This window comes from Melanerpes formicivorus, unplaced genomic scaffold (assembly GCF_026170545.1).
Source record: "Melanerpes formicivorus ecotype bairdi unplaced genomic scaffold, bMelFor1.0.p_v2 SCAF_30, whole genome shotgun sequence".
NCBI lineage: Eukaryota > Metazoa > Chordata > Aves > Piciformes > Picidae > Melanerpes > Melanerpes formicivorus.
The window spans coordinates 8,539,173-9,424,591 of record NW_027142382.1 but is presented as its reverse complement, the minus strand read 5'-3'; the positions used below and the strand labels follow the sequence as shown (position 1 = coordinate 9,424,591).

Below are 885,419 nucleotides of genomic sequence, written 5' to 3'. Positions count from 1 at the left end.
CTTCCCTCTTTCTTTTCTTTCAACATAGTTTCTGGAGTTGTCTAGAAAACACTGTTTCTCCTGGAAAAAACCAAGGAGGCACCTTTTAAAACTTTAATGACATGTTGAGGGATGATTGTACTTCAGTAATGGAATCATATAAGTAGTTGGGATTTTTTTTCTGCATACTGGGTTATAACTGTTGTCATTTGTCTTGGAACTGTTATGCTCCGTGAAGTCAGTGTGAGGAGGAAAACAGGGGTAATACCTTTCCTTAGCTATGGTATTTAAGTTTAACCTTCTAGGATTATCTAGTTAAGTTCATTAACTAAACTGTCAGTCAGAGAACAGGTTATTTTCAGCTCTCCTCTGCAGACAAATAAATTTAAAAAGATGCTAGCTGTGAGCTAATTAGACATGAGGTGAGTTTCTGGCCAGTGCATCCACCTGTCATATTTAAGTAAATGTGTTGACCATGCAGCTACAAATACATGTACATTAAAAAAAATCTGGAAGACAAAAGCATTTAGATCTCATATTTTGATTCCTGCGTGTGGTGGTTTAGGCTGGGTGCTGGCCCGGATGCCACTGCATAGACCACACCTGGGAGGTCCCAAGGGGTGGGCCCAGCCCAGGGGGTGGTCACAGGCATGTATTCCAATCCCATAATGCCCTGCTCCTCTATAAAATGCCCTTGCGGGGTCTTCACTTCCTCTTCTGTCCCCAGCTGCAGCCTAGGTAAAATGGCATGAGCCGCCTCCCTTGGGCCTGCCCAGGCCCAAGGCTGGGTTGGGGGGGAGGAAAGAGCCCTGGGGGGGTTTGGGTGTACCCCCAGGTGGGGATGGGATGTTCTTGGGCATGTTCTGGGATCTCTCTCTTTGTCATGGTGCTTGTGGTTCTCTGTAAAGCTTTCATTGGTGTTTGTTTTTAAAAATTGTTTTTCTATTTAAACTTTCCATCACTTTTGCAATCTGTGTGTCTGAGTTGTTGTTTCTGCCCTGTGGTGGGGAGGGGGTTTGCCTCAACCCATTACACTATGAAATCTGCATTTCACAACAGAGCTCTAATAATTCCTTGTGCGCAGGTGTTCAGTTCTTTCAAAAGTGTGTGCATGACCTTTAAATGAAATTACTCTTCGGAGAACCCTCCTGAGTGGGTTATTTCTGCTTTTCAAAGGTCCAGGGAAAGCTAGTGGGAAGTATAGTCACCAAGCAGTCATTTTCTCTAATTGAATTCCTTAAGAGCAATAGCTGAAGGAACTGGTGGCTGATCTGTTTGCCTTGGCATCTGGCTAAGGAGAAATGAGTGACGGAGATATTTAGTAAGAGAGGTACTGCCGTTCCTGAGTGAAAATAAGGGACAACATGAGAAAGCAGGAGGTCCTTTAGAGCAGTATGTTTCCTTCACTGTCCCATTTTCTGAATTTTCCTGAATCTGTGACATTTAAAACTCAGTTATTATGACTTTACTTTCTTCTTTAAGATATTATGTAAGTTCAGTGTAACTGTAATGCTAATTTGTATTTCATAATAATTTCTTGAAACTTCTTTGCATGTGTGAGCAAAGCCTGAGCCTTAGGGGATTTCATATTTAGCATATTTCTGCAATCTGGCAAGGTCATCTTTCTGCTGATCTATTTGAGTTAGGAATTTACGCAGCAAATACCATAACTATTAAGTGTGAGAGAAAGCCAGAATCCTGAAAAATTGAGCCATTTGAAAATAGAACCTGACCTTCTCTACTACAGGATTCCTGACACCCTTCCCATCACACAGACACCTTTTACTTAGTATTTCCATCACACATAGAATCATAAAATCATAGAATAGTCCAGGCTGGAAGGGACTGTGACCGTTTGAGGCGGTGCCTTTAGCAAAGGGACACCATGGCCGAATGTTTTATAAACAAGACAGGTCTAAACTAATTTCATTGGTGGAAAAGCAGAGCACTTCCTTCAGTTTTGATTCCCAGTGCGACTGGTCTCACTCAGTCTTGCATTTTCTCCCCCTCCTTCTGCAGCTCACAGCTTCTGGGCTTTTGGCCAGACTGACCTTGGAACTGATAACCGCAAGGCCTGTACTAACTGCTTTTAATTAACAATTGCTCTTTTTTCTCTCTTTCTAACCCTCTTTGGGGAAAAAGGGGGTACAGGGGGAAACCCTTCCTCCTGGCGGAGAAGGGGAATCTCATTCCTGTGTTACTTTGTTGTATATTTCTGTATATATTGTAAATACTGTAAATTGTGTACATATATATATATATATATCCTGCAGCCCCACTTGTAAATGTAGCACATTCCCTTGTTAATCCGTCTGTGGTTTTTTTTTCCTTTCTTTCATTTTTCTTCCCCTTCACTTTACGGGGGTGGGGAGAAGGCCTGGCCTTCCCCTCAACCCTCGACATTTTTTTTTCTTGGCGCCCAACGTGGGGCCGATAATTAGCTTGATTTATTGCTTTATAGCCGGATTAGCAAACATGAAGGTGCTGTGGATATTGGAGCGTTTATTTTTTACACTTTTTGGGGCTCTGGTTTACAGATATTGTTTGGGTTTGGTTCTGGATTACCTGGGTAAATATTTGGTGCGGACAATTTATTTGTGGTTTATGTATAGAGTTAGACTATGGTATGGAAAATGTGTGGATTTCTTGTGGCCAGCGAGATACAGAAATGTAACCTCTAGCACTCTCCCGATTGAGATAAAAGGGTTTAAGATCCCAGCGGAGGAAAGAGTAACTTTAAGTGATGGCTGGGATCCAAAGGTGATTTATTTTATGGGTATAATCCTGCTGCTGGTGATAACTAATGTGTATCTTCTAATTTCTCTGCGTCGGGAGAGGAAAGTATCAAGACCATGTTTTGTTATTAAAACTAGATCAGGGACCTCCAAGAGCCATCTAGTCCAAGTCCCTCTGCAGCTAGCAGAGGTATCCTTAGCTAGCCCGGGCCTCCCAGAGCTCTACTGAACCTCACTTTGAATATCTCCAGGGATGGGGTCCCAACCACCTCCCTGGGCAAACTGTTTCAGTGTTCCACCACCCTCATAGTAAAGAACCTGTTCCTAACATCCAGTCTAAATTTGCTCTGCTCTAGTTTGAAGCCATTGCCCCTTGTCTTATCACCACAGGCCTTTGTAAACATACCAAATAAACACCCAACATGTTACAAACAAACATAAAGCAATCAGAATTCTCCCTCTTTTGCAAAGATCTACAGTTTTCAAAGTCACCTTTTTTCCTTCCTTCAGAAAGTGAAGTTCAAACAGTGGATTAAAATTTTCCCCTCAGAAATCAGAATGTGAATTCAGCTATTTGAGAACAAAAGTGTGGCAGGGAATTCAGTGATTTTGCATTTCTATATTTTTTTTTAGAGAAGAGTTACTCTTATGAGCAAGTAATTTGTCATCTGTTCTTTGTTGTAATTTAACCTTCAGCTAATGCATTATGTCAAACTTCAGCACATACAGGATGAGATTGTTCTAATTTTAAGATTGTCACAGTTTTTAGTATTAAAAAAGTGGCATTCACCCATCTGCATCTTCACCATCTTTAAGAGGCTTAAGAATTACAATTTAGCAAACACAAGCTAATATAAAAAAAGCCATTTGTTATATCTGCAGACTATTTCAAGTTGGGCTTTTTTTTGTGCTTTACCATGCAGAGCTGAGTACTCTGTGCCTCAAAAATTCCCAGTTGTCAAGGCTGACATGAACAATCTGCTAGCAGAGAAACCTCCTGTTCTATAGGCTTTGAAGTTAAAGTGATGTCTTAGAGAGAGAGAGAGCAATCCTTGCTGTTTCTGCCGTGTATGAGCTAAACAAGCATTCAGCGATTCCCTTTTGTATTACTTTGGAGGTAGAGTGATTTCTTCAGGAGTTAACTAGCTAGTTTTCCTAGCTGCACATCATGACGTCCAACTACAGACAGTTTTATGGCAGTGTACCATTTATATTTACAAATACTGTTACCTATTCACTTGTTGCCATGGTTTAGCCGTGAGGTGTGTGGTGACAGCTTGGACTTGATGATCTTTGAGGTCTCTTCCAACCTTGGCGATTCTGTGAAACTTGAAAATACTTATGCAGACCTGTTCCCCTTTCAAGTAATTGCATGCCAAGAGGCGATCTTCAGAAACATTTTGATGCTGCTTTATCCGGAGTCACTGGTTCACTGAATTCAACAAGTCCAAGTGCCGAGTGCTGCACTTTGGATACGGCAATCCCATGCAGAGCTATAGGCTGGGGTCGGAGTGGCTGGAGAGCTGCCAAACAGAGAGGGACCTGGGTGTGCTGATCAACAGCCACCTGAATATGAGCCAGCAGTGTGCCCAGGTGGCCAGGAGGGCCAATAGCATCCTGGCCTGCATTAGGAATAGTGTGGCCAGCAGGAGCAGGGAGGTCATAGTGCCCCTGTACTCTGCTCTGGTTAGGCCGCACCTTGAGTACTGTGTCCAGTTCTGGGCCCCTCAGTTTAAGAAGGACATCGAAACACTTGAGCGTGTCCAGAGAAGGGCAACAAGGCTGGTGAGAGGCCTTGAGCACAAGCCCTATGAGGAGAGGCTGAGGGAGCTGGGATTGTTTAGCCTGGAGAAGAGGAGGCTCAGGGGTGACCTCATTGCCCTCTACAACTACCTGAAGGGTGGTTGTAGCCAGGAAGGGGTTGGCCTCTTCTCCCAGGCAACCAGCACCAGAACAAGAGGACACAGTCTCAAGCTGCGCCAGGGGAGGCTCAGACTCGAGGTGAGGAGGAAGTTCTTCACTGAGCGAGTCATTCGGCATTGGAACGGGTTGCCCAGGGAGGTGGTTGAGTCATCGACCCTGGAGGCGTTCAAGGGGAGATTGGACATGGCACTTGGTGCCATGGTCTAGTCATGGGGTCTGTGTTGATAGGTTGGACTCGATGATCCCCGAGGTCCTTTCCAACCTGAGTGATACTGTGGTGACCACAGAAAAACAAGCTCCACTCTTTTCAGCAATTATCTGCTTGCTTTCTGAAAAAGAAGCTGATATAGTGCTGATAGTGCATGACCTGCACTTGCTGTCAATGTCTCTCTTTCTAAGGTGTGAAAAATCTTGGAAAACAACCTTTTATCATTGTGTAATTACTGATGAGAGCGAGCACGGACTATACCATGTTATATTTTTATGGTGCAGCAGTCATACTGCCTTCTGTATCCCCACATTTCTAAGCAACAAAAATGGGTTTTAAATTGCTGCTCTCTCAAGCTATGCTAGATCTATATTGATGAACTGCTCTGCAAGCTGCCTTGCAATTGGCCCCTATGGTTCGGTACCATGCCAACAAACTGGAAATGACTTTAGCTAAAGCAGTGCTAAATCTCATGGCTGTTCTCTCCTCTGCCATGCAGAATTGTTCATGCAGACATTGAAGGAAGTGCAAAGCCTTTCCTTCTTTTTGGGGATGCAGTTTTCTGTATTGATGGACCTTTACTACTGCCATTACTTCTACAGTCAGAGGGCACAAAAGTATGGAGCTTGACCAGTGACATAAATGAATCACTGCTTCAAAATGAGACCATGGCTGTGCTGACTCTTTGCTTCCCTTGTGTGTTGGACTAACAAATGACTCCAGATGCTTTGCCATATACAGCTGATATTTATTGCCTGGAAAAAATAAAAAGGAATAAACTGATCATCAAACACTAAGCTACAGTAAAATACCAGAGCAATCCTAGCCTAGCCTGCCAGGATAAAGCTAGCAGGTGTTTAAGTCAACTGCAGTCTTCTGGAACAGAATTAAAATGTGTGCTCTTTGGAGCTGCAGTTCTTGTGGTAGCTGAAGGCACATTTTTACGTGACCTGAAAAGGTGAAGACCCTTTCATGATAAGGTGTAAGCTACTTGTGATAACATCTTAGGATTTGCTCTTAATCAATGACATCATTTTGGAAAAACTAAGCAAAGTGTTGTAGACAGCTCAGCCACTGAGAAGGTAGTGTATGGCAGAGGCAGCACACATCAGGCCTAGCCAGCATGGATTTAGGAAGGGCAGGTCCTGCCTGACCAACCTGATCTCCTTCTATGATCAGGTGACCCGCCTGGTGGATGTGGGGAGGCCTGTGGATGTGGTCTGCCTGGACCTCAGCAAGGCCTTTGACACTGTCCTCCATAGCAAACTCCTGGCCAATCTGTCAGCCCATGGCTTGGACGGGAGCACACTGCATTGGGTCAGGAACTGGCTGGAGGGCCGAGCCCAGAGAGTAGTAGTGGATGGTGCCACATCCAGCTGGCAGCCAGTCACTAGTGGTGTGCCCCAGGGATCAGTGCTGGGCCCTGTGCTCTTTAACATCTTTATTGATGATCTGGATGAGGGCATTGAGTCCATCATCAGTAAATTTGCTGACGACACCAAGCTGGGGGCAGGAGTTGATCTGCTGGAGGGTAGAGAGGCTCTGCAGAGGGACCTCGACAGGCTGGACAGATGGGCAGAGTCCAAGGGCATGAGATTGAACACATCCAAGTGCCAGGTTCTGCACATTGGCCACAACAACCCCATGCAGTGCTACAGGCTGGGGTCAAAGTAGCTGGAGAGCAGCCAGGTACAGAGGGACCTGGGGGTGCTGGCCAATGGTAGGCTGAACATGAGCCTGCAGTGTGCCCAGGCAGCCAGGAGGGCCAATGGCATCCTGGCCTGCATCAGGAACAGTGTGGCCAGCAGGAGCAGGGAGGTCATTCTGCCCCTGTATACTGTACTGGTTAGGCCACACCTTGAGTCCTGTGTCCAATTCTGGGCTCCTCAGTTTAGGAAGGAGGTTGACTTGCTGGACTGAGTCCAGAGAAGGGCAACGAAGTTGGTGAGGGGTTTGGAACACAAGCCCTATGAGGAGAGGCTGAGGGAACTGGGGTTGCTTAGCCTAGAGAAGAGGAGGCTCAGGGGTGACCTCATTGCTCTCTACAACTACCTGAAGGGAGGTTGTAGACAGGTGGATGTTGGTATCTTCTCCCTGGCAGCCAGTATCTGAACCAGAGGACACAGTCTCAGGCTGCACCAGGGGAGGTTTAGGTTGGAGGTTAGGAAGAAGTTCTATACAGAGAGAGTGATTGCCCATTGGAATGTGCTGCCCCGGGAGGTGGTGGAGTCACCATCATTGGAGGTGTTCAGGAGGAGACTTGATGGGGTGCTAGGTGCCATGGGTTAGTTGTTTAGGTGGGTTGGATTGGTTGATGGGTTGGACATGATGATCTTGATGGTCTATTCCAACCTGATTTATTCTATGTAATTCTATGTGATTCAATGTAATTCTATGTAATCATCACTCTCTGGGTAGTTCCAGGTCTGCATCACTGTGGTTGATCCTTCATCAGCTACAACCTCAGCAGCAAGGCATGGCAGAAATCCCAGCAGCTTGGTCTCTGCTCTTCAAGGCAATAGAGCCTGATGTCAGCCTGTAAAGCTCTGGACTGGACCTTTACTAAGCAGGTCACCAGAAGGATGACACCACGAATGAAAGCCCACATCTAGGCATTATAGTATAGATGAAACACTTGCAGCAGGGAGCTCATGGCTATTTTGGCTCCTTGCCCCTTGCTCAGATGGCACAGCAGTAAAACAAAGGGTGGTCCTTTAAAGCAAGGTGGGTGTAATTAATCCATACAGTGCTTCTGGAAAGGATTCAGATTTTAAGTGAGTTTTTGTTTATGGGTTGGTGGTGGTGGTTTTGGTTTGGTTGGTTGGTTTGGTTTTAATTTGTTTTTGTTGTTTTTTTTTTCTTGACGTCTCTTGACTTCTTTTCCACCTTGGGCAATTTTTTCTTTTGTCAAATGTTCCACCCACAGGCAACAGAGAACCATAAAATCCTTGGCCTCTGTCACCTACTGGAGGATTTTCTATTGGAGGCATATTTACTCCCTGTTCATCTCAAATCAGTTCTGGGGCAGCAGTTCTGCTTCAACTGGAGCAGAACACAGCTCTCTTCATTCATTACCCCAGTGTGGGGCTCCAGTACATGATTACTGACAGAGTATATAGTTCACCTATTTAAATAACTCCAATTTAAGCTTTTATCCTGCTACAATGCTTCTTTATTCCTATTACTTGAACCATTCCACATTTCTCAAAGTAAAAAAGGAAAAAGGGACAATTTGATACAAAAATTACAGCAGTTAAACACACTTTGGCTGTCCAGAAAGGTGAGATTTCCTCCTATCCCCTCGCCTCTCTTGGCATCATTTTGTCCTACTAGAGCAGCTCTTTCCTCACTTCTGTGCATGCTGCCAACTCTGCACTGTCCCTTTCCTTTCTGTGCTGCCACTTGATAAAATCAAAACATTAATGGCTGAACAAAATCATGTTTCTCCCCATGATGGATCATTTCTAGAAGAACCACTTTCAATCAGCACTGAATAGTCTTCTGTGAGGAGGGCTGCTGGGTGATTAGCACTTACGAAACCATGACCCTGTCTATCTGTGGCTCTAGCAAACCATCTTGATGTAGTGGTTAAAATCACACTACAGCTGAATTTCATATATGCAGCTCCAGGTACTTAAAAGCATTTTTGCTTCCAGCAGTGGTGAAAAGAGTAGGATGATATGAGAAAACATAAGTACCTCTTCTGAATTTCATCAGAAAACCTAACAGAGATTTGTCTTGGTCTCCCTACACTCTATGTTTCGCATGAGCTGTTTGTTGAAGGATGACCAGAAGGGAAAAAATCTTGAATTGCAATCCACACCAGACGGTTTTCACTCAGCAAACGTCCATCACTTCAATCAGTAATTAAGAAGGGTGACTTAAGCTACATCCGGGCTATTGAGCTACTCCTTCCCTCAACTTATTCAGAGCAAGTTTTCTTTGACTTTCAGTCCTCATTTTACGTTCTTTTGTTCTTCTTTGCACCTTTAAGCCCCTCTTGGAGAGCAGGATTCTTGATGACTGTGGTTAAGGTTTCCAAAGCCATCAGAAAAGGCAAGTAATGGTCTCTGATGAGAAGCGGCAATCACCCTTCAGCCATCAGAAGCCCTTCTGTCCACATAAGCAGGAAACTTTTCACAGTTCAAGTTTGTTTATTGCCTGTGCTAGCTAAAGGCCACAAAATGCTAATGTTAATGCCACAAGCACATTACTGCCTCTTTAATTTATTTCAGCTAACTTCTGTTGATGGCATTTGGGTAAGCTAAACTGCCAGTTGAACTGAATTTGTTGTGCGGTTCGACGTAAAAACCATGCTGGAAATAGATCTGTATTCAGAGGCATCTAATTAGGAAAACATCATGATAGTCAATGCAAATGTTTTCCAAGGCTCTGCATCTGTGCACCGTGAATCAATTGCATACTGAGATTGCAATATCCATTTTCCAAGTCACAAAAGCCATCTAATGAGAAAAACATGCACTTTCAGCCTGCCTATGGGAAAGAAAGAGCGAACCTCAGGTTTTGGTGCTTTAGCCTCAGTGTGTAAATTTTCCCTGTGGAAAAAAACAGTAAGAAGGAAAATAAGAAAGAAAATGTGTGGGGCAGAGTAAAACAAAAATCAGTGCAATGTTTATTTGCTAGAGTTGTGGTTTAGAAATGCTTGCTCCGATAGCATTAGGCGGCATACAAATGCTGTTTGATATGCAAGGTATCAACCCAGATGGATCACTTGTGCAGACCCAAATCCTCTGGACTACTCTGTGCATGATGACCCCTCTTTTCTTTTCTCTGTGTATTAAAGTACACGTAAACACGTGCACATACACACATACATGACTATACATATATCTACATACATGTGTATACATACAACAAAAAAGTTCTGCTCCTTCCAGAGTAGTACACAGGATTCAAGGCCTTGGGGTTCAGCTTTTAGGTTAGAGCAAAAATAAGGCTGACACTGCATCAGATTATCCATCAATTACATTAAGCACAATCTTTCTCACAAACCCATGGTGCACTCATTTTTAAACCTACTTCAGTTATCCTATGGAGAAAAAGTGAAGGCATTTGCCTTCCTGGGCATGCTACCAGATGTGAGATCAACTCCTTTGTGATCTGATCTCTTAGACCTGCTGAAGGTTACATGTGGGTTAAGCTGAGCACATTAGTAGTACGAGAAAAAGTTACTTACTCCTTTATATACCTCTCCTTTATTGTCTTTCTGAATCTTGCTATTGAAGGGAATAAACTTTCTACTGTGGTGGGTTGAAATTACCCCCCAACATAAAGTTGTCAGACTAGCTCAGTTGAAAGCAAATGAAGCAAAACTACAATCTAGAAATGTGGAATGCAATGAATATGTACAAAATATACAATATTTACACATATTTACAATTTATAAACAGCACAAGAACCCCCCTGGACAAAACCGGGGGGTTATTAATAGCTTTCTCCTCCCTGTTCCCTTCCCTCCCCCTGTATCAAGTAGAAGAGAGGCTGTTAGTACTTAACCACAACAAAGAACACAGGCAAGGTCAGCAGAAACATCAGTATCTGCCAGAGCAAGGAAGCTGAAAAGAGAGAGAGTTAGTTTACAAATCTAACTTTACGTTGGTGATCAGACCAATGGGATTATTTAGACCTTATTAGTTTCCCTTTTGTATCCAATAGTACTTTATTTACATTCTATCACTTTCTGCTCGTTCTGTAGAAAATTTTCAAGGTACAGCCTAAAACTACCATATCTACAAAAGATTTCAAAAGGTATTAGAAATGTCATTAGTCATTAAAAATCTTAAATAAAAATATTCAAAACCCCCTTGTGTATGCCAATGCTGATATCTGCTGATATATCATAAAGATTGGCTAAACTAACTTGTAGTGTATTAAAGTGAAATACCAAATTTTGGATAAAATAAAGAATAATTTTTAAAAAAGCTTAAAAATTCAATAACTGAGCTAAAATCCACATATTGATATTTTTACATGTATAACATTGTTTCTTGGTGAGACTTTTTTTGTGGAGCTTTTTACTAAAGCATTTCAAATGCTTTGAAAGCATCAGAAGTGCTGTGGAGTGTTCTTTTTTTTTTTTTTTTTCTCCTTCCCCCTGTGCTTTTAAAGTGTTATAAAAATCCTTAAGGATCTGAAAGAAACCAACTTGCTTCTAGTGACTAAACCTGACTAAAAATAACTACTCCATCAAACTGAAAAGAACAAGCATTTTGTATTCAAGTTCATTTGGGGATTTGATTATTCTTTTGAAAATGGTAAAGAATGGCAATCCTGAAAATCCAGGCAGAAAATTAGGTTGATCTCCTAGGTCTGTTTAGTTGCTGTCCTTCAAGACAACAGAGTTAGCATGTAATTTCTGGCCTCTCACATCTGTAGAAAACTGTTTTTCACGAAGAGCTTATTTAAAAAGTCACTGCAATTCTATTTGTAGAACAAAGGGGTCTTTAATGGTTCACAGTCTCATTTGAATATTCAGCTGATGTGCATTTCTTCCATTTAGGAAATAATGGTGTGGTAACCAAGCACTCCGATTAGCTGCAGAATGCAGTGCTTTCAAGAAACTAATTTATATTGGTTCTTGATGAGACTAAGAAAATTACCAGGGCCATTAGGGAAACTGAAAACACCATATGTTTTCATCTACCTGTCCTAGCTCTAGTCTATGCAGCAGACCATTTACTGCTGTGGTGCTTCCCAAGGATTTTCGGCTTATAAACATTAAAAATCCTGACTGGCCGTTGGTCTTTAGAAATGAGCATATAAGCAAAGCAGTCTCTGCAGCTCCTACTACTGAATGCTATAGAATATACTATCAAACTGTAAGGAAAAATGAGGAAGAAAATAAATTAAAGTCAAGAGTTTAAGCAGGTATTTTCACTCAACTGGTATGGAATGTCATATTCTTACAAACTCAATACTTTTTTTCATGAGGTTCAACAAGACCAAGTGCAGGGTCCTGCATTTAGGTCGGGGCAATCCCAAGCACTAATATAGGCTGGGCAGTGACTGGCTTGAGAACAGCCCTGAAGAAAAGGACTTTGGGGTGCTGGTGGATGAGAAGCTCAACATGAGCCAGCAGTGTGCACTTACAACACAGAAAGCCAATCACATCCCAGGCTGCATCAAAAGAAGCATAGACAGCAGGTCAAGGGAGGTGATTCTCCCCCTCTACTCACACTCTGGTGAGACCCCACTTGGAGTACTGTATCCAGTTCTGGAGCCCCTATTATAGGAAGAATCTGGACATGCTGAAATGGGTCCAGAAAAGGGCCATGAGGATGATCAGAGGGCTGGAGCACCTCTCCTATGAGGACAGACTGAGGGAATTGGGGCTGTTCAGTCTGGAGAAGAGAAAGCTCTGAGGAGACCTAATTGTGGCTTTCCAGTATCTGAAGGGGGCCTAAAAGAAAACTGGTGAGGAACTTTTTAGGGTGTCAGGTAATGATAGAGCTAGGGACACCAGAACAAAACTAGAAGCAGATAGTTGGAGCTCTTCTCAGTCACTTGGATCCCCACAAGTCCATGGGACCAGATGGGAACCATCCTAGGGTGCTGAGGGAGCTGGCAGATGAGCTGGCCAAGCCAATCTCTACCATTTTTCAGCAGTCCTGGCTCACTGGAGAGGTCCCAGAAGACTGGAAGCTGGCCAACGTGGTGCCCATCCACAAGAAAGGCCGGTTGGATGAACCAGGGAATTATAGGCCTGTCAGCCTGACCTCAGTGCCAGGCAAGATCATGGAAGAGGTCATCTTGAGTGCAATCACACAACACTTACAGGATGGCCAAGGGATCAGGCCCAGCCAGCATGGATTTAGGAAGGGCAGGTCCTGCCTGACCAACCTGATCTCCTTCTATGATCAGGTGACCCGCCTGGTGGATGTGGGGAGACCTGTGGATGTAGTCTGGCTGGACCTCAGCAAGGCCTTTGACACCGTCCCCCATAGCAAACTGCTGGCCAAGCTGTCAGCCTATGGCTTGGACGGGAGCACACTGCGATGGGTTAGGAACTGGCTGGAGGGCCGAGCCCAGAGAGTGGTGGTGAATGGTGCCACATCCAGCTGGCAGCCAGTCACTGGTGGTGTGCCCCAGGGATCAGTGCTGGGCCCCATCCTCTTTAATATCTTCGTTGATGATCTGGATGAGGGCATTGAGTCCATCATCAGTAAATTTGCTGACGACACCAAGCTGGGGGCAGGAGTTGATCTGCTGGAGGGTAGAGAGGCTCTGCAGAGGGACCTCAACAGGCTGGACAGATGGGCAGAATCCAAGGGCGTGAGATTGAACACATCCAAGTGCCAGGTTCTGCACATTGGCCACAACAACCCCATGCAATGCTACAGGCTGGGGTCAGAGTGGCTGGAGAGCAGCCAGGTAGAGAGGGACCTGGGGGTACTGGCCAATGGTAGGCTGAACATGAGCCTGCAGTGTGCCCAGGCAGCCAAGAGGGCCAACGGCATTCTGGCCTGCATCAGGAACAGTGTGGCCAGCAGGAGCAGGGAGGTCATTCTGCCCCTATACACTGCACTGGTTAGGCCACACCTCGAGTCCTGTGTCCAGTTCTGGGCTCCTCAGTTTAGGAAGGAGGTTGACTTGCTGGAACGAGTCCAGAGAAGGGCAACGAAGTTGGTGAGGGGTTTGGAACACAAGCCCTATGAGGAGACTGAGGGAGCTGGGGTTGCTTAGCCTGGAGAAGAGGAGGCTCAAGGGTGACCTTATTACTCTCTACAACTACCTGAAGGGAGGTTGTAGACAGGTGGATGTTGGTCTCTTCTCCCAGGCAGCCAGTACCAGAACAAGAGGACACAGTCTCAGGCTGCACCAGTGGAGGTTTATGTTGGATGTTAGGAAGAAGTTCTATGCAGAGCCTGGGTAGGTGGTGGAGTCACCATCATTGGAGGTGTTCAGGAGGAGACTTGATGAGGTGCTTGGTGCCATGGTTTAGTTGTTTAGGTGGGTTGGATTGGTTGGTGGGTTGGATTGGTTGATGGGTTGGACGCGATGATCTTGAAGGTCTCTTCCAACCTGGTTTAGTCGTATTGTATTGTATTATATTGTATTGTATTGCCCTGGGGGTTTTGGGTGCACCCTCAGGTGGGGATGGGATCTCTCAGGGTCTGTTTTGGGGTTCTTCTTGTCACTGTGTTTCTCGTTTTCTGCACGCACTCACTGTTTTCTATTTAAACTTTCCATCACTTCTGCAATCTGTTTGTCTGAGTCATTATTTCTGCGTGTGGTGGGGAGGGGGTTTGCCCCAACCCATTACATTTTGGCGCCCAACGTGGGGCTGGCTGTTGTGCCCACTCTGCAGATCGATTGCAAAAGATGGAGAGTTTAAATTTAGTTCTGGGCGTCGGTTTTGGATTGGCAGTTGGGGGCTCAGGTGGTGTTGCCGGGGCGATCGTGTGAGTTCTTGTGCATTGCAGGGGGATAACTAGTGCGCAGCCGGTGGCACGGACCCTCTCCTGCTATTTCAAGCAGAGGTGGTTCTCAACCATCGGCATCAGTGTACCGCTTGAGAACGCAGAACCTTCCCTTCCTCTGTGGCGGGGAGCGAAGTGGAGGAGGGGCAGCAGCGAGCAGATCAGAGTCAGGTCCGTTCTCGCTGCGGGGATAGAGCCAGCCGCTGCGAGTGTGCGAGCCAGCTCCCGAAACCCTGGGGGGCCGACGGGGACTCCATCTGGAAAGCCGTTTTCAAGGGCTCTGAGAACGCGTGTATGGCTTTCGCTGGAGAAGCCGTTTGAGTGTCCAAGGGGCGGAGGTGATTTTGATTCTGTGCCACGGCGGTAGAGGTGGGCGGAGCCCTGCTGTGTGCTGAGTGGCGGCGGCAACGGGCACTCAGGCTGCAGTAGGGCCGGCTCCAATCTCTTTCCCTGATTTTTGGATGAGTTCCGAAAGTGGCACCGGGTGCCTGGTTCCACCTCTCTTCTTCTCAGTGAGCCGTGGTGCAGCCCCTCCCTTTCCGGGGGGGGGTGTGTGCCGCCGGATGCTGTCATGCCTCGATACGCATACGCCTAGCGGGGGGGCGAGGTGCCTTGGACATGCATCCATGTAGTTTTGGACCGCAGTTGGAAGCGGTTGGTTGCGGCACCCTGGATGGATTGAAAAAGACAGTCGTGGAATTGGATTGTTTCGACTGGCCTGCCCCAGGGGTGGAGAATATGCCGCCGAGTAACTATAGGTGAGAATAAAGGCTTGGCTGAGAAGTTGTGAGGCTTTTCCAGGTGACCAGGATGTCCAATGAATCCATGGAGAACTTGCACCGCAGGAGAATGAGCTCTGCATTGCTGAGGGTTCCATTGTAGGAAGGAAGAAGAACTGGAATGGACAGACACTTGAGCCTGAATGAGAGACTGTTTGGGTGGACGCCCAGATGAAGACACGGACTTCGCCGGACATGTCATCAGAAGTTTTCTGGTTTGATGATGTGTTTGGGTGCAGGGATTTATGGTATGAAATAAGGGGTAGCTCCTGTTGTAGTTTGGGCTGGGTGCCCTCTGCTACAGGGGTGTTTCCTGTGTCCAGAAGTCCAGCCCAGTGGGTGGACACAGGAAGTTAGGTTATTTCCTACCATGATCCCTTGCACCACTATAAGTTTCACGGAGGGGTCTGGCACTTCCTCTTTCCTTCCTCTCCGCCACCCGGTAACTGGGGGAGAGATCTCCTGGCCATGGGCCTGATTAGGCCCAAGGCCATGGGGGGATGGGCAGTCTCAGATCTGGCCAGCTGAGACTAGCCTAGCAGTGGGGGGGGGGGTGTAAGGAGGAGCCCTGGGGGTTTCGGGTGCACCCTCAGGTGGGGATGGGATCTCTCAGGGTCTGTTTTGGGGTTTCTTCTTGTCACTGTGTTTGTAGCTTTCTGCATGCACTCACTGTTTTCTATTTAAACTTTCCATCACTTTTGCAATCTGTTTGTCTGAGTGGTTATTTCCGTGCGTGGTGGGGAGGGGGTTTGCCCAACCCATTACATTTGTTTTGTTTTGTTTTGTATTGCATTGCATTCTATTCTATTCTATTCTATTCTATACTATTCTATTCTATTCTATTCTATTCTATTCTATTCTATTCTATTCTATAAAGGAGTAGATTCAGATTGGATGTTAGGAAGAAATTCTTCACCATGAGGATGTTGAGACACTTTAACAGGTTGCCCAGGGAAGTAGTGGAAGACCCATTCCTGGAAGTTTTCAAGGGCAGGCTGAATGTGGCTATGAGCAACCTGATCTAGTGTGAGGTCTCCCTGCCCATGGCAGGGGGGTTGGAACTAGATGATCCTTGAGGTCCCTTCCAACCCCAACACTTCTATGATTAGGCTTACTGAATGAAACAGTTCACATTAAAGAAGGATGTTCTCACATGTCTTTAGTGCATGTGTGCACATGCCCACCAAACACCTCATTTTGCTGCCTCCTGAAGCTCTTTTAAAACAATCTTACCAGTAGTTACATGTTACCAAATCCTGTAACTATAAAGGTCAGCCCAGTGACAACACCAACTGTCACAGTTCTCCACAGACATTTTTGAACTGGCCTTCTGGAAATTAAAAGAAAAGAAAAACAAACAGTTTATCAGCTCTTTGTGGTAACAGTTCTTGACAAAGCCCTTTAAAATGTTAGTCAGATATAAACAGATTATAGTTCTTTGCATATTTTAGTTATTTCCTAAGACCACCAGCAATGCAAAACATATTGAAACTGTCTCCAGGGATTCTGTTTTTCAGTTTTGTCTATTGAACAAAGTGTAGTTACAGATTTCCCCCCCACCTCCAACTAATTGTTTTAGAGAGGTCTTGTTTTCTGTCTTGTATTAAAGACCATGAGAAGGAAAGGGAAAAAAGTGAAACCCTAAGGCATTTCTACATCATTACCCATTGATTAATGTACATAAGAGTGTGTGCTACCCATATGGTTTTATCAGAGAGTGTGAGTTGTAAGGGATCTTAAAGATCACCTAACTCCAACTCCCCTGCCATGGGCAGGGTCACAGCCCACTACCCCAGGCTGCTCAAAGCCTCAACCAACCTGTTCTTAAACACCACCAGGGATGATGCATCCACAACTTCTCTGGACAAATCACTGTCTCACCACCCTCATAGTGAAGAACTCCCTAATATCCAGCCTAAATCTCCCCTGCTCTAGTGTAAAACTATTACTCTTTGTCCTATCACCCTTATAAAATGTCGCTCTCCAGCTTCACGTACTGGAAAGTTACTGTAAGGTCTCCCTGGAGCATTCTCTTCTCTGGGCTGAGCAGACCCAACTCCCTAAAGCCCATCCTCATATGAGAGGTTCTCCTGCCCTCTGATCATCTTATGTGAGATCCATTTAAAAAGGTACTGGCCATAGTCAATTAATAGCGCCTTTGCCTTGAGGACTGAACATCACAGCCTGGACTTTAGGCATATCCTCATTTTGCCTGGTGATCTGGGACTTGTGGTTGCAAAAACTAGAAGTTAAAAGTCTTGCTGACAAAGCTAATAAGGCTGTGAGAAATTGAATTACACAGCAGTGCACAGAGGAACAATTGGAGAAAATAAAAATTCTGCTGGAAGGTCTGTGAAAAACGGGTGCAACATTTGCTGGACTGGTATGTTAACTTCTGCTGTCTGTCTTTGCTGCCTTCTCATATTTTCATCTATTGACTTTTGAGCTTGTTACATAAAAAAAAAAACAACAAGTGTATATAAGCATTTCTCCTAGTGTTTAATGAAACAATTGACAAATATTCAGAATCTCTGGATTGTTGAGTTTAATTACCCTGAAACTTGTGAACAGTGTGCTTTATGTTTCCAGCTACTGTATAGTAGCTCAGGTGAGTGGTGCTGTTGACAGCCTTGAGGGATGGAACCTGGACAAGCTTGAGAAGTTGTGCTGGTGTGCACCTCATGAGGTTCAAAATGGCCAAGTGCAAAATCCTGTGCCGGGGCCAGGGCAATTCCCAGTATCAATACAAGCTGGAGGGTGAAGCAATTGAGCAGGCCTGCAGAGAATGACTTGGGGGTGCTGATGGCTGAAAAGTAGGACATAGGCCAGCAATGTGCATTCACAGGTCAACTGTATCCTGGGTTGAACTAAAAGAAGCCTGGCCAGTGGATGAAGAAAGGTGATTCTGCCCTATTGATTCTAATTTTACTCTGCAATTGCAGGACCTTATTTGGATTCCTGTGTTCAATTATATGATCCCTAACACAGGAAAGACACGGATCTTTCAGAGTGAATTCAGAGGATATGACCATTTTAAGCTGTGCCTTTAAGAAAGGGACAGTGCTGGAACACTCTGGCTCAATGTTTTGGAATAATAATGAAAACAATCAGATATTCTAAAGGAATTTCATTGGTAGATTGGTAGAATGCAACTTTAAGTTTTAGTTCAGTTGGAATTTTTTGACAGTTTCTCTCTGTCTTGCTTTTCCAGCCTGTCTGCTTCTGAGCAGCCGGAGTTTGACCTTGGATACCAGATAAGCACTAATCCTGCATGCACTTGGAGGCCTAACAAAATTTCATCCTTATTAATTACCTTTTCTCTCTCTCGCTAGCCCTTTTTGGGAAAAAAGGGAGGTAGGGGGAGAGAGGGGGGTACAGAGGGGGAACCCTCCTGTGTCCGGAGGAGGGAGTTTTGTTCCTGTATTTTTCTTTGCTGTATATTTCTGTATATATATTGTAAATACTGTATATTGTGTATATATATAACCTGCAGTTCATTTTTGCTTGCAAATATAGCATTCCTTTTGCTTCTCCAACTGAGCTAGCTGTGGTTTCTTTTTTTTCTTTGTGGGGGAGGGAGAACTAGGCCTTCTCTCAACCCACCACATAGGAGGCCTGGAACATCTTTCCTAGGAAGAAAGCCTGAGAGAGATAGGGTTGCTCAGCCTGAACCTGCCCATCCCCCTGTGTCCTTGGGCCTAATCAGGCCCATGGCCGGGAGATCTCTCCCCCAGTTACTGGGTGGCGGAGAGGAAGGAAAGAGGAAGTGCCAGACCCTGCCGTGAAACTTATAGTGGTGCAAGGGATCATGGTAGGAAATAACCTAATTTCCTGTGTCCACCCACTGGGCTGGACTTCTGGACACAGGAGACACCCCTGTAGCAGAGGGCACCCAGCTCAAACTACAACAGGAGTTGGGCGCCAAAAATTGTAGTGGTTTGAGCCTTAACTGAGAGTTAAAAGCTCAAATGGGGAAAAGGCTGAGAATCTCTTCCCCACTCCCCCCCCACCTCCTCCCTCCAAACAGGGAGAGGGAAAAAAAAAAAAAAGGGTAAGGAGCAAATCCACTAAACAACAATCTGGAGTCAGCTTGGAAGTAGAGAGGTGAATAATTTTTTCTTCAAATTATATATATAACAATAATAGGGAAAAAAAAATGGTTCACAAGGGCAAGGAACAAGAATGGATGGGAGTGGAACAGAAAAGAATAATACAAAACCAGTCTTTCTCTGAGGAGGTGTGGAGGCAGCAGGGAAAAGGATCAGGTCCGGCCACGTGGCTGAGGAGCAGGAGGGCAGCTGCAGTAGCTCTCATCCAGCAGAGGCAGGAGCCAAAAAGGAGATCCAACAGCTATGATGTCCTGCTTTTTATACCCTAGCTGGACAGGGAGGGGGGAGTGGAACAGACTCAGCTTTCCCAGGGGGAAACGCCCTTCAGGGAGGGTAAAGTACCCACAAGCCCTCCACCCTGCTTTGTTCTTTTGTTTTCAGAAAAAGGTGTTAACCCACCACACCTTCTTAAACTGAGGCCCCCAGAACTGGACACAGGACTCAAGATGCAGCCTAACCAATGCAGAGTACAGGGGCACAATGACCTCCCTGCTCCTGCTGGCCACACTGTTCCTGATGCAGGCCAGGATGCCATTGGCCTTCTTGGCCACCTGGGCACACTGCTGGCCATGTTTAGGCAGCTGTCAATCAGCACCCCCAGGTCCCTCTCTGTTTGGGAGCTCTCCGGCCACTCCAACCCCAGCCTGTAGCTCTGCATGGGGTTGCTGTGGCCAAAGTGCAGCACCCGGCACTTGGACTTGTTGAATGCCATCCTGTTGGACTCTGCCCATCTGTCCAGTTGGTTGAGGTCCCTCTGCAGAGCCCTTCAACCCTCTAACTGACTAACATCTGCTCCTAACTTGGTGTCATCTGCAAACTTGCTGATGACTGTCTTGACTCCCTCATCCAGATCATCAATGAAGATATGAAAGAGGATGTGGCCCAGCACTGATCCCTGGGGGACGCCACTGGTGACTGGCCTCCAGCTGGATGTGGCACCATTCACCACCACTCTCTGGGCTCAGCCTCCAGCCAGTTCCTAACCCAGCACAGAGTGTAGTGGTCCAAGCCACGAGCTGACAGCTTGGACAGCAGTTTGCTGTGGGGGACTGTGTCAAAGGCCTTGCTGAAGTCCAGGCAGACCACATCTACAGGCCTCCCCACGTCAACCAGACGGGTCACCTGATCATAGAAGGAGATCAGGTTGGAGAGGCAGGACCTGCCCCTCCTAAATCCATGCTGGCTGGACCTGAGCCCTTGGCCATCCTTCAGGTGCGCAGTTATTGACGCCAGGATAATCTGCTCCATCACTTTCCCTGGCACTGAGGTCAGGCTGACTGGCCTAGAGTTTCCAGGTTCCTCCATCTGACCCTTCTTGTGGATAGGGACCACATTGGCCAGTTTCCAGTCTTCTGGGACCTCACCTGTGAGTCAGGACTGGAGGAAAATGATGGAGAGCAGCTTGGCCAGCTCATCTGCCAGCTCTCTCAGCACCCTAGGATGGATCCCATCTGGTCCCATGGACTTGTGAGTATCCAAGTGGCTCAGCAGGTCCCAAACTAATTCCTCATGGATTACCGGGGCACTACACTGCTCCCCGACCCCATCGTCCAGCTCCAGAGGCCACTCATCCTGAACTCCTCCTGCCTTGCTGTTAAACATTGAGGCAAAGAAGGTGTTCAGGACCTCAGCCTTCTCCTCATCTTCAGTCACCGTGTTCCCCTCCAGGTCCAATAAGGAGTGCAGGTTCTTCTTGCCCTTGTTTTTAGTGTTAATGTATTTGTAAAAATGCTTTTTATTGTCTTTGACAGAGGTGTTCAGCTTCAGTTCCATCTGGGCCTTTGCCTTTCTAATTTTTTCCCTACATAATCTAACAGCTTCCTTGAACATACCTCGAGAAGCCTTCCCCTCCTTCCAAAGGTGATACAGCCTCTGTTTTCCCCTTAAATCCTCCAGGAGCTGCTTGCTCATCCAGGTCGGTCGCCTTCCCTGCCAGCTCGCCTTTCGGCACGTGGGAACCGCCAGTTCCTGTGCCTTCAAGAGCTCCTGTTTGAAGTAGGTCCAACCCTCCTGGACCCCTTGGTTCATGAGGGCTGGTACCCAGGGGACTTTACAAATAATTTTCTTAAACAGGCTGAAGTTCGCCCTTCGGAAGTCCAAGGTGAAGGTTCTGTTGGTGCTCCTCCCTATCTCCCTGCATATTGAAAACTTCACTATCTCGTGGTCACTGCACCCTAGGCAGCCTCCCACGATCACATCTCCCACCATCCCTTCCCTATTGGAGAACAGCAGGTCAAGCAGAGCCTGTCCCCTGGTAGGCTCGCTTAACAGCTGTGTCAGGAAGCAGTCCTCCATTCGCTCCAGGAATCTTCTGGACTGCCTCCTCCCTGCTGAATTAAGTTCCCAGCAGATATCTGGCAGGTTGAAGTCACCCACAAGGACAAGATCTGATGATCTTGAGACAGCCTCCAGTTGTTTGTAGAATAATTCATCAGCCTCCTCATCCTGGTTGGGTGGTCTGTAACAGACTCCAACCAGGATGTCAGATTTGTTAGGCTGCCCTCTGATTTTAACCCACAGGCTCTCAATCCCTTCTTTCTCCACCTCAAGTTGTGTGGCAGAGAGTGACTCCCTAACATACAGAGCCACCCCTCCTCCTCTTCTCCCTCGGCTGTCTCTCCTAAAGAGCCTGTAACCCCCCAGTGCAGCACTCCAATCGTGCGTGTTATCCCACCATGTTTCTGAGGTGGCGACTACATCATAGTCACCCTGGTGGACCAGGACTTCCAGCTCCTCTTGCTTATTGCCCATGCTGCGTGAATTGGTGTACATGCATCGCAGCTGGGTTCCTGACTTCTCAGTTGCCCCTAATTTGTGCCCTACTCTTTCCTCTGCAGAGAGACCGATTGCCTCACCCACTCAGAGAAGGTGGCAGTTACCTGATCCCTGGAAACATTCAAGGTGAGGTTGGACAGGGCTCTGAGTGTCCTGGCCTCGTTAAAAATCCCTTCCAACCTAAACCATTCTGTGGTTCTATGATTCTACAAGCTCTTCCATGCATGCTATTGCACAGTCAGCTCTTAAGGCAGATGGTGAAATATGACTCACTGAAACAGGGGATGGGAGAAGCAGAGAGTGAATCAGTTCTCCCAACTCGGGGGTGCATAGATGACCTGTGGTACTTGGCTAGACACAGATAACTATATTGTCACATAGGTACACATAGGTACTTTTATTACCATGTATATAGAACATTTATGTGATTCCCAGATACAGACCCTTATGCTCCACAGACATTGGTCCATCCCAGGGCTGTCAGATAACATTTGCCTTTAATGACACACATTTTAATTATTTTTTTTTTTCACCAAAAGATGCCATTTAATTGTTTTCCTTCTCCAAAGCCTATTTGGCTTTGTGTTAAGTTTCCTCCAGCAGACAATTTTTGCTGACAAACTCACATTTTTGTCTTTTAATAGGTCACTTAGGAAAGATTTGGGAAACCACTTTTCCCTGCCTGTACTTAAGCCAGACCTCAGTGATGTTAAATGAACTCCTTTTAATAATTCATTGCGTCAGAATCTGGTTTACTTTTAGCTAACTCTTACAGAAGGAATAAGGCATTCAGCTTCTGAGCTTCATCTTGCAGAGCTGATGAATAGCTCCCAGGCTGCTGTCCAGATGGTCCTCCAAAATGGATGTCCAGAGAAAATCCTCCATATCTTCCCTGCGCTTTTTCTCCTGATACCCAGAGTACAATACCTCCATGTCTTGTGCCAGGAGACCTGATACAGGAGGTGATAAATCGAAAAGGCAATTACTTGTATATTTTACCTTTATAAAAAAGAAGAAGCCTTTCACCTAGTGATGGACAGATTTAATTAATCCTTTTCTCCTCAGTCACCACAGACAGCAGCAGATTTCAAACCCCTGTGTACTCACCAAACAGAGGAGCTGTGTTATGCGTTGCAGCATTTGGGATTGTGATAAGACAAAAAACCCAGGCACAACCCAGAAAATTAGCAATAGCTTTCCACAGATAGGAAATGGGAGCTGTTTCAGGTTTGGGCAGCACAAAGCATCCAGGAGAATGCTATGAGAAAGCAGCAGTTTGTGTCCAGCTAACACTAGCCCTGTTGTATCTGTGATGGACTAAGGCTACTAGGTAAAGCAAGGTTTGCAGAGGAGGATCACAAAAATCACAGAATGACAGGGGTTAGAAGAGACCTCTGGAGATCATCTAGTCCAACCCCTTGCTAGAGCAGTTTCACATAAGAGCAAGTTGCACAAGACAATGTTCAGGAGGATTTTGAATGACTCCAGAGATGGAGACTCCACAATCTCTCTGGGCAATCCATTCCATTTCTCCACCACCCTCAAAGTAAAGGTGTTCTTCCTTATGTTTAGATGGCACTTCCTATGTTCAAGTTTGTGCCGTTATCTCTTTTCCTGTCACTGGGCACCACTGAAAAGGACTGGTCCCAGCCTCCTGACACCCACCCTGTAAGCAGTTTTAAACATTTATAAGATCCCTTCTTCAGTCTTCTCCCCAGGCTAAAAAGCTCCAAGTCCCTCAGTCTTTCTTCATGAGAGAGATGTTCTAGTCCCCTAATCATCTTCAAAGCCTTTTTCTGTACATTCTCAAGCAGTTCCCTGTCCTTCTTGAACTGGGGGTCCCAGAACTGGACACAATACTCCAGATGAGGCTTCACTAGGGCAGAGTAGAGGGGAAGGAAAACTTTTTGGCCACAATAGCACATTGCTGACTCATGATTGGACTGTTGTCTGTCAAGACACCCAGATCTTTTTCCAGAAAGTTTCTTTCCAGCAGGTTAGCCCCTAACTGATACATAGGGTTATTCCTCTCTGGGTGCAAGACCCTACATTTCCCTTTGTTGAATTGCATAAGGTTCACCTCTGCCCAACTCTCCAGCCTGTTCAGGTCATGCTGGATCACAGCACGGCCTTCTGGTGTGGCAGCCACTCCTCCCAGCTTTGGGTCATCAGCAAACTTGCTGGAGGTATGCTCTATCCCTCCATCCAGGTCATTGATGGATATTTTGAACAGGACAGGACCCAGTACTGACCCATGAGGAACATCACTTCCAGCTGGATTCTGTGCCACTGAGCACAACCCTCTGAGCTCTATCCTTCATCCAGTATTTCTTGATGTAGCTGGTATAATAAAGGATAAAAAGACAAGTTTAGGGTACAGGTGCCCAGGAAATGGCCTGAAAAAGAAAGCATGTGTGTTTTTCCAACCTTTGCTTTAACAGAAGTTATCTCCCATACACTTTATTGCAATTCTGTTTAAATATAAAGCAATGTATTTGTATTGAGTATTGAGTACTGTATTTGAATTGAAAGCAGCCCAGTTATATTACAAGTATTCATGAATTTAAATGTGTGTGCATATATACATGCCTGAAACAGTGTGTGCAATACAGTGAGATGTTAAACCATATCTGTATCTGCAAACAGTCACAGCCCTCCACCCTCAAACCCCAACCAACCAACCAAAAAACCAACCAAAAATAAAACCCTCAAAGAGCAGAGACCAGTTTTATCAGTAATGTAAAATAACATAATATTATCAGCTGGAAAAGGAGCAGTATTCAATTTGGATGGCTGAGAATGTGGCCTGTAGCAGGAGTTTCCATGATATGGAACAAGGGAAGCAGAGATCTTTCTCTGTAGGATCTCTTTGGTGAAAGCCATCTTGTGGAAGTTGTAGCTACTTCAGAGGTTAACTATAGGACATAAAAGCTGTCAACAGCCCCTCCCAAGTGCAATGACATTGAAAAAAAGGTTTCAAAACCATGAAAATTAGTGTCAATTAGTATTAATCTTATGGGATGGTCCCTCATGATACATGATTAAATGGCACTAAAAGCTGTTCCTAACACCCTTATTTTTGTAGTCCTACCACTCTTTTATTTGTCAGTCAAGAGCTGTTTTTTGCCATCTGACAGATGCTGTCTGGGTTGGCTGGGGTCAAATTCATCATTCAGGAGCACTTATGAGCAGCCACATGAACACTGCCCAGGTCTCAGAGGTAGCCGAGAAGGGAAAACAGAGGACTTCAGTAAACAGTTATTTGGATTACACTTTGACTTCAATTTGTCAGCTGCACCACTGCCAGCAAGAAAGGAGAAATGGAAATGACAAGAGATTGTAACCTTTAAAATGTATGCGCATTTTCCAAAAAGACCCCAAAGCCCCACACAAAAGCATGTGCGTGTCCCAGCCAGCGGCAGTGTTTTCAGCCTTCAGTGACTTTGCCATCACAGCCTGCAGTCCTGTTGCTCTGAAGTGGTACCTGACCTTGGGAGCCTGTGTGCACAGGGTGGCATCAGTCAGTCCTCCTGGAGTGTCCCCAGAAGGGAGCACCAGGAGTGAGTTTCCACCACAGCACTCTTCACGATCTCTGGAGCATGGTACACAGGAAAACTCATCATATCCTGCCTCGAGCTTGTCAGCTAACAGCATGACCACATTTTTAATAATAGAAGTGCATCATAAATATGTTTTTCCCTTTGCAACTGGAAGGTATTTTTGGCTACATGTGTCAAAGAAATCTCTATGTCTGTCCTTTGAATCTTCTTTTCAGGAGACTGTTCAGCTGTTTGAAGAATTAAGGTTACGCCTGACATCTTCTGAGTTGGCCAGTAGTCTTAGTGTGTGAAAATCATGGGATGCTTTCTGTACACCTGAAATACTGTTTGGAGAACAAGGAGTGCTGGAATGAAGGTGCATTGGAGTAAAAGCCTACAGATGTTCTGGACATATTCAGTCGGCACTAGAAATTTCTTGCATAGGGAAAAATAATGTCTGTACAAATAATGTAGACTAGACTAGACTAGACTAGACTAGACTAGAATAGAATAGAATAAACCAGGTTGGAAGAGACCGCCAAGATCATCGCATCCAACCCATCATCCAACACTACCTAATCAACTAAACCATGCAACCAAGCACCTCATCAAGTCTTCTCCTGAACACCTCCAATGGTGGTGACTCCACCACCTACCTGGGGCAGCACATTCCAAAGGGCAATCACTCTCTCTATAAAGATCTTCTTCCTAACATCCAGCCTAAACCTCCTCTGGTGCAGCCTGAGACTGTGTCCTCTTGTTCTGGTACTGGCTGCCTGGGAGAAGAGACCAAACCCAACCTGTCTACAACCTCCCTTCAGGTAGTTGTAGACAGCAATAAGGTCACCCCTGAGTCTCCTCCTCTCCAGGCTAAGCAGCCCCAGCTCCCTCAGTCTCTCCTCATAGGGCTTGTGTTTCAAACCCCTCACCAACTTTGTTGCTCTTCTCTGGACTCGTTCCAGCAAGTCAACCTCCTTCCTAAACTGAGGGGCACAGAACTGGACACAGGACTCGAGGTGTGGCCTAACCAGTGCAGTATACAGGGGCAGAATGACCTCCCTGCTCCTGCTGGCCACACTGTTCCTGATGCAGGCCAGGATGCCATTGGCCCTCCTGGCTGCCTGGGCACACTGCAGGCTCATGTTCAGCCTACCATCAACCAGCACCCCCAGGTCCTTCTCTGCCTGGCCACTCTCCATCCTGTAGCACTGCATGGGGTTGTTGTGGCCAATATGCAGAACCCAGCACTTGGATGTGTTCAATCTCATGTCGTTGGACTCTGCCCATCTGTCCAGCAATGTAATAAATACTGTAGTAGAAAGAGAGGGATAAATAGATTTATTTTTCCCTAACAGTGTAGGAAATATTTAATTAAAAAAAAATTAAAAATCAGTCAACTTTGCAAGTTTTTCTCCAGGGTAATAGACTTTGTTATTAGTACTGTCCTTTCAAACTTTTCTTTAATCCAATGCATTGATTGGAAGATATTTTCAAGCACTCTGGGGACTGTTGAGATGCAGTTGACATCCTTCACTGTTGTTTTAAAATTAACACTTCTTCAGACAGAGTATATTTAGATTTGGACTCAAGAGTACCCTGCTGGTTGAAAATGTTAGCTATAAAATTTATCTGAAAGTCATTAAAATACCAGAGATGCTCTTCTCCAGCAAGGTCATTGGTTAGCAAAACATCAGAAAGTTTCTGCACACTACAAAGCACATAAAAAATAGCTAGGTTGCAAAGCCAACCAGCTGAAGTTGGGAAATGCCAAAATTAGATACCCCTGCAGTACTAATGGTATTTGCTCTTCTGTGATGAAATATGTTATGACACGGGGTTTTGACTTCAGAAGCCTATATCCTCCCCTTCCTCAGCCCATTCCTATGTCTATGAATGGGGAATTATTCCATATTTTCCTTTATACTACCTGTATTTTATTTAGAATTCACTGTTCAGAGGCTGAACTGAGTATAGAATTATTCATTGGTTCCCTGGAGACTTCATGATTCTAATTTCATTTCCTGTATGCTGTCAGCAATGTCCAAGTGCTCCATAAATATTTCTGAGTTTCTCTGCATTGGGTCACCATGAGACAAAGCTGCAGTTGCCTGTACCCTTCAACACAGGAAACCAAGGTATAGGGAGATGGAGTAGAGGCTTTCACCAGATTTTTGGGGCCTCACATTATAAGCATATTTGGAACATATTTCTAGCATTATATGCAAAGCTGAGGTAAAACTTGGTAGATGTCTGGATAGTAGCATGTGTTAAGCCTAAAGCCAGAAGATTCCCCATGACACCCAGCAAGGTGTACAATCCAAGAGCTAGGGAAATACAATTTCTTGTTCACACGTGTCCTTCCCAAGGGTCAGGAGCAAAAAACTTCAGTGTTTTGCTATCAATAGCAAAGAGAAAAGCAGGTCCCTAAAACTGAGGCACTGTAAGTCAATTTCTGCTCCCAAGTAAATTCTGTTTTGAAATCAAAGAGAAAATTAGTTCATGGGAGACTTCGGGGATTATCCCTCTCTTTTTCAGAGCAGCGCCAGCGTAACTCAGGGGCCTCAAGGCTTGTACACTTGAATTTGGAGAGCCTCAAAGGATGGAAACTCCACAACTTCTTTGGTCTATCTGCCACAGAGCTTGGTTGAGCAGAATCCAGCCCTTCATGAAAACCAATGAAGACTGGAGTCTTGTGCTTGCAGAATGACCTTGAAGAAAGCATCTGATCCCTGCAGCTCTCTGTTCCTCACAGAGATGGAGACCACAGAAAGCATTCAGTTTTCTGAGTTATTTGCTTACACTCCTGATACATGCTGTAGAAGTGCTACACTAGCAGCTTTCCTCCATGAGATATACAGATCCTGAGTGTTTAGTACTAGAAGTTCTGCTATTCAGAGAGTCCTACCTCTGCAGGGAAAATACGATTTAAATTAACAGCTCAGAGACATCTGACCTTCGTATTCTGGCATCTTTGAGGCAACATCATGTCACTGTCAAAGTCACAATAATATCTGACACTGCCACTAAGTGCTGAAGTTTCTGATTTTGATTAAAACTGGAAAAGGTAGAAACCATAGTGTTAAGTATCATCTTGACCCAGGCATCAGCTGTTGATAAAGACACTTTGGGACATGATTCAATGGCCATGGTGATGTTAGGTTGATTGTTGGAGTTGATGATCTTAGAGGTTTTTTTCCAACTGAAATGATTCTACGATTCTATCATTTTGTCTACATGGCAAGATGTGGCAAATGTTCTGACAATGTTTTTTTTCTTTTCCCTGAGAGGAACATTTGTTTTCTTTGTTACAGTTATCTGCCTGTTTCTTTTATCTTAATGCCCTGCTAAAGCCTTTGGAACTTCAGTGACCGTAAAATTAAGGAAAGGCTTTTCTCACACTCAGACCTGAGTGTGTAATTTAATGGGAGCATGAAGATTTTGAAAATGAGTTTCTGTTATTAAACCATGTAAGAACCAAGCCAGTATTTTGCTAGGTAAATGGTAAAGACTTGTTCTTTTAGCATGTGGTTCAGGCTAATGTTACTTGCCAAGCTCTAGAGACTGCTTTCAGAGTTTACACGCTGGAAACCATTTCATATTCACAAAGGTAAAGTGTAATTTTCCTTCAGGAGCCAGACTTTTTGTCAGTATTTGGAAGTTGCCCCAGGAGCTGGGATATACCCTGATTTTTGTGAATCTTGAGCTCTGATAAGTTCAAACACATCAGCACCAGCTGATTGCTCTGCTGGTTCAGCTGCCTGGTCAGTTGAGCAGTTGCTAATTTGTATGGCAAAATGCCAAGCCTCTTTCAGACCCAGCACACAGAGATAAAGAAGTGCTGCATAGTCTCACTGCAGTGCTAGCCAAGTTTTCACTCTGGACTCAGCAGTGGCTAATTTCATCAAATCTGCTGAGACCCAGTCCTTGTCCAGCCTTGTGCTGGCTGCTCTGTTTACAGACAATGCAGCATGGAGAAAACATGTCAATGTGATAATCACTTTCTGTTCCTCAGATAATGTGAGTGTTGGAAATGCTTTTGTTTGTCTCCCAGGGCAGAGAAGGGAAACATATAGTTTGTTAGGAGAATAGAATTTCTGAAGGTTGCATTTAATTTAAAAGGAAAGGAAAAAAACCTAAACCCAAATATTTCTTTTCTGATTCCAGGCTGTTGTTGCTGTAGATAGTGGCTCGGGCTGCTTCCAGGCAGTTTAGGGAAGCTGCCAAAGTCATCAAAAGGGTGGGAATCTGCCTTGGTATTGGGAAGAGACTCCTGAACCTTCCACCTAGCAGCTGAATCCCCACAAACCTCTGCTAGACTCTGAATTCAGGAGAAAGAGGCCACCAAGAGGTGAGTGCCGTGTCCATGCCTGATTTAGCAGTTGATTTGTTGGCCTTGCACTCAGGTAACTCTCAATTATCTAGAGCCAAGAACTAGCAGGAGACCTGACTGGTTTTATGCTGGAGGTTACTGAAAATGAAAGACTGTCATGAAAATTTGGGGCCCACTGAAGTGGTCTTTTCCAGTGAGAACCTTAATGATCAGGCCAAGCTGAAACAAGTCTATTGAGAATAACCATAACTGGAAGCAGCAGACTTTTGAATAAACGTACTCATTGTGACCTTGTCAGCCTTGGTATAAAGCTTTCTGCATATTCCTGAGGAGGTGAACACTGCCCATCTCCATATCTACTTTGGGTACCACCTGTGGAAATGGAAGTGTATTTGCTGTGCTGTTAGGAGGGGATGGAGTTCCCAAGGACCTCCAGTATGCACGAGTGTCTGAAAGGAGGTTCACAGCTTTCTGTACTGTCAAGGTTGATGCAGAGCACTTTCTAGCACTTAGACTTGTGAGAAACTGATTATAATATTTGGCTTTCGCAAGGGGAATTACTGGGGACCGTAGGGCTCGATCATTGGGCTGGATGGTTGGGCTGAAGGTCTGTATTGTGTGGGGTATTGGGAAAGAAAGGTGAGGCACCAACAGGTCAAAAGTACAGGTTTTGTCTCAGTCCTGATGGAGAGGGGTGGGAGCGTGTTGGGGAATATATGAATATGTACATTTTAATATATTAATATGTACTGCAAGGGCCTCTAGCCACACTCCTGATGTTATGGAAGACAATGCCAGGGACGGGGAGGAAGAACTGCCCATTGTAAGTGAAGATCAGGTTGGTGATCACCTGAAGAACCTGAAAGTGTTCAAGTCCATGGGACCCGACAGGATACACCCACGGGTACTGAGAGAACTGGCAGAGGAGGTTGCTAAACCCCTCTCTATTATATTTCAAAAGTCATGGCAATCTGTGGCAGTCCCCACAGACTGGAAAAGGGGAAACATTGCCCCCATCTGCAAAAAGGGTAAGAAGGAAGAACCAGGGAACTCCAGGCCAGTCAGTCTCACCTCTGTGCCTGGAAAGATCATGGAGCAGATCCTCCTGGAGTCACTACTCGCTCAAAAGAATAGTGAAGAGGTGATTGGGAACAGTCAGCATGGCTTTGCCAAGGGCAAATCCTGCCTGACCAACCTGGTGGCCTTCTATGAGCAGGTGACAAAATTAATAGATGAGGGGCGAGCAACTGATGTCATTTACCTGGAGCTGAGCAAAACCTTCGACACTGTCCCGCACCACATCCTGGTCTCCAAACTGGTGACACATGGGTTTGATGGGTGGACCACTAGATGGATAAGGAACTGGCTTGATGGCCGCACCCAGAGAGTGGCTGTCCATGGCTCCATGTCCCAGTGGAGGCCAGTGACAAGCAGAGTCCCTTAGGGATCAGTCCTGGGACCTGTCTTGTTCAACATCTTTGTGGGTGACATGGACAGTGGCATTGAGTGCACCCTCAGCAAGTTTGCTGATGACACCAAGCTGTGTGGTGCAGCAGACAGGCTGGAGGGAAGGGAGGCCATCCAGAGGGACCTTGACAGGCTGGAGAGGTGGGCACAAGCCAACCTCATGAAGTTCAATAAGAGCAAGTGCAGGGTCCTGCATCTGGGTCGAGGCAATCCCAGGCACAAATCCAGGCTGGGCAGTGACTGGCTGGAAAGTAGCCCTGAAGAGAGAGACTTGGGGGTGCTGGTGGACAAAAAGCTCAACAGGAGCTCTCAATGTGCACTTGCAGCCCGCAAAGCCAATCAGATCCTGGGCTGCATCAGGAGAAGTGTGGCCAGCAGGTCGAGGGAGGTGATTCTCCCCCTCTACTCAGCCCTGGTGAGACCCCACCTGGAGTACTGTGTCCAGTCTGGAGCCCCTATTACAAGAGGGATGTGGAGGTGCTGGAGCTTGTCCAGAGAAGGGCCACAAGGATGATCAGAGGGCTGGAGCATCTCTCCTGTGAGGACAGACTGAAGGAGTTGGGGCTGTTCAGTCTGCAGAAGAGAAGGCTCCGAGGTGACCTAATTGTGGCCTTCCAGTATCTGAAGGGGGCCTACAGGAAGGCAGGGGAAGGACTTCTCAGGATCTCAGGTAGTGATAGGACTAGGGCGAATGGAATGAAGCTGGAGGTGGGGAGATTCAGGATGGATGTGAGGAGGAAGTTCTTCACCATGAGAGTGCTGAAGCCCTGGAATGGGTTGTCCAGGGAGGTGGTCGAGGCCCCGTCCCTGGGGGTGTTTAAGCCCAGGCTGGATGAGACTCTGGCCAGCCTGATCTAGTGTGGGGTGTCCCTGCCCATGGCAGGGGAGTTGGAACTAGATGATCTTTGTGGTCCCTTCCAACCCTGAATGATACTATGATACTATGATGTATGTATGCCATCTATGTAAGTTCACCTCGTGTTGTTGGGGTGCGCCTCTAGCAAACTCGCTCTGCGCCCAGCGCTGTGTTGCCTTTATTTTATAATAAACTGGTTATAAATTTCAGCAGTGAGTTTGTTTCTCACAGTCTTCATCCAATTATTTGTCTTTTCTTCTAGTCCTAGTAAATGATATCTTTCACTTTGACCTGAGCATTTGCTCCCAAAAGTCTCTGAGCTGTATTCTTGTGCTGAATGGATCATGAAGTTCAGCTTCTTGCTGTGAGTAGTAAAGAATAAAATATGGAATTATAAAAATAACCAGGAGACGTTGCCTCCTGGATAGGACAAAATTTGCTGAAGGGTGGAGCTTAAGAAGTTAAGATCTGCCTACGCATCCATACACAGCTAAGACAAACCCTTGAGAATGATGGGACTGGAAGTGGTTCCATGGTGTTCTAGCATCTTTCCCTGCTCCCTTCCACCAAGTGAAGTGCAGTGGCAGCAAAAGGATTGATGACAGCTTTCATGAAGAGTGTGTGTGCACGTGGGTATGTGTGTGCATGTCTGCAGACTCGAATCACAGATAAACTACACACAGTGCAGGTCACAGCTGGCTATATGATGCCATACTGACCAGAAATAACCTGCAATCCCACCCACTCCCTATGGACCAACTCCCTGTGTTTTGTCTGGCAAATGACTCCTGACATGGGCCAATGAAGAGCAGCCTAAGTCTCAAACATATCCTGCATGTTGCAAGCCACCCATTGGAGCAAATATGTGATTGCTCACATCTCCTTTCTAGCTCCTCGAAGTCTGCTTTGAAAGTAGCTCCATCCTCTCTCTGGAGGTTTGTCTTGACTCTCTTCGTAATGATGGGGAAACTGTAGAGTTATTTTTAACAGGCCCTCGTCAGTTCTGTGTTGCCTATTGCTTTGGTTCAGGGCTCCTCCACCTGAGGTGATCCAGCTTATAAATACTGTAAAGGGTTCACCTTCAAGGATGACTACTTAATTAGAAGTGCAAAGAGCTATGGCCCAACATGTCAGAGACTAATGAATGAGCTTGTGTGGTTGGTGAAGAGCAGTTTGCCAAGGTATCTGTTCATTTCTGTGTGTGTAAGATGAAATGAAACTGAAGCTGTCACTTTTTTAAAAGAAAAATCTTACTAGAGTCCAGGCAAGGATAGCAGAATAAAATAAATGATGCTTGGTACTTCATCTGTTTGTCTGTAGGTTCAGGTGTGATTATGTAGTCTGCTATCAACTTTAATTAAGCTTTCCCTTTGCTTCTGACCTTGGGGCTTTAAATGTAATTTGTACTATACGAAAGACAGGTGGTGTGAGCCCTGTGTTTTAAAGTTCAAATTCATTTCAGTTATATTTAATTTCAATTTCCTTATGGAAGCATATAATTTTACTATTACCAATGCTGGAGCAATTACACAGAGGTGAAGAAGCTGGTACAGAGCAGAGCCTTACAACCCTCTAATGCTTTTCTCCACAGGAAAAGAAAAAAAGAGTATCTCTGCCTGGTGCTTTTGGTAATCTGTCATTTAAATCCAACAGTGCCCAATGAACTCCCACTTTCCTGTGAGTCTCCATCTACCCAGACAGACAGAAAGTGACAGATGAACATCAGTCACCTGCATGCTGGTGTGCAAAAGTACAAATGGGCTCCAGCAGACTTGCCCTCATTCGGGAACAGAGGTGAGATCCTTTTGCTATAAACCTATTTAATCTCTCCAGTACAACAGTAGTGCTTTTTGTGGCACGGGAGTAATGTGAATCCCCTGGGAGGGCTGTGAGCTGCAGTCCTTTTTAAGGCAGGCATAAGCATGCCAGCTGTTTGACTTCAAGCCTCTAATCTGAGTCTTATCCATTGAAGCTGAGCTCTCTGTCCTTAAGGCTCTGTGATGTTTGAGAATGGTGTACACTGTGACCTGCTTTGAACACAGTGAAGATCCAGGTGCACGTTTTTTGATTTTCCAGAAGCAGGGTGGTGGCAATCCCAGGAATAGGCACAAGGCACAGGGGTGCAAGAACTCAGAGTGGGGCAGCAGTCATAGCAGGGGCAGCACAAGGGTGGCTTAAGAGGGACTAGGATATGCTGCTAACAAAGATGAAGGGAAGAAGATATTCCTTAGGATCCAAAGGGAGCTTCAATGAGTTTCTGCAAATTCAAAAGCCTCTGAAAATTGAGGGCAGAATAGCATGGGAAGAAATGATGAGGCCTGCAAGGGGATGAGAGAAGAAAGGATTTTCTAGCCCTCCATGAACCTGGTATGCTTTCTTTACCAAAAAAAAAAAAAAATGCAGAATCAACAATAGCCAGGCTCTAACTGGTGGAAAATTATCACAGTACATGTTTTGATGTGTCATTGGTATTTTCAAGCAGCTGGCTGCAATGCTTCCTTCCCTCCTCATGCTACCAAAGCCACCAACAGCACTACAGATAGCAATGAAACCATTGCTCACTTTATCAAACTATTGAATTGAATTAAGTTAATTTTGTTACCCCACAGGGACTATAACTGTTCAAGAAATCATCATGGGAAAACTTTCAGGCACAAAGATGCAGCTTCACAGAATCACAGAATGGTAGGCTTGAAAGGGACCTCTCTTCAGGATATCATTTGGTCAGGTTTTGTATATCTCCAGAGAATGAAACTCCATAACCTTTCTGGGCAGCCTGCTCCAGTGCTCTGTCACCCTCAAAGTAAAGCAGTTTTTTTCTCACCTTCAGATGGAACTTCCTGTGTTCCAGTTTGTGCCCATTGTCCTTTGTCCTGTTGCTGGGAATCACTGAAAAATGTCTGGCCCCATCTTCTTGACATCTGCCCTTTAGATATTTATAAGCACTGATAAGATCCCCTCTCAGTCTTCTCCAGGCTAAGCACACTAAAATATCTCTGACTTTCCTCATAAGAGAAATGCTTCAGTCCCCTAATCATCTTTGCAGCCCTTTGCTGCCCTCCCTCCAGGAGATACTTGTGTCTCTTGAACAGGGGAGCCCAGAACTGGACACAGCACTCCAGATGTGGTCTTACTAGGACAGAGTACAGGGAGAGGAAAACCTCCCTCAACCTTCTGGACACACTCTTCTTGACCCAGGCCAAGATACCATTGGCCTTCTTGGCCACAAGAGCATGTTGCTGACTTACACTTGTTATCCATCAGGTCTCTCAGGTCCTTCTTGCCAGAGCTGTTTTCCAGTAGGCCAACCCCTAACTTGTGCTGATGCATGGGATTATTCCTCCCTAGGAGCAGGACCCTACATTTTCCTTGTTGAACTTCATGAGATTCACCTCTGCCCAACTCTGCAGCTTGTCCAGGTCATGCTGGATGGCACCACAGCTTTCTGGTGTGTCAGCCACTCCTCCCAGTTTTGTATCATGAACAAACTTGATGAGGTTACGCTCTGTCCCTTCATCTAGGTCATTGATGACCATGTTGAACAAGACTGGACCTAGTACTGACATCTGGGGAACACCACTAGCTAGAGGCCTCTGACTAGACTGCGTTGCTAATCACAATCCTCTGAGCTCTGTCATTTATCCAGTTCTCAATCCACCTCACTGAACTTAGTTGAATTGAGCCTAACTGAACTTGGACACTATTCCAAAATCATATTACTGCATATACTGCATCCAGCTCTGCACCCCTCAGTACAGGAGAGACATGGACCTGATGGAGTAGGTCCAGAGGAGGGCCACAAAAATGATCAGGGGGCTGAAACACCTCTCCTATGAAGACAGGATGAGGAACCTGGGGTTTTTCAGCCTGGAGAAGGCTCCTGGGGAGACCTAATAGCAGCCTCCTAGTACCTGAAGAGGATCTACAAGGAGGCTGGAGAGGGACTATTTATGGGGTCCTGCAGTGATAGGACAAAGGGCAATAGTTTGAAATTACAGTAGAACAGATTTAGATTGGATGTTAGGACAAAGTTCTTTACCATGAGGGTGTCTGAGCACTGGATTGGGTTGCCCAGGGAGTTGGTTGAGGAGCCTTCCCTGGAGATATTCAAGGTGAGGCTTGATAGGGCTCTGGGTGGATCTAGTTGAGAATGTCCCTGAGCTTCAGAGGTCCCTTCCAACCCAGGTGATTCTATGATTCTATATTAAGTTTTGATTATGTTTCCTTAATGACAGTGTTTCTCCAGGTTTTCCACTTTATTTTCCTATTGTGTTGGGGATTTCTTTACTACCTCACCATTATGTGGTATCTTTTATTAACTAGCCATCTTACTCACTTTCTGTTAGAGTCCAAAGGTTTGAACTGTGAGAGATATTTCATGGTACCTTCAGGCCTGTGAAGGGGAAAATCATTCTCCTCAGAGGGCAGAGGCTCTTAAAGCAAAGCCAAGAGAAGGCTGCTGTGGGATGGGGAGATGGTGTGCCAAATGCCTCTGTATTGGTATATTTATAATGTCCTTGTCAACCCTGAAAACAGTTAGAGGTCCTTTTTGAGTCAATTCTAGCATCTTTCTGCCCTGAAACTGTGAAACAAAGGAGCACAATATTGATTGTGAAAAAAGGAGGAATAGTTTAGAAAGTAGAAGAAAACCCCAGGGAAGTGCACTGTATGACAACACACACCCCATTACCCCCCCTGAGCAGTGCTGGCAGTGTGTGCTTGGCTACTGCACTTTCTACAGAGGCATTTTCTTTCTCAGGAGGTGGTGAGGTTCCCCTTGGGAGGCTCAGACAAGCCTGGAGAAAATTAGTGGTGAAAAGCACTCTCTTTTCCCTGCTGGAATGCCTCATAGTCGACCATGAGAGCACATTAAGCAATTGCTGTGACCTAAAATAACCTAGCACGAATACTGTGACAGGCTGTCCAAACGGTATGCTTTTTTATCTTTGTACCTTTCCTTTCTTGTAAAAGAGAGCTCCCTTCCCAGGGAGAATTTGCTGGCCAACTCAGGAAAATGGTGTGCTGATGGAGTTTGCCCTTTCAACTGCCCTCTTTATTCCATCTCTTCTGCAGAAAAACACCCCAGAACCCCTACAATAAAAACACTCAAGCCCAACCAGCCAAATAAAACGATTTTCATACATAGCTGGCTGTGCAGGCAAAGGATGTTAGGCATCAAAGTCTGAAGGCATTTATCTCAAATTACTTAATGCAAGGAATCAGATAGAGACTAATAAGTCCATTCACCCACCTGCAAGCCAAAGATGGTTGTCAACCTCTAATTGCCTGAGAAAGTGGGAAACCTGGTTGCACAAAGCTCTTCTGGAGTCTCTGTTTGTCACAAATAGCAGCCCAGGGCTGCTTTTGTTTGTTTTTCAACTACATTATTTGGTGCAGTAATATCTCACCTTGCTTATAACTCCTAACTCCTCTTAGCTATGGTAATGTTGCTGTGGAGCTCACCTGGTTAAAAAAAATAATTGATCAAAACACAAACTTTTACATGGTCAAAAATTCTTTGGTTCTGACTAGGAAAAGCAAGCTCCAACCTGAAAACAAGGAGAGGGAAAAACCATACTGAGTTTCACGCAGTTGTGTTAATCAGACAATTTAAATGAAACAGTAATGGAATTAAGGAGGATAAAAAGGTTCTTAGAAAAGGCAGGAGTGAGGGAGTTGCTAATCACCTGAGACAAAAAGGGAGACTTAATTACTATCTGTGAATCATTAAAGGGGTAGTTGAGGTTGGGGCTTGGGGAAAAGTATAATGTGAAAAAGAATGAGTCTCTAAGGAGGAATGATTTTTTAGTAGACAGAAGACAGAGAATTCTAGCTCTTAAATTCATCTTTTGAAGTAGTCTCCTATCACCTCCAGGATTAGGATAGAGTCACAGTTTTATGCAAGATGTACTCACATTGATACCTTGATGTTCTTCTAATTTAGGGCTTATCTTTTGAGATCTCATGCTGCTGCCAACTGTTGTTTTCATTTATGTGATTTTCCAAGAGAGCATTTGATACAGTAGGGGAAGAATATCACATGCCGGGATGCAGATAGATAGGATCCTTGGATTTTGATTGTTCTCTCACAGGGAAATGTATAAAATGGTGCTAGTAGGGACACATCAGCACATTTTGCTCTCATCTTGGTCTTGTGAACTGAAGCATCCTGAAGGCATTGACTGCTCCCAGCTGCACTGATCTGAGAAAAGAGATTACTTCTACCTCCAAACCTTGACTAGATGAGAGTAGGACAGGCAGTTTCTTAAGGTTTCTCTTACACATTTCATTAGCTCTATTGCTCCAGTGCTATTTGGAAAAATTAAAGCCAATAAAGCCCCCAAGCCAAGGGGACCATTCACGTGTTTATCATTATATGTACTAGGAGCCAGGCAACCTTGTGTTAAGCAACAGCCCAGTTCCCCTCTGAGTTTAACCAGCAGGGGACCTACTATGAATTTCTTCGATTATGGGGCCCCCAGAAGTGTCTTTGCTTCATAAGGAGGATGAATAGCAGGCATATTGAATACAGAGAAAGTCTTATTAAGAATGATTGGCATTTTTGAGATTGTCAACCAAATGTAGAATCAGGGACATATTAGAATATTGTCACTGTCACCAGGAGTTCAGAATTTCCTCTCTCCATCATGTCCTCTTTCCTGTTTGTCACTGAAGGCAAGTTTTGGTGGGAAGTGCTGCCTCTGGACCTGCCATCCTTGTGCTTGAGGGCAGCCAGCTGCCACAAGAACAAATGGATCAAGCCTAGAATTTGCCTAAAAGCTTTTCACCTTGATTCAGAGGACAAGAAAGCTTCAGCAGAAGGTGGCCTGAGACTCAAAAGTCCTGAATGCTACTGAGAAAAACTCAGCTCAAGCTGTGTGCACCAGACCCTTATGGAAATGAAAAAGAATCGAACTGCTCCAAAACATAACCTTCAATGAAATGGTTGCTTTCTGTGGAGTTTTTTCCACAGGAAACAGTAAAAGAAGCTTCTTTCTGCATGTTTAATATTGGTTCTTATAAAAAGAAAAAGAGGTTTCTTTATGGGACAAAACCCAACACAACAAACCAAAGTGAATTAATCTTTCTTCACCACATGGATTTTCATTTTGCTTTGAAAGGAAGAAGGCTGAGTGCTGTGGAGATTGTGTGTTCATTATTTTTTTTGGTGACTTTTTTTTTAATTGAAATATGATTGATCACGCTTTTTGTCAAATAGGCAGACCAGGTGGGAAATGGTTCTTTATCTAAGTGATGTCTCAGCACTCTATAAGAAGTACATACCTCAAAGATGTCTTCATTTGGCTTCTCCTGTAGGACTTCCCAGAGCTCTAGTAGTTGGGCTTCACAGAGCTAAGGATACAAGGGCAACCTGAATGATTTTATGGCACAAATATTTTGCTAACTTAGCACGCTTTGAACAGCATAAGGATATCATTAATAGCAAGGAAACCATTATACAAAAGTGTATTTTTCTATTTTAAAGCAGCTTGAATTGAGCATAGCACAAAATTGTTTGAATTAGCGGTGCCCACATTCTCAATAGCCAGGGAAATGGCAGGGGGTTCTCGGCCTGTTCAAGCATGCTGAGTTTTATTGCTTTCAAAACCCAGTTCATATTTCCAGCCAGCCCTGAGCACCCTGTTTGTGTTGGCAGTAATCTGAGGTGCTCTGTACCATGTTCTCTTGGTCAGAGAGCACAGAGGTAGCCAGAACACACTCAAGGAAGCACTTAGCAAGGTGACTCAAATGTTGTTGTGTTAAACCCACCAACTGTAGTATTTAATCATTTATGCTTTGTATAAAAGCAATATTATTTCTCATATAATCAAACGATGCAATGTAGTAATATGAGCTGACAGCTCCCCCTGTAAAAAAGACTTTTTCCTCTCAAGAAAGCTGCCTTGATCTTAGACCTAGAATAACTTTTTCCTCCCCTTTCCCCTGTTGTGGGTAAAGCTGAGTTTTTTTCTCCAGCCTTTACATAAGCAACTAATTTCTGTAAGTGCTGCTCCCAAATGGACTAAAGGTCCCTTCCTAGGTAGTAAAAGTAGCATCAACACATGTCTTCTGATCTAAAAACCATCGAAGCCAAACAAAAGTCTCTCTGTGGCAGATGAAGTGAACACAGAGGATCCCAAGTGAGTTTGATTCAGAGCACTCGGGACAGGCACTGTTCTCTCTCTGTCTGCCCCATGGCAGCAAAAAAGCTGTGGGCAAATGAACCCAATCATTTTTTTTTTTTCCCAATGGTATGAGTCCTGTTTCCCTTTCTTACCCAAGGCATGAGAAGGTATTGTTGAGTACTGTATTGACATGGTTGTTGCACTCAGACAAAACCAAGTACAGCAGAAGGTAATGGAAGCAGACGTCACAAATAAAGGCAGAAGACCTTTTTATTTCGCATAGACAAAATGCAAAGAGTGTCTCATTAAATTAATATTAAAAAAAAAACCAAACCCAAATCAGACCCCTCACTCCACTGACATCACTCATCCTAATTAACAACCAAAAAAAAAGAAAGAAAGAACAATCAAGGACCCATTTTCTAATTAAAAAAAAAAAAAGTGCAAACATGACAAAAGACTTTGCTGTTGTTTTTCCAAATCAATGTTCCTGTTAAATCCACAAACAGGGTGAGGTTTTGCTTGTGTGTGTGTGTGTGGGTGTGTGTGACTTTTTCTTGTTTGTTTTTTTTTTTCCCCTTTTACATCTTGTCTGATGGAAGTTCCAGTTAAAATGTTTCAGTTAAGTCTCCATGCACTTTGTAGAAAATCAGTAAAAACACAAACGCTTGTGAAGATCAGAAAACTGGACTCTTTTACCCAAAAAATTCAGATGTCCAGTCAGATGAAGCTCACACTCAGACAGAAAAAAAGCAAGAGAGTCTTTGCACTGTCTGTCGCTCATAGTATTAGTATTTTTTTTTGTCAAATATTTTGGCAATCTTCTTCTTTAATTATAAATATTGGAATTCAATAAAAAAAAGGTAGCTTTCATTGGATTTGTTTTTCTTCAGTGTAAATATTTACAGCCACTGTCCAACCATGCTTTTTGTTATACCAGGGTGTAAGATTTTGCGTAGGGATTGTTTCCTTTCAAGTGGCCCCGGGAGTCCAGCAGGGATTCTTGGGAGCTGCTCATTTTTGCTGCCTGTCCTAGCTCAGCTCCTTCTCGCTGAGGTAATGTTGCCACAGCACCAGGTTGCCATGACTGTACTTCTCTTGTGGAGGGTGTCTCCATGGGTATCGGCTCCAGGACGGTGGGGCGCTTCAAGGTTCGGCTTTTCTGTGGCTCCAAGCAGGCTTGCCCCAAACCCAGGTCTCTGCTCGTGCCCTGCACGCCACGGTTCAATAAAAAGTCCATCCTAAGATAGGGTGGCAAATGCATGAGATCACCTGGGGAGGCAAAAGTGAAAAACAAGACCTTAGTTACGGTCATGCTCTGTGTTATGCTTGCCTTACTGTCTGGGGGAGTCCATCTGATGGATTTGGCCACTGTGGCAGCTTTAGGCTGTGCCTAGGAAAATTTTTCACGGATTGAGTAGAAAAGTTGTAGAATGTAAATAAATTACCATTGGATGTAGAAGGGAAAGTAATGATTACTGATTACTAACATACAGCTAGTTGTGTAAACTCACTCTTTCCGTCTTCCTTTGCTCTAGCTTATACTAGCTGGTGCTTTTGCTTAGTTGTTGCTGACCTTGAATGTGGGTCTCGTTGTGGATAAGTACTAACAAGCTACCATCTGCTCTTTCTCTTTTTCTTGTCCTGTGTACTCAGGGGGAAGAGGAGGAAGCTGTTGGTAACTCCCTCATTTTGTCCAGGGTTTTTTTTTTGTGCTGTTAATAAATTTTAAATATATGTAAATATTGTATATTTTGTACATATTAATTGCATCTCATACTTCTAGACTGTAGTTTTGCTTGTAAATACAGCTTCATTTGCTTTCAACTGAGCTGGGGTGACAATTTTTTGTTGGGGGTAACATCAATCTACCATAGCCACCAAAGCAGAGTATCTGTAATCAATCCACTTGCTGTATTTATAATTGCTAGATTATTTGTCAGCCATTTACTATGCTACGATCTTAGAGAATCAAACTCTGTTTGTGCATGTCCATATGGATTCACTATTAATATTTGCTTTCTTGATAGAATGATTATAGTGAGAAATGGGATGTGTTTTACATGCACTCACAAGATGAGGAAGATAAATTGAAGAGCAGGAAGGTTTTCTCAAAATCCTAAAAGAAAAGATCTTGGTTTTCAGTTGTCAAAACTTGGAAAATGTGGAGGCTTGGTAATTTCCTTTCCTTATTTCCCATTTTAAATGAAAACCTTCACAATTACAATTAATAACTCCTAATCTAGAACAGAATGGCCAAATTATTTTAAATGGATGTAGGAGTGTTAAGGCTATAAAGGAATTTCTGAATAAACCAGAAAATTGTTCTTGTCATGGTATAGCAATATTTGCCATCCATCCATCATCATCATGTTTAAACCACTAATGATGTCCTACCTTGAGGGCTGGAGCACCTCTCCTATGAGGACAGACTGAGGAAATTGGGGCTGTTCAGTCTGGAGAAGAGAAGGCTCCAAGGAGACCTTATTGTGGCTTTCCAGTATCTTAAGGGGGCCTACAAGAAAGCTGGGGAGGGACTTTTTAGGGTGTCAGGTAATGATAAGACTAAGGGGATTGGAATAAAACTAGAAATGGGTAGATTCAAATTGGATGTTAGGAGGATGTTCTTCACCATGAGGGTGGTGAGACACTGGAACAGGTTGTCCAGGGAAGTAGTGGAAGACCCATTCCTGGAGGTTTTTAAGGCCAGGCTGGATGTGGCTGTGAGCAACCTGATCTAGTGTGAGGTCTCCCTGCCCATGGCAGGGGGGCTGGAACTAGATGATCTTTGAGGTCCCTTCCAACCCTAAAAATTCTATGATCCTGTGATGCCTATCAATATCCTCTCTACAACTACCTGAAGGGAGGTTGTAGACAGGCGGAGGTTGGTCTCTTCTCCCAGGCAACCAGTACCAGAACAAGAGGACACAGTCTCAGGCTGTGCCAGGGGAGTTTTAGGCTGGAAGTTAGGAAGAAGTTCTATACAGAGAGAGTGATTGCCCATTGGAATGTGCTGCCTGGGGAGGTGGTGGAGTCACCATCATTGGAGGTGTTCAGGAGGAGACTTGATGAGGTGTTTGGTGCCACGGGTTAGTTGTTTAGGTGGGTTGGATTGGTTGATAGGTTGGACGCGATGATCTTGAAGGTCTCTTCCAACCTGGTCTATTCTATTCTATTCTATTCTATTCTATTCTATTCTATTCTATTCTATTCTATTCTATTCTATTCTATTCTATACATGCTTCTGTTTTGTAGCAACCGCTGGCACCCTAGAATTAACTTTCCCTTCTGTTCCATGATTTCAGGGAAACTTCTTGCTCGTTTTTTTCTCCCGATTCCTGGGCATTTCTGTGTGAGCCTGGCTATGACAGCCAGTTCAGTCCAGAGGATTTGCCTTTACAAATCTACTGGTGCCTTGGACCTGCTGTCTGGAATTAGATAGGGGTGAGCATAACCTTCCACATAGCTGTATAATGTATAAAACCTGCTACAGAAATCAGACTGGCTTATTTATCCTAGCCCTGCTTATTAGGTGTTCATAAAGTTGCTTTGAGAAAATGAGAAACTCTCTGGCACATAATGACATCCCCTTCTAAAAGGATTTGATGGTGTAATCTCAGGCATATATGAAAAAAACCACTGTTACAGACGGTTGCATTCAAGATCAGTATTTCCCCTTTACAGATCTCTGCAGGAGTATAGCTCCATTTTTATGGCTGATATAAATCCTGTAGTTTCATCTACAGATGAGATGCATCCTGAATGCTTGAAGTATAATACTCTTGGCACTGCTACACCTCTATCTACATGAGTTACTTACAGAAATTAAGGCTGACCTGTGCCAGTGGCACAAAACAGTAGACCTGGAAAACACTTCTTCATAAACCAGTGAACAACAATTTCATTTTTTCCTAACTGTGCTAAAAGCTATCCAATGATTGACAATAAAACAGGTCCTTTGCTTTCTCATATAAGTCAGGGCCCTACAAATCTTCCCTAATAGACTAAGAGCATCTGCTCTATCCATAATTTCAGGTCACAGGCAGAGTTGGTGAAAAGTTACATTTGGACAGAATCACTGTTTATTCCTACAGAAATCCCCCAGGCACTGTCTGACTCCATATGGTTTACTCTAGCTACATCTCCAACAGGGAAGCATGGTGCACATGGTGTTAGATCCCAACAGAGGAAGATCTGCATATCTCAAGATTAGGCTGATTTGCACCATGGCAACATTTATGTAAGGCTGGAGAGAGAAGGGGAAGTTTGTGCTTATAATCACAGTGACTGCCACTTGGAAAATGGACTCTGGTAATATACATTGATTTTACTCTTTTTTCTTATTTTCCTATGGTACCTTTTGTACATTCCGTGCATGAGACTCGTTTCAGCTGAGGCAGCAATATACCTGCTGCTGAGGTAAAGGACATCAGGACATAGACGTGTGAACTGGCAGGTGCCCACTCACTCCGCTGGACTTTATAGCCTGCCTGTGAACTGCTCTGCCTGTGGGTACACCCCTGTTGCCCAACAGCTTTGATTCTCCCTTGGCAACCAGACCTCAGCCTCACACTGCACACCTCTCATTTTGCTTCTGGGCTCCTTTTTGGACTGTAGCCTTCTAAAATGCAGTTGGTGGGGAAGTTTCCTCCATCGACCATTCCCCGTGGGCTGCAAGGGAGAGACAGGCTAGGTGGGAAACACTTGTGTCGCTTGCTGCTCGTGGCTGCACCTTCTGCAGCATCACAGTATCCTAATAAAGAACCTTATCACTACCCCCAGTGGGGGAGCGAGACAGGAGTGTAGGAGTGAGTGATGCTGCTCCCATGTACCTGTCTCTGCCTGCTAACACAGGTGGTGAGGGCCTTCCTTTGGTTGTGTTGGGCGTGGGTTATCACTGTCAGGGCCTCAGTGAAGGTGGGCAGCAAAACACGCCTCTGAGATGGCAATAGTAGGCGTGAAAACTTTGTGACTAACTACAGTACCAAAGACACACCTTCCCTCTTACCAGGGATGTTTAGAGACCAGTGAGGTCAGAAATGAGGGTTTCTCATGCTTCCAGAGTTGCCTCCTATGTGAAATAGAGGTCCCTCAGCCCTGGCAAAAGGGGAACAGGTTTCTGAAGTGAATTCCCATCCCTGTTTCCCACAACACCAGGCCTTTTCCCAAAGATGTCTGTTGCCCTAACACCAGCTGTGACAGGCTGCACAATGCCCACTGCTTTATGACCTCATTTCACATGCATTCATTCCCCCTTACTACTGCATTTTCTGTTTTGTGGTTGGCTTTCCAGGAAGGAGACAGTGCAGAAGAGAAGCAGGAGTATGGCTCATTAGAAGTCCCCTGTGGTCACCTCACAAAGCTGCTTCTGTATCTTAACACATCACTACTTCTTGAGAGCCACAGATATGGATAGACTATAAAAAAGATGAGTGTTGAACCTTACAGAGATGAAGATTAGTTTTCAAGCTCCTGTCTAGACATTTCTCATGTGTATTTAAGAGCTTCAGGCTATGTAAAAAAGACTTTTTTCCCCCCCTCCCAAAATCTACATAGTCAATAATCTGTGTAAACAATATGCAGTGATTTTACTGTAATTTTCTAAATGTCTAGGGGCAAGTTCCAAGAGGATTGCAGTAATGAGAAACCAGAATGTGTAACTTATTCTCCAGAGCTGGATGCACAAAGCACAATCTCTGACGTGGCTTACACAGAACACTTATTATTTGATATGATGCACACAATTTTCCTATCACAAAAAGTGTCAGTGCTCTTTCTTATCTGCAAGAAGCATCTTCCCCTGCAGCTGCTTACAAAAGGATGTAGATTATTAAGATAATTGGCAAAGTCCATCTGAACAGGTTGCCCAGGGAAGCTGTGGATGCCCCCTTCCTGGAGGTGTTCAAGGTCGGGTTGGATAAGGCCTTGAGCAACTTGGTCTAGTGGGAGGTGTCCCTTCCCATGGCAGGGGTGGTTCCCTCCAACCCAAACCATGCTATGAATATAAATTTTGAGAACAAAACTTTTATTTCCTTGCTAGGATTGAAATGGTCTTACAGGCTCAAAAAAGGGTTTTGATTTATAAGACTAATGTGTTTGTGACTTTGAAAACACAGTCTCTTTAATATAACCACAGGGGTTAACTTTTGCCATTTCTCCATGTATTGCAAACATTAAAAGCCTCTTGCCATATCTATGGAGTTGCTTGGGAAGACTTTGGTTATTCTTCTGGTCACAGCAGTGCAGATGTTGTTGTTGTTTGTTTGTCTCTTGCTAGTCACCTCAACGATTTTTTTTATTATTAGTTTTTTTTCAGGCAAAGCATTATGAAGTTTCAGGATGGTTCATTGCCTTTGATGCTCTAATTACCTCTTTTCAGCTATGTGTGCTTTATTAGCAATGAAAGCAAACCTTTCAAGTGCCTGAGCACTGCAAATGAGCATGTTTAATAATTCATGGATTTTAGCTTAATTAGTACCAGAGATATTCCAGAACTATAGTTTTCTGACGCATCTTTTGAAAAGGGAAGGTTGCTGTATTTAGAAACACTGACTTTGTACACAAATACTAAACGTCCAGGCAAATCTCAATGTGGCAATTTAAGCCAGGAGCTACCTCAATCTTTTTTTTTTTTGTCTTTTATGAGTGGACAACCCCCTAATGAATTATTTAGTAGAGTACATTTAAGAAAATGTTAGCTTCAATAATTATATGTAAGCAATGCCAGAAGTCCCTTATTCTGAAAATCATCCAAAGCAATGCGTTTGACTAAACCCAGAGTGTTTTCTGAGTTAAAGTATCACAGTATCACCAAGGTTGGAAGAGACCTCGAGGATCATTGAGTCCAACCTGTCACCACAAACCTCATGACTAGACCATGGCACCAAGTGCCACGTCCAATCCCCCCTTGAACACCTCCAGGGACGGTGACTCCACCACCTCCCTGGGCAGCACATCCCAATGACGAATGACTCTCTCAGTGAAGAACTTTCTCCTCACCTCCAGCCTAAACTTCCCCTGGTGCAGCTTTAGACTGTGTCCTCTTGTTCTGGTGCTGGGTGCTAGAGAGAAGAGACCAACCCCTTCCTGGCTACAACCACCTTTCAGGTAGTTGTAGAGGGCAATGAGGTCTCCCCTGAGCCTCCTCTTCTCCAGGCTAAACAATCCCAGCTCCCTCAGCCTCTCCTCACAGGGCTGTGCTCAAGGCCTCTCCCCAGCCTTGTTGCCCTTCTCTGGACACCTTCAAGTGTCTCAATGTCCTTCCTAAACTGAGTGGCCCAGAACTGGACACAGTACTCAAGTAGCACTGGGCAAAACTGATTTATTCTTATTTCAGTACAACTAATGTGATATAATGCATTTTTCAAAAGCAGCAGTTATTTTTATCCTCCTTCTGAAAGTCAGCTTCAGATATGGGAAGGGTTGGGATGAATTTGACAGGAGAGAAAAATATCACTGTTCAACATTTCTGGGCTTTTATTTAATATAGCTATCTTGTTTGCAGAACTATACCAAGATGAGATGCTCTTCTTTCTCCTTTGAAATGCCAGAAAGCTTGCATGTAGTTTTGCTTTCATCTGCTTCTGAAAAATCTCAGAATCTGGGCTATATTCAATACAAGGTCAACCCAGACCACAAAGAGGATGTTTTTACCGAGTTGCCACATGAAAACTATATGCCTTTGCTCACTAACCATAACTTCCACTAAAGAAAATACAATTTGTCTTCACAATGCTACAACACAGACACCGTCAGTGCTGGCTACTATCTGATGATTTTCAAGTTTTGGTTATCATGTGAAGAAAATGCCTTGGTATGTGGAAGATTAGTTTAGAAAAGTTTATAAAGTGGAACTGGAGACTGTGACAGGATATTTCATTTAACAAAGGTAAGAGGAAATCTGGGGTAATAGGACATCCATAAAGCCTACTTCAGGAGGCAAGTGGGTAAAAAAAGCTCTTAAAGAACCTCACTGGCATGATCTCATGGGATCTGAGATCATGCTAGAATTGAATCTATAAAGTTCTGTTAGCATGAGAAAGGTGCTTTGCTGACACAGTTGTGCTGATTTGGGACTTGACCATACAACCCTTCATGCCATTGTGCAGTACTGGACAATGGATGAAGAGGATGAAGATGAAGACAAAATCATGGCAGCCAGGTGAAGTTCCTGGTGCCTGGAAGAAGGGAAACATTACAACCATCTTTAAAAAGGGTAAAAAGGATGACCCTGGGAACTACTGACCTGTCAGCCTCACCTCTGTGCCTAGGACCATCATGGAACATATCCCCCTAGAAGATTTAATAAGCCACACAGAGGACAGGAAGGTGATTCAAGACAGCCAGCGTGGCTTTACTAAGGGCAAGTCCTGCCTGATCAATCTAGTGGCTTTCTGCAGTGTGTGACTACATCAGTGGCTAAGGGAAGCACAGCGGATGTCATCTCTCTGGACTTCTGCAAGGCCTTTGACACAGTCCCCCACAACATCCTTCTGTCTAATTTGGAGAGATATGGATTCAATGGGTGGATAAGGAATCAGCTGGAAGGTCACATCCAGAGGGTAGTGGTCAATGGCTTGATGTCCAGAGGGAGGTGGGTAACAAGTGGTGTCCCTCATGCATCCATACTGGGACCAGTTCTGTTTAATATCTTTATCAATAATATAGACAGTGGGATTGAGTGCACACTCAGAAAGTTTGCAGATGACACCAAGCTGAATGGTATGTTCCATATACCAGAGGGATGGACCTGGGGAATCTGGAGAAGTGAGCCCTGATGTAAATCATGAGGTTCAACACGACCAGGCCCTGCACCTGAGCTGGGACAGTCCCCATTATTGATAGAGGCTGGAGTATGTTTTGAATAGAAAGCAGCCTTGCAGATAAGAACTTGGGGGTACTGGGTGAGAAGGTGGACATAAGCCAACAGTGTGCACTTGCAGGCCAGAAGGCCAGTCACATCACGGGCTGCATCAAAAGAAGCAGACTGAGAGGGGTGTTTCTAGCACTCCACTCTGCTCTGATGAGACCTCATCTGGAGTACTGTGTCCAGCTCTGAGTCCCCTAACACAAGAGGGACATTGACCCAATGGAGAGTCCAGAGGAGGGCAACAAAAATTATCAAAGGGCTAGAACACCTCTCCTGTGAAGGCAGGCTGAGAGAGTTGGGGCTGTTCAGCCTGGAGAAGAGAAGGCTCCAAGGAAACCTTGTAACAACTTTCCAGTACCTGAAGGGAGCCTACAACTAAGCTGGGAAGGGACTGTTCACAATGGAGCTCTAGGACAAGGGGCAATGGTTTTACACTAGACAAGAGGAGATTTAGATTGGGCATTAGGAAGAAATTATTTACGATGAGGGTGGTGGAGCACTCAAACAGGTTGCTCAGGGAGGTGGTGGAGGCCCCATATTTGGAGACATTCAAGGTCATACTTGATGGGGCTCTGAGCAGTCTGATCTAGTTGAGGATGTCCCTGTTGACAGCAGGGAGGTTAGACTAGATGACCCTTTAAAAGTCCCTTCTCACACAGTGAATTCTGTGTAATTCTATCATTCTGCCTCTATGTTAGGTATCTCTTGGCTTGTCCTGAGTTTGAAAGCACTGACAGGATATTGTGCTTTTTTTGGAGACAGAGGTGCTGACAGATAGATTTAAGTTCAGGTTTATTCTGATTAAAAAGTTTAGTGGGGTATTCCAGCTCACCAGAACAGCAAATAAATCAGCAAAGCCTTTCCTGAGTATCACAGGTTGTTTCCAGGAGAAAGACTGCCTATAGGAAAATCTTAGATTAGAAATGAGAAGAAGGTGGAGGGTTTGCAAGGGCAAGGTGGGAGTTTTAATGAAAAAAAGAGCACAAGTGATGTTCAGAGATCTTTGTCGCTTCAAAAACTGACACATCATTAAACGCTAGCAGGCAAAGCTTTCTTGGACAGCCATGGCTTGAATTGAAGCCAGACTGATAGCAGAAAAAACATTTCTTACAATTGTTGCTGTCAGTGTTTGAAGCCTGCTGGTTCTCCCTTGCCATCCATCTTGTGCAGAACAGTCTGCACTGCCCTGCAATCATTCCCACTCCAGCAGTCAAACCTACCTTGATCCTGTCTCATGCTCAGCCAAGAATGGGGGTAAAGGGGATCAGTCCTGCACCTCCTTGCTTGACTGGTAGAGGTCTCAGCCTCAGGGTGCTTCAGTGAAGAGCTCAGCACTGGCTCTGACTTCCTGCCCTGTTAGACAGGAAAAGGGACTGGCTGCAAGGAGACATTTTCCAGATGCAGAGTGATTTGTGTCCCAGAGTGGGGAAGTTAGCAGCTGCTCCCAGCACCCAGCTGAGGTTTCTGGTAACTCCATTGAAAGATCAGGTAGATACCTGTTGGAAACTTGGAGGATAATGAAATGAAGACAAACGAAGCCTGATCGACAGAAGCACACCATTAGCAAGTTCAGGAGCTCACAGATTTCTTCTGAGCTCACTCAGATTGGGATTTAATAATCCTTCAAGGTGATCCAGAATAAAAGGCAAACGATCCAAGCACTTCCTTAAATAAGTCTTAGTGAGCAGAAAGGCTGCAGAAAGGGAGAGGAAGGATGAGGGAGGTAGGGTACAACTTTCTTGTTAGTGAAGAAGCTGCTGGGAGAGCAGGTACATGCTCTTTCCTTCTTCAGAGCAGCTTCAAACTCTGCTTGGCTACCCAACAAAAATGATCAAAGTCTCTGGGGGACACTTCTAAGCTGACTGAATGCATAACATTGAGCAAGGCCAACAAGTTGCCTGGATACATTTCAGGTGCTAACCTGCCCTTCTTTGCTTTGTGACTCATGTCATTACATCATTTGGCCTTCTAGCAATGTTTCAACAGGTGACAGGACACAATAAGGGCAAGCGCAGAGTACTGCATCTGGGGAAGAACAACCCCCAACAGGTTGGGGCCTGACCTGCTGGAGAGCAGCTCTGGGAAAAAGGATCTGAGGGTCCTGGTGGACAACAGGATGACTATGAGCCAACAACGTGTCCTCACAGACAGTGTCATCCTGGGAGGCATTAAGAAGAAAGAATGTGGCCAGCAAGTTCTCCACCCACTTTACTTTGCCCTGCTGAGATCTCATCTGGAGTATTTAATTCAGTTCTGAGCTCCCCAGATCAAGAGGGACAAGGAACTATGAAAGTCTAGGAGAGAGACACTAAGATGATTAGTAGGCTGCAACACCTTACAAGGAAAGGCCAAGAAACCTGGGTCTGTTTAGCATGCAGAAGGGGAATCTCACTAATGCTTATCAATACCTTAAGAATGAGTGTCAGGAGGATGGAGTGAGACTCTTGTCAGTGGTGCCCGGTGACAGGACAAAGGGCAGTGGACATGAACTGCAACACAGGAGGTTCCACGTAAACATAAGGACAATAAACATCTCTTTGAGGGCAGCAGAGCACTGTAACAGGCTGCCCAGAGGGGCTGTGGAGTCCTTATTTCTGGAGACATGCAAAATCCACCTGAACGTGTTCCTGTGGGATTTACTCTAGGTGCCCTGCTTTAGCAGGGGATTTGGACTAGATGATCTCCAGAGACCCCTTCTGACCCCTGCCATTCTGTGATTCTGTGCCATAAAAGCATATTACATTGTTCATGCTTTTGATCATATAGATAGGAAACAGCCACACTTTAGAAAAAGATGCCAGGTTTCCCATTTCCAGGTGAAGGAATCAGAATTCTCTATTATCCTCACAGGGCTGTACTTTAAAACTGGAAAATTCCCTTTTGCTTTCTCCACACAAACTGCATGCTCATAGATCATTTGAAGATCTACGACAGCTAGTTAAATGTTGTATGTTTCAATCTGCTAAAACTGGCATTCCCATAAAAGCATTAAAAGTAACAGCTATGTTTCATACAACCAAATAAAAACAACAGTTGCTGTTGACTACAATCATTGGAGTTTTCTCTTGAGAAACACCAGGCTATCAGTGAGACTGTAGTTCAGGAGCCAAATTTGCTACTGCTATAAATCAGAGTAGCTACATTGATTTCAGCAAGACTGCACATTGATTTATACTTGCTGCAGATTAGGTTTAAGTGACTGAAAATGAGATTCCAACTAATGTGGATCTTTTAAAGATGATTCATTTCGTTATATAGATTTCACTCTTCTAATTCCAAGAAAAAGTCCTTAATCAATGTGTCTTAAAGCAAAAGCATGACTGCTATAGTTTAACTGAGACCATAAATCTGTACTACATCAATGTGACACACCGTGCATCTGTCTTACTGAATGCCAGAGACTTAATTATCACATTGTTACCTAAAAGGCCTAATGAAACAGGAATTGAAACACATTTTTGGTTTGTATTTCTCTAAGCAGAACTTTGGTCTTTCATACGATGTTGTACTTTCAAAAGATTTGTCAGATGCTTTGTACCTTTCTGAAGCAATTTGAAAGAGAGCTGACATTTTTTTCAATGGCCTTTCCACTGCTGAGCTGTCAGTGCAAGGAAGGTAAAAGCTGATTAACTCCAGGGGCTAGATATATTATGATGATATGAAGATGCTGTGTAGATGTTCAATATCACAGCACTGGTGCAAAGCTGAGGCCTTCCTGTTTGGATTTAATGCAGTATCTAAGTCATAAATACTTGTAAAAGGGACCTCACCATGTAAATCCAGATGCACTCTAAAACTAAAGTGAGAAAAATTATCAATAAATGATGAAATTATGATAGAAAAGTACAGCACAGGAGCTCTCTCTGTCTTCACCTTGTCACGCAAGCTGCCTCATACATTTTTAAGGATTCTCTGAGACAGCATTCTCCTGCCCACTGGCTGAGCTAGCAACGCTGTGCTCAGCTGCTTCTAGTTAGCAACACTGCAGTTTTAAGACCAGTTTGCTGATCCTGTGTGCAGTGAACAGAACTGATCAATTATACATCACTTCAATTGAGGGTTATATCGATTGTGACTCCATGGAAACTGGCATCTTTCACAGGCCTGTTCCTGGCATATCTTGGGATATTATAGATTCAGCACAGAGGCTGGAGAGGTGAGGAGTTTGAACCACACTTAAGGTTCACTGAAGTAATTTGGGAGGCTCTGTCATCCTCAACAGGCTCTGCACCATACCCATAAATTCACAAATAAAGCTGACTGTGCCAAGGCTACAGGTAAACATAACAGCATAAAGTTATGGAGAGGTGAGGCTACAGTATGGAAATCAGTATCAGCACAGTCCTGCTGGAGACATATTCATGGATGAATTACTGTAACTTGGTCTCCTCATTTCCATCAGTCAGCTGAGTGATGCTGATTTTTGTTAATTGATCCAGTGGCACCAGAATTTCAGCTCCCACATTTAAATTAAGGATGCTGTCACAAAAAGGTGAGCAAATACATCCACCTATACATGCAGCTATGAGTTAAAGGCCAGCATATAAAGAAGCTCTTACATGGGTAGCAAACACTATCACAACAGTCAGATTAAGAATGCACTTTTAAAAGTCTGTTTGTCCACTGCTACCAGTTTCTATTTCAAAACATAGCACAAGCATGGCCTTTCTTGCAGGTTGGACAGATGGGCAGATGACAGGCTGGACAGATGGGCAGAATCCAACGGCATGAGACTGAACACATCCAAGTGCTGGGTTCTGCACATTGGCCACAACAACCCCATGCAGTGCTACAGGCTGGGGTCAGAGTGGCTGGAGAGCAGCCAGGTGGAGAAGGACCTGGGGGTGCTGGTTGATGGTAGGCTGAACATGAGCCTGCAGTGTGCCCAGGCAGCCAGGAGGGCCAATGGCATCCTGGCCTGTATCAGGAACAGTGTGGCCAGCAGGAGCAGGGAGGTCATTCTGCCCCTGTATACTGTACTGGTTAGGCCACACCTTGAGTCCTGTATCCAGTTCTGAGCCCCTCAGTTTAGGAAGGATCTTGACTTGCTGGAATGAATCCAGGGAAGGGCAACAAAGTTGGTGAGGGGCTTGGAACACAAGCCCTATGAGGAGAGGCTGAGGGAACTGGGGTTGCTTAGCCTGGAGAAGAGGAGGCTCAGGGGTGACCTCATTGCTCTCTACAACTACCTGAAGGGAGGTTGTAGACAGGCAGGGGCTGGTCTCTTCTCCCAGGCAACCAGCACCAGTACAAGAGGACACAGTCTCAGGCTGTGCCAGGGGAGGTTTAGACTGGATGTTAGGAAGAAATTCTTCATAGAGAGAGTGATTGCCCATTGGAATGGGCTGCCCAGGGAAGTGGTGGGGTCACCATCACTGGAAGTTTTTAGGAGGAGACTTGATGGGGTGCTTGGTAGCACAGTTTAGTTGATTAGATGGTGTTGGATGATGGGTTGGATGCGATGATCTTGATGGTCTCTTCCAACCTGGTCTACTCTACTCTACTCTACTCTACTCCATTCCATTCCATTCCATTCCATTCCATTCCATTCCATTCCATTCCATTCCATTCCACTTTGCATTTACAGATACTGTAGTCAGTTCTCCTGCAGATAGATCTCAGATTACATAAAAATCCTCTTGGCACAGGGGAAATTAGCAGAGGCTGCTGTGTGTGAAGGCAGTTAAAGCAGTAACAGCTGTAAATGGCTGCAAAGACCACAAAGCAAGGCTTCTTGTCTGCATGGAAACAGCTGCTTCTGGTTACGTTGGGCTGACTGAGAGCTCATTCAAAACCTGCACGTACTGCGTCTCAACACTGTCAAGGTGAAACGTTTTGACATTCTCAAAATTAACATGGCAGGAGCAGGAGAAATCTAGGTGAGGTTTAAGATAGGGGCTCTTAACAGAACTACTCTCAAAATTTATTGCTTTAATTGAAGAGAGCACAGCATCTTTGGTTTGATTTGGAACATTTGCTGGTAATTTTAGAAGCTTAATGTTGCAGTTATGACTGCAAGAACGTGAAAATAGCTGAAAAGTTACTGATAAATGCAATCTTTGCTTTAGCCATAACACTCCACTAAGAACAGTTGAATCCAGTGCCTCCAAACCTACAGAAAATATGGGTAGTCTATTTGAATATCTGAAGCTTGTTAAAAAAAAACAACAAAAAGAAAGGAAAGGAAAAAGACTATGAAGCAAATAATCAGCTTTAGAAAAACTAAATTAAATTCAAATGTAAAAAAGAATAAATCTCACTTTTAGTAAGAAAGTTTTTGTTGGTAGTAAAAAGACAGGAAATGGACATCCTTTAAAGGGAGTTTCCCTTAACATGCAACTTCTAGTCTAAAAAAAAGGCAGAAAACCCAAATAGTATTACAAATCAGCAGAGTCTGGGGTACTGTATTTTTCCAAAGTCAATGTTAATTTTCTAACCAAGTCACAAACAAATTAGACAGATAGCAACAGGAACAGATAATTGTGCTGCTACACACTAATCTCCTTAATACCACAACTACTAATTCATGGAAAACAGTTTTAAAAATACTTTAAATTGCCTTAATAACCAGTGACTTGAATTTATCTTCTAGATGTCTTGTGCAATACTTCAAATTGAATTTGCATATTATAATTAGACAGAAATTTTGTACTTGCTGCCCTGTTTAAACTCATGATTCACACTGAAATACTTTAATTTTCTCATCTCATAATATTTCAGCTTCTGATCTGAACCTGTTTAGGTTCATTTTAATTGTGCTGGCAAGGTTAAAAAACTTGAAGGGTGAATCTTTTTCTCTGTAAATCCACCAGGAAAATAATGTGAGCCGATGATTCCAAGTACATAGTTACATCAAATTAAATGCGGAATGAAATGATTTTCATCCCAGCAGAACATTCAGGTTTTCACAGCAGAAGTGGGAAAAGCTCTTGATAGCAGAAATAAAACCTGAGAAAGGAGAAAGCCAATTTACTCTCATCACTGATGTGCCATTTCTATGATAAGAAGCAAAGGGCACAGTCTGTCTCTTTATGACATGTTCGTAGGTTTCTCACAAAGAAACAGAACATAAAAAGAAGGTGTTCCAGGAGAATTTGACATGGAAACATTAGAGATGGTTGTCTAGGGGAATGATTTCAGAATCTCACATAGATTTAAATACACATACAAGGAAGTTAGCATACATGTAAGAGTATTTACTAAAGTTAAAATCATAGACAAGAAGTTATTTTCCCCTACTTACAACTGTTTTGCCTCTTTTGCTGTTTTCCTGTTTGCCTATTTTCATTTGCCCCCTTATGCAATACATTTCTGAATATTGGGGCTTGGTCTCCAACTGTGGAGTTAGAATGATGATTTCTTTGTTCTACATATATACTATAAATGATGTGTGTAAATACTTAGATATTTTCACATCTGTGTTCTAATGCATTTGGAAACAGATGGTACAAGTGTAGAACTTGAAAGCAGTCTGAACAAAAAGGTCAAACACAGCTTCCCCCTTACATTCAAGAAGCTCAGTATTTTAAGGGACCCTTTTAAATACTAATTTAACAGACTATTTGCATTCTGTAGCAGTGTGCCCAGGTGGCCAAGAAGGCCAATGGCATCCTGGCCTGCATCAGGAATAGTGTGACCAGCAGGAGCAGGGAAGTCATTGTGCCCCTGTACTCAGCACTGGTTAGGCCACACCTTGAGTCGTGTGTCCAGTTCTGGGCTCCTCAATTTAAGAAGGACATTGAGAGACTTGAACGTGTCCAGAGAAGGGCAACGAGGCTGGGGAGAGGCCTTGAGCACAAGCCCTATGAGGAGAGGCTGAGGGAGCTGGGGTTGTTTAGCCTGGAGAAGAGGAGGCTCAGGGGTGACCTCATTGCCCTCTACAACTACCTGAAGGGAGGTTGTAGCCAGGAGAGGGTTGGTCTCTTCTCCCAGGCAACCAGCACCAGAACAAGAGGACAAAGTCTCAAGCTGTGCCAGGGGAAGTTTAGGCTTGAGGTGAGGAGAAAGTTCTTCACTGAGAGAGTTGTTAGCCATTGGAATGTGCTGCCCAGGGAGGTGGTGGAGTCACCATCCCTGGAGGTGTTCAAGAGGGGACTGGACGTGGCACTTGGTGCCATGGTCTAGTCATGAGGTTTGTGGTGACAGGTCAGACTTGATGATCTTTCTCATCTTTTCCAACCTTGTTGATTCTATGATTCTAAAACTTGTCTACAAGATAAGACTTTGACATTCAAGTTGGCAGGATTAGTTGAAGCAGCAAGAAACTTGTATATTGGATCATGAATGCTAATTAAGGCATCCTAAATACTGAAAGAACTTAATAATTCAGCAAAGCTGAAGAGGTTAGATCAGTGTTCTTTTCTAGTAAATATGCAATAGGCTTAGGGCTAGAATCAGGCTGTTTGACTTAGGTATCCAACCAAAAAACTCAAACCAAAGAGGTACCTATATTTTCTTACTGAAAGCTTGACTGAAAGCAGGCCTGTCCTGTCCTCTGGCTGCTGTGAGAGGGTGGAAACTGCTGGCCATATCCCCTTCTCTGGTATGAATAGACCAAGCAGGAGGGGTGATGGACAGTGGATGGAGCTCTGCCCTCTTGCTTCATCCTATAGCACAAGGGCAGCAGGAGGAAAATGCTTGCAGTAGACCAGGAACTTAGGAAACTGGTGCTCCTGTTTTCTGTAGGCATAGGGATTCAGGAAAGCACTCAGCTTCCTAATGGAGGGATGGGGTGTTCTTGCCATATTCATGGCTATGAAATCAGTCTCTGGAATTTTTTTTTTTCCCCCAGAGTATGACTTTTCTCCCACCCACATGCAGGTTTCTTTCCAAATAGGTTCCTTTCATCAGCTAACATTTTGTAGAGGAGGTTCTAAGAGATGAAATCTTGGAATGATTTGAATGAATTTCAAAACTCTTCTAATCTGACATACCCAGTGAAGGATAGCTCATCTTTGGAAGTGTATCTGAGATGATGTTAGTCCTTCAGGGTTTATATATTAATGTGATCTCCAAAGAGGCAATGAAGCAGGATTGTCAAAACGAGCTTGCAATCGTTTTGTGGCATCAGGCAGGCAGGTTTCTGTTTTGTCCAAGTCAATTTAACCATTGAGGACAATGACACATATTTGAAGATGTTCTTTTGAGAGCTGAACAGCATCAGGGAAAATTATAATCTGTGGGTCTGAGTTTTGCAGTACCCCTGTGAAAAGGTGGTTTCTGCAAATAGCAAGAGACCCCATGAAAGCTTTCTAGATATTTCCTGTTCAAGCACTAGTCATGAATTATTTCATCCAAGCACGATTTCCATTGCCAGGAGATGCAAGTAAGTGGTCTGTCCACAAAAAAGGACATAAATAGTACTTGGAAAGCAGAGAGATATAAAAATATTTTCCAGTTAATAGCTGTTCTTTTCTCAAACACAATAATTTAGGAGTAAAGGAAGGGAGGAAACCCATGAGGTTTGTTGGCTGAGGCTATTACTGAGATTTAAAATTATAATAACGGCAAGCTATTTTTAATAAACTGCTACTGCAGTGTTTATTGCAGTCAAGAATAATTGTTATGATAACTCAATTTGTGGTTAATATTTTTAAAAGAGTAAAAAAAAAGGAACATTATCATTATAAAAGTTTTTCAGCCTCTACAATTATCATCTGCTTTTTTTTGGTTTTTTTTTTTTACATTACAGGCTCTTTGGTGGCACAGAGGCAGGCAGGAAAAGAATATATTTCTCTTTAATTTCTGTCCCACCTAGTTTCTGAATGCAAAATCTGAATGATGGTTTTGGAGGACAAAAGCCTGACTCATTTGTCAACCTCTCAGGGAAACTTTGGGTACGCTGCACTGGTTAGGCCACACCTCAAGTCCTGTGTCCAGTTCTGGGCCCCTCAGTTTAGGAAGGAGGTTGACTTGCTGGAACGAGTTCAGAGAAGGGCAACAAAGTTGGTGAGGGGTTTGGAACACAAGCCCTATGAGGAGAGGCTGAGGGAGCTGGGGCTGCTTAGCCTGGAGAAGAGGAGGCTCAGGGGTGACCTTATTGCTCTCTACAACTACCTGAAGGGAGGTTGTAGACAGACAGGTGGATGTTGGTCTCTTCTCCCAGGCAGCTAGCACCAGAACAAGAGGACACAGTCTCAGGCTGCGCCAGGGGAGGTTTAGGCTGGAGGTTAGGAAGAAGTTCTATACAGAGAGAGTGACTGCCCATTGGAATGGACTGCCCAGGTAGGTGGTGGAGTCACCATCATTGGAGGTGTTCGGGAGGAGACTTGATGGGGTGCTTGGTGCCATGGTTTAGCTGATTGGGTGGGTTGGATTAGTTAATAGGTTGGATGCAATGATCTTGAAGGTCTCTTCCAACCTGGTCTGGTCTGGTCTGGTCTGGTCTGGTCTATTCTATTCTATTCTATTCTATTCTATTCTATTCTATTCTATTCTATTCTATTCTATTCTATTCTCTATTCTCTATTCTCTATTCTAATCTATTCTAATAATTGTTGAAATTTCTGAATATTAATGTGAAAAAAAAAATAAAACAAACCCTCTCAGTTATTATCTGGGTGGACCTAATATACTCTTGAGATGTTTGCCCAATATGCCTATTCCTCAAGGACCTGATCTTGTTAATCAAACTTCTAGTTAGTGACAAGTGTGGGGAGTAAAACAGTAATCATCATCTCAAACTTCTGGGAGTTCTGATGCGGAGAAAGATGTAATGCTAACAATGAAGTGACATAGGTTTTTTATACCATAAAGAACATTAACATTTCACAGAGGGTAGGAATTGAATTCTTCTAAAAGATGTGATTTATCCCACGTGTTTAAAATACTCCCCTGCTATCGCTACTGCCTCGTTATTCTTTTTTAATGTGACTCCTGGGACATGTGACTATTTTAAGGGCTTACTGAGAGATGCTACCAGCTTCAAGGCCTGGGTAGATTAGGTCTGCCAGCTCTGTGAAGTCCACAGAAACTCATGTACAGGTGCTCACCAACTTTTCATTTTTAAAAAGCTATGCAGATGCTGTAATTAAACAATAATTTCAATTTGCTTGGTGGTTTATAATGTGTTATTGTAAAAGGGAAAAGAATGATGTTATGGTTGATGCTGAATCTTTTTCCAAAAGTCTGTCAATGCTGTGGTAAAGGTCAGAACGTAAGGAAGCAGAAAACATGATTCCAAAACACTAAATGTAGGATTTATTAAAAAAAAATAAATCTTACTTCCCTGTTCCATTTCCTGCAGCTATGACATTTGAACAGTTTACAAAAAATACAACTCCCAAATATTTTTTATTGAAGGCTGTTTAATAACACCTCAAAAGTTTTGGCCTGGTGTGAAGGAAATGATGCAGAGAGCATCTACAGCTGCTTGTACAGACAACTAGAAGTAACCTGATGTCTAAGAAAGATGATTGATACTCAAAGATCACCTCCTCCAAGCTCTAGGAGCAGAAACTCAGTCAAAAATGCCAAGAGGCATGCATGGATGAACAAGGAGCTCTTGGCAAAACTTAGGCACAAAGAGGGATCAGAGAGAAGGTGGCACCAGGCTCAGATCACCTGGAGGGAATACAAAGACACTGTCCAAACATGCAAAAAATGCAGTTAGGAAAGTCAAAGCCCAGCTGGAATTGAATCTGGCCAAAGATATCAAAGACAACAAGGATGGCTTCTATAAATATATATTACAGGTGATAAAAGGAAGGCTGGGGCAAGGAAGACTTACCCTTGGTGGACAAGCATCAGGGCAGGGAATACTTAAGCAAATTGGATAGATGTAAATCCATGGGCCTCGATGAGATTCACCTATAAGTGCTGAGGGAACTGGCCACTCTCAATATTTTTTGATCACTGTGATTGAGAGAAGTGCCTGACAACTGGAAGAAAGCAGATGTCACCTTCATCTTCAAGATGGGTATGACAGAGGGTGCAGGAAACTACAGGCCACTCATCCTCATTTCCATTGCTGGGAAGGTGATGGAGCAGCTAATCCAGGAAACCATTTCCAGGCACATAAACAACAAAAGGTGATCAGGAGAAGTCTGCATGGATTCACCAAGGGGAAGTCAGACTTGACCAACCTCATCACCTTTTGTGATGACTGGCTTGGCAGATGTGTGTGGTGGATATTATCTATTCTGACTTCAGTAGGTCTTTTGACTGGCACAGCCAGTTTGTCACCTAAGATGTTCTTATCTACTTCATCTAAATACCTTAACTTTTGTATTTCTTCTCCATATTCCTAAATGTAGAATTACTTTGATTAATTGTATTTGAATTATTAATTCTGCACAGTTTCTTTGGTGGTGAGTAGAAGAAGAAAGATACCCAGTAAATCTTGTCTCACTGATTTGAACACTAAGAGTATTGGTCTGTCTGCTACTACTGAATATTTATTCTAGCTATATGTTTCTTTTAAAGCCCTTCATAAAGTAACCTTTAATAACACATCATTCAATATTTATGGGCTAACATTCAGGTTGCTCCACTGGAACACTCTATTTTTTTCAAAGTAATGAAGTCAATTATTAATTTCATAATATATTTCATTTCCATACTGCAAAGGAAAGCTAAACCTAATTAAGAAAAGCAGGTAGTAATTCAAGCATTTTAAACTAATAGAGGTAAATATGGCTACAAGTCTGTAATTCACTAGAGGGACTCTGATGATGTTCCAAACCTGGAAGCATTTAACTCAAGCACAGGGACCAAATTTTGGTGCTGTATGCCCTCAAAAAAATCATCTTTATAGGGAATATATTAGAATATTTCCCAATACTAAATATGCAAAAAATAAAAGTATTTGGAACATGAAAAGAAGAGAGTAAGCTATTTGTTAAAGAAATAATAAAAATTGGGTTTTGACTGACTGGAAGGAGAGGGCTGCAATTTTTGCTTGATTGTGAATGCAGATGCATCCCTTTAGCAGAGCAAGGGCAAATATTTATCTTAGTTTTTTTGAGTTAGAAATGAAAATTATTTCTGCCTTTATCTATTTCTACAGCTCTTGGGTTTGTGGTTCTACTCTGTGACAACACAGAAGTCAGTAATTTCTCTCACTGTTTTATTTGCTACTTATTTTCCCTCTTATCTATCTGTACGGTGCATTAATTTCCTGCCTCGTGTATTATAACTTTCTGCCTTCTGCTTGGTCTTTTTCTTGCCATGTACTTCTAAAATAAGTAAAAAGCTAAAAGCTCTCTCTAGCAAAATTCTTCATGCTTTCTTTTCAGTATCAGGTCCTGCTTTTGAATGACTGTCCTGATGCCACTATCTTCCATTCCTCTATTCTCACAACTACCTTTCCATTTATGGTATATATTAAGTGCACGGCCATAGTTTATTCATTAACTTTTTTTTTTACATATATGAGCATTACTGTTTACTTTCCATGAATACAGGCCTCTCCACCCTCACTGGCAAACTTATATGCTAAATAAAACACCAAAAGAATAATGTTTTCTAAAAGCACACAAATATAATTTTGCCTTTTCCCCATTTGTATCCTCCTCCATGATGTCACATCATGTATTCTGTAACAAAGATGGACAAATTCTATGAGAAGCCTTTATAATGTATTTTATCTCAGAGTACCACAAATAATCTACCCATGCCATTGTGCAGCAGGGTATCAACAGAGACAGTATTCTTTGTGAACTGGAAATCTGATTGAGCCCCCAATAAATAGATGTCCCTCAGGCACTTTCAGTCAGTAAGAAGTTGCAGTAGCTTTAAATTTGTCTGAAGGTAGAAGGCTCCATATCTCTTGAGCTATTGAACTGTCCTAATTTTCTCCATTTTTTTATTCTTCTGCCTTTGGATAATCTTGATTTGATATTAGGAGATGTCAAAGAGAGAGTATAACAGCTCAAGAACATCACCAAAGGATTATTATAACTTGACAAGATGCTACAAAGCAGGAGGGATAGTACATGTTCTACAATCTGTCTTTTTAAACTGTTCTGATAGCAAACATTTGCTCTGAAGCACAAAGTATTGTTGTAACATACATTTTATTAGTGGGCAGTTTGAGTTGGAGATGGACATATGGACCCTGTATTTATCCCCCAAGGGTCTATTGCCTGGTGGATGCAGCTGCAGAGGAGTGGATTTGATGGCCCAGACAGTCTCTTTCTGTTCATAAATTTCTGAGTTCTTAATTGGCCTATATATGGGAGAATATACTCAAATGTTGTATTAGCTGAGCCAAAAAGCAGTTCTCTCTGTAAATAGTTACAGAATATGTTGTGCACTTATCTTTCCTCATCGTGATATACCCTCTCCTGTTAACCAGCCTAAGCATAGGGTGAAATGCTTGCCCAAGGACCAAAGCGTTACCTCTAACATCTCACCTGGCCGGTGTGCCTTTGGCACTGCCATGTTCATCACTCGCCCTCCATCTTGAGGCTTGGGGGGTGACGCGGTAAATCTGCAAATCCCCGACTCTGATGGCGTGCTTGAGGTCAGGCTGTCTGTGTAGTCGTTAGTCCCTGCTGTGAGCTGCTCTGACGATGTGTCTGATATGAAGCATTCTGTGATGGTGAACTTGGCATGTCTCAGCTGCTCTTCCATTTTAGCATGTTCGTATGCTCTCGCTAGCTCTTCATATGTTGAGGAGGCACTTTCTGTGGAGACCATGCTGCTTCGTGCTCGATCTACAGATCAGAAATGTGAATGTTGGGAGAAAGAAAACTCAATCTTTTTTGGATGAAAAGCTGTGAACATAGTAGTGTTTCTTAATAAAATGAAGGAATTATGAAGATGATTTAAAAGAGTCTGCTTCTCTATAAACGTCTGCACCAGTTTTATTTCAGTCACTTACTTGATAATTACAGGTAATGTAAACTGAAGTATTATTCTGCTAGCAGGTTTATCTGGCTTAGCATTAAATTAATGGGTTAGAAGAAATAAACTATAATAATACATGAAAAAGGTTACCTTAAAAAAATATAAATCTAACACTTAAATGCTTTACAAACGTTAGAAACTCACAAAACACATTTCACAAAACAAGGAACAGCTTCTTTATGATATCATTTTAATGTATCTCAGACACATTTCTGTGAGGTGATGCCTAGGTGAGAAAGCATAACTTTCTGTACCTGTTTCAACCCTGTATCTTCTTTTTGAGAAAGCCCCAAGGACAAAGGTCAAATATAAAGGCAGTGTGTCTCAGACAAATACTAACTCTCAGATCAGATACTAACTCATTTCATACAGAAAAAAGGTCTTAAGAAAGCATTACTTTTTTTTTGCTAGCTACTAGCCTGCAGTCATTGAGGTGTTTAGGTTTTTTCAGTGCTGCTTAAGCTAATGAGGGCTTGATATTTGACAAAAAGGCTATTATGACCTGCAAGCTATTCTTTTCTGCTGATGAATTCCTGAGAATAACACAACTTCTTAAACAAGCACTATTGCTGAAGATGTAAATGACTACTGATAGATTAAAAAACATTGTGGAAATGCATCATTTCGTTCTGCAGGGACAAATGATGTTTGTCTTTTGCATCCCTCACACTTCTGCTTCAGTAGGCTGGAAGAGTAGAGAACTTTTTGAAGTTCCTTGGACAGCAGTCATATATCATCCCAAGATTTGTACAATTTCAGACATTGTTGGGGATGTTCAATAAACAGGCACAATGTAATAGCTAATTCCTAAAAATGGAACTCCTGTAGGAGCCAGAGGCAACTGTGTTGTTATTGCAAATCTTTATCTTTTTTATTGTGTGCAAGGATCCTCACATCAGTTTTCACTGCGCACAAAGAAAAACGCTCTTGCCACTTGTAAATAGGACTGTGCATTATTTAAAATGACATGTAATTCTACAGTGTGATGTAACTTGCTTAAGATTTTGAGCTGGACAACTGAAATGAAGCTTGTGGTTTGTTTTTGTTTTTTTCCCCCCATAGGAAGCATCATTCTGTGTTTTTCACATTTAATCTCTAAATCAGATGAAAATAATGTATTGTGCAATTTCCAATCAGCTAGAAACTCCTGGAAGGCAGCAATGCCATAGAGAAGTGTCTGTAAACATGAGGGTCATTCAAATACGCTAGTTTGGTGCATGAAAGTCAGGACCTGCAGATTCCCATATTCCATGCCCTGGGGAGACTGCACCAGGAAGACTCTGATGAAACACCGCCTTTAGATTTGATGAAAGTTAATCCGAGCCCAGGGTGAATTTCATGAAAGTTAGTTTAATCAGAAATTTTCTAATGCCTTCTAATTAGAACATTTAAACTTACAGCTATGAACTGCTGCAATACATTTCTCTTAAAAAACTACTGCTTTGAAAAGCTGGAATTGTTGTGATAAGAAGTGTTAAATTCTGACAAATATGAACTTCATCAGCTAGATTCAGAAGTCTGAACTCCATATTGGAAAAGTGATAAAATGTGCACATTAGTTTAATTGATTCTTGAACACATAATTTGGCAACATCAATTTTAATCTGTATTTGGAACTTCTAAACTTCTGAAGTACATAGATTAAAATGACTGTATTCTTTTCCCAGAAACCAAGTGGCATAATAGAGATACATTTTGGCACTGGAAAACCTTTCTTGAGCATAATCTGACGCTTGCTATCTCTTGCATAAATCACTGTGTATTCAAGAGTAGACAGAGTAGGGAAGTAGCCACACTGAAGTATAGATTGCAAAGTCCATTTACAAACCTGCACGTAGATTGCCTACTAAAACTCATAGCAAACTGAACTCTCTGCCCCCTGCCACATGCATTGGGAAACATCCTTGGGTGACAAAATATTGGAACACATGCAAGTGCACCTGAATTCTGGAATGGCTACAAAAAGGGTTTCTGACCTAGCATTTGCTGTTTCTAAACTTGTAGAGACCTACAAGTTTTAAAGGATGATCTGTGAAAAGATGAGAACTCCAACCAGTTAGTGGATGGAAGGGAAGTCAGGTGTTTATTCTCATAAAGAGAGTAAGACCACTCAGGCCAGTCACACCTATTGTTTTGTAGCTTTAACACATAGATTTTCCATGTGAAAAACACTTTTCCCCAAAAATCAGGATAAAGGTTGGGTAATTTCTTCTGAAGTGTAAGCCTGAATTTGCTTCTGCCAAGCATACTTTGAATGGTGTTTACCTTTCTTCTTACTTGACTTATATTACATTTGCATTGTGACTATTCTTCTGTTTAATCATTTGCTCATTAACTTGCCCTTTTTTGTCATTTGTTCACTTCAGGGCAGAGAACAAAGCTGCTTTTATTTTTTTCCCCCAGTTGCAATTGCATTCCTAATGTGAAGACATTCAAGAAGAGATGAAGACTAAAGACAGAAAAACCTCCCTGCTTATCATCTAGCTGTTTTTCAGGAAAATTAGAGTTTGATGCTGCAAAATTCAGTGATATGAACAATTTTGACCCAGACTTTAATTCCAGGCTTTCCCCTCATTTTTCCACTTAGAATAAGTGGATTTTCCACTTTGAACATATTACATGAATGTGAAAAGGAAAATACAAACCTCAGTGTAGCTCAAACTTTAAGACCATTCACCAATGATTCAGGCATATTTTTGGCTGCTACTACTGTCACTTCCCGGTCAGTGCCATTTCACACAGCAAATTCTCTTTCCTCCAGATACAGGAAGCACTGAGCTTTGTCCACAGGAAATATGGCCACCGCATCTTTCAAAGGACTCTGGTATGTATGTATGGCATGAGGAACCACAGGCACAATATTTCTTACCCTGAGCATTATATGCATTATGGCACCCTCTTCTAAATAGCCTATAGAAAAATGCCCCAGCAAGGAAGAAATAATAGCACCAAAGCACCAAATCAAATATATCAAGGACCAAGAAGTTTACTGCAGCTCCTGCATTTTCACAGTGCCACTGCAGGAAGGCCCATACCTGTGTCCTGTGAGGGGCTGACACTGTAGCTGTCACTTTCCTTGTCCACTGATCCTGCTGGCCTGGGAGTTGGCAGCCTCCAGTCTGTGGTGAGGGTATGAGCTGATATGGTGGGGTGAGGTCTGTTGAGGGTCCACTGACTAGCATAGCGATTGCGAGCTGTTGGTCCAGTTTTGGCACTCCTCCTTGTGGTAGGATCTGTGATGAATAACAGAGAGGGTCTTGAATTGGTAAGGAAACATTCCTTATCAGAAAGGAATGGCCACTGAAAACCTGTTGGCTAAAAATTCCACAAAACACTCTTAGTGGGGGGAAAAATAACAGTGGAAGTGCTAGTGCTTTTTTTTTCTCTCCAAATACCTTTTCTAATGAAACCATACATTAAAAAACATTGTACAACTGAAGAGCTGAGAGCTCCACCAGTCCCCCAATAATACATACATAAGCAGCTCTCCAGTACAAAAACCACTTTGAATTGTGAAAGAGCAGGTCAGGGATTTCAACAAAGCTTGTGAGGGGTTTGGAGCACAAGCCCTATGAGGACAAGCTGAGGGAGCTGGGGTTGCTTAGCCTGGAGAAGTGGAGGCTCAGAGGAGGCCTTATTGCTGTCTACAACTATCTGAAGGGAGGTTGTAGCTAGGTGGGGGTTGGTCTCTTCTCCCAGGCAGCTAGCACCAGAACAAGAGGACACAGTCTCAAGCTGCACCAGGGGAGGTTTAGGTTGGATGTTAGGAAGAAGTTCATCATAGAAAGAGTGATTTGGCATTGGAATGTGCTGCCCAGGGAGGTGGTGGAGTCATCATCACTGGAGGTGTTTAGGAAGAGACTGGATGGGATGCTTGCTCGTATAGTTTAGTTGATTAGATGTTGTTGGATGATAGGCTGGACTCAATGATCTTGAAGGTCTTTTCCAACCTGGTTCCATTCTATTCCTGGTTCCATTCCATTCCATTCCATTCCCACCACATCTCAAACAAAGTCTAAGGTAGATTATCAGTGTTGGTATGCCTTCAGAAACCTACACCAGGTACCTGCTCTGAGTTTGTAGAAATGTGTTCTCAGAAATGTGGTGATACAATTTCCTCTTCTGGCTACTCAGATAATGCTTTGACAATATCATGATATTAGCCAGCTACAGGTCTCCTAATTTTACTGCCATTTTTTAAAGTAGCCAAGACATGACAAATAATCTGTAATAATGCCAGCAGAGTTTTACTAGGAAGCAGTTCACAAAGATTTGAATGTTTTTGAACACAAAGAATAAATAAATACAGTTTCTTCAACTTTCAAAGTCATCTGCTCCTTACTTAAGGCCAGCAATGCTTTATTGTTTATTAGCCTAGAGATTAATATGGTGACAAAGGGAGTAAAATAAAACTATCTGCCAAAATTGACCTCCTTAATTTTGTTCATAAAGAGTTCCCATGTAGAAGTGAGTCTTGTAACCCCTAATAAAGCCAATGGAATAGAAAAATCATTATATGGCAAACAGAAAGAGACTAAATCATTGAAGGATTTATCTTGAGAGCTTCTGAAAGGATATTAGGAACAATAGAGAGAAAGGGTATTAGAAATTAAGAATTCAAATCTATTCAAATGTTCTTTGACATTCAAATGGTGAAGTTGTCAGTCTTTGAGGTAGGAGATTTTAGCAGAAGCAATTTAAAGAAAAAAACAATACTCAGATAATGACTCTGAGGATTGCTTCTGCCTAAGCATTCACAGTGTTTGTATTCTGCTGCTTCAAAGCAGCAACATCTTTGTTTACAAATACCAGCTGTGGTCTGATCCTGCTCCTATTTCACATCTTTCCCCCTACAGCAGTGGAAAAATATAAACCTGATGCCCCTGATAACTGATCCTCTTGATACTGCAACACAAAGATGCTTCATGTGGATAACATCCAAAACCACACTTGGCATGACACATCCAACCTGTTAGTACAAACGCCAGCTCATACCAGCTGTGGAAATTTGGCACGTGACTGTTGTTGTAGCCTCAAGTGATCCTCATGCCTTCTTTGAGGGAAGACATGAAGTTCAGGAGAGTACTGGTAGGAGAACTCTCACACAGAGCTGGGGCTGCTTGCTCTTGAGTAGAATTGAGGTGGTCTCATCAATATATGTAAATACCTGAAGGGAAGGTGCAAAGAGGACAGAGCCAGGCTCTTTTTGGTGGTACCCAGTGACAGGATCAAAGGCAATAACCATAAGGTGAAACACTGCAGATTCTCTCTGAACATCAGGGAACATTTTACTGTGGGGGAGGCTGAGCACTGGCACAGGTTGCCAGAGAAATGGTGGAGTCTGCATCCTTGGAGGTACTCAAAGATGTCTGGTACGGCCTTGGGCAAATGGCTCTAGCTGACCTTGCTTTAAGTGGAGGGATCAGACTAGCCAGTGGCCACCTGTCCTTTCCAACCTCAACTGTTCTTTGATCCTGTGACTCAGCAGGCTTTTTCCTGCAGTTTGAAGGAGAAGGGAGATCTTGCTGCCAGCATGCTGGAGTTCAGAGCTCATCCTGCTGAGCATTCAGAGGGACCTGGACAAGAAGCAGACCTGTGTAATGTCATGAGGTTCAACAAGGCCACATGCAAAATCCTGCACCTGGATCAGGGCAATCCCCAGTACCCATATAGACTCATAGGATTGTTTTGGTTGGAAGAACCCTCTAAGATCATTGAGTCCAACCTTGAGCCTAAGACAAGAGAGCAGCTCTGCAGAGAGAGACTTAGTAGTGATGGTGGGCAAAAAGCTGGACAGCACATATTAGAATAGAATAGAATAGAATAGAATAGAATAGAATAGAATAGAATAGAATAGACCAGGTTGGAAGAGATCTTCAAGATCATCGTGTCCAACCTATCAACCAATCCAACCCACCTAATCAATTAAACCATGGCACCAAGCACCCCATCAAGTCTCCTCCTGAACACCTCCAATGATGGTGACTCCACCACCTCCTGTAGTGCCCCAGTTGTTAAACCAGCTCTGCTGCCATATGCTGAAGATGTGAGCCAGGCAAACATTCACAGAGCATCTGTCTTTTATAAATAAAAGAACTAGAGAACATCTTAAAAAGTGCCGTAAGAGAATATTTGCCAAACAAGGAGTTTGGGTGTGCTAGATGGGAGGATCCATAACATCTGAGCCACTCAGCTTTGGCAATGTTCCCCTCTTGATAGGTGTGGAGCTAGACAAAATCTTATAGGCCAGCCTCTGACAAAACTATGTTTTAGTATCTGAAATCCAGAGAACAGTACCTAAAAGTCTTCAACGAAATCCTATGCACTGCTGCAATCGGATATTTGTTGTATAACAACAGTGGTTTTCAATTTCCAAAGCTAGATCATATTCTTACACATGAGTTAATTCCCAGTTTAATTTAAAGGAAGTCTCTCCCTGACTTTAATAGAATGAATCATATGAGTGCATGCAGAATAAAAAAGGGCTTAGTTTTGGATGACGACAGTGTCATGGTATGATACAAGCATGCAGTTTTGGCATTAATGATGCCTCTTTCTCTATTACAAAAGGCAGGGTTGGAAAATAATGGAGAGTCATTGTGTACTCAGATGATCTTGATCTACCAATGTGATAAAAATCATATGATGATATTTTTGCTGAGCAGACTAGCCATCATGTACATGAACTGAAGGAGTGAGACAAGAATGGTAACAGAAAGAAAACAGATAGCATATTTTGACTATCCTAATTCAAATGCTGTGACTCTTCACAGATGAAAAACATTGACACTAATCTAGTCCCCAAGAAGTAACTAACTGTATCTTAAAATTGTCAGGGGTAGAAAAGCAGCAAGGTCAGGACCAGAACAGTTGTTGTTGATAGACTGGAGTGAAAATAGAGGTGAAATGAGGATTTTTCAAACCATTTGTATGCTAAGAACTCAGCTCTCAGCACTTATGTTCACTGAACTCACTGAGTAAACAAATTCTGAAACAGAATAATCCAAGAGATTTTTAGAAATTCCACACTGCTAGTGACCTACACTTCGGTAGTATTTCTACTGCCCAGATATTCATTCAAAGTCATGATTTCTTTTCTTGTGTATGTAGACACACAATACATTCATGAGAGAAATAAGAAGAACGGATTACAGCAGTATATTAATTTATGATATTATTTTCATCACTGTAAGAATAGCTCAGCACTAATATGTCTGGGAAAAGCAATTTAGTACAATAACTGAAAATGGAACTATAACTTTTTAAAGAAAAGTAATAACAATGAATGTATTTCTTGCCTGATGGAGAGATATGGAGGAAAGATGTATTTTGAAATACAATGAAGATTGATTACCAAGAAAAAAGTTAGACACTAAAACCCATTAAGCTAATCTACCTAATACATTTTAGAAATTACAATCTAGCATGCATTTGCTTTAATGAAAATCAAGTAAGAATTATATCAGATTACATCTACATTTCAGATGCAAACATAATTTTTAGCATATTGAATCACCAAATGCAATTGTATAAGAAATAATCCCTGCTGACCTAAATAGATTGCTCTCAACTTTCATACTGAAGAAAAAAACCCCATGAAGATGGGAATGCAGGAGCACAGTATACATTGTCATATAGCTTTCTCCTCTCCAGGTAACATGTTCTCTTGGATGCTTACTTGTTCCTGGACGGGCATCAGAAACATCCACCAGTGGTCCTGTAGCTTGTGACACAGACTGGTAGTGCACTGTGTGGGTGACAGTCAGTGACTTCTGCTTAGATGTCTCTCCAAAATCAGCATCAGTGAGCAGCACTGTTGATCTGTCATCTGCAAGTGAAAACAAAATAATTAAAAAATCAGAGTATGAGCAATGAATTTTGGGGTTGCCTTTATCAGAGCTTTACAGCAAGTCCGCAGTTATTTTCCTGCTAAGCATATCCACCACCACAGACAGTGACAGCTCCCTCTTCTCTACAGGACTGAAGATGTCTTTGAAGTGTGTACCACAGCTTGGGAGCCTCTGGGTTTAAACTCAAGGTTCATACAAAGCCAAAGCAGAAGTGTAATTTTCATGTCTGTCTTTAGAGATGTGCAGCTGAGACAGATTATTAAGCATCCTTTGAAAAGACCATTTGTGTATAATTACTTTTGACCCTAATTCCTTTTTTTCCCCATCTTCTGAACCCTGACCTCTTTTTCATTTTCAGAGTACTCAGTTAAGATTTTAACACACCACATTTTCTTTTTTAAATTAACATAATTGGTAATGCCCTCAGTGAAGTCACCCATGTCTTCACAAAAAGAGGTCATTAGGTAATGTTGTTAACTAGCACTCTACAAGCCAGATTTTTCTCCAGAGACAGATTATTGCAGAAAGGATGGCCATGACCCAAGATTGCTGTTCAGGAGATGCTTATTTTTGAGCCTGTGAGTACCATAGTGAAGACAATGGAAATATACTTCCAAGTCAGCTAAGCATCCTTAAATCCAGTGTTCTACTGTTCTGAAAGTTAAGGGCTAAAGCCTGCTAGCTGTTTCTGCAACCAGTCTCAATACCATAGGTTTGGAAAAGAAACTTTGGAGATGTTTGTGTGAGTCATATAAATTTCTCTCAACACAGTCAGTCCAGCTGACTAGAGTCTTTCCTACAGCTGCAAAGAAAGGTTCAAGGTGAAGCCTGACCTTGGGAAGAACTGAAACAGAAAACTCAATTTTACTGCTGCATGGTTCTGCTGCCTATTGTTTCCCTGTGGGGGAGGATATATTCCCCAGCTTCCTACACAGACCTTGATCCTTGCAGAAAGGCAGGGCTATAAAGCACCTTCCCCCCTTCCCCCCCCAAGTTGTGATCTGTGTTTCGTATTTCTTTTGCTTCAAAGAAGAATCTGGTCCACTTTATCATGGAAGGTTTAACAACAACAACTCCTCCACTGACTTTGTGCTTGCAGAACAACTATTTGCGTGCTATCAGACATTTTGCATTCTTTACAGTCTTTTTATCCATTCATAATAGTAATAAAATCCACAAGAAGCTCCTTCTCTGCTCTGCTCTATAGCTTTGTAATGTACTTCTAAGCAGACTGGCAGCAGTGAGGCTTCTGTGCATTTACTTGTCAGCAGAGGTTAATCCACTTCTTCTAAACATTCCTGTTTTGGCTTGGGTGTTTTTAGCTTGACATGACACCATTAAAGAGAACAGTTCTGCACAATAACATAACTATCATTTTTTACCCAAAGAAGGCCATAAATAGAATGTGCATTATGAAATCAGATTACTCTGTCTCTGGCAAAAGATGAGCTCTTATGCAGGTTGGGAATAAAGCTTCTTGGCAGTAAAATATGTCAAAGACTGCCAAAGTGCCTGAGTGCTGTGTGGAGAGCTGGCTATTACCAAGGCACTGATCACATTGCTGTAGTTAAGGCACTAATGGTATTTCCACTCTAACTCCCTATTGCTTAGCAAATGTAATTCAAAAGTAAAAACTGGGCCTACAAACGACGGTCACAAAGGCAAACATTGGGAACCCCAAATTAGGATTAAAAAAGAATTGCATTTCAGGTGAAGCATAGGTCTGCATGTCCCCTTAGGCCAGCCCCCATGCCAGACTAAGCAAGTGTGACAGGGTGTGTGGCTAAAGGAGCTTGTTCCTCCCTAGCGTGGGCATGGACAGGAAATTCAGAGATGCTCCCAGTTTGCAGAGCTTTCCTCTCTGGCCTCAGATACTTTTTAGTTCTAAGCTATCACAGGCTTCTTCTACATGTTTTTTGATCAAAAAAAATTAGAAGTCTAAAAAGATCAATCATTCTGGAGGGTCTTGTCACAGTGTATTACCATACAGTCATGAAATAAAGTTATTTTGTTGAGACTTCAGACATCTTACATTTAAACCATTTGGAAACCACCTCCCCCCCTGCCCCCCAACCAAACAATCCTATTTCTCATGGCAGTTCAGTTATGTGCCAGTCACATGAGAAATCTTTTTTGTGGTGTGAAATAGTTTAGATATGAATTTTACATACATACACAAAAGCTGAAAACTGGTAACAATGTTGAAATATGATTCTTTACGCACAGGTGGATACAATATGCAATTTTTAAGCTTTAAATGTTGGCTGTTGCAGATTTTTTAATACTGATATTGTTATTTCAGAATTTCATTTTCCTTCTAAGTAATGCCAGTGATCCAACTGCCTAGTCATAGCCAAAAGAGAAATCAAAATGAAATCCTAAAACTGCCACTCTTCATTTACAATTTCTTGAAGTGGCTCTTTCTTACTGGCTTCATTTTCCTAATGTCCTACATTATATTAAATACTACACTAAGATTACTTAAAGGGGAAACCAATCCAAATGGGAGAACAAAAAAAACCCCACGCATCATTTCAGTTTGCAAATGTGGCAGATTACTTTGTAGCTCTTTTATTCTTGATATCTGTAGTGGGGAAAATGTGTGGGGTACAGTAAGTCCACCTAAAGTGCCTGCTACAACAACCAGTGAAAAAAAGCCCAACAATAATTTACCAATGGTCTCCATCGTGTCCCTTTCCTCTATAAGAAGCTGTGCTCTTGGAATATCTATGTGCATCCTCAGTGTTTGCTGCTGTTTATTAAGTGTATCTGACGTCCTGGTGTTCTTGCTGGAAAAAACCAAGAAGTGTACACATTAACACTCAGTCTAAATTAAAAGGCACTTGCAAACTTCCACATTTTAAATCTGTCCAACTCTAACAAAAAAACCCCAAACAAACATAATCAACACAAACACACATTTTCCTCTCTTCAGAACAAGTGCGTGGTATTGATTTATTGCACATGACAAGCAGTTAAATGTATACACAGTGTTGAGGGATTTGGTCTATTCTTTATCAGTAGGAATCTCCTGAAAACTTAATTTTTGTTTTCCAAGTGTTGTCATATAATGAAATTAGCAAAAACACTTTGGAAGACGGACCTTTTCTTTCATTCCTCATGAATATGAATAAAGAAACATACAGCTGATCAAACAAGTTGGTAGGAAAATGATGTCTTAAGTAATTTCTAATTATTTTTTTTTAACCTTTTCATTATTTTTTATTAGATATATTCCTAATATCACCAGAACCGATACATGGAAAATACAATTAATAACTAGTGATTCTATTAATAAATTGCATACAATAAATGAGGAGTTTAGTTCCATTGATGTTTCAAGGCTAAAATTGCAAATTTTGTTTACAATCATGGATTATTTCTAATTGATTGATGCAGTAATCTAAAAAAGAACATAAACCAATTATTCTATCACCATGCAAATTGAAACAATTTCATTTTGAAGGTTGTGTACCAGAAAATGACTTCTTAAATGAGCTGTCTACCGAAAGCAAATGAAAATGGATAGTAAAACGGAGTGCTGCAATCATTTCTAGTGCAGAGATTGCACCAAGAAACCTTCAGACTGCACTAAAAACCCAGGAACTTTTTGCCCTTCTAGATGTAATTACTCTTTAGAGGAGAGGGAATGTTTACAAATATTTCTTTACACAGGGAGGCTGAGGAAAGTGCTCACACATGAAAGAGCTATAAAATCCATTGGAGGCTCACTTTCTAGTGTAAAATAGCTGCAGATCACTAGCTAATTTAATTCTTTGCCCTAACACCCTGTTGTGTATCCTGTGAGTAAGACCTAACTATTATAGGTTTGGCAGTTTTCCAAGTCCTTTTTGGGAGTTTAGGAATTTCCTTGTCACATGTTCAGTAATTTTGCTCCAAATCCAAGAGAGAGAATTGCAAAGCACACAGGTATATCCCCTGGCTGATTTTCACTTGCAGGCTTTCCCTGCTTACCTGTGGTCCCCAGCATTAATACTATCTGTGCATCTCAAACTTTACTCTCTGTCTTTAACTTGGTGGTTAGGTAACACTGTTACCATCACATACAGATGGGTAGCTGAAATGCATTCGAACAGCTGGTGCCTCATTTAATCACTGTGGAAGCAAAATTTCAGGAGAGCTACCCAAGGGCTGCCAGACTTTTCTCTGTATATAATCAGTGGAAAGTAGTAGTCACAGTGTCTTATTAAGCACATAAATTTACAAAGACATTTAGGATCCTAAAATGTAGATAAATTCCACAGTGACATTCTCCAAGTCTCTGCAAAGTCTGCATGGATTAGATGCCACTCTCCTATTGGTTTCTACTCAAGCTGCTGAAATGTTAAGAGAATCAGAGACTAATATATTATCTGCTTAAATATATGCCCTTGAAAAGTCAGAGTACTTTGGGCTTCTACAAGATCATAGTGCAATTGTGTAATCAAGTAGGAAACTGAATTTCTGAGGTCCAATTTCAATTAATAATCAATTATCCAATAGTTATAGGATACAAGCAACCAGATACCTATAGTATCTGTGCAAAACAAAATTGAGTCTAATAAATGCATTGTTGCCCCCCTCCTCTGCTCGGCAGAGATGCAGGAGACCAAAGGATCAGATTAGACATCCTCCTCGGAGAATGCAGATCTCAGAATGCAAACGAAAGCTACAAGCTCTTCTGCAGTACAAATGCTCTGAATTCCTACTGTTGAAAGGTACTTAACCACACAGAAAGTGTTGTTCAGACCACAAGGAGCAGGAGGACCTATTCTCAGGTTTGCAGTTACATTGCTTATCTGCCAAGAGAGAATTCTGAATCCCATTCTTGGCTTCAGGGATAGCTTTATGTAAAATAGGGCCCTCAAGCCAGAACCTAAGTCTCTCTATACTCAGGAAAATTCCCTACCTGTGCTCAAGAATTATGCCTTTGCTGCGTGATATCTCCCCTCCTTCTTACTGGTCTAATTAATTCTCCTGTATGCAGCAGCACAGTGACATGGAGTGCCCAAACACAGAACAGGGGATTGGCAGTAGCATGAGGGTTGCTGCTGATCAGCATTGCTGTCTCTTTCTGACTCAAGGAATTCTGAATTATTTTCTGCAGACCACAGTAGCTCAGCTTTCAAGTTATAAAAATCTAAAGTGCCAACAGCAATTAAGTGCCTCTAGGACTTGAAAGTCAGGAAAATATTTTTAGAAGTGCAGTTTTGAATTGGGCACCCAAATATTTTCTAGACTAGAAAAATTCAGACACCAAATTCTGCCTGAGAAACAAGTCAGTATGCAGGTGTCAAGTGGAGAGGGGCAAGCTCCTTTTGGTGGTGCTCAGTAATAAGACAAGGAACAACAGGTTCAAGCTTGAACATAGAGGATTTCACCCCAACATGAGGAGAAACTTCTTTGCAGTGATGACAATGGAGCACTGGAACAGGCTGTCCAGAGAGGATGTGGAGTCTCCTCCTCTGGAGGCTTTCAAGACCCACCTGGATGCATTCCTGTGTGGACCACTCTAAGTGATCCTGCTTTGGCAGGGGGGTTGAACCTGATGATCTCTTGAGGTCCCTTCCAACCTCTAATATACTGTGATACTGTGATGCCAAGATGCCTGCTTTTGGCCAGTTATTAAAGATGGACACTTGGGGGTATGTAGGACTTTGATTTGATTGAGTTCAGCTTTTATGTACAGTCTGTGGATAAGTGAGCCTTTTCCCAGAGGAAGTATGATGTATAAGGTATTTTGAAAGAGTTGGCATAGATAAAAAAAGCTCCCTTAAAAATATTTTTTCCTGGATTTTCAATTAAAAAGTACTTACTTGAGTGATGGAAAATATCTGTGTGCACAGGAGAGGATTAAACGTATCAAGCTAGTTATGTAAAGGGATTAAATGTGGTGCTCTGTAAACCAAAAGTCATTCTGGGTTCTTGGCAGAAAGTCAGGTCACCTCTTGGTTTCCTGATGTCTAATCTGGTTATTGTAAAAACATATGGAAAGCTGAAACTTGTAAGTGATCAGCCTGTCAGAAGGATATTTGGGGAAAAAATGTACTTGTCTTCAAATTGAGAAAGCTCTGTCAACTACTATATTGGTTCACAGTGAACTGTTACAAAGAAGTTGGCTGGATCAATGCTTTTACACCCCCACCCCCCAAAACAACAACAACAACAAAAGTTAAAAACCTGTGATTGTACAGCAGCAAGGATTTTTGTGTGCAATTTAAAGGCATCAGCATCAAGTTGTGCAGCTCTTGCTGCACTGTCAACTTCTGGGACTTACCCTGCTCCCCAGACATTTGACTTACATAGCAAAAAGCCAGCAACATTCAAAGCGAAGACTAAAGCTTCATCCTTAATCTGCTTTACACATGCTCATAAAAATCTCCTCAAAGGGAAAGATACACAAAGCTGCCTCTATCCCTCACACTTTCCTGTCAAGCAGGGAACCATCATTCCTGCTCTCTGTCCAACACTGAAACAGCAAGGCACAGCCCGTGACATAGTCTCTTAAATATTTTTATCATAGCAGATTTTAGTGAAATTTTAAAGACATAAAATATTAGGGTTGTATAATATGTGACTATTTTTCAGAGAGGGATGGTTATCCTTTGATTATTAGAATCATAGAATGGCTTAGGTTAGAAGAGACATCAGAAATCCACTGAACCCCTGCAACTGGCAGGGATGCTTCTCAACTAGACTTTGCCTAAGGCCTCATCCAATCTGGCCTTAAACACCCCCAAGGAGGGGGCGTCCACAACTACTCCGGGCAACCTATTCCAGGGTCTCACCACCCTTCTACTGAAGAACTTCTAGTCTAGCTTAAAACCATTCTCTCTAGTCCTGTTGCTAGATACCCTTATGAAAAGTCCTTCTTCAGCTTTCCCGTAAGATCTCTTCAGGTATTTGAAAGCAGCTTTAAGGCCTCCCTGGAGACTTCATTCCTCTAGTCTGAACAACCCCAGCTCCCTGGGCCTATCCTCATAGCAAAGGTATTTCAACCCTTGGAACATCTTTGTGGCCCTTCTCTGGACTTCATAGTATAGTATCATAGTATCAGTCAGGGTTGGAAGGGACCACAAGGATCATCTAGTTCCAACACCCCTGCCATGGGCAGGGACACCCCACACTAGATCAGGCTGGCCAGAGCCTCATCCAGCCTGGGCTTAAACACCTCCAGGGACGGGGCTCCAACCACCTCCCTGGACAACCCATTCCAGTGCTTCACCACTCTCATGGGGAAGAACTTCCTCCTCACATCCAGCCTGAGGAGGAAGTTCTTCAGACTTCAACAGCTCTGTGTCCTTCTTATGATGGGAACACCAGAAATGGATGCAGTATTCGAGGTGAGGTCTCAGAAGAGCAGAGTAAAGGGGAAGAATCCACCTTTCTTGATCTGGCCACACTCCTCTTGACGCTGTCCAGAATGTGATTTGCCTTCTGCTGGCTCATGTTGAGCTTCTCACCAATCAACACCCACAAGTCCTAACATGCTAAATCTTCAGAAACATCTAGTGATGGTGAATAGTTCAGGTTTTGTTGGAGGTGTTTCACAGATTTATCACAAATGACAGAGAATGTAGCCTGCAGAATGCAGGGCCCCCAAAATATTATCACTTTGTGAGCTCTAAGTTATGAGGCATCTGCAAATGTATGCCTCCCTACTTCCTCAAAAGTCTTATTTTAATAGTAACTTGTCTTTGTTCACATTTTTAGAAAAGAAATATAAACAATGACTATTTAATAAAACCAAGATTGTTTGTTAATAAATGAGATGGGAAAAATTGACTTGATGATCATGTATCAATGATGCTGAAAGGAAAAGTAAAGAGAAATGGTGGTAGGAAAGCAGCTCTGAACTAAAAGCTGGGAATGGATCTGACTGCTCTCTGAGTGCATCAGGTGGGAAGGGAAAAAGAAGTTCTTTAATCCAAAGACTGATATCAGTAAAAGGAAAGAAATGGATCAAACATCAACACTTATGTTGGCAGTTTGACGAAGTTTTCTAAGTGTCAGAGGAGTGAGGCTTTGAAATGGCCTTGCAGAAGTGACAAAATGACTAGTGAAGCTAACCAGGTAACCAGTTTTGCAGCAGTTTTATGTGTGGTTGTAACTGAGAATCTTCATCCAGGAGTTTCAGCCATGCTGGGTGTCTTTAGGGAAGAGACTTGTGGCACATGCTAATCTCTCTTGCTTTCTGGGACACCGAAAAATATCAGTGCATAGCTATCTGAAGCTGCTTAAACCTGCAATCTGCTGCCAGCAGGGGTTTCTAACTGGCAGATAGAAAGGTTATGACCTGAACTGCATGACCAGCCTTGTTACATATCAGTGGTACTGTTCCAATGCATTTGCAGACCGATGGCACAGAGCTGAGTTTACACTAAAACCATCTGTCACCCTGTCTTGGGTAAGTGTATTCTTGCAATAGTAGGTGAAGTTTATCAGGAGTGAGGAAGTTCAGAGTACAGTTCATTTAGTAAAATATCTATGGCATTCTCAAATTTTTGCTTGAGAATAAAAAGATTTTCTAGCAAACCAAAACTCATTTGAACTTAAAAATAATCCCTTGGTGATTCTATTTTCAAATATATGCAGCATTTTTAAAGTTCAATATTTTCCCCAGACAAAAGAACACACATCGAAGATAAGAGATTTCCATCTTTGAAAGAATTGTGGTGCCAGAATAGTCATTCTGCTGCAATTCAACCACAGAATTAGATTTCTTGATGCTGAGCTGATAGAACAGAAATGAGAAATGATAAATGGGTTTACCTGCTCTTCTATACCTTTGGGTATAAGCAGCTAGCAATAGTGAATTACATAAACATAACTGTAAGGTTCAGAGATATTTGCAACCAGGCACTTAACTGCCTTCAATCCCTGAAGAGCAATTACTTTTGTATATATTATGAAAATGCTTTTTTCTGAATAGGAAATCTGTCCAAATGGACCTGCATAACTTCTATAATTTACTCTAATACAAGAAATCTCAGGTTTTTACCACTATATTCTCTCACAGATTATCTTTTCCCTCCCATTTCTAATCAACCCATGTCCTAGTTCTTAAACAGGCAGTCAAATGGTGTGCTTTGAAAAACAATTTGGTAATAGGTTTACTTCTCCCTCTATCCTCTAAGAATTTTTACATGTGATGCCATTGTTAACACTGTTCAATTTAAAAACATTGAGTGTATTCTTACCTCATAAGCATTTCAGCCAAACTTTTTGCATCTAGAAGAAAACAGAAGAAATGTCATCACAAATGAAAATCTGGTGGATTATCAGGAAGTACATGCTTTGAATTAGGCATGTGTAAGACCACTCTTGCTTCTCAGGTCGGTGGCAGGAATAAAATGATCTCTGAAAGTCTCCACTTGTGCCCAAAGTGCATTTCAGCCCCAGACAGCCCTGTTTAGTTCCTTAGTATCAACAAATATGCTTAGAGAAGTACAAGCTACCATTGACTTAACTAGAAAAAAACCTACAGAAACTCATCAGAAGCAGGAACTATTTAACAAATAAGGGGATCTCAGTTGCTTCATGCCGCAGTTAGTTAGGGAGCAGGTGAGGAAAAAAGAAAATGCAAAACAACAGAAATGTTGACTTCCACCTCTGGTCAGGACTCAAATACAAGTTGGATGAGCAGTTGCCAACCCACCATTTCCAAACCAAACCTGTTTGCATGGAGGTCTGAGCAAGGTAAGTCTCCAAGGAGTCAACTTGTTTGGCTGTTCTCAATTATTAATGGTTTTCCACTAGCAATAATTCAAAACTACTGCTGGGTCTTTAGAGGACAATCTATAAACAAAAACAAGAGGTGGCTTATTCCCACATGGACTGGCCCTGGGAAATGAGGTGCTGCTGAAGGAAAAATATTCTTCCTGTTGTTTTCATTGGTATCATTATTTGTATGAAATCCTTATGGGCTGTAATTATTCTGGTACTTAGCAGATCAAAAGACACAGCTGAAGGTTAGTTCACCCAGGGTTCTTCAGGTACCCTTCTGTAAAACTTTATCAACACAATAAAATTTCTGTAGTATTGTTCAGCAAATGTTTTGTTTTCCTGCAGTCCGATGCTGAACAAATACATTTAAAAATGCTGACTGCAGAGTCCTTATGTACACCACACAGTAATAAAGCAGCCTTTTGTGCAATCAAGTGAGGCAAATCCAAAACTAACACAATTCCAAATTCTAAGTCTTCAACCAACTCTCCTGTTAAGTGAAATTTTACATTTCTTCTATCTGCTGCTTGCAAATTTACCAGCACCTGCCAAGGCATTTACTGAATCTGCCTTGTTTTCTGCATTTCACCTTTTTCATCCCTTAGTTACCTTTTGGGTTTCCTACACCTACAATTTCCTTGCTTGTGATCCTATTATATGTCCTGTCTTTAAAATTCAGAGGATGCAGGCATGACAAACCACCATCTTAATGCATTGTTCTGGCTTAATTTTTAAAAGGAATGGTCAGAAAGCTCTTTTATTCATAAAGAAACAACAACAATAAAACCCCTTCTATCCACTTACTTTCTATGTTCTGTTTCTCTGACACTGTGCCAGTTTGCCTATCTTATGCTTTGTTCCTCACCTACTACTGAAGATGCTGAAATTCTGTGCATCTGTTTACTCCTTTAGTTTTAACCTTCCCTATCCTTTTCCACCACAAGTCATGGCAGATTATTGGTGGAAGGAAAGTCTCTTCATCCTGAAGTCCCATTTAATCCACATAATGCTCCATTGAGGCTCTCATTTTGTTTGGGATTGCCTTTTGCTGTTAAACATTCTTACATATGGTACTGCGTAATAGACGTCTTTGCCGTTAGTCATAAACCAGACTACCACTGCTGCTGCTCCCAAATGATGTCAGAGAGAGTTTTGCTGCCGACTTTCAAGGGCCCAAATAGTTTAAGCTATACAAAAAAGAAACCCAACAAGAAAAACAAGCAAACAAAAAAGCTCTGATTCCATGCAACATTGTTTTCAGCAAACTTCACAGTGCTTCTTGTTATTCTAGCAGCACTAGGATTATGAAGAAGGTATGCACATATTCACCCTCTACACACAATGTAAGGGTGATTTAATATGCATATAGTGTTTTCATTCAACTAGCAGTGAAGACTATGGATACTTGTTGTGTTTTTGTGCAAGCTATGCACAATTCAGAAAAAGCTGAAGGGACAAAGTTGAAGGTTTCTTGGTCCAATGTTGGTCAGTTTAGTTTTTAGATTTCTTTACCACATTTAAAAGACAAACAATCTCTCTCACATGGTCTCAGATGCTGCTGCACAGGAAATATCTGTGCTCTATGCTGCACCTGGAAAAAATGTTATGTTCTCACCATTAAATGTATGTGGCACATATTCAAGTGCTCATTAACATGTATGCATTCTTGGCCAAAGAGATACAAAGGAGACAGTGCATCTTCAATCAAAAATAACATGAGGCATCATCCAAGATGTTACCTGTCAAAAGCCAACCAAGGAAGTACTGTAGATGAAAAAGTAACTTCGTCAGCAGAATTTAAATGTATTAATTATTCAAGCAGATTGTTACAGTGGTCAGCAGCATTAGTTTGGTTAGTGATGGCTGTACTGGGCACACAGGCTAATATAGGACTAGACCAAAAGAAACAGGTAATGGATCTCATGTATGTATGAAAGCCAAAAAAAAGAAAAAAAAAACCCCACACCCTAAAAGCAGTTGAATACAACATGTCTAAACCATCAGCTACTGAAGAAATGTTAGTTTCACAAACCAATGAGTTTGGACTGCAGATTACAAGGTGTATTTCCTATATTATGCTTTTGACCATCAAATTGAGAATAGTTTATAAAATTACTCAATATCCCTGCCACTGTCTGATCTCCCAACTTTCAAGTGGAGACAACGGGGTTTGGGGGTCCACGAATGGCTGAGTGAAAGGGACAATCTCTCATTCCAGAGAGATTTTATTTTGGGGGTAATTTCAACCCACTACACCAGACAAGCTTTAGTGAAAGACAAACCATTCCTCATCATGGGTTCGACACAGGGCTGAAGGGACAGATGCCAAGCTAGCAATAGCCCTCACTTCCATTTGCTGGAGCAGCAACCTTTAAAATTCTTGACACATTTGTCTTGCCTCCTGGGAAATCTGGGGCTGTGATACAGTTTAAATTGCATGCAGTCACTTCTGAACTGTCAGGCTGTGCTGTTACTTTCTGCTTGGATTAAGGTGAGTTGGATTTAAAACCAAAGGGAACATTATTATGTTAGTATTGGAGCTAGGATAATAGTGAGGAGAAAGAGTGGTAAATCATCAGATGATTATAATACATACTGACCTATTAAAGGCTGCATGAACTTCATCAGTAAATTGGCTTTCTTATAACCTGACCTGTGGAACTACTACACTAGGAAAAAATCAGAGCTTTGCTGAAATCTATGCTTCCTTTCTAAACAGAGAACTCCTGGAGAAATGAATCACACTGGGTGTGACACAGGAGGAAGACAAAGATTTGCCTGCTCCTGTGTGCCAAAATGAGGAGTGAAAAGGCTAGGAATGGAGGGATTGATTTTCCACACATTTTCCCCAAAGAAACTGAAGCCACAAACTCATTGTCTATAAGCACAAATGCTAAAGTTTGCATGCAGAATGTATTGCAAATAACTCTGCAATTTCCATTCATCTTTGTCAAGTTGGTTCAAAGAAAACACATCTCCAGGAGCCACAAAAGCAAGAATTATATCAAGAACCTGCACACGTTTTTTTCAGAAGGTCCCAGTGTTGAAACTATTGCTTCTGAAGCAGACTAGAGGAAAGTTGATGGTGGAATCATGATTTAGGAAAAATGAGTCCTGTGCCCCAAAGAAACCCCAACAGGTGACACACACCAAGTGACAACAACAGGATTTCAATTTCAAAACTAATTCAGATGAAAACTGAATACAACAACTATGAAAGCAAAGATTATTTTTCTTTTAGTGAGATCTGAGAAACTTGCACACAAGATTTTTCTAGGGAACTTAATAAGGAGTTCTCTGGAAGAGCAATACCGATTAGCAGAAAGACCTTCATAACATGAAGAAACCTCCAGAAGTGCAGAAAACATCTATCAAAGGTTCAGTCTTCAGAAAGAATGAAAAAGAGGGGGATAAAAAGTCTGAATTGCTGATGTCTTATCAATCTGATTTTGGCAACGAACAAAATGACCAAAAAAAATTGGAATGAAGCTTGATGGCCAAGCAATGCAGACTTGCAATCTATCAGCCATGTCAAACAAAGCTGATTATTTTTTTTTAATGAGATTGAGATTCACTGAGAATTGATGCCATTGAAAACACTCTCCCTGAGGTTTTAATCATAACTCTCATGATTAAATAACATTAAAATATTATATTTCTCTAGAGCAAACATTTGGTACCTCAAAATATTTTGTTAACACAGTAGCACGATGTAAAAGATCAACACAGCAGTCATTTTTCATGTGTTTTAACACATTCAAAGTACAATTTTAAGCAGAAAATCATTGCTTACTCTTTATTGTCATCATGTACCTTGGGACAGCACACTGGTAAAAGTTTGAAAATGGCACAAGAAATAAATGGTTAAAATACAGTGAAAATGCCAGGTAATTAAGGCATAATAATTGGAATGGATCACCAGGTAGGCTGGCCACAATTCAGCAGTGTATCTCTATTAGTATAAGGTTGTATACCAACAATGCAAGCCATAGCTATAAAATGGAGATGTTACCCAGTTGCACTGTAATCAGGGAATTGTCAGTTGATCTGAATGAATACAATGTCAAATGCAAACTCTTAAAACAAATCAGTCCAAAAAGGTGACTCAGGCAGAAAACCACAAAGGGAGGGTAAAAAGACTGTAACCTCTCTATCTGATGCTGATATGTCTGTTGCTAGAATACTATGCTAAGTTCTATCATACAGAAATGAGGAAAGCTACCTAAAGGTTGCAAAAGGACCAGATAAATGCCTTGAAATTAATGAATAACGGAGAAACTACAGAGAAAGAAATTGAATGAAATTAATCTGTTTCATTTACCAATGAAAACATTAAGAAATTGCTTGGTTATACCCTTGTAAGGAATATCTTCAGAGACTGAAAATATGGAGCAAAAAAGAAATTCAGTCTCTGTATAGAAGACAGAACAGGACCATATGGCTGGGATGTTGAGCTGCAGCTTGACAAATTCAGATAAGAAGTGAGAGGCAATTTTTACAGAAATGGTAGCTAAACACTAATGACATTTATCAAAAGTACTGATGGATTTTTTTCATTGCCTGTGTTGAAGTGAAGATCAGATGTTATTCTAAATTCTTGTATGCTGAGAGGAAATAATTCAGAGAAGTCTTATGCTATGCAAAAGCCATGCTAGCCAGGGATCAGCAGTCTTCCTGAAGGGACTGTACCACAAAAATCTATAAATACTTGTAAATTAACCATGAAAAACTAAATGTGCACAGACATCATTTCCTGAAGCCAAGGAGATCAAAACATCCTGCTCATTACTGGATGTAACTCTGCACTCTTTCTGAAAAGATAAGGTAGCAATTTCTTCACCCTTAATATACCACTTTCTTTTTATGAAAAAAAAAAAACCCACTTCATGGAGGTAAATGACCAAAAAGGTTTTGAATGGGAAAGTTATTATGCAAGTTAAAACATCCAGATGCCCTGATTTCAATAGCTGTGCATGAACCATAAGGCTAGTTGTCCTTTTTTATTTATGAGTTTGCCTATGCCTAAGAGTCCTGTATCTGTGGTTGGGGTTTTGGGGTTGTGCTGTTTTGTTTGCTTGTGATTTTTTTTTAAACACCCAAAATATTGTTACAAAAGACAAAATGAGATCCCAAAGAAAGATGAATAGATGTTAAGGTGAGATGGAATTACATGTGGCTGGCCCTGGGTCTGATATAGAACACAATCATTATTTAAACACAAGTCACTAAACAATTTGGATGGCTCTCAGAAAGTATTAAGACTTCTTTTTGCAGCTGATAAATCACTTCCACTATTTATTCAGTGTTCAGTTTGAAAGTATTTTTCCCAAATAGCTTCAGTGTATGGTCTGCGATTGTGTACTGGTGTGAAAACTTACAGGGCCAAGTACAGAAGTGGTAGACTGCATGGGTTAAAAAACTGGCTGTGGGATATTTACTAGAAGACTGATAAAGCTGAGTGAATTCACAGATGTAAAAAGTTATTCAAATTTGAATAAGGATTAGGGAAAAGTACAGATCAGCAACAATGAAAGGTCAGTGAACAGAGAAGTGTTGCTGTAATAGTTCTGTTTTAATGCATCATAGGGAAAAAGATGTAGCAACAAATCCAGGCTGTTCACAAAGAACAAGCCAAACAACAACAAAACAGGGAAACATATATCAACATAGGAGAAATAGTTTTCTTCTCCACCTCCCCACTCCCCCCCAAAAAATAACAACAATGTATCCATGGGCTATTTTTAGGAAGCTTCCTAACAAATTAAGAAGTACGAGTTTCTACAGAAAACAGGCATGTTTTGATGCCTGGTGTCTGTTACATATTGCAGGAAAATGACACCAACTGGGGACTGAAGTTTTTGTTCACATCCAGCCTTACTTGTTCTTTCACGTTCATGGAATATGCACCTACAGAAATGAGTACCATAGCTCTCATCTTACCTCGCAGCCTCTTCAGTCTCTGCTCCCTCCTCCTCCTGCGCACGATCAGCAGCATCACAAAAAGCAGCAGGACCCCAACCAAGATACAGGAAATGGTCACCAGCATCTTCAGCCCTTCGTTGGTTGCCAGCCCTTCCTCACTTTGCACAACTGACTTAATGAGTGGAGGGATTGTACCTGAAAACAATGTCATGGTATTAGATGCCTATTAATGAATACAAAAGATTGAGTTCACAGAGAATATGGCATGTTATATATTTCAAGTGCCAGCAGAACATTAAGAAGGGTTTGTCAGGTTCGAGGTGGATGCTATGTCTGCCTGTGTCAGCCATGCACATGTAACCAGTCACAGTGGTAACAAGGTACTATCTGCAGAGGCTTACAGATTATAAAAAATGGAGAAGTTCACTCACCATTGACAGAAAACAGTCAAATTATACAGTCAAATATGACAATTAATTTTAAGTCATATTAAAATACTACAAAGCTGTAAGAGGTCTCAGAATTGTTACATGTATGTATTACTCCTTATTATGGCAAAATAGAACTACTTTGACATATTCATACTTTCTGTTTGGACTTCTGGGGGATTTTTTTTGGAGAATAAATCTTTTGAGGAGTGACTGATGGAGCTGGGGCTGTTTAGTTTGAAAAAGAGGAGGCTGAGGGGAAACCTCATTGCTGTCTACAGCTACCTGAAAGGATGTTGTAGAGTGGCTGGCTCTGCTGTCTTCTCATGGGTAATTAATGATAGAACAAGTTACCTCAAGTTACCATTGGGTAGGTTTAGACTGGACATTAGGAACAAAAGTTTTCACAGCAAGAGTGGTCAGGCATTGGAATGTGCTGCCCAGGGAGCTGGTTGAGTCATCAACCCTGGGTGTGTTTAAGGGTTGTTTGCATGTGGTGCCTGGGGATCTGGTTTAGGGGTGAGCCTTGTAATACAGTAGGGTTACCAGTCGGACTTGGTAATCCTGAGGGACTTTTCCAACCTGAATGTTTCTGTGATTCTTTGTAAGGAGTGTATTTGACAAAGTCATTTTGTGCTAGATACATCAGATGACTCCTTTGCACAGAAACATATCACGTCTTCGGAGTGCAGTAGTGATATTGATCTGAAATTCAGATAGCCTAACCTGATGCTAATTTGCTAAAGAGTGTCTGACATTATACTCATCAGTAAAACAGGAGAGTAACACTGGATAGAAACAATCAGATTTGGAGAGTGGAATGAGGTAAATGAATCTACAAACTACTAGCATTGGCAGGCAGCTCACTTTTTCATTTTGGGATATATTTGCATTTTGAATATAGTTGGTTCCTGGTGATATATAATACTTGTTCAATTCTTTTTTACTTCTAAAGGACGTGAGAAGAATGTAACACTGTTTTATTTTTTTGGAAGGCTGTTTAGTCATGGAAGAGTTCTCGCTCATTTCCAGATTACTATTAAGCTGCTGAGTGCAACCACAAATGAGGCTATAAAATGCAGATTTGTTTGAAATGGGTAGAAATGCAGAAGTGTTGTGAACTGTGATGACTTTAGATGGAAGCTATTCAATTTTAACTAGCTACTAAAACATAAATGTGGCTACCTGGCTGCTAAAAGGAAAGGAGGGTGAAATAGCTGCATTGAGTGATACAGTGATAGCTTATTATGTACCATATAGTATCAGAAGAAAAATTAAAAATAAAAGCCATCTGTGATATGAGGTAGCACAATGTGAGTGTCATAATCACAGCAAAAAGGTAGAATTCTAAGTCCTGGGTTTTGTGGGGGTTTTGTTTCTTTCTTTGGTTTTGTTTTGTTTTGTTTCCAGATGAGCTATTTGTGTTGCATATAATGAAAAGAGCAGTTCCCTAAAGGGATGGAGATAAACAGAAAAGCTGCAACCATCCAAACCTATATCAGGTATATCCCCAAATTAATTTTCTTCCAGTTGCATTTTGAATATTCTTCTACTGTTCCCTTGCAGTTCTTCCCCATTATTTTTTTTCTTTTTCTAATTTTCCATTTCTTGGATTAAACACATAGCAGGTTTATTTTTTTTTTCATCTTGTCTTAACTGAGATGCAGTTTTTGCACTACTCTAAAGGCAAAGAAAATGATTAGATGAAGAAATGGAAAGAGTTTCAAGTTCCTGAAGGTAATACTAACAACTGTCTCTACATACTCCTAAACCTTTCTAAATAGTAAAGGGCCAAATTTTGCTCTGATTTGAAGTCACACAGACCATTGCCTGAGGGGTGTTGCACTCAAGAGTACCTAAAACTGTCTTGCACTTCTTAATACTTTGCTGAAAATCAAATTAAGAGTGGCCTTAATTTCAGTTAAGCCTTAAGTATTTAGGTAAGTGATTATTGTTTCCCATAAGTCTTTACAGTAATTCCCGTGTATAAGGCTACATACAGGCACTACAAACTTGGTTAAAAAAAAACCCATGTTGCAAGTTCATCTATCCTTAACATTATCCATTTGTGGATACACTAATAAGAAATCATGGTATCCAATGAGAAAACCCCATTACAACATTTGCTGTCATTCTATGTGTTGTCTAAGAATGGAATGGTCAAAGCTTTTCTCAGGACAAACTACCAGGATATTTTGGAGGCTGTTTTTTTTTCTTTCCCCCTCCCCTTGTCAATTCACACATCAGCCTTTGTTAGCCTGCTTCACTATTGTTTCCTAGAAGTTGTAATTTAAAAGTCCCTGACACCATTTTCCCCTATGTTGCAGCTCTTCCAGCATCTCCCATTGCGCCTTACGGCGTTAAAACTACCAAGTGTTTTACCGTGTCCTAACTGCTCTTCACGGTAGCAAGCCCCCTGGTGGGCTAGAATCAATTAGCATAGTTTAGAGTAGCTACCAAGCTGCTCTGATTTAATGTCAGGGCTACTGAGTAGCTGCTTTCTGAGTCGAGAAGCTCCCTTGCAGTGCTACGCATTACAGCTGCACATTGCTAAAAATATCTCCTTAAGTACTGAGCACAAATGTTCTGAAAAACAAGGGGCAGGAAGGTCATAAAATCTGTAAGCTGAAAATGGTTAGCTGAAATGTCTATGGGCAGAAAGCAAGAAGTTGCACGTAGATCTATAATTAACCTTTTGACCCAGTTTGCCATGAAGAGATTTAATGTAAAGAAGACTCAGCCATAGTATTTCTCAGCAGCTCTATCACAGATAACGACCAGCTACTGCAGTCTAAACAAAATAACTGAAAGACCACATAACTCAAGGATTTCTAAAAAGTTTACAAGGGGTTTATCTTAAGATTGCTAAAGCTGTTCTTAGCATTTGGTATCTTAGAACTTTCATACATGTATTATCTAATCTTCAAAGTATTATCCTTGTAACTGGTTTATTCTAAGGGCAGCTGTGACCCCCAGAAGTTGGAAGGCACTAATCTCACATCACAAGAAAAACCAATCACAGAGGTAGGGTTAGTAGTCAAAAGTGGAGCTGGCCAAGAAGTTTCTAACTGCATGCTTTCTATAAATGAAAAATTCACTCTCCTGAAAGCAAAGATTTCCCTTGAAGTATTGATAGAAACTGTTTATTTCTAATTATTTGCCAACTCTGAAACACCTCAAGCTTGTCCTGCTATGTTTAACATGGAACAAATTAATGGGGTGCTGGGACAACCTTTGCTTTAGAAGTAGTGACATAATTTTATGAAATGTCTTACATGGGAATAAATTAACTTAATTTGATAATTACATTGATAATTAAATTAATAATAATAATACCATTAATAATCAGTTCATCATTTTAGGTCTGCATCAAGGCTGACAAATTCAGAAAATGTGAAATCTGAAATCTTCTTTTCCCTCCATGTTTTCTCTCTTAACATTTTCATCAGTATTTGAGATTATGCTGCCTCTCTGGGGTCCAATATGGTCCTGGCAAAGCACGCTTGACAAAAAACCCCAAACCGTCAATATTGTAAATGCAGTTTTGTAGCTGACCAGAAGCAGTGGCTTTGGTAATTTGACACTACAAATATTTTTATTGTTTCATTTTCTCCTGTTTAAAGATGTCATAAAGCAACGCTCAAAAATCAAATGTTGTGTGGGTCACACCACGTGAAAGCAAGCATCATCACCAATCCAAAAAGTGGAGACTGGCAACATTTTAAGTTAGTTTACTTGTAAGGATACATTTGATTCCAACGCTGTTAGTGGGAATGTAAGGCTCTGGACCTGCATTTCATAAAATCTTATTTTTCAGTATGGCTTAACACTGTTTTTTCCCCAATGATATATGTAATAGGTAATAATAAGTAACAACAACTTTAGATGCTAAAAAAACAATCTGTGAAAGTTGGATGCTGCCTGTAGAAAGATACTGGAAAGAAAAGGGTATAGGAGAGGTAAGAAATTAACTGATAATACTTGAAACGCTTATTACAAATAACTGCTCAGTGAAACAGGTCCTAAAGTCTACCTTTCGAGACCCGGTAGCATCTGTATAGTAACTACTTGGATCTTGGTTTCCTCTAGGACTCTAAAGTGCTGAAGAAAAATCTTTATCCTATTTTTTAATACTCTCAGAAATTACATGAGACTGTGTGGCAGCTTACTAAAACTGTATTTTCAGAGAAAAATAGCATGAGGGGATGTGCTATTCCCAAAAGGGTGAGATATGGAGGCATGTGTCATTAATTATTGTCAAGAACTGAGGAGTACATAGCACAATGACTGGGATAGCACTAGAGGATGCTTGAGATGCTGAGATCTGAATCCTGCCTGTTTCATACCCCACACTTCTGACTGGGAATAGTCCCTCTTGCTTGCTCTTCCCTGAGTCACGCATGAATTTTGTCCTGGCAAGTGCTCGTTTGCATGAGACAAAGCTGTGGCAGAGAATTGCATTACAAACAGAGTTAACAACAATTAGCAATTTGGAGCTGTCACTGGACACCTATCAGCTCTTGTTTGAACTTTTTCACTAGTCATTTTATACAGGATGTCTCCAGAAAAGCTCTGGCAATTTGCATGAGAGCAATTAAGAGAAGAGGAGACTGAGAGGTGACCTCATCAATGTTTATAAATGTGTAAAGGGTTTGTCCCAAGAGGATGGAGCCAGGCTCTTCTTGGCAATGCCCAATGACAGAACAAGGGGCAATGGATGGAAGGTGAGGCACAGGAAGTTTCATGTAAATATGAGGAAAAAAAAATTCACTGTGAGGGTGACATAGAACTGGAACAGCTGTCCAGGCAAGTTGTGGAGTCTCCCCCTCTGGAGATATTCAAAACTCATCTGGATGTGTTCCTGTGTAATCTGGTGTAGGTGATCCTGCTCTGGCAGGGAGGCTGGATATTTCAAGGTCCCTTCCAGCCCCTGAAATTCTGTGATTCAAGAAATTGCTGTCTGGAGCCATCTGTGTATGGCCTTTTATCCAGAAATACAACCATTTCCCACTACAGAGGCAGCAGAAGCACACATATACCACCATCATTTTCAATAAATATGCCAGGTTATGTGCTGGCATGACTAACAAACTGGAATGTCTGCTCTTGCCCTCATGTTCTGGCTTTTGCAGGATGGCCAGTAACTCCTGCCAGAAGGGCAGGATATAGCAATTCCTTCATCCCTTGTGCCTTGCTGCTGGGCATGACAAAGCCATCTGTCATGGGCATTAGTTTCACTCTACCCTGTCTGTAAATAGGGATAATAGTATTGCCATTGCTTTACCCTTGGAGTATGATGCTGTCTGGGGCTTTCCTGGAAGACAAGCTAGTTAGCTGCTCCGTTGCATCACATAATGGGTTTTGGGCATTGTCACAAGGACATTGCATGGAATAGCAATGAGGCCAGTAACTGCTACAAATGACTGCAAGAACCAATTCTACGTAAGACAAAAATTTCATGGAAGAGATGCATGAAATATTAGCTAGTGCTTCTGTGACCACTGGAACTAATGACACCTAGTGTCCTCTGGTTATGTGTGTTATGGCTGATTGGCTTTGGTGCTGGAGCTTTTCCCTCAGTGAGGATAAACAAATAATTCCTCTCTTCCACCTCACGTCCTACTGTCATGAAATCAGTAGGTATTTTATGTCTTTGAGACTGTTACCCCTTTGTCACCATGGCTAGCATTTTCAAAAAGGGTTTTATGGGGAAAAAACCAAACAACACCAATAAAACCCCCAACCTCCAAGCAAAACAATCATACTAGAAACTGGAGTACAAACAGTATCTCAGATGTAAATAAATGGAGGTACTTACTGCCATCATAATTGAGTGTTGCAAATTTGGCTTGTTTCTCTGCACAGCCAGCACTGTTGCACACTCTCATTTGCAGTTCGTACCAGGTTGCCTCCTGGAGGTCATACAGTATGTAGGACTTTGACAGGGATGTTCGCTGCGCAGTTGTCCAGACTGTTGTCCCAAATGGCCTGTACTCCAGGGTGAAGGAGGTGATGGGGCAGCCACCATCATTCCAGCCTATCAGGTTCAGCTTCACTCTTGTGGTGTTGATGCTTGCAAAGAGTTCTTGTTCCTTTGAAAATTGTGGCTCTAGAAGCAATGATGCATTTCAAGTGAAATGCTTAGTAATTACAAATATAGGACTCTCAAAAATATAAAATTAAGAGAGTAATTTCTAGGACAATCTCAACTTCACCTTAAACTCTCTCCCTTCTTAAATGCTTTTTTTTCATACATTGTGCTAGACTCACAAAAGGAAACTTTCAAATCCATGTGGGAAAAAAATTATCCCTACCTCTCTGTATGGACCTAGCCTGCCCATTTGCATGGATTGGCATGAATAAACTCATAAATCTAGTGCAGACACTTTGTATCAGCAAATGATCCTTCTCACTGCTCTGCAAAAAAACTGAAGGGTTCAGAATACTGTAGAAGACAAATAGATGTGAATATTGCCCACTGGTGCATTAGTCTCCTTTTGAAGTGGAATTAGCCACAAATTTTTTGAGAGTATATAGGCTTTCATTCGTGGAAAATGACAATTTTGAAAAGCTTGCAGGTAGAATTCAACATTTAAAAATATTACTATGCTGACACTGCACACAATATATTTGAAAATAGTATGCACTTTGAATTTGAAAATTACCTATGGCGAGCTATTTTATTCTACATAATATAGCACAGCTTATCCATTCGGGATCTTATTGCCGTTCTTGTGCTTTGACGAGATGTGCCAAAATGTACTTTCTTTTCTAAACTTTACAGGAGTCTAAGAGAAACTGCAGATTCCTGCCATGTGTTGCAAACTATTTCATTTGCCTGTGGTAATAGATTTTGATAGAGATGTTTCTGAAGCACTCACATGAATGAAAATTACCTAAGCTTTCTAAAACACACAGTACCTGGTTCAGTCTGAAAATGTAACAGAGTAGTTTCTAGGCATATAAATGAAGTCAGAGAGAAATTCAAGCAGTTGGAAGATCTGCTTTCCCATGAACCATTTAAAATGTTATTTGAAACATACATAAGCCTCACACTACATGCAACAAAAATAAGACCAGTCAACTTCTACTTTCCTAAGTGTCCCTTTCTTTGAAGTCAGCAGACCATTCTCCCTTACCACAACTAATCTCAGTATGAGCACAGATGATCTTCAGTCTTCCTTGAGCCTCTGCCAGTCATACCATGCACTGCCTACTGCATGCATACCAGGTCTTTGCTGTACCACTGAGCATCAAATGAAATGCCCACCTTGCTGTGGTGTGATGAAGATCAAATTAAATTATTTTTACTATGACACTGATTCCAGACTGGAATATTTCCTACAGTGTGTGAAGAAATGCAAGCTGAGGTGATTTTTAGATCATTCAAAACTACTGTCTTGACTTCAGGGCAAAACTCTCTAAATTGCCTATCTGAGTGGGTCTGTTGTCAAATCATTCTGACATGTTTGCTATGTGGAACTACTCTCAGCATCCAGAACCAAGGGACCTATTGCTAAGTTAGTCAATAATTCCACAAATTTTTATAGTTTTGCCTTGCAGAGCTTTATGCAAACTTTCACTTTGTTTTTCACATTGTGTTGAAAGGGTGCTACTTGCACAGCTACTGCAATACCAGCTTGGAGCAGAAATAAGACATTGGCTCCGTTTCCTCTGTGTGCAAACATGCTTCCCACCTTCCTTCAACACCCAGACAAACAAACCTCTGTGTTTGTCAGAAGAAAAGAAACAATTTCTTCATGACAGTAGTAGTAGTTAAAATTGCTACAGCCTATGGCAGTGGAGCAATCCCCATCCCAAATATCCACCAACTTATCTCAGAAAAAAAAATAAGTTGCTTCAAGTGATTCAAGTCACTTCAAGTCCTGCAGTGACAGCCCCTGCTGTCACAGCAGAGGACACAGCAAAATGGTTACAAAGTCAATATCAAAATGTCCAAGCCTGTCTTATCAAATGAACATCTGAAGTAGAAGGCAAGAGCTTTAGGTGAGAAAAGGGATAGAAATGAACATACCTTTCCCTAGTGTTTTGGCCTCAATGATCTCACTGATGCGTCCTGGTCCCACTCCATTCTGGGCAGTTAAAGTGAACTTGTACCAAGTGCCACACTTCAGTGTTTCTAAACGATAGGACCTCTCGCTAGGGCTAATGGGAAAACTACCCCACTGTTCACTGTTATCTTCAGAATACTGCAAAATATAACCTGGAGGAAAAGCACAGATGGCAATGATAAGCAAGACAGAAAACTTCTGCAGGAATTTTAAAGACTTAATAAAATTAGAACAATCTCACACACAGGAAGACATACAGTTCTCCCCTGCCTGAAAGATATGAGGCAACACATTTTGCCTACCCATACAGCAGCCTAAGTACCACTTCGATGATCTTTTTAAAGGGAAAAGAAAGGGCTAGACATTTCTAACTACCCTTCAATCAGCAGCAAAGACCAGATGATGAACCTGGACCCTCAAAACTGAATGCTTAGCGACTACATGTCTGGAAAATCAAAGTGACTAACTGCCATAATAGCAGAGGGTATGCTGGAAGAAAGTGATTAAATCTGTGACTAAACTTCCCAATGAGAAACTACAATTCTTTGAAAGCTGTGCATATTAAGCTGCGACAGCAACACAGATTGTGGTGGTGTGGGTTTTTTTTTTCCTTTTGGTAGCCATTCATAATCACATCCTAAAACTATCAACAAATGATAACTTATTACGAAGTTGCAATTAACCTGAATGATATTACCTCGGATAGAACTGCCACCGTTGTCTCCAGGTATCCAGGAAAGAGTGATAGAGGAAGACGTAGTTTTGGATACTGTGAGTCTTGGCTGGTCTGGTGGAACTAGATAAGAAATAGTTAAAATGAGAAAGTAGATTCATGGAGTTAGACCTGATCTTAATCCCTTCTAACAGTCATTTATCAAACAAATGTTTTGAGTTGCATAAAAATGCAAATGATTTCTGTCAAGATGTCTGTTTAGCTGACATCTTCAGTTAAGACAAGAACAGACAGCCTCGCTTTTTATTTTTTTAATTTAATTTTCTACATAATTTTCTCTTTCAATTCTTAACCCTTGCTGTTCACTGGATTTTTTGTACTCATCCTATCAGACCTAAATGGTCTGCTCAGCTACCCAGCCATTATTTTTCATTATGCTTTAAATATCTAGTTTCGGAAAAAACAGAGTTTTAAACAGTGTGAAAAGTTCATTTGCAAATGATGCCTCCCTCATGCATGTGTTTCCAGGCTATTTAGGGCAAAAATGGGGGTGAAAAAAGGGCACAACAAGAGTTTCTGCCAGTGTAACTGTGAGGGCTAACTGGGCAGCACAAATAGATCTGTGATCAGAGACGGATCCATACCTCTTCTAAATCAAATTTTCTATTCCTGGAGGCTGTTGATATAAAGATGACATAAATCTGTGAGCAAAGGCTGAACAAACCTGGAAACTCTTCAGTTCTGCTGCACCACATAAAAATGATGGCTGTGTCTAAACTGTGGAACGCAAGAACTGCACAGTATGAAAGGGAAGTGAAAAAGCCATGCTATCTCCCAACATGTCATCCAGGGTAGGGAGGACTAGGACTGAAAATTGGGACTGGAAATGGGACTAGGAACTGAGACAGATTAGGTTCAGCCTGATTAACTCCAAATTGCAGCAGAGTTCAGTAGTTGACTTTCCAGAGCTCAATGTCCTGGAGCAGAGTGTGGCAAAGTTGCCACTTTTCTTTTCATCTTGGTAAATCCATCATACAAGCTGGTTATAGTCTGGAGAGCTAATCCTTGCTTTCTGCCTGAATCATTTATCCACTCCAGTGGCACAAGCGAGGTAACCAGAACCGTTAACTCAGAAACAGTAAGGCCATGGAGGATAGTGTTTGCTAAGATAGAGGGGAAACTTCAAAGAACTAGCTGAATATTTATTAGAGCCCTCAAGGGTAAATATTTGCTAACAGTTCACCCAAGTGTTTTACTTCTGCAATTTTAAGCTCAGAAACTGAAAAGAGAGAAAAGGGAAGTTACAGTTTCAAATACTTTGCACCGCAGTGGTTATGCACAGCAGCACAGCAGCATTGTATCTGCCTTGTTTTGTGGATTGCTTTCTGAAAGACTGTTACTAGAGATCTCCCTGCTCTTCAGAAATGTAGACACAATTGGGTCTTGCTACCTCAAGAACAAGAAGTGAAACATGGACAGTGTCCATCATGGGAAGAGATCTGAGAAGCAGCAGCAAAGCGGAATGGCAAGCCAAGGAGGAGAGATGAAGGGCACTCACACTTTCTCCAGTCATGGTCACTGCAAGTGTGGTGACTGCTGTTGGCAGGGGCTGCTATATCCCTCTTATAGGTACTGCTCGACAGATGCCAGCCCATAAGCAAGGCAGGAAGAAAGTTAAAATGCTCTCTCATGTCTAACAGTCTGCTGACAGTTCACTGCCTGCCTTGCCTATGTTTGATGGAGAGCTCTACCTTCAGAGTAAAATTCCAGGACAATCTCCTAGCTGCAGTTCATGTTCAAGTCATCAGATTGAAAAAAACAAGGTGAGTCCACATGCAAAATGGAGGATTCTGGTTTTAAAGCTATGGACTAGTTCAAAGAGAAGTTAATTCTACTGTCCTCACAAGACTAGAGCATCATGAAGAAAATAAAAAATAGACACATGTATATTCTAAAGGAAAATTCCCTATGTGAGATGGATTTTGTCTCTTATCCTGACTGACTTGGCTGATTCTATGAAGAGAGACTGCACACATTACATTGTGAAAGATTTATTGTAAAACCTTTCATCACAGTTTCATTCTAGCTAGAACAGATGGTGGTTCCACATATGACATACCAGGTTTTTTTCTGCCCCTTAGGGAAGTAATACTGATACACTTTAAGCTACTGCAGTTCAATAACAGCAAGGATACGCCATTATTAAAGTACTTAGTGAAATAGAAATATGAGCTTTCTATCTGATAGTGTTTTCTCTCTCTACTTCCTGTTGTGGTCATGCTTCAAACATTGCTGAAGAGCACCTTTAGGAAATGTTGGAGTGTAGGCAATGTAATGTACACTATGGTGTTTGCTTCAAGACTTAGTGGAATGGTTTATGCAGAGCAAGTTGGACTGCAGCTGAAAAAGTTCTGTGTTCTCATGTTTGCACTGTAAGTTTAGACTGCATATCAAGGGACAAAGGACACAGCATGGCCATTATTTCCAGCTCAGTTATTTGCTTCCCCTGGTACAACAATTTGTGGTCATTTCAAGCACTCTTAGATCTACTTGGGTATAAATAAGCAAGGAAATCTCCTGCATAGCAAATTCTTGGTGTGTGAATGCATGCTTTCCTTCACACCTACTGTTAATGTACATTCCTATATTGTCATTGCTTTTATACATATCAGAAAAGAAATGGATACATTTTATACAGTCATGTGCACTTAAAAAGTAGCTAGTAGTATGAACTAGTTGAGAATGTACTGGTGTTTAATTTTAAATGCTTCCTCATGCATCCTCAATAAAATGCCACTCTTGCATAATGAAATTTCTGTCTAAGGGCTTAATACAGAGACATACTTCTGTTAGTAACTTTCCAGAAACTAAAGTAAAAGTCTTCAGCTCTTTCTGAATTTTGGAATGTTTAAATTATACATATAATATTTGTGAGGAGAAGGCATAAGTTGATGTTTTCTGTGCAAAGAACTAGAAGAAAACTGGATGCAAATGCTCAGTTGTCAATCCTGAAAAAGCTTGCATGGAGACTTAACTGCATGCGAATCATTCCATCAAAACCAATACATTTTTCATATCATAAACTGTTGATGGCTGAGTCAGCATGACCTGTACAATATTGTATTTTTTAATTTGGAAGAATGAAATTGGTATCAACACACATTAATGCCAATATTTCACACATACCTGCAAACAGACACACCTATGCATTACCAGCACATAGTAGTTCATAGCTGTGATAACAATTTCTGCGAGAGATTCATTAGTCTTACCTTGTACCTGCAAATTCAAAATTATTTCATCTGATCCCCAGTTGTTACTGGCCACACAACTGTAATATCCAGAGTCTTCTGCTTTCACAGTACGGATGACAAAGCTGCCATTGCTAAAGATGCTTCTTCGCCCATCAATCATCACTAGACTGGGTGTCCCGTTACTACCTCACAGGAAACAAAGTGCATACATTAAAGAAGTTACAATCAAAATTACTCAGAATTGGATTTGATTTTCTGCTTGTTTTGTTTTGTTGTTGTTGAAGCAAATAAGAATGGAAGGAAAGAAAATTGCAGGGGGTGGGGTGAGGGGTGGGGCGGGAGGTGTCCTCCTTCACGGAATCACAGAATCTTTCTAGAATTGAGGGGCTCAGAACTGGACACAGGACTCAAGGTGTGGCCTAGCCAGTGCTAAGTACAGGGGCATAATGACTTCTCTGCTCCTGCTGGCCACACCATTCCTGATACAGATCAACACCTTCTCCCAACTTGGTGTCATCTGCAAATTTACTGATGATGAACTCAATACCCTGAGCCAGATCATCAATAAAGATACTGAACAGGATGAGGCCCAGCACTGATCCCTGGGGGACACCACTAGTGACTGGCTGCCAGCTGGATGGGCACCATTCACCATAAATCTCTGGGCTTGGCCCTCCAGACAGGTACACTGCATTCCACAGTATGACTCAATGCATCAGACATTTTGCTTTCTCAGTCTAAAAGTATTTGGTGTGCCTGGAGTTAAAAGAGGAGACTCCTAGGTTTTGTGTTTTGAATGTTTACCTTCATAACTTTACGAACATAATGTTTACCAGTTCTTCATAACTCTTCCTCCTTTCTGAAACCTTCTAATAACTGTAGACAACTAGTTTTAGTTCAAGGAATTTCTGAAGTCCTTGTCTACTGTGACTGTGGAAATGGATCTTCTCCTTCCTGATGCAGTCATCCAGGATCACCTGCACCATGAACCTCACGATTTTAGGCAAACTGGCTTTATTTGAGCTATACATTTAGTTGCTGGTTACCTATCCTTCATCCATTTGACTGTCGGTGTTGGGTCTCCCACGGCTTTGCAGGGGAGGACAATGTCCTTCATCCAGGGAGTTGTCACTGTGCCACTGAATGTCAAAATCCTGGCAGGAGCTGAGAAAGAGAAAGCAAGAAAGACTGAAATTAGGTGTTCAGTCATACAACCCTTGGAAAAAACCCACAGATATCCAGATTTCAATGTGGAAAACCAACTCCAAAGAGTTACAAACTGCACCTTTAGAAAATTAATGCCTTTTAACTCATAATATCAGCTATTTATTCAGGCACAAATATTCTAGTTTTAGTATCTGGAAGACAAGTAACTAAAAGAGAGATGAAGACTGGAAGAGTCCTTGTGGAGAAAAAGAGTAAAACTAGTTTTTAATCAACTTTAATGACCTTTTATATTTCTTAGCAGAGAGTACAGATGAAAATTATGTCCAAGGGATGCTTCTCTCCAAATTTGCAGCAGAAACTGTGCATAACAGACCAGTATCTTCAGAAAGATACATTATTGGAACATCACTGTTACAACAGATATAGCATTAAGAAAAATACACCTTCATGCATGTGTTAGTACATTGCAGAGTGTATCTGAAGTCCACAAATTTGAACAAACTTTTATGTCAGTTTAATTTGTGTTGGCTCTCATCTCACCTAAATGTATCAATACAAATACCACTCCTGTAGTTTCAGTTTATAATATACATGTACAGTAGGGGTAAGTTAGAGTTTTATTGTATATTATTAATTAAGAATGACCCCTGACAGAAATAGATGACTTCTTCTTGGCCTCTCTCTCTATATATTTCAAAGGCAGATGCTGAATACAGACATATGTAATACTTTATTTTCAATCCTGATCTACTTCAGTCAGAATTTATGTTCAGGAATATATTTTGCATCAATTAGAAAAACATGAAAATGAGAGTCAGCATCAAATATAACTGGGTCAGTTCATCTCCAAAAAAAAATCATGCATAAAAGAACAGGCCTTGAAAAGCTAAGGGAAGTTACTTGAGCAGGCTGCAGCAGGACTTGGGATAATTATAGACTCAATTTGGACCATGTTGCCTGTTTTTTTTTTCAAGCATTGCTGAAGAATAAGCTTCTTGAGAGATTTACCTCTGGTCAAAATCTTAACTGAAAACACAAGAAGCATCTGTTTATGATTAAGAGCAATGGGCAAAGTCAAAGTTAGGTGCCTTCCTAACAGCTAAGCATTGACATGTTCCATCCTGGATATGCAGGAGTTGAAGACCGCTGGCTCCCTCCTGGCAGCCCTGGTGGTTAGCCCCAAGAGAAGAGCACTGTAGTGTGTGCTGTTCAGTTGAGGTGGTATACCACAATGATGCAAAGACATTGGTCAGTCAGGGATTCTCATGATACAGCTTTGTTTTCCACTATGACACTCCTAAGAGCATATCTTTTAGAACAGTTTTACACAGGCCTATATTGCTACAAGCCATGGGCTAATTACCCAAGCTAACTGAAAGAGAAAAATGCTGTCTACCCAGAGACATGGTGTGAAATGGTGACTCGACTGAAGTTAATGTTAGAAGGCTCATTTGTCTTCAGTAGTGCCAGGTTTCTGTTGCAGGGGATGCCTAAGGTCCTCATGCCGTTTTTAAAAAGCAACAGGAGATATTGTCAGCTATGACTACCTATAAAAAACGCCTGTAAGCACCTGGACAGCTCCCAGGAGCGGCAGCGCATTCTGAGCAATGATAGTTAGAAACTTGAATTCATGTTTCATGCAAAATCCCTTTGTAGTGTGAAACCTGAAAACTCATGTTAAATGAGCTGTTAATTCTTTTCTTCCTGGATTTTCCTCCTCTCCAGTGTTAATCAAATTATCCATCTATTTTCAGCTGCTGCCAGTTATTTTAGGACAAAGCATACACGATGCAGGAATCCTCCTGAAGCCTTCAGCATGACACAGCACCACTGTCAGCAAACTTTCAGTGATATCACTTTAATATTTATTTCAATGTGAATTCTTCCTTAAGTTATCAATTGAATAACAGATCTCCAAAGCACAACATTTTAGGTGTAGCTTCCTGGTTTTCAATATCCCGTGTGTCCTATTTTACAGTGATGCATGGAAGTAACCTCACAGAAGCCTAAGCTAGGGGTGAGACTGCAGACTGCAACACAAAATTGCATATCACCAGAGCATACCGTACTATTTTTGAGAAAGCACTCACAGCTTTCTATGGATTAGTTTATACCTTTCATGTACCGAGTGCTTTTATAAAGGATGGTAAAACAGCATGCAAATTCTTAATTCCAGTTTTCACCATAGCTTAACTTCTAGAAATGTTCTGAGACTACTAACAAGTGCACAAACAAAAGAAAAGTAACAAAAAGCAATGTCTAGTGATTCTTCTGAAGTAATAGGCTTGAAATACTAATGGGCATTCATGAGGATAAAAGTCTTTAAATCTCACAGATCTCTTGCTTTTAAGCCAAGGGAGCTTTCTGCAGCATGTGGAGAATTGAGCTGCAGGGCTTACCTCTTTGCTATCAAAGCTACCCACACGCCTACTGACTGCCCTCGAGCCTTACTTTGGATGGCACGGCATGGGATTAGGACTGTGACTGTTCCTTTTTTTTGCAAATTGCCCAATCACTAATTGAAGATAAAGAAGTGTCTTCACAGAACGCTGCACTCTTCTATGCTAATGAAGTTTTCTGCATGTTTGTTGAAAATATGATGCCTAATGCCTACATTTGCTGGCAGAGAATAAGAAATTCTTTGCAAGAGGCCAAATCACACTTTTTTTTCCTTTGAAGGTAAATTGTACAGGGACACTGAATGGGAGATACAACAGTTCACTGCAGCTCAGTGTAATCCCAACACAAGAGTCAGAGTGAACACCCTGTGTCAGGAGTTTGTTTCATTTACTTTCTCACAGAACCATACCCTATGTATTCCAGTGTGCTGAATGCATTAAAGAAACAGATCAAAAGGGTGTGTACACTACCAGGTGAGCTGCACCTTTAAAAACATTAAACACACAAAACAACGCAGGCTAGGAGACAAATCTGTGCAACATTAATGCTTGAGTAGTCTACAAGAACAGAGGAAACCCAACATTAAAGTCAGAGAGTTCTCCTCAGAGAATCAGACTGTCATGAGTCTAGATCTGTTATTATCGTGTTGCTGGCAAATGCCACTCTTCATTAATCATGGTCAGGAAATAAGAGGAACAAGGTGCATGTAAGGTTTTCTGTCTTTTAGGTATATTTGATAGGCTAAACCCACAACTTTCAAGTCAGTAATGAAGCATAATTTGGGTAGGAGACTGAACTTTCATTGCTGTGATTATTTTTTGTATGTGGAGTTTTTTGTTTATTTTTGTCAGTTAATTACAGAGGATAGGAATTTGTTCTGAGAAATGAAGTCACTAAAGAAAGAAATGTTAACTCGAATTAAGCTTTCATTTAAATTATACTATCCATTTCACATCAACCCCCAATCTAGACATTCTCATTGTTCTCAAAGGGGTTCTTAAAGGGGTTATTATCAAGTTGACATAATTCAATTCAAAGTTAACTCTCATTAGCTGTCATAATGGTATCATTACTTGGACAGTTACTGTGAAATAAGTGGAGAAAAAAAGGAGTAGACTTCACAATAATGGCCCATAGGACCATTTTGCACTGGGGACTTGTGGCAAAACCAGACTATAACTGTTTCTAATCATGTAATGTGTAACTTGCTTCAGAAGTACTGGGGGGAGAGAAAGGTCTTCAGGGCTATTAGCTCTGCCCACCCTTCATTGTGCATCCACTGCCCTTATCACTGATTAGCACTTGCTCACAGCTCTCTGAAAAGGCCCAGTGATGCATTCATACAAGAAATATTGTACATGGTACAATAATTTCTAACTTGGCTAAATCCAAAGTCCATAGCATTGCTATCTACCAGTATTCCTAGTGTTCATCAAAATCTCCATGAATGGATTATTCATCACTTTTTCAGTCCTAAGGGCATATAAGAGAGGATTGTCTTGATCATCATTTGATAGTAACTTTATATCGGATACTAGTAGAACTAGTAGTGATACAAATTTATGACTACCAGTCAATACTGGAGGCATTCTACCATCATTCAGAACAAAGTCTTGTTCACAATGACTCGACTATATTGAAGTAATTATTTTTCCTTAGAGTCCCCTTGTCTTTTCATACAAGCTACTTTCAAGTTCACTTATTTGTTGTCATGGACTGTGATAAATAAACTTTGGAGAAGCAAAATAAATTCCAGTTTCTGGTGAGCTGGTGCAGTTTAAGTACACGTGGGTCAGTTTGCAATGTCTCTCTTTTAGGCAAACCAAGAGCAATCACAAACTACATTTTCTCTTAACTACATTTTCTCCTAATTAGAGGTACCTGCAAACTCTGCATAGTTCTATGCCTATCCTGTATGGACAATTCCTTTTCTTTTTTAATGCATACAATATGAAGAAACAGAACTTCTAGTGCATTATGTGCAGGGGTCTCTGCACACCTCTGAGTTTGCCTGCAGCCTCAATCTATTAGCATTATACCATGTTGCTGTTTAATTGGTTTTGTTCTTATTCAAACATCTATTTTTATGCCTATTTTTGTGTCATTGTTTTGTCCTTTTTTTTTTTTTTTTTTTTTTGCATCCTTTTCATTGCCACACATTTATTGCACACAGGAAACAGCTAGTTGAAAAGGAGTAGCACACTGAAACCATTGCCCTTTCCCTGAGGTGTTTTATTCACAATACTGTTTCACAGATGTCCTTTACACTCATCAGATACTGGGGTATCATAGGATACTGGGATACATTACTACACTATTAGCCATATCATTGATGAATTAACAGGCTTATAAAATTGTGAAGTCAATTAAATGCGTCTAACTTTGCAACTCTAGGGACCCGTGCAATACACCATTCATAGTGGTGAATTATAGAATGAAAGAATGGCTTAGGTTAGAAGGAACCTCAGACATCTTCTACTCCAACTGCATTACTGTGGTCAGGGATACCTCTCAACTAGCTGTGGTTTCCCAAGGCCTCATCCAATCTGGCCTTATACACATCCAAGAAGGGGACATCCACAACCACTCTGGGCAACCTATTCCAGAGTCTCACCACCCTCATACTGAAGAACTTCTTCCTAAGATCCAGGCTAAACCTACTCTCCCTCAGCTTCAAACCATTCCCCCTTGGCCTATTGCTAGACACCCTTATGAATCATACGGTCATGGAATCATAGAATCAGTCACAGAATCATAGAATGGTCTGGATTGGAAGGGACCACTGAAAGTCATCTAATCCAAGCCCATCTGGAGTCAGCAGGGGCATCCTCAACTAGATCATGTTGCCCAGAGCCCTCTCAAGCCTCACTTTGTTTATCTCCAGGAATGGGGCCCCAATTACCTCCCCAGCCAACCTGTTCCAGTGTTCCACCACACTCATAGTAAAGAACCTGTTCCTAAGATCCAGTCTAAATCTGCTCTTCTCTACTTTGAAGCCATTGCCCCTCACCCTATCATTACAGTCCTTTGTAAACAGTCTCTTTTCATCCTTCTTGTAGGCTCCCTTCAGGTACTGGAAGGCTGCTATTAGGCCTGCCTGGAGCCTCCTCTTTTCCAGGCTGAACAATTCCAGGTCCATCAGCCTGTCTTCATAGCAGAGGTATTCCAAACTTCTGCTCATTTTTGTGGCCCTCCTCTGAAAAGTCTCTCTCCAGCCTTCCTGTGGTTTTTCCAATTTGTGTGGGAAAAAAAAAAGTTAAAGACCACCTGTGGAAATTGAGTATTGATGGGACTCTTCTCACTGCTGTCTTAATCATGAAGTCTCTATTTCCAAGCTAAGGTGCTACAGTGTTGTAAGCATCACACCTCACAGTACACGTACGGCAGAGATCATAGGCCCAAGCAGTATCTTTTAGCAGAATAATTAATACAGATAGAAAAAAATACACCAGATTTAAGGCACATTATCCCTTCTTCATATCTGAAATAGAAGCAGCAAACTTCAAAGGTGATGCAAGTCGAGAACAATTGTTCAGAGTTTAGATATGCTAATCAGACTATTTTATGCAGAGGATAGCACTTACGGAGTACACAAGAGACATTAGTAAGGAGAGAAATGATAAAGAACTTATCTTGTATGGCAAGAAAGAAAAGAGACACATACAGAAGGAGAGGGGGATCATCTGCAAACCTTCTGCACTCAACAAAAGAAGTTAAAAATTGCTCCAGAAAGCAATTTATTTCCTTCTATGGTAGGTGGGATGAATTACCCCCTAGAGGAGCACGTCATTCTCTGCTGACTACAGCAAAAGCTTGGGCAATTAGCTGAGAGTTGTCATCTAACTTTTGGAGAGAACTAAAGTTACTCCTGACAAATCCCACTCTTGGTAAGCAGAGGCATAAAGAAGCCACGTGCCAATTATAACAGTAATTAGCATTGTAAAGTTCAGGATTGCTTTAACAAGTGCTGTCACTCTACCTTTAGCTAGCGGTTCCACAGTGATAATCTCGCTGCTGTTGCCTCTTCCCGCAGCAGTCACTGCTACCACCCAGACACTGTACTGGCGATTCCGGCTCAGGTTGGGGATTCTGTAGGAAAATGAGTCAGGAGAGGCTTCAAACTCGCTGATTACCTGTGGTGGGAGAGACAAATATTTCCAGACTAAAATAAACAGTATTTTGGAGAAAGACTGCTAACCTGAGTGTTGCAAAGCCTGTTACCTCAGGGTACTTGGAATAGCTCTGTCGCTCCAAACACGTGGCAGATGACAATAAACAGAGAGGATGTAACAACTTGTTGCAATCAATTTCTATTCAGTGAATTTGGGACTGTATCTTCTTTACAAACTGTTGTTTTGGGTTTTTTTCAGATTAGGACTTTTATGTATCTGTTTAATTTTGTGGGGTTGGATAAACAATTTAAGTGAACATATTTGACAAATTTTTACCATAAATAGTTCTAAGAAACCAATTTTACTTTGCAAAAAATTTTCCCAACAGAGGATTCAGTCCTGCATCTGCTGTGAATCCTGGAGTCTACTGCTTGAGACAGTCTTTGTTCACCTAAAATCATTGTGCTGCTGCTCCTTATCCCTAGGTTTGGTGGCTTATTTTTTCAGTAATGGAGTGAATCAAGAAATAATACTGTATTCTGTAATAGAGTGTTCAAACTCCCCCCAAGTCTAGTTTTGTTTAGTCACAAAATTGCTTCCATTCAAAGAGTACCATTGGAAGGTCACCTCAGATATTTAGCTGCATTAACAGGGAAGGACGAGCTCTGGAAGAAACGGCAGTGCTGTCTGTTCTTGCACTGTCACTCAAGTGCCTTGGATGTGGACTGCAGTGATGGCAACCGGCTACTATAGAGTATTTGCTAATTGGTGAGGTGTTCTGCAGTCTGCTAAAAGCAAACTGTGAGGAAAGGTGCAGAGGAATATGTAGATTCCACTAAGGGGACATGGGCTTTAGGCATTTCAGCACATCCTCCATCAAAGTCTTGACTCCTAGGTGGAGGAGAAAGGAAACCTCATCAGCCTCGAAGGGTATTACAATGTTCAATGTAGCCAGTTTTATTTCTGACACAGGCTTTGTGATTCTCATACGTAAAAATAGAGCAGTAATGAACCATTAGCATGAATAATACTCACTTCCTTGTGCAATACTGAACACAGTAATGGCTAACTAACACCAGGCTAAAAATAATTAGAACATTAATGACGTAGAAAAAAAGGTTTCACTAGGAACCAGTATTAAAAATAATAGATTAGTGTAATCTAAACTTGATTCAGACTGACATAAAGTGTGCATAGACTCTCTTTGATATACAAATATCTGCTGGTGATAAAGGCCAACTTCACCTGATTAGCATTTCAAAAAGCAGGTTGACCTGAAAGAATTGGAATATGTAGTCCTTCAAAGTGAATTCCAAATAACTTAGAGTTGTTTTTGAGACATCATTAAACACCTCTCTAGTGTAAGCTGGCAGCCAGTTTCAGCTACCAAATGGGTCTCTCTATTTCTCCATTCTTGAGCTGGCATTTCCTATAGCCAGGGGACGAGAGGAGTTCATGTCATCTCACTTTTGAAATCTAGAGCAAAACCTAGAGCTAAGCCAGTTAATTTTGACTCACTTCAGAGATCAGGAAAAGATAAATTCTAAGGCAAGATTCTTCAGGCCTGTTTGAGAAACAAACATTGCAGTGGGATGAACCATGCCCTTTGCACACCTATGTTTACTCATCAACAGTAGAAGTGTCCAGGTATAGCTATCTGCACTGAGGGCATCTAATGTCACCATGCTTTTTAAGCAAAACATGAAGCTTTGTTAACTATAATACTTAGCTTTATCGCTTTTACACAAGTTGCCTCTACTTCTACAAGAGTACATTCTATTTTCTCCACAGGGACTAACCTTTCTGGGGAGACTAGGCAGGGGAAGTTTAGGCTGCATGTTAGGAAGAAGTCCTTCACAGAAAGAGTGATTTGCCATTCAATGGGCTGCCCAGGGAGGTGGTAGAGTCACCATCACTGGAGGTGTTTAGGAAGAGACAGGATGGGGTGCTTGGTGCCATGGTTTAGTTGATTAGCTAGTGTTGGATGATAGATGGGACTTAATGATCTCAAAGATCTTTTCCAACCTGGTCTATTCTATTCTATTCTATTCTATTCTATTCTATTCTATTCTATTCTATTCTATTCTATTCTATTCTATTCTATTCCCCTCAGTTTAAGAAGGAGGTTGACTTGCTGGAACGAGTCCAGAGAAGGGCAGCGAAGTTGGTGAGGGGCTTGGAACACAAGCCCTATGAGGAGAGGCTGAGGGAGCTGAGGCTGATTAGCCTGGAGAGGAGGACACTCAGGGGTGACCTTATTGCTCTCTACAACTACCTTAAGGGGGGTTGTAGGCAGGCAGAGGTTGGTCTCTTCTCCCAGGCAGCCAGCACCAGAACAAGAGGACACAGTCTCAGGCTGCACCAGGGGAGGTTCAGGCTGGAGGTCAGGAGGAAGTTTTACACAGAGAGAGTGATTGCCCATTGGAATGGACTGCCCGGGGAGGTGGTGGAATCGCCATCACTGGAGGTATTCAGAAGGAGACTTGACAGGGTGCTTGGTTACATGGGTTAGTTGATTAGGTGGTGTTGGATGACAGGTTGGACGCGATGATCTAGAAGGTCTCTTCCAACCTGGTCTGGTCTATTCTATTCTATTCTATTCTATTCTATTCTATTCTATTCTATTCTATTCTATTCTATTCTATTCTATTCTATTCTATTCTATTCTATTCTATTCTATTCTATTCTATTCTATTCTATTCTATTCTATTCTACCCTATCCCTATCCCTATCCCTATCCCTATCCCTATTCTATTCTTATCTAGACTCAATGCAAGCCCAAACAGGGACCTTGCCATACTTTCTAGCTCATTCCTTCTGTCAAAATGCCACGTCAGTTTGTCCCATATAGCAAGTGTTTGCCTGGGTTTCCACTTCGGATATGAAGAGGTGAGTGCGGGCAGACACTTCTATTACTATATGAAATATTACAGCAGGTTTTGAGAAATGTCTGCCTTGACATTTACACAAGAGTATTGGACAAATGCCCATAGCTCGACGGACTGGATTTTTGTGAGGTCATACATAAAAATTAATGCATTGATCATGGCACTGTGGTCTGAATTTTAATATTCATGAGGCAGCATTTTCTAGGGTTAATTTGAAAGTCAAAAAAGGAAGGTTGTCTCTGGCACTTATGCTCTACTCATTAATGCAGCTATCTAGCACAAGGTACCTTTAAACCACCTATTAACATGAGACATAAATACAGCATTTAGGAACAGCTAATCATTACAGACTTTCTTACTGCTAAACTTTAATTCCACCAAAGACCAGACCAGACCAGTTAAATTTACACTGATTTTTCCATGACTCCCATGATTTATGAAATGAACATACAGCTGTCTTTGGAAGTCACTCTTAATACTGCAGATTTCCACTTGAAATGCCTCACTCCTCTACTTCCCTCTACAATGGTAGAGACTAGGACAGTCAGATAGACATATATTCTGTACATAGCTGCTAAATACAACTCAGAAAAGTTTATGTTTTATGTTTGTGATATGGTGAGCAGCTAAGTAGCAGAGGAAAACCTCAGCCTTGAAGCTACAGCACTGGCACTGAGTGCTCCTGCTTAGAGACCTGAAATTAAAGATAAAAATTAAAACAACACAAAACCCTGCAAAATTCCTTTGGTTCCTTGTGATCAGCTAGAAAAGTAGGCAAAGCTGTCTCAAAACAGGAGAGCTTTCTCTTTTTGGAACTCCAAAGACTGAATAATCACAGACTTTTCTTCTGTAATGCTTTTTTAAATGCTTTGTCTTCCTTTCTTTTGCCCACAGAGAACCAGAATCATTCACACACTTACAACTGTAGCTATTCAAAATATAAATACAGTTGTCCATGGAATTAATTGATTAACTGAATATGGTAAAAGGGTCTTTATTAAATTAATTATTCTTCTTAAAACAAATTGCTATAGCATATGATATTGGTTTCTAACTGGTTAAAATACTCCTTTTGTTTCCCGAGCTGCATTCCCTTTTAAACACTTGGGGATGCTCCAGAGTGAAAAAAACAATCGATTTTACTTTTAATTTTTGCCTGTCATTTAAATTAGACTAACGTGCCACAGACTTTCATTAAACAAGAATCAAAAAAGAGAGCTTTGTCAGCAAAGAGAAGATTAAACAATTGAAATAAGAATTAATTTAAAGGAGTGTCACCTTGTGACACCTTGGTCTTTACATGTGCCAGTTTGAAACGCACACTTCTACTTTATCCCCAAAGCAGTAACATAATTGCACAAAGATCCGCCCCCCCCCCCCCCCTTTTTATTCAGCTTATAGATGATGGATTAATTTTTGTTCTGTCTTAAGCTCACTGTCTAGGAAACACAGACAGGACCAAGTCTCTAAAAAGGCAGCAAGGGTTGTGAAGAATAAAATGAAATCCAAGTCATTTATCAGGGTGCAGACAACCTATTTCCCAAACCAGGCAACAGCAAGAATTGCCGAGAAACAGCCATTGCAGGGAGCATTATTTCCCTCTGATGCAACTTCAGTCCTATTGATGTACATTGCTCTGAATGCTTTGAAGCAGTATGCCATCTCCTGGCATTTCTAACTCCTTCAGGAAGCAATTAGATAGGTAATGTGCATAAACTCAGAACACTCTGTCTGTTTTTCTGTTTCATTTGCAGTTTTTAACCCTGCCTGGGAAAGCTTCAAGAGGATACTTTGGGAAATAAAATGTGTTCGCAACAATTTTTCAAGCATCAGGCAGCATTTACTACGGACTGGAAGCATATTCAGTCAAAACAAGCCTGAACCTTGGCTACAAATGCATCTACAAAACGTTTAATGTAAGAGAGGCACATGGAAGCTTGCTATCTCCTTGTTCACTTTAAGTTTCAAGAAAACTTGGGAGGTGATCTGAGGAAGCCAGGCAGAGACTTTAAGGGCAAGAGTGGAAAACAAGAAACACCTCAAGTTTCTGATGCTTACTTTGTGAAGTAAGAGCACAAACAACTTGGCTGCTTGTATACTGGCTGCCTCAACTTGAAAATAAAAACACTATACATATGTGTGTATATATATATATATATATATATATACACACACACACACACACTACCTGGAGTGGCACATGTTTTTACTATGAATTTAAGTATAAAATATGGCCATGGCATCATCTGAAAACAGGACTGGAAGGACCCTGGGAGTTTACTCAGAGATAGCCGCCTTCTTCAAACCAGATTCAATTATATCTGCATAATTTTGGGCAGATGTTTGTCCAATCTAATTTTGAAGATTTAGAATAAATGGAGATTTCGCAACTCCCTAAGCTGCAAGACTTATTCTGTTTCTTAACTAATCTTACTTGAGTTTCAAGCTTGAGTAATCAAGCTTGAATTTCCTGCTGCAGTTTAAGCCCATAGTTTCTTTTACAGTCTATAAAGAACATGGAGAACAGTTTATTACCTTTATCTTTGCACCAGTCTTTAAATCTACATGAAGTTTTATAATTCTTTTCCCTACCAGTAGTCTTATCTTTGTTACACTTTATAACCCCAATGCTTTCAACTTTGTCCAGAAATCACCTTTTCCATCCCCCCCAACCATTTCTGTAGTAATATTTGCTGTTATCCCTTGCACTCTTAAATAATGGTCCATAGCCTTCTCAAATACAGTTTCCAAACCTGTATTCAACACTGGCATTTGGCTTTTATACAGGATTATAAAGACAGTTAATGTTCATCCTGGGATGCACAATAACCACAAAAACCTGTTCTGAAGGATCTAAGCAATTGCTCTCTACACAGTACTTTTGTAGGTGGATATTCTTAGTACCCATTGTTTTTGCACTTACCCATGCTAAATTTTATCTTTTTCCAGACCAATGTCCCAGTTCATCAAGAATCCTACTGAATCCTACTTCTGCCCCCAATATATTTGCTATCCCTACAAGCTTTCTATCTCCTACAAATTTAATAGGCACTCTCATCATTTTATTATCGAGGTCACTAATGGAATCACTGAACAGAAGTGAATCTGGGAGAGAACTATTTACGCTGCTCCCTCCTGCCCATGTCAACAAATCACTGGTTTCATAGCCTTCCAGTTAACAATCAGCTTTATACATAGCCTGAGCTGCCTCTGTGAACTCATGTTTGCCTAGCTAGGTTTCTCTCACTAAACATGCATCCTCCGGGCTTATTTTCACTGCTAGATGGGGGAGAGCCAGCAATTGTGTTGAGCATACCACTCTAATAATCCACATAACATTTTAATTTGAGCTCTACCTCAGTTTTTCACTGCTCTATGAAACAAACAAACAAACAAACCAAAACCAAACCCAAAAAATCCACAACCAAACATCTGCCTTAGAGGTGGTAATGCTAACTGGCGTAGACAGATGTCAGGCAATGTCGCATACTCTTGGGGCCAGGTGCTGCCTCTTGGCCCTTGTTTAATCAGCAGTATGGATGAGGTTTACAAAGAGCACTTGAGTCTCATCAGTAATGAAAGTAAATTTTTAGTTCTACAAGGCTAAACCACAAAGATTTCATCTTTTTGCATAACACTATCACCATGTGCTGCTCTATCTTGGCATTTGTTGTTCTTGGAAATGACATTTTATTGTCTGTTGGACTGACAAAAGATCCTGTAATGGAGGCTACAAGAAGTTGTTTCTACCTGGAAGAAAATTGGGTTATGAAACCAATCCATTTCTGTGTTTATAGAGAATGAACTTCAAGTTCTGCATCTCTGCACAGAATAGACAGACCACTGATGTGCCCCCTCAGTGAACTCTCTAAAGATGTGAAACTCTACTTAAGGTCATGGACTAGTACTTTTCTGCAGGACTGTTGGCTTTTGCCTTGTTTCCTTTCATAGCTGAACAGCCTGTGAAAGCTGCAAATAGCCATCAATCCTGAACCACAGTTTTCAGAGAGATTCTGAATACCATGGCTTCTGTTCGGGTCTTGTTTATTTGGCTCATGTTTTGAAACATGGCATCTGTTTTTCACTCAACACTGTTGAAGATAATTGCTGAAAACAGAAGCTGTGCACAAAACAGAATGCAGCTTCTGCATAAAACCTATTTTTTAATTTTTTTCCCCCTTAAATAAGGAACTAAAATGCTAGAAAGCACAAGCTGGAAATTTTGGAAGCAAGAGTCAGTTTCCTGCCTTCCCACCTGCAGGAAAATCTTGCCAACCTGTTTCCAGGAATTACAGCTGGAAGACATTCCAGTGCCTGGACTCCCAGGTAGCCCACATAGTCACCAGTGTGTTGCTTGGGAGCCACTGATGTACACCTCTGCTTGCCCCTTTGCAGTAACTCAGAGTCTGTCAGTACCCTGAGGCTCATGCTCATGGAAGCACCATGTAGCATCATGAGCTGGTGGCCATAGGAACTGCTTCCTTTGGTGACCCCACAAAACCCCCAGGTTTGTTCAGAGCATTTCAGTCAGCTCACAAATTATATCCAATGTGTCCCCTCTATGATAGAGATGGGAATAAGACGAATTCAAGCCTGCTGAAATGCGCTGCATGTGACATTGAGGACTTACAGTTAGACTATATTGATATGACCTGTATGTGAAATTAGGTAGTGAGACAAGGCTAGAGTTTTATGAAAAAATCCATTTCGAATTTGTTTCAGTAGGGCTTTGCAAGACCTTTTAAAATTCCTATAAAACAGTACATCCTCAGAATTAATTTATATTCTGTCACAGCTCTCCTGAGACCTGTTCTGTGACAAAAACAAGATAAGCAAAAAAGAGTAAAGCTGACAAAGCAATTAGAAGAATAAACACTCTATGTTTGGGAGCTGATAACAAAGCTGTGAAATAACTGTGAAAAAGCTGTAAACAGTACATGTGGCTTATTAAAAAGCACAGTTTTTTAGTACCATTCAAAATAAGTTTTAAAAATAATCACAAAATTATACCTTAGGTCTATGCTACATAAAGAACACAAAATGATAAACATAAATATCTTCACCTTTTAAGTCCTGTGTAGGCACAGTGATAAATACTGCCTATAGTACACAAATCAGTGAACATGTATTTGAAATTCAACCTCACAGATACTGCTGACTCTAAATAGGCTCCCATTCAAGGGTAACTTTATCTGCTTAGCCAACTTCTGCCAGCTACCTCTTCCCTCATTTTAAAGAAACTTTCAGCATTCCTTGAATCAGTGAAGCCCCTATGCTGTGTAACAACAAATAACTCCTGAGTTATAAGTGCCTTTGTTCTATTTTCCATGCCTTTTATTCAAGTATTTAAACTGCAGAGTATGATGCAAATCTGCCTCACACTGAGTTAGAATTTGGACAGAACCTATACAAAATCAAGACAAGAATTGTGTCTGCTGGAAAGAATTTTCTGGAAAAAATACCTGGATGCTAGGAATTTATGTCAGCTAATTGTGGTTCTTTAAAGACCTTGTTTCAGACAAGTGTGTATATTTTGATATAGTCTAGTTTAAGATGCAAATCACATGCTTTAAGACAACCACTTATACTTTCTTTAAAGGAAGAGAAGGGAAGCTTTTAGAATAAGATTCATTCATCCCAAACATCTAGCTTCTTTTCCTTAAAGAAAGGACAGCCTTAAAAAAGCCCACATGTCTGAAGTCAGGTGAAGTGAAGCCCACCTTGGTTCTATAAGTTACAGAAATAAAGCAGAGATGACTCTCTCCTTCTATAGGCCAACCTGTGTATGCTTTTAATATGATACACAGTAGTACATTGCAAAAAAAAAATATCCCCTAACTGTTTTCTGGAAGATTCTGCCACTTTTTCTGGTGAAGAGGGAAAAAAACACACTGTGAGACACCTTCACTAGGGAATCTAGGAGGGTAGATGTTCCCTCAATATGGTGTTCTACAGATTGTTAGAAAAAGGTCCACAGAGATGTGAAACAGCTGAACAGTCTAGCTGCTGCTTCTGGTTATCCTAAACCAGGACTGATGAGACAGAACATGTGTGAACTGTGTCTTCTGCAGACATCATATGTCTGCTGTTTAATTTGACAGAAGATTAAATCATGTAAGTTTTTGGTGTTTTGTTGTTGTTGTTGTTTGTTTTTCCATTTAGTGGGCTTAAAGCAAAAGCTAAAAATTGAAACAAATATAGAAGTGTAACAGGCTTAAGAGCATGTTTCTCACAGAAAAATTAAGTATACCAAGAAGATTAGTAACTCTCAGTCCCAATCAGTCCCAGATGTTAGTCAGTTTCCAACATCAATTATATTTTCAAGTAAATTGACTTGGGTTTTGGCCAGATCTAAGATTGTTTCCTGCCTCTCCATCATTACTTCACATCTGCTCATCTCTCCCATCTCCCAAACCCAACTGTTTTGAAGGAATATTTCTAGGCCAGTTGAATTTTTTGCTGGGCTTTTAGCTTCTATATCTTTCCACATCCTTTGGTAAAGTTCATATTTGTAGATTACAGTTTTCAAAGGTTCTTTCAAACACAGGTCACTGCCACATAGCGAGGGATGACTGTAGGTTTTGCACTACAAGAGACATAACTCCCATTCACCATCTCTATTTCACAGGGTCTGCTATGCATTCTGGGTCATCATCCAGCTAATACTCTTAGTATGAGAGTGTTATCTGGGATCTGTGCAGGACCATTCTCACTCCATTCATCTGGTTCAGCAGCATCTTGCTCCAAAATTTATTCTTGCAGTCCTCAGACTTCTGGTCATTTAGAATCTCCTTCAAGGCAGGTTTAAAAGACTAATCATATTTCTTTGTAGAATCTCACAATTAGCAACAGTTTCAACCAATAAGATTTCAAAACTATTGACAGGATTCAAGACCAGAGAATAAAGTGGTTCTTCCTAATGGAAAAGTAGGATCTAAATTTATACTTGGATGCTTTGCAAGCTTCTTGTTATATTTGCCAGTCTTTGGGTAACTCATGCTGTAATGTGAAGTCTTTCTCAGACAGAATTTTGCTGTGGAGCTGCCCACAGTTTGGTTAAGGGGCTTTGAGAAGCAGCTTTCCTGTTCCATGGAACTTCACTTCCTACTGTACAGTAAGAGATTCATGTCAAAGAGAAAGAGCTTTAAAAGTCTGGCAGAGATATGACTACTGAGCACTCAGGAAACTAAGATGGATATGAAGTGCTTAATCAAAGTCAAGGGAATTTGCATGTAAGAATCACAATCCTTCCTGTAACGTGCTGAACAGTTACGGGTTGGGTTTGGTAATAACAATGTTTATCAATGTCATGCCCAAGAGAAACCAGCAATAACACTGTGCAATATAGACAGCTTTGCAGAAGAAATCAGTAATGATTGGAGTTTGGATAATGCAGGTTTTCTGAGGGAGAAACTATACACTACAGACATAGTGTTAAGCAGATGTACACACCTTTGCAAAATGATGAACACTGTCAACTATGGAGAAGCCAGTCCACCTCTGCTTAGACAGGAACATGCTGCATCAGTGAAAGTGTCCTGTTAGAGTGACAGATGCCTGTGCCATGCTTCCCTTTGCTGCAGGGGTGGTGTGGGCAGCTGAATCACATGGCAATAGTAGTGCTCACAAGCTAACTGATGAGTTCTTGGAGGGAGAGAGTTTGAGTGAGCTCATAGTCTTGGAAGAAGGGGCCCATTTGGGAATGGGGGAAGCCAGAGCACTGCTGACTGATGGAGTGCAACATCATTTATGACAGCAGGTATACAAAGGTCACCAGCAACACTGCTCAAGATTGCATGTGGTGATGGAAAACTAAGTCATACAGCACAAAGAAAGAAAGACAGAAGGAAAACATGCTTAAGTGGAAGGTTGCAGTCAGGATATCAGAAGTCTGGAAGTTGTAACTTCTGACAACAGGAAAGACTCCTGCTCCATTTGTGGATCTAAAGGTTCAGGATATGTATAATGCCCTGGTCCCTGGTGAGGATGAACAAGACCCATGAGAGGATTCATCAGAGCCATCTGAGACTTAGCCTAGTGTCTGTACAAAGGGAAAAAGTCATGTGATAGTTACTACATACATAGAGTCTCCTGCAGAGGATGGAGGCATCGATCTGCCCAACCTGAGCTCATACCTTGGGAGCTTTTTGCTTGGCAGCCTTTAAGATCTGAGATGTGTGGAAATTTTTCCCAGGCTCATCCAGCCATTGGACAATTTTTCCTTGCTGCTTTTCCATGTTGGCACTAACACTGTCAGGAACGGTTTGAACCGCAAGAGTTACAGCAGAGTTTGGGAGATGAGAGTGAGGAGCAAGAGGGTCCAGGTGATGTCTCCTCAAACCTTCTGCTGAAGAAGGTTTGAGCAGAAGTGAGGCACTTGATGTTTGAGGGTTGGTGCTGTAGTCAGAACTTTGTCTTCTCTGACCGCAGGATCTTCAGGAATGAGAGTAACTGAGCAGGGAGGAGCTCTCTCTGTAAAAGTGCAGGAAGAACATATTTGCCAAAAGGCTTGCTTACCTAATGATGAGGACTTCAAATGAAGTGTAGCTGGGAAAGCCAGGACACAAAGGGCCAAAGAAGGAGACAATATTATAGAAGAGGAACTCATTTTTCCCCTGTAAAAGCAGCATAATTTAGGATCCATTTCATATGCCTGTACACCAATGTACATAACTTGGAGAAGCTTAGAGAGTAATTGGAATTCTGTGTGTTATTGCAGAGTTACAGCATCATTGAGATTATGGTGGCATGGTATGATAGCACTCATGACTTGTGTTCTGCAAACAATGGAGAGCTTGTGGGTGAGGAGGAGAGTACTTGTAGTATTGTAGTAGATGTCTGCTACAAACCTCCTAATCAAGAGATGGAGGCTAATGAAATTGTATTTAAGCAGAAGAAGAAAGAAGTCATGGGTGACCTATCACTTTGACAACTGCTAGAAGGGCAGTATGACTGGAAGAAAGCAACTTAGGAGAATTCTGGAGAGCACTGAAGACCATTTCTCAGTGGAGGTGATCAAGGAACTGACTAATAGAAATGCTCTGTCAAACTTATTGCCTAGAAACTAGAAAAAAATGTTTGAAGATATGAAGGTTCACGACATCTCTGGCTGTTGTGACTATACGACTGGAGTTCAAGATCCTGAGAGCAGTTTCCCACGGGAAACAGTTCCAAATTGCTCATGACAGCTGGGTAGTCTTCAAGGACAAACTCCTCAGAGAACAAGAATGGTCTCCTGCAATGTATGGAAAGTTGAGTAAGTATGACAGAAGGCCATCATGGTTGAACATGTAGATCCTGTCTGAACTCAGATACAACTTCTTCTGGTTTTTTTTTTGTGTGGAGGACAAACTCAGGAAAAGGAAGGCAAAGGGGAGGTTGGGCCAATGGCTCAATGAGGCAGGATACTGAGCAAAAAATGAATTTGGAAAGAGCTTAATTACCCAATGATGAGTATTTGTGAGTGAAGCTGTACTCACAATAGAAGGAGATTGAATTAGGGAGTGCTTAATAAGTTAAACATACAAAACACCATGGCACCAGTTAGGATGCATTTGAATGTGCTGAAAGAGGTGGTTGATGATATTATGAGGCTACTCTTGGTTGTATCTCAAAGATGATGGCAATCAAGGGAGGCTTCTGATCACCGCAAAAAGGGAAATATCATACACAGCTTCAAGAAGGGCAAGGAGGAGGATCTAGGTAACTTCTGGCTGGCCAACTTAGTCTCAATAATTTGAGATAATTGTTGAGCAAATACTACTAGATGGCATCTTTAAACACCTGAAGGAGACAAAGGAACAGCTGACCTGCATTTAGCAAAGGTTAATCATGCTTGACCAGCCTGACTGCTTTCTGTGACAAGAGGAAGGGCAGTGGATGTTTTGCTCAGCTTAAGCAAAGCCTTTGACATAGTCTTCCACTCTCTCATTATCAACAGATTGGTGAAATATGTGCTGAATAAATGAACAATATATTGGATGGAAAATTGTCTGCATTGCTGGGTTCAGACTTGTGATCAGTATTGCAAGGTTCAGCTGCAAGCCAATAATTAGTAGTATCCCTCAGGGGTCATTTTCTGAGCCTGATACTGTTTAATGTCTTCATTAATTACTTAAGAGACAGAACAAGAGTGCACAATCAGCAAGTTTGTGAATGGCCTGAAAGTGAGGGTACCAGTTTATATGCTGGAGAGCAGGGCTGTTGTTCAGGGTGACCTAGACAGGTTGGAGACATGGGGTGACCAGAGCCTTGTGAATATAAAAAAGAACAAACAGAATCTGAGATAGAACTCCATGCACCAGTATAGTTTGAAGGCCAACTGTCCGAGAGGCAACTCTGCAGACAGGCAGATCTGATATTAGCAGCTCCACATCTGTAACAGTGTGACCAGCAGGTCCAGGAGGGAAATCCTTCACCTCTACTCTGCGCTTGAGAGACTGCATCTAGACACTCTGTTCAGGTTTGGACTCTTCAGTACAGAAAAGGCATTGGGCATTAGTAAGAATAAGTATAAGACAGGACTGTCAGGGGGTAGGTAGGCAGCTAGAACACAGCACATACATAAAAGGACAGACTGAGCCAGATACGCCTATCAGTCTTAAGAAGAGAAGGCTCAGAGGAGACTTTGTTGCCATCTACACATACTTCATCAGATGATACAGAGAAGACAGAGTCAAGTTCTTTTTGATGTTGCAGAGTGGGAAAAGCTTCAAAGCTTCCAATCAGCTGGGGGGAAAGAATTTGCTATGAGCCCATGGTCAAATATTGGAACTGTGGCCAGAAGGGATAGTGTTCAGTGTACATGGAAGTGTTCATGATTTCACTAGACATGTCCCTGAGTAACCTGATGTAATTAAACATGCTTCAAGAAAAGGGTTGGGCTAGGCAACCTCCAGAGGAACCTCCCAAGCTAAATTCTGTTATTCTATGGAAGTTTAAAAATTGGAAATCTAACTGACCAATAAATACATATGACTGAAACCAAATACTGGTAGAGATAATGTGGAACTTCCAGAGAAAAAGAAACATATTAGATTGCCACAAAGTTGTTTCCTAAGTTAGATGAGGGAAAGGCTTCAGTAAAACTACTATGACATATTAGGCCATAGGCAGTATTGCATGTCCTTCATGTCTGAACACTTTTTATACACTGTTGCCCAAAGAAGTTCTGCTTTTAGTTTTCACTACCAGGAAATCAGAGAACAAGAGTGAGGGCATCCTACTCTGCATGTTAATATGAGTGGAATGAAGACAATATCCATCTGACAATGTCCTGCAAAGGAAAATCACTGAGAAGGAGAGCAGTCTTCATTTATCATCCTTTTTGCAGCGCAGTTCTAAGTATGTGAGTCCTTTCCATTAATCTCCAGGGATACCATGAAAAAAGCAGAACACTGATGCACAATTTAATGACCTGCTTTGCTGAAAACATCAGCTGAAGTCTGTTGCATACTTTTGCTCCTATCAGTGAATGACAGTCCAACGAATCACCCTCAACTTAACCCCAACAGCAACAACAAAAATGCCTGCATTTGTCTAATCAACAAACCAAAATAGATTTTCATGTGTGTTTCTGATTGAGAGATGCCATGCTGTTGTCACTCAAATGACTTAATTGGTCTATATGTCTTCAGCTCTTATCCTCTCTTTTCTTTCCCTGTCAGTTCCAATGCTTTCTCATCTCTTCCTGCACCAGGAAATCCTTCTTCTTAACTTTCATTTTCCTGCCTTATTTCTATGTTGATTTTTACCTGTTCTGAGATTGAGTTTCCCAGGCTGGCTAGCCCTTGCATGCTTTGTGTCATGATGACCTTTTCCAGGCACTTTCTACCACCTACATTTGATTTCATCTAATCCCATTGATTCCTCCTTAGGTAGTGTACAGACCTGAACAGAGCAAGAGGGTGGTGTAAAGCTTTTTCAAAAAGTCACCCAAATCTCATTTTCTCTTGCCCTTTTAAAAGCCTGGCAATACACATCTACAAGCTAAGTAGCAGACTTTTAGCAAAGTTAATGTGCACAGGTCTTTATTTATTCCCCTTCTCACTCTAATTTAAGACCACTTTCTCCTTCAACTGCTTGTCTTTGCTGATAGTGAATGATAGAAGAAGTTTCTTGGGATACACAGACCATGTCTGCAGCAGGTTTGTGTCACTACGAAGTTATCTCTGAGGAAAATATCTTTTTATTTCACAATCCTTCTAAAAATAAAACATAAAAAATAATTTTGTTGAAATAAAGTTGTAGAAGTGCATGTTATATTAAATGTGTTTCTTTAAATAAGTATTTAAAGATGTCCACTTGGATTCTGGAAACTAGCCACTGAGTGTGATCCTGCTCTGGCAGAGGGGTTGGACTCGATCATCTTCAGAGGTCCCTTCCAACCCCTAACATCCTGTGATAATGTGATCACTGCCATACTCACCACATAGAATAGAATAGAATAGAATAGAATAGAATAGAATAGAACCGAACCGAACCAGGTTGGAAGAGACCTTCAAGATCATCGTGTCCAACCTATCATCCAACACCACCTAATCAACTAAACCATGCAACCAAGCACCCCATCAAGTCTCCTCCTGAACACCTCCAAAGATGGTGACTTCACCACCTCCCCAGGCAGCCCATTCCAATGGGCAATCACTCTCTCTGTAGAGAACTTCCTCCTAACCTCAAGCCTAAACCTTCCCTAGTGCAGCCTGAGACTGTGTCCTCTTGTTCTGGTACTGGTTGCCTGGGAGAAGAGACCAACCTCTGCCTGTCTACAACCCCCCTTAAGGTAGTTGGTCACCCCCAAGTCTCCTCTCCTCCAGGCTAAGCAACCCCAGCTCCCTCAGCCTCTCCTCACAGGGCTGTGTTCCAAGCCCCTCACCAACTTTGTTGCCCTTCTCTGGACATGTTCCAGCAAGTCAACCTCCTTCCTAAACTGAGGGGCCCAGAACTGGACACAGGACTCAAGGTGTAACCTAACCAGTGCAGTGTACAGGGGCAGAATGACCTCCCTGTTCCTGCTGGCCATACTGTTCCTGATGCAGGCCAGGATGCCATTGGCCCTCTTGGCTGCCTGGGTACACTGCAGGCTCATGTTCAGCCTACCATCAACCAGTACCCCCAGGTCCCTCTCTGTTTGGCATCTCTCCAGCCACTCTGACCCCAGCCTGTAGCACTGCATGGGGTTGTTGAGGTCAATGTGCAGAACTGATACAGGAGACCTGCTCTGTAAAGCCACAACTCATGTTGATCTGCAAACACCAGTGAGAAGCAGTGTAAGAACTGTCCTTATAGATAGGTATTGTACATATATATACACCTATGGATATGTGCACATACACATACATACACCCCTTCATGCACACAGGGCAGCTATACACGCACATATTATAAACTAATGTGTACATGTAATGTGTAACCCAAACTACCAGTGCCTCTACCTTGGGTAAGGTAGTAATCCCCTCACATCATGCCATAATGAACACCACAAAAATATAGCAGTAAAATTCAGTACAGGGCAAGACCAGAAATAAAAGCAATTATTCTTGTCATTGTCTGTCACCAAGGTACTCTAAAAGGTACCCAGACAATATGCAATCTTCAAAAAACAGTGTTGCATATGAGAGAACACATCAGAGAAAAAAAATAGCTGAGGATGTTTATTTTCCTGGTGAGGCAAACGTTCTGAAAATTGTTGCTATCAAAGCCTCAGGAAGAAATACTGCAGCTTTGTGCAAGACAACTAGCAAGATCCAGCAGCACCACCTGGTGTTCTCTTCAAGCCTCTAGAAGTGCTTAATCCACACTCCGATCTGAGCTCTAGCAGCAAGGTCCAGTTCTGTAAGCTCTGATATCTTTAACCCTCTGTGTGCCATAGAAATAGACAAACCATGACAGAAAAATCTCTTGCTATTTTACATGTACACAGCATGCTTGACATAGTTTGCTTTGCATGGCTACAAATTAGTAGTCAGGAGTCAGTAGTCCCAAAATGTAAATGAAGCAAAGATATCTCCATCCCTTAGTTTTGGAAGTGACTGATAAATACTGTTTATAGTAGGATGCACCGGTTTAAGCGTAGCCATCAATGGATTTGTGTGTTATGTCCCATCTTCCTTGCAGAATTAGTTCACTTGCTGAAAGAGTGAGTTGGGAGAGGCTTCAGAGTCCCATGCAGACATAGTCTGACTTTGCTCGCTGTCAGCCATCTTTAAAACAAGCCTGGGCCACTTTGGAAATTTCCCTGTCAAACTACTTCTATTTCTGGAGCAAGATTTCCCTTGCCTATTAAGCTAATCCTGCATTTTGCAACTGCAGTGCACCCTTTGTTGGGAAGTCCTGCTCAAAACTGAATGAAAATCTTGGGTAGAAACCAAGTACGTTTTTCAGTGTAGTTTACAATAAATATGCATGGATACTTATGAAGAGCAATTGGCCCTTGTGTTTAAAGGTGGCTGGATTTCTTTGAGACATAGGGGAGGAGAACATTCTTTGAGGGGGAGGAACATTCCTGATACTCAATTCAATTTTCTCACAAGTAATAGCATGTAGACCTAGAATGGGCTGACACTCCAGACATAGGTAAACTTATTCAAAAGCAAATGTGTTAATTCATAAGTCATTATGTTTCTCCACACATGAATACTCAAACCAAAAAGGCAGAAATTTAGATGAACACCCATCTAAGTATGGGTACATAAACACCTGCCTCCAGCTATTACAGGGCTTCTGCAGCTGGTCCTTTAAAAGGTGCTTTCTGAGAAAAACAAACCTCAAAAGACATTCTGTTTCCATTGTGAGTTTTGGAGTTATTTATAATTCAGTGCTGAGCAACCCATGTTAAACAGTCCAGAAGTTTGATAGTTGGGAAAACCCAAAACCTATGCTCAGTCACTCCCATAGTCCCAGGGTCTCCCTTCACCCTTCCTTAAAGTGAATAAACGACAGGAAATGAAGTGCTGAGGAGAACACCAAGTACTGAGTATCTTCAAACACGCTGTTTCAGCCCCTCCAGTCAGTGCTAGCTGTCTGTGGTCACCCTGTGGGACTTACTGTGGGGTAGGGGTGTGAACAGAAGACTGTGTATTTCCGAATGATGCCGTTCAGCTTGAGGGGAGGGAGCCAGGACACAAAGACGGTGGAGGCGGAAGCTGCAGCTGCTTTCACACCAGCAGGAGGACCTGGAACTGGAAAATCAAGATGTGTTATTGCAGCCCAAGGCAGGCACTCAATTACCCTAGCAGATAGGAGGAGTGAAAAATGAAAAGGTTAGTGTGCCACTTCGGTAACCATGTCCCTGTGGATCAAGGTGGATGCCCCGTGTCAGGAAGAAGTCTCTGTGCCCTCCATGCCAGGAAGAAGGTTTGTGGGGCTGTGCCCCCAACCTGAAGAGGGCAGAGGCTCTGCTTTAGAGGGCTGCCACTGACAGTTAAACTTTTGTGACATATCACCTAGATCCTACATGCATGAACATGTATGGGCTGTGGCCAGTGAAACTGCCAAACAACATGTTATTAAAAACTGTCAATTTTGAGCACATAACTTGTGTCAAATTATTATTCATTGTAGAATTAACACACATGTGAACATTTTAATGGACATAGACAGTAGAACTGTGAATTTAATGAAGGGGAGAGTGAATGACCTGTAGTCCCATGCAGTTAGTACTGCATGATTTGGTTCATACCTAGCTAGTGGCGTGACATGTGAGCAGACATGTGGCCACATATTATCCTTATACCCAGCCTGGCCTTCAACTGCTCAGGCTTCTATCCTGCACTGCATATCTATTACTCTAATTACAGCAGCTATCTATGTAAACTGTTGAAAACAGAGAGAAAGAGGAAAAAAAGCCCCAAACCATCCTTTCTAAAACCATACAGAAAAAAATCCCCAATAGCAAGGAAATGATAAAATATAAGTACATAATCTTAATTGCATTTCTTTGCATGCTTTTATTTTGATCAAGACTTTAATTTCATTAACATATGTTATTTTTAATCACACATTACACTGTACAATATTCTCCAAGTTGGAAAAAAATTCCTTTGTGATAGGATATCACATTACAGGTACAGATCATGCACAAACAAAATAGAATAGAATAGAATAAACCAGGTTGGAAGAGACCTTCAAGATCATCACGTCCAACCCATCATCCAACACCATCTAATCAACTAAACCTCTTAAACACCTCCAAAGATGGTGACTTCACCACCTCCCCAGGCAGCCCATTCCAATGGGCAATCACTCTCTCTGTATAGAACTTCTTCCTAACCTCCAGCCTAAACCTCCCCTGGTGCAGCCTGAGACTGTGTCCTCTTGTTCTGGTGCTGGTTGCCTGGGAGAAGAGACCAACCCCCACCTGGCTACAACCTCCCTTCAGGTAGTTGTAGAGAGCAATAAGGTCACCCCTGAGTCTCCTCTTCTCCAGGCTAAGCAGCCCCAGCTCCCTCAGTCTCTCCTCATAGGGCTTGTGTTTCAAACCCCTCACCAACTTCGTTGCCCTTCTCTGGACACCCTCCAGCAAGTCAACCTCCTTCCTAAACTGAGGGGCCCAGAACTGGACACAGTACTCAAGGAGTGGCCTAACCAAATAGCTGCACTTAGCATCAGGATAAATAGTTGTTAAATTTCTGGGAAAAAAGCCTCAAATATTTTTCTTCAAAACACAAAAAAGCAAAACAAAACACCCCAACATTTTTTAAATGATCAAAATAATTCCATGGGTATTTCAATACTGCACATGGTGAATATGCATGTTGGAACATCCATTGGAAGTTACTATGCATGGTATTAAAGGCAAAATGAATCATTTGGATGGGCTCTGGTCTTTAAGTAGATTTGGCACATGTGGAATCAAATATTTTTGTCTAAACATCTTTGCAAATCAGAAGATTAGAATTTCAAACAAAAGTGCCATTACAATGCTTGATCAGCTTTCTTTACTTTCACAGAAAATAGGTATTGTGCAACACAAATAGAAAACTCCTTGTCCAGCAAGCTGCTCTTTGTAGATCATAGAATGGTTTGGGTTGGAAGTGACCTTAAAGATCATCTAGTTTCAAGCCCCTGACACTGACAAGAACAACTCCTACTGGGCAGGTTGCTCAAGACTCCATTCAGCCTGGCTTTGAACACTTCCAGGGTTAGAACCTCCACACAACTTTTCTGGGCAACCTGTTGCCATGCCTCACAACCCTTATGGTGAAGAATTTCTTCTAATGTCTAATACAAATCTAACTTCTTCCAGTTTGAATCCAATACCTGTGGTCCCATCACTTCCTGCTAGTATAAAAAGTCCCTTTTCAACTACCCTGTAGGCTCCCTTCAAATACTGGAGGGCTGCTATAAGACCTCCTTGGAGCCTCCTCTTCTCCAGGCTGAACAGTCTCAACCCTCCTCACCTGTCTTCATAGGAAAGGTGCTCCAGCCCTTTGAACATCTTCATGGCCCTCCTCTGGACCCACTCTAACAGTTTCATGCCCTTCTTGTGTTGGGAACTCCAGAGCTGAACACAGCACTCCAGACAAGGTCTCATGAGAATGAAGTGGAGGAGGAGAATCACCTCCCTCAACCTGCTGGCCACACTTCCTTTGATGTAGCCTAGGATACATTTGGCTTTCTAGGCTGCAGGTGTGTATTGTGAGCTCACGTTAAGCTTCTTATCAATCAACACCCCCAAGTCCCTCTCCTCAGCACCGCTTTCAAGCCATTCTCTACCCAGCCTTTATTTGTGCTTGGGATTGCCCTTACTTAGGTTCAGGCCCTTCCACTTAGCTTTGTTGAATTTCAGGAGGCTGACACTGGCCTGTCAAGGTCCATTTGGATGGCACCCCTTCTTTCCAGCGTGTCAACTGCATCACACAGCTTGGTGGTGTTGACAAAGTTGCTGAGGGTGCATTTGATCCCACTGTCGACGTCATCAACAAAGATGTTAACAGCATCAGTCCCACTGCAGACCCCTGAGGAACACCACTCGATACTTGTCTCCACTTAGATGGCAAGCCACTGACCACCATTCATTGAGTGTGATCATCAAGACAAATCCTTATTCACCCAGTGGTCCACCAAACCTACCTATGTTGTTCTAATTAAGACACCTGGATGCCATGGGGTACAGTGTCAAACCCTTTGCACAAGTTCAGGTAGATGACATCAGTTCCTTTTCCCTTGTCCATCAGCGCTGTTACCTCATCATAGAAGGCCGTCACATTTGTCAGGCATGATTTGCCCTTGGTGATGCTATGTTGGCTGCTACCAATCACCTCCTCATTTTTCATGTGCCTCAGCAGAGTTTCCAGGATAATCTGCTCCAGGATCTTGCAAGGCACAGAGATGAGATTAACTGGCCTGTAGTTCCCCAGGTCTTACTTTTTTCCACTTCTTGAGAAGGGGGGCTATATTACCCCTTTTCTAGTCAGTGGGAACTCCACCAGATTGACATGAATTTTCAAATAGGATGAAAAATGGCTTGGCAACTTCATCTTCCAGTTCCCTCAAGACAAGTAGATGGATCCCACCAGGTCCCATGGACTTGTGCACCTTCAGATTCTTCATATTTCAAACCTCATTTTAGCTTACAGTGAGTGGGTTTTCATTTTTCCAGTTCTTGGGCAGTGTGGTTAGACCCCTTGCTGTGGCAAAAAGTCTTTGAGTATCTCAGCCTTCTCCTTACCCTGGGTGACCAAGTTCATGGTTTCCTTCCCGAGATGGCCCACCTCTTCCCTAGTCTTTCTTTTATAATTGACATACCTGTAGAAGCTTTTAATGTTGCCCTTGATGTCCCTGACCAGATTTGATTTAATTCTGTTTGGGTTTTTGCTTTCCTGACTTGGTCTCTGGCTACTTGAATAACTTTTCTGTACCCCTCCCAGGATACCTGACCTTGCTTCCCTCCTCTGTAGGTCTCCTTCTTGTGTTGAAAAGTGTCCAGGAGTGCCATTTTCAGCTGTTGTGAGAGTCTAATACTTTCACCTTGTGTAATTACCTGGTTTAATTTTGTTATATTTTCTTAGTATTGTCAATCTTGTATAAATCCCTGTTGCATACAGTGATTCAACATGTAGTGTCCAATATGCAGTTTGTGTCTAATGATGGTGTCCAACAGATTTGTGCCATTAGCCAATCAAAACTTATGTCTATTGTAAAAATTGTTTAAAACTTCTTTCCTTTCCTTTCTTTTCTTTCTTTCTTGCTTTTATCTTTGATTGATGGGGTGGTGTGAGAGTCTAATAAGTTTGTCCCTCTCTATGTGAGTCAACAAAGATAAAGTGATAGCAGAGCCACTGGAAAGAAGGTGGAAAGAATCCTGTCCACCAATCCTGGATGCAAATCAGCTTGTGATTGCATCGTGATAACATGGGACTACAACAATGGACCCAAGGACCCAGCCATCACACCTTTAGGGCAAGATCTCCACCCATCAAGTACCCTGGGCAGGGTGATACAATGGGTTTTACCACCTGTTTCCTGAGGTGTAAGGAATGTGGGGAGCCTTGTCTGGATGGAGACGGGGTAGATGGAGATTCCCCCCGCCCCTCCAGCCAGGATCTTGCCCAAACATACAGCAATACACAGAACCTAAGGATTATTTCCTGCCACTGGAATTCCTGAGGGACAATATTTGAATACATACCTAAGGACCAAAAACTGTATAAAAGACTGGAACAACTTCTGGTTTGTGGAGAGAAACAGGAGAGAGAAACAGAGGAGAAAAACGGAGATGAAGCAGAACACAGGAGATGGACCAGGCCGCTGAGAAGAGAAAGCCGGGACAATGCTGCTCCGGAGAAAAGAAGCTGCCTGGAGGACCAAGCCTCAGCACCCTTTCTCTACAGACCCAGGCTGCCCAGAGGAGCCTCAGCACCATTCCTGTATCAACCCAACATCTCCCCAGAGGACCACAGCTGTTCTCCAGCAAAAGCCTCAGCACCGTTTCCTGCAGCACCTTTCCTCCACAGACTCAAACTGTCTTGGGGGGGATGAGGGGTGTGGTAATAATTCCTTTCCTCTACTCTCTCTCTTCTCTCTCTCCCTCTCTCTTTTCTCCCTCTCCCTTTCTTATGTCCACTTTATTTATGTAATAAATAGTCTAGCTGTTGATACTTTGGCCTCGTTTGTGCCTCTAATTTCACAACACGAGAATATTTAAAAGAACTGTGTCTCCGGACCGAGGCATTTAATGTCTCCGGACCTTGACAGCTGTGCAGGCCACCTGGCATTTTTGCCTGCCTTCCTCTTTGTTGGGATACATCACTTCTGGGCTTGGAGGAGGTAATCATTAAATATTAGTAGATAAATCCTTAATTTATGCTCTACCTCATTTAAATAAGTAGATATTAGGGTTGTTCAAAACTTTGCCTCATAAAGAGAAGTCAGACTGCCTGGGGTCTACATTTGCTTAGCTTTGTGACTAAACTATTTCAAGTTCCAAAAAGCACGTATGGAGAACTTCCATTTTCTATCTGTACAGGTACTACTGGAAGATGTGAGAAAAATGACAGACATGCACTACTCAGTGCAACATTTCTGCATGTGCAATTTCTATTCATAGTGTGTTGAGAAAGCTAATAAGGCATTAAGTGAGAATGTCAGGGTTATAACTGCATGCAAACCCAGCCCCTTGCTGCAAAGGGGCTAATTCAGTTAGCAGTTCTATCCAATGCAGAGTAAATATTGATGCTTGACAGCATTCAGCTTGATATTTATACCCAGCTCATTAGAAATGCCATTTGCTCTCGCTGCTGAAGAGTAGAAGCTAGCTCTCCAGGGTAATTACTTAAACCACAGGAGGATTCCTTTACGGTTAGTAATGTTTCTGGAAATCACTACAAATAGATGTATGAGGTTAAAGTAATTTATTGTTAAATTAGGGTGTGATCTATAGGGACAGGTTCTGATGGTAATTGGTCATGGCTGTCTGCTGTTGAGGGATTAACTCAGAATTCATCTAGCACTTTCCAGCCAATGGACAGATGTGAAACACATTATTTATGCTGTATTACTGTCTGGTATACAGGCCAGCAGAAAGAGGGACTAGAAGGAAAGTCAGGAAGCTGCATAGTCAAATTTCTAATCCAAGGACCCCTCCAGGTTGTTGCGGAGGGGTTGGGATCAGGCAAACGTTTTTAAGGTGGTGACAAATTCATTCTGATAGCTCATTTGTTACATCTCTTTTTGTTACATTGTCTTTCTTTCCTGTGCTGTGCATATGGAAATAACCACGTGTGAGGAAGTGTTTAGATTTCCTTAGCAATAATTCTGCAGGCTGTCATCTGATGCCTTACAGACCAATCACTGTTCCCTGTCCAGAGGGTAAAGTCATTGTTCAAAGTCATCCCCTAGACCTAAGTAAGATTAATATGAGTTAGCTCAGCATTAACTGAAACATTTGTTACTGTAAATGGGTTCCTTGAGAACCTGAAGAAGTTATGATTGGGGAATGTGGTGTCTGCCCTAATTTTCAAGAGGAAACACTGTAGTCTTGCTATGCTAACTTAATGGTATTTTCTCTCATTGCCATTGCATCCCATAGCCTTACTAGCTTCAGTCATTATGAGAGAGCAGTTTCAGGACATCTGGGCTTTCTTATTGAATTCTCCATGAATCTTTATTTAGCACATTGATTCCCACAGATCCCAGCAAAGACAAGCTAAATGTGCACTATAGCGTAATTTCTTTTTTTCATGGTCACCTGGGGTAAAATAATGGTAAAAAGATAGAGAACAACTAGCATTGAGCAGAGAGAAGCTAAAGACTGCTTCTAGACAACTTTGCAACCTTGCAGGGAGCAGCTCTGGCAATTTTAAGATCAAAGATGGCCTCATTCCTCAGACAGCAAGGCTTTGAAAGACATGGAAATAGCACGCTGCTTTCATGTGGAGGAGAACACTTTGTATTCTTGACAGCACAAGTGAAATTCTAACACAGAGAAAGCAATTATACAGATACGACTAGTCTGGAAAATAGCATTTAGATCTGCCAGATAATGGGGAGGAGCTCCAGGAACTTTCTCATTCCCCTTTCCATAAGCAGAGAGATTATCACCATTTTTTTTCTTCACAGTACTGAACAGCAGGGGAGGTAAATTTAAAGAGCATGGTATACCCAGGTGTGATATCACCAGTATAGCAGAAAACTGACCCCTGCTCTATAATGGGCTTTTAATTTTGCACCACACAGGACCATGCTGTTGACAGTTACAGTTACAAAAACCCAAACAAAATAAACTGACTGCTGCCAGTAGTGCCTTTTCTCACACATTCATCCTGCCTATGGTTTATACCTGTGCACGCCAAAGTACGTTCACATGTGCTGCCCACCTCTCATTTGCTCTGAACTGGCCTCAGAGGAATGACACCACTTCTGCCAGATCATGCTGGGTAAAATTTAGTACCCTGTACCTTTTTTTTTTTTCCTTACTCAAAAATATAAAACTGGAGATCTGTGATAATGGGGGGAGGGAGATGGGGGGCAGGGGATGGGAAATGCATTAAGGAATCATTAAGGGCAATTTTCCACCACAGTGCCCAGGTGATGAACTGAACATCTATCCTCATCAGCTGATTGAGCCAAAGCAGAGGCTGCTTCCAAACAGCAGTGAGCGTGCACTTGAATAGATTTATGTTTACTCATTTTAGAATAACCACAAAGCTTCATCACATGATATCTGTACATCCATCTCTCTCGTGTCAATTACTGGGGAGCCTGGTGTCCAGTGTGAGAAAGGAGAGAAGAAAAATCCTCCTGGATTCAGGCAGTTTTACAACGAGGCTGACAAAAGCGGGTTAGTGTTATTTCTCTGTCTCTACAGCTAGTCCCTGTTGCTCCCTTTCAGCATCTTTCTGCTTGCTCTGAATGCCAAGGAGGAGATGGAAAGACAGCACTGCTTCACTGGTCAGAGGTGCTGTTTCAAGCACTGGGCTTGTATGGGGAGCAAATTTGCTGTCTCATGCTACAGTTTTCTCACGTTGGCATTTGCAGCACAGAAACAGAAAGGAAATTTGTCACGTGCCCTACCCCCTATTCCGCTCTCCTATTGCTACAAAATGGAGTGGCTTTTGCAACTGTGCTTTGAACACAGCGAGGAAGAGAATTTGAAAAACTACTTTAATTTTTAATGATCTAGTAAATTAGGTTACCAGGTGAAGGGAACAAACAGCTTATTAGAAATGATAAAGTGGAAAGGGTAGGGGACAAACCCACAAAGAATTCTTTAAAAATGGCCATTTCTACTTGGTGGTTTTTTTCTGCCAAGAGGGATTTCAAGAAAAGCAGTTTCTTTTTCTGAGGGATAATGGGGGATAAAAGGTAGACAAACCCCATAAATGTGATCACATTGAAAGGGAAAGCTCATTTCATATTATTTGCTAGAGATGTTTCTATTTCCTAAGCTGATCAGCAGCAGTGTCTGACCTCTGGTGTCTAAAATCAGTAACAAACATCACAAGAAATTGAAGCAGCAGCTCATTTCATCTAGGCTGAGTACTTCATTCCCTGAGTTACTCTTATTTTTCATACTGGAGATTTCAAGGCTGCCAAAGAAATTTTGGGCCGATGTGTCCCACTGAACACCTACAGGGGAGTCACAGGAAGCTATGATTTGCCTTTCCACAGCAACAGTGAAGCATGTTACACCATTGATTCTGCAAAGAAAAGTTTTCCCTCATGTAAAAGTAATGAAAAAAAAGAAATTAATGTCTCAATATAGCCTCATAGTAGTAGTGATGTGAAAGGCTTGTCGGCCACTTACAAATATCTCAGATTTACAGATTTTATTAGAGGAGAGTGGAATATCTCATGTCATAATCTTAGGCAGAGCAGGTTCGCAAGCAGAGATACAAGGTTTTGAGATATAAGCCCTGTTAAGATTGCAATTATTTTTATTTCACGTGCTGAGAGTGCATTCAAACTGACTTCAGGGCACCTTCTTTTACATGCACTGGAATTAGCCCTCCTGAATACTTGTCTACAGGAGACTTCCCCTTAGAAAATTACAGAAGAAATGTCTGCTCCTCTGAGGGATGAGGCACATGTTTGATGTGTATAGTTTGGCAATGTAAATGAGCTTTTCCTACTTATCTTCCACAGCCTTAAGGCTCTTGAGACTCAGGACTTCAATTTTGGCTTATCTTTAACTGAAGGCCTTTATATATTTCACTCTAAACCTCTACTGACTTGAATAAAAAGTGGCGGAGCTGAAGCAAAACACGAAGTCATTGTATTTCCTAGAAAACCTGCCAGTTTAGTTTTATAGACAAAAGATTTAATGAGTGAGACCACTAGTAGGCATGAGAAAACACCTGAAAAACTTAGTTGTCTGCTTTGGGTGAATTATTGCTGAACTGGAATTGCTGAACAGGAGGATTAAAGATGAGAGACAAGCCTTTGCACAACAGCCAAACACGGTCTGCTTTTATATACACCCCACATCCCAGGGCCTCTCTGATCTCAAAGGGAGAGAGAAAAGAATCACTAAGCATTAGGGGGGAGAAACTAGAAAGAGGGAGTTAAGGGGAAAAAAATATTTGGGGATTCTGATGTTTCAGAATTGTTGCAAAATGGGTCAGAGGAGATGGACAAGTGTATGTTTTGAGGAAGGGAGCACTGGGCACAGTAACTCTTCAGACAGGAAATCGTGTCATAAAGCAGCAGGTTATCCATTGCACTCCCGGCCTGAAAGGAGGAGTGAAGAACTCTACCCACTTTGCACCAAGAAAGAGTTGCTTTATGCTGGATCTTTAGAGGATGTCTAGGGAGGTTACAGAGTCCTCTTCACTGCAATTTCTAGAGAAAAGGTTAGTAAGCATCATTGATGGCTGAGATGTACCTGATCCTCTTTAGAGCAGAATAATGGCCTTTGTTAGGTGTCAGTAACATTTCAGGAGCAGTGCATCACACTTGTCCCCAGTGAGAGGCAGAGGTACTACTGGCACCACTTCTGCTATCTGACCAATTCCAAAAGCTGAAGGAACCTCTCTGAGAGACAAGATATTAGGTACACCCAGGCAAGTTCTATCACATTGCAGCTCCTGTCAAGTTTTTCACTCACCAGAAACCAGTGCATGTCATTCCTAATTAGCTCCTCTAGTATATGTGCCATAAAGTGCTGACCCAGGAGCCAGATGTTGTCTCTGTCAGTTGACTTTTCAGGGATTTCTGGAAGAATGCTCCTTATTCTCCCCCAACATTGAACTGGCTGGCCAATTTGACACATAAGGTAGCAGGCTGCAGTGTCAGTCAAAACCAAGAAACCACGCTCTTTCTGTCCTCAGAGATCTCCTAGCATGAACTGTATTCCCCCAAACCATACTGTCACTGATCTCCTGGAGCACTGTGGGACCATCACAATGTCTGCTGGTAGTTTAAGTCCCAGTCACAATGCTCTGGGATGAGAAATTCTGTGTATTTAGGGAAATGTTGCCATGCTGAGATCTGCTCAACAGAAAGTAACTTGAAAATACAGCAGGTGATCTTACAGTTCTCCTATATTTCAGATTTTCCTTTGACATCTACCTTCAAGCACTGAGTGTCTGAAAAGCATCAGGACTTAGCAGCTCAGGACTTAGGTGGTCTAAAATAATGGTTAAAGGACTTAAGAGTGGAATCAGAATGTCCTAACATTCAGAGTTTAATACACAGAAGTCTGCAACTGAGCAGATTGTCCTTGACAGTTTCGGATTAGATGCAGTACCATGAGACAGCTTGAAATAGAGTGATAATTGAAAGATGATGGTGCAGGATCTCAGTGACACCTACATCCAACAAGACCAGGAAGCAGACCTACATTAACCAACATTGCTATATGCTTATATTTCCTTATGTTTCTCAGACATAGGCTCAACAGGGCTCTGGGTAACCTGATCTAGTTGGGGATGCTCCTGCTTACTGCAGAGGGAGTTGGACTAGATGGCCTTTGGAGGTCCCTTCCAATCCAGGCCATTCTTTGATTCTGTGATTCTATGATTTTGCTGGTAATTCAACTTTGATCAAAGTAATGGAAAGAACAAGCACAGGAAAATAGAACAAGGAACAAATAACTCATTTGATAATGTAAAAGAAAATTTTAGAAGTAAAATTTTCTTTTTTACCCTGGATACAGCTACAGTTTGGGCCAGGTGACCTTACAGTGTATGTGAATTTTAGAATGAATCCCTTACTATTTTATCGGGAAAAAAAAATACTACATTTATTAAGGGCTTTGTTTGTTTGTTTGGGGGTTTTTACTGTTTGTTTGTTTGGGGGTTTTTACTGTTTTTCTGTTTGTTTGTTTGTTTGTTTGTTTTTTAATTATTGGCAAAAACCCACTAAACATTCATCAAGTCAGTCAATCCAATGAACCTACTCTCTTGGCACTTCTGTAAATTTCATTGTAAATAAAAACATGACAAATACATTCACATCTTTGTGAATGACCAGTAAACTGGATTAGTAATTAAAAAAAAAATATATTAAAAAAAAATCAGCTGACTAATTTCCCTGAACAGAAGGGTGCATAACTCACAGGAGAATTTGCCCATCAAACGCTATTCAAGTAACATCATTTCCAGGGTCGTGCGTTCTTATTTCTGCTGAAAAGCTCTTGATTTTTCAGAAGTATTTAGGGATGTAAAGATATATTTGTGCATCTCATAGGGTTTTCAAGGCATTAAACAGATCAGAGATAAAACCTCCCCCTGAATTTGAAATTCTAGTTCTTGAGAAATAGATCAGTATGATGCATCCTGCTGAAGCAACCTAAAGTGATTTGCCTAGTTAAAGGAACAAGAAAGTGATTATGACACTGTCCCGCATCACATCCTGGTCTCCCAACTGGTGACACATGGGTGTGATGGGTGACCACTAGATGGGTAAGGAACTGGCTTGATGGCTGCACCCACAGAGTGGATGTCAATGGGTCCATGTCTCAGTGGAGGCCAGGGACAAGCAGAGTCCCTCAGGGATCAGTCCTGGGACCAGGCTTGTTCAACATCTTTGTGGGTGACATGGACAGTGGCATTGAGTGCACCCTCAGCAAGTTTGCTGATGACACCAAGCTGTGTGGTGCAGCAGACACGCTGGAGGGAAGGGAGGCCATCCAGAGGGACCTGGACAGGCTGGAGAGGTGGGCACAAGCCAACCTCAGGAGGTTCAACAAGAGCAAGTGCAGGGTCCTGCTTCTGGGTCGAGGCAATCCCAGGCACAAATCCAGGCTGGGCAGTGACTAGCTGGAAAGCAGCCCTGAGGAGAGAGACTTGGGGGTGCTGGTGGACAAAAAGCTCAACAGGAGCTCTCAATGTGCACTTGCAGCCCACAAAGCCAATCAGATCCTGGGCTGCATCAGGAGAAGTGTGGCCAGCAGGGCAAGGGAGGTGATTCTCCCCCTCTGCTCAGCTCTGGTGAGACCCCACCTGGAGTACTCTATCCAGTTCTGGAGCCCCTATTACGAGAGGGATGTGGAGGTGCTGGAACGTGTCCAGAGAAGGGCCACAAGGATGATCAGAGGGCTGGAGCACCTCTCCTGTGAGGACAGACTGAAGGAGTTGGGGCTGTTCAGTCTGGAGAAGAGAAGGCTCTGAGGTGACCTAATTGTGGCCTTCCAGTATCTGAAGGGGGCCTACAGGAAGGCTGGGGAGGGACTGCTCAGGATCTCAGGTAATGATAGGACTAGGGGGAATGGAATGAAGCTGGAGGTGGGGAGATTCAGGCTGGAGGTGAGGAGGAGGTTCTTCCCCATGAGAGTGGTGAAGCCCTGGAATGGGTTGTCCAGGGAGGTGGTTGGGGCCCCATCCCTGGAGGTGTTTAAGCCCAGGCTGGCTGAGGCTCTGGCCAGGCAGATCTAGTGTGGGGTGTCCCTGCCCATGGCAGGGGGCTTGGAACTAGATGATCCTTGTGGTCCCTTCCAACCCTGACTGATACTATGATACTACTATGATGATACTATGAGATCTCATGTGTGTGTGTGTCTGTGTGTGATTGAAAGTTTCTTAAACTTTCAGTATTAGGACTTAAATTTCCCACAGGCTGTTGACTTTGGTCTATGAACAAAGGCAAGAGATTTTTGTTCTTCATTTTGCTTTTGAGAGTGGAGTTGCTCAGAGGAAATATTTCTTTTAAATGTATACATATATATACTGATTTTTTTTTCTTATAAACATAAGGTCATCCTAGAACAGTCTCTCCTCCTTTCAATCACTTTGAAAGAATTTACTTAATCTCTCAAAATTCTCAAATAAAATCCTGAAATATTTGGATTTAAAAATAAAATTTTTAAAAATAACACACCCCCCAAACCCCAAACCTATGCAGATCCTCAGTGTTATGGACAAACTGGTTCACCTGGAGTGTTAGAAACTGTAAGATTTTTTTCCTAAGCTGTGGGCACATATTCCTCTCCATGCGCTCCTGACTGGAGACCTTCAGATAGAAATCTCACTTTGCATGTTTCTGCACAATATTTGAACTGCTGTGAAAGGTGAGATACTGGAACAGGTTGCCCAGGAATGTTGTGGATGTCCACTCCCTGGAGGTGTTCATGGCTAGGGTGGACAAGGCCTTGAGCAACTTAGTCTAGTTGAAAGCATCCCTGCTCATGGTGGAGGGGGTTGAAACTAAATGATCCTTAAGGTCTCTTCCAACCCAAACCATTCTATGACACAAACAGATCATGGCTGTGGGAATGGAAAATGTTTTACTACTTACCATCTTCTTTAGTGCGAGTGAAAATTTGTTCACTTCTGACTCCATCTCCAGCTCTTGTAAAAGCCAACACCTGAATGCTGTAGTTGGTGTATTTTTCAAGGCCATCAAGCTCTAGTGATGGCTGGGTAGTAGTGACATTCTTTATCTCTCCTAGCTCTATAGAATAAAATGGAAATTGAGTTATTGCCGAGTTCAGCCTTCTCCCAGCTATTGATTCCTACTATGGAAATCATGGGGATTAAAGACTGTACCAGAGAAGCAATGCTTCATTATTATAAAACAGAAATGACATAATAAATTAAAACAGATTCCTTTGCCTCTTGAATTTTCACCATGCAAAGCAGACCTAGTTTTCCTTTTCAAACTTTTTTTTGTTGCCAATTTTGTTCCAAATGCAGGGAAGAGAATTAAAAATTTCTACAAGTAATAAGATTTTTCATAAAGAATAGATAACAAAAGGAGATTATTGCAATACACTCCCTAAAGCAAAAATCAGAAAGTCAGTTGTCTCTATAAAGATTTTCTGGTTTTGAGAAAGACCATTTCACATAAGGAAAAAACAAGAAGTGCCCTTTATTTGAAAGCAAGTGCTGTTGCAAAGCATTTGATAGCAGCAATACCAGCTAACAGAAGATTTAAACAGAGTAAAATCAGATTTACTTTCAGAAAGATGATGCACTTCATATGGATCTTTTTTTTTCCTCCCTAGCAAGCTAAGAAGTGCAACCCATATGGCAAAAAAAGCTTTAAACATATTTAGGGTAGAAAATAAAGCTGAACAAATGAAGAAAATCCAGTTTTAAGCACTGCATGAGCATCATCTTTTTCATCACGCCGTAGCACATCACATAGGAGCCTAGATGAGCACTGATAACATTTACATAGGATCTGATCCAAAAACTGCAGGCATTATTGAAATCATTTTATATCTGTCATGTCTACATTTTTATGTATGCATCTCATACACTTTTTATCTTTATGCATGCAGAAGAATTAGTTTTTTATTTCCTTTTTTTTTTTACTCTAACGTTACCAACAGTAACAATGGGTTACATTTCCACTCTGAGTTCCTGTTGCCACACAGACAGAAGCCAGGATGTGCAAGACAGTTTCATATTAGAGTGAACTATGATACTGAGGGGTGAAAGCAAAAGTTGCATATTAGAGTGAACTATGATACTGAGGGGTGAAAGCTAAAGAAAAGAGACAGCTCATTGCTCTACAGCTGTAAAAATACAGCAAGGCAAATGGGAATAAAGGCACATGCATCTCAAACCTACTAATATTTCATTTACAGCAAAGGACCATATGTAGAATTATCATTGTGTGATAAATTGCAGACTACTAAAGTATCTCATTTCTCCTTTGATTGTTCGAATCATTCTCCGCTCAGTTTATTTCCCCAGGAATTATGCTAAGAGTACAAAACATAAGCACACCAGAAGAGGCTGGTATGAAAATAAAGAGCCCTTTCCAAAAATTTGTCATGCCATGAAACATGACAAACCATGCTGCAGCCATGAAGACCAACTGCATCCTGTCAAAAAATAAGCAATAATGCCTCAAGTGGGCAAACTTGATAACCAACTAAGCAAACAGATAACCAACTGAAATGAAATAAAATACAGGTTTGGGCAGGTTTGTTTTGGGTTCATTTTATGAATCTTTAGAAAAGAAACCTGCTGGACTTTGGAACTGAGGTGATATTTGCTAAGGTGATTTTGGATCTATGGTAAGTCTTTGGAATGTTGCAAATCCATAGTTGGAAGACTTCCCCACGGGGCCCTCCACACAGTTTTGCAATGCCTACAACTCTTTTAAAGCTCTATGGAAAATGGTTTCCTTTACAATTAGATGAAGCTTCCTCTGAACCAGAGAAAAGGAAGTGCAATGCCTTCACAACAGAGAGTAAATCATATAAAAGCTACATGTGGCATGTAACCTGGCCCTAACTTGGTTTCTCTCACCTCCATCCAAGAGATTGGCCCAGTAGATAACCCTGAATCCTTGCAGAATCCCATTCAGCGTTTCTTTTGCCAGCGTTGACCAAGAAATAGAGATGGTTTCTGGTGATGTGGCAGTGGCTTGCACGTTCCCTGGAGGGCAGCTGGGCACTGGAATAAGATATTGATAATTTTTAACTCTGTGAATGGAACTCATAGTTTACCCTTCGGCTACCCTTTCAATTTTCACTGCTATCCCATTGCCTGTTATTTATTTAGCACTTAGAGCTTGTTAATAATGCAAAACTTTTATGCCCTGTAATGATTTTTGATGTACAGCTTCACCTCTTCTTGAATAGTCTCTTAGTAATCTTTTTTTTTTTGCTGCTTCCTTTGAAAGAGGAATGTGTCCTAATGCTGAAATATGCAGAATATTCTGTAAGTAATCAAAATATGCTTTTTTCAAGTTGATAGCCACATTGCCATCTTTCTGGACAACTTCAATATCCCCTTAAAACTGGTGGTGGGGAAAAGCAGGCACTTATTTAAAACAAGTAAATTTTTTGTGCAAAAAACGTTACAATATATTTCCACTGACCACTTAGGGAAATTGGGAAAGTTAGCCAGATGTAGAGCATTTTCTGTTGGCCATTTGGTGTCAGAGCAATCCAGCAGTATTAGTATTTGGCATTGCTTTTCAAATTCATGATATCTTACATTTTGAAAGGAACCCAAAATCCAGTAAGAGCCAAAACCAAAACCAACCAACCAAAAAAAAAAAAAAAAACCCAGGAAAAGTTAGGATGCAGGACTCTGACGAAAAAAAGATCTTCTGAGGTCTTATAATGATCTGTCTAGGCCTAGAGGTATTTAAAATTAATGAAAAACATCAGCCTTTCATGAAGAAATAAGCCTCAAAATCTGTAGCTCTTGAGAACTTTAGATGTGTGGCACTCCATTTCCCTCAGGTAGAAAGATTCCTAGGTGGCACTGACTTCAGTACACTGACGCCAGTTTCCACTAGCTGGAAACGTGAGCTGTGATGTCCTTTAAGACTGTTTGTTTTTATAGTTCTCTTTGGGGTATGGAATTATTCTCTTTTTTCCACTAGAGGACTCCCTCTCATTGTTTGAGAGGTACTTTCTCTGTAGTTTAAAAAAAATAAATATCTGAATTGTCCTTTGAATTAGACAGGTGCAATTTTGTCTGAATTAATAATTATTTTTTCTCTTGTTAATTTGGATACCCTTGAAAAAAAATACATCTCACATTAGGCTGACGAGATAATGGATTGTGGAGTACAAGAGCTCCGAGTTTTGCAGAGGATTCATTTGAAAACAGAACAAAGCCAATAGAAAGCATCACTTCAGCTTTCAGAGTTCTGCTTCTTAGCATCTCAAAACTACTGAGATCCCTATGAAGCTATTATGAGATCACCAGATTTCCAAATGTCTAAATACCAGAGAAATTGGGTTCTTAAAATGAAAGCTGTGGTCTTAGTCAATACCATTCACAGTAGGATATATCACATTAGCAGAGTTATATTTATTTGTCTGGATGACTCTGCATCCCTTGTAATGAACATTGCACGTGCTTATTGGCCAGTCTCTCCACACTCAGCTATCTACCACGTCTTAACAGATGTATAGTCTGGTTTTCTATTATCCTCATGATTATAATCACTAATCAGTCAATAAATGTAACAATGCAAAAACACATTCTATGATAGCTGTTTGCAAAGGACCTACCATCCTCAAGAGTAGTGGTGATGATTTCCTGAGAAGAAGGTCCTATTCCAGCTCGATTACAAGCCTGGACAACCATGCCATACTGGGTGAATTTTTTCAGGTTATTCAGTGTATAGACTTCACTGTCCCCAGTGGTATCAATAGTGATGATGTTGAACTGGAAATTTCCCCCTGCACTGTACTCCCGATAACCTATCTGGTATCCACGAATAATTCCATTTTGCAAGTGCTTCTTTGGAGCCTAAACAGAAAAAGAAAGGTTAGACTTCAAGTAAATGCCTCCAAAGTCAGGCTGTTCCCTTTAATGTTTGTTTTAAATACAGAGAAAATCAACTCTTATTTTCCTACCAAATGCAAGTTTATTTCTAACTTACAATTCAAAAATACTCCCTGTACGTGAAGTTGTAATGTTTTACCATGATTTATACATTTCAATTGCAGTTTGGTCTCATTTGTGTATTCCTGTGATAAAAGAAAGACACTTAAATGGTTCATACACTGAAAAAATCTGATAAGGACATATTCTTGAGTTACAATTTGAATTTATAATGTTTTGTTCTTTTATCAAGTGAATCAATCAAAGCTGAGTAGATAAGCATATATCTGCATTACAGACCCACCATTCACTACTAATTGTGTTTTTGCCAGAATCCCCTGCAGTTCACTCACTCAATCTTTGGTAAGGCATTTATTGATCTGTTGAAGGCAGGCACATAGGTTTATTCAACTAGATGCATTAGGAGAATTTTACACTGTGCTTTGAAATATGCTTCTGTTCATTGTGTGTGTAGTGTGGAAAGATGATTAGATAATGAGTGCTGAAGGCAATAATGAATTGGAAAACAGGGATGTGCATACTGAATAGCTGCTAAAACAAGGTGTACAATATCTGGCAGTCAAGAATACGGACAGTACAAAATGGATGGCCATAATTATGTACCGTATTTCTCCATCACACTGCAAGATTCCCTGTGTCTGGCTAGTGGAAATCATTTCTGTACTGTCCAATATAAAACGTAGCCTAGAGTAAAACAAGGCCTGGCATCTCAGGGAGAAAGCCTGTTATTGACATGAATATCTATTAAAAATCCATCTGAATAGTATTGGATTAATTCCAGTACATGACAACATTCCTGTCTGATTTTCTACATACTTGAGGTGCAATTAGTGTAAGTATTTTAAGGCACAGTTTATAATCCACAGAAAAAAATATCTTTAAAATCCTCCAAACCTTGTTCAAATGCCTACCAGATGCCCACGAGCTCATCTGTTCCATCGACCCATAAAAAAGGCCTTTGTGACGCAGTTTACTGGCACTGAGTTGAACCAGCAGAGGCAGCAATTTCTGTTGTTGCTATAGCCCATTAAATCTATCGAGGAACACATTCTCGAGAAGAATATATTTTTTTTCTGCCACAGAACCGGTCTCTTTCAGTGAGTTTATAGTCCACTGGACTAAACTCTCACTGGAACTAATAAAGCCCACATGGGATTTGCTTTTCATCTACTATCAACAAATCACTGCTCCACAAAAGCCAGCACCATGTCAGTATTTGAAATGTGTCTATGGATGGATCTGACTGATTAAAATATCTCTTCAGATGCTCTATTTTTTCCCTTTCCCCTACCTTCAGAAGCAGAAAAAACCTTCAAGGATATAATTTCCACTTCAGTTCCATTGATACTCTCTAGCTGGGGTTGTTCAGCCAGGCGTAATGAATACTCCAGGGAGACCTAATAGTGGTCTTCCAGTACCTGAAGGTGTTCTACATGAAGGCAATGGTTTGAAATTAGAGAAGAGTAGATTTAGGTTGGACATTAGGAGGAAGTTCTTTACTGTGAGGGTAGTGGAACACTGGAGCAGATTGCCAGGGAGGTAGTTGAGGCCCCTTCCTTGGAGATATTCAAGAACAGACTCTATAGGGCTCCAGGCAACCTGATCTAATGGAGGATGTCCCTGCTCACTGCTTAGGGTTGGACTAGATGACCTTTGGAGGGCCCTTCCAATCCCAATCATTCCATGATTCTGTGATTCTGTCCAGATGTAGATGACCAAATTATGAGATTCATATCTTGAAAGCCTTGTAAACCACACTGTGGGGACTATAATGCTGATTTTGGAATATAAGAGTATAATTGTTTACTGTTGTCAACAGCACGCCACTTCTTTAGAAATATGTAGATCTTTTATTATCAAAACAGTTCATTTGCAAAAGTGTTGCCTAAACATGGCTTGGATGGGAGCACACTGCATTGGGTTAGGAACTGACTGGAGGGCCAAGCCCAGAGAGTGGTGGTGAATGGTGCCACATCCAGCTGGTGGCCAGTCACCAGTGGTGTGCCCCAGGGATCAGTGCTGGGCCCTGTGCTCTTTAACATCTTTATTGATGATCTGGATGAGGGCATTGAGTCCATCATCAGTAAATTTGCTGATGACACCAAGCTGGGGGCAGGAGTCGATCTGCTGGAGGGTAGAGAGGCTCTGCAGAAGGACCTCGACAGGTTGGACAGATGGGCAGAGTCCAAGGGCAGGAGATTGAACACATCCAAGTGCCGGGTTCTACACATTGGCCACAACAACCCCATGCAGAGCTACAGGCTGGGGTCAGAGTGGCTGGAGAGCAGCCAGGCAGAGAGGGACTGGGGGATACTGGTTGATGGTAGGCTGAACATGAGCCTGCAGTGTGCCCAGGCAGCCAAGAGGGCCAATGGCATCCTGGCCTGCATCAGGAACAGTGTGGCCAGAAGGAGCAGGGAGGTCATTCTGCCCCTGTACACTGCACTGGTTAGGCCACACCTTGAGTCCTGTGTCCAGTTCTGGGCCCCACAGTTTAGGAAGGAGGTTGACTTGCTGGAACGATTTCAGAGAAGAGCAACAAAGTTGGTGAGGGGTTTGGAACACAAGCCCTGTGAGGAGACTGAGGGAGCTGGGGCTGCTTAGCCTGGAGAAGAGGAGACTCAGGGGTGACCTTATTGCTCTCTACAACTACCTGAAGGGAAGTTGTAGACAGGTGGATGTTGGTCTCTTCTCCCAGGCAGCCACTACCAGAACAAGAGGACACAGTCTCAGGCTGCACCAGGGGAGGTTCAGGTTGGATGTTAGGAAGAAGTTCTATACAGAGAGAGTGATTGCCCATTGGAATGGGCTGCCTGGGGAGGTGGTGGAGTCACCATCATTGGAGGTGTTCAGGAGGAGACTTGATGGGGTGCTTGGTGCCATGGTTTAGTTGTTTAGGTGGGTTGGATTGGTTGATGGGTTGGACACTGATCTTGAAGGTCTCTTCCAACCTGGTTTATTATTCTATTCTATTATTCTATTCTACTGAACATGGCTTCATGATATATAAATAATTAGAAAAGGTTTTGGCTTTTTTCAAGCTGGACTGTGGGGCAGAAACTTAGTTCAGAGGTATTTTTGTTTATTGGAGAGTCAGGTATCTTCCTAAGATAAAGCTTTTTCATTCTATCTCAGAAGAAAATACCTTCATGACATTTAAATAATTAAATAATGGTTTTGTCAGTTGAAGGATTTCAAATTCTATTACTAGCCTTAGCATTTTGTGTAGCTCATCCATTTTTATAGGCATTGTCAGTGTTGATGAGAAGGGGCAAAAAAAGACTGAGCTAACATAATCTATACATTCAACATGACCGAAGGACAAACACTTCAACCAAAGCAGCAGACTCATTTAAACAAGTGTTACTACAATGTTATTTCAGACAACATAGCAGATCACTGGCTCTTTTCTGCATGTGGATCAGTGTGGAGGCACCAGCTTAACCATGACAGGACATCAATTCTCTTCATTGTTATGTACACCTTGTATGTAATAGATTACAGAATAATGTCACACATACATTGGAACACATGTACCATACCCTAAACCAGACCGAAGATAATGATAAAATTTTCTATGCATTGAAATGTTCTGAGAGCAGAGCTGCAGCCAGAGCAGCCTCTTCACTGGGAATCTTGCAGTGATGTACTTTCTCATTTTGAAATAGAAATAAAATGACAAACTTTGCATGAAATGATTTTATAATTGGTTTAGGCCAAGGGAATTGCTTATTTCAGTGCAGTGTTAGCAATTTTTTTTTTTGGTGGTGGTGTTTTTTTGATTGTGTTTTTTGTTTCATTTAGTTTTTCAGTTTGAAACACACAATACAAAGCAAGCTCCAAGTAGCTTCAGGACAAAACATTCTACTTCACAAAACTTCAAATGTTCGTTGTTAATACTGACTCAGTGCTCATTTTTTGATTGTCTTTTTGCACAAATAAATCATATTTGATATATCCACCTTCTTCTGAATGGATACATTTTTGTTAGAAAATTCAGTGAAGCAACCTTTGTCCATGATTAAGTGTTCATGAGAAAAAATATTGTTAACCCTGTCAGTAGTCATAGAATAGTGATTTGCCATTGGAATGGGCTGCCCAGGGAGGTGGAGGAGTCACCATCACTGGAGGTGTTCAGGAAGAGACTGGATGGGGCACTTGGTGCCATGGTTTAGTTGACTAGACAGTGTTGGATGATAGGTTGGACTCAATGATCTCAAAGGTCTCTTCCAACCTGGTTAATTCTATTCTATTCTATTCTATTCTATTCTATTCTATTCTATTCTATTCTATTCTATTCTATTCTATTCTATTCTATTCTAATATTACTAAAAGACCAAGTTTCAGTTCATATTTTTCCTGTTTATCTCACAAAATCTGATACCTGTAAAATAAAGTACCAATCATTTTACAGAGTATGACATTTTATGTCTGCATGCATGTGTATATGCATAAAGAAGAGAAGGAATATTTCCCATGTCTACATTTATAGGGCTTAATTACCTTGTAAAGTACTACAAGAAAAAAATAGCATTTTCGTGTTCTTTTCTAAATGAGAATTCTTGTTTAATCCCATTCTCTTGGCACCATTTTAAACTATCAAAGAATTCCCTGTGTTATTTGAAATTCAATCTGAAATCAAATGTTCTGTGTGGACACACAGAAATGGGATTAAATAGACCACTGACCCATTAAACTTCACTTAACTAGGATTTTCTAAAAGTGGGCTAAGGGAAACTTTAAAGGAAGATTAATGACTGTAGCAAGCTGCAGAAACAGAACTTAATAGCAGATGAAAGATGTTGTGCTATTACCTGATCCCTTTGCTGTTATTGACAGTGTATTTAAACTCAATTTGCTGGTTTTACATATAACTGTGATTCTCAACACAGTCCCCTTTGTATAATGTCATCACAGGTTTTCATGGTAAAAGCTCCACATGCCTCCAAAAACGACCAGGTTATTATTGAGTTTATTTTCTTCTCTTTATGCCTGAATGACAATATTGGATTGATCTCACGGGGTGGTTTTTACTCTTAAGTACTTTGCATTGCATGGTGCGATAGATGTCTTCTGCACAGCAGTGCATCACAGGAAGCTGTCCAAATGTCAGGATTCATCACGGGACCAAACTATAGTATGTCAATGGGATCATCTTAGGTTACCTTTTTGACTAATGGACTAAAACTAATCTGGCCAGGAGAGAATTGCAATGATTCAAGGGAAGTAAATGGCTCACTGCTGAATTTGGACTTACTTAGAGGGACTTCTTAATCAACTGTTCATTCAGGAAATAATTATTTTGGTAAAGGTAGGACTATGCAAGCACTAGCCTTTCAGGAAAGCAGCTCAGTGACTTCAACTTCATCTGCAAAGGAGGATTGAGGTCAAGGAAATCAATTGGGTTTCAGCTATATTTAGCACCACAAACTCTACACCCATCAGATGAGCTAACCCACCAGGAGACAAATTAATGACTATGAATCAAGGCAAAGAGTTTTCAAGCTGAGTACACAGGGGCTTGACAAGCAATGTGTCAGTGGTGGTTTTTGCTGCCCATCCTTTTGTAGGCAAAATTTCAGCGGTTTTGTTGCTTGCAAAACAACACCTCACAGGGTCTTGTGGTATGACAGGGTCATAGGCTGCCTCTGGTTAGAGCCAGCAGCACTTTGCTAGAGGACACAGTTGCAGTGTCTTTTGCACAGCCAGACCATGTCAGATACTGCTGGTAAATACATTAAAAGATTTAACAGATACTGGGTCTACAAGAAAAATGTCTTGAAGGATCACAGGAGACTGGATATTCATTGGAGACTGGATGTGCAGTCTGGTAGTGCAGTCCACAACAAACTCCAAATGTCTAGCCAGCACCTGCACCATGCACCAGGTTCGCATGACGGTGTACAGTTGTGGAAGCATGGACCCATCTTTCCTGATCTGGATATATGCTGCACAGCTACAAGCAGGCATTTCCAAGGTCACAGGTAGCTCACACCTTAAGTTCATTCTAACTAAAAATCCAGGTCTACACTCAGCTCATGAGACTTTCTGGGACAATGGAGTTTTTGTTCAATGCACAGCTCATTTCTGTGATTATTTGATTGTATTAGATACTGATCATTACTTGACAAGTATTCACAAACCAAATTCCAAATATGATCTTAAGAATATAACTCCATCTGCTTGTACTAATATGCTGATAGGCTTCCACTCCCTAGACAATACCTAGAGACCAGGACAGTAAGCTGCCCTTGAAGTGTCCTGTAAGTACAAATTGAACCATATTTTGGGTAACATTACTGAACTGTAGGTGTGGGAGTTTTGTTTGTCCCACAGCTGTCTGAACACATCTGCATCTGTAAAATCTAATGGCAAATCATCACAGTCGTGAATGGCAGCCTTAAACTCTGGCAGTGAAACAATGCTGCCTGTCTTCTCTTGGTGCTTTTGAAAACATCTCTCAAAGTGAACTTTAAAAAAGCAAGCAGAGCCTTTCAATCTGCCTGCCCATACATCTATAAAACCGAGTTCACACACAGAAGCTGGGAAGTTACTGTTGAGTGGATGTGACAACTTCTTGAGTGCTTTAAACAACCTATAAGCATTTATTTCAGTTGTTGAGAATCACTCTACACTCTGCATTGTTTCAACAGCTACTTCCTTTGCTCTACTGACTGCATGTTGCATTTAAATCCATGACTTATGTAGGCTTTTTACAAGTCCATAGTTATGTTTCACTTCAACCCCCACCTGTGGCTACTGATCCCACGCCTTTCATGTTTCTGAAACCACTTGATGAAAACCAACACTGATAAAAATCAAAGATGTTGATGAGAGAAAAAAATCTGCACTCTTTTTGAGGCCTGTGCATAAGAGGTCTGATAAAGACTACTACTTTTAAAGCTTAATACTGAAATGTCATATTGAAACAGAATTTTTAATGCATCATTTTTGGAAGACCATTGAACTGCTTGAAAAGTCTTGACATGTCCCTCTGTGATAGTTGGACACCCCAGTATTTATATGTCCACATTCACTGTGCAGAGATCATGCAATGTAAGAACCTGTCTGTTCAGGAACCAACTTAAAACTAATGCAGAATTGTGGTGGTTATATATTGCATAATTAACTTTAAAATAAATAAGAAGCCCACAGCTATTTATGTGGTTAATAAGCAGCAGATCACTGCTACTATCCTGACTTTCTGGGTGATTCTTATCATGGAGCCAAATACACATCCTCCAAGTTTGCAAGAGTAATTAACATCGCTGTAGAAATTAATGACTGTTATGCCACACTCCAGCACTTAATACTACATACTCTGGAATCTTAAACATATGGAATTATCAATACATTTTGGAAACTGCCATTCATATCGAGATTAGCCTACTCTAATTAGACAGCTTTATTCTGGCCACTATAAAGTACAAGCAGTGTAAAGCACAAAATCGTTAAAAATGTGGCCTAAGCATACTTGATACAAGACTGAAAGCATTTAAAACATTCCTTGGTTGGAAAAAAACACTGAGCAAAATACATAAAAAACTGAATCACAACACATCACATATTTTTAAATAATATCTGCTGCTGATATTTTTAAATCAGTTGCTCAGATTCATATTTACCACATTGCTCTCTGTGCAGACATGCCTTCACTAAGGCTTTACTCCAAAATCCACTGCAATGAGAAAAAAAACCCTGACATTTTCTCTCAGGTTTTGGGGAAATTTCCCCTTAAAACCAGAGTGAAATTCTGTGAGTGCTCATTTTCCAAGCACATAGCCACATCTCTGAAATCAGAAGGAGGTAAGTAATGTTATTGTCATCAGTGTAGACAAACAGCTGCTGCTGTTAGTCTCCAATGGAAGGTTCTTTCCTTGTATAATGCAGAAGTATTGACAGCCAATATAAAATTTGTTGGCAAAGGTATCTGCAAGGTTTCTCACAAATAAAATAACTGATCCACAGCTCTAATAGTACTCCCATCAATACAATCTCTTTGAATGCATCAAAGTACTGCCAAGGTATATTCTTAGCTGTGCGTATTTACCTTCCAGGTGACTCTAATGCTTTGTGAAGATATAGGTTCGAGCTGAACATCCTGAGGTGGACCATCAGGAGCTGCAAAGAGAGAAGAGAGGTAGTACTAAACCTAGCCACCAAAGCACAAGGAATTCAGTTCTTCATATGGTAGGTCACCAACATCACAAAGATTTGGACTGAGTCAGAGTCCTATGGAAAACTGAAGATACCACTTAATCAAATAAAACCAGAACCTAGCATCTTCCTCATTCGGATGTCATCTGTGGCCAGCAGTGAAATGCAATATATGCCAAAACATAGCAACCTAACCAAAACAAAAAAAAAAAAAAAGGAAAAAAAAGTGAATAATAGTGACTTTTCTTGTCTAGTGGCATGCTCCCAATACTGTTTCTGTTTTGCACATAGGCACAAAATACTTTAATCAGTCAGAACCCTGTAGATGATAAAATGGCAGCAGAACCCATTTGACAGCAGATGAGACAGGAGCTCCTCAGCTGGCTTTCATCATGTCACAAACTTTCCAGTGGGATCCCCTTTGTTCATTAGAGACTGAAGACAGTATATCAGATATTTTATACACAAACACTGGCACACTTTGCCCTCTCCCCCTTCTCAGTCTAAGTGTCCCAGCCTGGAAATAAGACAAAAAATAATTGCCAGTGGAAAACACATGCTGCAGCTCATGCCTGAGTCAGGAGGAGTTTCATTTGCTATTGATACAATGGTAAAGGTGTGCTTGATGTTATAAAGCTAAATGAAAAAGGAGTGCCCTGAGTCTAGAGGAACATACTTGTCAGCTATGCAGCTACAAGGTAGATCCAGAAGTGACTGGGACTGAATGAAGAGGTGTGCTTGCTCAGAGAGGTAAATCATTGTAAAAGAAAGATCTGAAAAACGGAATGCAGTAATCTTGATCTGCTGTAGAGGATTCCCTTGATGCGGAATATGGCTTCAGTAAAAGACATTAAATTAAGTTTAATAGCATGACACAAGAATTAAAGCAATAAAGAGGGTGAGATGAGGCTGTTAAAGGTGGAGCATTGGTAAATGACAGCTGCGGTGAAAGGAAACAGAACATTTAGCTTTAACTGATGAAAGCAGAGAGACCCGGAGTAGAGCCTATAATATGTTTAAGCTATTAAAGATACCCTATTCTGTGCCACTCTTGATTGTCCTTCATATGTGAAATTTCCAAAGGTTGAAAGAACTTTATTTCCATTCCCCTTGCATTAAGGTACAGGAAGCAAAAGAGAAAAAGGGAACTCTCTACCGATTTTCTTAATCCTGTCTTTGATTCTGCACCACTGTTGACAAACACAAATGGCATTTCTCTAGATACTTTGTAATGCAGTGGAATTTGAGCAAACCATCTGATCCTAAAAATTGACTTTAAATTGTTCTCCTTAAAATCTTTACTTTTTCTTGAAAGACCTCAATTCTTTTTTGGCAGACCTGAGTAGTTCACCTGTTCCCAGAATACCATAGTGAAATTTTAAATAAGAGGTAGTTTATTTGACATACTTAATTGTCACATAGACTTTGTGACAAAGACTATTTCCAACACAGGAGATAACTGTAGTTGTATGGAAGGGAAGATGAGGCCTGTAAGCTTTGCAATCATGCCACGTTTGACTATCCTTGGGCCACAGAGACCCTTTACCATTGTCTTTCTAATACCTAGAGCTGGGAAAATCAGGTCACTAAAATGTGATACACAGCCTGTGCCTCCTTGCCAATAGCATGGTTTAACTTGTTCGATTTTTATATTGTCTTCCCTTATTTTGCTCCATTGTCATTACCCTCTCTCTCATTCCCTGCACCCATGCTGCTCTCCATTTCCTATTGTAGAAGTAGAGAACAGAAGTAAACAGTAATCAAAAAGTAATGCGTCTGTACATTGCACACCACATGAAATCAAAACACAGGATACGAACATCATACACTCTGCCTAAGCCTGACCTCCTCTCTTGCAGTTGATCCTTAGTTAGACTGGTGACTTAAATACAGTTCCACACTGCTAGTCTTTTTCTCTAAACAGAAGGCTCCTTAAAAGACAGTGACAAAAGGGTCAGTTATTCTGAAACTTGGTTACAAAGAACTGGAGAAAATGTGATGTTAAGACTTTTTTATTTTGCTTATTTCAAGGCTAGCTGCTGGTTCTGACAATTTCATTGTCAGCCAATACAAAACTTTGATGTATATGCAAGGAAGGATGGGCATTTAGGGGACGTAGTTGATGCTTGCTGGAAGAATGGATAGCTTGTTTTCTTTAGTGATTTCACATTTTCATTGACCAAAGGAAGAGACAGCCCTAATCAAATGATAAATATTTTGCAAACAAACTATTCACCTTTAAGAAACCTGTTCACTGAAGGCTTTCTTTCTACTAGGATGAAAAAAAGACACCTGGTGAGAAAAGAAATACAGCTTATGTTCTCTCTCATTTCTTCTGCTTTTCACTGTGAGCCCTTGTGTCCTGTCTTATTCATAAAGTCCCTCAGAGCCAAAACCATGTTTTCCTAACAGGGGACATATTTGAATTGTAGCAAATTCACCCACAGAGAAAATGAGTGAGAATTACACAGTTGTATTCATACAAGCTGAACTGAAAATCAGTCACAAAATATTCAAAGCTTAGACCAGCAGGAATCATGAAAAAGAAGTAGGGTTCTCATTGCCAGAACACTGTCACCCAGATCCTTGCATCACCTATTTCCTTTCAAAATCTCCAAAGTAGGAAGCTTTGCTGACTTAGCATAAGATAACAGGACAAATAAAATCAACAAGTTAAAAGTGCTTTTTCGTATGCAAATTAATAACTTCCTTTCTGCTCAAGACTTTTCAGAATGACTCCATCCAGTTTCACTGGTCTAGAAGTGTTGAAACTGGGTTATTCTCAACACCTTTGTACATGTATATAATTGCAATGCCTTCCTGGCAGAAATATTTATGGCCATTCAGTATTTTCATTCCTAACTGCTGACATGGAGAGCTGTAGCTCTCTGGTTTTTACTCATAAGTCTTTTTACACTGTCACATGTAACATTTGGGACTTGGATCATGGTAGGCTGCTTAAGGTTCTGCTAGTCCTGAGAAATTAAAATAAGACAGCAGTCTGAGTACAGAAAAGAGTGGCTCCAGTCATCAAAGTGAAAATACACAGCCTTCCTGGTACAGAAACCTGCAGCAATGCAGAAGAATACATGGCAGCAAAGAACATGGGGATGACATTAGCTTATGGTAACCAACTGACACAGTGATCAGCAAACTAAATAGTGAGTGGGCTAGAGGATGGAATAATCAAAGGAAGATTTGTTTTAGGTAGCTCAATGTTCTCAAATGGGGGTAGCTTACATTAATTACCTATAACAAGATCTGAGCATCTAAGGAAGGAAAGAGACAAGAACCACAGGGTAGAAACAACTAAACATAACTGTAGCTATAGCTGTGCCCTTTCCAGTACCCCAGGCTGAAAATTTGGAACACAATCTCTTCTTTCACCACTAGATGCCACTGAATGGCTTTAATTACAAGTCTGCAGGATGACGTTTCAAAAGTCTTAATGTTTTAGGAGAATAATTCAGTATTTATATTTTTGATGCAGCTGCAGCAACATAAGCAGGATTTCAAGCAAACATTTCTCATGTCAAAGAGCAGTGAGTCCCAGCACAATTCAGACACTACAAAACCAGAGCATACCTGCTTCATCAGTAGTGATGGTGAGCTCATTGCTGGCCTCACTCTTTCCAATGCGATTCTTGGCATACATGCGAATGTTGTAAGTTGAGGAAGGATGGAGATCAATGATAGTGGCTTGGTTTAGCTGAGGGGAAACATCTTTGGTTCTCTGAACAGAATCCCAAGAGTCTATTTAATATGAGATGAAAATAAGAAAGACAAAAAATGACATTAACATCACTAATACAAGCAGGCAGTTAAACCATCTCCCAGGGCAGGGTACTGCCATTACTGAATTAACCCAGAAATTGCCTGCTGTGACAAGCAAATTGAGTGAACACCACCTTTGACAGCTCTCCTGATTGCTCCAAGCATGGTCCTGGGAACAATACAATCTCAGCCCCAGAGTCATCGTCAAATCCAAGGAAATAGCTACTCCTTTGCCCTTTTTTTTTTTGGAGGGTGTGGTGAGAAGAGCAAAGGTTCTCCAATTTCGTGTGTATGTACATACACTGTTCTTTTACCATTGCTACATTGGAACAACCATGAAAAAGATTCAAGTTATTGCCCTGAAGGGATCCTCACCCAGTGAAAAGGCTGGTTTCTGGGTAAAGGAATTAATACATAACAATCGGGGATCTGCTCTTAGACTAGCAGAGATGAGGCAGACAGCTTGATCCCAGACTCCAGGATATGCATGCAAACAGTGAGCACGAGCTTGGAGTGCTTAGACATGGGGTTCAGCATCCTCCAGGACTGAGGCAGTTTCTCTGACTCATGTTCGGAGGCAGGAGCAGCTAAATACAAGTGGAACATAGAAACCTCTTAGCTATTTGCATCTATCTGTAAAAGGAGGAGCACATTGTTACTATTCATGCTTACTATTCATTTGTCTGTTATGTTTTAATAAATTCTCCAAAAACATAATAGGAAAAAGGATGGACATTGTGTAAGCACAGTAACCCCTCCTTTGCATCCAAACGTTCAGCTGCTGCAAACAAAATACAAGGATTTATCTGTGTAAACCATCTTGATGTCTTTTATGAGTTGTCATCCTTCAATTCTTTCTTACTGCAAGCGATGTTCCCCCTTCAACCTCTGCAGCATCCCATGGGGATGTCACTGAAGGCATTACAGAAGTGTTTTACAGTATGGGTCACTGTAGGCAGGATTGCAGAAAGCTCAGCAGATAAGAAAGACTAGTTTAAAAATAGAAAACTCAGATACAAAATATTTGCACAACCTGTGTAAACTCTTTTATACAAGCTTGCTGAAAGATGCACGAATTGTCAGAATGACATAGAATCATAGAATAGTTTAGCTGGAAAAGACCCTCAAGGTCACCAAGTCCAACCATTAACCTAACACTGCCAAGTCCACCAGTAAAACATGTCACTAAATGCCACATCTACACTACCTCCAGGGATGGTGACTGCACCACTTCCCTAGGCAGCCTGTTCCGGTACCTTACAATCCTTTCAGCAAAGACATTTTTTCCTAATATCCATTCTAAACTTCTCCTGGTGCAACTTGAGACTGTTTACTGGTGTTCTATCATTTGTTACTTGGGACAAGAGATTTGAAATACTGGCCTCTGAATGGCAGGACCCTGTAGTACATATCAGATGCTGAAATCAAATAAACAAATTTGAAAAAGTCTAGTGATTCTTAGTAGACTACATAATTACACAGCATAAAGGAAAAGAAGATGAAAAGCCACAGTCTTCTGTACTTTAAAAAGTAGGTTTCCAGGTTTTGTTTGTAACTAATGCATGAGCTTCAGGAGCATATTCTGATATACATATCTCCTTTTAGAAGGGTAGAATCATAGAATCAATAAGGTTGGAAAAGACCTCAGAGATCATCGAGTCCAACCTGTCACCCAACACCTCCTGACAACTAAACCATGGCTCCAAGTACCACATCCAAGCCTTTTCTGAACACCTGGAAGACCAAGGACGGGTCACCTGCCAACTGGCAGCAGAGGCAAGGTGCAGAAAGTCACCTGCCCTGCCCACCCCAGGCAGCAGCTTTGGAGGGAGCAGCCCAAAATGAAGCCACAACTGTTCTGAGCTTCAGCTTGACCCAAACCTTCATCTCATCTCATCTCCTCCTTGGCCAAAACCCTCCGGAGCTCCTCCCTGGCCCAAAGCCTCCTCAGCCATCCTCACTGAAGCTGTGTTCTGTAGAAATCTGGGGCCACTGATGCAGATGACACCTCCAGGTAAAATCTATCAATAAAAATAATCCCCCCAAAGTGAGTCACTCCAGAGAGAAATTAAACCATTTATCTCCAAAACTGCTTAAGGATTTAAAAAAATGTGTTAATAAGGACAATAAAAAATAATAAGACAAATTTTTGTTTCGTTCTGGCAAACTCTAAAAATATTTGCTGACATTCACATGGTAAGTAATTGAGTGAAGTATTATGATGGACTACTGGAGCTTTTGGGTTTTACTGTTGTTTCAGAGAGCTCTAGAATCTACTTATCATAGAATCATAGAATGCATTGGGTTGGAGTGTACCCTTGAATGTCATCTTGCCCAGCCTCACTGCAGTGAGCAGGGACACCATCAAGTTTGACTTTGAATGTCTCCAGGGATGGGAAATTCACCCGGGCAACCTGTTTCACTACCCTCATTATGAAGAATTTCCTCCTAATGTCCAAACTAAATATACTTTTATCTAGAAAGACTGAGAAAGCACAGAAAACATGCAGCAATGGGCTAGTTAAAAGGGGGTGGGGGTGGGGGAGAGGGGAGGGGGAGGAAGTTAAAAGGAAGTTAAAAGAAAGTCTGGTGTTTTTAAAGTATTCTTTAATCCAATCATAAAATGTTACACTGAGACATTTCTCAGTGTTCGATCAAAAGGACCTTCGAAAAATTTGCTATTTTATTAAAACCAGCAGCTTCTCACATGTTCCTAAAAGAAGGCCTGAACCCTTGTAGAACCCTCTGTAGAAGGCTAGGGCCCCTGTGCTGCTACTCCCAGGTCGATTTCGGGAAGCGACAGCCCGCTCCCTCGCCCGGGCCGGCGCTGCCATCCGGTGGCCGCTGCCGGTACCGCTCCCAGCCAGCTCTCGGCTGGCTGCTGCTGTCGCAAGTGCGGAGGAAATCGCGCAGCTCTGAGAAGGCATCTGCCTGCTGAATGACGTACTCAGTTCAGATGTGAGCACAAGGAAGCGCGAAGGTTCTTTCCCTCCAGATCAGGACTTAAGGGGAACTGATTCTGCGTTTGTCCCTCAACTTTCCCTAAGGACAGAAAAATCAAAAAGGAGACACATACAGTCATGGAATCATAGAACAGTGTGGGTTGCAAGGGATCTTTAAAGGTCATCTAGTCCAGCTCACTTGCAGGGAGCAAGGGCTCTTTAACTAGATCAGGATGCTCAGACCTTGAATGTTTCCAGGGATGGGGCATTCACCACCTTCCTGTGCAACCTGTTTCAATGTTTCCCCATATTCATTCATTCAACTACATGAAGGGAGGTTGTAGACAGGTGGGGGTTGGTCTCTTCTTCCAGGCAACCAGTACCAGAATGAGAGGACGCAGTCTCAAGCTGCACCAGGGGAAGTTTAGGCTCGAGGTGAGGAGAAAGTTCTTCACAGAAAGAGTTATTGGCCATTGGAATAGGCTGCCCAGGGAGGTGGTGGAGTCACCATCCCTGGAGAGGTTCAGAAAAGGATTGGATGTGGCACTTGAGGCACTTGAAGCCACAGTTTGGTTGTCATGAGCTATTAGCTAATAGGTTGGACATGATGATTTCTGAGGTCTTTTCCAACCTGGTTGATTCTATGAGCCATTGTGAAAAAAAGAGGACATATAGTTTAAATCTACCCTCTGTTAGTTTAAAGCCATTACCCCTTGTTCTGTTGCAGCAGGCTCTACTAAAAAAAAAAGACTGTTCCCATCTTTCTTATAGGCCTTCTTTAAGTACTAGGTGGCTGCATTAAGATCTCCCTGGAGCCTTCTCTTTTCCAGGCTGAACAACCCCCAGCTGTCTCAGCCTTTCATTATAGGGCAAGTGTTCCAGCCCTTGAAGGACTTGCAGACCTGTCCCTATCTTCATTTTTTGCATGCTTATGATGGAAATGTCTGATGTCTTTTTATCAGTGGTCTGAGTGCCACAGAAACAATTCTGCAAAGATGGGTATGGTAACTATGTTGCTCCTGCATGGCGACTGGACCCTACAAATCCTACATACCTGTGTGACAGCCATGGACCCTTGACTGTAGTCCATGAGTACTCCAAGCTCCTATTCACAGACCAAGGGCCCCATGCTCTTTCTGGAGTATAAGTAATGTATTGGATTTTTTTTTTGTCTGACAACATGGCAGGGGTAGATAGGATGCAAGGAGGCAGCATTATATAGTGAAGTCACCTGCATACTCTGTGAAACTGACTTATTCAGAAGTCTAGATGATACATTCTGCTGTAAATGCATTTCTAAGTCCTGAGGGTAAGAAACAAAGGTGGAAAATTCTCTCTAAACACAACTGTGCAGTTTACAGTTTTACTCTGGCCTTGGCAGAATGTTCTCTGAGCTTACCATCTGGATTTTGAATGTTTTATCTAAACTTTCTTCTGCCTCTCTAGTGTCTTGAAACGATGAGACATTTTCTCAATTCCTTCTTCTTTCTTATAGCTTTCCTCAACTTTCTGTAACCATCTTTGACATTCTGTCTTCTGGATGATTTAATTTATGACCAATATTTTATTAATGACCAGAATTCAACAACATGATCCTAGTTTCTCCAGACATTCAGCCTCAGATTCTAAAAAACAATGCTTCTGTTGTTTGCAGTGAGATGAAGACCTCCAGTATTTGTCTTCATGTATAGACAAAGAAATATTTTCTCCAACATGTATCAAACAGGTCACTATGTTTTTCTTTCAATTTTCTAACCTTTTTCACAATATTGTTTTCATCCAACCTGATGAAACTTCATTTGTTGTCTTGTTATTGATTTACCATGATGTATTACAGTGACATAATTTTTCATAGTGATTACTACTTAATCTTTGCCTGTATTCTGAATTATCAGTTGAAAACATTGAACTGAGTCTAACAAAGACATTTTAGAGCTCTCAAGTCCCTTTTTACCACTGCTTCTGTCAAAAAAATCCAAAACCAAGAACAAAAAGACCAAACTCACCAATAAAAATAAACCCCAACACAACCAAACCAACCAAGACACTAAAACCCAAACAGCTCAGTCTCCCTAGAGGGTGTTGTGAGTTACATGATTCAGAAATACAAGTGAAGTTCTAGGGTGAGAAAGGAGCCTATCAAGCAAGCATCACTTTTGAAAACTGTTCTGAAACAAGTGGATGGTTGGAAAGAAAAGAATCAGAAAAGAAAACAAAGCCCAGACACTTCTAGGTATGCATGTTTCTTGAAGACATTCTTGCCTAGTCTACATCTCTGAAGCTCTGATTCCTGGCCACAACCTCAGTGGGGAATTTTCACTTGTAATCTTTGAGTTACCGTGACCATTTGTATGATACCAATTTCATTTGGAAAGCCAATGTGACAATGACAATTGACTATTTTGCACTCTTGAAAGTAATTGATCTAGCAATGAAAGCATCACAACATTTTTCTCTAAATAAAACAAAAGGGAAAACCACCATGTAGCTAAATGAAGAATGGTAAATCTCAGAATTCTACGAACAAGGGCATTTTAAAATCTCAGAACTAAAGACTATAAATGCTTAGTATAAATACTTATAAAGACTTAGTCATGAGGTCTGTGGTGACAGGTTGGACTTGATCTTTGAGGTCTCCTCCAACCTTGGTGATTCTGTGAAATGTACTACAGTCACATTGATAAACAGGTTGTTTCACTGATAAGCATACATAGAACGTTCCCATTGGTGAACTCTGCCCCCTTATAAATCCTGTAACAAACTGCAACATAAAATAATAAAATAAGATTTTTTTTCAGTATCTTTTTGATCACACTTGAAATATGAAAATACTGTTCCAATATAACTTTCCTTCTAACCCCTTCTCAAATCATGACTCAGGCACAGTGCTTAGCAATGTGCCTAATTTTAAGTGTGATCTTACATCACAAACACCATAGTTTCAACACATCTTGAATGTGTTTAGATATAAATAGAGAGGGAATATCTTGGGGGCTTAATACATTCAAGAACAGGACTCCATTCTGGCTTAAGGGGTTGGGTCTTTTTGTTCTGTTTTTTTTACTATTCAACTCATTCATCATCTTAGATTTTCTTTGATGTCAATACAGCTAGCAGAGAGGTACCAGCTTGTACTGGCCTGCCAATATGTGCCACTTTCAGTAGATTACTGAAAACTCTGCATGGCGCTTCAGCAAACTACCACACAGCTTTCTTCATCTAGAGGAAGTTGTAAATACCCTTTTCACAGCTAGCTTTCTAAGGAAGGTGCATGTAGTCATAAACAGAAAATATCTCATAAAAATCAGCACTACAGGAAAAGATAATTTGTCAAGGCAGGTATTTTTGCTACAGGGAAAAAGAGAAAATGAAAAACAAAACAAAGCAAACCCTAAAATCCAAATGGTGAAAAGATAAGAATGGGGACCAAGAATCATGTAACAAAAAACATCATACCAGCTATCACCTAGAATGACTTCCCCTTACATGTAGGTTTCTCTGACAAAATGACAAAAGCAGCAACTGCTAAACTTAATGTCCTTACTAAACCAAAAAAACAACCAACCAACAACAACAACAGCAACAAACAAGTGAAGATAAATCTTACTGTGCAAGATTAGATAAACCATGGTTAAAATTTCCATCAAGCAGTTTTGATGTATAAATTACCATTTAGGACACAAATTCAGTCATGAATGACTAGAGATAGGGATTACTTAAGAGGAAAATTATTCCTTACCTGACTTGTTCTTGCATTCAATATCATAGCCAGTGATTAAGCTATTTCCATCAAATCCCATGGTCCACCTGAGGGCAATGCTGCGTGCTCTCACCTCTCTGATTTCTATTTCAGGAGGGTCGGGGGGCTCTGAGCAAACATACACACACACACAGAGTTAGTGTCAGAAGAAAGCCTGTACACTTAACAAGATAATATTAGTGAGCATGGCACTGGCATAGCTTACTGGTGGTAAGCTCTCCTGACATTTTCTTCGGTCACTCATTAGTACCCTGAGCCAGTAATCACCTGCTGAGGAACATTCAACAGAGGGAGGAAAAGTCACTTCTCAGCTAGGGGTCATTGATGTAACCTTGAATGCTGACTTCTATTGAATCTCCTTATATGCAACATAGAGCTACTTTTTCTTAAAAGCACTCCAGATTGGACTGTTGATGCTAGGAAAGGTTTTTGCCTTGAACACCATATTTTGCATATTTTGTTTATTTTACTTAACAGTTTTTACACAGAAGGTGGTAGCAGAAATATGAACACTAAACTTAGAAATGCTAAGTTTGGTGAAGGTCATAAATGAAATGTCCAACTCTCTGAGTGTTTAAAAGTCTTAAATTAATAACATGTTAATTTGAAAACACTACCAAATTACACTAAAGTCTCTTTCTGCCTCTGTAGCTACGGATGTGAATAAACAGCATTTATACCCATCCTGATGCCCCTTTACATTGTCACAGCCATTTAAATGAGCAGTGGTGTAGGAGAAAACCTGTCTCCAAACTCCACCTGAATTCTTCTAAAGGGCTGCCTGAGGCATTCACTGAAATCTTCTGTTATTTAAAGCCAAGAGTAGGGAGAAAAAAAAATTTGCAAGTCCTAGAAATTTGTTGTGTGCGTGCTCAAAGACATACAAACACAAGAACAAGCATCACACAGAAGAAAAAGCAGTGGCCAAGCCCTGCCCATGCTCCGCATCTCAAACACTGCCCCTACAGCCACGCTAGGACTTGCTCTCTGCCTGAGTGAAACCCTACAGGGTGAGCACCCCAGCCCCAGGCATCATAGGGAGCAAACCGATGCAGAAATGCAGACTGATTACAATTTATTCTGACTCATTAAACTTGAACTATTTTGTTTAAGGATCCACAGTAGGTTTAACACTTCTATAGAGACAAAAGTTAGATCACTTCAGACTTAGGTTTTAAGCATGTTTGCAACTTCTCCTCCCAAAAAGTAAACCCCATAAGCACTCTCCCTACTGAGGATGATAGTTTAAAGTATCTTTAGTAGATTATCAGCTAGTGTATTTGAGAAAAAAAAAAAAACTCTTTATTAATTTGTGCACATCTAGAAAGACTTGAGCTTACAATTTGTTTTGATTTCATTTGTAATTCTGGAAACAAAAGCCTGAGCATTTCAATGCAGCTCCTCATTTCTTTGACAATGAGGAACACATTTGATTAGGAATCAGAGCTTCCCTCCCCCAACAGATTTCTGAGGATGGCATACACTTACTGTACTACCATAGCTGTGTTTTTTTCCTTATGTTGTCCTCTTCCTACCTTGCACAGTGAGCTGAATTATTCCACGATCCTCCCCATAAGAATTGATGGCATGGCAGGAGAAGAAGCCAGAATCTTCACGCACAGTTGGCAAAATCTATAGGTGGTTTGAAAATAAGTGTTTGATTTAACAGCAGACAGAGAAAATAAAGCAACAGCTTTTCTGTGTGGTGAAAGAAAAAATAATGTACAAATGTTTTACTTGACAGCAATAAAGAGATACTTCATGTTACACACGTACATATATACACAAATGCATAGAAAAACATCCAAGATACTGAAACCTATCCGAAGAAGCAACACCTGGGCTGAGAATGCAGGCTATAAGCTCTACATATGTAGTCAGGAGCTGGAGCACTACCTATTCCTATCACTTCTCATTAGGAGTCTTGTTTCCAGTTACTCATAAGTTTGCCAAGTATTTAACAGCTAGCAGAAATTTTCTGTACAAAATGATGCCTCCTGCTGCCTCCAAATTTTTCCACTTATTTCTGAAAATAACTCAAGTGGCTGAAGTCTCTGTGGAGGAAATAAATGTTTAAACAGAGGTGGTGAACCTTGCAGTATTCAGTATGGTGCCTCATAATAAAATTTTGGGTGGTCTTTCTTTTCAATGTTTGTTTAATAACACATAAAGTTACACACAACCTTTACATCATGATCATAATGAAGTTTTTCTACAGGACCACTGCTTCATTCCATGTACAACATGGAGAGGAGCTGTTTTGTTTTTTGAAAGAGCAGATGTTCTAAGTAACATCTTTTCCCTCATTGTTCAGTAGGTTGCTCCCCCACTTTATTTACTGCACACAATTCAAAGTGTGCCCTGAAGACAGACTCCACCGTATTCTCATAGCTTCTTCTGCGGTGTTTACCTATGCAATACCTATTTCAGAAAAAAGAGTGAATTTGTTTTCATAACCCCTGACATCATGAAGAGGATTGCCACCATTTTGTGTGGGGAATTAAGGAGTCAGACATCTGATAATGTTTGTGGATGCGTGACAATTTACCGTGTATTAGCTAAGCCACATTCTACTTATTCCCCAGCAAAGCCAAGGTAATATGAGCACAACTCTCATTCACTGGTTAAGATAAATTGATTAATTTCCCAGTCACTACAAAGATATTGGAGAGTTATCATCTGAGATGTGGTAACCTGTCACACTGTGTTAAACTGCACATGTGGCTGTGCTTTAAGATAGGAAAACAAAATTTTTCAGAGCCCAATTTGATACATCTAGGGCCTTCTTTTTCCTGCTCAGAGTCCTTAGCAATAAATAGCATTTCATGTGTTCATAACAGCGTCCATTGAGTTAATCTGCAGCTATAAGAGCTTAGTGCTTCTGCAAATCAGACCCCAAGGGCTCAAGGCAAGTACCTAGAAAACAAAGAACACACAATTATTGGCCACCTGTGAAAAGTTTTTGGTTTCAATGATCAGCCTTGCATTACACAGTGTCTTTCATTACTCAGCCCTAATTCAACTCTAGAGAAAATCCAAGTCATGCCTGGCTGAGGCAGGGGTCCTGCAGAAAAAAATAAAAGCTGAGTATAACATCATCATGCACACGTACAGAAGCACTGAATTAAAGCTTCAGAGACAGCGTTAATCCTGACATTTGCTATTTAGGGGCACTTTATTTCTCAGAAGACAAAGGCTTTCTATGTAACATACACATGGATGTGGACTGCTAGTACCACACACAAGTACTTCAGAAGAGAATTCTCCAAGCAGGTCTGCAGCCTTCCAAAAATAAACATTGTTGTACATCTAATCATTATCTTATTAAAGTCATTAAGATGAATGACAGGAGAGAAGGCAAGGGGTCTAGCCTATAATTAAATATTATTTGAAACACAAATACACTAATATGAACAAAGTCACACATAAAACTTGATATTCATCATAGAAATGAATGACAAACCTCCCTCATAGAGACTAAGAAACCAGATTTGCAGTGGATATCATCCAAGACAATTTGTGGCTAATAAAGAAAGCGATATACCTTAAATGTTGCACTAGAATATAGAAAATTACCAGAGAGCTAGAGAACTATTTCTCTGAGTCTGCTAAAAATGACTGTAAGAATCTGATTGAGAAAATGGAAAATCAAGATTTTTGACTGAGAATCTGTATGAGTTTTTTAAAAGAAATCTTTTCTATTTCATAAAGGCATGTGTTAAAATTTAAAGGAATGAACTTACAACTTGCTCATGTTGGTAAATTTTGAGTGGAAAAAGCTGTTCTGTTATATTGAGGACAACAATGTAGCCAATTATAGATGACACCAAAGTAGCCAGTTTCTCCTGTTGGAAGCAGCAGTACCACTCATGTAAACCTCAATCTAACCTAAGTCAGCCATTTAGGACTTGATGGACTCCTACATATTGATTCGTCAGGTAAGTCCAGACACATAGCTTCACTGCCAGACTGCTGCTTGTCACAGAAGCAGAACTGAAGATGCAGGCTGACCATCTGGTAGGTGGCTAGGTAACTTCTGCTTCTGTGTATAGTAGGTGCCAAATATTACTGGCAGCAGTAGATGTATCTACATGTGCCTTTTCCTTCCATCTCACTGATGACTAACTTGACTTTGTAAAAGGGTGTCCCAAGCCCCACAATGGGAAAGAGAGGGAGGAAAGGTTCTTTAGAAAGGCAGCATTTTTATCTCAAAACAGCTTAATAATTTTGATGAAGGTAGGCCTGAAACATATCGGAGCTAAGAATCAGATATTAACTCAGCACGTGACAACAGTGTACTCAAAACTGAGCTGTGCCACTCCAGGAAGGACAGGCTAAGGCATCAGACACATTGCTTCTGAGACAGAAAGGATAATAGGCACCATGCCAGGCTATCTCTCTTGTGGCCTGTAGTGCATGGGAAGATGAAGACTGATTGTTCTGGGGGTGGGATGCAGAGGTTTCCTGTACGTTCTCTTGCTGCCAGGTCTCCAGATATACACATGGGTGGAGCAGGTGGTGGGGCTCTGAACTTGTAAGGCAGAGGTAGATGTGCTTCTCTAGCAACACCAAAGCAAGCAATGCTCTCAGACATGCAGATGAGTTGTGGGTCACTTTGTTTCCTTACCTGCAGGGTAGAGATTACTTCATCTCCAACTTCCTTGGTGGAAACAAGGTAACGGGACATTTCAGGGTTAATGATTCTGTCTTCTTTTTCCCAGCGGACTATGATGGGTTTCTCTCCATGTGCCGTGCAGCTCATTTCCTTCTTTTGGCCTTGCGTTGCCAAGGTGGTGTTTGGATAGGAAGTTATCATAGCTGGAACTGGAAACAGACAAAACAAAACAAAAGCCATTCTTCAGTGAGCTGACTGATCTGATGATACAGTGCTGCGCCTTGTTGACATTGTTGATATCTGTTGATATTTGACCAGATGGCCAAAACTGTAAGAAATTATTTAACTTTTATTCCTGTGTAAAAGAATTTTCTCAGGGTTGAAGACGAGCCTCAAAGCAAGCATAGCATAGAGGGGCTGAGAATGGACAGTGGGGCTATAGAAACAAGAAGATGTTGAATTCAAAGGGAGCCTGGCTGTGCTTGTTCTACTGCTCACAAGACAACTTGTAATTAAAAGATTCACAGTGCATCAAGATATCATAAGTACTAAGCATTTGGACATGGAGCCAATACAGAAATGATAAAACCTTCATATTCCTTCTGATGAGTTAATGTTTTATTTGCTGACAAATATGGCATTCACCATTTTGTATGGCAGTAGCAACCTACCAAAATCAGGGCTGTGTTAAGCCAGGAACTTACAAAATTAAAAGAAAGGGTCTGCACCAAAGAGATTACACTCCATGATTGTGCTGAGTGCAGAGTTAAACTGTGCTGAACCAAAAGTATAATTAAACTGACAATAAATCTAGCTAGATTTGAATTTTCATTGTATTTAGAGGGTATTTGCAGAACAGTTTGGACATAATTGTCAACTTCATTAATCATTCTGGGCTTCAAAAAATTTTCATGTTGAAAAAATTACTCTCTTGCTAGCAAGAATAGGATAGAACCCAAGTCATTTCATGTTTTGGATAAAAACAAATCCTGGCAATAATAATAAAAATATTCAGTGCTTTACTGCAAACTGTTCAAAACATGGGATCTTTGCAACAGGGTGGTCTCTTCAGTGACCTGTGACCTCCCATATAGTTTGTCCACAAAGGAATAGCATCTGGGCGTTTGTGAGTAGGAAGAATCAAAGCCCATAAGTCTGTCTTTGACTTCTGACCCTCCTCCTGCTTGGGAGAAGCTGGAAAGCCCTTGACAGCACCCAGAACTCCTCTCTTTTGAAAGAATCTGTCCAGTCCTTTCAAAGCATATGAGGTGGCAACTAAGGACTCCCTTCTCTAAGCTCTTGTACTACAGGGCCGCCTCCTGCAATAGCCCCACTTTCCTTGTTTGCAGTATGAATGCTTGCTTCTTCTTATGAGAGCCAGTCATTCCATCTGGATTTTTCTGGTTCTCTATTTTAAGAAGATGACACTGATTTGAAGTCTTCCCAGAGTTTCCTCCTGCATAGGTTGCTACCAAACATGAATAAAAAATCCATATTTATGTGAATTATTGTAATTGCTATTCTGAAATATTAATGCTTAGTGGCATGACCTTTTCACACACCAGAGCTGCTGATGCTTGGATATGACAATATGTCAGGACGTAGCCCTTCCTGTTCCAAGGCTTCCTGACTCAAACCAACTTTGAAAATTAGCAGGTCTGTGGAGCTGTAGGTTAGTTATGAATGGGATCTAATTACAGAAAGAATTCTTAGAAAAGTCTTGTGTGAGACATGAGGCTTTTTAGGCACTGATGTACATTAATGATGAAGTATGTCTTGTTTAACTGTTTGGATGCTAGGTACCAATCAACTTTGTTGAAAAGGGGCATTCAAAGAAAAGAAACAATGGATAATCAGAATAGAAAAATAAGACAAGTCTGATTCTATCTTTCAGAGAATCAAAATAACATCAGTTTTATCTGGCATCTGTGCAAGTATTAATACTCACAGAGTTTACTTTCATTAAGTCATTCTTTGTGGCCATCTGCTTGCTGCTTCCCAACACAGAAGCTAACACAACTAGTCTTATGCAGCTGCAGTTGAATCAAGAGAAGTGTAGCCAGCAGGTTGAGGGAGGTGATTCTTCCCCCTCTACACCACTCTCATGAGAACCCACAGGGAGTACTGCCTCCAGTTCTGGAACCCCTATTATAGGAAGGATATGGACAAGCTCAAATGTGTGCAGAGAAGGGCCATGAGGATGATCAGAGGGCTGGAGTACCTCTCCTATGAGGACAGGCTGAGAGAGTTGGGGTCATTCAATTTGGAGAAGAGCAGGCTGTGAGGAGACCTAATGGTGGCCTTCTGATATCAGAAGGGGGCCTACAAGAAAGCTGCTGAGGGTCTTTTAAGGGTGTCAGGTAGTGACAGGACTAGGGAGAAGGGATCCAAGCTAGATGAGGGGAGATTTAGATTAGACATTAGGAGGAAGTTCTTCGCCATAAAGGTGGTGAGAACAGGTTGGCTGGAAACAGGTTGGCTAGGAAACTGGTGGAATCCTCATCCCTGGATGTTTTTAAAGCCAGACTGGATATGGCTCTGAACAACCTGATCTAGTGTGAGGTGTCCTTGCCTGTGACAGGGGGATTGGAACTAGATGATCCTTGAGGTCCCTTCCAACCCTGACAATTCTGTGATTCTGTGCACATGAACCTATTGCACTCATCTGCAACACTTGAAATAGTCAAATTATCCTTTTATGCATTTTGTTTATCACTAAGGAACCCAATTCAAACAGGTGGCAGGCTATGAAGGAGTCCATGTTACCATCATTAGCTCATGCCATCACCTACCTTCCTTCCATATTCTCTCACACCTCCCACTTGACCCTTTTTCCTTTATTCACTGCAACTCTTGACATCATTCTCTTTTCCCCTTCATGTGACATATTCCAGTCCCCTTCACCTTTCCTTCTCCTCATCCTGCTGCAACCTCCTCAGATTCTCACATATTCCCTCACTCCCGCAGCAATGTTTCCCTCCTTCAACCTCTTTTTACTTCCCTAATTAGACCATACCAGCCTCCCAAGTTACAGCTGTATTCCTCCTTCCCATCATTATATGCTACTTTCTCTGCTGATGAAGAGAGGATGTTCACAGCCCACCCATGAACTGAGGGTTGCTGTGTGCCTTCCCACAAGTTACCTCTGCTCCTAGAATGCCCACAGTCCCAGGTGGGCAACAAACGCTCATGGGCTTTTGGAGCAGGTGAGCTTTCTGGCATAGATACTGGCATATCTACTCTCCTTCTGCTTCAAGGGTAAGAAGATAGAGTGGGCAGCCACAGAAAATAGGGCATCTGGATTTGAATTTAAATACCACAGATCTCAAGGAGCATGCCTCAAGAGGCTTCTTTCCTTCCTCACTTTCAGGTCTCCAAAATGGTTGTCTACCAAGAGTTCCCTGATGGGTGACAGTGCCGAACCAAACACCTTGACTATCTTGTTTGGTTTTTAAAATGCAGAGGCTAGTTCATGAAGCTCGAGTTTTTTGTGACAAAATTTCTTAATATGAGCAGCATAAAAAGCATGTGAAGAAAGATGACTTTATTCCTCAGATACAGATTTATCCTTGCTTATCCTTCCCTTCCTCTCACATAATCTTCCACACAGATTCCTTATTGCCATAGCAATGCCTCACAGATAAATATTTCCCCTTTCCCCAAAGCTGATTTTTTGCTCTTCAAATTTTATCTCCAATGATCCTAAACCATAAGCTCTTCTTTTTATCTTCCTCTGTGTCAAAAGATTTCTGGTAACAAAGCCACATGTCCCAAGGATATTTTAGGCAATGCATATCTTCATCCTCCAATTATCTTTAATCAAATTACTCATGCAAATAACTGAGCTAAATATGCTAGCTCTTTACTGACAAAATAATCTAGAAAACTGTAAATAAGCAAACTAAACCTGCACTATATATGCATAAAATATTCTCTCAGGATGTCTTAAAAAGAAGTGAAGGCATTTAGAAATACATCAGGATGATTCAGATGCCATATTAAGCAAGTCTATCCTTTATATCTCTTCATATATATATATTAGAAGCATATACATGTAATTATATATATTTATATAGAAGAATTTTAGAAGGAAAGGGCAAACTGCTGTTCATACTCAAGAGATACATAGCACCATGTTCCAAGATTTTTCAGGTTTCCAAATTAGTCCAATTCTCTCTCCTCTAGCTTTCTCTACGTGTTTCTCTGGAGCATGCTACATGGTGCTGGGCATTATTAAAGTCCTCTTGGTCAAAACTTGTCAAAATTTGACAAAATCATGGGTTTGTCTATATCTATGTCTCTCTATATACATATAGCTATGTATAATATCTCTCTGTATCTGTCTTCTGCATAGATAGAATAGAATAGAATAGAATAGAATAGAATAGAATAGAATAGAATAGAATAGAATAGAATAGAATAGAATAGAATAGAATAGACCAGACCAGGTTGGAAGAGACCTTCAAGATCATTGCATCCAACCTATCATCCAACACCACCTAATCAACTAAACCATGGCACCAAGCACCCCATCAAGTCTCCTCCAGTGATGGTGACTCCACCACCTCCTTGGGTAGCCCATTCCAATGGGCAATCACTCTCTCTGTGTAAAACTTCCTCCTAACCTCCAGCCTAAACCTCCCCTGGTGCAGCCTGAGACTGTGTCCTTTTTTTCTGGTACTGGCTGCCAGGGAGAAGAGACCAACCTCTGCCTGTCTACAACCCCCATCCAGGTAGTTATAGAGAGCAATAAGGTCACCCCTGAGTCTCTTCCTCTCCAGGCTGAGCAACCCCAGCTCCCTCAGCTTCTCCTCATAGGGCTTGTGTTGCAAACCCCTCACCAACTTTGTTGCCCTTCTCTGGACACACTCCAGTAAGTTAACCTCCTTCCTAAGCTGAGGAGCCCAGAACTGGACATAGTACTCGAGGTGTGGCCTAACCAGTGCAGTGTACAGGGGCAGAATGACCTCCTTGATCCTGCTGGCCATACTGTTCCTGATGCAGGCCAGGATGCCATTGGCCCTCTTGGCTGCCTGGGCACACTGCAGGCTCATGTTCAGCCTACCATCGACCAGTACCCCTAGGTCCCTCTCTGCCTGGCTGCTTTCCAGCCACTCTGACCCCAGCCTGTAGCACTACATGGGGTTGTTGAGGCCAATGTGCAGAACCCGTCACTTGGATGCGTTAAATCTCATGTCATAGATACTGATGCTTTCCATTTTACAGATATGCACATTGCTGCCAGCAGCATTAATCTAGGAGATTTCTCTGAAGTCAGGCTTCAATTTGAAGAGCTGATTTGATTATTCCTTTTTCCAGGAAAAGGAATCCATTTCCAGGAAAAACTATTAACTGTTTTCTTCTTTCTTTGTGGCATCCCAGTAAAGAGAAATCTCATTGCTTTATACTATTAACAAATTCCTTGTTAATAATCAAAGTGTAAAATCCAGTAGTCAAGGTTACTATTAAGAATCATGGAACTGGCACAGACGAAAGAAGAACCTTTTGTCCCACGCCTGAAAACTGAACCTGGACCTTCCCTGAGATTCAGTAAAAATTATTTAATCTGACTTTCTTTGCTGTGCTACTGCTGAGTGTTTCATCAGGAATTGAATATAAATTAAAATTAAAACATTTAATTACCTTGACAAAGATTAAATTCATTATCCAGAATAAGAAGGCTATAGCAAGTTAGGGAGAAGCCTGAGCACAGTAACAGAATCTTCTGAATTCTAACCTTCAAGCAGTACTAGAAATTAAAGAAAAATGATGTAGAGCGTATGTGTGTAGAATAACTAATTTTTCCCCTCTCTTTTAGCTCACAGATGGAAATAGCCACATGGGAAGAAAGCAAATTAAAAGGCTCCTTATCTTTTCATTTATAATTAAACTCTAAATATGTAGCATCCATAAATTATTCTAAGACTGACTGAAGTTCTCAATATGTTTAAGAACTATCACTATCTGTAGTCTCCAAATGGTATTTTTTCTAGCAACATGGCTGTGCTGAGGAGAGGAATACAACACAGCCAACACCACAAGAGATGGAAAGATGCAATGTAACAGTGTACAAAGTGTCTTGAATTGCCTTGGAAGTTAAATTGTTGATCATAGCCAAATAACAATGCAGATTCAAATTGCTCTTGAGGAAAAGGATGAAAAAGATGCAGATCTAGTGATGATGATCTGGAGATACCTGAACACAGGGAGAATTTAGGAGTGTGCTTTATGAAAGACATGTCCTGGACTCTGCCAAATATGTGCCTCCTGGCATTTCAACATCTCCTCATGTCTTTGCTTCACTTGGTCTGAAGATTTCTGCCCTGGCAGAGAGTCTTTCTCCATAACTTGGCTCCCTCCCTGGAGCATGACTAAACTAGAGCTCTATGACCTTTTGATGCAGCTTAAACGATCTTGGGTTAAAATAACATCATGAATGAGGAAAGTTGTTGTGATGAAAGAAAACTTCATTAAAGCTGAAATGAATTAATTGAAAAAAATGAGTTAACATTCCAATTTAAGTCAAATTCCTGGTCAGCCACAGTGAGAATCCTTTTCTGTCCATGCCAAATGAGATTCTTTTCTACTTCAAATGTAAATTCCCACTTCCTCAATCTACTTTTAATCAGACAGTGAAAGTCCATGCAAAAGTATTACTTGCATTTAAGGCAGAAGTGATCTCATGCTATAATCAGCTGATGTCTGTTTGTTAATTTATTTGCAGAGGTAGTAGAATTCCAGAAGCCAGTAAATGACTTGCTAAAATTCTATCAATTTCAGTTTTCCCCTTCAGATAGGTGACAGTTTTGCTTACTTAAGTAGCATTGCTCCAGAATTCAGTGCTGCGAACCTATCCGAGAATTTTAAATCGATAGGACTTCTCAGTTACTGAATTTAAGCACACAGTTCCTTGGTAAAACTGTGACTTCTTTATTAGAATAAACCTTTATTAGAATAAACCAAACCAGGTTGGAAGAGACCTTCAAGATCATCGTGTCCAACCCTTCAACCAATCCAACCCACCCAAACAGCTAACCCATAGCACCAAGCACCCCATCAAGTCTCCTCCTGAACACCTTCAATGACGGCTACTCCACCACCTCCCTGGGCAGCCCATTCCATAGCGCAATCACTCTTTCTGTATAGAACTTCTTCCTGACATCCAACCTGAACCTCCCCTGGTGCAGCCTGAGACTGTGTCCTCTTGTTCTGGTAGTGGCTGCCTGGGAGAAGAGACCATCATCAGCCTGTCTACAACCTCCCTTCAGGTAGTTGTAGAGAGTAATAAGGTCACCCCTGAGTCTCCTCTTATCCAGGCTAAGCAACCCCAGCTCCCTCAGTCTTTCCTCATGGGGCTTGTGTTCCAAACCCCTCACCAACTTTGTTGCTCTTCTCTGGAATCGTTCCAGCAAGTCAACGTCCTTCCTAAACTGAGGGGCCCAGAACTGGACACAGGACTCGAGGTGTGGCCTAACCAGTGCAGTATACAGGGGCAGAATGACCTCCCTGCTCCTGCTGGCCACACTGTTCCTGATGCAGGCCAGGATGCCATTGGCCCTCTTGGATGCCAGGTGAAAGGAATGCTCTTTGTCCTCACCCTTAAGAGATGTCAAATAGAAAACAAACCATGTCTCAAAGAGTGAAAGAAATTAGTTATGTGAATCAAGTTATTTTCACAAAAATAACAGATGTCTAATTACTGAGTATCACTTTCTAGCATCATTTGGTAGTTTTGTAAAAATACTTCATATTTGTGACCGACTCATGTTCATCTGCTATGAGCCTCCCGAGACACACTTTTAGGATAAATATTTGAAAAATCAATTTAGAACATCTAAATATTTAATCAAAATTAATTTTACTTCAATATTTTGCTGTGTTTCTTGCAATTAGAAAAAAAAAAATTGTCACGCAAGCAATGCAGCTTTCACATAAAAACATAAAGCCATGCAAGAGTATTTTCAAATTCAAAAAGCAAATATTTTGAAATTAATTGATGATGAGGTTTCAGACTAGAAAAAGCCATTTCAAACATGTGAACCTGAGAAATGTGAGAAGTAAACATTTTGGTTAATTAATGTGACAGACTAAATTATTCACCCAACTTTAGTTTCAAGAATCTAGAGAGTATAGAAATGAATAGAAATGAATAGCATAGAATAGAATAGAATAGAATAGAATAGAATAGAATAGAATAGAGTAGAGTAGAGTAGAGTAGAACAGAATAAACCAGGTTGGAAGAGACCTTCAAGATAATTGTGTCCAACCTATCATCCAACACCACCTAATCAACTAAACCATGCAACCAAGCACGCTATGAAGTCTCCTCCTGAACACCTCCAGTGATGGTGACTCCACCACCTCCTCAGGCAGCCCATTCCAATGGGCAATCACTCTCTCTGTGTAAAACTTCCTCATAACATTAAGCCTAAACCTCCTCTGGTGCAGCCTGAGTCCATGCCCTCTTGTTCTGGTACTGGTTGCCTGGGAGAAGAGACCCACCTCTGCCTGTCTACAACCTCTCTTCATGTAGTTGTAGAGAGCAATAAGGTCACCCCTGAATCTCCTCTTCTCCAGGCTAAGCAACCCCAGCTCCCTCAGCCTCTCCTCATAGGGCTTGTGTTCCAAACCCCTCAACAACTTTGTTGCCCTTCTCTGGTATTGATAAATACATTTCTGAAAATGTTTTAATAATCAATCAGTCTATCCTCTACCCCAGGCAAGTAGCTTTTTGTACACCTTCATTAATAACTGTTAGATGAAAGTATTTCTGGACAATAGGCAAGAACTTCATTAATGATTCTAATAACCAAAACAATTTTCTGACAGTACAGTATGAAAAACAGTACTGTTATGGGAAAAAGACGACTGCACACATCAGAAACTGCACCTTTATGTTTCTATTTAGTGAAAGCTAATGCCCAGGAGAATTATGAAATATAAATAATAGTCAGAAGTTAAACACAGATGTCACCGGCCCATGTCCCAGCTACCTATGTTTGCATTACGAATCCCATATCGAAACAAGAGACTCAGTGGTATGTAAAAACTGCATTATTATAGTGGTATGTAAAAACTGCATTGTTAGGATATTAGGACATCCACACAAGCTAATATTTGGGGAAAAAAAATAAACTAGAGAAGTAAATCACCATGTGGGAATGAACAAGGACTCTGTACACCCTGAAATACCATTTCAGCTAGCTTTCCACTGATGGAAATTAAGTTATTTTGATTATAAGTATGATTCAAATGTGTTTCCATGCTAGAACAAGCCTTGTTTGATGCTAAGCTTTAATAAGAATGACAATGGTGTCTTAAGTACTTGGTGGCTTTACCAGTGCCTGATGATCTGATTCAATATGTCAGGGTAAAGGCTGTGAACATTTAGGGTTCATATCTTATTCACTCAGAAGTGGTTTCAGGTCGTATTATAGGAAAAGAAGTTGATTTATTTTGCATGACAACTATGAATTTTAACCAAAAGACACATTAATAAAATAAAAAAGGTCTTTTCTTTCAAATCACAAAGGCAATTATTCCCTCTTCCTGAGGTCTTTTCTGTTTGTACAGTGGGAACAGCTGTCTTCAGATGATACATGAGACCAGCAGCTGCTTATATTTCTCAGTCTTTCCTTAGACTTTGACATGGTTCTGAAATGAATGTGACTTTCTTTTGCCTTGCCACGCAACTTCAATTCCCATTTTGTCTAACTGCACTCCCTAACAAGGGAGAGAAATAAAATGAGAAATGATAAGCTGAAGGCTTTGTTCCCTCCAGTCAGTTACAGTAAAAGCCTGTGGAAATTCACGACAAACTATGGTACTCCACATGAAACACTGGAAAATCACTTTCATCAAAGCTTGGGTAATTGTCAAAGCAAAAATAAATGATCAGAGATATGTAAAATATTACAATACCATGTCTAGAGTTGTGATTTTTGATGACTTAGAGAAAGACTATCTTCCTTCATAAGAAATTAGTGGTCAGTATTAATGTTGCCATCATTATCACTGTTGAAAAGTGTAGATGCCTCGAAATTAGTATTAGAAATATGTGTCCATTAAGCATATACTTCTTGGGCCACTCTCTATTCCAAATCAACTATGGTCTTTCATCACTCTGTATAAATGTCAGGCTGTAAAAAGCAGGAATGTTAAACAGTTTAAACTAGAAATATATAATTTTAGATAACTTCTCCAATGCTTTGATCTTAAATTGAATTCAGTCTGCCATCAAGATGGCATCAAGTTTTAATGCTAAGTGAGAGGGCTGCTGCTATCATAATAGCCAAGTACAGTGCTCTAACTTTTTGTGACTGAGTACAAATCAGTAAAAACCAGAGACTGTAGAATGACATGGGAGAGTGATAATTTTCTTGTAAGTTCTCATGCTTTACTCTTTCCATTTTCACCCTTTCATTAAAAATACCCAAACACACTACAAGTTTCAAGGGAAAAAAATGGGGGGGGGGGGGAAGAGAGTCCCCAGAAAACACAAGCGGTAATCGGGATATATTTTATGACCCAGCAGTTCCCAGAAGCCTTTTAGATTTTGGAGGCTGTGAAGTGACATGTGTAAATGTCCCTCCCAGGGGAAAGGAAGCAAGCACTAATTGAGGTATTGATGGGTTTAAATGAAGCAGAAACACACTAAGAAACTCTGACTACAACAAAAATGAGTATTGGTTAGCAGTGCATGCTGGGACATTAATGGTTTTCATTTACTGTTCATTCATGCACGTAAGTATACTTTTAAGCACGATGACGTGGGTCTACAACAGTTCAGTTCAGAGCTAAAAAGCCATAAAATGCTATCTGCTGATGTATAAAAAAACGAGTTCAGTAAAACTAGTCTGACTAGCCTTTTGGAGTCAAGCCTAGCCTTCACATTTTTATTTTCTGAACAGATACAGATAGGCCAACAGCATCTGATCAGGAGCAAAACCTAAATACACGAAAATCATGGAGATACAACTTGATTTATGCAAACATTCTCTCTATAAGTATATTAACACATTCATATAAAATGATATATATTTTTGCAGATTAATACTAACAGAAAGGTGTTATTGCATTGTATATACACACAAAAAGCATTCACCTGTACATGGAGGCAGAGCATGTTCATAGAACAAATCAGTGGCATTCATCTCAACCTAACTACAGATGGCTACAAAGAAGCCACCCAAGCCTTTATCTAGTCAAATAAGGACTTCTCTTCTATAGTAGTTCTGGGGTGGAAATTAGACCTTTCAAAGGGCCATTCATCTTGCCTTTAAGATGATGAATGGCTTCTTATTGATGACAAAAGGACCTCCAGATGAGCTGCTTAGACTTTTAGAACCAACTTTGGGTTAAAGTCAGGGAAATCCAGTGCTAAAGGTCTAATCTTGAAGTCTACATTTTCTTAACTAAGGAAATTTAGGAGGTTAATAAATGACACAAGCTCAGGAAAGACAGGAAAGGAGAGTCAAGTAGAGAGGATAAGATCCTAATAAAAAGCTCTGAAGGCTGATTTTAATGGACACCAATCTGACTTCAACCAAATTTCTCATGCTGCCCCTTGCCATGGAGATTATCTGGGGATTATTTGGAAATGGCCTGACCATCTCTGGTATATTAGCTCTGCTTGTTGCTGAAAAACAGCCTTAAGTCCTAATCTATTCTATGTTTTTACTTTCCACTATGAGAACTTTTTCTGCTCAGCACTCCAGCAGCTTCTACAGGGAAAGCACACATCAGAAGCTGGACAGCAAAAGGAGAAAATTTCCAGAAGAGTGAGGAACCATCTTAAAGTCTGAGCAGTCAAAGAAAAGCTCTTAGGTAACTTGTATGATTAAGGGTTTTCTTTCAATACATGTCTTAGTGAAAGAGAGAAGTACTAGTAAAAAAAAAAAAATCAACCAACCAAACAAAAAAATCCCCCAAACACCACACACACACAAAAGGCAAAACCCCAAACCAAACCCAAAAACAACAAAAGCAAAAGGACTTAGATAAACATGGTATTTCTAAACTATAGATATTCAGGATAATACTTCTGTGAGTTACATTTACCCATAAATAAGCAACAGCTCTTACAGCAGAAAATCACAAAGGAAAATTCTCACTTACTTTGATTAAATCTAAAATTAGTATGTCCCTTGGGGATTTTTTAAGTCCCTTTTACATTTATTGTTATCATGTCTTTGAAGTGTTGTATCAAATCAAAAGGCTGGGCCTTTCTACTAAGTATTTTGAGACTATTACACTGAACGATTAATAAGCTTCCAGACAAAAGCACAGACTGACAATTTGGCTCAAGAATCCAAATGCCTAATGACAGAGGACTTAGACCCTAATTTGAATCAAAGTTACAGTTATTTTGACTGGTACTCTCATCCTGCTAGCGAACAGCTGAAAGAGTTTTAAAGCCAAATTTTGCACTACTATTCTTGACCTTGACAGTGTCCTGCTATATAGCTGGGCTCCTCCTAATAAACTGAAGTTAGGGTGTGTGTGTGCTTGTGTGATTATGTGCATGTGTGTGCGTGAGTAAGAGAGGAAAAACAAATAAATCTTTTCCATGGAATCAAATAAGAAGAATTATTTCATTACTTGGAAAAGAAGACAAAGCAACTCTTGCTGCCTTCTTCCCTTGACCTTCATTCATCCTGTGAATTTCTCTTTTCAATACACTCTTTAAAAAATGTTTCTATTTCTCTAGAGACCATTTTTACCCCTCAGCCAAGGAAAGGCATCATAAATACTAGTGTTTCAGGCAGGAGTAAATTATAGCCATCCATCTCACAAACAAAGCACATGGCACAGGGCTACAGGTCACTTTCTTCCACAGTACCTTCCCACAGTGTGAATGTTCTAAGGAGTTCAAAGGACTTGGATTATTTTTTTCCCTTTAAATTGTGTTTAAAAGGAATAGGAACACTCTGCCCCTCTGCCACATATGGAATGAACACCCAAAACTAGAGGCCAAAAATGGGAGAGGTGATAATGTAACCAACAGCAAAGAAGAAAGTAATTCGTCTAAGCATAGTTTGACATATTGTATGCAATGGATTTTGATTATGACAAATGAAGCAGCCAGCTACCAGTGAAATGTGAAAATACTGATTTGATGGTTTTTTAACCAGATTGTCAAATGTTTCTTTTTTAATCACATCAATGAAACATGCTTACGTGCTGTACTGACATACAAAGCATTTGGCTTTAGGACATCCAGGAGTTATAAGTGATGCTTTGGTGATTTGTTTTTAATTTTAAAAATAATAATAATTAATTAATTAATAATTTAAAAATAATAATAATTATTATTATTTATTACATTGCATTATAAAAGGAATAATCATTTACAGTTTTGCACAGGGTGAGTTTATACATTACATAATCTTATTAGTCTCATACAGAGGAAGATCTCATATTCAGGTATTATTGGCCTAAGTCTTGCTCTTTTTCTGATGGATTTTAGAGTTTCTTTTAAGTTTTTTGTCAGAGACCAGCCTATTTCTCTGACTCAAAGAATATGATTGCTTTGACAAAACAAATTGCTGAAAAAGATTAATTAGCTCAGTGTTCAGTTACTGGTCAGAGGATAAGAAGAGAGACTACAAGCACTTGGAGTAATCAGTATAATCAACGATCATGGCCTATCTGAGGACACAACCTTAAACCTAAATGCCTCCATCTCTCCCATCCCACTTTCTGTTTTCTTAGCAGATATTTCACTATATGCATAGGTTTGGGTAAGATCAATGGCACAAAAAAGGTATAATAACACAGACTAAAACTATTCGCTCATTATTATAAATTGCTTCAATTAATATTTGATTTTATTTGCAAAATACAATGTTTCCTATAACAAACAAAGAAATACTTGTCTGGAAGGACATGAAGATGGAAGGACAGCAAAGAAAAGCTTTAGATTAGTTTTTTTTTTGTATCTCATCTAATCACTATTTCTTTGGGACACCCTCTCACTTCTCATAACTACATTGAAAGAAAGGGTTTGTGAGTGTATGGATGTAGTGCAGTGCTGCCCAGTAGACCTGGTGGGTGGCTCAGGCCTAGAGAGGAGCGATTAGGGATTTCATGTGCCCATCTGTGAATGTAGGGTGCCTTAAATTTCCTTGACTCCAAAACAGATAACCTGAAAATGGTGAAAACTCTGGCTGAAATGGGGATATCAGGATTTCCCAGCCCTAGGCGGTGAAGCTGAGAACTCCGAGTGTGCCTGTGTTTTGACAGGCGAGATCAAGCTCTGAGCACCACAGTTCCTGCTTCAGCTTTTACTACCATCTTCTTGAGATATCTGGGAGGATTTGTAATCAGCCATGTCTGGTTTAGACCCTCAGAGCCTGGCTACTAGAAAATAATTCATCTGAGAAACCTACTGATGGGGAGCAAATGTATGGAAATTTCAGGTTTTTTTTCTAAGCATTTCTTTTGGACTGTTGCTGTGCAAATATCTAACATTTTATTTTTCTGGGAAATTACTGGGAATTATACAGAGCAATGAAATCATAATTTTCAGCAAGCTGTCATTCATAATTATAATTTCTCTATGACATGGAACTCTGCTGTTTGATTTATTCATAAACAAATCCAAAAGCCATCAGCTGCTGTGCAAGCTTCTCTTCTTTTTAATCTGTGTGTCTTATGAAACTGGATTTGGAGCCCTGAACATTTTGTAGACAGTAATGCTGCTTCATTCACCATAAATCCACACAGATTTCAAATACTGTCTCAGAGGCAAAAGACATTGCTTTCCGTTATCAGCTTCACAGGCTCTTCAGGTTTTTTGTGTGACCTGACTAATTAGACACATGGCCAATAGTTTAACCAATTAGATAAACCCTTTTCTTTTTTTTTTTATGTAGAAACTATCTATTAAGCAATAGTTAGAGCTACTGATCTTAAAAAGACTGTCATACAGGCACAAAAATGTGTTTTAAAACTGACACTTCAGTCACTCCAGAAACTTTCTCCCAATGAGACGACCTAGTTGCAGATGATGTAAAACACTGACAATAGGAGAAGAAAAAAACACAGAAACATTACAGTTCTGAACTTGTCCAAAAATCAGACAAATATGCCTACAAAAATCTGCAGAATGTGAATTTGGATATTAAAAAAACCAAAACAAACAAACTGAAAGTTTATGTAAATTCTCAGAACTGAATCTTTTTGGTTGGTTTGTTTTCCAGCCAAAGGGTACGAATAAAATCACTTAAATTTCTTAAGATAAAATCACTCTGAAGGCCATGGATTTCCTGGTGGCCACCTGGGAATACATTCCTGACTCTTGAATTCCGTGAGGAACTGGAAGTATAGTTCTGTGAAATACAAACAATGCACAAAATTAAGGTGTTACTGAATCAGAGATTTTAAAAAAATCTCTTATATGGCATAAAGTTACCTCAAATTTCTAGTCAGCTTGTAGTTAGATTCCTGTTTAAAGAAGTTCCCTATAGATACATGCTTCCGTATTTCTTGCTATAGACGCTGCAATGTTGCTGAGCAGGCAGCAATGCAGTGTTATACTCTGAATGCTACTTCTCTGCAAATAACTCCTTTTGTGGTTTTTGATTTGTTTGATTGGCTGCTTGGTTTTTGGGGTTTTTTTTGGTAGCTGCTTATAATGAAAGATTTATCATATTACCTAAGATCCTGCAAAAGAAACATTGTGAGATTTTAGCCTGAGAAGTTCTTGCACTTCTCTGTTCGCTGATGGAAAATATTGCTGGTCTCTGAAATTTTGCATAAACCCCTCGTTGTTATTAAGGAATTGTTACACACTTGTCTCATGGTATTTCACTGAGTATTCACAGGGGAAAGAGGTTAAAAAATTATGGCTTTTTAACTTTCCTTAGTAGTAAGATAAATTAAATTAATAACAATGTCAGCACGATGCCAAATTAATGAGTGAGTCAGAATGTTAGAAAGAGGTAGGTGAGGCCACTGTCAAAGTAGCTGCAACTCTTAAACTGGGACAAATCCACAAGATTCCTATATTATCTCATCTACTTATGCAAGGAAAAAGGTGGTAAAAAGTGACTGCTCTCCATCCTGATTTGTTTTCTTTTCTTTCTTTTGCCTCTAGTAAGTGGGGACATTGGACACCTCCAGGACTTCAAAAACCAGAAGTGTTTTCCCCTTCAGCTCCCAGGAAATAAAATAATAGAACCATACAACCATTTTGGCTGGGAAAGACCTTTAAGATTACTTAGTCCAACCATTATCTAAGTACAAGAAGTCTGGTGCTAATCGTGTCCTTAGCACCACATCTGTTCCAGTTTAAACACCTCCATGGATGGTGATTCAACTACCTCCCCAGGCAGCCTATTCCAGTGTTTGATAACACATTCCGTGAAGAAGTTTATTCTAACATCCAATCTAAATAGGTGGAACTTGAGGCCATTTTGTCTCCTCCTATCACTTGTTACATGGGAGAAGAGACAAACACCACCTCACTACAACCTACTTTCAGTTGTAGAGCAATAAGGTTTCCCCTCAGTCTTCTTTCCTCCAGACTAAACCACCTCAGTTCCCTCAATCACTCCTCATAAGATTTGTTCTCCAAACCCTTGACCAGCTTCATTGCCCTTCTCTGGACCCACTCCAGCATCTCAGTCTTTCTTGTAGTGAGGGCTGCTTTGTCTAAGTCTCCTGATCTTGAAACTGACTCAATGACTTTGTTCCATCTTCCATTAGCGTTGAACCCTACAGCCTGTATGGCAGAAGTCTATTTCGAAGACTAAGTATTCAGACTTTACTGGTGGGTGACTTTAAAAATATGCAAAAGTAAAACTACTTAAAGAACAATTTAAAGTTTTTAAAGAACAATAAGATTTCCTTTCTGGATTAACCTTCTATGGGTTAATTAAGAAATCTATTTTAAATTATAAATTCAAGCACATATATTTCAATAAACAAAAGCCACAGAAACTTTCAAACAAGCTCCTATTTTGTTGTGATCAAGTTTGATGATACATTCTTTAATTGCACAAATATTGTTTTCCCACAAGATGAATTCTCCTTCAGCAGAGGTGGCATGCAGTGCTCTGGGTTATGCAGCTGCTGAATGGTGATCATTCTACTATTTCTGCCTTACTTTTGATCATACAGTTGGTTAGAAAATAGTAAATGAAATGAAACAAGATAGATGACTGGTCTTTTGTCTAGGCTTGCTGAGTGTCACATAAGCCACTTTAATTTTATTCTGCTTTCTGTGGCAAAATCAGTGTTATCTAGAAGGTTACTCCCCAACTCCTTTGAGAGATGCTATGTTCCTTTCTTTATTTCTAGGAGTTCAAGCTGATTTGCAGAATTGCTGAACATCCCTGAATGCAATTGAAGTCTTTCTGAAAATAAGCCCTGATTATTTAGACAGTGAATTAGTTCTACAGATAATATGTGGCATATGGTTTCTTTCTTTTGAGGTAGTTACACAGGTAGAAGAGGAAAGATCCAAACCCATATTTCACAAAGGTTTTCCAAGGATAATTTGGAAACTTCCTAAAGTTGTGTAGTTTCTGAAATATTCCTGTATTTATGCCGTGTACTTGATTCAGTTCTACATGAGTATGATCAACCAACAGACAGAGTACCCATAACTAGCCTTATAAAAAACAGCTCATTAAGAGGTTGAACTCTAATGAACTGTGGTGGAAAAAAGAAAAGAAAAAGAAAAGAAAAAGAAAAAGGCAATCATGTCTGCAGCACGGAAGAAAGGAAAAGCTTTCTTATCCCTGTGTCAGTTAAACACATTTTTAATACTGCTGCTAACAAATAATAATACCTTGTTTGTTTGTTTTTTCCAAAAGCTTGCAAAGTTGCTGGCAGGTACAGCAACTTTTCCAGTTCCTATTGTCAGCTTTGTCAGTCTTTCGGAAAGCTCCCTAGTTTCTTACACCCCTCTCTCCAGCACGCGTGTGTCTTGCCTCAGATTTTGCCAGAATAAATCTCTGTAATTTCACAGGGCTTTTTCCCCCCTAGGTCTACCCTCCTGTCTCAACAAGCTCCTGTTGTGTTTTTTAATTAGATGGTGTCTTTTACAAAGAATGGGACTTTGAGGCAAAGAGGTGAAAAAAGGGTCACTGGTAATTTATTGCATGTCTCAGGGCTGAGCTTGCTGGTAACTGCAAGACTGTAAAGCTGAATAATTAGTTTGATAGGGAACACTGGAAGATTCGGTACTCCAGTTCAGGTGAAAGCAGAAAGGAATCTGAATCATTATATTAATCTTATTGAAATGTCTCAGGAAGTGTAAAAACAGGTCATCTGTTAAGAATTCCCATGTCATTATTACTAGTAAGGGAAGACATAATTCAAGAGCAGCCTCTGAGATGACTTTCTCTTTCAGGATCACTTACAACCACAGAACACAAACATGTAAACGAAGATGTTGCTTTAGAGACTTTCAATTGTCTAAAACATTTGCCTATCAGCTATCTTGGTCTTGCTTCAGGAAGGCTGGTTGGCTTGTGTGTATTTTTCATACAAAGCAGCATCAGTACCAGGAGAACACACTTTTTGACATTCATTGGGTAGGGAAAGATGATGGAGGAAAAATGTCTGGGTAGCACCTTTCCTCTGTATTGTTACTAATGGATAATTATAGTATGACTAAAGCTGTGTTGTTGTTAGCATCAGAGTATCTAAAGACACAGTCGTGAGGATTAAAAAATGCTCAGATTTGGAAGATGCTGGTATGGAAAGCAGGCCCCACTGAACTCTATGGGAGAGACAGCATTAGAGGAGGAATGCTCCTGGCACCCCTGTAACAAGGAGCATTTGCAGGCCTGGAGAAACGTGTTCAAACTTTCTTTGCTTGCTTCCAGAACAATAACCATGTTTCTCAGTTCAGTAGAAGAAAACCAGGAAATCCAAAAATATATGTCTTGATGAATTTTCACTCTCCTAATTCAGAAGGAAAACTCTGACGGATGGAAACACTGCCAAAATCCACAGAAAACAAGTTCAGTCTTTCCTATTGAACTGGCTTGTGCAAAGGCAAAGCCAGGAAGGGGTTAGTGGTTAAATGCTATGGGACCTTGACAGGCCATGTTGTCTCAGATAACAGAAGCAGCTTTGTCCCTGTGACTGTCAACAGCAAAATGCACTTGTCAGTTACCACCTTGAAGTTGTTGCTGTATCATGGCAGGGGTGTGAGATTGCTCACAGTTCTAGAGCTCAGTAGGCCATATGGGTGAAATGTTGGTCCTGTAGAAGTCCAGTGGAGCTTTGTCACTGCCTTTTCCTTCACCAGGATTTCATATGCATTGAAAGTGTGCAATAGTGTGGCCAGCAGGACCAGGGAAGTCATTCTGCCCTTGTACTCAGCACTGCTTGGGCCACACCTTGAGTACTGTGTCCAGTTCTGGGTCCCTCAATTCAAGAAAGATGTTGAGCTGCTGGAGCATGTCCAGAAAAGGGCAAAAAAGCTGGTGAGGCATCTGGACAACAAGCCCTATGAGGAGAGGCTGAGGGAGCTGGTGTTATTTAGCCTGAAGAAAGGGAGCCTCAGAGGAGACCTTATTGCCATCTATGACTACTTGAAGGGTGGTTGTAGCCAGGTGGGGATCAGTCTCTTCTCCCAGACAACCAGCAACAGAACAAGGGGACAGTCTCAAGCTGTGCAGGACCAAGTTTAGGCTTGATCTTAGAAAGAAGTTCTTCACAGGAAGAGTGATTGGCCATTGGGATGGGCTGCCCAGGGAGGTGGTGGGGTCAGTGTCTCTGGAGATATTTAAGAAAAGACTGGATGAGGCACTTAGTGCCATGGTTTAGTTGATTAGATAGGGTTGGGTGATTAGATAGGGTTGGACTTGAGACTTCCAACCTGGCTGATTCTGTGATTTTGTGAAGAGTTACACTGGTAACTCTCCTACAATGTTATTAACCAGACCTTGTACTAGCTGACAGGGAGGTGCTAAAAGAGAATTAAACTGTAGAATATTTAAAAGCAAACAAACAAACTAACAAAAAAAATAACCCACAACCAAACCAAACCAAACCCAACCCAACCAAACCCCCAAACCTTTCTGTTTATGTATAATAAAAAAAAAAAGCACAAGTCTCTTGAGGCCCTTAATGTTGTCTGTCAGTATGCATATCCTCAATTCATGCTAATACATTTTCAATCAGTCACAGGGTGTGCTTTAAACAGTTCAGTGTTGCATTACATGCTGCACTTGAGATCTTCAAGATCTTAACTGTTTGTTCTCTTCAGTATCCCTCACCCAAGAAGCTAATGAAAATTCAGTCATGATGGCATTGTTTATGACAGTCATAGCTGTGACACATGATAATTTCACAATCTTTTCAAGACACCATGTGGTTTCTTTTGACAATTTGTGACAGGCTGTGTTATCAAGCACAATTGTTTGCACAGGATACAACTGTAACACGTGGTCCGGGGGACATTATGTTATCTCCTGATAATGATGTCATTAACATGTGTATACTATAATTAATGACTACAGGAGCGATTCATTGGAGTAATGCTTATGAATTCATTTCATCTAAAATGGGAAAGAAAACCTATAATCATTTGAGCTTGGATCCTGAAAGCTACTTACTTGCAACCTGCTGCAGCTATGCTGGGTGACCTGTTAATTGAGGCATATTAAGCAAGAAGCATTTATTTCTCAGTTATATTACAGAAGCTTGGATTAGAATCATTATCATAATGATTGTTCTCATATAGATCAATGAGAGAAACAGGAACCTAGCAGTGCTCCAAAACTCTTTGTCACCCAGTCTCCTACTAGCAGTAGCCAGGAAACAATTACAGTTCATCAGCCTGCATAGCTAACATAATGAAGCTGAAGGCAAGTAGATAGCAAGCCACTGTCACCAATGCTACGATCTCACTCTCTTGTAAATCATAAGACAGAAAACTACATTTCTTACATTCTTGTCTGCATGTCATACAGAAAGCAAACAGTTCAGACACACATATAAGCTTAATCATTTCTTTTCCACACTGTTGTAATGAACATCCTCTTGACCAGGGAAAAGCATAATCTATCTTTGCCATCATAATTTTGCCAATATATTTGACAGTTTAATGTCCTGATGTTAGTCATACCATGATTTTAGTATAATGTTTGCTGTGCTTTCACTGCAAACTCAATTCTGCATTTCACTGCTGATAGCTGCCTAAAAAAATTAGGTATATTTAGACCCTCAAAATATGTCTTCAAACATGAAAATTCACTCTTCTCCCTCATGGCCAGCAAAATCCCAGAGAGACTTTTTTGGTTTGAATTTTCAGAAGGCTGAGTTTGAGCACAAAAAATATTTTCATGGAGATATTTGCTGATGCAATCAGACACACCAAAATAGCTAGGAGTGAATGGAATTTCTAACCTGCCACAGACATAGTCCTCAGGAAAACTGCCTGCAATGTGTCTAAGTAGATTAGAATGAGACTGGGTCCCTGTGAACATGCTTGAAAATAGATTTCTTGTGGAAACTACAATGAATCCTCTAACAGTACCCTAACTCCTGTGTGTTCCAAGCCAAAGCGTCCTTGGATAACCCCAAGTTAAATCTCTAGTGCTTTCAAGCTCCCACATTTCACACATACCACTTGCTCATTCAAATGCAGGAGAAGATAGGAGCTAAACTGAAATTTATTGCAGGTTTCTGTTTTGGGTTTTATCTGCCCATTCATATATAGTCTGCTTTTGAAAACAACTCTAACTAAGCTGCAGACAGTCAACTCTTGCTCCAGAAAGTGTCCATGTGAGGGATTCATAGTATTACAGCTAAGTAATTATACTATTATAATATGCTAGAACAATCAGTAAAAGCAGAAATAATCTTGAATATAGACAAGATCTAAGGAACATGCTTGGGAATTGCAGAAGAGAGCATGCATATATATTGTCACATGCATATAAGCACATAAATACAGTCTAGCTGTAGAATCTGAATAACTTAACTGCATATCAGCAAAGCCATGGTAACTGCCCAGGTCCATATGACTACCACACAGTGATTTAGAGGAAATTTAACTTCTTTAATTGTTTGAGTAATTACTTTGCATATCCCTCATGGTAGGCAGACACAGAGATACCCACCACAGCTCAGCAGATGCCAAGTCACTGGCTCATCCAGGCTCACTGGTCTGTACATTTGAGCCCTCTCTTCCAGAAAGAAGACTGATTTGTTCTGCTACTCTATCTTTATAGGTGAAATATCTAGATAGCAATGGTTAAAAGCAGATCACAACCAAGTAAGAAGTCTTAGCCAAGCTAAATAGTGGATAGCATCAGCCTCACTCCTGTCCAAGTTCTCTCCTTTGTCATGTTTTTAATACCTCTTTAAGTGTTTTGGAAGGTGTATCAGTTTCACACTGAAAAGCTTAAGACCAAAGAGGGAGACTGTTAGCACCTTTGGACGGTGAGTTATTCTGCTAGGAATACCAAAACAAAATAGATCCAGAAAGGCTATGATCCTTATGAGCAATATCTGTCTCTCTACCAGTGAGTTCCCTGAAATGTGTCTGGGAACAGAAACAGATGCTACATAGAGTCAGCAAAATGCCTGAGGACACCTCTGACTGATATGCACTCCTGTAATGGTCTTCCTCACCATTTAGGTACATGCCCATTTACCTTAAAAGCTAGGCACTTCATTTAACTATTATTTAAATCTTAGAGATGGACATTTAGTAAAAGGCAATTGGATTTTCAAAAACAATGTGCAAACACTTATGAAAAGGCTGTTCCTCCTTATTTCAGCTTGGCAAATCACCACTTCAAAATCTGATAGCAGATTTTCCTTTCTGTAAGTAGAGCTTTATGGCTCTGAGCATATGGCAAAGAGACAGCTTGTACCAGTTGTAAATGCAACAGTTATGCTGCCTTGCAAGTAAGACAAAAAAAGCAGAGCACTGCTGTCTTATGGAGCACTTAGAGTAATAAGCACTGACTTGCAAAGTTAGTTTCGGGATAAGACCACAGAAGTAAAGTTCTGCTGCACAGCTGTATATATACATGTGTAAAATTACCAAATTCAATGGCTAGTAATTAAAAGCCAGCAAAAAAATAGCCTTCTAACTGGTGCTTTTTCTACTGCTTTGAAGATTTGCAACAAAATGTACTTATGTAATAGCTCTGTTGAGTATTCTCTTTTCTGCCTCTCTCTCTCATTTCACAGTCACAAATTTGTATCATCTAACTTTCAGAAAATGAATTTGACCTTTTAAAAACCTTTGTCCTTTGTGAAGAAAGAGATGGAAGAGAACAGGATTGTTTCCTGGGTACTTCTCTCTCAATATAACACATCAATTAGTGGAAAACCATTCTTGTTAGGTCACTGAGATTATGATGTAGGAGTTTATTTCAGCAAATACAGGAAAAGTTCAGAGTGGGGAAATAGAAGTTCAACATGAGCTCTCAATGTGCACTTGCAGCCCGCAAAGCCAATCAGATCCTGGGCAGCATCAGGAGAAGTGTGGCCAGCAGGTCGAGGGAGGTGATCCTCCCCTTCTACTCAGCCCTGGTGAGACCCCACCTGGAGTACTGTGTCCAGTTCTGGAGCCCCTATTACAAGAGGGATGTGGAGGTGCTGGAAGGTGTCCAGAGAAGGGCCACAAGGATGATCAGAGGGCTGGAGCACCTCTCCTGTGAGGACAGACTGAAGGAATTGGGGCTGTTCAGTCTGCAGAAGAGAAGGCTCCCAGGTGACCTCATTGTGGCCTTCCAGTATCTGAAGGGGGCCTACAGGAAGGCTGGGAAGGGACTTCTCAGGATCTCAGGTAGTGATAGGACTAGGGGGAATGGAATGAAACTGGAGGTGGGGAGATTCAGGCTAGATGTGAGGAGGAGGTTCTTCACCATGAGAGTGGTGAAGCCCTGGAATGGGTTGTCCAGGGAGGTGGTCGAGGCCCCGTCCCTGGAGGAGTTTAAGAGCAGGCTGGATGAGGCTGTGGCCAGCCTGATCTAGTGTAGGGTGTCCCTGCCCATGGCAGGGGGGTTGGAACTAGATGATCCTTGTGGTCCCTTCCAACCCTGAATGAATCTATGAAACTATGAAACTATGAATGTGCAGTGCTGACTGCGAGCCAGGCTACTGAAATAAACTGCGGCTTTACTATTAATTTCTGAAAACTGACAACCTTTGCTGAAGCTTGATCCCATATACTTACAGACCATGACATACAATATAGATGCACAGACTGTTTCTTAAAAGTTTAAGCCAAATTTCAAAACAACAACAAAACCTCAAACCCAAACTGACTCCTAGCAACATATGTTTAAATTCCTAAATAGCCATCTGCTTAGCTAAGCATCCTTCAGCACGCCACCGATTGCAGGGAAGAAAACTGCGTGCACACTATCTTTATAAAGCTGGGTTGTGCATTACAAAAGGATAAACTGTTTTAAGAACATACAATTAAGGATGCTTTTTTTTTTTTGTTGTTTTTGAGAATGTATCATTAGGGATTAAATTTAATGTAAAAAATCCAAACCAAACCAAAACTAAACCAGGAATATTGTAGACAAGCAGAATTGTGTTTAATTAAGGCAAGATTCCTATCATAGCTCTTTTTTTTTCTCCTGATAAGAAAAATAGATGTGTCGTTTTTTTCTTGCTGCAAAGATTTGAAATCTATAACCTCCATCTGATCAGCCAAAGATCAAACATTTCTGAAAGCTGCATTACACTTAAGTAAAAGCATAAGAAGTGCATTCAGGAAAATCTTGTACCATCTGATCACATCTGGATGGGGTTTTGTTCCTTTTTGTGTTCTGTCTTGTAGGTGAGCATCAAGCACTCACTTATGGGAGTGCCCACGTGTTCATGCACATGAGCACGCAGAGGTGCTGGTAGCTGAGGTCATTACCTTACATGCATTAGACAGAGAAAGAGATTTCACTGGGCTTTTACAACATGATAGCATCACATGTTATCTTGCAAAATGAAGTATAGAAACTTGCAGCAAAAGTTTCAACCCTGAAAGCAGGGAGTTTAAACAATGAATTTGCTAATACCTGCTCACACTGGGCTGATTTCTCAGTTGCCTGAGAACACATCAGCTTGCATGAGGGAACATGACAGAGTGCAGACTCACAAGATACCACAGATAAAACAGATTCACACTAACAATCACATGGACCTGCATGTACCAGCACTGATGTGCATAGAGGGGGCAGCTCTTATAAAAAATTGAATTCTTAATGGATACTGTCACTTACTCTTGCAAAGTTAGCAGGAGAGTTTGCACATTTCTAAACAAGATATTAATTTCCAATGAAAAATATTATTTCACAAGTTAAGAACTGTAGATGGAAGTCCTGAGATTGTTGCTTCTCTGAAGAATCATTTCTCTTTTCTGATCTTGGTCATATATATTGACATGCATACAGGTACATGACATTGCTTTCCCAGGGGTTACCAGGAATTTGCCAGCTGGATGCTAAGCACTGAATAAACAATGACAGAGAAGGTGAAACTAATGTTATAAAGATGTATATACTACCCAGAGAACAATATTCCTACATGGTCAAACACTCTAAATCAGGGTGGAAAAGGAAACAAAAATTGGTCGTAAGACTAATTACTTTGTGTGTATGTGTATTGATGGAGACAGCTAAAAATATATATATAGGGTTAGATTAATCATAAATAATTAGGCCAACTGTAAGAGGTCATTCCTTTGTTATTTGTTAGTTTGACAGACCAAATCAATTCATTCCCTAACTCTGCAGGATCCTAATAAGATTTATCTAAAAATGGAGCTGTGCTTCTTTAGTTATCTATACTGTGAAGATGCTCAGAAATCGATTGCTGTGACCATAAGTGGACACTTCCTTTTCACCCCAAGAAACACAGAAATGTCAGATTAAGATACACTCAAGCATCACATACCAAACAAGTACCTGAACAAATAATGTGGATGGGAGATCACACATTGATACAGCAGTTGAATATTAATAGATAGGAAAGTAATCCAGAGTGAAGGAAACCTCTTTTCCACAAAGCAAATACATCTAGATTGCTGAGGGAGAACCTGTAATTGCAAATATTTTCATCTGATTGTACCTGACATGCACAGCAGGAAGGGGCAGAGGAAGCAATGCCTGAAATTCTCTGGTGTCTTCAGCTGGTAGGCAGCTCTTCCTACATTGCATTGCTTCTATTCTGTGCCTCCCAGATGTAAATTTAATTTTTATTTTTATATTGATTATCAAAGAATCAATAAACAGCATTTATACTGAGTGCCATCACAGGATTTTCACAGAGGCATGTGAAGATAACTACCATGCAATTCTTGAAAACCTATTTTGAAGATAAAAAGGCAGCACTGTAAAAAAAAAAAATAAAATTACACTTTCTTTACATCTGAAAGCAAAATTGCTTGCTTTAAAAAAAGCTTACAATTGCAGTGATGGAAGCAGTTGTAAAAGATTGTCTTTGGCTAACAGTGACATTTGATGTCATATTTAAAAGGAAATATAATCTCATGCAGAGCTTAAAATACTTGCCTGCAAGCTATATTATTGCATTTTCATTTTACTACAAAAAATTTATGTAACTGATTTGGTGCCTGTGTCACCAGATATTCAAATGTAGTTTATGTCCTACCTACCTATTTTTAAGATATTGTGAGATATATATTATTTTTTCATAACTCATTGTCTCTTTCTTTCCCTCATTTATGCACAATTTATGTTGTTACTGTGGTATTTTTGAGGCTGTGTTGCCTTTAAGAAACCACAGAGTTAAAGACCTGGAGCAGTCTAACTGGGGCCTGGAGCTGCCAAGCCAAAGTTTTGCTGTGTCACAATGGTGTGGTATGGAGGGTGGAGAGGGGAGGGGAGGGATGTGAAGGCTTGGGTTCGTTGTCCTCTTTTTAAGGGAGGTTTTGTGAAGCTTTGGCATAATGAGCTTCTGTGTTAAGGCCAGACTATGGATGTCGGTGTTATTTTATATGCTTTGTACTGTTGCATACAGTTGTGAATAGCATTTCCATTTTAACTTTCCATCCTATCCAATCCTTTGTGTGGGTGTTTTTCTTTTGCCCTTTTTGGAAGAGGTGAAAGAGCAATCTGTCTTACTCTAAACTACGACAGATTCCCTACATAATTCAAGAGCATGAAAGAACAGAGTTCTCACAGATACTGGAGCTTAGTGTACTCTGATCCCCTACAACACTTACATCAAATAAAAGATAGGAATAAACAATCAGCCATAATAAATAAATAAATAAACATTGTAAAGAATCTTCATGCCAATCCTATGACAGCATTCAATAATGAAAACCAGTCAATAATCTTTCAAAAGGTCTTGTGCCGGAAAAGTTTGTGATTAGATCATTAAAAGTGCAGAGGATCCCTGAGAGGGAAGAAAGTTTGCAATTAGGAGTCTGTCCACCATTTTTGTTGTTCAGATAACATTTTACAGATCTTAAACTCATATGAGAATAAGAATAGAGTAGAGTAGAGTAGAGTAGAGTAGAGTAGCGTAGCATAGCATAGCATAGCATAGCATAGCATAGCATAGCATAGCATAGCATAGCATAGAACAGAATAGAATAGAATAGAATAGAATAGACAGACCAGGTTGGAAGAGACCTTCAAGATCGTTGCATCCAATGAAGAGTTCTGAAATTGATAGCTAGGAGATTGAATGTGGAATTCTTAAAAAAGGAGAAAGTGATGGCAAAGATGTGAGGATTGCGGAATGGTGACAGTAAGGAAGAGGAAGAAACGTTTGCAGGTGTGAAGGGAGAATGATGTGAGGCATGAGAACATTGCCCTCTGAGCCTGAGACTTTGTACTGCTGGAACATGGTTATTTTGTAAATGAGATGTACCTTAGAGCTGGCATGACTAGACACACAGAAAAGAAATGAGGGGAAAGGAAAAGGAAAGGTACTGTGTCCAGTTCTGGAGCCCCTATTATAAGAGGGATATGGAGGTGCTGGAACGTGTCCAGAGAAGGGCCACAAGGATGATCAGAAGGCTGGAGCACCTCTCCTGTGAGGACAGACTGAAGGAGTTGGGGCTGTTCAGTCTGCAGAAGAGAAGGCTCCGAGGTGACCTAATTGTGGCCTTCCAGTATCTGAAGGGGGCTACAGGAAGGCTGGGGAAGGACTTCTCAGGATCTCAGGTAGTGATAGGACTAGGGGGAATGGAATGAAGCTAGAGGTGGGGAGATTCAGGCTAGATGTGAGGAGGAGGTTCTTCACCATGAGAGTGGTGAAACCCTGGAATGGGTTGTCCAGGGAGGTGGTCGAGGCCCCGTCCCTGGAGGTGTTTAAGGCCAGGATGGATGAGGCTCTGGCCAGGCTGATCTAGTGTGGGGTGTCCCTGCCCATGGCAGGGGGGTTGGAACTAGATGATCCTTGTGGTCCCTTCCAACCCTGAATGAAACTATGAAACTACGAAACTATGAAAACCATGATACTGCAGGAGCTAGTTTTTCTAAAGTGGAAATGGTCATGTGTACTGCACATACATGCTATATTAATTTATATCCCACTATTGCTATACAATGCTCTCTTCATTTAAGTTCACTTAATCTTTGTTAGTAAGACATAGCCCCAACTCCTGATGACATTGCAAATATAAAAATAAGTGGCAATAGATCATGCACACACTTCCTCCACTAGAAGCCAACATTAAACCCAGCAAGCACTCTGCATATGGCCCCCATTTGACAAATGAAGCTAATACATGCACAGCAGCATCTGTATTTAAAAATGTTCCACAGGAAAATTATTTGGTTTAATAAAACAGAAGCATAAAAATCCAGAGAATGGGTATGGCTGGTGTTTAGTCATTGCTCCGATACCACATGGATTGAAGAAAATAAAAGAAAGAACCTATCAGAATACTCTCCTAATGCTATTTGTATTAAGACAAACTTCTGTGTGGCTGACTTTGAGATTTATAATCACTTCATCGTATAAAGAAAATATCATAAAATGTTACTTTAATGTATTTTTAAGTGTGCTATGTGCGGATGAGAATTTCCAAGAGAAATTTTACAATATCATTACTGTGTCTACTGCTGTGGTTTAATCCCAGCTGGCAACTAAGCCCCATGCTCACTCACCACAGTGGGATGGGGAAAAGAGTTGGAAGGGGAAAAGAGAGAAAGCTCATGGGTTGAGATAAAAACTGTTTAATAGGTAAAGCAAAAGCCACATGCATAATTAAAGCAAAACAAGGGGTTCCTTCACCGCTCCCTAGGAAGGGAGGTGTTCAGTCATCTCCAGGAAAGCAGGGCTCCATCACATATAATGATTACGCTGGAAGACAAATGGCATCACTCTGAACATCCCCTCCTTCCTTCTTCTTCCCCCACCTTTATACACTAAGCATGACATCACAGGATATGGGATACCCCTTTGGTCAGTTGGGGTCAGTGGTGCCAGCTGTGTCCCCTCCCAGATTCCTGTGCACCCTTAGCCTGGTGAGGTGGGATGAGAAGCAGACTCTGTGTAAATACTAAAACAAGTCTAACTTAACAACACTTTCCAGCACAAATCCAAAACGTTGCCCCATACTATCTATTATGAAGAGGATTAACGCTATCCCAGCCAAAACCAGCACACTAGTATTTTTTCTCCCCATCTCTGATATGGTATTGTGGAGGGTTGAAATTACCCCCCACAAAGCCTAAAACTGCCATGGGTATCACTCACAGATGTCATCGCAATCTCTAAACACCATCCCATCCAGCTCCAGCCACTGTTGTGCTTGTGAGTATGATGCTCTGAGTCTGCCCTGCAAAGCTGTTTCACCCAAAGGAGCTGACTGAGCTGCTGAGGGTCAAGCAGTGGCTCGTATCCTCAGATGCTCTCTGCCCACTCTCCTGAATGAGGCTTAGAGACAGAGCCTAAGAGGGGCATGGTGGGAGAAACAGGAGCAAAGCACTCCACCCCTTTGCAATCGGAGGTGGAAATATCATCAGGGATTTGAGGATGTTTCACTTGTCCTATCAAAATAGAAGAAGGAGTAATGTTTACTAAACTAAACCTGGTAGATGAGTAATGATTGAGTCCAAGATGAGTAATCCAGAAATCCTGGCTGTCAAGCATCCCGTGCTCATTGACATAATTTTGTTCTTAAAATGTTATTGAGAGATACTGTGTTCCAGAAGGGCATTCCTTTACATTTCCCATGAAGGCAAGTCTTAATCTAACAGTTAGGTTTCAAATTCCCTTCTAGGAAAAATGACCTTTCAAATCATCAGTAAGAATAATTTCCAGAATATTTCAGGATCACCATTTATTATCTTCTAGCGCAGTAAGGTTTTCACTATTGTGCTAAATACAATACTGAAATTTGTAAGCTTACTTTCATAATGAAGGTTATGAATGGATTATACATCTAGCTTGTATCAATCATCTCAACACCAACATCTCAGCTGGAGGAGGAGAGCAGAGCAGGCATTATTAGCAAGTCTTGATTCAGAGTAGTGTTCAGAGACATAGGAGCTATAATCCTTGATCTGAAACGACCTCTGTTGCTCTACTGACAACACCTGGCCAAACCTGGACACAGTGCTCATTGCAATCTGAAAGCCATATAAAACCTCTGAACAAACAAGTAATTTAACAGAACACAAGAGGTATTAAGATTGAGAAAGATGTGCTGTTAAAATATCTGTGGTTTGGCTGGTTAATGGGTTCAGCAAAGGGGAAAGAAAAACAACCAGCAGCTAGAGCACATATCCTATCCCTATGAGGCCTTCTAAGAAAAGTGAAGCAGTGATGAAATCATCACAACTTTGTTCATTTTTTAAGGAAAGGCTCAATGTCTTGTAGCCACTATGAAAATTTCAATAAAATGAAAAAAAGAAAATAAACCTCACCCATGCCTCCTTTTAAATGCTTCTATTTGGGCAACATAAACCTGATACACAGCATCACACTATCACAGTATCACAGTATCACTTAGGTTGGAAAGGACCTCGAGGATCATCGAGTCCAACCTATCAACACAGACCCCATGACTAGACCATGGCACCAAGTGCCACGTCCAATCTCCCCTTGAACGCCTCCAGGGTCGATGACTCAACCACCTCCCTGGGCAACCCGTTCCAATGACGAACTACTCGCTCGGTGAAGAACTTCCTCCTCACCTTGAGTCTAAACCTCCCCTGGCGCAGCTTGAGACTGTGTCCTCTTGTTCTTGTGCTGGTTGCCTGGGAGAAGAGACCAACCCCTTCCTGGCTACAACCACCCTTCAGGTAGTTGTAGAGGGCAATGAGGTCACCCCTGAGCCTCCTCTTCTCCAGGCTAAACAATCCCAGCTCCCTCAGCCTCTCCTCATAGGGCTTGTGTTCAAGGCCTCTCACCAGCCTTGTTGCCCTTCTCTGGACACGTTCAAGTGTTTCGATGTCCTTCTTAAACTGAAGGGCCCAGAACTGGACACAGTACTCAAGGTGTGGCCTAACCAAAGCAGAGTACAGGGGCACTATGACCTCCCTGCTCCTGCTGGCCACACTATTCCTAATGCAGGCCAGGATGCTATTGGCCCTCCTGGCCACCTGGGCACACTGCTGGCTCATATTCAGGTGGCTGTCGATCAGCACACCCAGGTCCCTCTCTGTTTGGGAGCTCTCCAGCCACTCCGACCCCAGCATTTAAAAACCCCAGCATACATACAATACAAATAAAAAAGGATATAGCAGAGTTTATGTGCATTTTCTAGCGAGCTAGGTGGAGAGAAACCTATTTCACCTTCCTGCTAAAAACACTCTTGTGCAACCAGCCTTGAAGAAAAGCCAAAGGGCTGCTGTATTCTTTTTCTTCTTGCACCCAATTAGAAATCTATTAAAAAAAACAAAAAAAAGGAGAGAAAAAAAAAAAAAGAGGGAGAAGTCTTTACCTTCTCTCTTTTCCTTAAATGAGAGCATTGCAAAGATTTGCATACAAAACCACTTGAGTATTTGTACCGCCGTACATCTGGCAATTATCTTACAAGAGAAAGCATTCGTCTTAGCCAATTGCCACAGGCTTGGCGTTACTGAGAGAAGCAGAAAGCATTTGAACGCACAGAAGAAAAGGGATATTCCGGCTTTCTACCAGCTACCTTGAACATACTTCACGTTTAATTTCACCCTGTTGCCACAGGCACTGTGTTGTTATGACAGCTGATCTGCCATTGAATAGCTGTAAAGGAAAATCAACAAAGGATCGCTTCAGCGGTTTTCAGTGCAATTTATTGGAGCTTGTATCTTGCGGCTGCTGCCGCCTGTCGGGGTAATGACACATGATGGGTGATTAAAGAGCAAGTCCCTAAATCAAAGCAGTGCCAATGGTCTGAAGAGGCAGAAACAGCACTCAGACCTTGTTAATTTCTCATAGTGGGAGGACCTCATTAGGAAAAAAACAGGCTGTTTTTCTAACAAAAGAATATACTTGTGTCTAGGGAGAATTTTCATGTTCCCAGACTTTACAGTAGCTTTCTTACAGCAACCTTTAGACCATGCACTTAATGAAAATAAATAAGTAATTAAAGGAGATAGAGGGTATTGGAATAGAATAGAATAGAATAGAATAGAATAGAATAGAATAGAATAGAATAGAATAGAATAGAATAGAATAGAATAGAATAGAATAGAATAGAATAGAATAGGAGTACCAGGTTACAAGAGACCTTCAAGATCATCGTGTCCAACCTATCATCCAACACCATCTAATCAACTAAACCATGCAACCAAGCACCCGATCAAGTCTCCTCCTGAACACCTCCAGTGATGGTGACTCCACCACCTCCTCGGGCAGCCCATTCCAATGGGCAGTCACTCTCTCTGTGTAAAACTTCCTCATAACATCCAGTCTAAACCCCCCCTGGAGCAGCTTAATACTGTCCCCTCTTGTTCTGGTGCTGGTTGCCTGGGAGAAGAGACCAACCTCTGCCTGTCTACAACCTCCCTTCAGGCAGTTGTAGAGAGCAATAAGGTCTCCCCTGAGCCTCCTCTTCTCCAGGCTAAGCAATCCCAGGTCCCTCAGCCTCTCCTCATAGGCCTTGTGTTCCAAACCCCTCCCCAGCTTTGTTGCCCTTCTCTGGACATGCTCCAGCAAATCAACATCTTTCATAAACTGAAGAGGCCCAGAACTGGACACAGTACTCAAGGTGTGGCCTAACCAGTGCAGTGCACAGGGGCAGTGTTACAATCCATCACCACTGACTTGGAATTTAAACAGAACTGTACTATAGGTTGCTCACATCCTCATATTTAACACAGCTTTTCTTTTTGTTTGCCAAGAAACAGGTGGTGAGAGAGCTGCTTGTCATGAGGGTAAGGCAAAGGTAGAAAAGGGTGGCTTGCCAGCTCATGGGGACACGTTGGAATATAAAAGTAGTTTTGGTTCACTTTAAATAAAAGGAAAAAGTCAAGAAAAACATTTTTTATATAACTTACTTTTTTTAAATTCTAAGAAGATATGCTAGCAATCCATACAGAAATTTTCACCAGTTTTGGATGAATTTGTCCATTGGACAAAAACAGACTACTTGAGATAACTGCAAAATGAGTATGAAGAAGAAAACAATGGAACAAGCTCTTTGTTTAAATACGACTGAATCTGAAAAGAAGAAAGCACTAAAACAGGATAAGACAGCTTGGCTTAGGTGAATTTGAGGTAGTATGACTGCTGGTTTTCCTACTAGAAACTTTTGAAGGTTTAAGAGATGGTGATTTTTGTCTTCCTTTACATGATGCGAATGATCTATTATTGCAAATGTAGAATAGACACTGCCACTGTTCAGACATATTGTGGGATATGTGCATTGTTAATTAGGAACTGGACAAAAGTCATGTAAAAATATACATGTATGTATATTTTATATATATATATATATATATACATTTTGTTATACATGTGTGTATAAACAAATGCATAATTGCTATGCTTTTCATAGCCAAGGAGAAGAAACAGTTGGACAGATCTTGACATTCCTATATTCTCAACAAGGAATTATTTCCCTCAAAGCTAAAATGGACAATTAGAAGCACACTGGTGAGCAGAGCACAATGAGTTCTCCATCACAGCTTGCTGGCTTTACTTCAAGGGTTGCAGCAAAGCAAACTCGTTTGGTCACTTGGGAACAGTGCCTTTAAGGCAGGTAAAGTTTTATGGAGGAAGACAGGCATAGACTTCTACCCATTTCAATAAATAAATGCTGCAGTGCTTCAGCCATATGACAGAACAACTGTTAGCTAGTAGTGGAGGAAAATGGCTTTGTGAGATTCAGAATCTCCCTTCATAAACATCTTTTGGGTTTATTTGGGTTCATATTTTATTTCTTTTGCAGTAATAGTTATGTGATCGGGCCCTCTATTCCATGAGTTTTCTGCAGGTGGAGAGAGAAAAGTCTTGCCCTGAAGATGTCATGGTCAAAGCAGATGATAGTATAAGGGAGGCAGAGGCAGCAGAGCCACAGGGTAGTGAATTCCTCCATCCAAGACCAAGAGTAGCTGCAGAAACAGGGTATTAGAGTCACTTCTACACTGTGACCAGGCTCTCTTTCCCAAACAGACTCTTTTTCTGTTATTCCACCAGCTCATGTCATAGATAAAAAATGAATTTTATAATATTTAGTATGTTTAAGTGGAGAAACTTAGCATTAAAAGTATCAGATGAGATTAGTGTATATGGAAGGAGGTGTGGGTCTGACTGATGGCTTTAGGTATATGTATTGAATGCATAATACAAATAGTTAAGAAGCATATTACCAGAACAAGAGGACATAGTCTCGGGCTGTGCCAGGGGAGGTTTAGGTTGGATGTTAGGAAGAAGTTCTACACAGAGAGAGTGATTGCCCATTGGAATGGGCTGCCCGGGGAGGTGGTGGAGTCACTATCACTGGAGGTGTTCAGGAGGAGACTTGATGGAGTGCTTGGTGCCATGGTTTAGTTGTTTAGGTGGGTTGGATTGGTTGATGGGTTGGACGCGATGACCTTGAAGGTCTCTTCCAACCTGATTTATTCTATTCTATTCTATATTTGAAAGGAAAATGAACAAAACAATTCTCTTTTCTTAGCAGACAGCATTTGTTGAAAATATTTTGGTGGTCAGATTAAAACTTGTGAAGATCCACACTGACATGAAAATAAGTGATAAATTTAAGAAGAGGCAGGGATAACACGACTAGTTTCAACAGATTATTTACATAGGAACATACTCACATTAATGAAAACCTGGTTTTCAGGAGGGAATTTTTTTCCACAATACTGTTCTATCATGTTATATATAGCCCCTAAAGTGGAATTAGGAAGTGTGACATTTATTCAGATGAAGGCAGGCAGGCAGTCCATTTTAGGCAGGCATCTTTTCCCTTGTGACTCCCAGGCAACCTTTAAATAATTTGAGTTCTTCCCTTCATGTTAAAGGCTCATTATCCTTTATAGAAATTCTTTAGAAGTCTTTTCATCCCAAGCACCAAGAGTCATTTCTCAAGACAGCACTAGATTCCTTATTCCAGATCCTTCTCATAATTTTCTAATATTGTATGTCTTAGTGAATAAGGGATTCAAGAACTACTTATCCTTGGTTCAGAAGAAGAGAGAGAAAAAAAATCTATATCCATGTCATGAAAAGAATAATAGCTGTTAAGTGAAGACTCTCTGCTTTCATGGATGCCATTCTAGCCCTGTGGTTCCTGATTCAGCATTGACTGGGAGAAATTTCTTCACACATTTCTGTTAGTATTCCTGAAGCCTCTTTCTTTTCCTTTAATCTTTTTTTTTTACTTTGCACTGCTTTCTCATGCAATCTCCTTTCAATCAGGAAGCTGGACTGGCTTTTCTGATGTGAAGGTGTCACACAGCACACACTGAGGCACTAAATAAATGTGCACTACCATTTTCTTCTTAGCATTAACAATCCTGTTAAACATGCCAAGTTACTTTATAGCTTGCACTGGCTTTTCACTAAAAATAAGTCTGTCTGTTCTAGAAGTAGTAAGTCATGTAAGTATGTTAGGTCTCTGTTTATTTTGTCCATTCCTAAATTATCAAACCAAAACCTTGTCTACCCTCTTTTGACATCAACAGTCAACAGTTTTTCTCTTTAGATATAGGTGACACTATAAATTCTAGATGAGTGAAACATCCAGTCTCATTTAAGAGGTTTGTCGCAGAACCATAGGCAAAAATGGATCCAGAAATGCTACTAACAGAGTAAGTGGAAACTTTCACCAGACATGGAAGAAAACAACCCCCTGGGCATAAAATTATTTTAAAATTAATTTCACAGTTATGCTATCAAGAGTTAGCATCTTCATATAAGAAGTATCTGTGGTACAAGGGCCAGTTAAGAATTGAGGGAGGAAAAAGGGCTGCTGACATGTCTTTCTGAAAAGCATTGTAGATTTACAATCAGTGACAAAATCCAGCTAAGCCAGTCAACTTTTTCATCACATGATTTGAGCTGCTGTTCATGGACAACCCACATAACGACTGCAGGAAGGTGGGAAGCCATTTTGTCACAATGGAGGCACAATAAAATGTATTGAACCTAATCTTTGTTTATGTTTTGGAAAGCTCTTTGTTACTTGCCAACTTCGCCACACAGAAACAACCACCTGGGCCAGGTCTTACCTTCTGCCTCTGATTTTAATGTAGTCATAGGGTGATATCTAAGGATGAGGGTCCAGAAACAGGATTGTGGGGGAGAAGGAAAAGGAGTCAAAATAACCATGGGGATAAGAAAGCAGTGAATGACTATAGCAGAGAGAATAATGGCAGGCTCAAAACCTCACTCTGGAGTCACTCCTCCTGACGAGGTACAAGCATTACGTGCATCATAACCACTCCATCAGAAAAGGAGGTCCAGCTACACCTGCAAGCCACCATCACACAATTTTCCAAAGCAGCTTGTCTTTAATGTGTGCTTGGTTAAAGCTAAAGCTCTGCCTCTTCCCTGCATGGAACACCATGCTAACAGTGTTTGCTCTGACGGCCTTGCTGGGAGCAGCACGTGTGTTAGTGTGGGTGTGTGAGGGTGTACAGACGTGCTTGCCTGCTATCGCAGAGCTGGAGGGCTTTTCATTAGATTCAAACAGCAACTGACTCTCCAGGGAAGCTCCTGCTCTTATTTGATAAGGGATGCTCTTTTATCACACATGAAACTGCATGCAGTGATCAGACAGACAGTGTACATAGCTGCCACCCAGAGGAAAGCTGGTTTTCTGTAGCATATTACAGTAGTGTATTGCTACTACAGTTGAAGATTGGCCCAAAAATGGATTGTTATGGAAACTGGGGGAGCTGGGTCTTCTACTGATCCACAGAAAATGTATGCAAATAATATACTTGTTTGGGAGGTTGTGATATCATGTTACTTTTTCAGAAGACAGAGTCACTTTGGTAAATCAGAGTGGAGAGGACAACTGAGGTGCTGGGGCTTGCAATTCCAGCAAAATTTCTCAGACCTTAGTTATTCATTCTCTGCTATTACAACAAACGCCACCCCTAAACCTAGAGTCTAATTGTCTAAAGTACAGCTCTCCAATTGAAAGCAAGTTTGATTTATTTTCCTTCCTTTCAGGAAAAAAAAAAAAGAAAAAATAAATCAAATCAATCAAATCCTACAAACATGAAAGTGCATGGATTGGTGACCTCCTTCAGTACTGGCCTAACGGGTCATCCAGAAACATCTGGCATGCTGAAGCATTTTTCTCTAGTCAGGAATTATATTATCTGTAGAGTTTCTGGGGGGTTTAAAATAATTTATTTATTTCCTCTATGTTCCCAGCTACATTCATGTTTGAAGGAGTTACAACTAATGAACCTAAAAGCTGTAATTTTTTTGTCTCTTATGCCTAGAAACTACAGACAGGATGAGGTTTTGTTTGTACTCCTGATTCAACAGAATTAGGTGCATTTTCTAAAAGTTTCCTGCCAGTGGATACGTCAAAATGACTTCTGTGACTGTATCTCTATCTTAGAGTATGTTAGAGCATCTTGTGGTATCTGCTGTAATCGTACCTATAGTATCTATCTATAGCACTCTGAGAACTGATTAAGAGACTTTAAAATTCCTATTTTCTTCAAATCCTTAGATTTGTAACAGTTGCTATGGGTATTTCTTCTTAGTTGGGGTTTTTTCACCCCTGACTAAAGAATATGTTTTACTTCCCCTACATTACTCAGCTGCAGCTCCAAGACATGATACACATTTTTTTTTAAATGAGAAGTTAATCCATGTCATTTATAAGCCCTCTTTTCTTCCTTTACTAAACAATGGTTTTTATTAACCTTATTAACTTCCATGTGCTACCACATGCATCTGAAAATCCACATTAAATTAAAACAAACAAACCCAACCACTCCCCTCCCTCCCAACCTTTCTGTACTCCAAACTAAGGATGCAAGAGACAAGCCTTTTTGCACTCAATGGATCCCAGAGAAGTGTTTTAGTTCTTACTTTTAACAGTGAGGTACATGGACTTGCTGACGTCTGCTCCCACATCATTGCTGACCTTGCAGAGGTAGTATCCACTGTCTTCTTCCAGCACATGTTTAATCAGCAAGGAGCCATTTATGAGAAGCTGGATACGACCGTTCAATGCAATGGGCTGGAACTGAGGAACCCCGGCACCTGAAGCAGGACCACATAGAAATAAGTTATTAAGGAAAGAGCATTTCAGGGGGAGTTGTTGTTTGGGGTTTTTTGGTTGGTTGGCTTGGTTTAAATAAGGTAGAAACTATCTATAGCTTCCTGTTCTTAGAGACTCAATTCAGTTAAAACACAAATGGCTTCTGACATCATCAGAAGCAACAGAACAGTTCTCTGACAAAACTGAGTTCATTAAATGGAAAGCACAAACACTTTTGGAGTGCAGTAGTAGCAATAATTTTCCCATGTTAAAGGTAAAGGAGAAAAAAAACAAACATGAAGCAGGAGTGGAAGAACAAGGAAAGGGGAGAGGGAAAATGAAGATTTTCAGACTGCTTATGGGTAAAAAGGCACATTTGTTGTACATTTAGAGGCTGATAAATTATTGACAATTACAGCTGAACAGTCATACGAGTATGCATCCCTAATGCATACACCTAATGAATTTCTTATGATGAAGAGGGATATCTGTTGCAGTAAATATGGCATACACAAGGGACCTCTAGAACCTTGTTTGTGAAACTTTGGGTAACGTGGAAAACCACATCAGTGACTGTGTTGCTTGTTTTCTTCTGCAGCTGACTCAATGATGAGACTTTAAATTTCTCTTATGCCGTGTTGGAAGCCAGTATTTATTTGCACTGTTTAAGAAACAAAATAAAACATACAACCCCCCCCAAACAATTAACGAACACAAACCCCAAACAAGCAACACAAAGAAAGAAACAGACCACTACTTAGGCACAAGGTGCTATGTTTGGCAGTAATGTAAAAATTCAAGGTCCAAAAAATATCAGGAAGCCAGAGGTTTCTGTATCACCCTTGAATTTAAGAAAGAACCTACTTTTTTTCTTGGAAATAGATAGTGGGGGATTTAGGTAATAGGGAACAGGACACTGACATACTGTCACCATGATCTACTGCCTAGAGGCCCACCACAAGTTCAGGTTGCTCTAGCATTAGGGGCTCTCTAAGTATATACCAAGATATGCTTCTTGTAACAAAAGGTTTTACAATCTACTTTGGCATCAGGAAATAAGATTTTTCATAAATTTAAAGTAGTCTTCTTCAATGGAATTCTCTTAGGCCACTTTGTGTACACAAAGTTAATATCTGTCAGCATTGATTACTGTATGAAGTTGGCTGAGTCAGTCCAGGAGGAAATACAATGAATAAATATTATGGAGAATGATTTCACACAAAATAGCAAACCATGACAAGCTATGAAGGCAACATCTAGAATATTAAAACAGACAGACATGCATACTAAAAATCCTTCTAGTCCTAGAAGTGTTTGCTTCAGGGACGTACAGCTACATGGAAGGTCTGGTGGCTGATATTGTGAATTTTGAAGTGTTAAAGGGATAATGTCTTCACAACAATCAGCTGCCATTGTTGATTTTCCAACTCTTTTTGTCATATGCACAACCAACTTCCTCCTCTGTCTATTTTCTTGACTTTAATAAGCCATTTTTTCTGCCATGCAGTTGGCAGGCACATTTATGCTTTGCTAACTCTACCTGTATGCAATTGATTGCCCAACTAGACAGATGCAAGGACTAACTTCTTACATTTCGTCAGATGACAAATTCTGAAGACAATTTGGTGTTCACAGAAGGAAAGGGCTGATACTCCTGAAGATAGCTACAACTGGGAAAAATTTTGCACAACAGTTTGCAAAGGCTTCTTACTCTTCACATGCACTGTTACTGCTACCATAGCCAAAGTGACAGCGGTGGCAGCAGCTTCACACACACAGGTGTATGGATGAATCAGCAAAAGGACTACTCAGTCCTGAATCACAGTGTCACAGATTGGGTGAGGTTGGAAGGGCCTTCAGGAGGTCAGAAGATTCAACCTCTTTGCTCAAGTAAAACCATGGCCAAATGGCTTTTGAATATCTTCAAGTATGAGACTCTGCAGCCTCTCTGGGCACCACGTGCCAGTCCTCAGTCACTGTAAAAAAGTGTTTCCTCATACAGTCAGATGGAACAGTCCTGTGCTTCACAGTATGTCCATTACCTCTGAAGGTCTTAAATCAAGAGATTCCTGCTGATTATGCAGATCTGTATGGATCACTGCCATTATATTTCAGAGACAGCAAGTCCATTTCCATTACTTGTCTATCCCTATGTACAAAAAAATGAACATTCTTTTTCCATTTTTCACTGACATGAAAAGCCAATGACACAACTTGTCTGCAAGTACACAGATGCCCTTACTATGATATTGTGGTACCTACAGATGAACTATGATTTAACTGCTTTAATCCTGCTGAGTTCACCTTGGGTATTATTTCATAATTTGGCACAAACTGTGCTTAGATGGGCGCTAACCCATCACATAAACCAATCACATAATATATCTTATCAAAAGAAGATGTGTCATATAACCCATAAACCTGTGCAGCACCTTAGTTAGACTATGTTTTGAAGTTGCAGTCATCCACTGTCAAAATAAAGCTTTTGTAAAGCTGCTGACCTTTTCAACTACAGTTATTCTGCCCAAAGTTTGATGGCTTTACCTGCATCACATATCCACTAAAATATTCTTTGACTTAAAAACTTCGGAGCTCTTAAGTTCAGTCACTTGGTAGAGCATCACTAAAATCAAACCACTACTCCTTCCTTCTTTGTGAAGATGAGATGCTTATGTCTTTACAACTAATTAAACAGCTAGTTTGACTTGGCCTCCTCCTTAGGCACATAAACACAACAAAAGAGAATTATATTTTTGTGACCTATAGCCATAATTAAAATCCCTTACACCATTGAGATTAATGGAATCTGGAGTGCATTTTCCCAAGATTTTATCAATAAAAGCCAAAGAAGTCTTTAATGTGAGCATTTCTCTTCCCTCACTCATAATTTGGACTTAGAACCAAAGGAAACAAAAAATGTCAGAGGTCATTTCTTTTCGACAGCATCTAGTTTTACTTTTTTAAGAGTTAATTCCTTTAGATTGAATATAGAGTTTGGGGAGTTTGGTTTCTTGCTAAAACCTACCAGAAGAAAACTGGCCAGAAGATGCAATCAAGGAAGTAGCATGTTTTAATTAAAAAGCAGTCAGTTTTACATGGTTACAATGGGTCAAGTGGGGTCAGTTTTAATGCCCTGTTACATGAGAAGAAAATGTTAACGCATTATGTAAAGTGCATACTGAATTACTGGTTATGCTAATGCTACCTGACCTTTTATCTTTGCTGAAAAGATATGATTGACCATGTTATCATGAATTTTGAAGAGAGAAAAAAGTCAGCCAAATGCTGCCAGTGACCCTTGTTCTAAGGTTGTTACAATTAAAACAGTATCTCTTTTCTCTCAGCCATCCATTTTATCATTGTTCATCATTCATTAGCTACTCAGCCATACCCAACACAGGCACATGTTCAGAGCTTCAGGATGTCTCCAAGGCAGGGCAAAAATCCTGCCTGCTCAACATTGCTACAACTATGGCCAGCAGTATGTGCTTAGGGAAATGACACAATACCAGCATAAACATGACTGATACTGCTCTTATTGCACTCTGTCAGGCTCCAACAATGCTGAACAAGCTGTTACAAAACCAGAATTAATCTGTTCCCAGTGATCAGCAGAGAAATCCTACCTTTTGAGTACTTCCAGACTATGGTAGGAACAGGGTAACCTTCTGCAGAGCAGTTGAGAATTACAGCTTTTCCATAGATCCCATCCTGGTCGGTAGGCTGGACCACAAATCGAGGGGGCACTGTGGGAGGAAGCAAGAGAGCTGTGAAAATTGGTGCAACTTACCAGGTGATTCAAAATGGCAGAACAATCAAGTAAGGAGGCATAGTGGAAAGCAAAAATCAGAACCAGCTTTTTGATGATCCAGTGATCATAAAGCTGGTTTTATATGGTTATTTATTTTCTGTGCACAGTCTCAATATATTTCTTCCCAGGCACAATAAAAGCACTGCTGTTTACAGGACACAAACATAAGTTAATAAAAATCTCTCCATAGGAGAGGTTATAAAATGGAACAACAGATAAATCCTACTGTTGTGGTCAGAGAAGAAATACTTTCTAACACAGGCAGGGGGTTGACAGATGTCTAAGAACAACAGAAGTTTTCTGTGTTTTTTATAACAGTGAACTAGTAAATTACACAGCATAAATAATATTTTAAAAAAGAGCAATAAAATAACTTCAGATTAAAATGAGGGTGTTTGAACTGTAACTTCCAATAAGACTTTTCTTTCCAAGCAGACACAGAAAAGTTCAATGCCATTTTCTGCCATTAAGAGGAAAAGTCTAACTGGAATAGATGCATGTACATCAATGTATGTGTATTATTAGACTTATTCTAAGGCAGCACCTTAGTGGAAGGCAACTGCAGTGAGTCTTCCAGACATCAGCAAGTACATATCTATTTATACATAAATAAAACAAAAGCTGCTTATCTCAAGGAAAAGCTCTCATTCATGTTTCTAATACGTACACAGGGAAGAAGACAACTATGACAACACTGGACCTACAGTTTACCATGAAAACCTGCTAATTACTGTCTCAATAAAACCTGCAGATTTCATAAAAAATTGAAAGAAAAGCTGACAACTGTGAAGAATGTTAAAAAACTCACAAAGGTTATTCATTATTAAAAGTGCTTAATGACTGTATTAAAGGCAGTTAAGGTCACAGATTTTTGTGGATCTCCTGATCTTTGATTAAGGATATGAAATAAATGCCTGAGAAAAAAAGTAAATTGTTTGTATCCTTTGCTCACATGTTGCTCTTTTTGTCATTTCTTAGATTGATACAGAGAAAATGTGACAGGGCGATTGAGCCTGCAATAGACTTTTCTCCTCTCAAATCAAGTACAGCAACAGAATCAGATCTAATGCAGTAAAGGAGAAATTCTGATAGTCCTTGCTTTCCTTGCCCCTCTGCAGCATACGAACAGAGACACACAAGCAACCTCACAAATTCACAGCTCCTCATGTCTGTGAGAAGAAACTTGATCTGGCAGTGTTTCTGTGGACAAGACTGCTAAAAGTTAGAGGCAGACATACTCTGTCCAGGTACAGAGAACAGTTCTCACAATGGCTAGAGTCTTCCCCTGTGTGCCTCCATAATTCAGACTACTTGTGAACTTTCTCTTTCCACCTTTATAAATAGGAATGGTATTTAAAGAAGAAAAGAATCTTCTGGAGAACAAACAATTCCTTTAACTGGATCTTCTGCTCACTGAATCTTATAGCTACAATATAAAGCTGTTTTACTGCTTAACTATGCACAAAGAAGTTCCAATGCTGTTTGGAATGCAGTTAGAAGAAACAGAAGGTGCTAACAGTGACAGAGGCAAAAGACACTCTTGTGCTAGGAGATATAGACTGCTGTCAAACACTTCAGCTTTCCAAATGACTGCCACAGTGACAAACACATCATATATTTTGTTAATTCATAATAGCTAAGCATCAAACAGAAAATCCCAGGAACAGCAACATTTTGTGATCACCACCCTGTCTAATTATCTACTCTGAGAAGGCATTTTCTTCAGCAGCTCTTTTCTTACTGTTCTGTGTTCATTTTATCACCAGGCACAAAAGGAGAACCAAGTACTTGTACAAAGCAGATGAAAAGTACAATTCCTTGCACAACTCAGCATAGTGGCATCAGCTTGTTGCACCTCGGTAACTGTAAGTAAATTTCTGTTCACAACTTCTGAAAAATCAATTACAAGCTGCTTATCTGCAAGGAGGGTAAACCAAACAAACAAAAAAAACCCAGCACAAAACAAAACAAAGCACCGGCCCCAAACCACAAAAATACTTCAGTTGTATCAGTGTTTCAGGTGTATGATCACAAAGGATGCAGTGTTGAAAGACCTTTTGTTTATGTTCTTCATTTGCTATGGATGACACTAGCAAGAAGCTAATTTTTCAGGAAATTAATTAGAATAATTAGAATTAGAATAAACCAAACCAGGTTGGAAGAGACCTTCAAGATCATCGTGTCCAATCCATCAACCAATCCAACCCACCCAAACAGCTAACCCATGGCACCAAGCACCCCGTCAAGTCTCCTTCTGAACACCTTCAATGACGGCGACTCCCCCACCTCCCTGGGCAACCCATTCCATAGCGCAATCACTCTTTCTGTAAATTAATACATTAAATGGGTAGGACTATGCAGGAAGTTCTGGAAAAAATAACCAAGATTGCCTCGTATGGAATAAAAGCAATCAGCCTTCAAAATACTATTTGCATTAAAGTTATCTGTTAAAATATTTTCCTTTGTCTAGTCTCTTTGGGCATACATAGAGAAAAATGAATGCCAAGTGTAAATCTTTTCTAGATTATTTCTATGGAAATGCACCCATCCACACCTTAATGAGCTCATCTAGATATTTTTCATGTGTTGAGTCTTTACTGTCGACAAGCTCTGAACAGGGCTTTATATCATATTGGTTTCAGTGTATTTTGGGAATACATAAAACAGGGGACTTGAGCATCTCCCTTAGGAAGAGAGAATGAGAGTCCTTGGGCTATTTAGTCTTGAGAAGAGAAGACTGAGAGGGGATCTCATCATTGTGTATAAATATCTGAGGGGTGGGTGTCAAGCTCTTTTCAGTGGTGCACAGTAATAAGACAAGGAACAACAGGTTCAAGCTTGAACATAGAAGATTTCACCTCAATTTGAGGAGAAACATTTTTACAGTGAGAGTGATGGAGCTCTGGAACAGGCTGCCCAGAGAGGTTGTGGAGTCTCCTTCTCTGGAGACTTTCAGAGCCCACCTGGATGCATTCCTGTGTGGACTACCCTACATAATCCTGCTTTGGCAGGGGAATTGGAGCCAAAAATCTCTTGATGCCCCTTCTAATCTCTAATATACTGTGATAAGTTTTTGCTCAGATACTATTTTTGTTTTCATTTTTAATCACTACTGTCAATACAGAATCATTACTGTGGAAATTAAATGTTGCTATATAATCCCCAGAACCCGCTGTATGATGTGCAATCATACGAGTTTCCTTGTTCTAAACCACGTTTCAATCTTGCATGGCCAAAACTATAATATCCAGCAAAAGAAACATTTTCTATATTTAGTAGAGCTTTTGTCTTCCTTTGCAACTACTTTAACTGCTCTTCTGGTTTTGAGGACATGACATAGTCTTAAGATTGCCAATAGAATCAGAAATGATGCTGCAGTAAAACAAAATTATTTTCTCAATGACCTTTGAGTTGTGTCTGTATTGCTCTCTAGGTAAAACCACAGGATTTTTCTTTTTACATAAATGATTAAAAAGTAAAAGTATACAGAGAAGACTTTTACATTTTTGTTTCTCATTAACATTTGCTTCTCAATTTTATTTCAAGTTAATAACTTGTTCAGTGTTTTGTGCCACCAGATTTAGGAAGACAACACCGTAGACTATTTGATCTAGATTTTGACACCTAGCTATAGACTACAAAGCTCATTGTCTTTTACAACTCACCAGCCTTTAATGAAAACTTGTATAGTAGAATTTAACAAAGATAATTTGTCTGATATGCTTAACTAGAGTAATGGAGAAAAGAAAGCAATTAGTTGTCCTCCTCTCCATTTGGTTGTAAAGGTGTGGGTCTCCTTTGCCCCTTTAGAAGTGAAACACGCTGAAATAGCTCAGGAATATGACTGAACAGTTCTACTTTTATTATCACCCTTGTTTCAGCAGCACAGTCCCTTGAGCCTGTAAAGGAGGGCATTTAAAATTTCTTTAATAGTGAATTTCTGTGAGGCTTTCTCATTTAATGTAGACCACAGATCTGTGATGAGAAATGAGTGGTTGAACTGTTTAGTGTAAGGACAATAAGATGGCAGATGCAAGCTACTTAATGGCTGAACTCAAAGGGCCTAAAAAAGGTATTTTTCAGTCAATATTATGACTAGCCTTCATAAAAGGAAAACAAAGGATTAAAGCAATTAGAATAGGATGTTGAAGATAGCATGATTATCATAGTGTCATTTCAAGGGAAAGGAATTGCTTTTATTATTCTTCCTGTGTGAAATAATCATGAAAAGATGATAAAGCATGAGTTGGTACCTTAGGAAGGTAAACCTCACTAGCATCATTGCTGCTCACAATGATGGACTCCACAGGCTACTAAGAAAAGTGAGTCTACAAATGCACACTAACATTGCCTGATATGACTTGGCTTTATGCAAATCCAATAACACTTTCTGAGAATGCTTTATGCCAGGGACAAATACATACACTCCTTCCTGGACTACAACTCTACGCAAGTGTTTCTGGCTCCCAAGTATAAAGATGAGTATATCACACTGGAGAGAAATTCTGAAAGGCTTCTACCATGAGCTCCTCTGGTGGGCTACTGAAGTGTGCTAAGAAATAATCTATGACATTGGCCCAGAATAAAATGTTTCATTTTTACATGGAATATTTGTACTTTACATTTAGATCATACTGTCAAAATGATAGAAGAAATTTAATCAGCCAAAGCAACCACTGATGTATTAATGAATGAGATCATTAAACACTGTACTTTAGCAAAGATGAACAGTTATTAAATTTGGTCATTGGACCTAAGGGGTCGATTTAGCTGGTTTAGTGAAACCATTTGCTATGCAGTTCAAGAAAAAAGTACTTTTGTAAAATGAGACAGTATCTAGTGGATCGTCTTGTTCAGGTTTGTCTGGTGAGAACATTAAATAGGAAGTGAACCATTTAAGAGCTATCTTAAAAGCCACAGAGTAAACACCAGCAAAGAAAGTAAATAAGTTTTGACACCAGCTGCAACCATAAATCTTCTCACTCTGCTTTTCTATCACAAACTATTTTGATTCATCACAACAGCATCACCACCAAACATGAGAAAACAGATGGATTCTCACTTCATTCTTGGAAGACTCAAGGCTCAGAGATTCCTCATTGGATGCCTCACTATCTAATGATATTCTATATTCCTGCCAACCACAAAATGAAAACACATTTATCCTTAATGCACTAGATGCATTAAGAGGGTGTTATTAGGTATTTAAAGACCTTATCTGAATTTTAACTTAGATGTGTTCACTAACGAGAATTTTAAAATCACGATTTATGCACCCACTGCTGTCTTTGACCTCTGTTTTCAGGCAGCATCTGAAAAATTCTGAACTCATGATACATTTATGAGCCTCTTCGTTTTGGTTATCAATTAATATCTTCTTCACTGCTTCTTATTTCATAATTACTTCATTCCCATTTTAGGAAACCCTACAGAAATGAATAAAGTATATATAGATTTTAATCACTCTTTAGAAGGCAGCCCTAATGAGTAAAGCTTTAATTAATTCTGCATGATGATATAAGTAGTTGACAGAGATGATATTTTCCCAATTTCTGTGGATGGCTTTTATGACAGGATCCTATTCTTTCCTTTTCTTAATAGCATGCCTAGTAAACCAAGAGTAGAAGAAGCAATAAAATGATCAAAATAATAATGGTTTATAAATTTTTGAGAAACCCTTCCAGCTTGCAAATATTTCCAGATGAACTGCACACTGGCATGTGGTGAAGCACAAGATTTTGTGAAGGAAAGTTGTATTTTCACTCATCTGGACTGCCTGCCTACAGGCCCTAGATCCAGTGAAGATCATAGGCTGCTCCCAGTGGCTAATCACTGAGCTGTGCAAAGTTATTCTGTAACTAATCAAGTCTGCTTTATTCTGCTCCCGTAAGATCTAACTGGAGTACTGTGTCCAGCTCTGGAGCGCTCAACACAGGAAGGATGTGGAACTTATGGAGTGGGAGGGCCATGAAAATGGTCAGTGGGCTGCAACACCTCTGCTACAAGAACAAGCTGAGGGAGCTGGGATTGTTCAGCCTAGAGAACAGAAAGCTCTGGGGAGACCTGATAGCAACCTCCCAGAACCTGAAGGGGATCTACAAGAAGGCTGGAGAGGGACTTACAAAGGCCTGTAGTGATAGCATGAGGGGCAATGGTTATAAATTAATGAAGATCAGATTTAGTTTGGATGTTAGGAAAAACTATCAGAGTGGTGGTATGCTGCAAAAGGTTTTCCCCAGAGAGGTAGTTAAGTTCCCATGCCTGAAGATCTTCAAGGCCAGGCTCGATAAGGCTCCGAGCAGCCTGATCTAGTGGAGAGTGTCCCTGCTGACCTTTGGAGGTCCCTTCTAAACCAAATAATTTTACAATTCTATGATTCTATGATTTAGAATAGAATCATAGAATCAACCAGGTTGGAAGAGACGCCCAAGCTCATCCAGTCTAACCCATCATGCAGCCCTATCCAATCTACTCGACCATGGCACTAAGTGCCTCACCCAGTCTTTTCTTGAAGATTTCCAAGGATGGTGACTCCACCACCTCCCCGGACAGCCCATTCCAATGGCAAATCTCTCTGTGAAGAACTTCTGCCTAATATCCAGCCTGAAGCTCCCCTGGCACAACTTCAGACTGTTCCCCCTTGTTCTGTTGCTGGTTGTCTTTGTATCTTGTGTTTGAGTACAGACTCCAGCTGAAACATTTCCTGTGTTTGCAGAAGGGCCCTCCTGAGTAGGTTTTCTGGTGTCTCAGTAGAGATGTTTCCAAACAGTTACCTCTTTTCATTTTTTAGGCTTTCAGCTCTACTGGATGCATTTCCCCCTCTTATGTTTTGCCTGAAATTAACCAGTAAACTGTGGAGACAAATGCTAACAGATCTACATGCCAAAGCATGTTACTGTCTCATTTCTAGGTCCTCATCAAAAAATTTGTGACACAGAGAACTGAGGTTGCCCAAAGATCTTCTTACTGAGAGCTGCACAGCTGCTCAGAAGCTTTTTCCTCTGACTTTCTTTCTTAGAAGACACCTCCCATCTCCCATGTGATGCTCCACAGGGAAGCTCTGTGGAGGGTGGTCATCTGAAGGGGGCCTACAAGAAGGCTGGGGAGGGACTTCTCAGGATCTCAGGTAGTGATAGGACTAGGGGGAATGGAATGAAGCTGGAGGTGGGGACATTCAGGCTGGAGGTGAGGAGGAAGTTCTTCCCCATGAGAGTGGTGAAACCCTGGAATAGGTTGTCCAGGGAGGTGGTTGAGGCCCTGTCCCTGGAGTTGTTTAAGCCCAGGCTGGATGAGGCTCTGGCCAGGCTGATCTAGTGTGGGGTGTCCCTGCCCATGGCAGGGGGGTTGGAACTAGATGATCCTTGTGGTCCCTTCCAACCCTGACTATGATGGCCAGGTATTTCTAGGATACCACATTGTTGTTTTTATAGAGTACAAAATAATGGGAAAAGTGAAGATTTACCATAAGATACTCTCAGATTTTAAGAGATCCATGCTTGGTTTTCTTTTGCTATTTAAAACTCCTGGTAAAATTGCTGGGTAGCTAAGCTATGAAAAATAATATTTATAGGAAGGATATAGGAAATCATTTAACAGACTTAAATAATTAATAGCTTAACAAAAATATGAATGCTAAAAATAGCATGTACGTATGATCTGATGTAGAAACTAAATAATTAATCACAACAAAAAATAGAATGCCAGAAAATAGCAGCGCAGAAAATAACTGTAGTTGTAAAGCCAAAGAATTTATGAGAGTTCATGGATTCTGCAGAAGTTTGTGTACTCAGTGGTTCAAATGTAGCAACAAGCAATTGGCCTGTGTTCCTTCATTCCTCTTGGGAATGGACTAGATTTAGATTCTACATTTAAGTCTACCCATGTATAGGTCAGGTTGAATGCAGAGGAATAGTGGCCAGTAGTGATCCTCCAATGGCTGAGAAAATTAAATACATGAGAAAGAGGCCGGGGCAGGGGGTTGGCAAGAAATTCAGGTCAAACATCATATTATATTTCCCTCTTTCCATCTAAGTGAAAACTATTATCCTATATGCAAACACAAAACTGATTAAGACATTATCATTTAAACTGACACAGAGGAGGAGGGCTTAAAGGAGGCTGCTGCAGAGCACTAGCAGGGCAGAAAAATAAGCAACAGAGAAAAAAGGGGAAATCTGAAAAGTTGCAGGACTAAGACTCCAGAAGACTTCTCCAGCTTCCCTCTGTGATGCCCTAAGGTTTATAAGGAGATGCTTCAGGTAGACACACCCAACAGCTGTTATCCCTATCCCTCATCAGGAGGTGCAATTAGAGCAGCAGCACACAGGAGGAAAATGGAGGTGTTGGTGTCTGTGGTTTGGGATGACTGTGAAAGCAGGCTCCCTAGAACTCCTCTGCTTGACACGAAGGGGAAACTAATCAATGCTAGAACAGGCAGCTAGAAGTAGACATGTGCAGGGAAACAGAGGTAAGGTCAGTGAATGGCTTGCCAGAAGAGGAATGACACACTGACAGCAGGAGGCATAAAAACTGCATTCAGGCAAGTCAGGGAAAAGTTGGGAGAAGGCAGGGCTTGTCCCAGTCAGTGTGGCATAGAGCAGAAATCCTTTCACTTGAGCTGTTACAGCCTCCTGGTGCTGAAAAAGGAACAGACAGCATTTCCAGAGAGCAAGTTTTCAGTGGTACAGTGTAGATGGTCCTACCATCCCTGTTTTGATGAGATGTCAGTAGGAAGCCATATGGAGCTGCTGCAGTGATTTGTCCCCATTACTTCAAACACTGAGTAGAACTGTAAATCAGGCATGATATCAGCTGTTATTAGATACAGCATTTCTGTGCTGGGCAGCCATAGCCAGTGGGCTAGCTGTTGTCAACTTTCCCTTCTACAGAATAAAGAGAAGGTGAGGAAAAGCTATTATTAAAATGATGAATACAGTACAAGACTAGCAGAACAGCTTAGAGAGATGGAGAAAACAACAGACACCTGTACTGAGTAGTACTTAAATAAGACTGAAAGAATATTATTTTTTTAAACAAAGTAGTAGTATTTATAGCAGCATTTATATCAAAAACTAGTAAAAAAGCAATGGACTTATTTGTCACTGAGTTTTGGGAACACAAGCATAAATAAAATGTAAGCATACACACTCAATATTTGGAAATATTTGGAAATCTTAAAAGAAGGAGGCATTCAGAAGAATGGAAATCCCATAAGTGGTTTTAAGATTTATCTTGGTAAATTTGCAGAAGAGAATACAGAATGCAGTGATCTGCAACAGGTAGAAATAACAGGTTACTCACAGGATTACAGCATGTGCCCTCTTTCTCTGAGGAGCCTAGTGGCTTGGTAGCATGAAGGTGGAGAGGGAAGGTGTTTGTTTTTTTTTCAAATGAAAATATAAAACACTTTGAAAAGCTTCCGGAAAGAAAAGGAAACAATTTGTTGAAATTTTGCACTTTAAGTCTGAGTATCTATCACAATGTAACACAAGGTATGGCAGTGCATCACAAGGTAACTTGGCTAAGGTGTGACTTCAAAGGCTCTTGAAGGTGAGATATCTCTCTGAAAGGTCTTTTTCAACCTAAAATGTTTCCTTACCCAAACTATATTCACATCTATTTCAAGGCAAATAAATCATGCTAACTGCATGAGAAAAAGAACGTGGTAACAACAGAGTCTTTTCCCCATGAAGTCAACACCAATGCTTTTATATTTTACTGGCATGTTGTGGAGACTAATCTAAACAAAATACGAGGATAATCAAACTAAAATTATAATAAAGAAGAATTTGATACCGTTTCAAAAGCTTGATTGCAATGAATGGGCTTGTAACTCATAAAAATTTCTAGGAAGTCAGTCTTGTGGCTCTCATCTATCCTGTGCACTTGAGGGGTTTTGATTAGTTTCAAGACTTCTAGATAAAAAAGCTGTATTAGTTTCTGCGACTCATTGCTCTGTGTTCTCTCTGTTATGAAGAGAAGGATTACCATATTTTCCTGCTTTTTTTTATACTTCCCATCAAACAGATGTCATTACAAAATACTGATGAATTCCTCTTAATTGGTGCCCTTCAAACTAATTACATCTACTTACCTCTCACGATTAATTGGCTTTGGTGCTCCACAGCTGCTGCATCATTTCTAGCTATACAGGTATAATTCCCATTGTGCATCAGCGAAAGATTAGAAATCCTTAAGGAGCTGGTGAAGTCGATGTTGTCAATTGTCACCCCAAGACTGGCTGGAATTGGCCTGCCGTCCTTCTGCCAGGTGATTGTGATGGGCAAATCCCCAGAGACCACCACACAGGGAATGAAGACCCTCTGCCCAATGGAGAACCGCGGGAACTCAAAAGGCTGAATAAAAGGTGGAACTGAAACAAAAGAGGAAAGAGGAGATGTTGCAATTACAATCTCATTTTTTAAAACAACATAATGGAACAGATGTGCAGCACTGAATATGTAAAAGCAACACCTTTGACAGCCAGAACACATTATTTAGTTATAAAATCACATCTTTTGAATGTTTTTTTCCCTTGACTGCCCAATGTATAAGCGAAGCTCACAAGCAGTGAAATCCCCAGCTCCTGCAGACAGCATACATCAGTGGCGGATTCCTGCAAGACTATTGAGAGGTTGAAAAGAAATCAATCTACCAGCTTGCAACTTTCCAGGTCTTTCAGCAGCAACATTGCCTGGACAGTCCAGGAAGAGCTCAGCAGCTTTCAAGGTATGGTGCAAGATCTTTGCTAAGGCTCATAGAGTAAAACTGGAAGAGGTTCGCTATAGAATGTAATCAAATCAAATCAAATAGAATTAACCAGGTTGGAAGAGAACTTTGAGATCGTTGAGTCCAACTTATCATCCAACACTATCTGATCAACTAAACCATGACAACAAGCACCCCATCCAGTCTCTTTCTAAACACCTCCAGTGATGGCGACTCTACCACCTCCCTGGGCAGCACATTCCAATGGGCAATCACTCTTTATATGAAGAACTTCTCTTGCCAACATCCAGCCTTTGTTCTGGGACATGATGAAAGCGAGTGCATTTCCTCTAACACTCCTGACACTTCTTTCTTAGTGTTTCCAGTCACAATCCTCAGTAGATTTGGTTATAGGTATAAAGTGAAAGGTGCAGTACTTGTAGGACAGCAAAATAAATTAAAATGGATTTCTGAACAGGAGAGTACAAGATATAAATGCTTAAGATGATATTTAATGCCTTGGCAAAACCTTTATCTTTCTTTATTTTATCACTTATTCTGTGGCTGAACCAAAAAACATGAAAGAAATGTCCTTATTTTCTATCATAGGGAAGAATTCCACTTCTCCAAAAACCCCAACCAGAAAAAAACCCAGCCCACCCAATTTATTTTCAGTTTTTTAAATAAAAACAAAGGAAATGCTGGGTTGGATTCATTAAACAAAACAAGAGTTAATGGACAGGCCTCACTTTCTCTGAGTTGTAGCTGAAACATTTATAAACAATTTGGGAAACAAAGACTCAAATACCTACCCAGATAAAGGAACTGAAATATTGTTCCCTTCTCAGGGGAGCACTCTAACAGCCAGGACATGGATCTAAGACAGATTTCTATCACTCCTGGAAAGACTATAAAACTGACTTTGAAAGCAGTACTCAAATACTCATTTATCAAAACCGAAGGTTCCTGGAGGTTATGTACCTTAGATAAAGGAGTGCATTTTGTATCTTGTGTGAGACATTACTTGTACATACTGTAGCACATTTGACCATCTTTAACAGTAAAGACTGAAGGATATCCACAGCAGACGATTTATACTGCTGTATATTAGCCACCTTCATAACAAAATGGAGCTTGTAGCTTTATGTAATTGTATTTTCCTTGGTCCTTTCTCCCTTTAGCAATTCTAAGGCTTGTTTTCCCCAGAACTGAAGAAGAAAAGAAGAATAACTCTTTAAAATGGTTGCAGTGTATGCTAGCCCACTGACCTCCTTAGCAGCATTTTCACTCCTCTGCCACTGTCCTATTTCTGGAATGCAGGGAAAAGTATTTGTGACCACTGCAATGTTAGCTCAGTGCATTTCTTTTGGTCATTGCATACGTTGGCTGTTCCTCCATCATGAGTATGAATGTTTAGCACTAAGGAAGTAATATGAACTCCCCAAAGGGTTAGTGCATTGTTTAACAACGCGTTCAAATGCTTATGCACATACATATCATGGTGCAAGAGCTTGACACAAATCAGATATTAACTCCACTATTTCCAGCATAGCTGTGATGCCATTTGATGAAGAGAAGTCATGACGGAGAGCAGCTGCCACAGAGAGGTAACAGCAGGCATAGGGTACCACAACAGAGCCTTACAGCCTTTTCCTGACTTCGTCCAAGCATGGCTCACTGTCTGGAGTTGTGAGAAGTGCTGCTGCAATCAATTTTTCTCACACGCTCTAATGCTTTATCATGACTGCCATCTCTCACATTGCTAAAACCTGTCCTGTTGTGTTTTGAAAGTCTGGTAAATCAGGCATACATCAAAAAGAAATTTTGTATAAATTACTGTGTTTATTTGAACTTTGGGTGCTGGAAATTAACTGCTTTTTCACTTGGGTGCCAACTGTCACGAAGTGAGGCAGAACGCCTGCCTCTTTTAATTATCTTAGCACAGCTAATGCGTTCACATGAAATATTTTGGATTCTTTGTACATCAGCAGGGGAAAAAAAAAGAAGCCACATTTCTCTTAGCACTTATTGACAAGGAGTTAGAATAGAAGTGGGAATGAGAAACTTTTAGAATTAGATTTTCCCCTCTATGAGCACAAAGATCTGCTAAATGCCAAGTGACCCTTTAACAGTGTTGGCTAGCACATTTCTGCCCAAACACTTCTCTCAGTCTCAGACATCATTACTGAAAGATATGCTAAAATTCACAACAAGGTGGCAAATTGCTTCTGTATTTTCTTGTGTGTGTGTAACAAATATGAATGAATCTTTCATGGGCAAAGCGATATCTAAAGTCAGACAACATATTGCTCAAGGATTATTATATGCATCTTCCCTCTCCATCTCCCTGACAAAGGAAGTAGGAAGCAAGATCATTAGGTCACATTGAAGTATATTTCAGAAAATATTGATTTGCAAGGCTGCATTTACCAACTCTGAAATTTAAGTGGCAGCCTGTAAAGCATTTCAGAAATTGGGTAAAATATTTATAGACAGCACATTTTCTCTCTACTCAGGTTTTTAAGATACAGAGGAAACAAGCGTTTATTTCTGCTTCATGAAATACAATGTATATTCAACTTGCCCCAGCTTCATTCCTGATAAGGAGCTTATTTTAAAAACCAATGTGCAATTTAACATCAGTCCTTAAAAAAAGTGGACAGTCTAGCAACAGCTTTGAAGTATTAAAGAATGCTTTTCAACTAGGGTATTTACCAGTTTGGGCTGTCAAAGGCAGTTCCTGGTTGACCTAACACAGCGGAAACATTTTCTTCCTACTAGTTTGAAGAAGGAAGTAATTGACAAAAAAATCATTTATTAAAAAGGCTTAGAATAAAGGATAGCTGAACTCAGACAAATAAATTCTGAAATACAAAAGCTGCCACATTTACCTATCTATGCAGTAGGAAGTTACCATATATTCTTCTATCCCTCACAGAAGAAAATATCAAGCTTGATTAAACAGTATGTGGGTTTGGTTTTTTTGGGGGGCTTTGTTTGTTTGTTTGTTTGGTTTGGTTTTTTAATGTAAACTAAAGCTACATCATTGCCAAACAGCATTAAAACCATAACAGGGATGTATACTACTGCAACTCTGACAGAAGAAAGTTACATTAGGATAAATGTGTTATAAATGTGTTTAAAATACCTGAAGGTGTGTTGAAGTATTTTTCTGCCTGAAAAATGGCTTGTGTTTGACCATATATCAGGGCTTGGTTTTGATTTTTGAGGTAAATTATGTTATTTTTTGTTTATATGTTGCATGTTTACTGCATATAAAAAGGGCAGTATGGGTACATGAAAGGGACGTTTCTTCCTCTAACCACAGTGGGCAAAGGAATGAAAATTTCTGATTCATGCAATGAAGTGCAACGTCTTGGGAATGCTTTATTGATGAGTGCTTGAATTAACTGTCTATTTAAGAAGAGGAGCATGGACCAGCCTCATTAGTGCTAATGTAAAGAGATTTAAATTATGTTTTTGTGACCTCGCAAGGTCTTCTGTACCTCTGGGAGATTACTATAGAGGAGGGCAAGGAGGGCTTCCAGGCTGCTCTTCATTAGCAGAGGAACATCCTTAATTTCTTGCCCTTCATTCCATGGGAGTCATATTGCAAGAAACTACTGAACTGATTCACAAAACCAGAATATCCTGCAGATAGCCTGTCTCTCACAGTAGCCTTGTGAACATGGTATTTATCTCCTATGGCTCTGCATAGTAAAATGAAAGTTTTCCTTTGTTTTATCATTATAAACGGTTCCCTAATAGACTTTCTTGCAACAGCACTATTGCAGGTCCTGTGCCCACAATATTTTTGGCAATGAATACACACATTAGCTAATGAAAGGTAATAACCACCAAGCTACGTAGTCTCTTAAGACAGCCATGTGACCTTCGATTTCATGCACTGGGAATGCAAAGCCAATACTGCTTTCTCTCTGCACAAACCTTAGCGATGTTCTAGTCATTTGTAACTTTTCTCAGCCATGGATTGCTTCTCCTAAACAAATCCATCCCTTGTGGGTGATGGTGTGAGCAACTGCATACATTGCTGATGAGCTGGATTTTTCTTCTTTTTTGTATGTACTGAGCCTTATCAGTAGGGCATGTTACTCATGAACTATCTCTTAATGGCATTTACTGAGCCAAGCCTCATACGCTGCTCCCTCTCTGTGTGCAAACATATCCTGCCTTGAAAAGAAGGAATGCCTTTATATTCTTAGAGCTTAAGTGTATACATTGGAAAAAAAAGAAAGATGAACCAAACTAATCCCTGTAATGCCTCTCTGCTGATGCACAGTTTCCCTCTACTTCTAAGTACATTAGTTACCAAAATTAACCCCATATTCAAACACCTTCAAAATCTGACTACAGCAAGCTCTAGCAATTTTTCAGGAACCGTCATCAAGCATAGCAGAGCAGCTGCTGTGGTTCATGTATCCCAGGGGAGGTTGAAACAAAGACTTCACCCCAGTCCCCTGTGTCCTTTCCTGCAGTGCAGCACTGGTAGTTCACAGACTCCCTGATGATGTTCTGGGAGCTCTTCCAAAATAGGAGAAGATGTAAGATGTTGTGTAGAAACCAAGAGTACTTTTATGTCATGTCTCATCCACCTATCCATCCACATTCTTTCAGCCTCCACTGTGATGGGAAAAGCCTGCAAATTGAGGATAGTGGGAAGCTCAGCTCCCTGCCCAAGGTTTATTTTTTACAAGAAAACAACTTGATTTGAAGATAAGATAGCAGCTGAAAAAGCATATTAACACAACAAGCAGTTGCCTTTGCTGTTAAAATGCCACCTGACAGAAAACTTTGCTTGTATGCTGTGTATCCACAAACACTTCCCAGTTATTTTCACTATGCTTTCGGAACCTGGTCCAAAGCTATTGCCCTTGTTTAACCTCTACATGATCTGAAGTGATCTTTATACTTAGGTAACACTGTGAAAATTTGAAGCCAACTAAATCACTAGAGCCAAAAGTTCCCCATTTAAATGACAGGGGACTTTAGCAGAATGATCTTTGGGTCTGAAAATCATTCCTGTGAATAGTTTGACTGTTTTCACATGGCTTTGCCTTTAACCTTTATCCAGGACTGTACATAAACATACAAGATTGATACAGTCTTTCTTCTGCATGCTATGACACACTGATTTGAAATTAGGCCAGCATGCTTCAGACTCACAGTGTCATCTGCATGCAGAGTCTTGATTTCTGTAGTTACTTACTATATGTAGTAAAACATATACTCCTAATAGCTCTAACTTACTGCAGTAAAGTGCTTAAATTTTTAAGAGCACTTTTAACAAACATATAAGAAAAAAATTCAAATACATTGGACAAAATGTATAGAGGGAAAAATAAATAGCAAGTATCAGCCTTCTTCCAAAACCAAAGTAAATAAAGTGATAGTATAAAAGAGAGAATGACAGAATCACAGAATGTTAGGGCTTGGAAGAGACCTTGAAAGGTCACCCATGCAAGCCACCTGCCAGAGCAGGATCACCTAGATTAGGTCACACAGGAACAGATTCAGGGCAGTTTTTAATGTCTCCATAGGGGGAGAGTCTACAACTTCCCTGGGCAGCCTGTTCCAGTGTTCTGCCAACCTCACAGAGAAAATGTTTTTCCTTATGTTTAGGTGGAACCTCCTGTACTCCAGCTTGCAGCCATTGTGCTTGTCCTATCATTGGACATCACTGAGAAGAGCCTGGCTCCATCCTTCGGACACTTGTGCTTTACATATCTCTAAACATTAATGAGGTCATCCCTCAGTATCCTCTTCTCCAATCTAAAGAGACTACACTCCCTCAGCCTTTCCTCAGGAGCTAAATATTCCACCCCCTTAATCATCTTTGTGGCTCTGTGCTGCACTCTTTCAAGCAGTTCCTTGTCCTTGAACTGAGGAAGAGGGTTTTTGATAAACCAAATTAAATAAATATATGCTCAAACTTCTTAGCTGAGGTCTTGTTCAAGTATTAAGGCTGATTTAATATTGTTTATATAATTCCCAAATGAGCATATCCATACACCAGCTTAAATTGTGTTTGATAGTTGTAAGACTGTGAACAAAACCAGTGAGCTCTATTTTAGATTTAGGTGAGAAGATTTTTGTCTGTACATACTAATTCCTCATTGTAAAAACTAGAATAGCAATGAAGCCACTTCAACATGCATTTCTGGGTGACTGTTTCCTGTAGTGTCAGAGGCAGCTATCAGGAATATAGCATATTAGAAGTACACTGCCACAAAATCAGACACAACTACAGCATCCACACGACACTTGTGAGCTTTTAAGAATGCAAGTCAGGTATTTTAATGCAAGGGTTACCTTAAGTTGCTATGTGTAAAATGTCAAAAAATGTTGTCAAGTCCATATTTCATAGAATCATGAATCATAGAATGGTTGAAAGGGACTTCTGGAGACCATATAGCCCAACCCCTCTGCTAATGCAGGTATGCCTAGATCAGATTTCACAGCAACATGCCCAGGCAGGTTTTGAAAGTCTCCAGAGAAGGAGACTCCAAAATGTCTCTGGGCAGCCTGCTGCACTGCTCCATCACCCTCAGAAATAAAAAGTTTCTCCTTATGTTCAAGTGAAACCTCCTGTTTTCTGATTTCTAGCCATTGTCCTTTGTCCTATCACTGGACACTGCTGGGAATAGCAAAACCGCATCCTTATAACCTCCACTCTTTAGATATTTGCATGCGTTTATAAGATCCCCTCTCAGTCTTCTCCTTTCCAGGCTAAAGAGCCCCAGGTCTCTAAGGCTCTCCTCATAAGAGAGATACTGCAGTCCCCTAATCATCCTTGTGCCCCTGTTGGACTCTCTTCCAGTAGTTCCCTGCCCCTCTTGAACTGAGAAGCCCAGAATGGGACACAATACTCCATGTGCTACCTCACCAGGCCAGAGCAGATGAGGACGAGAACCTACTTCAACCTACTGGCCACACTTAATGCACCCCAGAACATTGTTGACCTTCTCAGCCATAAGGGCACGTTGCTGGCTCACGATGAACTTGCTGTCCACCAGCACACCCAGCTCCTTCTTACCAGAGCTGCTTTCCAGCAGGTCAAACCCTAACCTGTTCTGACGCATGGGATTATTCCTCCTCAGATGCAGGACTCTTCTCTTGCCCTGGTTGAACTTCACAAAGTTTCCTCCTGCCTAACACTGCAACCTGTCCATGTCTCACTGAATTGCAGCCATCTGCCATGTCAGCCACTCCTCCTGGTTTTATTTCATCAGCAAACTTGCTGAGGGTACACTCTCCCTTCGTCCAGGTCATTGATAAATATGTTGAACAACACTGGAGCCAGTACTGACCCCTGGGGAACACCACTAGCCATGGGCCTCGAACTAGACTCTGTGTCATTGATCATAACTCATTTTATTTAATACCATGCTGTTCTACTCTTTTCTTCAGGTACTTCTGTGGGTTAGATGCTAGAGTTCTCACATGGCAGATACCACTACCAAAATGGTTGTTCATTTACGTCACACTGCTGCCACTGCTTACTCCTTGTAACAAGTACCCATGGTCATTATGTGACTTGAGAACGAATGTTAAGAAGATTTTTACAGGATCTTTTGCATGACTGAGCATTTTTATCGATTCTCACCACACGGTCCTTGCATGACTCCTGCATATAACAACTGCAATCACTTTGAGAGTGAATATGTGAATACTTTTCCTAAGCAAGCTGCAACAAGCTTGGGGGTGTCCAAAGAGATACTGCATAGGAGAAAGGCAGAAATTGTTATCACAAAAGAGGTATCTGAAAGATATCGAGGTCAGAAGATTTTCCTGACTGATTACTGACAAGGTTCAGTCACCAGGACAGAGAAGTCCTGGTAGCTATGAGCATGAAACTGAATTCACACCTGCCATAATCCATGCCACAGACTGAAGCATGAACAAAGTAGTAGATTGCTTAACAGTAGTGTGCATCATGGTCCAAAGAACCCTCAAAAGATTTCCTATGATGATTTTTTTCCCTTTTGTGCCTGCATGATTTTAATCTCTGAACCAGCCCTTCCTGAACTCATCTGCAACGTAATTCCACCTCTATTTTATGTATTAGAAAAAGTGAGCTACTTTTGAGGAAAGATGGGGAGAATCTATTCAAGTAGTTGCAGCAAGAAGTTGTTTAGAAATAGGCCTTTTCTGGTGTGCTTGTTTTCTAAAAAGAGAAAGGCTGGTTCAATCCCTTTTTCATAGTTCACAACAGGTGAGGTGTTATCACTTTGGTATAATGCAAAGAGAAGCCTTCTAAATCAATGAGATATACAAGCTCTACAAGATCAGAAACAGTTCTTTTGAACACCACACTTTATATTTTAATGATGCTGCACCTTTCCTTCTCAGGGGCTTCTTTTTCAATTAATTTCTTTTGGAGAAGTGTGAATAGCAGCAGGCTGTTTGCATGAGAAGTGTGTCCCATGAGACTGATGAAAAGAAAATCATCACTACTGATGGCTTTTAATGTAGCAGAGAAAACTATTACTATAAACTACATAATAAAAAAAATAGAGATAATGATTCACTCATGTTTTTAAAATGCTTTGAGATCTGCTAAAATGCTGCAGGAGAGATACTGCTATTATTTCACCATATTGCCACTCAAAGGGCTGTTTTTCAACAGAAACATGAAACTTACAGATGGGTTGGGTAATATATCCTCTTTATTTGTTTGCCAACACTTCTCATTATAAGAGTATTTTCATTTGCTTGCAGTTTGACTTTTGCTTGGATAGTATTTTTCCAGGCCAGGTGTCTGCCTCAGGCTGAGTCATTTTAGCTGGAAAATTTCATCTACAACTGACCATTTCCAAGAATAAGGCAAGAGGATGGAAAAGGAAAGTTGTAATGCATATCAATCCTACCATAAAAGCACACTCCCAAAAAAAAAACCCAAAACAAACCAAACAAACCAAACTCCAACAAAATCCACACCACACCATTGTGAGTCTGAGAAGTCAGTCAGCAACATGGATTTCAAGTTTGGCAGGTGATGGCACTAGCACCAGATTTTCTACATGTCCCTATGAAAAGTCAATACATCTGTGCCCAAATTTTGCATTTAGACCAAACCCAAGTAAATAAAGAGATAAATCCCCCACACTTATCACATGCTGAGAAGACATTTTCCAGTGACAACTAAGAGCTCCCAGGGTTTGAGCAGCCCTGAATACATTCTAGCACAACCTTCAATAACCAAATGAGTTCCAGCCATATGGAGTGGGTGCAATCTAGTGAGATGTCAGAAATCAAAGCAGATTTGTCTCTACTTGTACAGCTGTCCATGCTGGGCCCATGAAGCATGAAAAAGATACTGCAATGCAGAAAGAAAGAGAAGAGATGTGGGGAGTGAGGGACCAGAGTGGGAAACTGGCCTGCATCGCTAGGCATGCAGATAGAAGCAGCAAGCAAGGGAGCAGAAGCTCTAAGTGGTGTCCAGGATAACAAAATGGAATTACAGAATTGGATTTATGAGCAGTGGGGGGAAGTCAGAAGCCATGAGCAGGTGGAATTGCAGAGGTGATGGGGCTTGGCAGAGTGAAGTTGAGAAGCTGGGGTAGGGATGTGAAAGTGGGACAAGGAAGCAGTGGAGTGATATACAGCACTGTCAACAAGCAAAGATCTATGTGAAAGGGAGACAGACTAAAATGCATTGGAGACACAGAACCTGAAGACCTGCAGAAAAACAATACTGTAACTGGAGGTTGGAAGGAAGGTTGGGAGCTCTGAAGGGCAGCACTAGTTTTGAGTCATGAGAACAAGGCACCAAGGAAAGCAGAGCTGAGAAGGGAAAGATGTGGAGGACAGACTAGTTTTGGAACCCAGAGCAGAAGAACCAGAACTTGGGCAAAGATGATATGCAGAAGACTGAGAAGAGAGGACATGCTTAGGAAGAATGAACAGAACCCCCCACATCTCCAGAATATTATTTTCTTCAGGATGTCTGATTTCCTGCCATTGGTAGGTGCGTACGAACCCCACTGGTAAACCACTACAGACGGACCAAATGCAGAGTAAGAAACTAGCACCACTAGGAATAATTCTGTTCTTAATGACGACTTATGCAGTATCCTTAGCAAGGCTAATCTTGACAATTACTTCTGAGGATGTCAGCAGCTACTGTTTCTACTCTGAAGGAGTGGAAGAAAGGGGCTTCAGTTCACTAGCAAAAATCTAAAAAGAAAATTGCATTTAACACAAGCCAAAGCAAAACATGTTGCAAAGGCAAGTGGTCAACAGGTATAAAACAAAACATGTTATGTATGTAAGTACAGTCGTCGTCTCCCCACCATGGGGTATGCATTGCAGGGTGGGTAGTTTCCATGGCTTTTTGTCAGAACTCAGAATTGCTCAATTCATTTGTCTGAATGTACATAAAAGAAATAATAAATACATAATGCCAAGATGGTTTGATATCCAAAAAGCTCCATTAAGATTCAGGCATGGTTCCAACAGCGCTGTTTGCCAAGCAGAAACCTGCCTATTTTCCTGCCAGCTTATCCACTCAGCTCCCAACAGTCAGTTTACGCAACTGCTAGCTTCCAAGAACCAGATTTTGGGACAGAAACAAAAAGGATAGTGGGGGTGGCCTGCTACATCTCTGTGGGACAGAATTATTTGGAGTCTGCAGACCTCTGGGGTAGGTGGCTATGTAGACAAGGGCATCAGTTATTCCTAAAAACTGGGAGAACTGATTTCATGCGGTATCTAATTCATTCTTCTGATCAGCAATGCAAAAAAAAGTAGCTAGCCTAAGGTCAAATAGTACATAAGTGCCCAGCTTCCAAGCTTTTGGCTTGCTGACTGTTGAAAGGCTGCACAGCAAGACTCTCTAAGCTCTATTTCTGGGTTTTATGGCAGACAGGATCTCACTTTGAAGTTATCGTCAAGAAACTTTCTGTTACCTTATCCAAGATCTTACAGCAATTTCTGAGGAATGTCCTCAAGATTTTGCTTTCATTTAGATGTTTGTAAATCTCAAAATACTCTTCAGAATAGACAGCCCTCTTGTAACTGGTTACATGCCCATGATGTTGAATGTCTTTGGATACTGCTTTTAGAAAATTCTCATTCAAGACAGAACAAGGATGCTCCATGTAGTGGAGGGTGTGGAAAGTGGGTAGTAAATGTGGCAGAGGACTGCAGACAAGAAAGGTCATTTGCATGTGTATGAAGATCAATGCTGCACTGTAGAGCCAGATTCTGCATTCACTTTTGCCACAGATGTCTCAGATAATAATAATTAAATTGCAGAAATTCATCTTTCCCAGGGTGCTCAGAAGCAATTCCATTTCAATGGGAGCAGAGCTTTGAACTCATAAATGCTAAGTAACAGAGGTCAACTGGAAAAATCAAGCTGTAGGCTTCTGAAATTGAAAATACAAAAATTTGTGGATACTTTCAAGTTCAGTCTGTGCCTCGGTCGCCATTCGTCAAAGCGCTCTTCATAACCCAGGTGGGTTTTGAAGATGAGCACATTGTTTCTGAAGCACTTTAATACCACAGAGATTATCATCTCAGAAAAGCTCACAAGGAAATTGTTAATTATGTCCTCAGAACAGAACACAGAGGAAACAAAATACCAAGGAAAAGCTCATTAAGTATCATCTTTTCTGAATCACCTTTCAGATAACTGGTTTGAGGTCACCCAGGAAGCTTGGAGTAGAAATGAGAACGAGCCAAAGGACCCATGATATTGAAGATGAGCAATAACTTTCCCTCTGCTTCTCTGAAGAATAAACAAGTATATGGATAGTATGAAAAGCTAAACTGCAAATAAGGATACTTGGATACTGATATTAACTCCCCTTAAAATATCATATTTAGGGATACTTTTGACCTCCAGCATGCGTGACAGGCCACATTTTGTATTTCTGGAAATCAAATATAAATCCCTGAAAAGCATTGGAGTTTATAAGACGGAAAGACAAGACAGACATTAATAATATTTTTGAATCAATAGACCACTTTTGACTCTCCACTGTTAGATATAGTCATCATGTAATTATGGAAGAAAACAATACATAGCCATCAGAAAAATTACTGTGGCAATGCTGACCTCCAGCTACAATAGCAAAACCCTAAGAATTGTTCAGGTCTGACATACAAAGTTCACCGTTGACATTTTGGGATTAGTATATCAGGCAAGGCTATTAACCTTTTGTAAATAATAGTGACTTGTCGAGGCTGGAGCATGATAAAGTACCTAGAGCACTTTGCAGCCAACTTTGAAAGCACTGGATGAAAAGACAGGAGTCACGCTGACACATTTGCTCTTCATGCATCATGGATCACTCTTCACACTGCAACTTGCACTGCTCTGATACATCTTCCTTGCAGAGTATATGTAGGATGGCTTGTATCGCAGGTGCATTGCAGCTCAGCCCACTTGCACTCTTCAGATGTGCCACATTTATGCAAGTTACTCAGAGTATAGTCAGTCCCTGTTTGAGATTTCTGACCAGCCAATGGCCCCTACAGGCAAATACCCAGAAGTACAGCAGAGTATCTTCAAGTAAGCCAAATCATTGGCAAAAGCTATGATTCAATCAAAATTGATAGAGCTGGCAATCTGCTTTCTGGGGAGGAACTGTCAAGCTTGAAATTGTAACCAAATGGAAGGAAACCAATATTGCACTTGGGGTACCAGTTAGTGTTGGTGATGACTAGTAATGTTTTGATCTAAGCTGTAAGGATAGATTGCTGGGGGTTTTTTTTGTTTGGTTGGTTTTGGTTTTTTTTGGTCTAACTACATTAATTTTGATAGCCATTTGAAGAATGGTATAATTAAGAGGTGCCATTCTCCACCAAATTTACTATGGTGAACTGCTGGTGCAGCAGAAACATGATTACTATTTTGACATTCAGTTTCTAAACTGTATCAAGAGATCTGCAATATTGCAATGTCAAGCAAGGTACCACATACAAGAAGAGAAATGGTGACTTTGGTTTTTTGTGCTGCAGCATGTGACCAATGGCCCCTGATGATCTCAGGTTTATGAGATGTCATGCCTTTCAGAGTCCACATTGCTAGTGGCTTAAAGCTAATCCCTTAACCTCTTGAATTAATTAGCAATTACATCACTCCAGACTGGAAACAAGAAAGAGCTAAAGGAACAGAAGAGAAAGAATGCCTGTAACAAAGTCATTTTACCTTACTATTCTCTGTATTTTAACTGAGAAAGAATACAGGAATCAACCTCTCCTCTCCAATCCTCTCCTCTCACTCTCAAATAAGCCCAGGAAAAGCTTCTAAGAACTTCAGGAACAGTGAAATTATACCGTAACAGTTCTGACAGATTATCATGAAGTGCACTATTTAAAGGCACCATTGCTCAAAACTAGGTGCTACTGCAATCAGTTTTTCTGCCTTTTGTGTCTTTGTGAATAGGCCTGAACATTGCCAACATCCAAATAGTCAGAACACAATGCAAAAACATTCCTATTCTTATATATTGCTGAAGCCTTTCAGGGCCATCTGAACATTCATGTTTGGGAGTATTTGAACAGATTTAAAGCATTCTATAAGAATTTTAATCCTGGTTTATATACAGTGCTACCTTTGTAAGCATCAAGAACACTCAAGAAAGCACACTTAGGAAGAAATCAAGGTTAATGCTTTTAGTTCCTCTCTCTGTTGGTGGAAACACACACATTAAAATTCACATCTTATTTTTTTTAAAGGCTGATAAGCAAGTGGCTGGTGAAAATGTAAACTTTGTCATCTAGCAGAGGAAGTGACCAGCGAAACTTAGGTGACAAACCATTTATCTACTGACCTAGTTGTTGCAGTGAAAACTGCTCACAGAAAGGAATTTCTGTGGAAGGTTTCTATTTAGAAAAGAATACTTTGACAGATGAACAAAGAAGGATAAAAGTCAAGAGAGAAAAAAGCACGATGACTGATTAGAGTCTATGTCATCATTAAAAATAAACACAAATCCGGATTAACCTTCTTAAGTGCTCATTATCTAACTGCCACGACAATCCTATGTGTGTAATTTTGTGTTTCTATAAAAAGCACAGTCATTAGCTTGGCTCTAGATTTCTGAGTTAACCTCACCTTTTACTGTCACGTGCACACTCTGGCTGGTGGACAGCTGGGGTTGAACAAGGACATTGCATGTATATTCCCCCTCATCTACTTCTTTCTGCACATCTGAAAGCTTCAGCGTCCCGTTGTTCTCAAACGCCACTTGGCGATGGTTAAACGGTAGAAGATTGGAGTTCTTGTACCACTTGATGGAGTAATATGGGTAGCCAATCACACGACAGTGGATGTAGGTGTCCCGCCCTGCTATTGCTGTGATGTTCTTCATTGGTCGAATGCTCGCTGGCCCTGGAAAAGGTACAAAGAAACTCTTGAAAACAAATTACAGGCATGTTTGCTTGAGGAAACGTGCATATAATTTTTCTGAGTATACCAACGTTAAAGACATTTAGAGCTGTGGCTTGCACAACAACACTTAGCATTTATCAGGTTCTTTTCCTTTTAAGAGCTACTCAAGCAGTTTTCCTAATCTTTATATGCTCTAGTTTTTCCTTACCCTGCAGCACACATGCTAATGATATGGGGGTATATGTTTGCGTTATCTAACACTTGCCCGATAAAATCTGTACCGCATTAAAAATTAAAAGGTTGAGGATGATTTAATTAACATGAAATACTAAAACTGATACAAGGCTAGAATCCTGTGACATGAGAATACTGACAACGTTAGCTTTTTTAATTTTGACATATATAAAGTATAATACCATGAGGATGGGTATTATGTCATGTAGAGCTAGAAATGCAAGCTAAAGTAGTGTATATATGAATAATTATAATGAATGTTGAACTAGTAAAGGAAAAGAAAGGAAAAAAGACCCCATGCACAGCAGAACCAATGTAAAGAAACTATAAAGTAATAGAGATCAATATAGGAAAAATAGTTAGAACACAAGCCAAAGGGTTCTTCCAACATTTAACCATACCATACACTTTCTACATGGGGCTGAAGAAGCAGGGTAGGAAAAGAGAATGGGAAATAAAAGGAGAGGAAAAACAGTAAGTTGTTTTTGGCATTCCGAGACTTATTTCATCACATGCAACAATCATCTTCTTCACTACAATGAGTTATGTGTGTTTTTTTGAGGAGCTGATTTGACAAGCACCTCTTACGTTTATTCGAGCCTGGTACAGGACGACTCCAGCAGAGTTGTTGGCAGTACAGCGATAAACTCCACCATCTCGGACCTGAGTGCTAGAGATATTCAGGTAACTGACCACGTTGCCTTCAGAGGTGATAATCTGACTGATACGATGACTGCTGTCCTTCACAATGGGATCTTCATCCAGTGTCCAAGTGACCGTAGGCAAAGGAGTCCCCTTCACATTGCACATAAGGGAGACTGGCTCTCCTGGACTCACCACTTTCTCACTGAAGGCGGAAATGATTTTGGGAGTTCCATCTGCCAAGGGAAAGAAAAGCACAATGGTAGTAGTTATGTGGTATAAAGCTTGTTCCCTGTATCCCAGAGCTTATCATGAATCAAGATCTTGTTTTAGAAGGGATACAAGCAATTGTGTTCCAGGATATAACTAACTATAGAGACAGGGAAGCAAATTTTGATAGTAGAGTACTTAAATGGTCCTTTTGTAAGTAGAGAGCAGAATTAAATAACCACCTATCCAGAGGGTTCAGTGGGGAAACATTTAGGAGCGATGACATTCTGCTATTAGTTGGGAAATTCTTTCTGAGATCATGCAATGCATGTTAGTCCTCCTTTCAAAATCATATTTTCAAAGCAGTACCTAGAAGGAATTTCAGTCTAATTGGGAGCAAAAGGCCACACACCAAGAGCAGAGTACTGGAAACAATCCAGTCCAAAGTTTGGACATGAGTGCTGCAGGTTACTGCCTGTTTATAAAGAGGCAAGTAAGTTAACTAACTTCAGTGTTCCTACAGCATTCGTGTCTGCAAGAAACAGAGGATCTAGAGAGGGGCCAAAGACACCTGAAAATGAACCTTGTGCATGAAGCCCTTTAAGGACAACTTCCAGTTTTGCACAGGATTAGACTGACAAGTCACACGCTTTGTGTGACGTACTCTGCACAATTAGGTACTGTTCTTCACATACACTCTATTACATATATATTTGAGAAGCTTGAACTGGGATATAACAATTCTTACATCACAATGTCAGTGAAACATCACACAGAAAACTGAAGGAACTGTCACAATGTGTGCAAGACTCCCAACGGAGCAGAATTAAAACCGGGCCTGCAAAATTCCCTTGCTTGCCATGTAGTGAAGAACATAAGGCATTGCTGCTCTCAAACTGCTGAAAGACCTCAGCATTCCTGAAGGAGCATTCAATTTTATTTGGCTTCATAATTTTCTCCTCTGCTCCCATTCCCTTTAATTTTTGTCCCATTGGTTGTGTGACAGAATGCTTATTTATTTATTTATTTTCATCTCTCACTCTCCTCTTTTCCTTTGCTGTGTGTAAGATACTGTCACGCCTCAGGAAAAAAAAACACAACAGCAGCAACAACCACAACAACAGAATATAAAAGCTTTTTATCCAAAAAGAAGGCTAACACAGGACTAATAAATCTGTGAGCATGCACACCGTGTTCCTCTGCCACTCCTCCTCCTGTTTCTTTTTTATAATTCAAGTGACAGGCTTTTTTTTGGAGATGAAAGCAGACATTATTTTCCCAGTGAGACCTGAGTGTCTTTGAAATTTTTCCTGCTGTTGCTCTCTGATAACCTGAACTCTCTCGACATCATGATAGATTATCAATATGCTCTTTAGGCTTTCTTAGTCACAGGAGATGGTTGCCGAGGTAACTCAGTCCAGGCAGGTAATCTCTTCTTTTTTTCTACAAGGACTCTAAAAATAACATCCATGCCATGACTGAACTATAGCCTCATTAGTGAATTGGCTCTGTACAAATTGATAACTTTCCTCACTTGATTATCATGTAGAACATTTTGTCAGTTAGTTGAGTGTTCAGACAATATGCCCAAGCAGAAAAGCCACGTTTGAAAGATGTTTGGACTTGAATAGACCCCTTCTCTTGTGTCGTGCTGAAAAGCTAATGTAAAAAATCAGCAGCACCACCACCCTACACCTCCACAAAGGAAAAAAAAAAAAGGAAAACAAAAAGCAAAGAAAAACACACACAAATCCACCCCCCACCCCCCACCCCCCCAACCAAACCAAAACCAAACAAAAGGAAAAAAAAAACAACCAACCAAGAAAATAAAAACCCCAAACAAAACCAATTGACTGGAAAGTTGGCTCAGGAAGGATTGTTATTTGCAAACACATCGCTTCATTCTATTACATTTTTCTCAGAATGGGGCACACTAAACCCCACTGACAGTTCACTAGTACCCTCTCTTCTTGTTTAGGGTTCACTATCCATCACTACACAACAATGGAACCCAAGATGATATATATATTATTATGGAGACAAGAATTGCTAAAGATGTAGTGACTGACCTTCTAGCACCACCTGAACATAGTCTTGAGCAGACATCTTGTCCTTGCGCACAAAACACTGGTAAGCTCCACCATCGCTCTTGGCCATGCCATCCATAATAAGGTTCTCCCGATTGATGCCAGTGATTCGGACATTGTTACCAGGGTTGATGATCTCACCATTACGATACCAGGAGAGTTCCTGGTCCTCAGTTCCTGTCACGCTGCAGGACAAGGACACTTGACTACCAACACTGCTTTTAACTTTCCGTGGGCTGATTGTGGCTTTTAGTGGTTCTGAAGATTTAAATCAAGATAAGAGAAAGGGAAAGAGGAAACATTAACTATACATGTGCATTTATGTACAAGGAACAAGTTAACTCTGAAGTAAGGACAGCAATAATAATTGCAGCCATACCCTTCTGAAAACAACCCAACAAATATACAACAGATGACTGTGTTTGCTCTAAACAAGCATTTTTGCCACTGTGGTAGTTTTAGGCTGTGCCTTAAAAATTTTCCACAGATCTTGAACAGAAAGTAGTAGCATGTAAATAAATTACCATTGGATGTAAAAAGGAAAATAATGACAAGATCTAAATAATCCCGTTGGTCAGAAAACTAACATAGTGAGTTTGGTAAACTAACTTTCTCTTTTTTTCAGTCTCGTCATTCTGGCAGATACTAACTTGTGTTTCTGCAGGCTTTGCTGACCTTGGATACGTTCTTCTTGTGGTTAAGTGGCAATAGTAACTCTGCTGTTTCTCTCGTCCAGTGTACAGAGGGAAGGAAAGGAGAAGGGAGGGGGAAGATATTGGTAGCTAGGGTTCTTGTGCTGTTTATAAATTGCAAATATATATAGATATATATATCTAAATACTGTATATTTTCTATGTGTTCATTGCATTTCATATTTAGATTATAGTTTTGCTTGTAAATACAGCATCATTTGCTTTTTAACTGAGCTGGTCTGGCATTTTTTTGTTAGGGGGGCAATTTCAACTCACCACAGCCACCAAGATCCATGACACAAAGCATAGATCTGTAGGGATAACTAATTCAACACATGATATAATCCCATGCCTAAATGAACAGTAGAAGCAGATCTACTGAGTAACACTCTTGGTGCTGAGGGCCTAACAATGGCACTATGTGTGTTCTGGAAAAGTAGGACATTACTTAACCTCAGTTTAGTGTGGAACTTTGAACTGATGAAATGGGTGCATTCCTACAGATCATCTTCTGATCTAATTTCTTGTAGCAGGAGCCCAGTTTATGTATTTCAAAACCACTCCCTGATTTGAACAAGTAGAGTAAATAACAATGACCACCAGATTAGCTTTTAAGGATGAAAGATCCATGCTAAAATGTTAACACAGGTACACCCATAGATATCCATCAGATGTGTCCACAAAGAAGTGGGTTTTCATGTGGGCTTACTAGTTTTTTTGGTTTTGTTTCAACATTTTCGAGTCAACCTTACAAACAGTAGGACATATACAATGCAAGTTTTATACTGAAAGGAAAAAAAAAAGAGGATGAATGGTGTTGAGAAAAGTCATAGGCATAAGGAAAGCAAGGAAAGCAATATTCATCCTGCCACCTATCTGTTATCAGCATTACTGAATGCAGATCTCATCTCATGCTTTGCATATATTGGTTTGACTTATAAAGGTAAGGGACTACACTTACCACTGCTATCAGATCTGATACTAAATCAATAAAATTCTATTAATTATTTTGCCAGCTTGCATACATGCTTACACACACGTGTATACAGATGCTCGCACTAGAAAATGTCCTCTGCTAACTCATTCACTTTACTGAATATTTAACAACATGCAGGTTAGAATAAATCTTTAGTGGCCCTTTGGGAATGGAGGCCTGGAAAAAAACCACAGGTCAGCAGCCTCAGTCACTCTGGAATGCAGACATGAATGTAACAGCCCTCTTGTCTACCATAGTCCGAAGAACAGTTAATCACAGCTCAAATGTGTGTTAGGTCACTGAATATCTCTGTTTCCTATGCAAAAGACCACAAAGGCTCAAAACTGTTAATAACCCTTTAAACAAAATAAACACACTTCTTTACTTTGAGGGTGACAGAGCACTGGAACAGGCTACCCAGATTTTGAAGTCTCCTTCTCTGTAGACTTTCAAATCCCACCTGGACACACGCATGTGCAACCTGATCCAGATGCTATCAAGATGGTTGAAGTAGGTGATCATAAGGGGTCCCTTCCAACCCCTACCATTCTGTGGTTCTGTGATGAATCTCAGAGCCATGATGATGCAAGAAAATGAATCACATTCTCCATTGCAGAGGAGGATAAAATTACTTTGCCCAGTTGTTGCTTCCTGACAGCCTGGTTCAGAAGGTATCTATCTACTGGCTGATTGACCACTGAGTCAGCAAGTAAAATGTATCTCCAGGTATTGGAAATTATGTCGGTATAACTAGCAATATGATTATGTCATGTCTTTAGAAGTTTTGACTTTGTATCCTGCAAGGCAGACTGCCCTAAACTTTATGAATACCTTCAGAAGCAAAGCTCCTCCAGTATAGTTTATGAATTACTGGTCTTTGATCTTGGTTATTTTGCCCAAATACACCCTGTGTACTTATTTGTGAAAACATTTTTATGCCCTGAACTGTTCACAAACTTCTGCCTTTTTAATCTGCTAGTCATGCTAGATAGGTGGAAATGTTAGTTCAGAAAACATTACGTCTATTCCAGGAAATAATTTCTTTTTTTTTAACAATGGAAGAATGGCACCTTTCCACTGCAGAGCTTCTGAGTAATAATTACCTTTGCAGAATTGGTGAAACATTCCAAATATTCACACATGAATACTCAGTTGAGGGGAGGTATGAGTATTCAATATTACCGAACAGCATGAGTCATGGCAATGAGAGTTTGGCAGCTGTATCCATGAGAACATTTGCAATTGCCTTTTAAGCATCTAGTTCAAGCTTCTAAATTACATATCCTCCATGTGATAAATTATATGGCTACATTAGAAATTGCATCTGTTTGCACTTCTGATCACCCAGTTGTCCAACTAACTCATCTCCACAGGGCCTACTTTATCATGATCCATGTCTTTGAGAAGTTTAAGCATCACTAAGATAAAGCAACAAAACACAAGTTTGGCAATATCTTCCTTGATGCAAGAAGTGAGCTGAGATCTTCACTCAGTTTTGGACTTACGTTTTACATGCAGCCTCCCTATCATCTCGGCAGTCCCATAGTTGTTCCACACCTCGCAGACATAGCTGCCTGAATCTGAGGGACGTGTGTTCTCAATCAGCAGACCTTCAACCGACTGTCGAAACCTGCTGTCAGACTCCAAGGGAATGTTGTCCTTTAGCCAACGATACTTTGGTGCGGGATGCCCTGATGCTTTGCAAGGCAGCTCCACTTGCTGTCCTGCCATGGCTTTAAGGTGGTCAAACCCATCTAGAATAGATGGAGCTGAATTTGCTGGATCTAAAAGAACAAACAATAGTTTTCAATGGGAACATTAAAATTCAGTAAGCACTACATCAATAAGTTCTCTCCTGTACTTTTTGACACACTTGTCTGGTGTTTTATGTACTACAGTTTGCTACTGTGACCCAGTCATCAGTCTGCAGTATCTCAGTAATGGTGGCTGGGATCCAGCAGAGTGTACTACTGAAGCATTTAATGACTACTTGGAAATCCTCTCACTGGATTTTTTCCAGGTGGCAACCATTTCTCTGGTCAACCTTCATGTTCCCTGTCAGAGGAATGGAGAGCCAGAAATCTGTTGCCTTAACAATTACTACTGCTATCCCTGTGCTACTCCACTAGAATGAAGCCAACACACACTCCATGCTTCTTAGTGGTCTGAAGGCTTTGAATTAAAGAAGCAATTTATTCCCTTGACAGGAGATAAATGGGAAAAGACACAGAAATTTCTATCTGCAGTCTAACTGACAGACAAGCCTTTTCTTCTTCCCTGGAAAAAGAACTTAACATGACAAGACCAGCTTACGGCTTAATACTCCAACTTTCTGTGCTCAACTTAGGAGAAAAGCAACTCTTAGACTAACACACTTGTGCAGCACCTGGTGTGTATATATATCTCTCACAGAAGTCTGGCAGAATGCCTTCACCAGAACTGCACCTACTCCACCAGAAATAGTACTCTGTGATTGTAGGTTTTTAAGTTTAAAAACTTTTTAAGCAAGAGTTTGACAGGATTTACAGTTTCGTGCAGCATTCAGCATGATGGAAGCTCATCCTGGAGTTATGGCAACATAAACACTAAACAATAAACCACAGATAGTTATCTAAGTGTTTTCTCTTCAAATGCACTCACTTTACAAAGACTTCTGTCTCACAAACAAACTCTAGATACTGACCAATTCCATTACTATTTGATGCACCGATTTTGGGGAGTATTATATGCCTGGATGTAGGTGTGATTACAAACTTTTTGATATTTTCAAACTTAGCTATCTCAGGTACTGCTCACAGGGCAGCTGCAGCAACTTCCTGTTAAGTGATTAAAGGAACAGTTCATGCTGAATTCAAGCTCCCTGGGTGATAGTGTAATCAGTATCTGAGGTAGGTAGTTTAATATTAGGTTAGATTTATCTTTATGAACTGCGACCACACCTGGGAAGGTACACTTGAGGGCAAATAGCTAGCAAATGCTAGTTATGCCATCAATCCAGAAACTAAAATTGTGGTAGTAAACAAATGGACTAAGCAAATTTTATATGAATATCTATAAAAACCCTAAATGCCAAATTCAGTGAAAGAAGTTTTTCTGCTCTCTAGGTACAAGGAAAATACTGAGCCACTGAAAGCAAAACCACATTCATTTTATAGCAACTTCCTGTCTCATTACAAACATGTCAGCCAGTAGTTAAACAAATGATTTTGCATGCATCAGTAGCCTCAAGGTCCATATTTGGCAACAAGATGGGTTATATTTTTGAGCTTGCCATGCTGTTTATGTCTGACTTAGTGAAAACACAATCTGCTATTGGGAAGGCCAATGTCAATTTGACTAATTAATTAGTAGCTCCTTTCTTTCTTTCTGGGTCATCAGGCATCTATGTTTTCAGTGCATAGATTCTTTTGTGTAGCCTGAAGAATTAACTCAGTAAAAACATAAGCATGCAAGAAATTACAGCTCTGCCTCTTAGGAAGGTTGTATCTAGATGAAATAAATTCCTTCGGTTAAAACTAACAATTAAATAATAAAAAGGTAGAATTGATTTTTACAGTTATTTTCTGTGCACTCCTACTCAAAACTCACAGTAGTTTCATATCTTCTCCATACTCTTTTAGTTTCAAAAAACTTTGTGAAGGATATATGCGATCCCATTTGCAAACTTTAATGTACAAAGTGCAAAGTACTGCATGGACTTTGAAACATGATGGGGAAAAAAATTAAGTAATTATAAGGAAAAGTTGTGGCCAGTAAATATCACACTCTGACAAGCCTCTTAGTGTGCTGTAGTGAATTGCATATGCTTTGATGCTGGGCCCAGGCAGAGCAGAAGTCTACCTCAGACACCAAGCTAATGGTGCAAGCAAAGTAGCCACTGCTGTCTTATGCCAATGCTGATTCCAGTAGTCTGCTTTCTTGTGCTTAGAGATTTAAAAACATCTCTTTGGGCTGTCTGTGGAACAGAGAGAGAAAGAAAGAAAGGTAGACAGAAAGGAAGGAAGACAGAAAGGAAGAGAAAATGTAAAAAAAGCACAAAAGAACTCCCAGGGTTCACTTGCAATCACCTCCAATGAGGCAAAGAGCAAAACAGCATAACCCAATTTCAATACGTGGTATGGACTCTTTTGAGTTATTACTTTACTATGCTTTGACAGTTGCAAATGATTTCTAGCATATATAACAGTGGAAAATTTGAGACAAAATACTGTTCTAGAATATTCTACTTTGAATCTTCGTTGAAAGACAGAGCAAAAGTCTCAAAGTCCTTTCAAAATCATACGTATTTTTTGGAGGGATGGGTTATAAATGGTCAAGATTTTGAGAGCTGGGATGCTTGGCTGGATGAAATAATTTTTTGAAAAGCCCTGCAATGGGCATTAGAGGAATATTCTTTAGAATGTTAATGGCCTTGGTGTTAGAATTTTATTCAGAAAGGCCATAGGATTTCAAGTAGATAATATTACTCCTGACAAAATTTGGAACTTTGCTTTGGTCACAGACATGCCAATAATTCACACCTGTATTCACTACTGTATGCACTTCACCTTTCTCCCTCTTCCAAACAGTAACAAAGTTTAACTCATAATAAAAGTGTGGCCAAAAGACTATGATTCACATCCACCACAAACTGTTTCATCCCCAAATAAGTGAAGAGTCTCCATGGATGTAAAAGGCAGTGAACAAGGTGTGTTTCATGCAAACTGACCTTTTACAATTATGTTCATGGATTCTATGCTCTCAGTTCTTAAAGGAGTATAATGACTCCATTATTTTAAAATAATGTTTAAAATATAAAATCCATTACAGAAAAAAGAAAGCCTCTCAGAGAAACATCAAGATACAAACTCTGCCCAGGATTGCTACACTTGTTCAGCAGACTAACAGGACTGGAAAACAGAGACCACTATAGATTCAATAGACACTAATTAACACAATTGAATAAAAAGAGTCAGCTATTCTACACAGGTGAAATCCCTATTTTACTATGGTCTGTAAAGGAGAATAGAACAAAGCAGTGCACATCTTTTAGGATGCTTGTCCTGAAATACCAATAAGACAGAGCTTTCATTTTTCCCCTTTTGTTCAACAAAATAACTAGACATTTCCTTGTGGTAACCAAGATACAAGCCTGATTTTATTTATGTTACCACTGGCTCAGCCTTAGCATGATTTCATACGGAAGCAGACCATACTGCGGAGCCACCTAGAAAGATAGGACCCTGCCTATCTTTGTAAGACCAAAGCAGGCAGATTATTGTGCAGGAAAACTACTTCTTCATCTGTCTGGGAAAAGCAGAGGGAAAGTTTTACCCACTGGAAACACATGTCAAAGGAAGAAACACCTGGATCTGGCTGGTAAGTGATTCTAACCTGAATCACACTATTTTTATCATTAGTATATTGTAAGTACTGACTTTTTTGTTCAGAGCATTCCAGAATCAATGACCATTTGGGGTCAGGGCAGGAGGTAAGTTGCTAATATAAAACCTTGTGTCCACTTCTGTCTGTCTTAGGGCTCTCAAACAGATTTTTGCTTGTTTGTTTGTTTTGACAAAAAGACTCAAAGACAAGAGGACAAGGTCACAAGGGGAATGATCTCACTGTCTGTTAGACTGTGAAGGTCATCATACCCTGACTGCTTTTTATGGTGAGGACCTTTCAGGCAACTTAGTAAGAGTGAAAAGTATATAAACCTGTGTGGATTTCAGTGGGATGGTGGACATGTCTTCTGTAAGCCAAGGATACAGGGTAAAAGAAGAGAAAATCTGGGATACAATCTTAGAAAATACAATGGATGTGAGATTACAGTTGCAGGTTTGCTCACTTGCAAACACAAGGTGCAGTAACAGGCACCCAGCAAATGAGGGAGAGGAAGGTGAGATGGAAAAAAGCTAATCCTGTACAGGGATGTTTAAGATCAAGTTCCAGTCCCAGGCCTGGGGTCTGATTTTCCTTCTCATCTCACAGGCATCTCCTCTTACTGAGTCAAAATGGGGAGAAGATAGGATTGGAGTAGCACTGTACTGACAGCCCTAAGTGTTTGTCATGTGTGTAGCCCAGCAGTCCATCACACACACATCAGTCAGGAGATGATTTACAGTGACAAGGAAAATGTTAAAACACCTCATCTACCTTCTTATTTTCCTACCTGTTGCACAAGGCCGTCTGCCCTGGGACTTTTAGCTCTGCCCATGGGCAGCCACCAGTTAACACTCCTGTCTGCCTGCAGGACCCTGGATATCCTGGGACAGGCTACATACCCCTTCTGGGTGGAGATCCCCCCTGGAAGCAGAGTAACACACTATTTTCTCCAAGGAAAGAGTGATAAATGAAAAGGAAGGCTGAAATACACCTTAGCTAACTGTGGCTCCATCAGTGGAAATGCCTACAGCTGACCTAAATGTCCTGGAGCAGCTGCTATGGTTAATAGAAAGAAATAGGTACCATGGGGCAATTTATCTCACCCTAAAGTGAGCAGCTGAAATAGGTCAGATGCATTACCTGAAAAGAGTTTATTTCCTTTGATTACAAAGGGAAGATAATGATAAGGTGACTACACATTTTCACTGTGCAAGCCCACTTTTAATGGGATAAACCACATCCACAGTCCTTTCATGAGATACACTAAACCTATTAAAAATCACTCTACTAGGCACTGTGTACCCTGGAAGTTCTCCAGAAATATCTAATATGTGGTGAAAAACAGAAAAAGGGATTTTAGAATGGGACATATAATTTTGCAGTAGCTCACAGCTGACCAGTTCTATCTTCCATTTGATAGATGACTTGGTTGGTTGTGCATACAGGCACAAGACCCTGCCTTGCCAGTTTAACACATGAGAGAGAGGCATATTCAATACCTAATTTAACATGATCTGTAAAGAAGTACCTGACACAAAAAGCCTTGCGCTGTTGCTTTGTCGTGTTTCTCCAGTGTATCTGTGCCTCGTGATGCATCGGTAGTTGTAGAGTCCGTCTTCATTTTGTACGTCTAAAATATACAAGGCTCCCGTGGATGTGATGAGAAATCTAGATCCTGAAAGACACAAGAATTTGCAGTCTTTAAAATACCTGCAGGTTGTTCTGCTTGCTTGTAGCAGGGGATGGACAACAGAGGCTGGAGGCTCCTGAAGGTTAGTTTTTTTTTTGCTAGAGTATAGGAACTTCCAAATATGTGTTTACTCAGTGCTTACTGAAAATGCACAGAAAGATATTAACTCATGTGCACCTATAAAGAAGGTAGGGATCTGTAAGGAAAATACAATGAATGAAGGCCACAATCAACAAACAATATCTGGCAGGCATCTGAAATGAAATATAGGGTAAAGAAAAGGAAAAAAAGAAAACCTCAATGTATCAATGAAAGTAAAAGAAACCCACAAAAGAAGGCAGTTTTTACCCCAAGAATATAGGACAAATTTACTACAAGATTCTGGCTATAGGAGCTACACACTGTATAACCCAACTCCACAGCTTGGTTCAAGTGGGATGGGGGAAAAAAGGGAGTGTAAAACCAGCCTTGCTGATGTTGCCTATACACCTGCACAAATGTCTCTGCTCTGTTGTGAATGCATGTTCTAAAGCAAGGACACCAAAGATTCTGACAACTACGTGCTATAAGCTTTTCCCATACTTCAATAAATAGAAGTAATGTGACTTGCTTTGCAAACTTGGGCCTCATTTGGCCACTCTTTCCATTTAAAAATGCTGCAGGCTAAGCTATGTAGGCTTTTCTAGAACTTTTATGCAGGACAAAAGGTTCAAATCTTTTCTTTTTCACGTCTGCTGTTTTTTCTCTGGTAGCTCTTACAATATCCATACCTCTACCTATGCATTATAAAATACTCCTGGCTCCCAAATTAGGGGAAACGATACACCAAGGTGAAAAACATCATCCAGTAATATGCAGTAAGAAATATTGCCATTTCTCATTGATTTGAGCAATAACTTTTTCATAATTAAGTGTAGTCAGAGTGCTTGCTCACAAATGAATCGGTGGGAAAGTAGTCCAGCAGAAAAAGGACAGAGGGGAAATGGTATCATTATAGAGGGCAATCTCCTTGAAACCACAATCTAAAAGAAATGGGGAAAAGAATATTAAAAGCTATTTAATGTCACAGCACAGGACTGATCCTTAGAGCAGAGAGTACTGAAAAGAGCAACATCAGGCAACCTCTCTTACTCTTGCATGCATACAGACTTATAAAATAACGACACTGATGACTTGTCTTGGCTGACCCTTTTCTCCTGAAAGTCAAGGTAAAAGCATGGAAACAGTTAGGTCACAACTCTGGAAAAGCATAAACCACACAGCACATACCCTTCTGAAGTACTTTATTTGTTCAGATAAACACGTGCCATTACTAAGAAGTACATGAACAAAATAAAGCCCCAGAAAGGAGGCACCAAAGGAGAAGAGCTGGACAAGGCAAGATATGAAGAAGAGAGGACTGGATGGCAGGAAGACTCTCTTCAACCTTGAGCTATAGTGCATCCTAGGGGAGTTTACAGGCTAAGGATATTCTCTCTTATAGAGAGGTGACATAGACTTCATATGCCTCTGAAAATTCAATTGCTTGCATACAGAAGGCTTGTGTTTCAATTCAAACTACATATAAACAAATATACTGTTGAGAGTAGCAGGAAAAGCAACTGAATAGGTAATATTTCACTTTCACAGCCAGGTGTCTGAAATATGGCATCAAAAATGATTATATGAAAAAAGCAAAGCTATCTTGCATAACACCTTAGTTCTAGAGTTTGAAGGAGATGATATAGACAGCTAATAATTTGAACTGATAAAACATTCTTTACCTAGCTTCTCAATTACTAATTACTTATTTATTTGCTATTCACATAATAGCTTGGCTTGAAAAAAGATGCTAATGAGGTTTTCTGCAATACCAGGTAGATAACAGCTGCCTGATAGCAACTAGAAAGTCTGCAAGTGTGCAGGCAGTCACCTAGATAAACCCTTTAACAATCATGGGATTGTTCTATACCTTCTGTCAGTCATACGGCCCAACTCCAAAGCCACAGCCAGGGGAACCCTACCACTGCACACAGAGAGGCAGGCCCCTAATGGTTTTACACAAAACAATTGCATCCTGTTGGTCAGAGAATACTTTGAGACTGTGGGTTTGTTTTGGTTGATTCTCACACTGTAACTCCCAGATAAAATGTAATATCATACTCTGAGTCGTTCTTCCTTTTCCTTTTGCAATCCACAACTACTCAGACATAAATGCTTGTCTCATTCTACCCTATCTCCTCACCACATAGGTGCTCAATATCTGTACCCTTAAACAAGACTTACCTTTACCCCTGAGTCTACATTAGAAACATATTTAGAATTTAAGTGTGAAAAACATAGTTTGACTTCTATATCACATGGAGATCCTTCACTACTAAAATATTCATAAAGCAAATTTTCCCTTTACCAAGAAATACGTTACAAGGACTACAGGTAATTAAAGCACAGTTGTTCTCCCTTAGTCTGTAGGCAGCTTAAAATGACAGCTTCAGGAGATGGGAATCACATTTAAGGACTTTACTTGGGGTTAATAATGGGAATGCAGCAAAGGCAAACTCTTCTTGCTTCTGTTTCCAGCTGTGTGAGCATTAACCAGCTCTATATTTCAGGCAGCACAGCCAGTTCAGACATGTGCTTGCCCCCAGCAATGCCACTTGACTGGCAGGGCTGTCAAACTGGTGAACCAACACACATGTACCATACATATATGTCCTCTGCAGCATGATCAAGACTTAGATGAGGTTTCTCAAGCTGGGATGTAACTCCATTACCAAACTATGCAAGAAGAGATGTTGGTGGAGATACTACTCAGCTGCTACCATGTCACTGACCAGGAACATGTGAAAAACTGCTAATGGGATGGTTGTGACCATTTTGGTCCCTCCAGTATATATGCACATGCTGTGCATTTGTGTCAAGCAAGTGGAACCTAAACAGCTGACAGGCAGAAATGTTCTTCTTGTACAATGGCTTCATGTAGCTTTCTTCTTCTGGGATACCATTTAACCTTTGCACAATTTTGAGCTAGGCCACTTGTGTCTCTCCTTGCAATAAGCATAAAGCAACTGTCACAGCAATTAGGGTAGAATATCAAATTCAGAACTTCCCTCAAAACCGCTGAAACCTCTCTTCCTCAGTATTTCTACCTTGTACATTTTATTGCTGCTAATACTGACTCTGGAACTAGAACCGTTGAGACATGGAGTGGCTACTCCCAGATTGAAGAATATGCATAGATTTGTGGCTGTTCACAGAGTCTATAGTACTGACAATATTTGTGGGTGAAGCCTTCCCTCCTCAGTCCTGGAAGCCAGTTTCCTCAGACACATCTGGGTCAGTGAGAGTGGGTACAAATATCAAAAGCCTGACACTTAATAAAAGACATTTGTAAAAGCTGTGCAGAGCCAAGAAATTGTTCAGTGTTATCTTGCTATATTTCCTAGAGAAATTATGAACATGCTTGAGCTATCTAACACTGCTTAGATCATGCTCCCATTGGAAATTACTCAGACCATCGAATAATAAAACCTTCACTTAAAGTATTATCTAGAGATTTTTTGCCTCACCTTCTTTAAAGATAACTAAAAGTAAATAGTGATTGCTACACATCCAATGTTGTGTCACAGCGTACATTTCAAACCAACACACATTGTGTATAATTGCAGGGCTAAAGCTTTTCCTCTCACTCTCTTCTTCTTAATATATTTTGTGTACTTATGTAATGCTTTAATAACCACCCCCTCCTTCTACTGTAAAAACATGAGACAGGAAAGATGACAGAAAAATAAAAGGGGAAATGCATGTAATTTCTGTCATCTTCTAAACGGAGAGCATTTTCATTAAAAGCGACAGGCTGTCAGCTGTGACAAAGCCAAAGTGTTGAGTGTTCTGCCTTCTGTACTTCAAAAAGTGTTTAGAAATGCACCAGGATGGGGATCGACAAGCTCTTATTGCTCTGTTGATCTCGGGGATTGCTTTCTTCTTGAGGCACATTTAATTTAATCGCTCTTGCCTTGCTGTAACAAAGTCTAATTCCATTTTTTTTTAACTCACCTACTTAATATGCCAAATAAGGACTTTGGGGTTTTTTTTTTTCTTTTTTAAATGGAACAGCTTTTCAGATAAACTGAAGCTTTTTGTTTGTTTTTGGCTGTTAGCAGGCTTCAAGGGAGGAAGGCAGAGAAGCCTCCTTCTCAACAATTAAAAAGAACACTGTCAAAATATAGCTCATAATTCCCATTTATTATTCCTCCTCAGCAGCGTTTGTTTTAATGCCTTGAAAACTTGATTATAATAATTTCAGCATCTGATTTTCAGAGACATTGAAAGCTTACATCTGTTTGGCTTTCAATTTTTTGCGCCTTTGAAAACCTGGTCCAGTATCTGTAGTATGCATTTTACTCAAAGAGTTCAGAGGATGCTTGGAACCCTTACTACCTTTTGTCTTGCTGAGGTGGGCTTACATGTTTTACAGACAACCATACAGAGTTACACGGATTGATGTACACAAGTCAGGGGAAAAACAGGAATCCATAATTCTTTCTCTAACATCCCATCTGTTATTAATACATAACTTTGCCTCATGATGTGGCTGAAAAACTCAAATTTATGTATGCCTTCACCTGAGACATTAACAGTTCATTTTATTTAAAGATACATATATCAACGTAGAAGGCCCTAAAGAGGACAAACAGGGATGAGGGCAAGGAAAGTAGGTTGCACCTAGGCTCAACTAACCTCAACTAGTGGCCCCAAATCCCACAGCATTTTAGAAAGTCACTCTGATTTTGCTGCCGGCTGACTAGTGCCCTAAACAACCTAGGAGGTCACTTTAACAATTACGAAATTGCTCTTATGTAAGGTTTTTAATGCTTTCCATTAAACTATATAATATCAGAGGCTAAAATAAAATTTTACAGGTCTGAGTAATAAGTTGAAGTAATTCTGTTTAGATTTCCTATGTGAAATTGTTCTCATGTATAATTCATAAGAAAATGTGAACACTTTCCTGTCGAATTAGTGCATAATATTCTTCTATGGAAATGAGAATATGTTAAAAGTGTAACATTAATTATTCTTTTATCATGTCCTTTTCCCTCAGCATCCTGGTAGTCTTTAAACAGGGGTAATGTTATCCTCAAGATGGTTAAAAAAAAAATCATATTTGATTTTCACTTTGTTGGAAACATCTAACAGCATTATGTTATTGCAGTCTAAATTAGGTTGATAGAAATTAAGAGAACAGATGGCTGTTCTAATCGTGTGCCAAATGATAATACAGAACAAATAAACTTTTATCAGCTGTACTTGTCACCTCTGCTGGATAGAACTGCTTCTGCTAAGCAAGCTTTTAGCATGACTAGTGCACGCAAGGGGAGAAACCACCCCACAGAGCCAAAGCAGAGTAACCTATAACTCAGTTTTATGCACTTCTACAACATCATTCTCAAAGCAAAACAATCTGCTACTCTGGGCATGGAAAATGTGCCAGAAGCAACCACGCTTAAACTGTACCCTGAAGTCACAGTCCTGCAAAATGCTTGTGATACATAAACCAAAGATTAGCCGAGGAAAGGGAAGCAGGTAGGTAAGAAAAGAGGGAGGCAAGGATTTCACTTTACCAAATTTCACTCACATAGTGTACTCAGCCTACATGAGACACCTGGGGTGTTGCGCACAGTAGGTGGTACAGATGGTCAAAACATGACTACACTCCTCTGAGCAGCACAACATTCCCTCTAGAGATGTAGCCAAGCTCACAGGCCCTAGTGGAAGACCTTATAGAGAATAAAATCAAATGTTTTAGCTCCCTGTATAACCTCAGCTCTGGTGTCTACAGATTGCACCTTCAGAGTGTGTTGCCCACTGCCTCTTTCCCTGTTTGAGACACAAACTGCAGCTGACTTTCAGGAAAACAGGAGTAGGATGGAAGCCACAGTATTGTTCTACAGCCCAAGGGCAATGAAATTTCTTAATCAATTGCAATGAAATAAGCCCTTTCTCTTGTCTTTACATTGCCACCCTTCAGGCATAAGTGCTGAAAAAACAAATACTTATTTTCGTTACGTGGCCAGGTCTTTGTGTCTCATAGATTTAGGTTTTAATAACTAGAGTGGCACTATGAGTGTGACTCTGTTTCTGGAAGAAAAACTATGAGGCAAAGCCTCTCAAGTGCCACCATACTATGATACTGCTCATGCGGAATCAAGGTCTTGGGGATATTCCTCCTCGCCTCCCCCCTCCATCCCCCCCCTTATTATTTTTTTTCCCTGATGCAAGGAAACGAATATGCACAAAGACAGGAATATGCACAAAGACCATAAGAAGTGGTTGGTTGAGCTGAAGGAGGCTGCTGTCATATTTGATCTATTGATCCAGGCTTTTCAAAGCTCACAGAGATGTATCTCTATCATAAGACTGAACTTTCAGGTCTGATTTTTTTTTTCAGTTCCACAGTAGCCAGAGATTTCCGTTTCCTTTCCAGGTGGTTGTGGTTTTGGCTTTTGGGGAAGGGGGTTTGTATGGGTTTGGGTCTGGAGGTGGGAGGCATGGTGGTGTTTGGGTTGGGATTTTTGTTTATTTTTGTTTCCCCCCAGAATTACATTTGAGAATAAATTTAAAGAGCCAGCAGCCTCATGTGAGGTCTTTTTCTATTTTATGTAGGCATGTAATCTGTTTTGTCTTCATTAAAAAATAACTGAGGCAATCTCTCTGCAAAGCAGTAAGGATGTTTATAAACATTTCTAGTCTTATGGCAGGACATGGCTCCAGTTGCAGGATAGATGGATTCATAACTTTGCAAAATTTATGTAGACATAATGTAGATTATGTAGATCCAAACTAAGTCAGATTTTTTTTTAACACCATTGCTCTTCACCCTCCTCACCTCCTCCACCTCAGTTAGGTCCCTCCTCAAGAAACATTTATTCTGGTAGCAGCTCAGTCTGAGCAAGGCTATACAAGTAAACGTGTTGCTAATCAGTCACCCTGCCCCTAGGCCAGTGGAGGTCAGAACTGCTCAAAGTGTGGGAGGCCCAATTCAACTACCATCACCACTTCTCCAAAAAGCCAGGAGAACAAAGGGACAAGGCTGTGAAATTTTTTTCCCACTTGATCCTTTAAAATAGAAAAGCTTAAAGGTGAACATAATTAACATAGAATTATTGCTACTTTGGCACCTACATCTCCAAGGAATACTAGGGAGCAACTACATATTTCTGCATCTCTCCAAAGAAAACTGTTTTAGTCAAACACAGATACTGTGGTGTCTACTACTCCATTCCAAAATGGTTTACTGTCTCCTATCACCTGAGACTATGCCATAGCTACAGGTTCCAGATTTCCCTTAATATTCTGAGTGCAGTATTACTACACTAAAACAATAAACCTGCCTATGTCTTGCATACAGTACCATAAAATGAATCCAACTAAAATGAGAGAGAAAGGGAGAAAGACATAAAAGGAAAAGAAAACAGACGAACAAAACAAAATGAACAAAAAAACCCCACCCAAACCCAAAGCAGTGTGTGTGTGGGAAGACTGAAAAAAAGAAATTAAAAACAAAAAAGGCAAAAAAGAGAGACAGAAAGGGGAGGAGGTGAGCTCCAGTTTTGAATTTATAAACTGAGTAGAGACAGATTATCTGCAGAGTCAGTTACAGGATTGCCATAGGAACAAGAGCGTTGGTACTGTATGGAGCTCACGTTCAGACAGGATGAGGCCTGAACGCAGTACTTAAAAATCAAACAGGTCCTGAAAGATGCTGGCATCTGTATTCATGGGTTTAGCTGCTTTAAATTCAGTTCATTTGTGTTTCTGTAATCACAGAATAAGGAAAGACATAGGAACATTAGTGCTATTCTGTGTGCAGTGCTATAATTTTCTGCATGTTAGGATCCTATAATAACGACTATTCTGAAAACCAGATTGTTGGACAAATTACCCAAATCAGAACACATTTTATTGCCCTAGCCACATTTCTGAGACTGCAAAAATATATTTCAAGCCAACAGTCCATATCAATTCCACTTACATTATGTATGCATCATTCCTGTTTTATAGAGGAATAAACATTGTCCTTTTGTTTTAAGAGTATTAATAGATGCAGAGGCTGTATTTTGTGCACACAGATAGGTGATGTTAATTGCTACTGCTTGATGATTGGCTAGCATAAATGTGACTGAACACAAAGTGTATATTTAATTGTTCACTCTCTTAATCTTTTATGAATATATTAGGCATAAGCAGCTATAGCTCTTTACTCACTGTTGTTAACTGTCAGTCCTCTAGGATATTAAATAAAACTGCCATGATCTTTAATACTGCACTTCTAGATTATTTGAGTCCTTGCACACATTGCTGCAGAAGCTGCTTTCCTTATTTCAGCTAGAAAGCAAGCAGATCATTTTTAAATCACTAGCTAGTTTTAGGGGCTCTGATTAAAGAGGATTCAGCTTTGCTCATGATATATGGAGTCATCTGAAGGATTAAAATTTCTTCTCTCAGGTTTTTGCTGGTGCATTCCAAGTAAATAAACTAGCATGGAGCTGACTGGTGGCTTAGCACAGAAAAAACTTATGTGTTACTCTTTATAACATCGAGGAACATGATCCATCTCTCTCCTTGTATCTGCATGCAAATTTGAACACAGTCTTGTTGAGTAAAGGGAGAAACTCCATCTCCTCTGGCCTGAACAGCAGCTGATTTATGTCAGCATCATCAAATGTATGCCTTAATTGTTTTTAGCTTCAAAGACATTGTATATGCAGAATATGTACTGTTACAGACAATATGATCAGAACAAATCACAGCTTCACATACACAGAATTTCAAGTGCACCACCAGCAGAATTATCCTGACTAACTGCAAATAATCAATATTATGTTAATTAGAACAGCTGCAGCTCCGTGGCTCCACGAGTTTAACCACATTTATCCTGCAGGTAACTGTGAGGGTAACAATGCATCTCGAGGGAACTGTTTTATGAGAAATTTAGAACCATACCCACTTACCTTCATGAAAAAAAAATATCTATTCAAAGACTCACAAGGCAGCTGAGCATTCAGAATATTTACTGAAGGGATATGCAGTAACCAATGGGCAAAGCCTTGAGAGTGTAAAATTAGGGAAACCCAAACAAGTTTATTTGGTTTTAGGGTAATGACTTGGGAAGGAGTTAGTATCTTCCTCTGTTTGAAATAATAAGCTTGTGTTGCCTAGATAAAAACATATTCCAAATATTTCCTCGGGGAGAGGGTAGCTCCACCAGGAATTTGGGCTAAATTGAATAATTTCCCTTTGCCAGGCTCCTGAGGAGAGAGTCCAGTGTTCAGAGGATAGGTTTTAAAATTAAAAGAAAAGCTGTTAATGATGTGAATTTCTATCTTTTTGAACAAGACAACTGTTAGGTCTCTGGAGTAACTTTGCAATAGCTCTTTAGAAATCAAAATATGTTCAAAAGTTTCCCCTACATTCTCCACGTGCTACTTTTCATGTAGAAGCTTGACCTCTCACACTGATTTCCACTCTGAACAAACTTGGCTGTGGAATGTGATGCACGTCTACTTCTGTCAGTGGTTTACCTTTCCACATGACACAGGTGAGGCGCAGAGCATACATTTCATACATTTCATGGTTTTAAGTTCTTTAAGCTCTAACTACCACTCAGATGTTTACAATTAAAATTAAAAACAAACAACCAAAACAACAACAACAGTGGAAACCAAACCAAACAAAACCCTCCAAAGCAACAGACAACAAAACCAAACCAAACCAATCAAAACACCAACAATCAAACAAATAAGCCCAACCCCATCAGTCTCCTGACAAGCTATTTCTGTCTTTTTGAACTTAATACACATTTTCTTCAGCATAGAAACACACAGAACCATCACTGAGTTCCTATACAGCATGGCATCAGAAAAAATGATGAAGCAGTGCGATAAACACAACAGACAGAGCATCAGGATGACAATAGTAAGCAGAAGGATGAAAAGGTTGTTCCATGCTGTGTAATGAAAAAAAAAAGACCCTCTGTAGATGCTGAATCAATGAATTTTTCCCACAAATGAATATTAGAAAGTACAAAAATAAGTATTATTCTAGTGAAGTCACATGTATAATCAACTTCGCTGGAAGAAGAAAAACCAACACACGCTGAGTTTAAATTGAAATAACTGCAAGCAGCTCCTGAGAATCTGCTTGCAGAGTGTATTGCATCAGCACAAAGGCATTTAGCATAGCATGCATGCAGACCTCACTTCTTGTGTGTTGCAAAGTTTTATAATACTGACATTTCAACAGTCAGAAACACTCTGAATGTGAGTTATATTATAATGTTGTAAGTAGATACAGTTATTAAGCTATTTATTTCCTGTGCTTTGTCAGATTAGGCTTTTTGCTGACATATTTGGCAAATTAACTTTTTAACAATAAAAAAGGTTCAGTAAATACAATTTTTCAACGCAGATTAAATTCACAGTGTGATTTATGCTGAGCATCGACTCAATATTATGGGATATTTCAATCCAACTTCATTTCAAAGATATATGTGAGATAAAGCTAGGAAGAATGTGCAGTTCCAGACCTCCTTGTTAAGATTACTTTGACTCTGGACTGTTAATTTCCTTAGACTGACAGCACAGTGAAAAATATCATTATAACCACAACAAGCATCATTCCTTTAGAATAAATGTAAGTGCTGTGGGGTCTTTTATTGCCTTCTTCAAATGGCTCAGAGAATCATGACTCAGAAGCCTGTCCAGATATCAGGGACATTATGCAAATATGCCCAAGTACATTTCTGAGGCAATTTTCATAATTTGCCTATTTTTATTTGTTTGGGAAATTGAAGCACGTTAAAGCTAATTGATTTGCCTAACCTTATCTTCCATGTTTGTGGCAGATACAATTAATTCTACAAATGGCTAAAAGTACCTAATTTGTTAACCCTTACATCTCTCATTCAAGGTTCCATGGCACCTTTGTTAAGCAATGAGAGCTACTCTCATGTGTTTTCTTATATCTTCTATATGAATGTTAAGAAAACTGCTGAGTGTTGGAACCCACTATTGCAATTTCATGTCATAAGTATTAGACTTTAGGCTGAAAGTCTCATAAAGTATTTTTTCCACTTCTGAAAATTATTTTTGAAGAAATGTAGCCTTAGATTAAAAAAAAACAATCCAACAAGACAAAAACATAAAAGGAGACAGAGACCACCACTGCCTGGGCCCTAAGCAGTTTTTCTGAGCACTCATTCTCTCTTTCTTTGTCTCCACAGGTCATTAAAGAATATTGAGTCACATGTTGAGTCACAGAGTGACCCTCCTTGCCAACATTATATGATAATAGCACGGATGGCCTTGACCATGCTAATGACATTGATAGATGAAGATCTATATAATTGACATTTCTTGCACTTTCAGAAAATGCAAGCAGCATAAAGTTGGATTGGCCTGAGAGAAATGCCTGCACACCTACAGCTCATTCAGTCCTTCCAGGATATAAAACAATCTAAAGGCCTACTTTGCACTGATGATTGGTGCAGTACAACAGGCACAGGGTACACAGTGTAAGTCAGACACATCCATGATCTCTTGCGTAGCTACAGATGTAAAACAACTGTGGCCAACTGCACGCATGAAATTTGTCTTTGAATGATGTGGACATGGGGATAAAATTCACAGCTTAAATGGGATTGAAACCCAGGTGCCAGTGGTCTGTTACTTGTACTTCTGCATGCCAGTTTCCTGAAAAGAGATGTGACTCTGTACACCATTCTTTCAGTGCATAAGGTCTGAAAGTACTCTTCTAACTTTTTTTTTTTTTTTTTTTTTTTTTTTTAATTCATCTGCAGTAAGGATATTCACACAATTTGCTTCATAGAATCATGGAATTGTTAGGGTTGGAAGGGACCTCAAGGATCATCTAGTTCCAACCTCCGCACCATGGGCAGGGACACCTCATATTAGATCAAGTTTCTCACTGCCACATCCATCCTGGCTTTAAAAACACACAGGGATAGGGCTTCTACCACCTACCTGAGCAACCTGTTCCAGTGCTTCACCACCCTCAGGGTGAAAAACTTCTTCCCAACATCCAATCTGAATCTATTTTTGTTCCTGTCATTACCTGACACCCTAAAAAGTCCCTCACCAGCTTTCTTGTAGACCCCTTCAGATACTGGAAGGCCACAATTAGGTCTCCTCGGAGCCTCCTCTTCTCCAGACTGAACAGCCCCAACTCCCTCAGCCTGTCCTCATAGAAGAGGTGCTCCAGCCTTCCTGAGAAAACACAGTGCAGTTTTGGGGACTTTGCACTTTACATCAGCATTCAAAAAATGCTAATGTCACTTAGGTAAGAACATTTAAGAATAATTATCCTGATTTTTCAAAACTAGGCAGCAAAAAAACAGAAGGAATGAAAAAACCCCAAAACTCTGATCTGAGACTATTTTTCTCCTCTTTTCTTGATATTCAGCTTTAATCTGGGTATACTTTTAATGCAGCCAATGGCTTAGGGATGTGAACAGCCATAAATGAATCTTATAAAAAGAAAATTAATATAGCCAAATCTGACAGCTGTATGGCATTTATTCTAAAGCAAATTCTTCATTGGTTCAATCTCTTGAGCAACTGGTATTTGGGTCAACATTATTGCTTTCACAGTTCACAGTCTTCATCTCCCAGTAGAAAACCAATTTCTCTTCACTTCAGTCCTCTTAGACAAAGCCCCAAGAGTTTGCATCACTGACCCTATGATTTGCATTCTATACCTTGTCCACAGCTGAAACAGCATCTCCTTCCCTCAAGCATTATCATTAACAAGGTAAAACATATATGCAATCAGGACCAAAGGGGGCATTGTACAAAGCACAGCACATTGCAGAACAAAGAACACAGAAGATAGGAGAAAAAGAAAAAAAATCAAAATCCCCAAGTCAATATACCATGTTTCATTTCTTTTTCTTTTTGACACTAACATTGGATCCAGAGTCTAGAAAGAAGTTCAATAATAACGATCTAAGGCTGGTTCTCAAGACAGATTCAACAGCTGACAGCTTTGCTGTTCAAATTGACAAGAGCACGAAGAAAGGCTTGAATAATTAATTGTAAATGGTTGGATGTGATCTGATTGTGTGACCAACCTGTTACATTGACTTGGTTTGACCTAATCTTTCAAAATGAGATATTAAAGCTGAAACACTTCTACACCTTTCTCTTATTATCTGGCTGTCTCTTCTGCGGCATAGTCTGAAGACTATACCGATGAGATGGTAAAAGGAGAGACCTGATCTCACTTGAGTGACTAGGACTACTGCAAGCCTGTCTGGTCTCTATAAAAAGTACTTTTACATTCTGCTATACAGATACAACCATAGAAAAACCAACACCAGCAATCACAGGGAAAGAAAAGGACGTTAGCAATAGTAACCACTATTTGCTAATGGTAACCACTACTTGCTAATGGTAACCACTATTTGCTAATGGTAACCACTACTTGCTAATGGTAACCACTATTTGCTAATGGTAACCACTACTTGTTAATGGTAACCACTATTTGCTAATGGTAACCACTACTTGTTAATGGTAACCACTATTTGCTAATTTCTTTCTCATTGAAAAAAAAAAAAAAAAAAAAGAAAAAAAAAAAAAGAGTTAAATTAACAGCTAAATTTTCCATTTTCTCACTTAATTTCTGGGAGACATTTTAGCTAACTTTCCCTAGGATAATTTCTCATTGAAATAGAGCCTGCAAGCACCTGAACGTTCAGAGGCAGGCTATGCAGTTAACGCCATTTCAAACATTATCTGCACTTGTTATTCTTAGGGACAAAAGAGGTTAAAATGTATGACTTCAGCACTGCATTATCTTTTAACTCAGATGCTGTTTTTCCTGCATGAGCATATCTTAAGTACTGATGGCACAATTAACCTTTGTTAAACCACCAGTTACCATACTTGGGTGATAGAAATAGCAGGTACCAAATAATTTCTGGTTGGTAAAGGTCATATCCATCTTCTAATATGTGGTGGGTTAACACCTTTTTTCTGAAAAAACAAAAGAAGAAAGCAGGGGGGAGGGCTTGCGGGTACTTTACACTCCCTGAAGGGCGTCTTCCCCCTGGGAAAGATGAGTCTGTTCCACTTCCCCCGCCGTGCCCAGCAAGGGTATAAAAAAGCAGGACCTCATAGCTGTGGGATCTCCTTTTTGGCTCCTGCCTCTGCTGGATGAGAGCTACTGCAGCTGCTCTCCTGATCCTCAGCCACGTGGCCGGACCTGATCCTTCTCCCTGCTGCCTCTGCGCCTCCTCAGAGACAGACTGGTTTTGTATTATTCTTTTTCTATCCCCCTCCCATCCATTCTTGTTCCTTGCCCTTGTGAACCTTTTTCCCTGTTATTGCTATATATATATATATATATATTGAAGAAAAAAGAATTATTTGCCTCTCTACTTCCAAGCTGACTCCAGATTGTTGCTTAGTGGATTTGCTCCTTACCTTTTTTTTTCCCCCTCCTCTCCCTGTTTGGAGGGAGGAGGTGGGGGGGAAGTGGGGAAGAGATTCTCAGCCTTTTCCCCATTTGAGCTTTTAACTCTCAGTTAAGGCTCAAACCACTACATAATATAAAGAGGAAAGAACACTATTTTAGGCAGCCCAAGGTCTGCAAATATGTAGTTAAATGTTGATTCTGAATCTAACCTGCTGATCTGCTACAGTAAACTAGTAAACACTTGTTACACTGTTAGAAAATTGTGATTTTTTTTTCACTGATGAGTAACAGATATTTCCCTGCAAACCCCAAGCCTCTGTCTCTATTCAGGCCATATTCTCACAGTTTTACTGTGTATGGGAAGGCTGAGTGACTGAGGAGTGCCTATTTTAAAGTCTGTCTGATAGCTTGTCTTCTGAACAACAGATACTGGCTGTTTAAATGACAGTCACTATGATTGTTCAGGGCAGTCCTTGCTGCCTTATGTATTCTGGGATTCTAGTCCAAACTTCACACTGCACCATACCACACAGAACACAGAATTGAGATAGTAGCCAGCACTTAACTATTAAAAAAAAATGCTCTTTCTTTTTAAAACATTACTTATGTTTCAAACCAATATGAGGCCTTAACAGACAATGAATTTTGAAGAAGAAATTGTGATAGAGTAGAACATACATTTAGAAACAGGATAGATTTTTAAAATTACCTTTATGCTTCCTCACAATTGAAATAAGACTCTGTGGAGAGGTGTCACTCGGGTTTTTAGCAGGCTCTAACTTGTGGTATGTGTTAGAGTTGGGGAAAAAACAGTATTTTTCAAATCTTTTAGGAGCAATCCTTTCTGAGACTACAACCTCAGTTAAATATTTATACATTAATCTTTATTTTCATTTGGAAAAAAGTATCCCACATATGCATGTGTGCGCATGCATGTTCTCATGCAGGTGATAAATTATAGAAGGTCCCTCTTTATGATAAATTATGGATGAGATGTATAATAGATGAGCTAAAGTTAACAGGAAAAATCATTCACACACAAGAAGCTGGAGGGGTAGAGTTTAGTGAAGTCCCACCACCTGTCAGAGAAAGGTGGAGAACAATTAAAACTTTAGTTTGGTAAAACAGATCTTAAGATTTCATAACTGCAGCTTTCTCCACACTGGTTTACAGAAGCATTTTATATCAACGTGACAGGGGGAGAGAAATACAGAAATTAATCTCTCCTCACTGAAATAATGTTGAAAATTTGTCAGGGTTGAGGGAAGAGCTGAAATAACGATTCAAGATCTGGAAGCCTAGTTTTATAGTGGTATCCCTGAGAGACAAAGACCTTTGGGTGTGCAAAAGGAGCTTGTAAAAAGACATAGCAACAGTCTGAAGAATGAGAGGGAAGAATTTTAAATTACCAGGTCAAGACATACCAGCATACTCTACCGGAAGTTGAAAGGTAAAATGATTTAGAGTAGACAGAAGATGGAAAATTTAATCAGTCTGGTATTCATAAAAAATACCACAACTCATGCAGAAATTATGAAGTGTGTGTATAGGAACTCTACAGTAAGTTCCAGGCAGAAAAATGGAAGGTCAAAACAGTTTACATGATTGCTTAGAGAAAAACACCCCAGAACTTTTATCTTTCTTGTGAGAATTTAGAATCAAACACTGATGTGGCAGAATTAGAGCTAATGCTACTGAAACTCTCCCCCATCATCTTCTGAGCAGCTTGGTCCCTTTTCTTCTGTGTCTGGAGGGCACCTGGGGAGCACAGAATTACAGAATGCTACTTTCAGAAGCATACGCTTCCACATGTGAAGTCAGGTAATAACCTGAGGACACTTACCTTCAGTTTCTAATTTGAATTAATTGAAATTTTAGAATGGAATTATGTCAGAGGCCAAAAAGCCTCTGAATAAAGAAATTCCTAGAATACAAATAGCCTGTTCTCTAGCTTTATGATTACTTCCGGGTTCATGATGAGATCAATTCACACAAGAGTATCAGAATAACCTATGCTAAAATAATGAGGCAGGGGTTTGAAAAGAGTGACACTATTCAAGAAGCTCACAGAACAAATATCAAAAATGCAGAGTAGCAAACTTGCTCACACAAGACAAACATCAGTCTCCAACAGTTGCTGATAGCCTCACTCAAGCATAACGTGAACCAATCATCAACCAAATTTGCTGTGAGACTTGAAGTAGGGGTGAGAAACATTTGCTGATAATAGATCCAAATCTTCTTAGTTTTCCTTCTAATTTCTGGAATTCCTGTTTCAGTCTGGTTTAAGAAATACTTAATGTTAGAAAATTAGAAGAGATACTTATTATTTCTCCTGTTCTTCAGGGGAAGAAAGCATAAAATATTTCAGAACTATCAAATAATAAATTTTCTTCTCTTTCTTATCCTAGATGTATTTTCCGTCTTAACATAAAAGCTGTATTTTGCTCATTTTTTTGACATTGGTCCACATCACGTTTGTGTGGAGAAGCAATCACAGATGTCTCTTTAAGAATATGTGCAAGAACACAATAAAAACCACCTTGTGATGAATTGCTTTTCTCAAAACGTGTCCCCAGTGCTTGCTGTGAATATTTATCAGCATGGGCCCTAGATGTGGGAAAGCTTTCTTTTGAGACTATCAAATCCCTCATTTATTTTTGGCCATTGTTATTGTACAATTAAAAAAAAACAAAAGCAGAATCAATAAATTTTGGACTACATTTCCCAGCCATGCTGAGAAATTATATTCCTAGAGATTAAAACTTCAATTGAAATTAGGAGTTGAATGTGTGGGCTTGAGGCAATTTCTGTTACATCTAGGGAAGTCAGGAGCAAGATCAGTTCTTGTTAAGAATGCCAGGTAAGCACATTGCAATCTCATGTCCACAGCATCAGCTTTATAAAAATGCCACAATCCCCCAAAGGGGGCATGAATGTGCTACCACCTTTCTCAAATTTACTCGAAAGGCTAACAGAACACAGTGCATGAACCCACCCTCCTCCACCCTCTCTGTGTTTCTTCCCCTCTATTTTAACAGAGACATTGTTTTTCTGTTCAGTTTGAGGAAGAAAACAGATTATTCAAGGGGGAAAAAAAAAGTGAAGCAAATAACTAGCTACACAATGACCTTTTAAAGATTATTTTTAAATTAGATAGAAGGCCATCAGTTTGAAGGGATGGAGAAAGAGAGGAGTACAGATATAGGACAAATGCGAGCTACAAGTGAGAGGGAGCCGTGAAACAACCTAATAGGATTCTAAGATTAAACAGGTAAAGAGTTTTGGTAGACAGAGGGAGACAGTAGCACTATTGAATAAGATGCAGACAAGAGCTCATTTAGGATTTCATCTGTAACACAAGTTGATTTTGTTCACAAAGGATATCTCAAATAGGACTAAAGATTCTGCTATATAAGTACAAAGGAAGAGAGTCCTCTTTTGAGAGGACTTAAAAAAGTTGGTTTATTTATTGCTACCAAAATAAAGGTACTAAATGTGTTAATAATAATATAACAGAAAAGGCAAAATAAATATATTGAGTGTACACACCAGGGAATGAGAAAGAACTATTCAACTTAAAGAGTATTACTGGAATGAGGTTTAATGGCTTTGAATTATCCATTAATAAAACTTAGTCTAGACATTTGGAGAAGATTAGAAGACTGGGAGAGGATGGAGTGTCTCCCAGACAGAGCAGCAGGGAAATCTACTTGTTTCAAGATGGAGCCTGAGACAGAGGTATAAGTGACTGTGTGTCATGACCCACAATTTCAGAAAGATTTGAGCATTCAGTAAAGCTTTGAGCATTACATTCAAGCAAACACTTGGTATTTGTGAATGTTTCTCAGCATGTATTATATCATATTTTGTTCATCTATGATTCAGATCTTCCAATCATGAATTGTAGGGTTCAGGAAGATTTCTTTCGCTAGCTCTACTTTGATGAATCTATTGTCTTCTGAGCAGAGAGCAGGTTGCTTCCCTTTGCATCAAAGTGACTGGGAAAAAAAAGGAGCAACATTCTAAGGGGAAAGGCTTAGAAACACCTTAAGTGCTTAGAAACACCTTAAGTGCTTAATTGGCAGCTGTTGTTTGCATAATTGGGATTAAAGATAGTCTTCTAATTTGGGAACATTAAAGAATTATCATGTCAACTAGACTGGCAAGGTCCTCTGGGCTTTTAATTTTTCTCTGTGTCACTTGGAAGCTTTTTTTATGACACTGCTATCCTACTGCTGAGAGGTTGAAGTACGCCACTTTTTCATCCCTCCTCTTCACTGGGTCAGTTAACAGGGACATCCCAACCAGACTAGGTTTCTCAGAGCCCCATCAGCCTGACTTTGTCTGCAAACATGCAACCTCCACCACCTCCCTGGGCAATCTGTTCTGATGTTCCACCACCCTCATAGTAAAGAAATTCTTTCTAATGTCCAATCTAAATCTACTCGTCTCTAGTTTAAAACCATTGCCCCTTGTCCTAGTGCATAACCTAGTACATACACTTGTGCATACAAGCATAACCTTGTAAACAGTCCCTTCCCAGATTTCCTTTAGGCCCCCTTCAGGTGCTGGAAAGATGCTGTAAGTTCCCCTTGAAGCCTTCTTTTCTCCAGGCTGAATAGCCCCAACTCTCTCAGCCTGCCTTCACAGGAGAAATGTTCCAGCCCTCTGACTATTTTGGTGGCCTCCTCTGAACCCACTCCATCAGGTCCTTCTTGTGCTGAGGACCTCTGAGCTTGTCAAAGTACTCTCCAGCTGAAATCTCATCAGAGCAGTTGCCTCTTTCAATCTGCTGGCCACACTTTTTGATGCAGCCCAAGATGCACCTGGCCTTCAGGGCTGCAAGTGCACATTGTTGGCTCAGGTCCACCAGTACTCCAAGTCCTACTCTGCAGGGCTGCTCTTTGTCACATTCTTCCCCACCCTGTATTGATAATGAGGTTTGTCCCAACCTAGGTGCAGGACTGTGTACTTGGCCTTTTGAACCTCATGAGCTATACCTGGGCCCACTTCTTCAGTTTGTCCAGGTTCTTCTCGATGACATCCTATCCCTCTGGCATATTGACTGTACCACTCAGCTTGGTGTTATCTGTGAGCTTGCTCAGGGTGCACTCAATCTCGCTTGTCTATATCATTGGCGAAGACATTGAACACCACTTATTCCAATATGGACTCCTGAGGAACATCACTTGTCACATATCAAACCATTAACTACTACCCTCTGGATGTGAGTATCCAGTCAATTCCTCATCCATTGAACAGTCCACGCATTGAATTCATACCTCTCCATCTTAGAGAGAAAGATGTTGTGGGAAACTGTGTCAAAGGCCTTGAAGAATTCCAGAGAGGTTACATCCATTGCGCTTCCCAACTCTGACATTTGGAGTGACCTAAAATCTATGCTAATATGGTGGGTTTACTGTTACAAGGGAAAATAAAGACATGTAGCAATTGAAAGACCAGAATTTACTACTTGTTTTGTATTACAAGTTGGAAAAGAAATTCTGGGCAAGTACAGAAGCAGCTAGATTCCCGAGAGGCAGCAATAAATGGTATAAGAAAAACTTCCAACTAGCTGACAACCTGCCTTTTGAGTAACAGGGAGTAATTTGGTGCATGGTAATTTGTACAAGTTTAGTCAGCAAGAAAACTTTAGAAGAATTTCAAGAAAAATCCTTCTCTGACTTCCATTATTACACAGTTTTTATAGACTTACATTGTTATACAGATTATACAGTTCTGTCTATATAGAACACCTTGCCAGCAAACAGCACCCAAACCACTGATCAAAGACAATGGTCACAATAACTTGCTCGTGAACACAAGACCCTCTGCTTCAGGCTAGTAAGAAGCAAAATTAATGGTAAACATAGCCAGTATTATCTTTTAAAAATCAGGTTTACCACCAGAGAAAGTTAAAACGTATTTCCAGTCTATTCACAACCTTTCTATTAACACTTACTGATTTCACACACAATCACACAGAGAATTAACTAGGTTGGAAAAGCTCTCCAAGATCATCAAGTCCAACCTATTACCTAACACCATTCAATCAACTAAACCATGTCACTAAGTGCCACATCCAGTCTTTTTTTCACACACTTGCAGGGATAGCGACTCCACCACCTCCCTGGGCAGCCCATTCCAATGGCCAAACATTCCTTCTGTGAGAAATTCTTTCCTAACACCCAGCCTAAACTTTGCGTGGCACAACTTGAGACTGTGTCCTCTCATTCTGTCCCTTGGTTGCCTGCAAGGAGGGACAAACAGCCACTCCTTTCAGCTGGTTGTAGAAAGCAATAAGGTGTCTCCTGAGCCTCCTCTTTTCCAGGCCAAACGACCCCAGCTCCTTTAGCCCTCATAGGGCTTTTTTTTAATAGAATAGAATAGAATAGAATAGAATAGAATAGAATAGAATAGAATAGAATAGAATAGAATAGAATAGAATAAACCAGGTTGGAAGAGACCTTCAAGATCATCATGTCCAACCTATCACCCAACACCACCCAATCAACTAACCCATGTAACCAAGCACCCTGTCAAGTCTCCTCCTGAACACCTCCAGTGATGGTGACTCCACCACCTCCCCAGGCAGTCCATTCCAATGGGCAATCACTCTCTCCGTGTAAAACTTCCTCCTGACCTCCAGCCTGAACTTCCCCTGGCGCAGCCTGAGACTGTGTCCTCTTGTTCTGGTACTGGCTGCCTGGGAGAAGAGACCAGCCTCTGCCTGTTTACAACCTCCCTTCAGGTAGTTGTAGAGAGCAATAAGGTCACCCCTGAGTCTCCTCCTCTCCAGGCTAAGCAGCCCCAGCTCCCTCAGTCTCTCCTCATAGGGCTTGTGTTCCAAGCCCCTCACCAACTTTGTTGCCCTTCTCTGGACTCGTTCCAGCAAGTCAACCTCCTTCCTAAACTGAGGGGCCCAGAACTGGACACAGTACTCGAGGTGTGGCCTAACCAGTGCAGTGTACAGGGGCAGAATGACCTCCCTGCTCCTGCTGGCCACACTGTTCTTGATGCAGGCCAGGATGCCATTTGCCCTCTTGGCTGCCTGGGCACACTGCAGGCTCATGTTCATCCTACCATCAACCAGCACCCCCAGGTCCCTCTCTGCCTGATTCAACTTAAAGCACTGCATCTGCTGGAAATGCAGGTGAATGTAAGACAAAGCAGAAGTCAATGCATCTCATCACCAACATGCAAATGTAAACTTTAGGAAACATGAATATGGCAAAAAAAACAATAACAAACCAAACCCAAACTTGTTCTTCAGATTTTCTTGGAGGTGCAGAAACATAAAGCAAGCATTAAAACAAGCTGCAAAATACTATATTTATCCAGTCAAACTCAAAGCATTGACAGTTATGAAGTTTCCTGAGGGATTCTTGGACATCTGTTGCTTTTATGTTGAACTTTTCAGAATCAATTCCCTGAAAAGTGAAGTCTACAGTGGACCCTCCCTATGTTGCTTTTGAGAAAATGGCACTCTATTATGGATCTTTCCTCTAGATGAAGGCACTCTTCCACTCAGACTTATCCAAGAAAAGCTATAAACTATGCAAAATGGATGATGATAAAAACATTTAAATCCTGTAAAGCATTAGTCAAAATAAGTACAAATGTCCCATCAGTCTGTCATCTACATAAGTTGGGGAAAATTATGACTCACAAAGCCTAGTTATCTCCTACTGATATTTAAAGAAAGAAAAAGAGCTCAACAGTTCACAGGTGAGAGATTAATCTACCTCATTCAAAGGTAATACTCCAATTTGCTAATCACTGCTACTTGGAAAATTCTTTGCCTTCTTTACATCAGCAATGAAAATGCTATTACATGCTGTATATAATACCATAGCTCCTTTGTGCTGAGAGCCTTACTGTTTCCCAAACCATTCCCTGAAGGTAATGGAGTACCTGCAAGTCTCTCTAATGTTGCTCTTGGCAACAGGAAACTTAGAAAGTTAAAACTAAGGCTGTGAGCACAAAGCGTACTATGACATACAACACATGCGAGGAAGCTGATCTCCTGTTGAGCATTATTACTGCTAAAGATCTCGGTTGGAGCATTGCAAGCTCTCTCTAAATATTCTTGACCTTGGATCTTCTGGAGAAGTCACTGACCTAATTTGATTTGGAGTTTCAGCTACCCCACAAGTTTTGCCTAGAAAATAACTGAATGGAAAAAGAGAAAAGCCTTTTTCCAGATCTCATAAGAGAGAACAGAGATTTGGATCCAACTTTCAAGGCATTATAGCTATCCATGAGCTCTTATTGCTTCCCCCTAGAGCAGTAGGACACAAAAAGAGTTGCAAATTTTACATTCAGAGACAGGAAGCAGAAAATGGAATCTAGGTCTCAACACCTTTCTGCTGTTTAATACTGCTTGACTGTGTATTCCTCAATACTAGTTGCTAATTAGGATAAAGCAAATTTAAGGCTTATCACATTGTAACTATAAACAGAAAATGGATCCTAGAAGAATCCATAAGTAGCATCCACACCTCAAGTGAAAATTACAATTATTGCTTGTCTATATAAAGCTTATTCCTTAACTGTGACTTTTTGTTGCTTTTGTCTTACGCATTCTGTGATTATTTTGACAAAATATTCAATTCTCTGTTTTCATTTGAGTTTTTTTTTGTTTTTTTCCCCCTATTCTCTGAATTTACTGAGTGGGGGAAAAGAATATTGGCATCTACAAAGCAATTGACTGTGCAGCCTGATTATTTGCCAAGCATTATTAAAAGCTCCCTGAAATCACTTCAGTGCATTGCCCTTTACAAGCCATCAGCCATCAATTCAGACCATCAAATGCGATTAGCAGCACTCTTCCTGAAGCTACTTCCAAGCCGTTAGGCTGATCGAAAAGCTGTGTCTCTTTTGCTGTTTCTCAAGTGTGTGTAAACTCACCAGACCAGGGCTTTTGTGTTTATATCGTGACTCATCAGGCTGGAATCAAATCAGCATCTACCAAATATCATAGAATCGTAGAATTGTTAAGGTAGGAAGGGACCTCAAAGATCATCTAGTTCCAACCCCCCTGCCATGGGCAGGGACACCTCATACTAGATCAGGTTGCTCACAGCCACATCCAGCCTGGCCTTAAAAACCTCCAGGGATGAGGCTTTTACCACCTTCCTGGGCAACCTGTTCAATTGTCTCACCACCCTCATGGGAAAGAACTTCCTGAATCTACCCATTTCTAGTTGTTATTTTTTCCATTTCCCCTAGTCCTGTCACTCCCTGACACCCTAAAAAGTCCCTCACCAGATTTCTTGTAGGCCCCCTTCACAGATACTGGAAGGCCACAATAAGGTGTCCTCGGAGCCTTCTCTTCTCCAGACTGAATAACCCCCAACTCCTTGTCTGCCCTCATAGGAGAGGTGCTCTAGCTCTCATCCTCGTGGCCCTTCTCCGGACACACTCCAGCATGTCCAGATCCTTCCTGTCCTTCTCTTATGGAGTATATTGTGACTACTGTAGTAATTCTATCTCACCAGGAGTGGATGAGATGACTCTCAAAATAGGACTCATTTCACATGAAAGGTTGGACTGGATGATTATTTGATGCCCCTTCCAACCTAGGCTATTCTATGAAGCATACTGATGTTTCTCAGAATAAGACAATTTGAGTTTGTTAGGGGAAAGAAAAAAGAATAGAGGACAGGTTGTCTTGATATACTTGCTCTCTTCAAGAGTAGTAATGAAATACCACAGCTATGCTCCTCCCTTTCACAATACTTTGGAATCAAAATGGCCATTATACCAGCTTCAGGTCAGGTCAGAACACCCTATTCTTCAAAAAGCTTATTTATCAGCTTGTTAGAGCCTGTATTTCTTCATTATCTATATCAAATATTACTAATGAGCAATCCTGCAGTACCCATGGTCCAAACTCCAAAAGGTGATCTTTGGGAAACCTTGACCTGTGTGCTGCTGTCTGGATGCTGACATATGAACACATGAATTCAAGGAGTGGACAATAACAATTACCATGGAAACTGTTCAAGCCTATCACTTCTAAGTCATGGAGGTATGGGTTTAGGTGCCTGACTTGGCTACCCAGGCTTGTAAATGCCTCTCAGTGACTCCCTGGCATGCAGTGATGTTCCTATTCATAAAGCAGTGTGGAGCTGAATGACTTCTACTGGCTTACTTCTCTTGACTAAAAACTTAGGAAGGGAACATTTTATGAATCTTCTTATAAAAATCCATCTTTCAGACACATTAACATCTCCTATTGTACAGTTATGTGAATGACCAACTTTTCATTTATTTGTGTGGGCAATGTCTTCACGTGGTTTTCCATTCTGTAATTGGAAAATAATATGACAAGATTATTTATCTTCATCTGGTTCAGAAATCAGAACAAATCCTCACAAAATGAAGAGCTTGTGTAGCAACAGCAGAAGAAATCATTAGAAATGCAAGACAGCAAGACAGACAGGTAACTAGAAGATGCACCATTCCCTGCAAATAATTTATAACAAATAATTTATTTATCCATTTTCAGTGGGTTTTTTTCTGCTTACAATGCATTAGCAAGGTCCCACAGCCTTAGAACTGACTGTTTACTTGAAATTATTAATGAATCTTCCCCTTTAAAAATAAAAATGTTTCTCTTCTTTCTTTTTCAAAAAGATTTTCACCAGGTTTGACAATGATGTAGAATAAGATTTAAACTAGAGAGCTTCATTTGAGCTTTAGGCTGCTGAAAACTTATCTAGGTCTTCATTTTGTGGCATAATTAGCCTTAACTGTATTTTTTTTAAGGATACTTTTTCAAGCCATACAGTTCAGTAATTCTATATAATCATTTAAGATTTATTCAATTAATTTTAAGCAAGCACTAAATAGCTCATATCTCTAAATTGTGGTAAAAGTATTGATCAGCTTTGTCTCTCAATTTAAAATTCTTCTCTTATTCCTTTTGTCTCTACTTATGTACCCTTCGCCACAGACCACATCCTATGCACCTGTGGGTACAGTGAGTTGCTTACAGAACAATCTCTTTGCCTTGACTTACAAGCATCAATTTCCTTGGGCTGGCTTAGCTCTAGCTTATTTACACCACCTGAACCTTCTTCCAGCACTGTCAAAGGAGTCTGTGAGATGCACCCTCAATTTGTAACAACACAGCTGGAAACAATCTCCCCTTGAATACAAAGTTGAAAGTCAGAGACATTTTTCCCTGTTACTGAGGCCTTTCACACCTGTTTTGACCAGAAGCTTCTCTTCTTTACCAAATTCCTTTTAGACTGAGAAGAGTTGTTGTTTTTATATGTAAACATTTCCTCACACAAAGGAATGCCTCTGAAAAACCCAACATCAGAATATCTTCTATTCTGCTCAGTGGCAGAGGTGATTTCCTGAAATGCAGTATTTCAAATAAGCACCAACTGTTTGGAAGGCCTGTTGGACATGAACTGCAAGAAAAGCAAAGTTCAGCAATGCTATTCTGCCGTCAGGACCTGCTGCCATAGTTGGACAGTGTGTTCCAGGTGCCTAAATCAAGCAGAAGACCTAGGTCTCTTCAGCTGACTGCACCAAAAAGCCGCTTTTCAACAGCCATACATTGGTGACTTTCTTAATCTGCTTACTGTCAGTACCTGACTTACAGGTTAGTAGTTACTATGCCTGAATTAGGCATTACCATAAGGCAGTGTGAGTACAGAATCCCAAAACCTAGTATCTAAGAACTCATTTAATCACATTCCTTTCTATGAGCAGTTACCACAACTAGGTGGTGTGACAGAATACAAAACAGGCAATGTAGAGCCTGAAACAAAATAATCCTATGTGCTGAGGATTATCCTGAAGGCTGTGCAGATGCAGCAAAAAATTACAAGGGCTGAGGACCTTTAGCAAATACTTAATAATTTATTTTGTGAAGTGCTGTTAAAAGTTGTTGTAGTTCTAGTTTCCCCCAAAACAGAATATCTTAATCATGCCTGCAGCATAAAATACTACCTTTAACATTTTGGCTTTCCATTTGTATTAAAATATGTATTAAATAGCGTCAAATTTATTTTATATTGCAATATATATAAAGGCAGGAAAACCGTAACAGCCATCTCATGCATTCAGCTAGCAGACAGCACATTCAGATTATTTCCCTATGTGTTCTTTCCTCCTTTTCATGTTCCTTTTTCTACCATATAAAGAAGATACATATATATTACACGGGTATGTATTTGTCAAACATCTTTTCCTCAGAAACACTGCTGATAAAGAGAATGTGCATGAAGCACATATTGAATTTACATATACACTCAAATGGAAAGAAAAGAGGAAATCCAGCAGATCATCTGAATTTTTACAGTCCTTCATACTTTATTTTTAGTTTAGTGGTGAAACACTGGAAAGGGTTGCCCAGGGAGGTGGATGAGGCCCCTTCCCTGGAGATATCCAAGGTGAGGCTTGACGAGGCCCTGGCCAACCTGATGCAGTTGGGGATGTCCCTGCTGACTGCAGGGATGTTGGGCTGAATGATCTTTGGTGGTCCCTTCTAGCCCAGACCATTCTATGATTCTACATAGCAAGGTAATACAGGTTTATAATTAAACTCACCACTGTTAAAAAATTAAAGCCATATATTTTTGAACTGGTACCCAAAGGGCACTTGGGTTTGCATCATCAACAACTATCAAGTAGGACAACAGTTTTAAAAGTTTTAAAGCATCAAAGAAACGTAACATGACTTGCTCTTACCTCCTTCTACACCAACTGTTACCATATTCCAAGGAAGCTAACTTGCAGTCAAAGACTAAAAGTCTCATAAAAAAACCCCTGCAGTCATAATGCTGCAAATAGTTTGGCAGGAACATATAAGAAATATGATACTGTGGGAAATTCAGAAGCCTTAGAGAAGGCTTAATTATTGGTACAAATATTTCTGACACCATTGCACTGGTAGGAAGACTGAAGTACTGAGATGGCATAACGACACAATTTTGCTATTGAGATTAAAAATAAATGAGTTAATTTACTACATCTTACAAAAGAATGAAGCTAGTACTTATACTGTTTTAATACTATATGTCAATAGCAATTTCCACCCATATAAGAATTTATGGGGAAAATTGAAGAGTTTGCTATTTCAGTGCTTAATAGCTGCAATGAGCCTCCTGTACTTCTAAACCCAAAGGCTGTAGCCGTTAGCTGACTGCAGTTCTAAGCTTTACATTTTTCCTACTATTTTATTACATTTCAGCCAATATTTTCCTCCACAGAGAGTCTTCAAACTACTAGTATATTTTTAAATATTATTAAAAATAGACATTTTCTTTCATACAGAGGGATTTATACCGCAGAGCATTTGAAGTTATGCTGAGAATATGCAGTAGGGGCATGCCATTTTATATTTCAAGGCCTCAGTCAAGCTTCTTTTCCAACAGAAGACCACTGGGGGCAAGTGGAAGGTGACAATTACAGGCACTTGGGTATTGCCTTGATTTCAAGTCATTGCCACCAGGGCATGCACCTGGACACAGAACCACAAAACCACTTTTATTTTCACACAGTTTAGATATAACCTGAAAGTATTTTCTAAAGACAACACAATACAGATAGCTGAATTTCAGCTACAAACTGCAATAGACCAGTCCCTGTGTGAGCCACAGACAGGAATAGATATCTTATGTGTGCTTGTGCTCAGCTGTGAGAAGGCCTTCATGCAAGGCAGATGAGATGTTTGTATGAAAACACTACTGAATCATTTAATCTCTGAATGAACATTAGCAGTCATTTACCTTTCAAATCTTTTGCCATCTTATGAAAAGTCTTCCTAAGTCCAACTTTGCCATTACAAGGAAAAGTCAGAAGAATTTGGGATGTGTGAGATGAATGAAACAATACTGTTCAGCTCAGAGCTTCCTAAAAAAGTGAGATGATGGGAAAAAAGTTTCACAGCAGCCCTGATGCAGCAAAGGGACAGCATCATGCTGTGTTTGTATATGGTGTTCCAAGGGAAAACACCCTGATGCTAAGGGTTCCTGAAGGAGAAGAGCAGCAGTTCTCCACAACTGTGCAGTGGTGTGAAAGTGGCTCAAGCTGTTCTGCTCTGGTACAGGGTTCAGATGTCTGAACCTGAAATGTCTGTAACAGCTCAGGTTTCAGCTAAAGGTCCTGAGAGAAAACGAATGAAGGAATCAGGAATCTCTTCAGTGCTGTGAAATGGAAGGTAACTCTAGACAGGTACACAATGAAATTTAGATGCTTAAAGAGCTTCACAGGTGAAAAATTAGGGATTTTGTACAGGTAATATAGCTACAGAATCAATGATGGCAACTTTTCTCTACTTTTATTTTAGTCACCAAAATGTCCAAAAGGAAATCAAGATGACAAGGGGTTTATGGGAGCTGGGGGATTGTTTTATTTTATTTGTCTAAGGTCCTGACAAAAATACAACTTTCCTGCTTGAAGTGTGTGTAAATCCCATATTTAAGGGACATCAGGGCTGGATCTGAAACACCAGCCAATTAATTTCAGGACAAGCATTCCTGCAGTCCATCTGCCTAGTCCATCACACGTAACATTAAATATCACAGTATCGCCAAGGTTGGAAGAGACCTCGAGGATCATTGAGTCCAACCTGTCACCCCAGACCCTGACTAGACCATGGCACCAAGTGCCACGTCCAATCTCCTCTTGAACACCTCCAGGGATGGTGACTCCACCACCTTCCTGGGCAGCACATTCCAATGACCAATGACTCTCTTGGTGAAGAACTTTCTCCTCACCTCGAGCCTAAACTTCCCCTGGCACAGCTCAGCTTGAGACTGTGTCCCCTTGTTCTGGTGCTGGTTGCCTGGGAGAAGAGACCAACCTCTTCCTGGCTACAGCCACCTTTCAGGTAGTTGTAGAGGGCAATGAGGTCACCCCTGAGCCTCCTCTTCTCCAGGCTAAACAACCCCAGCTCCCTCAGCCTCTCCTCATAGGGCTTGTGCTCAAGGCCTCTCCCCAGCCTTGTTGCCCTTCTCTGGACAAATATCATCTATATTATAAGATACCTGGACTTCAGCTCCCTTTGAACAAGTAGCTGTGTCATTTTTACTGAGCCTGTAGATTTTGCTGAATGTTTAAGGATTTTAAATTAGACTCAGTGTATGTGAACACAGAAGGTGGTTGGCTTGTGTACAAGAGCTCCATTACATTGCATGCTGCCCAAAGCACAGAAAAATCAAGTCCTGGACTACATGCATGACATTTTAGGCAAATATATGTATTAGTGTGCATGCATATATACATACACACACACACACATATATAATATAGTCTTGATGTCTTTTCTGCTTTATCTAAGCTCCCTCTTTTCTCCAGTGTGAATTACACCATGCAGAGGACGTTGGTATTCACTCACTTGAAATTAAGTCATCCACTGTATTTTAAGATAGCCTAAAGAGGGTTTCTCTATTAGGCTATTTATACTGTCTGAGTGTGCAAAGCTGCACAGCCTGCTGTCTCACACAACACATTTTTTTGCATACTTTTAGGCTTATATCATATTTCCGTGATGAAAACAAGTCCTCTAAGCATGTACAAGGCTACAAAAGACTGCATCCACTTAAATGTTACACTGTACACGGCATTCCCTGTCATCTCATTCATAATTCTAGCTGACATAACTAGTGTTCCTAGGTTGATGTATTTCTGATAAATGAGACATTAGTTCTGTATCAGGTAGCAATTTTGGAATAGTCTATTTCCAATGAGTTATGAATATGACTTGATTATTACCATTTGACCTACTCTTGTGTGGAGATGATTTGTGGCTGCATTTTCCCAGAGGACCAACCAAATGTCATTGCCTTGAAATACCACTGTTATGTTCCAGTAATTAAATGTAGATTTTACAAAATTGTATAGTAGGCTTGTAATCTCTGTCTGGTATTTAGCAATCTGAAATATTTGTACACTTAAAAGAGGATTTCCTTAACGTGAATGAAAATGAGCTACACAAAAATTCGGCATGTGCTGACCTGATACAAAACACAGCTGCTTCTATCCTTCAGACATCTGAAAACACCAAGTTCTCCCCCTCATCCCTTTTACATCAGTCTCATGGCATTGAAAGAATAATGCAATCAACAAGGACAAGTCAACAGAGTCTCACAAAGAGAAAGTCCTGTTTAATTAATTTGATAGCCTTCTATGACTTTTGATACTATCCCAAACAGCATCCTCTGGACAAATTGTCCTGCTGTGGGCCAAGTGGGTTCATGTTGCACTCAGTGAAGAACTGACTGAGCAGCAGGGCTCAGTGTTGCACTGAACAGGGCTGCATCTGCCTGGTGACATTCACCAGAGGCATTCTTCAGGGTTCAACTCTAAAGCCAGATCTATTCAATAATTTATCAACAAGTTGCATGCAGGGGTTGAGCGTGCTATTAACAAGTCTGTTGATGATATCAAACTGGGAGGTGTTGTTGAATGTCTTGGAGGACAAGAGGCCTTGCAGAAGGATCTAGATAGACTGGAGCAGTGGGTTCTGATAATGGGATGAAATTCAAGAAGTTATAATGCCAGTTTCTGCACCGAGGATGGAATAATGCCAGGCGCAAGTATAAACTGTGAGAAGATTGGCTGAACAGCAGCCCTGCAGAAAGTGATCTAGGAGTGTTGGTTGACAGAAGGCTGAATGTGAGTCAGCAATGTGCCCTGGCAGGCAAGAGGACAGACCACATCCTGGGGTGCATCAAACACAGTACAATCTGATGGTGAAAAAATGTGATTATCCTGCTGTATTCAGTGTTGGTATAGCCTCACCTGTGTGCTGTTCTGGGTCCTACAGTTTAAGGAGGAAGTGAAGGTCATTGAATGTGTCCAAAGAAGGGCATTATGTCAGAGATGGTGAAAGGGGTGGAAGGAATGTCCTAACAAAAGGAGCTGAGGACTTTGGGCTTTTCCAGTTTGGAAGAAAGGAAGCTGAGGGGAAGCCCTGTTGCTCTCTACAGCTTGCTGTGGAGGGAAAGTGAAGAGGGAGGAGCTGATCTCTTCTCCCTGGTATGCAGTGATAGGATTCATAGGAACAGTTCAAAGCTGGTCCTGAGAAGGTTCGGACTGGGAATCAGGAAACATTTCTTCACCAGGAGGGTGATTGAACAATGGAACAGACTTCCTAAAGAGTTGAACAATGCCTCAAGCCTGTGTTTAAGAGGCATTTGACCAATGCCCTAACAACATGCTTTAACCTTTGGTCAGCCCTGAACTGGTCAGTGTAATGGGTTGGGGCAGATCCCCTCCCCACCACAGGCAGAAATAACGGTTCAGACAAAGGGATTGCAAAAGTGATGGAAAGTTTAAATAGAAAAATAATTAAAAAAAACAACAATGAAAGCTTTACAGAGAACCACAAGCACCACGACAAAGAGAAAAATCCCACAACATACCCAAGAACATCCCATCCCCACCTAGGGGTACACCCAAACCCCCAGGGCTCTTTCCTCCCCCCGCCACCCAACCCAGGGAGGCGGCTCGTGCCATTTTACCTAGGCAGCAGCAGGGGACGAGAGAGGAGGTGAAGACCCTGCATGGGCATTTTATAGGGGAGCAGGGCATCATGGGAATGGAATACCTGGTCTCCTGTGACCACCCCCTGGGCTGGGCCCACCCCTTGGGACCTCCCAGGTGTGGTCTGTGCAGTGGCATCCAGGCCAGCACCCAGCCTAAACCACCACAGTCAGGCAGTTAGACGCATTGTAGGTCCCTTCCTACTGAAATAGTCTATTCTATGACAGACAATGGCTCAGTTGGTAGTAATTAAGACCCTTAATGGGAAGGTTGTGAGTTCAAGCCTGCAGTGAGCAGTAGTGTCCTCCCTACTCTATTCTATTCTAAGTCTATGAAATGACCAAAGCCCAGTGTTAAATCTTTTAAAAAACAACACAATCCTTTAAGCTTCAAATGGCAATCAGACACACATAATTCATTGTCCTGAGACCAACTAAACATTTTCCAACTGTTCCAAACTATGATTTTGCTAAAAGATCTGTGATAAACATTGAAACGAGCAATGATGTGATTATCTACACCCTGGGAAGGAGTTCTTTCAGCATCTCCCACTTGCTACCTGTGACATAAACTAGCTGCCATGACTTTAAATTTACCTGCATCCTCCTTTTATCTCTTAAGCAGATATTCAGAATTATATAGGCTTGGAACACACAGAAATGGAAGTCTTACATGATTTGATCAATTAATAAGATGTCAATGTAATAATAGCAAGCAATCCTGATTTTTTTGGTTTTTGTATAATGGAAAGGTGATAAAAATAATAGCTGCAAGCAGGCCATCCATGAAAGGTAAATCATTCCCCTTTAAAAAACAATTACGTACATGAAGGACATCCTTCTTTAAAATTCTCTTTGCCCTGTGACCTGCTGTGTAACTTGGCCACATTTTATTCACTCATTTTTTTCAAGAGAGTGTCAGAATTTCAGTGTTAACTTAGATGCTATGTAACTTAACTTCCCTTTCACCCCAGTTTATTCACTCCACAACAAACGACCAGCATTTCTAAAGGCTTCTTGTGTTCACCTGTCTGTTTATTCTTCAGCAGAAGGGCATTAAACAAAAACCTGCCATCTCAGCTTTGGGAAAAATCAAATAGTAAATCTGCAAGCTTGAAAGAAACAGTTGTATGGAACCGCACCAGGCAGAGCAGAAAAAATATAGTGCCAGTTTAAATTCAAAAGTTTGCAGGGGCAGAGAACACCTTTTCAAATTTGTGTGTGACAAAGAGGTCCTGACCTGTGAGTGGAGCTTCTTGATGCCCTGAAAATTGTTGTCTTCACTCCGTAGGATTTCTCAGTCTTTTGCACACTAGGGAGAACTCTATGGTTAGGAGACGGAGGAGGAAAATCATACACATGACACCAGCCTGCAGGTCAGTGAGAGAGAGCAGCTTGCATAGTCTGGATTTCTAGTCTAAATTTCTTCTCCCTAGATGACCTTTTATACCTCTTTCACTGCATTGTATGAAATCTTTTGTTAAAGATGGAAGTAGATAAATGCAGCATGTGCTCTCCAATAAAAGCTGTTAGCCTACCCTAAAGTAGGGCTACTTTCCACAAACAAGAAAGCAAGTACTTGTTTGTTTGGGTTGGTGGTGGTGTTGGGGTATTGTTGGTTGGTTGGTTGGTTTAGTTTGTTAGTTGTTTTGGGGTTGGATTTTGTTTATTGTCTTTTTTTTTCCTCTTTGTAGCAAGGACTGAGTGACAGGTTGGACTTGATGATCTTTGAGGTCTCTTCCAACCTTACTGATTCTATGACTGTGCAGTTTCACACATTCAACAATTTTGCTTCATGTGCTCTGAAGGTCTAGCTCTAAGTTTTTCCCATATATATTCAAATACGGAATGAGCTGCAGCCTCCTACCCATCACTTGCACTGTGACCTAAGCCAAATGTCACTGCTTTGGGGTGGGGAGCATGCCCTGAAGGAAATCAAGCTCAACACCAAAAGTAGGGAAACCAGGGAAGTGATAAGCTTCAGCATGAGACAAGGCATGAGTAAGGAGTGCTGTCATTTAATAAAGTCTGTTTTCAGTAATTATAGTGACACAATTTGATCAGCAAGGACTAAGTATCTTCATCTGAAAGGAATCGGATAAAATTAGTGCTGATGTAATAAGTACCATTTGTCACTATTAGGGAGAGAGGTGTTGACAGGTCCCTGCCGTTGCCTTGGCAACGTGGCAGCACTAGTTCTCCTGGCACGGGCTTCAACTCCAGCATGTTACACAAGTCTGAGAGGCACAAGACACTCCAAGAAAACCAGTTAAGCTTTTCCCCAACTTGGGTTGCATTGGCTTTCTTAATACTACTGATATTGGGATTCCTAGGGCTCAGTTTGGTGCAGAGGTCCTGAACTTAATGGTCATCTCAGATACACCACTCCCAAGGCTCAAATCTGCCTTGGTTTCCCTGATATCAGAACCTCAAAGCCATGTTTCTGGGGATGCTTCCTCTGGATCATGCTGGCTCCTGTCCCCTGCTGCCAGGGCTCTCACAGTGGGCTTCTGTGCAGGCCCCAGGGCAGGTGGAAAGTTCCTGTGTTTTTTGGTTATTTTAACAGCATCCCTACACACCTGCTGAGTTGGCCACTTAATCCTACACAAGATTTGGAAGCACTGAAGGATTTTTGCTGGCCGAACTAGACGTGAAAGGTGTCCTTTCCAGATGATTGCTTTCCACCAGGCAGCCCCATAAAGGAAATTTTCATTTTAAGTGGAAGCCCATCTCTCTCTGACAGTAAAACCCTCGCCACGTGCAGTGAGATTACTCCCCAGTAGATTACACATTGTTACAATATTTTGCATGGACACATTCCATGATGTGAAACAAAAAGGCAAGATTTGCTACCAGCAGAGTAAAATACTGTGTGAAATACTACATGAAAGAGATTCTCTTGTGCTCAGATACTCGTAATCAACTCACATAGCCAAAATGCAATCTTAATTACTGTCAGTGGGTGGAAGTTTCCTGAATGTTAAATTACCTGAAGCAATTACAAACTACTGTGTAACCTGTTTACAGCTTCCTGAAATTATCATCACATAATTTGGCAATCTGCCATATTTTATTTCATTAAAAACCTAATGTACCATAACATAATAGCTATAATAAAGCTGTCAAGGGCCACTCATTGCTATTTACTTAGATATCATCTGTCTATTATCACTCAAAACCAACAGCCAAACAGAAAAGAAACCTGGAGACGTACAGGTCACATGAGAAACAGGGAATATTAAGAGCTCCCTATTTCAGCTCTGCAGCCCTAAACCCCATATATATCCCATTTTCCTTACAGTCAAAATTATGCAGAGGAAATACATAACAACCTGTTTTTGAAGACCTTAATTGCTTGCTAAAGTATGATGCATTGGGATGAGACAAAACACAACCTGTCAGAAGCCAGTAATAATTACTAGCATTTTACAGTATATAGGTCTCATTAAAACCACCAATGAATTCTACCATGATTTTCACACTATCATCTGAGGGCAGTACTTCTTCTGCCAGGACACTTTTAAAATCAAAAGCTGAAGCATTTGAAGAAATTACAGTAGCTGGAACTAATGCAAAATCAAAAATCAGTGACTATCACAAAACACAAAGCTGTCAGATGGCTAGTTAATCCCTTCAATTAGAACTTCACAGCATCAGCCAAAATGGAGTAAGATGATAGCTGTGCTCTTAGTAGTCATTGTTTCTCAGAACTTTCATAACTCAGATGGAGTGCAGGTCTAAAATCACAACTATTTAAGAGAATAGAATAGAATAGAATAGAATAGAATAGAATAGAATAGAATAGAATAGAATAGAATAGAATAGAATAGAATAGAATAGAATAGAATAGGATAGGATAGGATAGGATAGGATAGGATAGGATAGGATAGAATAGACCAGACCAGACCAGGTTGGAAGAGACCTTCAATCATCAAGTCCAACCTATACCCAACACTAACTAATCAACTAAACCATGGCAACAAGTGCCCCATCTTCTTAAACACCTCCAGTGATGGTGACTCTTCCATCTCCCTAGGGGCAGCACATTACAGCACAACTGTTTATTTTCTTTAACAGCTACCTGCTCAAGTACTAATGTGCACCGCACCTGCATCAGCTTTGAAGCAGATGAAGTGGTAAGAGATGCAGGCTTTTGGAAGAATGAAGGGTAGGTGGAACTACACTGCCAACAAAAATGTTATTAGATACAACTAACAAGAAAAACAACACTATCAGAGCTGAGATATTAACAAAAATACCACACCCTGGCACTTGGTGGATTTATTGCACTAATCTCCCCTGTGTTACTGACAAATGTTGACAGAGTTTAACATATTTATATGGGTATTAAAAAGTGTCTAATAAAACAGACTTATAGAGTAGCACAGGGGTTAGTATATTTTGCTCACATTTTTTGTTTGCTTGTTTAAATGTCAAGAAAACAGATAAAACTTTGGTTTGGTTTTTGTGCATCGCTAACTTATCGAAATGAAAATGACAAAGAATTTTACTTACAAAACATTCAAAGCCAATTTCACAAATGGGGCAAATAAACAAAGACATAATGCATTAAGTTTCTCAGTAGCGATGGATAAATTAACACAGTGCTTCAGTTATCATAGACAGCAAAAGGAAGCATTAGTTGATATTGCTTAGGTAATTCACAGTTTTAATCTTGAAGCTTTCAAATGAAGGAAAATCTGATGGATACACTCTACTTATAGTTAATGTTTCTTTGAGTTTTAGATTAATGCATCAAATAGAAGACAATCAACATGCATATATGTACTGAAGAAATAAAAAAGTGAGTAAAATTTGAAAAAGAAAGGCAAAAAGCACTTTTCATTAAAACAATTCTGCTGGCATCATTTTACCCCAGGGTTGAACATTAACCGTAAGTGTGATTTACAAGTTACAAGTCCTGCAAATCTACACTAACATTTCCATGGGTAAGCAGGCAGACTAGTACATTTTCCTTGGTTACAGGCTTATGCCAAGGCATCTTTCACATGAAATAGATAAAAATGAAAAAGCAAAAACTAATTTGAATTTCAAATTCATAACCAGATATATCCTCTCAGAAAGAAAAGAAAACAAGAAATTACAACAATTATACCACAACTTCCATGCTATTTCACACGGATCATCAGATCCACACCAGTCATTGCTCAGAACATGTGTGTGTTTTCCCACTTGGTTATAGCACTTCCAGTACCTGGACAAGTTGACCCAGCCCCATACATCACTGGACATAACAAAGTAGAATCCCTATAGCAAGCTGTAATATTAGCAGTATTACTAGTGGAAGATCATCCGGAAAGCTGGCCCTGGACTTCGTGCGTTCATGTGTCATTCACTAAACCCATCAAAGGTCTTCATGAAAGATCCATTTACTGTGTGGGAAGGCGTGCAGGATTGCAAATGCCCAGGTGACATCGGATATGCATGACAATTGCTGCCCCAAACTAAATTTCTCTGCTAATTGTTTGTTATGGTAATGATGCTGTGAATAACTGGTCTGCTGGATAGGTTTTCAGCACAATATTTTTTTCAAGGTTTGTTTTATCATTTTCAGCTAAGGTTTTTGTGTGTGTGTGTATGTGTTTCAATTGTTGGTGGGGTTTTCTTTGTTTTGTTGGGTTTTTTTCCAAATTATTTGTAAAAAAACTTATTAAAATGCATCTTCAGAGATGCTTCAGGAATGATTACATAATTCCACCTTTCATGCTGTTATCATTAGAATGGATGTGCTACCATTACTGCCTGAAATTTCTGAAAAGGCTTTAAAAAACCCCAACAAAACAACACAAAAGCACATCAACGCTTGTGAACATACTTTGGCAATAATTTCAGCTTTTACAAAAGCTTAATTTAATCTGAAACTTGTACTTAAAGGGAAAAGGCTCAAAATAGTAGCTGCTCACAGCACAGCAGATGGTCCAGACAATAAAAAAGGCAGAACTATTTGAGGAACGTGAGTTGTTCGCTGATACAGATAGAACTAGTTAGCAACTGTGCAATGAAAATGGTATTACACTGGAATAAAAACACTTGTGAAAAAAACTTCAAAGGCTTGATGGGGATAAATCTTTACTTATGTCTGTTCTCCAAAAGGATAGACTTTCTGGATGTCTAGCCAACTAGGCTACCTGATGTCTGGAAGTTATGACATTTCTGGAGTTTAAAATAGTATCATAGTATCGTAGTCAGGGTTGGAAGGGACCACAAGGATCATCTAGTTCCAACCCCCCTGCCATGGGCAGGGACACCCCACACTAGATCAGGCTGGCCAGAGCCTCATCCAGCCTGGCCTTATAGAATATTCTATGTTTTTACTGGAATGTTATCCTTTATAGAGTTGCATAGCCTTGTCCCATCAGAAGCCTAGAAATTTTCTTCACTTCTCTCTAGTGACTGCCTGATGGTGAAGTACTTTTACTCCTTCTGTAGGTCCAAACCCTGAGACAGAAATCACCAATTTCCATGATTTCTGGAGAAACTTCAACATTCCATGGTTCCTAAGCTTTGACTAGCAGTTTAAACACACAGTAATTCTTGCTGTTAATGAGAAAGCAATCACTGGGACAAAGAATTGCAGCGCTTCCACATTAACAGTTACCATTATATGCTAATCACATTTTAATTGCTAGCCAGCCACTACCAAAAAAGAACAAGCTACAAAAGCAGAAAACAAAATTCATGAAGCAGAAGTTTCAGTTTATCTGTTCTTTCATGTTTAATTTCCATTTGTTACTATCTGTAACCTACATCTGTGTGAAATGCATTAGGTTAAAGGAGGCTCAGAACCCTAGGGTCAGGTAGTTCTATATAGAATTAGGCTGAGAAATACTTCATTTTGCAGGGACTCTGCACCAAAACTTTGGATTTCCACACCTCCAATCAGGTTTGGGGTGAGTTCAAGATCTGTCTTCCCTATTGCAATCAGTTTTTCAAAGTTGTCTGGTCTCAACCTGTGCTGATTGCACAGGCCCCTAATTTTTCACTTTGTTACATACATCTACTGTTTTCTTCCAACAGAAGACAGATTTTCTGTCTCTGCTTTTGCCAATACTGAAGGACCTCTTTATTTCAAATTTAAAGAATATCCAAATTAAACTGCTACAACAGTTAGTGCTAAAAATGACTTTCAAAGGAACTTTCCAGGGATGAGACTATGAACTTAAGCTATGAACGTTTCACAGTATCACAGTATCAGTATCACCAAGGTTGGAAGAGACCTCAAAGATTGTCGAGTCCAACCTGTCACCACAGACCTCATGACTAGACCATGGCACCAAGAGCCAAGTCCAATCTCCTCTTGAACACCTCCAGGGATGGTGACTCCACCACCTCCCGGGGCAGCCCATTCCAATGACCAATGACTCTCTCGGTGAAGAACTTTCTCCTCACCTCGAGCCTAAACTTCCCCTATGTTTCTTAACTGAAACTAAGTCAACATGAAAAATACCAAAACCTCAAGTCAGTTGTTGTTCTGGTATGAAAGCACATCCCATAAAAAATCCTGGTGTCTTAGTATTAGTCCCTGCAGCCTAACTAGCAGTAGTAGTAGTTCTTAAATAATAACTCTATGAAGCATAGTTTTAACACCTCTGCCTTGTAACTTTCCTCTGGCACTTGTCAGCAAATAGACATCCCACTCACTAATTAAGTGGGGATTGACTAAGTTTTCTAGCTTTTACAAAAGAAAAAGTGATTCTTGCCTTCATCAGAAACAGGCACATTATGACCAAGCAACAAAACTGTGGAAGACAATTTATCACACACATGACTATGAGACATTCACTATCAGTTGTCAGTATTCAAGACAAAGAGCATATTTCCCTGCTAGTTCGTTGACAGGCTGTTGTTTGCGAAACCAGCCTCACACTTGTACTTACCAGTTACATTTCTATGGCATTTCCAGGATCAGATGTGTTGGAAAAGGACCCAAACAATTATCTCATCTCTACATTAAAGTGTTATTTGTTTAATCCCATTTGCAAATTGTCCATCCTTCTCTCTCTGATTCTTAGTGGCATCTAGTGGTACACTACTGTTTTTGTTAAAAATGTAGATTCTTTACTGCTCAAAGCAGGAATTAGCCAGAAATAAAATGCAGATTCTGGACTCTAGAGGGTTAAGAGAACGGGAGTTAAGCCTGAGTTTATAGGTCTGATGGTGTCACTAGGCAACAAGTAACTTGCTGCAGCCAGCTCCTTTCAACCTCCTTGTTTCCTAAGGAAGCCTGGTCTGCAGGCTGATTTAGAGACAATAATAATAGAAAGTGTATTTATTCCCTATTCTTCTCACTCCCCAACAAAAACTAAAAATCTAAGAGTGATGCTGTAATTGCAAGGGCACCATGGTGGAAGCAGCTAAAAACTGATATCTTTTGTAAGGTCAGGATGACTGGGGAGCTCCTATATTTTAACAGGAAAAGGGATGTAGCTCCAAGCTCAAGAGAAAGGGAGGGGGAGAGGGATGAAAAAAAATAATTTAATTATGTTGAGCAGTTTTGAGCTTGTAATTACAAAAAGAATGCTTTTCCAAAGAGCCATTAAAATACAATCCAAAGAACTGACTTTTATTTTTTAAGTGAAAATTTAGTTATGCTATTTTTTCTGTGGCTTGAATATGCCTCGCATCTTACCTGTTCTGAGGGATTAAAGCATCAGCCAAATATAAACAGCTAATTCTGTGCAGCTGTCTTGTAGACATTGTATGATTTTCAGGAACAGAAATATTAAGGCATTTTGATGAAATGGAGCAAATCTATTGATAGATTGTTTTGCAAATGGTTTATTTAGTATGTTAGACTTCCTATAAGCAAGGGGGGGGGGGGGGGGGGGGAGGAATGACCCTTAAATTCTATAGTAATGTTGCAGAATTTGAATACAATGCTGTGAAAAAGAATCAGTGCAAAGTAATATTTGTCTTTTTTTTTTTTAATGTGTCTCAAGAAATTACATGTTCCTGTATTGATGACTTCCAGTTCTTTATGATAAATCTGAATTCTGCAGTCCTAAACTCTGCACACCAGAATCTATACAAACCTAGCAGTTTTGGCAAGCTAAGGTACTTATTTTATTTGAAGGCAGGTCCACGTACATTTGGTAAACCTGGTAGCTCACAGCAAGTACAAAGAAATGAGCATATTGCATTACATTGTCAGAACAGCAGCCCTATGTAGTTATGAATATACACAAGATGACCTATGCCCTACTAGCTTGCAATTGCAGCACATTTTCCCCAGAGGCAAAACTCGGACACACTAAACATAATTTCACACTTCATGTAAGACTAGTCACTCTGTTGTACTGGCTAAGATATGGCACGATTCTTTTTGGTTTTTACAAAACACTTTATAGATTTAATTAGTAGAGACTCTTTCAGAATAGAAACTGAAAGCTATTTCTGCTGAGGTCCTAATTCTGCACTCTGTTCAGTGTTTCCTGCAGATTTTGCATTTCATAGCTCGGAATTGCTGGCTCTTTATTGAAATAGCTTTTCATTTTTGTGGAAAATAAGCCTTATTTCCTCCTTTGAAAGAACTGCTTAGCCCATCTACTTATATGTACATTGTTTTTCAGGTCTAAAGCACTCCCTTATGCTGCACAAGCAGCAAATTCTTAATCTTCATCTGCTCCATATGGCAATAAATGCCCATGCACTCACTGCAGACTAGAAAAGCCATAATAGCAAAGGAGTAAGGAAGCAGGCACCATGTGTAAGTAATATGAAGTAGTTTGTTCGTGGAGCTGAAATCAACGTCACCCACAAAAATACATGTATTACCAGACTGGTGATCTTTCATTACAGCCAGGAAGCAAGCAATCATGTTCACAGAGAGTGAATAATTGTACAAATTTAGTAATGAGGAGGTTACATATAGCTCTTCCATCTCTCTTTAAGATTAAGGGAGAAAAACAAGTCAAATCAATAAGTTCTAGATTAAAAATCTTGGATAACTCCTTCAGCACCACCTAGAAAAGAAATCCAACCTTTCCCTGGAGGTACAGTTTATAATGCAGGCAGCTTGCCTCATTCAGGAGGCAGGCCACCAATATTCAGAGCAGCAGAAAACCTCTCAGTGACCAGCAATAAATTTATGCCCAAGGAGAGCATATCATAAAATCACAGACTTGTTGGAAGAGTCCTTTAAGATCATCAGATCCAACGGTTAACCTAGCACTGCTAACTCCATTACTAAACCGTAACATTAAACACTACATGTCTTTTAAATACATCCAGGAATGGTGACTTCAGGAGTTCCCTGGGCAGCTTTTTCCAATGCTTGATAATCTTTTCTGTGAAGAGACCCAACCTGAACCTCCCATGGCACAACTGCAGGCTGACCCTCTTTTCTAACACTTGTTATTTGGGAAAAGAGACTGAAAACCATCTCACTACAACCTTCTTCTAGGTAGTTGTAGGGAGTGAGAAGGTCTCTCCTGAGCCTCCTTTTTTAAAGAATAAGCAGCCTTAATTCCCTCAGCCACACCTCATTAGGCATGTTTTCTAGACCCTTCACCAGCTTAGTTGCCCTTCTTTGGACATGCTTCAGCACCTCAATGTCCTTATATTGACAGGCCTAAAACTGAACACAATATTCAAGGTTTGGCCTCACCAGAGCAGAGTGACAATTATTTCCTGTGTCCTGCTGCCCACACTATTTCTAATACAAACCATGATACAGTTGAACTTCTTGGTCTGCTCTGGGCACACTGCTGGCTCATATTCAGCCAGCTGTTAACCATACCCCAAGGTCTTTTTCCTTCAGGCAGCTTTCCAACAACAGTTCCCCAAAACTATAGTATTGCATGGAGTTGTTGTGACCCAAGTTTATGACCTGTCACTTGGCCTTGTAGAACCTCATATTGTAAGCCTTGGCCCATTGATCCATCCTGTCCAGATCCCTCTGCAGACTCTCCGCATCCTTGTCAATACTGCAAGCACACTGTACAGTACAGTTACAATCTCATAAACAGGAGCTGCTAAAGCTGTGCTTTGTCACGGGATGGTGACAATATCCTACATACACCGGCTGGATGAAAAAGTATTTGCTGTGGCAAGGACTATACTGGAAAATGTAGAGACCCACTGTGTTTCAGTTCACCCACACTTGGGCCTCCAGTTCAGAAAGCCAATAAGAAACTATAGAGCTAGATGCAAGGTAAGTAGTTTACAGTCAAAACATCACCATGTCAATAGCTAAGTTCTTGGTTTTCTTCGTTAACATTCACTTACTCCATGTAAAGGGGAAATGCCATCCTTCACACCTCATATAGTGACATAGCATGAAAAAAATATTCTGGTTTGAGGAAGGAACTAATATTCTCAGACAGAAAGTACATAGCATGTATAAATCTCTCACTGAACACTAGTGCTTGCATAGCGAATGTTGCAAAGGACATTTTTATTCTGTTAACCACCTGCAGCACAAGGCAACTGTGACTGTTTTTACATATTTTCACTGGGCTGACAACTTACCAGGTACAGCTTCATCCTGCCCTCTGAAAGAAGGATGGATCAGAGGGACTGTGCCACAGGCCATTTAATTTTCCTCTCCTGCCCAATTAGGAAACAACTGTCTTCTCTCCTCAACATGCATCTTTTATCTTGTCTTACTTGTGATTGATTTGGCCCTCCATACCCCTTTCTTTTCCCAACTCAGCACTGGCTCTGAATACTGATGAGACACTGTGTATGATTCAAGGTAGTTATTTAGGTACTTCGGGTATGTGGATTACCCGACCCCCAAGCATTTCAGGGACCAATCAATCCTCTTATCTGAAACAGCCCCAGGTACTATGTTGGTGGTACCTGGCTCACAAAACCCCCCCCCCAGAAAATCTACACATACATACAAACAAATACAACCCTTGTGCACACGGTGGGAAGGGACAAACCAAAATCACATTTTAAAATAGAACAAAGACTAAGGAAAGACATTTGCTCTTGAAATGCAGCATCTCTTGCTTGTTTCTCGGAGCCCTTCAGTAATTAAGGATAAACAGTAACTCAAATGTATTTTTATTTGTAACACTGAAAGCTTCAATTTCCTTTCACTGAGGAGGAACAATGTGTTTCTTTCCAGTAGGAAGAAAATTGTTCTGTGATTATAATGACATCATGCTGCCTCTCACATATTGTTGAAAGTTTAAGAGTCTGCAGAAGAGAAAGGGCACACGAAGCACAGCATAGCTTTTCTGCTATTTAAGTAAAAATTCTCGTGCACATGGACACACAAAAAGAAAAGTATAAATTTGTTTTATTTTTTACTCTGAATTCCCTTTCCCTTAGCCAAAACAATTAAAATAAATTGGGACTGGAAGCAGAGTATCTGATTTTCAGCTTGATTTTTCCTCTGTAAAGTAGAAATAAGCCAAAATAAGGCTCCAAATGCCTTTGGAGGAAATTGACAATCATGATCATGTTCAAAATTTACAGTGTAATCTCATCACTGCATTTTTTCACACGTTTTATGCTAAAAAGTATTTGATAGCTTACAGTGCAATTGATGTTACGATGAGTGAGAACTGTTTTCATGTCACTCACAGCATTAAAATACTAAAGCAGCTAAGCATTAATTTTTTTCTAACAATTTGAGTCTCTGTCACGGAAAATTAGTAGAGTTACATTCAACTGCTCTTCACAGTTGAGTAATATTATTAGTAAAGTCTATTTGCATTTCAGGATCTTTGGAACCAAACCATAATGTTCATACACTTTGGGTCCTTTTTAGATTCAACACAAAGCAAAGGCCATTCAAAATATATGCTAAAGAATAATTGGTCGATCCTGCCAATCGTTGTGTCGGGGTGTGCCAGGAAGATCACTCACAGGGAAACCACAGTGGTAAACCAAACCCCCACATTCCTGCCTCTTCCCCACCAAGGCCTGTTTTAGGACCCTCAGAGGTCATCTGCCACTTCCTTCTCCCACTAGTCACTTCTTGTGATTCAGATCCTTCATCTTTAGGGCAGTATATTCAGTTCTGCTTTCTTTACTGACATGCCTAAAGCTTCCTCCAAGCTACGCTAATACACAAAGGAGTGAATGTTTTTTCCTAGGAATCTAGCAGTCTTGTCATTCTCAAACCTGGAGAATAAAACTCCCTTACACAAGACTGAAGCAAAGCCTCAGCCACCAAGGAATTGCTGGATATCATTACTCAAACCAACACTGCAGAATCAGTGCATTGCTTCTTTACACATCACTGTTATTTGAGGAATGTTTTTATTACAGAGAAATGGAATAGTACATATGTATTTCACGAAAGTCTGTTTATGCAGCACCGTTAAGGTTACTTTCATGTCTGAAGTCCTAACATTTTCAAGAAAAAGAGCTTTTGTCATGTAGTAGTCAAAAACATTAGCCTAATACATGTGGCTAAAGGACAATAGATTCACACACATTCCACAGAGCATGGCAACTTTGTAATTGCCCAGAAAGTGATTATTATGAGATTCATAATGTGAAGACATACTCTGATTTTTTGCTTTAATTTTTATCATGGCTTTTACAACTGCATAGATTGTTGTAGTAAGAACTCCAGGCACACTGTAAGATACTACCTGAGCTCACCTTCATTTTCCAGCCCCAACTTGTCCAGACTCACAAACCTGCCAGGAAAATCTGAGCTTAATGAATTGCAATGTCAAGATACCAGCCTAATATCCAAACAACAAAAGAAGTTGAGGAGCTGTCAATGCTCTCCTATCATGTTTTTGTTTGTTTTTCTTTTAATTTATTATTTAACTTATTCAAGAATCCTGCACACAACAGGGCTGGTACCTTTGGGAGAGTAGTAACCCTTCAATTGACCAGGAAATTAAAGACTGAGCTGTGATGCATGAGAAACTGTACAAACCAGAAGCAGACTGGGGCTAACACAGAGTGGAGAAATGTTTTCCCTAACTGGCAAATCAAGAAAGTGAGCAGCCACACCTCTAGCAGCCATTTGAGATCACTCAAGCAAATTACAAAATTCAAATCCTGAGACAGCTGAGACTTAAATGAACACAGAAAAGTGGAACTAGGACAGGATGTTGTACCCTTCTCACGTGGCACAGGTGTGAGGACTCCAGTCAGGCTGCACCTGCAAGGGGTTCTTGTAACAGAAGCCCAGACTAAAATACAACACTCAAAGTGTTGTTGAGCTTCTGCATAGAAGGTGCAAACTACTTTCTCAGTACTGCTTCTGCTGCCATGGCTGTTGGGCTTGTCTGTTTTAGTGTTTAGTTGGTTCATCTTTCAAAGGCAAGTTTTCACATAATTAGTGGTGATGGAAACCACAGGATTAATTTAGTACCTGCTCTGAGGACCTTACGAAAATGAACATGGAGAGGGATTGTGTGAACATATAAACTCATTGCAGGCACTAAAATGAATTAAAAAAAAAAATAAATGGTATTTCTGCAATCTATCCCACAGATATCCTTATTCAGAGCATGGCCATCTGCAAAGAAGGTGATAAAAAATTCCTGGAACAGTTTCTTAATGGTACTGACAGGCATGAAATTCCATAACAAACCAGAGAGAACATACCTGTGGACACTCAAACTATTAAATCATATTAGCTTTTCTGTTCACTGTTGCCAGCACAAGAAGAAAAAGAAAATCACCTCAAGAAGATATACCTGGCAATCACAACCACCATTTTGTTCTCATATTTAGCTCGGAATGTGGCATTTGATGGATGGAGATCAATCAGTCCACTGAGATCTGCTTTCAGGACCTCAGAAGATCTCCTCCTGAAATCAAATACTTGAAAGTAGATCCAGTGACTTCTTGCTGAGCCACTGCCAAATATTTTTAATTTGGTGGATAAAAACATGATGGCATTTTTGAGAGTACCCATGATTCTAAAACAAACTGGAATCAATCCTGAAATACAGATAGTAAAGGGCAAACACAGAAAAACACAGGACATTTTAAAAACAGCATCTAGCCAAGCCTCGTTCAGTTAAAGCAAATTACTCAACTCATGGAACTACTCAAATTCATCATATTTCCGATGTTTTCATTGTAAGCTACCATATCAAAGTTCAAATTCCAATCAAGATCATTAAGTCTGCTCCATTTAAAGCCTGAAAATTGTTACATATATGCCAAGGGTTCTTTTTTTGGTTTTTTTTTTTGGTGGTGTTTTTTTTAAGCTCCTATAGTCAGTTTACTATAATTACAGGATGAATAATGATGAATACGTAGGCAGGCACCCCTCCTCGCAAATCAGCTGGAAGCCAGTTTTTAGGATTTAAAAACATTTCCACGCTTCAGCTCCGGCGATGTTTAAGCATTTTTAACCATCCCAAAATGCTACGTGGGAAGAAAAGTGATAGCAGATACATGGAACAGAGAATGAGAATTTTAATCAAAGAACTAGCGAAGAGAGATTGGGAATTGGATTATATGAACTATAAAGGTCCTTTCCAACCCAAATTATTCTACAGCTCCATGCAAACAGCACAACTGTATGCTTGGAAATTTTGGTAGTTTCCATTCGCAGCTGTGGCTATCTTGGTCTTCTTAAACTGGTTGACTAAAAACTGAATGTCTTCTTTTCTCAAAAACCAACCAACCAACCAACCAATACTTTTGATAAAATCATACTAACATAGATTTCCCAATAGTATTCTGAGCTAACGTTGAGCATGATCATTCTGTGCTTTTTGCTGGTTGTACACTGTGCTCATATTGACAGTTGCTGGACTTCCATTTTCTCCTCTAGCATCCAGATCATATAAGCTTAAAGAATAATGAATCAATCTCTTCTTCCTGGTTGGGAGCATATAACAAAGTCCAACCATGACGTCAGCCTTGTTGGCCTTCCCCCTAACTCTTACCCATAGGGACTCAACTTGATCATCCTTAATCTCTACTTCCATGACGTCCAGAGCCTCCCTAATATACAGGGCCACTCCTCGACCCCTTCTCTCTTGCCTATCTGTCCTAAAGAGTCTGCAGCCATTGATTACTCCAGTGCTCCAGTTGTGTGAGTCATCCCACCACGTTTCTGTGATTGTGATGACATCATAGTTTTCCTTATACCACAAATCTAACTCCTTTTCACATTCCCTTATAGTCCTGAGTCTTTCTACATTGTCCTTTAGCTCAGCCACTAGGTTAAGCAGACCATCAATGTGTTCACACCTAATGCAGGCATTGTCTCTGTCACCCTCAACTTCAAGTGCCAACTCATTGCAGCCAGTTGCTGCCAAACTTGATATTCACTGCAAGTTTGGCAAGGAAAAGTCAGCTGGAATCAGAGAATCACAGAAACACTCAGGTTGGAAAAGACCCTCAGGACCACCAAGTCCAACCCAGAACCCCACTCTACAAGGTTCACCCCTAAACCATAGACCCAAGCACCACATCTAAACCACCTTTAAACACATTCAAGGCTGGCGACTTCACCACCTCCCTGGGCAGCACATTCCAATCCCTGACCACTCTTGATGGGAAAAAAGGTTTCTTACTGACCAGTTTAAGCCTACCCAGTGGCAGCTTGAGGCTGTTCCCTCTTGTTCTATCAGTTAATTTAGCTGCGAGAAGAGACCAGCAGCCTCTCCACAACTTCCTATCAGGTAGTTGTAGACAGCAATGAGCTCTCCCCTCAGCCTCCTCTTTTCCAAACTAAAAAGCCCCAGCTCCTTCAGTTGCTCTTCATAAGATTTATTCTCCAGGCCCTTCACCAGCTCCATTGCCCTCCTCTGCATTCACTCCAGTACCTCAATATCTTTCTTGTATTGAGATGCCCAACACAGTACTTGAAGTATGACCTCCCCAGTGCCAAGTAGAGAGGGACAATCATCTCCCTATTCCTGCTGGAGTTTATGTCCAGACATTTGACAACACAAATATAATATGCATCTCTGTATGAATTATGAACTACTTTGACGTTAATTAAAGAACTGGTCATAATGTGGTATAGTAATCATGGATAAAAATGGCCATTTGCCTGTTACTTTTAGAACAGAAAATGATCACATTTTCATTCATTTTAACTCTGTTCTGTTGTGCATTTACAGTGAGGTGAACAACATGAAAAAATTAATTTCCAATTAGGATCTTCTTCATGCTATAGTTACAATCCTACTGCTTTAAACACAACAGCAAAATAACATCTGAAAAATCATAAACGGGAATTCCTATGACCCATGGATCTGTAATCTATCCCGTGCCAAAGGTGGGACATGTGAAAGTTGATTTCCATATTTTATGATAAAGTTAGCCATATTGTGTGTCTCTGAAAACAAATCTGCTACTTGCACAGTCCACATCTCTCTGTGTTCCCACAGTCACCAACTACAAACTGGAGCTCACGGGGCATTTTCATTTAGTTTGCATGTCAGATGTACAGCAATAACTGCGCAGAACGTCTGAGTGACATCGCAAACAAGCTCTGACATTCCAAGTTTGTTCTTGTCACCTAATGTTAAAGCACCACAACTGTGTTGCTAGTTTATTTCAATTATAGAGCATATTTTTCCTTAAAAAAAAACAAACAAAAAAAAAGAAGCACAAGATGTTTTGCTGTGTGACCTTTCTCTTTAGAGCGGTTGCTGATTATCAGGCAACGAATTTGCCATACCTTCATCGTCTTCTTTAGGATGCATGCACTTTTGAGAAGGTGAAGGGAAAACATTAGAAAAGCTTGGCTCCGTCCTGTCTTCTTGTCTTAGTGTGACATGAAATTCTGTGACATGTGACATTAAAAAAGGTCACTTTGACAACCAGGCTACTAGAATGCCTGTGTATTTGTCACTACTGCTGGCAAATGAATGGTGAATTATGCAATGTCTACAACTAAAAACAAACCCATTTTATTCCTGGTTTTGTGTGGGTTTTTGTTTGTTTATTTGTTTTGTTTTGGGGTTTTGTGGTTTGGTTCTGTTGTTGTTGCTGGTTGGTTGGGGTTTTTTGTCCTGAGTTGGGTTTTTTGTTTGTTTACTTGTTTTTTGGTTGGGTTTTTTTGTTGCTACTTCTCATTTTACGTAGTTTTGTGACCTTTAAAATATCATGGAGCTTCTCCATCTTCTCTCCATTTTTTCCCCTGTTTCTTCCCTGAGGAATTTTCTCAGTTTCAGTGACTTTTGTCTATTTTTAAGAGGTTTGTTTAATGTGTTAATGTTTTCCCTATTCCTTGTTACTACACTGGACAGAAAAAGAAACAAAATTGTATTTTTAGCACAGTATTTCAAATTTAAAAGAGGAAGAAATCCAAGGAAGAGATGCAAGACAGGCCCAAATCTGGCCTTTGAAGAATGATCAGCATTTTCATATCTCAGCTGGGAGCCTCCAGGTTCATTCTGATAAGACAGATGCTCTAATTGATATGACAGCAGTCAAACCCCCTGAAATTTAAGTTCTAGGAATTTAAAAAGAAGGATGTTCTTAAAGACTGAAGTCACAGTTCTTAACCTACACCTAAAACCTGTGGTGGAATTGGACAGGGGGTAAATCTGATGAAACTTTGCTAGAGACTGAAAATGGCATTTAGTTTTCTTGGTAGCATAATTTCCTAACTTCAGTTGTTTAAAAAAAAAAAAAAAAAAGAAAAAAAAAGCCTGCAGCTCATATTTGTACTCTGGTTTGTGGCAATGCCAGTGACAAGCAGTGTGAGCAATCTGGCAGCGCATGCCTAGAGCCTGACGTGGTTGTACGCCATGCTCAGCATAAGTGCAGAGCCAGCTAGCAGTGTAGCAAAACAGTGCTGTGCCTGCATCATGTAGCACTGGTAGCTATAAAAACAGAGTTGTCTTGGAACAACAGGACATGCACCTGCATCAACAACCTCACGTGTCATTAGTAGTTGGACCAATGATCTATAACAGTGTGATGCGTGGTCACTCATAGGGAACCAATGAAGCCATGCCAACGAGGCTCTCTGAGTTTATATAAGTTGTAGAAGTTCCCCTGATACGCACTTCTGCCTTTCCTTTCCCTTCTTCTTCTTTGCTTTACTTTACTGTGCTATACTCACACCATAGGCCTGCACCATAGGCCTGCAATACTGGAACAATAAAGGAACAATGCTCGATCATATTGGTCAGCTGTATTGACTCCAATCTCCATCGTCCATACTAGTTTCCATGTACTTATCATGACACCCACCTGGGTCACCGGAGTTTGTGTGCTGTTAGCTTTTAAAGTTTTAAGCATCGTTTCTCATGGGTTTCTTACTCGTCTGTTCTATTACTCTTCATAGAGTTGGGCTGCTGGGATTTTGAAATGGGTTTTCAGCCTTTCAAGTGCCTGTTTAAAAGAGAATGGCCACCAAAAAAAAAAAAAAGTGGTTGTGGATGTTTTTCTCTTATAAACAGAAATACTGCATTTGGAAAAAGGAGCTTGCATTTTAATGAAATCAGACAGGGACTGGCCTCCATTAATATGGTAAAAAATGAAAACCCAAGATGTTACTTTAGTGGTTTGTTGTTTATTTTGGTTTTATTTCTCCCCTGTTTCAAGGAACTAAATAGTGTAACACATCTCAGGTAATGCATAAATGCGGTGGACCACTAACAGTGTCTTTAGTCAGAGGCTACCAATCTGAAGTGCTGCTATACAGATGGTGTTGGCTATGGATGGGAATTGCACACATCAATCTATCAGAACTTTTCTTAAAATCATAGGTAGATCTTGCCAAAATGTGTCTGTTTAAATTGTATAGATGACTCAGAAGACAGCAGTTAAAACTCCATGACTCTAGAGCACTGGACAGAATGAAGACATTTGTCTTCCCAAGTAACTATCACAGGTGATGGAGCTCTGCTTTCCTGAAGATGGCTGAGCACTTGCCTGCCAATGGGAAATGAACAAATCCCTTTTTTGCTTTAGTTGTATGTGTGGCCTTTGCTTTACTCATTAAAATGCTTTCATCCAACCAGAGAGTTTTCTCACATTTACCCTTTGGATACTCTCCTCCATCCCACTGGTGGAAGTGAGCAAGCAGCAGTCTGGGACTAGTTGTCAGCTAGGGTTAAACCAGAACAGAGTCAAGGAGAAGGGATGAAGTTTGGGTCTTTTCTTAATTACTTATTATGGAAATGAGCTTTGAAGTACTTTCATTACTTTCTTGATTCCACTAAATCTGCATGTGTCTTATGACATGCAAACAGAGATTTCATGGTTCCAGTTGCTAATTCATTCTGAAGGACTGTGGCATACTGTGTAGCATATACTGAAGCATCAGAAAATCCAAGAATACAACAGGCTGGAATCAGTAGTATGAAAGCATAAAATAAAGTATTCTAAAAAGCCAAATCTTAGGAAAAATCTTTTCCTCTTGTAATGTCATTAAAATAGCTTCTGCAGATACATATTCCCAGCTTGATCTTGAAAGATGGACAATAGTCAATAATGAATTCCCTTAGCATCTGTCAGGAAATTTGTGACTTTCAGCGTTACATTCCCATCCTGGAGGTCACCAATATGTGGGTCCCACATCCCACATCGCATACTAAGAAGCTCCCCAAAGATTCACATGACCAAAAAGGCCAAGGCCTGCTAATTAACAAGATGGTAGAAAACAGGCTGGGGACAAGATAATCACACCACCATATGTCTATCAATGGAGGAACCTGGGGGTGGGGGTGGTGGGGGGAAAGGACAGTATGAAATGGGCAACAGGAATGACCCAGTATCATCTCTGCAGACAACTCACATTCAGAGAAGTCAGTAGCCAGAAAATAAGTTAGCTATCAACATGGAACTGCAACATGTTTAAGTATTATTCTAACTTCTTAACTTCTAATAAGACCTTCTTAACCAAACCACAAAATGAGGACCACACCCTCATCCTCCTTGACTCCAGAGCTCTGTAGAAAGTCACCCGTGCTCCTGTAATGTTGCCTTTGTTCAACTCCATGGATCCAAGCTCTCCTTCCCTACATTTCTAATGATTTTTTTTCAGGGTGTCATTTGAGGAACCTCCTCTTCACTCAAACTCTAGCTTCCCATCGTTTCATATAAAAAAATATTTCAGTTACTTTTCTTTGGCCTTGGCAATCTTAACTTTACTATTCACAGATCTAATCAGATTTCTCCTGGGAGAAATCTGTTCCTTGGCTATTGGTTTGGCAGTGTCACTTTTCTCTTCCACCAGCTTCTCCTTCCTCAATTATATCAAATAAAATTTAGTTGTCATTCCCATCAAGACACTTTATTTCCTGTCTGTACATTCCCCATCACAACTCACTTCACCTCACAAGGGTGATTTTAGTATCCATTTTCCCTGTGGTGCCAAGTCCCTGCACCTCCCACAAACACACACCTGGCAGGATTTACTCGCCACTTCCAAGGACCAGGCTCCTTTAGCTTTCATCTTAAGGCTCTTTTCTACTCTGATCTCTTTCAAAACATAACAGCAGTTAGCTTCTGGTGCATACTACCCCCACCAAATTGACCAGTACTGTCTTGCTTCTGTTTCCTTGTTCCTCCATCACTCTGGAGCTCTCTGCTTTGCCTTTTCTTATGCAGCCATTGTGATATTCTGTGTTTGTACAGAGCTTCAGAGGATGAAGGATTTTAAGGAGAGGTAATATCTTTTATTAAATCAACTGAAAAAAAATGGAAGAAACAGACAAGCTTTGGGGTACTTCTTCAAGTCTACTGATTTTTTTCATTTGGTGTACATAATAGCCTTACTCTTTCTCTTTAAAAATATTGCCTCCCTTATGCCCTTAAAGACAGACAGAAGAAAATCTTGAATACAGATGAAGCACTACCACTCTAACAGTATAGAGGTATAGAGCAAGTGACTATTCCCTTAGGTTTCAAATCCAGCACAGCAAACAAAAAATAAGTGATTCGTATCTGGGGAAAAAAGAATAGGATCATAGAATCATAGAATCAATGAGGTTGGAAAAGACCTCAAAGATCATCAAGTCCAACCTGTCACCCAAGACCTCATGACTACTAGACCATGGCACCAAACGTCATGTCCAAACCCCTCTTGAACACCTCCAGGGACAGTGACTCCACCACCTCCCTGGGCAGCACATTCCAATGCCTAACAACTCTCTCTGTGAAGAACTTTCTCCTCACTGTAATAGGACACAACAGTAACAGGGTATTCCAAAGGGAGATCAGAATAGTTTCAGCAGTTCTGGTATTCACACCTTAGACTATGTGTAACTCCTGGTCCCAGTGAAGATTTGAGCATGGGACAGAACTTATGACTGAAGCTGAATTCTCTTTGAAGCCACAGAGTTGCCAGTAAAATATTTTTACAAACCGGAATCAATTTACTATGACAGACAAGACATATTATCCTAGAGGATGCATGACTTATTAAAGGATTGACAAATAAGGAGACCAAACATGCTGGATGGCATTAGTGGCACTGATATTAATATTGTAGGCATGGCTCACTATTTACTCTTTGAGACTGGAAGTCCATTAGAATATACAGTTGTTGAACAGTTATATAAAGTTAAAAATACCCTTAATATTTTTCATTTCAGTGTAATGGCAATCATATGCCATTTGCAATCTACTGTGCCCTTGTGAGACCACATCTGGGGCATTGTGCCCAACTCTGGACTTACCCATTCAAGAGGGACAGAGGTACACTAGAGAGTGTCCAACAGAAGGCTACAAAGGTAATTAAGAGACTGGAACTTCTGTCTTATGAGGGAAGATTAAGAGGCCTGGGGCTCTTGAGCCTGGAAAAGAGGAGACTGAGAGCATATCTTATTAACTTTTACAAATACCTGAAGGGTGGGTGTCAAGAAAAAGGGGACAATCACTTTTCAATGGTGTCCTGATAGGATGAGGGGCAACAGGTACAAACTGGAACACACAAAGAGAAAATGTCATTATTGTAAGGGTGATGGAGCGCAGGCTGCCCAGGGAGGTTGTGCAGTCTCCTCTGGAGACTTTAAAGAACCATCTGGATATGTCCCTGTGTAACCTGCCACAGGTGATCCTGCTTTGGCAGCTAGGTTGGACTCAATGATCTCCAGAGGTCCCTTTCAACACCTACCAATCTTTGATTCTATGATGACCTCATTGCTGTCTACAACAACCTGAAAGTTGGTTGTAGCCAGGAAGGGGTTGGTCTCTTCTCCCAGGCAACCAGCACCAGAACAAGGGGACACAGTCTCAAGCTGTGCCAGGAGAGGTTTAGGCTGGAGGTGAAGAGAAAGTTCTTCACTGAGAGAGTCATTGGTCATTGGAATGTGCTGCCCAGGGAGGTGGTGGAGTCACCATCCCTGGAGGTGTTCAAGAGGGGATTGGATGTGGCACTTGGTGCCATGGTCTAGTCATGAGGTCTGTGGTGACAGGCTGGACTCGATGATCCTCGAGGTCTCTTCCAACCTTAGTTATACTGTGATACTGTGATTTCTCAGTATCCTACTAGAGTCTATGTCAATCTTGCTTATTTACCATCTATAAGATGCATTGCTTGAGAGTTACATAAATTAACACTTTGATTATTGTTTTAATTGTACTATTGTAACCTGTTGATCAGTAAACAAACACACTACTTAATTGTACCTGCAGATGGTGTGCAAGAGGAGAGATAGAAAGAAGCTCTTCCTGCACAAAGATAAATAAGATCAACAGATTTTCAAGTGACAAAGACATCATTAACACTTTTCTTACCAGGTTCTGTATAACTATTTTATTCCATTCTTTGAAGACAGTGAAATAAGAGCACAACAACACAATTACACTTCTTCTATGAAGAAAGGCTGAGGTAGTTGAATTTGTTGAGCCTGGGGAAAAGGTAGCTCTGGTGAGATCTTATTGCAGCCTCTTCAATATATAAGGAGGGTTGATAAGAAAGATATAGGGTGACTTTTTATCGTGGCCTGTAGAGATAATACCAGGGGCAGAAACTGAAACAGGCTTAGATTGAACAGAAGGAAAACATTTCCTATGCCAAGAGCTGTGAATACCCCATGATTGGAAATGTTCAAGGTCAGGTTGGATGAGGCTTTGAGCAACCTGATCTAGTGAAAGATGTCCCTGCCAATGGCAGAGGGGTTGGACTAGATGAGCTTTGAAGGTCCCCTCCAAACCAGTCTAGGATTTTACGATTTTGTAACTGGCAATATGATTTGATTATGATTTTTACCTGCAGATCACAAACCCGAGAGGAGTTAGGGGGGAACTAAACAGCAACAATTCTGTTCAGTTTGCACACCATAAACACTGAGCACACAGAGATTATTTGGCACTAAGGCAAACAAAGGGTTGCATATTATTTGACATGCTTACAATCAAAGTACCGTATATTTTTAAAACTATACTAAGTACTTTAACTGATTTTTTTCATATATACAAATGTGAGAAAAACACTGATTCTTCACTACTGTTCTAGCCAATGAATGCAACAAATTCATTACATTCTTGCGTTCAAAAAGCAAATGGAGTGAAGAGTTTCTACCAAGATGTTTCCTGGAAGAGACATTCCTGAGAGAATTAAACCAAATGGCAATGAAAACTCCAAAAGGAGAAAGCAGACTGAATTCTAGAATCTGCTCTTCATGTTTATATTCAGTTCAATGCACCAGTGCACTTTTTAGCATTCCTTAGACTTTCACCAAGACAATTCATAATTGTTAACATAACTGCCTTAAGCCTTTTAGGTGTAAATCAGTAAGCAATGAAGTGAGGTGGAAAAGTAGCTTCCCTGTGACAGATGTGTGCTTGAAAATGAGGTGATAATAGGTAAAATGGTATTAAGAAGACTAATGACATACAATAACAAGCCTGTCTAATTGTGAAGATTTAATTAAAGCAGAGCTGCTGTGATGCTGATGCAATTATTAAGAGAATGTCTGTCTTTCTGTGTCAAATCAAGATACTGCTTCAAAACGATATAATCTAGACCTTTAAAAAGGTCCTTTTAAAAGGTCTAGATCTTAGCATGTCATATAAATATTTGAATCTACTTAATTACTTTGGTTTGAAAGTATATCAGTGGAGTTGAGTTAAAAAAATAGGTATTTCTGAGATGCCTCCAAACCACATTATATGTTAAGTCCTCGCCACTCTGCAGCACATTTAGTGCCTGAAATTTTTATAAACAATATTGCATGAATGGTTAAAAAGCTGAGTAAATGACAGATTGTAAAGCACACAACAACATCTTATAAGGTTAGGTGGACTGTGACAACTCTAAAGGTGCTCTCAGCCCACTGGATAGAATAGAATAGGATAGAATTAACCAGGTTGGAAAAGACCTTTGAGATCATTGAGTCCAATCTATCATCCAACACTGTCTAATCAACTAAACCATGGCAGCAAGCAACCCATCCAGTCTCTTCCTAAACACCTCCAGTGATCGTGACTTGACCACGTCCCTGAGCAGCACATTTCAATGGGTAATTACTCTTTCTATGAAGAACTTCTTCCTAACATCCAGTCTGAACCTCCCCTGGTACAGCTTGTTCTGGTGCTGGCTGCCCAGGAGAAGAGACCAACTCCCTCCTGGCTACAACGTCCCTTCAGGTAGTTGTAGACAGCAATAAGGTCTCCCCTAAGCCTCCTCTTCTCCAGGCTAAGCAACCCCAGCTCCCTCAGTCTCTCCTCATAGGGCTCGTGCTCTAAACCCCTCCCCAACTTTGTTACCCTTCTCTGGGCACATTCCAGCAACTCAACATCTTTCCCAAACTGAGGGGCCCAGAACTGGACACAGTACATAAGGTGTGGCCTAAGTACTGAGTTATATTTGTAACTGTAACTGGCACCACATGCTATCATTAGCCAATATGTGTTAGATACTAGAACTCAGCTTCCAGGAGACTGATACATGAATTGGATTTCTCCTTAAGCCCCTTGCATCAGCAGTGAAAAGCTACATATTTCCTTCAGTTATTAATTGAGAGCATGGGCCCATCTCATCTTAAGACACATCAGTGGATGGTAAGAATTCCTTATTGTTCCTCCTTTCAGACCCATGATGTCCAGCCTGGGGTGCTCAAATACAAGGCATGAATTTAGAATGATACATACATGGCTGGCCTCAGTCCCCAGAAATTTTTGCTTGAGAACTGCTAGCCAATTCAAACCATGCATTTTTCTTCTATCTACTGTTGCCTTGATACATGCTGTCCTGTATGCCTACTTCAGCACTTGCACTTTCTCCTTTTAAATATCCATTTACTGCCTTAGTTTTTACTTCATGCTAACCTTATCAACTGCTAAGCTTAAGGAACTCAGTCAGCATCTCTCTTTGGAAAGTGTTAAAACATGCAAGATCTACCAGTTGCAGAGGTGCCAAGAAGACCCTTTCCTTTCCTTTACATTCACTGAATTCTTTATTCTTATTTTTGCATCCTGTTTAAACCCATTGACAGCTTTATGCCATGAGGGACTTATTACTGACAGTTAAATCAGTTTTAAGATTGCTTTCAAAAATATTCTCACCTGTTGTGCAGGAATGATGCAGATAGACAGTTCTGCATGCCTCCATAGTAAGAGAGCCCAAGTGTACTTGGCATTTTACTACAGGTCCAAAAATCTCACGTTGTCTGGACAGATCAGTAGTGCAAAAGTCAACATACTAGAGCACAGCCCACCACGTAATTTTCTCTGTTTAATGCTCCTTAAAATTATGTGCTCTGAGAACTGGACTAGCAGCCAGCAATATGGAAAGAAAACAGAATCGTGGTGAACAACATGTCTGTGCCCACAATCGATCCTGCTGCTTACCTGTAAGGGAGGGATATCTCTGTCTTGCTTTGCAGTATTACCATTGAGTGGCCCAAAGGCTTTAAGGATAAAATAGGGCTTTGTAAAAGCCTTTGAGATAGAGCAATTTAAAATATCCCAAATGCAACTACTTAAGAGATAATACAAATCTATCATTGTCTAATCCAAAAGAAGTAACATTTACAAGTGGAAAGAAAGCTTCGTTTTCCTTGTCCCTGTACAGAGCAATAACCAAAAATAACAGCAGATGGTATATGAACTATTAGTCATTTAGGTAGTCATTAAAAGTCTATTTTAATCCTTTTGCATGTGATTTTCTTTCCTGTTCCTAGCAATCAGTTACATGTTTCCTAGTTATTTCAGCATCTCCCATTCCAGCTAATAACCAGAAATTAACATATAGCTGTGGTCCTCATTTTTGCAGGTTTGGTTCAGATTTCATACTGTGAATAACATAATATTTATAGCCAAGGAAGGAAAGGAACAAAACTAACATTTTACTTAGGCCAGAGAAAGAATTTAGAAGTGGTTTTCTATTTTTAGAGTTATTGGCTTGAGATAGTAGCTACAGGCACTGAGATTCACACTTTCTAACTACTAGATTATCCAGTGATTTCACCCCAACAAACTGCTTTGCTAGTTTACTCTGGGTTTTGGATTAAGAGAGCCAACACATTGGAACATCCCCCTAAGGTTTCCTCCATTTTCAGATTGTCAAACATCGTTCTGCTTTCACACACTGTCTTCTAGACTTACTCTCCTCACCCCTTCAACACTTTGCACAGGACCTGTACATCCCAATTTCTTCTAACACTGTTTTATGTTAAGACATCTTGTTTTGAGCAGCAGCAGCAGTAATGATAGGTCCAAGGAAGCATTATTTAAAGGCTGTTCTTGAGCACAAAGACTGCACAACTGGAGTTTCACGAGTCTCAGAAAAGCAGTAGAAAGTCTTGCTTATTATTTACAGAAATAGTTTTCATCAGGTGAATTATAAAAGAAATCATCAATTGCTCATGTTTTACAAAAATCTTACTTTTGCACTGCTTGATGTCTTTTGAACATATGCACTCTAGAACTGAATGAAATCTGAGTGCATTCTATCTCAAATTCTTTCTCTACCTTACTTCCCTCCTTTCTAGCTCACTGGCTCTTACTTCTGAAAACAGACGTGAGAGACTTTGCTGTCAATACATTTATTTATTTTTATAAACCTCATTCCACTTCTTCCTAGTTTGTTCCAGTCATGAAAAAAATCCATTTGTGGTAATCTTTTAGCTCTAGTAATGTCCATATTTGTTCTGTTCGTACTGTGCCATTTTAAATGCCACCACAATTGATGATGCATGCTTGTTTGTAGAAGAAAAAAGATTAGGAACTGACAGTGACAATGATCTTCCTGTGAGAAATTGGCTTGATGTATCCCTAGTTCACAGAATCACAGAATGTTAGGGGTTGGAAGGGACCTCCAGAGATCATTGAGTCCAACCCTCCTGCCAAAGCAAGGTCACCTAGGGCAAGCCACAGACGAATGCATCCAGGAAGGTTTTGAAAGTCTCTAGAGAAGGAGGCTTCACAACCTCTCTGGGCAGTCCATTTCAGTGCTCTCTCACCCCCACCATAAAGAAGTGTCTCCTTGTGCTGAGGTGGAACCTCCTGCATTCTATCTTGTACCTGTTGTTCCTTGTCCTATCACTGGGCACCACCAAAAAGAGACTGGAACCTTCATCTTGACACCCATCCTTAGACACTTATAGATGCTGATGAGGTCCCCTCTCAGCCCTCTCTTCTCAAGACCAAAGAGCTCCAGGTCTCTCAGTCTTTCTTCACAGAAGAGGTGTTCAAGTCCCACTATCATCCTACTAGCTGTCTGTTGGACTCTATCCAGCAGATCCCTATCTCTTTTGAATTGGCAAGCCTACAACTGGACACAGTATTCCAGGTGTGGTCTCACCAAGGCCAAGGAGCAGGGGACAAGAACCTCCCTAGACCTGCTGGACACACTTTTCTTGATGTATCCCAGGATGCCATTGGCCCTCCTGGCCAACAGGGCCCATTGCTGTCCCATAGATAATTTGCTGTCCAATAGGTTTTTTTAAGGTCTTTCTCCATGAAGCTGCCTTCCAGCAGGACAACCCCTGGTCTGTACTGCTGCCTGGTGTTATTCCTCCCTAGATGCATGACTCTGCACTTGTCCTCATTGAACTTCATGAGGTCAGCCACCCCTCCCTATCCCCACCCTTCCATTCTGGATCATCAGCAGACTTGCTAAGGGCATACTCAATCCTCTCATCCAGGTAATTGATGAAGATATTTAACAAAACTGGACCCAGTACACCCCCCTGGGAAACACCACTGGCCACAGGCTTCCAAGTGGACTCTGTGCCGCTGGTCAGAACCCTCTGAGCTCTGTTAAGTCAGACTTGTTACCAATCAGAGTCCAATCACGACCCACTTTTCTTGAGTTTACCTATGAGGATATGGGAGATGGTATCAAATGCCTTGCTGATGTCAAGATAGATGATACCCACTGCTCTCCCTTCATCTATCCATTTGGTCATGCCTTAGTAAAAGACTATCAGGTTAGACAAGCAAGATTTCCCCTCAGTGAAACCATGCTGGCTACTATTGATAACCTTCTTTTCTTTCATGGGGTTAGAGATGGCCTCCAGAACAAGCTGCTCCATCACCTTTCCAGGGATGGAGGTGAGGCTGACAGGCTGCCCAGGTCTTCCTTCTTGCCCTTTTTGAAGGCTGTTCAGGAAGGACTGAAAATTGTTGAGTAAAGAGCAGTCAGAATTACGATCCTCTGAAATTTCTGAAAGCCTAGATAACATGGGCTGAGGGCAGTTCCTGTTTCCTGGCTATTCTATCAATGGCACGACTTAGGATACCAAAGATTTTCTCTAACAAATCTATCACTAGAATACTTGATGCAGATGGAGTGTGGGATAGGAGAGAGGTAACTGTTTGCTTTCCTGGGGTCAGTAAGTGAGCTGATGAAGAAATACACCTTGTAGTTTAAACTAAACACTGATATCTTCTCCTGTAAGTATATCTCTGTTGATCTATACCAGAATCCATATTCTTTTCAGATCAAAAATATGGTTAGAAACATTGGAAGACATCAAGATTCCCAGAAGATATCAGTGGTAAACTTTGAATCTGCAAGGAGTTTGTGGATTTGCAAAGACTTTACAAAGCATTTGGCACCAGGCAGTATCACACATGCCAGGACTTCTGTAATGGGAAGCAACTTTAATTTCTTCCTTATGGGCAGAGGAGGAGAGTCAATTAAGACTTAAGGGGAAACTCTTAAAAAACTTCTGGTATGTGCAAAAGGAAGATGTCTTTAAAAAAAAAACCAACAAACCAACAAGTATTTCTGCCTCTAGGTAAAATCTTGATGGCATTTAAAATGTCAAGAAGAAATCAGAATGAATAAGTGCCATTCTGTTTCAGGAGACTGGGGGAAAATGAAAAATAAAGGGAAGCAAAAAAGAACAAAAAAGATTCCTGTCACTCCCCTCTTCCAAATGCAAACAGTTGTGTTTCAGGGAAAAGAAAGGAAGCAAGGAATCACTTCCACACAGTCTACAAGCGCCTTCACCCCAGAAGCTATTAAAGAATGAAAACCAGCTATATAAGATAGACACATGATAAAACAACTCTCAGGATCAGCTGCAATTTAAATAGCTTCTCTATGTAAATGTAGGCATCTTGTCTGTCTTATGCAACACTTTTACACAGAAAATGGAAACACCAAATCAGGAAGATGGAAATAAATATGGACATGGAAAAGAACATGAGAGATGCAAAATAAGCTGCTGAAGAAATTGCAGTTGTAGTTTGGGATTTTTGTGGTGGGTTTTTTTTAGTTATGTGAAGCAAGCTGCTTAGTTTGACCAAAGAATAACTTTCCCAAACATATTTTTTTATGTCATGTGTGATGCTAAATTTGTTCCCCTATATTCTTCGTCATCAGTAGAACAAGTGACATAAACAGGAAGTGCTTGCACTGGTAATGACTTCTATTTGCAAGGCAAAAATACAGCCCCTTTGAGATACATGACAAAACTTCAACCAAAGTCGTATTGTTTCTCAGTACTCAGCTGTAATTGAGCTAATGGCTTGATCCTTCACATTTTTATGTGGATGAGTAGCTACACTTATTGCAAGAATCTCTCACAGCTAAGTAACAGCCCCGTTTGTAGTGTTAGGAAACAGATAGGCAAATGGCAGCTTGTGGCAATGCTACTACAGGAGCAGACCATCTTGCTCCTTTGTATTTCTTGTGAGCCCTGCAATCTTAGCACACTGCCTGGCATTTGACCTGGAAGAATGCTCTGATCCAAAGGGCAAATCCAGAGGCACTTCATGTGAAAAAAAAAAAATGTTATCATGTTCACAAAATGCAATGGAGGAGAGAAATCTTCGCATACATTCACAGTTTTCAGTTGTGTCTCCAGGACTAAGAGTCAGCTGGGATCCTTGCCAAGTGGCCAACCAAAGGCAAAATTCAAATTCAGATTCCTGTGAAACTTGCAGCCCTCCCACACCCTGGCAAATGCTGGGGAATGATTAATTGAGCCATGTTAGACATAGCTTATTACATTACTGCTGTTTACAGCCTTTTACTTCTATGTGATGCAAATACCTTGGCCTTGTTTTCCTTCTTCCAGACGAAGGTTGAATCATCTCTTTTATTCACAAGACAAGACTAAGGTAGAATTTATGGCTCTCATAATTTATCACTAAATTAAACTTTAGATCAGTCTTGATTCCAGGGAGCTATTAGTCATTTCTGCACATTTGTAGAGGATTAGACTCAGAACAGAGATTCCAAATGTAAAAAAACCCGTAACTTATAAAGATATCAGATGTATTAAAGAAAGAGTTTACACAAGATCAAATTTTCTTCCACAGTTGTTTTATGTACTGCTGACTACATTGTATGTTACTGAATTAAATCCAGTTAATGGAAAGAAAATTATTTATTGCCAAGCATAAATCACTCTTAGAATTCAATAAATTCAAACTCTTGCTTCAAAAGATGAAATTATTTCAGTACATTGCTACAAAGAGATGTATGCCCTAGACTCCTGACCATAATGATTACCTTCCACTGGAGGATTTTTCAGCTTCTCCACACATATGTCCACAGCTGTACTCCAGCTGTGACCTCAGCACCAAAAAACAGAGGGAGATAACAACGTCCCTCACTCTGCTGGCCATGGTCCTCCTAGCATAACTCAGTGTTAAATTTTCTTTACTCACAGTGGAAGTCCATAAAAGAAATGCCTCAAGCTTCAGGATTCTGCTTCATAGTACTAATATATTGGTCTAAATTACCTTAAACCTCTAATACAACTATTCTGCTCTCACTTTCAGACAGCTACCATGAAAACAGAAAAACTGCAGTAATTTCCACACCTGAAGACTAGCTCAGCCACATAGTAATTTGATAGTCTGTTGTATATAACCCAGTTGCATTGTGCTTCCCTGTTACTAGCTCTCTCTTTTCTCCCTAATGCTGAACTTGAATCTCTCAAGGCGAGCAGAAGGGAATAGTTATTTCCTTCAATCTGCTGGTTGTTCTTGTTCACACACTTAGGATGCAGCTGGCATTTCTCTTTGCTGGGGCATGCTGTGGCTGCATGTGAGCTTCTTTCTGATTGTAGTTCAAGGGCCTTTCCTGTAAAGCTGCTCCCCAGCCAAATAAGGCCCAACCTGTGCATTGCCAAGACATTGATCAATTGAAAGGTCAGGACTTTGCATTTGTACCTACTGAATTTCATAAGGTAGCCTGTCTATGTCCCTTTGACTATACTGGTTACAGTCTGGTGCTATCTGCAGACAGCATGACACTGCCACTTCCAGGTCACTGATAAAATGTTAAACTGGACAAGTCCTAGCACAGAGTCCTGTAATACTCCATTTTTACTAGTCTTCAATTAAAGTACAATCCACGTGTTTAGTATGACAGACTGAGCCCAGCCACCCGCTGCTGCAATCTGTAGAATTCTGTCTGCCTCTAGAACGCCATGTCCTGACTTGGGTACAAGAACATTTTCTCAAACATTGCTGAAAATCTTCATAAAGTTGAAGGTAAGTGATGTTCAGCACTCTCTCTTCAATCACAAATCTAGTTATTTTATCACAGAAGGCAATCGGGTTGGCCACAGAGGGTTGGATTGACTGGATGTCAACCCATGCCATCCATTTCTAATCACCTTCTTCTCACTTCTTGTGCCCAGATATGTGTGCTTAGAGGATTCACTGATTTTCTGTAATTTAATGGACTTAATCCCTATAACATTAGCTTTAACTTAGATGCCTTCCTTTCAGACACAAAGTTTACAGAGTCATTTCAGTGGTTATTTGTATCACTAGGTATCCATTAACTTCAGTGAAGTTACTCTCCATTTTTGAAAACAAAGATGTAAGAATATCAGGGTGCTGCCACACTGGACCAGTTTGACCAAGGAGGTTATGAAATCCCAGCATTCATTTATGAGCCACTGAGAGATTTATTCCTTTTTAAAAGTGATCTTAGATTTCTTTGTGGTAAGCACAATAAAAATAATTTTGATTTTCTTACAGTTCTGTAAAATTTCCTTTTATAGCATAGAAAATCCCAATGTTCAAGAATGATTTTGTAGAAAAATAACTTACAATTATAACTTATCTCCTTATTGCCATACAAGATCGCACTGGGGAAGATGAGTAGAGCAGTATGAACTATACATTTCCCTCCTTATTATGAATTACCAGAATCCTGCAAAGGCATTATGCCTGATATAAATATAGAATAGAATAGAATAGAATAGAATAGAATAGAATAGAATAGAATAGAATAGAATAGAATAGACCAGACCAGACCAGACCAGACCAGGTTGGAAGAGACCTTCAAGATCATCGCGTCCAACCTATCATCCAACCAACTAAACCCTGCAACCAAGCACCCTATCAAGTCTCCTCCTGAACACCTCCAGTGATGGTGACTCCACCACCTCCCCAGGCAGCCCATTCCAATGGGCAATCACTCTCTCTGTAGAGAACTTCCTCCTGACCTCTAGCCTAAACCTCCCCTGGTGCAGCCCGAGACTGTGTCCTCTTGTTCTGGTACTGGCTGCCTGGGAGAAGAGACCAACCCCCACCTGGCTACAACCTCCCTTCAGGTAGTTGTAAAGAGCAATAAGGTCACCCCTGAGCCTCCTCTTCTCCAGGCTAAGCAACCCCAGCTCCCTCAGCCTCTCCTCACAGGTCTTGTGTTCCAAGCCCCTCACCAACTTTGTTGCCCTTCTCTGGACTCATTCCAGCAAGTCAACGAGGTTGGATTTAATAAAAAGTGAGCTGAAAATATCTCTGACCATGGAAGATCTGAAGTCTTGCTGTGAGAAAGAAAATGTCCAAGATGGAAAAAAATAGAAGTGTGCAACAGCACTTCTTGAGAGATAAATGAGAGATAGCCAAATACCGTTGCAAAAACTATTTTGAAATAACCACAATAATATGGTATCAAATTGAGGACAATTAAACAGGGGATGAACTGGAAATCCTCTCCTACAATAATGGAAAAGTTCCTTCAAAATAACTGCTTGAAAAAATATTCTATTTCCTTCAAAATAATTGCTTGAAAAAATATTCTATTTACCTAAAGAAGATGGAAATGAGGGTTATAAAACTTGATTTGTTCCCTAAAGTCTATAAAAGTAAGGGGAAACATTGTTAGCCCTGTGGTTGTAGATAACACTCTGTGATACATGCATGGGAAGCATTAATAAATTGAAAAAGGGGGGAAAAACATCTGCTGTCTAGAAAAATTATTGTAAACATCGTTTCACATATGTAACAGCAACAATAGCTAAAAACAATATAGAGGCTTCTGTTATAGACCAACCAAACGACCAGGGATGGAAAACCCTGCATTTTATGGAAACTAGTAGGTAAGGTTCACAATTATGTGCTGGTTTAAGATGAATAATTCAAGTTCTTAATGAAAGCAATGTCCTGTCTGATACAATTAAATTCTAATAAATGTTGCATATGCTTTGGAATATCCAGATCACACATTTTATCATTTCAGTTTTCCAAAACACAGCAATCCCATCTCTCTATCTGACTTAAAATCTACCATGTTTCTTTTCTGCATACAGCAATGTGAATTGTAACTTCACATAAGACAAAACCAAAAAGTATTATATTAGAAAGGAAATTTGTGTTCATAATTATTTGCATTTATCTAGGCTACAGGAACTTTAGTTTAAGCCAACTGCTGCATATGATTTTCAGCATGAATTAGGACTCCAAAAATGTCCTTTCACATAAAAAGTTATAACTGTAAATCAGAGATAATCCAGAAGCTCCACTCAACAGCCAGTTGTTTTCTAAAAAGACGTTATTTTGCCTTGAGAGAACAGCAGCCTTGAACGAACAAATCCAAAGTATGCAGAGGTAACCAGTTCAACAACATGTTAGAGTAAGGTACTGGAAAATCACTAGTGAAAAGGACTTCAGACATGTAATGCAGAGGATATGTGAATAAAAATCAAGGCCAGTCATTTATAGGACAGGGCTGATAGTCAAATATTCCTTCTGCAAAATCTAACATTGATTTTGATACCTCCTCTTACACCATAACTGAGGAAATGAGGTATTCTGAGGTTTAGGTGGTTATTCCCCCTTTGGGAACTGTTGACTATTACTGGGCAATTAATTGCCCTTTATGTGGCTGGTCATTAGTTTCTTGCCAAAAGCCACAGATCCCAAAGTTCCTATCACGTAAATCCATGTGTGCAGCTACTGCTTGCCTTTGTTTCCTTTCCTTCATTTTCCCTTTCCCACCAATCTTCACCACCTTCCTCTCTCAGGAGAAATGGCTTTTCAGATGGGTATGTCTAGATCTAATGCTGTATGTCCATGTTTTCCTGAGGGTGGAAATGAATGAGGCACAGTTTGTGGGATGTCTATTCACATTAAGTGGAGAACCACCTTAAAAACAGTCGTGTTCAATTGAGTTTCCTCCCTAGGTATAATGACAAGCCATCCTGTCTACACAGCTTATGGCTTGGGTCTGGCTTCCATGTATCCTGTTCAGACCATGGACAGAAAAGCTCACCTTTGCACTCATTCCTACAGACCTGCACTTAGGCTCAGCTGTATTCTGCCTCTCCCATCCTGATCTGTTTCACGTAACTGCAGTGGCTTAGGACTTGACACAAGTTGGAAAATAATCTAATTTAAAAGCATGCATGTAAATACTGGAAACAGGTGGATTTCATTTCAAAATTTGACAGCTACTTCTGGTGCAGATCTCTTATGCATGTCATCCAGTCTCAGTATAAAAGGAAAGCAGACTTCAAAGATGAAGCAGTGTCAAAGGAGTGTTTCTTAAAAAAAAACAAAACAAACACACAAACAACAACAAAAAAAAACCCAAAACACATGTCTGCAACTGGTAAAAGGCACAGTGCCCAAGTCACTACAGAACTCCTTAGTAGCTCATGAATTTCCAACAGCAAAGAATGTATTCCATCCAGAGGCAGACAAATACAAAAAAAATGCCAAATGGTTACTCAATGTCTGCATTACTTTGAATGTGGAGGGGTTTTTTAACCTGTTAGTGTGAAAAGCAGTGTGAAAAATGACAACCATGATTCTTAATATCAGAATATTTGATTAGAGCCTCATGGAACAAATTGAAGTACAGCAACGTTTGGCATAATGTCTTCTACTACTTATGCTACTCTATTTAATTAAATTGTCATTGTAATACCATAATATTGTTCCTATTATCCACAGCACAATGTCACATAAAAAGTACTAGATGGTATCCAAAAATTTTTATGTGCTAAGCAGTAATACTTGATGCGGTACATATCTATTAGGATGAGATCTTAAGCATCACTTATAAGGAAATATTGATTTTGCTTCTTAATCCTATGATTGTATGCAAAAGCCAGATCCTCCAAACAGAAATTAGATCACCTGTTTTCTCTTTATCCTCTTTCTACAACAACCTAATGACTTGTTTTCCTTGTTTTCTACGGCTGTGCACTGTCTTGATTATTTCAATGACTTTTCCACAATAATCAACACTTCTTTCTTCATCAGTCTACTAGATTGGTTTCTTTTTCCCAGACTAATTATTTTACATATTTCAATACCACTCAGTATTTACCATCTGTTGACCTAATTACCTAAATGATCCAAATCCTCTTCAGTCTGGTTGCAGTTTCTCATTATTTGCTGAAACTTCCATTTCAGTAACAGCTATAAGCCATGTGGGTTTATTTTTCACTCTACATCCATGCATTAGTAGATCTTAAGATCTCAGTCTAGAGGGTCAGATACCACTGAAGAATATTCTGAGTCAGACGGGCATGGGACAATTATTTCTTCAAATGGTATAAAAAATGATACCATCTAATATATATGAAACTCTGCCTTACTTTGAAGTTTAGGTCCAGAAGTTCATTCATCTACTCAGCCTGTTCCTCACTTTTAAGGATTCCACAGATATTTTTGAAGTATGTAGTTATCACTGCAGACATAAGTTGCTTGCTTCTCAGCTTTGCCAGTTCTGTCCAACACTAGCTAACTACTAACAGAAAGAAGGTCAATGCACAACTGACTGCTCATGTCCTCAGGTGCTCCCGACAACATGAGTTGCTTTGCTGATATCCTGCAAGGATTAAAAACTTCACTTTCTACAGATCAAAATGGGTTTGTGAAGTATGTCATACATTTCATATGAGAATGGCTGTGATACCAATTCAAGATGCCACAGTAAACTTCGGTAAGTGGTAGTAGCTTTGAATTTTGCAAGAGAAGATACTAATACAGTTTCTTTCAGAGGAGGTGCGGTATGGAGAAGGGTTTGTGAGGCACGGTAAAAAGCCTTTTCTCACTATCATTTTTAAATAAGTGGAAGAAATCAGAAGGGAATTGTATGTGCACAGAGAGAGTTAAAAGGCTGGAGGGTTTTTAGGGCAAGGGATTTGCAGTTTGCTCTAATTGCCTGCTTATTCCTTCATTATGGTTGAAGGGTTCTGGTAATTCACCATTATTAAATATTCAAGGACTGGTCTGGAGGAAGCATTCTTCAGGGATTGCTCTCATCACTCCAGTGCCAGTTGAAAATCCTGCTTTGTGCCTGCTCATGTGTGCAAAAAAGCTCTGCCTTTTTTTTTCTTTTTCTTTTTTTTACCTTTATTGACTTCCTTTACTGAAAAGGCTTTGAGCATTGTGGTAATGTGAGATTATTTAGGAAATTAACACTCCTGCATCTTTCATAGAACTTTCAGCATATTAGCAAGAACGGTGGATTTAGTTTATAGAAATAGAGAATAAAAACGTTCCTCCTTCTGAGAAACTCTCCCCAGTCTGCATTTGCCCTACCTACAGACCTCACAGCATGAAAGGTATACTTTCCATGGCAAGGTATATCAGTATAGAACATACAACCGTAAGTTACACAGTACTTACAAGTTACTTAAAGAAGTTGTCAGTTATGTTAAGAAAATACTGCATCGGTGGAAAGGTTCCATCAATTACAAGACCTTGTCATAATAGGGAGTATTTACATATACAATATTTGAATATCCTTTCTCCAAGCCTTCCAAACAAAGAAGCATAAAATACCTTCTGGGTAGAGATAAACACCACCTACAAAAATCCAGGAAGACTGCTTGACTATCATGTAGTACATGGGTGTAGAGGTTTGTCTCTTTCCTGGGTAAGTTTTTCACTGAGGTCTGAATTCTGCACTTCAAAAGGTGCAGAGGAGTCTCAACAACTATAATGCCGAAATCAGTTGTCACCAGCAAGTACCTACTAAGGCGGCTTTGGAGCTACCCTTGGAATTACCATGACATGATGTTTGCACTTCCTCACCCAGCTCTCTATATAAGTGTTTACTTTAGTCTAGCAGTTTCTAACAAGCATATAAAATAATTTTAGATTCAAATATTATAGGTTGCCACATACAAAAATCCAGAGAAATGTTATCTCCTTTCTCATTAGATCCTGATGTATGATCCCATATAAAATTTAACTTGTGCTAGATTTTGTTCTGGCTAACCTTGGAGAGTCAAAGCAGCTGTGGTCAATTTCATGGGCTAAGTTGACATTCAGTTGAACTTTCACCTGATGCCAAATTCTGCTTTCATTTACATCTTGACAAACTAAGGCACAATCTGAAGAAGACATAGTTTCAAACCCTTGCATTCATCATACACAAGAAAAAAACCTAACACTTTTTGACAACCGGATGACAAACCTCAGAGAGAGCAATCACGATTATTAGCAGCAATTCTGAGGATTGCTCACTCCTCTTGCTTACATCGGTGAAAATTTTAGATGCTTTGAAAATGTTCTGTGTTGCTATTACAACTCTACCAGAGTTTGACACAAATCCAGTTTGAAGTTTCTGACAGAAATGGGGAAAACTCAGGTTTGCACTTCTGTTCTGTTAAAATAAGGTCCTTTGTTCCTGGACCCACTGAAAATTGCACATTTTCCTACACATGGATTTTCCACAAATGTTCTGTCTACCAAAGAAAAAGCAATTTAGTCATACTCTGGCTGGTTGCAAATTTTCTTCAAATTCCCCTCACCTTAAACTAAATTACAAAGAAAAAAGTAATTAAGGTTGATTTCTCTTAACGATGGTTTAGTAGAAAGAGCACCTCTACGTACAGATGAAGAATTTCTTCTCTGACTGGAGGAGCTGCAAACACACATCTGCTCCTCCTTGGAGAGGTTCCTGACTGAAAGCCTATAAGAGTATTGGATTTTTTTCTTCTACTTTGCATAAGTGATTAAATGAAGGTAACAATTCTTTCACATCTACAACTAGCATCCTATCCACCCTTATTACTGGGTATTCTTGGGGTTTTGTGGTTTGATTGTTTTTTTCTTTTGGCTTTATTATTTGTGGGTATTTTTTGTTTATATTTTAAGGTAGCTCTTTCTTCACAATAGTCTTAAAATGTTAAAGTAATAACTGAAACATAGAAGGGGAGAGGGAGGAAGTGATTTTCTGATCTGGTGATTTTAAAAAAAACCCCATCATTCAGGAGGATTTAATAACTCCAGAATTTTCTTGCACCACTGAATGTTAACTTCTTTTGTATGTAACGTGGAAGAGTAGTCAACAGGAGAGACTGAGAATGCACTTTAGCTTCCTCTGAACCTGAATAATTGTCATTATGTGGCTACAGTTCCTCCTGAATAGGTAGACAGTATGGGTTTGATTGCATTCTGATAGTGAACGATCCAGACCCACATCTCCTGTATGTTCTATGCATGATATACTGCAGAAAGGGGTACTGTTTTTTCAGCAGCTTTGCAAAAGAAAGACTGCTAGAACAAGGCAAGCATACATTGATACTTCAGCAGAACACTTTCCTACTGTCTAGAACTCTGTAACTTAGGGATGTTCTGAGCTTCTGTTAGCATCTTTGTATTTAATAGTCCCTACCGGGATGTTTCCTGCCATGAATTTGTTCAACCAGCTTTTAAATCCATGTAGATTTATAGTATCTGTGACATCCTGTGTGGTAAGTTTCTCGGCTTAATTATGCGAGGTGTGAGGATGTACATTCCTTGCTTAATCACATCTACCACTTGATAATGCAATCTGATAGCTTATTCTTATAGAAGAAGAAGGAGGGATGAGAGAGAAAAACAATAATCATTTACTAGCACATCTTCCATGGTATCTGAGATTTTGTAATCTTCAGTCATATGCCCCCTCAGCTGTTTTAATTCAAGACTGATGTCTTGCACTATATAATAATTCTGCGAGCACAAGCAGATCCATACCAACAAAATCTGTCACCTTTCTCTGAGTCCGTCCTAAACCTGCTGCCTCTTCTCTAAGATGGAAGTAAACCAAAGTGCACTCAGCATTCAGGTATAGCATGGACTGACATAAGCATAACATTGCATATTTACAGAACAGTGTAGCAATAGCTGCTTTGTTGCATAGTTCTTTCTGGTCTCTGAAAATGTACCTTATTTTTGACCTGAAAGAATGCTGAGCTGACAGCTACTGTATCCTCAGATCTGGCAACTTATTGGCTTATGGCTTGCAACACCACACATAGATACACTATTTTGTATTTTAATTGCAGGGTTTTGTCTGATTTTTTTCTCACACAGTTACTTTACTTCTCAGAGTCAGCCCTCATTTCTGTTACTCAGAAACACTGTGTGCTGTCAGCAGTCCCTGTCGCCACTTTCTTCACACTCTTGCTGGTGACTTCATAAAGCCTCTTAAAACTATGACCCACTTTTTAGAGAAGATTTTTATGGGTGAGATACTATCCTTTTCTTCCTCAACAATTTTGGTCTTTGGTGCTTTCTTGGCACTTATGTTTTCTTAGGGTGAGTGCCTGGTGCTATCAGTATGCTAGCATTCATTTTGCCTGTTTGTTCCATAGACGACCTCTTTGGCAACTGATTCTTTATGTTTCTTTTGCTATATTTTTATTTCACATTTTCCTAACCTATTGGCCCCCTGTCTACTCTGGCAGAATTTCTATTTCTGTTGTGTCTGTAAGTAGATGTATTCTTTCCTCAATACCTTTACAAATTGCTGCTAAAAATCTTTGTAGCCTAGTGTGGTACATTTCCACATAATAAAGAGAGGTTCCTATTTTCCTCTTTGGACATACCACTACATTTCTGAAGGATACTTGCTTTCTTCTGTTACCCTTTATCTCCTTGTTTGACCATGACAGCTTTTGATAGTCTTTTAATAGGCTTTTAAATAGACTCATAGAATCACAGAATGCACTGAGTTGGAAGAGAACTTTAAAGTCATCTAGACCAGCTCCCCTGAAGTAAGCAGGAACATCCCCAGGTGGATCAGTTGCTCAGAGCTCCATCAAACCTGACCTTGAATGTCTCCCAATATCGGGCCTCCACCACCTCCCTGGGCAACCTACCCCCATGTTCTACCACCCTCATAGAAAAGAACCTCTTCCTAATGTCCAATAAAAATCTACCCTTCCCTAGCTTAAAACCATTGTCCCTTGTCCTATTGCTGCATGCCTTTGTAAATAGTCTCTCCCCAACTTGTCCCATTTGTGGTCTTTCAGAAGTTGCCATGTTGCCTTAAATGATTTTGTCCTTTCAGCTGCCCCTTTTAGTATCTGTTTTTTAAAGGGTATGCTCATTTTTCTTGGAGTTCTGTTTCTGTCATCAGGTATATTCAAAGTGAGCAGTGGTTCTCTGTCACTCTGCAAGAGCACATGGAAGGCACATGTGTTTGCTGTGAGCCAGCACCTCAGTACTTTGGACAGCGCATGCTTCAGGCCCTAGGCAAGGTTGACCTTCCCTCTTCTGGGTTTCTTTCCATGAATCAGTTATCTCTGTCAGTGCAGGCAGCAGGGAAGATTTGCTATCCCTCTCCAGGTCTGAGATTTTAGTCTACATTGCCTCTTGTTTCACTTACTTCAGTGATGTCCATTAACACCAAGTGTTCTCTAACACTCATATTAACATGACCTATTTTGTATTAACAGGCTTCAACGGGTTCAGGAACTTCAGTGTTTCACTTCACTCAGTGTGCCCAACAGACCATTTTCTGAGCTTCATTTCAACAGGGGACTTTGCAATGCAAAATAAAGAATATATATCTATATCTAATCTCCAACCTTTTTGTGTGTGTGTCTTCCATTTTCAAGTTTACAACAAAGACAACTATTCGCCAGCCCTAATTCCAGCAGGTTTCACAGGGCAAATATTAAAAATGTTCCTTATTTCTGTGGTTTCCCAGTTGACCGTTATTTATCACTGTAAATTGGATTTCAACATATTTTCATATTGGTATTTAACATCAGAATATACAGTCAAGGAAGCATATTTCAGTCCTTGAGTTAAACTCTGCAGTTATTGAGATTTACATTAAATTATATGGCAAACTAGATCAGCATTTATTTCTTCTTCCATCACTGTTTCTGGAAATATATATTCCTCTGACATACCATAATAACTAATTATTTTTATTTTATTTTGGGGATTTTTTTGACCCTGAAGGCTTACATCAGAGCATCAGTAAGTTACTACAGTGAGTTATTTTGTCTTGATCTACCTTTGGTTTACTGCAGACACAGCAACCTTGGCTGGGACTGCAATTCTGACAGGCAAATTCTAGTTACTTTAGTCATCAACCAAATTACCGAAGGAAAACTATTAACAAATTTCTGACATGAAAATACTGCCTCTTGTCACTGTCATGCATTAACTAGAATAAGCAAGTAAGCAAGTGCTCATTTTCTCATTGAGCTGACATATGCCTTTAGTTTTCCTCACTTGAGCCTTGATATTTAATGTGTCACACACTTACAAGAACTAAGAAATTTAAATGAGAACACTTTTCCAAAGAAAGTTCCAGCTCAGTAGGATACCCTGTGATGTTCTAAACTTACAGAAATGGCATTGGAGATTGCAAGCACCTAATAGGGGAAAGGAAGGTTTTCAGGTCACAGTATCACAGTATTGCTTAGGTTGGAAAGGACCTCGAGGATCATCGAGTCCAACCTACCAACACAGACCCCATGACCAGACCATGGCACCAAGTGCCACGTCCAATCTCCCCTTGAACGCCTCCAGGGTCGATGACTCAACCACCTCCCTGGGCAACCCGTTCCAATGACGAATGACTCGCTCGGTGAAGAACTTCCTCCTCACTTAGAACTCTCAAGCCTGAAGAAAATCAAAACTTGAGACACTGCAAAATTTGAGATATCATGACTGAAATAAACAAAAAAAAAAAAAAAAAGAAAAAAAAGAAAAAGTCAATAGATCAACTTCCCCAGTGGCTTTGCACAGATACAATGAAGTATCTTTGTATTTGTCTAAGTTCACATAGGTAGATAGTGTCATGGACATCTACTTTAAACCAATGAACTCTCCTTCAGCCTGATTTGACCACATGAATATGAAAATTACTGAAGGGAAAGGAAGGTAGATGCTTATTTTTAACATTATGGTGATTGTGTGTCTGTCTGCCACTGTCTTTTTCAAATCTCCTCATCCCTAATTTCCACAAGGTGTCTCATTCATCCAAACTGAAAGTATTTTCAAATTCCCTATTGTGCTCATAATGAATGTGATAGCAACAAGTTCTACCGGTATACAGGACAGGAGTTCCTCAAATCACAGAATCATAGAATCAATAAAGTTGGAAAAGACCTCAAAGATCATCAAGTCCAACCTGTCACCCAAGACCTCATGACTACTAAAGCATGGCACCAAGTGCCACATCCAATCCCCTCTTGAACACCTCCAGGGATGGTGTCTCCACCACCTCAGTACTGTTAACAGTAATACACCTGATTTAGTGATAACCCTGACTGGGTATTTTATCATATATCAACTATAGGAAAACACCTGGAAAGCGGCCACAGCTTTCCTTATTCTCATTATTTTGAAAATACCTTTCTACTGTGACAGTCATTGGTGACAAGTGCAGATTTTAACATGTAACACCTGCTGATTGAATCATTCAGCATTTTTCCTGCCATGAACTCCCTTTCAAAAGAAGATAAATCACATCATCTTTGGGAAAACAAAAAAAAATAGATACTGTTTCACTGGCATTATCTTTTCTTTCTTTTTTTTTTCATCTTTAAAACTAGGCAGAGGTTTTGAGTAGAATCAGCAAGTCAGATCCCTTAGAAACCTTTGAAAACACTGAACTTCAATTGAAGTTCCCACGTTGCATTGTGGAGATTTCACCTCTTCCGTCAGGCAATTTGGGAACAAAAGTTAGATTATTTTTTTTTACAAGTTGCTTACTGCTACAATACTTTGTATAAATCCTTTGGGCTGAGAGAAGCAGTAGCTGTTTCCCAAATCTGTTAATGAATTTCACACTAAAGACTTTGTAATCTTTAGAAACAAGGGACTTAACCTAAATTGCTTTTCATATGTTTTGAAAATACACAGTCTTCCCAAAGGTAATATCTACTTTTTTTCCCCCTCTTCCCCCCACGCCCCCAACTGGTGCTCTAAATCACAACTATAAAATCTGACTATAATAGCATTGTCCTGGTTGAGTTTCCTTCATTTCATACCTCCTTATAGTAATCACAGTAGCCTACCCTGATAAGCAACCAGGCTAATGCACAGATGGTGGTCAAAGTAACTTTCGGTTTCAAGTACTCCAATTAAGCTGCTCCCCGAGGACTTCCACTCGTAAAACAAGGTCACTTGGGGCCTGACCAGTGACAGTCAGAAACAGTGCTTCTAATTAAAGAAACCCAAAACATTGTTAGTGCTGTTTGCAGTTTCTCAGGGACCAATAATAAAAATATTTTAGTTCCACACTTTGCTGGTTGTTATGAAATAAACGTATATTTGTAATTAGTGAGAATAGGCAACAATAAATATTCGGCCTTAATTTCATTCACCTGCGCAGTGACACAAGAGTGTATGAATTAAGAATAAAGGTGAGAGCCTCTCACATTGAATGGAAACAACAATTTGGTGGGCTTGTGTTCTAACAGGACACCTCTACAGGCTGATGGAGAGAAACTCACTAGAGTGTACCATATCCGCATTCATGTTTCACTAATATATAACCAATGTTTAGAATTGCTCTGATAATCCTAAAGACCAGTGACTACTGTCAGGGCTTTGATACCGACTTATCTCTACCACCAACGCTTGTGAGCTTTGACAATAATAGCAACATTACATTTGGTCTTGAGCAAGGGGAAAAAGAACATTTCAAGTAATTAAAGACACTCAATTTAGACAACTGATCCTATTTGCCAGGAGCTGGTACTGTGTGTTTCATTAATGAGTCATTGCATGCACCAAACACCAGTGTTAACCTACAAAATTTGAACCTACAGAAATAGCAATTAATGATGCTATGTGATTGTGGGCTTTTAAACAGTTTCTTTAGCTTCTTCCTTTCAGCCAGAAACTAATCTACATAAACTTCAAGAGATAAAACGGTCAAAGGTCAAGAAAGATTCAGCTGTAATTAACTTTTGAATGCATTGTTCTGCAGAGAACTTGGCTTAATGCCCACGTTCTTATGCTTAGATTCCACACACCCACCCTGTATGATTCCTGGTCAGATCAGATTAATGTGCGTCTATAGTGATGGCTTTACAAAATAATGAAAAGGAGAGAAACTTACAGAGCACATTGGGATTCTTGTGATCATCTTATTACATATTTGCCCTTTTCTGTTTCAGTTTCTATGAGTGAAGCGATATATTGAAGTTCAGAGTGGGTTGGGCAAACACCAAATTGGGCTACGTTCAACTACATAGAAATGAAGTTCCCTTAGATCCCCAAGCTCTCTCTGTTAACATGCCCGGACTGCATGGAACTGAGAGCTTCAGGGAACACAATATTTGACAGTCTACAAGTTCACCCTTGCTTTGTAGAAAGCAACAGTTGTCAGCTCTTCATAGGCTGTGGTCTAGTGGCAGAAATTTTAATGTAGGAGATGTGTCTTGACCATCTTCTTAACTACGCACTTGGAAGACCATATTGTTTTGTTGTGTCACAAATTACTGAGACATATTTTATAAAACAAAGTGAACTTCTCACTTTTCCTGCAGTCAAAAAGAGTAGAAAAAATATTTCCTTTTGTGCATTCTGTTATGAAAACGATGACTATATTGGAAAGTATGTAGAGTAAAAGCATAACATTAAATCAGTAATAAGTTTTACTCCTATGAAGCAAATATATCACTGTTTTCTGTTAACAGTGAATGTTGTAATTCAGTATGGTCTATTTCATGTTTCATATGGTGATTCTTTCTGTGTTTAAACTAAACTTGTGCTCTTGTTTTGGGCATGATTTTACTATGATTATTTTATGAGACCCCACGGAAGGTCTGTAATGTAAGTTTACCAACCACTAGGCTATCTCTGAAAAAAATACTACACTTTGGAAAAAAAATCCAGTCAAAACCAAGTATCTTCTGAGGTGAAACAAGAGTGGTGGTGGAATACAGACTATGGAACACCTCATATGCTCAGATCCTAAAACAAATGTGCTTCAATTTGCTATCAGAGTTTTTTAATGCAAACATATTTGAAATTCCTGGTTGGGTTCAATCCTTAAATTAATGACCTCAGTGCTGGCCATGGAAAAAGTTCCTATCTCTATATCTGCCCATTCTACCTTGTGTCTAACTTCTCGTTACCTCATGACCCATCACCTAAACCTCATTTGTAATCCATGAATTCCATTAAAAATAAATAAATAAATGAGAGGTTTTAAAGTACTCTGATTTGGGATATTTATTTTCTTGTCTGTATCTGGAGGAAACAGAACAGCATAGTGGCAGAGAAACAAGGATAAAAAAAAATGCTTAAAAAAGTTTTGAGCAGCAGATTAGAAAAATTCAGACAGACATTCCTCCTCTAAGAGGATGGGATCTGTAGCCTAGGGAGAGAGGATGAGGTTACAGCCTTTAAGCCATGCTCTGCAGGAAGATCCTCAAGAAAATCTAGGTCAGTCTCTCACTAAAAATTGCAAACCTTGCAGTAGCAGCAGCAATATATATTTGCTATTTGTGTGAAAGAGAAGCAGGAGGAGATCCTCTTTTGACCCCATGCATAATACTGGACAAGAGGTGGTGGTGGGAGAAGAGGTGCCGGTTTAATTGTAGGGACTAAATCTCTATTAGTCACCCCACTTCTGAGGTGAACTCCTTCCTACTGGCTTTCTGCTTTCCCCTCATTTGATTCCTATTACTCATAACTACAAGGAACTCTTTTTTAATGTTTATGCTATTTTAAATATGCATTTTAATATCTGTGGTTGACTACTATTTTTAATTACTTAAACATTTATAAGGAAAATTAATAATTTCCAGCACACTCCAGAGCTTACTTCTACTTCTCAGAGCACTGGAAGGCTACATAGAAATAATCAACAAGCAAAGTACAGGATTGGCTCTCAAATACACTTGGTAAACGGGATACAAAAACTGCTATGGAAAACAGAGACAGACTGGAAAAATACAGAGATCCAGGTTTTAGTCAGACTTTCTCTCAGAAAGAGAGACGGAAATCTTTCTGAAAGCCCTATAGAATACAAGATACTTCTGCTTAATGAGATACCAATACCCTGCTTGACAAGGTTGTTTTTTCTCAGAATGACCAGAGATGTACATTGTTTTTCCTAATGAAAATGGGCTGAAAGAATGTCCCTGCTGTTTTCACTGTTATTCTTCTTTCTGCATTTTAACGGCGCATTACCAAAATGTGAACTGCCTTCTCTGACTTTCTCCTGTATTTACAGATACCATTAAAAGCAGCCAGGTTGCACTGATGTGTATTCTAATGGCCAATGGTAGCATCTAATGGTGTGAACAAGATGGGAAATACCTGATGTTCTTTTAAATGACCGAAAAGTGGTGCATTACCGGTCACGGAAGCAATGTTGCCTGCCATCAGTAAGGATTCCCTGGAAAGGTTTATGCCTTCTTTGAATATTATTCTCACATGTCATGTTTGTGGATTTGATGAAACCTAATCATCCTTGTCTAATGTGAAGAGCATTCCAGGATTATCTGGGTGGATTGCCCACTAGGTGTCATACTTGAAGGCCACTGTTTAATGCACACTTGTGAGCCACCTCTTGTTCAGATAAACAATACTTTGTAGGCCCTCTGCAACACAGACCACAAATAAAAGATAAAAATAATAATAAAAAGAAATTAAATTATGGTCACTGTATGTTTTAGCTCTTAAAACAAAATAACTACACTATTACTTCTGGATGCATTCCCAAGGTGTATGGGAGGAGAGTTTCAAAAGTGGTATTTCCAAAGAAATGCACCAACTGAAAGATATTCCAGCACAGATAATTCCCCAAACACTCTGATTTTGTTTATATTTGCACATTGCATCCTCAACACTTCAAAGTGGGGTTTCTACTATTGGCTATGCTATAGTTAACATTTAAAATGTAAATACATCAGCCAAAAGTGAAAGAAATTATGTTAATCATCATTATGTATTGAAATCTTCATTATCAAAAGTATCAGTCATTATAAAAAATTAGTAAGCAATCCAACTGTACTAATCATCCCTTGTAGTGATTTAAATACACTGTACAATATTATAATATCATCCAACAGCAGAAATGAATGCACAAAAAAAGTAAAGTTACACGGGGCTACATTTTACGCCTGCGTGTAAACAATTGTTTCTTCTGCAGCTGTAGAAAATGTCAGTGTTTGAATGGACCCTTTTAAATACCTGAATGTACTTGTGGTCAGCATGCTTAGACTTTACAATGGCAGCTCAGAATGATGTACAAATCTGCTAACATGGGCAAGGAAGCTTTAAAATCCTAATTCCAGCACAGCCTAAATCAGCCTGCTTTGTGGGCTTAAATCTACCTTACAGCCAAATCTAACTTGTTTGGCAGGACCAGTAAATTCAACTGGCTGGCAAGTCTGCAGAGCTCTGGAGATAAATGGAGGCAAAAAAAAAAATCAACAAAACACTATCTTTAACTTAAAATATTTGCTTTTCAGCTTTAAATTAGAAAGATTGTATGCACTTTCCCTCAGAAATCCTTTTATTTTTCTGTCTACACTTAGAAGGCAAGATGCCTACTTCTTCCCTAGCAGGAACTGATTTTCAGTATGCTGCAGTCACTTTCCCATGACTACCATTAAAAAGCACATCACATCAGTTCCTTCTTGATGATGGTCTATTTGCACAGGTTTCTATAAAATCAGCTCAGGATTGTCTGTCCCAGTTTTAATTAAGTTAATCAGTGGTAATTACAGGTCTAAACACTACCTATGCACTTGCCAAAAAAAGCCTTACATTTTTTTCTTATTCACATCAAATACTCCTATGAAACACTCATACAACACCTGCTTCACATCAAGGTCTGCTCAAGACAGGTAACAGTGATACCAATTTTAGTATCATGTGGTAATATCTAATTACTGACAGAAGTTCATCATAAAATGCTTATGAAAGTAATAATTTTATGTCTTCTTCTGAAAATGCCACCAGAAAGTCCAAGTCTGACTAAAAGAAACCAATTTTTTTCCATTAAAATTCAAGTAGCTGCCTGGTTTTGTCACTGTAACTTCAAAAAATGTTAATTAATTCTAAACCAAAAATGTATGTAATTATAATAGTTATCTGCTGGAAAACAAATTAGCTGGTGCCCTTGGGGTAAACAAGACTGAAGATATTTCATATTCCTTTCAACAGCATAAATATTTTAACTTTTAGACCATGAAAATAATGTGTTGACCATAAATATCCCCTTTTTTCCCTTCTCAGATGTTTAGAGACTGTTTTCTCCCTCTTAGCATGAAGACACTAAATGAGTTGACAGTCTGCTTGCCAGTCAGTTTAATCTCACTCTCTCTGTGGGTTTGTGGCATGCCAAGTTATTTTTGGCCAAATGTTACAGTATAAAGAGACTTCAGGAGCTTTCATTTAGTGAGTGGACTAACTGGCAGCTGTTGTACCTGCAGAATGTGAATTGATGTTGCCATGGAAATAGAAAGACTTTTTTTTTTTTTCTTCTCCTCTGTCTTTGCATATTTGGGTTTGCCCTAGTCCAGAAGCCAGTTTGGGAAAAATCTCAGAGAAAAGAGTGAAAAACAAGGTGTCTTGAAGACACATCAGAAGTTATTTGCATCTACTTCAGATAACAGTCATTTACGAACAAATCCTTTGAGTTTCGCTTCCTAAATGGGAAGTATATGAAAAAATAAAGATCTACATTTCATCCTTGCCCATTATTAACTGCTGTATATTTTCAGTTGCTTTGCTTAGTAACAAAACTTCACAAAAATATACCTCTTTGGGAAGGTGATGGGGACATTTCAATTTACTTTCTTTAACACAATCCATATTACATAAAAGAACCAAATGCACATAAGTCTTACAAATTTGTAACAAAGAAATTTACACTTTTACGTATGGCCCAGAGCTATGCAGAAGGCAGATTCTCCAGCTGCAGGCCTAGAACTGAAATTTATGTGCCTTGAGATGACACAGTTCCAAGGCAGACCTTCCCACCCTAGCCTGTCTCCATCTTTAAAAACATCAAGAAGATGTTTCCCTTCAGTCATAAAATTATTGTTTTATCAAACTATTAACCTTGGACTATTCAAGTTGTCTAAGTATGAAGTCACTGAAACTGTTATAAATCAAGTTTGCTTTCTCTTTTCAGAAAAAGAGCAGTGCCACTGACAGTCAGTAACATTTATTTTCTGTACAAGTTTAAAGGAGCTGTAAACCCTAGAATTTCTCTCAGCTTGACAAAAAGCCAAGAACTCATTATACCAACAGAGGACGACCATGCGCATTGCAGACAGACAACCACAGTAAGGAGCTAAAAATGCAAGGATGGAATACAAGGGGCTACCATATGGCTTCTGGACTAAGACAAATATGGCCCATGCATATTCCTCTGGAGGCAGGGATGCTGGAGAGAGACAAGTGCACACCAAGTTGGGATTCCATGTAAACAGATTAGAAGTACAAGTCTCACACAAAGCCAGTAGAGCTTGTGCCCTTCATTTATGAACTTAAATCTGGTAAGTACTTTATGGCACAGTATAGAGAATTTCAGGGGGTTTGTTGTTTGTTTCTTTTCATTTGTCTCCTTTTTTTTTTGAAGTGCAGTTGATATCCCACTGTTTTTCCTACTGTGGTAATTTTATCTCCCACTCAAATCTCGGGGAGAGGCAAGTTCTTCTCATACACTGGCTGTCAACAATTTAACAGCTACAAACTCATCAAGGAAAGAAAATGAGGTTGTTGAAATATTCCTTAGAGTTTGATAAATCTAAACACCGTTGCTCCCCCAGGTCTTTGCATTTTCTTTACTTTTCCTCATTTAGTTTCACATCCACTTTAATAAATATTTAACTACGTGCACCATTTTCTCTCTCCTTATCTGAAACATTAATGCAGGTATCTGAAGAAACATCTTATCTTAAAACCATGAAAAAATCATTTTGTTCATACATCCATTTAGACACAACCATGTTTACCTGATTTGCCTAATGGGATAGAAGATTTCATAACTGAGTATTAGATCAAGAGTCAGAAAATATTGAAAGAAAGATGAGGAAAGGATATTTTTTCTGAGAAAACTTGTAGACACATTTGTGGTTCTGACTGTAATCTTAGCACACTGGAAGCAACAGGAAAACTGCCATTGCCTCCATTAAGATATGAATTTCATTCCTGTTTGGGTTATTGCTTTTACTTTTCCCCATAAATGAGCATACCTGCTGAGTTCCATAATTATCTTTTATATTCCCAGTACAAAGGATCAAACCACAGTTCAATATATAAATGAGGCCCACATTTTCGATCAGACACATAAAGGACAAAGAGAGAACTGTATATGCACTGCTCATATGCACAAACTAAAACATGACTGCAGCATGCCAGAGCATCATTGCTGCAGCTGTAGCCTGTCTAGCTGGGGCACTGGCATCCATGAAAGCCTAAGAGAATGCACAGACTTGCAACACTTAAGAATGAAGCTATGCATGTAGTCCTTGAGTAACTGAAGTCAGCACAGGTATGTCTCTAATTTAATACAAATTCCACTCATTTATCAAACTGGAGGTGTGTCTGTCTGGAAGTCATATGCTGGTACATAGTAGCACTATGACTACTCACTGTTTAGGTTTCAAATCTATGTGAGCTATCTTGTACTAGTTAAAAGCAGCATTTGTAAAGCAAACAGATGTCTGTTTTTTTCTAGTCTCATAATGTAAATAAGAGGGTTTCCTCTCTGAAAAGGCTAGGGGGCATATTTGTAACTCACTGGCAAGCAGATGTTCCAGGATCATGGGAACATTTCAGCATGCTGTGCCTAACAAGAAATTGCATTCTTCACAGCTATGTAACATGTAGACTCTTTCAAGCCTTGACAGGAGTCATACTATTTCATATTTATTTATCAACAAGGTCACTCTTTACCCAGATCAGAATAATTGGGTTTGCTTTGGTTCTAGAATTGTGACCTGTAAACTTAGCTGACACTTACCAATAGCCTTTGTTGCTTTCAAATAATTCAGGACTCAAGTAACCTTAGGGCAAATTAATCACCTGTAGTGGAGTTGCATGGTGATGAACTGCAATTCAACATACTGTATTTAATGCAATTTTAACTTGAAGGGCTAGTGGAAGAACACTCTAACAGGAAACTGTATTTCAAGTTTCCTACTTGTATTCAATGAGTCCTAGCACTGTATTTTAAAATGGCCCTATAGTGAGGCTGTGGTGTTGCATCCATAAATATAATGTAGAGCCAATAAATATTTCTCTGTTGACATGCAATGCAGCATTCTCACCACAAATATATATCACACTTTTTTGTCACCCTATCAGTCTAGCTGACTACAAGCTAATACATCTGTTTCTGTTTGCTTTTTTAACCTTAGAAAAGTCTGACTTGGGCTTTGCTTACTCTTATTCTACAGGAAATTCCAGGATCTTTCTAAAATTTTTTGTCTATTAATTACTGACATCTTATATATGCAAATTGAAAATAAATAGTAACTTCAATTATGCCTTTTTCCCCCCTTCCTTTCTTCTCAGTTTAGCAAGTCTCTATCTCTTTCTCTCACACCATTTTATTAGCTCTCCAGCAGCCACCAACCATGTTATGTGAAATGCTTCCACTCCTTTTGTGAAAAGAACAAGAACTATTCTGGATTAGAACAAACCAAGTTGCAAATCTTCCTCATAGATCACAGGGGAAACAGAGAAGGAGGAGACAAAGAACATAAATGTCAATTTTTTAGTTCCTAAAGATATCTCTAGAAACTTTCAACCGGCAAAGAATGAGGGTAGGTCTCCAGAAGCAGGCCATAACCATGAGTAAGAACAGTTGCTTGTACAGCTGTGGGTATGTGCCTGCACCTGCACGTTTGCTACTGCAGCTTCACCATGCACAAGCTTCCCTTGTCGGAAGAGCACAAAGACAAACCAACACAGTAAATGACCTTGTCATTTCAAAAACCCTCCCCAAATTTCAATGATTTTCATACCCTTCCTCTAACAATTGATAGAAAATAATTATTTACCCACCCTCATGGGGAACATTCTCCAATCCAGCATGGTCTCTTTAACACTACATGCAGTGCCCTTAAGAAATCTATCAAAATACTTGTGATACTTGTGTATCACAGATTCCTGAAAATCATTCTCAAATACTTCAGAGAAACATGTAAGTGCCAATATTTCAGACTTGTTTCCTGACCACTGTTCTTCCCAAAGTACCTCTTCCTTTGGGGAGGACATGCCATATAATGCTTAAAGGGTATTCTGTTTAAATTCAGAAAGGCTGCTTCCCCAACCTCCTCAAAAGCAATTTTCCGACTAGCTTTCCCACCTAGTGGGGAATATCTAACACCATTCATTCTGCAGGCCTGCCTCAAGGCCAGTGACGTCAATACACAGCAACAGTTTCCAATGACCAAAGGCCCTCTCTTTTGTAACTCAGAGCACTTTATTGGGCAAGAAGGTATCCAGATAGGGAAAATTAAAAAGCAATCATCTCCTGCTGAGACTACTCTGCAGGTCTGTCATTTTTTTTATTAATTTTTTTTTTGGTGGCTGTGTGCAGGCTTTGTAGATGAAATGCCAAAAGCAGAGAATCTTATTGCAGTGACCTCATTATTACTCTAAAGATCCTTCAGTGGACAGTAAATGTGATGAACTACTAAATAATCGATTATTTCAAGAACCTTATGCCGAGCGCTTTTCATGCATCAGTACAACATATTAGTTTATGGGTGTTGGAGTGTCAGCAAAACTCTGAGCCATTTGCCTATGATTCTCACTAAGTGGACAAAAAAAAAGGAATGAGGTGAGAGTCAGAGGCAGTTCCCTTGAAAGCTGAAAAGCATGGTTTGCCATCAACTTCTTCAAAGCTGTACTGCAGCAAAGTTTTGATTCAGCTCTTTCCACTTTAATACAAAATTCTAATATCAGTACTGCCAAGGAGATGTTGTTTGTTTATGTCAATGAAGCAGCAAATTCTCATATGCTTGGAAGATTTTAATGGAAATTTTCCCAGCAGGTAGAAATCCTTACTCCACCCACACACAGCATATTGCTGTGCCACAGCAGCTATTGCTCCCAGCCACCAGCAATATATAATGTGACATACATTCTTCTGAGATGACCTTGTAGCTTGCCAGATTAATAAAGTTCAAAAGAGAGGCCTAGAGCTTTAAGAAACAGGGCAAAAAAGGTTCCACAGAAGGAAAGCAGAGATGGAAATGCCCCATTTAAATAAAAACTTTGATCATTGGAGCTTATCCCAGCTTTGGCCTCCCTGGTACCAGAATGATGCTGACATAGTTGTGTGAGCCCAGTACAGCTCAGTGGGGCTGGAGAACATGGTGCATAGGGAGAGGCTGAAGGAAGTGGGCCCATTCAGTCTGGAGAAGAGAAGGTAAGAAAGAGATCTTACGCTGTCTGGACCTGTCTGATCAGAGAATACACAGACACTTAAGCTATATATTTTCAGAGGTGTGCACTGGTAAGACAACTATGTTTTCTTTTCCATGAGGGTGGCTAAATACTGGAACTGAGACCCAGCAAGGTTGTAGGACCTCTGTCCTCAGAAGTGTCATGGCTCTGAGAAATCTGACCTAATTAGACTTTTCCTGAACAGGGGGTTGAGTTATTGAATTGGATTAGCTTCTGGAGGGCCCCTTCAACATAATTCATGATTCTGTGAGACATGAGAAGGAGGGAAAGACTTGATATCTCTAACCTAATTTTGAAACTAATATAAAATATTCCCCGTTTAAAATAAATGCACTGTGTCACTACCAAAAATTCTCTGGTTCAATGTTCAAAGCTGTTGTAAACAGTATTCCTAACAGAGAATTAAACAAATATATCTTAAGGATTTGGACCAAAGTCTTTATAAGAAAATCAGAAATAACTAAGTAATTTACCTACTTTGGGTACTTCGCCCTATCTTTGGCCACATTTACTTGTAGTAGATCTAGGGGAAGCATCCCCCTCCTTTGTAATAAGCTTCATTTTTCCTAATATGCCATGATATCTCGAAGGCATTTAGGAGCAAGCTTGACATTCTGAAACCACAGACATTCACAAGTGAACGAGAAACAAATAATAGTGACAACCAAGCTGTGAATAGCTATTAACATCTTTGGAGATTGTGATCTATCTACAGACAAGTCAGAAGGAGAATACATTTTGTGTTTCAGTTATTTAATTGTTCTCAATTTTCCACAACTCTGACAGTGTTTCAACCAAGTGACAGCACTTGACTCTGAATAAATTGAAGGCTGTAGTTTGTACCTATAACAAAATTCATTGGTTTAGGATCCATGAAAAAATAATATCTAAAATGAAAATAAGAGCTAAAATGGATGCATAAGGATAACTGTTTAGAGTCTAATAAAGACATCTTAGAGATTCAGGCATAAAACTCAACCTTGCTGTAAATTAATTATCAAATTTTACATAACAGATTTACTAATATGAGTAATTTGCCTTTTTAATACTCCCTCCTGTTTAATGATTTTGACTCTCCTTCACTTGACATCCCTATTTCATATGACTGGATGGCCCAAAATGATAGTTACTCTGATAACCAAAGAAAATTAGAAGAGTGTGACATCAGCAACAAGAACAGAATGTGAGAACAGACTAAAATGGAAGAAGATAAAATTTAGTCCAACTCACTTTCTCTTCCTGTTTGATTCTCCTCTCCCTCTTACTTTTGCTCAATACATCCCTCTCTTCATAAGTTCTGAAGTAGTAGGTAACACCAGGAAAACTGAGTGTTTGTATATATAGAAGAATCAAGAAAATATTCTGCATCCTTTTATTATTCTTTTTGCATGTTGTATACATGTCCTTGCCAATATTCAAACAGTCATGTAGCAGCAGTGCCGCAGGGAAACAAAAAAAATGGCCATAGGATGCTGAAACACACCTATGGCTTCCCTACAAATAGAAAATTCACTGTGCATGAAAAACTACTTTGTGATACAGTTAGTCCTGGATTACTATTTACAATTCCCCCATGTCATTGAATATAAATGTTATTGTTCTATACTTAAACCAAAACAGAGATATTTATGGTCATTGGAGTTAGTGGCAAAAACCTGGAGTACTCAATCTGCACTGGGTGTTCTGTAATCTAGGATCAACAGAGCAATTCCAGTGACTGGTTCTCTGTGGGAGCAAGGTGTCAGCAGGTCAAATAGAGACCCTGTTGTTTGTGTAACCGACAGTCCTCTCTGCTTCCATCCTGATGATATGGAAGTAAAGCGAAAAATAGCTGACCTGGATACCGAGGTCCGAAGAACAGAAGGACTCATAGCAGGTGGATAACTTACAGGGCAAAAAGGACAAGAAAACTGACAAAATGCAACAAAGCCAGAAAAGAAACAGGGATGGAAAAGGTCTATAATCAATGCATAAAGGTCTTCCTGTGAACTTGAACATATCTTGGGATTCCTCTCTGATATTATTGGTACACAGAAAGTTCCTAATACTCAGTTGCTGAAACTCTGTAAAGTACCCTTTTGCTGTCACCTTTTCCCAGGTAAGTCCTTCAAGGAAAATGTGGCTTTGCAGCCAGATGCCCAAAACCCAACTGATATAAGCATCATATGGGACCTAAAGTGGTGCATATGATAAAAGTATTATTTAAGCACTCTTTTCTGTGTAGGAAAGTGCATTAAAAATTCATATTGACATTTTGAGTTACAAAAGCAAGCAGGAAAAGAGAAAAGCTGGACAATGTCAGAGATGAAATAGTTGGCATGATCTTGTTAAAAGTCCTTTTTTTTTTTCTAGATATATTTAATTTCTCTCTTATTTTATATACAAGAATTGATATATGCATAAGATATGTGTCAGAACTCTTTTAATTGATGGCTCACCAAAAGCTTGGCAAAGATCTGGAAAATCAGGAATTGATATACACACTTACCTGAGACAAAATAAAGCAGTTTGCTACTGCAAAAGATACTTTAATGCCTTTGACAGATTTGCATACCTGTTTTTTCATACTCTTTATTATTTAAATTTATTAATTAAATTGTCTTCATTTCTAGTACTTTGTCTTGTGTTGAAGAGAGTCCAAGAGATCTTGAAAAATCCTAATTCCAACTCTCCTAAATAATCAATATGCACAGTTTTATCAGAATTTTTGAGGACCATGAGGATTCTGTGTTTTCTGGTTGACTGTACAGGCAAATGCTCTGAATGTCAAACACTTTACTCTGAATGACACAGAACAACACTACCAAAAAGGAAGTTATGAAAACTTAACTGGAAAATTCCTTATCCTTCTCATAAAACAACTGAAAACTAATCAGATTGCTGCCATAACCCAACAGCCCTTTGAAACGCTGAAGACCTTCTTACCCATAAACTTCTATCCTACATTGTATCTACAGGTACTAAAATTCCATTACTGCATAATGTCAAGTATCAAACTGTATCTAAAATTACAACAATTTGGGGACAAGGTCAAATGTCACTACAGCTTAGGTGGTTTGTCAGGCTACTGTAATTCAGGTATAACAATATTAGGCATTATCCACACATAAAGAGAAAATTTTCAAACAGAGCTTAAAATAAGAATGAAATAAAAGCATCTCCCAATAGTAGCAATGAGTTGGCAAATCTGTAAATGTCAGAAATACAAACTGATAAAATTCTATGAAAGTGCAAAGAAAGGTTAAAAAAAAAGCAGATATAGTTAAATATCCTTCAGTATCCTCCCTCTGACAACTGAGTTTATGGTTTTAGTACAGCAGGGTTTAAAAAAATGTCAGGAGGTGAAAAGAGATGGAACAATGCATCTGCTGTCCACAAAAACCTCCAAAAAAGCTAAACCCAAAGCTAAATAATCACCAAGCAAAAAACAATGAAGCAGAAACTACAGGTAAAAAATGCTGACAGATGTTGATATTTGGTACCTGAACAGATCTTTTTATTTCCTGAAGTTTCAAGGTCTTCTCCTGAGATTGAACACATCCAAGTGCCGGGTTCTGCACATTGGCCACAACGACCCCAGGCTGGGGTCAGAGTGGCTGGAGAATGGCCAGGGAGAGAGGGACCTGGGGGTGCTGGTCGATGGTAGGCTGAACATGAGCCTGCAGTGTGCCCAAGCAGCCAAGAGGGACAATGGCATCCTGGCCTGCATCAAGAACAGTGTGGCCAGCAGGAGCAGGGAGGTCATTCTGCCCCTGTACACTGCACTGGTTAGGTCACACCTCGAGTACTGTGTCCAGTTCTGGGCCCCTCAGTTTAGGAAAGAGGTTGACTTGCTGGAGCATGTCCAGAGAAGGGCAACAAAGTTGGTGAGGGGTTTGGAATACAAGCCCTATGAGGAGAGGCTGAGGGAGCTGGGGTTGCTTAGCCTGGAGAAGAGGAGAATCAGGGGTGACCTTATTGCTCTCTACAACTACCTGAAGGGAGGTTGTAGGCAGGTGGATGTTGGTCTCTTCTCCCAGGCAGCCAGCACCAGAACAAGAGGACACAGTCTCAAGCTGCACCAGGGGAGGTTCAGGTTGGATGTTAGGAAGAAGTTCTATAGAGAGAGAGTGATTGCCCATTGGAATGGACTGCTGAGGAGGTGGTGGAGTCACCATCACTGGAGGTGTTCAGGAGGAGACTTGATGGGGTGCTTGGTGCCATGATTTAGTTGTTTAGGTGGGTTGGATTGGTTGATGGGTTGGACATGATGATCTTGAAGGTCTCTTCCAACCTCGTCTATTCTATTCTATTCTATTCTATTCTATTCTATTCTATTCTATTCTATTCTATTCTATTCTATTCTATTCTATTCTGTGTCATTACATTCAGAAGGAATATTTGGCTTTAAAGAGCAGAACAGTAAGTAAAAACTTGTCCTTTTTGGTGTTTTTGTTTGTTTGGTTGTTTTTTTCCCCCACTTTTCCTGACTGGATGTCATAATTCTGACTATGGAGAGTCACCTTAAAAGGAAATTATATTTCATATACATAAGGTATTACAATTCTGAGACAAATGACTTTTAGAACCAAATTTCAAATGCAGACACCTACACTGGGGGAAAAAAAAAAGTTTATGCATCCTGATTTAGTAGGAATATTTTAAACACCTGTTTGAAAATATGATACCAACAAGGAGCTAAATGAAAATCTGTCTCTACGATCTGACAGTAAATTTGGGTTTTTTAGTTACCACACCCCTGAGAAGGTCTGGTGCAGGGCTGTTGCTTTGAAAGACAATGGTCCAAAGATTATTCAACTCAATGAGACTTTTCAGTGGCTCCATTCAATTATTGGATTGGGCTCAAAAAGCTTAATTTAAAGGTCTTTCATGACAGGATTTCACTCGAGTGATTGCTTTAGCCCAAAATTCTGCTGTTCTCAAAAGCAACAACCCAGTATTCATTTAAACATCTGAACTGATGTTAACTGCTACAAATTTCAACTCCAGAATGTAGGGATTGTCCCACCTGAGAAATGCTGATTTTTATATTAATCTGATCTCCAAAGAAAATCTCTCTTCATATAAAGGCAAAACCATTCTTTCCACAGTGATTACTGCAGCACAGAAATTTTGAATGGGAAACAGTTTGTATTTAGTTCTGTTTGTGAACAGTTATGTACGTCATGCCAATTATTAGTTAACATGGGCATCATTAAGTGTGTGTTCCTGATGATTCACATAGTTAATATAGATTTATTTAACATGGAAAAAAATGAAATCTAATATATTCTGACAACAAACAAAATACTGACTTTCCAGCTCATCAAATTTCAGCATCTGCTAATGTTCTATAGGGGCTAAAAGTTGACATGTCAGTGTTCTTCACTAAGGAGGCTTTCACAGAAAAAAAAGTCTCCAGATTCTGAAATACATCCCTTTAAGATCCCAATCAAAATGAAACATTTCAGTATTCCCTTTTTTTCTTTTTTTTTTTTTTTTTACTGACAGTTCAAAAAAAGGCATAGTAGTTAAGGAAGCTGAGGTTCGGGTCATTATTTTCACCCACAGACCAATTCCTTGAGGATTTGCAGGTCCCAAGGAAAATGTAGCTACCGTTCCGGAAGGGCTCACATCTTGCCTTGTGAGAACTGAAATTTAAGAGCTGAATGGCATTACTACTTCCTATGCAGAGCTTTCTAATCCAGCTGTGTCTGATGTAATCCAAACAGCTGACCAAAATAAATCTCTTGTGTCTTCTGAGAAATATGGTTGTCAAACAAGCATGGCCTATGGGGAAGCGTCCAAGCTGTTACTCCAATGAGGCAGTGCAGAGCTAGGAAACTGTGGTTTAAGGAGTATTGAACTAAATATTTAGGGAGCTTTGAACTAAATATTTCTGGATAATAATAGAATTTAACTGAAAATCATTTCAGTGGAACCAGTCTCAAAAGTAAAATCTGAATACAGAGAATTGGAAGGGAAGGGAATCCTGATATTTGCTGACATACTATATTTGCGATTTAGTCCAACAGTTACAGCCACAATCATACCTCTAGGCTGTGCCAGAGCATGCTGTACAGCTGAGAAATGCAGGGGGGAAAAAAAGAAAGGAAAAAAAAAGGGGGGGGAAAGCTCATCTTGATGTTTCCTTTCCTTGGGCCAGTTTGCCAGTGTAAGTTAGATCATTCTCTCATGACAGATGGCTATAACCCCTGGAGGGCCAAGAACCCTAGCCAAAAGTTCACAGAAGTTCACATGAGGGTTTGCACTGATGTTGCATACTTTTGGTTTGGGCAGCTGAACCCCAGAGAGAAAGGGACAGTAAAGGAACTTGAAAGTAACTTGAAAGAGCCTGAGGTTGCAGAAATGTTTTTCCTAGTAAAAATGCAATGCACTTACTTTGCCTCCCAAAATCCAGTCTTCATGTGAGTTCTAGCAACTTAGAAGAATTATAGGAAACAATGATAGAGGATGATGGCCAAGGGAGAATGCAACTGAATCTAAAATATACCTAAGCATGGTATCTTACGAGGAGATAATATTTCTATCTGGTGTTCTACATTCTGCTCAGCTGACTTCTAGCTGCTTATAATATAAATTAATAAAAATAGGAAAAAGTAATGGTGTGGGGTAGCAGAAGTAAATTGCCTAGATTTGGGACACATCTATAATGAAACAGAAACAGAAAGATAACTGTGAGTAGGATTCACATTAAATACTCTTACAGTAAGTAGTATTTTTATTGCTACTGTTCCTAGGAATGTTGATCCAATGGTAGTATTTATGATCTAATACTGCCACAGTTACATATGACAACGCTGCCTGGTACAAAATCAACATCCATACAGAAATACCCCACCACTAAGAGCACAGCTACAGTGATGTATGGTAAAAATACCACTGTAGATAGGCAAGTAGGAAATACCTACAGTAATCATTTGGATCAACTATTTCTAATGAATCTCTTGCAACTGTATACCAGTTCACAGAATCACCAAAGTTGGAAGAGACCTCAAGGATCATTGAGTCCAACCTGTCACCACCGACCTCATGACTAAACCATGGCACCAAGTGCCACATCCAATCCCCTCTTGAACACCTCCAGGTGTTCAAGACTCCACCACCTTCCTGGGCAGCCCATTCCAATTACGAACGACTGTCTCAGTGAAGAACTTTCTCCACAGGCCAATAACGAGACGGTGCCAAGAGGAATTGTCTTAAAATCATTAAAAGTAGAAGATATATAATTTCATGATTTCAAAAGATATGTGTATCAAAAGCAGCAGCACAACAGAATATGCATTGAAAACCTAATAAAATCTCATGGTGATGAGCGCTCCGTGCAACACTGATATTATTCTCATTTGCTCTCACATAAACACAGCATGTTCTCAGCCAAGTATATAAGTATGTTGAGAATAAAAGTACATCTGATTTCTTAATAAATTAGAATAAGTAATTCCTTTAGGAAAAAAAAAAAATCAACAGAAAAAAAAGACCTTGCAGTCACTCTTAGATGTCAAATACCATTAAATACAACTTTGTCTGTTGCTAGAGAAGATAAAAGCTGTATTTAAAAGCCTTGCCAAAAATGTCCTTTTCAGTACTAATTAGCATCAACAGTCAAAGCCGCTAGAGCAAAAGAACAGAGAGAGGGAGGACAAGAGAAATAAGTACCATAGCTGACACTAACAGGGTTTTTTAAGCTTTGCCTCATGATACATTAAAGGATATTTTTCTTTTAATATAATGTCTGATGCTTACAAGTGCTATGAGCAGATGCCCTTCTCAATCTGTTCTAAAATAAGTCTAAGAACACAAGAAGAAAAGCCACAGTAGAATCTGCCTCTTCGTAGAGCTTTCCCAGAGAAGAAATCAGCAGTTCTATAACATAGAATGAAGAAAAAAACCTCCTTGTTATGTTTGAGACTGCTGTTGGTTCCTGCTTGAAGATTGTTCAGCCCACACTGCAGAACACAGGGAAAAGGTTATAAAGTACAGTTGAAGGAACCTTACAAAGAGAATGAGTCCACTTGGCTCTGTGCTTTTTCTCATCACACTTTTTTACAGTCACATGAATTTTATAGATTCACAAAATGGAGAATCTTCCTGGTGCAGCAATCACATTCTTTGGAAATTGCAATGAATGGTTACTTACTTTTTCCAAATTTGACTGTTCAAAACAGACCCTTGTTAACAAGCAAAAGCACGAGAGGTCAAGAGATACAGGTGTTCCACATGTTTCAGAGTGGAGAGTAGGCTATCAGTTCTGTCCTACCATTCTGTCAAACCAACCTGATCTTATCTTTTGGAAATGCTGACAGCCAGCCTCACAGTTCTCTTCCTTTTCTCTGCTGCCTTCAATATATCTGGGACAGTTTAAATACAATAGACCAAAAAACAACAGCAAAACCCAAAAAACCCCAACCTTTTCACTTGTATCACCATCTGTGTTTAATTTCCACTGCTTTCCAGAGTTTCTTCAGAAGCACAGTGCCAGCCAACTTCTCAAAATTAAGTCTGGAGCAACTGTGGAAGCAGTGCAGTTACAGTAAGCCATGAGAATTCCTGTTTCATAATTACTGCTAAATCAAAATATGGGTCAGAGCCTAAAACTGATTAGCCCCTTGAGCTTTTCACGTCTCTCCTTGTCATGAGTGGCATGGCAGGGGAAGAAGAATAAACAAGCCTTACCCCCTCACACTCAGCATATAGTCAGCCTAGGGCTCTGAAAACCTCAATGCAAAGGATAGAAACAGCATTGGCACGATAGCTTCACCAGCTTTTCAAATCTAAAGTGTCATTTTGTTTCAGTCTTTTTTGTGAGGGGATTGTCTTTCACATTCCTTTCTAACTGACTTCACACCCTGAATTCTCCGTATTGGTGCTAAATGCTTGAACCAAACTTACTAAAGATGAAAACCCGGTTTGTTCTCAGCATCCAGCCACTATTTGGATTTATTACTGGAACAATCATCAAGAGTAAAAGCCCTGTAACATCCTGGCATTATGGACGGGATCCCTATGTGATCATTTTAGACTGTTCTCCTAGGACTGAATAGATGGGAATGGCTTTACTCCCTAACAGGCCTGTATGAGAATCAATGAGTTAATGAGGAACATCCAGACATCAATGTTCAGCTACTGAGTAACATTGTGTTGGGCATCTCAATTGCATGGATGTTCAAAAAAGAAGTGATTTTCCCAGTTCTGAAGTAGAGTGTTCTAAAGGTCCAAGGGCCTGTTTTTAGGAAGTGACCTTCAGCATATGCAGTGCAATAAAGCCAGTCTCCTTCCTTGTAACAGAAACTAGAAATGACCAGCTTCAGCATTTCCACTGCAGACAAGCACAGTGAGACACAGCACGTCATAATCACAAGTTTTATGGGGTGCATCCAAAATAATTTGGCATCTAGACTGAGTCAACTAGCAACCCACTAGATGAACAGCTCAGGTTTACACTAAAATCTGTACACCAGCTGACAGATATGGTACATGTTACGACAATTACAGAACTGCAGAATATAGCTGGTCGGAAGAAACCTCAAAGATCATCTAGTCTAACCCTTGACAACCCTAAGTAAATCATTTCATGGCTTCACAGGCTGATTTCTAGAACAGCCACCAGGACATATGCCGTTAAGTGAAGACCTTTTGTTAAGTGAGAGCCTTGTATTTTACCACATCTCTACATTCATTCAAGGAAAACCAAAATAACATGAAAGCGAAAATGCTCATTTCCACCCCACCCGCCTTTTTTTCCTGTTCTCATCTAGGATTTTGAAATATTACATTAAAATATGGTTCTAAAGAATTTGATGTGTGCTTACATACACATATTACATACACTAATTAAATCTTCCACTCAACTCTAGATAAAATCAAAATGCTGAGAAAGAAAATCAGGGTGGTTTTGTTAAAATGCAAAAAGTGATTTTTACCTTGAAATAAAAACTTGCCACTAACCCAAACATTTATTATGTTCTTTATACCATTTCAGTAATTGAGCTCTGCAACTGGTATGACAGGAAATTACATTATTACTTGGTGTTCATGTTCTCTTAACTATTAATACCATTCCATTGGGCGCCGCCTCATTCCACTAGGAGGTATAGCTACAAGGAATTCAAATTGATGTTAAGCAAAAAATAATGCCCTATCCAGATCTCCATGGAAATCAAGCTGGCTCATGCCTCTCTATGTGAACTAGAACCTCAAATTGCTGAAGGTATGTGTGTAGCAGGGCCAGCCCATGTGAGATGATGAGCAGGTGAAGGGCAGCAGAGAACACCCAGCTTTTTCTCCGTAAACGTCTTTTGTTTCACATCTGAAGTTGTGACTAGGAAGGGCTTGATGAAACACAAGAAGAAAAAGGAAGGCAACGTGAGATATCTCTTTCCAGCATGTTTCATGCAGTCTCAGAAATGCTTTTTGACAGCTCCTCATGCGGTGAAGAGGAATTCTTCAATGTGCAATCAGCAAGGGGGTCTCTATAGATGCAGGCTGGCATATGGTATCTCAAATTTCTCGGTGACAAGTGGCATGTTAGCAGAGCAACAGAGTAGCAGGAAAAAAGACGTTTTGCTAATCACTCCCTGTTGTCCACACCCTCAGGCAGAATCATATTGCTTTATGCAGATGAGCTCATAACAGTTTCTTCAATTTAGCTTTTATATAAAAAAGTGCCAGCTCCTAACGCTATGTCAACAGGCACCCGAGGGCCTTCCACTTTACATTGCAAGTGTATTACTATTTAAAGATGAGCTTTTAGCTTAACATCATTGCTTGCCTTCAGAGTTTAATTACCGCCCTCCCCATGAGGCCCAATGAGCCATCCACTCCTCCCACGGGAGTTCTGCCTGGCAATGATCTTTAACTAAATAAGTAAATGCCAAATAAGCACTTCTTAAAGATGTAGTGTCTTGTTTTCTGCCAGGCTTTGAAGCCTGTGCAAGCCAGGCTCTGATTTGTATCTCACTGGCAGCAAGCCATGCTGAATTTAGAGATCCTAGTTATAAATCTCATCTCTGATATAAACTAGAAAGGGGATTTTAAAAATGGAAGACTGTATTCCTTTGCTGTTTCTCAGGCTCAATTATCCTACATCATTACCTATAGGCAGATCTAAATCATTGAAACAAGGGGGTTTTCTACTCTATTACATTTGTGACTTACACAGCTACAGCAGTCTACATAGCCTGCATTTGCGACAATGCTCCCCCAGATTATCTTCCCACATTTCTTTCCACCACCTTTGTCTTTAACTCCCTCTCTATTCTGCCCTAGTGAGGCCACATCTGGAGTATTGTGTCCCATTCTGGGCTTCCCAGTTCAAGAGAGACAGTGAACTACTGGAGAGAGTCCAACAGAGGGCTACAAAGATCCTTAGGGGATAGAAGCATCCTTCTTAAAAAGGCAGGCTGAATGACCTGGGGCTCTTTAGCCTGGAGGAAAGAAGACTGAGGGGGGATCTTATCAATGCTTAAAATATCTAAAGCTCAGAGGTCAAGAGGATGGGGCTGAACTCTTTTCACCCATGACCAGCAATAGGAAAAAGAGCCACACACACAAACCAGATCATAGGGATTTCCACCTAAACATAAAGAAAAACTTCCTTTCTTTGAGGGTGATGGAACACTAGAACAGGCTGCCCAGAGATGTTATGACATCTCCTCTGGAGACTTTCAAAACTCCCCTGGACACATTCCCGTGCAACCTGTTCTAGATGAACCTGGTTTAGCAGAGGGGTTGGACTAGACGATTTCCAGAATCTTCTCCAACTTCTACCATTCTATTATTACAGTATAATTGAGTCCCTTGAAATAAAACTCCAAGACTTAAAACAAGCCAACCCAGATGTACTTAATTCTGTAACAAGTCAAATTACTGAGCAAGGCACAGAGGATAACTGCCTCAACAATGTCCATAGAAACAGGAACTTAAACAGACTTTTTAAAAGAAAGGAATAACAAAATTTGACACACCTAGATATGACTTCTGAGATTTTGCAGTATTACAAAGCAGATACAGAGAGAAAAGATGATCCTTGTTCCTAGAATCCTATACCTAAATACACTATGGCACCCAGCACACACACACACAAAGAAAGCCAGCAACAGATGAATGAAACATAATCTTAGGACCTCACTGGTACCTTCACAAATGCCAGTCACTTAGCAAAGCAAGAAATAGGGAGAAAATACAACACTGCAAAACAGCAAAAGACTGTTCCAAACACTGTGAATAAGACATGATACATATGTTCCTTGCACTATCTATGCTTCAAAGCAATATATACAGCTGTGATAGAGCTAGAAAGGCACAAACCAGGTGCTTCACCTTCTCTGCTAACAAGAAAATAACCCACTTTTGGCATATCCTGCTGGAATAGTAATCATGACTCTACATTATTTCAAAAGGCCTGGGCCTTAGCTGTTGTCTCTGTAGTACCATTCAGCACACATTGCAAATGCTACTGTGAATGTCTCTTTGGGATTTGTGCCTGTCTCCAGAAACAAAATTCAGGCTCTGCCATCAGAGTGGTTTATAAGAAAGAGCAGGTCTGAACATTAAATGAAACTTTTCAGCACATAACTGTATAAACATAATGAGTTTTTCTGTAGCAGTTACAAGAAAGCACTTTCTTCCATTGTGTTACAGAATATAAAATGTCTAATCATAATGTTCTGGACTAAATAAAAGTACTTCCATTAAACACAGAGAGGGGAAGGTACTGGGGTTTTTTGTTCATCGAGTTGGAAAAAGATGCAAGCTTCCAAGCAAATGGAGATCACAACAGATTCACTGTCTTCAGAAGAAAACAGAAGGCTAAAGGTTCTTGCAGCCTCCCTATGAATTATGGATATGTGGTTATTACAGTAGCAGGCCTCTGGCAACATTTTGCTATAATGTCATTTTCCTCTTTTTGATTTCTGTTATTTGTATTTATAAGGAAAGTTATCACGTATCAGAAACCAGAAATGTCCTTAAAATAGTTACTGGCTCTCTGAAAGTGTAAACTGCAGCTGAATGAAACTAGTTCTTCTTCATCTTTAACCTTTTATTCTCATATTGTATTCCTCACTGGAGCATTTGAGTGTTTTACAAACATGACTATTCCTTTCTTATAAAACACTAACTACAATGAAAACTACGCACAGATTTCTTCACCTGTCAACTCCCATGCGTGCTGCAAGGTTTGCTTTGCCACAGTAACCAAACAAAGCCAGGCAAGCAATTTACTTATTTTTTTTTTTCCTTTTCTTTTTCCTTGGAGAAAAATCTTTTGTTTTAACACCAGTGAAAGGATATGGCTACCTCTTTCTGTATGCAGTATTCATTCTGAAACAATATAAACCTACAGGAATTTTGTCCGAACATATACTCTGCCCATTACTTTCAATGGCTTGACCAGGCTTGAAGAATGGCATCATAATGGGTCCGCTGCTGTCAGCACCCTTCTTTGAACAAGACAGCTAATACTGACAAAGATATCCAGGAACACAGGTCCTGGACACAGGTCAGCCATTGCTTCTGTCGTCCATGGCATGCAGCTATTTAATATTTGTTTTGGTTTGAGTGGACAGAATCTCTTTCACCCCTCCCCAAAGGAGTAAAAGAAAAATGCTCCACACGGGAGTGAAGAAAATTGGGAATGGAATGGAATGGAATGGAATCATAGAATCAACAAGGTTGGAAAAGACCTCAAAGATCATCAAATCCAATCTGTCACCCGAGACCTCACTCCCACTATACCATGGCACCAAGTGCCACATCCAATCCCTTCTTGAACACCTCCAGGGACAGCGACTCCACCACCTCCCTGGGGAATAGAATAGAATAGACCAGACCAGACCAGAAAAGACTTTTGAGATCATCAAGTCCAACCTATCACTCCACACTATCTAATCGACTAAACCATGGCACCAACTGACTCATCCAGTCTCTGATGTAAATGGAAGTACAATGGAAATACTATAAAAGTGAATGGAAATACTATTCACAACTATATACAGCAGTACAAAACACACAAAATACCCTAAGTTCGTATTCAGCCCCAGCCCATTGTCTCCAACTTAGGCTTTACCAGGATCACACTTGGCCAACATCACCCTAAAACCTTCCCCTCAGCCAGGTCTCAATGACTGCTCCCCTTCCCATACCTCCCTACCTCCTCCCCCATGCCTAGGCTCAAATTGCCCAGAAGAAATGAACTCTGCCAAGGCTGAGCCAGGCCACAAACCTCCCCCACAAGAGAGAAGGAATGTCTAGGAGCAGAGGGAGGGAGAAAAAGGGAAGTATAGCCTGTGCTGTTCATTTATAAAGAGGAGATGCAGGAATTACGGGATGAAATTACTGCAGTAAGTAGATGGTCAGGATCCACTTCTGGACATAGATACAATAGAGATCACCACTGCAATGACTATGAAGTTAAAGGTGACTTTCCTCACTTTGTGTGTGTTGTTCCCTGAAGGTAAGGGCAGGAACACTGCAGCTAGCAGGAACATCCAAAACAGCATGGAAGCCAGCAAGAGACCTTCAGCAGCCAGCCCAGAAGGACAGTAAAGCAGAGAAAGCCCATCACAACGGATGACTGCTGCTGCAGAGCATCAGTGAAAGCTTCCATATTTTGTGGACTTTAAGCACCTGTCAGTGTGGAGAGCTGCCAGGAGAGGGCAGGGAACACGGATCATCCGCCACAGCTTGTTCAAAATGGTCTTGGCTGAGTTGCTGCCTTTCTGTAAACTATTCTCTGCTGACTTCTTCTCTAAGCAACTTCCTTCTTTCATCCAGAAGCAATCAAAGGGCTAATTTGCTCTCGCACATTATTAAATCACTGATTTTAAAGCGTTTAGAACAGAATCAACAGAATTCCTCATATTGCAATGCTGCAAGTTAATAAACCCATTCAATTTCAAAACAAAAGTTCTTTAATTTTTGGTATCCAAGCATTACAGGATCAATGAATATGAAACAACATTGTTGTCTTTAGCAAAAAAGTGTCGTAATTTTGCTCTGTAAGATGGCCTTTAACACCTCTACTAAAGGGTAAGCAAGAGTACTAATCCACCATAATCTTACACCATCTTAGACATTTCATATCTCCTCACATGGTACCCATCAGATCCAAGCAAAATGCAGTCTCACACAATCTGAAGAAGTATGCAATAGTTTACTAATCTATGGTAAGCTATTGCTTCATGTTGACACAAAAGCCTTCATGTTGCTAAGAGTCACAGAAGGCTTAGGGGTCAACAGACACAAAAACTGATTGACAGTGAACGGATGCTGCAAAATGCAGCCTCATCAGCCAAAAATCACACAGGGGTGTTCTGATTTTCCCTGTATGGATACAATTATTTCATCAAGGACAGAAGCTACCCGCACTAAATATCCAATTCTAGAATAATTTTCTGTTAGGAAAAAGTTGTCATATTCCACCCCCTTAAATTTTGCTAGATGTTATTTTAGTAAGAGTTCAACTAGCAGCTGAAAATACAAATACAGACTATGGTAAACCCCAACATTAATAAAAATATAGAAAGTTGGTTGCTTGGACTCTCATTTACTTAATTTCTTCTCCCTGCTAACTTTAGACATCTAACAGTATCAATGCCTTCAAGAATCATCAAAAAGCCAAAGCTATATCCGAACTTCAAGACATGTTTTAGGTGGGGTGATTTCCTTGCCAAAAATGCTGGGTTTCCTCTATCAGTTCAGATACCAACAAAGACCAAAGCAAGAGTACTCATCAAAAACCTCCGTGGGAGGAACAGATGGTCTGCAGTTAGAGGAGCAAATACTTAGGAAGTGTATTTTTTTTCAACATCTTAAAATATCTATTTTATAGACACAAGACAAAGGTAATATTTGAAACTTATCAGGAGTTTCCAATCCACTCTGAAAAGGCCTTTTTGCTTCCTAAAAACATGTAGACATGTGAATCATTCTGGGGGTCTTCAGCTATTTTCTCTACATCAGATAATTATACTAAGGAGTTTCCCACATGTTACCCAATTTCTTGACAGTGGAATTCCAAGTGTAAAATCAAACCTCCCTGGTGTCAGAAGACCATTGTTGCATGACTAAATGAAAGTAAAAAATTGTGCCACAAGTAGCACAAACTGAAGAGCTGAATGCTTTTATACAGACTACTTACAGATTTACTCCCTCACTAAATATAATAATGGTATTATTTTCTATGCATACTGTAATTACTGAAATATGTCAGCTATCTGTAAATGAGCATTAAAGATAAGATAGAAACAGATTTCTTATGTTTCAGACATGGATTACTTTTAAAATCCAACCCGGAAATTGATGAAATCCTAAGCATCTTGTTTTTATCAGCATTACAGCTCCAAACCATCTGTACTTAATTGTAAGACAACAAATTGTCTAAAAACCAGCAAGGATTAAAAAGACAAAGCTTCTTATGGAGAGTTTGTATTAGAGAAATGTAAAGACTGCTGAGATCACTACACTTCTGTACTTGTTTTGTTTCAGTCAAGACCCTATGTTTATCTTCTTCTAAAATATAAATACATACAGCACATTGATCACTGCCACAGCATCTATAAGAGGTTTATCAAGGTCTTAAACTTTGATGAGAAATCCACTGCTAGCCTAAGAGCTTGATGACATTTACTCCTAAAGTTCATGACAGGCAAGAAGACCAAATGCTGACCTCCAGTGCTCCACTGACTCCCAGAACCAGAGAAACTGGGCCAGTAGGATGGGAGGCATTCTGCATACCAAGTTTCATCTATGCCAGAGAAAATAATTTCAACTACTCAGAATAAGAAACAGAGATTTGGGTATGACTGGGTGGAAGGAGAGAAATGGAGACATCAGTCACCAAGAGTGTCACCTAAGCACAGACCCCTTGGCATGAATAACATTATGTCAATCGCCTGATGAATACCTGCAATATACTGAGCAGCTCAAAAAAAATTGTCAAGTGTCATGTCCATTCAGCTATGCCTACATTCCTTTTAACTCATTCAATTTGCTAGCCATGATTTGTTTCAATCACTGGATAGAAAGCAGTATTATGCAATTAAGTAGCAATTCATGACATGAATAACTAACATTACTAGTCAAAGTCAGCAGTTTTCCTACATGCCAACAACAGTACTCATCATTAAATCATCACTTGGTATATTTTCCAAGGAACTCTCTATGTGTGAAAAAGAAAAACTGCACATCTGCCAAGAGCAACTTCCTTTTGGGGCTTTCATGTCTTTTAGCTCCTCTTCATTTCATAGTCTCCTCTTTCATACACTTGGATCATTAGAGTTTTGTCTTTATGAGCTTCCTTTTTCACATCCAGCTAGTCCAGCTGATCACATTGTTTATCAACCTCTATGATGCTTATTTTCTCCCCATCCATTGTTTAATATTCTATGTAATTGCTTTAATAAAAAGGAAATGCCCTGAAACTGAAAACACCAGGAAATACGTTGCAACTATCAAGACCTTTCCAGTATCTTTCAAAGTCAGTTTAAAGATAACATTATTCAGAAGAGAAAAGGAAATCTGAAAAAAAGCAAATTCAAGCATTCCATAAACCACATCAAAAAGTTTAAATAGCTGTAGTGGGCTGAAAATTTCCCTCCAACATTAAATTTGCCAGACCAGGTCAGTTGGAGGCAAATGAAAGCTGTGTTTACAAGCAAAACTACAATCTACAATGAAATGCAATGAACATGTACAATATATACAGGGTTTAAAATATTTACAGGTATTTATGATTAATAAGCAGCCAAGGACCAGGGGAAGCTAAAAGTGCCCCTTTACCCCCATGTACACAAAAGGGACAAGAGAAAGGAGCAGTGAGATTATTTTGTTAGACTTAGCCAAAACAACGCAGCCAAGGTCAAGCAGAAACAAGTTAATCTCTCCCAGAGCGAAGAACCGAAAAGAGAGAAACATTGTTTTGCAAACTAAACCTTGCGGTAGGTAACTTTCCAATGGGATTTTTACAACTACCATTATTTTCCTTTTTACACCCAATTTATTTGCATTTCACCACTTTCTCTTTGAGATCTGTGAAAAATTTTAAATTTTAAAACTACCGCAATAGCACACCTCCTGGGATCTCTTATGCCACATATTAAATGCTTTTGCTTTAAAATATTTAAAGATGGATAAGAAATTACAGCCAAACTATCTACTACTTAGAATAAATATGCACCCTTTTTTTTTTTTTTAATTATAGTAGTAAATAAACTGTATGACTGTCCTGCAGATTACTCTAAATGTTTTTCTGACGTTAAAAGAAAGTTGGATATATTGGCTGACTCCAGATTACAAGTTTGCATTCAACACATTTTTTTTTATGTGTTAGTTTCTTAATTTTAACACACACACACACACACACAAGTTACATGCAATGTAAGACAGTATCACAGTATCACTAAGGTTGGAGGAGACCTCAAAGATCATCGAGTCCAGCCTGTCACCACACACCCCATGACTAGACCATGGCACCAAGTGCCACATCCAATCTCCTCTTGAACACCTCCAGGGACAGTGACTCCACCACCTCCCTGGGCAGCACATTCCAATGGCTAACGACTCTCTCAGTGAAGAACTTTCTCCTAACCTCGAGTCTAAGCTTCCCCTGGTGTAGCTTCAGACTCTGTCCTCTTGTTCTGGTGCTGGGTGCCTGGGAGAAGAGACCAACCCCTTCCTGGCTACAACCACCTTTCAGATAGAGAGCAATGAGGTCTCCCCTGAGCCTCCTCTTCTCCAGGCTAAACAATGTCAGCTCCCTCAGCCTCTCCTCACAGACAAAGAGTAGGATACAGTTAAGAATTATGTTTAAGATGGCATCGTTTGAGATTCAAGCAAATGGCAGATGCTTTTTTCATTATTTTAGCAAGACTTTTTAAAAAGCAACAGCAATAAAGATGCCCCCAAAAAACCACACACACAAGCAAAAAAAACAAAAAAAAAACCCCAAACCCCAAAGGTTTTTTTTCCCCTCCTCAAAGACTGTAATTACCAGCTGTTTCTAAAATCTGTTTTCATTTTCATCACTTGCCTTTCAATGAATTAGCAGTGCTTTCCAGAAAAGGGCAAGAACAATTTTATTCTTTTAAGCTAAGGCAGCTCTACATGCTAAAATTAAAATAGAAGTGCATTTTACTTAAAATTTGAAAACAACACAAAAAGAGTTACAGTGATCCCGTTTCAGGTACAGTAGCAGAAATCCCCTCTGTGCTGAGATGAAGATTATTTCAGAATTAGTGGTGCTTAAGCACACTGCCTTACTGGCTTTCCCAACTCATAGGTCCAATTAAGATTTCAGACTGCATTTTAGAAGCTAAAGAGTCAATACATAAACCTACAAAGCCCCACATGCTGCAGGGTAAATGTCTTTGGCTTCACAACCTCTGTCTCAAACAAAGCTGATTAATGTGATTATTTTTTTTTTGTGCTCTTTTATAGCGATACACATGTCAAACTGTTCTGAGAAATAAACTTTTTAAGGTAAATTAGCATTGATATGCTCTAAAAGTGCATGATGTCTGCACCTTCTGGGCACGATGGAGCTTCCTGAATGGGATGGTTCAACAGGATTATGCTGATTTTTAAAATGTCCACAATCACCCAGAATTGATAAGCCCATACTTTTAAATCTGATCCTTATTCCACAACGAATATACCGGATGAAAGTCACATTCCTAGGAACAGTTTCTGGAACCATATTTTTTAAATGGTGTTTCTTCAGGTAAAAAAAATAATAATTAAAAAAAAAAAACCCTTCTAATGTTCTGTAGGACATTTTATCTAATATTTAATTTCATTTTTTCATTGCCTTGTACACATTAATACAAAACGAAACAGTGAACAAAGTAATTTTTATTCAGCTGGTGGGTTGTGGTGTTTTTTTCCATTGCTAATTATTAATTCCACTGTATATTTTTACCTGAATTCCGCTGCCTTGTTTGAGATAAAGGAGAACATGTCAAAATGAAGGGCTGTTCTAACTGTTGCCTAAAATTTTATTTTAATCATTTTCTGACTTTTGTTTGTTTGTTTGTTTAGTTTGGAATGACGAGAAAGGCTGGTTTTACAACTTAGTTTAAACATAAATTAGATATCTGTTTAATAAAACACAGCTCACGGGTATATACTGCTGTCATAAACCCAAACAACAACCGCACTCTTCTCCATATGCTAAGGCATGTTCTACACAGATCACACCAACTAATATCATCGTTCCCATATGTGTAGGCCAGACTTCTGACAATGAAACTGTTGTAACCCACAAAAAAGACACACACAAAAAAAAAGATGAGAGCTGCAATGTCAAACTGAGTTTGGCTTCTAAGCTCTGCTGAGATTCTTCCCAGTCCCTAAGGAAAAGTAATTAAAAATACCAGTAAATATGCACCCTGCTCATTTGTTCATTTTACTCAAAATTAAGGAACTTGATGATTTTATAGACTGCCTGAAGTGGGTCAAGAACTCAAGGATTATCTGATAAATTCTAGCTTCTAGAACTTTTTTAGGATGCAGTGTAGATTCTAGCCACAGCAACAACTTGGAAAACTTCTCATTTTTTTCTAGAGGAGCTACCCTAGAGCTTCTGGACATCCCTAGCATTTAGATAAACATTGACTTATCTTCAAAGGCTGAAGAATAACACAGGCTACAAAGCAAAAATTTCTCAGGTGAAAAAGAAAACCCCACAACTAACCCACCACAAAACTCCCATTCATTGAAACTCCTTGAAATGAAAGGGTTCATCAAATTTTCCATTGGGAAAAAGGCCCAAGCCAACTGAAATGTTCAGGCTTGTCAAAGGAAGGTAACAAATGCTTTGTTCAAGGTGCATTTGAGAGGCACTGTGACAATTCAGGGTTTTTCCAGCCTCTTATTTTTATTCCAATCCAGAACCTGCAGACCTGAATGCATCTCACAGGATGAGCTATACTGAATCATGCCAATGTGTTCCCCTCCTGCCTTATAAAAGAAGCCCCTCAGAGAGGAAAGCTAGATCTGCAGAAACAGACACTGACACTTAGAAAGGGTTAACTATGAGAGTTAAATCTTATAATAACTAAATATTCTTATAATCTTATAATCTTTCTAATTACTAAGTATGCCAGATGGATCCTGTTCTGTTTTCTGCTCTGCAAAGACACATAGAGGTTCAAGGTCATAAAATGACTGATCTTGGTAAATAAAAACTCTATTTATGCATGGAAAGCTAACAGACATGGTAAAAGCTTACAAAACTCTAAAGGGTAAGACAAATGGCACAGTATTTTTTATAATGGCTAAAATATTACATAACAATGAAAGTTTTACAGATATTGCTTATGAGCAATAGAATAACATGAATATTTACTTAATTAACTTGCTTCTCTTGTATTCTGTGAGTCTAGGAGCACACCATACCGTTGGAAAACATCAGCAAAGCAGTGTAGACAAAAGTATTCTTGTATGTGGTTACATAAAAGAACCACCTCAAAACCATACAAATCTACAATGAAATTCACCTCATCCAGCTTTGGCAATTTGAGATTGTCGGATGGGCACTCTTTAATCAATAGAGAAAGTCAGATCTTTACCTAGGGGATCTGTATACTGTTCTAAGGAAGATACATTAGATCAGGGAGGTGAAATTACTCACCTGTTTCTATAGTTCATTGGAGAGAGACCAAGATGACAAGTTTTGGTTAGATCACTGGGAAGGTAGGCCCCTTCCACAATAGACATCGTGTGACTTCCTACTTTGAAACACTAGTATAGCATGTACTCCTATCTCCTACTGTTTCCACCTGCAGGAGTGAGTGGTTATTTAAGGTGGAAAACGATACTGCAGAATTCATTAAAATTACTTTCTATGTTGTTTGGATGCAATAAAACTTCAGGTTATGACAACAAGGACTCTCTAAGCTTGATTTAAACTGTGGAGAAACCTACAAAACAATGAACTTCTAGGGAGAGTCAGCCCTACCTGGATACAATTTAACAGCATCCTTAAAACATATTGTGTTCTAAGACAGAGTTTTATGGAATCTCAATTGACACATTACTTACAAAACTGATTTAACAGTGGTCATAACTGCTCCAGCAAAGTAGTTTCTCTCCTGCAATAAACCAAGTTTATTGCATAGTTGTTTAGTAATCAGTCTGTAGTGCGATTATTTTTATTTACTATCACCTGACTTCAGTCTTCATTTAGTAATGGTAGGCAGATGAATAAAATTGCCAAAAGACTTCCATCTGTCTTTCATGGTGAAAATCTATCTGAAATATTTTGAGAAGCATTGCATTTTCATGCACACACACGTTTATTTATACACATATTCACACACACTCAATTTTATGCTTTACTTAAGAAGACATCACAGCAGAGTAGAGGCTTAGATGCTAAGTCTGCTTTAGTTTAACTGTTCCACTCAGGCCTTCCATGTTAATCCTGATACCTATTGTTGTTTGTTTCATAATTCACCATTGTGACTGCCTGCTGCAAGAGATTTTAATACCTGATTGCTCTTGGCTTCAAATATAGGAACGTCCTTCATCAGGGACAACAAGATAGGTTTGGAGAGAATTTATGAACCAATGGCTAGATCTGACTACTGGCTAGAAATCACTTTTATTATGTGCATAAAATAGTTTGGATTAAAGGACAACTACATTTCTCAAGATGACAACCAATCCAACACCTTAGACAAGAGAATAATGCCTGCAGTTTGGATCTTCATTTTAGTGACTTTTTATGTAGGTTTTCACTTTGACCTACTTGAGAATGTAAGGGATAAGTGAAACACAATGGATATTTTGTTTTTATGATTCATAAAAAAGGCAAATTTGACAAAATTACTTTCTGTAAAGTAAATGTTGATAAAACTTCAAAACAACTCTGGAGAGACGTGAGTCACAGAAGTTTTCTTGACTTTCCTTCAGTTGTATTTCTGAGAGTTAATCAAAGTGTTCTCAATGCCTGTTATCACAGGCTTTAATAATGATAGGTGATACCTGTGGCCAAGAAGGCCAATGGCATCCTGGTCTGCATCAAGAATAGTGTGGCCAGCAGGACCAGGGAAATCATTGTGCCCCTGTACTTAGCACTGGCTAGGCCACACCTTGAGTACTGTGTCCAGTTCTGGGCCCCTCAATTTAAGAAGGACATTGAGACTCTTGAACATGTACAGAGGAGGGCAATGAAGCTGGTGAGAGGCCTTGAGCACAAGCCCTACAAGGAGAGGCTGAGGGAGCTGGGATTGTTTAGCCTGGAGAAGAGGTTCAGGGGAGACCTTATTGCTGTCTACAACTGCCTGAAGGGAGGTTGTAGCCAGGAGGGGGTTGGTCTCTTCTCCCAAGCAACCAGCACCAGAACAAGAGGACACAGTCTCAAGCTGTACCAGGGGAAGTTTAGGCTAGAGGGGAGGAGAAAGTTCTTCACTGAGAGAGTCGTTCGTCATTGGAATGAGGTGGTGGAGTCACCGTCCCTGGAGGTGTTCAAGAGGGGATTGGATGGGGCACTTGGTGCCATGGTTTAGTAGTCATGAGGTGTTGGGTGACAGGTTGGACTTGATGATCTTTGAGGTCTCTTCCAACCTTATTGATTCTATGATTTTCTGCCAAAACATGCTTGCAGAAATTAATACACCTTGTTGCCTTAAATGTATGGTTTGAAACTTTAGAACCTGAAGAATCTATCCTAAAATAATGCTTCTAAGTATAATTCTTGTATGTGTTGCTGTATGAACAACCTTAGTCATAGAAGGTATCCTGTAATTAGGTTATAATAATATTGTTAAGAATAGGGAGGAAAATGACAATGAAGTCTCACCACAAAATAACTTTTGCAAAGAGAAGGAATTTGAGAGATTTCAGTGAAAAATACAAACTCACTCAGCAATAAGGGAGGACCAAGAGACGACATGGTAGGTTGAAATGTTGCTGCCAATTCCCTCCCACACATATCAAATGCCATTTTTTACATTACAGTTCCTCTGTTAGTAGATCCAGTGCATAAGATCTTCCCTATCAGACACTTTTGTACTCTCCCTGCCATACCCATGATGAGTTCTACTGGCTATGACATCCTGAAGCAAACTGATACCAAAACAAACCTTTTTTATTATTACTTAAAAGGAAACATTTTGTACACGGAGTTTTGTCATGCAAAGCCAATCGTAACACAGAGCTGGCCATAGCCTCCTGGAAAGTGAAAGGAATGATAGCTGAGAGAAGAAATCTAACCTGGAAGTACAGCTCTAGATATTCAAAGATCTTCACAATCATACAAGAGTTGTGGGTAATCTGTGAAGGGGACAAAGAACAGATCACCTGGGGAGTGTGTGTAGAGGGTTGAATGAGAAACCCCTCTGGCCAGATTTGCTGTCAGAGGTTTTGTAACTACATTAAAAAAAAACCAAAAGTAAGGACTGTGATGAGCAGAGATGGCTTACTGCTTACTTTGGGAGGCAGGACTGTTTCTTGCCCCAGTACCCAACTCTTGGACATTTAAGCCTACTGCAAGGTGGTTCAATTGTAGCTTGCTACAATGCATGGTCCATACGCTCGGCTAAGCAAGCTGAGACAGCTCTACAATGGGGCATGAAACTCAAAGGCTCAGATAGACATCTAGAGCTTGAACTCCCTTGCTGGTCAAGTAGAGCCCTCAACTGCACTGACCTGAGGTGTGTTTTGGGACAGGTAGAAAGGCTGTGGTATGACTAAGAGGTATCTGGTAGCATTTTTAAATTCATGGGCTTCCTCATTGTCTTACCGTAGCTGTGTGCAGATAGCTTCAAAAAAAGAAATGAGTAGTTCAGTGTAAAAATAACCGTGCCAGGGAGAACAGCTAGTCTTTACCTTATGTTTTTCTGCTATTAGACTTGACGTTTTTAAAATCAAAACTTCATACCAGAATTATTCAGTTGTGGTCTTGGAACAGATTTTGTACTATTTTATGGCGACATAGTGAAGAAAACATTTCTTGACTGCCTTTTTTTTTTCTCCCAGCTCCCATAAAAAAGCCACTTCACAGTTGATTTTCCTCTGATTTTTCAGAACAAATGTATCTTAGTATAGTACGATTCCTCACCATAGATAATCAGACACCTTCTGCTCCAACAGGAGGTTCTATACTTTCTTCCCTTGCTATTGCTGTTTCTCTCCTAGACTTTATTTCCCAGGAATTTAGATATCATTTAACTGCTGGTCACTTAACTCAGTACTGCTATTTCTGCTTAATTAACTGCCTCTCCGTTTGGCAGCTCTCCAGCCACTCTGACCCCAGCCTGTAGCTTTGCATGGGGTTGTTGTGGCCAAAGTGCAGCACCCGGCACTTGGACTTGTTGAATGACATCCTGTTAAATTCTGATCTAAATTCCCTAAGATAAATTTGTTCAATAAATGTCTCAAAGGTATTAATAAAACAGACTTCCAGTGAAGTAAGCACCTTTTGATTTTACTTTTACAGCTCTATTCATTGCTAAACATCTCCCTGCATTTCTAGCACTTCATAAGGCATGTCTAATCTACTTCTCAGTTCGAGGAGTCTGCAATAATCCTGCATTGGTTTTACTTTGTAATTTTTTTTCTAACTTGTGAATAACATTAACATATTGGGCATATAAGGCAAATAAAAGCTCTCTGTATCTTAAGGTTACAATGCACCTAGCAGCAAAACTAGAGCAATTACAAACTGCTCATTTGACCACTGTGACACGGTTTTAGTCTCCTGCCTTCGCACCATCTTAGTAATGCTGTATATTTTGTCAAAGTAACGAGAAACTTGAGAATGCATTCCTGTAAAGACATTGTGTTACCTAACTTTATCTATCAAGTGAAGAAGACAATAGCAGTATGTCAACATCACACACACAAAAAAAACCCAAACCAAAACATCTTTTTCAGTTCTGCATAACCTTACACTAAAAGACATGATACACTTAATTCATACTTGTATGTATTCCATATTACTCCACATGAAGGTACTTCCTGAAGGGCTTAATTAGCTCTAACACCTGAAAGCACTTTTTTTTTCATTTATTAATGACGCCATTTTCAGTTTAGTCTATTTTTTCTCTGACATACTTGTTCATATGATATGACTGATTTTTATCCTGTAGGATATGCTTCTGTATTTAGAGGTTTCTAGAAAATGGTGATCTTTCTTTGTGCTTTTTTTTTAATTAATAAGATACTATATGAGATATATAATAAGTTTTACACACAGAGAGTGATGGCCCATTGGAATGGGCTGCCCAAGGAGGTGGTGGAGTCACCATCACTGGAGGTGTTCAGGAGGAGACTTGATAGGGTGCTTGGTTGCATGGTTTAGTTGATTAGGTGGTGTTGGATGATAGGTTGGACACGATGATCTTGAAGGTCTCTTCCAACCTGGTTTATTCTATTCTATTCTATTCTATTCCATATTAATAAGATATTATATAAGATATTTTATTAATAAGTTGTAGGTCCAAGATGGTTCCCACTTCTGTGTGTGAAGTTTCTGTTGTTTGGGTCATGATATAACCCTCTCTAAGCCTAAAGGAATATCTTAATTCCTTACATTTTAAGTCATCCAACAAGTGGCTGTGTATCGTAAATCTCATTTATATGGTTATCTATGGTTTCCACCTAAATGTAAGTAATTTGAGCATTCAAAACTCTAATTACAAATCTGTAGAAATAAAAAAAATCTTTCCTCACACTTTGACTTACACCACTTGTCATATTTATCATTTTCTTCTATCACAATTTAGGCTCAATGCGATTATTTTTCAAAAGGTATTTTAAGGAAGAGGAAGATAGGAGATCAGAATTCTTCAGGTAGAAAGGGACCTCAGGAAATCTCTAGTCCAACCTCATGTTTAAAGCAAGGACAGCTCTGAGGCAAGTTGCTCCAAATAGGTCTTGAAAACCTTCAAGGACTGATAGTACACCCTTCTATGGGCAGCCTACTCCAGTGCCCAGCAGTTCTCATGGGGAAAAGCTTTTGTCCTCACACCTAGGCTGAAGCTGACATTTCTTGTTGTTCCTCATCCTGCCCTTGTCATCAGAACCTGCTGCGGCCACATGTCCAACTTGTTGACCGAACTCCCAGGGTCTTTCCTGCAGACCTGCTCCCCAGCTAGGCAGTCCCCAGCCTGTGACCTGCCAGGGACTTGGCCCATCCCAGGGCCAGAGATACGAAGATGGGTTCATGAGGATGGAAATCAGGAAGTACAACTCTTACTTGTCAGAAAGCAGAATTGCTTATATGTTAAGCATATAGATGAAGCAACAAATCTGAAATTTGCACCCTTCACACACATCCATTCTCTTCTTTATTATGCATTTCAATAAAAATATTTCTTTAAAGAAAGAAAAAGAAACAGCAGTGTTTTGATTTCTGTGTTTACATTTTCCATTGTTAAAGAAAAAGAGACAAAAGAGATCCCTGAATGTGGCATCTTTAGGATTTGCCACTGAGCTCCAGTTCCATGCTGAGGCAGACTGAAGCTCACTAATCATGGTGTTTTCCAGCCAAGAATAGCACTGTTATCAACCACATGCAGGCTTTGACCCCCAAAGGCTGCCTATTGTGCAGCAGACCAGCAGCATCTTGGGCCGCCAGCAAGGACAATAGATTGACCTGCTCAGCCTTTGCAAATTGAAGCTGCCTCAGAAAAAAAGAAAAAGAAAATAAAAAAGGTTTAATACCACTAGCTGGCTGAGAAGAAAACAACACAAAAACCATCACGAATCATCACCTGTCACTGGTGGTATCTGCAGATATCTGCAGTGAATCTGAGATAGAAAGCAAAGAACAGTGTTTCAGGCAGAATAATTGAATGTATTTTGCCAATTAAGAATGCTGCAGGTTTAGATCACATATTTCATCTTCAAATAAATAGAAGTATGAGAAAATAAACCACAGAAACACTAGAACGAAACAGACATACCACAAATGAAAATGCAGCAAAATGCAAAAAATAAGAGAAAACCTAAGTCTCGAGAGAAGAATTGGAAAACTCTATTTTTTTAAGGCTACTAGTGGAGGGGGCAGAAAAAAAAAAATCAACCAAAACACACCAAAACCCCCAGAAAACCACATAAAAATAAACCCTCAAAACCCCAAAAAGTATTAATCACAAGGAGATTCACTTTGTGTAAGGACATTTTCCTTGCAGAGGTATCATGGCTTTCTGGAACCTTATATCTGCTAACCAGGCTAAAATATCATTCACACACACACACAAAATGTACTGGGCTGTGAATTCCATTCCTATTGAGTTTGTAATGAATGAAAATATCAATGGCAATTACACCCATAGCAAACTATACAAAAAGCATAAGGTATAACACTAATTTAATTTGCACCTAGCAAAAGTTTCAAAGGCACATGCCTCTCCCATTTTTTATACGTAATGATATATTGCATTATGCTGACAAACTGCTATTTGAGCCTTATTAAACGAATTAGTACATAAAAAACTTGTTCCAGTGTAGAGGTGAATTCATCCCTGCACAAGGAAAACTACAGCCAGCTTCAGTGCTCACTTGTACAGTACCTCCTGAATGCAAATTGCTGCACTTTACAGGCTTTGAAGAGTGGAGAACTCGGCTAAAAGGTTTCAACAGGAATATATATCCATTTAGGAGACTAATCCATGAGATGTAAATGCAGAGACATCAATAGTTAACAACGCTTAGCAAATCATCATTTATTAATCTCTATGTATTTAAACGGCCTGACACAGAATTGCAGCTGGAGAGGAACCTTTCTGGCCTGCAACATACACAATTTCTTTACCATCTTTTCTTACACTAACCACAGGAAAATATCTTAACTAATTAAAGATTGGCAAAACAAAATTAATATTACTTTCTCAAACTCAAACAGCAGATCCTGCAGACTTCAAAGGAATAGAAAGAAAGATGCCAAATAGCACAGGCCCTGTATTGGGTTGAACTGAGGTGGAGTTAATTCTCCTCACAGCATCATTTTAGTGCTGTGGTTTTTTTGCAGCAGCAGTTGATAACACAGCAGTGTTTTGGCTACGGCTGAATTCGGTATCCAAGCTGTGTCCTTTCAACATTTCCCTGCCCCAGGAGTACATTGAGGGGTGGGCATGATCTTGGGAGGGGCCACAACTGAGCCAGCTGACTCAGACTGGCCAAAGAGGTATTCCATACCATATGACGTCAGCTCAGGTATAAGAAGGACGTGAAAGAAGGAAGTGTTGGGGATTCATCCATGGCGTTTATCCTCCCAAGGAACCACCAAGCTTAGAGAGCCCTGCTTCCCGAGACCGACCACCGTCCTGCTGATGGGAAGTAGAGACTAACATCTCTCTCTCTGCTTTCTTTGCTCCCGCGCGGTCTATTTGCTGTTTGCTTATTAGTGTTATTAAATTGCTCCTATCTCATCCCCGGCTTCTGTTATATTTTCTTTCCCTTCTTCCCCTGTTCACTTAAGAGGGGGAGTGATAGAGCGGCTTGGTGGGTATCTGGCCTCCAGGCCAGAGCCAAACCACCACAGGCCCAAAGCACTTTTTTACCTAAAAATTACTGTCAGTCAATATTCACAGCCATTTCCAGAGTCCTTTATACCATAGAGTTGCTGGCTTTTGAAAAACAGTGAGTCATGTCATGTCTAAAACACAGACAGACCTGCAGCTTCGCATTCAAATCATCCTTTCTAAACCCCACATGAAACATTTGCAGTCAACAAAAAAAACTCAATGTAATACCTATACTCCTGGTATTGCAAACTCAAGGCCTAATACTTTTATTTGAAGAACATTATGCATGACAGATTTCAAACTTATACAGTATTTAGTGGTCACTCAGTAAGATCCTTGCTGCAGGATTTAAAAATCAGTTCACTATTCTATCATAAACAGCTAAAAAGAAAAGAAAAGAGAAGAGAAAAAAAAGGCACAGTTCAGCTTGTTCTGCTTTGTACTGGTAACTACCTGATTCTGTATGCTACAATTTGTTGTCTTGCATTTATCTTTCTTTCTGGGATTCACCTGGGTAATTAGAAAATAGTCACCGTGGTTTCCGAATAAGATGAGGATCCACTTTTGACAGGTCACTACTGTCAACAATTAAGAGCAGCTGTTTCTAGCAGTTGGGGTTACATCAGTGTGCTAGTTTAATGCAAACTGTGCAATCAACCCGTAATGTAAATGTCTTTTGAGGGTTGAATTAATGTTTGATTGAATGAACTCAGACATTTTACAAGTCAGAGCAAGCAAAGTACTTCGTTATCAGACAAATACTAATTTAAACAATGGCAAAGATGTGAACACAAAACCTGAAATAAGATGGATAGCTGGAAACAAAGGGTGGCACAATCATCTTCAGCACAAATTGAATTTCCTATTTTAAACAAAAAGCCACATGCATTAGATAGTAGCAGAAAGAAGGCATAGGGATGCATCACTGCTTGGAGAGCAGTCCACAGCAGCACTGTGACCCTGGCTGAATAGAATAGAATAGAATAGACCAGACCAGACCAGACCAGGTTGGAAAAGACCTTTGAGATCATCAAGTCCAACCTATCACCCAACACCATCTAATCAACTAAACCATGGCACCAAGTGCCTTATCCAGTCTCTTCTTAAACACTTCCAGTGATGGTGACTCCATCACCTCCCTGGGCAGCCCATTCCAATGGCCATTTACTCCTTCTGCGAAGAACTTCTTCCTAACATCCAGCCTAAAAATGTAAACCAGAGTGGAACTATCATATACCCTACTATGCACCAGCTTCAGGAAAGATTGAATGGTGAAGGCTGGACAGCTGCCCAGTTGCCCCCAACCTTTTGCTCTGGGATACTGGGAACCTGTGCTTCAGTTGCCAGACCTGGAACCAGTTGAAAGGTTAAAGCAAAGCTGTGTTCACCGATCTGTCTACCTGTAGAAGCAGCAGTTTCTTCCCCAGATCCCAGTGTTCTCTTTGACTTGTGCAGCAAAAGCAGGAAACAAAAGGGAAAGGACAGAGCAGGACACCTGTGGCACCATCCTGAAGGGATTCAGGGTGCAGGGCAAAGCCCACCTACCCCATATACACTTGGGGCTGCCTCCTCCCCTTCACACATGAAATCCAGTAAACCCACTGCAACCCAGCCCAAAAAGTGCCACAAAACGCAAGGAATGTACAATACACAAGAAGCCTTTTTCTCTGGCTACTGATCCTGGTTCACATCTTTGTGTTTACAGAATCCAATGAATTGAGCAGAAATCAGGTTTATGACATAGGAAAAAAGAAAAAAAGCAAGCATGAAAACTGATGACTAATCTGCAATGAAAGCAGTCTGGTTTACTGCACATAATGCAGGTCAAACCGCAACGCTGCATTCCGCATTCTGACCTGCCACCACACCAACATTTTGGTATCACTAATTAGCAAGATGCCTAGATTATAACTCAGCCCCAATTCTTAAGTTTAAAGTAGTGTGTGGCCGAGTCTGGAATATTGGTATGAAAGGTTTCAGCTTATATCTCACAAATACAGTGCCTCCTATGTAAAATTTGTCAGATTGACGATAATTTTGAAAAGGGGCCTTGGTATGAGGATTTGAATGATGGCACTGACGTGCCACCTTTGAGAACTGAAATCTTTTAAACAAACACATAGGGAAAATGGTGTTTGAAAAAAATGAAACTTAAGAGCTGACAATTTAGTTTCATGACTGCAGCGTAACAAGCATGTCCTCCCCAAAGACCAGCTTGCAGAAGGAATTTTTGAATGCAGACAGATCTGAAAGATTTAATCACAAAATTGTCACTGTGGTGGCAGAGGCCTACTTTGTGTAAATATGTCACAACAAGAAAAACCTGTGTTCCACAGAGCTTTGTAAGGGGCTAGTTAAAACAAACAGAGCCAACAGCTTTTTTATTTTTGCTGGATCTGCATGTCTTTGATAGGAAAAATTATTGAGGAAAAATGTTTTCACAGCAAGAGTGGTCAGGCATTGGAATGGGCTGCCCAGGGAGGTGGTTGAGTAACTAATTCTGGGTGTGTTTAAAGGTTGTTTGCATGTGGTGCTTGGGGATCTGGTTTAGAGGTGAACCTTGAGGAGTAGGGTTATTGGGTAGACTTGGTGATCCTGAGGACCTTCTCTAACCTAAACGTTTCTGTGATTCTGTGAAATACATGGTGGAATCACTGAATCCACACAGATTTTACCTAGCTCCTGAAGGTCTGTTGGCTCAAATTGCAAATAAAGACAAATGCACCCTAGCTGGCTCATGTGATCAAAAGAGCCTGTTGGGAAAACACATCAGCTTAGAAAATGCTTCCCTGGTGAAAGCAAGTTGCTGGATCATGTCCCCTTAAGAGATGAGCTTCCCTGACCGCAGCCGCTTCTCTAGGAGACTTGCAGCAAGAGTTGCTGGGCATCTGCAGAAATCAGACTTGCTCAGAACCTGGCTCAGATGGAAAAGGCCTCTTCTAGACAGAAAGAAGTATTTGGCAAGAGGCATAAGAGATCCTGCAAATAAAGTGCCAGCATCAAGAGAACCCTTGAGCCTCATATTCTTGAAGGAAAGAAGGCAGGATGAGAGAATGAAAAACACTGGAGGGGAAATTTTGTCTCCATATGCAATATCTGAAAAATTCTTTCCATCACAAATTTCCATCCACAGCAAACTTGAGATGAACAGGGGGTGGAAGTGGCACCTTGGTGGAAATATATTGTCATCCCCAAGAGTTACTGCGTATGTATTTTGGTTAAAATGTAAGTACATTAGAGATACAGCAAATGCAGTTTAGACATGTGAAACTATTGAATTTCTACAGTAGTAATTCACCAGTGATCAACCTTACTGAGAGTCCTGTAATATGGGACTTCTCTGAATGTATTAGAAAGTTATCTTTCCTTCTTATGCCTACAAGTGTTTACTCACACTTATGGGTTTTTTTCATGAGACATAATAGGGACACTGAAGGCTACTGATTCATACACCATCCTTGGCCTGAGATTAACCACAAGTGGTTTTAGCCAGCATTGTCACAACTCAGCAAGAAATTAATGTAGTCAGAAAATGTGGAGGAAAGAGAAGAGAAACAAAAAAATTCCAGCCTCAGTAGTATGAAAAGCATGTACAGACAAAGGGTGCATTATTCACTTGTTGCTAACTGTTAAAACTTCAGCAAGGGGCAGATGAGCACAACTTCAATGGAAAAGTAAAATAAGATTTTTTTCCAACCGTGGGTCCAAAGTAATTGACAATACCAAACATGTTAAATGTTCAGTACCACTGAAATAGATATTACTCAGAATTTCAAGTACACATGCTTGTATATTTACATTAAAAAGCAACTAATAACAGGGAAATCAGTTATTTAGTGGCCTGTATTGCAGAAGAAAACAATGAAAACTATGTTTTACTATGTTAAAACCCTCCTGTGTCATGCAAGATCAAAGAAAACAGTCCTCAAAGATAAAATAAGCAAGGCTTCCATCCAGAAAAAAAAATACATGTTCAAATGTTGTGGGAGCTTCATTGTTTTTCACATGCAGTACAAGACCACCTGCTCAGAGCACTAGCAGTTTTTCAAAGCTCTATTTATTTTTAGGCTGTCTGCAAAAGGTGGCTGTCCAACCCCAAAAGCAAAAACACTAGACAATCACAGAATTGTTTAGACTGGAAAAGCCTTTTAAGATCATCGAGTGCAAGTCCTTGACTAAATACATTATTTTCTGTCATATCTTGACATTAGTCAGATTCCCTTCTATGGATACATTATAGAAGTATTCGAGTCACAGCATACTTTAAAATCCTCCCTTCATCCCTCTAATTCAGTGTTTAAGGGTTCTCTCATACAGAGTCTACTGTATATTTCATTTAAATTCTAGTGCCATCACCTAGGCCAAGAATCTCAGCTTTAGGATTCTTTGCCCGTCATCTTCAATATGCGTTACTATGGGTACTGGAAAGCCTATTACTGTACACAGACGAGAGTCACAAGAAAGAAAAAGCACATAGATTTGTAGCACTAACAAACAGAGCAAAACAAAATCAAAACCAAAAAAGCAAAGGGGGTGAAAAATCGCAGCTACTAGTAGGATCAAATTTTGTACAATATCTATTTCCCAGAAAAGCTGAAAATCCTAATGTACTTAGAACCAGAGAAAAATTGAAGGAGAGATCAGCATTTCCTACCCTGTAGTGTTGTGTAGCTTATATTGCACATTGTTTCTTTCCTCTGCTTCTCACTTCTGTTGGAATACTATGGGAACTAAATATCATTCACATAAGAACAGCACTCTGTCAACAAGTCTTTTTTACCGCTGAAATAATCAATGGAGAATCAGCAATCTGCCCAGCAGCCTTCTGCACTCTCTAACGTTTACAATAAGATTTCTACATGTTGGCAGTCAATACAGTTCAATTAATGTTTAATTCATGCTTTCTTCCTGAAGCAAGATGAAAAGACAGAACATTTATCAATAGCAGAGCTACAGCAAAAACAAACACTTTTTGTTCCAATATTATCATCTTTTTGAGATGCAAGGCACTATATCTGAGAAAAGCCAAAATGTCATCTGCTGTTTGTTTCCCAGAGCTAGATTAAATTCTGCAGATGATTAAATAAAATATTAATGTGAAATATATGGTGAAGGGAATTCTTTAGTGAATGAATGCAGCAAACTAAAGCAGAATTTTTTCGGTGAAGGCTATACAGGATTCTATCGTATTTAAGTATCATATTTAAGTACATGTCAGCTAAAAACTCCACCTCACTAGAAATCTTTTCTGTCCTGCTTATTCCTGTTTATCAGCTAGATTGCTGGTCATCGAAGTGAAAGCTGACTGCTTCTAAGAGGCTGGCAAAGAACTCCCTGCTGAACTGCCATGATCCTTCTCTCAACAGCAAGCATCTGTCTTGCTGAAGATACAGAATGTTTATCTCTATGGCAGGCTTGACTCAAACATTCGGGGCTCTAAAAATAAGAGTTTAAAATCTAATTCATGTCTGTGGCCCACCTAATCACCCAGTAAGCTTCAGTGAATGCTTTTTCATTGTTTCTTTTTAAGCTTCCTCTGTTTAAATGGCAGATATGGTGATTCACAGTGCAGTTACATATTAACCTCTTAGATCCCAAGGCGAATCCAAGTCCTTCACCAGGAAAGACTGGTGAAAAGAAAACATGAGCCAAACAGGTATATCTTATATAATGAATATTTTAATCTGCTGTGATAGTGTAGTATAAAATATGCTCTGCCTATTATCTTGAAATTTCTCATATCACAATGTTGGAGATTTCAAAGAGGTAGAATGAAAAATGTCTTATATTAGATGCTGAACCAGTGGAAATGACAGAAGAAAGGCAAAAAAGGACATTTTTACATACTTCTGAAGGGTACTAGATCAAGTATTTTACATAAAGGATATTATTCTGTACTGAAGGCATAGTCTAGAGCACAGGCAAAGACACAAATTTTCTGCTGACCAATGGTTGATTAGAAAAGGAGGAACTATATGAAGTTTAGCCTGGTTACCATCACCCTGGAAAGAAAATGACTTTTATAGCAGCATAGGAGAAGCAGTTCTGTGCTGAGGAACACAACAAATAGAAGAAAAAACATTCAGAAACCTTCATGCCAGACTCTGCAAACCCCATCAGACATAACTGCCAATATCTTCCTGAAGATAAATCTAAATTTGGGGATGTATCACCAAAATTTATTTGCAAAATACTGACAGGGATGACTTAGATCAGTAAATGACTAATATATCAATCAGGACATTATATTCTGGATGAGACTGATAAAAACATCACAAAGTCTAGAAAACAGGACGCAGGAAGAAAGGCTGAAGGAGTAGATGCTGTTTAATTTAAATAAGAAATTTCTTAGAAGTATCAAATAGCAGTCTTCAAACACACCAAATGTGCAAAAGGCAGGAGATAAGTAGAGAAAAAAACAAATACTGTTTCACCCACCATAAGCTTGACAAGGTCATTCAAAGCTCAGTTCAGGAGAACAGTTCAACTGGGAGTATGACACATGGGGAAGGAACAGATGACCTGACGGTTTCTCTTTAACAAGTTGGCCCAGCATCTCTCAGAAGTGGCATAGATAGCAGGTGATCCTGCTCTTAGGAGAGATGTGAGGCAGGTGACCTGCCAAGATCCTTTCCAGATTTCTCTAATTGTAGGCATATACAGACCATTAGCAGGGAGCTGGGGTTGCTTAGCCTGGAGAAGAGGAGACTCAGGGGTGGCCTTATTGCTCTCTACAACTACCTGAAGGGAGGTTGTAGACAAGCAGATGTTGGTCTCTTCTCCCAGGCAGCCAGCACCAGAACAAGAGGACACAGACTCAAGCTGCGCCAGGGCAAATTTAGGCTGGAGGTGAGGAGAAAGTTCTTCACCGAGAGAGTCATTGGTCATTGGAATGGGCTGCCCAGGGAGGTGGTGGAGTCAGCATCCCTGGAGGTGTTCAGGAGGAGACTTGACGGGGTGCTTGGTGCCATGGTTTAGTTGTTTAAGTGGGTTGGATTGGTTGATGGGTTGGACGCGATGATCTTGAAGGTCTCTTCCAACCTGGTCTAGTCTAGTCCTATTCTAATCTACTCTACTCTACTCTACTCTACTCTATTCTATTCTACTGTAGATATCCATTCAGTGTACATCCTACCCAGCAGAGTCCCATGGCTAATGGAGCATTTTGTATAGGCTAGAGCTAATTAGAACAAACCTGTTGGTATGAAGGAAAACACTGAGAGAAATAGCTGTATGTGCACAAAGCATGCTCATACATGACTGATTTACAAAGGGCCCATCACATGCCTCACAAAGCTGTTCCCTATGGAATGTGCTGAATAAGCATGCATCAAGCTTTCATATGCAAAATAATGAGCAGTCATGTCAGGCCACATGGTAAGAGATGCAGCTTGGTCCTCACAGTCAGAAGCCAAAGCAATAATTTGGGAAATGTGATGAATGGCATCACAGCTAAATATGGTGGGGAAATAAATAAAATAAAATAAAATAAAATAAAATAAAATAAAATAAAATAAAATAAAATAAAATAAAATAAAATAAAATAAAATAAAATAAAATAAGACTCATTCCAAACAAAATATTTGAAAGGAAGTATAGTTGTTATAGTTTTGGTTTGGTGTTATTCACCGCTCCTATGTGCATAAATGTAACAATGCCTAGAAGATCGCTACCTCAAGGCCAAGCACTGTGGGACATCTCATACATGGAGAGAAAAGACCAGTCACATTCCAGTAAAAAACTCCTAAGACTGTCTAGGCAGCTGCAAAACTGAGAGCTCAATAAGGCAGTAAATGATACTTCTCCACATCAGGTGATGGATTTTGATTCTTTCACTTTTATCAGATTATGCTGAGTACATGAGAAAATAAAAGCACAAAGGATGTTTCTTGTCTCATAAGCAAGGTTCAGATAAGGATATGAAGGAAAGTTATGCTTCCCTTTCAAAAGGCAATGGACTGAAGAGGTATTGTTATTCAGCTGCCAAGAGCTCTCTCCCTTATGTATAGACATCAGTGTTTTCTGTGAGATATTGTCTGATATCTTAATTGGAAGCTACTTTCAACATACGCCCATAGAGCAGTGAGACACTTACTTTCTTGCAAGGAGGAAGACTGTCATAGGCTCTAGTACAGCTGATATTTTCTGGAAGGGGGTGCCACAGCATTAATACATGCAGCCCCATATGCTGATAAGGCTGTACTTCGAAGAGCTTCCTTTACACTGACCTAGTTACAGTGTGAAATTAGCCAGCGTTGCAAGTGATGCCCACTGCAACTGCCATCTCTTGGGATTTCCTGGACCAGAAGGGCTTGCAAAAGCTGGAGGACTCAAACTTGACAAAGTGATGAGAGAATAAAACAAACCAAAAGGAAACCCACTGAATTGTGAGCACCTATGTCCAGTAACTCCCCAGTAAAGCATAGCACAGAAAAAATAAGAGGAGTCCTGTACTTGTTTGCTGTGGAAGTGGACACTGCAGTTAGTTAATTTTTTTAATGTTATGTCTACAATCCTAAAATTACCCAGCTCTACTTATGGCAAAATTAAGGAATTTTGTAGTCACTGTGAACTTGAAATCTTCAATTTATTCTCTACTCTCACTTCAATTTTTACTTTCTGCACACTTCTCTGTAAGGATGTATATAAATTAATAGCAGATTTCTTTTTGCAGCACTAACAGCTCATCTGTACACAAAAATTTCAATGAAAATTCAGTTGAACTTGGGGGGGGGGAGTAAGACACAAAATTTATAATAGTTCTTCTATATCCATTTCTATACTTATCTAATTTGGGAAGTAGGTGCCTTATAACATCACTTGGCTTATAGAAACACAGTGAAATCCTGCTCAAAAGGAACACACCCATCACAAATGCCACTTCCATCATGACAAGCAGCTATAAAAGCTTTATTTAAAGCCCTTGTGTTAGCATGGGATTCACCTGATAAATTAGACTCAAGAGTTTTATCAATAGTTCTGCTATAGAAAAGATGATCAAGAGAGGAATTTGTTAATTTCTTTGATTTTTAACTAAAAATAAATAAACGCTATTTGCCTTCTGTCTTGGCCAACCAAATGGCTGCTGAATACCTGTTAAGTGAAGTGCTTTGTCCCTTCATAAGGAAAGGATTTCAACATTTATCTCACCGATCTGGCTAATACTTAATTAATTTCCTTGCCTGATAGCTAGATTAAAAGAACAGACTTCTGTGAACAGGAGGGAGGCAGCAAAAATCTAGTTCCGTACTCCAATCCTAATTTATATGAGTACCATGTTAACATTTCTAGATAAAAGATGTCTTAGGATGGAGGCCAAAGTTGAGATTGAAAACCATAAAGAAACTGCTGGGACACAGACATCACTGATGATAAATCCTTTAGGCAAAGTCAAATTTATGATCTAGTTAAAACAGAATATCCTGGCATCTAATGTCATCACAGCACTAATAAGATGTATCTGTTGCAACAAAATGCCTTTTCCCATAAAATACATTATTTTCTTTATATCTTGGTTTTCGGCTTGTCTCTAGTTTTATGCTAGGCAGGGAGCACTAGCCAAAGACACTGCAGGTGAGGCTTTTTCCCCCAGGTGCTTTGAGGCATTTGTGTGCATTCACTACCATTGTAAAATGGCACCAGCATTAAGTAACAGAATATACAATACTGACACAGGCACACACAGAGAGAAAACCCCTGACTTACATATTCTACAAGGATCTAAAGAGAAAGGTGAAATGTAGAAGATAGATACTTGTATTTCTTTTTGAGCCATGGGGAGGAGGGGATTGATTAATCATAGTCAGGTGTCATGGAATAAGACACAGTGCAATGTGTACGTGAAAGGTAGACATTATCAGTGGAATCACAAATCCCACCTTTCCTAATTGGAAATCTCCTTTGATCAAAACAGAGAGCGTACCAAATACACACATCTTAAGACCCATGACTTCTATTGCAATAATTCAGTTTTGACAGCGCTATAAGAAGCTGAGAATCCCCAGATTCTGGTTTATTCCTCATATGTCTAGCCTTTCCAAAAATACATTGATTTTTATAGGTATGACAAGCTGGGTCAATTCATCTCTATGTCAAGCAATCTTTCATATCTGTACATGAATACTAGAAGATATTTTGAGCACACCAAAAAGGGTAACAAATGCAAACTGCTGTAGGCTCACATATCTGGCAAGATGACATCTAGAAAACTGTAGAACTGCTGCAATTTCTACAATATAATGCCTTTGCATCAGCTAACATACTACTTGATGGAAACTGCTAAAAATATATAAAAGCACAAGAAGAGAGAGAAAAAAACACCAGGAATAAATAGAACTACTGACCTTCTCCTTGTTTTCCTCCATTCCCCCCACCCCAGTTGCTTTGTTTTTACTGTAGCACAGTCTTTGTTGATATGGCAGCATGAAAATGAATGGGGTGGGGAAGAAGGGGGAATTAACCCTAAGAGAAAAGAGAAACACCTGCAGATTTCATTTATTCCTACTTCTTCAAACTAATCCATTTGCAAGTCAATCTTATCAAAAAGGAGATAGGCTCCTTATTGCAATGTTCCAGGGGAAAGAAAAAAGCATAAACCAGATCATATTTAGCAGTCTCTATAGCCAGAGGAATTCAAATGCAGAGATATTTTTTTCTCTCTGCATCACCCACAGCACAGTTACTGGTTGCAGCCTGCAAACCATTTGTTTCCAAAAGAACCTTTCAATTCAGTTAAACACTATAAAAAAAAGGCCTGTGCAGCCATCTAGATTTGACCTCTAACAAAAGCATGGAAGTCAAATAAAGGAGTTCATTTTAGTCTCTGGACTACGCATCTCTTCAAACATCGTTATGCTTCCCAAAAATGAAGCAAGAGCCCATGGTCTGACCCCATGCTCACAGCATTTGCTGCTGAAACTTTCCCCTACAGCAGTACTGCATCTAAAGAGAAAGCTTCATTATTTAATTATTTTCTAGCCTGTGAACACAGCCTTAACAATGGAACATTAATATAAACTCAGTCAGTGTAATTTCTGAGACCACAGCAGAGTTTAGAAACAGGGCCACAGCATTATAGGTAATACAAAAAATAATAGTGAAAAGTCCATATGCTAACAGGAATCTCAGTCCTCTTAGCTTTGTATTACATTAATATGAATAGCCAGATGACTATTTATTCACTTCACTGAGGTGATAAATCTAAACAAGAAAGATGATAGTGAAATGTGAGCTTTGCTAGGGAGTCACTGATACCCTGTTTTCACAATAGCATGGGGAATGTATTCATTCAAGCCTTCTCTGTTATGAGAAGCCCTAACTTCCTTATCTCCAAATTTCTGTCATGGTTTTATTGGAGTAAGCTATGAATTCTCAAACAGACAAAAATCATTAGAGTGTTGAGATTTCAAATGATGAAATCATAATACCAAGGCTGGAATTGAAAACACAGAGTATCTCATGGGACTGGAGACAAGATGCTGCTGCTCATCTTCCTATACAGATCTCCTCCACCCTCTATTTTATTTGAGGTAAAATAAACTGCTGGCAAAACTCCACAGCTGAAAACCACATAATACAGACATTTTTATGCAGATGTTAGGTTCAGCTCCCCATGTGCCAGAGATACTGCTTTGTCATACTGAAAACAGGGTTGGTATTCCACTGCCATTGAAGGAGGTCTCAGTGGCAGCAAGGGCAATTTCTGCTATCTTTTCAAAACTAGGGCTTCCTCTGTGAGTTTCATTAAGCTTATTTTTAGGGTGCATCATTTCACTTTTTATCATCAGCTTCTCCTGTAATGAAATGCCCACCCAAATATTGGTTCATCAAAGAACATTAATGGTATCCATAAGCCAATAAATAAGCTTGAGGATGAAAGGCTGAGTATCCAACTGATTGCTACACTTACAGATGTTGTGAAATAATAAACTGTAGGTAAATTTTTCTATCTAATATCAGGGTTTTTCTTTAATTTTATGGGCACTAACCTTGTGCTATTTTGAATGATAGTTCTTTTTGTCTCTTTTCTCTCCAATCTAATACCTGTCACAATCATCACACAACCAAGAGCCTTCTAACAGGCTTTAGTTAACTCACTGATCCATGGAAATGCAGAATCTGAAGCCTGCAGAAGTGGTTGCCTACTGAAACCTGTATTTGCTTACAGCTTGCCTAAGAAACCTGTGATTGTATATATACTTTTAATCCTTTACTGTGATTGTACATATCCTTTAATCCTTTACCTTATGAGGAAGAAAGTAGCAAAGTGCAAGCTCAGATGTGGCAGTAGGGTACCATCATCTAAATTTTAACAGTGTTGTGTGATAAAATATCCCAGGAGATTTGAGAGGGTGGGAGGAATGACTCAAAAGCATATAAAATTACACACCTTCAAGACCTCAGGGGCAGTCAGAGGGGGAAGGGAAAAGCTCATTTCTCCAGTCAGTACTGCTTGCAGGTGCCAGTTAAGAAAATAGGGTTTCATTTGCTGAAATACTTTTCCCTCTATATTCATCTCCACTCTCTTTGTGCTTAACATCAGCACTTAGTCCATTTATACAATAAGACTAACGTCTTCTGGGGAGTTTTTGGGGGTGATTTGGTTGGTTGTTTTTTGGGGAGGAGTTTGGTTGTTTGTTTGTTTTTCAAATTGTCCTCTGAAATATTCATTCAAATGCTTCACAAAAGAACCCAAACCCCAACATCGTGAATAAGAGGTTTCATTAAGGAAAGTTTTTTTTATCCCTGGTTTATTGTGGGTTTGGTTTGGTTTTGGATTTTATTTCAAATAAACCATTGTTTTCAACCAATAATTAAAATAAATGTTTAAAAATAAACTAAATTGAAGCATCAGAATCTATCAGTCATTAAGGCATGGTGCAGGTGTCCAATACTGGTAATTTGTCACACACTCTGGTATCTTGCATCATGCATTGGAAGATCTGAAGGTTGAAATGTAGAAGTTCTGCTCCCAATTATGGGTCTGCAGGAAAGCTACAGGAAATCTACAGGTAGAATGGCTAGTCGTTAATTAAGTGGCAAAATGCAATTTCTGCCTCTTCCTACCTTTGTGCTGGATGACCTTTATTTTTCCTCCCTGTTTGGAGAATAAAATTAGTTCCCCTGGCAAGTGACATTGTTCACCTCCTCTAGGTTCTTCCCGTCAACTTGATATAGTGCTGCCTGCTACAGCATGATTGTCATCCATAACTTTCAGTAACAAATAATGACACAAATGATTTATGGTTTTTTTAGGACACAAAATGCAATTAAGTTTTCAGATTTTTTTCAGCTGCTATAAGCTGCATTTCTGTCTGCATTAACACCAGTAATACATCCTGCCAAGCCATGATGGCCCTGTCTGTAACCCTTCCTGGGGGCATGCAAAATGCACCAGCACAGCACATCTCTCCTCTAGTTTTCTCCAAGTACTCACAGATTACTATAGGGAACCATGGTAATCCTGGAGATCTCAGCTTTGTGAACAGAAACATTAAGTAGCATTGTGAAAAAGAAAAAGGCAGGTAAAATTAACATTTGCTAATGGCTTCCCTGCCACACAATATCCAACAAGCTCTCAGCAGCTTGCCGTGCTGCTGGAGTGCTTGCTACAACCAAGGGATTCTGATTCAGTCACATTGGGAGAGGTGGTTGTGGTCTCTCAAGTGAGTAGAAGAGACAGACAGAGGGGAGGGTGAGAGCTGAGGGAGTTTTGGGTAGTCTTCAGAGGGAAGCTTCAGAGGCTGGATTTCTGATTTTTCCAGTTGTGATTTTGGACCAGTGCTGGGCAAAGAGTCAGTGTTTGTCACTAACAGGGCTCTGTAACAGGGAAATCTACCACAGTGTGACAGCCTGTCACCACCAGCAAAGTAAGACAACAGTGCAGAGTTAATAAGCCAGGGAGACGGTAAACACAAAGAAACCAGAAAAAGAGGGTAAAGAGGAGCAGGAAGCAAGAAACAACAAAACACAGGACTCCATGCACACACACACACACGAATTCTGCACGTGGAATTGACTTTGGGTTATTGTTCTTTTCAACCTTTACAATACTACACACCATGAAACCATGAAAGCAGCTTTAAACTGCACTCGGCCACCCAGAAAAAAAGTAAATATAACTACAAATGTAGCATGATGCACTCACTCCCATCTATGCTAACATTCAGACTAACAAAGTAGATTGTGCAGCCTGCTAACATCCCACATACTGTCTTTCTCCTGCCTATGAGTGGAGATTATCCTGTATAGACAATGATACCATTGTATTGTGCCTGTAGCCCATCCAGAAAGGGCACAGGTACTGTTTGACTCACAGCACATGGGAATAGGGCACTTTTGGTTGGCTGCTATGTGGGCTGGCTGAACTGCAAACTAGGGGATCAAATCAGGTCTAAAGCAGGAAGCTTCAGAAGAAAGCTAGCTTTCCCCTCTTGATAAGTAAACTGGCACAGTTCTTAAGATGAGAGAAGATGGTTTAGATGAAGGTCAGTGAGGCAGGACCTTACAGCAGGAAAGAAATGAGGAAATGGACTTTGGTAAGAAGTAGAAACTGGGTCCTCTCCTGACAATCTGTGTTTTCTTTGGTGAGCTGCTGTTGAGATGGGCATCCTTACTTCACATCACAGGGAGAAAGTGACATTAGCCACATCAAGTGCTGTCTGCTTAGAAGCTAGGCTGTATACATGGTCTTCTCCCTTAGGCAACATGGGCCTCCAGAGCCTCCCTCAGGTCTCCTAGAAGCATCGTGAATATCACATGCTATGTTTCTGTTATCTGTATAAACAGAGTCCATCAGGTTCTTTGGCAGGACATCACCATTTCATTATTGGTTTGCTTACTGCAAAGAACTAGAAAAATATTTTTAAATGGTGGAACATGGAAAATACTGAGAAGAGAATTGTCTGAAATGTCAAATGTTTTTTTCTCCAGCACTATGTGTCTATTTAAGGGTTCAACAATAAGTTAAAAGCCTCTATTTAATGAGTAAATCAGAATGTATCATTTAGCCTTTAGCAAAATGAGACAGTTTGAATGCTTAGTCTCTGTGGTATCAGTTTTCTACTGATTCCTCTGCAGCTAAATATACACAGATGCAGCATCCCTTCTCTCTTTCTTTTCCCCCAACTCAGCTTAAACTCACTAATCCCTTTTCTTTTACTTTAACTACCTCCACAGCTGGATTCTATTTCATTTTGGACACACTAAGGTCTAGGGATGTCCAGGAAAAAAAAAAATAATCCAACAAAGTCATCCAAAGCCTTGACCATAGTTAACATTCATTTCCAGCATGAAAAGAGTAAAACACCTTCCTGTTTCTTGCCAATATGATATTTCAGCCAAATGTATTCAATCATGCCAGAATGGAAATTCCAGTGTGCGTTATGTTCATTTCTAAACCATGCTAACTTAATTAACTCTCAGTTAAATGTGCGCTGATCTTAGACCCAAAGTCTGTTCAATGTGGTATTTTTCATTAGGCAAAAGAAAGACTTTGAAATGTGCAAACGGTTGGTAGCAACATAAAAGAGTCCTTTTCCTAAAAGGAACAACACACACCCACTTCAAAGTCAGGGGAGGTTTACATTCTATTTGTACCTTGTTATGATCTTGTCAGTTTCACTTGGATCACATAACATGATTTGAGCAATACTATCAACCAAACATGGAACATAATACTCAGTGCCATTTAAAATGCAAACATCAAGTAATAAGAAAAAAAACAACATGAAACCATCCAATAACAGTTGTGTTTGACCTGTGTTGCCACTGCTACATTCACACAGTGTGGCTGGTGGAGTGATTGGAGGCATAACTCCAGATACTCAGATCCTGTAATTGGTGGGCATACAGCCATTTCTAAAAATAAAGAAAGAAAAGAAGGGAAGGGGCTTATCATTCTTGGCAGAGCTGTAACTTTTTTTCTTTTTTAATGAACCCAGCTGTACACCAGAAATAACTGGAAGATGGCACACTTCACTAGCCACTAATAACTCCCTTGATCGCAAATCGATTATTATCAAAGAACGCTTCGCTGGGTTGTTGGTTGGAGTTGGGGTTTGTTTGTTTGTTTTAAAATAATCTCATACTTGGATTTGACACACACTAAGGCAGAGGTTACAGCTGGCAACAAGAAAGTAATCTGGCTACCTCCCAAAACAGGTGCCATAAAACCAAACTGTTGTTACCAGAAGTGTCAGGCACACCTGGCTGTCAGAACGGGTACTTAAATGAGGTAATGACTCTGCTTTGTCCTAGAACTGAGGATGAAGAAAGTTTGTTCCTTGTAGCAGCTTCTCAAAATGACTTCTAAAAACCACAGCTGGGTGAGTCTGTTCTCCTTTCCTCTATACAAAATGGATTCTGAAGCATATTCTAGGCTCTCTGAAGAAACAAACCATTGTATTACACTGATGTCACCTACGTTGTCCATCCCCTACCAGTTGCTTCAAAATAAAACACAAGTGACCAGCACTCACATAGGCAGAGACATACACATACTAAAGAGAATGTTATACTGACATACTGAAGCACATGCATACATAGCACTCTGCAGCCATTTTTCTGTCATTAGGGATGCTAAAAGAGACAGATACCATGACGGGTCCAAAAATCACTTTTCTGACTTAAACAGAGACTGTGGCTGTGGGCTATATTTCATGGGGCCAGTCAGTTGCCAACAGTTAGATTCTTTTTCCATATTTCCTGAATGTTACAGTGAAAGGAAACAATTCCCTACCACTCCGAACAGAGCTCCTTCAGACTCCGGAAGGCTATGCCTTCTCTGTCTTTTGGCATCAGCAAGTCCAGAAAAGCTCAAAGAACATATTGACTTTCGGGTCTCCTTTGTGATTTAAGAGGTAGGCAGAACAGCGCATAAGCTCCTGTGCTTATTTCTGCTGTAGCTTTCTTTGATGTACAATTTGCTCCACCTTATCCCTGATTTAATCTTCACATTCCTTGCTCATGAAGCTCCTGTACACTTCGGATTTCCCATGCGTCTGAATGAGCTCAGTAGGTTTATACAGCACTTTCTGATACTTTTGCCATGCAGGCTAAAGTGCCATCTCTGCTGCGAAACTCAATGATGCTCCATTTGCTAACACTCTCCAGCTAGTAAGATTCCTGGCGTAGTTACTCTGTGGACATATTAGAATATTTTAAATCAGCATCTGGTGATGTCAAAAGTTGCTCTTATTATCTTCCTAATAAAACAGACCAAAGTATCCTACTTTCTCTGAAACTCAGCACCAGCAGATGTTTGCTCTTTATTCACTCATTACAATTTCCATTCATTATGATACACAGTACTTCAAAGTAACCCTTTGAACCTGAACAGGTCTACAACCCTCATACACACAGCTTAATTTTGCTTACTAAATGGTACTTGGTTTAGCATGAAGTCAATTTACATATTGATAGATCTCTTCCCCTTCCAGTCATAATATAAAAAGTTAGCATATTGCTATCATAATTTGGTGAACATCAAATCTGATTTCTTTTGATGCATTCAGCCACTTACAGTCACTTTAATGTGTTTTCCTGGCATATGCACACACACTGTTTCATGTGAAAACACTTACGTTGGCATTCAACTCAATTTTTTCTTCAATGCTGAAAAATTCAGCGATGCGCTCACCTTTCCAAAAGAACTGACATTTTCAAAACAGGGAAAGGGAAAATGTTCTTCAGCAGTAGAGTCCACAATAGTTTTACACTGAAGCTGCAAAGTTCTTTCTTTACCAGTGTTAGCTCAACACGGGGAAAAGGACATGGCTTTTACCACAGAAAGAATAAGACCAAGGGAAAGAAATGAAAAGATGTGTGAAGTCCATATACCATTTACCAGAGCAAAGTAACTCTGGCCAATCACTCTTAATAAGAAACAGAGTACCAAGACAGAAAGAAAAGTGACACTGGGGGAAAAAAAATCATATCCAAATGCATTATGTTTATATGCATTTTTATGCTGTTTTTCCACTCTCACAGCCAAAAAGCCACTACCATTATTTTCTTTAAGAATCTAGAAGGAAAAGGTATATGCATCAAAACACCTTTTTTGACTTTTCACGAAGGTGTGTTTTCATCTTTCTGGCATTTAGCAACTCAGTTTTCCAGCATAATTGTCATCTTTCTCATGCAAAGTACTTGGTGTGTTTGCTGGCTATTAAATGCTGAGTTTACAGCCCACCATTTAACTACTTGCAGTTGCTCAACATCCCTGGTACTAACTGATGACTTCTGGCGGTAGCCATGCTTTGCTATGCAGGTGCATGAAATTTCACCACTGCTCACATAAAGGCTATTTGTAACAGGTACCTTTTCAAAAAGATGCTCAGGTACATGACAAAGGAGTCTTCCCACTCTGCAGCTCTCTGAATACATGTGTTACATACATACATACATGTATGATATGCTCTTGTGAATCACTTGCATAGCAAGGAAACACCCCAGAAAGGCAAAACCAAACCACAAACCCACCATAAAACACAGAAAAAGAGGAAAGGAATAATACATTGAGAATTTTGCAACCTTATTTCACTGGTTCTTCAAGGCATAAAGCACAGAGGCCACCACCCTTCTTTTACAAATCATCTGAGACTGTACAGCCAGGTAAACTAGCACTGAGAATTTGTTACCAAGCTCAGTTTCTAGTGGTTGTAGAGCATGGGAAAAGAGATGACAAAGGTAAAACACACTCTTTTCAATTTTGTCCTCCTTCTGGTGTTGTCAGTGAGGCTGGAACTGCAAGTACAAAACATTATCCATGCTAACAGTGCTCTGAGGTCTATCAGATTCACTGTCCCAGACTCACTGATTGATTTTGTTTCTCCCATTTCTGGGTCAGTGAATTCTTACTTTTGGCTGTTTTCCAGGGAAGTATTAACTGCAGCAAAACACTGACTATTAATCCAGTGTAATTCAGCTTGGGGGAGGGCAGAAACAAAACCAGAATTTGATCTAGAGCCTTTGTCATTAGCATATACGTGTGTACTTGCACATGTATTCAAGTCCCAAAATTTCACCTTGAGTGAGAAAAAATTCCCTTGGAAACAGAACGGGTTAGCAAGTACAAAACATCTCCTCATTAAAACATTGATGAGTTTCTGGCCTTGAGCTCTCTTCTTTATTTCCAGTAAATGTTTCCTATGAGTTTGAAAGGCAGTTGTAAGCTAAATGTACAGTATATTTATGTGTGAAAAGAATGTGGGACAATGGAATTAAAAGAGAGGATTGTCCCAGGAATTTAACATATTCATTAATAAACCACCATTCCCAACAGAAAAAGTCTCTATGGGATAGTGAAATTGTATCACATTCCCTGAGTCACTGTTTTAGTTTATTTCTTCTGAGATTTCTTTGAAGACCTTCTTAACATTTTAAATGAGGTATTTCATCTTCACTACCTGTCAGAAACCATGAATTTAGACAAGACCTCCTATGCCTGGAAGGCATAATCAGACAGAGAAGTAATTGCAGTCTTTTGTTAAATCACTTTTGTGACTGAAAAAGGGGCAGAGACTCCACTGCTCAGTGCTCCATTGGTTGCTCAGTTCTGTTTACAGAAATGATGTGGGTTTACTTTTTAATTTAGTGTTCATTTCTAGAAGATTGACTTTAGATTGAAAAAAAGGCCCAAACAGGGAAAAATATTCAAGTGGCCATAAGACAGACACGAACAGCACTTTGAAACCAAAGAACATGCTAAACTAACTGTAGGTAACTCTTTTGAGTCATCAGTTTATTCTCCCTTAAGACGTAACTGTTTAGGCTTCCACCTTTTCTTTAGTTCTTATCTGGCAAGGAATGACTCCACAAGGAAATAAAGAGAGAACAATGCTGAACAAACACAAATACACTATTTGCCTGCCTGCCTCTGTGAACTCTACAGGCATTGCTATCAAAATGCCAACAGGCAAACAGAGCCTATAAATTTAACAGTGCCAGAGTGATACACTTACAGAACTGCATCACTGCTGTACTTCAGGCAAGGAGAATAAACCAGCCTTTTTTCAGGTAGCATGAGCAGCTGAGCATGCCATGCTCCTACAGGCCTGAAATCCTGGCCTTGTACCACATTGCATACCAGGCAGAGTCTAGGATCCAGTTGCATGAGTGCAAGATGCCTTTAAGAAATCCAACTATGCATTCCTTACAGCAGTGCAACCTCATCCTTGCTAGTGCAAAACCTGTCCAATAATAATCAAAGGGGCATTTCAAAAAAATCACACTATGAAGAGCCAAACTGAGCCCAAGGATAGCAGAATAAGCCAGACCATATAAGCCTTATTCTTCAACAGCCCCAGATCTTGTCAAGAGTCTTAGAAAACAAGCAATTTTGAGCATGAAATCACACAAATAGCAGAATATGAAAACCAGAATTGAAATTGCCTCCTTTCAAGGCTCTGGAGAGCTCCAGTATTAGAAATGTAGCATTGCCAGTATATTTGTATTCAGTCAGCAGGACATGGGCTAGCGAAGCATGAAGCAAAGTGCTGCAGTGCTGCCCACCAGAAGTGTTCCACCTGCCCTGGTGGCCATACCTAAATATGCTTTTACCAAAATAATACAGAATATGGTTTTCAATTTCTTTTAGTAACCTTTTTCAATAATCCATTTCACTCTTTAGGTGTTAAATGACAAATGAGATTCAGTGAAATAAATGTAAAATGGGACTTCTCATGTGCTTTCTGAGTAGTATCAGAGGTCCACCGGTCCCAACACCATCTGCACATAGGTGATGACAGGGTAAGATGGCAGGAGCCATTCCTGGTGCAATTTTGTCCCTACTACTTGCTTGGGAAGTACATGGTCACCTCCGAGCACTACAGACCATAGCATCTGGCTGGTACTGGCCAAAATCATGCCCGAGAGCCTGCTAACAGTTAGGCAGTGTTTGCACAATCAGCACTGGACAGTCTGACCCTACAGCTCACTCCCAACTCCTGTTTTATTTATCGGTAGAGATGTGGCCACTGAACCGTTAAAGTTGGCTGTAATCATTCTGTTCATTCTAATGAAGCTGTGTTTACTTTTAGCAATCTGGAAAAAGGCCAGGTGTAGTAAGAAACATTCTCTCCCTTGTTTTAAGAATGATTAATCTACACAAGAACATTTCTCAGGAACATTATCAACATCTAATCTCCTCTCTCATATCGCAAGGCACAGAATTTTTGCCCCAGTGATTTCAGCACTGTCTTTACTACCTCTTAGATGTCACAAACTTAACTTTTAGAAGGGTACTCACTGGGATGTATCACCTAAGGCTGTATTTGAATGAGAAGGTACTCTAAAAATTAACAAATGTGAACATTCTACTGTTAAAGTCTCTAGTTTCCAGGTGTGGGGGGTTTTCCACTTTCATGAAATTAGAAGAGTTTCTCCTTCAGTGTATACTTTTATCATGGTAAAATAATGTTTGAATGCTGAATATTGTCTTTCAAAAGTAAAATAGATCCTGCACTTATTCACAGTAAGACACATTTTCAGGGTGTTAGATTTCTTGGATTCTTTTTTAAAGAACTTTTATCTGCTCTATAATTTATCTGCTCTCTAATTTACAACATCCTTTTTGTCACAGAGACATTCAGAAATCTCAGTCATAGTCTCATCAGTGTTGTTTGTAGACTACTGCCGTTTGATATAACTAAAAACATTCAATAATAGAAGTTCCTGGTCAAAAGTTTGCAATAGAAATGTACACAATGTAATCAAGAAAACCTTTTTCATACAGAAGAAATCAGTTTATAGAGTCTTCTGAGAGAGGTGATTCTGCCCCTCTATTCTGCCCTGGTAAGATCTCACCTTAAGTACTGCATCTAGCTCTGAAGTCTTCATCATAAAAAACCACAAGAATCTGTTGGAGTGAGTCCAGAGGAGGGCCAAAAAAAAAATGATCAGAGAGATCTTCTCCCTATGAGGAAAGGCTGAGAGAGTTGGGGTGGTGCAGCCTGGAAAAGAGAAGGCTCCAGTGAGGCCTTATTTTGACTTCTCAGTACTTAAAGGAGGACTTGCAATAAAGGCGGGGCAGACTTTTAAGAAGGGCTTGTTGCAATAGGACAAGACTTACGGTTTTAAACTAAAAGAGGGTAGATTTAAACTAGATATAAGTAAGATTATTTTTATTTTTTTTTATTATTATGAAAGTGGTGAAACTCAGGAAGAGGCTGCACAGAGAGTGGTGCAAGCCCAGTCCCTGGAAACATTCAGGGTCAGGTCATAGAAGCCCAGTCCCCTGGAAACATTCAAGGTCGGGTCATAGAAGCCCAGTCCCTGGAAACATTCAAGGTCAGGTCATAGAAGCCCAGTCCCTGGAAACATTCAAGGTCGGGTCATAGAAGCCCAGTCCCCTGGAAACATTCAAGGTCGGGTCATAGAAGCCCAGTCCCTGGAAACGTTCAAGGTTGGGTCATAGAAGCCCAGTCCCCTGGAAACATTCAAGGTCAGGTCATAGAAGCCCAGTCCCTGGAAACATTCAGGTTCAGATCAAATGAGGCTCTGAGCAATCTGATCATGCCCTTGCTTCATGCAGGAGGGTTGGACTGAGAATGACAACAAAGTCCCCAGTTAAACCACCGCCATGGACTCAGTGTTGTTTCTCATGTCCTCCTGAATACTCAGAGCTTTTTGAGATCCAGGCCCTTTTGGAGCTGCACGTGCACTGCTGATCATGCCACCTTTCAGCTTCTTAGCAGTCATCACACATCAGGCAGAACAGTTAACTTCTCTTTGGACTCTTCCTCCCTGTGTCTCTCTCTCTCCCTGTCAGTTAACATGCATAGTTGAAACTCTGCTTAGCGTTCCCATTGTATTTCCAAGCCACAGCACACATTCATAAACATTCCTTGGTGTTTGTAACCCGATCAGACACATAACAATTTCCAGTTGTCAGAACAGAAATGACAGTAGTTTTTAACAAAACCTAGATAACATGGCTTTACTCCATATTTAATTCCAGTGGGAAATGCACAGCTTTTCCCACATAGTTTGGACAGTGAAGAGAATAAATAAGATGAAGAACTAACAATAGTACAAAATCTAAAAGAAATAATAATAAATAACCATCTCATAAGCACTGTTTGGCCTCAAAATGCTGTGGTCCATTCATTATATATGGGATGAGTTGATTTCCAAAGGTAATGAATCCCTCTGCTTTGAAGTACTGGTTCAAATACTCCTTCTCAGTGAGAGTATTACCCAGTGCACGCAAGAGAGAGAGATTGCCTCTTTAGTCATTAATCCCACCTGAGGATCAAATACTTCCCCTTACACCCATGACACACCAGTTGCAAGAAAAGCAACTGTTTATATGGAAAATTAACACTAAGAATATTATATATATTTAAAACTATCCTAATGTATTTGTGTATGCTTCATGAGGTATAGCAACAGAGAACAAAGTTTGCAACATGGAGCTGAGCTCTATGCAGACCACTAAGCACTCAGTGATCTAAAAAGAAATGCAAGGAAATGAGACTGACAGCTGATCAAAGGGTAAAAATATTAATTATAAAAGTGATGATTCAGTCTCTGAAAGGTGAAAGAATACAAACAGATCTGCAGCTCAAAACATGATAGGAATACCATACATTTTTTAAAAGTACATCCATCAGATGAATAACTTTCTCATCAACTATCCTGGGTTGATATAAATCTTCAAAAATTCAGTGATTAAAACTCAACATTAGTTTTGAGATGGTTGGGTTTTCTTGTTTTGTGGGTTTTTCTTGGTTTGCTTAGTTGGTGTGGTTTGGTAGGGGGGTTCTTTTTGGTTTTATTTTGGTCTGGGGGTTTGGTTGGTTGGTTTGGTTTTTCTTTTGCTTACTTTGTTTATTTTCTTTTTATATGACAGTGTGAGCCCAATGACTGTTGTCTCAAAACAATGTGTGTGGTACTACAGGGCTAATATCTCCCAACTGCTCTATTTTCTCAGATAAAGTGTGACATTACCTGGACAGAGTGATGGTTTTGACTGGCCTTAATACTCTCTGGGACAGCTTCTGGCTTGGCAGTATGGATTAATGATGAAAAGAGATAATTTCTGTGGAGGGTGTGATTCCCTCTTTCCTTATTTTAAAACCACTGAAACACCACTGAAAGGCCATCTCACCTGCCTCTCTGTGCACACCTCTCTGTGACTTGAAGAGACCACCCCCCCTGTGTCAAAAGGGTATAAAAGGACCACAACTTCAGGGGCCCAAGTGTTATATTTACCACAGAATACTCTGGTGAAATGTACACCAGCTACCAAGAACTTGCACTATGCCCATGCAACCTCATGGGATCCAAGGTTGGTGATATCTTTCTTTCACTTCTTAACTTTCTCTCTCTCTTTTCACCTTTCCTTTTTCTTCCCATTTTCCCTTTGCTCCAGTCCATTACCAAGTTTTCATTGGCTCTAATAAACCAAACTCATCAGTCATTTGGCATTAGTTCACTTTTATTTACTCCAAGGGAACTTTTTTAAGTCTTAGCATGACCTTCTCTGCTGCCCAGGTTGGGTATGGGATACTGGACCATGACAAAGAGTTAACCCAGAAACCAGGTTAGGTAGATATTCACAGTGCAAAAGAATAGGCAGAATTTTCAGTGTAAGCGCTTGAGACCCATTGAGAGATATTTCAGTGACTGCCATGCATTAAACAGAATTTTAAAAGCATATTACTACTTTAAAATATTAAGGAAAACATTAAGGAGTAAACAATTATGAAATAATTGCCTCAAGATCAATTCTATTTGATAGAATTAAATTACTAGTAAGAATTTGTATGGTTAGTTTGAGAGATGACTATCTTGTATTTAATGCCTTTACATTTTCTGCTCACCTACTGACAAACACGGCAGCCGTTTAAAGCACTTGCCACTGTTTGCATATGAAAATTCTATTCACTTTGTCTTCTTCCCATATCACTTATCAAACTAGTCACAGGAATAGGTATCTTCAATGAAAGTCGAGAAAGACAAACCCTCCTATTTAAAAGCATCCTCAATACAGGATTTCAGTACATCAACGGAAGTGCGGGCTGTACACAACACAGAGGTCTGAAGTTGTCCATTTGTTAAACAATTGCCTCCTCCATATACTTCATTTCCTGGTAATAATGGTCTAAATCAGTCCCGTGAAACATGGCATGTTACCCCATCACTTTGCCAAACAGGCACATTCAAACATACACCATCTTTCTGTAGGTTTGGGCTACACAATGGAGGAATATTTCACTTCAAACCTCAAATGTGCATTCCATCCAAGAAGGGAATATAGTCACGTGCATTTGGAATCAGATAACGAGATGCCTTTCTCTGCTGTTCCTGCTTTGTCAAGAGGCTAAACTTTAACGACTTAACGGCAAAAAGCCTTTTGCAAGCCAAAAAGATAGAATAATAGAATAGACCAGGTTGGAAGAGACCTTCAAGATCATCGCGTCCAACCCATCAACCAATCCAAGCCACCTAAACAACTAACCCATGGCACCAAGCACCCCATCAAGTCTCCTCCTGAACACTTCCAATGATGGTGATTCCACCACCTCCCCAGGCAGCCCATTCCAATGTGCTTTTAAATACGAGCCCTGAGATCATGGAAAGTTATATGCTGTCAAACAAAAGAAAACTCCACTAGTCCAAAAGGTGCTGCAAGTCCAGAAATAAAAACCCTCCCTCTGAGACAAAAACTATTCTCTTTGCTCTGCCTGTACATATGGATTGAGATAACTAAAAGTGCATTCTAAAGGAAAACAAATCTTAATTATTTTTTTTGAAAGAGAGAATACACAGGACAGAAGCTGTCAGTGTTGCTCTGTAACATGTATTCATTTTCCAGTGACAAATACTGATTTGTTGACAGAAAAATACACTGGGAGTGCATGCATCAGGCTAGATTTTCCTTAAAAAAAGCCAACAAACTAACCAACCAAAACCCAACAGCCAAACCCAAACAAACAAAAACACAACCTCCCACAATTTTAATAGTTAAAAACCCCACTAATAAGTAATTATTAATCTTCAAATGTTAGTATTAAGATTTCAAACATTACAGAAATAGCAGAATTGAACTCAGTTGTGTATTGCTTGCCATATCTTTTCAAGGACTGAAAATAGTATTTTCTTTTCTACCTTGCATTTTTACAACTTTGCAAACAAAATAAAATCAAATCACATGCTTAATATGCTTTAAGAGTGACCCTTCATCCTTCCCAAGGTCACGTACCTGCTATTCATGGATTTATATTGAGAAAGGGAAGAATTGTTGGCCCTGCTCTGAGCAGGCAGTTGGGTCAGAAGAACCCCCAAGGTCCTTTACACCCTTAATGATTCTGGGAGTCTATGAATAAACCTTCTGCCTCTTCAGAAATTGTTCCCAGCTATCTTAGTTGGGCATATGGTATCAATTACCATAATATTCCAGTTCTTTTCAATCTTTAATATATTTATTTTGACAATCCTTTTGAGAGGCAAGAAAGTCTATTATCCCTGTTTTACAGATAGAGGACTCAGGTATTGAAATTTAAATAGTTTCTGTTAAATATTTCTTTACTATTCCTCATGCTCCAGGTTCCTTGGATGGTGTGTGGCTATGTGGACGGTGTGCAGATATGTGGATGGTGTGTGGATATGCACAAAATACTGAAAATATTCTTAAGTCCTTCTGGGTAATTTCTTTTTCATAATTTCATATCTGGCAACTTCAGTGATTTTATAACACTAGAAAGCTTTAGTTTGGGCATTTTAATTTAACCACCCCCAAAAAAAACTCCTAAAACTCCTGTCAAGGCAGAACCTTCTGACTTGATAGCCTACCCTGGGCACAGCCAAAGACAAGCATCTAAATAAGTAACACAATCATTTCAATGTCCTGGCAAATACATAGTTAATTTGTAGATTATAATTTATAGACATCACAGGGATACAAAACCTTGCTGTTACCACTAGCATCATACTGACATGAAATACAGATTAGCAACTACTCAGATAGAGTAGCAGGCAGAGATTCTTTAGCCAATGAATCAAAGACAAATTACAACACCGCATTTAAAACAGTCCCTTAAGATTTCCATTCACAAGGCTCATCTAAATAATTCACAGACAGCTCCTCAGTTTCATGAAGACAAAAATATATTAGCAGGTTAGCAAACCAAACTGAAGCAATTAAAAAATATAAAGAGAAAAGGTAAAATATCCTAACACTTTATCAAATAAAACTTGATCCTTACTTCAATGCAATAGCCTACTTCTAAAACTGATCCAAGAGAGATCCAAGGCCAATGAGCCCATGACATCCAAGCTTTACTGATATTTTGTATGGTTCCAGCAATTTATGCATAGAAGTATATGTTTCACTTTAAGACTTACATGTCTCAAACTTACACTGCTGATACATCATAAAAATAAGAAAGTAAAGAGTAAATGTGGATAGTTGACCAGGAATGACTACCTACATTGAGACTGTAGAAGATCAGTAATATTTTCTCATCTGAATTTACTGAAATCTTAATCACAAGCCCTTGCTATGTTTATATCCCCAGGAAACATATTCATTTGCTTTAGTGTATGCAGTCTTCTTTGTGACAGATTGGTTTTAAAATATTTTGAAGGAGATACTCAGTGTGCAGCTAAGACTTTTTCTATCAAAGGTTGAACAGCAGAGTTCTCCATAGAAAGGGTTCACTCCACTTTGTGTTCAATCTCCTGAGTAGTGTGAATTTATTAACCACTTTGAAGTAGTAAAAATGTGATGTGTGTGTGTGTACAGATGATCCAAACAGTATAAAAAACAGCCAGGAAATCAATAAAGCAGCTTTTTAACAAATGCATTTCCAACCGATCAAAAGAATAGCCTAACGGCTACATAGGGCTGATCTAACGCTCATTACATTATCATTTCAAGGAAACATCTTTTGCAACTGAAAGGTGAAGTCTTTCTGTAATGAGCTCCTTCTGAGTCAGCAACAAGACCCTTTTGTATAGTGCTGAGACAAAATAAATATGTGGCAAACACCGGGGAGGGAATTATTCTCTGCAAACAAATGTTTTCATGCTTGTGAGGGCTCTTGCTTTGAATTGGTTTGCTGCTTAAAAACAAGGAAGCATAGAGAGAAGAGGGCCTTTAATGTAGGACCTTTTCAGAAAAAAAATGTAACTCATCAGTGGTTGCCTGTGAGGGATGGGTTAGCAGGGGGAAACGTACTCTGTCTGGCATTAGCAGATTTAAACCTATGCTGAGCGCAGAATGGGATTTGAGCAAGCCCTGGAGAAGTTCTCTGATGTTTTCCACAGGTCTCTCAACTGGAAGAATGTTTCCCTCTCTAGCTGTATCAAAGCCGAATACATTTTACAAATTAAGGAGGTGTAATATCTGAAATAAAAGGCTTTGTTTAGATTTTAAGACAATATAAAACATGCAGGTCACATCCTCAGCATAAATTACCAAAGGTCTACAAAGCCACCGATTACAGAAATTGATGGATTGCACCTCGCTAGTCTACCGTTGTTTGTGTGCTGCTTTGTTCAGAAAGCCATTAAGAAATTAAGAAGCAGAAGTGGCTCATTTCTGTAGCAGGCATTCAGCTGGCTGACCCAGAAATAACTGACAGCAATGACATATTAGGACACAAGACAGGAATTTTCTCCCCTCTTTTACTCAAAGATTCTCTTGCAGGTAAAATTATGTCCTAGAAACTACTGGTAAGGCAACATGCATCAGCTATGAATAATCACAATCACAATGTATTACAAATTTCTTTGGTATTTCACTTTTCTTTTCTTTTATTTTTTTAAGTAATGGTAGTGGCTTGGGGCCACCACATTGCCCCATAGTTCATTCTAAATTAGCAAGGAAATTCAATATCCTCAAAATGTCTTTGGATTACACAATCAAATTCTACTTTAAAAGGAAAGTGCTGGCTCACAAAGCATCACTCTTTCTACCCTCATCAGGTAAAATCATCTGTAACCATTACTGAAACCTGTGCAATCAGGGTAGGCTTATTAATCTCCAAACACGAGTGCTGTATAGGAGACAAAATATTTTTTGATGACATTCATTAGGAGACTAGTTATAAAACAAAGGCTTACAAAGACAAGGCAGGCTGAGGCTGACTCCTGTGTTTTCACAGTCCCTTGTTTCTCTGGAGTAATGTAGTTTGCCTTACAAATATTATAGGCATGAGTATATAGGAGGGTTCCCATAGGGGTTGAAAGAGAATTGGAAATTCTTGTCTCTATCTGTCCTTATAATGGTTTGAGGAAAGTCAGGAGATGCCTTTACTTCAGTCCTCAGAAGTAAACACACAGAAAATAGGATTCCATCTCCTTTACTGTTGCATCTCTTCACTATTAATATCTGTGTCTTAAGCTCTTTAGTCCAGGCTTGCTGAAATCAAATGGATAAACCCAGATACTTTTAGGGCATGATTTCTCCAGACAGAAATGTCTTAGTCTTGGAAAGATAAATCACCCTAGAAATGTCTGTTTCTCTTGTCTTTTAATGACATGACTTAGCTCAGAAATCAGCATTTACATTCTAGATGTTTAAATGTGAAGAGCTATATCCCACGCTCAGTGTCCTGGAAGGCATCCTGCTTTGCAGTTTGCAGTGACATGACATCTGTGCACCAGCTCTTCAGATTCTCTGTAGAATCTAACAGCTTTAAGAGAAAAATAAAATAGAACCCTTTTCATGGAATTCATAAATCAGGAGGAAAGGAAAAATCTCTTTAAATCTGTCTTATGTTGTAGTGGTTGTTTTTCCACTCCTTTGTCTCTCTGAGAACTGGCTTTTTAATTTGTGTTGCATGTGCCTGGGTTTGTGCACATGGACACTTCTCTGTACCAAACTTCCCATCACCTTCCAGTAGGAACTGGGTACATTTTCTGAAGTATTAGTATCAACCTTCATATTTTTTGTTGACATGGTCTATGGGTTAATTTCTTTTTCTCATTGTCCCTTTTAAAACTTTTTTGCATATTCCTATTTATTTTTTTCTACTGTTTCCTTTTTACCATCATCCTTCAATTGCCTCAAAGGGTTTCAGGGGATGCTGGAGAAAGAAAACAGTAGAAAAAAATTTGGAGAAAGGTAAAAATAACAGTTTCATGCTGTTGTTGTTGTTGTCCCTAAGACACAGCTGCCCTAGAGGTCTGGAGCATTTTTGTTGCTTTAACCATCTGAAAAAAAGAAAAAGACAATAACAAAACAAAACAAAACAAAAAAAAAACCACCAGAAAGAAAAAGGTAGCTGGAAATTTTCTTGCATTCATTATAAAACAATTAATGTTAAGGCCAAAAATTGTAGTTAACGTTTGCTGTCAATCACAAGTCACAGAGGGAGATCCTCTGGCCACCAGATATTGTGTTGCAAAATAGAGAAGAATTCCTTTTGTGATTATGAGGCAAAAAGCTTTCATGTATAACACACACAGTCAGAGGAACTATGAGTAAGGTGATGCAGGCCCTTCACTTCCCTTCCATAGTTTGTTTCTCCCTTCTCCCAACACACCAGCTTAGATTATTCTAAATGAAGTTACATATCACTACTGGGAATTGTCATTTAAATGCTATGACCTTTGTAGAGGGACACTTTTCCCTAAAGTAGATGACATTTCTACTACCCTCCTTGCTTGCAAGAAGAGCTGAAGCAGGTGGGTTTTTAACTCATTTTCGCATGTTGTATTTTTAATCATTGCATTCATACTACTCTTGCCTTGCTACAAGAAAAGAAAGATTGTACTTTGTAATATTTTGTAATTTATAGAATGGTCCTACAATGACGAAATATCTGCTAGCTTTTTACTCTCAACCTGTCACTGAGACATTTGAGTATGCCACAACAGGAATATTTACACTCTCATTTTCTGCTCTGGATGGTTGCTGATGTTAAAATATTAACAACTGACTTAAATAACCAAAGCCTTTATAATCTGATGCTCCAACTCTGCCCTTCCCAAAACCATAGCTAGTTTATATGATAATTAAAAAGAAATTGGAAAGTGTTGAGTTTGCGTGAAATAACCTCTGAGGTGAAAGTATCAGTTATTACAAAATGTTCAGGGGTTGGAACTATACCAAATCTCTTTTAATTTATTTTGGTTTGGGTGCAATAATGCTTTCTGTGTTTAGAACTTAAAATGTATGAATGTGTTGAAATAAAGTATAGCAATAATTCTTACAATGGCGAAGAGATTCTCAAGATACAGATTAAGATGCATGATTTGAAGGGTAGAACAAGCTGATGATAAACATTGACTTCTAAATAAAAATATAAAAGCAATATGAAAAAAAATAGATCCTTGAAGAAGAACACTCTTCTCAGCCTGGCTTTTCTCCTATTATACAGGGGTTTGAAAAGCAGACATATTTCCCTTTGTTCAATGTTATATATCAATAGCCACAGAACGACTCTCACATCTTCCCTTCCAGTCACCTTCCCAAGACTGAAACTTCCTGAGCACATCTGGTTTTGACAAACACCAGGGAAAGTAAAACAAATACAACTGAAAGGTCCTAGCTGCTGATTCTGCTGCTGCTGCTAAGAGTATTTGTTCTTCCCTCGCTGATCACCTGCCATCTTACTTTATGCAGATGGCATTCCAGCTGCTGTATGACCAAACAGAAATGGTCAGTACACACACAGACCAACAGGTAACATTATCAGCACAGCAAAGGCATCTTCTCCAGTTCTAAAATAAGGGTCCTCAGACTGGCTCAATATGAACTGCATGATGAACTCATTCTATAAACCCTTTTGTGTCAAGTCAACACAAATTAGCCAGGCTGCCCAGTTTTCTGTGTTACTCTGCATTTTCACCCTATCCTCATTTTCTGTTTATTGCCTTCATAATGTATTTAAACTGCATGTTAAAAATCTGTTTATACGTGGCTTATATGCACCTTCCACTGTCTATGTTATTATCCCACATGCAGTTGCAGCTGGAAGGCAAAACCATTATATATTGCTTAATGGTGCAACATCACGATCAATATATGATCAAAACAGAGGAACAGAGAAAGCACTGTCAAATTTATTTTTTGCAGGGGTCACTCCTAAGCACATGAGAGTTTTCTGATAAATGAAAGTCCTGAGCAACAGAGGCAGCACTGACACAGGAGGGTATCCTCAAAGTGGAGTACCTGAGTCATGCAAATACATGTTGTTGTGAGGGTTTTCTTGACTGACTCCTTTGCAGTGAAAATCAGGAATGCCTCCAGTGTGCTTGAGCAATGTGGGTCATCCACTCCTCCCAAGGTCGTTGAGCTCCTGGATGGCTCTCAGGCCAGAAAAGGAAGGTGACTCATCCTTTCCAGAAATGCTCACCTGGCAAAGCTAAACTCTCAGTGAATTCCTGGCAATGCAGGCAAATCAGCCTTCTTAGCCTACTGTGGTTTATTTAATAGCAACACAGTGCATATTTCTCATTTTCTTTCTTTTCTGAGGGGTTCGAGCACTGGCACAAGATGAGACTATCTCAGGGAGAACACATCACACTACCTCTGTTTCTCAGGTATTGTAAACTGAAGAAAATCCTGCTCTATTTCTAGCTGCATTTGGGGTAACTAAACTAGTCCAATAAATACAAGGAAATATATACCAAGATCGCTTCGTTGTTTTGCTGTATTGGCAGAGTCTCAGAGGAACAGTAAAATGAACACAGACTTTGAATGTTAAGAGGAAGACTATTCTCATGTAGTCTAAGACTGCAATTTAGATGACAAAAGTACTTCTGTCTTCATAAAGTTCTTTCCTAATTTTATTTTTTCCATTAAAATACACAAAAAATTGTGTGTGATATTGAGAACTGGTACTTCAAAGTACTGTTTTGTTTTAACATATGGCATTTGTTCTTCACTATAATGATTTTCTATTTTACCTAGCAACAATAAGAAAATAGGCCCTGAAGGTGTTCCCAGATAGAAATCAATTACAGCTAATCAGAATAAATAATGAATATGGGAGTGTGTTTTTTCAACAAGAGATGCCTAGAGATTTAGAGAAACATAAACAAGAAAAGTTGCAAAATGCAGATATTGCAAAGAGTTCTCTAGAAGATAACATATATAACATATTATTCTCTAGGATTTACTAGTTAAAACAGTTAACAAGGTTTAATATGTACACTCTGTATATATATTTCCTAATTATTTGCATCTCTTTTATATAAAATTAATACTCCAAGTACCTGGCAATCTAATTTGAACAAACAAATAATGAATAGAGGGTTCACCTACAACAAATGAATCCTATCTTCCAAGGGAATTTTAGAATCTAGGAGGGTGATAGATAGAAGCCAAATTGGAAAACACATCATTCTCAGAATCAAGGTTATATAATACTGCTTTCATACAGGACCATAACAAGTAAATACCATGAAAACTTGAGCCTTAAAATGTTCCCAGGTAGTTCCAAGGCAAGGTCTCATTTGTGCATGAGTGGTGTTTCAACCACCAGACCTGCTCAGGCTCTTTTCTGACATCAACCTCCAAGCATATGAATTACCAAAGGCAAATGTGCAGGTGACACTTTTCTAAATGAGTTTTGTGCAAGTAAATTCTAACTCCAATGCACATAGGTAAAAGTGCTTGATAAACAGACATGGAAGTGTCAGCAGGTGTTAACTTTGGGTATGCAAACAGACCATGTCTTGAATATTCCACGTTCACCTAAGCAACCAATGTAACACACCTCTGAAGCTGATAATGCTTCAAGCTGCAGTCCCCATTGTAACTTTGAATTATATACCACAGCACACTTTCCTCTCAGACTTGTAGCTGCTAAAGCAAGACATATGCAATGGGGTAAGGTATGTCAGCCATCTGAAGTGTCAGCAGTATCCTCATTGGCTTCTGCCATCACTTGGAGGGACTTAGACATTGCCTTTGGTACTGCAGGTTTACAACTCTGAGCTGGGGGAAATCAGAAGACTAATGATTATGTTCTATAATTTCACAGCAACCATGCCTTCAGTTTTCCTACTATATCCTCCTAACTCTGGTTTTTCCAGCTGAGAGTATCAGATGTTTTCAACAGTGGCTCCATCATAATTTAGGCAGAGTTATTTATTGTCCTATTATGTGTGACAAGAGGACGAAGGTTAATCAGTCATCTTCCAGTAAGGATGACAATGGGGAGTATCAAGATGGCAACATTCTCTGCCCCTGACAGAATAATAATGGAATAAGGTACACAAATCAGGCAAGGTTATAGTTACAGATTCTTTTCACCACCATCTAGGTTGGAGTGACAGCCACCAAGAATATTTTATTGTTGACAAAATGGTTCATCACTGGGAAATAGAGAGATCTATTGTTTTCTCAACTATGCTCCAATAACCTGTGCATGACTTTGAAATTCAAATACAAACAACAATGCTCAATGGTAGATGTAAGAGTGAAAAAAACAAACAACTGTGTTCAAAAGAATAGGATAGAATAGAATAGACCAGACCAGACCAGGTTGGAAGAGACCTTCAAGATCATCATGTCCAACCTATCATCCAACACCACCTAATCAACTAAACCATAAAACCAAGCACCCCATCAAGTCTCCTCCCGAACACCTCCAATGATGGTGACTCTACCACCTCCCCAGGCAGCCCATTCCAATGGGCAATCACTCTCTCTGTGTAGAACTTCCTCCTAACCTCCAGCCTAAACCTTCCCTGTCACAGCCTGAGACTGTCCTCTTGTTCTGGTACTGGCTGCCTGGGAGAAGAGACCAACCCCCACCTGGCTACAACCTCCCTTCAGGTAGTTGTAGACAGCAATAAGGTCACCCCTGAGTCTCCTCCTCCCCAGGCTAAGCAACCCCAGCTCCCTCAGTCTCTCCTCACAGGGCTGTGTTCCAAGCCCCTCACCAACTTCCTTGCCCTTCTCTGGACACATTCCAGCTAGTCAAACTCCTTCCTAAACTGAGGGGCCCAGAACTGGACACAGTACTCAAGGTGTGGCATAACCAGTGCAGTGTACAGGGGCAGAATGACCTCCTTGCTCCTGCTGGCCACACTGTTCCTGATGCAGGCTAGGATGCCATTGTCCCTCTTGGCTGCCTGGGCACACTGCAGGCTCATGTTCAGCCTGCCATCAATCAACACCCCCAGGTCCCTCTCTACCTGGCAGCTCTCAGCCACTCTGACCCCAGCCTGTAGCTCTGCATGGGGTTGTTGTGGCCAATGTGCAGAACCTGGCACTTGGATGTGTTCAATCTCCTGCCCTTGGACTCTGCCCATCTGTCCAGCCTGCCGAGGTCCCTCTGCAGAGCCTCTCTACCCTCCAGCAGATCAACTCCTGCCCCCAGCTTGGTGTCGTCAGCAAATTTACTGATGATGACCTGGATGAGGGCATTGAGTCCATCAATGAAGATGTTAAAGAGCACAGGGCCCAGCACTGATCCCTGGGGCACACCACCAGTGACTGGATGCCAGCTGGATGTGGCACCATTCACCACCACTCTCTGGGCTCAGCCCTCCAGCCAGTTCCTAACCCAATGCAGTGTGCTCCCACCCAAGCCATGGGCTGGCAGCTTGGCCAGGAGTTTGCTATGGGAAACATGTCAAAGGCCTTGCTGAGGTCCAGGTAGACTACACCCACAGGCCTCCCCACATCCACCAGGCGGTCACCTGATCATAGAAGGAGATCAGGTTTACTTGATAAAAAGTAAATAATTAAATTAAAAGAAAGCAAAAATAAACTTCTGTACTCCTCTTTCTCCAACTTGCCTATGAAACTATGGTCAGGTAGGAGTTACTGATTTTGTCATGTTGCTTCTGATCAGCATGCAAATAGGGCTAACAGACACCCACAATAAGATTAGCTCTGTGTATACATTCCATTCAGTTCTGCAATAAAGGATTGATTAAAACAGTAGGCATGGAAGACTACACAAAGATGCTTATTATGCCACTGTTTTACAACCTCTGACAAAACAGTGCATCATAGTGGCATGGCACAATTTGTTTAATTGTTTTGCTCTGGGTCCCTGCTGGGTCTACATTCACTTTGCTGGAAGCTACCCCTTAGTTCTTATGCCCTACATAGCATAAGCAGCAGCTACTTATCTGCAGCAATCCAGCTCAGAGTTTTTTCTAGATTTTATGACAGCACTGTTTTAGATTAACTGCTCTCTATTATTCTATGAGCCAGTTAATCACTGTACTGCTTGTTCTATTACTGGGTAATCAAAAAATTAACAGCAATCATCCTATAATGGCAAATCTGTGGTTTTACATTAGTCAATTTCCACTGTCCTGAGCTGCTCTTACACAAATTGCTCCTTTTTAAATAATTTAATCTATTTTTTAAACTCTGAAGTATCTCTCCTATTTTCATCCTGACCTATAATGATTAGTTCAGGTAAATTATTTTCATAGCTATTCACATTTAAAAAAAAAATTATCTATCATATCTGAAGTGGTTTCTTCCACCCAGACAATTTGATTCTCATTAAAACTTTGGTTTAGGCACACAGGTGCTCTTTTTTTGGTATTGATTTTTGATAATTAAGCACATTTCCTTTCCCTAAAATAATTTCAAGCACTCTTAAGCCAGAGGTATGGCTATTACCATTGTAAAGCTTCTTCTGCACTCAGTTAACTCAGCAGTGACAAACTTCCCATAGCAGACAGGAGACTTTACATCAGTATTGCTAATGAGTTGCAGCTAATTATATGACAGGACTCAAGCACAATGATATAGTGACCTTTTGTACATAGTAAGTAGATGATCACAGACCTACAATTCAACTGAAACAAAAGAGAAAGAAGCCTGCTGACACAAGCTTTCTCCCCATACTACACAGGCACACTTCACCTCCCTTGGAATGTTTCAGACAAATTCTGTGTGTGACACGCTGCCAATGTTCATCCTTATATCATTGTCCAAGTCACCAACTGAAGTCTTATGTTAATAAGAAGGTCACAGAAATTTTTTGTAGGCAAGACCCTCTAGAGGAGATCCTTCATTGGTGGCTCCAGAGTCTTTCACAGTACACATGAATGAAAAGGTCATGACTGGTTTTCTATCAAGCAAATAACCAAAATCCATTAGTCCACTATCTGGATGCTGAAGCATCACAGTATAGCCAAGATTGGAAGAGACCTTGAGGATCATCAAGCCCAACCTGTCTATAAGAGTTCCCTGTATAAGATTAATATAAATACTAATGGGTTTCTTTCAACTGACATAAATAGAGGACCAAAGGGAATAGGGCAACTTCTGAATGCAGTGTATAGGTAGTTTCAGACCATAATAGAAACACAGAAGGGAAAAATGCTGTCTTACAACAGCACCAGAAAGCCAGAAACTTTGGGCACCAGAAAGGACAGATCCAAGGACGGATCCTTTTGTATCAAAACTTCTTTATTTTCCAAGTAGTACTGAAACTCAAGGACAATAATGTATTTAATCTTTGAAACTCCACACTGCAAATATCAGCTTAGCACCAAGGCAGGGGAACTTGAGACTGCTGAGCTGCCAGTGGGCACAATAGCAACATCATACATAGAAGTGCCAGATCCTCACAGTAGCCAAAGGTTACCTCAGTGGCAGGGCTCAGCTTGCACAAGTGATGGCCTACATGCTCCAAGATCAGCATCAGCACTGCACTGGGGATTGAAGCCTTTGCAATATGGCACTCCTCAGAAGCCAGTAATGAAAAAAACAAACCAGGCATCTTTGCCTCACTGGCATCACTGAATCTCCCTGCACTGCCAGCAATCATCAGAAGCCTGATTCAAAATGTGTCTGCTCTCTTCAAGTTTTTCTGTGAGGTAAGCCAGTAGCAATCAGTACTTGCCAAACACCCAAAATAAGCACTTATCAGACTGGCTGGATGTAGCAATTGAACATCCACAGGGTGCAGAAAACAGGGAAGTTGATGTCCTCCACCAGATGCTAGAAATCAACTTAATATCTTAAGTAAACATGCATGTCTAACCATCCACCCTGCTCTTGATGCTCATTCCATTTTAAAAGGAATGAAGCTGTCACACATCAGCAGGCAACTTATTTGTGACAGTAAGATACGCCCCAAAGAGAAGAGTTTCAGTTAAGTGCAGCATACCACTAGTCACCCACAAAGAGTGCATCTAACCAGCCAAAATCTCTGCTAGTCAGTCTTCTAAAAACACAAATCAATATTAACCACTCCAGAAGTTGTTGAAAGGTAGCAATGATTGTTCTTTTCTAGTGTTTCCTCTTGTGTTCAAAAAAAATCATTGCATTGTGAGAAACTGGTTATAATATTTGGCTTTCGCAAGGGGAATCACTGGGGACTGTGGGGCTGGATTGTTGGGCTGATTGGTTGGTTATCGTGTGGGGTATTGGGGAAGAAAGGTGAGGCGCCAACATGTCTAAAGACTGGCCAGGTCAAAAGTACAGGTTTTGTCTCAGTCTTGATGGAGAGGGGTGGGAGCGTGTTGGGGAATATATGAATATGTACATTTTAATATATGAATATGTCTGTTTGCTGTCTATATCAGTTCACCTCGTGTTGTGGGGGTGCGCCTCTAGCAAACTCGCTCTGTGCCCAGTGCTGTGTTGCCTTTATTTTATAATAAACTGGTTATAAATTTTCAGCAGTGAGTTCGTTTCTCACGGCATCATAGTACATATTACAAATTTTTCACTGCTTTGTGAATAAGGTAATTGAACTATCAAGTCAACATAAAGCTGATGTGCTTCTAGGTCTCACACAAAGAACATTCTTGTCTCTATTAGCAGAAACACAACAGTTGTTTAGCATGTGTAACTTAATAATGTCACAGCATTTAAAGACACATCTCGGAAAACTGCAGAAAAGAAGAGACTTCAAGAAAAACATTTTGATACTGTTCATTATTATCACAGGTAATATTAAGCCACCATAAACTGAAATATGCTTTCTTTACAAAAGTTCTTGCTTTACTACTCAAAGATTCTTATTAATGATGCAGAGCAAATGAAAGTATTTACAATCGTTCATATCTTGATCTAAAGAAGGAGGGCTTCAGTGCAGAAAGGCATTTAAGCATGTACTGAGTGGTCTGCAGCGGCTAGGGTTTCTTTCCTTAATCTAATGCTATTGAATGGCAGCACCTTCCTTCCTTCCTTCTTTCTTCCTTCCTTTCTTCCTTCCTTCCACTTAAAGCATGTGATTATTCTGTGTAGACAGAGAGAACATGGATCCTGCTGTATACCTGACAGCCATTTCCAAATTGCATTTAATGATGTGACAAGTGGTGTGTAATATCTGTGAGAATGATTTTAAGGGTATGCTTAGTACCTCCATTATCTTGATTAGGGTTCTGTGATAAGTATCTTTTAAAAAATCTTATTTGCTTTTGATTTTTCCTTTGCAGTTTCATTGGTCTCACTCATTCTGAATTAAATTGCATGCATCGTCTTTCTTCCACAGCCTCCTACTTTATTCTGGTAATTCAAATGTTATTGTCCCCTTGCCATCCTCAGATGTGTACTTGTAGATTTCACTGCCTTGTTGGATATGCTCTCCCTAGGTTACTGTTGCATATTGACAGATTCACTGCAGGAATAAAATATCAATATTCTAGCTCTTCCAGTCTTAAAAAAAAAAAAGGGGGGGGGGGGGGAAGAAAAAAGAGGTCTGCCTATGGTCAAAGAGGAAAAATTAAATTAAGAAGTGTACTTCTCAGGTTTGATTTTTCCTTCTTAAAACCCCTTGGTAAGAGGGGTCTCTATTTCTACTGTACTTAAGTAATGAACAGTCAGACATCATCGTGTACCACGCTTCTGAGAAATCGTAACACACAGGACCTTCACAGCTTATGACCCTCCCTCTGAAGGATCCTGACAGGAGCAGGTACATGCAGATTGCAGTACTCATACTGACAGTAAAAAGCCAAAGTTTTAGCACAGAAGTTATTTTGGCAACATGGTCAGCAGCACCTCCCTAAAAACATTGTGACCTGGAAAGAGAAATTGTGACATATCTATTGAGTGCATCATGGATAGACACAATCAGACAGCACACATTTCTAAGCACAACTGCTCCCTATTCATGGCACTTTTATCTTTCTAAGGAAAGGTGGAAAAAACAAGACAACAAAACCAAACAAATGCAGTTTCCAAATTACTGGCAAAATAAGCCCATTCCTGAACCCAAATTCACAATTACAAAGGAGATCCATATTCCTATGCTTTCATTATGTCTACATCTTTCATAGTGTCATAGTATCAGTCAGGGTTGGAAGGGACCACAAGGATCATCTAGTTCCAACCCCCCTGCCATGAGCAGGGACACCCCACACTACATCAGCCTGGCCAGAGCCTCATCCAGCCTGCTCTTAAACACCCCCAGGGATGGGGCCTCGACCACCTCCCTGGACAACCCATTCCAGGGCTTCACCACTCTCATGGGGAAGAACCTCCTCCTCACATCCAGCCTGAATCTCCCCACCTCCAGCTTCATTCCATTCCCCCTAGTCCTATCACTACCTGACATCCTGAGAAGTCCTTCCCCAGCCTTCCTGTAGCCCCCTTCAGATACTGGAAGGCCACCATGAGGTCACCTCGCAGCCTTCTCTTCTGCAGACTGAACAGCCCCAACTCCTTCAGTCTGTCCTCATAGGAGAGGTGCTCCAGCCCTCTGCTCATCCTTGTGGCCCTTCTCTGGACACGTTCCAGCACCTCCAGATCCCTCTTGTAATAGGGGCTCCAGAACTGGACACAGTACTCCAGGTGGGGTCTCACCAGAGCTGAGTAGAGGGGGAGGATCACCTAAACATTGCTCCAAAAAGCAGGATCTGTAGCAAACACCAGCACTAGAGAACTGCTGAAGCACCAGAGTGGGGAGCAGACTGAGAACAAATCAAATTATAACAACTGGTGGAAGTGTACCATGTGACTCCTGGAAGACGGCAAACAGCTTCCTCAACAAAGCATCATGCATGAGGACCCTGAACAAACATTCAGAGGTCTTCCATGGCCACAAGCTGGTGGCTGTGTTCAGGACTATGAGGTATGAATGGCAGTCTTCAGTAGAAGAAATGACAAGAAAAGGGTGGGGGCAGAGGTGAGTAAGGAGAGAAATTGCCACAGAGAAATTGCCAGAAACTCCCAGGCTGCTGTACATGTCTGTGGTTCTTTAAGATGCCACAGACGAGGTAAACCTGCATCACATACAGAACTTAACTATCTTAATGTGTGATTTTACCTTAGATACCAAGATATTAGAATGTGGAGAAGATACACAGAAAAAAAACCAACATAACTGAGAATATCCATCACAACATTCAGTCACCGCATAATGTGGACAAGAGTTTTGGCTATTCTCCTGCTGAGAGCAATGAACGTTGACCCTTTGGAAATAACATGATCTGTTACTTGGGCTCCAGGTGGGCACTCTTAACTACCAAGCTCTTCTGGGAAATCAAGTTCATAGGATTTAGTTTTCATGGGAGGACTACTACATAATTTTCAATATTAGTTGGATCTTAATATAGAGTTTAGTGAACATGGAAAAGTTCAAAAGAACAGCAAAATTAAGAATCACAGCTACTGATGTCAAAATAGTATGCCCTGAAAAGCTCACCCTTAACTCACTCTTTGTGATGCATAGCTAGCACCACACAGCCTCAGAGAGCTCAGATGATGGTTCTAAGTCACACACCCTTTCCTGAGAGTGCTTTACATTACCACCAAGTCAGCAGATGAGATGAGGCAGACCTTTCAACAATAAACCACTGTTCTTCTCATAAGTAATTTCACCACAGCAATATTTCTCCACTTTTTCTTAGCAGACAATACTATTGCTGCTGCCAATGCTACTCTAAAATTCCTTTTATCTATTTTTGAGCTTTTATGTGCCTAATAATTATAATGTAAATGTGCTTTCATAGCTAGTGGGCAATTCTTGGTTTTTTCTCTCCTCAAAATAAATTACTCATATTAAATTACAAACAACAGCCTGAGGCTATGGATGTGATGCCCAGAGGCTATTAAAAACTTTCAACTTCATGTCTGACAACTGGGGAGTTAAACAAACATCCTCACATAGGTTACAGTTACAATAAAGGTGATAGTTATCTTTGTATCATAAAAGATCTTAACTGTCCAGCAAATCTATTTTTCTTAACATTTTAGGAAGACACAAAGCCACATTTTATATCTTTTATTGCTGGTTTTAATACTTCATAACATCACATGGCTGCTTCTTTCCTACTTTTGTTGTATTGTTGGAGGGTTTTTAACATTGGAAAAGAAATACTCATTGCCTCTAAACTCCTTATTCTTCCTTAGTCTCCAATAGTACTTTATACTTTGCTGCTATAGCTGTTTTCAAAGTTTGCTTCTTAGTAGATGACATTGTCAAAGGATTCTACTGTAACTTTATTATTATTTCATACTGGTTTATTTAAACCAATGCAAGGGAGATGAGTTAGTTTGGTATTTATTCAAAGTCATCAATAATCACTTGAAGTTAGAGCAAAAATTAACCCATTTCAAATAGTCTTAAACATCACACAAGCCAAATGGCATAAAAATGTTTGATATTAGGATAAATGTAACTTTCTTGGGCAAACAAAACTACAGACTATGAAGAGAGTAACTGAAATACCAAGTGGGTACCAGAAAGCTGTTGAGCCTGTGATGTAGCCCTGAAAGCAAGAAAGACCTACTCCAGTGGAGATAAATCAAGAGTCATTTCATGCTTCCCAGTACTTCCTTTGCAATGCAAGACCTGCTCCTTTGTGCACAAACACCACAGTACTATTTATGCCAGCTCTGTGGGTTCAGCTTTCCAGTTAGATGTTCATGGCTGCAAAGCCATGAGATATGAAATAACATTTAATTTGTGAAAGTAGGATAGTTTAAAGTGGATCTCTTCTGATGGCAAATGATGCTTTATGGGCAGTCAAATCAGCTTTAGCCACTTGGAGAAGTCTTTTTAAAGCAATGAATTTAACAGTTATTAAAGAGCTGTTTCACTTGGAACATACAGAGGTGATTTAAAAGCCTCTATGAACCCTTTTAATTCCTATTCCTGTGGCAATACACAAATGTAATGCCACATAGTAATGTCCCAAGAGCATCACAGTTTAAAGCAAAGGTGTTCTGTGGGAAGCCATGCAAAATATTTTATTTATCCATCACGCAGTCCTATCAATGCATCAGAAATGTGACTGAACTCCTTTTTAATTATAAAAAAACCTCCTTGAGCTATGTAATTTTTTATTTTGTATTGGGTATTTACACTTCAGTACTGGACCTTTATATTGCAGATATTGGATATTTACATTGCAAGCACAAAAATAGACCCTGAATATTAGAAAATGCATTGTGGGGGTTTTCTTTTCCTGAAGAACAGCTGCTCTCTGTAGCTCTGACCCAAAACTATACAGGGAACTGAATATCTCAGACAAAAATATCTCTCCTCTGTGACTTAATTTTAATTTCAATTGATGGGAGGAAGGAGGGGAAAAAACAAGCAAACAAATAACAACAAAATAACATGGAACAAAAATTACGCTTGAGACACAACAAAAATAGAGACCTTTACACAAAGAGTCCTCATTTGATGAAATTAAGCTAGCTAAATATAATAGAGATTTCATATCTGCATAATACTCACACTATTTTGTTCAGCAGAGGAACTGGTATTACCTTCTAGTTAAAGTATCACAGAGACTTCAACAAAGAACAAAAGGTCATCTATATTGAGTGCAAAAGAATCAATATTCAGAAGCACAATACCTATGGCAAAATCAGCTGCTGTGAGCTCATTTTGCAAAAAGAAACTTAATCTTTCCATGCTGGTCTGCAGGAGGAGAATGAACCTACAGATTTTAAAATAGGAGCTATTCTTACGACATAATCTGTTCTTAAAGTGAGTATAGAGCAGTTTAAACCAGTTGGACCAAGAGAAAAAACAAATCAGAATGTATATGGTCAGAAGGAAAAGGAGGTATTTTTCCCCCTCAGTATTTCCCTAATAGATTATTCCAAACATGTTAAGCTGCTTTCAAGAAATCTAGGTGATTCTAGAAAGATTATGCAAATAATTATTTCATTTCTGCTCTTTTTCTGGTGAAGTATCTCCACCATTTTTAACATAGCAAAGTCCCAGCAGCCCCTATCTCTACTGCACAGCTGGCAAGCATATCTAAAGGATTATGCATAATATGCATGTGAACCCATGAGGCAAATGCATTTATTCAGAACTGAAAAGAAATAGGAAAGCTTCAGTTCTCTAGCCACAGAGCAAAAATGCTTAAAGCAAATTTTCATTTTTCTTCCATCTTTCTCCTCAAATCCTAACCTCTTGCAAGCCCTGCACCTCTGTTCTCATGGCAAAGTTAAAGCATCACCAAAATCCCCCTGCTCTTGCCAAAACAATGCATATTTGAAAAGGCTTTTTGTGATTTGTGGAGGATTTTTTTTTTCTTAAAACTCGATGCACGTACAGACTCTTCCCTTTCTTCCTCCTTAGGTAAGCATTTGTTACTGACAGTACAGACACCCATCAAAACAAGGATGCTGTGCATTCACATCTGCCAGTATCCTAGAGAATAGTTTGTGCTCCTCAAACTTAGTCCTGGGCAAGAAAACATGTGAATGCTAGTCTAAACCCAGAAGTTAAAGCAAAACAAGACAACCAACCAAAAAACTACGACAACAACAAATCTGTAAGGAATTCTGTATTAAGGCAGGATTTAAGGTTGGATTTTTGTCATATTTTATGCTTTCTGGATTCCCCACCGAGCTTACCTCACACCTTGGGCACCACCACCAACACTAACTAGAAAAATAAGAAGGAGACAGGGGGCTTGGGTGGGGAGAGAGGGAGGGGAGCAACTTCAAACAGAAGATGTTAACTGAGTGGTTTCTGTGCTGATAGCAAACAGGTCAAGACAAGATGAAACCCACAAACCTACTCTACTCAGCTTCCAAAAGGAGTTTTATCACCTGCGTTGAAGTCTATGGTGCTGCAACTGAAATATCACCATCCAAGTGAGTTGCAGACATCCTAACTACCCTTCCATTATCAGTACTGAGCTTCTAAACTGGGAGATTTCCCCACCCTAAGCCATGTCAGCACAGAGCTTACAAATGAATGCTACACTTCCAGATCAGATTTTTGTACTGTTTTATTTCATAACCCATACCAACACTGCAAAAGAATGGCAATTGGCTAAAAGGTTTGCTACAAGAACCTAGCACATTCATTTTCAGTATTTTCCCATTTGTGAGCCCTAAATTACACCCCAAAAAAGTGTGGCTCCCACACCATGAATTCAGTCTACTAGCTAGTAAGTATGTCTTGCTTTGCTGTTCTGTTCAAATTGCTCTGAAATATGGTCTCAGAAACTGCTAGGCTGACACCTCTGTGGTTCAGCTTTCGGAATTTTCCTCAGTCTTCTTGCTCTTCATATTATGTATTTTCTACCATTATTTTTAAGACCAAAAATAATATACAGTAACACTATCTCTAGGCTTTGGGAAATTAACAAGCTGGGTCTGTTCTCCACCTCTTACACTGAGCTGCCCACAAACAAGGTAAATCAGAGCCCCTGTGGCAGGATGGGTTCTAACACCTCACAGATGCAGAGATGGAATGTAATTGTGTGGCCCCATCTCTGTCACTGCAAGCACAGCCTGGCTCTAACAAAGTTAGCCTAGCAAGAGCAAATGAAGATGTCTTAGCTACCTCAGTGCTAAAGAGCAAACCGAAGCACAGATATACTCTCATTCGATCCACTTTGAGATAATCAGATAAAAGAGCACAAAGTGAAGCAAGCGTTACTACCTCATGGCTATTGTAACCTTAACTTCCTCATTGGAATTACTTCCCTTGACCTACCATGCATTGCAGAGAGCTCTTTAATCTTCTTTAAATTATAAATTGAAATGTATGCTTGAAAAAAGGAGGGAGGGGAAAAGAAAAGAGAGTGAGAGGTGACAATTCCGCCGAGAGACAAGATGCCAGCTGATACAACTAAGTGTGGATTTCCATCAGCCAAGGATCTGACCTACGAGGCTGAAACTGAAAAGGTGCTGTTACCGAAGGGGTTAACTCAGACAACTCTTTTAAAAATGCAAATTTCCTGCTTTTTGCTTTTCTTGATTTCAAGCACAGCGAAGAAGGGGCTGTAATTAGAGAATGGGTAGTCGGCACTGTTCACCAGTTGTGCATAAGCTTTAAACTAATAACTCAGCAATTAGAAGAAAAATGAGCAGTAATTACACACATTTTACTCACTGCTAGACAGATGGAACATTTTCTGCTCGTTATTGGCAAACTGTCACTGCGTTTATTTCATTTTTAGTGTTTACTGTTTGTTGTAGTTTGATTAGGAATAATTACAGGCTAGGAAAAATATGAAAGAAGTGAACAGCCTTCTCGTTTTTACATCTTTAAAGCAATATAAGTGTTTCTTCCCCTAGTTTCTCCACGATGAAAATGTCCTCTTTTTAAACCTATATTGAAATCGGGCTACAGCTTACAGAGAGCCTGGTGAGCACATGAGGCAAGCCATCTTCTCCAGAATGGCTGGCTCAAGCACTCGACAGCTCACAGTCAGCTTCCCTAGTGGGCACTGCTCCATACTGCTAAGCTGTTATACAAATTGGTTTATATTTATTGCAGCTACTAGGTCTTAGTCAAAAGTGGCATTTGAGCCAGATCACAACTCACAGAGAGGGAGCTGCAGAGAACCACTGGGGCTGTTACCCCAGTTAAGCAGGTACAGAGAATGGAAGATGCTGAAGGCAAGACCTTCATTATGACAAGTTGTTGGAGCTTGCTTCCCTGTCCCCTCTTATCTAATTCTGGATTTCTGAGCACACATTGTGCCTTACTTCCAATCTTCAGGGACAGTGCAGGGGAAGCAAGTGGGTGGGTGTCATCTGTGGATAGGCTGAGCTGCAGAGTAAAGCATTCAGAGTGGAAATCTGGCAGTTGGAGAGATTTTGAAGTGTTGTTAGCCCTGATGCAAAGCATCAGCCTCCTATTTTAATTCTGTTCACACAATTTTCTAAGACTAACTGAAACACATATAGAAAAAAACATATTGAAATGTTCAGGTCACAGCTAGTTTGCTTTGTCAGCCAGTCCTAGCATTACTAAGGTGTTTGTACAGCCTTTGCTTGCCCTGCACCAGACTCCTTGATACAGGTAATAATGATATTTTTTTTATATACAGCAGTGCATAGGGAAAAAAACCCCACTACAAAAGCTCATATCAATATATCCTCCTGACTTTATAGATTTAACACATCTTGTAACAAGGTACTAGGGAGCATGAGGTAGATCAAGCCTGCTTTGCCTCAGGAATGTATTCAGTGATTTAATAAGACAAAAGGTCAAGGTTCAAACAACCACTTACGTGAACACATTCTGTTTCCCCTCAAATATTTCCAGCAAAATTTAAACCCTCCATCCAAAGTTAAAAAAAAACAAACCCTGAAAAACAGGCTGATGAGTTTCTGAGCAATTAGCATGGGATTTAAATGTTGGAGGTGAGGTGCATCGCTGAAAAACTGATTTAAATTCACTGACACTGGCACATATAACCCTACACCAGTTGAAATAATTATAATAATAATGAAGTTCTAAGAAAATTTGAATGAGTCTTGCTATAAAATATGGATGCTGACTTTAAATGAAGCAGCGGTGGATAATTTCCCATTTGCTTTAGATGTATAATGTCTTGGATCTCAGAACCATGTTAGCATGTTTTAATGGTAGCACCTTTAAAGCACAGCTTTTCAGAATGACTAGTAAATTCCATATTAGCTCAGTAGTGTGGAATCTTATAGTTGGGAAGGCTTTCCCACTGCCAATGTTTTTGTCTGGTACAAAGCTGCTAGGCGCTGCATCTATCTCTCCCTTTCACAATTAGTTGCTAGTGCTTTTTCAGCAGCTGAGAATCGTCACAGGAGTAAACTGAACATCAATATACTCTGTAACATGTAGCATCATATGAAGCAGCATTAAACCAACATTTTCAAGGATAGAATAGAATAAGAATAGAATAGAATAGAATAGAATAGAATAGAATAGAATAGAATAGAATAGAATAGAATAGAATAGAATAGAATAGAATACCAGGTTGGAAGAGACCTAAATATATAGTAATCCTAATACCAGTTTCTTTGAAAATAAGATCAACTTTCAATGTATGTGAGTTTAAAGTATTTTCTGAGTACCCATTAGTTATATCTTCAAGCCTTTCTCCAGAGTAATGAGCACTGAATACTTAAATTCTTCTATAATGCTATCTGAAAGACCAAAGATGCTAAACACCCCAGAGGCAGAGATGGGAAGAGCAACAAAGCCAACACTACAAGATCTGTGATGTCACTGCAGCAGTGAGGCAGAGCCCTAGCTTGCTGTCACAGGAAAAAGCAACAAATTGGCAATGGTTAAGAAATGGAAAGCATCAAAAGTGATCCAAAGTGCAAGTCTCTGAATAACAGAGGACTTAAAATGATGTAGCAAGAGTGTAACTGCAAGGCATCGGCACTTTTGTGTATTAGGCAAATGCTATGTATGCAGCTGCTAGGAACATTTCTGAAAAAAGAGAAAGGTGTAGCATTAAGATTATCCTGTTTTATGAAGGACAGAAGGGCAATCAGAACCTAACTGTCCATTATTTCTGCAGTTGGAACCAATGTGATCCAATGGAGCTGAGATTGTCAAGCCTCTGCCCAGCAAACAGCAACTGGGAATTGTCCTTGCAATATTATTCAGTACCTGAACACTTGGGAGCACACTTCTGCCAACCACAAGTTATAATACCAAGGTCAGGGCACTGTGTTTTCATATACTAAATTCATTATAACTGCAGCTGATATGTCCAATTAACTATGCTCTAAAAGGGATAAAATAAAACTGCTAGCAGCTTCACTTTTGTCATTTTCAATAAAATTTGGAAAAAAACCCAAACATTTTCCTCAAAGTAACAGAAGAAAAAGAAATTCTGGCTAGTTGTAAAGCTGTGCTTTTAATGATATTTAATTTCACATGCTTAATTACACCTGGCACATCCTTGGCTCTTAAGGATTTTCCTAGTCAGATGATTAATGTGCATGTAACTGCAGAAAATTTCTAGGTCTAGGGCTTTGAGATTTGCTTAACCTTGGTACTAATGTATGGGAAACTCAAATATCTGTATGTGTCCAGCATACTTGGGCTGAATTTCTTTGATGTACTATATCAGTATAAAGCTATGCTGATTAACGTTGTGTGCATTACACACAATGGTAAAGAGAGTTTTAATTAGTTTTGTCTTGTAAGATCTGCCTCAAGGTTTTTTGTTGTTGTTGTTTGTTTTGGGGTTTTGTTGTTTTGTTTTTAATCTGTGTGTGGTTTGGTTTTTTGTTGAGTTGTGGGGTGGGTTTTTTTGGGGGGTGGGGTGTTTTTTGGGGGAGGTTGTGGGGTTTTTTTTTTCCTTTAATAAAGTTTTTCACCAGGACTCCAAGCTGAAGGACAAGTTTAGAATAGAATAGAATAAGCCAGGTTGGAAGAGACCTTCAAGATCACTGTGTCCAACCTATCATCCAACACCACCTAATCAACTAAGCCATGCAACCAAGCACCCTATCAAGTCTCAGACATTGCTCATTGGATCTTCCCAGGGACAGCTTAATAAAAAACTACTTTTTTTGGTAAATGTGTTATAACAATAGAGTGTTATAAATAGCATTCAATAAACTCAAGTAAGTATGGCAAACTTCTTGTTGGCTGGCTGACCCCAAAGGCACCTCTCATCTATGTTTTCAGATTATTACCCTTCTTATTTCTATTCTGCTCCAGTACATAGTACTTTTCTAACTAGAGATGCTTAGAACATCAGAATTGTTTCACCAGAGCCTCCAGAGGAGCCTGCATAATTAATTACATTCTATATAACATTTGAGTAGTATTCCTGAATGGCTTTCAGAGCAATTTTTAGGCTATCCCACTTATGTTCTGAAAGACAAACGATTTTTAGAGGCCCATAAGGACTCATCTTGTATTTTTTAAAGTTAGCAGGATGGAAAAGTTGATATATAAATATAAAACAAAGACAGCAATGAGACAGTCTAGTAAAATATTTTGAAAAAAAGCACTGGATCATGTAACAGCAAGTTGAGAATTTGTTGCAGAGCAAGAATTACTTTATTTTTTGTTTAGTTGCATGAGATTTGTGATGCCCAATTCTTGCATCTGGGTTGCCAAATTGAAATTCTAGTGTTGCAGTGCACCGAATAGCACCTTATGTTTTTACAGAGATAATTTTATGTATGTTTTGAAACAAAAATTTGCCTCCAAGTACTTTGTTCAATCTCCATCTCATCTATAGCAGCAGTCTAGAATCTCTTTGGTTAGGAACAACAAAACCACAAACCACCGAACAAAGCAAAACAACCAAAAAACCCCAAACTCAAACCCAGCTGACATAGTTCACTCAACAACAACAAAAAAATCTGGGAAATAAGTGCCACTGTCTGATTCTTTCACATGAATTTCATCAATGCACAATGCATTTCAGCTTACAAAAGTTATAGAGACACAGTTATAACTGCACCACTACAAACAGGACCATAAGTCAAACAGCCTTCGAGAAACCAAAATTGTCCCTTGGCAAATAAACTGCAAGTCACAGTATCACAGAATCGCCAAGGTTAGAAGAGACCTCGAACATCATCAAGTTCAACCTTTCACCACAGACCTCATAACTGGACCATGGCACCAAGTGCCACAGCCAATCCCCTAGGTTATTATGCAAAGCAAACTTTTTTTTGCATTTATGTTAAGCCTGAGAAATGCAAACCCAAACCTAATCCATGGAAAAATTCTGAATAACAATATACAGTTAAAAAAACCCACACATGTCTTAAAATAAACCATAATCCTTTTATAGATATTCAGTGATGGTTTATGTAGAGGCTATTTTAAGATAATTCAGTTTGCCTTTTCTGATTGAAACATTTATACACATACAGCATGATAAAAACTAAATCCACCCAACCTTACCTAAACAATCAATATGTGACTGCTTATCTCAATTCCATGTCTTAAGACAAAAATTTCTTTAAATAACATGAAAACTTGAATGAATATCATTACAACATGAATAGTTAGTGAGAAGTTAGACTTGAGAAAACAGTTCATCAATCAAGTAACAGTTGCAAATAAGGTTTACTTCAGTGGAAGCACAGCACAGTTCAATTTCCCTTTATTCTTCTAAGCAAAACTCACATGGCTCAGAACAAGTATTTATGAACCAGTTATCGCTGACTGTGCTAGAACATCAACTTCTTTGCTGAGCATACTAAACAAATTGTTGCTCCAATATTAAAGCAGATATTCCCCTCTCCAGTTCTGACTCATCTTTGACTGAAATAGTTTTTCCAATTATTAAGGAGATAGATGACCAACATAATTTCACTGCCAGCTTCTTTCAAAGACTGTTCCAAGGTAACACCATTATTGCTTTGTTTCATCAACGTGCTTTGCCAACTTTAATTATTAACCATTATTTGTGAAGTTTGTGTCTTAAGAGTATTGAAGGGTTGTTTTTAATTCTTTCTTAAAATTAAAATGAAATAAGTGAGAGGAAAAATATCCCAGTTACTTGTGTGTTATTACAAACTTTTGATAGATCCAGTAAATTCAAGCACAGCTCTCCCTCATGACTGTCCAGTGTGCCAAGGTACTTCTAATTGGTGAAATTGGTTAGCTTCATCCCATTTACATGACCTAGAGATATTTGTGGATGAAAAATTAGACTTGAGTCAGCAATGTGTATTTCCAGTGCAGAAAGCCAATTGGATCCTGGGCTACATAATATGAAGCAAGGCCAGCAGGTCAAGGAAGGTGATTCTTGCCCTCTGCTCTACTGTGTGAGACCATTCCTGGAGCATTGCAGCCAATTCTGGGGTCGCTGCTACGTGAAAGACATGGACTTGTTCAAGCAGGTTCAGACAAGGGCTGCAAAAATGGTCAGAAGGATGGGACACCTGTCCTATGAGGAAAGGCTGAGAGAACTGGAGTTGTTCAGGCTGGAGAAGAAAAGGCCTCAAGGACATCTTATTGCAGTTTTTCACTATGTACTAGAGGTTTATAAGATAAATGGAGAGGAATGTTTTACCAGGGCCTGTAATTACAAGCCAAGTGGGAATGATTCTAAACTGACAGAGGGAAGAGTTAGATTGGACACATATATTTTTTTTTATGATAAGAATGGTGAGACACTGGAACAGGCTGCCTAGAGAGGTTGTGGATGTCTCATCATTGGAAGTGTTCAAGGCCAGGTTGGATGGGGCTTTGAGAAATCTGATGTTGTGAAAGATGTGCCTACCCATGGCAGGGGGGTTGGTCTATATGAACTTTAGAGGTCACTTTCAACACAAATCAACAGTACTAAATTACCAACATTATAAAAGAGTAGAAATTCATTTTGAAGAAATTAATATACTCCTCAGTGACCTGTAGATTTCTGTGCTAGGACTTACTGGTTGAAAAGACTGTCAATCTTTTGTTTGTTGTTATTTGTTTCTCCCATTTCATGCTGAGGGTTTAATAAAAAGTCTTTCCTCTCTGAACCTGTGCATACTTGCTAGTACTACAATGAGCTATTCATCCTTGCTTTACAGACAGAACAGTGACAGTCTTAACTTTCAAATACTGTTGATCATCTCATATAAAACCACCAGCCCTAAGTATTTCAATATGCAGTTTATAAGGTGGTTTGAAAAGGGTTTCAAGTTTTAAGCTCAGACTGTGCTGCACATGTGTCTTCAGGAATTCTTGCACTAATACACCTAAAAACATCTGTTGTATTAAAAAAGAGTGGTTAATATCAGCAACATAACTTGCTGAAACTTGGAGTGGAAAGGCAGTTAAACCAAATTCTGCTTGCCCCAACCCTTTCACGTGAAGTGTATGTATAAATGAAGGGCCTGTTGGCACAGAGAGTTTCCAGGATTCAGTTGTTGAATGACCTCCCTGTGAATCAGTAGCAGTGTTTAAGTACAAAAGTAGGGAAACTATGTCCCCACTGAAGTCAAAGAACATTTACAACTCACTTCCTTCTCCATACTCTGAAAGAAAAGCATTCACCCACTCTTCTGAGCTGATATAATTTATTTTCTCTCATACTGTCTCACATTATTTTTCTCTCTTATATTACACAGGGAAACACTAGGGTTTGATTGTTCCTATGATAACTTCCCTTGAGCACTGACCAAAGCAGATCTTCACTCCAATTATAGAAAGAGCATAAGGGCAGTATTTCTAACTTCTTACACCTACTTGCTGTTTGAATAGTCATACTGGTCCAGGTCAACTGCTTAACACAGATTCACCTGTCAGCTCCATTATTTTACCCAGAGGAACCAAAGGAAAATCTTTTCCAGTCTGTTCTACAGCTTCTTCTAAAAATGAAGATTTAGGAACACACTGAGTGAAGTGAAGCCAAGAAGAAAAACAAATTTTACAGAGAGTGTGTTACCACTTGAGGAGAAAGTCAGGAAAGGAAAGGTACTTTTTTAATGACTTATTTTTTAATATGAAAAAGAGTATCTGAGTTGACCAATGTAAAACAGTTATTCTCCAAGTGTAACAATTTGATGGCCTTTCATTCATAAATAATTCATCTCCTTGCTTCTCTTCTCTTTTTTAACATTTTTCCCATTTTTTGTCTTCTACCTAGAGCTCTGGTAACAGTGAAGAGAGGCACTAAACAGTGAAGACAGCAGTGAAATTGCTTGCTTCTATGGCCTGCAAAAATTGTGCATGGGTAAATTTTGAAACAGGTACAAGTTATACTAATAAGTATCACACAAAAAGAAGAGGAAGTAGGAAATATTACTTTTTTTTTTTTTTTTAAGGGATAATTTTATCATCAAGACAAGTGGATGAAGGTTAACTTTAAACTGAACAGGTGCTGCCTTGCCAGCTGCCTCTTGTAATAGCTGCTCTAAACCAGACAGTATAACAGCTAATGTACAGTTATTGATGCTGCTAATTGTATTATGTCACATGTTGTACCATTGTTCTGTCAGGTTCCTAAAGACATTTCTCACAAATCCACTACTCACACTTTTCAGCCAGCTAGTAGCATTTTAACATGCCATTCTCCAGAAAAATTGTCAAAGTCTAAGGTATTGTGAAACATTTGCTTAATTGTGAACTAGTCCTCTGTCATACACAAGAGCACTTCATTCTCCTGTCTGCTATCAGAAAGGAAAAAGAAATAATTAGGCACAGGGAAAAAATGTAGAACACAGGAAATTTTCTTTCCATCTATTAGTAGCCAATGCATGCATGACAGCATCAGACAGAAATGCCAAAGAGAGATCAGCCACATGGTGGTGGGCAATGTTTTCACAAACATTATCTTGTCTTGCACCTAAAGATACAGGGTGGCACCCAGCAAGGTTTTCAAACTAGCTGGATGGCAGTTAGGCACAGTGTGTCCTATTTATACAACTGCCTACCTAGAAGTCATAGAGAAGACTCATGAAAAAGTTTGGAGCTGAACTTAGATCCTCTGAGCTGTTCTGAAGCAGATGACTCTTTGTACATTTTGCCTGTGATCAGCATTTCACACTATTCACTGCTATGAAATAGAGCTGAGTATTAAAGGTCATTTCATTTTTTTTGGTGGGATTATAAGCAGAACTGTTTTTTATAAAGAAAAACAACCATCTACTTTTGCCCTGGAGTACAAAAAGCAACGTGAGAAGAAATCTTTCCCACATGATTAAATAAAATAAGGCCCTTTGTCAAAAGTGCAGCATCTATTCCTGGAAGAGTTGGAGCAGGTTTCTGCTGATTCACTTGCTGCCTACCAAGACTGAATTATGAGCCTTGTCTCAGAAAAGAAGAAGAAATTATCATCAGATGTTTTTTACATGAAGATTTTTCATGAAGATTTATATATTTTTGGCTCATTTGCTCCTCAAGGTTAAAGTGATAATTTTGGATGAACAAAATCTTTCCCTGGCAAGTAGGAACACAATTTTAGTCACACTTTCTGTGCAAAAGAGGTGGAAGGCAAAGTCAGACTCATGCTCAAATGAAGATTTAATCTTTGTTTTCATAGTGTCCTCTTCTAAACAGCAGTACATCCAGAAATGCTCTCAAGCACAGTTTTTATTGTCTGCCTTCACAGCCTTGTTGCCAGAACTCATGAATACAAGCAACTTACCACTGACCAACTGCCACAGAAGAGCTGTTTTGAAGAACAAGAAGGAAAAGAGAGAAGAGGTATTTATGTAAGCTCTGTTGCTTGCAACTGACCTGGTAAGGGTGCAATGAGGAAAAAAAAAGAAATCATTTATAGCAAGAAAGCTTGGTAGCACAGACCAGACGTAAAGCAGTTACAGAAGTGAGATATCACACCTTTTTATAGATCTTAACAGAAAAACAAAAGCAAAGTTGTGTTCCTGAATCAGCAAAGCCACACAATAGCTATTTATCTGCTATGTCTGACTGACTCACAGAACTTGCTGTCCAGCATTCAGAAATGGTTATGTTAATGCCTTACCTGGTAAACACAGCATGTCTAGGCATAAGCTGGTGTTGTATTAATTAGTCTGGGTAAATATGAGTTCGTGCCTGAAGAAACATAAAGACAGGTAAGGTAAACAAAGTTCGTTTTAAAGGGCAAAGCCTATTCTGTATTTTTAACTGAACTGTGGATAAGTGGAGAGATTGATATAAGAAAAATGCAAAACTAGGGAAGGATTCCTAATCTTAACTGCAGTGGATGCCTGGGAAACTGAGCAGTCCACAGAATTGGAGAATTGTCTTTCTTTTTTATTATTGCCATACATGGCTGATTTAATAAAAAGAATCTGAATGCTGCTAGAATTGGAACCTCCGTATATTCCCTACCCAGAAGAGAATAAATCAGCTTGCAAATACACTTGATATGGAAAGAGTTGAGTAAGACAGACAAGGTTAACTGATGGGGAAAAAAAAAGCTGGCAATCAGGTAAATAATGTGCATGGACTGAACTGATGGTAGAAAAGAAGTGTTGTGGATTTATGGTTGAATTTAGGAAAGCATTCGTTAGCAAGAGTGAATCTTGTTGACTTCTCAGAAGTACCAAATAGAAGATTTGTTAAACCGGTCTGCTAACGTTAATATCCCATCATTGACAATTACTTGTGAGACCATTATCCTAGGCACAGGAAAAGAAAAAAATAGACATCACCTAGTAGCATATATGCATATACAGAAGCAGTCAAGCCATGATCTCTATAGATCTTCCAAAACATTACAAGTCAACCTTTTCTGCACTATTCTAACATTTCTTCCTAGAAGTCCCAAACCACACTCTTCACCCTTCACTTACCTCCTTCCACTGTACGGCAGCATTGCATAACTCCAAAGCAGTCCCAGAACCCTCCCTCCTACCTGCTTGTTATACCTCCCAATGCCAAGGACCCTTCTCCTCCCTCCCTTGTTCTCTTCTTTCACCCTTTGCCATCTTAAAACCACCTCAGTGCCAGTACCCCAAGAGCAGCAGAGGAGAACAACACACTAATCACTGCATGACTTTTCAGTGGCCTGTGAGCCATTGCCCAGCCCAGGTTGTTTGGCAGAAAACAATTCTCCCTGGTACCAACAGCAAAGTTCGTTGCCTTGGATGATGAAAAATCAGCCTTATGAAGCTCAATTAGCATTAACAACTCAGCATACATTAGCTAACTTGAGAAGAGTGCAAGCATTTATGGCCTATAATAAAGACTGAGCAAAGTGAAGTACACATGAAGCAACTATAAATACTGGAAAATTCTTCATCTCCCTGTAGCAGATGCTACATCTCCAAACAATTGTTTCTAGCCAGGATTTTTTAAGACTATCAGACCTTTTCTACTGGCATTATGTTTTACCAAGAACATTTGAAGAAATGAAATGAAATTATAGTTCTAGTGGTGGCCATCTGAAGAACAGAGTTGTTGCTTAAGCCTATGAATTAAATGCCGCTGAACCCCCACCAGCACACATGAACTTCCTTCTTAGATTTTATACTTATATTGAAGCTATTATATGAGAACATCTGCAGGCATTCCAGGGACAAAAGTTTAAGCACAGTTCTATAAGCAAATCTAAAGCTGCTATTGTTTCAGTGACCTAATGTATTTAGCTGGCAATGCAATGACAAAAACACAGTGCATATAAACTATAATTTGTAGTAAAGAATGAGGATCCATTTTGTTTAGGGAATGTAGTCTTTGTAGGGTTTTTTAGGGAGTAATTATGCATTCCTAACACTGAGTACTGCAAAAATGTTCTTTAATGCACTTCAGAGATTTGTTAGGGATGTAACCAGATCATAGGAGTTATTCAATTTCAAACTCCATGGCAATGTGTTGAAAACATGTCAGAGTGAAGGTATAGTTTGGAATGAATTAAAAAAGAAAAGTGCTTTTTGCTGCCTGATCAGAGGTACTGCAAGACATCTCTGAAAGCTCTTTAGTTCTATTCACACAGATTTCAAACACATTGCAAAATTCCACAGGAATAAGACTTGTAAAATATTCCCATCCAGTTTAAGTCATCTTTTGAGCGAAGCTAAAATGCCTGCACGCTACACCAAATCTTCTCATCCAACTCTTCCATGCTGACAGATGTATTTGGGTCTATGTGACTAAACTTTGCCCCTTTCCATCCAAAGAGGCAGCAATATAACATCATTTACATATTCCTTAGGGGACATAAATAGTCACATTCTCATAAGAAGTTTTGTAATAGAACTCAGTGTGCATTCGCTTGTTGAGCTTAAATATTGGGGAACCTGGGAAGTTGTGAACCTAAACTATCTTGCAGGCCTAAATGGTTAGCCTGAACAACAAATAATTCCATCAAAATTCCAGTACTGCAAATCACAGCAATCACTTCCAAATTTAGTTTCCTATTCTTTTCAGACACATCTGTCTGCTTTTTTTAAACCCTTACCCAAAAAATCTCATACCTGCAACATATGGAAAATATCATTAACCTGTAGGTTCCTAAGCTCAGCAGCTATGAAATCAGGCTAGCTACTTATTCACAGCTATTTGACTGTCTAAATTAGTTAGATCAGGCTTAGGCCGTAACATAGTGTTCTCATGCTTTTGAGAACGCAACCAAAATCTTCAATGAAAAACAAATGTTACTTTTTGTTTCAAATGCTATAGGGTTGGTTGTTTCACAGGTTCAAGCCTACTTGCCCAATTTATGCCCAAGTGACACCACCAGTCCCCTCAGCTTCCTAACCTATTTGATATCACTACGTCTGTGCCTGTTTTCATAACGTTTCTAGGCACTCCCTGGTGTGCACCAAGCCAAAAAAGCTATTGTCAGTTATTCTGTCAGTCACTGGGCTGTCAAACAACCTAGAGAAGCTTTTTTTTATTTTTAATACCTCCTTGAGCTGACAAGATTGAACTAAATTGCATTACTATGTACTTCAGTGCAAAGCAGACAGCCTGAACAATTCCTGCAGTTCCCTACATACACTTTATCAAAGAACAGGGGAGTTTATTTTTACAGTATCTCTGCCATCAATTGCCTGTGCCTTTCTTCCAGCACAATTGCTTGAGGAAAGCTAATTGTGATATTAAAGATGGTCTTTCTGCCTGTCTGTCCTCAGGGTAAAGAAAAGTCAAGAATGAAGCATGGCATTACAATCAAGCTTGACACATGTAGAGAGCATGACCTTCTCTGGGCTTTCAGAAATTGTGACTTCCCAAGCCAAAGAGAGACAGTGAAGTTAAAAGGCAAATATAAGCAGTGCAAACTGTGCTTGATGTATGACCACCACTAAGGGGGGGGGGAGGAGGGGAGGGGAAGAGAAGTTTTTTCTTAAAAGAAATGTATTAGTTTGTCAAGAAAGCAAGGAAAATTGACTGCAGAGAGCAAGTCTTCAGTAACATTCTGCAGAGTTCATTCTGCATTTCAATTTACATGAAAAAAAAAAAAAAATTATTACCTGAAAAGAATTTTTTCAGAGGTAAGCAGTAGTTCTGTAATCCAGTTTAGAATTTAGTTGAAGAGGTGCAGAACAGAATAAACCAGGCTGGAAGACTCCTTCAAGATCATCATGTCCAACCTATCACCCAACACCACCTAAACAACAGCACCAAGCACCCCATCAAGTCTCCTCCTGAACACCTCCAATGATGGTGACTCCACCACCTCCCCAGGCAGCCTATTCCAATGGGCAATCACTCTCTCTGTGTAAAACTTCCTCCTAACCTCAAGCCTAAACCTCCCCTGGAGCAGCCTGAGACTGCGTCCTCTTGTTCTGGTGCTGGTTGCCTGGGAGAAGAGACCAACCTCCAGCTGTCTACAACCCCCCTTCAGGTAGTTGTAGAGAGCAATAAGGTCACCCCTGAGTCTCCTCCAGGCTAAGCAACTCCATCTCCCTCATTCTCTCCTCATAGGGCTGTGCTCCAAGCCTCTCACCAACTTTGTTGCCCTTCTCTGGACACGCTCCAGCAAGTCAACCTCCTTCCTAAACTGAGAGGCCCACAACTGGACACAGTACTTGAGGTGTGGCCTAACCAGTGCAGTGTACAGGGGCAGAATGACCTCCCTGCTCCTGCTGGCTATGATGATGGAAGAATCCAAGCTCTGCCCCTCCAGAACACTAGTATGCATCACAGAAAGGACTATTTTTAATATAGCATGACAGATTGGATGCTTTCTTCTCTACCAAGTTTACTTTACAGCTGATATGGATAATATAAAAAAAAAACAGCCCTGGAGAAGTTATTTACTCTTGGACAGAAATAAGGTTATTATTTTGAAATGATTTTTTTTTTGCACAGTTTATCCATCTTTCTATGTGGCCAATGAACAGACAAATGGTTACACAGAAGTAAGCATCCTAACTTGTGGAGGGAAGGCAGTGTGTGGGGATGGGGAAGAAGATGTCTCACAATAAATAAGACATTAATGGACAAAAGTGCACTAAGGGTGATGCGGGGATGTCACAGCTATCATTATTTCTTTTCATATGCATTCCTCCTACATTAAATGGATGTTGTATTTGCAAGTTTTGAATGACTTCCTATCACCTTCTCATGTTCAGCACACTGGACAGCGCACTCATAACACCAGGTTTCTTCATTTTCTGAGACTCACATTCTCTGAAGAAGAGAGAAAATCATCTGTCAGCACAGCTCCCAGCTTTACCCCAGTGATTCAAACCCCTCATTTCTTGTTGTGCTACTACTACACGTATTTCCACAAGTTGTTTCACCTTGAGACAAGCTCTAATTGTTAAAAAATTGTTTCTGCTGTGAAAAACCTGCTGTGAAAAACCTGCTGTCATTGTAGCTAGCCCCAGTTTTTTCAATTCCTCCTCACAGCCCATCTAGTCATTGGAAATACTCATCAGCTGTGACTAGGTGATCAGCAGGAAGTGAGCTGTTTTGGTCTCTCATTTGGGGGTACTTTTTCCAGAACTCTTTCTTCAGTGACTAGCGTGTAGATCCTCATGCTGTCTCAGCAGTATGCCAAGAACCAATTCATGTTTTCTTCCAGGTGATATATACAAATGATGACAGGCACTAAGCCAAGAAGTAACTCACAAAACATACTACGTTTGGGGTGTGTCTTTTGGCCTGTTGGTTGCTTTTGTAATCTGTTCAATAGAGCTGTGCATAGTTTTTGTACGCTGATAAGTGTTTTTAATTATTTCCATTCACAGAATGAATTGGGCTGGAAGGGACCCTCAGAGGTCATCTTGTCCAAACCCCCTGCAGTCAGCAGGGACACCTCCAACTAAATCAGGCTTCCCAGGGCCACATAGAGTCTGATCTTGAATGTTTCCAGGGACAGAGCTGTGACCGTTTGAGGCTGTGCCTTTAAGAAAAGAGACAGTGCTGGGACACTCTGGCTGAATGTTTCGGAATATTAACGAAAACAATCAGATATTCTAAACTAATTTCATTGGTGGATTGGTAGAATGCAGTTTTAAGTTTAGGTGCAGCTGGGACTTTCCTCAGTTCGCTCCTTTCCTTTTCCCTTTCCAGCTTGCCTGCTTCTGGGCTCCCTGCCAGACTGACCTTGGACAGATAAGCAACTAAGGCCTACTAATACTTTGCTTTAATTAATAACTGCTCTTTTTATCTCTTTCTAACCCTCTTTGGGGAAAAGGGGGAGAGAAGGGGGTACAGGGGGGGAACCCTCTTCCAGAGGAGGGAATTTTGTTCCTGTATTATTGTTGTTTTTTACTTTGCTGTATATTTCTGTGTATATATTGTAAATACTGTAAATTGTGTATGTATCCTGCATTCCCCAAAATTGCTTGTAAATATAGCATTTCCCCTTTTGCTTCTCCGGCTGGCTAGTTGTGGTTTTTCTCCTTCCTCTTTGTGGGGGGAGAAGGCTGAGCCCTTCTCTCAAACTCTCCACAAGAGCTACAACCACATCCTTGGGCAGATTGTTCCATTATTTTACCACTCTCATTGTAAAGAACTTTCTCCTTTTATCCAACCTAAATCTCCCCAGCTCCAGTTTAAATCGTTGCTCCTCATCCTATCATTACAAGCCCTTCTACACAGTCCTTCCCCAACCTTCTTGTGCATCCCTTTCAGATATTGAAATGCTACTATAAGGTTTCCCTTGCACCTTCTCTACTCCAGACTGAACAGCCGCAATTCTTTCAGCCTGGCTTCATAGGAGAGGTGGTCCAGACCTATGATCATCTTCATGGTCCTCCTCTACATGTCCCTCATGTGTTGGGGGCTCCAGAGGTGGACACAGTACTCAAGGTGAACTCTCACCAGAGCAGAGTGGCAGAATCACCACTCTCGACCTGCTGGCCATGCTGCTTTTGATGCAGCCCAGGATGCGATTTGCCTTCTGGGCTGCAAGTGTGCATTGTGGGCTCATGTGCAGCTTCTCATTCACTAGTACACCCAAGTCCTTCTCTGAAGGGCTGCTCTCAGTTTCATCATCCCCTATCCTGTATAGACACTGAGGATTGCTCCAACCTAGGTGTGGAACCTGCTCCAACCTAGGTGCGGAACCTTCTCCAACCTGTCCAGGTCTCTCTGGATGATAGCCTGTCCTTCAGTCTTATCAGCTGCACCCACTGAACTTGGTACCAGCTGCAAATTTGCTGTCCACTGTCACAGTACTCCTTTTCTAGTATATTTTTGAATCTTTGAAAACTAAATGACAGAATCACAGAAACATTCAGGTTGGAAGAGACCCTTAGAATCACCAAGTCCAACCAATAACCCTACTCTATAAGGTTCACCCCTAAACCACATCCCCAAGCACCACATCCAAACAACCCTTAAACACATCCAGGGTTGGCAACTCAACCACCTCTCTGGGCAGCACATTCCAATGCCTGACCACTCTTTCCATTAAATTCTTTTTCCTAACGTCCAGTCTAAACTTACCTTGTTGCAGCTTGAGGCCATTCCCTCTTGTTCTACCACTAATTATCTGGGAGAAAAGACCAGTACCAGCCTCTCTACAATATCCTTCCAGGTGGTTGTAGACAACAATGAGGTCTCTCCTCAACCTCCTCTTTTTCAAACTAAACAGCCCCAGCTCCTTCCATTGATCTTCATAAGATTTATTCTCCAGGCCCTTCACCAGCTTCGTTACCCTCCTCTGTGCTCACTCCAGCACCTCCACATCTCTCCTGTATTGAGGTGCCCAAAACTGAGCTGTGGACTCATCAGAGCTGAGTACAAGGGGACAATCATCTCCCTACTTGTGGTGGACACAACATTTCTAATACAAGCCAGGATGCCATTGGCTTTCTTGGGCACCTGGGCACACTGCTTGCTCGTATTCAGTTGCCCATCAATTAGAACCCCCAGATCCCTTTCTGCCAGACAGCTTTCCAGCCACACTTCCCCAAGCCTGTAGTGTTGCTTGGTGTTGTTGTGACCCAAATGTATGATATGGCATTTTGCCTTGTTGAAGCTCATCCCATTAACATTGTCCCATAATCCAACCTATCCAAGTCCCTCTCTAAAGCCTCCCTACCCTTGTGCAGATCAACACTCCCACCTATCTTGGTGTCATCTGTGAACTTACTGCTGACACACTCTATGTCTTCATCAAGGTCATCACTAAAGATGTTAAACAGAAGGGGTGCAAACACTGAGTCCTAAGGAACACCACTTGTGACTGGGCACCAGGTGGATTTAACTCCGTGACCACCACTCTTTGGGCTGTTTGCCCAGCCAATGCTTTATCCAGCAGAGTGTGTGCTCATCCAAGCCACAAGCAGCCAGTTTGTTCACAAGAATTCTGTGGGAAACAGTGTCAAAGACTTTTTGAAAGTCTAGGTAGACAATATCCACAGCCTTTCCCTCATCCAAAAGTCAGGTCATCCTGTCATAGAAGGAGATCAGGTTGGTCAGGCCAGACACCTTCCCCAAAAACAGAATAAAAGGAGCAATATTAAGTTTTCTGACAAGACCTACTTTCCATACAACCAAAAAGAATGTTGCTTTCTTTCAGGGTTTTGGGTTGCTTGAATCCAAGATCAGCCTTTCTGTGTTTCAGAATGAAACTGGTACTGAATGAAGGAATCTCACTTTCACTAAAACAAACAAAACTGACCTTTGGTCACATAAGTAATTTGCTTTATAAAAACTTAAATACCATTCCTAATACAAGGTCCAGATTTCAGCCAACATTTGTGTGAGAATCAATTTCCAAAGAACCAAATACTGCAAAGCTTGAATTTTCAAGACAGAGCTTACAATGATCACCAATACATTACAAGGAGAATAAATTACAAAGCAAACAGATATAGAGGGAAAGGAAGGAAGCGAGAAAAGAACAATGATAATCCTGTATTTTATCATCAACAGGAGCCCAGTATGACTTCTGCTGAAACTCAGAGATCTCCAATCAGTCTTAAGCACCATTTCCAGTTTGCTCAGATTTATTTCTACTTATTCTTCCGCTGCTGTCAATGAGCTGATCACCACTCCACCATACAGAAAACACACAATCACCTTTGCAAACATACTTTTTGAGTGTACCATCATTATCCATATATTCATGATTGCTGCCTAAAAGCAATCTGAGATTAGCGTCCTTTGCACTGCATGCTGTATGCACATGTAATGAAAAGTGATGTCTGCTTTGAAAACCTTAAACTCTTTGAAAAGAGAAATAAAAATCCAAATTTGCAAATGAAAATTGCTTTAAGGTTTTCATCAATCCTTTTCCCCCTCTCTCCCCCAGCAAACTTCTCTCCCAATTCCCCAGCAATCATCACAATCCCTTTGCCTAGGCTTAAAAATACAAACAAAAATTTGCAACTGCATACTCTGCATTTCTTAAGAATCAATACAGTACTACATAGTAAAACTGACATGATGATGAGTTACAGCCAGATCAAATCCTATTGCTAAACCTCACTGTAGAGCACCATGGGAATACTACATGAATCTTCATATTCATGAAGCTTAATTATAGCAAAATAGCCAATCTGTAAAATACAGCTACATTCAAGTAGTGATTTCAAGACTAAAACATGAACAAAGAGATGTTTCCCAGGAGATGCACAGAGGCACAAATGTAAGCAAAAATCAAAAAAGACAGATCAACAGATACTATAATATGGAATAATCAGAACAGCAGGCAATGAAAAAATTAGGATTCATTTGGGAATTAAGAGAGATTAAAATATAGCATATAGAATAGAAGCTCTGCAGCAGCTACAGTGTGTGTTACCTGGCCATCAAAAAAAAAAAAAAAGAGGCATCAGGCACAAACCAGAAAGATTATAAATCATTAGGGGTCAAAACCCATTTGTTCCCTTGCCAGGAACGACAGCAAGCAGGCACATGCTTCCCATCAGTCAAATTTTCTAAAATGGTGGTCTAACAGGGCATATTATCTCCTTCCTGGTGATTCATCAGCTTTTGTCATTGTTTCAGATACTGCCATCATTAGCCACGTCACAGGGATAAATGTGATAGGAGCTCTCAGCAGGAGCAGGGAGGTCATAGTGCCCCTGTACTCTGCATTGGTTAGGCCACACCTTGAGTACTGTGTCCAGTTCTGGGCCCCTCAGTTTAAGAAGGACATTGAAACACTTGAGCGTGTCCAGAGAAGGGCAACAAGGCTGGGGAGAGGCCTTGAGCACAGCCCTGTGAGGAGAGGCTGAGGGAGCTGGGATTGTTTAGCCTGGAGAAGAGGAGGCTCAGGGGTGACCTCATTGCCCTCTACAACTACCTGAAGGGTGGTTGTAGCCAGGAAGGGGTTGGCCTCTTCTCCCAGGCAACCAGCACAAGAACAAGAGGACACAGTCTCAAGCTGATCCAGGGGAGGTTTAGACTTGAGGTGAGGAGAAAGTTCTTCACTGAGCGAGTGATTCATCATTGGAACGGGTTGCCCAGGGAGGTGGTTGAGTCATCGACCCTGGAGGCGTTCAGGGGGAGATTGGACGTGGCACTTGGTGCCATGGTCTAGTCATAGGGTCTGTGTTGATAAGTTGGACTCGATGATCCTCGAGGTCCTTTCCAACCTAAGTGATACTGTGTAATATGAAAGTCTCAGACTGGATGTATCATGTCACTCCAAAGACACAACAATTAAACCATGGGGGCAGACGGATTGATATATTATGGAAAGTGAGAGCAGAGTTTGTGCCCCTGAAGACCGTGGAAAGGACCTACGGGGTCTCCTTGGTTGGACACTCACTAGGGGACAACTTCATGAAAAATGAGGACTACATACAAAACTTATCATATTATGAAAAGTATTCTTCTTTCACAAAGTATGAGTCACAAAGCCTATAATTTCATTACATATACAGAGCAGTAATGTTTTTGGATGCTTCCAGTACCTAGTTTATAACCTTCAGGATTTTGGTTCTGTAACTGTAAATTTTGGGGGGGGGGGGGGGGGGGGGGGAGGGAGGGGGAGGGAGAGAAGAAACCCTAGCTTCCCAAGCAGCAACACCTGTTATTGAAATGTTCATTCACTTACATTTAAAAGAAATAACAACTTTTGCCTCTCAGCTCCTGTGATTAAGCTCTGAAGGGCCAGAAATCAGGTTGCTTATTTTTCAGGGGGATTTGATAAACCTCTGTTTCTGTACTAATTTGCGAACAGAAACAAGGCAGACCAGCTCTGGTCTTTGTTGCATATAATTTTCACATCTGCAAAATAGACCATAATATTTAGGGTTATAAAATAGTAAAGAGTGCTAGATGCTCACTACAAAACAAGTAGAAAAGTGTGAGTGATTTCGCCATTCATAAAACACAGGGAGGAAAAAGTCCGAAACAAAGCAAAACAAACATGTACCTAAGGAGTTTGCCATCTACTGTGGAGAAACTAGACTGCGTGGTTCAAAACTGCATGAAGTTTCAGAATGGGTCTGAAGAAAAAGAAGAGCAGTTCTGAACTGCATAATATCCAGTAATATATTTTGTGCCTTAGACACTACAATCAATCCACAGTGTTCAAATGTAATCCTTTGCAGTTTATTTCTTTAGCTAAAAATACACTGATAGGGCAAACACAGGTTTTCCTTCAGTGCAATACACAATGCTTCACAATTCTCACAGGGAGGAATCTATTTTTCCTATCTCCCAGCCGCGGGGGTGGAAATAGGAAAAAGTAAATTTTGGTTCATATTGGAGAATCAAAACAAAAAAAAACAACCAAATAAACAAAACCTAAACCAAACTAAACCAAACACCCAACCCAAAGAATAACAAACAAAACAACATACAAACTTCCCCTACATAAAGAAAACAAAACAAACAAACAAAATACCCCACCCCCAAAACTCCAACAACCCAAAAGCTATTTGGCTTTGTAGACAAACTGAACAAAAAATTGATAATTCATGCAGTAGCAATAAAAGCCCTAGTCACAGACTTGTTTTACCTGGGACTAAAGAACCAAATCAGTCACTGCCATAGGCGGTTCTATTAAAAGCACAAGTGCAAACCTGTAACTGCCCTTTCAACCAAGATAGAGTCAGGAAACTAATATTAAATAAATAAATTAAAAAGAAGTTATTTTTTTAAAAAGCTCTTAAAAAATACTTCTGTCATGAGATAGATTTTGGTACTGCAGATTTTAGCTTCAGAAGAAAATTTTCCCTTACATATGCAAACATGCTTTTACAGCTACAATTCAATAATATCTGTCACAGAATTGAACAGAACAGAATAGAATAGATCAGGTTGGAAGACACCTTCAAGATCATCACATCCAACCCATCAACCAATCCAACCCACCTAAACAACTAAACCATGGCAACCAAGCACCCCATCAAGTCTCCTCCTGAACACCTCCAATGATGGTGACTCCACCACCTCCTCAGCAGCCCATTCCAATGGGCAATCACTCTCTCTGTATAGAACTTCTTCCTAACCTCCAGCCTAAACCTCCCCTGGCGCAGCCTGAGACTGTGTCCTCTTATTCTGGTGCTGGTTGCCTGGGAGAAGAGACCAACCCCCACCTGTCTCCAACCACTCTTCAGGTAGTTGTAGAGAGCAATAAGGTCACCCCTGAGCCTCCACTTCTCCAGGCTAAGCAACCCCAGCTCCCTCAGCCTCTCCTCATAGGGCTTGTGTTCCAAACCCCTCACCAACTTTGTTGCCCTTCTCTGGACATGTTCCAGCAAGTCAACATCCTTCCTAAACTGAGGGGCCCAGAATTGGACACAGGACTCAAGGTGTGCCCTAACCAGTGCAGCATACACGGGGAGAATGACCTCCCTGCTCCTGCTGGCCACACTGTTCATGATGCAACCAATAAAACCAATACATCCATTTCTGATGCAACCTTCCACAAAACTGACCAGGACAGATTTCTACAGTGGCAGCCCCTTGCTCTGATATGAACCACTGACAGAGGAGTTATATGTAAGCAAGCCATTTGCTCACATAACACACTTGGTGCCATCTCTAACTGTACATCACCATGCAGGAAAAGTTTCTTCCTGATTTCGGTAATACCAATCAGAATGCCAAGGCAAATGATTTCTGATTCTTCCTTGGTTGTGGAGCATATACACTTTGGACAGTAGCATGGAAAGGATAGGACATTTCTAGAGCATCTGAACATTAGTATTACAAATTCCTTGTGTTTCAGTGGGAGATATGTCTCTTTAGCAATGCCTAGCGAATACAGAAAATGAAACATTTCACATACTTGTAGTTTTTCTTTCAATCAACACAGATAGTGAGAGTGAGACCAGTGGCAATACTCTAAATGCAACACACCTCTCAATTTCCCTTACCAGAGAGTTTGCTGGATGAATGAATCCCATTAGTGTTTGCCAGTGGAGAAAGTAAAACCACAGCTGCCCAGTGGTGTGCCGCATTGGAGCTGCAGCTCTGCACAGAGTAGAATCTGATATTTCTCTCTCTTGGCTCTACAAATAAAGTGGTGGTTATTTTTCCTGGTCATCTCCTGCCCTTGAAATGGGTGATGGGTCCTAACACTCAGAAATGTTTGGGTTATAGAAGTTGGATTTATCTGTTGGATCTGTTGGGAGTAACTGCTTTAACACAAATGTGTAAGAGGCAGCAGCTCCAGCGGCAGAATAATTTTAGGTTTATTAATAATTCATGCTATCTTAGAAGCAAACCAAAGGCAATTAAAAAATATTAAAACCAGAACAAAAATAAAACACATACACTCCAAAAGCTCAAACAACAAACCACAACAGAAAATCCCCACCACTTCCCAACTTCTTCTTTTGAAGGATCAATTTCTTTCTGCTGCTCATCTTCATGAAAATAACTTCTCACAAATTTTCCCTCTCTCAAATCTTTAATCCCAATACAAAACTTAGTTTAATTTTCCTGAAAGACTTATTTGAGATTTTATACACAGAATTCAAACTCAATACTACAAGTCTCATAACTTGGGGGGGGGGGGGGGGGGGGGGGGGGATCTAAAATTTTGAATCTTTAAATCAAAAACACAGATATACTTTATATATATGGAGCCAGAAAGTGGTGGCAAGAGTTTCAGATACTACTACAAACCCACTTCTTCCTTTACCAAATTTTCAGTTGCTCACACCTGTATCACAGTAATTTTACCAATTCCATGGTCACCAGAGGGACCACATAGATGAGGGAAGACCATACAGAGGAGGGAAGACTCTCCACTAGTCAATGTTACATAAATTGAATGTTCATAATACCATGGACCCTGATGAGATGCAGCCAAGAGTGTTGAGAGAGCTGGATGATGTTGTCACTCTACCACTCTCCATCATTTGTACAAAATCCTGGCAGACAGGAGAGGTCCCTGAGGACTGGAGGAGTGCCATTGTCACTCCAGTCTTCAAAAAGGGCAAGAAAGAGGTTCCAGGAAACTACAGACCAGTGAGTTTCACTTCTTTCCCTGGGAAAATGATAGAGCGTCTCATTCTGGAGGTCATTTCTAGCCACTTGGAACAAAAGATGATGATCAGGAGCAGTCAGCATGGATTTATCCAGGGTAAATCACACTTGACTAATCTGATAGACTTCTGTGATGTTGTAACTGAATGGGTAGATGCAGGGAGACCACTGGATGTAGTCTACCTTGACCTTAGCAAAGCTTTTGACTGTCTCCTTGTGAGTAAGCTCAGGAAGTGTGGGATGGAAGAACAGACAGTGAGATGGATTAGGAATTGGTTACAAAATAGAGTCCAAAGGGTGGTGGCTAATGGTGCCAAGTACAGCTGGAGAACTGTAGCTAGTCCCTCAGTGATCAGTGCTGTGTCTGGTCCTGTTCAACACCTTCATCAATGAAGGGTTGATGAGGGTACAGAGAGTCTGCTCAGCAAGTTTGTTGATGATACCAAACTGGGAGGCTTGGCTGATACACCCAAAGGATATGAGGCCATTCAAGGACACCTGGACAGACTGAAGAGCTGTGCAGAGAGGAACTTAATGAGGTTCAACAAGGAAAAGTACAGAGTCCAGCATCTGGGAAGGCATAATAAACTGCACCAATACAGGTTAGGAGGTGATCTGCTGGAGAGCAGCCCTGTGGAGAAGGACCTGGGAGTCCTGGTGGAAAACAGGTTATCCATGGGACAGCAATATATCCTTTCGGCCAAGAAGGTCAATGGGATCCTGAGATGCATTGAGAGGAGTGTGTCCATCAGATAGAGGGAGGTTCTCCTCCCCCTCTACTCTGCCCTGGTGAAACCTCACCAGGAATATTGCATTCAGTTCTGGGATCCCCAGTTCAAGAGGGACAGGGATCTACTTGAGAGAGTCCAACAGAGGGCTATGAAGATGATGAAGGGACTGGAGTACATGCCCTATGAACTATTTTTTTAATTCAAAATCATTTTTATTTGCAACGGGATTAACAACTTGATATGAATATTGGGAACTAATCACCAATCTAGCAGCAACTATGAATCATAAGCAAGGCATTCTGACCCATGTTCAAATCCAGGGGAGCACTGTCACTATCTTCATGTGTAAGTAAAGAGGTTTTATTATTCAGGATTTTTTGTTTTAACATGAGAAGGAACTTCTCATGTAAAGAATCCGCTGTGAAGTAAAGCTAGGATAATGGTTTTAAAAATAGTGTTAAAACATTCTTAATGTTCCAATTATTTTAATTGAGTATTATCTTTCCAGAAGTGTTACATAATCAGCTTTTGGGATAACCGCCACAAAGAGTGAGCATAGTAAACACAAATAAAAGTCACTCAACAATAACAACAAAGAAACCCATACAATAATAGTAAAACACAATTAGAAGCAAGCAAGCAACCAACCAAAAAACAACCAACGAAAACCAACAACTTACATTTTTATAAAACACTCTGCCAGTCTGCTCTCGACCTTCTTCTCCCTCCCCCTCCTGAAACAGACATGTCAAACTTGAATATCTTTTGCTCTAGGCAATAGACTGATGGATGGTATAACCAGATGTCCTTTGCTTATCATTAGACAGGACATACATTCCTCTGACCTCCATACTGAAATATGCTCCAAATTTTGGCTTGCTATGTTAAAAAGCACAATTCAAAAGTAACTGTAATATGAAACCACTGTTTACCTTTGTATATGTTCCCTCCATATAAAACCAGCCAGCATCTCTTCTGTAAATTATGGATACACGACAAAGAGTTTTTCCCTTCTTAGACAACTGCTTGGAAAGCACAACCTTCTCCTTGCAAGAACATGCTACTGACAGTAAACCACAGCCAGAAGGCAATAATCTGTTTACAAAGGGCAACATAAAGGCCATGTTGCCTCCATTCATATTCTGGTGCGGTCACCAATTGCTGAAGCATCTCTCCAAGTGTACATTTTTAGCAAGAAGGAGCAGAAACAATAAGAATACCCTTTCATTCATATGTCTTTAATCTGCCTTCCCTTTACCTATATCTGTATAAACACCCACAAACACGTGTAGGCCACTGTCCCATGGTATCAAACTTTAGCAAGGAATGACAGATCATTTTTCACAAGGGTTGCTCAGTGGAGAGCAGTACAACAGTTCCCTTCCCAAAGGGCAGGCAGTTGCTGAGCTGAGAGATGCAGTAGCATGCACTGTTTGCTCCTTAGTGGCAAGACAAAGAAATATAGGATTCCCAGAGGAACTGTGGAAGGTAACAGCCTAAGATCTGGGTAGAGTTCAGAGAAATTTATTTTATGGTCCTGATGACCATCCTGTCATGCAACATCCCAAGTGATCAGTGTTCCACCTCACAATAAAAGCACAAGTGTGTATGCAGATCCTGGTGCTAGACATGATGGTGGCATGTGAAGTGTCTCTAACCCCCCCAAGAGTCCCACCTGTGCTGTGGAAAAACAGCAAGTGTGTACAAAGGCATTTAGGGCCTTGTGGCAGTCTCTGCCCTAGGCAATTACCTCATTTGCTGAAGCCTAGAGACTGACTTGTCTCATCAGGAGAGTGTGGTGAATAGTAATACGTATCCTTATGCTTACTATGGGAGGAGGAGGAAAATACTGCTGGAATTATTTTTACTGCACAGTAAAACTACTGAGGAACTTTGTCAAGTGGGGGCCATGCTATTCATTTTCACTTTTGATTAATAACCACAGTTTTGACACAAATGTTAAGCACCTGAGGAGGTTTTATGAAACATTTTTTAGATCAAATTGAACAAAGCAAAAAGAATAATCTAACTTTTACACTGGAAGCACTGTTTGATGTTTCCAGTAAGAAAGTGCCTTATGGTGTTCATCACCAAGATTAGCATGACACTGCATCCAAACAAGTCAGGTATTGTCTGCTGTAATGCTCAGTATATGTATCCTATTGTTATTTTTTGCCCTATGTGTCCCTCTTGTGTACAACTAGTATGAATTTTTCTGTTAATGTGAGGTCTGGCTGTGCACAATATGGAAGACAGCACATGCTGTAAAAAGGAAGGGAAGCACACATTTGTGAAAGAGGAAGTGGTAGGGTGATTCAATCAAACCACAAAACAACTACAGAGGTCAAGTGTATCTTTTCCTATTAAACCAGAAATTACCATCCTTTGAGACAAAAGAAAAGAACTATGCCTTTGCATAAAACAGGACCTCTGCAGTAGCTGCTTTGGTTGACAATAGGAAAGTCAGATACAACATTTCCCCAGACTTTCATAATCCCAATTTTTTTTTGCCTACCATTCATCAGAACAAGTCATATGGTTTGTTAAATATGCAATAATTTAACACATGATAGGGAAGTCAGTAGTGACAGTCCAATGAAAAGAGACTTCCATGAAAGAGCAACTCACTTTTCAAGACATCCACAGATAGCAGAATATCTAGCTGCTTTACATCAGCATCCTTGAATACACTTTTTCAATGACCTCTGGCACGTGCTTTCCTCTATTTCCAGTCTTACTCATCTCAGTCAACAGGTACTATATTATAGTGCTTTTTATAGTCCTATCTAGTCACAATATTTTCAGAAATTAGGTGTGAAATAAAGAAAACCAAATCTATTAGATTAGGAACACTATGGATGGAAATGTCAGCTTCCCTAATTGACATCAGCAGAATTTCTCTAAAAGCTTTACCAAATAATGGTGACACAAAACCTGCAGTTAAGCAAAAATGGTGCCATGCCCATGAACTGCCAGTATCACTTGAGGAGTAAACTACCTACACCACTAAATACCTACACCAGCTTTCTGAATGTCTTTCTCTCTTCCCTACTCCACACCTTTATCTTTGTAAGGAAATTATATTGCTTCTTTTCTCTTGGGAACTTCATCCACAAAGGCAGCCAACTTAGAACAAAGTATGCAAAGAGTAAAAGCCAACTCAACCAGGCAATTTTATTCACCATGGCTTCCTGATGTAGGTGCTTTCTACTTGAAAGAGGCTTCAGAGTTTCACTTCACAGAAGTGAGCTTCAGCTGTCATCATGGGAATTTCTGAAGAGAGACTTGTCTACAGGGAAAAATCTCTTCTTTATTTTGAGTACTACAAGCATTTATTTTATTTGCTTATTAAAATAGTGTGTTAAGGAGGAGCTTCCTGTCTGGAGTCCAATACCAGATACCTTAAAATAGAGAATACAGTGCTAACAAAACATTGCAGTTACATTTTGCCTCTAAGAGCTGAGGGAATTTCTACAGCATTCACAAAGTCCTGAAAATTAGATTTCAGTTTGACATTTTTCAAATTAAATAAGTAGATGGCAAAAGTTAGTAGGTCTCCACTTTTTCCTCCCTCAGCTAAGCTTCCATTTTATGATTCCTTGCTCTGCTTGTATTCCATTTTGCAATATTTAGGTAGATCAATAAGTATTACAAGAATGTATAGGTGAGAGCAAATTAATATGAACATAAGACAGGCAATTTCTTATTTCTTCATGTGTTAAAGTATTCAAAGTAAAATCCCAAAAGAGTCAAAACTCTATAGTATCAAATATAAAACACAAATTTAGTGAGATAAACATTTTGAACATAGGGCCTAAAGTTTGTACAGTGAAGGGCTGGGTAATGCCTACATACAGGACTTCAGCAAAAGCTCCAAGTCAGGTTTGATGTTTTCCCCATGCTCATGCACTGTCTAGGTCTCTGCATGTGCAAAATGGAGATAGCACTTGATGAATTACTCCTTACTGCATAAAAAGAGATTTATATAGGAAAAGTGTAAAGCCTTATGTGAGAGATAAATATCATTAATTGTTCACTGCAGTACAGCGGAATTGTGACTCTCCTAATTCCTAGACATCATTATCTGTTTTCTCCATAGTTTGCAAAGCGCATCCTCAAAGACAGGAATAAGGAATGAGAAAGCTGATTTCCTGCACTGTGACATTTTAATATCCTTTGAGCCACTGAAAGACATTTGTGGTTTCTCAAATGAATATTTTCAGATTTCTGGAGATTCAACATTTTTATACATGCAAAGTGTTATCTGCACTGATGTGCAAGGGGGAGAGGGAAGGGTAGTGATTGATTTTCATCTTCTTTAAGCACATTAAGGTAACTTTACAGCCACCTTTTAAGTGTCAGCAGATCAAATGGAAAAGCCTGCTTATTTTTAGAAAAAATTAATCATGTCCACTGCTATTACATGGGGACACTAAGAGCGGAGGCATCTGAGACAGCTCTCTCAACATGAAAGCAACATCAGAGTTTGTGGTGGATCTTGATAAAGGCCCAGGAAAAACAAGTATAAAAGCTCATGATTTAGCCAGTGCAGGCCACTTGAGGGTCATGTTAGTTGTTGATTAACTAAGCTATGACTCATTTGCTGCAGGGCTCTTCAGCCAATTTGTCCTTCTGTCATTAGCAATGAAGGCAAACCCCTTCACTGAAACATAGTTGATGACTTTGTTCTCTCTCTTACATTGCAGGTAACACAAGTTCCAAGGATGGTACACTCATCCCAAGGTTGCAGAATAAATACCATGCAACCATCCTTACATATTCAACACTCATCACGTAACCACCATCCTTGATGGCAAATTGGAATGCAACCCCAATTATTACACACCAGGCCCATAAAGAAGGCAGGCCATAACATCTTTGAGGATGAGCTCTTTGTAGTCATTTCCACTCCCTGCCTGCAAGAGCCAGAATTTGCCTGAACAAACAAACATAAATCAGAAAGCACTGCTGCAGGGGCTCCAAGTCATCCTATGTACTTCCTATGGCTGTGCGGTTTCTGCTCAGGAGTCCTGGCCTTGACATGGCCATGTCTAAATGGCCAATCCCCCAGCTGCCAGGAAGCAGCTAATGACAGTTTTCACAGGACAAGTGAAGACACCCCTGTGTCCTTCTCTGAAGCGCATGGTGGAGCAATAGTTAGAAACTGCTTTTATCCCACTGCTGGTTCTTGGCTTATAGTGATCAATAGGTAGTACTTCACACAAGTACCTGGTACAGTTGTTAAAACACCTTTTCCCCCAAATACCAATACTGATGATTTCCAATACCTATCTAACTACAGTCCTATGAATAGCAGTAACAGTGCTACCATGTCCCTTCATGTGATAGGGATCAAAATGGTCAGAGAAAGAGCAAGCCAATATATTTTACCAGTTTGAGCCTTTTTGATGAAGCATGTTGACTTAGCAGAGCAGCAGGTAACAAAGATTTGAATCCATTTTAGATGCTTTAACACAGCTCATGTCTCAATTGCTGGAGCCTAGGCTTTTAATAAACACTGTAGTATTTTGAGATGCACAAGCTTCAGTGCTTTTTTTTTTTTAACTGAATTTTATTATTTTTTAAAATATATTTTTAAACATGGGCATATTGGTTACTTTGGGTGAAAAGTTGCCAAGTATTTGGACAGAGCCTCAGGTTTAGCTCCTTATTTTCCCTGCTATGCTGATTGGGAACGATGCCCTAATCTCTTTGCCTCAAGAATTCTGAAAAGAAGCATTAAAATGTGCTCCATAGTAACAAACCAATACTGAACGGAGTATTAGAGGGAGAAGGTCTTAAACTATTCTCTAGATTAGAATCCCAGTGTGACACAGCGCTTCAACAAAGTACTTCCAAACCCAGTAACCAAGCTACCCAAACACAAGACCATATATTTCAATATTCCTCATTAATAAACTGGATTGAATCCAGTACTCACCACTGCCATGTGTTTGAGGTCAGAAATGCCTGTGTACTAAGCTTAGTACTTAGCTTAGTAGAGTCCACGAGGGAAATGCAAAAATAGCATTGATTTTATGTAAGAAGAACACATCAGGTAAAAGGTATAGTTAAATGGCTACATATAATTTTATTCTGAAAGCTGGCAATTGTTGCACAGAATCTATCCTAGGTAGATGTCCTAGAGGAATTTACAAACATTTGTGTGTTTATTAACTAAAAATACTCACTACTCCTTTTCCCCAAACAGCAGTTCATGAAGGAAAGTGCAAAATAAGCAGCACAATAAAAAACACTGCATTGATTGATAATGGAACCAAGCAATCAACCAAAACTCATGTCTTTGGGTTTTGGGTTTTTTATTCTAAGCTATTTTTTTTCCCTATAAAAGTAGGTGGGCAGTTTTCAAACAGTTTTCACTTTGAAATGAAAAGAGGAAAATATTGCATTTTGAACATATTGAAAAGGTAATGCTATGGAATTTTATGCAACCCATTGCAATAAAACTTTTAGCCAGCACAAGTACACATTTTTCCTGACAAAGTAATTGACAGAAAAACGCCCAGCTCACTCACATATGCCTTACTCTACAAGTCTCTCACAAAGGACATCCATCATGGGGGGTGGGGAGAGCATTCAAATCATCTTCTTTGAGAGAGGAAGGAGGGAAAAATTTCCAATAAATTTTCATTGATTAAAACCACATTAAGCTTTGGATTGGTTTTTGTTGTTGTTGTTTGGGTTTTAATTTATGTCATTCATCTTTATGATCACAGGTTCCCGTCATTTGTGGCCCTACATTCCCGTGGTTTTCTTCCAACAATTTATTATTAGGTATCCGATGTAGTAAGGAAATAAATCTAAGTGAAAGTGACACAGGAAAGACAAAACATTTCATCTTCTTTTAGCTGACTACAGTTATAAGCAGTACTTCCCCATGAGCTTCATCACATGCATCCTCACACAGAGAATGCCAGTCCAAGTCAATAAGACCTCCATAAGCAAAAAGTCTGAAGCACTCTGTACATGCAGCATTTGGTTTTTTAATGAGGACATAAAACACCCCCACCAGATTATCAAGGTTCCTGAAATTCCTTCACACTTAGTCTACACATTTTCCTATTCCTGTACTTAGGAAGAAACAGAAAACAGACCTAAGTAAAGGACTGTGTTTGCAGCAGCCTCAGTGAGAAAGGAAATCTTACATTTTCTTTCTTTTCCAGTTTCCCTCTATGTAAAATTCACAGAAAGAAGCTTTGGGCTTATGATAAGAGAGAGGAAAGATTGAAATAGGCAAGAATAAATGTTTCCCTGATTTTCTAGAGTTTGTGATACCTGATTTCCTTACCACTTACAAAATAAAATCAAAAGTCAGCTTCAGAATGTGCAATGAATAACCGCTGACAGTGATTCAATGATTACTATCAATAAATAGAGCTCAGGCTAGAAAGGAGAAGATGGATGAAAGAAAAGGAAAGCAAAATTCAGTCACTAACTTCTTTTTCTTAGATCCCTTTTGAAGGCATACACAGCATCCCACAAAATCTTGTTGGGCCACTGACATTTGGTGGGGTCTTTTTCATTTCACTCTTTCTGTGACAGTGTGGAATGGATGCTGTGACACAGCATACGTTATTCTATCACTTCTTATTTATGGTTGCGATTCTAGTTCCCTGGTCCTGAAATTGCTTTTCAGCAAGTCACTAACATCGCTCAGAATAGATCAGTTTTGCTTCTCTTATCCTAACTGGATTTTTCCAAGAAAATCCATGTCTTATTTGGTTTCAGCTAAAAAAGTTTAAGATATTCAGTATAATTACGAGTTTACAAATATATTCAAGAGTAAAGAGATTATGTAGATGATTAAATGCCTTTTTTCTCAGGATTCCTCCAGAAGACTTCCATATTTAAATACAATACAATGTTAGCATTTATTTTTTCCCGGTTTAGAATAGAATAGACCAGACCAGACCAGGTTGGAAGAGACCTTCAAGATCATCGTGTCCAACCTATCAACCAATCCAACACCACCTAATCAACTAAACCATGCAATGAAGCACCCCATCAAGTCTCCTGCTGAACACCTCCAGTGATGGTGACTCCACCACCTCCCCAGGCAGACCATTCCAATGGGCAATCACCCTCTCTGTATAGAACTTCTTCTAACATCCAGCCTAAACCTCCCCTGGTGCAGCCTCAGACTGTGCCCTCTTGTTCTGGTACTGGCTGCCTGGGAGAAGAGACCAACCGCTGCCTGTCTACAACCTCCCTTCAGGTAGTTGTAGAGCAATAAGGTCACCCCTGAGTCTCCTCTTCTCCAGGCTAAGCAACCCCAGCTCCCTCAGTCTCCTCATAGGGCTTGTGTTCCAAACCCCTCACCAACTTCGTTGCCCTTCTCTGGACTCGTTCCAGCAAGTCAACCTCCTTCCTAAACTGAGGGGCCCAGAACTGGACACAGTACTCGAGGTGTGGCCTAACCAGAGCAGTGTACAGGGGCAGAATGACCTCCTTGTTCCCGCTGGCCACACTGTTCTTGATGCAGGCCAGGATGCCATTGGCCCTCTTGGCTGCCTGGGCACACTGCAGGCTCATGTTCAGCCTGCCATCAACCAGCACCCCCAGGTCCTTCTCTGCCTGGCTGTTCTCCAGCCATTCTGACCCCAGCCTGTAGCACTGCATGGGGTTATTGTGGCCAATGTGCAGAACCCGGCACTTGGATGTGTTCAATCTCATGCCCTTGGACTCTGCCCATCTGTCCAGCCTGTCCAGGTCCCTCTGCAGAGCCTCTCTGCCCTCCAGCAGACCAACTCCTGCCCCCAGCTTGGTGTCGTCAGCAAATTTACTGCTGATGGACTCAATGCCCTCATCCAGATCATCAATGAAGATGTTAAAGAGCACAGGGCCCAGCACTGATCCTTGGGGCACACCACTAGTGCCTGGCTGCCAGCTGGATGTGGCACCATTCACCACCACTCTCTGGGCTCGGCCCTCCAGCCAGTTCCTAACCCATCGCAGTGTGCTCCCGTCCAAGCCATGGGCTGACAGCTTGGCCAGGAGTTTGCTATGGGGGACGGTGTCAAAGGCCTTGCTGAGGTCCAGGTAGACTACACCCACAGGCCTCCCCACATCCACCAGGCAGTCACCTGATCATAGAAGGAGATCAGGTTGGTCAGGCAGGACCTGCCCTTCCTAAATCCATGCTGGCTGGGCCTGATCCCTTGGCTATCCTGTAAGTTTGGGTTTTTTCCTAACCTCTCCCCTCACATAAGCAACTGTTTCCATACTTTGTTATAATTCAGAACGAAGTACAAACCCCATTATCATCTCAAAACATTTTGAATTATGTTATGCAGACATGTAAAAATTGTTATGTTTGTTGAGACTCATGAAATTTCATATTGACAATTTATTTTGCATAAACTTTTTGCATACAGAACACTGACTGCAATAACTATTTCTTTGCCTATATTATATTTTCACTGTTTTGGTTTTAATCTGCAGGATGTTTTGTACATTTAAGAGATGGATTTTTACTTACGGTATAGGCGTGTATTTCTGAGCGTTTCAGTTGGTGTCGTTTTTCCTTTCACACCTTTCAGTTATTTTTTAAAATGCCTTTCTTATCAGTATGATGTGAAAAAATGAGTTATAAAGAGGAAGGAAAAATGGAGTATATGGAAGGGTTCTCAGTCCTCAGCGCAGCAAAAGATTTTTATCAGGCACAAAACAAGTGTAGATTTAAGAAACAATTTGGTTGTTTTTTTTCCATCATCACTCCAGTATTGTTTGGAAGGTCAGTTTCAATAAAAATATCAGAAGAAAAAAAGATTTTACTTTTCTATGGGTTATATCTTTAAAGAATAATATATGGGTTTTCTAAATAATGATATTTAGCTGGATACAGCTGGGCAGGAACATTTTGTAAAGAGAAGGCAGGAAAAAATTCTCTGCCCACAGAAAATTATAGTCTATTTTTCCTCTTTGTTAGTTCAAAAAATTAAACAATCAGTTCCACAGCTGAACCCAAATGTATTTTCTGAGTGTGTCAGAAATTTGGTCCCCTGTTTTAATGGGAAAGGGGAGAAAAAATGCCTAGGCACACAATTGAAAAACAAGAGTGCTGTATGCCAGCTCTGTTTCCCTTGCTGGAATATGTAATCCCTGAACAGAGCTTGCCCTGACCTTCCACAAGTAGCAGGGTAATTGTTCTCAGGGATTTTATGAATATCACTATCTATTTGCAAAGAAAGTCATGGCTAAAAGAGGAAAATTAATTTGAATTTGCACTGAAAGTGAGCATCCAGTACTGGGCTGTTCACCAAGTGGAAGGGAGCCAGACTTGATCCCTGGGCAGAGAGCCAAGGAGACATCTCTGCCATGGTACATGACCAAGTTCTGCAGATGGAGAGTTAAGCTGGGCACAGAGGAGGGACTTCTGCACCATCCTCAGAGTAGATAAAGCTTTAAATATATTGGAGCATTAATTTTTTCATTCGTTCCTCAATACCACCCTCTGATGAGAAGCAGCAGTTAAAAACTCTAGTTTTACATGGGGAAGTTATACAGAATACCATCTGCATGGTGCTGCAATGGAGTAGAAACCTTTGGAGGAGAAGGAGGAGAGCTAAACCAAAGCATAAAACTGAAACCACAAAAATATGCATAGCATGCATCTTAATTCATAATTTTTCACAGGCCACTCAAGCATGTCCCTAGTGTCAAATGAACTCCCCTGTGAGCTGCCTTTTTAGTTCTCCAAGGTTGCATCCAATTGCTGTCCAGCTTGAGAGAGCAGGGTGTGAACACTGCCTCTTGGTGATGGTTTGTTGACCACATTTGCCTGCAAGGCAGAGGTGGGAGCCATATACAGGGAAGAGCATCTGGTCTAGGTTGGGGTGGTTTTAGCCCTGTGTGACTCAGGGCTCATCCCCCAGCTTTGCTGCTGCAGAATGGCTCAACAAGGACAGCCACTCATCTGAGACATCAGCAGCATCAGCATGAATTTTTAACTCCTCTGTTCACCCAAGCAGCAGTTGCTTTTGGTTCAATTCACTGCACAAGATGTGCAATCTTAGTTCTGTGTGGAGGTGAAAGTCCTGTATTAATTCACGCTGAGTGCGCACAACAGTCAGTGAGAAAAGTGGCAGTGCAGAGATAGAAGAGTAAGAAGGATTTCTGTGATCCATGTTGAATTAGCTGTTTTTAAATGATTGGTGAGTATTCCATGAAGGTATGGGAATAAACATAGCCATTCAGATGGTGTAGGAGGGAAAAAAAACCTTGAGTGTAGAAAAGGACACAATGAGGTAGGAAAGAATAAGCTGCCATAGATATATACCTACATCCTTCACTTCATGGACCCATAATTCCCTCTGACAGCTGCATGATTAATTCAAAGATTTATTGATTTATTTTTTTTCTTGCTCAGTCCTGATGACCTGCTTTTGTTGACAGGTCTGTGTGGATCACATTCTGCCTCCAGTTGAAAGCATGGCATCATGTCAGTCTTCATGGCCTGCAATAAGCTTTTCAATTCATTCAACACCAACAGTGTTGAGTGCATGGGAAAGAAAAAAATGCAGGCCTTATTTCAGATCAAACAAATGAACTACCAAACTGGTAGGCTACATTTGCCATGAAAATCATCTGCAATTGCAATTCTAATGCGATTTTGATGGTGGGAGAGCATATCTAAAATGTTCAGTCTTTCTTCTCCTGTACTCTCAGTTTTACGAGTAATTGACTAGTATTAAGTTTTCTAGCAAAATGAAAGACATTTTGGTACAGTGATTCCTTACCAAAAAAAAACAAAAAAACACCAACAAAACACCAACCAACCAAAAAAAAACAACCCAAACCAAAAAACAAATAAATGTTTAGTCTTTGATCTATCACCTTTCTGCAGTAGGACAGTGTCAGCCCCTGTGCTCAAGCTCAAGCCCACATCACAGGCTTCAATAGCTCACTCGACTCTAACTAAAAGATCACCTGGCCTTCATTGTAATCTTCTTCCAAAGAGAAAACATATATGCAATTAAAAGATGCCTTTACATTTTAGCAACCCAGGTGAAGCAAGAGAGATACAACATGAAATTCTACAAGACAGGTACTTCCAATTCTTTCTAATGAGCCTTTCTTCAAATGAGCCTTTCCATTACAATTGAACTCTCAACAGGGAAGACAAACTATAATAAACAGCTGTATGATCATCTACAACCCTAAAAATCCATGAGTTTTTCTACTTGATAGAGCTATACTCCACAGTGATGTTTTAGTTGAAATTACTTGGTGCAACACAGGACACTGCATGTCCAGATGTCACAGTATCACCAAGGTTGGAAGAGACCTCAAAGATCACCGAGTCCAACCTGTCACCCCAGACCTCATGACTAGACCATGGCACCAAGTGCCACATCCAATCCCCTCTTGAACACCTCCAGGGATGGGGACTCCACCACCTCCCTGGGCAGCACATTCCAATGACCAATGACTCTCTCGGTGAAGAACTTTCTCCTCACCTCCAGCCTAAACTTCCCCTGGTGCAGCTTGAGGCTGTGTCCCCTTGTTCTGGTGCTGGTTGCTAGAGAGAAGAGACCAACCCCTTCCTGGCTACAACCACCTGCTGCCATTCAGGAAGGTCACAAGATCACAAGCCACCAGTACAACAGACTTACTAGGGAAAAATACAATGCCGTGGTGATTATTTCCAAAAGCAAATATGAAAATGATTAATAAAACTAGATCTAAACCCAGCACTCTGATTCACTGCGCTATGTTTCTTCTCCTAGCCCTTTGATATCAAATCTGAGAGACTTTCTGTCTGCAAATCAACCCCCCCAAAATCCTGCATATCAAACCAAATCAATAAAAATATTGCTTCAAATATTCAACTTTTTAAAAATATATATATATATATGAAACATGCCGAAATATTGCAAACAAAGAGCAAAGTCAAAAAGGAAAAATGTTAAGAGAACACTTGTGAAGGTTAGAAGCCAGCTTGCTCTTGTTTCCCCTTTAATAAAGACCTGGTAAACATGAAGTTAATTAAAATGCAGGCCATATTCACTTGAAGGTTTGTAAAACCTGGCACTAGGGACAGAGAGAATTGATATTACAGGAACTGAGCAGTGTAAAAAAGCTGGCCAGGTGATAAAATGTGTTTCAGCCTAGGAAAATGAAAGAGATTTCTAACACATCCAGAAAGAAAATAACGTGACACAGATATTTCCAGGGAAAGGCTAACTGTCCTACTGAATTCAACCACACCAAAAGAACCTTCTTGATGACTGGCAACATCTCTAACAAGGTGGTAAAAGAGAGCAGTTAAGGCATCAAAATGCATAATGTTATGCATGGTCCAACAGACCCTCAGGCCCATAAAGAGACATGATAGGTGGCCATATACATGTATCTGCATTCATACAGTCATGGATACAGAGGAGTAAAGAGAAAGCTATGTAATAAAGAAAAAAAACATAAAAAAAATCCAAATATTTGAAGCCTTAATACCAGAAAGAAGTACAACCTCCCTCTCTAAGTCACAAGGAGCAGAAGAAGCAATTCTGCAAGAGGCTTGAATTCAGTCATGTTTTTAATGTGCTTTAAACTCTGCAAGTAGAGAAATTTAAAAAAAAAGTAAAGGACTGAAGGAAGGAAGAGAGGGTTGGTGGGGTGGTGGTGTTTTGATTTCAAAGTGAGTAGAGGGATAGGATCCCTCCAATTGATGGAAATGACGGGCTAGCCTAAACAAAGCAGCAATAGAGAGGGGTAAAAACCTTCTATACAACTGTCTTCTGGGCACATTTCATCACTGAAACAAATACTCTTTGTGAACCCAGTTAGTGTGAAAATTGTTGGATGTAGCAAGAGAGTAAATTTTGGCTTTCTACAATTTATGCATCAAGAAACCTCACTCAAATACACTTTTTCCTCCAGCTCTCTCAAACAGACATTGATGTTTTATGGCCTTAGAGTAGCCAAACTTTGGAGTCACGCTGAGGAAAATCAGCAAATTCCCTCAGCAGTCTCTCTGATGTTAACACTTCCATTTCACACACACACTTCCCCATGCTGATGAAGGGATCAGAAAGCATTCCTTTGCCTACAATCATATCACTCACTTTCCTCTGTGCTATCAAAATGTGATTCTTTGACATGTAGATCTGATACTTCCTATCTTCATCCCTTCAAGTCACTCTGAATATCACAAAGATGTTGAAATCCTTGCATCCAGCCTTGCTGATCCTACTACCATATTTTCATACTTGATTCCTCTCATCAAAATATTCCAGTGCAATGAAATAGGAAGCAAACATAAAGATCAGGATGCAGAGTAGTCAAGAGGAAAGGTCCTCCAGTGACAAGTATGTTGCCCTAATCAGTTACAATTTTATTTTACAATGAGTCAACGGAGAGAGTGAAAAAATATTTGCACAAGCAAGAAGTGTCAAGCTTCTAGCATTTCCACTTTCTAGGATTATAAGAATCTCTCCTCCTAAAAGAACAGTGCTCTCAGGGAAAATGAAGATAACTAGACATTTCTTAAATAATGTAGTAAATTACTTTTTCTTAGGTCCCTTAGGAAAATAACCTTGTTGAAAGAGAAAGTGAGGAAGCAATATACTGTCTTCAGAGACGGGCAAGTGCACTTTACATGTCTAAAAAGCTTAGAAAACACATTACTGTAACACCAAACACATGGTGTGTCCTGAGCATTGCTGAACACCAGCCATTGGCTTTCCAGAGAGTCAAGGAGGCTCAGTGGTTGTAGCTTGACTGCTTTACTTTCTACATGCTATCAGAACTTTCAAGAGCAGAAATAAATCTCCTCGGCATATTTCTGGTAGAATGCAGTTTACATTCAGCAATTTTTGTTTTTTAATGTAGCTAATATTCAGTCATAAAAATTTACTCTTTATCCCACTCCACCTGGAACCTGAAAAAAGTCTTGCATCTACAGCAGCATAAGTTAAGTGTCTCCTGAAGCCTTGCTGGCTGGCAATCATGATTAAGCCCTGGCATCAAACCAAACAAGAAAGATCAGAGCTCGCCTCTAGTAGGCACAGGCTCAGTCAAATGGCTGAACTTAATCCCTGTGATCATCAGCAATAATCTAACTCTAAAAACAGGACTCTGCAAACAAGGTCACTCTCTGGAGAGATTATTGGTATTTCTTCACTATGTATAAACTCCATGGCTGAAAAAACAGTGATCGCTCTGTGCAAACTGACCCACTGCTGTAATCTCAAAACCCCACTACAAAAAAAAACAAAACCAAAACAAAACCCCACCCTGTGCTGTATTTTAGATGCTACCACGTGACAACTGCTGGCAAACACTGGCTGCTTACAGTCAACTGTAGTAGTTCAGGAAAGCCCTTTGCGCAGAAAGAGATCCAAGAGCCCCTGAGCCTTTTGAAGACAAGACTTGAGGAACTAACTGTGTGTAAATAAATAATGCAATTCATTACATCAAATGTAGGTCATTGTACACCAGTGACACTTTTCAAACTGTAGTCCAGTGTGTCTAATGTATGCTTGCTGGAAGGCTCATCAGCTGTCATCCACACATCAACCACAGCCCTTTAGGGAATTGTGCTCTGTTCATGCTTACACACCTTTCCCTCAAAGCTGCTGTTCTTTCAGTGCAGATTTAGATATGCCATAGCTCACAGCTGTTACTATCCATCTCTCTCCTTCCCTACCTTTTTTAAGCAGTCATACTCCATGTATATATCAGACAGATTCTTGCATGGTATGTCATTAGATATAAAAATAGGAATTCATAAAGGTCAGGGCATGAACCTATTCATGATCCTGCTCTTGGCACTAAGCTATTCAATACATGGAAAAACTTGAAATCCCTCATAGCTATCAGCATCAGGATAGGAAGCATTTGTAAGAGAAGTACAGTATATAGTGACAGACCTAATTTAATTCTTCAGCCTCTCTTTGTTTCTATCTCCTCTCCATTCTCCTCTTTCATATCTCTTTGTTGATCATTTAAGCTGACCTTTATTTTTAATAATCCCTTCCTGTCCACCTTCCCCTTTAACCACACTCATCCTTTGCTCTCTCTGGAACTAATTAACACATAAATAGATTCTGGTTTTTGCTTTCACCTAAGCAGAGCAGAATCAGCAGTTATTTTTTTTCCTTTACCTTCCCTTCTAGTACAGCTCCACGGTTTTGCATGTGAGGAAGAAATACTATGAGCCAAGCTCTGCTCTCCTGTCTGCCCTGACATTGCTCAATAGGAGTAGACCCACAATCTGCATACTCTGTCCCTTTTCTGTACTCTTGTTCCTTGATTTTATGGCTGCTGTTTGATGCAGTCTTTGGTCCTGTGGGGCCTAGACTGTTTCCAATGGCTAAAAGGTCAACACAAAGCTAATTCCAGTAGTCTCTTTCATTTGGAATGGTTTGTGAGGCAAGGCAGCAAGAAGGAAATGAAACAATCTTTTAGTAAGCCATAGCAGCCATCAACCTCACAATATTCTAGGATTGTTTAAGGTTTTATGTTTAGTGTTATCTAACGAAAATCTGTTGAGGGCTGGTTACTGATACAAAAGAAAACTGCACATCACTACTTAGAGTTCAAATGCATTTCAGACTCAGTTTCAAGTCAACTGACATTATACAATTCTTCAGAAAAAAAAACCAAAACAAAACAAAACAAAAAAGGGATCTCCACAAAAGAGATCCTGGAGTTACAGCTGTAGAGCTTGGTAGAGCAGTTACCTGTGAGAGCAAGTTCAGGCGTCTCAGAGTTATCATGGGTCCTTCTATTTTGCCACCATCTCAGAGACAGTTAGGCAAGACACACACCATTTGAAAGTTTGATTGCTTTTACTAGAATGCACAGATGGGCAAATAAGATACATTTTAATTCATTCACGGCAGATTGAAAACTGCAGAGGTCTGATGCTGTCCTGGTCTATCATGAGAGTTTGTAACATATCTATATCCAGTGGAGATGGCTGAATACCTCATTGAACAATCATTATTTAAAATGGATCTTTCCAGTATGAAAAGGTTTCTGTATATTTGATGTTGGAAGTTGGGGGGGGTTGTACTTTCCCCTGAAATAGATTTATCCAAATAATTGGTTTTGGTTTACTTTAAGAATAATTTACCCCACTATCTTGGCCCTAAAAGACACTGTGGAAAAAAAAAAGCTTTTTGGCCTCCAATTTGCTGTCACTTAGAAAGACAAAACCCCAATTATTCAGCTGCTCCCCTGACAGGCAGACAAGCACATGCGCACTTTTTCAGTCCACAGCTGTCCTTGCACATGGAAACTGCACAGAATTCACTACTTCTGGCACCTTTCCCTTTATTGAACAAGGAGTCTGACCTATCTGCACACTCCTTGGAAACACTCTAGCAATATGTCTTAATATGTTTCAGCTCCCAATTACTTTACAATAACCTGGAGGCACAACATAAAATTGCAGCCAGGAAACAGAAGATACCTTTGCCCAGCCATATTTATTACCCACTTCGATTACTGTGGACATCACTGTGCTCTCTGAGAACTAAACACACAGACAAAAGCAAGTACGTCCAGGATAAGGCACTGTTGCAAGACCAGAGAAAAATAATGTAAAAACTCTCACTGTCTTAATCAAGGAATACATCTCTTACACACACTTTCTAAAAAACTATTTTTTTTTTCATTTTTGGGTGGGTTTTTTTTTGAGGTTTTCCTTTGGTTGGTTGTTTTGGTGTGTATGTGTGTGGTTTTGAGGTGGTTTTGGTTTGGTTGGTTGGGTTTTTTTTTTTTTTGCATTCTAAAAGTAAAACCTCTTTGCTTTTTTCCTTTTAAATGTTGAAGGCACATAAAAAGAGAACTGATATCTAGAGCAGCAAGTAACAGCTGGAATAATGTATTCTGGTTTACCCACAGATCTCTCTACCCTAGCAGTCAGAATGGGACTACAGACAGACAGGTATATGAAATATTTACTCTGAATTGTGCTTGGAAGAACTATATTGAAATTGAAGCCTTTCAGGAACAACAACAAATGACAGAACCCCCCCAACAACAAAAATAAAACACTTCTCTGTTGGACCACTTGCATATGGAGCTGCCCTGTTGAAAAGCTGCCCTGATTCCTGTCATAGGGGGTCCCTCATCCTCTCCTGTAAAGTGTAAAATTCCCTGTGTTATTTGTGTTTTCTATTTGAAACAGATATATCAACTCAGTGAAAATGTTCTTCTCATCTTTTTTTCCTCTCCCTCTCCCCTTCCTTTTTCATTTTTCTTTTTCTTTCTTTCCAAGTAAACACTATCACACAGAAGTCTTGTCCACCTCAAACCATGGTAATTGTCACCCTGTGAATGTATATCTTTATATATTCTTGCTCACAGTTTCACCTCAAGATGGTTCTCATTTTTGCTGATGCTAATGAGTAATCGATAAATCAGTTGTATTAAGAAAGAAGAACAAAACAAATCAGAACTTGATGTTTTCCAATACTAAATCACAGAAACATTCATGTTAGAAAAGACCCTCAGGATCACCAAGTCCAACCGAACACCCTACTCTACAAGGTTCACCCCCAAAACCAGATCCCCAAGCACCACATCCAAATGAACTTTAAACACATCCATGCTTGGTGACTCAACCACCTCCCTGGGCAGCACATTCCAATGCCTGACCACTCTTGCTGTGAACATTTTTTTTCCTACTGTCCAATGGTTAGATAAAGAGCATATCAATGAACCAGGCCTAACACAGAGAAGGGGAAAAAAATAAAAAAAAAAAAAAAAAAAAAAAAAAGAGATAAAAAAGAAAGGAATTTAAAAAAGAAAAAAAGCTAGCTATGGTTGTGTAAGCAAGTGTAGGCATTTCTTATGTTCTTATGCCTGGAAACATTCCAAGTCAGCTGGGACAGGACTCTGCGCAACCAGATCTAGTTGAAGACGTCCCTGCTCACTGCAGGGGGGTTGGACTAGATGACCTTTAAAGGTCTCTTCCAAGCCAAACCATTCTACAGTTTCCCCAGAATATTGATCATTACTGAAAAACAGCTCAATAGCCATGTTACATCTTGCATCTTATTCATCAGCACTGGCCTTCTAAGAAGACAGGCTTGATCAATAGCTGCTATTTGAGCTCATGGTCAGATTATTGCAAAATTGAGGCTGGGTATAACTTGAGGCAATTGTTTTATGAAATGCATGTGGGCTCTAGTTTTTAAATGATCTCACTATTAAGCTTCAATTAAAGACTGTAAATAGTGAAAAAAAAAAAATATCTTGCAATCATTGTGGTTAAATTGGAGCAATCTTTTCCTGCTTGGCTTTTGCCCTTGCATGACCAAGAGTATCAGCCTGCAATGTAACCTGTGTTTTTATCTCTTAAACTAAATCTTTTCTTTGGTGTGATCCAACATGATAAACTGAGGTTTTAATAGCATCAGCTTTCACAAATTGTGTTTCATTGCATTTTAGGTTTCTGTCAAATTCAGGGATTGTGAGGCATTAGAAACTGAGTTTTAAGCAAAAATTTGTAATGAATTTTTAATGACTGTAGCCCAGTCAACAACAGTCAGAAGTTTCATTAAAAAAAAAGAGGTTTCATTTAGGTCATATATTTAAATATTATTACATATTCCTATCACCTTAAATTTTGCAGTTAATATCAATATAGGCTGAAATTATCTTCAACAAGCACTCATAATGGCCTGCAGAAATGCCACACTTTCTTCCCTTAAGGTGAGGCTACAAGGACCTATGTATCCTACTCCCAATTCCAGGACAGGACTGAGGCAATAATATCCCACGGGTGCTAGTTACTAATACTCAAGTCAAAAAAATTAGATTGAAAGGACACAATCTATGCTAACAGAGAAAATATGCATGTTTTCTTATAATACAGAAAGAATAAAGTTAAACAAAATAGAGGTTCTCAACCATGCAGTTATATATGTTCTACTCTTCCAGCCAATAGTCACTCATATGGATGTATATGCATCATACAGTAGCCTATTTTTGAGATGAAGCAAACCCATTCATAAGATTATCTAAGCTATGACTAAAAATCAAAAGTTTTGTATCATTATATACAGAATAATGGAATGTTCATTTCTACATTTAAATAAAACTCTGACCTGACTATATTGACTGAAGTATGGGTGAGTCCCACAGCTCAAATGCTATAGACCTCTTCATGGTAACACACTCAGTTTCAGTTGCTCAATGACAAAATAATGTACCGTATCATCTATAACAACTAAGTGAATTCAACAAGCTTAAACAGTGTACAAGTAGTATAGGACAGTTAATCATCAATCCCATGATACTTAAACATCTATCAAAATCCTTAGAAAGCTATTTGAAATGCATTAAAAAAACAAAAACCTAGAAGCAGCTTATGTAAGTAATTAATAAAACACAAAGAAATAAAATATACGATATGTATCATATGGAAGTATAAATACTTCCATCAAGGTCACATTTGTCAGAAAGGGCTGGCCTGCAGAGCTGGCAGAAGGAGCCAGGGAGCAGCATAATTTCCCTATGTTCCAGGAGCAGATAGTTGGAGCTCTCCTCAGCCACTTGGATCCCCACAAGTCCATGGGACCAGACGGGATCCATCCTAGGGTGCTGAAAGAGCTGGCAGATGAGCTGGCCAAGCAACGCTCCATCATTTTTCAGCAGTCCTGGCTACTGGAGAGGTCCCAGAGGACTGGAAGCTGGCCAACGTGGTGCCCATCCACAAGAAGGGCTGGTTGGATGAACCAAGGAATTATAGGCCTGTCAGCCTGACCTCAGTGCCAGGCAAGATCATGGAACAGGTCATCTTGAGTGCAATCACACAGCACTTACAGGATGGCCAAGGGATCAGGCCCAGCCAGCATGGATTTAGGAAGGGCAGGTCCTGCCTCACCAACCTGATCTCCTTCTATGATCAGGTGACTGCCTGGTGGATGTGGGGAGGCCTGTGGATGTAGTCTACCTGGACCTCAGCAAGGCCTTTGACACTGTCCCCCATAGCAAACTGCTGGCCAAGCTGTCAGCCCATGGCTTGGATGGGAGCACACTGCGATGGGTTAGGAACTGGCTGGAGGCTGAGCCCAGAGAGTGGTGGTGAATGGTACCACATCCAGCTGGCAGCCAGGCACTAGTGGTGTGCCCCAAGGATCAGTGCTGGGCCCTGTGCTCTTTAACATCTTCATTGATGATCTGGATGAGGGCATTGAGTTGCTCATCAGTAAATTTGCAGATAACACCAAGCTGGGGGCAGGAGTTGATCTGCTGGAGGGTAGAGAGGCTCTGCAGAGGGACCTGGACAGGCTGGACAGATGGGCAGTCCAAGGGCATGAGATTGAACACATCCAAGTGCCGGGTCCTGCACACTGGCCACAACAACCCCATGCAGTGCTACAGGCTGGGGTCAGAGTGGCTGTAGAGCGGCCAGGCAGAGAGGGACCTGGGGGTGTTGATTGATGGCAGGCTGAACATGAGCCTGCAGTGTGCCCAGGCAGCCAAGAGGGCCAATGGCATCCTGGCCTGCATCAGGAACAGTGTGGCCAGCAGGAACAGGGAGGTCATTCTGCCCCTGTACACTGCACTGGTTAGGCCACACCTTGAGTCCTGTGTCCAGTTCTGGGCCCCTCAGTTTAGGAAGGAGGTTGACTTGCTGGAACGAGTCCAGAGAAGGGCAACCAAGTTGGTGAGGGGCTTGGAACACAAGCCCTATGAGGAGAGACTGAGGGAGCTGGGGTTGCTTAGCCTGGAGAAGAGGAGACTCAGGGGTGACCTTATTGCTCTCTACAACTACCTGCAGGGAGGTTGCAGGTGGTCTCTTCTCCCAGGCAGCCAGCACCAGAACAAGAGGACACAGTCTCAGGCTGCATCAGGGGAGGTTTAGGCTTGAGGTTAGGAATAAGTTCTATGCAAAGAAAGTGATTGCCCATTGGAATGGGCTGCCTGGGGAGGTGGTGGAGTCACTGTCATTGGAGGTGTTCAGGAGGAGACTTGATGGGGTGCTTGGTTGCATGGTTTAGTTGATCAGGTGGGTTGGATTGGTTGATAGGTTGGACGTGATGATCTTGAAGGTCTCTTCCAACCTGGTTTATTCTATGCTATTCTATTAATATACTGAGAAGTACAAAAAAACACTTCCACAACTTGTAACATTGTAAATGTAAAAACATTTTAAAGTATACTTTGCAGCAACATGTAACTCAAACTAGGTTGTTGTTTTTTCATTCTGCATTAACCTGGAACAATCCATTTCTAATTTCTGCACACATAAACCATGTGTGTGTGTAACAGCAGCTGAACTGTGTGTAATATATTAAGTTAGATATATATTATGCTGAAAATATTTTCCCCACATATACTTTTTTCCATTAATTTCTTACAGTGTTTGTGCTTTGAAGTGTTGGATACTCTTTGCCTGAATTGTCTGTACTTCCTGAACAATGCCACATGTTTCCTGACTTTGTCAGTAATTGCATATAACTGCTTTACAACAGATTGAAGTGAAACAATAGATTCCATTTACATCACAGTTTACTGTGTTCTTAAGTCTCTAGTGTTATCTGTAAGGATATTTATCTATGATGATTTGAGATTAAAATATTATGCAAGTATAAATATTGATTGCATACCTCATTTAAATATAACCAAAGGAATACAGGCTCAGGTTTTCTTCTAATCCTTGAGTAACATTACTACTGAAAACCAATTATAACCCAACACATACGTTATGAGACTCAAATTTCTTTGGTACATAGGAGTTCCTTATCAAAGTTAAAATGTGAACCCACTGACACAGCACCAGGAAGCTGGGTTTATGTCTGGTATAAAACAAAAACCATGTATTTTCCCCTCAAGCGTGCTAGAAAAAGCATGGTTGTCTAAAACCTTCATGTCACACACAGTCATAGCGATGCAGCAATGATAATGTGAAGTACATTACTGGAAGGATGACATACCATTCAGCTATAATTGGCTCAAAGTAAACATCAGACATGGGGGGGCAAAACCCAGGAACCATATCTGCCATTGCCAATTGAAAAAGAAATCCATAGGAGCCTACCTGAGACAAGCGAGACTGTGTCTTTCTCCCATGAGACAACAGAGATGTATGCCTCCACAGAGGAGGGGATAATGCACTTGAACACTGCTACATTGCCTCTCATGGCTTTCTGGTCCTCCACACGGACTGTATAGGGTTCCCGTAAAACTGAAAACAGAAGAAGAGGTTTTGTTAAACAAGTCTTTAATCACACATCCTCTCCCTCGTTTAGCTTTGGGAATCACCCCATGAAGCTTACTTGAGTTATGAATTCTTTTGTCTCAGTAAATGTTAACAGTTTTGTGAAGTTAATTGCAAATTAATATGAAAGCATTTTTTCATCTTTTCATTTCCTCAGAATTGGCATTTCATTGTGTTTCTGTGTGCTTCCCCTACCTAATGATGAGGGCAAGGAGAAAGACTTTTGTAAGAACTGTAAATGGTGCATGTTTTCCGTTACTTGTCTGGTTTCTCATGCCATGTTTCCCATCAAAAATTGTTTCAAAGGGTACAAAGTACATGCAAGTATTGTGTGTGAGTTAGAGATCCAGATGTTAGAAGAGATCGATGTCATTTAGGATTCTGAAGAACTGAGAAGCACAAGAGAAAACTGATGGAGGTGACAGCCAGAGAAAGAGCAGTGTTTCTCAGAAACACAGAGAAATGGCGGTAGGTAAGAGCTGCATTCACGTGACCAGCAGTGAAAGAAAGAGGTTAATAGTAAAAAGACAGAAAGCATGATTCAGAGTTGTATTAAAACAAAACAGCAAAGACACTTAGATGCAGGATATGGTTTGTCTAGCATCTGGAAGAATTAATTTAATGGACAAAGAGGAAAGAAAACAACTGGAGAAATTCTTCATGACAAATGAATACTGCTGGGATAAGATATAGCTGCATTAGGCAGGAGAACAGAAAGAATAAAAATCCTTACACTGAAACAATTCAATGAGGGGTGAAAAATCCTGTGAGCAACAGTTAATAGAGAAGGTGGTAGAGCAGAGAAGAAACACACATTTACTACAGGGAATGAAATGGGTAAGACAGGAAGGACAAGCAGCAATATAATCTCTCCACAGGATCAAGGTGTAACAGAGAAATCACCACAGCCAAGATAGTTATGTATCTTGAGGTAACAAACAATATTACATACCCTGAAGTGAAAACCTGCTTCAATGAAAATACAGATGAATGCATTGGATAATGATAAGACAGAGTAAAAGTTACTGGTAAGAATAACCCCAATGCAGCACTGTCACCAATTCAACAATGCTGATCCACCACATTGCAGTGACATTTTTTGTCTCTGCATCTTGCCACAAACATACACCAAGCTTTACCACAAGATACATAAATGTGGTGCTAAGGGATGTGGTTTAGCACCAGACTTGGTATAGTTCAACAATGGTTGGACTCAATCATCTTAAAGATCTTTTCCAACTGAAATAATTCTATGACTTCTTTTAAGGTTCCATGGTCAATGCTAAGCAATGGACATAGCTGTATGCTGTCATCTATATCATGTGCTTTTATAAATAAACAAATAGAAGTTCAGAGCCTTAGCTAGAAACATTGCAAGTTTTAGCCTCCTCTTCATCACCACAATATTTTATCTACATAACATAAAACTTGGAAGTTTATACTGAAAAAAAATGCTGCCCAAAAGATGCTGAAGATTGTGATACACTAACAAATCCACAAAGACAACAACAAAATGCTACATTCTCTCTAAGTATCATTCTGCCAGACAAGTTGTCCATCCATTACAGTAAAACCAAGTTCCAAGTAAAGTCAGTGACTCTGTACATTTATGGGTATTTGTTTTTAAAAACTTCTTCAGTCTGTGGATAACTAAACATTTTCAGAAGAAGCACAAGCCACTGTATAAGCCCCACATACACATGCCGTGGGAACTTGCTTTAACTAGTCACTTTTGTGCCAGAGAACCCACTTTTCTAGACTAAAATTATGATAAGATGTGTGAATTTCCTGGGAACCAGTTTGTCATTCTTGCCTGCTAATTTTCTATAAACTACAGATCACTGAATATCAATTTATGGTTAAGAATACCGAATAAGTAGATAGATAGAGAATAAATAAATAAATAGCTAAATCTATGTGCTAACTGTTCAGTTTTCCCTATGTAACTCCTGTGAAGGCATTTCTCCGCAGGAAAGATATTTCTCTTCTAAGAGTATTACAGCCCAAACAACAACAAAAAGGTTTCTAGGACTTGCATTAGTCAAGGGTCAGTCCCCAGACTAGCTTTTGTTTGTTTGTTTGAATATTTTAATTAACTGAAGTGGGTAGATAAAACCTTCAAAAAAACCAAACCACAAACATGCAATCATATGCTTATGTGTTCTCACAAAAGGCCTGATTTTGATCTCACTCTAATTCTCCACTGGCTGACCCAGAAACAGAAAGCACTGCCTCAGTTGCTGAATCATCATACAGGACACAACTTTCTCTCTCAAAACACAGCACAACTGAATACAAGCAAATGAGAAGGGATGCAATTAGGGAAACACTTTCCTTCCAGACTCTATGCAAAAGCCAATGACTGCATCTTTTTCTCTCACAGCTCTTTAATGACTAAGAATGATTAATGATTTCATTATCAGTTAATTTCTCCTCATACTTGTGCAGAAGCTCAACTGGCTATGGTCTTTGGAAAACTTTTTGCCACCAAAATTAAAAAAATCATGAAGAAGAGGGGAAAATCCACCATTTTACTTAGTATTATGAAGAGTTCAGAGGTTTATCTACTCTGACTCACAGATGCAGGCTGGAGAGGTGGGCACAAGCCAACCTCATGAGGTTCAATAAGAGCAAGTGCAGGGTCCTGCATCTGGGTCGAGGCAATCCTAGGCACCAATCCAGGCTGGGCAGTGACTGGCTGGAAAACAGCCCTGAGGAGAGAGACTTGGGGGTGCTGGTGGAGGAGAAGTTGAACAGGAGCTCTCAATGTGCACTTTTAGCCCGCAAAGCCAATCAGATCCTGGGCTGCATCAGGAGAAGTGTGGCCAGCAGGTCGAGGGAGGTGATTCTCCCCCTCTACTCAGCCCTGGTGAGACCCCACCTGGAGTACTGTGTCCAGTTCTGGAGCCCCTAGTACAAGAGGGATATGGAGGTGCTGGAAGGTGTCCAGAGAAGGGCCAGGAGGATGAGCAGAGGGCTGGAGCACCTCTCCTATGAGGACAGACTGAAGGAGTTGGGGCTGTTCAGTCTGGAGAAGAGAAGGCTCCGAGGTGACCTCATGGTGGCCTTCCAGTATCTGAAGGGGGCCTACAAGAAGTCTGGGGAAGGACTCCTCAGGATCTCAGGTAGTAATAGGACTAGGGGGAATGGAATGAAGCTGGAGGTGGGGAGATTCAGGCTGGATGTGAGGAGGAAGTTCTTCACCATGAGAGTGGTGAAGCCCTGGAATAGGTTGTCCAGGGAGGTGGTTGGGGTGCCGTCCCTGGAGGTGTTTAAGCCCAGGCTGGATGAGGCTCTGGCCAGCCTGATCTAGTGTGGGGTGTCCCTGCTCATGGCAGGAGGGTTGGAACTAGATGATCCTGGTGGTCCCTTCCAACCTTGACTGATACTATGATACTCCTTGTCTCAAACACCCATTCCCTCCCTTCTCAAGCTTCTGTGAACCCAATAAAAATACTGTACTTACCAGCCTTAATGTGAACATCCTGACTTCTGATTTTCCCTGAAGGATTTTCAGCTGTGCAATAGTAAGTGTTATCATGGATTAAGTTATTAAAGCTTGAAGGAGGGAAGGGGAAAATTTGGAGAGTGCCATTGGGGTGGACGTGGCGGATCCCTGGGACATCGTAGATCTCCTCGCCCGTTGCTAGGTACCATCTGAGCGTCACAGGGGGAATCCCTGCTGCTGGACAGGGTACCAATGTCCCTGTAGTGCTAGCAAACACTACCTCTTGCAGAGATGCATTGACAAAATATAGACTGGCATGTAGATCTTCACTGAAAACTGCAAGACAAAAAAGAAAAAGAACAGATCTTGAAAAATCTAAGAAATTTGATTGTTGCTTGCAATGCAATCAAACACAATGCCTAGGGAAGGTAATCCAAACATCTGAATCCTAATGTAAGCTCTAATAAAATAATAAAGTCTCTCATTTTAGAAGAAAGTATCACCAGATGAAACACACTAAGTTGTTTACATCCAAAATTAAAATGGGGAATACTTTGTAGTGCAAACTGAAACAGACTCGATCACTTTTGCATTTCCTGGTGCAGCATTTTTTGTAAGGCCAGCAAAAATCAAGCAGCAATCTAGCAACTAAATTTCTTCCTGGAACACAGGCAGTTTCTTTTCACATTTACAATTTTTCAGACTTTTCATGATGAAATTATTTATAAGGTAATAAAAGAACGAATCAAAGAATGAAAAAATGCCCACAATTCCTTAATAATAACATACATCTATACCTAAGGAAAAGATATCCTAATAAAGACCTCTAAACCTGGGTACAGAGCACACTTATGGTAATTTTGTTTCTTTCGTCCATGCAACCATAGACTCCTTCCCAACTGTAAACCACAGATTTTGTGATGCTGTAAAAAAGTCAGAGCAGATTAACTCTCACTTTTCTGAACACTTCAGCTATCATCCAAAGGGCTCTAAGGCTTCAAGTGACTTGTAGGCTCCCCAACATCCCATACAAAATGCCTTCGTAACTTTCTCTGATACAGCTTATGCCACTATGCTCTCTGTCTGAGAGAATATCAGCACAAGGTATGATTTTTGGTTTTTCCCAAGAAATGGCAGGAGACATTACCAGTCCCACTAATCTGCTCTACATTAGCATATACTGCTCACTTGTAAAAAACTTGTCAGCTTTACTTGACACACAGAAAGTTGCATATTTTGCTACACATTTCAAGGCTAACCTTCATCTCACAGTATCACAGTGTCACCAAGGTTGGAAGAGACCTCAAGGATCATTGAGTCCAACCTGTCTCCACAGACCTCATGACTAGACCATGGCACCAAGTGCCATGTCCAATCCCCTCTTGAACACCTCCAGGGATGGTGACTCCACCACCTTCCTGGGCAGCACATTCCAATGACCAATGACTCTCTCAGTGAAGAACTTTCTCCTCACCTCCAGCCTAAACTTCCCCTCGTGTAGCTTGAGACTGTGTCCTCTTGTTCTGGTGCTGGTTGCCTGGGAGAAGAGACCAACCCCTTCCCGGCTACAACCACCTTTCAGGTAGTTGTAGAGGGCAATGAGGTCTCCCCTGAGCTTCCTCTCCTCCAGGCTAAACAATCCCAGTTCCCTCAGCCTCTCCTCATAGGGTTGTGCTCAAGGCCTCTCCCCAGCCTTGTTGCTCTTCTCTGGACACATTCAAGAATCTCAATGTCCTTCTTAAACTGAGGGGCCCAGAATTGGACAAAGGACTCAAGGTGTGGCCTAACCAATGCAGAGTACAGGGGCACAATGACTTCCCTGCTCCTGCTGGCCACACTATTCCTCATGCAGGCCAGGATGCCATTGGCCCTCTTGGCCACCTGGGCACACTACTGGCTCATGTTTAGGCAGTTGTCGATCAGCACCCCCAGGTCCCTCTCCGTTTGGCAGCTCTCCAGCCACTCTGACCCCATCCTGTAGCTCTGCATAGAGTTGCTGTTATTGTCCCACAGAAATGACTTGCAGTCCCAAAACTAAGTTATGAATTGGCTGGTCTACACATGCCACTTATTCTTCTGGTAGCATGGAGCAAAAAGAATGAACTCTTTTTCCTTATTTTGACATATTGAGGAGAAAGAAGATGGGAAGATACTGAACACCATCTCAGTTTTGACCATCAGGAGACACTATCTCAAAAGAGAGCAGAACTGATTCTGGGAATCCCTAGAAAGAGTAAAGAGAAGCCCCTTCTAAAGTATTGGGGAAAGATATTTGGCATGCAGGAGGCAGCTAGATAAATGGGCATCACAGACCAAGATAAAAGGCACTTGGAGATTCAGAAAGAAATTTCAAGTACTGGAACTGACAAGTCCCTGCATATAGATGAGACAGGTGCTAGTACAGAATAAAGTCCCTTGCAAGAAACAAATTCTTCCTAGCTGGCACAGCCCTCAGAGAAACTTGATATCTGGAAAGAAAAAATAGGCATAATAGGACTAAGCATAGGTAGAAGCAAGGCTGAATAAGGTGATACCACTTTTACATAATCATATTACCAATTATAGCTGCACACTGAAGCAGAGAACAGTATTGTTGGTAACATAATAGAGGACTGCAAAAAAAAAAATGGCATTGTTCATCTGCTATACAAGCTATTCTTTACAAACACAAGTGAAACAATCAACTGGGCATTTTAATTTCCATTGGCCAACCAGACATTCACACAGAAGTAATAAATATAGTTCACATTTGACAGCTTTTATTATACTCTATTGCTTCTTAGCAGACATTCATGTAAAAATGGTAGATTTGCTGGCTGAGAATAAAGAGGTGAATACCAAATTGCAAATACTATAAAAATAGAGAATATTAGGAACTATGTTTGACTCTTCCATAGAATCTTTCTAATCAAAATGCAGCACAGCTGAACTAGAGACTCAGCAGCACATAACAGATTTTTCTAGCTGCTTTGTATCCTCTGTAGAAGCTTTCCCTACTTTTGACAAACTTTCCATCCATCAGCCTATACAATAGTGCTTCATTTTGAAACAGCATCTGGTACACATTCATCTTAACGGCAGACACAAACACACAGAGTCCCCTAGAATGTAATTGCAGTGCTATAACGCACACATAGACACAATGCAGACAATCCAGATGTGCTTCGTGGTGGGAAACAATGTGTAAGCTACTTGGATACATTCAACAACAAAAATTAGATTTCAGAATCTTTTATTAAAAAAATAATAAATTTCTCTGTAATGTTCCATAGGATAAAAGTGATTAACTGAGCAACAATATGTGATATATCCAAACCTAACTGAAACTGAGACAAGTCAAACATACTATGTAATTATACATCACTTAATGGCAAAATTTGATCCATCTAAATACAATATTTTACAGTAAGAAAAAGCAAGCTCAGACTAGAGGGTACAAGGGAGAATGTTAGGGAAAGTCAGCACTGAAGAGAAATACCTGAAGAAGAAGAAAAGGGGGTGGGAAGGAAAGTAAAAATAGGGGGACAGAGGGGAGAAAATCAGACAGGTTTTACTAACTGTCTAAATGCTATTCTGAAAACAAGGCTTTTGAAGAATTTTTTCTTCTGACACAGTATTTTGTCTCCAGCAAGGGTCAAAGCAAATAAAGCACAGGCCTGCCCCTATAGACTGCTCTGCACAAATGGACCTCTACTACGCCTCTAAGCCAGAGCAGAAATGGCTTGCAGCTGAGTCTGACTACACTTGGCCTGGACAGAGACCCCATCAGCATTTTCAAGGTGATAACTTCCATTAGCAGTCCAAGGGAAGGAAGGTTAAAGAGTTTTCCGGAATAATGTGTATTCATTACTGAAACAAGTAATACCTGAGGGAAACAGGAGGAGGCCTGTACCCCAGCAGCAGTCAGTGGATGCCCCAACTGAAATGACAAGGTTACAAACAGTTTGCACCTGCATGCACTTCAGGGCAAAGAGGCAAAGACCTGTGCCCTTAACTATGGAGTTAAAGGAGCACATAAACAATTTATCACATCAATAGACACAGGAATGTCATGTTAAATGGATACCATTTTCTTATTCACATAGCAAGAATGGGATGGAAGAAAGGCAGGATAAATTTTTTCAAAGTTTAGCCAAAATTCCTTAGACTCAACTACTTGAAGTGATAAGGGGAACTGACAAAGTATAATAGCTAAGGAAATTTCCCCTGCTTTTCAGGGGAGACAGCGCTGCTGCGTTTTGCCTAGCAAAGTGCTGAGTATGTCAGCCAGACAGAAAATTTCTTCTAGCACTTGAAAATGCTCCTGTCAGGTAAACTGGCTTATCTCATGACAAGCTGGTCAGTGAAGCTGCAAGTTGATCACACTCAGAAACAGAAAGTGAGACTCAGCACCGTACCGCCAGCCTAGGTACAGGTAACCAGACTGGACAGAAATAGTTATAAAGATCTCTTATCTATTGGCATAGCTAAGAATGGATTACTTCCTTAGTATTATTCTCTTCTGGCATATCACACCATCATCCAGATCTCCATGGTGCTGTAGCTCCTGCATATACACATAACACCCACTTTCATGTCCTCTGCAAGGACCTAGCAAATAACACTTCTGACATTTCCGCTGTAAGGATGTAACTTGTCAAGTCTTCACTGTATATTACACAAGACAAAACAGGCTGAAACTGGTGCTTTGTAATCCTCCTTTTTAACAGGCAGAAGAAGATGTCACTAAGACACAGGAGAGAAGATACTACATTTAAACTACCATACTGAATTAGACTTGGCCTTGCCTTGCTCTGTATAGAATTTTGTGTCCTGGAGGGATCAGCATCAGCTGCAGCAAAGAGATGAAAGACGACATGCAAAAGGAAACTGTGAATCTATCTATCCAAGAGCGAGACGCCTCTTCCCTTCCTCTGTTATCCTCTATGTCTCCCTTCAGACTGCTTCACCTTTAAGAACCTTTACTGCAATGATGTCAAAAGTGAAAGCTTTCAAGGAGTTTTCACGTAACATAACAAACATTTCTATGTCCTCATTTTGGTGCTGGAATGCAATGCCTCTGCTTGGTGTTGTGCATTTCCTTTTCATCATGTTCTCTTTCATGCTTTAGTAGGTTTAAATAACGTATTAGTGATTTTTGAAGCTAGTTTTTTGTGCTCCACGTCCTTCCAAAGTCTTATTTCTACATTCTGCAACTGACCACTTAAAGGTCCAATTTTCTCTTCAGTTTTTGAAAGAGCTGCAATGCCTTTTAGCAACAGACAACACAATATATTCAGATATATCAATAAAATGCTTCTGAACAATTAATTGACACTTACATACAAATTACATTCCTCATCCTTTTCAAAGGCTAAACACTATTCCTGTAGTGCTTATGTAAGGGGAAAGTTTGGTTCTGAATAACAATTTCAAAAGAAAGGGAAAAATATTTCTCGTCCCTTTGATTAATCAGATCCAGCATGAAATATTAATACAGATAAAATAAAAGCTATCAATCAAAGTGAAAGTCTGTAGCAAAGAGACCATTGAGATTATTTGGATTAAAAAAAAAACCAAATACATAATTTAGCAGCTGATTCTTCTCCTGCACTACAGCAAACCACAGCCTTAACTATCTTACAGTGAAACATCAGGTTTGTCATGGCCCCAGAAATTAATATTTCCTCTCCTTTTCTCTTCAGTGATGTTGTGGTTGATGAACTGGGCAACAATCAATGTTTGATTTAGGTTTTGTTGATTGTATAAGTTGGTGCCTTAAAATCTAAGGATTTCTTCCCTCTAAATACCAGTAATGTGAACACAAGAACCCTAGAAGCAAATTCAAGGAGTATAATAAAAAGCATTTAAAAATTAAAATAAAGAAGGGCAGTATGGAATAAAGTCTAAACTTTGTTTCTGTCAGAATTCAAGGATCCAAGGACACTCCTTTTTGAGAAAGCTCCTTCCTGTTGCTGGCTCTTGCAGTCTGCTTGGAATGGTAGACACCTTGGACAAAAATCTCCAGAAAAAGCTGAGAGTTGGAAAAATTTGCTGCAGGCATCTTCTCAGCCACATAAAGTAGGTGCACAGCTAGATGAGACACAGTCCCTTGAGCAGTTAAGTGGCCAGGAATCCAAGTAGTCTCATCAATGCATCAAACTCCAGTCAAAGTTTAAGAAAAACAAAAAATTACCAACTGCCTGTGTAACTTTTGCAGGATGCCTTTTCCTGAGGGACCCCAGACATTGTGTCTAGGTTAGGAGAGTAGCTCGTTTGAGCCTTCTGCATAGCTAATATAGGACACCAAACATTGCCTAAAGACATTCAGACCCCACCCTGGTGAAGCAAATTGTACACTTTGCCTAATCCTTCACCCCCACCAGTTGAGAGTGATCAGGGCAGCTCTATCTTTATTGAAGACCTCGTTTAACTGGAGAAGACTAACACAGCTGCATCAATATCTTTAGCTTCTGGGTGGGTGCTTCTTCTATAGTTACAGAGCCTTCTTCTAGGAGTCTAGTCTGCCTGGTACATACATTAACCTTAAAGCATCACTTCCTTTGCCAGCGCTCACACCAGCAGTTCCACAAAGCATCTCCAGATTTCAGAAAATGCAAAAGAAACCCTTTGTGTGTGTGGTTTTGGTTTTATTTTGATGGGGTGGGCAACACATAAAATGCAACAGTAGCATCACAGTAAAAAAATGTTCCCCTTCACCCAATAAGGGAGAGGGTGAAGGACAGAAGGGAAAAAAAAAAAGAAGAAAAAATAAATAAAAAACACACACAAGAAAACAAAACAAAAGACATCCAACCAACCAACAAACACACAGAGAAAAAAAAACAACACCGAAGAAACCAGAAGAGTTTCTCTGCCAAAACAGAAATAAGAGGAATTTCACAGAATCACAAAATCAACCAGGTTGGAAGAGACCTCCGAGATCATCAAGTCCAATGATCACCTAACCCTGACTTATTAACTAGACCATGGCACTGAGTACCTCATCCATTCTTTTCTTAAACACCTCAAGGGATGCCAACCCCACCACCTCCCTGGGCAGCCCATTCCAATGGCCAATCACGCTTTCTGTGAAGAACTTCTTTCAAGCCTAAACTTCCCCCTACACAACTGGGGACTGTGTACAGAATCAACCAGGTTGGAAGAGACCTCCAAGAATTAAAACAGCTAACAGAACTAGTGGAAGTCAGAAGGATGCCAACACTCAAGGAGGGATTCTTAATGTAACTCCTCAGGATCCCATATCTCATGAGAGATCTGGTATTGGCAAGACAACTCCTTTTTCACTGGCTTGAAATCTGAGTAGGAAGCAGGCAAGAAATCATCATCTTCATCGCAACCCTTAAAAATATGTGCCTGTGAGGTAGAGTTTACCCTTCCTCTAAATACATCTGCATCTTATTTTATTTAAAGAAAAAAAAGTTATGCACATCTACCAGCTATAATATTCTACTTGGTATTATTAAAACAGGCAGTTGCCTTTTAGAGGTTCAAACTCCCTGTGAAATTCTTGGACCCAAATATAATTTAAAAATTGAGAAATTTAGCACAAAATTTAGGTTCTGTTTTCCAGATGTTCATGAAAAACACTGAAATAGAATAGAATAGACCAAACCAGGTTGGAAGAGACCTTCAAGATCATCGCGTCCAACCTATCATCCAACACCACCCAATCAACTAACCCATGCAACCAAGCACCCCATCAAGTCTCCTCCTGAGCACCTCCAGGGATGGTGACTCCACCACCTCCCCAGGCAGCCCATTCCAATGGGCAAACACTCTCTCTGTGTAAAACTTCCTCCTGACCTCCAGCCTGAACCTCCCCTGATGCAGCCTGAGACTCTGTCCTCTTGTTCTGGTACTGGCTGCCTGGGAGAAGAGACCAACCGCTGCCTGTTTACAACCTCCCTTCAGGTAGTTGTAGAGAGCAATAAGGTCACCCCTGAGTCTCCTCCTCCCCAGGCTAAGCAGCCCCAGCTCCCTCAGCCTCTCCTCATAGGGCTTGTGTTGCAAACCCCTCACCAACTTTGTTGCCCTTCTCTGGACTTGTTCCAGCAAGTCAACCTCCTTCCTAAACTGAGGGGCCCAGAACTGGACACAGTACTCGAGGTGTGGCCTAACCAGTGCAGTGTACAGGGACAGAATGACCTCCCTGCTCCTGCTGGCCACACTGTTCCTGATGCAAGCCAGGATGCCATTGTCCCTCTTGGCTGCCTGGGCACACTGCAGGCTCATGTTCATACTACCATCAACCAGCACTCCCAGGTCCCTCTCTGTTTGGCAGCTCTCCAGCCACTCTGATCCCAGCCTGTAGCTCTGCATGGGGTTGTTGTGGCCAATGTGCATAACCTGGCACTTGGATGTGTTCAATCTCATGCTGTTGGACTCTGCCCATCTGTCCAGCCTGCCGAGGTCCCTCTGCAGAGCCTCTCTACCCTCGAGCAGATCAACTCCTGCCCCCAGCTTGGTGTCATCAGCAAATTTACTTATGGTGGACTCAATGCCCTCATCCAGATCATCAATAAAGATGTTAAAGAGGATGGGGCCCAGCACTGATCCCTGGGGGATGCCACTACTGACTGCCCGCCAGCTGGATGTGGCACCATTCACCACCACTCTCTGGGCTTGGCCATCCAGCCAGTTCCTAACCCAGCTCAGAGTGGTGCTGTCCAAGCCATGGGCTGACAACCTGGCCAGGAGTTTGCTATGGGGAACGGTGTCAAAGGCCTTGCTGAAGTTCAGGTAGACTACATTCACAGGCCTCCCCATTAAATCTTTATTAACAGCCAAAAAGAAAAGATTGCTTATTCAATGTAAAGTAAAAGATAAATATTTATAGGGCAATTTAATTGAATTCATGTAAAAAAACCAAAACAACTTAAAAAAAAATAAATAGCTGAAGACACCTAAACAGTAAATTATGTTTCAGGAAACTGAATTAACAGGATCATACTACAGGTTAATTACCCTGTCGACATCCAAACAATACAGTATGCTAGGACAGTCTTCTTTGTATGAACGCACAGAGAGAAGTGATAAACGAAACCTTTTGAAGTGCAGTGCTGTGCCTTTCGAACCAGCAGCAGAAGCATTAAAAACGCAATCACAAATATGCAGATTAGTCAGTGCAGAGCAGAGTCAGGGACAGATAGTCTGGGCGGGTGGTAGGTGTAATGTTGGAGAGCGATGTCACTATTTAGGACTGACTATTTTTCCTCCTTGAGTGAGGTTGTTTGTTTGGGGTTTTTTTGGTAGGTTTGTGGTTTTTAAAAGAAAAAAAAATAAAATTAAAAAAAACAGAAAAGAAATGAAAACTTGACTAGACTCCTACAAACAAGAATGATGTTATCACTACCCAATTATCAAGTACTTGGCTGTGCAAAGTGACCTAGAGAAATTACTTCAGCAATTGTGAAAGGATCAGTGATGAAGCATTACAATAATCCATCTGTGATCATGTCTCCCTCTAGGGGTTTTATCTAATGACTAACATATAAGTTTGACAAATATTACAAAATTTTAATAGAGTGAGGGTAAAACTAATGCCCTTTTTATAATTCTGGCTTGGGTTTTGACTCCATACAGGAATTTCAGATGCCCCTCTCCATCAATAAGGATTATTTATATCCCTCACTATTTGAGGCAAGGGAGGGGAACAATCACAAATCACGCAAGGAGCACGTTTCAGGTAGAGGCAAGATAGGTGTCTTCAAGAAAAGGGAACAGAAAAACAGCACTGGATAAAAAGATGCTCTGACCAGACTCCAGAGTAAGTCTCACTATAAGAAACTTTAAAAAAGGTACAAAAATCACTGGAAAAAAATTGTGAGAAAATGCTAAAATCAGCACAAAATAGCTTTAATAGGGAAAATTAAATTAAATCAATTGCATAAACTGATTTGATATTACAAATATAATCAACAAAGAGATAAGGATATTAACCTGGTATTCTGATAAAAATAAACACAAAAGCACCATTTAAACACCATCACCTACAACACTTTTAAGTCAATAATAGTGTCAAGGAAAAAACATTTGTTTGCTAGCAGGCAGTTTGATCTCTTTAATCGATGTTATTTTCTTGTGAACTGTTGAGAAAAGCAGAAAAAAAAATAAGAAGCTCAGTTTCTTTGTTTAGAGCTGTCATCTCCTACAAAAAGGAAGACAGCTCTGCACTGGTCAGAACACAGATGCTCCTCAGAAAAACAGGTAAAGAATGTGTTTTTTTTTGTTTCCCCCCGAAAAATATCTCTGCCATCACCAAATGATGAAGCATCCATTGTTCTGATGAAAAAATATATTCATACTGCTTACAGAGGTCTCCTAAACAGTGAACAATCAAAAGCGTGACGAACTTTGATGTGAACAGCCCTCACTATCAATACAGACCGGGGGATGAGGAGATAGAAAGTAGCCCTGACAGCCAGGTGTACCAGTAGAAGCTGCCTCTGGAAAGAGGTGATAGGAAAGCTTGCATCTGGGAATAGAGATGAGGGGCAGTTACAGGCAAAAGCTTTCACTCTGCCCCTGAGTTTTCTCCTTCCATCTCCTGAGGGGAAAGCATAAATGAACCAGAATGTGTTGGTAGTACAGCTTTGGAGGAGAGCCTGAAGGAAGGCCAGGACAGGTCTGTTAGCAGTCATTTGTGTCTTCCCTGTGTTAATCGGCAAAATGTAATATTACAGAATTTTCCTGTACAAACAAATTTGGTTATTCACTACCTTCATTTGAGGAGGTGCCTGCTTCAAGTGGTCCTAGTGATAGGACTAGGGGGAATGGAATGAAGCTGGAGGTGGGGAGATTCAGGCTAGAGGTGAGGAGGAGGTTCTTCACCATGAGAGTGGTGAAGCCCTGGAATGGGTTGTCCAGGGAGGTGGTTGAGGCCCCGTTCCTGGAGGTGTCTAAGCCCGGGCTGGATGAGGCTCTGGCCAGCCTGGTCTACTGTGGGGTGTCCCTGCTCATGGCAGGGGGGTTGGAACTAGATGATCCTTGTGGTCCCTTCCAACCTTGACTGATACTATGATACTATGATCCCAGAAACTTGACTTAACACATGGTAAAATAAAAATTTGAAGTAAAATGTTATTTCTTGGATGTTGGACTTCTTGATGTCAAAGCCTTGCAAATTGTTATGATTGCTACTGCAGTACAACAATGGGGGGAAAAAAATCAAAAGAAGAATTTAGTCTACAGCAAATACAGATGACCTAGTTAGTTTTTACACTGCTTTAATGTATATGATTTTGTAATTGGCATCATCCAGAAAGCCAAAATTCTTTTCATAATTTATCTCCCAACATGCTTCTTATGTAGTGTGTTTGAGGTCTCTTCCAGCCTCGGTGATTTTGTGCTCTGCAATGGTGGCCAGCACTTTAGTGCTAAACAGTATGAAATGACAATGTCTCTACCAAAGGGGAAAAAAGAAAGAAATAAATTATGCTTTTTCAAACTGCTACTCTGATTCAGTGTGCAAATGTTCAACTTTTTATTCATCTGGGGTATTCATCTGAATCAGTTTCAAAATCAGAATCACTAATGAGGATAATTAAGCATGCAATTGTTTTTGCCTACCAAAAAAAAAATCACTACACAAAAAAATAGAAAAAGAAAGAGGCATGTAGTGTTACATTATCAGTCTCACAGGACAGAAACTTCCATTAAATCAAAGCAGGCTTCCACAATTAAAATAAAAGGTCATCAGGTGAAACCATAAAAAGAAGCAAAAATCATTAATGAGTTGCATGAGGAGAAGTATGGGTTTTAGTGGAGGGCACTGCAGAGACCTGACTGCACAGACAAACACTGAGTGGCAAATGCAATAGATGCAGGTGATGGCAGCCTTTAATCAGCTAAAGAGGAAAAATCTGTTTGTAATTGAAATGCTTGCTTTTAATTGTGCTAAGTAATTCATTGAATGAAAGCGTAGATATGAATTTTGGATAGGCATTCCAATTTGGACTGCAAAACACCAGAGTACAATGTGCAGATAAGGTTCTTTCCCCTTAGTTAAGTGAATAGGGAGAAGCTGAAAAACAAGACAAATATAATTGCTAACTTGGGGGCAAAACCCATGCATCTTAGCTTCTGGAAGTAAGAACTGATAAATAATGCTAACCCCACTCATTCCTATCATAAAGAATACCTTACTAGAACACCAAAACCAAACAGCTAAAAATGAGAGAAGAGCCTTGGGTTTATTATTTTTTTTCACAAAATTATTTTGTTAGCCAGATAAACACAAGTAAATAGCTATACTGGAGTTCTGAAAAATTGAATTAATATTTGTATAGCTTTTCTTCTGACTCATTTACAAAATTATCCCTTTTTCCATAAAGAGAGTCATTACTTACAAGGATACATTGCCTGAGATCTAACAGCTTTCTGTCTGGGGCTAATCTGTAAATGCTGCAGCTGACCTAATGCCTTCTTAGTATTCTGCTGACCACCTACATCACAACACTTTTACAACTGAACAACAGCAAAGGCTAGCACACTTTTCATCGAACCTGTGTAGGAAAGAGCAAACATTTCAAAAGAGATCTCTTTCACACAAAGCGAGAAGTAAAACAGCTCAAAACTTTCAGCGAAAGCAATTAAGTGGCATGATTATATATATACCGTTAAATTATACATAGACCAGAGCAGTCAGCTACCTTTTGACTCCCACAGACTGGTCACTTCTCTGTCATCTTCCATACACCCCAGATAATTACTCTAATACTCACACAAGCCAGAGCCTTCAAGAGCTTTTATCTGGATGAAGAAAACATCCAAGATGCCCTTTTGTGATGGATCCTTATTCTCCTATTTTTCATGGGGGTGGAGAGACACTGGAACAAGTTTGACCAGGGAGGTGGCAGAAGCCCCATCCCTGGAGGGTTTTAAGGCCAGGCTGGATGTAGCTCTAGAGTAACCTGATCGTGTGTGAGGTGTCCCTGCCCATGGCAGGGGGGGTTGGAACTAGAGGATCCTTGAGGTCCCTTCTAATCCTAACAATTCTATGACTCTTTGTGAGAAACCTCCACTTATGGTGAATGAGCACTGCTGAGAATTAGTCTCCCATTAGACCAAGCAAGTCTTCCCAGCCAGTAAGCTACAGGAAACTATGGGGGGGGGGGGGGGGGGGAACAAACCAACAAAACAAACAAACCAACCACAAACCCAAAAAATCTAAACACCAAAACAAACAGAAAAAGGCAAAAATATTGAAAGATTTGGAAACCCCAATCTCTCAGTTCCCTTACTGCAGATCACAGTTATTACTGAGTATTCTCCAAAGTAGTCAAGAAGCCTTCAGGAGCTCTCACAAGTAATGATTTCAAGCTCAGAGGATTCCTGTACCTCCTGTATCTATTTGGACGCAATCTTTGTTATTATTGTTGAAAATCAACCTCATTAAAAGTTTCTGTACACTCAAAATGGTGTTGAATGTGTGCCACAGATACCTCCATCCCAAAACCATGACAGGAGAGAAAGGAGTAAGAAAATAGGCACAAAGATCTGAATGTTGCCCAGGTGTATGCCTCTCTCCCTTCATGTTCTGCCACTTGGGGGAGGTGGGGGGAGGGGGGGGCAGAGTATCAGCCCTTCAGGTGGGATCAGCATTGGGAAAAACAATAATGCTGCTACAGACAGACAAGAATGGAGGTTGCAGGCTTGGCTGAGCCTGCACAGCTTCTACCCAGACACTATCAGTGAGCTCACTCAGTAGGTACCAGTGTGAGAATCTGAAACACATGCTGACAGCATCACCATACAAAGCACAAAATTTTTCTCTAGGAAGTCACACAGAAATATTTCTAAATATCTTGGCATTAGAAGAAAATGTATAAAGAATTAGGTCAAAGCTTTGGTGGTACACTATTGTCCTGGTTTGAGCAAACAGATAGCTCTCTCACCCCTTCCCAAAGGAGTAAAAGAAAATGCTCCACAAAGGACTAGAAAGAGAAATTTAAATGAAACTACTGTTCACAACTATATGCAACAGTACAAAAACATACAAAATACACAAATCCATAGTTAACCTTGGCCCAGTTCTCCAATCTGGGCTTACCACAGAACCTCATCAGGTCAAAGCTTTCCACAAGCTGTCCCCCAAAACCAGGACACATTGCACAGCCAGAAAATCAGCTGTCCTGCACCAGGCCCCACTGCCTCCAAACCAGAGAGATAAAAGTCCACCACATGGTGGGAGAAGAGAGGGAGGAAAAGGCTGAAACTGACTATGTAGTCAGTTTATATAGGGAAGGGAGATGCAGGCTGATGGGAATGAAACAAAAGAGTACACTTTCCAGTCCACCTCCTCACACCTCCCTGGTACTTGGAGGACTTTCGTCTCCATGGTTAAGATATCCAAGTTCTTAAACCCATAAAAACTATTTCCAGCAGAGAAAGCACTTGTTCACTTGTTGGTCTCTGCTAAAGGAAAACGCAAAACCTGCCTGCCAGGGCCATGGGGCTAAGCAGAGAATGAGAATAAGCTAGGCAATCTCCACAGCACTGCCCGAGGAGCAGAGTTCTTCCAGACACTACTAAAGAGACTAGTAGTGCTGGATTCTGCTGCATTAGATAATCAGGAAATGTACAAAGCCTGTAGTCTAAATGGTCCCAAGTCATCACCACCTGCACATAAAGCACAAAATGTAACTGTGATACTTCATCACACATGCATTTCCTTTTCTAGAAGCATGAATTTACTGATCCTCACCTCCTCTCCGTGATTTTTTTGCCTTCACCTCGAACTTTATTGCAAGTCTTTTAATCAAGAATGGGTTCATATTGCCCAACTCTGCAGAAGCAGAACAATCAGGGCACCTGAAAATGCAGGAATGGAAAAAATTCCTGAGTCACAGGAAAGACAATACATACCATTCCGAGTGACTCTGAAGGGAGAAAAAACCTGTGCTCTAGACAGGCCTCTGTGAAGCAAACCTTTCTCTGGATTAGAAACTCCTTCAAGAGCACAGCCACTTTGCATTTTGATTTACTGGTGTGCTGCATGGTTTTAAACCAATGTAGAACATGCAGCGCATCATCTTAAGCATTTTGCTGCACTAATGCAACTTCCCAGCTGTGCTAGAATTTTTCCACCCATGGGGACAAATACTCAATTTGACTGTATTCTTTCTGACAGTTTGGCTGTCATATTAGACGATGCTGGCTTGGCCGGAATCACAGCAGCAGTCTGACTGCAGAACAAGAGTAGCCCTTTCCCATGCACCACACACAGCACCAGCAGAGGAAGATGAATTTAAGAGGGCACAGCTGCCTCACTTGCTTGAGGGATGGGTCTCAAGTAATGCAGAGTGGAAAAAAAAAAGAAGGGGGATGGGGGGTGTGAGTTGGGGGGTGGAAGGAGATAAAAGGGAGGGGGGTGAACAACAACAAACCCCCACATAACAATTACTCCTGATCAGCACAAACAGCCAGTACCAAGAGATCCAAGCAAATTGTATCAGTTTAGGAAACCGAAGTTGTACATAATACCACTTTAATAATGAAATTGCTGAAATGTTCCTGAAGTGGTTTGGCCCTAGCAAGCACTAAAATGAACCCAGGACTTATGTAGGCACGAAGATCAAATACTACAAAACAACAAGGCATAATGAGTAAAAGATGCAGTATTTGCATTTGGTTATTGCTTCTGAGATCATCACGATGGAGCAATTTTTGTTTAGACCACACTAAATGAAAAGAGAGCAAAATATATTGGCATTAATGACAACTCTTATAGAGGATTCAAGGTATGAGAAATTACTGCAACTTCAACAATACCCTTGAGAAAGAGAGAGGGAGCGGGAAAGAGGGAGAGGGAGCGGGAAAGAGGGAGAGGGAGCGGGAAAGAGGGAGAGGGAGCGGGAAAGAGGGAGAGGGAGCGGGAAAGAGGGAGAGGGAGCTCTAAAACAAATTTTCAGGATTCAATTTTGTTCCTTACAAAACCAAAGAAAGCATAACTTATGAAATGCTCAGAACTTGACCAACCACATTCTAGTACTGTCTTTGTCATTGGTTTAGTATATAATTCATATGATATACTATGCACAAAAATATTAACATTTCAGAGCACACAAAATCCATTAAATTTCATCTACCTGATGAGAGACGACAATCTCAGGAAGTTGGGTTTAGTTGGACAATAAAAGGGTTTAAGAAGAAGAAACTAAATATGCCTTAAATAAATTAAAATGATAATATCTCTCAATTTTTATATAGCATCTAAGATTGAGAAGAGATACTACCAAGAAAGAAATAAGTTCTTTAAGGGCATTTTAACATTCTGAATGATCCTAAGATAACATTCAAAATTTGGAAATAGCAAGTTTACCACACTAATCAGTTATGGAATAGAAGCATGTATGAAAAAACTACAAAGATGGCCACTGAGTGAGCATATAACCCACACTTACATCTTGGATACTTTTGACAAAATTCAAGAGCTGCTTGCCTTTAAGGCTTCTCTTTACTTGGAAACTTACTGTCTTCATCAGGCTCCCTGTATCTCAGCAAGGCAATCATATGCCTCAAAGCCCAAAACCAACAAACCCAGTGTTCTTTGAACTTCAGTGAAATCTGAACACTGAAATACGAGGGAGAATTTACATTTGGGCTTTTCCTGTGTTTTCCAGCTATTTAAAAATATAACAACAGCACATCAATTCCTTAGTCAAGCCTGACTAAAAAAAAAGAAAAAAAAAAAAAGAAAGAAAAGAAAAGGCAAGCTTTTGCACCTTCTCAGGCTTTGTAACACCATTAGATAAAGTAAGATACACCGTAGCTGAACACGTACCTACTAGTACATTATGTGCTAGTACATTATGTACTAGTGGACTCAGCTTTCCTATATAATACAATTACACTAAAATAGCTGTACAGAAGCTTTTTGATAAATGTATCCTAAAGTATTGTAAGTGGCATCAATGAGCTAAAGTGAGAGACTGACCCTCTCTGTTTAAAATTTGCAGTACTAAATTAACATCAATCTGGCCCTCTCACTACATTGTTACAAGTTCAGTCTAAACAAATCTGTTCCCTTCCAGCTTCCCTAGCAGAATACTTTACAAAGACCTTGCCTTTAAGAGTAACCGCATAGAATCTTTGTTACCACTTTCTTGGGTCTCAAAAATCTGGTTTGGTCCTCTTCACTGAAAGCAGCAAAGAGGCATTTCAATTGGTAAGGTTTAATAACATTTTTTTTCTTGCATGTTAGGACATAACACACATCGTGAAGGAGGCACCTAATAATTCTGCATACTCTCTTGCTTAACTACATCTCGAAAGACTCTTCCAACCTGGTCTATTCTATCCTATTCTGCCTTGAGGCGGTCTGTACCGCAAGGAATAGATCTATTGTCTGGCCCTTTCAGAAGTTTTTAAAACATATTTTGAAATAGTTTTCTAGAATCAGTTCCTTCAGGATTGACCTGCTTTGTCCCAGCTACCCGTTTTCAAATACTTTGACTATTTGTGATTTTTCTAGCTTTGCTGTTTTTCACCTTCTTTTTATCACCACTTGTCCAAGATTGAAGGATTGAACATGGATGTTCTTCAAGATTTCACCCCCACAAAAGAACCCCAAATTCTCACCAGTCTTGTGTTCTTTCATATTTTTTGTACTTCCTCTATTTTAAAGCCTCAAATAATTTGTTTCCTTGTCCAGTTTTGGTTTGTATCACATCTGAACTTACCTTTAGAGATTTCCCTTTTCTCCAATAGATCTTTCTCCTTCCTTTTAACATCAGTTTGCTTTTTTTCAGTTCGGTTTTTGAGGCTAGGCAGATGCTATAAAGGCCTACAAGAAAAGTCTAAGTAGAGAGGTTCTTACAGTTCAGCATTTTATTAAAAAGTCTGTTTCAAGAATGCCCTTCTCTATTGTTTCTTGTCTGGTGCTACTTTTTATAATGTTATAGCTGCAGTTGCTACCTCCTATGCCAGACTAGTGAGGAAGCATCTTCCCTGGAAGCTCCCAACTACGGTATGTACCTCTCATCCATCAGCGCATGGATGGCATTCAAATTGGTGCGACCAAGCTAATTCTAGCAGGCAGCAAATACACATTTTTTCATTCATCAGTCACATTAAATCATAATATTTAAGGCTTAATAAAATGACTGTATGTGCCAAAATAGCTTCTTCCTCACACACTCCTGCTCTTAATCAGTGTTAATTAAGTATCTGCATCATATAAATTGACAGTAATGTAGATTCTGAAGCAGAATTTAAAGTGTAAATAATGATGAGATAAAAGAGATCTTTTGAGCAAAATCAAAGTATCAAGTAGTCATTATGTGTAATCACTATCACAATTTAATGACATTTTGTGCTGGAATAGGAATATGAACAGGAATTAAAGTGTCTGATGTATTCTTTTTTTTCCCTCTCTCTCTCCTTTTTTTTTAACCATGTTTGTCCTAACTGGTTAACAAAATATCAGCCTTCCCTCGTAACTTCAGCATGTCAGTCTGGTGCAAACAGTATCCAAGCCACCTGCAGTGATAGTGGACATAAAGTATGAGGAGGCTATGTTGTGGCAAAGATTCCAATGTTTATTCTTTCAAACCTACTGTATCCATTAGTCATAAGGCTAAGACTAGAAAGCCACAATAGGAGTCTCTATCCCATCATGCAAACAAACCCACACCTAATATACATGGGTAACCACAAATAGATAGGACTGAATAATACACAAACCCTAATTAAAAGGGTAGAATAGAATAGACCAGGTTGGAAGAGACCTTCAAGATCATTGCTTCCAACCCATCATCCAACACCACCTAATCAACTAAACCACGCAACCAAGCACCCTATCAAGTCTCCTCCTAAACACAGTCTCAAGCTGCGCCAGGGGAGGTTTAGACTCGAGGTGAGGAGAAAGTTCTTCACCAAGCGAGTTGGTCATCATTGGAATGTGCTGCCCAGGGAGGTGGTGGAGTCACCATCCCTGGAGGCATTCAAGAGGAGATTGGATGTGGCACTTGGTGCCATGGTCTAGTCATGAGGTCTGTGTTGATAGGTTGGACTTGATGATCCTCGAGGTCTCTTCTAACCTTAGTTATACTGTGATACCTCCAATGATGGTGACTCCACCACCTCCCTAGGCAGCACATTCCAATGGGTAATCACTCTCTCTGTGCAGAATTTCTTCCTAACATCCAGTCTGAACCAAAGGGGAGGCAGATGAAGGAAGAATAAGGTCTTTTTTGCTCCCATAGACTTGAAAATCATGACAAAGTAGAAGAAACCATGGAAAAACCTGAATTACTTTTAAACTTCCTGTATATTTGTAAATGCTTTTATGGCCAGTGCAAAGGATAACTACAACAAGAATCCATTTTGTCCATCATCACAGCCTTAGCAGGCAATAGGTTTGCAACCATTAGTAAGCTCATTCACTTGAATTGGTTTCTTGATGGGAAGTGTTCCTATGACTAGCACTTCCCAGGGGAACAAGTCCTGAAAGTGGCGTTACTAACATTTCAATTCAACACTGAGAAAGTAGCACAAGAAGGACAAATCAAATAAAAGAGAAGGCCAGGAAAACACAATGATGAAAAATACTAACCTCCAAGCTGTCACTTCACCCAAAACTTTACATGAAGGAGACCAAATACAGTGGACATGTTAATCAGAAAATGCTTGACGTAAACTTTAGACATATCAGAGTGTACAGCAGCATCAGATGAGTGTGGGGCATAGGCTAGCACCACAGGTGTGCCTAGGGCCTGTTTGCATGTCCTAATACACAGCTCTTGACATTTGAGTGTGCTTGAGTCAGTCACTTCAATTTTGAAGTTCAGTCCAGGGAAAAGATACTTCATCTCTCCCTTTCTTCATTTACATTTTGCAGGAGTTTCCCCTCATATGACTATCTCAGAATGGGGAGAGGGGGGTGTGGGGGAGAATTTGAAGGTCTTTTTCTTCTCCTAAAAGCCATGCTTCTCAAGTCAGACATCTCTATTCCATCATTCTGGGAATGGTATGTGATTGGTGGGAAAGTTTCTAACATTATTGGTTATGATCACCTTAAGCTATTTTGCTGTATAAACTGAAAATACAGATAAGGTGAGCTGATCAGTAAATTAAGAAAGGATGAAACCATAATATTCTCCTTTAGCAGCAGAGCTGTAAAGGAAAGAGGTTAAAAAGAAAACACACACACACAAAACCAACCAACCAAACCAAAAACAACAAAACAAAACAGATGGAACAGAAGTACAAATGCTTACATTTCTTCATCAATAAGTCTGTAGTATTTCACTTTGCCATTATCTCCTTCAAAGGTGTATACTCTAAACAACTGCTACATGAAGACAGGTAAATTCATGGCCACATTGTACAATGCTTGGTAAAATAAAGACTATTTTGCTAGATTAGACTAATGGCCCACCTGCAGTGCTGCATGGCTAGAGAAGATAATGCAAGAAGCCACAGACATAACGGAGCATAATCATCACTCCCCTAAAAAGGTCTTAACCCTATTTTCTCTGTAGTTAAACCACAGGGGAATAGAAAGTTTGTATTCCCTCCGTTAATTTGTTTGCATCAGCCACAACAATCCGGGATATTTCTGTCTGCTGGTAGAGAATTTCAGTTCCTGTTTGGTTATTCTAAGGTTCTCAGGTTTAAAATAAAAAATAAATAAAATACCATCTAACCAAACCACCCAATTACACTTCACCAAACCACCCCATCCTATACCCAATTACACTTCACCAAACCACCCCATCCTATACCCAATTACACTTCACCAAACCACCCCATCCTATACCCAATTACACTTCACCAAACCACCCCATCCTATACCCAATTACACTTCACCAAACCACCCCATCCTATACCCAATTACACTTCACCAAACCACTCCATCCTATACCCAATTACACTTCACCACCAGATTCATCTAATTAAAAATACTCTCAATTAAACATTCCCAGCCAAATTGTCAGGTACTATAGCTTATAAACAGTTAGTTTAACAATATTTTCAACAAAATTCTGAACATTTTCATTTACTTCATTATTCTGTAGTGAAACTGAGCACTTAGCTTAAGTCTGTACCTATTTTTAATGGCCTGTTTTTCCTCTCATATTGATCTGTTGTCATGCTTAATCAAGATGACAAAGCAAGAGTAGCAAGTGGGGTAAGCATCAAGTACTGCACATTTAATTATGTGAAGGACTTGTTTGGGAGGAAGGAGATAAACTGACCTTTGTATCAGTTTTCATGAGCTTAGGTGTCCTTTTTAGCCTCCCAGAACATTAACCCTGAAAGTGGGGAAATAACATGATTCTGTCTTTGAAGGAGAGGAGCTGCACCTTGTTATTAACATAAGAGCTCATCAGAGAGGAATATGTGAAGATAGATACTTCATAACAGACGTTTACATTTGGGGGGAAATTTCCTGTACAAGCTGAGAACGAGGGAACTTGTCAACATCTCCTGTCTTAAAGAGCAGAGGTCACTATCAAACAAATGCAAGACATAATTTGGTTAATAAATTACAAAAATAACAATAAATAAATTAACCAGGTGAGATACTTCTTTCTTTGCCTTTGTCTTTTTAGTTTTTTTTTCTTTCCTACCAATATCTAGGTTTAGTTCTTTTTGGGGATCTTGTTTGAGATTTGCCCTCCATCCATTCAGACAACAGAGAGACTTCATAGCCCCTCCTCATTTTTGACAGAATTTTTTCAACCAGTCCTCCATCTTATAAAAACAGTTTGAATTTTCTATCTATTTTTTCTGCTCCACCATATTTTGTGGTCATGAGCTGAACAGGCTACATACTGAGGAAAGAGGAACTTTTTTTATGTCATTCCATGTCCTATTGTTCCTGGCTTTTAAGCAAAGGCAATCCACTTTCTCTTCTTTATGCTTTATGTTTTCTACATCTTTTACCTTGGTCATGTCACCTCTTCAACCAAAGAATTCTAATTGTACTGTTGCTTCCCACCATCACTTGGAAGTGTCCTTTCATTTTCAACAATTTGTATCACATCTCTGGACTTACTTTAGAAGTGGACTGAACAAAACTTACTGCTAGATGAATTCAGGGCTCGTGAATTCAAGAGGGAGTTCTGCCATTAATTTCTCTAGTTCTAGGGTATCTTTGAATATTTACACAGTCTTGCTTCTTCTTACCACTTATTTCTTCCACTCTTTACAATATATGTGCTATTTTTTCCTTTCTTGCAGTACTACTACTTCATCTGTACCTTGAGATTTTCTACTTACATCCTAGTGCATGACCCTGAGCAGAAAGCTTTTGGGTTTAGTTTGGGATTTTTTTTTCCTTTCTGTCCTGGCAACACTAGTAGATTGCTCAGGATTCCTAAGCAAAGAAGAACAGGCAAAAGATATTGTATGCAACACACTGAGTATGGCCAGCCATCCTATTCCTATAAGTTGCCCAGGGTGGTGGTGAAGTCAGCATCCCTGGAGGTGTTCAAGAAATGTGTGGACATAGCATATTGCAATATGGTTTAATGGTCACAGTAGTCTTAGTTTGAAGGTTGGACTTAATGATCTTGGAGTTCTTTAACAAACAAACCAATTCTATGATCATAGTCGCATCCTACCTGTGCTAGCAGAACAGACTACTGTGGGGCCAAACATAAGCCAGGAGCACAGGCCACAGGTGCCCATGAGAGTATAAGGCAGTCACGAAGTCCGGGCACCCTAAGATATTTTAAGATATCTGAGTGATACTGTGATATAAACTTGAATTTCAGTGCCTGAAGAAGGAAGACTTACTACCTTTGAGTTTTGCACACACTGCCCACAAGGAACCTCAGGGTTCCTCTATTGATCAGTCATAAGACAAACATCAGAAGCTGAAAACTAACTAAGAGCACTCCACAGCTGAGAGATTGATTTCATATACATGAACAGCTGGTAAGAAAAGATGATGAAGTCAAGGGTCTTAAGCACTTAACTTAAACACTATGTTGCTAGATTTTGAAGGCTCAGTAAACAGTCTGATGCAAATTCTTGTTTCTGAGGCATTCAAGGCCAAAACCTCAGAAGATCAGATTCCTCTCTGATTTTACAATATACAGTTGACATGACCTAGCATTTTTCACCCAAAAGAATTCTTACTTTGATGAAATACCTAATGTGTTTCAGAAAGACACACTAGTTAAAAATAAATAAATAAAAGCATCTTTTTTTACAACTAGATCATCCTTTTAAGATGTGTATTGTGTACACGGAGCATGCATTTAACTTATACATAGGTGACAAGTTAAATGCTTTGTTATTTTTGACTACCCTGAGTGCACACAAACACTTTTACCTGATCTTAATATCCTACAACACATGACTTCCTCAGTCATCTTTGGCATAATGATGAGAAAATGCTTTGAAACCAAATGAGGGGAAGAAAATAATAAGGCTACACACATTATGCTTTTACTAACTTTAATGACAATTAGGCACAGAAATGATCTGCCTAGTGTGGGAATTGAGGGACTGTCATTAGACGTGTTAAGAATATAATCAATACAACACTTGAGGGACCAGCACAAGATAGGCTGGCGGGGGGGGGGGGGGGGGGGAGCAATAAGAAAAAAACACACACACACAAACCCAAAGAAAACTCCCTAACAAAATTCACATTTCTTGATGCAATTAAAGGACAGAACAAATAACCCAAGAGGTGAATAACAGAATCAAGGCCCACAATCTAAAAATATAAGGTAGCATTTTTATCTAGCTGTAGAAAAGCAGCAAAGAAAAAAACAGTAACTGCTTTTTAAAAACTCTGAAGCTTACCTGGTGTTAAAGACAGAAAGCAGCAGCTATTTTTGTGTTTCTAAACCCCTTTCATGCACTTTCCAGTGGTTCGTCTTCTAGCAGTATGCTTTCCATGCACTGTACTTCAAGTGACCCCACTTAGATAATAAGGTCTTGAACTAACCTTGTAAAAATCTTCCCTTAGAAATGCACAGATAGAAATGAACTTTAAAGGTCAGCCTTATAGGGAAGGAAAAAATAAATAAATCTGATTTTTAAGCTGCAGCTTATAAGTGCAGTTAAGGCCTGACTGTTGCTTGCAAATAAGAAGTATAAAATTAAGATAGACCGATTTTCACTTAAGGAAAATAAACTAGAAGTATTAGTAAAATCCTTAGTGCCATAAGTAGGCTTTACTTGATAAAAAAATCCACTGGACCTGCACTTTCTAGCCAAATCAGTCATTGCAGATTCATGTGCAAAGCCACTGCAGGCTTAATGAGGGGACAGCAAAAGCACCTTCTCACCTAACACCTGCATCATGTCCTACATGGCTTCACTCATGGAGTCACCTACAGCAATGCCTACACCAAACTTGTGTATGGTCAACAGGGATCATTTCTACTAATCAGTGGTAGTAATACACAGTACAAACAAAGATTTGCAGAGCAAAGACACAGCTTTCTGCTTGTGGGCTGCAGACTGTGCACAAGGGAGAGGTACACGTACAGCACAGCCAGCGGTGGGACCACTGCTGTCACAGATGGTGCCAGTGCAGTGGCTGGGGAGAGATGGAGGTCTGCTGTGGCCTCTCTGCACCTTCCCCATCCAGTGCCACATCCGTCCTCATCTCAAACATCATTGGCCCAATTGAGGAGAAAAAGAATTAGTTTCACTCTACTTCCTGCTAATTACAGAGTGTATAATCTGCCAAACGATGTACAAGCTCATGTTGGCTGTGGCCTGCTGCCTCCCCCTGCTATCACAGGCATATTCACTCTGAGGCAGGCAGTGAATGGCTTACCAGTGACAGCTGGCGAACCAGCCTCTGGGAATAAAACATTTTAGCACTTCATAAATTTCTAACAAGGTTTCAAATTGCTTCAGTTTCCCTCCTCTCAGCTCTATCAGCCTAGCAAAGGAGTTGGGGGGGAAGGAGGTGAACGCTAATTAAATCTGCAGCAGGAAAGTACAACTAGTAAGATAGCTCATTGTTTTTAATAAGCAGCAATTAGATCACAACTCCAAGGAAAGTCAGATTCTTCCTGTGATCCATTGGCAGCCCAGAATAAATCAAAATATATTATTCTGCCACAAATGTTTAAACATAGGAACAGGTAAAGTGTTTTAAAGTGCTGCTGCATGACATATTTAAACTTAATGGAAGGTGACACACTCGGTGCTAAAAACTTGAAGGGAACATGCAGCACAGTTAACATTAATGTTAAGGTTTTGTATCACTATTCAGATAACAAATGGTTTCCAAATTCCTCCATGAAGCTGCCATCAGGATAAAAAGTTGTATCATTATTATTATTATTATTATTGATTAGACAACATATTACATTACACTCAATCTGACATCTTGTCCACAAGAATATAGCTAGAATAAAAATAATAGGATGCAAACGGCTATTGATCATAGTTATAGTACACTACTCACAGGTATAAGCCAGCAACTCTCAGTATGAATATGAGAAACAGAGGTACAGATTTAGAGACCAAATGTGCCAGAGAACTGGTTATTTGTGAATTTGACAATACAGAAAGGTTGCAAAAGGAAAATACTTTACATGCAAAATAGCTTTATGAGAAAAAGGTAAGTAGTAATGGGTATCAGGAGAAAATAGATAACTGTGTTTCCTAGAAAATACCATAGCAGACTAATAATGTCATGTTGTTAGAGCTATACTTCTTTGTCCAAAATTGACTGTTAGTACATGCATCCTCATTTTACTAGTAGTGGAAATAAAAAGCCAGTATCCATGAAGAGATTGATTTATTTTCATTTAGCTCTGTAAAGAGCAGTGCCACTCTCAACTTCAGAGTGAAAAGGAGAGCAGAAGAGGCAAGAAGGTATCAAATCTGTGACACACGTAAGAGCCTATCAGTACTGGGCAAACTCCTGCAGGAAGGAACTGAGGAAAAAAAATAATTAAAAATCCAAACCTTAAAAGAGTGCACAGCAGAATAAATGCTTTTATTTCACAAAAAGAAAGAACTTTCCATCAGGAGCACCACTTACTGTGTCCTCCTCTCAGTGGAATCTTTAAAAACAGATGTCCATTTCAAAAACAAAAGATATTTGCCTGAAAATATGCTTACTTTTAAAGGAAAGTTGAATATTGGCAGATAAAGCCATGCTGTCAAATACTATGTGTCTTCATTAGAAAAGGCTGAGGCACTGAATGCCACCTCCGATCTTTACTAGTGAGACCAGCCTTTAGAAAGTCCAAGCCCCAGAGACGAAGGGGAAAAGCTGGAACAAGGAAGATGTACTCTTGGTGGAAGAGGATCAGGTCAGGGAATACTTAAGCAAACCACACATAGATAAACCCATAAGCCTTGATGGGGAGTATCCATGACTGCTGAGGTGGTTGGCTGACCCTGCTTTCTGAAGCTATGCTTGATAATCTTGGACAGGTCATGGGAACTGGGAAAACCTGACAACTAGAGGAAAGCAAATATGACTCCAAATATGACTCCTATACTCAAAGAGGGGCAAGAAGGGGGATGCAGGGAACTACAGGCTGCCTAGACTTATCTCCATCCCTGTAGGCTGATGAAAACAGCTAATCCTGGTAACTATTTCCAGACTCAGAGGACAAGAATGTGATTAGGAATAGTCATCATGGATTTACCAAGGTGAAGTCATGCTTTACCAGCTTTATAACCTATAGTGAAAAGACTGTCCAGATAGACAGGAGAACAGTGAATATTGTCTGCTTAGACTTCAGTAAGGCTTTCAATACTCTCTCTCATAAGATGCTCATAGAGAAGCTGATAAAGTTTGGGCTGATGAGCAGATAAAGAAGTGCACTGAAAGCTGGCTGAATGGCTGCAGCCAGTGTGCTGATCAGTGGCACAGAGCCTAGCCGGAGGACAGTAACTGGTGTACTCCAGGAGTCAATACTTGGTCTAGTCCTGTTCAAGACCTTCACCAAAGATCTGGATGGTGGGGCAGGGTATTCCTTCCTCAAGGCTGCAGACACACAAGACTGAAGAATGGCTGCATCATGCTGCCATCCAGAGCAGCTCCAGAGAAACGGACTGACAGGAACCTTGTGCTAATTCAACAAGTGGAAGTGCAAAGACCTTCACACTAGCAGGAACAAATCTATGCACCATGCTATGTAAATGCTATGAGGTGTCCAGCTGGAAAGCAGCTCTGTGCCTTTACTACTTACAGCTTTTAGGGGGAAGCCACAGTGAAGGGCTTCAAGTATTGCAGAGTTTTGACTAAGGAAAAACTTATCCCCCCCACCCCCCCATTGGTTGGAGCCATTTGGCCCCAAGTTTAGGAGAATTAAGTGAAGTTATTATGTATCATCTGTAAATTAATTTCACCTGCTTTTTGCTAACTCAGATGTTCATCTACAAAAACTAAATAAATTTCTCCTCCTCATTTCTAGCATTTGGTTTATTTAAAGAACTCACAATTCATGCAGTTTTAACCTGTTGCTGCTTTATCAGAGAGAGATATAAGTTGGAGAGATGTTAACAAACAGAAGAGACAGTAAAGAAAGTGAAAATAGGCAAGAGAAAGGGTGGAAAAGAGGACAGAAAAAAAGGGGTATGGGGAACTGAAAGTGAAAAGGGGACAAGAGAATAGTTATGAAAATGCATACAGCATTTCTATCAGATTTTGCTTCTAAGAGAGGTCAGAATTCCAGACTTAGGCCAACTGATCTAAATCCAAAACCTTTACTTCACTGCAATTTGTCAGGCACGGCTCTAAGAGTCCTCAAGAGGTAACTTTTAGAAAACAAGACCACCAAGCATGACCTCATTGCTTTGCTGTGCAAATGAACTGCAAATATTTTAGTCTCGCTTCTGTGCTTATTTAATAGACTGCTCAAGCGATAAATATGGAGACATTCAGTGGTAAGTTGTGATGTAGACCTCACTGCTGCAGTGTATGTTTTCTAGTTGTAGGATTTCAAGCAAAGGAGATGTAAGTCATTTCAGCCACAGCTCTCACTCTGCAAGTCAGCAAAATTCAAGCAAGAAATAGGATATGTAAAATGAGGAAACAAAACTGGGAATTAGTAGCCACTGGGATAGTGCACTGAACTAGTTATTGAACTGCTAATCACATGGAGCTGTTAAGACTGGCTGCCTATATGAGTTGGCCTACTAATAAATCAAGCATTAGCTGTATGGAAAGGAGCAGAATCACCTTTACACCCCCCAAATGAGGATATCAAAAGAAAAAAACCCACCACCAACAATATTTTTGCTCACAAGCAAAAATAAAAATTATACAGAGCATTTTTATTCTCAAAAAGGAAGGAATTTTGTATTAAAGATGGTACAATGGAACTTACTAACTTTATTCTGAAAGCATACACAAGGATTAGTCTGCATTCATTTTTGTTACAGTTTTACAAGTGATATAAAACAGTGCAGCTTTACTGAATATGCTGTTTAATTAAAACTATGCTTTTTAATTAAACAACTCTTCTGACAAGTAATACCTGGAGCAAGTGTCAATAGCAGACACAATTAAGAAGAAAATCACTGTATAATATCAATGGGGTAAAAATAACATTTTGGGTTTGATCCAACATAATCAAGATTTTCTTTTCACTCATTTTTTTGCAGTTGCTAAACTGAAAAATAAACACCCCAAACAAACACACACCAAAGCCAAAATAGCCACCACACGCTCTGCTTTGATACCTTTAACCTGATCCAAGTGCACACGCTACATGCATTGCTACAGCTTGCACTGCTTCCTCTTTGTATTAAAATGAGCAAGTACACACATTGGTAACATTTCAGAAACAAGAGGTTTTGCTTTCTATGGAATTTGTCTTGTTACTGATTAGAGCAAAGTCTCTTCTACAAGTAAAAAATCAGTTAGGATTTTACAGGTTAACATCAGCCAAAGTTCACCTTTATCTAAATTCTCCTATCACTGCATGAGGTCACAATAAACTATTTCTGGGTCAGTCCAAAGCTTTTTCTTTATCCTGGAACACATGCTGCTTCTAATCTCTGGTCTCATTATAGCCAACACCACATTCATAAGCTTAAGTAACCTGCATTACATAATCAAAGTGATACTGTCCTAATAATTTCCTGCAGAAGCGCCAAGGTAACACACCCATTAGGAATGAGCAACAGACATCATCGCATCGTCAGAGCAAATTAAATAGGAGGACAAATGTGTAATTGCAACAATTTCTGCAGCCAGACAGAAAAAAATATATATATAATTGTGTCATTCTTGCCTAATCTACCCAGGGCAAGCAGCAATCTACTCTAGTGCAAGCCCCACATGCAAAAGAATGACCCAAGCCTGGCAGTGCTCCAGCATCATGTTTGACTTTCATCTTTGACAGGCAAGACAGCTGAACAGATTAACAGGACTGTTTACAGGCTGCCTTGTTGCTAGTGCTGTCTGCCTGGGAGTTCTGGAAGAGTGGGGTGCTTACCCACCCTGAGCCCCCTCTTCCCTCCACACCTTTTTCCTCTTCCCAGAATGGTGTACAACAGAGCTGAATGGACAGCACAGCACAAGACTCAGGCCAGGCATATCTTGCAGCTTAGCCATTCCACCTCACAACTGCTAGCACATCTGGGCACACGCACCGTGCGGCACAACTGTGTTGCTTGGTCACAACAGTCCCACACAACAGAGGTTATGGGGAGGAAAAGGATGGGCAAAAAAGACTGCTAGTCTGGACATCTAGCATGTGCGCTTACAGGCAAGTAAGATCAGGGTGCAGCACTTGCAGGTTAGTAGCTCAGCTTTGGGGTTATGTATATACATTGAACTGCTCGCCAGGACAGGAAAATATTACTGGAGGAAAGCAGTATGGCTGAGGTCAGTGAGTAACAGTAGCATATTACAGGTGTCAGTCTGAAATCAGTTATACCTAGTATGGCAGAAACAGACCAAAAAAATATCTTGTGTTCACGTCAAAACCAGGCATTTTGCTGGTCCCAGGACCAGCCAGTCCCACGTTCATTCTTTACCTAGGTACTCTGCCTTTTCTATTCCCTGCCCTGACAGAAACCACTCTTCACTGCATAATGTTGTATTCCATCTGTGGTTTGTTGCCCATATTAATTTTTTTTTTAACCTCTCTTTAATGTAAATTTTCCAGGCTTCAAATCTAATTTCTTAGAAATCAGAGTGCACTTTCATAACAAACACTAACAGATCTTACCTGTTAAAAACACAGCATGCAGATTCAGGCGTTAAGCTAACATTTGTTGAGCCTTACCAAGTTTTACCAATTGTTGAAAAAAAACAACACCAAATTAAAATAAAATAAAAAAATTAAACAAAACTGGGGGGGGGGGGGGGGGGGGGGGGGAGGAGGGAAGAGACAAACCAAACCACACTGAACTTTCTTATATTGTTTGTTACCTGAAATGCAAATGCTTTCATGTCATACCAGCATCACCTACAAGTTATCACATGAGTACACAATGGAGTACATTTTCATTAGGTTGAGTTCACTTATGGGCAGTCCCTTTCAAGGGACACGTTTGCTTCATCTCTCCTGCCTTTACACAGACCAAGCTTTAGCTAAAGGATAGGTTCCAGTAATGTTTAAGCTCACATGAATCATTTGTAGGTTCCATAAATTTACATACCTAGGGCTTTCACTATGCCATCAAATATTAATAAATGCTTTTAGGTTGTTCCAAGTGCAGAGACAATGATTTAGAAATATAGAAATACTAAAAGTTATTCATTTAAAAAGCTTTCATTCCAAATCTTTTATTCCACATAAATTCTTGCCACTGGGAGGGACTCAGTATTGTATAGAATGGTATGGGTTGGAAAGGACCTCTAGAGATCATCTAGTCCAACTACCCTGCCAAAGCAGGATCACCTAGGACAGGCCACACAGGAATGCATCCAGGCAGATTTTGAAAGCCTCTTGAGAAGGAGAGCCCAAAACCTTTCTGGGCAGCCCTTTCCAGTGCTCTAATCACTCTCCCAGTAAATTTTTTCCTGATGTTGACATGGAACTTCCTATGTTCCAGTTTGTATCAGCTGCCTGTCCTATCACAGGGCACTACTGAAAAGAGTCTGGCTCCTTTTTCTTGACACTCATACTTCAGATATTTGTAAACATTTATAAGATCCCCTCTCAGTCTTCTCCAAACTATACAGCCCCAGATCTCTCTCTACCTTTACTCATAAGACAGATGTTCCAGTCCATTAATCATCCTTGTGGCCCTCTGTTGGACTCTCTAGTATTTCACTCCTTCTTGAACTGGGGAGCCCAGAACTGGACAGACATAGGACTCCAGATGTGGTCTTGCCAAGGCAGAGAAGAAGGGGAGAAGAACCTTCCTCCACCTGCTAGGTGCACTCTTTTTAATGCACCCCCAATACACCATTTGCTTTCTTGGTCACAAGGGCACATTGCTGTCCCATGGATAACTTATTGTCCATCAGAATCCAAGGTCCTTTTCCATGCCCTCAAGTGGTTCAACCCCTAATCTGTAATGATGCTATTCCTCTGCAGGTACTGGACTCTACACTTACCCTTGTTGAACCTCACTAGGTTCCCCTTTACCCAGCTCTCCAGCCAGTCTAGATCCTGCTGAATGGCAGCACAGCCTTCTGATGTTCAAGCCAATCCTTACAGTTTCATATCATCAGCAAATGTGCTAAGGGTACACTCTGTCTCCTCATCTAGGTTGTTGATGAAAATATAGAGCAAGACTGCACAGTACTGATGCTTAGGAACTCCACTAGCTACAGCCCTCCAACCAGACTCTTGCCACTGATCACAGCCCTCTGTGCTTTACATTTTAGCCAGTTCTCAATCCATCTCACGGTTCAGTCTTCTAATCCACAATTCCTGAGTTTACCTACAAGGACAGTATTGGAGAAAGTGCCAAAAGCCTTGCTGAAGTCAAGGTAGACAACCTCCACTGTTCTCTCTTCATCCGCCCATTTAGTCACACCACCATACAAGGCTATCAGATTAGTCCAATGTGATTTCCACTTGGTAAATCCATGCTAGATATTCCTGATAACTTGCTTTTCTTCCATACGCTTAAAGAACCTCCAGAAGAGGCTGCTCCATCACCTTTCCAGTGATGGAGGTGAGGCTGACCATCTGTAACTTCCTGGATTTCCCCTCACGCCCTTTTTGAAGACTGGAGTGACACAGTCTTTCCTCCAGTCATCAGGCACCTCCCCCATTCTCCCTGACCTTTCAAAAATGATGAATAGTGGTACAGCAGCAACACCAGCCAGCTTTCTCAGCACTCGTGAATGCATCCCATCAGAGCCCATGGATTTGTGCAAGTACAGTTTACTCAAATGATTTCTAACCCAATCCTCATTGACCAATGGAGAGTCTTCCTTCCTCCAGGCTATCTGCATGTCTGTCTAAAACAGAAAACAAGACAACCTTAAAAATATATGTTGTAGTGGTGCCTTTAAACTCCACAGGCAATCCCAGCAAAGTACAGGCCCATGGATGAACATGCCAGATGTACAGTGACAGAAATTTGATTACCAGGGAGAAGGACATGTATATAGGTCAACCAGAAACTCACATATTATCAGAAATATTCATATAGACAAATGAAACATATTCAGTTTAGAATAGAATAGACCAGGTTGGGAGAGACCTTCAAGATCATCATGTCCAACCTATCATCCAACACCACCCAAACAACTAAACCATGGCACCAAGCACCCTGTCAAGTCTCCTCCTGAACACCTCTAACGATGGCGACTCCACCACCTCCCCAGGCAGCCCATTCCAATGGGCAATCACTCTCTCTGTGTAGAACTTCCTCCTGACCTCCAGCCTGAACCTCCCCTGGCGCAGCCTGAGACTGTGTCCTCTTGTTCTGGTACTGGCTGCCTGGAAGAAGAGACCAACCTCTGCCTGTCTACAACCCCCCTTTAGGTAGTTGTCGACAGCAATGGATGTTAGAAGACATGTTAGATACCATACATAAAAAAAATTATTACATCATTAAAATGTTGCTCCATGAAGGTAGGATAAGCGCTATAATGAGCATATGTTATACCAACACCTTAATTGAGAGTTATAAGAATGTCCATTACTTAAAGATTAGTGAAACCTGATCATTCTAAGAGAATTAATAGCAAAATTTAACCAAAAATCTGGCTTCAGTTTAATGCAGGACGTAGACAAAAATTTCTGGGGCTACAAAACACAAGAAAAACAAAAACAAAACACTACTGACTTGTCTTAAAAGTACATTGCAACTTTTAATGTTTATTTAAGTAGACCTTATACATTCTTTTCCTGATGTTAATGCTCAGTGCTTGCAATGTTTTAGGGTACTACATTTTACGCTAATGAACACATACATTAAGGGCTGATTGTAAGGAGATGTTAATGTAACATTTACTGCTATTTTAAAACTGAAGTTGAGACACAGGAGAATGAAGAATGATGTCAGCATGTTTCCAAGATGTAAAATGATCTTAGCAGGACTGCTTTTGAGTGATAATTTTAAGACCTCATTTTTTGTCTTCAAGAACATTTCCACAGCCTCCTGCAGCATCTGTGCCCATTAGAATATTCAAGAAGTTAGCAGACAGAGGATGTTACAGGTTCTCTCAGTGTACAATAAATAGAATAGAATTAACCAGGTTGGAAGAGACCTTTGAGATCACTGAGTCCAACCTATCATCCAACACTAGCTAATCAACTAAACCATGGTAACAAGTGCCCCTTCCAGTCTCTTCCTACACACCTCCAGTGATGGTGACTCCACCACCTCCCTGGGCAGTGCATTCCAATGGCCAATCACTCTTTCTATAAAGAACTTCTTCCTAACATCCAGCCTAAACCTCCCCTGGTGCAACTTGAGACTGTGTCCTCTTGTTCTGGTGTTGGTTGCCTGGGTGAAGAGACCAGCCCCCACCTGGCTACAACCTCCCTTCAGGTAGTTTTTGGCAGCAATAAGGTCTTCCCTGAGCCTCCTCCTCTCCAGGCTAAACAACCCCAGATCCCTCAGCTCATAGGGCTTGTGCTTCAAACCCCTCACCAGATTTGTTGCCCTGGACACATTCTGGAAAGTCAACATCTTTCCTAAACTGAGTGGTCCAGAACTGGACACAGTACTCAAGGTGTGGCCTGTGGTCATATCGGGGAAGTGGAACTACAAAACAGTAGAAGGATGATAAGGGAACTAATATAAAACTGGAAATATTTTAGGGTAAAAATTGACTACTACCTCAACACGCACTGACGAGCTGCTTATGTGATTAGAATGTCAGATGATACAGCCATACAGGCAAATTTTCCACCCTATTTCCTGAGGTTACATATTCATTCCTGCACTAAAAAGGTGAGCCCCAATGTCAGAATAAGTATTGTAGTTGTTAAAAGTGCACTGACACATTCCCTTCTAAACCAAAACACTGTATTTAGATACTACTAAATGAAATGAGTGTTTGGTTCTGTTCAAAAAGGGGTGTTAATTTTTATTAACACACACACACACAGAGTCAATCCTTTTTCAAAGCGTGGTTGAAAGAAGGCAGAGAGCAGTGTCTTAATCAAACAATTCTCATGTATATTTTAGTATCATTTTAAATGAAATTAAATGAAGTGTCAAAAGGTGCCAGACACATCCCACACAGAACTAAAATAAAATGCTCAGTGATTCATTTTTTACTCTAGCATACTCTTTGGAAGAGAATGCATTTAGTTTTGATCAGTTATGTTTGTATCTGAATTCTAATGCACAAAAGTCAGTGGGGAGATATAAATACTGTCCTCCTCCAAGCATAATTACACCAGAGAGGTGCGTAGTGAAGAATGAGAAGAGATGCTTAATTTCAAGCATGATGTTGGTAGAAGAACAAAAGTGGCTGTGAAAATATTTGGAATGGAAACTAGAAGACAGGTTTAAAGCTGAAATAAAGCAAGTTTTCTCCATGCATCTAAGAGGAACAAAGAACTCAACCAGTAAATTCAAGAGAAAGATTACTTGATAATGATACAATTGCCTCCTGTCACAGAGAGCTTGAGGTGAAGCTGAAGAAAATAGAATTCTTTTCAGTTTCGTGTTCTCACAAATAAACTTTATTTAGAATAGAATAAACCAAACCAGGTTGGTAGAGACCTTCAAGATCATCGCATCCAACCCATCAACCAATCCAACCCACCTAAACAACTAAACCATGGCACCAAGCACCCCATCAAGTCTCCTCCTGAACACCTCCAATGATGGTGACTCCACCACCTCCCCAGGCAGCCCATTCCAATGGGCAATTACTCTCTCTGTATAGAACTTATTCCTAACATCCAACCTAAAGCTCCCCTGGCACAGCCTGAGACTGTGTCCTCTTGTTCTGGTACTGGGTGCCTGGGAGAAGAGACCATCATCCGCCTGTCTACAACCTCCCTTCAGGTAGTTGTAGAGAGTGATAAGGTCACCCCTGAGTCTCCTCTTCTCCAGGCTGAGCAATCCCAGCTCCCTCAGTCTTTCCTCATAGGGCTGTGTTCCAAACCCTTCACAAACTTTGTTGCCCTTCTCTGGACTCGTTCCAGCAAGTCAACCTCCTTCCTAAACTGAGGGGCCCAGAACTGGACACAGGACTCGAGGTGTGGCTTAACCAGTGCAGTGTACAGGGGCAGAATGACCTCCCTGCTCCTGCTGGCCACACTGTTCCTGATGCAGGCCAGGATGCCATTGGCCCTCTTGTCTGCCTGGGCACACTGTAGGCTCATGTTCAGCCTACCATCAACCAGTACCCCCAGGTCCCTCTCCACCACACAAGAGTATGACACCAGCATTGCAAGTGCAACAACCACACAAAAGCTGACCTCTATATTTAATTCAAACTAGAGGAACCTTTCTTAAAATTCAGTAAGCCCTAGGAGGAAACATTCTAAGGGTAGGGGCATAGCCCCTGATACTCAGTGTATCAAGTAACCTAGATTCAGACAAACATTCCACTATCAGAACTAAACCATGAGTATAATGACAGAGTTCTCTGAAGTAAAACAAAGCCAAGAAACAAACAAATGGAAATGGACAATGAATGCATTTCATCTCCAAGATCCCAAAAGGTCAGCGACACCTGGCCTATGCTGAACTTATTTATGAGTATGCAGTAGTATACGATGATCTCCTAGACGGCAGCTAGAACCTGAACAACTGCATGCTGGAAATATGCCTGGCATGTAACAGCCTCACATCAAAGCTGTGAATAAAATTACTGAAGAGGCATTAGGAGCTCTGTATACTGCCTGTGGAAATGATCCAAGCCAGAACAGCAAAAAAAACCAAAAACCCAAACCACCTCTCCAAGCATTTATGATGCTCCAGGGCCTAAGGTGAAGCACAGAAGGTCTAACAGACCAACCTTAGGTAACATTTAGCAGATAAGAATCTATTTTTCAATGGAGCATGAAAAAAATCTTGGCTGTAGTTTATAGAGTTTTTCTCCTGTGCAGTACTACTGTCTTCCTATCAGCAGTCAGCTCCCCTCCTTTAGTCCAACAGCTCCTAGGGATGCAGCCACTACAGGGAATATCCATCTTCACCCCTTAGGGAAAAGCCTAATTCAGTACAATTTTACTATGCTGTTCAGAGGTCATTTTGCATCTCAATAAACATGGTTTTAAGATAAAGGAAAACAAAAGAAAACCAAACCAACAATCAAATAAACAACCACCACCATCCCACCCCCCAAAAAACACCCCAACCAAATAAACCCAAACACACACAAAATAAAAAAATTATATTAAAAAAACCACCAATACAAAAGCAACAAACAACCAACCAAAAACCCAACCCAAAAAACAACACCAACCCCCTACCCCCCCCATACCAAAACAACCCCATACCAAAACACAACAATAATGGTCATGGAAGTTATAACTTGGGTATAGACTTCAACAAAAGTTCTGCAATATCTCCAGGCATTCTCTTTATACAGGTCTTGAACTACACTAAACAGATCAGGCCAGAAAATAAAAAGGTAAAATGTTTGCTGCAGATTGAAGGGGGAGCTTTAGCCTAGTCCCTCTCTACCTCTAGTTCATACTTTTTTTCTGAACTTCTGGAATCTATTTCTATGCCTATACCCAGCTTTCTAAGTCCTTTGCTTTAATGTGGTCAAATATACATTCATTCTTATTTTATCCATGCCATTCAATACTTTTCATAGAAAAGATTTTGGCCTAGACTGCTACAATTTGCATACTCTCCTCTGTGGCAATGCCAGCGACAAGCAGTGTGAGCAATCTGGCAGTGCAGGCCTAGAGCCTGACATGGTGGGAGGCCATGCTCAGCATAAGTGCAGAGCCAGCTAGCAGTGTAGCAAACAGTGCTGTGCCTGCAGCATGGAACTAAAGCAGGACACTGGTAGCTATAAACACAGAAAGTTATCTTGGGACAACAGGACATGCACCTGCATCAACAACCTCACGTGTCATTAGTAGTTGGACCAATAATCTATAACAGTGTGATGCGTGGTCACTCATAGGGAACCAATGAAGCCATGCCAACGAGGCTCTCTGAGTTTATATAAGTTGTTCCCCTGATACACACTTCTGCCTTTCCTTTCCCTTCTTCTTTGCTTTACTTTACTGTGCTATACTGGCACTATAAGCCTACAATACTGGAACAATAAAGGAACAATACTTGATCATATTGGTCAGCTGTATTGACTCCAGTCTCCGTCCCATTACCCCTCATAACTTTTTTCATCCTCATTTTGTATTTGCTGATTCAAGTCCAGTTAGAAGAAATAGAAAAATAATCCAGGGATACTTTTCTGATTTTCACCCTGTAATCTATCTCATCCTAACCAGCCCTGTTGTTTCAGTCTGTTGGAAGATTCTCCTATGAAATCTAGCAATATCAGAGTGTTTCTTATTAGCAGCAAGATTTCAACATACAGCTACAAATGACAGGTTACACCATATTTTGAAATATTCCACTTGATGACTCACCATATTAGGACTACTTGACAAGATTTGCAAGACTGATGAGCATTAGCTTATGTAAACTACCACCTGAATCTCATTTTAAAGTAGAGCTAATCAGAAACTACTATTGAACCCAAGAGTGAAGAGGACAGTGCTGTAATGGGGATGCTCACTAGGGCTGCAAACAAATTCTAGCCAAACAGTTCAACTACATGGGTTTATGTATTATATAAAGTTATTTTCCAGTGAAGATTTCTGTCTCCTTTATTTTCCTTCATTAAAAAACAAACAACAACAACAACAAAAAAACAACCAACACACAAAATCAGCAACCAATCAACCCTTCCTGTCATGCAATCGGAAGAATGATTATATGAGGGGAAAACTATTCCCCAGCCAGTTTATCACATAATGAAACCAGCATCGCAGTACAGCCTACACCAATACACAGGCCCTTGAACAGATGACCTGAAATGCTACTACCTCTCAAGAGATGCTTTTGCAGCTTTTCATGCACTAGCTAGAAATAAGGTCTAATATGATTGTCAGAGGACATTAAAGCAGCTGTTGAACTAGATAAATGTAGAGGGTAACTTACCATGAGTAATACTTGTTGTATTAGCTCACAAAACAAAATATTTGTCTCATTAACACATAATCCATGAATCTATAATACAGCCTTGGGAAAATAGTACCATCTCAGAGATCCAAGTAACAAAACAAGCCCTTGGAATTAAAAGCCTCAGCAGATCAGGTAAGAGTGAAATGAAGCCTAACAGGAAAGAGCTTTTATTCTTTAACACTTCTCCTCCAGTACACCTTTAGCCTCAATTTAATTCTAAAACCTTGTTCTCCCTCCTTACCCCTATTCCCTGTCTGATTCCTTCATAAGTTGAAAATTAGGCTTTCCAGAGTTGCACAAAAATGTACTTTGAAAAGGGGGGGTGTGGGGGCAAAATCAAATACATAAAAAAACCCACCATGTTTTTCCATCAAATACTTCATCAGAAATGCATACTCATGAGCTCTTCTCAGGAAATTCAGAACAGCAGAAGGTGGAAGAGGATTATCAAATCATTAAACATAGATGTGCACACCTGGCCTGTTCAGCATCAAAACCTCCATGTATCATAAAAAGACAAGCACAAGATTTAATTCAGATGGAAATTGGAAAATGGAGAGAAAAAAAGGAGTGAAAGTTTTTTGTTTGTTTCTTTCCAGAGTTACAGCAAAATGATCATAAAGCCATTTTAAGAATACTGAAACTCATCAATACACAAAAAGGCCTCAAAGTTTTGTAACATCATACAGGACAGAACCAACAGTTGAGGTATTCACTCCCATTGCTAAACTACCCTCCATAGAAAGCTGGGAGTAACTGATCTGGTAAAATACCTGCAGGAGCACTGAAAGTGAAATGAAAAGATTTATGTGGAATATAAATGACTGGTTAGCATAAGTCCTCCGGTGATCTAAGAAAAATTGTGCAACTTCAAATGGGTTCCAAAACCCATGACCAGGCTGGGAACAGCCCAGATCTTTCAAATTTACCTTGGGTCGGCTGGTAACAAGAAGACTTCTTTTATATTAAAAGCTGTATTATTACTCTTTGGAAGTTTCAGATTAAATTGTGATTAAGACACCAAAATTCAAGAGCCTAACTCCATAGTAACCTGGCTGTTTAATTAGCTCTCCAGTGCACATACGGAGAGATGCAGCTGGCCTCTCCTGTAGGTGCAAGAAAGAGAGAGAGGGATGAAGAAAGAATCCAGTTGTCCAAAAGTCATCATCTAGTGCCCTATCAAACACCCACATAGAGCTGGCAGTTCATTACAGGACTTAGAGAAGGATCCATTCCTTCCAGGACAGCTCCTTGTGACCTGTATAGCTTTTAGTTTTGATCTCAGCTTCACTATCATTTCTTCCTTAGTAGAGGCTTCATTTAATCAAACCAGTGTATCACCACATGGTCTACAGAATCTTTTACCCAACTCTTTTAATATGTCATCTTAAACAAAAAACCACAGATTAAAACAGCTAAATATCTCCCTTCATTCACCCTATAAAAACATCACAAGTATGTCCAGCCCTCTCAAAAGCAAGAAAGAAATTATTGCTTATTTATCTGATGTTAAAATCTCGCCTGAAGTACATATCCATATGCTCATTACTCGTAACCCTTAAGACACTTGTATAAATACCTAGGAAATATGAAGTTATCTTAACTATGTATGCCTCCCTGTTCAATAAAGGCCACCCAATAGGTGTGATAGGACAATGAGTAATGGATATAAACTATATCACAGGAGGTTCCAATTAAACATGAGGGGCAACTTCTTCACAGACCACTGGCACAGGAAGGTTGTGGAGTGTCCTTCTCTGGAGACTTTCAAGACCCATCTGGATGTTTTCCTGTGTGACCTGTGCTACATTCTATGGTCCTGCTCTGGCAGGGGGCAGGGAGTGTTGGACTTGATCTTTGGAGGTCTTTTCCAAACCGTAATATCCTGTGACCAGATGCCACTGCTCTGATTCCATCCCTGATGATTTTGGTCTCCTCTTGGCATTATTCCAATCAAATTCTAATAAAAAATCTTTGTTTCACACCGTATCCAATATATTTGTCTTGCAGCTGCCCACAGATATAAGCATACATCTATTTTGCATATACTGTAGTGGTAGCTTCCAGTGGTCAGGAAAATTGCACAGCAGAAACTAAAAAACAAAACACCAAAAAACCCCACCCACACAAACAAACAAAAACAACCCCAGAGACTGTTTACTGAAATGGAAAGCAGTAATTTGAAGCAATTAGGCTATTTTTTGTGCTTGAGAAGAGGGTCATCAGCATAGAAATACTACATATACCTCTTTAAACTTGAGCAAAATAAATAGTCATAAAGACATGCAGCTATGGAGCAATAAATATAGTCCTAACTGCAGCACATTTGAAATTATTAAAAGTAAAGCACAGGTGTAGAGGAGATGGGAAAATCAACACCAGAGATATCAGCATAATGAATTATTTTCATAATTACAGACAGCACACATATTTTTCAAGATTCAAGGTCTTCCAGTAGAGACAAGTGAGTTCATATATATTTGAGAATTAAGAGTGGTATGCAAGGTGGAATCACTGAGTAGAGGAGACATGAGCCTGCTCTCACCCTTAATCTGCCCAGTTCCTCTGCATCCATCATATGCAAAACCAACATAAATATTTTCACAAGGTCAAAAAGAAATGGAAAAGACCCTCATCAGTAATACCAAGGAGGCAGTTAGGGCCAGAGGAGAGGAATGAATCATCTTTTGTTACTCTTGAGGAAATAGGATATTATAATTAATGGGGAAAACTGCAACTATTTCATGCATATAACATGAATGCTAAGGGAACCAAGACATTTTTGACAAATTGGACGTTGCACACAACATACTTATTAATTCATAAATTAAAAATACATTCTGTTACCCTATCAAAGGAAACTTATTTTTTTGTTTATGTTTGAGCAATCTTTTTTCGTTTTTTTTTACTGCCCAAGTCAGGAAAAAGAAGATTCACATTTCTGAAAGAACATCATAAAGAACTTCACATCCATCTCGAACCATCACTCCTCCCTCAGATTTGAGCTGAAATTTCTAATTGAAATGATTTTTTCATGACTTAAACTATAAAGGAGAAATAAGTGATATATTTAAATTATTTATTCATCTTATTTATAATTGATTAGGTTTTTCTCTGTGCACACTCAGGCTATACTAGAGTGTTTGATTTTTTAAAACTTCTCTGTCATCAGGCAACAATGGATGACTGCTTTTCTTGTGTCACTTGTTTTACCTTGCTCTAGAGATTCAGACAACTCCCATTCATATCTTGGTCAGCTTTAATGCATTAACTCTCTCAAGTCACAGACAACAGCTAGAACTTCTTCAGTGAGAGGTGTTATGCAGAGCTACGTGCCAGTTTGCACATATACCTGCTGCTCTAGGTGTAAAGGTGAGGAGGGCAAGGCTAAGATCAATCCCAGATAAACATATGTCTTTCCTTCTCTCCACTGAGGGACAAGAGGAGAAAGTTATACCTAGTTGAACAAACCTCAGGACACTTCTGGTTTTTAATGAAGTAGGAAATTTGAAACTGCATAGATGCAAGAACATCTGCAAGAAAACAGGAACAAGGTCTTCCAAACCATTTTTCTCCCAAAAGAGTGTTCTGAGGATGGCTCCATCTCATCCTGCATGCACTACAACTTCTACGTGCAAGCAGAGAGGGACCTGGGCAGGTAGCACTGGGAGATACTCCTTGCAGCTGCCTGCACCAAATCACCTTGGGCACAGCCCAAGCACTAGATACCCTTGCTTGCTGTCATACTGTGTTTATCCTAGCTGGAAGGAAACAGGGAGAAGCGTTTTTGTTGCACACTGGTGTGGAGAGAATAAAGACGAGAGAGATATTTAGCCCCAACTTGGCCATTTTAAAGCACAATTGTAAATGGTTTCCAGTTCTAGCTTTGGACCCCAGTTAAAAAATTAGAAATACTTAATGTATTTTTACACTTAAAAAACAAGAGATCATGTTTTGAAGCTTTGTTCCCAGGTCTCAAAGGTCAGAAACATTCCTCTTTTTAAGCATGCACGTGTAATCACAGAGCTCCACATACAGCTGGAAAAGTACTATAGTGTGCAACAAAATCCAAGACAGCTTAAAAAGGAGGTTTTGTAACAGACAAACAAAAGATACTGCACTTACACAATTAAGTAAACATTAACATGAAAAATAACAGTTAGAGAAACTCTCAACTAACAAAAACTTACAACTGGATAATTTTAGAATTTATAATTTTAGGGTTTAGAAATCATTAAGCCTCATTTTCTCTCAAGATCTCTAGGAACAGTGCAATGACTTCGTTTCTCCTTTGTAAATCCCTAAGCTCAGAAGGTGAGGTTTCAAGAGAGTGACAAATACTGCAATACTGGCAAGATCTCAGCATGCAGCCACACCCTAGTTTTCATAAAGACATACTTTAAGATTTCCTAATACTTATAATACAATGCCTGGAATTTTATAATTCGCCTAAAAGGAATAAGGCCTTAATGTCAATAATAGGAAAATGTATTAAAGCTGTACTGTTGAAATTCAGGGTAGGAAGCTGGAGTGGGGGGAATCAGGATTTTATGACAACCATTAAAAAATTGTAACAAAGATAGCTGCACCTTCCAGAAGCTGGAGATGTGTAAACCTTAAGAAATACCAAGTTTTACAGAACAACATGAGGAGTTCTGTCTATAGGGAAGAGAGAAAAAAGAGAGCAAAGTTGCGCAGGCCCAACTGTACTTGCTGGCCTGGCATGTGCTGTTTCCCCTCTTTGCCCCAGGAGGTGAACCATGCACACTAGTGATCTGAGGAAACAAGCCTAAAAGTCATATAGGACTCATGCAAAATTAATACATGGGCTGTGAAGGAAAGTGCAATGCTCTTCACTGTAAGCACACAATGAAGGGTTCGGATGGCATACCAGCTGTACATCCCTGGCCAACTAACCCAGCTGTGGTGCACAGAAGGATGGTTGTGCTGCTGAAAGAAAGAGGACAGGGAGTTCTTGAATTCTTGGCTTCTTGAATCTAAACTAGACAAGCAAAGGAGAAAGTGGCAGCTCCTCGCTCAGGGCAGGCTGCAGGCAGGTATCCCACTGTAGCTGGAAGCTCTTCTTGCCAGCTTAGAAGAGCACACTGAGCTCTGGAGAACAGATATGGGAAGTGTGAAAACCAAGGTTTGGTTCAGCAGGCTCAGATTTGCATCTACCCAGCTGGCAGCTAGGCCAGAGGGACCCTGGCAGCACAAACCCAGCAGACATCCATGATAACCTGAGCACTATCTGTGTCATCCCTGCAATCTCCTCAAACTATTCTATCCTGTGAGAAATTCACTCCTTTTTGATCTGCTGGATTTAAGCATTAGCTACCCATACACACCGCATGTGTTGGCTTTGTGAGACCACACATACCCTGTCTTCACCCCTGCCACATCTGACAATTCCTGTAAGAATGTAGTGGTTACAAGACCTGAGCTAATAAGGAAGCATTTCACAGCAAACCTCTTGTAGCTTCCCCTCTCTCTACCCACCCCACACCTCACCAGCACATCACAGTTCATAGAGGTACTCTCCATAGGAGCTCACAGCTTCGCAACATCAGGGATCAGTGGGTCCTCATAAAGTTTGAAGCCTTCACTGTTGCTGCCACAAAGGCTCACTGCACCATTATCTCACCAAAAGGGGGGGAGGGGGCTGGGACAAACAAAACAACAAAATGAGCACCCAAGAAAACAAAATAAAAAATTACAAAGCTCTCTAAAACAAAAAGAGAGAGAAAGCTCAGCTATATACTTACCATCGCCTTTTTAATATAGCTCCCAAACACATCCTGTGAGTAGAGTGAATCACTCAAGTGTCAGGATGCTAAAGCTCAGCAGCCAAACCCAATATAAAATGAAGGACAGAGAAAACAGTTCACTTCATACACTGTGGAAGAAAGGTGGGCCTCCCAAGTCTGTTTTATTAGCTCAGCTACTCAAAATTCTTAGTGATGATGAAAATGTGAGAGTCACAACTCTGCAAAGCACAACTAAATCTGAACCTAAGGTGAGTGATATGCTTTACTGCCATACCTGAAATGCAAGGGGTGGGGGGGAGGGGGGGGAAGTTGGTTCTTCTAAATAACAAATATGATTTCCCTTCCATGCAAAGCTGCTATATTACACTGTTTGTTTCTAATATGAAAGTTATACAGAATTGCACACAGTTCTTCATCCCCTCAGGGAGGCTCTATTTCACCTTTTGATGTAATCTTGTTTGATGTTTCCCTCACCATATTAGAAGTGTTTTCAAAGCAGACAATCTCCTATTGAATCTTCCTCCTAAAATAAAGGGTTATTATGGGTAATGATTTATGTAGGTCAAGAATAGTTTCACAGATCCTCATGTAAATAAGGTTTGAAGCAAATAACCCATAGGAATTCCCATGCCCTCAGGTACTACAATGTTTTCCTTCAGTTGGTTACACAAGCACTACCTTTCCAAAAATTAATGTTTGGTGGTTTTTGTATTGTTTTGTTAGAAGCACAAACTTTCTTGTTCCATGGCCTAAGGGCTTCTTTTGTTTGTTTGTTTAGTTAAAAAGCTGTGGGTTTGGCAGTCTGCCTGGTGACTACATAGAGCACTGGAGGGATTTCAAGTGCTCTCTTATCGTATGCAGGTGATTATGTTGTCACAGATTTAGAGTTTGATTCTGAAGTCCTTATTCTACCACCAGCTGCAGGAGCCACCCTGAAACATTGAAAAGCACTCGTTGTTGGGGGAGAAGACTTACACTTTCCTCTCTCAGTGACTCCCTGGCAAATAGCCCTACGTAGTGGATTAAGGTTTTACATTGACTTGTAAACGATACTCGTAATCCTGTTGGTTACAAGAGGACAGCTCAAGGTGATCAGCCACTCATGTTTAGCCTGCATTTAAAAACAATGAAAGGATGGAGGGCAGGATGGGAAGAAAAGGAAAAGAATAAATTGTTGTGATACTGCTACCTGACTTAACTTCTACCATACAAAGGCCAATGGCATCCCGGCCTGCATCAGGAACAGTGTGGGCAGCAGGAGCAGGGAGGTCATTCTGCCCTTGTACACTGCACTGGTTGGGCCACACCTCGAGTACTGTGTCCAGTTCTGGGCCCCTCAGTTTAGGAAGGAGGTTGACTTGCTGGAGTGTGTCCAGAGAAGGGCAACAAAGTTGGTGAGGGGCTTGGAACACAAGCCCTATGAGGAGAGGCTGAGGGAGCTGGGGTTGCTTAGCCTGGAGAAGAGGAGACTCAGGGGTGACCTTATTGCTCTCTACAACTACCTGAAGGGAGGTTGTAAACAGGCAGAGGTTGGTCTCTTCTCCCAGGCAACCAGTACCAGAACAAGAGGACACAGTCTCAGGCTGCACCAGGGGAGGTTCAGGCTGGAGAGAGAGATTGCCCATTGGAATGGGCTGCCTGGGGAGGTGGTGGAGTCACCATCACTGGAGGTGTTCAGGAGGAGACTTAATAGGGTACTTGGTTGCATGGTTTAGTTGTTTGGGTGGTGTTGGATGATAGGTTGGACACGATCTTGAAGGTCTCTTCCAACCTGGTCTATTCTATTCTTCTCTACTTTTAAAAGACACTGAGACACAAATAAACAATAACAACACTGTGGACCTAAAGATTTAAATACTTGGAGCTCCCCGGTACACCACCTTTCAGCATCCAAACAGGTGGAGGCATCTTTAGAACCCAGAAAGCAGCTGATCAAAATGTTCATTAACTGCTGGAACAAGATGAAGTAGTGTCCAACATGGTTGCTAGCCCAGTGGATTGTTATTGTAATCATGATGCATTTGCTGAGCAATGCTGAAACAGGTAATAGAACATTGTAAATTATACCAGAAAGAAAAATTTAAAACTTTCCTAATAGAATTAACAGTTATTTAATCTAGAAAGGGGAATTTTTTTAAGATTTAAAGATAATGTAGAATAGAGTTGCTGTGTCTGAATACTGGCCTCAGACTCTTACAGAGACAATCACCCATTCAAAACAAAACAAAACAAAAAAAAAGAGATAATTTTCTTTGAGTAAGGGGCTCAAGGACAGGGACGGAAGTCAATATCCTTTTTGTCAGAAGAGAAAGTGTTTCAGAGCATCACTGGCTTTTTTGTTTATGGAAAAAAACTTTGCAGAGCACAGGACACTGCTATTGGGAAGCAAAAGCAGCTGTAGAAAGATGGGGCAGCTGCTTCATATCTAGACACCTTCACTAAAGAAGCTTTGAGGAAAAAGCCTTTTTACTGGGGGCTTGGTTTTATTCTGTTTAATTAGATCATACAGTTGACCTGCACTCCACATAGGTACAGATGGGACCACAACTTGCAGTTTTTAAGCCTTACCATAGATTTTTCAAGTGCTGGCAAAAAGAAAATCCTTCATAATAGCTCAAATTATATAGTTCTAAGGAAATGAAGAGGCAAGGATCCGGTGAAGGAAGGAAGGAAGTCCCTTTCCTAACAAGAGTCAGTATCTTTTCAGATCCTTTCCCCCTAATGCATTCAAAATATCAAAACACTCCAGTCAGTGCTTAAGAGCTCAGATCTCCATTGTTATAAAGCCAAACCACACTTAAAGAAAATCAGCAAAGCTTGCTTTGGAAAGATAAAGTATTGGCAAGTACTCACATGACACCTTAAGCTTCTTCAAATATCAAATCTGATCAAGAACCAGATTAGTAGGTGAAAAGGGGTAAAGGGTTTTTATTACTAGAAGCAACTTCCCACACATCCTGCTGTTTAAGATGCACCTACAAAAGTGCCTAACACACAGGCTGGGTAAACAGTACAAATAAGAACGCAGAGTGGTGACTTTCTATCATGCTAACAACTTCAGGTTACTAGAATCACATATTGAAAGAATTAATTGGTAGCATGTTACAGGAAAATCATCCATCTCTTTCTTATCCACCTTGCCATTGTGATATGATGCTGCCTCTACAAATCAAGTAATGTACATTTAAAACATTAAACTACTTACATGTGTAAAACAGAACCTATTCTTCTACTGATAAATACATTTAGCTCATCAAAATTAACAAGAGCTCCAGGCAGCATAATTATAGAACATATATGTTAGATTAGTCAATAGAAGAGCTACTGTGAACTAACAGCTCCATTTAGTTTTACCTCACTTCTCTCTTCTCTTTGCAGCCAGCCACATAAACCTTTTCATTGCATTTTCAGACTGGGAAGCTGCAAAGAATTTTTACTGGTATAAGCTGAAGCATATTTTGCTTTTTCTGATCTGCTGCTGATGTTACGTATTACTTGTTTTCCATACACAATTTTGTTGAAAGTATATAAATTCCTCAAATATTTTTCTACATCTATCAATATAGAAGCATCACACAAAAGAACGTGCCAGCAGAGACAATACCTCTGTCACATTAAAATACACATTTATTTTTTCAACACACAGAATTACTTAGATGTGCCTGCGTTAATACCAAGCAGATGAAAAGCTGAAAGGTGGTGGTGCACGTAAACAACATCACAGTTTGCTAGCGGTAGCTGCAACTGCCGCGTTCTGTCTAGCTGGACATAGTCTAACTGTGGTTTGCATCTCAGAACAGCAAGTGGCCCACTGATGCAACATGCCTCCTCTCTCAGAGTAGCTGTGTGCCAGTGCTACATCATCACCAACTAACCTGGTAACCCTAATTAACCCAGTCAGCCGACCAGTGAGCAGCAGAGCAACTGCTTGCACAACTTCCACCTCCCAGAACTGGTGTCAGTTCTACATTTGCTGCTTCAGTGACAAGTATGTGGGTGCAAGTTATGTTGGGTTTGTAGGTCAAAACTGATGGCAGAATTATACAGCTGTATTTGCAGAGGACAGAGCTAAGGACCCAAAACAACAATACTCTCTGAATCTTTAGCTATCTGTAGCTATTAAGGCTGATAAACCTCTTGTCCTCTATATGCCAAGAAGTATCACAGCCTCAAGTACATGATGGAGCCTTTCTAACTCTAAAGCCTGCTTTTGCCCGTTTCCACTGATATACAAAGTTTTCATCTACTTTCCTCATTCAGTAGACTCCATTTTCCACTTGGGTGTCCCCTGACTTCATCTTCAAGGCTTTCTCTTTTTTTCCCCCCAGGGAAAAGGGGAGATGCCAAATTAAAGGGAGTGTGAGAAAAGCAGAGAGGGAAAGTAGTTATTTTGATAAAGAACTCACAAGAACTCTATTTTAAAGAATAAAATCTGGCTTTATTGGAAACACTTATGTCCTAAAACTAAAACTTTAAGTATCACAACAGTCGGATGAAATATAATTGCTTACAACAGCTGACAAGCATGTAAAATTCATCAGCAACAGATAAAATTGCCCAGCCTTTTCACAGAGCACCTCAAGAATTCCATGCAATTAAATAAAAAAATAAAGAACACCTTTTTTTCTCTCTCTTTTTTTTTTTTTTTTTTATTAAGAGGAAACATTCCAGCAGGAAATGGATTCACTAATCTCTTAAAAATATTGGTTTCTCATCTCCTTTGTTGCAGGTTTTGTCTTCATACATAGTGCATCTAGGTATTTTATACTCTGAAAAAACAGCTTTTCCCCCTTTTATTTTGCTATGTTAAAAATGCATTGCTTAACTGAGCAAACTGGACATGGTCAGATATGTTGGCAAAGGTATTCATTTTCTGTCTCCTATAGTCTTCTACCTTTTCAATTAAACAAACCATGGAGTTACATTAAGATGTATTAGAGGCTACTGTGCTCACGAGCTCTTGCTACTGTATTAATATTGAACACACATGCACAGGTAATAACTCAAAGGATAAATCTCAGTACTAAACAGTGTTTCTGTGCATAGGAAGATCTAGCTTCTGTAAAGAGTTTATAAACCTCAATAAATGGCACTGGCGACAGACCACCAAGTGCAAGTCAACCATGAATTCTCTCATTGTCAAATTTAATAGAATCTCAACAATGGGAGAATCTTCTTTCTGTGCTGCAAACATTCAAAGTCACAGCCTGCTGCACATTTCTTAATTATGTAAAAACCCTATTTAATGCTCACACTCAGTATGCCATTTTCTTCCAGCTAAAACTTTTAGGAAGAGTTCCTAAAATGGAGGAAAATAATTCTCAATCAAGAATTCATAATGACTGGAGGTTCTATTTTGCACACATCAAAGGGAGGAAAAAAAATGTCCTATCTTTTTCCTAAGGGCCAGGTTCTGCAAACAATTTTATTTAACAAAAAGAATTTAATAGATTTTCTTCCATCCTCACTACTAGTCACACATTCCCATGTTATGCCCAGTATAGGCAGGTTCTGAAACACAACCTTTTGTCATAAAGCAATCAAGGAACAAAAGAAAAAAAAAATCACTGGAAATTAAATTTTCCCTAAATAGTAAGAAAAAAAAAACCACACCCATGAAATAAATTGTAAGCAATTCATAGAAAACACACAAGAAATCTTACTCAATTTTTACAATGGAATCCAAGTCTTGACATGTCATTTAGTCTCTAGCTACTTACTCACAGCTCTCTCCATTGCCAGCCTGAATATCACATACAAGTAATAGTTTACCATTCCAGGTTAATATTCAATCTAAACACTATGGAAGAGGTTTTATTTGTTTGTTAGCATACATTTCTCCTAACTTTTTTGACAGCAATACAGGTCACCCGGCACTAGAAACATGCTGTGTCTCATTATGCCTTTTAACTCCCTCTCTTCCTTTTCTCTTTTGATGCACACAGAAAGTATCTTGGGTAGGCTTATTCTTATTTAGATGCACTATACAAAACTGCAGCATTTTTGCAGAGCTCTGATACCACACAATATTTATAAGGACAAACAAATCCAATATACCTCTTCGCAAAACCATTTATTACCATCAGCTTTCTACAGATTCTACAAAAGTTGACTGAAAGAATCCCATGAGGTTAAAAGGACCAAGACCAAACTAACAAGGCACATGTGCTGAACATGCTCAGATTTGAGCAAGCAGCACAACAATACAACCTCACTGTATTTTCTTCTCAAATCTTCTCGTACCCTGAAAATATAAAGAACAAAGTAAATGTCTGAACAGCAGGGGCACAGTAAAGAAGAAACAATCTTCCTGATTTTTTTTCACAGTATTGCCATTTCCTTTGCTTCAGCTGGTAGTATCTGAAAGCAAGAAAGGTTGAAGCCTTGTACAGGACACATTGAGAAACCCTAGTCTAAGAAAAGTAAGCCAGAAGTGGGCAACCCTTTATCCTTTTAGCAGCTTCTATACAAGCACCACTCCTACTAAAAGGTGGAAGAGAATCAAAAATCCCATCATTTTAGATTATAGTATTGTCCAGAAGCTTCTCATCTATGAATATTGCTGTATTTGCATACAGAGACAGGTTTTGAGCTGAGTGTACAGATATGTCAGAAAATGTGGCTACTCATAAAGCTCAAGATGAAGTGTCACTGTATTTAAATGTGCTTTTTACTGGAAGGAAGAAGATGATAAAAAAATGCAAGATCCAACTTGATCTCTCCAACTTGATCAGGAAATAGTTCACTACAGTGGAAATGACAGCCCCTCTTAGAACACATGAATATTTGGGGAACACACCACTAGCAGTGTCTTCAGCATACTGGTTTTGAACAGTGAGGAAAGTGTGCAGGAAGGACCAGAAGAAATTAAATTGAGATCTTGTTTGTTTGGGTTGTGGGTGGGTTTTGGTTTTTTTTGGTTAGTTGGTTGTTGATGGTTTGGGTGTTTTGTGGGTTCTGGTTGTGTTTTGGGTTTGTTGGTTTCTTTGGGTTTTTTTCTCCTTCAGCTATTCCTATTCCACTTTCTTCTCCCTGGGTACACAGGAGTTCCAATAAGACGACTGTAGATTAACCAGAAGTTTAAACAAAGACCTTCTGTAAAACTGAGGGCATTTAAACCTAAAGAAGGGTCAAGACAGAGAAGGTTGCAGTACCTGTACAGCGTGAACTTCAGTGGGACAATAAAGGGAGACTGCAGAGAAGTAACACAAATGAAGGTTTCAAAGGGTTGTATTAAATGGAGATGGAAAGAATACATCATTGTTCATGACCCTGCAGTGAGATGGATGTTGACAAGAGTTCGGCACAGAGTTGACCATGCAAAGATTCTTCCAGACATCCTAAATCCAGAATAGAACTCTTACTGGTTGAAAATGCACAAGAGAAAAAGAGAATATGAGGTTTTTAAGCAACTGGTAACACGATCGCAGAGATGACATTTTTGCAAGCCCAGATGCAAACATGTGCATGTCCTGAGGTTGAGCACAAACTTTCACTTGATGCCCCGGCAGTAAAGAGAAGGGACTGCATGAACATTTCTTTCTGTATCTTTACAGAAGGTTACCCAGAGGCCTGCGAGAAAGCAAGTGGTAGTATTTTCTGACCAAATCTACTGCAGAGTAGCACCACTAAAACAAAGACATTATTATCACCTAATTTAATTTGGATAGTATGGCACAGGGGAGAGAAGATAGTTATTCTGTAACAACTACCTTGAAAAAAATATCCAGGAAAAGGAATATAGAAATAAAAGACCACCCAAATTCACTTTTTATATCACCACAAAACCCCCACACTGTAGCCACTGGTTTCATCCTGGAGATAGCTTTCTGTTCCCAGCTGCAGCCCATGAGGCATTGATGCTTCAGGCTGAGCTGCAGCCCTTCCTCAGACACGGGTACACACTCAGCTTCACAGCTCAGGCTTGGTCAGTGAAGATGACACCATCCTCCCACTAACATAATGCATTCCTCACCAACTGTCTATGACATCAAAGCAGCCTTTAAAACAGCATCTGCATAGAGAGAGTGGAACAGTTGTCTTGTTGGTTGTTGTTTTTTTCCTTTGAAAAAGCAAGGTGCAACTATCAGTCAGTTAATTCTGATTATAAAGGTGGTGAGGACACAGATTTGAGACTTTCTTGATAAGAGTCTGGGGAAGCAAATGCAGTTGCCAATTTTCTATGGGTCACTGAGCAGTATCATCTTTAATGTCCACAATGACACTGAAATTTGACTCCTTAATAGCTGTTCAACCTTTTCTCTCTCTCTTTTTACAGGATGCAGCCAAGGTAATCTCTATGACTACTTTAAAAATACACTTTATTAAAGAAACGAATGCACAATTCTCCCCTTTGTCCCTCTTCTACCCATGCAAAACCAAAATATAAAGCAGGTTTCAAGGGAAAAGCAAACATTTATTTGGTGGTGAAAGGGAAGAAAAAGCAGCTGTAGAACTGAATCTATTGTATCTCATCAGCTCTTTAATCATTCCCACTACTGATGTGTTTTTCAGTGATGTGCATGCTTGGGTGGGAGAAACGAGGAAAAGAAGGTGAATTCTGAGCATTAGTAAGGTGCAGATGGATTCAATGGAACCAGGGTCAAATGCTCCCAGGTTTAGCACAGCAACACATATATTCTATCATTTGGAGTTTTTAACACGAGTGTATTCCCCAGTTTACTAAGAGGAACGCTTTATTGGGAAAATAAAGGGTGACTTTCACTTGACTACCTGACAGCTAATAATTAGTGTGCTTCTAAGTGCCTTTTCAAGTTTGTTTATCATCTCGTTTCCAAGTAAGGTGGTACTAAAGTCTTTAGAAACAGAATATGACATCACAAGAAGGTTCTGCAGAAGCTTTCCCTGTATGTCCATTTGTATTAGTCTCATCATCCATAACAAGTGTTTAAAAAGCAGAAAAACAACCATGATGCATAATGCATTGTGTCATGATGCATAATAATGAAAACCCCTCCCCCTGCTCCTGAGCTTTAAAATCTTTCCAAGTAAGCATTTCAGCATAAAGGTTTTGACAAAAATGCCATTTAGGGACTTTCAAATTTACAGCTATGCAATTTGTCATCATTTATATTAGCAAGAAGGTTTAAAACAAAAACATCAACTAAGGGAAGATAATACAATGCAATTCTGCACTTGATGGATCTCCTGTTGTCTAAAAACCTCTATGCCTGGCAGTCAGAAAAGTTATTAACCTGCCAAATTACAGATGGAATGGGCACATTTTTTTTCCCCCAGAATTCTTTAAGCAGAAGAATATAGAGTATCCCATGTTCAAGTATTAGAAAAGGTTGCTTGCCTTTGGAATATTGATTAGCACAGCCCTTGTGGGAATTATTTCACTTTTCCAAAGCAAATTAAAGATCTGAAAAGCAATTCTCAACTTAACTTCAAATGCAGTTATTTAAAAATGGATGATTAACGCAATTACAGCCTGGCGCAGAGAGCATGGCTTTCCAGAGGCAGCCAGAAGAATTCACAGCTAATGCTGAAATCAGATTACCTTGAAAGAGCTCCCTTGATCCAGGGAAGGAAAAATAAAATTGATACCTTGGAGCTTATTTCTCACCTGAGTAATATGCATTTCCTTCTAAAGCATGAACTGTACTGCAGTCAGATGCATGCGTACTCTAGTTTGAGGGGGTTGAGGTTTTTCATACTAAAATACAGAAAGGCAATTTATTTATTTGCATCCCTGTGCCTCATTCTTCATTCATTTCCAAGCTTTCTGAACTGCCTGCTAAACAGAGCTAATAGGGCTTAAACTAAGCATTTCTGCAGGCTGTGTTCTTCAGTAATGATTCAATGAACAGTAAACTCTATTTGTTTGCTCTTTCGGACTTCTATACGGCAACCTCAGCACAGAGTATACATGTCCTGTTTTTAAGGAGTTATGTTAACATTTTTGAGGAACATCCTCTTTGTTAAGTAAGGAGAAACCAGCACCTGTACAAGCCAAGGAAATTGACACCACATCTGAAAATACATAGCAAAGCAGAGATCTGAATCTGTCTTGAAGCAATAATGCCTAGCCACCTATCACTGTTGTTCTTAATAGCTCCATGACTAGGCAGATCAAATACATTTTCAAAATCAATGCAGAAATATTTCCACTGAAACTTTATGTCAACTGCTATTCAGTTTTAACACACCAATACATACTTCTGCTAAAATAAGAATTTGATGACACTAGTAATGCACATTTCAGAGGTAATTATTTTAGTGAGATTTTTTCCCGTTGCAGGTTCTAAAACTGTACCAGTTTAAAATCTTTACCAAATAGCATAAGTGATAATGAGCTGTAAATTCACAGAACTAAAACGTTGCTGGGAGCACTACTTATGGCATGTCAATCAGTATGTCTAAAAGTGTATCAGTAGCCTATAAAGTGATGGAAGTTTTTCTTCGATTGCATAAAATAGTCTACGTATGATGAACACACAACTGCAAAATCCTGTGTCTTTTCTAAATAGTTCTATTAAATGGTTATATGATCCCTTTTTTATTTATTGAACAAACATGATGACCACTGATTTTATTTTTTTGAATGAAGGGCAAGGTTAGCAAACATGAGTCACTATACAATACTATGCTATGTAGTGTTTCATATTCCAATCAGTTTCTTAATTAATTTTGCAGCTGTGCAATAACAAATGTAATTGTTAGGGAGCCTCAAAAGCAAGAAGATATAGTCAAGAACATGCAATTCCTTGTTACATGTACTCTGAGACTTAGGACTTTCCTGTAAGGTGAGAGTGCACAAAATCTAGCATCTCTGTTAATGTTTATTACTTAGGAAGATCTCAAGAAGCTACAGAGTTGCTCTCTTTTCCTGGCTTCTGGAGGACCACAGCTTTTTATGATATCAAAAAAAAACCCCAACCCATATATCACCCATTCCAGTCAGAAGGAATTTTAATATATGACAGGTCAGCAGTGAAAATCTACATACAAAGAGGACTGAAAGCTGAGAAGTATTTCCAACTATATTTATTGCTTCGGGGAAAAAATTGTTGATGCATATAGACTTACATAATGGGAGGTACCTTTCCAAAAGCATAAAACACGTTTGCCATAGCATCAGCCACAAAGAAGTCTTGATTTTGTCACAATTTACAGACCACTAATTGTGGTTACAACATTCTCATTCTGGAATAAATCCCAAAAGATATCTCACATGCATTAAAAACAAAAGGGTATGCTAGATCACAACCAACTGTTGTACCCAACAGACAAAACAGCTGTTACAGCAGAAGAGTACAGGCCCAAAAAAAGACTTCTAAGAGCCAATTCCTCCTGTAGTTTAGGTCAAAGTGTGAAGAATTTGAGGGCTGATGCAGCTACTTTTAATTAATAATACTAATAATAAACCAGGTTGGAAGAGACCTTCAAGATCATCGCGTCCAACCCATCAACCAATCCAACCCACCCAAACAGCTAAACCATGGCACCAAGCACCCCATCAAGTCTCCTCCTGAACACCTCCAGGGATGGTGACTCCACCACTTCCCCGGGCAGCCCATTCCAATGGGCAATCACTCTCTCTGTATAGAATATCTTCCTAACATCCAACCTAAAGCTCCCCTGGCGCAGCCTGAGACTGTATCCTCTTGTTCTGGTACTGGCTGCCTGGGAGAAGAGACCAACCTCTGCCTGTCTACAACCTCACTTCAGGTAGCTGTAGAGAGCAATAAGGTCACCCCTGAGTCTCCTCCTCTCCAGGCTAAGCAACCCCAGCTCCCTCAGTCATTGTATAACTAAGGTTGGAAGAGACCTTGAGGATCATCGAGTCCAACCTATCACCACAGACCTCATGACTAGACCATGGCACCAAGTGCCACGTCCAATCTCCTCTTGAACACCTGCAGGGATGGTGACTCCATCACCTCCCTGGGCAGCCCATTCCAATGACGATCGACTCGCTCAGTGAAGAACTTTCTCCTCACCTCGAGTCTAAACCTCCCCTGGCACAGCTTGAGACTAGGGCTTGTGTTCCAAACTCCTCACCAACTTTGTTGCCCTTCTCTAGACTCGTTCCATCAATAAACTGCCTGGTGCCTCATAAAGATGATTAAAAAGGTCTGAATAGACTGAGAAAGAAAAATAAATACAAATAAGATATTTTCACTCTTTTACTAATGCATCTCTATCACCATGCCTTCTCCCTTGAGAGCTTCAGTTGTGAAAGGACACGTTTTCTCAAACATTTGCACATCAGAGTCATGCACCACAGCACAACTAATTAAACACCACTTTACTAGGACCTTTGCATTTATTAGAGCTTATCGTGATCAAGAATCATTCATGTAAATGGTTTTATGGAAGTACCTGTGTTCATTTTGAAACTACATGCCAGACTTTGGTTTTGAGGTTTTACATTTTTTCATTTCCATGATATTTTCTCAAAGAAGTTTATTTGCTAAAGTTGCCAGTAAAACATAACTGGTCCCAGATGTATGACTTCTGACCGATAAAATTAAATCATTCCAATTCTCTTTTCTGTGGAAATTTCATTGATCTGATCTGTGATCTCTTTCTTTGCCAGAAAGCATTTTCCTTATAACTCTTCTCCTATATTCAAACCCCAATCTGATGAAAGCATAGGCAGAACTTGAAAGAAATATTGACTTTGTAGAAGCACATTTATTTTAATTAAATCAGTTTTTCCAAGAGGGAATAGAAGTAAGTCACCCCAGGTGTTTGAATCCAAACTTCTTTCTGGCAGGGCTAAAATAAAATTTCTTATTCAATTTCAGTCATCTCTGAGGACGGATCATGCCTGAAAATTTACACTGGTGGCATGACTGAGAAAGGACAGATGGGGGAAGAGTTGGATAAAAATAAGTCAAAGCACAGATTAATTGCTGTCTTAGCTTTCAAACCCATTTTTTGGGACTGACAAGCACTATGAGATGGCACAAGAGATAGGAGAGAGGACAGGAGAAGGAAGTAGGTTTTTCTCCTGAGGTGAAAGCTAGAGCTGCACTAGCTGTTGTTAATGCAAGAGGAAAAGGCAAAGACAGGAAAATTTGAATTTCTGTGCCCTTCAGTCAAGAAAACATTCCTCACATGAGTGGTCCAGAGTTTAAGCGTATGCCGTAGCAAACCAGTTTTCATTCAGTAATTCCACTTTGAAAATATAGCATGTGGAATATCCACTGGTTTGGGGATGAGATCTTCTCCCCACATGATCTTATTTCTGCTCTGTGCAGTTGTTTTTTCTAGGCTTTACTAGCTGTCATTCATAGCAAATGCCACCAGCTGTTTATGGACCCAAATCCCAGAATTCAGTGTAGGCTTGCAGAGTTTTTTCTTTTTATTTTTCACATAAAATATCCAGGTTTGTGCCAGAGGACCATTTTCCCATTCTAATACCCTTCTGTCCCTCCCTCTCTCTTGAGATATATAGCAAATAGTTACTGTAAATATCAGAGAGCTGAGACACCCACAAGGTACAGGGGATTTTCAGACAGTAAGACAGGACAGGAGTCTGACTCTATGTACTTTTTCCAGACTATGTACTCATAGTAGCTGGGAGCAGCCTGGAGTTGCAACTGATACAAAGCCATACTCGGAACAAGCAGAGGGCTGATAATATTTTCCTAAGCATGCTATATGCCTCACTGTCTAACACACAAGAGGCAATTTATGGAGCAGAAAGAACCAACCACTTTATGATCTCCCCATTGCTGGCACAGGCTTCAAGTCTTATGAGGGGGAAGAAGCTGCCCCAGCTTGTGGACCTGTTTCATTCTTTATCTTCTTCCTCTATAAAGGGCAACTGTGTGCAGCCCTGACCACCCTAACATAACTCCAGCAACTATTAAGAACAACCTGAGATGACCCTAAATCAGCACACTCATTGTAATTAAACAAACCAGCCAACCCCAAATACATTGAGAAGGTGTGAAGGTCGGGGAGGGAAGTAGAGAAGATGAGAGAGAAAGGTTTACATCCATTAAAACTGGTCAAGGAAGCATGACCATTTCCCAGGAAAGACTATACACGTTAAGAAGAACACTAACAGTTTGAGAAATTTCCTAGTACTAAGGGCTGTTTCAGCATCTGCTTACAACATAGAATACAGAAGCCTTCAATGTCAGGCTTTAAAACGTTTCTGTGCAAAATTTAGGGGACTAACTGAGGTCAGAACTACATGTGTCTCCCCCAGCCAAAGACAGATCCTCATCAAAATCCCTCTCAACATGCTTTTAGCTACATGAAGTTGGGCAGACCAACTACAGTCCAGCTATGTTTGAAGCAGAGCTCAATGTATTTAGGAAGTGGCCATATGCCTAAGATAGCAACATCTTAACTTGTGAAACTGGGAGGTGTCATCTTATCCATAATTACCACTTTTCTTAAGAAAGCATCACAAGAAAACATGACTTAAGTAGATGACGCTAGTAGCAAGAAGGTTGTTGTATTTTTGTATATAGTAGATTTGGAGAGGTTGCCACTTCCTTATCTTAGATTTGCTTCTCCAATGCAAATCAGTACTGACCTCTACTGCTAGATTATTAGCATGTGTACTTACTAGGAAAAGAGCAAGGACTAGGCAGTAACACAAAGATGGCCTTTTCAAAAGGGTATCCATGTTTCAGAGTATGAAGTCTTCTACAAGTCTGAAGCTTTAGGAATACTTTATTCATCCAAATGAGAGCTTTCAAAGCGGGCACACAAGTTTTCCCCACTACACAGAGAGAGAAGTCAGTTAGAGACTTAAATGGGGAAAGTTTGGAGTACAACATCCTCCACAGTCACTTTGCTAGTTTCTTACCTGGATATCCTTTCCCTACTCCAGGATCACCTGGAGACCTCTGTCTGCTACGGGAGACCACACAGAGGGTATTTACCATAAAGAAAAAGAGCAGGCGTACAATTAGTTCACACAGAGTATCTAATGCACTTCCCACACACATTTTAGTTTATTTTGCAGTATCACCCTCAGGTCACAAGCTTACCCAAGGCTAGGCAGAGTCTGAGGACCCATCCACATGGGGATACTCAGGAAATGAATCTGAAATTAAACTTTTAAAAAGAATGAGCTAAGCAGCATCCTAAGCTAGCACTTTCATTTAGAATTAGAGCCTTAATTCAGCTTAGCCTAATTCTTTCAGTTCCAAATGGGGATGTTGACACAAGCCTACTTCCAGATCTATTTATCTGAATCAGTTGAAGGCATTAACTGCCCCCAGCTAGTCAACACTGCTTTCCAGATGGAGGTTTCTACCCCACATAACTAGGGCAGCAGAGTGATTCATGTGAGCAGTCCTGCTTACTGGGTGAGATCTCTGGCAAAGGATGAGTCTGAATTCATTGACAAGGCATAGATTTTCTTAAACTATAAGCCTGATGAGATCTCAGTATTCAGTCACTGTTACACAAGTGCACTTTAGAGACCAACAGCAAGAAGGTGCATTTGGCCCCTGTGACCTTAATTATGGAGACTCATTTACCCCATGTTGTTTTATAGCTGGTAATAGATTGTAACATGCCAGTTACCTCACAGGTAAAATTGTTTCCTAGACAGTCTGAAAGGAGAGAAATAAGATGTTATAGGAGTTCTATGAACGTCTGACATATTTTAAGGTAAACAAAGGGAGGCAGAGAGAAAACATCCTTTGCATTCCTTTTCCCTTGCGCTACCTTCCCACACCTGGGGTACAGCAAGGCAAAGTCCCACAAGTCTTGGCAATCCTGTGTTCAATCTGTCTCACACTTCCCCTGAGATAAATTCAGGAGGAGAGAGAGGGAGAAGGAGGATTTGCTCCATGATGAGAATATTGGGGGTTTTTGCACAGTAGAATGGAAACAAACCAAATGATTTAAATTTAGCAGGCTCTCTCTGAGCTCTGTTCCCTCGTTACTATCAAATAGTCCCTGCCAGAAGAAGCCACTGGTGTTCAGAGATGCCATCCTATCGCCACAAAAATGCAGAAGTCAGTTACATATCTAGGTTTGTAGCACCCATTTATATTTAATATTCAAAGCCAATGTCCTCTTTAAAGCTGGAGATTTTTGTGGTTGTTTTTCTTCAATATGTAGAACCTGCAGTCATGTGAAATAAGATAACCTAAAAAATACAGGACTCCCAACAAAGCAAGCAGTGCTGTAGCTAAACATTAATCTCTCTGTGGCACCCAGGTTATGAATTCAGTGCATTCTCCAGTCTACACCTATGCTGGAGATTATCTCCTACAGATGACACGCAAAAATAAACCTGGATCAAAAGAGAGGAAAAAGCAGGTAGCAGGAGGTAAAACAACCTTCTCTCTCTTTCTTCCTCTCTCATACACAGAACAATTTGTTCTTGCAAAGTGAGCCTTCTGGCTGAAAATGTATTTCAGCATTGAAAAGAGAAGAATTATTTGGGGGAAATACCATTCAAAATGCAAAGAGATAAAGGACTTTGCCTCGGTAGATTGTGAATGGGACATGAGGTGTGCGTTAACAGGAAAAAAAAGCTTGAGCCCTTTTTTTCCACTGTTATCTAATAAACCCTATGAACACTCAGATCATCTAGGGGGAATCTATATATTTCTGGTTCTGCAGGAAAGCAAAAAGCCATTTTTTCCATTTCCCAATGTCAAAAGGAGCTGTAGTGTTTTTAATATAGAAAATCCATTAAGTACAGGAAAAGGCAAGAGCCTTGTATCAAGCCACAAACAGCAACGCTTAAGCACAAGGCATTCAGGCGATGGAAATGCATTCAGAGCGTTTAGCACATAGGATTAATCGAATTATAATTTAATCATCTGATCAAACACTAATTAGCATAATCACTTGAGGGGAAAAGCTGCTAGAGGAACAGACGAAGAAACACCTTGAGCACGCAGCACATTTTAATGACACAAGATCAGGCACAGATATTTCCCCCCCACCCCCCCGTAATAAAACACAACAGAGATTGAGGATTGTAGTGCCTAAGAAGCAATTTAAATATCCCAGTCTTAGATCACATACAGTTCTCCAGCATGGAAGATGTTGAAGCTCAGTCTGCGCACAATAGTCTATTCATATTTAGGGAAGAACTGTAAAAGCTGGGGACCACTATACCGCTCTGATTTGCCATATGAAGCCTTGAGCATGAGCACACATTTTAGCCCACAGTGTTTCCTTTATAATCATACCTTACTATTTCCCTGGGAGTTTCCCCACGTGAACGTGTAACTATAGATCACTTAGATGATCTTCAAGGATAGAGCAAAATATTAGCAACCTTTTACAAACTGCATTTGAAATGAATAGTCTAAATAAGTCAGGGTGTTTTGGCTCAGGGCAGGGGAGAATGGGAAAGCAAGAGATATTAAGGAACATTTTCTATATTATATTGTCTAGTTTTCTTTTTAAAATCATGCCAGTCATCAAAAGCAGAAAACTAAGACCAGAAAAATCACTCCTGATATTTACCCATTCAATAAAATTACACTTGTGCCTAGAGAGTGGGAAGGAAGAGATGTACAGAGAGAAGGAAGCCTGGAAGACTATATGGGAGGGAGGAAGGAAAGAGGCAGAGTGTTAGGGGGCAGAGGATCTTAGGGGGTGTCTTTTGTTTGACCTTTTACACAACATAATGCAATTGAATTATTCTTAATTCAAATGGATAATACTTTTGGACACTAAAAAAATAAAATAAATGCAATGAGCTGTAACATTTATAGATAAGATTGGACTTGGAAAGTTTCCTATAATATTATGTAAGGAAGCAAAATGATGAGCTGCTTACCTACATTTTAAAGACACCAGATCATACAGGCTCAGCTGTGAGCTAATTTAAATTGATTATATCCCTCTTACAGAGCTATTACTAATAATCCTTTTGGCTTCTCACAATGACTGTACATTAATAAAACAAGGCAACCAGTTACATCATAGGGCCAGTTTACCGCAGGTTTTCTCTACACCGGGCACTCTGCTATGTACAAGTATGCACAGTCTGGAAACTCACACAAGCACAGCATGCAACCCATCAATGCAAGTGATAATTCCAGAGAACACCTGAGCAACAAAGAGCTGTACATCACTTTAAAGCATAGTCATGCTTTAGTTCATAAGAAAAGTGACTGACAGATGAACTAATAAAATGCAATAAATTCGTTTCTGGCATGAAAGCAGAATTATCATACTATGTGTATTCCTAGATCAAAGAGAGCGATGATGTACATGGAGTCCACTTAATTAAAAAGTAATTTCCTTTAAAAGTTTAAAAATTATAGTATAAAAAAAAATACATTGCTGGTTTGAAATATCTAGCTTTATCTTCCTGCTTGTTTCTTTCCAAGCAAAGAATGGAACATCTAAGTCAGAAGATTTTTCATCACCTCACAAAAACTGCAATATGGCAAAGTGAGAGGGGAGCAACATAGAGCTGGAAAGGCTACTTGAGACTGTAATCAGAGACAGGCTGGAACACAACACAACAACTGCCATTTCCCCAAACCTATCCCTAAAACTCTCTTCTATTCTTGCACTCTGAGAGGGCAGCATCTGCAGCTGGTGTCAGGAGTGCAGGTCCCTTCGTAAGAGTACCAGCACTATGCCATGTCATAGCGTCTTCATTTTCCACTTGCTATTTAGTATGTGCTATTTATTTTAAACAAAAGTCTCCTAGTTACATAGCAGGCAAACAAAGCTGTTATATTTGAAGAGGCCCATGAGAAAACCTCAATGTACTGATCCAAAAAGCCCTTAGAACTTTGTGAAATTAAGCATCAGACTAATTTAACTGTGGAAAATGTTTTTAAAAACTCATTAGCTCCTTTTGTAATTACTAAAAATCAGTATTCTTCTTTTGTATAGAAATGCCTTTTGAGATGTGGTAGGAATACTGCAACATCTTATATCCACTAAGGACTACCTTTTGAGCATAATAAATATTCACTGAACTGCTACAGTGTCTTCAGACAAGCATTTCCTTTTCTTTGCATTGCCTTCACGCATGTCACCAGTCAAGACATTCAAAAAACTCAAACTCTGTCACGAGTGAAACAAACACAGCTTGAGCGCATGTAGCGCTTTAACAGGACAGTCACATCTCTCTGAAGTTGTACTGATCCTTCTCAAGCATGAACACACGAGCTAAAGGGAAAAAAAAAAAAAAGGATAAAAAAGGGGGGGGGTGGGGGGTGTAAAGAGGCAGGGGAGGACGACTTTGGACCAGAAAATAAAATTAAAAAATAAATCAATCTTTCTTCTGCAGGTAAAAAAATTAAATATTAAATGCTCCAGATTCCATACTCCACGCTCTGGTCCCACCATATCTATAGTCTTCTTCAGAATTTGCAAAGCAAGTAGCTCTACAATTTGTTGTATAGACAAAGAGCTGGTCTCTGGTGGGGCAGCAACCTGATACATTGGCAACAGGAGACCACACCCAGAGAGGGCCCCAGGGCAAGCCTGGGTGTTCAGGCACATGCGCTGAGTAGACCCCATTGCACCAAACCTGACAGTTTAAGCTCCCAACAGCTGAACAGCAAATCATGACTGCCAGTGCTTCTCTGAAAGCATGACAGCTCAGCCTCTTTTTCCAAGGATTAATTATCTCCCTCCTGCCCAATAAAGGAGCTCAGATCTTTCCTTCTTTTCAAGCAACAGACTCGCACATCCTGCCCTACAGCTGCAATGACGTTCGTAGGATTGCTTTCCGCCCATGATCCCCCTCACACCCTCAAAGCCATTGGTTGCCTCAGGGGATAATCTTATAGGGACAGGAGAAATGCTTTTACTACCAATAAAAATAACTGAAGAAATAAGGTGGAGAAAGGAGGAGCTGTAAGACTCAAGTAAGGCCTGTATCACAGATGAAATAGCATGAGCAGACGTGGAAAAAAAATCTGAATATGGGCAAGTGAAGGACAAGGGCCGTTGGGAGTTTGAGCTTCCCCTTGGTAGGTACAAGAAGATCCACACAGAGCACCAGCTTCCTCCCTGGCACAGACCAACAGCCAAGATGGAGTCACAGGGAACAGGACTGGGGAGTTCCAAAGCCACATATTGACCACCGCTCACCCACAGCTCCTGCTCACAAGGGAACAGTTTCAACCTTGCTTTCTCTGCTGCATACTGAAGATGAAACTTCAAGGTATTCCACCATAAGCGGATCAGTTCAGGTTTAGCCTTCAGAGGCTGCCTCCTGCTGTTCATATTCTTTGAATGTCCTTCCTCTTGCAGTGCTGCCTGGATACCCATGTACTTCCAAGCTCACCCGTTTTCCTCCTTCACCTTCCTCACTAAAAATCCTTTTCATACCCCCTTCCCTCACTCTCTCCCAAGCATCCATTTTGTACATATAAATATATATGTATTTACAAAAATCTGGAAGCAAAAAGCTACAGCTGTAGATTACATGACAAAAAACATGGCAAGTATCATCCATCACTCAAGTCCCATGGTGAGGTGAACCTTACTCTGTGATTCTCCTCTTTTCCTTGCAGTGGTAAAAATCTGATTTCTAGAACCCCTGCACAACAAGACTGTGGGTAAGGTGTCACAGTAGAAGAGAAACCTTCAGATCACACAACGAAACTAGGAAGAAAGATACAAAGGAAAAGTTCCCAAATCTGTATAGATGAAAGCATGAACTAGTATAATGCAAATCACTACTCTAGACATTCAGGAATCACTTTATTATGCCAAAACCTCTCTACATTAAATGTCTACAGATGTATCCAGGGAATTTGTACTTTAGTGACAGTCTCTGAAATTACTTCCTTCATATCATAACATAGTGAATATATTTGCAACCCAAACTATGGTCCAGCTGTCCTAGACATATAGGACGTGAACTGGCTTTTAAAGTGAATCACAGTAAAGCCATCTAATAGGAGGAAAAGACTCCACTGAACAATGTGCAGTGCCTGCAGGACCTTCTGGTTAGTGAAACTCATGAAGCCTTTTCTGCTTAAACTGAGATCCCCTTAAAGCTTGAATGACATCTTTTCTAGCAAGATCCCATTCCAGGGACATCAGAATCTGCTTTTTCATAACAAAAAACTTCGCCAAGGACTTCCTCTGTCCTCAGCTCAAGCCAGATGACATCTAACAGCATGTTGCATGCTCATGTTTTAGTTTTCAGGAGACTAACCTTATGCATTCATAGTACTTTCCAAAGTCTGGGCTAAGATTCCAAATAACATTCCCACAGAAAAACCCCAAGACTTCAGAAGGCAACGTTATGTAACAAAAGCAAACACACAAACAAAAACCAACCAACAGTGATTTCTGATAGGGGAAAAAGATATCCACATGAGAATCTAGCAAAAGCCAGAGGTCACATTTGATGAATCATCTTTCCAGTCAGTGGAAAAGCAACTTAGTAGCATTTTGGCAATTTGTGCAGACCAGTATAAACCTTAAGAACAACATATGGAATCCTCCAAAACTGCACATTTCAGCATGCCATCTTGCCTTCTCTATCACCTCTTACAAGAGCCATGTCCTAGAATTCTAGTTGGTATTTGAACTCCATGCTAATTACTAAAATGTCTAAGAAACTCTACTGAACAACAACATATTATCATGGAGGTCCTTCTAAAAACAAACACTTCAAGTCCCTGAATTCTATCACATCTATAAACTCGGGCTGCAGAAGGCTGCTGTTCTAAAATGCCGCGACACACACATCCTTAGCCTGCAGACTTCCCATAAGCCACTCTTTTGGAAAACCACAAGATGATTTCATGCCAGCAGATTCTTACATAGAGCAATTCTACAGTCTTATCTATAGAGTCACTGAGAGTAGATTATATAGGCAGGAAACTAGTCATAGCTACAGTGCAACATGATCATATTCCACTTGTACTGAAAGTTCCACGGTCCTTTCAAGAATCATGTTTCTGCTATGCTTAAAAAATTGAAAAGCTCCTCAAAATTTACTCAAAAAAACTACTTTAGGTAACAGAAAGTTAGTAAGAATAATTTTTAGCCTAATAAAAGCATAAATCTTAAGCAATAAATCTCCTGCATGGAGATTACCATGCAATTAATTGGAAGAAAACAGCATCAGTATACTTGGACATCAATGCAAGTGCTAGATATTCTGGACACAGTAGCTTTTTAGCAATTACAAGCTATGTAGATTTACACATATATGTATGTGTGATGTATATATTAAAAAAGAAATCTCAGAAGTAGCAATATCTCTGACATACTAAATTAAGAGCCACAAGAGGCGGACTGGTCTTCAGCTCACACTATGGCTTGCACATAGAGACTCTCAACATTAACCAGGCAAGAAAATTTCTCAGATGGTCCTTGTTTGTGCCTTTGTATCTGCCACACCAACACACAGCAGGGTGCTGTTTTCAGGTATCATGACCCATTTCTTGCACTTGTGCAGGGTCTGTCCTTCTGGAAGCTTCAGCAGAGGCACATCAGTGATTCAGCTTGGGTCACCGGGCTGTTCTCTCCCTCAATTACTAGGAAGCTCCAGGGAGGCTGGTGTTTAGTATGGAGGTGACTCTCTTTCTCAAAGCCTTTGCATTTAAAAATGGCTTTCTATAAATAGGATTGCTGGCTCACTCTTAAATCTTTCTCCCTGCCTTCTAAGTAAAAATAGCTTAAACAGGGATGCTGAGAAGACTGGTTAATCTCTGTCATCTTGTCTGTCCATCCATTTGCCGTTCTGTCTGTCTTTCCTCAGTATGTATCGTACCATGTGTTGTCCATTTCACAAAGAAAGATATATATTGATATACTGTTATTTCTCTTTTTCTGATGAGCCATCCAATGCTCTAATGGAAAAAAAAATACTTATGAGGTAATAACATAATTTTATTTTTTCTTAGGAAATGGCAGAAATGAAATAAAAGCAATGGCAAGAAAAGCCCCCAGTGCTAACAAGTATTTGAGGAATCTGGGGCTTGTTCTTAAAGAGGTTCTCTTCAGGGCTCCAAAATATTGTGCTGTGAAATACTTCCCATTTTATGCTATTTTAGTTTTGAAAATACCAATTGTTTGATGAAATGCTTTTAAGATGCAGGGAGGCAAAGACAGAAGATAGAGTTTCTTTTGAAAATAATGCAATTTGAAGTCTTGAATTCACTGATTTCATAACAGGTGAAAGGGAAAGGAAGTATCTCAAACTATATTGTAAAACAAGTAATTTAACTGCATACACCTACACATTCATTGTGAAATAATTAAGTTTTCTGATCTACAGACCCTTATTGCTTAAATGGATTTTTCTTAGTTTTAGATTCAATGAAAAGTAGTAACATTAAGAATTAATAATAATAATAATACTTGTACTTTAGAATAATTATGCTGAATATAATGTTTTATCTGCATTTGAAGAGAAGGCTGGAATTAGTCTCTTTCCCACTGGAAAGCTGAAAGCATCCTAGTCTGAGGTTGATAAATGGCATACACGAATTAAAATGAGGAGGTAAACAAGTGGTATGTTTAAACAGGCCTTGATTGTACACATATCTGAAATTGTTAACTAGAATGAACATTCAGGGAAAAGAGGTCCATGTATTTTGCTTCTCAATTCACTACCCCAGCACGCCCTGCCCCTACCCCAAAATGTCTTATTTGCTTTTTCCTTTGTTTCTCACTTCAGTGTTTATCACTTGGGTAAAGGAGATTATTTCCCCATTCCAAACAACCCCTGCACCTGAGAAAGCAATATATTTGGGACACTTACTCAGGTAAAGATACAAAAAAATTGAGGTCCAACCTGAGCCCAGCTGCTCCTGTAACTAGAACTTTGCACAGATGATGAGCAGGAGGAACTTTCTGGATGAGCCACTCAAAGTCCACAACAATTTATTGATACATTACATGACAAAATCTTGTCCAAGAGCAAACAAAATAAAAACCAACTTCTAAACTCTTCCAGATGCAAGCTGCTTAACAGGGGTCAGTGGGTTTGTTTTCACCATTCACTGAAATCAGTCTTACTACCAAAAATACCTCTATTGTCACATACATCTGCTACTCAACGCTATGGAAAGAAGACAGCATGCACCAGTTGAAAAGCTTAGTGACCACTGACAGCAAAACACACGCTGACCAAAAAAATGGCATGGTCTGCTTCCAGGGCTTTCAGAAACATTGCCAGACCTGTGCAGTTTGCTGCCCACTAGTGTTGTGTGGCACTGGCATCCCACCACGGCACAGGCAGCACTGCACGACACTGCACGCTGCCCACCTCAGAGCGACAAAAAACACCAAAACGAGTGACAAAGCCTGGGGATCAGTGAACCCTGAGCTGAGGGAAAACATCTCTTTTGACACAAAACCATATATTTCTAATGTGCTCTGACTGCCTAGCTATAACGGTTTTCCCTCTTTTTGGCATTTGGTGATTAATTAATAGCCATTCAGACTTTGAGTAACATCAGATTAAAAACACTATCAGCTCTACTGTGCCATCCACAAGCATACACCAAGCTAAGTGCTTTCTGTACATGCATTCAACTTTCTAAGGTTTGATTACATAATTCCACATAAGTTATAAGCATATCACAATATGTTTCTGCAAAGAACACTGCTCTTTTCCTTCAATGTTTTATCCCCAGCACTGAGAGTCACCATTTTCTTTGGAGAGCGTTGTTAGTACCACTGTCACTTTCACTGGTCATTTTCCAGCCTAACCTCTGATCTCAGTTCAGTGTGCTCCTTCTCAGTCTTCTAATATGCTGCTAAAACTCATTGATAGATATAGGGCAGGGAAAGGCTTCAAACAAGAAATAATTTTAATGGAAATTTATTTTTAGTGTTGTCTGTACTGGACTGGGTGCCTCACAGTCCTCCATTGATTTCAGCAGAACATCTATGGACAGCAGGCATATAAGAAGCACAGCCGGAGAGAAGGCTGCAAATGGGTTCAGCATACCTGCATCAGAGACTAAATTATACTGAAAGATACTCATTTCTGGAAACAGCATCATAATTCTGAGCTAACTATACCACAGTAGCCACAATAAAGAGCCAGCACATTGAAGGAGGCCATTCTACCCTTACAGCCTCCCCTGCTTTCTCCCTCCTGCTCTTCTCGTAACTAGTGAAATGCCCCCTGACTAATTACAATGAGGCTAAGGTAGCTTGCTTCCGGAATGCATAGGTACAGAAACACGGAAGCTAGTATGGATGTAGTAGCCCTCAAGGCAACTCAAAGTATTGCTCAGGATTGTAAACTGCATGATTCAGGCTTTGAAAGTGATGAATTTAGCTGCACAGCTCCCATTGATGTCTCTATCATCCCACACACTTACTAAAGCTGCAATGCATTTATGGTTAATAGGTACCTGTATTTTTAAGAAACTCTGAGCAATGAGAGTTTAAAACCCTCACAAAATCTAAAAACTTTAACCAGGTATTTGGGAAGGTTTTGTTTCAGGCTTCAGAAATGTTAATTGGATGTAACAGCATCTTAGTATTTTATTGTCCCCAGAAGGAAGCTATTTCACAAACATAAACCCTATCCAGAGACAGTGCACGTATCTAATTTGACAAAAGGTATTTGTGCTGAGTGAGTGTAGGGAAATATGGAGGCCAACCTTGCTGTTGTTATTCAGATTGTTTCTGTTACCTTCCATAGAAATTTAGCCCAAGATGAAATCTTCAGGTTTAAACCCATAATGTGTAGGTTTACTTTTTAAGCTATTTCTTACCTCAAAAAGAAAAAAAAAAAATGCACCATCATCACCCCCCAAACCAACAACAACAACAACAGAATATAAACAAGAATGATCTCGTACATTTTAAAGTTAAAATCAGATACAACACATAATTGAAAACCACTCACAATGTGCTTGTATTTTAAGTAAACATAGGATGGTTCCTTAAGGGGTTCAGAAAAGGCAATGGCAGAAGCCAAGCAACCTTCAATAGCTTGTGCCCCCCACTCCCCAGATATAGTCATAAAAGAATACTGCCTCTCATATAATGGAGTTCAGATGTAGGTAGAGAGAGAATAACGGGGAAAAAATGTGTATGTGACATCTATTTATATACGCAGCTATTTTCTTCAGAGATACAGATCTGATACAACATGGCATCAAAACTCAAGTCCTTGAAAAATATTATTCTCTGACTCTTAACTTGGATATGATAGTCCAAATAAGGGTTACTAATAAATATAACCAAGTTACTCAGGCTTAACATGAAGATAGATGCCACTTATCCAAAAAACAAAGCAAACAAAAAAATGCTTTAAAAATATCCTAAATGCATATGCATTTTTACTTCAAGTATGATACCCAAACCAAGCACGCTTCTTAAGTTGCAAAGAATCACTGAACCCATCCACTACCTATTTCCACAGTGCTTCCATCTTATAATATTACCATACACCAAAACTATTTTATTTTAGTAAGCTACTTTCATGAGTGCAAAGATGTTGTATGGCAGTATAGAATCTATACAGTTGCATCCATCGTTTCCATGTTACACTATGAAAACTGGAAAAATCTTTGGGGTATAAATGCACATTTGACTGTGATCCAAAAGCACATGGATACTGAAAGTGAAATTGTGACTGACTTCATACATCAAGGAAAAAATGTTGTAAGATTTCTGGAGAGGAAGAATGTTCTTTCCTATGCACATCTAGTTTTAAATGAACAGCGACAGTAAGAGCATATACTTTCAGACTGATTCTGTCTGTCTTACTAACAGTAAATCTCGCCTGCCAAGGTATTTGGCTGAAGAGGACAGAGAGAAAGGCACAGTGCTGCTTATCAAAAATAAATAAATAAGTAAATAAATAAATTCTTAGTATTATTACTTGTTGCAGTTGTCTTCTACTGCTACAAGAAGTACAAAATGTTGAAGTTTATGGTTTGGGGGTTTTCAATCATATTGCATTCTGTGGCACTCGGAAGACAGAAGCATTTTAATAAAGTCCTAAATACTGACTTAAGATTCATCTCCTAATTTATGGTCTATCTGGCTATTTGCACTAGTCTGGCCATGCCTGACAATGTATTTTCTCATCCAGCATATACTTAAGAAGATGTGAAGGCACCCTCATCCAGCATTCATTCCTCACTCTCTGCAAGAGGTTGAATTATTTGTATCTTCTAGGAAAATCTTACACTTCGCCCCATCCTTCTCTCACATTCATCCAATTCAAATGAAAACTATTTTCTTATTCTACCTGCTTTACCTATTTCAAGAATTGTGCATTTAACCTTTTTGATTTCACTGTCAGGGTGTAATGCATTACAGGCAACGCCACATTCCCAAATCTGAGAAGGAACCAATGTAACAGAACAGTCAGAATCCCAGAATATAGCATAATTTCTGTTCTGTCCTTAAAACTGAATCGTTAACTTCTATTAAGATATGTTATCTATTTAAAATATATTTTCACATGACATGGTTTCCAATCACATATAGCTAAATGCTCGAAAATATCCCCCATCCACTATTAAAAAGAAATATCTGGAAACTACAATTAATGTTTGTTAATCAGAGTTGGCAGTACGAAGAGGGAAACAAAAATTAGAACAGGCTTACCCTTAACCTATCTCCACTCTAATTTCCCCTTCCTAACTTTATAATTGACTGAAAGTCCTCAAAATTTTCAGATGATGTAATGCTTATCTGTGCATATTTTTACGTAGGTGATCGGGGGGGAAAAAAAAAAAAAAAGAAGAAGAAAAAAGAAAATAAAAAGGTATCTTTTCATTGAAATTATAACAAGGAACTAATTTAAAAATATTAGTTCTTAAATATATTTTTCAAAGAACCGTTAAGTGAAAACGCAGGGTGATAAAGGGGAAAAAAAATGTAGAAGGGAGCAAAACGTCAAAGCAAACGCTTAGGATGAAAGCCCTTCAAATTATCCCTGTGTACTCAGACGGATTCACGCGGCACTTAGCAAAATTCTCTCTACTTTTCCAGCTAAGAAATGAAGAAAAAGCACCTCTATCCCTGCCTCTACAAGCACCGTCTTACTGTGAACGAGGCAGGCATGCAGCAAGGTGGCTGGGTTACGGGCTGTCACTTTGCTAGGTAAGCGAGTTTAAACGGTTACAGAGCAAGCTTTGCCCTTCTCCTCACGACTAACAGCCAGCGCGACGTCTCCGCACAAAAGCCACAACCGCGACCCGCTGCCCTTCCCGGGGAGAGGAAAGGGACGGAGCCCCCGAGCGCTCACCATGCGAGATGCTGTGGAGCAAGGCGACGGCCAACATCCACATGCCCCCGCCGCTCCCCCGCTCCCCGCTCCGGGCTCGCCCTCGCCCGCCGCGCCCACGGCCGGGCCGGAGCTGCCAGGCAGCGCGCACCAGGTCCGGCCGCCGCCGCCGCCGCCGCCTCCCTCGGCTGGTGGCTGCTCGGAGCCTGCGGGGCCGCTCGTCCGCCCAGCGAGCGCTCAGCCCCGCCTGCAGCCCCGCGGCTCTGCCGACACTCGCCGCCCGGCGCTCGGGCGGGGGAAGAGGCAGCCGGCGGCGGGGGCGGGAGGCGGGTGCGCGGCGCCCAGGTGTGTCCTTGGCTCAGGGAGGCGCCCGCAGGTTGCCGGGGGCAGGGCCACAGGTGACAAAATCCTTCGGCGCAAGCACACGAGCATCCCCGGCAGTGGCCAGCTCCGAGCCGCGGCGAGCCGGCTCCTCACACACCTCCCTCCGGCCCGGCGGCAGGCGAGCGGGCGGGCCAGCGCATCTTCCCTCTCCCGCAGCTCTGATCACATTGATCCCGCTGCTAACCTCCCCTGCCTCCCAGCGTGGCGGAGGGCAGCGTGAACCCCAGCGCCAGCCCCTCTCTCTCCCAGCCCTCTGCAGTCTTAAAGCACCACAAAGTCTCCACAGTGGAAAAAACCAAGACCAATAGAAGAAGGCAGCGGAATATCCTGCCTCTCAATAGTTGGCTGAACTGCGTCCGTTTGGCATCAGCTGAGTCGTATATGACTAATGTGTTGACAAGTAGTGTGGGGGGACTGGAGGAGGGGACCCTTCTGGAAGGTCACAGCCCAGACTGGCAAGTGCATCAAGTAATTGACTAGTGTTCCGTGTGAAACTGAAAGAAAAATAACTATATATCTATATTCCTGAGCACTTACACAGCTCCAGAGACTATTTGGCTTTTCATGTGTTTTCTGTCCTGTGGTAACCATTTTTTTCTTCCTGTAGTGGAAGAGTAAATTGCAGTGTCTCTAACTAATTTCTGCATCTGTTCTTTCTTCCCATCTATGATGTAAAGGTTGGCATTAAAAAAAAATTGAAGACAACTAAAAAGAAAAAAAAAATCAATAATGTGACATACATAACAGCATTAGGGCAACTCTGAATTTAAGCTGTGAGATGAAAAGCAAGCGCAACAAAGCAGTAAGGAATTTCAACCTGCAGAATCCCCAGTGTGTTACCAAGTAGGATCACTTCGTATTCAAAGGTCTTCACAGGACAGCATCTGGGTTTTGGTTTTGTGGGTTTTTTTCCTATTGCTTTATACCACTAGACATTGCCATGCTGCCAACACTCAGTACACTCAGTTTTGTGCACTGTAATGAAACCTGAGAAAGGATGTCTCTCAAAAAGTCATTGGGATGAGCATGTGCAGAAAGCTCAGCAGCACAGCTGGACAGGGAAGAATATCAAACTGTAAGATGTTTCTAAAGCCATACACAATGGACCAAAATGCACTCCCATGGCACTGTGTAAGGCCCTTTATTCTAATTCTTGAGAAAAACCAAAGTTGCAGCTGAAGCACAGTGAAAGCCATCATGCCAGTGCTTAGTTCCCTGCATCCCATTTTGTCTGGGATATCAGCCAGGAAAGAATGAAGCCCTAAAGTGAAAGTAGGAGAAATTAGACCGATATTGGGCAAGGACTAGCAGCTCATGGTTGGCCCTTAAGAAAAAGATGTGGGTAACCAGGGAAGCTGTTCAGTGGAAAATAGCTTCTGATGCCATTAAAGAAAAATTAAAGAGAGTAGTACAAATGTCTTGAGGGAAAAAAATAAAAGAAGGAAGTTCTGCTAAAAATTACAATGCTTTAATCTCTTTGCTTGGAAGAAAGCTAGTGACTAGCAAAAACATGTAAGTATTCATCTGAGACCATTTGGGGGAAGTTCATGAGATTTGTTCAGGCAGTTCACTCAGAATTGTTGTTTCCCATTTGGAAGCCCAAAACCTGTTTGAGGCTTAAAAGAAAAAATGCTATATCATATAGAATAAATCTACTGTGTTCTTATACCTATCTTATCTCTTTTACTCACCTACATAATTCTCACATCCTTTGACATTTCATTTCAGTTTCATTTAAAGCAATCTCAAACAAGTTTCTGTACATTTCAGTTTATTTAGAACAACAGAAGCAACGGCAGAGTAAAAGATTAAGTCTATAATTTGTTATTCTCTGGCACTGAAAGGCAAAGGAATAACTTTCAGTGGGTACATAACCTTTTTCAGCATCAGCCAGCCAACTAGACAGCATAATCATAGTCCTGAGCTAGGTTTAAGGAAGGGAAAGGAAGGCAGAACACAATATTGCATGGAAAAAAAAAAGGTTCACTGGTTCTGCTGCTCAAGAAATGACTTGACTGAAATCTGATTAAAGAATCTGTGAAAATGGAAAACCAAGGGCTATAGGCCAGCTTCCACACAGAGACAGGAAATCAGTCAGAATGCTAATATTCAAGTGCAAAAAATCAAACATGACCAAGCTTCCACTTCAGTCAAGGCTAGTTAAGGTCCTCAACCAAAGAGAATCTCCCATTATGCCATTTTGTTCCTTTTATTAAAACAGAATGCTCTAGATCAAGTGTCTGGATTTTTTTAAATTCTTCCTAAAACAAGTTCAGTCATTTTCTACAAGGTACCTCAGAGTCTGCACATAACTACACGTTATTGGGGGGAGCAGGGGGGGAATCCTATGTAACTGTTACTATGATTCAGAATTTTACAAAATCTTAAATCGGGCTTAAAATCATTTCTTAACCTGGATTTAGATCTTTTACTGGTTGTCTGCACCAGGTTGATCATCCATGTTTTCTGAAGCTACCACAAACTCTATGAGAAAGATCTCTTGAAGGTAACAGAAGTAGCAGTACACATCAGCTGATGATCGCCTTACACGTAGCTCAGACACTTAGCATTTTGGACTACCTGATACTGGAGGAATCACAAGCAGAAGACTTCTGTATTATAGCCTCACTGAAACTCCATTCAAGCCATCTGATTCCAATAGAGCATCAGTAAGCTTTCTGACACTTCTGACCACACACACTCAAGCTGTCCACTCACACTTAAGCTGTCCACTGAGCCAACAGTGTGAAGTCCATACAGAAATACCGCCAGCATGACCCATCTGACAACAATCACCAAGCCACTGGCTTTCAGTTGAGCACACACACAAAAAAAGCTTAAGAGACAAGGTCTACAAAAATTTTGCAATGCATGTATATCATATTCTCATAGCAAGCAAGAAGACACACAAGAAATGATCACAGCAGACCAATGCACCCAATAAAAGGGGGGGGGGGGGGGGGGGACGGGAAATGCCTTTGTGGAAATTAAGTAGACCACAATGATCCAATTGGTTGAAGATTCTGCATCCCAGTATTGGAATATGATGGATCTGGTCTACAACTTCTGTTAGCAGTCTTGCAGGAAAATTCCTCTTTTGAAGGAAGAAGATAAAATAGCCCATCTAGAATATGTCTGCATTGATTTGGACTTTAAAAAACAAATGAATCTTCCAAGAAGAGACTGGACTGGGAGCAACAGCAGTAATTGGTTCTATTCAGGTCAGGGATGGTTTCTTAGGCTATGGAGAACTCAGTCAAATATCTGCCACTGAAGCATTTAACTATTCAAACAGAGCCCTTCATTGTTATTCAGGATGCAAAAATCTCATTTGCAATTTCAGCTATGAAAATGGTTTTAAAAGTACCTGAGGGAGGAACGAATGGGAGGGAAGCAGAGAGGAAGTGAAGAGAAAGGACAGTGAGAGAGGAAGTTCTCAAGAATCAGAAGACCTCTGTGAAACCAGAATCTAAATGACTGACCAGCCCAGTTTCTGAGAGAGATGACAGCTTGGGTCACTCATCCCTCAGTCTCTAGACCATTCTATATCTGCTCATTATTGACCTCTTTCCCTGACTGTAGTCTTCATGAATGTGTTCTTTCAGCTAAGATATTTGAAAGGAAAATATTGGTTATTATTTAGTGGATTGGGTAAAGAGAACTGCTAGCAACTATCAACTAAGTAAATTTGCAACTAAAGTTAGTTTACAATTTTAATTTTAATAAGATTTAACCATGCTATCACTCTTACTGAGAGGGGAGTTCTAGCCCCAGTTAGCTTAAAACCTAAACCAAGGCAGAAACGTAACACCCTGGGATAATAATGGTAAAGAAACAAAACCTGGGACATTTCAGAAAGCAGGGTTGTTTTTTTTTTCCATTTTAATGAAAATTTGGTAAAAAGTCTCATGCAAAGTATTTGTGAATATTTGGGTGAAATAAATACCCATCCAAAGCATTTGGATCTCACTCATATAAATCAAATACGTTCAATCTTTTTTTTCTGACTCTAATTTATTTTAAAGCTGAAGATGAGCAGTTTGGACAACCCTTCCCCAATTTTCATGTAAACTAAAGCTTTGTCCTTGTACGCGTAAAGAATGAAGATATAGAAAAGGGACCAGGGGCTAAGAAGGAAAGAGGAGCAGAAGTGAGAAAGCTTTTCAGTAGTTTACATCATTTTGGAAACAGCAGAATCAAAAGCCTTGTGAGAACAGGTTTTCCTCACAAGGTTTCATGCCTGATTTGATACTGGAAAGATTCAGATAAATGTTGAATGCTTGTCAAAACCAATCGCTAAACCTTCTGATATTCACTGGCTACCAGGCTTAATGCTGTAAGCTCACAGTCAGCCATTTTTATTAGAGCAAGATGCAAAAATTAAGCATTTTCCATGAGACACTTAAGAATTTGAAAGCAATTTCTAGTTCTATAAGTACCACTATGAAGATATGAGTTGAATGCTCTGCTTATTACTATGAAGCTGGGAATACTCAAGATGGACAAATAAAATCTAAACATCTGCATGCAATTACTTGTAAAAGCATCTATACTACAGATACCTATCTAGTCCACTCCCAAAATACAGGGGAATAAGTACAGTTTGCTTTCTCTACTTGGTCAGAAGCCAGACTACTCCATCTGATAATGGGCAAGAATGTTGTTATCTGGCAAAAAAATGTGCTCTCTCGCATGACCTATCCTTACAGTGTACACACAATTAACCATTCAGTCTTGATATGCTCATGAATTAAAGCAGCAGCTTTCAATACACTGGAGATGCTCTAATAGATACTACATTGGGAAAGCATGACATAAAGATTTATCTTTATTTTTTTCCCTGCCTGAAGTTACTCTTTTCTTCTGTAGTTCTTTCCCATGTTCCTGTAACATCTGAAAGAGGTGAGCAAGCAACCTTACCCCATCAGATGGCTCTGTGGGCACAGAATTAGTGAGGGAGTTAAAAAAAGAAGAAGAATTTTCTCTGGCTACTTGGTCAGAAGACTGAAGATCTAAGTGGTTTCTCAGATGGCTATTACTTTTCCCCAATGCTTTCAGGCACTGGAAGTCTCTCCTCTATCCAGGTGAATGTTTGCACACTTACAAAAGCAATGACACCTACCTAACAGGTTAATTGAAGCTGGCCAGCAGGTTCCAAATTCATTAGAAAGAAGAAGGAGAGGAGATGACAATAAAGTTCTTAGAAAACCACTCTAGAATAAAGCATGGAAAAATCCAGTCTGTGGGAAGGATGTTAAAACCCTGTGTATGATTCATGTCTTCTTGAGAGAATACCAGATTTTTTTCTATTTAAAACATCATCAAAACATAGGGCAGTGAGCTTTTGTTGTTGTCTTCAGTGTCACAGACTTTTTTTTTTTTGTTTTTGCAATGCACTTTGCAAATAAATAGAAAAGGAAGATTCTTGGCTGTTTAAAGGACTGACAGTCAGCTACAGGAAAAATATTCCCTTTCAGAGGGGAAAAAGCAGGAGAAATAGTTGTTTTCGGTTTTGCGTCTTCATCCAGACAAGTTTGTTCCTGCTCTATACCATAGAAAAGATGAGGAGGGAGCGTAAAAGAGCTAAAGATGAAGGCTAGAAACACAGTACACAACGTATCAGGCAACTGTCTCAGGTGAAAATCTGGCTCGCAGAAGGACAGAAAGGCTTCTCTTTGTGCTAATTGGTTCTCATAAGAGAAAGTATCAGAACATGACATATAAGTCTTATGACACTGAAAACACCCATTTTAAAGTCTTCAAATAAAGATGAACTAAACCCCTTTGTGTGTTTGATGTATTATAAAGACAAGACATTAAAGACTACAGCATTAAATGATTTTAATGTCAAGATATGATGGAATGAATTACATATATTGAAATCATAGGCATAGCTATGCCACACAGCACGTATCACAATGTCGTAGCATGAAAAGGCTGAGTCAAGAGCAGCATTTCATTTCTAAATCTGATTTCTATTATTTGGATTAGGGTTTGGGCACAGGCATGTATATATACACACAGAGCTGCTTCTGGGGAAAAAAAAATAAAAAGGAAATTTTAAGGACTATCACAGCTTTGACAAGGCTTATTTTGACAAATGAATGATGGTTTCAAAGCTCTGCAGATATCTTTCTAATAATTGTTACAGTGTGATCCATTAAATACTGTAATTATGTGGGAAGAAGGTTATCTCTGGTCCTGAGCCAAATTCTATTACTTGCCCAGGATGCCAGTGGCTTACACAGGACAGCAACCACATATGCAAAAGAACTGAACCGTTGGGAGACAATACCTCCCTGATCAGAGTCAGCACACAGGAGGCAACAGAAGAGCCAAGCTTGCCCATGCTTCAGACAACTCAGTGTCCTCTGCATTCTCATCTTCCTTGCATGGCTCCCATCTTCTTCCAAACACTGATGAAGAGGCAATACTTCTGTTTGCAGATTGCTGGGTGCACATGCGAGCATGACTCTTTCCAACCTGGTTCAAAGGAGGGGGCCTGAGGGGGGCGGGCAGTATAACCGCAGAGCAGCAGTGGAGCAAGAAGGCAGGGTTGCCAAGCAACAGCCTACCGCGGGGTTGTGGGGGGAAGAAAGGGGGGGAAGGCGTTAAAACAGGGAAAAGAAACAGATAGAAATTACATTTGCCGGTGTGGGGTAACAGTAGCCTTTCCACCTGCATAGCTTCCTGCTCCCATTGAGTTATGGATTTCGTGAGACAATTTGGTCACAAGTGTTTCTTGCATCATGAGCTCCAGACAGCTCCTCAAGGAGGTCGCAACAGGGAGAATTGCAAGGAATACTTTCTTTACCAACTTGTTGTCATGGATAACACAGCAAAAACAGCAGCAGGCAGGTTCTCCAAACAGCCTGCCCCAAGATACTGCAACACAAAGTAAAACCAGGCCTTCTCCATTCATATGTCTGCATCAGTGATGTTCCTTTTGGTACTCCATCATTTGCCATAGAGAGAAACATGCACAAGCATACAGATATTTTTCCTTTGTACCATATAGATTTTCTGTGTGACAAATGAATCTTCTGTATTATTTACATACAAAGTTCTTTTTTCTGTTCTGTGAGGCAATAAATATTGCATGGCATGGCATATCATGAAAGGAGGCGACCATCACAAAAGCTCTAGGCATCAATTCGAAGAGGGGATGGAATATATACAAAACCCAAAAACTTATGACAGCCCATGGGTCCATATACTGGAAAGGTTTTCATGGAGGCTGAACGCTTAGATTCCAAGCCTCCATCTAAAAGGACAATCTACAACTAAGCCAGTTCCTCATGGCCATGCATCATGTTACAGTTCTCACCAAATCCAGCAACTGGTTCCAGTTGTGAAGCCTTGCAGTGTTTGGCCTATTTCCTTGTGCAACTGGAAGCTTTCAGCTATAGCCACAGAAATTAATCGTGATTCTCCTTCTTAACCTTTTCTTGCCTGTCTGTGCTTTATACACATAATTACAGTTTGCCAAGAAACCATGTGCTTAGACACCACTGTACAAATTATTTTGACTCCATAATGCATTTCTATAACATATTATATTCACATTTACAAACAAAGGAAACTGAAAACTACAAAGGAAACTTCATTTGTATTTACTTATGAATACAAAACCTAATGCAAATTGTTCAGATAAGGTAAATACATTCTTCATTACATTCTTCATGCCTTTCAGGTCATGAAGTCATCCAGAGAAACATAAAAGCAGATACCTCTTTCTCCCAGCTAGGTATCTAGGTCACTTTTAATAGTCAAAACAGAGGAGTAAGCACATTTAAGCAATGATTTCTCACATCTTAACATTGTTGTCCAAAGAAGAACAGAAATTGCACCATAGACATCCCTGTTACTCTCTCCATTTATTGTATGGAGAAGGTACGGTGACTTGAACTATAAACACTTTCAGTAAGAGGAACAATGTCCATAGCAGCCAACTGTTGCCAAGTTTTTAAATAGCAGTAAGCCCACAGGCAGGATCTGAAGGCAGCTAATGATGATCTTGTCTTTTGAGAAGGAGATACTTGGCTATAAGTCTGGTAAACAAGTGGAAATTTATATACTGTCTGGAGATGGGAAAATACTCCAGATATTTAGTGGAAGAAGTTTTGTATTGCAGCACTATGAAGGCCTTCAGCAGTAGAGGAGAGCAACATGTGACAGAGAAGCAATAGGATATCCTATCCACTGAAGGGTTTCACAGTAAAATGCAAGGCTGAGTAAATATGATAGCAGTATGTTGGACTGGTATCCAAGGAGAAAAAAAAAAATCACTAATTGTGATGTCATCACCAGTTCTGGGCTCCTTAGTCCAGGAAAGACACAGACATGCTGGAATGGGTCTAGTGCAGGACCACAAAGATACTTAAAGGATTGGGGAATCTGATACATGAGGAAAGTCTGACAGCTGGGACTATTTAGCCTGGAGAAGAGAAGGCTCAGGGGGTTCTCAGTAATGTATAATATTATTTCATGGGATGGTATAAAGAAGATGCAGTCTGACTCTTCCTAGTATCCAGTTAACAGACAAAAGGCAACAGACACAAACAGAAAGCATATGATTTTATGTATATAAACAAAATTTATTTTTACATTGAAAGTGGTCTAATACTGGTACAGGTTTCCCACAGACTTTGTGGAGTCTCCATCCTTAGAGATACTCAAAAGCCGACATGGCAATCTTCAGAACCTGCTGCAGCAGTTAACTCTGCTTTGTGCAACGGGGTTGGCCTAGATCTTCCAAGGTCAACTTTTTGACTTCATCCTTCACAGAGAAAATTATATGAGTCCAATACAGACTGGCGCTGGGCTCACTTTCCTTGGGGGTTGTTTTGGGTTTTGGTTGTTTATTCTAACATCCACCTGTTAAAAGTGGACCTTCACCACCAACACTTCTTTTTAGATAAGACCTACATTTACTAAGTTACCACAGCTGGGTTTTCTCTGAGCTTAACTGCTTATAAAGTGACTGCTACTAAGCAAATGGCATAAATATTATCTTTGAAATACACAAAACAGACAAGTAAGAGGAGCTTGCCTGCCTTACCTGGAAAAGGATGCAGTTTGGTGGAGTATGCAATAGGCTGAAAATGTGTTTCGCCCATTCTTGGAAAACTACAGACAAAAATATCTCCACATGCCACCCCACAACTCAGGCTACAGAGGTAGCATGCAGGCCACAGTCCTGGAGAAGAGAACTTCAGTGTTTGATGGATGGTAGAGAATTCAATAGGGATGCCCGTTTTATGCATCCTGTTTTATACAGTTATTACATCCTTGCTGATTCATTTCTTCCTTAAACACACTATTTCCTCTCTCCCCACCTTATATCCCCTTCACAGAGGATTCCTTCCAGCTTTTGTCACTTCTGTTCTTTGTATCTGGATCCTATCTGTTTCTGCTTTTTCTCTGAAATGCTATGACCAGAACACCAAGGGCTTTAAGTAGTTTTTTAGCTCAATATTGAGCTAGAGGTCTTAAAAAGATACACCTGTCTTGCATAACATCTACTGCATTCTTACTCAATAATGTTGAGACAATAGCTTCCTACTGTTTTGGTATCCCTGCCCTAGAACTGGGCTATGAAAACCAAAGCTATGCTTAATGGGTTAAAAGTCAATGAACAGATAAAGATTTTTTCATCAAAATAGGCTTATTTAAAAAAAAAAAAAATCCAAATAAAATGCTGGGTGCTGAAGAAAACATTCCTTAGGGGCAACATAAGCATCAATACTCTGTATCATTTGGTATAAACCAAGAATTTTACTGTAGTTGATTAGTCTATTGTTTTCATATCTTCTGGTCCTGATTTCAGTTACTGTTGCAAAAGTATTTCAAACCTGATTCACTCAATTTCACTAATTTTCATATTAATTTTAAGGCTGATTAAAAAATTATTTGGCATATCATTTCCCTTTTGGAAAAAGCTGAACTGAGTACCTTTGGAAAATTCTGCTGTATAAGCTCAGCATTTCAATGGTTTTCTGGCTTGCATATTCAAATTGCAACAACAAAATAATTGCCTGAGAGTAAGAAAAGCATAACAAAACTTTCAGTTTTTCCAAATGAATTTCGGGTTTGCTGTCAGTTCAGAACTGAAGAAAATGACATCATGCTAGCATCTGTCAATCAATTAAATGTTTGGCTTTCAGAGAGTTTTAATTCACATACCAAGGTCTTTATCTTGCACCTTAAGGACAGGTTTTCTAAGTTTTCATCTCTTTATTTAAATTTTCCTTCCAAATACATACAAAAAGAAGCCTAGTGATCTCACTTTGAGCCCTAACACATAATTATCATAGAATATGGCACACACAAATCTCTGCACTTGGAGTTTTCGAAAGTGATAAGCAGCTGTTTCAGGTCATGACTGATGGGAGTTGGCAAAGCTTTGTGGGAAACTGGCAATATGCCTACATGTATACATCCAGCTGAAGTGTTACATAAATTTTCACATAAATAATAATCAGATTGCCCCCAAATAAGCTTTACAAGAGGTAGGGGAGGAAGGAGGTGGTATGTTAAAGGAGAGCTCGTTTGTCTTCGACAGTTAAGAGATTAATTCTCTAGTCAATACTTCCTAATCATGAAACAAAATTTTCCTCCTTGCCTTGGAAGTCTGCTTCAATCATTTCTTGTACTCAATATACTTCCAGGAGAGCAATAACTATTTTTAAAGCCTATTTCTAAATTCGATGTCTGGAAGATATATTTATGCAAGGATTAACAGGAAACTGCTAGATAGAACCTACCATAAATAACACATACAGTCACCACATATAACCTTTTAAACGCACATAGGAGAGCACAAACTAAGACCTTTCAAATACCACATCCATGAGTGTTCTTTCCTATGCAGAGTGAGTTAGCTATTTCTTCTGCTTCAGAAGAACATGTTCTTTTGCCAGATGGGGAGAGATGGGGGAGGAACGGGACAGGACGACACGACGACAGGGAAAGAACACGTCCTTAGTGCATGCCCCCCACGAAGGTTGTTTGGATGTTTAGAAAAATATTAAGTTACGGGCTGTCACTTTGCTAGGTAAGCGAGTTTAAACGGTTACAGAGCAAGCTTTGCCCTTCTCCTCACGACTAACAGCCAGCGCGACGTCTCCGCACAAAAGCCACAACCGCGACCCGCTGCCCTTCCCGGGGAGAGGAAAGGGACGGAGCCCCCGAGCGCTCACCATGCGAGATGCTGTGGAGCAAGGCGACGGCCAACATCCACATGCCCCCGCCGCTCCCCCGCTCCCCGCTCCGGGCTCGCCCTCGCCCGCCGCGCCCACGGCCGGGCCGGAGCTGCCAGGCAGCGCGCACCAGGTCCGGCCGCCGCCGCCGCCGCCGCCTCCCTCGGCTGGTGGCTGCTCGGAGCCTGCGGGGCCGCTCGTCCGCCCAGCGAGCGCTCAGCCCCGCCTGCAGCCCCGCGGCTCTGCCGACACTCGCCGCCCGGCGCTCGGGCGGGGGAAGAGGCAGCCGGCGGCGGGGGCGGGAGGCGGGTGCGCGGCGCCCAGGTGTGTCCTTGGCTCAGGGAGGCGCCCGCAGGTTGCCGGGGGCAGGGCCACAGGTGACAAAATCCTTCGGCGCAAGCACACGAGCATCCCCGGCAGTGGCCAGCTCCGAGCCGCGGCGAGCCGGCTCCTCACACACCTCCCTCCGGCCCGGCGGCAGGCGAGCGGGCGGGCCAGCGCATCTTCCCTCTCCCGCAGCTCTGATCACATTGATCCCGCTGCTAACTTCCCCTGCCTTCCAGTGTGGCGGAGGGCAGCGTGAACCCCAGCGCCAGCCCCTCTCTCTCCCAGCCCTCTGCAGTCTTAAAGCACCACAAAGTCTCCGAGGTGGGATAGAAAGCAAGACCAAAAGAAAAAAAATATGTTTCAGTTTGCCGCGGTGTAATGCTAGCTGTATGTGCATAGAAAGTGTGCACTTCACCGTGATCGGCACAGTCTGGATGGCACTCTAGAGGAGCTACAGTGAAAAAGTATTACAGTCAATACAGTCAAATGTAGGACATTTGATCGGTCATACAAAATTGTTTTTAAAGGACGTATATTTACTATTGACCTTTCTTACTTGTGATACCCTTGCTGTGTTGTAAATCTTTCAGCGAGTGGAATAGCTTTATTTTCCATTTATGCATAAGTCAATGAGAGAGCTCTCCAGAATGTAGTATTTTCTCCTAGACAGGTGACACCACTAGTTTGGCTTCAGATCCAGACTACAGATCCTAGACCTGCATTCTGCAGACATCTAGCTCATTCTCTGCTTGGGAAGACTGAAACATCTCTAGGTGCTTGCAGAGCTGAGGGACAGGTTAAGGTAAAGGGATACCAAAAATAATTTTCCCTAGAAGGGACCTATATTCACACTGGCAGCAAAATAGAAACAGGCCCTTAAAGGTGGGCTCAGAGATAACATCTTGATATGCAGAAGAGGCTGTGTGTTAAAAAAAGAAACCTGAATTGTTTATATATGGAGTTTAACAAGTGACAGAGGAATAAAACTCAGCAATAAAGTAGCTGTAACAACAAGATGGAAGATGTGGCTTTTGAAACATGAATAAGATGAGAGAGCAGACACAAAGCTCCTAAAGCTTCTAAATCATGAAATTTGTTACTGATTCAGATTTTAGATTGGCAAAGAAAATTACATTCTGAGATACATTCTGCAAGGAGACATGTATACCTGGACACCCAGAGAGCAAGCTCTTGCAGTGACATGAGTAGCTACAGTAGAAAGCAGGACACATCACATGGTTATGGAAGGAGGGAATGGCAAATTATGCCAATGCTGGGTAAAAAGCATCAAGTTCTAGACATATGAAGAGAGAGAGCTGTCAAAACCAAAGTCCACAGTATGGCTTGGAGTAGCTGTAAGGATGAAAATGAGCCTATCTGTCAGGAGTTGGGTATCAGGGGACTGCAGAGTGCCTTGTGTGGGAGGAGATCAGAGAGCTCCATGCTGGTGACATCTGGGTCCACCCAGCTCAGAAATGGGCAGCCCTGATTGATTGTGTACCAATACTGCAGCATGTCAGCGCAGCTTATGGTTCTGTCTCTTCAGATTTAAGAAAGTGTTGTAACAGTGTGTAGACACCTTAAAAAGGAGATGCAGGAGGCTCAAGAGGAGATACAAAAGTTTGCCTCAGAGAAGGTTATGGCCAGTGAATAAGCCACACCAAGGCAGGGACATGCCCAAGGGGACAGTAGCCCATGGAGCAATTCATGCCAGAGCAGAGGAAATGATTAAGAAGGAAGGAGATATGAAAGAAAAGAGTAAGAAACAGAGTGGCAAAACCCTCTCTCCTCTCACTGACCTCTTCCTAGCCTTCTGCTCTGCCCATCACATCACTGAAAGGACTGAGTGTAACATGCAGCAAAACCAGGGGAGGAAAGACTAGGAAGACAATGATACGTCTGGACTGAACTTGAACTTTGGTATGGGGAGGAAAGGCGATTCCCTAAGTGTTTAATTGATTGTCTTTTTGTCCTCAATATCCATATCAGTAATTAAAAGTTTATTTTCATTGGCAACAAATGAAGTAAAATTTTCTGAGTTGAGTTCCTCTGGCAATATATTAGTAGTTCTACAAATAAATGTAAGTCCTGCTAAAGAATGGTTGGAAAAGGAAGAAAAAGAAAGGAAAAATCATCAAATTTCAAATTAACATAAACTGAAGAGAAGATTCCAAACATGGACTTGGCTTCCTCTTGAAACTTACATAAATCAAATGAACAAAAATATCAGCAAGCCTTCTATCAAATAATCTCTATTATTATTATTATTATTATTATTATTATTATTATTATTATTATTAAAGCAGAAATACTGCATCCAGAAACATTTTCCTTGGCATCTTATATATATTTTCCTCAAAAAGCAATAATGATCAGATGAATATTCTACTCATTAGTTGAATTTATGAAAATGGCTTGTTAAACCAGCAAAAGGAAAAAGAAACAAACCAACTTGTCAGATGTTTTCACTGTTGGTTCTTTTATTAAATACTTCTGCTGTTGACTTCCTAACTGTATAACTAGAAAGGAGTTGGGGCTGTTCAGTGTGGAGAAGAGAAGGCTCCGAGGTGACCTCATTGTGGCCTTCCAGTATCTGAAGGGGGCCTACAGGAGGGCTGGGGAAGGACTTCTCAGGATCTCAGGTAGTGATAGGACTAGGGGGAATGGAATGAAGCTGGAGGTGGGGAGATTCAGGCTGGAGGTGAGGAGGAAGTTCTTCACCATGAGAGCGGTGAAGCCCTGGAATGGGTTGTCCAGGGAGGTGGTTGAGGCCTCGTCCCTGGAGGTGTTTAAGCCCAGGCTGGCTGAGGGTCTGGCCAGCCTGATCTAGTGTGGGGTGTCCCTGCCCCTGGCAGGGAGGTTGGAACTAGATGATCCTTGTGGTCTCTTCCAACCCTGTCTGATACTGTGATACTATGAAAGTTCTAGTGCTAGTGCTTTCATGCAGACAAGTGCTGAACGTCAAGGAATGTATCTTAATACTAAAAAGTGATGGCCCTGCGCAGTTGTTTATTTAATGAGGAGAGGAGCCTTCCAAATTCTTCATGACTTCATGTCCACCATTTTTCTTGGGAGAGGCTTTGTAGTGGTCCTTGCTGATGCACAATCTAACCTTGCAATAATCATTCTTGAAAACCTCATGTTGATTAAATAGGTTCTGAATATGCTGAATACAGTTGCACAGGCAGTGAGATGAGCTTCTTCATGGTAGGTAGACCACAGTTGTAACTCTGTTATGAAAAAATATGATCCAAACTCTTCATCATGACTTACCTTAGCTAATTCTTTTGTCTTCTCAGAACTACATCTCAACTCTTGACAACCTTTCATGCATTTATCCTCCACAGCATCTCTGGAGGTTTGAATTGTGATGTTATATGAAAGAGGAACTGAAGCACAGGAAAGCCAAGGGCTAATCCACTAAGGGATTCAGGTATTGAAATAGTCAATAGTGCAAAAGCTGAATTTTAAGTGGACTCACATATATTGTAGCTCACAATGTTATATCATTACCCTGGTACTTCATATAGAAGAGTTTTGCACTGCAGAATGAGATTCAAGGAAAATAAGTGGAGAAGCACATCAAGAGATGGGAAACACTTTGAGAGGTGTTCTAACATTTACTGGGCAATGGCTCAGAGGTGCATATTGGCTGAGTGTTGACACCACATCAGTTCTCCCTCAGGAGAAGCAGAAAAGGAGACAAATGACTTCTGCATTCCTTCTACACCCAGCAGAAAAAGAAGTGGTTTCAAATTGTTTTCTGCCAAATATTAAAGCTGGACCCTAGTTACCCTCTCTTTGTGGTAGTTCACTTGTATAGAAGACTTATACTTCTATTTTTTTCCAAAATAGTAGTTTTCCATACTTTCTTCACTCACTAAGACCAAGGACAACTTAAAAGATCATAGAATCATAGAATCATAGAATCAACAAGGTTGGAATAGACCTCAGAGATCATCAAGTCCCACCTATCACCCAATACCTCATGACTAACTAAACTATGTCTTTGAATGCCACGTCCAGTCCCCTTTTGAAAACCTCCAGGGATGGTGACTCCACCACCTCCCTGGGCAGGCCATTCCAATGGCCAATAACTGGACCTCTCTGGTGAGCCAGGACTGGTGGTAAATGATGGAGAGTGGATTGGCGAGCTCATCTGCCAGCTCTCTCAGCACCCTAGGATGGATCCCATCTGGTCCCATGGACTTGTGTGTATCCAAGTGGCTCAGCAAGTCCCTAACTACTTCCTCATGGGTTTCAGGGGGAATTATACTGCTCCCTGACCCCATCTACCAGTTCAAGAGGCCAGTTATCCTGAAGTCCTCCTGCCTTACTGTTGAAAATAGAGGCAAAGAAGGTATTTAGTACCTCAGCCTTTTTCTCATCTTTAGGTACAATATTCCCCTCCAGTGCAAAAGAGTGGAGGTTCTTCTTGCCCCTCTTCTTAGCATTAATTTATTTATAAAAAATGCTTTTTATTGTCTTTCACAGAGGGGGCCAGCTTAAGTTCTAACTGGGCTTTTGCCTCTCTAATTTTTCTCCTACATGATCTAGCAACATCCTCAAAAGTATCAGGAGTTACCTCACCCCCTTTCCAAAGGTGATACATCCTCTTTTATCCCCTTAATTCCTTCAAGAGCTGCTTGCCCATCCAGGCCAGTCACAGTGTCACAGTATCACAGTATAACTAAAGTTGGAAGAGACCTCGAGGATCATCAAGTCCAACCTGTCACCACAGACCTCATGACTAGACCACGGCACCAAGTGCCACGTCCAATCCCCTCTTGAACACCTCCAGGGACACTGACTCCACCACCTCCCTGGGCAGCACATTCCAATGACGAACGACTCGCTCAGTGAAGAACTTTCTCCTCACCTTGAGTCTAAACCTCCCCTGGCGCAGTCTGAGCTTGTTCTGGTGCTGGTTGCCTGGGAGAAGAGACCAACCCCTTCCTGGCTACAACCACCTTTCAGGTAGTTGTAGAGGGCAATGAGGTCACCCCTGAGCCTCCTCTTCTCCAGGCTAAACAATCCCAGCTCCCTCAGCCTCTCCTCATAGGGCTGTGCTCAAGGCCTCTCACCAGCCTTGTGGCCTTCCCCGCCGGCTCATCTTGTGGCACGTGGGCACAGCCTGTTCCTGTGCCTTCAAGAGCTCCTGTTTGAAGTAGGTCCAACCATCCTGGACCCCTTTGTTCTTAAGGGCTGCTACCCAGGGTACTGTCCAAATTAGTTGCTTAAATAAGCTGACATCTGCCCTCTGGAAGTCCAAAGTGAGGGTTCTGTTATTGCTCCTCCTTACTTCCCTGCATATTGAAAACTCTGCTATGTCATGGTCGCTGCAACCTAGACAGCTTCTTACCATCACATTTCCCACTAACACTTCTCTATTTGGGAACAGCAGGTCAAGCAGGGCCTGACCTCTGGTAGGCTCACTTAACAGCTTCATCAAGAAGCTGTCCTCCATACACTCTAAGAACCTTCTGGACTGCCTCCTCTCTGCTGAGTTAAGTTCCCAGCAGATGTCTGGCAGGTTAAAGTCACTCACAAGGAGAAGGTCCTGTGATCTTGAGACAGTCTCCAGTTGCTTATAGAATATTACATCAACCTCTTCATCTTGGTTGGGTGGTCTGTAACAGACTCCAGCCAGGATGCCATAGTAACCTCATCTTTTCTGAGGCAAAAGAGTTGGAGTCCCTCTCCAAAGCAAGGAAGGATGCACTGGAATGAGAATCTCTCAGTGCTCCCAGTAGTTGAATACTAGGTGAAAACGAGGGGCAAGAGGAAGGACAATTCCTCTACTCCATTTCCACACTTCTGTTGGAAGAAGTGCAGCAGACTATCATGTGCTGGGGAGTAAGTCAGGGTTTTTATGCCTCCAGTACCCTCAAGACATGAGCATCTGAATATACAGTCTGGAGCAGGAAGAGTCAGGAGGTGAATGTAGGCATATCTTGGCCTACTGTGATATTCTGCTGCTGAATTCTATTTTACTTTTTTCCACAAAAACAAAGAGCAGGGTATATGACAACCATATATTTTACACAGACTTTTCCATTCCCTGTGATTTTTCTAAACATAATTTTCATTTTCTAGCTCATTAAAACCTTCTTGTAGTTTCTTAAGGTCTGCCTGGCACTTTCTTCTCTTCTGGAAGTACCCAAGTCATTATGAATGCAAGTACAACTATATATATCTCTCTAATACTATATATATTGTTATAGAGATGGTTCTAAGAGATAACATTATGAAGGATCTTATGAAAGATCTTATCTTCATGTAAAAGCTATTTTAATACCTTACCAAATGTAACTAGGGATCACTTTTGCTCCCTATAATTACCTAAAATTACCTCAACGTTCCCTTCAGGCTGGATGAACAACATGCACTACTGTTAACTCAGGTATTCTTAGTTCTATATCTATACATGCTAAAAGAAATTAAATGTAAGGAGCAGGAGGACGGGAAGAGAGATTAAAATAGAGAAGGAAGGATAGTCCATAGCCAGTTAACTTCTCCCAGCATCCATATGTATTACTACAATCTTTAGTTGTCTACTTACAGTTATTCCTAGAGATCCTTTCTCAGACAGATTTATGCCACAAATCCTGGATTCAAGTCCTCTTCAAATGAATAGGAACATCTGAAATCTGTAGCCAGCTGGAACAAAAGCTAATTCAGTAGGTGAAGGAGGCCCTTTCCCATTCCTGACTGGGCTCAAGGGAGCTCTCTTTTCCCCTGGGTCTAGTTAAGTGTGTCTCAGCATGTGACAGCTTATTCGAGGGTTCTCCTCACACCCAAGCCACCTGAAGTTCCTTGCAGTGTCATGCTGAACCCTGTTGTTGCCCCACATTAGGGGGAAAAAAAAAGAAGGTTGCACAGATGATGAAACACAATCTTGTCAACAGCATCTAACTGAACATGCAAAAAAGGTGGAATGTTAGAAAGACCTGAGTTGTAGACCTGAACAGCAAGTGGCAGGTGCACACTCTCAATCAAAGATGCTGATATAATTTCTGCCAAATCTTCCAGTTGTTTTCCTCAGTCTTCATCAGACAGAGGATCAGCAAGCTGGCACTTATCCAGGCCCCAGCCTTACTTAGGATCCTACCAAACTGCTCATTCTAAGTATCAGGGTTGGATTAGATGAACATCAAAGCTAGGTGGTGTAAGTAAGCTTAATGTAGCACAGCTTGTGCCTTTTTGTGTTTTTTTTTTTTTTTTGTTTTTACTTCATCATCTCAGTTGCCTTAGCTGCACATTAAACCTACAGGGTGCAGGGATCACTTCAGACCTGTGAATTTTCATCAAGCAGAGCCTTAGGACAGGTGAGGAGCCGCATAGTATTATTCCGACTGAGCTCACTCAGAGTTCATTTGGGAGAGACTCTGTGGGAAGCCTCCATGGATGACAGAGTAGCTGTTGACTGCTGGGAATTTTTTAAGAAGTCTCTCCTCAAAACACAAAAACAGTTCATCCCCTTTAATGGTAAGGGAAGCAAGCAGAGTGAGAGACCCCACTGGCTTAACCATGAGCTTCTGAAGCTGCTCAAAACCAAGACAAGATTAGCAGAGATAGAAGCAGACAAATTTACATTGTGAGCTACAGGGCATGCAGAGATGCAGACAGAAAAGCAAAACTTCAGTTCAAGATGAAATTGGCCAGCAATGTCAAAAAGTGGAAGAAGGAGTTCTTCAAGTACGTAAACAAACAGGAACAAAATCACAGAATTACAGCATCAACCAGTTTGGAAGTGATGTCCAAGATCATAAAGTCCAACAGATCACCCAACCACTGGGATCTACATGGCTGGAGAGCAGCTCTTTGGAAAGAGACCTGAGGGTCCTGGTGGACAAGCTCAATATGAATAAACACTATGCTCCAGTGGCAAAGAGAGTCAACAGGATGACGGATTGCATCAACCAGGGCATCACCAGCAGATGAAGTCATTATCCCATTCTTCTCAATGCTTTTCAAGCCACACCTGGAATACTGTGCTCCATTTTGGTCCTTTCCATATCAAAAAAAAAAAAAAAAAAAAAAAAAAAAAGAAGAGGTGGGGGAAAAAAAGGCAGACCTCATTCTCCTGAAATAAAACACTATCCATCAGTAGAGAAAATGTGTTCTGTCCTGTTTTCCAACGTTTTTTCCATTCAATTTAGTGTGGCCAGCAGGAGCAGGGAAGTTATTGTGCCCCTGTACTCTGCATTGGTTAGGCTGCACCTTGAGTCCTGTGTCCAGTTCTGGGCCCCTCAGTTTAAGAAGGACATTGAGACACTTGAATGTGTCCAGAGAAGGGCAACAAGGCTGGGGAGAGGCCTTGAACACAGCCCTATGAGGAGAGGCTGAAGGAGCTGGGATTGTTTAGCCTGGAGAAGAGGAGGCTCAGGGGTGACCTCATTGCCCTCTACAACTACCTGAAAGGTGGTTGTAGCCAGGAAGGGGTTGGCCTTTTCTCCCAGGCAAGCAGCACCAGAACAAGAGGACACAGTCTCAAGCTGCACCAGGGGAAGTTTAGGCTGGAGGTGAGGAGAAAGTTCTTCACCGAGAGAGTCATTCATCATTGGAATGTGCTGCCCAGGGAGGTGGTGGAGTCACCATCCCTGGAGGTGTTCAAGAGGAGATTGGACGTGGCACTTGGTGCCATGGTCTAGTCATGGGGTCTGTGTTGATAGGTTGGACTCGATGATCCTCGAGGTCTCTTCCAACCTTGGCGATACTGTAATACTGTAATTGTTATTAAAAAGAAGCATGTTCTCATAGTGATTTGCTGTGGTGACTGTTCACAACTGCTTCTGCTATTTTGTGGGTTTTCTTTTCAGCAACTGGAAATAGTAGGTGTTACCAATAAGGAACCAGCATGACTGAACCTCTAATTTCCTCTGACATGGCAATAACCCTGAATAAATATAAGCCAAGGTCAAGACAGTACTGCATGTTGGGAACTCTTCACTGAGGTCAGTTGTTTTGTGTTCTACTTTCATACTGAGGAAAACCTACATATGAAGACTCTAATTAACAATAGCTCAGTAATAAATGATTAGTGGATCAGGAATAGATTCACGAATGAGGTCTGCCTTTATTAACATTACCGTTTTAGAGTGATGTTGTTAGCATCCAAAGTTTTTCCTGGGAATACAGAGGACTTTAGATTAGTCAGAAGAATATCTTTCTCCACGGACAAATTTGGGGCTTCTATTTCAGCTCCAGCTGTCCTCACTGTTCTGGTAGTGCTGTATAGCTAAGTGCACTGTTAGGCAGACCATCTCACTTTCTTTTGGTCAGGTGTCTTCAGGAGTAGTTTACTGTTCAGTAGACAGGTATTTGAAACAGATTAGCAAATAGTCAGTGTTCAAAAGCAGAAATGCACACATACACACATATAAACCAAAAAGCAAGACAATGGCATGAGTCAATAGCAGATTAATACTCTTTTTTTGTTGACTGGCAGGATGCCAGTCAGAACAGTTACTAGCTCATAATGACTACTACCTGACTACTCCATAATATTTTATTGTGCCTGAACATGTCCAGGCAGGAAAGTCCCTACTGGCATGTCTTTACCACCTCTTACCCCATGATGGATGTGTGGGGCCTTGCCTTTTCTTTGATTCTAGTGGTGTAACTGATACCGTAATTTTGGCCACAGCATGTACACCACAGAAAAATGTTTGAGCACTTGAACCCTGCCTGCTACAATACTATTTACTAACAAGGGAAAGGGATAGAACTACCAAATAAAACCACTTGAGTGAGTAGCATGGGACCAAAGCCCTAGGAAAGGCTGGAACTAGTAGCCCTCAGCCACGCATTTCATGTCTCTACACCTCATGATTCACAGTATCACAGTATAACTAAGGTTGAAAGAGACCTCGAGGATCATCGAGTCCAGCCTATCACCACAGACCTCATGACTAGACCATGGCACCAAGTGCCACGTCCAGTCCCCTCTTGAACACCTATTCCAACTGTAGAACTGGGGGAGAAAAATGTGTCATTCATTGCAAAGCAGTGGAGCACTCCTGACAGAAAGGCTTTGAGGATCTGAGATATGGCACATGCTGAATACAGGAATGAGAGAAAGAAGCCTGTAGTGTTGAGGTGATTGCTCAGGCAGGCAAGGCTTGGTAATGAGTATCAAGAATGCCCTTGTCTTTCAGTTTTGTATGAACTCCAGAAAAGATTTCTCTGGGGAATCTGTAGCCTTTGGGTCTGAGAAGCAATGAAGATGAAGACCACAATCAGTAACTGTAGGACCACACAGAACTCCATGTGTAAAATGCAGCAATTTCATGAAGGTTCACCCCAGAACACTGAACCTGCCATCAAGAAGTCCCAACACATTTTGCCACCTTCTTCTCTAAGTACTAGGTGAAAATCCGAGGTGAAAACAAATCAAAGGGTGGATATATACGTGACACAAACATAATACCCATAAAAGGAGAATGAACAGTACATAATAGATACAAGTCATGTCAGAACAGCGCTGTGTCCAGCATCAGGCATGAACTCAAAGACACAGATAGAGAGTCTCCTGTTGTACAGGAGCAGAAGTATGAACTTAGGAACTACAAGTTTTGGGCTGTGGCATGTGTACTAAACCCAATTGTTAAGTAATTACATTAAAGACATTTATTTAGTTACCTCTAGCTGATGTGGTTTCTTGGTTGTTATTTGTTTCTTTGGCCTCCTCAGCAAAGAACTGATGGAAGGTCCCTTTCAACAACATAATTAGGCAAAATTAGATCTTCATATCTGCCTCTTTTGCATGGCTCAGATTTCTAGGGTTCCCATTAAGACCCTGTGGTGGGTTAACACCTTTTTCTGAAAACAAAAAAAACAAAGCAGGGTGGAGGGCTTGCAGGTACTTTACCTTCCCTGCAGGGCGTTTCCCCCTGGGAAAGCTGAGTCTGTTCCAGTCCTCCCTCCCTGCCCAGATAGGGTATAAAACAGCAGGACATCATAGCTGTTGGATGTCCTTTGGCTCCTGCCTCTGCTGGATGAGAGCTAATGCAGCTGCCCTCCTGCTCCTCAGCCACGTGGCCAGACCTGATCCTTTCCCCTGCTGCCTCCACACCTCCTCAGAGAAAGATTGGTTTTGTATTATTCTTTTCTGTCCCCTCTCCCATCCATTCTTGTTCCTTGCCCTTGTGAACCTTTTTTTTTTCTGTTATTGTCACATATATAATTTAAAGAAAAATTCTTCGCCTCTCTACTTCCAAGCTGACTCCAGATTGTTGCTTAGTGGATTTGCTCCTTACCCTTTTTTTTTTCCTTCTCCCTGTTTGGAGGGAGGAGGAGGGAGTGGGGAAGAGATTCTTAGCCTTTTCCCCATTTAAGCTTTTAACTCCCAGTTAAGGCTCAAACCACTACAGACCCACAGTAGGAATATGTTTTTAAAGGGTCATCTACTGGTGAAATTTACCTCAGCAATAAAATTCATGGGGAGGAACAACTGTTTCTTTTGTTCTGTTGCCTGATTGGAGCAAGACAGATTATTATCCCTCATGGAATTAGTGATTTACCCACTCTGCAACTGCAGTATGTGTTCATTGCTCCAGGTAGAAAACACTATCTTTAAAATGTGTTGGTTAATAACTCAACATCAGATTTTGGTATTAATGCCCACTTTGAAACTGATTCTCACCAAATATCACAGTTAGTGGCTGCTTTGCTAAGATGTTAATGGGTCATTAAGTAAAACCAGCCATTAATTGCTGCTGTTACAGTTTCCATAAGGATTTACTAAGCCAACATCGTGTATTATTAAAAAGAAAGTTCATGGTTCTAATGTTCTGAAACTTTGTCTCCCTCAGGCTTCCTCTGATATTGCTTCAAAGGTAGAAACATTTGCCAAACACATAATTATGTCACTCAGTTCAGTTCCATTCTTTAAAATAGTATTTCCTGCTCTTAAAATTCCTGTTTCCCATGTTCTCCCTTCTCAAGGGGAAAGAGGCTGTGTATGAAAGGAAGGTGAATGTGTGAAAGTGTTCTTTTTTAAAAGAGTAGCTTTTTTAGTTTTCATAGCTACTAAAGCAAAAGGAGATGGGTCTGGCATACCAAAAAAAAAAAAAAAAAAAAAAGAAAAAAAGGCACTGTTTAAAGCTGGGTCTGCCACTGTGATTCAAACAACTAACAGAAAATTCCTTCTCAAACAATGTGCCACTAAGCCATGAAACTTGTTGCCACTAGAAGTTACTGAGGCCAAGACTGTGACAAGGTTCACCATAGAGTTTAAACTTTATACAGATCTCAAGAATCCTAAGCCTTCTACTCCCATAACTGAAGACAGTCAAACTCTGGAACCTGAGGCTTGGAATTGCCTTAATGACTTCTTATGGTAATTAATTCCACAGCCCAAATAAAAGCTGTGATTATTAGAAGTCAGACGGTCATACTTGGTGTGAAAATTAGAATAGAATAGAATAGAATAGAATAGACCAGACCAGACCAGACCAGTTTGGAAGAGACCTTTGAGATTGAGTCCAACCTATCATCCAACACTATCTAATCAACTAAACCATGGCAACAAGCACCCCATCCAGTCTCTTTCTAAACACCTCCAGTGATGGTGACTCCACCACTTCCCTGGGCAGCACATTCCAAAGGCCAATCACTCTTTCTATGAAGAACTTCTTCCTAAGACCCAACCTAAACCTCCCCTGGTGCAGCTTGTGACTGTGTCCTCTTGATCTGGTGCTGGTTGCCTGGGTGAAGAGACCAGCCCCCACCTGGCTACAACCTCCCTTCAGGTAGTTGTAGAGAGCAATAAGGTCTCCCCTGAGCCTCCTCTTCTCCTGGTTAAGCAATCCCAGCTCCCTCAGCCTCTCCTCATAGGGCTGTGCTCCAGACCCCTCACCAGCTTTGTTGCTTTTCTCTGGACATGTTCTAGCAAGTCAACATCCTTCCTAAACTGAGTGGCCCAGAGCTGGACACATGTGGACCATGGAAGAAACTAAGGTCAGTCTGCTATGAGAAGGCTTACAGTCACTTACACTCCCTTTGTCTCTCTATTTTATTTTCCCATCCCCACCCCCCTTTTTTTTTTCTTGTAGTGAAGAGATTTCAGAAAATAAGAGTTTCACACTGACAGCTCATTACATCCCTAATGTCCTTCCAAGAGTGTAAAATATGCCACACTGTTTATGAACTCATAAAATCTGACTCAGGTCTGCAGTCAGCTCAGTGCTCCATGTCCTTGAACACGATTGCTTTGACTTAACAAGGCTTCTACTGAAACGTGCAGAATTGCAGGAGGGAAATAGGAGGGATTTGGCTGTGCAAGATGAATAGCTGGACTTGATGATCTTACAGGTCCTTTCCAGTCTAAACACCTAAGTGCACTGCAGGAGCTGAGCATTTGTGGCTACACTCAACTTTTCAAAGAATTTCACCAATTTCTCTGGGTTGGACAGCACATGAGTGCAGGCTACTGGACTCAAGAAGTATTGAACAGTCATATTCCTTCAATAATATACTTTTAAATAATGTATTGTTGCAAAAAAAAAAATAAAAAATGACAGATTCACAGTCAGTTTATGTGAATCCAAACAAATTAAACCACCGAACCATAATTTACATTGCAGCAAACCCCAAAACTCTTATTAACACTCTGCGAGGCTGCTTTGCAGTGGTGTCACACCACTGTGTAAGGAGATCACTTTTTGCTCTGATGGAGGACACAGTTTCAAGCTGCACCAGGGGAGGTTTAGACAGGATGTTAGGAAGAAGTTCTTCATAGAAAGAGAGATTGGCCATTGGAATGGGCTGCCCAGGGAGGTGGTGGAGTCACCATCACTGGAGGTGTTTAGGAAGAGACTGGATGGGGCACTTGGTGCCATGGTTTAGTTGATTAGATGGTGTTGGATGATAGGTTGGACTCAATGATCTCAAAGATCTTTTCCAACCTGGTTAATTCTATTCTATTCTATTCTAGTCTAGTCTAGTCTATTCTGTTCATTTGGAACTTGGTACTAAACAGTTCAAATGATATCCTATATTGTTATCTGTGGATCAGATGTTATAATTTATGGATGCTGAGTTTTCTCCAAATGGCCTGGGTTTATTTCATCTCTGCCAGGCAATATGTAGACACTGATCTACAAATATTGCAGTGATAATGTCTTTATATGTCTCTCCTAGGGAAACAGAGAAACAGTGGCCTTGTGAATGATATCTGATGGAAAAAGCCTCCATGATTTCCCAGTTCTGAAACATCACCTGTGACATATTCTTGTATATTAAAAAGACAAAACTTCCCTGGTGTCCCTAAAGCACCTTTTCCCACTGAGGTTCCTGTAGCTGAATACTAATTCACAGGAAGTCTGCATTAAGAGTTGCACTACTTTCTTTTTGTTTTGATTAGCAGTTGCTAGTCCACTGAATAACTGGTTGCTCTCAAAATACACTGTACCTTTGCAAAGCAAGATTTCATCTACAAGGAAGTGAAACTCTGGTGTATAAAACTGCTACAGTTGTATACAACTGCTTTTACACAAGCCAATGCAACTCTGGTGATAGAAACCACAGTCTGCCAGACTTTAAATAAGGAAGACTCATGTTTCATCATTTGACATACCCTCTAGCCTCACAGGACACATAGATTTCTTTCTCAGAGGTATCCTGAATTGAAAGGCTAAAATAAATTCTGAAAAGGGGAGGTTAAGGCCACTTTTAACAAAGATGAAATTTACTATCTAATATGTTTGGGAATTAAAAAAAAATTAAAAAAAAAGTAATTCAGAATGCATCTAAGTATCTGAAATAAACTCTCACAAAGGATTCAGGAAAAGATGTCAAAATTCACAACATAAAATAGCCTTCAACTGAACACTTCATTACCATGTTCCATCAAAGATAGGTCACAGAAGCCAAATTTGTTGATATCAATTCCTCAGTCTCAAATAAAATCATGAAGAACTCTGAATATGAAGCTATCTTCTCACTTGCAGTCAGCAAATCATTGGCCACTAGTTTTCATGCTCCCCAAGTCTTGTTCATCCACACATGATATGATATATCCATATCCTTATTTCCATTCTCTCCTATGGAAGGTTTTTGAAAACCATCCTCTTCTTATTGTGTTCTCAGGTCTTCTCTCTGTCAAAGTAAGTTGATGATGTCATGAAAATGGCATCTATTCATTAGAAAACAGATAGTCTAACTTTTTTCTGAATTCTTTCCTAAACATTCTCTTGTCTTTCCAAAACATCCTAATCCACTCAGTTTCTTGTGCCTACCAACACTCCTCTGTCTGAGGCACATTGTGTGCTGTCTGAAAGCAAGAATTCCTTTGACAATTTTTTAAGTTGCCTCTAATAAGCCTGGTACAACATGTGCTTGCTTCTTACTTTGGGCTTAATAGAATAATAGAATAAACTAGGTTGGAAGAGACCTTCAAGATCATCACGTCCAATCCATCAACCAATCCAACCCACCTAAACAACTAAACCCATGGCACCAAGCACCCCATCAAGTCTCCTCCTGAACACCTCCAGTGATGGTGACTCCACCACCTCCCCGGGCAGCCCATTCCAATGGGCAATCACTCTCTCTGTACAGAACTTCTTCCCAACATCCAGCCTAAACCTCCCCTGGTGCAGCCTGAGACTGTGTCCTCTTGTTCTGGTACAGGCTGCCTGGGAGAAGAGACCTTGGTCTCTTCTCTTGGTAGATCTGCCTATCTACAACCTCCCTTCAGGTAGTTGTAGAGAGCAATAAGGTCACCCCTGAGTATGCTCTTCTCCAGGCTAAGCAACCCCAGCTCCCTCAGCCTCTCCTCATAGGGCAATGAACTGTTACAAGCCTACAGGAGCTCACCTGTACATTATTCTGGTAACGATGAAAGAAAATGGGAATGAGTGATTAGCAGGAGAAACCTACATGACTAACTTCTCTTACACAACAAAAGTGCCTCTGATGCTTTTTCTGTAGGCAAGAACCCACCCACTGCAGCCTATAGTACTATGTTTTTAAAACAATGGCAATTTGAAACAGCAGTAGATACTGGAGGAGTAGCTAACAGAATATGGAATTTGTCCTGAGACACTTACATTGACTGAAGTGCATTGCACATGCACAGTAAGCTAGCTCAATGTCACCAGCCTAATCACATGGGGACAATTCCTCACTGCTTTGTATCTTGTATAGGACATTTTCTCCAAGGCAATAGGCATACTGGCCATTTTGTCTCACTCTGCAAACAAGCTGAAGGTGGGAGACAAGAGTACAAATCCCAGTTCTTACCCATTACTATTCAGTAAATCCCTCTGAGTAATTTAAATCAAAAAAGTACAAAGCAAGGTGGAAGACTAGGAAAAGTCACAAGGCTAAATCAAAGAATACCAATTCACCATTCAGAGGTTCACTTCTAGCTGATAAAAATAAGAACAGTAAATCACTATATTCTCACATCTGAGATAAAAACATTCCATTACCAAAACCATTGCCCCTTCTCAAACAATGAAGATGTTAGCAGGGGTATTCTGGTTTTATTAATCATCTAGACTATACTAGCACCTAAAAGAGTCAGCTACACTCAGTATCACAGTAACCAATCATCCTTTTCCTAATTTATTTACAACCTAAGGAGAAAGGCCTGTCTATGTGGCCACATGGAGACAGTTCTGTTAATTCTGCTTATCCTCTGATCTCTCCAGGTACGAGTCAGCTCCAGTCCAAAAGCCATAAAGCCCCATTAATAAGGCACTGAGGAGATAGTTCTTACCACCCCAGGCTAATTACTGCACTAACAAGGCCAAGCTCTGATTCACTCTGGCAAACTTTGGGTCTGGGTGAACTTAAGCCTGTATTAGCAAAGAGGTAAGAGAAACACTATTAATACTACTAGGACTAATCAAGGTTTTTATTAGAATTGGGTCTTTGCAGAAAAATTACATCATGAGGAAAAGCAGAGTTTTCACAGAAAATATTCACTTATGGGTTGCAGGGCAAATGTAGCCTGGGATGCATTAGGAAGAACGTTGCCAGCAGATTGGAGGAGGTGATTCTTTCCCTCTGCCAATGGAATGCTGTGTTCACTTCTGGGCTCTACAGTACAAGAAATATGGACATACTGGAGAGGGTCCAGCAAAGGTCCACAAAGACAATTAATGGACAGAAAAATTTGAAGAAATGTAGAGAAATCTGGGACTATTTAGCCTCAAGAAAAGAAGGTTTAAAGGGAGATCTTATCAATATGTAATAACACCTCACACAAGGCACAAAGAAGACAGAGACAGTCTTCTCAGTGCTGGCCAGTGAAAGGGCAAGAGGAAACAGGCAGAGGCTGAAACAGCCTAAATTCCTTGTAAGCGTGATAATTTATTGAAATGTTACTGCGAGGGTGATGAAACACTGGGAACAAGTTTACCAGAGGATTCTTTATCCACAAAGCCACTAAAAGCCTGACTGGACATGACCCTAAGAAATCTGCTTAGCTGATCCTAATAAGAGGCACTAGACTCCACAATTCTTTGCAACCTCAATAATTCTCTGATCCTGTAGTTTTGAAATTTCTTGAAAATAAAGAAGGAATTTCTTGAAAATAAAGAAAGAATTTCTTGAAAATAAAGAAAAATAAACATAAATTATAGAAAACAAAATTAGTCACTGAAGAAAAACAGCCAACGCCAGAAGAAAATTCATTCTATACTGAGACAGAAATGAGCCTGATAACATTAGGCACACCTTTTCTCTCCAATGCAAAGAAAGCTCAGTAAGCTCCCACTTCAACATCCAAAATTAGATGAGATTAATTCCAGCCTTCTTCACCAAATCATAATCAACACCCAGACTGCTGACAGGGAGTGAAACACACAGCAATCAAGGACATGCTATGTGACACCATGTAGTGCTGCATATCCAGAGCTAATCGGAGGAACACCATGTTAACAAGACTAACATTGTTTCTGACACCCAACTCAGGTCTGTCTCTGTGACAGAGGTTTTAAATAAGTTCTGATGGTTTGCTCTGGTCTGTCAGAAGCTAGGAGTTTGGCAACTCCTTCTTCCTATGTGCAAAGACTCAGTGATGTATTAGTGAGAGGTATGAAATGCTCACTGGTGGCAGAACTTAATGCCAGATCTACAGCTCTGCTCTGTGTTTAAGTACTGGATGTTCTGAAAAAAAGGGAGCACATCACCAGAGCTCACCTTGCACGACTCCTCTCAACAAAATCCTAACTTGATTATTAGTGGAAAATAGATGATCACGTTATCCACCAGCATGAGGATTCACAGAGAGTAAAATCTGTGGCAGTTAGAATGCAGCTATACAGCTACTCATGCTTGCATAATCATATTAAGCATTTTCATTCATTTCTGCTTGTTAAAGTAATATGATGATTTTCTCCAGTTTCAAACATAGCAATGAGAGGAAGCTTTACTTTCCTCAGCCTGCTGTGCAGCTTTAGTGCCAAAGGCAACAGCTTTTTAATCCAAAGCAAGAGTTACAAGATGAAATACATTTACTAGCACAGGGGATAAAAAAAGAAATGAAAAGGGGAAATGGGCCCTTCTCACCTGCTCGTGTATAACCATGTGAGCTAAATTAAAAACATACATTGTCAGTTGGAAACTCATTTGCGTGAAGAACCGTTGGCAAGTTTTGACAGTGTGCGGGTAGAGCAGGGTTACAGAGCTCGGAATCTTTCTCTTCCTCTTGGCTGCTCGGTCGTACAGAAGTGAGACTTGAGGAGCAATTTTACTGCAAGGCCAAGACAGCTTTTATGAGCATAAGTCACAGGATTCAAAGGACAGTGTGTGAAGGAGAGAGTTTGCTTTGGAGTCTGTTTATAACACAGAGCAGGATAGAACTAGACATGGAACAGAAGCTTGTGGCTCTCCCTCAGGGACACGCTGCACAATGAAGGAGATGCTAATTTTGAAACCCAGTGATTGAAATGTTGCAATCATGAATGCAGGCACTTTCTCCTTCAGTCTGCTCAATCCTCTGTCCTTTCAACAAGCAGAAAAGAGTAACAGCAATTTGCTCCTGGCTGCTGCCAGCTTTGCAATGGAGCATGCATCTAGGTGTTGGGAGCGTTATAGAATTACAAGTGAATTGACAATGACCAATGCACCTTAGTTTAGCACTGTCAAAATCAGAGAGATTTATACCCAGTGATGCAAGGGGAATCAGAACTGCTGCCTGAATAACAATTCTTCAGGTTTTATTCCTTTACTCTCAAGTACAAACAGTATTTTTAAAGGCTTGATCGATAATTAGTTTTTAATTCACCAGGTCAGCTCAGTTTTACTGGTGACAATTCCAGTCTGTTTCTCCTCACCACTGTGGCAGCACATTCATTCACCTCTTATGCAAGTTTCTTGAGGAAGCAGAACTTGTGGAACTGTTTTCAAAGATGGTAAAAGGTAGCTTGGGCCTTCTCTCACAGGACACCTCTACTTATTGCGTAGCCTTCACCTTTCTGGGACTGAGCTAACTGAAAAGAGAAAGTGCTGTTTCTCACTTTGGATAGATTCCATCTTCCAATGCTGTCAGTGGCCTTCAGGAAAGGGGATTTATGCAGGATCCAGTAGCAATTATTTCTGTCTTTCACAGCAATTATTCTTGCATCCTGCATATGCTTCCAGTACCTTTCCATACTGGCATCTCCTATAGCTATGCGAACTCTTTCTTACAGATGTCTGGCAGTGCTCTGCACAGGTTGCTAATCCACTCTCTCCTGAGCATTTTTCACTCAACTTTAAGAGTTTATTTTTAATTTTCCCCTTTTCTTTTGATTTTAGTTTCCCAAAAGAATCAGAACATCTATCAAATGTTTATTTTCCTGAAAATATCACAGTATCACAGTATAGCCAAGGTTGGAAGAGACCTCGAGGATCATTGAGTCCAACCTGTCACCACAGACCCATGACTAGACCATAGCACCAAGTGCCACGTCCAATCTCCTCTTGAACACCTCCAGGGATGGTGACTCCACCACCTCCCTGGGCAGCACATTCCAATGACTAATGACTCTCTCAGTGAAGAACTTTCTCCTCACCTCGAGTCTAAACCTCCCCTGGTGCAGCCTGAGACTGTGTCCCCTTGTTCTGGGGCTGGTTGCCTGGGAGAAGAGACCAGCTCCCTCTGGGCTCCAACCACTCTTCAGGTAGTTGTAGAGGGCAATGAGGTCACCCCTGAGCCTCCTCTTCTCCAGGCTAAAAAATATTCTCCAGGCTAGAAAATATTCAACTGAAAGAAGATGAATCCATTGTTTTTCTGCATTTCAGTTAATTACTGTCCCCTTGTATGTGCTGTACTGCAATTTGAATTGTCTTGGAAAGTTTGTTTGCAAGTTATTATCAGGTCAATAGAACAAACTCAGAGCTTTAGGGTATATTTACTGAATGTATAGTAATACCAAGGGTTATTTAGAATCATTTAAGATTATTTTTTCCCATTGATTTTTTTCTTTCCTTAAAAAAGCCTTTGTCTCAAAAGCTGTACTGAGCTAGTCTCTGGGATGCAGTTCTAATTCTTATATTTCTCAGATATTTAGTTTAAGATGTAAGTGAATATTTGATTAGAAGCTGTGAGTTCTTTATGTAAGGATTGAGGGGAGAAAAATGTGGTCACAGCAGTGATGACTGATACAAGCAGAACAACTGCCAATAAGGGACCTGAACTGATTTTTCTTAGGTTGCATTTTAGCAATGGTTTCTTTACATTTGGGTAGGAATAGACAGTTGCATTGTAGAAAACACATAATATGAATATATAAGAATATATAATCTCTCAGAGATGGCAAATAATATTTACACAGTTAAATAGCTATATCCATATATAAGAAAATCTACCACATCCTGAAAAGCCATGAAACAACATTCTTATCTAAAAACAACATTCCACTGACATTTTAGTCAAGATATTGGGAACTTCTACTTGATCTGAAAAAGTGCTTTAGGAGGGTCATAAACTCAGTGTTGTGTAAAAGGCAGGTATTACATATTACTATTGTTGGTAATATTATTTAAAGCTGTTGTTCATACAACAAATTAAGTGAATAGACTAAAGATATATTCATGGGGGTCAACAAATAAAGACATTTATTATTTTTTTTAATCCTACTCTCCTTATGAATTTGCACCTACATATTCCTCTACTACTTCTCAGGTAAACTCTTTCCATCTCTTTTCTCACATCATCAGTCCCACATGGGTGAATACAGCTGGGGTTGCTGAGCCTGGAGAAGAGGAGGCTCAGGGGAGACCTTATTGCTCTCTACAACTACGTGAAAGGAGGTTGTAGCCAGGTGGGGGCTGGTCTCTTCACCCAGGCAAGCAGCACCAGAACAAGAGGACACAGTCACAAGCTGCACCAGGGGAGGTTTAGGCTGGGTCTTAGGAAGAAGTTCTTCATAGAAAGAGTGATTGGCCTTTGGAATGTGCTGCCCAGGGAGGTGGTGGAGTCACCATCACTGGAGGTGTTTAGGATGAGACTTGATGGGGTGCTTTGTTGCCATGGTTTAGTGTTGGATGATAGGTTGGAGTAAATCTCAAAGATCTCTTCCAACCTGGCTACTTCTGTCCTGTCCTATCCTATCCTATCCTATCCAAGATAAGAGTCAAAGTCTATTTTTTTCATAACAGTCATATTTTTTTGCAGAACAGTTGTTCTGCAGAAGAACAACTGCAAAACTGCAGATTACCATGGAAAGAGGAATGGAAGCATATCCTTTCATTCCCCCCTCTTCCACATTCCTTCCCCTTTCATTTCTCACAATTTCCTCACAGTGTAAGATGCTTTTAGAAATTTCCAGCGTTAATTTGAGGGAGATGGAGAATACTGCTCTCAGACATGCAAAATACAGTGGTGGTGTTCAGAACACTTTAGTATAAGTATAGAACTCTTAATAGTGAAAAAAGGCTGAGTTGTGTCTTTCACACAAGCCACTGTTAGTTGGCTGCTTGTGCAATTAGTTACTTTCCTGAAAATTCAAGTTGGTATTTGTGACAGAATTATTTATTGGTAATCAGTCAGTGAGAAAACAGTCACCCACAACTGACTGACACACACATAGAGTCTCTAAAATGCCTGGGTGTTTTTACTTCACACTTTTCTGGTATGGTGTAGCAGAAAGCAAAGCTGAAGCAGCTATCACCAAGATCATATACTCTAGCAAACAGACACTAGTAATTTTAAAAAAGATTAGAATCAACACACCAATAACTACTGGACTACTAGGAAATACTTTTCTCCCCTAATGCCTCGGTTCTTGTCTTTATCCATGTGCTTAACTGAGATGAGTAAGATTACACACATACACAAAGATTTAAAGAATCTAAGACACCAGATTTTAGATGTTCATAGGTAGAATAGAAGAATTAGAGATGCCTCTCTGTGACAATTTTTGTACTGCTCCTTCAGTTTAGCGGAATCAGACCACAGCTTGACTTCAGAGGGTTTACAGCAGCCAGGAGAAGTCAGCAGTAGTGTTTTACATTTAGTTGCAAAAGGTGATTCAAGCTCACATTTTCCTGGACAGTAAAAACCAAACACAAAGACGCTTCATAATTTTGTGGTCCTTTCCAGACACAAGTGAAAATCTTACACAAACAGCTAATAAGTGGACTGTGTGGTCTATTCAAGGACCATCACTTACATCCAATACCAAAAAAACTCTAAAATTTGAAGCATCACTACTTGCTGCTTCAGCTGATGACTCAGGCCCTCAAATTGTGGTCTATGACAGCTCCATGTTTTCTTTGCACAACACATGGCATATGCTGATCACTGTTTGTATACATCAACTAGACAAAAAACTTGCTCTGAGATCTAAGATAAACAGTCCTCCAAATTCCAAGAGATTCCTCATGTACATTACAGTACCTATTTAGACTTGCCCTTGGCTGGAAACATCTCTTTTAGCAGTACATATCTCTGTCAAGAAGACAGCCACACTGATGCTTGGAGTTAATCTTGCAGCCACCTTCAGCCCTCAACAGTAAAATGGGCTACCCTTTCCTCATCAGATCTGAGATGGAATGTGAGATTAAGGTGCGAGATTAAGGTTAGTCCTACCTATCAAAGCAGCCATTGACAAACATGATGCTTCTCATCTTGTCAATATATGTTACAACTCCCTGCTGAGGCTGTAGCATAACTGAGGAGCCTGTGAAGAGAAGCCAAAATGTGTTTGCCCTGCCATGTGTAGCTTTACGTTCCTTCAAGTAGTCCGAACAAGACTGGTATTTCAAGGACTGACTGAACAGCATAATACTGAAGGTTAATAAAGCTTCAACCAAACATGCAGCTGGACTCACAGGTTCTGGGGTCCAGAATGAAGGATATATTTTAACACCCACTAACCTGTGAACTACAGAAAACCATTTCCAAGCATGACATAGTGGTACCAGCTGTGTTACAACCCCTGGTTGCAGCTGCATCATGTCTACATTTAACTTATATTTAGGACTAAGATATAGCAGTTCCTCTACCACCTAAAGACTCCTTCTCAGGAAAGAGGAGGGATTAGGGAAAGAAGACCTACAGGTTGAAATAAAAACAGATTTAATGAAACAACCAAACTGATATCAATATAAAGCATATAAAGTTATACCCAGCCCAGCAAACATACAATAGTTACACCAACAAGAAGGCAATCCTCAAGAGCAAAAGGAAAAAAAATACAGTAGGGAGGAACCCACATAGAAAGCCCTAACTGAAAGCTCACCTCTCTTCAGCAAACTTCATCATTTAAGTTGAGTTTGATGCTTGTGGTATGGGATACATCTGTAAGCCAATTTAAGTCAGCTGTCCTGGGTGACTCAGAACCACTGATGGCCTGCAGCCCATGGTTGGCCTGTGATTCTGTCCTAGCAAAACCAGGATGCAGCGTCATGCCTTCTATAGGGTCCAAAGGAAGCAATGAAACACAAATCTGAGTGCAAACAGTGGAAACCACACAAAGATTTCCCCTGCTGAAGAGAAAATCATAGTTACAATAAATCTCTTGCTCAATCTATGCTGCATTCCTCATGGCAAAGGTAAATTAGGTTGGATGTTTTCTTTTTGGTCTGCTTCCCTGAGTGTAGAATGACAGATGGGAAGGTCTTCATGTGAGGCTGCAGAAAAATTACCAGTGGCACCAGCAGTTCATGATCATGACTTAAACTTAAAGGGACTGTATGTAAGTATTGTACATTGCCATCACATCCCTTACTCTGTGTGTCTGTGTGCCATGATCTGCAGTGTTATGCAGACAGTAGTCACAATACTGCAGCAAAAGAAACAGTAGAAACAAATGCAAGTCGAAAAGCCTTACACCATTCTTCAGCCCTGTTCAGATTTTGAGGAAAGATTCTGGAGTCTCTCCAGCTGTTAAAGTGTGATTTAGTTGTGTGTTCTAAACAAGAATTTTCCAATTTTCCCTAACTGAATAAATATATTCCCAAGAAAGGATAACTATTTCTACTTTATCACATTGTAAAATAGAAAAATGGAAGCGTCTAAAAGTTTTAATATTGTGAACCTTTTATGTTATTATTGAACCAGTACAGGTTAATTGATCTAGAAACCTGTTTTGTTGTTTATGCCTCCTTCTAAAATAGCTCTTTTTTATAGTACCATTTTCTTCTTCTTCTTCTTCTTCTTCTTCTTTTTTAACAGTAGGCTTCCATGAACTAAAATACTGCACCAAGATTCTTTAATTACAGTATCTGAAACCAGGCAGAGAATTGTTCATTGCTGATCTAAGGGGGGAAAAAAATCAAAATCCAAAGATGCAGACATTTGCAACATATATAAGCAATGAAAACAAAAATGCCCAAAGAATTTTAAAATTAACTCATGGTTACCATCTTGATCTTATCTGAAAAACTCAGCTTTCGGATTGTAAGCATGAAAATAATTTAGCATCTTATTCTGGCAAAGCCCCCACTGGAGTTCAAGAGTTTGGATTAGATGTATAAAGATAGCAAGAAGAATCACCAAGGTTGGAAGAGACCTCCAAGATCATCAAGTCCAACCTGTCAGCACAGACCTCATGACTAGACCATGACACCAAGTGCCACATCCAATCCCCTCTTGAACACCTCCACCACCTCCCCGGGCAGCCCATTCCAAAGGCTAATGACTCTCTCAGTGAAGAACTTTCTCCTCACCTCTAGCCTAAACTTCCCCTGGTGCAGCTTGAGACTGTGTCCTCTTGTTCTGGTGCTGGTTGCCTGGGAGAAGAGACCAACTCCCTCCTGGCTACAACCTCCCTTCAGGTAGTTGTAGATAGCAATGAGGTCACCCCTGAGCCTCCTCTTCTCCAGGCTAAACAATCCCAGCTCCCTCAGCCTCTCCTCACAGGGCTGTGCTCAAGGCCTCTCCCCAGCCTCGTTGCCCTTCTCTGGATACGTTCAAGAAGATGCATGAACTTTAGAAAACCCAATATTGCTCAGTTCAATAGTCTGTTCAACATCTCCTTCACAATCTTTTGTATTTTATTTGCTCAGTCCAATAGTCTGTTCAGCAACTCCTTCACAAGTTTTTGTATTTTATTTGCTTTCCTTTTTTTTTTTTTTTTTTTGTTAATATAAAGATACTCTGAAGCCCCTCACATTTTCACCAAAAGGGTATGATTTCTTTGAAGGAAATACAGCATAGAAAAAGCAAGTACCAACACAAGATCAGAAAGATGTGCATCTTTACGAAATAAAAGCAAAGCTGTGTTTTCCTGAAAGGGAAAATTCTAGTGCTTCTTCAAGGAATGACAAAGAAAAAAGTCAAGAGACAGTGTTATTTTTTATATATATACTGAATATATCAAGGAAGAATATTTCACAATATGGGTGAAAATAGTCATTCTCTTAGTGGCAAGAATGCTGTACAGTCTTTCCATTGTTGCCTGATATGCAAGCTAATTTTTAATACCTTGAATGCATACACACTCACACAGACACATAGAGACACATAGCACAGAGAGGAAATAAAAGTGCCAGAAGTGCATTCCATGGCAGCAACCAAACATGACAAAGGAGGAGGGGGAAAAAAAGCTATCCAGACAACTCTACGAGGAACTAAGTAAATGGAATCACTCTGGCAGAAACCTTCTGTAATTCAGAGGAAGCTCAGACTGAAGAGGTGAAAGGTGATGTGTGGAAAACTCTGGTAATGGGCTGCAGTATTCACGTGACGCCACTAAAAGAAGAAAAAGAACAACAACAAAGAAACCAACCCACAAAACTAAGAAACATAAACCCACAAACCTAAAAAACACCCAAACCAATCCCAGCTGATAAAACCCCAAACAAAAAAACCACAAACCAAACCAAACCCCACCCACAAACAAACAAGGCAACAACAGCAACAAAACCCCAAACCAAACCAGCAGTATCCATCCATACTGTAAAGAATTGTGTGAAAGCTCACCAGTCTCCCATTGTGAAATATTACATTTTTCTGGCTTTGTTGATAGGTGCACTTTAATATACAAATAATTAATTTACATGCAGCTGTGATTTCTGTAATAATAATGTATTTATTGCTTTCACAGTACTTAACAAAGCCCAGCAATTAGAGACTTTATTAAACAGCACTCAGGTAATCATAACAAGTTAAGTAAATGCGAAACTTTGAGAATAAAATAACACATTTCCTCACCACTTTCAATTGTTGACAGAATTGCAATAAAACATTGATGCCCTTTTTAAATAGAATATAAACATATTTTTACCTGGATGCTGCACAGTGTGATACACACCAACAGTGTAGGAGCCTGTTGGCAAACTAGTACAGAATTTATCTCATCTCTGTCTTGAGACTCTGCATGTCTTATTTCAGGATAACTTGTTTCTGTCCTAGGATCCTGAATGTTGCAGTTATTATTTAAGACCATTCATTTACATTCTTAATGTTCTTAAACTTTGCAACAGTAGCAAACTCTGAACTTCCATTACATTGTGTTTGACCTCTCAGTAATTTTGTTATAGCTTCTAGGAAATGATCTCTTATGAAAGTTAGAACATGCATGAAAAGCAGACTAGTAATTTAGTTCACCTTAAATATATGTTACAGGACTTTGTTGTAATTTTTTACTTTGAACCATGTAAAATTGCTTCCTCAAGTAGCTTTGTGTTCCAGGTAGCTTTTTTATGTAATTTCCAGGACAACTCTGATAATTAGCAATATCCAAATCACTGAATTTACCATCCTGGTTGTTTTGATAATCCTGAAATGTTCTCAAAAAGCTACACAGGGTCAAGTTCTGTTAAAACAACATATAAGGAAGGAACCTCTTGAACATTACGGCTCCCTTTATACACTCAAGAGATTCTTGAAGGTCAGCTGCAAAGCTCTGACAAACAAGCACCCTTGAGATGATAGGACAGTGAGGCAGCTGCAAAAGTTGCCTTAAAACTATGTATTAATAGATTTTTAGTAATTTAGAAATCATGTGGCCTTACATCTCAGGAGACAGAAGTTTTCTAGCCAGATAATAACACAGGCAGCATGAACTGCTCCAGTATCCTGTGGAGAGCCACAAGCAGGCCCAGTGGTGTCCGTATTTTGGCCAAGAATATTAAGATATCAGAAGTACACCACTTTGTACTTTCTTTCAGGACCATGGAACCAGAATTCTAGCTGATAATCCATGACTGCTAAGCAGTGGATTAAACTGTGCTTTCAGCTAGGATAGAGGGGAAAGTCCTGTTTCTTTCAAGGGAAAGAACTTTTGGCAAAGTCTGAGAGTCCCTGAAAACCTCACATTACAATTGGCACTGAGTCTCTCTGACTTTCCATTACAGCAAGTACATTTTGTGTTACAGTTTTTGAAACATTAGTGTATCTTATATTTAGCTGCCCTCACCTAATTTAAGAGGGTTTCATCTTTCTCGTTAGAGGTGATAACTTCACTAACTTCAAACTCAGCCCTTCAAGCAGATGAAGAAACACCATGAAAATCAGTAAGAGTTCTTCAGTTCAAGGAACAGGCAAAAAAGAAAATACAGTTTTAGGCAAAATGTTAAGTCTGCAACATTTTATTCTGTATGTGAGAACTTTTTTGAAATGTCTCCTGGAAATGCATATTTTGGGGAAAATCCTAACTGACCACATGACCAAGAAGGATTTCTTCTAGCACCACTTTCTGAGCAATAGCAAGGTTGCAAGAAGAAAGGATCCTGCTTCTGACTATAGAGCTGAAAGAACAACTGGCTTCAACAGTTGTTAGAAGTCCTCAAAAAAGCACAAACCTGGGACAGTGTTTAGCAGCCACAAAACATCAGAGCTTACCAGTTCTTTTTTTTTTTCTTTCCAGGAAACTGAGTTTGCTGGGTCCAGCATCATGATTAATTGCAAGCTGCTCCACAAGCAGACCCATTCTGATTAATATATTGTGCACAACAGTACATAGCAAGTCACCTTGGGTCTGCCTTAACTGGGGTTATTAACTATGGCAGAATATGTTAGCTAAGATGATCACAATTTGTTCTACCAATTGGACACAGATGAATGGTCTGATATAACTGAATATAGATTTGAATTTTGCCTACTTAAGGCCTCAAAAGGATAAGGAATTCACTTCTGAAGTGTACAGTAAATATATGCTTCCTCCTAAGTATTCTGTAATTCAGAGACTCTTCTCTATTAGTTTTCTTTGTGTGGACTGGGAAAGAAACACCTACAGCCAGCCTCTCCAGAGAGGGTCCCAACCAAAGAGAATCCTCAGAAATTACTCTGCATCCCTGTGCTTTGTCCCCTGAGAGAACAACTCCAAAAAAGTCATTGCTTCAAGCTGTTATTCCCACACCACCATACCTTTTTTCAGTCTAAGCAGCATTCAGGGAGAGCTGATGTTCACAGAGAATAAGCTGGGATAGCTAAAAGGGAATTGAAACAACTTTAAGAGAAGAAATATTTTTTCTTAGGGAATGCCATAACTCTAGCTTCTTTTTTTTCCCCATTCCAAAATGAAATGGGAAAAGAAAAGGGGAAAAAAAAAGTGCTGCAGAACAAGATTAGAAAATACATTGGGTGAGGCTGATCCACATGTAATAAAAAATAAGAGTGATAAACAATATTTAAGATTAAAGTGGTTTTTCTATCACAGAATCACCAAGGTTGGAGGAGACCTCAAAGTTCATCAAGTCCAATACGTCACCTCTTCTGATCATTAAGATGTGCTATGGACAAATGATCATGGTGCAAGCTAAGGAACGTGCTTAGTTTTTACCTCAGGTATGAAATTTATTCTAATAATTTTTACAAAAATCTTGGTTTTCAATGAACAATGAAAGTAACCTACCAGAACACCTCTCAACATCACTAATTATGAGCTTGCTACCACTTTGAAGTGATTTTAATTTCCTAGTGTCTTGAGCTTTTACATTAAAACATACGTAGAATTGTTTCACTTGGAAAAGATCACTAAGATCATCGAGTCCAACCATTAACCTAAGACCACCAAGGCCATTAAACTATGCCCCAGAGTGTCATGTCCACACATTTCTTGTACTCTGCCATGGATGGTGACTCCAAAACCTCCCTGGACAGCCTATTCCAGTGCCTGACACATGATATCCAAAACCTACTGGTAACTTAAACTACCCCTCAGTTTAAGAAGGACATTGAAACACTTGAACGTGTCCAGAGAAGGGCAACAAGGCTGGGGAGAGGCCTTGAACACAAGCCCTATGAGGAGAGGCTGAGGGAGCTGGGATTGTTTAGCCTGGAGAAGAGGAGGCTCAGGGGTGACCTCATTGCCCTCTACAACTACCTGAAGGGTGGTTGTAGCCAGGAAGGGGTTGGCCTCTTCTCCCAGGCAACCAGCACCAGAACAAGGGGACACAGTCTCAAGCTGTGCCAGGGGAGGTTTAGACTCAAGGTGAGGAGGAAGTTCTTCACCGAGCGAGTCATTCGTCATTGGAACGGGTTGCCCAGGGAGGTGGTTGAGTCATCGACCCTGGAGGCGTTCAAGGGGGGATTGGATGTGGCACTTGGTGCCATGGTCTAGTCATGGGGTCTGTGTTGATAGGTTGGACTCGATGATCCTCGAGGTCCTTTCCAACCTAAGTGATACTGTGATACTGTGATACATAATGTGCTTGTTTCACAGCAAAATGTCCAAAGTGATTTACAGACTGCTATGTCTCAGACCTTCCCATTAGTTCTATATAACCTCTTTCTACTCTTATCATAGACAACAATTGAAAGGGCATCTTAATGAACAAAGAATCATACCCAAATCCTTGCAGCTGCATTTATCTATAGGCTGGTTAAAATGGCTCATCACTTCCAGCTTGGATTACCAGCAATGGGTAATAGTCAGAGGGCTGGATTGGCCTTTGTAGTCTCCTGGTGATGTCCCTTACCTGGGCCCCAGGTAGGGAGCAGACTTCCCCGGGGGATGGGTCAGGATGACATGCAGGTCCCTCTGTTCCCCTCAGGAGAGAGTCACCAGCAGCAATTACCCTCCTCTTTTCCTCTATGGTACTAGTCCTGATGGTTGGTGGGGACTGATTTGCTTTAGGCATCCCCTCAGATGGTTCCTCTTCTGTCTTCTCATCCACATTGCCCTCAACCTGCAGGGCCTCATACTTATTGTGCAAGGGCAATGGGGGAGGCGAAAAGGACCAGGATGGATTCCCCATGCTTCTCGTAACAGGGACCTGTACCCATTCTCCTCTGTTTCTGGGCTTGCCTCCCTCAGCTGGCAGGTGGGGTGGGGGTGGTGGGGGGAGGGGAGGGCTGTAAAGCCTTCTCCCACATATCTAACTCCCTTTCACATTCCCTTAGTCCTGAGTCTTGATGCTTCATCCTTTGGCTTGGCCACCAGATTGAGAAGATAATTCACCTGGTCACACCTCACACAGGTATTGTCTCCTTCACCCTCCATTCCAAATGCCAGGCTCCAGCACTCTCTGCAGCTAGCAGCCTGCACACCTGTATGCTTGTGCACAAGCTCTGTCTGGGTACCTACCATTGTTCTAGTAGCCTTTGGCCGAGTTGTTACCATGGCTGCATCTCTTCAGGCAGGTGAATTTAAGTTTGGGGGGTTTTATTGTTTGTTTTAATATATATATATATTCCACCTGACTACTACATTTTGCCCAAGCTACCACAGAGGCTTCTGCACTCTGTTGGCTGGCCTGGCGCACGCTGCTCGTGGCTGCCCGGGGAGGTGGTGGAGTCACCATCATTGGAGGTGTTCAGGAGGAGACTTGATGGGGTGCTTGGTGCCATGGGTTAGTTGTTTAGGTGAGTTGGATTGGTTGATGGGTTGGACATGATGATCTTGAAGGTCTCTTCCAACCTGGTTGTTTATTATTATTATTATTATTATTATTATTATTATTATTATTATTATTATTATTATTACTACTACTACTACTACTATTAATCCAGCCAGAATGCTCTGTTGCCAAATGGCGGTCACTTGGCTTTGCTCTGCTTCACTCAAATTTCCCACAGCTGATATCGCCCTCCCAAGCCTACATGCGAGATAACATCCCTGCTGGTCCTTTGCTGTCTGCCAAGGTCCTCCCGCCGTGAAAAGCCCCCAAAAGAAACCAAAATAGAGCCCCTCTCAGCTCAAGCATGCCGGTGCCGGTGGCAGTCCTGAGCAGCTCCCTGCCAATTTCTGACAAACAGAATTTTCTGAGCAGGGGCTCTAGCTTCTGTATGGATCAGCAAGAAGTGCATTCTGAAAGAAAATGCCTCCTATGAGATTTTGGAGATATGGATTCCACAAATATGTGCCTCACACTGCTGGTAGTGTCACCCCCATGGTGTACTTGTTCAGTGCAGGGCCACATCCCAAAGCCCTAGCGCACCTTGACTGCAGACCTCTCTCCTTGACTGGCTGAAAAGCAGTTCTAAGTCACATTACTATTATCTCCCTTTTATCAAAGAGTTTTAGAAAAGCTTCCTACTTAATCAATTCATTCCCCAAATTTGTGATGTTTTCATTCTGTACTAGCCTCAGATTTTCTCTTGTCTGCTGGCTTAATGGCTCAGAACAACTCTTTTCATAATGGATCAGGTCTTTTCTGGGCTCTTTCTTCCACAAGATTTAATGAGATACAGCTCTGCATTTGAAGCAGTTATACGGACTCAGTTACAAAATTTATTCACAGTATTCAGAAGGTCAGAACTACATTGAAGAACATGAAAGAGGTGTAAAATAACAAAATTGCTAAAATTAGCATATAAGAACTGTTTGTCTTCAGTAGAAAAAAAGAGTTGCTAAACATTTGTTCTGCAGTATAGCCAAAAAGTCATTGAAATGTAGAATCCTAAGTTTTTCAAGTCCATTTCTGCTTCTTTTCTCAAGACCAGCTCCACAAGATAGCAGGTGTTCATGGCAAAGAGTGACCCATCAGCCACCATTATTACTTCAGTTTCTTGTGCAACCTCTCCACCACCACTTCCCTCCTGAGCAGAGCTGATGCTTCTCCTCCACCTGTATCGTTTGCACATAAATATTTTTTCCTCTCAATTCACAAGCTCAATGAGCCAACAACCTAAGGGCAAATTTTGCTTGCAAGGGGACACATGCTTCCTTGGGCATCTCTATCTATGTTGTAGGTCTAAATCTCACCATAACCAGACTCATTTTGAGAAATGTTGCATATCTGTATAGTCAGAAGGAACTTGGACATGAAGTGGTAGCACAAGAATTATTGTATATATAAGATGGATTTGTGCTAGAGTTCAGAGGTCAGGAAGATTTTATCTTTGGTCTAACCATGCAATTAAACTGAACAAATGGAGTAAGATAGGGAAAAGACTATTGAAAAACTGCCATGGCATTAAAAGAGCCTGTTCTGGAGAAGTGTCTAGCTGGCAGCTTTGGTATTGCAGCAGCCCTGACTGTAATTAGAAAGTGCAAGGAACTTTGCATTGCCAGAGAACTTCTTCTCTTCTTGATTACACAGAGGTGAGCTGTGTAAATCAAAATATGAGTGATAGCTTGGCCATGCACTGAAGAGAAATGTTACCTGAATAAACTAATCAATCGACTGGCCATGATTTCACCTTTTCAAATCATAATCTTAGTCTCTTAAGTAAAATCTCTGTGCTTTGATAGATAAAATTAATTTGGCCCATCTTAAAGCCTCAGAACTTAAACTCAAAGGTGTTGCTAAACCAGTTCATAGACCTGCAGAGACTTTTCTCAAGTCAAACATTTGGGCTTCTGTTCACAACAGGGAATTAAGGATACTTTGATTTCTTTGATGTGCAGAGCCCATTAGAGATAATGTCCTTTCATCCAGGGGAAAGGCTGATCTTCATGAATCTTTTTTTTGGCAGATTTAGTATATTTTAATATGATCAATTCTCACAGCATAAATGTAAAAAAAAAAAGAAAAGATTACAGGGAAATTCTTATTTACTTGCACTGATGAAAAGGCCAAAATATTTTACAGAGTTCAGTAATTAGATATATTACTCAAGAACCTCACCAGCTGTACCACGTTGATTGATGTCATTTGAGGCTTCACTGAGCACATGACATTTACTGTCTTGAGTCAGGTCAATCTACAGAATACTCCTGGATTAAATTCTAGTTTATTTTGAGGCTTATCTTCCTATTTCCTCTTCATTGTAACCAAAATGAATTTTATATTTGATCATCTTAGTCCTGTGCCAGATAAGCCATACAAGTGTTATTTATGACATTCTGTGCCATTATTTTAAGGCCTTTTGCATTTTGTTGTTATATGTGACAGCATGATCAGAAGTAATCGATAGGTAGTTTCATATGGCACAGAAACTGCTCAATAGGCAACATCTAGCCCAAACCACTTTTGTTTTCTTTTTTGGGAGGTATCTTTGAAGCTATCTCAACTAGGTACTATTTTTCTCAATGTGTGTGGCTTGGTAAATATATACTTCAAATGATTTATTATGGAAAGAACTTTTCAACAAAGCAAATATCATTCATGGCACAGCAGATTAATTTTCTCATCTACGATTGTCTCATGTAGTGTGAAGAGACAAGGCACAAGGTGTCCAGCTCCCTATATGACCCTATTTGCAGAAATACTGTGACCTCAGAGGTAAGAATTTGCTACAGAAAAAAGTTCACTGTGCAAAAATGTTCACTGCAGACAGCGCACATTTCTTCATGAAATTTCATTTAGAGCTAGTATTAAAGTGGGGACATTTAAATGAAAGTTTTTATGCCTTCAGTGGGGATCTCAAGCCCAGCTCCTGACATACTGCTGAGCAATTCTTAATCTGCAAATATGTTTCAAGGTGGGAATCAAGGCATTGAAGACAAGCCAAAGAGCTCCCTTTGTGACTACAGATTTGCTGTGTGAATATTTATCACTGTTTCCAAATCAGGTAACTGAAAACTAAACTAAACACATTTTCATACTGCTTTCATCCCATTTCAACCTCAGGCACCTACATGAGGTGTCTAAATCAGGAGAGTATATGCCCTAGGCTCCTGCTAAAGTCAATGAGGAAATACAGGATAAATTGCTAGCTGGAAGTACCTAACTGCCTTTGCCAGTCCTTGACAATCACAGATATCTAAACTCCTAACTCTACATTTTCTACATAGCTTAATACCTTTAGGAGGAATCCAGACTTCCAGTCATAAGGAAAAAAGTGAAAAGAAAGAAATGTCATTCTCCGATTCATCCAGCTTCTCCCCCTGTGCAGATCAATCCTTAATTATACTATCTGCTTGAGAACAATTTCAAGCCTTTCCCTCTGGGCAACCTTCCTGAAAATAAAAATTTATTTCTTTGAGAGGAATAATAAAAAAAAAAAAACCCAAAAGGAGTCATGCTCCTCTCTAATTCATAATGGCTAGCAGTTGTGATCGATACAGTTTGAAAATACAAGCGTGCCTCTGCTCTTTTCAATAATGCTTATTTATTTTTAATCAGAAAGATGAATTCCACAATTTTTAATGTATTTGCTAATTTCTTTCTGTTCTGTCTCTGAGACTTACTTTTAAAAATTCACTTGACAGCTTATTCCTCAGTCTTGCTCATTGTAAGCAAGTGCATGTACTCTTAAGCCTCAGAAACAATTAATGTTGTGCAGCTTTTGAACAAGCAGAGCAGCACAACCTTATTACCGAAGAGTAGATTCATTTGTTAGCAGCTTCTCAATCTTTGGAGAAACCTGGAGCTCCTGTAAGATGTCTTGTGCTAAAGTAATTAACAATGTGCTGAATGGAGACCAAGCCTGAATCTAACACTGTCTTTCACGTGATGGGCAAAAAAGACTTTGAGTACTGCAGAGTAAACAGTAGGGAAATGGGCTTGATCCTGTTCTTCCCTGCATTGAGTGATTCCACTTACACACACACAAAATGAATCATGGAAATCACATTTACTTACAGCCTGAAAAGAAAGTCAGCCTAATGCATCTCATCATGGAGACAAGGAAGAAAGAATTATCTTCCATGATGCTACTGAATATGGGAATCAATGCTATAGATACAGTTGCATTGTACAGGGCAATAACTATCACTCGAGTGCTTGTGACTTATCTTTCTAGACATTATTCCTTTCTGAGAGTCTTTTAAATTTCAGATGCATCTGTGATTCTGCTAAGGAGTAAGGTCAAAATTGCTTAGTCCGAGGCCCTCAAAATGTGATAACAATATATTTTATAATGATAAATTATTAGGCACCCAGCCACAATCATATACTAATAAAACAGTCTGATTGTTTGTGCTGCATTCTCTTTTGCTTTGAATTAGTTTGCATCAAAACATATAACAGCTATATTTGTCAGAGACAGGGAATGCCAGTGAACCTGTTTGCTGAGCTCCTTAACAGTTCCTGGACAACAGCCAGGGGACACTTCAGTAAAGCCTCCTGCAGTTGGTGGGATAACTGTCTCCTTGCCTCAGGGAACCTCAGCATTAAAGTTATTAAATAAAACAGCCAGCCTGGCAGTCAGCTATGAGAAGCAATTTATACCATTGTAAATGGATTAACAAAATGTAATTTCTTTTAACGTTTCTGTTTCAATTATTTCAAATAGATGTGCTGTTACAAATGTTTAGGAATTGTTTCATGTTTCTCACAATGAAAAAAGTAAATATTAGTTGCGGCTTCAGACTCCCCTGTGAATTTTCTAAGTTTTTCCATTTTCTTTATGTTAAGGCTTTTCACATGCTGCTGTCAAAGTTGCCCATCTGGATACAGGAGGAAAAATATTTGTGCTCCTGATGAAACAGGGTATTACACTAATCAGGAAAGTATAGATTTGAAATGTCTTGAGGACCAGAGGAAAGCCTACGGCTGTTCTTATCCTACATTCTCAGCTGGTATATTTTGACATCAAGAGCCTGGAGCAGTGCATGAGATACCAAGAGAGAGACTATACCACATATCTGTCTGTGTGAGAAGAGGGGGGAAGGTCTCTTGAAAGTAGTCCTCTGTGGATTTTCTCTGAGAAGGGTTAATTAATATACATAGCAGCCCAGAAACCCTCATACTCTCTCACGATGATTTCAGCAATATCTCCCCTGATCTCTCTTTTTCGCTCTTTTTTTTGTCTCCTTTTTATATTTTGGTCCTTTTTTTCTTTTCTTTTTTTTTTTTTTTTTGTAGTTTGGGTTTTTTTCATCCCCCCCCCCCCCCTTTTTTTTTTCTTTGATATGATGTTGCAATTAAGCAATAAGATATAACTAGAAATATGACTACTGGCATGAGATAATCATGTCCTTGGGGTGTGATCAAGCACCAAGAATATATGAGCGCTTCTAAACCCCCCATGGGTGCGATTACTTCACGATAGCCATATCCATAGAGAAGCTACATTGGCACCAGGAATTGTTCACTTTTATATTTAAACGTTAGAGAGCTCGTCTCAAGCTGCCATTTTGTGTCAGACCACGTAGAACGGGTGCAGGCTCATTGCAGCCAGCCCCCTCGATGCCCTGTCAACACTGCGCACCAGAGCAAGGAAATTTCCACCAGAGATTCAGCCGGGTGTACAAACCTCCTGCCTTTCAGAAAAGCTATCCACAACAGCCATGCTTGTAAGCTCAATTAAAGTTGCCGTAGACTTTCCAAGAGGGGGTGGTGAGGGGCAAATGTAGGGCAGCAAGAAATAACGGACGAGACTAGCTCAGTTGAAAGCAGCAGTGGAGAAGCCTGAGGGCTAAGATGGCAGTCATCATCGATTCAAGGGAAGGGAGATGTCAAGGACAGGGAATGTCAAATAGGAACAACAATAAGGCATCATAAGGTTGCTTTGCAGTGCCAAGCCTTCCAAAACCAGCACAAATAAAGCTACTGAAATGTTTTGATTTGTCTATTTGCCGCTCGATATCACAGGAAAAATGTAAAAACTAAAGAGATATGTTTACAATATACATCTGTCCTTTTCCTCCTGCCTACACAAAACTAATTAAAATATTCTCTCTCTTCCTTTGTCACCCCCCCTCCCACTGGCATCTTCTTGAAATAGTCTTTGCAAACAGAGTTAGATACAAGCAAATGGTCTACATGGAACCAATCGTGTCAATATATTGACAAGCAGCAACAGCACACCAGCCCTGAGCAAATAATCAGATTCTATAGGAAGAGTTAAAGGAGCACAAACGCACACCAGATTTCTGCGATCTGCACCAATGTCTATGGTAGGTGTGTGTGTTGCTGAAGCATTAACACTTGCCTTTGCAGGTGATAGAATTTTATGGCACAAAATGTATTTATCCAAAAGGGTTTTGCACATACTTTACTGCAGCTTCTCACATAGGTGACAGAATGAATTATGTTTCTGCTGATGCTCACACAACAAACATGCTGATATTTTCAGATGAGTGTACACACAGCAGCAGCTTGAAGGCATATTGAAAATCAGCCCACCACAATACCTGTTAGGTGGGACCACTGAGTCTGTTGCTGAACAAATGACAGCACCACAGGAATACAGCAAAATGTTTGTGAAGATGTTGAATAGACAGTACATGTTTTCAGTGGATTCAAACTTGGATTTTGTTTTATGTTGAACAATTTTAAAATTATTCATAAGGGAGAAATAAGCCTCAGCTCTCAGGTAACTAATCTGTACTAGAATCATACAAGTCCTGAAAATCCCTGACTACAGAGGAAGTGAAGGATCTCCACATCCTGCACTGCAAAAAAAATCTGACCTTCCAGGTATGATTAAAATGGGAAGCCAAAAGCCTACGGCAGAGTTACAGAGCACTGCAAGAAACAAAGGTGACTGTAAAATCTGCTTTGGTTTACTACATTGTCTCTAGAACTGAAATACCTTTGCTTGACTGAAACTTCTGTGAGGAAATCTTCCAACAAATTATCACAGGATCACAGGACGTTAGGGGTTGGAAGGGATCTCCAGAGATCATTGAGTCCAACCCCCCTGCCAGAACAAGACCATAGAATCTAGCACAGGTCACACAGGAATGTGTTCAGAGAGGTCTTGAAAGTCTCCAGAGAAGGAGACTCCACAACCTCTCTGGGCAGCCTGTTCCAGTGCTCTGTGACGCTCACAGTGAAGAAGTTCCTCCTCATGTTGAAGTAGAACTTCCTGTGCTGTAGCTTATAGCTATTGCCCCTTGTCCTAGCACAGGGTGCAACAAGAAGACAGTATCACAGTATTGCCAAGGTTGGAAGAGACCTCAAGGATCATCGAGTCCAACCTGTCATCACAGACCTCATGACTAGACCATGGCACAAAGTGCCACATCCAATCTCCTCTTGAACACCTCCAGGGACGGTGACTCCACCACCTCCCTGGGCAGCACATTCCAATGACTAATGACTTGCTCAGTGAAGAACTTTCTCCTCACCTCGAGCCTAAACTTTCCCTGGCACAGCTTGAGACTGTGTCCCCTTGTTCTGGTGCTGGTTGCCTGGGAGAAGAGACCAACCCCTTCCTGGCTACAACCACCTTTCAGGTAGTTGTAGAGGGCAATGAGGTCACCCCTGAGCCTCCTCTTCTCCAGGCTAAACAATCCCAGCTCCCTCAGCCTCTCCTCATAGGGCTTGTGCTCAAGGCCTCTTCCCAGCCTTGTTGCCCTTCTCTGGACACATTCAAGTGTCTCAATGTCCTTCGTAAACTGAGGGGCCCAGAACTGGACACAGTATTCAAGGTGCAGCCTAACCAATGCAGAGTACAGGGGCACAATGACCTCCCTGCTCCTGCTGGCCACACTGTTCCTAATGCAGGCCAGGATGCCATTGGCCCTCTTGGCCACCTGGGCACACTGCTGGTTCATGGTGGCTGTCGATCAGCACCCCCAGGTTCCTCTCTGTTTGGCAGCTCTCCAGCCACTCTGACCCCAGCCTGTCCCCTCCCTCTTGACAACCAGGCCTCAGATTTTTATAAACATATTTATAAATCCTGTCTCGGTCTTCTCTTCTCCAGACTAAAAAGCCCAAGGGCTCTCAGCCTCTCTTCACAGGGCATGTGCTCCAGTCCATTAATCACCTTTGTAGCCCTCCATTGGACTCTCTCCAGTAGATTACTCACTCTCTTGAACTGGGGAGTCCAAAACTGGACACACTATTCTAGGATAGGTCTCCTCGTCACAGTATAAGGGGAGGAGAACCTCCCTTGATCTGCTGGACACACTCCTGTGAATGCACCCCAGGATCCCATTTGCCCTCTTGGCCTCAAGGACACCTTGCTGTCCCATGGATAACTCAACTAGGGAAGTTTCTCCACTTGCTACCCAAGAGATAAAGAATATATTAATTATGTACAGAAGATTATTTGGCATAAATTATATAAAAAAGTATTTATATATAGAGAGATGTATATATATTTATGCCTGATGTGCAAGTTTGGGTGGTTTTTTTAAATGTATGATACCTGCAAGGGAGGAAAATAAACTTTTGTGTAGAATAGCTCATTTTCAACCTTTCTAAGAACAGGAATTCCATTTCACAGTAAATACAGTGTGATTCTCAAGCTGTGCCAGGGGAGGTTTAGACTCAAGGTGAGGAGAAAGTTCTTCACCGAGAGAGTCATTGGTCATTGGAATGTGCTGCCCAGGGAGGTGATGGAGTCAGCATCCCTGGAGATGTTCAAGAGGGGATTGGATATGGCACTTGGTGCCATGGTCTAGTCATGAGGTCTGTGGTGACAGGTTGGACTCGATGATCCTCGAGGTCTCTTCCAACCTTAGTGATACTGTGATATTCACCCAAAGTTTTCCTTACCTGGGACCTCTGTGACATTACTCGTCCCTGTGACATTACTTATGGTACAGCAGTCAATTTCACTGCAATAAATTGAAACCAAGGTAAACCCTATTTTTCCACTTACTGTTTCTCTGTGCATTTGATTTTCTGCATGTCTAGAGGGAAAAAAAAGGAAGACATTTCTGTCTGAATAAATTAGTTTGCTTAATAAGACATTTTCCACATAAAAAAATAAATATTATCCCTCCTGCCCATGATCTTCCAGTTCAAAGGGAAAACCAGGATGGAAGAGTAGAACACAATGAAACACTTGGTCATGTTTTTTCTTTCAAGTTGTGATCCTTTATATACCTATTACCAGAGATTAGTCTAAGTACTTGTTGGCTAGAATTGGACCGACTTAATAAGTCTGGCTGGAGAGCAGCCCTGAGGAGAGAGACTTGGGGGTGCTGGTGGACAAAAAGCTCAACATGAGCTCTCAATGTGCTCTTGCAGCCCGCAAAGCCAATCAGATCCTGGGCTGCATCAGGAGAAGTGAGGCTAGCAGGTCGAAGGAGGTGATCCTCCCCCTCTACTCAGCCCTGGTGAGACCCCACCTGCAGTACTGTGTCCAGTTCTGGAGTCCCTATTACAAGAGGGATGTGGAGGTGCTGGAAGGTGTCCAGAGAAGGGCCACAAGGATGACCAGAGGGCTGGAGCACCTCTCCTATGAGGACAGACTGAAGGAGTTGGGGCTGTTCAGTCTGCAGAAGAGAAGGCTCTGAGGTGACCTAATTGTGGCCTTCCAGTATCTGAAGGGGGCCTACAGGAAGGCTGGGGAAGGACTTCTCAGGATCCCAGATAGTGATAGGACTAGGGGGAATGGAATGAAGCTGGAGGTGGGGAGATTCAGGCTGGAGGTGAGGAGGAGTTTCTTCCCCATGAGAGTGGTGAAACCCTGGAATGTGTTGTCCAGGGAGGTGGTCGAGGCCCCGTCCCTGGGGGTGTTTAAGAGCAGGCTGGATGAGGCTCTGTCCAGCCTGATCTAGTGTGGGGTGTCCCTGCCCATGGCAGAGGGGTTGGAATTAGCTGATCCTTATGGTCCCTTCCAACCCTGAATGAAACTATGAAACTAAGTCAGTCAGTCGTACTTCTCAAAGGCTTTTGGCCTCCTGTGTCAGAGCTAGAGTCTGCTGATAAAGCTCCCGCACCAGAGGAGAGGTTAAAACTTCAGCAGCCCACACTTCAGTCAGGCAACAGAAATTAGAAAGGTTTATGGTGCATCCTTTCTCCTCAGAGATGTCATGGAAAGAGAATGTTGCTTCAGTGTGGTCTGAGGTGATTTTGAAGAATGGTAGTATCATTAAAGATGAAGGCAGGAAGAAGCTGCAGTTAGTTCATCACCTTTCAATGAGTAATTTAGAGGATACTGGTGTATGAAGCACATCATCACAGAAGTAAGGAAAGATACAGAAGCAAGTGGCTTAACCAGACATATCAGGGGTGGTTAAACAAGGAGACATGATTACAAAGGAGTAGAGCAGAGGGATTTTGAGTCACAACTTATAAATTTCAGCAGCAGTTATATGTGATTAAACCTGGGCAGCCACTGAAACTTCCTTATCATGAGGAAAAGAGTGGCTGAGTGTCAGGGCCAGGACTGTGGGACTCCCATGTGCAGCAAAGACTGGTTTTGGCAGCCAGGCATTGGCCAAGCATATAGTGGTGATGCAGGGTCTGAGTGACCTCATCCTGACCCCACCAATGGGACAACATACCATCTTGTCCAAACAGATACCAAATGCTCATGGCTGGGACTCTGCCCTAGTGCCTCTGGCATTTTTGCTTCTGGTTGAGGCAATGGGATGGGCCCTGGATGCCAGACCTGTATCTGGCACCCACTGTAGGGAGCTTCTGATGCTCCTGGAGCCTGTGGAGTTACCAACCATCACAACATCCTAGTGGGGGTAGATCTTAGCTGTACTGTGTGCAAGCTGGCCCTGTGCTCCAGTGCTCCAGCAACCAAACCTCCAGGAGCAAGCCCACAGGAATCTTACATTGAGTAGCCAGTGGAGATGAAATAAAATGGAGGACCAAGTTTACTGGTAATTCTACCATCCATCCACACTTGGAAAAATTCAACCAGATTGTTCCAGAGTCAAACTGTCTTCTGGATAAAAATGCAAGGCTCTCTACAGGAGCAAAATGTCATCAGTAACACATATCTAGGGCATTTTGTGACAAAGCAGGCTTTCCCTCATGTTTTTTCTCCTCACTTTATTTCTGTAGGTACTTACACAACTCACTTGCTTCCTTCCAGCCTGTGATGCTGCTGAAATGTGGCTTTGATAGATCTTGTTCTCTGTGGCCTGTTTCAGCAGACCATTGTGCACCCTCACGTCTCCCCAGCTGCATGGAGAGTTGAAGAGACTTTGCTTCTGGCAACATCAGAACTCTGATTCCCAGTGGGTTTTATTAATGTCTCATCCTAGATATCATTTTCCATCTGCATAGATATTTATCGTGCTAAAACTAAGCAAGTAAAAAGCTCTGTGGGGCTGGCTTGTCTGGAGGCTGTTTGTCTTTTTTTGTACAGCTGCAGGCAAGCATCTGTAAAGTTTCAATATTTGCTCTAAATGAAATGTCTCCCTGCTAGAGCTCCATTTCACATAGTACTGCTGGTGCAGACAAGATGTACTCCATAAAGAGAAGCTCAAAGCCCCTTGGAATGCTGGTTCTACCAGTAACAAAGGGTGAGAATTGCTTTTCCTTAGCCTAATTTTAAATTTCCTATGTTTCATCTTAGTTATTACTAACGTAGTCTTATCTTATGATTTAAACTATCACCATATTCTTAGACGCAGATCAATACTGGACATTGTTTTAGCTGTTGTGTGAATATTAGGGATTAAGAAGACATGGCTGTCAACAAGGATGATCTTGAATCACAGGAAAACACAACTGCAAAAGAACATGGAAGATAACCCTGTTGATTGTCCCGATTCCAAAACAGAGCCACTGTTAATATCTTGGTACTACTAATAGGTGGTAGCTGAATTTGTTCTTACAAATCTCCATAAAGAAGCATGCTGTGGAGCAACTTTTGCAGCCACTCTGTTTTTATGTCATCAGGATATTGTGCCCTTATGAATGACAACATGAATATTTCCTGTGACAATGTTAACTAGCCAGTTTTTACCTTCTCCAGTGCAGACATTCATTGACGTACTGCTTCAGTAATTTACCTGCTTAGAACCAGTTGGCATCCATCCAGTTTCCTCTTAAGCCTCAAACAGCTCTAGTGTCACTTTTTAAGGCATAGAGTAGGGCTAGCACAAGCCTTAACAAATGCCAATGATGAATCTAGATGCTTCTGGGAAAAATAATATCTAGAGATACTTCTGTTTTTACCTTTTAAGTCCAAATTGGCAGGTTGATGAGCTGTGTGGTCAAATCAGCAGGAAGCCTTAACTTCCTGCACAGCAAGCAGCAGGAAAACCTTGCATTTTCTACAAACACATACAGCAAATTAGTGAAACTGCTATACAGGTACATAGAAAGCTGACATGCATTCAGCTGAAATCTACTGCTGTTATTCAATGCCATGCTGCCGTGATGCCAGCTTCAAGACTAAAGTGCTGGCTGAAGCAAGGTATTATGGGGTTTGAAGTTCAGATTGTAACATGCAATGTTTCCAGCTCCAGGTGCGACTTCTACTTTCCAGGTTTTGGAGGGGGGGTGCAAGGATCTTTTCCACTGGGGTTGGGGCAGCAGATTAGTGCAATGACTTCCACTGCTGCCTTCTGTATTTTGCTGCACTTTTTCTGCAAATAGGCTAAGGTCATTGTGCATTGTATTATCTCCTTTATTTTAAGCTGGTTTTATCTCAACTGTTTATCTCAACATGGAAGGTGTTTGTGTGTGTGTGCATGTTACTTTCCTTCACTTCTCTGTTGGAGGGCAGCTTCTGTGCTAACCCATTGTTACAAAACAGTAATGCTTTTTGATGTTAAACCCAGGTACAATCTGACATAGCTATCCAGAGGTGAAAATCTCTCATTGCCACTAACAAACCTCTGAGCAAAATATATTTATACTGAAACTTGTTATGTTGGTTGGGTTTCAAACGCCTGTTTCCTCATATAGCAGTTCAGACCATTGTATTGGGAAGGATTTTAGTCACTTAATTATGTAAAAGGTTTTTATGTGCATCATTATAGGTACATTTGCCATTCTATTATTAGCATTTGAGGACGTCTTTGATTTAGCTACTTAGAGATTTTCACATAGAACTGCCAGAGGTAAAAGTCATCATCTTGCTAAGTTTAAAAGTTTTCTTTTCCAGCATCTTATTCTTCAATTTCAAAAGCCTGACACTTTTTTTATTTTTTTTTTAAACTCTTGGCATTCTCTTCAGTAACAAGGTTGAAATTTGAATGTGCTACATCAATTTGGCCTCAGTTTGATGCCTCACTGAGGCACAGCCTGGCTGAGAAGAGAGAAAAAATGAATATGAATGCCAGCTATCTATTGGGATAACTAAGTAAAAACTCGGCAGGTCTCGGGCTGTAACTGAGAAGGAGCACTACCCTATAAGTGCAAATGAATTTATTTTGCATGAAGTGTTAGAAATATAAGTTGCCAGTGATATAACAAAGTTACATAAATTTAGTGACACCATTTCTCAAGGAATTTAGACTAATCTGGTGGCAAGGCAGTTACTCACTATACTTTTAAGGACACAGAACGTTTTCGTGAACCATTTTAGTAGTTAAACAAATATTCGGTCCTGAGAGGAAAAGAAAATCATACAAACCTAAGGTTAATGGAGACTGGTCCCAGTGGATGTCTTTTATCCCTTGATGCTGCCTCTTAGGCTTCAAATGCTCTTGTGTTTCTATGCAAATGAGCTGCTTACAAAATCCAACGCTTTCAAGTATGTTCTAAGCGCTACTGTCTATGTCATTTTACAGTAAACACGTTTTGTTGCATAGCAATATGTTTCTTTTAGAAGATGGATAAATATGCAAAATGTTTCTGTAACTATTTGTCAGATAGTCAAACAGATTTTTTGTCTATCCTCGGGCCCCTTTTATGTTCACTCTCTGTGAACATATGTGACAAGAGCTGTCCCAACACAAACACTTGAAGGAATCAAATTGCAAGCTCTTTTTCTACTAACGTTTGCACAAGAAATGTGAGGAGAAAAGTATTTTCTATCACACAGTGGAGTACAAGCACTTTGTGAATTGTGACCAGCTCTTATAGTTCCTGATTTCACTGGAACTTGTGAAGTTTTGTTTATCCTCATGTTGTTACTATTCAACAATATGAAGATCTCAGGAAGGAAAGTGAGAAAGGGAAGCCAAAGTCCTTGTTAATATGTCAGGAACCAGATGTCACTGAGACTATCTCCCAATTTCCTTGGAGCCACTCCAGATGCAATATGCGAAAAATGAGCAACTGCTCAAATCATAGCACAAACAAAGCTAAAATGCTGCAGAAAGAAGACAGACAAGGCAAAGAATTTACCTCTTCTGCAACATGTGCTGCTACTGAAGGCATGTGTTCAGAGATAAGTTGATTTGCAGTTTCAAAGACTCTTTACAATTACTACACTGACAAAAGTTTGCTAGTTTCTCACACTATAAACAAGCCACAGGCCAAGGTGGATACACACTTCAATAACTACTTCATCAAGCTTATTTGAACCACAAACACCCTGAGAAAACATGGTATTTTATTCCAAGTGTGGAATGGAATCATACCTGTAGGGGACTTTACCTGAAGTTCATGAGCTCATTCTGCTTGCACCATGTTTCATCAAGAGTAAGCTCCTGTGATGTCTCCATGTGCAGAAGTTTCAGCCTACCCAATGCCCAGGATGCAGAATGGGTATTGCCCATGAACATTGGAACAGAACATGTCAAGAGCAGTGAAATTGCTAAGAAACAGGCTCCTGCGACGTCAACAATAGAGAAGCTTGTGATGGATATGAATTTTTGCCATTCTTCACTTAATAAGAAAGGAACTGGCTATATTAGCCAACAACTGGATTTAAATAATGTGTATCTCTACCAAACTGAGTCTCACACATAACCATCCTTTGCACACAAAGGTTAGTGTTACAATTTTTATTATTTTGGGGGTTTTTAAGCCTAAGCTAAAGCCCTTAGACCTCTGCAAATCATCTTTTCTAGGAGAAAATGATATTGCTGTTGATGGTAAATAGTCTCTTTGAAATGTTCCAGAAGGCAGAAAAGCAGCACAGTCTTTCAGTTCTCCACTTTTCTTTCCAAGACAAAATTTCAGCTTTGACTGTTTAGTTGGTTGTGTTGCTTCATTAATACTCCAATAAGATATAATGGACCAAAGATTCAACCATCGTTATTCTTAAAGCACATCTTCAATAGCATCTTTTCAAGAGCAGTATAAAGAATGCTTTGATACAAGAAAAAAAAACATTAAAAAAAAGCTTTGATTTGTACCAAAATGAATGAGATCTTTTATGATGAGCGCTTACAAATGCACCCAAGAAGCCACAAATTACGTGACTGCTGGGAACTGCTGAAACAAATAGTCTTTCTACTTTATGTAGGGGAAAGTTTTTCTCTTTATGAACTAATTAACCAGTCTGCCACTCTCCTTGTGATTCAAACACGTGTGAGGAAGTGCTACTTCCACAGAAGTTCCCAGATTTTGAGATTAGTGTGGTAAACATTCAGCTGGGCTTTTGTCCTACAGTCACACAACTGTAGACCAGCCAACACTCCCAAATTGTTATTCTATTTGGACTATTCATGCAAAGCTCCATGATGTAATATTTTCAGAAGTCCTGCAAGCTGTATACATATCCCTACAATTTTTAGAATAATGCTTACATGACTAAGCAGAGGATACAGACTTCGACCATGAAGACTTCTTGCTATCGACAGACTCCCATTCTTACATCCAGTTCCACTCTCCGTGAGCCCTTGTTCAGGATACTGAGATCAGAGGATTAACTCTAAGAGCAGTTACATCACTTTCTTGCATTAGATTAGCCATAGAAAGCTCCATGTTTCTATTCCCTCAGCAAGACAGACCCCTCAGGCTACTGCAAATATGGGTATTCAAGGTGAAGTGATGAATATAGATTTCAGCATGAAAAAGTTACTGCTAAATATAGGAATGTTTATAAAGGTGAGGAGCAAAAGCTGAGAATTTGTTAGGAGATAACTATTTGCAACATTTTGGAGGGTATTTTCCAAGTTTTCTAGGATAACGCCAAGAATATTATGCCATGCAAGCGGTTTCAATGAAAGTGGAACTGGAAAAGGGTTCATCCAGGTTGAAGGAGTCACCAAGGTTAAGCCAGCCTATACCTTGTGTCGAAAGTGCTTCCATAAAAAGAATACAACCATTCTTTTAGGAGACCCTTTCCTGAGAACAGAGGGCCTAATGTGCAGGCTGGACTCGCTTCTTAGGGAAGACTGCTCCATCCCTGGACCAGGATTAAAGATGTGAAGGGAAAGCTTCCTACTCTGTTACAGCCATTCGTTTATTTTCCATCAGTGGGCACCAATGAAGGTGCAACAAGATGTCCACAGACAGACAAGAGAGACTTCAGGGCTTCAGCACAACAGCCAAGGAACCAGGAGCACATGCAGCGCTCTTCATTGTCCCTCCAGTTACAGGCAATGATGAGGGAAGAAACAGGAAGACTCATCAGATCAATGCCTGGTGTCTGTCACCAGCAGAATTTTGGGTTCTTTCATCGTGGGTTGGTCTACATTTTAAATCTATTACAGTAAGGGATAGAATTTACCAGGTTGGAAAAGACCTTTGAGATCATCAAGTCCAACCTATCAGTCAACTCCATCTTATCAACTAAACCATGACACCAAGTGCTTATCCAGTCTCCTCTTAGGCACCTCCAGTGATGGTGACTCCACCACCTCCCTGGGCAGCCCATTCCAATGGCCAATTACTCTTTCTGTTACCTGTTAACAGGTCTGCTGGCAACAGACCGGGTACACCTGGCTCAGAGCAGGAAAAGTGTCTGTGTGCAGTACTTAGCAGGGCTCATTGAAAGAGATTTAAGCTACATTTGAAGGGTGAAATGGATAAAACCAGGATCACTATACACAGGCTGGGGATAGAGCTAGAGATAAGCATGGCAATGTTTGGGGGATACTGTTCTAATGAGGTCTTTGGTCTGGCATCTCAATGGAGGTAGAGGATGGAGATCCTCATAGCAGCAAAGATGTGTTAGAAACCATGGAATCATCTGAGAATAGTCATATAGGAAATTAAGCCCTCTTCCTGCAAAAAGATGAGCAGATCCATAGCCCAACTGAAGTGTATTTGCGCTAATGCACACATCATGGGAGACAAACAGAAGGAACTGAAAGCCACTGCACAGCTGGAAAACTATGGTATAGTTGGAATCATGGAAACATGAGAAGGTGACTGTCACAACTGGAGTGTTGCAATGGATGGCTGCAAACACTTCGGAAGTGATAGATGAGGAATGAGAAGCAGTAGGTTAGTCCTGTATGTTTGGAAGTGCTTTGACTGTCTAGAGCTTGACAGTGGTGATAAAACAGTGGAGCATTTACGGGTAAGAATCAGAGGAAAGACCAAGAAGGCACATTTCACGGTAGGGGTCTGTTACAAACCACCAAACCAGGATGAAGAAACAGACAAAATATTCACCAAACATCTGGGAGAAGTCTCACAATCTCTAGTCCTTCTTGTTGTGAGGGACTTCAACTTATAAAATGTCTGTTGGAAATTCAAGAGTGCAGAGAGGAAACAGACTAGGAGGTTCCTGGAGTGCATGGAGGATGGTGAGAAAGGCAACCGCAGAAAGCATTCTACTGGACCTATTGTTTGCAAACAGGGAAGGACTTGTGAATAATGTGATGTTTGGAAGCCATCTTGGACACAGTAATCACAAAATGTTAGTTTTCAGTTCTCAGAGAAGTAAGGGGGGTATCAGTAGAACTGCTGCCTTGGACTTCTTGAGGACAGACTTTGGCCTGCTTAGGAGCCTGGCTGACTGAGTCCCTTGGAAGGTAGTCCTGAAGGGCAAAGGAGTCCAGGAAGGCTGAGCATTCTTCAGCAAGGTAGTCTGAAAGGTGCAGAAGCAGGCTGGCTCCATGTGGAGAAAGATGAGCTGATGGATAAGAAGACCAGCCTGACTGAACGGAGAGCTTTGGTTGGAACTTAGGAAGAAAAATAAAGTTTATGACCTCTGTAAGAAGGAGCAGGCAGCTCAGGGAGACTAAGGATGTCAAAGGGTTATGCAGGGAGAAAATTAAAAGTGTCAAAACCCAACTAGAAGTTATCTGGCTACTGCTGTAAAAGACAATTTTTAGAGATGCTATAAATACAATGGCAACAAAAGAAGGGCTAACAAAATTCTTCATGCTTTCTTGGGTGCAGAGGGAAACACAGTGACATTGTCAGGACAAGAAGGCTAATGCATAAAAAGTTTCACTTTTCTGAAAGCCAGATGTTACCGAACAGATGGGTGAGTAATAGGCAGAGACATCTACCCTGCCTAAATGGTGGGTTCGCTATCCAGAATCAAAATTGAGTCCATTGCGAAAATTAAAAAGTACCAGGGTACTGGCTGTAGTACTGATCAATTTTAAAAAGGATCCAAGAACAGATGGATATACCAAATTTCAACACATAAAGGTCAAGAAGTGCTGAGGTCAGAGTTGTTCTGAGTTGATAATGTCCTCGAATTGCTACTGAATACAAATAAGAAGCATTTAGTCCTTTGATGATTTTCTGATAAGAAAGAAACACTTTCTTCAAAACCTGTTTAGGACTCTGACTGAGTTAGTGACTTTGATGCTTTGCTAACAATCAGAGGTATCCACAGACAATGACAACTATATGACAAAATGCAAGGACAGGGGCTACTGCAATTTACTCTAAAGGCCAGAGTGATGAATCAATATTTATTACTAAAAGGCTATGTTAGGAATTTTTGCACTTTGAAAGAAGTCAAAACTTGTCCTTGAAGAGTGACAAAACCCCTGCTTTTCTAGAACAGTGGCCTGACTGGAATCCAAATCCTTGCTCCAAAAATTCAGACAGCTGCCAGGCTCTAAATTCAGGAATATCCAAAATCAATATCCTCAGCATGCCTGCACAGATTTCTGTGCAAAATTCTCATTCTGCATATTAACTGAGAAGGCTATGCCAGAAGCAAAAGAGAAAAAACTTTTCTGGATTTTTAAACTGTTCTCTTGAAACCAATAATTGTACTGGATTATAGTAGTGACATCAGACATCTGAGATGAATTTGCCTGGGTAGCTAATTTAATAGTCTCTCTTACACACGCAATGCACATGGAGAGTATTGCAACCACAGGAAGATACAGGTTGCATTTGGTCTTTCAAGCTGGATTTAATCATAATTTACTAAGTTTCCTTGTTCATATTAATACTAAAGTACAAAGAGGTCATAATTCTTGTACTTTATTTGCCTGATAATGCTATGCAGTGTATGAACCTTAGAACAGTATGCATTATGTCATATCATTGTGACTTTATTGTCTTAGGGTTACCTTTTATTCCAAAGGTCACAGGACTGTCAAAATGCTGAAGGTGTCCTGACAATCAACCACACTGAAGCCACGCTACTAAGCCACAGTAATGTACTACTACCATGACACAAAAATGAATTCCCAATTTAAACATAGCTAAGGATGTGCTGGCACTACCAGCACCACTCTTTCCCTAAAAGATCAGCATAGCTCATTCTCAACCTCAATTCTGCTCTTCTGTCCTGTGTTTGCCTATCAAGTAACACATGCAAAAGAGGGGAAAAAATGCTCACTTTTTTTTTTTTTTTTTTAAATAAGAGCTATCATCTCCTCTGTGCTTGGGGGGCAAAAGAAGGAGAATTTTCTCATATTTCTTAGTCTTGCTTAAACCTTCATGCTTGCATTGAATAAAAAGTAGAATCCATTTGCACATTCATTTCCAATGTGTTCTGTGTTTCTATTTATGGAAGCCATTCATTGTCTGCAAATGCCACAATCTTTTGAATCCTGCTCTATTTCCACTCTGGCTCAGCAATTAAAACAGATAGCAATTACCCTAAGTAAATACCAAAAGCTTAGAGTTTTGCTTTTGGGGTTGGGGTTTTTGTTTTGTTTTCTTTTGGTGGTGGTGAGGTTGGTGGTTTATTTTATCTTTTCTTTAGGTGTTTGTAGATTTTTTTTGTTAGGGTTCTTTGTGGGTTTTTTGTTTGGTTTGGTGGTTGGCTGCTCTTTTTTTTTTTCTTGCTTTGGAGATACCTTAAATTGGTAGGTATTTATTCTTTTTTTGTAATATAGGCTTTGCATCTGATAACATTTTGAGAGAGCATCTCTAATGTCCAAAATAACACAAGTAGTACACACATCTCACTGCACTTACTCCTAGCACTTCATCAGTCTTCATATTAATTAATTTCAACTTTCCCCTTAGACTTTAGCTGGTTTTTTACCGTGCATTTTTTTTTAACCCTAGTCCTATATTAAATTGATGCTCCTCTACCCATTTTGACATTCATACTACACACAGTTATTGTGACTCAATCCACTTGAAAATTATTCTACCTTCTCTGAAATATGCACATAAGGATGCTGTCTGAGCTTGAGTAATGACTGACAGATGACCTTGAATCATACACTTCGATTTAGTAAGAATATTTCTTATGTAAAACTATTTACTAGTCTAACTATACTGTACAAGAGGGTCAATGGCATCCTGGCCTGCACCAAAAACAGCGTGGCCAGCAGGAGCAGGGAGGTCATTCTACACCTGTACACTGCACTGGTTAGGCCACACCTCGAGTACTGTGTCCAGTTCAGGGCCCCTCAGTTTAGAAAGGAGGTTGACTTGCTGGAACATGTCCAGAGAAGGGCAACGAAGTTGGTGAGGGGTTTGGAACACAAGCCCTGTGATGAGAGACTGAGGGAGCTGGGATTGCTTAGGCTGGAGAGGAGGCGGCTCAGGGGTGACCTTATTGCTCTCTACAACTACCAAAAGGGAGGTTGTAGACAGGTGGAGATTGGTCTCTTCTCCCAGGCAGCCAGTACCAGAACAAGAGGACAGAATCTCAGTCTGCACCAGGGGAGGTTTAGGCTGGATGTTAGGAAGAAGTTCTATACAGAGAGAGTGATTGCCCATTGGAATGGGCTGCCTGAGGAGGTGGTGGAGTCACCATCACTGGAGGTGTTCAGCAGGAGACTTGATGGGGTGCTTGGTGCCATGGTTTAGTTGTTTAGATCTTGAAGGTCTCTTCCAAACTGGATAGTAGAATAGAATAAACCAATCTAGTTTTTGTTTGTTTCTGTATTTTTAAGGATCTTTGATATTAATTAGGCAATAACATTGTTTGAGACACTTTTCTTCATTAAATAAACATATTATTGAATTATCCTTTCAATTCTGATTACTAAATTATGTTAATAATGATCTACTCTTGTTCTGCAACTACAGAATAAAAATATCCTTTGAAGTTTTCTGTGTTCTTAGTAATGGATTAAATAATGCCACAATGGAATTCTATTTCGTGTTGAAGATGTGGGCTTCCACATTACTCAATTTCTTTTACTAGTTCATTACTAATTACTGCAGTGCCCAAGAGACCTAGTCATACACCAGAATGCTCTGTACTTGGTGGATATTGAACAAACAATAGTTTATCCTTTCAGATAAAAATGGCAATACTGCCAAAAAGCAACAGCTATATTTCAGTAATACATATGCTTTCACTCATTTACCCTTCATTTCATGAAGTGCAATTCATCTGTATATTTCCATAAGTTGTTTGGTTTAATTGTTATTTATTTTCAATTATGTAAATAAACATTGCTTTATCTCAAAGTGTAGCTCTATTTTTCTATTTCAACATCATCATTTAGTACCTGAAATGGGATAGGAAAGGAATATTAATCTCCTTAACACCATTTATCAGTAAATCCATGTGTTACATTTGTTTATGTACTAAAGTGGTGACAAACAATTGGTTATTCCCATCCTTCTCTTGGACTTGATAATATGATTAGCTTTCCTTTTTTTCTTTTCCTCCTACAGTTAATGTGAAAATTAACTACTGAACAGCACTTTACCAAATTACTCTCAGTGTGATTTCCAGTTTGTTGAGACTACATCAGATCACAGGTGTCTGTAACGTTACTCCACCAGTGTCCCCACTTTGATCCTTAGTTTCATAGTTTCATTCATTCAGGGTTGGAAGGGACCACAAGGATCATCTAGTTCCAACCCCCCTGCCATGGGCAGGGACACCCCACACTAGATCAGGCTGGACAGAGCCTCATCCAGCCTGCTCTTAAACACCCCCAGGGACGGGGCCTCGACCACCTCCCTGGACAACCCATTCCAGGGTTTCACCACTCTCATGGTGAAGAACCTCCTCCTCACATCCAGCCTGAATCTCCCCACCTCCAGCTTCATTCCATTCCCCCTAGTCCTATCACTACCTGAGATCCTGAGAAGTCCTTCCCCAGCCTTCCTGTAGGCCCCTTTCAGATACTGGAAGGCGACAATTAGGTCTCCTCGGAGCCTTCTCTTCTGCAGACTGTACAGCCCCAACTCCTTCAGTCTGTCCTCATAGGAGAGGTGCTCCAGCCCTCTGATCATCCTCGTGGCCCTTCTCTGGACACGTTCCAGCACCTCCACATCCCTCTTGTAATAGGGGCTCCAGAACTGGACACAGTACTCCAGGTGGGGTCTCACCAGGGCTGAGTAGAGGGGGAGGATCACCTCCCTTGACCTGCTAGCCACACTTCTCCTGATGCAGCCCAGGATCTGATTGGCTTTGCGGGCTGCAAGTGCACACTGAGAGCTCATGTTGAGCTTTTTGTCCACCAGCACCCCCAAGTCTCTCTCCTCAGGGCTATCCTCCAGCCAGTCACTGCCCTTGTTAGTCCTTGTTAGTTAGTTAGTTGTTAGTTAGTTAGTTGTTGAAGTCCTTGTTAGGCTTTCCTTTGCAATAGGCTACTCAGCCCCATACAAAACCAGAGGAGAGTCTGCAGTGCCTGGTTATTATTACTTTAAAAATGAAAAGAAAAAAAAAAGATGGATTTTATGCATGTTTTTCTCATCCACCCAATAGTTGCTCATGAAGAAATGTGAGGTCATGGAGGTCACAGAATACAAAGCTTGAGAAAGTATCAAGACATTAGCCTTTGTCCTCTGGTTCCAAACTATCATTACATACAACAGTTCTTAGTATACACTTGAAGGGGATACCTTGATTTCTAATTCTCAGAGCCAGGGAAAGGAAAAAAAAAAACCAACAACCAACCAACCAAAACGCCAACCCGAATTTCAGAGAGTGGCAACGCATTTTACGCTGTGTGCTATGTATCCTTAACTTTCACATAAAGATCAGTGGTGACAGAGACTTAACAAAAGCAAAACAAAACAACAGTAGAAGCCCCATCCCTGCAGGATTTTAAGCCCAGGCTGGATGTGGCTCCGAGCAACCTGATCTAGTGTGAGGTGTCCCTGCCCATGGCAGGGGAGTTTGGAACTAGATGATCCTTGAGGTCCCATCAAACTCTAACAATTCTATGATTCTATGAAAATACAAAACACAAACAACTCCTACAAAGCAATGCAAAGGGCAAGGCAAAAATTAAGTTGTTTTAATGAAAAAAGTGAAGCAAGTAGCCTAAAAGACTAACTAGCATCAAGAAACCTCAGATTTTATGCTGAGCCCTGCATTGACAGAATAGAGCATTCCAATACTCTTTTGGTTAGGTATTTCTTGTGCTTTGATTGATCCTGTGGCGTATTGCATTTCACAGACATGTGCTATTGCAAGTTGTTGATTATATACTTGACAGAATGGGGTACCACTCACATGAAATCTTGCCTACTGATAGAACTACTGTTGACAGATTTAAAGGTTGTGGGGTTTTTTCTCTAGAGAGAGATTATGTGTAAGTAACTGCGCCATGAGTTGTGTGTTTATTGTCTTGTGGTCACGTTCAGATCCAGCCCACTCAGTTTACAAAGAGATTTGTTCTGACTGTCACTTGCCAGATTCTGAGAGCCAAGTTTGCAGATTCTAACATGGTCATCATACCAATAAACCTGGCAACCAAAATATATTGTAAGGAAGAAAAGCTAAGACATGAAAGTCTCTTCGGACATTATTTGAAGCAGATATTCTACAAGCAAGCTTTAGTTCATAATTCCTCATATAACAGGCCAGTGAAAGTAGTGGCCTGCTTGTTCTCTGCTGCCTGTATTCCCTCCATAGCACTAGCAGACATGAAAGTAATTAAAGAAATATTATCAGAAAATTTAGTAGCTCATGCTCAGGAGGAAAATTAGATATGGGAGGTGAAAGACAGGATTATGAATCACATGTGAGTAATAGTGCTTCTTCCAAGTAAAGGGAAAAGCAGGTATGTAATAGGAAAAAGTGTAAACAATCCAACCTGTTCCAAATATTCACCTGCAACATTTTCTATTTTCCTTTTTACTTGAAGATTTGAGAGCCGAGAAAAGTAGTTAAGAATCTATGGAAGTGTACAAGTCAGAATTCATATATAAGAATAAGAAACATTTTTTTATGCTGTACTTGGTTTAATCAAAACCTTGAGGAAGCTTACCCTCAAGGTCTCTTCCAGTCTGGTTTATTCTATTCTATTAGCCCAGGCACTAGGTGGCAGAGGTGGAAGTACATAAAGCAAATCCCTAGAAGAAGAAAATGGGTACCCAAAGTAGGGGCATTCCTCATGCAGCCTTACCTGTGGTTGTTTCAGCTGATGTCATACCCAAACTCTACTATGGCCTGGGGTACCAGCCACCCCTTCCCCAAAATTCTGCTCTCACAGACCACAGCCTTTCTCTGTAGTGTTGTGATGAGCTTGTGACACCACACAGAGGAGCTCAGCCCCAGTAAGGAGCCCCAGCCAGCACCTGTGGATGATATTGGAGGAGTCATCAATCTTGGTCCTAACAACTGGGGGGCCACCAGGCCCCCTGGCCTTTGTTGTTATCACCACCACCCAGTATGCACCATGGGCACTCACCAGAGATGAGAGAAGAATCCCTCAGCCCAGATAGGCTCAGCATAGGGCTTCTGCCCTTCCTGGTGGGGATTAAAAAGGGGAGTGGGTGGGGAGGGCAAAGTGGTCACACCTGGGGTGCGAAGAGACTCCAACAGAGCCCAGGTGCTCTGGGATTTGAGGGGAAAAAAAGGGGAAAATGGGGCAGGTGAAGGACTTCTAGGGTGTCAGGTAATGATAGAAATGGATAGATTCAGATTGGATGTTAGGAAGAAATTCTTCACCATGAGGGTGGTGAGACATTGGAACAGTTTGTCCCAGGGAGGTGGCAGAAGTCTCATCCCTGGGAGTTTTTAAGGCCAGGCTGGATGTGGCTCTAGGCAACCTGATCTAGTGTGAAGTGTCCCTGCCCATGGCAGGGGGGTTGGAACTGGATGATCCTTGAGGTCCCCTCCAACCCCAACAATTCTATGATTCTAAAACAATTTCACAGTTTAGGTTGGATGTTAGGAAGAAATTCTTCACAGAAAGAGTGACTGGCAGTGGAATGTGCTGCCCAGGGAGGTGGTGGAGTCACTGTCCCTGGAAGTGTTTAAAATAAGACTAGGTGAGGCACTTAGTGCCATGGTTTAGTTGATTAGATGGTGTTGGGTGATAGGTTGGACTTGATGATCTTGAAGGTCTTTTCCAACCTGGTTAATTCTGTGATTCTGTGATTCTAATACACTGCAGGTTCACAGTGATTAAAGCTTTGGGGAGTTCATCAGGGTCTCTAAGTCACAGGATATTGACCCATCGAGATAAGGCAGTGGCATGCTGAGAACAGAGAGTATGTTGCCTTTTCCCCAATGGATTTTGGTTTACTTATTAAAAAGAATCACTATAATCATTGCCTTTCAAAGCTAGTGAGCTTATTCTATAACCCTTGAATTAAAGTAGACTCAGTACTGCCATTAAGAAATGGTGTCTGTTCTTCTCACAAAGATGCTAAGCAAAGAGTATTTTGACCACACAGACTGGCATGGCTTCCTCACAGAGGTCTAAAATTGCAGAATCACAGAATGTTAGGGGCTGGAATGGACTTTGATAGATCACCTAGTCCAACCTCCCCCCTGCCAAAGCAGAATCTCCTATAACAGACCACACAGGAACTCATCCCAGTGGGTCTTGAATATCTCCAGAGAGGGAGACACCACAACCCCACTGGGTAGCCTGTTCCAGTGTTCTGTCACCCTCACAGGGAAATTATTCTTCCTCTTGTTTCCATGGAACTTCCTATGCCTCAACTTCCACCCATTGCCCCTTGTCCTATCATTGGACATTGCCAAGAAGAGCCAGGCTCCCTCCTCTGGGCACTCCACACTTTACGTATTTGTAAATGGGGGAATATGAATCCACTGCAACTCTTAGTTCTTCTGCCAAAAGCATACTTTCTCCATATCTGGCCAAGACATCTCTGCATATCCAGAGATCATGTGTATATCCTGGATGGGAACACTGTGAAGGGCACAGATTTGGCCTGCAGTGTAGAGCAGCCGGATGGCCTGATGGTTGTTTCATGCTTTGGGTAGATTCTAAGATGCAAGTCCCTCAGGACTTCACCCACTGCATAGCTGTAGGCCTATGATTTAAAACTCCTCTTTCAGCATTGTAGTCAGTGAAGCTTAGTTCCAGCTCTAATTCCTTTCTCCTATTTGTTGCAGCAGCTCTTAGATAACATGTAAGAAACAAAAGGCATGCTGCTGTAGTAGGATTTTTAAGAAGTTATTCATTGCTATACTTTAGTTAAGATCTGTGAAGAAACACATGCGGCATATTTTGAGAATGTGCTATCCCAGGTTACCCTAAGTCACACTGTGTTTAAACAACCACTTTATTCTGCCATCTGGTACATGATAGGTTTCTGATAAATACGTGCCTGTGCTTTGACTGTGGGATGCACACAAGTAAGGAGGCTGGATTTTTGCAAGATGTTTCTATAAGTCACAGGCAAACAACTTTGGCAATGTACAAGAGCTTTCTGCAGCAGTAATATTTCCCTTCAACTTCTCTCGCTACAGCCCCACCACCTACCAGCAAAAATAAAGTGCCAGGACAGTGTAAGGTAAGATCAGACTATAGCTGTAGGCCAAAGATGTGACTGTAGATCAAACATATTCAATGAATAACATTTATGCATTGACTAAATCAACATTGGTTTAAGGCAGCTGACTTCTGAACATCCTGGGGTCCCTGCTTTGGAGAAAAAGAAAAGAAGGTCTGGCATCTGAGCAACCTGTTCAGTCTTCAAGTTCAATCTCCCAAGTCCTTTGCCACTACTCTCCTGTCTGACTTCTCCCCATCCACTTATGTTTGTCCTTTCTCTGCCACAGGAGAAGGTCGTATGCCTGCTCTGTCCTATTCCTTCGCTCTCACACAGCAGCAACAGCCCGGGTGAGCTGGGGCCACAGCACAAGAAGGATGCTAGTGCAGAAGGGAGGGGGGCACTTTTGACAGGGATGCTTAGGTAATATGGTCACCTGGGGGAGGAGGAAGCAGCTTTGGTACCAGACAGATAGCAAACACAGATAAAGAAACATGAGGTTTTCTTCCAGAAAACTGTAGGCTGAGGGATATGACAAACAGTCCCACGAGCAATAACAATCCACCAAGGTTTACACAAGCCCCCACAAACTCCAAAGGCCTCTCCTAGAGTTAGAGAGAAAGCTTGAGCTGATTCCAAGCTTCTTTTACTTTCCATAGATTGTGGCAATGTCACTGCAGTAACATGTTGCTCCGTGCAGTTTGCAGTCTGCTCACAAACCTGGTAAATGCTAAGGTTTTTGAGCTGTGAAAAGGTGGAGCTGTACAGTCAGCTGTGCAACACCACATCCAAAACCATTTCTGGCCAGTGATGGCGATCATTGGATAACATTTAAGAAATATTTTTTTTTTTTGAGAATAACTCCATGTAACTCCAAGATCAGCCCAGACAGCCGGGATGGGATTCCAATTCTATCATTCTTTTCATTCTTTTTTTACTTTAATGTGAGATCCTAAGAATTTGCCTTCTAAGCTTTGCTTTTATATTTCAGTCTCAGCTCAGTACATGAAGCTTATGAAAACCATAACCTCTTCATACTTTATCAGTTTTGTGGATGACAAGCAGATTAAATAAAATATGAGGACAACCCAACCCCACTGCTTTCTATTTTTTGGGAAGATTGCCATACCAGATCAGGCCAGTGTCGCATGTTGTCAGACACGTTAGCAGTGTTGGCCAGCGTCTGACAAGGCTTTAGAGAAAGCTACAAAGTGCAAGTCATAAATATGCTCACAACTAAGATAAAAGTTAATTTATGTTTCCACTTAATTAGTTCTTAATTTGTATCATGAAGTGTAAGGGTTGAGCTCTTATAAAACTGTGTCCTTTGGAAAAGAAGTGCTTCCATTTTTCATACTCTGCTGCAGTTCTTTTCACTGCTATCAGCACATTGTTTTAATAATACCTTACAGTAATAAGTTCCATCAGGTTTTATGTACTGAATAATATAGGGGGGAAAGAGCCTGTTGGAAATTTTGCAAGTTGTTACTTATGATAATGCTCTATATCTACCCAATGCATTAGTGTGCAGCAGCAAAGTAAACAGAAGAGTCCAATCCATTGTCTCATTTTCATTTTCTCACTGTCAGTTTTTTTCTTACAGACCCATCTCTTACAGACCTATCACACTTCCTGTTATACATTCAAGGAATATGATACCTTTACCTTGTTTAATCTTCACTTTCTACTAACTTCACATACTGATGATAATTTTCATTGTTGCTTCTGAGTCTTTCTTACTTCTTCCTCGTTGTTGAGGTTAGACAAGTAAATCTAAGCAGTAGCTGAGGTTAGCACACTGTACCCTTCATTATTATTATATTGAAAAACACTGCTCTCTGAATTTGGGAGAGTGTTCTGTTGTTCAGGTTTGTCCTTCTGTCATTTCCCTAAGTAGTTACAGTTATTTGTGAGCACAAAACCATGGAGTTGTTCTCCCCAGTACGCATTGCCCCGCTTTGCTGAAGGGAACATCTTGAACTCTTCAGATACATTGACTCAATATGACGAATGAAGTGGGATGTGACATCCCACTTACCAGTTCCCCAGTATAAACAGTTGAAACATAATAAGAGCTCCCATCTGCTTTGTTCCTTTCTCCCCCCAAACTAAAAGGGAAATAAAGAACCAAAATCATTCACATCTTCATTCAGAGACTAATTATATTAGAAAGAACATTCACATCTTTAAGCATCTATCAATGCTGAAGTTATGTCACTACTACTGAAAATAAATGTTTAAATATATGTTGAAATATACATTGAAAATTTATATACATGAAAAGGATTTGCTCTGGGTATAGTTTTATGTCTACCTTGAGAAATTTTGTCCACAGGATGGCTTGGGTTAGCCTTCCACACCACATACTGGTATCTGTCAGTGCAGACTGAAATTTATCTAAAATGAAAAGAGGGGGTGTGATTTTCTTACCACAACATGACTGCAACAAGAATATTAAAATCTCTGGGGCTGGAATCCATTTCTTGACCTGATTTTCTCCTCTCATTAGTGAACAGCATAACAGTTCACTGAAAGTGTCAATAGGACTGCAGTGTATACAAACATTTTTGTAGGTACCCCAATGTAACAAACAATCTGTAATTTTTTCTATTTCCTGTATCTACTTCCAAACAACGAATGCCACCCAGGACCTGAAAGGAGGTTGTAGCCAGGTGGGGGTTGGTCTCTTCTCCTAGGCAACCAGCACCAGAACAAGAGGACACAATTTCAAGCTGCACCAGGGGAAGTTTAGTCTCAAGGTGAGGAGAAAGTTCTTCACAGAAAGAGTTGTTGGCAATTGGAATGTGCTGCCCAGGGAGGCGGTGAAATCACCATCCCTGGAGGTGTTCAAAGGAGGATTGGACTTGGCACTTGAAGCCATGGTTTAGTTAGTCATGAGGTGTTGGGTTGGACTGAATGATCTCTAAGGTCTTTTCCAACTTTATTGATTCTATGATTCTATGACTTCCGTTACCAGGAATGGAAAAGTAATTAACATCCAAAGCAACAGGGAACAAAAAGTCTATAAAACAAACTTGAAAACCCACCATTTTATAATGATACTTTTCAGGATATAAGCTCCCAAAACCCAACTGAGATTTAAGCCAAATGAGTCCCGAGTAGTTTGAGAGCTTTGACATAAAAGATGTAAAACATTGTTTAAAATCAAATTCAACCTATGTATCGTTCGACAGGAATTTGACCTGTTCTATTTCATTTTATTACCACTACTTAGATGTCAGGGACATTTCTAAGTTATAACTAGGAACTTTGTATCCTCTCACTTAAATAAAAATATTGTAATCAATTATTTTAAGAAATATTTTTTGACATTATTTGAATAATTTATTTTTGAAGTTCACTGCTCAATAAAATACTAAAATGAACACTTTTTTCTTTAGCGAGAAACTTACCCTCCAAGATCAATGTGGTACATAATTTAGACACTGGGTATGTATAAAGAAAGCCACCAGCATAAAAATTGAGCTAGTTCTGTAGAAATGGAGATCTAGAACTGTATTAGTAGAGCACTTTACCCAGTCTATTTAGACTTGTTGACAAAACCAGGTGTGTCTGTGCAGGGCAATGCTGTGTCCATCTCATCACAACAGAGGGTATATTGGAATAGCTGCACAGGACCAGATCAAAATCTTATGTGGCTCATGCTGTGGCAATGCCAGCGACGAGCAGTGTGAGCAATCTGGCAGTGCAGGCCTAGAGCCTGACATGGTGGGAGGCCATGCTCAGCATAAGTGCAGAGCCAGCTAGCAGTGTAGCAAAACAGTGCTGTGCCTGCAGCATGGAACTAAAACAGGACACTGGTAGCTATAAACCTAGAAAGTTATCTTGGGACAACAGGACATGTACCTGCATCAACAACCTTGTGTGTCATTAGTAGTTGGACCAATGATCTATAACAGTGCGATGTGTGGTCACTCATAGGGAACCAATGAAGCTATGCCAACGAGGCTCTCCGAGTTTATATAAGTTGTAGAAGTTCCCCTGATATGCACTTCTGCCTTTCCTTTCCCTTCTTTGCTTTACTTTACTGTGCTATACTGGCACTATAGGCCTACAATACTGGAACAATAAAGGAACAATACTCGATCATATTGGTCAGCTGTATTGACTCCAGTCTCCGTCGTCTATATCATGCCACATAGATCTTGCACTCAGAGTAGTGGATACTCTGGGAAAGAACACAGAGCACTCCTCCCCTAGTGCATTGTCTCACCAAACGTGCTTAGTCTTCACCCACAGACGTACCTGAACTTCTCATTCCATAACCTTTATGAAGATACACCTGTGAATCTTATCTTTGATCCACTGAATGCTTTTTGAAACCAGATATATATAAACCTCCACAACATCTTGTGGCAATGAGTTCTACAACTTCAGGTAAATGATGAATGAAAATCTCCTTTTCTTATATATCTCTGTGTGTTAAATGTATTACCTAATCATCTTTTGGGGTATTCCCTAGTTTTGGTATAGTAAGCAACAGGAAAACTTATTCCCTATTCATACTGTCCACAGCATTTGTGTTCTGTTACCCCTGATAGCGCTAAGTAAGCAAGAATTTTATCTTTTCCAAGATAAAACATAGTGTACTTTGACTATTCTCACTCAGTAGGCAAGCTATTTTATGTTCTTGGTCATCTTTCTTTCCCTTCTCTGTACCTTCTTTGTTCACTGAAGTTCCTTCTAACATACCATGCCCAGATTTGCAAAGTATTTGGGATATACATACACCAAGATGTTTAGTACAGACACGTGGTTTTCCTTTCCAGTTTTCAGTTTTTCATTTCTCCCTGATTCAACTCGCTTTTCTGAACAAAAAGATGACACTTTCAGAGGATTATTCACAACAGCTTCCCTAAGGACTACTTCATACCAGGTAATTTAGAGCCTATCACTATGTTTCTACATTTAAAATTATTACACATATTGGGTAAAATCCTACCCACTCTACCACTTAGAGTAATGGGCCACCACTCTAACTAGTTTTATTGCTACTTTTTCATTTACAACCTACTGGATTGCTGGACAGTAAGATGCAACTGTACCTTGGGACAGTCGGACAAAACCCTTGGCCCATATACCCAGTGACTATATCACATAAACAAACAATTCAGTCTATTAAAGCATCTTACTGTTCATGCACTTTTCTCTTGCAGTCCTAATTCTGTCGCTTGTAAATGCTTCATGTTATATTCAGGTAAATTATTGTTTAATAATAGGATTTCTGGAATAGGTTATATCTATCTTCACAGATATTTTCTTTATATATATATTATTTTCCACCCACTTCAGGCCCACTTACCTGTTCATTAGCTACACCACGTATGGAAATTTGTCATTTAAGTTTGGGTTTGCTGTTCTTTGTGAAAGAGTAGAAAATGGTATATGTATGTAAGCCTCATGAGAGTAACCTTTATTTTAATAAACAGATACATTACTTGGTGTCAAATGGAAATCTTTTGTGTAAATAGCTTGTTGTGACAGACTGTTGCATAATTAATTAAAAATATATCCATTTATGCATTTACATATTAATGGAAATATATAATTTGTTTTAATTAATCTTTTCCATACATTTGCCGAACTCTATAAAAGGTTCTTCTAACCATTGAGGTCTTATTGAGAACATAAATTTACACCTGCTGAATGAATCTGTTTCCAAAGTGCAATAAATCAAGAAGGTTTGAGGAAGATGTTTGAGGGGCAACGAGTAACATTACTTTTACAAATACTACTATAAGATTTTTTATGATCTCATAGAATAGCTTAGGCTGGAAGGGACCTTAGAGACCATCTGCTCCAACCTTCCTGCTGTGGGCAGGGTCGCCTCTCAACTAGACCAGGTTGCTCAAAGCCTCATCCAGCTTGACCTTCTACACCTCCAGCAGAGGGCATTGACAACTTCTCTGGGCAACCAATTCCAGAGTCTTGCCACACTCATACTGAAGAAGTTCTTCCTAATTCCCTTTTGTCTTTTTGTCCTGTCCCTGGACACCCTTATGAAAAGCCTCTCTCAAGCCCTCTTGTGGGTCCCCTTCAGGTATTTAAGGTCTCCCTGGAGTCCTCTCTTCTCCAGGCTGAACAACCCCAGCTAACTCAGCCTGCCCTAAGAGCAGAGGTGTACCAGCCCTTCGATCATCTTTGTGTACCTCTTCTGGAATCATTCCAACAGCTCTGTGTCCTTCTTATGATGGGGACACTTTGGGAAACAAAATCTCTTGGCTTATTAGAAACCAAACAAATGCAAACACTGAAGGAACCAGTGTATTCTGTCTATTGTGCCATCACTGTCTACAAATGCTGAGAGATACATGTGGTTTTGGCTGAATTGTTCATCAGAAGCTTGCATGGAAAATTATGCCAGGATGCAACACTGAAGCACCTCTTCTGTGAGGACAGGCTGAGAGAGTTGGGGCTGTTCCATTTGGAGAAGAGAAAGCTTCGAGGAGACCTTATCGTGGCCTTCCAGTATCTGAAGGGGGCCTATAAGAAAGTTGGTGAAGGACTTTTTAAGGTGTCGTGTAGTGATAGGACTAGGGGGAACAGATACAAGCTAGACCGAGGGCAGGTTTAGATAAGACACTGAGAAGAAGTTCTTCACCATAAGGGTGGTGAAACACTGGAACAGGTTCCCCAGGGAGGTGGTGGAGCCCCATGCCTGGAGGTTTTTAAGGCCAGGCTGGATGTGGCTCTGGGCAACCTGATCTAGTAGACAGTGTCCCTGCCCATGATAGGGGGGTTGGAACTAGATGATCCTTGAGGTCCATTCCAATTCTGTGATTCTGTGAACATAAAATTGTGTGCCAGACCAGTGACTCCACCTGTGATGTCCAGAATACATCAACTTTTTATGTGTGTGCTGGGAAAACAGCTTTATGGGAGAGCTTCTGAAATGGGTGAAACCTCACTAATGGGAGGCTGACAGAGGTAGCCCTGATGGGAGGAAAGCAGGATGGTCAAGTGACACAGTTGCTATAGCAACACTGCCTGGGAAAGACAAAAGAGGAAACCTTTGATAAAAAAGGAACGGCTGAAATAAGAACAGGGTTACCAACACCATGCCAACCCAGCGCTGATGCGTGCTGTGACAGGCTGACATGTACTATCACCTCAAATGACTACAGCTGCCAGTCACTCTGTCAAGCAATGATTTCTCTTGGCCATCTGGCCAAATGCTGGGGGTTTCTAGGCAGCCATGGACTGAAAATGAATTAGGGGTGCTTGAAAGTCTTCACATTATTTTGTATGGGCAAGGTCCCCAGCATATCTTAAATGATTAAATAGGTCTCAGAAGCTTTTTACCAACCCCCAACACTAAAGCAAATTCAATTGGAGAAAACAAACACAGCAAAAACCCACCAAAAACTATTAAAGAAAAAAAGAAAGGAAAAATATACATTGCACCTACATGAGTCAGACTTGAAGAGTCACTAACTTGTACACATATTTTTTTCTTACGTGCTTAAAGTAAAAGCAGTTGCAGGTTGAATAACCCTGATTTGACAACTCTATGGCAGCAAATGCCAGGATTTTCTCTGCGAATGGATTTGGATACAAAAACACCCTTAAAATCACCCACTTGACTTAATGGAAACCCAGAATACACAGGACACTGCAAATTACTTTGGCAAAACTGAGTAATCTGTACAGAAACTCAAAACTAACATTAATCTGTTGGCCAGGGCAGCTAGTATGAAAAGAATTTATGACAGAAACTGACCTAAGATGCAACAAATTGTCCCCTGTCAGATGACAAGCTGCTCAAGCTGTGTACTTTCCATTGGAGTTCTCACTGTCTATATGCTAGTTCTAGCCAAAAGAGAAACCAGATTTGCTTACCTAGAAAAGAGCTCCAATGCAATTAGTTCTGAAGACACTTCAGAGTAGCAGAGGCTCCTATGTTATTACTTCCTAGTAAAATCACAAATAAAGGCTTCTACATGAAAACAGGAAAGGGGAGAAGGGAGTTATAAATCTATGCAATTACACATACCTCCTATGACTGCTCACCTTTTAAAATTTTTATGACACATTTCACAATGTTGTTGAAAAGGATGGAAAATAGCTGCCTCCTTTAATGCTCTGGAATTGCATTTCATTGTAGATTGTAGTTTTGCTTGTATTTGCTTCCAACTGAGCTGGTCTGGCAAATTTGACATTGGGGGAGAAACTGCAACCCAACACAAATTAATACACAGTGAGATTAAATGACTGACTGAAGATCACTCTAGAAGTCCGCACTGGAGCAAAACCTTGAATTTCTCTCGCTCTGCACCTGAGGAAAGGGTTAGTGTTCCCTTAGGCACAAGTGCTCCGCGGCATTGCAATATACTTTGGCAAAATAAAGCTGCAGCAAGCATTAAACATTGCACAGAGAATGGGCTGATTCTTTTGTTGGTTTTGTTTTATGTTTGTCCCAGTGCTCTTTCAGAAAGTAAAATAAGTTATTCAGGCCCTGCTTTTTCATAATCTCAAGGGTACTTGGTGTGCGGATAAGCCATTGATTTTTGTTCTCAAGTCTGTTACAGTCACACACACGCGGTAAAAGTAATTTCCTCGGGACTAATACCATTTGTTCTCCAGGGTTTTTCCTTATGAAAACTGAGTTTTGAACAATCCTTATGTAACCTTTGCTATTAAGGTTACAAGAGATTGAGATCCATTTGTGAGATGAGCAAGGCATAAACCTCTGCTTTTGCCAACTTTCCTGACAAAGTTCTTTACGTAAGGGAAAGGATGACGCTTTGCCTATGTGATAAAATTTTCAAGTGAAACTAAAAAAAATCTGTTAAATTACTTTCTCTTCCTAGTTTGTGCACCTACTGCACTCAAATATCTCTTTAATCTAATTTTGACTTTCACTCTAAAATTATTGAAATTCAGGGTTTAGGAGAACATGACTTATCTCAGAGCAGCACAAAATGTTTCATTGCTATATTTATTCTAAATGAGCAACAAAAATGCTCTTAAATATAAATAAGTCGTTATACTAGAGTTTGATAAAGGAGTATAGAGGAACATGGCTAAGCCTTTAGCTTAAGAAAACTGGGCTGAAATGTTTCTCCCATCATTAAAAAAAACAAATATATATATTTATATTTGGACTATGGACATTGTTCACCCCAACTAAAGCAATACTCAATTAGAAGGATTTTCAGGGGACAGCTGCTCCTGACAGACAGCTCCATCCCAAAAAAACTATATCAGATTAGTTGCATTCCAGAGGAAGAGCTGGTGGGGACATTTCCAGGCTCAGATTAAATAAAGAAAGCACAATAATTATTTTTTTTTAAGATTAAATAAAATAATTCTAAAAAGCCCACTCAACATCTCCCCTAAAGCTGAAATGTTTTAATACATCAGAAAGAAAAGTCTTGGGTAGGACATCTGACCTTGCTGGATATTGATCTTCCAGTTGTCAGTGTCTCATTGTCAGTGGTGAGAGGTTTTCCTTATTAAGTCACTGTGGTCATTACAGTGTGCAACAACACTGTGATGTGACTACAAGGCACAAAAATGAGATGCCTGCCAACTGCTAAGTGGTGGACCTTTCTTTGCAGCTGGGCAGCTGCAGTATATCCATAGTGCTGCTGTCAGCTGCAGTGAACTTTCCGAACAGCAAGGCCTGGGGCATAATATAAGAGGGAATAAAGCACAGTCGATGGGCAGGAGCTAGTGGAACTCTTTGCTGTGTGGCCACAGGATGGTGAGAAGCCTTAATTCAGAAATGTCTACCAGCAAGATTTCTTCCAAAATTTCCTTTGTGTTCCTCTTGAAAAACAAACAGAAGATTAGTACCTGGATCTTCCTTTTATTTATAATGAACATTTTTCACTTCTTGAAGATGACATTGAAGATCTCTTAAAACTAGTATAATCAGAAATAAATGCACTGTTATTATCTGAAATGTGACTTTAAAAAAAAACCCAATAACCCAAACAAAACCAAAAAAACCCACAAAATCATCTCTCCTCCTCCAGAAGCATGAAAATATCCCTGAGAATCCCCCATGAGCTTCTATTATTTTGTGACGAAAAGCATTACGCCTGGAAGGGCAGCTCTGAAGGTGGTATCATGGTGTTCAGGAGCAATTATGCTGCCAAAAGTTGGATCAGCTGAATTTTCTGAAGAGTGGATTTCCTGATCAAAGCTGGGATCAATAATCAGAATCTTGGTCTTCTCCCTGAATCAAGTGTACCCACTGGCCAGCCTGGTCTCTGTGGGGTTCATTCTTTGTTCATCACACCCTGTGATCCCTTGCACCATCCCATGCAACTGACAAATTCCCTAGACACCTGCAAACACAGAAGCCCTATCAAAATAAGATTTGTTATGCCAGTTGGTGCCTCTGAAGGGTTTAGGGCAGAGAGAAACAGTTCAAGCACTCTGCTTTCAAACTCAAGCTTGCTAGACGCCTCCCCTTTAACTGACTTTATGGAAAGCAGAGAAAAATAGGAGAGAGTAGACATTGTTACAGATACTTGTGGGTTCCACTGTGGGAGAAATAAGATCAGTGTGTGACCAGAAGACATCCACTGAATAATTTTTATCTACTTTGTAGGAGAATTAATGTCCTACCCAAACGGCTTGCATCCAGCAGGACCAAGAACATCAGAAGAGAAAGTACAGTACATTGTGAAACAGTTCTTTTTCCATAGGGAGTAAAGCACATTCCCAAATTATAATGGTAACAATAAAGCTCTGAAATAATATAGTACATCTCTCTCCAGTGAATGGCATCATTCTGTATTCTTCAGAGCTGAGTGGGATAAAACTACACAGAACAAAGGTTTCAAGTTTCCCTTTTTTGATGTTCCCTGACTAGAGCAAAAATAATTAATTTCTCCACTTCCACAAAGGATTTGGGCAGTTTCACCATCAGTGGAACACGATCATTGCCAGTAAAGAGTTCATTTCCACAGAGAGACTAATATGTGAGAAACCAAGCAGCACACATGAGGACACTGCTTCATTTCAGATCAACATGGGGACAGGAAATTGTTTTGTTTTACTTTCTGAAGTAATGCAGAAGACAAACCCTTACTCTCCTCTTGATCACTTAAAGGGAAGACTGTAGATATGAACACACTCCTGCTGTACACAGTATGAATTACAGGCCAGCTCCAACTGTTTGCAGCTGAGTTAAATAGCTTCAAGGCTCCCTAGTCTGGGTACTACTTCTATTTTACACAGATATGAGGACAAATGCTCTTCCATGGATGCAATCACTGAATCACAGAAACATTCAGGTTGGAAAAGACCTTCAGGATCACCAAGTCCAACCATAAACCCTGCTCCAAAGGATTCACCTTTAAACCGTATCCCCAAGTACAACATCAAAATGGCCTTTAAAGAGATCCAGGGTTGGCAACTCACCCACCTCCCTGGGCAGCACGTTCCAATGCCTGACCGCTCTTTCCATTAATTTTTTTTTTTTCCTAATGTCCAGTCTAAAATTGCCCAGTTGCATCTTGAGGCCTTTCCCTCTTGTTCTATCACTTACTACCTGTGAGAAGAGACCAGCACCAGCATCTCCAGGATGTCCTTTTAGGTAGCTGTAGACAGCAATGAGGTCTCCGCTCAGCCTCCTCTTTTCCAAACTAACCATCCCCAGCTCCTTCAGTCGCTTTTCATAAGATTTATTCTCCAGGCGCTTCACCACCTTTGTTGCCCTCCTCTGCACTTGCTCCAGCACTTGAACATCTCTCTTATGCCTGAAACTGAACACAATACTCTAGCTGTGGCCTCACCAGAGCTGAGTACAGGCAATGGTTTGAGTCTGACTGTGTAGAGTGGCTTGGGCCCTACATCTAACAGGAGTACATACAGTTAAAGTCTCCCTTCTCCAGTGCTGTTTGTGGTTTGCACAGCCTAGCAACATACTCTAGATGCAGTGTGGTAATGCAGCATTACAGGTAACAATGATTTCTCAGCATTTTCCATTCTAAACTTCCCACTTTCAGTGGCTTTTGATGGTACTGAACTGTAATGACCAGGCTACAGCCTTCAGAGCCTCTGTCAAGAGGTTTCAGCTAAAGCATTTCAGACATTTCTCAGCAAAACACCCGATCATCTAGAAAACAAAACCAAACCCAAACCAAACAAAAATCAACCCAAACAATAAAAAAGACTTATATATTTATTTTGGAAATATAATGGTGAGGCAGAGGAACGTAGACATACTCTAGACCCAGCGATGTCCTGTGGGGTTGAGTTGGATGAAAGGTTAGCTTCAAGAGAAAAAGAATAAATTTCAACTCACTAATGCAGTGTTCCATATTATATTTGGGCAACTACCACCTGTGAGCTGAGCCTGCTCCATATCTTAGCAGATTCCCAATGTCAAGCAGTGGCAAGTGCCACTGAGCAAATGTCACTGTAGAGATGGAGATGCTGAATGGCATTTCATCCTAAAACTACTAGCCCTGCTACTGAAACACCTTAAATGGAATCAGACAACAGGAGGAATATCTGTATTCTGTACTCAAAACTTCACTTGGCTGGAGGCTCAAAGGCTTGATGAAAGGGAAACATGCCAAATTCAGTGTCAGAGGATGAGATGTCCCAGAAGATGGAGGGTGGGGATAAAAAAATAGGCAGAAACAGGAATAGCAGGGAGCTGTGAGGCAGACAGGACTGGGGAAAGGAAGAAGGGTGGAGAGATACTGTTTAAGCCAAGCCTGGAAGATGATGGCCATTATGGCAGAGACCTGGAGGTCTGTGCTTCTTGTTCTTGTCCACACAATACCTATAGCAAAGTGATGTCTCCAGGCTCTCCTTACACCAGCTACATGTAGCTGCTTGCATCCCTCCAAGGAAACAACTTTGCACTGTTCATTTATAACCCAGTCCTACAGCTGACCCACTTACGTATGGGAAGTCCAGATGGGGGTTGAGGAGGGGAAAATATTTTGTAAGGTTATTTTGTTTCTCAAATGCTAAGTATTGTTCAGCAATACAGCTAGGAAACCCCATAAAAATCTGCCTTTTACATGTGCTGAAGGACAAAGCCTGCCTATGGAAAAATTGGTATGCAGTCGTGTAATTAAATATTATACCACTCAGATTCCATGTGCAGACAAGAACCTTGTTAAAAATACATACCACTGGATCTTAATACTGCCATCCCGAAAGGTTCGTGGGTTTGGCTTTAGAAACATCACTTTTCTAACATTGTAGGGATGTGGGTTTCTTATAAATATGTGTGTGTGTGTGTGTGTGTGTGTGTGTGTGTGTGTGTGTGTGTGTGTGTAACACAATTTTTCCTTATATATACTCATATTTTTTTACATGCATATGCATTTTTATACATAGACATATATACAACTACAGACATATACATACATGCATATATGCATGGGTCCTGCCACAAGCCCTCAGAAAAATAAAAACTGTAAGAAGCAGTTCTGCTACTCAGCTTCTATGACAGTTGTGTCCCCCATCAGTGGTTAGCCTCTTAGCAAAGGGACCTGCTTCTGTCCTGAATTTACCATTAGATATTAGGATTCTCTGTGGAACACATCTCATGCTCGCTCAGCAAATACCTTTATTTTTCCTCTGGAAATCTGTTCATAGGTACTCCATCACTCTGACATTTTTCAGCCAGGATAATGATGGAGCAAACAAACACAGTAGCTGACTCAGGAGGAAGGTGTAAGACTGCAAAGTGGCTGAGCACAGAAGCTACTGTTTGTATATTTATTTATTAAATACATGCAATAGAACAACATTTTTTTGCGTTACAAGCAACCACTTTTTCCAAGGTTAGAAATTACCTCAACAATGACCAAAGGATAACATCAAATCCATCAAGGACATACAGAGGTCACTAAAACAATGGCAGTAAATATGGCAGCAGCAGGTATTTTAAAGTTAGGTAAGAAAGCTAGGGGTTAGCAGTAAAGGAAGGATCATGCATGCTTGAACTTAAGTAGACAAGGAGGAAAGGGTCATGTGAAATTGGAGAAAGACTTCTCTACATATTTTTCTGTATGCAGGAATCTTTCTGACACAGTAAACAAACAAATATAGAAGCAAAAGATCTAGAGATGGGTGCCTTAAAGGTGAACACACCTTTTCTTATTATCATTTTTAACCCATAGGTGAAGCTCTTTTTAAAAACCCTTGCCCTTTATATTCTTTTAAAATGACACCGCTTTATTTATATTCATTTTTATCTTCTCATTATGATATATAATATGTGTCAGAACTTGAACACAAGCTTGCCTTCCCATTTTAGGAATAAAAGTAAAGTCAACATGTTCACCACCATACTTCAGCTTTTCCCCAGGGTCATACTCTCCCTTCTTTGTCTCAGCTTGCCAACTTGGCACAATCTCACCAACTTGAAAAAAAACCTCAACTCATTACTTTGATGTGGTAACTGATATTTCTCTCATCACATTGATAGCTTTATTTTCTTTTGAACAAAGAAACTGGTGTGATTTTTATTATATGACTGCAAATAGAAAATTAGCATCTTATTAAGATCTACCGTGGTTTATGGTATTTTTGTGTACTTTGTTCCTGTGTCCCTGGATTTGGATTATTTTGGTGTAGCTACCGTGCAATTTATTAGTCACTATCTAAGAAATCTAAAAAAAAATGCCTTTGAATAACCTCAATTACACCAGTGCAAATTTAGCAGCTTGGTGTTACAGAGAAAATGAAACATAATTCTAGTGCTGCTGCTAATGTAATTCCACAGGGAAAAAAAATCAGAAGCACTTCTATGCTTTAATTCAAGTTAATTTTTATGTAAATAAAGTTTAAAGTGGTCTCCAAAGAGAGAGAAAACATGAATCATTTGAATCCAGAGCTTGGCAGGTAGGTCACTCACTTCAGATATGGACAAGCAATCCGAGCTGCTTCTCTGGCAAGATTAAGTACATCTATAATGGACCAAAGCAACCTGTATCTTTAAATGACCTAAAACAACAGAAAATTTTATATTATAGCTGACCATAAACTGGAATCTGACCAGCTCTCTGTGTCAGCAGATGTTACAGAGTTGTGTGTGACTTGCCAGAGACACAACGTAATGGAACTGCGAAGGGACTGCAGTAGGTACCTGGTCCAACCTCCAGCCCTGCAAGACAAGTCCAACACCAATGTCAAATCAGGTTGCTTGGAATCTAGTCCAGCTGAGTGTCAAATCTTATAAATGTTGTGTTGCAGGTAGTCAGTAATGTTCAAAATAATGTATTACTCTACCATCCTGAAGTCTACTGCCCCTGGTGCCAGCTTTCAGCATAAGCAAGAAAGTAGGAAAACTCCATTTTGGCACTGAAGGAAATAGCTTGGACTGAACTTGAAATCTGGGCCACAGTATTGACCTTCATTTATTAAAGTGTCATATCAGAAAAGCTTTTTCTGAGGGCTGCAGCAGAAAGGAAACTATGATTTGAGGTAAAAAAAAATTCCAAGAGGTGCCTCAGCATTCCTCACACACTGCTGATTAAAACATATCAGCTAACCCAAGCTCGGCTAGGGTCAAACCCAAAGCTCCTGTAAACTGCAATTAATCACCAGAAGACCCTTTCATCCCAGTCCTGCTCTTATTAACATAATAGGCAAGATTCTTGCTGCCTTTGGTGACCCAGAATCAGACTGCTCAAAAGTGATTTGGGTGGAGGGGTGGGGGAGTTCTCCTCCTTTGTATATTTCACACAGGAGCAACTTTTTATGCTCAAAATACAAATCCTTGAAAAATAAGTTTTCTAATGGAATTGCTGACAGACTGTTAAGCAGAGTGCCACAAACAGCAGTGCTGTAATGATTAGTTGAACTGCCTGATTACACTGGGCTTGTGTGCACTCAGCAATGGCAAAAACTCATTTGATTTTCAATACGGCAACCCTCTTGAATCAATATTTTGTATTATGTATTCCATTTGAAGTACTTGTATAAAGAGTACAGTATTAATTTGCCTTAATATTTTATTTTTAGAGCTCATGTAGCATAATTAGGCACATTTTCTGTAAGTTTGGCATGCAGTTAAACAATAGCTGGAGTTTACCTGTTTGCGTTAGACTTTACCTGTTTGCTTTATGGTTAGACTGCAGTCAGATCTGCATACGTCTATGCAGGCATGTGTGAAAATGCATATCTCTGCAATTGCAGCTCCTGATATTTGTCTCAGGTATATGACCTAGGATTTTGTGTTCCTTTTCCTTCTGGGTATCTACCCAGCGATGCCTTAAAGAGGAAGAATATTCAGGATGCAGTGAGTATTGCCCATAGAGACATGCAGCCACAGAGATATTCAAATTTAGTAGTCATTTTCTAAAGGTTAGGTCATATCACAGATCTCTCTCCATATCTTCCTATTTCATTGTTCATCACCCTGTGTACAGTAGCTTCCATGCAGACATACAAAGCTGAATTGTGCCTAATCTCTTCAAATTTGAAGAAGCTTCTTTTTAATCAGCATCCCTGTAACCTGTGCAGCCCTAGCTGCATAATGTCACCCAGGCAGCACAAAAATTACAGTTACCATGGCAGTAGAGGGTCCTGGGACTTCTCTTAAGCACAAAGTAACTCTAATTCCTTCTTAAATAAAATATTTATTCCAGTCCGGGTATGCTGGCCCTGAACCAATGTACGAGGATTTGCTCACAAAAGGAGCCTTTCCAGACAGGATGGTCTCTGCTACATCCTGTCACCTGAACTTGCCACCACCAGGGGACAACTCATGTCCTGTCAGGTGACCGTGTGCAGGAATGGCCTTAAATGGGTTGGGGGATCATCAGAATGGGGCTAGGAAGCAAGCTGAAATGATCAAAACCATCATGGTGAGTCCAGTATTGGAAACTTTCCTGAGTTAAGTGCAAAGTGTGGTCTGTGTATATGTGCTCCAGTGTCATTCCCTAATTAAAGCTACCTAGGACCTCAAAGACTCCCACAGATTCACAAGTCCACATCTGGCACCACTGTCTGGCTGAGATTTATACAAGTCTAGTGTTGCTGAATCTGTCCCATTTGTCCAGACAGGAAAGCAAACTCTCTCTTTTGTGGTTGGTTTGTGTGTTTGTTTTCCTTTTCAAATAACTGATGGTGTCACTGGCACTGTGCAAAGCACTCAGGGCAGCTGAGTACAGTGCGGTCTCATGGGTTTTGGTAAGAGCATTAAGTTCCAGGACAGTGAATCAGTTTTGAGGCAGAGGCATTTCAGCTAGAGCCACACAGAGGCTCACTAATATATAAGCATTTTTATTTTGAGGCAACAGCATTAAATTTATGAATATCACCCCAAGAGTGCAATATCTAAATACCTTATTTGCAAGAAACTGTGGCTGAGTAAAATCCTGAATTCAGTGGGAGTTTTGCCATGGACCTTAATAGGGGAGGATTTTACTGGGTTTATCTCCTGAGGAGGAGAAAACTGGAAAATCCAGGAATATAATCCATCTAAATAGTGACTACCTAAAAATAATTTAAAAATCAACCAACAAAACAAAACAAAAGAAAAAAACCAAACTTGGCAAAAATCAAACAAAATGTCTGCATTACCAAAGGGACTGAGAACTATTAAAGCCAATTCTTATGTCTGCTCATTCGTACTAGGATCAGCTTACAGTTCCCTCCAGGCAGTGATTAAACAAACTGCAGTTTTCCTCCATCCTCCTTGGCTGTTGATAAACAAATGATAGTATAAACAAGTATAGAATTATGCAGAGCAGAGGAAGCACTAACAAGGAATACCTCGTACCAGCAAAGGATACGAACATTTTTACTTCTATGGGCTGTCCCCCCATGCTTAAGACACATGGTGAAGTGAGATTCTGGGATAAAAAAGTTTTCTTACATCAGGACCAAAAGCATTTTGAAAATACCCCCTTTAATAGTAGCAACTGGCTCCAGGCTTCTCACAGCTACATGTCAAAGCAAACTCAGTTTTGGAGTTTCATGGAAATCCTTTCATTGCTTTGAGCTATGGAAAGGAAGGGAAGTACATATGAAATGGTGCTGAGTGACAATCTAAAAGTGCTAAAGAACCACTGAAATCTGTGATGTGATACCAAATGTGAACTTGTAAGTCAAGCTGAAGCTACATGAATAGGGACAAAAGGACTGAGATCTTTAAGTACAATAGCAAGGTGTTTTCCAAGTAATGTGCTTAGAAACACACATCTCTGCTACAGAAGTTCCCAATCGTGAGTCACGAAAGGGAGTAAGGGAAGAAATTGCAGGAACTCCAGGGAGAAACCCATTTTTCCAAGGGGCATTTCGAGACAGAGTAGGGGAACCAGTAATATGGTTGCTTAATGTGAGTAAAAAAGATGTAGTAGGATGACCTCTGACTGCTGAAATTACAGACTGTACTGGAAGAAACCTGCAAGGTACTAGGTCTGAGAGAGACCTACCCTTGGGAACTAGCTCAGGAATTTATCATGTTGCAATCATGAAAACCAGCCTCATAATTGGCAGCCCTTTCTGGTTTGCCTTTCTCTTAGACAGTCCCTTTGTGTGACTAGAAAAATGTTCTGTTGGAGCTGGCACCCAGGTTTTCCAGATGTATCTAGCAACTCAGTAAGTACAGTAAAGATAGTTATTTTTATTTAATCTGGAAGAGAGTAACATTATTGAGGATGATTTTTACAGTCCTGTGAGACTGACCTGGGACTTTTTCAGGTGTTAGGAAGTTAAGAGATTTGTTTTACTGTTTTTTCTGTCATTATATCAAGAGTCCTCTGCTACCTGACCTTGACAGTACATCTCAGGGTGACAGCTGCAAGTCCATCCCAAGGAACTAAGACTTGTGCAGCACGCTCACCTCTGGAAAAGAAGACCTTCACTTTATGAAAACAAGATGTCCCAAAAGAAGAAGCTAATAGGAGAGTCAACACCCTTGTAGAGGGTAGGGTTTGTGATGGGATGGCATCGGCTGTCTCAGAGGCTGCCAGATATGGGAAGGGAGGGACTGAGTTTTCTGTGAGGCTTCTGGTTATTGGACTAAGTCTCAGACTCAGAAAGGAGTTGTTCTAGGCATAGCTTTGTCTCACATTGGTGAAAAATCCACAAAACCTCCCTGCATCATGTTCAGGGTATATATTTGAACTGAATGCTACTCTGTTCATTTACAGAAACAAAGTTCCTAGGAGAAACTTCACTTCTCCCTTGTACCATTATTTGCATGCTCATACTCACATTGACCAGTCCTAAATTACAGTTCCTGGCCCACAAGTTGAAGATTACTAATATCATGACCTAGTGCTCAAGTGCAAGAATGGAGTTGTTATTCCACAATTGAGGCCAACAGGAACTTCCTCATAATTTGGTTCGACAGGCTGTTGAGAGTCAATAGGCTCTTGTTACAGTTTGAAGGGGGAATTTTAGCCTAGTCCCTTACTGCAAAGACTGGAAATAAATGACCATTGGATGCAAAAGGAAAAGAATGACATGGTCTCTATAATTCAGAATATAAAGCAGAGGCATAAACAGTTCTTGTTCTCTCCCTTCTGTCACTTCTGCTCTCAGCTTCTCTATCTCTTTTCTGTAGCCTGGCCAGGATATCTCTCTTTTAACTACTGTGTGAGGTAATGGGAAGGAGTGAGGCAGTGGGGTAGGAGGTGAGCAGGTCCCCTGGATCTGTCCAGGGGCATCTGAGGAATTTCTGTGTTGTTTATGAATTGTAATTATATATCTGTACATATATATCTGTAATTATATATGCTCTACATATATTGTAATTATATATCTATATGCTGTACATATATTGTATATTTTGTATATATTCATTGCATTTCATACTTCTAGGTTTTAGTTTGCTTGTAAATATAGCTTCATTTGCTTCCACCCCAATTGCTAGTCTGGCAATTTTCATTTTGGGGGATAATGTACCAAATTAGTTGGGTGGTAATTTCAACCCACCCCAGCTCTCAACTGGAAAATAAACAAAGAAAAGGGATCCGACCTTGTGTGCTACCAATGTATCTAATGGCATCACCACAGGACACAATCCCCTCAGTGACAGGATGGGCTAAACAATTTTTGCTGCTGTGTTCCAAGAAGAGGAAAATATATTACCACTGAATGTAACTGCTGCTGACTTGAACATACCACATCCTTTTCAACACTCACTGTTTAGAAAAAAAGAGAGGCTCTTTTTTTTTGTTGTTTTCTTTCTTTTCTTTTCCTTTTTAGGACAAGAATAATTATTTCAAACTTTTGCAAGGGGCTAAGAGAATTATAGAAGACACTGCTTGGCAAAGAAATTCAGTGGATGAGTTTTCCTTGATTTTGACACAGTTATTATTTTCAGGTCACTTGTAAATATTCCCCAAGAAGGACATCAGAGTGCGTGAATGGACAGACTGGGGCAGACCAAAGGCTTATCCAGCTCTGTGACCTGGTTTCAGTAGTCACTAATACCAAAGCCTAAGGTATACAACAAAAAAGGCAAAGCACACACAACTAAAGCAAACAGCAAGTTTTTTACAGTGCAGCCTCTGTTCTGTAACACACTGTGGTTCAGGAAATAACATTGTATTCTCCTTATTAAAACTTGTTTGAAAGTCACAAGTTCAAGAAATCATCTTTCTATTCAGTTTGTTGTTGCCTTTGGTGGGTTCAGTGTCAGACACCTGAGTAGTCTTTAATATCCCTGACCACCTTTGCTTAGGATCTCCACCAACTCCCATTGGTGGACCTCAGCCTTCTAGACTGACCTCAGCCCTACACTGTGATAGCACATGCTCTGGATGGGCATCTCAAACATACAGCATAGCCTTGTCTCCTGTCAAGCTGTCTTAGGCCCTCTCTCCTAAGTGGACATCTTGACTCTATGTCAGGGCCTTATCTCCATCCTTTAGCTCCTGAACCCCCGGGGTGATTCCTTGTCCTGGCACACTCCCTCCCCCTCTTGAGGGCTGCTGATGGACCTCATCACCCCCCACGTCTGCCTATTATGCTTGGATCCTGGAGGACAGTGCCTGCTGGTGAAGGCATGACCAGTGCCTGGGTCATGTCCAAGCCCAGCCCCCTGATCCTTCCTGCACCCTGACGTTTATATCCAGGAGCTTTTCTTCAAATTCCTCATAGCAAGAAACTTTCTTGCTACAGAAAGAAAACTAAGATTCTTATGTCACTTTGAGAAAACAAATACCAGTTCTCAAGGCTTTAGATAAAACCTTAAGAGATAGCAGCAGCCTCGTAAAGAAATATTTGGTTCTATAGATTATGCAGTAGGTAATTCTCAGCAATGTTGGGACAGTAAATCAAGAGTAAACTCTGAGAGATACATTCTGAACTCATTACATAGTGCTTTACTTCTTAAATTTGTATTAATTTGAAGGACAGCTACCCAGCTCTCGCTCCCTGCAGTGAGTTGAACATAAGTTGACAAAATGTGCATTTTTCTCCTAGTTACAAATAAAGTTTATTCAAAAGCCCATATAGATGTTCTAAATAAATACAGAACCACAAACTCTTTCATAATCTCTCCAGTTCTGCTCTCACATTATTGTCAGAGTTGAGACTCTGACAAATAAGATGAAATATTGCAAATTTGTCAATATGGGCTGATAATTAGACACCTTTCACACTTCCCTTACCACACCTCCCAGAAACAGACACAGCAGTACATAACCAAACTGCTTTGGCTATGGGAATTGTGTTCAAATAAATGACACTAGGGAAACTGCACCGCAGGTTGCCTTGTGCTTGTACACCAGGTTCAAGGCCATGCTTCTCACTGCCTCATTCCCTGAAGTTAGATGCTAGTCCCAGCTCTGTCTGTGTCTAGCCACTGGATGTGTTTTTTTCACTGTCACTCCTGTACCATCCATGGAATGCACTGTTTACAAGAAGAATGAAAAAAGGCAGAAAGGAAGAAAAACCTCCAGTGACAAGTGGTGTCCCTCAGGAGTTGGTACTGAGACCAATGCTGTTTAACATCTTTGTCAGCAACATGGACAGTGTTATTGAGTGCACCCCCAGTGAGTTTGTGAACGACACCAAGCTGTGTGGTCCAGCTGACACACTGGAGGGAAGGGCTGTCATCCAGAGGAACTGGGACAGGCTTCAGAGGGGGGCCCAAGTCGACTTCATGAAGTTCAACAAGGCCAAGTGCAAGGTCCTACACCTGTGTCAGGGCAATCCTAATCACAAATATAGGCTGGGTGAGGAATGGCTGAAGAGCAGTCTTGAGGAGAAGGATTTGGGGGTGTCAGGTGATGAAAAACTCAGCATGAGCCAGAATGTGTGCTCGCATCCCAGAAGTCCAACAGTGTCCTGGGCTGCATCAAAAGAAGTGTGACCAGCAGGATGAGGGAGGCAATTCTGCCCCTCTGCTCTTGTGAGACTCTACCTGGAGTACTGCTTCCAGTCCTGGTCCTCCCAGCATAAGAGGGACCTGGAGCTGTTGGAGTGGGTCCAGACAAGAGCCACAAAGATGATCAGGGTGCTGGAGCACTTCCCCTGTGGAGAAAGGCTGCAAGACCTGGGGCTGTCCAGCCTAGAGAAAAGAAGGCTTTTTGGAGGTCTTACAGCAGCCTTCCAGAAGGCTTGGAAGGGGCCTGCAAGAATGCCAGGAAGGGACTTTTTACAAGGGCTTGTTGTGATAGGATAAGAGACAATGACTTTAAGCTTGAGGAGGGTAAGTTTAGACTATATATTAAGAAGAAATTCTTTACAATGATCGTGGTGAGACACTGGAGCAGGTTGCCCAGGGAGGTGGTGGATGCCCCCTCCCTGGAGGTGTTCAAGGCCAGACTGGATTCAGTATTCAGTATTCCTAAGGTTGGAAGGGACCTCAAAGATCATCGAGTCCAACCTGTCACCACAGACCTCATGACTAGAGTAGATGAGGCCTTGAGCAACCTGGTCTAGTGGAAGGTGTCTGTGCCCATGGCAAGAGGGTTGGAACTAGATGATCTGTAAGGTCCCTTCCAACCTAAACCATTCTATGGATCTATGACTCTATGAATCTCATCCTAAACACCGCTTACCACTGTTGTGGAAATTAAAAAATGAATACAAGATGAAAGAGAACCCATGACACAATGTAGTATCTTGGGAGTATTCTGAACAGTGCCAGAAGAACCATGTAAGTTAAAAATCCATATAAAACAACAACAATTTGCATGCTGAAACCTGGATTGCATAGGATCAGACTACTCCTTGCATTGTGTTATGCACTCAATTTGTCACAGCCTGGGCAAAGGCTGAGTTTTTTGGTGGCATGTCATTACACAGCTGAGCAAGAGGGAGTGCAGAAAGCTGTTCAAGCCAATTCCTCATGTGGCATTCAAAGGGGGAATGCATTCACCTCACCCAGCTCTACCTCCTGATCAGCTTCTACAAGGAAAGTCTTCCTCAGCCAAAACAAACAAACAGCAAAAAGCCCTACGTGCCTGTAACTTACCCAGAGCTAATGTGCTTCTAAAGTTACCTTGCTTTGGCACAGCTCCTTTTTGTGAAAGGAACACAGAAAATCTCACAGAGGAGGACAGCTTTGGTACAGTGCTGGAGTAGAGGATATTTGCTCACAAAATCACATTAACACCCATGGAACTGGAGCACTTAATTCCCCACACATTGCTTTGAAAATGTTGCCATAAAGCATCCTTCAGTGGAGGACGGGGGTGGGGAAGGAAAGGCTTAGCTCGAGGAACAGCTTAAATTAAACTTCTCCTAAAGCTTCCTAACTTTAGCATGACTGCAGGCCTTCTCTATCTCCTACAGCTCACAGCAATTCAAATGATCACCCTGTACAGTGTCATTGTCCTTAAAACAGGGAGAAATCTTCCTCTTGCCACACTGGGAGGCAGCAGAGAAGGTTACTGGAGGGATGAGCTGATGTGTGTTTACCCCGAGGGGTTAGCAGCCTTGAGCTTGCAGAAAATTTTGCAGTTTTTCTTTATGCATTTTTAATCAATTCTAAGCTACTTACAAATATGTGCAATTACTTTCTGCACTTCGCTTTGTAATAAGATTTAATGACTGTTCTGTAAGCCTCTTGGTGAGCACTGATAATCAAACACTATGATTTAAATTTTAGATTTAACAGAGCAGTTTTATACAGAATGAGGGGAAGTGTCTTTTTAATCTTTTATCTTCTACTGGAAGTTGGGATTTTTTCAGCTTTCTTGTATACAGTCATAAAATAAAAGGCAAGATTGGGTTTTTTAATACCTTCTTCTAACAGATGCCAGAACACCCCAGATCTGTCTTACTTTGCTGGAATTTTCTTTCTCTTTTTCTTTTAAGAAAATGTTTTATCTCCTTTATAGTCCTACTTGCAGCATTCTTGGGTGCCCCTTCAAGTTGATGAGTTGTAAAATGATGTATACTTTCCATACAGAGAGATCCCAGATGTGAAATAACCATTTCTGTATACTGGTGCACCTATGAAAAGATTGTTTTTTCCTCATAAAATTTGTTGGCTTTTCTTAAACTGAATTTAGTGCTTGTGGAAAGCACAAGCCAAGGCGATAGCTGTGACTCAAGCTGTGAATCCACCAAGCCAACAGAACTTTCTCTTCTCATTAGAAAATGCAAGACTCCTAAAAAAAAAGACAAAAGCCCGAGGGTCACAGACTGAGCAGTGACTGGGTTGTAGGGTCAGGGGAGACCTGAGGGAAGGAGATGCAGTTACTGAAAACAACCATCAAAGCCCTGGTGAATTATGGCAGGCAGCCAGGGCTACTGCCTGGAGGCCATAGAGAAGCTAAAGGCAGTCTCTGAAGTGATTTTGAACCATCAGGTCCTGGCTCTGGCCCCCACTTACTCCTCCTTTTTAACTCCACCGAGCCAATAATGCAGGACCGACAGCAGCAGAGAATTACACCTCTCTTCTTGCCCCAGGCAGCTTCAGCCCAGGCAGCAGGCAAAGCAGCTCCTCTGCAACACCTACCAAATTTTCTTTTCTCCATCAGATGGCACACTTTCGAAGGCACTTTCAGTTACAAGAGCAGGAGGGACACACAGTCAGGTAGGTATTAGTCTTGCAGTAGGATCAGCTTGACTGTGACAGAGCTTGCAAAGGTCAGCTTGGGGCTCTGCCCATGTTATCTCTCTCCTTTCTGCAGGGCTCAGTTTGATTCACCATGATGGGGTGAGAGACAGACCCTTATATTCAGAAATCTGCTGCAAAGTGAGTTATTTGTATTTATTTTCCTTCTGGCAGAGAACATGAGAAGACATTGCCACTAGCTCACTAAACTACTTTTTTTTCCTGCTTTCCATGAAACAAAAGAATGCTCATTTTAAGTTCACAACAACATTGTGAACTGCCAATAATACACTGGGGTTGACTCACATTTATCTCCAGTAGGAGACAATATTCTAGACTTGCATGTAGGGAGATTAACTCCCTCTGCCCTAGTGCTGACAACTACTTGCCATTACCACCACATTGAAAGGCAACTTATTGAGTGAGTTGTGCTAGCAGGTAACTCCTATCTGAGCCAGGACAGTAGTGTTTGAGGTACCTTACCAAGCAGTGCAGGCAAAGGATCCAAACCAACAGAAAAATTTGTAATGGAAACTCCAGAGGCAGTTTCAGGAGAAAGCTTAGGCTAATCTAATATTTTATGGAGTGACGGATGAATGGAACTTCTTAAAATGTGGTAGATGCACACCATTCAAAGATATTTGTGTGTATAACAGTGAAGGTTTTGTGGGAGGTTTTTAAAAGGATCTGACTCACCTATTTTTCTGTGAGATGTGAGTGTGCCAGAAGAATCAATGTGGAGTATTGTTAACTCCAATGTTACAAATGAAAACATGTAGAAAAATTAAATGTCTCAGACCTCCCAGTGACACAGGGCACTGCCATCTCAGCTTTGCCACTCTATATCACAAACAGGCCTTACTATGTTTGTGGAAAATTTGACAGCCTAGGTTATCTGTCAAATCAGGAACACCATCTTAACCCAAATCTGCTTAGAATAAGGAAAAAACTAGAATCAATGCAACAAATCTCCTGTGTTCACTCAATAGCTTTCTTTAAGCTTGTAGACTTAAAAATATGCTTCTGCTCCCAGCTACAATTTCCCAAGCTGCACAGCCATCCAGGGTTGAAGAAGGACTTCAGCATAAGCCAGTCTCTACCATTTCTTCTCACATTTCCACACCAGCTATAGAACTAGAGGCATGAACCTTCAAAATAAATGAAAGAATGAATAACCAAATGAATGATTACATAAATAAATACATAGAACCAGGCAAACAAAAAACCAACCTCCCAAATAATGATATCATTAAAAAAAAACCCATACAAAAATTAACCACAAAAACAAACAAAAAAATAACAACAACAACCACCACCTACTGGAAAACGCACAAAATCCCCCAATGAGGAAGGGGGCTGAAAGGGAATGAAAAGTTCATCCCATCTGCTTTCTCACACCAATGCTGGATCAGCTCAATCTGTACAATTCTTATTGGCATCAGTTTGACCTTGTGTATCATGGTGCTCCTTCCCTGCAAAGGTGATGATTTTCCCTTTCCTCGACTTTTCATTACTTAGCATATAATGTCTCAGAGTCAGAGCTGGTCTTCTAATGCATATTCACAGAGTGAGCAGTACCCCAGAGGGGTATTGATTTAAACCTCCAGCTGCTACAGTAATAATAACAGGTAATATTTTAACCAGAGCAGTTTGCACTACTTCAATAACTCATTATGGGTATAAAATTAGCATATGTCACTATCAGCAAATGACAAGGCCTTTTGCTACTTATTGTGAAAGGTGTTAACCCTCATTGTAGGGTTGAATTTTGATTTCCATGCCTATGGACTTGGAGTATGGGTCACAGATGAGGCCAGGTGGGGCCATTCAGGCCCTTTGAAAGAAGTAGCCAATTTATAGAGCAACACAATCTGTGTATCAAACAGTCATAGTCCACCTTCTCAGATGTGTTCTCACAACATAAAGGCTTTAAAACCAGTTTTACTCACATTTTATCTGCATTATTTCTGGCATGAGGGAAAAACAGTATAAAGCAATATAAACTGGGGAAATGTGAATGTGAACATACATTACCCTTCAGATGGGATATGCTCATTATCAATTGAAACACATTGCAGGGTTATCTGAATTCAATTTTTGCAGTGATTAGAGCTGTTGAGAAAGCTACTTTGTCTGTGATTTGAGGAAAAGAACAGGCACAGCACGCTTCCAATATTTGAGTTAACTTTGAACTACTTTGTTCACCGCACCTCTTTGTATTCTAAAGGTAAGTGTAAGTGAAGGGAAGATTAAGAAATGGAAAAATAACAACCCACCACAAAAATTTAGTGGACAGTTTGACTGGGTATGTGGTTTTAATTTTGCAAAGCAGAGGAAACATAAAGAAGCATGTTTGTTCTATTTAAATGTGTGGGATCCTCGTGTATTTGGTTAGTATTGAAGTGTATTTGATTAACACACAAGTTGAAGTTACAAGAATATGAATACTTTATGAGAACTGTATTTTAGTGCATTAACCAATGTGACTAAAAGTGGCTTAAAACAGAGATAGGTGAGCTGAGTAAAGTAAGGCACCAACAAGGCTCATTCAAAATGGCTCCTTGAGTTTTTCATCTGGGTGACGTTTAGAGAGGCCACGTAACCCTATCAGACCAAATTCAAGTCTTCTCTGTAATATATGTATTTGGTCTTCACAATCATGAGAATATGGAGCAAAATAACAGATTTTGTCCATGTTCATGAGACTCCATTTTTTGCAATGGTTGCAGAGAAAGATATGATGGAGTGAAGAGGCCCAGGGTAAAGAGGAGATGATTTGGGTGATACAGAGAAGCAAGGATGAAAAGGAGATGTTGAGGGGGTGCTACTGATGTCTCCAGGGGCTGTACCCACCATTTTCTGTCTTCCATCTCTCACTAAATTCCTTTGTCCTCTCCACCTGCCCCTCATGTGCTGCAGCGCACAAGTACCAAGCCAGCTTGCACTGCCACCTCCCTGCCATGGACATTAAACAGGGGCAGTAGGAGACAATACTCTCCGCTCCTTCCCTTCCCGTGCTCTCATTATTGGCACTGGGAGACACTCGCTTCTCTCAAAAACCACCTGCTTTGCTAATTCATCAGCCCCTAGACCCACCTTCTGCCTCTCACCTCTGCCCAGCCATGGGAAGGTCATGAAACATGAGCTTTGATTTTAGGAATAATGGTATCTCTGACCCCCTGCTTACGTAAAGCTGTTGCTTTCTATAATAATCTGATGTGAGAATTTAGAAATGAGCACAGGTGGCAAATGGTGATGGAGCCCTATCTCAGGCCCATATGGTGGACACTGCCTTTGACCTTGACTTTGTTCTTGTCACTGATGAACATTTAGGTCTGTTTCTAAATGAATATGACTGAGGTAAAATTACTTTCCTTCTTTCCCTCTCCTCCTTGCCGTTTTTAAACAACTCTGTTTAAGCTAAAAGAGAGTAGATGTAGACTAGGTATAAAGAAGATTTTTGTTTCTTTTACAATGAGAGTGGTGAAGCACTGGCACAAATTGCCCAGAGAAGTGGTAAATGCCTCATCCCTGGAAACATACAAGTCAGGTTGGGCAGGGCTCTGAGCAGCCTGATCTAGTTAAAGATGTACCTTCTCATTGAAGAGTGGTTGCACTAGCTGACTTGTAAAGGTCCCTTCCAAAGCAAACCATTCTATGATCTCCTGTGTTTGTGCATGTGATCATATATATTATCCTCTTTACAAAAGAAGACATAGCAGCAATTGATAAGGTGGGATAGAGGTTATAAGAATTTGATTTGTTGTTTGCTTCCCAATTTTCTGAATTCCTGTATATCTCTGGAATAGATTTAATTAGTTTATATTCAGGTAAGTGATTTAAAGTCTTCTCACTCAGTGAATGAGAGTTGCTTTTCTAAATTAAGTAAGTATTGGTGAGATATTGAGATCCTTGCGGTGTCTCCTGAGCAAGTTAAGAGAAAAACCAAGCTTGAGGATGACTGGGGAAGAGTTTTTTAATGTTTGCAGGAGTAAATAGTAAATGGAATCCATAGCTACCACATACATAATAGGAAAATAGTGGAATTGTGAACCATTAGGGGAAATAGACATTTCTTGTGGGTAGGCACAGCATTTCAAAATGAAGTTCTCTATGAAATCAATTACCAGCTTGAATTTTCAGTGTTCAATACACAGAGTAGCTGTTTTGCAGTCTACTGTGCAAAAAGTGAAAGCTGATGATCCGTACCAGCACTGAATTGCAAATAGAAGGATTGTTAGAGAGACAGAAAGTGCTGTCACTTAAAATAATATCTAGAGCCTAAGTTGCCTTTTTTTTTTTTCCACCTCAAACAAAATTGTAAGGAATTCAAAACCATCCCCTAGAGGGTAATGGTTAATGGACAGAAATTTTCATCAAAAAAATAGAAAATGCTCTGTGTTTTTTATTATTTTAAACTTTTCTATTTCACAATAATCCTGAAAATACCACCCATTACAGCAGTGAATGGATGCATCCAGTCAAATAGGCTGAAACTTGAGAGTTATGACAGGAGTGCTAGGAGTTAAGTATGGAAAACTGAAGCACCTCCAAAAATCCAAAAAATAATCATAATGCCAACAACATCAGAAATTAGGGAGCAACACAGTTATAACCAAGAGTTAGTTAGAGAGAATTTGTCCCCATATGTGGTAATGGTGGCAACGAGCAGCGTGAGCAATCTGGCAGTGTAGGCCTAGAGCCTGACATGGTGGTAGGCTGTGTCCAGCATGGGTGCAGAAGTGGCTAACAGTGTAGCGGAACAGTGCTGTGCCTGCAGCATGTAACCAAAGCAGGGCACTGGTAGCTATAAACACAGAGTTATCTTGGAGTAACAGGATGCACACGTGCATCAACAACCTCGCGTGTTATCACTAGTTTAACCAATAATCAATAGTGGTACGGTGTGTGGTCACTCGTGAGGAACCGATGAAGATATGCCAGCAATGCTCTCCGAGTTTATCTAAGTTGTGAAGGTTTCCTTAATACGCACTTCTTCTACACACTTCACTTACTAGCCTGTCAGCACTACTATCCGCTCTGTACTATACTATGTACTTTGCGGGGAGTGCCGTGGCTCAGTTGCGGAGGGTGCCGTGGCTCAGTTGGTAGCACATCAGACCCTTAATGGGAAGGTCGTGAGTTCAAGCCTGCAGTGGGCAGTAGTGTCCTATCCTACTCTAGGTCTGTGGTGACAGGTTGGACTCAATGATCTTTGAGGTCTCTTCCAACCTTAGTGATGCTGATACTGATGCTTACATTATACTCGAACACCACTGGAGCAATAAAGGAACAATACTAGATCATATTGGTCAGCTGTATTGATTCCCTCTCCGTCATCTATGCCCATATGGAAAAAAAAAAAAAGAAAGAAAATTATTTTGGTTGTTATTTTTTTTCCTTTTTGCAGATGCCTACCACTACTTACTACTGTACTAAAACTTCCATGGTATCATACTCTTGTAACTTCAAGATTGTAGGATGAAGAATGGAGGTATCGGTTTCTCTGTGATGCTCAGTGGCCGTCTCAGGATAACTGTTGGTATCTGCACCTAAGGGAGGAAAGTATTCTGAAATTTGCACTCAACTTCTTGAACACAAAAAAATTACTCCATTGTTATTTTTTCTTAAGTACTTTCAGACTGGACTGATTGAAATTTCAGTCTAGACAATCTATTGAAATAGCAAAGGGCAGATGCTATAGAATGAGAACTCTAATGAGAGTTAGTAAACGTGAGTGTTGTGTGCCTTTAAATCTTTAATGAAAGCAACCTGACTGATCTGTTTATTCATATATCTTGCTTTCTATAATTTCAGTATTCTCAGAGGAATCAGCAGTAATATGGAAACCAACAGAAATGACAGACAGCTGACCTAGAAAAAAAATCTTTTCAGCTCTACTATACAACATGAGGCACCCAAAACAAAGGCTTAATTAAAAAAGCTGTTCATGATCTTTTCATGGAATTACAAAAAGACACATATCCTGAAATTTTCTGAAAGAGCTCCTGCAGACTGTGTTCAGCCACCAGAAGTGTTTTAGGTTTTCTGTCCGCAGAGGGCATTTCAGTCCAATGTAGGAGGGACTATAGGCATCAAGCGCTTCACTGTCAGACATGTCATTGGATATTTTACCAATGCTTTGGTGAAGAAATCTGATCAATAGAATATATTACCCACAGAACAATGGAGAAGCCACATTTCACTCTCTAACAGCTTGATTTCCCAGGAGCTATTGATAGTACTAACATCTCTGCCATTGCAGACAGAGATCACAGTTGGTTAGGTGTCAGGGGCTGAGTTGAATTTGCTGACATGTATTCAATACCATGCTGCCATCATGCTAACTTCAAAATGAAAGTGCTGGCTGGAGCAAAGTATCATGGGGCTTGAACTTCAGATTTTAACATGAGGGGCTTCCTGTTCTGGTCGTGCTTTCCAGGTTTGGGGTGTTGTGCTTCTCTGCTGGGCAGGCTGTGGGTCAGAGGGTGAAGGAATCACTGACTGCTGCTGCTGTTTCTGCATTTTGCTGTGCTTTTCAACAAATAAGCTAAGGACATTGTTGTGGCAGTTTTAGGCTGATGCCTAGGAAATTTTCCACAGATCCTGAGTAGAAAGTGGTAGAATGTAAATAAATTACCATTGGATGTAAAGGGAAAATAATGACAAGGTCTAAATAATCTCTTTGGTTTGATAACTAACGTAAAGTTAGTGGTATAAATATTCTGTCTCTCTCAGCTCTTCATTCTAGCTGATACTAGCTGGTGGCTTTTGCTTGGCTGTTGCTGACCTTGGCTTTGTCCTTCTTGTGGCTAAGTAACTAAGAAGCTACTCTCTGCTTTTCTCTTTTCTATTGTACATGAGGGAAGGGAGCAGAGAGGAGGAAGCTATTGGTAACCCCCCTATTTTGTCCAGGGGGGTCCTTGTGTTGTATATAAATTGTCAATATATGTAAATATTGTATATTTTGTACATATCCATTGCATTTCATATTTCTAGACTGTAGTTTGCTTGTGAATATAGCTTCATTTGTCTCCATCTGAAACTGAGCTGGCCTGGCAATTTCATTTTGGGGGGGTAGTTCTCCAAATTAGTTGGGGGGTAATTTCAACCCACCACAATTGTGCATTGTATTATCTCATTCAATTCTTTATCTCAACCTAGAGGGGAGGGTTTTTTTTGTCTTACTTTCCCTCCTGTCTATGTGGGGTGAGGGGATATTGGGAGAGCAGACTGTGCTAACCCAGGACTGTCCATTTTTGGTGCCCCAATGTGCATCTCAAAAAGTGAGGCTGTCTGTTTTGGCAGGAGATGAAAGGGTTGGGGTAACAAGAAGCAAGATAATGAGAAGACTCAATTAAGGCTTGAGGCTTGTTAAGGGAGTGTTACATATAGGGTTTTTTTTCTGTGATATGTTAGCTATGTTGATGCATTCGCTTTCTGGGGCTGACTGGAGCCAATGTGCCCTTGTAATCGATGTGTTCTGTGGTGGTGCTCATCATCTCATCAACACCATCTCCCATAGCATCCTCATAGGCAAGCTTAGGAACTCTGGATTAGATTGATGGGCAGTGGGGTGGTTTGAAAACTGGCTGAAAGACAGAGCCCAGAGGATTGTGGGCAGTGGCTCAGAGACTAGTTAGAGTTCTGTAACAAGATGATTTCTCCAGGGATCTGTACTGGGCCCAGTCCTGTTGAATATATTCATCAATGGCCTGGATAAAGAGAGGGAGTGTAACCTCAGCAAGTTTATTGATGACACAAAACTGGAAGAGGTGGCTGACACACCAGAAGGCTGTGCTGTCCTGCAGTGTAACCTGGATAGGCTGCAGAGCTCTGCAGAGAGTAACCTTATGAAATTCAACAAGAGCAAGTGTAGGGTCCTGCACCTGGGCAGGAATAACCCCATGTATCAGTACAGGTTAGGGGCTGACCTGCTGGAAAGCATCTCTGTGAAAAAAAGACCTGTGAGTCCTGGAGGACAGCAGCATAAATATGCACCAGAAATGTGCTTCTGTGGCCAAGAAGGCCAATGTCATTCCTGGGTGCATCAAGAAGGCTGTGGCAATCAGGTCAAGGGAGATTATCCTTCCCCTCTACTCTGTCCTGGTGAGTCCAGTTCTGGGCTCCCCAGACTGAGTGGGATCTTATCAATGCTTTTAAATGCTTAAAGGGTGGATTACAGGAGGATGGGGCCAGTCTTTTTTTCAGTGGTCCCCAGTGATGGGACAAGAGGTAATGGGCACGAACTTGAACATAGGAAGCTCTACCTAAACATGGGGAGGAACTTCTTTACTTTGAGGATAGAAGAGCAGTGGAACAGGTTGCCCAGGATTCTCCATCTCTGGAGTCATTAAAAATCCACCTGGATGCTGTCCTGTGCAGCCTTCTCTAGGTGAACCTGCTCTGTCAGGAGTGTTGGACTAGATGATCTCCAGAGGTCCCTTCCAACCTCTATCATTCTATGATTCTGCAAACAACAGACTAGGACAGGATCCTGCCACAGAGCAACTGGTCCTCTGAGGAGGGACTAGCTCTAGAGCATTCACAACTAGTCAACTCTCTCCCAGTATACCTGAAAGAATACCTGAAAGAACATGCATGACTACCAACACTCATCTTAGCTACAGCTGAGGAGGTGGTTGAGGAAGCAGCGACAGTATACCAAGACGAAGACAGAGTTCTGTTGTGTGAGCAATCTGGCAGTGCAGGCCTAGAGCCTGACATGGTGGGAGGCCATGCTCAGCATAAGTGTAGAGCCAGCTACCAGTGTAGCAAAACAGTGCTGTGCCTGCAGCATGGAACTAAAACAGGACACTGGTAGCTATAAACACAGAGAGTTATCTTGGGACAACAGGACATGCACCTGCGTCAACAACCTCGCGTGTCATTAGTACTTGGACCAATAATCTATAATAGTGCCATGTGTGGTCACTCATAGGGAACCAATGAAGCCATGCCAACGAGGCTCTCTGAGTTTATATAAGTTGTAGAAGTTCCCTTGCTATGTACTTCTACCTTTCCTTTCCCTTCTTCTTCTTTGCTTTACTTTACTGTGCTATACTGGCACTATAGGCCTACAATACTGGAAAAATAAAGGAACAATACTCGATCATATTGGTCAGCTGTATTGTCTCCAGTCTCTGTCATCAATACTTTATTGTGGCTAAGTCCTAACAAGTTACTCTCTGCTTTTCTTCTCTTTCCTTTTCCCTGGTTGGGGGAGGGAAGGAGAGGAGTGAGGGGTAGGGGTGGGGGAAGGAGGAAGCTATTGAGTGCCCCCTGGTTTTATCCAGGGGAGTTCTTGTGTTGTTTATAAATTGTAAATACATGTAAATATTGTATATTTTGTACATATTGATTGCATTTCATATGTCTAGATTGTAGTGTGCTTGCAAATATAGCTTCATTTGCTTTCCAGATGAGCTGGTCTGGCAATTTTATTTTGAGGGGTAATTTCGACCTACCACATGGTTTTAAACACTAGCACTACCCTAGTTTCCCTGTTCTTCTTGCTGAGGAAGTCCCATCAAAGGCAGAGGTGTTTGGAAAAGTGGTTTCACATTGGAAGAGTTTCACATTATATGTGAAACACAGCCAGTTGTTTTCTGTGAGGTGGGAGAGATGTGAAAACAGTCCTCACTTCATTCACAGAGGATATTAACCTATATTTTAACCTTTATAAAGGTTATGGCTTTGACTCATTTTTGAGGAAGGAGAAAAGGGTTGGATCTGTTGGATCTGACTATTTCACCCAGGGCTAATTACAGTCCCTCACAGAAAGCCATCAGAGGATGATGTTGCAGTGCTAACTTGCAGAAACTTAACTGACATGACACAGCTTGAAAAAGCATTTTGTCAGTTTCTATTCCTTATTGCAGCACAGTGCTTGGCAATGTGATGGATGAATGCAATAACCACCACTATTTCTTTTTGCTTCAATGTCATTAATGTATTGCTTCTTGCTGTTAATAAAACATGCACTAAACTTTACAATGTCATACTTCGTCATCATAAAGGCCCTTTCTATGTGAGAGGGTACTATAGGTACCTAGAAGTTTGTATGGAAAAAGAAGTTGTAAGACAACTCCATGCCAAAATAATGAATACATTATGAGAATGTAATGAGTGAAAGTTTCCTAAGAACTGATAAACCCTGGAGGTTAGTAGTCCCCCTGAACCTCCAAGAACTGATAAATCAAGGATCAAGAATTTGATGCATATGTTCAGGGTCACCTGCACATATGAGCAGTAAGTGAGATTGCATCCAAGATTGTAGAAGCCACTATATGAAAAGAATATAAGTCTGATGAAAGAAAGGACCCTCTGAGCTGACTTCCAAAAAAAAACCTCCACTAGTAGCCACTGGGACATCAATATGACCCTCTGCTTCTTTAGTAAATGGCCTCAAAGCTGCTTCTCCAACTGGGAGCTGTGTGATAAGCGATTGTACGAGCGAACTGAAAGAGTGAATGTGCTGTGTGAATAGTTATTTGCCATTAATTGTATTAATTTAATGCTAACAACAGCTTATTGAAGAAAAAGTGTTCTAAGTACTATGTTCTGTGCTCTGTGTCTCCCCCAACTCACTTTCCTATCAGGGAAAAGGGAATTTACAGCATGAGAATGGTGGACATTTAATTTTAATTGCTGAATAGCTTCACATAAACAATAAGAGAGGGGGGGAAACGGGCTTTATTGTTGCTGTTGTACTGAAATCTGTTGACATAACCAGGGAGCTTTATACAAGGACAAAATAGTAGTCGGAAACTATTTGAAGAGGGGGTGGGGTGTGGAATGGAAAGGGGAAGAAGTAGAAAGACTACACTTCCTAAGTAAAGAGAGATAGTGGCTGTGGTTTCTATCATAGATGTGTTCTTGCTTCCATGGATGCATTTGCGATTGGGCAGTTTGGTCACCATGATTACGAAAAATTCTTATTGGATGGGTGAGCTCACTGACTTCTTTTGGTTTTCTTAAAGATTCCAGAGCTAGAGGATAATAAACAAAACAAAACAGTATGACTTACTTCTGCTACGTAACTTTTTGATACTTAGTAAAGAATTCTACAACATCCCCACAACCTCACCCTATAGTCTCCCACATAGTACTGTGCTGTGTCCCCATTTTTAATAGCTCACTATATTGTTTTGTTCCATACAGGAAAGCCCAGAACACAGAAAGGCTGTGTGACACCACAGCTGGGGTAATCTGTGGCAGACGGAAAATACAAAGGTTTGGAGAAGTGAACATTAACAAGTAACTAGACAGAATGAGAGGCACAACTATGGTTATTTCTTGAAAGACATGATGCATCAGCATGGTTTTTACAGCAGCAAAATGATCAAAAACACATGACAGCTTCTGCTTACAGGTGTTCTGTGTCATGTCACCCTTCTCTTTGTACGAAGTGCCTTCATTCCCTGGAAATAGCTGTGTGTGCTAAATATTAAAAGAGAAGATTTAAGGCTTGGATTGTGTGTGCATAGCATCCTGTCCTGTTCCTCCCTGATCAACCAAAGAGAAAACTCCCAAGCTGCAATTTCTGCAACATTTGCTTCATTTTGCATTGCATTCTTTAGCCTTTTGTTTGCTGTAGTTTTAGTCCATCACTGTAACATGGGAGGATGATATACTTGTTTAAGGTTCCAGTTTTGATTCACAAGCTATTTTATCAGGCTGACAGGAAGCTAAGCTCAATTTCTTCAACATAAAGAACAGCCAATTAATTTTCTCTCTTTCTCTAACTATTCCTGTGTAACACTGAAAAAAAACATACTGAAGATAACAAACCTATACAGGTTCATAGTTCTGCCCATAACCCAAAGGAATGGGAAAAGTCTCAAAAATTCTTTTCTTCTCACTGACAATGGATGCAAAAGGTTATGTGTTCAGATTCACTTCAGAACACTGAGTCTCTGCCTTTCTGGCATCTCCTTGTATCTGCTCTGTGACCTGAAGTGTAAGCCAAGACACAGTTCAACATTGTAGGACTTACCTGGTCAGTGGGTACAGTCATCCAACAATGGATGGACAGCTTGGTCCACAACAACTGATTTTTACTGCAGCTGCTGGAGGTCATACATTACCTGCATTTGTCCATCAGTTGCTTGCTCACCCAGTACATCAGATAAGGGAATCTGTGCATTTCAATATATGAATGGTAGAGAAAGGCTCATGTTCTCACAGATGCCCCTCCACGTCCAGAGGTCTGACCCAGACAATGCATCCAATTACTGCCCTGCATGTAGACTTTCCTGTATTTATGAATTTATTCCCATTCCTGTCCTCAAATGTATTTACTTCATTTATGAAACTGTAATCAAGGCTCTCCTGGAATTGTGTATGCCCAGCAAGCTAGACTAGAAATCTGAAGAAAGACTAGAAAATACCATCTAAAAAAGAAAGGGATCATCTCAGTGGAGGGATCTTTTTAGGATTAAACATGAAAAAAACTGCACTATCTATACTGCTTTAAATTCAATGTATTTATCCTGCTTCATATCATCAGTGCTCTGCACACTGTGGAGTTTTATTCTGAAAACACAGAACTGCACATACCAAGTTGAAATTGAAGCGGAGAAAAACAGTTCTACAATCAAAGTACAGCATATTGGAAGCCCTCAGGAAAGAGCAGACGTTTCTGTTACATTGATTAGCAGTGAAATTAGCCTTTCCCAACTTTAGGTTTCAAATTGGCCCAAACGATTAATTTGGACAATTCCTACATCTCAGAGCTACTGCTACTGCTGTTGTCTGATTGCTGCCTACAGGAGCTGTCACCACACCAGACAGATATTGTTCATATTTGTTTGGTTTGTTTAAAAAGGGTTCTCTGTTCAGCTACAGGGGGCAGAAGTATTGGGTTTGATTCAGCTAAGCAGACCTAGACAAAGTAAACAGTAAAAATCACCTCTTGCTTTTCTTGGGGGTGGCCATTTCTGGCAGTGGGGGGAATATTGCATGGGAGGTAATCACTCCCGCCAGCTGTGATTTCCTGCCCTGCCATACATTTCAGCAGTGACACAGTGTGGATTGTGTGCTGCTGAATGCAGCCCCTGAATGATGAACTAAAGCCTTTTCCCTCTCTCAGAAAGGACCATTGTCCAGTATAAAATGTACCCAGCTGCACAGTCAGCAATGGAGCCAGTGATAACATTTTGAATTGCACATGCTCTTTCTTGGCACACTGATGTCCACTCTTTTGAAGCTCAGATCCTCCAGGCAGTTCATTCCAGGGTTATGACTTCTGATTAACAGTAATAACTATTTTTATTTATGATATTAAGTACATCCTCAGAAAACTGGTAACCATGCTGAACATAGCGAGTAAAATGCATGAACTGACATGGATCAATATGAGTTTATCATATCAAGCACTAATGCAAAGACACAAAGCCTCATGCAGGCATATTGTACATAGGCAAGAGAGGGTTGCCTCACTTTCCAGAGACCCTTAGTGGCCTGTGGCCTGCGTTAACATAATCAATTCTCACAAGCCCCCCACCTCCCTCCACACAGACAGGAGGGAGAAGGACCCTCCAGAAGCAGAGATGTTTGTTGAAATAAGGACAATTTACTACTCCATTGCAGGGATATCAGAGTACACAAAAGAAAAAGAAAAAACCAAATCAAATACCAGCCCGTGCAGCAGCAGGGGAACTAACAAGACACAAACTGTCCACAAACCGTGAAACCAAACACTGGAAGAAAAGCAGCTTCCCCTGCCCAGAAGCTGGGGAAAAAAACACAAAAACCTGGAACAGAAAACTATACAAGCTATAGAATATACTTCAAGTGCCCAAAGCCCTGGACTTGCTGTCATGCAGTGAGCATGACGTTAGCATGGTGTTCGACATATACCTAGCTGGCACTGCAGCACTGTGGGGGGCAGCTCTGTGCCCCATCCCTTGTCCCTTCAAGTGGAGCCAGTCAGCTTAAACCAATACATCCTGGTAATCAGAAACTAAACAACTCTTTGGAGCTTCCTTTGGGTGACATGCACCAAGAGCCAATGAATCTGGGCAGGAAACAGAAAGTCTAAAGGCATGCTCAGAGCCCTCTTGCAGCCAGATATGGGAACCTAGCATTACCTGATTCAGCTCAAAATCTGCATTCTCCACAACTAGTATCTGCAGCCACAATACTTGATTCTCAACAACAAGAAATCCGTAGAACTTACCAGAGAACTCATGAGATGCCATCATGAATGATCAAGTTAGAAGGTTCCATGTGGCTTCCTTAGTGATCCTAACATCTGACCTCAGAACAGCAATAACAACTAATTGCATAGTGACTCACTGTACCTGTTCTGGGCAGCACTTCTTGCTGTGGTTGATGAAAGTAGAAATGTCTTTTAAGTTGTTTTGCATTTAACAAGATACATAAATATTCCAGTGTATTTATGGAGGCAATGCTGATACTTCCTTGATGTGACTCAGTTTTCCAATAAAAACTTCCTCCTTGTCCTAATCCATGACAATCAGAACTGTGAGCTTTTCCTGCCTCTCCAGATCACAACCCTAATACTATTCATGTATTACAGAATGTTTATCATCTTTTGAAGAACCCTCTTGTTATTTTTGGAGAAAGAAAATACAGGTAGCTCCTCAGCCCAGGTATTCCCTGCAGCAGTGCTTTGCTCACAGTGCTAAATCTAAGAGCATTCTAATGCAAAACAACTGTGTCGCATATTAGCTTCAGAAGAAACATCACACAAGCTTGGAGCTCTGGTGAGCAATCATGAGGTTTGGATAGAAAACATATTTTACAATATTTTTCAAGTATAATAAATACCTCAGGCAAGTTTTTCAAATCTGCCAACTGACTGAAAAAATGATGCCACATCAGAGGCTGCTGAAAATGTTACCCTTGTCTTCATTGCACCTTGTGAACACTAATTGTTCCTTGAACTCAGAACCCCAGGATATACAGCAACAAGCCATTATCTACGTTCATCACTAGCCTCCACATCAAAGTAACATCATTCATTCCCTTCCCACCTTGACAATTTTAATGATGCTTTCCAGGAATTTCTGGAAAATAGAAAACAATTCCACTCTGACACTGGACACTACCTCTGGTATGAGCAGAGCAAAAATATTACTAAAGCTCTATTAAAAGGAAAATTGTGACAAAATCTTAGCTGTGCTGTGGCTACTTCTGTGTCCAGTCCAGCTGGAGTAATCTTAGACATTAGAATACATTACGGTGGTAATTAATTAACATTATAGAAGATCAAAAAGCTGGCCGTGACAGATGAAGTTCACGTTGAGGCAAGCATGGTTTTCCATCTACTCTACTATCATACATCAGCACAGCTCCTCACAGCATTGCTCAGCACTGACAGCAATGTGATTCTTGCTGTCAGGCTAACTATTCTGAATGGCTGTTGCTGGGGATGGTGGTGCTGCTTCTTGGCTACTTTTGAAGTGGTGAATGGAGGAAGTCACCAATAACTGCCACATGAATTATCAGTCTTGTCCCTAAATTACTCAGCTTAGCTCTCTTGCAAGCACACTGTCTGCAGCGGTACAGATAGAGGAAGAAGGCTATAATCTGTTATTATGAATTTTAATGTAATGCTTTATATTTATACCCAAGCTATATTCCATAAAACTGAAATGAATTTCTAATGCTGTAAGTATTATTTGCTGTTTTCCATTCTGGATGCCATTTCATTCAGATTTTCTTTAATAATGTATTTTTATAGGCCTGTACCTCTGCAACTCTCCTCTGACAGCTCAACTCTTCTGTTAACAGCAGCAATGCTTCACAAAGACCAGTGATTTGAAGTGACCTTGGGACTACCCTTTTCCCTATTCCCCCCAGGCTGGTAAAAATCACAGTGTTAGCTGAAAGTAGCCCTGAAATTCCTGGCTTTTGTTATCTTATTTAGAATTCTCCTGACATGTATTTTTGATGCTTAATTTCTTTTGTATTTGGTCACCTCTTTAAACTAAAAGGGAAGTAAAGTACCTCTTTCCAAACAACAGCCAGGAGCATCAACAACCACCTACACACCGACAGAAAGCATCTCACCACTGAACCTCCCAATCAGTGTAACCCTCACCTTATCAGCATGGCTGTCACGTACCTCCAATCTCTGCAATGGTGCGTAGATAAGTCTGCTAAAGATTGCAAAGAGAGGCAAGATTCTTGAAAGCACCCTGCTGCTGCCTCCCTGCCTCATGACTGGCATGCTGATGACACCACGTGAGAAGTGTCATTTTCCTGCCTCCCTCTCCAGGCAGGTACCCTTCTAGCTCATGGAATAAAGGCTTTTGCAAATTAAGACCAACAAATTCATGCTGTCATCTTGTCATCTTCCTTGACAGACTGAGACAGCAGGGGCTATTCAGTCTGGAGAAGGGAAGGCTCCAAGGAGACCTTATTGTGGCCTTCCAGTAGCTTAATGGGGCCTGCAAGAAAGCTAGTGAGGGACTTTTTAGGATGTCAGGTAGTGCTAGGACTAGGAGGAATAGAGCAAAAGTAGAAGTGGGTAGATTCAGACTGGATGTTAGGAAAAGGTCTTCACCATGAGGGTGCTGAGACCCTAGAACAGGTTGCTCCATCCCTGGAAGTTTTTAAGGCCAGGCTGGATAGGGCTCTGAACAACCTGATCTAGTGTGAGGGGTCCCTGCCCTTGGCAGGGGTGTTGGAACTAGATGATCCTTGAGGTCTCTTCCAACCCTGGCAATTCTATGACTCTGTGATTCTATGATTTCCAGGACTTGCCGCTTCAATTAAGCCTTACAATTATTTTTCCTGTCAATGTCTAGCATCTCTTCTTCTCTGGCAGTGCTCTTCCTCCATCTTTGTCCCCACTCCCAACTCCTCCTCCTTCACTTTGCAGCAATAGAATTCCATGCTAATGAGGGAAAACTTCCAGCCCCAAATGCCCCACTCTGTGACGTCCCCAAGTATGAGGCCATGTTCACTTCATACACTTGCAAGGATTGGAAAATGCTTTTGACCAGGTGGGCCTTGCAGCTGCTTTGCTGTATCAGCTGTTTGACATGTTTCATTTGTAGCTGGGTGCTGAGTTAACTTTTCCAAGTAGCATATGGACAAATGCTTGTTCAGGTTTATATCACATATTCAGGATAACCAACCTCTTTTCTTCGAGAGAAATACATCTGATTTGACCTGCTGTATCAATGCTGCTATTCATTCACCAAAGGACCAGAGAAGAAGACACCAAATTATACCACTGAAATATGTTTTGTCATGATGTAAATTAAGGAAAACCTGTGTCTGTTTAGAGGTGACTCCGAAAGCAACCTAACCTTCCTTGCTTGATCTCAATACAGTACTGTGTGAATATAATCAGTTTTAAAGCTAAGCAACCACAAAACAAGCATGCAGATAACTTTATGAGACAGCTCTAAAGCTGATCTCAGGGCTTTGAAAGCATCAGTTTCAAAGCATAATTTATGGTCCACTGTCACAACAAAACAAACACCACAGATTAAAGCAAAATTTGCTTGTGAATCTACAAAGTGTCACAGTATCACACAGTATCACTAAGGTTGGAAGAGACCTCGAGGATCATTGAGTCCAACCTGTCACCACAGATCTCATGACTAGACCATGGCACCAAGTGCCCCGTCCAATCTCCTCTTGAACATCTCCAGGGATGGGGAATCCACCACCTCCCTGGGCAGCACATTCCAGTGACGAATGACTCTCTCTTGGTGAAGAACTTTCTCCTCACCTCGAGCCTAAACTTCCCCTGGCACAGCTTGAGACTGTGTCCTCTTGTTCTGGTGCTGGTTGCCTGGCAGAAGAGACGAACCCCTTCCTGGCTACAAAATGGAAATCCTCCTAACCATCCAGAACCTACATACTGGCCATCAATATTAGATACAACAGCACTATAGCTAGTTAGCATTTTGTCACTGAGACCAGGAATCACAGACAGCCACAAGAGCAGATAAGCAGAAGAACTCACTTTCAGCAATTGTGAGGTTAGGAGTCCACATCTGGGTGGGCAGTTTTATTTCTTTACATGCTAGACAACAGGGAAGGGAAGGGGGGAATTAAAAAAGACATTAAAAAAATTAAAATATTTTAAAAAATAAGAGAAAAGTTTTAGTTTGTTTTTTTCCTTTACATAGGAGAGGTGCCTAAGCAAATCAGATTAGGAGTTGAAAGTTTGGAACTCGACGCTAAAAATAACTTATTTTCTACCCTTTCATGCAAAAAACCTGCATTTCATGCAAAACACATACAAAATGTCTTTGTTATGCACCATACAGGCAGCACAAGAAGTTACATTTTTCCCGTGTGGTGCTTTGCCAGCAGGAGTAACCTGCATCTACAAATGATTGTGAGTGTTACTGGAGTATTAGAGTAGGATCAAATCTCATAGACTGCAAAAGTTTTGCTGGAAGGCACACAGCTTTTCACCAGAGTGCCCCCCAAATCCATCTGAAATGTCTCAAAACATCTCGAAAATTCCCTCCTCATTCCCTTAACTACTAGATCAGCAGTTGGTCTTCTGAGGCTACATGGATGGTATCTGCAGGCTCTGAGTAATATGGGGAAATATAGCAGATGAAGAAAATAGTCCATGCCTGCACCTTGCAAATGAGCTTCATACCAGGTGGGCAGGCGGCAGCACAGATTCTGGGTATGTTCTCAGAACAATCTATTTTTGATATTCCCTGCAGGGTTCAGTGGCAAGAGGGAGCAGAGATCATTTATTCACCATCTTCCTAGCTGCCTCACAAGGAAGCTACATGCCTCTTCTAGGGCCTGCATCAGCTCTACCAGCTCTCCTAAAGAGTCTGAAATGGCATTAACCTGCTTGTGGTTAGGTGACACCATTTCTGATTCACAACCTGACCAGACAGGGACACAAAAAGTGAGCCCCTTTTGCAATTTTTTGACCAAAATGAAATCTTCATCACAAAACAAAGGCAGGTGATTCCTTTGAAGACTGTGTACTGGATAGACACCACTGCTTTCATGGAAAGCAGCCTGTGTTTACAATGAAGGCATATACAGTAACATGAAGACAGGTGAATACTCAAATATAACCATATATTCTTTTCAATACCTGTGCACCACATCATCTTTTCAATACATATTGCAACTGGTGGATGTGTGGTAGATGGCACACTGGCTCCAAAAATGCATGTCGGCACAGAAAGGACAGCCCCACAGTAGGCTGGAGTTCAATAGCCAGAGAGACTAAAAAGGCATGGGAGAAAAGACTGTGGGAGGGAGTGAAATACAGAAGGGAGAAACGTGAAGCAAGCTGAAAGGAGGGATGCAAGCACATACAGTGAGCACGAAGGTGATAGAGAAAGACACCGTCTCCATGCAGCCTCTCTGCAAGCAGCTGCAGGCAGGCAGACTTGGTGCTCCTGCAAAGTGCCACTGCAGTCCATAAGCTCAGCACAAATCCTGGGGTCCTCCCACCTGCCGCAAGCAGCCTGCAGTGCTTAGGTGATGAGAAGGCTTTCCTCTGCAAAGGGGAGGGGTGGGGGGAGAGGGAGTGTTAGGAAATGAAAGGCCAGAGATAAAGACAGGTGGGGTCTCACTAGGATGTGTTGTTTGAAATGGACATGGCAGGTAGAAAAACATTGCTGGCAGGAATCCCAAGGTGGAGAAATACAGTCTACACATTTAGAAAAGAAAGAGGCAATTTTGCATTGCATTGCAATGAGTTGGAGGGAGGGAAAGAAAGATCATGAAAGCTGTGTCTTGCAGAGGACACTCAAAACATGGGGTAAGCAACTAAGCCATACAGAAGGAGAGTAAGAGTCAAATATTAGATGTAAGGGTGAGGAGAGAGGAACAGCATGAATTCTTGTAAAGAGTTGTAATAATCAAAATGTTGGCAGGGCCTTAACTAGGCAGCCCTGCTGGGTGCCCAGATAATAGAGCTGATTTTAATTGCTGATGTGTGTATTTTATGTCATTTGCCTGATAACACAACCCTTTTATGACCCTTGTGTTGACCACAAATCAACAGTCAGTCATAAAGCATCACGCAAATGACCTCCTCCCCAAACAGGCTGTGTTGTTTTTATTGATATTCAATATTTAGATTTTAATGGAAATAGATGGATAGTCATAAGGACAGGAGCAAGACAGGGACTGACTTGAAATAAACAGGTTGACAAAATATAAAGGCAAGAGACAAGAGACAGATGAACAGTCAGGGAGGTGCCTGCCACCAAGGTAGGCAGATATCATCTGGAGGCAGACTGTTTGAGAAAGGCTGACAAATGACAAAACTGCCAGGCAACAGTGAAATATGAGTGTGAAATGGGAAAGAAAGACCAAAGAGACCAAAGCCAAGAACAATTTCATGCACAGACTCCATTATTTCACATTTCCTCTTCCCTTACCCCCCCGATCTGCTCCTTCCCACCTCTCCCTGTTTCCAAGTAGTGCGATATAAAAGGTTGGATTTCAGTACTAGCATGCTACACATCTTTAGATGCAGCATTGTTAGCTGGAAGTCTAGGGGAGGATGCATATTGCTTCTCTCCCACCTGCTGTTCATTTCATAAACTGCAATCAGTATTCAGTCAGTCAACACCTTTCTTGTTTATTATGTGATACAGCAGGAGATTTCGTTAGACCTTGAAGCACTGGACCAAATGCCACACATCCCAAGTCATGCCAGTGGGTGAGACAGAAGTCTGTGCAGCACCTGCACTTCATTTGTCTGCAGATCTCACAAACTGGTTTCTCTCTCATGTGTATGCCTTTGAATTGCATCACTTTGAATTCTTTCACGTTGCCTTGAATTTCTATTCCCATACTCACTGTTGATTTACCTGTTAGTGTATGGTCATCTAAGAAGCTATTATAGAGACCAAAACTAGCATCCATCTCTGTACAACAGGATCAAATTATTATTGCACTGTCAGATATTTATCCCCTCAACAGTATGACACAGGAAGCAGATATTTGCTCTTTTCAAGGAGGAGGAATCTCACACCCTAAAGCAGACTAAACTGCTTTGGATAGAGGGCCAAAGCTCAGGACCTGTCTACCACTGATATCAGATAATGCTTCCAGCATAATCTAGAGGCATTCACACCTTCATTTTCTTGTGCATGGCTGAGTTCCTTATCTTTTATTCTGAAAAGCCTGGCAAACATCAGCTTTGCAGAGCTACACAGATCTTTCTGTGCAGTCAATGACAGAGGTCTGATAGGATATAGACTAGCTATCCCTCTACTGGTCTAGGATATCCTGGATAGACACAGTGTGTATGTACAGCTTAGGCTATGTCCTTCACTCAGGCTACTGGAAAATCTCAGAGTTCATGCACATGGCTAGCATGAGAAAAAGACACAGCAATGCTCTCAAGAAGGCCTCATGGGTTGAGTTGAATCTGCTGATGATATTCAATACCATACTGTCATCATGACAGCTTTACAATGACAGTGCTGGCTGGAGCAAGGTATCATGGGGCTTGGAGTTCAGATTTTAACATGAGATGCTTCCTATTCCAGTTGCTGCTTCCCATTTCTAGCTTCTGGGCATTGGCCTTTTCAACTGTGCTGGTTGCTGCTTGTTTGGGTAGGGGGAACAGTTTTAGCACTGGCTTCTGCTGCTGTTTTTGCTTTTGTTAAGGTAATTGTACAGCATACGATCACCTCAACCCAGAGGGGTTTTTTGTGTTCTTTTCCCTCCTACCCGTGTGAGGGGCAGGGGGCTTGCTCATGAAAGCACACTGTGTTAACCTAGGGCAACAGGTTACACAGCTGCTTTAGGCTTGCAAAGCCAAAGGTTTGTTAGCCTCCTATGAAAGCTTCAAAATGTTATGTCAGTCCACAGGACATGCACGTACATTGGACTCTTTTTGAAGAAGAAGAAGGTGCTGCTTTGTGGGGTACTTTGTGGCCAGTAGGTTGAGGGAGGTGATTCGGCTCCTCTAGTTCACTGATGCAAGACATCACCTGAAGTACTGCATCCAATTCTGGAGTCCTCAGCACAAGAAAGACATGAACCTGTTGAAATGGATCCAGAGGGCACAAAAATTGTCAGAAGGTTGGAACATCTCTCCCATGAAGAAAGGCTGTGAGAGTTGGGGTTTTCAGCCTGTAGAAAAGAAGACTCCAGGGAGGCCTTATTACAACTTTCCATTACTTAAAAGGGGCTCTTAAGAAAGACAGTGACAGTCTTTTTAGCAAGGCCTGCTGTGATAAGACAAGGGGTAATGGTTTTAAACTAAAAGAGTGTAGATTTAGACTACATGTGAGGAAGGCATTTTTTACTGTGAGGGTGGTGAAACACTAGAACAGATTGTCCAGCAAAGTGGGCCATCCCTGGACTCAGTTCTGAGCAAGCTTATCTAGTTATGAATGTCCTTGCTCAACGCAGGGCAGTTGGACTAGATGACATTTAAAGGTCAGTTCCAATTCAAACTATTGTATTATTCTACTGACTAGAAATTCCAGACAAACACAGGAATTCCTTGTTATTTGCATGTGCATGATTTCCAGTCAAAGAACAAAGACTCTGTCTCAAATCTCATTCTTCATGAAAGGAGTAGGCCAATATAATCTTCTGCCCATTTTAGAGATGGGATCAATTGCCAGTTCTGTATTTCACTCCCTGTAGACATGAAGTTATGACTTCAGCTGTAAGGTGTCAGACTCAGGTCTCCACCAATGATTCATACTGTCTTTCTGCATGAATGTACAAAGTTTATGTGCTTCTAAGTGACATCTCTAGCTAAGTGACCACAGTCCCCAAAGTCAGAAGTAAAATCTAAGAGCTATCCCTCAAACATTTGTAACTAGTAAACAGTGTATGGCCACCCAGCAATATCTGTATTCCAGATTTTTCTCATGGATAATAGATAGAAGAGGGTTACTGCTCCCTGACATTCATGGGGCCCACAGGGTTGATGCCTGAACTGGTCATCTAAATGAATACTGGTACAAAAGAATGAGTAAGGCTTCCTGTGATCTGATTTCAGTCTTTCAGGATTTGGGGTTTTTTTTAAGAATTATATTCAAAAAGTTGCATTGCTCAACCAAACACTCAAAAAAGAAACATCAAGTCAGAATAAAAGGGACTCATTAAATGATAAATCTGTCTAGCTCCTTATTAATGTGTAGCTTTTATTACACAATCACATATACTGATCTACAAGGTTTCTCTGCACAAGATGAGAAGACCAAGCACATGCTACAGTGAAAGCAGGTTGCAAGAGCTGCTTTTAGTCAAACTTTACCAGCCTTGGTATTCCTTTGATATAAAAAGATGCCTTCACACTGGACTATGAGCAGGTTTGGAGTTTGCTGACAAAGGCCATGCTGCTCCTGTTTCTACAATATCCTGCATTCTCTTAACCACTGCAAAATGTGGCAGTGCACTAACCTGTGTTGTGGGGAACACAAAAATGAGTAAACACAACATATCTTTCTTGGTTAACAAAAAAAAGGCCCATCAGGAGCTGGATCAAACAACGCAGTTAATACCTTAGGAAAGACAGCACAGTACTGGCAAGCAGATCAGCTTTGCATGGTGTGATAGGTTGAGGACTATTTCCTAACCATGGAGATGATTCCTCCAGAGTACCAGAGGATACAAAGAGCTGAACAGTCCAGCCCAGTGGGTGAGCGCAGGAAATCATGTTATTCCATTCCCATGATGCCTGCATCTCCCCGTTATAAGGGAACAGCACACCCCTTTCTCCTCTCCTTGCTCCTTTCCTGGCACGGGCTCCTTTATCTCAAGTTTGTGGGGGGCCTGGTGCTGCTGGCAAGCTGAATTTTAAGCTGTATCATGAAGGTCAGATTTGGCCTCACTTGTGAGTAAACAAGCCAGTAAGAAGTATCAAATCTGTAGAAAGAGATCCAGAAAGTTAACTTGTTTACAACAAAAATGATACTTTCACAGCCAGCCTCTTATTCAGAGGGACTTTCAGAAACAGGGAAAAGGTTATTTACAGGATCAGAGGATCTTGCCTTCTGTTGGCAATGTATTCCAAGGGGGTGGGGGGGTAACTAGCACCAAACAGAGATGGTGGTAACAGCTGAGTAAAAGACCTGAAAAATCCCTCTGAAGTGTTAAAAACTAATTTGTGGCACCCAGGAGTTTGCAAACTGGTCACTATGTGACAGCTTGCACTCCCCAAGAGCTTCTGCACAAAAATGGCCTCCTCAAGTTTACACTGTGTTGAAGGCCACTGCTGTGGAACAGCAAGATGTTATTCGTGGAGGTATGAAGCAGTTCTCCTCAGAAGAAATAATGTAATGAAAAAGGTGAGCTTGGAAACTGTGGATGAAGAACTGAGCTGCAAGGCTTGAAGCCTGGCCTGCAGCAAATGCCCTACAAATCCATTTCACAGACAGGGATGCTGAGCCCATGCAGGGAATGCACCTGGATGACTAGTGAGGATCTGAGGTGACAATGTAAAAGTTTCTTCGTGACAGTGAGGACAAATGAAATCAAAGTCAAAAAGCTGATTCCTTAACTCTTTTCATGTAGTTTCTCAGACAAAAAGAAAGCCAAACAGATCCACATCTGCCTGGGCAGGGGAATATCAGAAGAATAAAAAAGGTCTCCTCAGTTTGAGGTTTCCCCCCATTTTATCTCTGTTCCTAGGGAGCTGGACTCTAAGGAGCCAGCCTCCTGGTTTCTATCATTGAAAATGGGCATGGGCATTTTGGAGAAAGATGTTCTCCAAGAGGAAAATCTTGCCCTCCATGGGTGTTCATCCTGGCTCAAGAGACACAGCTATCATTTCTTAAACCAAAGATGTTTCCACAAAACAGTGCCAGTTGGCTTTCAAAGGCCAGTCTTTCCTTCAACACTGTAGTACCTGTAGCCCCAGCAGAAATGCAGACACCTGTGGTGATCAAAACCAAAAGAAGCATGAGAGAGAAACAGACCAGACAACTCCACAAAGCCCCCCAGAGCCCAGCACTGTGCTCAGCACGTATCTCATTTCTTCAGAGACTAACAGCAATCTGCTCCAGGGACAACCTCAGATCTGCATGCTTGAGCAGTTACTGAAGCAGCTGTGAGGTCCACAGGCAGTCTCCTGCTGTCTCAGCCTCTCTGAACCAGCATTCAAACACCCCTGTCCAAGAACACACCTCCAGGAGTGGGCCTGTACAAGCTAGGCACAGAATTTGCTCACACGAGCAAGAATTAGGACCAGGTACAGGATGATCTGTGTCAGGATCAAGCCTACAGAGGGCCAAGAGCAGGAACAGTTTCTGAGTTAAAAACATGAAGTTCAAGCTGCAGACAGCTGTATCACTGCCACACCTTCAATGCAGGCCCTTTCAAGGCCCTTTCTTCCTGTGAAATTTGACTCATTGTATCCCTAAGGAAGGTCTGACCGTGAAGAGGGTGATGCTATATCCAGGTTCCTGGCTTTTGAATATTAAATACACATGGCTGGAACTAGTATATCTTCCACTGACACTAGCTCCAAGGTGCAGACAGTTCCAAGAAGTAGGCTGAGCACACAGAGGCAGATGTATGTTTCCATTACCTTTAGAAGTGAGTTACTATTGCCACTCACTACTTGCATAGCACATGAGTGCCAGAAGTCCCACATTTGACTTTACTGACTACTCTATTCCTGTAATATTGCATAGCATTTATGAAATAAAATAAATACAGTTATAGTTACAGTCCACAACAGTTTTGAAGTTGTTATTCTTGAGCAGCAGCATCACACTCACAAAGGTTGCTATTCAGCCAAGGTCCTCTGCAGCAATCATTTTTATTCTGGTTTTGAGAGCTAGAGATGTCTGTAGAGGGTGAGATGCTGTGAGCTGCTAGTCCAAAATCCAGAAATGCCATCAATAAAAATAACAGGAGATAAGATTTTGCAAATAACAGACACTTTCATACCATCTTCCCCAAACACTACAGAAAAAAAAGTTTCCAGGTCAGAGCAATAGTCAGAGGGTCTCAAGGCAGGAGACAGAGACATAAACCTTCCTAGATGGGTTTCTGCTTCAAAGGAGATGTGGGGGTGCTGGCGTGTGAGGACTTAGTGAACCACTGTTCCCTATCCACAAGGAATTGTTTAATTGTTTAATTGTTTGGCATTGAGTGCACCCTCAGCAAGTTTGCTGATGACACCAAGCTGTGTGGTGCAGCAGACACGCTGGAGGGAAGGGAGGCCATCCAGAGGGACCTTGACAGGCTGGAGAGGTGGGCACAAGCCAACCTCGTGAAGTTCAATAAGAGCAAGTGCAGGGTCCTGCAGCTGGGTCGAGGCAATCCCAGGCACAAATACAGGCTGGGCAGGGACTGGCTGGAAAGCAGCCCTGAGGAGAGAGACTTGGGGGTGCTGGTGGACAAAAAGCTCAACAGGAGCTCTCAATGTGCACTTGCAGCCCGCAAAGCCAATCAGATCCTGGGCTGCATCACGAGAAGTGTGGCCAGCAGGTCGAGGGAGGTGATCCTCCCCCTCTACTCAGCCCTGGTGAGACCCCACCTGGAGTACTGTGTCCAGTTCTGGAGCCCCTATTACAAGAGGGATATGGAGGTGCTGGAACATGTCCAGAGAAGGGCCACAAGGATGATCAGAGGGCTGGAGCACCTCTCCTGTGAGGACAGACTGAAGGAGTTGGGGCTGTTCAGTCTGCAGAAGAGAAGGCTCCAAGGTGACCTCATTGTGGCCTTCCAGTATCTGAAGGGGGCCTACAGGAAGGCTGGGGAGGGACTATTCAGGATCTCAGGTAGTGATAGGACTAGGGGGAATGGAATGAAGCTGGAGGTGGGGAGATTCAGGCTGGAGGTGAGGAGGAGTTTCTTCACCATGAGAGTGGTGAAACCCTGGAATGTGTTGTCCAGGGAGGTGGTTGAGGCTCCGTCCCTGGAGGTGTTTAAGCCCAGGCTGGATGAGGCTCTGGCCAGGCTGATCTAGTGTGGGGTGTCCCTGCCCATGGCAGGGGGGTTGGAACTAGATGATCTTTGTGGTCCCTTCCATCCCTGACTGGTACTATGGTACTATGAACTCTGCCGATAACTGGATAAAGAAAATGGAGGAAGAAGCAAGAAGACAGGTTTCCCCATGCTCTTTACTTCATAAGGAGACATTTTTGAGCTTTCATAGAATCATAGAATCATAGAATTGTCAGGGTTGGAAGGGACCACAAGGATCATCTAGTTCCAACCCCCCTGCCATGGGCAGGGACACCCCACACTAGATCAGGCTGGACAGAGCCTCATCCAGCCTGCTCTTAAACACTCCCAGGGACGGGGCCTCGACCACCTCCCTTTTCAGAAGGTGAATGCCTACATCTGGGATGTAAAAAGGGTCTCCATTTTCTTCAAATCATTTTCAGTCCCTGGAGGGTTGTGCATAGAGACCTAGCTAATTTGTCAAGTGGTCTGGAGGCACGTCTCTCCCTCATTTGTGAGACATTTCAGCACGGAGGAACTTGAGCCTTTCCAAAAGATGCAGTTCTTGTTTCCTTCACAAGCACCAGAAAAGGGGACTTGTCCCTAGTGACCACATTCTCCAGCATGTTTCAGTGGTAGTTGACTGATGAGCACTAGAGTAGCTTCTTGTGTGTAAATGGTGTACAACTCTTTCATTAAGGTCTGATTGCAATACTGCTCATCTCATTGTGAGACTACATAGGAATATCCAGGATCATGAGCTGAGGGTGATTAAAGTTCAAATTAAAAGCTTTCAGAGACTTTATCAAAGATGCAATAGCAGTTAAGACAATTCATGGTAGATGGTTAATATTCTGGCTTACAGTAAAATGCCAACCACTGGCAATGAGTAAATAGAAGCAAACATAAACTGGATTCATTCCTTGCAGCATGCTTGGAGAAAGAGAGAAAGTTGTGGTTTGGAAATGCAAAGCTTTTGCATGTGCAAACAATTTGGAGAGAACACTTGCAGATGTATGCATTCTTCAGACTGGGAAGAAGATGAGCAAAGAAAATATCATTCTTGTTCTTCCCTTCACTTGCGGTAGAAAATCCTTTTATTCTGGTCTCTATCTTTACACGATTACTGTGAGACTGACCACATTTTTCTTCAGAGGGTACTTCTATTGCAAAGATAGCTATGTATTTTATTTTTATCACTCTCTCACTGCTTTCATTGAAGTCAATAGCAAATTTGTCATCAGGAATTTGCTTAAGCCTTCATTAGTGTATTGAAAAAAAAGGTGTATGGCCATGAACCTTCTTTTTTTGAACAAAGGTGCCTACAAAGGCTTCTCATTCCTAGATAACAACTTCTGTACAGCTTTCTGCTATCAAAAGGCTGAGACAACTATTGTTGATAGCAGTACATTACATAAAGTACAGTAATGATGTGCTAAAAATGAGGTTTGCTTCCCCAACTGCTGCAATAATAAGGAAAAATAAAACATACATCAGAAGAGGAATCTTTTCATAGTCTTCCACTACAATTTTGCCTTCCCCATCTCAGTCCCATCTGTAAACCTGACTCATATAGAGGAGTCTTGATATTTATGTCTTGATGTACCTACCAACAGTAGTGCTGATAGCACTGTTAGTATGTAAATTTATAATAATAGGAAGGTGGGCAAGAGGATATCACTTAAATTTCCACATTAACTGCAAGAGTCAGCATAAATATGCTCTCAGGCACCCTACAGCAATGAAATTTTAAATTCAGCCAGGACTACTTTTGCTTTCCTAACATGTAGTTCCTAATGGAAGTTCTAATTCACAGTATGATCAATTCCTATTAAAAACAGGTTAACCAAACATGGGGAAAATAATTTCATTTTGGGCACTAGAGGAACACAATAGTTCTCCCTTTCCTCTCATGCCTTCAAACTGCACATCTCCAAAGAATACCTACACTTAGAATTGAAAACACAGCAGAAATATTCTTGGATTGTCAAATAGGGCTCCAAAGAAGCGCTTCCAGATTGGAAATGATGGTACATTCCACTTCCAGTTGTAAGACAAGTTAATTAGGTACAATAAACTACATAGTAATTTTGAAGTAACTCCACTGGAAATGATGGTAATTATACAGTCATTGAAGTAAAAAAGCTCTAAATAGAAAAATACAGCTCAAACGTCTATGTACATGTAGATACTTTAACCTCAGTTTCTTTCTTTTCCCCTCTAAGTTCAAAATACTGACTACCCACCTACCCTGTGTTCATCCTTCCTTTCAATTCATGGCTCAGATTGAAGTATTGAATCATTTTGTGTTCTCTGAAAGCACTGAGATGTCTGAGTGCTTTGCTGAACTGGAGCTGTAACATCTGACACAGTGCATGACTGAGCCCTTGGCCATTTCACCTCCACTGTATGATACCACTCCATTAAAGCTCATTTATGTCTAGAGGACAGAAGCACAGCCAAAAGCAAAAGGAAAAAACATACAGGAGAAACAGTTCATGTGCAAGCTTCTTTCTTGCTCAGAATGCCATGCCATGTTTACAGCATGCTTTGTTTTGGGTCCAGGGACAAAAATGTTGTCTTCTGGTCCAGTGTTCACTTATGCCAATAGAATGTCTATTAAATTCTCCAGTGCTAACTGTGTGTACATGACAAGTGAAGAAAGCTCTGGAGCTTTATTTCTCTCTATAGAAACACATCTATACTCTTGAAAATAAATGAAAATACATACTGAGAAATACCAAGAAGTCCTGTTTGAAGAGTAAAAATAGCCCTTCCTTGGACAGGAAAAGCAGATACACCGCTTCTCCCTTGTAGGATTGGAAGGTCTTCCCTGAGGCACAGCAGCGGAAGAGTGGATCGAGCAATCATCACTTGTCCCAGCTCATAGCCAACACCATCTTCTGCAGGAAGCAACAAGATGGAGTCCAAAGGCCCAGTGGCAAACAACTAGGACTGTCCCTTTGTGATAGTCTCCTTGAGGAGCCATGCAGTGCCAGAAACAAAACACTTCCTAAAACCCCCTGAGGAAAGTGAGTTGTGAGGAGGTGATGGAGACTGCTACAGCCTTTGAGGACAATGGAAATGCTGCAGAAAGGAATGGCACTGTGTCCCAGATAAACTGTGCGAGGAGAGAACAGTTTGACTCCTCACACACAGTTAGCTACAAGCTGGAGGGGAAAAAGAAAAAGAAATCCTTCAAATACTCCAACATGTATTCACGTACTTCCCCCCCATATCCCATAGAGATTTCATTGTGTGACTCATGAAATGTGTCATTTTAAAACCTTAGAGGATAAGTTGTCAGAATACATTGTGCTTTAAAGCCTTTCTTTGGTCTCTCATTTAAATCTTTGAAAGACTTTCTAAGTTATTTTTTCACATTCACTTTGGTTTTAATATTGCAGAAATGAATATGCCTTCTCTCTTGTGACTTAAGCACTTCAGATACTCTAGATAAACAAAATGTGAGGCATGAATTGTGAAAATGACAATTGTTCCTTATAGCCCTCTGTATGCAGAGCAGCTCCAAGTCTCGCAGACCCTTCAGACTTCCTTCTCCTCCTTTGGTGGTTACAGCTTAACACCACACTGATAATAAAAGGTAAATGAGTTCCTGCAGCAGAATAAGTATCAAGTCTATGAAGCTTTTTTTGAATGTGGATGCTGCTCTTACCATTATAGGTAATTAGAGGGTTTTCAAAGAGTGTTGCCTGACTTTCTGTTGCTTGGTTACTGTGCACCGAATTCTTTCTCTAAGAGGTCACAGAAATGTCAGAAAATCCATATTTTAGAGTGGGTTTTGGGTTTTGTTTGGTTTTTTGTTGGGTTTTTTTGTTTTGTTTTTTCCCTGGGAAGAAAGACAAATGCCCCCATCAGCACAGCAGCATATAGTTTTGTTAAAATAACTTCATGGCTTCCATTAGTGGGTAGAAAACAGAATTATTATTTGCCTAGCTCCACAAAGCTGTGCAAATTCTGAGTGATGCCAACTATATAACATGCTTACTGTGCCAAAGAGCTTAGGAACTGCAAACACACTGATGAAATTTGGCATGGTACAGGTCAATATAACTCATGGATACACTGACAAATAGCCATTACTGGCCTGATGCAGAGCTTGGTGGAGTCAATGGAAAAACACACTATGCCAGCAACAGTACTGCAGGAGTTCTGAGGAGTTTCTGAGATTAGAAGCTTTGCAAATATTGCTCAGCATAGGAAAAGCTATGAACTTAGAAGGAAGCTAATGAGACAGCAGATAAAATTCAGGTCTCCAAAGAGATCCGAGTCACAGGTTCTGCAGCCCCTGAAATACTGAATGGTTTTCACTGAGGGAAAACAAACTAAGTGATGTCAGAGGGAAGAGCTTAGCTATTTTTACCTGCATTTTAAGGAACAGGACTTTGGAAATATATCTCATCTTCAGCAAATTCCCAGCTCTTTCTACTCTGAGACAGGTTTAGTAATATACACTCCCTTTTACACGCTACTCCCCACAAATAGATACTGTCCAAAACAACTACTTCCCTTCAACTTGAGCACTGTGCTCAAGTTTGCAAAATGCAGTTTAGATTAAAAGAATACCTCTGAGATTAAATGAATGCATTTCAACAGGGATGCAATATGGAGGTGTTCCCCACTGACCATCAATCATCTTCTTGCAGAGCTGGAGGCTTCCCGCAGTTGTCATTGTAATTGTTCTGCAAGAACATGCAATCATTTCCTAAAGGTGTGTTTAGGAGGAAAGAAGGGTACACAATGTGTTCTGCACTTAAGAAATCAGGTCCATACAATCATAAAAATAGAGAAGCTTTTTCTGGTTGTGAAATAGCACACCTACACAAACTTTAGACCCCTGCATAGGACAAGCTTTTGGTTGTAGGCAGCAGAGAAAGTGGAAACTCTGGGTCCCAAGCCAGCTTTGGCCACAAACTCACTGCACAATATTAAATAAATTGAATTCAGGCCATCATGTAGTGGAGGCAGACGTATTGACGGAAAACTAGAACTTCATTTTAAATGTGTTGCCAGAAGAAGACAAATTTGATCTTTCCTTATGATCTTCCACCAGAAGGACTTTTTCAACTTAAAATTCTAAAAAGGGTATAAGTACATATATAACCTTTACTGAGAGTAAATGATTCTATAATACAAATCACTATCACTAAAACAAAATATCACAAATCACTAGGAGCAGGTCTTTAAAGTAAGGAGGAGAAACTCTTAGAATCATAAAACAGTCTGGGTTGGAAGGGACCTTCAAAAGTCATCTGGTCCAACCCCTGATCAAATGCAATCTAAGTACAGTAATGCCCATTGTTCTTTAAGTACGTATGTCTATGTCACTCACCACTTTTTCTCAGTTTTGAAGTAAAAATGCATGAAACCATATTGTTTGGATCTTATCACTTCTTTATATACAGAAAGAATTAACATGATTCAAGAAATCACATCAATAAAGATTTCATGCATGCCCAAAATAAAGCAGCAGTACAGGCTATTCTAAGAAACACATCTTGGCAAAACCCAGTAAAACTTTGCAGAGATGTTTGTACATTATTCTGGTCCACAGAATAACATGGATTCTGAAGCACTCCAATGCATAATAAAGCTCTTCTATGCTATGTTTCTTCTGACATGATTCTCCAAAGTGTCCTGGTTTTAACTCAGCTGGCAGCTGAGCCCCAGCAAATCCACTCACAACAGAGGGGTTTCTCCATTCCCCACCCCACCATCCTCTCTGGATGGGCAAGGAGGAAAAGGACCCTCCAGAGTAAGACATGTTAGTTGAGATAAGGACAAGTTACTACTCTATTGCAGGGATATCAGATTACACACAAACCACCCCAACTAACCAACCAAAGATACCAGATTACGCAGCAGCAGAGGAACAGACAAAATGCGTACTGCTCACAAACCTGAAAGTGGAAGCAGAAGGGACACACCCCTGCCCAGAAGCCAGGGGGAGAAAAAACACACCCCCAAAAAAAAGGGAAGAGAAAATTTTACAAGCTACACTTCAAGTCCCATATACCCCAGCCAATGCCTTCCTCTCATGCAGTGAGCATGTTAGCATGGTGTAGAACATACAATCCTCATTGCTCTGCACCACTGGTGGTGGGGGACAGCCCCATCTGTCACCCCTTGTCACTTCTAGTGGGGCTGGTCAGCTTAAAGCAATACCCAAGGACACCATATAAGACAGAAAAAAATGTATTATACAACTCTTCTAAAAATGTAAACTTACAGGAAAACTTTCTGAAATATTTGTGACACAATCAAATTTCTATGCAATTCAGGTGGGTTGGAGATTCTAGGGGAAAACAGATTCTAGGAAGAAATAAACAAAAGGAGTCCCAAAGTGAATAAACATTGAAAAAGGAATACAATAACACTGCAGTAAAAGAATATTAATTTTTTCAGTGTTAACTGCAGAGGCAAATTTAACATTGTCCGAGAATGAGCTATGCCAGCCATGTGCAGAACCATGCAGGTCATGAATGTGCTGCCTCTTAAACCTTCCTGTCTCTTCCTGTTGATGTTTTAAAAGCTCTGCAAAGTTTATAAATGTAGTGAAATGATACCAAATGGCCACTGGCATTTAGGCAGCACAAAACCTGCAGATAAATGCACACATCCACACACCCACACATTTTCTGTAAATAATCTGTCAAGTTCAATGACTGTATTTTACTGTTCCACATACTGCCTCATTGGAACCGGCAAAGTAATTCCAGCAAGAATTGCTCCACAGGCATAAGACCATTTGGTCAGGGACTCATGTTCATGTTTTCAAAGGGACTGGTGTTTACCTTGGACGGAGGAAGCATAAAATTTAGTTAATGTAGTCATCTTTCCCGATGTGCCCCTTACTAAAGCAGTAAGACACACATCTGGACTCCTTGTACCCTGTTATTTTTTCATTTCAGCCCCTAAGTGGACTGCTCAAGCACAAGGCACTGCTGGAGGTGGCTGTTCATGTCTTCTGTATTGAGATAAAGACTACACCCACACCTGAAGAAGGTGGGAAGGGACAGAGAAAGTCTCCATGTGCTGAGTAGACAGGAGTGCATTGCCACTGTAAAAGCTGGGTAAGAGAAAAGATAAGTCAGAGCCCTCACAACCCACAGGTCAAGCCACATGCACAGGCACAGCCCGTGGGAAGTCCTGCTCTTGTCTTTACCATGAAGTTATCCATCACATTTGTTCCATCTCACATTTCTTGCAGATAGAGATTAGTCTCCACTGTTTGTTTTAGCATTTGCTGACAGTACCATGAGCACCTGCAGGCTTTGAAGTTTCTAAATAAAGGTGCCAATTCCCTCTCAGGTGAGAAGAGCAGGCACAGAGAAGATGCATACACAGGAGGGAATGCTTACAGAGCTGGTAGGGATGGCTGCAGTTCACATCAAAGTCAAGACAACTCCTTCCAGTTGCTTTCAGACCTGGGCCTGGGCATCTTCCAACTTAATTTGCCTTTTTCTAGGATTACAGACAGACTAGGACAGGGCATAATATGTAGCTAGACTGGAAAGCAGAAGGAATACTTGTGATCATCTTTGAGTATCCAACACTGTGCACTCCCTCAACCATGTCAGTATTATTAGTTTCCCATCAAAAGCATTCTAAGGGTGTTTAGGGTGTATTCTGTTTGTTTATATTTTAAGTTAAAGAAGGCAATAGTTCTTTAATTGTCCCTATCCAGCTGAAAGGGTCTGCTAATTGAGCAAAACACTTTGTAAGAGTGTGTCTGATAGACCACCTTCACATGGCACAATATTAAAGGCAGACCCCAAAACATGTGACATTTTGAAAGCCAGTGTCTCGCTAAATTTCTCTCAATAAATCCTTCTGAGTCCCAAAGCCTATTTATGGGAAAATCAGAATCCTCTCAAGGTGGAATGCAGCTGTAAATTAATTTACTTCAGGAAAGGGGGAAAAAAAATCTATTTACAAATCTTTCCATTTTGCCCTAAAGAAAATTAGAGATTAAAGTCTCAGCATATTAGATGTTAATTAAAAAACAAAAGGCAAAAACCAAAGCCCACAAACCCTTTTGAGTTTTAGTAGTTTAGAAGGATGTACCAGAAGTACAGAAGCTAATAGCACAGATGTGAAAAGTGCATTAATTTAGAATGGTTGTGTATATATACTGGGCACATCTCACTGTGCATTGCTATTACTACCAGTAGTAAAATCATTTTTCCCTCTCAAGTACCAAATGAGTGAAACATTTTTCACTGAAATGCAAGAACTGTTTTGACAGTCTCATACAATTTTGCACTCACATTTTTCAAAGACTTACAGGTGATGGAAAGTTCCTCCAGTTAATGAACAGACATTACTTCCTCATTCAGCAGCTGAACCTCACATGGCTACCATGGGACGGCCGTACACTGGCAGCCTACCCACAGGCAGTTCATGTGGGCAGGTGCTCTGCCAAGAAACACCAAGTACTAGAAGTTCCCTAGAGGAGGACTCCTTTACAGGTTTCCACATCTTCTGAAGTGATGTAAAACCACAGCCTCCTTCCTTCTGAAGAAGTTGAACATCCTGACAGCACTGCTTCCTCCTGTGTGTGAGCTGTGGCAGTATTTTGGTGCACACCTTCATATCCAGAAATCACTGAGCACTACTCCACTGAGCCAACACAGCTGATCAGTTAGTAGCGTCTCCAACAGGACATACACGGGGCAAACTCCACAAGTGTGCTCCAGTTCTGTGCAATACATGTTTTCACACTTGGGTGAAAAGTCACAAGCAGAGGGGCATACACCACTGTGACCCCCTCCCTCTCCTATTGCCTGCTTCTGGAATATCATCTCTTGCTCCATATAGTACTCAATTGTTCCTTTCAGCTCCTTCTTAAAGGTCAACTTGTGGTATCAGCTCTTAGGTACACATTTGTGTAAATACAGTTGGAAAGGACGTTGGCAACATTGCTTTGCAGTAAGAAAAATCATACCATGCCATCTCTAAGATTGTATACCACTGCCTTTCTGCCCTTTCCCTAGTGTGTGCCTTCACTGCACCATAGTTGCTTCTCCTTGCTCTCCAGTAGGCCTGCTGGAAGATCTACAGTGCAAACTGGAGGAAAGGGGAAAACACATTATGATCTCCTTGCTGGTCTGATGTCAGGCATGCTCCATGACTCATCCAGAAAGCTTGAGGAAGGATAGTGTTTTCCATCTCAGTGGACTCTGCCCAGCTCTGCTAATGCTAGTGCCTATTCTCTCCAAATGGCAGTTGCTACCTTGATTAAAAATTCCCTCATGTAAACACATGTATTATCACAGGCAAGAGGAAGACCACAAGGTATGACATTTTAATTGGGGTCAAACAGGAATGGAGTCCTTCAGCTCATGCCCCACCACAAGGGCCACCGAAGGACTGCAGTAATTTCAGACAGAGGCCTCATCTATTGTGCAAGGAGAGGGAGAGCAGATATACCATGAGTTTCTATGAGATTTCTCTAGTGTGTTATTCTTTTTAAGTGGAAACATGTGGTGGAAGATTAAGCAGCATCTTTTTAATCTCTGATTGTCCAGCTCCCCCTGCTGTAATTACATATTGGATGAAATGGCAACAGATGTTCAGTGTCTAAGCTAAGAATTATATACTTACTCAATATCCCAGTGATTTGAAACACTGACTGGAAGGCTAGAATTTAAATTTACATGGAGTGACAAATGAAAGAGTTCCTAGACATGGATGAGGCACAGAGAATATTAATGCAAACTTGAAGATGCACCCTTAATGGAAGGAGACAAGCAGGCTCTGGATACTAGTTAGACTGTTTGTAATTACAGAAATTTCCCCATGAATTATTTTAACCCACTCTCATCCCTGTAAAGCTGAGCCTCCATTGTTATTTTTCACATAACTTAATCAAATCTCTGCAACCCTTTGTATACAGCTAGATAGAAGGCTCTACCTAATCATTTCATTATATGTCCAGTGGGCAGTCTAATTTCTCCATATTAAATCTAATAAGAACAGATCTATCAGCATGTATTTTGTCTTTATTTACCTTGAGATACACAATTGTCCATATGCCAAATGCATAAAATAATTTTGTCCGATTTGCTGAGAATTTTAAACAAATAGTTACCACTTTCTTTCACCAGACTTCCTTTTTCTTGAATTATCACAGTACCAAGGGAGATGTTTTAAATTGGAGCGATGCCTTACTCAACATAAGCATGAATCAATCATCCCTAAAATTTAAGGGTATGAAAATCAGAGACAGAGAGCAGTTCTAGAGGGCCTTGTGCATGTGAATTTCCACAGATTGGTTTCTGTGGAAATTCACAGATTGTTTCTCACTGCAATCAATCTTTAACTTCCAAAGCCAGCAGACTTGCTCCATTTTCTCCCCAACATACAATTACTCCCATCCATACCTTAGGTACCAGTACGAGCCCCATAATCTGATTCCTCCCAGTGTTGTGGCTCAGGCACAAAGGCAGATTTGAATGTTCTAGATGCTCAGAGGGTGCACATGCACACGAACAGCAACAGTGTGTCTGAGTGAGACACAAATCCCTTTACTCATATGCACGTTGCAGCTGAAAGCAGACACTTGTTTACCAAAACATTTTCTGACAGATAACTGGAAACACTTTTAAGTCCATTAGTTCCACTGAACATTACTGAAAATGTTGTCTTTTAAAAGTGCATATTATTATATATGATTTAATTTTTTCTTCTAAGATCACAAGCTGGGATGCAAACCAATATACTGTTTGCTGCCAGATGGCATGTTGCAAGGGTATAAATTTATTTCACAGAGTGCTATGTGGCATGAGAACACTGTTCTTACACTTCTAAACAGTTGTGCCTCCTTGAATGGTTTAGATTTACATTATTCTTTCAGTAATCTCATAAACTCTTCTCATTTCAGCTGAAGCCTCATGAAGTTACTAGACAAATACCACAGAACCTTCGGCAAAATTGTTACAGATAACTACTTTGCCTCTCTCTTAAATGTACTAGCTGCAGAGCTCGGAAGGGACAGGGAGAAGGGCAGTTGATGCAGGTGCTGGGCTGATGTGCATAGAGCCAGAAAAAGAAAAAGAAAAAAAAAGCATTGCCAGGGACTGAAGTGGTTGAGAAAGTGATGCAAAGACTCTGGCGCACATATGCTCTGATAAACAAAGTAACCTCAATATGCCCTCTCCCCACACAGGGTCCACAAGGAGACAGGACACAATCTGAGGCATATGCTCCACCAGTCTGTAGCCTTGGTTTGTAGAAGGAAAGAGCTGGTAATGTCATCAACAGCATCAGGCTCTCCAGAAAGACCATCTATGTATTTTACCTGAATTGTGAGAAAGATGAAATTCCTCCAAATACTTTGGGATGCATGCTGATGGGCACATGGCACATGGCAATAGGCACGTTTACATCCACAGCCGTCATACACACAGGCAAAACAGGTTCAGTGCGCAACAATAACCACTGTGCAGCAGTCCCACATGGCTACCATCTGCATTTCAAATTTCTACATAAGTGCTTTGGAAAAGGAGGTGGAAAACCTCGCTCTCTCCTTCCCTCAGCAAAGCAACGCACAGTCTGCACCCGCTGCTAAAAATTGTATCGGTATCAATCTCCTCAGCATCACAAACACACCCACATGTGTCTGAATCTTGAAATGCTTATTTGGCAAAGAATGTGCCAAAAGATTTACTTACTCTTTAGAACTGTTTAATGATGTTGTGGGGATCAAAGGAGCAAGTATTTTCATGACAAAAGGAATTTGTACTCCAGGCTCTACAGCACAGACAGTGATTAGTGAGTCACACCTAAGAAGTGTCTTGCTTTTCTCTTATAAATAGCTGTTGTAGCATTTATCTAAACATTACAGTGCTGAATCAGTAGTTTCATGACTTCCCAGTGATTGCCTGCACTGCTCACCTTTACCTACTAATATCCTGCTGATAGCTCCTCTTCTGAAAAATGTGTTCAGCACAGTTCCTTGTCTGCTAGCAGCCAGGCAAACATTAAGTACGCATCCAGGGTTTCCTGGAGGGGTTGAAGAGCAACTACTCTAGCTGAAGATTTCAAAATATCAATTCACAAACATGAAAAAAAGAAAAATTAGAAAGTGTCTCACTGTGGAGCTCAGCTAACCCAAAGCAACATTTGAATATAATTGCTTAATCTCTTTGATTGTAAATAAATCAATAGATAAATAAATAAATGAAATAACTATCCAGAGCTGAAACATCTACTCCCATTGCAACACAACCCCCTCCTCTTGACCTCTTCAGTTCTTCACACTACAGACCCCACCTTGTTGCCTTCCTTCATAAACAACTCAATTCCTAATAGTGGTCAATGATGAGGATCCTTTCTCCACCCTCACTGATCTCCCTGTCCCTTTGCCTGGAGAATGTCCCTGCTCATCATTTCATTCCCTCTGAAGCTTTGTTATGTTCATGCTACCCAAGTGGTTCATCCCACGATGGTACTGGTTTGCTGTTGGAAATTGGGAGAGGGTAAGGGAGGAGAACAGGATTTTCTTCTTCAATTGCCTGGAATAAATGGTTGTTGTGTGGATGTTTTGGATACAGTTTGATATCTAAAAACTTCAAAGGGACTTGGTCACTTCAAAGGCCACTTGCCCTCCCTTCCTCCTCAGTCAACAAGGAAAGCTTTCAGTGTTGAAAACAGAAAGCTTGCAGTGAAGATTTTCCTTTAATTGGAGTTCTAGGGAAAAGCTACAGCTTCTTAAAGGAAATGGAGAATGTGAAAACAAGCCATTTTCTAACAAAAAACCAAAAACTAAAAAGGCAGCTTATGAAGAAAACTGTTAAAACTCTTCAACATTGCTATCTAACCTGCAATCAGGTTTTAAATTTTTGATCTGCTAAGACTTCTATTCCTCTTTTGCAGATCTGCCACTAAACATTCATTCTTTCATTAGCAATTCTCACTCCCTTCAACCAGTTCATTAACAATCTCCATTTTTTGTTGGTTTTCCGCAGTGTGTCTCAACTGGAGAACCTTCAGGCAGCAGATTTGACACTGTAGTGACAGAGGCCCCAGTGGGTGGTATACCCCACAGCCTCTTCTGCATCATGTGGCTTAATTCCCTTGTGCATGATAACCCCTGACACATCCCTATTCTTAGGAAAAAGAAAATGAGTAAGAGACTTCTCTATCTTTTCTCGTGCCTGTCTTTGTTACAACCTCTGCTCCATGGAGCAGGAAGATATGTTCAGCCCCAGGGCACGGTCCCAGCCCTGCCACTGTCTTCAACTGCCTGCCCCCAGTCCTTCCACTGAGCCCAGATGGCTTCAGCTCAGGTGCCACTGCTCACCTGTGCACCAGCTGCATGGGAGAGCTCAGTGCACATTTCTGCTGCCAGATACCCTATTTTAAGAGCAGACACTCTGCTACCAGGAACTCTGAAAAACACTTAGAGTCTCAGATCTTAGAAAAAACACTGTTCACAAGATAATGTTACTGGAGTGAGAGCATTATGCATGATTCATGTGCAGCACTATACCTGAAATATTTCTGGGATGTATTTTCCTCAAAGAGCAGTGTCGGGATTTCAAGAGAACATGCCAACGTGCCCACAGTATTTCTGCAAAGCTTCTTGAACACATACTGGAAAATGTATCAGAAGGGAAAAAATTTAAACTATACTGAACTCTGGTGTCAAATACAGCCAAAAACTTGGCATTTTCCCTCGCCTGCTTGCTCAGTGCTGGGAGGAAAGGAAACACACATTTATCTGTTATTCTGACATGAAGAAAAATAATTGTATATCCTGAAAAAGTGTGTTGCAGAGATGTCAACCTCAGATCCCCAACCAAACGATGATTTCCTAAAATTCAGGAATATTCAGCTGAAAACTCCAGGCTTGGGCAGAGTAGAGAGAAGAGTCTGCAATAGCATCAGTCAGATGAGCTTGGAAGACTGGCACAGGAAGCAGATTCATAGTATATAGTATCAGACCCCACACTAGATCAGCCTGGCCAGAGCCTCGTCCAGCCTGGTCTTAAACACCTCAGGGATGGGGCCTCAACCCCCTCTCTGGACAACCCATTCCAGGGCTTCATCACTCTCATGGTGAAGAACTTCCTCCTCACATCGAGCCTGAATCTCCCCACCTCCAGCTTCATTCCATTCCCCCTAGTCCTATCACTACCTGAGATCCTGAGAAGTCCTTCCCCAGCCTTCCTGTAGGCCCCCTTCAGATACTGGAAGGCCACAATGAGGTCACCTCGGAGCCTTCTCTTCTGCAGACTGAACAGCCCCAACTCCTTCAGTCTGTCCTCATAGGAGAGGTGCTCCAGCCCTCTGCTCATCCTTGTGGCCCTTCTCTGGACACCTTCCAGCACCTCCATATCCCTCTTGTAATAGGGGCTCCAGAACTGGAGGCAGTACTCCAGGTGGGGTCTCACCAGAGCTGAGTAGAGGGGGAGAATCACCTCCCTCAACCTGCTGGCCACACTTCTCCTGATGCAGCCCAGGATCTGATTGGCTTTGCGGGCTGCAAGTGCACACTGAGAGCTCATGCTGAGCTTTTTGTCCACCAGCACCCCCAAGTCTATCTCCTCAGGGCTGCTTTCCAGCCAGTCCCTGCCCAGCCTGTATTTGTGCCTGGGATTGCCTCGACCCAGATGCAGGACCCTGCACTTGCTCTTATTGAACCTCATGAAGTTGGCTTGTTTGTAACTGATGTTTGGCTTTTTTGGAAAAATAAATAAGGTGTTCTGTATAATGTGGCTAAAGGTGCACACAGCTAAGGCAAGGTTGCCCTGCAGGATGCCGTGTGCCTAGGGAGATGCCTTCCCTTTAGCTGAAGAACAGAGGGATATTCCTTCGGTAAAATTCACGTTCCTGCTTTCATGACTAAGTTCCCAAACAGAAATGCTCTGAAAGGTGTGGAGCACCTGTAAATCTTATTTCTTCTATCAGCAGCTGCAGAAATCCTTCAAAACTTCAGGCCATTTTCTATAGCCACCTTTCAACAGATTGAAGCATTTCATAATTTTAATGTGATTTTTTTTTAATTATCTTGACTAATATTCAAGAGCTGCAACTTCCTCTCTGCTAAGGCAAATTGCACAGACCTCACATGGTTCATCGCCTCTAACTTGTCAACATCCTTTTGTGGAAGCGTTGACACCCGAACAGATGGTATTCCCGGAGTGATCTCGCTAATAATAAGAGGTACTGCCCCCTGCCCCCTTTCCTCATTGCTATTTAGCCACACCGCTGCACCGGAGCTCATGCTTGATTGATTACCTGCGATTGCCTCTGCCTTCTTTGCAGATCTACTGCCTTGGGAATGCACTACCCCATGTTACAAGTGAGACCTCCTTTCCCTGTCCCTGGATGTATGTCCTGGCACGTCACATTAGTAAAATGCATGTTCTTCAGACAAACACCTCCTCAAGAGATCAAGGTGAGCCTGTATCAGTATCCGTTTCTCTTTCCTGTTTACTTACATCTGTGTCAACACCTGAAAATTATTGTGATTAGCTCTGAAGATACTAAGCAACACAGAACCAAGAACAGATTCCGGGAGAAACCTTATGTTAATGCCCTCATTACATGAATTACTCCCATGGCCCACGAGCAAGGACAACTTTAACTGACCTCACTGCTGCCTTTGTTGTAATTTTTATCTTATCCAAGGGGCAGGCAGGAGTTATTCAGATACCTCTCAGAAATCAGAGTAAATCATGTCAGCAATGAATTCTTGCTTTATTAAGAACTATGAAGTTGGAGAATATTTGTTCTACCTGGAAGTAGTTTTAAATGACACATCTTTTGATTTTTGCCCCACTCAAGCTAAGGCAAAAGGTTTTCCAGGAGTCTTCTTCATTTCAATATCAAATGAGTCCGTTCAAAGATTTTAGAGTTGAATCAATTACAGTTTCTAAAAATTAGAATATGATTAGACTCTTCCAGTACTTTGTAACTTCCTTGCTAAGAGTCAACAGCAAATGTTGTTTGAAAGTCTCAGCCAGCTCTTCTTTTGCCAACACAGCAAAAACACTAGCATGCATTATATTTATCATCTGTCTTCCTTCTCTCTTCATGAATTTGTCCTTTTTTCTTTTCCTACAAGAACAGGTTATGAAATGCTGTCTCCTCCTTAAATCCTCTGCTCTACAGTCTACAAATACAATCCCAACATTATTTAACACATTAGGGTTGGTATTTTGTTGATTTGGTTTATTATTTTTTTTCCTTCTGGTAATTCACAAGAAGAAATTGCCAAACTTGATTTGATCCAAGACTCTGCTCTTGTAGCCTCTTGGCTCTGATACTGGTTGACATCAACTGCTTCAAAGGCAGATTATGCCTAGCCTGCTGCCCTAGAAGTCTCCTTCTGATTTCTGATGCTTCAGGGTTGTTTTAAACTTCATCATTTCTCCCTTCTCATTTTCAAGAATCACATTTTTAAAGCAATACAACTAGAGGCAGGATGATGAGAGTAAAATCCAATCACCTGTTTTTCATGGGGATCAACTGTGAATCTTCTGAGCCAAGCCTTTGACAGAGAAATAGGCAGTTTCCATAATGGAACTGTGAATCAAAATACATCCATTGACTGTGGGAGGGATTATTATCGAGCTAGCATCCTATAAACTGGAAATGTATTTTTGAACTATTGCTTTTAATACATATTATTTCACATTCACTGTACTTAAGCACATAGCATTCCTTGGTTACAACTCATTATTACTGCGTGAAACTTCAGTGGTTACCCTTTACTGCAATACTTAATGTATGCAACTTTAAAACTTTCTAAATATATTATATTAAATGCATACAGTCAACAGGAAAAGGATGTTTTATATAGATTATGCAATATGGATAATGTATATCACACATGAATTATAGACAGCAACAACATATCAAGCTCCTGAAAGCATTACTGTATATTCATGCCAGCATCCCTGACAGATGGAAGGGTTACACACATTAAATATTGGATATCTTCTACTTAATGATGACCAAAGATGTCACACCAAGTTAATTGTTCTAAATGCAGTAGAAAACCAGTAACAGTGTATTGTGTGAGTGAACAACAACAAAAAATAAAGAAACTAAAAACAAAGAAAGCAAGTTAATTTCTGGGTCTTATTCTTCATTTGGAAAGAGAACAAACATCTTCAGACCTCAGAAAACTATGGAGGAGAAAAGCAGGTCACAGGAGAAGAATAGGTCACACAGCTGAAATGGTGTCACTGCACCATAGCCACAAGCTACCCTCCCTGTTAGAAGGCTGTTGGAAACATCAGAGCTACAGCATAGACCTGCAAGTGACTTTTGGGGTACCCAGAATCAGCAGTGGGTTTCAGTTTTCCATCACATCTCAGGTCCTGGAGGCAAGCAACCATATCACTACATTAGCTTGTTTCTTTTCCCAGAATTAATTTCAAGCCTCAAAGTTTGCAGAGAAGCATCTAACACATGTACTGTGAATAACTCAGAAGCTACAAGGCAAATGCAAAAGATTTCCAACTTATTTTCCCAAATCTTATGTGTTACTCTTTGATGCCTATTTAAGCCTGACTCATCTTGACTAAAAGCTTGGCAGTAATAAATGTTGTCAGTAACTCTAAACAACGCCCAGGTGAGAAGCTAGGAGGTTAGCAGAGGTAACAGGGTTTGCTGAAAAATAAAATGAACCTCCCAGTTTATCTGTGAAGTCATGTAGTTTAACCCTAGGCAAACTGGATGGCACAGCATGGAGTAAAGAAGCACACAGCAGAGAAGAAAGGCTGCTAGAGCAAGGCCATGCATCAGGCAGCACACTGCCATGGCAGCTTACCCACCAAACAGCTCCGGTGGGAGCACACAACTGAAACCTGCAGTTCAGCACACAAGAAATTATTTGAGCTGTAATTTGTTCTATGCTCTGGCTTCAGTTCAGCAAAACTGTTAAGCACCCCTGCAATTGTTTGCAGGATCACAAGCAAAAGTGAAATTAAATTTTCCAGTGGCCTATAGACTACATGCTACAGAGAGCATATTTTTTCTCTTTATCATCAGTTCAACTTGATTATCTGTTCTAAAGCATTCCACTTCAGGCACATAATACTTGACTAACCAGGCATCTGTGATATGAATATATTTTCAGTTTTTGCACCTTACTTTAGGGGCTCTTCAAGTACTTGTTGAGTATGAACATAGTGGATCACAGGCACTGGAAGTCCTCTGAGTGCAATGGTAACCTGTTGTTTTCTAGGAGCTGAAGAAGTTGCCTACAGGTGAGATAAATAGGAGAAACCATTTCTACAATTATGTATCTGTTTAATGGAAAACAGAAACATCTGTACATTCCTAGACAGGACCAATGCATGTTTAATGTCTCCTTACCTTGCCTCCTCTTACCTTGCTACATCCCTAGAAATCAGCTTACCCTCCCATGACAAATTTTATCTGCCCAAGTAGCATGTTAGGGCAAGCCGGAGCTTTCCCCAGATTCAGGCTCACCCAATGGCTAGCTCCCGGAGTCAGAGCAACCATGATGCTACAGTGAAGGTAAGCCAGCACACAGAGATCTAAAAAGGCTGAAAAGCCTTAGAATCAGTGTTAAGTCTCATGGCCTTTAAAGACTGCTAGACACCCACATCCAGCACCAGGGAGTGGGACAGGTCTGTGAGCAGCCTGGATTTTGGTTGGCTTGAGTCACTGAGGAAACCACTCTCAGTCTCACTCATTCCAGAACATTTTAGGCATTTTTTCCCATTTTCACAGAATCACAGAACAGTTTATGTGGAAAGGAACCTCTTGAGATCACCTAGTCCAATGCTGCTGTGAAAGCACAGTCAACTAGGCAAGATTGTCCACTGTGTAAGTCAGGTTTTTAACACCTCCAAGGAGACTCCACTGCCTTCAGGCTGGACGTTAGGAGGAAGTCCTTCACCATGAGAGTAGTGAAGCCCTGGAATGGGTTGTCCAGGGAGGTGGTTGGGGCGCCGTCCCTGGAGGTTTTTAAGACCAGGCTGGATGAGGCTCTGGGCAGCCTGATCTTGTGTGAGGTGTCCCTGCCCATGGCAGGGGGGTTGGAACAAAGTGATCCTTGTGGTCCCTTCCAACCCTGACTGATACTATGATACTATGATACTATCTGGGCAACCCGTGCCAGTGTTTGACTATGTTCCCAGGAAAAAAGTGTTTTGTTGTGTTCAGATGCAATTTCAAGGCATTTCATTTGTGCCTACTGCCTGTTGTCCTGTCACTAGGCCCCACTGAGAAAGCCCTGGCTACATCCCCTCCTATCAGGAATTTATTGATTCATAAAATCCACCCCCACAAACCTTCTCATCTTCTGGCTGAACTCTCCAGTCCCAGCACTCTCAGCACCTCCTGTGGAAGATGCTCTAGTTCCTTGACTATTTTCCTCACATTGTTCATTTTAAACTATTTTCAAAATTACAGGGTTTGGAACATAAAATCATGTATTCTGAGCAGGTAAGCCTGGAAGATTTGTGAACTGTCTGCAGCAGTGAAAGGTCTGCTCTTCAGAAACCTGCTCCACTGCTGCTGATTAACTGTGATGAGACTTGGCAAATGCTCTCACAGCACAAATTTACATGATTTTGGAGAAATACTCTCCTGTCAGGCTGGAACATGGCTGCTGGTGCAACCACATTGATGAGGGGGGTGATGAAAATTGGCTTGTGACTGTGACCAAACCACAGAGGATGTCACGATTAAACTGGCACTGTTGCATTTGTTGGAAATAAAGGCTTCTGGCAGGAAGCAGAGGTGAAGGTGAGGGTGCACTGTAGGAACTGCTCTGAAGTTCTGTTGACAAAAACTATCTCCATAAGAGAAGCGCTTTGTTGGTAGGAAATGGCTTTATACTGGCTCCACTAAAGTGCTCCCGAGGATATTTTGAGTATCATGCACTCAATAGAGACATTCCTATGCAATCCTCTGCAGCTCAGATGGTACTTCACACATTTCCAAACCAAAGATGAAATCTTTCTCCTGTGCCACTCACGAGCCCAGTGGCTGGCCTGATGTGTGAACCACCACCACCGCCACTCAGATATGACTAGAGCAAGGCCTTGAAACACAGGAGTCTACGGCAGAGCTCTGCAGCTGGAGCAGCACTCTAGCCAAGCTCCAAGCTAGTCCTCCGGCTTTGCTCTTATATGATCCAGTATGAATCCTAAGGAACGGTGAAACAGTTTTTTACAGATGGCAAGAGAAGAGATTTGAAAGATTTGCCCTTGGCATTGCAGGACTTTTCCATCCAGCATTCCACCTTTCCCTTGGGTTCTCTGAGCACTTTCATTCCCTACCACATTCCAACAGCAAGGGCAATGAAGGGGGTGATGTCCAGCTGCAGAAGATCACACGCTAGTGCCAGTACATGTACAGTACCCATGTACCAGAAATTAAACAGACCCAAGAAATCCAGAAAATGTTTATAAAGAACAATGAGGAATTAAAGTGTGTGAAACAGTGTGATCAATTAGCCTTCTTTTTTTCCTTGTAGATTTGTTTTTAGTTTTGCATTTGTAATTACTTAAATGCAATGTTCTTCACAACAGACATAATTCACAGGCCTTTAATACCAAGCCTTTCAAAACAAACATGAGTCACAGCCCCTAGGTAAACTTCCTGGGCTGGCAGTGAATATCATTACTGTGTGACAGAGTGCAGCAAGCTGTTTGCCAGATTACTCAAGCTCCTAAAGCTAGCAAATGCATTGCCATTTATTTATTATGCTCATGATAATTACAATTATCATCACTGCAGTGCCAATCTGTTTGATGCAGAATGAAGGCCTCTTCATGATGTCTCCAAGGATTCAATGTTAGGCCTGAGAAGTTAGCCAAATTATGGGGCCTCACAGGATTACTTTTTCTGCAACAACGAGGACTTACTAAGAGATACCAAGCAGCATACTCCTGTTGATTTAACAACAATGTGCTGGAACACCAGGAAACCCTTGCTACAAACCTCCCCTTCTATACAAAGTACGGTTTTGGTCTTTGCTTTTGGCACTAGCCATCATCCAAGATAATATCCAAAACCAAATTCCAGATCAATGTCATGTACGCTGAACATCAAAATTAATACATATTTCTATTTCTTCACTGTGTTGGATTAGCAGAATCTGCTATAAACAAGTCCCTCTCTCATGACTGAGAGTGAGTGGGGAAAAAAATAAACCAACCAGTAACTGTTATGGTTAGATCAAATCTCTGAACTACTACTGCGACCCTGTCCTGCTCTGCCCTGGGTGGAGCAAGAAGAAAGAAGATCTGGGAGGCAGATAAGATACCAGAAAACCCTTGGGAATTGAGATAAAGAAACAGAAAAACAACAACAAATTTAATGAAATAATACAAACAAAAATACCAATGTATGTAGCAGGCAGGGGAACAGACAACATGCAAACTACATGCCACAAATGAACCAAGGAACAAGGGAAGAACCCCAGCCCAGAAACAGGGGAAACAACAACAACATCAACAACAAAAACAGAACAGGAAACTTTACAAGCTACAGGATGAACTCCAAGTTCCATAAATCCCCTTTGCCCTCAGTCAGCTCTTTCTGCAGGGAGCATGATGTCAGCATAGTATCAAATATCTTATCAATGCCAGTCCTGGCTTCCACTGCACCACTGTGCTTGTGCGTGGTGAGGGGGAGTCCATCCCCTTCTTCCCTCCTAGTGAGACCAGCCTGCTAAAATTAATACAGCCACGAACATTTCTTTTCATGTATATAGGAAGAATCCACAGAGATTACATAATGTCTGAGTATGTGCACAAAATAAACATGAATCTGCCTCTGCCTTTCCTTCTAGCCCATTCCTCAGTACATCTTGGCACTAGGAAGGAGGAGCCAGAACATACTGAGACATTAGGCCAGGGAGAGTAGCGAAACGCAGATTGTGAGCAGAGGGGGTGGAAACACAGAGTGTAGGCAGGTGAGAAATGTGAGATCATTTATCCAACCCTGCAGGAGTCTAAAAGAATACTTAGACTCATATGGTGCTTTAAATCTTAAAAATCCTAAATGAACATTATTCAAACTAATGAAATTAGTAGTCTAAGGTCATATTCTTTATACTTTCATTTTAAAGGGATTTTTCATACATGATCTTGATGAGTTACACTAATTTAAAACTCTACAAATGCATTCTTTGACTTGCCTTGCATTTCTCTTCACATGTCTTCTAGCAGAATGTCTCCAGGTTATGTGAGCATTGGTTCCTTGAAGGCTTTTCACATAACCAAACACCGTGCTTCCTGGTAACACATGTCACAATGTTAGGTGACATTTCTCAAACAAGATAGGACTAGATCTTTGGGATTCACTTTAGCTAATTGGGTTTAGAGAGCTGTCTTATCAGTGCACCTACACTTTAGTGATTTGTAAGTAAGTTCAGTACAAATGCATCAAATTCTTTCATTTTCATATTCAATGTGATGCTGAATTAGAGCATTTAATACAAGCCACTATACTTGTCTCAGCTGGAGTTGCAGATAACCATTACAAACAAAACCACTGCAGATCATCCTACCACATTGAACCTTGTCAGTTCTAAATGGCTTAGGTTGGAAGGGACCTCAGAGATCATCTACTCCAAGCCCCCTGCCATGGGCAGGGATGCCTCTCAACTAGACTTGGTTGCCCAAAGTTTCATCCAATCTGGCTTTAAACACCCCCAGGCAGGGGGCATCCACAACCACTCTGGGCAACCTATTCCAGAGTCTTCGCTACCCTCATACTGAAGAACTTCTTCCTAAGATTTGATCTATACTTACTCTGCTTCAGCTTATAACAATTCCCCCTAGTCCTGTTGCTAGACACCCTTATGAAAAGTCTCTCTCCAGCCTTCCTGTAGGATCTCTTCAGGATCTCTTCAGTTATGGAAAGGCAGCTCTAAGGTCCCCTGGAGTCTTCTCTTCTCTAGGCTGAACAACCCCAGCTCACTCAGCCTATCTTTGAAACAAAGGTGCTGCAGCTCTTCAGTCATCTTTGTGGCCCTCCTCTGGACTTGCTCCCACAGTTCTATGTTCTTCTTACCATGGGGACACCAGAACTGGATGCAATATTAAAGGTGGATGCAATATTAAAGGTGGATTCTCACAAGAGTAAAGGGGAAGAATCACCTCTCTTGACCTGCTGGCCAAACTCCTCTTGTCACAGCCTAGGATATGATTTGCCTTCTGGGTTGCATGAGTGTACTGTCAGCTCACGTTGAACTCCCTATCAATCAACACCCCCAAGTCTTTTTCTTCAGGGTCACTCTCAACCCACTCTGCAGCCAGCCTGTGTCTGTGCCTGGGACTGGCCTGACCCAGATGCAGAACCTTGCCCTTTGATTTGTTGAACCTCATGCCGTTGTCACTTACCTACTTCTCAAGCAAGTCATGATCCTTCTGGATGCATCCCTTCCCTCAAGTGAGTCCACCACACCACAGATCTTGGTGTCATTGGCAATCTTGCTGACATTGCACTCAGTGCCACAGTGCATGTTGTTGACAGATGTCAAGCAGCACTGGACCCAGGACAGACCCCTGAGGAACTCCGCTTGTTACTGGTCTCCACCTGGACAATGAGCCATTGATCACAACTCTTTGACCTCAACCATGGAGACAGTTCCTTATCCACCGAGTGGTCCATCTATTAAGTCCATGTCTCTCCATCTTAGAGACAAGAATGTCATGCAGGTGAGTGTCAAATGCCTTGTATAAGTCCAGGTAGATGATGTCAGTTGCTCTTCCCATATCTATGAGAGCCATAACTTTGTCATAAAAGGCCATCAGATTCATAAGGCACAATCTGCCTTTTATGAAGCCATGTTTGCTGTCACCAATCACCTCATTATTTTCCATGTGTCTTAGCACAGTTACCAGGACTGTCTGATCCATGATCTGAATACAGCTGCTATGTGAGCCTACCAGGGGTAAGGCTTTACTTGGCCTTCTTTTTACCAATAGAGAAGGGCTGGTGGGAGATGTGGTGGTTGGAGGCTGCCTGGGGTCCAGTGACCATGAAATAATTGAGTTTTCAATTTGCAGTCAAGCTAAGAGGGGCAGCAGCAAAACCTCCACTCTGGACTTCTGGAGGGCTGACTTCAGGTTACTCAAGGAACTAACTCAGAAGGTACCTTGGGAAACAGCCCTTAAAAACAAAGGGGACCAGGAGGGCTGGACCTGCTTCAAGAAAGAGCTCTTGAAGGCACAGGAACAGGCTGTGCCAATGTGCCAGAAGATGAGCCGCTGGGACAGACGGCCAGCCTGGATGGGCAATGAACTTCTGAATGAATTAAGGAGAAAAAAGAGGGTGTATCATCTTTGGAAGAAAGGTGAGGTAACCCATGAAATGTTTAAGGATGTTGCTAGGTCATGTAGGAAAAAAAATAGAGGCAAAAGCCCATTTAGAGCTTAGACTGGTCGCTGCTGTGAAGGACAACAAAAAATGCTTTTATAAATATATTAATGACAAAAGGAGAGGCAAGGACAACCTCCATTCCTTAGTGGACATGTAGGGGAATATTGTAACAAAAGATGAGAAAAAGGGCAGAGGTACTTAACACCTTCTTTGCCTCAATTTTTAATAGCAAGATAAGTTGTCTTCCAGACAGCTGGCCTCCTGAGCTGGCAGATGGAGTCAGGGAGCAGTATAGTTTCCCTGTGTTCCAGGAGGAAGCATTTAGAGACCTGCTCAGCCACTTGGATACCCACAAGTCCATGGGACGAGATGGGATCCATCCTAGGGTGCTGAGAGAGCTGGCAGATGAGCTGGCCAAGCCACTCTCCATCATTTTTCAGCAGTCCTGGCTCACTGGAGATGTCCCAGAGGACTGGAAGCTGGCCAATGTGGTGCCCATCCACAAGAAGGGCTGGTTGGATGAGCCAGGGAATTATAGGCCTGTCAGCCTGACCTCAGTGCCAGGCAAGATCATGGAACAGGTCATCCTGAGTGCAATCACACAGCACTTAGAGGATGGCCAAGGGATCAGGCCCAGCCAGCATGGATTTAGGAAGGGCAGGTCCTGCCTGACCAACTGTGGTGGGTGGAAGGGTAAGGCCGAGAAGCCTCCTCCCTTCCCCCTTGTAAAGTAAAAGGGAAAAAAAATTGAAGGGAAAGGAAAAAAAAAACTCGCAAGCTGAATTAGCAAAGCAGTGGAGCTATATTTACAAAGCGATGTAGGGTTTGCAGGGGATTATTTACAAATTTACAATATCTACAATATATACAAAGATATACAACAGAGTAACACAGAAATGAGAGTAATCCCTCTCGGCAGAGAGGGGTCCCCCACCTCCGCTCTCCCCTCTCTCCCCCCCTTTCCCCAGAATGGGATAGAAAGAGAAAGAGAGGAAAAAAAAAAGTTAGAAGCAGTTTGTGTTAATTGGAAGGGAGTTAGTATACAGGCCTGTTATCAGTTTTTCTCTCAAGGCCGGAGCCTTGGCAGAAAGCCCAGCACAGAAAGCTGTTGCCTGAAGAAGAGGCGGAAGCAAGACTGACTGAGAAGTGCTGGAAATGTCCAGTATAGTCCCAGCTCAGAAGTGCTTCCTCCCACTCGTCCAATGAAATTAGTTTAGACTATTCCTTCCGTTTACCAACTTCCGTCCACCATATTCCCTTTCTTAAGGGGGCAACGTCAACCGGCCACAGTCCACCCCTTCTAAACAATTTCATTGGCTGTTCATACTGTCCATCCAATCCAAAACGATATTTACAGTTCGTAAGTAAAGTTCATAGTCCATTCCGGCTATGCTCAGATGTAGATGATTCAAAAGTCCAAGAAAATCAGAAAATGAGAAAAATGGAAAACAGTTCATTTCTTCACTGATGAAGCGAAGAAAAGGGAAACAGGGATTCTCAGGGTCTCTTAGTTGACTCAGGGCTCTCAGGGATCTCAGGGTTCGTGCACCGTAGATTCCTCGTTGATTCTTCCTTTGGACGCGATGTAGCTGTACAGTAGTTCAAAATTAACCTCTTTCAGCTAAAGTTAAATTTCTTTGTGGAATACACTGAATTTCACCATTCTCTTGCATTACCCAATAAGTGTGACCTGGACCTTCAGCTGAGACCACCCCTCGGATAGGCTTAGCCTCTCCTGAGGGTGAAAATACCCAAACAGTTTTACCTAACAGATTCTTTTCTCTAACAACAGGAACTCTATCACCTTCTACTTTCCGTAGCAAATCTGAATGTGCAGGTCCAGCTCGGTTCACTGAACCTCTACTATTTACCAGCCAGGTTGCTTGTGCTAAATGTTTTTCCCAGTTTTTCAAAGATCCACCTCCCATGGCTTTGAGAGTGGTCTTCAACAAACCGTTGTAGCGTTCAATCTTCCCTGAAGCTGGTGCATAGTAGGGAATGTGGAATATCCACTCAATACCGTGCTCTTTTGCCCAGTTCTTCACAAGGTTGTTCTTGAAATGAGTTCCGTTGTCTGACTCAATCCTCTCTGGAGTTCCGTGTCTCCATAGGATCTGTCTCTCCAGACCGAGAATGGTGTTGCGTGCAGTTGCATGTGGAACTGGATAAGTTTCCAACCATCCAGTGTTTGCCTCTACCATAGTAAGCACGTATTGCTTACCAGAACGAGAACGTGGTAGAGTGATGTAGTCAATCTGCCAAGCTTCACCATACTTGTACTTGGACCATCTGTCACCATACCACAAGGGCTTAAGTCGTTTTGCCTGCTTAATAGCAGCACAAATATCACAGTCATGGATGACTTGTGTGATAGCATCCATGGAAATGTCTATGGATCTGTCACGAGCCCATTGGTATGTTGCATCTCTGCCTTGATGTCCTGATGAATCGTGAGCCCACCGAGCTAAGAATATCTCACCTCGGTGTTTCCAGTCGAGATCAAGATTAGAGTCCATGTCTACTTGAGAAACTCTTGCAGCTAGATCTGCCTGATGGTTGTGTTGCTGTTCCTCAGTAGCTTTGCTCTTAGGAATGTGAGCATCGATGTGTCTCACTTTCACTGGAATTCTCTCGATTCGATCAGCAATGTCCTGCCATAGGTTGGCTGCCCAAATGGGTTTTCCTTTTCTCTGCCAACCACTCTTCTTCCAGTTCTTTAGCCAACCCCATAGAGCATTGGCTACCATCCATGAGTCGGTGTAGAGATAAAGCTTTGGCCATCTCTCACGTTCAGCTACGTCGAGAGCTAGCTGGACAGCTTTTACCTCTGCGAACTGACTGGATTCTCCTTCTCCATCTTTCGCCTCTGCAACTCGGCGTGTTGGACTCCACACTGCAGACTTCCACCTTCGCTTGTTTCCAACAAGACGACAGGAACCGTCTGTGAACAAAGCATATTTCTTTTCATCATCAGAAAGGTCATTGTAAGGAGGAGCTTCCTCAGCACGAGTTATTTTCTCCTCTGGAGGTTTGGCACAGTTGATACCTTCAGGCCAACTTGAGATCACCTCCACTAGACCAGGTCTTTCAAGATTTCCCATTCGAGCTCTCTGTGTTATCAGAGCCATCCACTTAGACCAGGTTGAGTCTGTGGCATGATGTGGTGTGGATCCTTTGCCTTTGAACATCCAATTCAAAACTGGTAATCTGGGAGCTAAAAGAAGTTGTGATTCAGTTCCAATCACTTCAGAAGATGCTTTTACTCCTTCATAGGCAGCTAAGATTTCTTTCTCTGTTGGAGTATAATTAGCCTCTGAACCTCTGTAACCTCGACTCCAGAAACCAAGAGGTCGTCCACGTGTCTCACCTGGAGCTTTTTGCCACAAGCACCAGGTTGGACCATTGTCACTTGCAGCCGTGTACAAAATGTTCTTAATGTCTGGACCATCGCGGACTGGTCCCAGACCCATTGCTTGAACTACCTCTTGCTTTATCTGGTCAAAGGCTGCTTGTTGTTCAGGTCCCCAGTGGAAATGGTTTCTCTTTCGAGTTACATCATACAGAGGTTTCACAATTTGACTGTATCCAGGAATGTGCAGTCTCCAAAATCCCACTGTCCCCAAGAAACGTAGGGTCTCTTGCTTGTTTGTGGGACTTGCCATGGTAGAGACTCTATTTACCACATCCACTGGAATGTGTCGGCGTCCATCCTGCCACTTCACTCCCAGAAACTGAATCTCTGTGGTAGGTCCTTTCACCTTGTCTCGTTTGATGGCAAAACCTGCATTCAGAAGAATGTCAATGATTTTGTTACCTTTCTTGAAGACTTCCTCAGCAGTTTCACCCCAGACGATGATATCATCGATGAACTGGATGTGTTCTGGAGCACCTCCTTTCTCCAGAGCATCGTGGATCACTGCATGACAGATGCTTGAGCTGTGGATCCAGCCCATTGGCAGCCTGTTGAAAGTGTACTGGATTCCTCTCCAGGTGAAAGCAAACTGAGGCCTGCATTCCTCTGCTATGGGAATAGAGAAAAATGCATTAGCAATGTCTATGGTAGCATACCATTTGGCCTCTTTGGATTCCAGCTCATACTGTAGCTCCATCATGTCTGGTACTGCTGCACTCATAGGTGGCGTTACTTCATTTAGGGCTCGGTAGTCTACTGTCAGACGCCAGTCTCCATTCTGCTTCCGCACAGGCCACACTGGACTGTTGAAAGGTGAATGAGTTTTGCTGACGACTTTCTGACTTTCCAACTGACGAATCAGATTCTGAATGGGCAACAAAGAGTCACGGTTGGTTCTGTATTGTCTGTGATGCACAGTCTGAGAAGCAACCGGCAATTTAATGTCCTGTATCTTATGTTGTCCCACAACTGCAGATTCATCAGAAAGTTCAGGTCTGGCAGACAGCTTCAATTTTTGTCCATCAATTTCTATTGAAGCTACTCCAAAAGCCCATTTGTAACCTCTAGGGTCTTTGAAACGCCCTTCTCTCAGAAAATCAATTCCCAAAATACAAGGTGCATCAGGTCCGGTCACAACTGTATGCTTCCTCCATTGTTTACCAGTTAAACTTATATTAACCTCTACCTTACTTAACTCTTGAGATCCACCAGTGACTCCCAGAATAGTTATAGACTCTGATCCCTGATAATTTGATGGTATTATGGTGCACTGAGCTCCTGTGTCAACCAAGGCCCTGTACTTCCGAAATTGTGAAGTGCCAGGCCACTGGATGTACACATCCCAATAGATTCTATTATCTCTGTTATCCCTCTCCTCCCCCTGGCGGGAGGCAGGGCACCCCTAGTTATGGGGAACATGCGCACATGTGCATTGCACATACTGTGCAGGGTTATAACTTTGCATGTTATAACTGGAGCCACTGTTGGAGCCATAAGAGTCGTTCTGGGGAACTGTGGAAGTAACAGCTACCCTTCTGGTATTGCTACCTCGGGTTCTGCCACTTTGCAATTCCCTCAGTCTCCTGAAAAGATTAGAAGTTGGTTGGCCATCCCAGCGGTTCATGTTCTCACCAAACTGATCACGCAGAGTTATCCAAATAGTTCTACGTGATTGTCTTGGTGGTCTGTTTTGGAACGACCTGTTTTGGAATGTCCTGTTTTGGAATGACCTCCTTGGAGGACGTGTATTCCTCACAGATGAAACTTGTACCCACCTGGAGGAAGAATTGAAATTATCCCTTTGTGCCAATTGGTATATGGAATCTTTTAACTCTCTTATGCAATTCTGAATATCACCAGACATCGTTTTAATGGCTGAAACCAAAGAACCACGTGTCATGCTATCCTCCAATTGTCTCATTTGATCACTGAATTGGCCAACCGTGGGAGAAGCTCCACCATAACTTCTTGACACAATCCTGCTTGCCAGAATGTTTGCATAATTAGAAGGAGCAAGTTTGATGATCTTTTTAGCAAGACCAATACCCACAGGAACGTCATCAGGATTCATAGTTTCATGTTCACCATAGAGTAGCTCTCTAACAGCAAATTCTCTCAAGCGCTTAATTCCCTCATCTATGGTAGTCCAGGGTTTAGGATTCCAGGGAAGATCATCTCGGGAAGGGTATCTCAGGGCAACCGCTATTAAAAGGCGTATCCACAGATTAACCTTACCGAGAGCTTCGCCTAGATGTCTATCTATTCCATTGTCCCTTGAGAGAGTTCCTAACTGAGCTGCTGACTTGTCTCCAACTGTTAGAGCTGAAGCACCTGTATCATAACACCTACTAAGCCAAGCTAGAACTGGCTCCTTATCTGCCCTGGTGAAATCTTTACGGACATTTCTCAATTCCTCCCGTGGTGACGAACAGTCCGTAATATCATCTTCATCTTCATCTCCCTGAATTCTTTGCCCATAAAATCCTGCTGTCATTCTCCTAAGGATCTCTTTAAGCTGAGAACCACCTTTGCCAGCTGCTTTCCTAGCTTCATCTCTATCCTGCTTTGATCTCACTAGGTTAGCTAGATCTTTAAAACAAACCTTCTCTTCCTCCTGAGCAGGATCTTTTAGAGTAGAGGGCCCCTCACCAGGATCAGTCTCCACCTCTTCTTCTCCATCTTGGGCCTTTGCAGCTCTAGTCTTTAAAGGAGCCACCTTAACTGGAGCTGTGTTTGAATTTACAGCCACCTTAATGGAAGCTGACAGGTCCTGAGATAAATCAGCTGCTGGGGCAGTGACTTCCGGTCCCACCGAGGGAGTGGGTGGAAGTGACGTTGCTCCATTACTGGCCGACGGAGAAGAAGAAGAAGGAGAAGGAGTGGGAGAAGGAGTAGGTGCCATGTTGATACCAGCCGATGCCCTTGGCTGCTTGCTAGAATCAGCAAAGTCATTTAGAGCTGCTTTACCAATTAACTTTTTAGCCTTCTTTTTGACTGACACGGGTTCTCCACAGTCCTCGTCACTAGATGACTCTGGGACTGATCGAGAGCCACGGCGTTTTCTTTTTGATCTAGTTTTAATAACAAAACAAGCTCTGGACACCTTTCTCTCTCGCCGCAAAGAGACCAGCAGATACACGTTAATTATCACTGAGAGCAGGATTATACATATGAAATAAATCACCTTTGGATCCCAGGCCTCACCTAAAGTTACTGTCTCCTCAGGCGGAATCTTAAAACTCTTTATCTCAATTGGGAGAGTGGTGGAGGTAACATTCCTGTATCTCACTGGCCATAGGAAATTAATACATTTTCCATACCATAATTTAACTCTATACATAACCCACATATAAATTGTCCGCACCAAATATTTACCCAGGTAATCCAGAATCAAACCCAAACAATACCTGTAAACCAGAGCCCCAAAAATTGAAAAGAATAATCGCTCCACAAACCACAATACCTTCATGTTTGCTAATTCAGCTAGAAAACACTAAATCAATCAAGTAATAAATTAAACTAATTATCTGCCGCACGTTGGGTACGCCAATAAAAAAAAATGTGGTGGGTGGAAGGGTAAGGCCGAGAAGCCTCCTCCCTTCCCCCTTGTAAAGTAAAAGGGAAAAAAAATTGAAGGGAAAGGGAAAAAAAAACTCGCAAGCTGAATTAGCAAAGCAGTGGAGCTATATTTACAAAGCGATGTAGGGTTTGCAGGGGATTATTTACAAATTTACAATATCTACAATATATACAAAGATATACAACAGAGTAACACAGAAATGAGAGTAATCCCTCTCGGCAGAGAGGGGTCCCCCACCTCCGCTCTCCCCTCTCTCCCCCCCTTTCCCCAGAATGGGATAGAAAGAGAAAGAGAGGAAAAAAAAAAGTTAGAAGCAGTTTGTGTTAATTGGAAGGGAGTTAGTATACAGGCCTGTTATCAGTTTTTCTCTCAAGGCCGGAGCCTTGGCAGAAAGCCCAGCACAGAAAGCTGTTGCCTGAAGAAGAGGCGGAAGCAAGACTGACTGAGAAGTGCTGGAAATGTCCAGTATAGTCCCAGCTCAGAAGTGCTTCCTCCCACTCGTCCAATGAAATTAGTTTAGACTATTCCTTCCGTTTACCAACTTCCGTCCACCATATTCCCTTTCTTAAGGGGGCAACGTCAACCGGCCACACCAACCTGATCTCCTTCTATGATTAGGTGACCGCCTGGGGAATGCAGGGATGGATATAGTTTACCTGGACCTCAGCATGGCGTTTGACACCGTTCCCCACAGCAAACTCCTGGCCAAACTGCCAGCCCCTGGCTTGGACAGCAGCACTCTGAGCTGGGTTAGGAACTAGCTGGAGGCTGAGCCCAGAGAGTGGTGGTGAATGGTGTCACATCCAGCTGGCAGCCAGTCAGTAGTGGTGTGCCCCAAGGATCAGTGTTGGGCCCCATCCTGTTCAATATGTTTATTGATGAGGGGACAAGGGGATTGAGTCACCATTAGTACATTTGGAGATGACACCAAGCTGGGGGCAGGAGTTGATCTGTTAGAGGGTAGAAGATATCTGCAGAGCGACCTTGTTAGGCTGGACAGATGGGCAGAGGCCAAAGGCATGAGATTGAACACATCCAAGTGCCAGGTTCTGCACATTGGCCACAGCAACCCCATGCAGTGCTACAGGCTGGGGTCAGAATGGCTAGAGAGCAGCCAGGCAGAAAGGGACTTGGGGGTAGTGGTTGACAGTAGACTGAACATGAGCCTACAGTGTGCCCAGGTGGCCAAGATGGCCAATGGCATCCTGGCCTGCATCAGGAACAGTGTGGCCAGCAGGAGCAGGGAAGTCATTGTGCCCCTGGACTCAGCATACCTGAGGTTAGGTTAGGCCACACCTTGAGTCCTGTGTCCAGTTCTGGGCCCCTCAGTTTAGGAAAGATGTTGACTTGCTGGAGCGTGTCCAGAGAAGTGCAACAAAGCTGGTGAGGGGTTTGGAGCACAAGCCCTATGAGGAGAGGCCGAGGGAGCTGGGGTTGCTTAGCCTGGAGAGGAGGCTCAGGGGAGACCTTACTGCTCTCTACAACTGCCTGAAGGGAGGTGGTAGCCAGGTGGGAGTCAGTCTCTTTTCCCAGACAGCCAGCACCAGAACAAGAGGACACAGTCTCAAGCTGCACCAGGGGAGGTTTAGGCTGGATGTTAGGAAGAAATTCTTCACAGAAAGAGTGAATGGCCATTGGAATGGGCTGTCCAGGGAGGTGGTAGAGTCACCATCAGTGGAAGTGTTCAAGAAGAGACTGGATGAGGCACTTGGTGCCATGATTTAGTTGATTAGATGGTGTTGGGTGATAGGTTGGATTCGATGATCTCAAAGGTCTTTTCCAACCTGGTTAATTCTGTATTCTGTATTCAGTTACCTGGTACAGAGGTGAGACTGACTGGTCTGTAGTTCCCTGGGCTTCCTTTGCTCCTCATTTTAAAAATGCGTGCTATGTTTCCCCCTTTTTCAACCTGTGGGAACTTCACCAAACTGCCACGACTCATCAAATACTATGGCTAGTGGCCTAGCAACTTCAGCCACCAGTTTATTCAGGACATGTGGATATATCTCAGTACCAAGGAACTTTTCAGTAGGCATTCTGCAGCGAGGGGAGAAAAGTGAGTCCTGAACATTCACCTTTTCAAACCTCCCGAAATGATGAATTATAAAGGTTCTCAGTAACTGACACTCATTGAGTGGCAGCAATTTAGCCAAAATTATCAGGAACTGAAATTCTTTATCCTTAATTTTGCCACCATGCATAACAGACCAATTAAGATATATCACGAGCTGGTTTTGATGTTAGTCATAAGGCAGAGGAACACAATAGATGAAAACTAAATCAGATTGCCAATGACAAGTATAGAAGAAAAATATAAGCACATAAAGGAGAAAGCAATGTGCAGGAGACATAGAAGGCAGCAAGAATCATTCTATAAATACATTAATAATAAGAAAGAGACTGAGAAAAGCTTTGTTCACTATAAAGAAGGAAATTGTTGCTCTGCTGTTTAACAAGCAGGGAAAGTGACTGACAGATGATGCTGAGAAGACCACTATGGTTAATGCCTTTTTTTATCAAGTCTTCCCTAGAAAAGTGTACTCCATTACTATTAGTGACAAAAGAACATAATAAAAGAGAAGCAAGTTGTAAAATCCAGTCTGGAAGGAACTGTCTACATGTGCATACCCTAGGCACTGTCCTGTTCAGTGTTTTCATTAATAACTGTGAGTATGGAATAAGGCTAGGAGAAACTAGAGGCACATGGAAGTAGAATGCAATGTTATCTTTTCAAATCATCAAAATATGGCGGGGGGGGAGGTGGAACTTCAACAGATGCAACTGCAATATTCTACACCCAACAGACTGTGTGAATACAACATGGGGAGAAGAAGGTTAGGTAACAGCTCTCTAAAGAAGTATGTAGGTGTTACAGTCAATGACAAACCAAGCATGAGTCAGCAGCATCACATTGTTGTGAAAATGTCAAGTTCATACTGAGATAAAGAAACAGAAATAAGGGGGTTTAGACATGAATTGATTCTTCTACTCTGCTCAGCACTGGCAAGAACACAGCTGGTCAGGGGCACTGCACTCTAAGAAAGTGTGGACTAGAAGAAAAGAATCTGGAGTGGAGGAAACACTGAAAGAACTGAGATATTCAGCTGAAAGTTAAGAGTAAAATGTACAGCTGTCACAAAAATGAAGGGAATGGTCTGTTCTTCATGGGAATAGTACCCAGGAGAGAAGGCTTAATTTGCTGCAAGATCAAACACTAGGGGGGAAAAAACAAAACAAAACAAACAAACAAACAAACAAGCAAACAACACACCACCACATTTTACTGGGAAGCTTAGAGGAGCAGTGAAGTAGATTTCTTGCTGAGGCTCTCTTCCCATTGCTAGAGGTCTAGCAATATGTTAGAGAAAGGTCTGCCACAAATCATATATAGTCACACTGCCTATTGTACACCACTGCACACCTTATCATCAATGCTCTTTCTGGGCATAACCAAACTCTGCAGAACATATTATAGCTCCATCTTCTAAATAAGCAACTATGTTGATATTTAATTCTGAGACCTTTTTTAATCACTCCTCCTTCCATTGAAGGCAAAGTTCTATCTTGTGATTAAATAGTCTTGTTTCAGAAAATGTATACATACTTCTCTTTAAAACCATACCTAATCCTCTGTTTAAAATGTGTTCCAAACAGATGTAATAGTTTACTAGTACTTTCTGTCCCTTTAAGGAACACCATAAAGATCAAAATTTACTGCTATGCTAACTTTAATAGCAAAAAAATCCCAACCAAGCAAATGCTGTATTAATTCCAAACAAGGATTCATCTGTAAGCAACCCAAATCAATCAAACTAGAAAACCAAGTTACTTTATGTCAAGTTCTCTCATGATGCTGACTCTCTTGCTCCTTTGGGAAAACCATGAACTGGAATTTGCTCTAGCTAGTGTTGTGTAACACAACCGATACAATCAATACTCACTTAATGCCTTCCATCAGGGACCCTTGAATAACTGATCAAAACCTGATATTAGTATCACAGTATCACTAAGGTTGGAAGAGACCTCAAAGATCATCAAGTCCAACCTGTCACCATAGACCTCATGACTAGACCATGGCACCAAGTGCCACGTCCAATCCGCTCTTGAACACCTCCAGGGATGGTGACTCCACCACCTCCCTGGGCAGCACATTCCAATGACCAATGACTCTCTTGGTGAAGAACTTTCTCCTCACCTCCAGCCTAAACTTCCCCTGGTGCAGCTTGAGACTGTGTCTCCTTGTTCTGGTGCTGGTTGCCTGGGAGAAGAGACCAACCCCTTCCTGGCTACAACCACCTTTCAGGTAGTTGTAGAGGGCAATCAGGTCACCCCTGAGCCTCCTCTTCTCCAGGCTAAACAATCGCAGCTCCCTCAGCCTCTCATCTTACCAATGGGAAAATACCAGAAGGGATGCTTTCGTCATAGACTGAAAGTGATTTCTTAAGGTTAAACATGAAATCAGTGCCAAAATTAGGAATTTTTTCCCTTCAGCCTCTACACTTCTTGATGGGTCTGTCTCTAATACTGTTAGTTTGAGATGCCGTGTTTGTTGTTCTGTTGGGGGTGGGGGGAGGTCAGAATAAGCTGTACAGTGTTAAACATTGATGTTTTATTGTCATTGATTTAGTAGCTGCCAGAGAGTTATAGCGTGAGATAGATTGCTGTTATTTTAGCCTATAAAAGTCTCATGCCTCTGTCAGCAAACACTTTGGTTCCTTTAAATAAGTAATCTGAAAGAAAATACAGAAGCTGGAGAAAGCTTTTAGAAGAAAATAATACTAATTAAGAAACCCCAAAACAACAACAGTTCTTTTTGTTTGGTTGTTTTGGGGTTTTATTTGTTCAGTTGGTTGGGTTTGGTTTTGACTTTTTTGGATTAAGTGCTGCATTGACTATTTATTTCTGGATTACAGAGCTGTGTAAAGCTTTCTGTATTTTAGAGGCACTGGGAGGATAAGCTAGGACATCCTTCATTCCCTACTGGGAATACTTGTACTGAGCACAGCTCTGGTTTGAGTTGTAAGGAACTGTAGGGGTGACCTCTGTGGGAGGAGGCCATGAACTACCCTGAGCTAATCGTCACCATGTTCAGACAGCTCTAAAACATGAAAACATCTTGCCTCTCAAAATCTCAACTAGTCAGAAAAGCAGATGGATCCACTGCTCAGACATACTTAAGAAATGGTGGCAAGCACTAGGGGCAGGAGACACAAAGACACAATAGAGGAATCCCATGAAAAGCAATCTAAGAGAGAGATTTGGCAGAATGGAAAGGAAGAGGGCACATGAAAGACATGGCTGAAGATGCACTCCTGTAAGGAGGCACTGCCTGTCAGAAGAAGTTTTCCTCTGAGGGACTGCAACCCACATGCCACCCACATGCTGCACACATGCTGCACACATGCTGCAAATGTGTAGCTGTGCTGGACAGACACAGGAGGGAGTGGGTGCTAATCCCAAGATAGTGAGTTGTGATTGTAGCTCTTGAATTTCTGGTGGGCAGTGAGAAGAGCAAGGCTGGGCTGAGTTTGACATCACAAGAGAAGTCAGCCATGCTTCAGCACTGGGTCAGGCTTTTCCTGAGGTGGTGGAGCACTGGAATAGGCTGTCCAGAGAGGTTCTAGACTCCAGAGTCATTCAAAACCCACCTGGACGCCATCCTGTGCAACCTGCTCTAGGTGAACCTGCTCTTGTAGGGGGCTTGGACTAGATGATCTCCAGAGATCCCTTCCAACCCTTATCATTCTTGATTCTGTGTGACAGCCCCAATGTGACAGCTTGCCAAAGCAGAGGCATCCCCAGAGGAAGGTGGCTCACAGAGGATGCCAGGCCAGACCAGAGAGAGAAGCAAGGAATGGTAGAGGAGAACAGCCAGAAATAAGTATAAACAGAAAGAAGCACCTGCACACTGACTCAACCAGCTGTGCTGCTCATTGCCTACCCAAAGGAGTCAGACTTGATGCAGCACACAGGGACAAGCTATGTGAAGACTGGGAATAAGGGAGGAGAGGTGCTGGAGTGATGTTTATCCTGAGAAAGGTGAAGTAAATTGTTTCTCTAAGTGCTCCTTAAGTGTTTAATGTTTATTTGTTTGTTTGTCTTCCTATCTTTTCTCAGAGTCTGAATCAGTAATTAATGGCTCATAATACATGACAGTACATTGGAAGTCCTTGAGTAGAGACATTTGTCTGTGGGAATACTTGGTGCTTTCTCAGTATTACAAATGACAACTTTGCATGTACAGTCATGTAAGCAAATCCACCTTTTCTTTCCTACTTTCTAACTCAGGTTTTAAATTCAGTCTTGCTATGGCACAGACAAGGTTTGGCTTGTGAATCCAAACTGGCCACTGACACCATGTCTCAGTCCGGAAGTTGGGAAGGAGATATAGTTCTTTTTGAACATACCTGTGAGTGAAATTAAGATGCAAATGAGGTCATATATCAAGATGAGACTATTTATTAAAGAGAGAGAGAAAGGAGCAAATAAACAGAGAAAGGAAAGGGAGAGAGGGAGAGAGAGAATGGAGAAAGAGAGAGCAGAAGAGAGAGCTACTATGCCATGCTCCTTTGGTGTGGCGCAGGGGAAAGACATTCCTGGGCTACTGCTTCCAGCCTGAGATGTCCACAGTGATGTTCCCCCCAGTAAGCCTTCATAGCCCAAGACTTTTATTATGTTCCTGGTTCATTCATCGTGGCTTCATCTGGCTCACATTAACACTGCATACATGGGGGAGTCCTGTGTCTGCAGGGTGGCTGAGTGGCCTTCACCCCTCTTTACTGTCCACTGTCCACCACACCCCCTGTGCAGTTGCTGTCTCAGTGGGCAGAGATGACACACCAGGCAGGCTGTTCAAGATGATTTTTATCTTTGTTGAGATACTTCTTAGTTCTTAGTGTAATCATCATGATCATCAGGTGATTTACATTCAGGAGAGGATTCACTCACATCAGAAGTACACTTGAGGAAAAAACCCACCCATTCAGAGCATCATCAAGAAATGCTATTGTGTGGCAACTAGTTTTTCCAGCTGTGCCCTAATGACAACATGCACATATATTCCTGTTCCTGTACCTTCAATGAATAAGAAAACTCAGCAGCACCCCAAATGTATGCACAGCTTAAGCACATGCAGAGTAGGAGAGTGTTATTGGTCCTTCCATGAGATGTCAACTTTGAACAGTTATCATTTAGGCAAAATGTAAAGACTTAGCCAAAATACTTAAATTATCTAATTTGTAGGGCTATTTTTCATCCATATTTTAGATTGATTTCATTAGTGTTAATTAACATAACTTTGTGCATTATGAGAGACAGCAGATACCCATAAAGATTCTCGTATCAAGCCGTATGGCAGCCTGTAATACACTAGCCAAAAAAGTATAATGAGCCCTACAAAAAAGTCTGCTGCACAACACTCCTTGGCAATTTTGAAAAATTAATGGCAGAGTTTGCACAATACAAGAGATACCATCCTGTCCTTGCCTTATCCTGTCTGGCTGTGGAAGGTGGATCAAGCTCCAGTTAGGATCATGGAAAGTGCAGACTCTGTAGTACCAAGGTTGATGTAAAGGGAGTCTGTTCACATCTCTGGGTTTTCCCCTTCCCCATAAAGGTGAATAGATTGAATCATAAAACACCAGGTTGGAAGGGACTCCAAAGATCATCTGGTCCAACTTTTCCAGGTGAGATGGCCCAGAAACCTGTCAAGCTGAGCCTTAAAATGTAGGAGAATCCACCATTTATCTTGGGAGATTATTCCATTTTTCCATGTTCTCACTGTAAAAATGTTTCTCCTGGATTCCAACTGAAATCTCCCCAGGATTTACTTGTATCCATTGCCCCTTGTCTTTTCCTGGTGATTCCTTGTGAAAAGGGAGTCTCTATCCTCCTCGTAGCCATCCTTTATGTACTGGTATGTGGTAATAAGGTCTCCCCTAAGCCTTCTCTTCTCAAGGCTGAACAAATCCAGCTCTCTCAGCTTTTCCTCATAAGGAAGGTCTTCCAGTGCTCTGATCATCCTCATAGCTCTCCTCTGGACACTTTCCATCCTGTCTGCATCTTCTTTGTACTGTGGGGACCAAAGCTGCAGGGAGCATTCCAGGTGTGGCATGACAAGCATTGAGTAGAGTAAGACAATGACTTCTTTATCACTGCAAATAATGTCCTTGTTGATGCAACCCAGCATCATGTTGGCTGTCTTTGCTGCACTGCAGTACGCTGTTCTTTCATGCTGAGCTTGTTATCCACCAAGACCCCCAGGTCCCTCTCCACAGGGCTGCTCTCCAGCCAGGTGGATCCCAGTCTGAGCTGCAGTCCAGGTTATGTATTCCCATGTGCAAGATCCTGCATTTGTCCCCACTGAACTTCATAAGGTTCTTGCTGGCCTACTCATTCAGCCTGTCCAGGTCTTCCTGGAGGGTGGCTCTCCTTTCTGGTGTGTCAACCTCTCCACTCATTTTGGTGTCATCTGCAAACTTCATCAGGGTGCTCTTGATCCCAACATCCAGAACACTTATGAAGATATTAAACACTATTGGGCCCAGTATCCATCCCTGGGGGACCACATTTGTGACTGGCTGCCAGGATGAGAAAGAATTATTTAATACCACCCTCTGGGTACAGCCTGTCAGCCAGTTCCCCACCCACCACACAGATGACCTATCTAGGCCATAACATGTCAGTTTGTCTAGGAGGAGGTTGTGAGGCGCTATGTCAAAGGCCTTGGAGAAGTCCAAGCAAACAATGTCAACTGCTTGCCCTGCATCCACTGAGTTAATTTGTCACAGAAGGCGATCACATTTGTCAAGCACAATTTGCCCCTGGTGAATCCATGTTGGCTTTTCCCAATTATGTGCTTCAGTTGACTTGTGACAGTTCTCAGGATTTGTTCCATAACTTTCCCAGGGATTGAAGTAAGGCTAATGGGTCTATAATTAGCTGGGTCTTCCTTGGAACCCTTCTTGTAGATGGAGGTGACATTAGCCTTCTTCCAGTCTTAATGGATGTCTCCAGATCTCCATGACTTCTCATAGGTTATGGAGAGTGGCCTTGCAACAACATCAGCCAGCTCTCTTAGCACCCTTGGGTGGATGGCATCCAGGTCCATTGAGTTGTAAGGATCAAGTTCCTGTAATAGCTCCTGACACACCAACTCTTCCTTCACTAAAGGCAGGTCTGTGCCTGCATCAAGCTGCATTTTTGTTCCCAGGCCCTGGGATCAAAGAATGCTGGTAAAGACAGAGGTGAAGAAGGTGTTGAAGACTTCTGCCTTTTTGGTGTTGTCAGTGACTAGTTCACCTCTCCTGTTTCATAGTGGGCCTATAGTCTGTTTCTGCTTGTTGCTAAGGTATCTGAAGAACCCTTTCTGGAAGATTTTGACATCTTTGGACAGTTCCAGTTCAAGCTGAGCATTTGCTTTCCTAACCACATCTCTGCAAACTCCCATGGTAATGCCCTTGTAATCTTCAATAGGTGACATTCCTCTTTTCTATCTCCAGTACATGTTCATTCTGGTTATGACCAGACCCAGAAGCTCAGAGCAAAGCCCTTAGCATTTTGGCATGCCGGGTGAGTGCCAGCACCAAGACTATTCCTTATAGGCTTCATTATCCTGGACCTGAAGAGGTGAATGTGACTTACAAAACTGCCATGACGAATAAACACTGGCAAAAAATCTTTGCAGAGCTAGAATATTTCTTATGCTGTTGCCTCTTTTTATCTATATCATACTGACATCTGGTGGGAACAGACATGCATCGACCTACGTGAGAGGGCTTGGTCTGCTGCTTTAGTGTAATGGCAGACAAGAACATGTCCTGAAATGTGAACAAGTTATGTGAGCAGGAAATTAAAATTCTTCATAATTAGACTTCCTTTTAACAATTCAAAGATTTTAAAATGTAGCTTGCTTAGAGACATCCATGGAAGATTTTTTTTCTCAGGGTTGGGTTTTTGGTTTGTTTGTTTGGCTATTTTTTGTGATAAAACAGGCATTAGCTAGAAATTTAATGCATACAGTTGGCACAGGATGTGTGACTATTAGACAGATACAAATTTTCATTATGTTTACTACTTGTTTTTATGATGCATCAATGCCACAAATACACTTTTCCATGCAGACTGGAAATGAGCCTATCAAAAGGCATTCCTAACCTTTTCAGTTTGTTCAAATCTGCAAACAGAATCAAACTGCTGTACAGACAAAGAGTATTTTTCTTTTATGTAGTATGCGAAATATAACCACCAAAATTTACAAACCTTTATAGTATTCTCTTCTGAAAGAGAAAGAACTCAAGGCCAAAATTATACAGGGAGTGTCTGAGCTCTCTATCAAATGCACTAATTACCTCATTCATAGAATCACAGAAACATTCCAGTTGGAAAAGACCCTTAGGATCACCAAGCCCAGCTGATAACTCCACTCTGCAAGGTTTACCCCTAAAACAGATCCCCAAGCACCACATCCAAACAACCCTTAAACACATCCAGGGTTGGCAACTCAATCACCTTCCTGGGCAGCTCAATCCAATGCCTGATCACTTCCATTAAAAAAAAATTCTTAATGTCCAGTCTAAACCTACCTAATCACAGGTTGAGGACATTCCTTCTTGTTCTAGCATTAATTACCTGTGAGAAGAGACCAGCACCAGCCTCTCCAAAATGTCCTTTCAGGTAGCTGTAGACAGCAATGAGTTTTCCCCTCAGCCTCCTTGTTTTCAAACTAAACAGCCCCAGCTCTTTCAGTCACTCTTCATAAGATTTATTCTCCAGGCCCTTCACCAGCTTCGTTGCCTTCCTCCACATTCACCTAACTCAGGAAAATGTTATTCAGTTAGAAAGATCTTTAGTGGTCAGAAAGACTACATTTTGGAGAAGTCATCATTTCCAGGGATAAAAGAGTTCTCTGCTTTTACAGAGCCAACTCCTACGTAATTGAATGTGATGAAGTGGAGATCAGAGATATTACCTTCACAATAAACAACACTGAGGTAACTATTCTGGATTGAAAACTCTTGCACTTAAGCTGCTTGAGAGTAGGATGCCCACTTTCAGTATCAAAAACACTTCTCTATCACAGTTGAATTGCCAACAACAGACTGTAACAAGTGTATCAGGTTTCTCCCCCAATCCTTCATCAATAACATCTCCAAGTTTTGCTAGACCTCCAAGGAGTCACTAGCCTCAAAACAAAAACCCAAGTTTTTCCTTCCCCAAAATCAAAGGGTGTATGTGACAAGTTGTTCTGTACAGTTATTACTATATCTCATACTGTCACTGGTCTGGAGGTTTTGCAAGTGAGACAATTAATGGTGTAGTCTTCTTGCCCTCTGCCACAAACACATTTTCATGATGTTCTGTGACAACACATTGACACCTCACTGGGCTTAAACAAAATCTTTCTCCACAAATCAAAACATGTAACAAAATGCTAAATGGAAAACATCCCAGATAGTGCAGAAAGGAAATCTTGTTTCATACACATAACATTATCTTCATCAAAGGAAAAGTACTGTTGTCAGTAGTTTCATGATTTGAATGAGAGACTGAGGTGAGTGACTTCATACATCAGCATACAAGAAGCCCATGTTTCCTACACCATTTTTCACTGAGAATGCTTTAAAATGCAAAGACCTCTATAACCTTCAGCATTAGTCATTTCACTGACTACAATAGATGTCTCTCACTTTGTTCTCTGATCTGATTCACCCAGTAACACAAGTATCTGTAAAATATGCATCATAGAAGACTGGTAACCCACAAGCATGGAGAAACTGTCAGATTGAAAGACCCTCTCTCATAGATCATGGAGTAACCCCTGCACAAGTTCAAGCCAGATTCTTAGCATCTTTCAACTACCCTATCTCTACTATTTATGATTTTCCTCTCAGAGCAGACTCTCCTCACTTCAAATGTGCTGTGATCTATGCAAGTTGATCAAGAATGATGTTGCATATTTAAGCAAAACAAAGTTTCTTAATGTTCCATGCTGTTCCCTAGAATGTTGATAAAAATAGTCAAGGCTGAAGTTAGAGATAACCTACCTTGTATTTGATGTATTCTTTAATGGCAATGGCTTTACAAGGTAATGCTATTTCTTTATGTGGTGGTCCCAACCAGGATTCTAAATACCACCACACTCAGCTTTCAGAGAGACCTGGTGATATCTGGCTTGTCACAACAGAGAATTTATAAAGCCAGGCCAGCACATGACAGTCAGGAACCACCATCACCCAAATGAATATCCCACTGGATGTTGGGGTACTGAACACCCTGCCCTAAAGTGATTGGAAGTTATACCAAGGCTCACTTTTATGGCAGCTGAAGCAAATAAAATTCCACCAGCCCATTTTTCTTTCTTTGCAACAGTTACTGCTGTCCAATCATCGCTTAGGCAGCCAACATGGACTTTCTACTGGTAACATTTTTTACTTACACAAAAATGTAGCCAACCATGTATGATAAAATTGTGTTAGCTTCAATTTAGCCATCGCAGTCTAACCCCAAGAAAGTTTTTACTCATTTGCCTGTTGTATTCAAATACAAACACTATCAATTTTTTTCCCCTGTGTATGTAGATATACATCCTGCCAAGCTTTCAGATATCCATAAGTCCTTCCCGTTAAGAACACCTGGAGTTTGGGCTAGCACATAAAAAGTGAAATATTACATGGGTCACAACAACCCACTGCAAAGCTACAGGCTTGGGGCAGAGCGGCTGGAAAGTTGCCCATCAGAAAAGGACCTGAGGGTGGTAGTTGACAGTTGTCTGAACACGATCCAGCAGTGTGCTCATGTGGCCAACAGCATCCTGGCCTGCATCAGGAATAGTGTGGCCAGCAGCAGTAGAGAAGTGATCGTGGCTCTTTACTCAACGCTGGTGAGGTGGCATTTTGAACACTGCGCTCAGTTTTGGGCCCCACCACAAGACAGACATTGAAGTGCTGGAGCATGTCCAGAGAAGGGCAAGAAAGCTGGCAAAGGGTCTAGAAAACAAGTCTTATGAGGAGCCATTGAGGGAACTCAGATTGTTTAGTCTGGAGAAGAGGAGGCTGAGGAGAGATCTTATTGCTTTCTACAACTACCTAAAAGGAGGCTGTAGTGAGGTTGGGGTCAGTTGGGGAAGTTTAGTTTGGATATCAGGAGAAATTTCTTTACTGAAAGAGTGGTCAGGCATTGGAATAGGTTGCTCAGGGAGGTGGTGGAATAAACATCCCTGGAGGTGTTCAAGACACATGTGGACATGGCACTTCAGGACGTGGTTTAATGGCCATGGTGATCTTAGGTAGATGATTGGATTCAATGATCTTAGAGGTCCTTTCCGACCAAAACAATTACATGATCCTATAACTATTTATACAGTAATTTTGGTGTGCTACCATTGAAATAATTTGGATGTAAAAAAATCCTAGAGTCTGATATGCATTTTGCCCTTCCTAGATGACTTACAAAAGCTCAGCAGTTTGCAAACAAGAGATCTAAGATATTTCTATACAGTGTTAGTCTCAAGAAGTGGCTCAGACTAGTTTCAAATTACTTCAGCAATTCTGCTACATACCTTGATGTCTGGTGATGAAAGGCTTCCCTGTTATCTGTCCTAAATCTTTCTCTTCTTTTCATACTGTTATATCTAATTACACAATAATTCTCTTCCTAGCCTGATATTTATGTTGTTTAAAAACACGCTAAGAGTGGTTTTAGACAAGACAGATAACATAATACAAAGAACGCTTTTCTGATAAGAGGACAAAAAATGTAGCATAAGAAAATCAGTTCCCATGGCTTCAGAGATGAGATAAAGTCCACGAGAGAAAAATCAAGACTGAATAAAGAAACTGTGCAAGGCTCCTGGCACAGAGATGAGTCTCCAGCTCTTATGCTCTTTGAGATTCTTCCCTGCCATCCAAATAGGAAACAGCTATTAATCTCGTGCCTTATGCCCTTTGCTTTTCCATGGAGACACTTCTTTCAGCACTTAAAATCATATAAATATTCAGACTAGATGGGACTTCTGGTCCACACTACTCCACAGGTCATAGCCAACTTCACAGTGAGATTGGTTGCTCCAGGCACCATTCAAAAGTGTTTCTAAAACCTCTGAGCATGGAGATATCACAACCAGTGAAACAGTTTTCTGCATAGGATATTCCTTCCCAATTACAGTATTTCATTCTTCACCAAAGAATCATGAAATGAGTGATAAGTTATCATGTAATGTATCAATCAAAAAACTACTCCATGCTCCAAGTACAACATTTGCAGTTCAAACTACCCACTTTGGCCAGTGGCCAGTTTCAAGTTCCTTTATATTCTTCTCAGTCCCTCCATGGCAGTTTGGTGTAACTTGGGAAATTCCACTTAAACAAAACAAAAATCAGCATGTATTCTCCCCAGCCTGCTTTTGGAGTCCCTCAACAGTCAACGAGTGGCAGTTTATTCAAATTCTCACTGATCCCAGTCAAACAGTTCTGAGATAGCTTTCATGAAGAGAGAATACAAAGTTTTGTCTCCTATGAAATATGGCAGTCATTTTTAATGCCTTGATTACCTTTCCCAGTGGTATGCAGTTCTAAGCAGTCCCCTAGATTACATCCCTCCCTGACAGAAATATTTTAAGAAAAGCAGAAACTCAGAACACTTTGCCATCCCAAATGTTCAGTGCATATATCACTAGAATATTAAATAGCAAGCAGAGAGGCAGCATTGACACTTGGCCTAAGGCTGGCACAGCCAAATGATGTTTAAGAATGTCGCTTTGAATTCTGAAGCACTCTTATGCTCTTTTCTGTTCATGTACCCCTGCTTTGAAGTTCATAAACATTCCAGTGAATAGCTTTTTGATTCATGTGAATGCTTGAAAAATATCTATTCTCTGCAAAATGCCTGCAAGTAATTGAGTTTTTCAATGCAACAGCACAAATATTTACTATTCAGTATTCCACTGCCTAAAAATTTGTCCTTCTGTCCAAGTAGGCATGCAACCAGCCATACATCAGAGGGGCAAATAGTCAGACTAAATAGTCTGCACATGTAAATTGAAAATTGTTCATCTATATGATCCACTGAACAGATCTGCAGAATCCAGATACAGTTTATGTACAGTTCATGAACGGCAAAAAAGTATTTTCATAGTCACCAGTGTTTTCATCTTTTGGAACATCATTCCATGCCACACTTTCCTTAAAGGCATGAAAACTAACAGATATTTAAGTGTAATTATTATTTTTTTTCATGTGCATTGATGAGTGTCTGCTATGTATCTCACCTGCAGATGAGACTTTGGTACTACAAATAGAATCATAGAATCATTACGGTTGGAAAAGACCTCCAGGATCATCGAGTCCAACCACAACTCAACTACCATGACCACGAAATCATCACAACATTGCCTTGGAGCAAATACTCCATCACACTAATTGCCTCACGCAGGACTTGCTGGACATCTGTTTAGTTGGGGAATTTTTAGCTAGTAAAGATATGGAAATGTTTTGTGAACTTGACACACTAGTCTTACACAGACAAAACCAGTTGTGACTCAAGGACCAGCATTCATGACATCTATTAAGCTTTAGATATTCCCAAGTTAAAAATTCAATCTATAGCACACTCAACATTTAGTATAGTTCTGTGATTGAAAGTACTCCTTCTGTGCTTGATCCTGCATGTTAAACTTCTGTCTTACAATATTAGCTAATACTCTCAGCTGTATTTTCAGCATGGATACAAGCTCCACATTTTGGTGTTGTGGAAGGGCAGAAATAGCACAAGGCAACATGAAGCTTTACACAGACTCATTTTCCACCATGAAAAGCTAACACAATGGCCTTTTACTAGCATTTGTCCTGATTCTTGCTGAAGCAGGATCCATTGAGAGGATGCCGGTGCATGAGACACATAAAGAAGCAATACGGCTTGTAAATCCAGCCTCTTACTCCTTTACACAGCTACAAGGGAGCTAGCAGGTAAGGAAAGCTTTCCTGAAATCACTCCAACTTATGCCAGGCATTGGGCAGATGCTTGCCAGGCTCTGAGCCCAAAAGGCACTGCAGCTTCCCCAGCTGTCTTCAGTTCCTATGCTACAAGAAAAGGAGCCCTTCATTTCTGTTGCCTGCAGCAGGTCACTATCACAAAAGCACTTGTGGTTTGACTTGTTTACTATGAATTCAGCACCTTTTGCTCTTGTAAGGAAAATTCTTGTTCTTTGAAGTGGGAAATAGTTTCAGGGGGGAAAAAATGCTTGTTTCATAATCTTTTAATCTGAACTCTTCACAAAGTCATACAAGCAGTATATTCAAGGATCCTGTTGTGCAGAAGCATGCTTTTGTCCTGCAGTTCTGCTCCACCTCTATCAAAATTCTTCTGATCTCTCAGATAATTTGATTATCTTTTGTTTCAAATGATAGAAGACTGGCCCAGTCAGCCATTGGTTGGATCATTACCTATCAGCAGAAGTTTAAACAAACAAAAAACAAATAGAGGATGTTGCTCTCACATAGTTCTGTTGCCATTGCCCTGGTGGGAATACAAATACTCAAAATGTAACAAATGCACTGACTATCCGGCAAGGGTTAAGGCTGGGCTGACCACTAAACAAGTGACAGACATTCTCTATTAACCCCTCTCCCTCCACAGAAACAGAAGAGAAAGGGAATAAGGGAGAGAGACTTATGTATTGGAAAAGAAGACTAAAATGGCTTTAATGAAAAGAATAGAAGTAGAATGGCATGATATGTATAAATACATAAAAAAACCAAAATCAAACTCAACCACCCGGATGGCAATTACTTACCATCACTAAGTACGTGGGCAGGCACGGAGGAAGCTCCAGACTGGACTCAGCAGCAGACAGGAAGTGGATTCAAGAGCTAGATTTGGGAACTGGATTCATGAACACACAGATTAGGACTAAAGGCAGAATGGATAGAGTCCTCTTCAGATGCTGATCAGTAAAGAAGAGAATTGGAACCTCATGATCCTTCAACTTTATACTGAATCAGATGTGTATGGAATGGAATGGAATGGAATGGAATGGAATGGAATGGAATGGAATGGAATGGAATGGAATGGAATGGAATGGAATGGAGTACCTTTAGGGTCACCTGTCCTGTCTGCTCCTCCCTGCAGGGGCAGCCTCCTACTTCCTGCACTTCCAATGTGGCACACAAGATTCAGCAGTGACCTTGGCCAGCATGCCAATCCATGGTACTAACTATAAACATCAAGTATTATCACCATTAGAACCAGACACTGCCATTAGGTTCAGAAAGAGCAGTTACTTAGAAGAGGTGTAACTGAAAAGTAAAATCACTAAACAGAATTAATTCTATTGTAACTCAAAACAGGGCACTAATAAACACTAATCTGTCTCCCTCTGCATTACTTTTGAGCAGCCCCATCCAAAACATTCATGGCTGGAGAGCAGACAGGCAGAGAAGGACCTAGGGGTGCTGGTTGATGGTAGGCTGAACATGAGCCTGCAGTGTGCCCAGGCAGCCAGGGGGGCCAATGGCATCCTGGCCTGCATTAGGAAGAGTGTGGCCAGCAGGAGCAGGGAGGTCATTCTGCCCCTGTACACTGCACTGGTTAGGCCACTCCTTGAGTCCTGTGTCCAGTTCTGGGCTCCTCAGTTTAGGAAGGAGGTTGACTTGCTGGAGTGTGTCCAGAGAAGGGCAATGAAGTTGGTGAGGGGCTTGGAACACAGCCCTATGAGGGAGCTGGGGCTGCTTAGCCTGGAGAGAAGGAGATTCGGGGGTGACCTTATTGCTCTCTACAACTACCTGAAGGGAGGTTGTAGACAGGTGGGGGTTGGTCTCTTCTCCCAGGCACCCAGTACCAGAACAAGAGGACATAGTCTCAGGCTGTGCCAGGGGAGGTTTAGGCTGAAGGTTAGGAGGAAGTTCTACACAGAGAGAGTGATTGCCCATTGGAATGGACTGCCCGGGGAGGTGGTGGAATCGCCATCCCTGGAGGTGTTCAGGAGGAGACTTGACAGGGTGCTTGGTTGCATGGTTTAGTTGATTAGGTGGTGTTGGATGATAGGTTGGACACGATGATCTTGAAGGTCTCTTCCAACCTGGTTTATTCTATTCTATTCTAAATTCTGAGGACTACCTCACATTGCAACTTAACAGATTACCACGTACCACCTGAGCCATGGTCATCGTGTCAGCATTACTGTACTCTGACACCATATAAAAGTTCAAGGAAAGTAACACTGATGCACTTTTGGTTCTCCTTACTCTTTTTTTTTCTCTTTTGCATTAGATGCAGTTGCAGAGCATAATAGTTTCATCAAAATGAAAGCTGCCCGAGACATTTTCAACAGACATTTTCAGACAGAACACACTGCACCTCAGCTCAGACACAGAGCACTACAAACAGGGCCAATCTGCTGCAATGCTAAGGTATTATTTTTAACATCAGCATGAGCAGTTTACACTAATGAACCTCTAGAACATCCCAACAATAGACGCACAGCCTGTGTGTGCTTCAGCATATGCACAGAGACTGACAATGCAAAAAGTGGCAATATATTCAATGCTTATTTTTAACTCAGTCTACAAAGTTAAAGCCTTTTCCAATGCCTTTGTTTAGCACAGAATTTGAGAAAAAGGCCAGCCAGTGGTGGGAGAGCAGCTGGTCGTGGGCTATACAGAAAAGCTAACCTGCATCTGCAGAATTTAGCAAACAGTACTGAAAGTGGAGGCTCATGCAGACAGGCCCCTGTCTACCATCTACGCAAAATGATGGCATTCTAGGAAGGTGACCTAACTACCACAAAAAGGAGAGTAGTTGACACACTGCAGAGCTTGAATCCAGAGGAACCTTGTAGAACTGGAAGACTGGACCACCAAAAACCTGGCATCCAACAAGAAGCACAAAGCATTGTAGCTTAGAGGAAACAATTCCATGCATCAGAACATCAGAACAAATTGGAAGTAACTCAAAAGGACTCAAGAGGACTTGGAATGGTGGTAAACACCAGGCTAAATAAGAGAGAACTATGTACTTGCCCTGTGCCTACAGTAAACTCCACATGAGGCCACATTTCAAAGGCCATGGGCTATCCAAAGAATTCACTCTCTGGTCAGGAGTGGCCAGGACCACACCAGGAATAAACTGTGGCTACCTGTGAGAACTCAGTTCAACAGAGATCTGGAGAAAGAGAAGAGGGATTGTCAGAGGACTGCCAATAGGTCATGGTCCACAAATACAGGACCTGTGATGAAAGGCTGAGGGGATCTAGGCTTTGATTTTGTGAATAAGAGGCTAAGGGGAGCTATCATGGCAGTTTGCAATTCAAAAGACAATTACAAAGCGGACAGAGACAAAGTCTTCTTTGCAATACCAGTTGATAACATAAGGGACAATATCCACATGTTACATTTTCTGACATTCAGGTTGGACATTAGGAAATGGATCCTCCACAGGAGAATGTGGCACAGCACTGAAGCACGCTGCCCAATGATAACACAGACTCTCTCTCTTTAGCAGTTTACTGGAGGAGTTGGCTGGGCAGAGCCTCAACTGACCTTGTGTCAGGAATATTATGACTGCAAGTGAGAGACTGATCTCTGTAACTTTGAAAGTCCTTTTCAAACAGATTTTTCCATGATTCTATGATATTAATTTGGCTGTTCCTCTAACTATGCAGAGACACTGATTCAGGTGTATTTTAGGGGAGCAAAATGCCAGTGGAGAGAAGACAAAAGACTCAGCAGTCTCCAAATTTAGGTGGTAATAAGCATGGAGAGGGACTTCTCACAAGGGTTTCTAGCAATAGGACAAGAGTGAATGCTTTCAAGCTGAGGGAGAGTAGGTTCAAACCGGATCTTAGCAAGTTCTTCAGTACTAGAGTGGTGGGAGCCTGGAACAGACTGCCCAGGGAGGCTGTGGATGCCTCCTCCCTGGGGGTCTTTAAAGCCAAGTTGGTGAGGCCTTGAGCAGCTGAGTCTAGTTGAGAGATGTCCCCGCCATAATGGGGAGGTTGGAGTAGATAATCTCTGAGGTCACTTCCAACCTAAACCATTCTATGATTCTATGATCATAGTCTGGACTGAAATGCCTAAAATCCACATAAATATTTCACAGCCTTTCAATACGTCTGTGCAAGAAACCAACGAGGAAAACAATATCCAAACGCTGACATGACAGAGAGGCATGTAGGCACCCCAAAACAAATATTCCATTGCCATTGCAGGCAGGTGGGATGCCTGGCTAAATATTTCTCATCTCACCTCTTAATCTTAAATTATCATAACTAGACTACCAGCCAGTTCCTATAATCTATTGCTAATACAGCCCAGCTGTGAGTCTGCATGAACACTCTTTCAGGGCATGAAAGAAACTATACTTCTGAGAAGCATTTCTCCTGGAGAACAATTCCTGCCAGAGCTTTTTTTGGGAGTGCAGATGGTATAACATCCTGCAGTGCAGGAAACAGAAAAACATCCAGATGATGAGTCCAGCATGCAGAGCAGTTTCATCAGTCTACATCCATCTCATAGTTTCAGGTCTGTTTACATCTTTTGGGGGACCACACAACAGATGCTCCCCAGGCCAACAAATCAGCACAGCAGCACCCACAAATACTGGTTGAGGTCCAAAAAAATATTACTACCTTGTACAACCAGGCATTCAAACTAAAGAATTCCCCTACATGTGTTAAACTGCTCCTGTATCTAGGTGGTCTCCTGAGGTGGCATGGAAGCAGCAGTAAATTGGCTATCAGAGTCACTGAACTAGGCCCACTATTTTAATAACATGTTGAAAGTAGCCACAGGCCGTTCTCACCTTCCAGGATAATGAGCATCATGATAGCCTAGTGAGAATCTCCTGACCAGACCTTAATATTTGACTCCCCTCTCTCTGTCCTTCCTCCCTCCATAAAGAACCCAGAGCAGCTCTGTATAACAAAGACTAGGATCCCTCAGGCTTCCCTTAACCAAAGTATATCTTTTTCCTTTCTGACATACTCCCTATACTTTCTGTGACAGCTCCTAGAAGCCAGGCAAGAAATCAAATGCGCAGCCTAAATCCCTGCAGCTGTGCATCACTGAATTGCACAGGGGAGCCAGCTATCCTTCCAAGCCTTTAAAGATCTTGCATTCTTTTTTACAGGTCTATAAGCTTCATGCATCTGAACCAGAGGCATAAGCCCACTCCAGTCTTAGCTACAGCTAAGAATTTACCCTCTCAAGCCTGCCTTCACATGACTTTCTGACAACTCTCTCCCAGTATCCTCAGTTTATGTACAATGAGGCTTTTCCAACAATAATTGCATTGTGTAAATCCAGCTTCTTTAGTGATTGCTTTTCCCATGTAAATACTCCTCTTCCCTGCTGTCCTTTCTACTAAAAAAGCCTACCAAAGGAAGTGCTCCTTTCCTATCTCCCCATCTCAGGTAGGAGTGAGAGGTATTTGTATTCAGGACTGTCAAACTCTGATTGTGATGGCAAATGACAAATCACATGTCCTTCCAATCAAGAAGATGGATTTAAAAGTCATAGTATGATTTTTAAGAGACTGAATACAACAACTGCATTCCGCTTTATGAACCTTTCAGACATAGTCACATCAAACATTCTACCCTCTAGAGATGTAAAGGATGGGAAAGTGGGAGTTTTTTTAGTGAGAGGGGAAACCTGCACAAAAAGTACCTGTCTGCAGGAGCTGAGTGTAACATCATATACAGAAAGCCTCGAGATTAAATCAAGACCCTAATCAACATGGTGAATCCCCAAACCAGGATTACTTTACTCTGACTCTCACAGTTGGGTTCTGCCTCCGGGCTTCCAGGCACCCACGGAGCACAGTTTTGTAGTCTTTTTCTTTTCCTTGTGGCTCATTCAGCACTTCTGAAATCTATGACCAGCAGTATTTGGCACATGAGATGAAAACGAATAGGATAAAAAAAGACCAAGAAATTCTCTGCAGCCCAGGGTGTTACATTTAGCTGTGCCTCAAACCTTCTCCTAAATTTTTCTCTCCCTTCCACACTTGGATTGCCCAATGCAATACTTTTTCAGGCATTAAAGAAGATGCTTGTGAGTTCTTATATCTTTAATTCCTTTCAAAAGAATTCTTCTAATACTCTTGTCTTTCTGGGAAATATAATCCTAAAATTACCCTAGTTCTGAGCAGAAACAGAATAATGTTGAATCTGAAAACAGTTTCTAATATTACACTTGAAGGAGGATTATGTAAAGAAACAAAGAACAGGCAAGCTTGATACCCTCCAGGTTGGTATAGCCCAGTAAAGCAAACAGGCAATGCTGATCCATGAGAAACAGTATGCTTGGGATTAAGTAGCAAAACACAAAAACTCCTTTTAAGAGGAGATTTAAACTAGAGAAACAAACAAAAAGTGAAAGGAGTTAATGCAAAAATTCCAAAGGACAAGATGAGAAAAACTTGATGTAGAAAAAGCAAGGAATGAGAACAGAGTGCTGAAATGAAAGATTTGAATTGAATAAGCTGAGCATAAACAGAACAGGCCCAACAAGGATAAGGTAAGAATATTAGACTAACAATAGGTAGTCTTCAGAAAATATGAGGATCATGAAGAACAGAGAAAAGTGAAAAATCAGTCTGAACTGCACGAAGGTAGTAGGAAAATAAAGACATAGGCATAGACAGTATGGTTGATGTTGAGGCACAAAACAAGGGCTACATGGTACATGGAAAATTAAGAACCGCAGTGAACTGTGCTTTAAAATATATATGCTTGCTTTGATAGTGTGGGAGAGCAGAGAGCACCACTGCTTTTTCAAAAGGTATTTTCTTGGAACTGGCAACAAAAAATGACACAAACATTGCTAGGGAGAAAAGAAAGATGAATAGTGAGAATCAGAGTGGAAGAAAAGACTTTTCTGTTTCTGTTATCTTTAAAGCACTTGTATATCTCCAGGACAGAGATAAGGCAGGTAGAAACAGAATTATTGATGAGTAATTGAGTAGACAAGATAGAAGAAACACACCTGGGTGCTTCGGGCACACCAATATCACTGGCCAGGAGCAAAAGTGCTGCTGATAGGGTAAATATGAAGATAACACAGAGGCCAAAAACACCACCCTGGGCACAATGCTAAGAGAAGCACCTCCAAACTGCTAAAAATGTGAGCAGAGTCAGTCAATCAAACTGGAAAAAAGGTGAACTGAAACATCAGCACCATGATAATGAAGAAGAAGGAAACAAACCATTCTGTCAAACACAGCACTGGCAATTCAATTCCTGTGCAAAAGAAGTATGGCTGGTAGCAGAAGGACATGGAGTGAGCACATTGAAGGGCAAAGTGCTACAAAGTGGGTTATCTCATAATGCTTGAGGATTATCACTCAGGTAACATTTCTTTCCTGTAGAATCCCTTTCTAACTCAGTGCATTCCTCATTTAGTAAATTTCACTAATTCGTATCGGGGGTTTCTCTTCCCAGAAAGGGCAAAGCAGTCACACAGCAGGGTGAAGAAGCGAAGTCTGAGGTGCACAAAAGCGTAGCACCAGGATTTCTCTCTGCTACAACAGGTACATCATCACTGCCCACTCAAAAAAAATAAGAAAGATATTGTGACATTATGGACTCAGCTGTAGCACTAACAGCTCTGATGAAGGCACTGAAAATAAAAGAATGGAAGTGCTGGGTGACTGCAGTCAAAGTAACTTAGAGGGCACGGATGATAATAAGGCATAAAGACTCTTCTAGTCTGTTGTCCGTAGAAAAGATGCTTTAGGAAGGAATGTTACTGCCTTGACAATAAAACCTTAATGCCAGCTCACATGGTAGGAAACCATTTTATGCTTACAAACAAACACATGGAGAAAGAGGAATCAGAGCTAAGGAAAACAAGGCATTGCTAAACTCTCTGTGAAACTGAAGAAAGAATAAGACAAACAGTCTAATCAAATGAACTTGAAAGAGTTAAAGTAACATCAGTTAGTTATTGTAAATCTTAGAGAAGTAATCCCTGTAGATGAATGAAGATAATAGGTTAAGTGTATCATAGGTACCTTGACAATTTCAGCACCGACATATCTACATTGGGTTTTGCTGCCATTTTAGATCAATAAATCATGCTTTATTTTTGTTTTCAGTTTACCAATAGAGCCCCTCAACAATGTTCAGCACTCACTCAGAAGTGATCATGCTTTAATCATCAGTGAATTTCAGTGTGGCAATACTTGTAAGAATCAAAACTACGCAGGAGAGTCATTCCACTGTAATTCCATGTTTTCACTGACTCAGATCCTCCCAGAGGGGAAAAAAAAAATGACAGAATCATTTCATGTTCCTAAGTACAAAGGGAACTTTCCCCCTACCAAAACTTGAGAATTATGCTTTGGACTACAAGGGGTTGCAAACAGGGTGTGTAGGCATGTCTATACCAGAACTACTTCAAAAGAACATTATGGATACCTAGCTAAGCACTAAGTTAAAGTCAGAATTGAAGTTGTCAGTATAACTTTCCCTCAGGCTCCCTCCTTCTTTACTGATTATTATTTAGCATCATTATTGCTTTTTTTTTTTTCCCTGCAAGACCTCTTTCTCATTGAGGCCACAAAGTGGAAAGCAATCACAAAATGGAGAGTTATTCAAGATTACCTTTTGTCCTTGCTATTCAGTGGGTGCTCCATGATTATCATGTCATCCAAATCCTATCTTTGAGCTTTTTCTCTGATGCCCTTATTGCAGTGTACAGATTTTTCACAAACAATAGTAAATACATTTTCACCAAGCTTCTCATGTGATTAACTGGCATTTTACCTTATCACTTGAAAAACAGAAACAAAAAGCCATTCAGTAGTCTGTAACAATATATATGCCCACATCGTCCTAGGAAAAGTCATCCTGAAGACTAAACTCACTGTCCATCCAGACAGGAAGCCTGGAACCATAAACCTAGGCATGGCCAGAGGGTACCTCCATATCACATAGAAAACCACTTTGGGATTAGGACGCTCTGAAGCAGATAGGTTTAGGTAGAATCTTATATATGAAACTGTGAGGGATTACTGAGCAATTTTACTGTAGTGTTACACAACAAGGATACCAAAAAGTGATATTATAATATTCCAAAGACAGGAAGCCAATGACATTTTAGAAGAAGCAGAGTATTGGAGGGGTTATCTTTCTTTTTCCGAGCCGAAATACATGCTCAAACTGATACTAGGACACTAGGATTACCCATGCAACAGAATCCATCTTTCAGACACTTCTCTGACACAGACCTGGCAACCTTGGTCTGTAAGGGTCAGGTCAGGAGGAAATGGTGTCCATCCGTTTTCCTTCTGCCCCACTTCTATCATGTAGAGGAAGCACTGCCTCAGTTTTACAACAGAAACTGGGAGCCAGAGTGTGTATGCATCAGGGCATAAGGGAACTACAGTAGCACACCACTATAAATAATAATTTGCACACCCTCAGAATCATGATAAGGCTGGCACGTGCCCATCACCCATTACCACAGCATTAACTTATGCATCACCATGTAATGATGCTGCAGTTTACCAATTTGGTCTACTCTTTCTTTCCCCTGGCAGTTATCCTGCAATTCTTTTGGAAGAATAACACAAAGCAAATTAGATTTTTTTACAGATTTCCTAGAGCCATTTTATTCCTGTATGGAGCTCTTAACTAGGAATAAAAGGGAGTATGGAGGGAGAAGATAAGTCTGATTTTGTCCCACCCCCCTCCCCCCCATCCACATGCATCTACAGCAGAGAATGAAGAAAATGTTTCCCAAAACAGGTAAAGCGATTCTTCAGCAAGCACAAAAAGGTGCAAGTCTCCCCTTCTGCATATGCTTTCCTCTTGGATAAATTGGTGTTGTAAGTTTAAAGCTCTCCTTTTGGCTTGCGTGAGCTGCATTTCCTCAGCAGATTATCCCTGATCTCACTGCCCTTGGCAGCATTAGAGGGGTCAAATTTTTACACGGCTGAACTACTTGAACAATTTCTTCAAAGTATGAAATAAAAACATTCTTTCCTTCAAAGCAGCCATGCATGCTTTCTTCTTATTCTGTTTGTTCAGTTTTTCTTTTTAAGTCAATAAACACTTTATACCTTGTATTCACAGCAAGAAAAACAAATTCTACTCTATTACTAATATCCACATTCTGCTCACAGTATTAGATGCTGGAAAAAAAAGTATTTCACATATGCCTTAAATTCTCTTCTAAGATTTAAGTGCAATCCCTAAATTATTTGCTCCCCAGCAAAAGTTCTAATTGTATTTGGCAGGAAGGGAGTTCGTAGTGACATTTCTGATTATCTTCTGCCAAGCCTCAAAGGCTGCTCTGTCCTCTTTCCCAGTTCCCAGGAGAGAACCAGTACAGTAAACACCATCTTCTTAGGTACTACATGCAGCAGCAGCAGACACATTTGCAAAGGTCACCTAGCAGAAGGCATTCCTGCCAACCTTCCTTCGAATCCAAATGGTTGTTATGAACTATTTAGAGCAGAGTCTGCTTATACATGGTGGAGTGAACCAAAACTGAATGTTACAGCTCTCTTATAAATGGATAACATTTACCCAGGTGTTAATGGAGGAGAGGTGATGGATTAGGTTATTGCTAATATAAGGTAACCAAAAACTTAGTCTTTTCATATGGTCAAAATATGACGCCTCATCCTAAATGAGATCCTAAGAAGGTGAATTAGCCCTTCTTGAGTGTTTTTTCTCTTTGAAACTTGTATTCTCATACAAGTCTAATAAAGGAGGTTACCTCCAACATCGGGACAACTTCTATTTCTTTTTGTTGTTGTTTTTTCCTAGGATTATCAGTATTATTTCCTGAAAATCACATTCAAAAGCAATAGCAGCTGAACCTTTGCCATGGAGACCAGAGTACAGTGAAGGGGTTTTTTTGTGTGGTTCTTCAGAAGGTTTTAGAATGCAGTCGATATGAAGGAAAAGGCACTGACATGCCTGTAAGAAACCAGAAGATCTAGCTGCTCTCAGTAAGGGCAGAAAAAAAGGAAAGAAAAAGAACAGATCATTTTATGGGAGATCATAATTAGTCGGCAAACCTCTTCGTCTGAGGCATATTGGATTCATGTACTCATATCCTTCTTTGTCAAGAAATGTTTTAAAGATACCCTTGGCTCTCCTGCTCTGTGCCAGCAGCCTGTCCTTGTCATTCCAACATACTTTTTCCCCTCCTCCAAGTCATTCCACTGTGAAGGTTCATTTCTCTTTTCCCTGCCACAGCATTTCTGTTTACAGTCCTGTGCATGCCACGTTCTGCTCCACTTCAGTGTGCAAGTTAAAACTACTCCTCCTGCACTCTCCTGAGAGATCTGCTGTCACTTCTATGATCTCTGTCCCTTTATTTGGCATTGAAGTGCCCAAGAGCAGTAACTCCAAAAGAAAGTCTTACCAAGCTCCACACTAGGACCAAGCAGCGGCCTGAAGGTGAAGACCAACAAAGAGACAGAATGTGTTCACTGTAAAAGGTGTCCTTGGAAAAAATCAGCTGCTGGATGGGTTGCCACTGAGCACATGTAAACTTTTCTTTTACAGCACAGTAACTACGACTATGCTTAGACTTGTTTTCATGAAAACAATAGAAGGAATATGCCTCACAGATGGGCATTTCCCTCAGACTTTTTTTGGGTTTTTTGGTAACTAGACATTCCAGATCTGTTTCTTACACAGAAGTACTCCACAAGTGGACTGGATTTATTTATTTATTTTAAGCTGCAGAACAACAGGCTTTTCTCCAACGTATTTTTCAGAACAAAGTTGCAGAAAATAGGGCGAGTCTCTGACAGACCTGCACACCAAAAAACCTCAGCCCCTAAGCTGAGCAAACTTATAAGCTTCTCTTATTTTAGGTTCTGGGCATTGTCAACCAGAAGTCATGCAGCCAGTTCCAAGTAGAATAGAATAGAATAGAATAGAATAGAATAGAATAGAATAGAATAGAATAGAATAGAATAGAATAGAATAGAATAGAATAGAATAGACCAGGTTGGAAGAGACCTTCAAGATCATCACATCCAACCCATCAACCAATCCAACCCACCTAAACAACTAACCCATGGCACCAAGCACTCCATCAAGTCTCCTCCTGAACACCTCCAATGATGGTGATTCCACCACCTCCTTGGGCAGCCCATTCCAATGGGCAATTACTCTCTCTATATAGAACTTCTTCCTAACATCCACATTTCTATGCCTAACATACGAAATAGAATAAACTATTAAGAAGGAAATAAAAATTGCAGTAAAATAGGTATATCTTGCTCTTGCAAGCAGCAAATAAATTGCACTTACTCCACTGGGCTCTACAATTACAAATGAGGGAAGAATCACCTGAAGTTTTTCAAGCTCTGTTTTTGGACTTCTGCCTCTTTTGGCAGGCTGTCTGCAAGAATCTGCATCACTGAAAAAGCCTCCCTGATGCACTGTTTCCTGAAAACAAAGAATAGCAAAAGGCAAGCATAATTGCTCTCATTGTTGGATACATGAAACAAATGGCAGAAGACATAAATTATGAGAAGCCCTATAAACCTGAATCTGATGAGGAATAATGAACTATTGTTAAGACAGAGAAAAATTTTAGTGCAAAGGCATGTAACATTTTACCCATTAATAATGCAATCAAACGTTCTAAGATCACAGAGCTTTCTCATTTTTTTTCAGAAAGAGATCAGAGTGGTTTGCCTTAGGACATATTTTATCTGGACCATTTCATCTACTGTCATTACCAGGGAACTGTAGGATAACAGTCCTTTCACTAATTGACTTACTTAACCTCAAAGCACCTAAACCATTTTTCAGATGTATCCCGCATTCCAACATTCACAGCTGAAAGCAGTTCATTATCAGTTTTTTAAAGCAAGTGTGAGTTTTAAGTAGCATTTGGGTCTTATCATTAGCACAAACACTCAAAAGGCTAAATATACCCTGGTATATCATGAACTGACATTACAGTTGCCAGTGGAGTTCATTCTGTAAAACAGAATTCCACCTCACCTATCTCTAGTCCTAGTAAAGAATTTCAGGGGGCTCCAGAAGCCCAGAAGGATAACAACAGGATCTTATTTTACACAGACGAGTGATAGCTGCAAACCTCTCTTAGATTCTCTGGGGTTCCCATGCCTTAGACACCAAGAATACTCAGTGCTTGTGGCCTGCTTTGCTAGTAACATCATCATTTTTCATGCCCATGTTTATCTTTACATGCATGAACAGAAAAACTTCAATCTTTCTCAGAATTTTGGGAAAAGACAGCTTGAGATTTGGGTTATTTTTATTGGAAAGGAATGGGATATAGAATAGGTTATTTATATCAAGGTCACCCACACCACCGTAATAATTTTGTTTCCAGTGGGATGAAGACTTCACCCACACCCTGGGTGTGCTATTTTGGAGCAAAAAGGGACAAAACATACAAGCAAAGTATAATGTCAAGACTAAAAAGCCAAACCAAACCAAACAAGCTCATTGTTAGACTGTAAATAACCTTTAATCAAAACAAACCCCATTATTTTTACATAATGTTTAATTAATCCTCTTATCCTCTTACTCTACGTGTACCTAGGCTGTAGTTCCAAATTCTCCTTCAACCAAGTGTCACTTGGACATTTGGTGTGAAGTCTGTTCTTAACACTCAACCTTTAGCATTTCAGATTTTATTTACTACAGCAGCATATCTAAACTGGAATCCAGAAATTTACTGCTCCAGGAAGAAACAAAAGGAAGGAAGGGAGCTCTCCATGCAGATGGTAATCACAGAGCTGAGCAACTCAAGTGCAGGAAACTGCAGATCTTTATAGATTACGGCTAACCATACCTGCTGCATCCAGTCTTCGGAGGATTTTTTGTGGTCAGCATCAGGGTGATAAAGATAGGTGGATTAAAGGGAAAAAGGGAAAAAAGGAAGCTACAATGACAGGCTGCAGAAACTAATTTTGCCTTTTGTGAGATTCTTTATTTGTCAAGCTTTGCAGGCTGAAGTGGTTATGCAGGCTACCTTCTTAAGGTTGGCTGTTCAGACAATGTAGTCCACCACAAAATTTCTACGTCTCTCCAAGAACAGGCATAGATATAGACCCATAGCTCTATTACACAAGATTTTTATTTTAAAAAATAACATGCCTGATAAGAGTTTTTAAGTGGGGTGCAGCCAGGAGCACACCTGCAGTCTCCTTACTGGACACATGACACACGTGTGGATTAGAACAAAACTGTACAATATGCATTTATCTCCCCCAATGCGACTAGTGCCTAGACTTCCATGACTGTCTGTCCCATGTTTTCTACTTCCCAGTATACATTGTGGAGGTCTAAGCACTTCTGGAAAGTTTTGGCCAAGCTGACCAGTTCCCTGAATATCCACTAACAAGCAATTCCTAGTACTCTTACTATTAACAATAAATGAATAGTCTATCAGTATTAGGCAAGTGGCTTGCAGCCCCCATTTAGGAATGTATCTGAGTAATCTCAACAGTATGTGCCAGCTCCCAGCGTGTTGTTTTTTAAGTGCTATAATAGTTCATTCCATGTTTAATTTTTCATAGTTTATAAATTTATAACCATTGCTCTTTGTGGTGCAGGAAGGTCTGGAACCAGAAGGTCGATACTGGATCATTTTAAGGTCTAACCCACAAATTATTTCTTCCGTGGTGCCAGCTAGAGAAGAGAGTTGAGGAAGCCTGCAGAGCTGGCTGAAAAGAAGTAACACTTTTTAAAGTGGTCAATGCATTTATCAAGAATTCTGCAGGCTGCCTCAGATGTGGGGCAGAACCTCAACCAACCACTCTCCCACATACCAATGAGCTACATCTTAGCACAACTCAATAGAAGTGATAAAAATCAGACAAAACACAAACAAACATTGGCAGAACTGTAGCATCAAGATGTCCACGGTCCTAATTTTGACGTTTGCTCTGTGCTATCCTTTGAGCCTGAGCAAGCTGTATTTAGACCCGTAGCTGTGTTTCTGCTTCTCTTTCCTTTGCTTCTACTCCTTTCCACAAAGGAAGGATAGTGGCTTCCACATAGCCACCTCTGCTCTAGCACTGGAAGAAGCAGAAAACAAGTCGTGTTTTGCATCTCTTTGCTTTGAATGGTGACACATCACTTTGTTAGAGAAAAAGGATGGAGTGGGACAGAGGAGAAGACATTATGTATGTGCTCTTGAAGACCCAAGGGAGAAAGAAAATATTTTGAGGCATGGAGACTTCTTTAGGAGAAAGCGCTTCATCTTCCAAATTGAGACAAGCTCACATGGAGAGCAGGACCTTGCTCCAGGGAAGGAGAGGTAAAACAGGGACCTCAGCACCGAAGTGGGCAGCCTCTACTACAAAACAAAGTCTTAGGATGACCTTCCATACCAGCTCAGCCAGGATCCACCAGTGATTTCATGCATTCAGCAGCAACTAAAGATGATGTTTTGCTTGTGCTTGAATGGAACTCCAGTAGAAGACAGCTGGATTTTCAACATCTTACATGTTCAGCTGTAGCAAAAAAGGTCATTCAAAAAAACAGTTGCACAGACAGTGATCAAAAGAGCACATCTCTATCCACAGTAAAGAGATGAAGGGCATTAAACATTTGCACCTATACGCCCAACCACAAGATTCATTTTGGATGAGGTCTATACACAGTACATATATTCAGTCCTTAAGCCTCAGAACTGTCCATGCCCTCACGTCACAGGAGATATTAATAGAATCTGAGCAGTTCCACTGGAATACTCTCCTGGGTGACATCTCTCAGCCCACAAGGCAGCTAGTTTGTTTGTTGCCTTTGAAGACATACTGTCCTGGCAAATGTATGACAATCAAGTCTTGTGGCTTCTTCTGCCACTTAACTGTCATTCAGCAGCAACACTTCACTGGATTAGGCCCAAAACATGAAAAAGCTGATTGCAAGATAATCACAAACAGAGAAGCCCATTTCAAAGTCAGGCCCAGGAGAAAATCTCCCCTCTCCCAAGGCTATAGCATTCAGCAAATGAACCATTCACACACTGCAGGTCCAGCTGGGTTTCTTTCAGCACCAGTATGCACTTAGTGGCAAAGAGCAATCACTCTTCTTAAAACTGAAGTACTGATTATAGAATAGAATAGAATAGAATAGAATAGAATAGAATAGAATAGAATAGAATAGAATAGAATAGAATAGAATAGAATAGAATAGAATAGAATAGAATAGAATTAACCAGGTTGGAAAAGACCTTCGAGATCATCAAGTCCAACCCATCACCCAACACCATCTAATCAACTAAACCAAGGCACCAAGCACCCCATCCAGTCTCTTCCTAAACACCCCCAGGCATGGTGACTCCACCACCTCCCTTCCAATGGCCACTCTTTCTGTGAAGAACTTCTGTCTAGAATAGAATAGAATAGAATAGAATAGAATAGAATAGAATACAATACAATACAATACAATACAATACAATACAATACAGTAGACCAGGTTGGAAGAGACCTTCAAGATCATCGCGTCCAACCTATCATCCAACACCACCTAATCAACTAAACCATGGCACCAAGCACCCTGTCAAGTCTCCCCCTGAACACCTCCAGTGATAGCGACTCCACCACCTCCCCAGGCAGCCCATTCCAATGGGCAATCACTCTCTCTGTATAAAACTTCCTCCTGACCTCCAGCCTGAACCTCCCCTGGCACAGCCTGAGACTGTGTCCTCTTGTTCTGGTGCTGGCTGCCTGGGAGAAGAGACCAACCTCTGCCTGTCTACAAGCCCCGTTCAGGTAGTTGTAGAGAGCAATAAGGTCACCCCTGAGTCTCCTTCTCTCCAGGCTAAGCAGCCCCAGCTCCCTCAGCCTCTCCTCATAGAGCTTGTGTTCCAAGCCCCTCACCAACTTTGTTGCCCTTCTCTGGACTCGTTCCAGCAAGTCAACCTCCTTCCTAAACTAAGGGGCCCAGAACTGGACACAGTACTCGAGGTGTGGCCTAACCAGTGCAGTGTACAGGGGCAGAATGACCTCCCTGCTCCTGCTGGCCACACTGTTCTTAATGCAGGCCAGGATGCCATTGGCCCTCCTGGCTGCCTGGGCACACTGCAGGCTCATGTTCAGCCTACCATCAACAAGCACCCCCAGGTCCCTCTCTGCCTGGCTGCTCTCCAGCCACTCTGACCCCAGCCTGTAGCACTGCATGGGGTTGTTGTGGCCGATGTGCAGAACCCAGCACATGGATGTGTTAAATCTCATGCCCTTGGACTCTGTCCATCTGTCCAGCCTGTCGAGGTCTCTCTGCAGAGCCTCTCTACCCTCCAGCAGATCAACTCCTGCCCCCAGCTTGGTGTCATCTGCAAACTTGCTGATGACTGACTCGACCCCCTCATCCAGATCATCAATAAAGATGTTAAAGAGGATGGGGCCCAGCACTGATCCCTGGGGGACTCCACTACTGACTGGCTGCCAGCTGGATGTGGCACCATTCACCACCACTCTCTGGGCTCAGCCTCCAGCCAGTTCCTAACCCAGCTCAGAGTGCTGCTGTCCAAGCCAGGGGCTGGCAGTTTGGCCAGGAGTTTGCTGTGGGGGACAGTGTCAAACGCCATGCTGAGGTCCAGGTAGACTACATCCACAGGCCTCCCCACATCCACCAGGCAGTCACCTGATCATAGAAGGAGATCAGGTTGGTCAGGCAGGACCTGCCCTTCCTAAATCCATGCTGGCTGAGCCTGATCCCTTGGCCATTCTCTAAGTGCTGTGTGATTGCACTCAGGATGACCTGTTCCATGATCTTGCCTGGCACTGAGGTCAGGCTGACAGGCCTATAATTCCCTGGCTCATCCAACCAGCCCTTCTTGTGGATGGGCACCACGTTGGCCAACTTCCAGTCCTCTGGGACCTCTCCAGTGAGCCAGGACTGCTGAAAAATGATGGAGAGTGGCTTGGCCAGCTCCTCTGACAGCCCTCTCAGCACCCTAGGATGGATCCCATCTGGTCCCATGGACTTGTGGGGGCCCAGGCGGCTGAGCAGATCACCAAGTACCCCATTTTGGAACAGTGGAAAACTATGCTGCTCCCTGGCTCCTTCTGCCAGCTCTGGAGGCCAGCTGTCCGGAAGACGTTCTGTCCTGCTAGTGAAAATTGAGGCAAAGAAGGTGTTAAGTATCTCTGCTTTTTCCTCATCCCTTGTCACAACGTTCCCCTCCATGTCCACCAAGGAGTGGAGGTTGTCTCTGCCCTTTCTCTTGCTATTAATGTATTTATAGAAGGACTTTTTGTTGTCCTTTACAGCAGAGGCCAGGCTGAGCTCCAAATGTGCTTTTGCCTCCCTAATTTTCTTCCTATAAGACCTAGCAACATCCTTAAATTTTTCATGGGTTGCCTCACCTTTCTTCCAAAGGTGATACACCCTCTTTTTTTCCCTTAGCTCTATTAAAAGTTCATTACCCATCCAGGCTGGCCGTCTGCCCCAGCGGCTCATCTTCCGGCACATTGGCACAGCCTGTCCCTGAGCCTTCAACAATTCTTCCTTGAAGTAGGACCAGCTCTCCTGGACCCCTTTGTTTTTAAGGGCTTTATCCCAAGGAACCCTCTGAATTAGTTCCTTGAGTAGCCTGAAGTCCGCCCTCCAGAAATCCAGAGTGGAGGTCTTCTTGCTACCCCTCTTAGCTTGACCAAATAATGAGAATTCAATTATCTCGTGGTCACTGGCCCCTAAGCACCCTCCAACCACCACAGCGCCCACCAACCCTTCCCTGTTGGTGAAGAGGAGGTCAAGCATAGCCTTGCCCCTGGTAGGCTCTCGCGACACCTGGGATAAGAAGCTGTCCTCCATGCATTCTAAGAACCTCCTAGATTGCCTCTTCTCTGCTATGTTAATTATGCTAATTATTATTATGATTATGCTAATAGTAAGAACACAGAGAGTAGATTTTGGAACAGAAGTCTTTATTGCGTGCCCATCTGCCGTGATCATTGCATAACAATAGCACAGGTCAGACTGACTTCTTCAGATGCATAGCAGAGAATTGCTTCAGCCTGAGCAGTCCCCTGACAGTTTCCTCTTTTGGAAGGAGAGGATCTCGTTTTAGCCATGGAGAGTTCCTCTGCTCAAATCAGCTTCAGCACTTCCTCTGCAGCTTCAGCCGCCTTCTCAACTTCTGCTTGTTTTTCCAATGTCCTGATTTAACATCTCCATATAGCAACTGTCCTTCTGACTTAGTTAGTATCCTTTGACCATAACATGGAGCAGCTGCATTTTCATGGTATGTTGTATTCCATAAATACTGGAAGTTTATGTTATAGAGACATACGTTAAGCCGCTGCCAAGTGACTCAAAGTAGAAAGCACAACAATAACACCAAATTAAATTAATGCAGAATTGGATCAAAGTCAAGATATACCTGCAAATTCATAAATGGACAAACAACTTTTCTGTTTTCATAAAAAGAGAGGGCCTGAGAGTTAAAGAATTTTTTTTTTCATTATTCACATAAAGAACACATATTTTGAATAACAAAAATACTGAAACCAAGATTCTCCAATTATGCTAGAAAACAAGGGCTACAGAACTGTAATGTGTCTATTTCTAGCATTCCATTTATTTTCTGTACGTGATACACAAAGAAATAAATGTGCATATTAAGTGTAGTGGCAGTCACTGCATACAGATGATTTCTCCTCCAAATGTTTTGGATATAGTTATATTCAGCTCTTCGGAAGGAATTTATAATGTCTCCTTTCAAAAGCCGTTGTTTACACTGCTCTTTTAAGGCCCATTCCTGCTATTGTTCATAAATGCACTGGGACTACTCACCTGCACATGGCACAGTCAAAGCCTTATCAAATGCTTAGGTAAAAAGAGAAGCAGACAAGGAAAGGCAGAAACCTCACAACACTGTACAAACAAGAGCCCCACTGTGATGATGCAATGGGAGAACAGAAAGGTCTACACATACACCATTTCATATGCAGCAGCTGTCTGATATGCACTCACTACAAGATTTATGTAGTGTGGAAAACAGCACAAGAACTTTCAACAAATATTATGAAAAGAGACAAGTTTTCTCTTGAACACTTGAAGGCTATGCTGTGCCTTCTATACTTTGAAAACTATACACTTCTTTTGACTGGGATTGCTTTCCTCAGAAGTATGGTAATGTATCTTAGCAACAGTGGCATGAGGGAAGACTTACTGTACTGTAAAAGAATTAAAATGTATAGAGCTGCTGACTGTTATAAATACATCCCTAACACTCTGAGGGGGTGTTCAATTATACTCCTGATTACTTTTCACATTTCTTTTTTCAAAGGGGCAAGGGCATTTTTCCAGTTTTCAGCTCACCCATGAAGAGTGCAAAGCATTTTAATTCCCCTTCAGCTCTGAGTAGACAGGCCTTAGAGTATAACCTGTCACTATCCCAGCTACATTAGAAAAAGCTATTACTGTAGCACCCTGGAGATAACCTCTTTGTGTGAGCCACACTGCCACTCCCTCAGGTGTTCGGCTGCCATCAGCCCAGAGCAGCATTTTCCAGCTCTGTCTAGAGCAGGTGAGAGTAGGCATACCAGGACTGCAATATTTCACATTCCCACTTGTCAGGCAAATAGAAAGCTTCCTGCAGCAGCAGAAGTTTACACAATTTCACCTTTTACCAAGAGGCATAGTTTGCCATAAGTGAAACAACCTCCCAAGCACAAGCCTCATCTACGCTCTCTACCCAAGTCTCCAACCGGACCAAACCCCTTGCAAGATTCCCACCCTCCCAGGTGCAGCAAAGTGAGGTTCAGATCACTAAAGCACTTTCTTCCTCCTGCAGAGAGCTCTGTAAGGACAGACACTGCATCCTCCTCCTGCTGCGGACGCAGGGGAAGGCACCCAAGTGCACCAGGAGCACTGATCTAAGGGAGGACCTACAAAGTGCAAGCAAAGGTTCCAGAGTTTAAGTGACAGAGCACCAGAATACTAAAATCATCAGTAAGAGATAAGGAAAAAGTGAAAACATGGTGGTTTTTTTCTTTCAGCAAGGGCAGGTGGACTCAAATTTTGTTTCTAAGGCTTATCCTCTGCAAGCAACTCAGGCAATGGCTACGAATAACAGCCTCACCCGAGCACCCTTCCAACAAATAGCTTGCTCAGCCATTCTGGGGATGAGCACTACTGGTAAAGCTTCATTTAATATCTGTGAACTACTTTGAAATCGTGCAGGTGGTTAGTCCCTATCAAGAAAGGAAGGAAGGGAGCCCTTGCTGTTTACTATGGCAGAAGAGGGATCACAGTCCACACAGCTTGGAGTAGGTTTACACACAAGGACAGACCAGGTGGTTGCTTGGGACAACAAATTCGTTCAGAGGATTCCGAGAGTATGCATGACTTAGGCTGGATGTTTTCCAACATTATTTACTACAGAGGACACGGGGAGGGAGGGTCAGAAACAAACACAGAAGTAACTCTGCTTAGTCTTGCCCGGTGTTATTTTCAAGACTTTTTTTACTATCTGGTCCATCCAGTGCTCTATCTAGCACCGTCATTACTCCAGAGGTGCTGAAACTAATTCTGCCATATGCGGTCCCATCTTTCGACAGGCCGCACTTGGCTGCTGTTATTAATTCCGTGCATGATGAAGACATTTAAAGCCTCATAGGCTTTATCATGAGTAGCCGTCTTTCATGCCTCGCTCTTATTAGCACAGCAGATGAATTTACAAACACACACACGCCCGCTCCTCACAGCAGATGCCGCCGCTGTAAAACGCGGCTGCCGTCACCCGCGCCACAGGCACACGCTGCCACGGACACCCGTGCGGCTCCGCACTTCCACCCCCGCATCTTCATCCACACCCCGCCCGGCCACAGCCTCCGTGCCCGTGGCGTCCTGAGGCGGGCGGCCGCCCGAGGAGGCTAGGTAAGGGTCGAGCGCGGCCAACCCCAAAAGGGAACCGGACCCCCCCACGCAGATCCCCGCTTGCTCGCCCCGCCGCTCTCCCTTTAAGGATTTCCCAAACTTCTCTCCACCGTGCCGTCAGGCTTCGTTACCGGCAGCTACGGGCCGGGCCGGGAAGTTTCTTCGCCGGTTGTCGGGCCGGAGCAACTTTCTCGTACGGTGCTTGGGCAGCGAGAGACGCTCCGGCTGCTCGGGGGCCGTACGGGAGAAACGCGAGGAGGAGCTCAGTTCGGGGGAGGGGGAGATGAAGCTAGGGCGTGGGGAAGCCGCTCCCTTCTTCCTCCTCCTCCTCCCCTCTCGGCTGCTCCAGTCTGGCAGCGAGGCAGCCGCTGCCTCGGGCCGGAGCCGCTGCAGTTCGGAAGCGCCCCCCCTGGCCCCTGCGCTGCTGCTGGGATGGGGGTGCCGCTGGCGGCTCCCGGCCTCCTACTTCTCCTGGCCGGCAGTGCGGGCTTCTGCCGGGCTTTCTTCTCTCTCCCGCTGCGTGTGTCGCACCCGGCCGCCCCCAGCGGGTCGCCGCCTGCCCCGGTGGTGTTGCGGCCAGCGAGCGACAGCCGACAGCAGGATCCCCTCGGTGGCGCGGACGGCTTGGCCTTGGCCTCGGATCCCGGAGGCACCCTCAACTTTTTAGCCATGGTGGAGAATCTGCAAGGAGACTCCGGCCGTGGCTACTACCTGGAGATGCTGATCGGGACCCCGCCGCAGGCGGTAGGAGCGGGCAGGGGGCTGCGGGCTTGGAGGGGGAGGGGCAAACTTTTCCTTAGTGAAGGGTCTGCTGCCCTCCCCCAACCCAAACACAACTTTCTCCTGGTGCTCAGTGCTTGCACCTTCCCACCACCCTAGCCCCCCTCACCCCGAAAGGCTGTGCCTGTGCCTGGAGCAGCGAGTTTCTGCGAGCCGTGTCGGGCTGGAGGCGCGTCTCCGCCTGCTCTCCCGGGGCCGCGGGGGAGTCGGCAGAGCCGTGCGGGAAGCAGCGATGGACAGCGGCTGCCGGCCGGAGGCTGCCCTGCCCTAGCCCGGTGGCTGCCTCTGAAACGTACGGAGCTGGTCCCTGTTGTCAGGCTGTCTCACGGCGTTTAGATTCGAAGCGAGTTGTTCTGTTAGTCGAAATGTATGGTTTGGACTCCGGGGGTGTTTTGGGTATTATTCTGTTTTTTTTTAAGAGGCTTCGCGTTGCGATTGGGTACTTTGACAGAGCCTTCTGGTGCCGCCGGGAGAATCACTCGAAGTCTTCCTGCTAAACTAAGCAATGGATAGGGAAAACCAGCCCCTTCTGTCGGGAATTCTTGTGTTACTCCTTAAGAACGCAAAGAACGTGTATGTGGGGGGATATTGTTTTCAAGTAGAGCGTGTTTCCTTTAGTCTCCCCCTCTGCCCTCACCAGCATGGCCGAAGTGCTGTGCTGGTTTGTTGCCTTTTTATTTTTTTTTTTTTATGTAGTTGCTCTTTCATCTGTGTCATGAGATCCCAGGAGGAGCAGTGCTGGGCTGCTGGTGGGGATGACTAGTCAGCTGAGGGGGGATTAATTTCCTGAAAGCCCTCGGGGCTTTCCCTCAAAACTTTGTGTTCGCTTGGGGAGTTTAGGTCCTTGCATTCCCAGCGTACACACACACACACACACACACACACACATAAAAAAATCTTTATTCTCCTGCTTTCGCTTCTCTGTGTAGTAAAAGCCACCGAATGCCAAAATGCCTAACCAACAGGGAGCACTGTGACATTGTGACATTCTTCGGTTTCTGTGCGCCTTTTGTTTTGTTTTTTTAAACTCCTTGTGTGTAAGAGGGTTGGCCACATCATCCCTCGAATTGCAACGTTTGGCACTGCGATCAATACCTGTGTTGAGAAAGGGTGGTGCTGGTTTATGATCAATAGATGTTTAGGAAAAAAATATAAAAGCTAATGAGGTTTGATGTACCGAGGTGTGGCTTGATAGCCACGGAGGCCGTGAAATAGTTTTTTTCCCTCCATGTTGTGTGCTGCTTGTTTAACTAGTTCTATTAGTGTGACATTGTGTGTGCTTTATTACTGCAGGGAATGTTCAATCTTGATTTCTGCCAGGATCAAGATACCAGATTTGATTGGTTTAATAACCCAATTCATATTATGAAAGAAATGATCTCAGGTAGAAAATTACTATCAAGCATATAATCTCTTTACATGTCTAGAGGGGTTCTGAAATTGGAAGGAACGGAGGAGGAAACAAATGTGACAGTCTTTTCATAATGTGACCAGAGGTCTAAGAGGGAGAAATAGGCTGCTCTCAACGCACCTGGAAGCTTCACTTACACTTAACAGCTAGTATTACTTGTATTACATGTGCTGTAAGATCTGAGATAAACTTGTCTCAGTGATGTTTTTGGGCTTTTTGCCATCTGGAAAAAAACAAAAAACAACCAAACAAAACACCAAACCTCTGAATCTGTTTGCAAAGCTTTTGGCATTGTGAACGTGTCCTTGCACAGTTAATTATTTAGAAGACATCCACTGGTGTTTAGCACGTATGAAGTTTCATTCACGAGTAGGCCCACCGAGGTTGTAAGCAAGGTTATAAATGCGCTTCTGTTTCCAAAATCAGATCTTAGCGTGTAGTGACTCAGTAGAGCGCAGCTAAAATTTATTCTCTCCTTTTAATAGAGATGAATTCTCTGCTTCAAGCTGGAAGACTTTAAAGATCACAAATGTTCTTGCTGTTTTTCTGCTTTACAGTGTGGAGTATAAAACTTGGTGGTCACTATGGGCTACTCAAATCCTTCACAGTGATGATACTAAAAGCAAGTATCTTGATACTACCAAGTGCTGGGATCATGTTGAACTCCTTGGGCAAGCAGTTGCAGGAGTCAGAGCGGGTTATGATTGCGTAGAAAAGGAGATACCTCTCTTGCTGGTTTAAATGCTCCTCCCAACTGACTTTGTCTTATGTTAAAAGTTGCACTGTGAAGTGATGTTTGAACACCTTCCTATACTCCTGTACCCCTCTGGCATGGGACCTTCAGCTAAGCTAACTCCTTTCTTTGCTAAGGCCCCTCCCAAGACTGCCAACCTGTGGAGAGGATAATGCTACCACGGTATTTTGCCAAGGAGGAAGAAGGATACTGGCAAGAAAGAAGTGCAGTGCACAGCTTTGCTTCTGCACTGTCTGAACAGAAAGGTGGATGGCAGAGCTGCTGCTCCAGACGGTGTTGCAGAATCACAGACTCAGAGTTGTTTTGGTTGGAAAAGACATCTAAGATCAAGTCCAACCATTTTCACAACCTTCCACTTGGTCTTGGTCCGTTACTGCCTTGTTTGCATTTACCTATCCCCTCTCTGTAATGGATCAAGACCAAATAGCAGGCTGTGAAAAGATACACAAGACTTAATGTCTCATTTACGATAGTGTTGATGCCTGGTAACTTTCAAAGTATGTGCCTTAAGTTTTGAAAGCTACTGTGCCAAGTATGGGGAATGAGCATTTGTGAGAGATTCCAGCACTCCTGGGCTTGCTTTACTGCTCAGTTGCATTTTTAGAAATTTTCTTTTTTAAATTTCTGTTCTTGGAAGGAAGCTACTATGAAAGAATTTTGGTTTTAAGGTCCTTTAAGGCACACTGTTTGGCTTTGGTTCGAATTCTGATTTGTCATATAGCAGATAAACACAGTACAGAACTGAGTTTCACAATGGCAGTTCTGAAATACTTGTTCTGACGATATAAAAATAGAGCAGCTGTGTGAAGTCAAATTTATTTTCAAGAGAGAAAACTGAAGCGCAGTCAATCCAGTTTTGCAAAGGCTTTGCAGCCGAAGTGCTTCTGATGGTTTCTAGTTTTATGATACAGTATCCTTCCTAATAGTATCAGGTCGCCAGACTAGCTACCAGCTTGGTGTCAGCTGTCATTACTGCCATTAATTCTCACTCATTCACATGCACACCTACTTAAGAATTAGGTGAAAGGTGGCAAAGAAGGTCTATTGAATTGAAGAATGTGATGTATTTGTCTCTTATTTCATGGATGCATTGTGTGTCCTACTTGTAACAGATTATGTGGTTTACACCTGTCTGTATAGGTGCACTTCTTCAATTGCAGATTTAAATAAGAGGTGGCAAGAGCCCAATATGAATTGTGTGTTCTGTTCTTACTTTTTATTTCCTTAAATAATCTGATGGAATTCCTTTTCTCTATTTTCTGTTATGCCTGTCCTGAGATTGTAAGTACTGTGAGGTGTTGAATCAAAGATCATTTAGGGTTTTTCGCTATCTGCACTGCAGTTCTCTTCTTATTTTTGTTTCTCCTAGGAGCCATTGACCACTAGAATTCTTAAAGCACCACATGTTCTTCACAGCTTTCTTGAAATCCATCTGGACTGCACTGAATGTTTGCAATGAAAGTGCTGTTGCCTCATCTTGCCTTTTGTGCCAGTGTTCATTGTTTGAAGTAGTGGCAGTCCTGCTGGCCCTACTGTGTGTCTGAATTGCATTTTCATTGAGACCACGTAAATGTTACTCCCGGGACCTGAGAGTCACAGAGCTGTGGTCTCTGACTTGTGTTCTGAATGCCACAGCTCCTTTTTGGAAATTTCAGTGTCGATTTTTCATTCTATGATGAAGAGATTTTGTTTATTTTTTTTCCTAATGGCAATCTGTTCTGTGCAGGGTGTGAGCAAAAACCTGTCCTGTAAACTTGCTCTGAAGTTTTAAGGCCAGCATGGGCCAGCATGAATGGTGGGTCTAATGGCCTTCACTGAAACAGATGATCTCCAGTTTCCATGTAACTGGTGGGAGGTTTTATTTCCTTCAATTTATTCCAGCTATTAAAGAATAAAAATGATAAAGAAGCATATTTATTAAACACCTCAAGTGTGTCATGGACTCTTAAAATTTATAGCTTGGTATTTTGAAGGTGATGAATGCACACATTAATAAGTTCTGAACATACAGCCATTCTTTCTTAATTGTTGATAGCTCTTACTTCCTGAGTGTTGAAGAAATGAAGAAGAAGGATTCAGTTGCTCTTGTAATTTCATCGCTTCCCTAGTCTTGCTATATTAGGTGATAAGGGCTTGATTTTTTGGAGCTGTGCTCTTCCCTAAGAAGTGAATCTCTGCTTCCTTAATGCTATCATTTTAGACACAAGAAGTTTTGGAAACAGGATATAAAATATTCTTGTTGTTAAATGATACATTGGGCAGATTTTGGTTGTTGTGTGCCTGCAAGAAGAAAAGGACCTGAAAGTCCTAAGATGGGGTTAATATAGTGATGACTGTGGTGCAGTGGGCTGTAGTATATTTTTGACCAAAGACAAAGCAAACAAGACAGGTTTGGATTGGCAGAACAGTCCCTGCTTTTACAAATTAGCATTGTGGCACCTTCTTCCATACAAAATCAGCCCTCACAAAAGGAGGTGGTGGAGCCTGTACTGTAAAAATAACCCAAAACATTGCAATGAATTTGCCCTGAGTATAGCATAATTAGTGTTTGTAGCAAGGCTTTGCCATGGTCTGTGAGATGCAGTGCCTCTGCCCAGAGTGACCCTGAATGGAAGAGACTCATGGTGGTTGTTCTGCAGGAGCTGCTGTCCTTCTAGGGTCAGTTGAATTAGAACCCCACTAACTGCTCCTTTAAAGGTGCTTTGTCTCCCTCAGAGAAATGGGGGAAGCTTTATTACCCAAGGTTGTCTGTCATAGCAACTGTGCATCTAGATCATGAGAGGTTGAGGCAGAGAATCTGTGAGGAACATAGGTGGTGGCAACAGGTGTTGGATTCACACTTTTTATGTGTGCTCCTTGCATTTCATTCTCTATCAAGACAAAAGCATCAGTTAAGTTTTGAAGGACAAAATTAGCAGGGGAGCAAATAGCTATATGACCTGTTATTAAGGAATAAATGAGTTGGGATTTGCAGAAGATATGAATACAAACCAGTGGGCAAAAGAAAACCCATGTGGAATTCCCATATGTTTGGATGTTTGAGATTATTAAGGAATCTTTTCAAGGGGGTAGTTGTTGATTTTTTTGGTTGGTTGGTTTTGTGTTTGGAGTTTTGTTTTGGTGTGGGGTTTTGTTGTGGTGGTTTTTTTCTTGGGTGTTTTTTGGTTTTGTTTTGGTTTTTTTAACTTCTGTTGCCTTCCTCTGACCAGAGGGATGTGAACTCTAGGTGTAGTGTCTGGTAAGACATATTTAAAAACTGTTATACCCTGCCAGGGTCTTTATTTTTGTGAAGGGCACTTATGATTTTGATCCAATAAGGACATGTTAGCTATGGCATCGCCTCCACATTTTATTATCTTTCTCACTTATTGTAAGTGAAGTGAGTCTGACCTGAAATGGTATCTGATCATTGTCAAATATAGCTACATTTGACAAAGGAATCTGATGCAATGGTGTACAGAATCACAGAACGTTAGAGGTTGGAAGGGACCTCAAGAGATCATTGAGTCCAACCCCCCTGCCAACAGCAGGATCACCTAGGGTAGTCCACACAAGAATGCATCCAGGCAGGTTTTGAAAGCCTCCAGAATAGGAGACTCCACAACCCCCCTGGGCAGTCTGTTCCAGTGTTTTGTTGGTGTAAAGTTTCTCCTCATGCTAAGGTGAAACTTTCTATGTTCAAATTTGCATTCATTGTTCCTTGTCTTATTACTGTGTATCACTGAAAAGAGATTGGTCCCACCCCACCCACTTGACACCCACCGCTCAGATATTTGTAGACATTGATCAGATCCCCTCTGAGGCTTCTCAAGACTAAACAGCTCCAGGTCTCTCAGGCTCTTTTCATAGGGGAGATGCTCAAGTCCCCTAATCATCCTCATGACTCTATCTAGCAGATCTGTGTCTCTCTCTTGAATTGGGGAGCCCAAAACTGGGCACAGTACTCCAGGTGTGGTCTCTCCAGGGCAGAATAGAGGTGGAGAAGAACCTCCCTAGACCTGCTGGACACACTTTTCTTGATGCACCCCAGGATACCATCTGCTCTCTTGGCCACAAGGACGCATTGCTGTTCCATGGACAACTTGCTGTCCACTAGGACTCCAAGGTTTTTCTCTGTGGAGCTGCGTGGTACCCATATACCCTTAAACCCTTGCCACATGTGCATCTCCAGTATGAATCAGACATGCATCTCACCCTTTTCTTACTGGCTGTAAAATACTGATTTAATGATCATTTGTGTAAATAAGTGAAGGAACTTGTTATTCCTGTTTCTGACCAGATTAGGACTTGAGTTCAGATCTTCAAAGTAAAGAAGGCAGCACTCAGCTGCCCCAGAAAAAGGAAGTATTTTTTTTCCTGCCATTGATGGAACTGTCATATTATCTTGCTGCTTTTCAGCCTGGTTTGGCTGCACAGATCTGAGCTTGTGAAACAAATGCAGCATGTGTTTTACAGATACTAGAGGGCTGTTAAAATCAGAAGTTTTATGCTTGAATTTGTATCAGTTTGGTGTCCTTCAAAGCATTTGAAATAGCCCAGAACTAAAATAGATTTTACTCACGTTGTTTTGCACGTGGGCCGCCTTAGTTTTAATATCGCGAGTTAGCTGACTCTCTCCCCTTCTCATATGCCTAGATTGTAGCTACCTGTGCCACTGGATTGCAGTGTTAAAGAACCAAGATAGTCTAAACCCAGCTTACTAGGGTCACTAGTAGTTTAGATGTGACAACAGGGACCTCTACACAATCTCCATTGCTGCTAGCAGCACCTGAGTAGCTCAAGCCCGTCTGTATCAGCCTCACGTTTTGGTTTTGCTAAAGCAGAGGCTGCGAGGTCTGCGCAGCAAGGACTGCAACAGCCCACAGCTGCTCAAGAGCTTCACTGCGGACCTTGGTAAACTGCCCCTGGCATAAAAGTTGGCTGTTGAACAGGCCACTGTCCATGCACCCAGCTCGTTCTCAGGGCTTCCTCCAGGCATGGCTGTCACATGCTTTGGACTGCGCTGATTTGAGAGCAGTAATGTAGCAAAGTCAGCTCTCATGCCTCCAGAAAGCCTTGGGCCAGAGTCAGCATTTGCTCTGTCTTTTGCAGAGGCTAATAAAATAATACCTTTACCCCTGCCCCCACTTCTCTCTCCTCCCTCGGAGTTCTTCTTCATTCTTCCTTTTGCCAGTCTCCTCCTCCTGCTCTCACTATCTTTTTATGCTTAAGAGTAGCTTACAGGGAGGGTGGAGGGGGGGCAGATGTTCTAGAGCTTTGTTTTTTCCAGAGTCCTCCTCAAACAGGTGAAACCTATGTGGTCTAGCAGAGGGAATTTGAGGAAAATAAGCTAGATAGGAAAGATGTTGTTTGAGAGAAAATTACAATTCACTGAATATAATTAAAAGACTCTTTTGAAGGGAATCTGTTAAGACAGTAATTGTCCTCTGTAATCCTTTATTTCCCTCACCACTGCTTACTAATAATTTGAAAATGCGAAAAACAAATTACTTACAGTTTTTGTCCTCTTTGCTCAAATTGTGAATACTAAAATTAGTTAATTTTATTTAGCTTTATGGATGGTTTATTATTTTTTTGGTACCTACTTACTAGTGAAAATTGCTATTAAGCTAGACTGTGTGTGTTTAGGGGAAATGGTGGGCTCAAAGTCATTGCTAGTCTGGTTTCATTTTAAAAAGGGAACAGTACTGACACTGCAGTGCCACATGATAAGCTTCCCCTCCTTAAAGATATAAATGAATCCATTCCTAGGGATCTAAACTGCTTGATAATGCTACGTTTTCTCAGTGGGTTGTGGGTTTTTTTTGTTTTAAATTAAAACAGAGGATGGCTCAAGAACTGAGAATGACCTCTCTACTTAGGAAGGGAATGTAAGCCTTCGTGCATTAAAGGTCTCCTGCCATTCAACAGACCCAATTACTTTTTCCCTTTTTGATAGCCACCTCTTAGATGATCCCTTGATACTTGTTAGTGGATCTGCCTGCAAGAGTGGTCCTTTAGAAGACCTCAGAGCCTGCTGTGGTGCTGCAACTTGTGCTCAGGCTCATGTCAAGCCCAGATGTGAAAACTTCACTCCTACCTGTGCTCTATTTCTTCATTGCTACAATAGGAAGCTTCACGCCAGAGAACATTGGCCATGTGGGGCTTCTAGAAAAACAAAAGTCTTGCCTGCTAAGGCATCACTTGGAAGCTTGGGCCTTGTGTGTGTCCCCCTTTGAAAATTTTATTGTGATATTAGAGAAGGAAAAAATACATCATGTCAGCAAAAGGTATATTTTGAAGACTGCCTTTGGCATTCTTTTGGCAATAGTTTTGGGATAGAAAGCAATGCACTAGGTTGTCTATTTCGACTGCAGGCTTCAGATCTATTTTCTGATTTGTGGCTTTACAAAATCTTGAGGGAGGTGTTTTTCTTTCTCCCATTTTTTTTTTTTTTCTACCTAATGGGAAACTTTGCTTCCAAAATTCTGTTATGATACTTGTTGATACAGAAACCCTGACTGTTGGTGTTTGCAACATAAGAAATTAACAGTTGTGGCATCTTTTCAAGACAGAGCATGCTATGCCAATTTGGAAGGTCTTCAGGGCAGTATTAGCTACCATGCTGCTTAAGCATGGTGTGGAAAGACCTCTGCTTTTATTCACTGTGCTGGCTTATAAATGTCTGCTGTGGGTAAGAGCGAAATGCAAGGTGTGTTGAAAAATGATTCATGAGTCCTACTGATACATTTCTGTGACTGGAGAGATTTTTATTTAATTAAGTCATTTTTCTTCCTGGTGAATCTAAGGTTGCAAATAAGATGAAGGAATCTAAAGGTGGTTACAACGTCCAAAAGTCTGAGAAGTGCTGTAGCAAGATGACATCTTGATGCACTCACAGAGCTTCAGTTTATCTGTCACAGAATAATCATAGAATCAATAAGTTTGGAAAAGACCTCAGAGATTATCAAGTCTAACCTATCACCCAACACATCATGACTAATTAAGCCATGGCTTCAAGTGCCACGTCCAGTCCTTTTTTGAGCACCTCCAGGGACAATGACTCCACCACCTCCCTGGGCAGCACATTCCAATGGCCAATTACTCCTTCTGTGAAGAACTTTCTCTTCACCTTGAGCCTAAACTTCCCCTGGTGCATCTTGAGATTGTGTCCTCTTGTTCTGGTGCTGGTTGCTTGGGAGAAAAGACCAACCCCCACCTGGCTACAACTTCCTTTCAGGTAGTTGTAGACAGCAATAAGGTCTCCCCTGAACCTCCTCTTCTCCAGGCTGAACAATCCCAGCTCCCTCAGCCTCTCCTCATAGGGCTTGTGCTCAAGGACTCTCACCAGCCTCGTTGTCCTTCTCTGGACATGTTCAAGAGTCTCAATGTCCTTCTTAAACTGAGGAGCCCAGAACTGGACACAGGACTCAAGGTGTGGCCTAACCAGTGCTGAGTACAGGGCACAATGACCTCCCTGCTCCTGCTGGCCACACTATTCCTAATGCAAGCCAGGATGCCATTGGGCTTCTTGGCCACCTGGGCACACTCCTGGCTCATGTTCAACCAGCACCCCCAGGTCCCTTTCTGTCTGGCTGCTCTCCAGCCACTCTGACTCCAGCCTGTAGCGCTGCATGGGGTTGTTGTTTTCATTACTTCACAGATGCAAAGTCCTCCAGGGAATAACACAAACATTTCACATCATCCAAAGTGCCAGATTTTTGCATTTGGACTGCTAAGATAAATAATGTATGGGGAGGAAAAAATTCAGAAAATTTCTCAGCAGCTGCAGTTATGAATTCTGCAGTGAGTTACATGTTCCAGCTAAAGTTAACTTTAATTTGCACTCTGCTGAGCCTTCAGATTAACTTTTTCATGGGATGTGACCAAATGCTAGTGATACTACCCTTGCATTTTTTTATAGGCTTCGAAAGTTCCTCCACAGCAGAAGTGCACAACAATATTCACTGTTAACAATGGGCAAAATGCCACAATTCCACTGGCCTGAACACCATCAGCTCATATGTAGGCAGCAACATGGCTACACTTGCTGCCTTCCTCATAGGGAATAAAATGTTGGAGCACTGGGCTTCTGTCGTCATCACACCAGAAGCTGTAACCACTGGCTGAAGCAGAAGGTAGCTTAGTCCTGCATGCAGACTAATGTCTGGAAGATTGTAAGAAGCTGTATTGTGTGTTTTGTTGCAGTATGTAGTAGCAGACTTCTTTGACCTGAAAGCATTAAAAAAGACTTTTAAGTTCCTGCCCTACAAACTCAACCTGGTGTCTGAAAATAAAGCTGTGTTCTGCATGGCTCTGTGTTCTCCTGTGTAATAAAGATGTTTATAGTGGAACTTGGTTAACAATTGTAATGATGTATGAGCCACAGGCGAAGCTGGTTCATTTCCCAGAGCTGCTGCCTCTACAGTATTAGCTGGGGTAAAGAGGAAAGTGCATGTTTGAGAAGGAGAAGGAGAAATAAATGAGTCCAATAGCAAGGGGAGGAACATTGCTGCTTTTTTAAGAGAAGGGAAAAAAAATAAAAAGAGTCTTATTTAACCCAAGAATCAAATCTGCCTCTTAAATTGCCTTGCCATATTTTAAACTAACAATAGATATGAATATAAAAAATTGGTCTTCTTTTTAATAAATCAAATGCAGGACTGTGACATTGCTTAACAGCTTTTTAAATTGTGCTTTTTTCTTCTTGTGATCAAATACTCCTTCCTGGTATTTTAGAAGGGAAAGCTGCTTTCTCTTTGTGCCTTTGAACTCCCCTTCCCAAAAATACCCATGATGGCAAGCAAATTCTGCTCTTGGGTAATATCCTAAATAGGTTGGGTGGAATGGGGAGCAAAAGCCTTCTGTTGTATTCCCTTTATTAATTACCAAGGAAATAAAAATACTGGTGTTGCATCACCTTGTTTGTGCTCTGAGACCTGGAGCCACCTGTGTACATTCCTGTGGCCACTTAAGATGGCACAGAATGGCAGACAGCTGTCTGACCCTGCACCTTTCCCCAGAGATGGGGCATAGCTTTTCTAGCAGGAAAGAATAGAATAGAATAGAATAGAATAGAATAGAATAGAATAGAATAGAATAGAATAGAATAGAATAGAATAGAATAGAATAGAATAGAACAGAATAGACCAGACCAGGTTGGAAAAGACCTTCGAGATCATCAAGTCCAACCTATCATCCAACACTATCTAATCAACTAAACCATGGCACCAAGCACCCCATCAAGTCTTCTCCTAAACACCTCCAGTGATGGCAACTCCACCACCTCCCTGGGCAGCCCATTCCAATGGCCAATCACTCTCTCTATGAAGAATTCCTTCCTAACATCCAGCCTAAACCTCCCCTGGCACACCTTGAGACTCTTGTTCTGTCCACAGGTTGCCTGGAAGAAGAGACTGACCCCCACCTGACTACAACCACCCTTCCAGTAGCTGTAGACAGCAATAAGGTCTCCCCTGAGCCTCCTCTTCTCCAGGCTAAACTCTAGTCCTTGTGTTTGATATAGATGGACTTGCTTTATTTTTCCTGATTAGTCTTTGCTCCCCTTGCTTGCTGCAGTGGATCCAGTCATGTCCCTTTGCCATCCATATGGCAGTAGCCCAATAGATGTGCCAAAGTATGTAATCATGGCTGTTTCTGGGCAGGAATGGAGGTGGGAGCTGCTGTGGCAGGTGGGGAAGGATTAGTGGATGCATAAATGCAGAGACCAGTTTTTTGAGCTCTCCCAGCTGAAACATCCCTGTTTGGCTGTATGAAACAACATGTGAGAAGTCCTGGAGCCCAAGGAGTTCATAGTTGGTTTTCCAGTGTGTGTACTAATTTGTTTATCTCTCTGTATCCAACAGTCTTGCCTAACCCAGGTATCCCAACATGTGAACACAGGATTGTTGGTACTGGTGCCTAGGAGAGAGGGACTACTACCATAGCCATGACCTTGACTTAAGCAGCAAGGTGAAGGTTCCCTGTGTAATCATGTCTGTTGACTTTCCTGTTTTGGTAAGGTTGGTCATTTCACTAGTGCAGCACATGGGATAGAGAAAGTCCAAGAAAAAATATGCTTATACACTTGGGTTTTGTTTCACCAGTGCAGCATATTGGATAGGGATAGTCCAACAAAAAATAGGCTTATACACTTGGGTTTTATTTGGGTGTTTTAGGGGAACAACTGGAAAATACTTTATAAGCAATCAGTGTCCTCTTGAAGAAAAGCACTAAAAAAACCCCATACACAAGCCCTTCCTGAAAACAGGCAGTAAGTGTGGCTAGAAGAACCTCATAATAAGCAGCCCTGCTGTATGGGTGCAGAAGTGCTAGTGGGAACAGCTTGTTCTGGGAAGAATGGATTGACCTGGTGTGTTAAGAGTGTCCTGCCTTCACTTATCCTAGCAGCTGTCCAGGCTTTGAAAAACCTTTGCTAGCAAACATTCATCTTCAAAACATCTTGACAGTGGAGAGGGAAAAAACCTGAAAAGAATTGTCATTAAGGGAGTGAGCTGATGGGGATAGGAAAGGGAAGAGAACAGATCTGGTGTGCGCCCTTCTCAAAACCTTGATTTTTATCACTTGCTGTCCTGCAAACTTCTTTTTCTTCCTACCTGTCTCCAAAATGTAGCCTTTTACAATGTTAATCACTGCCTTCAAAAACTTCTTAAATATTGCAGGAGCCGTTTTGGCACTTGGTTTCACTCTCTAGTGTGATTTGAAATCCAGTTAAATTTGAGATTCACATCTCCCTTGGTGCAAGAGAGATCTTTTAATGGAGATAGAAATACAGGAGTGGGGGGCCACAAGGATGATCAGAGGGCTGGAGTGCCTCTCCTACGAAGACAGACTGAAAGAATTGGAGCTGTTCAGCCTGGAGAAGGGAAAGCTTTGGGGAGGTCTTGAAAGCTACATTTCTGTATCTGAACAGGACCTACAGGAAGGCTGAGGAAGGGCTGTTTACAAGGGCGTGTAGTGATAAGATGAGGAGCAATGACTTTAAACAGCAGCAGGGTAGATTTAGGTTGGACATAAGGAAGGAAGTTCTTTACAATGAGAGTGGTAAAATACTGGAACAGGTTGCCCAGGGATGTACTTGAGGCTCCAACCCTGGAGACATTCAAGATCAGACTCGATGTGTCCTTGGGCAGCCTGATTAGCTGGAGGTGTCCCTGCTCACTACAGGGCAGTAGGACAAGATGACCTTTGAGAGTCCCTTCCAACCCAATGCAATCTGTGAATCTCTCCTGAGAGGCTTCTGTGCACTGCTGAAGGGAAGGATACTGTGGTGTCTTTAACTAAACAGACATTACAGAAAAACCCTCCACATTGCTCATGAAGCTGGAGATACCTCCTAGTCTACACTCAAGAACATCAGAAATGGTTTTCATAAGCTGAGGTTTGAAATGCGACTCTTGGTTCCCAACGTGACTTTGTTATTCCCAAACGGCACAGTAAACACAGGCAGTGACTCACTGCATAGAAATATGTACAGCAGGAGGAAGGTTTAAAGATTAGTCAGTTCAAACCTCCTTGAGTTTACTTAGTATAGCTTGGCTGTGTCCAAATGCATAAAACTGTTATAGTCTTACAGCAACTGCAGTTGGAGGTTTTTAAATCGAGGTTTTGGGTTGAGTTTGCTTGTTTACTTTTCAGACAACAGTTTCTTTGAGTCAAATGAATGACAGAGGTAACAAAAAAGGTGGCCTGACAAAATAAATTGGAAGTTAATTTTGGAGAGCTCAGAAAATTGAAATTCTGAACTGTATGCAGTTTTGAATCTTAATAATTTGCTGAATGTAATGCATTAATGCAGGCTGGTAGGTTTTATTTCCTTTAAAGAAAAAAGGAAAAAGCAACTAAAAATAAATCAACCTCCTTAGGTATAATATCATGATATTCTGAAAGTATTATCATGATGAGTCCTTCTCTGTCTCTCTTCCCCTCTCCCCCCCCCCATAAAAATATACCCCTCTAAAACTGTTTAGCATAAGATTGTGTTTTCCCTGCAGTATCATGCCCTAAGTAGTACTGGTAAATAAAACAGATATAGCAGGCATTTAACCTGAGACAGTTGAGGTGGATGGTTTGGTGTTTTTCAGTGAGGTGGTTGTGGGTTGTTGGTGTTTTTTTTTCAGAGAAAGTTTAGCTTCAGGTCAACTGAAATAATTTGACAGTGGTTTTCTTCAGGAATGAAGTGAGACGGGCTGTGGTTAAGCACATGTGCTTGGAGGCTTGCTGAGGGAGCTGTCTGAGGACAGTGAAACCCTTTTTCAGTAGTTGGTGGTTTCTGTGCTTCTGTATTCTGAAATACAATTGTGCAGCCCTTTGCCCACCTCCACCACCCTCCTTTTCACTATGGAGCTCGCTCTCTCTCTTCAGGTCTTCCTGCAGTGTCCATATCTTCATGGACTAGTAGCCATCTGATGTTGCTTGCCCTTGCTCCAATGAGTTCAAAATCCTGCTGAGCAGGGCCCAGCAGGTCTGCTCTGAAGTGGCTATGCTTGGTGTTTTCACAGTGAGGAAGAGGTTTAGGTTGAGAAAGTGCCTATGAAGTTGGTAATGGCATTCCCAAGTGTATCTCCAGGAGTCAGACTGATGGTCGAAACAAACTTCAGGCATTTCTTCAGTTTCTTTGACTGTTGAATTATTGAATTAATTACTGTGTATCCAGCCCCTTTGGCTGCTGTGCTCTCTAGGTAGGGAAAGGTGAGCTCTGGATGAAATGCTCAGTAATTTATAGACGTGTCACAGAGCTTAGACATAGCCTGTCTCTAAACCAGGGCTGCGTGGGCACTGGGAGTCTTCATGAGTCTTGCAGTTAGATGTGACAGTTGATCCCGGTGGCATTCAGTTTACAGTCTCCCTGTCTTGTCAGTGCTGTACTGTAATTAGCAGAAAATGAATTAATTTAATTCCTGTACACCTACTAACAGGTGGAACCATGCTTTCAGACTTCATAAGAGCTCTGTGTGTACTCTAGTGCAAATAGCTGCAAATAGCTGATGTCTCCTGCATTCATTCTTAAATTCAGGGAGCATTTATGGTTGGTTGGGTTTTTTTTAGTCTTCCATTTATCTAACCACTCATTTGCCTTTCAAGAACATATTTAATATAAACATGTTTGGGTTTTTTCCTCACTCAGATTTGTGAGCACTTGGGTGCCTTACTGTTCATAGTGAAAACGAACAGTATACTTGATATTAGCTTGCTGCCAGCTACACTGAGAAAGGCTGATGAAGATACCCTTTTCTTGCTGAAAGGTGAGGTTCCTGGGGGGGTGTCTCTGTGGCAACCATACATCTGTTAGAAGGCTATCACAGTTTTTCTCAGTCTTCTCAAAGCAGTGCAACACTTTCAATGGCTATGTACAGGTGAGGTTTTTCTAGATGTCTAGATTATTTTTGTTACTGAACTTTCTCTAACTAGTCCAGATTTTACTTAAAATCTGATGCCTAGAGCAAGGAGTGATTTCAGCTCTAGCTGCTTGATGTGAACTAGAGGGTTGCTTCACACACCCTAGTTTTTTGTCAGCTATAGGGTATAGAATAACGTAACATAGCATAGCATAGCGTAGCATAGCATAGCATAGCTTAGCATAGCATAGAATAGCATAGTATAGCATAGCATAGCATAGCATAGCATAGCATAGCATAGCATAGAATAGAATAGAATAGAATAGAATAGAATAGACCAGGTTGGAAGAGACCTTCGAGATCATCGCATCCAACCTATCATCCAACACCACCTAATCAACTAAACAATGCAACCCAGCACCCTGTCAAGTCTCCTTCTGAACACCTCCAGGGATGGTGAATCCACTACCTCCTCAGGCAGCCCATTTCAATGGGCAATCACTCTCTCTATATAGAGCTTCTTTCTAACATCCAACCTAAACCTCCCCTGGCGCAGCCTGAGACTGTGTCCTCTTGTTCTGGTGCTGGCTGCCTGGGAGAAGAGACCAACCTCGGCCTGTCTACAACCTCCCTTCAGGTAGTTGTAGAGAGCAATAAGGTCTCCCGTGAGTCTCCTCTCCTCCAGGCTAAGCAACCCCAGCTCCCTCAGCCTCTCCACATAGGGCTTGTGTTCCAAACCCCTCACCAACTTTGTTGCCCTGCTCTGGACTCGTTCCGAGAAAAAGAAAAAAGATAAAAAGTTAATCTTTTCTGAAAAGGCAATGAGACAAAATTGCTACGATTCACACGGCTCTAAGATAAGCAAGTAATAGCTCATGTTCAACAGCAAAGCATGCTCATATAGCATGAATAGGATGGATGTGTTGTATGATAAATCTAGACACAGCAAATAAATTTCAGCCTGGAAAAGAAGACACCACATGAGACGGCATGTGCAGAAAGAATGCTAATGCTTAGGGAACTGAAGGCATTGGCAGGAAGGATAGCACAGAAATGAAGAATAGGTGTTTTGTTTTGGTACCAGGATTGATTGGCTGCTCTCTTTTTTTTTTTTCTTTTTCTTTTTTTTTTGGTGTGTGTGTCTTTAAACCATAATGGCCTTCCCTTATTGTCAAAATGATAATATATATAAAGCACTTCCTGTAATATTTCTCTTCAAAACGGCTATTCATCAGTCCCAGAGTCAGATGCTCATATTTCAACTCACAGTTTAGTTTAGCAAGTTTATACTTCAGAGCAATCAGTCATTTTAGCATTTGTGTTTTTAATACAAATCTCAACTACAGAAGCACACAGTGCTCTTAAGCATGGATAGATTGGCTAATCCAAATAGTACTTTGTAATCTTTAGGCAAAGAAAGAGATTATTGCTTTTCGGCGAGAAAGAGAAACACAGTACTCCTCCCAGTCTAGCAGTGAAGATAACGAAAAGATTGAGGACAAAAGACCTTGATCTTCTGCTGGGCCAAATACAAGTGTGAGAGTGTTCAGGGTGAGCTGAGCAGTTTAGCTGGCTGGGGGAGAGAGTGAATCATAGAATGGGTTGGGTTGGAAGAGACCATTAAGATCATCTAGTTCCAAACCCCCTGCCATATGTAGGGGCACCTTCCACTAGTCCAGGGTGCTCAAAGCCCCATCCAGCTTTACCTTGAACACTTTCAGAGAAGGGTCATCCACAGCCCCTGGGCAACATGTTGCCAGTGTCTCACCACCTTCATCACAGTGAAAAACTTTCCCCTTACATGTAATCTCAATCTACCCTCTTTCAAACGAAGGCCGTTATCCCTTGTCCTGTGTAAAGAATGTATAGATACAGGGTCAGATCTCAGGTCCTGACGCTGGCTGGGAATGTGGCAAGGGGAATGACAGTGAACAATAAACCTTCTCTGATAGGCTTGATCTGCTGCTGCCCCAAAGAGCATCCATTTGTCACTTGTTCTTCTGCTTACTCCTACAAACACACCACAGTTTCTGTGACTGACTTCTGCCATTGCAAAAGTAGGAATTATCTTTGGTGATAGACTTGACTTTCTGGTTTGGCCAAACTTTCGTGCTGCAATCCATCACCTTCCTCTGTGTCCCCAGTGTGACGCTGCAGTGAAATATGGGCACCACCTGCTCAACAAACAGTATTAGAAAATCATTAATCTCTGCTCCATTTTTGTTTTCTACAATGCATGTCTTATCTTGACTGCACAGTTAAACCCCTCTTAAGACTATGGGAGGATTTTTTTCAGAGGTAGTCTGTCAGGGCATCACAGGGAATACTTATCCTCCTGGACTCAGCTTTAACGTGTGGGCCTGCCCACTTCCTCCTCCTCCTCAAAGGAGCTGTCCAAGCTTCAGAGAGTCATCTGACTCTGGATTGGGTGGTTTTCCATCATCACCAGTGGTTGTGCAGCTGTCCACCAAAAAGTTGAGTTGTTCTTTGGATTCATCAGCATAGCACTGGTGAGGCCACACCTGCAGTGCTGTGTCCAGTGCTGGGCTTCACAGTACAAGAGAGACACGGACATGCTGGAGAAAGTCCAGTGAAGGGCCATAAAGGCATTGAAGGGATTGGAACATCTCTCACATGAGGAAGGGCTGAGACAGCTGGGACTGCTCAGCCTGAGGAAGAGAAGGCTCAGGAGGGATCTCATCAATGTGCATAAATACCTAAAGGGAGGGTGTAAAGGTGACAGAGCCAAGCTCTTTTCAGTGGTGCCCAGTGACAAGACCAGAAGCAGCAGGCACCAACTGAAACACAGAAGATTCCTGCGAAAATGGGGAAATAAACTTTACTATGGGGGTGACTGAGCAGTGTCACATGTTGTGCAGGGAGGTTGTGGAGTCTCCATATTTGGAGAGATGCACAAAAGCTGTCTGAGCATTGCCCTGGGCATCTGGCTCTAGGTGGCCATGCTTAAGCAGGGGATTGGACCAGCTGATCTTGAGAGGTCCATTCAGGCTTAATCATCCTATGAAGTGCTGCAGAGCAATGAAGACTGGGATGCTACAGTTCAGGAACCCATTATGAACAATGAAAAATTGAAGAGTCCTGTCACTGCCCCAGTGTTCAGGAGCAGTGTGCTGATCTACTGTATAGACCACTGAGCTTCACCTTTTTAGAATAGAATAGAATAGAATAGAATAGAATAGAATAGAATAGAATAGAATAGAATAGAATAGAATAGAATAGAATAGACCAGGTTGGAAGAGACCTTCAAGATCATCATGTCCAACCTATCATCCAACACCACCCAAACAACTAACCCATGCAACCAAGCACCCCATCAAGTCTCCTCCTGAACACCTCCAGTGATGGCGATTCCACCACCTCCCCGGGCAGTCCATTCCAATGGGCAATCACTCTCTCTGTATAGAACTTCCTCCTAACCTCAAGCCTAAATCTCCCCTGGCGCAGCCTGAGATTGTGTCCTCTTGTTCTGGTACTGGCTGCCTGGGAGAAGACACCAACCTCTGCCTGTCTACAACCTCCCTTCAGGTAGTTATAGAGAGCAATAAGGTCACCCCTGAGTCTCCTCTCCTCCAAGCTAAGCAACCCCAGCTCCCTCAGCCTCTCCTCATAGGGCTGTGTTCCAAGTCCCTCACCAACTTCGTTGCCCTTCTCTGGACTCGTTCCAGCAAGTCAACCTCCTTCCTAAACTGAGGGGCCCAGAACTGGACACAGTACTCGAGGTGTGGCCTAACCAGTGCAGTGTACAGGGGCAGAATGACCTCCCTGCTCCTGCTGGCCACACTGTTCCTGATGCAGGCCAGGATGCCATTGGCCCTCCTGGCTGCCTGGGCACACTGCAGGCTCATGTTCAGCCTACCATCAACCAGTACCCCCAGGTCCCTCTCTGCCTGGCTGCTCTCCAGCCACTCTGCCCCCAGCCTGTAGCACTGCATGGGGTTGTTGTGGCTGATGTGCAGAACCTGGTACTTGGATGTGTTCAATCTCATGCCGTTGGATTCTGCCCATCTGTCCAGCCTGTCGAGGTCTCTCTGAACAGAATAGAATAGAATAGAATGGAATGGAATGGAATGGAATGGAATGGAATGGAATGGAATGGAATGGAATGGAATAAAATAGAATTAACCAGGTTGGAAAAGAACTTCGAGATCATCAAGTCCAACCCAACACCATCTAATCAACTAAACCATGGCACCAAGTGCCTCATCCAGCCTCTTCCTAAACACCTCCAGTGATGATGACCCCACCACCTCCCTGGGCAGCCCATTCCAATGGCCATTTACTTCTTCTGTGAAGAACTTCTTCCTAACATCCAGTCTAAACCTCCCCTGTCACACCTTGAGACTGTGTCCTCTTGTTCTGTTGGTGTTTGCCTGGGAGAAGAGACCAACCCCCACCTGGCTATAACCTGCCTTCTGGTAATTGTAGACAGCAATAAGGTCACCCCTGAGTCTCCTCTTCTCCAGGCTAAGCAACCCCAGCCCCTTCAGCCTCTTCTCATAGGGCTTGTGCTCGAGACCTCTCCCCAGCCTCATTGCCCTTCTCTGGACATGTTCAAGAGTCTCAATGCCCTTCTTAAATTCAGGGACCCAGAACTGGACACAGTACTCAAGGTGTGGCCTAACCAGTGCTGAGTACAGGGACAGACTGACTTCCCTGCTCCTGCTGGCCACCCTATTCCTGAAACAGGCCAGGATGCCAGGTTTCAGTCTTACTGTCCAGCAAAATACGTATTATTCTGCAAGCAGAAATGTCTTTTTGTGGAAGTTTTTTCAGTTTATGTCTGACTTCGCAGGCCTCTGCATCTAGACACACTTCCAAAGAGTCCTCTAACTCATCTTTTAATTGGTTTTACTTCTGTATCTTAAGAGGAACAAATCTCTGTTACAGCCTACTCTTCTGAATTTGTTTATTAGAAAGTGGCTGCAAATGCTGATTCTGAATAATTCAGAGAGGAAAAAAGTGTACAGTAACTCTGTGCTTAAAAAGCCACTGTATATCTGTAATATTACTAATTTGTAGAAACAAATTGCTGAAATAACCCAGCTGACAGTCTATGCCAATGATAACATGTAATAACTGTGGGCAAACACAGACTATAGTTGCTAGTGTGTTTTCTTCTTCAAGTGATGGTTGTAAGCAATTCCTGCCAGATGGGCTGATAATGTAATTAGGAATCGTTGTGTTAAATGAGGCAGTATTTAAATTGGCAACTAATTTTCCTATCTATTAACCAGAGTGAAAAAGAAGAGCTGTTACCCAAATGATTTCTAGTTGCTAATCCCTGACAAGAAATTCAGCACTTCTCACTGTTTTTGAAGCACTGTCTAGCAAATTATTTCCTATAGGGTTTATTATGTGTGGGATGAAGCAAGAGAGGGAGTTAAGAGATGTTCCAGGCCAGGCTGGATAAGGCCTTGAGCAGTTGAGTCTAGTTGAGAGGCATCCCTGGTGGGGAGGTTGGAGTAGATGATCTCTAAAGTCCCTTCCCACCTAAGCCATTCTGTGATACAAGTTTAGGGACTGTTAAATGGGGTGGACCTCTACTAAGCCAGTACATCACATTATGTGGTAACAACTCATGAGCCAGTAATGGGATGCTTCTTATTTATAGTCTCTAAATGTGGACAAAAGAAGAAAAAAAAAACATTTTTACTTTGTGGTAGTTCACTGTGTGGCATACTCCATCAAGCAGAGTAGGACCATGAGCCCTATTTTAAGTATCTGTGTGGGAGAGAACTCGAAAGCACAGCAGGACAAGATTTTGAATGGCATATGAGCATTACTAGTGTGGAATGGTTGCTCTCTTTATTGGGAATGGGAGAGAAGGGAAAAGGGGCACCCTTGAGCCAAGTTAAAATCCCAGAGAAGGCATGTACACTGGTAGTTTTCATCATGAACTCTTAAGGAGCCAGCTTCTTTGGTCTGCTGGTTTGTGTGCTGGAAGCTATCAGTTGCCTATCATTAAGACTTTGACTGAACCCTGGGGTAAATGTAAGGCTAAATAAGATTGATTATTATATTTATGGCACTCTCTATGTAAATGATTTTTTCCCTTATGCTTCAGCTGAAACAAGAATGAAGAGCTGAATATATATTTTTTTGCAGCCTCATTTCTTCTGCCCAGTGGTGAAACTTTATTGCTTGACCTAAAAGGATCAGACCTGTTAGCATGAAAATAAAAAATAGTGGATTTTTCCATGGACCAGTCTTTCAGTGGGGATGAAGATTACCACTAGCTCACTGTGGGTTACCCAGGGAATCACATCAAAAGCAGCAGTGCAAGAGGATTGCATGCAAGCCTTAGGGTTCCCACCTGGAAAATGTTGTATATGCCAAGCCATGCAGAGAGATGCTTCAAATAAATGCATTCTGCACTTATAGCCCAGGGGATTTGTTCTGTATATTTTTCTGAAAGTTTCCAAAAACTCCTGACCTCAAACTAAGACAGGAAATAGAAACTTAGACTAAGTCTAAGTAAGGTGTAGGTCAGAACAGAGGCAGTGTCTGTGCCTGCTAGAGGATGTTAGCAACCTGTACCTAACAAATCTGGAATGAGGAGAGGAGAGGTTCGGAGAGGAGAGGTTCAGAGAGGAGAGGTTCGGAGAGGAGAGGTTCGGAGAGGAGAGGAGAGGAGAGGTTCGGAGAGGAGAGGAGAGGTTCGGAGAGGTTCGGAGAGGAGAGGAGAGGAGAGGAGAGGAGAGGAGAGGAGAGGAGAGGAGAGGAGAGGAGAGGAGAGGAGAGGAGAGGAGAGGAGAGGGGAGGGGGGGAGGGGAGGGGAGGGGAGGGGAAGGGAGGGGAGGGGAGGGGAGGGGAGGGGAAGGGAGGGGAGGGGAGGGGGGGGAGGGGAGGGGAGGGGGGGGAGGGGAGGGGAGGGGGGGGGAGGGGAGGGGAGGTGGGGGGAGGGGAGGGGAGGTGGGGGGAGGGGAATAGACCAGGTTGGAAGAGACCTTCAAGATCATCGTGTCCAACCCATCAACCAATCCAACCCACCCAAACAACAAAACCATGGCACCAAGCACCCCATCAAGTCTCCTCCTGAACACCTCCAGTGATGGTGACTCCACCGCCTCCCCAGGCAGCACATTCCAATGGGCAATCACTCTCTCTGTATAGAACTTCTTCCTAACATCCAACTGCAACATTTTATCACTTTTCCTTGAGAATGTGAGAAAGTAACATTCTGAATGCATGATGGGTTAACTACAAATTGCTGTTTACAGGGCAGTTAAATGAAGCATAGATAGTGCCTAGCGTTGATGCTACTGCATTGATGCCACTCGCTACAGCAGGGCAGGTGGCTGAACCACAGACAGATGAAACTTTGCTGAATGGAATAAAAAATGATGGATCAATAGGCAATTTTTGTTCAGATATCACAATATAAAAACATGCAGCAATGGAAAGCTTACAAATATTAAAGACGTAGCAGTAAGCTGAATTATTGAAGCAGGATGCCATACAGTAAGTGCTATTTGATGTTAGTGCTAAATCAAGCACTGGAAAATTTGAGGGATCCTTGAAGTATTGACAATGCGTTTGACTTCCAGTTGAAATAAATCAGTATGGCTGGGTTTTATTCAGTGTCTCTACCCCTTCAAAGTAGAAAAAAATAAAAATGCATGGCCTAAGGTGGCTTCTGCTTGTAATGTTGGTGACTTTCAGTAAGCAGGTTTGGATTTGTTTCTATTTATATACACAACTTAATGGCATATAGACAAGAGTGTCAGATTTCCTCTGTAAGTTTGTCATGGTAGGGGTGGATGTTTGCTTGTTCTGTTGCTAGGGATCTTTATGAAGCTTATTAATAACAACAGCAACACTATTTCCATGTAGGAATTGTATCCAGCAAAATAATCTCCAGGTATGATGCTTGGTGTGGATTTTATGTCCCACTGCTACAGCAAAGGTGACCTTCAAGAGGAAATCAAGCAGCCTTTTGCATTTGCTGTCTGCTTTCTGCTAGATAGGTCTAAAATTGAACTTGGAAACCACAATACAAAGAACACCCAGGGCTTTCCTTTTGCACCTCCAAAAGCAAAAGGAAGGTAGCTTTTCATTGGTTTTGATGCTGGTCACGTAATCGGTCAGCAGTCTTTGGGCAGTTTTTCCTTCGTAGTGTCTTACAGCCATGACTTTCCAACCTTGGCTTCTGCAAAATCTGACTTCATCTGACAACCTCTGACGAAACAGGGGAATCACTAAGTAATCAACTCTCAGTGACAGGACATGAATCACTTGAGGTGGCTATAATAAACCTAAGGAACCAGATCCACCTGCCCATGAAAGCTCTGACTCACCATCTCTGGGACTTGGAAGGAGGCTCTCCTTTGGCATCTGGGTCATCTGTGCCTGTGACAGAAAGGTAAAGGCACAGAGAGGTATGACCACTCCCCAGCTATCACAACGCGTAGCCCAGTGAATCAAGGTGATGTGCCACTGATTGCAGTTTTCATTAGGAAGCGGGGTCATCAAATAGAGAGGCTGGAGAGTGAGTACACAGCTTCTAGGCAGAGGGCAGGGCCGACCTCTGGAGATGGGACAGGATGGGTAGCCCTAGACCATAGCTTCTTTGGTTGCCACCCCGTGATTCAACAGAGCTTGTCCAAAGCTCCCCCAGCAGCACTATTAAACTGGCAGCAGGCAGTACAGACTAAAGTAGGCTCCAGTGCTGACAACATGAAAGTGGTTCTTAATGAGACGTAGAGACACTAAAGAAAATTCAGACCCAAAGGCTAACCAGGAAAGAAAGAGAACTCAGTAGGTTATACCCATCCAAAATGAGCTGCTAATCACTGGCACTATTGTGAGAACTACAATAAATCAGTGTCTGCCCTGGCTGCCTGCATCTCATTAAGCACAAACATGTGGACAGAGAATGTCAGCCTCAATAGTGATCTGTCATCTGAATGCTGCTGTGCCCGAGTGGGCTGGCACTTGCATGGTTAGCTAGTTTTGCATTTTTCTTTGTTCCCGCCCCCCCCTTTCTTTTTGACTTGGGTTCTGGGATTTCTGGGTGTGTGTGTAGGAGATACCTATTTTCTTTTCAAAATGTTGATTTGCTCTGTACGATGAGAGTAGTAAATTTGCCCTTTTCAGTGATTTGTGAATTTAAGGTGTGGGGGTGAAGTATCTTTCATATTTAGTGATTGGTTTTTTTTCTCCAAGTCGTCCTCAGTAGATAGTGTCATACATATTACTGAAGCTAGGGCAACACCTCCATTTATTTATGCAGCTGATGTACTGTCCATTACTCAAGCATCACAGGCTGCGTCAGAAAGGCTAATTAATTTAAGCCCTGCAGCACCCCTCTGAGGCAACTTTTGTTGGTCTTGATAGATGCACACGTTGTAGCTGTTCTTTGTTATTTATTTTTACCATGATTCCTGTCCCAGAGAGGAGTTAAAAATGAATAGTTCTTACTTTGTTAGGTAGTTGAAAAAACATCAGGCTTTTGATGCCATTGAAATAAAGTATGTAGCAAACTTTGGATTTTATTGCAAGCCATGACTCAGAGATTCTTGTTTTCTTTTAAAGCCTCAGCTCCTGGAGTCAGGTGGACTTGTAGATGGCCTTTTAATTTTAAAAGTCTGTGTCTAGCTTGTGTGGTTGCAAAATAAATTTTGATGTGTTGTCTGGGCTTAATCTAAAATCTGGGATGCAGGTTGTGGGTTTGTTTCTTTGTAGTCTGAATTTTTTTTGCGTGATGAGGACTGGGAATGCCGGTGACAGTGTGTGTGCAGTTCAGAAGAGAGCTTATCTCCTGCAAATGTGTTATCCTCCTTTGTCTTCACTTTCCCTTCTGAGCTCAGTCCTGTTTCTCCACTTCCTTTGACCACACTAGACATGTTTCCCCTATCCTTCCATTTACCCTTCCCATGTCCGCTTTCAGTGTTAGATCCCAAGCTAACTCATGTCTTAAGGAGTGATGAGGACTACCAAAGTGCCTGATTCAAGCTATCTTTAAACCAGGGGTAAACCACTCACCATGTCTAACTCTCTCCCACAGGAAAATTCTTGACTTCTTCATATTTTTCTGGGGAGCAGGTGTTCCCTACTGCCTAGGGCATAATTTTACTATTGTTTTAAGCCAATATGAGACCACCCTGTCACCAAAGGAGGAAATTGCTCTTTTCTAGTGTCTGCTCCTACCATCTCCTTTCAAGTAGCTGTCTGATATGGAAGGCTGCTATTACATTTTTAGTAACTGTAGGTGAGGAACCTGATCTGATTTACATCACAGCCCCATGGGGTACAAGTTCATATGCCTAAAAGCCCTAGGAAGCATCCAGCCAAGAGCAAGGGGAAACTGCGACTGCTGCTTTGGGTAGCAGCACAGTCTCTGACTGACTCAATTATCATTTAATGACACTCTACAATAATGCCATTTCAAAGTCTCACTGAAAGACTGACCCTGCATCTGTCTGCTCACTTCTGTGCTGTTGCATTCTGCTTTGTGTTAGCACAAGCTGTCAGGCAGCTGTGGTGAACCAGCCTGCTTAACTGAGCCAAATGGGGAAAGGAGATGTCTCATTTTATCCATGTGGTTTTGTTAGGCAATTTTTGGCCTAAATAGTCCTCTCAATTAACTGAGCAGGTTAACACTCTCAGGCTACCTTTCATTCAATGCTTTTCATGGTGTTTATAAATCTGCCATATTCATATTTAAATGCAGTGAAGGCTGTGTTAGGCTGCTGCTGCTCAAGATAAAACTGGGCATCATTCCTGTCCTGTCCAAGCCACAGGTCATCTTCATGCTTCTGGTTATTTCTGCTCAGACTTGCAATCAGCCCCTATCCTGAAATGTCATAAACTCTAAGACAAACAGTTCATTAAACAGTGTGTAATTCAGCTTGTGTCCTGGATGAGCCAGGTTGCCAAGACACATGGGTTGGGTCAAAAACAAAACCAAGGTTATTGTGGATTCCTGTGATGGGAGAATATGGGCTATAAAGGTTTCCCCCTTCCAGAAACATGACCTTTAAAACACTTCTTCATGATCAACTCTTCTGAAGGGCCTGCAGTGTATCTTTCCCAAAAGTGATGTTTTGTATTTATTTTTCAGGACATCTTTCACAGTTTCAAAACTACAGGTAGTTTAGATAAAAAAAAATTAATGATCTGTTTGCTTGTTCAGCTGGATATGCAAACCACTTCTTTCTTCTCTTTTGGCAGTTAAATATCCTGGTTGACACTGGGAGCAGTAATTTTGCAGTAGCAGGTGTGCCTGATCCTGATGTCACCTCCTACTTCAATGCTGAGCTGTAAGTACCTGTTTTGCATGCCATGATGGGTTAGGATGTCTTTTAGATTCTAGCTCCTCCCATGTGAAAGAGGATGATAAGGCAGTTGGTGGGGCTCCTGTGACACCCCATGACAGTAGAATAGAATAGCATAGCATAGCATAGCATAGCATAGCATAGCATAGCATAGCATAGCATAGCATAGCATAGCATAGAATTAACCAGATTGGGAAAGACCTTTGAGATCATCGAGTCCAACCTGTCACCCAACACCATCTAATCAACTAAATAGGGTGTTTGTTGCTTGAGTGGGAAGATTGGACTTGCCTGATGCAAAGTGCTACCTGATACTATGAACAGTCCCACTCATGGCAGCACAACTGAGGCCTGAGTACAGTGCTGATTAGAGCTGGAGAAGAAGAGAGAAGATTACAGAGTGAAAAAACATTTGCAAAATAACATCAATTTTGGCCAATTTCTTATCTGAACAATCTTGGAATGAATCAAGAGTTTAAATATACTGTCCCTTTGTTTAAAAACAAAAATTAAACCCCAGGGACTGTATCTATTACTTGACATTCTGTTCAAAACCAAAATTAGTTAGTCAAAACCTAATTTGTACTTTAGTTTGGCCAAGGGACTTAATTAGTTAGTGGTCTGGACAGACCCTGCTGAATTTGGTTGTTTAGAAGATGCAGTTTGGTGGATTTGATAGACTTTGGTGTGATTACTATGAGCTGACATTAGTCACAGCCAAGTACAGTTTTGTCTGTCTGAATCACTCTCCTTTCTTCTTTCCTTTCTGTCCTCTATTTTCAGTTGTTTCAGGTAAACTTGTTTAAAACACAGTGTCTCTTTTTAGCTGAAGCATATGCATAAAAATATTTAGAGTACCAGGAGGCCAGAGAGTGTCACTATTATCATTACCTCCTCATGTATTTTAACATGGGAATTTGGATTTCTTTTACCCAGTAAGATACACTGGTGATGGAGGGAAAGTCAGTGTTTCTGTGCTGTTTACTAGAATAGCCCTACTTCCTGTCACATACTCAGATGTTAATAGAGATATTTCATATTCTATTCTATTCTATTCTATTCTATATCTCACTCTGGTATGACTTGGGTCTGGAAAGTCCAGAATTGGCAACTGAAAATTGTTTCTGCACTACTATAGAGTTTTACGTGACAGCTATCCCCTTCCATAGGTAGTGGCTAAGGGAAAGTTAATTGCAGGGAATTAAAAGCACAAGCATTCCTTCTACCCTTTCTCTTCAGTGATGTTATTTTGTCTGAAAGGACAAGGCCTCTCTCATAAGAACCATAAAGCATCAGAAACAGCAGCAATGGCACAGGTTGGTTGTTGAGAAAGGTCATGAAATCACTTGAGGGTTACAGTCTCTTGTCAAAGTTCTAAGTGTATGCTGTGTTTTGAGAACTTTGGTAGAAAGTTAATAGTGAAAACTTGAAATTTAGGCCCTAAAGAGTTGAGGTCTTTGTAAAATGATTCAAACTCAAGTCATTACAGTCCAGAGCAATCTCTGGTTTCGGTTGGATTGAAGGAGTACTGCTGTACGGTCCGAAAAATGTGCAACCATTAGACGTTTTGAACCTGGCTACACCATGGTTCTTCTGTTTTAAATACTTTAAATATAATTCAATAAATAACATCTGGGAGGAATCCTGGCCCTACTGGAATCAGTTAGATGCTTCAAAAATGTTTGCAAGGAACCTTCGTAGGTCATCTAGTGCATATCCCAAATGAGGCAAGGCTATCACCACATCAGATCAGTCGATGCGCAGTCCAGCCAAGTCCTGTAAACCTTTAAGGACAGAGAATCCATTCTCTCCCTGGGCAGTGTGTTTCAATGCTGTGCCACACTCCTGTGGAGGAAATACTTCCTCTTGTCCAACTTGAACCTCACAAAATGAAACTTCTGGGTGTTGTCCCTTATGTTATTACCTGACATTGCAGAGAAAAGTTTGGCTGTCTTTGTAGCTGTCTCTCAAGTTGTAACTGCCCATAACGTCTTCCCTTAGCTTCTTGTTTGCAAAACCAAAGCCTAGCTCCCCTCAGCCTCTTATCACAGGTCCTGTGTTTGTGGACACTAATCTGTCTGGTAGCCTTTTGCCAATCCCTCTTCTCTTCCTCCAGATGCCTGTTGAACTGGGTTCTCACAGCTGGCCACAGTTTGTTCCTAGTGTGGTCTCACCAGTGCTGACCACAAGGTGAGAGTGTCTTCCTTAGATAAGTTGCCTATGGCCCTCGAAATGTGGCCTGACTTGAAGTTTGCTGTATGCACAGGGCAAGTACAGTGTTGGCTCTCAGCCTAGTATCCACCATCACCCCAAATCCTTTGAGTTCTTTTCAGTTGCTTCCCAATCTGTCCCGATGCATGGAGTTGATTCCTCTCAGTTATAAAACTTTGTGCTTCCTGCTGAATGCCAGGAGGTTTCTCTTAGCTCAGTCTTCCCATTTTTCAAGGTTCCTCTGGATTCAATCTCTGACATTCATCATGTCAACTACTCGCCATAATACGGTGTCCTGTGCCAATCTGCTGAGGGTGCAGTCTGCCCATCCTGTAGATTCTTAAAGAAAATGTTGAATAATGTTTTCTTTCAGTCATTATCCATGGAACACTATGTTTATTATGAGCCTGATGTTGATTCCATGCTCACTGCCCTTTGGACCCACTGGCCTAGCCCATCTTCAATCTGCGCAGTGATCTGTTTGTTTAACCCCACATCCTCGGCTTCCAAATGGGAATGCCATGGGAGATGGTGTCAAAAGCTTGACCATAAAATTAGAATGTCCATATAATTAGTCCTCAGTATGCTTGGAAACAGATTCTGAGACTATGCCTGACTTGAGGTGAAGCTAGTTTTCCAGGCCCTGTTGATCGTCTCTTTTTGAGATTGGCCATATGATAGCCTTTTTCCAGTAGTCAGATTACCTTCCTTAATTGTTATGACTTTGCATAGATGATAGACATCACCCTTGACATCACGTCAGATGGATCCCTAAAATTACCTAAGAGTGACCCTTACCAATGTGTAAATAAGACAAATGACTTATGAGCACTTTTATTCCATACAATGTGGAACACTTGAAAATGAGATAAGGAGGTTTTGTCTCATCTGGTAACCATTCCTGCTTTTTTTCCCTATATTGCCATGAAGTGCTTCCATATGACAGTTATAAACTGCAAATTGAAGGGAAAGAGGGATTAGTAATTTATTAAGTTAATGGAACTGAGTTATAGATGTGTGCTTATTAGAATATTAATATTGTGTCAGAGAGAGTGAGTGATGGGTCTTAATTTCCTGATTCCACTGCTCTTATTTTAATTTTATTCAAATGATGGAAATCTGAAATTAAATGCATGATTGTTTTTTGCCTGAAATTGAGGAGAGCGCATAGCAAAGGCATTATCTTTGTTTCAGAGGATCCAGAGGGTAAGAGCCCTCCTTGAGCAATTTTAGATCTAACGTGTTAAATGATGTTGCGTGTCCCATAATCCATGTTGTATAATTCTACTGCTTAATTATCCGGCTCTTTCTGTGTGAAATGAATAAAGCTGTTATCATGAACTCTTCACAACTTGGGCTTTTGAGTGGCTGTGGCAAAACTTTGCTGTGAAAAGTTCTGAGTCTGCTTTGGTGGTCATGCTGTATAAGTCACCATGGTGTGTTAAGATTTTGGGAAATGGTCTAATTTGTCCTGAACCAAAAAGAAATCACAACATTTGTTTCTCACAAATAACTAGCAGTTTATGTTTCATGCCCTACTTATAATAAAATGCTACTTAAATAGATGGATGAAGGGATTTTTACACTTGAAAGTAAATTACCAACGATGGCTCTGTAGCAGTATGTGAAAGAGTGACATAGTCAGGGCTGTCAATATGCAGCAACAGTATTCACTTTTATTTCATGTGAGTGCCACTGCCTCACTATCTGTCAGATTTCAAGAACATACCACTCCAGAGTTGATCATTTCAAGAGACAGAGAGGTAAGAAAATGATAGGTGATAAATTGAGATAATACAAGAAGTTATATACCAGCAATAAAAAGTAAACTGCTGCTTTTGGTAGGATCCTGTGAGTTTGGTTGTATATACTGTACAGTTTGTGGTACGATGGGGTAAATTATAAACTTGTTCCAGAACCCCTGCAAATTAGGTGGGACTTCTGTATTCAAAATCAAGCATTTATGTTGGATTTTCATCTTTTCTTCAAGTTGTTAGCCCTAAATCACTTACCTGGTGCCATTCACTGGAGAGGGAATCAAAAACTCTGTGCAGATTTTTTTGCTCATTGCTGTTTTCTGACCCTTCTTTGCAATTGCCATCGCCATCTGTGGAGACATAGATTTGGTGCTTAAGAAAAAGTGTGTGGGTAAGCAGGAAAATCTGAAGTCCTGGTCTGTTGCAGAGGAGCAAGAGAGCTTGTCTGCATGGCATGAGAAATATTTCGTTCAGTGCTATGTGCTAGTAATGAGGAGTAACTCTGCACGAGAAAATTAATCTGTTGCTAGTTTTCTTACTTGAGGCTTAAGATCCATTCAAAGCTTGAGGACTTCATTTCTCTTGGCTGCTTTGAACTAAAGATAGTAACCAGGAAGGAGAGGGAGAAGGCAATAGCCACTGCAGCACTATAATCTGAAAGGCCTTTCTCCTTGCCCCTGCCTCAGATACACTCTGTCCTGCTGGAAGACTTTAACTTCTTCTTTTGTCACCACAGCAATAATATCTTCTTTGGAATTTTTTAGCTATGTATTTGTTTTAAAACACTCAGCCCATCAAGCAAGTCTCTAGTTCTGACTTCTAAAGAAGTTTTCTTCCTTTGCACCAGTGAGGTGGAAAAACACAGGCTTATTACAGCCAAGAGGATGAGGCAGGAAGTGGTTTTGCAGAATTGAATATAATCTGTTGCCACAGGTATTATGGGATATCCCTTCCCACACTAGGAATTTTGCTCCTTGAAGGAAATAATAAGGCCTTCTCTGGAATGCAGCATTTGTGTGCTTTACAGATGAGATAAGTATCTTCATACCCATTTCTGCGCTGAGGCACAGAGGGCAAGGAAGTGACTTGTCCTGCCTTTGCATGGGTAAGTTCACCAGCTGTGCTGGTAAATGAACCCTGTCTTTCTGTGTCCTGGTCCACAGCTCAATCCATCAGGCTGTTACGGCTTATGAAAGAAGAGCTGTGCTGTTGCTGGTCATGCAGTCTCTGTCTTTGCAGATTCACTTTGGGTTTTTTTCCAAACATTCCCTTTTCTCTTTGACTTCAGATGTGACCTCTTCTGTTTAGCAGTCAGACTTTTTTTTCTACCTGAAGAAGCCTGTATTTCCCTTTCCTTTTGATGGCCCCCTGCAGTTTCTCTTCTACCACTAATTATTCAGAGTCCTATTTTGAGTTGTAGAATGTATTGCCAGTATTACAGTAGTGCTCCAAAGACAACGCAGAGAGATGTCTCTTTGCCTAAGTGTCATACAAGTGCAGCAATAGCATAAAACAATTGTAGAAGCAACCAGATACTGTATTAACACCATCTCTGAAATTCATACATTTTGAAATGGAATCTGTGAGGCCCATTACCTGATGCATTTCTGCCATATTAGAGGCTACAAGCTACTGAACCTTGAAGATTCTTGAAGGGTTAGGTGTTGGGAGTATCAAACTGCTCAGGGTTAGAGCCTAGCCTCTTGCTATTCCCTCCTTCCTTAGCTAGGAAAATCAGCTGCATGGTCTGTATGGCCAAACTGTACCTGAACAAAAAGTGTCTGCTTGAATGGATGGGAGTTGTCTGCATTGCCCTCTGAAGGTTGTTTTCCCTAATAAGCATTTTGGCAAGCTCAGGTACAAGGGGCTGTGAAGCCACTTCATGTAGCTGTTTGCGTCAGAGTAGCTGTTAGATTAAAGCTGTGTTCATAGAACTGTCCACACTTCATAAATCACTTGCAGCTTTATTGTTAAGGCACAGATGTAAAGATCTTGTTATGGAATTATTTTAAACTTGTCTTTTTTTTTTTTCCTTAATTTTCTTTATTTACTTAAAACCCCCACAAACCTATCAAGTGACCAGTCTGTTCAGATCAACCAGACATGGTCATCTGTCTCTTCTGAAGGGGAAGCTCAATGCTGAGGAATGGAAGCAAAAGGGATCTTGAAATTTTATAGCTCTACAGAGGTGATGCAGGTGGAAGATGATTGCTATATTTATGCTACAGGTTTTTTAAATGAAAAATCTATTGAAGCTTTTTTAATGTTTGTGTTAAGACTCCTACAAAGGATTCTTCTCTGTTTTTTCACTTGCCATGCTTAACTACTTCTTTACCTTTGCTTCCCTGATCTAGAAGGAACTTCGTTTTTGCCTCCTCCAAGTCAGTGAATCATTTGTTAATAATATCCAAGTCTACTTACTTCCTGATAGATAGAGCAAACTGCAGATTTAGAAAACCTATGTCTTCCTGCTGATACTTGCAATAATATTCCAATTTACTCAAAATGGATTTTTAACTAATATTAATGAGGTATTAGTCTGCAGCTCTTCAGTTAGCTTGTCATTTCAGTTTTAGATTTGAATTCAGAAGCTTTCCATTTTCCTCCACCACTTAATATGTTCCATCTCCAGTTAAAGAGCATTACTTCTATTGTGATGGACCAATCTGAGTCAGGGATATATTACACTAGGTGGCATAATACCTTAGAAAGAAAAGCACACACTCTGTGAAGATTTGAGTCACTCATGGCTTCAGAATACAAACGGGGCATTTTTTTTTACTGCTTTCACAACCCATCCCTCTCCTCCTGTGAATATAAGTGATTGACTTTGCAGAATTCAGGTTTCTTTCCCTCTCTGGGAAAAAAGAAGGAGGTTGAATATATTCCATTGTCTCACATTGTGAATGAACAGTTCATGCATAAGTGTATCTTTTCCTTTTAAAGGTCAAGTACATACAAATCTCAAGGGATTGATGTCACAGTTAAGTACAGTCAAGGAAGCTGGACTGGAGTGCTGGGCACAGATGTCATTACTATCCCAAAAGGAATCTATGGCAGCTACACCATCAACATTGCTACCATTCTTGAATCAGAGAATTTCTTCTTACCAGGGGTTAAATGGCACGGGATTCTTGGTCTTGCCTATGATGCCTTAGCAAAGGTAAATCATCCTTTCCCCAACAGCTGTTTTTCACTATGACAATGAAAACAAATCCAACTAATAAAATAAAATTAGTAGATGATCCTTCAGCTTTAGATTCCTCCCTTCCCAACCACTCTTTCCTAAAAATCTTTTGTGTTTGTTCAGGAAGAATAAAACTGAGTTGTTATGGTTTTCTGGTGATGAAGGCTCTGATTTTAGCTCCTCTGGAATGAATGAGCTTTTATACAGCTTATAGTGCCAGAGTATGGGAGTAAAGGCTTCTGGCTTGAAAGGTGTGTATTAGGGCCCTGGTGATCTCTCCGAAGACTAGTCAATGGACTGATGAACCTACTTGGCAAAGTCTTTGGCAGTTCATTCTAAGACATTCTCTATTCATCATGGAAAAGTTGAGATGGAGGGCATATATGTCTAATTTCAGAACAAATACTAGCTACAGTGTTCTCACTAAAATAGAACCAAGCACATCCAGAGCTTAGGGAGGTAGAAAATTCAGATAGAAGTTTAAAACCTAAAATTGTAGACTATAAATTTATAGCCTTATAATCTAAAAATGAAAACATGACTGGAATACTACACAATAGTTGTTTTCAACCTACTGTCTGAGAAATTCACAGAGAGATACATCCTGTTAGAATAAATGATTTGATACTGCCTGCCGGCTCTGGAATTAAAACGCTTTATTCAAGAGCTGTGTGATCATTATATTGACTTCTGTCTCATATTTGCTAGCACACACTGTCAACAGACAGAGAAAAGCTGCTTCTCAGATTCTGGTTTGGGCAAATAATTGTGTTCAGGGCGTTTATTTTTCCCTTCTTCCAAAGACTGAAGAGGTGGTGGCTTCTGAGGTTGCTGTGTGCTTTGTGTAATAAGAGCACTTGGCACTTTGTAAGCAAGCCAAGGTTCCTGCCTGTCCTAGGATGTGCCTGCAGAGAAACAGGAATTACAGTGAAACTGCATTGCTCTAATAACTGCAAAGGAAAGCACAGCACGCAGTGCAGGGAAGAACCTGTTGCCCAGTGATCAGCTGAAGTGGGTGTGCTTGCTTATAAAGTTCTTTAAAAGAAAGGAGAGGAAATAAAGAACATTGAATTCAGAGTTCATTAGAATTAAATTGTATTTAAAACCTTAAAATCCTCCCTTTAAAGACCTGCCTTTTAACTGTGGAAGGATGTGTAGGGCAACTTACACTTGACTCTTGTAAGCCTTTTGGAAAGGCCAGTCTTTCCCAACAAGAAAGGAACAGTGAGAGTTTCTCACTGAAACTGCTATTTGAGTTTGAAAACTGCAATGGAAAAATACTCTTGTGCTGTAGGGATTTCTATGACAGTGGTCAAGAGTAAAGATATTTTTAGAAACAGAAAAAAGGACAGCTGTTGTTTTTTTAATGACTAGAATTTTCATCACCTGGTTGTCAGAAATTCAGTTTACTTGTGACAAATGGTCTTGTTTGAATGATTTGCTTATTTATGCAAAGAGACTTTTTAATGAATACTTCTGTAATTCTTGTTTTGTTGTTTGTTTGGGTTTTTTTTTCAACACCTTCAAGCCTTCAAGTTCTGTGGAGACCTTCTTTGATTCACTTGTGAAGCAGGCAAAGATCCCCAACATTTTCTCCTTGCAGATGTGTGGTGCTGGACTGCCTGTTTCTGGAAGTGGTACCAACGGAGGTAGTCTTGTGGGTATCTGTCAGTCTGAGAGGGAAGACGTATCTTTGTTAATCTCTCTCCCTCTTTTCTATGACTATCATACTTCTCCCAAATTAAGTATGTAAATATATGAAATGGTTTTTGTTTTCTTTTTAAGAAAAATTTAAGCCCTCAGGCAGGCAAAACTCAAGTGTCTGTTTTCATTCTCCTTTCTTCTTTTTCTATTTTGTCTCTCAATTTTAAGTAAAATTTTATTTCAAGTCTAATTTTAATAAAGAAAAACATAAATCTTGTGGTGTTCCTTCAGGGCAGATTCTACTACTTTTGTCAAACTTGAGTAATCTCTTACTCAGCTGCTACTCTTGCCCAAGCCCATCAGAATGCTGCAGTAAATTTTTTTTCACGTGATATGAAAAGGGGGAGAGGAATTAAGGGTCTTTTCCCATATCAAAGGAAGAAATCTGAAGACCAGTTCATACACTTGTTACTCTGGAATGTCTTTCCATCAGTTTTAGTGGGACTACGAATTGGCCATTATTCATCTGGAATCAGGAGTCAGAATGACTGTTTCCAAATTATCCTGAAATACGCAGGTGTGGATCACAAATAGTTATTAGACTGTGAATTCACCTACTGTAGATGTTAACACACTCGAGAGAGATGAAGCCCAAGAGAGAAATTGCTTATGATGTTTTAGTTCAAAGTCTGATGACCTAATTCTCCCAGTCAGCTTCAACATAACTTTTGATGGAAGCTAATAGTGATAGCAATAATAAGATATAAGTCATACTCTCTTTGGGATGCGTGCAGGAAAAATGAAATGTTCTTGAACACTGTTAAGGCTTTTCTGATCTGATAAAGTTAATTTATGATGTAAGAGTTTAATATTCTGTCCCATTTTTGTACATTGCCTAGATTAAACCACTGAATATAGTTTTGGTTTTAAAGAGTGGAGCTTTCATAAAGGAGTAAACGTGCTTGTAGATGGAGATGCTGGTAATTTGGCCCAATATGGGAATTTTGTTTGACTGAAGAAAAAATGTCTAGATGTTTTATACATCTTATTGACAAAGACCTTGTCAGTAACATCCTTACAAATGATGCTAAGTTAAAATTGTCATATGCTGTATATCACAATTAAGTATTCTGCTCTTTTCCTGTACTTGCCTCAAAACTAAACATCAAGGATTTTAAAGCATGTGAATTCTTTTCTCCTTTCCCGTAGGTTTTGGGTGGAATTGAACCAAGTCTGTACACAGGTGATATTTGGTACACACCAATCAAAGAGGAGTGGTACTACCAGGTTGAAATTCTCAAACTGGAGGTCGGAGGACAGAACCTGGAATTGGACTGCAGAGAGGTATTTGTGATGATGTGTTTCTATCTATATAAAATACAAGTTTGGTTAAATAAAAACCACGTAATTGATCGGGTTTCTATTTGCAGGCAGACGTGTATTGCAGTCTTCTATGACAATTAAGGCTGCATGGTAACTTTGAAAAGAAATTAAACCCTGTCAAACAGTGTATACATCAAGCATGCCAGAATTGCTTCAAAGAGAACTTTAAAGTCATTGATAATATTTTCAGTAACTTAAGAACTAAGCTACAATTCTTAGGTGAATGGTCCACTGAAAATAAGGCTGCCGTGGTTTGGAGAGGGTCAGCCTCTTGACTAGTTTCAGTTGTAACAAAGGTGTCTAAACACTGAAGATTGATGCATTGATTCCAGGAGACAAGAGTTTTTAAACAGCTACAGTTTATGGTTTGCTGTCATACACTAAAATCTAATCAAAAGGTTTTCAAGCAATTCTAGTCAAAGCGAGAAAAGGGAAGATGTTTGGATTAACCCCTGTGGAGATATCTAAGCATGTCATTCACGATGGCAGTGGGCAGGTGTCATCCTGGGTTGCTTGCCAAAATATCTCATCCTATGCCTCCTTTCTTTCTTTCTTTCCTTTTTCTTTTTTTTTCCTCACTTCAGCCTTGCCAGATATTATTCCTGTTGGGTATATATTGTGGTTTTATTGAGAATAATGTTCTGCTATCTCTGAATCAGTCTAATGAGACTGTGTGGTTGTAATTTTTAATCCAAAGCTATTTCATTTTTTCTCTGGAGGATGTGTGCGTGTGTTTTATTTGTTGCTCACTGTTGCCTGTTGGTATTCATGCTTTGATTTCAGTTCTATAATTTTCATGCCTTGTTTCTATTAGACATCTTAATTTTATCTTATGTTTGTTCTCTTAGCTGGAAATAACTGGGATGTAATAATTCTGAGCTTTTATAGTTCGTACAAATTAAATTACATTCGTGATAAAGACCTTATGTGTGCACATTTCCACACAAAATGTGGCAATCAAATTCCCATATATTTTAAGTTAATCATACAGTCTTTCAACCTAATATGGAAAACAACATCTATTTAAAGGCCTCTCTCTTGTTACACCTTTAAGAAAGCAAAACTATTACTCCTCTAACATCAATGTTTGTGTTTGCTTTCCTTCTCCTCCTTAAAAAAAAGTCCAGTCAATGTGTTTTTGAAGAGGAGCCTGTGTACTAATGGTTTAATACATGCTGTTTCCAGAAAACAACTCACTTAAAAATCTAGCAGTGTTATGAAAGTTTCCTGTTATTGTTGCTCTTTTTGAGCTAGGGCTCACTTTCACATTGTACATATTAGCATAGTATGCTCATCCCAAGTACAGAAGGCTGCGTTCCTTTCTTGATCAAAGGAGGTCTTCCTGCAAAAAATTAGAGGAAGAACAGTAACTCAGAGCTAGTATGATTAAAGTTTGGCTAGATGAGAGGCTTGCAGAGGATAGGTAATTCACTGTATAGGATGATGAACTATGTGCCCTCTCACCTCCTAGTTGTTTTTTAGGAAGTGGAACATTCTTTGTAACCACCACCAGAGACAACTACTTTCCTTGCCAGGGAAAAGTAGTCCTTTCACTTCAATGCTGGGAATCTGTCCAGTGTTATGCTGCAGCCGTGGCCTTGAGCCTGGCAAAGCAGGTCTGAGAAAAATACTGAGCTGCCAGCAGTGCACCCCACATGGTGCATTGTTAAACATTAACCAGGAAGACTTAAGAAGGCAAGTTACTGCCTGCGGCAAGTACGTCGTACAAAGCGTGAAAGTCCAGGAGCTTAGTACCTCACCAAGCAATTGTGTGACTCCAGGCATTTTGCATGGGTTTATGTTAGTGGCTGACCCTCTTAGCTGTGCCTCCTATCTACTTTTTTCCAAGGGTGCCTTTTCAGGATGCTGGCAATTTTATATTTGTAGACTCCACTACACCTTGATATTTCTCTCCACTCTTTAGAAGTATTTCTGGGTGTGTCTGGTCTGCTTTACTTTCAGCTCTGCTAAGCAGCCTACAGCAGCCCTTCTTTCAACAGCAAAATAACTGAGAGCTCCTTTTTTATGTTTTGGTGGAGTTTATTTTTGTCACTGCACTAAAGATATCCCATGTCACTTGGTAAACATCCAATCCAATTTTCTTTAAATTCACTTGCTGTTGGATGTCTTCAAAAAATCTTATGATTATGACATAAACATGTCAGTTTTCAGTTATATTGATCCCACTGCCTAAGCTGGTAACAGAAGCAGTTAATGCAAACAGCTGCCACTGCTACTTGCCTTTCTTTCCCCCACGCCCCCAATTAATCATATTTTTTAAGGAGTTAATGAAAAAATACATACCTATTAAAATGCTTATTCTTTGTTTACTGTATCTGAAGTTTGCTGATTTCTCTTAATCTGAATGTTGGGATTTTAATGAAGATAAATGTTTGCTTAGGGTTTGTTTTTTTAGTGAAGGTTTTGAGGCAGCAAGATGGAAATTTCCTTTTCTTTTAATCTGTGTTTTAGTGGCTTTCAGCAGTTGAGACAGAGAGGTGTGGCAGTGTGTAATGTCTTTCCTTTTTTTCCCCTCCTTCCCTAGTATAACGCTGATAAAGCAATAGTAGACAGCGGAACCACGCTCCTCCGTCTGCCCCAGAAGGTCTTCAGTGCTGTTGTGCAAGCAATAGCTCGCACGTCCCTGGTAAGCTAATGTCATTAAAGCTGACTGAAATGTTAAACTCCTCTTAAATCATCACATCATCTTTGAAAGGAGTAGGCATCTTTGCTGTCTACCATGAAATTCATAGAGTTTTAAGCCAAGGCAGAGCAAATTCTCTCCTAACCTACCTGTGTTAGTAAGTCAGAAATTATAGGTAGTGATGGAAATAGGAAAGAGAAAGGCAAAGGTGAAAAGGGAAAGGGAAGAGGTAAAAGTGGTGTCCAAGTACAGTCAAGAAATGTGTTTATGGAAATGCATCAGAAATAGTGAGAAGGTGGAATATTTTGTTCTAAGCATTTCTGAAACACGGGCATAATCCCTCTTGCTCTGATTCCAAGTGTTAAGAGTGCAAAAATCAGTCCTTTCATTCAAAATGGAGTGTTTATAAAGCAGAAGAACCTGCTGCTGCAAGCAGTTCCTTTCCAAGTATAATACTTATTGTTGTGTAGAGTGGATGTCATTCATTAGGATTATTTACATCAACAAAGCTGCCTTTGAGCTTGGATACTGAATTATTATTTATATTTAAACATGTCTTTCTTTGGAAATAGAGTGGGCTTCAGAAGTAGGGCATGGGGATGGTGGATTTCTCCCAAGTGTAAAGTAACTGAAGCAGCATTTTCTGGTTAATAAAAACTATTCAGAAATGTTGGTTGAACAGCACTGAGAAATTTAAAGATGAAGAATAAGTTCCAGATATTTTAATGTGAATGGGTTTAATTTTTTGCCATGGATTCAGAATCAGCCAGCCAGGAATTGTTGCATTTCACAGGAATTGCACTCGCTGGACTATTGGCTGCCTGCCCAAAAGTATTTGCCTAAATGCTGATTATTCAAGATTGAGATCCTTTTCCTACCAGATTGAGAGCAGGGATTTGGCATGAAATGTTCTTCACTGCCTGCAGATGTCCAGTATCTGAAATAAACGTACCAGTTACCTTATGTAGCTCAGCTTCCCGGGTTGAAAATTTCTTCCCCTTTGCAAAGCACTTTAAGCATTGACTGGAACAATTTCAGTCCATTGAAGGAAACATACAAAAGAGCTCTTGTAATGGCACTTTGTGCATCTTTCCACGAAGTGGGTCACAGTGGTCCACAATCTCTGTGATGTTGGTCAGGTCAGTTGAACTAGGGCTTTCCACATGACAACTAAATAGTTAACTGATGATAAGGTATTGGAAGGGATCCACTCACTCACTCTGCTTAATGGGTTTTTGGTTCTCTCTATTAAAAATGCATAAAGCAACTGCTCTCTTGTAGGTTTCCTTTTTAATCTCAAAGAGCTCACTGCTGTAGCCCTTTCCTTCCACACACACCGTAGAATCACAGAATGGTAAGGGTTGAAAGGGACCTCTGGAGATCATTGAGTCCAACTCCCCTGCCAAAGCAGGATCACCTGGGGCAAATTGCACAGCAATTCATCCAGACAGGTTTTGAAAGTCTCTAGAGAAGATGACCCCAACCTCTCTGGGTAGCTCATTCCAGTGCTCTTTCACCCTCACAGTAAAGTTTTTCCTCTTCCTGAGGTGGAACTTGTTGTGTTCCAATTTGTATCCACTACTCCTCTTCCTAACACTGGGCACCAGTGAAAAGAGACTTTTTTGATACCCCCCCTTAAGATATTTGTAAACATTGATCACATACCCTCTCATCTTCTCTTCTCCAGACTAAACAGCCCCAGGTCTCTCAGCCTTTCCTCATAAGACTGATGTTATATCCCCTTAATCATCTTCATAGCCCTCTCTTCAGTAATTCCTTGTCACTCTTGAACTGAGGAGGCCAGAACTGGACACAATACACCATATGAGGCCTCACTAGGCAGAGTAGAGGGGCAGGAGAACCTCCCTTGACATGCTGGTCACACTTCTTAATGCACCCCAGAATACCAGTTGCTCTCTTGGCCACAAGGCCTCATTGCTCTCTCATGCTCAACTTACGGTCCACTAGGAGTCTTTTTCCATGGAGCTGCTTTCCAGCAGGTCAATCCCTAACCTGTATTGGTGCATGGGATTATTCTTGCCCAGGTGTACAAATCTACACTTGTCCTTGAATTTCATTAGGTTCCTCTTCACACAACTCTTAAGTCTATCCAGATCTCACCAAAAATTACTTTCACAGCTCTAAACAAAGACGACAGTCTATAAAATAAGAAAGTAATTATGAGATACAAAGATCAGAATCCAGCTGTGTAGGAGCAATGTCAGGAAAACGGGTGTCTTTAGCAATTGTACTGTGGCATCACAACTGTATTTTTAGCACTTTCTGCTTCTGGCAGACGATGTACCACTGAAATACAAAATCATCTGCTGTCATCACACACATTTCTCTGACCACAGGTGAGCCAGGTTAACAAGTTCCTGCTCCTAGTAGCTTGTTCTGGTCTTCCCAGCAAGATGTCATTTCCCCTTCAGGTATGCTGGGATGTGTTACTTTATTCAGCTCCATTTAAAAACCAAGGCTGTGAGCTTTATGCTCTTTAGTGGTGCAGATCATTTTTTAAACCTTATTTATTTGGAATAAAGTCTTTTAGGGAGCAGATAGAGATGCAATTTGAAGTTGGCAGGTCTGAAGGGCGGTGGTTTTGGCAGATGAACAGAGAAGAGCCACAGAGGGGTGGCAGCTACTACACCTCACTGAGCTGAAGTCAGAACAGTATGTCTATTCACAGCATTAATATAATTCTATGTTAATAACTTGAAGAAAGGAAGGCTCAAATCTTCATTTTAATAGCCTTTTAGGTATCCTACATCCAAATTCCTCCCAAATGCATTTCTTCAGTGCACAGAACTAAGGCAAAGAAATGCAATGTAATAAGCAGTCTTCTGAAAAATCAAGAGTAGGCACTTGCAGCACTTTCTAGACTACATGCTATCTTGCAGTTTTTCTCAGATCACAAGCTCTACTTCCCAAGAGAAAACTGAGAGAGTGGCTGTATTTTTCAGCAAGTCTGGCCTGGGACTTAGCTGTGATGGGTGAGGCATTCTATCTCGTGCCAAGACATGAGATTGAAGGGTAAAAACTGTCTCTTTGTGTTGGGAAGACTCACTGTGTGTTTATGTGAGTTTTATGTGACTCATTGTGAGTTTATGTGAGAAGTATTAAGTCTCTAATACTGTGCATACATTAGCAGGAATGTGGGGTGAGGAATACTTTTCACATGTAGAATGCCATATAGCTAATGTATGAACTGACATCTACAAAGTAATTCATATCACAGATAAAGACAAATGAGGGGAATGGAGAGTCTGGATTGCTTCTTTCTCCTTCACCCTAGTGGGAGGCTTTGGTTGTGCAAGGTCAGAACAAGATACTGCCTTGTATGTTGCTTCATGTGGGGAAGAACCGGCACAAAGCAGTGTACTCAAATAAAGGAGTTTTTTTTTCTCTGATCTGGCAGGAGATCAGCTTCAGGGAGCATGAACATTAGATGTTTGGTTTAGGCAAACAAGCTCTGTGGTGGTTTGCTTTTTGCTTTGCTAGTGCCATGGATATATTAAGACGTAATGTTAATCAACCTTATTTCAAACGCATGTTGAGTTGCACTGGTAGTGAGTGGCAGGGTAGTAAAGGAGGCAAAGGAAGGGACATAATTCTTTCAGTTGACTGCAGCAGATCTTGATTCCTTTAGATGGTGGGAGATTTTTGTCTGAACTCTTGTCTTCAAAACCTTAAGTTGAGTAAGAAACCAAGTGTGTGAGGAAGGGAGATTGTTCCATAATACATTCACCTGGCTTGGTTTTGTTAATAGTTTTGGGTTTTTTTAATGTCTGCTGCTTCAGAATGGTGCTGTTTGGTCAGAGATATTCAGAGATTGCTTTTGCCTCTTGCACATGTCCAAGTTGTCATGGTTTAAGCCCACTCAGCAACAAGCCTCTACACAGCCATCCCCTCTGGTGGAATGAGGAGAATATATAACAAAAGGTTCAAGGGCTGAGACAAAGGCCAGGGAGAGCTCGCTCACTAGTTATGGTCATGGGCAAAAGACAGACTTGGGGAAAGAAAATCCATTTACTTTAAACAAACCCAACGCCAATTTACTAATTGAATCAGAGTAAGGTAGTAGAAATACAAATAGATCTTAACATCTTCGCCCTACACTTCCTTTCTCTCCAGGCTCTACCTCCTTGCTCTCGCAGCACAGGGGACTTGGAGTTGCAATTAGTTCATCCCATTTTATTTCTGCTGCTCCATGTTCCTCATGGGGAGGACACTTCCCCTGATGCAACACGGCATCTCTCCCACAGGAGACAATCCTCCATGGGCTTCTCCAACCAGTGTGAGTCTCTTCCACAGGCTGCAGTTCTTTCAGGAACTGGCTTCCCCCAGAGTCACAGCTTTCTTTGGGTGTAGCCACCTGCTCTGATATAGAGGCCTCCAAGGGCTGCAGGCAGGATTTTGCTCCACCATTAGTCACCATGAACTGCAAGGGTTCAGCCTGCCACATCACCACAGGCTGCTCCTCCCTCCTTGCTGACCTTGATCTGTGCATAGCTGTCTTGGGTCCCACTTCTCTCCAAAACAAAAGAACTTACCCAACAGGTTTTTCCTCTCTTGAGTTATAGAAGAGGTGCTTCCACATTGCTAATAGGCTTGGCCTTGGCCAGATTTGGAGCCAAGGGAGCTTATCTAGGCTTCTTACAGGAGACACAACAGTATCCCCTGCCCCAGGCACAAACCCAAACCCAAGACAAGTCACAATAGGTTATGATGTGCCTTGATTTGTGTGTTGCTTTGATACTTAAAGAAAAAGCTCTTTTTCAGACTTGTGTTCATGCTTGAATTTCTCCATGGAAACAAGAGTACTGGATAGTGGTAGTGATCATTTACAAAGGTCTATCAAAATGTATGTCATTGCCATGTATCTATCCTCCTTTTATTTTTTTTCTTACCTCATTTTTCTCTTTTTTTCCAATAGATACAAGAATTCTCTTCTGGTTTCTGGACTGGTTCACAGCTTGCATGCTGGGATAACAGTGAAAGACCCTGGTCCTTATTTCCCAAACTCTCCATTTACTTGAGGGATGAAAACTCCAGTAGGTCGTTTCGGATCTCTATCCTACCACAGGTCTCCACCTTCATTGTTTATTCACTTATGCATTTAGTTTTACTATTACAAAGCACTTACTCTTAAAAGTAGGACCTATATTTAGCAGTAATAGAGAACAAGTTTATTGCATGCAAGGGAAACATTTTTTAAATTAAATTTTAAAAAGCTAATTTTAAATAGGGAAAATAAACTTGTCAAGCCTAAAGTCAAAAAGGATCTAAAGCATTTTCCCTCTGAGTGTAGTCCATGTACTTGGGAGGGACTTTTTTCAATTTGTCAGGAAAAATAGGCAAGTTTTTGGTTTGTTTACAAACTTTAGCTACATTAGATGTCAATACAGAATGCTCATCTTGATCTTGTTTTGGGAAGCAAATTGATTTGTTCTTTGTGGCATTCTGCATTGGAACACTTCTTGTGAATACGAGAGTCCTGGCAACGAGCCCATGTGATTTCTTCACCAGTTGCTGTAACTCGATTGGTTTCTCTTCTATTAATATTCCACACCAGCTTTTAGAATATAATGTGACACTTTTATTTTGCCTTTCTGGTTTCCCATCCCAGGCTGCAATACAGGCTAGTATCCTCTAATGCAGTCTTTCACTTCAGGGGGTGGTCAGGAGTAAAGGGAAGAATGAACCTATTAAGTACATTTTAACTTCAAATATAGTAAAGCCTTATGATAAGCTTTTTTTCTGTATTGATCTTGTGGCTTGGCAATCTTTCATCTTCCCTGAGGAGACAAGGGGTAAAATGTGACTTGAATTTATGAAGCTAGAGCCTTGAAGCTGACACTGAACACTCTGAATTGATTTAATCCTGATAATTTTTTTTATAGTAAAATTATTCTCTAATTTGAGTTCCTATCCCAAGATCCTTCTCAACTATCCTTCCCATATAGAAAATACAATTAAAAGTGTCACTCATTAATTTGCTGTTGACCTTCACATAGCGGCTGACTCTGTTAAAATATAAGGTTGGAATCCAAGAGCTTTACCTTTACATGTAAGCTTTGACCAGTTTTAAATAACATGCAGAAATCTATTTGCCCCCATTCATCCTCTATTTCTAGTGGAGTTTGAATGCTTGAATATGAAAATCAAAATATCTGAACCTCTAAGTACAGTGTGGTGTTGCTTTTCACAATTTGGTGTTTTTCTGTTTGTTGTGTTGTTTTGTTTTGTTTTAATGAATAGCTTTATATTCAACCCATCCTTGGAATAGGAGAGAACCTACAGTGCTACCGATTTGGCATCTCTTCCTCCACAAACGCTCTAGTTATTGGTGCTACAGTCATGGAAGGCTTCTATGTAATATTTGACAGAGCCCAGAGAAGAGTGGGCTTTGCAGTGAGTCCATGTGCAGGTAAGAGAAATACTGTTTAGGACTTTGTGAGTGATGAAACACCTGTTCTCTCAGAAAAAGACCTTTGCCACTGATCTGATGAGAAAAAGTATGGTTGCTTATGAGCAACCCAAGCTATTCAGATTTCAAGGAAAGAAAGAAGAAAAATCTGTATTGCACAGAGCAGTCTTCTGGCATGAGGTAAAATCAGCCTCAGCTCTGGGTATCATAGCTGTGTTCTTCTCTCTGAGAGCAATATCTTCTTTCTGAGACATCTGTCTGTGTGCCATTTCCCCAAGTGTTCCATGAGATGAGTCCCTGTTCTTAATGCAGCTTCTTTTTAGGCTAGTTCCTGTTCTGATTTGCAGATAAATTAATTCTTCAATTAACTTTACAATGTGCAGTGAAGTACTTTGCTTCCACTTTTCTCTTAATGTAAATTGTGCCTTTTCAGCCTCTCAGAAATACTTGGAGAAAAAGCTAAGATGAAAAGGGGACTCAAATTAAGAGCCGAGGTGTTTGTATTGGTTCTAAACAAATAGTTTTTTTCAGTATAAGTAGCAAGCCTTTTTTTTTCTTAAATTAGCTGCTGAGAAAATGTGTCAAAGCTCATCATTTCTGCCTGAATAACTTTTTGTGCTTTTTGCTGTGGTTTCTCTTGTCTCACCAAGGGTAGCTAAAACCAAAATGCCTCCCCCTGCTGATGAGACATTGCTTTACCACCACAAGAACATAAAAGAAGGGGAGGATGTGCATGTATATGACAGTCACTGTGCCAAACACAAGTGGTCTGTGCCCTGAATCACGTTGTATCATCTGAGATTTGCATGAGAAAAGGATTATGACTGACAGTGTTTCTGTAAGGGCAGTTAGTAGTTGAGTACTTACTGCAGCCAGATCATTGAAAAAAAGAGAGATACTAGCTAGCTGAGTTGCAACTCCAGGGCATTTGAAATGCTGCTGCCTTTTGGGTTTGGTTTTGCTTTTTTGTTTTTTAATCTCTCCATTGTTAATGGGTTCAAAATTGTCTTACTTGAGCTTGCTGAGAAAAACTCTGTATATTGATGTGGGCTGCTTAATGAAGACTCCTAGGAGGTACCATGCAGCGACGAAATACACATTTTGAATGCATCTGGATGGAAAATACTGCAGACCAGGTTTTCCTGCCTTTCATTCTTGCTTGTGCTTCCTAGCTGAAATTTTAGCAACCATAGATCAGCCTCCTGTTCCTGCCATGCTGCATCATTAATGGCAAGGGGAGGGAGCATTTTGACAACATATTGACCTATGTGGTCAGCAGGGAACAGAAGCCAGCTGATGCTCTTAAGAACTGCTTTGACAGCTTGTCGTTGTTGAGAAAGAGTCAGGGAACAACAATAGCACCTTAATGTTAATATTGCTACATAGAAGCATAGAGTTGCACCACTCCATGTATTCTGCCAGCCTTGTCTAGAAAGGACCTGAGCTTGCTGAATAGAATGGAATTCTGAATTTACTTTAGCTTTGACACATGATCATACCCAGCTGGTGCTAGAATGCATTTCCTCCTTTCTTTGTCCATGTTTCATGCATATGTCTGACCTAGCATCATGGGAACATAGCTTCTTGAGAAATCAGATGACACAAACCACTGAGACAAGATACACTGATTTGTCAGACTCTACTCACATGAGGCAGATGAGATTTTGCTGGATGTGTCAGTTATTCTGGATTCACTTCTTACAGCTTGTGGTTTCCATATTTAACGCTACTTACATCAGAAAACCACAACTGTGAGTGGTTAGCAGTCAGTGCAGTGTGAGGGACTAAGCTGCTTAACTGGCTTCCTGTGGAGGCCAGCCATGTCCTCCATGGCAACTATATTAATGTAATTATGTGGACCTTTACAGTCTGTTCATAAGCATAAATTAAATTGAATTACTGGTGGCATAAATCTTCAGAAACAGAATTATAAAAGACCATTTGGTGTGGCTTTGCAATGACCTGTGCTTTCTTGTTTACAGTCGAGGATTAACACTACATTTAAGCCCATGTTTTTATAAGATGGTAAATGGGTATGTGCTGTATACAGAAATTAGGTGAACAGAACTAAAAGCCTTAAATTTATTGAACTCCCAAGCTTCTATTGAGATTTGGCTAGAGATGAGAACTGGCTTATCCCACAATATTCCTTGCACCATTTTCATTCTCCAGGATTGTGGTGGGTTGAAATTCCCCCCCAACATAAAATTGCCAGACCAGCTCAGTTGAAAAGCAAATTAATTTACAAGCACAACTACAAGCTAGAAATATGAAATGCAATGAATATATACAAAATATACAATATTTACATATATTTACAATTTATAAAACCAAGAACCCCTCCCTGAAGAAAACCAGGGGGCTACCAACAGCTTCCCCTTCCCTGCTCCCTTCCCCTCTCCCCGGTACATGGGACAAGAGGAGCAGAGAGTAGTTTGTTAGTACTTAACCATAGAAAAGAACACAGCCAAGGTCAGCAGTAGATAAGCCAAAGCCAGTTAGTATCTGCCAGAGTGAAGGAAGCTGAAAAAAGAGAAAGTTAGTTTACAGATCTAACTTTACATAAGATACCGGGCCAATGCGGTTATTCAGACCTTATCATTATTCTCCCTTTTACGTCCATTGGTGATTTATTTACATTCTACCACTTTCTATTCAAGATCTGTGAAAAATTGTCTAGGCACAGCCTTAAACTACCACAAAGATGTACCAAGAGTGAGGAGAGTTAGATCGATGGCTGCAGGAAGCTATTCTGTTATAGTAGGAAAAGAAATTTGTATTTTCCTCAATAAGTGAAACCCTTTAAGACCTATGCTGCCTGTTACTAATTAGAAATTGTTTCAAGTGGTCTGATGACAATTTCAGGGATAATGTACTGTTTACAGGATGCCTGTGAAAGGTTTTGGACAAGGTACCTTCTTCAGAAAAAAATGTTCAGATCAACTAGTTAGTAACAGTGTATTAACCTAATGATACCTAGGCATCGAGCAGAATTGCCCCTCTAGTATTTTTGGAGTAAGTGAGAAGACTTGAGTATTTTTCAGGGAAGAAACACACCAAGCACTGTAATCACAAGTGGCTTCTGTGCTAAACTGTGATGAGAGAGGACACACCCAAATTTGTGGGCACTAAACTTGGAAGAATAGCAGATCTTCAGTCCAGAACCTTGATAACTTGGAGGACTGGACAGACAAAACCTCAAGCACTGCAGTGAACAGAAGTGTAAAATTCTGCACCTTGAGCAGAAACCATCATGCATTGGTACAGTCTGGGAAGGGACCAAGTGAATAGCAGCCCTGTGGAAAAAAGAAGCAGAGATTATGATGGGCCCTGAGTTGAATGAAAGGATGAGTGCAAGAGAAACTACTTAACACAGGGCAACGTACACCAGTTACATCTAGGAAGTTGCGATTGGACAGAGGGATCATGGGCACTCCATCCTCAGGGTTTTGCAGGACGTGGCTGGATAAAGCTGCAGCTGAGATGGTGACGGTCCTGCTCCGAGTAGCAGGCTGGTAGGAGTAGGTGACTTCCAGGGGCCCTTTCCAAACAGCACTTTACAGTTTTATGTGATATTTGATCTAACTTCAGGTTTGCTTCCTTTCTAAACCACCCAAGTTGGGAAGTATTTTTCAAGCAGTGCTATTTTGAATAAAATCCCCTTTGTTTAAGGTCAGGAATTTATTATAGGTAGCTACCACCAGATGTTCTAATAAAAATATGCCAAAATATCGTAATTCAACTAAAGTGTAATATGCTAAGTGCGTGTGGCTGTTTGTTTAAAGCTTGTTTGAACAATTTAGGCAATTTTCCCCTCTTTTGATTTCCTCTCAGTTTCTCTGGGGGTGGAAGAGAGTGAGGGAAAACTTCTTTTTGAAAGGAAGAAAGCAGAGGCTGTGCTGCTATCAAACATTCTCAAAATGTAAATTAAAATGTCAGCCACTATGGCAACAGTTTTGGATTGCCTTTTTTTAATAGGAGTAATTATTGTACTCAAGCCAAAGAATGAATAATTAGGGACTATTTATTTTCAAAGCTATCTCCAAGGTGGAAAATCAGGCTGCTTTTTTTTTTTTTTTACCTCCTCAAAATACTAAATCCCTAAGTAGCAATACTTGTGCTTTGCATTTCACATTAGCATGTGGCTTAGTTAGGTTTTGCTGCAGGACTTCATGCAGACAGATGAAATGATGTGAGGGGGTGAGATGTCCAGAAGAAATAACTGCAAGGCAGAAAAAGTTAAATACTGACAAAAAGACCTAGATAGTCTTTCACAAGTTTGTCCAGTGCTGTGCAGCTCCCTTACCATATCTGTGTAACAGCAGTGTCCCGGCAAAGATATGCTGACAACATAGGTCTGGTGGTTTGGCCCTGGCCTGGAGGCCCCATTACCATCTGATGAGTTGAGAGAGTATGTTTGCTATTCACCAGTGTTAGGGTGCTTTGTGAGCACAGCTTCAGTTTCGCCCAGTCTGCTCTAACAGCACATTCCTACTAACGGAGTCTTCCTACACCTGCAGCTGGAGAAGGGGTTGGTTCAGTCGAGTGATCCTACAGAAAATTCTTCATTGGAGAATTCTGTTTGTTTGTTAATGATAGGCTCATTTTCTATGAGATGAGCGAGTTGCCCTGACACTGCTTGCAGCCTATCAATCACTAGCACCAGTCAAAAAAAGGCAGTGAGGGGAAGGAGCAAGTGCATAGCAGAACTGTCTCAGCAGCAGCCCACAATTAAGTTGAATTAAGTCCAATAAGGCTTAACTCTTAAAATAGTGAGGTGTTGGGAAAGCAGAGATGGAATACCAACTGAAATCTCTCCCAGTAAGTTGCAGATAAAGCAGCCCACCTGTTCTGCATGTAGTTCTCCACAAAAAGGCCACCTTCCTGCCTTTTCTAAACCCAGGCTCCCCTTTTCCTTACAAAGGGTATTTTATGCTAATCTCATTAAACATGTTTTTAGGAATCATCTCTATGATCTGTGTAAACAGCTAGATACTGTTTTGAGCAGGCAAGATCACTTACCATTTGGCAAGAGTGTGTCTGTATGTAAAACTAACAGTAAATTAAGCAGGAAGGTTAAAACTGAGGCTTCTGTGTATGTCTTAAAGTATCTGACTAGAGAAGTGAATTGCAACTGTTTGGAACACTTCTTAAAATGCACAACAGTACTGACTGCAGTCTCCTGGTTGCCCCAAGCAAGCTAAAAGGTATCCATCCTTCCCTGGCTGAACACCTGCAGATACCAAATGTTCTGAATAGTTTGTTGCCCTAGGCAACTCACTTGCTCTGCTTTTACAATGCACATAGCCCTGTCCACAACTCAGGGGAACTTTGCTGCGCTTGCCATGGTTACAGTGACAACCACGGGCAGCATAACTCTTTTTACTAAATACTGGCTTAACAAGTAGTGGTTTTGTGGTGGTGAAACAAGTAACAGTCTGTGATGTTACCGAGGTGGATGGCTGTTCAAAAATGGAGCTAGCAGGGAACCCTTTCATGCTTCTTGCCTTACCTTTGTCATCTCAAGTTTTCATGCACTTGGTTAGTTCTTCCCTGTCCAAGAGCACTGCTCCTCATGTCCTAGCTCCTCACTCCTGACATTCCCCTTTGTCTTCACCAAATTTCTCCTTTTCTGGATAGCTGTCACCCAGCTTTCCTGACTCACTTCCCCTTCTGAATTTTCACCTCCACTCACAAGAACATCTGTGCTGCTTTCTGTCCTTGTGTAGCCTTGTGTTTAGGCTACAAATTCTTTAAGGTATCTGTGAAACTAACGAACCTGCATGCTGCTGCCTAAACCCCTGGCAAACATAGAAGATATGACTCATCTGAGGTACTCTTCCAGTTCTTGTCAGTGCCAGAAACAAACAAAAACTACCCAGGCCCTTACCTGTTCCCAAGTGTAGGTGATGTAGGATTTTTAATCTCTGTTAAACCAACATTTCTTAAAGGTTAGTCCAGAGAGAAATGGTGATCCAGTGGCTTAGGCTTTAACTTGGGCTGTGGAAGATCTGATTCAAACGTCTCGTTTGCTCCTTGACAGCCTGTATAGATGTGGGAGTGTCACTGTCTCCTTATGCTTTAGATTCCCGTTTTATAAACAAGGAGTAACAGCATTTTTATTGCAATGAGAAATACGACAAAATACAGTATGCCAAGATGTATGATGATGGAGGGAAAGAAATGTATAAGTATTTAGGCTTAATGTTTTGTTATTTGGTTTTAAATGTCTGTAGACTTAATGTTTTTCTATCTGTAATTTCACAGAAGTTGATGGCTCTCCAGTATCTGAGATTGAAGGCCCTTTCACAACAGCAGATGTTGCAAGCAACTGTGTTTCTAGCATTTCTTTCCATGAACCAGTGTTGTGGATTGCCTCCTATGCTCTCATGAGCCTGTGTGGAATTATCCTCCTTGTACTGATCATCCTGCTACTTATTCCACCACGGTGTCAGCATCGCTACACCGACAATGACGTGGTGAATGATGAATCCTCCTTAGTGCGTCATCGATGGAAATGAGAAACTTGATCACGAAACCTGGGGCTTAGAATGAAGAACATACTTTGCCAAGGGGAAGAAGCCAATGCCTCAGTCCTTTCCATGTTCATTACAAATTGCTGTTGAAATCCCGCCAAATATCCTGCGTCATAACTTTTTTAAGCTTTATTTTCTAACACTGATTCTGAACCAAAGCACTGTTAAACCACCTCTGTAAGTGCTACGGTACTGGATTTGCTACTGCAGTACAATGAGCCTTTATGCTCTTAATAGTACCTTCTTTACACAAAAAACAAAAGACAAAAAAACCACAAAAACAAAAAAAAAAACCACCAAAAAATATTAAACCCCCCACACCATTATGTTCTTCCACTGTCTGAGCAAACATGTTCATTCTCCTTTCAAAACAGGAAAAAGAAAAAAGGAGCTGTCAGTATTTTCTAACTAATCAAGCCCTAACTGTAGAAGAAGACAAAAAAAATAATGACCTTTCTAATGAATTGCATTAAATGAATACTGCTTTCTGTTTACATCAGTTCATTTTGAAACTGCTTATGGTGCCGGGGAGGGAGAAATATCAGACTTAAGCAGCAGAGAAAACAATTGAGGTCAAAAAGAAATGTTGGTTTGTGGGGGTTTTGCCCTCAGGATCACTGCTGCCACTTGAGAGGGCTGCCCTTCCTGAGTGTTGTTACAAAATAGTTTGAAGAGGTGAAACCTGGGTAATTAACTTGCTCAGCCTTAGTGTAAAACAAGACTACCTCTCTTAATTGACAGGGGTGCTACCACTGGTAAGCATGTGGCTTAGAACTGGTCTTAAAGCACAAGACACTCCATGTGACCAAACGGAACTCCTTGCTTCAAAATACTGGATTTTATAAAAACTAAGAGGTCATGACATTGCAATTGGGTACACAAAAAAAAGCTTTTCAGTTTTCTCCCTAATGTGGGGGGGTTGTGAGGTTTCTTGGGGGTTTTGAGGGTGACTGATACTTAGGCTGGTCTTGCATATGTATGGATAGATGATACAGCTAAGGTCATATTCTACTGTACTATTTGGTATTTCTAGTGAGCGTGTAACAAAAATGACAAAACAGACTTTCCATCTGTTTGGTTTTTTCTTTTGCTGAGCTCAGCAACCCTTGAAGTTCAAGGGGAAAGTATCTGTCTTCATGGACAGACTGTGAAGTGAAAGTCTTGATGCTGGATTGTTTCTCAAGTTGAACAGAAGTTGGAGGTGTTTTGTTTAGCTTCACTGGTGCATCAGTCAAACAAAAGGTATGTGTACTCAGCAGTGGAAAATAAACGTGGAAAGACTGAAAACAATAGTGGGAGAGAGCAAGGAAGAATTTATTTGACCTGGCCTCCATTGCACAAGCATAGATCTTAATGCTGAGGTCAGAACATGATGTTTTCTTTGCAGACAGAACAGTTGTCTCAGTGAGCATTGCAGGACATCCATCACTTTTCAATACCTCTAGCATAGTGTGGATTTGAAAGATAAACAATGCAAGGTTGATGAGTTCAGTGATAACTATTAGTTATCAGTTTGTTTAAAAAGGAAAACAATCATTCATTTACATTTCTGTAGCAAATCAGTTCGCAGCTTGCATATCTGTGTGGGAAATGAGGATGGGGTGGGGAAGGAAGCTTAGCTCTGAATCTCCCAGTACCTTGTCTAGAAAATTTTCTGTTTATGATCCCTTCACACAGCTTTCTGATTGACTCTGCCTTTGCATTTGACAGTGCATGGAATAAGCAAAGATTTCTTTTTTATATAATTTCAGGAATGGTGCTTTTACAGTGGTGCACTTAATGGGTGTGAAAGTAAAGCACTGTTGGGGGTTTTCTTTAACTCACTTGTCTCTTTCACTTTGTAACTGGAAGTTCCTACAGTTTTCTTTTGTTTTTCATTTCTTGGCACTTTCCAATTTCTTGGCTGAATAGCTGAACAGAGTAAAATAATTGGTGGTGTGATCCAACATCTGAAATGTATTTATCTTGGAATTAGAAGCTGGGAATACAAGGAAATTTTTGAGTTTCTCTCCCTCTTTCCCTGCCTCAGTTTTTAAGAGGAGAAAAATGATTAATTATAAAGAACGTAAGAAGCTAGAGAACTTCTGTAGCTTCAGTGTTTTCTCCATGTCACATTTTCCTATGCCTCCCTCTTACTGTCTTAACATTTTTGCTACATGTTATAACAAGGAGTTCCCTGAAAAGATAATGATGTTTCCATTTCTGTGATTGGATTCTATATTGTCCTTCTGGGTTTGGTTTTCAAGGTTCTGTTCCTTCTTCTACAGCATGGTGATGTAAGTAATGCTTCTGTCACCAGTTTCAAAGAAGCACAGTGTGAATGACAGATAGAGTGGCAAACAGTGAGCCCTTTTTCAACTCTGGAAGTAATAACTCCTGAATGCTCTTCAGATGTTTCTTAGCTGTTTCGCTGTCCTTAGCCCCTCCCATTTCCCTACCACAGGGTTTGAGGATGAACTTTATTGGGAGAGGTTTCTAATGACAAACTATACTTCTTCTGAGTTGCTTAATGAAGTCTTTTCAGTGTGAAAGATTTCATATGAAAGCCTTTCAGTTTTACGTTTGAATGTCATTGGTCAAGACATTTTAATACAAGCACTTGAAATACAGGAACAATAATCAAATATATTCAATATTTTAGCTCAATATATTCTTGAGTTTTCATTATGCCCTCACCACTGAAATTTGGCTTATAATAAAAATGCTGTTAGCAACATCTGCTAGCAGCACAAACTTCATCTCAGCTTGTAAATTGATACTTTCACTGGCAGATATTCAGGTGAGTATCACTTTGTTGCTCAGGCAACAAGAGGAGCAACAGAAACTCTTGAGGGTTCATTTTTAGCCTACAGCACATTAAGAAAAATAATGCTTTTGCACATTTTTCTGTGAAAGATGAAATACAGTGACAGACTACAGCGTTACCAAGTGTGTTTTACTAGTGATCTCTTTCCCTGATTTTTGTTGCTGTTGTTGTTATATAGGAGAGTGGTGCTATGAAGTATTTCAAGCTCTTGTTAATTTCAGAGATAAGATTAAACCATACCTAAAAAAAAAAAAAAAAAAAGTGGGGAGGGGGGACTGGGCAGGGAGGTGAAAAAGCAGAGCTCTGAGTAAAGATGGTGCTGGAAAATGCTCTTTATTGTGGAAGACCGGATGCTCCAAACAATTCCTTATGCACATATCAATATTTCTTGCAGAGCCAGCATTGCACTAATGTACCCTCATGTTCCATGAAAATGTCAGAAAGTTGTGTTTCATTGGATGCAGCCTTTTAGATAATTGATGCTATCAATGCAATTGTTAGGGATTTGAAGATGTGTGCTTTGAGTTCAAGTACTTAAACCTGAGTTTAGGCATGGGAATATGTTAGTTCTATCCTACTGCCTTCACAAGTGTTACAAATATTATCTCAGGCTTTTTGCCTCAATTTAAATGCTGAAGAAAACTGATGAATTTTAATAAGCCTTTTTTCAGGTTCTATAAAAGAAGTTAGATAGAGGGGATTATTTTGCTTTGGAGGTGAGAGCTTGTATTTAGCATTTAGATGCTGGATCAAGGTAAATGCGAAATATCAAGGCAGTGCACCATTCCAGTACTCAGCTTTGCTGATGTGCAGGTTAACTAATGGTAATCACAGAGCTATTTGGTTTAGTATCTCTTGTTAATATATCATTTACTTAAAACATCTGACACTCACTATCAGCTAAAATGAACCCCTGGGTATTGTACTCAGTTACTTGCTGCCTATGGATGCGCCTTTGTGTACTAACCTCTTCCTTTAAATATGAAAAGGCTAATGAGGGCAGCACCTTTTCAAGAGAAGAGAGAGAGAGAGGGCTTACATTTACTGATATTCCAGAATGATTGTGCTGCTGAATGCTTCTTTGATTTCTGTAGAGGTATCAAACAACTAAATTGGTTGGTTGTCTGATCTCAGACATAAGCATGATGAATGGGGCTCCTACAACAGCCTATGGAAGTGAAAGTAAAGCAAATTATGGAAAGAGATATGAGTAAACTACCCTTCACTTCATAAAAATTGTAAGAGCATAACAGATTGATCCTTTAAAGCAAAAAAAAAAAAAAGATCTGTACATTTGACCAAGACATTCATTCCTGTCAGACCTGACTCTCTGATAAATTGTTTGTTTCTGGCTGATGGAAGTTCTTGCTGCTGTTAAGAGAAGTAAGGACAGGTGGATAATGGGATACGAGCAATCTTCTGAGCCAGTTGGATTTTCTGACATTAGGCCAGGCTTGTGAGTAATCCAGAGTCGTGGTAATGGCTCCTCAGGAATGTTACCTGAAACCCCTGCATGACATGGATCCATAATGCAAAAGCCACTGCTATGACCTGAGCTAACTGACAAGGATTACAGGGAGTTGAAGCTGGCTGATAATATGAAATGCGGAGACACCAAACAATTGAGTCTTCAACCAGACTTCCAGATCAGTGCTGAGGCTCTTTGGCAGAACACAATGGCAGTGCAACTGCAGATGCTGACAAGTGGACATAAGTGTAACATCAGTCAATCACCTGGCTTTTTTTGTAAGGGTTCACTTGGCCAAGTATTTTGAAAGCCATCACACTGTAAGGCGCTTATTGCTGCTACTGGGAATTATCCACTCAGAGGTGAACAATGAGCACAATCACCTTTGAGTAGAATTGTTGGCCAGTTTCTGAATAGTCCCTTCTCCATAAACAAATTGCATAGTGATCTGTTTCACCTCTACCAATAATCTGTACAGCTGTAATATAAAATGGTTTGTGTTTGGTTGGTGGCTTGGGTTTTTCCTTTACATTGTAACTAGGCTTTAGTTGGGTCTTTCGGGTCAGATGGCTTTTTCAAACACTGGGAATTTTAGATTAGACTATGAAGGCATATGCAGAATTTCTTCTAAGATAGGCAAAAAGCAAAACACAGGAGGTAACTTTCAGCATTTAAGGGGAACAGCCCTCAGCAAATGTTCTCTCCTTTTAAATTGATGGCAATCACTTAAAATCAAGGAAATTTAGTATAGCCACTGTCCTACTAATTTGCTGGCTGTAAAGCTGATTTTTCTGATTGTCTTTTAGCTTCATCATTTTGCCCACCCCCTGCCCAGGAAAAAAAAAGTTCCTAATTTCTAAAGACCTCTATATCCAAATTTCAGCCTTCTGACCAAGATGGTTTTCTTGGTGACCATTCACAGTTTTAAATAGTTCACTGTTTTAAAGTAGTTTGCTTAGAAATTTAGAAATTAACTCAAAGCTGGAAATACTTCAGTATTAGGAGAATTACAACTAAAAGTGGATCAGTGTCACTGGTCCTGAATTTGTCTGTGTGCATAGAACTCCTTTGTGCATTTAACTGTTTCCTTGACCTCTTTCACTGCCCACTTGGAAATACTTAACTACTTGGTCTTCCTCACTGGTTCTGCACATTCTCCTTTTTCTCTGTCCTTACAAAATACAGAGATGGAGAGGAGGACCACAAGGAGCAGTGTGTGTTAATGCCATTCCTTACACAGGTGACATCCCCTCTCTCAAAGGCCTTGCCATTTGTCCTACCACCAACTGTATTGGACCCTTACTGTCTGTAGGTTCTTTTTGCCGACTGGGACGCTTCTGCTTCTTTCAGAGTTGAGCAACAAGCCTGCTCTCACTTTACAGCAACGTGTGCTTAAAGCAAAGTACTTGAATGAACTACATTGTCTGTAACCATCTTCTCACCACATCCCTCTTGGAAGAGGGACATTTTCACAGAGCCATATCAAACCTGCAAAGGGTATGTTTGTTCCTGTGTCGTTAGAGAGGAATTCTCTAGTTGAATGTTTAAATGCTGTGTTTGCAACGTTGCTATCCTTTGGGACGTTCTGGGGAGAAAAGAACGGACTCAAAGTCATGATGAAGTGGTACTGAAAAGACAACTGACAATTTCTTGATAGCACCAAGGCATGGGCTACTGCAGTGTGTCCTGGAAAAAAATTGCTTTGCTAGCCAGTGCTCTGTGTGTGCATAAACTGTACAAGGCTGAGTGTTTAAATAAGATTTATCTGAAACAGGCAGTTCACATTTTTTTATTGACAATTTCATATAGAGATGCACAAATCTTTTAAGTCTTTACCTAACTGTTATCTGATAGTTAATAAGGAAATGTGGAAAGGCCTTCATTTTTAAGGAAAAGATTCCATCTTGTGGAGGCATTTCTTCACCTGAGTTTTATTTTTAATTTCTTTTTTAAATAGACAGTGTTTTGTGACATTGACTGAAAAGAAAAATGAGATCAACACTTTGAAACCCGGGGTATAGTTTCTTTAATTCAGTCTTCAGGTGATGTTAGGATGTCTGTCCCACCTACTGTCAAGCCTCATTCCTGAATTTTCCAGAAACTGATACTTTGTACTTCCAGGTCTTGCCATTTTCAGATAAACGCTATGTAAAAAAATCAGATTTTATGCTGCTCAAAATAAATGATTAATTCTTTCAACCTATTCTCTGGGTCTTTTTAAATCCTGTTAAGATGACCTTCAAAGCTGATAAATTACATCCATCCAAATTCTTCCTAGTACATTGTGGCTTTCAGTTCTAACTTCTGGCTTCAGCTCTGAAAAGAAAGCAGAAGTGCTTTAGATCTCATCTGAACTTAGCGTAGAGGGACAGAGGCAAGCAAGTTTGCCCTCAAGGGGATTTTTCCTACTTACGCCCAAAGAGATGATGTTGCTTCAACTTTTTCATTTCCGTATTGGACAGAAATCAGGCACAGCATATATTAATTAGAAAAGATGAAGCTTCTGATGATTTGGGATGGATGAGTTGCTGCCTACTGCCCTAAACTATAAACCAAGAAGGTCTACAAATTGAATATCACTGTCCCTAAGTCGGCTGGCAGCTCTGAGCTTGGGAGAGCCCCGAGGCGCTGGTTACTGTGCTTTGTGTTTTGTACTCCGGGAGGTGGCGCACATGGTTTGCTTTTCAAATAGAGTTTGGCGCTTAAAGCCAATTCTGTTGTCTGGCTTGAACGCTATTAAAAGTACTTAACGCTTTCGTCTTTTTGAAAAAGCCTACCTAAAAAAGTCTTTAGCGTGGGGTCTCCACATCATTTAGTAATATCACCCTTCTCTCCCCTTTTAAGTCTCTCTTTAAACAAAGTTCATGATTTTTAAGCTTTTATCTTCAATGCCAGGATGGTATTTTATTCATGTTGATGAACTTAGGGAACTGGTCAAGCAAGACACATTAACACCAACTGTTTAAACCTGTGCTTTTATTTCACACGGGGAAGATGCTGGGTTTACTTATTACTGTCTTAGTATTTAGTGAAGCCTGCCTGTTACTACACATCTCTGCTCCCAAGGGACTGCACAAGTTTAGAATTTTTTTCTTGTAACTGAAGATCTCTTACACTTTTGAAATTGCCATCATCTTCAGAGCACCCTCTGTGTTTCAGGCTTATTGAATCCAAAACTGTAAAATGGTCTGCACACTTCTCTTGTGCTGGCCTATTGAAACAAAATACCATTTCAGTTTGTGTATGAAACAGGAAAGTAACGATTTTTTCCAAGAATACAGCTCTTTTAGTAATGGTAGCTGCAGAGTAAACAAATGCACAAAGGTTTACAATCCAGGTGCTCAATGTAATTTTTCAGGACAACATATAATCCTGACGATGGCCACTTAGAACTGTAAATATTAACTATTCTTCCATTTCTGCACCAAAACAAACTCTTTTTTAAGAATAAATGGCTTGGGCATTTGTTTGGTTGTTGTTTGGGGATTTTTTTCCCTTCTGGAGGCTGCCTATACCTTGACTCATCATTTGTTGTACTATGAAATTCAATTTCCAAAGAGATGCAGGTAATTGTAAAGACTGCAAGAAACTGTGCTGCCAATGTATACACACTTAGCACATTGGATTGCTGCAGCTGTTAGCTAGATGAAACTGCTTTTTTATTCATAAGTAAGGTATTGTGATGCCTCAACTTCTTTCTTTTCATGCACCCAGCACTGTTCTGAAGTATTATTCATAAGAATACTATTGACTTTTCCTTTGGCTGAGCTTTCAATACTAAGCTTAACATTAACTTCAGCCTCCCCTATTGTTCCTGTATGTGACATTATTATTGTAGATCTTGAAAATCTCTAGGCTGATGGTTTTACTGATTTTTAACTGCTGGTGTATTTCCACAAGCTTCTGGTTTGTGCATATTTTGCTTTCCATCAAATAACTTACACCCATCTGTTTTTTCACACTGTCCTGAAATACCAGCCCACTGGGACTGCCCAGGTCCATTGCCATCCTGGCCCACAGGCAAGGTGATACCTCTTTTTTTCTGTTCATCCCCCTCCCTAGAAGACAAGGTTGAAAGAAATCTAGTGCTCCATTGTTTGTGTGAATTGATTTACTGTGAGTTTTTTTTCTCTTTTAGAACTTCAGCATCACCTTCAGGTGACCTAAGCCTGTCACAGTGGCATCAGCCTGGCACCCTGATGAGAAACTTGGTGTTGGCAGAATGGATCCCGGGAGAAAGAGCTCCAGGACTACAAGTGCTTTGGGATTGCTGACAGCAGAGACCTTGCCAATCCAGCTTCCTCTGGTAAATCCCTACTTCATTGAGTGAGCTTGCAGAAGTGTTTACATTCAGACTTCGCTGTAGACCATGTGAGAGTGCACTGGGCCTGTGCTAATAGAGACCTGTAGGCCTAATGACTGTGTTGACAGCACCATTTCAAGCAAACAGACACAAGAGGTCCTGTAGGATTGTGCAAAGCTGTATCAAAATATCCAGCATTTAATGGAAGGATTTTCCTTTCTCTCTCATTTTGCTCTTCTCTCTCTCACCCTCACTTTGTTCTTCTCTCTCTCCCCTTGCCTTCCTCTTCTGAAAAGCTTGGGCTACTGCGTACAAAAGATGACTAGATTTAGGCCCATGTTGTATTAAGCTGTTGATGCTTTTACTGAGGAAACTTTGCTGATGAACAGCATCTATCTGCATGAAGTGCAACTGAATGTATTTTCCTCATATAGCTCTAGATGAACAAAGCATAAGAAAAACACAAAGACACCCCACCTCTGTGTTAACAGCCCAGCTGTGTCCTGGGAGCTAGCTTTACAGGTTTTCTAGCTTATCAATTGACAGTAATCATTGCTTGCTCTTTGCCTTTTGTTATATGATCCATTTTTGCATATATGGGGGGAAAGTGTTAAGATTTGAATACATCTTTGTCTGTGAGGAGGAAAGGCTGAGAGACCTGGGGCTCTTTAGCCTGGAGAAGAGCAGACTGAGAGGGGATCTTCTCATTGTTCATCAATATCTAAAGGACAAGGGGCACTCTTTTCACAGTGGTGCCCAGCAATAGGACAATGGATAACAGGCACAAATTAGAGCCCAGGAGGTCCCATTTGAACATGAGGAGAAAATTCTTTGCTGTGAAGGTGCTGGAGCCCTGGAGCAGGCTGCCCAGAGAGGTTATGGACTCTCCTTTGCAGAGATTCCAAAGCTGCCTGGACATGACCATGCACAACCTGCTGTGGGTGACCCTCCCCAGCAGGGAGGTTGGACTAGATGATCCCCAGAGGTCACTTCCAACCCCTACCAGTCTGTGATTCTGATTTTTCTGGATAAGCTGAAAACATGTAAATTAAATAACTGCAAGGACTGAAATGACACTTTGTTAGTTGGTTATCCAGGTGAGGTGGATGCAGAAAACACCTCTCGAGGTACAGCAGCTCAGAGGGCAAGCAGAGGTGTTGTGGTGGGTTGAATTTTCCCCCCAGCATTTACTTTTAGCCAGACCAACTCAGTTAGAAGCAGATGAAGCTGCATTTACAAGCAAAAACTACACTCCACAATGGAATGCAATGAGTAGGTGCAGAATATACAGAATTTACAAAATTATACAAACATTTACAATTAGCAAACAACATGAAACCCCCCTGGTCAGAAGACCCAGGAAGCTGTTCTGCTGCCCCCCCAAACTCCCCTGTCCCAAGAGAGAGAGAGGATTTGAGAGAGAAAACAGTAAGTTAGACTTATCCCAAGGCTAGCCAGAAGCATGTTATCTCTCTCCCGAGCAAAGCAAGCCAGCAGAGATCAGAAAAGGAATGGGAAATGGAAAATGTGAAGAATTGTTGTGATACTGCTTCTCTTATCCCAGACATTTATCCAATGAATTTATTTAGAATAATCTTTTGTTTTCCTTTTTATACCCACTAGTGATTTATTTATATTTTTCTACTTTCCTGCTCAAAATCTGCAGCTAAATTTTAAAGGTATAGCCTAAAACTACCAGAGATGTGCTCTGCTGTACTTTTAGTGCTAGCAAATGCCCATAAAGTTCTCCTAAGGACTATGATTCTTGTGATGATAAAACATGATTAATACATAAGCACAGTGGTATGTACATTCACCTGTTCCATTTAGTGTTTGCAAGAGTAATTTGTTTCCTGAGTAGATTTCCTGTGTGGCTTATCACCAAAAGATCTTACAGATTTGTGAGAATTGAGAGTGAAGATTAATGTTTTGAACGTTTTTCTCTAAGCTTTCAAATCACGGAACAGTTACAGAATAGGAACAGAAATGATACTCCAAAAGTGTTCTGCATCCTACATCTATGATTAATTACTAAAGAAAGAACAGTATTGCATTTTCTTTTCCAGACACAAAACTAAGGTAGTTACTTTACTGAAGTAAATAAAGCATTTTAAAGTTTCCTAGTCTTTTGGTAGGAAAGGCTTCTCAGCTAGAGACCACTGGATCCCTGGACTTTGGCAGGCAAGCATCATCATAGTATCACAGTATCAGTCAGGGTTGGAAGGCACCACAAGGATCATCTAGTTCCAACCCCCCTGCCATGGGCAGGGACACCCCACACTACATCAGGCTGGCCAGAGCCTCATCCAGCCTGGCCTTAAACACCTCCAGGATGGGGCCTCAACCACCTCCCTGGACAACCCATTCGAGGGCGTCACCACTCTCATGGTGAAGAACCTCCTCCTCACATCCAGAGCCAAGTACTTTGTGGCCTGGCTTTGTAGAAAAATGCTGGCATGTAGTTCAATGTAGCTTAGGCAGACATGAAAATGAAATAACCTCTTATATTTTTCTTGTGGGCAAAAGCAGATGAAATAGCAGCTCCCCAATAGACACTGATGGAATGGAATGGAATGGAATGGAATGGAATGGAATGGAATGGAATGGAATGGAATGGAATGGAATGGAATGGACCAGACCAGGTTGGAAGAGACCTTCAAGATCATCGTGTCCAACTCATCAACCAATCCAACCTACCTAAACAACTAAACCATGGCACCAAGCACCCCATCAAGTCTCCTCTTGAACACCTCCAATTATGGTGACTCCACCACCTCCCCGGGCAGCCCATTCCAATGGGCAATCACTCTCTCTGTATAGAACTTCTTCCTGACATCCAACCTAAACCTCCCCTTGCACAGCCTGAGACTCTGTCCTCTTGTTCTGGTGCTGGCTGCCTGGGAGAAGAGACCAACATCCACCTGTCTACAACCTCCCTTCAGGTACTTGTAGAGAGCAATAAGGTCACCCCGAGTCTCCTCCTCTCCAGGCTAATAGAATAGAATAGAGTTGAGGTAGTGACAAGGCCTGTGGGGGCTTACAATTTGTATTCATTCATACTGTGACCCACCAATGCTCATGAAATAAATGTATTTTAAAAATAAGTCATTCTGAATCCTGGCTAATTTTTCTTCTTTAAAAAGGAAAAAAAAAAAAAACCAACACCACAAAAAAACCCAACCAAAAACCAAAAAAGGTAGCAGTATTTTTCATTTGGCTACCATGAACTGTAGTGTATTTTTTACTTTAAAGGTAATTTACTTTACTTTAATTTACTTTAATTTACTTTAAATGTGCTCTTCAATAGTTTCAGTCACTTACTAGAAGAGATGTCATTTTCTGATGTGTTATCCTACAGGATAACATTTCCTGCAGAAATAATTCTATATTTGCAAAAGCACCCCAGAGCTGTGTTGTCCCTAATTTCCCTTGCCCACTCATAACTCCTTTTTTGGCCTCTGTTTTTAATTTTTTTATTTGACCCATATTACCACTGCAATTATTCACACACCTAGGGTTCATTGGATGTTGCTTTTCGTTTGCAAGCTCTAGTCTGTTTGAAAATAACCAGCAGCAATTACTCCCTTAGGGTTTGTGACTGTTTTAGGCTGCGCCTTTAAGAAAAGGGACAGTTGCTGGAACACTCTGGCTGAATGTTTTTGGTGAAATAATTAAAACAAGATGTTCTTAACGAATTTCATTGGTAGAATGCAACTTTAAGTTTTAGTTCAGTTTGAATCTCAGTTTCAGTTCTGTTCTGTCCGTCTTTTCAGCCTGTCTGCTTCTGTCTCTCTGAGCAACAGCTGCTGGACGGAGTTAATCTTGAACTAACAGGTAAGAATAATTCTTGCATATGCTTTGAGCTAACTGAATTTACTCCTTAGTAATTACCTTTTCTCTCTCTCTAACCCTTTTTGGGAAAAAAGAGAGGTGGGGGGAGAGAGAGGGGTACAGGGCAGGGGACCTTCCTGGCTGGAGGAGGGAGTTTTGTTCTGTATTATGTTCTTTGCTGTATATTTCTGTATATGTGCTAAATACTGTATATTGTCTATATATTCACTGCATCTCATCCTGCTTGTAAATATAGCTTTAATTCATCTCTGCTTCTCTGAGTTAGCTGTGGTTTCTTTGTGTGTGGGGGGGGAGAACTGAACTTTCTCTCACCACCACAAGGTTTTACCTGCAATTCGTATTTACCTACACTACACTATTCCACTCATAGGCAAGGACAAGAAATGTCTCTTCTCCAGGGGCTGGAAATATTTATAGTTTTCATGGGTATCCTGGGAGGAAGGCAAAAGCCCCAGTCTGGCTGCAGTCCTATATGTGCCCTCCTGTAGGACTTTATTCATCTGTTTGGTAACTAAACATCATTTCAGTGCACGATTTAAGGCAGAAGAAATAAGAGTATCCAAATCATACAGTCTTACAGACAACAGTTTTAGCCACTTTCAAAACCACTAGCTTCCTTATTTTAGTTTTGCCCAACTTGAAGGTCTTCAGTTTCTTCAGCTCAGTTTCCTGAACATGTTTGAGTGGCTACTTCAGTCTTTAGAAGCTGTCCCTGGTGCGAGATCTAATTTCTTGGTTCAGGGTCAGGGCTGACCAGTGCTGGTGAGACCAACCACAACACATTGGAAACTGGTGGTTTTAAAAACAGAACAGCATATTTATGATGGGCAATGCCTTTGTCTCATGTTATCTGACATAGACTAGAAAATGTGTATTGCCAGCACAGTTGTCATTCTATACTCATTACATCTGGCCCAGGATGCTGGGGAGTGGGAGAGAAATGGAGGTGCAAGCAGTGCCAGGTATTTTTTGTGGGGCAATGGGAATCAAGAACTGACCAAGCTACCCCAAGGGGAAGAAAACATCCAGGTGAGGGTGCACAATGCACTGCTTACAGCTTTATCAGAGCCCACCACAAGATGAACCATGGGCTCAGCCTGGTGTCCATGGTAGGGCTTGTCTCAATCCTAGTGCTGTGGCAGTGGGTGGAGGAAAGAAGAGGCTCCAATGGGGCTCTGCCTAGTGGCCGTCTTTAAACCACCACACGGACCCTGGTAATGGCCAGAGAGAGCCTTTCTAGCATGGGTTCAGCAGACTTAAAATAACTGGTTTGTTTTGGTATTTGGGGGAAACAGCTTTTAGCTTTATCTCTTATGTTTGCATTTCAGGTGGCATCTACTGCCCCATCCCCTTGGCTCAAAACGGGCACGGCTTGGTGGATAAATCCTCTTCCCCCTAATTGTACATGCCCGTTCTTCCTTCAGAGCACCTGCACCCTGTGCCAGGCTCTTCTTTCCCTGCCTTTCCTTCGCTTTGCTAAAGAAGTAACATGAGGCCTTGATGCCAGCCGTTCCCTCCTGACACCACAAACTGCAAAGGGGCCGGGCACCCGCAAGGGCCGTCGTGCCTGCCTGCCTGTGCCGTGCCTGCCTGTGCCGTGCCTGCCTGTGCCGTGCCCAGCTCCACTCCCCCGAGGTGCCCCGCGCCTCACGCGGCCCATGGCACCTACAGGGCTATCTCCTGCTCTCAGACGCCACCTTCCCCGGCAGCCAGCCTGTGGCTTCCCCATCAGAGGAAAGCGCCCAGGGCAGCGGCGTGCGGTGCTCGGCTGGCACTACGCTGCCCTACCGAGCTGCCAGCGGCCGCTCCCCTTCGCGCGCTGTCACGGTGGCTACAGGACAAGGCGAGGAAGAACAAGGAGGAGGAGCAGGGGCAGAAGGGCAAGCAGTCCGCCAACATTATGAATAATGTGGCAGAGCCGGCCAAGTGAGTAGCAGCCCCGGAGCGCCGGGGGCTCACCCCGCCAATTGAGGAGAGGGGCGCAGAGGGTGCCGGTGTCGCTGTCCGGTGCCCCTGGCAGGGCTGCGGGCGACTCGCTCCCGCCTTGCGCCTTCCTCAGGTGCGCGGCCCGACGGTCCTGGCCGCTCGGCCGGGCGGGCGAGGCGAGGCCCCTCATCGCGGGATGGGGGCGAGAGGGTTGTTGCTGACAGTGTCCTCGAACCAGGGGCGAGAGGGGACAGAGCCTGCGGACAGGCTTTAGAGAGGCCAGTGCCGGACCTCGCGTCCGGGCCCTAGCCGGAATCTGCAAGGTGCACGACACCCACCTTCTTAGGGCGGGTTGATCTACATTCTCATCTTAGACGTGTTTCTCTCTTTATCGAGAAAAGTTTCGGTTCGTTTGTTTGTTGTTGTTTCTACGTTAGCAGCTGTTGTATGGGGTTTTAAGCATGTGTGTGCCCTCAGTGAAGCTAAGAGACCCAGGCAGGCCCAGCGGCCAGGGTCAGCGCGCAGGCCCCCAGCGCCTGCTGAACCCAAGAACGAAAACCGGCAAGTTGCCTGGCAGTGAAAAGCATTTAGAACTAGATACAAACTTGGCGAATGTCTTCCTTGAACCCTTAAAGGCATATTTTAGAAATGCTTTAGGCAGCTTGCAGTTTAAAATAGGGACCACAGTAACAGCAGCTGGACATTGCAGTGCTTTTTCTTCTGCTTAGGTAAAAGGCTGCCCTGTTGAGAAACAGAATTGCTCACTCCTTTTGATGAAAAAACAGGGCCAAGAATCATCATTGTACTGATGATTCTACCGAACCAACAACAGAAAAAGCAACCCAAAGCCTGATGGTTTCATAGATCTTCATGAGGCACCCCACCCTCCAAAAAAATTCACTAAAATCTGTAAATAAATAGGCTGTAGTTTTCACATAATTTTTCCTGAATTTTGTTTTTGAGACTTGGTCTCCTTTACAAATTAAATCTATTTGATGTGTTATTTTTTTAAAAGTGAGTTAGGTTGCATTATGCTTGGTTCCTGCAGCTTTCTGTTTTGTGCATGTGAACTTTGTCAGTGTAATGTTTGCATTCACTGCATGAATGAGATGTTGGAGTAATTGTCCATATTCTTTCAGTGCAGGTTTGCACTACAGTTTGTGGTAGAGTGGGACATTTCTCTTAGACTGAGGTACTAATTGGGAAGTTTCTTTCTGTGAAGATCTGTTATATCTTTCTCCATCCTTTGAAAATACAGTATGTTTCCCACAGTATCCCCCTTACAGTCACACAAATACAAACACAGTTCCTAATTACAATGACACACAACTTTGGTTTATTGTTGTTGTGTTCTCCCCTTTTTTTTTTTACTTTCTTTTTTATGGATCCAGGAAACAAGAAACTGGGATTTTTTTACAGAAAGGTTAAAGTATGACTGTGCTTCATTTAGGAAAGATGATTGAGAGGGACACTTGTTACTTTTGTAGTTACAAAGAAAGGAGAGTTTAGATGATTGTATTGCTCAGTGCTATCTTTACTAGTCTGTGTTTGCTGCAGTGTTTTGTTAGTCTTTTTATTTTTAAAGCTAAGTAGAATGCAGGAATGACTACCTGCACAAATACAGTGTGAGGAGTAGCTAAGGAGGAAAAATCTTTGATGGAAGAAAGATTTGGTCTTCATGGTGCATTATAAACAGAAGCTAAGTCAATGACCTCATTGCCCTCTACAACTACCTGAAAGGTGGTTGTAGCCGGGAAGGGGTTGGTCTCTTCTCCCAGGCAACCAGCACCAGAACAAGGGGACACAGTCTCAAGCTGTGCCAGGGTAGGTTTAGACTCGAGGTGAGGAGGAAGTTCTTCACTGAGCGAGTCATTCGTCATTAGAATGTGCTGCCCAGGGAGGTTGTGGAGTCACCGTCCCTGGAGGCGTTCAAGAGGGGATTGGACGTGGCACTTGGTGCCATGGTCTGGTCATGGGGTCTGTGTTGATAGGTTGGACTCGATGATCCTCAAGGTCATTTCCAACCTTGGTTATACTGTGATACTGTGTGAATTTACTCCTAATACCAAAAACCAAAACAAAACCAACCAAACAAAAAAACCCCACCAAACTTCCTTCTGGCTTGACTAAGCAGAAGTAGAGCCCTCAGAACAGGTGTTTTGGACTAGCATGTCCATTCTGCAGTAAAAGACACAAACCATTTGGGCAGAAATTACAGGAGAGTGATATGACCTGCAAAAAACAGGACCCGAGAAGAAAACTGAACAGTTGGGTTTTATTCTGGAGAAGGGATAGGGCAGAACTGTTGGTATTCATAAAAAGCAGTTCCAAGAAGAAAAGTGATGTTGTCTTGAGTTTAAATTGTTATAGGGAAGATGTAGTCTAGATAATAAGCAGTATTTTCTAGAAAGCTGGCATCTCTGAAAGTGAACATGCTGGATATTTTTGGACATTGGTTCTGTTGCACTTGTTTTTCAGGCCTATGAGAATAAAAATTTTGTCTTTTTCACTATTACAGATACTTATGTTCAAGGACACATTTCTTTACAGATCAGGAAATGGCATCAAAGCATCCAGGTTCACCATTGCACTTTGATATTTCCTTTTTTAGCACCATAAAGCTAACTAGTGCATTGCATTTAGAACAGAAATGCACGTTAGCATTTCTGGTGAGCAAGAGGAGATACTCAGTATCAAATTTATGTTTTCCTATAATCAGGAGAATTGTGCATCCTGTTGTTCCTATAGTGTGTAGATGTGCTGCTGATACAGTCAATGGAAAGTGTGATCTAACTGAGAGATGGTGGAACAGTCACTTAGCTGTGTTTGAACGCAGCCATTGTGAATGAGATGATTTGGGACTTCTTCACTTCTTTGTATCCAGCGTGTCAAAAGGGTGGGTGGAGGGATTTTTGCAGTGCATCAAAAGGGTGGGTGGAAGGAATTCCCTGTAAGGTCAACATTCAAACCCGTTTCTGCAGTGTCTGCCTATCGCAGAAAATCAATAGTAACTGCCTACTAACTGTATAATCATGTGTAGTATCTGCTACTTACTTTTCAGAGTAGGATTAAGTTGAACTTTCTTCTGGGTATTAGAGATGTGGTTTGAGGTGAGTCTTAGGGGGAGTTTTCTGCTTGAAGATCAAATTTTAGAAAGAAAAGGGACTGTCAGAGATGGGGATGCAACAAATATTCTCTTGCCACATCTCTGAAGACTGTTGTTAGCACAGTGTATCAGAAATAAAATAGCCAGTTAGTGTAGCAGCGACAGAAAAAATACAAGATTTGATGTGTTGCTATGAAAACATCCTTATGTCTCCATGGGTTTTGTTCTTTTTCTTTTTTCCCTGGCAGATTTTCTGAAATTTGTAGGGCTGCTGTTGGCATCACTGTCTAGTTTGTACATGGGATACTTACTTGCTGATGTTGTACCCAGACAGACAGTAGCAAGATCTCTTGCTAATCTTCAAGACATTGGGAAGAAACCAGTGTTAAGGGGTATGTAGTTGTTTTTCTTTGTTTTTGGTTTTTGGTTTTTTCCTTTTGTTATATCTGGTATTGCATATTTATGTGCCAAATGACAAATGGCTTATTACCTAGTAAATCAGTTGGTATGTGCTATTGTAAGAATGAAGCTGGCTCTGTAAAGTGAATTCGTGAAACTCTGAGGTAGTTCCTAGATGCTGTCTTTGAAGAAACAGAATTTTGGCCTATATTTGATAGTGTGGAAATAAATTGATTGAATAATAATGGAAGAAAACTATTTGTTTGCTGGCGTATAAACAAAGATGCAGCTGCAGTTTGGTTCTGTCACATGTGCTTTACAGTTATGGTAAATTGTTTAATCACTAACCAAACTCTGGGATTACATCTTTGTTATTTCATTCCTTTAATCTGACTAGGTGGCTCCATGCATGAGATTTTCTCAAATCTATTTTCTTATTTATTCATTGACTATTTTATCATCATGAAAAAGGCTTAAAATTAGAATGATAGCCATTAACTTTAACCTATTGGTGTAGGTATCTTCATGCCTCGAGCCCTTGTTTCCTCTCATGAAACAGCACAACACACTCATAGAATCGTTGTGTTTGGAAAAGACCTCTAAAATTCTTGAGTCCAACCATCAACCTAAGACCATCATGGCCATTAAACCATGTCTTGAAATGCCATGTCCACACATTTCTTGAACACCTCCAGGGACACTGACTCCACCACTTCCCTGGGCAACTTATTCCAAAGACTGTCCACTCTCCATTCTAAACCTTCCAAGGCACAATTTCAGGCTATTTTCTCTCTTCCTATCACCTGACACTATTGAGAAGTGACCTTTCAGAGAGCTGTAGAGAGCCATGAGGTCTCTACATCTCAGCCTCCTCCAGACTGAACAATCCCAGTTCCCTCAGTGGTCTTTCCTAAGACTTGTTTTCTAGTCTCTTTATCAGCTTTGTTGCCCCTTTCTGGACATTGTCCAACAATAATAGCTCTAGATTCAAAGCACATCATACTATATAGGGCATTTTCTCCTATATAAGCCTTCTTTTGGTCCTGGCAGCTGTTTGTAAGTCAATGGTAATTCAGCTCAGGCAAATTTGTGATAATGTCACCAGAATACTTGAAGCCTGGCAGGGTTGGCTTCTGTCTATGTATGAGCTTAGCATGTTGATATTGAGTGATTCTTTCCATGTAGAAATTGTTTATGCAGCATCCAAGAAAATGTTTTCTCATCTTTGTTATTGCAGCCCCAGTCCCAAAAAGGCAGAAGTGTGATCACTGGTCTCCCTGCCCACCTGGGCACTATGCCTATCGGATTCTTAGTGGTGTTGGCAAAGACAGGCCGCCTAAAATCTGTTTTGAGGATGAGCTGTGAGTACCAGACTATAAATCTAGGCAAGTGCTTTGTAGTGTGAAGAAAGGTGTTGAATTTTAGTTCACTAGTGGCAAGAAAGCTCCTACCAAAGGGCTTCTATCCTTGTGATAAACTTCAGAATATATCTGACAGTATTTTAATTCCTTTTTATAGCTTTTTTTTTTGTAAGTACAGAATCTCAGGTTTTTTAATTTGTTCCTCTACATAAGCTGCATTCAGCTGTTAGTTTCAAGTTTAATTTCTAGTTTTCATGGTACTATTTTTAGTATGTTCAATAGTCAACACCTTCTGAAAGTCAGGTTCTTTCATGGCTTTTAAAACTGGACAGAGTGACTTCAAAGTCTTGCAGTGATCTTTCTGTTTAGTGTGGTCCACACATAACACTGCCACAAACCCACATTTTATCTTTGTTTTTTACTACTCTATCTTTCTGGCTGCATGTGTTTTAAGTATTTTCTTGGCCTAGCTCATTTTGAAAGACTCATTGTGTATCATCGAAGCACTGAAATAATGTGCAGGGTTTTTATGCTATAGCTCTTGTTTACTAAAGTCTTGAATTAAATAACTGAAGAAAACATGAATATCAGAAAGTGACTTAGCACTGGTAAATGTAATTTTGGTAAGAGTTCTGGACAGATGCATTCTGCTGATACTGTGTTTATTTTAATTCCAGGCTCGTAAGCAGAGAGAAGGGTAATGCTGGAAGAGGTATAAACATTGCCATTGTGAATTGTAAGTAAGTGAAAAAATGTTACAGAGAGACATACTTTTGTACTGCAGTAATTTACAAAGGTCCTTAGGGGGATTGAGTTTTTGGGGTTGGTTGGTTTGTTTGTTTTCATGTATTTTTTACTAGCTAAGTATGGAAGAAAAAGGAAGGAAAAAAAGTTCCAAATTTAGTTCACGTTAAATATAAGAAAAACAAATCTGTGTTTGAGGGAAGTAGTCTCCTGGATAAACAAAAGAAATGTGTTCATAATCAGTATAAGAAAATAAAAAATGTGTACCTGGAAGTATATGTATATTTTATTAGATGAAAAAACTGCTTCTTATGTAGCATAGCAAAAAGATCCACCATCTCCAGCAGAAAGGCTCACATTTCAGGTTCAGTGCTTGATAAAAGACATCTATTGTCCTACAGATAAGGGGCAAGCAGTAACTGAGGATTGCAGTTCTGCCCCAAGGTACAACCAAGGTACAAATTCCTTTCCCAGACTTTGTCAGTCAGAGAAAGACAAACTCAGAGCTTGATCAATATTAAATTGCCATTATATGTCTTTACCTATAGTGAGAGCTATTGGAAAGGTGATGGTTTGATGGTACTGGAAAGGTTTATCCCAGATCTGGAGGCACCATTTTAATTTAGATGAATGGGAATAATTATGAAGTTCCATGTATTCAGTAATGGAGCCTGAGAAAAATCAATGCCTACATGTTGTGGAGGGAGGGGAAGAAAGTGAGTTCAAATGTATAGTCAGGTTGACTTTGATCACAAACCAGTTACATTCCATTTCTTTGTCTCAGTATTGCTAAGCAAGATCTTGACCTTGTCTAAACCTGCATGCTGGGTTAGGTTAGCAAAGACAGGAATTTGTTCCATTTTTTTCCCAGTTATCTACTGTAATTTTTTTCCAATAAGTGATCATGAAAACTTGCTTACAGTAGGTAAACAGTTAAAAATGAGTTTTCAACATACAGTTGTAGATCAAGAGGACAAAGACTCATCCTGGATGCATAAGCAAGGCTGTAGCAAATGGGAGTAGGGAACTAGCATTATCTTTGCATATTAGTGAGGAAAAAGAAGTGATACATCAAATTTTACACATTTTTAAAGAGCCATTTCATTTATCACACATAGTCATTTTAGCTACTCTTTCATCTCCACCTGCAAGTAAATGTGTCCATGGTTTCAGACTAATTTATAGTGAGACATACTTTCCACGTCCTCTAATCAGATCAGTCAAGCTAATGACTTTGCTCAATGTTTATCCTGTTTTATTCCATAACTCTTCCTGTGAGTGAAGGAATACAATCTGTTGTAAGAAGGAAGACAGAGCTATTAAGCCCAAAATAACAAAAGAAAATAAGTTTGTTGACTTCTGCAGTCCTCACTACAGCCTTTTCCCTTTTTTTGTGATTATTGCTCAGAAGAAGCCCCATTCTAGAATGTTGTTTTACCGCTGGCAGATTTTTGCCACCTTTTCCCCTCACCAGTAGGATAAACAGATAGAATACTATGCTCAAAAGAATTTGTCTTCATGATTTTCCCATATGGGAATCAAAGAGAAGCCAGAAATGAATCAGGAACTGATGAATCTTTCACTACAAACAAGCTGATACACTCTAAATGGGAAAAGATTCATTCATGTAGCATGGATATGGGTCATGGATAATGAAAACCAGTTAATATAGTTGCCATGGATTTAGACATTTGAAAAGAATACCTAGTTGTACATGTCTTGTTTAAACAAAGATAGCCAGCTAAACAGCTGCAAAATCGATGAGGAATGGTATCATAGTATCATAGTATCAGTCAGGGTTGGAAGGGACCACAAGGATCATCTAGTTCCAACCCCCCTGCCCCAACCACCTCCCTGGACAACCCTTGTAGGCCCTCTTCAGATACTGGAAGGCCACAATTAGGTCACCTCGGAGCCTTCTCTTCTCCAGACTGAACAGTAGTAACCAAAGTGTTTTGGAATGACTAATTGTTTGCATGCCCAACTTCTGATGTAGTGATGATGAGTGTTCAGTTTCTGTCCACTGAGATTCAAATGGTATGAAAGCTTGCACAGAATAGTATTAAGCTCATTCAAACAGCCTTAGGCTTAAACAATTTCCCTGTTTGTGGTTGTGACCTATTATAGTATATACAGATATAAAAACATGGAAGCACAAAGGAAATTGAATTCCTACTTCAAAATAGAAAGTAATAAAAATGTTTAGGTCACATTTGACAATTCAGAGGCTATATGAAAGGATTCAGAGACTATATGAAGATTCTCCCCAAATCTTAAACTTAGGTTATTTTATATTCCTTCCAATTAACAGAAATTAAACAAAAGAAAACTCAGAAACCAAGTAATACACAAGATTAAGAGATGCCTAGCTCTAGTTGAAAATGCTGTGTATGGTGATTTAATCATTTTGCTCATATTTACACAACTTTGTCTTTTATTACAGATAAAACAGGAGAAGTTACCTCAACAAAATGTTTTGACATGTGGGAAGGAGGTAGGGAAGAGAGCGAAACAGAGCTTCTATTAGTGTTTCAGCATTAAGAAAGGACTTATGTTTATATAATTGTTCTGCTCTTTCAAATTACTCTGCTTGTATTACTGACAGGGATCAACTAGAAACAAACAGTTGTCTTCATAAAATATGCTCTGGCCAGATCTGATGACAGATTTTGACAGAATAGCTGAATTTCTCCTGTTTATTGAGATAATTGTCTTGTTTGTTGGTCTTGTTTTGGTTTTAATTTTCATTTTCTTGCTGCCTTTTTTTAACTGGGGAGGTCAAGGGGTGTCTGGGGGGTTTTCCTCATTATTTCAGTCTGGTAGGAGTAGCGCTTAACCAGGAACCACATCCAGATACTTGACTCAGCAAAAATCCTTTTCCTGACATCAGTTCAGTTCAGTTCAGTTCAGTTGTAAAATCATCATAGGAAATACGCCAGTCTGTCTCTTACTGTCCTTCCATATAGCTAATTAAGAGAATAGTTTTTGACATACTTTTCAAACTTCAAACAGTAGATATCCTTGCATGTTAGTAAGGAGAAACAAAATGCCATAAGTCACTGGAAGCCAGTTCTCTGACCACTTAAGAACACTTGTGAGCTTACACACATGAATAGATACCACATTGGGTCTAATCATAGGGCTAGAAGTTTCTATACACTAGGTTATGTACACTGTAATGTCTCCAGGCTGCCTGCTACACGTTTTTCAATGTGGAAAGCCAGTGTCTTCTGTAAGTTCAGAAACTGTAAAATCAATAAACAGCTTAGTGCTGCAAATAGGCTGCTACTTAGTGGAAGTGGGTGCACAGCTCAGCTCTGCAGTTAGCATGGTAGTAGGAAACCTACAGAATAACAGTGACTCCTGGGCTATTTCATGCTTTGCTTGTATGTATAATACTATGTGAGGTAAACATAAGAAACTCTATACATGCTTATTCTGGGTGTAAATGGTTTTGCAGAAATTCAGAAGTATCTTTATTCAGTACTGAGAAGTGCAGATCAATCCATGCTGGCCTAGCTTTCAGGGAGAGTTAGAAATTTTCTGCCCTTTTCCAAATGAGGCACTCAGCCTGTGAAGAGAGCAGTTGCCCAATCAGACCTCGTTTTGAATAGAGAAGAAAAAAGAGTCTAAGGAAATTAAAGTAGTTGGCATGTGATCTGTGTTTAATGAATAATCAGTTATGCAATTAATTCAACAGACCACTCAGGAGAGATGATAACATTCATTAAAAATGCACCAGAAGGGTCCCTTCTTTTGATGGCAACTTACTATGATGGAAGCTTTAGGTAAGCAAATCAGTCATGATAGGCTGAGGAACGGAGACAACTAATAGCTTGCAAATTACCACTGCCTAATGGGGTAAAGGAGTGATAAATTTCACTCTGAGATCAGGGTTGTTCTCTCATTTCCTGCCTACAAAGATTTTGATTCCACATCCATTTAGTGCTTGCTCACATTATGTATGTCAATGCACAAGCCCTGTGAGGAGCGGCTGAGGGAGCTGGAGTTGCTAGCCTGGAGAAGAGGAGGCTCAGGGGGTTGGTCTCTTCTCCCAGGCAACCTGTAGACAGAACAAGAGGACACAGTTTCAAGCTGCACCAGGGGAGGTTTAGACTGGATGTTAGGAAGAAATTCCTCACAGAAAGAGTAATTGCCCATTGGAATGGGCTGCCCAGGGAGGTTGGTGGAATCACCATCACTGGAAGTGTTTAAGAAGAAACTGGATGAGGCACTTATTGCCATGATTTAGTTGATTAGATGGTGTTGGATGATAGGGTGAACTTGATGATCTCGAAGGTCTTTTCCAACCTGGTTAATTCTGTATTCTCTATTCTGCTTCCCAAGATGGGTACATGGTAGTACAATTCTTTAAAAGCACCAGTTGTCATGATAAAGGGCACTGCTGTTACCACTGGGTCACAACCTTCTATTAAGAAAGTATCCATTCCTCCATTTATAATTTATCTAGATTGCATTCTTTGTTACATCTTAACCTGATTCTTTAAATGCTTTTAAATCTTAGGGTGTTGTTTTAAGTTGAATTCATGGTATGATAATTAGACAGGGAAAGACTTAATTCAGGTGGTAGACTTTCTAGAATAGAATAGAATAGACCAGGTTGGAAGAGACCTTCAAGATCATCGTGTCCAACCCTTCAACCAATCCAATCCACCTAAACAACTAAACCATGGCACCAAGCACCCCATCAAGTCTCCTCCTGAACACCTCCAGTGATGGTGACTCCACTGCCTCCCCAGGCAGCCCATTCCAATGGGCAATCACTCTCTCTGTATAGAACTTCTTCCTAACATCCAACCTAAACCTCCCCTGGCACAGCCTGAGACTGTGTCCTCTTGTTCTGGTACTGGCTGCGTGGGAGAAGAGACCAACCTCTGCTTGTCTACAACCTCCCTTCAGGTAGTTGTAGAGAGCAATAAGGTCACCCCTGAGTCTCCTCCTCTCCAGGCTAAGCAACCCCAGCTCCCTCAGCCTCTCCTCATAGGGCTGTGTTCCAAACCCCTCCCCAGCTTTGTTGCCCTTTTCTGGACTTGTTCCAGCAAGTCAACCTCCTTCCTAAACTGAGGAGCCCAGAACTGGACACAGGACTCAAGGTGTGGCCTAACCAGTGCAGTGTACAGGGGCAGAATGACCTCCCTGCTCCTGCTGGCCACACTGTTCTTGATGCAGGCCAGGATGCCATTGGCCCTCTTGGCTGCCTGGGCACACTGCAGGCTCATCTTCAGCCTACCATCGACCTGTACCCCCAGGTCCCTCTCTACCTGGCTGCTCTCCAGCCACTCTGACCCCAGCCTGTAGCACTGCATGGGGTTGTTGTGGCCAATGTGCAGAACCTGGTGCTTGGATGTGTTCAATCTCATGCCGTTGGATTCTGCCCTTGTCCTTGTTTAGGAAGGGTTGAAATATCAGATAGCATTTGAGACACGTTTTTCTTTCTGCTGTGCTGTTTCAAACAGGTTTTATTAGCATCAGGAATGTAGAGAGGAGGAAGAAAAAAGAATTTTGCTCTGTGAATTTAATGGCATGCTACTAAGGCAGCTCTCTGAATTTTTTTAACTTCCTTTTTGCTTCTGCTGACTTACTAATGTAAACCAGTTGTGTTCTTTTTCAGCATTTTTCACCTACTGAATTTTTAACACTTTTTTTAAACTTCATTTTTGTAGGCTAAGGAATGATGCAAGAAATTTAGTGAAAGGGCTGGGAAGTAAAGAAATATGGAATATGAAGTTCAGGTCAAGCTGGGCTTTTATAGCTGCCAAAGGCTTCAAGCTGCCAGATGATACCCAAAAAGAAAAGGTCAGGTTCATTTTATTTTCACTTTCTATTTGTCTGTATATCAGATACAACCTTCAGGTGCAGGGTTTGTGCATTAGCTGTGATAACCGTCGTCTGTTCAGTGAGCCGCAGTTGCACAAAGCTGGTTCTGTAATGTATTGTCATTCTTCACTTTGGATTTGGGCTGCGTACAATACTGAATTCTACCACACCAGCACTAAATCATCTGTAGACAAATTTCAGAAGGCACCAGTGACTCTAGAGAGTCTGTTTTGCAAGGTCAAACCTGACTTACATTCAGGACACATTCGAAGGTCTTCCTAAAACTCAAAACTGGGTTTGTATGAAAATTGGGCTGTGCCACATTGGCCATGCAAATAGAGCAATGGTTACATCACAAACCTTTCCTAAGTTACTTGCCTTCAGGCTTCAGGACAAGTAAAGCTACCATTTTTGTATCAGATTTCTGTTTTCATCTATGACCTTGTATTCACTGTCTGTGAAGCCCAGTAGTGCTCATCTGTATGATGGACAGAAATGAGAAAACCCAAAACAGAGATCAGTTCCCTTGGTGATACCAACTCTCTCCAAAGGCATGTCAAACTTTCATCATTTGGGAGGTTTGTACTCCCCCCAGAATATTGTTGAAATCTTCTTCACATTACACAGCTTCTACAGGGAAAGGTTACTCAGGTTGGTGCATGTTATGACAGCCATCTGGAAAATAAACAGAGCACTCTGTGTAAGAGACTGATGCAATCTTCACCCATTTTGTTAATAAGCAAGATGTGTAATATGCTGCTTTAGCTTCCCAGTCCTTCCCCATTACTCCCTTCTGTTGTATGAGGTTTGACAAACCAGTTTGTAAATGGAGAAGCAAATACTGATATTTTAATTTTATGTTTTTAACAGATAAACCACTCTGACCAGAAAACCAACAGATACGGTGGCTGGCCAGCTGAAATCCAGATAGAAGGCTGCATCCCGAGAAACCTCCTCTGAGAAAATGCATACCTCATTAATAAAGATGAATCTATATTTTTATTTATTTAGTAAGTTTTCTCCAGAACCCAACAAGCACCTGACCACTAATTGTAGAATAAATAATTTGCAGTTTTCAACCTTTCTTTCCCCTCTGAGGTTTTACTGTGATCTGAAAACAAACAGATATATATAGGATGACAAGTGGCAATAAAATACTGTGGTGTGGAATTGCAGTGTTCAGGAAGTCAGGCATAAAATACCAGGATTTTTGAAAGTGAGCATACATTGTCATTAGTAACTTTAGGGGGGTTGGTTTTGTTGGTTCATTTATTCTTAGTTTGTGTTGTCTTGTTGCCTGTAAAGACTGATTTGGAAATGGAACTTTGTCTGAATTGTAGTAGAAAAGCACTGGCAATAAAGCAAATTATTTTGCTGATGAATAGCAATAACTTGTAAAGGTCAAGTTACTATAACTATTTTACCAAATGCAAGCTGCAGTCCTGTAAGTTTAACTTACTTCACAAAATGTTGTGACTTCATGCTAGCTAAGTGTTACTTGTGCAGAATGTAGAATCACAGAATGATAGGGGTTGGAGGGGACCTCTGGACATCATCTAGTCCAACCTCCCTGCCAGAGCAGGATCAACTAGGGCAGCTGCACAGGATGGTATCCAGGTAGGTTTTGAATGACTTGAGAGATGGGGACTGCACCACCTCTCTGGGCAGCCTGTTCCAGTGTTCTAGCACTCTCATGTTTAGATGGAACTTGCTATGTTAAATTTTGTGCCTGTTAACCTCTTGTCCTGTCACCGGGCACAATCAAACACATGATTGCAAGGAAATTGTAGGAGCCATTTTGTCAATTTCCCTTCTTCTGAAGCACATCAAGTATGTGAGGACCTAATTCTTAGTTGGTAGTTCCCCTGTTCTTCAGAAGCCTCCCATGTGGCTTAGTTGTTTCCTGTAGCATTTCACTGTTCCTCTCGTTATTCCCCAAACATTGAATTAACCTAAAGGGACCAAGCCAAGACAACAACTTATCATGCCAGTCTATTATGTATCTGAAGACTGTCCTCATCAGCTCATGCCTGGTCTGAACATACTTGGTATACTTTAATCATTCATTACATTTTTCTCTACATTAAAACACTTGTTTAGCTCAACTTACCTTAATGTGACCCTTTAATGGGTCACACCACTCTACGCAGCTACTTGGGAGTGGCCTGGACTGTAGACTTTGGGCAGGAGAAAATCAGACATTGTGACCTGAGAGGGTGTCGTGACAACAGTCAGATTGAAAGTCTGCTCTCGCTCTCTGTTTCCTGGTTGAAGCCCTCTCAGTGGTGCTTAAAGTCTTTACCCTTATCACGGCTGCTGCTGTCACTCATAATTGCTGCTGTGTTCCCAGCAGCTTTCTGGTATCAAGTCTCCCACCTGTCCCTAAAGCTAGTTTCCACCTACCATTTTGCAAGTGTCTCTGTAGGCCAGGGATGCTGCCTAAGAAAGCAGCTAAATTAATTTGACTCAGTTTGACTTGATGGTCACATGAGGGTTGCTCCTTCTAAGTCAACTTGCTACTGATGAGGTGGCTACAAATTTAGAATTTAGAATAAACCAGGTTGGAAGAGACCTTCAAGATCATCGCGTCCAACCCATCAACCAGTCCAACCCACCTAAACAGCTAACCCATGGCGCCAAGCACCCCATCAAGTCTCCTCCTGAACACTTCCAATGATGGTGACTCCACCACCTCCCCAGGCAGCCCATTCCAATGGGCAATCACTCTCTCTGTATAGAACTTCTTCCTAACATCCAACCTAAACCTCCCCTGGCACAGCCTGAGACTGTGTCCTCTTGTTCTGGTACTGGCTGCGTGGGAGAAGAGACCATCATCTGCCTGTCTACAACCTCCCTTCAGGTAGTTGTAGACTGCAATAAGGTCACCCCTGAGTCTCCTCTTCTCCAGGCTGAGCAATCCCAACTCCCTCAGCCTCTCCTCATAGGGCTTGTGTTCCAAGCCCCTCACCAACTTCGTTGCCCTTCTCTGGACTCGTTCCAGCAAGTCAACCTCCTTCCTAAACTGAGGGGCCCAGAACTGGACACAGTACTCGAGGTGCAGCCTAACCAGTGCAGTGTACAGGGGCAGAATGACCTCCCTGCTCCTGCTGGCCACACTGTTCTTGATGCAGGCCAGGATGCCATTGGCTGTTTCAATATTTTTCCACATCTAAGTCATTCTTTTGTTCTTTTTTCTTGTTTATCCCACAGGTTGTGTAGGTCAGGGGTCTTATTTTGCTGTTTCACACATCTAGCAGTAAATGATGTGAACTGCTGAACTTGGCCTCATTCTTGAAACCAAGTCAAGAACTTCTTCCTGATATCCAATCTAAATCTGCCCTCTGCTTTGAAGCCGTTGCCCCTGGTCCTGTCACCACAGGCCTTTGTAAACAGTCTCTCCCCATCCTTCCTATAGGCCCCCCTCAGGTACTGGAAGGCTGCTATCAGGTGTCCCTGTAGCCTCCTCTTCTCCAGGTTGAACAACCCCAGCTCCCTTACAGAATTGCAGGGAAGTCAAACCTCTTGTGTGCTTTAGTGACCTAACCAATTACACTTTCGCATTCCTGTCATCCAGATCAATACCAAGATGTGTGACTTGTGTATGTTGATTTTCTTAAGGGTACAGCTTTGTGTCACCAGGCAGTGTGCATGCTAGTGGCAGAGCATGCATTTCTTCACATTGTAATTACCCTTTGTTACATGTCTGAATTAGAAGAATAGCATAATTACTGCACTAATGGTTTGCAGCCCTCAGAGTGCCAAGCTCTGAGACAGTCCTCCAGCTCTGTGCACTTGGGCAATTGCTGCATTCTACTCTAAGCCACAATTACTCTTACATGATTTGCATTTAAATTTTACATCAATTTCTGTTTAGCAGTTACTATGAAATGTGCAAGTACTCCATGTACTCCATTCCCTGCATGCATGTGCTCCATTCTTTGCATTCTTTATGTTTGCTCCATTGTTCTTGTTGTCAGCTGTAAAAGGTGCACACCCCTGAGGTGAATCAAAGGTCAAACCACCTGAGAACCCGAGGCTTAAGTCCCTGCAAAATATACTTTAACTCCATTATGTTTTCACTTTTTCAGAGATGCCATTGAGTCATCTAGAGAAGAGTGTTAACAATCCATGGTAGTGAAAAGCTTCCCTTAGGTTTGTTTTCCTTTGTTCATGCCACAGTGTTTAAATATGGTAGGCAGAAGAGCCTCAAGTACTTTGATCTCAAGAAATCATGGAAGTATGGTTGCTTGAGCCAGAAGATGCCACTTTTCCAATAATTTCTCAGATTAGAAGCACTTTTACAGGGAGTTTGAAAGTGTGATTTTGACTTGGCACACAGAACCTAAACACTGTTAAATGAACTGCTTTCTAAGGAGCCTTGAAAAGCTTTATCATGGAACTGTAGTTCTGAAAAATTAATCTAGGGAAACATTAAATAGCTTTGGATTTTAAAATAATCAAAATATCATGAGGTTGAACATTTAATTTTATCTGGGGGCAAGGCTATAAGGTGTATGATCCCTACTGCGTAACCTCCTTCCTTACCGGCTTTAGTCATGCGTTCTAGACAACAGGCAGATTCCAGCCACGGAGGACAGTGCTGTCAATGCCAGGTTGTGATCAGTGGTGCAGACTCCAGTTGGAAGCCTGTGGCTGGTGGCATTCCCCAGGGATCAGTACTGGGTCCAGTTTTGTTCAATATCTTCATCAATGACCCGAATGAGGTGACTGAGTGTACCCTTAGCAAGTCTGCTGATGATACAAAACTGGGGGATGTGATTTGACACACTGGAAGGCTGTGCTGCCATCCGATGAGATCTGGACAGGATGGAGAGCTGGATGAAGGCAAACCTTGTGAAGTTCAATAAGGACAAGTGCAGAGTCATGCATCTGGGAAGGAATAGCACCAGGCAGCAGCACAGACTAGGGATTGTCTTGATGGAAAGCCACCAGTGGAGAAAGACCTTGAAGCCCTAGTGGACAGCAAGTTATTCATGGGACAGCAATGTGCCCTGTTGGCCAAGAGGGCAAGTGGCAGTTTTGTTCTAGCAGGTCTAAGGAGGTTCTTCTCCTCCCCCTCTAATCTTCCCTGGTGAGACCACACCTGGAATACTGTGTCCAGCTTTGGACTCCCCAATTCAAGAGAGACAGGGTTCTGCTGGAGAGAGTCCAATGGAGAGCTACAAGGATGATTGCAGGACTTGAACATCTCATCTATGAAGAAAGACTGAGAGAGCTGGAGCTGTTTCGTCTTGAGAAGAGGAGGCTGAGAGGAGATCTTACCAGCATCTATATCTGAGGGGTGGGTGTCAAGATGAAGGTTCTAATCTCTTTTGGGTGGGGCCCAGTGACAGGACAAGGAACAATGGGTACAAGCTAGAACTCAGGAAGTTCCACCTAAGCACAAGGAGACCCCTCTTTACATTGAGGGTAATAGACCACAGGAGCAGGCTGCCCAGAGAGATTATGGAGTCCTCTTTGAGTCCTCTTCTCTGGCGATTTTCAAAACCCACTTGAATGCATTCCTGTGCAGCCTGCCTTAGGTGATCCTGCTTTGGCAGGGGTATTGGACTCAATGATCTCTGGAGGTCCCTTCCAGCCCCTAATACTCTGTGTTTCTGTGATACTGACAGACCTCAAGCAGCAGGTAGGAAGCAGTTGCTGTGTCCTCCTTGTCTGGGTAGGTGCTGTGGCTTTGTGGAGTACTTCTAGGTAGTTACTACAGCATGCAGGATCTCCACCAGAAAATAAGGTTAAAAGCCACACAGCAAATTCATCTTTTTCTTACCATGGTAGGGAAACCCAGTTGCAAGACATGAGCTTTAGGCAGTAGCAATACTTGGGGCTTGGGTTTGTGTATTTAAAAGTAAAATGGCCACAGCAGGTGGCAGCAATGTCTTTCCAGATCCTCTGCATCTGTTGGTAGAAGTACCCGACAGCTCTGCAGTTTACCTGTCCTGGACTGACACTGGAAGCCTCAGACATAGGTGGAGCTCAAACTCGCAGCTGGGAGGGGAGCCAGCAGCTTTGCCTCTAACTGTGCCAGACCTTCCTTTCCTGCACTTTGCCAGTGGCAGGCTCCTGTTTCAAATATCCCCACCAGCACCAAGCCTGCTGGTCAGCATTCCTCACAAGATGATCCCTCATACCACCAGACCACTGGATAGACATTTTAAATACAAGCAGTCAGAAAAAGTATCTTACTCCCATTTTCCCTCCAGTGTGAGCGTGGCAACCAATCCTACAAAGAATTAAGTACCTGGACAGAGGCTTTTTTTAAATCTTCCCATTTGAGAGAATGAGAAGCATTTCAGGGTCTTGGTGTAAAAATCCCTGGATCCCTGGCAGTCCAATTTGATAGCAGCAGTGAGAAATTTTGATGAAATTGGTGACATTTTCAGTTTCTCAGTGGTAGCTGTTTCATTGGGTTCTTTGTGTAATGTTATCTACCTGTGAGTGGGAAGTTTCCACTACATTTAAAGGAATAACACAAGGAAGAAGTTGTTCTTCAGTGCCCTTTCACAGGCAGGCTGTGCTTAACACAAAATTCCTACTGACTGCAATCCACTCAGATGAGCTAACTGAATTTTACTTGGGGAGCAATGTGTGAGTATCATCTCTCTGAGTAGAATGCAAGTGATTGAGATGGGTGGTTTTAATAATGTTTGGCAATCGCACTTCCTTATTTCCTAGGACCTCAAGTTTTGATTTCACTTCTCCGATGGGTTTGGTTCTTTGTGAAAGAAATGTAAACACTCCCCTTTCAAATGCAAACTTTACACTAGTAAACCAAACATCAGTGTTTCCTTCTTCCAAACATGACAGCATAGAGACAGATGCTTTATTCTGCCCCAGTCTTCATTGCATGGCTTGTTAAATTATATTTTTTTATTTAATAGTCATGTATCAGCCAAAAACAATACACATGGCAGCCCTGTACCCCTCATATAAATCTTTTGTAGTTATGCTTTATACAGCTGCTTTCTATTTCCTGGGCGTTGCTTACCAGAGTTCTCAGCAATGAGACTGCATTTCTGCCTTCTGCCTCAGCCGCAGGGCCAGGATATTTATGACAACCTGGACATCTTGAGTTAAGGAATGACATCTTGAATTAAGACTTCCCAAAGGGTTATTAGTTCTTATCTGACTATAAATTCTGGGTTTGTTCCCATCCTGATTCACTGAATAGCATTATGCTACCTGTTCAGATTTTGTTGCCTCCAAGGACTAGAAGAGTGGAAGAGTGGAAGAGTTAGACCTTGGAAATCACTGAATTTTGGAGTTGGAACAGAAAACAGCAGCTTCTAATTCTCCTGTTGATAACATATAGGATAGAAATGAAGCCCAGTAGCAATGCTCTACTTTCTGTAAGAGTTGTGTCCATCACAAGGACTCACATCTCTGGATGTTTAGCTAATTGCTGAAGCCTCTTACTTGTCCAGTTTCCACTCACCACTAAGCAGGCATTCCTTGCAGCAGAAGAACAGAAGCTCAACAGTCACAAATCAGCAGTCTTTTGACTGCTAATTGCAGAAAATACCCACTGTAACCTGGAAGAGAAAGACTATCTTCACCTCCTCCACATTCATGAGGGATATTTCCCTGCTATGTGAGTTATTCCTGCCCACTGCAAGCACAATGTGGGTTTTATGGATCCCTTCCTTCCACAAGAAACCTTCAGCAGTTACAGCAAGTCCCTTCTCCAGGGACTGCTCTGCTGGGCCTTCAGTCATCTCCCTGCAAAGAAAATTCAGAAACACAATATTTTTCAATTAAAAGAAAAGGGGCATATAAGAAAAAAGAGTCTTCAATTTACAAATTAATTTCCACTTAGAAACTTTACAAGCCATTGGGTGGAGATACGAAAGCACAGCTAACAAAGATAAACTGCTGCTATCCGTTTGCTTTCAGCTCTAAGCTAGCCAGTTTGGGCAGGTTGCAGAAGCCAACCACAGTGATATGGAGCTTGGCAGACTGATGTAGGCAATACTTGAACCTCATGCTGCTCCAGATCAGCTGCGAAAGTTGATCTCAAGTCAGGCCCTTGGTTTTCTCATCTACTAGTGGCTTTTTGGCATTGCAGCAAAGCAAAGTTGGTTGTGCTGTTTGCTAAAGGCAACAGCATTTTATGTTTTCATCTCTCCTGATTTTTTCTACAGGTTTCACTGTGCTCTGATTAACACAGTAATTATTTTTTCCAGGTTACTCACACATACCCAATGTTTTATCAAAAAGTGCTTAATATCCCACTGTTAATAACTACCCCTACCAGCACCCCCCTCTGCTGAGTGTGCATGGCTTAATATAGCAGAGGTGGCGATCAGGAACTTGTTTCCCAGCCAACTCACTAATAGTCAGTTTGACAACAAACAAACAAACAAACAAACAAAAAAAACAACCAAACCACAACCTGCAGACCTGTAGCTGGCCAGAACTGGGTTTAGTAAGACAAAAGAATGCAAGGAAATAGTATCTAATGTGTAAATGGCACTGTATGTAGTAAATCCAGCTGTAACCTGGAGCTGCACACCAACAAAAAGAGAATGAGAAGACAGAGAAAGTTGTAAATATGTGTGTATGTGACCCTAGCTGGAAGGAGGTAGAGAAGTGGGGGGGAGAAGGAGGAAGGGGGAAGGGGGGGCAGTGGGGGGCAGAGGAAGGAAAAAAGCATCAACATGAACATTGTGAAAGGACTCCAAATGCTGATAACTTGCTGTAATATCCCACCACAAACACTGCCCTCATGAAACCACTGACCTTAGGACTCCGAGGAGCAGTGTAGGAGTGAGCTAAGAACTGTGCGTTGCAATTTTAATTGTATTATTGCAGTCATTGTGACCCTTTCTGTATGTAAGCATGCTATTTGAATTACTGTTCTTTGTTTCTCTATCATAATTCAATCATATAATAATAATCCTTGAGTTAGTCTGCTAAGATTCCCGCTAACTAACAATCAATTGATGGCTTTATGTGAAGTGTGCTTCAGTTTTTCCCCCTAAACACAAGTTTGAACACAAAGATGCTCCAGCTGCCTCTTGCAGTGCACTTGCTCACTGGTGATCCAGCAGGAATGGAAATTTGTACCTCTTCTACGACTACCTGAAGGGAGGTTGTAGCCAGGTGGGGGCTGGTCTCTTCTCCCAGGCAATCACCAGCAGAAAAAGAGGACACAGTCTCAAGCTGTGCCAGGAGAGGTTTAGGCTGGATGTTAGGAAGAAGTTCTTCACACAAAGAGAGATTGGCCATTGGAATGTGCTGCCCACAAAGGTGGTGGAGTCACCACCACTGCAGGTATTTAAGGAGAGACTGGATGAGGCACTTGGTGCCATGGTTTAGTTGATTAGATGGTGTTGGGTGATGATAGGTTGAACTCGATCTTGAAGGTCTTTTCCAACCTGGTTAATTCCATTCTGTTCTTTCTGTTCTTTCTATCACCAGCTGAGTGCTGCAAGAGACAACTTCTCATTTATCATGTCTCACTTTCCACTTCCTAACTAAGGTACTCTTCCCCTTGCACTCTGAGTGACCCAACCCTCTTGCCTATGCCAAAATCTTGCCTGTTCTCTAGGCAAGCTATAGGAGCAGAACGTGAAGATGTACAAAATGGCCTTACAGCTATTTGCTTTCCTCCAAAGCTGGAACCATATGAACCTTTTATTTTTTTCTTTTAACAGACTTGGAAGTACTCTATTTTAAAAATAAACAGGGTTTTGCTCTCTGTATGAGGTTATTAGTCTCAGGATTATGGGTGTATATGCATGCCCCGAGTATGCATCTTCTCCATGTTCAGATAGGGAGGCTACCCACTGGTTTATTTAAAGATATGACTTGGTAAAAGCCACTGAAAGACTGTTTAGGAACCCCTTTGCTTCTCACTCTCTGCACAATCCTTTCCTTGCCTTCCTTACAACAAGGTTGTAAGTGTAGTTTTGGCAGCCCAGATTTCAGTTTCATATCTACAGCCATCTAGACCCTTCCTCACTCTGCCCCCAAATGTGTGATATGGAGCTATGTCCTATAATACTCTTTATCCAAGCTCTTTTGTTCTGCAAAGATATCAGGGGATTTCTGACACTTTCCAAAGTGTGAATTGTTTAGGAATAGCAAATGGACCAACAAGGTCTTGCATACAACTAAACCTGACTGATCTACCCCATATTTGCATGGAAGAATGTACTAATTGCCCTAGTTTTCCCAGCAGCAATGTGGAAGCGATGTTAAGAAAAATGGACTCCACTAGGCAGGAGACAGAGAAATGGTAGGAGAAAGTGAGAGCAGCGTGCTGATGAAGTGGGCAGGCCTTCTGTTTTGGCATGTCTTGCCCAAAGCTCAGCTTCAGTGTAAATTGCCACTTATTGTCAGCAGAGTCAGGCTCTCCCACTGTCACACGTGCATGAGAATTCAGGACCCTCTCAGTGATCAGAGGCTTTCACATGACCATGGCAGGATCCCTGGGATACTATAAGCAAGAAATCAATTCTCTCTGGCTTCTTCTTTCAACAGTAATGGAGGGAAAGGGAATAAGAAAATTTTGAGAAGTTAAATAGAGCTGAGCAAGAAAAAGCACAACCCTAAAATAGGAGCCTCCCAGGACTACAAAACTCAAGCATGTGTTCAAAAGAAAACCATTTCACACAATCCTAATCAAAGTCTTCTTGTTCCCAGAATAACAGCCCTGTCTACAGAATTAAGTTGTTTCCCTCCACTCAGACATGATGACACACAAAGGTCTTTGTGCTAAATTCACATTTCTTCACTTTCCTCTGTTCTCCAGGGAACAAATTGCACCTCTGCAGGGACCAGCCCACAACACTCCATCTCACCCCCAGCCAGCAACTGAAAATCTCTTCCAAAACCAGGATGCTTTAACTTTTACTCTTAAAAATATGCCAGCTTCCCAGGTGGAGCCCTTTTCTGTTCTCTCTAGGGGCTGATCTCCCACAGATGATCTCATGGTCCCTGGCACTTGGGAGGCAGGGGACCTGATTTCAGTGGCTGTTCATGCTTGACTAAATGCACTTTCCACTAACAGCCATTAAAATGGCTAGAGACAGGAGACCAAATACTTAGTGTATCTACAGGAGTATTTATTCAGATAAGATAGGGGGTTGGAAATAAATAAAATAAAATGAAAAATAACCTTTTGTTCCCTTTGCTCCTGTAGCTGATGTGTTCAAAGCAAAACAAAAGCAACTCCCTTCTGCAGAAAGAATGAAAAACTAACATTCACTCTTCAGAAGCTACTGTTGTGTGACTTCTCACAAGTTCCTCTTTTGCAACCAATGACACTACCCATAACTGCTATGCCATTGTCCAGTATTAAAGATCAAGGAATCTAACATTTATTGTGGTAAGTGCCTTCACCTGACAGAGGATTTTCTCATCAGGCTTTCAATCCCCTTCTCTTAAACCACACAGTGCTCTTTACTATCATATATGTGCATGTGCAAGTACAGAGTTAGACTGTTTCACAAACTCGTAGCTCAATTTGATAGAAAGGATTGGAGATAAATGGGCCAGAGCACAGAAAGTTCAGGTCCTAGTGGTTTTCCCTGTCACAAAACTCATGTCCACATACAGCTCCAACTACTGCTGCTGAGAATACCCTCCAGAGGAGAAGCTGAGGGCTTATAAGATTTTGATACACAGAGAGACTGCACTTCCCCAAACATCTGGCATAATTCAGCAAAGAAGTGGTCCCTGGTTAGGGCTGAGCTAGCCACTAGACAAGTCACAGATGCTAGCTCTCTATTAACCCTTCTCCCTTCCCAGAAGTGGAAAGGAAAGGGAATAAGGGAGAGACACTTACGGACTAGAACACAAAACTAAACCAGTTTTAATGAAAATAATAAAATTAACTATGTGCAAATATACACAAACCAAATATCTAACTCCATGGATAATATTCCAATGGAATACCATGTGAATCAGTTTAGAGTCAGCTGTCCTGTCCACTTCCCCCCGCAGCTGCAGCCTTTTACTTTCAACAGCCCAAAATAGCACACAGGATTTAATAGTGACCTTGGTCTACACAGAAGCAAATATAAGCGAGAACCTTTCTGCATATCAATCCTTGCTAGTAACTAGAAATATCAAGTGTTATCAGTCTTGGAAGCAGACACCATCTGCATAAATATGCTGTTAACTTCAGAAAGTGCTGTTATTTGGAGGAAACCTAGCTGGTCAGTAAAAATCACTGAAGAGACTTAGTTCTGTTCTAATTCAAACCAGGACAGAAGTGAAAGAAAATTTTCCTGCCACTACTCACAGCTTTCCCTTTCTGGGTCAACATGTAATATTCCCCTAACAGGGAGCCCAACCCACTGTGACCATGCTTCTGCCCTCCCTTGGCTACCAACCCATGAACAAAACCAGGGAGGGTTTATTTTGTTGTTGTTCTCTTAACACTTTTGTGGCACTGTACTAAAATGAGGAGTCAAGAGTTTTCTATGTTAAAATTTCCCACAGATTTTCTTGCACAGCACCATGGTAGGGACACAACACATCCCTTAGCTGTTGGGGCTGCCTCTAGCTCCTTTAGGGATGCAGTAAAACCAAGGAAAGGAATGCTTCATCATCCTGCTCAGCAGTGTGTAAGAGGCTTCTTGTTTATGCATAGATCACTACAGCAGTAATTTTCTAAAGTGGCTGAAACTAATGTGCAATAGCTCAGGGATTTCCCAAAGAGGAATTTGCATTTATAGATTTACAATATAAGCTATTGTTTAACATACATATGTAATTTAGCCACAAAACATCTGTGAAAGAGAGACACATCAGTTAGGGATCAAATAATTCCTGATAAACAAGGCTGCTTCTGAAGTACTTGACCATTTGCAAGACACAACTGATGCAATTCAGACATGAAATTTGCCCTGTAGATTCCCTTACAGAGTTGTTCCTGTGTCTATTCCCAAGATGTGGTGAAAGCATTCCCTTCCTTTCCCAGTCTGCACCTCGGTTTTGCTGGAATGAGGCTCAAACAGCTTGAACTAAAAACAGCAAAGAGGCAGCAATGATGTAGTTCAGAATGTGTTTTGGTAGTATGTTGTAGAGGAGGAGATTTAAATTGTTAACCGCTCAGCAATTTGTAACTAAGGAGTAATCTGGCATAGAGGGCAAAAAAGGGTTATCCTGGGTGGAAGCAGAGATGCCAGTGACAAAACTGCTTCCTGCAAGGGTGTGAAACTTCACCGGGTGATGAGATAAAACTGCAGGCAGAGGTTGGTCTCTTCTCCCAGGCAGCCCGCACCAGAACAAGAGGACACAGTCTCAGGCTGCACCAGGGGAGGTTTAGGCTGGATGTTAGGAGGAAGTTCTACACAGAGAGTGATTGCCCATTGGAATGGGCTGCCCGGGGAGGTGGTGGAGTCACCATCACTGGACACATTCAGGAGGAGACTTGATGGGGTGCTTGGTGCCATTGTTTAGTTGATTAGGTGGTGTTGGATGATAGGTTGGACACGATGATCTTGAGGGTCTCTTCCAACCTGGTCTATCCTATCCTATCCTATCCTATCCTATCCTATCCTATCCTATCCTATCCTATCCTATCCTATCCTATCCTATCGTGTAGCAGCGGTGCAGTGGGAGTGCTCAGGGGCTGTGTTTGGGCAGCAAAACTGGTGCTAGGGGATGGACCATGGGGATGAGGTAACTCATGCCAACACTAATATGATGGGTACAATTGCATGTGTAAGGAATCATCCAGTGACACATCTTTGCATAGTCCTTGTAGAACCATGCATGGAAGTAGGATTCTACTCAGTACATTGTTCATTAAATCTTTATTTAAGTACTAATGTGTGGTTAATTCATCTCAAGGGGTACAGTAACACTCCAACACTAATCTGCCAGTTCCCTTGCTGCTATTTAGTTTAGTTGAAAGTGCTAATTTACACAGATTGAGGAGCTCATCTCAGTAGTGTTTAATATAACAAGGTTAAAGGAACAGTACAGAGTCAGCACACACAAAGCTAAGGTCAGTCTAAGCAGTTCAGGGGCAATCATATACAGTGCATACGGTATTTTAGGCTTCAGACTTCCTTCTCCCACATACAATGAAACACTGAAGCACTAAGCAGCTGTGAGGACCCACCAAAACTCAATGACTACTTTGCCTCGGTATTCACCAGCAAGGGCTCTAGCAGCACTGTTCAAGCTCCAGAAAACAAAGGTGGGGAATGGGCAAAGGAAAATCTGCCCGCTATAAGCAAAGATCTCGTCTGAGACCATCTACAGAACATGAAGCTGCACAGGCCCACGGGTCCCAACGAGATTCACCCATGAGCCCTGAGGGAACTGGCAGAAGTTGCCAAACCACTGTCCACCACATTTGAAAAGTCATGGCAATCTGGTCAAGTCCCTGCTGACTGGGAAAGGGAAAAGTGTTGCTACACCTGCACGTATGGTGCAGTATGTTGATTGCGAAGCCTGCTGGTCTCAACACAGAGAGACAAAACACAAGCTGATAGACCAGTTGTGGAGGGGTGACCAGGTGTGCTGTGGAGAGGTGATCAGTTGTGCAGGTGGGCCAAAATGGCCCTGAACTGTGGAACCAGCAGCTATTTATTGAGAGGTTTGTATGTGCTTTACTTCACTTTTCCACAGCCTACTAATCTTTGAACTCACTTTCGTCTTATACTGAGACTTCTTTTCCCACAACTGCTTTTCCCATCTGCTTCAGCAATACAGCATTTCATCATCTCCACACTCCCATCCTTTCTCACACAGTTCCAGAGTACAAGAAAACATCCCATCACTTATCACTCCCTGGGTGCCTGCACAGACACAAAAGCCAGCTAAACATTCTGTTAACTACCCCTTTGGGTTCCCACAAAAAACATAACTCCCAGCTTCAAAAAGAGGGAAAAAAGGAAGACCCCCAAAGCTATAGGCAAATCAGTCTCACCACTATGCCTAGCAAGGTCATGGAGCACATCCTCCTGAAGGCTTTGCTAAGACATATGGAAAGGAAGAATAGGTGATTTGTGGTAACTAACATGGCTTCACCAAGGGCAAATCATGCCTGATGACCTTGGCAGCTATGATGGAGTCATAGCATCAGTGGATGAGGAAAGAATAACTGATGTCATGTACCTGGACACATGTAAAGCATTTGACACTATCCCACATGACATTCTGGCCACCAAATTGGACTACTCATTAGATAAGGAATTGTCTGGATGGCTGCACTCAGAAAGTTGTGGTCAACAGCTCAGTGTCCAAATGGAGACAAGTATCATCCCTGTGTTTCATACTGGGATCAGTGTTGTTTAACATCTTTGTCAGTGATAAGGACAGTGTGATTGAGTGCACCCTCAGCAAGTCTGCAGATGACACCAAGCTGTGTGGTCTGGTTGGCACACTGGAGGGAAGGGATGTTATCCAGAGGGACTTGGACAGGTTTCAGAGGTGGGCCTAAGCCAATCTCATGAAGTTCAACAAGGTCAAGTGCAAAGTCCTACACTTGGTTCAGGGCAATCCTAATCACAGATACAGGCTAGGTGAGGAATAGCTCAAGAGCAGTCTTGAGGAGAAGGACTTGGAGGTGTCAGCTGATGAAAAACTGAACAAGAGCCAGCAGTGTGAGTATGCAGCCCTAAAGGCAAACCATATCGTAGGATGTATTAAAAGAAGTGTGACCAGCAAGACAAGGGAGGTGATTCTCCCCCTCTGCTCTGCTCTCATGAGACCCCCACCTGGAATACTGTGTCCAGTTCTGGAGTCCCCAGCATAAGAAGGACATGGAGATGCTGGAGCAGGTCCAAAGGAGTGCCACAAAAATGGTCAAAGGGCTGGAGCACCTATCCTATGTGGACAGGCTGAAAGAGTCTGTTCAGCCTGCAGAAAAGAAGACTAGGGGAGACCTTATAGCAGCATTCCAGTACGTGAAAAGGGCCTGAGGACAGACTTTTTACAAAGGCTTGTTGTGATAGGATGAGAGGAAATGGATTTAAGCTTAAGGAGGGTATGTTTAGACTAGATATTAGGAAGAAACTCTTTACAGTAAGGGTTGGCCAGGGAGATTGGGGACAACCCCTCCCTGGAGGTGTTCAAGGCCAGGTTGGATGAGGCCTTGAGCACCCTAGTCTAGTGGAAGATGTCCTTGCCCATGGCAGGGGGTTGGAACTTTAAGGTCCCTTCCAACCCAAACCATTCCATGAAAATATCAGGAATTAAGAGCAGCTGATCAAAGCAGCAGCTGAAAACAGAGGGAATGAGAAGTAAGGGCTAATCCTGAACCAGACTTGCAAAGCCCCTGACTGTACAAAGCAATCAGATTTTGTTTAACAGCATAGAGCCTATAAAAACAAAAAATGAGGGCAGGAGAGAAAAGACAGCAGAAGAGGGAGCATCCTGACATAGTAATGTTGAGAAAACAGTGCAAGGACCTGAAAACAGTTGAAGACCTTGACTGCCCTGAAACAGAGCCTAACACTGATAAATCACACCATGTGTTTCTTTGCTTTGTTGTTGCCCACATTCAGCAATCTCAGCTGTACCCTGCAGCCTCCAGAAGCAAAGGTGCAGCCTATGTGAGCAGTGGTAAGATTTGCCACCCTGGCTGAGCTGGAAAGTCTCACTGTGAGGTGGAAAAAATACTCCTATGGAGATGACCCTCATACACTTGCTTTTTGTATGAAGGGATAAGGAGGCTGGAAGGGTTCCCTAGATGGCACAGGGCCAGCATTCCTGGAGGGCAGTCCCAGTAGGGGTAGGCTACAGCAGCTTGCCCCGTCTCCCCATTACCCAGCTGGTTTCACCTCACATACAACTTAGCTGACTCAGTGATCTGGGGGAGAAGGAGGCTGTTACTTGTGAGCAGTATTTTCAAGTACCTCTGCCACTTATCTCTGTCACCCCTGTACTGGCAGTGCAGTACAGCCAAGCAAGTGGTTCGTTTCTGTCATCCCTTAAACAACAGGAAGGAATGAAAAGTGAAAGCCATTATGCTGGTATTTCTAGATGTAGCTGGAAGCAAGTTCCCTTTTTTGTCAGAATCAGTTTCGTTTCTCCTGGTTCTCGTTATATTGGGTGGGTGGAGTCTTTAAATATAAAACACCAGGAGTTGAAAAGAAGTTCCTGCTTCTCCTTGCCTTGAAACACTACAAAGGTAGAAGTTTTTCTTTTCTTTTCTTTTCTTTCTTCTAAAAATAATCATGCAATCTTTGACTCTTATTTTAATTCCTTTTAATAGCTGCATGTGAGAAGGCTGCATAAGAATCTAGAATAAGTATGATCTAACAAGGTTGCCAGGAGTAGGCTTTGTTGTTTTCTGGGGTGGAGAAAGAGAAAATAACCTTATGATTATTTCTTCTTTCAAGAAGACAAATGGCATTGCAATTGAAACATGTGTTTTAATGTTTGTACTGTGGGGGAGCACATTCTAGCGGGTGGTATTCATGGGTAGCATCATAAACTTTGCATTTTTTTCTGACAAGACAGAATTAATATACGTATAGCCCAAATATCCTGAAATCACAGGACCTGTCAGCCAGAAGTGGGTGTGCTCCTGTGGCTGGACACAGAGTGAGTAAGTGCAAGAGCTGTGTGGATTCAGTGCTGCAGCTTTAGGGTTTGGTTTGATAGCAATTTTATTAATCCTTGAGATGCAAAGCCAGGATCATTAGAAGAAAAGAAGGCAGCTCCTCTTCAGGACCAGCAGCAGGTTTGTTCTTCATGCAGATGTGGTTATGCTTCACACTGTACCAGAGGAACTTTCCAACACAGAGGCAGGCAAACATCTAAAGGTGAGGTTCAAGAAAACAATGTTTTTCTGGTGACAGAGGCAGAGGCAGCTCTTTTGAGGGGGTTTTATCAGGCTTTCAATATCAGCACATCATCCAGATGCCACATTTCACATCTGGATTCTAGACAGTTTCAAAAAGGAACTTAAAAACTGCATTTCTCTTTTAACTCTTTGTCAAGGGTTAGGGCTGGCTGGCCACTAGAGGAATGACAAATACTCTCTATTAATGCCTCTCCCTTCTCAAGGAGGAAAAGATAAGAGAGGAAGGAAGGAAAAGTAAGAGAGAAACATATATTTGGGGAGGGGAGTGAACCAGATTTAATGAAACAATAACAATGAAATTAAATATAAATATGTACTAAACCAATATTGAACCACACACACACACACACTACACACTTCCCTTCATGGCAATTATGTCACCACTGATACTATGGACAGATACTATGGACAGACACTGGGGAAGTTCCAGACCAGACTCAGGAAATGGATTCAGGGATAAGATTCATGAACTGGATTCAGGAACATACAAGTTTGGACTGAAGACAGAAGAATGGATGCCAGCCATTGAAGAAGAGAGCTTAATACTTGTGATCCTTCAGCTTTATGCTGAATATTATGTATATGGAATGGAATAGCTTGTTGGTCAGTGCAGAGTCACCTGTCTTGTTCACTCCTCCCCACAGGTAAAATTTGTGTTTTGCTTACAACCCTTTTACTTCCAACACTCCAACATGGCACACAAGATCTGTCAGTGACCTTGGGTTCTATAGGAACAAGTATAAGCAAGAGCCTTTTTCCAAAGTGATCCTTGATAATAACTAGAAACATCAAGTGATATCACTTCTAGAAGCAGATACTGTCTGAAATTTTTGCTGTTAACTTTAGATGGTGAAGTGTTTAACTTAGAGGAAACTCAGCTGAAAAGTGAAAACACTGAACTGGATTAGCTCTATTCTAATTCAAACCAGGAAACTCTCCTTCTTTATTTCTTTCATCTGATATTGTCAAAGCACAATACACAAACAAATCACAGTGAAGGGTTACACCAATTTACCTACTCTTTTTCAGGTCCAAGTGGAGAACAGCCAGGTAGCCCCAGAAATCTATGCATGCTGTATTACTTGGCTGCTTACTGTAAGTATCTTTGTTAGCCTGCATATCTGTATGTGCACGCTGTGGTTTGCAACGCAGACCTAGCTTAAAAAAAAACCCTTGTAAGCACATGGTAAGATACAGCCCTTGCTCTAAAATATTTGGAAGTTGTCACTTATTTTTGTCAGACTCTTTAAGGCTCAGTTTTCAGATGTCATAAGTTTATCTTGCATGACATTTATTTTTGGTTTTGGTTTTGTTCTTTGTATTGTCCTTATTACACTGGTTTTGCAAATAGAATAGAATAGAATAGAATAGAATAGAATAGAATAGAATAGAATAGAATAGAATAGAATAGAATAGAATAGAATAGAATAGAATAGAATAGAATAGAATAGAATAGACCAGGTTGGAAAAGACCTTTGAGATCATCAAGTCCAACCTATTACCCAACACTCCCTAATCAACTAAACCTTGAGTACGTTGTCCTGTTCTGGGCCCCTCAGTTTAGGAAGGAGGTTGACTTGCTGGAATGTTTCCAGAAAAGGGCAACAAAGTTGGTGAGGGGTTTGGAGCACAGGCCCTATGAGGGATCTGGGGTTGCTTAGCCTGGAGAAGAGGAGGCTCAGGGCAGACCTTATTGCTCCCTACAGCTGCCTGAAGGGAGGTTGTAGACAGGCAGAGATTGGTCTCTTCTCCCAGGCAACCAGCACCAGAACAAGAGGACACAGTCACAAGCTGTGCCAGGGGAGGTTTAGGCTGGATGTTAGGAAGAAGTTCTATACAGAGAGAGTGATTGCCCATTGGAATGTGCTGCCTGGGAAGGTGGTGGAGTCACCATCATTGGAGGTGTTCAGGAGGAGACTTGATAGGGTGCTTGGTTGCATGGTTTAGTTGATTAGATGGTGTTGGATAATAGGTTGGATGTGATGTTTCCCAGTTCTTCTTTCTCCAAAACAATGTCAAGCAAAATCTGCTTTTTGGAGAGGGTATTAAGCTATAAATGGGGATACTGAGAAACTGAGCTTTCAAAAGCTTTCCTCTGGAAAGTGTTTCTACTGCAAAAGAAGCCAACCATCCAAGTTGCAGACTCTGGTTTGGTGTGTCCTACTGTCATTGCTGGTGGCATATCCATGTAGACCCTTCCTGTGCAGCTGCACAGCCCTGTACTCCCTGCCCCATGTGACTGAAGTTAAGAGTTTACATTCTCTCAAAGCACCTTTCAGCAAAATATTTTATTGAGGAAAACTGGCTTTTTGCAGAAGCTGGTGTGTCTTTTTTCTTTTCCTTCACCCACTGCCCAAAATACTCTTGTTTACTCTGTGGCAACTACCTTCTTTTTGAAAACCCAACTAAAGCATAAGGGAAGTAGGGAGAAGCATTTCAAGTCTATAATCTCTTGCCAGCAGTTTTAGTGATTTGGAAAGAACCATGGCACTTTGATTATCTACTGAAGGTTTGAATCAGTACGTAAAAGTAGCATTTGATTTTCTTTGCTATGATCACTGCTGCAAGTCAGAGTCACTCAGTGCCCCATGTTTAATTTCAGAAGCTGTATGCAAGCGTGATTGAACCAGATAGTAATCACTGTTTGGTGAAACACTTGTGGGCAACCCACGTGGTAGGCAAAAAAATCATCAGGCCATGGACAATAAGCATGGAGCAGACAAGAAACGTCCTGAAAGAGCCAAGCTCGCCCCAAAGAAAGCTGTTTCTGCATCACCTTCCTTCAAAATACCTGTAGAAGCTTTTGCAGTACCTCTCCCAGAAGACTTAGAAAATGATGGTCCTCCAACATCAGAAAACATGATCGAGAGAAAGCCTAATTATGAGCAGAAGGAGCTGAAGAAACAGTATGATGGAGAACAGGGCAAGGTAAGACGAGACCAGAAGAGGCCCTTCTTATGCTTACTCCTGTATTACACTTTGTGCTGCAAAATTAATTCCCTTGTCTCTTTGGGTAATCTACTGTTGTGAGGTATAAGCAGGGGAGTACTTCTGGAATCAGGGCCAAGCAGTCATTTACATAACTCAGAAGATAGGCATCTGCAATTAATCTGCAGGCATAAAAAAATATGCAAGTGTGAAAAACAGGATGGCAGCAACCTAGCAGCCAATCTAATGTGCAGCATGTATCTGTCTCATTAGTCAGAATTAGCAAATGTTGGAGAGAAATCCTAAAATCTGATATATATTTTTTCTTTTAAGGCTTTGCTACCTTCAATAGAAATACAAAGAAAGGTTAATAATAACCTGTGTGTAGTACTTGACACTGAGAACAGATTGCTTTAAAGTCTATGTCATAGTTAATGAAGTTGAGAATGGTTAGGATTTACTAGCTAGGAAATGCTGAACTGAAGACAGTGGAGAGGGGTTACCAGTAAGGTATTCAAATACCAGCCTCCACTAGTGCGTGCTGCCTTTGTCATCTTGAAAGGCAAATGTGCTCCATTTGAGTACTTCTGATGGATAGGGATATTTTCAGAGGTGGCTTTCTTAAACAAAGGCAATGGTGGAAGGCATCAGTGTTTCCTTTCAAAGACATGAAGTATGAATGTAGCTGGCCTGTTAGGGACTTTAAAATATTTGTGTTCTCAAAACTGTCTTTATAAAATCAACAGTCATATTGGAGCGTGGTGAGAAGAACATAAAGAGGCCAATCTGCACATTTGACAGCAGGTGGACTAGCTTTGTAAAGGGCTGAAAATTGTTTAGTTTGCTTGTATCGAAGTGAAGAGCCTGTGTTAATATCTGGCATGTGTATCAAAACCCAAAAGTGACAATTAAACCTGTAAAGCAAGTCACTGGTATGAACCTGTCACAAAATGAGGCAGAGACAGAGGAGCCATGATGATTTAAAGGATTTTAGCCACCTGTTAAGGATGCTACAGAAGAACATTTCTGGTGTCTGCATACAAACTAAATCTTCAAAACAAATATTTGACAAGCTATTCTATACTAGAGTCTCTTATTATTGAGACTACTGTACACTTTCATAACCATACTTCAGTACATCTGCACATGAGTGGAGGAAAATGGTAATTATTTAAAAAAAATAAATTAACCAATCACACTTAGTAAGGAGGTCTTCTTTTACTCTTTACCTTCTTAGGTTAGCTTACAAAGATTGGTATCACAGTGTCACTAAGGTTGGAAGAGACCTCGAGGATCATCAAGTCCAACCTGTCAACACAGACCTCATGACTAGACCGTGGCACCAAGTGCCACATCCAATCCCCTCTTGAACACCTACAGGGATGGTGACTCCACCACCTCCCTGGGCAGCACATTCCAATGACCAATGACTCTCTTGGTGAAGAACTTTCTCCTCAACTCGAGTCTAAACTTCCCCTGGTGCAGCTTGAGACTGTGTCCCCTTGTTCTGGTGCTGGTTGCCTGGGAGAAGAGACCAACCCTTTCCTGGCTACAACCACCTTTCAGGGAGTTGTAGAGGGCAATGAGGTCACCCCTGAGCCTCCTCTTCTCCAGGCTAAACAACCCCAGCTCCCTCAGCCTCTCCTCACAGGGCTGTGTTCAAGGCCTCTCCCCAGCCTTGTTGCCCTTCTCTGGACACATTCAAGTGTCTCAATGTCCTTCTTAAACTGAGGGGCCCAGAACTGGACACAGGACTCAAGGTGTGGCCTAACCAATGCAGAGTACAGGGGCAGAATGACTTCCCTGCTCCTGCTGGCCACACTATTCCTAATGCAGGCCAGGATGCCATTGGCCCTCTTGGCCATCTGGGCACACTGCTGGCTCATGTTTAGGCAGCTGTCAATCAGCACCCCCAGGTCCCTCTCTGTTTGGCAGCTCTCAGCCACTCTGACCCCAGCCTGTAGCTCTGCATGGGGTTGCCGTAGCCAAAGTGCAGCACCTGGCACTTGGACTTGTTGAATACCATCCTGTTGGACTCCGCCCATCTGTCCAGTCTGTCGAGGTCCCTCTGCAAAGCCCTTCTACCCTCTAACTGATCAATATCTGCTCCTAACTTGGTGTCATCTGCAAATTTGCTGATGACTGACCCAATCCCCTCATCCAGATCATTAATGAAGATGTTAAAGAGGATGGGGCCCAGCACTGATCCCTGGGTGTTTTTAATCAGGAAGGTCACTGAGACACCCTAACTTCTTTCGCCATATCTACAGATAACCTCTTTATAACATGGAGGTGCGAGGATGAACAATGAATGATGAGCTGGAAAAGATGCCTTAGAAGGATTTTGTTGGGCTTTGGTGGTGGTGTTAGGTTTGGGGTTTTTTGGTTGGTTGGGTTTTGTTTGTTTGGGTTTGGGGTTTTCGTTTGGTTTTGTTTGGGGTTTATTTGGGTGGAAACAACTTATTTAAAACTGAGGAAAATTAATTGTAATTTTAACTCCAGAACGCAGAGGAACACACCTTGTACAATCAATATGAGGAAAAGATCCGACCCTGCATTGATCTCATTGACAGTCTGAGAGCTCTTGGAGTAGAAAAAGACCTGTCTTTACCTGCCATCGCCGTGATCGGAGACCAGAGCTCTGGGAAAAGCTCTGTCCTAGAAGCTCTTTCTGGTGTTGCTCTTCCTAGGGGTAATGGTAAGAACTGACTTTTCAGGTTTTCACCTGAAGTTCCCTTTAATGAGATAAAAGAGAATATTTTTTTTTACTTCCTGTGTTTTGGTTTAGGATTGGATACTTCCAGTCCTAGACTGTATCTAAACTGTGAAAGTTCAGGGGCCTTCTCAGCTCTCATTTCCAGTAAAAGACATGAAAGTGCAGTTGGGGCACTGCAGGGTAGCTCCAACAACATACATATTCTGTGTTGTCAGGAGAGCAGGGGTAAGGAGAGTATAGTATGTGCCCCAAACTGTGAACAGAATGAAAGGGAGCATCAGCTGACGCTGTGCATTTCCCAGCAAAGAGTATTGCTGCAGATGATCAGTTTCACATGGAAGATTCATTTTGAAATTTGTTTTGGGGATTTGTTTGGGTTCTTTAACGAGATTTTCTTACAGATAGCTTTTTTTGTGGCAGGGAATAAATGTACAAAGATTCTTATTTGCCAACATGTGCCTTGAATGCTATTTATGTTCGAGAACATTGTTGGAAGCTTTGCGGCTCAAGAGGATTCACTTCCCAGCTCTGTGTGTGGGTTTACACGCACATGCAAGTTCTGCGTGAGTCTGCAGTATAATTTAGTCCTTCAGGTTTAACATGAGGGAAAGATTTTCATAGGATGTAGGTGCAACACTGAAACAGATCACCCAGAGAGGTGTGACTCTGCATCCTTGGAGGTTTGCAAGACAAGATGTGGCTGGACAGAGCTGTGGCTGACCTCATCTATTGTTGGCAACAGTCCTATTGTGAGCGAGAAGTCAGACAAGAGCCCTTTGGCAGTGTCTTCTGGAGGATTTCTGTACCTCTGTAAAATGAATTAGGCAAACCCACGTACACCATACAGCCTATGGTTGTGTATCATACATAACATCTGCTGAGATATCTTTAAAACTGCTGCAGGTATTGTTACTCGATGTCCCTTGGAACTGAAATTGAAAAGAGTACCTGCTCCCCAGGCATGGAAAGGGAAAATTTCTTTCCGAAACACCAGCATAGAGCTTCAGAATGCCTCTGAGGTGGACAAAGCAGTAAGATCTGGTGAGTTATAATGCATTCAACTCTGATTTGGCTCGCCCAATCTCCTCTTAGTCCTTTCTCCTCTTTTCTCAGGCTAAGCAGCAATTCCCAGGCTAGCACAGTGACTGTAGTCACAAGTAACACCAAAAGCTGAATTCAGGGCAGAAGAAGGTGGAGTAGCATCATATCATTCTCTTGAGAGTGCTGTGCTACTTACTACTTCAGTGGTGAAGATTATGTCCAGTAAGAGCTAAAGATGCTACCTCAGCTGGATGCTGTCTGCCTGGTGTGAGAAGGTTGTCTGTCAACATTTAAACTTGCAAAGCCCTAAATGATTCCTGTCATCAGTTCAAAAGCTCAGAAAGTAGTTGAAGTGTCTGTGGCTGGAAATCCTATGATTTTGGAGAAAACTGCAAGAAGGCAGAATGGAGAGCATATAGAGCTTCTGCTAGCTAGTGTATTTCATGATGTGTAAGGAAAGATTATTCTTACTCAAAGGGCGGTAAGCAAGTTGAATTGCCCTTACTTTCTTGACTAGCACAGCTCTATTTGTCCTAATGTTCTTTTCCTTAGCTTTTCAATATATCCTTTGGATATTTTCAATATATCATTCTGATATGTTCAAAGCATCCTTCCACTTGTCTTGATGAAGCTAATCAGAGAGCTGAAAATCTCTCATGAGAATGGCTACAAGATTTCCTTGTTTTTCTGTGCTGTTCACAGTTCAAGCATCATCGTAATGTAATCATTACCTTGTAATGTAATCATTACCTTGTAAGATCTTACCAACAGGGAAGATCTATCAGGGTAAGATCATTCTAGATGTTTAGATCTTATCAATGTCTATAAATATCTGAGAGGTGGGAGTCAGGATGAAGGTGCCAGTCTCTTTTCTGTGGTGCCCACTGATAGGACAAGGAACAGTGGGTACTATCTGGAACACAGGAGGTTTCACCTCAACATGATGAGACACTTCTTTATGGTGAGGGTGATGGAGCACTGCAGCAGGCTGCCCAGAGAGCTTGTAGAGTCTCCTTCTCTAGGGACTTTCAAAACCCACGTGGATTCATTCCTGTGCAGCCTGCCCTGGGTGACCCTGCTTTGTCAGGGAGGTTGGACTAGGTGATCTCCAACCCCTAACATTCCATGTTTCTGTGATCTGGGACAAATTACTCAATCTATCAACATCTTTATCAAAATGTGAGTAACACAGAATAACACCTATTTGTCTTTCAAGGCAGCCAAGGATTAATTAACACCTGCAAAATGTCTTGATGTTGAGGAATTATTTCCACAACTGATAAATATTTTACCCAGTCACTTTCTTTGTGGATTATTTAGAAGGGTTTTGTCTGCATATATGAAAGTTTACACTATATGCTCTGTAAAATATTACAGTCCACATATCTAGGTATTGAATAATCATTTCCTTAGATTTTTGCATAAATTGATTTATATGTGTGGCTTGATCTGAAAAAAAGTCAAGCCAAGATTCTGTGTTCTGTTTCACTTCAGTGCATTGTTTGAAGCTGGTATTCATTGTCTTGCTCTTTTCTCCTTGCAGCCCAGGATATTGTGGCCGGTACTACAGGTGCCATTAGTGGAGAAATAATTTCCCTAGAAATTTGTTCCCCACATGTCCCAGATATGACACTAATTGATCTTCCTGGAATTGCCAGAATGGCCGTGGGGAATCAGCCAAAAGACATTGGGGAACAGGTAAAATGCAGTTCATGTGCCAACCTGTACATAGAGTCACTTCTGTAACCTGTCTGCTATCAAAGCCTTGGAGTCATTATGCTGGGCCACTGAGCTAGCAGTAGAGCTACACTAAGAAACAGACCTGTTGTTCAGACAATTCCTTAATTGTAGGAACGGTGAGGTCCAGGATCTCTTGTCTGTCCTGTCATACAAGAGGGAACTACCTATGCTAGCTGTGAAGGAACCACTTCAGGTTCCTTTACATAGTCTACCCATGGAATAACCCAGCCATATGGACCCTGAAAAAAAAGTCCAGTCCCTGTGTGCCTTGGCTAGATCACAGTCTGGAAGCTAGATACATCCCAAAACATGTTATCTCTGTGCAGGTATTTGTAGAAGGTAAATAGATCTTAGTTCTTCTAAGCTCTCTGGAGTAAGGCAGCAAACCAGCCCTCTTACAGGCTGCTTGTTCTGTCATCCCTTACTTAAGTACAAGAGTACATCAGAATCAGACTGACTTGCTTTTTGTCTCATCCCTTAAGGGATCTCAGTAGGCCTTTTCTTGAGGTAAACAGAATATGAGTTAAAACTGGAAGAAGTCTCTTCTCTTCCTCTGATTGCTTGTAGAAGAAATGTTGGAAAATACAAATAAAACTGTTTGGACAAGGCCAGCTATGAGAGTGATGTGCAGGAGCTGAATGCATTGTTTCTCCTAAAATACTCTTAATTAAGAATTTGGAGTTAGAGTAGCCCAAACTAAATTAGATATGCCTATGAAAATTACTCTAAGAGAAGAGTAATTTAATTTCACAATTAGTAATCTTTCTATTGTGTTCAGGAGAAAGTAGCAAATATGACAGGATCCACACATTTGTGTTGTCCCCAGCTGCCTGCATCCTTCAGAGTTGGAAGCTATAGCATTGTAGTATGTCAGATATCTGGAATGGATGGGAAGTAGAAAAGAGAGGCACCAACTGAGGAAAAAATTATGTCAGTATAAGTACAATAGAGCTGTGTGAACCTTTTGCAATACAGCACAAACTATGAGTTACTCCTTTAGTTTGGCGCTGAAACATAGAAACAGCAACAACTAGACGTCACATGTGACTCGGGTTTGGTTCATTTTGTGAGTTTATTTTTCCACAAATACTCCACTGAAATACAAGCTGAAGACATTTGTCCTCCTTTCAGAGATACAAGTTTGAGAGCTATCAGCATAATTTTTCTTTCCATAAGTGTGTACCTAAATGTCAGGATTTGTTTTTCTTACTTGTGATTATTTATCAAGTATCTGTAATAGTTCCATAATGAAAGATTACATGCATGAGATGTTAAACTTTACATAGCTTTCAGGACAGGACAGTCTGGTCTCATCCATACTAGATGTTTAGATTAATATTGAAGTACGAAAAGAAGCTGCATTCTTCTGCTGACCCATTTCTGTGCCGTTCTTTAGCATGCAATACAATCCGTAGTGATATTATGTGATATTTAATGTCATCAGACAGTGTCTCATATTGCTAGAAATAGTCACATCCTGCATACAAGCTTCTGATTTTACTCAACTTCATTACTGTTGTATTGCATTGCAGATCAAAATGCTACTTAAAAAAGCAATAGGCTGCAAAGAGACACTGAATTTGGTAGTGGTGCCGTGTAATGTGGATATTGCAACAACAGAAGCACTGAAAATGGCTCAAGAGGTGGACCCCAATGGAGAAAGAACACTAGGTGAGGTGTATTCTAAGCTACAAGTTGAAGAGAAGTGCAAATCATTTTTTTCCATGAAGGTCTGATGTTCTGTATTCCATGCCAGATCTGTGAAACTGGCAACTATAAGTAGCTACAAGAATCCCTCAGTTTTGAGTCTTGCTGGTATTCATGTTATGAATAACTGGGAATTAAAAATCTCAGATTTAATGGTGGGAAAGCTTTGCTGCTACCTGTCAAAAAAGGTTTTCAAGGCAAAAGACATGGTGGGAGGTCAGCTGTAGAGCAATGTTTATATTGCCAAGACCAGGAGCTGAGAGCTTTCTAGGAGAGGGAAAACAAAACAAAGAGAAGCTGCTTTATAAAACATGATACAGAGTGTTCCCACCCTGGTGAAAAGTGTCATACTACACCTCTCTCACCTTTAACATCTGTGCTCAACTAATTTTCTCTTTGGGTAACCTCACAGGGATTCTCACAAAACCTGATCTGGTAGACAAAGGAACTGAAGAGACTGTCATTAAAATAATGCAAAACCTGGTCATCCCCCTCAAAAAAGGCTACATGATTGTGAAGTGTCGTGGGCAGCAGGATATCTACAATGAACTAGACTTGGCCTCTGCAATTGAGAAGGAGAGAATATTCTTTGAGAATCATAAACATTTCAGGTACTTCTTGTAGAAAGGACCCAATCAAAACTACATTAAAATCACTTGAAAGCTTCCTGCTAACTTGTGAGGTTTAAGTTAGGGTTACAAAGAGGTATTCATTATACTCACTGTTTCTCATTGCTGTGTTTCAGTATGTCAGAAGATTTTTACATGTCAAATAAACTTATAAAGTGTGTTTTGGATACAAGTTTGATACAGATCTCTCCTTAACCCTGTTAAGTGCAACGAACTTCAGAAGTTCATAACAGTTCCAAAGTATTCAAGTTAAGCATCTGCACACTTCAGGTTGAGCACAAGGCAAACACTGATGTTTTTCTGTTCACTTGGAAACAGTGAAACTCAGCTTGAGAAAGGAATACTGCCCTTGCTGAGGACAGATCTCCCCAGAAGATGACTCAGCAATACTTCAATCACAAAATAAAGAATGGCAGGTGAAAAGGGTTTTGAGTCAATGAACTTAGCACATACAGAAATCATACAGCAGCACATTAATCTGCTGTTAGAATATGCAGTTTCTAAATTCTTCTGTTCCTCTTTGCTTAGCCAGCAGCAATAGATCTCACATCCTTGTATAAATGCCATGGTGCCCAGAGAGTCCCAGGCTGCTGCTGCATCTCTACTGGTACTTCCCAGGGGGCCCTTTCTTTACTCAGTTTGTGTAGTTGAACTAGGAAAAACAGAATAGAGTGTCAGCGCTGCTTCCCTCCTTGCCCTGAATCCATGATCTATCCAAAACCACCTTTCCTCTTTTTTTCAGGATTCTTATGGAAGAAGGGCGGGCTACTGTCCCTCGTCTGGCAGAGAAGCTCACAAGCGAGCTCGTGAGACACATTATTGTAAGTATCAAAGGTGCTGCACTAACCTTTTTGAATCTGTGACTATCTAAACATTAGTTCAGCCCTTCAACCTTGGATTGCAATTGATTGCATCTTTATACACATAGATAGCACTTAATTATCCTTCAATCTGATAATCTGACAACAAGTTGAGCTGAGATTAAAGAAACCTACACTCTGTCCTCAGATTTGCCCTTAAGATGAAGACTGACCATAGCCAAATCATTTAATCTGTTTGTGACTCCTGCCTTTTCAATGATGATATTGCTTTTAGTTGGTGGAGTATGGATTGGCTGAGTGACAAGTTACTGTTATGACCTTACTAAAAGACTGCTATGATCTTACTAAAAGACAATAATTTCTCTTTAACTGTAAATGTCTTCCGAATCTCAAGTAAGATCTAATTGTTTTTTTAATATTACTATACCAATATTGGTGTTTTAATTTTATATACATGTAAGTGATGTATCTTATTCCATTGACAGAGAATGCTAAAATTTGGGGAAACTCTAAGTTAAGTCCTAAAGAGAAAGCAAAAATAATTACGTAGCCTTACTTAAGCACCTAAACAGTGGTGTTCAATCAGGTATTTACCAGGAATAGAGGGATCACTACATTCCCTGCATCACCACCCCCTTGGCACTACCTGTGAGGACGTTCTTTTGTCTAACTGTACATGAAGTGTTGCCCTGGAGTGCAGCTACTCTGCCTGCCTTGCACTGAGATGCAGGTTTTGTTTTTTTCTTAGTGAGATCCTAGTTCCTTGCCTTCTTTCAATGAAGGCCATGTCTGCACTTCTGCGCTTACTGTCACTCATGGGATGCAAGGACAAGAAGTTCTTGGACTCCTAAATCCAGCAATGACGATGTGAAGGTGTAGATCATTCTTAGAGGGATTTTGTTTTCCTTCTAAAGCCAGATGTGCTCAACCTATCTAAATTCCTTCTTTACTGTTTACCCCCTAGAAAACTTTGCCAACATTAGAGAACCAAATACGTGAGATTCTCCAAAAGTCATTACAGGATCTACAGAGGTATAGAAGAGGTACACCCCAAAGAGATTCTGAGAAGTTTACTTACCTTACAGATGTAAGTATCCGTGTTGGTTTGGTCACATAGCAGAGCAAAGAGCTAAATGTGGGAGAAAAAGATACCACCTAAAGTAGGCAAACTGTCAGCATGAACCACCAGTAAGCTTATGGTAGCAATCATTGAAGTGTTTTGAGAGAAACATAGACAAACATGGCAGGAATACATCATACCTGCACAAATAATGGAGCATAGGAGCTCATGGCCCCATCTACTATCTTTTTCTGTTAATATATAACCAGAGAACTGAATAAGAGCTCAGCTGATTGGTCAAAATCAAGCACCTCAGAGAGGGAAAACTTATCACAGTATCACCATATCACCAAGGTTGGAAGAGACCTCAAAGATCATCAAGTCCAACCTGTCACCCCAGACCTCATGACTAGACCATGGCACCAAGTGCCACGTCCAATCCCCTCTTGAACACCTCCAGCGATGGTGACTCCACCACCTCCCTGGGCAGCACATTCCAATGACGAACCACTCTCTCAGTGAAGAACTTTATCCTCACCTCAAGCCTCAATTTCCCCTGGTGCAGCTTGAGACTGTGTCCTCTTGTTATATTCCTGCCTGCCTGCCATTTTGAAGGGTTTCCATTGTTTACAGCACTCATAACATCAAATGCATTTCTGATAGCAAAAGATGGATTGCAAGTCCATCCAAGTGTCTCAGTGTCTCATCTTGGAGGGCTAATCAGTCACAGTAACCTTTTGTCAGGTCCAGCAGAGGTGCTTATGAAGGGCTCTCCAGCCCTCAATGACTTCATACAAGTCTGGTCAATTAGAATTTGGTAAATGCTTTTAAGAATCCCACAGGAAAAGAAAAATAAAATATACCAAATTTTTTTTTTAATAATTTTTAAAAAATCAGGTTTGTTCTCCTCTACCTGTGGTGGTTTTGAAAAAAACAACAAACACACAACCACCAGCAAACACCCAGGATCAAAGAGCATAAAAGAGGGAAGGACATGGTGTTTTCAATGAACCCTCTCCCTGCTTTAACACTAAGTGCCTGCAGACTTACTTAATATAGGCAGGTTAGTCTAAAGGAATGAAACATTATTACATTGCTTGCATGTTCTTTAATTCATTACAGATGATCAAACTCTTTAATCAAGACATTTCTCAGGTGGTCCTTGGAGAGGAGCAAGTGTTTGGAAATGAAACTAGACTGTTCTCAAAAATTCGCAAAGAGTTTAATACATGGGCAATGATTCTCCAGGAGTGTGCTGCAAGGGGTAAGCATGGAAAACCATCACTTGGAGCTAACCTGAGCTTCCATCCCCTTGCATTTACATCTAAACACACCATCATCAGTGGATTGTTTTCAAGAAGGTGAAAAACAAGAAGCTAGGAGCATTCATGTGCTATAGAGCTAGGCAAGATATGCTTTGGTCCAGCTTGCATTAAATGCTGCCATTACAGAGATCAGATGATGTCTCCTCCTTCCAGCAAAGCAATAACATCAAGAGTGTGGATGCTGGTACTGAATTATTTGGTGATTCTCTGAACCATTATTCTAAATAACAGCAACAAAACCAACATCCATAAATAATAATATCCACAACATATTTAAACTATATAATGAATTTGTTAGAGTTCTATTATTAGTATTAAGAATGTTTTGGAATTTCGGTCCTTTTTCTGGTCTGCTTTAGCAGTGTACAAGGTGTGGAGAAAACAATTCTGAGTCTGAAATAACCAAAACCTTGTAAAGAACACTCCTTTCTGTACATTGCCCACCTTGCTAGTTGTTTAACTGAACTCAGTTTGAAACTGAGGAGCAGGGGGCAATACATTCACTGAACTCTGCTGAACATTCACTGTCTTCTGCACCATCTTTTACACTTCTGTCAGAGACCTCACTCATTGCTCCTGGAGCTGAAATAGCGTCAGCTGCCAGTCAAGCAGTAGCTCTTGAAACAAGTTCCTTTAGACTTTGATGCACATCTGCCATTAGTGGCTCTACAATGATTAGTACAAATACACTGTGAAGGTGCTGTCAGCCAGAGACAAAGATATGTATATATATGTGCACGTATGTGAAAACAGACAGACAGGCATATGTCAATGCCTCTAATGTTCCATCTGTGAAGTACCAAAGCAGCTTACATGATTTTATCAAGAGGGATAAAAGAGTAAGGCAGTGATAGGAAGAAGCAATAGCTGTAAAACCAGCAGAAAGCACTAGCAGAGAGATGCAGCTTGTTCAGAGGACAAAGGGTAACTGAGATGCAGAAAATACAGAATGCGTCACATGGCAGCTGAACCAGCGAGGGGAATCCTCTGGGCACTTTAGGTTATATTAATTGATTTGAACAAATACATCTGACTTTACAATAGGATGAAGGTAGCAGCACACAGCAGCTCTTGTAACAACACAGCTCTTGCTGGCAAGGTGCTACCCCAAAATCACGTGCATACTCTGAGGTGAAGTCTTTACATGTGCAGCAGAGTAAGTTGACTTAGCTTGAAAACTAGAGGTAGTTGTAGGAAGCCCTTCTTCAACAAAAAGCTTTGTTACCAGCCACTGCTAGGATTTCTGAAGGCATAGCATTGCATGTCAGATGATTCTCTTTAACTTCAGCTTTCTTATGAGGAATCAAAGTATTAAAAATTAGCAGATACTTTGGATATGTGAAGGTCTGAACTTTCTGACTCAAAGCTAATAGATGTTCTTGTGGCCATGCTACATCTGTGTACTGTGGCAATGCCAGCGACGAGCAGTGTGAGCAATCTGGCAGTGCAGGCCTAGAGCCTGACATGGTGGGAGGCCATGCTCAGCATAAGTGCAGAGCCAGCTAGCAGTGTAGCAAAACAGTGCTGTGCCTGCAGCATGTAACTAAAACAGAACACTGGTAGCTATAAACACAGAGAGTTATCTTGGGACAACAGGACATGCACCTGCATCAACAGCCTCGCGTGTCATTAGTAGTTGGACCAATAATCTATAACAGTGTGATGCGTGGTCACTCATAGGGAACCAATGAAGCCATGCCAACGAGGCTCTCCGAGTTTATATAAGTTGTAGAAGTTCCCCTGATACACACTTCTGCCTTTCCTTTCCCTTCTTCTTCTTTGCTTTACTTTACTGTGCTATACTGGCACTATAGGCCTGCAATACTGGAACAATAAAGGAACAATACTCGATCATATTGGTCAGCTGTATTGACTCCAATCTCCATCATCTATATTGTACTACCTTAACTGTATAGTCATGTTTTCAGACTCTGAACCAGATACTCCACATCTACTTCTGTATTTTATTGTTTGTGCTTTTGTTGGTTTTGTTGTCCAGTGATGGACTCATATGTCCGAACGTTAGGACTGAATGCATTCATGGCTTGAATTCCACTTCCACCCATGCACTTGATCCATGATTCACAATATTGACTCCAAAACCAGGGCAACAGCAAAATCTTTTCAAATGCTTAGAAACACACCTTTACCTGGAAATGTAAACTAATTCAAAGGGACATATCTCCTTTAAGATGGCAAATTCATGTGTCAACAAAGAAATATTTACAGTGATATTTTGAATAAAAAACAACTAGTCAAGAGTAGATTCCCTGGAATTAGCAAGTTTGGAGTTCTGTTTTATTCTGGGCTTTTTAAAGTAAAGAAGTAACTGCTAATGGCCACTTCTGTGAAGGCAGCAGTTCCAAGAAGATCCAAGATTTTTGAGCCCCATCAGAATTTCTGGGTTGCTTTCTGTCAGGTAGATGCCTGATCCAGCATGTAAGACAGCTCATTCCAACTGATGGTGTGTGCTAGCTCAGTTGTGTTTCATACAGCTTGAAAGACCATCTCAGTAGCTGTTCTTCTAAAAATAATTTCAAAGAGAATAAAAATACTTCCCTCTTAAAGCTGAAATTTATAAATTGAGTGATTTAGTACTAAAGCAATGTTATCTTAATGTTACAGTTAAAAATGTGGTACCAAATAAAGTGTGGAAATACGAAGACCAGTATCGTGGACGGGAGCTCGCAGCCTTTTCCAATTACAGGACATTTGAGGACATCATAAAAGAGCAAATCCTACAACTGGAGCAGCCAGCCATTGAGATACTGAACAAAGTGATTGGTATGTCTCACAGGCCTCATGAAGCTATCCCATGGGAGACATGGGTCTGTCCGACAATTTTTTCTCCTGGATAAGCTGATGTTCTCCCTGCTGGAGCATGACCTCCAGCTGGGATACTTCAGAGTGGAGAATTGAATCTGATTCATCCTAGGGGTTTGCTTCGTCTCTAGAGCCTCCAAATTCTGCACGTGGTCTCTGGCATTTGTTAATACTTTTCTCAGTGGATGGTAGGGGTTTGAATACAGCTGTAAGTAGTATAGTAGAAGTACCTAGTGCCAGTGGTATTCCCAAGCCCAGGGAGTGTCATTCACAAACCTGAACTAGGAACCCAATTTCTTTGCATGACATTTTAAGTATTATGCAGTGACTACTGGGGCTGGGGGAAAGGGTGCATAGTTCATCCAGTAAGAACACTCAAAAAAAGAAAAGGTCTCATGATCCTGTCTCTCCTATGTGTACCTTATAAGGCAGCTATGGTGCCTATGCTAGACTCAGTCCTCTGTACTATATGCACTAGTCACTCTTCCAGGGGAAGCCACTTGTGGGTGAGATGCAGATGTGTTTCCTTGGCCAAGTGATGGTACCTCTGGTCAGACACAGCTGTAAGGACATTGAAACACTTGAAGGTGTCCAGAGAAGGGCAACAAGGCTGGGGAGAGGCCTTGGACACAAGCCCTATGAGGAGAGGCTGAGGGAGCTGGGATTGTTTAGCCTGGAGAAGAGGAGGCTCAGGGGTGACCTCATTGCCCTCTACAACTACCTGAAGGGTGGTTGTAGCCAGGAAGGGGTTGGCCTCTTCTCCCAGGCAACCAGCACCAGAACAAGGGGACACAGTCTCAAGCTGCGCCAGGGGAGGTTTAGACTGGAGGTGAGGAGGAAGTTCTTCACCGAGCGAGTCATTCGGCATTGGAACGGGTTGCCCAGGGAGGTGGTGGAGTCATCGACCCTGGAGGTGTTCAAGAGCAGATTGGACGTGGCACTTGGTGCCATGGTCTAGTCACGGGGTCTGTGTTGATAGGTTGGACTCGATGATCCTCGAGGTCCTTTCCAACCTAAGTGATACTGTGATACTGTGATACTGTGATACTTTAGCAAGGAAATCTCAGTGATATTCAGTCTCTCAGGTGCTAAGTGGTTGCAGGAGGTCTTTAATGGCTCACACTCTTGGACCTAAAAATCTAAATTCTTACTCATTTGTATTGGTCATAAAGGCATAGGGCATTGGTGCAGCTGCTCAGCTATTTCTGCAGGAATATAGGAAATAGTTTGTCCAAGCCTCATATTAAGAAGAGCTTTTAAAAAAAGCTTTGTTTGACTATATTTTGCCTGTCTGTTCTTGCCTTAGGACTGGTTGAAGAGAAGTTTATGGAACTCACTAAAAGGCATTTTGCTAATTTTCCCAATCTAAACAAGGCTGCTAAGGTAAGACACTATCTATAACACGAGATAAGAGCAAGACTGAATGGCATTTATACATACAGCCATGCTTATAGTATGTATTCCACTGCAAGTATGGAATTTCTTGAAGGCCTCTGGTTTTTATAAAATTAAGGAAGAGTTTGAAAATTATAGCATGTTTATAATGGCACTAATGAAATGCATTTGGCCTTTCAGCAGAACTTTGTCAGGACCTGAAACATATATTCCTCATTCACGTCCTTCATGCATACAACACAATTCAAATTAAAATGGCTGCCTTGGAAAGCTTATAATTCATTCCAAATTTAAGCCCTGCAGTGATTTGTAAGCATGTAGGTAGCCTCAGAGCACTGAACAGTGCTTTTCCCTCCCTCAAAGGCAAGTCAGGATGTTCGCCAGTGCAGGAATCTCATCTTTGATAAAAGGGAGCAGCAGCATACAAGCTAAAAATTATTTGACTGTGAGTTAAGATGACTGATCATAGTTTTGGTGCTGCATGTTTGGGGGACTTTTTCTTAGGAATAGCTCTGAGGAAGATGAGAAACAATGCTGGGCAGCTGGAAAGCAGTCTCATTCACAGGGTACTCCTTGAAAAGGAAACTCACAGGCAAATGTGAATGAAATTGATGGCTTGGTATTTGAGCTCCATAGTCAATCTCTACTGAGCTCCTAGGCCAACCAGGCAGCAAGCAAATAAGCTATTTCAGCCAAACACAAAGGTGTTCAGGGAGGGTCCTTAGGCATAACATGGTGAGAGAAATGAAAAGGAAGTTCTGGTAGACACTTGAAGATGACAAAAAAGATGGGATGCTTTCTTAGGGATGCTAGAAAAGCATTTTAAAGGAATTTGAAGATGACAAAGGGACTTTTGCTGCCCATGCCAGACTTTTAGGTAGAAATATCAAAAAGGTCAAAAAGTATCAGATTACCACAAAGAAAGTCTCAAATGGTGAGAGGATAGACAAAGTTCATTTGGTGACAACAGGTAGAAGACTACAGCTATTTAGAAGGGAAGGAAGGGCAATGAAGTTCACACCAGCGCCTGCTGTCACTGCCTACTTCAAGAGGTAGTCACAAACAAAATGCATGCAATAATTCAGCTGAAGGCTGAATTCATGGCAGGTCATCACTGCTTGTTCCCACCAATGTTCTATTCTCCTTTGGAGTCCAAACATCAGGTTTTAACTGATGCCACTCATGTTTAAGGAGGGGACAAAACTGCCACATTTTCCTGCTCTTTCACAACAGAGGAACCAGAATCTAAAGTCTTACTCTGTGCTCCCAAGAGCTGGTCTGGAATTTGGCAGTGCTGTGGTAAGGACTGTTGAACACTGTGCCAAACTTGCTGTTCCCTGGGGACACTGCTAAGCACCAGAACTTTTACAAAGCAAACAAATGTCTAAGAACTTGTCATTCTTTTCTTTCCTAGATCAGAATTGAAGACATTATACAGAAACAATCAGCAGAGACTGAAAGACAGATATGGAGCCAGTTTAAAATGGAGAGAATTTTATACTGCCAGGATGGCATTTACCTGCAGGATTTAAACACTATTAGGGCAGAGAAGATTGACAAACTTGGCAGTGGGAAAGAGTCTCAGTTTGGATTTGGTTTGAATCAAGATCCCTTCCTTGTCAAGGATATGGTTCATCACACAACGGCCTATTTCAATGTGAGTTTACAGCACTTCCTCTACATTCTGAATGCTGTAGCACCTAACCTTCATCCACATCTCACTATAGTCATGTCATACTACTATGCATGGAATAGTAGCCAGAGGGTGTGAGTGTCTCATCTAGGTACACTCATAGTGTCTGTATTAATTAATTGGAGCTTCTGTCCAGTGATGAAAGTCCCAGGACAAAGCTGGTCTGTCAGGCTGCATCAGCACAGTCACCAGGAGAAGTAGTTGCACAGCTCAGAATGTGGTGACTAGGAAGGCCTGCAGCTTGTTAAAGTGACACCCAGCTCCTAAACCACTTGTTTAGCTACCACCCAGCCTGGCATGGCTCCCTGCTGCAGGTGCCCCTTGCTCAGGGAATATGCCATTGACAAGTGAGTCCTTTTTTTCACCTTTCTCCAGCCTTTTGTGGAGAACTGTGTGACTCCCTTCTGCTGATATAGTTCCATACCAGTACGATGATCTCTTTCTGGCTTTGCTATGGAAACAAGGGTTAGGGAGAGGAAAGGACAGTCACTTATAGTACAGAAGAGATGGTAGGATGGAGAAGAGCCTTTGGCCCTGTAATGAAGTTATTGATACTCCATTAATGGCAAACCTCCCTTTCTAATAAAGAAAGCAACAGTCCTAGGATTGCTTTCCCCACTGCAAGTTCATCTCACAGTTTTCAAATAATCCTAACTTCCACAAGCTTAATAACATTATGTACAGCATTTCAACGTTTGGCAGTGTCTGAGAGCTCAGGTCAGCCTCAAGCACCTGTGCATATTCCTGCTGACAGCAGAATGTAGTGTCAGTGGCTTGCAGGCAGATCCTAAGTGAATGTGGCAGGAGGTACAATGATAAAATGTTACATTAAAATAGATGTGGCTATCTGTAGAGATCAGAGCACGTATGCTGTATTGCATATACCTCCACAGAAGTTAAGTCTCTGAAGACAAATGTGTTTTAACAAAGGATTATGGTAAAGAAAGAGAGCAAAGAGAACATGCAGCCTCAGGATTTGCTTTTTTATTTTTCAACTCAGAGAGCAAGAAGTTCAATATCAATGATGCAGTAAGGTAGGTGGCAGTTCACCCTGAATTCCAATAGAAGTGTTTTGACAAATTCCTGCAATAAAATGCTCAGGCTGCTCAGGCTGATGGAGAGAAAACCATCGGCTTTCACAGAACAAGAGGCAAAGGCAGAACTGCGTAATCTCTTCCCTCCTACCTTGCAATACTCTGTGCTATAACACGTCTTGGATGCTATTGCACGGTTTTAAAATGTCCTAATTGACATTTTCTGCAATAACAGGTGCCAGGGCATCATCACTCCGAGGAACTTATGCAAAGCCAAATACATTTTGAAGGGGATAGAAGTTCTTAAGTGTCCATGACTTTTGGAAATGACATGCATGAATCTCTGTCACCTATGGCAGGACTAACAAGATTCTGGGTAGAATTTGCCTCTGGAAAAAAACATCTACATTTATAGCACCTAGAATTCCTCCCACCATGGTCAGCAGTACCAAGAGAATGCACAGACCAGGTGTTTTAGCTGACTCAAATTGCTTATTCACACCTTGAGTATTATGTCCAGTTCTGGGCCCCTCAGTTTAGGAGCGATGTTGACTTGCTGGAACATGTCCAGAGAAGGGCAACAAAGTTGGTGAGGGGTTTGGAACACAGCCCTATGAGGAGATACTGAGGGAGCTGGGGTTGCTTAGCCTGGAGACGAGAAGGCTTAGGGGAGACCTTATTGCTGTCTACAACTACCTGAAGGGAGGTTGTAGACAGGCAGAGGTTGATCCCTTCTCCCAGGCAACCAGCACCAGAACAAGAGGACACTGTCTCAAGCTGTGCCAGGGGAGGTTTAGGCTGGAGGTTAGGAAGAAGTTCTATACAGAGAGAGCGATTGCCAATTGGAATGGGCTGCCTGAGGCAGTGGTGGAGTCACCATCATTGGAGGTGTTCAGGAGGAGACTTGATAGGGTGCTTGGTTGCATGGTTTAGTTGATTAGGTGGTGTTGGATGATAGGTTGGACGCGATGATCTTGAAGGTCTCCTCCAACCTGGTTTGTTCTATTCTATTCTCTTGTCTAGATCTTTGCAAACTACAAAGAAAAACTAAACATCAGGTCTTGGGTATTTTTCAGCTTGAACTCAGCCCCATTGTTATACACAAGAGATTTGCATCCACTGAGCTCCAGAGGTATCTAAAGGCAGAAGCAGCTTAACTCTCTACCTAAACCCTGTAGGACCTACAAATCAAATGTGCTCCTAACTCATCTTCCCATCATCATTTTTTAGTCAAGTGCCACAAAAAGAAAGGAAGATGGCACATCAGTTGCAGTCAGTCACAGGGACATAAACTTTCACCTGGCACCAGGAGGTCTGGACGCAGCTCCCTCCCAGGACCGGAGAGGTTGTAAACTCCCCATTGCCCAAGGGTACTAGGCAGGCCCTCAGGCCATGCAGCTATCTCTGGGGAAAGGGTCCCACAAGCTTTTTTAGGTCAATCTGGTTTCATTTGCATCATTTACTAGACTGAACAGCCTGTCAGGTTTTGCAGAAAGTCATCTCATTGAAGGTATCAATAGATGTAATGCAGACCCAGTCTAGTCTGAATACTGCTGAAGACATTTTCCTTTTAGGCTAGAGGTTACTCCAAGAATTTACAGTCTTTTGGAAAAAAAAGTTTGATTTCCTGTACCATAAGAGACTAGAAGCATGCAGAGCACATAGGTGTGATGCCAGAAATTGTTCACAAGTAGTATTCATCAGGTATCATAGAATCATAGAATTGTTCAGGTTAGAAGGGACCTCAAGGATCATCCAGTTCCAACCCCCCTTCCATAGGCAGGGACACCTCACACTAGAGAAGGTTGCTCAGAGCCACATCCAGCCTGGCTTTAAAAACTTACAGGGATGAGGCTTCCACCACCTCCCTGGGCAACCTGTTCCAGTGTCTCACCACCCTCATGGGGGACAACTTCTTCCCAACATCCAATCTGAATCTACCCATTTCTAGTTTTGTTCCATTCCCCCTGGTCCTATCATTACCTGACACCCTAAAAATTCCCTCCCCAGCTTTCTTGTAGGCCACCCTTCAGATACTGGAAGGCCACAATTTGGTCTCCTCAGAGCCTTCTCTTGTCCAGACTGAACAGATCCAATTTCCTCAGTCTGTCCTCATAGGAGACGAGCTCCAGCCCTCTGATCCGCCTTGTGTCCCTTCTCTGGCCACATTCCAGCACGTCCAGATCCTTCCTGTAATAGGGACTCCAGAAATAACAATACAATGAACCATGGTCCTTAGAAAACACGATGTCTTTCATTACTGCCAGTAGATCTGTGTGTACAAGAGGACATACTCCATCTACTTGCTTTTTAACTGAGAAAGTGAGTTGTCAGTTTGGACATTCAGATTTTCCTAGGTATGGACTAACACCATGCAATGTAGAACTGGACATGTACATCTGCCATGCCCCAGAGGCTCATAAAGCCTCTACCACCATACTTTAATGTTCAATAACTTCTTTATTGGTTCTTGCCTTGATAATTGTCGTGGAAAGAGGAACCTTGAAGAGTTGGTCCAGGTTGTTGTTTCTCAGTCTTGACATATTAAATGCACAGATATTGGATTGATGGTGTTTTAGGTGTAAGGGAGATGTGCACATGCCATACACATCAGAAAATCATTAACAGCCTTCCCTCTTCCCCCCAAAAAAAAAAGGATAGTCTGGTATGTCTTTATGTAACTCTTACCAAGAAGAGCTGGCAGAGCTAAGCAGGGAATGGCCTGCCTTGGATCTAGTTTGCAAGGGAAAAACACTAACTGCTGACATTCCTGTAACTCTTAATGTTTAGATCTTTAGGCACAGAAGTGATTAATGGCAAACATTTTTTAGTTCCTAGAAGCACTCACTTCTTGAAGAGTGACTCAGTACAACATACTGAAAACCGTGCTGCCACTTCTTACCAGTTTCAGTTCTTTGTGGGAGACAAGGCTTCTACTTTGTTTACTCTTCTTGCAGGGAGCAAGTCGACGCCTCTCAAACCAGATACCCCTGATCATCCTGTCTTCTGCCCTCCATGACTGCGGAGATAACTTACAAAGTGCCATGTTGCACCTTTTGCAAGAAAAAGACAAAATCAGCGATCTCCTTCAGGAGGACAGTGAAGCTGCTAAACAGAGGGACTGCCTCATCCAGCGAGTTACTCGTCTCACCAAAGCCTGCCAGTACCTGAGAGACTTCACCGCGATGTAGAGCCCTTCAGTTTTTAGGAATATTGTTCTAGCTTTGTTACCTAGCATTATTGAAGACCTCTGCAAAAGCCTCTTTAAAATGTAACATCAATAAACACCTCTAACATTTCACTCATCAGGGGTTGTCATGGTTTGAGATGGGTGCCTTTTTAAAAAAATAAAGGCAAGTCTTCCAGGGGATGGACTGGAAAATGGTGACTTTGTGAATCATAGAATCAATAAGGTTGGAAAAGACCTCAAAGATGATCAAGTCCAACCTGTCACCCAAGACCTCATGACTACTAAACCATGGCACCAGGTAGCATGTCCAATCCCCTCCCCAACACCTCCAGGGACAGTGACTCCACCACCTCCCTGGGCAGCCCATTCCAATGGTTAACAACTCTCTCTGTAAAGAACTTTCTCCTCACCTTGAGCCTAAACTTCCCTAGCGCAGTTTGAGACAGTGTTCTCTATTCATAGAATCATAGAATCAACCAGGTTGGAAAATACCTCAGAGATCATTGAGTCCAACCTATTACCTAATACCTAACACCTCCTGACAACTAAACCATGGCTCCAAGTGACACATCCAATCCTTTTTTGAACACCTCCAGGGACTCCACCACCTCCCTGGGCAGCACATTCCAGTGGCCAATTACTCTTTCTGGGAAGAACTTTTTCCTCATCTCCAGCCTAAACTTCCCCTGGCACAGCTTGAGACTGTGTCCTCTTGTTCTGGTTGCCTGGGAGAAAAGACACCTGGCTACAACCTCCCTTCAGGGAGTTGGAGAGAGCAAGAAGGTCTCCCCTGAGCCTCCTCTTCTCCAGGCTAAGCAACCCCAGCTCCCTCAGCCTCTCCTTACAGGGATGTGCTCCAGACCCCTCCCCAGCCTCCTTGCCCCTCTCCAGACACGTTCAAGTGTCTCAGTGTCCCTCCCAAACTGAGGAGCCCAGAACTGGATACAGGAATCAATTCAATCCAATCCAATCAATTCCAATCAATTCAATCCAATCATTCTGCTATCTCTTTATAAACCGGCAGCAAGGCCAACTCTCTCTCTTTCCTCCCTCCCTCTGACTCTCCGGAGGGAGTCCTTACTCCAGTAATAGGGGGGAGTAGACCTGTTTATGGCCTTCAGAGGCCTGACTAATTTTCGTTATGTGTAATTAAGGGAAACAATGAGCCAGAGGGAGAAAAGGAGCAACTGGGGCTTGTGGTTTAGTCTGGATGGGGAAAGATTTTGGAGGATTTTCATATATCTTGTATCTGTATTAGGTGTTAAGGATTCATGTGTTCTTTATTTTCCTGTATATTTTTGAATACAGTTTCTGTATTTCTCTCTAATTCAATGGGAACATCTTTGTTTTACTTCATTTGCTCTTTAAAATGAGACAGGGGTGCTGTGATTAAATAAGTGTTACTCTATTTTAAAACATTTGCTTTATGAACTCTGCATAATCATTGAAATCGTTATTAAAAAGCTTGAGTTCCAAGGGTTGTCGTTTGGTGTCAGTTTGGGTTTTTTAAGGAGGCTGAGGGCTTTCAGTTGTACAACTCACAAACTGTAGAAATCAAAATTATCTAACCAACTTTTCTAGATGAAGTTTACTCTACAACCCCAGCAAGCCTGCTTTCCTTTGTGGTTTTGCCTTGCTGGGGTTGTTGTCTTTCCTGCTATTGCCTGCTACTGCCCCTCTTTAAAGAGTGTCACTACTCAAAAGTCCCAGCCCAGTAGGTAGACAAGGTGCACATGAAGGCCGTGAAGTATCATAGAGGGAAAAGGAAATTAACTTCTTCTGATGGGACATCCATAGGATGCTGTTGGCTCTGTTTCTCCTTTTCATAGTATCATAGTATCATTCAGGGTTGGAAGGGACCACAAGGATCATCTAGTTCCAACCCCCCTGCCATGGGCAGGGACACCCCACACTAGATCAGCCTGGCCAGAGCCTCATCCAGCCTGCTCTTAAACACCTCCAGGGACAGGGCCTCAACCACCTCCCTGGACAACCCATTCCAGGGCTTCACCACTCTCATGGGGAAGAACTTCCTCCTCACATCCAGCCTGAATCTCCCCACCTCCAGCTTCATTTCATTCCCCCTAGTCCTATCACTTACCTGATATCACTACCTCAGTTCTCTGAGTTGTAGAGAAAGGCTGAGAGGTTCTTTTGGATGTCTCAAATTTTGGACCTGATAAGTAATTCAGTAGATGGCGGGATTTGGACACTCAAAAAGGGATTAAACCACCCAGGGTACTAAACATTAGAAGAGTATTTTAGCATGGAGCTTGCTGCTTTTTATCTTCCCTTCCCTAGGGCACAGCGAACCTCTCCAAAAGCTTTTTCATTTACCAGAAGACAATGCAAAATATAATATTGCATGCTGTATTCATGACATATTTCACATGGAGAATCTATTTTCATGGGCAAAGCTGTTCTCTGTGTAGCAAGAGTAATATCTGCATTCAGCTGAAAACAAAAACAAGTGTGTGTACCAGTGTGCCATAGAGAGATTTTCAAGATGCTTAGAAAGGAAGCTTTCTCTTCAGGCTCAGAATGACAGAAGGTGTTTGACCCTCTGACATGGGACTGCAGTAGCAGATTGCAGACATCTGTGACCCAGCATACAGTTTTCTTAACTGTTTTAGCACTACAGCAAATTTCCCATGTGTCAGTATACTGGTTTGCTACCATTGACTTAGGTGCTGCAGGGCAGCAGTCATAAAAACAAGAATGATACCCTAACAACTTTATTTAACTTCTATTTTGAAAGTAAATTTTGGCTACTTCATGGTATGCCCCAAGGTATACTTGATGCTCATGTGCTACTGAAAACACCCTGCCTCACTCCCAGAGAGGCAGGCTAACGCTGCTTCAGGCAGTGTAAGATGTAACAACAGGATGATGCGCAGCCTTTAAGTTAAACAAGTCACTAAAGACATCCAACATTCCTGGACACCCAGATCCCTTTCCCTGGGCTTGTTCAAGGGCCTGAAATACTGGAATTAAGCCAATCTTTTGGCTTATCCTCCTGTGGTGTTTTTCTTTGGCTTTTTATTTATTGGGGGGTGGTGGGTGGCGTTTGTCTGGTTTTTTACATCAGATTCTCAAAGCACTTCAGACACTGCATCCTGCAGCTGCTTGCAAAGAAATCCAAACAAACAGATACAAACCACTACTCCAGAAAACTATTTGTAAAAAAAAAGAACAAAATATTTATTTTTTTGCAGTGTTTTTATGTAAGATTGCATTTCAGTACCAAAAGAGCAAAAGAGACTAGAAGAGTCATTTCATTCAAAAGCTTTATCCTTCTTCACAAGAGTCACCTGGTATGGCTTTTTGATCCTCTGTAATATGATTATAAATTATTTTTTTAAACCCTAGTTGAGGTGGCATTCTCATATTAATCACATTTTGCTAAAAACATACATGTAGATGCATAAAAGAGAGCTCTAAGGAGTTAAAAGCCAAATTTAACAAATGAGGTAGATCATCTGGTTACACAGAAAGGCAGACTTGGGGTTTGTTTCTAATAAAACACGCAGGCTCTGTATGCACGTCTGCCGTTAGAGGCCTATCACCTGCAACACAGCCTCACTGAAAAACTTTGCCCTTTGCCTTACAACAGGGAGAGCTGGAGAGTCGACCTTGGCCTGCACAGCCAGGGACCTGCCCACTTAACTCACCTCCCCCTGCTACAGCTCTGGGGCATCCATCATTTACAGCAAGAGTGACTGGAGGGCTTGCCCTTTTTGGGTTCAGCACAGCTTAAGGTGGAATGGCACTTGTAATTACTAAGACAGTCAGACTGGTCTCACTTTGAACGATCTGACTTGGATGACTGTTGTGTTGAGATCCTGAGGATTTTTAATGACCTGAATATATAGTAATTTTTTTCTGTGCCTCTGCCATAGTGCATAAAAACTTCCCTTCATATGTACCAAAAAAACAAAACCAAACAAAAAGCTATTTCTTTTTAAATTGCCAACCAGCAGCTTAGAGATTGAACATTCACATTACTTAACACTTAATTTAAAACACTACTAAACCAACTGTCATAGCATCCTGCTAGGAAAAAATCTTAAATTAAATTGTGATTAAAATTGCCATTATAAGCCTGTGCCTGATTATCAAGTGAAAGTTACTCAACTAAAGAGAGACACTGCAGCAAACAGTTGACAGACGCTGCCAGGCACCACAAGAAGAAGAAAGGTGCTTATTGTGATAATCCTTCACTGATTAAGATCAGTCACTGTTTCCAGCACAGAGCCAAGTGTGCAATCCTTCATGTCATTTTTAAGAAGCAAATTCAACGAGAGAAAAAAAAAACCAACAATCATCTGCAAAGTGAATAAATATCCCAGGCACCCGTGGCTTCATTTACTCTTGTTCTCAGAAACATCAATCAGCAAGAAGGACTGAAAAACGCTGTCATCTGTTTGCCTGTTTAAAATAAAGAAAGAAAGACATAAACAACAAACCACCAAAAAAGAAGAATAATCAAAGGCTCAGGTTCTGCTGAAGGCTGACAGACTACCTCATCAATTACTTGAATGCTATTCAAGAGAACAGCTTCATTAGTATACAGGTCACATTCATTTATTTCTACAAAACCCAATCGAGTTTGAGGGTTTGAGCCATTGAAAATTATTCAAAAGATCCAAATGTTTTACCTGCATATTTTTATAAATCCAATCTGTAAACACAGTCATATTTCCATACACTCCAGGTCTGTTGGGACTAGCACAGCCAGTTCCCCAGCTGGTATCTCCAACCAGCCACCACACAGAGCTTTTGTTAGTTACTAGTGGACCTCCGCTGTCACCCTGCACAAAACACAAGCTTATTATTAAGTGACTTGGACATCAGGAAAGACACAATCCAGGAAGACACACTGCAAGAATACAGTTTAAGCTTCAAAACCACCGTTTTAAGGTAGTCACTAAAACAAACTGTGAGGTCAATGACAGTATTAAAGGATGACAGCTTGCAATAGGGATAAAAGTTGTTTGCCCAAAGAGCCAAATGACACAGGCATTATTGACTTCTTTGTTCACAAGCATAACATAAGGTATCATCGTGAATATGAAGAGCAGTCTTTCATTTTCAAGTACCAGATAACATCCCTGAAGCACTAATAAGGACTGCCTCACCCTCTTTAGGTATTTAGCAAGCATCGGCACTGGCAGCCATTCAGAAGATGAATCAAAAGCTCTCTTTTTTAAAGGAATGCACCATAAAAGAAACAAAAAAAAACCAATTTACTTTTTAATCCATAGAAGCTGTTTGTAATTAATAGATTATTAATAAAGGCTACAAATAAGACCACAAAAAATAATAATTATTAGGTGTGAATTAGGACTAATTACCTGACAGGAATCAAATCCTCCTGCTAGATATCCAGCACAGATCATCGTAGGCAAAATCATGCCATTGTAGATATAGACAGAATTACACCTGGTACGTTCTATTAAGGGCACCATAACATAATTCAAGTTGTTTGATGTTTTACCTAAAATTGAAACATGCAAAAAAAACACATACACAGAGACAAAATTAGAACAAGCATCCTATTGTGCTGCTGTTACAAATCCCAGCACCTTGTACTGTTCACAGAATGTTAGGGGTTGGAAGGGACCTCTGAAGAGCATTGAGTCCAACCCCCCCACCAGAGCAGGACCATAGAATCTAGCACAGGTTGTACAGCAATGCATCCAGATGGGTCTTGAAAGTCTCCAGAGAAGGAGACTCCACAACCTCTCCAGGGAGCCTGCTCCAGGGTTCTGTGACCCTCACAGTGAAGAAGTTCCTCTTCATGTTGAGGTAGAACCTCCTGTGTTGTAGTTTATATCCATTGCTCCTTGTCCTATCACAGGGTGCAACTGAGAAGAGCCTGTCCCCTCCTTCTTGACACCCAGCCCTCAGATATTTATAAACATTTATTAAATCCCCTCTCAGTCTTCTCTTCTCCAGATTAAAAAGCCCCAGGGTTCTCAGATGAAATACTTACTAGAAAAATTGGGATGGACAGTTAAGCTGTATGGTCCCTCACACAGAGACAACTGTAACATTGAAATTCCCTTGCAAGCCAATCAGTTATCCTGCTTTGCTGTCAGTGTACTGCAAAGCAAGACAACATGGCACATACTGGCTTACTCCAGCCCCAAATAACTGTGTTATCTACAGGGCTATCAAAAGCACATGAAGTCTCCAAGAGGCAAAGAGGACCTCCCCACAATTTCTAAGTCCAGCACAAACTGCTAGCAATTTCAATATTTAGAGCTCAGTTTCCTCAACATCCCCCTCCCTGCCCAGTACCTTCTCATACTGAAAGAAACCCTGCCTCCATTTCCTTTTCTCTACTTACAAATGTAATTGCATCACAATAATTTAGCTTGAGGTGGTGGAAAGGATAAGCCTATGTCCTTTCCCACTCTTGCCAGCAGACCGTCTCGGCATATAGCTGTCCTTGTTACACCAGAAGTGTCCCTGCTATCGGGGGCACAGAATTATTTCCTGTGTGAATATTTCTGGCACCAGGCACTGGTTTGGGGTTTCTTTGCAGTCTACTGAATGCAAGACATCACAACTTGCTTTGAGACAGAGTGCCTTGTGTAAGCATTAGGAGCTATAAAGTGGGTGCAAAAATAGCGTATCAACTGATCTGGCTCAAACTGCCCCACCAGCCTGTGCAATGGTTATTTGTAGACTGAAGAAGACAGGGAGAAGGACAAATTATTCCAGAGTCACTCTTTACCTCCTTGGTACTCTGCTCCCCACCCAGATATCCAGCACTGCTGATTAGGCTCAAACATCATTCCTGGATTAGGGAGACAAACTGGCCGTACATTATCTGAAAAACAAACACAACAACATCCATAATCCCACATGTCCAGATAATTCAGAGTACACGTGTACGAAAGATCATGGCATGACCATAGCTTAAAAACACACACACCATGCATTTTCTCTGTACTTCACCCTCCTTGCAGATAAGCAGTGCTGTGCGTTGCATGCAGCAGCAGCAAGCTTGCCAGCTGCTCTCAGAGGGCTACCTAATCTTCACCTCTAAGTGAGGAACAAGCATGGCTAAAGGTTCTAGCTCAATTCATCAGGCCAGCTAGAACAATTAACGCCAGCTCTTCTGATCTGTAGATGACAAAGCAGAAACCCTTGACAACTACCTTCCTGCATTCTCTTTGCAAAACCCTGCAGAAAATAATCCCAATGCAAGTAGGATTTAATGCCTATATACAAGAAGCATGAAACAAGAGCCTGGCAAACAGAAAACCTCTGCTCTCAACAGCAGGAGAACCACTCCAGGTTACTTCTGGTGGAGTTAAATTGATGCACTGAAATATAAAGGGCTTGTACACAAAAAATACTTCAAGTCTAACTAAAGGTTTATCCTCTACTTTTTGCTGCTTGATTACAAACAACCTACAGTTACTTGTAAGATAGAAGCTTTCTGTAAAAGTTGATTTTGGAGATGGTTTGGATTTTTCCCCCAATTACTGTGTAACATAACTTGGTTTAGCATTTAGTCAGCTGCTCCATTACTGCATGCTGAGTTTCCACATGTAGGAGTAGGAACCCTTAATTATCATACAGCATTTTGGGGTAGAAATATATTATTGAGACAAGCCCAAACTCCTTTACCGTGTACTGGATTTAAATAAATCCTACATAGAAAAATCACAATGTGCCCTCTGTCTCTAACCTCTACCCTGCTGATTCTGTCTCTAAAGCATCTCTATCTACATTCTGTATTATCTCCTAAGTACCTACAAGGATTTCTCGATTAACTCCAGAAGTTTTAAAAGATGTGCTCACTGCCATTGGACTTTTGCCTTCAGAAGAGCAGAATACATACCAGTAAAACTCAGCGGTGTGTCTAACTTCATAAGAGCAACATCATTGTCTTTAGAGTCTGTATCATAATCTGGATGGGAAATTATCAGTTGCACTCCGTATCCATTTTTGAAGAGCATCTCATCCTGGTTCAGAATCCCAGCATAAACCCTCCAGCCGTATGGGTCAGAAAATCGTCTACAGAAAAAATGAAGGATCAAAAGCTTTGCTTCTCTGGCAATAAGTCACAGATGATGACCTTCAAAAAACTGACTCAGAAACTGTAGTCAAATGCATGCACAAGCAAGAACGTAGTCAATGCATTCAACTATCATTTCTGAAGAAAAAGGTAAGCAAATTGCAAGACATGTAACTGTGGGAAAGCTTGACTGATCTCATAAATATGTTTAAAAAAAATCTTTGAAATAGATTAAGTATCACTGTCTATCTCCTTAGTCACTCAGCACAGCAAATTATACTCTGAGACTGCAACACTGAAGTCTATTGATTTCCATGGCTGAGGGATCAAGCAGTTATTTCTGAGGTCTCACATGTCAGTGAGCTACAGCTGGGTTGCCATTCCTAAAGCATACTACAGAGCTCAGAACAGAAAACAAAGAAAGGATAAGATCATCATATAAAATTAAGCACTTGCATTCCTTTCTCAAGGCTAAGGACAAAGTTATTTTCCCTTGGCTTAGACTCAAACTGTGATCCAACCCAGCAGACCATTAAAAAGTTTTTGCTAAGTGGGTTTTCCCTCCAACAGAAGCAGACATCTTTCAAACATATCCTGCCACTCCACACAAGGTACCACAACACCCTCAGCTCTCCTTTTATTGGTTAAAAATGTACAAAGCACCAGCTATTTTCCTCAGAAATACACATGTAAAGTGTTCCTTGGATTGGTGTAAGTCTCCATTTAATTCTGACTTAGGCTTTGCATGAAGATACAAGGAAATAAATAGTATAGCTATTAAGTTGTGTGATATTTAAAGAGTTCTGAGGGGTAGAAGTCCTTAACAGAAGTCCCAGAAGCCCTCAACAGATGAAGCAGCTAACAGAAATAGAAGTCCCAAATGTATCTCTGGCAGCATCCCTACACTGAAGCCCTAGCCAGAAGAAGTAGTGAACTAACAGAAGCAGAGGTGCCTAGCAGCCCTAACCTCCCCAAGCCTTTCCTTACCTAAGTCCCTAACCGAAGTCCCTAACCCTATTCACTCTTTGTTATCAATCACTTAACCAGTAAAACCCAACCACATACATAAGCTAAAATCTTTTCCCAGGTGCCAGAGTGTCAAGGAGGTGGCTTCTGCACCATGTTCAAATCAAAGGGTGCCAACGTGAGGACGTTGTTCTTGGCACACATGGAATGTTATTGTTTTGCTTTAGGCAGCATGCTAAGGAATTGGTAAGCTAAGGAATTATGCACTCTGCACGTGTCCAGCAGCTGCCCTCAGAACAGTGGCTGCAACAAATGAGCAAGTCAGTTGCTCTGAAGCCCACATGAGCAATACTCACCCTTCGACGCAGTGTGCTGCTGTCACTATCCACTGGCGGGTGATGATGGAGCCCCCACAGACATGGGTGTCCTTCACATGGAGGCTGACCTGCCATGGCCACTGCCCCAGTACTGCCCCACTGCCACCCACGATTCTGTTCATAGTGTTCACACTTTTGGTGGGCAGGCCGCACTCTAAAGAGTCAATTACACACAAACACACTTGTTAGTTAAAGACGAGCTGGTCTGGAAGATAGCTTCTGCATCTCAGGCTTTGCTAGCAGAGGGGAGTGCAGACTGTGTCTGACCTCTGCACTGCTGACATTCAATATACTGCAGCTCAGGCCCCTACCTTGGATGCTAAAATCCTGAGTTTCCCATGGCCTCGACCCCCTTCACATTGCAAAGGTCAAGATGAGTATTTGGTAGCTGCTGCCCTCGGTTCACCATAAATCATAAACCAGCAGTTAACTACACCTTTCAGGGTGGCATTCAAGCATCTCTGGCAAGCCATACAGATATACACCTTTGCGTTGTGCAACAAAAAACAATGGCAACAGCCATCACAGTCAGGAATGCACTGCCTGATGGCTGCACACTGGAAGGTGAGTACACCACAGACATACCACTACTGCTGCCAGCAAGGGCTAAAAAGCTTTACTACAGCCAAGTAATTTAAAGGCATCAGTGGTACAAAGACAAAAGCAGCCAGGGATCCAGCATCCTGCTTGTCTCCTCTCCCACTCTACTCCTTAAATTGTACTGTTTTAAACTAGGGAACTAGAGTTAAATCATCTGTCCATCAAAAGAGGGCAATTACTTATTCAGAAGGATTTCCCAGCCAGCACTTTTCAAAGCATGAACAAGCAGGAGTTTGAGAAACAGTCACCTACCGATGCAGCGCAGAGAAACCACACTCCCTGATGCACAGGAATCACTAAGATAGAAATCATTAAAAATAACATTTAAAAAACAAACAAACAACAGCAAAATGAAAACCCCACACAAACCCAAACAAAGACAGTAGGCACATGGTGGGAAAAGTTCAACCCCTAGCTGCTTCCTACCCTTACCAGCTACCTTCACCCTCCTCCTCCTGCTGAGGGTTCTCTCCTTTAGTCACTTTCTCCAGCTGCCCTACCAGCAACCACCTGACCTCCACCACTTCTTGCATTCACCAAAACTGTCCTGTGGAAGACTGCAGTCACCAGTACAAAAGGTTTGTAGGCCCTTTAGGGAACATGAGGAGCAACATGAGAAAAAAATGAGCTGATTTAAGAACCTAACTAAAAGAGCCATGGGAACTTTGCAGGCACACAACTCCACAGGTTTAGAAAATAGATGCTTCAGAGTTGCTTAATAGGCATTTAAGAAAAAATTCCATGGTGAAAGATCCATTTTTACACAGAATGGAAGGGGTTGGAAGGGACCTCTGAAGATCCAATACACACACCACACACACCCACACACACCCCCCCCCGGCTAGAGCAAATCACCCAGGAATGCATCCAGGTGGGTTTCAGATACCTCCAGAGACAGACTCTACATCATCTCTGGGCAGCCTGTTCAAGTGCTCTGCCATTTTGCATGCTGTATGTTCATGTGAATGAACAAATATATATATATATTTGTGCCAGCTGCTGTGAATGCTACAGCTATTCTCAGCATACAGAAATTACTGTTGACGGTCAAAGAGCCTTAGAAATGTCTCTTTGACATGGCAACCCTCTAGAAAGCATCAAGGGAAGAGGATAGGTCATCTTCTCAGTATCACAGTATTGCTAAGGTTGGAAGCGACCTCAAGGATCAGAGTCCAACCTGTCACCACAGACCTCATGACTAGACCATGGCACCAAGTGCCACGTCCAATCTCCTCTTGAACACCTCGAGGGATGGTGACTCCTTTAAAAGATGAGAGAAAGGATGGGAAAATGGCAGTTGTGTGGTTAAGTAGAAGAGAGAACAGTTGTTGCCATCAGATTAAACACTGAATTCTCTTTTCCTCTAACAATCCCCATTAAAAGATGTGCCTGTATTATGTTACAGGCAGAAGCTACACCTCTTACAACAGCTCAAAAGATCCCTGAGAAAAGGAAGTACATTTGTAGTAGACAAAGATACCTGCTATACAGCTTTTTGTACAAGTCTATATTCCCAGCACTTGTGTTCACCTTCATGTAAGTTTTGAAGCTGATTTCAGTTGCGACTCCTTGACTATAGTAATATGTATCTCTGCAAAACAGAAAGTCCATTGTGAAACCAGTAGTCTCATTTTTCAAACAAGTAACAATAAACTGTTCCAAGATAGATCTTCTGACATGAAGAGCACTAAACAAGTATAATTTGTTCAATATATTTTAATTAAACACAGGACCCCAGTGGTATACTACAGTGCCAGAGGCTCAAGTTCTTTAAACATGTGCCAAGTCCCATTTCTCATCCAACAGTTACTAGATTGAAATAACATTTTTATCTAACATGTATAGGAATCCTTGGCCTCATTAACCAGGGCAAGATGAAAAGATGTCTTTGCTGATACGTTTATATGGTATAGCAAAGCCCAAGAAGCTGTAACACCCATGATTCTGTGGGACAATGAGAGAGGTAGCATGTGTTGCCCTTCTAGTAGACTTCCTAGCTCTGTGTAGCTGCTGCAGGGCTGGAGTTGGAACTACTGGGGTCATTGTTGGTTCAGAGATCTGAATTCAGAGTGCCATAATACAGCGCAGGCACACACAAGTTCTACCTGCCTGGGCAAGAAATTCACTCCATTACTCCACACACAACAGAATACAGTATTTGCTCTCTGTAAGAAAGAGAGGCAACATCAACCACAGAAGAATTTAGGCTATGGTGCTAGATGGGAGACCTTTGACAGCACTCAGGGCCACAAATATTTGTGGAAAGCTGGTTTTACTTGCATCCTCAGAAGAGCAAGACTTTCATGTAATACAGATGGTAAGTTAAAGTCAGACTCAATATCACTGAGCAAATTATGATGATCTGAAGCAAGCTCTGGAAGATGGTTGTAAGTGAATGTATTGGATACAAATGAACCCACTGGGTAACAATTGCAAATGTCCCAGGAGTCATTACTTTTGGGAGCAACATTTTGTTTTGACCCTGTAACAGCCACCACCATTAAAATCAGAGCCCCCGGGTTCACAAGAACTAGATTGTCAGTTGTTTTTTGTTTCAGATGCTGTTCTTCAGAATGAGTAAGAGAGATGGTTTAACCTTGTGTGTGCAAAAGCTGATGAAGGTTAGACTTACACACTGTAGCCCATGTCTTTACATGCAGTCTTCCCATAATCATCATTCCAGCCATCTTGGCAAACAGGATACCAAGATTTGGTGACAGGTGAATAGACTTGCAGGATAAAGTTTGGTCCAAAAAGTCTAACTGCCAGAAAAGGAAGAAGGAAGGAAAAAAAGAAAAGAAAGAAAAAGGGGGGGTGGGGGGGGTGGGGTGTGAAGAAAGAAAAAGAAACAAAGAACATCACACATTATACTACTTTTCTTTCTCTACTTAAAGGTACTGTTACCCATAATATTTGCTTGTATGTAGGAACTGGTATTAATTTAGTGCTGTACTCTACTCAAATGCTGAGTAAACAGCAAGTGGATGGAAATATCACAATGACTTTATTCTTTTGTGTGAGGCAATTTAAAAGAACTACCAATTTGAAAATGTAAGTGTACAAGATAGTGTTCACCTTTCCATTTCTATGATTCTATGCTTCCATTTCAGCTTTTATGCTCAAAATTCACTTCACATTCTACCATTGATAAAGATTACAATAGCCAGTCTTTTCTTATTTCTGATATACACCATCAGTGATATATTAGGAAGTACAAGTAAAATATAATCTATTGTAATACATTTGATATTTTAACACAAAATTTCTTCAGAGAAGCACTTGTCAAGCAAGAGTGTAACAAGAAGCAATTACATCTGACATTCCTTGCTCCATTATGCATTTATTTGTGCAACAATTTAATAGAAAATATTTCAAGCCCAAGAAGAGATTGAACGAGCTTCTTCAAAACCCTATTATTCAACCAAATGGAGAGGAACAGCCTTGGAGCACATGCCAGCAAATGCTAACCCTGCATGAGGCATGTGCAGAGTGAAATTTCGCTGAGAAGAACTAAGAGCACAGCCAGAGTTTCAGAATGCAGTGGCACAACAAGGCCCTGGGCAACCTGGTCTCGTTGAGGATGTCCCTGCTGACTGTGGAGAGGTAGGACTAGATGACCTTTGGAGGTCCCTTCTGGCCCAGATTATTCTATCATTCTATGTGTTAGAAACAAGATGCCACATCTTTGTAATGGGCAAATTGATGATGTTTCCATCTTCAGCTCTGTGCTGAAGATTCCCTTAGCATATTTTCAGATAGAAACACTGATTAGACCAGGCTTTCTTACACAAAGAAGTTATGAAGTAGTTGAAGTATTACTGGGGGAACAAGAAATTAAAATATGTGGAAAAAAGACAAGCCTGAGTAAAGAGCACTGGATTAATACTATCACCTGAAGGTCTACTAAGAAGTCAATGATAATTGTTCATTCCAGAGACAATGTTGCATTCAGTTTTGCATAAACCTCAGTCAATTAAAAAGGCAGTATTTTAAAAGCTGATTCAAAGCTAAGCAAACTCAACCCCCCAAGTCTGTCATTTTGTTTCATCTTTTCAATCAGACTGGAAACAAACCGAGTGTCTAGATACGGCCTTCAAGGCTAAAATGGTCCTACTGTAAATTAGTGAAGTATTGGACAAGGCAATTTGCTCCCAAACTTTCGCAGCTGACTGAAGGTCCCTCCCTTGACTGTCAACACTCACCACACCGGGTTTCATCCTCCCCACTGGGGCAGTCATTCACTCCATCGCACCACTGTGAGGCTGGAATGCATACTCCTGAAGATCCACACTCTATTAAGGACATGAGACAACGATTGTCCACTGAAGAAGAGAGAGGAATACAGCCATTAGGCTGAACGTCAGCTAAGCCTTGGGTGATTACTGCCAACTCCCATTTTAAGCAGCATTCCACTTTCATAGAGAAAACTATCAAGAGAGAACACTTAAACTGAGAGATGGAAGAAGACCTAGTCTGACTCAACAGAACATGTATTGTTCAGTCCTTTACATCACTTGTCAGATTGCCATGGAGGCAACTGATTGGCTCTCTTCTACTACTTCCCCTGAATAACCATTAAGTCGCATAAAAGTAGTCAGCTTCACACTGACAAAGCATAGAAACAGAAAAGGAGGAAGAAAGCAATTACTCCAACTACATCCTTCCGCTTTTGCTATCACTTGAAACAAGACTGATTTACACAGGGTGAATGGAAAGTGAGTGGAAAAAAAAAAAGACAAAAAACAATGCTAAGAACACAAAGTGTCGTCCTAATAGTTTGAAATTAACTCCCTCTCTCTTTCTTTTCTGAGACAGAACAGAAAAGAGAGGCTGCCAAAATCATATAATTTCTTTTTCCTTTGAGATGTGGCTTTTATTCAAATAGACAAATTAAGATAGCACAAGACAAACTTCATCTAAACTGAACTGCTCAGCTTCAGAGCTCAGTCACCCTGGTTGGGGACAACTTCCCAGGTGAACATATCATCTGTGCTATGGCTGACAGTGGAGAGACAGGCTGGACTCACATGACATTAATACACTTTCAAAGCAAAAGCTTCTGAAAAGAAAGATCCCCTTTTACTGAAATAAAACATATCTTGATGGTTTGTTTACACTCTTGCAGTTAAGGTATACACATTTACTTCAACCTCTTTCTGTCACTTGAAATTAATCAAGGTTCAAATCTGGAACAGAGCTCCATTTCAGAGAGGATGCCGAGCAGTGAGTTCCCTAATAAAAAGCACTGCAGAATATGCTGGCCACACGCAGTCATGTGCCAGCCGTCCCCCAGTGCAAAAGCCTTTGTAAGAGGTCAAACTACTGTTTACTAATAGCTGTAGCACTGTACTGCATCAGCTTCTGCCAGATAGATTGGAGCTTTCCAGAGAAGCCATATGAATAAGCTGCACCAAAAGAGTAAATTATATGATGACATCACTTAATACCAAGGACATATTTACTTGATAAAAGAGACAGCATTGAAGAAAAAAAAAACAAACAGCAAAAAAAAAAACCCAAACCCAAACTAACAACAACAAAAAAAAAACCCACCACACAAAACTGAGACATTAGGATGCAGTATTAGTTTTTCTTTCAAAGGAGAGGCAACAAAGACTTCCCTGTCCTTAATTCAGCATAAAATGGGAGATAAGAATGCATGTCTAGAAGTTTAACACATCTTCTCTTTCATAACAGAACAACAAAAAATTCTTACCAAGATACCAAATGAAGAAAGCAGCAATTGCACAACAAATTACTATTAGAATCAATATTATAGTGATTATGATTTTCTTTATGCCTGAAATGAGAACAAGGAGAAAGATGAATTAGCTTCACAAAGAAGATAACTTCCAGCCTCCAGTACTATCCTTGACATACAAAACCAGACATTTTTTTGCTAGGCAAACTTTTCTCCATTCCACCATTCTTCTTCCAAATCACCCAGATTCCTATCCAGTTACACCAGCATCCCAGCCTGCTATTACTTCTCTGTCAACAGGGAGATGGCCCCCTCAGCACAGGAGGTGGAAGGCAAGACCCCTTGATTCTAGTATCAGAAGAAATCCCAACAAAACTTACTTGATGAACACGTTCTCCCAGATGAAGGTGCTACTGGCTGAGTTGACTGGCTGGTAACAACGGTGGGGACGTAGGTTGGCACTGATGGCACATTTGTTAAAAAGTACTGTGGATATTGGTTAGCACCAACTGGCTGCCTGGCAGAGAAGACATGCTCTGACTGAAAGCCGTGATTTTCGTAGTATGGCGGCGGATTCTATATGGTAATGTTAAGGGGAAGGAAATGGGAGAAAGTTAAAAACAAGAGCTGAGACTGCAATTAGGACAAAATCAATTTCAGATGCCATCTACATTCAAAACTCTATTCCAAAATTCCAGTGCAGAAGCACACCATGCATGCATACACATGCTACTAACTGCAATTTACCAGGAGAAAGAGATTCACAGTACATGTCTTGTACCTCATATTTTGAATAAGAACAGTAAGGCTAGAAGTATGAAGAGGTCAGTTTCCTCAGCCAAAGTAACTCAACCTAAGAAGGATTATTGAGCCCAGCCCTCCAGCTGGCCACAAAAGTCATTGCACTGGAACATCTGAAAAGGCAGAAATAAGTGGCAAGGACAGTTTAAAGCAGCACTGTCATCCAAAGAAACTCCGACATGTAAGAGCCTTTGTCTATGCAGTTGTCCAGGTCTAGGATAAATGCTTCATTTTGGCCTATAACAACACTAGAAATACCTAAGCTATTTCTGAAACACACTGGCCTGCAACATGGTGTGGAATATTTATCCTGGAAGAGTTTTAAGAACTAGTTAGAAGCCATTCCAATCCATCCCTCAAAAATGCATAAATCTCTCACAGGAGCACTTGAACACTTGAAATGCTGGTTAATTACATCTCTTGTGTCTGCCTCACAATAGATCTTTCCCTTTTTTGCAGGAAAGAAAATAAATACTCTACATTTTAACAAGACTCCTTGGCCAGGACGTCACTCAATAGGCTGTTACTTGTAAAGAAATAAAACCTTCTTAAAAATACAATAAAATCAGAGACAAATGTTTGGGTTACTTACTACGGTAGAGGTCATCTTTGTCAGCAGGACAGAAATAGTTCAAGTGTTTGGAAGTAAAGCACAAACCTATACAAAAACAAACAAAACCCAAAAGCAGTCACAACCAGAAACTTTGTCTACCTTTTTTCCTTTGAAAAAAAAAAAAAAGAGAAGTAAAATAAAAACAAACAAAAAAACCCACAAGCAAAACAAAAACCATGGAAGTATTTCAAAGAGGATACAAATTAAGGTGCAGCATGAAATCAGATCTCAATACAGCCTTGAGGATTATACAGTGGCAACTATTCATTAACACGAGCGCCACACAAACCGAGAAGATTAAGTTAGTGCTCACTCTCACTGACTAAATGAGAGTTAAAGAATATCCTGGCAACAGTCCCACAGAGTGTCAGCACCAAGTTCAGGTCCTCCCGCCTCTCTCAACACTTACTCATGTATCAGTCTGAGGTTTATGACACAGAAAAGAGAACGTGAACAAAGCATCAGAAAATACAAATTCAGCTAACTTATTTGACAATGCCACAGCTACCAGCCCCACAAGCCTCATCTTTTCCACTCCTATCCATTGAAATTGTTTTCTTCGCCGTGTGTTTTAGCTACCACACCAAAAAACAGGGAGAGAAGCATGCCAGGGATACAGTATGTCAACACGTCACACCAGCTCAAAAGTTTTTCAAACAGAGCAAAAGAGAGGAGCTACATCCGATGTTTCTAGCATACAGCAGTTTATTTTCAAGTTAAACATTAACACTGGGTAAAAACACGGATTAGCAAAGATGTGTGACATACAAAGTGTTTGCTGCCACAGTTCTGAAACAGCCAGTCATACACCTTCACAAGCAATCATTTAAATAATTTATTTCATCTATTAAGTCTTCTCATAATGTTTCTCTACATGGAAAAAAATAAAAGCAGCTTAGGAAGTGCCTCAGTCATGCACCAAGGAATACCTTTCCCCAGCTTGCAGAACAGTACCCTGCACACAGGCACTCTGCCATGACCCCTGCTGAAAGCCACAGCCATAAAGAGTAGCTTTATGAGGACACAGCATAATTCAGCCTGAAGTATGAAGCTATGTTTTAGAATTTGTACCAAGGTGTCCTCTCATCCAAAACAAAACTGTGTATGTCTCTGAAGCAGATTTCAACAGCAGCCTGGCACCTTAAGCACGCTAATAATTTGTGCCATCTTAGGAAGGCTGATTCTGCTATTTGGTTATTTGCACTAGCAAAATAAATAAATAATGATTTACTCTTGAACTATTATTTGCATAAGAGACAGGTGAAAAACACGTCTTGACTCCAACTTACAGCAAATCCATCAGATTGGTGACTAAGGCTTCAGGAATTCCACTTTATGTCGCATCCATTCTTACCTAGCTTGTCACAACAGAGTCTGAAAGTGTAGCTCTGCCCAGACTCAGAGGGCAAGCCAGAAGGCACAGGAAGGTATTTTTGTTCCTTGTTCTCTGAAAAGGAGCAGGGGGGAAGAAAAGAATACAAAATCTAGTGAGAGCAGGCAGAAGAATGCAATGTGGTGATTCTGTGGTAAGCCAACAAATACTATGACCAAAGGATAACCACAGTATTTTTTTACATGATCATTTGAAAGGCTTTGCAAACTGGCAAGCAACATCTTCCTCTTTTTTTCTTTTTTGGGGGGGTGTTGGGAGGTGGTTAGTTAGGGGAACTGTTCTTGGTTTTGATTTTTTTTTTCCTAATGATCTGAGAAAAAAAGTATCTCTATTGTTGAACTGGCTTTCAATTATCAAACCAAATCAAGCACAAGGAAGTCATGGGTACATACAGATTTCCATGGTATTACACGTACGCATTTGCCAGTGTATTAAAAACTAAAACCACTGGGCTCCCATTGGTTTGCAAATGTTTAAGGTAAAATCTTTGTGTAACATCCAATAATGATATAATCTTGTTTTCTTAACCACTCATCACTAACACTTTGAAATGTTTTACAACACATCCAGGGTACGTTAACTTTACAGATAAGGAAGCTGGGTCATGGAGAAACAAACCTGTCAAACATTCTCCATCCCAACAACTACAGAGCTAGAAAAGATTGAACCATGTTGTCTCAATCCTATGCTTTGGCCTCTAATTCACCTCACAGATTTAAACAGATCCCACGTAAAAGTATCATAAACCCTCTCTGGTGTAAAGAGTTCAGCAGGACTGCATAATTATCTTTCCCTCCTATGGCCAGTCCTGATGTTTGCCAAGCTATAGTGGCACTTTACTGCCTACATCTGAAGAAACAAACCTCAAGAGTCCTTTAAAAAGAGTTGGTGGAGTTAAAGCATACAGATCCCGAGGCAAGGAAATAGGAATGAAGCTCACTCCTGCAGTGGGCTTGAAGGTAGAAGAGACAGAGCCCAGGGAACCACAGCCTTGCATGTCAGCTTGCTAACACCTAGCTCTGGAAAAATAAAAATATACCCAGATAATGAAAGGGACCTATCACTCATGTGAACTCAAGCCCTTGGATTTCAAAATCTTCATTTTACTCCAGTATGGATGGACCAGAGCAAGGATTTGGACCTCCAGCAACACAGAGGTTCTAAAATCTAGTGTACTTTTGTGTCATAATTCTGAAAGCAAAGAAAGAATGGTATTTTTCTAATGACAGGCTATAGGAAGAGCATAAAACATACAACCATCACTGACATAGTATCCTGATGAATACAGTGAAATACACTGCCTCACAGCTGACAGCTATTATTTGAGTATCTTAGCTTCTTCTCACGTATGCCTTAGGAGTGAGGTAATCAAAGTTCTGTTGTGGGCCATTAAGATTCAAAAAATACATCTGTTTTTCCAATAAAAGCTGTCAGAATGAAAAATAAAAACCACAGCAGAATAAAACTGTTTAAAAACTAAAAACACTGGATTAATTCAAAAGAAATTTAATCCAATATTTTTATTTTTGTTGTTGCTTTTCTAGAGATAATTTTTTTATTATTATTTAAACAGAAGTTTCAATAGAGTGAATCTGCACTTCATTTGATAACCTACTACTTCACTGACTATAAACTTCACAGACTATTGTCATACAGAGGTTTGTCCTTCTCCCTACCACAGTGACAGACACTCTGTTCTATGGACAGGAAAACCACCAAACGGAGCAGTCATGCTGCTTAGCTGTTAAGTGGTCCTCACCACCACATTCTCCTAAGCCACTCACTCCATTACTGCTGGGCAAAAGTGAGCCTCCACTTTTGCCTCCTTACAGCAGCATCACAGTCATGGCTCCTTTATACTGCACATGTCTTTTGCTAGCCAGGGGCAAACATCCCAAAAAGACAAGAGAAAGAAAGCCAAAGAAATCCTGAAGATTTAACTATGATTGGCAAGTCTGGTTTCATTGACACAGCTTTCACCCTAGTTCTCTATGAGACAAAAAATATTGGCACTCCTTTAGCCTGCACCATGCTGTAACAGTTAATATTGCTGCTTTGGAGGCATAAAGTTTCCACACGCTTTTACAAGGAAATGACTATATGTTATTTCCATGCCTTGATGCCTAAGTCAATAGGATGTGAATTCAACTTAGCCAATGAAATCAGAGGTCCATTTGCAACAGATTGCTTCCTGCATTTACGTATTACTTCGGTACATATTTTGTGCTATTCCCTGAATATCATTAGCTGTTTGCTAAGCTCTATGATAGGCATCAGCAATTGCAAAAGCAAAAACCAAAACAAGCTAGCCCTTCACAGCTAGCAAAAGCAACTACATGGAAACAAGAAAGGAGAGGATGGAACAACTGAAAACCAAGTGCGTGAAGTCAAGTTCAGCTTCTAATAGGAGAAAGCTGAAAATCATCCAAACACTCTGTAGGGATGAAAGGGAGCAAGGTTGGAGAAATAAATCAAACAAGCAAAGAGGTGATTACAGACTCATTTACACGATCTTCTAACACACTAGGTGAATTCCTGACTTTGCTACCTGGACAAGAGAAAAGAAACTTGGTCAAAATTCCTGTTTAACAAGAAGCACAGCAGTACAGAAAGGTATTTAGTCCAGCTACGTATCAAAAGGGAAAGTAATTAAGTAAGAATTTTCATCTTGTTTCATTAACAGGATCTCCTTGGTACTTCTTCAGGCAGTAGTGCTCAGCATTTTTGTCATGATGGTTGAAACCAAAATTAAAAAAAAAAAAAAAAGATACTGTAATTTACTTCACAGGTAAAATTTATCCTCTGGAAGGGGTCAAAGACAAATTGACTATCAACTAAATGTCTCAAAGTCATTAAAAATAGGTTGCTCTAATGTCCAGGGCTTTTGGCTAACCTTTTCAATAAGGGTGAGCTCTACTTGGTGTGCCTATGCAGTAGCATTACATGTCCTTAAGGGAACTATATATATATATATAAACTATGTAAATATATGAAAGGTTGCAACAAATAAAGCCTCAGCATTCTTAAATCCCCTAAGAAATAGCTTTGAAGCTATAGCAGATTGGGTCCTAAACTATCGCTAAACTGTGTAACTACTTATCAACAGGTGTCAAAACATCAGTGAGTCTTGATAAGCACTATCATCAGCTAAAATAAAGTCCACAGCATTTCCCAAGACCAGCAAAACAAGACTGATTAAAATAAAAAATCACAATTTACAAAGTTCTGAGTGTAGCAGTCTCATTTTAAGCAGTTACAGGGCGCTGTATTCATACTACGAATAGTCATCTATTTGTCTTCTCTGAAAACAGATGTCACCATGAAACTCAGCCTGTTACAAGGCGTACATCACATGCTTTTGTTAGGAATGACGAGGTGGGGGGAAAGCGTGAAAAGCTGAGTGGATGATAAGTTGCAGAAGATCCTGTGCCAAAAAAAAAATTGAGAACAGGAGAGAGAACAGGAGAGAGAACAGGAGAGAGAACAGGAGAGAGAACAGGAGAGAGAACAGGAGAGAGAACAGGAGAGAGAACAGGAGAGAGAACAGGAGAGAGAACAGGAGAGAGAACAGGAGAGAGAACAGGAGAGAGAACAGGAGAGAGAACAGGAGAGAGAACAGGAGAGAGAACAGGAGAGAGAACAGGAGAGAGAACAGGAGAGAGAACAGGAGAGAGAACAGGAGAGAGAACAGGAGAGAGAACAGGAGAGAGAACAGGAGAGAGAACAGGAGAGAGAACAGGAGAGAGAACAGGAGAGAGAACAGGAGAGAGAACAGGAGAGAGAACAGGAGAGAGAACCAACCACCACCACCCCCCATCTGTTTCTCTAATAAAAGGGACCAAGAGACCAGAAGGACCACATTTGCTGGCATGGGAGGAGATGGACCACTGCAGAGGTAGCCATTGCCCATAGAGGTAGCTGTGGCACTGACCACCTTACGTGCAGAGATCAGTGTTGCTAGATTTGTCTACAGCCATCCTGGCATTTGGATGCTTTCCTCCCCTACTCTACATTCTCAGTTCTGCTTCTGCCCTTCTCTTTCCATGGTAAAAGCAAACAACTTCATCTCCTGGCAGTAAAATTCCATTCTCTGTCTATAACACTGAATGTCTCTGGCAAGGGAAACAAAGCCCTCAGGAACACTGTTGTTTGTTTGTTTTTTAACCATATTGCAGTTGCAAGTCATTATTGTATTAATCTGGTACCAGTATGTACTCACTGCAGAAAAACAAAAACTAGCAATGTTAACAAATCAGACTTATTTAGGTATTTGTCCAGGTCAGCTGTTTTCAACCTGTGAACTACAAATTCTGTAAAGCACTTTCAGAGAGTCTGGGACAGATAAGAAAGAAAAGCAAGCTTGCTTGATGGAGATTCAAATTCACTCCACCAGGAGGCTCATGTTGCCAGAAACAAGCTTAGGGGTCCACACATCAAAGACCTGCAAGAAGTTCTGGTGGTGTAGCAGAAACACAGCTGAGCTATCTTTGCAGTACTAGAACTCCTCAGTGTGGACCATCCCTTGACGGACACAGAAAGAAGAGTCCATATCTCAAGGAACAGCAGCTCTGAGAAAAATACTTTTACCAAACTCCTAGAATACTGTTTCACTACTTTTTTTTTTCATTAAGATCCAGGAATAAAGTTTCAACTGATTTCCATTTTCAGGCTAGATTTGCTCTAGGCTGACTTTCCTATGTACTAGTATAATTTTTTTAAGCTCAAAAATTAACGGAAGAAGACATTTTAAGTCTTAGTATACCATCAAATTTTATCTTAGCCCATCTGTCTTTTGGCTTTACGTTTGTGTTGTAAATTACATTGCTACACAGGTAACAGCAATCATTTCCCAGTTTCATTGATCTACGCCACACACACTGTCCATCTCTTCCCCCATCTAACATTGCCTTAGTTGACGCCCAACCATCCTTCAGAGGTGAAGCTGCTTCCTTTGGTTCTTTCTGAAGCACTAAAGGCGCACTTACTTCATTCGAGTTAAACAGGAATATGCAGTTAAAAAAGCACGCTGTGTAAATGTTCGTTTAAATTCATTGACACACCCAAAATCTGAGGTGAAATTCGAGGTCCAGATAAACTATGATCATCAGTAAAACCACTTGACGGGGGGTCCAGAGCAGGGTTGATTTCAGTATTCAAAGCTTGGGTCCAGAAGTTTCGATGACACGGCTCCCGAGAGATGGCTCTCTATCAGCAAAGTTACTCTTTTCCAAAATTGCTTGACAAATTGTGATAACTGTAACCAGAAATTAGTGCTTTTGCGCTAGGAAATCAAAGCGGCGGTGACACGAACACTCACTGAAGAGGCCCAAGAAATAGATGCTGCTCTAGTTTATTCTCCATATGAGTGACTCCTCACTACATGACCTTCACAAAGACCTCGCAGCGTCTCGCCCCCCTTCATCACGACGGCGAGGAACAGGCAACCTCCACCTCCAGAGGTACGAGGTGGGGCAGTGTAGAGTGCTCCTCACCTTCCGTCCTCCACCTCGTCGGATCGCATTATTCATTTCGCAGCACCCATTCACTCCTTTTGCGCTAGTTTAGCTCCCAACTTGCCTCATCCAGGGGTCCGCGGGGGCACGGAACTTTTTCGCCCCACGCGTACCAGTGAGGGGCAACCGGGTAAAGCAGAGGGAAACACGGTTGAAAGGGCCCATCTCACGGTTCCACCTCAATTTTACCAGCCACCACCTCCTTTTCTAGCTCTCGGGAGAAGCCGAAGCTGACTACCCAGGCATCGGCAGCGCCCGCGGAGCTCTCCGCGCCAGGCACCACCTCAGCGGGATCTTGCTTCCCTACTCCCGCGGGACACCGACTTTCAGATGCCTCCGGGGCACCTTCGCACCCCACCTCTGTTGCAAAGCAGAACTGTAATTCCTTAACTAATAACCAAAAACAACAAGCGCGACTTGGAGCGGCAGGGACCCGGGGATGGCTACGCTCGCTTTGGGGAAGAGCCCGTGCGGGGCGAAGTGGCCGCGGCCGAAGGGAAAGGAGTGCTGCACTTACCTGGGGCTGCCTCCGCTGGAGCGGAGCTGAAGCGGGACGGGATGCAGGGCACCGAGGCGGGACCAGCCGCTGCGTCTGGGGAGGAGTCACCAGTAAGGGGAGCGGCGGGGAATGGGCAGGTGCCGCCAGGTGGAAGTGTCGCCCGGCCCCTTCCCCCCCGCTGCTGGAGAGGAGGGTGATACCCGCCCCGCAGGCAAGAAGCAGGCCCAGGGACAGCGGGACGGCGCCCACCACTCCCCCGCGGGGGCCCGGCCGTGCTGTGCCAACACAGGGCACGGACAACCCTTTCTGCCCGGGGGGGGGCGTTCTGGCAGCCGCCTCGGGCCTGATCACACCGGACTAAGGCTTCCACCTTCCCCCAGCCCTCATTATGTTTGCAAAACAAGCAGGCTGAAAGGAAGCAACGAGAGCCTTAGTGAGAGCCCGCAACACCCCGACGGTGCCTCTCTGTGCAAGGAACCCCCGGGGGCGGAGGTGCCGCGACCCCTCCGGGCAGACCTGTCCCAGGTTTTGCTTTTGCCTACGTGAACTGTAGAGAGGGGGCCGTGCTTTTTCCGGACATACACAATCAGCCTTCATTAGCCAGCGTTTCGGGGTGTTGTAGGCAAATAAGTCACAACGCTTCCCTGAACAGGGCAGGTCAGCAGCTGATAAAGATTGCTCATAAAATACTCAGCCTGTGGAAATTACTTCCTTTGCCTTTTGGAGCCATTTAATAGAGGGCCACTGTGAAACGCTACTGGAATCTCAATTGTCAAGTTGCTGAAAACAATTTGTGGTAACTATCCTATAAAGCAGATCCACAAATGAGCAAAGTATTTTTCTAACAAAGCTGAGCTCCAACTGAATGTTTGAAGAAATTCCAGTCACATTTAATAACAGCCCAAAAATATCTACAATATTGCTACATGCTACAATTACCATCTCTGTACAGAGACTACAGATGTATGCCAGAAAGTATGCCAGTTTGGCATGACGAGTGCTTGGAGTTTACTTGTATTTTCAAATGCATATCAAGGATTTTATATCAAGTGCACCAATATTTTTCCAGCTCTATATGCTTATTCAAAGAGAACTATAATTCTAAGGACCCTTTATTATAAAAACATAAGGAGTACTGGTTGAAACATCTTAAAACTTGAACTTGGGCTTTTCAGATTAACCTTTTTGTATGACTATTTGTATGAAAAGGAAGCAGTGAGATTCAATAATTTTCCAGTGTGGATTCAGTTGAAGGAATTGGATCTCACATTTCACATGAAGTAAAAACATAAAATGATCCCAAGTCACAACCAAAATGCTGTTTCATTGCCTTTTCTCTAACACATGTGCCTGTTACGTGTCCTTGTCTTTACAGTAACTCTGTCAAGGGCCTTCAGAACCTTAGAGATATTTTAGGTTTGAAGTAGGGTATCTAATCCTAAAGTTTTCCTCTTTCCTTCACCAGATGGAGAGAAACAGCCCTGCAAAATCATCACTTGGTATCATAGTCAGAAGGAGAGATCCTTCGAGATCTGTCCTGCACTACAGAAGAACCTAAATATTCCTCTGCTTTAGAAATTCATCTCTTTTTAGTTTTTGGTTTTGGTTTTTTTTTTTTTTTTCTCTGAAAGTCATTTGGAAGCTATGTACTCCTATATGAGTGGTGTCTAGCTTTCTCTCAGCGTAAAGCTTACTTAGTTATTAGAATACCTAACAATTTATTTTTCAAGAAGGTGTTAGTTTTAAGAATATCCTGTATTTCACTTCCAATTTGCCCAAAAGTCTTGCACGATGTCTACATATAAGGAGGAAATGAAGTGTAAAACATAAAGGCTGATTCCTCTGTAAATTGTTATTGTCTTTATGTAGCCACTTCTTAGTACTACAGCAATCCCTCGGCTGTTACAATCGAAACTGTGAAGGACACAGTAACAGGTAACATACGCTGTGCTGAGGAGCAGGGTGCTCCTCTGCCAGCGAAGTTTCAAACTCTTTTCGAGGACCCACCTTGCTTTGTGCACTACAAGGAAAAGAGAAAAAAAAAGTACCAGACCTGCCTTGGGGAGGATTCAGGTTAACTCCATTAAAGCGAATGGCACTCAGCTTAGTTACAGACTTGAAGATCTGGGCATGAGCCAGCAGCTCGTTGATCACCGCTGTTAACACCTTTTCTTCTCAGAGAGAGGGCTGAGCTGGCCGGTGAACTGTGCCTTCCCACCCTCTTTCGCCCAGTTCGTCCCTCCCTTCCCTCAGGCTTGATCACTGAACGGTTGGCCTTTCAGATCTCTAACCCTTTTTTACCCTTTTTTTCTTTTTCCTTCCCCCCCCGCCTCCCCCCCCCCTTTAACTGGGTTAATATTCGCCAGGGTTAACTCAGCTTGCTAACAAAGGTCAAAGGAACAGGATAGGAGCAGGAGAGCTGGAGTGGCGGGGGCAGCAGAAGTGGTGTGTGGCACACTGCCTCCTCTTGGCAGCAGGAGCTGTCAAGCCTGTTCAACTTTTCTAGTCGAAGACTGAGCTTGTGGCCCTGTAATCTCTTCTAAACAGGTGTATGAATGTGTTGTTATGCTTTAATTATGTCACTTGGCTTTTTCTGAACAGGATGCTGAGTTTTCATTTTATTTAAAAATCATAATCAAACTTTAAAGGAGAGATAAGGTCAGGGCTTGGTTTTTCACGGTGACTGCATGTTTTAGGAGGGGCAGGTGAGTTGGAGAGGTACTTTCCTAGAGTTCACTGCCCAGAATTCTGGGTGTCTGAGAGCTTCAACATGATCCAACCTAATACCATTCATCTCAACACTTACTCCAAACACCTTTCTCTTACATAAATAATAACAGTTAAATGTTTGGTAAACCATTTTCTCCTCCATATTTATGTGTGTGCAGGGCAAGGGAGGGGTGTGTGGAAGTTTGGGGTTTTTTTTGGGGGGGGTTATTGTTTTCTTTTTTTTTGATCAGGCATACAAGCTAACGTTTCTATAGGCTGGTGCTAAGTATCACCCACTGTTGTACATCCTACCACATGATACCTTTGTCTTCCTATGACATCTCTCCTTTATTCTTTAAGGTAGCTCTGCCCACCAGTTAATTGTAAATCACTTTGTTTCCACAGCTCTTTGTCATCACAGACTGTTTCCTACCCTGTTAATAACCAACATATTGTTTGCTCCTTTGTCTTTCATATTTTTGAATTCCTGCCCTTCAAAACCCCAGAGTAGTGGGGGATAAGGCCTCTCTAAAGCCACACTGCAGAGTACTTACTGAAAGCATGTCAGAATGAATTTGCCCTTGCCACTTTGGGATTACCACACCAGGTACCACACCAATAGAACCAGAATTAGAGCCATCTCCAGGAAAATGTGGTGCTAAAGCCCACAACTGACAAAATAAAACAAACAAACCCCAAGCCAATAAGAAAATTCAGACGTGGAACTGGCTTGCCCAACTCAACACCTTCATTTTCATAACCCAGCTTTAAGCACCAGGAATCTCACTATGCCACTCTATGCATTTTTTTTCATCATTACCATCAGAGACACCTCTGTGGCTGACACTTTATGACAGAGGCTAGAGTTATGCACTCACCCATAAAACTACATCAAACCTGGGAACTTAATTAGTCATTTAATAACTAAACTTAAACCAGCTATATGTTGACTTTGGAAGTACATTTGCATCTGCTGGTATTACCCAAAAGTACACAGACATAAATTTACCTTACTCACTCACTCATAAACCACGTTGGAAGAGACCTTCAAGATCATTGCGTCCCACCTCTCATCCAACACCACCTAATCAACTAAACCATGCAACCAAGCACCCTATCAAGTCTCCTCCTAAACACCTCCTGCTGCAGGTATATTTGGAAATCAAAATAAATAGACAGACATCATCATAAATAATCTTTTGTTTGGCTGTTTTTTTCTACTTGTTGAATGCCTGTGAGGAGAGGCTGAGGGAGCTGGGGTTGCTTAGCCTGGAGAAGAGGAGGCTCAGGGGAGACCTTCTTGCTCTCTACCACTACCTGAAGGGAGGTTGTAGCCAGGTGGGGGTTGGTCTCCTCTCCCAGGCAGCCAGCACCAGAACAAGAGGACACAGTCTCAAGCTGTGCCAGGGAAAGTTCAGGCTGGAGGTGAGGAGAAAGTTCTTCCCAAAACTGGCCATTGAAATGTGCTGCCCAGGGAGGTGGTGGAGTCCTCGTCCCTGGAGGTGCTCAAAAATGGCTTGGATGGTTTAGTTGATCAGATGGTGTTGGGTGATAGGTTGGACTTGATGATCTTTGAAGTCTTTTCCAACCTTATTGATTCTATGATTCTATGAAACAGGAGGCAGTCCTTTGTTAGGGTACTGATTAAATATGAGGGGAAAAAACACACCTTAAAGCCATTACCCTGTTATTTAGAAACTAGGAAAGGGTGTCATGTACTTGCAGGTTAGAAAGGTGTGTCCCTGTGAACATTCTCACTTCTTTCCCAGGCTTTCAGATTATTTTTTTTTTTTTAGGAGTTTGAAGCCCTACAGAGATGAAAAACCAGAAAATTGGGGGTTGGGTTTTTTTTTTTTTTGGCTCTCAGTTGTTTTTCTTTTCCCTCCCAGTTTAGCTTTCCAGTACAGAGATATGAAATTCTTTACTCTTTCCCAGAGGGAAGAAACTGTCAGGAATAATAAGTCACCTTAACTTCCCGTTAAATGCATGTTATTTCTATGGGGTTCTTGCCTGTCATAATAAAACAAGAGAGAATGAACATTCAAATACTGCTCTTTGTTAGGTATTTTGGGGCTTACCATGTAAATACAGCTTCGTTTTCCTACATGAGAATAGAATTTGACCTACAAGTTTGCCCTGCTACCCTCATTAAAATAATGCTTCTCTTACAGCACCGAAATTGAATGACAGCTTTAATTTGTTGTACAATTTTCTCATGATACTCAGGATTCTTTTTTTTTTTTTCCACTGATCTAGCTCTTAACTTTATCTTGCACTTGTAACACAATGCAGCCATAAATCCAAACTACTCAGCCACTTAAAACAGGTTTATAGTTACTCTTGTGCCAGCAAACAGGCCTGAAGCAACTACAGTGCGTCAGTGCATATGAGCTTCAATGCAGACTGATTTCACTGCTCTTCTAAAAAGAAATCACATAAATACATTTTCACTGACATTTAAAAATGTTTTGTTTGATATTAATTTGCAGAAGGAAAATTAAGCAGTTCTTATGCAATTGGCTTTAAACAGCGGTGGAACTGTGGTCCAGGAGAAATGAGAATCAACTATATTTAGTTTTGCTGATGCAGACATAAAAAATACTGATTGGGAAATACTGATTGGCCTTCCAGTATCTGAAGGGGGCCTACAGGAAGGCTGGGGAAGGACTTCTCAGGATCTCAGGTAGTGATAGGACTAGGGGGAATGGAATGAAGCTGGAGGTGGGGAGATTCAGGCTAGATGTGAGGAGGAGGTTCTTCACCATGAGAGTGGTGAAGCCCTGGAATGGGTTGTCCAGGGAGGTGGTCGAGGCCCCGTCCCTGGGGGTGTTTAAGAGCAGGCTGGATGAGGCTCTGTCCAGGCTGATCTAGTGTGGGGTGTCCCTGCCCATGGCAGGGGGGTTGGAGCTGGATGATCCTTGTGGTCCCTTCCAACCCTGAATGAAATTATGAAACTATGAAACTATGAAAATAAAAAGTGACAGCCCATAGTAAACCTTAAATTAAGATTATTTCTTTTTCCAATTAGAAACCAAAAGTGATGCTTTGGATCTAGATGTAATCTTGGACAAAATTAACATTGATTTAATGGAGCCAGATCTCCTCCAGTGATCATTTAGTTATGATTTGTTTTCAAAATGTTGAATGCTACTCATGGCATCTTACATCAACACAAAACTTAGTTTTAGGGATCCAGGAAGCTCACTGGTTTTCATTTCTTGGTAATAACTCTGTGCTACAGAAGGATAAGACCTTTTGAACAGATGAGTGTTCTGAATACCTGCATGAGATAACCAGTGATAAATCCTATAGGAAAAGAATTGCCTTTTGTTTGCCTGAATAATAAAGAGTTAGGGATTTTTTTCCCACTTTCAATCCTAGTTCAGCTCCAGATATGCTATAGAACTTTGGCAAATTTGTTTCCACCTACTTCCATTTCCTGCTCTGCAAACAGGGAATTAATGGTATGCATCATCGGGAGGTAAATAGCTAGTTTCACATTTAACCAAATATTTGCAAAGTGCTTGAAAACTTGTTGATTAACCTGTTATAAAAAGGTAACAATGAAGTGTCCTCCTTATATTTACCTGCAGCATGGCAAGTTTTTATGGTCTGTTCCTGCATCAGGTATAAGCACTTGATTTTTATCAACAATTGGACATTGTTTTAATTCCTTGATAAACTGCAGAGGTGGAGGCACAAGACTGTAAATCACTGATTGGTCGCAAACAAAATACTGATCCAGTTCACTGGATCAAGCATGTTATAAGTAAGTGAGAATGCCATTCAGTTTCACCATAGTCTTAAGCAAGCCAGCAACTCACTCGGGAAAAGATGTGTTTAATTGTAAATTACCTGAAAGCACTGTTTGCATAAGCAGATTCATGGTTTCCATTCCTCTGACTGTATTTCTGGACAAATACACCTAACGAAGGAACTTTTGCAGTTCCTTGATGTTCAGGAAGCTGTGCTTTCCATGGAAGCAGCTAGATGTGTTGTCTGTAACATTTCACGGGGTAATTTTATGGTTTTGAGTAAGGCACACTTAACAGGTTGACTCCTACATGTTCAGTTCTTGAAGTTTTTGTTTGTTTGCTTGTTTGTTAATCATTATTTTAACTGAAGAGGCTCAATGAAGCCCTATTAGCAATATGAATATATTTCAGAGTGAAGGAAAAACAGCTGACACCTGCAATTATTTCTGAATCACAGTTACCACTATTCCATGCCGCAATATAAAAGTAGTACAACATCCTACACTCAGAGCATTCTTACTGCTTCCTACATTTTCCTCATTATTGTCTGAAATATGTTTACATTTCTTCATCTTACTTAATTGTTCTTCATTTAGGTCTGACTCCATTAATCAGTTTACTCTGGTTTGGTGGCTACATTAATTCCTTAACAAAGAATTATATTTGCTTTCCTGCTGACTGTGTAAAGAAGTCTTGTGTTTGAAGGTGCAAATGCAACAAAGCCAAAATGTTTCTTATCTTTAGAGAAGGTGGCATGAGAAAACAGATCCTTTCTGGTGAATAATGAGAACCGTGGCATTACTGTTTTCGTCTAAGAGGTAAAAGATTGATGCTTTAATTTTACCTTTACTTAATTGCCAACACTTTGGCATTAAGCAAATAAATTTTTGAAGAGGAAATGCCTATGCTAGTTTACTTGCCTGTTTACCAAGCTTTTTCTTACTAGCTCTAGAATTCCTTTGGGATGAAATCCCAACCACAGCGAAACACATCAAAGCTTCATATGAATCTAAAACTGGCTAGCTGGAAGTATTTGTTTCCTCTGAGACTGATTAGACATAGGTCATCAAACTCCTGTGCACCCATTCAGTGGCTGATTTTTCAGAAGGTTATTTGAAGCTGTCCTGAGAAAGGAGTACAAGCTGGCTTATACAAGATTCTGCTGGGGATGGGCCTCATTTCCTAAATAACTCTCTGGTAAAAACAACAGTCCTCCTGAAGAAAAAAAAAATGCTAGCCAGAGCTGGCATTTTCACTGCTGATTTGCTTAAAACTGTCAACGTCTAGGCCAAATCAAAACCACTTGGACAAGACTGCATGCACACTGTAGAAAATGGCCTTGGGAAAGCAGTATTTCCATAAATATCCAAAGCTGACAAAGCCTGTGCTCTAGATCTTAACACTATATTCCTATTTGGCTAAGTGGGACTCATGGAGTTTCTTTGCAAATTACTGATTATATTGCTCTCTGTCTGAACATGTTTGGAATTAAAAACAAAAATCAGAACAGATAGCACAGATGGAAGTCAAGTAACAGAAGAAGATCATCTGATAGTTAATTTTATTAAGACCATGTGTTTGTACTCAGAGGGATTTTTCCCAGCTCTAGTATCAGCACAGACCCCCATGAATGCTAGAACTGAATGCGATGTGGAAAAATCATAGCAGGGAGATCATATTCTTTTGGAAATCTACAAAAGCTGCAGGAACTGATAAATATTTGAGGTACTTGGAAATCTAACTCTCCTGCTGTGCTTATTTTTAAGTATTAAGTAAGCATCTTCATAATTTCCTAATAAAAATTCAGGTTGCTTTGGAGTTGTTTGCATGCAGCCATAGGTATTTGACAGTTTAGTTGCTTCCCACCAGTTCTTACTTTCCTGTAACATTTTTGTATTTGAAACTGTAGAAGGAAGTAGTTGTTTTGCTTTATAGTAACTTCTCATGTGGTTTTAGTAAATACAATTTCAGCTTGCATATTTTTATTACCCTCAGAGAAGTTGCAGAGGGAAAAGGCATGAAAAGTTAGGTTGCCTCATCCATTTCCCATGAAAAAAATTTCCTTCCTGGGACTATCTTTCATGTCCCCAGACCTCTTTTCTAGCATATTGCTTATAGGCCTGTTACACTAGACTAGCTTTCCCTTCCTTCCAATCTTTTGCTATTATTCAAACAAGTATTTGCCACCCTGCTGTATTTGTAGACAGACTCTACTCCCCACAGTTCAGTTCAATTAATTCTATTGTATACAAAGTATGTCCTAACAGTATTACTTCAGCCTTCATGAAGCTTGTGCAAATGTCTACGCAGAGATAAGGGTACTGCACTGCCCAGGAGCAGATGGACTGGTGCAAGAACATTTCTTTGAGGAGTGCAAAGATGATCATCATGTGAGACAAGATGCTCCTGTATCCAGTCTGGTTTAATACTACCACTTTTTCTGCACTTCTATTGGTACCTAATCCAATAGATAACAGTATCTGAACCAACTGGGGTATAACTGTTTTGGGGGAGATGTATTTCAATTTCTTCTTTTATTTTAAAACCTACTTCAAAACCATCCTCCCTTATTCAGATTTTGTGGGAGGCACATTGTCAATCTGTTCTTGTTTACTTGGGTTTTTTCCCCTATTTTCACTCGTTTTGCCTCTTTATCAAAGGCTCTGGTTTTGTTTAAATTTTGCTTTTGTCTTGTACATGTTGCAACTGCTGATGTTAACTATACAGTAAGTAAAAACATCACCTTGATTTATTTTCTCTCCTGTTGAATTTTCAAGACAAAACAGGACTTTGCCCTGTTTCCACTGAACTTAGTTCTACTGAAATACTCCAGCTTGATAAAGAGGAATTTCACACCTTTGAACACAGCACCAAGGCGCCTACTGTGCAAAAACAAGTTAACCTCTCCTTAAACTGGCTTGGCTGAAGCAGGAGAGACGGAGTTGTAACTTCAGCTTGCTGCTCAGGAGTAAGCCAGCCCTTCGGTGGTTAATTAAGACCTTGGTGCTTTTGTGTCCTGCCGCTTCCTGAGTTCTCCAGGCTAGCTCCCGGGAAGACAGGCTTATCAAGAAGTGCAAGCGCAGAAACTGGGAGGGTCAACTGGTAAACACAGGAAGGTTCAGACCTTGGAAACGAATTCAAAGGTTGGTGGGTTGGATAGCCCGATAATTTCTCAGAGAGCAGCAGCAGAAACAACCAAGGCAGACAGCTCATCATAGTGCGTGCCATAGATGTTGGCAACACTTGGGTAAGCTAGAGAGCATATAGAGGATTTTAATATATTTTTTCCTATGCCTTATAAATACAAAATAATACTTTAAAAAACATAGTTATTCTGCTGTTGTTTGTGTGTCTCGATACGAGTCAGGTCTGTTAGAAAAGCCTAGACACACTCTTAACATCAGAGAGCACTTAAAACAAGAACTGTGAGATTCCACCCAGAAAATAGGATTTTCCCGGTATCTTTGCAGAGATTAAAGCTGAGACTCAGAGAGGAATTTATCCTGTAAGCGTTTGGAACAGTTAGATGTCCTTAAGGCAAAGAATCCACAAAACAGCCCGATCTTTAGCAGCCCATTACATGCCCCAGAAGGGCAGGTATGGAGCATCAATTCAGGAGAGTACCCGTACCTCAGCAAGACACCACTTGTTTCAGCAAGTCTGAGAAGACTCGGGATTTTTGTGTTAGATATGCTAAAGGTAACAAATTAGCCCAGAGGCCCATTAGTCACTTCATTCAACCCAAACTGACCTTTAAACGTTCAGTTAGTCACTTGTAAAAAGACTTGAACGAGGGGAGAGGGTCTCCTGTATCCTGTGCACCCAGAAGAGCTCCATCATCTGTATTTCAAAATGTAACTCCTCTGTGCTAATCCAATAATTGTAGCACTATGTGATGTGACTATTAAAGCTAGGGGAAAACAGTGAGAGCAGAAAACAGTATAAAGACACACCTTCTGTCCCATGAGACAGGGACAGTCTTGTCCCTATGGTCAGTATGGCTCTTTGCCTAGACTGGTAGCTAAATGGGACTCCCAGACTATCTGTCAGGCTCCAAATAGAACAAAGGCGTTTGCATGTGAATGGAGAAAGCCTAGTAGCAGTCTTTCTGCATGAAAGCACCGCCATCATCCACAAAGGACCTGAAGGGACCAGCAACAATGCTTCAACAGATTTTTCAGATGCCCCCTTCTTAGAAAGTATGTTAGTAAAAGTTATTTCAGCTGGTTGAAGTTAGCCTGCTTGTCTTGTGAAGGAGGGGAATGCCAAGTTCCTGGAGAACATCAGCTCTTACAGCCAGGCAGGATTTGTGGTGTAAGCCTGATAAATTAGAATTGTGTATCTGTCTATCTGGATACACAGACTATCCTGATAAGCCCAGGTGTAGATTGTCCAGAGATAAGTGGAAGATGTGATCCTAGCAGGCTGAGGATGGAGGGTTTAGTCTGCTCCTCTTGGGGCAGAGTAGGTCCCATATGGACTACGTTACTGTGAAATGTAGCATAAGTTAAACCAGAGGTAGGTCAATGCTGCAAGTACTTAACAGCACAGTGTCTCTTCATCTCAGAGATGGTAGGCCAGCACGCAGTGATCCAGATAGATTTAGTAATTCGGAGAGGAAAGCAACCTTGCAAAGCTCCTCAAAGGTCAGATCAATATCTCCAAAATGGTCTCTCCCTCCCAGGAGCAAGAGTTCTGTTTTCAGCTAGGAATTTTTCATATCCTGTTGTCCTGGGGGGCAGCTAGTGTCCCAGGGCAGAAGGCGAACAGTCCTATGAAACACCCCTGAAACTGGGTGTCCATTTTTGTAGATGCTGTTGTGCTAATTGCTGTGTACCCCAAGATAAAACCGGAAAGTGAAAGGCAGGTATCCTGTCACCCCTGTTATGTAGCAACACCCAGAACACCATTATTTCTTTATGAGTGCCCTTGAAACTGTTCCTTGAAGTGTTCCTATCACTTTTCCATCACCCCAATAAAAGGCAAGGAAGCATAAAAAAGAGAAGACTAAAGAAGAGGAGTGTGCATTTCTCTCTCTGAGGTGCCTGCAAGGTTTGGCGATCTCTAATAGCAGGATCTGTAGACACATGTTTGGCCACAGATTGGTTTAAAACCCCCCAAAAGGTAATCTCTTTGATGGGACTTTCAGAAAAAAAAAAAAAAAGGTTGCACAAAGAACACACCCCAGCCAGCCTCACAGCTAAATGGCTGCACGGCATGAAACAACCTTCATGGCTGTGCTCTACAAGGCCTCCAGAGCAGCAGAGCCGCTGTACAAGTCTGTAGGGCCAATAGAAGAAGCTGAGATGCCTTGGTTTTTTTCCTCATGCTTTTTAGGGCCTCTCTCTCTCTTTTGAAAATTTCTAGTCAAGTATCCACAAGAACACTGAAGTTTTATTCGTTTGCTCTCTTCAGACTACTCATTGCCCTAGGTTCAGCTAGGATAGGGTTAATTTTCTTCACAAAAGATGGGAGGACCCATGCCGATGATAGCCTGAACCAGCCAATGAGTTATTCCATACCATAACCTGGCATGCCAGTTTGGGCAGTGGTGGTAAAGTTTGAGCAGCCTCAAGTCAGCTCATCACATTTTATGTTACTCAGTTTATATATTACTTTTCTATTCTTGTTATTTCAGGTGTTCATTCATTCTTTGTGTTGTTCTGTTAGACTCTCCTTATCTCAACTCACAAGGTTTTGCACTTTGCTCCTAATTCCTCTTTCCCATTTTATCAGGCAAAGGGGTGTGAGTGGCTGCAAGGTGCTTGCCTAAAGCTTGGGCCTGAAACCAGGACACTCATACATATGAGTATCCACTGAATAAATTGGAAAGTACATTGTTCTACTGAATGCTTGAAATACCCCTTTGGTTAAATGTAACACAGTGACAAGTACTGTTCTCAGGCCAGCATTTCTGTCCCTCAGGGGCAAAGTAGGTGCAAAAGCTGGTGAAGGGTCTGGAGAGCAAGCCTTATGAGGAGCACCTGAGGAAACTGGGGTGGTTTGTTATGGAGAAGAGGATGATGAGGGGATATGTTATTGCTCTCTACAACTACCTGAAAGGAGGTTGTAGTGAGGTGGGGGTTTGTCTCTTCTCCCTAGTATCAAGTGATGGAATGCTAGGAAATAGACTGAAATGGTGCCAGGAGAGGTATAGATTGGATATTAGGGAAAATTTCTTTACAGAAAGAGTGGTCAGGCATGGGAATAGGCTGACCAGGGAGGTGGTGGAATCATCATCCCTGGAGGTGTTCAAAAATCATGTAGGCATGGCACTTTGGGACATGGTTTAATGGCCATGGTGGTGTTCAATTGATGGTTGGACTCAATGATCTTAGAGGTCTTTTCCAACACCAACAGTTCTATGGCTCTGTTGATGCTAGTGTCTATTTGGCTTATGGATCAGAAATTCGATTTTTCCCTTCTGGCTTTTGCATACAAAATACAAAAGCCTGCTGCCTGAGCCACCCAGGATGACTGTCTACTCAGTATTCAGTATCACTAAGGTTGGAAGAGACCTCAAAGATCATGAGTCCAACCTGTCACCACAGACCTCATGACTAAGAGTAGGGAGGACACTACTGCCCACTGCAGGCTTGAACTCACAATCTTCTCATTAAGGGTCTGATGTGCTACCAACTGAGCCATATGCTTGATTTCAACCACCCACAAGTTCTGAATTAGTAGGGTTCTGGATTCGTAGGGTGTTTGGACTGAACTATAAAATACGTACTGAAAGAAGTTAGAGAGACACAATGTACAGCAATGGAACCAGCTGCTGCTAATCATCCTAGGAACTGTCACAGGCTTCCATGGGATTTCCCGCAGCACTGTCCCAAGAACATTTGCCCATAAGAAAAGTAGACCTGTAACAGAGGTTTCTTTTTAATACACAAAAAGATATCCAGATATGTTCTGTCTTAGGTTCCAGGGCTGCTGGATAGGCATGGCAGATCTGGAAAATGTGTAGTTTAGCCATTGGAAATGTTATGGGAGAGCTTAGAATCCAGCTGGACTTTCAGCCTGAAACCAAGAGCTTTCCACTAACGATGCTTACCTCACATGGTCCATGCTGACTTACGTCAGCTCATAAACAAGCATAAAGCAACCCTGCCAAATATCCTATGTGACCTACTGAAACCTTGCCTGGAAAAACAAAACCGACAAGCTATCCAGCAATACAAATCCATGCCAAATCAAGGAGCTGGTTTTCCTTCCTGGTGCAGACAGAGCACTCACTGTAATTGTGGGAAACTTTGGCCAATGTTTTCATTACTGCACCCAGAAAACCTCTGAGCTAAGATTAGATGTAAAACCTCTAGGGCTTTTATTTTTTTTAAAGCATTTCATAGACTCATATAATGTTATGGGTAGGAGGAGACTTTTAAAGGTCACTTAGTACACCCCCCCTGTAGTAAGCAAGGACATCTTCAACTAGATCAGGTTGCTCAGAGAGCCATCCAACCTGACTGAATGTTTCCAAAGATAGGACATCTACCACCTCCCTGGGTGATTTCCAGAAACAAAGAGATGTGTTCAGTCTGAGGGCAAGTGCAGGGCTGGCATCTACATTCATCCCTGGGCTTACTTCTCCATCTTTTTCAGGAATGACAATACCATGTACCAGTTTGACATTTATTCAGACCTGTCTTAAGAAGGTACTAAAATCACAGAATCAGAATCACAGAAACATTCAGGTTGAAAAAGACCTTCAGGATCACCAAGTCCAACCAATAACCCTACTCTACAAGGTTCAGCCCTAAACCATATCTCCAAGCACCACATCCAAACAACCTTTAAACACATCCAGGGTTGGTGATTCAACCACTTCCCTGGGCAGCCCAAATGCCTGTGGAAGGTCAGGTATGTCCCTGTCTTAGTGAATAGATCTGATATTCTTCTCCTCACAGGTGCTAGTCCGTTTCCAGAGGTCCACTGTTAAGTCTGAGATAAATGTACCTCATCCTGACTCTTTCTTTAGGATTTCTGCACTTATTTAAGCAATGTGGTCACCTACAGCACTGTAAGTCCTGTTCATAGCTCCTGATAACTGTTCTGCATTCACTGCAAAACAAGGCCTACAGCCTGCTCAAGTGCACTATTAACCAAGGTCCAAGGCCTCCTGAGGGGAACTGTTAAGCGTAGCCTGCTGTTTGTTGAAGTGGTTGCCTTGTTTCAAAGCTCAGTTCCTCTGGATAAAGAGGCAGGTGGTTCATCTCATATTGCACTCCAGTGACAGATTCCATGAAAGATACCATTACACAAAGAAAAAGGCTTTCAGGGGAAAAAAAAATTATCTGTGCCTCTCCAGTAAAGAATGAGATACATGGCAAAAATGTGCACTTTGGAAGGGAGGATCTGTTATTCTCTCGGGAGATGGGTGCAGAAGAACATCCAGAATGGACCTTATATCCACAATAAGGGCTGAATATAGCAATGAAATGCATGGGAGTTAGACCTACACACAGATCATTAAAAGCACACAACTGTGTCTAAAGGTGTCATAATTAGATGGGGAAGACATCCATCCTTTCTAAGGAAATAACTTTTTCCTGTTGCTGACCCAAGCAGTGAAAGATCTTTCAAGACCTGCCTCAGATCTCAGTTAGTGATAGGCTGCACCTCTGACAAACAGTTAACCCATGCTCCCACATCCAACCCTGCAGCAGAGCAGCAGCAGCTTTCAATAAGAAGTAGTCCATGTGGAATTAGAGCAGACCCCTGCATTTCAGAGCTTGGAGGCTGTTCATCTAAAGGCTACAGCTTCTTTTAACTGCTTCATTAGGACCTGTTCAGGGGATTGAATTTGTCCTGGGCTGCTTAATAAAAAGAATATTTTTTTCAGTGGAGATCCCTACTGACCCTGTGACACTGCCTGCATCAAACACACCCTCTGTTTGGCTTTGTCCCAGACCATTTGAAATCAAAGCAGCACACAAGGGTGAAACTAGGGAACAGGACTCCTGCAGAATGGCTTGTCAGATGGAAGATAAAGAGTTCACTACAAAAAATATTCCACATTCTCCAGAGAGTGACTGATGGGCAGATATCCTCTTGGGAGGACAGCCTGCCTTTATCAGCCTCAAAGGGGCAGACATTTGGAACAGGCTTTTCACACCAGGACTGTACTGACCAGGAAAAACGGAATGCAGAAACAATTCTCATCTGACAAACATTTAATGGACTATTGCATAAAACGGTCTGCCACAAGATGACTTGAAAGACTAGTTTCAGTAAAGCTGTGTGGGAAACAGAAACACTTAGTCTTCTTTAGCTGTTTTGTGTCATACAATGGGTAGGTTTTTTTTTTTCCCCTATTTTTTTCCCTCATGCAGGTTAGCAAGTCTAAAACTAGCATGTGCTCTTTTGTGATTCAGAAACTCATGCATGTTTTACCTGTTCTATTAAGCTTAAGTCAAGGCTGCAGGCCACACTTTAGTACAGGATTTCCTCAGATGCTTTTGTCCAAGGTGTGCAATGCTAAGAAAACACATACCACTGTGCCTGCACACGTTTGTTCTTTGGGGTTTTTACTGTCATGCAGTCTTTAGAAGGAGGTAGAACTCAGATTCAACACAGCATTTCATACAGCACAATAGATCAAATCATAGTATAGTATCAGTCAGGGTTGGAAGGGACCACAAGGATCATCTAGTTCCAAACCCCCTGCCATGGGCAGGGACACCCCACACTAGATCAGGCTGGCCAGAGCCTCAGCCAGCCTGCTCTTAAACACCTCCAGGGACGGGGCCTCGACCACCTCCCTGGACAACCCATTCCAGGGCTTCACCACTCTCATGGGGAAGAACTTCCTCCTCCCCTCCAGCCTGAATCTCCCCACCTCCAGCTTCATTCCATTCCCCCTAGTCCTATCACTACCAGAGATCATGAGCGGTCCCTCCCCTGCCTTCCTGTAGCCCCCTTCAGATACTGGAAGGCCACAATTAGGTCACCTCGGAGCCTTCTCTTCTGCAGACTGAACAGCCCCAACTCCTTCAGTCTGTCCTCGCAGGAGAGGTGCTCCAGCCCTCTGATCATCCTTGTGGCCCTTCTCTGGATACGTTCCAGCACCTCCACATCCCTCTTGTAATAGGGGCTCCAGAACTGGAGGCAGTACTCCAGGTGGGGTCTCACCAGAGCTGAGTAGAGGGGGGGGATCACCTCCCTCGACCTGCTGGCCACACTTCTCTTGATGCAGCCCATGCAATCCTTGTTCATGCCCCATCATCAATTGCCTCTGTTACTCAGAATGAAACAAAACATGTGCAAATATTTATCCCTAAAATATACTGCACTGTAAGTAACAATCACTTGTTCCTAAAGAGGAAAATATTGACTTATTTTTAGGCCTCCAGGTTTGACTACTAGGTATCTCAGTGGGGTCCTGGGATGTTCTATGACCAGCACTGCAGCTATCCAAAACACCCAGCTTCATGAGAGCATCAAGCACCACTGAGAAACACTGGCCTGACAAGCTGTGATAAAATGTGTATTTGTATGTATTTTATGATTTAATATCTTGGGCAGTGGTATCTTCAAGCACTGATCTAACTTATCTACAAAGTATACGTACAGGTTCTGTTATTAGGTTGTGGGTATTACATTCCACATATGAAGAGAGTTAAAGGATTTAAGCACAGATCTAGGGATTTCCAATACACTGATTCACACTGGAAATAAAGGTGCTGCGGGGCTGCGGCTCTCCCACAAATGGGATTCTGTGGCAGATGGCCAGGGACTCATGGCTTGCCCCTCTGTCTGGTATCTTCCCAGGTGCTGTGACTATAATGCGAGTGTCTCTTGGCTCAGAGAGGGATAGGGG

At 41.0% G+C, this 885,419-nt stretch overlaps 5 protein-coding genes across 16 annotated transcripts; 3 read left to right on the top strand and 2 right to left on the bottom strand.

Annotated features, from left to right (window-relative positions):
• Positions 1–40,518: 40,518 nt before the first annotated feature.
• DSCAM (DS cell adhesion molecule) lies at positions 40,519–531,543 on the bottom strand. 6 transcript variants are annotated; one of them, XM_068155247.1, is made up of 33 exons: positions 531,475–531,543; positions 459,109–459,426; positions 455,463–455,609; positions 245,619–245,765; positions 240,232–240,510; positions 237,041–237,316; positions 234,701–234,997; positions 233,610–233,885; positions 218,910–219,188; positions 208,632–208,751; positions 204,834–205,007; positions 166,440–166,636; positions 163,348–163,444; positions 161,792–161,920; positions 154,922–155,089; positions 151,230–151,300; positions 142,843–143,083; positions 141,119–141,265; positions 139,152–139,307; positions 125,523–125,656; positions 107,457–107,610; positions 100,957–101,074; positions 99,929–100,092; positions 96,681–96,779; positions 95,947–96,135; positions 93,730–94,020; positions 87,502–87,678; positions 81,036–81,066; positions 74,509–74,624; positions 71,664–71,813; positions 67,021–67,218; positions 63,490–63,792; positions 40,519–41,538 (listed from the first exon to the last, which is right to left on the bottom strand). In XM_068155247.1, exons 1-33 carry the CDS (start codon positions 531,515–531,517, stop codon positions 41,198–41,200), a joined length of 6,027 nt encoding a protein of 2,008 aa, XP_068011348.1. In that variant the 5' UTR covers positions 531,518–531,543; the 3' UTR covers positions 40,519–41,197. The 6 variants fall into 6 exon arrangements, with proteins under 6 accessions (XP_068011348.1, XP_068011349.1, XP_068011350.1 ...); XM_068155248.1 differs by lacking the exons at positions 40,519–41,538; positions 63,490–63,792; positions 67,021–67,218; ... (5 more) ...; positions 95,947–96,135; positions 96,681–96,779 and having other exon boundaries at positions 100,012–100,096; XM_068155249.1 differs by lacking the exons at positions 40,519–41,538; positions 63,490–63,792; positions 67,021–67,218; ... (14 more) ...; positions 151,230–151,300; positions 154,922–155,089 and having other exon boundaries at positions 161,848–161,920; positions 163,301–163,444.
• Positions 531,544–722,968: 191,425 nt separating this feature from the next.
• Positions 722,969–776,198, top strand: BACE2 (beta-secretase 2). Its single transcript, XM_068155241.1, has 9 exons — positions 722,969–723,309; positions 750,041–750,129; positions 757,059–757,275; positions 758,828–758,956; positions 760,153–760,287; positions 762,872–762,973; positions 767,907–768,056; positions 769,232–769,400; positions 775,668–776,198. The coding sequence occupies exons 1-9, from the start codon at positions 722,998–723,000 to the stop codon at positions 775,919–775,921; spliced, it is 1,557 nt and encodes a 518-aa protein (XP_068011342.1). The 5' UTR covers positions 722,969–722,997; the 3' UTR covers positions 775,922–776,198.
• A 6,718-nt stretch (positions 776,199–782,916) lies between these two features.
• On the top strand, positions 782,917–803,120 carry FAM3B (FAM3 metabolism regulating signaling molecule B). 4 transcript variants are annotated; one of them, XM_068155242.1, is made up of 10 exons: positions 782,917–784,516; positions 787,040–787,155; positions 788,287–788,347; positions 793,646–793,789; positions 795,034–795,157; positions 795,835–795,893; positions 798,345–798,395; positions 799,602–799,689; positions 801,586–801,718; positions 802,610–803,120. In XM_068155242.1, the coding sequence occupies exons 2-10, from the start codon at positions 787,072–787,074 to the stop codon at positions 802,697–802,699; spliced, it is 834 nt and encodes a 277-aa protein (XP_068011343.1). In that variant the 5' UTR covers positions 782,917–784,516; positions 787,040–787,071; the 3' UTR covers positions 802,700–803,120. The 4 variants fall into 4 exon arrangements, with proteins under 4 accessions (XP_068011343.1, XP_068011344.1, XP_068011347.1 ...); XM_068155243.1 differs by lacking the exon at positions 782,917–784,516 and having other exon boundaries at positions 787,025–787,155; XM_068155246.1 differs by lacking the exons at positions 782,917–784,516; positions 787,040–787,155; positions 788,287–788,347 and adding an exon at positions 790,184–790,291.
• Positions 803,121–818,841: 15,721 nt separating this feature from the next.
• On the top strand, positions 818,842–845,111 carry LOC137449577 (interferon-induced GTP-binding protein Mx-like). Its single transcript, XM_068155240.1, has 15 exons — positions 818,842–818,855; positions 820,563–820,628; positions 822,136–822,461; positions 824,964–825,159; positions 826,081–826,218; positions 827,762–827,916; positions 829,491–829,629; positions 830,078–830,276; positions 831,037–831,115; positions 832,080–832,202; positions 833,298–833,439; positions 836,126–836,284; positions 837,630–837,706; positions 839,133–839,375; positions 843,403–845,111. Exons 3-15 carry the CDS (start codon positions 822,231–822,233, stop codon positions 843,634–843,636), a joined length of 2,115 nt encoding a protein of 704 aa, XP_068011341.1. The 5' UTR covers positions 818,842–818,855; positions 820,563–820,628; positions 822,136–822,230; the 3' UTR covers positions 843,637–845,111.
• A 1,706-nt stretch (positions 845,112–846,817) lies between these two features.
• On the bottom strand, positions 846,818–870,334 carry TMPRSS2 (transmembrane serine protease 2). 4 transcript variants are annotated; one of them, XM_068155237.1, is made up of 16 exons: positions 870,187–870,334; positions 868,152–868,226; positions 862,018–862,175; positions 860,708–860,773; positions 859,695–859,890; positions 859,330–859,413; positions 857,816–857,935; positions 856,246–856,375; positions 855,094–855,204; positions 853,866–853,909; positions 852,993–853,167; positions 851,494–851,669; positions 850,378–850,473; positions 848,990–849,132; positions 848,294–848,446; positions 846,818–848,063 (listed from the first exon to the last, which is right to left on the bottom strand). In XM_068155237.1, exons 4-16 carry the CDS (start codon positions 860,720–860,722, stop codon positions 848,052–848,054), a joined length of 1,455 nt encoding a protein of 484 aa, XP_068011338.1. In that variant the 5' UTR covers positions 860,723–860,773; positions 862,018–862,175; positions 868,152–868,226; positions 870,187–870,334; the 3' UTR covers positions 846,818–848,051. The 4 variants fall into 4 exon arrangements, with proteins under 4 accessions (XP_068011338.1, XP_068011339.1, XP_068011336.1 ...); XM_068155238.1 differs by lacking the exon at positions 868,152–868,226; XM_068155235.1 differs by lacking the exons at positions 868,152–868,226; positions 870,187–870,334 and having other exon boundaries at positions 862,018–864,335.
• Positions 870,335–885,419: the final 15,085 nt, after the last annotated feature.

Coding starts and splice junctions, on each gene's coding strand:
- DSCAM (XM_068155247.1), bottom strand. CDS start 531,517: ATGTGGATGTTGGCCGTCGCCTTGCTCCACAGCATCTCGCATG. Junction 96,136..96,680: donor CGGTGGCAGTTCTATCCGAG/GTAATATCATTC, acceptor CTTTTCCTCCAG/GTTATATTTTGCAGTATTCT. Junction 63,793..67,020: donor CAGCCCCTCACAGGACACAG/GTATGGGCCTTC, acceptor TCTGATCTGTAG/ATCGAGCACGAAGCAGCATG.
- BACE2 (XM_068155241.1), top strand. CDS start 722,998: ATGGGGGTGCCGCTGGCGGCTCCCGGCCTCCTACTTCTCCTGGCCGGC. Junction 757,276..758,827: donor CCTATGATGCCTTAGCAAAG/GTAAATCATCCT, acceptor AACACCTTCAAG/CCTTCAAGTTCTGTGGAGAC. Junction 769,401..775,667: donor TGCAGTGAGTCCATGTGCAG/GTAAGAGAAATA, acceptor GTAATTTCACAG/AAGTTGATGGCTCTCCAGTA.
- FAM3B (XM_068155242.1), top strand. CDS start 787,072: ATGGAATGGAATGGAATGGAATGGAATGGAATGGAATGGAATGGAATG. Junction 795,158..795,834: donor ATCTGTTTTGAGGATGAGCT/GTGAGTACCAGA, acceptor TTTTAATTCCAG/GCTCGTAAGCAGAGAGAAGG. Junction 795,894..798,344: donor AAACATTGCCATTGTGAATT/GTAAGTAAGTGA, acceptor CTTTTATTACAG/ATAAAACAGGAGAAGTTACC.
- LOC137449577 (XM_068155240.1), top strand. CDS start 822,231: ATGGACAATAAGCATGGAGCAGACAAGAAACGTCCTGAAAGAGCCAAG. Junction 822,462..824,963: donor ATGATGGAGAACAGGGCAAG/GTAAGACGAGAC, acceptor TTTTAACTCCAG/AACGCAGAGGAACACACCTT. Junction 839,376..843,402: donor ACACAACGGCCTATTTCAAT/GTGAGTTTACAG, acceptor CTCTTCTTGCAG/GGAGCAAGTCGACGCCTCTC.
- TMPRSS2 (XM_068155237.1), bottom strand. Junction 853,910..855,093: donor TACAAAAAGCTGTATAGCAG/GTATCTTTGTCT, acceptor TTTCTATCTTAG/TGATTCCTGTGCATCAGGGA. Junction 850,474..851,493: donor CACACCGCTGAGTTTTACTG/GTATGTATTCTG, acceptor TTTGTTTTTCAG/ATAATGTACGGCCAGTTTGT.